Source organism: Marmota monax, unplaced genomic scaffold (assembly GCF_021218885.2).
Source record: "Marmota monax isolate L192 unplaced genomic scaffold, Marmota_monax_Labrador192_F-V1.1 WCK01_AAM20220418_F8-fsc00001, whole genome shotgun sequence".
NCBI classification, from domain to species: Eukaryota; Metazoa; Chordata; class Mammalia; order Rodentia; family Sciuridae; genus Marmota; species Marmota monax.
This window is the reverse complement of record NW_026693777.1, coordinates 45,338,454-46,421,496: the sequence shown is the minus strand read 5'-3', so window position 1 is coordinate 46,421,496 and position 1,083,043 is coordinate 45,338,454. Positions and strand designations below refer to the sequence as shown.

Sequence of the window (1,083,043 nt, the reverse complement as noted above, 5' to 3'; positions counted from 1 at the left end):
CCCTTGGCCCTAACGCATCTTCTGCCAACCTCAACCCCGCCCCAAGGGTGCGCTCTGATCTCGGCCCAAGGCCTCTGGCGAATGCTGAATAAGTTGCCCCCCATCCTCTGCACGCTTCTCCCGGAAGGGTCTCTAAACACTCCTGCCTGTGAGGGTACTCGCGTGGCTTCCTCGGCTCCTGGTGAACGCGGTCGCGGGCTAGTGGGGGAAGTGGGCCCCTGGGAACCGGCGTGTGTAGGACATCGGGGAAGGAGCGAGTGGAGAGGGCAGAATTCCTGTTCCTGGCAATCTTCCAGCCTGGCGCGTGGAGCCAGCTCGAGGTTCATTTGCGTGGATTTAGTAACGGAGGGATCGAAAACATCCTCAATCCTCGAAGCTGTCCCCTTCTCTGAGCCCTTAGAGGCCTGCACATTCTTTGGCAGAACAATTTCGGAAATTCTCAGTCTGTGCTAGGCATAAGCTCTAGCCTTTTCCACCAAGTAGCAAAGATAGACATGTAAACAAGTTTGGACACAGTGTGATGACTGCAACAAAAAGAAGCATTATGAGGTTAAATGCAAAAGGCTAACATTAACTACTGCGGAGGTTGTAGGAAAGGCCTCCTGAGGTAAGCTCCGGCGAAATTGGAGATTGAGAGACTAAATGAAATGTGTGGGAGTGCATTTCCAGTAGAAAGAATGCATATAGTCAGTCCCTCACCTGACTGAGTGGCGCAATCAGAGGTAAACTGAACAGGTAAACTCATCATGAAGAACATAAAATGAGCCAAACTCCCTGTCCTTATCGCTCCCCTGCAAGGTTGACTTTTTTCTGGTGATGGTGTGTGTGGGGGGGTTGTATTTGGGGGAGGTTTTGTTGTTGTTGTTGTTTTGTTGTGGGTTTGGGTACTGAGGATTGAATTCAGGGATTCTCTACCACTGAGCTACATTCCCAGCCCTTTTTAAAAAAATTTCAGGACAGGGTCTCCATAAATTGCCCAGGCCAGCTTCCAACTTGTGATCCTCCTTTTTTAGCCTCCCAAGTAGCTGAGATTGCAAACCTACCACTTCACCTGGCTCCGTGTAGGGTTTTAAGAGGGTTGCTTTATTTTGATTTTCTTGTTGTTTTATTGTTTTCGGATATATAATGCACATACATTCAAATTACAAAAAAAGTAGACACATCAGCCACTGTATTCTTTCTAGTGGCAAACAGTGTACCCTGTTCCTTGTATGTTTTTTCAGAGTCTACAAATAAGCACTTTATAAAGATGTTTTTTCAAGAGATATTCTAATGCCCATTTAAAGTGTGAGAGGCAATTACCTATTTATAATGCATCCATTTATAAAAGGTGGACTGAAAAGAGGCAAAACAGAAAGCATGGGTAGCTGGTATATAAATCTGAGGGCACAGTCTATTCACAATTGTTATCTTCAGCTTTTGGCATAGTGCCTAACACAAAAATATTTTCTGAATGAATGTGTGTGTGTACCTTCCATGCTTTTGCTTCTCCAGATCAAACCCAGGGTCTCTCATGTGCTAGGCAAGGGCTGTACTCCTGAGTTATACCCCATTCTGAATGAATTAATTAAATGAGAAAAATGTAAGCCTAGATTAAGACAGTGGCAATGGAAAGAAAAACCAATCAGAAATATTTAAAGGTCAGAGTCTATAGAACTTAGTGACTATAATGATTATTTTTATGTATTTTCTTGACTAGGCCATGATACCTATGTTACCCAGTCTTTAGTCAAACACTGATTGTTATGAAAATATCTGTTAGATATGATTAATATTTAAATCAGTAGACTTTGAGTAAAGCAGATTACTCTTCATAATTTATAAGGGTCCATCCAATCAGTCCAAATTAAAAAACTTCAGGAAGAAGGCATTCTGCCTCCAGACTGTAGTATTAAATCTCCCTTAGGTCTTTATTCTACTTGTTTATCATGCAGATTTCAGACTTGCCAGCACCCACAACCTTAAAATAAATCTCTTTCTATTATGCACATCCTATTGATTTGTTTCTCTGGAGAATCCTAACTAGTGATTGACTGAATATGGAGGAGGAGTGGGAGACACAAGGAAAAGTTGATCTCTTTGAAAGTGAGTGATGGTGACAGTTATCTAGTTGCTCAAGTCAGAAACCTGGGAGCTATTCTTTTTTCTTCCTCTCTCTTACCCCTAAATTCCATTCATCATCAAGTCTGGATCTGTTTTCCAGTATTAATCTCGAAGATATTTATCCCCGTGTCTCTTGCTACTACCTTAATCCAAAATTTGGTCATTCAGTTTTCATTCTTTACCTTCCACAATCCATTCACTACACACCAAGCAGTTTAATTTAATGTGTTAATCAGATAGTACCACTCCCCTCCAGTTGAAATCCTTTTAATGGCTTCTTCTATTTTTTATTTTTTTTTTAAGTCCAGCTTCTTTTCAGGTCCTGCATAGACTGACTCCTACATCTCACCAACCCCTTTCCTATAATGCCTCCCCCACACACAGACACCCCCCCCACACACACACACCACTGCCATTCTCTATTATTAATTCCATTTAACCTTCTAAGGCTACTAAGCTTTTTCCAGTTCAGGAGGTTTCTACATACTGTTCTTTCTGCTTACAGTGTTTATTTTTCCCCCATGCTTTGCATGGGGTCTCTTCTTTCACATCAAAGCTCAAATGTTATCTCTACAGAAAGCTCTTTCCTGATCTCCCTCCTGCAAAGTACCTCCCCAATTATTTTCTAACTCATCACTGTTTTTATCATAATATTTATCCTATATCTTGTTTATTCAGTATCTATTAGGAACACAAGTACCTTGTCTTATTTTTTACTACGTATTACTAGTGCTTTGACACATGGTTAAATATTGATAAATTCTTTTGAAAATGGGTGAATGGTGGCTCCCTTCATAGTAAAGAATACAGGATCAATTAAGTTTGACCACACAGGTCTTGACATTTTTGTAGGACATCCAAAATGAAAATGTGTGATGCACTTTGGAGCTCAAGAGAACTGGACCACAGACACAGAATTAGGAGTCATATGATTATTGTGGTTGGTAAAATGATGTGAAAATTGAAGTTATCTGAATATGGCATAGATTGAAAAAAATATTGAAGGACATCAACATTTAAGGAGCAATCACAAGAAAAAGATATAGGGAGGACAGTAAATATTTAAAAATTATTGTTGTATTCTTCCAGTACCATCATGTGTATATGTGTGTGGAAAACAAATGTGTATGTGTGTATTTTAAAATAATGTGGGACTTGGTATATTAAAAAATTCACTATATGGAAGTCAGAAGACCTTCTTCTAGTCATTCAAATGATAAGATTTTATTGAGCTGAATACTGAATACTTCTAGTGTGTATGTGGTGGGGAAGGGCTTACAGTCTTTTCCTCTTTTTCTGGAAATTGCCCTAGTTAGTATACAAGAGTGGGTGTGCTCTCCAAAGCCATGTCTTGTGACTTACCATAGTGACTTACCACAGCTGATCTAGAGATTAATTAACTATTAAGCTAATGAACATTTAGTTTCAGGACCCCTTATTACATGGGCCCATATTATCTTCAAAGGAAGTCCTCCAAATTGTATGTACTGCAAGATATATAATCTGGATCTGCCCCTACATGGGATATATAGGCCACTAGAATAATTAAATAATAATAATAATAATAATTATTATTATAATTATTATTATTATTATTATTGTGTGTGTGGTGCTGAGGATTGAGCCCAGGGCCTTGTGCATGAGAGGCAAGTACTCTACCAACTGAGCTATATCCCAGCCTTTTTTTTTTTTTTTTTTTGGAATCATCAAATGAAGCATGTGTCTATATCTCAGCTACTCAGGAAGCTGAGGCAGGAGGATTTCAAGGTCAAGGCCAGCCTTGACAACTTAGTGAGAACCTGACTCAAAATTTAATAAAGCCAGGCACAATGGCTCAGGCCTGTAATCCCAGTGATTTGGAAGGCTGAGGCAGAAAAATTATAAGATCGAGGCCAACCTCAACAATTTAGTGAGGCCCTGTCTCAAAGTAAAAGATAAAAAGATCCCGGTATTTAGCTCAGTGGTAAAGCACCCCTGGGTTCAATCCCCAGTACCAAAAAAAAAGTGGGGGTTGGGTGGAAAGTGGGGCTGGGTGCCCTGGAGCATTCCTATAATTCCAATAGCTCTGGAGGCTGAGGCAAGAAGATCATGAGTTTGAGGTTAGCAGGACCCTGTCTCAAAAAAATAATAATAAAAAGGACTAGGGGCTGGGGTCAAAGCTCAGTGGTAGAGCACTTGCCTAGCATGTGCAAGGAGCTGGGCTCAATTCTCAGCACTGCATATAAATACAATAAAGGTCATTGGCAACTAAAAATGTAAAAAAAAGGATTAGGGGTGAAGTTCCTAAATTGCCCCTAGATTAAATCCCCAGTAACCAAAACAAACAAACACACCCCACCTATGTGGAATTGTTATGAAGTCATAGATAACTGAAAGATTCTATCACTCAGAACATTAGAATTCAGAACTTGAGATTCCTAGAGCCTGGAAGTTGTGGCTGATGACAACCTCCTGAAGGTAAGGGCCGCAAATCATGCTGAAGTAACAATTTCCCGAGCCACCTTACTTCATCCTGCCTTCCCTAAGTTCCTTTCTTGCATGCCTTAAATGCTATGAGATACCCCAGTATCTTTCCAGTCAATACCATTTCTGACCTCAGCTAAAAATATCAACATCTAGAACAGTATACTTGCAATAAAGAAATCTTGAGACATATGCACTTAGTAGCTGTTATAACTGCATGAATAACTTTGTGCAGAACTGGGTTCTTTTCCACGAAAACCTGTCCACCGGGCTTTCTCTTCATGAAAGGTAGTTGCAACAGAAAATTAATATATCTGGAACCCAAAACAGCAATCCCCACCCCCACTTTTTTTGTACTGGGGATTGAACTGAAGGTTGCTTTATCACGTTATTTTGAACAGTGTCTTGCTGAGTTGCTCAGGGTCTTGCCACTAATTTTCAGAAGTTGTTCTTGAACTTGCAATACTCTTGCCTCAGCCTCCTGAGTAGCTAAGATGTAGGCACATGCTGCATCCAACTGAATGTTTTGAGATGATGTATCTTTTGGAGCTGGGGATATAGCTCAGTGGGTAGAATGCTTGCCTAGTACGCACAGGCCCTGGGTTCAATCTCCAGCACCACCAAAAAAATAAATAAATAAATAAAAGATGTATCTTTTGAATAATGTCAACCGAAAGAAGTTGGAATACAGGAAAGGTAAAACCAAAGAACAAAATTTTGTCTCCAGAGAAAAAAGTTGACCTACAGACTTTTTTCCTTCCTTTGGTGCTGGAAATTGAGCCCAAGGCCTCATGGATACTAGGCAAGTACTCTACCACTGAACTATTCCCCTAACCTCAGACCTGCAGACTTTTAACTTGTTTTGTCAAGTAGAAATGAGAGTATCCTATCAACTTGACGTTAGTCATTAACATTCTTTCAGTAGACTTGACTCTGGTTCTACTCTTATCAAGCAGGTTTCCAATTGTGTTTTAGTTTCTTAAAGAAGAAAATTGGTGACAAATGAGTAAAATTGAAATCTGATCTAAAAATTAGTGTTTTGTGCCAAATATGCCTTTAATCCCAGTGACTCAAGAGGCTGAGGCAGGAGTTTCACAAGTTCAAAAACAGACTGGGAAACTTAGGGAGATACATCCCCCAAAATAAAAAGGGCTAGGGATGTTGCTCAGTGGTTGAGCACCTCTGGGTTCAATTTCTAGTGCTAGAGAAAGAAATATATCCGTGTTCTATGACTTTGTTTAATGTGAACCAATTCCCAAGTCTCAGCAATTCTCCATGCACCAAATCAACTTTCTGGACTTAGAAGTCCAAACTTTGAAATGTGAGTTTATTCATTCCTTTATTTATCAAACAAATAAATATTTTAGTGCCTATACTGTAAAAAATACTATTCTGGATTCTGTTGATCTTAAATTCAAGGTATTGAACCACACACAATTAAAAATGGGTTATGGGAGTTGAAAAAAATGGATTATGGAAAAAATATACGGACTAAGTGTATGCAGGATGGATAAAGATTTTAATGCAGAAATTGATAATTCATTCATAGAATTGTTCTGATTCATCAAATGAGGAAGCAGGGAAACAAGTATCTAGAACCATGTAATAAGGACTTCATTTAGTCCTTAAGACTAATCTGTTATTCATTTTAGTCTCTAGGGGAACCCTAAAATCACAGTAAGTTATTTTAAACATCTTAGTGGAATTGTTATGAAATACAGTCATCCCTTTGTACCAGTAGAGGATTGGTCCATGACACACACTCCATGGATACCAAAATCCCTTATATAAAATGGCATAGTATTATTTGCTTATAACCTACACATATTCTCCTGTATATTTTAAATCATCTCTAGATTATTTATAATACCTAATAATAGAAATACTATGTAAGTAGTTATGTGTTGTTTAAGAAATAACGACAAGAAAATGTCTGATGCAGAACTAACTTATTTTAATGTTTTTAATGCCAAGTTGGTTGAATCCACAAATGCAAAACCTACAGATATAGAAAGCCAATGTATCCCAATTTTATAGATTAGTAGAGTAGATCTAGTAAATGATTGTTGAAAAAAAGTTAACATTGAAACTTCTGGCCTCACCAAGCATGTTGGTACACTCCAGTAATCCCAGCAACTCAAAAGCCTGAGGCAGGAGGATCACAAGTTCAAGGCCAGACTCAGTAATTTAGTGAGACCCTGTCTCAAAAAAAAAAAAAAATGATGCTCAGGATGTGCCTCAGTGGTTAAGCACCCCTAGGTTCAATTCCCACTACCCTCCCCTGCAAAAAAACCTGTCCTCACACTAGGGATGTAGCTCAGTAGTATAGTACTTGCCTAGCATGTGCAAGACCCTGGGTTTGATCCTAAGTACCAACTGCAAAAAAAAGAAAACTTGTGTATTTGTGTATATGTGTGTGTGTACACACACACACACACACACACAATGTATCAATATGTATTCATTATTCATATATGTATATGAATTTTATTATGTGTGACAGTGTTATTTGTTTGCTGGACACATGACACACATTTGGGAGGCCAAGGCAGAAGCTTAAACCTAGGAGTTTGGGGCCAGCTTGAGCAACATAGCCAGACCCTGTCTGTGTGTGTGTGTGTGGGGGGGGTAAAACTTGCAAAATTAATGAATCATTACATTTTTTTAAATTATGTGACTTGCTACAAAAATAGCTAGTTGAACCATTTTTTCCATTTTAAACCCAAACAAAAAACTTAACCCAAGAATCTTTTATTTAATTATTTATTTATTTGGTGGTGCTAGGGATTGAACCCATGGTCTTGTGCATGGGAGGCAAGCACTCTACCAACTGAGCTATATCCCCAGCCCCAACCAAGAATCTTGACATAAAGTTAAAACATCTGGCTGGGCATAGTAGTATACACCTGTAATCCCAGTGACTTGGGAAGCTGAGGTAGAAGGATTGCAAGTTCGAGGCCAGCCTTAGCATTTAGGCATTAAACAATTTAGTGAGACCCTGTCTCAAAAAAATTTTAAAAAGCTGGGGGTGTGTCTCAGTACTTGACACCCCTGGGTTCAATCCTGAGTACCAAAAAACAAAACACAAAAGTGATAGCATCTGTCTTCTATACAACTTTCATACACCTTTCCATACTTTATTTTATAGAATGTCATAAAATCCAGGAGTACCTTTCCATTCTTATCTGGCCAGTGGGGGGGGAAAAAAAAAAACATGCCTTTCTTCAAGGAGACTCCAAAATCCAGTAACTAAACTCTCAGTACTTAAAAGAAACCATGTTCTCCCCCAGAATCTTACCAATCTATCTACTGTGACTCTAGCACTCAATGAATTAACCATTTGTTGTCTTGGAGAAAGGAAATACTTTTATGTGGAGAGTTACAGAACCACCCAACCCTGCTATTCCTTCTATAACCACCAAAGTGATTTTTTTTTAATACCAGGGTTTGAACTCAGGGGTATTCGACCACTGAGCCACATCCCCAGCCTTATTTGTATTGTATGCTCTCACTAAGTTGCTTAGTGCCTCGCTTTTGCTGAGTCTGGCTTTGAATTTTTCATCCTCTTGCCTCAGCCTCCCGAGCCACTGGGATGCATGTGTTCACCACCGTGCCCAGCTCCAAAGTGATCTTTTTAAGACAATATGATTTTTTTGCTTGAACCTCTCTGCCCAACCAAGCCTAGTCTTTAGTCCTTCAATATCCTAAGAATCTCATCTCAAATAATTGTTATTAAATAAACTCTCAAACCATTCTTTTTTAAAAATATTTTTATAGGTGGACACAATATCTGTATTTTATATTTATGTGGTGCTGGGGTTGAACCCAGTGCCTCACGCATGCTAAGTGAGCCCCCTCTACCTCTGAGCCACAACCCCAGCCCCTCAAACCATTCTTCATGACCCTTTTCCCAGCAATAATGTCAATCTCTACTTCTAGATTATAAACTTGAGTTCAGTTTTGCTTTCTTCTGCCGTTCAGAGCCTTGCTTAGTAGTGCCCAACCACGTTTTGTTTGGGTACTGGGGATTGGACCCAGGGGTGCTTTGCCACTGAGCTACATCCCCAGTCCTTTTTAGATTTTTTTTAGACAGGGTCTCACTAAGTTGCTTAGGGCCTCCCTTGCTAAATTGCTAAGGCTAACCTCAAACTTGCGATCTTCCTGCCTCAGCCTCCCAAGGTGCTGGGATTACAGGTGTGCACCACTGCACCTAGCTAGTAGTGCCTAACACATATTAAGGTCATTTTGGGGGTTCTCTGTGTGTGTGGTGCCAGTGTCCTGCCGGCACCCCAACCCAGGTAGTTACCTGCCCCACTCCCCACTACTGGAGTTTGAATCCATGGCTTTGTGCACGCTAGGCAAGAGCTGTACCATTAAGCTACATACCCAGCACTCACAGCTTTTCTTATGGGAGGTGGGTACTGCAAATTGAACTCAGGGTGCTTTACCACTGGTAGATCCCTAGTTCTTTATTTTTGGGGACAGAGTCTCACTACATTATTGAGGCTAGCCTTGAACTTGCAATCCTCCTGCCTCAGCATCCCAAGTTGTTGAGACTACAGGGGTACACCACCACACCCTGCTCTAGGGAGTATTTTCAAAATCATTTCTCATTAGGAATAGCTATTTTCAAGAAATAAGTATCACTACTGAAGTAGTTCAATTTAGCAAATCCTTTATGTAAGCTTGCTACCTCAACTACTTACTAGACTTACTTTTTATTTTTTTGGCAGCAGCGGGGTAGGGTACTGGAGATTTAACCCAAAGGTGCTTTACTACTGAGCTACATCTCCAGCCCCTTTTAAAAACTTTTGAAATACAAGGAGTCTAAATTGCTTAGGGCCTTCTAAATTGCTGAGGCTGGCCTAGAGCTTGCAGTCCTCCTACCCCAGCCTCCTATCACTGGGATTAGACATGCGCCACTGTGCCTGGCCTTACTAGACTTCTTAAGTCATCATTACTTTTCAGTTACTCATCCACTTTTTTCTCAGCAACCAACATATCTTCATTGAACATGTTTGCCATGGAAGCCTTCATTATCACTTGGCATTTTCATTTGCTTAAATGCACTGCTCACATCTTTCTTAACTTCTGTGTTGTAACAATGCCCTTAACCCACTGTACTCTCTGCCTCTACAGACAGGCATCTCCCAAAACCTATGTGCATAGCTGTCATTTCACTTACACAATAAACATCTCCATACTGGTAAGTTATTGTGTTGCTTTAGTTTTATAAGATACTGATGTTTCATTTCATCTTTTATAAATTCTGAATGGTTGGTCTTTTTAAAAAATTGTTTTAATTAGTTGTACATGACCGTAGAATGAATGGTAGGTCTTGGTGCACCCATTTTACAGATGAACTAGTAAATGGATTTTTTTAGGAGATGTGAATTCAAGTCATTTGACTCTGAGCAATCATTTATCTTTGAAGGGCTGGTGACTTCCAAGACTATCTGTGCACCACATTCCTTCAGAGAACAAGGAAGTTATCACAAGTCTCATCACAGAGATTGGGATCGGAGCAGAGTGCTACTTTATAGTGATATTGGCTCATTAGTCTATACATCAAGTATGAATTCCTCATCTTAGCGCACTATAATTTGATTCTCTGCCATCTTATCTCTCTCTAAAACCAACTCATCATTCTATTCAGCTTCGCTTCAAGTGTTTATTTCAGTAGTAGTTCTAGAAACTAAGACTGGTCACTCTTCTAAAACCATTACTTTGAATAATGGTAATTACAAGATCTGAATTTTAGTCTCCTATGTGATTGTGGGAACATATTTTTCTAGACCCATTTCTTTTATGTGTGTATTTAGAAGGTAGAACTTTGTTTAAAAACTGGATTGTTCTCTTAGGCCTAATTTGTACCATTCTATATTCCTTTTGTAACAATGTTGGTGGGGGAGAGGGGCCTGCTGGGGTTTAAACACCTCTAGCAACCTTTTTTGGCTATATTGAGGAAGCTTTGTATTCACATACAAGCATGATCACACAACAATGCAAGGTATGAGAATATGCTGTTATATTGATAGTCTCAGGAATTGCAAGGTCTTTGGTCACAGCCCTCTCTGAGCCTGTTTCCTTATTGCTTTTTCCTGATCCACAACCCCTTGTGGTTCTTATAGGTTTGTCCTGAAGATCAATATTAAAAGGGAAAGTAAGGTTAAAAAACAAAAAACTGTACTTGGGAACAAAAAAGCACTATGCCAGTATAAGTTGTTAGAAATGATATTGTTTCTGATAGCTGATAAAATTCATCAAAGAAAAGTGCTTCCATAAAAGTTTTATTTATCCCCACAACAACCCTGTGAGGTAGGGTGATCAGGGCATTTGAAGATGAGAAAACTAAGTCTACATTACTTTTTCACGGCTATACTGCATAGTAAATAAGTAGAAATTGAGATTTTTAAATGTCCATAACTTTATACTGATTTATGTGGAAATAGGTAGAGAGAATATTAACTCCCCCCTACCTTAATGCCAAAAGGACACTGCCTTGAAAAATCCCATTCAAAAGATGAAAGTAGTATTCCATTGCTTATTTCTACAAAGATTTATAAAATAAAAAAATAGTGAAATATTTTACAGTTTATATATATGTATATATATATTTATATATTTATATAATGGTCTCATTCAGGGACATGTCCTTCAGCTGTGTATATGATCAACTATTCCAAGTCCTAGAAATGCAAACTCTTAAAAAATATGAAAGACAAAAATGGTAATGAGCAATAGCCTCAAACTTCTTTATTATTCCTCCATGTATCTTGAATAAGTTCTGTGAAATTTGGTCCTATTTTCTAAAAAAGGAAAAATTAAAAAAAAAATTTGTAACTACCACAGAAATTTCTGATAAACTTTTATTTTGTTGACTACTCTCAAGCCACTGCCACATCATTTAGAACAGGGATTTCCCAAACCAGGAAGAGCTTTAAAAAGACCAAACTCTCCAAAGTATATTGTTACATTGTGTGCATGTATGAATATGTAAAAATAGATTGCATCATTACATACACCTCTATAGGGGGGGAAAAACCATCTGGCCCCATAATGAGAGTTTTCTAGGGACAGGCTTTGGGAATCTTACTAGAAAAGCTCCTCTAAAATTTTTGTGAGTGTGTCGGGGGGTAGGACAGCACAGGATATTGACCCCAAGGAGTACTTTACATTGAGCTATATCCCCAGCCTTTTTAAATGTTTTAGAAATTTGAGAGAGGGTCTCACTATGCTGTCTCAAATGGACTTTCTATCTTCCTACCTCACCTTCCAGAGTTGGAGGGATTACAGGTGTGTGCCACCGGACCCAGCTCCTTAGGGTAATTCTAATGATGTGAGGTCTGGGAATCACCAAAGTATCTTAAAGTAATAGTATCTGAAATAAATAGTATATAAACTTATTTTGCTCTCTTAACCTCTTTTGAAAAAGGTCTCAAATAATTTTAGCTCCAGAACTTTTGCCTCTAGGCAATTAATTTCAATTCAAGATACAGAGAAACATTTTATAAAAATGTATCCTTGTCAGTGATATTTAGATTCCAATAATAATTTAAGTAGCATTTAAATATGACATACTGAGTTTTGTGGTTCTTACTCTGAAATTTTTAAGTGTGTATTATAGAAATTCCTAGCAGCTTTCAACTCACAGGAAGACATGAAAAGTGATGACATAATCAAGTATATCACAGCACTGAAACCATATACTATATTCAAATATAACTCATGAGAGGAATAAGAAAGTGAATGAATGACAACCTAAGGCCTTTTGGCCCATACATTTTTGTTCCCAGTCCACTCTTCCCCTATAAGGGGAAATAAAATAAACATTCTTTCCTAGTTGCTTGGCATAGTTATTCGGTGGGTAAATATTAGCTAAGTTAATTTAGACAAGATTAAAAGATAACAAATAAATACCTAGGAAGACAAAGAGAAGTCAGATCAGAAAACCTTAACTAGCTAATGAAGTAGTACATAACACCATAATATTAGTACAAGTAAATGAAGGCTTCATTGTCCTTTACATTTCATGTTTTTATGACTGACACAGATGTGAAAGAGATCTGGTCCTTATGAAGAATTTTGTGCTCGCTGGAAAGATCTGTAGGCATAATGAAATGTTTTCTTCCTTGATGAGATGAAGTCTTCTGTTTTTCAGGCAATTGACAACAAAATAATGAGAAGCGAACATCTTTAGAAGGTCGAATGAAAGTAATATCTAGTTGCAAAAGTCATTGGCCAAAGATAACTTCAAAAAAAAAATTGTTAACCCTATTTTTTTAAAAAAAGAAAGCCAGAGAAATATATATATATATATATATATATATATATATATATATTTATATATATATATATATAATTTACACATAAACCATATATATATATATAAAAATATATATAAACAATGTACACATCCATTTCACCAACAGTTACAAGCAAATAGCTGTTTATAGAAGTTATACAATGCTTCTTCCAACAAATCCCAAATCAATTTTGGGAAGCAGATAAAGCCACTGGGTAAATAAATATTCCGACTAGCTAATATAAAACAATTTATGATTATGAACTGTCATCAGTTCTTTTAGGATCCAAGAAGAAATATTGTGATAAATCTGATTAGGGATACATATATTACATGAAATTTTAAAAACAACTAATTAAAACAGCCTAACAATGACAACAAATATTTAAAAGAATGTCTTAAAAGTCAGATTTTATCACTGAAAATAGCACAATTTTCTTAAGTACTTCAGAGTTGTAATGTGTGCATAGGTCACTTTTGCTGTGTGTCATCATGGACCCATCTCTCTCCTGCATTCACTACAATTAGATTTTAAGATTTTATGTTTCCCGTGTGAGCTGATGGGCTGGCACATCTCAATTAAAAAAATACACACCTCCCATTAACTAAATGGAAGTGTTAAATATCCATTAACAGATAAAAAAGGTAATGGGGAGATTTTAAATTTTGTACTAACAACTTTAAAATTACCCAAATAAAGTGATGAAGAAATAATATATTAATTTGGTCTAAAGAAATGTTCTCTGGCCATATAAAATTGCCCTTATTTAGCTTTACAGAAGCTTGTTATGCTTGATTTGTTTATCAGCTGATATAAAAGAATACTCCTAGCATGGGATTGAAAAGGACTTTACCATTAATAAAAGATAATTTAAAAGTTGCTTTTTATTATTAAAGTGCACAGAGGCACAGTGGTATAGGTGCTTACATTTCCCTTTCAGTTATGGGAAGGCCCTTTGGGACTGTATTTAATCAGAACAGCTTTCAGCAAATACGATGTAGGCTGAAAGTTCAGATCTTATTTATGTTTTGGGTTTTGCTGTTTGAGCATAAAAAAGAAGGGAGCAGGGAGAAATGTAACTAGGTTCACAATTTTGCGCAAGAGCATATGTAAAGGTAACGTATGTACATTTTATTTCAAGAAAGACATAAGACAAACAGCATAAAGATGCCCAGATGCCCTAAAGATAAATACATTTCAAAGATTCTCATTAAAACGAATCTGTAGTATTTTTTCCTACAAGCAAAATACCTTTCTTTAAATTAAAAAAAAAAAATCAGTATTCTGAATTGCAAATGCTTTTGCTTTTTTTTTTTTTTTGCAGAAAATCTGCCATGATTATTTTTTTTTAATGAATAAGGATTTTCCACAAAACAGGCTTGCTCTACATGCTAGATTTTAAACAGTTCAGTGACACAATATGCTAACTACATACACAACAGATAATATAGTAAGAAAACACTCAACCTGATGAAAAGTTAAAATCTTCATTAATACACTGAAAACTGACATAACTCATGCCTTTTAAAATCAAAAATACAAAAATTAAATGTTTTCCTAAAAAGATTTCCTTATTTTAAGGATTCATTTGAAAATGAAGCTGCATGTAATTTGTACAATAAGTTGTACAAGTAAACAGGTAATATACATAAAAAATTAACTGACATACTCCTCAATTATCAGTTGTCCATCTTTAATTTCCAATACTGTACTTTCTTAACAAGCATACAAAATATCAAACTTCTCTTTAGAAAAAGTGCCGTTCTTTGACATCCTTTACACAAAAACAGTCTAAGCCTGTGGTATGTTAATGCAGTTGAGAGGCAAAGCATACTAACTTTTACAAATTCTACCTTCCATAAAAAGCCTCCCGAAAAGGAGATTACACACCACTATAAAAATATCAACCTCTTGTGGTAGCTGCATTAGAGAACCAAGGCTTGAAGACTATTTTCATATAGCATAGAAAACCACTATGAGAGCCTATTAACTGCATTGGTGGCTTGGGAGTGTACTGTGCCACAGGATTATGCATAGCTACTGTTAGGTACCAAGACTGTTACACAGAGTTTTAAACTGATTGTAACTGAGAGCATAACAGAGGTACTACCAGCCCATGCAAAGTAACTAAAAATACTGAGTCACTGTGCTGCATACTTCATTCCTGGAGAAAACCAAAGGCAGCAGTAACTAAATCAAGCCCAACAGGTGACTAAACTTTTCTCCTCAAAGATTGGTGAGCACAGTGAAGTCTGAGGTATACCTTTATCCATTAAATCTGTGTGCCGTTGCAAGATATTACCATTTGGGAATACACGCCATCACAATGGTTTAAATCTTTTGAATATTAGTCATCATATATATTCTTATCTACCCAGTCTCTTGATTTTTAAAAAGATTTCACCTACAGTAGAATATTACAGAAACAAAATATAAATGCATGTCTTTTTAAATGAAACTTACATGGACTAAAAGTAGAGAATATTTTTAAACAAATATACAATATGCAGGCAGACAAAGCAGGAAAACGGCCATTCAAATGTATAATAAAAAAACTAAAAACTATTTCCAGAAAACTATGAAGCGCCTCAACTAAAAGGAATGCATAATGAAATTCTAATCTAATACAGGTCAAAAATGTAAAAAGGTTATAAACCTTAACAGGAAAAAATAAAACAACTTTTACTGGCCATTCCTGTTGAAATGAGAATCATAAAGTAACAGAAAAGTGGCTACAAACCCACTTAGAGCACCAAACAGAGAGAAAATAAAAGTCCATTTTCATCTCTGTTATTATCATAAAATCCTGTGTAACTACAGGTCAAACTGCTGGTGGCAGAAACAGAATTCTTTATAAACTGCAGATGTCCTGTACATAAAAAAATTTCACTGGAGTTGCACTAGTTCTAAAGACTCTTCTGTTTTAGCCTACCTACTGTATGTATTCAATCTGAGATAGATAGTCTCTTTCTGTAACCCTTGATTATTATTGGGCACCAAAGATAAGAAAAGCAAGACGGGGTACAAAAATGCAAAATTTCAACAGTAATGGCAATGTTTTTGTTTCAGTCCAAAAGGGTCCTGCATTCTCTCCCCCTTCAGTGATTTGACAAGTCTTTGTACTTAATCTGGGGGCAGCAAATCATGCAAGCGAAATCTGTCTCTGATGTGAGGTCGGACATCTTCATTCTGTGTGGAAAAAAAAAGAGACCTTTTTAAAAAAGCTACATAATTTCAAAGATATGATCCTTATAACATTAAAACAGCTTTACTCTGCAGAGGAAATGTACTATTTAATTTCATGATTTGTATTATTTTGCTCGCCAAATACAGTCAGCCTTCTATAGCCACTGGTTCCACAGCTGTACACTCAACCATCCTTGGATCAAAAACATTCAGGAAAAAACTGCATGTGTACTGAACATATATAGAGTTTTCCCCTGTCTTAATTACTAAATAATACAGTATAACAAATATTTATTTACATTGTATTAGGTCTTATAAGTAATCCAGAGATAATTTAAAGTTTATTGGATGTGTATACGTTATATGGCAATACTAATTCATGTTATATAAGGGACTTAAGCAGATTTTGATATCAACAGGAGATCCTAGAACCAATTCTGGATGGACTTCAAAGGATTATTGTACAGAAATATAACACAGATACAGTTAACTTGTAAGATAGATGAGAGGATTAAGCCATTAAATCTTACTTTCCTCTTAAAATTGACTGGTGCAATACTTGGGAGGATGAGGCAGGAGATCAAAAGTTAGAGGCCAGCTGGGCAACTCAGTAAGACCCTGTGGCAGTAGTCCAGTGGCAGAATTCCCCGGGGTTCAGTCCCCACTACTGGGGGGAAAATGCTCATAGAGACCAACGGTGGGCAGTGAAGTCTGGGGTTCAGAACTCCAGGTGAGATTCTACATCACTGCATTCTAACTCCAGTCCTATAATTCTTTGCCAAAACTTATTGAGGAGGGAGAGCCCTCTCCTTGTCCTTGGTCTCCTCAGTGGTCTGGGACTTTCCATTTGTTTCTGTGATGTATCTCTTCTCTCTTCCCTTCCATTAAAGATCTTCCCCTAATCCTTTGGGCCAATTTACTGGTCACTGATTAATTTCCCTTGAATACCAATTTTGTATAGAGGGACTTTCTTTAACCCCCACCTGCTGAGATCTCACACATCTGCCATGCAGCTGTGAACCTTGACTGTTACAGGTGATGACAGAACTTAAAAGACTCCTTCCTCTCTTCCCTAAATCACAACTAGCCTCTGGGATCTGCCCACATGTGTTCACCCAGTGACTCTCAAGCCACTCTAGAGGTTTCCCTTCTGTCCCCACTTGTTCAGTGAGAGTCTAGCTCATCCAACTCCAGGAAATAGAGTAGTTTTTAGGGAAGTTTCCATGTCTATACCTGCTACTCTTAACATGAACAGATGTGAGGATAAATTAAAACCATATTTTTGGCTCCCTGGAGCTATTCCTGATCTATAGGATTTACCTGCATCTCTGAAGTCCTAATTCACAGACCAAAGCCTAGTCCACTCATTTTGCCATCAAGGCCCCCGATAGCATTCTTGGTATCTGTTTTTGTATACTTCATTAGAAAGGAGTGTAAAAGAGCCACATAGACACTTTGCCTCTTCAGTATACAAATGTAAGTTGTAATATAGAATATGGCGTATGTTTTTGTTTTGTTTTTTCCTTTGGAGGGGAGCTCTATGGGGAATTAAACTCAGAGCCTTGTGCATGCTAGATAATACAGAGTATCTTTTATTTGATTATAAGACTAAGCCTAACTGATTTCTGCTGTAGATTTTTAAAAACTATTTCTTTAGACGTTGATGGACCTTATTTTATTCATTTATTTATATGTGGTGCTGTGAATCACACTCAGTGCCTCACACATGCTAGGCAAGCGTTCTACCACCAAGCCACAACCCCAGCCCCTCTGCTGTACATTTTTAAAAAGTTTATTAAAAACGTTAAAAAATCCTCAATCTTTTTGAAACTTTCCCCTAATCTCTCAGCAGTTAACTTTTAAAAACCAGTACACACAAAGCAAGAGATTTCCACATAGTTGACCAAAAAAAACAATAAATTATACTTACCAGTTCTACAAGCTTCTCCAGAAATGGAATCAATTTTAGGAGTTCATTGTCATTTTTATCCATAAACCAGCTTTCTATAGGGATTCCATTAGAAAGCTAAAATGATAAATAAGTAAGTAAATCCTTAAGAGTAACGGTATGGACATACTTACATTTTGCCTAGTATGGAAAAGTTTGTTTTGTTTTTTTTTTAAAGAAGAAACAATAGATTCAAGGAAACATGATTTAAAAGTTCCTTTGAAAAGAAATGCTACCAGAGTTTTGTCAACTCAATAGTACAAGAGATAGAAGGAATAAACTAAAACCTGAAGTTTTTCAGCATCATTTTTCTTCTCAGTGAATATAAAGCTAACAAGTTTAAGTTTCATTAAATCAAGTTTTGCAAAGACCATTAACATAACTAAAAACATTCCTTTATGCACTTACACAATAGTTACCACTAGTACAGTGGTTGGCAATATCTCTTTATTCATAATGCCTATCTAAAAAGAGAACATTGTCAGACAGAGACAGACACTGTGTGTGTGTATATACATAAACACATAATGTTTTTTTTTAACAAGGGACTATGTCATGCCTCAGCCTCCTGAGTAGCTGTGACTATAGGCACATGCCATCATGCCTAGCTACCATTTTTCTATTCTCAACATAAGTTGTATCTACTAGAGCTACATCTTCAGTTCATTTTGTTGCGATGACATTTTGCTGTTGCTCGGGCTGGTTTCAAACTACTGGGTTCAAGAAATCCCCCACCTGATGAGATAGGACTACAGGTAAGCACCACTACACGTGGCTAAAATTCTTAAGAACTTATTTTTCTGTGGTATTTGAGATTGAACCCAGGGGTGCTTTACCACTGAGATACACCCCAGCACCACCATCACTCCCAGCCTTTTTTTTTTAATTTTGAGACAGGTCCAGATTGGTCTGGAACCTGCAATCAACCTGCCTGAGCCTCTCAAGCTGCTGGGACTGCAGATATGTACCACAAAGCCCAGCTTAAAGTCACATTTTAAAATATAAGCAAATAAAAAGGTAGGGACTTGGACTGGGTATGTAACTCAGTGGTTTATGCTGAAATTGTGCAAATCCCCCACCAAATGAACACACTTCAATGCCATATAATTTTGCCCCCCTTTTCTTACTATGGGCATTGTGAGACAGAAGTTAAGGGACAATCTTGTTCTAGCTACCCCTGACTCGGATTTGGCACTGATTTATTGCAAATCGAACCTCAGATATCATACCACATGGACATATCCATAGTATAAAATATATCTTGCAAGGATGATTCATGTTTACTTGTTTGTTCTAAGAAACATTAAGGAAGGATACAATTATGTTGACAAAATAGTCTTAATAGTTCAGAACGTTATAGCAAGTAGTCTACAACAACAAGGTCATTAGGCCTATTATAATTCTCAACATGCTTACAATTATTGGTTTAATTACTGGTAAGTGTTATTAAATGATGTACTATCTTATAGCTCCTCCTTATTCAGATTCAGATTTACTACTCAAATTCATTATTTTTGGCATTTCTAATTACAAAAGATGACACATAAAACCGGAAAATTCCACCAGTGAAAATTGTTTTTCCCCACATCATATTCTTTTTGGCAGTAATTTTTCTTCATTGTATTTTTTCCAATCTAAGTTTGTTTAGCAATCCTCTTCCTACCTGATATGCAAAGGCTTGTGGTGAGTTGTCAATTATTATAGTTTTTGAAAGATCCCTTCCAAGGATATTTAAGTCCTTTATATAGTTTCCTTGTACACAAACACAATGTTCACGGAAAAGTCGGTGCCTAGACACAAAAATAAAAGAAAATTAAAAAAACAAAAAACAAAAATCCCTTTTAAAAAGTACTTCACATACTGAAACATGTACACATACATATACCATAGGCTTTACAGAATAAGCCTTATTATTTTCTCTCACTAAGGAAATTCAAATATAATACTGGGCCTAAGCTTTGGGCTACAGTTTTATAAAAAAAAAAAAAAAACAAACTTAGCAATTATTGAAACCTTACAACCCAATATTGCCATTCCTTAAAGAACTTGGGGTTATCCAAAAACATTAAATTATAAAGGGGAATTAAAAATTCTAAATTGTTTTTGTAATTTATTTACCCAGGAAAGCTCAGTTCAGATGCAGCATCTGGTTGTCAGCGAGGTCTTGCTTTTTAACCAATTTTCCAGATGGTTGACTGAGGCACAAGGAGGTCAAGTGACTTCCCAAAGTCACATAAGTCAGTGGTTAGCCCCGCATTGGAACCCAGGATCCTCCTGGCTCCCAGTCCTTTGCTCTAACCAGTAGACCACACAGCCTCCCTATCCCTGTACATGCCAGAATAGAAAATATAAGAAGGAATGTTTTTGTGTTGGCATCTTAAAAAAATGTTTTTTTTTTAGTTTTCGAGAAAACGTGCTGCTGAGGCCAAAACATTCCATCATTTCAACTTTTCCTAAACACCCCTATTTCTTTTGTGTGTGTGTGTGTGTGTGTGTGTGTGTGTGTGTGGCTATTTAATAAGGGACTGAATTAAATGGTAAATGGTAAAATTCAGATTTAAGTATTATAAACTGATGTTTCACTGATTTTTGGCTCTTTAATGCCACATTATTTTAAAAAGCTAGTAAAGCTTTTATAATAATACTTAAATACTACTTATACAATGTCCATTAACCTTCAAAATATTAATCTCTTACATTACTAATAATTGATAATACTGACTTTTTCACCTTGAAACACTCCATCCTGTATACCTTAATAATTGACAGTTTGTCTTTCCTTGTTTCTTAACTCCTATAAACAATTTCTCAGGAAATAGGGACTACTCATACCTGTATTGCTTTTTTTATTTCAGCGATTTTATTTGAAAATGTTTCTAAAATACATTGAATGCGTCTTTGCCTCTTCAGCAGAGGTTTCTTTTTATTGTTTGACTACTGGGGGTGAATACTATGAACAGTCTATTTACTACCCTGCAGAGCTGTAATAGAGAAGTGTTTTCCAATATGAATGTGGAGATGGCCACTTGCCCCAATACAAAATGACCCTAAGCTACTACAATGTTTGTTTATTTGTTGTACTTGAGTCTTTTCTGTTTCCCTGCATCCTGCATCGTAATATGACCATCAGTTGAGACTTGCTGATTTTAATGGGTTTGCCCTTTGTTTCTGATATACTATAAGTGGGGAATCCATACTCCTAAGCTAAAAAAATTTTGTATAAAGCAAGAATGTACAGGTTCAAAATGAAGATCAGAGGGACTATATAAATAAAGCTCATAAACTGAAAATATGTGGGTACTGAGAAATCACTTTGTTGCTTATAGGCTTTTTTTTTTTAGTATGGCCATTTTTAAAAATTCTGATTTGTTATACTTGATGGCAGAATGAAATTTATTTTATATTACATACATAAAGCACAATTTTTCAAGATACTGATTTTATACAAAGTATTTTCATATTATTCATGTCTTATACATGTACTTATGGTAATAATGTCTAATTCATTCCATCATCACTCCTACCTGCCTCTTTTCCTCTCCCTCCCCTCATACCTGTATTTTTAATTATGCAATTTCCGGGGGCGGGGGGGGAGTATTTTCTACCCACAAAATCTGTCACAGCTCAACAAAAATAAACTTATATACACATACCCCATTTTAATTACTCAAATCATCATCTGCTCTAAAAGGTTTAAAGACAATTCTACTTTGGAAAAATGACAGCAAATATTTTACTTCTATAGACATTCAGATAATGGAAATTGGAGAGGCAGGCACAGCCTGTAATCCCAAGTCACTGTGTTGATGTCTCTTTTGCCAACAGTGCCAAATGCACTAATACAAAAGACAAATGAACATGACACTATGGTTACTTTAATTACACTATAAACTCTCCAGGAATCTGAGGACCAAGAGTAGGAATTTCCAGTTTAAGAAAAATCTACTTGTGCCACTCATTTAATAGCAGATCTTCCATGTCAACAAATCTGCATTTGAATTCATGGCATTCAGAGATTACAGGAATTTTCAGTCTACCCCACTGTCTCTAAAGGTGAATTCCCCATAGCATTCTATTCAAATCTACTATTCAAAATGTTCTTCTGGTCAAATTTTTTCAAAATTACAACTAGAGGAAACAAATTTATACTCCCCAATATGTTGATTTTTTTAAAGCTAATTTTTAAAAAGGATGTTAATTTATAACAATGTAATAGCATAATGAAAACTCCAAAGGTTTATGTTGCTTATCATTGTTTCATAGAACATTATACACGCTGAACAGAAATCTTTAGAATGAATGAAGTCATCAAAACAAAATCATTTTTATACATTTATTAAAATCAGGTAAAATGAGCATAAATTACAATATACTTTTGTGAATAGAAAATACTATTTCTCAAGTGTATGTCTCCAGCTGATCCTTTAGATTGAAAAACAAGAGAATAGTTTTATATAGAAGGAAAAACCCTGAAATGAGGACATTAGAAAAAACCTTTCTGTATAGTTGTAACCACTCAATAATAAAGGAATCATTAACAGCAGAAAATTAAGTTTAGGTTTTTTCATGAAGACAATATGGGACAAAGTGCTCAAGAAAATTAATACTTAGCTATTAAAGCTTTTATGAGCCTTCTGTGTCATCTCCACTCTTGGTAAAAAATTCAAAAGACTTACTCCTATATCTTTTTAATTTTTTTATTAGAGACGGACATAATACCTTTATTTTATTTGCTTATTTTTATGTGGTGCCAGGGATCGAACCCAGTGCCTCACACATGCTAGGCAAACACTCTACTACTGAGCTATAACCCCAGCCCCTAACTCCTATATCTTAAAGGATGCAACAAGATTGTTGCAGTCTTAACTGAAGTCTCACTTCAGATGACAGAAATAATTAAACTGATTTTCAAAATGTTTTAAAAATCACCCAATGTACCCCTGGCCTAACCAGGAATGCATGCCATCTTCTGGTTCAGGCACATGTAAGGAACTGAATCAAGATTAGGAAATCCTGAGTAAATCAAAATTTTGTTTGCATGTGCTCTGCCGCTGAGTCACATCCCCAGCCCTGACTAAACCAACTTTCATTTCCAATTAAATTTATGTATCATTTTCATTCCATGGAAGATAAATTTGCTCTTGAAAAAACACAAGAGTTCAATTTGATCATTTCTGTTAACATCAACTCGTTTATGCCATTAAAAAAGGAATACAACATGCATTATCTCAGAAAAATAAGGTCAAACATCATGCTCACAGTGGAAAATTCAACACAACCCCCCATTCCCCCATCCCAAAAGAAATGAGGATATAGATGTCACATTGAATAAATACATTTGGTCTTCGTATCCTTTAGAAAGAACGTCTGTCTGGAGTTATGGTTAGGAACTCTAAGAATTTTGGGGCTTAAGAAAATTCATTTATTTTTGCCATTCAACATAGTAAATCTCTATATAGCCAACTGAAAATGGCTATTAAAATTAAATAGAATCATCATAATTTCATAGATCAGTGTGACAGACATTTCCACTATTTCTTAATTAAATTTACCTGACCAGTTGCTTTTTAGGGTCTAGTATGTTCAGTAACTTGTCTGCATACACCTTCTTAGAAGCAGTAAAAAGAATGATCTACAAATTCAGGGGAAAAGAAGGAATCATTATACATGATCTAAATATGGGTACTATATTGAATAAAATGAAAATACGTATGTAATTAGGCTCAGCACATTTACCTCATACATCTGAGACATTCGTTCCAGGAATTCCCTGAAGAATGGTCTTAATCTCACATAAACCTAAAGAAATGCAAAGATAAGTTTTCAGCAAATAAAAAAAAAAATAAAACCACTTATTTTTAATATCTGTTGTGGTCTAACTTTTGATATGATTAAAAGTTTCATATTTTGGAGTAGAAATATTTACTAAGTACCACTCAAACCAAATATATTTCACATATAAGAAACCACTTAATCTTTTAGTGGAATAATCATCATCACTGGTGATCACTTCATTTTTGATAGTTATATAAAAGCATACAATGTAAAAGTTCTTCATCAGAATATAATTTTAACAGACATTTAAACTAAAAGTAGAGAGCTCCCCTCTGGGAATTTGATCCACCAATCAGCTCCATCTTCCAGCCAGGTAGCATCCATCCAATTATTAGGCAAGTTGTATGTCCATATCTAGCTGACCTGTCTCAATGACCTTCCTCAATAATTATTCAGAATTTCTTCTCAACAATTATCACCTGTTAAAATCCTATTTAAAATTTTTATTAAGGCAAACAATATTCAAGAAGGAATATCTGGACTGGTGGGCTTAAATAACCATTTTTTTGGAAATCAGAATTGCTCTTCTACATTTAATGATTTAGATATAGCATATAAATTAGTGCCACTGGGCTATTTCAGATTAAAACACCATTTCTCAGGCTGGGGTTGTAGCTCAGTGGTAGAGCGCTTGCCTAGCACACATGAGTCCTGGGTTCAACCCTCAGTGCCACATAAAAATAAATATATATTGTGTCCATCTACAACTTACACATACACACATACCAGTTCTCAAAACCTACTACTCAATATCAGGAAACACTAGAGTAACCAAATAGCTACCTTATGTGTATTTTCTTACTTTCTTTTTTTGGTACTGGGATTGAACTCCCAGGGTTGTTTAACCACTGAACCATAATCCTAGCCACTTTTTTGCTGAGGCTGGCTTTAAACTCATGATCCTCCTACCTTAATCTCCTGAGCTGCTGGGATTACACGTATGTGCCACCACGCCCAGCTATTTTATTATTCTGTGTCTGGCTTCTTACTTACATTTACTGTTGCTCTTGTAACATACTTAATACTCAAAAAGCAGAGAAATATAAAACCATGAACCACCTAACACTACTTACAAAAGATTGTGATTTCTCTAAATTGTATTCATTTTTTGATGTTTATAAAAAGAAAAATTTTGTACTCTACTGAAAGGTAACATTAACTACATATACCATAATGAATATTTATTGAACCAGATTCCGTGCATTCTGATTTTTTTTTTTTCTCCCTTAAAAAGGCCTATGGTGCCCAGCAGCCCAGGAGGCAGAGACAGGAGGATCAAGAAGAGGTCAAAGCCAGCCTCAGCAATATAGAGGTGCTAAGCAACTCAGTGAGACCCCGTTTCTAAATAAAATACAAACTAGGGCTGGGGATGTGATTCAATGATCCAGTACCCCTGAGTTCAATCCCCAGTATCCCCCACTTTTGGGGCCTTCGGTGGCTACAAATCAAATTTAGGCTTAGTGGAGTTTAGTTTAGGCATCTACACAAAAAATGTTCCCAAGACAACAAAAATCCCAGTTCTGGGAAATGTTTTATGGCAAAGCAGGGGTAAAAGGGGAATCATGCAAAGGACTTCTCAGAGGTAGGGATGTCCTTTCTACATTCTTTTTTTCACTACCCAGTCTACCAATTTTTGTACCAGGGAATGAACCTAGAGATGCTTAAACCAGTGAGTCATATCCCTAACCCTTTTTATTTTTTAATTATGGAAACAAGGTCTTGTGAAGTTGCTTAGAGCCTTCCTAAATATCTGAGGGTAGCCCCAAACTTGTGATTCTCCTATCTCAGCCTCCTGAGTCTCTGGGATTACCAGCACAAAACAATGCTAAATATATAGTAGGCATGTGACAAAAATCAAGTGAAATGCAACTCTTTAAAGTTAGGCAATATAGACAAATAGAAGCAATCCTACATGACTATACAACTGTTTGTATAACTGTTTGTTACTCTATAATAATATCACTCTGTTCTAATCTCTAAAATGATATACTTATTTTTAATCCCACTAGTTAGGTATTTCATCTAAATTTCAAGACTAATCAAAACCAAAGTGAGCCATACACACCCCATCCCCAAGCAGATAAAAATAACCAAATTCTCAATATCCAATCACTTATTTGTGATAAGGCATTAAAAAAACAAACAACAAAAAAAGTTAACTATAGTTGCACCTCTTCTTCTTTCTTTTTTGGTACCAGGGATTGAACCCAGAGGCCCTTAGCCACTGAGCCACATCCCCAAGCCTTTTTATTTTGAGGGTCTCACCAAGTTGCTTAAGGGCCTCACTGAGTTGCCGAAACTGGCTTTGAACCTGCAATCTTCCTGCCTCCCTAGTTGCCAGGATTATAGGTGTGCACCACTGTGCCCAGCTATACTTGCTCTTCTAAATAATATTAATATTTCAAAATTATCTGGTATATTTTGAATATCCAGGTTTGGAGCCTGGATTGAAAACCAAACATAATCTTATTTGTTTGTTAAGGCAAAAAATTACATTTCACTGGCAAACTTTTTTTCTAACATCCTCATTATCACTTGCTCAATATAGTCAAGTAAGAAAAACAGGGCTCTGACATTTGAGATTTGTTTCCTCTGTACACAACACACTTCCATTGCAGAGGAATACTCCCCCAACTCCCTCCAAACCAAAACAAAACCAAATTAAGTGATATTCCACAACTTCCAACAACTTCCCAATTAGGTCAACGATTCATCCTTCATTATGCATTCTATTATTTTCATTATTTTTTAAAAAAATTTTTTAGTTGTCAATGAACCTTTATTTTATTTATTGATACGTGGTGCTAAGAATCGAACCCGGTGCCTCACACATGCTAGGCAAGCGCTCTGCCACTGAGCCACAACCCCAACCTGTCATTATTATATTTATATATACAATGAAAACAAAAATTTTTTTTAGAATTTTTTTTAAACCCCTTCTGTGGTTCTGGGGAGAGAACCCAGGGACTAATGCCCCGTATGCATACAGGGCATGAATCCCCAACACACAACTTAAAATTTGACAGTGCTTGCTGGCAGCACACATCTCTAATCCCAGAAACTCAGGAGGCCGAGGCAGGAAGACAGCAAGTTCAAGACCAGCCTTGGCAACTTAGAGAGACCCTGTGTCCTAGGAGGATGGAAGGGAGGTTAAGGATATAACCCAGAAGTACAGCACTCCAGTATTAGAAAATAAATTTGAGTTTGCTTTGAAAATGTGTTTATTTACTGAGAATGAAAGGTAGCACTACACACAGAGGAATATATTGCTAGAGAGTTTCTTTAACATGAAAAGAGGAAGAAAAACTTGACTAAAGTTCCTATCAGAATAGATTCACCATTTGAACAGAAAAGTGCTTCAGGATAGACTGAGTAGCGAAAAAAAGAATGTAGAAAGGTCAAAATAACGAGTAGGTCTGAAGTTAGGACCATGTGATACAAAGGTAAGATCTCAGAAGTAGAAATAGGCCAGCAGGGCCTAAGTGTTTTGTATATTAAAGATAAATGTGACCAGAAATACATACAAGAAGCGCTATGTATTATCCTGCAGATACAGAGTATGTATAAAATCAAGAGCTTAAATTGTGTTGTTTTTTTTTTTTTTTGGGGGGGGGGGCGAGGAGGATTGAACCCAAAAGCACTTTACCACTGAGCCAAATCTCTAGGACTTTTGTTTATTTTTTGAGACAGGATCTCTCTACATTGTTTAGGGTCTTGCTTAATTGCTAAGGATGGTTTGACCTCCTGCTGCTGGGATTATAGGCCTGTGCCAGGATACCCCACAGCACCCAGCAAAAGAGTTTAATTCTTGAGAATATCATTACTTACTATGTTAAGATACACAAATATATATATACACACGTAGACAAATGCTTCAATATCTATTCCACAAGGTGCCTTTAGATCTATTTTTCTTCTAACTTTACTATCATATGAAGATTCCTGTCCTGAACTGCCTACTTCCCATTTTCCATCAACCATCTTTCTTCAAACTTGTGACTCTTAACTATGTAGTCTCCCAAAGATCAAAAGATCATTTCAGTCTAGTATACAAGTTCTTCGAAACCTACAGTTTCTATCTATACTACAAAGAGTTTAAATCTTTTCTCAATAATAAATTTTTTTTAAATGTCAAAAGTTTAAAAAGCAATGAATATACAAAGAAAGAACATTACATTAACAGTTCATTGATACTACTTGGAATGAACAATACTTCACATCCTGCACTTTATTTGGTAGTTAAGACAATGAGAATTTCCCAATTGTAAATATGTAGTACTAAACTTTAGGTTAACAGAACTAGACTAAACAAAACATAGTCATTTAAATAGAAATCCAATGGTATATAAATTATACCTCAAGAAATCTAAGTTATTTTAAAATGGAAAAAAAACCAAAATGTTAATTTATAATTTCAGTTCTTTCTTTATTGTGATATAACTATATATTTAATTTACATTTTAAAGAAATGTCAGAAATGCAAAATACATAACTAGAAACCCACTTATAAATTGGTTAAAAATATCGTGTGGTATGTTTAAATTCAGGCTGGGGTTCTGACCCAGTGGTAGAGTGCTTGCGTAGCATGCACGAGGCACCTGGGTTTTATCCCCAAGCACCACATAAAAATAAAATAAAATAAAAGTCTTTGTGTTCATCTACAACTAAAAAAATTTTTAAAAAATGTTTAAATTTAATCAAGTTATTTGTATTGCTTTATCAAACTGTAATCTTTTATCATAATAATATGATCAAAAACAAAATACAAAAAACACTACTCAAAGATAGGCAATTTCAAACTCTTAACAAATGGTTAATATTTTATGTAAGTCTTTTTAGGAAACGGCACTAAAGCCTGGACAATATGGCCCGACATCAAAAGGGAAATGTCTTTGATACTTTTCCCATAATATCCTTTGAACTTATTTTGCTACATTATAGCAATCAGTTTAAAAACCAATCGATTCAGAAGCTGATGGTATAGCTCTAGGATAGAGTGGCCTGGGTTCTATCCCTAGCACAAAAAAAGAAAAATTTGGTAGAATTCATCCGCTTAAAAGTATGACATCTATTTTCCTTTAAAAGATGATCATTAATGAGTGCTATTTCTTATCATCACTAAGAATTAAAGCGAAAAGTTATTCATGAGCCGGGTTTGGTGGCGCACACCTGTAATCCCAGCAGCACAGGATGCTGAGGCAGGAATCTCTAGTTCAAAGCCAGCCTCAGCAACAGCAAGGTGCTTAACAACTCAGTGAGACCCTGTCTCTAAATAAAATACAAAACAGGGCTGGGAATATGGCTTGGTGGTTGAGGGCCCCTGAGTTCAATCCCTGGACTGCCCCCCCCACCAAATAAAGAATGAAATGTTACATTAACTGAAGAGTAGTAGAATATACACAGAAAAACATGGCTCTGCCAGTTTTTTAAGTCATCAGTAAACCTGTTTTCTTCATCTATGAAATGCATACAGTAATAGTACCTACCTCATACTACTAAATAAGAATATTTATTATCATAGGATTAGATAAATTAAGTAAATTAATAATTTAAAGTATTTGGAATATTGCCCATAATATTTAAAGTGCCAACAGCTATTAGTTATTAGTATTATCTACTTCATTGTTTAAAAGTCATGAGTCATAAAAAATAGCTGGAATAAATGTGATTCTATGGGGCAGACCATAAACAACCTCAATGTAAAGAGCCTTGTGGAAGAGGGAAAGTAATGACTGTGAGTTGATAGTTTACCTATTTAACAGAGTTAATATTTCCATCAACCATCTTTCTTCAAACTTGTGACTCTTAACTATGTAGTCTCCCAAAGATCAAAAGATCATTTCAGTATAGTATACAAGTTCTTCGATACCTACAGTTAAGTATTCTATCTATACTACAAAGAGTTTAAATCTTTTCTCAATAACCAAAAAAAAAAAAAAAAAAAAATCTTTAAATGTCAAAAGTTTAAAAAGCATTCTTAGCATCAATATCAGAGCATAGAGATAAAACCCAAACCTTCTCCAAGCAAAGAAGACTGCTCAGGTAGCCCCTGTGGAGACCTCAACTTCATAACCATTGAGTTATTTAAGTCATCTTTTGCTTAACAAATTTCAAAAAATAAGAGGTAAATGAATACAATATGTGTAGCTGGGTGAATCTAGGGATGAACAGGTAAATACTATAACAATAAAAATAGAAATCAATTTGAATAGGAATTTTTTTAGAGTCCAAATGAAATAAAGTATTAATATATTAAAGTATTAGTATGGGTGAAATATTGAAGTTTTGATGAAGCATAATGCAAGTAAAAACTGGGCTATTTTATTTTATATACATATTTAAACTTTTGATGTGTTTATATTAAGTTTAGTATTTTTTGGATTATTTCTTTCAAATCAAGTTTGTTTGATACAATACTGCATTACATTAAAAATTTATACAATTTTTTCATAATTTTTTGCTCTTTAAGTTAGTATTTTAAAAACAAAAGTAAAGCAAAAACATTTATTCTAAAAATTGAACTCTAAATTTGAAAGGGAATGAAGCGTCTAGTTTAATATGCTTAGTAATCAATTGTCATCACTTCTAAATATATAGAACATCTTCAGCTGTTCAATAAGAACTGTTCAGCTGGTCATGGTGGCACACGCCTATAATTCCAGCAATTCAGGAAGCTGAGGCAGAAGGAACTGCAAGTTCTAGGCCAGCCATGACACTTAGTAAGACCCCTTCTCAAAATAAAAGGGCTGGGAAGGTAGCTCAGTAGTATAGCACATCTGAATTCAATCCTCAGCATTGTGGATTGGTAGGGGGGATGGTAAACAAAAACAACAAAACCAAGAAAACTAAAGTTTTATTTGTATCTTTTTAAACCTGTAAATTAATAATTAGGATGAAAAAATTAGTACCAAATGACTAACCATACTTATAAGGATGGGAAAGTTGCTTTAAAATTATTAAAATACTACTAAAAATAGAATTTTTAATTTTAATATTTGCAATTAATTACTGAAATACTATTACTCATCAGCTAAAATATTATCCTCAAATAATAAGTATCCATGACTCCAAATGTTATATTTAAGGCACAAATACATATACTACTTTTGGGGTAGGGATAACAGAGATTAAACTTGTTACATCCTCAGCCCCTTTTTATTTTATTTTGAGGTAGGGGTTCACTAAACTGCCAAAGCTAGCCTCAAACTTGTAATCCTTCCTCAACCTCTTGAGTTACTAGAATTACAGATATGCACCACTGTTCCCAGTGAAATACTACTTTAAATTATTTAACAAAATTATGCTTTATGAAACTCAACAAAATGACTCTATTAAGTCAGAATTAGGGAGAAGACAAAATTAAACTAGGTATTTACTACAAAGTTCTTCATTTAAATGATTTTTTCCATTTATGAAGAAAAAACAAATCTGACTTTTCTATGAAAGGCTGCAGAGAAGAGACAGAAGCCACTGAAGCTCTATTTCTCTTGTTCAATGGTATGAAAATCATCCTAAACTGTAAGATTTCCAAGACACTAAAAATAAGAAAAGGCTAAGTTTTGCTAATCATGAAGTTCTCCACCCACCTGTCCCTTCAACTTTTCCCATAAAAGCCATCTCTAGCATAAAACAAAGCATCCTTTAAAAGTAGCTCCCTACATGGTCCTATCTCTCCTTGAGTGCTTACCACAATCTGATTTCTGGACAGCTGACCCAAAGTTTTGTTGATTTGACTGATCTTCAAAAGCCACTGACTGGCTAAAGTCTTATTGGTGAACAGAGTCAAAAATCAATTGCCCCTGCCATACTTTACACAATGAGGAGTTGGACAGCACAGTTACGTTTGTCTGCACTGTGGTCAAACATATGAGGTATCTTCTTTTTGTCTTCAATCAGCCACGTTTGGGCTGAATAGCTCTATTACATCTTCAAAAAACTGAGCTCCAGTTCTTGATGGAGACAGAGGAAGGTCATTGAGGAGGTGTTTCAGCTCAAGAGCTAAGTGAAAAATGTCTTTTGATTCAGTCCTGCTTGTGGATAGAAGTCATCTTCTGGATGGAAGAGGGAGTGAGATGACCTAGAGTCTTGAATTGGTGGATCTGCAGGAACAGAAACTAAATACAGTGGAGACCTCTTAACTAAGTAACACCATGAGATGGATTTCCTGATAATGTGTCAATATAAACAAAATATAAAGATTAAACATGTGCACTGGAAGTGATCAGGCACTTGTTTTTCCAGGTATCACATGTATTTGAACCATTTTATGAATAAATGTTTTCCCAATAACTAATTATAAAACAAACTTTTAGGAAAAGATTTTAAAAAATACCAATTCAAACAAAATTCTGTACACACTTTGCCTTTGTGAGTGCCATATCCTCATTTGAAAAGGTCAGTTCTTGCAAGTGACTTTTCTCCATGAATACAAACTATAATCTGTCTATTTTGTATAGTGTCAGTAATAACATATTAACTTTTACTCTGGATGGATCATTTATGTTTTTATCCCCTGACAAATGGAATTAAAGTAATACTAAATTTAGAATTCAATAATCTACCTGCGAAAGAATTCTAAGACCTACATTAACCAAGTTGAATAAACTTATCAATCAAAAGACGAGTAGTATGAGTCAGGCAATCTTTAAATGTTCAGTAGTGACTACCTCAAAAATTCCCTCAAGTTTTGATCTAAGGAAAAAAAAAAAAATCCAACTAGAAAAGCCCACAACCAGATTTCTGTGGATCTAATTTAAAATTTTTATATACAGTAACAAGAATTTTGATGAACATTTGATTACTTGCTTCCACTTAGAATCTCAATATGTAAATTTACTGTATATACTCTCATAATTATTATACCATGGGTCAGTATACAGGCCAACTGGCCAAATCCAGCATAAGTATATTTTTATAAATAAAGTTTTACTGGAATACAGCCATACTTTTTGTTTCTGGCTACTTTCATGTTGTAATGGCAGAAATAGTAGCTGCAACAGACATACAAAACCTAAAATATTTATTACTGGCCCTTTATGGAAGTTTGCCAACTCCTGATAGACAATTATTAAGATATATTTACATTTAATTGTTTTGAAATGAAAGAAAATGTAGAATTAAAATTAGGTAAACCATAACAAACTTACCACAAAAAGAAAATAGAAGTCCCAATAGGATGCTTTATCTGGCCTAGATAAGTTGATCCTATTTTAACTGAGAGTATATGTTTGAGTGTGTGCATGTGCACATGCATGCATGTGGGTGTAAATGCTATGGAACTGACATATTAAAGAGGAAACAGATAACTGCCAGGTAACTATTTACTGAAAAAGGGTTAATTTTATGTCATTTAAATTTTACCTCAATAAGGTATTCTTTAAATAAGAGTATATACAGTACTTTACAGGTTTCTACCTTTAAGTGGGCCACATTACAGTACAGTGGTTAAATATGTAAGTTACATCTTACCTAATAATGTGGTTTCTCCAAAATCTCTTAGATCATCTCAGACCCTTGTGTATATTTCTTCTTTGCCAGTAGATGGAGACAACACCACTGAAATTTTAAAAGACATCATTCCCTGTTTAAAGGGAGCTTGCTGGTCTGAAAAAACTGGGGGAACCCTAACCCAAAGATTTCTTCAGTTATTTTAAAAAAGCAGACAGAATGGCCATACCAACACCAGAAATCCAAAGGAATGTACCCAATGTTAACTATGGACATCCTCAAAAATTTACGAAAGGGGAACTAAACCCTGTCCTTGATGTAGTAAATTAGTCATAATATTAAAATTCAATAATCTCTATAGCTTCTAAGATTCAAACTTCCTGCTCATTGTTATTTAGATTATTTATCTTTCAATTTCAGAAAGTGTAACTAAAAATATATAACAAAAAATATTTCTTAGAATTCCACAGAGACATTCAGTACATACATAATTTTTTAAACTATTAGTCATATGTACTCCTATAAGCCTTTTATTCAACAACAACTATCCAGATCCACATGAAATAAGAACTTTTAAAAAGAAGAGTTAAAGCAGAAATGGTGGAAATAAGAAAAAAGTTCAATTATATGATCATACTGAAAAGAACCAAATTATCTCCTTTCCAGGTTTCTTATTTCACTATCAATACTACCTAAACAGACCAAAAGCCATCTATCTGTATGAAATAAATTTCAAATCTAGAAGCTTAATGAGTCATCTAAAAATCATTATTTACCTATTTTTCAAATAGCTTTCCCTTCCAAATTCAAACCGCTAAAGCCACTGTGCAATCTTACCAAAAAAAAAAGAAAGAAAGAAAAAAAACCCAACAAAACACCAACAAGGTTATTAAGCTAAAAAGAGAAAACTTAAGTTGTTGCTATACTTATATGTATTTGCCATATGACTACTGTCCTTGAAGTCCACCTAAACAAAAGCAATGTATAATGTCTTAAAAAAAGATTTGCCTGAAACCAATAACCAATTCAAAAGGAACAGAAAGATCTTAAAATCCCATTTTTATGCATATTTTGCTCAACCTCTGATTATATACCAGGACTTAAATCAGTTTACATAAAAGGAAGGTATATATGGTATTCAGGTATTATCACACCTGTAACACCTATCTAGGTTAAATTAGACCTGACAATTACTGCAAAAATAAATCTTCTTATGATTCATTACCAGATGAAGTATTTGGTAAAGTAGCCCTGAAGCACAAACTTCTATATAGCTGAGGAATTTCATGATTCCTATGAGATAGCAACTAAAATCAGCCAAGAAAACTATGACCACATTATAACTGCCTATTAAGAGCACATAAACAACCATAAAGACCTTTTCATTATCTACATGGTAAATGATCCGTGAATTTTTAATCCGGGTTGGCTTCCTCTTGAAAGACTACAAACTCTTTAACACTTCCCCCATCTTTCAACATATAGTACATATAAAGTTAATGCTAATTAATAATACAACTGCCATCATAAAAAGGTACTTTGTAGTTTTTCAAGTATATTTGCTTATTTAATTAATTCACTCTTAAAATAGAGAGAATCTTAAAATAAAAAAAAATTTTGCCAACACATATAATCCATGGTGAAATCTTAATGATATATATATTTTGCACTGTTACCTGTCCATCAGCACAGATGAGAGAAATGTTTATACCCATACTAGAAGAGTGTCCTGGAATTCTGTGATTAACATAAAGTAGATCTAACAAACTACAATTTTGCACACATTACTATAGGAAATAAAACGACCAACAAGGAATGAGTTTTCTTTTTATTAATTGAATTTTTGAAAAAACACCAGGTGTTAACCTAGCAAAGTCCTCTTGGGGAACTATGTCAGTGCTCCTGCCTCCACCTGCTGGCAAATAAATTACAAATCTAGCAGACATCAATGGGTAAGAAAAGTTAGTATTTTTTTGGTAACAAATTAATGTTGTTTTATGTAACTATCTAACATGATGGTACTTTGTGTTAATAGGCCACTAAAATATTGATGAAATCAATCAGGAAGTCTATAGAAAAACACATTGAACATCAAACACACACACACACACAAAATTTTTTTTTTTAAAACTCAGAATGTTACCCTAACAGACCAAAAATCAAGTTAAAAATTTAAAAATTACCTGATAAATGACATCTTGGAAAAGGACTGGAAAAGTAAGTGCTGCATCTTCTAGCTCATTTAGGCTACAATGCACTAGTGTTTCATCCTTAAAATAAAAAACATATTCAATAAATGAAATAAGATTTTTAAAAACCCTTCAAATGATAATTTTATGTAGTAATGATTACCCAAAACATTTTTTAAGGCATCTATTTCATATGTGGAATTTTATGTATATAATAATTATTATTAAGATAAGATTTTCTAAAGTCAATAGTTTTCAAGTGCAGTTCCTGGACCAATAAAAGGCATCAGCAACATCTGGAAACTAGTAACAAATGCAAACAAAATTCTCCAGCTCTATTTCTGAAGGTTCATAAACTCAGGGGGCGGAGGGCCTTAGCAATCTTTGTTTTAAAAAGCAATTCAGGAAATTCTGATGCATGCTTAAGTTTGATAACCACTGCTCTGAGTTCTGCAGCTGCCAACTTTGTTAGAAAACACGTTTTTTTCTTAATATAATTAGCAAATGCAAGTTTAAAATCTATTTTTTTAAATATGTATGTATATCTCTATCTATATATATACCTATAGAAGTCTCTCTCTCTCTACACACACACAAATACATATATATTTCATACAGCTCCTTATCGTCAAACTATATATAAAGAATCTTACTTTAGAAATAGATGTTTTTATCATGAATACATTTCATCCACATTATGTAACTAAATAGCAGGCAATGAAAACTTGTCATCTTTTATTCCCAAATCCTGTTTTCTCATTAAGAGAATAAGAAAGTAAGGATTGTTCAATGTAAGATAGATGCAAATATTTACATTCCTTAAATCTTGAATGCTTCAAAAAACAAAAAACAAAAAACAAACCTTCTGTTAGTATTAACGAAAGCATTTAACAACAACAACAACAAAAAAAAGCTACTAATGACTACCCTCTAAATTTTCAATGTGTTTATTAACTATCAAGTTCCAAGTTTTCATCTCTGAGAACATAACAAAAATTCAAATATTATGTCAAAGTTACCATAAGTGGTATATTTGTTGCTCAATTCAAGTTTTTGTAGGTGTTCCATTTCTGGGCCAATGAGCCAAATGGGTTAACATCAATTAAAATTAAACAACAATGATCAAAGTTTGTGATTCCACATCTTATTAACTAGCCTCACATGGGCTAGGCAAGCACTCTGCTACTGAGCCCCAGCCCCAGCACTAGTGTTTTTTTTTTTTTAACTTAAAAGTTAAACAATGAGAGCTAGGGCTGTAGCTCAGTGGCAGAGTGCTTGCCTAGCCCATGTGAGGCACTGAGTTCAATCCTCAGCACCACATAAAAATAAATAAGCAAAAATAAAGATACCATGTCCATCTACAACTAAAAACAAAACAACAACAAAAAAAGGTAAACTATGAGGAGGCAAAAAGTACATGCTTAACACAGCACACATTTCAAGGTATTGCTGTTAGCATTTTAAGAAAATGTATTCTTTTTAAATTTTTATTTATTTATTTAAATTAGATATATATGACAGCAGAATGCATTTGATTCATTGTACCCAACTGCAGCAAAGCTTTACTTCTATGATTGTATATGATTTACCATCACACTTCAAATTTTTAAACAAATATTGAAGGAATAGTCATCATTTTTCAGTATCTCATAAAATGCATGTTTTTCTATTTCTTTTTATAGACAAAACTGTCTAAAGTAATAATTGGCATGCTACTCTCCACTGTTTCGTGCCCTTTACAGGCATGGTTAATAAATCACAGTCCTTCTATAGTTTCAGAATGGTTCTCAATCATTTACCCTGGAAGTCACTGTAAATTGTTCGATGTCACTTGAAATACAAACTATTCTTAAAAGAAAATGATTTCTCTTTCCTATAAATGAATCATAACTAATTCTACTGCTTCAACTATAGCCTATTAAGATCTGATCATTCTCCATCTAGTTCTCTAAGATTATTTATGCTCAATCTTTCTTTTACACTGAAGCCAAAATAATGTGGGAAAACTTAATATCATAACCGCATCAGCTCCTAATAGTAAAATCTTTTTCATTTTCATCTTTAACTTGCATATCAAATCTAAATGAATCATAATTCAAAAATACATCTTTCTCTTTTTATTGCTTCTAAATATCATGAAAATGTATGTAAGCAGATAGTAAATGTGATGACTACATATTAAATTGTATTAGCAAAATAAATGAAATATTCTGTTTTACTAGCTTTTCTAGTACTCTAAAATAGATAGGTTTGGGGGTTTTTGTTTTTTTAAAGATGGTGGTCCTGCTCTGTTGCCCAGGCTAACCTTGAACTCCTAGGCTAAAGTGATCCTCTTGCCTCAGCCTCCCTAGTAGCCCATGCCTGGCTCTTAAAATACAAATTTTTAAATCACATTTAGAACATATTAAAATCTTTCATCACCAGCATTAAGAGATTATGCTTTTGACACTTTTTTGGGGGGAGGGCTATGTCTCTGTTCCTTTTGTTGTTTATTTGTTTGTTTTGGTGGTGCTGGGGATTAAACCCAGGGCTTTGTGCATGCTAGGCAAGCACTCTACCGACTGAGCTATATTCCCCAGCCCCTGTCCCCATCCCTTTTAAAATTTTTTGTTTAGAGACAAGGTCTTGCTAAGTTGCTGAGGCTGACCTCGAACTGGGATTCCTGACGCAGTCTCCTGAGTCGCTGGGAATCACAGGTGTGCACCACCAATCCCATGGTGAAAAGTTTATTGGTATCAGATAATATTAACTCAATGAGACCTAAATTATTTTTGGTCCTTTGGGGAAACTTGAGAGCCTGACAAGAAAGAGGAAATCTAAAATATAGGCACAATTCTAATGAAATGAAATTAGAACTTCTTAGAAGACAGAAAAACAAATCATGGGGCTGAGTATGTAGCTTAGTGGTAAAATACTCTCCTAGCATAACTGAGGCCCTGGGTTCCATCCCCAGCATCAGAAAAACAAATAACAAATCACAAGGGTCTCAGGAATATGGAGGAGAAAACTCATTTAAATACAAAAATTAAAAATGTGACTTATTCTCAAAGGATACTTGATCCCAACCAAACGTGGAACCCTAGCATTAGACTATACTTAAAAAGAACATTCCAGAAACCCAGGACGTCATTATTTTAAGTGTGATAGCTACTCATTATTATTCATTTGTATTTTCAGTGTTTTGGACTGTTACTTTAAAAAAGAATTTAACTCCTTTATTCTCTCTTCCTTTACAGATAATACACTTACCAGGTCTAAAACTAAGGAGAATTCTGGTGTGCTTCTTGTTTTCAATGGAAGAGCAGGTTTCCTATTTAGTTGTTCTTCTGTCAGTGGTGGGACATGTTTGATGAAATAATAGCTATAAATCAAATTTTAAGAAAAGTTTAATATTTCTATTTTTATAAACATAAAGCATATTATTAAATTTAGTACATTTAAAAATATTTAATAAAGCCCATTTAACCCAGTAAAAACATGTAAGAAAAAGTGAAAATATACAAATTAATATCTCCATGTCTCAGTAAAGATATTAATACCTAGAAATCACATGCTCTTCCTAAAACAGATGCTCCTCACTATCAGATTCCCTCTCTAAAACCCACTGTGTACACTGGTTACTGGGGGTTGAACCCAGGACTTGAGCTAGGCAAGTCCTCTACCACTGGTTCCTTGCTTTTTTTCTTTTTCTTTTTTAAAAATATCTTTACTTTTTAGTTGTAGATGGACAATACCTTTATTTATTTATCTTTATGCTGTGCTGAGGTTCAAACCCAGCACCTCACACATGCTAGGTGAGTGCTCTACCACTGACCCACAGTCCCAGCCCCAAGCATTCCTGGCTTTTTAAAAAATCTTTTATTTGGAGACAGGGTCTCACTCAGTTGTCCAGGTTGACCTTGAACTTGCATTCCTCTTGCCTTGTGGTCTCCAAGATTACAGGAGAGTGTCACTATAATCATCCCAATAAATGCATCTTAAGTTGAAAATCATTTAATATAGCTAAAAGGTCAAACTTTGATGTTTAGCAACAACGTAAAATGCAAAATATCAATTATTTACCCTCATGATCACATGGCTGATCGGGAACTACAGTTTGCTGCTCAGCATCACAAGAGAGTATTCTACCATGTAATACTAGCCCAGGATAAAAATCAAAATTCAAATTAAGGTTTCTTTTTTTTTTTAATATTTATTTTTTAGTAATTGGCAGACACAACATCATTGTTTGTACGTGGTGCTGAGGATCGAACCTGGGCCGCACGCATGCCAGGCGAGCGCGCTACCACTTGAGCCACATCCCCAGCCCCAAATTAAGGTTTCTACTGAAAGTGCCAGCTTTTGCATCAACATAAACTTGAAAAGTTATTAAGTAAAGAGAAAAAATTTTAAACCAGATAACTCACGGGTCAAATACTTCCCAGTCTTCTTCATAGGTGGCTTCTGCATGGGCTGATGAATAACCACTCTCTGGAGTTACTGGTGCTATTTAATAAAATGAAAAGAAGATGTTACTTTTACACACTCAATGCTTCCTTTAAATATGCATTTTTATTGTTTCTATATAAGATCTTCCTGAGGCTCTGAATATATAAGATTAAAGACAAAAGTACCTTGTAACTACTTGTAGTTAACTTGTAACTACACAGCATTTTAAAGCAAATTTAGTAACATATATTTAACTACATTCAAAGGAGAAAACCTATCACTACAGATAGAATAACAAATATCATGACTAGTAGAAAAAAATTACTACTTATTAAAAATAATACCCCACAAAAATCCAGTTTCTAACTGGATAGTGATTGTATGTGATAACCATAAAGTTCTTATGGTGTTTTTGTATCAAAACTATACCACAAAGTGCCTTGTACATATAGGTAGTCAATAAATATATGCTAACAACAGATCCAACCATGGTCTTTATTTACTTATTTATTTTTAAGTTTCGGGTTATAGACATATTTAATTTTATTCAGAATTTTCCACTTGTTTTCAAGGTTACATCTTTTGTTGTTGTTGTTTTTGTGGTAGCAGTGGGGCTTTAACACAGGACCTCACACATGCTAGGCAAGTGCTCTACCTCTGAGCTACATCTCCAGCCCCAAACATAGTTTTAAAATCTGAGATTCATGAACAGTCTTTAAGAAGTCCAAGCATTCATTTATAACAACATGAATGGAACTGCAGATCATTAACTGAAATAAGCCAGGTACAGAAAGACAAGTACCATAGAAGTTGATAATAGAATGGTGGTTACCAGAGATCAGTGGATGCAGGAGTTGGGCAGAAATTGATCAATGGGTACTAAGTTACAGTTAGAGAGGAGTGAGAGGTAATGGTATGCTACTGCACAGTAGGGTTACTGTAGATAACAGTAAGTACTGTCCACTTCCAAAAGCTAGAAAAAAGGATTTTGAATGTTTCACCATCAAGAAATAATAAATGTTTAAGAAGATAGACGTTTAACCTGATGTAAACATTACACAATATATATATGTATTGAAACACTGCATGGTACTACATCAGTTTTCACGTGTCAAAAATAATTTTTAAAAAGTCCGTGAACCCCACGAAGACTTATGTACATTTTCCCAGGAATCTCAAGGTTGTATCTATGATCTTAAAAAGCTAAGTAATGAGGTTGGGGATGCAGGTCATGGTAGAGCGCTTGCCTAGCATGTGCAAGGCCATGGATTCAATCCCAAGTACTGCCCGCCCACCCCCCCCCAAAAAATGGTTAAGTAATGTATCATGTCTACATGTTGCTGCATGTAGAAAAAAAATAGCTTTATATTTTACTTCTAACTTACAACTTTAAAATAATTAAGGAACAATTATATTCTATATAATTCATTCTGTCTAAACTAAGATTATATCAATTAAAAAACATTATGCTATAGAAACATGCTAAGAATTTCCTAAGACAATAACTGTGACTTACACTGAAGGAGAGGAAGATTGTTCCTTACAATCTAAACAAGTAATGTCTCAAAGGCAACGATTTTAGGTGGAACCCAATAAAAGTGTCTGTAATCCTTAGAAATCAAGTGTTAGAGGGTAAGTTTCAGGACAAAAAATTAACCCTTTTTTACAATTATGTATTTAGGCTTTCTTAGACAAGTCACTTTGATGTGTTTGTTCAAATAACATAAGATGTAAAGCAGAATTTTTATTTATCTGTGACAATTTATACCTGAAATAGTTCACTAACACAAGGGGATAATGAAAAATGTATCTTCCAACTACTTCACTATTCCAAATTCCTACTGACCTCAGAGAAAGTATAGAACATATACTGAATTCCAACATACTATGCATCTTTCATATTTCACTGTATTTAGCCTTCAAAACCCTGTATTATTATTACTACCATTTATTCATTTATTTCTGAGATGAAGTCTAAGTTGCCTAAGCTGGTCCAGAATTCCAGGGCTCAAGTGATCCTCCCACCTAAGCCTCGAGAGTATAAGGGAGGGGCTACAGACATACCCCATTTATCATTTTAAAACTAAGAAAACTGTGTTTCAAACTCTCTCAAGAGACTCTGGGTTCCATTAAGCTGTGGTAGTAATTCTTCCCCTTTGATTGTAGAGTTAGATATATATGTTATTAAGTTTGCTTTGAAGTTTGTTAACATTCCAAATGATACTTTGGGGTCTTGAGACAGTTTGAAACACAATTTTTAGCTTTAAAATGGTAATAAGCTACCTTCTTGTCTTCTTTGGCTCTGTTCTCTTATCATCATCATCCCAGAGTAACTGCAATGTGCCACCACATCATCTTGCTTACTTATTTGTAATAGCACTCACCACATGGTAATTTTTCTGCTTACCTGGCTCTTCAATTAGATCATGAACTCTTTAGGGTCAAGGAGTGTATACCTTATTCATCATTATCAATAATTCCCATCACAAAAAATAGGTGTTCATAAATTAAGTCTTACTTTTCCTATCCAGAAATTAAGGTTACAGAAATCACTTTTCCACCTTCACAGTTGTCATAAAAAATAAATACAAAGACTTATTATAGCCAAGAGTCCTGGACTTTATCCTTTACCATTCATTAGATTTATAACCCTGGGCAATGTAATCAGCATGAAAACATTGGTCAAAGGTAAGTTAATCTGTGCGTAACCTTGTTGATCTGCTTGTTAGATTTAGTATCATTCTTAAATTCTGGGCGTAACAGTACAATTAAGAATTTTTGGCTCCATGAAATTAAGTCTTGCCTCTCTTTTGGTGCTTTTCTCTTTATATTGGTATTAATAAGTGATTGATTGTTGGGAGGCAGGGGGTTCTAGGGATTGAACCCAGGAGCACTCAAACACTGAGCCACATCTCCAGCCCTATTTTGTATTTTATTTTACAGACAGGGTCTCACTGAGTTGCTTAGTACCTCGCTGTTGCTGAAGCTGGCTTTGAACTTGTGATTCTCCTGCCTCAGCATCCTGAGCTGCTGGGATTACAGGCGTGCGCCACTGCACCTGGCTAATGAGTTTTAATATATAGAAGATTCACAATTCTGTGCATTTTTTTTTCTTTAAATGTTTTCTGCTGTTTTATTGTGTGTGTATTTTTTGTTTGTTTGCTTGTTTAAAGTTTCCACTTTATATATGAGAGAAGTACATTATTCTACTTCTTTATGCCAAACCATTCTTCTTAACCAATATACATTTACTGGGTCTCTCAAGTATCTGGCACCATAAGGAACAGAAAACAAATCTAAGATAAAATGTCTGCCCCAGAAAGAAGTTGACTATCCTCAATTTTACTTCACTTTCAGGAATGGTGGAACACAATTTGATCTTATACTAGGTATATCTACCTCTCAGATGCATTAAGTTTCTACATTTCAATGGCTACTGGCTAAGAAAGTAATAATTATGTTAATGAAGTTTATAAAGATCCATAAGACTGCAAAATTTGGGTATAGGGAGAGATCCAGAAACATCCCCCTTGGGGGTACATCATTCAGGTATGCAATAAATCTAAAATTGTGACACTGCCTCTAGGCAGGGACTGCAGACCTAGGGTCCAAGACTAGTGCAAATAATGACTTTGGATTTCTGGGATAAAATTTTGTTTCCAATTTAATTTTCTTTTTAACTTCAAGGAAGAAAAGTTTATGCATTTAATCTGCCCATTCAAGAAAAAAATCTGATATACTATATTTTTATAAACTACTAATGAAGACACATAAAAAATGAATTTTCTTCACCTGTAAGGGGTGGGATATCACGATTAACTGTTTCTTCTGCTTCTTCTAAACCATTATTTATCGATGGCCTCACTTGTACTGCTTGATTTGAGTAAGCTGCTCCATTAGTTGATGTTGTAGTACTGGTAGTGATCTCATCCACCTGTTCCATATCAAGTTGTTTTACTATCTCTTCAGCTTCCACAGCCTGTCCTGGGGAATCTGATCCTGACGTTCCTGCAATCAGAATTCAGTGTACTATCATCACTGAAGAACTCAAATATTTAGAAAAATTAAATGCAATTATCATTAGGTAATTTATTTGGACTAATACTTTATATAGGAACAAAGCTAAGGATACAGCCTTTAGAAAGTCTTCTATACACTTTTCACAAAAAATAAGGATCAAGAATGTTTATGATCACAATTTGACCCAGCTATCCCACTCCTCGATTTATACTCAAAGGACTTAAAATCAGCATACTAGAGCAATGCAGCTACATCAATGTTCATAGCAGCTCAATTCACAATAGCTAAACTGTAAGCAACCTAGATGCCCTTCAACAGATGAATGGATAAAAAAGCTATAGTATAGAATATTACTCAGCATTAAAAGAGAATAAAATTATGGCATTTGCAGGTAAATGGATGGAGTTGGAGAGTATCATGCTAAGCAAAGTAAGCCAATCCCAAAAAACCAAAGGCCAAGTGTTCTCTCTGATAAGTGGATGCTTATCCATGTGTGTGGGTGGGGGGTGATGATGGAAAAAATGGAAGAACTTTGATTGGGCAAAGGGGAGGGAGAAGTGGGGAGCGTGTATGGAGGCAGAAAAGATGGTGGAATAAGAAGGACATCATTACCCTAGGTACATGTAAGACTGTACCGGTGTGACTCTACATCGCATACAACCAGAGAAATGAAAAGAAATAAAAAAGAATGTTTATGAACCACCATGTAACTCAAGCTATCCCACTCCTTGCTATTTATCCAAAAGGACTAAAACCAGCAGTAATTACTATAGCAATAAATACTCTAATGTTTATATACTTACAGCACAATTCAAAATAGCCAAATTATGGAATCAACCCAGATGCTTGTCAATAGATGAATGGATCAAAAAAATGTGATATATACACAACGGAGTTTTACTTGGCCATAAAGAAGAATGAAATTATTGCATTTGCTAGTAAATGGATGAAAATGGAGAAAATCATGCCCAGTGAAATAAGCCACACTTAGAAAAAATCAAGGGTTGAATGTTTTCTCTCATATGTGGAAGCTAGAGAAAAATAAGGGAAAGAAGGCAGTTGGGAGGTGAGGGGGTGTTGGATATCACAAGTATATAGAGAAGACCAGTGAAGTACAGAAGAACGAGAGGGAGGAAGGAAAGGAAAGGGGAAGAGATAAGGAATGAATTTAACAAAATCATGTTATATACATACATAAATGTGCCAAAGGGAATCTCACTTTTATGTATATGTATAAAGTACCAATCAAAAATAAATAAAGGAACAAAAGGAAGCTCAGTAGAAGAGAGGAAGAAGAATAGAGGGAGAAAAGAGTAAGATGGGGGAATGGTGATTGAAATCAAATTCCTTGCATGTTTGATTTTGTCAAAATGAACCCCAATACAACATACAATTATACACTAATTTTTTTTAAATGGGGGGAAATTTTTTTTTTTTTTTTTTTTTTTGGTGCCAGGGATTGAACCTATAGGTGCTTAACCACTGAGCCACATCCCCAGTCCTTTTTATTCTGAAACAAAGCCTTGTTAAGTTGCTGTGGCTGGCCTGGAACTTGTGGTCCTCCTGCCTCAGTCTCCAAAGTCACTGGGATTATAGGCATGTGTCACCACACCGATGAACACATTTTTTTTTTAACTTTCAAATAGTTCAGAAACACCTATTTATACTCAAATAAGAGTCATAATTTAGAACTTCTTTTCACTAAAGCATATACCATTTTTTAAGAACATACTATGTGCCAGGCATTTCATATATGTTCATTATTCCCAAACAACTTAAATTCTTCTAATTCAAATACAAGCATCCTAGCCAATGTAGGGAATTGTAATTTTTCAACCAGTGGCACTTATCCAAGAATAAGCTAAATGTTCCCCTAACCATAAGAACCTTTTTATTAAGACACCAAAATAATTACTCAACAAAATACCATCTCAATAACAAAATCATCCAGTTCTTCTTCCACAATGAAATGATCCCATTCTATTTCTGAAATCCTTCAAATGTCATTTTAAACAACAAAAATAACAAAACTTCCAACATTCACAATTCCCTTGTATTCTCTGCATTATTGCTTTAAATTTAACTTCTTTCCTAAAAGCATTTATTTTCCTGATGCACTCAATGTTCTTTATACTCCCATGCCAAATATACTAATTGAATCAGAATTTATCTCCAGTCCTACTAACAGATGACTGATTTTTCCACTAATAGAGGGGTTGGGGGTGGAACCTGCTCTTTGAGACTAACATCATGTGGCTAATATAACTTTTCACTAATTCTCAATGCTCTCATCTAACATATACTACCAGGATCCTCTCAGTCACAGAAGTTCAACACCTAGCTATTAGTTCATCATCACTCTATTAATAAACATGGTATCTTATCTAGTTTTTTATTACAAATGATGCCTGTGACTCATCCAATGACTAATCCTCAAAGTTTTTACTTTCTTGAGTTTTAAATATCTTCAAACTGTTCTTTAGCCATTATTACCAAGGCAATAAGCTGGATATTAAAACTAAGAAACTGTTCATCTCTGAAACCTAAAATTAATATTAGGTTTAATATAAAATTAACATTAATCTTACTGCAACCTTGTAATCTTCCAATTATCTATCTTATTCCCATTATATGTGATCATCATGCTTGAGGATCCATCCTAACACATCACTCATCAACTTCTTCCCCACTCTTCTCACCTAGACTTCATAGTATATCACTGAACCCACTTGCAAGCCAATGCTCTCAGCAATCTTGTTTCCGTGTCCTTCCACTGACATAAATCAAGAAATCCCTCTTGAATTATTATGACAGGCTTCTCAGACTACTAAAGGAAACAATACAATTATTAAAGTCTGGTCATACTCCAGATGAAATCCCCCAATCTTAACTAGGCCTCTAGCATGCTGCGCAGCACTTTTTTGTCTCAGCTCCTTCCCAGAGCAACATTTTAACCCTTCAGTATTCTCTTCAAGTCCCCGCCACTAGTACCACCCCTATAAATAAAACAATCCCCTCTTTCAAAGAAAAAATTGTAACTACCAAATATCAAGTCTTTCTTCCTTAAACTTCTGTATGTTAACCTTTGGAGTTTTTTCCCTCCAGCATTAGGAAAAAATGTCTCCCTATCCTATTTCAGTTTAAATCCTTTTACCTGTTCTTTTGATCCCAGCTCTGTCAATGATCTCTAGAAACTTTCTCCACTTTCCTCTTTTTTTCAGTTTTCAACTTTTTCCTATATTAGATACTTCCCTGAGGCATAAAATACAAAAATATTTGGCTCTTACAAACTATTGATGGAGACTGTGTGACTTCTCTAGTTTTTCATTCACACTCAACGCTTTTCATAAAAGTAATCTACATTTGCTGTTTCCTTTCTTACTCTCCATTTTATTATTCTAACTCAGTAATACTGGGCTTCCAAATCTGAACGCTCCTCTGAAACTTTTTGGCAAAGAAACTAATGCCCTTCTAATTGGTCAGCTTAGTTATGTCCTTTCAATGCTCATTTCCTTTTCTTCTATCTTTATAATTCTTAATCCATGCTCTGGGTTTGAACAGTCCTTTCTCTTTTATTAAGTCTCATCTCCTGGCTTCCTCCATGTCTTCTTTTGTTGGCTGCTCTTAATTTTTCCAGTCCTTCAATGTTTCCCCGCAAAATTCTAGTCTTGGTTTGCAGAACTAAAATAAACAATTTGTTCCACTGGCTTCCACTGATTCCAAGATGATAGCATAGTCTGCTGCTTAAACCCAGAAATCTGAAATCAACATTGGAATGACAAAGCTCTTACTATACATTTTAATTTTGTTGTTTCATGACATCTCAAGACCAGCACAGCTTGAATTAAACTCAATTATGTCCATGGAGCTTTCTTCTTCTTTAATCTCTCTTTCTATCACCTCTAATCTGTGCCCCAAACTTGTCCATTTTATATCCTCTTCCTCTCTTTTCTAATACTAAAGTCTCATGGACTACTACAATTCTATTAATTTTTCCCAGCCTCCAGTCTCTTTAGGATCTAGCCTATGTATTCTTGCCAAGTGATCATTATAAAACATAAATCTGACTCATCATTTCACTAGATTAAAAACCTTTCAGCCAATCCCCAGACTATAAAGTTCAAACATTTTGTTAGCACCATAATCTGCCTTTTTCATAACTTTCTCACCTTTCCCCTTTTCAAACCCAATGTTCTGTCTGTTTTAAATGCTGTGGGGCCTTTGCTCATACTGCTTCTTCTACCTGGAATGCTCTTTACCACCTTTCAAGATCCAACTTTTCTATCACATGTTCTGTGACTCACTAAACCCATCACCCACCACAGAGGATCACTCCATTCTCAAAGTATTTCAATGTTCCGTATCTCTACAATGTGCCTATAAAATTTATTACACTGATTTAATCATAAAAAGGAAACATTTTTGTAGGGAAAAAGGATCATGCTAATTAGCCCAAGTTTGCCTTGAACTTGTAATCCTCCTGCCACAGGTTACCAAGTAGCTGGGTATACAGCACCATGCCCAACAAAAGTAAGATCCCTGAAGCCAGGGATCATGTGCCAATCATTTCTAAATTTCCAGTAACTAACAGTAAACATTAGAGATGCTCAATAAACATTTATTAAAATGAATGGAAATCCTCAAGACACTCCAAACACTTAAATATAATTATGCCATTTCATGGATTAAGAAGCACAAGAATTCTACAGTCCCTTCATGTACTAATATGCATTATTTTCTTCCTCAGGACATTCTTGATTCTACATTATACAATTCTGCCTTTTTTTAAAAAAAATATTTTTTAGTTGTAGATGGACACAATACCTTTACTTATTCATTTATTTTTATATAGTGCAGTGCCTTATATGTGTGAGGCAAGTGTCCTACAACTGAGCTACAGCCCCAGCCCCCATTCTGCCTTTCAAAAACTGCCCTAGCGGGCTGGGGGTTGTGGCTTAGCAGTAGAGTGTTCGCCTACCACATGGGAGGCCCTGGGATCAATCCTCAGCACCATATATATGGGGGGGGGGGGGGGGAGAAAGAAAGAAAAGAAAAGAAAAGAGAAAGAAAGAAAGAAAGGTATTGTGTCCAACTACAACTAAGGAAAAAAACAAAACTGCCCCAAGGTTGAGGTTGTAGCTCAGTGGTAGAGTGCTTGCCTAGCAAGGTCTGAGGCACTGGGTTCAATCCTCAGCACCACATAAAAATAAATAAAGGCACTGTGTCTATCTACAACTAAAATAAATACATACAAAAGCTGCACTATCAGTTAAACAGTTGTGCATGCCTATAATCCTAGCAACTTGGGAAGCTGAGGGAGGAATGCAAGTTTGAGACCAGCTTCAGCAACTTATTGAGACCCTGTCTCAAAAATTTTAATCCCAGTTGGCTCAGGAGGCTGAGGCAGGAGGATTTTGAGTTCAAAGCAAGCTGCTGCTCTAAGCAACTCAGTGAGACCCTATCTCTAAAAAAAATACAAAATAGAGCTGGGGACATGGCTCAGTGGTTGAGTGCCTCTGAAGTTCAATCCCCTAAATAAATAAATAGACAGATAGATAGATAGGGCTGGGGATATAGCACAGAGTGATTAAGTGTCCCTAGGTTTGATCTCTAGTACCAAACAGATGAATAAGCAAAAAAATAAAAATAAAATTTGCATTATCAAGCCTGTGGGCCCAGCCACTAACGGCATTCAGGCAAGTTTGAGGTCAACAAGGGAGATTTAGTGAGATGCTGTCTCAAAATTAAAAAGGGCTACGGATGTAGCTCAAAGATAAAGCAATTGCCTAGTATATGTGAGGCTCTGGGTTTAATCACCAGAACCACCAGGAAAATAAATACCCCCACCACACACACACTATTATTCAGCAACATAATTAAGACTGGAATTTAAGTAATTAGGCAACACACATTTTCCATGTGCACATACTGTATCAAAAATAAAGACTATCCTTTGCCCTCAACTAGCCTAAAAAATAAACTATCATAAATAAAAACACAGTATAGTAAACAAGCTGTTAAAAAAAAAAAATGAAGGGTGGGCTGAGGTTGTGGTTCAGTGGTAGAGTGCTTGCCTACATGTGTGAGGCACTGGGTTCAAATCTCAGCATCATATATAAATCAATCAATCAATAAAAGTCTGTCAACAACTAAAATACTAAAAAAAAGAAAAGAAGGGGCCAGGTAAGGGCATGTACTTAGTAGGCTGTGGCATGAAGATCCTAAATTTGAGGCCAGCCTGGGTAATTTAGTGAGACTGTCTCAAAATAAAATAAATGATGAATGAGGCCCTGAGTTAAATCTCTAGTATCCCCAGCCCCCAAAAAAGTAAAGAAGCAAATTTGATTTTTTTTTATATTTATTTTTTAGGTGTAGATGGACACAACACAATGCCTTTATTTTTATGTGGTGCTGAGGATCGAACCCAGGTCCCTGCCCGTGCTAGGCGAGCGCTCCACCGCTGAGCCACAATCCCAGCCCCAAATTTGATTCTTTTGTAAAGACTTTATATAATAAAATCTTTGATTCATTTGAATTAGAGTATTATTTATTACCTAAGAATAGTATTAGAGTACTATTAATACCTTAATTCAAATAAAACAAATTACTATTTATCTAGATTGAAGATAACTAGGAGGAAAAAAAAAAGATAATAAAACTGCATTACAAAAAATTATATGGTTTCAGTTTAAAGGTATTTAATAAATCTGTAATGTCACAGAATACTGGAAATGTTTCTGGATTCTCTGCTATATATTCTTTAAGAATTATAGAAGTTGGACAGGGCGCAGTAGCACACACCAGTAATCCCAGCAGCTAGGGAGGCCGAGGCAGGAAGATCGCAAGTTCAAAGCCAACCTCAGCAAAGGCAAGGCATTAAGCAACTCAGTGAGACCCTGTCTCTAAATAAAATGCAAAATAGGGCTAGGAATGTGGCTCAGTGGTCAAACGCCCTGAGTTCAATCCCTGACACACACACACACACACACACACACAAAAATATATATATATAGATATACATACATACACACACACACACACACACACACAGAAGTCAATCAGGCTAGGGTTATGGCTCAGTGGTAGAGAAATTGCCTAGCACATATGAGACACTGGGTTGGATCCTCAGCAGCACATGAAGATAAATAAAATAAACGTTTGTGTCTATCTACAACTAAAAAGAGGGCTGGGGATGTGGCTCAAGCGGTAGCGCGCTCGCCTGGCATGCGTGTGGCCCGGGTTCGATCCTCAGCACCACATACAAACAAAGATGTTGTGTCCGCCGAAAAAAAAACTAAAAAATAAATATTAAAAAAAAAAAAAAATTTCTCTCTCTCTCTCTAAAGAAAAAAAAAAAAGATTAAAAAAAAGAATTATAGAAGTCACCCCAATAATAATAAAAATAAAAATTATCCCTCTAGACCAAAGTCTTATCATCTAGATTTTCAGATAATGAAAGCATAGAAAAAACAAATTATTTCAGTAAATTAAAAAATACTTTCAAGGAACTGTACATTTTTAACCAGTTCATAAAACAAATAAGATGCTGACAAAATATGGCAGTAAAATTAAAAAAAAACTTTTTACGGGGCTGGGGATGTGGCTCAAGAGGTAGCGCGCTCGCCTGGCATGTGTGCGGCCCGGGTTCAGTCCTCAGCACCACATACAAACAAAGATGTTGTGTCCGCCGAAAACAAAAATAAATAAATAAATATTTAAAAAAAAAAAAAAAAACTTTTTAAAAATTATGAAGGTTTAAACCCTTCATAATTTATTAACTTCATAGTTTATTAACTATAATTTAACAATATTAAATTATAGTTAATACTTAACCATATGAAAATGGTTTATACATACCATTTTTATTTGCTGGTGAAAAAAAGTTGAAGACAGGAGAAAATATGGTCCCCAACAATGTAGTCCTTGGAGGACTGCCAGAGGAAGGATTTTCTTCTAATTTCCCATTTTGTTTTGCATGTTGATTTGTCATTTCATAACTGCCAGCTTCTAAGAAAGAATAGAAAAAAAAGGTCATAAACAGTGACTTTCAGAAATTACACATAAATCATTTAAAAAATAACTTTTCTCCCCTCAAATACTTTCGAAAACTAATTAACATTCAGGAGTGATTAATAAAGAAATACTGAGGTAAATCATTAGTAAATCAAATAATCATAAAGTAACACTTTATTATTGTTAACATTTATTGAGTTTTTTTTCAAAGTAAATTTAAATACAAAATTATACAAATCAAAAGGCTTCAAATTAATATAGTGTAACAGAAAATGAAAAAAAATTCTTTGTAAGAAAGTAAACAAGTTATCAGTATCAAAAGCATGAAGGCAAGATTCTGTTTTTGATTACACTTTGGAATGCTGCCTACTTCATAAAACCTTCCCTCATATCTTTCTAAAGAATGACAGTTAAATCATTAGAGGCAACCTGGCGCTACTGAAGAAGGTCAAATACAGCTGTGTCAAAAATTACTTATTAGAGCTGGAGAAGATAGCTCAGTGGTAAAGCCTAGCAAGTACAAGGCCTTGGGATTCAATCCCCAAAATGATAAAAAGAAAAAATAAAACAAAACATGAAATCTGAGCCATTTCAGAGTGGTTAGGAAGAATGATCTTGTAAGTAAAAAATTTCACAGATATTTGGGAAATATAAAACAAAAATAAAATGAAAAGTTTTGACTTTGACTTATCCTCCACAATGTTACCTTTTTGATATAGCTTTAAAAACAAAACAACAACAACAACAAAAACTTGTTTCTCTCATTCCTTTTTTTTTCCGATTTGGTACCAGGGATTTAACTCAGGGGCCCTCAACTACTGAGCCACATCCCCAGCCCTATTTTTGTATTTTATTTAGAGACGGTCTCACTGACTTGCTTAGTGCCTTGCTTTTGCTGAGGCTGGCTTTGAACTTTCGATCCTCCTGACTCATCCTCCCGAGCTGCTGGGATTACAGGCCTGTGCCACCGCAACCAGCTTCATTCATTATTCATTATTTTTAAAAAATTATGTATGTACACATTTAGGTGGTACTGGGGATTTAACCCAGGGGTACTCTACCACTGAGCTATACATTCATTCATTAGTAGTAGGGATTGAACCCAGCCAGTGGTACTCTAATACTAGGCTACATCCCTACCCCTTTTTAATACTTTATTTTGAGACAAGGTCTTGCCCAGTTGCCCAGCCTGGCCTTCAATTTGTGATCCTCCTGCTTCAGTCTCTTAAGTCACTGGGATTACAGTGTACACTACCACACCCAGCTTAACTTGTTTATCCCTCTTTCTTCTCCTCTCTGTCCTAAGTGTCCTTTTCTCCATATTGATCACTTTAAACAATAAAGACACATTACTGCACTGAGGGAATGAGGAAAGAACTGTTATTGCTCTTGTGTGTAAAACAGTTTTAGTTAGCTTGGTGAGATGGTGCATGCCTACAACCCAGATACTGGCAAGGAGGCAGTTCTAAAGCAGGAGGTCATATATTCCAGGTCAGCCTCAGCAACTTAGAGGAACTCCATCTCAAAATACAAAATGCAAAGGACTGAAAATGTAGCTCAGTGGTAGAGCATCCCTGGATTCAATTCCCAGTACTAAGGGAACAAGAGAGTTTTAGAGCACCTCATGCTCTAAAATACTGTTCTTTATAGCTTTCTCTGCTTGTCCTTATTGTTCTTCTCCTTCCTATTGATTGTGAGGAACTTCTCAGCTATACAATAAGATACTGACAGGATGTATCAATAGCTGTATTACTGACATTTGGGCCTGATAATTCTTTATTGTGAGGGGCTTTACTGCATTGTAGAATGTTTAGTAACATATCTGACATCTAACTGGTAGATGATTGTTGCAACCCCTCCACAGGTGGTGACAACTGTGAAGGATTCCAGATAGTGACAAATGTCCCATAGAAGCAAAACTACCCCTAATTGAGAAATGCTAGTCTAAATGATCTAAGTACCCTCTGAGCTCATAAGTAGCATGATCCAGAAACAAACTTTTTGTACATGTTTCAGTTATATTAAGTCACAATTATTACTGCTTTCAGAAATTAACTTATTAGAAGTAAAAAATGTTGATTCTTGGGGCTGGGGTTGTGGCTCAGTGGTAGAGGTTTGCCTAGCACATATGAGGCACTAGGTTTGATTCTCAGCACCACATTAAAAAAATAAATAAATAAATAAATAATAAAGGTTATCACGTTCACATGCAACTAAAAAAAATTTTTTTTAATGTTGACTCTTATACACTTTTTTTTTTCTTTTTTTTTGATGCTGGGACTTGAACCCAGGGCCTCTGGCATGCTAGGCAAGCACTTCACCACTAAGATACATCTCCAACCCCAATCCATATACTTTTTTTTATGCTAAGTAGTATAAAGCTAATTATTCTGCCTTTATTTAATTCATCAAAGTAAAATATTTTAGAAAGATATATTTTCATTTCACTTCATGCTACTAATACTGAACACAAAAATAAGGAAAAATTTACTCAAAGTAGATTTTTAAAACAGACTAGGAACATGTCAAATAAGATCTCTGCTTACACCTAAATTAAACAGTATCTAAATATTAACAAACCTCCATTTACTTGACTTTTCCGTCTTACTCGAGATATCTGTTTGTTAGGCTTTTCTCCTGTTCTTGGTGATGATGTGATCAAATTATTATCTATATCACGTTCAATTCTACTCCGCTTTGAAGGATTTTCTCTCTCTTCCTTAAGACATAAGAGGAAAAAAATATGCACTGAGCACAATTATTCTCTTACAGGTTATACTTATAAAATGATAAAATATGGTATAATATTCTTTATCCTGGAGAAACAAAATGCAATTAATAGCAAAGAGTAGCAAAAATGGAAAAATTTTGAGTGTTCTAAGAATATTAATGCAGTTAGAGTACACAAATATAATTAGAACCTTTCTCAAGGCTCACCTAAATTTTCCATGCTATGGAAATAATGAACTGTACAGTGTGCTCTGAATTTTCAGCCAATTTCCCCTTATCTTTAGAACTGTTTTAAAGAACAGAGATCATTTCCTTGAGCACTTGGGAAAGATAGGAGGATAGGAGAGGGAGCCTCATTGAACTTGATGGCCTGCGACTACCACATCTCTACTGTTTACCTCAATTATTTAAGTGGCCAAATTAACACCAAGGAATCTACTCCTTAGCAAGAAGCTCTATGTCTGTTATCTTATTTAAGGCAAGTTCCCATGACAAATTTATAGTATGCTTGCAGTATAATTGACTTAAATAATATACTTCTGAGCATTAGCCTGATTTATTTTTCTCCATTTATTTATTAGTTTTTGCAGTGCTGGGGATAAAACTCAGGGCAGTACACTTGCTAAGCAAGCATCAACAGCTAAATCACTTCCACCCCTATTTTTCACCATTTATACATCTTTTTCTGTTTTGAGAATTTTTCTAGTCATCCACTAAACAAATCATTGTATTGTAATATTGCCCATGATGATTTAATTAACTACCTAAAATCATTTGATAAGGATTAGAATTTCAAATTTACATATTCTATATAATTAATACATATCAACATTCATAACTGGAAGAACTTCTCTACTTTTTTGGCGCGGGGTGGGGGGGTGGCGGGACCGGGGACTGAACTCAGGGGCACTCAACCACTGAGCCACATCCCCAGCCATATTTTACATTTTATTTAGACACTCTAACTGAGTTACTTTACTCCTCACTTTTGCTGAGGCTGGCTTTGAACTCGTGATCCTCCTGTCTCAGCCTCCCTAGCCACTGGGATTACAGATGTGAGCCACCATACCCAGAACTTCTCTGCTTTCTTATAACACAGTAACTAATAAAATACACTACTTTGCATGTTCTTTCTCTTCTTTTTTCTTCTTGTGGTACTGGAGATTGAACCCAGAAACCCTCTTGTCATTGAGATACATCCTAAGATAAGGTCTCACTCAATTGCTGAGGCTGGCCTTGAACTTGCCATTCTCTTGTCTCTGGCTCCCTAGGATTACAGGTGTGTACCATCAAGCCCAGCCTACTATACTTTCTGAAGGCTGAATATTGTTGAATTATTTCTGAAATAAGCTTGGTATTGTTAATGGTAAAATTTATAATTTCATTTTGGGGTCAAAAAAGAAAAATATTTTACTGCAAATATCATTCAATATGGAATTTTCCTTTTACTCAGCAATTTATCTTAATTTTAGGTTGCTCGATCAAAACAATATGGCATTACAAAAAAAAAAAAAAAATGATGATGATGCCTCAGTAATCCATAACAAAATTCTTCAATGTTTTACCATTTGTTATTTTACTGTATTTTAAAATGATTAACATGAAGTCTCATATCTCAAACATAGGATTTCCATTATCAGAAAATATAGGAATTGTCTTTATAAAGTCCTTTAAGAACAGAAGTATTGCAACAAAGTTTAAATTACACTAAGCTCTAGTTTCCCATGAAGTAGTTTCTCAGTACAGCTGCTATAACACAAATGTTACATAGATTCTTGAAAACCCTGCACTGATACAATGATAAAGATAACAAGACTTCTGGGGGAAAAAATGTGTCTTACAGGGGATAGAATATAATATGTTGGAGCACAATACTTAAGGCTCCTGTACATTTGTAACCACAGCACTAACAAAAACATTGATTGGGACCTTCAGCGATAACTTGGACACTACCCTCACCCTCAGGTACTAAGAGTTGCTGGAATGTTACCTCAGGGTATAATTTAAAAAATGATGAAGTGGAAACAAGGGCATACAGGACTTAAACAGTAAAGCCTTAAGCCAGTAGGGATTCTATTAAGATGGGCACAAAAGGAAATACACATTGCCATTTTGGAAGAGTTCTTGTACACCTCTGGGGAGAGAGCACCCAATGTAGATTATCATTTTAACTTTAATAAAGCAAAGAAAAGCAAAAATACCAGTGAAAGGGTATTTGCTTATGCAGTAGATGAACAGAAAGTTTCTTGTTCCTTGATGAATTATAAAATTCAATTCCCATTATTCAGAACCCTCTGTCTAGTTCAAAGGAGAATTATATATAAACCAACATAGTATCCATGTTATACTGACAAAGTTCTCCCATTTAACAATAGTGTATAAACTAACTGATGTTGCAGAGGTTGCATATATTGTAACAGAACAGACTTTACTGGGTTCAACTGAGGACACATTTGAATACTTTAGCTTATATCTCTAAAAAGAATCAGAAAGTCAAGTCTAAAATTCTACAGTCTGACGGTCTTACTCTTCAGAACAATGCATTCAAATGTCTGATGATCCAATTCTGAAAGACAATTTGTAAGCCTAGCCTTTTTTGAACATTCAAGTAGTCATATGTTGCATTTCAGTCAGTGATAAACTGTATATATGACAGTGGTTCCATAAGATTATAACAGCTGAGCTGATATAGTGGTCTAACCCTTTACTTATGCATTTGTGCAAATGCCATTATAAACAAATCTACGGAGCTGCCTGTCATATAGTATAGGATATACACTTATATGTAAGTGCGTAATACTTGTAAATGACAATAAATAACTATTGCTGGTTTATTTATTATGATATATTTTATCATTTTAGAGTATATTCCTTCTACTTATAAAAAGGATTACTTTTATAAAGAAAAAAAAGGATTACTATAAAATGATATGCCCTACTGCACAAGCAGCTAGCTCTCATATTTTGTACTTACCACCCCTCTTTTTTTTTTGTAGTGCTGAGTAATAGGCAAGAACTCTAGTCACTGATCTATATCCCCAGCCCCTTACCATCTCTCTTAACTACATTAAGAAGACATGTCAAGTGACAGAAATAAAACATCTAGATTTGTGTAAGTATTCTCTTAGCATTCACATGACAAAATCGGTTCACACCACAATTCCTAGAACTACACAACCTTCTAAAAATGTCTGTATATAATTAGGGAACATACTTACTCCTTTAAGAAAAACAGAAGGTAAAGTAGGAGAAAATAGAAATAATATACACCAGATAGAAAACAGCAGTTCCTAAAGCAGAAAACCAAAGCAAAAACATGGCAATAAAACAATTTTTTTATTCCAACAAAAAAAGATTTTGCAATTCAAACTTTTTCTCTTAGTTTTTGACAAATAAAAAAGTAAGATGTACAACATATTTTGAAATATGCAAACAATGTGAAATGGCTAAATCAAGCTAAGTAATGTATGCAGTACCTAACATATGTAACTTTTTTTGTGTATATATGACAGTGTATATATGACCACTGTATATATGACAGTGGTGAGAACACTTAAAATCTAATCTAAGCAATTGTCAAGAATATAATATCCAGGGCTGGCGATGTGGATCAAGCAGTAGCGCGCTCGCCTGCCCGGGTTCGATCCTCAGCACCACATACAATCAAAAATGTTGTATCCGCCGAAAACTAAAAAATAAATATTAAAAAGAATATAATATCCAATGCCTGGCACAGGAACAAGTCTGCAATCCAAGTGATTTGGGAGATGAGGCAGGAAGATCACAAGTTCAAGGCCAGCTTCAGAAACTTAGTGAGACCCTGTACCAAAATAAATTAAAAGGGCTGGGAATGTAGCTGAGGGATGAAATGCCCATACGCAGTACTACAAGGGGGATGGAGGCCAGTTTGCATTGTTATTATGGTCATTATGCTAGACAACAGAGGTCTTGAAATAACTATTCCTCCTAATTGAAATATTGTTTATAAGCCATCCTGGTGTGTATAAAGATGGGTCTCCTTGTAGGGCTTTGTGTGTATGGTACTGGGGATTGAAACCAGGAGTACTGTGACACTAAGGTCCACCCTCAGCACTGTATGTTTTGAGATGGCCTCACCAAATTGTCCCAGTGTGGTCTCTCTCTCTCTCTCTCTCTCTCTATACACACACACACACATATATGTATGTATGTATGTGTATATATATATATATATATACTGGCTCAGCCTCCCAAGTAGCTGGGATTACAGGTATGTTATTTTTATGTGGTGCTGAGGATGAACCCAGGGTCTCGCATGTGCTAACACACCTGACCTCATTGTAGCTTTGATATGTATTTCCCAAATAACTTATAACATCATACATCCTTCTATACACTTGTTAGCCATTTTGTACACCTTCAGAGATTTCTGTTCAAGTCCTTTGTCTGTTTTTTTCAAACAGGGTTGTTTTTGCACTCTTTGACCAAAACCACAAATTAAAAAAAAAAAAGATTTCAAAGTACACATTGAAAGAGCACACTGTTTACCAAAAAAAAAAAAAAAAAAAAAAATCTAACATCAATAGAATTTAGAGAAAAATGTCAAATTTAACTCATTTATAAATGAGTAAGAAATTCAGTTATCATCAAGAATGAGAATACTTTTTACATCAGAATAAAATTTAAAATAATCTAGAGAATAAAATGTGAGCCAAGGATCTTTTTATTCAGCAAAACTGATCTGTAATCATAAAGGCAATGTTATTAACATGTACAAACAGATCTTGAACTGGGGTGGTGACAAAACTAAGAACAACTTGGGAATTGGGTAAAGTTCAGGTGTTTGAACTTTTGGGCAACACAGTGAGACCTTATGTCAAATTGTCTTCAACTTTTTTATAAGCAACATAATCCTGACCCCCCCAAACTAAAAAATATTACAAATCAAGATAATCACAGATCAAATTCCTCTTGAACACACATAAAAATCCGACAGTATATGTGTGGGGGGAGAATCTCACTGAATCAATACTAACAAACAAGCTATGGTTTCTGTTAAAAAAACTTGATGCGCTACTCAAAATTACTCAGCGATGGAGCGCTCGCCTAGCACATTCAAGACCCTGGGTTTGATCCTCAGCACCACATAAAAATAAAATAAATAAAGGAAAGGTATTGTGCCCAACTACAACTAAAAAATATTAAAAAAAAAAGAATGAAGGAGGAAAATCTTAAGGCTATGACAAAACATGATAAAAACTCCTTGAAGCTGGGCACGGAGGCACATGCCTATAGTCCCAGTGACTCAGGAGGCTGAGGCAGGAGAATCACAAGTTCAAAGGTAGCCTCAGCAACTTAGCAAATCCTAAGCAACTTAGTGAGACCCTGTCTCAAAATAAGAAAAATGAAAATGGCTGGGGATGTAGCTCTGTGGTTAAGCTTCCCAGGCTTCAGTCCCATTACCAAAAAAAAAAAAAAAGTAAACTGGGCATGGTGATGCATGCCTGTATTGCCAACTACTTACGAGGGAGATTAAGACAGGACAATCACAAGTTTAAAACCAGTCTTGGCAACTTAAGACTCGATCCAAAATTTAAAAATGAAAAGTGCTGGGGATGTACTTCAGTGGTAAATTGATAGACAGGTAGTGTAGCAAAGTGGAGACTGAATCCACTGGGTACCAGAAAAAGAAAACCCACATTAGTATAGGTATAAAGATGGATATAGTTCAGAATGCATTTCAGAAAGAGATCTACACATACGGCTTTTAACTTTCACAAAAGTTATCAATCTAATGTGGAAAGGCAATTCTCAACAAATGTTGCTTAATTATAAACCTACTTTTCCTTCCCCATTTATTAATTAACTTACTTATCTATGTATTTATTACAGTCCCAAGGGTTACTTCATTTTAGAGGATACTGCCCAAGCCCTAGAATGAGACATTTCTTCAAGAAGCCTGAAACCTTAGTTCTTTTTATTGAAGTATAGTAGAAACCTAAAACAGGGTGCTAGTTTCGTACAGTTCAGGGCTATTTTGTGTATGGGGAAGAAGAAGAATGAATTTTAAAATAAAATTGTTTCTTCTATTAAACTAGTCACCTGAGCTTTTTTTTCTTCATTCCATAATTAGTAAATTAATCCAGTTATTAAAAAATCCCTCTGTTGGGGCTGGGGATGTGGCTAAAGCGGTAATGCGCTCGCCTGGCATGCGCAGGGCACTGGGTTCAATCCTCAGTTCCACATAAAATAAAGATGTTGTGTCCACTGAAAACTGAAAAATAAATATTAAAAAAAAATTCTCTCTCAAAAAAAAATCCCTGTTGCTGGGCTCAGTGGTAAATGCCTGTAATCCCAGCAGCTCGGGAGGCTAAGGCAGAAGGATACCAAGTTCAAAGCCAGCCTCAGCAACTTAGTGAGGCACTTATCAACTCAGCAAGACCCTTTCTCTAAATTAAAAAAAAAAAAAAAAAAATTAAAAGGGGATTGGGGATATAGCTCAGTGGTTAAGTGCCCCTGGGTTCAATTCCTGGTAAAGAGGGAAAATACATTTGTTTAAAAAAAGAGAGCGAGAGAGAGAATTGCTTACAAGAACAAGTAGTGGGGCTGGGGTTGTGGCTCAGTGGTAAAGCGTTTGCCTTGCATGTGTGAGGCATTGGGTTCAATCCTCAGCAACACATAAAAATAAACAAAATAAAGTTTGTGTCCATCTATAACTAAAATAAATAAATATATAGATATAGATATATCAATAAGTTGAATTTATCTTTGGTACTAAGAAGGAAAACCAAATAAAACTATGATGTTTAGCAATATATAGGTTAAGGAGTAAGAATAAAAGTTTTCACCTAATCTTTGCTCCAGAAAGAAAAATACACTTCTGGCTTTTTGTTTGTTTGGCACAAGGGACTGAAACCAAGGCACTTAACCGCTAAGCCACATCCCCAGCCCTTTTTATTTTTTGTTTAGGGATGGGGCTGGCTTTGAACATGTGGTCCTCCTGCCATAGCCTCCAGAGATGCTGGGATTACAGGCTTGCACCACCATGCCTTGTCCTACACTTCTGATCTTTAAGATACGTAGTATGTGATACCCCTTATATCCATAAATGAACAACACCTCTTGTTTAGATTACCTGAATACTCTCATAGCTAATTTATGGCCAAGTTAGAACTAGAATACAGATATAAACTAATTGACAATATAAAAAGAGGAAAAGACCAAGAACACCAATAGCTATGTGACCCTAGAAATCATAATAAAGAACAACAGATAAAGTGGGCTAATAACATAGGTAACCAAGTTTCTAAAAGATTCACCAGAGGCATAAAAGCAAAGTAAAATATCTCAGAAAGGAACACAGCTCAAAAGAGAAAGCAAAGAAGTTTGTCTATATTTCAAGTCTACTCACATAGTTGTGAAAATCCAAAAGGAAAGAAAAAGAATGGTGCATGGTTATAATTCCAGTAACTCAGGAGGCTGAGGTAGGAGTAGTGCAAGTTTGAGACCAACCTCAGCAACTTAGCAAGGTCCTAAGTAATTTAACAAGACCCTGTCTCAAAATAAAAAAATAAAAGGGGGTTGGGGGTGTGGCTCAGTGGTTAAGTGCCTCTGGATTTAATTCCCAGTATTGAAAAACAAATGAACAAAAAAATAAAAGAAGAAGAAAAAGGAATGGTACCAAGAAAATAAAAGTAGCAGCATAGGAAATTGTCTCACTTTGGGTTTGAAAGGGACACTTGTAGAAATAAGAGCAGTAGTCCATCATCTAGAGAGAAAGATTAAGGGAGTAGTAAATGGTGATATAGGTACAAAATACTACATGAAAAACTTCCTATAAAAAATTAGGTTCAGGGCTGGGGATGTGGCTCAAGCAGTAGCGCGCTCGCCTGGCAAGCGTGCGGCCCGGGTTCGATCCTCAGCACCACATACAAAGATTTTGTGTCCGCCGAAAACAAAAAGAAAAATAAATAAATATTTTTTAAAAAATTAGGTTCAATTTTGAGCTGATAACAATATAAATAAATGACAAAGTGGGCAGCACAAGAAGACCCAACTTTTATTTACCTACACACAAAGAATAATCTTCACACTAGAAATTTACTATCCTTACATAAATTAGATTTTGTACTATAAATACAATAGTTACTTTCAGACAGAATGGTGGAAAAAAGGTACAGGTTAGAGTCAAATATATATGTATTTAAAATACTAATATCAGGGGATTGAATCCAGGGATGCTTTATCACTGAGCTACACCCCCTACATCCCAATTCTTTTTATTTTTCACTTTGAAAAAAGATCTCACTAAGATGCTGAGACTGGCCTTAAACTCAAGATCTTCCTGCCTCAGCCTCCCAAATCATGGGATTGTAGGTATATACCACCACCCCTGGCTTTAATTTCTTTAATCTGGAACAAGGTATCTCCAAGTTGCCTAGGCTGGCCTTTAACTTGGGATCCTCCTGCCTTAGCCTACAGAGTTGCTGGGATTATAGGCACACCCCACCATGCCCAGCTCCTCCATGATATTTTAAAGCAATGGATATACTATATGTTTGTTTATATATGATAGGCTCTGCTGCCCCCCGTCCATCTAAGAAATACAAGCTATAGAAAATGGAAGGATCCTTCTGCCTTTGACATCTCTTATCTCCTTATCTTGGCAACTAAAATGGAGGTCCTGGGTTTTTGTTTTTAATTTTTTGTAGTTGCAGATGGACAGAATGCCTTTATTTTATTTGTTTATTTTTATGTGGTGCTGGGGATCGAACCCAGTGCCTCACACATGCCACGCAAGTGCTCTGCTGCTGAGCTACAGCCCCAGCTCGAGGTTCTGGGTTTTTTAAAACTATACTTTCATTTCTCCTCCATTATGCATCCTCTTCTAACACACTGTTAAACAAACCCTGGGTCACTGAATGATCTCCCCAATGTCTTCCCTGGCAGCAACTGGAGGTAGAACTAGTTAATGCGAAGTAGGGAGGTTCCTAACTAGAGCCTGGTGGCACTTGACCCTTCTCCCTAACAAATGTGAATTGCCTGCCAAGGCTAGGTACACAGCAGGTGCTCAATTAAATTGCAATTGTATAAATATCCTCCTAAGCCATAAGATTATAAGATTATAAGTTTAGGGGTGGAGGGCAGGTGTTGGTGGTGGTAGTGGTAGAAAAACTGGGAGACTCCCTGAGCTGGGAGAGTCATGTATGCTTGGCAAAGATGTTATTTGAAACTAATGAAAGAAAGTCTCAGAAAGACAAAACTTTTACAATAAAACAAAAATAAAAATCTTATACAAACACAGACTATAAATCTTGACCAATGGTTTAGTTATTATGCTCTATTAATTCTATTACAATAAAATCTACCACTATGAATAAGTCAAAGCAGTATTTATTTTCTATTGCTCAAAATAAGCAGCTTACGTTATAATAAAACTTTTTTTGAGTGGGTGTGGGGGGGGGGCAGAGATTAAACCCAGGGATGTTTAAACACTGAACCATCTTCCCAGCCTTTCTAATTTTTCATTTTGAGACAGGGTCTTGCTAAGGCTTAGGGCATTGATAAACAGCTGTCCTCAAATTTGTAATCCTCCTGCCTCAGCCTCCAGAGTCACTGGGATTACAGATGCGTGCCATCCACACCCAGTTCATAATAAAACATACATCATACAAATTTAATTGTACCAAGAAAGAACACAAAAATAGCATGTAATCTATATATAATGAATGATAACACTGTACCTTTATTATATATTAAAAGTTTGTCAAACTGCTTTTCAACCTTGTTGTAAAATCTAACCTGAAAATAATAGTGATTTATTTGATTGATATTGGCGATTGAACTGAGGGATGCTCTACCACTAAACCCTCTTTTTTGTTTTTTATTTTGAGATAGTGTCTCATTAAACTTCTGAGGCTGGCCTTGGATTTGCAATCCTCCTGCCTCAGCCTCCTGAGTGAATGGAATTACTGGTGTGCGCCACTGCACCCCAACTAACCTAAAATAATGCTAAAACAAAGTAGTTACCATTACTCCCATATTACTATCCTCCTGAAACCCAGAAGGAAAAATGACTCTCCTTAGGTCACTCAAATTGGCCCACAATATGAATCTAGAGCATGACTTCGGGTTGGTTTCCATTCTTTTTAAAAAAATAATTTCATCTTCAATGAAGTAATACATTTCCATTGTGCAAATGTTAGAATTCAGGTAGATAAATCATTTTCCTAATTAGTGAATAATATTAACAAAAAACTTACTATTCTCTGAAATGAAAGACAATGGAAGTAAAGGAAATAATTTAAGCCAGGCACAGTGAAATAGGCCTGTAATCCCAGCTACTGGGGAGGCTAAGGCAGGAGGATTATAAATTCAAGGCTGTGCTGGCCAATTTAGCCAGACTCTGCCTCAACATAAAAAAATGAGGGCTGGAGATGTAACTCAGTAGTAGAGCACCCCCAGATTCAATCTCCAACTGAGAGGTGCAGAAGAGAAAGATAAAAAATAAAGGAAGAAGAAGGGAAGAGAGAAAGACTCAAGAATAAGGAAATTTTTTCTTTTGTTTCCCATAATGCCAAAGGCAAAGTGGGTGACTAGATCAAGGGACTAAATAATGTTCATCTTCAACTTCCATTAAATATTTTGTATGTGATAATCTAGGTAAAATAATACTAAAATGCAGATATTCCCTTAAAACAGACTCAATCAGTATCAATATCTCATTTATATATGCTTAGAGGAAACAACCTAAACATCACCTCTTTTTAATGTAAGTATAAGGCAAAACCATTACCTTGGGTGTGCTTCCTTTAATGAATTTTTTAATAGAAGACAATAGGCCGGTTTCATTCTTCGGTGGTTTTTCTCCTCCTGATGTCAGCCCATCATCCACCTCTGAATATTTCCTTTTTGCTCTGGCAGTGCGTTGTGTTTGGATTTGATTTGACTGCTGAGAAGCTTTTCGTGTTCTCAGCCTCATCTTTTATGGGTGCCACATGTAAAACTATAAGAAAAATAATAACAAAGGTTATTAAAATTAAAACCTAGTATATGCAAATGTGCCCAACTTACATAATAAAAATCTCTTGATTTAAAATAAATTAATAAAAGAAAAAAAAAGTCCAGTTCTCTAAGCAGATTTAATCATTATGCTACCTCTGCTCATGCCAAGATTGCCATTTGTTTAATCGTTCATTTATTCTACAAATATTTATTGAGCACTTAACCACATTTGAAGCACTGGGCTAGGTAAACACCGATAAGGTAATGAGCTAGGTAGAGAAAAGTTTGCCTTTCCAAACTTACAATGCAGTGGGAAAAACATTATTCAATGAATGAGTTAATTCCATGAACACAATTCCAATAATCAATAATTATACAAGTATAAATAGGAGCAAATGGATCATTTTGAGATTCTAATCTTAACACATATAACAATACTTTAAAAACTATGTTCATGAGCTAGGGATGTGGCTCAGTTGCAGAGTACTTGCCTAGCACTGATTGAGGCCCTGGGTTTAATCCCCAACACAACAACAAAAATGCCTAATACCAGCAACCTGGGAATCTGAGGCAGGAGGATGCCAAGTTCAAGGCCAGCATGAACAATGTGGTTAAGAACCTGTTTCAAAGTAAAAAAAAATAAAAAAATAAAAAGGGTTGAGGATGTAACAGCTCAATGGTTGAGCATACCTGGATTCAATCCCCCAGTACCACCGCTACCCACTAAAAAAAGGGCAACCCCCTATCAAATCTCTTCTCACCTTGGAGGAGTTCTGTCTCTCTTATTCTCATTTGAATAAATGCTACACTCTTTTATGTTTACTTGCTCTCATCTATTGATTTCATTCTTCAAACTCACAAGATAAGAACCTGGAAAGAAGGCATTGGCAGGCAATTGGGTCTGCTGCCAAACTACAGCAGCAGAGGCTATCAAGCTATAAATGGCCATACAAATAGAATTCAAAATGAAATCCCCATCTACTGGGGAACCTTAGCTAGGCTCCGTAGGACCCTGACTGCTGTACTCTTTCATCTCCCCTTTTCAGTTTGAAGAAGCCACAGCAATCATCACCCCTTTTCCTTAAGGAAATTAGGGATCCTCCTTCAGAGGCGGGGAAAGAATAGGATAGGATAGACATTCAGATAGTAAAAGAAATAGGCCCCATAATAGCTTCTCGAAATGTAAAGGCCACTCCATAAGATTAATTTGTAGAAACATCCCAAATATTCCAGCAAACTCCTTTGTCCCAGGGCAATGGGAAAAGGAAGGCTAAACAGACCTGAGTGAAAACTACAGACTCAAGCTAAACAAACAGAATAGTTCAGGCTGAACCAATAGCATTGACACTTTTCCAATACTTGATTAGCATAGACATTGATCCATGTCCCTACCAAGACTAGTTAAGTGAATTAGTGGCAATCCCTATAAGGTCAGGTCTCCTCTCACCCTGCAGGAGTTCTGTCTCTTCTTCTTACTTGAATAAATTCTACCCTTTTACAAAGAAAGGAAAGAAGAGGAGGAGAAGGAAGAGGACACATAAGGCTCTCTATTTGGTCACTTTCATTTTACAGATAAGAAAACCAATGGCTGGCAAAACTCGCAAGACACTTAGAAAAACAGTTAAGGACACACCCTTGAACTACAATCTGTGAAACAGAACATGAAGACTAAAACTAAGTATTAAGAAATGTGCCAGACCTGGGCAAGATGGTGCATGCCTGTAATCCCTGTGGCTTGGGAGGCTGAGACAGGATGATCACGAGTTCAAACTCAGTAAGACTTTTCTCTAAATAAAATACAAAATAGGGCTGGGGATGTGGCTCAGTGTTTGAGTGACCCTGAGTTCAATCCCAAGTACCCTCCCCCCAAAAAAGGAAAGAAATGTAATCTTGAACTTCGAAGTCTATAGAACTGTGAGAAATAAATTTCATCAGCCACCCACCCACTCAGTCGTTGGTATTTTTCTTATGACAGCCAGAAAGGACTGAGATACCCCCCCCCCAAACTCAAGACTTAACAAAGTCTCAAAACATCTTTCCAAATGATGTTTTTCCATAACCAAATGACACTCAACTTTAAATTGCCATATCTTTATTTTATTTGCCCCTTTTCCTAAAGGGTCAATGTTAATTTATAAAAGGATTGTCAAAGGTATCTGTTATTTACTTAACCTGTCTATAGTATACAAATTTGATCTAAATTCCTTTAATTAATTCAGTACAGAAGTTTATGTAGGAAATGCAGGGCTGAAGTTGTGGCTCAGTGGTAGAGAACTTGCCTAGCACAAGTGAGGCACTGGGTTCAATCCTCAGTACCACAGTACCACAAAAACAAAATAAAGATATATAGGAAATGCATAGGAAAAAATTAAATTTTTTAATCAACTTCTATAATCTAAAGATTCTTTTCCAGGGCCGGGGTTGTAGTTCAGTGGTAGGGCACTTGCCTACCATGTGTGAGGCACTGGGTTAGATTCTCAGCATCACATATAAATAAACAAAATAAAGGTCCATTGACAATTAAAAAAAGAATAATAAAATTAAACAAATAAATAAATATTCTTTTCCAAAATGCCTAAGGGTAAACCTATTTCAACAAACCCAGACTCATTAGGTGGAAATTACAAAAAATTATCAAACAATAAATATATTGATGTACAGTGGTCTTAAAAGACATGACATAGGGGCTGGGGTTGTGGCTCCGCGGTAGAGCGCCTAGCAAGTTCAAGGCCCTGGGTTTGATCCCCAGCACCACATAAAAATAAACAACAACAACAACAACAAAAAAAAAACTATTATGTCCAATTAAAAAATAAATGTTAAAAAAAAAGATATGACATAAAGGAGTCCAGTCTTAAGGGGTTCACTTCATTAAAATTGCAAACAAAAGAATGAGATGATAATTTCTGCCTGAGAGAAACAAAAAGTCCAGCAAATAAGTATAGAATATACTTTTATATCTATAAAATGCAAGATCAAGTTTAAGAAAAAGGTCCTTTTAAAAAAACACTGAACAGGTGGGGCTGGGGTTGTGGCTCAGTGGTAGAGTGCTTGCCTATCACAGGTGAGGAACTGGGTTCGATCCTCAGCACCACATAAAAATAAATAAATAAATAAAAATAAAGGAATTATGTCCACCTACAACTGAAAAAATATTTTTAAAAAATCGAACAGGTATTCACCAGAATGAAAGACAAGAACCCTTAAAAAGGAAGCTGAAGTGTGGAATGTAGGTTGTAAATAGTGTTAAATAGGTTAAGTAGGTTTAACAGCAGTCAAACCATTAGGAATTTTCAAAACTAACCACTTTTTTTTTTTTAACACAAGACTGAGAATTTCTCCCAGAGCCCTACCACATGCCAGGCAACAGCTCTGAATGAGCTACACAACCATCCCCATTTTTAAATTTTGAGAGTTGCTCTTGAAACTGCCCAGGCTAGTTTCATTTGTGTGTGTGTGTGTGTGTAGGAGTGGGGGATACAGGGGCACTGTATCACTGGGCTACATCACCAGCCCCCTTTTTAAAAACAGGGTCTCAAAAAGAACAGGTCTTTTTGTGAAGCTGGTAGCAAACTTGCTATCCTCCTGTTCAGTATCCCAAGTAGCTGGAATTACAGATACATGCTCCTATATCCAGCTAAGAAAATACTTTTCAATGGCACATGGAATCCTTACCATAATAGGCAACATGCTGAGTCTTGAAATTTATCAAGACTAGGCTCTTATTTAAAAAAAAAAAAAAATTCTCAAAGGCTGGGGTTCAATCCCCAGCACAGCAAAAACAAACCAAACAAAAAACTGTTCTCTGACCACAATCATAAATCAAATTATAAATCAACAGCAAACCTGAAAGTATCAAATACTTGGAAATTTTAAAATATATAGCCAAACATGATGTTGTGCACCTGTAATCTCAGCTGTTTAGGAGGCAGGAGAATCACAAATTCAAGGCCAACCTAAGCTACTTGGCAAGACCCTGTCTCAAAATAAAAAGGCCTTATAGCACATATCTGTAATCCCAGCAACTCAGGAGGCTGAGGCAATAGAATTGCAAATTTGAAGCTAGTCTAATCAACTTAGACCTTATCTCAAAATTAAAAAAATTTTTTTTTTTTAAAAAGAGCTCAAAATACAGCTCAGAGGCAAAATACTCATGGATTCAATCCTAACTACCACGTGCACATATGCTCACACACAAATGTCAATCAATATCATATGATATTAAGTGAATAAAGGAAAATATCCACATGATCATCTATAGTGAAGCAGAAAAAGTGTTGTTTGTTCAAACCTTTCATGATAAAAACAATTTCAACAAATGAAAAAAACGGAACTTCCTCAACCTGATAAAAATCTATGATAATCACACATGGTCAAAAACTCAATGCACTACTTGCAAGATCAAAAAAACAACAAAGACATCCACTTTTATCACCTCTACTCAACATTTTTTTTGGGGGGGGGATCCCAGGGATTGAACTCAGGGGCACTCAACCACTGAGCCACATCCCTAGCCCTATTTGCATTTTATTTAGAGACAGGATCTCACTGAGTTGCTTAGCACCTTGCCATTGCTGAGGCTGGGTTTGAACTCATGATCCTTCTGCCTCAGCCTTCAGAACCACTGGGATCACAGGCATGCGACACCTCACCCAGCTCTACTTAATATTTTACTGGAGGTTTAACCAGGCAATTATATGCACGTACGTGCACAGTCGTGCATGTGTGCACACACAAATTTATGTTAGAACAAAAAGTAAAACTCTCTCTTTATAGATGACGTGATCTTGTACAAAGAATAACAATTAAGGAAAAAAAGAATGAACTACTAATAAAAATGAAAAATTTTATGACCATCAAAAGACACCATTAGGAAAATCAAAAGGCAAACTGGCAGAATATTCACAAAATACATATTTCACAAAGAACTTCTATCTAGAACACACAGACATCCAAAAACACAATACACAGGACAAAAAAGTCAACTGAAGGGGGGCAAAAACTTTGAGAAGATACTCCATTAAAAACTAGATGACTGAGCTGGGCATGGTGGCACATGCCTGTAATCCCAGCTACTCAGGAACCTGAAGCAGAAGGATCACTTGTTCAAGGACAGCCTGGGCAACTAAATGAGGCCTTAAGAAACATAATGAGACCACAACTCAAAAAATAAAAGAGACTGGGAATGCAACTCAGTGGTAAAGCATCTTTGGGTTCAATCCAGAGCATCACCAAAGAAGAAAAAAAATGTATATGTTAAAACCACAAAAGGCATACAAATTCACATCTACTAAAATAGCATACATTAAAAAGACTGACAAAAGTAGTAAAGACCATGAACAATGAGATCGCTCATATTCTTTTGATAGGAATATAAGTTTTTTGGCAAAGTTCAGTTATTCCTAATATATACATCTAACTCTTTGATTCAGTAATCTCACTTTCAAGGTTTTTGAGAGTTCTTGTTTGTTTTAACATACTGGGAATTGAATCCAGGGTCTCCAATACGGTAGGTAAGTGCTCTACCACTAAATTACATCCCAAACCTTTTTTAAAAATTTTATTTTGAGACAGAATCTCTCAATTTTGCCCAGGCTGGCCTCCAATTTGTGATCCTCCTACCTGAACCTTCCAGGTAGATGAAAGAATGTAATTGTGCACTATTGTGCCTGCCTTACTTCTAAAGTTTTTATCCAAGAAAAATATAAACATGTCCACAATATACTTTTTTTTAAAGTACATCTTTTTAAAATATATTTTATTTATTTATTTAGTTGTTTGTTTATTTATTATGTGATGCTGAGAATCGAACCCAGTACCTCACACATGCTAGAGGCAAGTGCTGAGCTACAGCCCCAGCCCAAGAATATGAAAATTTCTTATTTCAAATGGACTTATTGAAGCCATTCCTTTGATTATAAAATTAACTGTTTAAAAACTTTAATAGCACATTAAAACAAAAAAGATTACATAATTCTTCAACCCAGAGATGAATGAACTGTGGGTATATTAGTCTGTTTTAATATGTATATGTACTATACTCAATAATTAGACTTATACTACATATATTATCTGCTTTCCCCCATCTATACATGGTAAAAATTGGAAGGTTTTGTTTTGTGTTGTTCTGATTAGCTATGCTGCCCAGGCTGGTTTCAAACTTTTAGGCTCAAAAGATTCTCCTGTCTCAGATGTCAGAGTAGCTGGTAATACGCAAACATATAAGACTGGGAATATAATTTTAATAGCCATATAATATTCCAATGTAAGATAAATGTTCCTTTTGGTGAGGATACCGGGAATTGAACCCAGGGATGCTTAACCCAGGCATGCTTACCTACTGAGCCAGATGCCCTGTCTTCTTTTATACTTTATTTAGAGATATCTCCCTAAGTTGCTTAGGGCCTCACTAAGTTGCTGAGGCTAGCTTTGAACTTGCAATCCTCCTGCCTCAGCCACCAGTGATGCTGGGATTACAAGCGTACGCCACTGGGCTCAGCTCCATAATTTGAACACTGAGTTGTAAGGAAATTAAATTGTTCTAACTACTCACTACTATCACCTCAAATGAAGTAATTATATAAATTTCTGATTCGCAAGATAGTCTCCTAATTTCCTAAACCAGGAGAAATAGCACATGCTTAAGTAATCTCAGCTCTTTAGGAGACTAAAGCAGGATTGTAAAAAGTCTAGGAGTTCAAGGTCAGTTTGGGCAATATAAACAGACTTCTGAGAAGGGAGAAGAGGGAAAAGGAGGGGAGGGGAGAGGATGGGGGAAAGAAAGATAAGGAAGGGGAAAGAAAAAAATGAGAAAAGGAAGGAGAGATGGAGGGAGAGAAAAGAAAGAAAAGAAAAAAGTTTCTAGGGGATTAATATACAGAAGATATAAAGATTCAAAAAACACCAAAAACAAAACAAAACAAAACAAAAAACAATACATGGGTAAAAGAACTAAAAAGAAACTCCTCACAAGAAGAAACACAAACGGCCATTAATTATATGAAAAAAAAAAAAAGTTCAACATCTCTAGCAATCAGGGAAATGCAGAATAAAACTACACTAAGATTTCATCTCATTCTAGTCAGAATGGCAATGATCAAGAATACAAACAAATGCTGATGAGGATGTTGGGGAAAAGATACACTTGAACTTTGTTGGTGGGACTGCAGACTAAGTACAACCACTCTGGAAAGCAGTACAAAGATTCCTCAAAAAATCAGAGATGGAACCAGCATATGACCCACCTATCACGTTCCTTGGTATTTTCCCAAAAGATCTAAAATCGGCATACTACAGCAACAGTCACCTCAGTGTTTATAACAACACAATTGATGATAGCTAAATTATGGAATCAACCTAGGTACTCTCAATAGATGAATAGATTAAGAAAATGTGGCATATATACACAATGAAGTTCTATTCAGACATAAAGAAGAAAGAAATCTTGGCATTTGCCAGCAAATGGATGGAAATGGAGAATATCATTCTAAATGAAATAAGTCAAACTCAGAAACTCAAAGATTTTTCTCTCATATGCAGAAGCTAGAGTGAAATAAAGGAAAGGTGAAGAGAAGGATATTATATTAATGTAGTAGGAGATCAAGAAGCAGAGTAGAGAGATGATAAAGGGAAGACAATGCAGAATAAATTCTTAAAAATCATGTTATTTGCATATATAAATATACTACAGGGAATTTTACCTTTATATATGTAAAAATAACCAATCAAATATAAAATAAATAGATAAGCCAAAGGAAGTCTAAAAGAGGAAGGAGACTGGGGGAGGGAAGGGAACATGGGAGGGAATGAATTGAAATCAAATTCCATGCATGTACAAGTTTGTCGGGATGAACCCATAGTATGTATAATAATAAAGCTCTAATTTATAAGAAAAGAAAAATACAGTTTCTTAGAAGTAAATTTATTATGTCAAAGATCGTTAATATTTGGTAGTAACTCTGAAAAGTCACTTCAACCAGTTGTATACAAGGAGTTCCCATGTGACTGAATTTTACAAGTAAGATTTTATTTTTATTTTTTAAATGTTTGCTAACTGGGGGCTGAGGCTGTGGCTCAGTGGTAGTGCACTTACCTGGCATGTGTGAGGCACTGGGTTCAATTCTCAACTCCACATATAAATAATAAAATAAAGATCATCAACAACTAAAAATATATTTTTAAAAAAGTTTGCTAACTGAAGGTAAAAAATATTTTAAATTATAAATTTTGATAATCAATGAAACTATACATTGCAATTATAATTTATAAGCTAACTTCTAGTTTCCATGTTGATTAAATATCTATGCAGGGACTAGGGCTGTGGTTCAGTGGTAGAGCACTTGCCTAGCATGTGTGAGGCACTGGGTTTGATTCTCAGCACCACATATAAATAAATGAAATAAAATAAAGGTCCATCAACAACTAAAGACTTTTTTTTAAATGTCATGAAGTTTAAAAAAAAGAAAAGATCTATGCGTGCCCTTTCCCATCTTTTCTTTTTTTAAAATATATTTATTTTTTAGTTGTACACAATACCCTTTATTTTGTTTATTTATTTTTATGTGGTGCTGAGGATCAAACCCAGGGCCTCACACGTGCTGGGCAAGCATTCTACGGCTGAGCCATAACCCCAGCCCCTTTCCCATCTTTTCTAAAATAATGGGCTACGGGTATAGCTCAGGGGTAGGCGCTTGCCTGGATTTGATCCTCAGCAACACATAAAAATCAATCAATCAATAAATAAGAGTATTCTGTCCTTCTATGCACCCAAATTTTTTTTTGAAAAACCTCTAAAATACCAAGGATAGAAACTTTATCCTCCCCGACCAAAGCAGAAATACCCCAACATTTCTCAGAAGATACCCTAAAATATGCTTGAATGTATAAGGAGACATGCAACTTGCTACTTCATAACATAAACATTAAAAATGGGAAAAACGGGCTGGGGTTGTGGCTCAGAGGCAGAGCACTCACCTAGTATGTGTGAGGCACTGGGTTTGATCCTCAGCACCACATAAAAATAAAATAAAGATATTGTGTCCACCTGTAACTAAAAAAAATAAATACTAAAAAAATGAGGAAAAACAAATCCTAGCCAAAAATATTCATCTATCTAGATTGATTGGCACTAGAGATCTAACTTAGGAGCAAGACACTGAGCTACATCTCCAACCCATTTTTAAAATTTTTCTGTTTGAGACAGGGTCTCACCAAGTTGTTGAGGTTGAACTGTGCATGGTGGCAACACCTGTAATCCCAGTGACTTGGGAGGCTGAGGCAGGAGTCAAGGCCAACCTCAACAACTCAAATAAAACACAAAAACCACGCTGGAGATGAAGCTCAATAGTCGAGAGCCCTGAATTCAATCCTGATACCAAAAAAAAAAAAAAAAAAAAAAAAAAAAAATCAGGGAGAATTTAGCTCAGTCAGTGGTAGAGCACATGCCCAATATGCATGAGGCCCAGGGTTTAGTCCTGGGAAAAAGGCAGGGAGTGAGGGGTAATAAGTCAATGAAACTTAAAATTGAATTTCAATAAAAATCAGAAAATTGTTAAACCTTTGCTAGAAGTGAGAAAATAATAATAAAGTCCCAAATTACCAATATTGAGGCTAGGAAAGAAAGATGGTGCATGTCTATAATCCCACCTACTGGGGAGCCTAAGGCAAGAGGTTGAAAAGTTGGGAAGCCAACCTGGGTTACATAGTGAGACCCTGTGTCAAAATAAAAAACAAAAAGGGCTTGGGACTGTAGCACTGTGCTAGAACACTTGCCTACCATGCATAAGGCAATAGACTTGATCTTTAGTACACCAAAAAACAATACTGGGAATTAAAAATTGAATATCACTACAGACTTTCAATATCATATAGACTTTGAAAGGGAAATTGTGGACTATTTCAAACAAATTCATGCCCATATATTTACCAATTTAGATGAAATTGTCAAATTTCTCAAAAAATATGAATCACCAAAGCTCACACAATAGATAACTTAATTAGCCTTATTTCTTTTGAAAATTGAACCTGTACTAAAAACCTCCAACACAGAAAACTCCAGGCCCAGATGGCTTCAGTGGAGAATCCTACCAACATCTAAAACTAAATAATACCCCAGGGTTGGTGTCACATGCCTAAAACCTCAGCAACCCCAGGGTCTGAGGCAGGAGTTTGGGGCCAGCCTGAGCAACTTTGCAAGATCCTGTCTCAAAAACTTAAAAGGCTGGCTAAGCGCAAAGGCACACACCTATAATCCTTAAGACTCAAGTTTGAAGCCAGCATCGGTAATTTAGTGAAGCTTTAAGCAATTTAGTGAAACCCTGTCTCAAAAAATAAAAAGGCTGGGGATGTGGCTCAGTACTAAAGCACCCCTGGGTTCAATTCCTGGTACTAAACAAACACAATATCAAATCTATACACTCTTCCAGAAAAAGAAGAAACATTTCCCAACTTACTTTATATATAAGGCTAGATGACCCTGATACCAAAATGAAACAGACAATAGATATCAGTTTATTCATTAGAAGTTAGAGATTACCTATACAATATCTATTATAACCTAACTTAATTATGTACACTTAAAATATAAAGAGAAAAGTTTTAACATGCATATAATCCTATTTATGTTAGAATTTAACAAATCTCATTCTTTAACTAGGTAAGTTCTTTCCTATTATCAGTAAAAAATAGAATAAGCAAGTAAAGATTGGGAAATGAGCATGTTTAGGGAAATAAATCTACTACTAAATGAAAATGATACAATTTAAGTAGAATACATCACAAAATAAACAGCAATGGGAGCAATATTTCAAAATTAAGAAATCAAGACACTGGGAAAAAAATATAGAATGTAGAACATTCTCATTTTTTCAAATTTAAACCAGTTCTCATTTTAGGATTATAAAAAGTTGATTGCCCAATAATCTAGAACTGGGCATAAAGTTGGCTTTAAATTATCTGCAACTCAGCCAGGTAGTCCCAGCGGCTCAGGAGGCCGAGACAGTAGGATTTCAAGTTGAAAGCCAGCCTCAGTAAAATTGAGGTGCTAAGCAACTCAGTGAGACCCCTGTCTCTAAACAAAATACAAAATAGGGCTGGGGATATGGCTCAGTGGTCAAGTGCCCCTGCAATCCCCGGTACACCCCCTCTAAAAGAAAACTTATCTGCAACTCAGGCAAAAGGATTAAAGGTAAGGGATGTGGGAGTGGACAAAGAATCTCTTCCAAATGTTCATTTTAACTACAACATTGATTGTGTTAGTTCTTTTAACACCACCTGAAATTTCAGACACACATCCAAGTGCCTCCTCAATATTCTGACTTGGCACCTAAAATTGAATTACTTTTCCCATTCCACACTATACCAAAATCTATTCTTCATACTATTTTACCTATTACATTCTTCATCACAGCTCAGGCTTTGAAACCAAGCCAGACACTTAGAAGTCATCCTAAACATTCTAGTTACCACTCCTTTCTCTTATTACCTACAGCCAATCATCAAATCCTGAAGATTTTAGCTCCAAAATATTTTTTGTCTTGTGGAAATCCACCTTCCACACTAAAAAAATTTACCTAGTTCTCTCGTCAGATTTCCCATCAGCTGCCTTCCAAATAAAAACTACTCTCTGGGTTTGTATATAACCTTACCAGATCTATTCTCTAGCCTTTTTTTTTTTTTTCCTTCCCTTTCATTGCTATTAGCTGCCTCATCCCCAGCCCCCACCCTGTTCCAGGTATTAAACCCAGGGGTGCTTTACACTGAGCCACATCCTCAGCCTTTTTATTTTTTATTTTGAGACAGGGTCTCACTAAGTTGCTTAGGATCTAAGTTGCTGAGGCTGGTCTCAAACTTATGATCCTGCCCCTCAGCCTCCTGAGTCTCTGGGGTTACAGGCATGGGACACCGTGCTCAGCAGTTGCCTCATTCTTTAGGCTGCAGTAATAATAATAGTTCCCTATCCACTTTGTGCTCAACACATGCTTCTACCTTCATTCTTTCAACCAGTTCTTATCATTATTTAAAATTCAGTCCAAGTATCATTACTCCATAATGAACTCCACATCCACAAATTCATTGTGTAAACCCTGTAATTATCTCTACTTCTTAATAAATCACACTGAAATAATCTGTTTCTATTGAAATAACCTTTCTATATATATAACTGTACTAGACTGAAACAGTCTTGAAGGCACAGAGCTTATCTATAACTCCAATCGCCTGATATACATAACTTAATCTTGGTTGAAATAAAGCATAATTTTTTTTTTCATTTCTCTCAAAAAGACTACATAATGGCTGGGCCTGATAGCATACACTTGCAATTCCAGTTACTCAGAAAGCTGAGGTAGGAGGATAACAAGTTTGAGGCCAACTTTGGCAACTTAACAAGCCCGTAAGCTTGTTAAACTAGGGTTTTTGGAACCAGGCACTGAACCCAGGAGCAGATAACCACTGAGCCACATCCCCAGCCCTTTTTATTTTTTATTTAGAGACAGAGTCTCCCTAAGTTGCTTAGGACCTATATTGCTAAAGTTGATTTTGAACTCGTGATCCTCCTGCCTCAGCCTCATGAGCCACTGGAATTACAAAGCAAGCGCCACAGCAACAAGCCCCTATGTCAAAATAGAAAATAAAAAGAACTGGAGATGTAGCTCAGTGTAGAGTACCCTGGGTTCAATCCCCAGTACCACCACCCCACAAAAAAAAAAAAAGAAAAGAAAAAAAAAGAAACGGGGGAGGATGGGAGGAAAACTATATCACTGAAACAAACAGTCCTCACTACACTAATCAATTCTTGCTCACAAAAAGGGTGTATAAATAAAACTAAAAATGTTCTTCCTCATAAGATTTCCTTCCTCTTAACAAAATTTCTGATACTAAGCAATCTCTGAGGCAGACAATTATGGTTTCAATTTGTCTATGTTAATAAGTTATAATAATGATAAAAACTCAGTTGCTACTGAGATCTTGAGCGCACAAATTTCTTCCTAAAAAACATGAAAGGAAAACAGTATACTGCATATAAAAGATTCTTAACAAATTATCTAAAACTAACTACTGCGCTGACTTTCAAACAAGCATATTTGCTGAATAAAGGAGAATAACAATATACTAATATATCACACATTGAAAGGGAAATAAGAAGTTATTGGACATTTGTAGTAGTACACACTTATAATTCTAGCTACTCAGGAGGCTGACACAAGGAGGATCACAACTCTGAGGCAAGCTGGGGCAACTTAATGAGAACCTGTTTCAAAATTTTTTAAAAACTTAAAAAGTGCTGAGGATGTAACTCAGTGATACAGTGCTTGCCCAGCATACACTATTTAACAACAACAACAAAAAGGTGTTGGACATCAGATCTGTGCATTTCACTACATATAGGTTTTACCTAAAAAAAAAAAAAAAAAAAAAAAAATTAATCCTGTAGCACTTTAGTAAAGATAAACACATATGGAGTTGGGGGGAGCTGGTGCTGTGATTCAATGATAGAGGATCTGCCTAGCACGGATAAGGACCAGGGTTCCATCACTAGCACCAAGAGAAAATAAATAAACGTTAAAAAGTCTTCAGAATAGGTGTGGTGGCACACACCAGTAATCCCAGCTACTTGAGAGACTGAAATAGGAGGATCAGAGCTGGATCACAGCCTGGGCAGCTGTGCAAGACCCTCAAAATAAAAAGTGGCGGTGTGTTTGTATAGCATATGTGAGGCCATGGGCTCAATCCCCACAGCCACACACACACACACACACACACACACACACACACAGTCTTCAGAATAGTTCCGCACTAATAAAATACAGATGTTATTGGACTAGATGACCCTCTACTATCTCTAAAATTAAAACACAGACATTATTGGACTAGGTGACAGCTCTGGTCTTTACTAGCTCCTAAATTCTAAGGAGCCATTAATTTTTACTTTACCTTAAAAATGGTATAACTCCTAGCCAGGAATGGTAGCACATGCCTGTATTCCCAGCAGCTCAGGAGGATTGAGAGTTCAAACCCACACTCAGCAACTCAGAGAGGCCCTAAGCAACTCAGCAAGACCCGGTCTCTAAATTAAAAAAAAAAAAAAAAAGGCTGGGGATGTGGCTCTGTGGTCATCTGTCTCAGTTCAACCCCTGGTACCAAAATATATATATATATATATATGATTCCTAAATTCATATTAACACTTATATCAAAGAAAGAAAAAGCTAAAAGTCATCACCAAATGATATTTTTAAAAGTGGTAGCATCCATTTCCACTGAAGTCTGTATTTCCAGGCTGATGAAATCAATGGCTCAGGTATCAACAGCTATTCATTTTTATTGTTCACTACTTCCCTAAGTCATTAAATGAATTCAGAGAAAGAGATATCTGTCTCCCAATAAAAATCAAATAAATTAGGGGAAAATGAGTAAGTACAGTAGCATCTATAGAGTAACAACTCCCAAGAAAGGAACCATCTTTTTCTTTCCTTCACAATACAATGTGTGATAAATATAGGTGGACTTCTTTTTTTTTTTTTTGTTTTCCCTAGACACATGTTAGGCAAGTGCTGCCATACCACTGAGCTATATCTCCAACCCTTTTTAAAATTTCATTTTGAGACAAGGTCTCACTAAATTGCCCAGGCTGACCTTGAAATTCTGATCCTCCTGCCTCAGCCACCTGAATAGGCAGGTGAAACATTTTTTACTTATATATTTCTGTTTATCTTATTAGTTAATAATATAGGCTTCTTCAGAAACTACAAAATAAATCAAAAACATCTGGCAAAATGTAGAAACTATATCAAGAATAAAAGAGCTGCTAAGTTAGGCTGAAAAAATTATGGGAGGGTTCCCCCTCCAAGTTTCTTTCAATGAACAACAACACAAAAAAGTGATTTTTTTAAAACCATGATTGATTTATTTTCTCTATAAAAACAATATGTGGGCTATTAGACTACTGATGACTAAAAAACTATGTAAATACATATTGATTTTTAAAAAGATGACATTATTCAGTTGATCACTAAAAATACATAGTAAGGTAGTCATTCAGATAGGTTTTTCTTTTCTTATTTTTTGCAATGCTAGGGATCAAAACCAGGACCGTTTGCATGCTTCACCACTGTTGTTCTACCACTGAGCAAAAGACCCAGCCCCCTGTTTTTAAGTACTACTTTTAGCACCCCAATTTAAAATCATATGTCCTTATCAAAAATACCATTAGGGAAAAGTCAGTATTTATTATGGACACAATGAGATATTTGTACTTCTGTAACCTAAGTTTTAATAGAGCAATAATTTGGAGATTGTTTTAACTATATCCACTGAACATAATTTTGTAAAAATTAACATAACATTTTACAAAAAAAAAAAAAGCCATGTGTAAGAAAATTCATTCCAATAATATTTTAAAATAAAATGTTAGGCTTGGCACAGTGCTATGCACCTGTAATTCCAGTTACTTGCCCAGGCCAGAGGATTTCAAGTACATGCTTAGCCTGGGTAACATAAGGAGACTCTGTCTCAAAATAAAAAATAAAGGCTAAGGGTGCAGATCAGTGGTAGAGTGTCTCTGGGTTCAATCCCCAATACTGCAAAAAATAAATAAAACCAAATAAAATATTAGCCAGGTACAGTCCCACCTGTGATCCCAGTTACTCAAGAGGCTCAGGCAGGAGGATCGCTTGAGCTCAGGAGTTCAAGGCCAGCCTGGGCAACAGAGGGAGACCCCATCTCAAAAAAGAAAAAAAGAAAAACATTATTTTAGCAAGAATATAGATCATAATTCATAAGAACTAAGTACTACACTTCACTCTTTTTCTCAACAAGCTGACAGGCAACTTGATTGACACAAGTTATTATTTCTAACCATATTATTTCTTTTCTACAGAATGTGCACGATTTTTTCTTAAGTGGACTCACCTATATACAAATTTTAATATACTAACTGGATGTATCAACAAATAATTCTTTAGATTAAAAAATCTAACTTAATTTTAGCAGAATTTTCCTTCGTTTTTTTTTTATACCTTTTCAATAAAAACTTCCATATGTGATACTGGGCACAACGTGGCACAACTGTAATCCCAGATACTCAGGAAGCTGAGGCAGGAGAATTACAAGTTCTAGGCCAGCCTGGGCAACACAGTGTAAGACCCTGTCTCAAAATAAATAAAAAGGGCTGGGGATATAGCTCAGTGTTAAAGTGCCCCTGGGCTCAATCGCTAGGCCAATACTGGCTAGAGAAAAAGAGGAGTACTGGGACGAAATTGAGGAAGACAATGTTTATAAAAAGTAAATTTTTACTTGAATTACTATCTAAAAATTAGTATAATCATAATTCTATAATAGAAGTTCTCTTGTTTACTATTACTAAAGGAAAATTAAGGGGCTGTGGATGTAGCTCAGTGGTAGAGCACTTGTCCAGCACATGTGAAGCTCTGTGTTCAATCCCCAGTATGACACCTCCCCCCAAAAAGAAAATGTATGAGAAAATTAAAAAGCATATCCCTAGCCAGGCACTGTGGCGCACACCTATAATCTCAATGGCTTAGGAGGCTGAGGTAGGAGGATCCCGAGTTCAAAGCCAGCCTTAGCAAAAGTGAGGCACTGAGCAACTCAGTGAGAGCCTGTCTCTAAGTAAAATACAAAATAGCGCTGGGGATGTGATTCAGTCAGTGGTTGAGTGCTCCTGAGTTCAATCCCAGGTACACCCCCCCCCCCAAAAAAAGCATATCCCTGCTGGTGTTGGGGTACATGACTGTTTAAAATGTGATTATAGGGCTGGGGTTGTGGCTCAGTGGTAGAACACTTGCCTAGCATGTGTGAAGCACTGGGTTCAATTCTCAGACCCACATATAAACAAATAAATAAATAAAGGTCCATAAATAACTAATAATTTTCTTAAATGTGATTGTAAGTATTTTAAAAATAATTTCTATTAAATTATTTATTTATTCTAATTTGTTATACATGATGTCAGAATGTAATTCATTTTATATTACACATATAGAGCACAAATTTTCAAGTCACTGATCGTACACAAAGTATTTTCACACCATTCATGTCTTCATACATGTACTTAGGGTAATGATGTCTAACTCATTCCACCATCATTCCTAACCCCTTGCCCCCCTTTCCCCTGCCTTTCCTTTGCCCTATCTAAAGTTCCTCCTTGCCTCCTATGCCCCTGCCCACACACTCCCCCCATAGCCATTATGAGTCAGCATCCTCATATCAAAGAAAATATTTAGCCTCTGGTTTTTTGGGATGGATTCAAACTAAAAAGCTTCTTCTCAGCAAAAGAAACAATCAGTGAGGTGAACAGAGAACCTACAGAATGGGAGCAAATCTTTACCACAAGCACATCAGATAGAGCACTAATCTCTAGGATATATAAAGAACTCAAAAACCTTAACGCCAAAAAAATAAATAATAATAACCCAATCAATAAATGGGCCAAGGAACTGAACAGACACTTCTCAGAAGAGGATATACAATCAATCAACAAACATGAAAAAATGTTCAACATCTCTAGCAATTAGAGAAATGCAAATCAGAACTATTCTAAAATTTCATCTCACTCCAATCAGAATGTCAGCTATCAAGAATACAAACAACAATAAGTGTTGGCTAGGATGTGGGGGGAAAAGGCATACTCATACATTGCTGGTGGAACTGCAAAATAGTACAGCCAATATGGAAAGCAGTATGGAGGTTCCTTGGAAAACTGGGAATGGAACCACCATTTTACCTAGTTATCCCACTCCTCAGTTTATATCCAAAGGACTTAAAAACAGCATATTACAGGGACACAGCCATATCAATGTTTACAGCAGCACAATTCACAATAGCTAAATTATGGAACTAACCTAGATGCCCTTCAGTAGATGAATGGATAGGGAAACTTTGGTATATATACACAATGGAACATTACTCAGCATTAAAAGAGAAAAAAATCATGGCATTTGCAGGTAAATGGATGAAGTTGGAGAATGTAATGCTAAGTGAAGCAAGCCAATTCTAAAAAACCAAAGGCCGAATGTTTTCTTTAAAAATAATTTTTATCTGCACATCAGGAAATTGAAGGATTTTGGTAACACATGCCCATAAACCCAGAAGCATGAGAACCAAGAGGATCACAAGTTCCAGACCAGCCAACTTGGTGAGGCCCTGTCTCAAAATATACCCAGTTCAATCCCTAGTACCAAAAAAAAAAAAAAAAAAAAAAACATTAAAAAAAAAAATAAAAAGAAAATTTTGAAATGAAGGGATTACATAAGTATTTTAATTTAACAAAATACACCAAAGCAGATATTTATAAGGTTAATAAGAGATAGTTAACCTAATTCAATAGAATAATCATACATATTTGGGGATAACCAGGAAAAAATTATTACTACAGCAAATAATCACATTTACCTCATATATATGTATATATGTATGTGTTGCAAATAAAATATATTTTATTTATATGTGGTGCTGAGCCTTGAACCCTGGGCCTCACACATGCTAGGCAAGTACTCTACCACTGAGCCATAATCCCAGCCCCTAATATTTACCTCTTAAAAAAACATTTTTGTGTGTCCCGAATATTTAACCAGTAGTATATTCTCTCTCTTTTTTAAAAAAAAATTTTTTTAGTTGTATACAGACACAATATCTTTGTTTTATTTATTTATTTTTGTATGTGGTGCTGAGGAATGAACCCAGTGCATCATGAATGTGAGGCAAGTACTCAACCACTGAGCTACAACCCCAGTATATGTCTTTTAAGCATACTTTAAATTCCTACCAAAAGATTACATTCATTAGTCAACATGAGAAACTTATAAAATATCAGGTTATGCTGCTAACAGGGTCTTTTTTTTAAATAATGTTATTGTATTTTTTATATCTTTATTTACTTTTTTCATGTGATGCTGAGGATTGAACCCAGTGCCTCACACATACTAGGCAAGCACTTTACCACTTACAACCACAGCCCCACTAACAGGGTCTTAAGATTTATTTTAAACAACTTCATTGCTTTTTTTGTTTCCTAATTTCTCCATTAAGTTTTCATCCTAGAAGAAAGTTTCCTGAACTATACAAACTGCTATTAATAAACTTTAATCCCAATTATTTCTGAAGTATTCAAATGCCTTTTTACTAGTATATTGTTTTATATTTCTTTAACCAACAGCAATAAACACATTTCCTTGTGTTTGGACAACTAACATGAAAGCCTGACTGCTAGAACTCTAGACATAATTCCTTTTATTCAATATATAAAAACATAATTCCTTTACATATGAAGCCCCTAGCAGAGTCAAATGGTCCATTGTGAACTGATGTTAAAATTCTATGTTTGTGGGCTGGGGTTATGGATCAGTGGTAGAGCGCTTGCCTAGCATGTGTGAGGCACTGGGTTCAAACCTCAGCATCACATAAAAATAAATAAACAAAATAAAGGCGTTGTGTCCATGTGCAACAAAAAAAAATTTTAAAAAAAATTCTATGTTTGTGACAGGGTGGTGGTGCATGCCTATAATTCCAGCAGCTCAGGAGGCTGAGGTAGGAAGATCCCAAGTTCAAGACCAGCCTCTGCAATTTAACAAGGCCCTAACAACTTAGTGAGATTCTGTCTCAAAATTAAAAATAAAAAAGAACTGGGGATGTGGCTCAGCGGTTAAGCACGTCTGGGTTCAACCCCCAGTACAAAAAAAAAAAATTTACATTTTTTGTAATGTCTTGTCTCACCATTCCTTACTGCCAGATTTACAAAACTGCCAAAGACTCCAAGAGGCCCAAGCTACTCACTATGATTCTACCCCCACTATGTCTGTCTTTTCTAGAAAACACTCCTACATTGCACAACTCTCCTAGTAACAGCCAGTATATTAACTTAACTTTCCTATGTTCTGTTGTCTCTGAACCCTCAACTGTCTGATATCAAGTTTAATATGGTAAGTGCTGGACAGTAGCACATGTCTGTAATCCCAGTGCCTAGGGAGACTGAGGCAGGAGGATCATAAGTTCAGAATCAGCTACAGCAACTTAGCAAGGCCCTAAGCACATTGGGGAAACCCTGTCTCAAAATTAAAAAGGGCTGGGATGTAGCTCAGTGGTAAAATACCCCTGGGTTTAATCCCCAGTACAAAAAAAAAAAAAAAATCAATGTATATTAGTTATTGATGAGCCTTTATTTATGTGGTGCTGAGAATCGAACCCAACGCCTCACACATGCCAGGCAAACACTCTACCACTGAGCCACAACCCCAACCCCTGAATCTGTAATTTTAAACAGTGCATTTTCAAAAGAATTCCATTAGACACTAGACACAAAATAAACTGGGCACTTGCAATTCACAAGTTATACCACACCTCAACCAGCTAGTCTACTTATTTGTAATGTAGTTCCAATTACAATTTAGTTGAGTTTAAATTAAAAGTTAATGTAGTCATATAGTCATTAGCAAATTTATATCCTGGCTAGAAATACGCCCCAGGGCAAGTGTCTTTTAAGTGAAAACTAAAATTGCAATTGTCTAGTTTTAAAATAGGTGTCATATCTGTTAAATACCCTCATCCTCAAAGTAGAGCAAATGATCCTCCAGAGCCAATCCTGTTTAAAATGGTTAGGTAACTTTTTTCTTCTAATGTTTTTTTCATTGTTGATGGGATTCCATTGTTATTTATTCATATGCAGTGCTGAGAAAGAAGCCAGTGCCTCACACATGCTAGGCAAATGTTCTACCACTGAGCTACATCAACTCCAGCCCTAGGTAACTTTTTAAACTACTCATACAAATTACACAAAGGCACACCATATAGGAGGTTCTCTCAGCATATTTGATATACATGACTTAAGGAGTCTTTACCATTTTATGCTTTCAAAGAAACATACCTACAGAATTAGATACTGCTTTTTTCAAATTCTGGCAAATCACTTTATTTTTTATTTTTAGTGTTTTCTTAGTTGTCAATGGACTTTATTATTTTATTTATTTATATACTGTGCTGAGATCGAACCCAGTGCTTCACACATGCTAGGCAAGTGTTCTACCACTGAGCCACAATTCAGCCCAAATCACTTTATTTTTTACCACATTAATCCAAAACAGTCTCCTACGACTAAGATAATTCAATACGACTTTATTCATCCAGCAATTAATTCTGTATTTTTTAGTCTTGAGTCTAGTATATCTTTTTTTTAAATAACAGGTCCAAGTTTCTTTCTTTTTTTCCTTCTTGGTGCTGGGGATTGAATCAAGAGGCACTTTACTACTGAGCCACACTCCAGCCCTTTTTATTTTTATTTTTTAATTTTTTAGAGACAATCTTGCAAAATTATTTAGGGCCTCGTTAAATTGCTAAACCTGACCCTAAACTTATGTATGATCCTCCTGCCTAGCCTCCCACATCACTGGGAATACAGGTGTGCACCATCATGACCAGCTAGGTCCAAGTTTCTTTAACAAGAATTAGAACGATTATATGTCAATGATCTCATGAAGAAGTCACTTCACCAAAATCACAAACTTGGAATCAGCTAGATCAAATGGGAAAAGATAAAACTTCACCAATTATTAATTATTTCTTTTTTTAGTACTGGGAATTGAATCCAGCGGTGCTCTATCATTGAGCCACATCCCCACCCCGTTTTTATTTTTTATTTTGAGACTGCTTAGGGCTTTGCTAAGTTGCTAAGGCTGGTCTCCAACCTGTGATCCTCATGCCTCAGACTCCCAAATTGCTGGAATTACAGACATACTCCATCCCACCCAGCCTTAATTTCTTAAAATAATATTACTAGCTGAAATAAAACACCCAAGAAACATTGAGTAGAATGAAATATTGTAAAATATACCAGTGCTACTTAGAATTTGTACATAACCACAAGTCCACAAGGTTAAGGACTATACCACTTAACTTTTACATCCTTTCAATCCATGCTGAAAAAAAGGTATTGAAAGAGCACATAAGTATGCATGCCTATGATTCCAGCCACTTGGGAAGCTGAGGCAGGAGAATCACAAGTTCAAGAGCAGCCTGGACAATTTAGGGTGACTGTCTCAAAATAAAATTTTTAAAAGGGCTGGGGAGTGTAGGTCAGAGGCAGAACACTTGCCTAGCATGCAAGAGGCCAAGTCTGATTCTGGGTACCACAAAAAAAAGGCATAAGTACTGAATGAATGTAGTACTCAACAGTTTAGAAAAATTCTTGAAGGCATAGCCTGCAATGCTCACTGTTACCTGTAAAACAAATTTTATCAAAAACTTACCCCAAAAGATCACTAAAATACAAAAAAAGCCAACACTAGACTCCTTATTTAAGATCCTGTTAAGTCACACATTTGGCTCCATTTTTTAAACAAAACGATTTGACAAGTATCCAACAAGCCCACTTCTCCACTTCCATCCTCTTTTCAATTGGTCCTAGAAAAGTTAAGAGGTTCCACTCACTGTAGTAAAAGACTTGACTTTCTTTATGACCTTGGGCAAAGTCTACCAAAAGAAGGCTACAATGATGTTTGCATATTTCTACTAATTACTGACATTCAATCCTAATAGCATGCTAACTGTAGTGAAGTTCTGTAAGTGGAACCTCCAGAACTGAAAGCTTTTTGAGTTGTAAATCAACTAACATAAAATATGAACTATTTTTAATCTTAGTTTGATTCGTGGTAAAAAAAAAAATTTTAAAAGAAAGGATGGGTATAAAACTAGCATTAATTTGCCATTTTCCTGCTTTTGTTTAAAAAAAAAAACAGCTGGACTTACAAATAAAAATGTAAAACTTGGCAAAGAATGGTGAGTTGGAACATTAAGCAATCTACAATCTGAAAATTATGCAGATAAATCTATCATTTCAAGTCACTAATTTGTATATCCACGTAGAGCAATAATCTTAGTATTGCTTTACTAGCATTATAAAGATAAATCCCTGCCTTGGAGGAACATCTACTAAGAACATTTCATTTCAGGATCTTAGGGAAGTTTACGAGCAGTATCTCTTTAGGCTTCCCTAAGGTACTCTAAAGTGCTTAACATCATTCACACATCCAGCTACCACTAGGGTGAGAAGTAAATAAACACGATTTACCTATGCAATTATTTACCACAGAATTCTGTTCAAGATGCAACAGTAAACATTCACAAAGGTATTTGATACCCAAAGAAAACAGAGAATATTAAGTATAAGATTCGCCCGTAACTGACCACTATGGAAACCAGATACCCCCCACAAGAGCAGTTCTTTATTACCACTCTTGATTTGAAAAAGAATGTCAACATTTTAACAGTACACAAGATAAACAGAACTTAGTGAAATCCCTTCTTCCAGATTCTCAAAAGGTGTTTATAAGAAGTGAGGTAGAGCAACGCCCCCCTAAAAGGACCCTACTAAAACAGAATTAAATACCGAAAACACAGGGTGGGTCAGGAGGGTTAGAAATGGTGATCTTCTAACTTAATTACCCAGAGGAACCACAGGGTTGGAGGCTAAGAACGTGAGATCGGGGTGGGGGTGGGTAGCGAAGTGAAATCTAACCCCAGAAATCACAACACAGGCCGCAGCCTAAGAGCTGAAGCTGGCGGGAAGTGAGCTTCTCTTCCGTTCCCAGGGGAAAGTCCACGAAAAAGCGGCTCCACACAGCGGACGTACGAAGCGCCAATAGTGCATGCATACCAATGCGCTGGACCCACTGAAGGACCGGGTTGAGAAGGGGAGGAGATCCCGGCAGACGGCCCTGGAAGAGGAGGACTAAGGTTGGGAGCAGCGGCAACGTCTGGACGAAAGGGATTACCTAACTGTGACGACAGAGAAGTGTCCTCAGGCTCCGGCGATGGTCCCGAATGCGCAGTGTGGGGTGTCTTTCGCGCTTAGCCCACAGCAGCAACAGAACCAGCTCCTTCAGCCAGTCGCCATTTCCCGCCTACCGACCTGCGGCACCGCACGGACAGGGACCCGGATGAAAAGCGGCCTCCCCGCGCAGGCGCTATGACTTTCTCCTCCCCCTCCCTCCACAATTCCTCGAGGCGGGAGGGAAGGAATGCAGGCGGCCACAGCTGAGGGGGTTGGAGGGTTCGACTTTTACTTCCGTGAAGAGGTTAAGTTCCTGACGCCAGAAGAAACTCGTGAGTCTAGATTCTTGACAAAAAATGAATACAATACCTTAGGACCGAATGGAATAAGAAAGGACAAAACTTATCAGTATACGCCAGGGCAAGGGGGATGTTTGTACTTTAGGGGCCTCCGTAGCCGGCTGTGTAGTGGTCGCAGGGGGAGTAGGGAGTAAAACGTTAGGAGCGGAGAGGCGGGGACGCAGAGGACGGTTTTTCCTCCCGCTGCTAACGGAACTGCTTACGGCCGAGCTGGGAGGGGGAGCGCGCCCTCGCCCAGAAGGCGGGGCTTAGGAATGCGTCGCGCACCCTGGCGGCTAGGGTTTAGTGGTGGTGGGCGCGCCAGATGGGTGGAGCCGAGTTGGACCGGGCGGGACTAACGGCTTGGCGCGCTGGAGGAGGTAGTTTGTGCTGAGTTCTCCGCGAGGGCAGGAAGAAGCTAGTCTTATTCCTTTCCTGTGATTTTGGTGACTCCTGATGGTCCTCTTTCCTGCTCACTGCCTAGAAGGCATAACAGTCGCTCCTGGATCAGTCGTTAAATTCCTGTCCTTCGATTCCATACATTGTTGGCGGTAGTTCTACAGACTGAGAACTCAATCTTTCAGACAAATGGGTTCCCACTTGGAATCCTAGGTACCTCCAAAAAAAGAGAAAAAGTATCAACAGGAGTATTCAATCAGTGGAATATCAGAAAACCAAGCCTATTAGCTGGAGAGCATTATCTTCGGTCTAAAACGCCAAGCTACTCTCATTATTCGGTCAAGAAATTATTTGTTGAAAAAATACTAGGTACGAGGGATAAAACAATGAAAAAGGCAAACATGGACGCTACCTTTCCAGAATTAACAGTCTATTGAAGAAGACAAACTATTTAAAAACAGTGTAATAAGGTTACTACAAGGACTGCAATGCCAGGCTTGTAGGGGCACGTGAGGGTGTCCACAAGGGGGTCTATAAAGCCTTTTGTAAGGTGATATCTAAGTAATACATAAAGGAAAAGTTAGTGTTGCAAGGAAACAACTGACGGAAAAGTCCAAAGAGATTGTGTAGAGCAATTGGGGAAGTAATTGTGCTCAGGGAAAGAGGATTTGGGCCGTGGGGGAAGGTAGTAACCACAGAGGAGACTGAGAGGTAAGGCTAGATAACATACCCTAGTGAATATGATTGCTTCTATTTCAAAATGTGAAGTAGGTGATTGTCTTTTGAAAACCTTATATATTACAGAATCCATTTGCACCCTAAATAGTTCCAGTACAAAAATGTTTTGAATGTAACTTGATTGAGAGCCAATGATATACAGCTCATAGAACTAGCAAAAATCCACAAGTTAATTCCTGAAATCAAATAATTACTGGTTATCCAGTGTGTATGGTGGAAGGCAATAGTATGGAAACTAAACAATTACCCCCATTAATTACTGAAGTTATTTTTAAATGAAGTGAAAATTTAAAATTTGGGGGAGGGGATCCTCCAAGAAGAAATTATTCACACCTTCATATTCCTAACATATGCCATTAACAAAACACTTTTATATGCATTTTATTCTCCCCTACAACCATGTGAGATAGTCAGAATGGGTGCTATTTGTCCCCCACACTTTCAGTTGAAGACACTGAAATGAAAGAGAAATAGAGGGGGGAGAGAGAAGCATACCCACTAGTAAGACAACTGGGGCTCAGATCCCACTCTGCTCTTTACACAACCTCTGACAATGTTGTTACCATTGTTAGTTTTGTTAAGGTGGTTGGTTTGTTTATTGTGGTTCTTGGCCCTCTACCATTTTTTATTTCGAGATAGGGTCTTGCTAAGATGCCCAGGCTGACTTTGAATTTGTAGTCCTCCTTCCTTAACCCCACAAGTCTGTTATTACAGGCTTGCCTCATGATACCCAGCTTGTTTAACACTTTAAAATATTTGTTTTTCATCTTAGCTATCATTTACTTCAGTGGTCTCTACTAGACGCTTTCCTCCAAAATCTAAGTACATTGTTGTGAAATTCTATTGAGTCTATAAAAAACTCTTAGCAAGGTTCTTTCCTTGCTCCTTAAATGGTAGTTGTTGATATCATTAAGGTTTTTTTTAAATTTTTTTTTTTTTTTTTTTTAGTTTTCAGCGGACACAACATCTTTGTATGTGGTGCTGAGGATCGAACCTGGGCCGCATGCATGCCAGGCTAGCGCGCTACCGCTTGAGCCACATCCCCAGCCCCAATATCATTAAGTTTAAATACTAACCCTGTCCAAGATTTTAAACTAATAGTCTAAAGAATTCTAGTTTTTTTAAAAGTATGAAGTTTATTTATATTCAAAGCAGTGGCAACCGGAAAAAAATGAAAAACTAGTAGCATGCAGCTTTTTGAACTATTCAAAACTACTACTGTATGAAAATACTAATGAAATAGGTTATTCATAAAGTAATGCACTACAAATATCTCAGATCTTGAACGGTTTTTCAGTAGGTCCTTTATTCCAAGGTTCAGCTTGAGCATCCCTAATCCAAAATAAGATATGCTTCAAAATCCAAAATTTTTTGAGTACCACATGACACCAAAAGTGGAAAATTCCATACCTGATCTCATATAATGAGTCACAGTCAAAATTCAGGCACACAAATTGCAGGTAGGCATGCTAAAAAATATTGTATAAAATTGCCTACAAAATATGTGTATAAGATGTACATGAAGGCCAGGTGCAGTGGCACACTCCTTTAATACCAGCAACTCCAGAGGCTGAAGCAGGAGGATCACAGTTCAAGACCAACCTTGACAACTTAGTGAGACCTGTCTCAAAACGAAAGGGATGGGTACGTAGTGCAGTGGTAGAGTACCCTAGGTTAAATTTCCAAAACTACATACACCACAACAAAGAAAAAGAATATACATATATATATGGTATATAAATGAGATACATAAATTTCATGTTTACTGAGATTTGACCTCCAGTTAGAATGGCAGCAATCAAGAATACAAATAATTATAAATACTGGAGAGGTTGTGGAGAAAAAGGAATACTTTTATACTGTTGCTGGGATTATAAAGTAGTACAACCACTATAGAAGTCAGTATGGAGATGCCTCAAAAGACTAGAAATGGAACCAGTATATCACCCAGGTATATCACTCATCAGTATTTATCCTAAAGAATTAAAGGTCAGCATACTATAGTGATACAAACATACTCATATTTATAGCAGCACAATTCACAATCACAAACTCTGGAACCAACCTACGTGTCAATGGATGAATGGATAAAGAAAACGTGCTATATATACACAGTGGAGGTTTTTTCAGTAATAAAGATGAATAAAATTATGTCATTTGCAGGAAAATGGATGAAACTTGAGAACATTGTGTTAAGTGAAATAAGCCAAACTCAGGAAGTCAAAGGTCATATGTTTTCTCTCACATGTGGAAGCTAGAGAGGAAAAAGGAAAAGAAAGGTGGGTCAGGCGAGAGCAATAGAGTAGAGGAAAGGGATTAGGAGAATGGAGGCAGGAGGAAAATGAGGGAATGATATTGGTGAAATTGTTATATCATGTGCATGTACAAGTATGTAACAAATCCCACCGTTATGTATAATTATGCACCAATAAAAATGTGGAAAATGGGCTGGAGTTGTGGCCTAGTGGTAGAGTGCTCACCTAACATGCTTGAGGCACTGAGTTCGATCCTCAGCACCACATAAATGTAAAATAAAGATATTGCATCCACTTAAAACTAAAAAATATTTTTTAAAAATGTGGAACACAAAGTTTGTGCTTAGACTGGGGTCCCATCTCCAAGATACCTCTCAAGTGTACATATGCAAGTATTCCAAACCCCCCCCCCCCAAAATGAAATCCAACACAATTTTGGTCCAAAGTATTTCACCTATGAATGTGCAATGATCAACTTTCATTGTCAACTTGATTGGATTAAGAGTTGCCAAGGATTAAGAGGCTTCTGAGTGATTCTATGATGGTGTTTCCAGATGTGGGACCACAAATGGAGAAGGACAGCTCAGACCTTTCCCCTGAACATGGGCAGCACTGTTCAAATGGCTGGGGGCCCATTTGGAACAAAAGACAGGAGGAGGAGGAAGCCCTGTGGGTGTGAGCTATAGTTTCCTTGATCAGGTACCCTATTTGCTGTGGCCATCAAGTACATCAGAGTCCAGCTTCTTCACTCTTCCAACGTGTACTCTGACCAGTGATTGTCCAGAGGCTTTCAGACCTTCATACTCAGACTGAGGTTGTATCATTAGTCTCTCCTGTTTATAATTATTTCCTAAACAATCATCTAGAACTGAGCCACTACTAGTTCTGTCAGCTTGCTGGTATACAGGTGGCTATTGTGGGACTATCCAGCTTCTGATCATGTAAACCAATCTAATAAATCCCCTTTTATAATCATACATATCCTGCTGGTTCTATTCCTCTAGAGAACCCTAATACCAGAATATATTTATCTTGTATTTGAAATATAAGGAATATATTTCATCATAATTCAGAATTATATTCTATCTGTATGATGTATGCTTTTATTATTCTTTCAACTCACTAAGGCAAAAATATTAAATATAAAAATATCAGAACTGTTATTTTGCCTTAATATTGTAATTACTTGATGGCAGTGGCCATCTGAAACTTTGTAAACTTTTCCCTTAAACTTGTTTCTCCCTCTGTGTTTCCCACCTTAATAAATGCAGTTTTTCCAGGTGTGGTGGTGCACACCTGGATGTTGAGAGCCACAGCCAAAGGGGCCCCAGCAAACTTCCAGCTGCCAGCAAACTTCCAGCTGCTGGCTGATGATTGGCTCACAGCGGCCCCAGCAACATCTAGCTGATTGGCTCCTCGGCCCCAGCAACATCTAGCTGATTGGCTCCTCTGCGGTGATGCTCATTGGACTGTTTCCCTGCCCTTTCAGACCACGGAGCTGCTCATTGGGGGACTTTTTTGGCTCCGCCCACGTGACCCAGCCAATCGGCCTCAAGAGCAGGAGGATTGTGGGAGGTGGAGAGAAGCTGGTGGGGGAGATACAGAAGGTTGTATATGTCCTTCCGCTAATTGTTGTTTGACCAGGTCATGGGCTGCTTGTATCTTTTCTTTAGTCAGGGGCCACTGAGGAACCCATACTGGTCTTTCTGATTTCCAAGTAATTTTTATTGTCTCAGTGGCCCTTTCTGAAAATCCAACCCATGTCTGTCTGTTCCTTGATCTATTTGTATTGGTGCTGCTATACCTTGTTCTTGTTTTTCTAATCTTTTTCCTTTCCTAAAACCTTGTCTAGTCATAATAGTGGGTGCATTTTGGTTGATGTTATTTGTTAATGTCAAACCTAATTGATCTAGGACATCTCGTCCCCATAAATTTACGGGAAGATGATCCAATACATATGGCTGTATAGTTCCTTCACATCCTTCAGGATCCTTCCAATCTAATACCATTGCACTTCTATGGGGATTAGTTGCCACTCCTAGGCCTCGAAGCGTTTGAGTGGCTTGTTGTAATGGCCAATGTTTTGGCCATTCTTGACGAGAGATGATGCTAAGGTCTGCACCTGTATCCAGTAGCCCATTAAATTCATGTCCTTGAATATTTAGTTTTAGCATGGGGCGAGAATCTAAATTTAAAGAAAGCATAGCCCAATCTACACCTGTGGAGCCTAATCCCTTGGAACCTCTTTCTACAGTACGACTGGAAAATTTATCATGTAGGCTGGGTATTATTAGTAACTGTGCTATTCTATCTCCTGGTGAAATTACTGATATACCCTTTGGAGAACTGGCTATAATTTTTATTTCACCTTCATAATCGGGATCAATTACCCCAGGACTTATCATAAGTCCTTTTAGAGTAGAAGAGCTGCGTCCCAATAATAAGCCTACTGTTCCTTTGGGAAGAGGTCCTTTCACCCCTGTGGGAATGATTTGAACTCCCATCTCTGGAGTTAGTACTGCTCTGGCGGAGGCGCAGATGTCCAACCCTGCGCTCCCTCTGGTTTGTCTGATGAGGGATCTGATGGACAATGTGTCCTGGGCACTACCCTGATGGGGTTGCTGGGTTCCTCCAGTGCTCCGTATATTTGTGGTTTTGGGCCCCGGAGCATTGGGCCCCCCTGTCCGTTTTTTGGCAATGGAGCCCGATGCCTTTCTCCACGATATTGTGGATAAACACCTGGTCCTTGTTCGTTTTTTGATAATGGAGTACCCTCTATGGTGGTTTGAGAACGGCATTCATTAGCCCAATGTCTCCCTCTACGGCATCGTGGGCAAATACCTGGTATTCTACTCCTTTGATACCTAGTTTTGTTAAACCCTCCTCCAATGGGGCAATTCCTTTTAAAATGTCCTGTTTGTTCACAATTGTAGCATGTTCTTGGCCTGGCATCTAAAGCCTGTTTTACTGCAGCTGCCACAATTTGCCCTTGTTCATTAATGTCTCTGGCATCTAAAGCCTGTTTTACTGCAGCTGCCACGACTTGCTCTTGTTCATTAATGTCTCTACATAATTTAATATATGTGTTTAAATCTTCATGTTTCCATGGTCTAATGATATCTCTGCACCAACGATTTGCTTGCTCATAAGCCAGGTGTTTTAGTAATGGCATTGCTTGTTCTGTATTCCCAAAAACTCTGGTAGCTGTTTGAATAAGCCTATCTACAAATTCAGCATAAGGTTCATTAGCTCCTTGTATTACCTTAGATAATTGACCTTGTAAACCTCCATGTCCTTGTAAAGTCTTCCATGCCTTAATTGCATCTGCAGCAATTTGTGCGTATACGCCAGGATCATATGCAATTTGTTGCTGCTGATCCTCATAAGGTCCCTTTCCTAACAACATATCTAGATTTCTCTGAGGATAACCAGCTGCTGCATTTCGCCTAGCCGTCTCCTTGCAAAATTCCTCATTGGCAACCTTCCATAACAGGTATTGTCCTCCATTTAGCACAGCTTTACACATATTAGCCCAATCTGCTGGCGTCATGTTCAAGTTGTTAATGGATTCGACCAAGCTTACAGTGAAGGGTGCTTGAGGACCATAGGTTGTTACAGCCTCTTTTAGCTGCTTCACTGTTTTGAAATTTAAAACTTGGTAAAATCGCTGCCCTCCTGCCTCAAATACAGGGCATGTTAATATTTGAGACCTTGTCTCAGGATCCCAACTATCAACTGTGGGGGTTGGGGGCCTCCCAGCATATGGAGGTGGCGCTGTTGGTTGGACACTTTCGCCCTCTGGTGATAGAAAGGTGTTAGTAGCAGTCTCCTGTAGAGGTGGTGCTGTTGGTTGGACACTTACACCCTCTGGTGATAGAAAGGTGTTAGTAGCAGTCTCCTGTAGAGGTGGTGCTGTTGGTTGGACACTTACACCCTCTGGTGATAGAAAGGTGTTAGTAGCAGTCTCCTGTTGTACCTTTCCCCCTGATGGCTTTTTCTGTTTTACACTTTCTTTCTCTGTCTGACTAACTTGACCTGTATCCCACTGACTTGGGATGCTGAGGCAAGAGAACTAGACCACAAGTTTAAGGCCAGCTTCAGCACCTTACCCAGACCCTATCTCAAAAAAGGAAAAGGGCTGGGGATGTAACTCAGTGGTAGAGTGCCTATGGGATGAATCCCTAGTACTGAAGTAAATAAATAAATAAATGCAGTTTTTTCCTTTTGCATAACCATGTATAATCCATTAGAAAGTATAATAAACTCAACTTTCAAAATAAAATTATCCCTCCATATCTACATATCCTACATCCAATGGATTCAACTCTTTATTCAAAAAACTTACGCCCATACTTTTAGGTTTTTTGTCATTTTCCATTAAATTCCACAGGATATCAACTATTTATATAGCATTTATAGTGTATCAATTATTGTAAATAGTCTAGAGATGACAAAAAGTATACTGGAGAGCAGGGAGTATGTGGTGCATACCTGTACTTCAAACCACTTGGGAGGCTGAGGTGAGAATATCACTTAAGTCTAGGAGTTCAAGACTAGCCTAGGTGACAGTGAGACCCCCCATCTCAAAAATAAATTGGTGGGGGTAGGATGCTGGGCATATAGCTCAGTAATAGAGTATTTGACTGGCATGCCTGAGGCTCTGGGTTCCATCCCTAGCATGATAGATAGATAAATAGATAGATAGATAGATGATAGATATTTTTAAAAATCATGTACACAAGAGGAAATGTGTGGATTATGTGAAAATAGTAGGCCATTTTATACAAGGGTCTTAAGCACACATGAATTTTGGCATCCTTCCCTGGGGATTGTTGGAACCAATCCCCTACAGATACTTCTCATCGCCTCAGCTACCTCCCTAGTTCAATAACCTTCTTCTCTCACCAGCAATGTTAAAGTATTTCTGCTTCACTCCTGAACCTCTTCAATCTTTCAACACAGTAGCCAGTGACCAATTAACATTTAAAAGTTTTCCACCACTCCTAAAATCTAGGGGTTGGGGGGATATCCCTCAGTTGTAGAGCACTTACCAAGCATGCACAAGGCTCTGGACTTTTTTTAAATAAATTTTTTAAATTTATATATGACAGTGGAAGGCATTACAATTCATATTACACATATAGAGCACATTTTTTATATCTCTGGTTGTATACAAAGTATATTCACACCAATTTGTGTCTTCATTCATGTATTTAGGGTAATAATGTCCATCACATTCCACTATCATTTCTAACCCCCAGTGCCCCCTCCCTTCCCCTCCCACCCCTCTGCCCTATCTAGAGTTCATCTATTCCTCCCCTTCCCTACCCCACTATGAATCAGCCTCCTTATATCACAGAAAACATTTGGCATTTGGTTTTTTGGGATTGGCTAACTTAGCATTATCTTACCCCAGTACCACGAAAAAATTAAAATAAAAACTAAAGCTGTCACTATGACACATAAACAAACTACTTCATTGACCACATTCCCTACCTCTTGCTGTTTATATTAGTCATAATGACCAACTAACTGTTTTTTGAAAAAGGCATTCCTCTTTAAAGTCTTTGTATTTGTTATTTCCTCATCCTCTAACTCTCTCTAGACCTGCAGTATTCAATATTCACTAGTCAATATGGCTACTGAATACTTGAAACACTTGTGTGACTGAGTAACTAAATTTTTAAATTTTGTTTAATTAAATTTAAAAATATATGAGATTCCCATTTGGGGTGTGGTAAAAGTTCTTAGACTAGATAATGATTATAGTTATACATTTTGACATACTTAATGCCACTGAATTGTACACTTTACATAATTGTATTTTTATTAGTAAATATGGAAATTTTTATGTGTATGTTATCCACTAATATATCTTTCCTTAGTATTTACTCAAATGAGCTGAAAATTTATGTCCATACAAAAACCTACACATGAATATTTATAGCAGTTTTGTTCATAATCTCCAAAACTTTGAACAATGAAGATGGCCTTGAATAGGTCATCTAGATAAAGAAACTATGGTAGATGCAGGTAATGGAATATTATTCAGTTAAAAATATGTTATCAAGCCATAAAAAAAAAGTCATGGGGGCTGGGGATATATCTCAATTGGTAGAGTGCTTACCTCACATGCACAAGGCCCTGGGTTCAATCCCCAGCACCACAAAAACCAACCAACCAAAAAAAAAAAAAAATTTTTTTTTCAAAAAAATATATGGGAGAATGTTAAATGCATGTAACTAAAAAGCAATCTAAAAAGGCTACTTCTGCAAAATTTAAAGATAATAAAAAAATAAGTGGGGGCTGGGTCTATAGTTCAGTGGCAGAGCACTTGCCTAGCATGCATGAGGCACTGGGTTCAATCCTCAGCACCACATAAACAAACAAATAAAATAAAGGCATTCTGTCCATCTACAACTACAAATTTTTTTTCTAAAAGAGATATGATAAATTGTGGTATAAAGGTGTATTAAGAATTGTGATCCAAAAAAAAAAAAAGAGAGCTCATGTATAATGGCATAATTTGGCTTGAACATACAGTTACAAAAAATTGTGCTGTGAATGGATAATTATGAATGTAATGCATTCCACTATTGTCATGTATGTAAGAAATAAATTAAAGAAAAAAAAAAGATAAGTGATTTCCAGGAATTTAGGGATAAGGAAGGAGGAATAGGTGAAGCACAGAGATTTTTATGGAAGTGAAACATCCTGCATACACATCTTGATATATTTGTCCAAACCTGTGGAATGTCCAACACAAAAACTTTTGAGAATGTTTCAATGTTGATTCATTAATTGTAACAAACATTGTACACTGGTGCAAAATATCCATGGTGAGGATGTTCTATGTGTATGTCTAGAAAGGGGGTCATGTGGGAACTCTGTACTTTTGACTAAATTTTGCCATGAACCTTAAGTTGCCCTAAAAAGTAAAGTAAAAAAATTAGTACTTGATTCAGTTATTGGAAAATTTTTAAGTGTCCTTGGAATATAAATAATGTAATTTACTTATTCATTTATAAGTATTATGACTTCTAAATGTGTATATTTCCAGTGACAACTTAGTAACCAAATTGAAAAGTGCTATAAATGTAAATATACATACTAAATATCAGATTTAGTACAAAAGAAAATAATATAAAGTATCTCAGTCATATACTATTTTTCAAAAATTTTCTTTAGTTACTGATGGACCTTTCTTCTATTTATTAAATGCAGTGCTGAGAATCGAACCCAGTGCCTCACACATGCTAGGCAAGTGCTCTGCCATGGAGCCACAACACCAGCCCAGTCATATACTACTTAAAATGATAACATTTTGGATATATTGGTTAAATATCAAATTTCACCTATTTTTAAAATGTGATTATTAGAAAGTTTAAAACTACATAGGTGTTGGGTTCTATTTCTACTGGCTAGTGATGCACAGGATAGTCATATTGCATATGTTCACACCACCTCTTCAGAAAAGCCTTCCCTGATCGTCCTATCTAAAATAACACACTGGGGCTGAGGATGTAGCTCAGTGTTTTGCTTGCATAGCAGAAGTGAGGCCCTGGGTGTGAGTCCAGCACTGCAAAAAACAAAAATAAAATAGCATACTTGGGTCTGGCACAGTGGCACATACCTATAATCACACCAAGTTGGGAGACTGAGGCAGGAGGATCACAAGTTCAAGGCCCACCTGGGCAACATAGCAAGACCCTGTCTCAATTTTAAAAAGAATTACGGTTGTAGTTCAATGTGAGACATTTGCCTAGCGAATGTGAGGCTCTGGGTCTGATCCCCAGTACTGGTAAAGAAAAAAACAAATACAAAAAAGAATGAAATAGCACCCCATGCATCAATATTTTATTCTATTTTTCTCAACGTTTACCATTATCTGGCGTAGAATAATATAGAAAATAATGTCTTATCTCTTTCTTTGGCATATAAATTTCATGAAGCAGGTATTTTTGTCAGTGCAGTATCTCTAGTACTCTGAAATGTTTTCTGTAAATAATACATAATACATAATTAATTAGATAGGAGGTATTGAAGACTAAATCTCTAACACTGAATTTCTTGTAGCATATGTCCAATATTTTATATAGATAGATAGATAGATAGATGGATCTTATTAATTTACTTGTATGCAGTGCTGAGAATCAAACCCAGTGCCTCACACATGCTGGGCAAGTGCTGTACCACTGAGCCACAACCCCAGCCCCTGTCCATTAATTTTGATGAAAAAAATCCCAAATCCACATTTCTGTTTCTCAACATTTCCATCCTATATTATTTCTTATCCTTTGTTTTTAGTACTGGGGATTGTCCACCCTGTATTTTCAAATACTTATACAATACAGCTTCATTTGTATGTCCTCAAGTTCATTATTTTGCCATCTACAATTTCCTATTAAGCACAATGAGTTTTTCATTTATTATACTTTGCAGTTCTAGAGTTTCCATTAGATCTCTATAATTCCATGTCTGTGCAGAGATTCCCTCTATTCACTCCTTCATTAAGAACATTTTCAGGACTGGGGTTATGGCTCAGTGGTAGAGCGCTTGCCTAGCACGTGTGAGGCACTGGGTTAGATCCTCAGCACCATATAAAAATAAATAAAATAAAGGTGTAAAAAATAAATAAAAAGAACATGTTTTCAGTTAACCCTTTTATGTTTGTGATCCTGGGGAGAAGGGGATTGAAGCCAGGGCTTTGTGTACTCCCACTACCAGCCCCATTTAATTCTTTGAAAATATTTAGTAATAGCTGCATTGATGACAAACAATATAACAAATAACAGAGGCCATAAATTGATTTTTATTTTTAATCTTACTTTTTTGAAATAGGGTCTCACTTTGTTGCTCAGACTGGTCATGATTCTCCTTACCTCATCCTCCCAAGTAGCTAGAGGATTAGAGTTGTGTGCCAACATGCTAGGCCATCAATTTTTTGAAACCATGAATTGCATTTTGTTTTTTTGTATGTTATCTAGTCATTTTTCGTGAATACTGGATAAATGTAATACCTTGTAGAAACTCTGGATTCTGTTTTTCTTTTTTTTTCCTTAAGTACTGGGGCCTGAACCTAGGAGTGTTCTACCACTGAGTTACATCCCCAGCTCTTTTCATTTTTTTTTTTAATATCTATTTCTTGGTTTTCGGTGGATACAACATCTTTATTTTATTTTTAATGTGGTGCTGAGGATCGAACCCAGTGCCCCGTGCATGCCAGACAAGCGCACTACCGCTTGAGCCACATCCTCAGCCCCTCTTTTCATTTTATTTTGAGACAGGTCTCATTAAATTGTCAAGGCTGTCCTTAAACTTGTGATTCTCCTGCCTCAGCCTCCTAAGTCATTGGGATTACAGGTGTGGGCCACTGTGCCCAACTGGATTCTGTTATCTTCGCTGAAAATTGCTGCTTCTTGTTTTAGAAGATATTCCAGTTACTGAGTAGTCACCTAAACTTGAATATACTTATTTTTTACTTTGTTAGCTCATATTAAGCCCAAAAACTTTTCAAATTTTAACTTGGCAGAATGCAATTCCCATATTGTTTCCTCTATCAGTCTTTTCAGGGCTTAATGTTAGGCTTTGTTAGGGCAGTTCTTCCTTCATTTCTTTCCTTTCTGTGTTTGAGATTGAACCCAGGCCTCACACATGCTAGGTAAGCACTCTAACTATACATCAGGTGGTCTTGATCTGAGCAGGGATAGCCCAATATGTATTCCCTTATGGGAACCCCTATATGTATTTCTGGATTTTCTGGTGTCCCACGCATTACATAGATCTCAACTGTTTGAGCTATCCCCCACAATGATCTTCATGTCCTCAAGTCAGCAGAACCCTGTGCTCTGCTCAGACTCTGTCATTTTTTTTAACATTTTTTTTTTAGTTGTAGTTGGACACAATATCTTTATTTATTTATTTTTATGTGGTGCTGAGGATAGAACCCAGGGCCTCGCATGTCTACATCTGAGCCACAGTCCCAGCCCCTCAGACTCATCTTTTTATATACCACAGGAAGCTTGGTGATTGTGGGACTCACTGCCTAAATTTCCCTTCTCTCATAGATTGTAAACCTGTGTTGCCTGAAAACAGTTGCCTAATATATCTTGTCTAGTCCTATAATCTTTACCAATCCAAGAGGGCTAGTCAGCCTACTACATTATGGTGAGAAGCATAGGTCACTCTTCCCTCCGATTTTTTAAAAATATTTTTTTAGTCGTGAGTGAACCTTTATTTATTTATATATGGTGCATAGAATCAAATCAAGTGCCTTACACATGCTAGGCAAGTGCTATACCACTGAGCTATGACCTCAGCCCTCTTCTCTTGGATTTTTTTTTTTTTAAGTGAAACTAAGGGAAGAGGAGTAGCCCATCAAATAGCAAAACTAAGAAAAATAGGATCTTCTAGGTGTCATAGAGCTTTGAAGAGGGAACTGGTCTGAGAAAATGGAGGTAATAAGAATGTTATAAAGAGAAGCAGAAATGGAAATTGGTGAAACAAAATCTTGGTAGCATTCATGTTCCCTGTTTGAGTTGTCTTCAAGTCCAGGGTTCTTCTACTCTTGATAATAGTTTTCTTACATGGACCATTACACCAATTATCTTTTGTTAGTTAGCTGAATTTACATTTGAAACCAATAGAGAAGAGAATCTAAAATGGAACTGGATTAGGCTTGATGTGGCCCAACTGGAACTGAATATTGATGGTTCACGTGTGATATAAATAATAAGCTAGACTTTGGATATATCACACTGTTTATCTTATCGATGTTTTCAGGGTCAGCCATTATGGGAAATGACTTCCACACAACTGTTTTGTTTTTTTTTTGTTGTTGTTGTTTTGTCTTGGGAATTTAACCCAGTGGTGCTTTTCCTTTAGATTGCACCCCCAGTCATTTTTATTTTTTGAGACAGGGTCTCACTAAGTTGCTGAGGCTGTCTTCAAACTTTCCATCCTCCTGCTTCAGCCTCCTAAAAGTCACTGAGACTATAGCCATGTGCTACTTACTGTGCCCAGTCCTCACAATTTCTTTTATAAACAAATTCTCTGATTTCAAACTTGAGCAAAGTTTGTTGTTACATGATTATACAAATAAGATTAAAGACACACAATCTTAATACTTTTTTAAAACTATCGACGTTTTAAAAATGCTTTTGAAGACATATTATATTTTCCTTGCAATCAGCATCCCCTGCTTTTTTATTTGAGTTGGGGGTAATGGGAATCGAAACAAATGCCTTGTGCATGCAAGAAAAGTGCTCTACCTCAACTATATCCCCAGCCCCACCATGCATATTTTATACTTTGTACTTTCACTTTCTGGGTCAGTACCAGTGACCTGAACTTACAAGCTCTCCCTGTCTTGCCCCCTCTATCTTTCCAGCATCTTTTCTCTTCCCCTTGGTCATTACCTTCTAATTACACAACTAAAATGTTTCCATTGAATGAAAACATGATTATTTGGAACTCTAACCTCAAAAAAATTATTTTTAACAGGTGTTTTTCACTATTTAAAGTCATCTGGTTCATTTGTTTACTTGTGTTGTTTGACTGTCCCCACCTGAATTTAAGTTCCAGAATAAACTTTATCTATCTTATCAATTCATCTTACTAGAACAAGGCACACAAAAGATATTCAGTGTTTGTGGATAAACTCGCCTTATAACAAACAGCTTTCCTGTAAACATTTCTGCTTTAGCTTAACTTAAATAAGCACTAATTTACTCAAAATCTCAGTGTTAAAAATGTGACTATATCACGAGATTGTCAAGAATGTAAGGTATTAGATACAGCAAAACAGTGAAACAAGTTTAATTTTTCATTTATTAGAACCCAGTAAGTGATGATTTTAGAAGCAGAACTTTGATCAAATTAACAATTCAGGGCAAAAATACATTTAAAAAAACTAAATTTTAAGGCAGAAGTAAAACAAAAACAGCATAGTAATATAGACTGTAGAATGTCAGAATTTTAAGACATCTACATAGTATTTTATAGCACTAAAATGTTAATACGGTCAGAAATATTATCAATTGGTCCAAAATTTCTTGGTTTATAAAATGTCTAGACTGCCAATTGAAGAACTTTTGCTATGTAAGTAATAGCTATCATATAACCAAATGATCATTTTTATGAAAAAGGAACTAAGGTAATTTCATTTGTAAAGATTTTATAATATTAAATATGAAATATTTCTAGGAATATTTTTATTCACCTCTCCGATTAATGCCCAAATTTATTCTGAACAGGTGTTTTTCACTATTTAAAGTCATTTAAAAGGATGTACACCAAAGGATATATATCACTTCCTTTTAACTAACTCCCTTTTAAAAATTATGTGAACCATCATACCTGTAGTCCTGACCCTACTGTTAACAAAAACATGAACACTATTTAGTTTGATATGGTGGAAAAAACTATTTTAGTAAATTACTGCATCTTTTCCTAGTCATTAAATAATTTCCAGTTGAAAGCTAAGAATTTTTGCACCTCAACAAGTGAATAATCTATAAGTTTGAATTATGACAGGAAACTTAATGTGGGGGTGCAGGTATTTCATGTTTTGGGTTTGTTTATTTTGTGGTGCTGGGGAGAAACTCAGAACTTTATACATACTAGACAAGCACTCTATCACTAAGCTATATCCCCTGCCTGATATTTCATGTTTATATGCAATTAATGGTAGCCCTTTTGAAAAACAGGGTTAAACAACCTTAAACATCCTGGTATGATCCAAACCTTTAGTTTTTTGTGGGGAGAGGTACTATTTAAAAGTGCTTTGAATAAGAAAATAAGGGTTAGCTAGCTTACACATTTGACTAAATAGTGTCAAAAAATGCATTTAAAACAATTTTGTGTAAGTCTAGCAAATATGAGGTTGATGGGTTCTTAACTAACATTAAGTAATTACAAAGATTCATTTTTATTTTAACTTTTAAGCTATTTTAATAAAACAGCTGTAGACCTCACTGTATATCTATTTATGTGTGCATTAATAAAAACCTGTTAAAATTTCTTATTTAGTAGTTCTGAAAAAGTCTAGTTAAATAAGATCATTAAAACTACCAGAAAAGCTTTGAAATATCAATTGTAGATTCATTTCAAAGTAGATTTAGCTCCTTTCAGGATCTGGCATTTAATTTATCTTCACTGACCTGAACTCTGAAAAAAAATTTTTCTTTTAGCCAGTGCTGACTATACTTAAATAGTACTGGTATTACTTGAGAAAGAAAAAAATTGAAAATATATCGTCCATCATGCATTCCATAATTTCAAGAACTAACATAAACAATAACTCATATATACTGTTATGTCTTTGAAGTTTATCTCAAATTCCATCAGGCCTCAGCTGAAAGTTAATATGCCAAAACACATCAGCACTTGAGTAGAGAGGCAGTTTTGTACACGTTAACTAGTGTTTGGCATCCAATTTCCCCTATTTTACATAACTATTCTAGGCATAACTCCTGAAAAGCATGAAATGAGGGGCAGATAGAACAGAACACCTGTTGGGCTAACAAGAAGATATTAGTGTATAAAAAATTCTCAGCTGAATAATTGTTCTCACTGTGGTTATGCTATGTGCATCATAAAACATCTACATAACCATTTTCTCCCATTTGTCTATTTGTGGAAAAAAAATTAGGCTCAAAAAATGTGAAATATACATTAGTTTGCTTTAAATGCAAAGATTATCTGTTTTTGGCTCAACTGTATCATAACCAAAAGTCTTCTTTGATAATATAATATGAAAAAGTTCACATATGTACATGGGTACATTCCTTCATTAAAGTTTTTCCTTACATCTATCTCAATGTATCTTTACAACTGATACAACTGATCTTTACAACAGAAGTCAACAATGACAAAGTAGAAATGATTCCATTTTACAGCACTTTAGGTTTTCTGATGTTTTCTTTTAGGAGTTAAAGAACATCATTGAAACGTTGCTTTCCATAGTCTGCAGGATCCATCTGAAGCTCTCTCTCTTCATCATCTGTAAGTAAAATAATTATGTATTAAGAATAATATCTTAAAATCATAATAGAAACCCAACTTAGAACTGTTTCAATTTTTTTTTCAGCCTTAATGTCATTTTCTCTTGTTATTTCTCACCTAATGTATACAGTATTCTATTTCCTAGTGGCTTAGCTAAAGAGTAAAAAGTGAAATAATCTTCCAAAACAGACTTCATTCTTTTTTTTTTTTTAATTTTTTATTGTTGGCTGTTCAAAACATTACATAGTTCTTGATATATCATATTTCACACTTTGATTCAAGTGGGTTATGAGCTCCCATTTTTACCCCATATACAGATTGCAGAATTACATCAGTTACACATCCATTGATTTACATATTGCCATACTAGTGTCTGTTGTGTTCTGCTGCCTTTCCTATCCTCTACTATCCCCCCTCCCCTCCCCTCCCCTCCCCTCCCCTCTTCTCTCTCTGCCCCCTCTACTGACATTCATTTGTCCCCCTTGCAGACTTCATTCTTTAGATTAGATTATTTCTAAAGTACTTTGAAGACAAATGTAGAGCCAGACAGATACAGCTAGCAAAACTTTAGGAAACCTCAATATTTAGGAGTCAATCCTTTTTTATATATATATTATTTCTATAATATACAGGTGAAGATTTAAACTAAAGCTCTGGTAGAAACACTTCTGTGTATATTTTACTGACTTTAAAAACAAAATCTCAAAATTGAAAAAAACAAAAATTGAACTTGGGCACTCAACCACTGAGCCACATCACCAGCCCTATTTTGTATTTTATTTAGAGGCAGGGTCTCACTGAGATGTTTAGCACTTAACTTTTGCTGAGGCTGGCTTTGAACTCATGATCCTCCTGCCTCACCCTCCCAAGCTGCTGGGATTATAGATGTGAGCCACCATGCCTGGTATAAAATCTTTTCTAATTATAAAAGTAATCCATGCTGGAAATGTAAAAATTAGAAAATAAAAGAGAAAAATAAGTCACTTCTGATCCCAATATTTAACATTCAGGTGAATTTCTCTACTTCTTTGGGGAATAGCTTATCCTTGACTTCCTACATGGAGTATATTAACCAAATTTTAATCTTTTCTTTACCAAAAAGAAAAAAAAAATCATTATATTATATCCTCAAAGCCACTTTGAGTAGCTATTGAATTTAGTCCAATAGGTGCTTTGAAGTTTGATTTACTTGGGTATTGACAGGTTTTCCTGCTTCCTTCTTGGCTATCAGCTGTTACTGCATTGTTGTTAGTTTAACTGACAAAAACAATGTGCTTCTTTTCTAATTTTGTTGCTGTTTGTACTGGGCATTGAACCCAGGGGCACTTAACCACTGAGCTACATTCCCATTCCTTTTTATTTTTTAGTTAGAGGCAGGGTCTCACTAAATTGCTGGTGCTGGCCCCCAACTTATTTATCATCGTGTCTCCTGAGTTTTGGGGATTACAGATGTGTGCCACTGGGCTCCACTTTTCTAGTTTTTGCTGTAGACTACAGATTCTGAAATAAGACTGCTCAAAAAAAAAAAAATTAACATGTTAGCATTTGAATTAGAATGAAAAGTATTTTAATCAGAACCTGAGAGGCTTTGAGAACATGGCTTTTTATGACATCCTTATATTAGATATGACAGTTTTTTGGGTTTGTTTATTATTTGGGGGAATTGAACTCCAGGACTTGCACTACCAATTAGCTATATCCCCTGTCCTTTTTATTTTGAGACAGGGTCTTGCAAATTCATCCAGGCTGACATCAAACTTGGAATCCTTTTGCCTCAGCCTCCTGAATCACAGGGATTTATAGGCCTGCACCACTGAGCCCAGCCTTGATAGGTTTGTTTTATTCTAAAACAGCAAAAAAATTTTGCACCACATTCTTAAACTCATCACACATCATTAACAGTATAATCCCCTAGGCATGATAACCCCAAATCTGTTTAACATGTACAATGGCTAAAATTATATTTATATTCACATTTGTAGTTTGTAAACATGCTAATCAATTTCTTGTCAAAGAACTCTCTGTACTTTAAAAAAAAAAAATGGAAAATAAGCACTGGCACATTTCCAGAAAGTTCTCTTTAGAATCCATGTTATGAGACCTCACCTATGGCTATAAATACATCTTTCAAGACATAGTAATTAAGTGAAGACTTAATCACATTGGAGCACTGGAAAATTCCTAGAAACTTAACAGAAAAGTCACTGAAGGAAAAAAATGTTACATTTCTGGCTTTTTAAATGAATAAAAGTATAGGGGAAATGAGGTAGAACAAAGGTCTAGGAATAGAAAAACTTAAATCTGCTCTTGACTCAGGTATTTAACAAACATGATCTAGTTCCTAAACTGCTTTGGACCTCTAATTAATTTTTTTTTTTTTTTTTGCATTTGTAGATAGACAGTATGCCTTTATTTTATTTGTTTTTAGGTGGTGCTGAAGATCGAACCCAGTGCCTCACATGTGCAAGGCTCTTGCACATTGTAGCTCTGCCACTGAGCTACAGCCCCAGCCCTCTAATTATCTTTTTAGTAGAACAGGATAAACTGTACTGGGAATTCAATCATCATACCTACATTGCCATAATAAAGAAATGCTTTTAAATTCTATATATTCTTAATAATAAACATTTGAAACCCAACTTAATAAATTAGGGAACAGCCATAATTCCCCTCCCTACTTTTTGAACAGTTAATACTACACCTAAAGAATAAAAGTCTTGAAGAATCTCTGAAAATATATTTTAAATTATTTTAAGTTCTTTTTTTTTTTTTTTTTGTACCAGGGATTAAATCCAGAGGCACTCAACCACTGAGGCAAGTCCCCAGTCCTAATTTATATTTTATATAGAGACAGGGTCTCATTGAGTTGCTTAGGGCCTTACTAAGTTGCTGAGGCTGGCTTTGAACTCAAACTGCTGGGATTACAGGCGTGCACCAGTGCACTGGCTTTAGGTCTCTTAAGTAATCCTTTTCAGTCAGTTTACCAGAATTTATCTTCTTTATTTGGCTGAGTTGATGTTCTTGCATTTTTCTGTTCTCTGTGATAAGGAAGTCCTTTTATGTAGCTGCCCTATCTTCCTGCCACTACCTAGAATTCTACAATGAAACAAAAATATTAAATGACAGCCCTCAGCTTAAGTTAAGATTTCACTTGCAAGGACTGGGGCTGTAGCACACTTGCCTGGCATGTGTGACATAATGGGTTCGATTCTCAGCACCGCAAATAAATAAATAAAATAAAGATCCATCAACAACTAATAAAAATACTAAAAAAAAAAAAGATTCACTTGCAAATAAAGAAATTCAAAAATTTAACAACCTCTGACCTATTTCATCAAAGATATAAATAAGCTACTTTTTCTTTCTTTCTTTTTTTTTTGGTACGAGGGATTGAATCCAGGGGCACTTAACCACTGAGCCATGTCCCAGCTCTTTTTTTGTATTTTATTTAGCTGAGTTGCCTAGGGCCTTGCTAAGTTGCTGAAGCTGGTTTGGAATTTGTGATCCTCCTGCCTTAGCCTCCTAAACCGCTTGGGTTAAAGGCGTGCACCACCGCCCCTGGCTTATAGCCTACTATTTAGCCTACTATTTCTTTATATTGCTTAGAATTCAATGAATTCATTTTCTTGTGAAAAGAATAGAAGGGCAGCAATAAAAGTACTGAGTACCTGAATCGACAATGAGAAATAGGAGTGGGAAGGGAGAAGGGTAAAAAAAGGGAAAAAGAAGGCAATGAAAATAAATTTACCTACTGTGGTGAAAACCCATAAAAAAATTAAACTGAAACCTTGTGATAAAACTCATCAACTTTAAAATAGCAAAAACCAATTACACACACACCTATATGAAATGATTATCAATCATGATTGAAATTAATGGCTCTAATAAAAACCTCAAAAATATCCAATGAGATGATAGAAAAACCCTTAAAAGAACAAAACCAAAACAAAGAGAATATTTAAAGTGCAAACCAAGCAAACTCATAAGATCAGAAGTTAAAGGGTTATTACCCTAGTCACAGTTATAAGAATAAAAAAGCTCAATAAGAAAATAAATTTTTATCAGTTAATGACATTTATTGAGGGCCCTGCAAGAAAATGGGTATGAGGGCAGAAAAGGACACAAGCAAAACAGAAGGAAAAATAAATGAAAATTCCTGCTCTCCAAGAGCTTACAATCTAATTAGTGATGATATGCATGCAATGAAAAAGCCTTAAAGTGTTATATATAATTGCAAATAAGTGTAGTCCAAACAAACCACAAAAGTAATGAGAAAAGAAGGTAAAATTTATAAAAAGGGATGAAATTATTAAAAAACTGAGTAAAATTTATTTTATATAACCAAAAAAAGTTTGAGAAAATTCTCATTAATATAACTTTAAGTAACTCCTAACACTAATCTTTCTTCTACTTCTAATAATCATGTTTTTCCAAAACTAGAATGTACTACCAGAATGCCTACACGGAAGTCAGAAACTCTAGTTTTTCTTTTTATATTATATATAGTATTCTATGACAACTATATTCTATATTTTTTTTAAATTTTTTTTCTTAGTTGTAGTTGGACACAATACCTTTATTTTATTTATTTATTTTTATGTGGTGCTGAGGATCGAACCCAGCACCTCACACGTACAAGGCGAGTGCTCTATTGCTGAGCCACAACCTTATTCTGAGTTTTTAAAAACAATTCCTGTCATGAACCTCAGTAAAAATGTAATTACTATAAAAAGAGTTAAGGAAGAAATCAAAATAGGTTATAGTGAAAAATATTTCATGCATCACATAATGGCAATCTTATACATCACATCCTAAGGGTCATAATCAACTTTTATAGAAGATTTTAAAACTCCACAAATTGTACTAAACAATAAGCAGGCAGAAAATAAGCCTAAAAAACAATGCACTCTGATATGCATGCATGGGTAGGGCTGCATGCACACAGGTAGAGTCTGAATTTTACTAAGTTAAAAGCTCAGAAGTAACATAGTTAACAAAAAAATGTGTTGAATCTGTGTATTAAACATAAGATAAAGCTTCTTCACAAAGCCTGTTAGAAAAAAACTTAAAAAAATAATTTTCCTATGTTATATCAGTGGTGAAATAATTTTTATTTCAATATGGAGGAAACTGTTCCCTTTGTAGTTTCCTTATAACAAAAAGGCTGCCTGGGCAATACTTGCCTAGAAAAATGAAATGTTTTCAGATAAGAAACTGGAAAAGAATAATTTTTTTCAGGAAGCATTTGCCTTATGTAAAGTCTAGTCATTTTAACAATTTAATTCTAAAATTTCTGAGAATTATACGTTTCAAATTGCAACTGCCTCAATAATACATAGAATAACTAAAACTTAAAAAATTATTGATAGATCTACAACTTCTACTATCATAAGATACTTTTAAAAGTAAAACTGAAAATCTGCCCAGAACCTCTTTGAATTAATATTAAGACTTTACTGATGCTAATAAATGAGGAAAATTTACACAAATTCAACCAAAAAACTTAGAGGTGGGTTTCACGGTCACAGCATGGAGGCCAGGCCCACGCTCACCTTGGACGTCTTCCTCTCCACCATCACCATCTTCTTCCTCATTGTAAGCCAGTTCAGCCTGCTTGTCTGCCTCATACTCACCTACGTTACCATCATCCCCATTATAATCCGCCAGTTTAGAGCCATGCTGCGGATCAACAGGGGATTCATTTTCATCAAAGAATCGGCCTGTGAAGTAGGTAGAGGATTAATTCAAGAGTACAGAGAGAAGAAAAGAAGGGACCTATACTGAAGGCAGACCAGAAAGCAGACAAGTGAAACCTTGCAACTTTCAGGGTAGTGGCTATAAAAAGAATACATTTGATCATCCAAGACAAAAGTAAATAAGAGTTAAGACTCTGAAAATAACTTTTACTTAAGAAGTTCTTTTTTGGGGTTTAATACTTGCTACTTAAGGTTTGAATATTGTCTTAAAGAAAAGAGCAACATTTTCAGGACTATTTTGCTAATGACCAATTATTTCCCTAATATAAATATTTGTTTAATTTAACACTTTAGGAGAATTAAATAATTTTATTACTAGATGCAATACATATTTGAAATCTGCAGTCATTTATTGTTTTATGAAATATAATTTTCCATGAATAATTTTGAAAACTTACAGGCTAAGCTCTTTTTGTATACAAACTAACATATTTGAGAACAAGCATAAATTCCTTTAGTAATGTTGATTCATTATAATCATGGACTTCCAAAGAAGGATGGCAAAGAATGAGAATCAGAATTCCTAGTGGTACATGCTTTGAAAAAGCATCCCAAGTCATTCTGGCTTATCTCTTTCACTTTCCCTAAAGTAATTAAAAAAAAAAAGTCAATGAAAGTTTAGGAAAGTTGACCTACATGAGGTCATTATATTGTATATATTTATGATAATCAGAAATCAAGAAGAGCAATAAAATAACACCTACCATAGGAAGCTGTTCAACACTAGACATTAAAAATAAAAATATCAGCCACGCCTGGTGGCACATGCCTGTAAATCCCCAGCAACTTGGGAGGCTGAGGCAAGAGGATAGCAAGTTTGGGGCCAGCTTCAGTAACTTAGCCAGACTCTGTCTCAAAAAATAAAAAGAGCTGGTAATGTAGCTCAATGGTGGAGCACTTCTGGGTTCAATCTTCAGTACCACCCCTCCCCAAAAAGCCAAAAACAAAAAACTACATAAATAAAATTTAAAGGAATAAAATTAAATAAAAATATTAAGCACACTAAGATCTGACTTACAAATGCAAGTAAAACTCTACTCTGACATTACATTTAACTAGCATAAAAGTAGATGTTATTCTAATCTCTAAAATATACAATAAAGATATAGGAATTTAAGGCTTAAAATTTTAACAATTTTCTCTAATAAGTCTAATGTATTTCAAAAATTTATATTGCAATGAGACACTCAAGAAAAAAGTTAACAACCTAACTTCCTTTGTTTGGAAAGAACCACAGTTCAACAAATGGCTTACCACATCATGAAGCCAAAATCTTTCTACTTGCAGGGTAAAGAGCCAATCAGGAAAATAGTTAAAGAACAAATTTCATAGGCGTGAGGGGATATGTGTGGGGGATAAGAAAGACTGAAGTAACTGGGTCCATTAGAAAATGTGAATTCATGTTATATCTATTCTAGAATAAAATAAAGGCATGTACAATAAGTAAATAAATAAATGGAAAAAATTGAACAAATAAAGTTATAAGTGGGTGCAGGGGCACATGCCTGATATCACAGCTATTTGGGAAGCTGAGTCAGGAAGATCACAAATTCAGGGACACCTGAGGTGATTTAGTAAGACCCTATTTCAAAATAAAATTTAAAAAGGGTTGAGAATGTAGCAGTACAGTATTTGTTTGGCATGTACAAGGCCCTGGATACATCACCAGAGGGCCAAAAGAAAAAAGAATTACAGAAAAGAAATGGATGTACAAGAGTTAAAAAGAAGAAACAGTAACAAGAGAAGAATAGACAAGCTATTTATTAGAAGAACACTATTTCCTAACTACATTAATATAAAAGAAACACTTTGAGCTGGGTGTGGTAGTGCACACCTATAACCCCAGTCAAGAGGATCACAAGTTCAAAGCCACACTCAGCAAGCTAGTGAGGCCCTAAACAACTCAGAGAGAACTTGTCTCAAAATAAAACATTTACATTTTAAAAAAAGGGGAGGTGGGGCTGGAGCCCCGTGGTTAAGTACCCCTGGGTCAATCCCTAGTATCAAATAAATAAATTAATACTTTGAGTAGCTTTTCAAATCATCTCTTTCCTTAATGATAAAAATAAATGTAGCCGGGCTGGGGATATAACTCAGTTGTAGAGTGCTTGCCTCACATGCACAAAGCCCTGGGTTAAATCCCCAGCACCACCAAAAAAAAAAAAAAAAATGAATAGATAAAGAAGTTAAACCATCTTTACACAGGGTAAAACTACTGTTTTAAACATACGAAGAACACTTGGCTAGCATGGTAGCACATGCCTCTTAATCCCAGCTACTCAGGAGGAGAGCAAATTCAAGACCAGCACTGACAGCTTAGCAAAACCTGTCTCAAATTAAAAATAACAAGGGCTGAAGATGCATCGCAGTGGTAGAGGACCCCTGGGTTCGATCCCCAGTATGAATAAAAAAAATTACGAACACTTAAATATGGTAGTTACTAGTGAGCACTTTTTCAAAGTATGCTATTTTCTCAAAACATTTTGATTTTTATCAGTTATGAAACATAAAAAACTAAAAAAAAATAGTCTAAGTGAGCACTTTTTCAAAGTATGCTATTTTCTCAAAACATTTTGATTTTTATCAGTTATGAAACATAGAAAACAAAAAAATAGTCTAATAGTCTAAGAGAAGTTACTGAAAAATACACTTAATTTAAATATTGTCAGACATGGAAAATTTAATTACAGAAATGGCCCATCTGTGTTTATTATAATTTTCCAACAGAACAACTTAAAATTGCTGTTTTATTTGGTACTGGGGACCAAACCTAGGAGCACTTAACCACTGAGCCACATCACCAGTCCTTTTTGTTTTTTATTTTGAGACAGTGTCTCACTAAGTTGCTTAAGGCCTCACTAAGTTTCTCAGGGTGGCTTTGAACTCGTGACCCTCCTGCCTCAGCCTCCTGAGCTGCTAGAATTACAGACAAGTGCCACCATGCCAGGCTAAAATTTGTTTTTTGAGTTTGGCTGATTATATGAGTAACCTGAATTAGGTCATAAAATTTTAATATAATACTATAATTAGGATGAAACTCGGAGATAATTTTTAAAAATCAATAATAAGAAGAGATAACCATACAACTGCCCCTTTTTAAACAGTAATCTGTGCTGTTTCCTGTATAGAATCGTCATGTTTGGAGAAAGAGCTAGCTCCTAATACCAATATTAGATAAATAAATAAAGAAGTTTCTAAAATAGATGAGAGGGGAAAACAGCCAGTTACACAGTTGTTAGTCAAGTGGAAGAGATCTGACAAACAATATAGATTAAAAAGTGCATAAAATACAGATCATTGCCACAGAGTGCTATATTATACAGTTGCTAGGCAATATATATCAGTGTGGTCTAAGAGTTAAAGGGCAGGTTTCAAAGAGAAGATAAATATGGGCTGGGGTGTCAGTGGTAGTACCACAAAGCCTTGGATGCAATTCCCAGCACCAAAACAAATAAACAAACACTGCCCCCCCACCCACCCCCAAAGGCAAATTTATTAGACTATGATAAAGAAAAGAAAGGAAGCGTCTAGCCAGGTGTGGTGGCAAGCTACTTGGGAGACTTAGGTGGGAAGATCACTGGGGTGCAGGCGGTTGAGTAGGGCAACCTAGTGAGACTCCCATTGGTAGGCAGGCGGGTAAAGCAGCAGCAGCAGCAGCAGGATTCAAACAGGTAAAAATGAAGATGGAGTATTTAGGAGATAGTGAAAATATTTATTTGACTATAAGAAAGAGAAAATTTGGGCAAGCAAATTAGGGATAATTATGGAAGATCTTCAAACTAAGAGATTTTAAAAGGCCTATATCCATTTCACTATTTGAAGCAAATGACAAAGTATCTATAATGCTCTTTCCTCCATCCACTCAATTAATATTCAATCATGTATGTGAAAGGTACTATACTGGGCACTGTGATACAAAAGTGAAGTAACCATTTTCATTACCAATAACTCAGTGTATGTGGTAAGGGAAACAGACACATAAATAATTAGTGATGCCATATGTGCTAGAGCACAATGAACTAGAAAGTGTCATATAACTATAGAGAGAGTTGATACAGTTGGTTTACCTATGATGGAATGAATCTGAACTTTATGGAGGAGTAACAGCTATCATTTCTTTTAAGCATCCTGAGAACAGGAATCTAATCTGCCTTATATCTAATAGCATCTCCAGAATTCATTCAAGTGAGAAGCTGTGAGAACATCAGACTATAAAGGTAGAAGAAATGTTAGAACCAAGTAAATCAAATAATTTTGAATAATTTTGAATTTTTGCCATTTTGAAAATGGCAAACTGATTATATAGCATAATATATTAGAAAAAGACAAAGGATGATTCTACAAACCTAGGATGGAAACTAAAAATAATGGTACCTATGCCCCCAAATGGAATAACTGGGAATGTATGGAAAGTAAATGTTACTTTTGATATACTGAGCTGGGATTATAGGAAGATATCAAAATAAAAATATTTTATAAGACACATGGAAATATGGATCCAGACTCTAGATACAAAATAAGGGCTAGGATTATATAGTTTTAAGACTCAGAAATTTCAAAATATTAAGCTCTGAAAAGACAATTTCTCTTAGGAAATCCTAAGTCAAAGGAGCAATCTTGGGGAATAACTATATTTAAGAAGGGTAAAAAGAAGTAACAAGGGCAAATTTATCACAGGATTGTAATATGTCTGTGATGTATTTTTTTGGGGGGGAATTAAGTATTAAACTTCATCTCTGGGCTGGGGATGTGGCTCAAGCGGTAGCGCGCTCGCCTGGCATGCATGCGGCCCGGATTCGATCCTTAGCACCACATACAAACAAAGATGTTGTATCCGCCGAAAACTAAAATAAATAAATATATTAAAAAATTCTCTCTCTCTCTCTCTCTTTAAAAAAAAAAAAAGAAAGAAAATGAAGCTACTATTAAAAAAAAAAAAAAACTTCATCTCTGAAGCATTTCATCTATTTCATGACCTTTAATTTGGTTCTATCCCTCAGTGGCCAAATTATTAAAGCTGTGCCCACCAAGCAGAATAATAAGCATAATTATATTTTAGTTTAGATACCCAAATTTCCTTATATTGTGGCAAAATTCAGTTGTACATTTGAATATTATATTTGTCCTGGTGGTTGGCTAAAAATGATTATCTTAGAGTCTATTAGCCACAAAATAGCTTCATCCCAAGAGTTTAAATCTGAGAACATAAAAGAAAGAAGCAAGAGGCCCACAAGTTATTCAAAGTCTTTGAGCAACTCAGCAAGACCCTATCTCAAGATATAAAATAAAAAGGCTGAGATACAGCTTAGTGATAGAGGGCCCCTGAGTTCTATATCCCGAAATGGGTGAGGAAAAGCAATATTAAGTTTGAAAAACTATCCATTAGGAGATTATTTTCCTTTTTTTATACTTCTATTTTCTTCTATATTTTTATTGGTGTATTATAATTACACATGATGATAGGGTTCATCATTACATATTTGTACATGCACATGAGATAACAATAGAGACTGTTTCCAATATTTAAATTCCCTTTTTGAGCCAAACTAGTCAAAGAAGTTTACTAAATACATAATAAACACAGAGGCATGTATGAAATACTTTTTCTTATATCTACTTTTAATTTTTATAACGTGAACTAAATTCATATATTCTACATAATCTAAAGTATTAAGCTGATACATTTTTTTCAGCTTGTCTTAAGTAATACAATAGAACTTCATATGGAATGATACTCTAAAACAACCTAACTAACCACCTACACACTTTAATAAAAAGAAAAAAACAAAATCAAAGGATAATACAATAACAATAACATTCCTCAATCACAAAAGAATGTTGTAATCAAGAGAAACTACAGGACTGGAGATGTACCTCGTGGTAGAGCACTTGCCTTAAAATGTGAATTTAATCCTCAGTACCACAAAAATAAATAAATAAATATTAGAATAAGAGAAAGGAAAACTAAGGCGTATATTTTTAATTCTGGACTATAAATAAAATGAAACACCAAGATAAATTATGGCTTTAATTCATTAGTTCAAGGTTTGTTTATGGGTTTTAATTTCTCAACTACTCTATTAAAAAGTATATTTTCCATGTAATTTAAAATATATTACCATTATTATAAGCAAAATGAATCCATGTGAGTTGGTTATAAGTTTAGTAAGAAAGAAAAAAAAGCAATGTGTTTTCTAAGGAAGCAACCACTTTTTCTAGTGTTAAACTATTGGTAGTGAACATTTTCATTTCATTCATTCATTCATTTGGCAGTTAACACATTAAAGTGACTCTTGCATTATTCAGTTTAATACTTAAGAGTTTTGATTATTTCAGGTGCCCCTAAGAGGAGATGTCATAACTTAATCATAACAGCTGGAAGAGTGGGGTATGCAAATGGTGACAAAAATATTACTGCAGGTTTTCCTCACAAAACAACAATGTAGGGTAATTACTAGACTGGCTCTTGAATTATAGAGAAAAGTCAAGGAAATGAAAAAAGCATAGGAGGAAGAATCTGTGGCTAAAAGCATCCAAACAACTTTTCTATCTCCCCATTGCCAAAGAAATTGAACTGCTCTTTCCCCTTCCTTTACATAATCCAGCAGCTTCCCTTTTGCTATTTTTTCCTTTCCTTTTTCTTTTTGGTACTGGGGATTTAACTCAGGGGTGCTTAACCCACTGACCTACAGCCCTAGCCCTTTTTATTTTTTGAGGCAGGATCTTGCTAAGTTGTAGAGACTGGGCTTGAATTTCTGATCTTCCTGCCTCAGCCTCCAGAGTTGCTAAGATTACAGGTGTGTACCACCATGCCGGGTTCCTTAAAACTGATTCTATAGGGGAAAGGAAGAAGAATGGAAGGGAAGCAGAGTATTTTGCTTCAAGGTCAAATAATACTGTTCTCCTTTGCCTCACTCTCCTACACCTGCTGAGCCAGTCTCAATAGCACTACAGGATGATGGGGCCTGAGATGGGAAGAAACTTGCTAGTATTTGAAGAAGTGAAGTCATGCATATATCGAATATGAATGTCATTACATTAATCTTATATATATTCCGTAAGTGAATATTTTACTTTCACTATTCAAGCATTATTATTGTAACTGCTATTATTTTTCAGTTCTGGGAACTGAATTCAGGATCTTAGATATGCTAGGCAAGCACTCAATCCACTGAGCTATACCCCGAGCCCCCTTTTTAATTATTTATTGAAACAAGGTCTAAATTGCCCAGAGTGGCCTCAAACTTTCTATCTTCCGCCTCAGTCCCTTGAGTCACTGAGATTACAGGCATATGCTACTGGGCCTGGTGAGCTTATCTCCCTTGGTTGGTTGGTTGGTTTTTTAGTGGTGCTGGAGATGGAGTCCAGAGCCGTGCACAGGTGAGGTGACTGCTCTACCATGAAGCTAAATTCTCAGCCCTATCTTATTTGTTGTTGTTGTTTCTAGTTATTCTTTATTTTCCATTCATTTATGACTGCTCTTGTCTTATTTTTTTTCTTCTTTCTATACTCCTTTAAAATTTGTTAGCTAGGCCATGCTTTTAACTCCAGTCACTTAGAAGTTGAAGCCGGAGGATCTCAAGTTTGAGGCCAGCCTTCGCAATTTAGTGAGGCCCTAAGCAACTTAGCAAGACCCTATGGAAGGAGACCTTCAGTGTTACACAAAATTACATATAAGAGGTTGTGAGGGGAAAGGGGGGAAAAAAAAAACAAGGGAGAGAATTGAACAACAGCAGATGAAGTAGAGAGGGAAGATGGGAGGGGAGGGGGGATAGTAGGGGATAGGAAAGGTAGCAGAATACAACAGTCACTAATATGCCATTTTGTAAAAATGTGAATGTGTAACCGATGTGATTCTGCAATTTGTATTTGGGGTAAAAATGGGAGTTCATAACCCACTTGAATCAAATGTATGAAAGATGATATGTCATGAGCTTTGTAATGTTTTGAACAACCAATTAAAAAAAATAATAAAAATAAAAAGGGCTGGGTATGAGGCTCAATGGTTAAGCAACCCTGAGTTCAATCCCCAGCACCAAACTAAGCCAAACCAAACAGATTTCCTAGTTGGGTTTGCTTACACATGCCTGTAATCCCACCAACTTGGGAGGCTGAAGTAGGAAGACTGCAAGTTCAAGGACAGCCTGGGCAACTTAGCGAGACCTGTTTTGAAATTTTAAAAAAGGGGGCTGAGGATATAGAACAGTGGTAAAATGCCCAAGTTCAATTCTCAGTACTACATACACACACACATAAAATTCTTTTGTTATTTTTTTTCTCCTGAAGTCAGATTCCCTAGGTTCAAATCCATACTCTCTGCTATTTACTAAGAATCTTGGTAGTGTTTTGCAATTTATTTGTCTGTTTCTAGTCCACAAAATGGGAATAAAGATAGTATCTAGGGCTGGGAGTGTAACTGAGAGGCAGAGCACTTGCCTAGCACATATGATGCACTGGGTTCAATCCTCAGCACCACATAAAAATAAATACATAAAATAAAGGTATAAAACAACAAAAAAAAGTCTCTAAACGTGTGTTTGTTACGAGTTTACGTGTACAAAATGCTTTAGCAATGTCAATATGGCAGTGGCACATAGTAACCACTCCATGTTAGCTATTATTAGCACCATCTTTAGTAGTACTACAACTACTACCATTATTACTACATAGGTTATTTAGAATTGCTTTTTCTTTAGTTTCTAAAAATAGCAGCTTTTCAATACTATAATATCGATTCCTAATTTGTCATTTTTAATAGTGTACATCAGCTTTCTTTTAATTTCTACAAAGGAATATTTTTATTTTAATTTGTGGTAAAAAATTCAATTTTTTAGGATTTTTCCTTTATATTTTTTTCTTTCCTTTTTTGGGGGGTACCAGGGATTGAACTCAGGGGCACTTAGCCACATCCACAGCCTTTTTTAATTCAGAGACAGGATCTCACTAAGTTGCTTAGGTTGGCTTCAAATTTGAGATTTTCCTGCCTCAGACTCCCCAGCTGCTGGGATTACCAGTGTGTGCCACTGCACCTGGCACCTTAATACTTTTTTAAAAAAATATTTTAAAATTTGTTCTAATTAGTTATACATGACAATAGTATGCATTTTGACACATCATACATATATGGAGTATAACTTCTCATTCTTTTGGTTGTATATGATATAGAGTTAAACTGATCATGTAATCATTTATGCACATAGGGTAGTAATGTCCAATTCATTCTACTATCCTACCTACCCCATACCCTCTTCCCTCCTTTCAGTCCCCTCTGTCTAATCCAAAGTACCTCTATTCTTCCCTAACTCCACCCCCCACTACTTATTGTGAATTAGCATCCACATATCAGAGAAAACAATCAGCCTTTGGTTCTTTGGGATTGGCTTATTTCACCTAGCATGATATTCTCCAGCTCCATGGTACCATAATACTTTGACATCATAAATTTAGCTATAAATACTAATTCAGATGTATCCCTCATGTTTTGATATGTGTAGTACTTACAGAATTATTTGGTTCTGAAAATTTGAAATGTCCCTCATAAATCCTCACATAGGTTATTTAGAATTGCTTTCTTTTTTTTTTTTTTTGTAGTTTCTAAAAGTAGCAGCTTTTCAGTACTATAATATCAACTCCTAATTTGTCATTTTTAATAGTGTACATCAGCTTTCTTTTAATTTCTACAAAGGAATATTTTTATTTTAATTTGTGGTTAAAAAATACATTATATGGAATTTTCTATCTTAGTACCACCCAAGAATCCCTAACTCATGACACTGGGGATTGAATGTAGAAGTGCTCTACCACAAGCTACATACCCAATTCTTTTTTTTTTTTTTTTTTTTTCTTTCTTTTTAAATCTTGAAGGCTCACTGAATTTCCCAGGCTGGCCTCAAATTACAATCCTCTTGCCTCCGGCTCCAGAGTCACTGAGATTATGAGTGTACCACCATGCTCATCTATCTCAATCATGTTTAAGTACATAGTTCAGTGGCATTAAGGACATTCACATTACTGTATAACCATCACCACTGTCCATATCCAGAAAAATTTCATCTTCCAAAACTGGAACTCTGTATCCATTAGGTCTCCCCATTTTGGATCCTGGCAACCACCATTCTACTCTCTGTTTCTCTGAATTTGACTGCTCCAGGTACTTCATATAAGTGGAGTCATACAGATTTGTCCTTCATACTTAGCAGAATATCTTCAAGGTTCATCAATATTGTAGCATTTATCAGAATTTTCTTCCCTTTCTAAGGCTGAAGGTATACACCATATTTTGTTTATCTGTTTATCAATCAGCACTTAGGTTGCTTCTACTTTTTGGATATTGTGACTTATGCTGCTATAAGCTCAAGCGGTAGCGCGCTCGCCTGGCATGCCGCTGCGGCCCGGGTTCGATCCTCAGCACCACATACAAACAGGGATGTTGTGTCTGCCGAAAACTAAAAAATAAATATTAAAATTCTCTCTCTCTCTCTCTTAAAAAAATAAATAAATATAAAAATAGATGTACAAATATCAGTTCAAGTCCCTGCTCTCAATTTTTGAGTGTATACCCCAAAGTGAGGAATATCTTCGCACGCACGTGTGTGTGTGTGTGTGTGTGTGTTGGAGAATGAACCAAGGGTTATTCTTCTACTGCCACATACCCAGTCCTTTTTATTTTTTGTTTTAAGACAAGGTCTTATAAATTGCCAATGCCGGCTTTGAATCTGCAATCTTCCTACCTGAGTTTCCTGAGGAGCTGGGATTAGAGGCCACCAGGCTCAGAAGTATTATCTTTTATACTCTTTTTATGTTCACATTTTCTATATGTGCATTTGAGATCTAGTTATAAACCACATATGGATGCATTTTTTTTTTCTTTCCACACCCCTGGATTTTTTCTTTGGTATTTATTTATTGCTGTTGTTCACTTTTGTACTAGGGATTGAAACCAGGGGTGCTATACCACTGAGTTATATTCCCAGTTCTTTTTTATATTTTAAATTTTGAGACAGGGTCTTGCTAAGTTGCTAAGTCTGGCCTTGAACTTGCAATCCTCTTGTCTGTCTCCCAAGTTGCTTTCAAGTATAAATTACCTGCTTTTTCCCTCCACTCTCCTCTCAAAACTTCTATTGTACATAATTTGTCTCTCTTAACGTTTCTGTCATACACATGATATATAAAATATTTGTATTTATATGTCCAACTATTTCTTGCCACTCTGTGCTACATTCTTGATGAATATCTTAGTACAAACTTCAAAATAATTTCTTTTGGCCAATTATTTCCATGATCTCATACACTAGGTTTTTAGTTCAATGATTATTTTTCTAAATGTAAATTGCATTAGATATACATCTGTTTTGATTTGTTTCTTAATTTCTTAAATTAGGTATTCCCTCATTTATCTCTTTGAGCATCCTTAAAAATGCTTTAAGTCTTGCTGGGTGTGATGGCACACACCTGAAATCCCAGCAACTCTGGACACTGAGGCAGGAGGATCACAAGTTCAAAGCCCACTGAGCAACTTAGTGAGGCGCCATCCCAAAACAAAAAATGTAAGGGGCTGGGGATGTGGCTCAGTAGTTAAGCACCCCTGAGTTCAATACCCAGTACCAAACAAAAAACAGAACCACAAACCAAACAAACAAACAAAAACTTTTAAGTCTTTAGCAGACTGTTACATAAAATGATTTTTATGTTTGTTAAAGTACCTCCCTTCTCCCCCCCCCCCCTTCCTCCTCCTCCTTTCTCTCACTCTCTCTCTGGTTGTTGTTGTTTTGAGCTCAGGTCTTGCTATATTGCTCAGCCTGGTCTCAAACTCATGGGCTTAAAAAATCCTCCCACCTCAGCCTCCTGAGTAGCTGTAACTATAGGACTATAGGTGCGCACCACCAAGTCCACCTTAGGTTACTAATTTTCATTGTGGGGTTGGGGGAGTGTTCATGAGTTTTTCTTTTTCTCCTTTTTGATTGCTTGTATCAACTAATCATTTTTAAGTTGCTTTCTCCAATTTCTCAGTCTAGTATTAAATTTCATAATCGCATTTTAAAGCTTCCATTCTATGGTGCTACTGAGGACAGCACAGATTGCATACAGAACCAGTGATGGTATTGTTTAATTAATGGTCATAAGGCTGTGTCTATAACTTTCTATTTCAGGTTGCTAAAGTCTTATTTATTTGTTTGTTTATTTATTTATTTATTTGTTGGTTGATTGATTGATTGGTTTTAGGTGGATACAATATCTTTATTTTATTTTTATGTGGTACTGAAGATTGAACCCAGTGCCTCATGCATGCTAGGCGAGCACTCTACCACTGAGCCACAACCCCAGCCCAACCTACCAGACTTTTTGCTCCCTTTTTTAAAAATTTTTTTTAATTGTTGATGGACCTTTAATTTTTATTTACATTTGGTGCTGAGAATTGAACCTAGTACCTCACTCGAGCTAGGCAAGCGCTCTATCACTGAACTACAACCCCAGCCCAAGGCTATAGTCTTTGATGGTAGTCATCAACAGTTTTTTTTGTTTGTTTGTTTGTTTTTTAGAGAATTTTTTAATATTTATTTTTTAGTTTTTGGCGGACACAACATCTTTGTTTGTATGTGGTGCTGAGGATCGAACCCGGGCTGCACGCATGCCGGGCGAGGGCGCTACCGCTTGAGCCACATCCCCAGCCCCAACAGTTTTATTTTCTGCTTGCTTTGCCAAGAAAGATGAGACAATAGTTAGATCTCAACTTTGATCAGCCTGATTCTCATTTTATTTTTTGAAATTGTTTTTGCAATACTGGTGATTGAAACCAGAGTATCTTTACCACTGAGTTACACCCCCGGTCCTTTTTATTTTGAGGCAGAGTCTCACTAAATTACCAAGGCTGGGCTCAAACTTGTGATCCTCCTGTCTCAATCTCCTGAGTCAATGGGATTGCAGTTGTGTATCATGGCACCCAGCTCTGGTTCTCATTTTCTTAAATTTATTTTTTAGTTGTAGTTGGCCACAATTTTATTCATTTATGTATGTATGTATCTATCTATCTATCTATTTATTTATATGTGGTGCTGAGGATCGAACCGAGGGCCTCACCCGTGCTAGGCGAGTGCTCTACTGCTGAGCCACAACCCCAGCTCCTTTGGCTCTCATTTTAAGTGGCACCATTTTATTCTAGTTTCTAAGAGCCAAATTACTGGAAACCTGAATTTTCAGACCTGGAATCTGTACATTAATAATTATTCAGTCCTTTTGATCATACTGCATTTTTGTTTGTTTTCTTCTTTTTGTTGTGGGCAGGATACTGACAATTGAACTTAGGAGTGCTCTTGCCACTGGGATCCATCCATACTCCTTTTTATTTTATTTTGAGACAGGGTCTTGCTAAGTTGCCAAGGCTGGCCTGAAATTTGTGATCCTCCTGCCTTAGCCTCCAGAGTTACTGGGATTATTGGCATGCCCCAGTGCCTTGCTCATTCTAAGTCAAAGCTATTTACCTGGTCTCTTTTCTTTCTTGACCACAGAAATGTTTACAATGTTTTAAAGCCTATCAACATTTTTAGCTTTCTCTTTTTCTATTTTGCAGTGTTGAATCCGGGCTGCTCCACAGAAAAGGCCCTATGAGATGTGGCTTCATCAACCAAAAATCATTACCTACTATTTAGAGTAACTGTCCTTGTAACTTTCAGTATAGGGCTGATATCTGAAGTGAACTGTTTTCTGAATCCTGAACAACTAAATATATATATATATGGTATATCCCTCCTAACTGGCAAACATGTGGACTCCCACTGGATTCTCAGTTGTTGTTTTTTTTTTTTTTTTTTTGGAGAATGTGTGACTATGTAGTTGAAGTATTCCCTAAATCGTATTTTGTGTTGCTACACAGACCAAATTTTTCATTTTATTTATTTATTTAATTTTATATTTTTGTGGTATTGGGAATTGAACCCAGGGTCTCAGGCACACACTAGGCAGGTACTCTATCACCAATCCAAATACATCTTTCAAATATGGCAAAACACACCAAAAACATTCCAGTCATTTTTGCATAGTTTGGTAATACAAATTTAAATTAACAAATATACGCACAACTTTATTAATATATCATATTGATATATTAGACTATAAAACAAAAACACTAAATTTAAAATTGTCCAAAATATTGTGGTTATCATTGCATAAAGTCTAAGCCATACCCCTATCTAATGTTGTTTTCAAAAAAATAGTCAACTGGTTCTAACTGCATGTCACTTTGTACTTAGACCTAAGTGCCTTTATAAGTCATAAACTTTAAATTTCTACTAACATTTGCATTTGTTGATCTCTTCCGCATTATCTTTAAGACTCCAAAAGAAAAAAATAAGATGAAAATATATACTTAGATTATATTTATCCTGTTCTCCATGATACAAAAGCAGTCAAGTAGGATAGGAAAAGAGATTCCTTCATAATTAGACCCTTTCTTCCCATTCCCACTTCATATTCCTCAACATGTCATTATGACAACACTGCTCTGCCTGTGACATTTTCAACGTAGTATCTTTTCTCAAGATCACAGTCTCTTCATTTAACATTTTTCAATATTGTTTCTTATTGTTATGCTTCTTATATTGCTAAGTTTCAGTTAATACTTGCCTCGAGTCTAGCCTAACCTCATACCTTTCTAATACTGCTATAGGTTCCAAAGAGCTAAGCCCCTGTCCTTGATTAACTCTTTTTTTAAAAAATTTTTTAGTTGTAGATGGACACAATATCTTTATTTTTATTTGTTTATTTTTATGTGGTGCTGAGGATCGAACCCAGGGCTTCACGAGTGCGAGGCAAGCACTCTACCACTGAGCTACAACTCTAGCCCCCTTGATCAACTCTTAAGATGTTTTCTTCTTCTTTAAATTTTTATTTGTAGATGGACACAATACCTTTATTTTATCTATTTATTTTTATATGCTACTGAGGATCACAAACCCAGTGCCTCACACATGCTAGGCAAGCCCTTTACCACTGAACTACACACTCCAGGCCAAGATATTAACTTTCCCCAAAACTTTCAAGAATTGAAGAGGTAGTATGACACAACTAACAAAAACAGTGAATTAGGGGCTGGGGTTTGGACACAGCGGTGCATGTGTGAAGCCGTGGGTTCGATCCTTAGCACCACATATAAATAAACAGAATAAAGGTATTGTGTTCACCTATAATGGAAAAAAAAATCACTGTTACTGAAAAACAAACAGTGAATTAGAAAACAAGGGACCCGGATAACATTGTTCTGTGATTTACCTCAAGCTAATCAATCTCATTCTCTTGACTGTAAAATGAGAGGTTCGTATTACAGTCTCAAATTTCAGTGTTCATGTAAATAAAGTCAAGGCAAGGCCTGAAATCTTTTTACTAATCACAGGAGATACAGATGCTGCTGGCCCACTGACTTATTCTCTGAGTAGTTGCAGGGAATTACATATCTCTTAGTGTTCTTTTTATATCAAAAGTTCATTTCAAATAATTTTGTTATATTGAATTTTTGAGGCAAATAATTGATATAAAATTTAACAATGATAAAAGCAAAAAAAGGAAATTATAAGGCAAAGGACAGAAAATTATAAGGCTAACCTGTTTTTAAAAATAAATTTTAGGGGCTGGGGTTATAGCTCAGTGGAAAAGAGCTTACCTAGTATGAGTGAGGCACTGGGTTCGATTCTCAGCACCACATACAAATAAATAAAATAAGGTCCATCAACAACTAAAAGATATTTAAATAAATAAATTTTGGTTATGGCTAAATAATATTTACCCTCTCAAAAGTAGGACTGGATAAACAGAACAGTTACTAGCAGTTTTTGTATTCTTGCATATTAATAGGAATGACAGTAAAAATTATAGATCCACAGTCTCTAAAAGAGCATTTAACATATTTTCTTATTTAAATCTTAAAATGCTTTGGCATGAATTCTTTGTGTTTTTTGTTGTTGTTGTTGTTGTTTTTGTTTTAGGCAGTCCTGGTGTTGAACCCAGGACCCTATGATCTAGCCCTTTAAAAAACTTTTTTTTTTTTTTTTTTTTTTTTTTGAGAAAGAGTCCTCCCTATGTTGCCCAAGCTAGCCTTGAACTTTGTGGTCCTCCTACATCAGTCTCCCAAGTAGCTGGAATTACAGGTGTGTACCACAGACATTCAGTCTGTATAAATACCTTTTAAAGGAAGGGAACATAGATTTAATATCAGCAGTCAATTTTATGCTTCATGGGAAAGCACTGGAACATAAAATTTTAAAGACTACTAAAAATGCTGGTGAGAAGACTGGGACTATAGCTCAGTGGCAGAGTGCTTGCCTAGCATGTGTGAGACACTGGGTTCAATCCTCAGCACCACATAAAAATAAACAAATAAAATAAAGGCATTCTGTCTATCTACAGCTACAAAAAAAGTTTAAAAAAAAAAATGCTGGTGAGGGGCTGGGGTTGTGGCTCAGCAGTAAAGTGCTCATACCTAGCACATGCGAGGCTCTGGGTTCGATCCTCAGCACCACATATAAATAAATAAAATAAAGGTATTATGTCCAACTACAACTAAAAAAATTTAAAAAATATTTTTAAAAATGATGGTGAGAGTAATTTGAATTAAAATATTATGAAAATAATTGTATCAGTTGTTCTTACAGTTTGCAAAATGGTATATATTGACAAATCCTGTGAAAAAGAATTTACTGGCTATATGAACAAGTAGTACAAAGAAATGAAAAACACCAAAAGTGAATTATGATCTATATCATAATGATAATACAACTTGAAAATAAAATGAAAAAGATGACACCTGAAAATGGCAGACTGGAGAAATCCACTATACAGAAGCTATTCTCCAAGACTGAATCAAAACTATAGTTCTGTGGCAGCAATGATGAGGTAGAAAGGTTTTGGGAAAGAAACTCAGAGCTAGCACTCAGGTGAAAACCAGAAATATTGGTTTCTGAAATAGAGAATCAATAAAAGGAATAGAATGTAGCAGTGCCAAGCAAGTGGTGGTGACTCACTGTGAGAGGGCAAGCTTCCCCCAACAACTGAAAGAAAGTTTCCCAGTGAGTTTAAGAAAAGCAAGCTCCACTGTCCAAAAAATTTACAATCTGAGTAGGAAAAATACTAAAATTCTGTGAAGTGAGCTGGAATAGGAAAGAGTCCTGATACTTCCCAGAAGATTTAATGAAAGTGGGAAAACAGAGCCAAATTAAGACTCTTTGGACTGTCTAAGCAGAAGATTAGAAATCCTTGCAGTTTTCTTTTTTTTTTTCTTTTGTATTTTTAAATTTTTTTTTCTCTTATTCTTAGTTGACTTTCTTTTTTGTGTACCCAAGACCCAACAGCAACTTATGCTTTTACTTTTCTCTAGAGTAATGGGCACCCAAGCCATGCGTCAATCCGGATTCAGGAGTGAGACTGTAATATGGATTTAGGAAAATCTCCGGGTAGTAACTGGAGTCAAAGCTAACAGTCTACAGGTCTCCACAGTGGAGAAGAGGGAAGGGCATTTTCATTTAATACTGGTGGTCTGAACTATGTGATAAGGAGCAAGGCCCCCAGGGACTAGAACTGGGTAAATCAGCATTGGGTGGAAAGCTGCTACCCAAAGGACTACACTGTATCCCCCATACTCAGAAGTGTCTGGAGAATCTGCTGACTTGACCTGGGCACTTCCCATGTACCTCCCCCACAGCACTTGGAGTGAGGTTTTCTGAACAAGGGTTAAGGCATAATCCAGATTGACCTAGAAGTTCCCCAGATGAGAGGGCTGGCCAGGATTGTACTCTCATCCCCACATACAAATACACAACCATAATGACTGTGAATTCTGCTTTGAAATGGATAAACTACCCCAATACATGCTGGTAGGCAAGGAGTGGGTGGAGATGAGCATCCAGAATTCCCTAACAAGTTTGGCCAGTTTGGGGTCAGAACTAAGAACGAACAAACAGTAAAATAAATACGTCCCACAAATCTTCTCATGGCTAGGGGACTCCAAAATGGAATCCTTGGGAGGAAGTGTCTTCATTTTTAAAACCTCAGCAAGGAGAAAATGGAATCATTCTAGATTGTTGTTGTATTAGCTATTTTGTGTGCAATGTTTTATACTGTCTTTCCTCATTATTTGTTTTATCGAGATTCTAACTTTACATATTTTTCAATTAGTTGGATTTTTGCCTCTATACCTGTTTTCTTCTTTCTCATCTCTTTTCCCTTCTGCTCTCTTTGATCCTTCCTTCTCTCCTCATTTTCTCTTCTGTCTTCCTTCTCTCCCTGACCCTTTTCCAATACAATTCAGTACTAAGTATACTATTGTTAATGTTTAACTTTTAAGCCTCATCTATATTATTTCTTACCCACTTTTCTTATTGGTTAATAGTACTGTAGAGATTATTAGTGATTTTAAAATACAGGTTGTTATATACTTTGCTATTAAGTTATAACTATAACTGGAAGTTAAACGCTCTCCTCTCAAAGTAGTACTGGTAGTTAAGCAAACTTTGAATCTTTTTTTTTTTTTAATTAGTTGTTGGTGGATCTTTATTTATTTATATGCAGTGCTGAGAATTGATCCTAGTGTCTCACCCATGAGAGGCAGGTGCTCAACCACTGGGCCATAACCCTAGCCCATAAATTTTGAATCTTGATTATGCTGATTGGATGTTTTGATGTTAAGATACATCCCCAGTTTAGGATAGATTGCAAAGGGAAAAGTGCTCAATAAAATACTCTCTCATGTAACAGAAAAACAAGAATCCATGACAGTACAGAAATAGAATCTCTAAAAACATGAAGAAACAAGCTAACAGATGCCTCCAAAAGTTTATACTCTCACAATAACTGATCTACAGATTTTTGAAGTGGATGAAATCCCAGAAAATAATTCAAAAAGTTATCCAGGAGTAGCAGTGCACACCTGTAATCCCAGTCACTAAGGAGGCTGAGACAAAAGGATTGCAAGATTGAGGCCAGCCACAGCAACTTAGTGAGACCCTGTCTCAAAATAAAACAAAAAGGGATGCCTCAAATGTTGGTGCATCTAACTACATTCAACAACAACAACAACAAAAACACTCCTCAACATAAAGGCTTAGCTAGGCCCCAATACAATAATACAGGTGAATTCAGTACCTCTCTCTCATTGATAGGTCATCCAGACATAAAACCATCAAAGATACTGCAGAATTAATTCAGACTATAAATCAAGTGGACTTAATAGATATTTACAAAATATTTCATCCAATGACAGCTGAATACACTTTCAGTTGTTCATGGAACTTTATCCGAAGTAGATCATATTTGAGACTACAAAGCAAGTCTTAGCAAATACAAAGAGATGAAATAATTCCCTGCATTTTATCATATAATAATGGAGGAATTATAAATCAACAGCAAGTAAAACTACAGAAATTGTACAAACACATGCAGACTGAACAGTATATTTTTGAATAATGAGTGGGTCATCAAAGAAATCAGAAGGGAAATTTTAAAAGGCTCTTAGAATCAAACAAGGATAAAATTACAACATACCAAAATCTCTGGGACATAGTGAAGGCAATTCTAAGAGGAAAGATTATAGATAAGAATGCCTACATAAAAAAAAAAAAAATCAGACCCTGAATAAATAACTTAATTATGAATCTCAAGAACATATAAAAGGGGTTGGGACTGTGGCTCAGTGGTAGAGTGCTTGCCTGACACATATGAGGCACTGGGCTTGATCTTCAGCACCACATAAAAATAAATAAATTAAATAAAGGTATTGTGTCCATCTACAACTAAAAATTTTTTTAAAAAAAGGAACAACAACAAACTATTTCCAAAACCAGCAGAAGGAAAGAAATAATAAAGATCAAAGCTGAAATTAACAAAACCGACTCTGAGAACAATAAAAAGGATCAAGAAAGAGTTGGTTTTTTGGTTTTTCGTTTTTGTTTTTTGATACTGTGTTGAACCCAGGACCACTTTACCACTGAGCTACATCCTTAGTCCTATTTATTTATTTATACTGGGGATTAAACACAGGGATCCTTAACACTGAGCCACATCCCCAGCCCCTGTTTTATATTTTATTTAGAGATAGGTCACTTAGTTGTTTGGGGCCTTGCTAAGTGCTGAGGCTGGCTTTGAACTTATGATCCTCCTGTTTCAGCCCCTCGAGCCACTGGGATTATAGGCAGTGGTATATGACTTTATTTTGAGAGGGTGTCTCACCAAATTGCTGAATCTAGCCTCAAACTTAAACAGCCTCCCAAATTATTGGGATTACAAGCATTAGCCACCATGCCTACTTTTATTAGGGAATGTTTAGAAAACAAATATTCCAATAAACTGGAAAATCTAGAAAAAAAAATAGATAAATTTTAAGCCATACATGACCTGCCAAAATTAAACCACGAAGGACACAGAAAAACCTAAATAGACCAATACAAGCAATGAGATTGAAGTAGTAATAAAAAGACATCCAGAAAAGAAAAGACCAGGACCAGATGGATTCACAGCTGAATTCTACCAGACCTTTAAAAAAAGCATTAATGCTGTTGGTAAATTGGCATGTTCCTGTAACCCCAGAGACCTGAGAGGCAGAGGCAAAGGATTGCAAATTCAAGGATAGTCTCAGCAACTTAGTAATACCCTATTACAAAAAAATAATAAAGGTTGGAGATGTAGCTAAGTGGTAGAGTGCTCCTGGGTTCAATTCCCAATTAAAAAGTAAATAAATAAATAACCCGACAACACCACCACCACTTATGCCAATGTTCCATAAATTATTTCAGGAAACAGGGAGGAACACTTCCAAATTTATTCTATGAAGTCAGTATAACCCTGGTAACAAAATCAGAAAAGGACACTTTAAGGAAAGAAAACTAGAGGCTAATATCCTTGATAAATACAGATGTAAAAATGCTTAATGAGATACTAGTGGGATGAGGTTGTGACTCTGTGGTAGAGTGCTTCCCTAGTATATAAGAGTCACTGGGTTTGATTCTCAGCACCACATATAAATAAATAAAATAAAGGTCCATTGACAACTAAATTTTTTTTTTAATTTCACTAGCAAATGGTAAGCAATACCACATTAAAAACACTGTATGACAAGGAACAATGGCACATACCTGTAATCCCAGCATCTTGGGAGGATGAAACAGGAGGATCTCAAGTTTGAGGCTAACCTCAGTAATTTAGCAAGGCTCTAAGCAATTTAGACCCTGTCTCAAAACAAAACAAAACATGGGCAGGTGGTGGCTGAGGATGTAGTTAAGTGGTAAAGCGTTCCTGGGTTCAATCCCCAGTATAAAAAGAAGACGGTACATCATGGTGAATTTGGTTTTGTTCCAGGGATACAAGGATGGTTCAACATATCCAAATCAATGAATATAATATACCCTTAAACAGAATCTAGGACAAAAACCACATAAGCTATCTTCTCAATAAATAAAGAAGACAACTTTGACAAAATTCAACAATAATTCATAATAAAAACTCTGAAGAAAATAGGGATAGTAGGAACTTACTTTAACATTATAAAAGCTATAGATGACAAACCCATAGCCAACATCATACTGAATTGTCCCGTATGCAGATGATGACCCTGTATTTAGAAGATCCTAAAATCTCCACCAGAAAACTTTGAGAGCTGATAAATTCAGCAAAGTAGCAAGATACAAATCAACATACAAAAATCAATAGCTTTTTTTTTGGCAGTACTGAGGATTGAACCCAGGAACACTCTAGTACTGAGTCACACCCCTTAGCCCCAGAATTAATATCAAAAAAGAACTACAGCTGGGCATAGTAGCGCACACCTATAATCCTGGCAGCTTGGGAAGTTGAGACAGGAGGATCACAAGTTCAAAGCCAGCTTCAGCAATTTAGCAAGGCACTAAGCAACTCGGTGAGAGCCTATCTTTAAATAAAATACAAAATAGAGCTGGGGATATGACTCAGTGGTCGAGTGCCCCCAAGTTCAATCCTCGGTACTCCCCCAGCCAAAAAAAACAAAAAACAAAATGAACAAAAAGGGATGGGGAAATGATTCAGTGGTAAAGCACCTGGTTCAATCCCTAGTACCAAAAAAAAAAAAAAGTGATCTACAGCTTCAATGTAATCCCATCAAAAGATCAAAATACCAATGATATTCCTCTCAGAACTAGAATTAAAATAAAATTATACTCCATGTATATATAATGTCAAAATACACTCTACTGTCATGTGTATCTTTTTTTAATATTTATTTTTTAGTTTTAGATGGACACAATATCTTTTTTTTAATTTTATTTTATTTTTAGGTGGTGTTGAGGATTGAACCCAGAGCCCCGCGCATGCCAGGCAAGCACGCTACCGCTTGAGCCACATCCCCAGCCCCTGGCATGTATATCTAAAAGAACAAATTAAAAAAATAAAAAGAAAAGCAATCTTAAAAATTTTAATGGAAGAACCAAAGACACATAATACCTAAAGCAATTCTGAGCAAAGTGTAAAGCTGGAAGTATAGCAATATCAGCTTTAAATAATTCTCCAGAGCCAAATTAACAAAACAGTTTTGCTTTGACATAAAAATAGACACACAGACTAATAGTACAGAATAGAATACATAAAGCAAATCTACATACATACAGTCATCTGATTCTTCACAAAGGTGCCAAAAATTTTTGTTGAAAAAGACAGCTTCTTTAACAAATGATGTGAGGAAAACAGGACATCCATATTTAAAATAGATCCTTATTTTCACCCTGCACAAAAGTCAACTCAAAATGGATCAAAGGCCTTGATATTAGACCAGGAACTATGCAACTCCTAAAAGACAATGTAGAGTCAACACTCCAAGATTCAGTTGTAGGCAATAACTTTCTCAGCAAGATTCCTATACCTCAGGAAACAAAACCAAGAATCAATAAATAAAAAGGCATCAAACTAAAAAACTTCTGCACGGCAAAAGAAACAAAAGCATTAAGAGACAACACATAGAATGGGTGAAAATTTTTGCCAGTACTCTTCCACAAAGAATTAGTAGCTAGAATATATAAAGAACTAAAAAAAAAAAAAAAAATTACTACCAAAACAAAACAAAAAAACAAATAACCCATTCAATAAATGGGCTAATGAACAAATACATAATACAAACGGCCAACAATTACATGAAAAAATTTTCAACATTTCTAGCCATCAGGGAAATGCAAATCAAACTACACTGAAATTTTATCTCACTCTAATTAGAATGGCAATTGTCAAGAATACAAATAATAATAAATGCTGGTGAGCATGCAACAAGGAGAGAAATCGTATCTTGGTGGTGGTAGTGTAAATTGTTACAGCCACTATGGAAATCACAAAGGAATGGAACTATCATATGATCCAGTGATACCACTCAGCATAATATAGAGATATATGCATACCCATGTTTATAGCAATGCACTTCAAAATAGTCAACTTATGGAACTAGTCTAGGTGCCTGTCAACAGATGAGTGGCTAAAGAAAATGTAGTAGATATATATATACACTGGAGTCTGATTCAGCTATAAAAAATGAAATTTTGTCATTTGTAGGATAATGGATGGAACTGAAGAGCATCATGTTAAGCAAAATAAGCCAGGCTCAGAAAGTTAAGGATTAAATGTTTTCCCTCATATGTGGAAACTAGAAAGACTTTTTTTAAAAAGGAAAAGAAAAAAGGGGACAGGGAGGGATTCATGAAAATAGAAGGATAGACTAATCAGGGTAGACTAATCAGGCAGAGGGAGAGGGAAGGAGAACAGGGGAGATACTGGGGAATGAAATTGACCAAAGTATGTTATATGCATGTACAAATATGCCACAACGAAACCTACTATTATTATGTACCAATATAAAAATCTAGATAAATAAGGGCTGGGATGCAGCTCAGTGACAAAGTGCTTGCCTTGCATTTGTGAAGCCTTGGGTTCCATCCCCAGTTTCAAAAAAGAAAAGACAAAAAAAGAAAAAAAAAATAGAAAATAAAAAAATCTAGATAAACAAAATATAAAAATGAAATTCAGTTTAACATAGGCAAATCAATAAATGTAATTCACTGTATCGATAGAATTAAGGTCAAAAAATCACAAGTCATCTCAACTGATGCAGAGAAAGAAAGCCTTTGAAAAATTTAGCACCCATTCATGATAAAAACTGAAGAAACTAGAGACAGAAGGAACTTACATCAACATCATAAAGACTATGTACCACAAGCCCAAGACCAATATAGTAATGATTGGGGGAAAACACCAATTTTTTTAAAACATTTTTTTAGTTGTTGATAGATTTTTATTTTATTTATTTATATGCAGTGCTGAAAATTGAACCCAGTGCCTCGCATATGCCAGCCAAGTGCACTATTGCTGAGCCCCCAGCCCCAGCCCCGAAAACACCAATTTTTTAAAAAAATGTGGAACAAGACAAGGATGTCCACTCTCACCAATACTATTCAATAGAGTACTAGAAATCCCAGCCAGAGCAATAAGGCAAGAGAAGGAAATAAAAGGGATAAAACTAGGAAAGAAAGAAGTCAAACTATTTTTTTTTTTTTTTAAAGAATTTTTTAATGTTTATTTATTTATTTTAGTTTTCGGCGGACACAACATCTTTGGTTGTATGTGGTGCTGAGGATCGAACCCGGGCCGCACGCATGCCAGGCGAGCGCGCTACCGCTTGAGCCACATCCCCAGCCCCAAGTCAAACTATTACTGTTTGCAGATGATATGATTCTATAACAAAAAGATCCAAAAAGCTTCACAAGAATACTGCTAGAATTAACAAAAAAATTCAGCACAGTAACAAGATACAAAATTAGCATACAAAAGTCAATAGCTTTCCCATATACCAATAATGAATCTGCTGAGAAAGAAAATCAGGAAACCAATCCCATTCACAATAGCCTCAATGAAAACAAAAATAAAAACTCAGGAATAAATCTGACCAAGGAGGTGAAAGACCTCTACAATGAAAACTATATAACATTGAGAAAGAAATCAAAGAAGACACAAGATGGAAAGATCTCCCATTCATGGATAGGTAGGATTAATATCTTACCAAAAGCAAGAAACAGATTCAATCCCCATCAAATGACATTGTTCACAGAACTAGAAAAAAAATCCTACAATTTATATAGAAGAACAAAAGCAATTCTAAGCCTAAAAAGCAATGCTCGAGGCATCACAATACCTGACTTCAAGTTACAGAGATACAGTAACAAAATCTTCATGGTACTGGCATAAAAACAGACACATAAAGCAGTGAAACAGAATAGAAGATAGAGACAACCTCACATAGATACAGTCATATGATCCAAAACAAGTTAGACAAAAGACACCCTTTTAAATAAATAATGCTAGGAAAACTCGTTATCCATATGTAGAAGAATAAGACTAGATCCTTATCTCTCACCTTGTACAAAAGCCAACTCAAAATGGATCAAAGACCTAGGAACAGATCAGAAATTATATAACTCTTAGAAGAAAATGCAGCATATAGGCATAGGCAATGACTTTCTCAACAGGACCCCTGAAGCTTGGAAAATAATACCTAGAATTAATAAATGGAATGGTATCAAATTAAAAAGCTTCTACACAACAAAGGAAACAAGAATGTGAAGAAACAATCTACACAATGGGAGGAAAATCTTTGTTAGTTACTCTTCTGACAAAGGATTAATATCTAAAATTTAAAAAAAAAAACTGAAAAAATTATCACCAAAACCCCAAATAACCTAATTAATGTATAGGCAATTCAACTAAATATAACTTCTCAAAAGAACACAAATGGCCCACAAATATATGAAAAATTCAACATCTTTAGCAATTAGGGGAAATGCAAATCAAAACTACACTGAGATTTCATCTTACTCCATCTAGAATGACAGTCATCAAGAATACAAATAATAATAAATAATGGAAAGAGTGTGAGGAAGAAAAAGAACACTATAATGTTAGAGGGACTGTAAATTAAAACAATCACTATAGAAATCAGTACAGAGGTTCCTCAAAAGACTAGCAATGGAAACACCATATGACCCAGTTACACCACTCCTTGGTATTTATCTTCCAGCATACGATAGTGATACATGCATACCCAGTTTATAACAGCACAATTCCCAATAGCCAAACTAGGGAACCAGCCTAAGTGTCCATCAATTAATGAATGGATAAAGAAAATGTAGACCTTTATTCACCCATAAAGATGAATGAAATTATGTCATTTGTAGGAAAATGTATAGAACTAGAGAATATTATGTTAAATGAAATAAACCAAACTCAGACAGGCAAGAATCATGTGTTTTATCTCATATGTGGAAGCTACAGAGGAAGAAAAAGTGGATGTAGTGGCTCACGCCTATAATCCCAGCGGCTTGGGAGGCTGAGGCAGGAGAATCATGAGTTCAAAGCCAGCGTCAATAACAGCAAGGTGCTAAACCACTCAGTGAGACCCTGTCTCCAAACAAAATGCAAAACAGGGCTGGGGATGTGGCTCAGTGGTTGAGTGTCCCTGAGTTCAATCCTCAGTACAAAAAAAAAAAAAGAAAAAGAAAGTGGGGAGCAGGTGGTCTCATAAAAATAGAAGAGAGACTAGTAGTGTAGAGGAAAGGGATAGGAGAAGGAGGAGGAGAAGGAAAGGGAATCACTGGGAAATTATAATGGCCAAATTACATTGTTACATCATGTGTATTATGAATATTTAACAACAAATCCCTCTGTTATGTATAATTATAGTGCACCAATAAAAATATAAAATGCAAAATAAGAAAATTAAATAAGTTAGTTAAAAATTCATTGAAGGCATGTGGGGAAAAACAAGATTAAAAAATCTCATTTGAAAACAATGAAGAAAAAAAAATAATTATACATAATTGAACTTGGAAGATCAGATATTTATTCAGAGAAAACTACACAACACAGTGAACCAAAAGACGTATGAATAAATAGAGTCTAAAATGCAAAGAACAAAGACAGTAAATAGTACTTAGGTTATAGTAAACACATTTAATGAATAGAAAACAGATTTAATTAAATACAAATTAAGTTTTCTGAAAACTAGTTTTAGAACTTAATAAATCAGATCAGGGTTAGAGCTCTGGTAGAGCACTTGCCTAGCATATAGGAGACTCTGGATGCAAGTTCCAAAAAGAAAAAGGGAAAAACAACAACAAAAATAAATAAACTGAAAGTGAATTTTTTTTTTAAGAAAATAGAAAAAAATAGCTTTCTTAAACTTTAAGGTAAGTTTAAATCAGTATAAAACAGTAGTTTTCAAAACCATATGCTGAAGATAGCCGAGCACACTGGCCCATGCCTGTAATTTCAATGGCTAGGAAGCTGAGGTAGGAGGATCACAAGTTGAAAGTTAGCCTTAGCAACTTAGTGAGGCCTCAAGCAACTTAACAAGATCCTGTCTCAAAATTTAAAGAATAAATAAATAACAGGCTGGGGATGTGGCCCAGTGGTTGAATACCCCTGGGTTCAATCCCTGATACAAGAGCAAAAACAAAAAAACCATATGCTCAGGCTGGGGATGTGGCTCAAGCGGTAGCACACTCGCCTGGCATGCGCAGGGCGTTGGATTCGATCCTCAGCACCACATAAAAATAAAATAAAGATGTTGTGTCCACCGAAAACTAAAAAATAAATATTAAAAAAAATTCTCTCTCTCTCTCTCTCTTAAAAAAAAAAACAACAAACCCATAGGCTGAAGATAAAAACAAGAATCATAAAAAATGTACATTCTGGAGATAAGTTAAAATCTTAAAGTAAAATAATTTAATTTTTATAAAATAAAACAGAATTAATATCCCCCAAAGGGAAAATAACAAATTAATAAGAATCCTGAAATAAAAAAGTATTAGTATAGAGAAAGTTAATTTAGATCATTATGAATTCCAAGCAGGTCAAATAATCAATTAGAAAAAAGCCATTAAAAAAAATTTATAGGATATTTGTGCCTATAAAAAAAATACTATTGGAAGAATCCAGAATAATGTTTTTTTCTTTTATATTTTTTCTTTTTATTCTTTTATAATTTTTAATACCTTTATTTTACTTATTTTTATTCTTATGTGGTGCCTCACACATGCTAGGCAAGTGCTCTGCCACTGACCTACAACTGTAGCCCAAGATGACATGTCTAACTATCAACAGATATAAAGCTTTTGCATCAATATATAAGATAGATATATAAAAATCAGTCCAATTCTTGTGTGCTAACAATGTATAATATAAAAAGAAATTATGAAAACAATTTGATTTATAATAACAACAAAAATGAAAATGGGATTTGAGGTTGTGGTAACTGAGTGCTTTCCTGGTATGTGTGAAACCCTGGATTCAATCCTCAAAACTACATATATATATAGGTAAATAAATAAAAATAAAGGTCCATCAATAACTAAAAAATTATACATTCAAAAAAATAATAAAAAGTTTAGGAATAAATTTAATCAAGACAATCCAAGAATTGTACTCTGAAAACTATAAAATATTGCTGAAAGAAATTAAAGATAACCTAGCTAGGTGTGGTGGTGCACACCTGTAATCCCAGAAACTAGGGAGTCTGAGGCAGGAAGATCACAAATTTGAGGCCAGCTTCAGCAACTTAGCAAGAGAGCCTGTCTCAAAATAAAAACCAAAAAGGATAGATTCCACAGTATCCCCTCAAAAGAAACAAACCTGAAAAAAATCCCACCATATACAAAAACTAATTTAAAATCGATCAAAGATTAACTATAAAGAGCTAAATCTCTAAAATTCTTAGAAGAAAACAAAGTGGGGGGAGGAACCTTCATGACAGTATTTTGGCAGAAGTCTCTTAGATATGATATCCCCAACCATGAATAACAAAAGAAGAAATAGATTAATTAAATGAGACATCATCAAAATTAAAAACTTTTGTGCATTGAAGGATACTATCAAGAAAGTGAAATGGCAACTCACAAAATGGACAAATATGTCTGTGAACAATGTATGTAATGAAAGTGTAGTATCCAAGGTATATAAAGAATTCTTACAGCTCAACAATAAAGACAAACAATCCAATTTTATTTTATTTTATTGGTACCAGGGATTGATACTGTGATAGTAGGAGCAAATGTGACTCCATTTTGTTTTATGACTTCATCCTGTAAAACAACCATGCCAAGTAGAAGAGTCATGACTGGAGCAAGATGTTCTTTTCCTTTTGCTATAGAAACCTTTAAGAACACAAAACTACCTAATGGGGTATTGTTTCTGTAACTAGGGTAACGGGGCTCTGTTTCTGTAACTGGGGTGACTGGGCTAACTGTGATTGGTTAGGCTTCCCTCCGCTTGACTGCACTGTCCCGCTTCTGTAACCTGGCTTGCTTGCATTGGCTAGACCCCCTGAACATCCCTTTTGCGGTTTTCAGGCTTATAAGGAGTGCCCTTGCAATTGTTCGGGGCTGATCAGGGGAACAGCTTTATGTTCTGGTCAGCCGCCACCGGTGTGCTTCAATAAAGGCTTGATTCGATTATATGTGAGTGGTCTGGAAGTCAGTTTATGAAACCCTGGGACAAAGCTTTAACTATAACAATACCAAGTGTGGATAACCACTAAGCCACACTCCTAGCCCCCCGCCCCCGTTTTTGTTTGAGACAGGGCATCATTAGGTTGCTTATAACCTTGCCAAGTTGCTGAAGCTGGCTTAAAACCTGTGATCCTTCTGCCTCACCCTCCTGAGCAACTGGGATTACAGGCGTATGCCACAATGCCCAGCTAAACAATCCAATTTTAAAAAAGGGCAAATGACAACAGACATTTCTCTAAAACAAATGGCAAAGAAGTCCCTGAAAAGTTATTCAACATCAGGACTGGGGTTGTGGCTCAGTGGTAAAGTTCTTGCCTAGGACATGTGAGGCAATGGGGTTGATTCTCAGCACCACATAAAAATAAATAAAGGTATTGTGTCCATCTACAGCTAAAAAAAATATATATTAAAAAAGATATTCAACATCATTAATCACTATGGCTATGTAAATCAAAACCACAATTAGCTCACCTAAATTGCTCTGGGCCCTGAGTTCAGTCCCCAGCACCCCAAAATAAGCAAAAAAAAAAAAAAAAAAAAAAAACCCAAAACCAAAATGAGTTACCATTTCACATCCACTAGGATGGCAATAGAAAGAAAGACAGGAAAACAGGAGTGAGGAGAGATGAAGGGAAAGAGGGAAAGAAAATATTAAGTGTCGGAGAGGATGTGGAGAAACTATAATTCTTGTATATTGCTGGTAGGAATGTAAAATTGTACAGCTATTGTAGAAAATAATTTGGCAATTCCTCAAAAAGCTAAACTAAGAATTACCATATGACTCAGCAATTCTACATCTAGGTACAAACCCCAAAGCATTAAAAACAGGTGTCAATAAAAACTTGTATGGGTATCTTCATAGTAGTACTATTCTTTTTTAACTGAAGGCTTTTCTTTTATTACATCTAAAAGCTCTAGATAAAGAGGTAACATCAATAGATAAATGATTTTTTTTTAAGTTGTAGATGGACACCATTCCTCTATTTTTTTATTTATTTTTATGTGGTGCTAAGGATGAAACCCAGTGCCTCATATGTACTAGGTAAGTGCTCTACCGCTGAGTCACAACCCCAGCCCCAGGTAAACAAGTTTGCTTTCTTCCAATGCATGGAATAAATATTTTCACTTGGTACTTTTAAACAAATGGACATTGGTCTAATATACATCTTTAAAAGCCATTTTACTGCTTTAGCATGCAGTATGGAAATTCTAAAAGAGAAAGTTTTAAAACAATGAGTAACAGATTTAAGTTCATAGAATTTGTGGTAACTTTTATATCTGTTTATATACATTTTCCCCTTTGTTAATTAAAAATAGCAACACACTCTGGGAACTCCAGCTAGTCTCCCCCCTCTTTCTCAAATCCAAGCTTTGTGTTTAATTAAAAAACAGAATTCAACATGTACTGATAAAAATAAATTCTTACTAAAATAAATACAAACACGCTTTAAAAGTCCTGAAGGTTTTATGTACTTGAAATTGTTTTAGAAACAATGCTATTTCCACATTTATTAATTTATAACTGGGATATATTTTCAATTTCACACATTTGTTTCAAAGGAAAATCTTCTGAAAGAAAACACATCTTTCAGAAGTATAAGTGAATCTTTCTTAAGTAAGTAATGATACAGAATTGTGACAGTCTAAATCAATAATAGAAAACATTTAAGACTCAAAACAATCAACCAAGTATGGCATGATTAAGTATCAGTTTTTTTAAAAAAGACATATGTCCAACAAAACAAATGGTTATTAAAAGCCACTTCAACACTGCCAAACGCTGTTTTCTGTGTATCAGGTCCCTTACATGTGCACACACATACAGCACTGCACAGAAGCAAGGATATATGCACACCATGATGAAAGTGCTACTCTTTTTTTAAAAAAAATATTTTTTATTATTATTTTTTTTAGTTTTCGGAGGACACAACATCTTTGTTTGTATGTGGTGCTGAGGATCGAACCTGGGCCGCACGCATGCCAGGTTAGCGTGCTACTGCTTGAGCCATATCCCCAGCCCCAGAAAGTACTACTCTTAATAGCAGGAAAGTAGAAACAATCCAAATGTCCATCAACAGATTAATAGATAAGCAAAATGTACACATACAATGGAATATTATCCAGTCATAAAAAAAGGAACAAAGCACTGACACATGCCAAACAACCATGGATGCAACTTGAAGACATTATGCTAAGTAAAAGAAGCCAGACACTAAAGGCCACCTATTTTATGATTTCTATAAATAACAATCCACAATACATGAATCCATAGAGACAGAAAGCAGATTAATAGCTGCCAGGGACTGTGGGCATGAGAGACCAGGGAATGACTATTTAATAGGTATGGGTTTTCTTTTGGGGTGATAAAAATGTTTTGGAACTAGAGAGTGATGATAATGATTGTACAACACTGTGAATGCATCACATGCCACTGAAATGTATACTTTAGTAAATTTTTTAAAAAATATTTTTTAGCTTTAGGTGGACACAATATCTTTATTTTATTTTTATGTGGTGCTGAGGATTGAACCCAGTGCCTCACGCATGCCAGGAGAGCACACCACTACTTGAGCCATATCCCCAGCCCTACTTTAGTACATTTTATTACCACAACAAAAGTTATTTTTAATTAAAAAAAAAAAAACACTTGGGCTGGGGATGTGGCTCAAGCCGTAGCGCGATCGCCTGGCATGCGTGCGGCCCGGGTTCGATCCTCAGCACCACATACAAACAAAGATGTTGTGTCCGCTGAGAACTGAAAAATAAATATTAAAAAAATTCTCTCTCCCTCTTTAAAAAAAAATACTTAAAAAAAAAAAAAAAACACTTGCCAGGAGTGACAATACACAACTGTAATCCTAGCTGTTGGGGTGTCTGAAGCAAGAGGGGGATCAAAATTTCAAGGACAGTATGTACAGTGGGGTATAACTGTCTCAAAAAGGCTGGGGATATAGCCAAGCGGTAGAACATTTATCTAGCTTCCATCCCCAATACGGGGAGTGGGGGAACCTTTTACATGTAAAGCATAAAAATAAGTCTCATGTCAGAAAAATTGCAAAGAAGAAAAATGTTATTAAAGCAATATATAAGAATTAGTATCCTGGGCTGGTGTTGTGGCTCAGTGGTAGAGCACTTGCCTAGCAGTGTGAGGCACTGGGTTCAATCCTCAGCACCACATAAAAGAAATAAAATAAATAAAAGTATTGTGTCCATCCACAACTAAAAAAATATATTTTTTTAAATTAGTGTCTTAATTATTTAAAAATATTTCATACAAATATACAGGACTAATCTACAAAGTTCTCAGGTTAAGTGGTCAAATCTGATATACACATTATATACCAGGAAATAATCCCAAGAAAACTCCTCACATAAAAATACAAGCCAACTAGGGCTATAGCACATGTGAGGTCCGGCAAACCCCAGCAACAGAAACAAAGCAAAACAAAAACATGCCAGCTAGGCCTGAAGACATACATCTATAACCCTAGCTACTATTCAGGAAGCTGAGGTGGAAGAATCACTTAAATCTAAGAGTTCAAAGCCAGTCTGGGCAAAAAAGCATGACACTATCTCAAAACAAATAGAAAAGACAAACAAAAATCCCCAAATAAAATAAAAATGAAATAATCAAAAAAGCAGGCTACACCAGAAAGGATATGCCTACTAAAATATCATTAAGAAAATCATGGGGCCAGAGCTGTAGCTCAGTGATAGAGTGCTTGCCTAGCATGTATGAGGCACTGGGTTTGATCCTCAATACCACATAAAAACAATTAAATAAAATAAAGATATTGTGTCCGTGTACAACTAAAAGAAAAAATATATATACTTAAAAAAAAGAAAATCATTATATTCTGTTTTTTTCCCAACAATGTCTCACCATGTTGCCCAGGTTTTCCTTGAGCTACTAGGCTCTAGAGATCCACTGTCAGCCAACAGGTACCTAGGATCATAGATGTATGCCACTATACCAGGCTTCATTAAATTCTAAATACCTTATAAAAGAGATTAAAAATATCAACGTGGTCAGGCCAGGCCACAGGAAAACAGATAAGTATCTCCAGTGACACTATAAAATGTTCTAAAAAAATAATCTGACAGAAGCTGGTGTTGTGACTCATTTGCCTAGCACGCGTGAGGCACTGGGTTCAATTCTCAGCACTGCATATAAATAAATAAATAATATATATTAAAAAATAACAATCTGCAATATAAAACAGGAACTAAGAAGCTAATTAAATGCTTTGATCCAGTAAGTTCATTCTTAGTACTATACTTTTAAAGGTATACTCAAAATAGGTGAAACAGGAAATAATTAAAAGAAAAAAAGATAGTCACAATCAACTAAAATGAGAAAATACAAAGAAATCTAAATAATCAGTAAGAAAGTAAAGTAGAGCCTACTGTACATTGTAACTCCAGCTACTTAGAAGGCTGAGGCAGAAGGATTCCAAGTTGAAAGCCAGCCTCAGAAACTTAGCAAGACCCTGTCTCAAAACTAAAAAACAAAAAGGGCTGGGGATTTAGCTCATTGGTAGAATGCCCCTGGGTTTAATCCCCAGTATTACAAAAAGAGAGAATCAAAGTAGAACTAAATTAACTATTCTTATTGCTTAAGTACAACTTAATAAATGTAAATGTATTTGTGTATATGTGTGTGTATGTGTGTATGTCGCATGCCTGTGATCACATCTACTAGGTTGAGGCAAGAGGAACACAAGTTCAAGGCCAGACTCTCAAAATAAAGTAAAAAGGGCCGGGATGTAGTTCTGTAGTACAGCACTTGCCTAGCATGCTGGAGGCCCTGAGTTCAATCCCCAGTGCACACACAATGACAAGTATATAACTATTTGATAAAAGGCATTCAAGAAATAATTTCATTTTTTTAATTTTATTTTTAATTTTTTTTAGTTGTTGATGAGCCTTTAATTAATCAGTTAATTTATTTATTTATATGCATGCTGAGAGTTGAACCCAGTGCTCATGCATGCTAGGCAGGGACTTTACCACTGAGCCACAACTCCAGCCCACAAGAAATAATTTTAATTAAAGTAATTAAAAAATAGTATGTACAGGGCTGGGGTTGTGGCTCGGTGGTAGAACAACTGCCTTGCATGTGTGAGGCACTGGGATTCTCAGCACCACATATAAATAAATGAATAAAATAAAGGTCCCTCGGGCTGGGGATGTGGCTCAAGCGGTAGTGCGCTCGCCTGGCATGCGTGCGGCCCGGGTTCGATCCTCAGCACCACATACAAACAAAGACGTTGTGTCCGCCAAATACTAAAAAATAAATATTAAAATTCTCTCTCTCTCTACCTCTCTCTCTCTCTCTTTAAAATAAAATAAAATAAAGGTCCCTCAACAACTAAAAAATAAATTTAAAAAAATGGTATATGCATTGATTTATGCTTCATGGAAAATAATTTGTAGTTAAGAGTTTAAAAGTCAATAGGCTTTGCCAGGTATGGTGGTGCATACCTGCAATCCCAGCAATTTGGAAGGTTGAGGCAGGAGAATCACAAGCTGGAGGATCAGCATGGGCAACTTAGTGAGACCCTCTCTCAAAATACAAAAATAATAAATAGGCTGGGGAATATGGCTCAGTGGTGGAGTGCCTCTGAGTTCAATCCCCGGTATTAAAAAAAAAAAAAACAAGGAAGTCAATGTATGCAAACTATATATTTATATATGTGTAAAAACATGAATACTTGTTAAAAGACCAACAAATAAATTTTGAATAAATTCAAAAATAGTAACACTGTCCAGTTTCCAACCTATAAGCAACCTATATACAAATAACTGACTACATACTACTCTGAAAAGTTATCATAGAAACCATCAAAAAGACAAACTAGAGCTTTTAGATATTCTGACTATTCAGAATTGAAGGTAGAAAGAAGACAGGAAAAGTAAAAATGAAAAGCACAGTTTAAGGGAGCTGACCTAAAGCTATACCCTCTAGCTCCAAATTTACTCAGCTACCAGAGGTTTTTCTTATATTTCCTGAGAACCCACCAACCAGAAAGTTATACAGATTAACAGAAATTGTCGCTTTATCAAAATCAATACCTCTGAAATAATTAAGCAGCCATAGTTCACTACAAGAGTGCTAGGAATTTTTTCAATCTGTTTCATGTCTCTCCTAACACCTAAATGAAGCAAACTGTAATTGAAAGGAGAGGAGGAAGTAGTATTGACTACCCACTATGGCAATTCTCTCCAAAGTGTATGTTTCCCCCAGAATGCTCCATTTCTCAAAATTATTTTACTTTCCTTCCCTCTTAAAGTTTCCATTCATTAACCTAACAAAGTATATCTTTTCTCATTTCTCTAAATAAGCTTAAATTCTTAAGAATAGTATTTAAAAAAAATAACTCACCTGAAATTTATAATTTAACAATAAATAATATGATCAGCTTTTAAATATTTTTTTGTTTCTACCCATTTAAAACCTGCTTTTCAACAAATAAAAAATAAATAATCCTGCTTTTCTTTTAAATTTTAACACTATTATACTTTATATACATATAACTTCTCTACAGAATCATTAAAGAATGTAATAATGAAGACCTTGATTCAGTCCTATAAACATTATATTCAAAGAAATCTTTTTAACATAGTATTCATCAATTGATTCTTACTTTGCTTCAATTTGTGGAAATCACTGACTCTATCCTTAGTGGCCTGCTTTAATATATCTGTTTGAATTCTGTGTTCACTCTCCAAATTTGAGCCTGGAATTAAACGCTGAAGAGGGTCGGAGGGGTTCTGTTTTGAAGTGCCAGGATTTCCATTGTGGTTTACATATGAACCTATGGTATAAAAACATCAAATTAAAAGAACGTTAATTCTTCTACAGAAGAATTTCATGAGACCCACTCTTAGAAAAGTTAAGAAACATTATTATCTGACATTGGGTAGTCATTTAGTCTTTTTGTTGTTGTTGTTTGTTTTTTAAGCTTTACTTTAATTACCAGTGTGGTTTCAGCTATGCAAAGTTTGCCAATCATTCACAAATGAGTATGTCCATTACCAATTATAAACCTATTCACCAAAGAGATATATACACAGTAAAAATCCAAACATTAATATAGCAATGATATCCATTTCTTTTCCTCTCTCCAAACTCCATATTGCTGTCAAAATTCTCTAAAATCCAATAAGGCTTTTGAAATTTCTAGTTTCTTCATTGCCTTCATCTATACAATGACTCACAATTAACTCTAGATTCTTTCTTAGCAGTATCTTCTTGATATAACCTCTCTTTCTCCCACCTCTCATTTTTCCCCTCATCAAAATCTTGATTAAATCCTTATTACTATTAATTTTGGAATCATAAACCTCTTGTGCCACTGATTTCTATATCTTTCCTTTCCATGATCTTCCCCAAAGCACCTCCTTTCAATAATTCTCATTTTAGAACCCTCTATAAAATCAAATAGGTATTCAATAGAAAACAAACATGGGATGGGGATATAGCTCAGTTGGTAGAGTGCTTGCCTCACATGCACAAGGCCCTGTTTTTTTCAATCCTCAGCACCACAAAACACACACACACACACACACACACACACACATATTCATAAGCACCAAGTAAGGCCTTCTACACAGTAATAATTTGTAGAGGGCCTCAATAAGATAACTATGAATACAGTTTTTACCACAGAGCAACACCACCAGTTCTATGAACACATTCTGGAGGAAGGTTAATTTATATAGCTTGAAGGTCAGGCATGGTGACACATGCCTGTAGTCCCAACTATTCAGGAGGCTGAGGAAAAGGAATTGAGAGTTTAAGGCCAGTCTGAGCAACATAGGCAACACAGCAAGACCCTGTCTTTAAAAAAAATCTGTGAAGCCTGGAAGAGATGAAAGGGAATATAGTTCAGAGTGGAACAACAAATAATTCTGCTCTTAAGAAAAGACTCTAACAATCCAATAAACAAAGTGCAGTTTTAGATAATTATATTTCTCCCTGAGCTTTTACTAGTCATTAAAAAGCATAACATTACTTTGAAAAATGAACGCTACTTCACTATACTGCTAAATGACATGTTTTATTCACTATATAACAATACATGACAAATAAGATGGTTTTTAAATGAAATGCCAAAAGAATAAGACTTCATACCTGGAGCCATATTTGGGGAAAGAGGTTGTCCAGTTGGAATATGGGAGATTGCTTGATGACTTTCATGCTGAGAAACCAAAACAGGGGGCTTTTTTAAAACTGAAAAAAAAAACAAAAAAACACCATATTATTCCCAATTGACATGTTTTCTAAAAACCCAACTACTATAGCTGAGCATGATAGTATATCCCTGTCATCCCAGTGACTCAGGAGACTGAGGCAGGAGGATCACAAGTTTGAGGCCAACCTCAATAATTTAGGAGGTCCCTCAACAACCCAGCCAGATCCTGTATCAAAATAAAAAATAAAAAAGGCTGGGGAGGGGGCTGGGATTGTGGCTCGGTGGTAGAGCACTTGCCTAGGATGTGCAAGACCCTGGGTTCAATCCTCAGCACCACATAAAAATAAATAAATAAAGATATTGTGTCCAACTACAACTAAGAAATTAAATAAATAAATAAATAAATAAATAAATAAATAAATAAAAGGGCTGGGGAGCCTATAATCCCAGTGACTCAGAGAGACCCTATCTCAAAACAAAAAATAAAAAAGGGCTCGGCTCAGAGGTAGAGCACCCCCAGGGTTCAATACCCAGTACCAAAAAAGAAAACAAAAACAAACAAACAAACAAAAAACCCACCATGAATCTATACTACACTAATCTTATGATGCTTATTCTAAATTTTTTAATCCTGAGAGCTGGTAAACTAAATCATTTATGGTTACTAAATGATACATTATACCACCCATTATAGAATTTCCATGATTAACAATCTGATCAGAAAATAAGCTTCATAACAGTATGAACTCTGTCTTGTTGATTACTATATCCCAACTATTTACAATAGTGTCTGGAACATAATAGAAACTCCATGAAGATTTGAATGAATAGATATATAACTCTCTTCAGATATAGAGAATTTCAGCAGTGAGACCTTTTAATATAGGTGGTACAAATAAAATTTAGCATTTACAGATTAGACAAAACATTAACAATATGCTATCCTTACTTAACAGTGGTCCCTTCACCTTCTGAATACAGCCCTTATTGCTCTAAGGCTTATTTTTTTTTTAGAAAAATTTTTTTCTCTCTTCTCCTCCCCCTCCCTCCTGCTTCCTAACAAGATTAGGGAGACAGTGTTATGTTTTCTTCTCCTAGTTAATTGACTTTGAACACACCCACTGAAGGAAGGAGATGCCTGCTGGGGATTTGGGAAATGAATATCTCCCAAATTAACAAGTGAATCCCAAAACACCATCAGGGCACCCAGGGACCTGCTACCAGAGCACACCTGGAATGTAACCCTTCAAGAGTTCCTTTAACACCACCCCCCTGCCCCTCCTGATCAAGTGAGTCACAGCCTTTGGGACAGGAGTCCCCTATGTTTCTCCTTTGCTAGCAAAGCAATAAACTTTCTTCTTCCCTTTTCTCAAAACTGTGTCCTTATTATTGGCATTGTTTGGCATTGGGGGCAGGGATTGAGCTTTCAGTTATACTTAGTTGCTCAGATTTTAAATCAAACTTGCCAGCTATGGTAGTACAGGCATCTCAGCTACTTGGAGAGTAAAGCAGGAGGATCACAAGTTCAAAGCCAGCCTCAGAAACTTTGGGAAGTCCTGTCTCAAAATGATTTGAGTTTGTAAATGTTCCTACAGAAAATTTAGAAATGTAGAAAAACACAAATAATATTTTTTGGCATTGCTGAGAATTTAACCAAGGATCTTGCACATGCTGGGCAAGTGCCCCACTACAGAGACATATCCCTAGCTTTACAAAGAAATTTAAATTTAACTGTAATTCCTCCATTTAAAGATAATTACTACTATAATTTGGAGTGTGTGTCTCTGGTGTGTTTTTTCTTTTTTTCTATGCATTGTATTATCCTATAACTTAAAGAAAATTAGGATCTTCTCTATATCATTTGGTTGTTTTCTTTTTGAGACAGGGTCTTGACATGTTGCCCAGGCTGGTCTTGCACTTATGATCCTCCTGTTTTACTCTCCTGAGCAGCTGGAATTACAGGCATGTGCCATGACACCCAGCTGTATATGTTACTGTTTTATAATCTGATTTTAATTTCACATTTTATACGTATTTTCCATGTCATTCCATTTCTTCTATAATATTCCCAAATGTATTCCTGAATCAAAAAAAATCTGACTTTTATGGGACTTGTTAGAGATGCCTGTATAAAGGACTACCACAAGGACTTTATGGCCTCATTAAATGCATCAGTTAAGCCAGCTGGCAGACTTTTACTTCTAGGAAAATGTAAACATAATTTATGTCCTATAAATACTTTGGTTCCTATGTTTGTACTTTGCTTTTTATTTACAGTTTTCTTTAAAAGTTCCTTTAAAAAACTCCAGACTTGTTTTTGTTGAACTAAAGAGGTAACTTATTTATAGGTATAATTTATTTATACCTAGGATAGGATAATTAGATTTTCCAGTGGTCAAAGTTAATAGTAATAGTTAACGGTACAAAAATAAATAGATCTAGAAAAATGCTAGTGGATTTGAGAAAACTAAGGGTGCCAATGTTATCCTCCAATTTTGTATAAGGTTCTTCTGACTTTTTTTTATGTATATGCAAATATATAATTTTTTCCTGCATAAAAATTAGATTATAGGGGCTGGGGCTCAGTGGTAGTGCACTTGCCTGGCATGTATGAGGCACTGGGTTCAATTCTCAGGACCCCATATAAACAAATAAAATAAAAGTCTATCAACAACTAAAAAAAAAATTTTAAATGAGATTATATTATACTCACTCTCTTGAAAGTTGCTTTTTTCATTTTAAAAACAAGAGCTAGGGCTGGGGTTGTGACTCAGTGGTGGAGCACTTGCCTAGCACATGTGAGACACTGGGTTCAATCCTCAGCACCACATAAAAATAAATAAATAAATAAAGGTATTGTGTCCATCTACAACTAAAAAATATTTTTTAACAGAATCAGAGATATCTTTGTATGCCAATAAATATGGCTCAACATCATTTTTTTTTTTCCTTAGTAGTGGTACTGGGGGTTGAACCCAGGAGACCTCCACCATTGAGTCACAACCCTAGCCCTTTTTATTTTATTTTGAGACAGGGTTTGGCTAAATTGCTGAGGCTGCTCTCTCACTTGTGATCTTCCTGCCTCAGCCTTGGGTCAATGAGATCACAGGTGTGTACCACCTTACTCAGCTTCAACATCACCATTTTGGGGGAAGTACTGGGAATTGAACTCAGGGGCACTCAACCACTGAACCATGTCCTCAGCGCTATTTTGTATTCGATTTAGAGACAGGGTCTCACTGAGTTGCTAAGCGCCTCGCCATTGCTGAGGCTAGCTTTGAACTCAAGATCCTCCTGCCTCAGCCTCCCGAGCTGCTGGGATTATAGGCATGTGCCACCTTGCCCAGCGATTTCATCATTTCTTATATGAATCATGATTTTGGTGTGGTATCTAAAAAGTTATCACAATATCTAAAGTTATCTTGGGTTTCTCTCCTAGTTCTATACTTTTTACATTTAGGCCTCTAATTCAATTTTTTTTTTCAATAACAGAGGCTGAACCCAGGGGTGCCATATTATTGAGTCACATTATTTTTTATTTTGAGATAGGGGCTCACTAAGATGCCCAGGCCTCCAATAATCCTACTGCCTTAAGCTCCCAAATTGCTGGGATTACAGATATATGCCACCATATCCAGCTCACATTAATTTTTATGAAGATCTGTATCTAGATTTTTTTTTTTTTTTTTTTGGTACTGGGAATTGCACCCAGGGGTGTTTTATCACTGAGCCAACTCTCTTTTGAGATAGGGTCTCTATATTGCTGAGGCTGTCCTCAAACTTGCAATCCTCCTGCCGCAGCCTCTTGAATTGCTGGGATTATGGGCATGCACCACCGTGCGTTGCTATTTCAGTACCATTTTTTGAAGACTATCTTTGTTTTGTTGTATTGTCTTTGCTATTTTGTCAAAAATCAATTTACTATATTTATGTGGATCTGTCTCTGAGCTCCCTGTTCTATTCTTTTGATCTAAATGTCTACTCTTTTGCCAACACCATAGTGTCTAAATTACTGTGACTTTATAACAGGTTTTGAAGTTAAGTAGTGCCAGTTCTTCAACTTTGTTTTTCTCCTTCCATATTATGTTGACTATTCTGAGTCTAATGATTCTCCATATAAATTTTACAATCGGTCTGTCAATACCCATATAATAACTTGCTGGGATTTTGATTGGGATTGCATTAAATTACAAATCAAGATGAAGAACTGACATCTTGACAATATTATCCATGAACCTGGAATATTTGCCCATGTATTTCATTATCCTTTGATTGTTTTCATCTAAATTTTGTAGTTTTACTCACAGGGATTTTGTACATATTTTGTTAAATGTATACATAAGTATTTCATTTTGGCGGGTGCTAATATAAATGTTTCATGTTTTAAATTTCAAATTCCACTTTCTCATTGCTAGTATATAGGAAAGTGATTGTTTGTACTTCTATCCTGCAATATTTTCATAGTTGTTTATTAGTTACAGGAGTTCTTATTTTTTGTTTTGTTTTGGTCCTGGGGATTTAACCCAGAGGCGCTCAACCACTTAGCCACATTCCCAAACATCTTTTCTTTTTTTGTTGTTTTTTTTTTGAGACACCATCTTGCTAAATTTGCTCAGGATCTTGGTAAGTTGCTGAGGCTGGCTCTGAACTTTTGATCTTCCTGCCTCAGCCTCCTGAGCTGCTGGGACTACAGTGTGTACCACCATACCAGGCCAGGAATTGTTTTTTGGTTCTTTTGGATTTTCTAAGGAAAAGATCATGACATCTACTAACAAAGATAATTTTATTTATTCTTTAACAATCTGTATACCCTTTACTTCTCTTCTTGTCTTTTTTTTTAATTTTTTATTGTGGGTTGTTCAAAACATTACAAATTTCTTGACATATCATATTCCACACTTTGATTCAAGTCGGTTATGAACTCCCACCTTCCCCCCATACACAGATTGCAGGATCACATCAGTTACACATCCATTGATTTACAAATTGCCATACTAGTGTCTGTTGTGCTCCGCTGCCTTTCCCATCCTCCACCCTCCCCCCTCCCCACCTCTCCCCTCCCCTCCCCTCCTCTCTCTCTACCTCCTCCACTGTATAACCCTGAGGGCCTCCTTCCATTACCATGCAATTTCCCTTCTCTCTCCCTTTCCCTCCCACCTCTCATCCCTGTTAAATGTTAATCTTCTTCTCCTGCTCTTCCTCCCTACTCTGTTCTTAGTTACTCTCCTTATATCAAAGAAGACATTTGGCATTTGTTTTTTAGGGATTGGCTAGCTTCACTTAGCATAATCTGCTCTAATGCCATCCATTTCCCTGTAAATTCTATGATTTTGTCATTTTTTAATGCAGAGTAATACTCCATTGTGTATAAATGCCACATTTTTTTTATCCATTCGTCTATTGAAGGGCATCTAGGTTGGTTCCACAGTCTTGCTATTGTGAACTGTGCTGCTATGAACATCGATGTAGCAGTGTCCCTGTAGCATGCTCTTTTTAGGTCTTTAGGGAATAGACCAAGAAGGGGAATAGCTGGGTCAAATGGTGGCTCCATTCCCAGCTTTCCAAGAAATCTCCATACTGCTTTCCAAATTGGCTGCACCAATCTGCAGTCCCACCAGCAATGTACAAGTGTACCCTTTTCCCCACATCCTCGCCAACACTTGTTGTTGTTTGACTTCCTAATGGCTGCCAATCTTACTGGAGTGAGATGGTATCTTAGGGTGGTTTTGATTTGCATTTCTCTGACTGCTAGAGATGGTGAGCATTTTTTCATGTACTTGTTGATTGACTGTATGTCCTCCTCTGAGAAGTGTCTGTTCAGGTCCTTGGCCCATTTGTTGATTGGGTTGTTTGTTCTCTTATTGTCTAATTTTTTGAGTTCTTTGTATACTCTGGATATTAGGGCTCTATCTGAAGTGTGAGGAGTAAAGATTTGGTCCCAGGGTGTAGGCTCCCTATTTACCTCTCTTATTGTTTCTTTTGCTGAGAAAAAACTTTTTAGCTTGAGTAAGTCCCATTTGTTGATTCTAGTTATTAACTTTTGTGCTATGGGTGTCCTATTGAGGAATTTGGAGCGCGACCCCACCGACTGTAGATCGTAGCCAACTTTTTCTTCTATCAGACGGCGCGTCTCTGATTTGATATCAAGCTCCTTGATCCATTTTGAATTCACTTTTGTGCATGGCGAGAGAAAGGGATTCAGTTTCATTTTGTTGCATATGGATTTCCAGTTTTCCCAGCACCATTTGTTGAAGATGCTATCCTTCCTCCATTGCATGTTTTTAGCCCCTTTATCAAATATAAGATAGTTGTAGTTTTGTGGATTGGTTTCTGTGTCCTCTATTCTGTACCATTGGTCCACCCGCCTGTTTTGGTACCAGTACCATGCTGTTTTTGTTACTATTGCTCTGTAGTATAGTTTGAAGACTGGTATCGCTATACCGCCTGATTCACACTTCCTGCTTAGCATTGTTTTTGCTATTCTGGGTCTTTTATTTTTCCATATGAATTTCATGATTGCTTTCTCTATTTCTACAAGAAATGCCGTTGGGATTTTGATTGGCATTGCATTAAACCTATAGAGAACTTTTGGTAATATCGCCATTTTGATGATGTTAGTTCTGCCTATCCATGAACAGGGTATATTTTTCCATCTTCTAAGATCTTCTTCTATTTCTCTCTTTAGGGTTCTGTAGTTTTCATTGTATAAGTCTTTCACCTCTTTTGTTAGGTTGATTCCCAAGTATTTTATTTTTTTTGAAGATATTTTGAATGGAGTGCTTGTCCTCATTTCCATTTCAGAGGATTTGTTGCTGATATACAGGAATGCCTTTGATTTATGCGTGTTGATTTTATATCCTGCCACTTTGCTGAATTCATTTATTAGCTCTAATAGTTTCTTTGTAGAGCCTTTTGGATCTGCTAGGTATAGAATCATATCATCTGCAAATAATGATAATTTAAGTTCTTCTTTTCCTATTTTTATGCCTTTAATTTCTTTCGTCTGTCTAATTGCTCTGGCCAGTGTTTCGAGAACTATGTTGAAGAGAAGTGGAGAGAGAGGGCATCCCTGTCTTGTTCCAGATTTTAGAGGGAATGCCTTCAGTTTTTCTCCACTCAGAATGATGCTAGACTGAAGCTTAGCATAGATTGCTTTTACAATATTGAGGTATGTTCCTGTTATCCCTAGTTTTTCTAGAGTTTTGAACATAAAGGGATGCTGTACTTTGTCAAATGCTTTTTCCGCATCTATTGAGATGATCATATGGTTCTTATTTTTAAGTCTATTGATGTGGTGAATAACATTTATTGATTTCCGTATATTGAACCAGCCTTGCATCCCAGGGATGAATCCTACTTGATCATGGTGTACAATTTTTTTGATATGTTTTTGTATCCGATTCGCCAGAATTTTATTGAGGATTTTTGCATCTAGGTTCATTAGAGATATTGGTCTGTAGTTTTCTTTCTTTGAAGTGTCTTTGTCTGGTTTAGGTATCAGGGTGATGTTGGCCTCATAGAATGAATTTGGAAGTTCTCCCTCCTTTTCTATTTCCTGAAGTAGCTTGAAAAGTATTGGTATTAGTTCTTCTTTAAAGGTTTTGTAAAATTCTGCTGTATACCCATCCGGACCTGGGCTTTTCTTAGTTGATAGTCTTTTTATGGTTTCTTTCTATTTCCTCAATTGATATTGGTCTGTTTAGGTTGTCTATATCCTCCTGACTCAATCTGGGCAGATCATATGACTTCAGAAATTTATCTATGCCTTCACTATCTTCTAATTTATTGGAGTATAAGGATTCAAAATAGTTTTTGATTATCTTCTGTATTTCTGAAGTGTCTGTTGTGATATTGCCTTTTTCATCCCGTATGCTAGTAATTTGAGTTCTCTCTCTTCTTCTCTTCGCTAGCATCGCTAAGGATCTGTCGATTTTGTTTATTTTTTCAAAGAACCAACTTTTAGTTTTGTCAATTTTTTCAATTGTTTCTTTTGCTTCGATTTCATTAATTTCAGCTCTGATTTTAATTATTTCTTGCCTTCTACTTCTTTTGCTGTTGTTTTGCTCTTCTTTTTCAAGGATTTTGAGATGAAGTATGAGATCATTTATTTGTTGGTTTTTTCTTTTTTTAAGGAATGAACTCCAAGCAATGAATTTTCCTCTTAGAACTGCTTTCAATGTGTCCCATAGATTCCGATATGTTGTGTCTGTGTTTTCATTTATCTCTAAGAATTTTTTAATTTCCTGAAATTGAAACCTTCCACGATAAACAAAAGTTTAAAGAATTCGCAGCTAGAAAACCATCTCTTCAAAACATCCTCGCCAAAGCATTACAGGAAGAGGAAATGGAAAATAACAATGAAAACCAACAGTGGGAGGTAGGACAGTAAAGGGGGGGGGGGAAATAATCAAAGAGGAAAACAAACCATGTTTAGTAACAGAAATAAACAAATATGGCTGGAAGAACAACCCATATCTCAATAATAACCCTAAATGTTAATGGCTTAAACTCACCAATTAAGAGACACAGGCTAGTAGAATGGATCACAAAACAAGACCCAACAATATGCTGCCTACAGGAGACGCATTTGATAGGAAAAGACATACATAGGCTGAAGGTGAAAGGTTGGGAAAAATCATATCACTCATATGGACTTCGGAAACAAGCAGGCGTGTCCATACTCATATCAAATAAAATAGATTTCAAGCCAAAGTTAATCAAAAGAGATAAAGAGGGACACTACATACTGCTTAAGGGAACCATACACCAACAAGACATAACAATCATAAATATTTATGCCCCAAACAATGGTGCAGCTATGTTCGTCAAACAAACTCTTCTCAAGTTCAAGAGTCTAATAGACCACCACACCATAATCATGGGAGACTTCAACACACCTCTCTCGCCACTGGACAGATCTTCCAAACAAAAGTTGAATAAGGAAACTATAGAACTCAATAACACTATTAATAACCTAGACCTAATTGACATATATAGAGTATACCACCCAACATCAAGCAGTTACACTTTTTTCTCAGCAGCACATGGATCCTTCTCAAAAATAGATCATATATTATGTCACAGGGCAACTCTTAGACAATATAAAGGAGTAGAGATAATACCATGCATCTTATCTGATCATAATGGAATGAAACTGAAAATCAACGATAAAAGAAGGAAGGAAAAAGCATACATCACTTGGAGAATGAACAATAGGTTACTGAATGATCAATGGGTTATAGAAGACATCAAGAAGGAAATCTTCTTGTCTTATTACATTACTAAGGCTTGCAGTAGTACAATGTTTAAAAGAAGTGATAAGAAGGTACATCCTTGCCTTGTTTAGTGGGAAAGCTTTCTCACCATTAAATATGATATTAGCTGTAGATTTTTTTCTAGATATTCTATATCCAGTTGAGGAAATTTTCCTCTATTCTTAATTTACTTAAGAGTTTTTATCATGAATAGGTATTGGATGTGTCAAGTATTTTTTTTCCTGTGTCTATTGACAGTCATAATTTTTTTTTTCTTCTTTAGTGTAGTGATAAGATACTAATTTTTTGATGTTGAACAAGCTTTGCACACCTGGGATAAATTCTCATTTGGTTAGCTGTGTCATTCCTTTTATACATTATAGATTCAATTTGCTAATATTGTATTGAGGATTTTTACATCTATATTAAGTTGAGATTCTGGTCTATAGTTTGCTTATAATAGCTTTGTCTGGTTTTGGTACAAGGTAATAATGGCATAAAAAATGAGTCAGAAAGCATTCCCTCTGCTTCTGTCTTCAGGAAGTTATAGAGAATTGGTATAATTTTTTTCCTTCAGTATTTGGTTCACCAGTGAACCCATCAGGGCTTGGTCCTTCCTGGTTCAGAAAGTTATTAATTATTGATTCAATTTCTTTAATAGGTAAATCTATTCAGACAGTCTATTCCTTTTTGCAGAGTTTGGCAGATTGTTTCCTTGAAGGAATCAGTACATTTCATCTAGGCTATCAAGTCTGTAGGTATAGATTGTCCACAGTATTCCTTTACTATAATGTTCTTGGGATCTGTAGTGATAGCCTTCTTTCATTTCTATAGCAGTAGAAATTTATAGTAGATTTTTCCCAAAGAACCAGCTTTCAGTTTCACTGATTTTTGTTCTGCTTTCAATTTCACTGATTTCTACTCCAAATTTTTATAATACCTTTTCTTCTGTTTACTTGGGATTTAATACACACTTCTTTTTCTAGATTCCTAAGATGGGAACTTCTTGATGTTAGACCTTTCTTCTTTTCCAATATGTACATCTAATGCTATAAATTTCCCTCTAAGCATAGCTTTTGCTGCATCCCACAATTTTTTATAAGTTGTGCTTTTGTTTTCATTTAATTCAAAATATTTAAAAACTTTCTCTTGGTATTTCTTCTTTGTCCCATGTGTTATCTATAAGTGTGCTGTTTAAATTCCACATATTTTAGAATTTTCCAATTATTTTTTTATTGCTTTTCTCTAGATTAATTCTACTGAGATCTGAGAATGGATATTATATGATTTCTACTCTCTGAAATTTGTTGAGATGTGTTGTATGATTCAAAATGTGGTATAATTTGGTGAGTGTTCCATGTGAGGTTGAAAAAAATGTATATTTTACTGTGGTTGGATGAAGTAGTCAAGAGATGCTTATTATGTCTAGTTGGTTAATACACTTTTATCTCATTAACTTAAAAAGGTTCAGAAGGTTGTATAGTGAAAGTCAGTCACATTTTCATCCCTGTCCCCAGTCTTCATTCCTAGAAGACCACTCTTACCAGTATTAATCTAGAGAAGCGCTGTCCAATAGAACTTTCTGCAATTATGGAAACATTCTATATCTATGCTGCCCAACACAATAGCCACTAACTGCAGGTGACCTATTGAGCACTGAAGTGGAGCTAGTCTGACTAGGAACTGTATTTTATTTTTATTTAAATTTTATTTAAATGTAATGAATTTAAATTTAGCTGTGTGTGACCAGTGGCTACTCTATTAGACAGTGAAGATTTAGAGATACTCCTAATGCAGTGGCTTTCTTCCTTAGATACAGAATTCAGTCACCTAGTGAGCACTTAATCATTCAATGCCCAAGCTGCACCCCAGATCAAATATACCAAAACCTTTAGAGTGGGTCTCAGGAGTTGGTATATTTTTTAAAGCTTCCCCATGATTCCAGTAGGCAAACAAGGGAGCTGGTGTCATGGCTCAATGGTAGAATCCTTACCTAGCACATGTGAAGCACTGGGTTTGATACTCAGCACCATGTAAAAATAAATAAATAAAGTACTGTATCCATCTACAACTAAAAAATTTTTTTAAAAAAAAAAGAGAATATAGGGGCTGGAGCTATAGCTCAGTGGTAAAGCATCTGCCTTGTATGTGTGAGGCACTGGGTTCGATCCTTAGCACCACATAAAAATAAATAAAGATATGTGTTGAGAGCCACAGCCGAAGGGGCCCCAGCAAACTTCCAGCTGCCAGCAAACTTGCAGCTGCCGGCTGATGATTGGCTCACAGCGGCCCCAGCAACATCTAGCTGATTGGCTCCTTGGCCCCAGCAACATCTAGCTGATTGGCTCCTCTGCGGTGATGCTCATTGGGCTGTTTCCCTGCCCTTTCAGACCACGGAGCTGCTCATTGGGGGACTTTTTTGGCTCCGCCCACGTGACCCAGCCAATCGGCCTCAAGAGCAGGAGGATTGTGGGAGGTGGAGAGAAGCTTGTGAGGGAGAGAGAGGCTTGTGGAAAGCCGGTGGTGGCAGTTGAGGTTCTGAGGGTTTTTCCTGAGAGGCTGTTTTGTTTGGCGTGTGTGGTTCTAAAAATAAAGTTAGTTTCTTTTGACAAGTGGCTCCTGATTGTGCCCAGCCAGACTGCGGCAGATATGGTGTGAAAATCTACATCTAAAAAAATATATATATAAAAAAAAGAGAATATAAAATATAGGCAAACATGGGCTGGGGATGTGGCTCTTCGGTAGAGCGCTTGCCTAGCACGTGTGAGGCCCCAGATTCGATCCTCAGCACCACATAAAAATAAATAAATAAAGGTATTTTGTCCAACTACAACTAAAAAGTAAATATTTTTTTAAAAAGTAGGCAAACAAGGTTGAAATCTGTTATGGAAAATTAAAATTAATTATTTTATATATAGGTTAGATCTACCTAATATTAAAAATCCAAAAGCAGTAATTTTCCCTACATTTCTAATTAGAAAAGAAATTTAAATTGTTTGGGTAAATAATTTTTTTTTTTTTACCCTTTGCCTTAGTTTGGATGATGAATGTCCCCCAAAGACCCAGGTGTTAAAGAATTGGCCCCCAGGGTGGCACCTACCAGGAGGTACTGTAAACCCAGTCCCTTCCTCTTTTACTTCTTGCTATGATGGAAACAATTTGCCAATCTAGCATTGGCATCTAGCAACCCCAAAGGCCTGAAAACAATGAGTCCACCCCTGCTAATGGACTGGAATCTCTAAAACCATGATTCAAAGTAAACCTTTTTTCTTTATAAGAAATAAAATTATGGGCTGGGGATGTGGCTCAAGCATTAACGTGCTTGTCAGGCATGCGCGGGGTGCTGGGTTTGATCCTCAGCACTGCTGGGAGCCATTACCCAAGTAGGTATGACAATTTCCTTGCCAGCGTACCCCATGTTGCAGTGACATTGAATGTACGTGACCTTGCTCAAGGACCAAGGCAGATTAGGGTGTTCCCGGTTTTAAGATAATCCTGTTTAGGGCGTTCCCAGTTTAGGTTCCAGGTTTAAGGTTTAAGATTATTCCTGCTGGGAATAGGGCGTTTCCTGCTGCCTGAGTTCCCCTTGAGTTCTCACGGGATTCAGACAGTATATTTTGGAGATAGAAGCCCAGTGGAGGAATTTGGGAGAGAAGGTGGATTTGGGCAGAGAACGTGGATTTCCCCAGAACGTGATTGTAGACGGCTGGTGTGAGTTCGGGAATAAAGAGTTGCTGTTTGAATCTACAAGCTGTGTGGTGGCTCGTGATTGTGTGCCCAGCCAGACTGCGGCATTTGTGCCCAGCCAGACTGCGGCACAGCACCACATAAAATAAAGATGTTGTGTCCATCGAAAACTGAAAAATAAATATTAAAAAATTCTCTCTCTCTCTCTCTCTCTCTCTCTCTCTCTCTCTTAAAAAAAAAGAAATAAAATTATCTCAGGCATTTTGTTATAATGATAGAAAGCTGATGAACACACCCTTATTGAGTTTCCCCAAAAGCAAACCATTAAGAGCATGAGTATGAGATTGACTGGACCTGAAAACTAGAAAGGAGATTTCAAGTATGAAATAAGATTTTCCTCTTTGTTTATATGCATGGTATAAAAAAAGATAGTTGTATTACATATTATTTTAAGAAAACTCCTAATTTCAGAAAAAGAAGTACTAACAATCTGATAGAAAAATAGGCAAAAATGATTGGCCAATAAACATATAAAGAGATGCTAATGTTGCATTCATACACACAAAAAAATATAAACAAAAATTAATATGAAGTTTCCTACTATGCTACAAAAATATAGAGAATACCTGCATACACAGATGTTTTCTATATTAATGCTAAATTTATAGAAAATATATATACATTTTTGGTGTTGTTCCCAGATCCAAGCTATAGTGCTATAAACACTGTGTGAATTAATAGGACAAGCTCATATTTTAAAAATTATATATAAATTTGTTGGTATCTCATTAGAAGTAGCATTCATTCCTATTAATTCTAATAAAATGGGTATGGAATTTTTTGGGGGGGAGTGAGGAACAGTACTGGGGACTGAACACAAGGCTCAAATACTGTACAAATGCTCTCCCACTGAGGTAGATCCTAAGCTTTCATTTTGTTTTTGTTTTAATTCTCATAAAAGGGTCTCACTAAGTTTCCCAGACTGCCTTCAACTTTGCTATCCTCCTGCCTCAGACTCTTAAGTAGTTAGGATTACAGGTATATGCCATTGTGGATGTTATAGACATATGACATGAGAAATAAATGCATACAAGCAGATAACCAATCCTTGCTCCTATATCTGAACAGGATTTTTTTTTTCTTTGAGTACCGGGGATTGAACTCAGGGGCACTCAACCACTGAGATACATCCCCAGTTCTATTTTGTATTTTATTTAGAGACAGGGTCTCACTGAGTTGCTCAGTGCCTCGCCATTGCTGAGGCTGGCTTTGAGTTCGAGATCCTCCTGCCTCAGTCTCCCAAGCTACTGGGATTACAGGCATGTGCCACTGCACCCAGCTTGAACAGGATGTTTTAGACGCCAATTTACCTATGGCAAAATTTTGAAAATAGCTTAAAAATTAAATAAGGCAAAATAAAAGAGATTTAATCAACCTAAACTCACTCAAGTTAAGGCTACAGCAGTGCTGCAAAAATTTAGAAGAAAAATACATGGTATATGGACACATGGGTACAGCCCTGTAATCCCAGCAACTAGAAGACTGAAGCAGGAGGATCACAAATTCAAGTTCAGCCTTTAACTTAGTGAGACCCTGTCTCAAAATAAAAATAAGACTAGGAATGTTTCCCAGTGGTAGAATGACCCTGGGTTTAACACCAATACCAAAACAAGAAAAAGAAAATACAGAGTCTCTGCTCTCAGTACTTTTTAAAATTAATGTGTTAAGTCAGTGGTTCTCAAATTTCAACACAGATGAAAATCACCCAGAGCTTTTTAAAACAGATGGAGCAATTGCTGGGCTCCATCTCCTAATTTGTTCTGGAACCTAAGAATCTGCATTTCTAGTTAAGTCCCTGAGTAAGAGTGATATCATTGGTCCAGATATCGCACGTTGGAAATCACTGAATCATTTCATTGTCTTACAACAAAATCTTGTTCATTCTAACTCAGTATGTTATAACAAAAAAAATATAAACAAATAAATAAATTATATATATATATATATATATATATATATATATATATGTATGTGTGTGTGTGTGTATATATATATATATATATATATTCCCCACACCCCCAGTACTGTGTATTGAACCCAGGGCTTCATGCATGCCAGGTATGTGCGCTACTACTGAGCTACATCCCTAACTCTTAAAAAAAAAAAAAAATCATTTTTGAGACAGGGTCTTACTAAGGTGCCAGGGTTGTCTCAAATTTTCTATCCTCCTGCCTCTGCTTCCTGAGTAGATGGGTTACAGACATGTACCACTATACCTGTTTTTCCTTTCTTTCATTTGTCATATGGAGGCTAAAACCCAGGATCTTGAGGCTACCTTAGTATTTTCAAATTCATGTTACAGCTTTTGTCCTTCCTTTATTTAAGAATTGGAAACCCACAAGAATTTAGACATGGAAGAATTTTAGAAGATAACAAAACTCTTTACTCATTTGGGCCTCAGACACAGTAATTTCAGATACATACACAGTAATTTTAGCCATAATCGCAGAAATAACTGCTGAAACTGAGAAGGAATAAAAACAGCCAAGAAGAGGCAAAAATGTGCTGTTACTTCTGATTTTCCACAATAATAAATGGAATTTGGCAGAGAATTATCTATATAATAGCCAAGAACATTAGAGAAGGATAGAAAAACAATGAGATATGAAGGGAAAAAAATGAATGGGATAAGATGACAGCAAGTGCCAGGCATGGTGCTCACTCCTGTAATCCCAGCAGCTTGGGAGGCCGAGGCAGGAAGATAATGAATTCAAAGCCAGACTCAGCAACGGTGAGGCGCTAAGCATCTCGGTGAGACCCTGTCTCTAATTAAAATACAAAATAGGACTGGGCTCAGTAGTCGAGTGCTCCTGAGTTCAATTCCGGGACCCCCGCCCCCTCAAAAAAAAAAAAAAGACAGCAAGTAGGATTAGGATTTCCAATGAAAATGGATAAGCAGCAAACAAATTAATGAAAATTTATACACGAAAAATAAGTGGCCATAAAAGAAGAAAAAGGAAAAAAGTGAATAAATCACCCAAAATGTGGGGAAAGCCAGGTGGAAGGGTAGACCTAGCAATTTAGCAAGCCCTTGTCTCAAAATAAAATAGGTGGGGATGTAGCACAACAGTAGAGTGGCCCTAGGTTTAATGTGCAGCACCCAAAAACAAAAACAAAAACAAAAAAATAAACATGTGGGGTGATTTAATGGAAAGACAAGACAAGCCCTAAAATCTAAATAACTCATGTAAGAGTATTACTAGCCCACATTAGCACACCAACCCAGCAATATAGGACTACTAAGTATGAAAGAAGAGCCTGGTATACTTTTAGTAAACAATAAATGACTCCAACACAGCATAGCTTTCATGAACAATAACATGGATTCATCAAGAAACGGTTGAAAAATGGCTGACTCTTATAATAGCAAAATAAGGATTCTACATATTGAGTAAGGAAATTTAATAAACTTTATATATAAAAAAAGTCTGGGGGCTGGGGTTGTGCCTCAGTGGTAGAGTGCTTGCCTGGCACATGTGAGGCACTGGGTTCGATCCTCAGTACTCATAAAAATAAATGAGTAAAATAAAGGTATTGATTTTGTCTATAACTAAAAATATTTTTTAAAAAAGATCTGGGAAATTAATAGGTAATTAACCAGACATACCAATTATGTAGATATCTGTGGTTTTCCAAGTTTCACCCAAAGAGAGAATGCAGTAACATGAAAAATAATAACCTTAGTTGAATTCTCTAATAATTTTCACTTACCAGTGGGAAGATCATCAGCTTTTGCTAGGTCATTCTCTTCTATCCCAGGCATCCCTGCATCACCACTTCGTTTGATTTGTTCTGCCCAAGGAACAAAAAAGATATGATTTCTGTAACTTTTTCTTAAAGAAATTAAAAGTGTTTTAGAGGAAAGTAAAATTAGTTCTTAAAGCAATAGGCTACATTGACTGAATGTCTTACTTCTTGCTTTGGACACAGTTTTAACTCTAAAATAGCTTTTACTTTTTTATCAAAAGATCCAAATTTTAAACAATAAAAACACCTAATCATGGCCAGGCACCGGGTGCACACCTGTAATCCCAACAGCTTGGGAGGCAGAGGCAGGAGAATAGTGAGTTTAAAGCCAGCCTCAGCAATTTAGCAAGGTGCTACACAACTCAGTGAAACCCTGTCTCTAATAAAATACAAAATAGGGCTAGGGATATGGCTCAGTGGTCGAGTGACCCTAAGTTCAATCCCCGTTACCAAAAAAACACCTAATCATATATGAACTAAAATCAAACAATTTTCTTTGCAATGAAAAACATTCACTTAGAAATGGGAAGAAAAGGTCAATATCCTATTAACACAAAACAAAATAATAATACCTTTCCCATGTGGAATGTGATTGCTGGACGGTTCTTCATTCTTTTCTGCAGCATTCTCAGCTACTTTGGGAATATTTTTAGGTACTACATGATCGTTTATACCCAATTCTTTTCCATCATTTGATTGAACTTTGTGGGTCTCTTGCTGTTAGATAAAGATTTGGTTACAATAAATATTTCTCAGTTCAAATTGTTAAACCATTGGTACAACTATTAATCAAATGTTCTGAAATAGTTTATCATTTAAAATATATACAACCCATTCATATTCTGAATACTTGGAGATGTGGGATATACAATTATTTTGTTATGTTTTTATAGTGATGTGAAATCAAAGAATAACTAACACTTTTTAAAGTCTCTATTTATAGTAAATGGCTTAAAACATTAAGCACAGGGAAATCTGTTTGGCCATGCTTAGGGAAGGATTCTGCAAAACAGACTACTGAGTAGTATGGATTCCTGTGGTAGCCTACAGTTGGAAATAGTTCTGGTGCTATGGGCAAAGTGGGTTTTCTATAGGCATATACAGGAATCAAACTGGGTGGCTGAACAGGAGGAGGTTGGCACATGGGTGTCTCTACATGTATGACAGATGACAGTTGAGATTGTCAGGCTTTTCCCCACATGGAAATAGCAAAAGCGAAACGCAGGCAAACTACTTCCCTGGTGCAGTGGTCACACAGGATAGCAAGTAAACCGAATACACAAGTCAGTGCTCCCTCCAATCTGTTTCTAACAACATCATCATCTTGGAAACTTAAATCTTCAGATACATGGTAGACCTAATTCATTTCTCTTGATGGGCCAAGTTTGAATTGCCTCAGTGGGTATTTTAGAAGCAAGAAGTAAAGTACATATGCCTGGGTAGGTCCTATAAGTAGGTCCCTCTAGTTAATATTTAATGCATATATAAATGATCTATAAACTCTAATGCATTATGCAATGGAATTATTGGTAATACCAGAAAAAAATATTACGAAGGGGCTGGGAGCCTAGCTATGTGGTAAATCACATGCCTAGCATATGCAAGGCCCTGAGTTCAAGTACCAGTAGAACAAAAAAAGAAGTACTGTGTTGGGAATGTGGCTCAGTTGTAGAATGCCTGCCTGGCATATGCAAGCCTCAAGGTTCTAGTCCCAGTACTGGAAAAAAAATAAATCTAGGAAAAAAAAAGCCAAATCTTATGACTGTGTCATAATAAACAAAAGGGCCAGCCATGGTACGTACACACCTATAATCCCAGTAACTCAGGAGGCTGAGGCAGAAGGATTGCAAGTTAGTGAGACCCTTGGCAATATAGTGAGACACTGTCTCAAAATAAAAAATAAAAAGAACTGGGGTTGTACCTCAGTGGTAAAGTTCTCCTGGGTTCAATCCCTAGTTCCAAAAAATAAAAAGAAAAAGAAAAAGAACGGGTGCTTTGATAATTCGGAGCAGTATTCAGCAGTCCTGACAGATAAAATCAACAAACATTTACAAGGTGTTATTTCATAGTTTATAAACAACTTTCATATCTACCTTCTAAAAGAGATAGTTTGGAAAAAAGCAAAATAATATAAAACTAAGACTTGTAAAAGTTAAGTAGCTTATTCTTTTTTTAATATTTATTTTTTAGTTTTAGGTGAACACAATATCTTTATTTTGTTTCGATGTGGTGCTGAGAATCGAACCCAGTGCCTCACGCATGCTAGGCGAGCATGCAACCACTTGAGCCACATCCCCAGCCCTCTTTTTTTTTTTTTTTGGTACTAGGAATTGAACTCAGGGCACATCCCCAGCCTATTTTGTATTTTATTTAGAGACTGAGTCTCACTGAATTGCTAAGCACCTGGCTGTTGTGATCCTCCTGACTCAGCCTCCTGAGCTGCTGGGATTACAAGAATGTGCCACTGTGCCCGGCTTAAGTAGCTTATTTATGTCATTCAGCTACAAATTTATGGAGAAAATATTCAGTCTTTCTGACTACAAATCCCACGTTGTCTGGCAATTTGCTAAACTATAACCAAGCTATAACCAATTTCAAGAGCTTAATCATTGGTGAGTGAAAGAATAGAATGAAATTCTTGAATATGTCAATTTGAAAGCCAAGAATGAGAAAACCCATGGAACACAACCTGAACAGCCATTCTACATCTCTATGCATTTTTATTACATGATAGATCCTAAGGCTATTTCTATAGTAAGCTCACTGTTTTGCAGATGTGGATAAAATAAACAATATTAAAAATTAAAAGTCAATAGACTACCGTTCAAAAATACTTTTTCATGGGGCTGGGGATGTGGCTCAAGTGGTAGCACGCTCGCCTGGCATGCATGCGGCCTGGGTTCGATCCTCAGCACCACATACAAAGATGTTGTGTCCGCCGAAAACTAAAAAATAAATATTAAAAAATTCTCTCTCTCTCTCTTTAAAAAAAAAAAATACTTTTTCATGAAAATAGTTAACAGAGATGTCCCTTTAAGGTTATGTAGGACTTTACCTGTATATAAATAAATTTTCTTAATAAAACAAGACGGCTTTCTAAATCAATGTTTGTGACTTGGTGAAGGGACTTTTCAATTATTGTTGTTGTTTTTGTTTAATAAACTTTTTTTTTCTGAAATAGTTTTAGATTTACAGAAAATTAATTACTCCTTACCCTATTGTCAACAGCTTACTTTACCATGGAACCTATGTAAAACTAAGAAATCGGTATCAATAAATTATTATTAACTAACCCCCAGACTTTATTTAGATATCAACAGTTTTTCTACTAGGTCTTTGTGTGCTTCAAGATCTGACTCAGGATAACTATATGTATGCACTGAAATACTCACGTCACCTTAGTTTCCTCTGGTCTGTAATAGTCCCTCTAATTTTGTAGCATTAAAGTGGTAACCAATTTTATTTATGGACACTAAAATGTCTATTTCTCATAATATTCCCTTGTCATAAAATGTTTTTTGAGTTTTTAATCCATTAAAAATATAAAAACCAGGCTGGGATTGTGGCTCAGTGGTAGAGCACTCGCCTAGCGCGGGTGGGACCCGGATTCCATCCCCAGCACCACATAAAAATAAAGGCACTGTGTTGTGTCCATCTACAGCTAAAAAATAAATATTAAATAAATATTAAAATATATTTATATGGGCTGGGGATGTGGCTCAAGCGGTAGCACGCTCGCCTGGCATGCGTGCAGCCCGGGTTCGACCCTCAGCACCACATACAAAGATGTGTCCGCCGAAAACTAAAAAATAAAATATTTAAAAAAAAAAATCTCAATAAAATCCTGGCAAATCGAATACAAAAGCATATCAAAAAAATTGTGCACCATGATCAAGTAGGATTCATCCCTGGGATGCAAGGCTGGTTCAATATACAGAAATCAATAAATGTTATTCACCACATCAATAGACTTAAAGATAAGAACCATATGATCATCTCGATAGATGCAGAAAAAGCATTCGACAAAGTGCAGCATCGCTTTATGTTCAAAACACTAGAAAAACTAGGGATAACAGGAACTTGCCTCAACATTGTAAAAGCTATATATGCTAAGCCTCAGGCTAGCATCATTCTAAATGGAGAAAAACTGAAGGCATTCCCTCTAAAATCTGGAACAAGACAGGGATGCCCTCTCTCACCACTTCTGTTCAATTTAGTTCTTGAAATACTAGCCAGAGCAATTAGACAGACAAAAGAAATTAAAGGCATAAAAATAGGAAAAGAAGAACTTAAATTATCACCATTTGCAGATGTCATGATTCTATACCTAGCAGACCCAAAAGGGTCTACAAAGAAACTGCTAAAGTTAATAAATGAATTCAGCAAAGTGGCAGGATATAAAATCAACACGCATAAATCAAAGGCATTCCTGTATATCAGCAACAAATCTTCTGAAATGGAAATGAGGAAAACTACTCCATTCACAATATCCTCAAAAAAAATAAAATACTTGGGAATCAACCTAACAAAAGAGGTGAAAGATTTATACAATGAAAACTACAGAACCCTAAAGAGAGAGATAGAAGAAGATCTTAGAAGATGGAAAAATGTACCCTGTTCATGGATAGGCAGAACTAACATCATCAAAATGGCGATATTATCCAAAGTTCTCTACAGGTTTAATGCGATGCCAATCAAAATCCCAACGACATTTCTTGTAGAAACAGATAAAGCAATCATGAAATTCATATGGAAAAACAAAAGACCCAGAATAGCAAAAGCAATTCTAAGCAGGAAGTGTGAATCTGGAGGTATAGCGATACCAGATTTCAAACTGTACTACAGAGCAATAGTAACAAAAACAGCATGGTACTGGTACCAAAACAGGCAGGTGGACCAATGGTACAGAATAGAGGACACAGAGACCAATCCACAAAATTACAACTTTCTTATATTTGATAAAGGGGCTAAAATCATGCAATGGAGGAAGGATAGCATCTTCAACAAATGGTGCTGGGAAAACTGGAAATCCATATGCAACAAAATGAAGCTGAACCCCTTTCTCTCACCATGCACAAAAGTTAACTCAAAATGGATCAAGGAGCTTGATATCAAATCAGAGACTCTGCGTCTGATAGAAGAAAAAGTTGGCTCCAATCTACATATTGTGGGGTCGGGCTCCAATTCCTTAATAGGACGCCCATAGCCCAAGAGTTAATAACAAGAATAAACAAATGGGACTTACTTAAACTAAAAAGTTTTTTCTCAGCAAGAGAAACAATAAGAGAGGTAAACAGGGAGCCTACACCCTGGGAACAAATTTTTACCCCTCACACTTCAGATAGAGCCCTAATATCCAGAATATACAAAGAACTCAAAAAATTAAACAATAAGATAACAAATAACCCAATCAACAAATGGGCCAAGGACCTGAACAGACACTTCTCAGAGGAGGACATACAATCAATCAACAAGTACGTGAAAAAATGCTCACCATCTCTAGCAGTCAGAGAAATGCAAATCAAAACCACCCTAAGATACCATCTCACTCCAGTAAGATTGGCAGCCATTATGAAGTCAAACAACAATAAGTGCTGGTGAGGATGTGAGGAAAAGGGTACACTTGTACATTGCTGGTGGGACTGCAAATTGGTGTGGCCAATTTGGAAAGCAGTATGGAGATTCCTGGGAAAGCTGGGAATGGAACCACCATTTGACCCAGCTATCACCCTTCTTGGACTATTCTCTGAGGACCTTAAAAGAGCATACTATAGGGATACTGCCACATCAATGATCATAGCAGCACAATTCACAATAGCTAGACTGTGGAACCAACCTAGATGCCCTTCAATAGATGAATGGATAAAAAAAAATGTGGCATTTATACACAATGGAGTATTACGCAGCACTAAAAAATGACAAAATCATGGAATTTGCAGGGAAATGGATGGCATTAGAGCAGATTATGCTAAGTAAAGCTAGCCAATCCTTAAAAAACAAATGCCAAATGTCTTCTTTGATATAAGGAGAGCAACTAAGAACAGAGCAGGGAGGAAGAGCATGAGGAAAAGATTAACATTAAACAGAGACAAGTGGGGGGAGGGAAACGGAGAGAGAAGGGAAATTGTATGGAAATGGAAGGAGACCCTCAATGTTACACAAAATTACATATAAGAGGTTGTGAGGGGAAAGGGGGGGCAAAAAAAAAACAAGGGAGAGAATTGAACAACAGCAGATGAGGTAGAGAGGGAAGATGGGAGGGGAGGGGAGGGGGGATAGTAGGGGATAGGAAAGGTAGCAGAATACAACAGTCACTAATATGGCATTATGTAAAAATGTGAATGTGTAACCGATGTGATTCTGCAATTTGCATTTGGGGTAAAAATGGGAGTTCATAACCCACTTGAATCAAATGTATGAAAGATGATATGTCATGACCTTTGTAATGTTTTGAACAACCAATAAAAAAATTATATATATATATATATATATAAATTATATATATAAATTATATATATAAAAAATTATATATATATATATAAATTATATATATATAAATAAATAAACCATTTTTAGCTTGTGAGAAGTACAAAAACAGGCAGCAAGTTGATTTGGCTTGTGGGTTACACATGGTTTACTAACTCCTTTGCCGGAGTAACTTCCAAGATAAACAAACACTTGGCTAATTAGTTAACAAATAAATAAATAAATCCCTGAATATAATTTATGTTGGTTTCAAATGGTGACCACTGAATTTGTCCCTATGAAAAATAACTCTAATTTCACAGAACCAATCTTTCATGTAGTTGAGGAACAGGGAGTAAAGGATAGGGAGCAGAATCAGGCAGTTGGCCTAGAGGGTAAGGCCTGGTGTGCTACCCCACAAAGAAGTTTCCTAGGGATCTACATTCTTGCCCTGCCTTGTCCTAATTAGGGCAGTATAGGGTCAGGAAGAACTGAAGAGTTAACCATTAATTATTAAAACAGCTTAGTACAAAAAAGCAGAAGGTAAGCAAGGCATGGCAGCATACACCTGTAATCCCAGGTACATGGGAGGTTGACGCAGGAGGATTACAAGTTTGAGGCCAGCCTGGGCAACTTGGAGAGACCTTGTCTTAAAAAAAAAGAAGGGAGATAGACATGGAGCTCAGTGGTAAAGCATTCCTAGGTTCAAGTCCCAGTACCACTCAAACACCAAAAGAAAAAAGAAAAAAACGTAGAAAGAGAAGTATTCTTGTGCAGAAAAAAAAGGAAAAGCACTTATCTGTCTGCCTTGGGAGAAGAGAAGAGAGCAAATCTACCCCATTATTTATATTCTAGTTTTGGAAGGGCACAAATGCATAGCAAACTTCTTTTCCCCTTCCTCAGATGTTCTGCTATGCTCTTCAAACTTCTCAGTCTCAGTACTACCTTCTGGCTGCCCTCAATGCCTCTACTACGGTCACTCACTCAGGTCTGCCTTCCTCTACCAATCCATCCTCATGTCTCTTCAAAGTAGACTGTACATAGGCAGCAGCTATTCCACTTTGTAGATTCAGAAAATGAAAGAGAAATGACACCCCAATAACCTGCTGTAAAACTGTGGAAACACTTAGAACAAAACCCTGTGAGCTGGGTGTGGTGGTACATGCCTATAATCCAGCAGCTGGGGAGACTAAAGTAGGAGGATCACAGGTTTGAGTTCAACCTCGGCAACTTAGTGAGGACATAAAAAACGTAGTGAGACTCCATCTCAAAATAAAACATAAAAAGGGCTAGGAAGTGGCTCAATGGTTAAGTACCCTTGGGTTCAATCTCTGGTAACAACAACAAAAAAAAGAACAAAACCCTGTGTTCTTACCTTATAGAACACAGGTGGACATTACCAAAGAGAAAAACAAATTCTTTCACTATTAAATCTCTCTTCACTTTAAATCACAAGACTTTATAAGAACCAAGCCTAGTCAGGTGAGATTAGAGGTGAGTCATAAAAATTACTCAGGTCCTGATGGCTAGTGATCTTCAGAAAAATTCCCTCTATTTCTAAAAAAAACTTCAGAATATATCAGCTTCAAGTAGATAAATTAATAAAAGAATATGCTATGTTAAAAAATATAAATTAGGGCTGGGGTTGTAGCTCAGTGGTAGAGCACTTGCCTAGCATGTGTGAGGCACTGGGTTCAATTCTCAGTACCACATAAAAATAAATAAATAAAATAAGGGTATTGTGTCCATCTACAACTAAAAATATTTTTGAAAAAGTATAAATCAGGGTTGGGGACATAGTTCAGTGATACACCATGTATTTGGCATGTATAAGGCCCTGTGTTTAGCATGCATAAGGCACCACCAGGAAAAAAAAAAAAAAGTATGAATCAAAATTGGTGCCAGGTGCAGTGGTGCACATCTGTAATCCCAGCAGCTTGGGAGGCTGAGGCTAGAGGATTGCAAGTTTAAAGCCTGCCTCAGCAAAAGCGAGACACACTAAGCAACACAGTGAGACCCTGTCTCTAAAGAAAAATACAAAATAGGGCTAGGGATGTGGCTCAATGGTCCAGTGCCCTGAATTCAATCCCTGGTACCAGCCCCCTGCCCAAAAAATTGGTTATAGTGACTGGTATTTCTTTCTTTTCTTTTAAATGTTTTATTTCTGTGTTTTAAGAAACAGTATGAGACTAGCAAAGATTGAAAAAAATAAAAAGTTTCTAATTTTTTTTTCTTCAAATGGAAGGAAGTAATTGACAACTTTCAGTAAAATGGTATCTATCTTAAATCTCAGAAATATATTAACAATAAAAATTATCATCATCATCATCATCTTTTTCTTTTTCTTTTTTGAAGACTAGATCTTCCTATATTGCCCAGGCTGATTTTGAACTCCTGGGCTCAAGTGATCCTTCTACCTCAGTCTCTTAAGTAGCTGGGGACTATAGAGATGCATTACTGCAGCAGGAAAAAAATTATTTTTAAAAGTTAGATACAACTTTGAAAAGATAAATAAGATTGAGAAATCCTTAGCCAAAAGAAAGAATGAAAAGACAGAAATCAACAAGATTAGAGATGAAACAGGAGATATTACCACAGAGCCTTTTAAAATCCAGAGCATTTTCAGAACTTATTTTGAAAATTTATATTCCAGTATAAGTATGGGTGGTGGGACTGCAGACTAGTACAACCACTCTGGAAAAAAATATGGACATTCCCCAAATAACTAGGGATGGAACCACCACATGACCCAGCCATCTTACTTCTTGGTATTTTCCTAAAAAAATCTAAAATCACCCTACAGTGACATAGCCATCTCAATGTTTACTGCAGTACAACTCAAATAATTAAGTTATGGAATCAAACCAGATGCCTGTCAATAGATGAATGGATTAAGAAATTGTGATACACACACACACATACACACACATACACACAATGGGAATTCTACTCAGTCATAAAAAAGAATGCAATTATGGCATTTGCCTATAAATGGATGGAAATAAAGAATATCATGTTAAGTGAAAGAAGCCAAATTCAGAAACTCAAAAGTTGAATGTTTTCTCTCATATGTGGAAGTTGAAGAAACTGGGAGGAAAGGATAGGATAACATGAAGAACCAATCAAATACAAATTAATAGATGAGAGAAAGGAAGTCTAGTAGAGTAGAAGAAGGAGAATGAGAGTGGGGAAGGAAGACTGGAGGGAAAAAAGAGGGATTGTGAACTATAATCAATTTCAATGCATGTGTGTTTGTCAGGATGAACTGACCTACGATGTATAACTATAAAGCTCTAATTTTTAAAAAAGTTAGATAATAAAACTGATTTTAAGCTAAAATATGGTAAGACTTAAGAGTGTACTGAGGCTGAAGTGCAGTGATAAAGCCCTTGCCTAGTATGCTGGGTTCTACCCCAACACTGCAAATATAAACAAAGATGATATTTTTTGTAAATGTCTAACTTAGCAGTAAAGCCACTACAAACCATTTTTTTAAAATTAGGCAGGCTAGGGCTGGGAATGTGGCTCAAGCGGTAGCGCGCTCGCCTGGCATGCGTGGGGAGCTGGGTTCAATCCTTAGCACCACATACAAATAAAATAAAGATGTTGTGTCCACCGAAAACTAAAAAATAAATATAAAAAAAATAAAAATAAAAATTAGGCAGGCTAGAATAAAATTAGGCAGGCTAGAATACTTCAAAATACAATGTTTTATGACAAAAGTAGAATTTTAATTCCCAAATTACATGATTTATAACAAAAACATTTTGATTTAAATATATTTTTTAAATTTACCTTTTGTTCCTGCAAAAACTGGTCTGCTAACTTTTTAATATTTTCTTCATGCTGTGCTCTTAATTCTTTGATCTGCTGTCCACACTGAAAACTAAATTACAAAGGCATTCTTTTAGATTATATAATGTTGGGTTGAATTCTCAAAATTGTCTAGAAGTTGACACACACATTTAGAAAGACAAAACATTCAGTAAGCAGAAGAGTGAATATATAATAACAAAAAAAAACAGACAAATAACTTACAGTCAGAATTTTTAAAATATTTGAACCATTAATAGGAAATATGAAATACCAATGAAGTTAACTGAAAAAATAAATTGAAAAGATGAAAACTCCCAGGGGCTTGGGAGGCTGAGGCCCTAAGCAACTCAGTGAGACCCTGTCTCTAAATAAAATATAAAAAATGTGGCTCAGTGGTTAAGTGCCCCTGGTTTCAATCCCCAGTACCAAAAAAGGGGAAAGAAAGAAAAAAAAAGGAAAGAAAACAAACTTGACTGCATCATTTTATATATTGCATTTATAAAGAAACAATTGTCAAAGTTAATTTCAATCACAGAAGAGAAAAATACTATAGAAAACTGTGAAACCAGTTTATAATAATAGGATGAGAAAGACTAGAATTATTAGAGTGGATAAAGAATGGCAACTATTGTTTTGTCCAATAGTATCTTAAACACAACACTAAAATTTTAAACCAGAGAATAAGGGGAATGGAAGAAACCAATAAAAAAGATAAGAGTGTATCATCAAGAAAAAGTGAAAGAAAGCAAAACAGTTGAAGGTGGTAACTTTCTGTGGGACTAAGAGTCAAAGAATACAAATACATCATTCATGCAAAAATATATAGTTCATAAGTACACAGAAAAATATTAACTTTCATAATTATAAAATGCAAATTAAACTTTCTATATGAATATATGGTAGTACCTTATTTTCCTATATTAGAGTAAATATCAGTATTACAAATTAGAAAAATCTTTTTTTTTTTTTTCAGTACCAGGGATAGAATCCAGGGGTGTTTCACCTCTGAGTTAGTCTCAGCCCTTTTTGTGTATTTGAGACAGGGTCTAAGTTGCCCAGCCATGTTTTGAACATGCAATCCTCCTGCTTCAGCCTCCTGAGTTGCCTGAATTTCAGAAGTGTGCCACGTGCCTGGCTAGATAATCACTTTAGAAAGCAATCTCTCATCAATGCTGTTAGAGCAACAAAATTGGTAAAATATTCTTTCCCAAGAATTCTACATTTGAGAAGACACACTAGTAAAATAAGGGGGGGAAACCTTTTTTGCATAAAAATTTTTAAAGCTGTGATAATCTTAATATTGAAAAAAGGGGAAATTTCTACAGTGATCCAAAAACTGGGAAAAATTAAACAAGTTTTGTTACACTAATATGCTGAATAATATATTACCCCTCAATATGTTAAGTCTTTTTTTCTTTTTTTGAGACAGGTTCTCACTATGTTGCCTAGGTGGGCCTCAGCCTCCTGAGTAGCTGGGATTATAGGCACATACTATGATTCCTAACTAATAGGTTAAATCTTAAATCCTATAACTACACAGAAAAGTACTAAATACTATTAGGTTAAAATATATATATGTAAGTGCAGATGCATACTGATAACCTATAGCAGTAAGAAATTAGAAATGGATAAGCTTTTAAAATATGGCGAGTCTTTCTAATTTTTGCTGTATAAATCTAAAATAATAACTTTTATCAAAAATATCATAAAAGTTTTTAATGAATGTTTGCTAGAAAAGTCCCTAAGAGGTTCCCCATCCTCATCACAAAATGTAGAAGTGTAAGCAAGGGGATTGAAGTGCAGAGCAGGAGAAGCAGCCAGCACTCTTAGTCTCTTAGCTATTCTTGGGCCATCTCCCAAAGATAGCTTCATCTTTAAGATGTCCCTTAAAAAGAATCACAAAATTTTCATTCAGTCTTAGCTATATCCAATTTGATAAAACTCAGAGATTTAAGGTTTTATGTCTCACAATGAACACTACAACATAGACAAATTCAACATGTCCTATAAGAAATATTTTCATGTTTAGCATATCAAAATAAAAGCCATCAAAAGACAAAGTGAAACAAACTTAAAAGAACTAAGAATATAAAAAAAGAAAAATAATCCAGAAAAGAAGAAATTAATTAAGTCCAAACTTAAACAATATTTCAGTTTCATAAATATCTGTTGCACGTATCATCTTACCTTTCATACTCTAACCTCTTCACAAGGTAAGTATTATTCTTCCTATAGTCCTGAAGCTGGTCTTCTTGTCGAAGAAATTCCTGTCGAAGTTCAGCAAGTTGTTCTATCCACACAAGGTAAGAAACAAAGGAACTAAGTTTACTGACTAAGAAACTATGGAATGTTTTAAAATTACATACATTTCTCAGTTTCTTTATTCATATTCTCAGGAAATTAAATCATAGCACAATTTAATTATCTTTCATAACATACTCATGGTAAGTAAGATTTATTTTTAAAATAATATAGCTTCTGGCTGGGGTTGTTGGTCAGCGGTAGAGCGCTCACCTAGCACGTGCAAGGCGCTGGGTTCAATCCTCGGCACTACATAAAAGTAAATAAATAAAAACAAAGGTGTACAAGTAAAAGAAATAAATATTTTTAAAAAATAATATAGCTTCAACTCCTTTCACATCAACCTGAAATATTTGTAAAATTATATACCTTTGAATATTATATAGACAAATACTATGCTATGTCAACAGTACCAAAAATACTACCTCTTTCTCTAAACCTATCTGCTTTAAAAGAAGTAGAAAAAGAAATCATGGATATGACCACCATGGATACAGAATTCAAGGCTTCTTTTTAATTTTAAATCCCATCTGTCTACCAATTTAGATGGCAATCACTTTAAATCTCATTTCTAATTCTACTACTCCACTTACTCAAAATTCCATTTTTAAACTCATAATTTCTGATCTAGGGCTTAATGTTTTTTATGTTATTGTTTGTTTTGGTTTGGTTTTAGTACTGGGGATTGAGCCCAAGGTACTTTACTACTAAGCCACATCCCCAGTCCTTTTTTTTTTCTTCTTTTGAGACAGGATCTTTCTAGGTTGCTGAGGCTGGCCTGGAACTTGCAATCCTCCTGCCTTAGCCACCCAACTTGCTAGGATTATAGGCATGTACCACCATGTCATCAGGACATTCTTAGTTATAATGAGTAATATGAAATTCCAAGCTGGATAGCAAATTAAAGCCTGAGCCAGATAATCTTTTGTAAACATTTAATTCATAATCACTGGCTACCCATTTTCTAGATTTCTTTCCTTTATTACGTGAGTTCACAAAGAAAAAAAATCAGGCAAAGAAGAGTAAATGTTGATTTCTTGGAGAGATGATTAAAAAATTACTTAACAACCTTAGCAATTAAGCAATATCAGTAATAAAAAAGTCCTAATTTTTATAAGTGGGATAAAGATCTGTACTGTATAAAAAGCAGCTATTAATGCACCAATACTATGAACCATATAACATCTGTTTTTCATGGAAGGCTTATAAAATTATTCTTATTACTCTAAAGACTCTCTAAAAACACTCAAGTTGTGTGTGGAGGTGCATGCACATGTGCATGCGTGCACACATACACACACTCAGACTGTACAAACACCTTCCCCCACCCAGAACTGGAGACTGAAGCCAGGGCCTCACACATGCTTACTGCATCCCCAGCCCTTTTAAAATTTTTAAGACAGGGTCTCACCAAATTGCCCAGGCTGGCCTCAAACTTGCATCCTCTGCATGTATATGTGTATTTTTTTAAAAAGCAGATGTAGGAGTTGGGGGTAGCTAGATTAGTGGCAGAGCAAGTTACTTAGCATTTGCAAGGTCTTAGTTTCAATCCTCAGCACCAAAAACAAACAAACAAAAAACTCAGATGTAAACATATAAATGCATCCATGTTAAAAAAAAAAGAATAAAACTACATCAAAGTGATCAGTGATTATGTCTGGTGGCATTATAACTGTAGCAATAAACATGAATAAATTTTTTTTAAGTTACATGAACATTTGTTGATATATATACAAATTATATGAAAAATTAGTGACTTGTAGCTCATTGGTATAGAACTTGTCTAGAGTTCTGGTTCAACGTCAAACACAACAAAAGAAAAGAATATATATTTGTATAAAATGTTTATAGTTAATAGTCTTTACATATTTAGGCCTTGTTTTAAATTTCTACTTCATTCTGTTCTCCAATATGTAAACATGGTTGATCTATTCTGACCTCAGACAAGTGTGATTAATCAGTATCCAGGTAACCATAAATAATATATTCAGTTTGTTATCCGATCCCTATTCCCATCTCCTAAGATTTAGCAGGCTGGAAGTAGAAGAAACCCTGCCTGGCCCCAGCTATGAATATTGATTCTAGAGAGACAATGAGATTCCTGCAAGAAGCAGTATCAAAAAGCCTTGAAACTAACCAGTTCATTAAACCTGTGCTCAGGCTAGATAGGTTCTATAATTGAAGGTTACTTCAATTTAAAAAAAGAAGAAAAAAATCAGTAACTATGAAGAGTAAACTAAAATTGGTGATTGTTAGTGTAAACACTTTTCAGGAAAAAGGGAACAGAAAGATTACAGAACTTTCTCCTTATTTAGGCTTCCTTTTCCTAGTCTGTAAAATACCTGAAGTAGCTTCAGAATGAACCCAAGTCTTAGTATCATTTCAAGGGGTAGAATGGCTGCTGACTCCCCATAAAACCATTGAAATTCCTCATCAGGAAACAAAACTTTCATTTACAATTGAAGAGAAAAAGCTTAAAATACAATTAACAAAGAAAAATCAAAACAGTATGAATGAGTTTTAGGCCATGTAAAACATCAGATTATTTCCTGTTTGGATAAGGAAAAGGATTATAAAGCAGGAATTTAAGGCTGGGGATGTGGCTCAGTAGTAGAGTGTTTATCTAGCATGTACTTGGCTCTGGGTTCAATCCTTAGCACCACAAACAAAAGCAGAGAGTCAATTGGTGCTTTAAGTAAGTCAAAACAAAGACTTGAAACAGAAAAAATAAATAGACCATAAAGTAAAAACAAAACTTTTCTTTATCATAATTTAACTTCCAACTAACTGGCATATGTTTTCTTTATATAACCTGGCATAAGATGTATCTATTGTGGCTGCTCTTGGTCAAGATTCTCTGGGAAGATTGAATATAAGTAAGTCCCCAGCTGATAGTGCAGGGCCTTCTATCTCTGAATGTAATATCAGAGTATGTTATAGAAAAGCATGGCTATACTCCCTTAATTTAACTTCTAAAAATGAGGGGTAGGTATGAAAGATGTTATTTAGGACTAGCTTCCCCCACCCACCCCCATGATGCTGGGAATTGAACCCAGGACAACTTGCATGCTAGACAAATATTCTACCACTGAGCTATATTCCCAGCCCTCTTAAGACTGGGAATTTTTAAAGCAAAAATATATTTACTTCTAGAAAATTTTGACTTCAAATTTTCTTTCCATAATTGGCCCAAAAAGAAGGTGAAACACTCAAAATAAATAAATGCATACTAATTCATGTAAACTAGTTTATGTATTATTTCAGGAATTTAAAAAACAATTCTTATTAATTTCATTTCCAAGAAATATTTATCACCATAGTTTTTTTAAGGGTCTCAGTATCTATTAATTTCAGTATACTGAGTATTAATTTTAAAAAATTCAAATCTGGATTTGGTAATTAACTTGTCAAGAAGTTTATTTCATTAGAAACCATTCAAGTTGTAAAAGATGAAATTCAATCTTAAAAATCAGCTCATGTCTATAATCCAGCAACTAGAGGCTGAGGAGGAGGATTATAAATCTGAGGCCAGCCTGGCAACTTAGTGAGATCCTGTCTCAAAATACAAAATAAAGAGCCAGGGATGTAGCTCAATGGTAGAGTGCCCTGGAACCACAATCCCCAGAACCATGAAATAAATAAGTTAAATTAAAAAGATAAATTTATGTTTTATAAAGGACTGAGAATGTAGTTCAGTGGAAAAGTGTTTGCCTAGCATGTTCAAGGCCCTGGGTTCAATCTCCATTGCTAAAAAAAAAAAAAAAAAAAAAATAGTCTAAGCTTCAGTGAGTGCACTAAAAATCAAAAGTCATACAGGTATAGCTTCAAATCAGTCTTTTTCTCTGCTCAAGAGTACCACACAAAATTTCAAAATATTTTAAGATCTACCTCAACACACTCAGTTCCATAAAGATTTTTACTCAGTATATAGGTTGTCATTTTCCTTAACATACATTAACAGAAGCCACAGGACTTCTTACTCAACTGACTTATTACTATTTAATAAGAAATATAATGTTTTTATACTGGGGATTGAACCCAGGGGCGCTTAATCACTGAGCCACATCCCCTGCCCCTATTTTTTAAATATTTTATTTACAGACAAGGTCTCACTGAGTTACTTAAGGCCTCCCTAAGTTGCTGAAGCTGTCTTTGAACTCACGATCTTCCTGTCTCAGCCTCCAGAGCTGCTGGGATTAAATGCATATGCCTGGCGCAAGAAACCCAAAAAATATATTTTGATGACTAGTGGACTCATTTGTAAAAACTGCAAACTGCAAGCAGCACGACAGTGACACATCTTCTGTCATACTAATGTACTCTGTGAGTCAAAAAGAGTAGAAGAAAGACACTGAATGCAACAAAAACAAATGCAACAAATAAGAAGCATTTCTGATACAAAGATAAAGTTGTTCTAAATCATAGATACCAAAAAATGAACAATTTTTATTTTAGGGTTGCAAAACACAAATAACACTTTCAAATAGTTTTGCTAGATGAGGAGAAAATCTTTACTACATTACAAAGAAAGCTTAGGTTGGCTTCTTTAAGGATGATAAAAATAGATCATCTAATTCTATATAAAAGAGGCTCAAAATGATAAAAGAATAAAAGGATATTTACAAAATTAGAAAGCATGTACTATCCCCAAAGATACACTTTGAATCAATGTGTATAAGGTTTTAAAATACACAGATCTATAAACAAAAAGGTTGAATTGGTCCTCAGACCCCAAACTCCAAAAGGCTGGCAGATGATATGAAGCAACAGAAGCAAAGTGTAGTGCTTCTTCACCTTACGTATTTTTCCCATAAAAACACTTCCTATTACTTCCTATTACTTCATGAAAGAGAAATAAGTCACTTCCTATTACTTCATGAAAGAGAAAAGGTGTATATGTGGATACTACTAAAATTAGTATTTTTATTTATTATATATTTAGCTATCATTCAGGTTTCTTTCTGGTTCCAGAGAATCCAAAGCACTAAGCTTGGAGGGCCTGTCCAAAGCATCCCTGAATCTGAATATGTTATTTTAGCACATTAGACCCAACACAGAGAAAACACTCATCTTTTCTACAGAAATTCGATGGCTTCTAAATCTACTACAGTTCAATTTTCTTTCAGGATTCTTTGAATAACATTTTATTGCATGAACTCTGTCTACATACAAGATTAAGACACAGAGCTCAAATTTTAACTTATATTTACAACTTAAAAAACAACATTAAATAATTTTTTATTATATCTTAGGATAAAGGGATAAATGTTTTGTCATCAGAGGAGCTTTGTTCAGAAAATTCTCTCATTTACCTAACTAGTATTTCTTAATTCTTGAATAGACTTTTAATAATCTCTATCTTTAATATAATGAAGTTTCTTACCCTTTAAATGATGTATGTCTGCCATCTGATATGATATGTTGTTCTGTAGTTTAACCTGAAAAAAATTAAGTTTTCATTTTACTAAAGAATACAGTTTTCCTCATATGTATCTCTTTTTGCTCATGATATTCATTTTGTGCTTGATCATAAATGCAAACAAAAACTGATTATTTATACCCTATCTCTTTTCAAAAAGAAATGATATAAATTCTAATTTTATAATGCTTCTTTTAAATTTGCATGAAAATATTCACTTTACTTGATATACAGTGTAACAACTTTCAAAAGTTTGAAAGTATACCAGGCACGATGACTCATGAGTATTATCCCAGCAATTTGGGAGACTGAAGCAGGAGGATAGCAACTTTGAGGCCAGCCTCAGCAACTTAGAAAGGCCCTAAGCAACTTAGAGAGACAAAACCAAAAAAGACTGGGGAAGTGGCTAAGTAGTAAAGCATCCCCTTTAGAACCAGGTGAAATCTATTCTTCAATCAAAAAGCTAGTGACTTTCAAATTCAAAATGAAAGTTTATCCATAAACAAGTAGCAGAGAAAGCCGAACTGTTTTGAAGCAAGAGTCAGAGTCTAGGAGTCCCATTCCACTCTAGATTTCTAAGGGGTTTGAAGAATGAAGTTTAAAATGTTGATATGCAGTCATATAATGAATGAAGTCCTAGTACATGATAAAACATTTGAAAACATTATATATGCTGTGTGGAAGAGATCAGTCACAATGGACAAATACTGTCTGATTCCATCTATGTGAATTATAAAGAACAGACAAATCCACAAAGACAGAAAGTAAGATTAATGGTTGCTAAGGCCTGGGGGTAGGAAGGAATGAGGAATTTTTATTTTCCATGCTAAGGATCAAACCCAGGGCCTTATGCATGGTGAGGACACATTCTACCACTGAGCTATGTCCCCTACCTTGAGGAGTAACTTCTTAATGGGCATGGGATTTGTTTTCTGGGGATGAAAATGTTCTGAAATTAGATAGTAGTGATAATTATACAACATTATGAATATACTAAAACCCACTGAATTATATTTTAAAAAAGTAAATTTTATGGTGCATGAGTTGTATCTCAATTTTTTTAACATGAAAGAAAATGTTGCTGCATGCACTAGGGGGTACCATAAGGAAACAAGATAAAACAATTAAAAAACTCTATGTACTGAAGGAAGGAGCTCACTGCTTTGGAGAGGGAGTTAGGTAACTGGACAATTACAATATAGCAAAATAAATTATATCATTGGGTTCTATAGACATGATAGGAGAACTTAGTTGGGAAAGCACTTTAAAACGACCCTTGGGGGAAAAGAGGAAACATCCTAGAGATGATGACCATGGCTGAAATGACTCCTGCAGAAAGAACAGTGTTTAGCCCAATGGAAGGCAGAAGAAGTAAGGAGGAAAGATATTCGAAGCATGTCAAAACTTGAAGTGAAAAACACTGAATATTCTAGGAATTGCAAACAGTTCCAAGAAGATGGAACAGAAAATTTAGGGAAATATGGTAAGACATACAGAAAGATAAACAAGGTCTATATTATAAAGGATCTGACAAACAATGTAGGTACATCCCATAGAATAACATGGTCAACTCTTTAAGTACTTTTAAATAAGGAAATGAAATGCAGTCTGAAGAGAAAACCAGAGGAAGCAAGATTAGAGGGAGAAAGATGAAAACAGAGACTATGGTCACAATAGAGTAAGAGAATATGTTGGTTAAGCCAATGGTGTGCAAACTATGGTCTGTGAATCCTTTTTTTTTTTAAATATTTATTTATTTATTTATTTTAGTTCTCGGCAGACACAACATCTTTGTATGTGGTGCTGAGGATCGAACCCGGGCCGCACGCATGCCAGGCGAGCGTGCTACCGCTTGAGCCACATCCCTAGCCCTGTGAATCCTTTTTGTAAGGATAACAAACTAAAGATGGTTGTTACAGTTTTTATTATTGTTTTGTTTTTTATTTATTTTTGCATTACTAAAGATTGATCCTAGGGTGCTTTACAGCCGAGCTACATTCCCAGTCCTTTTTAGATTTTGGGTACAGGGGATTAAACTCAGGGACACTCGACCACTGAGCCACATCCCTAGCCCTATTTTGCATTTGATTTAGAGACAGAGTCTTACTGAGTAGTTTAGCACCTCACTTTTGCTTAGGCTGGCTTTTAAACTCACTTTAAACCTCAGCCTCCCGAGACACTGGGATTATAGGTATGTGCCACCATGCCTGGCCCTTTTTAGTTTTTAAACAGGGTCTTGCTAAATTGTTTAGGCTGGCTTAAAACTTGAGATCCTCGTGCCACAGCCTCTTGAGCAGCTGGGATTACAGGCAGGTGTCACCATACCTGGTTTAGTTCATTGTTTTTTTTTTTTTAATTTTTAGTTATTTATTTAAATTAGGTATATATGACAGCAGAATGCATTTTGATTCATTGTACACAACTGCAGCACAACTTTACATTTCTATGGCTGTACACAATGTGGCATCACACCATACGTGCAGTCATACATGTACCTAGGGTAATGATGTCCATCTCATTCCACCATCTTTCCTGCCCCCGTATATCCTCCCTCCCCTCCCTTCTCTTTGCCCAAAGTTCCTCCATTTTTCCCATGCCTCCCCCATCCCCATTATGGATCAGCATCTACTTATCAAGAGAGAACATTCGGCCTTTGGTTTTTTGGGATTGACTTACTTTGCTTAGCATGATCTTCTCCAACTCCATCCATTTACCTACAAATGTCATAATTTTATTTTCTTTTAATGCTGAGTAATATTCCATTATGTTTATGTACCACAGCTTCTTTATCCATTCATGTATTGAAGGGCATCTAGGTTGGTTCCACAGTTTAGCTATTATGAATTGAGCTGCATTACTACAGTATGGGGATTTTTAAGTCCTTTGAGTATAGACTGAGGAGTGGGATAGCTGGGTCAAATGGTGGTACCATCCCAAGTTTTCTGAGGAATCTCCATACTGCTTTCCAGATTGGTTGCACCAATTTGCAATCCCACCAGCAATGTATGAGTATGCCTCTTCCCCCATATCCTCACCAACATTTATTTATTATGTTTTTTTGTTTGTTTGTTGTATTTTTGGCAGTGGGTACTGGGGATTGAATTCAGGGGCACTCAACCACTGAGCCACATCTCCATCCCTATTGTATTTATTGAGAGACAAGTTCTCACTGAGTTGCTAAATGCCTCGCCAATGCTGAGGATTGAACCCAGGGCCTTGTGCATGCAAGGCGAGTACTCTACCAACTGAGCTATGTCCCCGTGGTCTATATTCTTGATAACTGCCATTCTGACTAGCATGAGGTGAAATCTTGGAGTAGTTTTGATTTGCATTTATCTAATTACTCTAAATACTGAACATTTTTTCATACATTTGTTGATTGAATATATATCTTCTGTAAAGTATATGCTCAGCTCCTTAGCCCATTTATTGATTGGGTTGGTTTTTTGTTAAGTTTTTTGAGTTCTTTATATATCCTGAAAATTAGTGCTCTATCTGACATGTGTGTGGCAAAAATTTGCTCCCAAAATATAGGTTCCCTGTTTACATCATTGTTTCTTTTGCTGAGAAGCTTTTTAGTTTGAGTCCATTCCATTTATAAATTCTTGATTTTTATTTCTTGCACTTGAGTTTTCTTAAGGAAGTTGAGGCCAAATCTGATATGATGAAAACTTGGGACTACTTTTTCCTCTATTAGGCGCAGGGTCACTGGACTAATTCCTAGGTCCTTGATCCACTTTTGAGTTGACTTTGTGCATGGTGAGACATAGGGGTTTATTTTCATTTTGCTGCATATGGATTTTTAGTTCTCCTAGCACCATTTGTTGAAGAGATTATCTTTTCTCCAATGTATGTTTTTGGCCCTTTGTATATTTGGACATAAATGTATTTATGTGGGTTTGTCTCTGCGTCTTCTATTCTATATCATTGGTCTACATGTCTATTTTGGTGCCAATACCATACCATTTTTGTTACTATAGCTTTATAGTATAGTTTAAGGTCTGGTATTGTGATGCCTCCTGCTTCACTCTTCTTGCTAAGGATTGCTTTTCTGGGTCTCTTTATTTTTCCAAATGAATTTCATGATTGCTTTTTCTATTTCTATAAGGAATGATGTTGGGATTTTAATTGGAATTGCACTGAATCTGTTTAGCACTTTGGGTAGTATGGCCATTTTGACAATATTAATTTTGCCTATCCAAGAGCATAGGAGATCTTGCCATCTTCTAAGGTCTTCTTCAATTTATTTCTTGAGTATTGTGTAGTTTTCATTGTAGAGGTCTTTCACCCCTTTTGTTAAGTTGATTCCCAAGTTTTGTTTTGTTTTTTGAGGCTATTGTGAATGGGGTAGTTTTCCTAATTTCTCTTTCAGAGGATTCGTCATTGATGTATAGAAATGCATTTGAGGGCTGGGGCTGTAGTCCAGTGGTAGAGTGCTTGCCTCACACATGTGAGGCACTGGGTTCGATCCTTAGCACCACATAAAAATGAATAAATAATATTTTTTTAAAAAAGAAATGCATTTGATTTATGGATATTGATTTTATATCCTGCTACTTTGCTGAATTCATTAATTAATTCTAGAAGTTTTCTGGTGGAGTTTTTTGGATCCTCTAAGTATAGAATCATGTCATCAATAAATAATGGTAGTCTGAGTTCTTCTTTTCCTTTGTCTGTCTAATTGCTCTGGCTAGAGTTTCAAGGACTATGTTGAATAGAAGTGGTGAAGGAGGGCATCCCTGTCTAGTTCCATTTTTTAAAGGGAATGCTTCCAAGTCTTCTGCAGTTAGAATGATGTTGGTCTCAGCTTTAACCTAGATAGCTTTTACAATGTTGAGGTATGTTCCTACTATCCCTAGTTTTTCTAGTGTTTTGAACATGAAAGGGTGCTATATTTTGTCAAATGCTTTCTCTGCATCAATTGTTATAATCATATGGTTCTTATCTTTAAGTTTATTGATGTGATGAATTATATTTATTGATTTCTGTATGTTGAACCATAGTTTATTGGTGTTGTTTTGGAGCTGGGGATGGTAGCCAGGACCTTAAGTGCTCTGCCACTGTGCTATAACCCAGTTGTTAGTTTGTTTCAGATGGGTTTTTGTTTTGTAGTACTGGCAATTACACCCAGGGTCCCTTGCTAGGAAAACGCTCTACCAATGTCCTGTATTGACAGCTCTTTTTATTTTTATTTTTATTAAGTTGCCCAGGATGGCCTCAAACTTGCAGGCCTTAGCCTCCCAAATAGCTGCAATCATTAGCATGTGGCACCAACCACACCTGGCCCAGTTGTTACAGTTTTTAAATGGGGAGAAGGGAAAAAGACTTTGTGATATATATAAATACATGAATTAAATGAAATTCAAATTTCAATGAAGATTTCATGGGAAATCAGTCACAACAATCATTTACATATTGTCTGTGGCTACTTCCCAGACATACTAGCAGGGACAGATTATATGGCCTGCAAAGCCTAAAGTATTTAATATCCGTACTTTTATAGAAGAAGTCTGCCAACCCATGGTCTAAACTAATAAGAACAGAGAGATAAATAAATGAGAAATATTCAAGTGGAAGAATGAATCCTCCTGCTGATTGATTAGATCAGAAAACAAAGAGATTCAACAAAAGAAATGTCGAGGATTATGTTAAGGTTTCTAACCAGGTGTGGTGGCATAGGTCTGAAATCCCAACTACTCAGGAGGCTAACCAAGAAGGATTGCAAGTTAGAGGCCACCCTGGGCAATTTAGGGAAACCATGTCTCAAAATGAAAAATAAAAATTACTGGGGATAGAGCTCAGTATTGGAAAGAAAAAAAAAAACAGAAGGATGTGATGAGTAAGAATAGAATTCTCTGTAAAACAGAAAAAGAGAAAGAGACTTGTGGGTGAAGCGGGGAAATTATTTTTTCAGATCTGGACCGATTGACTTTGAGGCATTTCTGACATACCCAAGAAGAGATCTTCAGTACACAGTTGGGCATATGGGTCTGGAACTTGGGGATGATTGCAGAGAAATGAGCATGTAAAAGGTATTCAAAGCCATTGGAATAAGATCACTAAGAGAAAACTTCACAGGCAGCAGAAAAAACTAACAACAACAACTATTTGATCAATTATTAAGAACTGCTATCTACTAACTCTCAGCCTATGTTTACATTCTTTTTTTTTTTTTTCCCTCTATGTAGAATGATTGATTGGAGTCCTGGAGGAGCAAGCTGGCCCCACACTTCTCCAAATCCACATTTCTTTTCCTACAAAGACTGGGAACCAAAGACACGCCTTTGTAGGAGGGTAAATGTTTACATTCTTTACTGATCTCTTTGTTCTCATGATTCAATTTCCTTTTGTATTTGTTGCCCCTCCAAAGAACATAACCTCCGGGCTGGGGATGTGGCTCAAGAGGTAGTGCGCTCGCCTGGCATGTGTGCGGCCCGGGTTCCATCCTCAGCACCACATACAAACAAAGATGTTGTGTCCGCCGAAAACAAAAATAAATAAATAAATATTTTAAAAAAACAAAACAAAACAAAAAAAAAAAGAACATAACCTCCAAAGAACATAACATGTAGTCTTGTTTCCAAAAAGTGTATATTACTTGTTTTTTAACATATTTTTATGATACTATGTCAGCTTCTCAGTAATCTCTATTTTAAACCTGTTTCTGAAATTGCTAGAGGGATGCTATTCTTGAATGCACCAGATTGGACAAGGGAAGATGGGGGAAGAGAGAGGAGAGAATAGGGATGACATAGAATGAATTGGACATAACTTTCTATGTTGATATGAATACATGACCAGTGTAACTCCACATCATGTGCAACCGCAAAAATGGAACCTTATACTCCATGTATGTATATCAAAATACATTCTACTGTCATGCATAATTAAAAAGAACAAATAAAAAATTATTAAAATAGAAGTCATGAATGGCATCGGCTTCCTTGGACTATCTCCCTTCTGTACTTATATACTTAAATAAAATTTTTAAAAGGAGGATAAGGATAAAGTCAATCTATAGACTACAAAAAAAGTAGAGGATTATATGGGGAATACTGCTTTATTCTTATCATTTCAACTTTCTCTTCCAAATTCTTTATTAAGAATGAAGATGTTGGGCTGGGGCTGTAGCTCAATGGCAGAGCGCTTGCCTAGCATGCGTGTGAGGCACTGGGTTCGATCCTCAGCACCAGATAAAAATAAACAAATAAAATAAAGAAGAATGGAGATGCTGATCTCAATATATTTAAGTTCTCACATTTCTAAAAACTGCCCTGGAACAATGTATTTTGCATGATATTAAAGAGAAAATCACAGCTTGTCTTAATGAAAGCCTTTTCTTAATCTAAGCATAATAAATTTATTTCCCACCACATTCCTTTGCCATATACAGTTATTTTTTTCACTTAGCTTCTTCACATCTCATTTATGGCAAATTGTTCCCTTGACATCTCATCTTCTCTACTTTTCCCATCAATCTTTCCTACAAGATTTTTACAAAAAATCTTATATTCAGTGCTTAATATTAATAGCAGGTACCAGTTCTCAGATTTCTCTCACTTCCTATTAATGCCAGTTTCATTCTGCTTATCAACTCACTTCCAAAGAGATGCTAAGAATGTGCTTAATGATTAATACAGACTCCAGTGGCTGTGGCCATTAAACCCACAAGTTCCTTTCCCTCTTCAGCAATTTTTTTGTTTTGCTCACTTACAGAACCTAGGTGTCTGTTGTTGCATTATTTGCTCATCTTTTTGACACAATATTACAGCCACCTGATGACCCATTTCTTCACCTAAAATCCCCACCCCTCAAATTCTTCTCATGTCAAAACAAGTTAAAAAAATTCCTCAAACATTGAATATTAACTTGAGAAAACTAAATCTGTTTTCACCTACCAAATCCCCTTGCAAAAATCTAAGAAGTGGAAATCCATGACTTATATTTTGGCTTTAAGCTTATGTTTGCTTGAGTCTGGTTATAAAGACTTCTCCTATTTGCTTTCTGATTTTTAATATTTGTTCCAATTTCTTCAACTCTTTTTCCTTTTATGCTTTTCATTAATCATATCTGCATACAGATAGGACTGTATTCCTTTAGTTTTAACCATTCTCAAAGCCTTTACTTCCTTTGATATCTCCACCATCCCATCACCTCTAAAAAAAAAAAAAAGCTTCTCTTCTAGTTATTCCTCCTATTACTTTTAGTTTCCTCGTATCCCAAAAGTAATTTGCTTATCTTCTAAATGAGTCTGCCAAAACTTCCCAGCTGTTGAAAAATTAATTTTAGTTCTTACTATTACCTAATGGAAAAATAAATTATTTTCACTTTGCCACACATACTCTTCTGTTGAACTGACAAAACTATAGGAATACTTTTCTTCTTTTCCTAAATATATTCCAGACAGGTGATAGCACAAAAACTCTAAAAAGTATAATTTAATCCATCATTTATAAAAGGATGCTCATTATCTGGATTCATTGGGGGTATTTTTAAATTATTATTTTAAGACCTTTTATTCACTTATAACATCCAAGATATTCTACTTATAATAGGCAAGAAAGATACCAAATAATTTTTCTCTTTCAAATTTACTTGCAGATGAGAGACAGATGTGGATAATGGGTGATTTGGCTAGATAGACAAATAGACCTTCACAAACATAGTCCATCCCTTGCCTAATTTTCATCTATGGCCAGACAGACTGCAATCCAAATTTCAATATGCCTGTAGTTGCAGCCACTCTACTCTGGAGGCTAAAGGAGGAGGGAGGACCACTTTAGCCCAGGAGTTCAAAGATAACCAGGGAAACATAGTGAGACCCTCTTAGGGAAAAATCTTTTCCAATGCTCAAAACACCTTGCCTACACCCAAGTCTACTACAAAGAGCCACATAATTCGTTCTTTTTTTATGTAAATGTAAATTACAAAAATTTATTATTTTTTTTTTAGTTTTATTGATTTCATTTTTTTAATACTTGACAGCAGAATGCATCACAATTCTTATTACACATATAGAGTACAATTTTTCATATCTTTGAATATAGAGTATATTCATACCAATTCATGCCTGTACATGTACTTTTTTTGCATTATAATTCTTATTACACATATATACCACAATTTTTCATATCTCTGTTTATATATAAAGTATGTTGACACCCATACATGTACTTTGGATAATGATGTCCATCACATTCCACAGTCCTTGCTAATCTCCTGCCCCCTCCCTTTCCCTCCCAGCCCTCTTCCCAATCTAGAATTCATCTAATCCTCCCATGCTCCCCCTCCCTACCCCACTATGAGTCAGCCTCCTTATATCAGAGAAAACATTCGGCATTGGCTAACTTCACTCAGCATTTCTTCTCCAACGCCATCCATTTACCTGCAAATGCCATGATTTTTATTCTCTTTTAATGCTGAGTAAAATTCCATTGTGTATATATGCCACATTTCTTTTATCCATTCATCCACTGAAGGGCATCTAGATTGGCTCCACAGTTTAGCTATTGTGAATTGTGCTGCTATAAACATTGATGTGATTGTGTCCCTGTATTATGCTTTTTTATAAGTCTTTTGGGTATAGTCCCAAGAGAGGGATAGCTGGGTCAAATGGTGGTTCCATTCCCAGATTTCCAAGGAATCTCCATACTGCTTTCCATATTGGCTGTACCAATTGCAGTCCCACCAGTAATATATAAGTGTACCTTTTCCCCACATCCTCTCCAACACTTATTGTTGTTTTTCTTCATAATAGCTGCCATTCTGACTGTAGTGAGATGGTATCTTAGAGTAGTTTTGATTTGCATTTCTCTGATTGCTAGAGATGATGAGTATTTTTTCATATATTTATTGATTGTATATCCTCTTCTGAGAAGTGTCTGTTCAGTTCCTTGCCCCATTTGTTGATTGGGTTATTTGTTTTTTTGGTGTTTAGTTGTTTGAGTTCTTTATATACTCTAGAGATTAGTGCTCTGATGTGTGAGGATTAAAAATTTGCTCCCAGGATGTGGGCTCTCTGTTCACCTCAGATTGTTTCCTTTGCTAAGAAGAAACTTTTTAGTTTGATTCCATCCCATTTATTGATTCTTGGTTTTAATTCTTGCACTATAGGAGTCTTATTAAGGAAGTAGGGGCCTAATCTGATATGATGGAGATTTGGGCCTACTTTTTCTCTATCAGTTGCAGGGTCCTTGGTTCAATTCCTAGGTCCTTGATCCACTTTGAGTTGAGTGTAAAACCAGATTTAAAAAAAAAAAAAAAAATCTTTTTTTTTTTTTTTACTTGTAGATGGACTCAATACCTTTATTTATTTACTTATTTTTATGTGATGCTGAGGGTCAAACCCAGGGTATCACACATGCTAGGCAAGTGCTGTGTAATTGAGCTGCAGCCTCAGCCCCTCAACCAGATTTATACAAAAAACATTGTTAACTGGGGAAAATATGTGGGGACATCTGTGGTGCCACTGGTATAGGAATCACGGTTAAGCAGGAACTTTGGGAGATTTTTTCCCCTATCTGTTGGCCATGGTTTGAGGATCCTGTTTGTTATTGTTTTTTTGTTTATATCTATTTCTGGTCCTTTAAGACATAGGCAATAGTGTGTTGATCCTATAGATTGTTTCTTGGGAAAGATCTTGGCTGAATGGGCCACCTATAGATGTCAACGTGTCTAAAGAAAAGATGATGTTTTACTATAACAGTCTGGTCTTTGAATGGTTTCCTGAATTATTGTACAATCTTGCAGTTGTGAGTTGATCTGTCACAGATAAAATAAGTATTCTGTTTGTACAGGCATGTATGCCATTATATAATACGGAGACTTAACAATCAAAAACTAAGTTGGATGCAAAAGGTGCTGCCTCTAATGTGTGAGCATAGCAGACATCAAAGGAGGATTGAAAAATATATATATATGTATATATATATATATATATATATATATATTTTTTTTTTTTTTTTTTTTTTTTTTTCTCTTTCAACCCTGTGCTGACAGTCTCAGTACCATTTTTCAGCCTGGCCCCAGGCAACTGCAATTCAACCCGCTATGGTCAGGGACACCAGTTCTGGGATAAAGGAAAAATAAATAGATAGATAAATAGATAGATACATAGATAGATAAAACTCAAAAGCTGCCTGGTCTATAGAGAAATGGGCAAAAAGACCTGGCCTCTACTCTGCTTTTTAGCCACTCTTTGCCCATGAGAATAAAACTGGAGTTTGAGAACAGGGCTCAGTTTGCTGCTTCTGCTGATATATAACATACATGTGGGTTCTAGGTCTCACTGATTTTCTTTCTACGTTCTCATGAGTTCAAAGAATGAAATCCATGGATGATGGTAGAGGATAAAAATTTTAAAAATTAAAATTAGTTTTGAGTGAGAATTAAAAAATGAAACTCCCCTTCATGAGAGGGGCAAACTTGTGGAAAACTTTTCCATTTGAGTGTACTAGTCTGGGGACTTAAGGCTTCTGGATAAAAGCACTGATCAGAGTCCATGCTGAATAGACATTAAAAGCATTGGGGCTAACTGTTGAAATCTAAGCTGTATGAATGCTGGGAAGGTACGAAAGAGACTTGGCCTATGACTTTCTATTTTGCTGTATGCTTTTAGTCCTCAAATCTGATTTTTTTTGCAACCTCCATTTGGGTTCACCCCAATTTCCATTTTCCCTGGCACTTAAGGGACAAAGGAGTAGACTGGAATGTGTAACTTCACAAGGTTGCCTTTACATTTAGGGAAAAAAAAAACTTATCTGGTGCCATTACACTCATTGTCTGAGAATAAACTAGCCTATCTTTTACCTCTGAGCCACAACCACAGCCTGAACTAGCCTATCTTAATGAGGGGTAAAAATATTAAAATAGCTGCTAGTCACAAGGAAAGGGGCAATGGGTTCCAGTACTATAAAGTAAAATCATAACCTGGGGAAAAAAAAATAGTCTCCCCTTTTTAAGATCTGACAGGATGCCCTATTTGGCCAGAGTGCAGCCCTACCTGTTGCCCAAAAAGCTAAAATACAAGGGCCTCCCCATCTCCATGAATTCAAGCACCTATGTCTTGCCCCTGCTGATTTCTGTAGAGAGGTCCCTAAAAATCTTTGTATGGTCAATGTAATCTTCATTGGACAGAATGTCCTAGATACATACATATATAGAGAGAGAATCTCTAAGTACAATTGACAGTGGGGAACTCAAAGTTGACGGCAGTATGATGATGATAAGAGAGACTGGTCAAACAACTATAATCTGTGTTCCAACCTCTTGAGCACAAACTGGAAGGAAAAAGATTTAAGGCACAGGTTTTTTTTGTTTTGTTGTTGTTGTTGTTGTTGTTTAAATATGCCAGATTGTCTGATCCCTCTCCTGGGATAAAATGAAAATTAAGTGTACAGATAACATGCTTACCCAAAAAATAACAACTTCATTTGCAAGTGTCTACCAGGAAAAGAAAACAGAACCTGCTCTGCTGGAGATCTCCTAGAAGTGAATAAGGCCTTTTACGCCAGAGGGACCCTGAAAAAAGTGATCAATGTTTTCTTAACCAAGATTTTATTTGAGGAGGAAATAACTTGCCCCTGAGGAGGAGGAGATAACCGTTTAAGGAGAGATACCTTACTGGGGATTCTGGGGATTCATTCTCTTCTGGACTGTTAAAAATGTGAATTGAGTCAGTTTTCCAGATATCCTACTCTGCCTATCCTGCCTGTTTAAAAAAAAAAAAAAAAATTGTGCAAGGCTTGAGCTACAAAATATTAAAGTGTAATGTCCAGGGGCTGGGGTTGTGGCTCAGAGGTAGAGTGCTCGACTAGCATGCATGAGGCACTGGATTCAATCCTCAGAACCACATACATGTAAAAATAAAGATATTGTGTCCACCTAAAACTAAGAAATAAAATAAATATTTAAAAAAAAGTGTGATGTCCATTACTTTTAGGACTTTTCTTTGAGAAACAGATAACTTACAAGTTTGACCAGGCTTGATTTTTTTCATGAATAACCTAAAAATATGACTAGAAATATGTATATATCTAAAACTAAATGTTTGTTTGAGCCTTACTAAATGTTCTATAAAAGTTTATAAAATGAAAGTTCACGTAAGTTTAACCAATAAGTGTTATCTTTTATATATTGCATCTGGCATAAAAGGGCAACACTGCCATTTGAGAAACTGATATTAAATCTGTCTGCTTTAACTAAGTCTAGTTCTGATCATTAACACTGTTCCCTAAATTTATAAGAGACTTAAGGCTATTCTTTGATCCTTGATAGTACTGCTAAACTCTGCAAACCTGTAATAATCTATGAATTCTGACTTTTAAACCTAGTTAATATAAGGACATCTGTGTAATGGTGATGCTAACTATTAGTTCTTTGTATATTAAGTATACTCATGTTCTTCTAATATTCAAGTTTTAAAATATAAAGCTTAGAAAAGCACTTTACCAAGCTATGTTCTCCAAACTAAAGTTGTCTGAAATGGTAATTTTAAACTTAAATAAAAAATTTAATTGGAGATTTCTTTATGTCATTTAATGTTCTATAAAAGGATGTTATCAATAAGATGTATGTAAAAAAAATTTAAATATTTATTTTTTAGTTGTAGTTCGACACAATACCTTTTTTTTAAATTTAAATATTTATTTTTTAGGTGTAGATGGACACAACACAATGCCTTTATTTTTATGTGGTGCTGAGGATCAAACCCGGGTCCCACCAGTGCTAGGCGAGCGCTCTACCGCTCAGCCACAATCCCAGCCCCACAATACCTTTATTTTATTCATTTATTTTCATGTGGTGCTGAGGATCGAACTCAGGGCCTCGCACGTCCTAGGCAAGTTCTCTACCACTGAGCCACAACCCCAGCCCAAAATGTGTGTAAAATTTTATGTTACTTTTACACTGGGTAAATGTACTTTTTTTAAAAAGATAATGAGTGCCTGATCCGGTTAAAGGTGGATATTGTAAAACATGAAAACATTTTTACCACTTTTCCACAAAAAAGGGTTAAAAGTTCTCTAAGCTTTTCTTTGAGTCATGTTTCAGATGTAATGATGTATTATGTTATTTGTGAATAACATTACCTGAGATAAGGCTCTGCCTCCCAGCTTGGTCTATGTTAGAATGGCTCCAAAAGAAGCTAGACTTCAGCTCATGTAAAGTTGTGTTATTTGTTGTAAAAATTAGTAATCTCAAACAGGGGATATAAAATATAACTAAGTAAAGTTTCAAAAATTTAAAAGTCATTTTTCTTGGTTCATAGCTATTACACAAACCGAATGTTTTTTCTCTGTTAATTTCATTTTGTATTTTCCTTGTAAACTTCGTTAAGTGTTGCCTGTTTGTGTTTTGCAGAGGTACTGCTTCTAAAAGAAAAATAAAAATAAAAAAAAAAAAAAAAAAAAAAAACTCTGGTTAACTTGGGAGAATAAGCCATCACCTACAGGACAAATAGTATATAATGCTAACTTGTAGTACTAATACTAACCCAATTAAATGAAAGGGGTAACTGTAAAATTACAGATATTAAAGCTATAACCTGTTACTCCCTCTCTAAGACTGGTGAAACTGGCTTGCTGGGTATTTAAAACCAAAAATTTGGAGACCAAAGTCAAGGAAATAAAAGGGCAAAGGAAAAAGCAGCCAATATTTGGCCCTTGCCCTCTAAAGTCAACCAACACCGAGAAAATGATGGGACCCCTCTAAGGGCTCTGAAACTCCAGTGAGTCACCTGATCTGAGAAAGAGGGAGATTGAGAGGACCGTAGACAACAGAAAGCCAACCAGTGGTGCATATTCTGCAAAGAGGAGGGTCAGTGGAAAATAAAATGCCTGAAGCATCCAAGAGAAACTACATATGTGGTAGTCAAGACCCTGACCTGACCCATCCTGGCACATGGCACCACTGATAGAGGAAACCTAAAGGACCCAGGAGGCTTCACACATGTCCCCAAGAGTGATCTCTGATGAATCTCAGCTGACTCTTTAGATAGGAACAAGGTCAGTTTTGACCAACTTTGTCTTGAACACCTGGCAGAAGAGTATAACCTGAGCACAGTCCTTCATGGACATTTAAAGGAAAAATAATTTTGTTGTTTTTTTAATGTACACTTGTATCAGCCCTACCAAAAGTAAAGCTGGAGGCTTTAAGGAAGGGTACTTATGAAAGTGCCTAATATTTAACTATCACAAAGGACTCTTGAGACACAAGGTTGTCCTGCATTCGAGAGGCTGGCTGAAATACTAATTGTTTTCATATTAATTGTTTGCCAAAAATGTAATGCTTTGATGTCTTGTTTTTTGTTGTCCTAGCATAAACCTTGTCCTATGTATACCTTGTCCAGTCACCTGCCAACTACCACCATGGACCTCTGGACTGCTGTGATGCTGAATACCCTTAATTGTCCATATCCCACCTGACAGAAAACAAAGACATTGGGTCACTTTCCCCCAACTTTGCCCTCTCTCAGCATGAAGTAGCTTGGAGATGTCGTTGCCCACTTTTCCATAAAAATAGAAAGTAGAAATTGACAGTAGAGAAATGTAACAGTGGTCCCTTCACCTTCCAAATGTAGCCCTTATTGCTCTAAGGTTTATTTATTTATTTGTTTATCTATTTATTTTCTCTCTTCTGACCTCTGCCCCTCCCTAACAAGATTAGGGAGACAGTGTTATCTTTTCTTCCCCTAGTTAACTGCCCTTGAACATACCCACTACAGGAAGGAGATGCCTGCTGAGGATCTGGGAAGTGAATATCTCCCAAAGTATATCCGAACAGTCATCATGGTGCCCTGGGACCCACTACTAGAATGTAACCCTTGAGAAATTGCTTTAAAACCCCCCTGTCCCTCCTGATCTGGAGTCACAGCCCTTGGGACAGGAGTCCCCTGTGTTTCTCCTTTGCTAGCAAGGCAATAAAACTTCTTTTTCCTTTTTCTCAAACCATGTCCTTATTGTTAATTTTGGCATTGATTGGCATTGGAGACAGGGTCCGAGCTTTTCAGTTATATGAAGTCTTCTTCAATTTCTTTCATCATCTTCCTTTCTCAGCAGAATCACTGTTGGAGTTTAGGAAAGCTACTGATGTATGAATGTTGTCCTTGAATCCTGCTATTTTGTTCAATTTGTTTATCAGCTGTAAAAGTCTTCCAGTGGAATTTGTTGGGTCTTCTAGATACAGGATCATTTCATCAGCACACAGATAATTTGACTTAGTCTTTTCCTATTTGTGTCCTCTTAATTTCCTTCTCCTGCCTGATTGCTTCAGCTACTTTCAAGCACTATATTGAATACAAGTGGTGAGAGTGGACATCCTTGTCTTCTTCCTGATTTTAAAGGAAATGCTTCAGTTGTTCTCTGTTCAATATGATACTGGCTTTGGGTTTATTATAGATAGCCTTTATAATGTTGAGGTAAATGTTTGCTGAGCAACTCCTTAGACTTTACTGTCCCATGCTCTTTGTACACTTATTCTCCTCTACCTTAAGTTAAACTTCACCTATATTTGTATAATTTTAGTTATCCTTCAAGTATTATTTTGTACTCCCTCATTTATTTCCCCTTGTTATCAACTTTATTGCCTTAGGATGTTTAACCTCTACCTTTCTATGATACTTGTTTTTCTGAGATTTGGGGTACATCTACAATAGGCCAATTATCCTTGCTCTGCTTGCTATTTAGCCATTTCCAAGTTAATGAATTAAAATGCATTTACCATTCTTCCTGAGACTTCTCAACTTCTCTCTTCTGAAGTTTATGGTTTTCTTTCTCTTTTTTTTTTTTAACATTTACTTTTTAGTTATAGGTGGACACAATCCTTATTTTATTTTTATGTGGTGCTGAGGATGGAACCCAGTGCCTCACGCATGCTGGACAAGCACTCTACCTCTGAGCCACAACCCCAGCCCATGAGGGTAAGTTTATTATCTCTTTTTTCCCAGCAAAAATTGTCTTCTCTTCTCCAGATATTATCCTATATCACTTCTTGTTCATTCTCAGCTACTCCATCCATTTACCTCTAATCTTTCATTCTCCAATACCTAAAATTTTTATATTTTTAGAAGATTTTTTTGAAGTTCTTTTAATGCCTTTTCCATCCCTTGTGGCTTCTCTGATTAATTCTAGCAGCTGTTGTTGTTCTTTTTTCAGCTGGTGACCTTGAAGATGGCTCAGCTTTATCTGCCTCACTTTCATCATTGTTGAGAGCCACAGCCTGAGGGGCCCCAGCAAACTTCCAGCTGCCAGCAAACTTCCAGCTGCCGGCTGATGATTGGCTCACAGCAGCCCCAGCAACATCTAGCTGATTGGCTCCTCGGCCCCAGCAACATCTAGCTGATTGGCTCCTCTGCGGTGATGCTCATTGGACTGTTTCCCTGCCCTTTCAGACCACGGAGCTGCTCATTGGGGGACTTTTTTGGCTCCGCCCACGTGACCCAGCCAATCGGCCTCAAGAGCAGGAGGATTGTGGGAGGTGGAGAGAAGCTTGGGTGGGAGAGAGAGGCTTGTGGAAAGCCGGTGGTGGCAGTTGAGGCTCTGAGGGTTTTTCCTGAGAGACTATTTTGTTTGTCGTGTGTGGTTCTAAAAATAAAGTTAGTTTCTTTTGACAAGTGGCTCCTGATTGTGCCCAGCCAGACTGCGGCATTTGGTGGCTCGCACGGGGAGCGACTGAGGGTAAGTGAACTGCTCGCCCCTGAGGGCAGGGCGAGAGGATGGGTAGCCATTTTAAGATTCTTCTTTTGTTATTTTGTTTCACTTTTGTTTTAAGTTGCCTGTCCCTGGAGATGAGTGAGACGGAAGAAAAACCGCTCACATCTGAGGAAAAACTATTTACATCTGAGGAACAGATAGGGAGAAAGGACGGATGCCCATGTCAGGAGGATAGAAAGGCTATAATGACTTTTTGTTGTTCCCTTTTTATTTCATTCTGTCTTGGTTTTGTTTGGCGTCATCTTGTTGGGTTGTATTATAGTAGAAATATGGGATCAGAAATTAGTAAAAAACAAACTGAAAGAGTGTTAAGTAAATTGTTAGAGGAAGGAGGCATCTCAGTAAAATCAAGAACAATCAGGGCATACGTTGATACAATACAAAAATGTAGCCCATGGCTTTTTAAGGAGGAGTTGTTAAATATATCACAATGGAACCATCATGGTGAAGATTTAAAAAGAATAGAAAAGAAAAGCCCAGGGACTCTGCCAGTTGGCACATTGCCATTGTGGACATTCGTATCTTGTTTGCTTAGTCCAAAGCCTTCAGTTCAGACAATGGTAGAGGAAGGAGAAGACATAATGATTCAAGTAAAAGAGAAGGTCTCTCAAGTTAGTCAGACAGAGGAAAAGATTCAAGTAAAAGAGAAGGCCTCTCAAGCTAGTCAGACAGAGAAAGAAAGTGTAAAACAGAAAAAGCCATCAGGGGGAAAGTTACAACAGGAGACTGCTACTAACACCTTTCTATCACCAGAGGGTGTAAGTGTCCAACCAACAGCACCACCTCTACAGGAGACTGCTACTAACACCTTTCTATCACCAGAGGGCGAAAGTGTCCAACTAACAGCGCCACCTCCATATGCTGGGAGGCCCCCAACCCCCGCAGTTGATAATTGGGATCCTGAGACAAGGTCTCAAATATTAACATGCCCTGTATTTGAGGCAGGAGGGCAGCGATTTTACCAAGTTTTAAATTTCAAAACAGTGAAGCAGCTAAAAGAGGCTGTAACAACCTATGGTCCTCAAGCACCCTTCACTGTAAGCTTGGTCGAATCCATTAACAACTTGAACATGACGCCAGCAGATTGGGCTAATATGTGTAAAGCTGTGCTAAATGGAGGACAATACCTGTTATGGAAGGTTGCCAATGAGGAATTTTGCAAGGAGACGGCTAGGCGAAATGCAGCAGCTGGTTATCCTCAGAGAAATCTAGATATGTTGTTAGGAAAGGGACCTTATGAGGATCAGCAGCAACAAATTGCATATGATCCTGGCGTATACGCACAAATTGCTGCAGATGCAATTAAGGCATGGAAGACTTTACAAGGACATGGAGGTTTACAAGGTCAATTATCTAAGGTAATACAAGGAGCTAATGAACCTTATGCTGAATTTGTAGATAGGCTTATTCAAACAGCTACCAGAGTTTTTGGGAATACAGAACAAGCAATGCCATTACTAAAACACCTGGCTTATGAGCAAGCGAATCGTTGGTGCAGAGATATCATTAGACCATGGAAACATGAAGATTTAAACACATATATTAAATTATGTAGAGACATTAATGAACAAGAGCAAGTCGTGGCAGCTGCAGTAAAACAGGCTTTAGATGCCAGAGACATTAATGAACAAGGGCAAATTGTGGCAGCTGCAGTAAAACAGGCTTTAGATGCCAGGCCAAGAACATGCTACAATTGTGAACAAACAGGACATTTTAAAAGGAATTGCCCCATTGGAGGAGGGTTTAACAAAACTAGGTATCAAAGGAGTAGAATACCAGGTATTTGCCCACGATGCCGTAGAGGGAGACATTGGGCTAATGAATGCCGTTCTCAAACCACCATAGAGGGTACTCCATTATCAAAAAACGAACAAGGACCAGGTGTTTATCCACGATATCGTGGAGAAAGGCATCGGGCTCCATTGCCAAAAAACGGACAGGAGGGCCCAATGCTCCGGGGCCCAAAACCACAAATATACGGAGCACTGGAGGAACCCAGCAACCCCATCAGGGTAGTGCCCAGGACACATTGTCCATCAGATCCCTCATCAGACAAACCAGAGGGAGCGCAGGGTTGGACATCTGCGCCTCCGCCAGAGCAGTACTAACTCCAGAGATGGGAGTTCAAATCATTCCCACAGGGGTGAAAGGACCTCTTCCCAAAGGAACAGTAGGCTTATTATTGGGACGCAGCTCTTCCACTCTAAAAGGACTTATGATAAGTCCTGGGGTAATTGATCCCGATTATGAAGGTGAAATAAAAATTATAGCCAGTTCTCCAAAGGGTATATCAGTAATTTCACCAGGAGATAGAATAGCACAGTTACTAATAATACCCAGCCTACATGATAAATTTTCCAGTCGTACTGTAGAAAGAGGTTCCAAGGGATTAGGCTCCACAGGTGTAGATTGGGCTATGCTTTCTTTAAATTTAGATTCTCGCCCCATGCTAAAACTAAATATTCAAGGACATGAATTTAATGGGCTACTGGATACAGGTGCAGACCTTAGCATCATCTCTCGTCAAGAATGGCCAAAACATTGGCCATTACAACAAGCCACTCAAACGCTTCGAGGCCTAGGAGTGGCGACTAATCCCCATAGAAGTGCAATGGTATTAGATTGGAAGGATCCTGAAGGATGTGAAGGAACTATACAGCCATATGTATTGGATCATCTTCCCGTAAATTTATGGGGACGAGATGTCCTAGATCAATTAGGTTTGACATTAACAAATAACATCAACCAAAATGCACCCACTATTATGACTAGACAAGGTTTTAGGAAAGGAAAAAGATTAGAAAAACAAGAACAAGGTATAGCAGCACCAATACAAATAGATCAAGGAACAGACAGACATGGGTTGGATTTTCAGAAAGGGCCACTGAGACAATAAAAATTACTTGGAAATCAGAAAGACCAGTATGGGTTCCTCAGTGGCCCCTGACTAAAGAAAAGATACAAGCAGCCCATGACCTGGTCAAACAACAATTAGCAGAAGGACATATACAACCTTCTGTATCTCCCCATAATACTCCCATTTTTGTCATCAAAAAGAAATCTGGTAAATGGAGATTATTGCAAGATTTAAGAGCCATTAATAATGAGATGGTTATTATGGGACCTGCTCAATCAGGGATTCCTCAGTTGTCTGCTTTGCCAAAAACCTGGTATGTTTTAGTTATAGATATTAAAGATTGTTTTTTTTCAATTCCAATTCATCCTGAGGATAGTCCACGTTTTGCATTTACTATCCCTGCACTGAATCATGAAGGTCCTGATCAGAGATATGAATGGAAAGTACTCCCTCAAGGGATGTCTAACAGCCCAACTATGTGTCAAATTTATGTTAACAAAGTAATCCAGCCACTTAGAAATCAAAATCCTGAACTACAAATATTTCACTATATGGATGATGTATTATTAGCACACAAAGATAAAAACACGTTGCTAGAATGTTATGCCACACTTACAAACTTATTAAAAAATTATAATCTAGAGATAGCAATAGATAAAGTACAATTAAATTTTCCAATTAATTATTTAGGAGTTCTATTATCCTCAACCATGGTCCGTCCACCAAAAATTCAAATACGAGTAGATCAACTCAAATCACTTAATGACTTTCAAAAGTTATTAGGAGACATAAATTGGATAAGGCCTTATTTAGGTATACCAACAGGAGAGTTGGGACCTTTATTTGATATCCTAAAAGGTCCATCAGATCCAAATTCACCCCGAATGTTAACACCTGAAGCAAGAAAGGCATTAAAAATCATTGAAACATATATGGAAAATATGCATTTGGATAGAATTGATATAAGTTTGCCTTTATTATTTATTGTACTACCAACAAAAAATATTCCTACAGGAGTATTTTGGCAAGAAGGTCCATTATTATGGATACGTTTATCTTATTCTCCTAACACTATTCTTACTAGGTATCCTGAGGCTGTAGGACAATTAATACTCAAAGGAATAAAAGCAGCAAAGGGAGTGTTTGGAATTTCTCCCAATAAAATTATTACTCCATATACTATGAATCAAATTGATGAGTTAGCTAATGAGTTAAATACTTGGGCAATAATCATGTGCAAATCTAATGTTTCATTTGATAACCACTTACCATCTAATCCTTTATTGTCTTTTTGGTCATTGCATCCTGTAATTTTTCCAAAAATGACAAGAAAAACACCTATCATGAATGCTCCAAATATATTCACTGATGGGTCAAATAATGGTACAGCAGCAGTAGTTACCCCTGATCAAACTTTTACATTTTTAGTACCCAAACAATCAGCTCAAAAGGTAGAGCTTAATGCAGTTTTACAAGCTTTTGTGATGTTTAAAGATTCTGTATTTAATTTATTTTCTGATAGTCAGTATGTAGTTAATGCTATAGTATCTCTTGAAGATGCTGGTAGGATTTCCCCTTCTTCTACTGTTTTCTCTTTGCTTTCCACTATACAAAGTCTAATCTGGGACAGAAAAGATCCATTCTTTATAGGACATATCAGGGCACATACAGGATTGCCTGGAGCCCTTAGTTTGGGCAATGATTTAGCAGATAAAACTACACATGACATACATATTTTCTCTACACTAGAAGAAGCTATAAATTTTCATAAAAAGTTCCATGTCAATGCTAATACTTTACAAAAGCGTTTTAAAATAACTAAGGAACAAGCTAGACAAATAATAAAACAATGTCAAAATTGTGTGACCTTTTTACCACAAGTTAATCTTGGAGTCAATCCTAGAGGATTGATACCTAACCATATTTGGCAGATGGACGTCACACACTTGCCAGAATTTGGAAAATTAAAATATTTGCATGTTACAGTTGATACTTCTTCTGGATTTTTGATGGGCTCCCTTCATGCCGGAGAAAAAACTAAAGATGTTATAGCTCATTGCTTACAAAATTTTGCCACTGTGGGTGTTCCAAAACAGTTAAAAACAGATAATGCCCCTGGTTATACTTCTACCTCTTTTAAACAATTTTGCTCAACATTTGGCATTACTCATATAACAGGAATCCCATACAATCCACAGGGACAAGGCATAGTTGAAAGAGCTCATCAAACTATTAAAATGTACTTATTAAAGCAAAAAGAAGGAATTGGGAAGGGGTATATATTCCCCAAAGATAAACTTAAAATAACCCTTTTTACTCTAAACTTTTTAAATTTGGATTCATCAGGACTTAGTGCTGCGGAAAGGCATATGTGTCCAAAAAATGTACATAAGCCCAAGGTACTTTGGAAGGATATTCTAACAGGACAATGGAAAGGTCCTGACCCAGTAATTGTCTGGAGTCGGGGGTCTGTTTGTGTGTTTCCACAGGGAGAACAGCAGCCGATTTGGATTCCAGAGAGATTAACCAAGGTCCTGACCCAGTGATTGTCTGGAGTCGGGGGTCTGTTTATGTGTTTCCACAGGGAGAACAGCAGCCGATTTGGATTCCAGAAAGATTAACTAAAGCGATTTCTACAGACCAAAAAGAAGATGATTTGGCTCAAATCCATAACAACTGATATCCAAAACTCCAGTTTGGCTATTCTTACATCTGCAACAGAACCAGGATGCTTTTTTCAATATCTATTTTATTATTGCCCTTTGCCATATCATGAAGTTCTATTTTGTTTTTTGAGCTCATACAGACCTAGGTTAATGTTTTGCTGATCAGTTCTATTTTTTGACTATAGAGTTTTTAAACATTGCAATGGAGATTTCACCTGTAAAAAGTTATAAGGCCTTTACTATAATGTTATGTGTTGTATGTATTATATTATGTGTGCACACTTGTGTTTTGTGTTATATGTTTGAATGTTCGTATGTCCATATATCATATATGATGAGCGCTCATGATAAAATGGATCCAAATATTTTTTTTTCACGTGATTTATATGGTTTAATTTAAATTGGGTAAACAACTGTTGAGGATTGTTTTAATATGTAAACAAAAAAGAAGGTTAACAGATCTGTTTGTTTACTTTCACCTTTCCTTTTCATTATATTTAATAATTCTCTTAAAGATAATGTAAATTGTTAAGAAAATTGTTTTCTTTTAGTGCCTTCTGTAATGTTACATAATTTTTTCTTTAGCCATTATTGCCAGAATTCCTATCTTCATCCCAGTGCTGGTGAAGTCAAAGATAAAACCAGTCTACAGCTTCTACAATAGCCATCACTGAACTGCTTGCAGAACTTGCCTGGACACATTGTGAGCTCACCTGTATGCATTGTGAACTATCTGTTGGTGCAGCGACTTATGGTAGTGTTGGGGTATTTTTGCTGATGATGTCACCGGTGGTACAATTTTTCAAAGGAGCCCTCAATTGGCTTAATGTCATGGCATTTTGCATCCTCCTCTACTAGTGATGGTCTGAAATTTGGGGGCCAACAGAGGTGAGGCAAAGAACCTCACCCCCCCACAGGTGCAAAGGCCTATCCACAAGTATGGCTGTATGCTGGACCGGTAGTCAGTGACGGGTATGATCCAATTGCAGTGGTACCAACCTAAGACAGGAGGCTGACGCCTAGAGGTCAGTTCATCCGATGACGGGTAAGGACCATATGTTGAATTGGACTGCCTAACAGGCACGGTCCCTAAGCCACATGCTTGTTGTTTAAACAGAGAGGGGGAGATGTTGAGAGCCACAGCCTGAGGGGCCCCAGCAAACTTCCAGCTGCCAGCAAACTTCCAGCTGCCGGCTGATGATTGGCTCACAGCAGCCCCAGCAACATCTAGCTGATTGGCTCCTCGGCCCCAGCAACATCTAGCTGATTGGCTCCTCTGCGGTGATGCTCATTGGACTGTTTCCCTGCCCTTTCAGACCACGGAGCTGCTCATTGGGGGACTTTTTTGGCTCCGCCCACGTGACCCAGCCAATCGGCCTCAAGAGCAGGAGGATTGTGGGAGGTGGAGAGAAGCTTGGGTGGGAGAGAGAGGCTTGTGGAAAGCCGGTGGTGGCAGTTGAGGCTCTGAGGGTTTTTCCTGAGAGACTATTTTGTTTGTCGTGTGTGGTTCTAAAAATAAAGTTAGTTTCTTTTGACAAGTGGCTCCTGATTGTGCCCAGCCCTGTTTTGGGGTATAACCTGTCTGGGGGCAATCAGCACAACTATGACCATTTACTCCAAAAGTTGTATATACTCGACTTTTTACAAGATGTCATTTGTCTCCTTTCTCTCCACACTAGAAACATTTTTACTGATTCTGACTCATGCTCAGATGATTATTCTAGAGACAATTCTATCTTCTTTAACATAACCATCAAACCTAGCTGACACTCAGAAATCACCTGAGGAGCTTTAAAAAAAAAAATCTTCTTCCTCATTCAACCTCCAATGTGATTGAGTAGTATAAGGATGGCACAGGAATCTTTTTTCACTTTTTTAAAAATATTTTTTTAGTTGTTGGTGGACCTTTATTTATTTATACGCAGTGCTGAGAATCAAACCCAGTACCTCACACATGCTAGGCAAGTGCTCTACCACTGAGCCACAATCCCAGCTCTCTTTTTCACTTATTCTCATTAGGATCACATTCTTTTGGTTTACATGATGTGGAGTTTCACTGGTCATGTACTCATATATAAACATAGGATAGTTATGTCTGATTCATTCTACTGTCCTATTCCCATCTCCCCTCCCTTCCTTTCATTCCCTTTCGTCTAATCCAATGAACTGCTATTCTTCCCTCCCCTACTCATATGGTGTGTTAGCATCACATATCAGAACATTTGGCCTTTAGTTTTTGGGGATTGGCTTATTTCTCTTAATATGATGGTCTCCAGTTCCATTCATTTACCAGCAAATGCCATAGTTTCATTCTTATTTATGGCTGGGTAATATTCCTTTGTGTATATATAGCATATTTTCTTTATCTATTCATCTTTTGAAGGGCACCTAGGTTGGTTCCATAGTTTTGCTATTGTGGAGCTGCAATAAACATTGATGTGGCACAGGAATGTTGTTCTAAAAAAAAAAATAGTACAAGTGATTCTGATAAATAGTCAGGTATAGCAATTACTTATTTACAGCTGAATTAAAATGGAGTACCATTAATAACTGTTATTCATTTTCCTGTCTCTGTGATAAAATACTTGGAATAGTCAATTTATATAGACAAAATGTCTACTTGAGCTCATGATTTCAGAAGTTTCAGTCCACGGTTGCTTGGCCCCCTTGCCTTTGAGCCTGTGGTAAAGTAGCAACATGGAAGGCAATATGTGGCCTGTTTATCTCATGATGACTGGGAAGAAAAGAAAGATGAGGAGGGAGTGGGGGTCCCAAAAATCCATTCAAAGGCATGCTTTCAATGAACTAATTTCCCTCCAGTAGGCCCTTCCTCCTAAAGATTCTACTACCTCCCATGAGCTGGGGACCAAGCCTTCAATGAGCCTTTGGGGAACATTCAAGATCCAAACTATAGCATAACTAATGAATACTAAGTGCTTAAATCTGTGCCAGATCCTGTGCTAAGTGCTTTATAAGTCTTACCTCATTTCATCTTTACAACCATCCTTCAAGAAAGGCACAGTGATTTCTCAATTTTCATAGATGAAGAAATTGTGCCTTAGGATTGTTCAAGGGATTACTTCTGATATAAACCAAGTGTTTATAAAACTGACCAGCACATAATAAGTGTTCAATAAATGTTAACTACTTTTATTGTTATGTAAAAAGGATAGACTGTCTTCCTTACTATTTCCAATACTTAGCATGGCAGTCTCTAAAATTTAGCTTTTTTTTTTTTTTTTGGCATAAGTAACACATAGGGAATCTCTCAGAATTTCCTAATGTATTACCTTATTTCTATTACTTTTTTTAAAAATTAAGGTATATTTGACAAAGTTCATATGTATTTAAGGTTCATAATTTGATAATTTGATATATACATATACTATGAAATAATCACCTCAGGGGGTTACTACTTTGTGTGGGCGCACATGTGCACATGGTAGCTAAGAACACATATCTATAGTAGAGTACAGCAAGCAGATTAGTGGAGTGCCGCAGTCTGGCTGGGCACAAAATCACGAGCCACTCAAGCAGGAACAAACTTTATTTTTTTGAAACTGCCGCCAATGCTCCGTCCGCGCCCGGGAAGATCGATTGACCCACGCCGCCCCCGATCCCAAGAGGAGGTTCCTCCTCTGGAATTCCCTCCTACCGCACTTCCCCAACCAATGGGAACTCTCCAGGAGTCCCCTAGCAGGCCGAGGTGGACAGCAGGAGTCCAATATCCATATGAATGCAAATCTTAACATAATCATATCATCTCAATGGCTTGCTGGCGTCACCTTTCAACCAAAAATGCCATGCATCATATTACTTGGCTGTGGCTCTTAGCAGTGGAGCTTGACTACTTTTGTACTATGTTAGCTTTGTAATTAAGTTTTCAAATCAGGAAGTGTAAATCCTCTACCTTTGTTCTTTTTCAAAATTTCTTTACTCAGTTTTTTTGTATTTCCATATGAATTTTAGAATTTTTTTTCTATTTCTGTAAAGAATGTCATTTGGATTTTGATAAGGATTGCACTGAATCTATATATTTTATTGAGCAGTATGAACATTTTTTAAAATTTTATATTTTTAGAATCAATTTATTAACTGCTCTATCACTTGACATAAAGGGCTTTTGAAGTAAAGATAAAAACAAGCATTCTTTAGAAACAAACTTTTCTCCTCTTCCAATTCTTTATTTTTAGGTATACATGAGAGAAGTGTATTTTGTCATCTTATACATGTAAGCAAAAATAACCAACACGATTTGGCACCATAATGAAAATACAAATAACCAGAATGGAAGCAGACCTCAAACACATCAGCAAGCTTTCCTTTATTTCACAGTTGTCAATCAGGCATGGGTGGGCTCATTTTCTGGGTATGGAAATGGCCCCCAGGTTACAGAAGGAGTCTGGGTTTTATAGTTTATAATGAAAATGAATTAGTCGATGAAAACTGCAGATGTGCCATTTGAAGAATCAGGGACAGTCAGTCAATTTTAACCTAGTTGTGCAGGTTAAAACTTTAACTCAGGAAGGCAGTTGTAAAAAGTCTGAAACTCAATGTTCTTGGAGAGATAAGAGCTCAGATCCAGAAGGATGAATACTCAAATTTCGCTGGTTGCTTTTCTTCTACTGGGATCTGAACATTTCAACAAATAGTAAACAATATTAACTATTCCAATCCGTGAACATGGATAATCCATGTGTTCTTTAATTTCCTTCATTGGGGTTATATAATTTTCAGTGTAAAAGTTTGTTTTTGTTTTTTTTTTGCCTCTGTGGTTATATTATATATATTCCCAATTATTTCATTCTTTTTGTTATTATGAATAAATTATTTTTTAAAATTATATTTTTAGGTATTAATGGATCTGTATTTTATTTATTTATAAATGATGCTGAGAATCAAACCCAGTGCCTCACACATGCTAGGCAAGAGCTCCATTACTGAGCTACAACCCCCCAGCCCATGGAAGTGTTTTCTTAATTTCCTCTTCAATAATTCATTGCTTATGAACAGAAACACAAGTGATTTTTGTGTCTTGGTTTTATATCCTGCAAATTTACTGAATTTGTTTATTAGCTCCATAGGTGTTTTTGGTTGACTCCCAATTCCTTTTTTCTTTTTCAATGGACATAATACCTTTATTTTTATTTGTATTTATTTTTATATGGTGCTGAGGATCAAACTCAATGCCCCACATGTGCCAGGCAAGTGCTCTACCACTGAGCTACAAGCCCAGCCACCCAATTCCTTTTTGATGGCTAATTATACTGTTAGTACATTTTGAATCATTTTCTCCTAAATGCTTCCATTAAAGCTTCAATTTTTCCCAATACAGTTATGATTTTCCTGTGGTTTATTTGTTTCAGGAGTATTATTTGTGCAAGGACGGTTGTGCACGCCTATAATCCCAGCAGCTTTGGAGGCTGTGGCAGGAGGACTGCAAGTTCGAAGCCGTCTCCAGCAACTTAGTGAGGCCCTAAGCAACTCAGCGAGACCCTGTCTCTAAATAAAATATTTTAAAAAACGGCTGGGAATGTGGCTCAGTGGTTGAATGACCCCTAGGTTCAATCCCTGGTAACCACCCCCCCCCCAAAAAAAAGTACACTGTCAACTTTTTCTAAATCATTCATAGTAATATTAAAAATGAGCAAAACTGATCCCTGTTTTCCACTATTTATAATTCTCCACCTGAAAAAATAATCATGACTTATGATAAAATAATGGAAATTATGATAAAATTATGGAAAAATGCAGGTTTAGAAATCAAGACTTAGGTTTTACTTTCAATACCAGGTACTAGTATTTTTATTTATTTATTTTTAGTACCCCCCCACCCCCAGAATTGGGGATTGAACTCAGGGCCTTGCCTATGCATGCTAGGCAAGCATTCTACCACTGAGCTACATCCCCAGCTCTTTTTTATTTTGAGATGGGGTCTTATTAAGTTGCCCAGGCTGGCCTTGAACTTCCTGCTTCATCCTTCAGAGCAGTTGGGATTAGAGATGTGCACCTGCACACCTGGCTACAAATCACTTTTAAAAGCTTTAGTCTTCTCATCTATAAAATTGGAATAGCAAGCCTATTTACAGAACAATTCAGTTATACATATCAAATTAACCAACCTTTCAAGTCTATTCTTTATTTTTCTTGTTTTAAATGTAGGCCCATGAAGAGGGCCTAAATTCCTCTCATTTAAATGCTAAATTGAAGGAGAAAAGAATTTTTGAATTCCTAACTGAACAAAATATCATTTTAGATTCAACATCACGTTTCAAAGAAATTATATAACCTAAAGCCGGCATTGTGGAACGTGCCAGCAGTCCCAGCTATTTGGGAAGCTGAGGCAGGATTGCTGGAGCCCAGGAGTTCAAGGTCAGACTTGGAAACATAACAAACCCCATCTCAAGGAAGGAAGGAAGGAAAAAGGAAGGAAGACAGCAAGGAATTCTACTTATGATAGAATGATAATGGGTAGTTTTTACACCAAAATATTTTGATGTCTTCCAGAAAAAGTAGTGTAATCAGATATGTGGATAATATCTGTGGTAGCCTCAGCACTTATTTCTTCACACTTTGTTTCAGAAATGCAAACTCCTAAATAAATCATCACATATTTACTGAGTCCACACCTATTGCATAATGCCAAATACATAAGTTTTTACAACATTTAGACAAGATTTTTTAAAGGTTTATTTTAATTGATATGTAATACTTTTACAAATTTATGGAGTACAATGTCATGCTTGGTCCATGTACACATTGTGTAATGATCAAGTCAGAGTAATTAGCACATCTCACACTTATTTCTTGGTGGGAAAACATTCAAAATCCTCTCATAGCTATTTAAAAATATACAGTACAGCTGGGCACCATGGTATATGCTTATAATCCCAGTGACTTAGGAGGCTAAGGCAGGAGAATTACAAGTTGGAGACCAATCTGGGCAACTTAGTGAGACCCTCTCTCAAAAATAAAAAGGGCGGGGCGGGGGTTGTGGCTCAGTGGTAGAACGCTCGCCTAGCATGTGCGAGGCCCTGGGTTCGATCCTCAGCACCACATTAAAAAATAAATAAAATAAATGTATTATATCCAACTACATCTAAAAAATAAATATTTAAAATAAATAAAAAGGGCTAGGCATGTAGCTCAGTGGTAAAGTACCACTGAGTTCAATCACCAGTACCAAAAATATATACAGTATGTTATTATTAACTGCAGTCATCCTACTATGCAATAGAATGCCAAAACTTGTATCTAACTGTAACTTTGTATCTGTTGACCTACCACTCTCAACCTCCTCTTCCTCTCTAGTGTAGATTTTTCTCCTCCAGCAGTGCTGAGGATCAAAATCCAGGCCTCAAACAAGCCAGGTAAGCACTCTACCAGCTCCTTTAGATTTTTATAATGAAAAGATTCACAATATATATTTGGAAGATAAGAAAAAAGTAGGTCCAATATAATGTATAGATAAGGTCATTCATTCAACAATTATTTAAAATACTCCCCCTTAATCCAGTGTTTTACTTTGCATAGTTTCAGTTACCAACAATCTACCTGAATCCAAAAATATTAAATGAAAAATTCCAGAAAACCAATTCATGAGTTTTAAACTGTAAGTCATTCTGAGTAGCATGATGAAATCTCACAAGGTCCCATTCCATGCCACCTAGGATATGAAGCCAGTGTATCCATGCTGTACATACTACCTAGTCACTACTCACTACTATCAGTGTTAATAGATTGACTGTCATAGTATTGAAGTGAGAGTATTCAAGTAACCGTTACAGAGTATCCTAACATTATGTCACAATGCCTGTCATTTGTCTCACTTCATCTCATCACAAAGGCACTGTATCATAGCAGCACAAGAAGGGTGAGTAAGGCATAATAAAATATTTTAAGAGTGAGGAAGGCAGAAGGAGGGGAGGGAGGACAGAAAGACCAGACCGACAGACCACATTCACCCAACTTTCATTATATGGCTGGGGGGCATGGATTGGTGGCAGAGTACTTGCCTAGAATGCAAGGTCCTGGTTGTATCCCTAACACAGAAAACAAAACCAAAAATCCCACAACTTTTATAATACCATATGATTATAAATATTCTATTTTATTAGTAGTTATTATTATTAATTTCTGACCATGTCTAATTTATAAAGAAAATTCTATCATAGGCATTTACAGGGGAAAAAAAAAAAACATAGTATTTAGAGAATTTGGTACTAACTGTCCAAGATCTCAGGCATCCACTGAGTTCTTGAAACATATCCACTGTGAATAAGGGGGAACTACTGTTACTAACTGGGTATGAATCAGGTATTCGATATATATGCATATTAAGAGGTATGGACTCTATCCTCAAGAATCTTAAAGGGCTGGGAATGCAACTTAGTGGTTTAGCATCCACAAGGGCCTTGGTTCAGACTCAAGTACAGGGAGAAAAGAACATATATTTATTAACTAATATTATTTCAAGAACTGTCAAATTACAAAGATAAATAGAACATAGCTCTGCCTCACTTACAATCTAGTTATGGAGAAGCAATTATAAATAAATAATTACAGCAATATGGTAAGTGTTTTAAGCATGTACAAGATCCAAGATAAATACAGAATAGACCTGGGAAGGTCAGCAAAGGCATTTACAAGAGGTACTGTTCTAACAGAATCTTAAAAGACAATTAAGAGTTTGCCAAGTAAACAAAAAGGAAGAGGGGGAAAGTGACTGAGGTAGAGGAATGAAAGCACAAGACAGTTTGGTACATCTAAAGATGATCACATATTAAGAATATAAGGAAAAAAAGAATGTAAGAAATGCATCTCATAGAAGTAGAGTAGAATAGTGGTCACTAGAGGTTGGGAAGGGAGATAAGGTAGGAAGGATAGAGGGAGATTGGATAACAGGTACCAAAATACAGTTAAATATTAGAAATTAATTATAGTGTCCTATAGCACATTAAGACAACAACAATTGTCTACAACAATTTATTATACATTTCAAAATGATGAGAAGACATGCACAGGTCCTGGGTTCAATCCACAGCACCACAATAAGAAATAAATAGATAGTTAGATAAATAAATAAATAAATAACAAGCCAGGAATAGTAGCAATCCTAGATACATGCTTCCTATTGCCCTTAACATATTTCACAAATCCCTTTTCATAATCTGACTCCAGTCTTTCAGTCCAGCATCATTTTTTTGGAAGGTGGAGGGGCAGTTACAGGGGATTAAACCCAGGAGTACATAACCACTAAACTGTATCTCCAGTCCTTTTTGTATTTTATTTAGAGACAGGGTCTTCTAAGTTGCTTAGAGCCTCGCTAAATTGCTGAGGCTAGCTTTAAACTTGTGATCCTCCTGCCTTAGCCTCCCAAACTGCTGGGATTAAGATGTGCACCACCACACCCGGCTATCAATTTTATTCTAGCTCCCACACTCTACATACTGAAACTTTAGATATTCAGAAACTTCGTACTTCCCCCTATACTGTTCTTTGAAACATGTAACACCCTACATTTGGAATGCTCTTCTCATCTCTCACAACCCTCTCATTCTTCACCTCATTAAAGACTAAACTGTTTTAGACTCAATTAAAAACTCTTTCTTAGCCAGGCGAAGTAGTACATGCCTGTAATCCCTGCGGCTTAGGAGGCTGAGGCAAGAGAATCACAACTCAAAGCTAGACTTAGTAACTTAGAGAGGCATTTAGGAATTCAGTGAGACATTGACTCTAAATAAATTATAAAAAAGGACTGGGGATGTGGTTCAGTGGTTAAGTACTGCTGGGTTCAATCCTCAGTACAAAAAAAAAAAGAAAGAAAGAAAACCTCTTTCTTTGTCTTCTCCAAGACCATAAACTAGTTAGATTCCCCTCTATCCCCTGCTCAGGTGAAATCCCCTATGACATGATATTATGTCATTCACTGCTGTATCTACAGCTCACAGCACAGAAACTGACCTAAAACAGAAACTTGAATATATATGATGAATAAAGAAATAAAAATGAGATTAAAAATGGAAGTACAGGACATATCAACATTGAGTGGGAGAGGGACAGGATATTAAGGATACTATAGATGTGATTGAAGTTAAGGGACAAATATTTTCAGGAGAGATGAGCAGCACAAAATACTAGAAAATTCAAGTTAAGAATGAAAATGTTAGTCTATCAGATCTTTGTTAATCATCAAATGAGAAAAGAAATTTAAGTTAGACATAAAGACTTGAAATTGTAAAGGGAAAATAAATCATTATGTTAAATAGGTATATATCTATGAATCCATTTATATAATATTTTAGAGAAAGACAACTGATTAATATGGTAGAAAGCAGAAGAGCTGTTGCCTGAGGCCAGAGGTAAGGGAAGAAAGACAACTTGAATAAGAGGGAACTTTGAGGGATAGTAAAAACATTCTGTATGTCATGTTAAACTTATGGAGGTAAGTTTTGAAATCATCCTTTAGAGAAGGATCTAGTTTAGCAGAGGGGAAGAATCAGATAAGGAAGACAAGTGAGCAAAAGCTCTGAGGCAACACTGTTCAAAGAAGGATCCACCTAGCCAGAAATAATGCAAGAAAGTTAGATAAAGTCAGTTAGGCATAAGAAAGAGACTTAAAACACTGTGAGAAACTAAAACTATCACATATCCAGGCTGGCCCTAACAGGAAAACTGGACTTTCAATCCAAGGAATCTTTTAACTCTTTTGAAGAAGAAACTAAAATGGTAGAATCTTAAATCTTCACCCAAAAATTATGAGGAATGGTTTTTCTTGCTTAATGAAGTCATAGTTCAAAAAGTACTCTCATCACTTCAGTGGACAAATGTCACATGTCACACTCTAAGAACTGTTTTATTTCCTTTATGGAATAGGCAGAAGGAAGCTCCTTGGATATCTTTTTTACCTTTTCTCTGCATAACTAAATCCCAGTCATTGTTTTTGAAGAGCCAATTGGTTTTATGATCTCCACAGAACCTCCTGAGATTCCTCACTCCCTTATCATGGAAGCAAGAGAAAATAGACAATATGAAAATAAGAAAGGGAGAAAATAATTGGCCAAGTGGGGACATGGTTTTAAGATCATTTTAGTAAAGAGCACAGCAGATGCTCAATATATTTTGTCAACTGAATTAATTAATATATTTGGGTTTCATGAGAACAGTATAAGACCAAGAGAATCACAAGTCAAAGCTAGACTCAGTAACTTAGAGAGGCATTTAGTCAAAATTAACTATACAGTTAATTTTATAGTCAAAATTAACTATACAGTGTATGCAGGAAAGAAAGAAACAAACATTATTAAATGTCAAGTCTGTAGCAGACAGGTCTGTATATATTTTATTTCATCAATCCTCATGAATGAAGAAACAGGTTTAAGGAGGTAATATAATGGCACAATTATAAACTCAGGCCTATTTAACTCTAGAAGATCATGCTCTTTCCACTAAACTATATTGCCACACAGTGTATATCATATTAAAAGAAGTTATCTAACCAACAAATCAAATAACTTTTGAGTATTCATTATGGGTATTCATTTCCTAGGAATGCTGTAATAAGGCATCATAAACTGAATAGCTGAAAACAATAGAAATTACCTCACAGTTCTGGAAGCTGAAAATTCAAAATGAAGGTATTAACAGAGCTTTGCTCTCACTGTGGACTCTAGTAAAAGGGATTCTTCTAGCCCAGGGCATTCCTTAGCAACAGAATTTCAATCTCTGCTTCCACCTTCCATGACATGTCTGTATATCCGGCATTCTCTTCTGTAATTGTTTTCTCTTCTTATAAGGACATCAGTCATTGGATTAGGACCTACTCTAACTCAACATAATGCCATTTTAACTTGACTAAAAGTGCAAAGACCTATTCCAAATAAGTTAACACTCACAGGTATTAGGACTTCGATATAATTTTTGGGAGGGACATAAATCAACCCATGAAATTTTGCCTCAACACTAAAAACTATCAGAAACATAAAGGAAAAAATTTAAAGTTCCTAAGGGAACTTGAAATTTTGTAAAGGACAAGGTTAACACATAAGAACCTATTACTAAAAAAAAAAAAAAAAAAATTAGCACAGTTCAAACAATAAACTTACATTGTGTATAAAGAAGGAAAAGCAGTCAGGCATATTGTGCATGCCTGTAATCCCAGTTTCCTGGGAGGCCAAAGCAGGTACACTGCAAGTTTTAAGAATAGCCTGGGGACCTCACTCTATCTGAAAATGAAAAATAAAAAGGACTGGGGATGTGGCTGGGGTTGTGGCTCAGTGGTACATTGCTTGCTTGCCTAGCATGTATGAGGCATTGGGTTGGATCCTCAGCACTACATATAAATAAATAATTTTTTTTTAAAAAAGGGACTGGGGATGTAGCTCAGTTGTATAGTACCTCTGGGTTCAATCCCCAGTACCAAAAGAAAGAAAAAAGAAGAAGGAAAAGTGTGCTCTGTGTCAGAAGCCCTAAGGGCTTTGTGGCCTATATACATGGATCAGAAGGAAGAATAGATACATAAAAAAGAGACAAGAGGCTGAGAGTCAAATAGCAGGAATAAAGGCACAAAAACACAAAATGAATATGACACAAAAAGAAGGGGAGACAAAAGCAAGCAAAGCAATTTGTCTGGACCAGTCTAGGTCAGAAGCTAATAGAAGAAAACAGTAATTGGAGCCATTCTATGGAAGAAATTAAAGATTACACAGCAGAATTTTGACTTGATGCAGCCACTCTGTCCATATAAACCTTATCTTCTTTTGAGGAAAGTGGCAGTATACTGGGGATTGAACCCAGAACCTTGGGCACACTACACAAGTGATTTACTACTGAGCTATATTCCCAGCCTCTCATTCAGCCTCTCTGAAAGTAAGGTTTAAGGAAAATCAAGTTTGCTTAAGAAATGGAGACCAAGACAATCATTCAATATGACATGCTGAAGGAACCAAAGATAACACCAAAATTTCTAACCTCAGTCTTAATAATGGTTATATGATTGCCACTTATAGAAACCAAGAAGATAGGAAAGAAGTTTGGGGAGAAGGTATCAGTTATGTATGATTTATGAATAATGGGAAGTAGCAATTAAATTATATCTAGAATTTGGCCAGATTATGTCTGGTGATGCAGAGATAAAGGTTCAAACCATCATGTGTGGCATACTGGAAGAACTGTAGTAGTCTGATCTCAAATTATAGTTCAGAGGAACAGGTAAGCTCCAGGGAGTTAGCTAAAACAGGGGAGAAGCCAACAAAGCCTATCTAAAAATGGACCTGGTAATGGCGGGGGAAGGGAGTCAGATGCCAAGAGCAAAGGGTGACACAGGTACTGGAGCTGGAACCGGATCTTGGGCAAGAACACAGAGCCCCATCCTGGAAAGAAGGCAGGACAGAAATAAGGAAGTATCTGTAGAATAATAATAACTAACACAGTACTTACTGAACCTTTTTTATTAACTATGCAGTAGACACTGTTTTAAGAATTCTAAGTAATTTATTCATTTAAACTTCACAAAAATGAAAAAGTTTATTATTATTATCCTCATTCTATAGATGAGGAAACTGAGGCACTGAGAAGTAATGTGTCAGAGGTCATACATAAATTAAATTATGTCATACATAATGTGTATGAGGTCATACATAAATTAGCAGAGTCAGGATTTGAACTTTGAATATCTACTGTATGCCAGGATTTTTACACATACATATTTGGCATGTGAATAAGTGTTATACACACACACACAAACACACACACAATAAAGACATTTCTGGGGGGAAAAATGTAATATGCTTCTTATTCTCTTTTCTGGGCCATGACCTTTACTCAACTAAAGGTATACCCTAACTCGGGAAGAATTATGGTAGTTATAGAAAAAAGTGGTCATTTATTGTCATCAGTTTCAATCCTCAAAACTGAACTTTTATGTGTGTGTATGTTTCTAATAAGACTTTTTTTTTTTTTCCTTTTAGACTGAATTGTATTGCCCCAAATTCATAAGTCCCAAAGCCCAGAACATCAGAATGTAACCATACTGGAGATAAGATCTTTAAAGAGGTAATTAAATTAAAATGAGGCCATTAGTGTTGAACCCTTAGACCACTGTCTAAAAGGAAGAGACACCAGGTTTGTAAATGCACAGAGGGAGCACTCTGTAAGGATAAAGGAGCAAGAAGACAGCCATTTACAAGTCAAGGAGACCAGGCCTCAGAGGAAACCAACTCTGCTAGTACCTAGATCTTAGATTTCCAGCCTCCACAACTGTTGTTTAAGCCACCTAGTCTGTGGTATTTTGTTATGGCAGCCCTAGCAAACTTCTATACCTTTCCATGCTGAAACGCTTTACAGGGAAGGCAAATAAAAAAATTTGAAGGAATCCAGATAAATGGATCTTGTTTCTCACTTTCCTGGACAACAATAGGAACAATTTTAATTTCCTTTATTCTGTGTTTAGTAGTCTAGATAACAGATTGAAAATATCAGTATGACATAATAAATCTGGAAGAAGCCAATATTATCTTTCTGCTTCCAATGGAACAGGGATTCTTAGATTTCCAAAGACAGCCTGACAGTAGCAATGGGCATACCTAGCACCCAGATCTAACACTATTCTCCATTAAAGAGAACTAGAACTCCCTGGAGAAATGCTGGCCTAAGACTGAAGCAGAAAATATACTAGATGAGCCTAGAGAATGTTAAGAGTGCCAAAAAGTAAGGAAGAGGTATATGACAAGGCAACTGGGCATGGCGTATGTGCAAACTCTACTTTCTGGCATATAAAAGTAAGGAAAGGAAATAGGAGCCAACTGAAGGCTTAGCTCCCCAAGTCAGAGCTGGAACAATTTGGGCAACAAAATAAAGTAGCACCAGATTATAGTCCAAAGTATGAAATAAATATCCACAAGTCCATAGTGATATAAATAAATGATTAAATAAATTAATTAGTCAAAGAGAAGCGACAAACCTCCAGGGGAAAAGAATTCCAAATAGTTTATGTGGATACCCTGCCCTTCATTACAACTGTAACTCACTATTCACTAATCATTAAGTGTGGCTGGACATATGAATTTCTTCCAAAGTATAAAGACAAGGAAGGGAGGGGAAAAAAACAGTAATTTTACAATGAAGAAGACTGGCAAGCACTATTTCAAGCAGGTGATAATGGTTAATATCGATTGTGATGTAAGTCATTTGAAAGATGTAACTTTGATATAACGTGATAAGATTGGTACTTTATGGTCTTTTTTCCAAAAACTATAATTTGAGTCTGATTCTGAGAAAAAAAAGCAGACAAATTCCAATTCAAAGAAATTTTTCAAAATCCCTGATCAGAAATCCTCAAAACTGTCAAGATCATCAAAAACACAGAAAATCTGAAAAAGTATCACAATTTAAGCAACTTAAGAAGTCATGAAGGGGCTGGGGTTGTGGCTCAGTGGTAGAGAGCTGGCCTAGCATGTGTGAGGCACTGGGTTCAACTCTTCAGCACCACATATAAAAAAATAAAATAAAGATCTATTGGTAACTAAAAAAATATTTTTAAAAAAGAAGTCATGAAGATTAAAAGTAATAGTACCCTAAATGGGATCCTAGAACACAAAAAGAACATGAAGAAAATGTGGATAAAGTATGCTCCTGAGTTAGTCACAATATATCAATACTGGTCCATTAATTATAACAACCGTGTCTCCATGAGGCTGGGGTTGTAGCTGGAGCCTAGCACATGTGAGGCACTGGTTTGGATCCTCAGCACCACATATAAATAAATAAAATAAAGGTATTATGTCCACTCACAACTTAAAAAAAAAAAAAGTGCCATCCTAATATAAGATAGTAATAATAAGGGAAACTGGGTATGGAAAATATGGAAATACTTTGCACTATCTTCACAATAATTTTATAGATCTAAAACTTTTCTTTAAAAAAATTATATATATATATAAAAACACACACACACACACACACACACACCAAGACTATCATAATTTTTTGGGTAGCTCAGAGCCTCCTTGTTAACCCCAAGTTCACTCACAAGCACTCCAACAAAAATGTCATAGTTAGCTCAAAATATATAACTGGCCTATAGTCAGGAGATATAGGTTTGTGCTCTAGCTGCATAGAATATTAGCCAAACACTTAAAAGTAGTTAAAATATCTAGGGCAACATTCCCCATGTTAGTGTGCTTTGCTACATTCTTCTATACTGTGGTAATAGTAGGCCATGAAAATGGTAAGCTGTGCTCAAATAAAAACTGAGAAAGATTGGGTTAAACAAAATTAAACAGACTTCTTTACCAATGGATTTCACAGAGCCCTTTATAGCCAATAGGCATTATGAACTCTAAGAGATAGATATAGTTCTTAGTATTTTCTTCCAAATATGTTTTCCTTTTTTCTCTTGACCACCCATAAATTCCAAGAACAGTATGCTGTTTAACACCACTTTAGGAAATACTGCTCTAAGGGGGAAAACAAAGGCCCAAGAACAGAGTGGTTGGGGAAAAAGCAAAAAAAAATTAAAACAGCAAAGAATACAGTAAAGAAAGAATAGAAAGAGAATCTGAAGAGAGCAATATTACAGAAGCAAGGAAAGAGATAGTTTCCAAAAAGCTAGAGACAAGAGGACCAAACAAAATATTAAATAAACTGAGAATCATAATGTTCTTTGGATTTGAAAGGCTTACTGCCACTTGTGACTTTTCACATAAAAGCTTCAGAAAAGAGGAAAAAAGAAGTGGCAGACAGAATTTTCAAAGATTAGGATGGGGATGAAAAAAAAAGAAATACACAAAGCATTAATAGGCCACCAATAACTTGAGTAAGCAGTGAAAATTAAAAAAGAAAGTAATTGTTAGAGAAAAGGGAGTATGTATAGAAATTTTAAAATTTAGAACTGACAGTTGCACCTGATTCAAAGTAAAACTAAAAACCTACTGAAAGAGGTGGCAACAGTCCAATAGATAGAAGAAATGCAATCCAGAGTGTATACTAGAAAAAAAATGAATATATAAGAATTTAAATAATGCTTAACCATTCCAAGTCTGAAGACCTCATTTAATGAGGTCCAAAACTGCACAGTTTTCTGCCTACGCTACCCAAGAGACTTTTTCAGTCTTTAGAGTTTGATGTGTAGTAAGTGCATAAATTTGCTGGTCCTTTGTCCTTTTCAGAGGATATCTTATGTAATGGTGAAGAGGGGGGAGACACAGGGAAACACTTACCTGAGGGCCTCAATCTTATGAAATAAGGAAGAAGGTAGAGACCAATCACAATAGGAAAGTTGGGAGCTCATGCAGATTTTTATAGTGATTTACTCTAAAAGATTTTGATACACAAAGTAAAAACTTATAATGGAAACTTACATTAAAAAGTGAATATTACTAAAAAGGAGTTCAGAAAATAAGACATCTACTATCACATTCAGAAATATGGACAACTCTGCTATACCAACAGAAGTTGTGTAAATCATAAATTGTTAGTACAGCTAGTAATATACTGGAAAAAGCAAAGACAGCAGGCATGGTTAGTCCAGTTTTAAACTTTTTAAATTTAAAACTTTGTTTTTAATTCAAAGTTTGTTTTCTACATAAAACAACAATTATTACTCTTAAGCATACACAATTTCATTTTATTTCAAGAACAATGAGGACACAGACATAAGATTCTGCTGCTTAGGACTTATTTTTAGATTCTACCTACCATTTTGGCTAATTTCATTAACAATTCAAATTGAGTAGATAACTGCGGATTAACCAAGTCCAAGTCACAAGTGTGGCTCACATATGGCTCCAGGACCCATTTATCACAAAATTTTGATCACAAAAAGGCAGTAATATCTGATTCCTTAGTTGATACATCACCCTATAGAGAATTAAGAAGTCATGTTGCTTTAAAAAATTGTGTGTATGTGTGTCTCGCCAAAAGGAGTTAGAGGAGACACCATTTTTCAAATAAAGAAATTAACAATGATCCGTGTGCACAGAATAAGGATGAGACAACAATACCCCCTCCAAACCTGGCAGTCTCCAGATTTGTGTCTGGGAACGTAAGGCAGCCACACAGGCCAGATGATTACCACTGCCAGCTCAGCAGCTGAGCCTGGTGAAAAGGCGGCAACCACACACAGGCTAACTTCTCGTTCTTGAGAACCAGTACTTAAAGCCAGTCTCTGGCAGAGACTAGAGACTGTGGCATTAATAAACTGAGATACGTCTGACAGAAGCAGGGTTTGGAGGGCAAGAGGAGCTTTCAGGGCTGCAATCCTAGAAGGGATAAATTCCTGTGGGCCAAAACCCCCACAGGAACTGAAAGAAAACGATGGGGTTTGAGGGGAAAGAGCTCGTCCTTACCTTGTCATCTTCACATCTCTTCCCCAGGCCCTCCCTGGCCTGCAGCCGGCTACTGAGGCGGCCGTAGTCGGCCTCCTTCTGGTCGATCTGTTTCTTGTGCGTGTCCACCAAGAGCAAGAGGTCCGAATTGCGCTTCTCTAGACGCCCGCGGGCCACCTCAGTGCGCTGGACCTGACCCTGCAGCTCGGCTACCTCCTCCTGAAGCAGGACGTGGCGGGAGGAGATGCTCCAGTAGTTGAAGGCAAGGACAACGATCACCACTAGCAGCACCACTAGCACAAGAGAGGGCAGGCGGCCAGCCCGCCGGTTGGCTCCAAAACCCACCATGAGGCCGAACCGCGCTGTGCCCTGAGGCCTCGCCACCGGCACCTACGAGTAGAAGCTCAGGCCTCGGCTACCAGGTTGCACCGGGAACGCGGCCCCAGGGCCGGCCGAAGCCGGAGGCGGGCCGATTGGCTCGCCGGCTAGCGGGAGAAGGGGGCGGGGCCGCAAGCTGCAGGTCCCTCCCCGCCCCCCCTCCACAAATCAGGCCAAAGCGAGTGCCGGAGGCTTTGAACTCAATCTGGCATCGGCCGCAGGTAACCGGGAGAACCCAGATGCCAGAACCCGAACCCAACACCTCAGGGTTGGGGGGGGCGGGGAAAAGAGCCGGAAGGGGGCGGATGTACTCTGGCCCCGCCCACTGGCTGGGGCCGGGTCGCCTAGGGGGCCATTTGTTAGTTTCCGCCGATGCCCCCTCTTCTCGCGAGATAGTGGGCTTCCTCTCGCCCCCCCCTTGAAATCTTATCTCGCGAGGGTTATCTCTGATCGATAATGTGAGGTGTTGAATTTGGCTATCTGGGTGAAGTAGGGAGAGCAGTAGGTGAGCTACTGCTAGAAACAGGTGACTAGAAAGATTTTGTTTCAAAAGAAGGTTGTACTTGTTTCAGAGGAAATTTTCTCCTTTGTGCTAACGATGAGGAAAGAAAAGAACAACAAAAAAGTCATAAAATATGACGTCCCAGACATTACTGGGAAAAGCAGGAGAACATAAACTTCAGGTGGTTTCCTTCATAATCCGAAAGAATGTTTCAGGGTAGTCAGATCCTGGTTTTAAACGCACTGCTGCTTTTGGCTCAACTGGACTTCCAAATACAAAGTCCAAAAGCTACTCTCAGTGAATAGTAAGTAATGCACCCTTACTGACAGGGAACACGTTCTGGGTTAGAAATAATAGCTCTCTCACAAGTTGTTTCTGCACGCCTCGTCTCATCTTCTCAACAACATAGTTTTACAACTCAGAAATACAATAAACAAAGACGTTCAAAAACTTTCTCTAAGTCTTATATCTTGTTTGAAACAGAATTAGGCTTGAATCCATATCACTAGTCTTTGCGTTATATCAGGCTAGCTGTTGCTTTTATGTGCAGTGTTAATTTCACTGGTGCAGAGAAAGCCCTGCCTCTTCTTTTTTCTCTGCATATTTCCTTTCTATGTGTATAAAGAAAAAATTAAGTTACTGGCTCTCACTTGTTTAAAAAAGAGATGGAGTTGCTTTATCAATAACTGCCATGGGGACTGGGTTTGTGGCTCAGTGGTTAGAAGCTTGCCTAGCACGTATGAGGCACTGGGTTCGATCCCCAGGACCACATAAAAAAATAAACAAAATAAAGGTATTGTGTCCATCAACAACTAAAACTATTTTTTAAAAAATAACTGCCACCAACATAAAACCTAAAGAACACAAAAACTGGTATTTTCATTCAAATCAAGTAGCACGATTCCGAGACAGAAAGATTTTTCATCTTTGAATAATTATTCTATGCTTCCGGTCCATTGCTAAAATAAAGTTAATTGTCTTGCAGCTTACAAAAATTATTCAACTTTCAAAGAGGGATGTTTTCTCTCTCACAGATACTGTAGAGAAAAAGAAGTATCATCAAAATTATTTATAGTTAATTCACATGAAGTTGAGCTCTTTGCTGTGGCTTCATAATATCTAGGGAATCCCCTTTATTATGAGAAAGCAAGCAGACTGGCAAAAAGAAGCAAGACAAAAATGGGAACTCAGAAAACCCTCTCAACTCACATTGACCTTGTGTGATGGCAAAAAGTGCAACTTATGCAGTTGAGGGGGAGAAATAAAGAATGTCCACGCGTTTCTGCCTTTGTCAATGCTTTATTCACTCATATCACTGAATACAATTTCACTCTATAGGTTCTTTTTTTATGACAGCGGAATGCATTACAATTTTTATTACACATATAGAGCACAATTTTTCATATCTCTGGTTGTATACATAGTATATTCACACAATTCATACCTTCATACCTATACTTTGGATAATAATGATCATCATATTCCACCATCATTAATAACCCCATGCCCACTCCCTTCCCCTCCAACCCCTCTGCCCTATCTAGAGTTGTTTATTCCTCCCATGCTCCTGCTCCCTACCCCACTATGAATCAGCCTCCTTATATCAAAGAAAACATTCGGCATTTGGGTTTTTTGGGGACTGGCTAACTTCACTTAGCATTATCTTCTCTAACTCCATCCATTTACCTGCAAATGCCAGGAGTTTATTCTCTTTTATTGCTGAGCAAATTCCATTGTGTATATATGCCACATTTTTTTTATCCATTCTTCTATTGAAAGGCATCTAGGTTGGTTTCACAGTTTAGCTACTCTTTAGGTAGCTAAATTTTCTTAATCAAGAAAATGACAATCCTTAATGCTAGGCACTGAAATAGACATAATCAATTCACAGCAAACAATTCTAGATTAATTTTAAACACTGCAAACACACTTAATTATGACAGGCTCATGACAGACATTCCCTCTGCATGCTAAGTTCAAGTGTCAGATCAAAAGTCTCAAGCCTAAGGCATCCAGCAGATACACCTTCACATGGTGATTAGATCAGAAACCAAGGCAGGCTTCTCCTGGGGTGGCACTGATGGCTGGTCGAGGAGAGGGTTGTAGGGAAAATTTGTGGCTCTCACCAGGGTCAAGATGTGGCTGTAGAGTTTGAGAGTACTGAGGAAAATGCAGAGGATCAGACAAACAATGAGAAGAGATAGGATGTCAGTCCAGATCCTCTTCAGGTTCTCCAGCGTGAGGGCATTAGTATTGTCTGGCTGAATGTATGTTCATTTGCTCCATCATTTATAATAAATTTTGGGGCTTTTGACCACCCTTTCAATCCCTATCAGCTGCCACCAGGTCTCTCAGTGATGTCATTTACACTGGGGTTAAAGCATCTGGTCTGGTGGTCCTTACCCTGATTTTTTCGCCTTTCTCCCTTATGGGGTGAGGACAACATGCCAGAGACTTCACCCTGAGTTTGTCAGGATGGGAAGAAGTGACTTGTTTGTGCCTAAGGGCCATACTGGAGGGCTCCATTAGGCGTGTGTGGTGAGACTGCAGGTTTCAAACTGGAGTTTTAAAATGGAGTTGCTTAGGCTCAGGCCTAAGCCCATCCTTACACTCTCTGCTCATCCAAGAGTTGAAAATAAACCCCCTAGATAATGTTAATTTTTAACATTAAAAATTAAATTAAATTAAATTTTAACATTAAAATGTAAACTCTTTCCAAGATATTTTTTTAAATATGGGATTCTGACAGTTCTAAAAGTATAATATTTTACAAAACATATGTACAAACATTTCTCAACAGGTATTTAAAAGCACTATTTGGTATTACTATTTCATTTACAGATGCAAAAATAACTTGTCCAAAGTTATATGTCTAAAAAATGTCAAGGCCATAGTTTAAAAGTCAACCCTCTTTTCACTTCCTGAGGGATTTTTTTTTTTTTTTTTTTTTGGGTAGGTATTAGGGATTGAACCCAAGGGTAATTTACCACTGAGCTACATTCCCAACTTTTTTAATTTTTTTTTTTTTTTTTTTTTTTTTTTTTGAGGCAGGGTTTCCCTAAGTTGCCCAGGCCTCAAGCTAGGGATCATCCTGCTTCAGCTTCCTGAATACCTGGCATGCCATCATGCACCACCCTGTGGCCAGCTTTTTTTTTTTTTTTTTTTTCCTGTTTTGATGGTTACCTCACCAACCTTTTTCCCCTAGTAATGAGTCCAATCCAAATCACCAAGACAGTACATAAGTGCTTTCATATAGGTAGATCTAGATTAGGTATTAAATAAATTAAGGTAAAAGTCAATTCCTTAGGCCAGATGATCAAAGTTAAAATTAATAATGTTATAATCACATTGATAGTATAACCTTGATATGACATGATGATGGTAACACTCTGTCGTCTTCCTCTCAAAAACCTCATAAACTCAGTCTGATCATAAGAAAATCATCAAATTCAAATTGAGGGATATTCTACAAAGCACCTGACCAATACTCCTTAAAATTGTTAAGGTTGGGGTTGTAGCTCAGTGTTGGAGCATTTGTTTAGCATGCATAAGGCCCTAAGTTTAATTCCTCACACCACAAAACAAACCAAAAAACAAAAACTGTCAAGGTCATCAAAAACAAAGAAAATCTGAAAAACTGCTACAAACCAAAAGGAGCCTAAGGAGACATGATGACTAAATGCAACATGATATTCTGGGTGAGATCCTGGAACAGAAAAAGGGCATTAGATAAAAACTAAACTAGTCTGAATAAAATACCTACTTTAATATATCAGTATTGGTTCATTGTCACAAATGTACCATAGTAATATAGGAAGTTAATAATGAAGGAAATTACAGGTGAGGTATATAGGAATTCTGTGTGCCATTTTCATAATTTTTCTGTAGATCAATAATTATCCTAAAATTTTAAACAATTTTAAATTATTTTTTATTCTTATCTTTTAGGATACCAAGTATAGATGTTAATATAATTAATTGGAAAGGCAATATAATCATAGATAAAGTTTTAAGATTTAATTGGAGGAAAAGAATCTATTATAGAGTAGCAAGTGAGGTTGAAATGTGGAAATCTTGTATTTGAGTGGAGTCTTTTTTAAAAAATATTTTTTAGTTGTTGTTGGACATAATACTTTTATTTTTTTTAATGTGGTGCTGAGGATTGAACCCTGCGTCTCTCACATGCTAGGTGAGCAATCTACTGCTGAGCCATAACCCCAGCCCCATTGAGTGGAGTCTTTTTTAAAGGTAAAAATCATGTCATTTGTTTCTTTTCTTTTCTGATCCTTTCTCCCACCAGAAACACTATTTGACATATATTACCTCTAATATATTTGACTTAATATCATGGAGTTGGGCAGAGGAGTAGATTACTTTCTAGATTATTCCTCAATATTTAGGTCTAGGTTAGAGAAGGTGGCAGTTCCCAGAAATACCCAATATACAGATGTATTATGCCAGGTTCTTTCCAGTATAAATAAAAATACCCTAAACCTACACTAGATTAAGAAAAATATATACGTATTTAGAAGGATAGTAGGAGAATTCACAAAACTATGAAAGAACATCAGGAACCAAGGACCTACAAGAAATTTGATGCTTCCAGATCTCTCACTTTTTCTCTTTCTTCCTTCTGCTTGACTTCATTCTATACTTCGGATGATACTTTTCCTGTAAACAGGAAATATGGTCACAGCATTCCTGACATTTTCATGATCTGAGAAACAAAGGAGACTGTCTTTCAGCTCTCACTACAAAAATTACCAAGGAAGGATCCTGATTATCCAAGTTCAATCACGTGCCTTTCATTGTACACCATCACAATGGCCAGGGATGAGATATAATGATTGGTCCAGCACAGGATACTCCTATGTGGCCCATGGGCAATTTGCTACTAAGAAACAGAGTATGGGGTAGACCACAACAAACAATAGCAACTGAATTTTTTTCTTCAGATACATTAATTACAGTTAATGGTCAAACGATTTTGGGGTGTCATAGGTTGGATCCCCCAAGAAAAAGACTCTAAAATGGAGATTAGTAAAAGCAAATTTTTTAGGGGGTGTTCTTGGGATCATCACCTGAAGAAGAAAAGGGAAAGGAAGAAAATAGAATGGGCAAAGAGAGAAGTCCGGCTGCTCTACAGTTTCAGTGGAAGCTTTAGTGAACTCCCTGTAGAGCTCCAAAGTGGGGATGACCCTTCAGAGTCGTCCTGCTTTGAATGGACTCAGGCCTCTATACCCTCACATTGACCTGATTTAGAATAACTAGGGGGATAAGAGCAACTAGGCTGTGTGCTAACTCAAATCAATTAGTAACATGCCTGAATCGCTGGATTAAAAAGATTAGGAAAGTGCATCAGAGCTAAATGAGAAAGAAAGCTGTGATCAATTAGTAACTTGGCAACAAGCACTGGAAGGGGATAAAATGCCATACATGGATAGTGGTTGTTATGCTGTGCCACCTAGATCCCCTTCACATTTGAAGGACTTATCCCTCTTCCCCCAGCGTCTAGGATTGCTGCCAGTAGACAAACTCTCAGTGATCGATCACCTTCAGAATTGCCTCAGTTTAAGAGGGCTACTTCATGAAGGCAGCCCATATGCAATACTTGTCAACAGAGCACACATATTTGTCAAACCCATTTCCTACAGTTACACAACAAGAAGCAAGAAACTATCAGAGTAAGGTGGACTCTAGAGTAAGTGTGTGAACTAAAAGACATCTCTGCCTCTTTTTAATTTTGTAACATTAGACAAAGTACTTAACTTTAGTACCCCAGTTTTCTCATTTTCAAAATGGCATATTAGGATTAATTTTGACTTCATATAATGGGAAAAAATAGAAGTAACAGGTATGAGATAGAATGTTCTTTTCTGTCACCTAAACTAAGAGAAGGGCTCAGAGTATAGCCCAGCAATAAAGCACATGCATAGCAGAGGTGAGGACGTAGGTTGGATGCCCAACACCACTTAATAAATGAACAAATAAATCTAGAAGCCAGCTATTCTGAAGAGATAGGGTAGGCTCTCTTCAGTTGGCTGCTCTGACATCCCCACAACGTGGCCCCTCCCTCATCTTCACCTCTGGCCATGACCTTCTTGATCCAGGAAGTAGGAAGGAGAGCACTCCCTCCCTGAACTTTTTTTCTTTCTTTCTTTCTTTTTTTTTAAAATTTTTAGTTGTCGGTGGACACAATACCTTTATTTATTTATTTTTTATGTGGTGCTGAGGATCAAACCCAGGGCCTCGCACTTGCTAGGCGAGCGCTCTACCGCTGAGCTACAGCCACAGCCCCCCTGAACTTTTAAGGAGATGTCTGCAAGTATCCATTTTCATTCACTTCTCATTGACTTGAAGTTTCACACATCACCCCAGAGAGCAAGGAGGAACGGAATATAGTCTTCCGACTGTAAAGGAACTCCTGTGTGGAGAGACCTGTGGAGAAGCCCACAAAGAACAGACACAGACACATAAATAGTGCAAGCAGACAGACAGGAGGAGGAGAGAGGAGTGAAGCGAAGTGGCAAAGAAGTGCAGAAGTGAAGTGTCCACTCCTCCCTGCCTGGGAATTTATTAACTCAAAGAACACATACCTCCCCTTACCATGACTACATTCTAATTAGTATTTCTTTAACCCTGAGTACTAGCTAACTGAGATAAGGTCCAGGTTAGAACAAACATGGGGTCCCCATTCTCCAGGAACATCACCATGGAGACCAGATAGTGCCTGCAGAGTTGTCTTATTACCACAGAGGGAGGAGGCTGGGCATCCTAGTTCTGGGAAGCAGGGTAAACCTGTGAAGGACATTGCTATGGCAGCCAGACATCCCATGCTTTTACACAGGAGTTTCCCAGTTGCCAGGTATTACCTAGCAGGCAGGCATTCTGTGTCTTTGCCCAGAAACTTCCTAGTCACCAAGCATGTCAGAATCATGAAGTTTGTAGACCCCAATCTCAAACAAAGAATTCCTACATACAACAGGGCAGTTACGTCCTCAGTTGAAAATTAGTCAATAAGTAAAGGAAAAACAAACCTCTCTTCCACAAATGAGGATAATAATAAAGACTATATCATAAGGTTGTTGTCTGAATTAAGTGAGTTCTTATATATACAGTGCTTAAAACAGGCACTTTGCAGGTAGGTATTCATTAAGTGTTGCTACTACTGCTGCTGTTACTGCAGCACTGGTTCTTCGTGGGATGGGAGTCCATGAATGTTCACTGTCTGTTCACAAACCCTTGCCTACATACAGAAAAAATAAGATCTACACTATCTCACTACTTTAAAAAATGTCCACAGTTTGTAATGAATAAAATAAAAAATATAATTATATAAAATATGATTACTATCATATGAACATCTGTTCAGTTTTGACATTTAAAAATAAGTTTTTTAAACTGGGTATGTGGAGTATGCATGTCATTCCAGGAACTCAGGAGGCTAAGCAGGATCCCAAGTTTGAGGCCAGCCTTGGCAACTTAGCAAGACCCTGTCTCAAAACAAAAAAAAATAAGGGCTGGGGAGATAGCTCAATTGGTAGAGTGCTTGGCTTGCATGCACAAGGCCCTGGGTTCAATCCCCAGAACCAAAAAATAAATAAATAAATAAAAGGGATGGAGATGTTCAGTGGTAAAGGGTCCCTAGGTTCAATCACAAAACCAAGAGAAAAAAAAAGTAATGTTTGGCCTGTAAGACAACTTTTTTTTGTTGTTACTTGTAATTGAACCCAAGGGTGCTTTACCACTGAGTTATATCCCCAACACCCCCACCCTTTTATTTTGACACAGTTGCTTAAGGACTCACTAACTTGCTTCAGACTCCAGAATTGTTGGGATTACAGGTGTGCATCACCACATCTGGCTAAAACCACATATTGGACAGGACTCTTTTCTGCCTCTACCAAACTGCACAGCCCTGTTTTTTCTTCATAGTCCCAGGTCCCTTTTTCTAAAGATATCTTATTTCCTAGACTATTATGTCTCTGACCCTTTGTTTGGCTATTGCATCACATTGGAATGCCTCCCCAACTTACTTCCTGCTTTACCATCTTTCATTCTTATTTTTAATATTTTTTGTAGTTGTAGCTAGATACAATACCTTTATTTTTTATTTATTTATCTTTATGTGGTGCTGAGGATCGAACCCAGGACCTCATATGTGCTAGGCAAGCGCTCTACCACTGAGCTACAAACCCAGCCCCCAATTTTTCATTCTTTTTTTAAATTAATTTTTTTGTTTATATATGACAGCAGAATGCATTACAATTCTTATTACACATATAGAGCACAATTTTTCATATCTCTGGTTGCATAAAAAGTATATTCACATCAATTCGTGTCTTCATACATGTACTTTGGATACTAATGATCATCACATTCCACCATCATTAATAACCCCACGCCCCCTCCCTTCCCTCCAACCCCTCTGCCCTATCTAGAGTTTGTCTATTCCTCCCATGCTCCTGCTTCCTACCCCACTATGAATCAGCCTCCTTATATCAGAGAAAACATTTGGCATTTGTTTTTTGTGGATTGGCTAACTTCACTTAGCATTATCTTCCCTAACTCCATCCATTTACCTGCAAATGCCATGATTTTATTCTCTTTTATTGCTGAGTAATATTCCATTGTGTGTATACCATTTTTCATTCTTAATGATGATATAAATTTCTCACATACTCATGCAATGGCCATTATAATGTTAATATAATAACTTGACTGAAAAATATTTAATTGAATAAATTATGGATTAAGTAATGTTTTTAAAAGAAAAATTTAAAAATTACACCATGAGGAGCTGGGGATGTGGCTCAAGTGGTAGCGCGCTCGCCTGGCATGCGTGCGGCCTGGGTTCGATCCTCAGCACCACATACAAACAAAGATGTTGTGTCCACCAAGAACTAAAAAATAAAAAATAAATTAAAAAAAAATAAAAATAAAAAACAATTACACCATGGCATTGTTATTGGAAGCCTACTTTATTCAAGGCTTCATATCATGGAGCATGTATTAATTAATTAACAAATGAATAACTGACCAAATATTCATTGAGTGCCTGCTCTGTGCCAGATAGTACTGTAGATGGAGGGAGAGAGAAAAGTCCCCCGGAGGCTACCAGTCTCTCCCTTCTTTTTATTTATTTATTTAGGTACCAGGAATTGAACCCAGGGGTGCTTAATCACTGAGCCACATCCTCAGACCTTTTTTATATTTTATTTAGAGATAGGGTCTCGCTAAGTTGCTTAGGGCCTTGCTAAATTGCTGAGTCTGGCTTTGAAATCATGATCCTCCTGCCTCAGCCTCCTGAGCTTCTAGGATTACAGGCATGGGCCATTACCCAATATGGGAAGCATTCAGTTTCCTTCCTCAAAAACATTTTTGGCACCCCCTGACCCAAGGGCAGCTGACCTTAAGATCGATCGTGTGAATTTCCAGGGACACCAAATAGAACACTTTACCTTTAAACAAGCTTCAGGACGGCTTCTCCACTCTCGGCCTCAGGGTCCCCAAATGGGAGAGCAAGAGAAAGTCACCAGAGGCCGGCGAGAAGTAGACTTTTATTGGGGAGGGAACCCTTGTTCTTAGAAAGTTCTGTCCAAAAAAAGCCAGAGGGGCAGGGTTACAAGGGACAGGTGAGTGTAATTCAACCCAAGGGGTGTCACCTACATCTGAAGACACACCCTCAACTTCCTGAACAATGCCCAAGTCACTACTACCAGAGCCTCTTGCTTCAGGATGAAAGGCATGAGTCATTCAGAGTGGCTCCCCACAGATGTAGGCTGTGATCTTGTTTTCACTCACACCATTAGGCCTTCTTCTCTTTCTCCAAAGACTGCTCACTTCTCTCCAGTTTCTTTGTATTTATCTAAAATAGTTTTTATATACTCTCCTCACTATTTCATTCAAATTATTTCTTGTGTCCTTGAATTATGGAATTTTTTAACAGGAAGGGAATTTAAAGATGATGTACTACTCTAAAACTTCCATTTTGTAGATGAAGGTCAAGATCCAGAGAAGTAATGTGACTTGCTCTAAGTTCTAGCCCAGCTCATCTTTCTCTTCTGAATGTTGCTTTTATTTTCTATAAACAGCATCATTTAGGCAATAATTACATATTACTACCTTATGTTGTTACTCAACTCTTTTACATTGGTGTGTCTTATTAACCCCAGAAAGCACAAATTTCTTCACCTCTTAGTAAGTAGCACAGAAGCCAGCTATATTAAGTATGTATGTGTGTGTGTGTGTGTGTGTGTGTATATATATATATAAAATTAATGGGCACATAATAGGGATTCAATAAATATTTTTGACTGATTAGTACTTCTCATCTATCTTTTAAACATAATTGGTTCTTATTTCTTAACATTATGCTTCTATTTCCTTTGCAATTTTTAAAAACCAGACTTAAATTCTTGGCAACCAATGAAAAGACAGTCATGCCTCTGCACAGTCTGCTGCAATGTATTTTTTTCTGGACTTGGCAGAAAACCCAAGGTTTCTGCCCTATTTTTTGTTCATTGCACTGCAGTTCATCTAATCTTCTCATGGTGGCTTTCTCTGCTTGACATTGTTTAGTAAAGTGACCCAATTAAAGATGGCCCCATTTAATGCAGTGGGACTATAAGTAGAGCTGGTTTCAAATAATTATGCTATAATATCTAAACCTTACTTATTTACTTTTTTCCTTCATTTTCTGTTAAGGTACCTACTGCAGATACTAGCATAGCATCACGATAAATCCTCCTGCACTGACTTTCAGGCAGAAGACACAGCTGTGAGCAGAGCTAATTGTGTGTCACACAGTGCCCTTTAAGCAGATCCTTGTATATCTGTTGTCTGAGCTGTAAGTAGAAGCTAAAGCTCTTTTTAAATCTACATAGTTTTTCACTAAATCTGTTAATTTCAGCATGTCCTTTGTGTTGTTTTCAGTAGTGCAATTCCCTGTTATATATCAAGTACATATGATGATGGATTGAACGCACTTCACTGCTCCTGTTCAGGTGCTATGTTTTGATTTTGTCCATACCCTAGAGAGGCAGCACATTGCTTCCTAAGACAGACCAGAAGCCAGAGATTTTCTAACAGTAACTTTGAAATATTGATCCTTACTAACATTATGTTGATGTGTACAATGTTCTTTCTTTTGGCACTGTTAGAATTAATTAAAATCTATTTTTAAAATATTTCTTTTTAAAAATCTATTAATTTCCACAGCCAAGTAACTTCTGTGAAAAAAAGTGTGACTAAATCACTCTCTGTACATAATATGATATCTCATACCTCCATGCATTGGTATGCTATTTCTCTTCTTTAGAATGTATTTCCCATTAATTCTCTAAGTCCTTTAAGATTTTATACAAAGCCAGGTATAGTTGGCACACAACTGTAATACCAGCAACTTGGGAGGCTGAGGCAGAAGGATCACAAGTTCAAGATCAGCTTCAGCGATTTAGTGAGACCCTATCTCAAAATAAAAAATAAAAAAGGCCTGGGGATGTAGCTGAGTGGTAAAGTACCCCTACATCGAACCCCCAATGCAAAAAAACAAAAACCAAAAACCCCAAAACAACAGAAAGAAATGAGGATGAAAAGTGAGGCCCAGATCATGGGAGGCTTATATTCATATTATATAGTCTGGATTTTTACCCAAGAGTAAGAAATAGGAAGCCACTACAAGATTTTAAGAAGAGAATGATATAGTCAGATTTATGCTTTAGAAAGGTTATTCTGGTTAAATGTGAGTGTATCTGCAAGTCTGCAGATGACAAGAAGTTCAGTCATCTGAATTTCAATTCAGGTGAGAAATTAGAGAATCAAGGAATCAGGGAAGCAGTTTTTAAGTTGGACAACTAGGTCAATGCTGGGACCATTCACAAAAATCAGGAATTCTGGAGAACTGATCAGGAGTTTCTTTGCCAATGAATTTACAGCTGTTTGATAACTGTAGAAGTTTTTCTGTTTTTAGAGGAAAAATTATACATTACTTCAAGAATTCTTCACCTGACAATCTCAAATACTCTACTCTCTCAACTGCTGTGCAAGAGTTCTATGGGGTGCAATTGTCTTGAGCTTTAATGTCATGCATTACTCCTATAGCTTTATCCCATTGTGATGAAATACATTTTCTTGGTGAAATACCATGTCATGCCTTTCACCTCCTCCTGCTAAAGTATGAGGAGAGCTATATAATAACTCTTTTTTTCTAAAATATTCTTTTGATAATCAATTCACAGAGCGTGATCCTTTCCTATGCCCTTTTCTCCTTTCCTCTTTGTCCTCCTCCACCTTATTCTTCCACCTCCTGCTTCTCCTCTTTTTCCTCCTCCTTCTCTGGAAGGTTGTTTTGGAGGAACAGTCTTCTATCCAGATTGTTTCTCACTTCTAATTTGTTGACTGATGCTTCAGAAAGATGTATTACATTGGAAAAGGAAATTGTCTTGGTGTTTAGTCAGCTAGGTTTGTAACAAAACACAGATAATTCTCTTGGTCTAGCAGTATAATAGGAGGCAGGGCCTGGAAAGGTCCATTATAGCTGGTGTTCCTGATCTCCCATCCTGGACTTGCATTTTGTTCCCCAATGAGGGCCCAACCTAGCAAGACCGATGGCCAACTCTCTTGACCATGCTTAGAGAAGACCCACTCCACTGCCTTTCCATCTTTTCCTCTTCCATTTGGGAATAATTTGGGGACAGGAGCAAATACAGAACTTACCAATTTGAAACATTGCATGTTAAAATATGCTTTAGCTCTAGTATTATTTAGCTAATAAATAATAATAAAATATTGCTAATTTGCAAAACATGCCTCATTTCACCTAAATCTATTGAAATGTTCCCACAAAACAGTATCCAAGGATTAATAACTTTTACTTTTTGTTTAGGACTCATTTAAATACCATATATATATGATTAGAATTTTTCTAAGTGGATATATAGAAAGACTATTTCCATAAGATAATCATCAAATAATAGTTAAGCTGGGAGCATAGTTCAGTGTTATTGTGTTTGTAGCATGAGTGAGGCCCTGGGTCCTGGGTTCAATTCCCCAGCTTAGGAGAGGTTACATCCATGGGCAAATCATTTTGGGAAGAACTTCATCCACTACTTTTCTCTTAAAGATGTATAAATCCATTAAGATACTAAAGTCTCAGAAAAATTCTGTTATAAAGGAAAATTTTAACTTTTTAAACAGCTTTATTGAGATATAATTTATATACCATAAAGTTAGCATTTAGAGGTGCATAGTTTAATGATTTGTCACATATTTCCCGATAATTTTTATTGTTACAAAAAGAAACTCATAAGCAGTCACTCCCTATTTTCCCTCCCCTTAGTTCTAGACCTTCTTTTGATCTCTCTGGGTTTATTAATTCTTAACATTTTACATACATAGTTATCATACAACATATGGTCTTTTTTGATTGGCTTTTAAGTATATGTGTTTGAGCTTCATCAATATTTGTAGCATGTATCAGTACTTTATTACTCTTATTGCTGAATAATATTTCAATATATGGATAGCTCACATTGTGTTTAGGTTATCAGTTGGTGGGCATTTAGTTTATTTCCACTTTTTTTTTAATATTTATTTTTTAGTTTTTCGGCAGACACAACATCTTTGTTTGTATGTGGTGCTGAGGATCTAACCCGGGCCGCACGCATGCCAGGTGAGCGTGCTACCGCTTGAGCCACATCCCCAGCCTCCACTTTTTTTTAATATTATGAATAACGCTGCCATGAGCATTCACCTACAAGAAAACTTGTTAATTTTGTGGGTATTGAATAGCAGATTGAGAGTGTGGCATGCCTGTTATGAACCCAGCCCAATTCCACCTTAAGATTGGGAGCCATCTCGTCACAAAGGCATGAAAAGTTAATTTCTGTTTTACATAAATTACTGCAATTTCTAAACTTGTTTGGAATTCCTGCCTGTGCTTGAACTCACCCATGCCTGGCTTTCCCTGACCAGATAACAATCCTTTCTGAAACCTCAATGGTGCCTCATAAATTCTGATGTTGGGATCTAAATTTATTCCCTACCTTGAAATGTTAAGCTATGTAGATCATTAACCTACTATCTGCCTTTGTATTATGCTTGTCAAAATCCTGTTATCTGTAAGTTCTCAAGACATCCCACCTTTGCAACTTTTTGTACTATAAAACTATGCTCCTAGAGAGCTGGGGTACTGTTCTCTAACCCAGGGTTTTTGGGAGAGACAGTCCTGGCCAGAATTACAGCTTGCTTTAATTTGATTTAAAATTGGAGTCGGTGATCTTTTCTTTGGGTAGTGGTTTAACACCTGTGAATATGTGTACATCATAAACTGTCATGTGACTCTAGGAAAATACTGTATGAGATTTAAGGTTTAGGTTGTTTTTCCACAAAATGGCACATATAGATTAAATCAAAGAAAATGAAAGAGTATACGAAAGTGTTTATATGCTTACCACTTTATAATATTTCTAACAGAGTTATCTATCTACCCTTTTCTGCACCAAATGAGAAGGAAAGAGTTATAATTTAGTATCTTTACTATAAATCTTATTCATTAAAAGAGCACGCAGCAGGTTACCCGGGAAGCAGGGAGGAGTAACCAGAAGTAACCATATTTTATGGAGAAGGGCATGCTTAATCCAGTTCTGCTTGGAATTTTGACAAAATTCTGGAAGCAAGATCATCAGGAGCAGATGGCTGATAAACCGGTGCAGGTAATACTAAGTAATTACTTAGTGTTATCTTAGGTGAAAAATAAGGAAAAAATGTAAAAAAAAAATTCAATTGATGTCTGCTTCTTGGAGCACAGATTTCACTTAGTAAACCAATTAATTAATTCAGGTCCTGGTTTATAAAATATTCCTCCTTCTTAAAATTAAAAAAAAATTTTTTTTCCCTTAATACTTACTGAGTTCCTTGTCATTAATGTTCCACAGAGCATACCTTGGGAAAGGCTGTTCTAATTACCTCTTTTTCTTTTTTTCCCCTGCCCTCCCGTATTGGAGATTGAATCCAGGGGCCCTCTACCATTGAGCCTCATCCCAGCCCTTTTTATTCTTTATTTTAAGACAAGGTCTTGCTAAATTGTCAAAGCTGGCTTCAAACTTGCCATCCTCCTGCCTCAGTTTCCTAAGTTGCTGGGATTATAGACATGTGCGACCGTGCCCAGCTATTTACCATATTATTTCTGTGCCAATCAAGAGTTGTGATCTTCTCCTGAAAATAATTATTTAAAATTTTATAAAATATCAAAAGTAAAAATATAATAACTTGGTCATTTTTCCATATTTGGTGCTCAGTTCAAATTTGTTTCATTTCCAGTGTAGGCCTGGGGTCAAATGATCTACTGTCCTTAAATAAGTAGACAAAGTCCTGAAATTTAGTGACTTATCTAAGAGATCAATCTTACACGGAAGTATAGACAAAGCAGTTGCTGTGACCAAAGTAAAACTCCAAAATCCTCAGATTGGATTCTTGTAGAATAGATCTTTTCAAAGTGAGAACAGTGACATGAATTCCAAAAACAGGTCATATAAAAATACTGAAAGTTGGTTGCAATGCATATTCTCTACAGTAGCAGATCTTTCTAACTATCTTTAAAATATTGCTAAAAGTTCTAATAAACTGATAATTCTCAGTCTCTTTTGTTCTGATACACATGAAGGATGATGATCACGGATGGGACACTCTTCTAGGGTTATCTGTGATTCTTAGCTTAAAACTGCAGTTCTTCTCCTTTCTTTTCCATTCAGGAAAACATTAGAATGCAAATTGGTGACTTTTTCCTCAGCTCAGAATGAAATAGGGGAGAGTGAGATTGTAAAATGTATTACTGGTTTTTGTTTGTTTGTTTGTTATTTGTTTGTTTTGTTTTTCTGTTAGGGAACTCAGCAGGACCTAAACAAGCGGATATTATATTTCTCTTGGAAAAAAGATCTCAAGTCACAGTGGGGATTCTTTCTAGCCTATCCAGAAAATTCAAGATGAAAGGGAGGTGACTGGGATAAAATAGAAGCCAAATTTTGAGGGGACATTGTCTCTTAGAAAGAAATCATCCCAAAGAAAGAAGTAATAAAACACTGCATTGGGGCTGGTGTTGGGGCTCAGTGGTAGAGCACTTGCCTGGCATGTATGAGGCACTGGGTTCTATTCTCATCACCACATATAAATAAATAATAAAATAGTAAAAAGGTCCATCAACAACTAAAAAAAACATTAAAAAAAAAACCACCAATGCCTTTCTCAGTTTGGGTCTTTTGCATCTCAGACCTGCCTTTTTACCATTATGCTTGTGCCACTGATAAACCTTTACTATAGGAAGTGTTGTAAAATGACCACTACCACAGAATTAAAGAGCAGCACAGTGGGCGGGATGCTCACCAAGAGAAAGGGGTTAATGTTCTCAGTTCATCTTTATTGTTTCTGCTCACTGCCCAAGCTTTGCCATATTTTCTTGGGTTTCAGAACTTTCCCCATCTTCCTCTGCCATGATTCTCCATTGCTTAGTGAGAAGCATGAGCCCTGGCCTCATTCTGAAAGAGCAAGAATCCTCAAAAACCACAATAATGACATTTGAGCTAGATAATTCTTTGTTAGGAGACTGTCTTACCAGAAGAACACTGAACTACATCTCCTTTCTCTTGGTGAACACCACGCCCACTGTGCTGCATTATGGATGTTTAGCAGCATTCCTAGCATATATTCACTGTATGTCAATAGTCTCCGGGCATTGTCAAATGTCCCTGAGCAGGAAACGTTTTTGAGAACAACCATTTTAGAGGTATGAAAATTATTTTTCTTTTCATTCACCATAGAGAGGAAACTATTTGTTAAAAATAGTATTTTCTAAGGAAACTAAGTAGAAAAAGCAAAACACAAAAGCATAATAATTATGGGTACAGGTGATAATTTCCCAACATCATGAATGTCCATAATGCCACCAAATCATGCATGGTTAAAAGGGTAAACCTAATGTTATATATATTTTTCTACATCTCTTAAAAAAAGTATAACATTGTTCAAGTGTATAGATTTCTAATTCTGATTTAACTAAATTTTGATGGTCAATTATTGTTGCTAGTAAAATCTATCACATCCTTAGTTTGAGATTCTTCCTCTTGCTTCATCATGGTCTAGGAATCTCTACCTAAGAGTCCCCTTCTTAGGGTGTAAATATTTCTAATTTCTGATTTGTTCCAAGTATTGGGCAAATCTTCTAGCCAGACAGGACCTTAAGCTATTCATTAGCTCACTGGAGTTTCTTCTTTCTTTTTTCTTTTTTTTTGTACTAGGAATTGAACCCAGGGGTGCTTAACCACTGAGTCACATCCCCAGCCCTTTTTATATTTTTAATTTTGAGACAGATTCTTACTAAATTGCTTAGGGCCTCCCTAAGTTGGTAAGGCTGGTTTTGAACTTTGCCATACCTCTGCCTCAGCCTCCCAAGCCAGTGAGATTAGAGCTGTGGGCCACTGCACCTGGCTCATGGAGATTCTTTTTTTAAAAATCTATTTATATTTTAATTAAATATATGTGAAAGCTGAGTGCACTTTGATTCATTGTACACAATTGCAACACAACTTTACATTTCTATGGTTGTACACAATGTAGTGTTCTACCATATGTGCAGTCATAAGTATACCTAGGGTAATAATGTCCATATCATTTCACCATTTTTCCTGCCCCCATACCCCCCACTCACCCCCCTTCCATTTTGCCCAATCAAAGTTCTTCCAATTTTCCCCTGCCTCCCTCCCTCCCAGTTATGGATCAGCATCCACTTATTAACATGATCTTCTCCAACTCCTGCAAATGCCATAATTTTATTATTTTTTAATGCTGAGTAATATTTCATTGTGTATATATACCACAGCTTCTTTATCCATTCATCTATTGAAGAGCATCTATGTTGGTTCCACAGTTTAGCTATTGTGAATTGAGCTGCTATTAACATTGATGTGGCTGCATTACTATAGTATGCTAATTTTAAGTCCTTTGGGTATAGACTGAGGAGTGAAATAGCTGTATCAAATGATGGTTCCATTCCAAGTTTTCTGAGGAATCTCCATACTGCTTTCCAGATTGGTTACATCAATGCAATGTATGAGTGTGCCTTTTCCCCCACATCCTCAACAACACTTATTGTTGTTTGTATTCTTGATAACTACCATTCTGACTGGTGTGAGATGAAATCTTAGAGTAGTTTTGATTTACATTTCTCTAATTACTAGAGATGTTGAACATTTTTTCATATATTTGTTGATCAAATAGGTGCTGCTACTTGGTCACCTCTCATCGACATATTTATTTAGATATTTTACTCCTATTAATCTATATTTATTTCCTTCTCATTTGCCATTTTCTCCTTTATGGTAATGACTATAATTATTGGCAGTCACTGCTAAAATATAGACATTAGTGTGGTTTGGCAGCATGAACACTGAACCCCAAGCAGGATATCTGTGTGCTTATCCTGGCACATCAAGAATCTCCATGATCGAACGTATATCATGGAGATTGTATATCATGGAGATTCTTGAAATGGATATACAGATGCATTATTTTAAATGGGTTTTTAAAATTGTCTTTCAAAAACCCTGTCTTTCCATGACAGTTCATTTTGTTTCCTGCCTTTGTTCTTGCAGTCCTTACCTGGAGTTGCCTTCCCTTTCTTTTACAGCTGCAGACATCCATATCCTTACTCAAAACTCAGATTGAATGTGAAACCGTCCCTGCACTTCAACTCCCTTATACCTCTTAAGAAGGAATTAAACATTGCTTTTTCTGTTTCCATAGCAACTTACATGTATAGACATTTTACCTACAGATTTTCATATTGCAAACTTAAGTATAATCAAATCTATAGGGCCTAGAAAGGACATAGATTCTAGATCATGAACATGATTTGAAACTGCTGTTGCCTGAATGAGTGACTGGGAGTCCAACTGGGTTATTGTTCATGCTTGGTGTTTACAAAATGGACTCAGGTTTTTTTTGCCTCATATATCATTTCTGGGTGACATCAACTATTAAAATGAGTAATAAAAGTATGATAGCATATGTAAGATAGCATATGTGCTGGTTTAATGACAGTACTGAGCAGAGTTAGGAAAATAAAGGCCATGACTTATGCAAAAGACAATAGTAATAAATGTATCAAAAAGACACGAAAGGGACTGGAGTTGTGGCTCAGTGGTAGAGCACTTGCCTAGCATGTGTGAGGCACTGGGTTCATTCTCAGCACAGCATATAAATAAATAATATAAAGGTCCATGGACAACTAAAACTATTTTTTTTTAAAAGAGAGAGTGAGAGAGAGGGAGAGAATTTTAATATTTATTTTTTAGTTTTTCCACGGACACAACATCTTTGTTTGTATGTGGTGCTGAGGATCGAACCCAGGCCGCACGCATGCCAGGTGAGCGTGCTACCGCTTGAGCCACATCCCCAGCCCCTAAAACTATTTTTTAAAAAAGACATGCTGGGGCTGGGGATGTGGCTCAAGCGGTAGCGCGCTCGCCTGGTATGCGTGCGGCCCAGGTTTGATCCTCAGCACCACATACAAAGATGTTGTATCTGCCGAAAACTAACTAACTAACTAAATAAATATTAAAATTATCTCTCTCTAAAAAAAAAGAAGGGAAAAACTCATTGATGAGTTTATTTAAAAAAAAACACATGCAATATTATTAGAGCTGTTGGATTTTGTATCATTAGAGTTAATGTTAATAAGATTTAAAAAATTTCTGGAACAAAAGTGCATGGAAAAACTCAAGGCCAAAGATGATGACAGTAATGGAAAAGTTCCAGAGTATGAAGTTAAAGGGCCATGACAAAGACTTAGCTTGAGCTTTTTTTTGGTCTGTTTTGATCAGCCAGTCTATTGTATTTAAGCCGCAATAACAAAAATATCTTTATTGATGAAATTATTGAGGAAAAAACTTGATTATTATTTTTCTTTATTATACCTCAGTTCTTCCTATTGATGTCATCACTTTTAAATGCAATTTTTTTAGAGAATGTAATGTTTTATAGGAACCCAACTAGTACAAATAGCAAAATAGTACTTTACTTGCTGCTTATTCAGTTCTTATAATAGTAATACTTTATGTATCTTGTATCTTTCACTGCCATAAGAGGTAGTCTTTTTTGTGTGTGTGTGGCTCTGGTAATCAAACCCAGATCCTCCTGAGTGCTAGGCAAGCACTCTACTATTGAGCTCTATACCTAGCCCCAAATGGTAAGCTTCTTGAAGGCAGGAACCATGGCCTTTATCTTCATATCTCATATTCTCCTTGGTTTCAGAAAATAAGCACCAACCCAAACATGCAAGCACTGAATGCTTTCTTTTTTTCGGTAATAGTGAATAGGAATTTTAAAATTCTGATTTTTTAAATTTTTAAAATATTTTTTGTTGTGAAATAGAATTTCCAATTGGAAAAGTGAATGATACAAAAATGTATATAGCTCAATGAACTATCACAAAGAAATCTTCCATGTAACTATCACTCATCTCAATAAAATAAAATAAAATAAAGAAAACAAAAAAATATATAGGGGCTGGAGTTGTGGCTCAGAGGTACAGCACTAGGCTAGCATGCGTGAGGCACTGGGTTTGACCCTCAGTACCACATAAATATAAAATAAAGATATTGTGTCCACCTATAACTAAAAAACAAATATTTTATATATATATATATATATATATATATATATATATATATGCACACACACACACACATATACATCTATATCTATATCTATATATCCTGTTGTGGGTGGCACACATCTGTAATCCCAGCTACTTGGAAGGCCAGGGCAGAAGGATTGCAAGTTCAATTCCAGCCTGGGTAACAGAGAGACCCTGTCTCAAAATAAAAAATAAGAAAAGGTCTGGGCATATAGCTCAGTAGGAAGGGCCCCTGGGTCCAATCCTCAGTACCCCCGCCCACAAAAAGAACCACCACTCTTTCTTCTTCTTTCTTTAAATTTGTTAGTTCTACATAACAGCAGAATGCATTTTGATTCATTGTACACAAATGGAGTACAACTTTTCATTTCTCTGGTTGTATACAATGTAGAGTCTCACCATATGTGCAGTCACACATATACCTAAGGTATGATATTCTTCTCATTCCACCATCTTTCCTGCCCCTGAGCAACTCTTTCTTGATCACTGTCCTTTTTGTTTCCACTTAGATAGCTATTCTCTTGACTTTTCTAAACACATACTTTTTAACACTGTAGATTGGTCTTGCCCATTTCTTAAAATTTTCCATAAATTAAATAATACATTACGAATCATTTTGTATGTTGCTTTTTTTACTCAGCATTATGTTTGTGAGATTCATCCACAATGTTGTATGTAGATGTAGTCTGTTAATTATCCTTACTGTGCATCATTCCAGTGCATGAATACATCACACCACGTATTACTCATTCCACTACTGATGCCACAATTGGGTTGTTTCAAGTTTGGAGAGATCACATGTGATACCTTCATGAAAATTCATGTACAGGTCTCTTGATATATTCATGCACATATTTCTACACCTGAGGTGGAATTGTTGGATAATCAGGTATGTATATCCTCAATTTTAAGTAGAGAACGCTAAACTGTTGTATAATTCCTCCCAGTGGTATACGTGAGTTCCTAGTGCCGACTGTTGTTATTGTAAGTCTGTTTAATATAAGCTCTTCTGATGAATATATAGTATTATGAAATTGTGGGGAAGGTTTGTTTATTTGTTTTGTTTTGGTACTGGGAATTGAACCCAGGCATGCTTAACTACTATACTACACTACCTCCCTAGGATTTTATTTTTTAAATAATTTTTTAGTTGTTGATGGACCTTTGATTTATTTATTTATTTATATGTGGTGCTGAGAATTGAAGCCAGTACCTCACACATGCTGGGGAGAGCTCTACCACTGAGCCACAACCCCTTTTTGTTTTTCAAGACAAGGTCTTGCTAAATTACTTGGGGATTTGATAAGTTGCTGAGGCCAGCTTTGAACTCTTTTTTAAAAATTTTTTTAGTTATAGGTGGACACACTACCTTTATTTTATTTTTTTTTTTTAATGTGGTGCTGAGGATCAAACCCAGTGTCTCACACATGCTAGGTGAGTGCTCTACCTCTGAGCCACAATCCCAGTCCTGGCTTTGAACTTCTGATCATCTTCCTTCAGCCTCCGGAGTCTCTGGGATTACTCTCTATATTAATGTAGCCCACAAAGCTGGCTGCAATTGTGGCTTTAATTTGCACTGTCCTGATTTCTAATGATATTGAGCAATTTTTACATATGTATTAAATATTTGGATATCCTCTATTGTGAAATGCATGTCCACATTTCTTGCCTACTTTTCAGCTGAGTTGTTCATCTTTTCTTTGTTGTTATCTTGTAGTTATTTCTATACTCTGGAAACAAGATCTTTCTCAGTTATTTAGTATACATGTTGTAAATTTCTTCTTTCCTGTTCGTTCTGTTAATACAGTGTAGTCTTTAAAAAAACAGGAGTTCTTAATTACAGTCAAATTTATCAACTTTTTAATATGTGTGTCCTATTTTAGAATTGTTTATGTACATTAAGATCATGAAGATATTCTATATTAACCTCTAAAAACATATTTATTTATTTTGCTTTTCAAATTTAAATCTATAATCCACCTGAGATTGTTGTGTATGTATGGTGTGAGTTACAAATTGGTTTTGTTTTTTCTCCCCAAATATCTTGTTAAAATATCCTATGATTATTTGTAGAAAAGACTTTTTTCTTCACTGTTCTGCAGTACCTCCTTTGCTAAAAACTGAATGTTGTTTAATGCATGAGCTCTCTATTCCAAAATTCTTTTTGTCTATCCCTGTGCCAGTGTCATGCTGCCTTAATTCCTATACCTTTATACTATGTCTTCATGTCCTGGAGAACAAGTTCTCCCTGCCAGTTTTTCAATAGGGTCCTGGCTATTTTGTTACTTTGATTTCTATATAACTTAGAATTAGTGTGTCAAGTAGCACTTTCATTTTCTCTCCTAGGGCTGACTTTCAGAAGCTGTTTCTATAGGACCATGTTTACTTAGAACTTAAATAGCAATAGCATTTTGAAAGTATGTGATATCGTAAATAAAAATCATGTGCTACTAATGTCATACTTGAGTTTGAATTTATCCCTGCCATTACTCTCTCTATTAATGTAGGTCCTGAAAAGGATTCAGGCTTCTTTTTAATCTATTCTGATCAACTGTCTATTATTTTTAGGCCAAAATAACAAAAACACATGTATTTCTAAAATTATTGAAGAAAAATAACTTTGTTATTGCAAATATGAGACTACATCTTTCCCACTGAGACTATCAGTTTTATACGCACAAGTTAATTAAATTTGCTAAATTCAAGTTCATCAGTTCTAAAATGGGGATTAAAATATCTTCTTTATGTGGAATACATTTTATAAATGTCCTTAGCATAGAAAAGAAACTTAATACAGCTGGAAAACTTAATCACATCTGTAATACCAGTGACTAAGAAGGTGAGGCAGTAGAATGGCAAGTTTGAGGCCTACCTGTGCAGCTTAGTGAGAGCCTGTCTCAAAGTAAAAAATTTTTAAAAAGAGTTAGGCTTGTGACTCAATGGGAGAGCACCCCTGGGTTCAATTCTCAGTAACAAAAAAAAAAAAAAAAAAGAAAAGGACAAGAAAAAGAAAATAGAGGAAATGGAGGGAGGGAAAGGAAGGAAAGAAGAAATGTGATAATAGTAGTCCCTACCCTATAACTATTTTTTTCTTGTCTTGTTCACCATACCTTTCTCAGCTGACTGGGAGCAAGAGTGGGTCAAAGATGCTAGAAGGTTTTGCATAAGGAAAGCTTGATTTCCAGAAGTTCAGACACTCTTTATGATGTTTCATAAATTATGATGTACACTTTCTTTTTTTCCATTTTTTAATTTGTTTTAATTAGTTACACAGGACAGTACAATGATCTTAACATATCATACATTTGAATCAGATGGGATATAATTTCTCATTTTTCTGAGTGTACAGGTTGCAGAATTACATTGGTCATGCAGTCACCTATATACCCACAGCAATAATAATGTCTATTTTATTCTGCTGTCTTTCCATTCTCCCTTTCCCCTCCTCTCCCCTCCCATCACTTCTCTCTACCCAATCTAATGTGACCCACTTTTCTTTTTTTTTTCCCTCACATTGTCATACCTGTATTCTGTATAACAAAGGGGGTCTCCTTCCCTCTTCCATGCGATTCCCATTCTCCCTCCCTTTCCCTCCCACCTCTCTTCCCTATCTAGAGGTAATTTATGATGTACACTTTCAATTTCACCTCATCATTCTTCTCTTTCTCCTCTGATATTTGTTATAAATCATACAAGTGTATAGGTTTTATTTTTAAAATGCTCAATGCAATTAAAAATCAGACTGTGCCTAGATTGTTCACATTCCAGCACTGCACAGGTATGTTGGCATTATGATAAATATTTTTTGGTTCAGTACGGAAATGTGTCAAAGCTATCGTGACAATGCAGCAGACAAAGTATCAGTCAGTGCTGAGCATCGTTGCCCACTTATCATAACTGTAACTTGTACCTCATCTTTTCAATTTTAAACATTTGTACTTGCCTATAAACCAATTTAAAATATTTTGCAGAGATAGGGTAGTTCAGTGGTAGAGTACTACTCTTCTGTTCAAAGTTCTGGGTTTAATCTCTAAAATCACAAAAACAAAAAAATCTGAAAGTATAGCATAAAGTTAAAGTTAATAAGGAACATTTATATTTTTTTCTTTTTGGTGCACATGCATGATAAGTAAATACTGTACCATTGAGGTACACAACCACCCCTGGAACATATATTTTCAAACTCACTATACACACACACACATACACACACATATGATATGATATATATACACACATATATGATATTATATATATATATACATTTACATAATACATATGTATATATATCATAATAAATATCCATGAATTTAAAATCAGATATCCAAACCGTGTGCGCCTCCTCTTATCATGCTGACTTCATATTTAAGTATGTTTGAAAACTTGGCCTAATTTAAATTATTTTTTTAATATTCACTTAAAATATCCTTAGTATAGACAACTGCATCTAGCTTCAATATGTGGTTATTTTGCAGCTCATTAATGCTATGAAATCTGTGAACATATTTATTTAGAAAAATTGGCAAGCAGGGCAGTTTTGTCTCCAATTCTATCTACACCTCTAAGTGTCTGTGTGTAACTGTGACTGCATATGGCCTCTTACACACATTCAGAAATGAATTTTAGTCTCTTTCTCCCTCTGTATCACTTTCTTTCTCTCATACACATGCATATTCAGACATACACATAACAGAAAGCATACAAAAAAGGAAAAGATAAAAACAGGTCCCATCTGATTCATCTTGATTTGTACTCTCCTATCCATCACTCTGCAAATTTGGGCAAAATGCTCTCTCTTGTATTCATTTCTCTCCCTATTCCCTTATTCATGCTGGGTTGGAGACAAAGTGGGTGTGCAAAAAGGCAGTCTGCTATTTCCTGCTGCATGATTTCCCTTTTCGGTGGCTCCATGGCTGCTGTCAGCTCACACAAGCCATCACAGAGATGCTCTTTTATAGATACGTGGGGAACTATGATTGAATACTTTGTGGAAGGTGTCTCACAGGAAGAATGTGAATAGTCTATCAGCTCCTGTTATTACTGCAATCCTGTCACCAGGTGGCAAAGGGAAATGTGCTCTCTTAAATGACCTGGAAGCTCATCAGACAGGAAAAGATTGAAGAGTTCATAGCATCTGAGCTTATGCAACATGCTCATTTAATTCATGAGATAGTTCATTTTTGTATTTAGCTCTTCAATTTTAGGAACACTTATGTCTTTATGATTGTAAACTTTTGTTCTCTCCCATAAATGCCCATGTATTTATTTATATACATATGTATACACATAATTTATATCTGTTTAGCATAGTTCAGTTAAATAGGTAATTGTTAGATATTAATGTGCCATGCTTCAAGGATACAAAGATGAATAAGATATTAATTCTGTTCTCAAGGTGCTTGGAGTCTAATGGGGTTTGTATTTTTTTATTTTTTATTTTTTTTGTAGTACTGGGGTTTGAATCCAGGATCTTGCACATGGGAGGCAAACACTCTACCACTGAGCTACATCCTCAGCCCTTTTTAAAATTTTATTTTGAGACAGAGTCTCACTAATTTGACCAGGCTGACTTAAGATCCTCCTGTCTTAGCCTCCCACCAAGCCTGACTGGTATTTGTCTTTCTGAAGTGACAATTTTATGCATAGGGACCATGTTTGCTAAGTTATATTACCTAGAATATTAAAACCTAGTAGGACTTTCCAGAAAGCACAGTTCAGCCATAGAAAGCAAAAGAGAACTGGTTCTTGTATCATTTATATGCAATTTTAATTAATTAAAATTTTTTTGAAATGATTTTAGAGAAAAGTTGCAAAGATAATACAAAGAGTTCCTGTATACCCTTCACCCAGGTTCTTCCAATGTAACATTGTACCTAACCACAGTACATTTATTAAAACTAGGAAATTAACATTGGAAAAATAATATTACTAGAACAGACTTAATTTGGGTATCATAAGTTTTCACTGTAGCCTTTTCATGTTGCAGGATCTGAGCTGGGATCCCAGAGTGCAATCAGTTGTAATTTCTTCTTAGTCTTCTCCAATTTCTGACAGTTTCTCTGTCTTTCCTTATCTTTTGTGATTTTGGCACTTTTGAATTGTACTGATCAGGATTTGGTAGAAAGTACCTCAATTTGGTTTTGTCTGATGCTTTCATTATTAATGTTGTAGATTTGGGGTAAAAATGTCACAGTGACAATGTGTCTTCCTTGCTGTATCCTATCAGGGATACATATTGACATATCTAATCTCTGGTGATTATTAACATTGATCAATTGATTCAGGTGGTATCTGCCAAGTTTCTCCACTGTAAGGTTAACGTTTTTTTTCTTTGTAATCAACAAATATATTCTAAGGCTATTCATGTGTTTGTGTGTGTGTGTATATATATATATATATGTGTGTGTGTGTGTGTGTGTGTGTGTGTGTATGCATACACACACACACACATTTTGGTGGTAGTGCTGGGGATTAAGGCTGGGGTCTTGAGCATGCTAGACATGTGCTCTACCACTAAGCTACACCTCCAGCCCCTCTTGTTTCCCCTTAAACCTTCACCTGTTGATTTTTTAATTTTAAAATAAACTTTTATCTTCAGAATAGTTTTAGATTTACAGAAAGATACAAAGATAGTATAGAGAGATCCCAAATGCCCTACCATTTTCCCCTACAATTAATATCTTACATGTACATTTGTTACAACTACTGAATCAACATTAATATATTACTGTTAAATAAACTCTACAGTTTATTTGGATTTCACTGCACCCACTCATTTTACTATCCAATTGGTCTTGCCTGTAGCAATTACTAATGTGATGCTGTGATGATAATATTCTGTTTTCCTCCTTTTTTTCTACATTATTGATTGTAATTCTTCTGTAAGGAAGAATTGTTCCTTCTTCCCCATTTATTTAATAACTTTTTTGTATCAATGTGAACTCATGAATATTTATTATTTCTTTGGGTTATAATATAATACTATCTTTATATATTTTGTGGGTCAAATTATTTCAGCTTTCCTCACTGCAGGCTCTTTCAGGCTATCCTCTGGTTCCTTTTGACATATTCTCTTTCCTTTTCTTTTTTTAATGCTTTCTTACTTTTTGACTCTGGACATATATTTTTATGTGATTTTAGATTCTTTCATCTAAGAGGCTGTGAATTAAATGTTATTATTTTCTTCTTCAGTTGACATTTTAACTTTTTTCTTTCCTTATTTTTATTATTCAAACATTATGATTGTCCCAAATCACACTGAAAGGTCAAATATGACAAATATTCAGAGAAGGGAAAGAGGGTGGATAGAACTTGTTTTCCTGCTCATTCTTTTATTTATGGTTTTGGGTAAGTTACTCAATCTCTAAATCTCAGTTTACTGATCTGTAAAATGATGATAATAGTAATATTTACCCCATATAGTCATATAGATTAGATGAATTATGTGTCATATAATAAAAGGGGCTTGTTAATAATAAAGTTTTACATGAATGTAATAGAGTTATCTGCCTCATTCCACAAAAGCACAATATCTTATCCTTTTATTTGGTAAAAACTGTTACAAAATGTTTTTATGACTACACAGAGAAACCTATTTGAGGAAGAACAATGAAGAATTGAAATCGTATTAGCCAAAAAACTGAGCATAGAACTAAAATAATGTATTTACTCAGATGCAATCTTATTTCTATAACTCTCTTCATTCAGAAAAACCCACAGATTATATGGTAATAAGCATGACCCCTCATTCTGACATAAAATGAAAGCTTTGTCTCTATTAATATAAAGATATGGCAAGGTCAAATTATTTTTTCTCCAAAGCCACATAATGTGTTTTCTAAACTAACATGAACTATTACATGGCAATAATTCAAGCTGCAGAAGGGACCAGTTTACTCACAGGGGTTGTTTATCTTGTTCATCACTAAGATTAATGGAGTACTCATTACAGACAAGGAGTACATGTGTCAGGTACCACCTCGGAAGTAGCAGACTTAGTACCTGGTACCTGCCCTTGAGCAGAATGTAAACTACCCTATCATTTCAGGAACCTAGAGCTAAAGAAGGAAATGGGTTTTGAATGAATTTCTCAAATTTGAATCTTAAAGTTTAAGTGAAAACATTTAATGTTATATATATATATATATATATATATATATATATATATATATCACAGTTTCTTTATTCATTCACTTGTTTGAAGGGCACCTAGGTTGCTTCCATAGTTTAGTTATTGTGAATTGAGCTGCTATAAACATTGATGTGACTTCATCACTGTAGGCTGTTGATTTTAAGTCCTTTGGGTATAAACTGAGGAGTGGGATAGCTGGTCAAATGGTGGTGCCATTCTCAGTTCTCTGAAGAATCTCCATATTGCTTTCCAGAGTGTTGCATCAATTTACAGTCCCACCAGCTCATTAATCCTTTTTTTATGGCTAAAGAATGGTTATAATAAAAGATACAAAAGATAACAAGTGTTGGTGAGGATACAGGGAAAAAAGGTAAGAAATGTAAACATTACAACCATTATGGAAAACAGTATGGAGGTTCTTTTAAAAATTAAAAAATAGAACTATTGGGCTGGGGAGTGTAACTTAGTGGTAGAACACTTGCCTAGCATATGTAAGGCCCTGTGTTTAATCCTCCATACAGCAACAAATTTTTTTTAATAAATTAAAATTAAATTTAAAAATTTAAAATAATATAGAACTACCTATACTCTAGTAATCTTATTACAGACTATATTTTCAAAAGAAATGAAATCAGTATGTTGAAGACACATCTGCACTCTCATGTTCATTGTAGCAGTAATTATAACAGAAAAGAGATGGAAACAACCTAAGTGTCTATCAACTAATGAATGAATAAAAGAAATGTGATAAGTAGATATGATAAATACTATTCAGCCATAAAAGAATGGAATTCTGTTATTTACAACAACATAGATGAGACTGAAGATCACTATTCTAAGTGAAATAAGTTGAGTACAAAAAGAAACATACCATGTTATCTCTCTCATATGTGGACACTAAAAAATTATTTCATAGGAATTGACAATAGAATGGTGGTTACTAGAGGCTGGTGAGGGGAATGGGGGAAGGTTGATCAATGGGTATTAAGTTATAGATAGGTAGATAGAAGTAAAATAAAAACCGCTATGCTATTGCACAGTAAGGTGATATAATGGACTATGCATTTCATAAAAGAAAGGTATTTGAATGTTTTCACCATAAAAATGATAAATGAGATGTGTCTAAAACTGATTTAAACTTTGTGCAATATACACGTTTCTTTTAAATCATTTAAAAAATGTTTATCAGAGATACACAAGGCCCCTTCTATAATTTGCAAATCTAACCAAATAAACCTCAGTAATTTATCACTAAATTTTTTGTATACAGTAAACTCAAAATTTAGACAGATACAATCTTTTTTTTTTAAATATTTATTTATTTATTTTTTGGCAGACACAACATCTTTGTTTGTATGTGGTGCTGAGGATTGAACCCGGGCTGCACGCATGCCAGGCGAGCACGCTACCGCTTGAGCCACATCCCCAGCCCCTAGACAGATACAATCTTGCTATCTAAAACCCCAACTTCTGATTCTAGCCCCACTGAGGATCTTCCCTCCTCCATGCAATCTAGAGTGGTATCAGGAAAGTTGATTTTAAAAGAATCTGCAACATTATCTAGAAAGCAAAGAACATGGACTAGGAATCTAAACTGATTTACTAAATAGGGGCCAGAGCTTTTCTTCTCTCTGGCTCATACTTCTTACTCTGGTTTTATTCTCAGCATAAGTGCTATAAGCTTTGAACTTCAACTTCTCAGATTGAATATAATTGCTTTCCTTTATTTACTCCTTTATTCATTAAATATTTTCAAGTGCCAACTCTATGTCAGGCACTATGGTTGGCATTGGGAAGCCAGCAATGAAAGCTTCACTCTCGACTGGGTGTGGGTTGCATGCCTGTAATCCCAGTGGCTCAGGAAGCAGAGGCAGAAGGATCACAGACTTTGAGGCCAGTCTCAGCAATTTAGTGAGACCCTCACTAAATTTTGCAACTTAGCAAAAACTTGTCACAAATAAAAATTGAAAAGGGGGCTGGGGATGTGGCTCAAGCGGTAGCGCGCTCGCCTGGCATGCGTGCGACCCAGGTTCGATGCTCAGCACCACATACAAACAAAGATGTTGTGTCCGCTGAAAACTAAAAAATAAATATTGAAAAATAATTCTCTCTCTCTCTCTCTCTCTCTCTCTCTCTCTCTCTCAAAAAAAAATTGAAAAGGACTGGGAATATAGCTCAGTGGTATAGCATCACTGGGTTAAATCCCCAGTACCAAAATAAATAAGTAAATAAATAAATAGTCCCACTCTTCCCACACGAGTGTGTGGTTTATGTGAGGACAGAGAGAATGCAATCAGTCATGGGAGAGTGCAGCATGTGCTATGATAGGGTCTGAATGGGGTTCTGTGACAGAATAGAGACTGTTGGGGTCAGAGAAAGCCTTTCAAAATGAGGTGGCATTGAATTGAACCTTGAAGAGATAACCAAGTGGAAATGCTGAAGCTGAAATCTCCTATTTGTAGTAATATCTAGTAATAAGCTACAACTGGCAACAATATATAAGGACTAGATAGAATAGTAGAAGACAGATTTATCCCAAAAGGGGTTGCAAAAAAGAGATCTCTCGCTCTCTGTCTTGAACTTTGACTTCCATCCCTGAGGCTGTTTTCTCTAATATAACCAATATTCTCCTTTCAATCAGTTTTATTTAGTTCATATTATCTCCTCCATAACATTTATTCTGCTAATCGCCCTCACTGATGGCAGAACCTCTCGTTAGTGTTTTTTGGTGGTCCACCACTCTATCATCTTTGAAGAAAAGGAGGAAAGTAACATCATGCCCCTGAAATACCTCTTTTAGTTCACAAGGACCTAGCCAAGCTCAGGGAACTATGAGAGCCAGCCCAGGCTGGAATACCTAGATAAATATTATCTAGAAGGATGTTGACTTTTTCCTCATGTATGCTGGGAACTAGGGCAAGTTAGTATTATCTGTAGAAAGCTGATTTCTTGCACACATATCAGGACATCTGCTCCTTGGGATGCTGATCGTACAAGGAACAAATCAAACTAAGCACATTAACGGTGTCACTGCTTTTGTGTCCTAACTTATAAAATCCCTCAGTGGTAACTGATTTTGGATCAGAGCCCCATGGAGAGGGAAGTGCTCAACCAGATGGCAACTGCCCCTGGAAAAAGTACTGGAAAGGATATGAGGTGTTATTTTCTTTTCTTTTTTTTTTTTTAAAGATATTTATTTTTTAGTTATAGTTGGACACAATACCTTTGTTTTATTTATTTATTTTTATGTGGTGCTAAGGTTCAATCCTCAGCACCACATAAAAATAAATAAATAAAGATATTGTGTCCAACTAAAAAAAATAAATATTAAAAAAATATGGTCTTTTGGGACTACAGGTATATGTAGCTCAGTGGTAGAACACTTACTTAGCATGCACAGGACCCTGGGTTTGATACACACATCAAGTGGGAAAAAAAGTCTTTAGAGTGAATTCTGAGTTGGTATTTCAGTTCTATTTCTTATCCTATTATGGTTTGGATCTGGAATATCACCCAAAGGCTCATGTGTTAAAGGTTTGGTCTCCAACACAATATTGAGAGTTGGAGCTTTTGGAAAGTGCTTAGATCATGAGCGTCCTAATCTCATCAATGCATTATTCCATTGATAGATACACAGCTAAATGGACTATTGGAGGTGATTAGAACTATAGGAGGTGGCAGCTTAGTTGAAGGGAGTGGGTCATTGGGGTATACCCTTGGGGACCATATCTTGTCCTCAACCCCTTTCTCTCTTTCTCTTCTTCCTGGCCACCATAAGGTGAGTAGCTTTACTCTGTCATACCCTTTCTGCCATAATGTTCTGCCTCACCAGAGGCCCAGAATCAACATAGCCACGTAGCCTTGGACTGAAACCTCTGAAACTGCAAGACACATCTTTCCTCCTTTTAAGTTGTTTTTCTCAAATATTTCGTCACAGTGATGAAAAGCTGACTAACACAACCGCATAACTTTATATAATGTACTTTATCTTTCTAAGCCTCTCTCTCTCTCTCTCTCTCTGTACTGGGGATTGAACCCAGGACGTTTAGCCACTGAGTCGCATCCACAGCCCTCTTTTAAAAAATATTTATTTATTTTTCCATAGCTTTATTGAGGTAAAATTGAAGTACAATAAAATGCACATATTTTAAATATGCAATTTGATCATTTTTAACATGTTAACATTTTTAACATTTTAACATACAATCAATATAAAAAGCATTTCCATTACTTTTTTTAAAATTTGAAATCATGCAGACTGTGTTTCCTGCATGATTTATTACATTAGAAATCAATTACCTTAAGATATATAGAGATCCATCCCCACATGTAAACTACTTCAAAATTAAATGGTGCACTTATAAATATCTCAGAGGTCAAGGAAGAAAGCACAAGAAAAGTAAAGAAAAAGTGCTTTGAACTAAATGATAATATAAGCTTAAAATATCTGGATCTCTGGGATGAAACAGTACTCAGATAAACATTTATAACTTGATGTACTTGTATCAGAAAGAAGATAGAATAACAATCAAATTATTTTCAAATTATGTAGTGAGAAGTAAAAAATAAAAGTAGGAACAGAAATATATGAAATAGAGAAGAAATGATAGAGCTAAAATTTGATAAAAAATAAACAAGTCTAATCTAGAAAAAAGCAAGAGCACAAAAATTAATATCAATTGAAAGAGAACTATCAAAATAACCTTACACATGCTAAAAATATATTAAGGTTGTATTCCAACATATGTGATAGCTTACATAACATGATCTATATTAGAGAAAGATCTAATGTACTGTTGAGAAAAAAAAAAAGTTTCAGGGCTGGGTTGTGGCTCAGTGATAGAGCCATGGCCTAGCACATGTGAGGCGCTGGGTTCAATCCTTAGGACCATATAAAAATAAATAAAATAAAGGTATGGTGTCCAACTACAACTTAAAAAATATTTAAAAATGTTTGAGATTTGTGTTTCCCTTTTTTTTTTTTTTTTTTTTTTTTTGGTATCAGAGATTGAACATAGGGGTATTTAACCACTGAGTCACATCCCCAGCTCTTTTTATTTTTTATTTTGAGACAAGGTCTTGTTACGTTGGTGGCAGCGACTTGGTGGCGACTTAATGGCAACTTAGAACAAAGCAGCCCGCATCGGAAAAGAACACCAATCAGATGCCCGCGGAAAAGCCTGTCAATCAGCCAGATCTCCTGACTAATGCCTGTCAATCAACAGGACCCCCCTGGCCAATCCTGGAGTTCAGCCAACTCCCCTGACCAACTCCAAGGGGGCAAGGGACCCTAGAAACACCTTTTCCTGTCCCAAGCCCTTCCCTTCCTGCTGTAAGCCGCACAAAAGTCCAGTCCGGTGGAGCTTCCACGCAGTTTCTCCTCAGACCCTTCCCCTATCCCCTCTGTGGGTCTGATCGAGTTCCGCCCGTGAGTGATAGATATCTCAATAAAGCCTGTTCAGCGGCCCTTTTAAATCTGCCTCCTTTGGTCGCAGCCTGCCCCGACTGATCTGACAGGTCTCACTAAGTTTCTTAGGGCCTTGCTAAATTGCCGAGGCTGGCCTTGAACTTGCAATATCCCTGCTTTCACCTCCTGAATTGCTGGAATTACAGGCATGTACCACTGTGTCTGGCTTGCCTTTTTTCTTTCTTTCTTTTTGATTTTTTTAAAAATATTTTTTCAGTTGTTGATGGATCTTATTTTATTCATTTATTTATATGTGGTGCTGAGAATTGAACCCAGTACCTCACACATGCAAGGTAAGAGCTCCACCACTGAGCCACAACTCAGCCCCTTGCCTCTTTTCTTTATCCTTAATGCTGCCACACTAGTCCAAACCCTCATGGGATCTTATTTACAATATTGAAAATAGTTTTCTGTCAGGCTCCCTAATTTCCTTTTTATTTTAATCTATCTTGCCTGTTACTGTTAGACACATATTCTAAAAATACCATTTCTATTCACATGCATTAACTTGTTTAAACCTTACAACTCTATGAGAGCCATCTTTCTACTGATATAGAACCTGAGGCTACTTTTTAAGATCTTTCAGTTTGGTCTCTGCCTAGCCAGTATTTCCTGTCACCAGTATTCTTCACACACTGCATATTCCACTCAAACTGTCCTATATATTTTCCTTTATCCCACTTCTGACCTCATCCCAAATCTTACTTAATCCTGTTCTAAATCATGAAATACACTTATCTTCTTTATTTTACTTCAGAGTTAACACATCTATCAAAGAAGTATAGAATCCTACCATGAAGACTTCTGAGACTGTTGTAATCTTCTTTCTTTCTTTCTTTTTTAAAGAAAGAGTGAGAGAGAGAGAGAGAGAATTTTTTGATATTTATTTTTTTTTAGTTTTCGGCGGACACAACATCTTTGTATGTGGTGCTGAGGATCGAACCTGGGCTGCATGCATGCCAGGCAAGCGCGCTACCGCTTGAGCCACATCCCCAGCCTCTGTTGTAATCTTCTTTCAAAACTTTATATAACTTCCTTTGCATATAGAATCTTATTTTATTTAGCATGTTAGTATTAACTCCAGTTATTATGTCTGATGATTTCATGTGGGTTCATTAGTGTAGTCTCTCTCTCTCCCTTGTGTCACAAATTAGGAAAACAGTCCATGAGTTTTAATTCTTCATGTGCTGTTCAATATCTAAGTGAATTGAGTATATAGTAGAAGCTCAATAATGATTGAGTGATATTGTAGAAGGTAATCTGATAAAGTTGATGTTTTAGGAAATAGTGCTTTCTCAAATATCGATCCAAGATAAGATCTATGATGTTTCCAAATAATTTGATTGAATACCACACTCTGCTATCTGTCTTATATTGACTAGAATGTAAAATGTTAAGCATACCATTTATTTTAATAAAAACAAAAAGGTTGCTATTGATGAAAGCACTCTCCTAGATTTGTCTTTTTATCTAAATTTGATAATTAAAAACAGTTTCACAAAAAGGAAAAATAAAACAAAAATAAAAAATAAAACAAGATGATGGTAGTTACTGAATGTTAGGAAGGATGGTGTGTCATGAAAAAGGACAAAGACTCTGTTTCCTCTTAAGTTTCTAACAAAATTTAAGTTTGGGGGCTGGGAATATACCTCAGTGGTAGAGTGCTTGCCTGGCATGTATAAGGCCCTAATTTCCATCACTGAAAAAAAAATCATTTACCTTAGAAATTTAAGGTTGAGTGGTTTGACACAGTTTACTACATTTTTTATTTTTCAGTTCTACCTCAGGAAAATAGGTGCATGTATGTATGGGAACAGAGGAAACTTTAAATGTCCTCTTCTAGGCTATTCTCTATTCTACCTCCGTAGGTGAAAAACAACCTCAATAAGAGTTCCTATGCTTCAGTAATGTTTGCCAAATATTTTCCCTTAGATATTCTCATTTATATTATTTACTTAAAAAGAATGTGTCTTTATATCATTCCCATAAATAAGAAATCAGTTTCTGTTATCAGAAGCAGAATATAACCATAAGAATATAAAACTTTTTCCATCAAATTCTATCTAGACACTCTTGGATTCTAAGCCCAAAGCTGACTCACTCTTTGTTATAAAGAAAATTAACATAGATGTTAATATGGTATTAAGATGTTAAAGAGGTATTAAGACATATTAGCATTAAGGTGAAACCTTCTTGTTGTCATAGTGTTATTAAAAAAGAATTAAAATAAAAATAATTGTCTTATTGTCCAAGTTAAATCAACTTCATAGCTGCATATCACCTAAAATTATTTCTTGCATCCTAGTGGAATGTATGTAGGTAGTATCATGGGATATACTAGATTAGGAGAAAATGGGATTGAGTCATCTAAAAAAATGAGGAAAAATCACAAAAGCAGAGGAATCCTTATGCCATCAAAAAATATCTGTCATACCTGTGTTTTCAGATCTGTAAAGCACAATATTGTTAGTTTTCACTTTCATTCTAGTAACCCTTACTATAAAGGGTTAAGTCTAATAAAAGAATACCTTTCAATCCTTCCATGTTCCCTTCTGCGGTGCACTATTTATCCACACTAAAATTAATGAAAGCTCTTGGCCTATTTAGAGCCTAACAAATATAAATAAATAAATAAAGAGGCTGGGGATGTAGCTCAGTGATAGAGTACCCCTGGATTCAATTCCCAGTTCCAAAACAACCTTGGCTTATAAGTCTAAAATAAACTGAAGGAATACAAGTCAGCAGAGGTACAAGGTAATAGTTTTCATCAGTCACCTACTTGTCTAGCTTAGCTTTCTGATTTGGGGATTAAATGATAGGAAAACAAGAATGGTTTAGAAAAAGGAATGACTCACTAGAATATAAGCAGAATAAGGAGAAAATAAAAAATTAGAATCTCTACAGTTTCTGTCTTACTTGGCATAGATTCTTAAAAAACAAACAAACAAACAAAAAACAATCTTTTGATATAGATGTAGGGTTACTTTTTCCTTTCCCTGAAGCTTTCCTAAAGTTTTTAATAAACAGTTTCAGTTAATATATCTTTTAATGATAATGGTTTACTACCTAGCTGTTGTATAATACCTTCCAACTTTACTTTCATGGATAAGTTTCCATGCCTATCAAATTCTTGAGAATGTCAAGAATTTAACCCAAGATATAACTGGGCTAGATTTTTTAAGCAAAAACTTTGTGTTCTTTATATTGGTTCAGGGAGCTTTGGCTAAAAAAGAAAAGGAAACTAGGTATTTTAAAATTTGCTTGTCAAATAATAAAACCAATATTAGAAACAATAATGCCTGCTATTAAAATAATAATTTTCAGATATATATTGATCATCAATTATGTGAATGAAATTAAAGAAAAAAAAAAGGTAAGTAAGATAAAATCATTGGCCTTAAAGGAATTATTATTTAGTGTGTTAAGTGCTAGGAACAAGTATTAATGCAAAAGAAGTAATCAAGAGACAATTCAGAAGTAGACAGAAATTATTACTCTACTCTTCCTAACAGAACTCTGATTTTGACCAGGAATTCACCTTCTATTGAATGAATCATATGACTCAAATGAAACTGATTCAATTCTATACCTCTGAAGATGTGATTAATCTAAGTCAGTCATGATAAACCCTGTCATATAATTGCCTTATGAAGAAGCATGTGAACCAATTCTGACCAACAAGTCATAAGGAGAGGCTTGATTCTGGAAAAGAAGTCCATTGACCTTGCTGACTTTTAAAAGTTAGACCATAGCCTTAATAGCTACTGACAACCATCTTAGGACAACAGCAGAGGAGGTAGGTAGCCTCAGAATGAAGTTTATCTTGTGGAAGGCAGACACACACACACACACACACACACACACACACACATAAAAGCAACTTAGTGAGGCCCTAAGCAACTCAATAAGACCCTGTTGCTGAATAAAATATAAAAAAAGGGCTGGGGACGTGGCTCAGTGCTTAAGTGCCCCTAGGTTCAATCCGGGTTACAAAAAAATAAAAAATTACAAACTGACAATTTTTTCTTTCTTTTTTTTTTTTATTGGTTGCTCAAAACATTACAATGATCTTGACATATCATATTTCATACATTTGGTTCAAGTGGGTTATGAATTCTTAATTTTACCACGTGTACAGATTGCAGGATCACATTGGTTATACATCCATGTTTATACATACTTCCATACTAGTGTCGGTTGTATTCTGCTGCCTTTCCTATCCCCTTCCTATCCCCCCTCCCCTCCCCTCCCATCTTCTCTCTCTACCCCATCTATTGTAATTCATTTCTCTCTTTTTTTCCCCTTTCCCCTCAATCTTATTATATGTAATTTTGTATAACAATGAGGATCTCCTTCCATTTCCATTCAATTCCCCTTCTCTCTCCCATTCCCTCCCACCTCTCGTCCCTGCTTAATGGTAATCTTCTTCTCATGCTCTTCCTCTCTGCTCTGACAAACTGACAATTTATAATTGTACATATTTACATGGTATAAAATGATGTTATGATTAATAAAATCAATGTAGAATACTTAAATAGAGCCAATTAACAAATCTATCACCTCAAATACTTACCAATTTTGTGGAGAACATATGAAATGCACTCTGTTAGAAATTTTGAAATGTAGAACATATAATTATCAATTATATGTGCATTGTGCAATTGATCTTGAAAACAGATAATCTTATTTCCTCTTCTGAGATTTTATGCCCTTTGACCAGCATTTCCCTATTGCTCCACTCCTTAGCCTTTGTAGCCACCGTTTTACTCTTCTATGAGTTCAGTTGATACAGATTACTTTCATAACTGAGAATATGCAGTATTTGTCTAACTTTCATAACTGAGAATATGCAGTATTTGTCTTTCTGTGCCTGGAGTATTTCACATAGCAAAATGTTCTCCAATTGCCATCAATGACAGAATTTCCTTCTTTTTTTTTTTTTTTAAAGAGAGAGAGAGAGAATTTTTAAATATTTATTTATTTATTTTAGTTTTCAGCGGACACAACATCTTTGTCTGTATGTGGTGCTGAGGATCGAACCCGGGCCGCACGCATGCCAGGCGAGTGCGCTACTGCTTGAGCCACATCCCCAGCCCCAATTTCCTTCTTTTCTAAAGGCTGATTTGTGTTCCATTGTGTATATGTACCACATTTTTTTTATCCATTTATCTATTAATGGACACTTAGGTTAATTCCATAACTTAGTTATTGTGAACATTGCTGCAGTGAACATGAGAGTGGAAATAGCCCTTTGACAAGCTGATTTCAAATCTTTTTAAATAAATACCTGGAAGTAAGATTGCTGGATCAAAATCTGAGTTCTTCATCACATCATTTTCCCACTGAATTAACCAAAACTGAATTTTAGCCATATCATTTTTGGGTGATTATGAATCAACACATTTTCTTATTTATGTTATTTGCTGAGAACTTACTTGGATGCAGATTCCAACTTTCAAAGACTTATTCTCTAATTAGAGAGGCAGGATTAACCGTATTTCATTAACTTCATTTTCCCATATTTTAACATCTCTGAAATCAGGGTATTGTGTCACAAAATTGTCCTCAGCCAAGGAGCATCCTTATCATAGTTGTGAATACTTGTGCATGTGTATGTGACATTAGTCATGTTGTTCAGATTGCTGTTGCTCTAATTAAGTTATAACTATTGTTTTAAATACAGGTATTACATTTAATTGCCATTTAAAACTTATCATGATTGCATCTGATTCAGAATTGAAATAAAAAGCTTATTCTGTCTTCAGAAAAGCACAGAAAGAGTAGTGAAGCATAGCTTTGATATAAATGGAACAAATATTCATTTTGGAGAAAGGACCATAATTTCATAGTTTGGGTTTTTTTTTTTTTTTCCTCCAAATACTTTAGTTTTGTTTTTTAGATGGGGTTGCCTATGTTGCCTAGGCTGGTCTCAAACTCCTGGCCTCCAGCAATTCTCCCACCTCAGACTCCATAGTAGCTGGAACTACAGACATGTACCACCTTGCCAAACTTCTTACAAAAACCATGTTCAAGACCTGGGAAAGGAAGAAACCCACAAGTATATGAAAGTGTTACATTCTGTTACTGATAAGCATGTAAAAGAAATACCTATCACCTACCAAACAACTTACTTGAAAGCAAGAAAAAAAAAGGCTACATCTCAGAATAATTGATACAAGAAATGTCAATTGATACAAGAAGTTTCAAAGGCAGGATAGGTTTATCATACAAGACTGTCATTAAAACATTGTACCATAGAAAAGGGAGACATTATCAACTGTATTTTGCTTGTAGGAAACTAATTGCTAAATTGGTCTTTTAAGTAGACTGTGACCACACCATCCGTGTAGGAGAATTCATTTTCCTGAAATAAGAGAGGACTTTTCAATATTATGATTCTCAACTATTCTTTTTGTCTTCAAAGGACAGATCGACTTCTTTTTTTAAATTTATTTTTTAATGTTTATTTTTTAGTTGTAGTTGGACACAATACCTTTATTTTATTTACTTTTATGGGGTGCTGAGGATCAAACCCAGGGCCCTTATTTGTTCTTTTAAGGTATACAAGACAGTACAGTGTGCAGATTAACTTCTTTACATAATTGAAGCATTTTTTTTTAATATTTATTTTTTAGTTTTAGGTGGACACAATATCTTTCATTTCTATGTGGTGTTGAGGATTGAATCCAGCGCCCTGCGCATGCCAGGTGAGCGTGCTACCACTTGAGCCACATCCCCAGCCCTGCATTTTGTTCTTTAAATGAATTGACTAGTACTATTGTTAGAGTAATAGTAGTTTCTTAGTCCTGATTAAAATAAAAGAAAACAAAAGTCTGTTTCAGAAAGAAAACCATCCTAGTCTGTAATCCCAGCAACTTGGGAGGCTGAGGCAGGAGGATTTTAAGTTCAAAGCCAGCCCCAGCAACTTAGTGAGGTCCTAAGCAACTTAATGAGACCTTGTCTTGAAACAGAAAAAAAGTGTTGGGAATGTAACTTAGTGATAAAGCATCTAGGGTTCAATCCCCAGTTCCAAAAATAAAAACAAAAATAAAGAAGGCTATAAACAAAAACCACCCTTAATTTTGGAACATACACCTCTTGGCATAAACAGCTGTTGGATAGTTTCTTTGTGTGGAATCGACATAAGTAATATCTATAGGATAACATACATTCTTCTAGGGGTGGGATGTGCAGCAGGGTTGAGATTTCTTTATTTATTGAGTTTTTAAAAAATATTTTTTTAGTTGTAGATGAACACAATACCCTTATTTTGTTTATTTATTTTTATGTGGTGCTGAGGATCAAACCCAGTGCGTCACACGTGCAAGGCAAACACTCTACCACTGAACACCGCCCCAGCCCTATTTTTTGTGTTTGTTTTGTTTGTTTCTGTGGTGCTGAGGATCAAATTCAGCACCTCATGTATATGAGGCAAGCTCTATACCACTGAGATACATCTCCAGCCCTTTTGTATGTTTTAAATGTTTATGGATATATTTAAAGAGTACAGAAACTGTTGTCTGTAAATAGATCTTCTCTTCAAAACAGTCCCTAAATGATCTCTCTGCCCCTTCTTTTTTATTTAATTGTATACATCCCAGAATGTTCTTTCTAAAGCCAGGTCTGATCCCCCACTGCCTGCAGAATAACAAATAAACTTCTCAGGCTGAAAATTCAGTTTGATTACACCTTTATCTTGTACCACACATTTCCACACGTTCTATGCCTATTTGGAGTACTTGCCTTTGCCCCAGGCTTTTTCTCCATATTTATGCTAGTTACTCCTCAGGAAATTCTTTCCCATGAGCTCTGCCTATTGAAGTCCTTCCCATCCTTCATGGCCCAGATTAAAGAGTGCTATTTTACATCTCCTTATGAAAGTTAATGTCTTTTTCCCTTACTTTCCTGATACTTACACTTTATATTGTGTCACTATTTAATTGGTTCATCTTGTATTAAAATTAAGAGTTATTTGGATTCATTCTTGACCTACTAGTCTATGGGTTCTTGAGGGCAGTCACCAAATTTTTTATTAACTTCATTCAATAATGAATGGGGGTATCCATTGTCCTAAATGCATACTAATCGAAGCTTCCAATCAGTCAGGAAAGTCAGACATTAACAAATTATTAAAAGATGTTGAATATTATGATAGAGAAAGGCAAGTTTTAACAGGAAGATAAAAATAAAGAGAATAAAATTTAATCAGGTAAATTAGAGAAATCTTCCTAGAAGAAGTAACATCTAAATTGAATTCTAAAGGATAGTCACAAGTAGGTAGGTAAAAGTGAGAAGGGAACTGAAAGAAAATGGGAATGGTATCTAAGAAATCGCAGACCTCAGAAAAAATAAATGGCCAGGGGTGTAATTTAGTGATAAAGTAAGTCAGTAACTATGTGTTTGGTTAAATGATATTTATAAAAGGCTGTTATTTTGGATGAAGTTTTTGCACTAAGCCCCAAGAGACCAGAACAACTCAGAATGGAGTCACTCATGCTAGGTGCCATGAAATCAAACTAAATTTTAAAATGGGCCAGTCTTCAAAAACACCAAGAGTTCACATCAACTAACCAGAAGAGGACCAATTAACAAGAGCTGGCATATAAGGAGGTCCCTTCTGCTTTAACCCTATGAGGAACATAAATTTGAAATGACCAGTATGCTTTTTGTTCCCTTTTTCTACTTTTTCTGTTTATAAAGCCCACTTTCTCTACTCAGCTCATTGAAAAGACTTTTCAGTTTTGTATATAATATGCTGCCACATTTATGAATCATAATAAAAGTCAATTAGGAATTAGAGGCCCTGAGTTGAATCCATGCCACCACACACACACAAACACAAAACCAACTAGGTTTTTATAACTAAATTTGTTAAATTTTTGTCCCTTTACAGTTCTAAGTTGTGAAATGTTACAGTTTGGAAAATCAATGAGTCAGTGTGTGTGTAGCAGCATGTTAACCTATAAAAGCAATGAGAGTTTGAATCCTACCGTCCTAAATTAATGTTTTTTTTTTTTTTTTTTTCCAGTACTGGGGATTAAATCCAGAGGCATTCTACCACTGATCTTCATTGCCAACCATTTTTATTTTTTATTTCAAAACAGGTGGTCTCACTAAATAGCCAAGTCTGACCTTGAATTTGTAATCCTCCTCAGCCTCCCGAGTAGCTGGGATTATAAATGTACACAGTTTATGATTTTATCCTAAGAACAGTTGGAAGAATTTGGAAGTTCTAATAAGAGGAATGAGGACACCAGAAATATATTTTTTAAAGTACACATTGGTAGCTGGGTACAGTAGTGTATGCTTGTAATCTCAGCTACTTGGGAGGCTGAGGCAGGAGTATTACAAGTTTGAGACCAGCTTGGACAATTTAGTAAGACCCTGCCTCCAAATAAAATGAAAGAGGGCTGGGATGTAGCTTGGTGGTAGAACACTTTCCTATCATGTGTGAGATTCTAGGTTCAATCTTCAGCACTGGAAAAAAAAAAAGGGAAAGAAGAAGAAGAACAAGTACACAGTGACTACAATATGAATAGATTGGAGACATGAGGAGACATGAGAAGTCCAGCTTTATGTGTGTATTTGTTTGTTTCTCAAACAGTGATTTTATTTGTTTGTTGAAATCATTCAGACAAGAGACAATGATGACTTAGATGCTTAGATCTTTTCATCCCCTACAAGTTTGAGTACTCATGTTTGTTTCCAGTATCATTAATAAATGTTCCTTGAACTGAAGTAACGTAATTAGCTCATCATGTGTAAGCTTCAAGACATTACACTCAGCTCAGTGGGAGAGCACTTGCTTAGCATGTGAGAGGTTCTGGGTTCAATCTGCAGTACTGAATAAAAACCAAACAAAAACATAAAAAAGCATTGTAATCACTTAGGCACCCTTTTCCAGGTGAGTTGAGTTCACAAAACCCGAATCTAGATTTCACTTAGTCCAGAACAAACCATTCTGTCTCTGGTGGCCCCCACAAAGATTTTTGTATCATGGGACTGTAGTTATAGTTCAGTGGTAGAGTGCTTGCCTAGCATATGTGAAGCACTGGGTTCAATCCTCAACACCACATAAAAATAAATAAATAAAATAAAGGTATTGTGTCCATCTACAACCAAAAAAATTTAAAAAAGGAAAAAGATTTTGTATCAGGAAGAAAGTGCTGTAACTAAAACCATTGCCAGCCTCATTTTATGGAAAATTTCCGTGTAAAGGTCACTTGTTTAAGTATTGGTGGAAATGACATTCCTTTAAGCTTCCGGGGAGGAAACTCTTTTTCATTAGCTGACTTCTGCTTTGGCTGTGAATGTTTAAAATATGCAAATAAAATCTCTCTCTTAGCTTATTGCATAAAAACAACAGCTTGTGCTTTTAATTTTTTGTGAGGTTAGAAAATCAGTCCAGGTGTCATATTTGGTAATCTGTCAGACCATTTTTTTTATGCTTAGTAATTTTTAAAATGTCAAGATAACTATTTATCAAAAAAGGGAAGTGTTTATGGGTATGCATAAGCATCATTTAAAAAGAAAAGATGACATTCTTTTATTTTTCTTTTTATTTTTTGTAGTTGTACATGGACTGCATGCCTTTATTTTATTTGTTTCATTTTTATGTGGTGCTAAGGATCAAATCCAGTGCTTCATACATGCTAGGCAAGAGCTCTACCTCTGAGCTTCTGCCCCAGCCCCCCCTCCTTTTTTTTGCTGGTGTATTTTAAAAATATTTTTTAAGTTGTAGATGGACACAATACCTTTATTTTATTTTTATTTGGTGCTGAGGATTGAACCCAGTTCCTTCCATATGCAAGGTGAGCACTCTACCACTGAGCTACAACCCCAGCCCAAGACCACATTCTTCTTTGTCATGTTTTCACTTTAAAATAAACATAACTATAAGGCATAATTATTCAGGGAGTTGGGATATATCTATTTGGTATCTAAAATGATACATAAATATATATATTTTATGTATACATTAAAATAAAATTACCATTTGATCAAATTTCTTTTGTGACAAAGCCAAAAAAAAGTTGATCCTACTTCATTCACACCAAGGAAATTTTCTTATCTGTAAAATGGAGAAAATAATATCTACTTCATGAAGTGGTAAGGATTAAATAAAATAATATATAAAATAAATAAATATAGGAAAATTTAATCAGTAAGATAATACTTGGAAATCACAATAAGATGCTCTGCATATCCAATCTCCTTCCCTGAGAGGTTCAATCTTATAGGAATGAGTACATTATGGATTGGAGGAAGAAAATTTTTAGAAAAATTCTGAAGTATAGTTGCAGTTAGTCTTTGGCTTACCTCTTCCCTTCTGGCTAATCTTCTTTCATATTTACATTCCGGGTGTCCAAACAGTTCTGTGGCTCATTGCTTCCCTTTCTGCAGCCTCTTCAGATCTAATCTCTTTCAAAGCATTTCTTGATATACCCCAAAGTAAGTTGTCTGTCTTTCTAACCCTATTCAAACTATCAGTCTTTTTCGGGGGGTTGACCTTAGCTAGATGAAAGAAAGGAAGTGTCTTACTAAGCTAATTTGGATCAAACAATTTTGTCAACCTTTCTGGGGTATTTATTTTTGAAAAGGAGACAGTTATTAACCCAAGTGACAATGATTTTGTTTTGCTTTGTTTCTGCAGTGCTGGGGTTAGAATCCAGGGCCCAGTGCATACTAGGCAAGTACTTCTACTATTGTAAATCCCCAGTCCATGACAATGATTTTGTAGTAGAATTTTAAGCTCTATGAAGGAGATGCTTTTTAGGCCAGGCAACAATATAGCTAGAAGTATTTCTCAATTTTAGCTGCATACTGAAATCATTTTAGAAGGTTTTAAAATATGTCTATTGCTAGAATATGCTTCCACTTCACTCTTTTTTTTAACATTTATTTATTTATTTATTTTTTGGGGGGTTGTATTTGGACACAATACCTTTGTTTTTATTTATTTATTTTTACGTGGTGCTGAGGATTGAACCCAGGGCCTGGATTGTGTTAGGTGAGTGCTCTCCTGCTAAGGCAAAACCCCAGCCTCTCCCCTTCACTCTTTTTTTTTTTTTAATATATTTATTTTTTAGGTGTAGATGGACACAACACAATGCCTTTATTTTTATGTGGTGCTGAGGATCAAACTCGGGTCCCACCCGTGCTGCCACTGAGCCACAATCCCAGCCCCCCCTCCCCTTCACTCTTGAAGATTCTAATATAATTGTGCTGGGGTCAGGCCCAGGAATTGGAATTCTTGAAGTTCTCCAGATGGATTCTAATGTGCAGTCATGTTTAAGAACCATTGAATTAGAATGACTGTCCGTGTGTGTGTGTGTGTGTGTGTGTGTGTGTGTGTGTGTGTGTGTGAAAGAGAGAGAGAGAGAGAGAGAGAGAGAGAGAGACTCTCATTAATTTGCTGAGGCTGGCCTCCAACTTGTGATCCTTCTGCTTCAACTTCTCAAGTGGCTGGAATTACAGGAGTGCTGGGAGCCATTAGCCAAGTAGGTATGACAATTTCCTTGCCAGCGTACCCCATGTTGCTGACATTTGCAGTGACATTGAATGTAGGTGACCTTGCTCAAGGACCAAGGCGGATTAGGGTGTTCCGGTTTAAGATAATTGGGTTTAGGGCGTTCCAGGTTTAAGATTATTCCTCCTGGAAATAGGGCGTATCCTGCTGCCTGAGTTCCCCTTGAGTTCTCACGGGATTTAGACAGTATTTTTTGGGAGACAGATGCCCAGTGGAGGTGGATTTGGGCAGAGAACGTGGATTTGGGCAGAGAACGTGGATTTCCCCAGAATGTGACTGTAGACGGCTGGTGTGAGTTCGGGAATAAAGAGTTGCTGTTTGAATCTACAAGCTGTGTGGTGGCTCGTGATTGTGTGCCCAGCCAGACTGCGGCATTTGTGCCCAGCCAGACTGTGGCATAGGAGTACATCACCAAGCCCAGCTTAGAATGACCTGTCTTGATTGAAATTTCATCACTGAACTTCCATTTTTCTGTTACATGAGTTGTATATACAGTTATACAGTAATTTCTATTTCTGGAAAAAGAAGGTTGGGAAAAATTTAATAGAAAGATAATAGAGCAATACTTATAATTTAAATGTCATTAGATCCTACATTTTACTAACAAGGAGACAAATTTAAGTGATTAAAATTACATAGTTAGGGGCTGGGATTGTGGCTCAGTGGTAGAGCGCTCGCCTAGCATGTGTGAGGCACTGGGTTCAATCTTCAGCACCACATAAATGTAAAATAAAGATATTGTGTCCACATAAACCTAAAAAATAAATATTTTTTTAAAATTACATAATTAGAGGTGGAGCCAGGACAAAGTTTAAATAATTTAAATAAGAGGGTATTTTGAAACATCCTAAGTGGGTTTTTTTTTTTACTTTTGAAATTTATTTATAATAGGTTAAACATTTAAAACAAGATTCACTCATACAAATAACAAAAATTCAAACAATATAAAAGGTACAAAATGAAAAGTGAATTTCTAGCCCCATGATAATTATTCTTTCAGAGGTTATTTTTTTTCCTTAGCCTTCTCTGCCACAAAAAATATATATATAATTATTGTCTTCCACAAGGCGGCAGTATTGCTTATTCTTCAACAATCTTTTCTCTAAGGACCAATATTTTCCTATTGTTCAGGGTAGATTGTGAAGATTCTAGTTGTCATAATGACATAATCAGTCCCTGGTACTGAAATGCCAGGTCAAAGTCAGATTCCTAATTCATGAAGGAAAAAAAAATATTGAGAATGAACTATACCAGACAGAACTGTAACTCTACAGATAAATAGTAAGAAAGAGGTCACGGACTGAGAAAGAGGGAAGCGCAGAGTGGCGTGCTTCTTGGAAACCTATAAATTTCCTCTTTCCATAGAATTACTGGGAGAGCTGAGATCCAGTTTTGTGAAAATGTGCATCCAATTATGTCACATAGTAAAATCTTCCCCTCACAATAAACTGGACCCCATCAAGGCCTTCCATGGTATTCCTGATGATGCCAGGAGTCTCTGGGCTACTAGAGAAAGGCCTAGATCTTTTTTTTTTCCTGTAGTGCTGGGGATTGAACACAGGGCCTTGCACATACTAAGTACATATTCTACCACTGAACTCCATCCCAGCCCTGAGGCCTGGATCTTTAGATATTACTATTCACCAGAAAGAGTTGGGGAGACCATGTTTGGGCCCCCCAAACCATCTAGATCTCAGTAGGAACATATGATAAAGAGTACACATGTTCTTTTTTTCACCATTAAATTCTAGCGACATATGGTGAAGAGAAAGATGCTTAGACTTTGTTATCACATATCTTTGTCACTGCTGACATCTTTAGGATCCTGAGAGAATGACCCTTCTTTGTGACATTCATGGATAGGCTTTCCCATAACCTAGGAGGGGACAGAGCAGAAAAAAGTACTAAGTGATGGAGGAAGAAAAATTCTTTTTAATCTCCCCAAAGTGTTGAGATTGTCACAGTAGGCACAGGAATGGACTGTAAGAAAAAAGGGTTGTGGTAGGGCTAATTATTAAGAGTGAAGCTCTGTTTTCAAGGTGAACACAGATAAAGCACAGCGTTAAGAATACATGGGAAACATTAAGGAATTTCCAAGATGAAGTTCTAACAAGCACTGATCACTGGAATGTGGTCTACAGTTCAGGAGTCTTTGGAGTAAAGGGTTTATTCTTCTATTCTGAACATGAGCACAAAACCAACACTCCAACTCCCCACCTCTCACCAAAGGGCTTTCTAAAACTTCTAAGCACTTTGGCCAACTTGGTAGTTTTGTCTTGGTAATCAAGGGAGTTCCTGTACCTAATTGCAAGAATCAAGAGAGGCATCATTTTAAGTACTTTGAGTCATTTTGTCAATTTAAACCAAAATGCTTACTTTCCATCAGCATTATTTCTTTTAATGCCCTTTGGCTATTTTTAAATGATGTGTTTGATTTCTACACAAAATTACATTTTTTTTTTGTATGACATATCAAAACTTCATTCCAGATTAGAACACTTGGCAGTATATCCAATCACCACAGTTTGTGATGGGATACCCTGACTACTTCCTTTGTAAGGCCTAGAAGTATTCATTCCTGCCAAAGTTTTATTGATAAACAACAGAAACAAGATGTTGATCTGCAATTTCTTGGGGTTTGAAGCTAAAATAGGTTTTGCATAGGGTATATAATGTAGTCAGTGAGTACGCCCAAGAAAGTACTCAAATTGGAAATAAGGGACTTGATCAAAAGCCACAGAGGAGGACTGAGGATGTAGCTCAGAGATAGAGCACTTGCCTAACATGCGCAAGGCCCTGGTTCATCCCCAGTACCACATACACACAAAAACCCAATGAGGAAAGAGGGGTGTGGTGGCACAGGCTTGTAATTCCAACTGAGGCTAAGTCTAGAGGATTTTGAGTTTGAGGCCAGCCTGGGCAACATAGAGATTATGTCTCCAAAAAGGAAAAAAAAAAAAAAAAGGAAGAAAGAGAGAGGGAGAGCGCGAGAGAGCGAGCACATTGGTAATGAAATAAAGATTTAGAAACATTCAATCATGATCAGGCTATCTTCAACAAGTCTAACCTGGGAAGGGACCTCAACTCTGGTGAGGGCTTCTGGAGAGCTTTTCAAAAAGCACTGATACCCAATCTAGTTCTCAGAGATTTTTTAAAAAATTATTTTTTAGTTTTTAGTTTTAGGTGGACACAATATCTTTATTTTATTTTTATGTGGTGCTGAGGATCAAACCCAGTGCCTCACACATTCTAGGTGAGTGCGCCACCACTTGAACCACAACCCTAGCCCCTCAGCGATTCTTATTTATTTATTTTTATTCTTTTATAGCAGCAGGAGTTGAACCAAGGACCTCACACATGCTAGGCAAGTGCTCTACCACTGAGCTCATTCCCCAACATATTTTAAAATGTTATTTTGAAACAGGGCCTAGCCAATCTTATTTCAAGCTTGGCATCCTCCTGCCTCAGCTCCTGAATAGCTGGGATTACAGGTGTGCACCACCACACCTAGTTAGAGATTCAAAAAAAAATTTTTTTTTTTGTACCAGGAATTGAACTCAGGGGCACTCAACCACTGAGCCACATCCCCAGCCCTATTTTCCATTTTATTTAGAGACAAGTTCTTGTCTCACTGAGTTGCTTAGTGCCTTGCCATTGCTGAGGCTGGGATTGAACTCACGATCCCTCCTGTCTTAGCCTCCCTAGCCTCTGGGATTACAGGCATGGGCCACCATACCTGGCAATGATTTCTTTTTTTCATTTTCTTTTTCTTTCTTTCTTTCTTTCTTTTTTTTTTTTTTTTTTTTTTTATGGTGCTGGGGATCGAACCCAGGGCCTTGTACATGCAAGGCAAGCACTGTACCAATTGAGAGAGATTCTAATTTAACTGGTAGAATTTATACCTTGTTGTCTTTTTTAAATAAAAAAAAAAAATTAAAGGCTCCTAGGTAATTCTTTTCTATCAGGGATAATAACCACTGGACCAGACATTCTCAAAGACAAAGCAGCACTGCTTCCCCTAGGAAGAGGTGCCATGCAAAGAGCAGAGGAGTAATAATAGAGAGCACAGGAAGTAGCTAGCATGGAATGCAATTCACTCTTGAGTTAGGTGAATCTGGCCTCACACCAGTAACAAAGAGCTGAACTCATCAAGAAGAGACATGGATGTCCATTTCCTGTATTTTATCATTCCCATTTCATGACACACTATTTGAGTGTAGAGGGTCCTTTATGACTCATTTGGAAAACATAAGAAGGAAAAAAATGAATGTGGTTATTCCTGGACTAGTACCCATAGTCAGCATCTTTCTGCACAGATGCAGTTTAGAAATCATCTCTATCTTCAGCCCCTAAAATTTTAAATTCTTATTGAGTAAGTTTTAAAAGCTATTCTTCAGGAGATCTTCTTTATTATCTGTTATCTTGAGAAACTCTAAGACCAAAAGGGAACTTTCACATAGATTTTAAAAGTTAAAAATTAAGGTAAAAATTAAATAACCATTAAGAAGGCACTTTCTCTTTCTTAGCACAGAAAGGGGACTTGGTCTGGGGTAAAACAGTGACGTGGGATTATCATGGCTGAGGTTGGTCATGAAATGGATGTATTCTTTCCTGAAATGTCACTTGAAATGGGCAATGGTATGGTTATATTTTAATAAAGTGATTCCATGTTCATCTAGTATGTCAAAATTATAATGTGTACATTATCACTTTGAATTTTTCTTTTATATATCTTCATAGTATTGTCTCACTTATTTACACTGGTCTCATTTACTTGAGGTTCTAATTATGAATGTTGATTGACTTTCCTGTTGCTATTTTTGGTCTTGAGCACCTACCTTGAGGGGAAGTGTGGAGATATTTGCAGGCACAATTTGTGAAATTTCATGAAGCATGAAGATAAAATTTCCAGGAAATTCTCCATGAGGAGAGAGTCAGCATCAGTTGTATAAATTGACAAATGCTCAGAATTAGCTTATTAACACATTGTTGATGATTTTGGCAGATGCAGAATTTTTTTTAAAAAATCAACAATTTAAGATTATCAGTAGAGACAACAGTAGATGCAGAGACAGATAAATATGGATCTAAGAGGGCTTAAATGCTAACTCATCTTTAGTTCATTATCTTTCATTTCTTTTTAAATTTTCTTATTGACAAATTTAAATGATATGTATTTATCATGTACAACATGCTGTTTTGAAGAATGTATGCATCATGGAATGGCTGGATTGAATTCATTAGAATATGCTTTATCAGAGGCTGGGTTGGGCTTAGTGGTAGACAGTGCTTGCCTGGCAGGTGTGAGGAACTGGGTTTGATCCCAAGCAACACATAAAAATAAATAAATAAGATAAAGGTATTTTGTCCATCTACCACTAAAAAAATATATATATATATTTTTTAAGAATATGCATTATCATCTCTAATTTTGAAGAATGGCAACAATGCCTGTGGATCCTTTTCAGATTGCCCACTCTCCCCAGTTGCTGAAGCAGTGATAGCAAGTTAGTGCCCCTATGATGAATTTCCCCAGCCCCCGCTGATTGAATAAGAGTTACACACCTGACCTCAGTAATTACTTCTCTGTCCTGGGAATCTGGCTTCTTTTGTTAGTTTGTATCAGGCCCAGGAGGTAGTGAACTATGAAGAGCTGGCACCAGACTGCCATTTTCTACCAAGGAGATGCTGAAGGTGAAAAAGTCAATCTTCAGAGAATAAGAGAGAACACATTATGGAGCCTAGAAAAGATGAAAATAATATCTTCATTCCTGACTTAAGTTCAATGTTAAGATCTTTGTGAAACCTGGCCATCCTGCCAGCTTTTGTTTTACAAGATACATAAGATCTCTTTTCAAGAAGCAGCATTCCCTGATGCTTGGGCTAGTTCAAGTGGGATTCTGCCTTTGCAAGCAGTTATCCCTAATCAAGACAGTGTTCTTCTCCACAAAGAATGGCTGAAATCTTTAAAGGACATAGGCCATATTGACTGCAGATGTCTGGCTTCTGAAAATTTTGCTTGAATTATCTAGATTAGCCTTCCGGTAGATTAAATGGTTGTTTGGTACAACAGATGGGGCAGGCTTTGTGAGCAAATAGATCATAAAGAAATACTGAATGGCATGAAATCTTTGCAGCAATGGGCACATTTTTTTTTTAACCATACATGTTCTAAACAAAAAAGCATAAATCCAAGCATAAAAAGTATGGTTGAGTTTTCTTTATTTAACTTAACTAAGCCCTATTAATAAAGACCAATTTAAAGAAGATATGCACAGCAATTTGATGTCCTTTATAAAAGGGTTTGAAAAGATGCTAAGATGGATAGAATAATCAACTCTATCAATTCCATCAGTTTCTGGCCCCCTTTTGCTTCTGCTTTAGACCCTTGACACCAATTATGCAAATCTGCTCATGCAGTGCATGGTTGCTTTGCATTGTAATTTAAATGTAGGTGTCTTATGAAAACAAAAGGAAAAGCATCATCCTTTTTTGAATTTGGAATTTGAACTGAATCACTGATTTTGTTCCTGTTGAATTATCAGGCAGCTGGAGAAACAGCTGGACCAGTTTTTGAACATCATCAACAACAAAAAAACTCAAAGTCTGAATTACGATAGGGGATTTCATCAGAATTTTATAGTATTGTTAATAAATACAAAACATACTTTACTGGTAATTGGCTGCTTTCCTGTTTACATTAGCCAATGTATTATGAAGATGTAGCCAAATGCCGTAGGAGTTTCCCAATTCACTGAGAGGAATTAGTTTGGACTTTAAGGACTACAAAATCCAGTTTCAGGAAGGAATGAAAGATCAGAAAAAATATAGAATAGCAGTCCTCTCTGATTGCTTAAGTTTAATGCCTTTATGGCTGTGTAACCTTTAGTAAATTACACAGCCTCTTTATGCTTTAATTTTCTCATTTATGAAATGAGGATAACAGTACTACTTCATTGGATAGTTATGAGGATTAAATGAATTTTTGTGAAACATTTAAAAATAGTGCCTAGCATGTAGTAAATTACATTAGTCATTATTTTATCCCAAAATGCAAATCCTTGTTATTTTCTTGAAATTTCAGCCAATGGAACTAATTGTTCTGTCAGTGCAATATTCTTTCAAATCCAGTCAGATTCACAGCATTGTGGATAAGGAAAAGTACAGTGTGTATAGGTGCTATGTATCTGTATATAATTGCTTTGTGTATACAGGAAGACTTGATCTCAAAGTTCAGACCTACCTCCCTTACGAAAATTATATTCTATCTATCTAGTAGAATATAATTGGTTGAATGACCATCTTATCTCAGGTTAGGGCCAGCATGTCCCAATTAAGTATAGGTGGACAAGGTACAATGAGTCAAGACAGGTACATGCTAATCCTTTAGATGGGGCAGGCTTTGTGAGCAAATAGGTCACAAAGAAATGCTGAATGACATGAAATCTTTGCAGCAAAGGGCTCATGTTTTACCATACATGTTCAAAACAAAAAAGTATAGATCCAAATATGTAAAGCCTATGGTTGACTTTTCTTTCTTTACCCTAAAACTAAGCCCTCTAAATATTGACAGAATTGAATACTTGAAGTCTAAATTTATTTACTACACTTTAAATATTATTTTAGCAAATGCTCCTACTTATAAGAAAAGGTGGGGGCTGGAAATGTGGCTCAAGCGGTAGCGCACTCCCCTGGCATGGGTGCGGCCCGGGTTCGATCCTCAGCACCACATACAAAACAAAGATGTTGTGTCTGCTGAAAAAACTAAAAATGTAAATAAAATATTAAAAAAAAAAGAAAAGGTGAATTGTAAGACAGCTTCAGGTAGGTCCTCCAGGAGGAATTCCTCTAGAGGGGAAGGTCCTAAGAGGAAGTCCTGTCTCACTGGTATGCAGTGGGAAGACATGAAAATAGCAAAGGGAGGGAGAGTAGCTTAAGGAAACTGTGATCAAAGAGAAATAACTACCTTTTTCCCCCACATCCTCGCCAACACTTATTGTTGTTTGTCTTCATAATAGCTGCCATTCTGACTGGAGTGACGTGGGGAAAAAGGCACACTCATACATTGCTGGTGGGACTGCAAATTGGTGCAGCCAATATGGAAAGCAGTATGGAGATTCCTTGGGAATCTGGGAATGGAACCACAATTTGACCCAGCTATCCCTCTCCTTGGACTATACCCAAATGACTTAAAAACAGCATACTGCAGGGATACAGCCACGTCAATGTTTATAGCAGCACAATTCACAATAGTTAAACTGTGGAGCCAACCTAGATGCCCTTCAGTGGATGAATGGATAAAAAAATGTGGCACATATACACAATAGAATTTTACTCAGCAATAAAAGATAATAAAATCATGGCATTTGCAGGTAAATGGGTGGCGTTGGAGAAGAGAATGCTAAGTGAAGTTAGCCAATCCCCAAAAAACAAATGCCGAATGTTTTCTCTGATATAAGAAGGCTGACTAGTAGTGGGGTAGGGCGGGGGAGCATGGGAGGAATAGATGAATTCTAGATAGGGCAGAGGGGTGGGAGGGGAAGGGAGGAGGCAGGGATTAGCAAGGATGGTAGAATGTGATGGATATCATTATCCAAAGTTCATGTATGAAGACACGAATTGGGTGTCAACCTACTTTATATACAAACAGAGATATGAAAAATTGTGGTATATATGTGTAATAAGAATTGTAATGCATTCCACTGTTGTGTATTAAAAAAAATAAAATCAATAAGGAATAACTAAATAACTAAAAAATTTTGGGAAGGTGGACAGCACAGTGTGAGGTGAGGCAATTGGCTGGCCAGTTCCCACTGCTGGAGCTACAATGCTGTGTAGTGGGTTTTCAATTATTTGGAGGTCAGAGCCAGGGATGTAGCTCTGTGTTAGAGTGTTTGCACAAGGCTGTGGGTTCCATCCCCAGCACCGCTATATATAAAAAAAAAATATTGAGAGGTTGGTTCTCCAGTTCATTTATCTTCTTGGATTTTTGCTTTAGTTTTTACCTTCTTCCAAATGGCCTTTCAGTGATTTATTAATCCACAGAGAAGATGAGGCAACAAAATAAAGTCACATTAGCTGAAACTTTCCTGATATTTTCTTTGTGCAAGAGTTCAACTCAATTCATTCTCACCATAGCTCAATGAGAAGGACTACTATTATTCCTGTTTTACAAATAAGGAAACCGAGGTTTATCAATATACCCAAGGTCAGACTGCTTGTAGCACGGCATGGAGGGAGCGTACTAACTGTGAACTGTCTGAGCCTCAAGCCAGGCTCTTATCAATCATGTTCTCCTGCTTCCATGCCACTTCTAACTTGTTCCTGGTGCTTTAGAGTTCACACAGTCCTTTCAAACTCTTCCTCTTCCTTCTTCCATACGTATATAAATGAGTCCTGCATTGGTTTATTATATTGTTCTTTTTATATTTTTTCAGTTCTTAAGCCTCAAGCTCCTCTGTGCTACAGTGTTTAAGATTATTTTTTACTGGAGCTAAAAAAAAGCACAGTGTGTAGGAGTCAGGTAGAGTCATGCACTGCATAAGGACATTTTGGATGGACTACATCTGAGACAGTGGTCCCATAGAAGTATGACAGCTGAAATATTCCTATCACCTAGTGGCAAGATAGCTGCTGTAGTGCAATGCGTTACTATTGTGTTTGTGGTGGATTCTAGTAAAAACAAACCTGTGCTCCCGGTTGTATCAAAGTACAGCACTCACAATTCTGTTCAATTATGTAGATGGTACTTGATAATAATAGTAAACAACTATGTTACCGGATTTTGTATTTACTATTCTATCCTTCAAATGTTATTTTAGAGAACATATAAGAAAAAGTGAACTGTAAACAGCCTTATTTGTGTCCTTCAGGGGGAGGAATTCCAGAGGAAGGCATTATTGTCACAGGAGATGGCAGCTCCGTGCATGTGACTGTTCCTGAAGACCTTCCAGTGGGCCAAGAAGTGGAGACAGACGAGTGATATTAATGATCCTGACCCTGTGAAGGCTAGGGTAATGGGTGTGTTTGTTTCTTAGTTTACAACCAAAAATTAATTTAAAAAAGTTTACAAAATAAAGATACAAAGACTTTTTTTGTTGTTGTTTTGTTTAAAGACATGTCTTGCTATGTTGCCCTAGTTGACCTTGGATTCCTGGACTCAAGAGATCCTCTTGCCTCAGGCTCCTAAGTAGCTGAGACTATAGACACTCATCACTGTGCCCAGCCAGAAAAATATTTTCTTTTACAGTTTTACAATGTATTTCTTTTCTTTTCTTTATTTTTTCAGTACTGGGGATTAAACCCAGGGCCCTGCAAGTGCTAAGCAAGCTCTGTGTCAATGAGCTGCAATTCCCAGTCCAATGTGTTTCTATTTTAAGCTAAATATTATTACTAGAGTCAAAACTATTTTTAAAATAGTTAAAAACTTAATGTTTATTAAGTAAACATTACAGTAAACTAAGATCAATTTATTATTGAAGACAGAAAAGTATTTGTTTTAAAATTTAGTGTAGCCTAAGTACACAGAGTTTATAAAGTCTGCAGTAGCTGGCTCAGCGGTTGAGTGCTTGCCTCGCCTGAGTGAGGCACTGGGTCCAATCCTCAGCACCAGATAAAAATAAACAAAATAAAGGTATTTATTCACCAACAACTAAAAAAAATCAAGTCTGCAGTATGGAATGGCAATGTCTAGGCCTCTACATTCACTTATCTACTCATTCACAGACTCACCCAGACAACTTCAGTCCTACAAGCTCTAGTCATGATAAATGCATTCTCTTTTTATCTCTTAAAGTGTTTTCTTTTTCTATCATTAGATATGTTTAGATACACAAATGCTATCATGTGGTTAAAATTACCTGCAGTATTCAGCACACTTTCTTGCTGTATAGGTTTCAGCCTAGGAGCTGTGGGACATGACATATGGCCTAGGTGTGCAGTCAGCCTCACCATCCAAGTTTGTGTAAGTGCTCTATGATAATCACACAATGGCAAAAATCATCTACAGACATATTTCTTAGAATGTATCCCCCATCATTAGGTGACACATGACTAGTTCTACAGGTCCTACAATAAAAAAAAACATTGATTCTCTGGTCTTAAATTCTTGCTCCCAAGTCTCCACCTCCTGCAACAACTTTCAGTTATTTTAGTGATTTCTTTTGATATTTGTCTCAATATCTCTAAATATACTAGAGATATCTTAATATCTCTAGAGTTATAGCTACCTCTTGTTTTTTTTTGAGAGAGAGAGAGAATTTTTTAATATTTATTTTTTAGTTTTCGGTGGACACAACATCTTTATTTAATGTGGTGCTGAGGATCGAACCCAGCACCCCGCGCATGCCAAGCGAGCGTGCTACCATTTAAGCCACATCCCCAGCCCTAAAAATTTAGATTTTATTTATGAAAGATATATTGCTTCCTTCAAGTACTCCAAACCCCAGCCTAATTCAATCACATATATACACACTTTTTTTTCTACATTCTCCCAATATAGTTTACATTATAACATTGGTTAAAACAATAATATGTGTTTTACTTGACTATGTAAACACTTATATACTAGACTCTCTTTTCTTTTCTTATACAACTTTATGATTTTCCTGGAGTTAATGAATGCTTTGTTTTTATTTTTCACTTAACTTTTTTTTTTTTTTTTTTTAAAGAGAGAGTGAGAGACACAGAGAGAGAGATAGTGAGAGAGAATTTTTTTTTTTTAATATTTATTTTTTAGTTTTCAGCAGGCACAACATCTTTGTTTGTATGTGGTGCTGAGGATCGAACCCGGGCTGCACTCATGCCAGGCGAGCGCGCTACCGCTTGAGCCACATCCCCAGCCCCTTAACTTTGTTTTAATATAGTTATAACCAACTCATAAACAAATTATTCCCACCCCATGCATGCATTTCTTCTCAATATAGTAAAATATATTAAATAGCCTATCAATTTTATTTTTTGGAAACATCTGAAGAGTCATGTGATTTTCTCTATTTAGACCTTGGTTCTTCCTACAGTGGCTGCACAGATATCATTTTGGGAGTAAACTTCATTTTTCTTATTTATTTATTTTTAGTTGTAGATGACACAATACTTTTATTTTATTTATTTTTATATGGCACTGAGGATTGAACCCAGTGCCTCATATGTGCTAGGTGAGTACTCTACCACTGAGCTACAAACTGAGCCCCCAATTCATTATTCTGAGGGTTTATATCACCTCTTGTGGTGCAGGTGATCAAACCTGTTTTTAGGGATCTAACACAGATCCCATATATCTTACTCAGCTTCTGATATATTTTTAATGACTCAAAATATGAATGGCTTACAACAAAGATTTATTTCTCACTTTCATTAGATATCCTCTGTGGGTTGGCTGCAGATCAGCTACAAATTGGCTCCTTCCCAGGACTCAGGAGCAATGTTTGTCTGGGCCATGTAAGTCTTTTAGTTGAGAAAAGAACAGTATATTCACCATTTCCATTTATACTCCATTGTTCAAAGTAAATCAATAGCCAGGGTTGATGTCAGTAAGATAGTAATAATATTATAGTCCCCAATAGAGAGGGGCAGTGTATATTTAAAGACTTAATATATTCTATTATGCATTCCTATTTCTTGGTTTGCTCTGACACATTGGGACATTTACTCAATAACTTTCTGAGGAAGGATACCCAAAAGTTAAATTTATTGAGGTTTTCCTTGCTTAAAAAATATTTTTAGGGGCTAGAGCTGTGGCTCAGCGGTAGCACACTTGCTTTGCATGTTGAGGCATTGAGTTTGATTCTCAGCACTTCATATAAATAAAATAAATAAATAAACCTTTAAGAACAGCTTGAAGTTTTTTTTAAAGTGCATATTTTTAAATTATGCTGCTATAAACATTAATGTGGCTGTGTCTTGTAGTATGCTGTTTTTACGTCCTTTGGGTATGGACTGAGGAGTGAGATAGTTGGGTCAAATGGTGGTTCCATTCCCAGTTTTCCAAGGAATCTCCATACTGCTTTCCATATTGGCTGCACCAATTTGTAGTCCCACCAGCAGTGTATGAGTGTGCCTTTTCCCCACATCCTCGCCTGCCGCAGTCTGGCTGGGCACAAATCACCAAGCCGCCACAAAGCACTTGTATGTTCAAACAGGAAACTTTATTGCCTGAACTCCAACAGCACTCCATGCACACTCCCCGGGAACTCTCCCAAACGCCACCCATGCGGCCCCTCTCTGGCACACCACACCAACCGGAACTCCCTCCACCGGAACTTCACCAACCAACGGGAACTCCCCAGGAAATCCCCGTGAGAACTCCAAAGTAGCTGGGGCGCCTGAGGCGAACAGCAGGGGTCTATATACAATTGAATCAATCCAGCATCATCTTGATGGCTCGCCTCTCAACCATTACTTCTGGCAAAATGCCAGGGGCCATTCCGACTTGGCTGTGGCTCTCAACACTCGCCAACACTTATTGTTGTTTATATTCTTAATAGCTGCCATTCTGACTGGAATGCAATGAAATCTTAGAGTAGTTCTGATTTGCATTTCTCTAATTGCTAGAGATGTTGAGCATTCATATATTTCATAGATTTGCTGATTGATTGTGTATTGTGTATCTTCTGACACGTGTCTGTTCAGTTCCTTGACCCATTCATTAATTAGTTTATTTGTTTTTTTGGTGTTAAGATTTTTTAGTTCCTTATGTATTCTAGAGATTAGTGCTCTATCTGATGTGCAAGGGGTAAAAATTTGTTTCCAAATTGTAGGCTCTCTATTAACCTTGCTGATTGTTTCTTTTGCTGAGAAGAAGCTTTTTGGTCCATCTCATTTATTGATTCTTGATATTAATTCTTGTGCTATAGGAGTCTTATTAAGGAAGTTGGGGCCTAATCCAACATGATGGAGATTTGGGCCTATTTTTTCTTCTAATAGACACAGTGTCTCTGGTTTAATTCCTAGGTCCTTGATCCACTCTGAGTTGAGTTTTGTGCATGATGAGAGGTAGGGGTTTAATTTCATTTTGTTGCATATGTATTTGTAATTTTCCCAGCACTATTTGTTGGAGAGGCTATCTTTTCTCCAATGTATGTTTTTGGTGTCTTTGTCAAATATAAGATAACTGTAATTATGTGGTTAGTCTCTGTGGAACCAACCTAGATGCTCTTCAATAGATGAATGTATAAAGAAAATGTGGTGTATATACACAATGGAATATTATTCAACGTTAAAAGAGAATAAAATCATGGCATTTGCAGGTAAATGGATGAAGCTGGAGAATATAATGCTAAGTGAAATTAGCCAATCCCAAAAAAACAAATTCTGAATGATTTCTCTGATTTAAGGATGCTGATCCATAATATGCTGTGGGGAGAGAGGGATGGGAAGATTAAATGAACTCTAGATAGGGCAAAGGAGAAAAGGGGAGGGAGGGTAAGGGAGGGGGTATAGAGGTAGGAAAGACAGTGGAATGTGATGGCCATCATTACCCTAAGTACATGTATGAAAACACGAAGAATGTGACTCTACTTTGTGTACAACCAGAGATATGAAAAATTGTGCTCTATATGTGTAATATGAATTATAATGCAAAAAAGAGGCATACATTTTTACTTGATTGTAGTGTATTTGGTGATAGAATTCTAGGTTGGAGATTATTTTCTTTAGAATCTGCTTCTCCTATTTTCTTGACTCCAATGTTGCTGTTGAGAAGTCCAATGTAATTCTAATACTCATTTGTAACTTTTTCCTTTCTGGAAAAAAAATCTCTATTTTTTTTTTTTTTATTCCCAGCATTCTAAAATTTTACAGTGGTGTGTCATGGTGTGGATTTGTTTCTATCCATTATATAGGACATCTGGTGGCCTTTCTAAATTTTGAAGTTTATATCCTTTTATGCTTTTTATCACTTCTGCCCTCCCCCACTTCTGTTCAGCTTTCTCCTATTTTATTTCTAGTTAGAATATTTACTAATAAATTTTTTTCTCTCTCTTCCTCTTCTTTGTGGTGCTGGTGATCAAACCCAAGGCCTTGCATGTATTAGGCAAGCAACACCCTACCATTCAGCAGTAACCCAGCCCCCAAATTTGCTTTTTGATATTTTTATTTTTCCTGTTTTTCTTTATTGTTCTGTCCTCTGAGTTACCTATTTCCTTTTTGTTTGGTCTCTGTTTTTTTTTTTTTTAGTTGTAGGTGGACATTTTTAATGTCTTTATTTTATTTTTATGTGGGGCTGAGGATCGAACCCAGTGCCTCATGCATGCTAAGGAAGCGCTCTACCCCTGAGCCACAACCCCAGCTGGTCTCTGTGTTTTATGTTGAAGATATTTCTTTCTGTTTTTTTAAAAAATTACTTTTAATTGACACTTAGTTGTTATACTTATTTATTGGATACAGTGTGACATTTCAATACATGTATACAATGTATAATGATCAGATCATGATAATTGGCATATTTATGACCTCACACATTTATTATTTGTATAAGAAACATTCAGAATCCTTACAGTTGTTATACTTATTTATTGGATACAGTGTGACATTTCAATACATGTATACAATGTATAATGATCAGATCATGATAATTGGCATATTTATGACCTCACACATTTATTATTTGTATAAGAAACATTCAGAATCCTTACAGATATTTTTTTTTGAGGGGGGGGGAGAGAGAGGGAGAGAGAGAGAGAATTTTTTAATATTTAGTTTTTTTTTCATTTTTTTTCGGTGGACACAACATCTTTATTTTTTATTTTTTATGTGGTGCTGAGAATCGAACCCAGTGCCCCTCACATGCCAGGTGAGCGCGTTACCGCTTGAGCCACATCCCCAGACCTCCTTACAGATATTTTTAAAATCCTGGTATTCATATTCTGAGTTCAGAAATTTCATTTTATTCGCTCCATAGAATTACCCTGCAGAATAGTACTCCCATGTAAGAGAGAAGTCTTTTGGCTTCACGTAGTTGAGTAGATAACTATTTCTTTTTCTTTTCTTTTTTTTCTTTTTTTGGTTCCAGAGATTTAACCCAGGGTCGCTTAACCATTGAGTCACATCCCCAGTCCTTTTATTTTTTATTTTTTAATATGTATCTTTTTTTAGTTGTAGATAGACACAATACCTTAATTTTGTTTATTTATTTTTATGTGGTGCTGAGGACCAAACCCAGTGCCTCACACATGTGAGGCAAGCACTCTACTGCTGAGACACAACCCCAGCACCCCCAGCCCTTTTTTAATGTTTTATTTTGAGACAGGGTCTTGCTAAATTGCTGAAGCTGGTCTCAAACTTGCAACCTCCTGCCTCAGCCTCCAGAGTTTCTGGGATTACAGGCTTGCGCAGCCACCGTGCCTGGCTCTGAAACTACTTCTAAAACAGACTTTCAAACAATCCTCTTTTTTACAGTTCTATCTCTATTTCCCAAAGTACCAAGTGGGGACCACAGCTTTGTTTTACCTAGCATGTAGGAACCCTGGGTTTGAACCCATCGCAATAAAATAAGAATAAATAAACACTGGATGCATTAATTTCTACATATATTATGGGGTTTTTTACACTGCACAGTTTGCTTCTCATCTTTCCTCTTTTCTGGGGTTAGATTCAGCTTTCTTGGGTCTGCTCAAATATTATTTATCCACATAATTTCAGTCTTCAATATGTTTTTGTTGTGGTTCCTCTTTGTTCACATTGTTCTTTTAGGTTTATCCTTTAAAAAAAAAATCACCAACTGTTATTTTAGTGAATTTGGTGTGAGAACAGAGGTAAGTGCATGTGTTCGACCTGTCTCTTTCTTTTTTCTTTAGGTGATGGGGATTGAACCCAGGGTCTCATGCATGCTAGGCAGTGCTCTACCACTGTGCTGCACCTCCAACCTTCAACCTGTCAATTTAAAGCGAAAGTCTTAAGACAGAATGAAGAAGTCATCCTTATCCCCATTTTACAAATGAGAAATGGAGTTTAATTGACTTGCCCAGATTGGCAAAGCATCCTGGGTTTAATCCCAAGTAATGGGATTTAAAAAAAAAGAGAGATGAGGCCTGATGTAGTTCATTGGTTGAGTTCTTGCGGAAGGCCCTGGGTTTAATCCCCAGTTCCCAAACAGACAAACAAAAAACATAGTCTGGGGTTGGGGTTGTGGCTCAATAGTAGAGTGTTTGCCTAGCATGTGTGAGGCACTGGGTTCAACTCTCAGCACCACATAAGAAATAAAATAAACACACTCTGTCTATCTACAATTACAAAAAAAATTTTAAAAAAAGTCTTTGTTATCAGTGGCTTGAGTATGAGTCTAGGTTTTGCCTCTTGATAGTTATACTTTTTGATAAGTTGTTTAGTCTCGCACAAACACATACAAATGGGATAATAACAACAGCACAACCTTACCAACCTATTATGAGTATTCAACTAAGTAATACATGTAAAGTACTCAGAATAGTCTTTGGCAGATAGTGCTCCTATATTACTATAATGGAATAATTAAAATGATAAGATATATGATAATGATTTTCAGTTTTAATTAACTGAACTATGTCCAGAAAAAATTTTAAATTAATTTAGTAGACATTTACTGAATAATTAGTTTGTGCACTGTGAAATGTTTCTTCTTCTTCTTCTTCTGTCTGAACCTCTCTATGAAAATAACTTTGGGTGAGCAACTTCATTACTTCAAAATTAGTTCAGCTTTACTGAGTGACTTGTAAGTAAGGACAAAAAATAAGGCAGGGTTACAGGTTTCCTATCCATTAATACCTAAAGAAACAAACAACAAAACTGAATTGACAACACACAAAATCCATCAGTAGCTACAATAAGGAAAACGTTATGCATAAATGTTTTCTTTTAAAAAGTGGCAATGAGGGGCTGGGATTGTGGCTCAGCGGTAGAGTGCTTTCCTAGCACGGGTGGGACCTGGGTTCGAGCCTCAGCACCACATAAAACTAAAGGCATTGTGTTGTGTCCATCTATACCTAAAAAATAAATATTAAAAAAATAAAAAATAAAAAGTGGCAATGAAAGAAACAAAATAGCTAGATGCAGTAAAGAGTGACTCCTCACTCTGCCCCTATTCTTCAGAAGCAGAGTGAGAGAAATAACAAACAAACAGGTAGTGCTGTTGACAAATTCTTCCTAATACCTTCACTAACTTGCAAAGAATAATTGTGAGGGTGTAGATAACTAACCTTGGGGAGGTATATGTTTAGTGAATAAAATTCAGTGAAATTAGAGATCCAAGATAAGACATTAAAATAAGAGAATGTTTGAGAGCCAAGTAATGTTTTTGCTGATCATATGAATAAATTTGCAACAGCAAGGAACAAATTACACTGGGCTGGAACCAGGCTAATGGCATGGACGAAAGACTTGAGGAAATCACAGTGAATCAAGAGGAAAAAGATTGATTTAAGAACTGCAAAGAAATGAAATATATGCTCAAATATGATTCAATGTATGGTTAACTGGTATTCCAGAGGAAGAGAACACACAAATTAAAAATTATTAAGAGCTACTATATAGAAAACCATAATCTTACATCAGGTTTATTTGCTTTAGAACAATCAGCATAGAGATATAATCTGATTAAGTTATTGGACTTTAGGGATAAATATATAAATCTTTCAGGCATCCTGGAAGAAAAACTAAACCACTTAAAGGGGGAAAAATTAGATTCATCTTAGACTTCTCCATAGCAAATGTCAGGAAAAAAGATAAAGAATCCATGGCTGCAAAACTCTAAAAGAAAAGAAGAAAGTAGGAGACACAGCAGATTTGTTGTTGTTGTTGTTGTTGCAGTACTAGGGATTGAAACCGGGGGAACTCTTATCACTGAGCTGTATCCCCTCCCTTTTTATTTTTCATTTTGAGACAGGGCCTCACTAAGTTGCTCAGACTGGCTTCAAACTTGCAGTCCTCTTGCCTCAGTCTATGGAGTTATGATTACTGACACACACCACCATGCCCTGCCCTTAAGCAATATTTCTATGCCATTATTCAAGTATAAAGGCAAGAATAGAAAAAAAGCCCTAAGGGGATTTGGCCATTAATCATTTTTTAAAAATTATACATTAAAAAGATAAAAATTGCACATATTCATGGGTTATCATGTGATGTTTTGAGACACATATGTAGTATTTAAACTAGGCTAAATATATCTATCTCCTTTTATTTATCATTTCTTGATGATGAAAACTCTGAAACTTCTTTCTTCCAGCTTTTTGAAATGTGCATTATTGTTTTTTTCCATTATTGTTATCTATAGTCATCCTACTGTACAATGAAACTTATTATTCCTATCTAATAAGATAGGAATTTAATATCCACTTATCAACTTCTCCCTCTTCCTTTCAACCCCTGCCTCACCCACCCCCATACTCCCTGGACTCTGGTAACTATTTGACACTCAACTTCTAGGAGATCAACTTTTTTAGATTCTAGATTTGAGTGAGATTGTGCAGTACTTGTCTTTCAGTGCCTGGTTAATTTCACTTAACAAATACATGTTGTTGAAAATGACAGTATTTTATTCTTTTTTATTCCATTGTGCCTAGGTACCACATTTTTTTATTCATTAATTGATGAATACTGAAGTTGTTTCCATTTCTTGGCTATTGTGAATAGTGCTGAAATGAACAATGCAGTGCAGATGTCTCTTTCACATACTGACTTCAATATGATTTCATTTCCTTTGGGTATAGTGGGTCTGCAGGATCAGATGATAGTTCTAGATTTAATTTAATCTTCTAGTTTTAGTTTAATCTTCTGTGTTAATCAGTGTTTTAGTCAGCTTTTTTTTTTTTTTGCTGTAAGGAGTAAAAGACCTGACCAGAACAATTTTAAAAGAGGAAAAGTTTATTTGAGGAATCATGGTTTCAGAGGAGGTCTTAATCCACAGAAGGCTGTCTCCATTCCTTGAGGCTTGAGGTGAGGCAGAACATCATGGTGAAAGAGTGTGGCAGAGGGACGCAGCTCACATAGTGATCAGAAAGCAGAGAGAGAGAGAGAGAGAGAGAGAGAGAGAGAGAGAGAGAAAGTGAGAGAAAGAGGCTCCACTCTCCATATATGAAATATATACCCTATAGCCACACCCTCAATGAAATACTTCCTCCAGCCACACCCTACCTGCCTTCAGACACCACCCCATCAGGGATTTGATTCACTAATTAAGTTAAGCCTATAACCCAATTATTTCTCCTCCAAACCTTCTTGCATTGTCTCACACGTGAGCTTATGGGGGACACCTCACAGCCAAACCATAACAGTCAGCTTTGTGTCACTACAACCAAAATACCTACAAGAATAGCTTAGAGGAAGGAAAGTTTATTTTAGCTCATGGTTCCAGAGGTTTAGTCTATGGTCAGAAGAGTCCATTGCTGTAGGCCCAAGGTGAGGCAGAACATCATGTTGGAAAGGCATGGTGGATGACTGTTACTCCATTCATGGCATCCAGGAAGAAGACACAGCAGGAAAGGATCCTCAGGGAAGGTGTACCCTTCCAGTGCACACCCCTAGTAACCTACTTCCTCCAACCATGCTCCACCTGCCTACAGTTACCATCTAACCAGTCCATTCAAACTAGGATGGACTGATTAGGTTGCCTCTCTCACAGTCCAACTGTTCCACCTCTGAACATTCCTGCATCAACACAGAAGTTTTTGGAGAACACCTCATATCCAAACAATAAGACCTAAGTTTTCTATAATCACTTTGTATTAATTTATATTCCTACCAACAGTGTGCACATCCTCACCAGCACTTGTAATCTTTTGTATTTTTGATGATAGCTGTTCTTACTGGAGAGAGGTGATTTTTCATTGTGATTTTGTTTTGCATTTCCCTGATGACTGGTAATGTTGAGCATTTTTCATATACCTATTGACCATTGTATGTCTTCTTTTTTTTAATTAAAAAAATTTATTTTTAGTTGTAGTTGGACACAATCCTTTATTTAATTTATTTTTACAAGGTGCTGAGGATCGAACCCAGGACCCTGCACATGCTAGGTAAGTGCTCTACCACTGAGCCATAATCCCAGCCCTGTATGTCTTCTTTTGATAAATGTCTGTTTAGTTCTAGTGCTCATTTTTTTAACTGGATTATTTGTTTCTTCACTGTTTAATTTTTTGAGCTTCTTGTATATTCTGGCCCGTGTCTGCTGTATAGTTTGCAAATATCTTCTCCCCTTGTAGATTATCTTTTCACTATGTTGATTGTTCCCTTTACTCTGCAGAAGCTTTTTAGTTTGATGTAATCCTGTTTGTTTATTTTTTCTATTGTTTCCTATGTTTTGAGGGGTCTTATCCAAAAAAATCCTTGCCCAGTCCAATGCCTTGAAGCATTTACCTAGGTTTTTTCCTAGTAATTTCATGTCTAATATTTAAGTCTTTAATCTATTTTGAGTTGATTTTTGTAATTGGTAAGTATTGGCCTTTCTTGAGCAAACTACTTAGCAAAGAAATCCCACCCATTAGATCAGGAATGAAAACCCCAAAGATGACGATAAGATAAAAAAGACTAAGCTGGACATGGTGGTGCATGACTGTAATATTAGCAACTTGCAAGCCTGAGGCAGAGGAATCACAAGTTTGAGGCCAGCCTCAGTAACTTAGCAAGACCCTATCTAAAGAAGAAGGAGGAGGAGGAGGAGGAGGAGGAGGAAGAGGAAGAGGAAGAGGAAGAGGAAGAGGAAGAAGAAGAAGAAGAAGAAGAAGAAGGAGGAGGGATGGGGAGGGGGAGGGGGGGAGGAGGAGGAGGAGGAGGAGGAGGAGGAGGAGGAGGAGGAGGAGGAAAAGATATAGCTCAGCAGTAAATGCCCATGGGTTCAATCCCTAGTACCAAAAATAAATGAATAAGTAAATAAAAATAAAAAGACTAGAGGTAACTGCCAAATCCTAAGATTAAACAACTACAGGAAATACGGTTGCCAAAATCTATGAATATTGTAAACCCTGAGAAAATAGAAAAATAATATGAGTCACAAGAATTGGAAGTGGGAATATGGAAGGTGGGAGGAAATATAGGAATGTTGAATATTTCATATTGTAGAACAAGTAGTCAATTGATACTATTAATCAAGAAATATGAGATGTTCTGATTTCTTCTTTTTTTTTTTTTTGGTATAAGTTTTTGACCCTTATTCTTTGGGCTATTTCTCATATCTTTGCTCTTTTATAAAAGTTAATGTGCATTGAATATTAATCTACATAAACTGAATACTTAATAAATGTTGTTGAAGTAATTTTTCAGGTTGCACCAAATGCTAAGTCCTATGAAGATTGGGAATATATTTTATTCATCTTTGAATTCTCTCAGTACCTGGCACAGGGAATTGAACATAGTAGACCATTAATAAACTTTTTTGAATAAATGAATTAATTTTTTTGTCCCATATATATTTTGTTGCTAGAATAATGGCTGAAGACTAGTTAGAAATATAAGGAAAATGAACCATAATTGGAGAATATAATAAAGCCTATCAACTAAATCTGAGACACCTATTATAAATGCTTCTGATGCCTCATTAAGGATATTCTATTGTTTTCAGAGTCTATTTTTCCCCCAGAAAATAATTTCTTCTTACTCTAATTTAATCCTGTCATCAAAATGATCATTTCCAGACACAGAACTGACCCTGTCACTTCTCTGCTTAAAAACCTTTAATAACTGCCTCCTGACGGTGCAGCAGAGTCCAGATTCTTAAGCATGTCACTGAAGGTCCTATGTGATCTAGGCTCAGTCCATCTATTCCTGGCCAATGTACCCTTACACACTATCCACCAGGGGTACTTGGAGTTTCTGGAAAAATGCTATGCACATTTAAGCTTCTATGTCTTTGCTTATGTAGTTTTCTCTACTTAAAATGTCCTTCTTGCTGGGCTCAGTGGCACACAACAGTAGTCCCAGCTTCTATGGAGGGTGAGACAGGAAGATTGCTTGAACCTAGGAGTTTGAAGTCAGCCTGGGCAACAGGGTGACTCCCTCTTAATACCAACAAATAAATATGAATAAAAATAGTTACTCCTCTTCTGCATCCTTCTCTTCTGCTTCTTTACCCATCAAGGTACTTTCATTATGATGTTCCATTTCTCAGTGTCCAAATCAAATGCCTTCTCCATAAGGCTTTACTCTTTTTCAAGCACAAATAATTACACTGTTTGTTGTGCTCCCATAATATTTTGCTCAACTCCACACACTGTATTATAGCGAATTGTACATACATTTAATGTTCTCTTCTAGATTGCAAACTTCCTTTTTTTTTTTTGTACTGGGAATGTAATCTATGGGCAATTTACCACCAAACTACATCCTCAGGACTTTTTGTTTTTAAATTTTGAAACAGGGTCTTCTTAAGTTGCTCAGGGCCTCACTAAATTGCTGAGTCTGGTCTTGGACTTGCCATCCTCCTGTCTCAGACTCCTGAGCCACTGGGATTACAGGCATGTGCCACCATGCCTGGCTGAAAAATTCTTGATTTGTGTATTTCCTTTCCTCATATGTGGGCTATGTCTTATATATCTGAGTGCCTGACATTAAATGCTCAGTAAATGTAGTTTGGAATAATAATAAAAAAGCTTATATATTCAGATTTAAAAACATTTTGAGCGTGAGCAGGGGTAGACTGAAAATCCTAAGAGTTGGGAGAAGGTAGAAAAGCTATCTCTTAAAACTATAGGTGGCTTTCTGTCCTGATTAAAGGGAAGACTTGAATATTTCGTTAGGAGCGAACTGTTTTGGGGAAACTGCATGAATTGTTTAACTATTTATATTATAGCAACTATATATCTATTACTCTTTATCTACTACTCTTAGAAAATTGTAAAGTAACCGTTAACCTGAGTATAGATACTTTAGATAAAGAAGAGTGGTATTCCATTTGGTTATGCAAATCTGTTTGTGGAGCAGAAGCGCTGCTCCTGTAGACATTGATGTAGAAGAGAATAAAAAAACTGTCTCTTTTATTGGGCACAGTGGTGCACACCTATAATCCCAGCAGTTTGGGAGGCTGAGATAGGAGGATTGCGAGTTCAAAGCCAGCCTCAGCAAAAAGCTAGGTGCTAAGCAACTTAGTAAAACTCTGTCTCTAAATAAAATACAAGAAATAGGGCTGGGGATGTGGCTCAATGATTGAGTGCCCCTGAGTTCAATCCCTGTACCCCCAACAAACAAAACAACTAACTGTCTCTTTCCTCTCTGTGGATTTTATATATATATATATATATATATATATATATATATATATATATATATATTTATATTTATTTATTTATTTATTTATTTTTAAATTATAGTTGGACACAATACCTTTATTTATTTATTTTTATGTGGTACTGAGGATTGAACCCAGGCCCTCACACATGCGAGGCGAGTGCTCTACCGCTGAGCCACAACTCCAGCCCCATATTTTTTAATATACTGTTTCTATAGAGAAATGAATGTTTTTGTTTGACCCTTGCTCTTAGGAGAAAAGAAGCTGAGATCTAAAGGATACCAGAAAACAAGGACAGACATTATCTTTACTGTTTACTGGAGAAATAATTATGCAAAGGGACTAGAGTAGCTTTGATGAAGCTCTTCCGGAACTTATGCATTAAGATTGAACAACTCAATCTTTGTAAGAAAGGTGTTGAGGTTAAAGTATCATTTTAAAACTTGATAGTCTCATTGGATCCGAGGTCAAGGTCACATACCTAGCATGGAGGGTGGGGATTCCTCTAACAGAGTTGATATTTCCATAGTTAGTCCCCTAGGAAGATATGGCATGTGGGTCAGAAAATGGGACTTTTCTTGAAAGTGGATCCTAACCTGAGTGAGAAGAGTTGTTTTCTTCTCTGAGCTTCACAGTGGTTGGGTCAGGATACCCAAGTCACAGTCAGGGGAATTCTTGCTGGAGAGACAAAGCTGTGTTTTAGCACATGGACCCTTCTGCATCTAGTCTGTATAAGGGCTTTGAGATTAGCCATATCATACCTGCAAGTTACATCTTAGATTCTTCTTTTCTAAATACTGTTAGAAGTTTTAGCCTGGTCTTAGCTGTGCTACGGGGAGACTTTGATGGGAAGGACCTATACTTGTGATGTTCTGGTGAAAAGAGGGTAGTGCTCCTTCCTGTTCTACTAAGGCAATGGCAACGGTGAAGAAAGATCACTCCTGGAGAGGGAGAGGGGGAGGGGGAGAGGGAGAGGGAGATCTCTGATATCTCTCTATCTCTCTCTATCAGTGTCCCAGAAACGGAGGCAGGAGTTGTTATTTCAGGTATGTAGGGGAGAGAGCATCTTCTCTGGGGACTCCTTCATAGTAGAGAAAGGGGCAGATATCCTGATAATTTGGAAGGCAGGGTTTCAGAGCCATTGTAATTTACAGTTTTATTTTAAATATAGCATCCTTTATACTCAAAAGACACATGAAAGCTATAACACACTGGTTCTCAAGGGCACATGAGGCCTTTTATTGAACAAACCCCTTCTATTCCAGGAATTCTGCTCAAGATTTGAGAGTTCAGAAAAAAACAAAGGTAACAAAGTATTTCTCAGTTTGACTCTATATGAACTCTTTCTAATTCTTTTTGGATTCTTCTGCTCCCGAATCTTGTTTTAGAGGTATACATTTAGATTGTTGCATTTCTTTTATTATTTTTTCATCCTCTATTTTCTTCACCAAGTGTTCTGTATCAGAGAGAAATAGTCTTTGTAGCTGGATATTAAGCACAAACATGGATGAATATCTAACTGGTTTTTCAATGAGGTGAGCATCTAAGCAGACATGATTTTCTTAGACTGGGCAGGAATGCTACTTAACACATTGGCACAGCAGTCACACTCTTACCCTGTTGATTGCATCTGTGGCCATACTTTGAAGAAAGACAGCATTCAGCTCCTTAGAGCTTTTCTGGATTCATGGTATTTTGCTTTTTTATTCTAACAGCTGCTTATTTGCATAACCTGTTAAAGACACTTCCCTTCCATTATACTAATGGGCTTTCTCTAGCTTCTTGGACTTTTTTTTTTTTTTTTGCTCTTGTGCATTTTATAATAAATAGCCATATATATATATATATATATATATATATATATATATATATATATATATATATATATATATATATATGTGTGTGTGTGTGTGTGTGTGTGTGTGTGTGTATGTATATATAGTTGGTATTGGGGATTGAACTCAGGGGCATTAGACCACTAAATCACATACCCAGCCCTATTTTGTATTTTATTTAGAGACAGGGTCTGAGTTGCTCAGCATCTCACCATTACTGAGGCTGGCTTTGAACTTGAGATCTCCTGCTGGGATTACAGATGTGCACCATTGTACCAGGCTCATAAATAGCAATTTTTGCCTTCAATAAAAGTTCTTCCTGTTTGAAATCTTTCATTGTCTTCTCCCACTTATGCAACAAAGCTGAACTTTATAGAATATCACTTTGGCATATTAATGATTTTATGTATCTCTAAGACATTCCTGAAGTTTCTTCACAGATCTTTCTTGTCATGTAGACATTATCAAAATCTATTGATTCTAATTATTTCAGTTTAACATTTATAGAATACCTATTATGTTGCAGATTCCAAGCTACCTTCTGGGGTTACAAAGTAGAGTTCCTGCCTGGTTCTATGCCTAGAACACTTGACTCACTGATTTTAGTCTCATAATTTATTCTGCCAGGATTGCACTGGAAAGAGGAATCTCCTCCTACGGCTATTAAAAGCCACAAGGGAGAATCCAACCAATAAGGAGAGCAATCCAGATTACTAGGGTGATAAGTGGACAGGAAGAGATAGGGCGGGGTTGGGGGTGGACAAAAATGAATGAGAACCTTCCATGCAAAAAAATTGGGAGAAATATTGGAATTTAAAGACCCTAATGAAAAAAAACATACTTTAAAGGTCAGGAGGCTGGGGATGTAGCTCAGTGGTAGAGTGCTTGCCTAGCATTAGGCCCCCGAGTTTGAGATCTAGTATTAAAAATAAATAAATAATAAATCAATGATACGGTTTTCTAGCCTAATGTAGGTTTTTAATTTTGTTATGTTATATAATAAAGGCAATATAAACAAAAACAATAAGAAACAATGCATATTTCATTAATTTTATTTTGTGGTCTGGGGATTAAACCCAGGATCTCACCCATGCTAGGCAAGCACTCTTACAACTGAGCTACTACCTCAGTCCTTGCTATTTTAAATAAATATATTTATCACAGCATTAATGTTTGCTTCCACATGTTTTTTGTTTGTTTTATTTTGAGGTGCTAACGCTGGAACCCAGGGCCTCAGGCATGCTAGACATACTTTCTACGACTCTTAGCTCAACATGATTCTTTCTTAACATTTCTTTCCGTAAAAATCTGTGAGGAAGAATATCATGTCTCTTAGCGAAGTTTTAGTAAGGAACTTTAAGTCTTTAGATGTAGGAGTCACAAAGGAGAAAGAAGGCAATTTTTTTTTTTCTTGGTGATGTATACCTCCTGACATATTGTGGTGTTTTGTTGAAGGAAGTCTGAAGAATTCTAGTTCTAAAGGTGCAAGGAAAGGATCAATACTTCCTGTTTCTTATCAGCTGAAGGGGCTCACCTCAATCTCCTTTTGTCTTCTGAAAATAAAAGAAAGGAGGCAAAGGATGTTAAAGTGGAAGGGTTAAACCCAGGCGCTTACCAACCTCTGCGGTTTCAACAGTTTTTACTTAAGTAGCTCCTACAAAGCAGATGTTCCCCGAAATAAGAGTAGTGGGGTACCGAGGCCCATAAGGCAGACAGCGCACAGCACAGGTGGGGGCCAGCAGCTCGGTCTGGAATGGGAGGCGCCTGTATTATGCAGGTGCAGGGATTGTGATCTCTCACTCTGCCGCCTCCTTGTCCTGCCTCCCGAGAGGGCGGGAACCGCAGCGTTGCAGGGTTCGGGACATGGCCCCTGAAACAGAGCAGAGCTCAAATGTATTCCTGGCAGTAGACATCAATCTTGATGGATACCCACACCTGGCCTGGGGAGGGGAAACAGCATCCATAAGAACCACTGGTAAGAGACAAGCCGCTGGTTTGGGACGCTAGAGGGCTGGTCTGGCTTGGCTGGGTATGACTATTCTCCGGTGATTGCTTTCCCCGCCCGCCCATCATCCCAGTACTCTATATCTATTGGATCCTCTATCTGCCACTCAGTTCTGCCGCGCTGACCCCCATTGGCCCCCTCCGACTGAGACCCCGCCCCAAGAGCTGGGCACAGGCAGTGGGGCTCCCGGGAGAGAGCCCAGCGCTTGCTCTGGGCTGGGGGGAAGCGGTGGTGGCTCCGAGAAGGAGGAAAAGGAGAAGGAGCCGGGCCAGTAGGAGGCAGCGGAGGCGATCGGGCCGGGGTGATGGTGCAGGTGCCCCCGGCGGGCGCGGAGCTGCCGGGCTGAGGGGCGCCTGGTCCAGGGTCCGCAGCGCCGCCGCGTCGCTCTCAGGGACGGGCGAGCGGGCGGGAAGATGCTGAGCAGGTTGATGAGCGGCAGCAGCAGGAGCCTGGAGCGCGAGTACAGCTGCACCGTGCGGCTGCTGGACGACAGCGAGTACACCTGCACCATCCAGGTCAGCACCGCGCCGCCTCGTCCGCGGGGTCCCTCAGTCCCACGAGTCGGTTAACTTGGCCGGTGGCCACCGCCCGGTGGTCTCCTCAGCCCCAGCGTCGCGCTTTTGTCCATTCTGCCTGCGGAGGACCGCCCGGATGCAGGGCTCCTTTGCCTGGAGCCCCTGCTGGGGTCAATACTCAGCGTCGCCGCGGACAAGTCAAAGCGCCCGGCCCCTCAACTCCTCTCCTGCTTTCTCTCGGGGGTGTAGGCAATGGGTTCTGACTCCTCGATCCCTACTGGGTCGGGAGCACGCTCCGCGGGCGTCCAGAGGGAGGCGGGCAGGGCGGAAGGCTCCTTCTCGGGCCGCCCCGTCGGGGGGCTCAGGCTTCGGCTCCCCGGCTGGGCAAGGACGACTGGCTGGCTTTTCTTAGGTCTTTGGTTGGAAGGATAAAGGTTTATGTCATAATTTCTTCCCTAGCATTTGTGAGTCAGAGCTCTCAGAAGGTGGAACTGAACGCGCAGCCCATGCAGAGTGGCCTATTGAAGGGAGCCCAGCCCTCTGGGCTTTAAAGATTTAGGCCCCCCTCCTGCCTTTTGATCCCGAAACCTTATTGTGTTAGGTATTTCTGGGGGGGGGGGGGCGTAAGGTAGACACTTAGCAACAAGTCTCGGCTATTGGGGTGGTTGGCAGTGGCCAGAAAGAATCAGTGACTTAAAAACGTCAACAATACAGTAATGCTGCACAGCATTTCTTTCAGAACCTGCTATTTTTGAAGGGATTTTTACAACCTCTTGCTTATGCTTCTGCACTACTGCTGTGTGCCACGTCAGGAGTAGTAGTCTTTCCCAGGAATGCAGTCACAGCCCCCTCTTCTCCTTTATAAAGTCAGAGATTGAAAACATTTGACAATGCTCCCGGTGTTTAGTTCATCAGCTACGAAGATTCTGGGCGCACAGCTAGTAACTGCTCTTTGTGAAGAAGCAAATTGAGTTAGACCTGGAGGGGTCTCACCTGATCCCTTTCCTTTGCAGTAAGAAACCAGAGGAGGCTTCTCTGCTCAGATGTGATAGACAAAAACTGCCTGCCGGGGTCTTTCCTCTTTGGCATACCCACCCCCATTTATTTATTTATTTTTGCTGACAATGCTCAATAACGGAAAATAGCGGTGTGTGAGAAAGACGCTGGGTAGTATATGAGAGCAGCTGCTCTCTGCTGACTCTGTGCACAATTCAGCCTTTTCTCCGCTTTCCTTTCCTCCCTCTCCCCAAACCAGCTCTGGGCCAAAGTGATGACTGCTGCCAAAGATCCATGAGGTTAAAGAAAGAGCCATTTAAATACAGATTAAACGGTCCTAAAGATGCCATCAAGTAAAAGGATTTTTGTAGTTGAATATAGCAGAGAAATGTTATGTATTATTTCCTTAATGAATGAGTGGCATACTACTTTTTTTGTCTATTGTATCATTGTGCCACGTATAGTTTTTTGTTTTGGTGGAGGAGGAAAATAACATGGAGTTGATATTTTTGTTATTTGATAATATTTGAAGTCTATATCCGTTTGTTTTGAAATTGAAGGCATTTTTACACAATAGCCTATCAAGAGCAGTGTGAGATTTAGACTTCATGAGTCTTAAGAATAGTTTTCCTGTATGAGGTGAAATAAAATTTCTGGAGCAGGTCATTAACTTTTACCAAGGTATAAAGTATAATGAACACAATTCACATTACCACTCCACTAGAAACTATTGATAACCTTGTGGTTTTAAGGTCTCATAATAAGGGAACTAATTATTTTTCCCAGTTGGTGGAACTTATGAGGTTGGTTGATTGGTATTACAATTGTGGGTAGTTTTTTTTTCTCTCATTGTCATTGAGAAAAAGAATATTTTTAAGTTAAAAAGAATATTTTTAAGTTACACAGGACTCACTGGATTTATACTTGCTATATCCTACTACAGTTGTATTTGTTTTCCTGCTCTTATTTTACATTATTATTACAATTTAATGCTATTTAAAAAATTAAGCATTGTGTAATTGGTCACACTGTAGTCAGTGTCACAGTCTAGATGTGTTAATGATTGTGCATTGTGATTCTTGTATGGAATCTAAAAAATAGGAATTCTAAAGTATATGTAATGTCATTCTTTGGCACCACTATTTGAATTGCTTTTGTTTTAACCCATGTGAGGAAAGATTATATAAAAGAAATACAGTATCTTATATGAAATTAATATTTTTACATATAGCTTTTTGATCATTTAGAGATTGAGATTTTCTTAACAACTTGTCCTGTACATTTCTATTGTGTGTGTGTGTGTGTGTGCACGTGTTTGTTTGTCAAACACTGGGTACAGAGTCTGTTAAATTAGTATGGAAAGGATGGGTAAGCTTCTTATTAGGTGAAGCAATATTTCCAACAACTTAAAAATTGCAGTACTGTATATATAAAAATTTTGGGTGCTAATTTGAACTCTTTTTTCCTTGAAGTGTTGTTATGTCATGTTTGTGTTTAAATAAGGGTTTGTATTTTAGAAGGATTTTTATGACTTTTGAGATAATCAGAGAACACTTAAGTTATTACAGGACTAGAAATGTATCACTGGGTTGTAATCATGATAGTCATATTTGGTAAATTTCAGTTGTAGGCAGTTCTGTCAAAGTATTGGTCAAGGGTTTCATAATGCAGCAGCTATACTGATCTGGCATTTAGGATGTGCTTATTAATGTAATCAAAATGCCTTATATCTTCTCAATGAAGGATGTCACAGTTTCTTTCTTTCTGATATACAAATGTATTTGTAGACCATGAGAAATGAAATCTTACATTGGAGGTCTGTAGTATAATTGCTCCCCTGTGAAGAACATTGTTAATAGCTCCCTGCCAGTTTTGAAGGTCATTGCCTCATAAGTGCAGAACTGGTCCATATTTTTCACTTATCTGTTTTATTATGCATATCTATTTTATGTTCCACATTTACTACCTTACTTTGTTATTTTATTTGGGAGAAAAATGGGAAAAATGAAAAATGAGAAAGCTATCTAATGTCTTTGAACTCAAACTGAATGGAGTCATTGAAATGCCTAGGCACGTAATATCCTAAGGAATATATTTTTAAACTATCTTTTATGTTATAATTATTCATAAGTTATTAAGAGTATACATTGCAGAATTTTTTTAGTAGAAACATGTATTAAAAAAAATACATAAAGTGAGAAATTTTAATAGTTTTTTTTTTGTTATTACTGAAAGGTAAAGGTATCCTAGAAGTGAATTTGATTTTAATAGGGATACATTAAAATAACTGGTTAAGTAGCCAGGTTAAACTGACTTTTAAATAAATTAGAACCATAAATAAAATGTAAGTGCAGAGGCAGTTCTTCAGAGGGACCAATATTTTGATTTGATTGTGGCTTATCCCCTTGGTAATTTTGGCATCTGGAGGGGGGGGGGGAGAGAACAAATGAATTGAGTCCTGTGCTTGCCAGGCACTCTACATGTATTGTTATCTCCTTTCTGTCACCATAGCATTATGGATTGATTATACATCCATTATACAAGATGAATGGAATTGAGGGTTGGTGGGAGAGCACTTGCTTATCAAATGTCTAATTATTTTACTGAGTGTGCTGTTAGATGCTTTGCTTACACCTCAATCAACCATTTGAGAGGTAGGTGGTTTCTATTTTAATGATGAAAAAACAGGTCTAGGAGGTCAAAGAAATTTTGCTCAATGTTAGTTGGTGGCTGTAATATACTTAAGAACTGATCTTTTTCTCTCTTAATTCTGTTTTTGTTTCCTCTCTCCATCTTTTTAAAAAAATGTTTATTTTATTTATTTATTTTTATGTGGTGCTGAGGATTGAACCCAGGGCCTTGCACGTGCTAGTCGAGTGCTCTACCGCTGAGCCGCAACCCCAGCCTCTCCTCTCTCCATTCTGACTTCCCAAGTCATTTTATCTCTCTTACCTTCGTTTCCTCATCTGTAAAATGGAAATATCAATACTTATTTTATAGTCAAAAGAAAATGACTTGAAAATATTACAAATAATAAGGATCACTTAAACAGACTAGTATATTACATTGTGGCTTATTCAAGTCGAAAATAGAATTGGAAAATGTTTTATTCTTTTTAAAGAAAATAAATCAGTTTATTCATTAAGTGCCTTTAAAATGATTTCTGGTTAATTTCAATGAAATTTTAAAATCCTAGATTGGAATACCTCGATTCTTTATTAGGATTCTTTTTAAAAATCCTTTTTAAAAAGGAGTTCATATTTACCTTCCTTCTATCCTGTCACGTCTTTGGCTTCAGAGGGGCATTTATTCCTGGAGTATGATTTGTCTTTTCTAAAAATTTCTGCTTCATATTAAAAAGTGGAAGCCTTGGTTTAATTAATGCAAAAGGAATGTTGTTAGAAAATTAGATAATTTTATTCACAGAGAAAAACACAAAGTTATCATATTTTCATGTTGATTTGTACTTTTTTATTTTAACAGATAATTATGCTTTCTCAGCATCTTTGTTACAATAGCAAGTCAGTTAGACTAGCTCTTGAAACTAAGATAATTCCAAAATTAGCCTTCTAGAAATCCTAAAAGCACTTATATTGTTTCTTAATTTCTATACTAAATATTTATTGTATAAAGCTAATTGAAATCCATCTTTTTTATATAGAAGGTAAATTCTAGATACGCAATTGTGCACTCATTCTTTTTCCTGTTTAAGGAAGAGTCAGTGGAATCTGAGAGAGATCCAGAAGGATTCACCACGGCAGATTTTACTCATGGGTATTTGTATGAATTTGCATTCTGTTAAATGTTTGGAATCAATATATTCAACATAGTGTCTAATATAAAAAAAGCATGAGGTTTTTGAGTCCTTTATTTGTTACAATTGCCCAGGGACTCATTTATCATAGTTGTGCTCTCATTCATATCAAACTTAGAATAAGACATTTTTGTTGTACCTTTGTAGTGGTTTTAGCTATAGGCATAAAAATGTATAACAAAATAAGAGGTAAGGCATTAATTTTAGAAGAGATTTGACAATGATGTAATAATTACTATATTAAAGTTCTTAAAATGATCCAAAAGTATTTCTATGGTAGATTGTACTTTAGAATTTACAAAGGAGAGAGTAATAGAAAGCTGTAAATCGTGAACCCTAAGAATTATAGCATCTTGTTCAAAGCCATACACAGTTATAGTTCAATAAATATTTGTTCTGATTTGTTTGTGCTGCATGCTTGCTGTGTTAGCTTCAACATTTTAAGATTTCTTATGCCTGAAAACAATAAACATTTTCTAACAACTGTATAACTCTTTAAAAATTTCATCCCATCCCATTCTAAACCATTTGCTCTTCAACCATCTCCCTGGTGAAAAGTACAGTATGTAAATGTGGTATTTATGGAACCTTTGAGGTCTCTCTCTCTGATAACTTTCTGCAATTATCCTCTGTTGAATTAATGGAGCCCCAGTCTGTAAGCTCCTGTGACTTTTTGGCTTGTCTCTTAGGATTTCAAGTCTTTCAGGTTTTTTTCCCCCTCATCTCTGCAGGTTTAGAGGGCTTAGATCAAATGAATCCTGTGTAGTGCAGTGCATCATGGAGCGTTAGAGATCTGCCAGAATTAGGATTCTGAATGTAGGGATCACCAGAGCCATAGAAACCTTCTTCACTTCTTTCCCCCAAGTCTGTACCACATAAAATGAGAAGCAGACACCCTCACAGCTTCATTTTCTAACCTCTTGTCCCAACAGGAAGTGAACCATGCTGCTCAGCCTGTTTCTAGTTGTCTATTTTAATCTGAATTCATTTTTGACAGCCTCATCATAACATTCTGTGTGATCTACAGACCATGTTTTATGGAGCAGCTGTGTGTCACTCTTCTCTTAGGTGTGCCTAGTAAGCGCTTGTACAGCAAATGTGAATACCACGGAGGATTGGCACCAGTCTTCCAGCTTCTCTTTTGTACCTGTATGGTGCTCAGGGAAGGGTAATGATGTTGCTTTCCCGAAGGCTAGGTCATAGTCATCGTACTTCTTGTTTCCTAGCCTTGACCTGTTGGGCTCAGGTCAACCACCTGAATGTTTTTCTTATGCAGCTGATAAATATGAGGAATACTAAACTATCTTCATTCCCATGTTGCAAAATGAATGGTATTTTCCCTAAGGGAGCAAAGTACCCAGTCATATGTCCTTTCTAGCCTTGAAGCAGGTCTTTCCTTCCTGTACTAGTGACCAAATGCAACTCTTTGAACTTTTATAAACACTTTAAATTTAGCCAGAGTTAAAGATAGACTACGGAGGGCAGAGTCTAAGTGTGAATACTCCAAACTCCAGTTTTTCTGAGTGACTAAACCCTAGATTTAAATTATGGACCTCTTGTCTCCCAAGGCTACTGTGTCATCCTCATTATTGTTGGCAGTATTTTTGACCAAGATAGACCACTGTATTGGTTCTTTATCAGTTGAAATTATTTATTATTTCTAAGGATGGTGTTTTACTTTTGTGATCTTTCTAACTTCCTTCCATTATATTCTAAAAACTTGTCAAGACTCTTAGGTTCAAATTCTCTAGGCTTCTGCCTGCTGTATGTCAGGCTAAACACAAAACTTGTGTGAATCAAATTCTCTAAAGAGATCTTTCCGTGCCATGCTCATACAGGCAAAATAATTGGGCCACATGCTTGGCAACCACTGAGTTTGTGTACAATAGCCCCATTCACTTGTCTACAGAAAATACCCCTTTGACTGTGATTATTGCTTTCATTTCCCCCTCCTCTACTTCTGACTCCTTGCATGACCATGACCTCATCTGCTGGTTCAAATTTTGAGACACTCTGGACAACTCCAGAAATGCTTTAGGACTCATTCCTGAGTGTTAATGATCATTTCAAAACCTCAGAAGTCTACTGCCCACCAAGGAACCTATTCAAGATCAAGAACAAATCTAATTACTCTCATGCATCATTAAAGTCATCTTCCCATGCTACAACCCAAGGACTCTTTTTTCCCTTTTGTAAAAATTGTGAACTCTGTCAAAAGCATGGAAGATAGAATAAGGAATGGGTTAAAGCAGTGATTTTTTTTTTTTTTCAAAGTATGGTCCCTGGACCACGGCATCAGCATCACCTGGGTAATTGTTAGAATTATAAATTATTGGCTCCACCCCAGACCTAGTGAAACAGAAACTGGAGCTAAGTAGTTTTTTTTTTTAATGTTTTAATTATGTTTTTAGTTGTAGATGGACATAATACCTTTATTTTATTTTTATGTGGTGCTGAGGATTGAACCCAGTACCTTCCACATGCAAGGCAAGTGCTCTACCACTGAGCTACAACCCCAGCCCTTTAGCAGTTTACTTTAGGTTTCCAGGTGATTCTTATGCTTGCTGAAGTTTGAGAGTCATTACTAGTAGATTAGAGACATTGAGTAGGTAAAATTGACAAGTAGTAATGATTGGATATCAAATGTGAGGAGGAAGGAGAAGCAAAGAATGAAAAAGTTACATTTCTGACTTTTGATTTATTTCTGAATAGTCTTAACTGATTGTCTACTCTTGTCAGGTGAAAGCTAGGTTATTTGTATATGTACACACCTTTCTTCAAGTGGGCAGGATTCTAAGGATTTTACAGAGGGGCTATTGTACTAATTTGATGCTTTTATATTTATCAGGTTTTTTTTTTTTTTTTTTTTTTTGGTCTCCTTGGCCTAAAAACAATGTGATTATTGTATATTTATATGTTATTTTAAAAACAAATTTTCTGCACAACTTAAGGCATTGAGTAAAAGGAAGAGTAAGTATGTTTGTCATCCAAGAACTTAAAATTTAGATAGGAATTGCAAACACAAATCTCCAACTATAAACATAATGTGGAATTGGGGGCTCAGACAAGGTGGTGTGCTGTGTCAGTGCAAATGTGTGGGGGAGCCTGGGAGGAGGGACTCTAAAATATTAAGTATTTCTTAGTGGAGGCAAGATTTGAGCAAGCTTATGAAAAATGGCCTAAAGCAGAAAATGGGATATGGGGATATGTCGAGGTCATTCTAGGTTGAGTTATCAGTAGTCTGATTCTAGATAGAAAAGGTAAAGATGAGTCTTTGGTTTTTCCTTTAGTATGTTTACTATGGTATATAGTTGAATCAAATAACAGAAATGTACTTGCTTAGGGAAAATTACTGTCAGCAAATTTCAATCATACTTGACATGCTGAGAGGAGTCAGTCCAAACTAAAAATAAATACATAAAGCTGGTGTTGAATTAAATCTGATTCTAAAACTGTATAACACAAATTAAGATTCTTCACAAAGCAATGGCATCATATAACAAAAAGGTGGATTCAGATTTCAATCTGTGGCTGCAGCAACGACATACGAATTTTATTTCCAAGAGACCTCTTCTCTGGCATCATTTTAGCAATCTGATGAAAAAATAAGGGGGTGTCTGGGGGGGGGCTGTCAAATTTCAAATTTTAGCTGAGGTTCAAAACTCTTTTGGTGGATACAGTGCGGCCTCAATTATATGAACAGTTAAGAAATGTGACCCATGCAGCCCTAAAAAGGCACATTTCAACATCTCTGTCCCTAAACCTAAGTGTCCACCTAAAATAGCTTCTCTACGAGGATCCAAGAGTGCTTCCCCGGGTCCCCAGCAGACCCCTGCCTGCCAGCTCCAAAGCTCCAAGCCTTACACAGCGTGCACTTTTAGCTCTTAACACAATGCTAGGCTAGAGCTTTGAGGATGGGAACCTCCAAGAAAGCACTGTTGGGCATTTGGGCAATCAATGTTCGGCAGAATGCCAATGCTAATAGGTTATTTTGCTTTGGAAAAGGAGAAAAAGAAGGGATAGTTTGAAGACTGATGAATAGAGGATAACTGACAATAGGAGCACTCCTTTGTTGGAGAGATTAAGGGGGCTTGCTGTGAAGTAGTAATAATTATGAGAGCCAAAAATATTAGTAAAGGCCCAAGAACTGAAAAAAATAGTGGTAAATCAAAACAGCATACCACAGCATACCCACAGGGCACACTCCAATGTCTGGCTACTGTCGTTGAACTTGTAGCAGGAATAAGCTGAAACATTTGGGATCCTCATAGTTTTGCCCTCCATAGTAAAGCAAATTGTCCTTCATCTCCAGGCTTCTGGGGAACTTTTTTCCTCTGCATCCTGATTTAACTCAAGAACTTTTTTTCTCTGCCCCTAATTTGGGCCCCAGTTTAGTTTAAAAAATTTTTTTTGGGGGGGTTGATAACCAGGGATTAAACCCAGGGATGCTTTACTGCTGAGCTACATCCCCAGTCTTTATTTATATTTTATTTTAGATACAGGGTCTCTCTGAGTTGCCTAGGGCCTTGCTAAGTCACTGAGGCTGACTTTGAACTTGAAATCCTCCTCTCTGCCTCTGGAGCTGCTGGGATTACAGCCATGTGCCACTATGCCTAGCCCCAGTTTCGTTTTGAGAATACCTAAATGGAAGAGTTGACTTTGGGATTCCCAGAGAATTTCAAACGCTTTAGGCAGGTCCCTCTAAGATTCTCTGTTAGACTTTGTTAGATATGAGCTAAGCAGATAAGAACTTTGATCAGAACACAATAAAGCAGAATCAATCAATTCACTGAAGGAGCTTATGAATTTCCAGGAATTATTTAGGCTGGAGAAAGCACCCAGCCTGCCCTCTTTCAGAGTTTGGCCTCTAGAAAAATCCAAACCTCCAATGTTATTATAGAATTGGAATTTTGCAGGTCAGAAGGATTCCATGGACTGGCAGAGATGCCTGGAATGTTTTATGGCATATTGATCCTGCATTTCCACAGAATAGCCCATCAGTTCTCTAAGAGATTACTCAGAGATTATTTCTATCAAAGAAATTTTTGCTGTTGAGAGAGAAAAATATGATAAAAGATTATCCCAGTACTAGAGTATAACTTCAAATTATGTCCAATTCCAGATTCTAGAATATATGAAATAGGTTAAAAAATGTGCATAGGAGTTTGCTTGAAATAGTTGCAGGACATAAGATACTGAGTTAGCTATTGCTGTGTCAGACTTTATAAGTAGCATTGCTGATCTGAAAAATTAACACTTTCTTTCTTTTAATTATGTCTTGAATAATTTAGACAAACTTGTTTACTTGAATAGTGCTTTTTTTTTTACAGAAAGCACATCTAAGAATTGCTTTCTAATAATTTTATGATAAAGGAAATATTGTTCATTCTAATTTTTAACATTGGGTACACTAGAAAGTCTGATGGATTATTTTTTTTCAGATGACAAATATGTAATGAGTGTGAGAACTTATTAGCTTCTTTTTTTTTTCAACTTTCCAAAAACTTATTGTTGAAAGGATTCAGATAGTATATATTCATCTTTCCATTTGTCTTTTTTATTTACTTTTTAATTTGTTCTAGTTAGTTATCTATGACAGTAGGATGCATTTTAAAGAGGCAGATACGATGATGATCTGCTGCAAATTAGATCTTTCAGTATGTAGTTACAAAATGTTATGAACTATTTTTTACTAGTAATATATTTCACATAAGATACCTTTACTTTCTGGTTGAAAGACAATGACAAAAGAAGTGGAATTTATTTATTTTTTCTTCTGGGCTGGGGATGGAACCCAGGGCCTCATGCAAGCTGGGCAAGTATACTCTAACAAGTGTAGAAATTTTACTTTCCCCTCACATCCTGAATTCCACAATTTTGTTTTCTATCATTTTTCCTGACATGATAACTTTTCTGTTTAGCTCTTATCTCCTTTGCTTTATGCTAATTTATACTTCTGGCCACTCTTTTCATATAGTCTCTTACCATTTCTTATTATTGTTTTGGTGCTGGGAATTAAATACAAATCCTCCCTCTTGTGAAGCAGGGTTCTACCTCACCCTTAGTGCTCCTATTGCCATCATTGCCTTATGGTCTTTGTGTGGCAGAAGATGTTTAATAAAAAGGTATAATCATAATGAAGGTAAATATATACAAAAGTGCTATGTGATATACACACACACATATCTCACATATATGGATATCTTTTAAGTTCATTATTTAACATAAGATTGTTATGTATTGTAGTTAATGGGAACTTGAGATAATATGAATGGAAATCTGTCTTGACATTTTGGGGCTCCAACCTAAAGATTCCTGAAAACTTTGGGTTTTAGTTAGATTGGCTATTATATGTTTAGAGTTTTCTATTAACTTAAAAAAAAGTTTTTATTAGCCCAGTGAGACTCTGTGTCTACTGTGTTTTTGCTTTGGGATTGAGTGAACATTGTGGGGTCATTGCTGGACTCTCTAATCTGGACCGTTGAAGTTAGTGAAATTGGAGGGAGAATTAAAATAATTTGGGTAAAGGGAGAAACAAAAGACCAAACCCAGAGAACTGAGGAAGTGTAGGATGAGCCTTAAGCAGAAATAAATACCTGGTTACAATCTGGATAAATGGGTTTGGGATGATGAAAGAATATTGAAGATCCATGTTTTAATGTTACATCTCTGTGTTATGGAAGAGATTTAACTGTTTAGAGAAACTCTCTTCAGGTGTGGTTGGTGCACTCCTGTGATCCCAGGCAGAAGGATTGCAAGTTTGAAGTCAGCTTCAGCAACTTAGAGAGGCCCTTATCAATTTAGCAAGACCCTATCTCAAATTTTAAAAATGAAAAAGGACTGGGGATGTAGTTCAATGGTAAAGCTCCCTTAGGTTCAATCCCCAGTACCAAAAATAAATAGAGAAAGAAAGAAGGAAGGAAGGAAGGAAGGAAGGAATTAAATTTTTTTAAAAAAATGTCTTAGCTTCCATGTGGGGGTAGTATTTAACATATTCAGTGATCAATGAATCATGTTGAATACCTCACTGAGCAAGACTATGCCAGAATGCCCTGGAGCTGGGACTAAGACTCTCCTGGGTCAGATGCTAAATATTTAGTGCTGAATACATTGCATTTTCTGGCTCCCCATTTGTTCTTGTTATCTAGATGGTCTAGGTTATAATCTAACCGTGGTGTGATAGACCCATTTACTTCTCTCACATGCTTCCCAAATGCAACTCTGATCATTTTCTCTTTAATTTTTAAAGGATTTTTAAAGGATTTTTACAAATCCTTTATGGTTTTTTTTAAAGGATTTTTACAAATCCTTTATGGGTTTCCCACTATCAATATGCCTTTTAGCATGGCATGGAAGGACTTCCATGATCTTTCTGCTGCCTTTCTTTCTTTTTATTTGTTTGAAGTACTAGAGAGATTGAATCCAGGGCTTCATGTGTGCTAGGCAAGTGCTCTACCACCCTTTTAAAATTTTTATTTTTAAAATAAATCCCTTTAAAAAATTTTTATTTTGAGAGAGGAGCTCACTAAGTTGCTGAGGTTGGCCTTGAGCTTGTAATCCTCCTGCCTCAAGCTCCTGAGTAGCTGAGATTACAGATGTGTGCCATTGTGCCTGGTTGCTGCCTCCATTTATAGCATTGTCTGGTCTCATCCTTCATGTGAATCTTCCCTGGCTGCAGGATTCAGACTCTTATTACATCTTATTCCAGGATAGACTCCCTCCCCATTGTTGCCCAGCAGTGCCTGGGGTGACCTTATTACCTTGAAATGTACTACCTCAGATGTCTGCCTTTTACTAGGCTGCAAACCTTTTATTTATTTTTTAATATTTATTTTTTAGTTGTAGTTGGACACAATACCTTTATTTATTTATTTTTTATGTGGTGCTGAGAGTCAGATCCAGGGCTTTACACGCACTAGGCAAGCGCTCTACCTCTGAGCCACAACCCCAGCCCCTAGGCTGCAAACTTTTGAAGGGCAGGAATTACATCTTTGTAGAATTAGTGTTGGTGTAGACATGCATAAATAAAAGTATTAATTCTGAAAAAGTTGGTTATTAATAATACAAATGAAAAGTTACTTCTAGCTTGAGCTAGGAAATTTAAAAAATGAAGACATTTGATATTACGGTCTTTAGTGTAATGCTATGGTGACCTTAAAAGATGGTTAGTTGGTGGTGATGGTTGCACAACTCTGGGAATGTGAAAACCATTGAATTGTACACTTTAAAATGGTGAATTTTATGCTGTGTGAATTACCTCAATTAGCACGAACGTCAGTTTCCTGGTTTTGATGATATACTATGGTATATAAGATGTTACTACTGGGGCAAACTGGGTGAGGAGTACCTACTATTTTTACAACTTCTTGGGTCTGTAATTATTATATCATACCATTTTAAAAAGGTGAATAAATTAGTTTCTTGGCCAAATGTGTTTATTACTGAGATTTATGGTGTGGAATGACTATAGAAAATTTTCTCACTTAAGTAGGATCTGGTTACTTTTCAAAATTACGTATAATTTTTTATAAGTAGGTAAGCTTTGATATATGACACTTGAAAATAAATAAAGTCAATTACATTCTAATAAAAAGAGAAATTAAACATTTGAAATGATATCTTGGTGGTATTTTTGGATCCTGATGTTTTGACTATCAATTCTGTTTCTCTGACGTAATTATAATTAAAATGAATGTACTTATAATGTATGTGTATCATAGCAAGGTAATACTATTGTGGTTTAGAGAGTTATTTGATGTAAGGTTCATATTATGTATGTTTAAATTGTAATTGTGTTACTTTATCTTGAGTTCTTACTTTGTTCTAGGCTCTGTAATAAGCACTTCATATATATTTTTCATTTAGTTCTATTAGAAAATGTTATTGTTTCTACTTACAGATGAGTACAGTGAGGCTTAGAGAATTTAAATCACTTTCTATCCAGGGATAAAAAGTAAGGGAGCTGGGATTTAAACTCAAGTTTGTGTGACTTCAGAGTTGTTCTTACTGCTTTGGGATGAAGTAGGCAGTGTTCTTTAATGGGAAAAACACTGACTGAGGGGAGTCAGGGAACCTGTGTTAAATGCCCAACTCTGACTAATTTTAATACCCTGGATAGGTAACTCTAGGATGCAGTGTAACTTCTCATCTGCAAAAACGAGGAGGCTCAAATAGAAGGTCCCTCCAGTCTCTTTTAGTGTGGACATACTGTAGTTCACAAGACATTTGTCTATGGCTCAATATGTGTTTTTTTTTCCTGTTCCCTTGGTGAAAGCTATTTTTTATAAATGCAGTTATTTCTTTGAAAGAAAGAGATGTCACAGTAAAAGCCTGGTAACTCTTTCAGTTTGTGATCTGGTCCTTAGTTTTGCAGAACACAAAGTTTTTATCTGCAGGTTCAATACAAATGAGGCTCTGGATGATTGATTTATGTTAACCAAAATCACAACAAGTTTTATTTTTAAACCAAGAACCTGTTAATTGTACTTGGGATGGGGAATGTTAATTTATTCCATTGTAGGCAATGCTTTTAGGATCAGAATTTGGAAAACCAAATTAGAAAGCTGTTTTGGAAAGCAAAAGGAACCAAATGGTTTTGAGGGATATTCTTCCAGATTGTATTAAAGTCTGATAAATGGTCTCTGTTCCATTGTAAAATTTAGTAATTATGTGTCTACTAGATTAAGTTTTTCTTTCTCCCTTGAATCGTGCTGATAACTGATGAAGTCTTTTGTATAGCCCACCCCTTCCTCTCTCCACTATGTGCAGATTATTGTACCTGTGAAACAGACTCATACAACAGTACTCTTTATTCTGCAATGTATTGTGTTGTCATAACTCCCAAATTCTATTTATTAGCTCAAGGAAGAATTATAATGAAAATTCTATTGATCAAGATTTGTTGAAATAAAAAATACTTGAAAATATTTTTCATATTGAAAAGTAGTACATAGACACAAAATCATCTCTCATGAGTTAGCTGTACTGAAAAGTGAGGGTTATATTTTCTTTAGGAAACCAATTTCCAGTACAAAACCTTCTAAGATTACTGTGCTTGGTTTCTAAGTAATGTAGGAAATGTGCCACAACTGTCAGAGGTTATAAATGACAATACATTATGGAAGTAGGTGAGGGAACAAGCAGGGATTTGCCATGGTGAAACAGACATTATATTTTGTTATTAGTTTTGACAAACATTGGCAGAGGTTCATCAGTGTTGAAAGGGTAAAATTGAATTCATTAGATGCAATCATAATGGTTAGAATAAGTTATTTTTTTTTTGTTTTTCTTTTTTGAACTAGATCTGGCTTTAAAGCATATACAACAGGTGTCATGTTATCCACAGCAGTAATAATGGCAACAACATGAATGGTGGGGGCAGGAGTTATAAAAATCAATTGAAGCAGGTTGAAATAACTCTCAGCTTCCCTTCTCTCCAGTGTAAGGTAGGGTGGAGGGGGAGGTACTGACAATTGGAGTTCTATTTGCACAGACCAGATCAATGCAGTCCCAGGATGGGATTGCGGCAGGGTTCTATGAGTATAAAAGTTACTGTGATTGGTGCTTAGGTCTAATCAGGCCTTAGGGTATTTTTTTGGGTGGTATCTGCTGTACAGAGAGTAAATCAACAGACCTGTAGGGCCCAAAGTTGCCTATCTCTGCTGGGATTCTGGATCTCAGGAACCTCCAGGAAGTCTGATCCTAAGTTATTTTTTATAGGAAGGATTCAGTTCTGAAATCTTTCGTTTACTGAAGTTTTTCAAAAAATTATCAGAGTGTGAGGAACCGGGGTTATAGCTCAGTGGTAGAGCGCTTGCCTCTTACATGTGAGGCACTGGGTTCGATCCTCAGCACCACATAAAATTAAATAAATGAAGCAAAGATATTGTGTCTATCTTAAAAAAATAATCTTAAAAAAAATTACCAGATTGTGAAGGCAGTTTTATATTGACAATTCTGAGATTGGCTATAGGACAGATAAGTAAGCAGTGCATGGTTAGATTGACCAGAATTTTATTAGTATGCTTTTGGTGGATTTTAATAGGAGTTTTATGTAATAATGATATTATAAAAAGAGTATCATATTTGTATTCAGAAAACTTGAAGTCTTGTCTTTGCTTCATACCACCTATATGACCTTAAATGAGTCACTTAACTTTGATTATTTGTTCTTTTTTTCCTCCCGCAAAGTTAGATGATAGTGATATCTGCTCAGCCTATTTCTCAGAGTTGTAAGAAGATGAGGAAACGTGTATGAAAATGTTTTGTAGGGCTGGGGGTTGTGGCTCAGTGGTAGAGTGCTCACCTAGCATGCACAAGGCACTGGGTTCGATCCTCAGCACAACATAAATGTAAAATAAAGATATTGTGTCTACCTAAAACTTAAAAATAAGTATTTAAAAAGATGTTTTGTAAATTTTGGCGTTATTCAGCTTTTGTTTTATTGTTAGTCACAATCTTTGGAATTGTGACATATAGGGTTTTTAAAAAAATGTTTTCCTTCCTCATATTTGGCTGTAATTTACTTGTATTCTTTTGGCCTCTGTCCCATGTCTCTAGTTATTTGGGGAAATTTTTCTCTTTTAGTCAAATAAATGACATTTTCTCATTTCAGTCTAATAGGAGAGATAACTATAAGAATTTTCACCTATGGAAAAAATGAATTGGGCTTTATTTTGCATAGATATTTAACTCAATAAGCCTGGCTGACGTATTAAACCTGTAAGTGGCATGTAGGTTTTCTTCTCTGGCATCGAATGTCCCTGTTTTATGCCTAAGTTTCCTTTATGGTTGTGTTACCTTTACTGCTGTCCTTTTTGTGGTCTTTCTGCTTCCCTTAGAGTGTTTGAAACTTTACACGCTTTTGCCTTGGCCAAGCTCATTTGTTGATCTGTAATAGAGTGTATCTTGCCCCTGCACACTCTTTGGATACCAATGGCTGGCATGTTTCCGCTCCCCCAGGACTGACAAGCAGTGGTTTCATTTGTTGATCTGATACCTCCATCCCAGATGGAGTTAACTTCTTTGTCAATCCTTGGTGACTGTGGGCACTGGAAACAACTTTCTCCTCTGCTGATGAAATGGAAGTACCTTCCTTTTCAGGTATCTATAGCTGATATGGGTGTCACCTTTAGTGTTATTTCCTTTTCCTCCTGGTTAAGAAAAGGAAATATTTTTTACTTGAAGGTTTTCAAAGTCATTTTGAATGGTCATTGTTTATCCTATCAACTTCTTTTTCTTTTTCTTCAAGTTACTTTTAAAAATAAAACTGTATATTTTAAGTAGTACAGAGATGAATGGATATTTTGGAGAATAATCATAGCTATCATAAACTACTGTTTCATTCTTAGGAGATTTATATGGCTTCTTTTGTTAGATCTGCCTTCATCATTTAGAGCGAATTTAAAAAATAACAGCATGTCCCTTTTTTTGAAATCGGAATCTAGTTTTCAAAAAGTCACTGAATTTAATTCTAAATCAAAACAAAGAATATAGGAAATAGTGATGTGTGTGTAATTTATATGGAATTACTACTGGGTTATGTTGTACTTTTAAAAAAACAGATACAACACGTTTTTATACCTTTATTTATTCATTTTTAAGTGGTGCCGAGGTTCGAACCCCGTGCCTCACACATGCTAGGCAAGTGTTCTACCATTGAGCAATAACCCCAGCCCCTGTACTTTTTATTTTGGAAACCATATTGTTCATGTAGTTGAATAAAAACGATGTAAAGTGATATTGTGTTAAAAGCTAACACATAATCATGTAAGGAGTTCTCTCTCTAGTAAAGACATCCTAGGGTCTTTGTGTTCACAGCAATCTTTTATGGTGGGGTGGGAAGACAGCCTGGAGTGGGGTAGATGAAGCTCTCTATGCCAGTTGAATTACTCATCAGGAATTCAGTTTGGCATATACTTTAATCATTCACTTCTAGGGGACAGTCATATCTTGGCTTATAAGACTATATTTCCTAAGAATACTATAGGGGCAGCATTCTCAGTGTGCATTATTGCATGCTTCATAGTATATGGAAGAGAAAAGCTGAAATTAGTGGTCCCTAAATGCAGCCTTGAAATTATAACAAAAAGCTTGTAATGTTGAATACTCAGAAGAGAGATTCATAACCAGTGAAATTGGGCATTTTGAATAGTTTAATCAATGACTTGGCTGGAAATAAAATGACTTCTTTAAAATATCACTAGGCTTAGTTATAGTAGCAATTATAATTTGCTTTTCATATTTTTTAGTAATATATGCATTGTATCATCTTAAAAGATTGTCATCATTCTGTAATAACAGTATATTTTGTATTCAGATGTTGTTATACCAAAAATAGGCACTAACATGTATTTTTTAAAAAAGCAGATTCCTATGCTTAGTATCCTAAGTATTTTTGTGTGCTCTTAAAATGCCTGCTTGTAGGCGTATATCTTGTCACTGAACTATGACTAGTGTAGATTTTAATGACATATGTATGTTTCTTAAAACATAGAAACATGAATAGGCAATATATTTAAAGCTAGAGTAATATAGGTATGTTTGTCAAGGTGAATTTCTAAAAAAAATTATTGTAAGTGAAAGTATTTTTAAATGAACTATTTACAGAAGTCTGTATCCCTTTGTTATATAGAAATTTAAAAATCACTGTATTGTATAACTCAACCTAGAACTTTCATGTTACAGATGTTATAATGCAACCAATTGGATATAGCCGGCAAAAGTCAGTGGTTTATCTTAGGACAAACGCCTTCATCAATGCAATATGTAGTTTGAATGCAATAACATATATTTCAAAATAGCTAGAAGAGTTTGAAAGTTCTTACAACAAAGAGATGATAAATGTCTGATGAGACTGATTTGATCATTACACAAAGCATACATGTATCAAAGCATTGCACGGAACCACATAAATATGTGCCATTACTATGTGTGAATTAAAAAAAAAAAAATGGCTAGCAGGGGTCAAAGACTCACCTTGTTTTATTGACAAGAGGCCTAAGGCCTCGGAATGTTGTTAGGGCCCAAATGGAGTAATGGTTAAGTACCAGATTTACAAGTCTACAGAAGGGAAAAAATCTTGGAAAAATAGGGATTTTTTTTCTGCATATAAAGAGTTATCTGAAAACATATTTAAAGTATTTGATGATAAAGAGTTTTCTTTTTGAGGTACTGGGGATCAAACTCAGATCTTTGTGCATGCTATTCAGGTCTTCTGCCACTGAACCACATCCCCTGTCTTTAAAGTATTTTAAAATGAGGTAGTTTTATTTTTTATAAAAAAGTCACCTTCCCCCAAACAAAACAAAACAAGTAGGGTTTGGAAAATGTTATATTTGGAAAGAAAATCTCAAAAAATAACATTTAAAAGCCTAAAGGAATAATTCTACACTGATACTATATTCTCTCCAGGAGCAAAAGTGCTTGTAGCTCTGTATATAAGACAGTATTCAAAGGCTGAATATTATGTTCTACCTCTGAATGTTTCTTATAAAATTTAAAAATTTTATTTTTAATTGTCAAATAATAATTGTCTACATCTGAATATGTTTTGATAATAATGGCACATTTTTTTCTATAACATATTATGGAAAGGAATTTTAGTAGTACTACATCTAAATGGGGAAATAGTTATTTCCACATTTTTATTTTATTTTATTTTTTTTAAAGAATTTTTTTTAATATTTATTTTTTTTTAGTTTTTGGCGGACACAACATCTTTGTTTGTATGTGGTGCTGAGGATCGAACACGGGCCGCACACATGCCAGGCGAGCGCGCTACCGCTTGAGCCACATCCCCAGCCCTCCACATTTTTATAAAAAGCATATTCAAATAGCCTAACTGAATTTGTGATTCTCAGAAATTATAGCCACCACCATATTTATGGATAAAAGTTTTCTTTCTGTTTTTTAATCATTGTGTCATATTGAAGCCCACATATTCTGAGGGTGGAGATGAAGCAAGGGTCCCAGGAGTCTGCTCTTAGATAAACTCCTACAAAACCTGGCCTTCACCCTCCATTTGCATTTGGTGGGAAGAGACATGTGCTTGAATATTTTCAAGCTGTTCTCAGCAGTTTTCTGCCAGTCCTTCTCTCTCCTTTTAACTATTTTTTTTTTTTTTTTTAGGAACTTCATTTTGCTCCATTTTTTACCTGGTGATCTTATGACCACAAGATTAAAAAAAAAGGAAACTCCTCAAAATATTATTATTATTATTATTTTGTGTGTGGGGGGAATCCAAGTTCCAAATGAATAATTTGGTTAAGGTAAACTTCATGTGAATATGAAAGCATATTTAAAGTATTTTTAAATGGTAATTGTAAAAAAAGGTTAAAAATGTAGGTTTTGGAAAATGTATATTTGAGAAGAAAACCTTAAAACTTGGTATTTAAAAACTAGAAGGAACAATTGCTATACTGATACTGTCTCTTCCCCAGGAACAAAAGGGCATGTAGCTCTGTATACAAGGCAATATGCAAAGGCTGAATATTACATTTCTCTGTATCTGGAGGAATCTATGGAACTATTTTATATTTTTCTGATGGAAGGCAAAGGGCATTCAGTGCCCTGAAGGATTATAGGCAAAGTGAGAATAAGAATTGATCCAAATCTTTCAGGAAACTAGGAATAAATGGGGGAGGTGAAAAGAGCAAATTTAAGTGTAATGCAGAAGCCAGAAATAAATGTTTTATTTTTATTTTCATTTTATTTTTTGTGATACTGAGGATTTTACCCAGGGCCTCATGCATGCTAGGCAAGCACTCAGCCACTGAGGTTTATCCCCAGCCCTGAAATAAATGTTTCGTTAGTGCAGAAGTTTTATATTTACCAGCTTCCACAGAATAAAATTAAAGGAGATTCATCCAGGGCCTGTGCATTTTTCATGTGAATTCTCTGTGACCAGTGCTTGCTCAGAAGCACAGGAGAGAACTAATAGTACAATCTGAAAAAGTAATGGGGAGGAGTAGCCTAGGTGATCCTGAAATGATATTGATCAAGGAGCAACAGGAAGAGAAGAAATGTTTGAAGTGAAGGAGGCCTGTAACAGCAGGTGAGTGTTAGAATAGCATAGCACTTATTTAGTCTGCTTGGCAGAAGAGGAACCTGGTGTATTAAGATCCACACTTGAGAAGGAATTAGAAACGAAAAGAATAAGTAGAGATGGAGTAAACGTACAGTATGGACTATCAGGAACAAAGTACCTTGGGAAACCTGGTTTGCTTCAATTCTTTGAATTTTCCCAGCCCCAAATGTAATTGCACCTATAGTTTTAATTCTTAACTTCAGCATACATTTAAATTGATACCTGGGGGGCTGGGGATGTGGCTCGCCTGGCATGCCTGCGGCCCGGGTTCGATCCTCAGCACAACATACAAACAAAGATGTTGTATCCGCCGATAACTAAAAAATAAATATTAAAATTCTCTCTCTCTCTCTCTCTTTAAAAAAAAAAAAAAGAAAGGAAGGAATTTAAAAATAAATAAATAAATAAATAAATTGATACCTGGACTCTGATTGGGCAATGAAGGTATAGTTTATGTTCACTTTTTGAAAGTTAAAGCTAATAAATTTTAAAAAATTACATCAAATAATTGTTTTTACATTATTATTATAGATTCAGTTGTGTTTGCCACCAAATAAATTGATTGACCCATATGAATGTGGGAATCTAATTCATTTCAGTTTGTAAGTGAGCAAGTCTGCTTTCTCCCACTGATTCTGTGAGAAATTAATCAAATAGTTGATCTCTTCTACATGTGAAAGAATTCTAAACTCAGAAGGACCCTCGAGTATAGTTGTCTGACCTTGAAATTTTAGAGATTTAGTGACCTGGGGTTACAGCTCAGTGGTAGAGGGCTTGCCTAGCATGTGTGAGGCACTGGGTTCGATTTTTGGCACCGCATATAAGTAAACAAAATGAATGTTCATTGACAAAAAAAAAAGTGATTTGTTAATGACATTTTAAAAATTTAGAGATTTACAAGATTGTAAGTATTAACTGCTTTCTAAAATTAATTATCTCTTACTCAGGAAATCATTCAGAGAGTGTGAGACTTATATTTAAATAGCCGTATAAACCATGCCATGGTCCATTGTATTTAGTGTGTTCATTTTCTCTGTACAAGAGGTTTGTTTATTCAATGTAAACAATTTGAGTTATTCTAACAGTTCTCTTAACAGTTGAATAAATTATTCCTCAGTTTCAATGAAGGATTGCTTATCTGTTCATTGACTGGTAATAGTGTTACTAGCCACTTTGTCTGATTTAAAGATTATACAGTTAATTGATATTAGCATCAGTGTATCTTAGAACAGAGGATAAATAGAAGCAATGTTCTGCTTTGTTGAAGATGGACTTGTCTCAGTGATCCTATAGCAAATTTGAAGTTAAACTGTAATAATGAAACATTGTATTAAATTGCATAGAATGCCTCAAAGAGAGGGCCTTGGACTGTATATCATCCAATTTCCCAAAAGGCACTAGACCAAGTACAGAGAATGAAGAATGAGAAGTAAAGTCTCACCCTTCAGGGTCCAGAGTGTGAGGCAGAGAGTGCATTTGTTGCTGTGTTCCCCTCCCTAAACCAGGGCCTTTGTAATGCTGCTGCTTTTCTCTGCCCAGCATTTTTCTTTTTTATTTTATTTTATTTAATTTTTTTTCTAGTCCTAGATGGACACAGTATCTTTATTTATTTTTATGTGGCGCGGAGGATCGAACCCAGTGCCTCATGAGGTGAGTACTCTACCACTGAGCCACAACCTCAGCCCTCCAGCATTTTTCTTAATCCTAGTGCTCTATGCAGCCAATACTGATTGCTTAGAGATAAAACCTATTGGTTCTTCCATGTAGTGTTATTTTTGTAGTGAAAAATCTAATTGATAAAGACAGATTTCTTGGAAAAAAGTTACTAGTTAAGGAGTTAGTTGAGTTGAAAAATGCTGAAAGATATTAAACCTATGATTTGCTTTAGTGGGAATGAGTCACTGACTTTTGAAAATATTATTGTTTATGTAAAAACAAACTCAGTAGATGACTTTTGAGGATAAACTTTAATTTTTAAATAAGCAGGAATGAGAATGACTAGAAGAAAAATAAAATTATTTGTTTAATATATCCATGGGCAATACTTCCTAAATGTAAAAATAATGAATGAGATAAAAATATCAAAAGATATACCACAAAAATTAAAAATGGAGGCTGGGGCTGTGGCTCAGCAGTAGAGCGCTCACCTAGCATAATCGAGGCACTGGATTCAATCCTCAATTTTAAAAATAAAAAAAAATTTAATTTTATTTATTAAAAATAAATAAATAAAATAAAGGTATTGTGTTCAACTACAACTAAAAATATTTTAAAAAATATTAAAAATCTCTTAGGTTAAAAATATCAAAAATAAAATAAGCTGGGTATGGTGGTGCACAGTTGTAATCTTAGCTACTTGGATGGCTAAGGCAGGAGGATCACAAGTTTGAGGCCAGCCTGGGTAACTTAGGGAGACCCTGTCTCAAAAAAAAAAAAAAAAAAAAAGGGTGGTGGTGCTGAAGGATATAGTTCTATGGTAGATGGCTCCTGGGTTCAGTTCCCTTGTACTGCAAATAGCTAGAAAATAAGTAAAAATTTAGAAGAAAAATTTGCAGCCAACATAATAAATGGTTAATACCCTTAATAATAAGCCCTCATGTAAATATTTAAAAAGAACCCAATAACTCAGTGGGCAAAAATGTCACAAAATTGGCAATTAACGTAATTAGGAATTACAATTAGCTAATTAATGTGAAAAATATATTTTAGCTTCAGCAAGCAGAAACCTATAAGTTAAAACAAAAAGATACCAGTTTTTATTGTTTAAATTAGCAAGAACTAAAAAATTCTTGGTTATTGTAAGAATGTACTGAGTACAAGTTTGAATTGGTACCGTGCTTCTGAAAAGATTGGCAAATTCTCTTTAAGGACTCTACCCCAAGACACTGATTAAAAATACAAGAAAACTGGGGCTGGGGTTGTGGCTCAGTGGTAGAGCGGTTGCCTTGCATGTGTGAGGCCCTGGGTTCAATTCTCAGAACTGTGTATAAATAAATAAATAAATAAATTGTCCATTGACAACTAAGAATACAAGAAAATTTCTTTTATATGAAACCGTTCATTAGGACATTATTTATAATAGTGAAAAATTTTAATTTTTTTATCAAAAATAGAATGGTTAAGTAAATTATGGTATATCTGATGATAGAATAATATATAAACATGTATACAAAAAACCTAATTCAAAAGATACTTTCATAGAAGTTTCAGTGTATATTATCTGAACTATGTAAAATAATTCTTAAAAATATTGCAAGGATATTAATTTCCTGTGGCTGCTTTAATAGGTTATGACAGACTTAGTGGCTTAAAATAATAGATTTGTGAGCTGGGGTTGTAGCTCGGTGGTAGAACACTTACCTAGCATAAAGTAAGCCACAAATAAACAACAGAACCCCCACAGACTCTTATTTTCATAGTTCTGGAGTCTGGAAGTCCAAAATGAGTATCTTTGGGCCAAAATCGAGGTGTCAGCAAGGTAGTGCCCTCGCCAGGGAGAACCCTTCCTTGCCTCTTCCGCCTCTCTCTAGCTGCCAGCATTCCTTGTCTTGCCAGAATTCTTTGGCTGCATCGCTCCAATCTCAGTCACAACGCTTTGTTGTCTTCTCTGTAATTTCCTTCTGCCTCTTTTTAATAAGGACATTTGTGACTGTGCTTAGGCCCCACTTGGATAAATCAGGATAATGTCCCCATTTCAAGGTCCTTAAGGGGCTGGGGTTGTGGCTTAGCGGTGGAGCACTTGCCTCCCATGTGTGAGGCTCTGGGTTTGATCCTCAGCACCACATAAAAATAAATAAACAAAATAAAGGTATTGTATCCATTTACAACTAAAAAAAAAAAAAAAAAAAAAAAAAGAAGAAGAAGAAGAAGAAAAGATCACAGCTGCACAGAAAGACCTTTTTTTTTTTTCATATACATTTTCAGGTTCTAGAGATTAGATTCAGATCTTTGAGAGCAATTATTCAGCCAATTATGGAAGGTAGTACATAAACATTTTAATGGTGCCAGGCATGGAGGCACAACTCTGTAGTCCCAGCAACATTGGAGGCTGAAGTAGGAGGGTCTTGAACTTGTGAGACCTGTCTTACATCTTAGGGAGACCTGTCTCAAAATAAAAAAATAAGAGGGCTGGGGATGTAGCTCAGTGGTAGAGCACTTGCCTAATGTGTGAAGTCCTGGGTTTAATCCCCAGGATCCACCTCCAGATTTAATGGTGATTATCTCTGGGTGTTGGGATTGTATAGGATTTTAATTTTATTTTTATAATTTTTCTGTCATCTTCCAGGAAGTCTCAGGGAAATAATATCAACTCTATTAGCTACTCTTAAACTGTACCAGATATAATTTAAATCTTTTCAGATTCTTTATCAAAAGGGATTTATAAACATAAAAAGAAGGTCTTTTTGCCCCTCTAGTTTTGCTTCTTGTTTCTTTTTGGGACCTGGGATTAAACTCAGGACCTCATGCATGCTAAGTGAGTGCTCTATACTGAGCTACATCCCAAGCCCTGTTGTATGTTTAATTAAACCATCTCTACTTTGGTCATGGTACTTCAACTTTTGGGCAGTGTTCAGAATTTCTGTTTTTAAATTAGTGGGTATTCTAATTTACCTTTTGTCTTCAACTCACTCTCTACCTTGATTAATTGATTTTGGCTTTAGATTAAAGTGAGCATTGCATTTCATTTTGATGGGCAGATGGTAATGTGGTAAAATGTTAAGATTTAAAGTCAGGAAATCTCAGCTGTGTGTTTATAACTGTAGGTACAAATAGAATTTCATCCATTTGTTTCTCCTCAACTATGCCAGTTATTGAAAATCTTAGTTTCCAGGATTACTATGGAAGTGGGTAGCCCAGGTTGCAGGAAGGTTGAAATTTCATTCCCATCAGCTGAATAATTCTTTGATTAATGTTACTACTGTTGTTGCCATTATGGGACTTGTGTGTGTGTGTGTATGTGATACTAGTGATTTAAACCAGGAGCACTTTACCACTGAGCCATATCCCCAGCTCTTTTTTATTTTATTTTGAGATAGGATCTTGCTAAGTTGCTGAGACTGGCCTTGAGCTTGTGATCTTCCAGCTTTAGCCTCTGGGTCACTGTTATTATAGGTATGTGCCGCTGCACCCAGCTTCTACCTTTTTTTTTTTTTTAATTCCTTAAGTCCTTTCTTTAAAATGAGAGGGAACCGTTTGAGACTGCATAAAGAATACTGAGCTTGCAGGTGGAGGATGGGTTTCAATTCTTTAAATTATTTTATATTGTTAAAGGGCAAGGTAGCCTTTGTTAAATAACAGTTAATCTTTTCCAAATATATAATTTTACCATAGAACTGTAACATAATAGGAACATCTCCAGCCCCAATCAATAAGTGTGGTTTGACTAAGTTCATGATTTAATTTCCAAGGTTTATTGTATGTTATATTATCCAGTTCCCCCCATTTTATGCATATTGCACAATATCTTTACAGTGTACGATAATCCAGAAAGGTTTTATTTCACTCATAGTAACAATAAATGGACTGAATTGACTTGACTAGGCATGTGTATAGTATGTACACTGGTTGCCTGGGAATTTTAACTTTATTATTTTAAATCGTAGCTAATATCAACGCCTTTGACTGTAATCCATGCACTTGGGAATATACTTGAAAAGTGGCTACAAAGTAGTAAACAAAGAGATTTCAGAATCTCAGAATTGGCAGGAATGCTTACTTTCAGTGTGAATGGAGGGAAGTAAAGGTACTACTGTCAGTCTTTATTATCAAACTGTGTTAGTGGAATTAGGGTTAGGATTCTATCTTTCAAAGTAATGTTGTGATTTTTTTCAACCAGTATTTCTTCTACATATTGAAACATGTATGTTACTTATGTCTCTTTTAGTACTCAGAGATTGAATAGACTTTAGTAGTCTTCAACCATATTGTTTATAAAGCTTGAGAATCATGAAAATAGGTTTGGCAAATGTTTTTCTCCTGTATTGCAAAATAAAAGCTGTCCACAGCCTTGGAATTGCTGTTGGGTTAGGAACCTAGTTGACTTAAGAGAGAAAGTATCACTGAAATAGCATTCTGCTTTTTTATTTCATTGTGCTATAATGATACTATTAGGCAAAGGAGAAACAACATATATTTCCCCAAAATTTTCTCTGAAAATTTTTCTTATAATTTTCTTGTGACATTGGGAGGGACCAATAATGTATCTTTATTTTTTATTTTTTAGATGTATGGACCTTTATTTTATTCATTTATTTTTATGTGGTGCTGAGAATCAAATCCAGTACCTCACACATGCTAGGCAAGCGCTCTACCTCTGAGCCACAATCCCAGCCCCTGTTATCTTTATTTTTACAAGTGTGCAAAAGGGTATACTTGAACAAAAAATAAATATTACTGTATGTACATATATACACTCACACATATACACACACACGTGTATATCTGAGCATATATTGCTTTTAAAAAACAGAAGAAAATGTTTTGTTTTAAAGAGAATACCTATTTCTTCTATGTGATCCCAAGAGTTGAACTGTTTAAGCTCTCAGATGTTAACTTGTTTTGATAAATTCTGTATTTTGAAAGCTTATTGTAGGAGAAAACCCAAATATCTCCCAACTGGTAAAAGGAAAAACAAATTGTGGTACATCCATAAAATGGAATCCTATTCATCACCGAACAGGAGCAAGCTAATGATACGTGCAACAATGTGAATGAATCTCAAATCTGTTTTGCTATGTGTAAAGGTCAAGCATAAAATGTTCCATATTATATAATTTCTGTGACATTCTGGAAAGAATGTCAAAATATAGGGACAAAAATCACATACTGATGTGATTGCAAGGGTCTACAGATGTAGAGAAGGAATTGATTCCAGAAGGCAATTATATAAGGCAGCTTATTTAGATGATGGGAATGTTCTGTGTCTTGATTGTGGTGGTAGTTAAATGACTGTAACTTTTGTTAAAATACATTATGGGTTGCTCTCCATATCCATGGGTTCTGCATTCACAGATTCAATCAGCTGTGGATAAAATAATAGAAAAGAAAATTTCATTATACTAAGCATGTTTCAGGCTCCCTTCCCCCTTGTCATTTCCTAAACAATACAGTATAACAACTGTTTACATGGTATTTACATTGTATTAGATAGTGTAAATAATCTAGAGGTGACTTAATGTATATGGGAGGGTATGCATAGGTTATATGCAAATACTGTGCCATTTCTTATAAGGGACTTGAGCATCTACAGAGTTTGATTTCCTGGAACCAACCCCTACAAATACTGAGAGATTACTATTTTAAAGGTGTGTGGTTTACTTTTTTTGAGAGTTGTACCTCATTAAATCTACCTGCCTCCCAATTAGGTATCCTAAGTGGGTCCTCAACAAATATTAGTTTGCTGGAATTGGATTAATCTGTCATTTATTATCTGCTAGCTAGTAGCCCACTGTATCCAAGTTCTTGCAAGTAACAAAACTGACTTTGATTTTAACAGAAAGGAACTTTATTGAAAGGACATTGTACAGCTTAGAAAAACTTATAGAAAGAACATAGAAGCAGGTGTGGAAAATGGACAACAAGGGGAGGGTAGGTAGCACCTAGGACCCAGAATAACACTGCAGGGCCAGTTCACAGAGGACCCTGAAGCCTCGACCTCTGAACTGTGGTGCTGCAGTTTGCACAGGGCACTGAAAGCTGGGCAGCAGTGCCTCAGTGCTGCTACTTCTGTCTTTGCTGCCTCTGGAATAGATCCTCTTTGGTCCCTGCTTCTTTACTGTCACAGTTTTATAGTGAAAGTTCAGGGTAGAAGTGTCCGATTGGCCAAGTCCAGGCCATGTATTTGATTCTAACTGCAAGGGAGGCTGGGAAAGTGAATATCTGTTGTTTTCTGTTTCTGTAGTGTCTCCTCCTAAGACTCACAAAGCATAGAAGCAATTTGTATGTTAGGCAGAAAAATAAGTCTATTATATCTATGTATCCATGAAAACATAAGCAGTGTTTTTGTTTTTTTTTAATAAGCATTTTTTTTAGTTGTAGTTGACACAAATACTTTTATTTTATTTATTTATTTTTATGTGCTGCTGAGGATCAAACCCAGGGCCTCCCATGCCTCGCAAGTGCTAGGCGAGTGCTCTACCACTGAGCCACAACCCCAGCTCCATGAGCAGTGTTTTAACATTTACTTTCTGTGGTTCTTATCTTACCAGTGAATAGGTTAGCATTCTGCAGTTTTCTGATTGTGTGGTATCATTCATATGAGTATGTCACAGTTCAGCTTCATATGTGATCTCTCATTGATATGCTGATTTTAATTTGAAGAATAGTTTTGAATCTGCAAAAATGACCAATAATGTGAGTTTTAAACATGTCATATAATCAGTAAATGCTGTTAAATGAATCCATAAAAGTTGGAATTTTTTTCTAATCCAAAAAATGTGCCTTAAAAAAACAAACAAACATACACTACATTAAAAGAGTGTACCATGATCAAGTGGGAGGAATTTAGGCTAGGTTATCATTGGGAAATGCATAAATAGATTGTGATATCAAAAAGTCAAATGAGAAAAATGCTGGGCTTGCCTTGGCATCTGCTGAGATGACCATATGCACTAGAAAGCAAGGAGGTCAGGGAAACCAAGAAAATCATGATGGGAGATAGACTTCCTCTGAAAGGCAAAGACAGGGAGGACAGTGAGAAGCTGCAAAGAACAGGTGGGGACTGGAAGATAGAAGCCTCTCATTAGTTTGTCTCTGTTGTTGGTCTTGCTTTTCTAAGAGCTGGTGTGGATGCTAAGAATAGGTATCATACAATGGAATTCAGGTTGGAAAGACTTCTCCTTGCTAGAAGAAAGGCAGAGACAGAGAATGTGGGGTTAAAAGCAGATGATGATGTCTATCAACATTTAATTTGGCTCATACAGAATGAAGTGGAGGCACTTGACTAGGCAACATTCAGGGCCTCTAATCAGCAGCATACTCTCTGCAGGCAGCGAAAGAAGTGGCCTTGTTAAAAACCTTAGCACAGCAGAGAGGAGAGAGACACAGCAGCTTTTTACCCTTACTGGAGACCCTGCAGAAGTTATTCTCTAGCTGCTCACTTCCTTCCCTTTCAGATCTGCTGACGAATGAATACTTGGGCGGTTTGCTTCATGCAAGCTTAGTTAGCAATCTGACTATCAAATGGTACAATATCCATATATGCTGAAGCCAGATTCTCAGCAGCGCTGCTTTTGGTAGTCATATGAGGATGATGAATAATTAATAGAACTCCAGTGTAGTTATCAAATTGATATAAGTGGAAGGGAAATTTGATCTGAAGTGATCAAAAGAAACAATATAATGAATCTGTTAAAACCAAAGAAGCGCATCATGACCACAATCATTATTGATTCACTCAATCATTCACAGGGTATTGACCAAGTTGCTAACCACTCTGTTCTAGGCAGCAGTTGTGTACAGGACTATAGCAAAGAAGGCTGACAGGCCTATTGCCAGCCCTTGAGGAGTTCAGTCTACTGAGGAAATGGACACTTTGAATGTAATCAAGAAGTGCTATGGACATGTTTAACATTTTCTTACAATCTTGAGAAAATCAAGAGTAATACAAGCTCTAAAAAAATGGGGAGATAGTGGGAACATAGGAATTTTAAGACAATCAGAACATTAACTTTCTAGCCTAGAGGCAGGAAAAAACATGACTTTAGAGGAAATAACAGCAATCCAAAATTGGCAAACTGTAATAAAAGAAAGCTAGCAGAAAAAAAGAAGAGTATTAAGCAAAGTAATGTAAATGGAAAGGCAGATAAAGGGAATGGGGAAAAGTTGATCAATGGATTCCGAGTTATAGTTAGGAGCAATCAGTTCTGGTGCACTATTGCACAGGAGAGTGATTACAGATAACGATAGTGCACTATACATTTCAAAAAGCTAGGAGAAAGGATTTTGAAAATTTTACTATAAAGAAATGATGTATGTTTGAGGAGATAGATACATTTAACCTGATTTAAACATTGTACGATGTATGCATGTATCAAAACATCACGTGTAGGGGCTGGGGATGTGGCTCAAGCGGTAGCGCGCTCGCCTGGCATGCGTGCGGCCCGGGTTCGATCCTCAGCACCACATACAGACAAAGATGTTGTGTCGGCCAAATACTAAAAAATAAATATTAAAATTCTCTCTCTCTCTCTCCCTCTTTCTCACTCTCTCTCACTCTTTAAAAAAAAAAAAAAAAAACATCACATGTACCCCATAAATTTTTTTTTATTTTCTGTGTAGCAGTTAAAAAATTAAATAGAAAAGAGAAGTATAAAATGTGAAAATGAATGAAAAGTATGAAAAGATACTAGAAAAATATAGAAGTTAAAATATTAAAAATATTTATTTGATAATTGTGGAGAAATTTCTAATCACAAAAGCTGAAAAAGTTGAAAGCAAAATATTAATTTGGCTATGTGAGTGAAAATAACCTCCTATGTGTTGGACGAAGAAATTAAATCTCAATCAGGTTAAGTCACTTTCTCAAAATCACAGAGCTAGCAGTAGGGACACTGTTTAGATCCTAGGTCAGTCTTTTTTTCACATCTGAACTCTTAACTATCACACATTTCTCTGCTTCTTTTAAACCAAAGGGAGTTTTGCTTCTGCACATAATCATTACAAAAAATTCCTGTAATCTTGTTTCTTTTCTAAGTGATGTATTTATTAGCTTCATGATGGTAGTCAGATTTGTGGTTTGTACCTTCTTGATGTTTTTTCATATGCAAATAGGTTAATTGCATCTTTGCTGAGGTCCTTTCTTTTTATTTAGTTTTTTTTTTTTTAAAGAGAGAGTGAGAGAGATAGAGGTAGAGAGAGAGAGAATTTTAATATTTATTTTTTAGTATTTGGCGGACACAACATCTTTGTTTGTATGTGGTGCTGAGGATCGAACCCGGGCCGCACGCATGCCAGGCGAGCGCGCTACCGCTTGAGCCACATCCCCAGCACCCTGAGGTCCTTTCTTGATCCTGACATTTTGAAGGATTTATTAAATATTTCAGGTATCAATGGCACGTTGTTTACTTGCTTTTACCTTTTTAAAAATAAAAGCTTTAATGAGAAGTCTGTGTGTATGTGTGTGTGTGTGTGTGTGTATTGTTTATTTACCCTGTAGTGGGGATTGAACCCAGGGCCTCAAGCATGCTAGGCAAGTACTCTACCATTGAGCTATATTTCCAGCTCTGAGTTGTAATTTACTTACCATATAATTTACCCTTTTAAAGTATATAATTGAGTGGTTTTTTTAGAACATTCATTGTTGTACAACCATTATCGCTGTATTTTTAGAATATTTTGCCACCTCAAAAAGAAACCCTCTACCCATTAGCAGTCATTCCCTGTTCTCTTCTACCTCCAGCTCCTAGCAACCACCGATTACTTTCTCTTTCTATGAATTTGCCTGTTGTGTATATTTCATATAAATGAAATAGTGCAGTATATGGTCTTGTATTTATGGCTTCTTTCACTAGCATGGCATTCACCCATGTTGCACCATTGATCAGTACTTCATTCTTTTTTTTCTTTTAATGTGGCAAAATAGGACAAAGTTTTTTTTAACATTTTTTACGTGTACAATTGTGACATTAACTGCATTCACATTGATGTACTCCATTTCTTTTTATTGTTAAATGATATTCCATTGTATGGATATACCACATTTGTTTATGCACTCATCATTTTCTTATGGGCGTTGGATTGTTTTCATTTTGGGCTATTCTATGAATAATTCCTGTGAACATTTGTGTTCCAGCATTTAATTTTAATTTGAAATACCTCAATCATGACGTGGAGGAAGAAACTTTAGACTTATATTTGAAGTGCATCTCTTAGACTAATGAAATAGTGTTATTGTGCTCCTGGGTAGTCATCTACTTCTCCCCATTTTCGAGATGAGACACCTGCATATAGTTCAAGGTATTGTTTGAGAAGTAAATGAGTATGCAACAGTTGAGACCAACGGACTTACATGATTTCTTTACATGGTTGCTAATAGGGGCAGAGGTTGGCTTTCAGAGGGAAAGGCAAGGAGGGGATGATGCCTGGGTGGTTTTAGGTTGAGATTCAAAGTCAGTCTTTGGGCTTTACCGTTTGCTTCCTGCTCTGTTGGCTCCCCTGTGATCTCATAGCCAGAGCTTTCTTGCTACCCCATTATAGTAGTTTCTAGTTCAGCAGAACTCCACCCTCATTCCTCCCCTTTATCCCCTCAGTATGACTGAACATGAGCTTGTTTCATACCACCACTAGACCTATGTTACATAGTGTGTTTGCTTTTCAGTGGCAGGAGAAGAAGGAGTGCTTATTTGTTAATTCAGATGAATGTGTAAATGGTGGAATGCCTGGTAATCCAGGGGAGAGATTTGGAGGCAAGACAAGCTTTTCTTAATTCGTACCACTTGGCCTTTTGTAACTACTTTTTATTTTTATAGGCATTAGGAGAAGGGAAACAAAAGAGAGAAGTTGGAGGTTCTTCTAATTCTTAAAGAGTGTATATACTTAAAAATCCCAGGAAAGTATGGCAGAATATAAGGCTCACAAATGTGACAGACAGTTCAATACAGAAGTAGAGAAAGGAATCTGTCATCTGAGCCCTATTTCCTGTGAAAATAACTTTGGTGAAGAGTTTGTGGGAGGAGGGGAAAATACTATAGAGTAAAGGGCTATTTGGATCTTGAAACATCTTGAAACAGTCCCATCTCTGATGGAAGAAGTTGGTTGTCATATGTCATCCCACTTCATTCCTTGGAATTACCAATGGTATTAATTTGTACAGTTATTTGTAGTAATTTATATCAGTTATTTGTTTAATTACCATGCATCACATCAACGATTACACATCAGATGTTAAGTTATTGTTGTACTTTATTTTATTAGAAAAGTATATATATATAACCTTTATAGTTATACATGCTGTTCTGTTGTTCTCATTGGAAAAATATTACTAGCAGAGAAGAGTATTGTTAAGTAGATGAAATTTTGCGGCACTTTTTGAATCACAGGCATTCCTTTTCAGCAATCCTTTAATAGAGCAATGCACTAGCCCTTGAGGGTTTTGCAGTAAAACGTAAGGCTGACTTAAAGAGGCTTATTAATTGGTGAGTGAATATCAAATTACCATTTTAATAAACTGCAGGATACTCAAGAGATATGAGCAGGACATATTGGCTCAGGATGATCGTGGTCAGGGAAGGCTTTCTGGAGAAGTTATAGTTGAACCTTCTTGAATGATAAGAAGCTGGTTATGCACAAAATTGGGAGAGTTGAGGGATTTTATGGGTAGAAGGGAAAGCATGAGCACAGGTAGAGTCTTCTCTGACTATAGTTATTGCTAACTCAAGGAGAGACCAATAAGCATCCATGGGATCTAAAATATACTTGATTCTGCTGACAGAAAGTACACGGTTTACTTATTGGAGATGCATTTAATCTTTTGTTCACCAGAGTGCCATTGAGTGAATTACCTGCCTCTTCTATCATATATTTGGTATGCTTGGCTTGATTAAATTAATATACCCCCAACAAGTGAATGATTTACTTTCTTCTTATAAAATTGGGACTAGTCAATCCCAAAAAAACCAAAGGCTGAATGTTCTCTCTGATATGCAGATGATGACTCACAATAGGCTGGGGGTGGGGGGGGTGGGCAGGGATTGGATCTTCACTGGATTAAATCGGGTGAAGGGAATGGGATGGGAATGGAAAGACAGTAGATGAAATCTGACATAACTTCCCTATGTTTATATATGAATACACAACCACACGAATGGGAAGTTATAATCCATGTATGTGTGATATGTCAAAATACATATAACTAAAAAGAACCAAAAAAAAAAATTAAAAAAATAAATTGGGGCTAGTAAGTTGCTATGATCCCCCCCACCTGCTGCTGCCAGTACTGGGGATTGAACCCAGTGCTACTCTACCACCGAGCTAAATCCCCAGCAGATTTTATTTTTTATTTTGAGTCTGGGTCTCACTAAGTTGCTGAGGCTGGCTTTGAAATTGCAATCCTTTTGCCTTGGCTTCTTGAATAGCTGGGATTAAAGGTGTATGTCACTAAGTTGCTCTGATTCTTTAGCTGAATCTGTAGAGTTAAAAAGTTTTTTTTTTTTTATTTATTTTAAATATTTTCGTTAGTTGTTGATGTACCTTCATTTTATTCATTTATTTATATGTAGTGCTGAGAATCAAACCCAGTTGCTTCATACATGCTAGGCAAGGGCTCTACCACTGACCACAACCCCAGGCCCTGTTTGTTTGTTTGTTTAAGACAAAAATTTAAAGGCAAATTAAAAAAAATTTTTTTTAGTTGTGTATGGACACAATGTCTTTATTTATTTTTATGTGGTGTTGAGGATCGAACCCAGTGCCTCACATGTGCTAGGCAAATGCTGTTCCATTGAGCTACAACTCCAGCCCGCAAAGGCAAATTTATACACAGAAACTTGAAATAAAATACTTCAATATCCCTAGATGTCATCATAAAAATGTTAATTACTTGGTGATTATGGGCTTAATGCTTAAAATTAGCTTGAAAAACTCCAATTCTAAATATCTAACAATAGGTGATTGGTTGAATAAATTATGATATACAATTACACACACGTGTGTGTGTATTTTTTTAAAAATAATACTGGGGATTGAACTCAGGGCTTTATGCATGCTACCACTGAGCTACATTCCCAACCCCTTAAATTTTCTTTTTTTTTTTTTTGAGACAGTATCTTCGTAAGTTGTTGAGATCCTTCTCCCAAGTGGCTGGGATTTCAGGTGTGCATTACCACACCTGGCTATAATTAGATACTGTTGAGCTTTGAACATAAAATTATAGAAGAGTGTTATGGCACAGAAAGTGCCATCATCATATTGTTAAATGTAAAGGAGCAGACTACAAACAGTATGAATAACATGATTATATAACTTTTGTTGAAATGTTTATTAACTGGCAAGCTGTAGGCTTTTGTAGTCTGGGAGAATAAAAGAGATTCCATTTATCTTCTCCAAGTGATAACAACTTATGCTGCCCTCCTCTCCTTTCCAGATTCTGTTCCATCCTGTAAAATTTCCCCAGTTCTTTCTGTGAGACCTAAATGTCAGCAGTGGCCATCATAAAGTGCCATCTGTATATTAATCTTTGGCTTATCCTTGTTGATTAATACTGCCCTCCAAGGGACTCACTACTATTGAAAAACCGTAGGTTCTTGCCAGAGAAGCTACATTCAGAGTCTGTCAAAGTCCCTAATTTTCAGAATGATAGATAGGTGCTGGATTCTGTTCAAAGGTGTGTAAAAAAAAAAAAAAAAATCCTCCTCATATCTGGGCTGCTCTTTGTTGCCTGGGCCCTGAGACAGCACAAAGTCCATAGGCCCACTTAAGAAATCAAGCAACTCTTCCAAGCTGCTGGTCTTCATCCTTTATCCACAAGGATTTAAAGTAGGCAGGTCCAAGCAGAAGTCACTGACTTCCAGTCTATCCTGCTTCTGGTCTCTGGGTGAGTGGCACCCTGTCATTTGCCTCATCCTTCTTGCTGAGGCTCCAAGTCCCCATCTTTCTTCTTTCTTGCTTTCTTGGAAATCTGTTCATTTTTTTTTTTTTGAGTGGTAGATAGACACAATGCCTTTATTTTATTTGTTCATTTTTATGTGGTGCCGATCGAACCCAGTGCTTCATACATGCTAGTCAAGAGCTCTTCCACTGAGTCACAGTCCCAGCCCAATCTGTTCATTCTTTTTTACTCCATTGCCTCTCAAAATTCAGACCGTCATTTCTCATCAGAAGTCAGAAATACCCTCCTAATCATTCCTGGACCTTCTAGTCTTTTCTGTCTTTGGTTAGCCTCCACCCTTTTTCAGTAGGGAATACAAAAAAAAAAAGCTCATTATAGTCTAGCCCTGATGCACCTCAATGCTTTCTCCTGCCACTCAGTCTTCTTCACAGATATCTTATGTTTCTACTTATAGACATCTGTGTTTGTGTGTGAATGTGGATACGTATATGTAAGATATCTATGTAATATAAAGCTTACCATTTTCATTATACAATTCAGTGACCTTAAGCACATTCACAATATTGTATACCCACACCTCTCTATTTCCAGAATATTTACATCACCCCAAACAGAACATCTCTATTTTCTTACATGCTGCTTCCTCTGAACAGAAAGCCCCATCTCTCTGCTTCTGTCCCTGATCCTCCTAAGGTGCTATTCAGATTTGATTCTAATGCCACCTGCCACCTCACCTGAGAAGCTTTTCCCAAATCATCATCATCATCATCATCATTATCATCATTATCATCTTCATCATCATCTTTTTCTTCTTCTTCCTCCTCCTCCCATGTCACTCTGGGCATACTGCTGTTGTGACACTTGATCAAGGTATTGTGATTGTAGCTCTCTTTTTTTTGGGACTTTGAGGTCTTTGAATGAAGGCAGTGACTACATCTTTTATCTCTGCATCCTTAGCTTCTAGCTCTGTGCCTGCTGTGAATAAATGATTGGACTCAGCTTCCTATCAGCTATGTAAATTAGCACTTGCTCACTTGCTATCATTGAATGAAAATCAGGCAGCAGGTCTAAAGAAATTTCATAAATATAGGCTCTTTCCTCTTCCCATTAGATATTCATGGAAATTTTTTTTTGCAGGCTGCTTTGAGTATGTAATTTCTCAGGCAGTTACACATAATCACTCATGATCATAATTTTAGTGAGTGATAGGTTGGGTCAGGAGGTACAGTAATTGGGGGAAAGGGACAAGGATTAGGGAGAGGAAAAATGTTTTGAAATACTGGAATTATATGTGTTCTTAAATAGCCAGAAGAATTAGTTTCCTAGACTGCTTTGTCAGGTTATGAGATACTAAAGAAAGAAGGAAATGGAAATCTTGTTATTTTGATGGTATTGGATAAAACATCAATGAGAAAGCATTTTAGAATGAGTCAAAGTATTAGCAGGACTTAAGGACATGGCAGTTCCCCTCCTCCCTTCTGTTTGTTTGTTTCTTTTTCCTCTCTCTTTTCAAGAACAGGAAAATAGATGGGAACATTCTTTTTTTTTTTTTTTAACTGTAGTTGTACACAATACCTTTAATTAATTAATTAATTAATTAATTAAATACCTTTATTTTGTTTATTTATTTTTATGTGGTACTGAGGGTGGAACCCAATGCCTCGCATGTGCTAGGCGAGCACTCTACCACTGAGCCACAACCCCAGCCCTAGATGGGAACAATTCTTAAAAACAGAACTGCTACTAAGTCTGTTTTGGAACCTCTCATTTCTCACAATAGTAGTCCAGTGTTTCACTGCTGGCTATTCTTTATCCTGGTGTGAGGTACTGAATTTGTCAGGAGTGGGATAGGCTCAAAAATTCCTAGAATAAAAATTAGATATGTGGACCTATCATCCATGAACTTCTATTTTACTTCCTTTTTTCCTTAAAACAAGTAAAGTAAAATCCTAAGCATACTATTTGAAATCCAGTTCAGCTAGCTGCTCAGCTAGAAAGGTCAATCTTTATCACTCCGTTTACACTGAACAAATATATTTGTGGCAGCATGAGAGGATCTGAATCAAGGGGGAAAATGTAGTTCAGTAAAATGATTCAATTGTCTAATCAGGCATATGGCTGGAACATAATTTGAAGGGTCCTTGAGGTTTCTTCTTTTAAAGGTTTGAAATCAGAAATCCACAATCAGCATAACCCAAGTCATGCAGATCTGATTGAAGATCCGAAATTTTCTTTTTCTTTCAACTTCTGAACTGTACTCTTTCATTTTCTTTCCTATTTGGAGTCTAGTGAAGAAAAGAAGTGAAAATAATTGAAATTGAAATTGGATTGTACATTTGCTTATTGTAGAGCTATTAGTATTGTGGATTTATAACTTATGTTATAAATGAATTAGTGATGGTTATTTTTTTTTTACACAGAACATTTAGAAATTTCTGTTTCAATGCACTGGACAAAGTAGTATCTTAGTAATAGGATTTACTTCCTTAGGATTTTTAAAGACATCACTATTTTTTTAGATTTAAAAAAACTAACTTAAAAACATTGGTAGAAAAGAAGCTGACTGCCATTTAATAATAATACCTGCCTCTAAGATTCTAGCTTAGTTTGTCCTCTGGTGATTTAGGGCTACATTGTACATTGATGTAACAGAATGTTGTTTTGTTTTCCCAAAACATGTCATTTGAAAACTCAATAGAAGGTTGTTCAACAAGGGTCTTTTTTTTTTTTTTCCTTGCCTGCTTGGCAAAAGTATTTAATTGGGGAACTTTCCATATTTTCCGAACAAAACATCTATAATTTTGTTGATTTATTTGTGTAAAATTATGTATAATTTCAGAGGAAAATGTTTTTTAAGAAGGCATGTGCCAAAAAAAAAAAAAAAAAGAAAAAAGAAAAAAGAACAAAAGAAAGCATGTGCCACCAGGATACTACCAGTGGTGCTAATAATTCAGATGTCTGTTAAGGTTGTCATATAATTAAACGATCAGCAGTCATTTTAAAAAGAGTAATTCTGAAGGCCCAGCTCCTGCTGTGAGAGAAACTCATAAATAGATCATAAATATAGAATAACTCTTGCATGGATGCTGATTGATGATTCTTCAACATTTGGCCACTAGAGAAAAAATGTGAACTAGAGCTACTTTGGGTTCTTTATGTGTTTTTTGACATGAACTATGGTTTTTAGAGGTTAAGAATAGGGGCAGATGAAGAACAAAGAAGACTTTTTTAAAAAATTAATTTTTTTTTAATTGTAGATGGGCACAATGCCTTTATTAGTTTTATTTATTTTTATGTGATGCTGAGGATTGAACCCAAGGCTTCACAAGAGCTAGGCAAGTGCTCTGCCACTGAGCTACAGATCTAGCCCAAGAAAGAAGACTTTTTACCCAGAAATCTAGGAATTAAACATGTTTGGAGGGGGTCTGGATTTTAGTTCTCATAAAAAATAATCTATGTAAATATTATATGTATAAATGACATTGACGCTATAATCATCGTGACTTTATTTGATAAGCTCAACTCATTTTTAATAACAGAGCAAAGTTATATAAAATGAAAAATTGATCTCTGTCCTATTCCTGACCTCTAATTTCTGAGCTTGCCCTGTCAGAGGCAATACGGTACTGTTACTGGTTTCTTCTGTATTTAGAAGGGGCACTTTAAAAGATGTATTCTCAGTGTTTATCACAGTGACAACATAGAGTGATATAAGTAAAAATGTATATCAAAGTCCTTTTTCTACTTCCAAATGGTAAGTTAGAGATGAGATGTATGTTCAGAAGCAGCACCAACTCTATTTGGGTCTCCTCAATTTTCATAGATTGTGTTTATGTTCCTGGAATCTCATAAGAGTCAAATATGGAAACCTCAAACTTTGGGCTTATATGTTTTAAGGGAAATTTAGACTGCTAAAAGCTATTACAAAAACCTGAACGTTTTAAAACATTTTTTTGTAGTTACAGATGGACATGATGCCTTTGTTTATTTATTTTTATGTGGTGCTGAGAATCAAACCCAGTGCCTCACATGTGCGAGGCAAGTGCTCTGCCACTGAGCCACAACCCCAGCCCCTGAACTTTACTTTTTAAAGCACACTCTTTCATGACCTCTACAGTTTAAAAAAAAATTCTGTATGTTCTGTTTTATGTTTTAATTTTCACAATTGGGCATAGTTGACTGACTTATGTCTCTTGAGACAAAGCAATACCCTTAAAGCTTTGATCTTTGCCTACGTGGTTTCTTTGTAGCTCTGTGCTCTTCATTATGACCATTAGCTCATTTTCCTTTGGAGAACTTCCCTATTCTAGACACTCCCATGTATATTTTATTATACTCCTTATTGTACCTAGCCAAAGGTTACTCAAGTGATGATATGTTTTGGGCAAGATTAAATTTGTGCGTGTGTGTGTGTGTGTGTATAGAATGTGGCGGTCATGGATGTAGTTTTGTGATATTTTGAAATTGAGTGGCTAATTCTAGGTTAGGGTTTCCTAAACTTACTACAAAACATTTTAAAGTGTCAAATTCATTAAAGAAAATACAGGTAGAAATATATAATTAGTGCTTAGATTAAAAGAAAATGTTGACAAAGGAGATAACTATTACAGTAAATGATAGAATTTGATTCTTTGGCTTTTTTCTTTTTAGAATTGGGTCTTTTTTTAATATTTAATTTTGTAGTTGTAGTTGAACACAATAACTGTTTATTTATATGTGATGCTGAGGATTGAACCCAGGTCCTTGCACATGTGAGGCGAGCACTCTACCGCTGAGCAATAACCCCAGCCCCTAGAACTGGGTCTTAACCTACAAATAAAACATTTTGTTAAGGACAAAAAGAATAAAAAATTGCAAATAAATGCTTTAATTATAGATTTGATTCTTAAATGCAACACAGAAACATTAAAAAATAAAAACAATGTTTTTATAGTTCTACATACCCACCATTTTTTTACTCAGGAACCACACTGGCATCGTCTGATCCTCATAGTAGGTTGGCATCAGATCTATTCATTTATTTTGTTGGGAGTCTTTTGTTACCACATAAGCCTATTGAAGAAAGGTTTTTTTTTCTAACAAAGGAAAGAACATGAGCTTCAGGTTTGTGATAATCTAATGTTCTTAAAATAGGCAGCTCTGACAATTATAAATTCTTTAATGTTAGTTTACTTACCATTTTTCTTTTAAACCAAGTGCTGTGATTATTAATTTTACAATGAAGGGTCTGACTTTTTGCATGCTTGGGTCATGTGCAGATTATTAACTAGCAGGAGAACAACTAAGAGTGGTATAAATATTTAATATATACTAAATAAAATATCACAAATATATGTTGGACCAAAATGACAGGATTCATAATACACTGGCACTTATTGAAATGGTAATATATGTTTAGTGTAACTGGTAATTAGTAGTTTGGGTAAATGACAAATCAAACTGTCTTGGCATAGTCAAAGACTGTGCTACTGTGCACCATTTCTTTCTTTTCCCCTCATATTTTGAATGTAAACTTTTAAAGTCAAGTGTAATACATATAATGAAAATCCCCAATAATAAATATAAAAATAGGTGGGTTTTCATGAAATAGACACTCTCATGTATCAATACCCAGGTCAAAAAAAAATATTACCAGCACCCCTTAAACTTCCCTCATGGTGGCCCTCTCCCATTGCACTACTGTTTTTCTTCTACCAAAGGAAATCACTATCTCAATTATTGATGTCCACAGAATACTTTTACCTATTTTGCATTATTTTAGTATATATTCTTGTGTGTCTTTTTTTCTCAATGTAATATTGGTCCAACTTATCTATATTGTTGTACATAGTTCATTTTAATTACTGTGTGGTATTCCATTGTGCAAACATACCATAATTCTTTTTTATAAAAATATTTGTAGTTGTAGATGGACACAATACCTTTATTTATTTTTTATTCATTTTTATACAGTGCTGAAAATCAAAACCAGTGCCTCAAATGTGCTAGGCAAGCTCTCTACCATTGAGCCACAACCCCAGCAAATATACCATAATTCTAACTGCATTGTTTTTCTCTTTTTTTGGTACTGAGGATTGAACTCAGGGGTGCTTAACCACTTAGCCACATCCCCAGCCTTTTTTATTTTTTATTTTGAGACAGAGTCTCACTAAATTCCTTAGGACGTTGCTAAGTTGCTGAGGCTGGTCTTGGATGTGTGATCCTCCTGCCTCAGCCTCCCAAGTCACTGGGATTACAGATGGGAGCCACCGTATCTGGCTGCATTGTTGTTTTTAATGGACTTTTGAGGGGTGCTTTCCGTTTACTGTTACTACAAATGATGCTAATATAGATGTTCTTACACATGTGTTTTAGTGTCCATATATGATGTGTGTATTTATCTATCTATCTATCTATCTGAATGAAGTTGTTAGGTCAACAGTATACTTATATTCAACTTTAATAGATACTTCTAAATTGCTTTCCAAAGCAGCTGTACAAGTTATTCTTATCAACAGTGTATATATATGCTATACTACACCCTCACCAACATGTTATTATCTAGCTTTTCAAGTATAGCCATTTTGGTGGATGTATGATGTTATCTTATTTTTGGTATTAATTTTTTTTTAGTGAAGTACTTGTATAAGTACCAATTTTCCTTTCTGAATTAACTGTTTTGAAAAATAATTCATAGACCATACAATTCACCCATTAAAGGGTACAATTTGATTGGAATGGCTGTTGTATAGTCACAGATTTGTGCATCCATCACCACAATCAAGTTAGAACATTTTCATTATATCAAAATGAGACCTTGTATCCTTTAGCCGTTATTACCTAATTCTTTTCTTTCATTACCACCTCCCAATCTAATTTTATGTGTATAGATTTGTCAATTCTGGATATTTCAGATAAATAAAATCTTATAGTATGAGGTCCTTTGTGACTGACCAGATATAGAAGACATTATAAAGTGGTTTCAATAAAGGCTTTATCCATAAAGTGTATGTGTGTGTGTGTGTGTGTGTGTGTGTTTTTGCTGCCTATTTTGCAGCAAAACCAGTTTACTAAAACTTAATTAGCAATATATATCAAGCAGTTTTTACTAGAAGCATCTTATAAGTGTATACTGACTATAAGTCTAAATAATGGTTTTATATCATTGAGTAGTATTAAAGACATATAAATCCCAAAGAAAAAGCTTTGGTTTTTCCAAGTAACCAAACATGTAAGTAGATAAGGAAATTAACATGGTGATTGGGGAAAACTAGCAATTTGTTTTCCCCAATCGCCATTATTTTATTGTATTTTTTACACTTTCCAGTTTTTAATAATATTTTTTAAAAGTACATATTACAGAATTTATGCTCTTCACCATTTTAAGTTTACAATTGTCATGTTAAATACATTCAATGCTGTGTAACCATTAACACCATTCATCTCCATATCTTTTCATTTTATAAAACTGAAACCATATGCTCACTGAACAATAACTCCTCATTTCCCTGTTTTTCTGGCCCCTGGTAACCACCATTCTACTCTCTTGTTTCTGATTTTGACAACTCTGAATGGTAAGTGGGATCATGCAATATTTACCTTTTTGTGACTGACCAGATATAGAAGACACTGAGCAAGGTTCATCTATGTTATAGCATATGTCAGAATTTTCTTCCTTTTCACAGCTGAACAATCTCCCATTGTAGTGTATACCTCATTTTGCCTATTCATTCGTCCCTTAAAAGAAATTGGGTTGCTTCCTTGTTTTAATTACTGTGAATAAATGGTGCTATGAACGTGAATGTGCAAATATTTCTTTGAGATCCTTGGGGGCATCATATAGCATTTTATTTTTAAGTTTTTGAAGAACTGCCAAATTGTTTTCCATAGTGGCTGTACCATCTGTGTATCATTGACATTCCCACCAACAGTGTACAAGGGCTCCAGTTTCCCCACATCCTCACCAACAATTATTTTCTCTTTTCTTGGTAGTAGCCATTTTAATGGGTGTGAAATAATGTCTCATTGTATTTTTTATTTGCATTTCCTTAATGATTAGTGATGTTGAACGTTTTTTCATGTGCTTATTGACAATTTGTTTATCTTTAGAGAAATTTTGATTCAAGTCTTTTTTGTTGTTTGCTTTTTTGATGAGTTTTAGTTCTCTGTATATCCTGAATATTAATCCTTCTTAGAAATTTGATTTACAAATGTCTCCTCCCACCCTTAGGGTTGCTCTTTTGCTCTGTTGCTATCATCTTTTGATGTACAAGTTTTAAAATGTTATATAGCGGGCTGGGGTTGTAAGCTTAGTGGCAAAGTGCTTGCCTAGCACATGTGAGGCACTGGGTTTGATTCTTAGCACCAGATAAAAATAAATAAATAAAATATGGAGACATTGTGTTCATCTACAACTAAAAAAAAAAAAAAAGAATTCATGAAGTACAAATTGCCAATTTTTTTGTTCTGTTGCCTAAGCCTTTGGTGTCATGTCCAAGACATTATTGCTAAATTCTGTGTCCTGAAGTTTTTGCTTATATTTTCTTCTAAAACTTTTTTTTTCCAATTTTTTGGGGATACTGGGGATTGAACTCAAGGGAGTTTAACCACACTGAGCCATATCTCTAGCTCTTTTATTTATTTATTTAGTGATAGGATATCCCTAAATTACTTAGGATCTTGCTAGGCTGAGGCTGGCTTTGAATTTGCGATCCTCCTGTCTAAGCCTTCAGAGCTGCTAGGATTACAGGTGTGTGCCACCATGCCAGGTTCTTCTAAAAATTTTATCATTTAGTTTTTACATTTATGTCTTTGATTCACTTTGAGTCAATTCATTAATATGGTATTTGGTAAGGGTTCATATTCATTCCTTTGTAGGTTGATATCCAGTTTTCCTAGCATCGTGATGAAGAGACTCATGATGAAGAAACTGTTGTATCTCCATTGAATGATCTTGGCACCCCTTTCAGGAATCATTTGGCCTTATTTATTTATTTCTGGGCTCTTAATCCTATTCTATTGGAAGTCACTTTGGCTTCATTTTCCACTGAAGAAGAGAAGGGGTTTGCAACGTTGAGGGGAGGTGCAACAATAATGACTGCCTGCCTCTTTGCCTGCTACTGGTCTGAACTTATTATTATTATTTTTTTGGTACCAGGAATTGAACCCAGAGATGATTAACCACTGAGCAACACCCCGAGTCCTTTTTATTTTGAGACACGATCTTGCTAAGTTGCTTAGGGACTTGGTAAAGCTGCTGAGGCTAGCTTTGAACTTGTGGTCCTTCTCCCTCAGCCTCCTGAGTCACTGGGGTTGCAGGCATGCACCCCCATGCTTGGCTTAACACCTGTTTTTTAAAATTCCTGTTGAAAGACATAATGCTTTCAACTTAAGTTTACTTCAAAGTGAAATTTTGATTCTATTCTCACCATGCAAAGCCATAATGTATTAACTTTCTGCATAGTCATAGAGCTTCCAATTTTAAGTTGCTGCTTCCATATGGAAAACTCCTTTAGTTTGGTGTGTTTTTCTTCTAATAAAGATGATTAAAATGAAAGACAAGGGGCCCATTATATTTTATCAGTGGCTAAATATGCTCACTAAATTGCATGTTTTAAATCTTGAACTTTCTCATTCAGTTTGGCAGAATTATCCTTGGTAACCATGTGTCCCTGCTGCTTATTAAACGTAATTGGACTGCTAGTGGGCAATCAGAATTGTAACTGTGAGTATATGCTAACATATTCCAGACTCTGAATAGCGACCTTTTACTGTTGAGTTCCGTAGAGTTGGAGTTTTGCACTGAAATGGATTTCCTCTCATATTTTCTGTTTTGAAATATATGTTTCACTTAAGTTTCCATTTACTATTTCTTGTCAACCCTTATTCTAAGAACTGAAACTCTTTTCCCCCTAAACTCCTTTATTGACGCCAGAAATTAATCCCTGACAGTTTTATTGGTGTGAGCACATTTATGAAACACTGTTCTGTAATAGTGAAAAATAAAACATTACTTGAAACAGTGATTTTTAAAGAGAAGTTGGATTTTACGTAGGTAATGGGCACACTAAGTTGATGGTTTTATAACAGATGATTATTTCCCATTCTTGTTTTGGCCTAGAGTGGGTAGCTGGTGCACTCAGTTCTGTGCTGCTTTGCTATCTGCCAGCTACCTGATGGCCTGGAGCATTAGGACCTCAGGACAAATGCTTGCAGGAGGCCTTTATAGATAGGTTTGTCAAGCAGAAATCAGTAGTGAAAGAGCAAAAACAGAGAAAAAGACTACTGCAATTTATATATGATCCCCCTGGGACTCTCCCCCAGAAATTTTTATTTTAAATCTTAGCAAACTGAGGAGAATAAGAATTTTCTCTCTCCAGAATACTTTATCAGGACAATTCAATAATAACTCTGTGATAGTGGGTCTCTGGCCAGGTTTCAACCACCAGCTTTCCTTAAGCCTGCCACTGAAAGGGAGCATCATGGGCTTCCTCAATCTTCTCCCAGTTTAGAAGGTTTGGATGTTCTGTGGATTGCTTCTAGAAGGATTTTATTTGGAAGAAATAAATGGAAAGTCTTAAGAATAATAATGGCATGTTTATGAGTTATGTAGGTATACAAATGTTGGTTGATTATGATAAATGGATCTAATGCTTTAAGTGGTGGGTGAGGTTTTTAAGTTAGTTCATGGGAAACATTTAGCTCCTGGTACCCTTGAAAAGAGGAGTTGTAGTCTAGGATCCTTTGGGGTCCTTGAACCACAAAGTCCTCCTCTGGGCCCAGGTAACTCTCAGATTCTACCCATGACTCTTAGAAAATGATATTGAATGGGCTCAGTGACATACACCTATAATTTTAGGCAGCTGAGGCAACTTAGTGAGACCCTATCTCAAAAACTAAAAAGGGCTGAGGATAATCCTACAGCTTAGTGGTAGAGCACTTTTGGGTTCAATTCCCAATACTGGTCCCCCGCAAAAAAAGTATTGAATGATAATTGTAACATCTATGATTCAGTCTTTTTGCTTAGTTCCTGGTGGAAAGGAAGTAGGAAGTGGCTGCAGAGGACAAAAGATTAAAAAATTATTGAATGCTTAGTGTATTTGACACTGAGAGAGCTCTTGGGGGCTTTCATGGTCATGCTGGGTACAATTTTTAGCTTTTAGATGCTGTGTATTTCCATTTCTCATTTATAATCAAGTTAAATGTGTTTGGGCTTGGGGTTTAACTCAGTGGTAGAGCACTTGTCCAGCATGCAAAAGGCTCCAAGTTTGATCCCCAGCATTGTTGGACAAAAAAAAAAAAGTTCTTTAGACATGCCATCTTGGCTGTGCTGCAAGGATCCACTGTGAGTCCCCCTGGGGCTGCAGAGGTGAGATCGAAGGGCAGTGAGATTTACAGATGCCACAGCAAGCTGGGTGGAGCACTACTGGAAAGCTTACTCTGTAGAACTCCCAGTACCTTCTCTAATGCCCCAGCTATCTCCTGACACCCTGGAGATATGGGTCCAAGATGGCAGCAAAATCCGAAACCTGCTGGGACTGGCACTGGGTCGATTGGAGGGGGGCAGTGCATGGCATGTAGTGTTCTCAGGTTCTGGCTGGGCTATAGGGAAGGCTGTCAGCTGTACTGAGATTGTCAAACAGAGGGTTCCAGGCCTGTGCCAGTTCACCAAACTGTGTTTCCTGCATTCTGAGGACAGCTGGATCCCAACTTCACCTGACATGGGCCTAGACCCCCTTACAGTATATCCCAATGTGCCTGCAGTAAGGGTACTGCTCAGCTGGGACACCCTGGACCTTAGTGAGTATGGCTATCATCCCCCAGGAGCACCCCCTGGCCTGGCTCCATGACTAGCTCAAATTGTGGTCCCTGACCCCAAAGAAGGCCTCGAGACACCTGGTCCTAAAGATCTGCTGAGCCAGGCTGTTCTCTAGGCCTGAACATCTGAGATAGCTGTGCCTTTGCTGAGGACTCCTTGTGACTGCTCAACATTCCCAATGCAGCTTGGGTCCACAGAAATCCTACTGCCTTTTCCCTCTGGCCTATGAGAAGAGACTGCTATGAAGAATGCTATGTGTGGTGTGATTTCTGGATTGTTTGAGAAAGGCTTTGCCTTCAGCCTATAGTACATCTTATCTACCTTCTAATACAGTTCCAAGAATAGAGGTAGGAAATAAAGGTTCTGCCCATTGTCAGATGAAAACAAAAGTGCTCTACAATCAAGATAGTATTGTCTACTATCCAGTAATGCATTCTCATTTCACTAGTGTAGGTTTTTTTATTGGGGGGAAATGTTTCTTTGCTTCTAAATTGGCTTTTGAGGCTAAATTCTCATATCTTGCTTATTAACAGAACTCTTAGAAAGGCATTTGTATGTCACAAAATATTTATTCTAGCTCAAGGTTCTCTGTGGTCAGTGAAAATATTTTGGCTTTACGCTCACATCTGTGTTATACAGTATCTTTATAAAAAGCTGATTTCTAGTCCCAGAGTGAACAATTCGTGTTTCTAGAGCACTGAGAATACTAAATGGAAGTAAATCTCATAGGTACTCTGGTGTCAATTCAACAGGAAGATCAATTGAGGAAATGTTTCTAGGCTAGCTCTCTGAGGGTGGCAGAATATTTTCTACTCTACAGTTCAGTTTTTGGGGTGTACTGTGTGGTACATCCTTTATGGTCAGGCAGTTTCCCATGTTATTTTGGGAGCTGAATTTTAGAACTCATTTATATTTTTTAAAACATTGTTTACATCTTTTTATGAAGAAGCACAGAATTTGCTTGTGTATCCCAGTCCTCCTTTTCTTATTTAAACCATCAAAGTACTTTTTTAAAATACTTTTTTTTAGTTGTAGATGGACACAATACCTTTATTTATTTATTTTTGTGTGGTGCTGAGGATGGAACCCAGGGCCTCACGCATGCCAGACCAGTGCGCTACCACTGAGCCACACCCCAGCCTCCATCAAAGTACTTTTTATGAATTTATATTTATTGCTCTCCTCAAACTTTCCCCTTACCTCAAAGTATTTCATTTTTTAGAGCTATCAATTGTTTTCTGTGAATGATAGATTTTAAAGACATTTTCTGGCCTGCATATTGTAGAGAAACATATTTTTCATAATTATGTCTTCCATGGAGAGTATAATAATTAGGTGATAAATGTGTAGAGTCCCCATAATGTGGTCTCTTCTGTGATTTGTTCCAAGTTTTCTTAAGTATACTTATAGAATCATTAATTACTGGTTTGTGAGCTTCTAAGAGAAGAAACACAAGTTCCTTGATGCTATCATGGATTCACTAAAACCAAGTTATGCCAGATTTATCTTCTTTGAAAGGTTTAGTAGATTGACAGATCATGGAAATGCACTAAGTAAAGCTAAGCCCAAACTCAGCAGAAAGTTGACCACATTTCATAGTATTTTTGAAGGATAGAGGAAAATTCGGACTAATTGCTAATGTAATTAAGTGGATTGGTACTAATGAATCAATGGAGGAAGCTTTCTCTTATGCCTCTAGTGTTCTCTGTTAGAGCTCCTTGATCAACATTTTTAATCACTTCTTCAGATCAAGGCTTCTGTAGAAGGCATGCTTATTGATTTCGTGAAAAACAGTGTGGGAAGGATAATGAATACATAGCATAAGGAAATATGGAAAAGGTCACTGCAGACAAGGACAGGAGGCTTAACTTAATTTAAATAGCCCAGGATATGAGAGGCTTAGTTGAAGTACAGCTGGTAGGAAAGTGACTTAGCTGTTTAACAGATAGCTAGTGCGGTGTTCATCAGTCCTTTTTTGGAGTGAACAAATAAGGCTAGTATGAACTTAGGAATCTCTAGGCACCTGCAGTCTGATAACCAGAATTGGAAAATGAAGCTTCTGCTCTATCCCTGCTTCTTCCAGATTACAAGGAGAATTTAGTTCTGAGTACAGAGTACCCTCAAGGAAAACAAAAAGGATTATTTAGAGCCTACAAATTGTATCAAGAAAGAAAGTCAAAGAAACTGTAGTATTATAGTTCTATTGAGAAGTTCTATAGTTTTGCTTTTCATATATGGTTTTTTCCCATCAATTTTATTTTATATTTTTTCATCAATTTTATTTTATAGTATAGTAGGGATCTAATTTACCTTGTGTATAGAAATTCCTTTATATTGTTATTATTATCCCCATTTCTTTTGTTGAATAGTCTTTCTCCCCTCAATTTGTATTGTCACTGTCCAGTATCAACTTTCTGTATAGCATTTGACTGTCTGAATTCTCTATAATGTTCCATTGATCTGTTTGTTTATCCCTGTGCATCACATTAATTTATTATATTATTTTCTTCAAAACTCTCTTGGCTATTTATAGTTCTTTATTCTTCTGTGTAAAGTTTAGAATGAGCTTGTCAGGTTCCATAAAAATGTGCTGTAGCATTATTACTGAAATTGTATCAGTTTTTAATAGAGTAATTTAAAAAGAACAGATCTGGTTATCCTCCAGGTATTTCTAGTGAACATAATATAGGTCTCTATTTAGTTAGTTTTTTAAAAAAAATATTTATTTTTTTAGTTATAGTTGGACGCAATACCTTTATTTTATTTATTTATTTTTATGTAGTGCTGAGGATCAAACCCAGGGCCTCTCATGTGCTAGGCAAGTGCTCTACTGCTGAGCCACAACCCCAGCCCTTTATTTAGTTAGTTTTAAAAAAATTTTAAATAAAATTTTGTCCTCTTATCTGGCAGAGACTTATACATATTTTGTTGAGTGTTTTTTTTCCCGTTGCCCTGTAGCATTTGTTGTTATTGTAACTGGTTTATTTTTTAAATAACATTTTCTAAATTTTTTTATTGGTATATAAGAATATTATTTTTATAAGTTGATCTTACCTCTAGCAACTTGCTGAATTCCCTGCATTAATTCTAATTGTAGATTCTCTTGGATTTTTTAAAAGTATTTTTATCAGTTGTTGATGGACATTATTTATTTATTTATTTATTTATATGCAGTGCTGAGAATCAAGCCCAGTGCCTCACACATGCTAGGCAAGCACTTTACCACTGAGCCCTCTTGAATTTTTTAAAAATAAGAGTAATGATAGTTTACAAATAATAACAGTTTTTATAATTCTTTTCTAATTCTAAGCCTTATATATATATATTTTTTCTTACTTTATTATACTGTCTGGGACCTCCAAAACAATGTTGACTAAAAGTGATAATAATGGACATCTTCATTCTATTCTTGTCTGTCCCTCCTTACCTTGAAGTTGTTTTACCCTTGTATTACCCCAGGTTTAATATGTGGTACTTTCACTGTTCAGTTCTAGTATTTCATAATAGTTTGATTCTTCCCTATGAGTTATTTTTAAGCACATTATTTTCTTAACATGTGATTAAGGACTCTATTTACTTTTAAAATTTATATCTAATTATTTATAATATGCATGAAAATATGTTTGGTATGATATTTTTTTTCCTAGAAATTAATTAATGCACCTCTGAGGACTAATATATAGTAAATTTTTATAAATACCTTATGTGTGCTTAAAATCAATTTATGTTCTTTTTCTGTTTAGTACAGTGTTTTATATCACCTTATATAAATACATACATGTGTATATGAATATGAATATACGTAACTACATACTAACTTTTTGATTAATGATGGACTGCATATACAATGGTAGTCTGATAAGATTATAAAGGAGCTGAAAAGTTCCTATTGTCTGGTGATATTGTGGCTGTCATAATGTTGTAGTAAAACACACTGCTCACTTGTTTCTGGTGATGCTGGCATAAACAAACCTAATATATAAAGGTAGTAATATGATTATGTACAGATCATAAAACTTGATAATAATAAATATGTTACTGATTTATGTTTTTACTATACTAAACTTTTTTTTCATTATTTTAGAGTGTACTCCTGCTCATAAAAAAGGTTTCCTATTAATCAGTGTGCCTGTTATACTGACAGCAGTCTCTGTGTTTACATGCCTCTGGATTCCATGGTTTGATCTCAAGTTGTTTATTATCACAGCCTGAGTATACAAAATCTTCTGCTAATATTGCCAGGAAGAGGTCATGTTGCATGATTGACCTGGAAAGGAAGTTAAATGTGATTAAAGACTATGATGTAGAAAGTGAATGATGGCTATTCCTCGATAGCCAGGCATATCCCATTCTGCCATAGCTACCATCTTGAGGCACCAGAACAAAGTGCTGGAACTTATTACAGGGTCTGCTTTGTTGAAGGCAACGAGGTTAACAAAAATTCAAGAAGTGCCTGTATCTGATATGGGGAGAAGCTTCTGATAACCTGGGTCACAGACCAGACCCTGAGGACCCTTCTCAGCACCTTGAGGATCATGGCCAGAAGGAAGTGTTTGTGATGTTGAAAGAAAAGGCTGGCCTGTACAATAGTGGTGAATTTATTGCTAGCTTTGCATGGTGTAAACAGTTCAAGAATTGTTATTCATTATGTAATATGAAAAGTGAGTGGTGAGTCTGTAAGTGCTGATGTGAAAGCAGCTAAGGGGTTTTTGGAAACTCCACATAAGCTGATTGTGGAGGAAAATTACTTGCCAGAGCAAATCTTCAAATATGATGAAAACTCCCTGTTCTGAACATGAATGCCATGTCTGTGTTGGCTTTCAAGGCTTTTAAGGACTGTATAACAGTCTTTGCTTGGGGGCAATGGTGCAGGCTACAAATTAAAACCGTTCGTGATCTGGCACAGCGAGAATTCCACTGCCAGTGTACTATAGAGCAATAAGAAGTCACACATGACCCAGCCTCTCTTCCAAGGTGCCTCCTGAATTGCTATGCCAGTGCAATGGAGAAGTACTATTTGGAAAAAAATTTCCATAGTTTGCTTATTGTTGATAAAGCTTCTGCATATCTTCTTTTATTGGTGCTCTTTATACCAATCTCAAAGTGATATTTCTCCCTTCAACACTATTTCTTTGATATAGTTAGTGGATCAAGGAGTTATAGCAGCTTTTAAGCCCTGCTACCTTGCAGGATCTTTTGGCAGGCTATTGCTGCAACTGTGAGAGACACTGAGAAAATACCGATGCACTACTGGAAGAATTGATTACAATATCTATGACTACATCAAGAACCTTGTTTGGGTTTAAAGTGATGCCAACAAGGAGTGTATGAATGACATCTGGATGAAGACACTCAAGAGGTTTGTCCATAACTTCAAATATTTGCCAGTGAAGAGGAGGTTGCAAAAGGCAACATGGCTGTGGTTGAATTGGCAAAAAACTTTAAAATGGGAGTGGATGAGGATGATGTTGAGGAGCTCCTAGAGGTGATTCTCAGGAATTGACTGATGAGGAGTATTTAGAACTGAAATAGGAATATGTAGCTGAAGAAGAGGAAAGAGAGAAGGAGACTGAAGTAAAAGAAAAAGAAGAGCCTCCAAGAAAATGTACAGTGAAGGGTTTAGCAGAAGCCTCTGCAGCCTTGACAAGCTTGTCAAAAAGGATAAAAATGTGGATGCCAAAAGGTTTTCATCAACAGAGAGGAATGTTTATAGTACAGTATCTGCTTTACAAGCAAAGGTATGGCATTAGAAATGAACCAAGCAAACCAATAAGGAGATATTTCTGAAAAGAGGTACACCTTATCAATAAGAGCCCTAGGCAGGTCCTTCAGAAGGTGTTACAGAAGAATGCACTGTTATCATAGGCCATGACAGCTCCATATATAATGACTGCCCCTGAAGACCCGCCAGTGGGGCAGGATGTGGAGGTGGAAGACAATGATACTGATGGTCCTGACACTGTCTAGGCCTCTACCAATGTGTGTTCATGCCTTTGTTTTTAAGAAAAAAGTTTTGACAAGTAAAAGAAATAAAATTTAAAAATAGAAAAAAGTTTTTAGAATAAGGATATAAAGAAGAAAAATATTTTGTACTACGATATAATTTGTGTTTTATGCTGGGTGTTATTACAATGGAGTCAAAAAGTTTTAAAGAATTAGAGTTAATAAAGTTACACTAAGCTAAGGTTAATTTATTATTGAATAAAGAAAAAAGTTTTGTTTTTTTTTTTTTTTTTTGGTGGTGCTGTGGAATGAATCCAGGGCTTTGTGCATGTGAGGCAAACACTCTAGCAACTGAGCTATATCCCCAGCCCCAAGAAAAAAGTATTTTTAAAAGTGTAGTGTCTTATTTTAAAGTGTAAGACCGTGTTTAGAATGTCTGCAGTGGCATGTGGCAGTGTCCTAGGCCTTGACATTCACCAGCCACTCACTCACTCACTCAGAGCAACTTCTAGTCCTGAAGGTTCCATTCATGCTAAATGCACTAAATAGATGTACTAGGTATTACTCTTTTTTTAAAGCTTTTTATAGTTTGTTCTTTTCTATGTATTACTCTTATACCATATTTTTACTGTATCTTTTTATCTTTAGATGTGTTTATATATATAAATACTTACTGTTTCAATTGCCTGCAGTATCCAGTCCAGTAACCTGTCAGACAGATTTGTAGCATAGGAGCAGTATGCAATACCATTTAGCCCAGGTGTGTGATTGTTTATAACATCTAAATTTAAATATGTCTAAATATAAATTTAAAATGATGTTCACACAATGACAAAATTGCCTAACAAAGCATTTCTTAGAATGTATCCCTGTCATTAAGTGATGCATGACTGTATATACATATCTATGTGTATATATGTGTATAATAAGATCAAAGTTATTACCATGCTCCATGTAGCTATATACTTAGGAAATTTTTGTCCTTTTGGTCTATTAGTTTCTGGTAACAGAAACTGTAGTTCTTGTCAGTTTCTCTTTATTAATCATGTCTGCTTTTGCATCTTGTACATTTGAGAGCCTCATACCATTAGTTGTGTAAGTTTATTATGTCTTCTTTTCAGAGTACCTTGATTGTTACTGCTATATAATGTGTCTTCCATTCCTGTTTTTTATCTTAAGTTCCATGCTATCTGTTCATATTGCTTTACTGGCTTCCCTTCACTTAACATTTGTCTGATCTATTTTTCACCATCTATTTTCAATATTTCTGTATTATTTTGCCTATGACATGTCCCTTAAGCTGTGTGTAGTTGGATTTTTTTTTTTTAACCTAGACTGATAGACTGTCTTTTAGTAGATTGGGGTAGGGAAGGGAAGAAGGGTATATATGTGAGTATATGTGGAAACAGGTTTGAACTCATTTTTGCCATTTTATTGTAGCTTTTCTCTTTACTTTCTTTTGTATCATTTTGTCACTTGAATTGATAAAGTTGTCAATATAATCTTTTTTGTTCTACTGATTTTAAAAGCTATAGAAAACATTTCTCTTCTTAAAATAGTTATCCTTAATTTTTTAACAATCATAAATAACTACAAAATTTCTTATCAAAGATTAAAAGGATCTTAGTATATGTGAACATCTCCCTTTCCTTTCCAGTTCCACTTAAAACAGCTTTGTTAATATACATTCTCTGCTGAGCACGCTGGGGCACACCTGTAATCCTAACAACTTGGGAGGTTGAGGCAAAGAGATCACAAGTTCAAAGTTAGCCTCAGCAACTTAGTGAGACACTACATTAAAATAAAACATAAAAAGGACTGGAGGTGGGCTGGGGTTGTAGCTCAGTGGTAGAGCGCTTGCCTAGCATGTGTGGGGCACTGGGTTTGATCCTCAGCACAACATAAAAATAAATAAAATAATAATAAAGGTCCATCAACAACTAAAACACAATTAAAAACAAGGGCTGGAGGTATAGCTCAGTGGTAGAACCACTGGGTGCTATCCCCAGTATAAGGAAAAAAAAAGATAAGATTCACATATCATACAATTCATTCATTTAAAGGTACAAGTCATTGTGATACAGGGGTGTTCATAGGGTTGTACAACTACTATCACCATCTAATTTTACAACACTTTTGTTGCCTTTAAAAGCAATCCTGTACCTGTTGATAGTGCCTGGCCTTTTTCCCACTCCCCCCTCTGTTCCCTCAATCCTGTGCAACTTCTAAACTACTTTCTATCTCTTGAAATCGTCTATTCTGAATTTTTTATATAAATAGAATTATGTAATATGTGCTTTTATTACTGGTTTCCTTCACTTAACATGAAGTTTTCTTTTTATGGTGTGAGCAATAGAACCCAGGGCCTCTAGCATGCCGTGCAACCTCTTTACCACTGAGCTAGTATGATGTTTTTCAAGGTTCATCTATGTCTGCTACTTTATTTTATTTATAATCTATTAATTAGCTATATTTGATAATATAGTTTTATTAATTTGTGTGATCACTAGCATATATTTCTTCCTTTGGGCTCTTCTTTCTCAAATATACCCTATGGTGTATTAATTCTTTACTGAGAGTCTGTAGAAAACTCCTAGTCATTTAAGTCTTGAAATACTTTTATTTTGCTTTATTTGTTGTGATAGCTCTGCTGAACATGGAATTCTAACTCGAAAGTCTTTTCTAACATTTTGAGCATTATACATACCAAGGTGTCTATTATTGCTGATGAAGAGGCTGTTGTCAGTGTGATTGTTGTTTTTTAAGTATTTCTTTAATGCACCTTGACATTCTGCAGTTTCACTATGAGATGTCTAGATGTGATCCATTTGTGTTTATCTTGATTGGTAATGAGATTGTACTCTGAATTTCCATTTTATGGCTGTTTTTTTCCTTTGTCTCTTTGAGGATTCTAAATATTTTTGAGGTAATTTTTAGAATGTTCTCATTTTCCTTAGTGAGCTCATCTCCCAGTAGTTGTTTTGGGGGAATTATGGTATTAATTTTCTTTATGTGTTTTAGAGTTTTGGTTGAGAGTTTAACTTGAATGAGAGCTATTACTCATTTCGCTGCACCCTATCCTGTCTAGTGGTAGGGTTGCCTCTGTCTGGTTCTAGCAGCTGACTTGGGATGCCTGATCATCATGAGGATGGTGACAGTGCAGGCCTAGCCACCATGCTAAGCTAGTGATGGCTTGGATTCTGGTTCCTCTTACCTCTTTAAGTGTACAGCTTTATATTCTTTTTTTTTTTCAGTCCCATTTCTGGAGTTCTGCCCACTCCCTGGCTTTAAGCAACAAGCCTGGCCTTAGTCCTCTGCCTTAAGTGAGGCACTTTTAATTATCATTAAACCTGGCCCTTTTTGCCTGGATCCTGATGTAGAGTCCATTGGGCCTCCTTCATTGCTTTCTATTTTTGTTCCAATTACAGTCTTAGAAATATTTTTTTTTTTTTTTTTTTAATATTTATTTTATTTTTTTAGTTTTCAGTGGACACAACATCTTTGTTTGTATGTGGTGCTGAGGATCGAACCCGGGCCGCACGCATGCCAGGCGAGCGTGCTACCGCTTGAGCCACATCCCCAGCCCTAGAAATATTTTTTATAAATAAAATAATATTATAGAGTTAAAATAATTTATTGCCATTTTTTTCTTGGAAAAGTGGCTGTGGAATATACAGTACAGTAGATAGGCTAACTCAGCATCTCTTAATTTCCATCCCATGTGCCTTCCTGTACTATAGAGACTGGAAAGTGAAAATTACCCTATGGGCTTCCTTCCATCCACAGTTTCTGCTGTGATTCTGATTGTATTAATCATATTTACTTCTGTGAGATTTAAATTCAGAGCGGAGTTGGTGGGGAGACGGTAATAGGACACATAACAACCATTTTGCTAGTGCAGCTCCAGGGGCTTGGAGTTGGCTGCTATGTCTGGTCCCCAGGTTGCAATCCTGGGCTGTGTTCCCCAGAGCCAACAGTTCTGGCAGCAACTTCCTGGTCTCTAACTGAAGCTAAAACTGTGTGTTTTGGGGGCCAACAATCACAGTAGTGGCTACCTAATTCCTGGACTTTGATTGGGTGGTGCTGCTGTATTCAATAGTTGGCACCTGGATGTGTCCTGCTTCCTAAGCTTTCTGATGACAGTAGTGGTGATAGTTCCTTTGGTCTGCCAGCTCTTTGTGGCTTCTGAGACTCATTCCTTAAGGTCTAGCATAAAACCTGCCTCACCAATCCTTCCAATTGTTTTGTGTTTCAAATACTAGAGCTTTCTTTTTAAGTCCCTGCAACTAACAAAACTCTGACTAATAACAAGAACTATTATTTCACTTTTAAAATTTGTACTTAAAAAAAAAAATCAGTGTTCCATGAGTGGTGCAGGAATACATGTACATGAAGTGTGGCCTACTATCAGTACAGCTACCTTGCCCAGCATTCTCTGTCACTTACAATGTTTTCCAATTTAAAATGATTTATTTTTGATCCTGGACATGTAATACCACTACTTATTTGCATAGTTATCTGAACCATAACATTATAAAACTGAAATATAATGGCATTTATTATCGTGGAAGGAGAAAGAAGACCATGTGTATTTAAGATTCCTATGCAAACCAATTTGCCTAAGGAAATGTAGAAGATGTAACACGTTTTTCTACCACTGAAAGGTAATAAAGGGTTGTGCTCTTTGAAGACTATGATGAACTAATATGATCAAAAGTAGAAAATATCAACTGGTTTCAAATGAATCTTACTCTCTTATTTTTGATCATAGTTTGCTATACCTAGTAAATATATATATATATATATATATATATATATATATATATATATATTTAGAGAAATAAAGTTTTTCCCTAGAAAGATACTTTTATACAATAAAAATATTCATTCTAATTGTCTTTATGAAAGGGCTCTGGGATTTCTGACATTCTGCTTTTATTAAAATGTTATTATGTCTCTGATAAGAAATGTTTCATTTCATAATTTTCCTCACATAACTTGTTGCCACTCATCTGTATCAGATTTGTATTTTAAAGAGTACTGTGAGGGCTGGGGATGTGGCTCAAGCGGTAGCATGCTCGCCTAGCATGCGTGCGGCCCTGGTTCGATCCTCAGCACCACATACAAACAAAGATGTTGTGTCCGCCGAGAACTAAAATAAATAAATATTAAAATTAAAAAAAAAAAAAAAGAGTACTGTGAAAATATCATTCAGGAAATAAGCAGAAATACTCTGAAAATTTTGTGCCTCATCTACAAACTTTTCTCTTTGTTCCTTTTTATTTGCAGTAACATAAAAATTTATGGCAGAGTCACCACAAAGAGAATGCTTATAAGATAGTGAAATCTAAAACAATTAGTAATAGAAATGTGTCTGTTATAATTACATGGACAAAAATCAGATATGCATAGAAATAAGGACTGAAAGAAAATATGCAAAAAAAAAAAAGAAAAAGAAAAGAAAAGGAAACAGCTATTTCTTAAAAACAAAAAACAAAAAACAAAAAACAAAAAAAAACCAGTTGGACTTATTTTGTTTGTAGTGGGCTTGTTTTGGCTTCTAGTTTCTGAAATCTACCTTTCCTCTATTTGGAAAAATATTTATCTCTAGGTTTCTGTGAAAAAAATTTTTTTTTGAGAATAAGTTATAAAACATTTTTTTTGAGAGTGGCTGTAGGGGTAACACATTTGTGTAGTTTTTCAGTACCACGAGTTTGGGGACTCAGATTCTGTGGCTACCATCATCCCTGTCCCAAACTAGCAACAGTCTCCTAGCTTATCTGCCTACTTGCATGCTTATCCCTCAACCTCTTTTCTGCAGTAGCCACAGTAGTACTTTTAAAATGAGTTGGGTCTTTGCTCTGTCACTTGAAGGTTTCCCTCTCTTACAGTATGAATGCCTTGTGGTATCCTCCAGGCTGTCCCTTCAGATCTTCCCTTCCTTCCTTCCTTCCTTCCTTCCTTCCTTCCTTCCTTCCTTCCTTCCTTCTCTTGTCATTGCTCCCTCAGTCCTCACCATGTAGCCTTCTTCTGTTTCTCATTTAAGCATCCCTGCTGACTCAGGGCCTTTCATTTGCTGTTGCCTCAGCTTGTGTGGCCCTTGCTGCATGGCCTGCATTCTTATTCTACCCAGTCCAGTGACCACTGCTGTCTCAAGTGTGCCTCTCTATCCTCTTACCCAGCTTTATTTTCAAAAGCACTATCCCTCCCTTTCACTTTCTGTGCATCTAAGAAGAACCCTTATTATTTCCCTCCATATTTTTCATGAGTCTCAACTCATTTTTGAATCTTTACCTTCTTGATACTCTTAAAAAAGAAAAAAAAAAAAAGAAAAAAAATATAGATGTTGATGGACCTTTATTTTATTCATTTATTTATATGTGGTGCTGAGAATTGAGCCCAGTGCCTCACACATGCTAGGCAAGTGCTCTACCACTGAGCCACAACTCCAGCCCCTGGATACTCTTTTTATAAGTATTTGCCAGTTTTTTGCACAATTCTCTGTGGCCATGTCATGCCCCGCCCCATTGTTTTGAAGACGTCCTTTGAAAGTCTGGGTGCTTCACAGTATCTTGACTGTCCACATTGACTTATTTAGAGATCTTTCCCTTTTCTTCTTCTTTTAGTGATTATGCATATAAAATTTTAATTTTTTTCAACTTGTAGGACTTAATTAAAAAAAAAAACCCTACAAACTCTGGTTATTAACTTGTATCTTATTTTTCTCTAAACCTTCTGTAATCTATTTTGTTAAATGTTAATATGTCTGGATAATCAGGGTTATTTTAAAAATATTTGAATTTTACATAGGCTTCTTCCAAAATATTTATCATTTTCACATCAGTAACCTATTTTTTCTCATTTGTTAAAAATCAAGTCTTTTTATCAGTTCTCTTCCTTTATTTTTTCATTGTTAATTTCTTTAAGGGTACCCCTTTTTTTTATTAAGTAGTTTTAAAGATTCCTTGCAAAGATACTTGAGAATTTTTATCGATTGTTTTATTGTGCTAAAATACATACGATATAAAATTTATTATCTCACCCATTTTAAATGTGTAGTTCAGTGTTATTAAATATATTCATGATGCCATGCAACCATCAGTTATCACCATCATCTCCACAACTCTTTACATCTCATAAAACTGAACCCCTATCTCCACTAAGTAATAATTCCACATTTCATCCTCCTTCTAGTCCTGGGGAAACCACCATTCTACTCCGTTTTTGTGATTTTTAACTATCCTTAGAACCATATATAGTCATACAGTATTTGTCTTTTTTGTGATGGGTTTATTTCACTGAGCACGATGTTATCAAGGTTCATCTGTGTTGTAGTGTAAGACAGGATCTCCTCCCTTTTTTTCTTTTCTTTTTTTTAAGCTGAATAATCTTCCATTGAATATATATACCACATTTTACTGATCTTTTATCTGTTGACGGACATTTGGGTTGCTTCTATGTTTTAGCTATTGAGAACAATGCTGCTATGAGTTGGTATATACTCAGAAGAAGTGAAGTTGCTGGATCATATGTTAATTTAATTTTTTGAGAAATTGTTTTCCTTAGAGGCTGTACCTTTTTACATTCCTATCAGTAGTGTAAGAGGGTTCCAGTTTTATCTTTGTCAACACTTGTTGTTTTCTGATTGTTTGGTACTAGCCATCTTAATCAGTAAAATATGTTATCTCATTGTAGTTTTTTTAAAATTTTTTTTAAAGTTATAGGTGGACACAATATTTTATTTTCATGTGGTGCTGAGGATTGAACCCAGTGCTTCACACATGCTAGATAAGCGCTTTACCTCAGAGCCACAACTCCAGCCCCTCATTGTAGTTTTTTTTTTTTTTTCTTTTTTTTTTTAAAGAGAGAGGGGAGAGAGAGAGAGAGAGAGAGAGAGAGAGAGAATTTTTTTTAATATTTATTTTTTAGTTATTGGCGGACACAACATCTTTGTTGGTATGTGGTGCTGAGGATCGAACCCGGGCCGCACGCATGCCAGGCGAGCGTGCTACCGCTTGAGCCACATCCCCAGCCCTCATTGTAGTTTTGATATGCATTTCCCTAATGATTATTGATGGTAGAGCATCTTTTCATATGTTTATCAGTCATTTGTTTATCTTCTTCAGATAAATGTTAAAAGAATTACTTTTGAAGGAAAGTGGATAGTACCAGCTTGGTAACACAATAAAAGTTGGAGACTTTATGAATGGCATTTCAGAGGTTAAAAACATTAGCTAGCTTTTTGGTCAGGTCTCTGAGAAAGTTTGGATAACTGTAAGACTACTTCCTGATTTGGCAAATAGAGTCATCCATGTCAAACTATTTATTAATTTTCTGGTAACAATATTATTGTGAAATTACTAGCATAGAAATTAAAATTTATTTTTCATTGTTTACATCAACAGTTTATGTTAAGGTGGTTTCCAGCTTGCCTGAGTCAGGATTTTAAATAAATCTATAAAGCACCCTGTGTATTGAAGTTCTGATTAATCAAAGGCTAGGTAAGAAGTGCTGTCTTTTCCCTTTTAGATATCCCTGGTGTGTCCATATGACTGAAAATCAGGTGCTCTCTTATAGCTTGTATGGCTCCTCAAGTTTGGATGAAATATGCACCTTCTGAAGTGCTAAGCTTGCAAATTCCTAAATAGGCTCACAGTTCTATAATAACATAATAACATTATGGAAATACTTGTTCTAGAGTCAATGTCTCGAACTTGTTAAGTTTCACGTTGCCTGCACTGTACTAGACTCATTCTTTTTCTTCTTTGTTAGCCAGAGTCACTTGAGAACAGGTTTCCCTGTTTGCCAGGAATCCTTACTTGTATTCTCTAGAGTACTGGAACTGAGTATGATCTTTAGAAAAAGAAATGGAAAGGGAGTCTAGTCAGGGTCCTGGGGGAGGGATCTAACCTGCATTGTCCCTGAGGCGAAGAAGGCTAAAAGGTGAAGCAGAGCTGCCCCAGTCTAGCAGACAAATCCTGTCGCCTCCAGGGCTTGGACAGGATGGTGTTCTCTTGTGGGCCTCACTTTGCATAGGGACGGGATGTTATGATGACAAGTCGTAGCAATCTCCTCAAGCATGATGGGTTGGAGGGGAGTGGGTTGTTCTGGTGGGAGTGTGGCCTATCTGGAAGTAGTCATTGACTGCAAGAAGGAGGAATCTTACTAATCACTCAGCAAGGTGCAAGCTGTGTCAGCATCTTTCAGAAAGGATGGGTTTGTGGTATAAAGGCTCTGACTAAGGGATGTCTTAGCTGTGAATATGGACAGCTTGGTTGACCTTCCCCAAGCTGGTGTTCTCTGGAGGAACGCCTATTACAGAAATTTGCTGAATCATTCACTTTGCCCATGACTTAATTGCTCTTTGCCAGAAGTCAGCCATGGGAAGGGTCCTAGTAATTAACCTGGGAAACTACTGCAAGTCAGAGGATCTAGGATCCTTTTCTTCTGGAGGAGGCACAGTGGCTGTGAAAACTAGAGAGGAAATTCTTTTCCTGTTCTGGGCGCTAGGTAGGTCTATTTTTATGGTGTGGATTGTTGTCACTGAAAGTTTATCCTAATGTATCTCTTGATGCCCTTGGAAATGACTTTAAGCTGTCTTTCCTTGTTTGGAGTTAATGGAATATTGAAGCGGAAACTGAGTTATAATATCATCTGGGGACTTCAGGGAATCTCTAAGGATTACTTTCACTTTTTGTTTATTTTACATTAAGAAATGCCTTTGAGGTACAGATGACAGGGTAAAGACAAAATCAGAGGAATTGCTGTCACTCCTCAGTAGATTCTTCAGAAACAGGACAAAGTTGTTGCTATAGTTCCATAGCCCTGGGGATAATATCTGTGATTCCTTTGCTTATTACATTTTGTGGATAATGCTTCTTGAACTTACAGAATCTGACTTACAATAAATTACAGAATGGTTGGGCTTCAGGTTTATGAAATGTTTACTAAGTATATAAGATTGGGTTTTGACATCTAGTATAAAATTATTTTTAAATACTAGATGGAGGTTTTTTTTGTATGTGCTGGGGCCTGAACCTAGAGCCTCATGCGTGCTGAGTATGTGCTGTGCACTGAGTACACTCTCAGCTCCAGTGGGCTTTTTAAAATGACATGTAAGTAAGGAGTCTCTTTCATTATTTTAGATTGGGGAAAAATAAGAGCAACTTGTACATCTTCAATGAATTGAATTTTGTGGGGGTTACTAGGGATTGAACCCGGGGTGCTTTAACACAGAGCTGCATCCATAGCACCCCCTCCCCTTAAATTTGGTATAGAGTCTTGTTAAATTGCTGAGGCTGATCTTGAACTTGAGATTCTCCTGGCTCAGCCTATTGACTTCATCTATAAAGATCTTAAAACTTCCACTGAGGTTCCTCTCCCAGTTGCTATTTGTTTAACATTGCCAACCTCTTCCAAAAGTAACTCCTACCCACTATTCAGTAACCTCTTACCACATTACTGTATTATCCTTTTCCTTATTTAGCTTATCTAGTCTTCCTCTCTCTACCCTTGTCCAGATTTTAAAATTTCAGTTTTAAGTTAATTCTATTGATTCTTGTCATCCTCAGTAAAAAGAAAGAATGATGTTGGGGATGGCAGAAGAGGTCCTAGAGGTAGTCATATTATTTGTAGTACAACTATTTTCTTTTAGATTCTCATCAAATAAAAAGATAATAGTTTGCTTAAGTAAGAACATATCTAGGAATGCCCTATGCTACTCAATAGTGAATTCCAGTGTTGGAATCCTAGTGTGTTGTACTTGGCATGTGTCTTAACTACATAATCCTATTTCTTTTTTTAATGATAATTCTTTGTAAAACCTGATTTCTTTAAAAAAAAATTTTTTTTGTAGTTCTAGATGGACAGCATGCCTTTATTTTATTTGCTTATTTTTTGTATGTAGTGCTGAGGATCGAACCCAGTGCCTCACACATGCTAGGCAAGCGCTCTGCCACTGAGCCTCAGCCCCAGCCTCCAAACCTGATTTTTTAACTCTTTTTTTTTTTTTTTTTGGGCAGTGCTGAGGATTGAATCAGGGTCTTGTGTTTGGTAGACAAGTCTCTACTGGTGAGCTATGCCCCAATTACAATTCTTTAACTCTTGTGTGCTAAGTAATGATGTAAAATAAATTTTCTATCTTTGAAAGTTTTTTGAAGATTGCCCTTTTTCCTCTAAAGAATCATTGAAATGTGATGCCATTTCTATACCATAGGGTGAAGTTTACTTTTTCCTTCATAGCTATTAAATTAATTAATAAAAAATGGAAGTATAAAGGAAAAGGGGGAAGGGTAGAAAGGCCAGATTCTTCTAGTTGCCTCCTTCATATTACTAAAAACTTATTCTTTACACTGATATCTGGTGTCATGATTTTTATTAATGAGTATCATTGAGAGAAAAGAGAACCAACAACAATGAAGTTGAAATTGTTCAGTAGTCATGAAAGCAGGAGATGGTGATGGTTATGCAGTGCTTCTCACTTTTTGAAATGAACACTGAAGGCTGCAGATTGAGACCTAGGTGTCTCTCTCTTATGACCTTCATATTTTTTTTTTAAAAAAACATTTATTAAGCCAGTTGTGGTGGCACATGTAAGCAGAAATAACCAAAGCAGGGCTGGGATTGTGGCTCAGCGGTGGAGCGCTCGCCTAGCATGGGCGTGGAGCGCTCGCCTAGCATGGGCGGGACCCGGGTTCCATCCTCAGCACCACATAAAAATAAAGGTATTGTGTTGTCCGTCTACACCTAAAAAATAAATATTAAAAAAAAAAATAACCAAAGCCGTTTTGGCACCATAATGAAAGCACAAATGACTGGGTAGGGAGCAGATTTCAGGGATCAGCAGTGCCTTTTATTCACCAGTGGAGTCGGGCATCAGAGGGCCTCACTTTCTGGGTAGAAAATGGCTCCCAGTTACAAGAAAGGCCTGCGTTTTTATAGGTTACACTGAGAGGAATCTTAATTATTGACAGAATGTGTCAGTTTGGGCACTTAGAAAACAGGTTATGAGAATTTGAAACTTGTTTTTACTGGGCAAGGATGGAGGGTCCAGTGTTTATCTTTTTCCTCCGGAGGTCATTGTACTGTCACTGGGAAAGGGTTAATGTTTGGCTTTTTCCTCCGTGGTCTATTGTCATTGGGAAAGAATTTATTAGGAAAGGATCAATATTTGTCCTCTTCACAGGCACTGCCATTTTAGGATTGATGTTCACCTCCTTCCCAGGGATTGTCTTGTCACTGGGAAAGGATTTACTGGGGAAGGATTGATGTTTTGCCTTCTTCCTCCCTCCCTTCTCCTGGGTCCCACTGTCTTGGAGGGTTGTCATTTTCCATATCCTTCAGCGCATGCCTGTAATCTCAGCAGCTTGGGAGGCTGAGGCAGGAGGATGGCAAGTTCAAGTCCAGCCCCAGCAATTTAGCAAAGCCCTAAGCAACAATTTAGCAAGACCCTGTCTCAAAATAAAAAGATAAAAAAAGGTTAGGGATGTGTCTCAGTGGTTAAGCACCCATGGGTTCAATCCCTGGTAACACAGACCACCCCCCCCCCCCACACACAAAAGCATTTATTTTATGATTCTATGTGAAATGTATTCTGTTGTATACATATAAATTGCTCTTCTCTAGGAATGTGTTATTTAAAGTGAGCAATCACAGAATGAACACTCATTAGGAACAAACACTTAAAAAAGTGTTTGTGCTGCACGAATGCAGTAGTGCCCAATGAGCAGGACGAGGAAAGTATATCAGTTTAATTAGTAACTCTCTGTTAGCTGGACTTTTCCCCTTCCAATTACTTGGGAAGGATTGTGAAGAAGACTGATTTCCAACAATATTTAAATGATGGCAGGGTGGAAGACTGGCTAGCTGAGAATGGGAGGGACTCATAGGAGAGAGGCAAGAGACAGGGTAGAATGATGAGCTGGTAGAGGGAGGACTAGGTATACTCTAATGTGGTAAGGGCCTACTGGATAGTAGGGGTTAGGGTTCTTGATATGTAGCAATAGGAAGGTGAAACTCAGATTGAAGTTGAACTGGTTCCTGGCATGAGATTTCTGCAGGGATTTAGGACAGGATCACATCCCTGTGGAGGGGAGAGAAGCTAAGTGTTGCTATTGAGCTGGCTGCATTTTATTAAGAACTCGGTGACACTCATAAACATACTGTAATCACTAGAACTGTGGCATTTAGTCTCAGTATAGTTTAGCAACATGTAATACTCAGACTTAGCTTATGTTAAAGATTTGTTTGTGTTAATTTATGAATTTTAGTTTTTTTTTAAATGAATAGATCTAAAGTAATTACTGTGGTGGAAAGTAACCTTCATCACGAGGAAATGCTGTTATCTCAGATCCTCAGTACTGTCAGTTGGAGCTGTATTTCTTTCTTTTCTAATATATCTTTATTTTATTTTTTTAATGTGGTGCAGAGGATCGAACCCAGTGCCTTACACGTGCTAGGCAAGCGCTTCGCCACTGAGCTACAACCCCAGCCCGGAGCCATATTCTTGAATCTTAATTTTTTTTTTTTTTGAAATTGAACTTAGCAAGTTGGATGTATCATTTTTAATGTAACCTATATTAGAGAAAAGGAGGAAATGATCCGGGTGCCTATTATCACTTGGAAGGAGATTCAGAGAGGTGAACTTTTAATGAGACTTTGGTGTACATTGGATACATTTGTCCAGCAAAATCATTGAAATAACTGATCTGACTTTATTGTTTTTTTGATACCATCTGTTTACAACTCTGTGGCAATTTCTCCAAGTGAAAGGTAATTTATGGAACTTAGTGATAAGTCTACTTACATTTTTAAAAGCTTTCTATGCTTTTAGATATTCTGAGGAAAGGCCACAATGTCCTCAGGTTGCCTGTGAATATTCTGCTTCCCTGAAGTCAGGGGTGGCAGTGTAGAAGGGTGAGTTCTAGACGACAGGAACAAGAGAACTGCTGTGGCAAGACTGGTGATGGGCACTGTATCCAGTAACCATTGGCATATAAAAAATGCCACAAAGCTGGTCATAAAAATGATGGTGAAATTTTTAAGATTGATGGGAAAGAGTGTGATTTTATCATCTTCATATTCCTTTTTAAATTTTCTTTAGAAGTAAGAAAAGAGCTATTATTTCATCTGAATGTCAAGTCAAAAGTGTTTAGTATTCATCAGGCCACACTTCTCCCTTCGAATGTCTAAAGATTTCAAGATCTCAGAAGTTATTAGTGGAAGCTCTATCCTCAATTCCAAAGGTAAAGGAGTTTAAAAATCAGAGGAACTTAAGCATTTAGAAAGAACCTGGAACAATCATCTAACATCTAGCTTGGTATTACTTATAAGAACACAAGATTCTAGGGCAATAATCAAAATTCCTCTGTGAAAATCAGTCATGTCAAATCCATTTCCTGTTCTTCTGTGATAGAATGAAAAAACCCATAGACAAAGGGGAATAGTAAATCATTTTTTTCTTCATTTAAGTCAGGTTTATGATTGTTATTCGTGAGACATTTTCATTTACAAACTAGGAAAACATCCTTTTTATAAATTTAAGCTACTGCACAGAAAAATAAAATAACAAAATTTTATTTACATCCAAATTAATTGGTCTTCTTTGTCATTGGTTATATTCTAGTTGTTGTGTGGAAATATGTCACATTGGTGTATCCTAGTTTTCACAATTATTCTGCTTCTAAGGGGAACTTGGATGTTTTTCAGTTTTCACTATTTTAAATAGCATATCTAAGAGTGTCTTTTTTTGCATTTTAAAAATTTTATTCTAATTTGTGAAATATGACAGCATATTGTATATATAGAGCACAATTTTTCATGTCTCTGGTTGTACACAAAGTAGAGTTACACCATTTGTGTCTTCATACATGTACTTAGGGTAATGATGTCCATCTCATTCCACTGTCTTTCCTACTCTCATGCCCCCTCACTTCTCTTCTTTCCCCTTTGCCTTATTTAGTGTTCATCTAATCTTCCCATGCTCTCTCACAACCCCACCATGAATCAACAACCTTATATCAGAGAAATCATTCCGCATTTGGTTTTTTGGGATTGACTAACTTCACTTAGCATTATATTCTCCAACTCCACCCATTTACCACAAATGCCATGATTTTATTCTCTTTTAATGCTGAATAATATTCCATTGTGTATGTATACCACATTTTCTTTATCCATTCATCCACTGAAGGGCATCTGGGTTGTTTCCACAGTTTAGCTATTGTGAATTGTGCTGCTATAAACACTGATGTGGCTGTGTCCCTGTAGTATGCTGTTTTTAAGTCCTTTGGGTATAGACCAAGGAGTGAGATAGCTGGGTCAAATGGTGGTTCCATTCCCAGTTTTCCAAGGAATCTCGATACTGCTTTCCATATTGGCTGCACCAATTTGCAGTCCCACCAGCAGTGTATGAGTGTACATTTTCCCCTACATCTTCGCCAACACTTATTGTTGTTTGTGTTCTTAATAGCTGCCATTCTGACTGGAATGAGATGAAATCTTAGAGTAGTTTTGATTTGCATTTCTCTAATTGCTAGAGATGTTGAACATTTTTTCATATATTTGTTGGTTTATTGTGTATCATCTTCTGAGAAGTGTCTGTTCAGTTCCTTGACCTGTTTATTGATTGGGCTATTTGTTTTTTTGGGGGTTAGTGTTTTGTGTTCTTTATATATCCTAGAGATTAGTGTTTTATCTGATGTGCAAGTGGTAAAAATTTGTTCCCAAATTGTAGGCTCTCTATTCACTTTACTGATTGTTTCTTTTGCTGAGAAGAAGCTTTTTAGTTTGAGTCCATCCCATTTATTGATTCTTGATATTAATTCTTGTACTGTAGGAGTCTTATTAAGGAAGTTGGGGCCTAATCTGACATGTTGGTGATTTGGGCCTACTTTTTCTTCTAATAAGGCACAGTGTCTCTGGTCTTTGATCCACTTTGAGTTGAGTTTTGTGCATGGTGAGAGATAGGGGTTTAATTTCATTTTGTTGTATATGGATTCTCAGTTTTCCCAGCACCATTTGTTGAAGAGGCTGTCTTTTCTCCAATGTATGTTTTGGGCGCCTTTGTCTAATATAAGATAACTGTAATTATGTGGTTTAGTCTCTGTGTCCTCTATTCTGTACCATTGGTCTACCAGTCTATTTTGGTGCCAATACCATGCTGTTTTTGTTACTGTTGCCCTGTAGTATAGTTTGAGGTCTGGTATAGTGATGCCACCTGCTTCACTCTGCTTGCTGAGGATTGCTTTAGCTATTCTGTCTCTTATTTTTCCAGATGAATTTCATGACTGATTTTTCTATTTCTATGAGGAATGCCATTGGGATTTTGATCAGAATTGCATTAAATCTATATAGTGCTTTTGGTAGTAGGATCATTTTGACAGTATTAATTCTGCCTATCCAAGAGCAAGGTAGATCTTTCCATCTAAAAGCATGTTTATAGAGATAATTTTTCTTCTTCCCTTCACTTTTACCTCCCTCTTTCTTCCTTCCTTCTTTCATTTTTAGGGTTCTGAATATTTTCTCACTTTCCTTATACTGCTTTATGGAATTATTGGTTCAAAAGATAGGAATACTATTATTGTTCTGGTTACATATTCCTGATTATTTTTCAGTTGATTGGATGTATTAATAATGTCACTCAGTAGAAGTATAGGACAGTCAACACAAGATTTTATAATTTATATCTTGTTAGTTAAAATAATAGTACTTTAAAACTATTTTAATTAGCATTTCCTTAATTTGTCTTCCTTCCTTCCTTCCTTACTGGTGATTGAACACAGGACCCTGTTCATGCTGGGAAAGTACTCTATCACTGAGCTACATCCTCAGCCCTTTTCAAAATGTTATTTTGAGACAGGTTCTCACTAAGTTGCTCAGGCTGGCCTTGAGCTTGGGATCCTCCTGCCTTAGCCTCCCAAGTAGTTGGGGTTACAGGCATGAGTCATTATGCCTGGCTTGATTTCTGTGTAGTTTCTCATATGATTTTCCCTCATTTGTATTTTTTTTTCAAAATTTATCTTTTTCTCTCCTTGACCACATTAATTAATTTTAGGTGTTGCTTTGATATGATTGTATATTTCTTTCTTTTATATTTTTGGACAACAGACTTTTTGTCAGTTTTCCTCAATATGTCATATTCCTTTTTATATTTCTTTATTACATTCTGGTAAAACAATTTTTAAGTCTACTTTTTCTCTGAGGTAGTTTGTTAATCATCAAAAAAAAAACAGTTTTCAGGTTTCTTTTCTTAATTTTAAAAAATACTCATAGATATATACATATATGAGGCAAGATAGGAATTCAGATTTTCCTTAATAATATTCACTTATACCAACAATTTCTCAGTGGTGATTACTTTCTCTAACATTGAGTTGCTATTGATTACTATCTGGTTATATATTTAAAAAAATACCAAATAACCCTACTATCATATTCCTTGAGTGTCACTTTTCCTTAAGCCTATGCCATATTATTTTGGCTCATGTTTACTTTAAGATAGCTATAAAGTGATTTCTTATCTTATTTTTTTACACTTATTTTATCAAGCTGGTAATCACTTAAAGTATAAAGGGATTTTAATTGCTGTTGAATGAAATTTGTTTTTAATTAGGAATTTTATTATCTTTGCAACACTTAGTCATCAGCTTAAAGCATAGCTTTTTATTTGTTTTTTCCTTCTTTTACCATTAATAATATGTCCCTTAAATTTTATCTTACATTTGGTTAAAACAATTAAAACAATATCTATTTCCTTTTGTTAATAGAATTTTAATTTCTCACAACATCATCTTATGTATCACTATAATTTAGGAAGGCAATTTGAATAATTTTATTTTATATCTTACAGTGAGAAGTATGGGGTTGACTATCCCCAGTATTGGATAAGAAATATTTTAAAAGATTTTCTTCCTCAAGTCTACAGATAACTATGAAAGAGCCATCAAACTGTTGAACTTACTGGGAAAGGGTCTGGAAGAAAGAGAGGGAAGGAGACATGAAATTTAAAACAAAAAACAAGCAAAAGCCTTTGAAATTTGGTAATTGGACTCTGACTGCCCAATGGGGACTCCTGGTCTTGATCATAGTACTTTTAGACCAGTGATCATTGTCCAGAACACTGAAGCCTGGTCAATAGTTCAGTAACACAGTGGTAAAACTTATTTAGTGGCCATTTCCACCTTATGAAAGTCTGTTAATTCCATTCTCCCCCCTCCTCCCATAGCCAGCCTCCTTCAAAGATACACCTACTCTTTCATTTCCTTGGACTTTGTTCCCGCCACATCTTCTGATATCTGCTCCCCAAATGCTCACTAGCATTGATAGTGATGCTTATCCATCTCTGTTCTAATTGACCTTTTTGCAACAGTTGACCCTGTTAACCATTTTCTTTTTAATAGTTTAATTGCAATCAGTAGAGGTAATTGCATCTCTTTTCCTCTTCATTCTCTGAGTTTTTTGTGGGTTCTTTTTCCTTCCTTCATGTTGGGGATGCACAGGAATTTATACTTCACACATTTTGTTCCTGGATGAGCTTATCTGTGACCTCAATTTCCACTAATGTTTAGTCACTGATGACTATCAAATCTCTAAGTTGATTGAGTTCAGGCAGTATTCCTAAGCACAAGACATGTACACTCTACTTCTTGCTATATATCTGTGTAGTATTCAGTCCAGGCATCTGAAACTCATCCTGTTCAAATCAAATCAAACTATACAGAAATCAAATTAAATTCACCATCTTATCTCCAAAATCTGTTGCTTCCCCATAATCCCTATTTTGGAGGGATGTCATCATTGTCCTTCCAGTTATCTAAGACGAATCTAGTACTTATTGTATTGTCCTTCTTCTATCCTGCCTCTCATCAATCTGTTATCATGTCCTGTCAGCTCTGTCTTCAAAGTCTCTCTTAAATCTGGCTCTTCTTCTCCACATCCCTGACACTTTCTTCAAGCCCTCATTATTTTTGTCTGAACAACAGGGGCCTCTTACCTAATCTTCCTGCCTCTAGACAGCCCTTCCTATTCTTCTGACACAGTGATTTCAGATCACACAGTGATCTTTCTAAAATTCAAAATACTCATGTCATTTTTCTTGTTGGAATTCTTTAATGGTTCCATTATTGTCAGGATAAAGCCTAAATCCCTTATGATGGTAAATGGAGAATCTGTCACAAAATAATATGGAGTATTCTTTTGGACATGTGGTCTGAGGAGGAGACCATGAGTGTTTTGGATTTTTAGGGGCACCAGAAAATCTTCTCATACACCTTAAAATATATTTTCCATTTATTAGTGAAGGCTAACATTCTTTTAAAGATGTCTTTGACCTTGTACAAAGCAAATGTGTCCAGAAGGGAAAACACCTTATACTTCAATAAACTAATTTGGTCTGTTAAGAAATTTGGCTCAGGGTAGAGCCTACTTGTATTAATATGGTGTTACCTGGGGGCTGTTAAAGAAGTTTAAATTCAGAAGTTTTCATAATTGTTTCCTTGGTTTCTTCTTCATAGTTTCATTCTAAATCAGAAGTGGGTAGGTACCGAAATATATGAATCCTCTTCCACCATCACTCCTAGCAATTTTCTTTTTTTTTTTAATTTTTTATTGTTGGTTGTTCAAAACATTACAAATTTCTTGATATATCATATTTCACACTTTGATTCAAGTGGGTTATGAACTCCCATTTTTACCCCATATACAGATTGCAGAATTACATCAGTTACACATCCATTGATTTACATATTGCCATACTAGTGTCTGTTGTGTTCTGCTGCCTTTCCTATCCTCTACTATCCCCCCTCCCCTCCCCTCTCCTCCCCTCCCCTCCCCTCCCCTCTTCTCTCTCTACCCCCTCTACTGTCATTCATTTCTCCCCCTTCTATTATTTTTCCCTTTCCCCTCACTTCCTCTTGTATGTACTTTTGTATAACCCTGAGGGTCTCCTTCCATTTCCATGCAATTTCCCTTCTCTCTCCCTTTCCCTCCCACCTCTCATCCCTGTTTAATGTTAATCTTCTTCTCATGCTCTTCGTCCCTACTCTGTTCTTAGTTATTCTCCTTATGTCAAAGAAGACATTTGGCATTTGTTTTTAAGGGATTGGCTAGCTTCACTTAGCATAATCTGCTCTAATGCCATCCATTTCCCTGCAAATTCTATGATTTTGTCATTTTTTAATGCAGAGTAATACTCCATTGTGTATAAATGCCACATTTTTTTTATCCATTCGTCTATTGAAGGGCATCTAGGTTGGTTCCACAGTCTTGCTATTGTGAATTGTGCTGCTATGAACATCGATGTAGCAGTGTCCCTGTAGCATGCTCTTTTTAGGTCTTTAGGGAATAGACCGAGAAGGGGAATAGCTGGGTCAAATGGTGGCTCCATTCCCAGCTTTCCAAGAAATCTCCATACTGCTTTCCAAATTGGCTGCACCAATTTGCAGTCCCACCAGCAATGTACAAGTGTACCCTTTTCCCCACATCCTCGCCAGCACTTGTTGTTGTTTGACTTCCTAATGGCTGCCAATCTTACTGGAGTGAGATGGTATCTTAGGGTGGTTTTGATTTGCATTTCTCTGACAGCTAGAGATGGTGAGCATTTTTTCATGTACTTGTTGATTGACTGTATGTCCTCCTCTGAGAAGTGTCTGTTCAGGTCCTTGGCCCATTTGTTGATTGGGTTGTTTGTTCTCTTATTGTCTAATTTTTTGAGTTCTTTGTATACTCTGGATATTAGGGCTCTATTTGAAGTGTGAGGAGTAAAGATTTGTTCCCAGGGTGTAGGCTCCCTATTTACCTCTCTTATTGTTTCTTTTGCTGAGAAAAAACTTTTTAGTTTGAGTAAGTCCCATTTGTTGATTCTAGTTATTAACTTTTGTGCTATGGGTGTCCTATTGAGGAATTTGGAGCCCGACCCCACCGAATGTAGATCGTAGCCAACTTTTTCTTCTATCAGACGCCGTGTCTCTGATTTGATATCAAGCTCCTTGATCCATTTTGAGTTAACTTTTGTGCATGGCGAGAGAAAGGGATTCAGTTTCATTTTGTTGCATATGGATTTCCAGTTTTCCCAGCACCATTTGTTGAAGATGCTATCCTTCCTCCATTGCATGCTTTTAGCCCCTTTATCAAATATAAGATAGTTGTAGTTTTGTGGATTGGTTTCTGTGTCCTCTATTCTGTACCATTGGTCCACCCGCCTGTTTTGGTACCAGTACCATGCTGTTTTTGTTACTATTGCTCTGTAGTATAGTTTGAAGTCTGGTATCGCTATACCGCCTGATTCACACTTCCTGCTTAGCATTGTTTTTGCTATTCTGGGTCTTTTATTTTTCCATATGAATTTCATGATTGCTTTCTCTATTTCTACAAGAAATGCCGTTGGGATTTTGATTGGCATTGCATTAAACCTATAGAGAACTTTTGGTAATATCGCCATTTTGATGATGTTAGTTCTGCCTATCCATGAACAAGGTATATTTTTCCGTCTTCTAAGATCTTCTTCTATTTCTCTCTTTAGGGTTCTGTAGTTTTCATTGTATAAGTCTTTCACCTCTTTTGTTAGGTTGATTCCCAAGTATTTTATTTTTTTTGAAGATATTGTGAATGGAGTGGTTGTCCTCATTTCCATTTCAGAGGATTTGTCGCTGATATACAGGAATGCCTTTGATTTATGCGTGTTGATTTTATATCCTGCCACTTTGCTGAATTCATTTATTAGCTCTAATAGTTTCTTTGTAGACCCTTTTGGGTCTGCTAGGTATAGAATCATGTCACCTGCAAATAGTGATAATTTAAGTTCTTCTTTTCCTATTTTTATGCCTTTAATTTCTTTCGTCTGTCTAATTGCTCTGGCCAGTGTTTCGAGAACTATGTTGAAGAGAAGTGGAGAGAGAGGGCATCCCTGTCTTGTTCCAGATTTTAGAGGGAATGCCTTCAATTTTTCTCCATTGAGAATGATGCTAGCCTGAAGCTTAGCATAGATTGCTTTTACAATATTGAGGTATGTTCCTGTTATCCCTAGTTTTTCTAGAGTTTTGAACATAAAGGGATGCTACTCCTAGCAATTTTCATTAAAATTTTTTTTTTTTTTTGTACTGGAGTTTTAACCTTAGGATGCTTAACCACCGAGCCACATCCTCAGCACTTTTTATTTTTTATCTTCGGACAGGATCTTGCTAGGTTACTTATAGCCTCGCTAAGTTGCTGAGGCTGGCTTTGAACCTGCAGTCCTCCTCCCTCAGCCTCTTGAGCTGCTGGGATTACAGGCATGTGCCACTGGTTCCTGGCTAAGCTTCATTAATTTTTGAGGTGTTTTTCCCCCTGTAAAGAATGGTGACTAAAAAGAAAAGAAAGAATGGAATCTAGATGAAATGAGTAGTTTTCATTCCTTCCTCTAATTCCTCAAAGCAAACCTTTAAAGCTGGGTATTTGAGAGAGATTTATTAGTGATTGAAAGCGGATGCTATATTTAGAGATTCCTTTTAATTTTAATTTGGGTCACAGGTATCTTGGACAAAAGAAGTATGCACATCTGCGGGAACCCTGATTAAACACATATCACTTTCCCTTCTACCTCTGCTGGTCCCTGTAAGTCCCTAACTTTCATGAATGCTAAGGCCCTGGTAGGCCGCCGAGCTGCATAGTGAAGCAGCACAGTGAAACACAGTTTATTATCTAGAAGAAATTTGCTTCCTTCAAAGAATGTTATATAAAATCTAAGTTGTAAGCCATAGCAATACTTCTCACAATCCCCTGTATTTATTTTTTCTCTCCAATTTTTCCTTAGGGCTGCTCAGAAACCCCTCCCTCACTAAAAACTTGAATTCATTCTGGTTCCCTAACCTGATTTGTTTTCTCTCTCATCTGTTCTCTTAAAACTCTTTATTAGATGGACAAACTTAAGTCTTTCCAGCTTTTCTTCTTATTTTTCCTCTATTCTGTGCCCATTACTCAGATTCTCTACAACAAGTGCTGAGTCCAAAAATTGATAGAGCAAGTAGGAATTCTTCCCCTTTTCTTCTCGGTTCTCTAGTCTTGCCTTTCTTATTCTCTTGATTCTGAATCATAACAGGACTTGGGAAACTGGACAATCCAAAAGAGAGCTTTCCCTAGAGGGCAGTGAAGAAGGTACAAATTGAGTGGGTAAAGACAAAAATGCATTTAGGTTTCTCTTCCTTTCCCCAGGATGGGTGCATTCACACTTTCATAAATTTTGTCATAAGGTTGCTTTGGGGATCCAGAATTCTCTTTTCTGGACCCAAGGGAAGAAGGGTGCAGACAGAAAGATTAGTAACCAGTTCTAGGAATGAGAGAACAGAGAGTGCTGACCCTTCTCCCTGTCTCCCAGCCCTAATCAGTTGCAAGCAGCTGGTTCCTTCTTTAACCCTTTCATGAAAGTGTGTTATGCTGGCATCAGTGTTCTCAACTGGCTTATTTGTATGCCTTTGTGACAGTTTTTAAAAGGTACCCTTCCTCTGGCTGTTGGAGCCCTGTAAACAAGATGAGGTTTCTGCAACTTGTTAAGCTAAAGAAATATATCCTGAAATATTCTTCCAACTCCTCCAATAAATCATCTGTCCTCCACTTTATCCAACCACTTCTGGTTAGCACATGTCCTGAGCCACTGTCATAATGAGGAAGGTTGGCTATCAAATAGGATTGATGGGACAGGGCTTATTATCAGCAGGCACTACGTTAGACCCCAGTGCTTACATTAGCTGCTCTGATCAGCCAGCTACTTAGCATAATCCAGAAAAAGAAAAAACCAGCCTTGCTGTATCCGGTGTACTTTTTTATCCTGGTGATTGCCTCAGAACCCCCATCTGCTCCATATTCAACTACATTTGGAGCTCCATGAAGCTGCACCTACCTTCACAGCAGTTTTTCCTTACAAGTGTTTAGAACTTTGGTTTCCTCTGATCTTTTTCTCTCATTGAATTCTACCTGCTTTCTTTCCTTTGAGAAATCCTCAAAAGTCGTCATTTGCTTAGCATTCTTTCTTGTTTTCACTGAAAATTTGAATTTAATCTTTTAATGTATTTTCTTTCATTACTTTGGATTTGGGATGGGAAGAGTTGAAATATGTGCATCAATTCTTATCATCTCAATCTAGTCTTAGCTTTTATTATTTTAGTATGCATATCTGTAGTTTTATATAATATCACCCTTTGGTGTATGATTGATTCAGAATGTTATTAAAGATTAGAGCATTATTTATAATTTTCTTTGCTAGGAAGAAACACATTCCCAGTGCAAGTATATTAAAAAGTAGAATATGTTAAATTGATTTTGCAAGTCAATTCCATATGTACAAGAATAAAATGCAAAATGACATAAATGAGTAGTACAGACGACTACTGTTTCATGGAGATGAAATTGATGTTGATAACAAGATTTATTATTGGTTTATATTACATATAACAATGTGGGTAGTTTTGAAATGTTTCTGTTTATGAGAAGAGTATATTACATTTGTATAATTTGACTTACGTTCCAATATTTTGTGTTTTTTGGCATTATACGTACTTTTCAGAATTTCAGAGCACATTTCAAATGGGTGAACTCCAGGCCAAATTCAGGCTTTTAAATGTTTTTGTTTGGACCTCATACTGTTAGCTCACTCAGTTTTTAAAACTGAATTTAATTGCCAGTGTTTGAATGTTAAGTGGTTTCATAGAGATTCTGATTTGCAGCTTCTCTTTAAAAAAAACAGAGATTTAATAATGTTGAGTCCACATTCTGCTATGGCAGTGAATGGATGGAGCTGAGCATGGCTGGCTTATTGGTTGCTGGACGTTTAGCATAGTCTTCTTCATTGCCTATTATCTCTTGAGCCAATCTGCTCTTCTTTATAGTTTCTTTCCTGATCCTCTATGCATTTGAGTTTGCGAATCCTACTATGTAATCTTTATAACTGTATTAAATTAGTATGTAATATTCACAGAGAAAGAGTACTCGAATTGTCAGTTTTCTTTCTTTTTATTTTTATTTTTATTTTTTTTCACAAAAGATGAAGTTTAATTTTTTTACCCAATATGCTGCATAATCACTGACATTCATTTGAATGGGTCAATATAAATAATTTCAAATTGAATATAATGAAGAGTCTCATGAGTTTATTGTCATTAGGTAAGTCTTTGGTTTTATTTATTTATAATTAATCTCCCTCTAATCTTAATGACACTCTTCTCTTCTAATTCAAGTATTAATGAAATCCTTTTCTAGTTAAAATATTAAAAGGGTGCACATAGCATCTTAGATATTTACAAATGTATAAAACTGTAAAATATGCAACTAAACCAATTAAATAATGTTGATGACAACTATAAAATTATTCTTTAGAATCTTGAGTTCTAATCACATTTTTATAAGTTACATCAATGATTTTAACATTTATCACTGAAAGATACTCAAACAGCTGTTTTAGAACATGTCTTATTTTCAGAACATGCCTTTAAAACCTATATTAATAATACATGTATGTCTAAATGTGGTGTATTTCAAGTAATTGTTGCTTAAGGTCCTGTTGACGATATCTTAGCATATCTGAATTGTTCTTTTAACAATTTTTTTTCTTTAAATTTTTTATTGTTGGTTGTTCAAAACATTACAAATTTCTTGATATATCATATTTCACACTTTGATTCAAGTGGGTTATGAACTCCCATTTTTACCCCATATACAGATTGCAGAATCACATCAGTTACACATCCATTGATTTACATATTGCCATACTAGTGTCTGTTGTGTTCTGCTGCCTTTCCTATCCTCTACTATCCCCCCTCCCCTCCCCTCCCCTCCCCTCCCCTCTTCTCTCTCTACCCCCTCTACTGTCATTCATTTCTCCCCCTTCTATTATTTTTCCCTTTCCCCTCACTTCCTCTTGTATGTAGTTTTCTTTCTTTTTAAAAAATGTACATGAAATTCTATGGTTTTCAACTTTATAAACATGTTTCCCCACATTGACATTGTAACTAGAAGAAGTATGAAATTAAAAAATGAGAATGGTTATATGGCCCTTGATAAATATGCAAAATACTTTCTCAAAGATAGTGCATATTGAAGTTGGAAAGAGGAGTCAGTATATTGACTTTCTACCCACTGGGTCTCACAGTGTCCTGGTGGTGATCACATCAGTTTATATCTTGTTTTTATTTTTACTGATCTAATTAGTAATCAAAAAGGTGGCTTGGTGAACAGAGAATCAGAGTGAAGGAAGCAAAGTAGTTCTGAAGGGGATTTCATTACATCTAGTGAGATCTGACATATTAAGCTAGCTTTATAATATAGAACATCTGTCTCTCAAAATCACAATGACTGCTGAGTCCTACTCATTTTTCTTGGACACTGCTGGGTAAACGTTGCCAGATTTTTCTTCTTTGCAGCTCTCTCCCTCTTTCTAAAAAACCCTTTTATACTGCCATCTTCTGTTAATATTTTCTTCATACATATCTCACTACCAAAAAGTTCCAGCTTTATTTTAAGCAAACCATTTTTGCTGAGATACCTAAACCATGTTGGACTTGGTGTAGAGGAACACATATGAACTTTTTACAGATAGTAATTTCATCCATTATATAGTTAGCTTTTCCAGATTCATGTTCAGTTTTGTCTTTTACATTCTGGGTATGCTTTGTTCTTATGTTTTGGTCAGATTGGCATTTGTTTAATATTTCACAGTTTCTGAAAGTTCACATAGATCATGTTATTTTATCCTACTCAGTCCCTATATCAGTCATCTGAGGGGTAGTATGATCCCCATTTTTAAAATAGTGAACAAAATAATATAAGGAGTTTTTATATTTTCTTCAGGCTTTTATTCTCTTAAAATGATTTCTAAAAAACGTAAAAGGAAGATTTTTATACAAAACTATCTATTATAAGTTCATTGGAAGTTCTATACACTTAAGGTAAACATTATAACACAACTTTGAAATATAAAAATCAGATATACTTCTGTCTCTGGGAACTTCTGACATTTTCACATGAAAAGAGAGAAGAATTCAACAAGCCATTTTTTGGCATGTGGTTTTCTTCTTGCTATTTTTTGAAATATCCATTAGTAAATATATTCCCTATGTCTTTACTGCCCCTCAGATGACTGAATGGAGCAAGTACCTTAAGTAGCATCCATTTTTTTTTGTAGAGATTAGAAACAAGATGCTTATTGCTCTTCTTCTTTAGGGCTCTGAATGAGTGATTAAGAGCACCTTTAATAATCCCAGTGATTCAGGAGGCTGAGACCGGAATATCACAGGTTCAAACAGCAACTTATCAAGGCCATAAGCAACTTAGTGAGACCCTAAACAACTTAGTGAGACCCTACTTAAAGAGATAAAAAGAGCTGGGGATGTAGCTTAGTGGCAAAGTTTCTTTGGGTTCAATCCCTATTACCCCTGCCTCCCAATTTAAATGTTAAGAGTTGAAAGAAAGTTGAAGCCTAGCTCCTCTGAGGCTAGTGATCTCAAAATTCAAAGAAGCTAAAAGGAACTATATGCCTTTATAAGTGGTATGTACTTGTAATCTTTTGAACATATTGGTACATTTTATTTGAATTAGTAGATGTTCAGAGTGTATAAAGATCATAATTAGAACTTCATTAATATCTATTGCAAAACTCATTGTTCTCCTTTGGTAGTTGAAGTGAATATATGCATGGAAAGTTGTTTTCCATGATATTTGAAATAAATACTAGGTTTGTATAGTTCATGTTTTAGTTACTGCTGATATACATACAACTATTTTACAACTTTCCTTTGCTTTTTTAGAAAAGTACAAGACTGCCATCTAACCTCTGGAACTTTTCCACATATAAATTATTCTAAGGGGAAAAATACCTCCATATGATCTATAAATACTACCAAATGCATTTCTAAAATACTGTTAAGACATATAGGCATGTTTTCATATGGAAGAAGTATTCCTGTGGACATTAGAAATTCTTATTGTATTTTGATCTAGAAATCCTCTTTTTTTATGAGTCTTTTTTAGGTTGAAAGTACTCAGGCTAAAAAGGGATGCATACCCAGTCAACATCACAAGGATACTGCTAGCAGCTGCACCAAAATATTCTTAGGAACTTTGTTTATAGACAGGATGAAACCTGAAGATCAAGAGAAATAAACTGATTAAGCCCTTGTAAGAGCAATTTATCACTCTGGAATATCTTTGGCAATTGCTGAAAATGCATGCTGGCAGGAAGTTTTTTAATTACCAAAACGATCAGATCATTTGCTTGGTTCTTTTAGAGTCAGTGAAATATATGAGTGGGTAATGGAGTCTGTCCAAGAAAAAATGAGCTAAGCATTGTGCCTGGCACTGTCCCTGTTGCAGATGGAAGGCCAGATGTGCAGGGCAGTCACTAATCATCAGGCTTGATGATTAGGCTTGTGTGTGTGTGTGTACAGACACACAAATGTATTAATATATGTGTGTGTGTGTATGCATACACACACACATACATACATACATAACAGTTAAAATAAGAAAGAAAAGATTTTTACAGTGCACAAGGACCTCAAATTTGCAGCCAGTTACATTCCTGGAAAAAATATTTTAAGTGAAAATGATTTATAAGTTTAATTTGGTTTTCGTTTAGAAATAATAGAATAAGAAAGGTTATATGCTTGAGTAGGAAAGAGATACCTGAGTCTTTGTATAATTGGCTATACATATAATATTTAATCAGCTATTAATAATAGAAAAGGACAATAATTGCCAAGTACTTTTCAAAGACAATACATTTTTTTTCTCATTTAATTTCTCACACTATTATCTTCATATTGCAAATGAGGAAACTGAAGTTGAGAGGTTCGGTAATCTGAGGAAGATCCTATGACCAGAAAGTGCTAGAGCATGGATTCATTAAGGGGATTAGAGAATGCTAACTCCTAAGAGTTTCACTTTTAGAAATATATGAGGAGCAAATAAAAGAATATTGAGACTAGAGGTGGATTATAATAGAAAGAAGAGGTATTTTTGCTGTGTTCAAAGCAGACACGGAAAGTAATTGCCAGAGGGTTGTTTGAGCCATTTACTTTGTTGAATGGCAAAAAATCGAGGACGCTCTGTACTACATTTGTAAAGTGTATGAAGTCCTGCATAAAGGTAGCATTAAAGAATTTGCCTTGCATGAGTAAATGGTAGGAAATTAAAAATAACTTGGGGCATCATCATGGACAAATAAATATCTTCTTATTAGGATGTGTACTCTATTGTCCAAATATATTCTTCATGCATGATGACATTGGGCATGATATCTCTAAAATAGATTAGGGGCTGGGGATGTGGCTCAAGCGGTAGCACACTCGCCTGGCATGCGTGCAGCCCGCTTAGATCCTCCTCACCACATACAAACAAAGATGTTGTTTCTGCCGAAAACTAAAAAAAAAAAACAAATATTTAAAAAAATTCTCTCTCTCTCTCTCTCCCCCCCCCCTCTCTCTCTCTCTTAAAAAATAGATTATAAGAGCACAGGAAATTATGAACTATTTAAGAGTTATTCATAGCCAGAGTATTTAAAAATAGTCAAATTGGGACAAATTTATTCTTACATTTAGAAGCCTGGAAGCAGTATCATCCTACAAACCAGAAAAGTAAGATAATATACAAAATCATAACTGTTTTGAACCTATAATCAATTAGACTGAAATTAGGAAAAATATAGGTGTTTCTGTAAGCACTCGCTCACCAGGGACAGGGCATGGAAGAAAATAGAATCTACATTCAAATGAATGAGAATTCAGTTAAAATTTTAACAAATTGTTAGTGGGTGAATATGGGCTAGGATGAACATATTGAGATTCAGACACAAAGAAAGTTTGCACCTACCGATAATTTCATATTCAAGGACCTCTATGGAGAAAAGTTGGGAATGCGGTGGGAGACCAGAGAAATCATCCCTTAGATTTGTACCTGGAAAGGAGAGTAGCTATTGTTGTGGGATACACACAAAGTTCACCTGTACCTCAAGGAAAGCACTCTTAAGACATTTGGGAAAACTAAAATAAATAAATATTAAAAAAAAAAAAAAAACAAAAAGACATTTGGGTAAGGGTAGCAAACCCTGTTGAAACCCATTGGTGGAAACTCAGTGTAGCTAGAAAAAAGGAAATAAAATACCTTCTACTGATGGGAAGGACTCCTCCTTCCGTTACTTTGTTGAATGGCAATAAATCGGGGAAATCATCACACTGGAGTCTCCTATGGGATGTCAGGTGTTCAGGAAAAAAAAAAAAAGAGAAATAAAAAAAAAAAGCAAGAAAAACCAGCCCACTGTTAAGAGACAAAGTAAACAACAGAACAAGATTTTGGGATAATGAGGGAATTTTAACTGTGATTAGCATGTGGAAAGTTCCAGTGAAAAAATGGAGAACATACTTGAGCAGATAGGGATTTTCAGCAAAGAGATGGAAACTGTAAGAAAGAATCAAATGGAAATAGTAACTGTGTTAAACACAGTAACAGTGATGAAGAATGCCTCACTTAATAGGTTCATGGGAAGACCTGCCACAGCTAAGGAAAGAATAGTGAACATGAAGATAGTCAATAGAAGTTACCCCAATTGAAATGGAGAGAACAAGTGTGTGTGTGTGTGTGTGTGTGTGTGTGTGTGTGGGAGGGGGGGCCTACAAAATAGAATTGAGCATCTAAGAATTGTGGGACCATATCAAAAAGTCTCATGTATTAATGTACATCTAACTGGAATCCCAGAAGAAAAAGAATGGGACAGAGAAATGTTGAAAGAGGTAATGGCTGAGATAATGAAAGATATCAAATCACAGATTCAGGAAGTTTAGAGAACCCTAAGAAAGATAAGTGCCAAACACACAACTCCTGCCCTCACCCCTACTTAGAGATGTTGCATATTTAAATTTCTGAAAACCAGGGATGAAGTGAAAATCTTGAAGGTACCAGTGAAAATAGACATATTACATGCAGAGGAACAAAGCTGTGAATTATAATAGAGTTTTCATCAGAAACCTTGCAAGGTAGAAGACAGTGAGTGGCATCTTTAATGTTCTGAAAGGGTGTGGGGGAAAGTCTGTCAATCCAGAATTCTGTAAATAGTGAAAACATCTTTCAAAAATGAAGGAAAAAAATCTGGTAAATTTTATGAGTATTTTACCATAGTAAACAAAAAAAAGGAGAAATTAAGATATTTCAAGAATAAAAAGAGCGAAGAAAATTATTCAAGGAGCATAATCATTAAGGATAATAAAATATAGGAATAATAATGACAAACTAGTACCAGTACCTTTGGTACTATTAATAGTTTTGTAGTACTACTGTAGTAGTAGTACTAGTTACAACATTATTGCCATTTATTGAATATATATTATTGACCAGGCACTAAGCTGAATGCTTTATACCTGTCATCAGCAAACTTTTTTTTTTTTTAAATAAAAGGTTAGGAAATATTTTTGACTTTATAGGCTGTATGCGATTTCTTTTGTCTACTATTTTTGTTTTTTAGTTTTTTTTTAGTTATACATGGAAACAATATCTTTATTTTGTTTGTTTTTATGTGGTGCTGAGGATAGAACCTAGTGCCTCACATGTGTAAGGCAAGCGCTGTGCCACTGAGATTCAACCCCAGCCCTTGTTTTGTTTTTATACCCTTATTTAAAAATGTTTTTTAATTGTTGATGGATCTTTCTTTTCTTTTCTTTCTTGTGCTGAGACTCAAACCCAGTGCCTCGTACATGCTAGGCAAGTGCTATATGACTAAGCTACAACCCCACACCTGTTTTTATACTCTTTTTTTTAAACAAAAAAATGATATTTTTTAGTTGTCAGTGGACCTTTGTTTTATTTATTTATATGCGGTGCTGAGAGTCAAACCCAGTGCCTCACACATGCTAGACAAATGTTCTACCACTGAGCCACAACCCCAGCCCTGTTTTTATACCCTTTTAAAAATATGAAATCCATTCTTAGCTTGAGAGCCAAGACCTTAATTCAGCCTGGGACTCTAATTTGTCTACGCCTGGTCTAAAACTGAGCTTTTGACCTTAGCTTAACAAAATCCAAACCAGTTGGATATCCCTGAAAAGTCTGCAGAAGGCCCAAAAGAACAAAGAAGGTACAAATTACTTGTCATATTATCATGAATTTTGTTCCTGTAGAAAAGATGACATAATGAAATTAAAGAAATAATTAAAATCACCTATAATTCTGCCACCCTCCCACAATAGCCAAATGCATGTCACTTTCCAGTCCTGGCTTCATGTAGCATATTTTAAGGACACTAATTTTTAATGTATTTTCAGCATATAAAAATAACTTTAGCATTTCTATTTAAAAAATCTCATTAACATTTTTTATAATCTAATAGAATGTTTAAAAATTTATCAGTTGAATTCTGATCATGACGCTTCATCAGAGCTGTCGCTTTTTTGCTTTATTCATGTAACATTTGAGCACCATTTTTTAGCCAGTGACTACAGAGCAAGAGAGAATAGAGTTCAAAGGAGGAATGTGTGAAAAAGAACACATGAGGATTGGGAATGGAAAAAGATGAGTGGGTGGGATGGAGTTGTCAAAACTGCACTTCATACCCCAGAGATCAATTTCTATTTAAGATTTCATTCAGACTTTTGGCTTTCTGTGTCATTCTTGTTTGTGTAGTATTACTTTTGGCCTTTTTATTATTTTTCTTGAGACTGATGCTCTTTATACTTCATTACCACCCTTTCTTTTCTTTGCCTTCCTGTCCCCAGCAATTTTCTCTAGCTATGATTAAGGTTGTATCTTCTTCCTCTCCTTCTTATTTCTGTTCATTTGCCCATGAACTTTCTCAAATATTTTAACTTGGCATGTGAGTGAAAATACATTTTATAATTTAAGATACACGCACAAAAAACAACAGCAACAACAAAACACTATACCATGATATACTCGTCTGGGTCCATTGGAGTCCCTGAGATCCATTCAGAGCCCTTGAAGTCATGGCTTTTTTCATAATATGTTAGAATTGTATGCTTTTCTTATTCTCAAATTCATACATTCTTTACAAATTTCTTAACTGAACTTTCTAACACAGTAAATATTAATATACAACACATGTAATCCAAATAAACACAAGCTCCTTGAAGTCCTTAATCATTTTTTGAGTGTAAGGAGTTCTGAGACCACAATGTTTGAGAGTAGCTTATGTGTCCCATCAACATACAAAAAGCATCAATTAAGGTACTGTACTAGTTCCTTAGAATCAGTGACAGAACCTTCCTTCACCATTTAGAGGTAAAGACACACTCTTTGAAGAGTAAGTACTATTGGAAGCAGGAAGTGCAGAGATATTACCTGTCAGGTGACTCTAGAGGGAAGCAAATTCAACTTGTGATCATGGTGCAAGTGGTAAGAAGCAGCAGTGAATGTCTGGAGCCACATCTGACAAGCCTTCCTAGATAAATGACCATGGAATCCAGGGTTGTAAAGATTAGAAAGAATGAGCCAAGTGAAGGGCTGTGGTAAGGAGGGGTTCCAGAGGGAGCAGTAGGAGCAAGGGTGGGAAGCAAAGAAGAGAGCAAAGTGAGCCAACAAATGCAAGCAGGTCTCTGTTACTGCAGGCCAGGTGAATCTTGGAGAGGATAGGAGAGGAGAGGAGAGGAGACCAGGCTGGCAGGAGCCAGACCTTAGAGATCATTTTAGCCTTTTAGGAGTTTGGACTCTATCCTCAAAAGGAAATGATGTTTTATTTCATCTTTCTGTACATCAATAATTTTGTTTGTTAAAATATTAATTATTAAGTGATAGACACATTTCTAAACATTTTCCATGTATTAACACTTTTCTGTCTTCATTTCACTTATGAGGAAATGAAAGCTGAAAGAGGTAAAAAATACATCTAGAAGATGAACCATATTCGTGCCCTGCTCCAGAATCGCCAGAGCACCTCTTAGTGCAAAAGAAAAGGAAAAATGGGGGAAAGGTATGGGAGGTGAAGAGTTGATCGCAAAATTTCTCAAAAGTGAAAACTAGCTCTGTATATGGGCTAAAAATTTTGAAATGTGCATTTTGAGGGGCGCAATTTCTAGTTGTATGAGTTGTACTTCTATGAAGCCATCAATGATTTTTTGAAAAAAAATCAATGATGGTAGGAACCTATAATGAAATGTGTAAAACTTTTATAGATACAACTTTATAGATACAATAAAGCCCTTCTATTAAGGCTCATTGATAGACAGTTAGCAAATGGGCTCCTTATAGACTTCTCTGAAATTTGAGAGCTTCAAATGCAAATTATGAGACATATGTGTAAATTCAGTCATGGCCCTCTACTTGGTCATATGTAGAAATTCAAAGGATTCTGTTGTGAATGTATACAAAATAAACTTGTTCCACATTGTGACTTGACTTTGTCTTTCCTCCACTGACCTTCCAGTGAATTCTCTGCTTTGCCTTGTCAAGATGTCGATTTATGTGTTTGCTTTATAATCAAGGGATTAATGCCTTTAAATGTATGCTTGTAAATATTGCTTTCTCCTATGCTTCTAGTGATACCTTGAAAAAATGGGTGGAAAAATAAGCTTTTGTACAAAGTTAGGTTAGTCTCTGTCTGGGGTTGTAGCTCAGTGGTAGAGTGCTTGCCTTGTACATGTGAGGCACTGGGTTTGATTCTCAGCACCACATAAAAGTAAATCAACAAAATAAAGGCTTTGTATCTATCTACAACTAAAGAATATATTTTTAAAGTTAGGTTAGTCTTCATTGAAAAACATTTGTGCAAGTTAATGTCATTTAACTTTTTTTTCCATGAAATAGAATGTAACCATAGTTTTAAAAAACATAATAGCAAGTTTAATAGGAAGGATTCGTGTAGTAAATGTTCACCATCCATTTAGTTCTGATGGGCAGTAATGATGATGGGTTTCTTGTTAAAGCTAATGAATGTAAAAAGTATTTCCATTTTTTGAAAGGCTAAATTGAAAACTGCTAGAGTTAAAAGCAAGATAGGTTTACACCCAATTCGAGTCTTCATATATGTACTTTGGATAATGATGTTCATCATATTCCACCATCCATACTTTATATACAGATATATGAAAAGTTGTGGTATATATGTGTAATAGAATTGTAATGCAAAAAAAGTACATGTATAAAGGCATGAATTGGCGTGAACATACGTTATATACAAAGATATGAAAAATTGTGCTGTATATGTGTAATAAGATTTGTAATGTATTCCACTGTCGTGTATTTAAAAAAAATCAATTAAAAACTTTTTTTAAAAAGCAAGAAATTCAGAGGATTCTGCTGTAATCAGAACAGTGCATTTGTAATGCATTCCACTGTTGTATATTTAAAAAATAAAATCAATTAAAAAATTAAAAAAAATTTTTAAGAAGCAAGAAAGGTAGGAAAGGAATAATAATAAGCAACAAATAAAGAGTAGAAAGATGAACCCTAAACCTTTAAATCTTTGACTCACTAATAAGTAACAAAACATGTTTCCAAATCTTCATTTTTTTGTATATATATTTTTTGTATATATATATTTTTTAGTTGTAGGTAGACACAATACCTTTATTTTATTTTTATGTGGTGCTGAGGATCAAACCCAGTGCCTCACGCATGCCAGGCTAGCACTCTATCAATGAGCCCCAGCCCCAGCCCCAACCCCAAATTTACATATTTTGACAGTCATTTAAATCTGAGTTTCTTATGACTAACACATTTGTTTTTAAGAAATTTTGTGGTCTTGGGATATATCTCAGTAAGAGAGCACTTGCTTATTATGCATGAGGCCCTGGATTGGGTTCCCAGCACTGCAAAAAAGAAAAGAAAGGAAAAAGAAATTTTGCTTTCTAGACTTTTGGAATAATCTGAAAGATAAGCTCTTCATTACTATGTATGGTATTGATTTGAAGGTTTCATCAGAATTATTCAGAATAGCCAAAGAGTGGAAAGAACACAAATATCCATCAACTGAGAAATGGATAAATAGAATATGGCATGTCTATACAGTGGAAAATTATTTGGCAATAAAAAGAAATATATCTTGCAACATATAAGAACCTACCAAATTGTACACTGGATTGAACTACTGAATTGTATACTTTAAATGGGTGCGTTGTAGGTATATGTATCAAGCTGTTTGATCTATCTGTATCAACAGTTATAGTATTAACTTGAATATTGAAATTTTTGAAAATTAATGTTATAAGGGAAGGTAAAAAGCCAAAGACTACATTGTACAGTATATGTCTAATCAAAAATATTCCATAAAACTTCTTCATAATTTGAATAGGATGATTTTTTTTTCCTTAGGAAGATAAAAATCCTCTGTATCTAATGCCATTTTATTGATACTAAATTCCTGTGTCTCTCTTTCTGGAGAAACTCTGAATCCTGGCAGAGCTCATTCTACACTGTCCTGACAAGGTCTTAGAGGCCAGCACTGTGCCAGCTGATGAGTCAGGTGGATACCCATGCTGGCTGTGTTCCCAAGGCTGTTCTTGTATAGGGCAAATGGTGTGTGGACAGTGCATCCAGTGTATCAGGCACAAAGAGGTTTTTCTTCCTGATTGACCAGTGTGTCTTTTTGTCTTAGCTGTATCTTTCTTTGGACAACAGAGGAAAAATCTCTTAACCATGACTGCTGGTATTCCTTTCTTTTCTTGGTACCCCAGGTTATAGATATAGGCAAGTTTTTTTAAAAAAAATAATTAATTTTACAGTAGAATACATTATGACATATAGTATACAAATGGAGCACAACTTCTCATTTCTCTGGCTGTACATGGTTTAGAGTTGCTCCGGTAGTATAATCATACACTTATATAGGGTAATAATGTCTGTCTCTTTGTACTTCCCCTCCCATCCCCACAACCCCATCCCTCCTTTCATTCCCCTCTACACAAACCAAAGTTCCTTCATTCTTCCTTATCCTCCTGCCACACTATGGATCAGCATCTTCTTATCAGAGAAAACATTGGGATTTTGTTTTTTTGGGGGGATTGGCTTATTTCACTTAACATGATATTCTCTGGTTCTATCCATTTACTTGCAAATTCCATAATTTCATTCTTCTTTCAGCTTGAGGATTATTGCATTGTGTATATGTACCGCATTTTCTTTATCCATTCATCTGTTGAAGCATCTAGGTTGGTTCCATAGTTTAGCTATTAAGAATTGAGGTGCTGTAAATATTGACATGACCACATCACTGTAGTATGCTGATTTTAAGTCCTTTGGGTATAAACCAAGGAATGGGATATCTGGGTCAAATGGTGGGTCCATTTCAAGTTTTCTGAGTAATCTCCCTACTGCTTTCCATAGAGGTTGCACCAACTTGCAGTCCTACCAGCAATGTATGAGTGTACCTTTTTCCCAAATCCTTGCCAACACTTATTATTGCTTGTATTCTTGATAATTTAGGCAAGGCTTTTGTTTCATAGTTGTCATCTCCTTTTGTCTGGTCTCCTTCTTCATTCCTTTTAGGTCTTCAAGCCTCAGAGCAGAAAGTCGTGCCTGAGTTTTTCTCTGATTTGTTTGGGGCACACAGTGGACAGCTGGGCATAGGCCTGTTGCCTTGTCCTGTTGCCTGTTGTCCCGATTCCCAAGGGAGTCACCAAGACATTAAGTGCAACTCAGACTGTCCATTTGGTCAATGGGTGGGGACTAGGAAATCTTTTGAACTCTTACACAGCTCCAAGGAGTTTGCTTGGGAGCTCCTGAAAAGACTCCTATCTATATACAAATTAACAAATACTACATTTAATTATAAGTTAGGTCAATATCTTTCAATTTTTTTCTGTCAAAGAACAGTCTGTTTATGAAATTTTCATTTTCTTTTATTTATTTATTTTGTACACAACACCTTTATTTTGTTATTTATTTTTATGTGGTACTGAGGATCAAACCCAGGGCCTCACACATGCTAGAGGAGCTCTCTACTGCTGAGCCACAACCCCAGCCCTTACCTTGATTTCTCCATGGTCCTTTTAATTCCTTTCCATTTTATTTTCATTGTTTACCAGAAATACATTCTTAATGACTGAGGACCTTTTTCATGCCAAAACCCAATTCCACTTGGCTTCCTGTGCTAATACTCTTGACTACTCCTTCCTTCTCAGAACTTTTCTTCATTTGATTCAAATTCAACTGATGCGGGCTGAGGTTGTAGTTTAGAGGTTGAGCACTTGCCTCAAATGTGTGAGGCACTGGGTTCGATCCTCAACACCATATAACATAAATAAATAAATAAATAAAATGAAGACATTATGTCCATCTACACCTAAAAAAAAAAATTTAAAAAAAAACTTAACTGATGCTTTTTAGATTTTACCATATTTTCACCCACTGCAGCATAAAGGCAGACTCCTCACCTTTCAGGCAATATATCTTTGTTTCTTGCAATGAACTGCACATTCTTTTCTTCTCTAATTGGAGTATTCTTTCAAGGCTCTACATGTCAGCGCATGATCTTCTGCATCTTGCTTCTATATAGGCCTTTTGGTCCAAGGATGTGTGGTATCAAAGATACCTGCCAAGAATGGATAATGGTGCCAGGTGGACTGGGTCTGACTTGAATGTGCCGTGGCCATCACCATAAAAATCAATTATGAAGATTGTACTAAGTTAATAGTGCAAAGGTTTTTAGTCCTGCAGTTCTTTAAACCAGTTTCCAGGCTTTAGAGGGTACTAGGAGTAATGATTTGAAGTGCCTGGAATCCCTCCAGATCTATGATACAGACTATGTTGAAGTAGCACCCAGGATTTGCATTTTTAAAAAGCATCCAAATGTTTCTGATGCAGTTGATTCAGGCATAATTCTTGGAGGAAACACTGCTATAACCACCTTTTCTTTAGTTATAGACTACATCCCTAGAGAATAAGGAGGCACTGATAATAATTTGCAAAAAATACAGTGTAAACTGCTTAGTACCTGGAATATATCTAGTTCTAAAATAACAACAGTACTCATTATCTAACGTATGTTTGTCCATGCACTGGGAATAAATCCATTTATTTCCATTCTTTTGTTGTTTTTTTTTTTAAGTTGTTGATAGACCTTTATTTTTTTTACTTATTTATACATGGTGCTGAGAATCGAACCCAGTGCCTCACACATGCTAGGCTAGTATGCTACCACTGAGCCCCAGCCCCTTATTTCCATTCTTTATAGAAACAACCTAAAAGAAGCAGGCACACCAGTTCTCATTTGTAAGAGGCCTAGAATCTAGAGGCACTCAAGAGAATTAGCAACAAGAAATACATAGTAAGTAGGTTAGTTAATGAGGTTATAGTATTAGTGTTATTTTACATCGTTTGAGATACTCCATTATCCCTACATTTAGGGGGAAGCATGGGTCCTCTGACACTTTTACTTGATTTGGTTTGATTTCATATACTGCCTTCTCTCCACAAACATTCTTTGGGTTCCTCCCTCTGGGGGAAAGTCCCTCAGGATCCTGCAACCCACTGCCAGGCCACAAAACTGGCTTCTACAGCTTGTCATCGCAAGGCTGGAAGGACTATTTTATTTCTAGCTGCAGGAGTTAGTTCTGTTGTCTAGTTTCTTTAGTCTAATGAGTAAAAAGAATCCAGAAAACCAGGATTCTCATCATATAGCAACTTCTTTAGAAGGTGGAGAAAAAGAATCTAATGCACACAAGTCAAGCTGTCAGTGGTTGCCATTTGCTTGGGGAGACACCAGCTCCCCTCATTGTGTCTCACTGACAGTTGCTGCTTTCTGGTGTTCCAAGAGAGCTAGGGACTGAGGTGTAGCTTAGTGGTAGAATGTATTAGGCCCTGGGTTTAATCCCCAGTAGAGAAAAGTGAGACAGTGAGCTTGGGTCCAATGTGAGGCCACTAAGATAAATAACGTAAAAGTATATTTTAGCTCAGGAAGAGCAACTTGTCAATAACTTGTATTTTAAATGTTGGGCAAGGGGGAAGTATATTGTATTCATGGAATATGTGCTTCTTTGTAGGGGATCTTAATTTATCTGAGTGATTTGATGTACCCTAAAGATTTCTAGCAATATGCTTTTGACAAGGTAGATAATTTGGATTTAAAATTGTGACTGAGGAGGTGTCAGATACAGTCAAGATGACTAGATTTTAGGTCTAGTGAATACAATTTAACTTTTTTTCCCTTTGTGCTCCATCTTTTAAAATGAAAGACTTTGGGACTGGGGTTTGGCTCAGTGGTAGAGCTCTTGCCTAGCATGTACAAGACTGTGGGTTCTAATCCCTGGCACCAAATAATTAAAATAACAGACTTTAATTATACTCTTTTGAGGTGTTCCTGCTGTGACTAGACCCAAGAGTTAAGGGTTCCCCCACCTCCCTGCTCCAGATTGTTAGTTAAATGCTATAAACTAAATCAGGAAGAGAAAAAGCCAGAAGAAAAAAATTGCTTAACCAGAATAGTTTGGTTAAACTCAGATAAGATTATCATTTTAATATTGTGAAACTCTTTTGAATTCAGTGTTGTTTATGTATATTTCTAATTCTAGAGATAGTCTAATGGCCTCTTCCATAGCAAACCTGAAATCACCCCAGGGCTGGCCTCTGATAGTTACCAGTAGATGATTAAAGATAGTGCTTTTGTATCTTGGATACTGGTGAATCTAGACAACAAACAATCTCCATTTCTCTTGAGAGAGTCAGGATGCCATGCCAATTTTGAGGAAAGAAAAATAGAATGATGGTGAGAGTCAAAATAGGGATAAATATCCCATAATTATTTTTTCCTTGCTTCCTTGCTAGTCCTCACTTTTCTCCAGAAGTGAGGACTAAAGTTTCCCCATTCTCTCTATATTTTCTCTTTTTTTAAAAAAATGGATACATTATTTCCATTTTATTTATCTATCTTTATGTGGTGCCTCACATGTACAAGGCAAATGCTCTACCACTGAGCTAACACCCTAGCCCCTGTATGTTTTCTTTTAACAATATCTCTTACTTCATTATCATGTGATAAGAATTCTTGTGTGTCAAAGAGATTACTTGGAACTCCCAGGAGGGATCATGCTGGATGACCTTGCTACTGAAAAAAGGGGTCTGTGGAGCAGCAGCATCTGCATCACCTGGGAGCTTGTTAGGATTCTGTGATCTTAGGCCCCCACCCAGAACTACTGAATCAGAATCTGTATTTTAATGAGACCCCAAGGTGATTTGTATGCATGTTAAATTCTGAGCATCTCTGGCATGGGGAATTGTGGCTGTATTTTACAGGTCAGGAGCACACTGATTTCCCAACCTCTTTTGATCATTAAAATGTGAACTTGCCAGAACTCACTAGAACTACAACATATGGTGTGAGGGAGATGTTGGTATGTGGGGGTTATTGGCTTCCATGTCGAAACCATGTAACACCTAATATAAACAGTTTCTGTTGTTGCTGTCCTTAATCTGGGAACTCAAAGGATAATGTTGTTATGTTTTTGATAGTTGACTAGAGTCTTAATAAACATGACTAGGAGTTCTCCATTTGTAAAACAAGCAACTTTAAGTAGCAAATAGTTGATTTTAGACACTTGAAAGATAATTTTTTTCCTCTTTGGTCATTTTTATTATCTGTGAAATGTATATATTCATCAGGAAGCATTTGCCTTGGACATACTGAATTATTTTTGAAATTATGACATTTTAAAATTCATTTTTTATTCTCATTTGTTATATTTGACAGCAGAATGTATTACAATTCATATTACACACATATTCACACCATTCATGTATTCATACATGTACTTAGGGTAATGATATCCATCTCATTCCACAATCTTTTACCCCCACGGCCCCTCCCTTTCCCTCCCTCCCTTTGCCCTACCTAGAGAGCATCTCCCATGCTCCCACTCCCAACCCTACTATGAATCAGCCTCCTTATATCAAAGAAAACATTCAGCATTTGGTTTTTTGGGATTGGCTAACTTCACTTAGCATTATCTTCTCCAATTCCATCCATTTACCTGCAAATGCCATGATTACACACACACACACACACATATAATATATATAAAATCTCACAGTTTCTCTATCCATTCATCTACTGAAGGGCATCTGGGTTGGCTCCACAGTTTGGCTATTATGAATTGTGCTGCTATAAACATTGATGTGGCTGTGTCCCTGTAGTATGCTGTTTTTAAGTCCTTTGGGTATAGAGCAAGGAGAGGGATAGCTGGGTCAAATAGTGGTTCCATTCCCAATTTTTCAAAGAATCTCCATAGTGCTTTCCATATTGTCTATACCATTTTGCAGTCCCACCAGCAATGTTTGAGTGTGCCTTTTCCCCCACATCCTTGCCAACACTTATTGTTGTTTGTGTTCTTAATAGCTGCCATTCTGACTGGAATGAGATGAAATCTTAGAGTAGTTTTGATTTGCATTTCTCTAATTGCTATAGATGTTGAACATTTTTTCATGTTTATTGATTGATTGTATATCATCTTCTGAGAAGTGTCTGTTCAGTTCCTTGGCCCATTTATTGATTGAGCTATTTGTTTTTTTGGTGTTTAGTGTTTTGTGTTCTTTATATATCCTAGAGATTAGTGTTCTATCTGATGTGCAAGTGGTAAAAATTTGCTCCCAAGATGTAGGCTCTCTATTCACCTCACTGATTGTTTCTTTTGCTGAGAAGAAAAAGCTTTTTAGTTTGAGTCCATCCCATTTATTGATTCTTGATATTAATTCTTGTGCTGTAGGAGTCTTATTAAGGAAGTTGAGGCCTAATCTGACACGATGGAGATTTGGGCCTTCTTCTAATAGGCACAGTGTCTCTGGTCAAATTCCTAGGTCTTTGATCCACTTTGAGTTGAGTTTTGTGCATGGTGAGAGGTAGGGGTTTAATTTCATTTTGTTGTATATGGATTCTCAGTTTTCCCAGCACCATTTGTTGAAGGGGCTGTCTTTTCTCCGATGTCTGTTTTGGGCGCCTTTGTCTAATATAAGATAACTGTAGGGCTGGGGATGTGGCTCAAGCGGTAGCGCGCTCCCCTGGCATAGGTGCAGCCCGGGTTCGATCCTCAGCACCACATACAAAGATATTGTCTCTGCCGATAACTAAAATGTAAATAAAATATTAAAAAAAAAGATAACTGTAATTATGTGGTTTAGTCTCTGTGTCCTCTATTCTGTACCATTGGTCTACCAGTCTATTTTGGTGCCAATACCATGCTGTTTTTGTTACTATTGCCCTGTAGTATAGTTTGAGGTCTGGTATAGTGATGCCACCTGCTTCACTCTGCTTGCTGAGGATTGCTTTAGCTATTCTGAGTATCTTATTTTTCCAGATGAATTTCATGACTGCTTTTTCTATTTCTATGAGGAATGCCATTGGGATTTTGACCAGAATTGCATTAAATCTGTATAGTGCTTTTGGTAGTATGGTCATTTTGACAATATTAATTCTGCCTATCTAAGAACAAGGTAGATCTTTCCATCTTCTTTTTTTAAATATATATTTTTTAGTTGTCAATGGACATTTATTTATTTATATGTGGTGCCGAGGATTGAACCCAGTGCCTCATGCATTCCAGACAAGCATGCTACCTGCTGAGCCACAGCCTCAGCCAGATCTTTCCATCTTCTAAGGTCTTCTTTAATTTCTTTCTTTAGCATTCTATAGTTTTCATTGTAGAGGTCTTTCACTTCTCTTGTTAGGTTGATTCCCAAGTATTTTATTTTGTTTGGGGTAGTTTTCCTTTCAGAGGTTTTGTCACTATTATACAGAAATGCCTTTGATTTATGGGTGTTGATTTTGTATCCTGTTACTTTGCTGAATTCATAAACTAGTTCTAGAAGTTTTCTGGTGGAATTTTTCGAGTCTTCTAGGTATAGAATTATACTGTTGGCAAATAGTGCTAATTTGAGTTCTTCTTTTCCTATCCATATCCCTTTAATTCTTTCAACTAATTTCTCTGGCCAGTGTTTCAAGAACTATGTTAATTGGAAGTGGTGAAAGAGGGCATCTTGTTCTAGTTTTTAGAGGGAATGCTTTCCATTTTTCTCCATTTAGAATGATATTGGCCTGGGGCTAGCATAGATAGCTTTTATGATGTTGAGATATGTTCCTGTTATCCCTAGTTTTTCTAGTGTTTTGAACATGTATGGGTGCTGTATTTTGTTGAATGCTTTTTCTGCATCAATTGAGATGATTATATGATTCTTATCTTTAAGTCTATTGATGTGATGAATTATGTTTATTGATTTCTGTATATTGAACCAACCTTGTATCCCTGGGATGAACCCCGCTTGATCATTGTGCACTGTCTTTTTGATATGTTTTTGTATTTGATTTGCAAGAATTTTATTGAGAATTTTAGCATCTGTGTTCATTAGTGATATTGCTCTGAAGTTTTCTTTCTCTGATGTGTCTTTGCCTGATTTTGGAATTAGGTTGATATTGGCCTCATAGAATGAGTTTGAAGTGCTCCCTCTTTTTTCTATTTCACGAAATAATTTGTATATTATAGGTATTAATTCTTCTTTATAGGTCTTGCAGAACTCAGCTATGTATCCATTTGGTCCTGGGCTTTTCTTGGTTGGTAGGCTTCTGATGGTGTCTTCTATTTCCTTGCTTGAAATTGATCTATTTAAATTGTGTATATCATCCTAATTCAATTTGGGCAATTCATATACCTCTAGAAATTTGTCGATGCCTTTGATATTCTCTATTTTATTAGAGTACAAGTTTTCAAAATAATTTCTAATTATCTTCTGTATTTCTGTAATGTTTATTGTGAGATTTCCTTTTTCATCACATATGTTAGTGATTTGAGTTTTCTCTCTCCTTCTCTTTGTTAGCATGGCTAAGGATTTATCAATTCTATTTTTTTTTTGAAGAACCAACTTTTTATTTTGTCAGTTTTTAAAAAATTCTTTCTTTTGTTTCAATTTCATGATTTCAGCTCTGATTTTAATTATTTCCTGTCTTCTACTCCTTTTGGTGTAGATTTGTTCTTCTTTTTCTAGGGCTTTGATATGTAGTGTTAGGTCATTTATTTGTTGACTTTTTCTTTTAAGGAATGTGCCGCAGTCTGGCTGGGCACAAAATCACGAGCCACCACACAGCTTGTAGATTCAAACAGCAACTTTTTATTCCGGAACTCACACCAGCCGTCTACAATCACGTTCTGGGGAAATCCACGTTCTCTGCCCAAATCCACCCCCACTGGGCTTCTGTCTCCCAAAAAATAGTGTCTGAATCCCGTGAGAACTCAAGGGGAACTCAGGCAGCAGGATACGCCCTATTCCCAGCAGGAATAACCTTAAACCTGGAACCACCCTAAACCCGGATAGTCCTAAACCGGGAACGCCCTAAACCCGCATCATCCTAAACCGGGAACACCCTAAACCCGGATCCGCCTTGGTCCTTGAGCAAGGTCACCTACATGCAATGTCACTGCAAAATGTCCTATTTCCACGAGTCCTTCCACTAAGCAACATGGGGTAAGCTGGCAAGGAAATTGTCATACCTACTTGGCTAATGGCTGCCAGCAGGAATGAACTCCATGCAATGTACTTTCCTCTTAGTACTGCCTTTATAGTGTCCCAGAGATTTCGATATGTTGTATCAGTGTTCTCATTGAATTTTTTAATCTCCTCCTTGATGTCTTTTATAACCCATTGTTAATTCAGTAGCATATTATTTAGTCTCCAGGACTAAATAATGGAGTAGTTTTTATTTTTTATTTTATCTTTGATTTCTAATTTTAATCCATTGTGATCTGATAGAATGCAGGGTAGTATCTCTACTTTTATGTATTTGTTAAGAGTTGCTTTGTGGCATAATGTATGGTCTATTTTAGAGAAGAATCTATGCGCTGCTGAGAAGAAAGTGTACTCACTTGTTGATGGATGAAATATTCTATATATGTCACTTAAGTCTAAGTTATTGATTGTATTATCGAGTTCTGTAGTTTCTTTGTTCAGCTTTTGTTTGGAAGATCTATCCAGTGGTGAAAGAGGTGTGTTAAAGTTACCCAGAATTATTGTGTTGTGTCAATTTGACTCTTGAACTTTAGAAAAGTTTGTTTGATAAATATAGATGTTCCATTGTTTAAGGCATATATATTTATAATTGTTACGTCTTGTTGGTATATGGTTCCCTTGAGCAGTATGAAATGTCCTTTTTTTGTCCCTTTTGATTAACTTTAGATTAAAGTCTACTTTATTTGATACGAGGTTGGAAATCTCTGCTTGCTTCCTCAGTCCATGTAAATGGTATGATTTTTCCCAACCTTTCACCTTCAGTCTTTTTATGTCTTTTCCTATGAGATGAGTCTCTTGGAGGTAGCATGTTGAGTCCTTTTTTTGATCAAATCAGCTAGCCTATGTATTTTGACTGGTGAGTTTAGACCATTAACATTCAGGGTTATTATTGAGACATGATTTGTATTCCAGCCATTTTTGTTATTTAACTTGAGTTAGTTTTTCCTTTGATTATCTTTTTCTTTAGTATAATACCTCCCTCTGATGATTTTTATTGTTGTTTTTCATTTCCTCTTCATATAATATATTTTTAAAATATTTTGCTTTTTAGTTGTAGTTGGACACAGTGTCTTTATTTTATTTTTATATAGTGCTGAGGGTCGAACCCAGGGCCTCGCATGTGCTTGGCAAGTGCTACACTAAGTGCTACACACTAAGCTACAACTCTAGCCCCCTTTATAAAATATTTTGCCAAGGATGTTCTGTAGTGCAGGTTTTCTAGCTGTAAATTCCTTTAACTTTTGTTTATCATGGAAGGTTTTTATGTCATCATCACATCTAAAGCTTAATTTTGTTGGATACAAAATTCTTGGTTGGCATCCATTTTCTTTCAGAGCTTGATATAGGTTGTTCCAGGATCTTCTAGCTTTCAGAGTCTGGGTTGAAAAATCTGCAAAGAACCTAATTGGTTTCCCCCTATTTGTAATCTGATTCCTTTCTCTCATGGCTTTTAATATTCTCTCCTTATTCTGTATGTTAGGCATTTTCATTATAATGTGCCTTGGTGGGGATCTGTTGTGATTTTGTACATTTGGTATCCTGTAAGCCTTTTGAATTTGGTTTTACAATTCGTTCTTTATGTTTGGTAAATTTTCTGATATTATTTTGTTGAATAGATTGTTCATTCCTTTGGTTTGGAACTCTATGCCTTCCTCTATCCCAATAACTGTTAAATTTGGTCTTTTTATGCTATCCCATATTTCTTGAATGTTCTGCTCATGGTTTCTTACCATTTTCACTATGTGGTCTACATTCTTTTCAAGATTATATATTTTGTCTTAATTGTCTGAGGTCCTGTCTTCCAAGTGGTCTCATCTGTTGGTGATGTTTTCAATTGAGCTTTTAATTTTAATTCATTTCAAGGATTTCTGTTTGGTTTTTCTTTAGAACCTCTATCTCCCTATTGAAATAATCTTTTGCCTCCTATATTTGCTATGTAGTTCTTTGTCGAAATGATCTTTTGCTGACTGTATTTGTTCTCGCATGTCATCCTTTAATTCACAGAACATTTTAATTATGTACATACTGAACTCCTTCTCTGTTATTTCATCTGCTGTGCTAGCCATGGATTCTAATAATGTGGCATCTTGATTTGTTTGGGGCACTTTCTTCCCTTGTCTTTTCATGTTGCTCATGTATCTTCCTTTCTACCTCTGTGGATCAAGGTGTTATCATTTTTAACCCTAATCGCTTAAAGTGCCCCTGTAGGTTCCAGTACCTCACCTTTGAGGGGAAAGACAATGTTAACAGACCCCAAAATAAACAAAATACTACCTAAAAACAAAGAGTTGTTATTAAGATATTCCAGTTTAGTCACAATGTACAGAAATGGTGAATTCAAGTATTATTTACAATATAATCAGTGGGTTTGTAAAAGGGTTTACAGTTTCTGATGGTGGACAAAGAACCAGGGGTGAGATCTAGGAAGATATCCTGAGGAAGTAGGAGGTGAGGATATAGAGTTATTATATCTTAGGAAGTGTGAAAGAGAAATCTAAAGAAGTTAGTAGCAGGAGAATAGAGAGGTATTACTTTTGGGCAGATGAGTAAGAGGGAAACAGCGGAGTACATAAGACAAATACACATATATACTAAGAAAAATAAAAAATGTTAAAATGTTAAAAATAGTAAAAAGGTAAGAAAAAAAGGAGAAGAAAAAGAATTTACAGCACAACTGTAATATACTATTCAGTTGTCTCAGTCCTCAGTATCCTAATTCATGCAAAGTATTTGTTTTCACATATGTTGGGGATGTGAGGGCAGGAGAATAAAAAGGGAGAAGAATGAAAAAAATATCTCAAAGGAAGAAACAAGGATTGTTTTGGTTGGAGATCAGTATCTTTCCTGCTTCCCTTCTCATCCAATAGGTGGGGTTATCTGTTCTTAGTTGGTACCTCCGCCCTCTGGATGGTGGGGGTTACCAGAGTGTGAGGGTTGGGTCTTGGGTGTAGGACACCTGGAAGTGGGGTATGGCACCTGCCGGTTCTGTTGGTAGACTGTACCTCAAGGATCTCCTTTTGGGGTCTGCTCCTGTGATGTGGGTCTTATCACTGTATCTCACCTGTAGACCTCACAGTTCCTGCTCTCTAAATTGGTCTCTAAAGTGTATCTCCCTCACCCTTTCCACTTCCTAATCAGGAAGCTTTCTCTCTGGAGATCTTGTGTATTGCACTCCGGTGGCTGCACACCTGTTGCTGTACACCTTTTGAATTGGGCAGTCACTCTGCCAAGTCAGTGGCTGCTGTGGATTGGGGGGAATTAGAAAACTATGGATACCTGGCTATCTGATGTTCCAAACTGGTAGTTGCCCCGATTAAAGATGGTAATGGAGGTGATCCAAGATGAAGGCTGCTGCTTTCAGTGATGGCATGATGGGTCTGGTGCGGGGAGCTGGGCGATGGCATTGTGTGATGTGTTCAGAGATGAGCTCTGTGGTGTGCAGTGTTCCAGTTGTAGGCTTTCTTCAGAGTCTGGGATGTCCCCAGATGCAGGCAAGCTACCATGAGTAGAGGACTATGGCTGTAGCTGCCCAGTCCCAAGATGGAGGCAACTGGGGGAGCCCCACATTAATACATGGGGGTTCACACGGGAGTGGCGGCTAGAGTTCCTGCATGTGAGTAGTGGCTGAGTGTCCTTCGTGGGAGCAGTGTCTGGAAATTCTGCATTGGTGCTGATGCCGGGGTCCCGCTAAGGCACCCGCAAGTCCTGCATGGGCAAGTAGTCGGGAGTCAGGAGTTTTTTTTTTAACACTGAGGCCCGGGGCCCCATGTGGCATTGGCCATGATTCCTAGGTAGGATCAGCTGTGGAGGGGTCCTCTATCACTCTCATCAAAGCAGTATTTCCACTAGTTGAGACCCAGGTCATGGAGCGAAACAGAAGTCTGCCTCCCTCTGGCCTACCATCTTGGATCCCCAAAAGATAATTTTTAAATGAAGATTTGTTTTGAAAGAATTTAGTAGTCATTGGAAAAGGGTGACTGTCTAACTATGCCTAATGCATAGGTATAATTATTCTGATACATGATGTTTAAAGGAATTAAATAATGTAAAAAAATGTAGACAGGGTAGTGTAGAGTCTCCTTTACACTTTAGTGAAGTGTCACAGCTGTGACAGGGTCTTTTAGAAGGCATCAGAAATGTCAGATGACTGTGAGGAAATGGTACATTTGTGGTTGGGGTTCATATTTGTCCAATTCTTCTTCCTAATTGCATTTCTGCTGGTGTCTTCTTTTTGTATGGAATATGTTTTTTGAGTGACCAGTGTCTTATAGACATTGAAACTTGAGCTTTTTATTTATTTGTTTATTTGTTTTTGTCACATGAACTTTTGGGAGTGTGGCATTTCTTTTCTGACTGCTTTAGGTATCTGGCCTCCCCGCTGATATACGTACCATGGGGTCAGGCCAGATCCCTACTGCTGCAGGCCCTTTCCCCTGTACTTTAAGAAGATGACATTTTACATCAGGATGCAGTACACATGTCATTCAAAGGCCTTTCTGTAGCTTCTGGAGCATAGGGACTTGCTGAGTTTGCCATGATTGCATACATATTTTTGAAAAGTCAAATGCCTGTATAAAACAGTTTGTCAGGCTGGTGTTGGAGGAAAACAAGAAGTGAAATCATTTGTTTGGGAGGAATATTTTGGCATGGTTTCTCTGAAGTTGGATAAACATAATTTGTCCATGTACCCATCTGGGCACACAGTAGCAGTCCTTCTGCCCACGGAAGGAGTTTGCACACATTTGACAAGTTACTAGTCTGCATCTCTGGGATATAGATAGATGGTATCTGTGTGTGCACGCATATATGTGTGTGCGTGCATGTGTGCACTTGAGTATGGGGTGTATTTGTGGGTATGTATGATTATATATTATCTCTTTATATAGCATTGATAGTAGAGCCTCCCTATCTTTTGGTAGCACCTTCTACTTCTTTGAAGGATTGTTCAGGGTCAGGTTGATGGGTATTCCCCTTTCAACCTGTCTGACCTGAACACTTTTGTACTATGCCATTCTACAGGGGTTCTCACCCAGGTCAGTCTTATTGCCCAGACTGCTTGCCCAGTGTCTCCCAAGAACAGAAAGTAGAGAGAAAGGGAGACCTTGCTAAGGCATTTCAGGTTTTTTTTTTTTTAATATATATACTAAGATTTTATTTCCTTCTAGGTGAGGGCAACTATTCTTTTCTCATCGTAAGTTTGCTTTATTTTCACTCATCAACTGTGGTAAAATGGGTTTAACCATTAAAAGTATCAGTTTGTTTATGTCAGAGATCAGAGTGATTTTATTGGGCTTGTTCTTTCAGTTTTTGTGGAAACGTGTCCCATAAACTAAAATTATTACAATTTTGCATCTTTATATCATTTTATTAACTGTTATCAGTAAATCTATGAATAAATTCTTCTTGACATCCATTTTCTCCTTTTGTCTATTGATTCATTGTTGTCATGCCTTTTTATTTTCCAAAGCAGGCCCCATGCTTTGTTGCTTCGAGCATCATCAGCATGAGATGCAGCAAAGGTCGCTTACCATCATTCCTCCTCATGCCTCTTTACTTGCTTCTGGCATTTCTCAGGGAGTGTGTGTCAGCTGGAATACATAATGGGGGCCTCACTGTACGTAGACATTTGTGGTTTATGAAATGTGCTGGCCAAGGGCTGTCCTCTTGCAAATTCCTTCCTACAAAATCCATTTCAGAAATACTACTGGACCTATCCTTCAGTAATACTCTGGGGCATTTTCCTCAGATTATTCATTGGATGAGTTTATACCACCTCAATTGTTTTAAAGTGTTTATATATATAGCAAAAGTGCTGCATTTGTGATCAACTCAATCACCCTGAGTCGGAATGATGGAGATAATTTACATTCATATTTCTGGATGACATGTAGGTCAGCTTTCCTGGAGTCTGTTTTGGATTGTGGTGGACTCTCAAGGCCAGATAATATCCAGTCAGGGATGCCTTGGAGTGCAGCATGCAGTTGGAAGGGCCAAGGCAAAAATGGGAAGAAGATATAGGAGCAATTCCCAGTGGTTTGTACTTGGCCCCTCCAGGAAGGAATAAGGTAGCTAAATTATGGAAACGCTGCCAAGCCTTGCTAGTGGGGTTCATTTTAAAGGGAGCCAGAAAACACAATGCCTTGTTCAGGAACATCTGACAGGGGCTTCTTTTGGTGTATGGAACTCAGGGGTCATTGTTAAAGTCATGCTAAAGAGAAACTGAATTCCATAGGGAATTATACATAGTCTTAAGCCTGTTGCTTAGAGATTCTGATTCATAGGTCTGAGGGGGGCTTCTGGAATCTGTACGTTTACAAGTGCTCCAGGTGAGTCTTATGCTTGGGTACTTTTGGGAAACATTCTTCATTGCTAGACTATTTATTTTGCTCTGTTGGCTGGTTCTCTAGGGGTCTAGTGAGTAATGTACAGTGAGTCACTGGATCATGGTAATGTTATATCTATGGATATAATAATTCCACTGATGCTTTCTAAAGAGGTAATTTCAATGTGTCCCTCAATGAATTTTCCCAGAACTATTATTTATCAGCCCAATAAAAATTTTTTGGATGCACTTGGTCTAATTAAAGAGATGAATAAATTCTCTGAACTCATTGACCCCTTGTCTTCGAAAGTATCTTTTAGAATATTGATGTGCATATATTAGCAACTCAGAGTAAATATTATTAACCAAATGAATCAGGAAGCATAGACTTTGGATATGTTATAGACATAAACCATTTGAATGTATGTGGCCTGAAATAATTTGTTCTACCATCAAAAGATATTAAATAAAATGGAAAAACTCTTAGATTTCTTTACATTGATAATAAACAACTTGTTGTAGGAGCTTGATAAACATGAGAGGAATTCCAACAGATTGGTAGGTGGGAATTTTGTGGCTCAGTAAAACATTTTTGTCTTAATTAGGACTAGCTGGTTATGAGTGTCTGAAAGGAACTTGAGCTAGCCTTAGCAGAAAGAAAGGTTTATTACAAAGTTGCCAGATCCAAGAACAAGAGAGCAACTGGGTCTTAGAGAGACCAGCACAGACCCAGGAATGCTCATGCTACCTGCCAACCCTTGATTTTGTTTGCACAGCTGCTTCTTTCTTATCTGTGTACAGATTAGATTTAGATTTCTCTATTCCACAGTCCCCTTCATGGAATATGACCACCCCGCGGTACCTGAGTAATTCCCGAAGACCCTGCTTAACTGTTCTTGAAGTTCCAGTTCCAAACTCAGGAGAGGAAACCTGCCTGGCCTGGCATGAGTCATTCAACCATGAAAGCACAAGCCTGCAAGAGTCCATGTGTATCTAGAGAGATGGGATGGAATGTGGAGATGTAGTTGTTGAGAAAAGAGGAGCCTTGTAAGCTGGTCCACTCCCCACAAAATGCAACCACAATGATATATGTCTGTTGAAGGTTTTTGTGATGTTGCTCCATTAAGATATTAACATGGTTACAGTGTTTTATTAACAAACCCTGGCCTCTCTTCTGTGCTTTGGTAAAAACTGATAGATTTAGTTCTATCCTCTGGCATCTGATTTAACCCCTATTCATGTTTGAGTTTGAAATTAAGTGACTCTTCAGAGGAAGAATTCCTCAATTCATCTTCCTTGCTTCTATGTATCCTTCCCTTCTACCTCTGATGAGATCAAGGATATTTTTGGTCTGAAGGAAGGAAGAGCTTTAGAAAGTGTGTACATTTATGAAAATGAGCCTTCAGTCATGTACTTCCTACCTAATTTATACAACTTTCTGTGCTAATTACTGTCAATAAAAAGGGAGCAAGACTGAGAATATAACAAATACACAATTACTATAATGCAAAGTAGGTGAAAGTTCTAGAAGATTAGTATAGGGAGAGAGAACATTAGGGTTATGGAGTCGGCTAAAGACTTCACAACCATTTCACTTGACTTAGGCCAGAAGATATAAATTGAGTTTGTGGGGAAGAGAGGATTCTAAATACTAAAGTCAGAATAAATAGGATCTGGATGTAGCACAATTCAAGGTGTATAAAACCCGTTTCACTAGAACAGAAGTAGATTATTTATCTAGACAGGGTCCCTTAGCTCATATCCTCTGATGGGCAGAGTGAGGAAATTACACTTAATTCTATTGGCCATTGACAGATTTGGGAAAGAGTAATCACACCATTACAATGTGAGCACCAAGAGGTAAAAAAAACCTGCCTGTCTTTTTTTTTTTTTTTAATCTGTAGAGTCTAGCACAGTGTCTGCCATATAGAGTGTTGTGCTTAACAAATACTCGTGACTGAATGATCAGCATTATATCTTAAGGGCTAGAGGTATAGCTCATTGGTAGAGCTCTTATCTAGCATATGCCAAGCCCTGTCCCAGCACCACAAACAAACAGAAAACTATATCTAGTAGCATCTCACAGAATGAGCTATAGGAGAAAACTGGGAGGTATGAGACCAATTTAGAGGTGAATACAGTAGCTTGAGTGAGAATTAGTGAAGAACTATGAATTACAATAGAAAGGATGAATGCTGACTTTTAAGACACTGGAAGTGGAATCTGAGGGCCAAAAACATGGTAGGGAAGAGACTGTCTCAGTCAAAGGACTAGATTCCTAAAAGAGATTGAGGACCAAAGGAAACCTATGAATACTGTTTTTTGGTTTTTTTTGGTACTGGGGATTGAACTCAAGGGCAATCAACCATCAAGCCGCAACCCATTTCCTTTTTTGTATTTTATTTAGAGACAGGGCTTTGCTAAGTTGCTTAGGCTTGCTTTGAACTTGAGATCTTCCTGTCTCAGCCTTCTGAGTCACTGGGATTACAGGTGTCTATCACTGTGCCAAATTTCCCTTGCTTTTTAAATTAAAAGTTGATAACGTTAAACCTAAGTTCCACTCAGCTACATTCTCAATCCTTTGTCTTTTTGTTTTTTAATTTTGAGACAGGGTCTTGCTAAGTTACTGAGGGTCTAAGTTGTAGAGGCTGGCCTCCAATTTTCAATCCTCCAGCCTCAGTCTCCTGAGTTGTTAGGATTATAGGTGTGTACTACCAAACCTGACCAAAAGTGATATTCAAAAACATATATTTAAAAATAAAAACATATACTGAAAGTCTGCTTCTCTTTCATCTTGATGTCCTATGATGAGGCTCTCTGTGTTCCAAGTAGAATATTAGGACTGAGTTCTATCCTAAAATTCATACACGGCCACTTTGTTTTTTTCCTCTTCTTCTCTTGACTCAACAGAAACAGGCAAAGAGAGTGTATTGTGGCAAACAAAAACCATCAGTTTAAAAAAAAAAACAAAATAAAAACCATCAGTTTTTTTTTAAAAAGTTTCTTATGGAAATTAAGATCACTGGTCTAGAGTTTCCTTTCTTAGGAAACAAAAGTTTGTGAAAAAGATGAATATTTAATGAAACAACCACCATATTATAAAAGTGTGGTTGTACACCTCCTTCTGGAACCTAGCACTATGAGACTCTTTCAGTCACTGATTCCCATTTTTCCTCATCACAAAATCTTGTTCACATTAATGTGCTGCAATTTATCTTTTTCTTAAGTCTCTTGTGTTTCAAGAAGAAAAAGCTAGAGCACGGAGCGGCCGAGTTCCGGCTCCCGGAACTTCCCTGGACCGGGGCTAGGAGCCCGCGGAAACTGCGTCTCGGTCCGGGTCCTGCTGAGGGCCAGTCAGGACTCACCCGTTGCTTTGGTTGCCCGGCAAGGGGAACGAAATGCTGCCATTCGCATAGGATACCAACATGGCAGAGATCTGATGTCAGCAGAAAGCGGCGGAGGAGAGATCTTCATCAATACCAGTGGTGACATAAGAAGTTGGTCTCCTGGTAGGGGGGGTGAGGCACAGTCACCCAAGTCTCCTCAATTTGTCGTCGAGCCAGAGGGGAGGAGCCGGGCCGCCGCCAGCGCCCGGAGCAGGCCCAGCGACTCGCCAGCGTGGTGACCGCGTGACCCCAATTGGAGAGGGGGCGGAGCGGAGCTGCCACCCACACCCGCCAGGTGGGCAGACCCGCGACCCAGTGGTACATGGGCGTGGTAGGAGGGGCAGGGCAGAGCCGCCCTTCGCGCTTACAAGGTAAACAGACCTGTGACAGCCTGGCGGGTCAGGCCCAGTGGCCTGCCAGTGTGGTACACACGTCACCCCAACTGGAGTAGGGGCAGAGCAGATCCTTCTCCCACGCCCGGATCAGGCCCTGCCGGTGTGGTGGTCACGTGACCCCAATTGGAGTGGGGGCGGAGCGGAACCCCCACCCGTGCCCGCAGGGTGAGCAGACCAGTGATCAACCTGCAGATCAGGCCCAGGGGTCCGCAGGCGTGGTAGGAGGGGCAGGGCAGATCCGCCGCCCGCGTCTCCAAGGTAGGTAGACCTACAACAGACCGGCGGATCAGGCCCAGGAGCCTGCCGGCGTGGTACAAACACCACCCTAATTGGAGTAGTGACAGAGCAGAGTCGCCTCCCTTGCCAGGAACAGGCCCAGCGTCCTGCAGGCGGGGTAGTCACGACACCCCAATTGGAGTAGGGGCAGAGCAGAGCCGCCACCCGTGCCCGAAAGGTGGGCAGATCTGCGACCGACCAGCGGGACAGGCCCAGTGGCCTGCCGGTACGACAGACACGTCACCCCATTTGGAGTAGGGGCAGAGTAGAGCTGCCGCCCGCGCCTGCAGGGTAGGCAAACCTGCAACCGACCGGCGGATCAGGCCCGGTGGCCTGCCGGCATGGTACACTCGTCACCCCAATTGGAGTAGGGGCAGAACAGAGCCGCTGCCAGATCCCAGAACAGGCCCAGTGACCTGCCGGTGTGGTAGCCACGACACCCCAATTGGAATAAGGAGAGAGCAGAGCCACCGCCCGCACCTGCAGGAAAGATATGCAAGCAATATGAAAAGACAAGGAAAGCAAGGACCACAAGCAATGCAGGTCAACGCAACTTTAGAAGAGGTAACAGTTGCAGCAGATGGAATGTCAGATAAAGAATTCAGGATATACATGCTTCAGATGATCTGGAGTATCAAGGAAGACATTAAACAGCAAAATCAGACAATGAAAGATCACTTCGACAATGAATTACGCAAACAAATCCAGGAAGCAAAGGATCAACTATACAGGGAGATAGAGGTTATAAAAAACAAGCAATCAGAAATCCTAGAAATGCAGGAAGCAATAAACCAACTTAAAAACTCAATGGCGAATACTACCAGCAGAGTAGAACACTTAGAAGATAGAACATCAGACAATGAAGACAAAGTATTTCAACTGGAAAAGAACATAGACAGCTCAGCAAGACTGTTAAGAAACCATGAGCAGAACATCCAAGAAATATGGGATAACATTAATAGACCAAACTTAAGAGTCATTGGGATACAGGAAGGTACAGAGCTCCAAACCAAAGGAATGAGCAGCCTATTCAATGAAATAATACAAGAAAACTTCCCAGACTTGAAGAATGAGACAGAATCCCAAATTCTAGAAGCCTACAGGACGCCGAATGTGCAAAATCATAAGAGATCCACACCTAGACACATTATAATGAAGATGCCCAACATACAGAATAAGGAGAGAATTTTAAAAGCTACAAGAGAAAGGAAGCAGATTACATTTAGGGGTAAGCCAATCAGGATAACAGCTGATCTTTCAACACAGACTCTGAAAGCTAGAAGATCCTGGAATAACATATTTCAAACACTGAAAGAAAATGGGTTCCAACCAAGAATTGTGTATCCAGCGAAATTAAGCTTCAGGATGGAAGATGAAATTAAAACCTTCCACGATAAACAAAAGTTTAAAGAATTCGCAGCTAGAAAACCATCTCTTCAAAACATCCTCGCCAAAGCATTACAGGAAGAGGAAATGGAAAATAACAATGAAAACCAACAGTGGGAGGTAGGACAGTAAAGGGGGGGGGGAAATAATCAAAGAGGAAAACAAACCATGTTTAGTAACATAAATAAACAAATATGGCTGGAAGAACAACCCATATCTCAATAATAACCCTAAATGTTAATGGCTTAAACTCACCAATTAAGAGACACAGGCTAGTAGAATGGATCACAAAACAAGACCCAACAATATGCTGCCTACAGGAGACGCATTTGATAGGAAAAGACATACATAGGCTGAAGGTGAAAGGTTGGGAAAAATCATATCACTCATATGGACTTCGGAAACAAGCAGGAGTGTCCATACTCATATCAAATAAAATAGATTTCAAGCCAAAGTTAATCTAAAGGGATAAAGAGGGACACTACATACTGCTCAAAGGAACCATACACCAACAAGACATAACAATCATAAATATTTATGCCCCAAACAATGGTGCAGCTATGTTCGTCAAACAAACTCTTCTCAAGTTCAAGAGTCTAATAGACCACAACACCATAATCATGGGAGACTTCAACACACCTCTCTCGCCACTTGACAGATCTTCCAAACTAAAGTTGAATAAGGAAACTATAGAACTCAATAACACTATTAATAACCTAGACCTAATTGACATATATAGAGTATACCACCCAACATCAAGCAGTTACACTTTTTTCTCAGCAGCACATGGATCCTTCTCAAAAATAGATCATATATTATGTCACAGGGCAACTCTTAGACAATATAAAGGAGTAGAGATAATACCATGCATCTTATCTGATCATAATGGAATGAAACTGAAAATCAACGATAAAAGAAGGAAGGAAAAAGCATACATCACTTGGAGAATGAACAATAGGTTACTGAATGATCAATGGGTTATAGAAGACATCAAGGAGGAAATTAAAAAATTCTTAGAGATAAATGAAAACACAGACACAACATATCGGAATCTATGGGACACATTGAAAGCAGTTCTAAGAGGAAAATTCATTGCTTGGAGTTCATTCCTTAAAAAAAGAAAAAAACCAACAAATAAATGATCTCATACTTCATCTCAAAATCCTTGAAAAAGAAGAGCAAAACAACAGCAAAAGAAGTAGAAGGCAAGAAATAATTAAAATCAGAGCTGAAATTAATGAAATCGAAACAAAAGAAACAATTGAAAAAATTGACAAAACTAAAAGTTGGTTCTTTGAAAAAATAAACAAAATCGACAGACCCTTAGCGATGCTAGCGAAGAGAAGACGAGAGAGAACTCAAATTACTAGCATACGGGATGAAAAAGGCAATATCACAACAGACACTTCAGAAATACAGAAGATAATCAAAAACTATTTTGAATCCTTATACTCCAATAAATTAGAAGATAGTGAAGGCATAGATAAATTTCTTAAGTCATATGATCTGCCCAGATTGAGTCAGGAGGATATAGAAAACCTAAACAGACCAATATCAATTGAGGAAATAGAAGAAACCATAAAAAGACTACCAACTAAGAAAAGCCCAGGACCGGATGGGTATACAGCAGAATTTTACAAAACCTTTAAAGAAGAACTAATACCAATACTTTTCAAGCTACTTCAGGAAATAGAAAAGGAGGGAGAACTTCCAAATTCATTCTACGAGGCCAACATCACCCTGATACCTAAATCAGACAAAGACACTTCAAAGAAAGAAAACTACAGACCAATATCTCTAATGAACCTAGATGCAAAAATCCTTAATAAAATTCTGGCGAATCGGATACAAAAACATCAAAAAAATTGTACACCATGATCAAGTAGGATTCATCCCTGGGATGCAAGGCTGGTTCAATATACGGAAATCAATAAATGTTATTCACCACATCAATAGACTTAAAAATAAGAACCATATGATCATCTCGATAGATGCGGAAAAAGCATTCAACAAAGTACAGCATCCCTTTATGTTCAAAACTCTAGAAAAACTAGGGATAACAGGAACATACCTCAATATTGTAAAAGCAATCTATGCTAAGCCTCAGGCTAGCATCATTCTGAGTGGAGAAAAACTGAAGGCATTCCCTCTAAAATCTGGAACAAGACAGGGATGCCCTCTCTCTCCACTTCTCTTCAACATAGTTCTCGAAACACTGGCCAGAGCAATTAGACATACGAAAGAAATTAAAGGCATAAAAATAGGAAAAGAAGAACTTAAATTATCACTATTTGCAGATGATATGATTCTATACCTAGCAGACCCAAAAGGCTCTACAAAGAAACTATTAGAGCTAATAAATGAATTCAGCAAAGTGGCAGGATATAAAATCAACACGCATAAATCAAAGGCATTCCTGTATATCAGCGACAAATCCTCTGAAATGGAAATGAGGACAACCACTCCATTCAAAATATCTTCAAAAAAAAATAAAATACTTGGGAATCAACCTAACAAAAGAGGTGAAAGACTTATACAATGAAAACTACAGAACCCTAAAGAGAGAAATAGAAGAAGATCTTAGAAGATGGAAAAATATACCCTGTTCATGGATAGGCAGAACTAACATCATCAAAATGGCGATATTACCAAAAGTTCTCTATAGGTTTAATGCAATGCCAATCAAAATCCCAACGGCATTTCTTGTAGAAATAGAGAAAGCAATCATGAAATTCATATGGAAAAATAAAAGACCCAGAATAGCAAAAACAATGCTAAGCAAGAAGTGTGAATCAGGCGGTATAGCGATACCAGACTTCAAACTATACTACAGAGCAATAGTAACAAAAACAGCATGGTACTGGTACCAAAACAGGCGGGTGGACCAATGGTACAGAATAGAGGACACAGAAACCGATCCACAAAACTACAACTATCTTATATTTGATAAAGGGGCTAAAAGCATGCAATGGAGGAAGGATAGCATCTTCAACAAATGGTGCTGGGAAAACTGGAAATCCATATGCAACAAAATGAAACTGAATCCCTTTCTCTCGCCATGCACAAAAGTGAATTCAAAATGGATCAAGGAGCTTGATATCAAATCAGAGACGCGCCGTCTGATAGAAGAAAAAGTCGGCTCCGATCTACATACTGTGGGGTCGGGCTCCAAATTCCTCAATAGGACACCCATAGCACAAAAGTTAATAACTAGAATCAACAAATGGGACTTACTCAAACTAAAAAGTTTTTTCTCAGCAAAGGAAACAATAAGAGAGAGCCTACACCCTGGGAACAAATCTTTACTCCTCACACTTCAGATAGAGCCCTAATATCCAGAGTATACAAAGAACTCAAAAAATTAGACAATAAGAGAACAAACAACCCAATCAACAAATGGGCCAAGAACCTGAACAGACACTTCTCAGAGGAGGACATACAGTCAATCAACAAGTACATGAAAAAATGCTCAACATCTCTAGCTGTCAGAGAAATGCAAATCAAAACCACCCTAAGATACCATCTCACTCCAGTAAGATTGGCAGCCATTAGGAAGTCAAACAACAACAAGTGCTGGCGAGGATGTGGGGAAAAGGGTACACTTGTACATTGCTGGTGGGACTGCAGATTGGTGCAGCCAATTTGGAAAGCAGTATGGAGATTTCTTGGAAAGCTGGGAATGGAGCCACCATTTGACCCAGGTACTCCCCTTCTTGGTCTATTCCCTAAAGACCTAAAAAGAGCATGCTACAGGGACACTGCTACATCGATGTTCATAGCAGCACAGTTCACAATAGCAAGACTGTGGAACCAACCTAGATGCCCTTCAATAGACGAATGGATAAAAAAAATGTGGCATTTATACACAATGGAGTATTACTCTGCATTAAAAAATGACAAAATCATAGAATTTACAGGGAAATGGATGGCATTAGAGCAGATTATGCTAAGTGAAGCTAGCCAATCCCTAAAAAACAAATGCCAAATGTCTTCTTTGATATAAGGAGAGTAACTAAGAACAGAGTAGGGACGAAGAGCAGGAGAAGAAGATTAACATTTAACAGGGATGAGAGGTGGGAGGGAAAGGGAGAGAAAAGGGAAATTGCATGGTTATGGAAGGAGACCCTCAGGGTTATACAGTGGAGGGGGTAGAGAGAGAGGAGGGGAAGGGAGGGGAGAGGTGGGGATGGGGGAGGGTGGAGGATGGGAAAGGCAGCGGAGCACAACAGACACTAGTATGGCAATTTGTAAATCAATGGATGTGTAACTGATGTGATTCTGCAACCTGTGTATGGGGTGGAAAAAAAAATTAAAAAAAAATAAAATACTAATAAAGAAGAAAATAAAAAAAAAAGAAGAAAAAGCTAAATTATTCAGAAAATATTTTATTAAGGACTATATCATGAGCACTCTGTTAGGCACTGGTAGTAATGAGTCTTATGAGTTATTTATATTTTCCGCTACAGAGAAACTTATACTCCTGGCTAAAGAAACAGGCCATATGTAAACACATATACGTATATGCATATGGATATATGGTATGAAGTAAACAACATTATGAACCTGTGCCAAGTGTGCCAAATAAGCCTGATTTCATAGTGTTTATTTTATGAACTAATTAAAGACCATCAGTCAGGTATACCATACCATTTAAGTGAATTTAATTTATCATTTTCTTCTCCTAAAGGAAAACACTTAAGGAGTGTTCCCAAAGATCTCATTGAGAGAGAAAATCATGTTGACAAATTAAAGAAAATATAGTTATTAATAGCTTACAGTTACTATAAATTGATCCTGAATGCCTGCTACTTGAATAATGGAACAGGTTCTTTGATTTACCTTGTATCTCCATTGCCAAGTGTTTCCATAGTTACAGTGCTCTTTGTGTAATGTCCCCAAGCTGGTTGTGTTGGGTAGTCTCAAGTTGCCCATTTTCTCAGATTGCATATTTGCAGTCTTTAGAAATGGATAAAATTTAGTGGTTATGATAAAGATTCATAGTGATCTTTTAAAAATTCAAAACTGAAGGTAGAATGATTACAATATAGCACTTTCTTTGGAAATGAATACTACAAGATTTAATTTAAACATGTGCATCTTTACATCTTTAAAAGAAAATTGCAATTATTCATCTCTTTGGTAATTCATGGAAGGCATCCACAACATTTATCTTTGATTTAAAATACGTTATACTATTTAAAAAATACCAAATCTAGCTATTATATACACAATTAAGTTGGTAACATGGGCATCTAAAGAGAGTAGTGCTATGTATTTTATATGTCACCTCGATAATTTTTTAGGTGAGTGGTCTGAGAATCCAAAGCTTAAGTAAGGTGCTTATGGGCTTACAACTCACAGAAGGGGAATAAAATTGTACCCTGGTGGTCTAACATTGACCTATACCACACATTTTCAGATTCTTAGCATCACCACAGTCTGCCTCTGACCTCAACTCCAGTATAGCTGAATTTAAAATGGAGACTAGTACAGGAGTTCCTCAAATCACAGACTTAGATCAAGTAAAGTGAGGGATGGAGGTGCGCATGCATGTAGGTCTGTGTGCATGCAGTGCACGCTGCTGAGGGCAGCATGTCGGAGGCCTCCACTGTGCTCTTTCTTTAGGATAAAAGGATGAATGGGCTAAAGACAACATTTTAACAGGCCCTTGTGCCTAATCAGCCACTTGCTCATTTCTCTAGGTTTATAATTTGTGCTTCTGATGTTTTGACTTACTTGGTTTCATGTGGTATGGGAATCCTTCGGTGAAATTCTCTCTATTCCTTACTTCCCAATTCCTTTCCTTCTTGCTATATCTGAAGAAAACCACCCAAAAATTGAACCAGGGTTCAATCCTTGGTACCCAAACAAATTTAAGAATCAGGGCTTCATTTTTCTCTTTCAAGCCGTATAGTATATGCTGTACAAAAAACATGGAAATGAGGGAATATTATAATTATCCTGTAATGTTCTTAAAATTGTTGGGTTCTTACTACATGTATATGGTTTCGTTTATATGAAATGTCCAGAATAGGTAAAACTATAGAGACAGAAATTTGATTAGGGATGGTGCAGGGCTGTTGGGTGAAAGTTAAAGAGAAGTGGGAGCATTTCTTTGTGAGGTGATGAAATATTTTAAAGTTTATTATGATGGGGTTGCATAACTTTGTGCATGCACCAAAACCCACTGAATTGTGCAGGTTGAGCATCCCTCATATGAAAACTGAAAAGCTCTGAAATTGAAAATTTTTGAGGGCTAACATAATATTCAAATAATTTCAGATTTTCTAACTTGGGTGCTCAATTGGTAGTCTGCAAATATTCCCAAATCTGAGAAACTCCAAAATTTGAAATATTTCTAAGAATTTCAGATAGGTGATACTCAACTTGTATTTGTTAAATAAGTGAGTTATATGGTATGTGAATTATAGCTTTTTAAATTTTTTTTGTAGTTGTAGATGGACAGAATGCCTTTATTTATTTTATTTATTTTTATCTGGTGCTGAGGATTGAACCCAGTGCCTCACATGTGCTAGGCAAGTGTTCTGCCACTGAGCCCCAGCCCCAGCCCCATGAATTATATCTTTAAAACGTTTAAAATCTTGGGCTGGGAATATAGCTCAGTTGGTAGAGTGCTTGCCTCCAATGTACAAGGCCCTAGGTTCAAACCCCAGCATCAAAAAAAAAAAAAAGATTTAAATCTTGGGTAGTTTTGCTTGTCTCATTATCTAGAATGCCACTCTCTTAGAGAGTAGAACCTAAGTCTTTCCCCTCAAAACCCCTAGCATAAAAACCAGCACACAGTAGATATTCAGCAAATGTTGAATAACAAAGGACTCCTTGAGAGGGTGCTTGGTAACATCCAGGACAGAATTCTCAAATGGTGTAACTCATCATACAGGAATCACTTCAGTTAGGCTCACTGTGCTTCAACTCAGTATAAATATGAGGCTTTCAATTTTTATTTTATATGCATATCCAAAGAAGTTTAAAAATTGCTGGTACAGATCATTGAGTTTTATTCCTAATGTAATATAGTCTTATTTTAGTGCCTAGGATGATGGTGATGATGATGACTACGACAATGATGATATAATATTTATCCAGCATGTTCTATGTCTCAGGCACTCTTCTAAGCATTTTAAATACATATTAACTTCAATCTTCCTAAGGCTGAGGTGGATTCTATTATTCTCACTTTTCAGATGAGGAAATTCAGTGAAAATAATTCATGCATGGTCACACAAGTAGTAAGTAGTAGAGCCGAAGTTCAATGTGGCCCCCAAACCTACACTTCTAAACTACTACACCTGGTTGTCACATAATGTTTTGTTTTACATATTTCAAAGGAGCCTGCTCTGACTATTTTCCCCTCATATTCACAGAATACTGTATCACTCTTAAATTTTCATCTTACATTGTTGTCTTTTTGGGCTCTCTGTGAATCCTACTTACTCAACTTGATTTTAAAACCTATTAAGAGCAGCGACCTTTTCTAGCCCTTGCCCTTGTTGTCCTGTGTTGCTCCTTCATTATCAAGATGATGAGTGCTTTTTACAATAATGGATAGCCTTTCTCTTCTACTGCTTTATTAAGGCAAATGCCCCTTTTATTATGGAGATGTTTTATAAAAGATATAATTAATGCTTTTTAATGGTGGGGTGAGGGAGAAGGATGAGTCTATCATCGCTACCCTCTAAGTATTTCCATGGAAATGTTCTATTAAGAGGTCAATATCCACCTTTTAAAATTCATGGTAAAACACACATAAAATTTACTATTGGAATCTCTTGAAGTGGACAGTTCAGTGACAATAAGTATATTCACAGTCTTGTGTAGCCATTAGCACTATCTGGTTTCAGAACATTTCATCACCCCTAAAGGAGACCCACTAAGCAGTCACTCTCAGTTCTCTCCTGTGTGCGGTCCCTAGCAACCACTAATCTGCCTTCTGTCTGTGGATTCGCCTATTTTGGATATTTCATATAAATGGAATCATACAAGGTGTGGCTTTGGGAGTTTGGCATCTTTCACTTAGCATAGTGTTTCCAAGGTTCATCCATGTTGTATGCTGTATTAGTATTCTATTCCTTTTTATAACAGAATAAATTCCATTGTGTGAATATACTGCATTTTGTTTATTTGTTTATTGATGGATATTTGCATTGTTTCTACATTTTGGCTATTGTTAATAGAGCTGCTATGAAAATTCATGTACAAATATTTGTTTGAACATCTGTATATATGTGTGTGTGTGTGTGTGTGTGTATATATATATCTGTGTGTGTATGTATGTGTGTAGATCCTTGATCCATTTTGAGTTAGCTTTTGTGCATGGTGAGAGAGAGGGATTCAATTTCATTTTGTTGCATATGAATTTCCAGTTTTTTCAACACCATTTGTTGAAGATGCTATCCTTTCTCCAGTGCATGATTTTAGCACCTTTGTCTAATCTAAGGTAGTTGTAATTTTGTGGGTTAGTCTCTGTGTCCTCTATTCTATACCATTGGTCTACCAGCCTGTTTTGGTGCCAGAACCATGCTATTTTTGTTACTATTGCTCTGTTGTATAGTTTAAGGTCTAGTATAGCGATACCACCTGTTTCACTCTTCCTGCTTAAAATTGCTTTAGCTATTTTGGGTCTCTTATTTTTCCAGATGAATTTCATAATTGCTTTTTTCTATTTCTGTGAGGAATGCCATTGGGTTATTTATTTATTTTTAAACATTTATTTGTTGTAGTTGGACACAATATCTTTATTTTATTTATTTATTTTTATATGGTGTTGAGGATGGAACCCAGGGCCTCGCACGTGCTAGGTGAGTGCTCTACCGCTGAACCACAACCTAAGCCCATCCCCAGCTCTTATTTAAAAAAAAAAAAGTTGAGGGGCTGGGGTTGTGGCTCAGTGGTAGAGCGCTCGCCTAGCATGCGCGAGGCACTGGGTTTGATCCTCAGCACCACATAAATGTAAAATAAAGATATTGTGTCCACCTAAAACTAAAAAAAATAAATATTAAAAAAAATTTGAGGCAGAATCTTGCTAAGTTGCCTGTACTGACCTCAAACTTAAGAGCCTCCTGCCTCAGCCTCCCAAGTTACTGAGGTTATAGACATGTGCCACTGCACATAGTTGATGTTATTTATTTTTAAGTGTCTTCTAACCTTTCTTCCTCACACTTGATTACCACAAATCCATTAGTCAAATTCTGCTAGAATTTTTCTTTTTCTTTTTCTTTTTTTTATATTTTTAATTTTTTATTGTGGGTTATTCAAAACATTACAAATTTCTTGACATATCATATTCCACACTTTGATTCAAGTGGGTTATGAACTCCCACCTTCACCCCATACACAGATTGCATAATCACATCAGTTACACATCCATTGATTTACATATTGCCATACTAGTGTCTGTTGTGCTCCGCTGCCTTTCCCATCCTCCACACTCCCCCCTCCCCACCTCTCCCCTCCCCTCCCCTCCTCTCTCTCTACCGCCTCCACTGTATAACCCTGAGGGTCTCCTTCCATTACCATTCTGCTAGAATTTTTCTAAGATGCAAATTTGATCATGTGGCTTTCCCTATATCCCGCTGTAATTATGCTTACAGGATAAAGAGCAAACTCCTTGGCTGGGTTTGAGACCCCTTTCTTTGGTTTCTCCTGTCCTTTGTGGCTCCTTATCAAAACCAATGTCTGTGCCCCAACTAGCCACAGGGTTGCTGTAATTTCAGGTCACTTGTTTAATCTTCCATGTTTTACTTAATTTTTCTATTTTGGCTTCTGAGTAATTTCCTTATTAAACTTAGCTAGTTTCTTCCATTTACCAGCAAATGCCAAAATTTCACAGAATACTGTATCACTCTTAAATTTTTATCTTATATTGTTGTCTTTTTTAACCTATTAAGGGCAGGGACTGGCTCTTGATCCTTTTCTAGCCCTTGCTCTTGTTGTTCTGTGTTGCTCCTTCTATTATCAAATGATGAGGGTGTTTACTCTATTTTATTTTGAGTTTTTTGTTTCCGCTGAGGGAGGTTTTTTAGGCAATTTGGTCCAGTCTCCTACCAGAAATAAAGTTTTAAAAAATATTTCTTATTTCCCACCTGTTTCTTGTCTTGTCTTTTACCTTTGCCTCTCATACCAGACTCCCTTCAGGCTAGACCTGAACTAAATTCATCTTTATATTCCTAGGTTCTGGAACATGGGGGGATATATATATATATATATATATATATATATATATATATGTCTTTAAGCCACAATATTGATTTAGACTACTTGTTCACCTTTAAAAATTCACAACAAACTAAACGCTGCAATTATTAAATAAGAATCTATGTAACTTCCAGCTGCTGAGTGAAGTTGGTGCATATGGGAACATTTCCTGATGGCCATATTAGATTTCCCTTTGTGGTCAGATCATAAGCATCTTCATATTCTGATCCCTGGATGTGGTTTACATGTGCTGCTTCCTCAAATTGTGGATTGTAGTCATAACATTTTAGCAGAATTATAAATATATTTCCCCAAGGGAATGATGGCCTGAGTTTTACAATTTAGGGAAGTATTCTTAAAGTTACTGTCAATATTTTGCTTATAGATACATCAATTAAAAGTGATTTTTAAAAAATATTTATTTTTTAGTTATAGGTGGGCACAATATCTTTTTTTTTTTTTTAATTTGGTGCTAAGGATCCAACCCAGTGCCTCTCGCATGCTAGGCGAGCGCTCTACCACTGAGCCACAGCCCCAGCCCCAGAGACATATCAATTAAGATGTCTTACTTTTCCATGGTTGTTTTTGAAACAGTTTTGAGGTGTAATATACACCATGCAGTTCACTCATTTAACATGTAAAATTCAGTGGGAAAAAAAAGGCAAAAGGATAATCAGCCCAGATAAGTGAGAAGACATACAGAAATGTAATAGCTTCTTCCATTGTTAGATCTGTCCTGTGGGTCATGTAGAAAAGGTCTGTGTCTGTATTGTGTATCCCAGAGGGAGAATCAAGATGTTGCAGCCAAATAGCTGCACATCAGCATTTATATCTGAATTCATATAAGAAGAATTTCTGACAGTTGGTGTTACTTGAAAATGAAGTAGGCTGCCTTGGGAGTTCATAAAACTCTCCATCAATAGTAGTATCCAAACAGGAACAAGATGACTACTAGTGGGGAATTCTGCATTGGCGGTTCAGGCATCAGTGGGTTGTACTAGATGATTTCTGAGATCCCTTTCTATTGAGAGAAGTGGATGCTGTGGAGTCTAGAGGAAACAAAGGTTGAGGAAGTTAGCTACAGCCTGCAAAATAGTGGGTATATATAATGTAAGGTATAATATGTATAATTTCTTGAAATTTGGTGGTCAGATCATAAAATTTTAGAGCAGTGAAGAACCTCATTGATCATTCCCATACTATGTAGATGGGGACATTCAGATACAGAGTTTATTCATATTGCCCAAGATCAAATTGCAAGTTAGAATAGAATTAGGACTAGAATCTGTAATGCTTTAAGACAAAGGAGTTATTCATTTTAATAATTAAGAGAAAATAAAAACAATTTAATTAAAATAATGATGGACCCAAGACTAGGTTATGCCTAGATTCTTAGTGCATTTTTAATGAAAGCTATGTATGCCAGGATGCCTTTCTAACCTTTTGAGGGCGAGATCAAAGAGTGTGAATGACAAGATTTGCCACAAAACTTACCCCTGGTGCTGCTGTCAGAGAGAAGATATTGAACTGAATGAACTATTGACTTGACACAATATGGCTTTTTAAACTGTATTCTATGTCTGTTTTTTTTTCCTCTCTCTTTCTCTTTGCCTTTGTCATTGTTTTTGAATGTTCTGTTATTTTTGTAGTTTGATCTCACAGATTTTGTTTCATGTCAGATCTACCTTTATTTCAATATTTACCACAAACAACAAATACATTAAATAACAAAGCATTCAAAACTTCTAACATCAATAACTGTAAAAACCATAAAACATTCAATAACAATGGAATAATAGCAGCTGGAAAAAGAATTGTTTGGCTTAGCTAACGCTTGGCTAGGAGGACATCAGCTATTTGGAGGCCCAAGCAGTATTACTGAGGTAGACAGGTTGGATAGAATGTGGATAGACAGCAATTCTCTCCTCCAAATTTAAGCACATAGCATTAAAATATCACAATGACTGGTAACCATATGAGACTAGCATGAGGAAATAAAATCTATTCTTGATCATTTTTTGGTTTTTGCAGTGCTGGGAATTGAACCCAGGACCTCATGATGCTAAGCAAGTGCTCTACCACTGAGCTACAGCCCTAGCCCCTGTTTTGAATATTTTAAGAGGAGCTTATGAAATAAAGTTCCTTGTTTAAAATGGATGCATTTTGTTATAATGGGAGCATCTGGATTTGCCTCTGTTCTTCTCTGTGAGATTGCATGTCTTAATCTTCCCCAGAGCATCTTAAAGAGAATAGGATATTTTGCATATTTCCTGTTTTGTTTTTACTGTTTTGTGATCCCATGAAATATCCTTTGATACTTATATGTGTCCACTGAGGCCCAAAGGTAAAAAGAAGAGCATTTTATTCTGTCATCTGAAGCATGTAATCAGAAAGTGTTGGAGAAACCTGTCATGAATTATGAGGACTTTCAATGAGTCATTTACAGAGTATCTTCCGCCACCAAATCCTGTGAAATTCAGTTTCATAATTGCATCACACTTCTTTGGTACCACTGTTGGAGTCAGAATTCACTTGGGAAAACACTAACTTAATTGCCAAACTTTATCTTTCCTTCCTTCAGTACACCTGCAAAGTGCTTCTCATAGTGGGAATTATATGCTTGTTCCAAGGAGAACCTATCCTTGTGAATTAGCCAATTAGCCAGTGTTCCATATCTTATCTTTCATTCCCAAGCCTATGAATTTTTTCCTCTAAGTACTGACACTTATTTGTGAGCTTGCAAATTGAAATATATGTATTCCTTTGCTTGACATCTCATCATTGCATAATATGACCTTCAGCTATGTTTTGGGAAAGTGATTATATATGTCTGAGTTTAAAAAAAAAAATCTCTAGACTATATATATCTGAAGACTGATTTTTAAAATAAATTTAAAAAGAACCCTAATCATAGTGTTTCTTGGCATATGAAACAAGGGTTTCTTCAACAGAAATAAAAGAACATTGGAATGAGATTTGTACAAAGCAGCACATAATTGCCTGTCAATTATGGACAAAATCACTAGCAATAAAACACTTTGTCCCTCCAAAGAGGAGGACTAATTGCCACCTAGCAAGAATTCTGGCTGACCTGATATAGTTCAGCGTGTGCCATGAGGGAATCTCACCACCAGAGAAGTCACCTGAGTACCTTTAAAAATACATTTGTTTGGTTTTGCCAGGTTGCAGTCTTATTCTTGACTAGTGGATCGAGTGTATTTGAAGATTTGCTGCAACCTTGAAACTTACTTTTCCTGTGTTGTGATGTGAGCTAGTAGAGGAAGGGAGCCCTAGGTGTTGCTTTTCAGAGTTGACATGAGCAAGGAAAAATTTATTTGAAAATTTATACAATCTTAAGAATAGCCATTTTTGAAAACAAATTGTTATATGGTTCCCAAAGTACCAATAAAATTAAAGAATTCATGAGGAAAAACAGGTTTCAAGATAATTTCAAAGCCTATGGCTATTTCTTGGATCCTGAAAGGCCTTTAGGATATTGGTGTTGACATTTTGGGTTCAGTTTTCCTCCTCACTGTCCTCAGAGACTGTCTATATGTAACAGATGGACCAGATTGTGGCACAGCTGACCTGTTAATTTTCACTATTTCCATTATTAGAAACTTACATTGGTTGTGTGGCAATTTACATCAGCCACAAAGATGGGAAAAATTAATGGATTTTTAAATTGCCTTATAGACTATTTATTTATGGCCCCAAAACACAGACAAAATGTCAGTTCAGAGTTTTATTTGTAGGGGATATAAATCAGCTTCAGCAATAATTTTTAAATACATGTTAACAATCCTTTTTATTAATCCTCTGAATTCCTGAGCATAGTGAGAGAATATTATAGGAACTCAGTAACTATGAAATACGTTAGAAGTAAAGAAATGGATCATAGTTTATCTATGTGTGTGAGAGAGTAAAACTAGTCCCTTCTTGGTGTTTATCATTACTGTTTATTATTGTTGCTGGATTTCACCTAATAGTCTCTTGGTTTCCTGAAATAGATAATTCCAGATTACTTCAAGAATTACAGTGCTGACTTGCTTTTTGTGTGTGTGTATACAATATTGAACTTTGTGGTGACATATAGACTTTCCCAAGTTCATAGTTGAGGATTTTTAAACAGTCAGTAAAGGCAGAAAATTAAAGGAGAGAAAATCCAGAGCAAGCTATTCAAAACTAATCAGTAGGAAATTATGTAAACTTAATTAACTAGGGCATCAAGGGAAGGGCTATGGAGTATAATGAAATATTTTAGAAATGAGGCAAAGGAGCCAAACTAAAACAGGGTTAGTTGAAGTGTTCCCAGAAGGAAGGGTGGGAGAGCCCTCCCTGCACTGCTTAACCTTGTGCCTTGTTTTTGGCCATGAAACTCTGTGCCAGGATCTTGGGAGGTGACAGGTATATAAGGAGAGTCTGGAGCTGAATGAACTGAGTTGGGGGGGATGGAGATGAAGAGAGGGGGTGGGGGGAGGGGGAGGGAGGGAGGGAGAGAGAGAGAGAGAGAGAGAGAGAGAGAGAGAGAGAGAGAGAGAGATAAAGTTCTGGCTTGCACTATTTATTGGATGATGTTCATATAGTAAAATGGAGACTGAAATAGGCATTGTGATCCAGTAGCAAACCTCTGACTTTCCATTATTAATTGAACCCAAATGATTAGTTAGGATTTAGAGAAACTCTGTACATTTCAGACTTACATCGTCGACCAGATAGAGAAAGACTTGAAGGTTCTCTACATGGGGCTCAGATTCAGTTCAATTTGGAAAGTATTTATTGCCGCAGTCTGGCTGGGCACAATCAGGAGCCACTTGTCAAAAGAAACTAACTTTATTTTTAGAACCACACACACCAAACAAAACAGCCTCTCAGGAAAAACCCTCAGAGCCTCAACTGCCACCACCGGCTCTCCACAAGCCTCTCTCTCCCACACAAGCTTCTCTCCACCTCCCACAATCCTCCTGCTCTTGAGGCCGATTGGCTGGGTCACGTGGGCGGAGCCAAAAAAGTCCCCCAATGAGCAGCTCCGTGGTCTGAAAGGGCAGGGAAACAGCCCAATGAGCATCACCGCAGAGGAGCCAATCAGCTAGATGTTGCTGGGGCCGCTGTGAGCCAATCATCAGCCGGCAGCTGGAAGTTTGCTGGGGCCCCTTCGGCTGTGGCTCTCAACAATTTATAGATATGATCTTTTAAATTAAACACACACAAATTTTATTATTATTTGTACTGGGGGTTGAACCCAGAGGCACTTAACCACTGAGCCACATCCCCAACCCTTTTAATGGAAAGTATTTATAGAACACGTGTTCTATTAAAGGTGCTATGCTAAGCTGGGTGGGGTGGTGCACACCTGTTATTCCAGTACTTGGGAGGCTGAGGTGGGAGGATCACTTGAACCCAGGAGTTCAAGACCAGCCTGAATGACATAGCAAGACCCCTTCTCCAAGTAAAAAAGAGAGGAAAAAGGTCCTGTGTTAATGATGCATGGAATAAATGCTGAGTAAAGCAGTATTGTCCTTTAGGAGCTTTTAGTCTATCATGGAGAATGACACAAGTATACAAATGGTAAGTATACTAGGCCATGGTATAAAATAGCACTATGTCAGAAGACTCCTAAATGTCTGTCTCTGGACCCATCTTTTCTCTTGAACCCCAGACCAAAATAGTTAAGTACTTGTACCTTTCCCATAAACTCTTTATTGGGGATGCTGGAGATTGAACCCAGGGCCTCACATGTGCTAGGCAAGTGCTCTTTCACTGAGCTATACCCTTAGTCCTACCATCTATATATATATAATTTTTAATTAGTTGTAGTTGTATATGGACACGATATCTTTATTTATTTATTTTTATGTGGTGTTGAGGATTGACCCAGTGCCTCAACTGTGCTAGGTAAGAGCTCTACCATGGAGCTCAACCCCAGCCCTCTCCCATCGACTTTTGAGCAGAGAAAGAAATGTAAACTTTCAGTTTCTGACTCCTTCAAAGATAGAGTTAGAAATTTAGGTACACCCTGAGCAAGCCAAGAATGCATGCACACACACACATACAGAATGTTTCTTCAAAGCTATCATTTATTTGGGTTTCAAAAGCAGAATTTAGTTATTTAGGAATATGGTATTTATTACATATACATAAACATTTCTATATAAGACCTTCATGAAGAGGACAAACTCTCTAAAACATAACTGTCAAATGTTGGAAGATAATATATATGCAAATTCTTCATTTAAAATTAGATTTAGAAAATCAGATAAAATACTGTAAGAGTGATATGAAATTTTATTTTTGTTATTTCTTGTGATCTCAGTGACATGCTTTAAAAGTTTTAAATTTCAGTAAAACAAATATAACATTAATTGTAGCATTTTAGCTATCTTTAGGAATATAGTTCCATGACATGAAGTATGTTTGCATTGTTATAGTAACATTAGTGTCATATATTCCTAGAAATTTTCATTCTTACTGAAACTGTACCCATTAAATAATAACTCTCCTTCTCCCCCACCCCCCTATGGTGCTAGAGATTGAACTCATGGACCCATACACGCCAGGCAAGCACTTAGCCACTGAATCATATCCCTAACTCTCTCGATTCTATTTTGTGTTTCTATGAATTTACTTTATATAAAATCATACAATATTTTTCCATTTGTGTCTTCTTTTACGTAGCATAATGTTGTCAAGGGTCAACCATGTGTTAGAATTTTCTTCCTTTTTAAGGTTGACTCATTAGTCCAATTCCTTTCTTTTAAGGATAAGCATAACATTGTGTATATAGACCATGTTTTTTTTTCCCTTAATCCATTCATCCATCAGTGGATATTTGGATTGTTTCCACAATTTGACTGTCCTGAATAAGGATGCTGTGAACATGGGTATACCCATGTCTATTCAAGTCCTTGCTTTCAATTCTTTAGGGTATATACTCAGAAGTGAAATTGCTAAATCATATGCTAATTCTGTTTTTTTGTTTTGTTTATTTTATGGTTGGGAATTAAACGCAAGTGTGCTTTACCACTGAGCTATACATTTCTAGCCTTTTTTTATTTTATTTTGAGACAAGGTCTTACTGAGTTGTTGAGATGGTTCTTGAACTTGGAATCCTTCTTAGCCTCTTCAATCACTGGGATTACAGGTGTGTACTACCATGCCTGTGTTGAATATTTTGAGAAAGTGTCATTCCTTTTTCTATAGTGGCTGCATCACTCCCATCAGCAATCCACAAGGGTCCCAATTTCTCCACATCCATGCCAACATTTGTTATACATGTATTTTATATAAATACAATATTTTATATTTTATACAACATTTGTTTTACTTACATAGTCGTTCAAATGGATGTAAAATAGTATCTAATTTTAGTTTTATCTTGCATTTCCCCAATGAGTAGTGAATTTGGGTACCTTTTAATGTGCTTATTATATTAGCCATCTGTTTACCTTTGGAGAAATGTTTGTTCAAGTCCTTTACCCATTTTTAAATTGGGTTGTTTGTTGTTGATTTGTAGAAGTTCTTTATATATTTTGGATATTAACTACTTATCAGATATGTGATTTGCAAATATTTTCTCCCTTTCCATGGTTGCCTTTCATTCTATTGATAATGTCCTTTGACATACAGCAATTGTTAATTTGGATGAAGTCCAATTTATCAATTTTTGCTTTTGTTCTCTGTGCTTTTAGGGTCATGTTCAAGAAATCATTGCAAAGTTTTTCAAGGTTACAAAGCTTTTCCAATTATGTTTTCTTCTAAGCATTTTGTCGTTTTAGCTCTTAGCCTTTGATCCATTCTGACTTAATTTTTGTATATAATGTAACATAAGGGTCCAAATTTATTCTTTTGCACATGTTTATCCGATCACTATTTGTTGATAAGACTGTCTATTATCCATTAAATGGTCTTGGAACCCTTTTTTTAAATTATTTTTTAGATATAGGTGGACATATATTTTTATTTTATTTTTATGTGGTGCTGAGGATTGAACCCAATGCCTCATGCATAGTAGGCGAGCGCTCTACCTCTGATCCATAACCCTTGGCACCCTTGGCCCTTGGCACCCTTTTTGAAAATCGTATGTCCACAAATGTGAGTGTGAAGCTCGCTATTATATTCCATTGGTCTAGATGGCTTTATACCAGTTCCACACTGTTTTGATTTCTGTAACTTTGTAATAAGTTTTAAAAAAATTTTTATTTTTTTAGTTGTAGATGGACACAATACCTTTATTTTATTTATTTATTTTTATTTGGTGCTTAGGATCAAACCTAGTGCTTCACATATGCTATGCAAGGATTCTACCACTGAGCCACAACTCCAGCCTTGTAATAAATTTTGAAGTCAGAAAGTATTTTACCCTAACATTATTCTTTTTCAAGGTTGTTTTGATTATATGAGGTTCCTTGGGATGTTATATGAATTTTATGACAGCAACATACTTTTATTGTGGTCTTTAAAGTATCTTATAAGAAGTTTCCTATGACATTTTAATAGAATTACCTCAAAAGAAGTTTTTTCTTTCTAGCTCACTGAGTTTGGGGTAAAAAGCAAAGTCTGATAATTTAAACCAGTATAAGGCTACATAGTATTCTTTAAGTCCATAAGAAATAAACTATAGGATTTAGAAAAGATACTTCCATTCTAGAGGGGGAAAAAGCAGTTTACATGTCTTATGACTTTTAAAATTTTTTTTGGAGAATATTCAGCTATTTAGCATTTACCCTAAGAGAAGAATCCTCCATTCTGCCCCCATACTGTCACTTATCTTAGTTTTTGTTTTACAAATGGATAAACTTGGGATGGTAGGAGAGGGTTATACCACAATGTATGAAAGTTATTTTCATGAAGCAGCAAGTTGCTTTCCCTAGCAGATATTTAATAATTATTTTTAAAGAAATCTTAAATATAATTTTTTTTTGCTTTTTTTCCTATCTGATAACAAGCCATATTGAAAGGAATTTTTCTTTTTTAAAAAATTTTGTTCTAGTTAGTTATACATGACAGCAGAATGCACTTCAGTCATTGTACACAAATGGAGTGCAGCTTTTCATTTCTCTGTTGGTATATGATGTAGAGTTAGTTGCACCATATGTGCAGTCATACATGTACCTAGGGTAATGATGTTCATCTCATTCCATCATCTTTCTTGCCCCCATGCACCCTCCCATCCCTTCCCTCCCCTTTGCCCTCTCCAAAGTTCCTCTATTCTTCCCATGCCCCACCTCATTATGGATCAGCAGCCACTTATCAGGGAGAACATTCAGCCTTTGGTTTGGGGAGGATTAGCTTACTTCGTTTAGCATGATCATCTCCAACTCCATCCATTTACTTGCAAATGCCATAATTTTATTCTCTTTTAATGCTGAGTAATATTCCATTGTATTTATATATCACAGTTTCTTTATCCATTCATCTACTGAAAGGCATCTAGGTTGTTTCCACAGTTTAACTCTCATGAATTGAACTTCTATAAACATTGATGTGACTACATTACTATAGTATGCTAATTTTAAGTCTGAGAGGAACTTTTCTGACTTAGTAACTTAGTACATCCCTTCACTTACTTTTCTCCCTTATCTATTCAAAGGAAAGATATTTTCCAGATTTGGTAGTGATGATAACTTTTTAAAATTTTCAGATTCCTTTTAGTCATTTTCGTTAAGATGTGAGAAGTTCATATTTTTTCCATCAATATTAATATTTATTTGAATTATCAAATTTATTGTTTATATATATATATTTGTTCATTTTAGTTATTTATAACATTAGGATTCATTCTGATATAGTTATAAAAGCATGGGATTTAATTGCTGTAATTCAGTCCCCAGTATTTCTCTTTCTTCTCTCCTTCCCCCTCTGCTTGTTCCCTTCCCTCTGTTCTGCTGATCTTAATGTTTTGAACGTAGGCATGCTGCAGTCTTCTCTTTTCCTGTTTCAATCTTACAGTTATTTATTTACATTTACTTTGTAATATGTATAAGAGTCCTTTTTTATCCCCTTCAGTAGGTAGAGTACTCTCCTTCCTGGCTGCCATGAGATGAGCAGCTTTCTTCTGCCGCACCTTTCCAACCATGATGCTTCTGCCTCACCACAGGCCCAGGAACAATGGAGCCAGCCAACCATGGACTGAAACCATCAGAAAAAAATTAGTATTTCCTCTAAGTTGTTTTTCTAAGCTATTTTGTCATAGTGTTGAAAACCTGACTAACACCCTTAGGTTCCAGCATATCAAGGACAACAAATGTGTATGTATCCACGGAAGCATTCAGAGTTGCCTCCCATGCTTGTCCTGTATTTGACCCATTTCATCTAGAGAAGTTTTCATGTAGGAAGGAATGACCTAACTCCAAATCAGAACAAACAAAAAAACTATCCAAATTCAATTATTCACTCCCCTGATGTGAGAGCAGAAACTTGTGAAAGGAAGTCCTGACAGGCAGAGGGAAATACTCAGATAAATGAAAAGCTCTATGAACAAATACAGATGTTTCTTGGTCCCTGGGCTTAAAATGATGCCTCTTTCAGTTCTCTCTTAGCCTAAGATGTCCAGAAATGGGTATCCTAAAGTGAGTGGTCCACATTGTCACCATAAATCTCAATTTAGTCATCATATGTTCTCTTAGAAACTCATCCTAGCCAGATTTATCTACTTGGATTTGCCGTTGGATATAGACTGCTGTAGGGAAATGTTGTGATGTCTACAATCACAGCACTCTTGCCCTGATACATTCCCCAGAAAACATTTCTTTTGCTCACTCTCCAGCAACATTTTTCCTAGGGAGGCCTGTAAGACAAGGATGACAGGTTATGGCACATCCATGTCAATGGATAACTGAGCACAATTTAGGGGTAAACTGTCATTTCCTGTCATGGCTTAAAGTTCATATATATCAAAGAAAATACCCTCCACCTAGAACTAGTACTCTGGTACCATCACCACCACCACCTCCACCAAAATGGGATACTTTTGTTCTGTGAGAGGGAAAGTATCTACTATGTAGAATCATAATTCAGTTAGTGTAATAAACTTCTTTCAACCTGAACACAGTCCTCGAATGGACATTAATATGACATAAGAGTATTGTATAGTAAATTCTGGTGTCCTACAAAAGCAAAAACACCCAGAGCTGTTTTTTAAAATATTAGTTAGTAATCTTTAGTTTTTTTCACCTTGAGAGGGAAAGGTAGTGTAGTTGTTTTTAAATCTGTTAATTAACAAGGGAGAATCATTTGGTCACTATTATGGTAAGTTGCAAGACGGTGTGAGAATTTACAGGGTTGTGTGGAATGGGCTGTTTGTGTCAGACAGCCCCAACACACTGAGAGGCATACCATGCTCTGTTTTGAACAATATATGTCACATTTAGAACTGTTAGGTCTTCGACTTTTTAAAAGAGAAGTGATGAGGTCAGTAGGTCCAAAACATATTTTCTGTTTGTACAATTAGAACACTTAATAAAATCTTAAATTTTTTTAAAAAACAGCATTAATAGTAAAGCTTCAGCTTTTACATTAAAACATCTGTGTATCTAGTGGAATATTAAAGGTTTTAAAAATGTTTTCCTAATTCTTAAGAATGCAATCAATTGGGGCTGGGGTTGTGGCTCATTTGTAGAGTGCTCACTTTGCACGCATGAGGCACTGGGTTTGATCGTCAGCACCACATAAAAATAAAATAAAGATATTGTGTCCAACTACAACTAAAAAATAAATATTAAAAAAAGAATGCAATCAGTTTACCTTGATTAATACAATGAGTGACATAAGATTCAAATGTAGCTTCATAATCTGAAATGATGGAACATAGCTAAATGATGACATTAAACATTAAAAAATATATAAATTCCTGAACTTATATTACAGAAATCAACTCTGGATATATAAGATGGAGAAGATAATATTTTATGGGAAAAGATCCGAGGTTTTAGTTAACTATAAGCTCACCATAAAGAAAGGTGTCAAAACATTAGTCCCCAAAGCTTATATTAAATTGTATTAAATAGGGAAGAAAGAGTTTTATAATACATTTGACTGTTGCCAAAACTTTAGTTTTGCATTCTATTTCCAGGCATCAATTTTTAAGAAGGGTATTAACCCACACCCTTCAGAGAAAGGCAGCAAGAAGATGAAGGGACTGAAAACAGCCATAGAAAGATGAATAAGAACAATTGGGCAAAGACATGCGTAAAATCATAGTTCTTACCTTTGGGGAAAAACTCAGAAATTATTTGATCAGAAACCCTTACTTTCAGGATGAAGAAACAGGCTCAGGGAGGTGTGTCCTGGGTTACATGGTGAGAAGGAAGCAGACTGAAGATTAGTTTCCAAAGATGCCAAATAATAGGATAGCTGCCATGTAAGTCACTTGCTGTGTGGGACAGGGGCCTGACATTTTTCAAAGCTTGAATAGGCAGAATCAAGACTAATGTTTCAAAATTAAAGAAAAGATTTGGGAAAAAAGTAGAAGGAAAAACTTTCTAGCTATTGTAGCTGCCTGACGTTGGAATTGGTTGCTTTGAAAAGTAGTGAGCTACCTGCCATTGAGTAAGTTGAAGCAAAGGTTGAGTAGGATATTGGGACTATTGTTGAGATGATTCCTTCCATTCAGATAAGGCTCAACTACACAAGTTAATTATTATAGCCTCTTTTGATTACTAATACAGGTTGAGTATCTGTGATTTGAAGACCTAAAAACTGAAACTTTTTTTAATTGCTAACATGATGTTCAAAAAAGATTTTGGAGCATTTTGGATTTCAGATTTCTGAATTAAGAATGCCTCTGGTAAAGTATAGACTAACTGATAAAGTATATACAAAAATCCCAAAACTCTGAAATCTGAAACACAAGTATTTCAGATCAGGGATACTCTACGTATGATAGTTAACATTTATTGGGTTTTTGTTGAGGCACTGTGTTAGGGGATGTGTATGTGTGGTCTCTTTGTTTTTTTTTTTTTTTGTTGTTGTTGTTCACTGGTGAATGTTTATTTTATTATTTTAACAGCTCAAATAGCTCAAAAGTAAAACTTTTTTTTTGTTTTTATTATTTTAATAGCTTAATTACTTCATGAATATAATTCAGCATATATCAGTTACAAATACTTAGTCTGCATTTATTTGGTTACAGAAACATATGGTTATAGTACATGATAATGACTTATCAATGTTTCCTTCATCTACAATCTAATTTGTATAATATATGAAAAAGAAAATTAAATAATTAAAAATTTAATTTTTATTCAGGAATTAATAAGTATGGTTATAGAACTCTGTAAAACATAGTAATTTAGAAGAATTGTGATTATATGTAAGTGAAAGGTGAATTACTTCTTTGCAATATTGTATTGATACAGTCCTTTCAAACAGAAGAATCTGTAGTTTTCTATAGGCCTGATAATGCTTGACAGTCCTTCAAATTCTAGAAGTTAGCCATAATTAAGATGTTTAGGAAGATATGGGGTTGGTTTGTTCAGCTAAATTCTCTCATTCTTCTAACCACAAAGAAGACAAGTTGGCACAATGGTAATGCTATCTTTATTGATATGTCTCAAAGATCATGCAACATTCTCATCTCATGGTGGTAAATATCCTAAAAGGGTGACTTCTACATATATCCAAGCTGAATAGGACCAAGAAATCTGTGACAAAACCCCACAATCCTAAAATGTGTATTTTTGAGGGACGGGGGATAGGCTACCAGATATTGAACCCAGAGGTGCTTACACTGAGCCACATCCCAGCCTTTTTTATTTAATTATTTATGTATAATCTTGAGACAGGGTCTTGCTAAGTTGCTAAGGGCCTCAATAAGTTACTAAGGCTGACTTTGAACTTGCAATTCTCCTGCCTCAGCCTTCTGAGCTTCTGGGATTATAGGCATGCACCACTGTGCCCAGACTAAAATGTGTGTATTTTGAGGAACAACTGAGATATTCTTTTGATTCAGAGATGCATATCTATATCATATTTAATTTTATTGGTGAATTTAAAGTGCCAATTAGAAATTGCATTTGCCTGCCCAAAAGTGTATGTGTGTAAGTAGCTCAATGAAATTCATTGCAGAACCTATTAGTAAAATGGACTTGGTCATTAGCTAAGCAACCCCAGACCAAAGAGGAAAGAAACTAACCTGTGTCATTTTCTACCTGGCACTACCCTCTCATTATATGTGCAAGAGGATTAAAGACCACTGCTTTAAAGGAAATAATCCTCCATGTCAATAGTTACTGAATTTTAACATGCATAAAAATTACATAGTAAGCTTATACATTGCAAACTCTACTCTCAGGGTATTTGCTTCAGTAGGTCAAGAGTGGAGCCCCATTATTTTTATTTATAACAAATTTCTAGAGTTACTGATGCTACTAGGATAGGGATTACATTTTGAGAATCACTGCTCTATGATTTTATTTTATTTTATTTTTTAATTTTTATTTTTTATTTTATTTTATTTTTTTTTAATTTTTTTTAATTTTTTATTGTGGGTTGTTCAAAACATTACAAATTTCTTGACATATCATATTCCACACTTTGATTCAAGTGGGTTATGAACTCCCACCTTCACCCCATACACAGATTGTAGAATCACATCAGTTACACATCCATTGATTTACATATTGCCATACTAGTGTCTGTTGTGCTCCGCTGCCTTTCCCATCCTCCACCCTCCCCCATCCCCACCTCTCCCCTCCCCTCCCCTCCTCTCTCTCTACCCCCTCCACTGTATAACCCTGAGGGTCTCCTTCCATTACCATGCAATTTCCCTTCTCTCTCCCTTTCCCTCCCACCTCTCATCCCTGTTAAATGTTAATCTTCTTCTCCTGCTCTTCGTCCCTACTCTGATCTTAGTTACTCTCCTTATATCAAAGAAGACATTTGGCATTTGTTTTTTAGGGATTGGCTAGCTTCACTTAGCATAATCTGCTCTAATGCCATCCATTTCCCTGTAAATTCTATGATTTTGTCATTTTTTAATGCAGAGTAATACTCCATTGTGTATAAATGCCACATTTTTTTTATCCATTCGTCTATTGAAGGGCATCTAGGTTGGTTCCACAGTCTTGCTATTGTGAACTGTGCTGCTATGAACATCGATGTAGCAGTGTCCCTGTAGCATGCTCTTTTTAGGTCTTTAGGGAATAGACCAAGAAGGGGAATAGCTGGGTCAAATGGTGGCTCCATTCCCAGCTTTCCAAGAAATCTCCATACTGCTTTCCAAATTGGCTGCACCAATCTGCAGTCCCACCAGCAATGTACAAGTGTACCCTTTTCCCCACATCCTCGCCAGCACTTGTTGTTGTTTGACTTCCTAATGGCTGCCAATCTTACTGGAGTGAGATGGTATCTTAGGGTGGTTTTGATTTGCATTTCTCTGACAGCTAGAGATGTTGAGCATTTTTTCATGTACTTGTTGATTGACTGTATGTCCTCCTCTGAGAAGTGTCTGTTTAGGTCCTTGGCCCATTTGTTGATTGGGTTGTTTGTTCTCTTATTGTCTAATTTTTTGAGTTCTTTGTATACTCTGGATATTAGGGCTCTATCTGAAGTGTGAGGAGTAAAGATTTGTTCCCAGGGTGTAGGTTCTCTCTTATTGTTTCCTTTGCTGAGAAAAAACTTTTTAGTTTGAGTAAGTCCCATTTGTTGATTCTAGTTATTAACTTTTGTGCTATGGGTGTCCTATTGAGGAATTTGGAGCCCGACCCCACAGTATGTAGATCGGAGCCAACTTTTTCTTCTATCAGACGGCGCGTCTCTGATTTGATATCAAGCTCCTTGATCCATTTTGAATTCACTTTTGTGCATGGCGAGAGAAAGGGATTCAGTTTCATTTTGTTGCATATGGATTTCCAGTTTTCCCAGCACCATTTGTTGAAGATGCTATCCTTCCTCCATTGCATGCTTTTAGCCCCTTTATCAAATATAAGATAGTTGTAGTTTTGTGGATTGGTTTCTGTGTCCTCTATTCTGTACCATTGGTCCACCCACCTGTTTTGGTACCAGTACCATGCTGTTTTTGTTACTATTGCTCTGTAGTATAGTTTGAAGTCTGGTATCGCTATACCGCCTGATTCACACTTCCTGCTTAACATTGTTTTTGCTATTCTGGGTCTTTTATTTTTCCATATGAATTTCATGATTGCTTTCTCTATTTCTACAAGAAATGCCGTTGGGATTTTGATTGGCATTGCATTAAACCTATAGAGAACTTTTGGTAATATCGCCATTTTGATGATGTTAGTTCTGCCTATCCATGAACAAGGTATATTTTTCCATCTTCTAAGATCTTCTTCTATTTCTCTCTTTAGGGTTCTGTAGTTTTCATTGTATAAGTCTTTCACCTCTTTTGTTAGGTTGATTCCCAAGTATTTTATTTTTTTTGAAGATATTGTGAATGGAGTGGTTGTCCTCATTTCCATTTCAGAGGATTTGTCGCTGATATACAGGAATGCCTTTGATTTATGCGTGTTGATTTTATATCCTGCCACTTTGCTGAATTCATTTATTAGCTCTAATAGTTTCTTTGTAGAGCCTTTTGGGTCTGCTAGGTATAGAATCATGTCACCTGCAAATAGTGATAATTTAAGTTCTTCTTTTCCTATTTTTATGCCTTTAATTTCTTTCGTCTGTCTAATTGCTCTGGCCAGTGTTTCGAGAACTATTTTGAAGAGAAGTGGAGAGAGAGGGCATCCCTGTCTTGTTCCAGATTTTAGAGGGAATGCCTTCAGTTTTTCTGCATTCAGAATGATGCTAGCCTGAGGCTTAGCATAGATTGCTTTTACAATATTGAGGTATGTTCCTGTTATCCCTAGTTTTTCTAGAGTTTTGAACATAAAGGGATGCTGTACTTTGTCGAATGCTTTTTCCGCATCTATCGAGATGATCATATGGTTCTTATTTTTAAGTCTATTGATGTGGTGAATAACATTTATTGATTTCCGTATATTGAACCAGCCTTGCATCCCAGGGATGAATCCTACTTGATCATGGTGTACAATTTTTTTGATATGTTTTTGTATCCGATTCGCCAGAATTTTATTGAGGATTTTTGCATCTAGGTTCATTAGAGATATTGGTCTGTAGTTTTCTTTCTTTGAAGTGTCTTTGTCTGGTTTAGGTATCAGGGTGATGTTGGCCTCATAGAATGAATTTGGAAGTTCTCCCTCCTTTTCTATTTCCTGAAGTAGCTTGAAAAGTATTGGTATTAGTTCTTCTTTAAAGGTTTTGTAAAATTCTGCTGTATACCCATCCGGTCCTGGGCTTTTCTTAGTTGGTAGTCTTTTTATGGTTTCTTCTATTTCCTCAATTGATATTGGTCTGTTTAGGTTTTCTATATCCTCCTGACTCAATCTGGGCAGATCATATGACTTAAGAAATTTATCTATGCCTTCACTATCTTCTAATTTATTGGAGTATAAGGATTCAAAATAGTTTTTGATTATCTTCTGTATTTCTGAAGTGTCTGTTGTGATATTGCCTTTTTCATCCCGTATGCTAGTAATTTGAGTTCTCTCTCTTCTTCTCTTCGCTAGCATGGATAAGGGTCTGTCGATTTTGTTTATTTTTTCAAAGAACCAACTTTTAGTTTTGTCAATTTTTTCAATTGTTTCTTTTGTTTTGATTTCATTAATTTCAGCTCTGATTTTAATTATTTCTTGCCTTCTACTTCTTTTGCTGTTGTTTTGCTCTTCTTTTTCAAGGATTTTGAGATGAAGTATGAGATCATTTATTTGTTGGTTTTTTTCTTTTTTTAAGGAATGAACTCCAAGCAATGAATTTTCCTCTTAGAACTGCTTTCAATGTGTCCCATAGATTCCGATATGTTGTGTCTGTGTTTTCATTTATCTCTAAGAATTTTTTAATTTCCTCCTTGATGTCTTCTATAACCCATTGATCATTCAGTAACCTATTGTTCATTCTCCAAGTGATGTATGCTTTTTCCTTCCTTCTTTTATCGTTGATTTTCAGTTTCATTCCATTATGATCAGATAAGATGCATGGTATTATCTCTACTCCTTTATATTGTCTAAGAGTTGCCCTGTGACATAATATATGATCTATTTTTGAGAAGGATCCATGTGCTGCTGAGAAAAAAGTGTAACTGCTTGATGTTGGGTGGTATACTCTATATATGTCAATTAGGTCTAGGTTATTAATAGTGTTATTGAGTTCTATAGTTTCCTTATTCAACTTTAGTTTGGAAGATCTGTCAAGTGGCGAGAGAGGTGTGTTGAAGTCTCCCATGATTATGGTGTTGTGGTCTATTAGACTCTTGAACTTGAGAAGAGTTTGTTTGACGAACATAGCTGCACCATTGTTTGGGGCATAAATATTTATGATTGTTATGTCTTGTTGGTGTATGGTTCCTTTGAGCAGTATGTAGTGTCCCTCTTTATCCCTTTAGATTAACTTTGGCTTGAAATCTATTTTATTTGATATGAGTATGGACACTCCTGCTTGTTTCCGAAGTCCATATGAGTGATATGATTTTTCCCAACCTTTCACCTTCAGCCTATGTATGTCTTTTCCTATCAAATGCGTCTCCTGTAGGCAGCATATTGTTGGGTCTTGTTTTGTGATCCATTCTACTATCCTGTGTCTCTTAATTGGTGAGTTTAAGCCATTAACATTTAGGGTTATTATTGAGATATGGGTTGTTCTTCCAGCCATATTTGTTTATTTATGTTACTAAACATGGTTTGTTTTCCTCTTTGATTATTTTCCCCCCCTTTACTGTCCTACCTCCCACTGTTGGTTTTCATTGTTATTTTCCATTTCCTCTTCCTGTAATGCTTTGGCGAGGATATTTTGAAGAGATGGTTTTCTAGCTGCGAATTCTTTAAACTTTTGTTAATCGTGGAAGGTTTTAATTTCATCTTCCATCCTGAAGCTTAATTTCGCTGGATACACAATTCTTGGTTGGAACCCATTTTCTTTCAGTGTTTGAAATATGTTATTCCAGGATCTTCTAGCTTTCAGAGTCTGTGTTGAAAGATCAGCTGTTATCCTGATTGGTTTACCCCTAAATGTAATCTGCTTTCTTTCTCTTGTAGCTTTTAAAATTCTCTCCTTATTCTGTATGTTGGGCATCTTCATTATAATGTGTCTAGGTGTGGATCTCTTATGATTTTGCACATTCGGCGTCCTGTAGGCTTCTAGAATTTGGGATTCTGTCTCATTCTTCAAGTCTGGGAAGTTTTCTCGTATTATTTCATTGAATAGACTGCTCATTCCTTTGGTTTGGAGCTCTGTACCTTCCTGTATCCCAATGACTCTTAAGTTTGGTCTCTTAATGTTATCCCATATTTCTTGGATGTTCTGCTCATGGTTTCTTAACAGTCTTGCTGAGCTGTCTATGTTCTTTTGCAGTCGAAATACTTTGTCTTCATTGTCTGATGTTCTATCTTCTAAGTGTTCTACTCTGCTGGTAGTATTCTCCATTGAGTTTTTAAGTTGGTTTATTGCTTCCTGCATTTCTAGGATTTCTGTTTGTTTGTTTTTTATAACCTCTATCTCCCTGTATAGTTGATCCTTTCCTTCCTGGATTTGTTTGCGTAATTCATTGTCGAAGTGATCTTTCATTGTCTGATTTTGCTGTTTAATGTCTTCCTTGATACTCTAGATCATCTGAAGCATGTATATCCTGAATTCTTTATCTGACATTCCATCTGCTGCAGCTGTTACCTCTTCTAAAGTTGCGTTGACCTGCATTGCTTGTGGTCCTTGCTTTCCTTGTCTTTTCATATTGCTTGCATATCTTTCCTGCAGGTGCGGGCGGTGGCTCTGCTCTCTCCTTATTCCAATTGGGGTGTCGTGGCTACCACGCCGGCAGGTCACTGGGCCTGTTTTGGGCGCTGGCGGCGGCTCTGTTCTGCCCCTACTCCAATTGGGGTGACGAGTGTACCACGCCGGCAGGCCACCGGGCCTGATCCGCCGGTCGGTTGCAGGTTTGCCTACCCTGCAGGCGCGGGCGGCAGCTCTACTCTGCCCCTACTCCAAATGGGGTGACGTGTCTGTCGTACCGGCAGGCCACTGGGCCTGTCCCTCTGGTCGGTCGCAGATCTGCCCACCTTTCGGGCACGGGTGGTGGCTCTGCTCTGCCCCTACTCCAATTGGGGTGTCGTGACTACCCCGCCTGCAGGACGCTGGGCCTGTTCCTGGCACGGGCGGCGACTCTGCACTGCCCCTACTCCAATTAGGGTGGTGTGTGTACCACGCCAGCAGGCTCCTGGGCCTGATCCGCCGGTCTGTTGCAGGTCTGCCTACCTTGGAGGCGCTGGCGGCGGATCTGCCCTGCCCCTCCTACCACGCCTGCGGACCCCTGTGCCTGATCTGCAGGTTGGTCACAGGTCTGCTCACCCTGCGGGCATGGGTGGCGGTTCCGCTCCACCCCCACTCCAATTGGGGTCACGTGACCACCACACCGGCAGGGCCTGATCCGGGCATGGGAGAAGGATCTGCTCTGCCCCTACTCCAGTTGGGGTGACGTGTGTACCACACTGGCAGGCCACTGGGCCTGACCCGCCAGGCTGTCACAGGTCTGTTTACCTTGCAAGCGCGAAGGGCGGCTCTGCCCTGCCCCTCCTACCACGCCCATGTACCACTGGGTCGCGGGTCTGCCCACCTTGCGGGTGCGGGTGGCGGCTCAGCTCCGCCCCCTCTCCAATTGGGGTCACGTGGTCACCATGCTGGCGAGCCGCTGGGCCTGCTCTGGGTGCTGGCGGCGGCCCGGCTCCTCCCCTCTGGCTCGACGACAAATTGAGGAGACTCGGGTGTCTGTGCCTCACCCCCCCTACCAGGAGACCAACTGTTTATGTCGCCGCTGGTATTGATGAAGTTCTCTCCTCCGCCGCTTTCTGATGACATCGGATCTCTGCCATGTTGGTATCCTATGCGAATGGCAGCATTTCGTTCCCCTTGCGGGGCAACCAAAGCAACGGGTGAGTCCTGACCGGCCCTCAGCAGGACCCGGACCGAGAAGCAGTTTCCGCGGGCTCCTAGCCCCGGGCCAGGGAAGTTCCGGGAGCCGGAACTCGGCCGCTCCGTGCTCAGTGTAAGCTCCTATAAGCGTAGGCTCCAAGAAGCAGTCCCCGCGGGCTCAGTTCCAGGAGCCGGAATTCGGCCGCTTAGTGCTTGGTGTATGCTCTGATAGGAGCAGGGTCCAAGAAGCAGCCTCCGCAGGCTCCGCAGCCCTGGGCCAGGGCGGTTCCGGGACGGTTCGGGAGCCGGAACTCGGCCGCCCCGCGCTCGGTGTTCGCTCCGATAAGATCAGGTTCTAAGAAGCACCCAGGCACTGAACCCTAGCAATCTGTCTGCAAGCCGCAGTCGAATTGCAGCCTGAAATTACCTGTTCTATGGCTGAATATGCTGCGGTCAGTCGAAAACAGGGATGGTGACGTCAGCTTTCCAACATGGTGGCTGCTGGCCTCCTCTGTGGTCTGACCGGTGTGGAGAACCGAGATGCACCGCTTCCTTCCCCCGTCTCGAACCCAGAATTCAGCCCTCAGTACGGTGCTTGCACGGCTGGCAGAAACTGCAGCGCTGTATCCCTGCATCGCTATCTCCTCGTTTCCCAGCGCGCACTTCAGACTCTAGCCGCGTGGCGGTTTGCTGAATAAGCAGTGTTACCCTCTGTGCGACAATCCTCTCGCGTTTGAGTCCCCGTAGCCGATCCTCGTGCGATGGAAATCCTTCCTCCAGGTTCCGGAGCACCCCACTATTGCTGGAAATTCCTAACAAGATATCCTTTACCTCTTTCGCTTCGCTCCGGGCGGAGAAGCTGAATGTGTAATCAACAGTGGATTGTAAGTACCCGAGGCAAAGAAAGCTCAGTGCGCCCCGCCTTTTTTTTTTGAATATTTTTTATACAGGGAGAGTTTGTGGATTGGGATTGCTGGCGGGGCTGTGGTTTCTGTGCCGAAAATCCACTCCGCGGGAGCCGCCATTTGCTTTCTGCTTGCTGTCTTGATGGCTCTGTATACACTGTCCGGCAGCCGCACCTAGAGGTTGGAGCTGGGCTGCGTGCCGAGCCCTGTCCTCCGAAGGCTGGACTGCAGCCTCGAGCGTCTCTGTGGCCTGTTCGCCGCTGCACCTTCGGGCAGAGCCTGCTCTGGGGTCGTTCTGCACCCCCCTGCCAGGGGACCCGTGCTCCGGAGGAGGGGGATGGAGAGCCGCGGCGGCAGCCGCTTGGGCCCCTGGGGCCTGGCACTGGGCTGAAGAGCTGCGGAGGCCAGGGCGGCTCTGCTACGGTCACAGACAAGCGCGGACGCTCGTCAGCGCGGCCCAGAGTTTCATTTCTAGAAATCTGGACTGGAAACAGAAGCAGCAGTTTGTATAATCCCAAGAACTTGCTTATACCAGGAAGCTGTAAGGGCAATATGAATATTACTGAGGAGATGTAACATGGTGGCAGGCGCAGAGAGATCAAGTCTCTGACATCTTCAACTACGCGGGCATAGGGAGCCGTAAACTGTCTAAATGCTGTTTGCTCAGGACCACTAGGCAATGCTGAGCTGACGTGGATCTGGGGTGTACAGGCTGGGCCCCTCAGAACACACACACAGAGCCCGAATCGGAGGCAATTAAGCTCCGGTTCGCCTGCTTCGTGTGACTCAGCACTAATGATCCCGCTGAAATAATTGGCCGGCCCTTAGGAACTTACAGAGGTAAAAGCCAACCGAGCCTTCATAGGCAGTGGCCACAGGACTGAAACGGGGATTGGGAGAGACAGTCAGGACCCACCCGTTGCATTGGTCATCCGGCAAAGGGAACAAACGGTCACCATTTGCATGGGATATCACCATGGCAGAGAAATGGCGTCACGGGCGGAGGAGATAACTGCATTGAAACCAGCGCGACAGGTGTGTAATCCCCTAGCCATCTCTCTCCACACAGCGGGGAAACCTTAAGGGCCACTCCCAGCTCTCCTGTGAACGCAATAACCAGACCGAGGGAATCAGGAGCGGCGCGGGACTCGCGGCACGGAACTCCCGGCGCGGAACTCCCGGCTACCGCTCCCACCAGTGCTGACAACTGAGGTCTCTTGCACCAGCTACCGGGGGCGTGGCTACAGGAGGGCAAGCAAATTCACTGGGGGATCTCAGCCCCAAGCTCTACAAACTTAGGGTCTGAGGGAGGCAAACAGGGAGAGTGAGCCCAGGTGTTCATGAAAACAGGGCTCCCAGGAGCAGCAGACCTGGCGTGTAGCCAGTATTGTGGTGAGCGCCACAGGTGAGCATGGCCTGGCTTGAGGAAACACAAGACAAGGCCCTAGACACTCAGGATTGGAGACCCGCCCAGTCTAGGAGAAAGAGCTGCTGCACAGTGAATGGTTCCCACCTATTGAGAGGAGAAGCTTGGCCCAGTGGGCACAGCTCCACCTACTGGAAGAGAAGTTAATAGAACTCTAGGACTGCATTTATTATTATTATTATTATCATTTTTTTTTCTTTTTTTTTTCTTCTTTTTCTTTCATTTTCAATTTTTATTTGTTGTTGTTCTTTAATTTTTTTTCAATGTTTCTATTTTTTTTAATTTTTTTATTTTATTATTATTATTTTTTTTTAATTTTAATTTTCATTTTTTATTATCACTATTATTTTTGTTAAAATTTTTTTTTCGTCTTTTCTTTCTTTCTTTATTATCTAATCTTTGTTATTCTTGTTTCTTTTGTCTTTTCATTTCTTTTCAATCTTCTTATTCCCCCTTCCTTGAATTCTACCTGCCTACTCTCATTCTCTTTAGTGACTTCTTCCCTTCCCTTCTAATATCTTTCCTCTCAAGCATCAAATAAATCTATAAGAGTAAACAGTAACTCAGCAGTCAAACAGAACAAGAAGTAACATGAGCAGCATAAAAAAGCAAGGAAGAAAAGGAGTACAAACAATGAAGGACAGCCTAAATATTCAGGAGGACCTAGAGTCAGCAGAAAAATGGTCATATAAAGAACTCAAGGAATACCTTAGACAGATGGAATGGAACCTTAAAGAAGATACGAGACAGCAAATCCAAACAGTGAAAGAACACTTTGAAAATGAATTACATAGACAGATAAAAGAAGAAGTTAAGCATCTTTATCAGGAGATTGAGATTATAAAAAAAAACCAAACAATAATTCTAGAAATGAAGGAAACGATAAACCAAATTAAAAACTCAATTGAGAGTATCACTAACAGAATGAAGCAAGTAGAAGCCAGAACATCAGATAATGAAGACAAAATATATCATCTTGAAAAGAGCCTAGCCAACTCAGAAAGGCTGGTTAAAAACCACGAGAAAAACATCCAAGAGATATGGGATAACATAAAGAAACCAAACCTACGAGTCATCGGGATAGAAGAAGGTACAGAGATTCAAACCAAGGGAATGAGTAACCTGCTGAAAGAAATAATTACAGAAAACTTTCCAGAAATAAAAAAGGAAATGGATATACAAATTGTAGATGCATACAGGACACCGAGCACACAAAATCACAGTAGACCAATGCCAAGACACATTGTTATGAAGATATCCAATATACAGAACAAAGAGAAAATACTAAAAGCTACAAGAGAAAGGAGGCAGATTACATTCAGGGGTAAACCAATAAGGTTAACAACGGATTTTTCATCACAGACGCTGAAAGCGAGAAGATCCTGGAACAACGTATTTCAAACACTGAAAGCCAATGGATGCCAACCAAGAATTCTGTATCCAGCAAAATTAAGCTTCAGGTACGATAACGAAATAAAAATCTTTCATGATAAACAAAAGCTAAAAGAATTTGCAGCCAGAAAACCAGCATTGCAAAGCATCTTGAGCAAAACACTACACGAGGAAGAAATGAAAAACAATAACCAAAACCATCAGTGGGAAGTGCCTCTATAAAGACAGAGGGCGGGGGGAAAGCTAACCATGGAGAAACAAACTAAATTAAAAAAAAAAAAAAGAAGATAAATAATCAAACATGGCTGGAAGTACAAACCATATATCAATAGTAACTCTAAACATTAATGGCTTAAACTCTCCAATAAAGCGACATAGGCTGGTAACATGGATTAAAAAAACAAATCCAACAATATGCTGCCTCCAGGAGACACATCTGATTGGAAAAGACATACACAGGCTGAAGGTGAAAGGTTGGGAAAAAATATACCATGCACACGGTCCTCGTAAGCAAGCAGGGGTGGCCATCCTCATATCGAATAAAATTGACTTCAAGACTAAATTAATCAAAAGGGATAAGGAAGGACATTATATACTGTTAAAAGGAACCATTCACCAACAAGACATAACAATTATCAATATTTATGCACCAAATAATGGTGCTGCGACGTTCATAAAACAAATTCTCCTCAAGTTCAAGAATCAAATAGACCACAACACAATAATTATGGGTGACTTCAACACACCTCTCTCACAATTGGACAGATCCTCCAAACAAAAGCTGAATAAAGAAACTATAGAACTCAATATCACAATCAACAACCTAGACTTAACTGACATATATAGAATATATCAACCATCATCAAGTGGATATACTTTTTTCTCAGCAGCACATGGATCCTCCTCAAAAATAGACCATATATTATGCCATAGGGCAACCCTCAGTAAATATACAGGGGTGGAGATAATACCATGCATTTTATCTGATCATAATGGAATGAAACTGGAAATCAATGATAAAAGACGGAAGGAAAAATCCTACATCACATGGAAAACGAACAATATGTTACTGAATGATCAATGGGTTACAGAAGACATAAAGGAAGAAATCAAAAATTCTTAGAGATAAATGAAAATACAGACACAACATATCGGAATCTATGGGACACAATGAAAGCAGTTTTAAGAGGGAAATTCATCGCTTGGAGGTCATTCCTCAAAAAAAGGAAAAACCAACAAATAAATGAGCTCACACTTCATCTCAAAGCCCTAGAAAAGGAAGAGCAAAACAACAGCAAATGTAGCAGAAGGCAAGAAATAATTAAAATCAGAGCAGAAATCAATGAAATTGAAACAAAAGAAACTATTGAAAAAATTAACAAAACTAAAAGTTGGTTCTTTGAAAAAATAAATAAGATCGACAGACCCTTAGCCATGCTAACGAAGAGAAGAAGAGAGAGAACTCAAATCACTAACATACGGGATGAAAAAGGCAATATCACAACAGACACTACAGAAATACAGAAGACAATTAGAAATTATTTTGAAAACCTATATTCCAATAAAATAGAAGATAGTGAAGACATTGATAAATTCCTTAAGTCATATGATTTGCCCAGACTGAGTCAGGAGGATACTCACAACTTAAACAGACCAATAACAATAGATGAAATAGAAGAAGCAATCAAAAGACTTCCAACCAAGAAAAGCCCAGGACCGGATGGGTATACAGCGGAGTTTTACAAAACCTTTAAGGAAGAATTAATACCAATACTTTTCAAGTTATTTCAGGAAATAGAAAAAGAAGGAGCTCTGCCAAATTCATTCTATGAGGCCAACATCACCCTGATTCCGAAACCAGACAAAGACACCTCAAAGAAAGAAAACTACAGACCAATATCTCTGATGAACATAGATGCAAAAATCCTCAATAAAATTCTGGTGAATCGGATACAAAGGCACATCAAAAAAATTGTGCACCATGATCAAGTAGGATTCATCCCTGGGATGCAAGGATGGTTCAATATACGGAAATCAATAAATGTTATTCACCACATCAATAGACTTAAAAATAAGAACCATATGATCATCTCAATAGACGCAGAAAAAGCATTCGACAAAGTACAGCATCCCTTTATGTTCAAAACATTAGAAAAACTAGGGATAACAGGAACTTACCTCGACATTGTAAAAGCTATCTATGCTAAGCCTCAGGCTAGCATCATTCTCAATGGAGAAAAATTGAAGGCATTCCCCCTAAAATCTGGAACAAGACATGGATGCCCTCTATCACCACTTCTATTCAATATAGTTCTCGAAACACTGGCCAGAGCAATTAGACAGACGAAAGAAATTAAAGGCATAAAAATAGGAAAGGAAGAACTTAAATTATCACTATTTGCAGATGACATGATTCTATACCTAGAAGACCCAAAAGGGTCTACAAAAAAACTACTAGAACTAATAAATGAATTCAGCAAAGTGGCAGGATATAAAATCAACATGCATAAATCAAAGGCATTTCTGTATATCAGCGACAAAACTTCTGAAACGGAAATGAGGAAAAACACTCCATTCACAATATCCTCAAAAAAAATAAAATACTTGGGAATCAACCTAACAAAAGAGGTGAAAGATTTATATAATGAAAACTACAAAACCCTAAAAAGAGAAGTAGAAGAAGATCTTAGAAGATGGAAAAATATACCCTGTTCATGGATAGGCAGAACTAACATCATCAAAATGGCGATATTACCAAAAGTTCTCTATAGGTTTAATGCAATGCCAATCAAAATCCCAACGGCATTTCTTGTAGAAATGGATAAAGCAATCATGAAATTCATATGGAAAAATAAAAGACCCAGAATAGCAAAAGCAATTCTAAGCAGGAAGTGTGAATCAGGCGGTATAGCGATACCAGACTTAAAACTATATTACAGAGCAATAGTAACAAAAACAGCATGGTACTGGTACCAAAACAGGAGGGTGGACCAATGGTACAGAATAGAGGACACAGAGACTAATCCACAAAGCTACAACTATCTTATATTTGATAAAGGAGCTAAAAGCATGCAATGGAGGGAGGATAGCATCTTCAACAAATGGTGCTGGGAAAACTGGAAATCCATATGCAACAAAATGAAACTGAATCCCCTCCTCTCGCCATGCACAAAAGTTAACTCAAAGTGGATCAAGGAGCTAGATATCAAATCAGAGACTCTGCGTCTGATAGAAGAAAAAGTTGGCTCCGATCTACATATTGTAGGGTCGGGCTCCAAATTCCTTAATAGGACACCCATAGCACAAAAGTTGATAACAAAAATCAACAAATGGGACTTACTTAAACTGAAAAGTTTTCTCTCAGCAAGAGAAACAATAAAAGAGGTAAATAGGGAGCCTACATCATGGGAACAAATTTTTACTCCTCACACTTCAGATAGAGCCCTAATATCCAGAGTATACAAAGAACTCAAAAAATTAAACAATAAGAAAACAAATAACCCAATCAACAAATGGGCCAAAGACCTGAACAGACACTTCTCAGAGGAGGACATACAATCAATCAACAAGTACATGAAAAAATGCTCACCATCTCTAGCAGTCAGAGAAATGCAAATCAAAACCACCCTAAGATACCATCTCACTCCAGTAAGATTGGCAGCCATTATGAAGTCAAACAACAACAAGTGCTGGAGAGGATGTGGGGAAAAGGGTACTCTTGTACATTGCTGGTGGGACTGCAAACTGGTGCGGCCAATCTGGAAAACAGTATGGAGACTCCTGGGAAAGCTGGGAATGGAACCACCATTTGACCCAGCTATTGCCCTTCTTGGACTTTTCCCTTAAGACCTTAAAAGAGCGTACTACAGGGATACTGCTACATCGATGTTCATAGCAGCACAATTCACAATTGCTAGACTGTGGAACCAACCCAGATGCCCTTCAATAGATGAATGGATAAAAAAAATGTGGCATTTATACACCATGGAGTATTACGCAGCACTAAAAAATGACAAAAATCATAGAATTTGCAGGGAAATGGATGGCACTAGAGCAGATTATGCTTAGTGAAGCTAGCCAATCCCTAAAAAACAAATACCAAATGTCTTCTTTGATATAATGAGAGCAACTAAGAACAGAGCAGGGAGGAAGAGCAGGAAGAAAAGATTAACATTAAACAGATACATGAGGTGGGATGGAAAGGGAGAGAAAAGGGAAATTGCATGGTAATGGAGGGAGACCCTCATTGTTATACAAAATTACATATAAGAGGTTGTGAGGGGAATGGGAAAATAAACAAGGAGAGATATGAATTACAGTGGATGGGGTAGAGAGAGAAGATGGGAGGGGAGGGAGGGGGGATGGTAGAGGATAGTAAAGGTAGCAGAATACAACAGTTACTAATAGGGCATTATGTAAAAATGTGGATGTGTAACCGATGTGATTCTGCAATCTGTATTTGGGGTAAAATTGGGAGTTCATAACCAACTTGAATCTAATGTATGAAATATGATATGTCAAGAGCTTTATAATGTTTTGAACAACCAATAAAAAAAATTTAAAAAAAAAAAAAGATATCCTTTAGCCGTCCTGACTTGTCATACTCCCACATAGTGAAGCAGCACACGGGGGCAATGCACTCCCCTCGCCGCCATCTTCCTTCTCGCTGCTCTTTTTCTTTGGGGTTGCTGTGATGGCTCCTCTGACCTTAAGGGTCCACAAAAAGAGCAGGTCTCTTTGAATCTTCAATACACATGGAAGCCATGGCTCACAGAGCCACTTGTTTGGCCTGTGGTCACATGGGTAGTAGTTGGTGGGGTAGGATTCAAATTCAGGTGAGTCTGTCTTAGCCACTTAATTACAGTTGTTTGATTTAAATAAATATTAGTTACATCCATTTTTCATGATTGATAGCATTCCTAAACAGAAAGAGTCTCTCAGTGAGAAGGCCCAGCCTGTTATCAGGGGGATCTGTATTTATGGGTTTCAGATCTCATAAATGTGCTGTGCTCTTTAAGGCATATATATGCCATCACAGTCTTTGAGAATAAATCCTGTGGAAATGGTTAGCTATTTGCAGTTCCTAAGCCATTTCAGTAATGGTAGCAGTTATTTTAAATTATCACTTATCATTAAGAGACTTTGTGTTCCAGAATTTTCTTACTCTCTCTATAAAACTCACAGTAGTTATTATAATCCATATATCAGTTTTTGATTTGGTTTGTCTCCCACTCAACAAGAGCTATTTCTTAAGTAAATTACTCTCTTTTACTTTGAGATAATTGTAGATTCACTTGCAGTTGTAAGAAATCATACAAAGAGATCTCACATACCTTTTACCTATTTCCCTCTGTAGTAACATCTTGCAAAACTCTAGTACATTCCACAACCAAAGATATGGCCATTGATAAAGTGAAGAAACAGTACATTTCCATTACCCCAAGTATCCCTCCTCCTGCCCTTTGGTGGTCACCTTCTTCTCTCTCACCCTCCTATTCCTGACACCTGACAACCACTAGTCTTATTATCTGCTTCTATAATTTTGTCATTTTAACAATGTCATACAAATGAATCATACCATACATAACCTTTTCTTTTGTTTCCACTTAGCAAAAGTCTCAAAGATTTATCTAGGTCATTGAATGTATCAATAGTTTCTTTTGATTGCCAAGCAGTATTCTATAGTATAAAACATTTTCTTTAATCATGACCTGTTCAAGGACATCTGTACTTTCAGTACTATGAATAAAACTATTATCTGTGTGAAGGTTTTTTTGTGAACACAGGCTTTCATCTCTCTGGGCTATATGTCCAGGAGTGCAACTGCTAAGTTATATATGGTAGTTCCATGTTTAGTTTATAAGAAACTGCAAATTATTTCCCAGAGTAGCTGCACCATTTTACATTCCCACCAGCCATGTGTGAGTAACCTAGTTTCTTGGCAGCCTTGCCAGCTTTTGGTGTTGTCACTATTTTTTATCTTAGTCTTCCTGATAGGTATGTGATATCTCTTGGTTTTAATTTGCATTTCCCTAATGGCTAATGATATTTTACATCCTTTCATATGCTTATCTGCCACCTGGATATCCTCTTTGGTGAAATGTCTGTTCATGTTCTTTGCCTGTTTTATAATTGGATTGTTCCTGTTTTTATTGTTAGGCTTTGAAAGAGCCTGGGCTTTTATATAGACCTATTTCAGCACCATGCTGGTCATTTCTTTGCTTCTGCGCCATTCCAGGTGCCTTGCTCATATAACCCCTACAACCTGACTTACGTGACTTATTACAGATTGAAAAAGTCATGATTCCATTCTGAATAGTTGGAGAACAAAACATAGCTTGTCTAAAACTCAGTGCTGCCTAGAAATCTTTTTTTTTAGATAGAATTCACATGTCATAAAAATTCATGTGTTTAAAGTATACAAATCAGTGGCATTTAATATATTCACCAAATTGTGCCACCATCACCAATATGTAATTCCATCCCTCCAAAATAGAAAAACTTGTTAGCAGTCACTCCTCATTTTCCACCCTCCCAGTACCCCAGGCCCTAGAAATCTCTAATCTATTCTTTGTCTCTATAGACTTGCCTATTCAGGACATTTCATATAAATGTGATCATGCAATATGTTACCTTTTGTGTTGGCTTTTTTCACTTAGCATAATAGTTTCCACCTTTAGTAGTTCCTTCCCTCTTTTCCTCCTTTCCTCAGGATCTTGCTATGTTGCCAGGCTGGCCTTGAACTCCTGAACTCAGGTCATCCCTCCACTTAACCTCTTGAGTAGCTAGAACTACAGGTGATACCACTGTGCCTAGTTAGCATGTTTTAAAGATTCTCCATATTGTAGTATGTATTAGTACTTTTTTCATTTTTATGGTTGAATAATATTCTGTTGTTGGATCGCCTACATTTTGTTTATCCATTCATTAGTTATGGAAGTTTAAGTTGTTACCACTTTTTTTCTTCTATGAATAAGGTTAATATGAACATTTATACAAGTTTTTATGTAGATGCATATTTTCATCTTGGATATATACCAGGAATGAAGTTAATTTCTGGGTTATATGGCAACTCTTTATTTGTTTGGAGAATTTGCAAACTCTTTTCCAAAATAGGTGTTCATTTTACATTCCCATCAGCAATGTATGAGAGTTCCAGTTTCCCTACTACTTTAGCAACACTTGTTATTTTTTATTATGGCCACTTGTGTTTTTGATTATGACGATTCTAACAAAAGTGGTTTTGATCTGTATTTTCATAATGATTGATGATGTTGAACATTGTTAACGTGTGCTTACTGGCCATTTTGGTTTTTAGGGAAAATATCTTTTGATATCCTTTGCCTCTCTTTTAATTGGGTATTTTTTTGTGTTTTCATTGTTGAATTGTAAGAATTCTTTATATATACTGGACGCTAGACCTTTGTCAGATATGTTATTTCCAAGTATTTTCTTCCATTCTACAAGTTGTATTCTCACTTTTTTTTTTTTTTTGGTACTGAGGATTGAACCCAGGGGTGCTCAACCACTGAGCCACAATCCCAGCCCTGTATTTTCACTTTTTTGGTGGCATCTGCTATTGTCTGAATGTTGGCATTCTCTTAAATTCTTGTGTTAGAAATGTAATTTCAAATGCTATAAAATTAAGAGATGAATTAAGAGATGGGGCCTTTGGAATGTGATTACATCATGAAGATTCCACCCTTATGGATGGGATCGGTGCCCTTATAACACAGGTCTAAGAGAGCCTGATGAAAGTGAGGCTGTCTATGAGGAACAGGACCTCACCAGATGCTGAATCTGCTGGTGCCTCAATCTTGGACTTCTTGGCCTTCAGAACCATGAAGAATACATTTATGCTGTTTGTGAATTACTCAGCCTGTGGTATTTTGTTATAGCAGCCTGAATACACTAAGACAAAAAAGAGTAAATATTTTTAATTTTTAATGAGGCCATTGAAATTTTTCCAAGTGCTTCCCATTCACGAGTACCAATCTCTCTCTAGTTCCCTTATCCTAGGAAAATGAAGTTGCCTTCTACTTTCTGAAAAAGTTGAGATTTTTTTTTTAGTTGTAGGTGGACACAATACCTTTATTTTATTTTTATGTGGTGCTGAGGATCGAACCCATGCCTTACACATGCCAGGCGAGCGCTCTACCACTGAGCCACAATGCCAGCCCTTGAGATATTTTTTGTCATAAATGCCTCTATTTCCTTTGTCTCAAATTTATTAGTTTCTGTGTTGTTTCACTTTCTCTCATCTGCTCATATTCTCCTTGAAATACCAAAATTTTGCTTTTCCTTTTTACTTATTTATTTTTGTTACAACTGCTTTTTATTTTATATATGTTGTATATATATTTTAAAAATAATTTTTATTGGTTCATAATAGTTATGCATACATAATTATTTTGACATAATTATAAATACACAGAGTATAGTTTGCTCCATTTAAATCCGCAGTGTTTACCCTTGCCCTTCTCTACTCTACTGATCTATTTATTTACATTTTTTAAAAATGGTGTCTTGTGGATATATATAATGATGAGATTCACTGTAGTATATTCATATATTTACATTGAAAAGTTAGGTCAGATTCATTCCACTGTTTTTCCCTTATCCCATCCCTCTTCCCTCTCCTTCAATCCCCTTCTTCTACTCCCCTGAACTGTCTTTAATTTTGATGGAATCCCCACCCCAATTTCTTTTTTTCCTCTCTCTCTCCATCCCCCCCCCCCCCAGTTTAGGCTAGCTTCTGCTTATCAGAGAAAACATTTGACTGTTGTCTTTCTGAATCTGACTTATTTCACTTAGAATCTTCAGTTCCATCCATTTATGAGCAAATGACATAATTTCGTTCTTTTTCATGGCTGAGTGATTCTCGTGTGTGTGTGTGTGTGTGTGTGTGTGTGTGTGTGTGAGAGAGAGAGAGAGAGAGAGAGAGAGAGAGAGAGAGAGAGAGAGACATTTCTTTATCCCTTTATCCTAAGGCATTTCTTTATCCTAGGGTACCTAGGTTGGTTCCATAATCTGGCTATTGCAAATTGTGCTGCTATAAACATAGATATGGCTTCTAAGAATGGAACCACCATATGACCCAGCTTTCCCACTCCTTGGTATATATCCAAAGGAACTAAAATCAGCATACTATAGGGATGCTTTTCCTTTTTAAAATGAACACTTCTGCCTAGTCCATTCAATCCCTTCCTGAACTTTGTTTCAGTGCTTGGCCTTTTTTTCCCTCTTAACATCAATAATCACTCATTTTTCTTCTTTCTTTTCTGTCTTTGTATACTCTCAGCTCTCTGTTGCCCCTTTAAAGAATAAGGGGGGCTTTGCCAAATTTTGTTTTCCCCTTTAATCTACCAAGGTCTTTTTTAATAACTTTTTTAAAAAATTATTTTTGTTCTTTTTTGACAGAGTATATTTGGACATATATACATACATGGAGTATAACGTCCCATTCTTGTTGTTGAACATGATGTGGAGTTACACTGGTCGTGTGTTCATATATGAACATAGGAAAGTTTTGTTCTTCATTCTACTGTGTGTCCTATTCCAATCCCCACTTCCTCCCTTTAATTTCCCTTTGTCTAATCTAATGAACTACTCTTCTTCTTTCCTCACACTTTATTGTGTGTTACCATCCGCATATCAGAGAGAACATTTGGCCTTTGTTTTTTTGGGATTGGCTTATTTCACTAAGCATGCTAGTCTCTAGTTCCATCTGTTTACCAGAAAATGCCATAATTCCATTCTTCTTTATGGCTGAGTAATATTCCATTGTGTGTGTATGTGTGTGTGTGTGTGTGTGTGTGTGTGTGTGTGTGTGTGTATATATATATATATATATATATATATATATATATATATATATAAAATACTTTCTTTATCCATTCATCTGTTGAAGGGCACTTAGGTTGGTTCCATAACTTAGCTACTGTGAATTGAACTGCTATAACCATTGATGTGGCTATGTTACTAGAGTATGCTGAGTTTAAGTCCTTTGAGTATATACTGAACAACAGGATAACTGGGCCAAATGGTGGTTCCATTCCAAGTTTTCTGAGGAATCTCCATACTGTTTTCCAGAGTGGTTTCACCAATTTGAAGTCCCACCAGCAATGTGTGAGTATATCTTTTCCCCCACATCCTCACCAATATTTATTGTTACTTGTATTCTTGATAATTGCCATTCTGAGTGGAGTGAGATTTAAATTGTATATGGATGCAATATCTTTATTTTATTTATTTTTATGTAGTGCTGAGAATCGAACCCAGTGCCTCACAGGTTCTAGGCAAGCATCCACTGAGCTGCAACCCCAGCCCCTCAGTGTAGTTTTAATCTGTATTTCTCTAATTGTTAGAGATGATGAACATTTTTCCATATATTTGTTGACCGATTGTATTTCTTCTTATGTGAAGTGTCCAGTTCCTTTGCTCATTTATTGATTGCATTATTTTTTTGGTGTTAAGTTTTTGAGTTCTTTATATATTCTGGAGATTAATGCTCTATCTGAAATGCAGGGGGCAAAGATTTTCTCCCATTCTGTAGGCTCGCTCTTCAAATTCTTGATTGTTTCCTTTGTTCTGAAGAAGCTTTGTAGTTTGATACCATTCCATTTATTGATTCTTGATTTTACTTCTTGTACTTTAGGAGTCTTACTGAGGAATATGATTCCTAAGCTAACATGATGTAATGTTGGGCCTGCTTTTTCTTCTAGTAGGCACAGAGTCTCTGGTTTAATGCCTAGGTCCTTCATCCACTTTGAGTTGAGTTTTGCACAGGGTGAGAGAAAGGGGTTTAATTTTGTTTTGCTACATGTGGATTTCCACTTTTCCCAGCACCATTTGTTGAAGAGGCTATCTTTCTGGAGGAAGGACGACCAGCATCTCAATAAGGGGTTCTTCTTTATGCCCAGGGGAATCCAAGCCAACTAAAACTTACAATCTCAGATATAATTAATAAGTAACAAGTGGCCAGGCACGTGGTGCATGCCTGTATCTCAGTGGCTCAGGAGGCGGAGGCAGGAGAATCATGAGTTCAAAGCCAGCCTCAGCAATTTAGCGAGGTGCTAAGCAACTCAGTGAGACCTTGTCTCTAATAAAATACAAAATAGGACTGGGGATATGGCTCAGTGGTCAAGTACCCCTGAGTTCAATCCCTGGTACCCCCCAAAAGATGTAACAACAAAGCATAGATACTCAGAAATATATTTACATAAAGTGAAGCCCCTGATAGATCTTGTCCACATGGGTTCTGGAACTAGACAAAGGGAAAATGGCTTTGGTGGTTTATTTAAGGGGGTACATCAAAGGCAGGGGCAGAGTCTTGCTTCAGTGATGTCTTGCAGTCAGCAGGCTGATTGACATCTTGGCAGGTCACACCCATCTCAGGTGCTGTGTGGACCATGGCAGAGTAGGAAAGAGATTCACATTGTCTCTGGGCAATTGACCAGAGGAAATGTCCACTGGTTATTCCCAGACACCAAATGTCTCTATCCATGAGGCTTCCATGCGTGGTGACTCACATGCAACCCATGAATGGCTTGTGACAGCTATCTTTTCTCCAATGTATGTTTATGGCACCTTTGTCTAGAATGAGATGACTGTATTTATGTGGGTTTGTCTCTGTGTCTTCTATTCTGTACCGTTGGTCTTCATGTCTGTTTCCTACCAAAGTCTTTAATGCCTTCCCTTTTACTGTTAAAAGAGCTGTTTGATTTCATCTGAATTATTGTAGCAACCCTCTAGATGATCTCCAAGTACAGCCTCCCACTTAGACTCATCTTATATACTTTTCATCAAATGAATCTTTCCAAGTGAAGTTCTTTTTACCTAACTCTGCTGCCTAGAAATTTTTGATAACTCACTTAATATGGAGTTATAGGACTCTTCATCTTTTATTCAAAGCCCTTTATGACCTGCTCTCTCAACTCAGAAATATGGACAGCTCTTCATTGAACATCCCTCCACACCAGTTTGCTGCCTAAGGCCTTCCCCCTACCCCACCCAGTCAATGCCTGTCTTCCTTCAATTCTTCCTGTGGGAATCCTGTCTAAAACTCAGATGCCTTGGTCTCTTTTTATCATTTCCTCACCCTTCCACCAGAGGGCACTCTCCAATCTTTAAACCTATATTACATTACAGATGCCTGTATGGCCCTTACTCTGTGTGATCTGTATTATCCTACCTTGTAGCTTTTGAAAATAGATTAGAAGATCTTTGAAGGTGGAGTAGTAGCCTACCCATTGCTGAATCCTTTCCAGAAATCAGCCCAGGACTTTAGATCTATTAGGTATTTTTTTAATTGAGTGAAAAAAATTGATTTGAAGTGAATTGGGAACAAGACCTAGGCACTTGTATCCTTGGAGAAAAATCTGGAAAAGTTAAGGCAGAAAACGGGTAAACAGTGGCGGGTGAAGCAGAAAAGGTAATTTATGCTTCAGCTTTCCAGTGAATCAGAAAAGTTGGAGTTCAAAACTTCATTTACCTGGATGTTAGTTTTGCCTTTGAAAACTAATCTGTGCATAGCAGATTTATTCTTAATTCTCAAAACACTAGGGGTTAAAAGAAATCGGTTGAGTAAAATGTTGTAAAGTCACCTTATCTGACAAATTGAATCATCTCTTTTGAATGAAAGCCCTAGAATTGCTATGAAGGATGTCATGTTCCCCTCCCAGTTATGGAGAGAGAAAGTAGTGAGTTGCAGGAACTTTGTAAGCTCAAAGCACTATGCATAGGTTGACCTTTAAAGTTTAAACATATTTCCTACAAAATGTGGGTCAGTTTTATAGCTTATAAAGTATTGGCAGCTGGTTGGTAGGCAGTGGCATGTCCATTGGCTGGCTCTTTAAGCTACTCTTAATGGACAGGTGGGTCATGAAATCAATATCATGACCAAAAGAAAAGCATACTTTTAAGGATAAACTCAATCCCAAATTTTTATATTAAAAATCTTTAAGTCAGTCTATGTACTAGATTATATCCATTATATACATAGTATTATTAACTCTATTGGGTGTTAAAATAAGGTAAGTTGATTAAATATTTACCTATTTGGGTTGGATGACTAAAAAGTCACTTTGTGATAGGTCTGAGTAGGAAAATAATACTCTTCATTATTTTACTTTCTTTTTGGGCTTTATGTATTGATTTCTAAATTATAAGTTCTCAAAAGCAGGAAATGGATACACACACAAACATACATAATATGTGAAGAGTAATGTGTATATATATTACTCTAATTCTAACAGGACCCCTTAAGTATAATAATTTTCAATAATACTAATAATCATAATTACATATTTATTGAGTGCTTACTTAGGAGTAAATTCTATGCCAATTAATGTGTACTCATTATTTCTTTTAATTTTCAAAGCAAATTTGTGAGAAATTTAAAGGAGAAAATGAGACTTAAATGATTTGCTCATATTATTACATATGAGTCATGAGTGGAACCCAGGCAGTCTGACTCCAGTACTCTTAACCACTAGACTATAATCTTCAATAAACATGTATTCTCAGTGATGCTAATTAAAACCAAGCTGTGCACATGGCATATGTGCAGTCATATCCTGTCTGTGTTTTTATTGTGTAATGTACCCAGGATACTATAGCTCACAGCTGGTGTCCATTAATGATAATGGAGTGGGAATTCAGAAATATATCCAGAGCATCCTGGGTTCAGGGCTTTATGTAACTTTCATTATTCAGTGATCTTTAAATTCTGGGACTTAGAAGAGATTTGTTATTTGGAAACCCGAAATAGTTTTTGTTTCTTGTTCTAGTTTGGATTTGAAATGTAAGTACTGGAAGACTACTGTGTACTTTCTGATATTATTTCAGAAGAAAATTTTTTTTCCAATTTTATTTCCTCTAAGCCTTATACTTCTCTAAATGAAGAAGTCTAGGCAATATATTTTTAAGCTTTTCCTTAACTAGTAATATCAAATTTCTTGGATGATAAATATAAATACTTTATAAGGAAGTTTTACTTATTTTCAGTAAAAAGGATCTCCAATTTTTTCCAATATTGGTTTTCAATACACCGTGATGAAGCCATAGAATGGAATACTAAGTGGCTATTAAAAAGAATGAACTAGGGGCTGGGATTGTTGCTTAGTGGTAGATAGCTCGTCTAGCACGTGCAGGGCCCTGGGTTTGATCCTCAGCACCACATAAAAATAAAATAAATGCAATAAAGATATTGTGTCCAGTTATAACTAAAAAATAATGAACTAGATAAATACATTCTGACAAGAAAAGATGTCCACAATATATTGTCAAGTAAAAAGAGAAAGTCCCCAAAATATGTTCAGTATTCTGTCTTTTAAGACTCTTTGATTTATAGTAGTTACATACCCATAAATGTATAGAAGATGTTCATAATACTATATAATATGTTTTCAACTATGGTTAAAACCATAGTTGAGATGAGGGAAGGAATAAGGTAGGTTTTAAATTCCATATAGCTCTGATTTGTTTGAAATTCTATATGCATCTATTTCTATTTTTATTTGGTTGGGTTTATTTTTCTTGAAAAATAACTCCCTAAATACAAATACATACAAAGATGTTAAAACACACTCCTATGTACCAATCACTCAAAATGAGAAATGTAAGCATTTTTTTCATATTTGCTTTATAAATTTTTTTATTTTGTGGTGCTAGGAATTGAACCCAGGAACTTGTGCATGCTAGGCAAGTGCTCTGCCACTGAGCTATATCCCCTATAAAAGTTTCAAAATGAAAATTGAACATTACAAGGTGAAGTCTCCTATGTTCTCTTCATAATTTTATATTCTTCTTTCCCTTCCTGAAGGCAACACCTGTCATCAGTTTGGCTTGTGTCCATTCCATATTTTTATGCTTATGTTACAAAGTTAAAAATTTATGAAAAATGTATACTATTTTGTGTACTTTTAATTATACATACATTATAATGTGCCATATTAATAACAAGCAACTTTTTGAAACATTGTTTTCCATATCCAGCCATTTCCATATCTTTATCTCTAGTTCAAACATTATATTCCATGGCATGAAAGTATTAGTTTATCTAATCACCCATTGTTGGATGTTTGTTTTTTTTTTCTTTTTTCCTCTGACTGTTCTTCAGTAGACACCCCTATACATGTTTTACATACCTGTGTGAGAGATTCTCTAGGGAAGAGCTTCCCCTATTTTTGTCTGTCAAGGCAAAGATAGAAAAAGCTATTTGCATGACTTGCTGTGTAGAACAGATGAAGAGTCAAATGGCAGGGTCTCTGGCTAACAACCCAACTGCCATCCCAAGGGCTGCAGGAATCCTTATATGTAAGCACACTTGTTAACCTGCACTGTGAATACCTGCACTGGGGTATTGTCTCACACACTTTAATGTTTATACGAATTACTTGCTGATCTTGTTAAAATTCAGCTTTCCATTCTCTAGGTATGAAGTTGGGCCCAAGATTCTGCATTTCTAACACGTTCCCAGGTGATGCTGATGTTTTGAGCAGCAAGGATCCGGTGCCGCACTGCCAAGTACCATAGCCTCAAGCCACATGTGGCTATTGAGTACTTGAGACTAGGCCATATTTAGTTGTACTGTAGGTATAAAATACACATGAGACTTTTGAAGACTTAGTATAAAAAAGGAACTTGAAAATCTCAGACATTTTATATGAATTGTTAAATGTCAGTTGTGAATTTTATGCCAAAACAATATTATTTTGAATGTTATAAAGTTAAGCAAGATATATTATTAAAATTAATTTTACCTGTTTGCTTTTTAAAATTTGGCTTCTGAAACATTTATGTGGTTTGTATTACATTTTTGCTTAACAGCATCATTCTGTATTTTTATACCTAGAGTTGAAATTGTTGGATGTGCTTATTTTCAACCTCACTATATATTGCCAGATTACACTATAAAATATCTATACTAGGATATTTGGGTGTACCCTTTACTTCCACTTCCTCACCTACATTTAAAATTCACAAGTTTTTTGGAGCAGGTCATGTTGACACAGCTGAAATGCTAGCTACTCAGGAGGCTGAGGCAGGAGAATCATCAGATTGAGGTCAACTTTTGCAACTTAGCAAGACCTTATCTCAAAACAAAACAAACAAAAAAGGGCTGGGGATATAGCTCAGTAGTAGAGTGTCCCTGGGTTCAATCCCCAATATCAAATAAATAAATAAATTTGCAAGCTTTTTAAATTTTGCCAGTCTAGTGGGTTTAATTTGCATTTTCTTGATTACTAATGAGGTTGATCGTCTTTTTATGTTTATTGGCCATGTGAGTTTCATCTTTCATGGATAACTGTCTTTTTGCTGATTTGTGGTAGTTTGTCACAGAGTCTGGATATTAATTCTTTGCTGTATATTTTGTAAATATTTTCTCAATTTGTTGCTTATCTTTTTAACTTTGTTTATGATATATTTGGCTGTACAAAATGTGTAATTTTGGTATAAACAATTTTGTCAGTCTTACAAAAATATGCCTCAAGTTTTAGGCCTTTGATTTACTTGGTGTTCATTTTTGTACATAATGTGAGGGATAGGATATCTAGTTATAATGCACATAATTGTGTATTTCCAATGGAAAGGCTGTTGCCTCACCCATTTATTGAATAGTCTAGGCTTTTCCTGGTTTATTAGTATGCCTTTCTCAGCCACATGCCACAGGCCATATGTATTTAACTCTGTTTCTCTGTTGGGGTTTTTCAGGATAATTTTGAAAGATGACTTTCAAAGTCAAAAAAATCACAGGGCAATCCTAGAAAGTCATCCTGATACTGATCCGAGGCAGTGGATTGTATCTAAATTTATGATGTGATTTATCATCCTTTCACTTCTTTCTTCTCCAGTGCGACAGATTGAACCCAGGGCCTCACATATGCTGGACATGTGTTCTACACCAAGCTACACCCCCAGTTCATCCTTTCATTTTTGAGTGTGAAAAGAGATTCTTAAAATAGTTAACAGTATATAGTTTTCAAATATTTACTTCTTGACTGAAAATGGTTTTATGTATTATTAGACTTTAGACTTTTTTAATTGTATAGGGTATATAAGTACATGATTAAATTTATGCCAATAAATTTGACAACTTGAATGAAATGACATTTCTCGAAAGATACAAACTTAGCTTGCTCAGGAAGAAAACCAGAGTAGTCCCTGTATTTTTAAAAGAAATATAATTGTATTTCTGATAGTAGCCATTTTAATTGTGTGAGGTGATATCTTGTGTTTTTTTTTAAATATTTATTTTAGTTGTAGGTGTACACAATGACCTTTATGTTATTTTTATGTGGTGCCGAGAATTGACCCAGAGCCTCACATGTGCTAGGCAGACGCTTTACCACTGAGCCACAATCCCAGCCCTTGTGGTTTTAATTTGCATTTTCATAATGAGTAGTGATACTGAACATTTTTTCATATGCCTGTTAGCTGGTTATATCTTTTGAGAAATGTTTGTTCAAGTCCTTTGCCCATACTTGAATCAAGTTGTTTCTTGATATTGAGTTGTTACATCTACTTATATATTCTGGATATTAATCCCTTATTAGATGGTGTGATTTGCAAATACTTTCTTCCATTCTGTGGGTTGTCTCTTCACCTTTTTCCCTGTGCTCTGTAGAAACTTTTTCGTTTGATGTAATTTCATTTGTCTATTTTTGCTTCTGTTGCCTGTGACTTTGGAATCATAATGAAAAAAAAAAAAAATACCCAGACAAGTGTCAGGGCACTTTCCCCCTATGTTTTCTCTTAGTGGTTTTATAGTTCCATGTCTTAAGTTTGTAATATATTTTGAGTTAATTTTTTATATGGTTGAGATATACTGATGTCTTTCATTTTAATATAGTGCTACATAGTTCATTCTGAGCCTCTTTTGTTGCTTCCTCTCTTTCTTTTACCTTTTTAACTCCCCCCCCCCAACATTAGATGGGGTCTTGTTATGTTGCTGAGGCTTGAACTCCTGGTCTCCATGGATTCTCTAGCATGAGCCTCCCGAGTACTAGAAATCTAGGTGTGTGCCTCTTTGCCTGGTAGCTTCCTTTTTTAATAGTGAGAAGCAAGTGGCTGTAATTTGCCTTCCATTTACTTATTTGTTTGACCCCTCCATATGTGTAGCTACCAGTTTTTGAAGTAGATGCTGACACTAATTTTAATATAGACAGTGACATCTCTGTGGCCCCTACAGTGAATGGTACATGTCAACAAATGTTTTATATAGCATTTATGTTTATGATTAGTTTTTTGAGAAAGGAAATTTGGAATTTTTACTAATATGAACTTTTTTTAGTTCGCTGTTGTTTAAAGGGTTTATTGCAAAATGAAAAGCATCATCAAACAATATATATGAAGTCTTTATTTGCATCAGTGAAATAAATGACAAAAATCACTATAGCCATGGCATACAGACTATTATTTAAGTGTTTTACAGCAGGGCTACTCAAACTGTATATCTAACTCATGATTTCCCTTATTTCCCACTGACCCCACTACCTGGGCAGCCTTGGCAGCTTTGGGCATCTCACAAGACATGATATGGAAAACACCTGGTTAGGAAAGAATGAACTGACCCTGGATGCTCCTGCCTAACTCATTTTACCAGCAAGCAGTTTGAATACTGTCTTTGAAAAGAAGGGGTTAATTATTTGTATTAGAAGGTGGTGGGAGAAGTGGTTGCTGGTCATCTTGCAGATTTAACAGCATATGGGAAATGTAAATGACTCTCATCATTAGACATGACCATGAGAAAGGTTGAAAGTTCTTATCTGCTGCATTCATCCTGGTTTATTTTAATGCAATGAATAGGAATACTTTTTGAAATACAAATAATCTGATTCAAAAATCAAACTGTATGTAATTACTAGACAGCAGGTGTAAATTGTACTGGTGTGACAGGCTGAGATGAATGGTCACATTTATGGCCTACCAGAAGCCCTGAACAATTCAAAGTACATACGTTAATTATAATAGTCTGACTAAAGGGTCAGATTAATAACAAGGAGACATTGGACACCCTTTGTGCCTTTTATCTTGGTGAATCCCATGTCCTCTGTCCCTCACATCCTACCCCTGCAACCTCTAGGAACATCTGTGGGCATTACATTTTGTCTGCTTTTAAGCCCACACTGAAATCCTCATCTTTTTCAAATGCCTTGAAACTTGTTTCAAAAATCTACCCCTAGATTTTGACTGTGAGGGAGTCAGAATTAAGTTACTATGGTCTCAAGAGAAACTGGCATGTCTGGTTATAGGAACTGGGAGAAAAGCAAACGTAATTGATAAAATCACCTCTGTAAATCACATGAAGTAGAGAGGCAGGAAGGATATAGGATCTCCCAAGTGATCTGTCTTTGTCAAGAGCTAAAAAAATGTAGGAGGATATTGTTGTACTCTTCTGAACTAATCAAAAGCTGCAGCTAGTCCAGAGTGAAAGATTTTGCTGTTAAAGTTGTGGGAAAGAATGTTGCAATTTGAAAGTTTATATTGTATAGTAGGCATTACCTCTAAGTACTCTGGAGAATACAGAAAGAAACATTAAGCAGTTCCTTCTATTCACTGAGCTTGTAAGTTTTAAAGATTCTAAAATAATTGTTCATAGAGACCTGTCTCATTTGCTCTCTTGGATGCTCAGATTCAGATTTGAAGAAAAAAGGATGCTGGGGATTTAAAAAAAAAAAAAATCTTTCATGGAATTAAATAGCTTCTGACCTTGTCTCTTTTTAGATTGTCCTCCATAGAATTGTCATTTCTGTCTTTTAGTTGCCCTCTTATTCCATTATGGAATGAAAATTCTATTTGCTGAGGTCATCAGGGAATAAACCATTTGGAAGTAAAAAAAAAAAAAATAGTGTGCCGTACAGGTAAGGATTTTGATGATTTATACCCCCAAATATTTTTACTTAAATTTTAAATTAAAGCATTTCTAAGATGCACTTTTTTAAAGCAGAAAAAGTTTGTCTTAGTTTGATCATTCTTTGAATCAAGGTCATATTTAAGAATGTCAGCGTTTTATGATGTGGGTTTACATGGTGCAGAGCATGAAGCATGATTTAGTTTGTCACTATGTAGCTCTGCACCATCCCAGACTCTGTTCCCCGGGGACCTTGAACTGCTTGGGTTATCAGGCTTCTGGGTATTGGCCTGATGTGGATACTCAAGACAGTATCCTTAGGTGCTCTTGCTCTCCTTGTCTCTCCCCTCCTTCAAGGGTTGTGAACCAGTTAACTCTTTGTTAGCACAGATGTAGAATGAGTTTCTTCCTCTTTTGTAAGTGGCTTTCTTCTGTGCCAGTATCTGCTGCTTGAAACCTTGCTGCCTACCCTGTCATCATTTCCAATCTCTGCTTCTACATCCAATCTATTACTCTCCCCATTGACCTCTGTGTTTTTTCCGTGGTATTTATAGACATGGTCAGGGGCTAGGAATCTAGGCTCCGTGGTAGAGTGCTTGCCTAGCAGGTGCGAGGCCCTGGTTCCATCCCCAGTGCCACAGAAGAGAAGACCAAAGACTTGTCAGCAAGTCAGAGGAGGGTTTTTTCTACGAACAGCCATCTGATCAGCTGGCAGTTCTTTAGCATTTTTGGCTTTTTTTTTTTTAAACCAAGTATTCAGGGGCTAGCTATGAATCTTAAATACTTAAAGAAAAAAGGTGCTTCTGAATTTAAAGCCAGGGGCTTGTCAGAAGACTTAATATGAATGAAGTTTTATTCTACTTCTCAAGAAGTATGGTGACACATTAAGAGTATGTTTATTTTAAGTAAAGGTAGATAATTTGGTGTTTAATTGCCCTCTTTAAATGGTTCCCAGCATTTGATGGGTCTTCTAAAATACAACAGCATAATTGATTGATATTCCCAATAGTTTAGGTTCCAGAGAAAATTCGAGTTTTTCTGTTAAGCCTCTTTAACTTTTCTAGTTGCTATTTATAGCATGTATTCACCTGACCTTGCAGTATGTAAGTTCTCTCTCTTACTAGATTAGATGTTCTTTGAAGTAGAGATGGAAGAGAGGATCTGTGTCATTTTTCTATTCTCCTTTTTACTACAGCTGTTAAAATAGTACCTTGCATATAATAGTGGCCTCCAAAATGTCCTACTAAATTGAATTTGTACTATTTCTCCAAGGTCCTTTTTGTAGTTTGTAACTGATGCTAGTTGAAGGCGCCTCCTACCAAATGTGTCCTCTTGTACCTGCTCACACTAAAACTCCTACCAGAGACACATTCCATAGTATCCCCTGTCATTTATCTCCCAAAAGTTTGACTGTTTGCTGCATGGGAAAATTTATTGTCAAGCAGAAACCAGGTAAAGTTTCTGTGTACTTCCTCTTCCAGAGTCTTTTTAAAAATATATAATTTGCCAGGCTTGGTGGTGCACACCTGTAATCCCAGCGGCTTTCGAGGCTGAGGCAGGAGGATGACAAGTTCAAAGGCAGCCTCAGCAACTTAGCAAGATCCTGCCTCGAAATAAAAAATTAAAAGGGGATGTGGCTCAGTGGTTAAGTGCCTCTGGGTTCAATCCCCAGTACAAATAATAATAAAATTTGTGTGTGTTTAATTTAAAAGATCATATCTTTACAATATTCTGTTCTTAGTGAGAAACGCCTATTTGTTTGTCATGCATTTTTGTCTCTGAATCAGTTCACTCCCCTATTGCTCTTTAAAACAGCTTTATTGAGATGTATTTCATGCAATCATACAGTTTACCCATTTAAAGTACACAATTCAGTGGTTTGTAGTATATTCATAGGGTTGTGTAACCTTCACCACAATCTAAAGTTTAGAACATTTTTCTCATTCCCAGAAGAAACTTTTTGTCTGTTTAACAGTACTCCACATTTAGCCAGTTCCTAGTCTGAGGCAAACCACTAATCTACTTTCTGTCTATATAGATTTGCCAGTGCTGTACATTTTATAATTTCATAGAAGTAGAATCATACCATATGTGGTCTCCTTTGACTGGATTTCTTTACTAAATATTACTGTCTGTGAATGTGTGTTGCAGTACTGAAGATTGAACTCCGGGATACTTCACCATTGACCTATATCCTAGACTTTTTAAATATTTTATTTTGAGATAGGGTCTTGCTTAGTTGCATAGGCTGGTTTTGAACTTGCGATCCTCTTGCCTCAGCCTCTTGAGAGGCTGATATTTTGGGTATGCATCACCATGCCCTTCAATACTACTGATGATTAAAACTACTCTTGTATTTATAACTTCTCCTCAGAACAGATATAGTCTTGCGATTCTCCCAAGTCTTTCTGTGGTGGGGTTTTTTGTTTGTTTGTTTGTTTGTTTGTTTGTTTGTTTTTTTGGTACCAGAGATTGAACTCAGGGTCAGTCAACCACTGAGTCAAATCCCCAGCCCTATTTTGTATTTTGTTTAGAGACAGGATTTCACCGAGTTGCTTAGCACCTTGCTATTGCTGAGGTTGGCTTTGAACTCACAATCCTCCTGCCTCAGCCTCCTGAGCTACTGGGATTTCAGGCATGCACCACCATGCCCAGCCATGTGGTCTGTTTTTTATTGAATTTGTGATATTGGTTAAGTTGCAAAATATACTGTCACATATCAAATCACTGGTTGCTGATAATAATGAAAATGGACCTGTTTCAGAGTCAAGACAGTTTTGCCCAAGATTCAATGATAGTCATATTTCATAAGGCTGATCCAAACTGTTACTGTGGTCAAGTGAACTTTATATATAATATATATATATATATATATATAATATTATATATAATATAGAATTGGGTTATAATAGGACTCAGTGGTTTTCACACTGACCAATGCATCTATATTCTAATAGATCATTTGAGGCTTTTGGCTATTTAATTCCTAAGGATCTTAAAGCATTGCAGCTGGAAGGGACCCATAAGTCATTTAGACTAGTTCCTTTTCCTCTAATTCCTATCCCATTTTATAGATCTTACAATGTTAGTTGTTCTAGGTAAAATAGGTAATAAATAGCAGCATCCATTATAGCAAGATTAGAAGCACCATTTTTAGTTCCTAATCCAATGGTCTTTACTTGTTTTTATTCTTTTTTGTTGTAGTAACCTGGGTCCTCTAAAAATAAAATTGAGATAGGGTCTTGCTTAGTTGCATAGGCTGGTTTTGAACTTGCGATCCTCTTGCCTGAGGAAAGGGATAAGTAAAGCTTTGTTTGGAGGTATAATCCTGAAACAGGGAGAAAAAGAATAGAGAAGAAGCTATGAGAAGCAAAGGGAGGTATTAGTATTATAATGCTGGCAACTGTGTGATGATGAGCCTCAAAGAGACACATCTGGCTTTTACGCAGGTGCATATGCTTGATCACGTGTGATATCTTCAGATAGGATTGATAGAACAGTTCATGGTAGCAAGAGGGAGTTTCACTTGCCCTGCACTTTTCTGCCTGTTGTTTCCCATTATCAAAGGTTAGTCATCTGTGGAGAGCTAACTCAATTCTGAGTGTCACCTTGCCCCACCACTTGGTAAAAAGAGATTCTATGCCCTGGTGAAGAATTTGATCCAAATTTGGAAGTGGTGAAAGAATCCAGAAATTCAGGGTAGATGGCTAAATTACAGTAAGTAGGAAGGATCTCTCACTCCCCCTACAATGTCTCTTGTTGGTCTTAAAGACAATGATACCATGGTGTGGAGGAGACTGAAGGAGGTACACAAGATATGTCTGAGATACTTGCCAAGATAGTGTTCTTTCCCACCCAAGCTTCTGATATTATCATTTATAAATATGATTGCACCTACAGCTAGTATATTTGAGGGATTTACTTAAATTGACATGTTCTTTTCCAACAAAATTTTTTTTTCACATTGGTGTGATTGAGACTCTTCAGAGTCTTTTATTTATTTATTTATTTTACTTATTTACTTATTTATTTATTTTAGTTGTAGTTGGACACAATACCTTTATTTTATTTATTTTTATGTGGTGCCAAGGATCGAACGCAGGGCCTCGCACATGCTAGGTGAGTGCTCTACCTTTGAGACACAATCCCAGCCCCTTCAGAGTCTTGAATATTTAGGAAACTAACTAAAAATGTCATTAGAAAACTTGTTTTCTTTTTCATCTCTTTTCTCTAGAAAAAAGAAAACACTAGAAAGCCTTTTTTAAGAATGATCTTTGCTCAATACCTGGGTTTCTATATAGGTCCCCCACATGGAAAGATTTCCTGTCAATTCAGTTCTTATTCTTTCAAGATGAGCTGACTCTCCTATATTGAGATTACTCCTGCTTGGACTTCTTACTTTCACTGTATTTATGCTACTCTCATTTATATATTACTTCAAGATGAGCCTCTCTCTTGGTTTAATTATATGCTAATTTACCTCCTAGATGTCTTCAACTTTTTGTGAACCCCTCACTGCCTGGAATTATAAATGCTGATGACTGTCAAAATGTTGGCTGATGTATTTGATGTAGGCCAAGTTGTCCAGTAGGATTTGGACAGTGGACAAAGAGATGATTAAGGTTTCAAGCTTCACAGTGAAAAGTTTAAAGTCAGATTTTGGGAAAGGTCTGAAGATGAGAGGATCATATGTGGATTAATGAATACAGGAGGGGCTTGTTTCACTGTGGAGACAAATGGTAAGAAATATCAGGATGGGAGGCCAAACAGTGATTAAATAATAAATGTGGTTTAGAAAGTGAAGAAGATCACATAAAAAAATGTAAATAACATTTCTAGAATTACATGATGTTAGGAGAGGACTTAAGTTAATTTAGTTTAATGCACTTTATGGATAGGTGAAGACACAAGGCTGACAGAGGTTAAGTGACTTAAAGTCACACATAGTAGTTCCGATCAGAGCCAAGACTTGAACTGGGTTTTTCAGATTACAGAGGTTGTGTCATATCTTATTTGTACCACAGAGTACCCCATCTCCTGTAAGAATGTCTCAAACTTCCTTTCTAAAAAACTGTCTTTGTTATTTGGTGACTTTTTTCCCAGAAATATTTGGTCAAAGTAAAGGGACTTTATGTTTTTATCTTTAATGTTTCAAAATGCACTGGGCATTAAATCTTCCAGTGTATATGATAACTTTACCTTGATGGGTCTTAAACAAGCAAATCAGACCTAAACAGCCGAAGCTAGTGTTTACCATTTATGAAACCCTTTTAAAGTTTGCTTGTGTCATAAAAGTATAGACCACTATGTAAACCCAAATCAAGTCATAAAAGTCTCCAGTATTTGACTAGAGTCTGAACAATTGCTCTTATGTTTGACCTTTCTACAGTGAACTACCTTAGGGTGCCAAAGAAGTCAAGTCTGCATCAACTTAGGAAAAACAACAACAAAATAAACAAATGAAACTCCCACCACAGTTCTTTAAGCCCAGTTCCTGATCACAAGGCTCTTAAGACTAATGGGGCTGAATTTTAGACTCCATAGCCAGGTGCCTTTGAGCAGTACTCAAACTGTGATCCTAGAAAGCAGGTCTGCTCTTTCAGAAGCAGATTCTTGAGTGCCTTTCATGTTTTTGACTCCAGCATTACCTTTTTGACTGACATCACGATTTTATCTTTAAAATTCACATATATATGTGTGTGTATATACACATACATATACACACACAATACATACATGCTAATTCTATTGCACATAAATATGTATGTATATGCTAATTCTGTTCTTTGGAGGACAGTCTCTATGAAAATAGCACTTAATTGATGGCCACAATCTCTTAAACAATTATTTGGATTGGATGTTTTTCTCATTCATCCAAGAGTCAGTTTCTATAATGAAGATGTTACTTTGTCATTTAATTAGTTAATGTGTGTTGGAAGAGTCTTGGTAAAATCTGGAAGGTTCTTCCAAAATTTGTACTGTTTTGGATTTATATGGTTATTCCAAATGACTTTGGGGGAACAGAAGCAGTTGCAGGCAAGGTACAGAATGGAGGATGGGACAAGATTTGCTCCCACACCTTGGTGCTTTCTTTCTTTAATCTCTCATTTTCCACTGGTGGATCATCAGTTAGGAGAATGAGATAATATTAATGTAATATTATTTTTCACATCACAAGTTAGTCCTTTACTATGACAGTTAGAGTTTCTGTGCATTGAGTAGTAATCAAATCATGTATACATTATGTCATGTTAAATGATTGAATACAGGAACACAAACAACCATGGACATATTTTATAGGAATGTTTTTTTAATAAAATGAACACTTTTAATTGTAATAACCAACAGATTTGTGCTAACAGTTTTTGCCATTTGCCTTCACCTATGTGATGACATTTTATCCAGACTACACTTCTATGAAATAGGAATTATTAATCCCATTTTATAGAAAGTGTTCCCTTTCTACATTCTTTAATAAACTCTTATCTGTGCTCATGGCTTCATGATTTTATCTATAAAACCAGTAACTGTATCAAATTAGTGAATTATGTTATCTACCATCTATCTGTTGTGCAAAATCATAAACCTAGGTCTTGCCCTTAAGTCATCCTTTCCCTTGCCCTATAGCCAATATGTCACTGTCTTCTCAATTTTGCTTCTTGCATAGCTCTCAAATCTGTCTCCTTGTCTGAACCTCCACTGCCACTACTCCTGTCTCAGCTCTCAAGAATCATCTCTTTTTGTGCTGGTAGAGTATATTCTGGTCACCCTACATGGGGGTATCTTGTCCACTCAATCCATTCTTTACATAGCAACCAGAATGAACTTTGTAAAACATTAATTTTAAGATATTACTACTCACCATCACCCTGCTTAAAATCCTAATGAGTTTTTCTTCAGGAACTGGCAAAGATTTGCATGCCTGGTCTCTGATTCCCTTCCATGCTTACCTCTTGCCAGATTCCCCTTAGCTCTCTAAGATTCATAATGTGCTCCATTCCTTTCCTCCACAGCCACAGAACTTTAGACACACCTTCCCTTTGGAATTGTCTCCCTGCTCCCTCTTACTTCCCCGCTACTCTACCTGATTTTAATTTCTCTGGAAAAGCATTCTCTAAACATGAATCCACATCAGGTCTAGGTCTCCTTAGGGTATTCTCTCCTTATATCATCTACCTCTCCTTAACACAGTTGCATTGTTGTCATTATTCATGTGACATCTTTCAATTAATCTCTCTTACTGGACCATACACTCCATGGTGACAAGACTGTGTCCTGCTCTAAGTACTAGTATGTTTCCATCACATAGGAAAGTGCACAGCACAGAGTAGGCACTCAAGATATATTTGTGAATAGATGAACGAATGCATTTGATATTTTCTAAGGCCCTTTTTTGTTTTACTACTATGATTCTATAAAGGACAGAGAAGTGTACCACTAGATGAGTATGGAACTAGGTATAATTGTTCATTAGATGGGAGAAATGTTGACTTTGTCTTTTGTTGAAACTGGAACTGATACATTAGAGTAGGGCTTCTAAAAGATCAGAGCAAAAGGGCTTGCTTGTGTATCTAATATCTTTCCTAGGCTCTATCTTGGAGTGGCCTGAGCAACGTTTTGATTCTGGAAACAGAGAACTGTATGTAAAAAGAAATGGCTGTGAAGCAATAGCACCCAAGCAGTAGCAAACACACTAGCACTCAGCCCGTAGATTCTCCAAGAGGGACCATTCTCCAGGGAAAGGGACCAGGTATCCTTAGAGAAATGGCTGATGCCAGGATTGGAGAAAGAAACATACAATACAGTATGAGCCTAAAGCCCATTCTATTGCCAGAAAAATAGTGTTCAAAAGAAACACTAAGGTAGGATATGAGAAAAAATATAGGAGCTAACTGAAAGAGCTGCCAGTGGTCAAAGTTAGAGAAATTTGGGCAACAGGATAAAGTAGTATTGCATTAATAGCCAAAGTATTAAAATGAATATGGACATAAATGATTGAATAAATCAATAAGTGGGTGAGAATAGAAAAATCTATAATACATGGGGAGAACAGAACAAATCTCCCATAATAATTCTAAATAATTTATGGAATTACTTTGCCCTCAAGGTTGTAAAGCATAACTCCCCACTCAGGTGTAGGCTGCTCATACAGACTTCTTTCCACATTGTACTATATGTAAAAGGGAAAATAGAGTCTCCTTACAGTGGAAAATACTGACAGCACTAACTTAGCCAAATGATGAGGATTAGTGGTAACAGTTGCAAATAATGTTCACAGTATGTGCCCTTGACACCATTGTGGTGATTATAAATCATTTTTTTTTTAAAGGTAAGAGCCAGTGCATGGTGTACATCTATAATCCCAGCAGCCTGGGAGGCTGAGGCAGAAGAATTGTGAGTTCAAAGCCATACTCAGCCACTAGAGAGGCCCTAAGCAACTTAGTGAGACCGTGTCTGTAAATAAAATGTAAAAAAGGGCTGGTGATGTTGCTCAGTGGTTAAGTATCCCAGGGTTCAATCCCCAGTACCAAAAAAAAAGGCAAGAAAAATTTAAAGAACAGTCATAGTCATGGGGACATAAAGTAATGTGGTATCTTGAATGGGATCCTAAAATATAAACCAGTTTAAAACTAAAGAAATGTGAATAGGTATAGATTTTATTTTAAAATTATGCTGCAGCAGTGTTGGAAAATGTGCAATACTAAAGTCAGATGTTAATAGGGGAAAAAACTGGGTGTGAGTTATGAGAATTCTGGGTTCTAATTTCATAATTTTAAAAAATATTTTTTAGTTGTAGATGGACATAATACCTTTATTTTATTTATTTGAGGATCAAACCCAGTGTCTCACAAATGCTAGGCAAGCGCTCTTCTAGTAAGCTACAACCCCAGCCCAACCTTCATAATTTTTTATATCTTTAGAACTGTCCTAAAGTTTTAAAAGAAATTAAGTTCTTATAAAAGTGCTGAAGAAATAAGCTAATTAGGAGATGAAAGATGTAAATAGTTAAACAGGACCCTGGAATTTTTAGTCAATGAAAAATAGTCAATTTAGGATCTAATTGTTTGCTTTATAAATTTATTTGTTGCCCATTTGGGGTAGGTTTGAGTGAATGTTTTCTGAATTCAAGAAAAAAAAGGCAAAGAAAAATACTTTTTAGTCATCAGATGCCCCTTAAGTATAACTTCTCTAATTTTTTGTTTCCAGTCTTTCAAAATTCTTTTATTTGATTCAAAATAGTCTAAAAATGTAACCACCATCCCCCTTCTTTTTGCACACTGCTAAAGAGGAGGAGAAACCATTTATATGGAAACTAGAATAGCTGATATTCCAGACTAAGGTAATAAGCTGATGCATTAACAATTCATAAATGTGATTTATGTGAAAGATATGGTTTATATTAATCTTCTACTGATGTTTCTAAATTTGACTTAAAGAAAAAAACCTTTACTCACTGAACTGAAATTTATTGTGTGTGTTCATGTTCAGGGTGATATGGAGATCAGGAAATATGGCCTATAAGCACATGAAAAGATGCTAAAAATTATCGGTTGTAAGGGAAATTCCAGTCAAATCAAAATCAATGAAACACTGACCACTTCACACTCATAGAGACAACTATAGTAGAACAGACAATACAAACCTTATGAGGATGTGGAGAAACTAGAACCCTCATACACTTCTTACAGAAATATAAAAGTTACAGCCACTTTGGAAAACAGCTTGACAGTTCCTCAAAAAATTGAACATAGAGTTACCTCATTACCCAGTGATGCCACTCCTAGGTAGAAACACAAAGAGAATTGAAAATTTACACACAAAATTGTACACCTGTACACTTAAGTACATTATTCACAATGGCTTGAGGGTGAAAATAACGCAAGTGGTTATCAACTGAGAAATGGATAAAAAATGTTATATTCAATGAAAAGAAAGTACTGATACATACTATAACATGGATGAACCCTGAAAACCTTAAGTGAAAGAGCCAAAGGATGGTTGTGGTAACTCCACTAGTAGAATCAGCAAATCCACAGAAATAAAAAATAGATTAGTGGAATCCAGGGACTGATGGGGCTGAGAGAAGAGTTTAGGAGGAATGGGAATTAGCTGCTAATGGGATATGGGGCTTCTTTTAGAAGGGAGAAAAATGTTGGAAAATTAGGTTGTTTGATGGCTGCAGAACCTTGTGAAGATGCTAAAAACCACTGAATTGTACATTTAAAGGATCAATTTTATGTATATGAAGTACAGTAAAGCTGTTTTTCTTGGTGGGGGGTACTGCAGATTGAACTCAGGGCTATTCCACTACTGAGCCACATCCCCAGCCCTTTTTTGTATTTCATTTAAAGATAGGGCCTCGGGCTGGGGATGTGGCTCAAGCGGTAGCGTGCTCGCCTGGCATGCATGCAGCCCGGGTTCGATCCTCAGCACCACATACAAACAAAGATCTTTTGTCCGCCAAAAACTAAAAAATAAATATTAAAATTCTCTTAAAAATAAAAAATAAAAAAATAAAGATAGGGCCTCAACTGAGTTGCTTAGTGCCTTACTATTTCTGAGGCTGGCTTTGAACTCGTGATCCTCCTGCTTTAGCCTCCTGAGCTGCTGGGATTATAGGCATATTTTACCTCGCCTGGTAATAAAGCTATTTTTTTTTTAAATTTACACACAAAATTGTACACCTGTCATAGATATTTGTAAAATGAAATATATTGATCATTATGGTAGGGAAAGAAACACCCCAAAATACCTAAGGAACTTTCTATAGGTCTATGGACATTGCTATAGTTTGGATCTAGAAAGTATCCAAAAGCCCATTTGTTAAAGTCTTGGTCCCCAACTTGGTACCATTTGGAGGTGATGAAAACTTTAAAAGGTATATGAAAGGACCTATTGGGAGGTCGTTAGGTCATTGGGGGCATGTCATGAAGGGAATTGTGGAGCCTTGGTCTCTTCCCTTTTCTCTTTGTCACCTTTTAGCCATGAGGTGTAGTGATTTGCTCCACCATGCATTCCTACCATGTTGGACTGCTTCATAAGGGGCCCAGAAAGCAAGAGGGCCAATAGGTTATGGATGGCAACTCTGAAACCATGAGCCCAAAGAAACCTTCTCTTATTATAAGTTGATGATTTCAGGTATTTGTTAGAGTGATGAAAAACTGGCAAACACAGTCATTAAGCTGGTGGACAAATCAGACATCAGACTAAAGATTGCCTATATTTGGTCTAGTAGTTTTTCTGTGTATGTGAGTGCTCACACACATGGTGCTAGGTGGTCCAATAATTGATCAGAGGAAACTTAAACAGTCTTTTCATTGTTTAACAGTTGGATTGTTTCCAAAGAGAATATACTTACAGTAAAAATAGTACTGGCCTGCTAAACATCTACAGAAAAATATGATTAAATGTCTTCTAAGAATTATTCCTGCTGGTACAGGGGTTACCATAAACCTGTCAGGCTATGTGGATGTTCTAGTAGTTCTTGGTATTTTAGAATGAAGGAAAATTGAACTTAGCTAACCTTAATATAATTTCCAAATGTATTAAATTTATGTATCATATTGTTCCCAAGAATTTGTTAAGTTGGGAACTACTTAGGAAAATGGTAGTGACCATAGCTGTTCTTGGAAAAATAGTTACATTAACAGTGTATGTCAATTCTAGAACCAAAAGAATGCATGTGTAACTAGCAAACATCAGAAAAGCTGCTGCTGTGAAGGAAAACTGGAAATTTAAATTCAGATTAGCTTCTTGGGCTAGTATTTTTGTCTGTAGCCCTTGTACTTTTCTGTTTGCCTTGAATTGGCTTTGATAATTAGATGTTGAATTAACCTTATAAACAGAAATGAAAGTGAACACTGTATGGAAATGTCATAGTAACAATATAGCTCATAATGTACTTTCCATCATTTGTCTTCAGAATTATTTCTGTAGAATGTGTGATTTGTCTACTTCTATTTGTAATGTGATATATTAGCACATTCATAGCTATTTATTACTTTCCCTTTCTTATTTTGTTATGACTTCTCTCCTACTTGTTCTCTATTCAGAGCTAAATTAAAGATGCCAAAATCTTTGAGGAACATTTAGGAAAGGAAGAATAAGACACCTCCTTCCTTTTCTTCAATGAAAAAAGGATTCATTCATTCATTTAGGAGTTATTTATTGAATGCCTACTCTGGCAAGCATTTTACTAGGTGATAGGTGTTTTAGAAATAATCAAGGAGGTGACTACAGAGCTGACTCTGAACTACAGTTTAATGTAACATTGCAGTGCTCTGAATGATGATAACAGCAAAGAGACTATATTGTTGTAGGTAAGAAGAATAGAAGAACTCCACTGAACTCTTCAGTGACAGAGTGACAAATGGCAACAGACCTTGTTCAAGCTCTGATCTCATGCTGAAGGAATAACTGTATTTCCAATTAGTGAGAAAGTACTTTCACCTGATGCTAAAGCTAGCTCTTTTATTCAGGATGTAACAGAGCACTGTATTCACATATCAAAGACAGTGTGGAACAAGTATTGCATTTCTCCTTTTACTCTTCTTCTGCCCTTTCCTTACATTCTGAATGCCCTTTCTGACCATTTCTTTCTCCATTTTATATCTCCTCCTCCCACATTACTGTCTGCTAAAGAACAGTCATTGTGACTCATTTATTTTTCACTGATGTTTCTTAACAGATCATGTGGTCCTCCCTATTGAGCTTAAAGGGTATATGAGCATGCATGTAGCAGTATGTACATAGGCAGAGTAAATTTTCTATTCCACTTTCCCCTCTTTTGCCATTTTTAATTGCTTTAACTGTGGTTGATGTCGAGTGATCAGCCATTTGGTATGAATCATTTAAGCACAGTCAGGAATAAAAGATAAACCAGAGGGGAAGTGAACGTCATAACTTGTTAGCCAATTTTCTTTTGTTAGAAAAGACAGCATGACAGGAAAACGAGTCCTTGTCATAAATGTTTATCCAAACCTCTAAGGTTAAATTTTAAAATATCTAGGACAAATGGTGGAATTCACTAATTATTCAGTCATGCTGCTTGTTATTACCTTGGAGGGGAACAAATGCCTTCCTGGACATACCTGATGGTCTGAGTAATCTAGGAGAAACTGAACTCTACCCAACAGGATTTTGTAAACTATTGAGTAAGACTATACTTTACACTGGACTAAACATTTCATTATTTTTTTCCCACTAACCAGTGAATGTAGACTTGGGAGAAAACTCAGATTAGTTCTAACCAAAATGAAGTAATTTTATTTTTCTCTCCACATGTGAGTTGAATTTTATGTCACAGATATATTTAGGGAACAGTCAGAGGAAATATAGTCCTCAAAGGAGTCTCAGACAGAATGTTCAGAGAGGTAGGAGATGAACCAAGAATGTCTGGTTTTGAGAAAGTAAAGGGAGTGGGAAACTTTTTATTTTTTATTTTTTTAAAGCTGTGGTGGTTAATGTCTAAGCTTCTCGTCAGCTTTCCCTTACTATAACAAATACCTGAGATAATCAACATATCAAGAGAGCCATTGTATTTTGGCTCATGGCTTTAGTGGTCCCAGTCCATGATCTATTGGCCCTGGTGCTTTGGGCCTTTGACAAGGCAGCACATCGTGGCAGGGAGCATGTGTTGAGGCAAAGTGCTCACCTCCTGGTCAGGAAGCAAGAGTGAGAGAGGAAGAGGAAGGGGCAGGGCCCCACTATCCCCTTCAAGAGCACACCCCCTAGAACCTCTCACTAAGCCCCAGTTCTTGAAGTTTCCACCACCTCCCAACAGTGCCAAGCTGAGGACTAAGTCTTAACACACGGGCCTTTGGAAATCATTTAAGATCCCAAATGTGGCACTGTCCACCACTGAGGCAAAATGAAGGATAAAAAAAAAAAACGCCTGTTAGATTTAATAAGAATGTCATTAATGGTTCTTGCCAGAACCTTTTAGTGACAGTAGGTGACTGTTTATGGAAACAGAAGAGTGAACAGAAGAGTCAGGAGGGAGATAATTGTGCTCATCAGCACTGCTTCTGTTAACTGGTGTCCCAGAAGCACATGCAGAAAATAAAACAAACATGTAATTGGATTAGAAAGAAAGTATCATTACCTGCCAACAATATTTTTATGATTTTTCTACTAGAAAAATCCAAGAGAATCTATAAGTTATTAGGTATTAAGAAAATGTAAAAAGGAGAGTTTGATTTTTCTTCCAAATGTTTGACACATATGATCTAATGTCGTTATGGTTTATATATGAGGTGTCCCCCAAAAGCTCATGTGTGAGACAATGCAAGAGAGTTTAGAGATGAAATGATTGGGTTGTGAGAGCCTTCATCTAATCAGCATATTAATTCCCTGATAGGGATTAACTGGGTAGTGACTGGATACAAGGAGGGTTTTCATTGTCATTGATTTGAAGATGGGAGGATGTTGAACAGTATGAGCGATAGGGAAGAGAGGAATTAATTCATGCAATTTATCTCTAGAGGAGGCAAAAATAAATTAAACAAGAACTTGAGTACAATCTTAGGAGAAATGACCCTTCTTCTGCTGACACTAACTCAAGGGTTATTATGCCCGAAATAAAACACAGTTTGAAGCAGGCGTTTCTGGTATTGTTCTAATTCTAGTGACAAGTCTTCTCTGACTACATGTTAGAGGCAATGCTGCATTAGGAACTGTTCCTTTAATTTTTGTGACATATGACGCAGTTTTTCTGGCCAGAGGCTTCTCTTAGGTCAGCATACATTTCTCACTTAGTTCATCCAAGCAGTGCCTGTGCACAGGTTTTATTATTGGGAAGATCTGTCAGGAGCATGTGTATTATATTTTCAAGTCCTTCTATTCACTTGGCTTTAAAACAGAATAAAGCCTCTGAGCTGATGAATAAAAAGTAACTTATTGAAATTGCCTTCTTGAGATGCTTCAGAATAGCACAGAATTGTTCATGCTTAATGATATATAAACAGAAAATTTAAAACACTTTAAATTTTTAAAAATAGGATCAATACTGCTCAACTAACAGTGGTGCAAAGAAAAATAGTCATATACCAACCTCTAACAAGACAAATATCCACGTATTTGCACATCACTGACAAATTCAAAAGCATCAACAGATTTTGTTCCGTGGTACCCTAACAGTACTGTGGACATCGCATCATCAACAGATATTCTTTGGATAAGAAATTCTAATATTCTTTGGGATGTAAAGCATATTGTGATGGCTTCAAATAAATGCCAGAGAATTTGGCAAAAGACATTCTAACCAAAGTAGCACTCAGCCAGTATGCTGTGTTCTTGGCTCACATCAGTCAGACATGTGCAAAGTCTGAAGGGTTGCTTCTTTACACCCTCAGAGTAACACTTGGGTGAATGCTCCCAAAGTTTTAAGTGTTCAAAAATGAGTTCCGACCAGGCCTGAGTGGTATTCGACTTGTTCCAAGCTTGATTCTGTGACTATGTCTTAAGAATCTCTATGGCCTTTTGTCAGTATCACATGGCAAAACCAAGAAAAAATTTAAAACCACAGGTTATTTGGAATGTCTTCTGGTTATAGTACCATGTCCTCCTATAACAGCTCTAGAAGAGTCGACTCTGACAGCATGGTCACTGGTACTTTGGAGCTTGAACCTGGAACCTGCTGTATGTGCTGCATCTGTGATTTTAGAAGCAGGACAAGATTTTCAGCAAATATGGAAATGAACAAGAGCAGGATGTAAAGAAGAATTACAGTTTTCCGTTGTCCAGTGGAATTCAGGACTGCAGGGGCACATGGCATTCAGTGTTTAAGAGACTCAGCTTGAGGGACTGGGGTGAACAAAGAGGAGGTGGCGATACAGTACTCTAACCTGGGAAGAGGGGAAAGAGGTTCCTGGTTATAAGCACCCAGTTGCCAAATTAGAGCTAGACTAAGCCTGATAGAGAACTCATCAGTATTTGACTAGGGCTTCTTAAATCCTCTCTTTCCCCTCAGCTCCCAAGTGTTTGACTATGCCAAAGCCTGGAGAAAGAGCTAAATCTGAAAATAACTAATGTTCCTGAGGCTCCAACGTAGAGGTTTGAGCAGGGAACTAGGCAAGTCCTATGTCTCCCTATTCCAATAATGCAGAGGGGAAATGGTTCCCTCAGGTAGATAAGCACATAAGCCCACAGCCCCAAAGGAGTATGAAAAAGAACATTGCTTTATCCCTTAGTGTGAAATTAACTGGTACAGAAATAGGTGCTAAAGCAGATGGCCAACTAGAAACTTAACTCCAGTTTCCTTACTTTTAAAGTCTGTGAACTAGAGTTTAGGCCAAGAGGACCTGAGGAAAACACCCAAGCATTATTTGGTTGGGGAACAACCATACAAGTAAGAAGTAGTCAATAACTCTGACTAGAATACCTGAAAAAATTACCCTGTAAAACCAGGGAGATGAATGAAATGTAGTCATCCCTATGTGATCAGTGACTTTTTAAGATCTTATTCTGGTTAATTATGTCATTATATGTTTCAAGTAGACAAGATACAGTTAGACACCTACCTGAAGAGCATATTTTTCATTGACTTCTGATGATCCAAACTGAGATCTTTTTTATGCCCACACTATTATCAAGGAAACAAGGGTAGCAATCTCAGCTCTGGAGCCTAAATTCCAGAGCCCCATGTGAACAGGCAAATTCCTGGAATCTTTGTCTACCAATATTAGACAGGCTATGTCAGTAGCCTGATGTGTTTTCCTTTGTAAGTGCTTCATGGGAAAGTTATATTCTAGATTAAATAGGAATGAATTATGATCATCATTTTTTGAACACTTAATAGGTATCAGACATTGTGCAAGGCTCCAAAATTATTTAGTTTTATTAAGGACAAACTATTTTCACTCATTTTATAGAAGAAACTAGGCTTGGAGAGTTCAGATAATGTATACAAGTCACCCAATTAGTGTCAGAGCCAGAATTTGAACTCAAATACTTGCCTATGATTTCTACTGCCTTTTTCTTTTTCTTTTTGAAATTAATGTAGAAATTTTGAAATATTAGAATTGTTTACTGATGTAGTTCTCAAGGGAATAATCTTACAAAGCAAGTGTAAATAATGGTATAAATGAAAGCCTGAACTGATGTACACAATGAAAATTAATAATACATGGACATATTAAGCATAAAGCTTACTCATGCCATATCAAGAAAGGGAAGCCTGTAAAACTGTCATTATGATGGTTGAAGCGCTTTTCTTCTTTCTTTATGGTACTAGGGATTGAACCCAGGGGCCCTCTGCCACTGAACTACATCCTCAGCCCCTTATTTTTCTTTTTTATTATTTTTTAAATTTTGAGAAAAGGTCTCACTAAGTTGCCAAGGTTGGCCTTGAACTTGTGACCCTCCTGTTTTAGCTCCCTAAGTAGCTGGGATATCAGGCATGCCACTGTGCCTGAGTCTCCTCTTAAAAGAGAATATGTTTTTCCTCATCAGTTTGAAGAGCTTTAATGACCTAATTTTCTGGCCTGCTTGAATATTAAAATAGCTTTCGAGGGACCTGGTCAGTAACAATTTGTATCTGGCCATATAATCTATAGAGTTGAAATAGAGTAATCATTAGAGAAAAGATGCTTAAGTCTTTAGTTTCTCTAATGTCTTTGTAATGTTCAGGTAATTTTTTTTTCTTCTTTTTACAGGGGCACTCTACATTGAGCTACATCCCTAATCCTTTTTTTTTTTTTTTGAGAGAGAGAGAGGGATTCAGCAAGTTGCCCAGGCTGGCCTTGAATTTGCAATCCTGCTGCCTTGGCATTCCAAGTATCTAGGTTTATAGGTGTTCACCACTGCACCCAGCTATGTTTAGGTAATCTTAAAGGTAAAGCAGATGAAGGTGATTAGGGAATGCCATGAAAATAGCCACCAACTACTAGAGTCCATGAAATAAGACAAAAGAGCACTAATATTGCTATGGACTGAATGTTTATGTCCTTCTAAAATTCATGCATTAAAACCTGATCCCCTGTGTGATGATAATTATTGATGGGGACTTTGGGAGGTGATTAGGTCTTGAGAATGGAATCATCATGCTTGGGAATAATGACTTTCTAAACCTTATTAATTTTATTGTTATATTTTCATAGAGAAATGATGGAATAGCTCTAATATCTATATTTTTCCCCCTGTGGAAGAAGGCCCTGGGCAGAACTTTACATTCTTGCACTTTTCAAGGAATTCAAAGGCAACCTTCATTTACACCCCTTAGTATAATTGCTTTTGTCAGCCAAGGCAGGTATTTAAGTGTGTAGCACCCATCCACCCAGGCAGGCAGGAGCCCAGAGCACTCCTCACTTGGGTTGTTGAACATGTGGGTGTCTAATCACTCTGCCAGAACTTCTGATTAGGAGACTCAGTCAGACTAAATACCCACCTGCATTTACTTCAGGGCTTCTCTTAACTTCATTTTTTATCCTAATCTCATTAGGAAAACTTGCTTTAGTGACCTCTTACTGTTGTTTTAATAGAGAATAGATTTCTTCTCCCTATTTATTTATTTTTTTTATTGGTTGTTCAAAACATTACAAAGCTCTTGACATATCATATTTCATACATTAGATTCAAGTTGGTTATGAACTCCCAATTTTACCCCAAATACAGATTGCATTCTCTCTCCCACCTGTCTCAGTCTTCGTACTCTTTTGTTTGGTATCTCTCATCCATCACTGCACTTGACCTTCCTTCCATGTAACCTCCAGGGTCAGTATGACAGGAAACTGCAGTCTCCTTTGGATTGTCATGGCGTCAAACCATGCCAACCTTTCATTCTCCTCTTTTTGAGTGGCAATTGTGATATCACTGAGCTTTGCCGAGAGGTGGAGTTACTTTCGATTGTAGTGTTCAACTAACAAGATTTAGAAATTGAAACATGCTTGCTTTTTCCAACTTAGGGTTTTGTTTCCACAAAATCTAGGAATGAAGTTTACAGGGAACTAGAAATTTTGCTGAATGAAATCTACTTGTCTCATTCATCTAGGGCTTCAGAATCATTTACGTTCTGCATTCTTCAAAGTAGTGCTGAATTATATCATAACTCTCATCAGTGACACTAGGTTTTTTCAGTTGTACCTTACACAGCCCTTCAAGAAGACATAAATTAAAAAGAAATAGAAGCTTGGGGTGGAGCTCAGTGGTAGAGCATGTGCTCTTAGCATGGATGAGGCCCTATGTTAATACTCCCTCCCCCACCAATGCCAGAGATTGTAGCAGGTAGAATCAGGATTTGTAAATGGGGTGGCTTTGTATTTCTGTTCTTCTTCCTACCTTGACTCTGGATTTGGGATTTTTATTATACAAATCTTGTTAGAGTACCAATTTCCCTGGCCTGCCCTTTCTTTTCCCACCACAGTTCAACAAAAAATAATTTCATTCCCCAGCCCTTTTTATTTTTTAGGATCTTACTAAGTTGCCCAGGCTGGACTCAAGCTTGAGATCCTCCTGCCTCATCCTCCTGAGTCTCTGGGATTATAGGCATGTGCCACTGTGCCAGGCTAATTTTATTTAATTTTTTATAAACTATGTTGTAATGATCACACATGTTCATTCTTACTGGTCTGCCTAAAATAATGCCAGGAATTCTATTAAAGAAATACAGACTTAAAACAAACATTAGCTATCAACTTTTTTGTTTGTTTTCCATGTTCAGTTCTCTGAGAGGATCAGGTTAACAGAGTGTTCATGATTCATTCATTCACTTATCCATTCATTCTAAGAAGCATCATAAGCTAGAGTACAAAAATGAATAGAACATAGGCTGTGCTCTTGAAGAATTTATAATCCAGAGGAGGCTTTTTATTCATTAATTCATTTGGTATTTACTGATCATGTTCTTATTCTTCTTCTCAGGTGCAGAGCCACTGGCTATGCATCACAAACACTTATGGACCTTTCCAAACTTTGTATTCCTCAGACCCCTCCCCAGATCTGCTGAACTGAAATCTCTACATGCTTATTCTACTTTAAAATGTTACAGGTGATCTGATGTAATGCCAGGGTGTTGAGAAGCATAATTTTTTTGTGGACAGTACAGTTTTATTCAGTCAGCCTGTGTTTCTACCTCAGTCCTGTTTAACCCTGTTATTTAGTTACCTTATCTTCTCTGTCAGTCCTTGTGATGTCCTGTGTACTAATCCTAAACCACCATGACACCTGTAGGATTGACAGTGTCAACAATGAAGTCCTTCTGGGGTAGGTTAGGGTCAAGTTGCTACTGAATGCCATGTTATTTTACTGGTTCTGACATACCCATCCTGGTTCCATAACACTCATGGCTTTCCTGTTGAAATCCTGAATAGCCATTGACAGCCCCCCCCGGGGGGGGGGGGTAAAAGGATGCATCAATGTAATCTAAAGGGCTTTGAAAAAAAAGAGAACCAAAAAAAAGTAAAAGACAATGGTAGGAGCCATTTCATTTAACTGACATACTTGATTTAGAAGTGAAACAGAGACTGTGTTGGCTTGGTGATGAAAAGAAGCTACCATTGTCTTCTGAATTCAGTTGGCCTGGTACTTCTACCATAGTTCTGCCAATTGATCAGTTTTCTCCCGCCATGGCCTCTCATTCACTCCTTTTTTTAGTGAATAGGCACTATTAGGGCTATGGATATAATGGCAAATTAGACAAAATGGTTCAGTCTACTTCTTTGAGACTTCCCTAGAGACAGTGCTGCTCCTATTTTCACCAGATCTTTTTTTTTTTTTTAAAGAGAGAGAGAGAGAATTTTTTAATATTTATTTTTTAGTTTTTTCGGCGGACACAACATCTTTGTTTGTATGTGGTGCTGAGGATCTAACCCGGGCCGCACGCGTGCCAGGTGAGCGCGCTACCGCTTGAGCCACATCCCCAGCCCAATTTCACCAGATCTTAATGGCCTTCATCCTGAGCTTCTTCCCCCAGACAGCAGGAGAGACAGATTACCTAAACATCCAATCAGGGTTAAAGTTGAAATTGATTTAATAATTCCAACAGTCCCTTGGAGTAATGTCATAGATGAAGGGCCTAGTGTCTCCTGGTCTAGGGGCAGTGTCTCTCTTCCACTTGAGTGCTATTTGTTCTGCTGGCATTTATGGTCAAAATCTGTGGCTGTATGCTGCTTGCTCAAAGCCCAGTAGCACTCTGGCCAATTGGGCCTGCCCTTGAGTATGACTGCATGCCTGCCCCTGGACAGCAGCATCTGCTGTAACTTCTCATTATCTGTGCCCTATGGGAACTCTGTAGCTCAGGAAACCTACCAGCCCTGCTACAATGCTGAGGCCCATGTCTTTGCCCCATGTTGTGGAGGAGGCCCTGAGAGTTGTCATGTCTAGACTCTCACACATGAAGAGAGAGCAGGCACTCAGCCACTGGTTTCATCCTCACTTATTTAACACACCAATTCTTCTCCAGGCTAAGGAAATCAGGACTCCGTAGCTTTACGTCCATCATGTTCTAGAAGGACTGGACTTTCTTCTACATTATATCTTCCTCCTTGCGTAGCTCTACTGTGGTCATCATGGATAGATGGGTTATCTTTGCTGTACCCCCTTTTCTGTACGCTTACTGGTTGATATAACAAAGGGAGAGAATAAAGGATTTGGGGAAATTGTCTCTTAAGATAACAGCTTGCAAGCTGCCATTTTCTGCACGTCATAGGTTATATTGCTGTCTGCCAGTGCAGTACTTTGCATGAGAAGAGCACACATCCTGCCCTATTATGCTTTTGGCTCAGATGTATGACTTTCTTTGGTCAATGACATGAACAGATATAGGCCAGGTCCAAGCAGAAGTTTTTAGAGTCAGTGCAACCTTCCACCAGTCCTCTTGCTCTCTCTATATCTTGTTATGAGAGTGGTGTAACTAAAATAGGGGCTGCTGCGTCAGCATGGGTCACAGAATGAGAAGACGTGGAGCAGCAGCACAGCTGCCACTGATCTACAGCCAAATGGAAATGTGAATGAGAAATAAAATTCTTTTGCTATAGACCTCTGAGACTCGAAGTTGTTACTACAGCAAAGCAGACTAGTATACTAGTATATTCAGTAACATTTTGCATGTCAGAAGCCAAATGTCACTTCCTTCTTTCTCTTTTCATTCCTTCTTTAATAAATTGTAGTATCTCCCCCAAGCAGATAGATGTCTTGAGCCAAATAGATTATGTATTCAGAAAGGCAAAAGAACAAAACATCTTAATTTTTTTTCAAACTATTGCTGTTACATAACAAAAGAAATTTTGTATGGAAAATACTTTAACCTATGTTTTTTTCTTATTTTGTTTTGTTTTGTTTGTATGTGTTATAATTGGATATGAAATGTCCCCCAAAAGCTCCTGTGTTAATGCAGGAGTGTTTGGAGGTGAAATCATTGGATTGTAAGAGCTCAAGCCTAACCAGTCCGTTCTAGTTTGAATGGATTTGGGTGGTAACAATAGTCATGTGAGGCATGACTGGAGGAGGTAGATCACTGGGTGTATTTCCTGGAAGGGTTGATCTTCCCTTGGTTCTCCCTTTTTCTGCTTTCTAGCTGCCAGAAGTGGATCAGCTGTCCTCTACCACACCCTTCCTCTAGGATGCTCTGCCTCACTTTAGGCCAAGAACAATGGACTTGGCCAACCATGGACTAAACCTCTGAAACCATGAGCCAAAATAAACTTTCTCTCCTCTAAATTGTTCTTGTCAGGTATTTTTGTCACAGCAAGGCAAAGCTAACTAACTGTGTGTGTGTGTGTGTGTGTGTGTGTGATTTTTGCTCTAAAAGAAAGATATGATTATCATTTTGTAAATAAGTGGTAGTATATGCTATGCATATATCACATCAAAGTGAATATTAGAAAGAGGTTATTAAAGAATAGAAAATATTCTGTTATAGAAACAAATGAGAGAAGAAGGCACTCACCCCATTCATGGTAGGTAATTTCTCAGTTATGATCCTTGAGTCATCGTCCACTGTTTTGGGGCAACCATTGGGTCCTTTTTGTCCAATTGCATCCAGTTGTGTGGATGCAAGTGATTTCATTCATATTCCAACAAACGCCAAGGATTCTTCATGCTATTTTTTTCTTCCATTGTGTTTTAAGAGTTTGCAACAGTGTGAGACTTACTTAGTGGTGAATACACCTGCTGTTTATTTACTTATGCCAGAGGCAAACAAAAAGACTGATAGACAATGAGGAAATAACTGTTGGTCCCACAGTGATCATTTTAGCTACATCTGTGCATACATAGCAACCACTTCGAGCAGAATAAATTTTGGAAAAAGAAAGATGTAATAGTTTTTTCTTTCAGAATACCTAGAGTTCCTCTAGATTTGAATCATTAGAATTTCTCAACTGATATAGTTCATTTCTAGTTTTGTATGCAGCACTGCCCACCATTTTCTGTTTGAGAAAAAGCATTTTACCATGCTCCAAACTGAGATTTACTAAGAAAAAACTAACAGTTCTAACTTCAGATAATTTGATAATCAAGGTTTCAGCCAGATCTGATGAAAGATTTATATATAAGTCAGTTCTGTCATGGGTAAATAAATTGTAAGCTGTTAAGGAAAACAACAATTTAAGGCCTGATCATTTTTATTTACTTTATTTTAGGTACTGGGGATTGAACTTGGGGTACTCTACCACTTAGATACATCCTTACTCCTTTTTATTTTTGAGACAAGGCCTTGCTAAATTACTGAGACTGACCTCAAACTTGCAATCCTCCTGCCTTAGCCTCTGGAATAGCTAGGATTACAGGTGTGTGTTACCATGCCTGGCTTGGCCTTAAAAAGTAGTTGGTCATTAAAAAAATAATAATAGATAAAGTAGTTGTCAAATATGGAAAGAGAAGACAAACAACATAGGGCATGAGAAATTCAGTAATATATCCTTGTATAGTTAATACAGTCAAATGTTATTTTAAATTGTAAACAGACATGACAAAAGTGGATAATTAATGGAATATTTTTTGTTTAAGATAAAATATACTGAATTAAATCTTTCTATCAAAAAAAGAAAGGAAGAAAGGGATAGAGAAGGGGGAACCAAGAAAAGAGAAAGAATTAGGCTGTGATCGCTGAGCCCACATGAGCAAAGCCAATGAGAAGCGGTGTACTTTTTCTGGGTCAGATTTCTGAACCAGTTCTGCTTAAGAAAGAAAGCTATATCTTCCTGATTCTCAGAAAGGCAGTAAGTGAGCAGCCACCAAGCCTGGTCCTCCAGAGTAGCAGCCCCTCCACTCACCTGTAATACCCCTGTTCTCTTCATGCTCCTAGCTCTAATTCTTCCACAGAGCTCTCTGTCCCAGATTTTATTCCAAAGCCAATAGTAGCCTATATTTATACCTGGGATACTAATGAAGTTATGAATTACCTTTTAGGGCAATACTCTGATAACCTAAAAAATGAATGCTTACTTCTTAGATTTTTTAATGTTTAATTATTTATGTGTGGTAATTCTTTTAATTTTATTTTTCATCTTAATTGACATATTTGGACATATTTATGGGTTACAGAGTAATAATTTAGTACATATACACATGTAATTATGAAATTAGAATAGTTGGTAATCACATTTCCTCCCCACTTCCTTATGTTTGTAACCTTTGAAGTCCTCTCTTATTCTAGTTCTTCCTAAAATAGATAACAGTCTATTATAAACCATAGTCACCCTGCTATGCTGTTGAACACTAGAACTTACTCCTCCTGACTCATTTTTTCTTGTTATCCAGCCTCCTCCTATCCCTCTTACCCACTACTCTTCCTAGCATCTAGAAATCACAGTTCTATTCCATTCTGGGAGATCAGTTTTTAAGCTTCCACATATAAGAGTGAACATACAGTGTTTGTCTTTGTTATCTAATTTATTTCATTTAACATAATGTCTTCCAGTTATATCCATTTTACCACAAATGACAAGATTTATTCTTTTTATTATGACTGAATAATATTCCATTGTATATATTTGCCACATTTTCTTTATCCATTCATCTGCTGATGGATTCCTTGGTTGATTCCATGTCTTGGCTATAGTAAATATTGTGGAAGTACATATATCTCTTTGATGTGATTTCATTTCCTTAGTATATACCCAGAAGTGGGATAGCTGAATTATATGATAAATTTAATTTTAGTTTTTTGAGGAAACTCCATACTGTTTTCCATAACCACAGTACTAATTCATATTACCATCAACAATCTACGAGTTCCCCTTTCTCCTCATCTTTACTGGCATTTGTTATTTTTTGCTTTTTAAAAAAATAATGGAGATTCTTATCAGGGTGAGATGATCTCATCTGATTCTGACTTATTCAGTTGTCCCTATATTTGAATGGATAAATAGATCATATATTCAGTATTACACATGTATAATTATGTGTATGTGTGTCCTCTGTGTCTCCATTTTATTTGCCAGAATGTTCTCCATTTCTAACTTCCTTTAAAGTCCATTCAAATGCATTTCCTCTAATAAACCTTTGTTTACTCTCTCCTGGCCTCGGTGGAAGTTATTTCTCCCATCTCTGCATTCTAATAGCATTGAATCATTTTTCTCAAAGGTAGTTTTTATGATATTTTGCTCTGTGATGTAGTGATGTGTATGTATGTCTCCCTTAATGCTGGTTTATCAGCCACTGGACTAAATGCTTTGATCCTCGCAACACCACTGTGAGTTAAGTATTATCGTCCCACCTCTATAAGTAGGAAATTGAGGCTAAAAGAGCTTAAACTAGGCAGACCAAGGTCTCACCCTGAATGTGGTAAAGCTGGGATTCAAAACCGAATCTGGTCAACTCCAGACCCATGCTTTTAACCATTCCCCAGCTACTCAGTGATGAATTTCTTAAGGATGTAGGTTGAGCATGAATTGAGGAAACTCATATTTACTGAATATCTAATCTGTGCCTATCACTTGACCAGTAGTTTTCAGATACATTATTTATCATATGGAGTAGATGTTTTCATTTTCATTTTACACATGAGAAAACCAATGTTCAGCATCAGCATAAACAAAGTTACAAAAACAAATAATAGATTTTGAGGATGTATTTGTAGTATATATAACTGGCAAAGAATTGAAAGCCAGAATGTCTTTAAAATCCCATAAATTAAATAAGGAAAAAAAACAATTCTCAAATTAAAAAAAAAATTTTAAAAAGGCATGAATAGGAAGTTTACTGCAATATGCAAAAAAAATGTATGCAATGATAATTAGCAATCAGGGAAATTTAAGTTGAAGTGATGAGATGCCATTTTATATCTATAATGATGGCAAAAATTAAAGTGACTGACATCTGGTGTTGGTAAATGAGAGTGTTCCTACATTGCCAAGAGCAAAGGAAAATGGTACCCCTCTGGGGAGCACTCTGGAGGTGTGAGGATCCTTGTACTCTGTGACCTAGCAGCTCCATTCCTCAATGTATGTCTTAGAGATGTTCTCCCAGGAGACACATGCAGTGCTGGCATTATGTGGGGGATGGATACACTCTGTTATTTTCATACCATTGAAAATCACACGGAATTAAAACAAGTGATCTGCCAGACATCTGTTATTTATTTTCTGTACTCTTCTCTATGATAGAAATATTGAATAATGTAAAACAAAAGATGAAACAAAACGTAGACATGTCTTGTATATTGAGATATTTAATAAATTTGTATTGCATAAGTGTGCCCAGTGGAAAGAGTCATAATGTGGACTGCTTACTTTTGGTGGGTGCTATACAAATGCTTTCCGCCTTCCCACCACCAACAACCTTGCAAGGCAGGATTGTTAGGTCAGCTACTGAATGAGAAAGTGAGATCCAGGAAGCCAATGAACATCTTTCTTGACATCATGCTATTTCTCAGAAATCCACTAAGTATTGTATTACCTTTGAGGCTTCAAAGTATTAATGTTCTATAACTTGCAATTAGTTAATTACTTGAGTTCTCAAGAGTCTGTTTTAATGTTAGTAAAAAGTAAATTTCACATACTGTATATTTTATTCTTAAAGACATTCCTATTTGTACATTCCCCTTATTATGTCATTTTTTAGGCTGTGGTAGGATAACTGATCTGAAGAGATTGTGGGTGGATCATAAATCAAGTTCAATTTATTGAAAAAGAAAAGAAAAGAACTTTAAAAATTCATTTTGTAGCTTGGAGCGGTGTAATCCCAACGACTAGGAGGTCTGAGGCAGGACAATCACAAGTTCAATGCCAGCCTGAGCAACTTAGACTCTGTCTTAAAATAAAAAATAAAGGGCTGGGATGTAGCTCAGTGGTAGGGCACCCCTGAGTTTAAGCCCCAGTATAAAAATTAATTAATTAATTAAAAATTTAAAAATTCGCTCTATAGTTTTTTGAATCTAGATGTTCCAAAAAAATTGAAGGAAGATCTGATTTCTGAAAAAAGAAATACTGAAAAGGTTTTGTGCTATAACAGCATCTTTCTCACAGTGAGACAGGCTCCTCATCACAGAGCTCAGGGTGCTCTGGAGTGCTGTGCCCATGACCACCTTCCATTCTGGCAGAGCTGTTTTCTGGCCGTAGTCCTTGGTGTTCTTGTCTTGCCTCTGAGCCCTTGCGCATGCCATTTCCTCTGAGCAGAATGTCTTCTCAACATCACAGTTTAGGATTCCTTTCTTAGAATGTCAGTGTCACACCTCATTTGCAGGCTCCTATGATAACTTCCAAATAGGAGGTACTGAGGGACCTGGGGAGATTTATGGGAGATGAGTATGTCCTTGGTATCTGATGTCCAGATGGTAGCTATATTTAGAAGACAGGAACATCTCTCATACCCCTAATCTCAACCTAGGAATGTATATAATTGGTGAGGCTCAAAGATGGGGGCTTTTCATGCCCCCATTTTCCTGCATAGCTATAGATCCAGCAGATAAACTACTGCCTCTAACCTCACCACCCCATTCCCACATTTCTTCATTCAGAAATTTGCTCCTTCCCTTTTTTCCAAAGTCACCATCTTATGAAGCTTAACTTCCTGATATTATTTTTCTATTCCACTGCAGCCATTCTATAATAAACACATGTGATTTAGAACTTGTTACCACTAATCTAACAGTCACTTGCCTATATGGAAAACAAACACATTGAGTAAGAACGTGCTCTCCCATTTCACATGTGACCCTGGGAAATTTTTCTTCTTCCTCCTCCATTAGAAGGGAAATACAGTCCTTGATATCCTGTAGGCAGCCTTCCCTGCCTCATAAAATAATTTGTTAAGTTTTCAGTAATATCATAGACATTTTAACAAAAATTATTCAAGCATCAGGATATTCATTATTACCTACTTTCTTTTAAAAACTGTTAAAATATTGCATGTTTATAATCCCAGTGGCTTGGGAGGCTGAGGTAGGAGGATTGCAAGTTCAAAGCCAGCCTCAGCAACTTAGCGAGTTGCTAAACAACTCAGTGAGATTCTGTCTGTAAATAAAATACAAAATAGGGCTGGGAGGCTGGGAATGTGGCTCAGTGGTCGAGTGCCCCTGAGTTCAATTCCTGGTAACGCAACCAGTGGCAAAAAAAAAAAAAAAAAAAAAAAAAATATATATATATATATATATATATATATATACACACACACACACACACACACATACACACACACATATATATATATATCATACTGTTAATCATTTTAATCCTTTTTAAGTATACAATTAAGTGACATTAAAAATATGCCTATTGTTGTGCAACCATGATGACTATCCATTTCCAGAAACTTTTCAACATCCCAAACTGAAACTCTGTATTTACTAAATAATAACTCCCTAATACTTCCTCCCCAGTGGCCCTTGGTATCCACTATTTTATTTTCTGTCTCCATGAATTTGATTATTTTAGGTATCACATATAAGGGGAATCATAATATTTGTCCTTTTGTGTCTGATGTATTTAGCATGTGTTTTCAAGTTTCATCTACCTTATAGCATGTCTCAAAATTTCATTCTTTTTCAAAGCTGAATAATGTTGCATTGTATGTATTTATCATATTTTATTCATCACTCATTGATGGACATTTGACTTCTTTCCACCTTTAAGCTGTTGTAAACAATGATGTTATGAACATTAGTATGCCAATATTTGAGTTTCTGTTTTCAGTTCTTCTGGGTAATGCCTAGAGTTGGAATAGCTTTATCATATGGTAATTCTGTGTTTAATATTTGAGGAGCTATTATACTGTTTTCTACAGCAGCTATTTTATACTCCCACCAACAATGTATGAGAATTCTACTTTCTCTACATCCTCCCAAATATTTGTTATTTCCTGTTTGTTTGTTTTTTTAATAATAGCTATCCTTGTGCTATATAATGGTACCTCTTTGTGGTTTTCATTTGCAATTACTTAATGATTGGTGATGTTTATCATCTTTTCACATGCCTTCTGGCCATTCATACATCTTCTTTGGAGAAATGTCAAGTTTTTTGCCCATTTTTAAAAATTGGATTGTCTGGTTGTTGTTGTTGTTGAGTTGTAAGTATTCTTTATATATTAAGGATATTAATCCCTTATTAGATATATGATATGAAAATATTTTCTCCAATTCTGTGAGTTCCATTTTATGAATAGAAAATCACAGAAATTATTAAAATTTGAATTACATAAATGTAAATTTAAGTTATATTAAAACAGTTATAAATATTCAAAACTAATAATTTTATGATTACCTGTGCTCTTGAGATTATTTACATCTGAATGGCGGAAAGGCTATATAATGGTGTACCTCTGTGCATTTTTCCCCAACTCTAAGTTCAGTAATTTCACATTGATGCTTAAAATTAACATGGAATATTTGTACCTCTGAAATCAGCAAACGCTACAAATCAGGGATTAACATATGTTTCGTTGATTAGTTAGGTTATTTAGATGCGAGAAATGTTAAAAAATTATTGTCTGTAGCCATTGCATTGTGAATAGCACAAAAAAATGAGAAAATATTCTTCTGGTATTTAAATTTATTCATTGATTTAGCAAGGAAATCATTCATATTATTGACAAATTAGTGAATTTCCAACATATGAATTTGTTGTGTTTTTTTAACTTTGTCTTTTTGTTAAAGGAAAATATTAATTCATACATTCATAGTGAATCTATACTTGACCCAGTTAATTGTTGAATGTTTACAAACACCACTGAGTAACCTCCCTAAGAGCAGCAACTTTGTATCTCAAAATCTGGCGCCCAGAAAAGTGCCTGGCTTGTTGAGCAAATAAAGATACATAGCTTTGCAGTGTCTCAATTTCTCATCTGTAAATTGAGGACAATAGACCTAGGATGCTATTGCACTGAGATGAGGGAAGAGCAAAAGTGATACTGAAAGCATTTTATGAGCAAGCAGCATTAAACAAATGTAAAATGGTCTTATTAAGATTTATTATGGTTTGATATGCTCTTATATATTGAATATTTTTCATATGTTGGTTGATTAAAGTACTCTTTAATGACATAAGGATTTTTATTCAGATCATTTGTTTTACCCAAAGAAAGCGTACATTTATTTTATTTCTTTAGCTATTTTTCAGTCTTTTTATCTGCCTGGTTCAATGCTGCACACTGTGGATAATACTAGAGAAACAGATCTTACACTCAAAGAAAATATAATCTCCTCCTAATGATAACTTACATAGAACATTGAGAACAGAAAAAAATGAAGTGATAAGTATTTGGCATTAGATTGTGCCAAGGATTTTATTTATTACTTTTTTTCCCTTAATAGGATATCAAAGATATTTTGACTAGCCTTTTTGATTATAAAACAATCCTTCTTTTGATGCCTTTAAAATACCACAGATTTTCTTTTCCAGGGCATCTTGGATGGTGTTAAACCATCATTAGCAAGCACTTAGTAGATGGTCACTATGTGAACCAGCTGCGCTGATGAGAGTATCAATTCTAGCTGGGTGCTTTGGTGCATGCCTGTGATCCCAGCCACTCCAGAGACTGAGGCAGGAGGAGCTCCAAGTTCAAAACCAGCTTCAGCAACTTAATGAGGCCCTAAGCAACTTAGCAAGAATTTGTCTCAACAACAACAACAACAAGAGAATATCAACTCTAGACCTTACAAAATTGGGTGTAACAGATTGTCAGAAAACAAACAAAAGACAGTGATAGGTGCATTAAAGATATATATCTACATCACCTGGTCACCTTCCCTTTTACTCTTAACCATCTACCTTAATATGCCAAAAAATCCTGTCCTGGAAATAAACCACCTGTCAGTAAGACCCAAACATAGAGGACAAGGAGACAAAGCTGACTTGGGATTTGTAGGGCAAAGGCTTTATTAAACCACATGAGAAAGGAGAATTGAAGTCAGGTGTGGTGGCACACATCTGTAATCCTAGCAGCTTGGGAGGCTGAGGCAGAAGAATAGCAAGTTCAAAGCCAGCCTCAGTAACTTAGTGAGGCACTGAGCAATGCAGAGAGAGACCCTGTCTCTAAATAAAATACAAAAAAAAAAAAAGGACTTAGGATGTGGCTCGGTGGTTAAATCCCCAGGTTTGATCCCAGGTACCAAAAAAAAAAAAAAAAAAAAATGGAAAAGGAAAGAATTAGGGCTATGGATATGGAAGCCTGGACTTTCTTCTCCCACCCTATATGCTTTGTCTTACCCTTGAGACTGGAATTCTTAGGGGTGCATCCACTCACCTATGCCTGTGGATTTATTATTAAATAAGAAAATAGTCTGAGAAGTTGGCAACATTTTGAATGCATGTGCCCAATGTGGCATTTTTTTTCAAGGCTCCATATGCAAAGGCCTCTATCATATTTCCTTACTAGGAGTTAATTACTCACACACCCAAACTTAATCAAATTGTTCCTCATCACTTTGTGCAGATGGCCATTGAGAAGCTCCACTCTTTATTAAAGAAGTTACTATCTCCCCTATGACTACCTAAATCCCACTGAGACAGGGAACAGATTCATGTTTACTGCTTAACTTTTCCTTGGAGAAAAAAATGATATTTTATACTTATATATCCCATTTATATTAACTTTTGTCAAAAGTGCCTTTTGAAGTTTATTTCCATTAAGCCACAAAGTCTAATCCTTTGATCTAAACCATATAAATACTTTGATGCCAGCCTGCACTTTGAACAAATATTTCAAGTTGATAACATTAACTTAAATAATCCTACTGCCTAACACATTCTGAGATAAAATATTGATTTAAATGCTAATATAGATGTTCAGGTTTCTACTCTCTTACTGCTCTTTCCTTATACACAAAAATGGATAAACATTTAACCTTTCCTAGACAGTGGATCTTGTTTTGTAGATTACAGCAGGGTTTGAAAGTCATCGTGTTTAACTTGCCTAGGCTTCATGCTATTAGATCAGTGACTTACTAAAAATCAGCACTCAATACATGTGCAATTGATTTATCAGTGTACCCTATTTAAGATCTCTACTGATTAATAAACAGTCAAATGTAATCATGATAATAAAAAAACAGAATCTGAAGCTGGGAGTGGTGGTACACTCCTGTCATCCAGCTACTTGAGAATCTACTTGAGGTAGGAGGATTGCTTGACCCCAAGAGTTCAGGGCCAGCCTGGGCAACATAGACCCTGTCTTTTAAAATAAAAATAATAATGATGATGATGAATTTCTAAAAATAGAATCTGAAAAGTTTACAAAATATTTGCAGTACACAAACTCATTTGATCTTCTTAGAAACTCCATAAAGAACCTCATTATTATTATCGTCCCTTTTTATCCAGTTTATAAAATAGTGGAGCCAGACTTGAACCCAAAATTTTGTACTTCAGAATATGTGCAGTTTCCACAATGTCATGCTGTATCTTTGTGGCCTATTTAGGGGTATAATAAAGAACTACATTATTTGCATGTATAAATGTTAACTACGTTATAAGGACTCTAATGGCTGCTTGGTAAAAACCCTTCAGTAGTATAACAAATTCCTACTAGATTGTTTGTTCTAGTGGGCTAAGCATTATGAGTACTTTTAGTGGTTTTTACCATCTTTCCACTTTCTGACCCAATCTAACACATTTTGTCACCTCTTTGGTTTTGCAGATGTTGCTGTTTAATTAGATTGCTCTGTAGAGGAAGAGAGAGCCAAGAGGCCTATTACCATAGCTGATGAGCAGCTTGGTTTTGAAGCAAAAGAGCAATGCTTCTTTAGATCCTGTGAACTGGTTGGAAACCAAGATGGTGGTCTTTTCTATTAGAGACTCTGTAGTCAGGATCCTCTTCTACATGTAGGCACTACCAAGTTCTGAATATTATATTCTGAACCTCAGTTGGTACTCTAGCTAGATAATAATGATAATGCATATATAAATCAATTTTTCATTTAGTTAAAAGACTAGTCCTGTAGTAAAGGAGGAAGTGACAGCCACTTTGAGCCTTGACTCCTGGATAAAAACAAACCATTCCTAAGTACAAGTCCTTCCATATGATGTAACCTTTCCCATTTAACAAACATTTCCTCCTAGTAACTCTTTTTACTGGCAAACCATGAAAGGAAGCATGTAGACTTGGCAGATCAACCCTGAATTTTGTGTCTAAAAAAGTATTGGAATTTATGCACCAAGGGTCCAAATGACATTTGTCATTTGTCTGGGCAAAGACATTTCTGAAATTAAAAAGGATGACCTTATTTCACTTAGTGAAATGAGATGTACTCTTTAATAGAACACATTTTGAATAGCTTTTCTTAGAGCAGTGCCATCAAAAAGGATGTATTTTATATTCTTCCTTATTATCAGAAGAAAATGCATTCTTAAAATATTTTCCATAAGACAGTTATTTCTCATACTACCATTTAAAAATTCCTATCTCGAGGTGGTGATTTGGCACAAAGATTAGGCATTTTTTTTCTTTTGAAGTAAAAGTAGGAGTCACAACATGATTGAAGATAAAAACTATGCTTTTCATTGATGTTTAATACATAATACCCATCTTTTTTTCTTCTTGCTCCTTAGTCCTTAGGGAAACCTATAGTTTTCAAGGTTAAGCATGTTTTTAAACACCACATGCATAATATATAGTCAGAAATTTAGGTGTGTCTGATATTTGTTTAGTTAATGTTTATATGGGGAGAGGAAAGAATAGAAGTTCAATGGATTAGACAAAGGGGAATAAAGGTCAGGGAGGGGGATGGGAATAGGAAAGGCAGAGGAATGAATTAGACATTTCTTTCCTATGTTCATATATGAAGTCATGACCAGTATAACTCCACTTCATGTACAACCATAAGAATGGGATCCTAATTAGAATAAGTTATACTCCATGTGTGTATAATATGTCAAAATATACTCTACTGTCACGTATATCTAGAAAGAACAAATTTTTAAAAATTATATGGCTCTTAGAATGTCTCAGACACTGTTAAATTCTTTAATCCTGTTAATAGGACTTAAGGTATTCTTACTATCCCCATTTTCTGAGGTAAAACAGAAGTTAAGTACCTAGTACATCATGTAGCTAGTAAGTGGGAGCTGAGACCCAACCCGGAGAGTCTGGCTGCAAGGTCCTTGCACTTTGCTGTCATGCTTTACATTTGTGTGAACAGCAGCCTTAGATTAGCTTGCAACAGGAAGACTCCTTTCTGCAGTGATGGCCCTGTTTTCCCCATCACAGATGATGCCTAGACCCCTTCCCATGCCAGTCTTTGCTTTCACCTTGCTCATCTGGCTGAGTTGAACATGTGCTGACAGGATTGGCTGGAATAGCTCTAGTGATGGTCTCTGTTGAAAGTGTCTACAGGCCTCTTGCATCACTCCATATCATCATCATCCCTTTCCTCTTTTTTTTTAATAGAAATTCTGCAGTAGAAGTAAGAAAATGTGAAGGTTAGCTGATGCTTTGATATTTTTTTCATAACTGGAAGAGAATTCACATTCAACTACCAAGGTTAAAGGATGAACCACAGGAGACACTGTTCCTAGCAACCAAGCTAGAACTCAGAAGATGTTTTCAAAATTTTTTTTCTTAAATATTTGATTGTTTTTATTACTTTCTTTTTTATTAGTTCTTTTTAATTATTTGTGACAGTAGAATCCATTGTGATATAATTATACAAGCATGGAATATATCTTATTCTAATCAGAACCCCATTCTTGTGGGTGTGCATGATGGTGGGATTCACTTAGGTATTTTCATATATGTACATAGGGAAATTATATTAGGTTTATTATCTTGTCTTTCCTATTCCTATACTCCCTCACTTCCTTTCATTCCCCTTTGTCTAATCTACTAAACTTGTCTCACCCACCTTTATTGTGGTTTAGCTTCCACATATCAGCAAAAACATTCAACCTTTGGTTTTGGGGATTGGCATATTTCACTTAGCATTGTAGTCTCCAGATGCATCCATTTACTGGCAAATGTCATAAAGTTATTCTTCTTTATGGCTGAGTACTATCCTATTGTGTGTGTATATCACAATTTCTTTATCCATTCATCTGCTCAAGGACACCCAGATTTGCTGCATAGCTTGGCTATTTTGAATTTTGATGCTATAAACATTATCTGGCTGTGACACTGTATTATACTGACTTAAAATTTTTTGACTATATGCTAAGGAGTGAGATAACTGGGTCAAAGGGTGATTCCATTTCTTTTTCTTTCTTTTTTTTTTTTTTTGAGGACTCTCCATACTGCTTTCTGGAGTGGATACAAAGAACTCAAAAGACTTAACATCAAAAAATAAATAAATAACCCAATTAGTAAATGAGCAAAGGAACAGAACAGGCGCTTCTCAGAAAAAGAAACATGAATGGTCAACAAATATAAGAAAAATGTTCAACATCTCTAGCAATTAGAGAAATGCAAATTAAAACCACACTGAAATTTCATCTCACTCCAATTATCAAGAATACAAACAACAATAAATGTTGGCGAGAATGTGGGGAAAATGTATACTCATACATTGCTGGTGGAACTTCAAATTGGTACTTATTTGCTTTTAGAACAGCGTAAGCCTATACTTTGTCAATTCATTAAATAATTTGTTCAGCAGACTTTTAAAAAGCATCATGTGCAAGGCATTATACCAAACACTTGGAATATAAATATATACTATCCACTATGGATTCAGTCTGTGGCTAGACCTCAGAACCTAGCATTAAAGCTATGAGAAAGTACTCAAGAATTTTCAAGTGCCTAAGTTACTGGTGAACTTTGGGAATGTATCTTTTTCTTAACTTAGGTATTGATGGTAATGGCATTTTGTTTGTTTATGTGAATGTTTTCTTGTGCTGGGGATTGAACCGAGAACCTTGTTTATGCTAAACCATTTCTCTATCACTGAGCTACATCCCCAGCCCCTAATATGACATTCTTGACTTAAGGTATTTATGAAAAGTGTAAAGTTAGATGAGCAAATTATGAAATGTTGACATTTAAAAATTAATGTGTGCTTTTCATTATTAGGATGAATATTTTTATTAATAAGGTAAATATTTACTATCTTTTGGACTGAAATTAAATAGATGTATTTGTGAAATATGTAGGATTGAGACTTAGTCTTTGATAAACAAAGAAGGTCACTTCATACTGGTAAAGGGAACTATCCATCAAGATACTATGATTGTAGATATTTATGCCCCAAATGTTTGTGAACCTACCTATACAAAACAAATCCCACTTGACATAAAGAGTCAGAAAGACCCCAGTAATATGGGATGACTTCAGCACAGTTCTTTCAATGATACATAGGTCATCAGATATAAACTAAGTAAAGACTCTTTAGACCTAAAAAGACTATCAAATGGACCTAACAGACATCTATAAAATATTCATCCATAAACAACCAAATTCACTTTCTTAGTTGCATATGGGAAATTTTCCAAAACAGAGCATGTTTTAGGACACAAAGTAAGTCTTAGCAAATATACAAAAAAAATCAAGATAATTTCTTGGATCTTATCAGATCATAATAGAATAAAATCCGAAATCAATAGCAAGAAACAAACAGAAGCCATTTTAACACATGGAGATTGAATAGTATGCTTTTAAAGGAAGATAATGGGTTACAGAAGAAAGCAGAAACGAAATTTTTACAAATTTTTAGAAACAAATGAGATTAGAGGTACAATATATCAAAAATCTCTGGGGAAAGTATGAAGGCAGTTTTAACAGGAAAGTTGTAACGTTGAATGCCTACATTTTTAAAAAAAACATAAAATGAACTTTTAAAGAATATAATAACTTGCCAGTAATTAACAGGGCTTGGGTAAACCCAAAAGATTACTATGTTAAGACCAATTATACTTACATACCCTACAAGTGTACCTCCATCCTATTGAGATCAGCAAATAACATTAGTAGGCATATTCTATAATTTCCCCCAACACTTCTCAATGTCATATCTGTTCAGTGCAGATGTTTAGAAAGTTAGTCACCAATTTTGAAAAAGGCCTATCAAAATGTGTTTTTTAATCTTTTTTTGTGTGTGTTTGTGGTGCTGGGGATTGAACCCAAGGCCTTGTGCATGTGAGGCAAGCACTCTACCAACTGAGCTATATCCCCAGCCCTGTTTTTTAAAATCTATTGATAAAATGGTTAGTCTTATTTAATTTGATATGGAAACTTTATCACTTAATGCCATATTCTGCTACAGGCTTGAAATGGCTAAATACACTTGAATTCTAAGATTTCTCACTAAAAGCCTAGAGGTATCAAAAGAATGATACTTTAGGTATAGACCAAGGAGTGGGACAGCTGGGTCAAATGGTGGTTCTATTCCCAGATTTCCAAGGAATCTCCATATTGCTTTCCATATTGGCTGCACCAATTTGCAGTCCCATCAGCAATGTATGAGTGTGCCTTTTCCCCCACATCCTCTCCAACTCTTATTGTTTGTATTCTTCATAGCTGCCATTCTGACTGGAGTGAGATTAAATCTTAAGAGTAATTTCGATTTGCATTTCTCTAATTGCTAGAGATGTTAAACATTTTTTTCATATATTTGTTGATTGATTGGTGTGTATCATCTTCTGAGAAGTGTCTGTTCGGTTCCTTGGCCCATTTATTGATTGGATTATTTAATTTTTTTTTTGGTGTTTAGCTTTTTGAGGTCTTTATATTCCCTTAAGATTAGTGCTCTATCTGATGTGCATATGGTAAAAATTTGTTCCAATACTTTAGGCTCTCTATTTACCTCACTGATTGTTTCTTTTGCTTAGAAGAAGCTTTTTAGTTTGAATCCATCCCATTTATTGCACTATTGATTTTACTTCTTACACTATAGGTGTCTATACCCAAAGGACTTAAAAACAGCATACTACAGGGACACAGCCACATCAATGTTTATAGCAGCACAATTCACAATAGCTAAACTGTGGAACCAACCCAGATGCCCTTCAATAGATGAAGAGATTAAAAGAATATGTTATATATACACAATGGAATATTACTCAGCAATAAAAGAGAATAAAATCATGGCATTTGCAGGTAAATGAATGGAGTTGGAGAAGATAATGCTAAGTGAAGTTAGTCAATCCCAAAAAACCAAATGCCAAATGTTTTCTCTGATATAAGAAGGCTGATTCATAGTGGGATTGGGAGAGAGAACATGGAGGGGGTATGGGGGTAGAAAAGATGGTGGAATGAGATGGACATCATTACCCTAAGTACATGTATGAAGGCAGGAATGGTGTGAATATACTTTATATACAACCAGAGATATGAAAAATTGTGCTGTATATGTGTAATATGAATTGTAATGCATTCTGCTGTCATATAAAACAAATTAGAATAAAAATAAATTTAAAAAAGAAAAAAATTTAAACAAGTCACTTAAAGTCAATTCACAGAAAAAAAAGAAGAAGAAATGCTATCTGCAGAGTGTTTAGGAAGGGTTAGAGTCCCTCCATACCCAGAAAGACTTTGGAAGTGTCATTTATTCACTGGGGCATTTATACATTCTTGTTGTATCGCTGTCCCCTGCCTCCTCTGCTTCTGATCCAGCCCTGCATGATGATCTCTGTTATCTACAGACTCAAGATCTAGGACTAGTAGTTTGTTAGGAGCAAGTCCAGTCTACAACAAGTCTTCTGCTCTCAATCCTGGGTGGCAATCAATAAGTTACTTGGTCTTTTGGGTCCCTGCATGAGCATCAGGCTTATATTAGCTTATCCGATGCCACCATGTGAAGCCAGTCTCCCTTCCTAGTCCTTCTGCCCTGGTCCTTGGACTCCTCTGTGGTTCTTTGTGAAGATTTGAGCCTCTCTGACCTTCTCACATGGTTCTTACTAGTAGACCCTCCTTCTCACACCTCGAGGATCGAACCCAGGGCTTATATTGACTTTCCAACAAACAGCCAGCTCTACCCGACACCAAGAGCTGCTGCCATACCAAAAGCCTTAACAGGGCTCCAAACTACATAGTTGGTTATTCCCCATACTTATCCTCCACTTTCAGGATGTGGATTTCATAAGTGACCCTAGTACCTGCACAGGTGTTTCTGAATTTAAGGACCCATCCTCCAGAGTACTTTTGCTCTCTCCCTCCCTTATCTGTGTCCTGTCAAAAGCATCTCCATCTTGAGTCTCTAGAGATTGCCACCTCTTCTTAGTTTTCTGTTTCACTTATAGATGTTACTGTACCAGCTAGCACCTACCAGTTGGTGAGTCCTTTTATTATTTCTGTTGGTCTTGGCTCTCCTAGTAAGATTGTGAACTCTATGAGGCCAGGAACTAATGCAAGCACTTTATTTTATTTTTTGTGTTCCTTATTGTCTCTACCAATACTAAATATATTTTTAAATAAATAACCCTTGATAATAATATCCCAGTAACATAATAAAAAATATATCAAGCCCTCACTATATACTAGCCATCATGTACATTATCCCATTTATTCCTCACAACAGCTCTATAAAATGGTAACTGTTGTTGTCTCCTTTTTGTCATTGTCATTGGCACTTGCAGAAATCACATAACTAGTGAATGGTAGGGGGCCAGAGAATCAGACTTCACAGTCCATGATCAAGAACCACCACAGTTCATTGTATCAGCATATCTTTACCTGGATAACAAAATCTGGACAAGCAACAACCCTTTTAGGAGCCTAGAGCTTCTTAGGGGAACATACTCATTACTTTTGTCAATATTTGTCACTATCTATTGAATCCTTAAAACGAAGAGCCTTTATTAACTTGCTCATTGTTGGGAGTAGACAGATGATGAATTTTTTAAAAAATAGTTATTTTTAGTTGTAGCTGGACACAATATCTTAATTAATTAATTTATTTTTATGTGGTGCTGAGGATTGAATCCAGGCCTAGCCCGTGCTAGGCGAGCGCTCTACCGCTGATCCACAATCCCAGCCCCAGATGATGAATTTGGGAAAGAAAAAGGAGAGGCAAGCAGTAGACAGATGGACACCCACAGATATGAACTGAATAACCCATTTGACCCTTCTTTAACCCTTGCACTTGACATTTCTGGTTTCTGCTCCTACCAGAAATCTAGTGAAGCTGTTCCTCAAGGTCCCACTGACATCTCCTCAAATCTGGCATTTCCTCTTTTTTTTTTTTTTTTTAGTTGTTGGTGGGCCATTTATTTATTTATTCATTTATTGTGGTGCTGAGAATTGAACCCAGTGCCTCACAAATCCTAGGCAAACACTCTACCATTGAGCTACAACCCCAGCCCTGGCATTTCCTCTTTGACCTCTGTGTAGCATTCTTATGGTGACTCCCTCTTGAGCTTCTTTCTTTCTTTATTTTGTCACAGTCTGCTGATTCTCAGATTATTGCTCTGACTGTGCTTCCTGTGATGATGTTGTCTGGTGCATGTTCTTATCCTAAATGTAAGCATTCCCTAAGGTTCTGTCCTTGACCCTCCTCTATCCTTCACTCTCTCCTTTGGTGATCTTGTTCTTTTTCATGGTGTCAGATCTCATTAGTATACACAATACTCTCACATCTATAGTTTTGATGGTCCAGACCTCTTTCCAAGTCTCCAGTCCCATGTTCCCAAAGCCTGTTAAATACCTTCACTATCTTTTCAGTTTGTCCAGAACCATACATCAATGGTTGTGTCAAAACTCCTTCTGTTTCTCTCTGGGGACCTTATTCTTTTTTTTTTTTTTTGGTACCAGGGATTGAACTCTGGGGCACTCGACCACTGAGCCTCCCCAGACCTATTTTGAATTTTATTTATAGACAGGGTCTCACTGAGTTGCTAAGAGCCTCACCATTGCTGGGTCTGGCTTTGAACTCCGGATCCTCCTGTCTCAGCCTCCTGAGCCACTGGGGTTACAGGCATGCACCACTGTGCCTGGCTCGAGCTTTTTCTTTATGACATCAATATTCTCCAATTTGACTCATTGTTCTTTTTGATCCCCAGAACAGTTAGTGGTTGCCTGGACTTGTTGAATTATGTCCCAAATATCTGTCAGCTTTGTCTCTCAATTCTGATTGCCACAAATTTCATTGCTCCCTGATTAATTTTTCCTGAGAACAATTTTTGTCTTCAATTCTCTGCTTAAAACTCTTAAGGATGAATGGTGTTTTAGGTAGCTTTTTTGTTGCTGTGACCAAAAGACCTAATAAGATCAGTTGAATTTTTAAAAAAAAATATTTATTTTTTAGGTGTAGTTGGACACAGTACCTTATTAATTTATTTTTATGTGGTGCTGAGGATCGAACCCAGGGCTTCACACCTGCTAGGCAAGCACTCTACTGCTGAGCTACAATCCTATGCCCAGATCAGTTGTATTTTTTTTTTTAAGAATTTCAAAGAGCTTTAATGACAGAAAGAGTAAGAGAAAAACACCAAGGAACATCACAATCAAGTTGCTCAAAACACATGCTAAAGTGGAATTATTAAAAGCAGCCAGACAAAATGTTATAGCATGTATAGAGGAACAAAAACAAGGACAACAGCAGATTTATAACAGCTTTAGAGGAGGAAAAGATTATTTGGGACTCATGGTTTCAGAGGTCTCAGACCATAGACTGCCAACTCCATTGCAGTAGGCCAGAAGTGAGGTAGAACATGGTAGCAGGAAGGTGTGAAAGGAGGAAAGCAGCTCAGAACATGGCCACTGGGAAGCAGAGGGAGACTAGTGCGGCTCACTAGGGTCAAAATATATCCCTTCAAAGCATGCCCCATTGATCCACCTCCTCCAGACACCCTACCTGCCTACAGTTACCACTCAGTTAATCTATTCATGTGGATTAAGGTTAAAGCTCTCATAACCCAATCGTTTTACCTCTGAATTTTCTTGCCTCGTCTCACACATGAGCTTTTGGGGGATACCTCATATCTAAACTATAACAGAAGTGTTAGGAAGTAAAGAAAGGAGGGAGGGGGGCTGGGGCTGGGGCTCAGTGGTAGAGCACTTGCCTTGCGTGTGTGAGGCACTGGGTTCAATTCTCAATACCACATATAAATAAATGAATAAAATAAAGATCCATCAACAACTAAAAAAATTTTTAAAAAAGAAAGGAGGGAGGGAATATCAAAGTAAAAGACTCCTGAGCTGGGCATCCAAGGCTCCAACTCTTTTTTCCTTCCTTGATCCACCAAGTACAACCAATAGACTCCAATGCCACTAGCCAAATGTTCTTCTTCTTCTTCTCCTTCTCCTTCTACAGAATGTCTTTATTTGTTTATTTATTTTTTTTAATGTGGTGGTGGAGATTAAACCCAGTACCTCACACATGCCAGGCAAGCACTCTGCCACTGAGATATAGCCCCAGCCCCTCTACCTCTTAACTCATGTGTATCTGTATCTCTTTTTTGCCTGTTTCACAATTATTAGTGTCCATGTTTTATCTCTAACACTAGAGGTTGCACACTCATCTTGTTCACTTTAGTACCTGCACTGTTCCCAGTGCTGTGCTTTGTAACACATAAGAGGTGCCCACTGAAGTGTGGGTTTTTTTTAAACATTGAATAATAAAGTATGAACTAGACAACTCCTGCCTATAGCTAGTACTCTTTTACCCAGCAGAAAAGATAGATGGGACATATCTCTGTTGTATTTGTGTTTGATTTTCTTCTGCTCATTTCTATGCTTCACATATTCTACTCTTTTGTCAGGAAAATAGTTTGTAGGGTCTTATTTAGGGAAGAAGTTCTTGAAGGCTTCGTATCTGAAGTTAATAATCACTGTGACCTTATGTATCTTCTGGTCACTGGTTGTTTCTGGGCAACTCTGTAAGCACTTGGGTGTTCTGCTGAGTGGGAACAGAAGGCAACTTGCTGCCCTCTTGAGTATTCTAGTAATTCATAGCCAAGCCATCCATGGCAGAACTTCCACTCAGCAAAGCAGATGCAACCAACTTCAGAGATGGAATCTGTCCTCAACCATAGTCTGATTGGTCCTACTGGATAGTTCACTTATGAATACAAATGATTCCTTTTGGCCAATATTGATACAGAAACTGAATGATTAAAATTTCAAAATCACTTTGAAGTTCAGGGTATACCATTAGGGAAGAGTAGCCTCAGTGCTCTGTATAACACACTCAGGTTCCAGAAAGATACAGCATAAATCCACAGTGTTTATCCCTGGACAGGTTCTGATTTGAATTTGTCTAGTTTCCTATTCTGATGAATTAAGCTGGACAACTAACAAGGGAACCAAAAGGGAATGCTACCTTTTCCCCTTAAGCCTAAGATCTAAAGCAACCTTTTAACAACCTGTACTGTGGGCTCCTGTACCCAGAAGTACACAAAAGCCTTAAAGCCCTCAGTAGATCCTTGCCTCAAAAAACTCCATATGGGTGAATTTTAAAAATGTTTACAGAAAGCCAAATATATTTCTTATCTTTAAGATTTCTTTCCTACTCCTGAAAATGTTATCCCACCCAATAGATAACCCAGTTATCTATTGATAACTGCATTGAGCAATTCTTATTCCCCATCTGAATCATTAACAATCAGATGTGCTACTATGACCCATCTCTTAAAAAGCTAAAAAAAAAAGAAGAGACAGTATGAGCTGAGGCAGTATATTATTCATTCTTTCTTTCTCTACTTATTCTCTTATTTTTATTTGTTCAACAAACATTTATTATTTACTATTTTCCTGGTACTAAGATTTGATGATAGAAAGAATATGGCCCCTGCCCTCAGGAAGCTTATTATCAATGGAGGAGCTCTACAGTGTTTCTTAATTATTTTTAGGTCAGTGTCTCCTTTGAGAATCTGATGAAAGTAACTGGCTTCCCCAAAATTTTGTATATGTATATGTGTGTATATGTCAATGAAGATACACACACAACACACATATATACAAAATTTTGTATACAAAACCACTAATGAACCTTATGAGAAAAATACCTGGCCTCACAAATGCTGGGAAAATGAAGTGTGCTAAGATGTTAATCTTCATTTGATCCACAGAGAACTTGCAGATTTAAAAACAATGTTTTCAGAGGAGACAAGGTTTCCAAGTGTGTACATTAACTCCAGATGAAATTCTCAGGCCTCACACTATCGTAAAAGTTAACAGCAGAGGACTTGGGGTAAATCTTAGTGGTAGAGCCCTTGCCTAGCCTGCCCAAGGCCCTATATTCAAACCCCAGTACTGCAAAGAAAAAGAAAAAAGGGAGAGAGAAAAAAAAGTAAAAAAAAAAATAAAAGCAGAAGTTTCACATGTATGTATGCACATGTATACCTACTTGTTGTATAGAAACTATTAATTTTCTCTGGAACCATGATCTGACATTCATTGTTGGTTCACTGGGATGGGCATGTTTCCCTGCTAAGGACCCTTGGGAGAATGTTCATCTAAAATATAAATATGAGAGCTATTGCCATAAGCTGATGTTATATTTTGAACATTTAAAAAAATCTTTTTGAAAAAGATTGTACCCAAGGCCTTGCACATGCTAGGCAAGTGCTGCACCACTTAGCTATTTTGCCAGCCCTAAAATTCATACTATTTTATCTCACTCTACTGGCAAAGTAGAAGTTGAATAGTTTATGAGACTGGGGCCTCAGGAACTCATTCATTCAACATTGGCAGATATTTGTTGAGTTCATGCCAGGTACTATTCTAGGCAGCTGGGGTATATCAGAAATTCATGCTCTCATAAGTTCTAGCAATGAGCCAGTGATTGGAGATAATCTACTCATTTATTATGTTTATTATTTATGGTTTATGTGCCATGTTAGAAAGTAATAAGCACTGTAGAAGAAGAAAATGTAGAGTAAGGTAAGGAGGATGGGGCCATTGGGTTGTATTTGATATAAAAATAAGAGAATAAGTAGAGAAAGAAAGAATGAATAATGTACTGCCTCAGCTCATACTATCTCCTTTTTTTTAGCTTTTTAAGAGATGGGTCATAATAGCACATCTGATTGATAATGATTCAGAGGGGGAATAAGAACTGCTCAGTGATGATGGTTGTAGTATCAAATACTATGTCAAACGCAGTAGTCAGTGTGGGCTCATTGAAAAGGTGAGATTGAACACTTGAAAGAAGTAAAAGAGTAGATTTCTGACAGAGAAATCTGAGCAGAGGGTCTAAATGGGAATGTGGCTGGAATGTAACAAATAGCAAGGAAGTTTGTGTGGCTGGTATAGAGTTGTATGATGGAGATAGAGGTTTGCGACGAAGTCAGAAAGTTATAGAGGGCCTGATTATGTAGGGCCCTTATAGGCCGTTTAAAGAGTTTTGGCTTTTTATAGAGTCATTGGAGCCTTTTAAAACAGTGACTAATATTTTAAATGACTGATGGCGATGTTGACAGTATACTGATTAAGAGGCAAGGGTAGAGGTAGGGAAATGAGTTGGGAGAAATCTATGTCCAAGATGATGGTGGTTTTTTAGACTAAGGTAGTAGGTTGCAGTGGAGGTGGTAGGAGGTAATCAGATTGTGAATATATTTTAAAGACAGAACCAATAGGATTTCCTGAAAGATTAGATGTGCAGTATGAGAGAGAGTTCACTCAATGATAATTCTAGGGTTCTTGGAGTTGCTATCAATTGAAATGGAGAAGACTCCAGGTGGAGCCTACCTGAAAGAAAAGAGTTGTGACTTCTGCTGTTATATGACTTGGGAATTCTCAAACTGCTATTGGTGTATTTTTGAATTGAGCATGTAAGTGAGGATAGTAGGTGCATGGTTTCTCATTGTCAGAAAAGGAGTTGCAAGTATGGAAAGGGGGAAGACTGGAATGACCCCTTGGATTTTGGATAAGAATTAGGTACTGTGAACTCATGGTTTTTAATATATATGTGTAGAAATGGATATAAACAAACACTTCCAAACATTTTTTAACCCCATCACTGAGAAAGCCTGAAAGAAATCTTCCCTCCCCCCGGTAACAATGACACAAGACACCCAGATGTAGCTTCCTAAATACCCTTCTCTATTAGAGAAATCAGACACCTTCAAGAACTTACTGACTCTTGGCCAGTTCAGCAAAATGGTAAGATGAGCCTGAGACATCTGCTTGTACCAGAAAGTAAGAACATGTTCAAATAATGATAAGGATATGTCACAAGGACATATCATTATCATATGTACTGCAGTGGTCAAACCTATAATTATTTTAGCATCAAAATCATGATAGTAAAAAATTATAACCCATAGAACAAAATGAAAATCCATGAGTGCATACTAATAAAATAAATAAGCAAATGAATTAATGAGTAAAAGAGGAAAAAAAGCTCTTTTTTTAAATAGACTGCCAGGTGAACAAATGTCAAAGTAATTATTGTTTATGCACAAATTAGCAATGGTGCTAAACTACTGGGTGAAAATTGATGATGAATAGGATATCTACATGGTCTCAAATATTTATCTTAAAAAGGCATAATAGTAAGTGATCCAAGTTAGTATCACCAGTACTAGATACACTAACATTATGTGCCTCCTTATTTGATGCACTGAGGAAACTATTCATGAGGAAACATCAAACTCAAGAGTTTTGTTGAGGGGAGTGACGTCAGCAAGATAGCAGATGTCATCTCCCTACCGAAGCATTGGACCACGACAATGCATGGTTGGGATTGCATCTGTGGGATCCTAGGGGTCCAGAAGGGAAGTTCCAGCACACTGCTAGGTCATGAAGTCTGAAAGTAGACACACTGAGAAGTAAGCAGTTTCACTTTGCCTGTGAAAGCAGTTTCACCCTCCCCAAGGCAGCACAGCTTCACATCAAGAAAGGAGAATCGGTATATCCCTACCAAATATCATTGACATTTTTCATAGAAATAGAAAACATAATGATAAAATCTGTATGAAACCACAAAAACCAAATAACTAAAACCATCTTGAGCAAGAAAAATGAAGCTGGAAGCATCACACTTCCTAATTTCAAATGATATTACAAAACTCTATTAATCAAAACAGCATGGTACTGGCATTAAGAACAGACTTATGAATCAATGAAACAGAAACCCAGAAATAATGCACTTTTATATGTTCAATGAATCTTTACAAGGGCACAAAGAATACATAGTTAACAATGATGAATTGTATATGGCTCAGTGGTGGAATGTTTGCCTAGAACACATGAGGCACAGGGTTCCATCTTCAGTACCACATGGAAAAATAAATAAATAAATTCATATAAAGAATATATTTTTTAAAGAAGAATACATAGTGGGTAGAGGATAATCTCCTCAACAAATGGTGTTGGGAAAAATGCAGAGCCACATGCAACAGAGTGAAGTTGGAGCTTTATTCTTACACCATACACAAAAACAAACTTGAAATGGATTAAAGATTTAAACATAAGATCTGAAACCATAAAACTCAAAGAAAATGGGAGGAACTCCCTGACACTGGTCTTGGCAATGACTTTTTTAGCTATGACACCAAAAGCACAGTAGACAAAAGCAAAAGCAAATAAACGGGACTACATCAAATTTCAAAGTTTCTACTCAGCAAACAGAATAATCAACAGAATGAGAAGGCAACACATGGAACAAGAGAAAACAGGTGCTGCAATCCATATGTCCAAAATACATAAGGAACTCACACTGAAAAGCAAAAGAAGAAAAGAAAATGGGCAAAGGAGTTGAATAGACATTTTCCTAAGGTTGACATAAAAATAGCCAAGAGATACATGAAAAGGTGCTCAGTAATGTTAACCATCAGGAAAATGTAAATCAAAACCACATTGAGACAGCACCTCACTTGTGCTTGAGTGGCTGTTATCAAAAAGACAAGAGAAAGGGAACACTTCTATGCTGTTAGTGGGAATGTAAATAAGTATAGTCATTATAAAAATCAGTCTGGACATTACTAAAAAAATTAAAAATAGAACTACCATGTGACTCAGCAATCTCACTTCTGGATATACATTAAAAGGAAATGAAATCAATATGTTGAAGAGACATCTGTACTCCATGTTCATTGTAGCCTATTCACAATGGCCAGCAGCTAAGTGTCCATCTACAGATGAATGAAGAATTGTGATACATATAAAATAGAATATTATTCAGCCTGTAAAAAAATGGAAACTGCCATTTGAACAACATGGATAAACATGGAACACATTATTCTAAGTGAAATAAGTCAGATACAGAAAGACAAGTATTCTGTGGTCTTACATGTGTAGAATCTAAGAAAGTTAAAACTCAGAAAAGAAGGTGGTTACCAGGGTTAGGGATGGGTGTTTGAAAATGAGGAAATGTGGGTCAAAGGGTATAAACTTGTAATTACAAGATGGGTTAAGTTCTGGAGACTTAGCCTGGTGATGATAGTTTACAATGATGAATTATATATGAGAACAAAAAATGAATTTTAATGGGTAAAGAGTTTCCATTTTGAAAGATAAAAAGACTTCAAGTGATTCATTGTACAACAGTGTGATTATCCTTACCACTGAAGTGTATGCTTAAAAATGTGTTTTGTTTATTTTGCCACAACTGTTTTGATTTTGTTTCAAAACAATATGTATATATGAAACAATATATACACATACCTTAAACATCCTACAAAATATTTTGAAGTCATGAAAATTTCTTCAAGTCAAGAAAAGTTGTGAAAGACAAAGACAAACTATGAAACTCTTCAAGATTAAAGAAGAATAAGAAAACCTGACAACTAAATACAACTTGTGATTCTGGACTGGATAGACTCTGAACCAGAAGAAATAAATTTTTTTTTCTCCAGTAAAATATTTGAACAATTGACTTAATCATAAGACCTGTCAATTAGATGACAGTGTCATTGTCAGTGCTTGAAGTTCTTGATTTGGACAGTTGCCCTGATGTTAGAAAGGGGTCTAATTCTTAGGAAATACAAGTATTTGGGAAATAGTCCCCATGTTGACAACTTCTACAAATGGCTCAGAAAATAATAATTATATGTGTGTGTTTGTGTTACACACAAAGAACAAGTGATTAAGTGTGGAAAAAAAATGTTAACAATTAGGGAATCCAGGTGAAAGGAATGTGGGAGTTCTTTGTGCCAACTTTTTTGTAAATCTGAAATTATTTCAAAACAAAAAAATTGCAGAAAGAAGTTCAACCTTAAAAGCTTAAGATGTCTATTAGACATCTAAATGAAACCATCAACAGGAAATTATGCACACATTCTGGAGTTTGGGATAAAAGTTTGTGCTAAAGGTAGCAAATTTGGGATCTACATAAAAATGGTGTTTGATGCTGTAAGACTTGACATGATCACCAAGGGCAGGAACTTAAGTAGGACAGAACCAAGGACTGAGCCCTGAAATAATCTAACATCCCAACATTAAAGACTTCATCTTTATCTCCCTCAATAAGCTTTTTTAAAATATTTATTCTTAAGTTTTTAGGTGGATACAACATCTTTGTTTTACATGTATGTGGTGCTGAGGATCGAACCCAATGCCTTGTGCATGCTAGGTGAGCACTCTACCACTAAGCCACAACCCCAGGCCCCCCTCAATAAGATTTTTATGCCATTTTTTCCTTTTCAATTGTTTTTATATCTATAAAATTTTTAATAAAAATATTTTATTTTTTTTAATTTTTATTGTTGGTTGTTCAAAACATTACATAGTTCTTGATATATCATATTTCACACTTTGATTCAAGTGGGTTATGAACTCCCATTTTTACCCCGTATACAAATTGCAGAATCACATCAGTTACACATCCATTGATTTACATATTGCCATACTAGTGTCTGTTGTATTCTGCTGCCTTTCCTATCCTCTACTATCCCCCCTCCGCTCCCCTCCCCTCCCCTCTTCTCTCTCTACCCCCCTCTACTGTAATTCATTTCTCCCCCTTGTATTTTTTTTCCCTTTCCCCTCACTTCCTCTTGTATGTAATTTTGTATAACCCTGAGGGTCTCCTTCCATTTCCATGCAATTTCCCTTCTCTCTCCCTTTCCCTCCCACCTCTCATCCCTGTTTAATGTTAATCTTCTTCTCATGCTCTTCGTCCCTACTGTGTTCTTAGTTACTCTCCTTATATCAAAGAAGACATTTGGCATTTGTTTTTTAGGGATTGGCTAGCTTCACTTAGCATAATCTGCTCTAATGCCATCCATTTCCCTGCAAATTCTATGATTTTGTCATTTTTTAATGCAGAGTAATACTCCATTGTGTATAAATGCCACATTTTTTTATCCATTCGTCTATTAAAGGGCATCTAGGTTGGTTCCACAGTCTTGCTATTGTGAATTGTGCTGCTATGAACATCGATGTAGCAGTGTCCCTGTAGCATGCTCTTTTTAGGTCTTTAGGGAATAGACCGAGAAGGGGAATAGCTGGGTCAAATGGTGGTTCCATTCCCAGCTTTCCAAGAAATCTCCATACTGCTTTCCAAATTGGCTGCACCAATTTGCAGTCCCACCAGCAATGTACAAGTGTACCCTTTTCCCCACATCCTCGCCAGCACTTGTTGTTGTTTGACTTCATAATGGCTGCCAATCTTACTGGAGTGAGATGGTATCTTAGGGTGGTTTTGATTTGCATTTCTCTGACTGCTAGAGATGGTGAGCATTTTTCATGTACTTGTTGATTGACTGTATGTCCTCCTCTGAGAAGTGTCTGTTCAGGTCCTTGGCCCATTTGTTGATTGGGTTATTTGTTATCTTATTGTCTGATTTTTTGAGTTCTTTGTATACTCTGGATATTAGGGCTCTATCTGAAGTGTGAGGAGTAAAGATTTGTTCCCAGGGTGTAGGCTCCCTATTTACCTCTCTTATTGTTTCTTTTGCTGAGAAAAAACTTTAGTTTGAGTAAGTCCCATTTGTTGATTCTAGTTATTAACCCTTGTGCTATGGGTGTCCTGTTGAGGAATTTGGAGCCCGACCCCACAGTATGTAGATCGTAGCCAACTTTTTCTTCTATCAGACGCCGTGTCTCTGATTTGATATCAAGCTCCTTGATCCATTTTGAGTTAACTTTTGTGCATGGCGAGAGAAAGGGATTCAGTTTCATTTTGTTGCATATGGATTTCCAGTTTTCCCAGCACCATTTGTTGAAGATGCTATCCTTCCTCCATTGCATGCTTTTAGCCCCTTTATCAAATATAAGATAGTTGTAGTTTTGTGGATTGGTTTCTGTGTCCTCTATTCTATACCATTGGTCCACCCGCCTGTTTTGGTACCAGTACCATGCTGTTTTTGTTACTATTGCTCTGTAGTATAGTTTGAAGTCTGGTATCGCTATACCGCCTGATTCACACTTCCTGCTTAGCATTGTTTTTGCTATTCTGGGTCTTTTATTTTTCCATATGAATTTCATGATTGCTTTCTCTATTTCTACAAGAAATGCCGTTGGGATTTTGATTGGCATTGCATTAAACCTATAGAGAACTTTTGGTAATATCGCCATTTTGATGATGTTAGTTCTGCCTATCCATGAACAGGGTATATTTTTCCATCTTCTAAGATCTTCTTCTATTTCTCTCTTTAGGGTTCTGTAGTTTTCATTGTATAAGTCTTTCACCTCTTTTGTTAGGTTGATTCCCAAGTATTTTATTTTTTTTGAAGATATTTTGAATGGAGTGGTTGTCCTGATTTCCATTTCAGAGGATTTGTCGCTGATATACAGGAATGCCTTTGATTTATGCGTGTTGATTTTATATCCTGCCACTTTGCTGAATTCATTTATTAGCTCTAATAGTTTCTTTGTAGAGCCTTTTGGGTCTGCTAGGTATAGAATCATATCATCTGCAAATAGTGATAATTTAAGTTCTTCTTTTCCTATTTTTATGCCTTTAATTTCTTTCGTCTGTCTAATTGCTATGGCCAGTGTTTTGAGAACTATGTTGAAGAGAAGTGGAGAGAGAGGGCATCCCTGTCTTGTTCCAGATTTTAGAGGGAATGCCTTCAGTTTTTCTCCATTCAGAATGATGCTAGCCTGAGGCTTAGCATAGATTGCTTTTACAATATTGAGGTATGTTCCTGTTATCCCTAGTTTTTCTAGAGTTTTGAACATAAAAGGATGCTGTACTTTGTCGAATGCTTTTTCCGCATCTATCGAGATGATCATATGGTTCTTATTTTTAAGTCTATTGACGTGGTGAATAACATTTATTGATTTCCGTATATTGAACCAGCCTTGCATCCCAGGGATGAATCCTACTTGATCATGGTGTACAATTTTTTTGATGTTTTTGTATCTGATTCGCCAGAATTTTATTGAGGATTTTTGCATCTAGGTTCATTAGAGATATTGGTCTGTAGTTTTCTTTCTTTGAAGTGTCTTTGTCTGATTTAGGTATCAGGGTGATGTTGGCCTCGTAGAATGAATTTGGAAGTTCTCCCTCCTTTTCTATTTCCTGAAGTAGCTTGAAAAGTATTGGTATTAGTTCTTCTTTAAAGGTTTTGTAAAATTCTGCTGTATACCCATCCGGTCCTGGGCTTTTCTTAGTTGGTAGTCTTTTTATGGTTTCTTCTATTTCCTCAATTGATATTGGTCTGTTTAGGTTTTCTATATCCTCCTGACTCAATCTGGGCAGATCATATGACTTAAGAAATTTATCTATGCCTTCACTATCTTCTAATTTATTGGAGTATAAGGATTCAAAATAGTTTTTGATTATCTTCTGTATTTCTGAAGTGTCTGTTGTGATATTGCCTTTTTCATCCCGTATGCTAGTAATTTGAGTTCTCTCTCTTCTTCTCTTCGCTAGCATCGCTAAGGGTCTGTCGATTTTGTTTATTTTTTCAAAGAACCAACTTTTAGTTTTGTCAATTTTTTCAATTGTTTCTTTTGTTTCGATTTCATTAATTTCAGCTCTGATTTTAATTATTTCTTGCCTTCTACTTCTTTTGCTGTTGTTTTGCTCTTCTTTTTCAAGGATTTTGAGATGAAGTATGAGATCATTTATTTATTGGTTTTTTTCTTTTTTTAAGGAATGAACTCCAAGCAATGAATTTTCCTCTTAGAACTGCTTTCAATGTGTCCCATAGATTCCGATATGTTGTGTCTGTGTTTTCATTTATCTCTAAGAATTTTTTAATTTCCTTCTTGATGTCTTCTATAACCCATTGATCATTCAGTAACCTATTGTTCATTCTCCAAGTGATGTATGCTTTTTCCTTCCTTCTTTTATCGTTGATTTTCAGTTTCATTCCATTATGATCAGATAAGATGCATGGTATTATCTCTACTCCTTTATATTGTCTAAGAGTTGCCCTGTGACATAATATATGATCTATTTTTGAGAAGGATCCATGTGCTTCTGAGAAAAAAGTGTAACTGCTTGATGTTGGGTGGTATACTCTATATATGTCAATTAGGTCTAGGTTATTAATAGTGTTATTGAGTTCTATAGTTTCCTTATTCAACTTTTGTTTGGAAGATCTGTCCAGTGGCGAGAGAGGTGTGTTGAAGTCTCCCATGATTATGGTGTGGTGGTCTATTAGACTCTTGAACTTGAGAAGAGTTTGTTTGACGAACATAGCTGCACCATTGTTTGGGGCATAAATATTTATGATTGTTATGTCTTGTTGGTGTATGGTTCCTTTGAGCAGTATGTAGTGTCCCTCTTTATCCCTTTAGATTAACTTTGGCTTGAAATCTATTTTATTTGATATGAGTATGGACACGCCTGCTTGTTTCCGAAGTCCATATGAGTGATATGATTTTTCCCAACCTTTCACCTTCAGCCTATGTATGTCTTTTCCTATCAAATGCGTCTCCTGTAGGCAGCATATTGTTGGGTCTTGTTTTGTGATCCATTCTACTATCCTGTGTCTCTTAATTGGTGAGTTTAAGCCATTAACATTTAGGGTTATTATTGAGATATGGGTTGTTCTTCCAGCCATATTTGTTTATTTCTGTTACTAAACATGGTTTGTTTTCCTCTTTGATTATTTCCCCCCCCCTTTACTGTGCTACCTCCCACTGTTGGTTTTCATTGTTATTTTCCATTTCCTCTTCCTGTAATGCTTTGGCGAGGATGTTTTGAAGAGATGGTTTTCTAGCTGCGAATTCTTTAAACTTTTGTTTATCGTGGAAGGTTTTAATTTCATTCTCCATCCTGAAGCTTAATTTCGCTGGATACACAATTCTTGGTTGGAACCCATTTTCTTTCAGTGTTTGAAATATGTTATTCCAGGATCTTCTAGCTTTCAGAGTCTGTGTTGAAAGATCAGCTGTTATCCTGATTGGCTTACCCCTAAATGTAATCTGCTTCCTTTCTCTTGTAGCTTTTAAAATTGTCTCCTTATTCTGTATGTTGGGCATCTTCATTATAATGTGTCTAGGTGTGGATCTCTTATGATTTTGCACATTCTGCGTCCTGTAGGCTTCTAGGATTTGGGATTCTGTCTCATTCTTCAAGTCTGGGAAGTTTTCTCGTATTATTTCATTGAATAGATTGCTCATTCCTTTGGTTTGGAGTTCTGTACCTTCCTGTATCCCAATGACTCTTAAGTTTGGTCTCTTGATGTTATCCCATATTTCTTGGATGTTCTGCTCATGGTTTCTTAACAGTCTTGCTGAGCTGTCTATGTTCTTTTCCAGTTGAAATACTTTGTCTTCATTGTCTGATGTTCTATCTTCTAAGTGTTCTACTCTGCTGGTAGTATTCTCCATTGAGTTTTTAAGTTGGTTTATTGCTTCCTGAATTTCTAGGATTTCTGTTTGTTTGTTTTTTATAACCTCTATCTCCCTGTATAGTTGATCCTTTGCTTCCTGGATTTGTTTGTGTAATTCATTGTCGAAGTGATCTTTCATTGTCTGATTTTGCTGTCTAATGTCTTCCTTGATACTCCAGATCTTCTGAAGAATGTATATCCTGAATTCTTTATCTGACATTCCATCTGCTGCAGCTGTTACCTCTTCTAAAGTTGAGTTGACCTGCATTGCTTGTGGTCCTTTCTTTCCTTGTCTTTTCATACTGCTTGCGTTTCTTTCTGCTTGGTGAAACTGTTGTGTTTTTGAAATGTTTTTTTCCCCTATATATTTATATTGCTCTTGTATAGTTGAAAAGTCTCCCTTGTAAGGTCGGGCGGCGGTCTGCCTCTCTTGCAGGCGCGGGCAGCGGCTCTGCTCTCTCCTTACTCCAATTGGAGTGTCGTGACTACCACGCCAGCAGGTCACTGGGCCTGTTCTGGGCGCGGGCGGCGGCTCTGTTCTGCCCCTACTCCAATTGGGGTGACAAGGGTACCACGCTGGCAGGCCACCGGGCCTGATCCGCCGGTCGGTTGCAGGTCTGCCTACCCTGCAGGCGCGGGCGGCGGCTCTGCTCTGCCCCCCCTCCAATTGGTGTGACTTGTCTACCACACCTGCGGACCGCTGAGCCTGTTCCGGGCGCGGGCAAAGGCTCTTTTCTGTTCCTACTCCAATTGGGGTGACGTGCCTACCACCCCTGCCGGCTGCTGGGTCTGTTCCACCGGTCGGTCACAGGTCTGCCTACCTTGCGGGCACGGGCGGCGGCTCTGCTCTGCCCCTACTCCAAATGGGGTGACGTGTCTGTCGCATCGGCAGGCCACTGGGCCTGTCCCGCTGGTCGGTCGCAGGTCTGCCTACCTTGCGGGCGCGGGCGGCGGCTCTGCTCTGCCCCTACTCCAATTGGGGTGACGTGACTACCACGCCTGCAGGTCGCTGGGCCTGTTCCTTTTCAATTTTTTACTGGTTCTTGTTTTTTATTTATACATGACAGTATTTTCCCATAATTATAAAAGCATGGAATATATCTTGTTCTAATTCAGTCCCCAGTATACTTTCAGTCAATTGTCTAAGAATTTTGGTTGCAGAATGTGGGATTTACTTAAAAGCAAATTGTGAAGCAACAAGAAACATTATTAACAGCTGAGGAAGGGATTTATTGTCTATTTCCTGGCCTCACATCTGATGACTCCAACTCATTTTCTTTCTCCAGAAGTTGGTGCCTGTTTGCCAGAAGATTGTTCACAGATACTGTGTTCTGGAAAATGTCATCCTGCATGGTAGATAGTAGCTGGATCAAAATAGTCCTGCCTATCTCAGGGTAGGGCAGAACCTTAGACTGCAACCAGTTTTTCATTCAGGTCCCCCAGTTAAACTTCCTGATGTGAAATCAGTCCTCATCTCACAAGCTCATTGCATCAGTTTCCTTGCAGAAAGCACCTTGGCTGCCAGGGATAGAAACCTCTGGCCAACAGTTATTAGATCTAAAAGAGCACTACTTTTGTTCCATTCAGTTTTCAGGCCTTATTTCCTGCCATTGTGAATGGCAATGGGATTTAGGTGTTTGCACTTAATGTAGGTGAGCTAGAAAATCGAACAGTCAGGACAGAATGATATATCTTCTTTCCCATGGAACATTGGCTCATATATACTTTACCTCTGACCAGTCTGCTTCTTTGAAATGAATGTCAAAGGTAATGTGTAGTGTTGGCTCTTTTAACAGGAAACTAGAAATAGAACCCTTGTTCACCTGTGCAGAGATTTGCCATCTGTCCTTTGAAACCTTCGCTGTGCCCTGGAAATTGTTTCTTTGCTAATCTTCCAGGAAACATCACTCTCTTCCACCAACTAATAATAACAATATCTACATTTTGTAGAGCACTTTGAAATTCACAAGCATTTTTATATTCATTATCTCTTTTAATTTTGGTGTGTGTGTATGTGTGTGTTGGGGGAGGTGCTGGGGATTGGACCCGGGGCCTTGTGCATGAGAGGCAAGTACTCTACCAACTGAGCTATTTCCCCAACCCCTTACTTAATCTTGACAATAGAACTTCTTTTGTAATGGAAGAAACATAGCTCAAGTTTATATTACCAGTGAGCAGCTGTGACCCTTTTTCTCCTGATGAATTGTGGTGATTGTTTGGAAACAACAAAATTTGTGGACTGAGATTGTTAACTGTTTCACACACGATGCATGATCATCCTAGTTTTTCTATAAATAGTAGAGGTGAGATGTTTTCTTGTCATCATTGATAAACATCTTCTAGATTATAGGAAGAAAACTGTCACTGTTAGACTTCATCAGTATGAGGATTTAACCATAGGAATCAAGCCCAGGGGAAAAACTCATTCACTCTGGCAGCACAACTACATCAAGAAAGCTCAGGGGAAAGGAGACAATAGGCCAGAAGACAGCTTCTTGTATGGAAAAAGACTAGGTTCTATCAACAATTCTGGCTTCCTAGGTCATTGCCAACAGGCAACCTTAAGGAACTGTGATGAGCCACAAGAGAATGCTTTGGTACGAATATATTCTTTGCAACTTTACTGCAGAATTCTGAGCTTGATCTTTTTGTTCTCTTTCTCTAGAACCCGACATATGTTTTCCTGAGGAATCTCAAGGGTAAAATCTTTGGGTATAGTCTGGGGAAAGCAGGACAAAAAGGAAAGCTAGTTTTACTTAGAGCAAAGAAACTGTACAGCATAGCAGTTCGCCATCATCAGGCTATTTATTTATTCAGGTGCCAGCAGCATTTCTGGGAAGATGAATCCCCTGTGTCTCTCCCATTGAAAGGTAGAATTTAACCTTCCTCTTTTTCCTTCTACTAGTCCTATCCAGAGTGTACCTTATTTTGATTTGTGCATTCTAGTTCAGTAATATTCACATTAGTCCCACATTGGAATCATTGGGAAGTTTTAAAGAAACACTGATGCATGTAACATTTTTTCAAAAGTTCTCCACATGATTCTAATGTACTTCTAAGGCTGATTACAGTCCAGAACAGTGTTTATCAGATTTTAGTATGTAAACAAATTATCTGGGTGCCTTGTTAAAAGTGGACTCTGATTTCAGTAGTTTCAGTGTAGAGCCTAAGAAGAGTCTGTATTCTTAACATATAGAACACTTTGAGTAGTAAACTTTTAGAAAAAAATGTTTCTCAAACTCGGTATATAATAATAATAAAAAAATCACCTGGGAGCTTATATAAAAAAGCAATAGTAGTCTCCTCATGAACTAAGTCTCCAGAGCTACTCCTGCAGACTCAATCTCCAGGCCAGCTCCTGTGGATGTGGACTCAGGCTCCAGGCCCATGATAGTGGACCAGATGCTACACCCATCCCAGCACCTAGCTGGCCTCTGCAGACTCAAGCTCAAGGTGCACCCTAGTACTGGGTCAGACCCTGGGAATCCATGTTCCAGGACAGCCCTTGCGGATGCCAGTCTAGGGCCACCCCTGTGGGTCCAGACACTAATCCCGTGAGCCTGCCCAACAGTTCCAGCATTGAGCACATTCATGGACCGCACCAGACAGCCTGCCCACAGTCTCTGGATAGACTGCCTGGTGAAGTCTATCCAGACAAAAACTGTCTGTAAAAACTCAAAAAAGTTGCTACTTCTTTAAATGAACCTGGCCACAAGGAACAAGAACAATCAGGAAGATGATAACATCAAAGGAAGAAAATAAAGCACCAGTAACCAACCCCAAAGAAATGGAGATTTATGAATCCTGACAAAGAATTCAAAATAATTGTGTTTTTGTTTGGTTTTGTTTTTTGGTACTTTCAGGGGCGCTTAACCACTGGGTCACATCCCCATCCCTTTTTTTCATTTTGAGATAGGGTCTTACTAAGTTGCACAGCGCCTCACTAAGTTGCTGAGGCTGAACTTGCAGTCCTCCTGTATCAGCCTCCTGAGCTGTTGGGATTACAGGTATGAGCCTCCATGCCTAGAAAAATAATTGTTTTAAAGAAGCTCAGTTAACTTCAAGAAAATACATAGAAACAATTCATCCAAACAAAACAAAAACAAAAACCAGGAAAATAATAAATCACCAAAATGAGAAATTTAACAAAGAAATCAAAATAATTTTTGTAAATCAAATTAAGTTTGGAGCTGTTTAATTCAACAAATGAAATAAAAAACACAACAATAGCACAACAGCAGGATTGATCAAGCAGAAGAAAGAATCTATAAACTCAAAAACAGCTTATTAAAATTTTGCACAGGAGAAAATAGAATAAAAAGGAATAAAGAAGCCTCACAGGATTTATGGGACAATGTCCAAAGACCAATATTTTAAGTTATAGAATTTAAAGGAGAGGAGAGAAGCAAAGTAGTCAACATCTTTTTAAAGAGAAAACAGAAAAATTTCTCAATCTGGGGAAAGATAAACAGGAAGGTCAAAGATCTCAAATCAAACTCAATCCAAACAAGAGTACACTAAGACATTGTAATCAAACTAACAAAAGTCAAAGATAAAGAGAGAATCTCAAAAGCAAGAAGAGAGAGAAAGAGAGAAAAGCATGTCACATATATAAGGGAATTCCAGTATAAACATACCATTAACAAAGAGGTTGAATCAGTAACAAAAAGTTTTCCTTCAAAGAAAAGCCCAGGACTGGATGGCTTCACTGCTGAATTCTGCAGAGCATTTAAAGAACTAATCCTAATCCTTCCCAAACTGTTACCAAAAACTGAAGAAGAAAAAAACACTTCCAAACTTTGTTGTTGTTGTTGTTGATCTTTTTAGTTATACATGACAGTAGAATACATTTTGATATAATTATAAAAGCATGGAATATATCTTATTCTAATTAGGACCCCATTCTTATGGATGTACACGATGATAGGATTCACTATGATGTACTTGTATATGTACATAGGAAAATTATTTCCAGTTTATTCCACAGTCTTTCCCATTCCTATCCCCCCTCCCTTCATCCTCCTTTGTCTAATCTACTGAATATCTATTCTTCCCCTCTCCCCACTTATTGGGGGCGCCACCTTCCACATATCAATGAAAACATTTGACCTGTGACTTATTTCACTTAGCATGATAGTCTCTATATCCATCCACTTACTGGCAAATGCCATAAAGTTATTCTTCTTAATGGCTGAGTAATACTCCACTGTGAAAATACACCACATTTTCTTTATCCTAGGGCACCTAGGCTGGCTGTATAGATTAGCTATTGTGAATTGAGCAGCTATAAACATTGATGTGGCTATGTCACTGTAGTATACTGATTTTCAGTACTTTGGATATGTACTGAGGAGTGGGATAACTGGGTCAAATGATGGTTCCATTCCTAGCTTTTTGAGAAATCTCCATACTGCTTTCCAGAGTGTGGCACCAATTTGCAGTCCTACCAGTGTTGTGTACCTTTTCCCCCACATCTTCACCAATATTTATTGTTACTTTTATTCTTTTTTTAACCTTTATTTTATTTACTTATCTTTATGTGATGCTGAAGATTGAACCCAGTACCTCACACATGCTAGACAAGCAATCTGCCACTGAGCTACAGCCCCAGCCCTGTTACTTGTATGCTTGATAATTGCCATTCTGACTGGAATGAGATGGAATCTCAGTGTAGTTTTAATTTGCATTTCTCTAATTGCTAGTGATGTTGAACATTTTTCAATAATTGTCGATCATTAGTATTTCTTCTGTGACGTGTCTGTTCGATTCCTTTGCCCATTTATTGATTGACTTATTTTGGTTTTTGCTGTTAAGTTTTTTTTCTTTGTGTATCCTGGAAATTAACACTCTATCTAAGGTGCAGGTAGCAAAGATTTTCTCCTATTCTATAGGCTCTCTCTTCATGCTTTTGATTGTTCCCCATGCTGTGAAGAAGCTTTCTAGTTTGATATTATCCCATTTATTGGTTATTGATTTTTACTTCTTGCACTTTAGGAGTCTTGTTAAAGAAGTCAGTTCCTGAGCTGATATGTTGGAGTATTGGGCCTGCACATACGTTTTCTTCTAGTATGTGCAGGGTTTCTGGTCTAATTTCTCCATTTTTGATCCACTTTGAGTTTTGTGCAGGGTGAGAGATAAGGGTTAAATTTTATTCTACTACATATAGATTTCCAGTTGTCCCAGCACCATTTGTTCCAAACTCATTTTACAAGGCCAGTGTCATCCTGGTGCCTAAGTCATACATAGACACTATAAGAAAATTATAGGCCAGGGGCGAGGGTTGTGGCTCAATGATAGAGCACTTACCTAGTATGTGTGAGGCACTGGATTCGATCCTCAGAACCACATAAAAAAACAAACCAATGAGCTGGGTGCAGTGGCACACATGCCTACAATCCCAGCAGCCTGGGAGGCTGAGGCAGGAGCATCAAGAATTCAAAGTTAGCCTCAGCAAAAGCGAGTACTAAGCAATTCAGTGAGACCCTATCTCTAAATAAAATTCAAAGTAGGGCTGGGGATGTGGCTCAGTGGTCGAGTGCCCCTGAATTCAATCCCTGGTACCCCCCAAAATAAAATAAAGGTATTTTGTCCATCTATAACTAAAATTTTAAAAAAGGATTATGTACTGCAATCAAATGAGATTCATCCCAGGAATTTAAGAGATGGTTATTTTTTAAGCTCCCTTGGTTTGGGAACCTTGATTTTAGCTCTGGACTGTCTACTAGCCACTAACGACATGTAGGTATTTAAATTAAAATTAAATAAGAGTAAATATTCAGTTCCTCAGTTTCATTAGCCACATTTCAAGTAAGCCACAAGTGATTAGTAAACAGTGTAGATATAGAACATTTCCTTTAACACAGAAAGTGCTATTGGCCAACATGGTAAAATTCAAAACAAATCTATGCAAAAAACACTTCCAAAGGAGAAGTTTTCGTTTTTTTGGAAACCATCACATTCTCTTATCTTAATTAAGAAAATTAAATTTAATCTAAAGGGAGGACAGATTATAATAGTTAACTCTTCTATTTCAGTTTATAATAGTTTTATTTCAGATAACCCCTTTCTGTCATCTTTCTAGTAGAATCTTTTTGGGGGGCTTGTGAAAGAATGATTGCGCTGATCAATGTTGCCCGATTTTTATAAGTAAAGATACCTGTATCTACATATTGTAGGGTCGGGCTCCAAATTCCTTAATAGGACACCCATAGCACAAAAGTTGATAACAAGAATCAACAAATGGGACTTACTTAAACTGAAAAGTTTTCTCTTAGCAAGAGAAACAATAAAAGAGGTAAATAGGGAGCCTACATCATGGGAACAAATTTTTACTCCTCACACTTCAGATAGAGCCCTAATATCCAGAGTATACAAAGAACTCAAAAAATTAAACAATAAGAAAACAAATAACCCAATCAACAAATGGGCCAAAGACCTGAACAGACACTTCTCAGAGGAGGACATACAATCAATCAACAAGTACATGAAAAAATGCTCACCATCTCTAGCAGTCAGAGAAATGCAAATCAAAACCACCCTAAGATACCATCTCACTCCAGTAAGATTGGCAGCCATTATGAAGTCAAACAACAACAAGTGCTGGAGAGGATGTGGGGAAAAGGGTACTCTTGTACATTGCTGGTGGGACTGCAAACTGGTGCGGCCAATCTGGAAAGCAGTATGGAGATTCCTGGGAAAGCTGGGAATGGAACCACCATTTGACCCAGCTATTGCCCTTCTTGGACTATTCCCTGAAGACCTTAAAAGAGCGTACTACAGGGATACTGCTACATCGATGTTCATAGCAGCACAATTCACAATTGCTAGACTGTGGAACCAACCCAGATGCCCTTCAATAGATGAATGGATAAAAAAAATGTGGCATTTATACACCATGGAGTACTACGTAGCACTAAAAAATGACAAAATCATAGAATTTGCAGGGAAATGGATGGCACTAGAGCAGATCATGCTTAGTGAAGCTAGCCAATCCCTAAAAAACAAATACCAAATGTCTTCTTTGATATAATGAGAGCAACTAAGAACAGAGCAGGGAGGAAGAGCAGGAAGAAAAGATTAACATTAAACAGATACATGAGGTGGGATGGAAAGGGAGAGAAAGGGAAATTGCATGGTAATGGAGGGAGACCCTCATTGTTATACAAAATTACATATAAGAGGTTGTGAGGGGAATGGGAAAATAAACAAGGAGAGAAATGAATTACAGTGGATGGGGTAGTGAGAGAAGATGGGAGGGGAGGGAGGGGGGATAGTAGAGGATAGTAAAGGTAGCAGAATACAACAGTTACTAATAGGGCATTATGTAAAAATGTGGATGTGTAACCGATGTGATTCTGCAATCTGTATTTGGGGTAAAATTGGGAGTTCATAACCAACTTGAATCTATTGTATGAAATATGATATGTCAATAGCTTTATAATGTTTTTTAAAAAAAAGATACCTGTATCAGAAGTTGTATAAGTAAAAAAAAAAAAAAAAAGAAGTTGTATAAGTGTTATGGGGAGGAAGTAACTCTCTTTAATACTAAAAGTGTTTGTTGACATGTATTTATAACATTAAAGTTATTTATCTATCATTTATTCATTTACTTTGGTAGCTCTGTAGATTGAACCCAGCCTTACACATGTTAAGCAAGTGATCAATCTCTGAGCTACAGCCCCATCCCTAACATTTTTTTTCTTTTAAGAGTTCACAATCTTCCTCTCAAATAGATAATTTGATATATGTGGCAATGCCCAACCAAAATTGAATATTTATGCTGTAGAGGCAATTCTCATGTCTAAAATTCCAAGTCAGAGTAACATAAACAAAGCAAAAACAAACAAAACTCAGAACAATCTCCAATTGGAAGTTTGATGAAAGAAAAAATTGCAATTTTGCTAAAAGTCTTATTAATGGGGGTATTTGTACTTTCTACTTCTATAGCCAAGTTTATTTATCATCTTAAAGCCAAATATGAGTTATAACTTTTAGTTATATATCATTAGTATTATATGTCAATAGTATTTTGATATTATATATCAATAGTATTTTAATATTTATTTTTTAGTTTTAATTGGACACAATACCTTTATTTTATTTATTTTTATGTGATGCTGAGGATCAAACCCAGGGCCTCACACGTGCCAGGTGAGCGCTGTACCTCTGAGCCACGACCTCAGCCCTCAATAGTGTTTCCTGAAACATTTTTTTTCCTATGGTTTATAGTAGAAGATGCCTCATCCACAAGTAGTATAGTGTGAGGAGCTTCTTTGACTCTCAGATGACATCTTGTTGGGAACCATGAGCAGTGAAGGTTTGGGAAGAATACAAGGCTAGAACACTGCACTGTTAGAGCATCAGTATTGAGTCATCTCTGAAGAACACTGGAGTGAGTTTCAAGTTTAGCAGGATGAAGACATGCCTGGAGGTGAAAGAACAAGAGAGTGGAGAACAGATCACTGTCCTGTTTGAAAATGAGAATGTCCCTCTCCTGGTAGGCCTGATGATTCTTAATGAAGAAGGCTGATTTGGGGGTTGGAGGGTAAGAATTGTTTGATTTGTAGTCCAAGAATTGTCAGTATTGGGAGAGAGCTCAGAAGGTCCATATTTGTCCTGCCTGTTAATGCCTTGTTCTGAGAGGATGTTAATAAGCTTGGTTTGGCACTGTTTATTTTCATGATTGTCCATGTTTCAAATCCAAGTGGGTACTCTGAGCAGTGCTGGTCTCAGTGTACAGAACACTGCAGCAGCAGGAACCTGTCCCAGGCACTCAGGCTCATTTGTATGGACACACTGTGGGAGCTGCATATATCAAAGCCACTGCAGTCCCCACCACAGAGCCTCATTGAAAATAGGATTGTTCTGCAGCTTTGCTTTCCCATCTGAGTCCCACTCCATAATCTAATGTCCTTTAAGTGAAGAGGGTCTGGGAGGAATGGAAGATGGATGTACACAGCACAGAACAATTTAAATATAGGGCTCAGAAATAATTGGCAGCTTAGGGTAAGATAAAGTTCCACAATGGTAAGAATCAGCATCTTAGCTCTGGCAGAGAGACCTTGGCAGGTCATATATAGTCCATCTTCCCTTGCCTGTTTTCGAAGCTTAAACGATTCCAGGTAGATAAGAAACTAATTCTACATTTTAGGACTTGCAAGGAAAAAAATACAGAGATCTTTTTGAAACCTGTTCTGATATGTAATTCCTCTTTCATTCTTAAGTTAACTCAGACCATCATGTTGCAGTCAAAATTGGTTTTCATCTGTCCACTCTAATAAAGATACATAATGACAGGTTTCCCATATGTAAAAGTCATTGAAGATCAGCCATGGTTAACCACTGCATTCATTTTTTTAGTGGCTAAGATCTGTTTCCTTAAACATTTTTTTCCCTGTGGTCAGGGTTTTTAGCATCTTACTTCTGTTGCTGTCTTCACCTTCTTCACATTCTCCATGTCAGTGTTCAGTTATAAACCCTCAATTGGACCCAGTGCTGTAGAAATATCTGATGAATATCTCATATAATGATACACTCATGTATGTTTTTTCAATACTATTAGTTTTTTTTTCTTTGCACAGTAGTTTGAGACTATGAAAATGACCCTATAAGCTTAGACTATAATTTATTTTAATAGTCAGTGGGACTGCAGGTGCATACTTGTAATTCCAGTGACTTGGGAGGCTGAAGCATTAGGATTGCAAATTCAAGGCTGGCCTCAGCAAGTGAAGTCCTAAGCAACTTAGACCCTGTCTCAAAATAAAAAATGAAAAGGGCTGGGGGTGTGGTTCAGTGGTACACTACCCCTGGGCTCAAGCCCCAGTACCACAAGAAAATTATAGGTGTATCAAATATTTAACACTATTACTGTTAATTTTGTATAAAGAAATCAAAATGTATAGAGAAATAAAAAATAGTAAAACTAATATTAGTAAACTACAAAACATAAATATTGAGAATTGTAGTTTTATTTTTTCATTAAAAAAAAAATCCAGAGTAGTTTGAATAGTGCCTGCCTTTTTGTCATAAACCTTATGATGCCGAGCAAATCTCTTTTCTCTGCCTTGGTGAATTGTCACAGGCCTTTCCAAGTTTGGAGTAGCTTCAAACATCTTGTCCTTTGTGTTGCCAGTGTCATAAATATATCTTCAGGAGTTCCTTTAATTCAAGTCTTTGCCAGCGTCACTTCCTCTGTGACACCTACATGCTTTTCCTCACAACTGTTTCCCTCCTTTATGTTGATTAGTTTGTCTTCACTGAGTTCTTCTGGTGCATATCTTTTGTTTTTCTTTTCTTTAAAAAAAAAAAAAAAAAACAAACCTGGTCCTGCCCTGTTGCCCAGGCTGGCCCAAACTCTTGGGCTAAAACGATCCTCCTATCTCAGCCTCCAGAGTAGCTGGAACTATGGGTGTGTGCCACTTGTGCCTGGCTTCTAGAATCTCCTGAATGCCAGCAATGTCAATCCCACATTTAACTATTTCTTCATCTCTATTTACATTCAGCATTATCATTTTTTGTTTCTTTCCTGCATGTTAGTCTTTCTTGACCAACAGTTCCCTCTTTCAGTTATCTATTTTAGGGTTTTATCACTGGGAGAAAAGGAGGCAAACCCACTATACACTTAGTTGTTTGTGCATAAACTAATTAACAGATGCATAGTGACCAACCCCTGACACACTGTGAAAGAAGTGATGTAATTCGCCATTGATCATGATACACATTTGTTTTTTATTTTGTGACTCAGATGGCCTTATCAAAGCAAGGGTGGTCTTATTCAATTGCTACATCTACCTCTGGGTCTAGTGCAGATTTTCTGGCTAGAGTTCAGTTTGTTATGCACCCTGACACTCAGGTCTTTTTCTGGCATGCAGCCTTACCAACCTCATCTTAGATTTTTCTGTCTTCTCTGAACAATGGGTCTTTCATCTTTGACCTTTATATTACTGCTTTCTGAACACTCCATCAATCCTTAAGATTGTTTGGAATACAGATTCCCCTCCCTAGTTTATATTCATTTAATAGACTGCTCAGTTAGATCCTCTTTATCCTTTTGGTCATGTGGTCCAGCCAATTGTGCCATCCTAATGTTGGTAATTCCCCATTCTGGTTCATCATCAGGATCTTCTGTGGAGTTTTATGGTTTCCCATAACCACTATGGGTTGGGTAATCAGAATCATTGAATATATATTTGAATGAATATTTGAATATTCCCTATATTATAGATAGGTTTGGTCTGTGATAAAAGCGTGTTTTCCTAGTTCTTAATAATCAGTCTCATTACAGGTGAATAGAATTTTAGAATTGATACATACATGATTTTTTGTCAGACTTACTCATTTTGTAGGCAAGGAAACTGAGGGCCAAAGATGCCAGGTAATTTGCCCTGGCCTTATAGTTACAGGTGAAGAGGGGAAGCCACGGTTCCAAACCCCCAATTCTGTTCTCTTTCTGCCTAATTTCCATCATATGGCATACAATCCAAGTCATTGAACATGATCTTTGGGCTCTCTATGGTGATTTTTTTTTTCTGGATATAAGAGTATCTTCAGAATAACATTCTGAGAGGGATGCTCAAATAAGTTTCTCTGTAGAAAATGGGGAAACAGTTGTGGTGAGAATTCCTGAGGCAATGGGGGCTTTGAACCCTGGAGCAGCTGAGAGCCTCAGTGTGGTCCTGCTCCAGTGCTCACCCTCCGCCTGTTCAGGGCCTGCCTGCTGGTGCCCAGCTGCCGGCCATTTATGTGCTTAGGAATCTGTTTGACTTGGGCACACAAGTGCTTGTTTCCAAAGGCTGTTTGTGTGACTACACACACTGCCTGATAGAAGAGGAGAAGGGAGGGGAGGAAGGGCAGACTATTCTGTAAAGCTTTTTCTTATTTCCATGAGATATTCTCACAGCCAAAGACTCTGGTCTTTAGGTTTGCTGACAGAGTAAAATGAGCCTGTCTGTAATTCTGAGAGAAGCACTAAGGAGTAGAGCATGGGTCCCTTTGATATGTTGTGTGAGTTCATGAAAAATGAATGGGGAATGCTGAATAATCTGTACTAACAGTTAATGTTTACACACTGAGTCTGGCTTGAAAAAAAACAAAAACAGAATTTTGCTATTTCCTAATCTCCCTGAGCTCACCTGTCACAGGCAAAAAAACAGTGTTTGAAATGCTAATGTGTCTTGTAACCATTTTAAAACCAGAAGAGCAGCAGCATCTAGGGAAACTGGGATCAAGGGACTTCCTTATAAATCATCCTAACCTTCTCTCAAGCACATACTGCCCCTGCCTCTGCCCCTGGACTCCCACTGGGCCCCAGAAGATGAAAGATAGTGTTTCATAGAATCGGGAGATTTTAAAGCTGGAAAAGACCTTAGTGTTCTTCTGTCTTAATTCCAAAATTTTAATTTTATCCACTGAGACCTAAAGTGGTCAGCAAACTTAGCTACAGTCAGACAGTTGGCTTGGAGTTAGACTTATAGTTCAGGTTTCCCAGCTCCTGGCCAATGTGCTTTTCACTGCATTATATTGTATGTAAAAACATTTTCAGACTTGAAATTGTTAATTTTGCTGGCCTTATAGATTTTTGGAGAAGAGAGAAGTGCATTCTTACAGTCAAGGAAGCCAGATCAATACTTTTCTACAAAAAAGGAGATAAGAATTGGCATATGTCCTCTGTGGCTGAAGTTAAGACCATATAAGTGACCTAGAGATGACCTGAGCTCCTTACCTAAAGCCGGACCCTGATAAGAGTCCACTCACTGTCCAGGAAGTGTGTGACAGAATTAAGCAGCCAGTATGAGCAACAAAAAGAGTTATACTTGAAAAATGAATAGTCCCAACCTGAGCTACAGCTGGGGTTGAGGCCTAGAGTTACCCTGCTTGCAGAGTTTAGAAGTCCCACATCCTCACAGCCATCCCATTATGTTAACGTTGCAACTTGGAGCACCAGGAAAATCTCATCTATAGATAATAGAGCCATCTGACAGGAACTGCAAAATAAATATGCCTAAAATGTTCAAGAGGTAAAAGAGGAAAGAAGTCTTATAAATAGACTATTAGGAAGGGCATTTTCATTATCCAGTTGATTCTTTGGAAGGAGCGGGGAGCATTTACCTCAAATGTACAGTTTCTGGGACTGATTTAATAGTCCACAGATTTGAGCCTCTTAGTGTTCCTTGGTTATTTTCCCCTTTTAAAATAGTGGGTTTTTTTTCCCTAACTTGACCAGAACTGATGGATAAACACCATTCTTCTGAAAGCACAGCCAATTCTCCTAGGGTGGTTTCCTACTCAGACCGCCAAAGTCATTGCTTGGTTCTTGGAAGAATCGATCCTGCATGTTATCTCCGTGTCTTCATGTCCTCTGATTTATTCTGACCTCACCAACTTAGTCATTAGGCAAATTTTTTGAAGCTATTAAAGTAGCAGTCCCTATCATATAGTTTGACTGGGTCCAAAATGTACATAAAGTACCTAATATGCCAATGTAATGATGCATCAGATTTTAGGACAATGAGAAAAGAAAGACCGTCTTTGAAAACCAATAAGAGGACTAGGGGTTTAGCTCCAGTAGTAGAATTCTTGCCTGGCAGACACAAGGCCCTGTGTTCTATCCCTACAACTACCAAACAAACAATTCCCCTCAAAAACAAAAAACAAAAAAAAAAACAGAAAAATTTAGCTGGGTATGGTAACAAATGCCTATAGTCCCAGTCCCAGCTTCTCAGGAGGCTGAGGCAGGGGGAATCATTTGAATCCAGGGGTTTGAGACCAGCCTGAGCAACATAGCAAGTTCCCATCTCATTATACCATAAACATTTTTTAAAAATCAAGAAGATATAAAGAAAGGAACCTGAGAGAATTTAGTTTGCAAGTGAATGCCCATTTTTTTCTAAATGAAGATTCACATTAGCATCAATAAATATTTTAAAAGTTTTAAGTCCTATACTACTATAGTCTCCATTTGGCCTTTTTTTAAGAGAGAGAGAGAGAGAGAGAGAGAGAGAGAGAGAGAGAGAGAGAGAGAATTTTTTAATATTTATTTTTTAGTTTTCGGTGGACACAACATCTTTATTTTTTATTTTTATGGGGTGCTGAGGATCGAACCCAGCACCCCGTGCATGCCAGGGGAGTGCGCTACCGCTTAAGCCACATCCCCAGCCCATCCATTTGGCATTTTTAACTGGTTACTTGTTTAAGAGTAACAAAATGGGGCTTTCTTCATAACACTGAGTGAGGACCAGGGTTAGTTTTATTAATGTATCCTATAATTAATGCCTTTCCAGTGCAACTTTAAATTAAGAGATATTAAAAGTCCTCCAATTCTTCTTTTTCATTCTATCCAAAGAAAAATAGTAATAAAAGAAAAACAGGTTGAGAGCTGTGGTGTCTTAGCTCCATCCTACATGAAAGCATTTAATTTTGCTATAAGTAAGTACAGCTTTTTTTCACTACTTTAAAATCTTGATATCCATGTTTTTCTTTTCAATATTTTTTAGTTGTAGTTGGACACGATATCTTTATTGTATTTATTTATTTATTTTTATGTGGTGCTGAGGATCGAACCCAGCGCCTCGCCCGTGCTAGGCAAGCGCTCTACCACTGAGCCACAGCCCCAGTCCCAAGATTCATGCTTTTCTTTTTCTTTCTTTTTCTCCTTTTTTTCGTTTTAGTTGTAGATGGACACAATACTTTCATTTGTTTATTTATTTTTATGTGGTGCTCAGGATAGAACCCAATACTTCACACATGCTAGGCAAGTGCTCTACCGCTGAGCTACAACCCCAGCCCTTGTGTTTTTTTTTTTTTTTTTTAAAGAGAGAGAGAGAGAATTTTATTTATTTTTTAGTTTTTCGGCAGACACAACATCTTTTTTTTATATGTGGTGCTGAGGATCGAACCCGGGCCGCACGCATGCCAGGCAAGCGCGCTTGAGCCACATCCCCAGCCCCTTGTGTTTTCTTTAATGAAATGGATTACATGGTGTTTATAAGTTCTCTGTCATCTTTATCACATTTTTCTACTATTGTATGATATTTTCTCTTTCTTCTCCATAAACAAGGTGGTTCTAAGCTCTCTCTGTTAGTGTAGAAGACTAATGTTCATTAAAACTTGTAAAAACATTGGTTTGTAATTCTATTCTTGCAAAGTGGGAAAATGTGGGTCCTTCCTTCTCTCCCTCCCTCCCTCCCTTCCTTCCCTCCTCCTTTTCTACCCTGGGAAAGTATTCTTAGGCAAAACCAATGGACATACTGCCACAGTAAATGGAACTACTCTTTCCTTAATGGACAAATGAGAAACCAAATCATCTCAATGCCTTTCTCTTCATCACCCCTTATGGTACTTCCATTACCAAGTCCTATGCATTTTACTTCCTGAAGAGCTATGGCATTCATCCATTTCTCATCTCTTGCCAGGACCTCTGAAAGAGCCTCCTAACTGGACTCCTTCCCACCCTCTTGTTTCCTTTCAGTCAGTCACAATCTGATCCAATCACTCCTCTGCTTTGAAACTCTTAAATGGCTTCCTGATTATCTTAGGATAATGTCTGAGATTCTGAACATTGTCTCCAAGGCTCTGTACCATCTGATCTATGTCTTCTTCCTCATGTCCTCCATCTGCATTACTGTGAGTTCCCCTTTCTGATTTTCTTCCAAGGGCTTTGCAAATATGTTTGCTATGCCTGGGGTGTTCTTCTCTCTGTTCACTCCCCATTCATTTAGGTATTTCTTGTGCTTCCTTCAGATTAGAGGAAGGCTTCCCTAACTCCCAAGGTGGTCAGGTTTTCCTCACTATGCATTCTTCCAGAGTTCTTGTGTTTTCCATTATAACACATACATCGATTTGAGGATTTGTAGACTGAAGATTAAATTCAAAGAGAAGAGAAATTATACTACTTTGCTTAGTACTGTCTCTGCAATCATAAGCACAGTACCTGGCAGGATAGATGTTCAGTATTTTTGAATGAACAAACAAATGCCTTTGACATGTATGATGAATATATGTGAAAAATGAGCAGCATCCACAACCCACTGTGTCTGGCCAGGATGAGCTCCAGCCTTAGTTTTACTGAATCCCTATCCTCCATTAAAATAAAATATATTTTCAGTCTCCTAGGTTGCTTGCGACTGGGACCAATTTTAAGACCAAAAAGATTCTAATTTCAGGTGTATGGTTTGAGTGTTTAATTTCAGTGATTCCTCAGTTTCATGTGTGAGGGGTAAAATGGTCAAGAGACAGTTGAGTGTCAGAGTAGAAAGACGGAGCAGCATAAACCAGGGAGTATTGAGAGTCAGCAGCCAGGTTCTAATTAAAACCAGAGGCAAAAAGGCATTTAAGGAGCAAATGATCTAAATGGTAGCATAGAAGACATTGGGTGGTAAATAGAGAGATGTTCATTTGAAGGCTTATTGGGGTATATTGTGTTAGAAATAATAAGTTATTTTTCTTAATACTTCCTAAAGAAGGGCACATTTGTTTTTCTAATAACAAAGATGTTAAGGTTGTCTCAGACCAACCAACATGGCCCACTTTCTGAAGGACTTCTGCAGGAGTGAAAGGAAGAATTCTTTATTGCAAAAGCTGAGATAGTTGAGGTCCTGTTTATACTTAAGCAGAGGTGGATGTTATTGACTTATAGAGCATTTAAGTATTAAGGGTATGAGTTATCTTTGCTTTTTTTTCCTTTTGCAAACATACTTTGTAAGGCCTGAATACCTTATTAAAAGCAATATGATACTACATTAAGTGAGTAAACAAGCATCTTGGGAAATTATACTTATAACCAATTAAATTTATAGACTAGTATTTCAAAATGGCAACCAGAGGAATTCAAATGGAACATCTGGGATTCTGAGCAGTGCATTGGACTGTATTGTACAGTATTCAACTGTAAACTAATACTTCCTCCTTCTATTACCCTAAATGCTGTTCTCCAGTTGAAGATTGGTTTTGTTTTTGAAATCTTGATTTTCACAACATTACTCACATTCTATGTTACTTTCTTTTTGTTGTTCCCAAATGAGAAACATTCTGCCTTATCTCATTGTACTTCCCAGGATTGTCTGTTATTTGTAAAGAATAGTAGGTCAAAGTGAGCTGTAATGACTGTGGGAATTCTTAATGAAATAGACATATACAAAAATATGCAGTGTATCTGTACTAATACCTCTTGACATCCATTTGGACTTTTTTGGGCTAGAGAGAAAGAAATCACGCAATAGCTTCACGTATCACTACCTATGTTTCTTTCTGGTCAATAATGGTGGTTGTGCTTTCAGATTCCCTGGTCCTATAACCCTCACCCAAACCATGGGGAGTTCTGAATCTCTAAGAAGATTTCTTTAAGTCCCAATTTAAGTCCCAATTCCTTGCCTCAACAATTGACTTTAGTGGCCTCTCCCTGCATTTGAACAATCATAGTCAATAAGACCCTAGAGGGTAGGAACTGGACTAACAGAACCTGAGAAGCAGCAAGTCAACCCCTTTGTATAAGCAGTTTCTGCATTGTCAAAAATAAAGTATGTTATCCTCAAAAAGTTCAGGCTTATTTACTAGACATTTGGGGGATAATACTTTTCCAATACAGTCCATCTTCCTTTAAGCATTTATGTGATGAAGAACTTGTATTTAGAATGAAAAGAGCTCTTAAAATACCCCAATAAAAAAAATAGAAGATTTGAATAGACATATTGCCAAAGACATAAATACATGGATGGCAAATAAGCTTTTTTCCTACTCTGTGGTTGGTCTTGTCAGTCTCTTGATAATGTCTTTTGAAGAGCAGATAGTATACATTTTTATAAAGTTCAGCATATTTATTTATTTTACGATAGATTTACTTATTTTATGGATTGTGCTTTTGGCGTTATATTTAAGAAGTATTTGCCTAATACAAGGTTATAAATGTCTTCTTGTAAAAGTTTTATAGTTTTAAGTTGTACACTTTGATCTATGATACATTTAAGTTAATTTTTAAAATATGGAGCTAGGTATAGATTAAAGTCCTTTTTTTTCCCTTTGCAAGTAGATATCCAGTTGTTCCAGCACCACATGTTTAAAAGGATTTCCTCTCTCCACTGAATTTCCTTTACACCTTTGTTGAAAATGAACATGTGTGGATCTATTTATAGGTTCTTTATTCTGTTCTCTTGATCCAGTTGACTTTCTTTGTATCAATACCACATTGCCTTCGTTCCTGCAGCTTTATAATACATCTTAAAAATAGACAGTATTAATCCTTCAAATTCACTATTCTTTTGCAAGGTTGTTTTGCCTATTTAGGTCCTTTGTATTGCCTTGTGAATTTTGGAATCAGTTTCTGCTGAAAACTCTTCTGGGATTTTAATTGGGATTGCATTGAATCTGTAGGTCAATTTGAGGAAAACTGACAACAATACTGAGACTTGAAACCCATGAACATAACATGCCCTCCCCCCCTTTGTCAAGGTTGTCTTTCATTTCTTTCTGCAGTGTTCTTTTTTAAATATTTTTAGTTGTAAACGGACACAATATCTTTTTTTAAATATTTGTTTCTTTAGTTGTAGTTGGACACAATACCTTTATTCATTTATTTTTTTTATGTGGTGCTGAGAATCGAACCCAGGGCCTCGCACGTGCTAGGTGAGTACTCTACCACTGAGCCACAACCCCAGCCCAACAATATCTTTTTATATATATTTTTATGTGGCGCTGAGAAGGGAACCCAGTGCCTCATACATGTGAGGTAAGCTCTCTACCACTGAGCTGCAGCCCCAGACCTCTCTGCAATGTTTTATGGTTTTCAATGTAATTGTCAGATTTTTTAAAAATATTTGCTAATCATTTGGATGTAAAATGGCATTTCATTGTGGTTTTTAGTGCAGGTCCCTGATCACCCGTGAGATCAAGCATCTTTCAAATAATAATTGGCCCTCCTCCTTTCTGGATTACTCTCATATTGGCCCTACATTTTATTTACCAAGGAAATATCTCTGTATATTATGGTCACTTGTTTTTCATCTGTTTTCCTTGTTTGTTTTTTATTGATAGTTGAGATATGTCTTTTTTATTTTTATTTTTTTAAGCTCTTAAATTCTGAAATAGTAATTTAAATATTGAAGCAAATACCTCTTTACAACTTTTCATTCCTTGTAAATTTTATCATCTCCTTCTTTCTGCCAGCAGGAAGTTCTGATCTTTCTGGTGCACCCTGACATGTTCTAGCCTAGATGAATTCTGAGAACTCTGAGTTGAGAGCAAAGATGAGGTCACCTCACTTGTCAGTGTCCCTTGGGCTATGCCTAGTTTATCTTCCTGCTCGTCTAATCTGCTTTCATTTCTTATGGTTCACTGCTCTGGACATGCTGTGATTCTGTCCCAGCTGAGCGCGTTAGAAGAGAGAGACAATTCCAAGTCACTGGGCAGAGCTTAGGTAGCCTGCAGTTCTCACCTTCAAGTCAGTGGGCACCATGGCAAATTGCTCAGCATCTCCAAGGATGATTATCAGAAGACATAAGAGCTTTAGTTATTTCTTTGTGAACCTGCTTTGAGCAAGAAAACGATCTGGATATAACACATTCTCAACAACAACAACAACAAAAAATACTGATTTTTATTTTAAAATAATAAGCTTTTGATTTCTTTGGTTGCAATGTAGGCTTTCTTTGCTTTTGAGCCAGAGATACATGGAGCTGGTTGTGTCGTAACCTACATTATATTCTCTATGCACGTTAGAATTTGTGAATAAATTTTGCTCTTCAATTCTTGAGACATTTATTGAATACCTACTGCATTTCCAAGCAATGTCAGGGATCAGGATTATCAAGATGACTGAGGCTTCCCTTCCCTAGAAAAGCTTATAAAAGCCAGAATATAGGAAGTGTTTAACTGACTCCAGTGCTTTCTCCAGAGAAAAAGAAAGGGAAAGGTAGAGGCAGAAATGGGACCATTCCATGGTACAAAAGACAATTAGACTTTACTGTAGAAACTTGGCCAGTGAGAGTAGAGGCAGAGGACCTGCAGCATGTGATTTCTAGGCAACTGGTCAGGAGACCCAAAAAGAAAGATACTGAAAGAAGGCACCACTCAGAACTTACTGTAATCCCAAAGCGTGCTTGTGCCATTTTCTTTCAAGAATGTTTCCCATGACCCTTTACGTTTGGCCAGTTTTCACTCACCCTTAAGGACTCGCCCTAGATTTTATTTCCAATAGGAAAACTTTCTTTCCTGCTTCCCACCTTTTTTCTTTTTGAGGAGGGGACATGGGGTCTGGCTGTGTTGCCCAGAACAATCTCAAACTCCCGGGCTCAAGCCATCCTGCCTCAAACTCCTGAGTAGCTAAGCCCACAGGCACCACACTGCCAGGCCCAGCTTGTGCCTCCCACTTTAGCTGGAGAGCCCTGCTGTCCCTTCCACAGCACCCTGCGGCTTCCCCACACTGCTCCATTGATCTCACTGCATTGCCAGTGCCTGTCTGTCCCCTCCTCACCTGGCTCACCTCTCTGTCTAGAGAAGAGCACGTGTGGCACATGGCGACCTCTCAAGAAATATCTGATGAGTAAAGTAGACAATAAAATATCTAATAAGTATATGAAAATCAAATGAAGAAATGGAAGAAAGAAAGAAAATGGCTAAATTTAAAAATGAGACTGTAGGGAGAAGTACCTGTTGGAAAGACAGCAATAATAATTGGAGTATATCTTGTTTTCTTTGTGCCACTGATTGTTCTTGGCCTCTTTCCTCTGTGATTCAGAAAGTTAACAAGAAACTTAACAAGAAATAGGCAGAAAATCTTTTTTTTTCTTTATATCTGTGTTCTAGGTGCCCTGGGAATTATGGTCCCTGCACTCAGACCACTCCTAGATCAGACTGATCTCTTTGTGCTTTCTAAGTGGAGGAACTACTGAACAAAGCAGGATCAGGACACATAGTTCCCCTGAAGACTAAATTGGTCCATTAAGCAACACCCTTCAGAAATAGTTGTTCAAACGGCTAAAAGTCAGACTCACCCAAGTATTGATTGTCCATCTTGGTAAAGTACCTTGGTAAAGCCAAATATACCGTTGTTCCCTGGCTTAGCTGTGGTGTAACCTTAAAAAAAAAATCCAATATGTTTCAACAGGATTCTAAAGCACTGAAATAGTGAGTTGAAATCAACAAAAGGTAATTTACCAGGCATAATAAGTCCTGCACTTGGTTCTAGCAATTAAATTACATAAATATAATCTTGGAAAAGCCTGGCTCAAGAGAACATATAAAGAGGGGTTCTAGAGAGCCACAAATTCAGTATGACCAACAGTGTAAGTTAAATATGAACAGATTTAAGTTGTCTTAAGAGAAATATATAATTTGGATCAAGATTTCATAGCTTAACTGTATTATAAAGCTGTAAAACATATGCTCAGTATGATTGTCTGAATTAAAGAACATTAGCAAACAAGAAAATAACGGGATATTAACCAAAATCTAGAAATAAATCATGTGAAGATCCAATTATAAAAATTAGGTATTCATCCTGGGAAAGGGAAGACTTGGAAAAACGTGGATTAGGATAATATCAAGTTTCTGAAGGGCAGTCATTTGGAAGCCTGGGACTTGATGTCAGTTCCTTCTGGAAGCAAAGGTAGGATCAGTGGATAGAAGTCACTCACCCTACATTTCCTATAAAATATTTCTTCTCATTATTCGAAAGAACACACCACTGAGCTGGGGATATAACTCAGTGGTAGAGTGTATACTTAGCATGCAGAAGACTCTGGGTTAGATCCCTAGCATCAAACAAAACAAAACATAGTTGTTCAGAGATGGAATAGACTACCTTTATGTGATGGTGAGATTTCTATCACTCAAATGCAGCCTGGAAAGCTAAATCCCTGAGATCAGGACTGTATAGGTCATTTATTACAGAGGGTCCCCTGGCCATTGGGACAGTCAGGGCTGAAATCCAGTCAGCCCTGCAGTAGCTGTGTCATGTTGTATTAGTCAGCCTTTTGTTGTTGTGACCAAATGCCTAAGAAAAATAGCTTAGAGGAGGAAAGATTTATTTTGGCTCATGGTTTCAGAGGTTTCAATCCATGGTTGGCTGGCTCCATTGCTTTGGGCCTGAAGCAAAGCAGACCATCATGGCAGAAGGGTTCTCAGAGCATTGTAGTTAGAAAGCAGAATGAGTCTGAGGAAGGGGCTGGGGGCAAGATATACCCTTCCAAGGCACACTCCCAGTGACCTGCTTCTTCCAAGTAGGCCCCACCTCTGCAGTTTCTATTACCTCTCAATAATGCTACCAGATTATGAATCTCTCAATGGATTAATCCATTGATGAGGTCAGAGCCCTCATGATCCAACCACTTCCCCAAATCCTCAGCTCGGAACACTGCTGCACTGGGGACCAAGTTTGCAACACATGAATCTTTGGGGGACATTTTATATCCAAACCATAGCACATGTTTTCTGGCATTGGTTTTCTAGAGAAGAAGTATTTTTTGTAATTCACCCAAAGGTGCCCCAGGACTAGTAGATGTAAAAAGATTTCCTCATCAGGTAAGAAATCAGATCAATAACTGCTAACCCCCTGACAACTGCAATTGTCTATAGTCTATGGTCACAGCTATCTTTAATTAAAACTCAGGAAAATAAAATGAAGAAAAAAATCCAAGCAGACAGATTCCATTTAATTCAAAGGAGAATAGTTTAAATGTAATTTTTAATGCAGAGACACACTGGAAGGCCTCAAACTCCCTTCCCCATGATGTTCTGAGATGAGCTGGGGGATAGGATGAGATAGAGAAAGCTGGGGTTGGGTGGTCTTCCATGCTTGATGAGTTTTCTTAATAACAACATATGAGTTCGTTTGAGGAAAACCCAGTGTCTGTCACAGATTTCTTTGGAGACAAAGCACCATTAAAATAGTTTTTCCACTAAAAATCCTTATGTTTAAAATGTGACATCTCCAGTTCCCAGCAGCACACATGCACATGTGCGCATGCACATGTGCGCACGCACGCGCGCGCACACACACACACACACACACACACACATACACACAATGAAGTTTTAAAAGCAGTATATAAAATTGTGAATATACTTTCTATCCTATTGTCTAGAAATGTTCTTGAAGAAAAGCCAATAAAATCAAAATGGAGATCTGCTCTCTGAAGGATGGAATTATGGATGATTTTTATATGTTATTTTTATAAATAGAAAACAAGCTGGGCATGGTATCACACACCTGTAAGCCCAGCGGCTCAAGTTGCTCAGGTGGCTGGGGCAGGAGGTCACAAGTTCAAAGCCAGCCTCAACAACTTATCAAGGACCTAAGCCACTCATTGAGACTCTATCTCTAAATAAAATATTTTTTAAAAAGTGCTGGGGATGTGACTCAGTAGTAAAGCACCCCTGGGTTCAATTTCTGATACCAAAATAAATAAATAAATAAGGAAATATGTTAAGATGATTTCTTCTTTTCACCTTGAAAAATACATATTTAAAAAGTTTCATTTCATATTGTATCTCTACTCATAACATAAGAAGAAAAATGTTCTCTTTTTTTAAAAGTTTGCATGGCCCAAACTTGTCTATAATACTGTTAATGGAGTCAGACAGTTCAGTCTGGGTGTGACTAGGTTGATGGTTGAAGCAAAGTGGAGCTCCTAAGGAGCCCAAATCTCATCCTCTCACCCTGGCATCAGTTTACTCATCAATGGAATTTGCTCCTTTTCTGTTCTCATTTATCACACTAAAATAATATGCTACCCAAACAAAACAAGTGTGATTACAATCTTTTTATAGGGAACAATGATATCTCATTGACTGAAGAAATGCTTCTGGAAAGAGCTTCAGAAACAGATGGGGTAAAATGCTCCGTCCAAGAGGAACGAGTTTCCCCAGATGCCATTGCTGTTGAAGCAGGAGAATGCAAGGGCTGAAAACAAGCAGCTGATACAGGGCTTTCAGCAACTAAGCCATTTTCTGTCTTCATTCCAAAGAATCCTGGGAGAGGAACCTTACATAGACATAGAGGCACAGAGCAGTTAGCCAGAGTACCTTGTCAGAAGGGCTGGCAAGAAGAGGTAGGCCATGAGTGCCAGGCCAGCATCCAGGATGTCTTCTATGGGAACAGAGATTTATCTTAGAAGAAATCTCTACCTAATTCTAGTTTTAATTCTAGAACTCTATATCTAGTTTACCGATCACATACAATATAGTAATTGCAGAAAATTAAACACAGAATTCAATTTCCCTCCTGTTACTTTTGTGACTTGCATTTTGTCCAGTGCAGTTTGTACCTCAGCCAGGATGCTCTTGTGACTTTCTGCATATGCAGCAATGTGCTTTGATTTCACTCTTGTGTATGATCCAGGTACCTCACCAGCAAAAGGGCATGTTTCAATTGCTAAGATGCTGCCAATACAGAATTTTGCCACAAGTTCCTACGGTTTCACACTGAAAAAGGACTCCCCTACAGGGAAGGGGCAGAAAAACTGGCAATAATTAAAGCCACTTGGCAGATTTCATAATGAAACACAAGCTGAAGGAAGAGAATGCTTATATTAGAAAGCAGAAGAATTAAAATTATACCACTCAACAAAAGTATATTTGTAGCAAGGATGGTGATGCATGCCTGTAGTCCCAGCTACTCAGGAGACTGAAGCAGAGCCTGTAAGGTTAAGCAACATAGCAAAACTCCATCTTAAAAAAAAAAAAAAGAAAGAAAAGAACAAATGTATATCTGTAACCATTATAGTTATTACCTCTCAAAAAATCTTTGGACAGAGGGATAGTAGCATTAGTCTATTCTTAACCCAGAAACTATCCAGTTTGCAAGTAAAGACCCTCAATTGGCACATGTTCTGTCCAGGGAGTCTGAAGGGTTTGATAATAGACAACATATATTCCTCTCAGGGTTTATTATTTACTATGATGTTAGAAATGAGTCCTTTTAAAGACCTTTCAGTATTTTCGAGTATATATAATAATTTCCAGGAATCTAGAAGTTGGAATATTTATATGGAGAAATTCTACTTCTGGACAAGAAACCATATCTATGTTGTTCATGGCTGTTTCCTCAGAATCACACACAGAATGACAGATACTTAGTGTTGAGTAAATATTTGTTGATGAATGATCAAAGGAATGAATTAGTCTGCTATAAAATTTTCAATGATTAAAGAATTGAGGCAATTTAAATCTCTCTTTGAGATGCTTGTATCAAACTGTATTATCCCTCCCTCTAAATATGTATTAAAGCCTCTAGATATAATCACTCCTCATTCACCCATAGTCCTGTCTCACTCTGTAAAATATTATGTTCCATGAAGTAGGCATAATTTTTTTAAAAAAAGATAATATATAGGATTTTGATAAAAACAAAGATTTTTTCAGCCAAGTGCAGTGGCACATGTGCTCAGGAGGCTGAGACAGGTGGATCTTGAGTTCAAAGCCAGCAGCAGCAAAAGCAAGGTGCTAAGCAACTCAGTGAGATCCTGTCTCTAAATAAAATATAAAATAGGTTTAGGGATATGACTCAGTGGTCAAGTGTCCCTGAGTCCAATTGCCAGTACCTAAAAAAAAAAAAAGATTTTTTAGTGTTTTTCTATTATTAAACTTGAAAATTCTAGATAGTTTATTTCCTAAGCAATGTGAGAATAAGTGATGGTGAAATGATAGTATTCTTAGCAAAAGAAGTCTTTTTGCAATGAAGGAAAAGCTTGCTTTTTTAAAGTTTTTATTTATATATAAAACAGTGGAATGCATTACAATTCTTGTTACACATATATAGCACAATTTTCATATCTCTGGTTGTATACAAAATATATTCACACCAATTTGTGTCTTCATACATGTACTTTGAGGGAAAAGCTTATTAAACACAAGAATGTAGCTTTCTTTCAGAATACAGAGAGAGAAATGATGTCCGTTAGCCAGTGATACTGCCCTCCATATTCCATACACATTCATACACAGTAGAATAACAGACACAAGGCTTTCCATTAAAACCACCTTTAGGAAAGCTACCACACCTCACATACAAAAATGACTGTCAGCCTTCCAGCTTGGAAAAAAGAAATAGGAGTCAGGAGAACAAAAGAAATGTATTTCATTTTTAACATACTAGAGGTAGCTTGAAAAGAAAAAAAAAAAAGAAATTCCCAGGAAATTCTTCTGAGAAAGGGGGTCAATTGTTTTGCTTCCCACTTTCTCACATCTTGGTAAAGAAAAGGAGTGCTCTGCAGGGCAGCATCCATCCTCCTCAGCTTTTCAATTAAAGCTAAAAATAGGAAACATCCATTCGTAAGGCATACAACCAATTTTGAGTTCTTAAAAATATCTTCTGGGCTTTAAACTTTAAAGAATCATGATATGATTTGGATGGCTTACTTCAAATAATTGGGGGTGGCAGGGTACGTATGACACAAGATTGGTTGTAAGTTTATCACTTTTGAAGCTGAGTGACAGGCCCATTATACTCTTGTCTCTACTTTTGTGTATGTTTTAAATTTTCTATGGAAAAACTAAAAATGATGCCTTCCCCCCTCCACCCCCACAAAAAAAGGGAAAAAACCCTCCACTTTCTGAGATTAGTGTGGTAAATAGCAAATGCCTGGAATATGGGATACACACACACACACAAGCACACACACACACACACACACGTGTCTCACTCTTAAAATGGAATAACAGTGTGACCTTGTTACTACAGGTCTTTAAATTTCAGTTTCAACATCTAAAAAGTGAAAACAAGGCCAGACTTATCTATCTCATGGGGTATTAGGAGGATAATGAATGACTGTTTCTGAAGGTACTATGCAAACCTGTAAAATGATACAAGACCATAAAGTTAAAAAATTTTAACTGAGCTATAAACCTATCCAAAGTTCTTTGTGCTTTATTTTCCCTAAATATACATTTAAACCAGTTGCAACCAGAAATAATTCAATATTTTTCTAATTCTACAGCATCAGAATGAAACTGAAATAGATTTCTTTCCCTTTGAAATAGTTTCTTTTTCTTTGTTTCTGTTGGGTATCTGAGCTGCTTCTATAGTCAGTTCCTAACTGTTCCTCCTCCCTTGCCTCTGCCCCTCTTCAAACTCTTTGCTAACCACTACTAGAAAAATCTTTTTTGCACATAGAGGAAGGAGAGGGTATGCTGGGCATTGAACCTAGGACCTTGGGCACACTTGGAAGTGCTCTACCACTAGGAAACATCCCCAGCCCCGGGAAGATCTTCCTAGAACTACACTTGGATCATGTGACTCCCTTGCTCAAAAACATTCTTGGATCCCCACTGCCCAGGAATTGGACCCAATTTACTCAGTCAACCCTCAAAGTTACCAATGTTTATTTCTCTAATAGCTTTCCAACTACCTCATAACCACTCATAGTCACAAACCTTCGCTCCAGAGCACAGGCTTTCTCCCTGATGTTTTTGTTCTCCATATCTCCCCTTGGAATGCAGTACCCCTTTTCCTCCTGTCAAGATTTTATCAGTCTCTAAGAATCAACCTTCATCCCTCCTCCTCATTTAGGAAATCTTCCTAAACCTTTCTAGGTCATATAACATCTCTTTTTTCTCAGTCTTAAATATGTTTGATTTGGTAATTAATCAAGTACTCTTGTGATATTACTTTTATTACTATATTAAACAATTTTCACTACTGTTACTTGTTTCCTAGTGTGTCCAAATAGGTGATAAATTATTAAAAGGCAATCATTATAAGCCAGTCATAGCAGCACACAACTGTAATCCCAGTGACTCCATAGGCTGAGGAAGGAGGATTGTAAGTTCAAGGCCAGCCTTAGCAACCCTATCTCAAAAATTAAAAATAAAAAAGATTGGGGATGTAGCTCAGTGAAAAAGCACTCCTAGGCTAGATCCCCAGTATCAAAAAATACAAATTAAAAAAAAAAAGCAAGAATTATGACTTGTGTATCTTTCTGTCTCAAGTAATTTGTGCCCAGCAGGCACTTTTATTAACATTTATGGGGAAATATTACCTAAACTGAGTTAGAAGTTTATGATCCATGATAGCCTTATTTAGTACATTAATACTACCTTCATTTGTCCTACTTTGAAAGTTAAAGAACAACTTCTTTAAAAATTAATTTTACACAGTATCATATAGAATGGCATAGTGGGAAGTTATGTTCAGCCTTGGATGCTACACAGACCTGGATTCAAATCCCAACATAGATCATAAGCTATGGAGCTGGCAATTTATTTGACCTCTTTGTTCCTTAGATTCCTCAATCATCAAATGGAAATGCCGTTGCAACTCTTATTTTGCACAGTTAGGCATAATGGATGCATAGAGCCTGGTTGGCATCAATAAAAGCAGATATTATTATCTTAGTGCACATCATGTGGTTTTGACAGGTTGTCAGAGTGAGTGACCACAGTTCTATCTAATCCTTGGGGGTTAGAATGCAGTAAATATAAAACATAATCAGGAAAAGTCTCTTTCCACTTCTCTCTGCCTCCATACTCTGTGTTTGCTCTTATGTATCTTTAGCCCAAAAGGGTTACAAGCTAAAAATAGGTGGAATTCCTAGTTGTCAATTTAATGGTCCCTAGGCCATTATTCAACTCTTTCTAAACTTGGTGCCACCCCTTGGTACTTCTTTGGCGCTCTCCTTAGTCCAAACCACAGCTCAGTCATGTCCTCTTTCTTTTCTTTCTATTTATTTCACAGCAGCTGATTATGCTTAGTTCTCCGGCAGTCTTCTGCACACAGTTATGTTGAGTTTGCCAGCACTGAGTCTTCTGAACTATGGGCTATAAATCATCATGTTATCATTTATTTAGTGATCCAAGGTTGCTTCTTCTAGATAAGACCCAAAGCAATGATATAAAAGGACTTCAATCATAAAGTACAGTGTTGTCAATACTTGAGGACCTAAACTTAGGTGGAACACAGAGTCCAAGGAGAATCATCATCACCTGGAATTGGCCACTAGGTAATATCTCCTCTCCTCTGAGGGAAGGTTTCTGGATGTGTGCTTGCTTACACATAAGAAAAAGCATTAGCATGTGAAAGAGGCAAAATCTAATGCCTAAGTCAAAAAACCTGGCTGTGTAAGGATTCTATCATGATGGTCATTTATTACAATATGTAATGTATTATTATTTTTAAGATTGAAAAAGAAAATAATCAGAAATAATATCCACAAAAGCCTTAGTTACATTCAAACATTTTTTTAGTTGTAAATGGACACATACCTTTATTTTATTTATTTATTTTTATGTAGTACTGAGGATCAAACTCAGTGCCTCAACATGCTAATAAGCAAGTGCTCTGCCACTGAGCCACAACCCCTAGACTCTCACACATGCTTTTAGAACTATATTTCTATACAGCTTTGTTCAAGCATGAGATTAGAATTCACCTTGTTTACTTTTGCTACTCAGTATTAAGTCACACAAGGGACTCAAATTCCAAATGACATTTGTTTTTCCACTTCCCATTATCACTGAGCTGTTTCTTATTTATCTTTTATTGATTGCAAAACCCTAAGGAGAGTGTTGGTTGGTTTTCATTATATGGATCTCATTTTTAAAAGGATTTATATTTTTTTTCTTTTTTAGTTGTAAATGAATCTTTTATTTATTTGTATGCAGTGCTGAGGATTGAACCCAGGGCCCCACACATGCCAGGCAAATGCTCTACCATTGAGCCACAACTCCAGCCCCTATATGAATCTCATTTTTTTTTTTTTTTTTTTTTTTTTTAATTTTTTATTGTGGGTTGTTCAAAACATTACAAATTTCTTGACATATCATATTCCACACTTTGATTCTAGTGGGTTATGAACTCCCACCTTCACCCCATACACAGATTGCAGATTCACATCAGTTACACATCCATTGATTTACAAATTGCCATACTAGTGTCTGTTGTGCTCCGCTGCCTTTCCCATCATCCACCCTCCCCCCTCCCCACCTCTCCCCTCCCCTCCCCTCCTCTCTCTCTACCCCCTCCACTGTATAACCCTGAGGGTCTCCTTCCATTACCGTGCAATTTACCTTCTCTCTCCCTTTCCCTCCCACCTCTCATCCCTGTTAAATGTTAATCTTCTTCTCCTGTTCTTCGTCCCTACTCTGTTCTTAGTTACTTTCCTTATATCAAAGAAGACATTTGGCATTTGTTTTTTAGGGATTGGCTAGCTTCACTTAGCATAATCTGCTCTAATGCCATCCATTTCCCTGTAAATTCTATGATTTTGTCATTTTTTAATGCAGAGTAATACTCCATTGTGTATAAATGCCACATTTTTTTTATCCATTCGTCTATTGAAGGGCATCTGGGTTGGTTCCACAGTCTTGCTATTGTGAACTGTGCTGCTATGAACATCGATGTAGCAGTGTCCCTGTAGCATGCTCTTTTTAGGTCTTTAGGGAATAGACCAAGAAGGGGAATAGCTGGGTCAAATGGTGGCTCCATTCCCAGCTTTCCAAGAAATCTCCATACTGCTTTCCAAATTGGCTGCACCAATCTGCAGTCCCACCAGCAATGTACAAGTGTACCCTTTTCCCCACATCCTCGCCAGCACTTGTTGTTGTTTGACTTCCTAATGGCTGCCAATCTTACTGGAGTGAGATGGTATCTTAGGGTGGTTTTGATTTGCATTTCTCTGACAGCTAGAGATGTTGAGCATTTTTTCATGTACTTGTTGATTGACTGTATGTCCTCCTCTGTGAAGTGTCTGTTCAGGTCCTTGGCCCATTTGTTGATTGGGTTGTTTGTTCTCTTATTGTCTAATTTTTTGAGTTCTTTGTATACTCTGAATATTAGGGCTCTATCTGAAGTGTGAGGAGTAAAGATTTGTTCCCAGGATGTAGGCTCCCTATTTACCTCTCTTATTGTTTCTTTTGCTGAGAAAAAACTTCTTAGTTTGAGTAAGTCCCATTTGTTGATTCTAGTTATTAACTTTTGTGCTATGGGTGTCCTATTGAGGAATTTGGAGCCCGACCCCACCGACTGTAGATCGTAGCCAACTTTTTCTTCTATCAGACGGCGCGTCTCTGATTTGATATCAAGTTCCTTGATCCATTTTGAATTCACTTTTGTGCATGGCGAGAGAAAGGGATTCAGTTTCATTTTGTTGCATATGGATTTCCAGTTTTCCCAGCACCATTTGTTGAAGATGCTATCCTTCCTCCATTGCATGCTTTTAGCCCCTTTATCAAATATAAGATAGTTGTAGTTTTGTGGATCGGTTTCTGTGTCCTCTATTCTGTACCATTGGTCCACACGCCTGTTTTGGTACCAGTACCATGCTGTTTTTGTTACTATTGCTCTGTAGTATAGTTTGAAGTCTGGTATCGCTATACCGCCTGATTCACACTTCTTGCTTAGCATTGTTTTTGCTATTCTGGGTCTTTTATTTTTCCATATGAATTTCATGATTGCTTTCTCTATTTCTACAAGAAATGCCATTGGGATTTTGATTGGCATTGCATTAAACCTATAGAGAACTTTTGGTAATATCGCCATTTTGATGATGTTAGTTCTGCCTATCCATGAACAGGGTATATTTTTCCATCTTCTAAGATCTTCTTCTATTTCTCTCTTTAGGGTTCTGTAGTTTTCATTGTATAAGTCTTTCACCTCTTTTGTTAGGTTGATTCCCAAGTATTTTATTTTTTTTGAAGATATTTTGAATGGAGTGGTTGTCCTCATTTCCATTTCAGAGGATTTGTCGCTGATATACAGGAATGCCTTTGATTTATGCGTGTTGATTTTAAATCCTGCCACTTTGCTGAATTCATTTATTAGCTCTAATAGTTTCTTTGTAGAGCCTTTTGGGTCTGCTAGATATAGAATCATATCATCTGCAAATAGTGATAATTTAATTTCTTCTTTTCCTATTTTTATGCCTTTAATTTCTTTCGTCTGTCTAATTGCTCTGGCCAGTGTTTCGAGAACTATGTTGAAGAGAAGTGGAGAGAGAGGGCATCCCTGTCTTGTTCCAGATTTTAGAGGGAATGCCTTCAGTTTTTCTCCATTCAGAATAATGCTAGCCTGAGGCTTAGCATAGATTGCTTTTACAATATTGAGGTATGTTCCTGTTATCCCTAGTTTTTCTAGAGTTTTGAACATAAAGGGATGCTGTACTTTGTCAAATGCTTTTTCCGCATCTATCGAGATGATCATATGGTTCTTATTTTTAAGTCTATTGATGTGGTGAATAACATTTATTGATTTCCGTATATTGAACCAGCCTTGCATCCCAGGGATCAATCCTACTTGATCATAGTGTACAATTTTTTTTATATGTTTTTGTATCCGATTCGCCAGAATTTTATTGAGGATTTTTGCATCTAGGTTCATTAGAGATATTGGTCTGTAGTTTTCTTTCTTTGAAGTGTCTTTGTCTGGTTTAGGTATCAGGGTGATGTTGGCCTCATAGAATGAATTTGGAAGTTCTCCCTCCTTTTCTATTTCCTGAAGTAGCTTGAAAAGTATTGGTATTAGTTCTTCTTTAAAGGTTTTGTAAAATTCTGCTGTATACCCATCGGGACCTGGGCTTTTCTTAGTTGGTAGTCTTTTGATGGTTTCTTCTATCTCCTCAATTGATATTGGTCTGTTTAGGTTTTCTATATCCTCCTGACTAAATCTGGGCAGATCATATGACTTAAGAAATTTATCTATGCCTTCACTATCTTCTAATTTATTGGAGTATAAGGATTCAAAATAGTTTTTGATTATCTTCTGTATTTCTGAAGTGTCTGTTGTGATATTGCCTTTTTCATCCCGTATGCTAGTAATTTGAGTTCTCTCTCTTCTTCTCTTCACTAGCATCGCTAAGGGTCTGTCGATTTTGTTTATTTTTTCAAAGAACCAACTTTTAGTTTTGTCAATTTTTTCAATTGTTTCTTTTGTTTCGATTTCATTAATTTCAGCTCTGATTTTAATTATTTCTTGCCTTCTACTTCTTTTGCTGTTGTTTTGCTCTTCTTTTTCAAGGATTTTGAGATGAAGTATGAGATCATTTATTTGTTGGTTTTTTCTTTTTTTAAGGAATGAACTCCAAGCAATGAATTTTCCTCTTAGAACTGCTTTCAATGTGTCCCATAGATTCCGATATGTTGTGTCTGTGTTTTCATTTATCTCTAAGAATTTTTTAATTTCCTCCTTGATGTCTTCTATAACCCATTGATCATTCAGTAACCTATTGTTCATTCTCCAATTGATGTATGCTTTTTCCTTCCTTCTTTTATCGTTGATTTTCAGTTTCATTCCATTATGATCAGATAAGATGCATGGTAATATCTCTACTCCTTTATATTGTCTAAGAGTTGCCCTGTGACATAATATATGATCTATTTTTGAGAAGGATCCATGTGCTGCTGAGAAAAAAGTGTAACTGCTTGATGTTGGGTGGTATACTCTATATATGTCAATTAGGTCTAGGTTATTAATAGTGTTATTGAGTTCTATAGTTTCCTTATTCAACTTTTGTTTGGAAGATCTGTCCAGTGGCGAGAGAGGTGTGTTGAAGTCTCCCATGATTATGGTGTGGTGGTCTATTAGACTCTTGAACTTGAGAAGAGTTTGTTTGACGAACATAGCTGCACCATTGTTTGGGGCATAAATATTTATGATTGTTATGTCTTGTTGGTGTATGGTTCCCTTAAGCAGTATGTAGTGTCCCTCTTTATCTCTTTTGATTAACTTTGGCTTGAAATCTATTTTATTTGATATGAGTATGGACACGCCTGCTTGTTTCCGAAGTCCATATGAGTGATATGATTTTTCCCAACCTTTCACCTTCAGCCTATGTATGTCTTTTCCTATCAAATGCGTCTCCTGTAGGCAGCATATTGTTGGGTCTTGTTTTGTGATCCATTCTACTAGCCTGTGTCTCTTAATTGGTGAGTTTAAGCCATTAACATTTAGGGTTATTATTGAGATATGGGTTGTTCTTCCAGCCATATTTGTTTATTTCTGTTACTAAACATTGTTTGTTTTCCTCTTTGATTGTTTCCCCCCCCCTTTACTGTCCTACCTCCCACTGTTGGTTTTCATTGTTATTTTCCATTTCCTCTTCCTGTAATACTTTGGCTAGGATGTTTTGAAGAGATGGTTTTCTAGCTGCGAATTCTTTAAACTTTTGTTTATCGTGGAAGGTTTTAATTTCATTCTCCATCCTGAAGCTTCATTTCGCTGGATACACAATTCTTGGTTGGAACCCATTATCTTTCAGTGTTTGAAATATGTTATTCCAGGATCTTCTAGCTTTCAGAGTCTGTGTTGAAAGATCAGCTGTTATCCTGATTGGCTTGCCCCTAAATGTAATCTGCTTCCTTTCTCTTGTAGCTTTTAAAATTCTCTCCTTATTCTGTATGTTGGGCATCTTCATTATAATGTGTCTAGGTGTGGATCTCTTATGATTTTGCACATTCGGCGTCCTGTAGGCTTCTAGGATTTGGGATTCTGTCTCATTCTTCAAGTCTGGGAAGTTTTCTTGTATTATTTCATGGAATAGACTGCTCATTCCTTTGGTTTGGAGCTCTGTACCTTCCTGTATCCCAATGACTCTTAAGTTTGGTCTCTTAATGTTATCCCATATTTCTTGGATGTTCTGCTCATGGTTTCTTAACAGTCTTGCTGAGCTGTCTATGTTCTTTTCCAGTTGAAATACTTTGTCTTCATTGTCTGATGTTCTATCTTCTAAGTGTTCTACTCTGTTGGTAGTATTCTCCATTGAGTTTTTAAGTTGGTTTATTGCTTCCTGCATTTCTAGGATTTCTGATTGCTTGTTTTTTATAACCTCTATCTCCCTGTATAGTTGATCCTTTGCTTCCTGGATTTGTTTGCGTAATTCGTTGTCGAAGTGATCTTTCATTGTCTGATTTTGCTGTTTAATGTCTTCCTTGATACTCCAGATCATCTGAAGCATGTATATCCTGAATTCTTTATCTGACATTCCATCTGCTGCAGCTGTTACCTCTTCTAAAGTTGCGTTGACCTGCATTGCTTGTGGTCCTTTCTTTCCTTGTCTTTTCATACTGCTTGCGTATCTTTCCTGCAGGTGCGGGCGGCGGCTCTGCTCTCTCCTTATTCCAATTGGGGTGTCGTGGCTACCACGCCGGCAGGTCACTGGGCCTGTTCTGGGAGCTGGTGGCGGCTCTGTTCTGCCCCTACTCCAATTGGGGTGTCGTGTCTGTCGTACCAGCAGGCCACTGGGCCTGTCCTGCTGGTCGGTCGCAGATCTGCCCACCTTTCGGGCACGAGTGGAGGCTCTGCTTTGCCCCTACTCCAATTGGGGTGTCGTGACTACCCCGCCTGCAGGATGCTGGGTCTGTTCCTGGCAAGGGAGGCGACTCTGCTCTGTCCCTACTCCAATTAGGGTGGTGTTTGTACCCCGCCGGCAGGCTCCTGGGCCTGATCCGCCGGTCTGTTGTAGGTCTGCCTACCTTGAAGGCGCTGGCGGCGGATCTGCCCTGCCCCTCCTACCACGCCTGCGGACCCCTGGGCCTGATCTGCAGGTTGATCACTGGTCTGCTCACCCTGCGGGCACGGGTGGCGGTTCCGCTCCACCCCCACTCCAATTGGGGTCACGTGACCACCACACCGGCAGGGCCTGATCCGGGCGTGGGATAAGGATCTGCTCTGCCCCTACTCGAGTTGGGGTGACGTGTGTACCACACTGGCAGGCCACTGGGCCTGACCCGCCAGGCTGTCACAGGTCTGTTTACCTTGCAAGCGCGAAGGGCGGCTCTGCCCTGCCCCTCCTACCACGCCCATGTACTACTGGGTCGTGGGTCTGCCCACCTGGCGGGTGTGGGTGGCGGCTCCGCTCCGCCCCCTCTCCAATTGGGGTCACGCGGTCACCACGCTGGCGAGCCGCTGGGCCTGCTCCGGGGGCTGGCGGCGGCCCGGCTCCTTCCCTCCGGCTCGAGGACAAATTGAGGAGACTCGGGTGACTGAGCCTCACCCCCCTTACCAGAAGACCAACTGCTTATGTCACCGCTGGTATTGATGAAGATCTCTCCTCCACCGCTTTCTGCTGACATCAGATCTCTGCCATGTTGGTATCCTATGCGAATGGCAGCATTTCGTTCCCCTTGCCAGGCAACCCAAGCAATGGGTGAGTCCTGACCTGCCCTCAGCAGGACCCGGACCGAGACACAGTTTCCGCGGGCTCCTAGCCCCGGTACAGGGAAGTTCCGGGAGCCGGAACTCGGCCGCTCCGTGCTCGGTGTAAGCTCCTATAAGTGTAGGCTCCAAGAAGCAGCCCCCACGGGCTCAGTTCCGGGAGCCGGAATTCGGCCGCTTAGTGTTTGGTGTATACTCTGATAGTAGCAGGGTCCAAGAAGCAGCCTCCGCGGGCTCCGCAGCCCTGAGCCAGGGCGGTTCCGGGACGGTTCCGGGAGCCGGAACTCGGCCGCTCTGTGCTCGGTGTAAGCTCCTATAAGTGTAAGCTCCAAGAAGCAGTCCCCGCGGGCTCAGTTCCGGGAGCTGGAATTCGGCTTCTTGGTGTTTCGTGTTTGCTCTGATATTAGCAGGGTCCAAGAAGCAGCCTCCGCAGGCTCCGCAGCCCGGAGCCAGGGCGGTTGATGAATCTCATTTTTAAAATCAATCATTTCACTGAGGAAGCTTAAGGAGTATGAATACAAGAAGTTGATCTTTCAGTCATAACACACAAGAGGCCTTGCAATCTTGACCCATTAAATGGAAGACAAAATCTACTCACTGCATTTTCTGGTCTTTTAACAAGGAAGAATGTCCAGAAAAGTCTCAGAGATACCAGAAATCTCAACACAGAAAACATTACTGCAATGGAGTCCTCTTAGAATCCAAAAAGCTAAGACTCTGGTAATGATCTAGTCTAGAGGCACAAAGTAGTTGATGGAGTCAGAGCTGGAGTCAGAGCTGTCATGTCTCATCTTGCTGCTCATTGTGTTCACTCCTGTATTTGAAAGTTTTCTATATCAACTATTAAAGTCAATTGTGATTATTTGCAGGCACATAATGTCAGCTTTGCTAACACTACCTCAATTCCATTTGATTTCTTTGGATCTACCAAGACTGTATTTGGTTTATTTTTAAAGCCAAGCAGTTTTTTAAAACCTTAAAATATTTAATTTTCAAACCCTAAAAGGCTCTTTATTTAGCCCGTGATGCATATTTGAGTAGTGTTAAATTTATCATTCTGGCAGTACTCACATTGTACTTGTCATTAATTGTGACTCATCAAAGAATGTTTTGATGTTGATTCCTTGGTTAACAGATGGCTCTGTGTAGAGGAATTGAGACATTGAGCTAGGAGGCCCAAGGAAGAGGACTTCTTACATAAGTAATCACTAGAGGTTGTTTGACTTTGTGAGAAAGCACAGTAGTGGTGGCCAGGGGCAGGGCAGGGTTGGGCTCTGTATGGAGGCAAGGGGAAGCCTCTTTTTCTACTCTGTTCAAAGGGTGGACAAGGGAGTTGATGTCAGTGTTGCTGGTGTGCCAGGTGTGAGCAGGAGTGATACAAATGGCCACAGAGGCACAAAGATGAATGCCAGAATGTCTCTGTTTCTATGGAGTCAGTCATCTAGTAACTATAGTGACAGGGACCACCACACAGAAAGGAACGCAAGCTCCAGTTGATACAAGTAAGAACTGAGTGTGGAACCTAAAGCAGCTTAACATAAAGCTTCCTTAAAGAAGATTTGCCTTCCAGAGGCAACAGAAATCTCTCCCCCTTCTTCCTCCTATTTCTTTCAGCTTTCTTGTTTTTTGGTTTGTTTTTTTATTCCCTTCCTAGATTATTTTTGCTCACCTTTAGACCTGGGCCCACTCGTGGTACTCAAAGACCTGAGAGTCCCCAGGACAAAGTCATTTATCACCTTTGTGCCAATTTCCTGTTAGTCATGAATCCAGCATGAGCGATTTTTCTAATAATCTGGGTCCTAGTGTGTGCACAAGTGAGTCATTCTTTGGTGTGACATTTAGTGCTTCTTTAATTGACTTAAGAAAAAGGAAATACACATTGTGTCATTAATGGAACCAAGAGAAACCTGAAAAACAAAATTTGAATTCTCTTAGATACACTCTAGAAATAATCACAAATTATTTGATAGGTACCTACTTAACCTCTTCATTCGTAGAAGTAGGCCAATAATAACGTATACCTTGTGGTGTTATATGAGAATGAGATAAAATGAAATAAGCATAGTGTATGTCTGTGTTTAGGAAGAAAAGTCAATTAAGTACATAGGCAAGGATTTGCTGACTTGCTTCCTAGCCAAAACCAACACAGGAAAAATTATTAGGAAACAAAGCAAACTACTAGTTGAATTAATAATCAATTTAAAAAGGCTGTTTGTGTGTGTTTGTTGTACTGGGGATTAAACCCAGGGGCGCTTAACCACTGACCCATATCCCCAGACTGTTTTTTATTTTTATTTTTGAGACACGGGGCCTTACTAAGTTGCTTAGGGCCTCAGCCTCCTGAGTCACTGGGATTATGGCATGTGCCACACCAGCAAGAGACTGATTAAAAAGAGCACAATATTCAAAATCAAAGTGATAATGCTTTCACCACACATCATTGGGGTGTGACTTCAGTTTTGGGATGCATGTACTGAGAAAAAAGTCAGTGATACAAATGCCTGAATGCCTTCTTGAGCAGGAGTGCAGAGAGTAAAGGGTTTGGAGTGGAGAACCTGGACATTAGCCCCTGCTTGACATTATCTGGTCACCTAAGTAGGAATTATCACAAATACCTTAATAACTGGAACGTGACCTCACTCAGTTTTCATGTTTGTTACAAAAAAAAAAAAGTAAAGAATAATTGTTAGGTTTCTGAGCTTTTGTGGATATGCACTTTGCAAATTATAAAACATATGAACTGATTTTTCCCCATATTTTTATCAGAACATTATACATAATAGTGGGATTCATTGTTATATATTCATACATGCATACAATATAACAACACGGTTTAGTCAATGTCATTCCTGGTATCTCTCCTTTCCCTCTCTTCCTCCCTCTCCCTGGTCCCTTTCTTATTCTCTACGGGTCTCCCTTCTATTTTCATGAGATGCCACATATACACCTTGTTGTTGTTGTTGTTCTCTCCAGCTTCCACACAAGAGAGGAAACATACAACCCTTGTCTTCCTGAGTGGTTTATTTCACTTAACATAATGCTCTCAAGTTCCATGCATTTTCATGCAAATGAGATAATATCATTCTTTATGGCTGAATAAAACTCTGTTGTGTATATATACCATATTTTCTTTATCCATTTATTCCATTAACAGACACCTAGGCTTGTTCCATAATTTGGCTATTGTGGACTGTGCTATTATAAACATAGGTGTGCATGTACCACTATAGTATGCTGACTTTAATTCTGTAGGATAAATACTGAGGAGTGGTATAGCTGGGTCATATGGGGGTTCCATTCCTAGTCTTTTGAGGAACCTCCGTACTGTTTTCTGTAGTGGTTATTCTGATTTACAGTCCCAGTAACAATGTAAAAGTCTCCCCCCCCACATTATCTTAATTATTTATTATTATTTGTATTCTTGATGACTGTCATTCTAACTGGAGTGAGATGAAATCTCAGTGTAGTTTTGATTTGTATTTCCCTAATTGCCAAAAATGTTGAATGTCTATATTTTTGGCTGTTGTTTTCCCTCTTTTGAAAAGTGTCTGTTCATTTGCCCATTTATTAATTTGGTTATTTGTTTTTGTTTTTGTGGGGTTTTTTGGTGTTAAGTTTTTTAGTTCTTTATATAGTCTGGATACTAATCCTCTATCAGAAGAGTAGCTAGCAAAGATTTTTCTCCCATTCTGTAGATACTCTTTTCATGCTCTTATTTGCTGTGCAGGACCCTATAATTTGATGCCATCCCCTTTATCAATTCTTGCTAGTATTTCCTGAGCTTTACAGGTCATATTGAGAAAGTCATTACCTATGCATATGTGTTAGAGTATTGACCTTACATTTCCTTCCAGCAGCTACAAAGTTTCTGATCTATCCCCTAGATCTCTGATCCATTTTGAGTTGACTTTTGTATAGGATGGGATCTAATCTCATTCTTCTACATGTAGATAACCAGTTTTTCCAGCACCATTTGTTTAAAAGGCTATCTTTTCTCCAATGAATGTTTTTGGCACCTTTGTCAAGGATCAGGTAGATGTGTGGGGTTTGTCTCTGTGTCTTCTATTCTGTTCCATTGGTCTGTGCATCTGTGCCATGCAGATTTTGTTACTATAGCTCTATACTATAATTTGAGTTGGGTATTGTGATGCCTACTGCATTTTTTTTTTTAACTTAAAACTGCTTTGACTATTCTGGGTCTTTTATTCTTCCAGTATTTTAGGATTTTTTTTCTACTTCTGTAAAGAATATCATTGGTGCCCCGAGCAGTGGCTAATGCCTGTAATTCCAGCAGCTCAGGAGGCTGAGGCAGGAGGATCAAAGCCAGCCTCAGCAAAAGCGAGGCGCATCAACTCAGTGAGACCTGTCTTTAAATAAAATACAAAATAGGGTTAGGGATGTGGCTCAGTGATCGAGTGCCCTGAGTTCAATCCCTGGTAACCCCCCCCCCCAAAAAAAGAAAAATAATATCATTGGTATTTTGATTCCTATTTTTATCCCTTTTATTTCTTCTCTTGCCTAATTGATCTGGCTAGAATTTTAAGTGCTATATTGAATACTAGTGGTAAGAGCAGACATCCTTGTCTTGTTCCAGATTTTAGAAAGAAATGCTTTCAAGCTTTTCTCCATTTACTATGATGTTGGCTTTAGATTTGTTGTATATAGCCTTTATGATGTTGAGGTAAGTTTCTTCCATCCCTAGTTTCTTAAGTGTTTTTATCATAAATGGTTGCTGAATTTTGTCGAAAGCTTAGTCTTCATCTATTGAGATAACTGATTTTTGTCCTTAATTCTGTTTATATAGTGAATTATATTTATTGATTTGCATATGTGGAATACAAATCAGCTTTTTAAGAAAATAATGGAAGTAGATATTTTCTCCCCTCAAAAAACTGATTTAACTGCCCCAAGATATTATAGCAAAAGAATATATAAAACGCAGATGATGGTAAGTCTTCACTTTTATAGATGATAAAATGTTGTAGAGATGAAAGGAAAAAAAGGTCTAACCACTAAGTTGTCTAAACAATGGTCAGCTCTTAATGGATATTAGTATTCCTACCTTGCTTGTACCTGAAGTTCATAGATTTGTAATTTCCAGCCTTTTTGGACAGATACACACAAATAACAAATGAAAATGATATAAAATTGATTTTGTTTGATGCTTCAGAATGTTACAAAGTTAAGGCTAAAGAACACTAACATAAGCAAATATATTTTAGAATTGTTTTAGTTGACAAATGACCCAGGAACAGGGTCACAGACTGACTGGGTTTTTTTGAGATTTCTCCATTCAATTTATTTTTCTTCTTTGAGCAGATGTTTCTAAATAAGCAAGATGTTGAGAACTTTGGAGCAAAAAATATGTCATCTCACATCACGTGCATTCTAATTAGTTTGGTTTTATTTATTTATTTTAATATTTCCCCACAAAATAGCTGGATTTAAAGGAAGTAAATGAGAAAGAAAGTTCTCATTTCCTTTCTGATGAGCTGTTTGTGTGAGAGCTGATTTAGCACCTTCAATACTTGAAGGTACTTAAGGGAAAAAAATTGTGTCTGGATTAAAACATTAAAAATAGAAACATAAATTCCAAGATTAAGTCCCTTGAGTTATTTGACATTTGAAGTAATTTCCCCAAAAGTAATTTCCTTTGTGAAGGTTTATAAATTTATGAGAGATAATACCTTATCCTGCCTAGAGAGTCTTGTGTCAATTAAGAATAAACAGGATTAGAAAAAACCAAGCATTAGTTTGGAAATGGATCTACTCTAAGTGTGATGAAATCATATTCAAATTACTTGGTGAAATAGTGAGCGTGAGCCTCACTACTAATCCTCCTTCTTATTCAGGACTTGATAATTGTAGCTATGAGTGATTTTCTAAATAGTCATTGTTTGCATGTACTGGTTACTTAGCCTCATGTCTTTGACTTATTTGTGGGAAACTTCCCACCAATACCTAAACCCCAAACAGATCCTCAGTTATCCATCTGAAATTCTGAAAACACTTTGGTTCTCTTGGGCCACCAAAGAAAGGACCATGCCCCAGGAAACCTATCTCTGAAGTTTCTATTTCATCCTTGTGACATACTCAAGAGACAACCCACTGGAAAATGTACAACATAGAAAAGATTTATAGGAGGATAATATATATTTCCCCAGAGGTTGGTTGTGTATAAAATCTATTAAGAAGTTAGTTATATGCTTAACAAAAACAAACTTCATTCTGGTTGGATGGTTTAATAATACACACACACACACACACAAAATGAACCTTTTTACAAAGCAGATACCTTTCATCAATTTCTGTATAATGTTGTACATCCTTACAAATCAAACTTTCAGGTGTTCATTATAGCAACCTTACATGATCAACAAGAAATTCCTCATGACAACTAGATCTCCGTTTGGCTTTCTTTTCTTGGTCAAATGCTCAGTATTTTTGGTTTGAGATGAAAACTTTATTTTAAGCCTGAGAGAGCAGTTGACTTGCCCTTGGTCTAATGATACTGAGCAGCTGCCAAAGCCTGTTTTACATCCATGGGAGAAGACTATCCCTAGAGAGGGGACATGTAACCCATGCATGTCTCTTTCAAGATGTCTCTTTGGGCCCATATCAAGAAATGAACTTTCCAAGGGTAGGGAGAAATCTCTGACATTTTGACTACCCTGCTGTGCACAAAGGATATGTCCTGTTAGAGAGTTGAGTCTTTGAGAAAATTCTTATTCTTTAATTTGCATTTTCATTGCACCTAAAGCTGAAGACAAATTTTGTTTTGTTTTGGCAAAATAAACCAAAGACAAATAAATGTAATCTCATATATGGTGAACTGCCATTTCTTCTAAGTTGCAGAATCAAAAGAGGCTTGATTTACTGTGAAGGATGTAGGAATAGGAGGCATGGTCCCTTTAGATAAGAATAATTATAATCAGCTCCCATTTTCTGATTATTTACTGTGTGACGTACTTAGCTTGTTATCTAGCACATAGAGGTACTCAATAAATAGTTGTTAAATGAAGGGTGCTAGGTGCTAATACTAGGCACTTTATATCATTTGTCTCATTTAATCTCACATGAAGATGCATGTGTATCTTCATGATGTACAGATGAAACTAAGACTCACAGAGGTTAATTGACTTGTTTTAGGGTAAGTATGGCAGCCAAGATTCCATACTCTTCTGATTCCAGAGCCTGTACATTAAGTACACATCCGCCTACATAGATAGCCTTTGTGCTCACGATCTCCTCAGATTGTTACTTGTTTCAGACTGTCTCATTGCCATTACTATACTGTCCTTGTCAGATTTACTTAAATGGTATGTTCAATTGATCTGGGCATTTTCTAAACCTCTCTCTCTTACCCTAGAAATACACTATCTTATTTACAAAATGTTCTTCCTATTATTCTTAGAGCATCTTAAATTGTATCATCCCCAGAAAGCCTTCCCTGAATATTTGGCATTTTTCCTGAGACTACAACAAGCCCAACTGCCTTTTTATTTATTCGTTATTTCAATATTTATTCTTCCCCCTCCAAATTTACTAACTTCTTGTTTTTGTTTAGTCAACATTTTCGAATCATAGAGTTTTAGAACTAGCTGAAACCTCAATAATTTGACCTCACAGTCAGTTTATCCAACTTTCTTAGATCACACCTTTGAGAGATGAAGGTTTTGTCTCTGCAGTTGTGATGGATACTCTTGCCGGTGATCAAGACTGCAGGGAAGAATACCACAGAGGCACTGTGAGAGGTCCAACACAGAATTCAGGAGGAAAGTAACTCACATCTATTGATGTGCTCCATGTGTTTATGTGTTTATGGAGTGTTTATGGAGTACTCATTCTGGTCAGGGCATTATTGCCAGGGATTGGGTGGCTAAACAATGAGTGGGAAACAGTCCTTGCCCTCAAGGAGCATACTCTAAAAAGGGCTTTGAGAGAATGAGCCAACTATACAAATATCTCATAAAAAAAGACTTGAGGGCTGGAGTTGTAATTCAGTGGTAGAGCACTTGCCTTGCAAGTATGAGGCACTGGGTTTGATCCTACCACCACATAAAAACAAATAAAGGCATTAAGTCCATAACAACTAAAAAAAATTACAAAAAAAAAAGATATGATATTAGAGATGAATGCTTTGAGCATTGAAAGGAAGGAAATATGGCTAGTTGGAAGGAATAAAAATAGTAGCCCATCTTGGACAACATAGTGAGACCCTTCTCAAAAATGAAGCAAGCAGCTGCCAGGCCTAGTGACTCACAATTATAATCCCTGCTCTACTCAGGAGGCTAGGCAAGAAGATCTCGAGTTTGAGGGCAGCCTTGGCAAAGACCTTAGTGAGAGCTTGTCTCAAAATAAAAATGTAGGTCAGTGGCAGAGCACCCCTAGGTTCAATCCCAGCACCAAAAAACAAACAAACAAACAAAACAATTCCATGAAGACTTGAGTTTCATCTTGGGCCTTGCAGGCCTAAGATGGTGGGATCAGTCCTGTTAAAGGGCATGGAGTGCTCCCTCTCATCCCATTAGACAAGGCTATTTCTTAAAGTCAAAAGAAGGTGGATGTTGCAAGTGCCAAACTGTAGGAAGAGTTGCTACAGAAATGTCATAGTTGCAAAGTAAAATGTCATAGTAGTTGTTCAGATATGGTGAGCCAGGATGAGTCAACTCCTTCCCCCTACACACATTATCACCCACGAATTTTGGGATGGTGTTGGGGCAAGTAAAAGGCAACCCCATTTACCTTGGTTGAGTCATTCTTATGCCTACTCTTCAATATTACTCATCTGGCTTTGCCCTCCCCCACTCTTACTTTGTTCCTTCACTCAGCCCCTGTATTAGGGGTAGGGAAGCACATAGAAGCAACTGAATAATTTGGAGTCTATAAATGTAACCTTTGAGTCACCGTCCCACAGTGCTACAGTGGGCCAGGGATAGTGCCCAGAGCAGCAATGAGCTTGCCCATCTGCTTCAGGCCTCATCCCTCTTAGCAGGCTCTATCTCCAGAGTGAGTGTAGACAGAGGCGTCTGACCCAGACGAATGCTCTGGCTCACAGTCTGTGCAGTTCTTTGCCAGTCTCCAGTGACAGCATGAGAGCAGGAAGGGATGAGAAGTGCACAAACTGAATAGCTCTTTTCCTGATGAATCTGCATTGAGTCTGGGCACTGACAACACTTGGCTGAGGAGCTGTGTTGCCATCATGTGCAACTCAGCTGTGCCAAATTTCCTTTGTAATGATCATTCCACCCAGGTAGCACAGAACTTTTGCATAGAATGAGTGCTTAGGTAAGTTTCAAGAAACCTGGAAACTGGTTCCAACTGTGCCATAAACTTTAGGCAAGTCAGTCAACATCTGTGAGTTATTTTTTTGCTCATTTGACAGATAAAAAGAGTACCCATCATACTGATCCCGGTGAATTTTGTGTCTGAGGCTGTCAAATTACATAAGAGCTGAGAATACCCTTTGAAGGGTTAAGATATGCTAAGTATTGTCATTACTGGAATCTTACTGTTAACACACCTCAGTGCAAATAATACCACTCGTGGAAGTAACAATGAAAGGTACAACATGGAAACTTGCTAAGTGTTCTTTCTGTTTACACAAGGAGTGTAAATTACAGCTAAGGCGTGAGGTTATTGTTGTTGTAAGGGAAGTGATTGTGAGGGACAGATACAGTAAACAGCGAAAAAGGATCTGCAAGGTGTACTGAGCAATACAGTCTATGAAAGTTGACTATATAGAACAGTTTCAGCTGAGTAGAACGTAAGAGTAGAAATTCTCTATTTGTGTTTTCCTACTGCTGACTGACCAAGCCTTCTTTTCATTGCTGATCTTTTGGTTTTGGAGAAATAGTGATACTTACTCCCTAATTCTGCCCTCCCCCCCACCACCACCTTCCTCCTCCATCACTAAGGACTGGGCCATCAGTGAAGGATGGTATCTTAGTCTGTTTTTGGTTGCTATAACATAATACCTGGAGTTTTATAAGGAAATGAAGTTTATTCATAGTTGAGAAGTCCAAGAGCATAGCACCAGCATTTTTTGGTTTCTGGCAAGACCCTTATGATGCTGCACGTATGGCAGAAAAGTGGGCACAATTGGAAGCTGACCCTACTGTATCCAAACCATAGCAAATGGGTATGCTACCATGGGGGAGTTCCAGAAAGGAGCCAGCAAGGACTTTTTTTTTTTTTTTTTGGTACTGAGGATTGAACCTAGGAACACTGAACCGTGGAGCCACATCCCCAGCCCTTTTTTATACTTTAAGACAGAGTCATGCTAATTTGCTTAGGGCCTCACTAAGTTGCTGAGGCTGGCCTCAAACTCTTGATCCTTCTGCCTTAGCCTCCAGCCACTGGAATTACAGGTGTGCACCACCATGCCGGCTAGTAAAGACTTTTAATGCCGTGGTCCTTTCCCCTCCTCCATACTCCACCTTGGCATTTCTGTGCAAAGCTCTGAGAACTCTTCCTCAAATGACGAGACTGTGCTGTGTGTCCTCTTAATTAAATTCCTTCACTGGACAGGCCTGGTAGGGAAGTCTGGTCTGTGGTCTTGTGTTTTATATCCCTGGGGAAGCTCTGTGCTGCTTCTTCCCACAATCAAAAGCAGGATTACAAGTAGAGAAGAAAGTCATTCTTAGAGAAACATGGGACAAAGCCTCATTGGAACTGGTCCCCCAGCAGGAGGGCTGAGGCCCATCTTCCTAATTTAGATGACTACTCAAGACCAGATTTAACTTCTTTCTCAGCTAGGCTTTTTTTTTTTTTCCTTTATTCTACTTTCTGCTGACCCACAGTTTTCCTCAAGGAACCAAACAAACTATTTTTGTCTCCATCCCCCCCTCTTCTCCTGTGTTCTTCTCCTGGATGAATTGTCCAAGGTTCCCAGCAAAGCTGCCTTCAGTAGCCAATGACTGAGTCTGCCTGCAAGCTGCCCGCATGACTGCACACTAGCCACACATGTCCCTTTGGCCATTCCAGCTAAAGTGGTCCCAACTCAGAAGCTGCAGGCTCCCCCCATTTTTTTCAGGTACCATTTTCTTGAGAAATCTCAAGAGAGTTCAGCACTCATCCCTGGGTGCAAGTCTGCAGTGCCAAAGCCTCAGTCACCCAAGCGTATCCTCTGCATGATGGCTGGGCTCCCAGACTATCCAAAATGCAGCAGTGCACCAAGGGAGATAGTCTTCCGAGGTTTTAGTAGTTTGCAGTATCCTGATAAGGAGATTTTATTCCCTCCTTGCTGGCAAAGTTATATAGAGTAATTACATAAGTACTGCTGTGACACTGGGTGGAATCTCATTAAAACTGTATAAGGAACAATTGAGTTGTGGTAGAGAATATTCACTTTATACCCGTTGACTATAATCCATGTAATAGAACATTGGCCTGAGCATAAATAGTGGTGTTGTCTGGCTTCCTGATATAATGTATTTGGAATATATATTTAGTGCAGGATTTGCTTATGTGGGGCATGATAAGAAGTCATTATGGGGCAGATCCAGAGTTTCCCACCTGGTGAGGAAGTTGCTCGCTGTGCAGAGCAGATTGCTCTTTGATTTTTTTACCCCTCCTAGGAGAGCCACTTGGCCAGCTTGGTTGGGACACTCTGTGGCAGTCTGACCACATGGCAACTCTGAAACATACAGATGCATGCACAAACTCAAGCCCAGAAGAATGTGTCCCTGTGGACTTCAGTTGAACATAGTCTTTCACCCAAGGTGGGTGAGAGGCCAGGCAGAGTAGAATTTGTTGTTCTTTTATTTTAAAAGAAATAGTAGCACAGCCTTTTTTACCATAAGTACCATAAGGTTGTTTTGTTGATGGTATGTGAATTGCCTCTTTTAAAAAATATTTTTAGTTGTAGATGGACACAATAACTTTATTTTATTTGTTTATTTTTTTATGTGGTGCTGAGGATCGAACCCAGTGCCTCACACATGCTAGGCAAGGGCTCTACCACTGAGCCACAACCCCAGCCCCTGAATAGTCTATTTAGCTATACTGAATATCTCTCCCCACAACAGATAAGAGACATTCTAAATAGTTTGCTGACCTGTCAACCTTGTAACCTCAAAAGCACTGAGGGCAAAATACCTAATACACCCTGACCATTTTCTGTGGATGGTGTGTTTTCACAGACCCTATCACATCTCATTTGTGGAGGATTCAATCCATTTTTAATTATCCAGAGCACAAACTTTAATATTTAAAGCTTAAGAGCATCATAAATTATTTATGAAATATTTTTATTACAAAAATATTACATCATGGAACATTTAGAAACTAAGAGAAAAATACTCTTGACCTAACTTTAGCACCTTAGTACACTGATGTTATTATCATTTAGTCTTATTTTCTTCTAGTCCTCTTCTTTTTTCTTTTTTTTAAGGGGGGGTGGGGTGGGCAGTACTAGGAATTGATCACAAGGGCACTCTATCACTGAGCTACATCACCAACCCTTTTTTTTTTTAATTTCTTTTGTTAGATGCTGCTGGATCTCTGTTTTATTCATTTATTTATGTGTGGTGCTGAAAATCAAACCCAGTGCCTCACACATGCTAGGCAAGTGCTCCACCACTGAGCCACAACCCCAGCCCTCCTGTCTCAGCTTCCTGAGTTGCTGGAGTTACAGGCACATGCCACTGCACCTGTGTCTATGCATTCTGGTACATGTAATCATAACACTACACTTTTTTTATTTTTTTATTTTTGTTTCTAGATAGGATATGGCTGTGTTGCTCAGGCTGGTCTTGAACACCTGGGCTCAAGTAATTTTCCCAACTTGGCCTCCTGAGTAGTTGGGACAACAAGCACATGCCACTATACATTTGTAAGGTGCTTTTCCTCCGTAGGTCTTCAGACTGTCCCACCTGGATTTTATCTGAGCTCATTCAGTGTTTAAAGGACAGAAATCAAGATTAATCAACCTCTGTTTATATGAAGGACATTATATTGAAGAGTCTGAATCCCTGTTGTTAAAAGTCAGTGTCACTTTGCCTGTAATAAAAATACCAAAACAATGGAGGGGGAAGCATTCAACTGTTAAACACCCAGCTTCTCTCTCTTTTGTTAAAACAGCTGAGCAAGGCAGCTGGAGTAAACCATTTGAGAATCTGGAGATTGCTGTTACTGGTAAGGATGTCCCAGCTGTGCCCTGTGGTTGAAGTTATCATCATTGTCTCAGGATGCCAAGTCCCAAGCTGAGCTCACACTAGGGACTTGAATCTGTCTAATAGGAGCATGACCTCTGCCTGCGTCATTTAGGAGCCTCGGGTGAAACAGTAGATATAAGATATCAGCTGATACCTCTCTTAATGTAACCCTGCCCAAAGGAATGACTGTGTGTGTATGTATATATGTTCAAGCATGCTTGACATAACTGAGGATACAGAATCATCTCCCCCACAGAAACTGTCATAATTTTTATCCTAGTGTGGTTTATACATGTGTGTTCATCTATGTGAATGCATGTTTTAAATAGATGTGAAACCAAGCTCTTCCCAGAGTAGGTTCTGCTCCTTTTTCTTAAGGAGAATGGCAATGGATTTAGGATTTATAAAAGGAGGCATATATCCCTCCTTGGTCACATTCTGCTTCCTGCCTTAACCCACCAAAACTCTCCATTTCTAGAAGCACTTCTAGCCTACATGGCCTCTGTCATACACAACCAGTTTTCATGGCCCCATCAGAGATCTGAATAGCTTTCTTCAAAGCTGCACCAACCCTAGGAGAGCTGAGTTCCCTCAGCCTGCTCACATGTATAGGACAGCCCCCTAGCATTCTTGCATACCAAGAAAGAAGAAGGAAACCTTGGAGAAACTGAGGCATGCTTGTATTGAGCAGCTCATCCATCATGATGAGCAGTACAAGTTCCAGAGCTCCTAGCTGCCTGACAAGTGCTCCTCTCAAGCCATGGAGCATGCAAATGCCTTCTTTTCCTCTCTCATCTTTTCTTTTCTTTTCTTTTAAGCAAGTGGAGCTCCCTGAAGTGCACTTACTCTCCAAATATGTACACAGCAGGACGTGAGAGATCACTTCTGTCTGTAATGGATGCCTTGTGTCCAAGGTGTTTTCCTGAGTATTGTGCTCTTCAATTTAGGACTCCTAATGCATGATTAATGTGTGTTTAAACAGTCATTGCCTAATCGGACTGCTTCACCTTAGGGACACCGGTGAGTACACAAAGCAGACTTACAGAAAACTCCATTGACATGCGCACAATGATCTGACAACTCCAGTGTTGTATAAGTGAACATTCTGAGGCTCAGATGGTGCCTGTCCAGTCCTGCAGTTTCCACTAAGTTGCATATGATTTTCAGAGACTGGATTCCCAGAACCATTTGTTTAAGTCAGGTTATTTTTTGCTTTTTTGTTTTAGCATAAACCAAGCAAGGTCCTATGAGTTCCAGAGAGACTTGTTGTGGGTCCTACTTGATGGATGCTTACAGTCTAGTAGGAAACAGATGTATGTGTGAATTATTTTATCCCTGGGTAGAAAGTGAGGAGGATCTTAAAACTGATTTACAAAGGGAGGGAAGGTTCATTCCATTGTGCAGGGGACTCACAATCACTTAGGACTTGCAAACTGCTGTGGGGGTTGGGGTGCCTCTTAGGGGCCGGCACAGCCTTTCCCAGCCATCCACATAGGCTACCAGAGTGGTGTGTGGGCCTGTTGAGTTCCCTGCTGGTTTTACCTACAGACCAGAGGAGCCCTCTATCCTGCTTGCTTTTCTTGGCCTCCATGGCTATGAAACAGAAGCATCCTCTAAAAAGATTCTCTAAGTTCTTGATTTTGATTCACAAAAATGAAATTTGAACCTAATGATCTGTGGACAAATGGAAAATAGGAAAGAAAGACTAAGGTGGCTCACTCTGAACATTTGGGTCATTTTCATTTCATCTCATTTGCAACCCATCAGGGTCCTTAGAAGATGTGTGTGTGATTCATCATATTATCTGAAACTTTTAAATGAGTCATGCCTGAAAAATGGATGAGGACTTTTGCTCTGAGAGATGTTACAGGAACTGTACAAGCCTGTCCTTTTCTGAAAATTCTTAGAACTGGTTGCTTATAGTTAGAACCTTGAAAAAAAGTGGGAACTTGGCTTAAAGATATATATATATATAGAGAGAGAGAGAGAGAGAGAGAGAGTATTAGTATGTGTATGTATTTATATATACTTTGAAAAATGGTTTATTTTTATGGAAACCATTTTAGAAGTTAGGCTTATAATCGCTAAATGATTCAACCACCAAATTACTGAAATCTTCCCCTCAAGGAGTATTTGACATTTAGTAGAAATTCTATATAATGGAATGAATATGCAAAAAAAAACCCAAAAAAATCTGAATAGATTTTTAGTTCTTTAACTTCCTCATATTTGGATTTAGAAGGAAAGATGGCTTCAGGTAGGCTCGTTATTTGTTTCTTTTGCCTAAAAATAATGGTAAGTGGCGAAGACAAACACTGAAGACTCAAGGCTGCTTCTGCTGTATCTTAACTGATTTCCCAGGCAGCAGCCAGGTGTGAGAGTACAGTATACCTTCAGCCCCCCTTATCTCCTCAAGTTGGTTGTTTTGGGTTATTTTGGAAAATGCCAGTGACACAATGATTATATACTCAAGTTCCATAAACTGTTTGGGTTCAATTCCTAGCACAGTCTCTTACTGAGAAAATTGCCCACCTCTGCGCTTTGGTTTTCCCATCTGCATAATGGATGTGATGACGGTACCTGTCTTCTAAGTGTGTGGTGGTAGTGGAAGAATACATGTGCCACGAGGACACCGTGCTTGACTCGTAGTTAGCACTCAGCCAGCCTCAGCTTTCTTTCTCCTTCCCTCCCTACCCTCTTGTTCAGCGTTCCACCTATGGGAGGATAATCCCAAAGACAGCTATTTAAAAATTGTCAGCCTGGCCACCTAGTTAGTTTCTACCAACATCTAAGGTAAAGTTTAAAGTACTTTAAATGTAGAAGTTTGAAATATAGCAGGGTTTGAGTTATGTGTGAATTTTCATGCATCTCAGCTGCTTCTGTCTCATTAGTAAGCAGAATTGAATTTATGAAAACTGAAGCTTTCCCCGGACTCTGCACTCTCTGTCTGACCTGATGAGCAGCTGTGCTGTCCCTGGGGTGTTTCTTGTTCCTATGCTTTTCTGACTGCCACCAACTTGGTCAGTGATGTAAATCACTCCTTCCCCTGTCTCCTTCTCTCCCTCCCTCCCTCCCTCCCTCCCTCCTCCTCCTCCTCCTCCTCCTTCTTCTTCTTCTTCTCTCTCTCTCTCTCTCTTTCTTTCTTTCTTTTTCTTTCTTCTGTTTCTCATGCCTTTCCATTCCTTGAAACTGCCTTAAAACCAGGAATCATAATCATTTAAAAATCAAATTTAGAATTTCAAATGGATTTTCTTTTGCAAATCACTTTTTCTAAAACACTTAAGTGTATAGAAAGACAGTTTTAACTTGATTTTTGCCTAACTTAAAGTTATCAACTGAAATTGTGATGATAGCTTCTAAATATATGGAGTTTGAAACACAGTTTAAATGGAAATTTTTGTAGCCATGCATGGCCTTTTTGTAATCTACCAAAAATATGTTTCCTAACCAGTATTCTTACATATACTTTCAGACCAATGTATGATACTGGCTAAAAATGAGCTATTCAGGACCTTTATGCTAGGAAATTCAGATCTTAAAGGCTATCGTACAATGAAACAGCTTGTTTATGTACCAATATTCATTAAATTCTATTTAAGTTATAACTTTAAAAATTGTCTTTTATAGGTGTAGGGACAGTTGTTTCCTTTTCTTTTGGACCAGTTCACCCCACATTGACAAGATGTTTGATAATTTAGAAGCTTGTACTTTTTTAGCTTATGGGTAAACTGAGAGAAGTAGTTTACTATTTGAAAGGGGTTACCCAGTGTTTTTAAGACTAAAATTGCCTATGAGACTTCCAAAGTGTCTGCTTTAATTAACGTTAGGAAATAAATTAACTGAGCCATTATTTAGAGTGTGTCTATTTTTAAAAATGAGCTTGGAGTGTTTGAGGAACAGTTGGAAGCCATGAGACCACCTCAAAAGGAGAAGGGGGATGGAAGAGAGGAAGGTGAAGACCAGCACCTCTTCCATCCCTGGAGCCTGCCTATTGAGTGGGACTCTCTAAATCCCTTCCCTCAAGCAGCCCAGACCCTAGAACTTCCCTCCTGACAACACAACCCAATCCTCCCTCCCCCAAGACTCCAAGACATGTTTTTCATGTTTTGAGTTTACACTGCTAAGTTAGAGATACCCCAGAGGTGTAAAGAGACTGAAAGTGGTTCTTCATCCGAAAAATGAAACTCTTAGAAATCATGGGTGTAAATGAAGCACTTTGCACATGGAACTCAGAATGCCACAGTGAAACACATGCCTTCCCTTCCTAGGTTATTTCCACATGTATATGAGCACATAAATATGTCAGAAGAAAACCATCAAATTGTGAGTGTTTACTATCATGCTCCACATCACAGTGCTGGCTCCTGCACTGGCACTGTTTGGCTAGTCTGCCTTTGTCATGAGGATCAGAGATGGATACAGCTGGCAGATTTGGAGCAGTTATGAACTTTGTCTTTAGAAAAGAAAAGAGAAGAGAGCAAGGAGACTGGATAGGACTGGAAGAGGGAGACCTGGGAGGAAGAGAGATTGGGGTGGCAGTCAGAGGAAATAAGACTTTGGAAAGATATTTTAAAAGAATCTGGTGAAAGTTTTGTTCTACTATGCAGCGTGTCCCCATGATCCTGTCCCTACACAGTCATCACACAGGTTGCATGAGGATTCAGTATGTTCAGAGTGGGGAGGCATCTGGTTGTGTGTCCATGATGCTTCACTTTTTTGTGTGTGAGCTCAGGGACCCAGTACCTACTTCATCTGTAATGACATTCTAATGTACCAGATAAAAGTAATGTCATGTTTTTAAAATTTAAGTTGAAGCCCTCTGAGCAGTAGTTTAAATCAGTTCCCCTCTGCTTATAGCTGTCTGTGACTTTGACTTTTAATACTCTTTCTAGTTATTTCTATTAAGGAACAATTTTTATTTTTAAAATGACAAACTCTTTAGGGGCTGGGGTTGTGGTTCAGCGGTAGAGCACTGGCCTAGCATGCGCGTGGCCCTGGGTTCGATCCTCAGCACCACATAAAAATAAATAAAACTACAACTAAAAAATAAATATTTTTTTAAAATAAATATTTTTTGAAGAAGGCAATTTCTGCTTTCTGTAATAACCAAGTACGTCCTATTAAACCAACTTTTCCACAGGTAACTGTAAATACTGGGCAAAATATAACACTACTAAGGCATGATAAAAAGCAGAATTTAAGTAGGGTCTACTCTTGCAAGAAAGGAATGGCAGTGGCTGACTTTCCCAGTCATGTATGGCTTTCAGCTTGAGGGTGTGTCCTATCTGGTAACATATAAGGCAGCTAAAGCTTTCAGATATCAGTTTCTGTCAAACCCGCAGAGGCCAGCATTCAGGAGAACTGCAGCATGAGGAAGAAAGGGGAGGGGCAGACAGAGGAGCCCCAAATCTCTGGCTGACCTTTAAACTATTCATACTTGACATTGATTCCCAACTACACCTAAAATAACTGAGACTTGAATAATGTTTATATTTTTCCAAGTAGCATCTCATTATAAAAATCAAGAAAATTAATTATTGGTTTATTGAACACTTACTTTAGAAAAAACATTATTTTCATTAAGTTCTTGGGACTTTTGTCTTTGTCAACCAAAAGCCCTTAAGAGCTCCATTCTTTGAGGGTGTCATTTCAGAGTGAGCTCATTTAATGCTTTCTTAGTGCAAGCTGTGTGCTGAAGAGCTCAAATGTCACTGGGAGGTTAACACATGCACATATGAAACATTCAGTAACAGGTCTCATTTGATGCCAAAGAATATTTGGCATAGGACGTCTCACTATGCCATAGCAATTAAGAAAAATCAACATGTATGCTTGGAAACTCCTGAGATAAATAGATAAGATAGCCCTTGTCCTTAAGCTTATGAGTTCAAATAGTAGCATAGTAACAAAATGTGGTATTGTAAATTATAAAACAATATATAAGGGCTGCAGTTGTAGCTCAGTGGTAGAGTGTTCACCTATCACATGTGAGGCACTGGGTTCAATTTTCAGCAATTCATATAAATAAATAAAATAAAGGTCCATCAGTAACTAAAAAATATTTTAAATAACATAAATATGGGAAAAATTAATTCTGATAGGAAATAAAAGACTGTTTCATAGAATCAGTACCATTTGGTCTAAGTGTTGAAGGCTGGTTAGAATTTTTCAGGTAGAGACAGAAGAGACTATTCCAGGCAGAAGGAGTAGCATGACCAAGGGTACAGAGGTGGGGAACTAGGGAGATAAGGGAATGTCAAGAAGCCAGAGTTGACTAAAACAGTGAGTGAAGGGCAGCTTGGGAGTGGGAAGGGAAGTGGCCAATGGGATGTGGCATTGAAGAAATAAGGAAACAATCAATCAAGTCAGTGTAAGAAGTCTGCTTGCTGTGAGTAGAAAGAGAGGTTGTAATGGCCAGATTTGTTGAGGAAAGATTTCATAAAGGATGTATTCCCAGAAGTAGAGGAGATGGAGTGTTCATTTTCTTTCTTCCTTCCTTTCTCCCTCCACCCCCTTCAGTACTGAGGATTGAACCCATGGATGCTGTACCACCAAGCTACATTCCTTTATATTTTTTATTTGAGATAGGGCTTTACTAAGTTGCCCAGGCTGGCCATGAACTTAGAATCCTCTTGCCTTGGCCTCCGAGTAGCAGAGATCACAGTTGTGTGCCACCTCCCAGAAAGGTATATTCATTTTCTATGGCTGCCGTTAACAAAAAATTATCACAAACTAAGTGGCTTGAAATGACAGAAACTTGCCATCTCACAGTGCTGAAGGCTGGGAACTTGAAATCAGGGTGTCAGCAGGACCCTGCTCCCTCTGTGGGTTCTAGGGACAAATGCTTCCTTGCCTCTTCCTAGCACCTGCTGGTCCTTGCCATTCCTTGGTCTCTGCCTCTGTCTTCACACCACTGTGTTTCTTCTTTCTGTGTCTGTGTCTGCATGGTGTGTGGACCTAGCCAAATCCAGTGTGACCTCATCTTACCGATGATACCTGCACAGACCTCATTTCCACATAAGAAAACATTTTAGCCAGACACAGTGGCACACACCTGTAATCCCAGAAACTCAGGAGGTTGAGGCAGGAGGATCACAAGTTCAAAGCCAGCCTCAGCAACTTAGCAAGACTCTAAGCAGTTTAGCAGACCCTGACTCAAAATAAAAAATAAGTGCTCACTTCGGCAGCACATATACCAAAATTGGAACGATACAGAGAATATTAGCATGGCCCCTGTGCAAGGATGACATGCAAATACGTGAAGCATTCCATATTTCTGAATGCAGCTAAAGCAGCAGAGGTGATTCTGCAGTGAACAACATCATCAAAGCAGCACCAAGGAAACGAGTCCTTGATCACCATCCCTGTTAAACATTTCCAAAAGCTGTTGATCTCTGGACTACTCATAGCAAAGTTCTGTTTAAAAGACTTCAGCCTTTAGAAGAAAACTGTAGAATTGATGGCTGGCTGTGCCCATTACATCCTTAAGTTTGGATGTTAGCTGACCTCCTGTTTTAACATGGGGTCTAATTTATTTCCTGTTTCATTTTCCTTAAAATTCAGTTGATTTAAAAGTTAATTTCTCACGGCATGCATTAAAATTTTGAATGACTAAAAAATAAATAAATAAAAAATAAAAAGGGCTGCAGAGGTTGTGGTTCGGTGGTACAGCACTTGCCTCGCATGTGTGGGGCACTGGGTTTGATTCTCAGCACCACATAAATAAATAAAATATAGATATTGTGTCCATCTACAACTAAAAAAAATTTTTTAATGTTTAAAAAAGGGGGGTTCTGGAGATATAGCTCAGTAGTTAAGCGTCCCTGGGTTCAATCCCTGGTACCAAAAAAAAAAAAAAAAAATAGAAGATCATATTCTTAGGTTTTGGGTACACATGAATTTGTGGAGATACTAATCTGCCCAGTACAGCAGGAAATTAAAAATAATGTGAAATATTCATGGTCTTAAAGTTCTGCATCTGCCTAATCCCTAATATTTAACTCTATTTTATGAAACACCGTTGTTCACAAAAGTATATTGTTATTATTAACACCTAATTATTCATGACCCATTCATATTTTGATTTTTATAAATTGTCATTGAAAGTCACAAGTATTTTATGTCATTGTAAAACATTTAAAATTAAGTCATCACTAAGTAACTCTGTCCTTCTTCCTGTCTCTCCTTGGTAAAAAACGATCACAGACACACAGTTTCATTGTTCCAAATGTGTAAGATTAAATGCATTTTGGGGAAGAAGATTTTTTTAAAGCAAAGCCATTCCATTAAGTAGACCTAAATTTAGATTGCCAGAGCCTTGTAGACACTGAAGAGCAAGTGTTGAAACTCATTAATGAGTTCCAGACTGCTGCAGCTAAGCTGCCTGCCTCTCAGCAGTAGCCCTTGCACTAGCTTGCTCCAAAAGAAGGAGTGCACAGATGTCTGAGGGACTCTTATCTTCAAGGCTATCGTTTCAGGTATTAGTTAAAATTTCACATTCTTGACCTTCACAATTCTTAAATCATGAATTCCTAGCAACCATAATCTGTAAAAGAAAAAAAAAAGCATATTTACACATCCCCTAATAACAAGTCAAAGATTATTAACTTAAAATATTTAATTCAACTCAGAAGAACCAAAAATGAAACATTCACTCCCTCCACCCCTATACCTGCAAGCCCAGCTTTTTCTGACAATATCCCTTAGTTAGAGAAAATGCAAATGAAGCTTCTGGAATTCAGCTTAAAAGAGAAAACATTTTATAGCTGGCGAGGCTAATTTGACAATATATATGAGTGCCAGTAATTCTCTTAATATAATTCTTGAATAAAAATCTTAGAGGTGAAGGAGCTGGGAATATAGCTCAGTTCATAGAGTGCTTGCCTCGAGTGCACAATGCCCTGGATTCAATCCACAGCGCCACAAGACAAACAAAAAAAGAATTTTAGAGGTGAGAAAACACTGCCTCCAAAGTTCCTGATGATGGGCTAACTCCAGATGTATTGTATTTCAGATCTGGAATTGACTATTTGGTGTAAAAATGATCACCAATACATAAGACTTAATGTTACTGTTAAGACTGGGCTGAGTTAACAGGAGCAACTCCTTAGTTTTCTGTGTGGAATTAGTTTCAGTTCTGTAGGCCATTCTAGATAAAGAGCACTTCAAATTGTATCTGTTAGACATGACTTTTTTGGAGGGAGGGAGCATACCAGGTTGAACTCAAGGGCACTCAACTCCTGAGCCACATCCCCATCCACAGCCCTAATTTATATTTTATTTAAAGACAGGGTCTCACTGAATTGCTTAGCACCTCACTTCTTTTGCTGAAGCTGGCTTTGAACTCAAGATCCTGCCTTAGCCTCCCGAGCCACTGGGATTACAGGCATGCACCATCGCACCTGACTAATGACTTTTATTTTTGCAGCTTCGATTCAATTCAGATTCATTTAGATTCATTTCTTCTCTCTCTCTCTCTCTCTCTCTCTCTCTCTCTGGTACTAGGGATTGAACCCAGGGGCACTTAACCACTGAGCCACATCCCCAGCCCTTTTTACTCTTTATTATGTCTCACATCATTGATTAGGGCCTTGCTACATTGTTGAGACTGGCTTTGAACTTGCAATCCTCCTGCTTCAGCCTCCCAAGCCACTGGAATTATAGGTATGTGCTACCATGCCAGGCAAGATTCATTTCTTGAGTACCTATTGTGTTTCAGGTATCAAGTGTACCAGTGAGAATAAGACAAGATCCTTGGCCCACCCATCAACCCTCCATGGCAAGTTAGTGCATAATTGCAACATATTGAGAGGCAGATTCAACATATTGAGAAGGAATGCCCAGAATGCTATGGAATCTCAGAAAAGAGCATCTAAAACTTGCTTGAAAGAAAAGTATAATTCTCTTATTAATACAAACATGAATTCTATGCTTTGATAATTGACTTCAATATTGGTACCTACAAAAAGGAAATGTATTCTAGGATTTGCCAAAACAATCTGCTCTAAAAATAAATCAATAGTTTGATCTAAGAAATCTTAATTATTCCTTAATTATTTTCTTAATTAATTCTGTAGTCAAAGCCTTAAAAGGATTAATGGTCCACTCACCAAAGTCATCAATGATAACACTCAATTTAAAGATAGCTTTTCAACCAATTCACCCACCCTCCTTGCTGAAATTAAATTGTGGAAACTGTCCTCCACTCCTAATTTACTTTTACTCCTTTCTTTAGGTGTTCACTTAAATACACTTTATTCTGCCCCTTAAATATTCCTTTATCCAACATATTTTTACCTTCATTACCATTATCTTATTGCCCATAGCTCACCTGGATTGTGGCAATGATTTCTTACTTGTTCTCCCATATCTACTCACTGTCTGTCAGTACTCCTCCACCCACATGAAATACATGCAAGTATTTTTCCTTATTAAAAATCTTTTCACCCCTACCTTCGCCTACAGAATAAATTCCTCAGGGCACTCATGGTCCTTCACCAACTGGCTGACTACCTCTCAGTACTGATCTCCTGCAATAGACCTCTTTGTACCAGGGCAGTTGGTTGAAATTCCTAGAGCACTTCCTGCTCTGAACATCCTGTTCCTTCTACATCTCATCTGCTCCCGAGCCATCAAGCTTCAAGCTTTGGTGTCTCCCTCAGACTCAATTTGTAAATCACTTCCTTTGTGAGGTCTTTCTGGCAGTCTTGCTTTCACCTAACTACCTTTGTACCTTGTATTTACAAGATAAATTTACTGCTGTTACACCCTCCCATTATAATTTGAGATTCTCCCCATGTCCAAAAATAAGGTTCACTTTCCAGTTAATGGAAAATTTAGGGAATCATCCCATCATTCCTCATCTCTAGAGTCTCCCTGGGATAGAAGAATGGGTACAAGTAAGGGCCTCAAGGGAATTCTTCCTTGGCATGTGGACTTGAATACACTGAGGAGGCAGCTCCAGAGCCTGTTCAGTTGATTCTGCATCTTACATGGTCTGATGCCACATGCTTTTCTAAGTATCCATCTTTGACAAAAAGAGCACCCCAGAGCCAGGCACAGTGGTACATGCCTGTAATTCCATCAGCTCAGGAGCCTGAAGCAGGAGGATCACAAGTTCAAAGCTAGCCTTAGCAATTTAGTGAGGCCCTAAGCAACTTAGCAAGACCCTGTCTCAAAATTTTAAAAAATTAAAAGGGTTGAGGGTGTAGCTCAGTGGTAGAGTGCCCCTGGGTTCCATCTAGAGAAAAACATATAAAATACCCTACCCCAGAAGAGAAAGTCCACAGAGCATCCAATGATGCATCTTTTTGCTGAGGCAGCAACCTTTCTTATCTTGAATTCATGACTTCTTTTGACCTTTCCAGGCCATGCTGAAGATTAGGGAGATCTGGAGTATGCAAAGAAAGAACAAGATTAATTACGGCCTTCAGGGGATATAGGAAGGGTGTGTATAGCCTTACGGTATATCTGCCTCATCAATTCCCTAGACAAGGGGGATTTAGAACTGGTTACCAGCTGACATCTAATCTCTAGAAGATAAAAATGTTCTAGTTTTTTTAAAAAATCTAAAGAAAAATGTAAGTAATCTGGTTTTAAATGCTTCTTGTTTCTTACCTCATACTCTTCAAATATTGTTGAAAATCACTTGTTTCCTGCTAGGGTTTTGTTTTGCTTTGAGGTTTTTTTGCTTGTTTGTTTAGTTTTTGTACTAGGGATTGAACCCATGGGTGCTTGAGCTTACAATCCTTTTGTCTCAGCCTCCCAAGTCTCTGGGTTTATAGACTGTGCCCTATGCACTACTCCTGTTAGATTTTTAACTCTTGTTAAGATTTCTCTTTGTGTGTGTCCTCATGGAAAAACCCAATATTTGTCCTATTTCCAACAGGAGTGGTTTTCCAATTGAACAAGACCAATAGTGCCTAGGTCTAAGAGATCCAATGAGTTCAGAGAAAAATTCAGCCAAGGGGTTTTATATGTGCATAGATAAATATTGAGAGAGAGAGTCAAAGAATTATAAAACCATCTAAAAATTGCAGAGGAGAATGGAGCTACAGCCCATCAAAATTAAAGGATGGGCATTTCGAAAGAATATGTGCTTTGGAGCAAAGCAGGCCTGGATTTAAGTCCCGCATATTAGTTGTGGAGTCTTATGCAGGTCTGTTAACTTCACTAGGTCTTGGCTTCCTCTTTATAAAATGGGGTTCATAGAAACCTTCCTTATGAAATTTTTAGCCTTAGAGTTAATGTTTGCAGAATGCTTTGCAAGCAGTTGGCTCTGGTAGTTATGATTTTGGGTTTCTGATGTGATGGAATCTGATGTTTCACCCAGATCCCCCCAGGATCAACAGCACCAGGAGTGCTGTTGGCAGTGGTTTCTATTCAATGACTGCTCAGGTGAGTGTGTAAACGCCTGGCTTTCTTGACTAAACTTGAAGCAATTCTGAAGGACCATCCCAGCTTCAGAAATCCCCATGGTTCAGCCAAGTTAGTGATAAGCTTATGTGGCAGCTCAACCTCTCACTCCACTTTTCTTCCCTCCCTTCCAAGGATATTGACCCCAAGAGCACTTCTAAACAAATATCCCGCATGCTAAACTCTATTCCAGAGTGTACTTCCAAAGGAACCTAACCTGTAACAATTAACTTAGCAGAGGTATCCAGTCCTGGATTATAATTCATCACACATTGACCCAAGATGCTAAAAACCAAAGATACTGTGGCACCTTGGCCAGGTGCCAGGAGGCATTTTAGAAAGACAGGAAAAGCATCAGAAAAACTGTAAGGGAAAAAGTAAACCCCTAGAGACATGTGGAATTTGCCCATAGAAAGGCCTTTGATTGTTTCCAGAATTTAAAAACACTCTAAATCCTCTTCCACATTAGCCCAGGCGCAGGGAAATGTTCTTCAGCATTAACTTCCTAAAAAGAACTTGGCTATGAGGTTCGCATCAATATAATTAAGCAAATGTAATGATTAGTCTTTTCCAGCATTGAGCTTTTAATTCCTTCCCAGTGGCAAGGGCCCAGTTAGAGACCTTCCTGGAAACAGAGCTGTTTTACTTTCCCTTGACTGTGTTGGTGGCACATGCAGTTATTTTGGAGCTGGGCAGCTTTGCAAACACCTTTTGGGGAACTTAAGTTATTTAGGCAGGAGCCCCCTGTCTCACTCAGCCTTTTCCCATCCCCTCCCAAACACATATTATGCTGTTAAAATCAGCAAATTAGACAAAGGTTATACCCACCAGGCCAATCCTGAAATTAACTTCTGGGGTTTCATTGAACTCTAATTTGGGCAGGGACACCATCTCCAGGAATGGCCTTTTCTATTCTTTCCTACACTGATTTCATCAGATAATAAACATTGAAGACCCAGGAGGAAGGAGCTCATCAAGTAAGACTAGCTGTTGCCAATTAGCCTGGTCATACTCATTGAGTAATTAATCAACCAATTCTTCTTGATGACCATGTGCTAGGCAGTAGGCTGTGGACCACAAATGCAAACACTGCACACAAGTTTCCACCTCAGACAACAGTGGACAAGAACAGGGGAAGGTTGGCAGTAGAATTGTGAAGGGGTACAGAGAGTACCATGAGATCAGAGAGAAAATGACTTTTCCCAGGTCACTTTTTCAGTATCTCTAAACCTTGAAGTCACTCAGGTAGTACCTTGCCCAAAGCACTTAGTAAATACAGTTGGTGTTTTTCCCAGTGGTTTTCATTCATTTTTTTTAACCTTCAAACAACACAATTGCTTTAGTCAGCTTTTCTGCTGCTGTGACCAAAAGACGGGTCAAGAATGATTTAGGAGGAAAAGCTTATTTGAGGCTCACGATTTCAGATGTCTCACTCCTCCATTCCTTGGGCACAAGGTGAGGCAGAACATCATGGCAGAAGTGTGTGGTGGAGGAAAGCAGCTGGGAACACGGCACCCAGGAAGCAGAGAGCTCTGCAAAACAAGGACAAAATATGAACCCAAAAGGCATGCCCCCAGGGACAACCCCTCTTTCAGCCACACCCTACCTGCCTAGAGTTACTACTCAGTTAATCCCTATCAGGGGATGAATCCACTTGACTGGGTTAAAGGTCTCATAACCCAATCATTTCACCCCTAAACCTTTTTGCATTATCTCACACATGAACTTTTGGGAGATACCTCATATCCAAACCATAACAATATTCAGTGGGCAGCAGACGTACAGGATTTTTTCAATGGTGACATCTCAACCAGTGTTGTGTGTGCCTCTGTAAATCTTGGTCTCCATATTGTAGCCTTGTGATATAGAGGCACCCAGATGACAGGGATGTTCCAGGAACCTTGGGGGAACTGCTGGGTCAAGGCTCCTGCCTCACCTCCATTTACAATACTGCCAAAATATGCAAAATGAGCAGTCACTCTTACAGAGGAGGCCAGAAGTCTGGCTTCTTTCTATCACACTTCAAAGGCCAGACCACACCAGGTCATCCCCACCTCTCTGCCAGTACATGAGAGATGTGTTTCCAAGTCCAAGAATTATTTATAGACCAAGAGACACCTGTTGCTGCTCAGCCACTGAAACATCTGGGAGAATGACAGGAAACTAACAAGTTTAAGGACCAGGGCATGTATCTCAAAGCACACCCTCAGCTTCTACCTCAGCCCAAGGTCAGAGACTGTGCCTCTGGTTAAGTCTGGGATGCTGCCAGGATGAGATTAGAAGGGACATTTATCAGACCCTTCTCTGTCAGTTCTTCTTTCTTACATAATTGGACATTGGAAGAGTTCCCTATCCTATATACAGGATCATACAAATAAAACTTTATTCCCTACTCTTACCCCAGCCATTTTACCCCTAAGGCCTTCCCATGATTCAGGGTCCCCACTGCCAACTGTAGTCTAAGCAGTGCTTGGAGGACAGAGGATAGTAATAGCCTCAGGATCTACTCTGAGAAGTTCCTGCAATGATCCTCACCATGTGAGGGTGAAGGCATGCACAGGGGATCTAACAGAACTTTTCCATCGCTCACAATGCAAAGTGAAATGACCAAATTCATCGTAGCAGAATAGTTTTACACATGGTATTCACTGTCTCAGGCCAGCTAGATGCAGCTTCTAGAATTGAATGAATTCTCTTTAGTTACTCTTCCCATTTACTGTGAGCAATGGCCCTGAATTTTTTCAATTAGTTAAACTAGTGATAAATGCCTTAAACATCTACCTTGTTAGAGCTACCTGATTATCCTTTTTTAAAACGACCAAAAAAAGGAAAAACTTTTTAAAATCTTTGTTTAGGCCAAGCATGGTGGCACACACCTATGACCCAAGCAGCTCAGGAGGCAGAGGCAAGAGGATCATAAGTTCAAAGCCAGCTCAGCAACTTAGTGAGGCCTTAAGCAATCTAGTAAGACCCTGCTTTAAAAGAAAAAATAAAAAGGGCTGGGGATATGGCTTAGGGGTTGAATATCCCCGGGTTCAATCCCTAGTACCAAAACAATAGAACAAACAAACAAACAGACAAAAGAAAACAACTTTGTTTAGGAGAAGAGAGACCTGGAATATGATTACTCTGGTCAACTAATAACAGAATCAGAGACTTTGCACATGTAAAGTGACAGAAGACCATTTAAGAGGTGGGAAACTGAGGCACAGAGAGAAAAGACTTGCCCAATGGATTGCTTGCCTTTCTGACATCATTTTCCTCCTGCCCCTAATTCCCTACTCAATGCTGAACATGGAGGACTTGTCTTCTGGCATAGAACTATGTGTTCAGGGCATATTCCCCCAGCCCTCCATGGAGGGCGGCTGGATCCTTTTCCAGGAAAAGGGAGAGAAGGGGAGAGCTGGTCATGACACCAAGGCAAAAGTCTGACTGAGAAGCCTTAAGGAAAGCAGGTGCAGACAGGAGTCAGCAGTAGGCAGAGGGCTAGGGCAGCACTCAGCCTCCTTCCAAGACACCAGAGCCTACAGACCAGGAGACGAAACATTCTCGAATAGATTCCTGCCACTGACAGCAGAACTGGGGTGAGAAGGGGACTCTTTCTCTGAATTAGTGTTGATGATAACTGCTAGCATTACTTTCTGGTGATCTCATTCATAGCAAACATGCAGCGAGTTTTGAGCTAGTTAGCCGATGAATATAAATGGTAATTGGGGACTTGAACCTTGCATCCAGAATTGGGCAGCTGCCAACTGTCATAAAAGGCAGAATTTGAAAACCTAGCAGGAAGGAGCAGAGTTTCTCTATAGCATTTGACTCACAGACTCATGCTCTGAAGTTGGTCCTCTTGGTACATGAAAACATGGGAGTTAAATGAAAGTGAGAATTGTGCAGATGGAGCTGGACTCTGGTAGAGTTCAAAAATCCACTTCTTCCACTTAGCTCTGCAGTCTTGGCTACAAGAGCTACTAGTCACCAACAGATGCTGGAGAAGGGTAGATCTAGTCCAATAGTCTCCAGACCAGCATCACCTAGGAATTTGTTTGCTTATTTTTCTTTTTTCTTTTTGTGGGGAGGGTACCAGGGATTGAATTTAGGGGCATTCGGCCACTGAGCCACCTTTCCAGCCCTATTTTGTATTTTATTTAGAGACAGGGTCTCACTGGATTGCTTAGCACCTTGCTTTTGCTGGGGCTGGCTTTGAACTCCCCAGCTGCTAGGATTACAGGCATGTACCACCACACCGGGCTTATCTGGGAATTTGTTAGAAACAAGAAGTCTCAGGCCCCACCCCAGATCCACTGGACCTGACACTCAGTGGGGGGCTGGGAAATCTGTGTTTTAACTAGAATCACTTGGAGGCAAGTGATTCTGATTCAGGCTCAAGTTTGAGAACCACTGGTTCTAAGTACGGAGCAGTTCTGTTAAGTAACAATAGAGGATGAAATACACATGATTCAATAGACACTATACCTTTTAATGCTTTGACTTTGATTAGAATAAAAAGAAAAAAGTATCAGGTAAAATGTGTTTTAGTAAATTAACTCAGAGCTTCTCTTAAAATAACAGATTATTTCCAGAGTCAAAGCTACAGGACTTAACTATAACATCAGACTGTCCTCCAGGCATCCCCAGGTGAAGGAATGTATAACAGGCTGTTTGGAAACTCTACCTTCAGAGCAAGCTAGCTGTCTGCCTCCTGTCTTTCCTCTTCTTCCTCTTCTCCTCCACCACTGGGACAGCCACAATTGAGAGATATGGGGTCTGTCCTCCTGCTTTCCCAGGCCTTAGCATTTGTACAGTAAACCATCTCTCCACCCATGTTTGGCTCATGGCCCCAGCTGTCTCACTTTTCTCTTGGGCCTCTGGGTATTGTTGGTCCAGTAAGGTTGTTTCCATTTAGTGCTGGAAAGGGGAGATATTCATAAACCTGACCTTGTACCACCAGTGGGACCAGAAACCAAGAGACAGGTTCTGGAGCCTAACTGATTTCTTTCTATCTGCTGTTATGAGGGGCTTTCAAGGGAGGTGCTGCTGTCCTTCTCAAGAGAAGCAGCGAGAATGACTTGACCCATCTAGTCCTAGCATAAGATGCCAGCAGCTGTGTGTGACCTTGAGACTCTGATCAGCGAGTCCTGGGCTCTACTCACCCTTCTTAATCCTGTTGTACATCCATTCACCTGAGAATGTTGGGGGCAGGGGGTTGGTGCTACAGTCAGCTCCTGTAGCTTTAACACCAGAGAGAACCTGTTATGTTCCTTAAGAGGTTCTGAGTTGCCAGGCACCACTGCCCGGTAGTCTCCAGACTTTACAGCCCACACCTGTAATTCCAGCAGCTCAGAAGGCTGAGGCAGGAGGATCACAAGTTCAAAGCCAGCCTCAGCAACAGCAAGGTGCTAAACAACTCAGTGAGACCCTGTCTCTAATTAAAAAAAAAAATGGCTGGGGATGTGGCTCTGTAGTTGAGTGCCCCTGAGTTTAATCCCTGGTACTACCCCCTGCTCCTCCACCAAAAGGCTCTGAGTTAATTTTTTTGCCAGATACATTTTTCTTTTTAATTTAGTCAAAACCAAGGCATTATAAGGTACAGTGTCTACTGGAATTGTATGGTATCTGGTCTTCAACCTCATTCAACTCCTCTTTCTCACAGAGCATGTCAGGAACATAGTAGAGGTTCTGCCTTTTTTCTTTATAGAAGGAGGAACAACTGCCAGGCATCTAAAGGAGTTTGGGTTGATTGTGTGTATTTTATATTTTCTACTCTTCTCTGACCAAGTCTGGAAGACATAGCCTTGGGGTATAGAGAAGATGCAGATCTGTGCTTTGAGAACCACTTAGGGAAGATTTCCAAAATGATGTCAGATTCCTATAAGGGAGGGGACACTGCAAGGTGAAAAGCTGGCCAGGATCTACCCCAGAGTTCTTATCCAGGGAAAGTGGGCTTCTGTACCTTGAGGGCATATTCTCATTGCTGAAGCCTCATAGAGTTTTAAGTCCATTCATTCTGAAGGAAGAGGAGTCATAGGAGGCAGGGGAAAATGGTAGGAAAAATTTGCAGGGTTCTTATGTACATTATGTCTCTTATTTGGGACCTCAAAAATACTCCTTCTAGAGATGTGGTATTAGCCTTGTTTTATAAATAAGGAAACTGAAGTTCAGACAGATTTCAGTACTGGTCTGAGATCACAGAGGAGGAGCAACTGAACAGGGCCTTGACCAAGTCTAGCTTTTGTTCTCAGGGCTTTTACCTTTCTAGTGTACTTCCACTCTGTTCCCCTACCTCCACCTCAAGTTCTAGGGAATGCAAATGTCCTGGGGAGGATACTTGAAAATGAGACTGTACTAGGATTCAGAAATCCCAATCTCTTCTATTTATGAGGTTTGTCCACTCTGGATCCATCGTTTATGTTGGTGTTGGTCAATCATTTTCTGTGGGAGAGATGAGGTTAAGGGAATAGGTATAGATGGACTGTTCTCATAATCCCTGACCACCCAGGCCTCTCCCTGCATCCACAGAAATTCCCAGATTTGTCAGATAACATGCATTTGCCCCCCTCCCCCCCACACCTTAAAAAAATAGTTGTCAAACTGTCCTTAGGTTAAGGGCAAGGGGAAGTTGACTTTCTTTAAAAGTAATCTGAAGCGGTATTATATGAGAAGCATAGGTGTATGGGAAGGTGTGTGTGTGTGTGTGTGTGTGTGTGTGTGTGTGTGAGAGAGAGAGAGAGAGAGAGAGAGAGAATATGAGTATGAACTGCACACAAACTAATGACTTTTTGTTTTTTCCCAAGCAAGCCTGGCTAAGTTTCTAGTAATTCTGCAGCTCTGATATTACTAGTCCTCTGAAATATTCTCACTGGCCAGAAAAATACAACTCATATTTATTTGGTCAGTAGCAAGATGTGGTAGTGATGCTTCTAAGAATCTGTCCCCTTATTTGTAAAAATGGCCTTGCCATGGGAAAGATGGACAAACTGATTTTCTTCAGGCCAAGCTCTGTTTTTCTTTTCTTTTCTTCCAGAAACCACTAGACAAAAAGAACCCATGTAGGAATAAGATGGTGTAGCTCTAGAAGGATCATCATTAATATCTCAATAAGTCTGGCCCTCCTGTTAGCCCTGCTCTTACAAACTGTAACAGTTGCAGGTTTGAGGTTCTGCTCAGAGGGTCTTATTTTCCCTTGTTGGGTCTGTTTGGGGCCATCTCTGCTGAAAGAACACTTAGTCCTCCTTCCCATGACATTTACTTGCACACAGTGACCTCTGTGTTCCAGATTGAATGTGATTCCCCCACCCCACGTGCACATCCTTTGAGTGCCACACCATGTGGTGGTGATCTAAGCCAGTTCTCTGACCTAAGTAAGGTCTGCCAAGAGGGCTCCCTGCAGCATTGCACCTGGCATCTGACCCTTCAGGCGTCAGTGCAGGATCATGAAAACCACCCTGCTCTCTCAATTTGCATGTGGAATGGGGGGTATTGGGGCAAAGAAGTTCCTGAATGTATTAAAGATTAGATAAAAACCATGGCTAAGGAACACGGATCCTGTTTCCCCCCTGAACTCTGCTTTCCCACCCTCTGGACTTGGCCGCTCTCCTGGGAGTCACATGGTCATCTGTTCCCATGGCAGCCTCCTGGTGCTACAGTTTGGATACCAAGTGCCTGCTTGGGCCCCATCCTTCCCAGCCTGACTGCCGAGTTCTGAGACCAGACCCAGAAGAACACCTGGGCAGGGCTAAGCTGTGTCCCTTTTGTATTCATGGCAGCCTGCTGCATAAGACAGTGTGACTTCAAGTGGGCATCTCTGTATTTCCCCCTGGAATGAGATTCCTGATCCGTCTCCCAGAGTGAGCTGGCTGTTCTCCTAGCTGCAGCCTCAGTAGCTCCTGGACAGATTTTGTTGGTTTACCACTAAGCAAGAAAAAGTGGGCTCCTGGGCCAGGAGCCCACAGGGGTTCCCTCCCTTCAAAGAAAATGTAAGTGAGCATGGAAGGTGCTGAGGTTTAGAAATCTGGCGCCCTGCAATTAGCACTTGTGCCCCTCATCCTCCCCCTGCCTCAGATAGCTGGGCTGGGGGTAGTGTGGGACCAGGGGAGGTAAGAGCTGCCCCAGTAATTCAGTCACACTTTTCTGCTCTGCTCACTCATGCCATGGCCCTGAGAAGATGAACTGATGTGTCCATTCCTCTATGACATTAAAGAGCTTTTACACAGCATCTGCTCCTTCACCTGGCAGACATTGGCACACACACGTGCCCTTAGAAAGCTCTGACAAGGACAGCAAGGATGCCTTTGGCCTACAAGAAATTTAAATATGAATTTAAGCCAGAATGGAGGCTGAGTGCCAATCTTTTTTTTTTTTTTAAGAGAGAGAGAATTTTAATATTTTTTTTAGTTTTCGGCGGACACAATATCTTTATTTGTATGTGGTGCTGAGGATCGAACCCAGGCTGCACGCATGCCAGGCGAGCGCGCTACCGCTTGAACCACATCCCCAGCCCCTGAGTGCCAATCTTTTTTCCCTGTCAGACTTCAGAGGACAACTTCAGCTCTTGCCTCTCTTCTAAGCCCCCTTATCTTAATGTGGTCTTCTTTTTTTAAATATTTTTATTTTTAGTTGTAGTTGAACACAATACCTTTATTTTTTATTTATTTATTTTTATGTGATGCTGAAGATCAAATCTAGGGCCCTGCACATGCTAGACGAGCGCTCTACTGCTGAGCCATAACCCCAGCGCTAATGTGGTCTTCTTTAACCCCTGGCCTCTTGTACTTTTGGCCAGCAGGGGCCCACTTTCTGTAATCCCTCCCTTTTATCTCTGCCTTCTCCAGGGGCCCATGAAACCTCAGTCAGCTCCCATTTAACAGCATGTGGCTGAAGGTGAAGGAAGCTGTAATCCTTCTTGTCCCCTCGAAGCCTCACTTAGTTGGTACTTAAAATATGTGTGCCTCACAGGTAGATGGGATTGGATAAGGTGAAGCTTAATGAGTGGGGGCTCTCTTCATGTTGGCTCCCCTCATTAGGATTCACCATGCCAGGGCCTGACTCCATCCATGATGGGTTAAAATAAAGCTTCTCTGGCTTAAAGGCATTTATTATGAGGCAGAAAATGCAATTAACCTTGAAAAGTTTAGGTCACTGACTCAGACTTGCTTGCTGCTTGCTGCCTCAGTCCCTTCGCTCAAGAATAGGCAAAACATAGAAAACCAGAATCACACATTCCAGGGAAGAGCAAGAAGAATTCTCCCAGCCTCCGTTGCAATATGATTCTAAAAGCTTCAGGGATTGTTCTGTGCATCATATGGAGAGAATAAATGGATTTTCTTACCTGAACTGTTACAAATATGTGTAGGTATTGTTGTGGTTCATAAAATTCAAATTTATTTTTAACTGAGTACTTAATATAAGTTACTTTGACCCAATAATGTCTTGGGAGGAGAATAAGCTCTGAGGTTTAACTGGAGGATAAGGATTTGGGTGCTCTGCCTCAGCTCACTTGTCCTGAAGATAAACGTTCTCAGGCATGGAGCTCTGACTTTGTGACTAAACAGTAATCACCTGTCAGTACCAGTGCCTGTTTCTGCAGTATAATCAATGGCTCAACATTCAGCACACAAAGTGCAGTGTAGCCATAGTGCCAGGGTAACTATAGGCAAAGGGAAGAGAAGATAGAAGTCCCTGGGCTTTGCCATCCTACCAAAAGAGAAGACTGGCTGCACAGAATATTCCAGAAACCCCTGAACTTAGGGATAGGAGGCCATGGGGAGGGTCTCTTAGAACACAGCTGGCATCTGTAAGTGCAAGGGGACTCCTGAGACCAGGAAGTTGTAGAATTCCGAAAATTTTTCATGCCAATGGCTTATTGTTGATGTTCCAGCTGCAAGTGACTCCACCCAGAGTCCACCTCAGGCCACCCCTCCAGTCACAGGCGTTAAGTACCCCAAGGGAGGGGCATGTTGTAGAAAGTATCTCCACAGTGCTGAGTCATTCTGCCTTTGTATAGGCTGGAAATTTGAACTTCATGGAGATGGGCTGCCAGAAGCAGCTCTGTTCTACCTCCTATCCCCACTCCCTTCACCCAGCCCTATCCCTGGAGAAACAGCAAAGGAAGATGCTTCTTTCTATGGGTCTACGAAAACAGCCTCGTAGCCATGCATCTACCACAGGCAGATGGGAACCTGAGGGAATGATGACCTCATGGTGGGGAGCACACCAGGGGAACCCACCAGATGCTGAGAAATAACCAGAGAAAGATCCTTTTTATAGCTACAGGGAATATGTAATGGAATAGGTTCTTGTTTCCTAATTCCTACAAGAGAAAAGTCATGCTTCCATTTTCTTCCTGTGAAGTGGGAAAACTCTATAGTTGGATCTACTAAATCTAAGGTTCTTAAGCAGCTGAGAGCCTTACAAGTACATCTGAGCTGCCAGCCCCTGAGAATGAGTTGTGGAAGGCAGGATTCTTATTAAAAGTCCTTGTGATTTCCATGACAGAAGCAGTTTCCCCATGGCTATTTCCCAGGCTCCTATAATGTGGTTGCTGTATGGATGGAAGCAAGCTCCTTCAGCCATTAAAATTCATGCTAGCTGATCCCAAATGTAGTAGCCAGCTTGGTGCAAAGTAAAATTTGTAGAAGAAAATAATCACAATATGCATTTTGTACAATTCCATTTCCGTTTTTCTGAAAGAGATAATAGTGTAGGATGTGTTGCGTGGGACAGAGTTGAACATATTTCCTCCACTCTCAGAGAGCCTTAAACACAAGTTTAAGCTCTGAGGCATCAGTGAGCAAGTGGTGAGACCCAGTTTGTGGCCCACACCCGGGAGTCCTGATGTGATTCCTAATCTCTGCTCTGAGAGTAGCTCTTTCTTGTGGGAAACCAAAGGGTATGGAAATGGGACCACTACTTCAGAAGTAGAGAGGGGAGCCAGGGGTGGTGATGCACACCTCTAATCCCAGCAGCTCTGGAAGCTAAGGCAGGAGGATCACTAGCTCAAAGCCAGCCTCAGCAATTTAGTGAGGCCTTAAGCAACTCTAAATAAATAAAACAAAATAGGGCTGGGGGTGTAACTGTCTCTAAATAAAACAAAAAAGGGCTGGGGGTGTAACTCAGTGATTAAGTACCTCTGGGTTCAATCCCTGGTACCACCGCCCCCCCCACACACACAGAGGAAGTGTGAAGCCAGCAGGAGAGGGAGGCACCCACATGGTCCCTCCTCCTTTAGCTGAGCTGTCTACCACTCATCCTTCCATCCCTGCAAAGATAAGCTTCTTAAGATATTTGTGAGAGGTTTGGTATCCTGCCCTAGTTCTCCTTCAATAGTGTAGGGTGAGCCAGCAGAAGAGGCTGAGGGAAGGTGTAAACCTTTCATGAACAGGCATGTCTTTAGACCTGTTTCTTGGAACCAGGCCAGATCCTTCTGTACCACGGCCCTGGTACACATATAAATCTCACCTTGGTACAGGTGAGATCTTTGGATCTTATAAGACGGCCTCAATTTGGATACAAAGTTAGACATGGACAGGCCAGAGTGAGTCAGCGGAACTACAGAGGTCATGGGGGACAGGCCTAGAGATGGATGATTTGCAGGCCTTCAGATGTTCTGACAGTTCCCTGCAAGTCATTCTTCCAGTCATCCTAGATACTCAGGCAGGTCTCTGAAGTAGAAGTTATGGGTTATAAACAACCTAACATCTTAACGTTTTGTAAAACCTTGTAGCCAACCTTCTACCTGCTATTCATTCAATAATTTATTCAACAAATAACCATTGAAGACCTCCTCCTGCCTTCTATCAGGCCCTGTGCTGACCTGGGGAAAGGCCCCATTTTCATGAAAATTAGTCTCAAAAAGGAGCAGACAACAAATAAGTAAACAAGTCAAAAAGGTAATTACAGACTATTATAAGTGCTATGAAGACCATAAACAGAATAATGAGATGGAAAGCTAGAGAAAGGCCATCCTTTAGGGGAAGACCTCTCTGCAGAAGGGGCTTTTGAACTGAGACTTCAAGGATAAGAGTGGCTAAGAAGAGCTATAGGAAGAGCATGCCAGGCAGTGGGAAGACAAAGACACAGGCAGAAAAGCCTTGGTGTGTTCAGGAACAGGCCACAGCAAGAATGCAGTAAGGAGAATGATTTGGGATGAGCTCAAAGAGAAGGCAGGAGCCAGGCTACATAGGGCATTACAGGCCATGACCAGAGATAGGACTTTATTCTGAGAGCAATGGAAAGACCCTGGCAATGTGAAACAGAAGTGAGGAGTGTAATTAAAGATCACTGAATGTTCACTATCACATTGTTTGTAATAGATTAAAACAAATTCCATCAATGTGGAACTGGATAATGTCTGAGGCATGTTAGTATGCACTGTTATAGAAGGATTTTCAAGATATCCTAAATGGGGTGGGGGGGGAAACAGAACAAGAAACAGAGTAAAATATAAAATTGTGCTGCAGCCAGGCACGGTGGCACATGCCTATAATCCCAGTGACTGAGGAGGCTGAGACAGGAGAATCTCAAGTCCCAGGCCAGCCTCAGCAACTTAGCAAGACCCTGAGAAACTTAAAACAAATTTTTTAAAAGGACTGGGGATGTAGTTCAGTGGTAAAGTGCCCCAGTGTCAACATAATAAATAATAATAATAATGATTTACTGCAAAGAGGGACTAGGAATGTAGCTGAGTGGTAGAGCTCTTGCTTAGCATGTGTGAGGACCTGGGTTCTATCCCCAGCACTGCAAAAAAAATAGTGTGAAGATGCCAGGTGTGGTGGCACATGCCTGTAAATCCAGTGACTTGAGAGGCTAAGGCAGGAGGATTTCAAGTTCAAAGCCAGGCTTAGCAACTTAGCGAGTCACTTAGCAACTCAGCAAGACCCTGTCTCTAAATAAAATATTAAAAATGGCTGGGATGTGGATCAGTGGTTGAGCACCCTGGGTTCAATCCTCAGTACCAAAAAAAAAAAAAAAAAAAGTTTGAAAAAGTTTGAAAAAAAAAAAAGAGGAGATGTCCACATATATAGGTTTGCCTATGTAGAAAATATCACATAAAAGATACACAAGAAGTTGGGTTGCTTCTGGGGTTAGAAACTGGTACACAGGGAGACTAAAGTAGAAGCGAAACTAACTCTTCCAAGCTGAAGTTGCCTGTTCCTCCCAGTTTAAGAGATATTTGTGCATTAGACATTGGAACTTGGCTTACTGACTCTGTGCCGAATTCTTTGACATTTTAGTGGGGGAGGGCAGGGGGAGGGGGGAGCACACAGGGTGGGGATGGGGGGCAGGAGGGGTTGTTGGGCTCCTTCCAAGTGCTGAAAGCCTCAGAATTCCAGAGAATGTCTAATGCAGGACCCAATTGTGAACATGTGCCCTCTTTATTTCCATATGCAACAGCTATAAACAGTTTTTAATGACTATAAAAACAAAGTCATGCTGAAGAAGACCACTCATTTCTCAATGGAGCTTGCTTTTTTTTTTTTTTTTCAGAGAGATGCCAAAGGCCAGTACCTATTTGACCTTCTTTGCCACCACCTGAACCTACTTGAGAAAGACTATTTTGGGATCCGCTTTGTGGACCCAGATAAGCAGCGGGTAAGTCAAAATTCAAAGCACAAAGGGAGCAGAAGGTCAGTTAATAAGCCTGAATTCTTAAATTGTTATTCATATTCAGAGTTTAGCCTTGGGAGTCAGGGACCAGCCAGACCCTGCACTTGAATGCCATTGCTTTAAATCATAGCATTAGACCTGGAAGCACCTTAGCTAGGGCTCATCTAGAGAAGCCTGGCATTTTACACATGCAGAAATGGCAGCCTAAAGAGCTTAAGTGATTTGCCCAAAGTAGCCTGGTTTGAGGCATAGCAGATGGGATAGTGTCATGGTCTTAGGGCCAAGTGCACTGGGTGGGCTTTTCCTGCCCCCTTTCTAGTAAATGGACTGTAATTCGATATTCTGGTTAGGCAGGGCCTCACTGAGGCACCACGTCAACCCCATTCGGCAGGACAGAGAGACTGACATGGACCCTTCAGAACCTTGCACATCCTGCAGTTCCAGCTCTGCTCTGTGTAACAAAGGCAGTTCTGCAGATAGCAGGCGTTGACAAGACTGTGATGCTCCAGACAGATACAGGAACAAGCCCATTATCCTTAGCCTCTACTTCATCTCCAGCTTCACCTCCCCTGACCTTCTCCTCCCTACTGTAGTGAAGCCAGACAATACTGTGGCTCTCCAGACGCACCATGCCTTCTTTCCAGAGCCTTCATCTTTGCAGCTCTGCTGCTGGAAAATGCTTCTCCTTTTCCTCACTTCTCTGCACTCCACACTTTCCTTCTGGCTACCTCCATTTCACACTTAAGGTCTTACCGTGGACTCTCACTTCCTCAGGAAGTCTTCTCTAACCCTGCTCTGTATTAAGGGCCTTCTCTGGACCTGTGCCCTGTCATAGTACTTACTATACCTTGCTGCAATTACCTGTGTTCCCTGCAAATGTGTGAGTTCCCCCAAGGGCATGGACTTAGATTATCTTACTCATCACTGTCTTCCATGTAACCAGCACAGAGCCGGGAATGTTGTTGATGCTCAAGGAGCATTTTCTGAAGAAGGAAGGGATGAGTGAGTTAATGATTTAGAGTGCCCTATCTCTCACTTCCATCTGCCCATCTTGCCCATATCTGCAGTTGCTATAATTTCCGTTCATCCTCCCTTCGCTGTCTGTGGGGATGTGCTCTTCACATCCACATTAAAGTGGGAAAATATGCAGAAGCATCCAGCCTCTCACCACCCATGTTTATCTGCCATTTTCCAAAAAAACAGTATCACAAATACCAGAGGGCCCTCCTTTTATGGGTCCAGGAGTTCCTTCAGCTTCAAACATGGGGTTTGTCTCCACCATCTTCAGGGGGCAGATCTCTACACTGTGGGGGGGTCATGACACTGAGTGGATATGCCCCTCACCATGTCAAAGTTGTGCTGTTTTTCTTTGATGCCCTGAACCATTTTGTCTTGCAGGTTACATCTAGGGTTATGTACTAAACACATGAGCTTCAGGAAAGAATCTAAAGGACCATGTCCCTTTCCTTTGACTAGCCCTGCCCCAGCTTCTCTCTGATGTGTTTCATTCCTCCCAGCCCCCAGAGTTCTGAGCAGCATCAGTGTTTGGGAAGTAGTGGTGAGGTCAACCCTTCACTCTATAAAAGCTCCACTCAATGACATAAATACGCTTCTTGGCTCTAGACTAAGCAGAAGGCCAGAAAAAGTACGTTGATACTAGGAAGCTACATGTCCCTCACCCTACTGTAGGAGCCATTCACAATAAAATGGTAGACCGCTTTGTTATATCTAGTGTGTGTTTGTTTGGTCCGAGCTTTCTGTCCCTAAAAAGGAAGGTCCATTACCCTAAAATCTATTCATTTCCTAGAGGTTCTAGTGTGTGAAACAAAAAGGGCAAAATGTGGGCTGGCATTGTAGCTCAGAGGTGGAGCAGTTACCTAGCATACGTGAGGCATTGGGTTTGATCCTCAGCACCATATTAAAAAATAAAATAAAATAAAGGTATTGTGTCAACCTACAACTAAAAAAAAATAAATATTTTTTAAAAGAAAGGGCAAAATGTGTCCTGTAGATTTATTTATTTGTTTGTTTGTTTGTTTTTTAGTTAGACTAGAATGTACTTGAGGAGAATCAGAACATACATGGAGGTGGTAAAGATTAAAAGGTAGAAGAGCTAGAGAGAGAAGGAAATGGGAAAGAGGAGGACTAAACATTTATGACATGCCTACTGTGTGCCAGGCTCTGCTGTGAACACACACCAGGCCCTTTCAGCTGATGAACACTGAACACTGAGTTGTCTCAGGCACTAAGCTAAGAGCTGCACATATGTTATTTCATGTAATCCTTAAGATTAGTGGGACCAGTGTTTGTAATTATGATACCCATTCTTCAGGTGAGTCAGTGAAGTATCTGACAGGTTAAGTAACCCCCAACCAAGATAAATAGCAAAGCCAGTCTCAAGCTCAGACCTGTCTGAATGCAGAGCCTGTGTGGTTTCTCAGATGCCCCACTGGAATCACACCTGGCAGCCGTGGCAAGCAGTACACTCTGCAACTGGGGGGTGGGGGGTGCTGTGCTGGCAGAGGCTTGAGAGGGCGTCGAGGGTCTTAGGCAAACAGACTGGTAAAGAGAAGTTACCCTATTCCGTCAATTCATAGTGGAGGTGAAGGAAGTAAGCTCCCAGCTCCCCAGGGTATAAAGGTAGTCACAACCTGGCGCTAGGGTCCATCCCCACATCACTGCTTGCTCAGTAGGAGTCTCCATATGTCTGGAACTCTCCTTGTCTCTCCTGAAGGAGCTGCCCTCATGCCCCTTCCCCATTGTTTCTGACTCAGACCTAGAGCCTCTGCCTTCCTTTGACTTTCCAGTGCACCCTTTCAAAGTCCCAGTGTCTGAAGATTGTATCACTGTGACCCATTTACTCAAATGCAGCAGGAAACCTCCCTCTGTGAATCTTCTTTTCCTCCTCTCCTGATCCTTTCTCCCAGAGCCTAACATTATTAGTTTGCTAGGGATTCTGGGACCCAGATTTAACCAGGCAGCTGAAAAAGCAACTCTGGGCATTATCATATTCTTGGGATCCTCAGAGTTCTCCACTGGACCCTTAACACCCCTTGGACAGGCTGTGACAGCTTTCCACTCCCTTCCCAGCCCTTCCTAACTTCCTCCAGCCTCAGTCTTTTCTTGAGTTCTCACTACACACAAGCTAAAGTCTTCTCTCCAGCTATTGCCAAGGGGAGTTGCCTTTTTGTCATTCAGCTCCTTCTGCCCTCTGCTGATAATGCCTTTTCAGAGTCCTTCCTTTTAATTTCTATCTTCCTTTGTTTATTTCTTTTAATCTCTCAGTCTAATGGCTAGGGCGTTCTGTTTACTGAGCCCCTGACATTTGCTACGTTCCTTCACTGTACACAGTTCCGGTGTGCTTTGAACAGACAGGCCTCCTCCGCCTTCACAGGCACAGCCTGGAACCCCAGTTGTTTCTGTACAATTTCATCTCTTGCCTTTGCTTCCCTGCGAAGCGGAGCCACGGTGGGCCATGTAATGTGAGAAGGACCTCTTAACCACATTGAGTGGCTATAATGAGTTGCCAGCCTCGTGGGAACTCAGATCAGAGGAAGCAAGAGAGCAGAATGTCAGCCCAGATTATCCATGTAGAGCTGACGGACGAACTGGCTCTTAGTGGGTCCATTAACTACATGACCCACAGCCCAGCCCAGAAGGTAAGAGCGGGGAATCGAGGGAGGCCAGGATACCGTCTGCATGGCCTTGGCCGCTTTCCTGCCAGAGGGAGGACTCTGCCAAGACATTACACTAAAGGGAAATAGCCAGAAAAAAGGAAAGCGTGGACCCAGTCCCCTTGTCCATTTAGCAGCTATGTGTTGAGCACTGTGCTAGGCACAGGTGGTAATTAAGATAGTTTCCTGCCCTCCTGGAGCCTACATCTATGGCCATAAGCTACTTATGGGCAACCAAAACCCAAATAATAGCAGTTGTAGCCCTCTGCAAATTGAAAAGTTACCTGCTTAGCATAAAAGCAAAAAATATCAATAATAAATTGTATGAAGGACCCATGTAGAATTAAGAAACAGATATAGAATGATCTTGTTGCTTCCTTCCCCAAAACATAAGTAGCATGGGTAAAAATGTATCACCACTGTATCCTATGAACATCCCAGGGAACAGGATAGAATTCTACACATTGGTTGTGGTTAATTATCTTATGAAACTTAGACTTTAAACATCCCCGTATGCCAAGGAATCATGAGTATGTGTTCTCTAACACAAGGTTTGGCAATCTATGTTATTCAAACAAAAATGGAAATATATGCCAGCCATCTCTGACTTCTCTCCATTTATGAAATTTCCTCTTGTCAATACTTTCTAGAGTTGCTGCCAATAGCCTCTATCCCACTCTTTTGCCCCCCACTCCTCTCAAAAACAAATTCAGTACCCAACACACAACACCCAGTGAGCGCAGCATTTCCCTGCTTAGGCCGGGTGGGCCTTTGTCCCCACCACACAGATGTACGGTCATTGATGCCTGCTGGCATGCCAGGAACATGGCTCAGAACATTGGCACCCTGCTTTATAAAGAAGGCAGACTTTGCAGGGAAGCCCAGAGATGGGATGTAAAGCTGGAGCTATTCCCCGCCTCACAGCTGGCTCCATGGGGCGCTTATTTCAGAAAATCATATCACTCTTTACTCTCCAAGCCTATATTTCACAAGCTTTTGGACAGCTTTTACCCCAGGCTATAATCTGTCTAGTTATTTCAATTGGATAAAACAAGTTACACTTGACACTGCTTCTCATTAGGGTTTTCATGTCCTGCGTTCTCTGTTTCAGCATTGGTTGGAGTTTACAAAGTCGGTTGTGAAGCAGCTGAGATGTAAGTATTCTGTATGAAAAAAACTAAAGCCTCACCCTTGGGGCGGGTGGACGCGCCTCCCAAATGTCAGAAGTCTACATATATAAGTTTCCCCTCCTCTGAGTAAAAGCTGGCCCTAATTGAGGATTTTCTTCTGGAGGTTCAGCAGCCTCAGCACATTGGGGGGACATGTTCTGAGAGAGGGTCTCCTCTAATGGATTCCTTTCTCTCTGCAGCCCAGCCTCCATTCACCATGTGCTTCCGTGTGAAATTTTACCCCGCAGACCCTGCTGCTCTGAAAGAAGAAATAACAAGGTGAGGCTGCACACACTGCCCCCAGCTACTGAGACCTGCCAGAAAGGGCTGTGACCTCAGATCCTCTGATGTGGACACTCCTAACTCTTTATGAAGGAACTATTTAGAAAGAAACCCTTTCTACAAGAACCCACTTCTGTATTTCATTGCCACATTCTTTCTTAGCTCACCCTCAGTGGAACCAGAGCAGCATGAACTTCCTTTAAATGTGAATACTTCATCTCTGCCTGCTCACTCTGAAGGGGTCTAGAGGAACTAAATAATCAAAAGCATCTTTCTGGTACCTATGATGTGGCTGCTTTAGACGTTTTTGGAGAAAGCTGGGTTGCTTCTTATTTTGGAAGATAGACTCCAAAAGTCTAGTGGAGGAACAGCCAAGGCCTGATATTGAAAGACAGGCTGGGAAATATGGAAGATTCTAAATCCAACTGTGTAAACTCTGGTGTGCCATTAGAACAGGTCCGTGATAAACTCTTTATTGTGAGGATCATGTTCTGAGGCAGGCAGACAGCTACATAACATGAATTCTATCTCGTCCAGCACCACTCAAGGATGAGAAAGAGCCTGTGTGCCCACAACCATCCTGCAAGAGGGTGAGTGAATAGGAGCTTCAGAGCTTCCCTAGGACTTTGTACATCGGAGCCAAATTCACACTAAAAGTCTCACCTCTCTCACCTCAAAGATTCAGGAGCTCTCTATAACAGGGAGTCCTTATTTCGACATAAGCAAAATCTTGATGTTACCTATAGCTGGTGGGGGCCATAGGCGAAGAGTAATGCCAGGGAGTTGTAGAACTGAGGAAGAGATGGCACCAACAGCTCAAATCCCTTCTCTGCAATCTTAGAGATGGCAAAGATAGGAATGAGGCTATTGCTGTCATATCAATGGCTTGTCCTGCACAGACTTGGAGATCTATTTCTGGATCCTAAACTACTTAGGAAAATCCCAAAGAAAAGAAAGAGGGAAAAAGAAAGGAATAATATAGACTTATTTTCATTGCCATTCTGAAGAGCATGCTTTCCATCAGGTGAAAAGAGCAAAAGGTGTGGTGGCATACACCTCGTATCCCAGCTGCTCTGGAGGCTGAAGCAGGAGCATTGCAAGTTCAAGGCCAGCCTGGGCAATTTGCAAGAAACCTGTCTCAGAATAAAATAGCATAAAATAAAAAGGGCTGAGGATGCAACTCAGTGGTTCAACACTTGCCTAGCATGTGTAAGGCCCCGGTTCAAATCCCAGTGCAAAAAACAAAACCAAAACAAACAAAACAGAAGACCAGGGAAAGAGAAAAGAGCAAAAGTTTCCCTAAGAAAGGAAATCAGGAAATGGAAAAGAAAAGAACAATGAACAGGAAGCAGTATAAAGAAAATAAGTAGCACAAGGAAGGAAGGGGCTTCTTACATGCGCCCAGCATGGGTTGTGGGAATCTTCCTCTGATGGAGTCAGAAAGATCCTTTGTGGATCTTTCTGTGCACCCACTTACTTTAAAGCACTGAGGATAGTGAGGTGTGTAGTAGCTAGAACCAAACCCCATGCTCCCTGTGGGGCATAGAAACTGCAGGCTCTGCCTATGCTCATAAAAGTGGGGTGACTCCCACTTGTGTCTAAAAACTAACCCCAGGGGCTGGGGCTGTAGCTCAGTGGTAGAGCTAGCATGCAAGAGGCACTGGGTTCGATCCTTAGCACCACATAAAAATTTTTAAAATAATAATAATAAAGTAAAGGCATTCTGTCCATCTACAACTACAAAAAAAAAAAAAAAAAAAACTAACCCCATCCATATTAATAAGCAACCCTGTAGCTTCAGACAGTAAATGAGAGCAGAACCACTATGTTTCACAACTTAACCAGAGGGGAGTTTTGTTAAAGTGCTAGTCCACTTCAACTCTGAGCCCTAGCCCTCATTGAAGGTGCCAGGGGAGACCCCTGTGTGCCTGTTCACATTTCCCAAACAAACTTAACATATTCTTGTTGAAAGCCCAGTTCCTCACATCCTAACACCAAAATCAGATTACCTGGTCTCCACTTCACTGAACCAACAGTGGGGCTAAAAGGATTGATCTAACGCAAATCTGTGAGCTGTCAGTGAGTAACATGGCTTTCCTTGATTGAAAGACAAAAATATGTGGTTCTACTGGTCTTTAGGAGGAGTTCTTAATACAGTTTTCCAAATCAAATGTCACTATCTCATATTAATGTTCAGACCCTCCTACCCAAGAAGCAGAATAAACCTGGGAGCTCAGGTCCAACAAGTTATTTTTTTTGGCTACTGGGCCCGGACATGATATTTAACTTCTCTGACCTTTGGATAACTCATTTATAAAATGGGGCTAATAATATCTATTCTTCTTAGGATTGTTGGCAGGATTAACTACTATACTAGTGTATTTTGCTTCTTGATATACCCCCAGTGAGCCTTTCTCCGAGCAACAGCTCAATGTGTTTGCTGCTAGATTGATTACATGCTCCATGTAAGTGCAGCATTGGGACCATGGCCAGGCCTCTCACCAAGTCAGCAAACCTGGACACTGGCAGGTTTATGAGCTTCTCTCCCATCTGCATGCATGCGTGCTAACCACCTTGGACAATTTCCCCCTCTCTTCACCTTACCAGCCTTCTTTCCCAGCATTGACAGTGGCATGAACCACAGGGTGCCTTGCCCTGATTTGTGTTGTTCATGTCACCCCTTCCCTGGGGCATTCTGCAGGGCCATGGAATGAGCTGTGTTTCTCATTCACGTCCCTACTGATCTTAAGAGAGTAGATACCTTCCCCAGCCTCACTCAATACCCATAATTCATTCCTGGCTTAGATCCCTTTATCCCACCTTCCTGCCAAACTAATTTAGCTGTCAGTGTGTTTTTTTTTTTCCTGGCAATGTCGGTCCTAAATTTCACTGCCATCTCAGCCATTCCTATAAAGCCAGATTGAGAAAAGGGGATGAAGCAGGGAGTGAAGAACTGCACTTCAATTCATGTCTTGGATTCTTCCCAGAGGATAAATTTGGTTTCCAAATCCTGATTAATTTCTTTTGTCATTTTTAAAAGTAATAAATAGATTTTCTTGTCTAGGCTGGAGAGAAGACTGATAAAATGGGGGATTAGGCACCAGATTTAGCTTTCTCCGGGACTGCAGGTATATAAACTCTTTGGAAAGATCAAGTGATAGAAGGAAACAGAGTACAAGTGGAGCCCCACCTTACAGGGAAGCAAAGTGTCTGCCACACACCAGGGGCTCGAAAGACTTAATACAGTGAGTGACTGTGTACATTCATCAATGGCATTTTAGTCAGTTTTTTTACCACTGTGACAACAGGAACTAACAAGAACAATTTTAGAGGAGAAAATGTGTATTTAGCATTCACAGTTTCAGAGGTCTTAGTCCATAGATGGCTGGCTCACTCCTCAGGGCCCTAAGTAAGGCAGAACATCATGGCAGAAAGTCATGATGAGGAAAATGGCTCAAGACATCACACCAGGAAGCAGAGAGAGAGCCACTACTTCATTCACTGGTACAAAATATATGTACCCCAAAGGCTTGCCCCCAGCCAAACCCTACTTACCTTTGGTCACCATCCATTTAATCTCCATTAGGGGATCGATGCACTGATTAGGTTAAGGCTTTCATAACCCAAACATTTTACCTCTAAACTTTCTTGAATTATCTCATACATGAGCTTTTTGGGGACAGACACCTGATATCTAAACCATAACAAATGGAGTCATTAGGTCAATTATTCTTTCAGTGAACATCATTTGAGCCTAGCTTAGGCTAAGATGGATTGGCAAACTTTTTCTATAAAGGGCCAGATAGTAAGTATTTTGGTTTTGGGGGGGCCATACCTTCTCCATTGCAGCTATTCAGTTGTGTCATTGTAGTGTGAAAGTAGCCTCAGACAATACATAAATGAATGAGCAAGTCTGTATCCAAATAAAATGTTATTTCATTGGAAAGTCTGGCAGTGAGCCATAATTTGCTAACCCCTGGTTTAAGAAATCATAAAGACCTGGGTTCAAATCCTGGATCATTCTTAATTTATAGACAGGACAAGCAACAGTATCCATGAGCACTTAGTTTCCCCCGTCTATTAAACGGGAACAAGAATGGCAGTTATCTCATAGAAGTGTTTTAAGGATTAGCTCATTAAGTCCCAAGTTTTCAATTCTGTGAATATTTCAGTGAAATTGATACAGGTGCATTAAAATCAGTTGGAAATCATAATCTAAAGCTTATGTATCCTTTATATATGCATTCATATATATGTACAAATGTGTATTTTTTTTCAAACATTCTAATCAGTCACCTGTTTTCTCAAAACAACAGAACTCTAAAAGTGTATGTTTATTTCAAAAGTTACCATAAGTATATTTGGATATAAATAGGGGTGTGCAGGGCTGGGGCTGGGGCTCAGCAGTAGCACACTTGCCTGGCATGTGTGAGGCACTAGATTTGATTCTCAGCACCACATATAAATAAATAAAATAAAGATCTATCAACAACTAAGAAGAAAAAAAATAAAAATAAATAAATAGGGGTGAGCATGTAGAACAGTGCAGTGTGGGGCACCCAGAATGCACTCAGTAAATGTGGGTCTTCATCATTATCACCTTGATTACCATATAGCTATCTGTCTCCCCCCACTGAAATGTTCGTTCCATAAGAGTGAGGTCTCAGTTCTGTTCCCTTGTGCATTGTTTCCTGTCACTGTGGCAGAAAAGAAAGGGGCAGGCTTGTGCCACACTGTCTCTTGAAGCCATCCGTGGATTCTTCCATGAGCTCATTTCTTCTTGTCCTCTAAAGAAGGTGGTTTGTTTCTTTAGGATTTGGACTTGCCCCTCCTTCCCCTTCCCTCCCTTCCCTCTCCCCTCCCTTGCTTAAGAATGCCATGAGCCAGGTTGGGCACGCCTGTGATCCCAGTGGCTCAGGAGGCTGAGGCAGGAGGATCATGAGTTCAAAGCCAGCCTCAGAAAAAAGCAAGGTACTAAGCAACTCAGTGAGACCCTGTGTCTAAATAAAATACAAAAAAGGGCTGGGGATGTGGCTCAGTGGTCAAATGCCCCTGAATTCAATCCCTTGTACCAAAAAAGAGAAGAAGAAGAATGCCACCAGGCTTTATCCTTGAACTCCCTACAGCTGTCCTATCACCAGAAGTCAATAGGAACCACCCCTGGCCCCAACGGTGCAGAGACTTGTCTCCATTCTGGTTGACCTGAGATCCTGCCAAGCTCCCATCAAGACCACAGCTCTCAATGTGAGGGAGCATCGCACCCCTGCACACAGACCCTGAAGAGCTCCCCGCAGGAGGATGGATGTTCCTTTGCCTGCCCAGATTTGTTTTTAAATATCTCCTTTAGTCCAGTATGTTCTGTCCCTGAGTATTGGGCACCGATGAGCAGAACAGCATGGGAGGATTGGTGGTTGAATCCAGGCCTGGGGAGTGATCAGTGAGTAAGGGGCAAAAGGTTTGCATCCACATCCTGCCAAAGCCTGGGGAAGGTGGGAGTTGGAACAGTGAGAGGCAGAGAAGTGCTAGCTTGCTGTCTCCCACACGCCGTGTGGCATTTCACTGTGGGAAGCAAAGTGAAGACAAGCTTGATTTGGTAGATCCATCTTAATTATTCACTCAGCATTACTCTTTTTTCCTTCGGTTTTTCTTGGCAAACTCAGGCAGAGTGGGTTTGGTAGGAGGAGGGAAAAAGGTTCTTGTTAACGTCCAAGCTACCATTCTCACCTTCCCTTTGGTTTGAGGAAGATGGTCCATCCCAATGTGGTAAGAGGATGCTTTAGAATTTTCTTAGGACACTGCTTCATAAGCTTTCATCTACGTACCAATCACCTGGGGATCTTGTTAAAAAGTGCTGGTGTAGGACGGACCTAATAGTCTGAGTCTCCACAAGCTCCCAGGTGATGCTGATATTGCTGATATGCAACTATATCCTGAAGAGCAGTTTTACATGATAAAGAATATGGAATTATTTTCTTCTTCAGTCTGAAAACAGAAACAATGGAAACCTCCAATAGTCTAAGGGAGGCCCAATTTCTTTTGGTTCCGACTGATGGAATTTTAAGGGAATTTCATTACATTTCCATTACTTCCCTAGGGACGCTGCAGTGATCTATGGCTAACTAAAAGAGTACCACAAAGCCTAGCCTAAAATAACAAACATTTATTATCTGAGTTTCTGTGGGTCAGAAATTTAGGAGCGGCTTAGCTGGGTGGTTCTGGCCCAGGGTCAGTCATGAGCCTGGCAGGGACTACAGTCATCTGAAGGCTTGACTGGGGCTAGAGAATCCTCTTCCAAGATGGTGCACTCACATGGCTGTTGGCAGAAAGCCTCGGTTCCTTGCTGGCTTTTGGCAAAAGGCCTCAGTTGCTCACCACATGGGCCTTTCTGTACAGCAGCTTAGGCAGACAAAATGAGTGATCCAAGAAAAAGTGTGAGGAGGAAGCTAAACGAGTCCATGAACCGGTCTCAAAAGCCAGACCTTTCCCTTCTGTTTTGTTCTTTTGCTAGAAGGGAGTCATAAAGTCCAATCCACACTCAAAAAGCGGAGAATTAAGCTCTACCTTATGAAATGAGGAATATCAAATCATTTGAGCATGTATTTTTAAAATACCACAGAGGCTCCCTGGCCAGGGGCCACCATGAGAGGTAACCCACTTGAGGGCTTGGCGGACCTGCTAATCTCACAGGTTTGCTCTTCTTAGGAAGATTATGATCATCCAAGATCACATCCCTTGTAAAGGCATTTCAAAATGTGAAGTTATCAATTCCATTCCACTGTGACAGTGTGCATTCCATTACTTGTGAAACTACAAAGCAGTTAGAGTTCAAGGAGGGCAGTAAAACATGAGCTAGTTCAGGAGTCCAGCAACTCCAAATTAGAATTCTGTCTTTGTTACTTAGTTGTGTGTCCATGAGAGAAACACTGATGCCTCAGGTTATCTGGAAGAATGGGGTTAGCAATAGTGCCTGTCTCAAAGTGTTATATAATAATTAAATGAGATATTAAATATAAAGTATGTGCTGAGCATGGTGGCACATGCCTGTAATCCCAGCAGCTCTGGAGGCTGAGGCAGGAGGATCATGAATTCAAGGCCAGTCTCAGCAATTTAGTGAGGTCTAACTCAGGGAGACCCTGTCTGTAAGTAAAAAAGGACTGGGGATGTGTCTCAGTAGTTAAGCACCTCTGGGTTCAATCCCTGGTACCAGAAAATTAATTAAGTGCCTAACACCTGGACCTGCAGACAGTGAGTGCTCAGCATGTATCAGTTACCATTATTAGCTCCTGTTCTTGTTATTCTGCCTCCACCAAGGCCCGGTTATATATTTGAAGAGATGTTGGCCACAGGTTTCTGTTTGATTTTCATGCTTCCTTCACCAGTTCCTCTTCTTATAATTTATTCGTATTTGGAGAGGTCTGGTTTACCTGTCCCAATAATCATGAGCTGTTTCCACATATGGACAGATTCTGTCAACAAACCAAGGCCCAACTCTTGAGTTAGTCCCTTCACCCACCGGTCTACTCGATTCCAAAGGCACAAGGAGGCCCAGTGTGTCCATCTCTAATGGCATGGTTTTCATTTTCATTACTGGATGATGAGGCTGGCTCCTTCCAAATCCCAGCACTGGGGCCAGGGGTTGGGGGTAGATGGAGCAACAGGGCTTTTACCAGTAAGTGCCATTTATATTTTGAGCTGCCCAGGGAAGTGGACGGGTTGTTTTGAATTTAACCTCAAACCAATTCAAAGCAAAGTGTTTGAAGGAGTCTCTAGGGAAATGAAAAATGCATTTTTTTCTATGGTATGTTTTGAGATTTTTTAAAAATGTAGTAAAAGTGTCCTGACAAAAATTTTGATAGGTTTATATTACATATTTATGTCTTTAAAGCAATCAAAGAAATCTTTTCTAGTTCACTCTCTGTTTTCTCTCCAGGTATTTAGTCTTCCTACAGATCAAAAGGGATCTCTACCATGGCCGCCTCCTCTGTAAAACATCTGATGCTGCCTTGTTAGCAGCTTATATCCTTCAAGGTAATGACTTCTGACAGGATAAATTTGCTTTTCATGCTAAGTCCTTATTACATTATTTCAGTTACCACAGATGACTACTTCTTGGATCTAGACAGTACATAGCTTGAAACAGAGTCCAAGTTGGAGGATTTTGTGCAGGTTCCCTAGAGCCAGAAAACACGGAGAGCACTCAATCCTACACCATTCCTAAGGTCTCACTGCCAGCCCCATAAGTCCTTCTGACTCTAGGAGATTTGCCCTTGGTTGATAACGTTATTGAGACTCTGGAGAGTAATCAAAATCAATTTTTTCGTATCCTCTCATGCAAATCTCTTAAGGTGTGAAGTGTCTATGAATTCTGGTATCTATTTTATATAGAGATCTTTCAGTTCAGATTGCTCAACATTGAAAATGTTTCCAAGATGTGTTAATAAGTAAGAGTTGAGCCTCACATCACAGCTGATGCCCAGATGCCCAGACTGGCTATTTTTTTTTGGCAAAAACAGTGGGAGAGTCATGCACTCTTCACATATGTCCCTTTATCCTTTCATGAAATGTTGAGGATTCCCAAGTGCCACTTCTTAGTCCTTAGAATGAAAGTCATTACAACTGGATCATTTTGGACCACAACACTAAAATCATGAAGTTTCCATCAAAGAATCTGAACTCTTAATTGGAAATACGTGAACTCTCAGAAGCAACTTTATAAAGAGAAACTGGAAAGTGCTTTCCAATAAGAAACTAAAGTCCTTCTGGCAGGAAAAATATCACAACTGTGTTAAGAATATAAAAGTCAGCCCATTGCCATTTTGACTTCTCAGACTCCTGTTTTAAAAATCAGCTAAGTGGAAAGTCTAGCAAGTGCTTGCTAATTTTGAGGTACTCAAAGGGTACCCTTTTCTTTTTAAAGAGAAACCCTGGCCTGATCTAATGTAATTTTAAGCTCTAGTCTTTTCTTCAATTTTACCCTGAGAATCATATTGAATTCTGCTATTTTTTTTTCTTCAAAGAAGTACTTGATGTCCAACATTGATGTTTTCCATTTGGTACTTTCTACATAAAATCAAAATAAATTATTCCAAGGTTCAAGGTCACTAACAAACTACAGGGGAAACCTTTAGTCTCTTGCTAAGTAATAGAAATTCCCAAGTAATTTGAAAGGAACTGTGAGTGTTACTGAAAGTTCGGTCCTTGTCTCCAGTGCCAATCCAATAATGAGGACATGGCTTTGAGAAAAAGGAAAAAGAAGGTTTATTGCTTTGCTAGCAAAGGAAAAGCACAGGGAACTCCTGTCCCAGAGGCTGTGATTCTGCCCATCAAGGGGAGCTGGGGTTTTTACAGAGATGATTCAAAGACTACATTCCACTGTTCTGTCAGAAGTTGTAATTCACTTGTTAATTTGGGAGATGATCATATCTGAGATCTGCTGGTGCCATCCCCAAAGTCTGAATTACTTCTTTCCTGTGGTAGGTGTGTGTCCAAGGACAGATAACCCTGCTGAGGATAGGGAAAAAAAGATAATCCTGTTTCCCTTGAGTTAAAAAGGGGAGCGATTAGGGAGGAGAAGGGAGAGAGGAAAAGAAAGAAACATGTTCATTTTAAAAATAAGTTGCAGTGGCAGAGCAGCAAGGGCTATATTCAAAACATAAAATGGACCATGGTTACATGAGTTAGAATTGTAGTGAAAAGGCCCAAGCCACAAGAACAATATTGGCTGTGAGAGGAGGGAGGACATGTTTTCCTCCTAATATTTACTCCTCTCTTATCTGAAGCAGTCATGACTTTCTGTGGAAGGAGAGGACATCCACAAAGCAGCTGGAACCTCCTCCTTCCTTTTGTCACACCCAGAATGCTCTCTGCAGAGCACTTCACATAGAGAAAGCTGGATTCTGACTTGGAGCGCTGCGGAAAGCACTATGGGTCCACAGCCCTCCCAGAGTTCTGTGATCTGAGATCTCAAGAGCTTTGAACTGCTCTGTGCATGGCCAGAGGAGAAAGCCCCTCATTGAGAAAAAGCCTTAGAACTAAATAAAATAAAAATAAATTACTTATTACTGCCTTAGAAAGCAGGACATTGAGAAATCAGCCCTAGAATTTGGTGCTTCTAAACTTGATGACACTGTCTGGTTCTTATAGCCTGACACATGGTTAGCCATCTGTGAATATTGAAATTTTACTGTTTTAAAAATTTGATTTGGAATAAGGGTTGAGTTCTAAATGTGGATCATGGCTCACTCATCAACTAGCTTTGTCCCTGCTAAAATCCTCAAAATGAGCTTTAGATTTCTGACCCATCTCAGGCCCAGGAACTCTGTCTTCCTGATCAAGCTCACCATTTCCTGCTGTCTTATAGAGCATTGCTCCCAGGCCCATACCTCATGACTGAATGGTGAAGACCATAGTGCAGCCCTATGCTCTTTTATTGCAAATTTACTTGTGGGTGACCTCAGAACACAGGGTTAGCTCTACTTTCTCTCTGCTTAGACTTGAATGTCAACTCAGTGAGTACAACCGGGAAAACAAAGGTGGACATGCTCCTAAAGCACCTGCCCTCTGCCCAGCTGTGCTTGAGACCCATTGGCCTTTGTAAATCTGATGTGTGTTTTGGCTGCTACTGTGTGTGTTAATATCTTGTTGCTTTGCAAGTGATGATTTATCTGTCTCCACACAATTCTTCTACCTCCCTTTAAAAGCGGAGATTGGAGATTATGACCCAGGGAAACACCCTGAAGGCTACAGCTCCAAGTTCCAGTTTTTTCCTAAACATTCAGAGAAGCTGGAAAAGAAAATTGCTGAGATTCACAAGACAGAACTCAGGTGTGTGATGTTCCCTGCCCTTCCTGCCCCTGGGATGTAGCATTGTCAGTGATCTACTGACAACACAAGCCCAACTCTGTGGGCTCACTGTCCAAGAAGAGTGGTTTAGGCCAAGGCTTAAAAGCAAAAAAAAAAAAAGTTGCTTTTGTGTTGCTGGGGAAATGGAGAGGGATTAGGCTTTGGGAGGTATTTGCTTCATTAAGATAAATGAAGTACAGAGAGAAGCATTAACAGTGGAAAAGTAAGGGAAAATCTTAAAAGAAAAGAAGATAGGGCTAGGGGTGTGATATAGTGGTAGCATGCCTGAGGCCCTGGGATCTATCTCGTGTATTGTGGAGAAAGAGAGGGAGAGAGAAAGAGAAGGTGTTGACTTGGGTTATTTTAAAAATAATAAATAAATAAAAAGTATGACTCTGATGTCAGTCTGTGGCAGTGTCATGATAGGTAGCTTCTGGTCAGAAAATGGATCACACAGGCTGGCCTCTGACTCACAGACACAGTGGGGTATCTGGGGGTCTGTGTTTTTAACACTGCCTAATTCCTCTACACATCCTGCTTGAAGCCCCTGACCCCACATAGAGGGATGCAGGGGAGAAGTGGTTTCAAACATGGAGTCTTGTCTTGCTCAATGCCTCTTACTTTGCCCAGAATTATAGAATTCCATAAAGAAGCATTAATCCATCCTTTTACCCACATGAAATAGGATCTGTGACAAAGACTTACTTTAAAGAGAAAGAATAGGGTGTTTGGGCTCCATTCAATGTATCATGATGGAGTGGATCACCCAAACTGATAACTATGAAAAGAATCAGTATATGCAATAGAATATCATAAAATAGCAAAATGTTATGTCACTGGGCTGGAATTGTAGCTCAGTGATAGAGTGAGGCACTGGGTTCGATCCTCAGCACCACATAAAAAAATAAATAAAGGTATTCTGTCCATATACAACTAAAAATATATATATTTTAAAAATGTTATGTCACCGTTTTAGCACATTACATACTTTAAAAAAAATCTTTAAAAATGTTTGTGTGTTCACTGTTCTGAGGAAGAACTGTACTGGGGAGAAGGGGTGTTTCTTAATGATAATATTAAATGAAAACTAGTTCCTTTTCTTCCCCCACCCACACCACACCATACCTTCTCCACTCTAAGGTATTACCAATGAATGTAACCCAAAGCCTCCTGAGCCTTGGGAGCCTCCTGAGCCTTTGTAAACAGTCCCTATTCCCATTGTGGGTTTCAAGCCAGATTCCAGACTCCAGAGGAATAGAGACACCTATCAAGGTTATGATCTTGGGTGTTTCCATCTCTCCCTGTACAGGGGCCCATGGTTCCTCGCATCACTGTGTTGGGGAAATAGTGACCCCTTGTGGTAAGGTCAGATAAAACAGACCTGTGTGAGGTCTCATTCATATATTTGGGATGTCCAGCAAGAGCTGCCCAGAGAGTCATAGAGGTCAGAGTAATAGAGGGGAGAGTACTCCACAAACCTTGTTCAAGGCAGGAGTTTCCCCCAAGAAATGATGCCAGCTTTGAGGGCCCTGGTATTTTGGCCAATCCAGGGTGAATGGAGCCCACACTGCCCACCACCCTGTACACAGGGAATGAGGATGCTTCTTGGAAGGCACAGTGATGCTCTGGCCACCTCTGGTGCCAAGCCCTTTGCCTGCCACAAAAGTATTTTTTCCTGTCTTGGGTTCACTGGCAGATAGATGTAAGTTCACACTAATACCTTCACACTAATACCTACTGACACAGGTTCAGCCTCACCTTCATAGTGTAAAAATGTGTCTGCTCCCTTCAACTCTGATGTGAATTCATGAGGGCCCAGGCATGTGCTTTATTTCTGTCTATTTTCCAGCAAGTAGCACAGAGGCTGGCACATAAAGGTATTGAGCGAGGCCTCTTCAGAGGGACTCTGGAGGGAGTCTAGCCTCTTTCTCACTTGGGTGGACATGTCTTCCTTTCCTGCCATGTTACTTGGCCAGTGATAAACTTAGAAATGAGCAACTTTCAGTCCTGCCCTCCAGGGGGTCAGAATCGCTGACATCATGCTGCCCACCCTTCCTCACACCAAAGCCCAGCCCACATCTGCAGAAGCCCATCTGCTCTTCCAGGGCTCTACGCCCATGTGCGAGCCTGATGGTGATCATGCCCCTGGTTCTGTGGTGAGCTTATCTACACACCTGCAAAAGAGGCAGCTGGGAGGAGAGTGATGCAAAGGGCTCTTCAAAGATGGCTGGGATCCACTGCTGATTTCTTCCTTTTCCAGCTTATTTCCTTTTCATAGTACCACCCTATGGACAGGCAGAGCTGTTGTGGAGTGTGGGGAACACAGTGCTATCTCCTAGATTATAGAGAAACCTATATCCTACATCGAAGCTACAGATGTGCTCCCCCACACACACAATGTTCAAAATTGTGAAATACCACAAAGTTAGCACCTCTCTCATGTGCCTATAATCTCAGCACTTAGGAGCAGCTGCACTAATTAGATGCAGGGAGTACTCCCTAGTTTGCCACAGACTCCACCACTCCCTATTGTTCACATTCAGCCCAGTGATTTATTATGTAGCCTGTCTCACTCTGAAGTTACATCTATCTGCCAGTGAACCCAAGACAGGAAAAAATACTTTTGTGGCAGGCAAAGGGCTTGGCACCTAGACTTGAATCCCTGAAGTTGATCTAGAACCAAGGAGAGAGCATACTCTATGGAAAACTGGAGGTATGTAGCTCACCCAGAGCACTTCTTGTAGAGAGTTTTGTATCAGAGGAACCTCTGAGAACAGGAAGCCGTGAAATCATGTCATTTTCTTTATTCCAGTGGTCAAACACCAGCAACATCAGAACTGAACTTCTTAAGAAAAGCACAGACATTGGAGACTTATGGGGTGGATCCTCACCCATGTAAGGTAAGACTCCCCATGTGGGAGACCGCACTGACTGTGCCTCCTCTACAGGGTGACAGGAGCAAAGGACCATATGCTTAGGACCATGTGCTTATCCCCTTCAATGTGTGCAGGAGTGGCTCTTCCAGTGACAGATGCCAGAGAAGATGTCTCAGGTTGAAAACTCCTCTGGATTCCATGCTGCATAATTCTGTGGTGCCACATAAATGTCAGAGCATCAGAAACGAAGTCCATTTAAATAACAATCCAAAACTGGGCCCTACTTGGCCAGCAGTGGGTAATTTGGTGGAAATGAAGAGAAGAGGAATGTAGAAGGCCCCCCACAGGGAGTGATCAGAAGCACTCAGCAACTGCCCACCCTTCCCTGACCCGTAATCTAGTTTCTTTCTAAGAGTGGGTTTTATTGACTGTAGTGACGAACGTCACCAGAAGGAACTGCAGTGGAGTCACATTTAATTCCATTATGTGCCTGTAAGGGTGAGATGGGAACCAGCTGGGGAAGTTGCGCCCAGAGAAATCTCTGTAATTACTCACACGTACCTGGCATTTTGGAGATGATCACCAGCAGCCCCAGTCCCTGCTGAGAGCAGCAGAGACCCGTGGCCTCTTCCTGACATCTCTCTCTGCCTCCCTCCACTGTATCCCCCTGTCCCTGGTGCTTTGAATTCTCACTCTCTGCCTCAGTTTCTCCACATTTCTGCCTGCCTTTCCAATACCAAAAAGGTTACAGCACTGCCCGTAAAACCAGCTGTGGCTAGGTGTGTTAGTGCCCCCTGTAATTCCAGCCACTTGGGAGACTGAGGCAAGAAGACCGCAGATTTGAGGTCTGTCTCTGCGACTTAGCCAGACCCTGTCTCAAAATAAAAAATAAAAAGGGCTGGGGGTTGTAGCTCAGTGACAGAATGCTCCTGGGTTCAACCCCCAGTATCACAAAAAACAAACAAAAAACAGTTTTCCAACTTATCTGAAGGAGATAGTGTCAGCTAGAAGCTGAACAACATCAATCTTCCTGAGAGGTGAGAGGAAACTAAGTTTCAAGAGCAGCGTGTTCCCTTCCTAGGCCATGATAACTGAGCATCAGACCGGGTAGCTTGAACAACACAAATGTATTGTCTTGGCTCTGGAGGCTAGAAGCCTGACATCTAGGTGCTGTCAGGGTCGACTCCTTCAGAGGGCCTCAGAGGATCTGTTCCCGGCCTCTTTCCTTGGCTTGTAAATGGCTGTCTTTTCCCTGTGTCTTCACACAGTCTGCCCTGTGTTCATAAATGTCCAAAATCTCCTGTCTTATAAGGATACCAGTTAAATTGGAATAGGGTCTACACGAATGACCTCAGTTGAACTTAATTAGTTCTGTCAAGATCCTGTCCTCAAATAAGGTTACATTCTAAGGTACTGGGGGTTAAGACTCCCACATATAAATCCGGGGGAAAGGAAGACACAATTCAGCACAAACTATGGGACACAGTGACATGGGGACAGAACAGTGTTTTCCTTGGCTCCCTAGTGAAATGATGGTGAATTATCCTTGCCTAGGATTTAATATGAATCTTAAAACGTTCTGGCACTTTGAAATGCTGCTTGTCTTCCAGACCCCACACTGCCTATCCACTAGCACAGTCAATTGCCATCTGGCCCCTGTGTTCTTGAGCCGATACTGTCAGAAAACATATCCATGCCGGTTTATACCGAAGAATTGATATACCAATACTTACAAATTAGCAACGCTTCCCAAATAATGTTTCCTGTGTAACAGAGGTAATTTAAACCCCTCTATCAACTGCTCAGACACTCTCAGCAGACACCCCATGGGAGTGAGAGTTGGGGGGCAGGGGGCAGCTGGCCCAAGGCTCCAGTCCTTGTCTCCTACTTACTGAGGCTTTTGGAGACTTCTGACCCTCAGTTTTCTTATCTGTGATTAAGTACACAGTAGATGTTCAATAACTGTGCTCCCTGAGCTGCTGAGTCACTCCAGGACCTGAAATGACATAGCTGCTTAAAGATAGATATGGCTAAGTAGAAGGTGTGGGGATCATGTCTGAATTTGAGCCCAACATGCCTAATCCATTTGAGGCCACTCATGAAAGGGGTCCCTGAGCTGGGCTTACAGCACAGAGGTGGGCAGGCAGTGACCCCAAGCACAACAACTAACTAGAGGTGGGTGGGATTCTCCACTATTGTCCATAGGGTCTGGAAATCATGTAGAATGGCAGCCAGACTGGTTACCAGCCCAAATCCACATGCACTCAACAAATATGGGTCTCCTGGCTCAGCCTTGACTTTGATAAGTTTGTCCAACATTGGGCAGAGAGAGGCTGAAGAGGCTGCAGGGAGAACCCAGCATTCATACCCTTTGTGCACCCAATCCTATATATCCTATCATCTCACCTCCACAGCATCAATTCCTGGAAAGGAGGAGGGAGGAGGAGGGACCAAGGGAGGGAGGAAAAGAGCAGAATGTGGCACGCCTTCCAACACAGGCCCAGTGAAGTCCTTTTGCATCATTTCTAATTTATTCCTCAGCCAGCTTTGGGGAAAAGGGGCTGGATGTTATACTCCTGGTTTTATAATCAAGAAGGCTGATGTTCTGTTGACATCAAGGTTCACCAGGCCCTGAGTAGCAGAGGAAGAATTCACACTCTGGTCACGTACGTACCCTATGTAAAACAGAAAACATGCCCCATACACTTACTTTGGGGAGGTGGGGGTGGTCATCTCATTGGACTTCCCTGTTCCTGGGTCCTTTGCCTCTGCTTACCGGGGGCTATGTCAGGTCTGCAGGCAGACCCCACACATGGTCCCTTGGCTCCTCTCATTAGGCTCTAGCCATGGTTTCCTCAGCCCTCCTGAGCAAGGAGAGCAGTTTGGGAGCCTTTACTCTTACCAGTAAGTAGAGTCACTTTAGTGATGTGCTACCAAGTACTTCCCTTAATGTCGCTACAAGGAGAGCTGAAACAAGCTGGTGCACTTGGTATAATAAATACTGATGATTTCTATTAACAGAGAGGCAATTACTGGGCCCGGGGAATCTGGGGCATGCAGCCCTAGGGAGGACAGAAGAAGAGGAATCATTTTGATAATTAAATGAAATCAGAACAACGCTTCAGCTGGGCTCTGTTTTCCTGGACAGATTAAGAAGCTGCTGTTTGTCCTGTACACACTGGTGGTTTCCTTTTGCTCAGAGTGTCCTTGTCTGGTCCTGGGACCAGAAGGAGGAGCCATAAACCCTGTCTAGGAGAGCCAGAGCATTCCATTAGCTAGCAGGTGTGCAGTAAGACCCAAACTCCAAACTTGTACAAGCCTGTCCCGAGCTTTCTGCCTCAACTTTCAGTTCCCCACTCCTGGCAGAAGCCCCCAGCTGCCCAAGCCCATTGTTGCACATGTTCCCTGTCCCTGATGCCTCTCCAGCCTTAACTACCTTCTTGTTCCATCCAAGCTGGCCCCAAGGTTAGTTGTTTTCCTTGAGTCTCCTGTAGCAGTTAGACTCATCACAGATACCCAGCCTCTGCCTGACCTTTTTATCATATATGTCTCAAAAGTGCCATTTATTGAAACTCTGCATGTGCTAGGTCATTTCATACATTATCTCAACCTTTTTTCTTTTTTTAAACCAGGGATTGAACCCAGGGATGCTTAACTGCTAAGCCACATTCCCAGCCTGTTTTATTTTTATTTTGAAACAAGATCTCACTAAATTGCTGAGGCTGGCTTTGAACTTGCGATCCTCTTGCCTTAGCCTCCCAAGCCACTGGCATTATAACATCTTTACAACATCACTACCAAGAATATGTCCTTATTTTAAGATAAGAACTCTGAGCCTTTGAAGGTACAGATAATAAGGAATAAGAGGGGGATAAGAAGTTCCCTTTGAGGGACTAACTAACATGCTTAAAGTTACTGGTTAGGACAATACTGAGACTCAAACCCAGAGTTATCTGGTCTCAATGCAGTGCTTTTGCTGTTACTGTTCATGGTCTTCGTTCTGCCAATATGGCATTTGTTTAGGCACCAAGCATGAGTCACCATCAATTCTGATAAGACACAGACCTATAAAGATTTCTAGAATCATGGGCTGGGGTTGTAGCTCAGTGGTAGAGGCTCTGGGTTCAGTTCTCAGTACCATGTAAAAATAATTTAAAAAAAATGATATTGTGTCTATAACTAAAAAAAAATTTTTTTAAAGATTTCTGTAATCATTATAAAAAATTTTAATGTAATTTTACCAGTTTATATCTGCTCTGTATAGACCAGGAGAAAATTAATTACAGCAGGATCTAGATTAGATAACAAAAATTAAATTGTACTGTTTCTCTGACCTTAAAATAGGATCATTACTTTCATCATCCAGCCCCCTGTCCCCCTCTCTAAATAAGAAACCCTTCCTCCATCTTGACAAGTTGCTCCTGACTTCAGAGGATGTGAGGTGACTTTCCCACCATGAGTGGGCCCCTCTTGGTTGTGCTGTGGACAGGGTGATAGATTTCACTTCTGAAATGATGAACTTGACTAAAGCCACTCAGATGGCAAGTTTCCACCAAGAATTCCATTTCTGAGCTGTCATAAAGTGCCACCAAGTCTCTTATAGGGTGCTACCACCTCCTCTTTCTTTCCATTCTAGTTTCTTGGAGCTAAGTTTAAGTATTTTGAAACTGATTTTTCATGACTGACTTATGGTCCCCCAACCATTAGCTCTTTCAGAAATGATTTATTAGTGTCTGGAAGAGCATGTGGAGTCATATTTCCTATTGTTTTTCAAGAATAAGAGGCTTCATCCAAGACTGACTAAAGAAGGGACAGGATAACCCCAGGGACCCTACAACCAAGAGTGTCATGGTCCTGACTCTATCAGGAGACCCTCTTGGTTGGCTGTTGGCAGAAGGCTGCTTTGTATATAACTGCAGGTAGAACCTGTGGGGACTGGGCAGAGGAGGACCAATGTTCCTATTTCCAATATCCATCTGTACTTTGATTTCCAAAATTCCTTTTCTGGTCATCTTGGTGACCCTTCATGGTGCTGAGTGGATGCAGGTCATGTTGGATGGTGTGTTCTACCCCAACTCGTGAATGATTAATGATGAGTACAACAAATTCATCCCTCTCCAAGAACACCACTGGCCACCTCCTAGCAGTGAGGCATTTGGGCCTCCATCCTAACATCAGAAGCTAGTGTTTCTATAGGTATTATCGTCCTCATTTTACAAATGAGGAAAACTGAGGTTTGGAGAAGTTAAGCAAGCTACAGAGCAAATAATAAGCAGAAAAAAATAATAACAATAAGCCGAGCTTGGGTCCTACACCAAGACTGAAGCTCTTTCCACAAGAAAGAAAATTTGAAACTATTTTTTTTTTTTAACCTCACAATAAGGTCTCTACCCTGGAGTCTCTAAGTTTTAGGACTTCCCTGAATCCTGCTTGCACAAGGAGTAGAAAGCCTGGCACCCACCTTCCATCTGAGGCAGGCTGCCTCCCAGGCATTCTCTTCAAAGAGGCCACTATGCTCTGGTCCATATCTCTGCCAAGTCAGCCAGGATAGCCCTGGTGCCTCCTGGCAGGAACAGTGTTTGTGTGCAGTGCCTGGTTCTCAGATATTAATAACCACCACCAAGCACTGATGACAGGAAGGAGGAAATTCAGCCCTGTGGCCATGCAGTGTTTCATTCCAGTTTTGTTTTGTTTTTTTACTTTTTTTTTTTTAGTTGTAAATGGGCACAATACCTTATTTTATTTATTTATATGTGGTGCTGAGAATAGAACCCAGTGCTTCATGCATGCAAGACAAGCGCTCTACCACTGAACCACAATGGCAGCCCCATCATTCCAGTTATTTTTAAAAACTTTTTGCTATGCCCATGAGTTAAACGATACCACGCTTATAGCCAAGTGCCTGGATCTTGACCCAAAGAGAGGGACAATGATAACAACACATTAATCAGAAATGTTTGTGAAATGTATAATTAGTTTATTCTCTGGGCCCAGAGGCTCAAACCTGCATGACTCCAAGAGGCAAACCTGTGTTTTCCTTGAGGCAAGGCTCATCAGACCCTGCAGAGGCCCCTATGTTCATAGGGCTGATCAGGCTGAAAATCTATGCCAGGGTAGCAAACTCTGCAGGCGAAGGATCAGGAGAGCCAACCCTCAGGCTCATCTGGCCTAGCAGCCACAGCTTCCACTCACAAGCCTCCTGCCAGGTGTATGGACTCCATAGCATCACCTGAGCTGTGCCAGAAAATTCTTCTGGCATGTTTGGCCAGTTTCATTGCTTAGTTTTCTGGTCATCACCACACAGTTTTCTGTCATCACCACACAGCCTGACAGTAGATTCTTACCTGAACTTTGTCACAAAAGAAGCCCCAAAACCTTTTTTTTGGGGGGGATGGGGGGTGCCAGGGATTGAACTCAGGAGCACTCAACCACTGAGCCACATCCCAGCCCTATTTTGTATTTTATTTAGAGACAGGGTCTAACTGAGTTGCTTAGCACTTCGCTTTTACTGAGGCTGGCTTTGAACTCACGATCCTCCTGCCTCAGCCTCCTGAGCCGCTGGGATTACAGGATTGTGCCACTTCACTCAGTGCCCTATAATCTTTCAGATAGCTCCTTCCTCATGGAGCTCATTTTTCCACTTCACGGAACCATGATCAACACCTTCTGCTACATCTTCTTCCCACTTGCTCAGCAGAAACCCAAGCCTGATATTTACAAACTGAGGACCAGTGACCAGGAGAACCTGTCTGTTGGTTCAGGCCTCAGGGCTGGTGGCAACTGTTCTACTCAGCCAATTACTGCTTATCTTCAGCTAAACTTTCCTGAGGGAGCCCAGTGTCATAGGACCATCATGTTGATGATAACTGCTTCTCTTTAATAACAGCTTTTTGATATATAATTCATATAAGATCTACCCTTTTAAGTGTGTAGTTTAGTGGCTTTTAGTTATTCAGACTTAAGCAACCATCACCACTGTCTAATTTTAGAATATTTTCATGACCCCCACAACAAAGAAACCCCATACCCATCAGCCGGCACTGCCCTACTTCTTTCCCCAGGCCCTGGAAACCATTAATCTTCCTTTTGGCTCTATGGATTTGCCTATTCTGGACATTATATATAAATGGAATCATTCAACACTTGATCACTTCTTTCACTTGGCATGATGTTTGCAAGGTTCACCCATATTGTAGCATGTATTGGTTCTTCATTCCTTTCTACTATTGAATAATATTCCATGTATGATACTATGTCATTTGGTTATTCACCTATCAATTGGTGGACATTTTCCACTGCAAAATGGATTGGACTGTTACTGCTGGTTGGATGATAACGAATAGTGCTACTGTTAACATCCAGGTACAGTTTCTGTATGGACATGTTTTCATTTCTCTCAGGCACGTACCAAGGAGTAGAATTGTTGGATCTTATGGTAACTCTGTGTTTAACAATTGTACACCCTTGCACAATCTCATCACCAATGCCTGGGGGTTCTCTTTGGTAGTTCATAACATTCTAAGTTGGTGCCTCCAGATAAGGGCAACAGGCTCAGTAAGCTGGTGAGTGGCAAAGCTGGGACTCTAACCATAGTCTAGTGATTCCAGATGCCCTGCTTCTTGCCTCTGCAACCTTCTGTGAGGTAGTAACCTTTCCTCCCTATGAAGAACTGTATTTCTCACTCTTTCACCTCTATGCCTGCGTCACCCCAATGAGAAGTCTTTCTATGTTGCAGGATGTGTCAGGAAATGCTGCATTTCTGGCCTTCACTCCTTTTGGGTTTGTTGTTCTTCAAGGAAACAAGAGGGTCCACTTCATTAAATGGTGAGTATCTTCATTTCCAAAACAGGCTCATTATATCTCACTAACCGGGGAGGGGCTGTGGTTCCCATGTCCTTTGTCTGTGATTGGGCAATTATGGTTCGGAGCCCTCTCCAAAGCCTTGTGTTGAGAATGGTAACTGATGAAGGTAGTGGTCTCTTCCTAGGGATCCTATTCTTCCACAGGGTTGTCCCTGAGAGCCAACAGCCTCTCCAGAGAGAGAAAGACTAAGAAGATTTAATTTCTGGGGAGGCCTGGGGCTGGAGCCAATATTAGGGAAGCAAAATTCCCAAGAGAATTGAGTCCTTGGTTCCATCACCTGCTAAGGACCATTGCCAACCCTATTAAGGCTGCTTGAGAGCATCTCCGTAGATGGCCCAACTCCCTTATCTACTCTACAACACAGACTATGACCCCTAGGGCAGATAAGTCATCCTGTTACTCTGCACAACCCCCTCTCAGACCAACCTCCTTTGTGGGCAACTGGTCTGCAAGAGCTCAGATGCTGCTTGCTCTCACTCCTATTCCCCTTTAGGCCTTAAGTGTCTTCCGCCTCCAGGAGTCATGTCCACACTGTCTTCCTTCCCCTACTCTCCACTCCCACTTCCAGCAGGCAAGAGCCTCTGCCACAGCTGCGGCTTCTTAGAACTACATTTCCTCCTGCCAGTTTTTGTTTTGTTTGGGCACTATTCTTTATGGCTGGGAAGACTCCAATTTGTTGATTGCCATTTGAATTATACTTGAGCCCCTTTGGATGGCTGGCCCCTGCAAACATTATCAGCCTCCCTAGGACATTTTGCATATTCTACTAAGTCCCTGTGATTTCTGTGCCTGCTTAGGTCTCAGCCTGCCATGACTAAGCTGGCCAGTTCCTCCAATGGACTTGGATAAATGGCTTCCCTGGTCCAGCAGAACTCAGTAGCAAAGCCTCTCCCTGTCTTCATCCCTTTACCTTCTCCAGAAGAGCATATGAAGGGTCTGAGTACAGAGCTGGTTTCCAATCAGCTTTCTTCTGGGGTGCTGTAGGTATCTGCCCTCCTTTGCCCTCTTTAGAACACCAGTCATTTTTTAACCCAGATTATTCTTGTGAATGATCTACAACAGTGCTAGAGAAACTGCTATTCAAACATGCAGACATGCCTGCTGCCTGGAGTTACCCAACATACCAGCTTCCTTGGCTTCCTCAAGTGGTCCTCATTGTGCTCTCTGGGTGTTGATGTGAGGATTTGAAATCTGTCCAACAAAATACTTTTCAGGAAAAAGACAATGAGCAGGATCACATTTCTCCTAGTGTACATCATTTGCTGCCTGGATATATCTGGGATATTCAATGTTCCTTAGACAATGACATTCTGACTAGGGTAGCTCATGAGGACCCTGTTAGAGGACACAATTAGCTAGGAACAAGTAAGAAGCACTCTCACAGATACTTATAGTCTCTAATTATCCCTTGCCCTCCAGAAGCCACACTGCTTCTCGATCTTTTTCTTCCTTTCATCTACCACTTCTTCAGGGAGTCTCTTCACCGTGTCTCAACTTTATTTATTTATTTTTAATTTTTTTTTAGTTGTAGATGGACACAATACCTTTATTTTACTTATTTTTATGTGGTTCGGGAATCAAACCCAGTGCCCCCATATGCTAGGCAAACGCTCTACCACTGAGCCACAGCCCCAGCCCCTCAACTTTATAATACAGATGTAAACCCAACCTCACCCTCAAAAGAAAACCCTTAACATTCTATCTTGCTTGATAGAGCCTAAATGATCTGTGTACTTGCCTGTATATTAACCACGGGATATGTAATGTAGTGTATCTGAGTATGTGAGATTGATGATTGACCGACTAAAAGGGAGAATAAAAGGGAATCAAACATGGAGGGAATGCTACATGACTGGTCCTAACTCAGAACTGCTGGTCAGAAGTTGTAGAGTATCATCCTGACCCAACCATGATTTCCAGGACCATAAAGAATAAGTGATTTATCTGTCCCCTGAAGTATGTCCAGCTATAAATTGGGTACATAGTGCTTACTACCCTTCTTCTACTTACTAGGATATTGAGGAGACCTCCCTAGAAATTACCAAGAGGAAGAAGCAAAGTTGAAGCAGATCTACACAATCAGACCTCCTTAGGGGTCTCAAATGGGCAGAAAAATAGGCACTCCAGAGAGGGGTAGAGGGCCTGTGGCTCATGAGGGTAGTTGTGCTGGGCAGATAGAAGTGAAGTGAGCAGCAACTGATGCCAAGGCCTAGTTCTCTGGCTCTCAGGGACATCCACCTAAGGCCCCAGTAATTTTTTCACTTTGTAAATGTAACCAAGGCTGAAAGCAGTGTGTGGAGATGAGGTCTAGGCCGTGCCATGTACAGTAACCATGTCACTTCTTCTGATTTGTGTCTGTCCTGCGGGTGACGTACCCCAGTATCCTGTTTGCCTCTTTTACTGCAGCCATTCACTGGGCTGGTGGCTTCAAGGATTTTTCTACAATAACCCCTAAGCCCCTTTCCTGGTCAGTACGCTGCATGACTGTTCCATGTAATCTGTTCTCTCTCTTTGGTATGTTGCCCCACCCCCTCCCTGAGATTGTTTGACATTTGTCTGCATTAAACTGCATTTTCCATCCAGTGGCACAGTCACCTGAAAGACTCAACTCCCTCAGAACCTGGTTGCATTGTATTTCATTATTTGCTGTATCTTGAACTTTGGCCTCATCAGCTACCTGTGGCATCTTACATTTGACAGTCCCAATGCACCTGTGTTATGAACCAAATCCTGAAATGACCCGGACACTCTACCTAGACTCACTTTCCATGCAAATGTTTCCCTTTTACAGCCACTGTTGATGAGCCCGAAATCCTCCTATCACCCTATTACTATAGTGTGATTGACCAGAAAACTGTGGATTGAACTGTTCCAACAACTGTTCTCTAAGGCCACTGCGCTGCTGTCTTGTTTCAGTTCTGATTTTGGCTAAAATTGTGTCTGTGCCTGGAGCCCCTTCCAGTTGGGGTGGGCTGTGCATCTACAAGACTTAGCTGTGAACCAGCAGCCCACATCAAGGTGACAAGTGCTCTTTTTGTGCTTCTAGGAATGAGGTGACCAAGCTGAAATTTGAAGGAAAGACTTTCTATTTATATGTAAGTCAGAAAGAGGTGAGTGCTGGCTTCCTTCTCTTCAGGGAGGGCTGGGGCACTGCGATGGCTCCTGAAGTCTAGAGCCAAGTCTATGGGGTCCAAGTAGAGCTAAGCCACTCACATGCTCAGCCAACATCAAGTCAAGACCTGGAGGTGAGGTATGAAGGGTAGGAAGCTTCTGGAGTACATACTTTCTCAGGTATGCTGATGACACCCAGAGTTTTCACCCAAGAGATCCCTTCCTCCAGGAAATGTAGTCAAAATGAGATTCTTTTTCCATATACGGAAATTCCAGATGCAAATGCCACTTCTCACCAATGGCTCTCCTGGATCAACTTGTGACAGCTGAGACTTATACTGATTGGACTTGCCAGGTGTTAGGTGATGCACTGAATTTGAGCTCTGCCCCAGTGGGTCCTCTGGATCTTCTCTTCCAGCTAGCCAGCTGCTGGGGGCTTCCAGCAGCACAAGAGTTAGTTTCCCGGCTACTTCACCCTTCATTTCTTCATCCATACTCAGTCATTTCTATGTGAAATTTTTTTGCAGGAAAAGAAAATTATTCTCACTTATTTTGCTCCAACTCCAGAAGCCTGCAAGCACCTCTGGAAATGTGGAATTGAGAATCAAGCCTTCTACAAGTGAGTAGACACATGATGGGGACCATCTTTATCAGAGGCAAAGTCACAAAGGTTGCTTTTTAAGAAAAGATGGGCATGTGAACCTTGAGAAACCTTGAGACAGGAGACTTGGAGACATGAGATGACAAGGCTGGCTTCCTAGTAAAACTCAGACCCCTTTCTGGGTCTTTCCCCCCACCCCCATGTACACAGCCAAAGACAGGGAATGTTTCTGCTAAGTAGCCCAAGGGTCTGCCTTGAGGTGTCTGTCCTTGGACAGCCCCCAGGATGGAGTAATGACCTTTTGGGGTAGACAAAGGGTGTTTAATTTGAATCATGCTGTCCTTGTTGAATCATTCAGAGCCCTGGAAGGCCTGGAGCACAACAGTTTGATAAAAGATCAGGTACAACCCAAAGCATACCCGAGCCCCACTCTTTGGAGAAATTCTGAGGTCTGTCTCTTAGTGGGTTGCCCACTGCTGAGCTGGGATCGATGCCAGCCCCTCCTGTTGTGTTACTACCAAAGGTGTAAGCCAACAACAGACCAAGTACCCAGGAGCCTCGGGTGGGGTCGCTGGAGGGACAAAGGCTTAACCACTATTGGGAAGCCAGGTTTAGGCCAAAGGTGAATTGTGCTTACTAAATAATTTTGTAAAGTATGAGTTATTTGTGTTCACTTTTCTTTGATAAAGAAAGTGGCAGGAGCTGGGCATGTCAGCACACAGCTGAGAGGCTAAGCAGGAGGATCACAAGTTCAAGGCCAGCATGAGCAACTTAGTGAGACTCTGTCTCAAAATTTTAAAAATTTTATTTATTTTTTTTTTAGTTTTAGATGGACACAATACCTTTATTTTGTTTGTTTATTTGTTTTTATGTGGTGCTGAGAATCGAACCCAGTGCCTCACATGTGCGCTAGGTGAGCGCTGTGCTGCTGAGCCACAACCCCAGTCCCTCAAAATTAAAAATTTTTAAAAAGTGCTAGGAAATATAGCTTAGTGGTAGTGTACTCCTGGGTTCAGTTCCCAGTACTGAAAAAAAAGTAGCGAGCTGGTGATGTAGCTCACTAGTAGAATGCTTACCTGGTATGTATAAGGCCCTGTGTTCAATTCCAAGCAACCATAATTTAAAAAAAAAAATTTTTTAAGAAGTTTTTTTAAATTTTTATAAGAAGATTATAAAAGCATTAGGAAGCCACAGGCAGTGGCATATGCCTGTGATCCTAGCTACATGGGAAGATTGCAAGTTTAAAGCCAGGTTGGCTAACTTAGTGAAACCCTGTCTCAAAAAAATAAAATAAAACGGTCTGGGGTTGTAGCTCAGTGATAGAGCACCCCTGAGTTCAATCTCCTGTGCCAGAGAGAAATAAAGAAAGAAATTTGTGCTTTAATAAGATGTGTCTTGATTAGGACAAGGCAAGACAGTTGGTATATTCTACCTGGGGTCAGCCTTGCTATCATCAAATGTCCCTAAAGGATCCTGGAGAAACCCGACTTGCCGGGGGCTGACTGGGCACCATCCCCCTCCCCAGTGAGCAGACTCTGTTACCTGCTTCTGTTCTGGGGCCACAGCTCCAGAGGCTGCTTGTTTCTTGGGCAGGCTTTCTGAACTGCTAAATAATACTATGCATTTGATACCAGCACCAGGATGAACTGAATAGGCAGTCTGAATTCTAACCTGAGGGGATGTCTTTCATCTCATGAAGAGGACACTCAGGAGAGACTTTAGCATGGCCAAATTCTTCTCCTGCTCAGTCCCTGCTTTCCATGGAAAGCCAAGGAAACATTTTTTCTTTTGCCACCACCTTCCCTTTGCCTTTGACAGAGCTCAGCTTTGGTCAGTTACATGAACATGGAGAGAAGCAACTCAAGATGCAAACTTTTGTTTGTGGGACTGAGAAGCAACACAGGAAGGATGGGGTTCCCTGAGTCTCCCCAACAAAGAGAGGAAAGCCAGAGATGGCTCTGCACTGAGCTTTCATTGCCCTGGGGATGATACATTTGGAAGCAGTCTCTCTCTCTCTGCTAAATGGTCTAACACAAACAGAAGGAATCTCTTTGTCTCTTGTTTTCTCCAGCACTTGTTCTTAAAGCTTTGTTTTCCACCGCCCATAACAGAAGTTTGCTTCTAAACCTGTAACAAAATTCAGTTTCTGAGTTTTTCCACTGCACCCACACTAGAAACTGAGGTCATTTTTCAGTTTTCCATTGCCTCCTTAATGTCCTAATTGTTAAAAGCCTCCAGCCTGGATCAGATCCCAGTTACATCAAGTCTTTGGTAGCAACCAATCATTTCAGCCCATTTTCAGCATCTCTGACACACAGGTCCGCATCCTGCCTATGGCCTAGTGCCTTGAAGATAGCTGGGGCAGACTCAAGAACATGTTGAGGCAGGAGGGCAAGTAGGCTGAATCCTCACAGAGCCCCGAGATGGGGTGGTGGGGGTGGTGTCTTCCAGGAACTGTTCATGGATTGTGGAGACAGTTCCTTAAATACTCAATGCCCATCATGGCAGAGACGTCAGAGCCAGATGGACTCCCAGCTGGATTAGTACTATAGGCACCCTGGGAGGGTTTTACGGCAGTCAGGTCTTGGAGACCCCCCTGGGCAGTTCTGTCCAGGCCTCCATTTCTAAGGGTGAGAGAACTAATGGGATCAGCAAGGCCACCAGGAGGATGTTTTCCAGTGCCCATGGCCTTCCCAGATCTCCACATTAGCTCTCTGTAGTTTCAAAAGTGATATCAAATAGGTAATCTGGGGAAAACAGGATGGCTCCAAATTCAAATAAATGATGGAATTTTTATTGAAATTATGCTGGTTTCCTCACTGCAGGACGTCTCTGAATTTTTATTATGAGAATGCATGTTAGGACTCCCCAGCAGGAAAATGGAACAGAAAGGGCAGCCCCTACCCTCTTTTCCACCCACAATTACCCAGAGAAGGACACAAAGCATCAAATACTAGAGATAGAAGGGACTTCTGAGGTCAAGTAGTCCCAATTCCATCATTTCATAGAGAAGAAGACTGAGGCTGGGTGTGGTGGTGCAAATAATTCAAGCAGAAAGCTGAGGCAGGAGGATTATAAGTTCAAAGATTGTCTGGGAAATTTAGCAAGACCCTGTCTCAAAAATGAAATTTAAGAAGGGTTGGATATGTAGCTCAATAGAAGGGTGCTTTCCTAACATGCATGGTTCAATCCCCAGTACTGCAAAATATAAAAAAATAAAAAGACTGGTCTGAGGTCACACTGCCAATAAAGGCATGGCTGAGATTAGAAGGATGGTATTCTTCTTTTCACCAGACCATTATCCCTAACATTGTTTCCTCGGTTCCCTTGGTCAATTCTATAAACCTTCTCAGGGACCTTCACTCTCCTGACATTAAAATAGGCTTCCATGTGACTGCCAGGCTCTGAGACAGAAGGGCACCTGGCTGTGAGCACAGCCTCCAGTCCTGAGACAAGCGTGGGCTACCCAGGGCTTTTTCTTGAATCAAGTTTCCTCACATGGCCTTTGGAAGGAGCTGGGAATGTACAGCCTTGGCCTGTGTGAGGCAGGTTTAGGCCATTGGTCACACTGAACTTTGCCTTGCTACAGGCTGGAGAAATCAAGCCAAGTCCGCACAGTGTCCAGCAGCAATTTATTCTTTAAAGGGAGCCGGTTCCGATACAGGTAAATAGTGACAGTAAGTAACCATTATGAATCTATTTTCAGACCCTTCTCTGGTGGACAGTCACTCAGTGGGCCTTATCCTTGAGAACAAAGAAAGTGAGGAACTCTCAGCACAGCCTGAGGTTTCCATCCAATTCTCCTGTCTTCTAACCCTTTTACTATTTCTTTCCTTCCCTGCAGCTGTTTGTCTGTAGGGTTTTAAATGTGTCTCTTCTTCCCTTACAACAGCAGCCCAATAAGAACTGAAACAGTGATTCCTAATGTCTCACTGTCTATAAAGAGTTTTTTTGTTTAGTTTTGGTAATGTTACTGGAAATGCTGGGCAATGAGAAATCATTCCTCAATGATAATGGAAGCCCTCAGAGAGTCCAGAGATGGAGAAAACTCTCTTAAGATAGGATGTCATGACACTTTAGAACTCCACCCCAACAAGCAAGCCTTTCTCAGTGACCAAAGGATTGGGGAAAGGGTAGGCCAAAGAGGCCATTTTCTTATTCAGCCAAAGTACATGAGATCTTAGAATAACAGTCCTAGAACACAATCTCACTTCTTTCTGTTTGTTTTTATACTACTACTTACAGTGGCCGAGTTGCAAAGGAAGTAATGGAATCGAGTGCCAAGATCAAACGAGAGCCACCGGAAATACACAGGTAGGTTGCCAGGAGCTCCCCCCAAACCATTCCAACTCAGATCCCAGAATCTCAAAAGACCTAGTAGTTTGAGTTCAGTGAAGCTCCTGGTCACAGTGGCCACCAAAAGAGGCAGGAGAGTAGGGCAGAAGGGTGAAGAAATTTGTCCCAGCTGGAGGAATGAGAAGTCTTTAACCCATGATAAAAAACAAGAGTGGGCCAGGCTACTTGCGAATAATATGCAGACCTAGGTGCTACCTCCCTGTGATTCTCTTCTCTTCTCCCAAATCTTGATATTGATCACAGACCAAGGAGGATATGACAAAGCAGCAATATTTCATTGGTTCTGGAATCCATCCATTACAGGAAGCCAGAGATAGCCTCACAGCCCTGCCACTCTGGGTCTAAAATAGTTTCAGGATACATGCCTCATGTATATCCATAATTCATGCATTTCCAGTAGCCTATCTCCTAGAAATGGGTAAGACCCAGAAAGAATGTGATTAGCCTAGAACACTAGGATCTGGGGCCAGCCTTTGCCTCTGGGAATGGGAACACTGCTGCCTGCCCCTCCACATACAGCGCCCATGCAGCAGCCTCTGGGGGAAGTCAGGGGAGGCTACCAGTGTTGGTCTTCAGGTACATTCTCAGGAGTACTGCTCATCCTGGGGCTCTATTCCCTGACAGTCCAGTCCAGGACCACTCCTGCCCCATTAAAGAAAGGTTTAGGTGAGTCTGGGGTATAAGGAGGTGGTAGAGTTTGAAGCAGAGTCTCTTATTGGGATCCAAGGGCCAAGAGCAAAGAGAAGGTACTAAAGATTTTTTTTTTTTTTTAAAGGATCCAGGGGCTCAGGATGTGGCTCAGTGCTTACCTGCCATGTGTGAGACCCTGGGTTTGATTCCCAGCATTACATTAAAAAAAATAAAAAGAACCCAAACCTAATACAGGCAAGCATTCTAGTAGCTCACACCTACATCTGTCTGTTCACTGAGTGAAAAGGTTTCTCTTTTTCTTTTACCTCAGAGCAGGGATGGTTCCCAGCCGGAGCTGTCCTTCTATAACCCATGGCCCACGGCTGAGCAGTGTCCCCAGGACCCGCAGAAGAGCTGTTCACATCTCCATCATGGAAGGTGAGCCTGAGCTCCTGGAGATGATATTGAGTCCCTCCGTGTTGTGACTTGGCCAAGTTCAGGACCCTTGAAAAAGAAGCTAATTTGCATTTGAGACAACAGTAGGTTTCGTGGAAGAAAGAGCCCAGCAGCAGGTTATAAGTTGTTACCCAGAGGATGGGAACACCAGCTGGATACAGGATAAGGGGGCGTCTTACCAGGCCTGTGTACTATGATCCAGGATGGGGTGTAGATCTGAGTGGATGGGGTTAACCCTTTGGGAGATTTGTATGTGGAGTTTGCCAGGTGCCATGCAGTTCTGAGAATGGCTTTGTCAAGAGGCCTTCCCTTCATTTCCTAGATCTGACCAGTCTCCACAGCTTGTATTATTAGGATGAATGAGACAGTTAACCAAGAAATAAAAACTTGGTTCTTCCAATAGCTGCCACCACCTTATCTTTCAGTTATAGAAATCTGTGCTATTGCTATGTGAACTTACTGCTGTCTCAGGAAGTCAGTATGCTCTGCCTCTCTCCTCCCTCCCTTTGGGGGAGGTGAGAAGAGAAATTCTGTGTATCTGCTGAACTAGGCACCCTGGTATCTGAGGCCAACCTCTGTTCTGTTCTCTAGGTAGTCACTTCAGTTAGGAGATGTCCTCAGAATATTGCCCTCTAGCTGTTGCCATGGACCTGGCTCATTATTCACAGGCTGGATGTAAAATTTGACTATCATTCTCAAAGATGATGTTTTATAAAACCTCAGAGGATGGCAAACAGCAAGACTGCTTCAAACCTCTCTGTCCTGGAATTATGGAGTAGAAGTTGGAGAGGGAAGGCCCTATGCCCTTTCTGTGGGAATGTTGCTTGTTACTGAAATGAAAAACTGCTCAGGTTAGGAAAGTGTTGCTCTGCTAGTCCCCTGGGAGGATCTCTAGTTCGTATTTAGTTTTTTAGGATGTGTCATAAGATCACCTAAGTATGAATCACCTGCCTGTGGTATGTAACTCCATCCCAGAAACTGAGAAACCTGGCTAGATGACCACCATCAAGTTAATTATTTGTATATTAATTACAATTATCTTAGTTGTGCTATTTATAAAACAGGGACATTTTCCTTGCCTGTCCCTTGGGTGGCAAAGGAATTGATATATACAAAGTACTTTTAAGAGTACTGTAAAGCACTTCCTAAGTAAGGCAGGCAGCAAGCACAGTGCCAAGCCCTAAGCAGGAATCAACATGGAGGTTTGAACAGAAGCTCAGCGATGCACTTTCTGGGGCAAGTGGCTTCTTAGCCTGTCACCCACACTGTGGAATGGAGCAGGGTGTGGGAGAGTGCCTTGTGAACTGCCAAGCATGTTGTGGAGTTATGGAGATGTGACCAACATCAACATAGCCTCCTATGTCTCCCCACCCCCTCCATCTTAGGCTGAGCTAAAAAATGGAGCATAGCTCTTGCTGTCCCTCTTCTCAGAAGTATATATCTCAGGGAAGTGAATTTCTTCCCCTTTGAAACAGATCCTGTTTTCTCCTATTGCAGCCATAGGTTCCTTCTCCAATTTCTTCACCCTTGCTTACAAAATGCCAGGGGAGGTGCAGTTGGGAGGACTTGCTAAGGAGGACAAAACCCAAAGGGCCAGGGTACTTCCTCAAAATTGCTCCTCATAGAACTTCTCAGTTGGCAGATTATGGCTCAGCAGCCTCCCACATGGTACTCACCAAACCAACCTGCTCCTCACACTCCATACCCAAGGGTGCCAGCAGACAAGCATAGCCTATATTCCTTGTCATGCACCTCATAGGACTCATTGGCTCAGGTTGGGTAGGTAGGAACAGCTGTGTAGGAATGACCCTTACCAGCCTAATGGGGAGACAAGGTAGAAGAAGGTGGATATCTCATCTGGATGTGGAAAAAATATGACTTTAGCAGTTAAATGACTATCAGTGCAGGACTACCAAGCCTATGGAAATAAAAAATATTTCAACCCAGCCAGGGCAGGGAGAAGCCTTGAGGGATGTAATGAGAGCCTGGGAAGAAGGGCACAATCAACCAAAACCCCAGGGAACTTACTCTTGGACATGTGAAACTGGTGCATGAGCCATCCGACACTTTTAGAGTCCATAGAGCACATAAATTAGTACCTCAGAAATCATTTGACTTTTCCAGAGGAGGAGCTTTACTTGCTATCTCCAAAAGCCATGGAAGAAAATTACAAAAACATTATAAGGTTTACTTTAAACTAATTCTATGTTAATCTCAATAAAGAGGGGCCCTTTAAAAAGAAAAAACAGTCCTTTTATCAACACAGGACTGACACTGAGATGAGGCTCAAGTATGCTGATTCCCTTCATCCATTGTGCCCTTTGGGGCACCACTCAGCAGGAAGCAAACAGAAGATGGGACACATTCCTTTACCAGCCCCAGAGTCACCTTCCCACACTTCAGAGCCATCAAGCCCAAAGCTAGTGCATGACTTCATTGCACTCAAGTAGCCTGGATAAACCTAATGTCTTTTTGTCGGTACATCCTAGATTTCCTGGCAAAATCTTGATTCCCCTACCCTCTGGGATTGGTCCTTGCCCTCTGCTGTCCCTCATCCTCTGAGAGGTTGGCCCTTAAATGGGCCTCAGGCAAAGAACTACAGGCTGGGAAGCATTACTTTTTATGGCTCTAAGTGCTGCTGAGTACTAAATCCAGTGCCCTGATAACGTTGGCCTCTCCAAGCTGCTCCTTCCTTGCAGTTCAGCCTGATGAAGCTCAGGGAACAGACTTCTCTCTCCACAGAGGACACACACTGCTAAGGGGCTGCTGTGGCATGGGATCAGTGAAAATGCTTTGTCCCTAGTTGGCTTTCCGTCCTTTTCCTCTCTGTATCTCCCCTGCCTGGCTGGTTTCCCTGAAGAGATCAACTGGTTTCCACTAAAGAAGTATCCACCATGGGGAAGAGTCTGATTAAGATTCACACCAGAGTCAGCGTTCAGCTCCGGTTGACTAATCACTGCCTTCGGCCCTTAAGCGTGCGCATCCTGAGGATGGGGCCCCGGCTCCAGGGTAGGGTCCTGACAACTGTGACCCCCAGCTCATTGGGAGCCACTTCTGGGCAGGGGAGTCAGCTGAAGCAACTCCAAGGTAAAAGACGCACTCCTGTTTTGCTGTGCCACCCTTAGCCTAGATCCTTCCCACAGCACCCACCCCACACACTCCAGTCTAATAAGTTTGATGAAGGGCTGGATGGGTGGTGGTTTCTATAATAGTGAAAACTGAAATTCTTGTTCAGGACTAACCTGACATGGAATAACAACCTTAGAGGTGAGATCTGTTGGGGGAGAAGATTATTTCCTGAGCACTCATAGTGGCCAGGAAGTCTACTGGAAATGTATACCTTTTATCTATATTTACTGAGAGCACCACTAACTCAATATAATATGGCTTCTGATGACTCTCTGACTTGTTCTCTGATGTCACAATGTCTGCCTCTGTCCTTCCCCAACCAGCTTAGAGCTTAATTGTAGGCCAAGCTAAGTTTGCATTGAAGTGTTTACTGGCAGCAATGCTAGTCATGCTTTGGAAGATCTGGCAGTTGGAGTTGTCCTTGTTAGAGGGCAGGCCTTTGAGAGGGTATCAGTGCCCTGTGCTGAGGTTGCAGAGAAAGGAGACAAAGGAGTGCTTGGGAAAAAAGCCAAGCCAGCAACATACTACCAGGGCCTTGATGTTTCTTTTTATCAGTGACCCATGACACACTCCAAGATACATATTTCTGTTGTAGCATGTGCCAATGGGGGCATCAAAGAAGAATATTGGGTATATAATAAAGGTCAAAGGAGCATCAAGAGCTCTGGAAGAAGGGACAGGGCTCTTTATTTCATGTCCTTTTCTAACAGTTTCTTGTACAGTTAAGACGTAAATCTTGGGGCTGGGGTTGTATGTAGCTCAGTGGTAGAACACTTGCCTAGCATGTGCGAGGCCCTGGGTTCGATCCTCAGCACCATATAAAGATAAATAAAAGTATTGTGTCCAACTACAACTAAAAAATAAATATTTTTTAAAAAGAATAGCAATAATAATTAAAAAAAAAAAAAAGACCTAGGTCTCTAAGGCAGGTGTTAATTCCCCCGGAATCCAACTACATGATCAGTAACACCTTGAAATAGAGGCTTAGATTCCACCCTCGGTTTGCCATTAGCAACCAACCACATGACTTCAGGAAAATTTTGTAACATTTCACTCTAATTCATGGAGTTTTTGAAAGACAAAACCAAAGTGCTTTAAAAGTTTAAAACATATAAATTTAAGATTTTAGCATAAGGATGAATGACATACTGCTGGAACATAAGGAGATTCTGAAAGCAAAAGTTGAGAGCCATGGCAAATGGTGAGGGAAAGGGAAGAAAAATGTCATCCTCACCTTCCACCCCTACTCAGAACCAATTCCAGGACTCCTTCCTCTGGAGAATCCTTAACTGCACCCGTGCTGAGAAGGGATCCACCAAGCTAGTCAGGTGGACTACCTGTTATGAGGGAGTCCAGGAAGCGGAGCCACTCTGTGCAAAGGTTATTGACACCTTTTTAAGAGAGACCTTTGGGCTTCTAGAGCTAATCCTAAACCAGACAACTGCCTAATCAGCCCTGGTGTGCTGGGAACCTGATTCAGTCTGTCAACCTGGTGCATGCATCAGGGTCTATTCAGAGCAACAGAAGGGGATTCGCTTTTCTTGTCATAGGCCACAAAATCCAGGAGAGCTAATTTGGCACTACTGAGATGACCTGGAATGGAAGATGCAAGGTCACCATGCCTGAAACAAGAAGCCACTTTTTGGGAACACTTTGATGTGGTTCATATGTGGTGAATGTGAGCCTGAAGGCTCTGGCCTGGGTGGCTGCTATTCAGTTGAGGGTATAATCAGTTCCTGTTTTTTTCCTGCCAGAGAAACAGCCCTGGGGGAACCTTGGAAGGAGAGAAATTTTCCATCAGAGAAAAAAGATAATGAGTAGTTTTAGGGGTCAGAAGAGCAGTATTCCTAATAAATGCCTCATGAGCTCAAGACCTTGCATGCTGGGTTGTTAACAAGGATAAACAGTATTTAGCAATTAGTATTTAAGGAAGCCCAAGTAGGCAGAATACATTCTCCTCCTCCCTTCCCCATTCTTGCCTCTGAGGATTCTCCACCCAAAAGGCAGCCTTCAGATTTCTGAACCCTGGCCTCAGTGCTGTATCAGGGGCAATATAAATGAAATTCAGATCCTCTAACTGGGGCTAACACCAGGCCCAAGAAATTCAAGGCAGGAAAAGCAGAATCTTAAACAAATGAGTCAAATCTATGAGCAAAAAGAAAAATCTTCCAAAATGGCCACTGTGTTTTTGCTGCTGCTTTTGTCCTCTTCTTGCTATGTCAAAACAACGTAGTAGCCACTGCTACTACTACTGGGTTGTGCATCCAATCAAACAAGTATACACTGGGATCCAGAAAGCCTATTCATGTTCTTGTTGCCTTTCCAGGCCTCGAGTCCCTACGGGACAGTGCCCATTCCACCCCGGTGCGTTCTTCTTCCCACGGAGACACCTTTCTGCCTCACGTGAGAAGCAGCCGAGCAGACAGCAACGAGCGAGTAGCTGTGATTGCAGATGAGGCCTACAGCCCTGCAGACAGCGTGCTGCCCACCCCTGTGGCCGAGCACAGTCTGGAGCTGATGCTGCTTTCCCGGCAGATCAACGGAGCCACCTGCAGCATTGAGGAGGAGAAGGAGTCTGAGGCCAGCACCCCATCTGCTGCAGAGGTGGAGGCCCTTGGAGGAGAGCTGAGGGCCCTGTGTCAGGGGCACGGCGGGCCAGAGGAGGAACAGGTGAATAAGTTTGTTTTAAGTGTCCTCCGTTTGCTCCTTGTGACCATGGGACTCCTCTTTGTTTTGCTCCTCCTCCTGATCATCCTTACCGAGTCTGACCTTGACATTGCCTTTTTCCGCGATATCCGCCAGACCCCCGAGTTTGAACAATTCCACTATCAATACTTTTGTCCCCTCAGGCGATGGTTTGCCTGCAAAATCCGCTCAATGGTGAGCCTGCTCATTGACACCTGAGAAGGCATGACTCCTCCCAATAACTAGCCAGGTGGACCAAGGAGCCCGGCTACCCATTCCCAGCAATGGGACCCATCGTGGAACCATCGGCACACATATCAAGTCCTCCTTTCATGACTCAAAGTCCACTGCAGCCTAGGAGGGTTATTTCCCAGAAGAAAGGGATAGGCTCACGCCCTGTCTAAACAAACTGGGAAAACTCATTTTCTTCAGAGGTTCTTTCAAGAAAGGCTCAGCAACTCTTTCTCATCTTTCAATTTTGCAGGATAATTTTTGGTTTTGAATTTTGATTTTTCATAGATGTGTATTATTTTGAAAGTATCAAATAAAAATAATTTATTTTACTATTACTGATTACTGCAGTAGTGTCACCTAGCAGATGGGATGCTAGTTGAAGACAAGAGAGCTGTTGTTGTCCTCTTATTCTGCAGGTTATTTTTCTACTGGTGCCACCAGGTTCTGGGAGACATCACTGCAGCCTCAGCAGGGCAGGCCAGGGGTCTGGACAATGGGGACTGTTTAGATTTTCTTGCCAGACAAAACTTTTTAAAAAGTAAACATCCATGTAGAATGATTAAATGGAAAGTTGCTTCTTATGATGGTCTGAGTTGGATTTTCTTTTCCTTTTTTTTTTTTTTCCCAAATCTGAGCAGAGTGGGCATCTGAAGGGACCACCGGTACAGCAGCAGCACAGCAGGGGTGGGGTAAGTCTGTCCCCTTAGACTAGAGCCTGATGGGCATCTCGATGAGTTCTGTATAATGAACTAAGACATCTATGATTTTTTTTCCTGAAGAACCTCAAAACTTTTCTAGTTTTCCAGGGGCATTAAATGACTTCAGTGACGCCAGAGAGAGTACTGTCAGAAATGTTGGACAAAATGTAGTTATATACACAAGAGCTAAGTTACCCAAGAGACTGCTGAAATGCAGAAAACAGTGCTTATTTTGTACATAGTGTAACCCTCCCAAAAAAAGACTTTCGATTTATATTTTAACAGCAAAATGTTATTTTCTTAACTATTCATATTTTGTTTTTACTTTATGGATTAAGAAAATAGAACCTGATGAACTAAACGATGCAAGAAAGAAACTGATCCTGAGAATGCAAAACGTCAGAAAATAGAATTCCAAGATCAACAAACAGCCTTGGAAAGGACAAGGAAAAGAATCTTTTAAAATAAGATTTCTAAGAGATGCTTACAAAAGACAGAAGGTGAACTTGGCAGAGACCAACACTTAGATGTAGAAATGCTGCCCCCTAGGGTCATCCTCCACATCAAGAAATAAGTTCCAAAAAGGTACTTATCCTTGCTGAGGAAAGCCCTGAATGCTCACAGAAGCACAGGTCCACAGAGGGTGAGTGTGAGTCGCTAGGCCCGAGCTCTGCAACTCTTAAAACCATCACACACAAGATCTTGTCCTCATCTCAGGGAGAGATTTCTAAGTCATCTGGGGCCTGAGGACTTATGTGAGCATAATCAGTGGTCATATTCCTGGGACCTACACAATATGCCAACACAGCTGCCAATACAGTATGATGTTGGACAGTCCCAAAAGCAGAACAGAGAGAGTCATTTATTGATTTGATCTCTCCTGTTTTGTACCCTGAAATGATAGAACCAGTTCCATGTTCAGAATATAACAGCCATGAAAAAATCAGGGCTCTAAGGGGTGAGGGGGGAGAGTGGATTTGTCTAATTTTAAAGATAGATACTTTTTTCATCTAGACCACAGTTCAGGAAACTTCTGAAAAGTAAAGACAGTAAACTTTTTTTTGGTTCTGTCACAATTACTCAACTCTGCCATCACAGTACAAAAATATGGATTATGTGTGCATGAAGGAGCATATCCGTGTTCCAATACTACTATAAAAACAAGACAGTATGCTTATTTTGGTCCATGGGCCATAATATGCCAACCCTGATCTAGACAATAAAACTGACCATTATGGAGCAGAAGAGGGTCAGCTCTTCTCCAATTCCTGGCATGTGTGAAAGACCTAGGCCTTTTCCCAGTGGAAACACTAGGGTTGCTTGTTTACAGGGTGCTTGAACAACAAACCAGCAGAGATGTCTGGAGCCAAGATGAGCAAGATCAAGAACTGGAATGCTAAAACATGGCAAATCAAAAAATGGAAGTGGGCCTATCTGATCATTTTCATACCAGCAACAATTTGGGCAGAATCACAAACATAGTTACCAAGTGATGAGACAAAGTGAGGGAGATCCTAATAAAGATTCACTTAAACCAACTAGCCACTGCCACTTGTCATCTACATAGCAAAGGCTTTATTTAGCACAGGACTAAAGTGAAAAGTAGACCCAGAAATGAAAAGGCTGTCAGGAGACAGGGAGCTGGTGTTAACCTGGATATCTACTGTCTTATGCAACATAGATTACCTTCTAGTGTAGTGCTCCTACCTCAGTCTGTAGAACACGGTGTCTCTATGCAGTGAGTGAGAGCCTTGCCTCGGACCTTTCACATCCACACTAGAGAGATACAGTATCCCATTGCCTGGTGTGTTAACTTGTGTCTAGAATTCTAACAGTGCAGTAGTCCATACCATTTCTAGCAGCTGAACAGAAACTTTTGAGATTTGTTAAGGCTTTTCCCAGAAAATATGGATAGAAAAGTTTCCTTCAATTTGCTTTTCAAATTGTGCTTGAATAACAAACTTCCTTTGTTGGTAACTAGTCTTTTTTGATATCTCCCCACCATTAAAAACTGTTCAAGTTTTTTATCTGGTTTTTCGAGTTCTACTATGTCTCTCATTTTATCTCACTGTAGAAAAATCAATGGTTTCCATAGCATCATCTTTCGGAGGAAATAACTTTCTGAAGAATAGCGAACTGCATCTTTAAGCAGTAGAGGGTAAACTACCTGCAAATGTGAATTTCTTAGTTTCACTTAAAAATAGTTGTTAACCTTTCATGTGCCAAAAACTTGAGTTACATTTTCCTTCAAAGCAATGTACTTTTTTTCTACATATGCAGTATGTAGTTAGCATAAAATCATTGGTGCCATGAAAATTATTTTTAAACTTAAAATAAATATTTAAATACCATGAAAAAGTGGGCTCTTTGTTTTTTAACTTATATACCATCTCACAGTATCAAAAGTTACTAACACATAGATAAAAGGATACTACCAGTAGGATTTACATAGCTGACTGCTATTCACAATTGGATCATACAAAATAACATATATCCATCAAGTCTCATTGTCCCCCCATCCCAGAATAAATGACTAGAAACTGAAAAACTTTAAATGTGGAATAATTTGAGGTGAATTGGACCTTGTTCTGGTAATGAAAACCATGAAGCTTAAGTAGTTTTCTCAGGATTACCTAGTATGGCTGTTTGCTGGCTGAAGGAATTAAATCTTTGTATCCACAGCCTGAAGCTTGCTGCTTTTCTGAAGAACTTCCTTCACCAAATCTTCTCTGTGAAAAGGAAATTCAAAGACCAGAATACTAAAATAGGACTGAAGCAATTCAGATTCTGTTCATTTCGAATCATCTGTGGTCACTCCTAATCTGACCAAATCTCTGTCTACTCAATACGAGAACAACTCCTTAACAGCAAAAAGGCAGGTCACCTCAAAGAAAACAGCTCCACGGGAATTCAGAGCTTATGAGTTTAGGAGAAATCCAAAAGGTCAAACTGACAGCAAAAGTTTATCCCAAAGGAAAGGAGCAACCATAATACACATATAATTACAGAAGCCACACAGCTGTAAACCAGACTCAAGAAATTACATTACAGATTACAGTTTAAGAATGTCCTAAGGGAGGCAGTTTTTCTTTATGTGCTGTCTAGATGTACACAATTACTCTGTTATAAAGCTTATGACCAAGAAACAAGTGCCTACTCATTCTCCGTCCTTCCTGCATTGCCTCAAGAAGGTATAACTCTACTAAGTGAAACTGGATATAAATAGCAGTTTATGATGCTGCAATGGCAAAGGAAACCACAAAAGTCAGGAATTTTCTTGTGTTTATTGCAGAGACCCCCCCCCCATTACTACCAAGTATTCAAAGCTTAAATGATGGTACTAATTTGATCAAGAGTAGTTTTCAGCATCTTAAAACGAACAATTCCCACAGAACTAACCACTCTGGAAACTATGAAATTAATTGGTATAGAAAAAGGGAAAGGAAGCTTAAAGCCTTCCTTTACTGTTTTCCTAAACAGTTCAGACATAATTCAACCTCATTTAGCTTTACTTTCCATTTTGCAAATTAATGTTTCCATCACACTTACCAATGCTTGTATCATAACACCCAGAAAACACAACTCCCATTCTTTATAAACACCCATAACCTATTAATAAACTAAGTCTCAGAACACTTAAATTTAATTACAGAGAAAATTACTTAGAAAAAAATGTTCAAGGAAAATACTCACTTTATTTCTTTGCTATACAATTATGAGAAGATAATATTTCCTAATTCTTATAATTCAAACATATTGTCTAAGCTTTTAGTTACAAGTCTTTCAGTAGTACTTTGGCAATGAAGAACAATGGAAAAAGCTGAATAGATGTTACACAGTAATATTAGTAACTGATTTAGCAACCCCTCTTCCCAACAGCAGGCCCATTGAAATTACCATTAACTTCTGAGAAAACAATTTCTTAAAAAAAAAAAAAAAAGTAGTATGATATGTCCCAAAATATGAAGAGAAATTAAAGTTATTCAGACTATTAAATCTGAAGAGCTTAAAGACAGACAGACTAGGGCATCTGGGACATACTAAGGCAGTAGCATTCACTTCTAATTAAAAAATTTTTACATCAGTATATACATAAACATAAACCTACATATATATGCATATTAACTAAGTTTTATAAAACAATATTTATTCTTATTATGTTTTCTGTTCTTAAGTAATTCTTCCTTTTTTTTTAAACACTACTTCTAACCTCTGACCATTAAACAGACTTCCTATCAAGAGCTATAATTCCTAGTCTTACATTGGAATATAGGTATTATGGCAGATCCCTATATTTCTCAGATCCCTCTCCTAGACTATCCTCCTTGGCTGTGTCTCAGAAGCCGTTCAGAGGAAGAGGAAAAGCAAGGCTCCACATACCCAGACTAAATTGTTCTTAGCAATTTTCTTGGCATTTCATATAAATTTTTTTTGGGGGGTGGGGTATCAGGAATTGAACTCAGGGGCATCTGAACACCAAACCACATCCCTAGCCCTATTTTATATTTTATTTAGAAAGCAGGGTCTCACTGAGTTGCTTAGCACCTTGCTTTTGCTGAGGCTGGCTTTGAACTTGTGATTCTCCTGTCTCAGCCTCCCAAACTGCTGGGATTATACACGTGCGCCCCCATGCCCGGCTTATATAAAATTTAACTGAGAGGCAGGTGCAAAAAAAAAAAAAAAAAAAAAAAAAAGTTCTTGTTTTTAAAAACTAAGTTTCAAAATCATTGAGTTAGAAGACCTTTCAGGACTCCTTCCAGCATATAAGCCTAAAAATAAACATTCACTACAAACTTAGAAAATAAACCACAAATCTATATATCATTGTAGACTAAAAATTACTATCATTATATAACAAAAAGTTAATACTGATCATTCAAGCTTTATAATTTATCTTGTTAGACTTTCTCAACATACTGCCTGATTAAAAGTGCTAAAAGCATCTCAGCCTCTACTCAAATTCCCTCTCCATGCCTGAGAAGCATCTTCTGAGGCTTCTCCCTTACTAAATTTAGTATATTCTGCTCATAGTTCTTATTAATAAAGCAATTTTATATTTTATAAATATAACACCAAGTAAACACACTAAGCTATGTGTATCATTAGGTTTCTTAGACAGTGATGAATTTGAACAAATAGGTATACCTACCTAGAAACTAAGTAGCTTTCTTAATTCATAAAAACATGTAACTTCCCACTGGAATTACCTCCAGCCAGAATATACCGAGTTGGGTGCATGACATTGATGGAACACACAGAGGCAAGACATTCTCCAAGAAAAGAATGCACCCTCTTTCCTGTCTCATGGAAGATTTCCACTCGTCGTGGATGGGCCATGCTGCCAACTAAGATACAATCTTCTTGTTTAGGGTCCCACACGGCTTGGAACCGGGTCAGCCATCGTCCAGTGATAGTGTTGTGCCTAGATGAGGGGAAAAACAACAGTACTTTGTAAAAAATTAGTGTTGAAATAACTCACAGTACAATTGGGCAGCGGGTAAAGATGGCATTGTAATAAATGCTAGTTTTCTCTTTTAATGACAAGTTTCTTCTCACCAATCTTATCTCATCCTCCTACAAGTCTGAAACTCAGAAAACATGAGGTCTTCCTCAACTTTGAACTTCTGGTACTGAGCAGAGTTAATTATGCTCAGAGGATAGTAACCAAGTGACTATCAAAATGGTACCTTCCAGCTGAGGTTGTGGCTCAGTGGTAGAGTGCTCATCTAGCATGCACGAGGCTCTGGGTTCAATCCTCAGCACCATATAAAAAATGTAAAATAAATAAATATATATATACTGTGTCCATCTAATACTAAAAAATAAATATTAAAAAAAATGGTACCTTCCTTGCTCACTGTTCCTAGATCAATGTACTTTTTTCTTATAAGCATATCCAAAGAAAAGTCCTGAAAATAAGAAATCTATAAACTAGGTTATTTCTTGCTTTAACAAGATCTGCCACTTTCCCTATTACATTCCCCTGACATCTGAACTTAAGACCATTTTATATGCCATACAATTTTTTTTTTTTTTTGCTATCACAGTTCATACAACTTTAAAATTAAAAAAAATACATGCACTCCTGTAATCCCAGTGGCTCAGGAGCCTGAGGCAGGAGGATCACAAATTCAAAGCCAGCCTTAGCAAAAGCAAGGCACTAAGCAACTCAGTGAGACCCTGTCTCTAAATAAATTACAAAATAGGGCTGGGGATGTGGTTCAGTGGCTGGGTGCCCTTGAGTTCAATCCCTGGTACAAAAAAAAAAAAAAAATACATTTAGGTCTCAAAGAATAAATCACAAGAGAAATTACAAAACATTGAAGACAAATGAAAATGACAACACAACATACAAAATTTATGCATGCAGTGAAAACAATACTAAGAGATAAATGCTTATATTAAAAAACAAAAACAGGGCTGGGGATGTGGCTCAAGCGGTAGCATGCTTGCCTGGCATGCGTGCGGCCCGGGTTCAATCCTCAGCATCACATATAAACAAAGATGTTGTGTCCGCCAAAAACTAAAAAAATAAATAAATATTTTAAATAAATTCTCAAAAAAAAAAAAAAAAAAACAGGGCTGGGGATAGAGTTCAGTAGTAGAGTGCTTGCCTAGCATGCATGAGGCCCTAGGTTCAACCCACCAAAATAAAGGAAGAGAAATATCTCAAATCAATAACTTAAGCCTGTAATTCCAAGACTCAGAAACAGAACAAACTAAACCCAAAGTTAGCAGAAGAAAGAAAGAAAACAAAGTTGAGCACAGAAATAAATAAAAACAACAGGAAAAAAAATCAGGTAAACTAAGAGATGTTTTTTAAAAAGATCAACAAAATTGGCAAACCCTTAGCTAGGTTAACCAAGAAAAAAAATTCAAAAAAAAATAAAATCAAAGAGGGAACATTACAACTGATGTCACAAAAAGGATTTTAAGAGAATACTATGAACAATTATAAGCAAACTAGATAATCCAGAAGACAAATTTCTAGAAATATAACCTAATAAGACTTACTCCTAAAGACATAAAAACTCTAAACAGTCCTATAATTTTATAACAAGGAGATTGAAGAAGTAATCAAAAACCTTCCAAAAGAAGTACAAAGCCTGATGGCTTCACCAAAGAATTCTACTAAATACTGATAAGAATTGATATCAGTGCTTCTCAGATTTCTTCAAAGTATGGAAGGGAACACTGCCATACTCATTCTGAGGACAGCCTCACTCTGATACTAAAGCCAGACAAATATACAAGAAAACTATAGACCAATATCCTTGATCAATACTGATGTAAAAATCCTGAACAAAATAGCAAACCAAATTCAACAGAGCATTAAAATAACTACACATCATTAGCAAGTGGGATTCAAGGATGGTTCCACCATCAATTTAACACACTATTGAAAAAAAAAACACACTATTGTACTAGAATAAATAAGAAATAAATAAAGAAAAGCATATGATTATCTCAATTGATAAAGAAAAACCATTTGACAAACTTCAATGCATCGTCATGCTAAAAACACTCAACAAACTAGGAATAGAAGGAAACTATATCTACAAAATGAAAGCCATACCTGAAAAGCTCAAAACCAATATGTTCAATAAAAAAAGACTTTTAAGATTTCCTCCGAGATCAAGATTAAGACAGGGTTGTGCTCTCCTGTCACTTCTATTCAACACAGGACTAGAATTCTAAGCCACCATAATTAAATAAGAAAAAGAAATGAAGAAATAAAATTACCTGTTTGCAGAGGACATGATCTTAAATGTAAAAAAAAATTAAAGATTCTATGCAAAAAAAAAAAAAAGTGTATAATAAGCAACTTTACTAAACGAACACATAAAAATTAGTTGTTTAAGCCAGGCAAGGTGGCACATGCCTGTAGTTCCAGCTACTCAGGAGGCTGAGTCAGGAAGACTGCTTGAGCCCAAGAGTTAAGGGCCAACCTGGGCAATATAATGAAACCTCCTCTCTTTTTTTTTTTTTAAAAAAAAAGGAGGGGGTCTACTGGGTGTAGTGATGCATCCCTGTAACCCCAGCAACTCGGGAGGTTGAGTGGCAGGAGGACTGCAACTTCAAGGCCAGCTGGGGCAACTTAGTGAGGGCCTCTTCAAAATAAGAATAAAAAGGGTTAGAGATGTGGATTAGTGGTTAATTTTCCCTGGGTTCAATCCCTGGTACCAGAAGGAAAAAAAGAAAAATTCATATGGGAGCTCAAATAGTCAAAGCTATCTTGAAAAGAAGACAAAGTTGAAGACCTTTAATTGTTAATTTCAAAACATGATACAATATGGTAATACAAGATAAAAAACAAATAGGGCTGGGGTTGTGGTTCAGTGGTAGAGCACTTGCCTAGCACAGGTGAGGCACTGAGTTCAATCCTCAGTACCACATACAAATAAATTAAATAAAGGTATTGTGTCCATCTACAACTAAAAATGTTTTTTAAAAAAGGACAAACAGGATTACTTCAAACTAAAACTCTTCTTGCACAGCAAAGGAAATGGTCAACAGTGAAGAGACAAAATATTTGCAAACTGTCTGACAAGGTATTAATATCCAAAACATACAAGCAACCACCCCCCCCCAAAAAAAAAGAAAAAGAAACAGCAAAAAGAATCTGATTTAAAAATGGGCAAATAATTTGAATAGACACTTGTCAAAAGAAGATATATAAATGGTCAACCAGTATATGAAAAAATGTTCTATATCACTAATCATCAGGTAAATGCAAATCAAAACCACAATGAGATATCATCTAACTCCATTTAGAATAACTATAATCAAAAAGACAAGGGCTGGGACTGTAGCTCAGTGGTAAGAGCGTTTGCCTTGCATATGTTAGGCTCTGGGTTTGATCCTCAGCACCACATAAAAATAAATATACTGTGTATACCATATAACACTATTTAGCTATAGAAAGTACAAAATCCTGTCATTTGCAACAACATGGATAGAACTGGAGATCATAATGTTAAGTGGAATAAACCAGACACAGAAAGACAAATACCACATGACTTCACTCATCTGCAGGACCTAAAATGGCCAAGCTTATAAAACTAGTGACCAGAAGAGTAGCTACCAGAGGCTGGGAGGAGGAGATGGAGTTCTACCTAATAGATACAAAGTATAGCCAGACAGAAGAATAAGTGTTGGTGTCTTATTGTACAGAGAGTAATTATAGTTAACAATATTGTACCATACAATCCCAAATGGCTAGGATTTTTAATCTTAATACAAAATGATAAATGTTTGAGATGAATAACTAAGTATCCTAGTTGAATAATAATATACAATGTATAAATCATCTATAGCCCATAAAGATATACAATTATGTATCAATAAAAATTTTTTAAGAAGCATAATACAAGGGCAGGGGTTGTGGCTCAGTGGTGGAGCGCTTGCCGAGCGCTTGCCTAGCGCGTGTGGGGCCCTGGGTTTGATCCTCAGCACCACATAAAAATAAATAAAATAAAGATATTGTGTCTAACTAAAAACTAAATATTGTTTTAAAAAGCATAATACAAGGCAACAGTAATTAAGACAGTGTGTTACTGGAATAAAGATATAAATATAGACCAGGGGAACAGAATAAATACCTCAGAAATAAACCCTCAGGGGCCAAGACTACAACAATAGGGAAATGACAATATATTCAACAAATAATGATGGGAAAACTGGTATTCATGTGCAAATGAATAATCCTCGACTTATACCAATTACAAAAATTAAGTCAAAGTAGATTAAAAATCAACCTGAGACCTAAAGTTATAAAATCCTAGGAAAAAAACACATGAAAAGCTTTAAGGCATTAGATTTGGCAATGATTTCTTGGATATGACACAAAAAGCATGGACAACAAATGCAAAAGTAGAGAAATGGGATTATATCACACTGAGAAACTTCTGCACTTCAAAACAAACAATCTACAGAGTGAAAGACAATCTAAAGAATTTGAATAAATGTTGGCAAATCATGTATTCAATAAGGGGTTAATGTCCAGAATACATAAAGAACTCCTATAACTCAACAAATAAAGCAACAAAACCAAATAACTCAATTGGAAAACGGGCAAAGGACTTGAATAGATATTTCTTCAAAGAAGATATACAAATGGCAAAGCCTAAAAAAAGATAATCAAATCACTAATCATTAGACAAATGTAAATCAAAACTACAATGGGTAAGAATCCCTTGAGGCCTGGGGTTGTGGCTCAGTGGTAGAGCACTAGCCTGTGTGAGGCCCTAGGTTCGATCCTCAGCACCACATATAAATAAATAAAACGGAATCCCTTGACACCCACCAGGATGAAGAGAAAATGAACCCTGGGCATTCCTGGTGGGACATGTAAAACAGTGCAACCAATATGGAAAATAGTATGGTGGTTACTCTCAAAATTAAAAATAGAATTACCATATTACCATTACCCTTTTCTGTGTACACATCCAGAAGAATTCCGCCAGACAGTGACATTTACTTATACTCCCAGTTACTTGGAAGTCTGAGGCAGGAGGATCCCAAGTTTGAGCTAGTCTCAGCAACTTAGTGAGACACTGTCTCAAAATATAATTTTTTTAAAAAAGGGTTGGGGATGTAGCTCAGTGGTAGAGCAACCCTGGGTTTAATCACCAATGCTACAAAAGAATTCAAAGCAGTATTTTCAGAAAATATCTGTACAGCCATGTTAATAGCAGCATTATTCACCATAGTCAAGAAATTGAAACAACCCAAATATCCACTGGCAGATGAATGGATAAATAAAATGTGGTAAACACATGTAAAATATAACATGGCCTTTAAAAGGAGACCTTGTCACATACTACAATGTGAATGAACACTGAGGACCTATACTAAGTGCAATAAAAGGACAAATAGAATATGATTCTACTCACATGGGGTAACTAGCATGATCAAAATCTAAAAGTAGTGGAGAGGAAGAAATGATCAGTATAAGCAGTCAATGTAATAATCTTCCCTGCCACATGGTTAAAAGGCATTTGTATCCAGCTCTGCATGTGTTTAAAATAAATGTCTTTAAAATAAAAAAAAAATCTAACAGTAAAGGGCTGCCCTTTTATTTTCTATACCTTTATACCACTAACAATCCTTCCTTTTCTTTTCTTTTTTTTTCCTTTGGTACCAGAGATTGAACGGAGGGGCGCTTAACCACTGAGCAACATCCCTAACCCTTTTTATTTTTTATTTTAAGACAGGGTCTCTAACCAAGTTGCTGAGGCTGGCTTCCAACTTGCAATCCTCCTGCCCCTAGCCTTCCCAGCTGCTGGGATTGTGTAAACAATCCTTTATTATTAAAGAAGCAGGGACTATAGAAAGCCATATTTCCTACTGCCACTAAATGACCCAAGCTTTAATGAAAATTTTTACTGTTCAAAAATAATCACTTTAACTTAAAAAAAAAAAAAAAAAAAGAAACACATTATGGGTTGGGATTGTCGCTCAGTGGTAGAGCGCTCACCTAGCATGTGCGAGGCCCTGGGTTCGATCCTCAGCACCACATAAAAATAAAAGAAAGATACTGTGTCCAACTACAACTAAATAAATAAATAAAACATATTAGAAGCCGGGTGTGGTGGCACACACCTGTAATCCCAGCACCTGAGGAGGCTGAGATAGGAGGATCAAGAGTTCAAAGCCACCTAAGCAACAGCAAGGCACTAAGCAACTCAGTGAGACCCTGTCTCTAAATAAAATACAAAATAGAGCTGGGGATGTGGCTAAGCAGTCGAGTGCTCCTGAGTTCAATCCCCGGTACCAAAAAAAAAAAAAATATTAGAAACTGATAAACTAGCTGGTATTACACTTGTGCCATCGCTGTATAGGGGACACTACAAGAAAAGTGAAGGCCAATATCCCTGATGAACAAAGATGCAAAAGTCTTCAATAAAATACTAGCAGTCAGATGTGGTGGTGCACACCTGTAATCCCAGCAACTGGGAGATTGAGGCAGGAGGATCACAAGTTCAAGGCCAGTCTCATTCAGCAACTTAGCAAGACCTTGTTTTGAAATAAAATATATAAAGGGTTGGGGATGTAGCTCAGTAGTGATGTGTCCCTGGGTTCAATCCCCGGTACGTACGTACATACATACATACATAAATAAATAACAGCATTATACTTTCACACTTCCCAGGCTCCAAAACCCTGAACCAAAATAAACCTCTCTTTTTATAAATTTCTAGGCTCCATTATTCTACTATAACAATGGAAAACCAAAATCAACAGCATTTTAAAGAGATTGTTCATTATGATAAAGTGAGAGTTACCCTAAGGATACAAGAATGGTCAAAATATGCAAATCTATAAATACGATACTCCACATTAACACAATGAAGCAAAAAACCCATGACTATCTCAACAGATTTTGAAAAATATTTGACAAACTTCAATCCCTTTCCTGATAAAATCCTCTCAACAAATAAGGTAGTGAAGTATTGTACCTCAACATAGTAAAGACCATAGACAATAAAAACCACAGCAAAATTCATATGCAACAGTGAAAAATTGAAAGCTTTTCCTCTAAAATCAGAAACAAGGCAAGGATGCCCCCTCTTGCCCCTTCTATTCCACAGAGTACCAAAAGTAACTCCCAGACAGAACAATAAGGAAGGAAAAAGAAATAAAAGGCATCCAAATTGGAAAAGAAGTAAAATTGTTATTGTTCGAAATCAATATGACCATAGAAGTAAAACTGTCATTGTTCACAGTCAATATGACCATAGGTACAAATTAATCCTAAAAACTGATGAAAATTTCAAAAAGCTTCAGAACATAAAATTTAACATACAAAATCAGTGGTATTTCTTTTGGGGGGGTGAGCAAGGTAATGGTAAACTAACCCAGGGGATGACTTTTCTATACACTCTATACATCAACATCTAAAAAAGAAATAAAGAAAACATCCCTAAGGCTGGGGATGTAGCTCAGTGATAAGAGCACTTGTCTAGCATGCAAGAGGTCCTGGGTTCAATCCTAAGGGAGGGAGGGAAGAAGAAAAGAATTCCACATATAATAACTACAAAAAAGTAAAATGCTTCAGAATAAATTTTTTGTTGTGGTTGTTGGAAAAAACTTCCCTTTTGTTCAGATAGAACCCTCCTGACCTGTAGCTGCTTCAGAATAAATTTTGATTTTGTTTTCCGAGATAGGGTCTTACCTCAAATTTCTGGACTCAGGCAATCCTCCTGCCTCAGGTTATAGCTAGGACTACAAGCACACACCACCATACCCACTTTCAGGAATAAATGTAATGAACCAAGAAGGTTGCTGTGGTTTGAATACATGTTTTTCCCTCTGAAACTCAAGTGGAAGCTTGATTTTGCAGCAGTGTTGGATGGTGGGCATTGGGTCATGGAAGTAGAGGTCTCGTGAATGGATTAATACCTTTCTTGGATGAGTGAGTTCTCACTCTCACAGAATCACATTAGTTCCTGCAAGAACAGGCTGTTGTTAAGCGAGTCCACCTCTGTATTTTGTCTTTCACCGGCACCTGCTTGTCCTCCTGCTTTCCAACATGAGTTGAAGGAGCATGAGGCCCTCACCAGAAGCTAAGTAGATGCCAGCATTATACTTTCACACTTCCCAGGCTCCAAAACCCTGAACCAAAATAAACCTCTCGTCTTTACAAATTTCCAGGCTCCAATATTCTATTATAACAATGGAAAATAGATTATGGCAGAGGTAAAAAGACCTAAATGCTGAAAACTACAAAATTCTGATAAAAAAAAAAATTGAACAAGACACAAATAAATGTAAAGATATCCTGTGTTCACAGATTAAAAAAAACTGGTATTGGGACTGGGGTTGTGGCTCAGCCATAGAGCGCTCGCCTAAAGCGTGCAAGGCCCTGGGTTCAATCCTCAGCACCACATAAAAATAAATAAATAAATAAAGGCATTGTGTACGACTAAAAGAAATTAAAAAAAAAAAAAAGAAAGAAAGAAAAACTGGTATTTTAAAAATGTCCATACTTCTCAATCTATAGATTCAATGTGATTTCTATCAAAATTCCAAAGACATTTTTTATAAAAATAGAAAGCAATGCTAAAATTCTGGAGAGCCAATCAAATATTATGCAAACAAAGCTGAAGCATCACACTACCTGGCTTAAAAATATACTACAAAGCTACTATAATTAACATGGTATTGACATAAAAACAGATATACATATAAATGTATCTGAATATACAGCCTAGAGATAAATCCACACCATTTACAGTCAACTGATTTTTGACAAAGATGCCAAGAACACACAATAGGGAAAGTACAGTCTCTTCAATAAATGATGTTAGAAAAATAGGATATTCACATACAGAAGAATGAAAATGGATTTCTACCATACACCAATATCAATTTAAATGGATTAAAGACTTAAATGCAAGACCTAAAACTGGAAGACTACTAGAAGAACACAGGGGGAAGTTCCATAACATTAGTCTGGAGTATGAGTTTTGGGATATGAACTCAAAAGCACAGGCAATAAAAGCAAAAATAAGTCAGGCATAGTAGTGCACACCTGTAATCCCAGTGGCTTGGGAGGCTGAGGCAGGAGGATTACAAGTTCAAAGTCAGCCTCAGCAACTGAGTGAGGGCCTGATTAACTTAGCGAGAGCCTGTCTCAAAATAAAAAATAAGGACTAGGGATGTTGCTCAGTGGTTAAGAGCACCTGAGTTCAATCCCTGTTACCACCCTCACCCCCCAAAAAAATAGACTAATGGAACTTTATCAAACTAAAAACCTATTGCACAACTAAGGAAACCATCTGCAGAGTGAAAAGACAATCTATGGAAGAAAATATATGTATCTGAGGAGTTAATATCCAAAATACATAAGGAACTCAACTCCATAAAAAAAACAACCCAATTAGAAAATGGGCAAAGTATGTGAATAGATACTTCTTTTAAAAAAGATGTATACATGGCCAACAGATAGGTTTTTAAAAGTTCAGCTTCACTATATCAGAGAAATACAAATTAAAACCACAATAAAATATCCCCTCACATCTGTTAAAACAGCTATTATTAAGTCATAGCGTAGGGCTAGGGGTTCAGCTCAATGGTAAAGTATCTGCTTAGCAAGCACCAGGCCCTGAGTTTGATCTTTAGCACAAAAGAAAAAAATAAATAAATAAATGTTGGAATGTTGGAGAGGATGTAGAGAAAAAGAAACCCTATACACTGTTGGTGGAAATGTAAACTGGTACAGATACTATAGAAAGCAGTATGAAGGTTCCTCAAACTATTTAAAAAATGAACTACCAGGGCTGAGACTTGCCTCACATGTGTAAGGCACTAGGTTCAATCCTCAGCACCACATAAAAATAAGTAAAATAAAGGCATGCTGTCCATCTACAACTACAATAAAGAAAAAGAAAAGAAAAGAAAAGGAAAGAAAAGGAAAGAAAGAAAGAAAGAAAGATAGATGATCCAGCAATCTCACTACTGGGTATATATCCAAAGAAAAATTAAATCAGTGAGTCAGATATTTGCACTCCTGTGTTCATCGCAGAATTATTCACAATAGCCATGATTACTGAATCAGCCTAAGTATCCATCAACCAATTAATGAATAAAATACAATTGCAATGCTATTCAGCCTTTAAAAAGAGAGAAATGTTGTCATTTGCAACAACATGAGCAAACCTGAAAGACATGTTTAGTGAAATAAACTAGGCATCAAAAAATAAATGCCACATAATCTCAATCACATGAAGAATCTAAAAAAGTTGAACTCAGAATGATGGTTAACAAAAGCTGGTGGGGGAAGGGTTGGGAGATGTTGGTCAAAGAACACAAATTCTCGTGGGAATAAGTTCAAGATATCTATTGTATACATGATGATTATAGTTAATAACGATGTGTCATATTCTTCAAAATCACTGATTTTTTTAAGTGTTCTCACCCAAAAAAATGGTGTGAAGTAATGCATATGCTAATTAATTAAATGTAGCCATTCCATAATATATACATATTTCAAAACATGCTATATACAATAAACATGTACTTTTTTTTTTTTTTTGATAATGGGGATTAGACCCAGGGGCGCTCAACCACCAAGCCACAACCCCAGGCCTTTTTTGTATTTTATTTAGAGACAGGGTCTCACTTAGTTGCTTAGCGCCTTAGTTGCTGAGGCTGGCTTTGAACTCACAATCTTCCTGCCTCAACCTCCTCCAGAGCCAATGAGATTACAGGTGTGGGCCACCGTGCCCAGCCTATGTACAATTTTTGTCAAGTAAATTGTGAATATGAAAAAAAGAAACTTTTAAGCTAGAACATAAAGTATGGAAGAGAAATTTAAATGGCAAAAAACTTACAAAAAATAAATATACTTAAGTATAGCCTATAAAGACTATAAATCTCAGAAAGCAACAATCACACACCCTGTCCCCAACTTCATAAACACTAAAAAACGGAGTTATCAAGGGAGAAGGCATGGTGTAAAGCTAGGTGTAAAAAAACACTCACTCTCTCTAAACAGCAGATGGAAAAAGAGGGTAATCAAAGAAATTAAATAAGTAGGAAGATGGGAAAGGCACTCGAGCCCAGAATAAACAAGCACAAATAAACAGAGCTTCAGATAGCCTCATCAGCAAATGAGTAGTTAGTCTTCTTTAATAAAGTAACATGAGTAATTCAGGTCAGAATAAAGTCATTAACCTTATCCAAAAATAACTTCCACCTGCAGAGAATAGCTACTGACTAAAAGAGATTGAACCTCTTTATAGACACAGGCAACCTGGAAGCAAGAGCTCTTCTGGATAGCAACTAGAAAACTAGGACACTTATACAATGTGATACAAAAATCGGGCCTATTACAACTCTTTAACAATCAGACGTCTAACTTATGCCCTCCAACAAATAGTTCAAAGCAATCCAGGAACTGTTATTTGGCATATGGAAGCCTACCTGATGGTGGTGAGGAGAGGAATCTGGGAAGAAATACAGCTGCTGTCAAAGACTCTGCAAAATAACATGAACCAGATAGATTTTTATTACTTCTGGAAATTTTCCTGAAATAGCATCAGTGTATTTAACAAGACATTCATTGGTTTGTTGTATTAACTATAATTATTTTAAAATATATATATATCATATTCTAACCTCAGCAGATATACTGAACTAAAAGAATATTATAAAATTATAAGGAATATTATAAAATCCAGTATTTATGGATTTATGTGGAGATATTTAAACTAATACTCCAAACTTAAAATGAACATTCTAAAGTGATAATCTGGACTCAAACTATATTTGGATTCACAATGAGACATACACAGGGATGTGATTTGAAAATGCAAATTCCCTTAAAGTATACACATGTATCAAGAGCAATTTCCCTACAAAACTCATCAGTTGAGGGCCTGATATTATCATTTCCAGGTGCTGAAGGGCCAGCACCCAAAGAGTCCAGAAGCCTCCACTAAGTACTGTGCCAGAAGGAAACCAAACACATCACTACCATCTCCCCTTTTCATTTTGCTTAACTATTACAATGTACTTACTCCACACTAGAGCTTCTTGCCTAGATTACTAGAAAGCCAAATCATTAATGGTTAATGTAACAAAAGTAAACTTGTCAGTGTAAATGAACAAGAATGGGACAATAGGTAGCTCAAAACTAAAGAAACTGCACTGTGGAAATAGGACACAGGGGTGCCATTCCCTAGTGACTCTCTTACTTCATCTCTTGGTAATGCTCATATACTGTGCTAGAAACTAACTGGGCACCTGTCACACATTGCAGACCATGCTTTTCCTAATGGGTGCCATTCCATAAACTTCCAACCAGAAATAAAGTGCCATATCTGAGCCTGACTCATGGTATATATTCAACAGATATTTGTTGAAAGACTTTTCTACTTTGGTTCAACTGATTTTAAAATCAATTTTTAGGAAGTAGCTTTAGAAAATACCAAAGCCAAAATCCTAGAACCATATCCACAAGTTTATAAATAAGCCAAATTTTTGCTATGTTTTCTGCCTGCCCATGGTCTGGGACTATACAATTTCCATTCAACAATTCACCTGTAATGTAGAACCTATGCCACAAAGTAAGAGCTTCTCCCTATGCTAAAATTATCTCCTTTCCAAGAGGACACACAACCTGGTTTCATTGGGATTTGAGGGCTGCTTCAGTGTTGAAAAGAAAGCTTGACCATCAATTCCCCAGGGTAGCTATAGACCTTTTCCAATCTCAAGGAAATCTCCTAGACCCCAAAACTGCTGTGAAACCATTAAGTATATGGTTTCTGTGAACCTCAATATGGCCACAAAATAGTAACCCTAGCGATTAAATAGGAACAACAGTAAATTAAGTGTCTCCTTTACCAACACAATAGCTACAGACTCTTCAGATTCCTTAAACCCATATTTCTGCCTTCTGAATTTACCTCAGCTTACAATCAGCACATGTGGTCACTACTCTGTTACCAGTAACAGGTGAAAAATAGGCAGAAGCAATGCTCTTTGTGTGTTCAGTCAAAGAAATCAAAGGCTGGCTTCCCCTGAGTTTCAGGTGCCTGACGTCATAAATATGAATATCCCTGTAATGAGAGGAAGAATTATTAGTGTTGCCAGAATACATGTAATGAGCCTCTAGAACAGGGTTAAACATAAGTTAGAAACTCAAATACTTGCTACATGGAATAACATTTAAGACATAACCCCTAATTCGGTTTTAATTTTAAAGTTATTGATACAGATGAAAAGTAAAATATTAGAAAAATTCAAAAATTAGAGCAGATACCTATAACCTGCATGTACAGAATTGGTTTTTCAATCTCTCCAAGAAAAAAGGCAACACAGATTTTTTAATCTCTCCAAGAAAAAAGCCAAGTTACAGATCACATACAATTTTATTTTATTTTTGTTTGTTTTAGTGCCAGAGATTGACCTCAGGGACACTTCACCACTGAGCCACATCCCCAGCCCTTTTTTGGATCTTATTTAGAGACAGGGTCTCCCTGAGTTGCTTAGCGCCTCACTAAGTTGCTGAGGCTGGCTTTGAATTCACGATTCTCCTGCCTCAGCCTCTTGGGATTACAGGCATATGCCATCATGCGCAGGTTATAAAAATTTTCTTCTCATAAAACTAGAAATAAATGCATATGCATATGGTGCCAATGAAAACAAAAATGTATATTTCTTTCAATATTTTCACTATTTATTAAATCCAAATGAATTTCTCATTTAAAAAAAAAAATCTCACTCAAGAAAAGCCCCCATTAGTGAAGAAAGGAAAATTATTTGGCCTTTGTGTATCACAAAAGTCAGATGTGTTTGACAACCAAACTAAACCATGTATTCATGGCATGAAAAGGACTAAATCTGGGCTGGGGTTGTGGCTCAGCGGCACAGCGCTCGTCTAGCATGTGCAAGGCCCTGGGTTCGATCCTCAGCGCCACATAAAAATAAATAAATAAAATAAAGGCATTATATCCAATTGCAGCTAAAAAATAAATATTAAAAAAAAAAGGACTAAATCATTACATTTTCAGAAGAACATACCTCAACCCTGCAGTCATGAAATACTGTCTGTGCACTGGGTGGACATGAACAGTTCTTATTTTTCTCAAAGAAGAACGAATTAGTTTCTCAAAAGAAGTTCCAGGTGTCCGTCTATCCACCAGTGACATATTTCCATCCCAGTGTCCCACTAGTAAAGTGGAAGCATCTTCTGTCAAGAAGTCAAAGGAGGAAAAGCCACTTCTTTCATTTCTATATACCTAAAGATATAAATAATAATCACTTCTACAACACTCTTAAAATCAATGCACAAATTCTTAGTAAAAGATTATAAGACAGTTTACTCAAATAACCTCATTTATCTACACAGGAAGCTCAGGACAAAATGGAAACAAAGGTGGTGATCAACTCAGAGGCTCACCTACAATCAAATGGTTCATCTACCCATATCCTAAATCTCTTAAACCCAATAAATCTTAGTTCCTGATCTACCCTGTGAAATTTACCGGAAAATAACTAAATATGAATTCTATCCAGCTGAAATTAAATCTCAATATAACAAGTAACTTTGCCAACAAAGTCCAAGATATGTGGTAGCATATTCATCAGATTAAAATTCTTGACAGTTAATCAGGCTATGGATCGAAAGTTCTAGATCAGCTGCAGCAACTTAGTGAGACCCTGTCTCATAATAAAAATAAAATAAAGAAGCGCTGGGGATGTAGCTTGGTGGTAAAATGTCCCTAGGTTCAATCCCCAATACAAAACATAAATGAATGATAAAACCTACATCTAAAATTATCCTAAAGTTCATGAAGATTCAAATCCAAATTTTAAAAGTTCAAATTGTAAGAATTCTCTTACTGAGGATATCTGGCATGGTTAAACAAATCTGAAAATTCATCTTAAATAATATTATTAAATGGATATTTAAGTAGTAGACCAAAATATGAACAATGAGATCCAAATATTTTGTTCAGACCTTGGGAGTTTCAGACCTGTCACACCAGAAGTCAAATAGATTAGAAAATCTCCAAGCAGTAGTCTGATAATCTAGGCTGTGTCTGAGGGAGGATTCATGAGTATCATTCAACTTAAATTTTTTTTTTTTAAAGAGAGAGGGAGAGAGCGAGAGAGAGAATTTTTTTAATATTTATTTTTTAGTTCTCGGCGGACACAACATCTTTGTTTGTATGTGGTGCTGAGGATCGAACCCGGGCCGCACACATGCCAGGCGAGCGCGCTACCGCTTGAGCCATATCCCCAGCCCTCAACTTAAATTTAAGCAGACTTAAACTTTAATCTGACTAGCACAGTTTAAACCAGCTCAGGAAAAAGACTTACCAAGAGGTAATTACAAATAAACTTGGCCCAAGGTATTCTGAATAAAAACCCCTTGGGTCTCTGCTTCCTGCACAGTATAGCCAATAGCAATTTTCAATTCTAACCTCACCAGATCAGAACAGCTGGGCTAAATGCTTCATCATCATATTAGAACACACAAGACCTGTTAAATCTGGGCTGAGGATGTGGCTCAGTGTTAGAATACCTGACTAGCATGCCCTGGATTCAATCCCCAGCACCAAAAAAAGAAAGAGTCAAGTTAAATCTTAGCTAGAAGGTTAGGAAAAATCAAATTTTTAGGCCAGACACAGTGGCACACTTCTCTAAACCCAGCTAAGAAGCTGAGGCAGGAAGATTCCAAGTACGAGGACAGCTTGAGCAATTTAGCAAGACCCTGTCTCAAAATTTTAAAAGGGACTGGAGATATAGTTTAGTGGTAGAGCACTCCATGGTTCAATCCCCAGCATCACAAAAACAAATTAAAAAATACATTTTATAATTTCTGTATTATATTACACACCAGAAATTTTAGATATGCATAATATATTACCATTATGTGGGTAATTTTTCTATTGTCCTTTTTGTCAGGTATAAGACTCATTCCTACAAAGTTCATGTCTGAAGGGCAGGATGGATAAACAAAAGAAAAATATTCCAGTGTTTTCCCTCAAAATTAAGAAGTTATTTTACTTAAAATTCTTTCTGCAAATAATAACAGTGAATATGAATAGTCAGGAGTGGTAGTATATACTTGTAGTCCCAGCTACTCAGGAGGCTAAGGCAGGAGGATGGTATGAGCCCAGAAGTCTGGGGCCAGCCTGGGCAACAGAGTATAATCCTGACTCTTAAAAAATAAAAAAAAAATTTTAAAAATAAAAGCAAACACTATGTGCCAGTCTTGGTCCTAAATACTTTATCTGTATTCACTCCTTTAATCCTTCTGACAACCCTATAAAGTAGACACTATGACTATACCATTCCATAACTATGGAAATTGAGACACAAATAATATCACACAACTAGTAATAGATGGTCTGAGTCTTGAACTTAGTCCTTAGGCTGTACTACTTTTCAGTCTGATATAAAAATCACTCATGTGGCCGGGCACAATGGTACATGCCAACGACTAAGGAGACTGAGACAGGAGGATCACAATTTCAAAGCCAGCCTCGGCAAGTGCAAAGCAACTCAGTGAGACCCTGTCTCTAAAGGAAATACAAAATAGGGCTGGAGATATGGCTCAGTGGTCGAGTGCCTATGAGTTCAATCCTCAGTACAAAAAAAAAAAAAAAAAAAAAAAGCACTCATATAGCATTTCATGGAGAATCCAGAATATCATTGGATGTCAACATATAAACAAATTAACATTTACCTCTTCAAAAATAGCTCTGGAAAAATCCCCACATCGTAATGTGCCATCATAGCTCAGTGACAGTAGGTGGGCTGGATTGGCAGGTGAGAAGTAAAGACAGCTAACAGGTTGACTATGGGGATAAAAAACATATGCTCCATCTTCTTTTCTTTGCTGGGTCTGGAAGAGGTGGAAGTTGAAAAAGAGATTAAAAACTAGTGAAAAGTACATATTTACTATGTTATTATGTAATTAAAGTATTTACATCTGGATTATATTGTCTTTTTTAAGTCTATAACAGCATCCACTTACCATTCAAATAGTCAGAATTAGGAAATGACATTAAATTATTTTCTTTTATCATTTTCTGATAGTTTTAATTTTCTTACAATTTCATTTTCTTCTTATAATTTTCAAATCAACAATACCAAATCACATTAATTTTAAGTGTCCAGCTTTTCACAAATAGCAAACTAGTTTCTTTACAATAGTGGGGGCAGCGTGGGGGTGGGGGGAACAACACAAATAGCACGCAGATCACTGCTTCTGCCAGGCATGGTCACATGAACCTGTAGCCTTAGCACTCAGGAGGCTTAAGCAAGGGGATCACTTGAGCCCAGGAGTTAAGAAACCAGCCTGGGCAAGATTGTTTCAAAAATTAACTTTTTAACTACCTTTTTTTTTTTTTAATATTTATTTTTTAGTTTTTGGCGAACACACTTATTTGTACGTGGTGCTGAGGATCAAACCCGGGCCGCAAGCATGCCAGGTGAGCGCGCTACCGCTTGAGCCACATCCCCAGCCCTTAACTACCTTTTTTTAATTAATTTTTTTATTTATATATGACAGCAAAATGCATTAAAATTTATATTACACATAAAAAGCACAATTTTTCATATCTGGTTGTATACAAAGTAAATTCACACCAATTCATGTTTTCATACATGTACTTTGGACATCATATTCCACCATCACTTTTAACCCCATGCCCCCTCCCACCCCTTTGCCCTATCTAAAGTTCATCTATTCCTCCCATGCTCCCCCCTCCCTACCCATGAATCAGCTGGGTCAAATGGTGGTTCCATTCTCAATTTTCCAAGAAATCTCCATACTGCTTTCTATATGGGCTGCACCAGTTTGCAGTCCCACCAGCAGTGTATGAGCATACCTTTTTCCTCACATACTCGCCAGAACATCCAAGAATTATGGGACAGCATCAAAAGTTAATTTTTAAGCATCTCAGAAGGCTAAGACAGGAGGGTTATAAGTTCAAAGCGACCCTCAGCAAAAAGCGATGTGCTAAGCAACTCAGTGAGACCCTCTAAACAAAATGCAAAATAGGGCTGGAGATGTGGCTCAGTGGTTGAGTGCCCAAGTTCAATACCTGGTATCCACGCCCCCCAAAAAAATGTTTTTAAATCATACTTATTATGACTTCACAAGATGAAATCCCCAGGAAATTAGAAATATACTCTTTATTTCACATATGACATTAATTCATTACTATAGTATATCAATATCATTAACACTTTGCTTTCTAAGTAGGCTTATAATATTAACATTATTCTCAGTATAATTTTTTTTTTAAACATGGGGTCTCATTATGTTGCCCAGGCTGGCCTCCAACTTTTCATAAGGTATTTGGTCCTGGCAGAAAAATTATAGTTTTAAAAGTATTTTGTCTACTAAATGCACAATGAAAATTCACACATTTGAATTTCCATATTAATATTACTACATCTAAGGATTAGCCTTTATTCAATTGGATTACTAACTCCTAAGAAGTCATTTTTCAGATTTGGGTTCCTATACCATATAGCATATTATAAACCAGAGCAATGATTATTTCCAAATCTGGCTTAGTCTGCTCTGAAATAGTCAATTTTGGTTTTTATTTTTTAGAAAATATTATTTTTAATATTTATTTTTAGTAGTGTAGTTGGACATAATACCTTTATTTTATTTATTTATTTTTATGTGGTGCTGAGGATCAAACCTAGGTTCTTGCACATGCTAGGCGAGTGCTCTACCTCTGAGCCACAACCCCAGCCCTTGGTTTTTATTTTAAATTTTAAAATTAAGAAAAAAAATCTTTTTTTTTTTTTTTTTTTTTTTACAAGGAAAAGAGAAAGAAAAGGAAAAAAATTACAATCACACACATTCTCCTATGAAAAGTTAACAACTGTTGACATCTTGGCATAATGTTTATAACATTTATTTTCTAGAAAAACAGATCTATCTATTGTTATAAAGAACTAAAATGGGCTAGGCATGGTGGCACACATCTGTAACCCCAGCACCTTGGGAGGCTGAGACAAGAAAATCACAGGTTCAAAGCCAGCCTCAGCAACTTAGCAAGGCCATAAGCAACCTAGTGAGACCCTATCTCAAAATGAAACAAAAAAAAAAAAAAAGGATTGGGTATGGAGCTCAGCAGTTAAAGCACCCTGGTTTAATCCCCAATACAAAAAAAAAGAAAATACAGAAATGTACAAAGACGAAAATTCAAAAAAAAAAAAAAAAATCACTACAAATCCAAAATATCAAGATTTTAAAAAAAATATTGAGTGAGGATTACAAATATCTTTATACAGAGGTTGGGGATTTGAGGTATCCCCCAAAAGCTCATGTGTGCAGCAATGCAAGAATATTTAGAGGTAAAAGGACTGGGTAATCAGAGCCTTGACCTAATAAGTGTGTGACAGGGATTAACCTAGTGGTGATGGTAAACAGGGAATGTGTGGCTAGAGGTGTTGGGTCCTTGGGGTAAACCTTAGGGGGTTCAAATTTTATCCCTGGAAAGTAGTCTCTCTCCACTTCCTGGTGCCATGTCCCCAGCTGCTTTCCTCTGATATAGCCTTCTGCTATGATGTTTGCCTCATCTTGGGCCCAGAAGAATGGAGTAGACCACATGCAGACTGAAACCTCTAAAACCTTGAGTCTCAAAATCCTCTATATTCTTGTCAAGTCTTTTGGTCACACAGCAAAATAGTTAACTAAAACACCTGGCATGAGTTGAGACCCTGGGTTCAATCCCCAGTACCCACCCCACCCCCAAAAAAAGAAAAACAATACAGAAATGCACAAAGATGAAAATTTTTAAAAATCATTACAAATCCATTACAAATCTTGATTTTTTTATCAAGAAAATATTGTGGGCTCGGGCTGTGGCTCAGTGGTAAAGTGCTTGCCTAGCATATGTGAGGTACTGGGTTCTATCCTCAGGACCACATAAAAATACATAAAATAAAGGTATCACCTACAACTAAAAAAAAACAATTAAAGAAAATATTGAGTAAATATTGAGTGAGAGTTACAGATTTCTTTATACAGTCCTATGCAGACAGCATGACAGAGACAATGAAGAAACTTCGGAAAAATAGGACCATGCTGTACATGCCATTTTTTAATAGTATTGAATTCAACTATACTTCAAAATAACAAAAGAAAATGAAGCTAAGGAAATTTCTGAACTTCAGATAATTCTTCACAAGATATATTGTCTCCTATAAAGGAAAAAATGTAAAATATAAAGCAGCTATAGTCATTACACTTTTTATTTATTCTATTTTTTTTTTTTGGAGTGGGAGGGGTTACGGGGATTAAACCCAGGGATGCTTAACCATTGAGCTACATTCCCAGCCCTTTTTTGTATTTGATTTAGAGACAGGGTCTTGCTGAGTTGCTTAGTGCCTCACTAAGTTGCTGAGGCTGGCTTTGAACTTGAGATCCTCCTGCCTCAGTTTCCCAAGCCGCTGGGATTAACAGGCATGCATCACTGTGCCTAGCTGGTTTTGATCCTTATGCTTAAACTAAAAAAAAAAAAAAAAAAAAAAAAAAAAAAAAATTTAGGAGTAGAAAACCTTAGGGAAAAAATTGATAATGAACATTCAATTCACTTAAATGCTGAACTATTATTAAATGTTAAACAGCCATAGGAATTATGGTTGTAGAACTCAGTATAAATGTTATCAGGGTAGATAAAAATAATATAATAAAATATGGGAATGTAGAAAGGGTGGTTAGAGAAAGACAGAGAATAATGTTCTTAACCAACAGAAATTAGCTAAAAGTGAGAGATTAAAAAATAAAAAGTGTGCCAGGCACAGTGGTGAATGCCTGTTAATCCCAGCGGCTCTAGAGGATGAGGCAGGAAGATCGTGAGTTCAAAGCCAGTCTTAGCAATTTAGTGAGGCACTAAGCAATTCAGTGAGACCCTGAAAAAAAGAGAGAGATCAAAACCAGGGCCTTAATATGTGCTAGGCAAGCAGAATACCACTGAGCTACATCCCCGATCTCATTACTAAATTCTTAATCTTGATTTACTATTTTTTTTTCATTTTTTAGCAGTACTAGAATTGAACCCAAGGCCTTATGCATGCTAGTCAAGTGCTCTACCATTGAACTACAACCCCAGCCCATTTTATTTTGAGACAGAGTCTAAGTTACCTCGCCTGGCCTCAAATTTTTGACTCTTCTGCCTTAGCCTCCCAAGTGGTAGGGTTGATTTGGCCAGAATTTGCTGCCAAACATTTTTCCAGAGAAACTCATGAGTCTTGAATTTTTTCACATATTTCTTTAGGTTGTTGTTTTTTATTTTATTTATTTTTTTATCTACCTTCTGCCATTACACAAAAACAATTTCTTTAGCTGGATAAGTATTCCAGGGCCATATGTCTTTCTCTCAGAACTTTATAATATTGTATAGAAAACTGAGACAAGCCAGGCTCTTCATACTGAATTTGTTTTTTTGTTTGTTTGTTTTGTTTTGTCTTAGTTACATGTGGGCACAATATCTTTATTTTGCTGAGGATCAAACCCTGTGCATCACATGTGCGAGGCAAGCACGCTACAACTGAGCCACAACCCCAGCCCCTTGAAATTTTTTTTTTTTTTTTACCTGAAGATTTCTTTATCCATTAAGTTACAAATTTCTCTAGAACATGGGATCACCTTCAGCTGCCATTCAATTCTATCTTCATTTCAGGAAAAGTTCTTTTTCAATACACTCAGTTTCATTTGTTGGGTCATCTTTGACTGTCTTTCTATTGGCTTCTCTAAGCCTTTTTCATCTGTGGTTGAGTATCACAAATCCTTCCTATAATGTCTCCAATTTGATTTTCTGTAATAGCTATTCTGTTCCTTGCTCTCACCTAATATTAGTTTCATTAATCTTCAATCTGTTTCCTTTGTTTTACAATCTTCTTTTTCATCTCATTCTGTTAATTTTATCATCTTGCCTTTCAGCTTTATTTTTGCTGAATTAATGTTCTTACTAATTTGTTCCAAAGAAGTGCTGGTCAAAAGAACTTTCTAAGGTGACCAAAATGATGTGGCTATGTGCCTGAGAACTGAACTTTCAATTTTAATTAGTTTCTCAAAATAAGAAAAATTAAAAGGGCTGGGGATGTAGCTCAGTGGTAAAACACCTCTGGGTTCAATTTCCAGTACCAAAATTATAAAAAAACCCAGATATTTATTTCTCAAGTCTGATGATTTGGCAATCCAAAATCCAGGTTCTGGATCATTTGGTTATCTACCAAAGGCCTACTTTCTGGTTTCTGGATGGTCCCTTTTAGCTCTGTCCCTGTGGAAGATGAAAGGGGTCTCTACTGGGTTTCTTTTATAAGGGCAATAATCCCATGCATGACCTACTCACCTCCCAAGGCCCCACACCTCCTAATATCATCACTTTGGGGATTAGGAAGTCATCATATGAATTTAAAGGGGGATACAACATTTAGATCACAGTAGATCATATTTTAAACGTAATTTAAAAACTATGAATTTTATGTGACTTTTTCACATATACATTTAAAGCCTCCTGGCAGTTAATTTATGCCCAGATGGCTAATGATATTCAAGCTAAAAATGTTAAAGTTCTATAAAAACAAATTTAATTCCTCTAGATTTCTAAAATTTAGAATCATAAAGCAATTCTATCTCAAATTATAGGTATAAATGAATGTCTCTCAGCTAGTCTTCTTAAGACTATTTGCTTCAGTCAAACTTGAATACCTTAAAAAAAAAGAAAGAAAGTAATAAGAACTTACCAAATCCCAAAGTCCAATTTGCCCACTTTTGGCCCCAGCTGCTACCAAAGTTCTAGTTTCTGATGGGTGGAGAGCCACAGAGAATATTGAGCCATTGGTAACTTTATGAACAGCATCTTCACTAATAACCATTCCATTTAAATTGGCTTTGTAGCTACAAAATTAAAATGTTACATTTTAAAAGTAAAACAAATCTCAATAGTCAAAATAAGTAAAAGATGATTCAAAAAAGAAAGTCATAGTAAATAAATGTTGGAAAATATTCAACCTCCTGATTAACTGAGGAAATAAAATAGTGAGGTACCATTTTTGAATTATAAAATTACCTTTAATAATTTTAATGATGATATCAAAAACCAGGAGGCCACAGATAAACATACATACTCAGGCTAGGGCTGTAGGCTCAGTGATAGAGCACTGCCCCACACATGAGGGTCAGGATTTGATCCCAGCACTGAAAAATTTTAAAAATATAAACACACACACACTCACATGTATTGCTAGTTTTAGAGTGAGTTCATATAAGATTTTCAGGAGGGGGAAAAAAAGATTTTTGGAAAATGATTTAATAGTGTGTACTAAAAGCTATTAAAAAAATTCCACAATATCTGACTCATTAGACCCACTTCCAGAAATCTATTCTGAGAAAGTAATCCACTGTCATAGAAACACTTCAACAAATATTATACAATTACACAAAACTAAATGGAAAATAACCCCCAATACTAAATAGGCAGAAGGCAGTTAAGGAAAAATTTCACCTACTCAATGAATTATTATGCAATTATTTAATAATTTTAAAGACTTGGGCTGGGGATGTGGCTCAAGCGGTAGTGCGCTCGCCTGGCATGCGTGCTGCCCGGGTTCGATCCTCAGCACCACATACAAACAAAGATGTTGTGTCCGCCGAGAACTAAAAAATAAATATTAAAAAATTCTCTCTCTCTCTCTCTCTCTCTCCCCCACTCTCTCTCTCTCCCACTCTCTCTTTAAAAAAAATAATAATAATTTTAAAGACTCTAGTAACATATAACCACAAATGAAAAAGCCTAATGCAAAATTGTATATACTTTAGAATACATTGTTGTAAAAATGTGAATTCACTCATTTTCTTCAACACTGAATAAATATATACTATGTGCCAGGGTGTTCTAGTTATTAAGACAAAATCCCTGCCTTCGTAAAGCTTATATCCTATTTGTATTACATATGATAACACCTGAAAGGAAATATACAAAAACAAAAACAACAGTTATTGTAGAGTAGAAATACAGGGGATATTTTATCACCTCATGTTCAAAATTCCTATAATATTATATAGCTTTTGTAGCTCAAATGTCTCAAAAAAATATAAAACAAAGGCAAGGAATTTTAATTTACCTTTTAATGCTGAACAGCCCCTTTTCAGTGTTCTTACGACTTGTCTGAAACATGAATAGAAACCAAAGTGCTGTTAATATACATGGAAATTTCCTTAACAGATGATACTAAAAGCTATAAGCTCTGCCAAGTTATACCTTGTTCATTTCACCCCATGTCTGCAGAAATTCTTTAAATAGTTCATTGTTGTCATCTTGATTTTCAGGAATCATTTCTAAAGGCCCAGGAGGTAACAAAGGCTGTAATCAAAAATAAAAAGTTTATTGTTTGTCTCCTTGCCCTAGAATTACACATTCAAAAAGGCAAAGGGTATTTGTCTGTTTTTTCACTACTTTACTGTCGACACCAACAACAGTGATAGCACATCACAGTTATTCAAAAATAATTATTCAATAAATGAATGCCAACAAAAAACAACAGATGCTGGCAAGGATGTAGAGAAAGGAACTCTCATTCCCTGTTGGTATGAATGCAAATTAATGCCACCATTATGAAAAACCATATGGTGGTTCCTCAGGAAACTAGAAATAGAATTAACATATGATCCAACAATCCCACTACTGGCTATATATTCAAAAAAATAAAATCAGTATGTTAAGGAGATATATTCTTTGTAACATTATTCACAATTGCCAAGATATAAAATCAAACTAAATGTCCATTAAAAAATGAATAAAGAAAATGTTATTTATACACCATGGAAAACTATTCAGAAAAATTTTTAGTTGCAGCAACATGTATGAAACTGGAGGACATTATGTTAAGTAAAATAAATCAGAAAGACAAATACTGCACATTTTCACTATACATGGAATCTAAAGTTGATTCTAAAGAAGTAAAAACCAGAATAGTGTTACCGGAGCCTGGGAACAGTGTGGAGGAAGAAGGGATGGAAAGAGGGTTAATGGGTACAGGGATGCAGATGGATCAGAGGATTAACACCTAATGTTCTATAGAACAGGAGGACAACTATGCTTAACAACAATTAATTTACTATTTGAAAATAATAGAGATGTTTAATGTTCCCCAAACAAATATATGTCTGAGATGACAGATACATCACTTTATTCTGATCATTACACATTATATACATGTAATGCAATGCCACACTGTACCCCATAGATATGCACAATAACTATGTGTCCGTTAAAATACATATAAATAGGGGCTGAGGCTCAGTGGTAGCATGCTTGTCTGGCATGTGTGAGGCACCAAGTTCAATTCTCAGTACCACATATAAATAAATAAAATAAAGGTCTATCAACAACTTAAAAAAAAATTTTTAAATATATATATAAATAAAAAATAAATGAATGAATGCCAGGTCTCCTATCTTATTTAACCCTCTTGACAATTCATTCAATGATACCACTTTTTAAAGACACCATAATTCAGAGAAGTTATTTGACCAAGTTACATTGCCAATAACTGGAAGAGCTAGGAAGAACTCCTATTAGTTCAGTTCAGTACTCAGTGCTATTATTCTATGCCAATGTTTTAGAAAATACAGGTTGAAATCAAATAATAGGCTATGAAATCATTTTAATTTGTCAAAAACAGCAACTACAGTGAATGAGAATAGAATAAAAAATACCAAAATGCAAATAGTAAAGTTGTCATTTCACAAAACTATTGTTTCAGAAGAATGTGTGTTTGTGTGTGTGTGCGTGTGTATGTGTACGTGTTTGCAGTAGTAAAGATTGAACCCAGGGTCTTATACATGCTAAGCAAGCTAACTACCACTGAGCCACATCCCCAGTCCATAAATGTTTCTTATCATGGGTTAGTGCTTCAATAAAATTTGGAAGCTATTCTACTATGCTGCTTTCCATATCACCTTGATTTGCAATTAGCTCCCAAGGCACCAACCTAATTAGTACTATCTTCCAATTTATAATTAAGAACTTAGATATAAAACATTAAAAACAGTAGGTGCTCATGAATTAAAAGTATAAATACAAATCTTATTTACAGAACAAATTTAATAAATTAAAATGTTTCCACTCACTGGTATTATAAAATTAAGCTATAGCAAGGGAACTTCACTTATATCACATACTACTTATTAATAACATTAATAATTACTTTTTATTATTTATTAAGCTCTTAATACAATGTAAGGAACTTTACAGATACTATTTCATTTAATCCTCATGATAGCCCTTGAAAACTTCTATTACTGCCATTTTTAAAATGGAGAAACTGAGGCTCAGAAAGGTTAAATAATTTATAATAATTTACCTACAATCCCATGATAGGTAAGTCCTGCAGAAATACAGAACAATCCAGTCTTTATAACTTTGAAATCTTACTCATTAAATGATATAACATTCAAGTACTATTAACGAAATGTAAATAACTCATCATTTTCAGGGCTGGGGTTGTGGCTCAGAGGTAGAGTGCTCACCTACCATGCGTGAGGCACTGGGTTCGATCCTCAGCACCACATAAAAATAAAAATAAAGATATTGTGTTCACCTACAACTAAAAAATAAATATTTTTTAAAAATATAAAATAAAGGGGCTGGGGATGTGGCTCAAGCGGTAATGTGCTCGCCTGGCATGGGTGCGGCCCAGGTTCGATCGCCAGCACCACCTACAAACAAAGATGTTGTGTCCGCCGAAAACTAAATAAATATTTAAAAAATTCTCTCTAAAAAAATTAAAAATAAAAATAACTCATCATTTTCAAAACATTCTGTTTCAAACACTTTAAACTTTCATATTATATATTGTATTTGCACTCTTTCTTACATTTTCATCTTCTTCTAATGTTGGCTGTGTTGGAGTTGCTGGTAATGAAACTCCTGAAGGATCCACTTTTAGCAATCGCATTGACCTTCTACATCCAATCTCATTTTCTCTCTGCTTAGGCTTCTTTCTAAAGGAGTGGGAAGAAATTCTTGTTATACTCATAAAACAATAAAATGCATTTACTGATATTAAAGAGAGAACTTCTAGGAATGGGTCCCACAGATGAGTGTGTGTATAAATATATAAATATATAAAGATATATAGATATATACATCACCACGGTGATTTTAATAAAAAATCTGATTTTAATAAAAAAGCTACTCCCCAGTCTTTTTTACTTTTTTATTTTGAGACTGAACTAACCTAAATTTCAGCATGAAGAAGTGAAGGACATAAAATATTTTATGGTGTATATATCTAGAATGATATGCAACTATAGAAAAGAATGAAATATTGGCTGGGGCTACAGCTTAAAGGTAGAGCACTTGCCTAGCAGCATGCTCGTGGCCCTGGGTTCAATCCTCAGTACTAGAGAAAGAATGAAACAGATCCTTGGGTGCTAATAAAATGAACTCTTAAGTTGTAAGATGTAAAAATGAGGCCCAGTACATGTTTACAAAAAGGTTACACATACATTTGTACATGATGAGGCTACCCATAAAGGAATATATATGAAACTATTAACTGTGGTATCTTCTAGAAAGAAAGCCTGGAAAACTAAGGATGGGAGGAAGAGTTAAATGTTTCATTGCATTTTCCTTCAAACAGTTTATTTTTTGACTCATACACATCCCCTACTTCTTTTGGAGGTATTGAACCTAGGGGCACTGTTTTTTTGTTTTGTTTTGTTTTATTTTTTATTTATTTACTTATTTATTTTTTAGTTGTAGATGGACACAATACTTCTATTTTATTTGTTTATTTTTATGTGGTGCCAGGGATCAAACCCAGTGCTTCACGCATGCTAGGCAAGCACTCTACCACTGAGCCACAACTCCGGCTCTTTTATTTATTTATTCATTTTTTTTTTTTATTTTTTAGTTTTAGGTGGACACAACATCTTTATTTTATTTTTATGTGGTGCTGAGAATCGAACCCGGGCCGCACGCATGCCAGGCGAGCACGCTACCACTTGAGCCACATCCCCAGCCCCTATTTATTCATTTTTAACTAGGTCACAAAAGTGTTTATTTGTTCTCTTTAGATATACATGACAGTAGGGTATATTTTAACATATAATATATACATAGAATACATCTTACTATAATTAGGATTCCATTCTTCTTGTTGTATATAATGTGGAGATTCACTGTGATGTATTCATATATGAACATAGCAAAATTATGTTTGAAAGGGCTGAACTATCAATGGGACATCTAGGAAGATATCAAATATTGGGAAATTAAGTCTGTGTAAGGTCTGAAGATAGTGTTTTTGGTAACTGTTTGTGTGTTCTTGTCCCAAGGGACACTGTTAATACTAAACTACTGCCCAGTCTTTTTTACTTTCTTTTTTTTTTTAATATTTATTTTTTAGTTTTCAGCGGACACAACATCTTTGTTTGTATGTGGTGCTGAGGATCGAACCCGGGCCGCACACATGCCAGGCGAGCGCTCTACCGCTTGAGCCATATCCCCAGCCCCCTTTTTTACTTTTTTATTTTGAGACTAGATTTAAATTGCCCAGACTGGCCTTGAACTTGCAAGCCTCCTGCCTCAGCCTCCTGCATCACTAGGATTACAGATATGAGTGACCAAGCCCACTTTTCCCCTACTTTTTTATGTATCAATTTTTCATTTAAATTTTTTTTTTCTTTTTCCAGTGCTGGGGATTAACTTTAGAGTTTCACACATGCACTCTACCCACTGAACTATATTCTGGGGACTCCTTTTTTTTTTTTTTTTTAAAGCAATTCATTAAAAAATATTTGTGGGGCTGGGATTATGGCTCAGCGGTAGAGCACTTACTCGCACATTTGAGGCACTGGGTTTAATCCTCAGCACCACATAAAAATAAATAAACAAATAAGGGTATTTTTAAAAAGAGAGATAATACATTAAAAATATATTTGGGAAAGAGAAGATTTCCCGTTTCCAATAATTCATATTTCATCTCTACTAATGCCAGCTATACAAGGTTAGGGGCATAGCACAATGGCAGAACACTTGTCTAGCATACTCAAGTCTATAAGATTTGACCCAACCACTGCAAAAAGAAAAAAAAATTCACATGCAAAATCATTAGCTATAGTCTGGCACAGTGGCACCTGCAATTCTAGCAACTTGTGAGGCTAAGAGAGGAGCATCACAAGTTTGAAGCCGGTCTCAGCAAAATTAGTGACACCCTAAGCAATTAAGCAAGACCCTGTCTCCAAATAAATAAATAAAAAGAACTAGAGCTGTAGCATGGTGGTAAAATGCCCCTGGGTGTTCTAACCCCGAACCAAAAAAAGAAAAAGAAAAAATTCTCAGTTACAGTTCACATTAATTCAGAGGAATTAGTAATAATCACTATTTACTGAAAAATACTAAGCCAGGTGTGATGACACATGCCTGTAATCCTAGCTACCCAGAAACAGAGAAACATGAAGATAGTAAGTTCTAGTCCAGTTTGGACAATTTAGTGAGACCTAGTCTCAAAATTAAAAAAAAATAAAAATGTCTAGGGGACTAGGGTTGTGGCTCAATGGTAGAGCACTTGCCTAGCACATGTGAGGCACTGGGTTTGATTCTCAGCACCATATAAAAATAAATAAATAAAATAAAGGCATTGTGTCCATCTACAACTAAAAAAAAAATTTTCTAAATGGCTGGGAAGCCGGGCGTGGTGGCGCACAGCTATAATCCCAGTGACTCAGGAGGCTGAGGCAGGTGGCTCAAGAGTTCAAAGCCAGCCTCAGCAACTTAACAATGCACTTAGCAACTCAGTGAGACCCTATCTCTAAATAAAATACAAAAAAGGGCTGGGGGTGTGACTCAGTGGTTAAATGTCCCTGGTTTCAATCCCCGGAACCAAAAAAGAAAAAAAAAAATTGGGGCTGGGGATGTGGCTCAAGCGGTAGCACACTCGCCTGGCATGCGTGCGGCCAGGGTTCGATCCTCAGCACCACATACAAACAAAGATGTTGTGTCCACCAAAAACTAAATACTAAAAAATTCTCTCTCTCTCTCTCTCTCTCTCTCTCTCTCTCTAAAAAAAAATGGCTGGGAATATAATTCAGTGGTAAAGCACCACTGGGTGCAATCCCCAAAAGGGAAAGAAAAAAGAAAAAGCTAAACCAAGCATTCAGCATTCACTTCCTCATTTAATTTTTGAAAAAAGGATGAATATATGGAATATTTTAGGCTTTCAAATAGCCAGCCCCCTAGAAATATACTCCCAGAAAACTCCACTCTTTGAAAAAAACTCACACATAGCACCAAAGTTTAGAACATCTGGAGTCGGGTCTAGAGGTATATAGCTCAGTGGTAAAGTGCTTGCCTAGCACATGTAGGCCCCTAGTTCAGTCCGTAGCACAGCAAAAAAAAAAAACAAAAACAAATATTCAGAGCACCACTCTTCATAATAATGAAAATCTGGAAATGACTCAACTGCTGTCCATTAACAGTAAAATAAACTATAGCACATTCATACAATGGAATATTCTAAAACAGAAAAATATGCATGAAATAAAACTGTATACACCAACATGAATGTTTTAAAACTAACATGCAAAGGTAAGCAAAACAAGCTGCCCATGGTGGCACATGCCTGTAATCCCAGTGGCTCAGGAGGCTAAGGCAGGAAGATCCTGAGTTCAAAGCCAGCCTCAGCCACTCAGCAAGGCCCTTAGCAATTTAGCAAGTCTCAAAAGAAAAAATAAAAAGGACTAAGGATGTGGCTCAGTGGTTAAATGCCCCTGGGTTCAATCCCTCATACCAAGGGTGGGAAAATAGGCAAAACTATCGAAGCCCTAAGCAACTCAATGAGACCCTATCTCAAAAAAATAAAAAGGACTAGGGATGTGTTCCAGTGGTTAAGCACTGAGTTAAATCACCAGTACCAAAAAGAAAAAGAAAAAAAAAAGACAAAACAATATATTATTTAAGGATACATTCAGAGATAGCAAAATCATAAATGAAAGAATAATTACCAGCATATTTGGGGCTAGGATTATAGTACTGAAAGCAAAACAAAATTATTCAGCATATTAGTTGTATCAGGAGGATCAGAAGTTCGAAGCCAGCCTCAACAACTTAGTGAGGTCCTAAGCAATTTACTGAGACCCAGTCTCAAAATTTAAAAAAGGGGGTTCAATAATAAAGCCCCCCTGGATTCTATCCCCAGTACTGGGGAAAAAATATATATATTATAATTTCTATTAACTTAGATGCCAGGTATGTGGTTGAGGGGTTTATATTACTAGAAAGTTTTCAACTATACATATATGTTATATGTACTTCTTTTGTATCTCTTATAAATACATATTTATTTTTTTTATTTAAATCTCCCTGGATTCATATAATGTTAACTTTACAGATCAGGAAAAAATATGTAAATTACCCATGGTTGATACTACAACTCTACATGGCTTAATCAAAACTAGAACCCAGGGGCTGGGGTGTACCCAGCCTAGCATGCATGAAGTCCTGGTTCAATCTAGAGCACGGAAAAAAAGAAGAAAAAAAAATTGAACCCAAACTTGTTAAATTTCAAAGGCTATGCTCTTTCCCTTATTATATAACTTCAACACTACCAACTTGGTAACTTGATACTGTTATCTTGCAATTACTAAGTGCTAGAAATTTGGGTTAGGTAATTTAATAATAAATCACCAATCTTTCCTTATAAAAAAAAATAAATGTAAACAGGATACTGTGGCACATGCCTATAATCATAGCTACTTGGGAAGCTGAGTCAAGAGGATTACAAATTTGAGGCCAACTAGGACAATTCAGTGACACCCTCTCTCAGCAATAAAGCTGGGTTCATCCCCAGTAGAGGAAAAAAAAATAAAATAAAAGCACAAATGTATAGTTACAAGACCAGTGATATTGTTTTTTCAGTATTAACTCCTATGACAACTCTTCACACTTGAAGCCACAGTTCATTAGCATCTAGCACAAAATAAATGAGCTAATGATACCAAAAATTTTAGTTTCCTCATTTATATGTAGGTGCTGCTAAAATGCAAGAGACAATTCAAGCTAAAATAATCCCAGAGTTCAAATCCTAAAGCTACCATTTATAAGCTGTTTTGAACTTGGGCAAATATATCTCTGAGCCTTTTTCTAACTCATAAAATAGATATATTACCTACCACATTTAGAATTAAATGAGATAATACAGGACAAACTTTTAAGGTCACTGTACTATGCTTCATAGACATTCAATAAATGTTAATTCCCTTCCCTTATTCTAGGTCTGAAAAGCAAAAGGATAGTCAGAAAAATAAAAAGAAAGAATGAGGTAGGCACAGTGAGTGGCACAGCTACTCAGAGGCTGAGGAAAGAGGATCAAAAATTCAAGGCCAGGGCTGGGGGTTGTGGCTCAGCGGTAGAGTGCTCCTGAGCGAGGCACTGTGTTCCATCGATCCTCAGTACTACATAAAAATAAATAAAATAGGGGCTGGGGATGTGGCTCAAGCGGTAGCACGCTCACCTGGCATGCGTGCGGCCCGGGATCGATCCTCAGCACCACATACAAACAAAGATGTTGTGTCCGCCGAAAACTAAAAATAAATATTAAAAAAAATTCTCTCTCTTTCCCTCTCTCTCATTCTCTTTAAAAAAATGAAAATGTTAAAAAAATAAAAATTAAAAATAAATAAATAAAATTGAAGTATTGTGTCCAACTAAAAAAAAAAAAATTTGGAAAAAAAAAGTTCAAAGCCAGCCTTAGCAATTTAGCAGGACTCTGCTCAAAATAAAAAGGGTTGAGAATGTAGCACAGTGGTAGAATGCCCTAGGGGTTCAACCCCAGTGGGTTTTTTGTTGTTGTTGTTTTTGAGTTTTTTGGTTTGGTAGTTGTTTTCTGTGGTACTGGGAACACAATCAAGGCAAGAGCCAGCACCCTACCATTGAACTATACCCGCTGGCCCTGAGAAGAATCTTCAAGAATGATTTTTCTGGGGCTGGGGATATAGCTCAGTTGGTAGAGTGCTTGCTTTGCATGCACAGGCCCTGGGTTTGATACCCAGCATCAAAAAAAGAAGAATAATTTTCTGGCTAGATATGGTGGTACATGCCTATAATCCTGGTGGCTCAGGAGGCTGAGGCATAAGGATCACGAGTTCAAAGCCAGCCTGAGCAACTTAGCAAGGCCCTAAGTAACTCAGTGAGACCCTGTCTCTAAATAAAACACAAAAAAGGGCTCAGTGGTTGACTGTCCCTGAGTTCAATCCCAAGTACCAAAAAAGAAAATGATTTTCTAGGGAAAAAGTAGAAATCTTTATTTTGTGGAAATAAAAATATTCCTCCATTCAGAGCAACAGTAAATATAAACAAATTCAGCTCTGGAGATTCTATTTGCTCTATATTCTCTTGATGAAAATGAGAACTGTAAAGTTATTAAAAGGTAGTATTCCCTCAGAGATTCCCACAGGGATTAATATTAAATTATAGAGTCTCTGATCTGTTACTAAGATTACTATACCACTTTTTCAGATTATAAAACCACAACAAAATATCATGGTCCAGCCACTGTAACCACATCTTTTACCTCTTGGACTTAGGAGGTTGTCTCTTCTCTATCATTTCACGGAGCCTTGCAGCTGACTGAAAGTACACAAAATACATACGCATGTAAAAATGCTATCTTACAACCACATAGCTTAACTTTTAAAATATTAAAGTCTATTCAGCAAATAAAGATCCTTAAGACAGAATACCTGTTTTCCATGGTAGACATGAGATAAATATATTATCCATAATAAAGGCAAGTAAATAATGCTGCCCAATACACTGATATTCTGATACTTCAGACAAAGTTGCTAATGAGTTTACATGATGAAATGCAAAATTAACTCAAACATACTATTACAAATAACAAGTTTCAACCTCTACTACTGGAAAATTACTTTATATTTTTTTTCCCAGAAAAAATTGTGATATTTTTCTAAATCAAATCCTATTTTGTTAACTAAAATCATAGATTATGTATTTCTTTTTATAAGAAATTTTTTTTTTTTTTTTAAAGAGAGAGAGAGAGAGAGAGAGAATTTTTAATATTTATTGTTTAGTTCTCGGCGGACACAACATCTTTGTTTGTATGTGGTGCTGAGGATAGAACCCGGGCCGCACGCATGCCAGGCGAGCGCGCTACCGCTTGAGCCACATCTCCAGCCCCATAGATTATGTATTTCTGATAAATTTTCAATTGCTGATGATTTAACAATTTAATCCTTCAATTAATCCCCTCACCTACCTGGTGCAAACAACACAGAATATCTGGGAATCTGTTATTCAGAGAAATCAATTACTTATTTTGTAAAGTTAAGGGTTTGATATCTTTGGTGGGGGCAATTATACCCTCCTAAACAGCTATTCTTTCACACAAAGAAATTTTACCCCCATTGTGAAAACACCAATGTAAATTATACCTTTACCTATGATCATAAACACTAGCAAAGACATCTTTTATCCTTAAAGCTCCCTATAAAAAGTATACTCCCATCTATTCTTAAAGTTTAAGATTTAAAAACAAACAGTCCTAGGTTGTAGCTTAATTGGTAAAGCATTTGCCTATTATGCAAGAGTCCCTGGGTTCAATGTTACCACTTTAAAAAAAAAAAAAATAGGGCTGGAGTTTTGGCTCAGTGACAGAGCACTTGCCTAGCCGCGTGAGGCACTGGGTTTGATCCTCAGCACCATATTAAGAATATAAACAAGGGGCTGGGGATGTTGCTCAAGTGGTAACGCGCTCGCCTAGCGTGTGTGAGGCACTGGGTTTGATTCTCGGCACCACATAAAAATAAATAAAGATACTGTGTCCATCTAAAACTGAAAAATAAATATTTTTTAAAAAAGAATATAAACAAATAAAATAAAGTGATTGTGTCCATCCACAACTAAAAATATTTTTAAATATATTTTAGTTGTAGATGGACACAATATCTTTACTTAGTTATTTTTATGTGGTGCTGAGGATTGAACCCAAGACCCTCCCACATGCTAGGCGAGCACTCTACCGCTGAGCCACAACCCCAGCCCAAAATATTTTTAAAATAAATAAAAGATAAAAACAAAACTTGTGGGGCTGGGGCTGTGGCTCAGCGGTATCGCACTTGCCTGGCATGTGTGAGGCACTGGGTTCAATTCTCAGCACCACATAAAATAATAAATAAAGGTCTATTAACAACTAAAAAAAAAATTTAAAAAAAAAAAAAAATTGTCCTCTCACTCCTACATCACACATCCTTCAACCCACCACTCCTACTTCTTCTTTATCTTTGGTTAAAATAACCATTTATAACTTACTGTTTCTTTGAATGTAAGACAACCAATAATGATATCATTATTTTATGTATCACCAAAACTGAGGGGGGACTGCCAATTATAGTTTTAAGATACCAATTTAAAAAATACTAAAATGTGAAAAGATATACTTAAAATCAATGAAATATGGTAATCTCATTCTATTAACATGAACTAGAACATGATGTATAAAAGATTCATTATCTATGTTCTTTTATATATATGTGTGTGTGTGTGTGTGTATATATATATTTATTTATTTTTGGTTAGACATAATACCTTTATTTTGTTTATTTTATTTTTACGTGGTGTTGAGGATCGAACCCAGGGCCTCGAGCATGCTAGGCGAGCGCTCTACCGCTGAGCCACAACCAGCCCAATATCTATTTTCTTTACATGAACCGAACGCTATACTCAACTGGGAACCTTTGGGTTAGTGTATTTTCCAAAGTGCTTTGCAAAGGTTTCTTAACAGGCACATATTGGGACTGGGGTTGTGGCTCAGTGGTAAAGCGCTTGCTTAGCATGTGTGGGATCAATTGCTTAGCACTGGGTTCAATTCTTAGCACCACATATAAATAAATTAATAAAATAAAGGTCCATCAACATCTAAAAAAATATTTTAAATAAATAAATAAGTAAAATAGGGGACTGGGGATATAGCTCAGTTGGTAGAGTGCTTGCCTCGCATGCACAAAGCCCTGGGTTCAATCCCCAGCACAAAAAAGGAAGGAAGGAAGGACAAAAATAAAGGTATCATGTCCATCTACAACAAAAAATTACTACAAAAATAAAAAATTTTAAACAACAGTCCTTATATAAAACCTACTGAATTGTGTCTTCCTTCATTTGACACTATGAAAACTGATACTACAAGTATTTCATTGACCTGCTGGCAAGAAGAATGGCATTTTAGTTTTAATTAGAAACTTCTCACAAACCTCAGACAACTGAAGAGAAGCAAAAAAGTTTGCATTTTCTGATATGTTCTTGAGTCTCTTCCTTTCATATGGTGACAATCCTGAAAAATCATCCTATAAAATTACACCAAAAATAATGTTATTTTACATAATCATTTAAAGCAAAAATACCTCATGAAACCAGATCTTTCATTGTCTGCATGTGTACCTTCTTTCAAATTGTACCCCCTCTATTCATTTGATAATGTCTTACCAAATAGCACATAACCTGTGCTGCACTGGATACTGAGTCTAAATTTGGGATAATCACAAAGTATTTGTATGTATTCCCAACTGAATACGAAGTGATCTGATATAAGAAGTCAAGTTCAAAAGCTAGATCTGAACTTGTGATCCTCCTCCCCCAGCCTCCTAAGCCACTGGAATTACAGGTGTGCACCACCATGCCCAACTAAAAGTTATGTTTATTAAACAAATGATTCCTGTTAAACACAGAATGAACAAATGCATTTGTTGCCATCTCCTCCTAAAAACCCACAAATACAACACTGAAATAAATATGAAAGTGAGATAAGATCCTAAAAGCTTTTAGAGGAAAAAATAACAATCAAGACTCAGAGAGGCACTAACTTCTCAAGATTAAGAAAAAGCCATAGGGGCTGGGGCTGTAGCTCAGTGGCAGAGTGCTTGCCTTGCATATGTGAGGCACTGGGTTCGATCTACGCAGCATATAAAAATAAACAAAAGAAAAAGCTATAAGATAATAATACATTAAAAATGCTAAGAATGGGGGCTGGGACTATAGCTCAGTGGTAGAGCACTTGCCTCACACATGCGAGGCACTGGGTTCAATCCTCAGCACCACATAAAAATAAAGATACTGCGTCCATCTACAACTAAAAAATAAATTAAAAAAAAAAAAAAAAAGCTAAGGATGGCCAGGCATGGTGGTGCATGCTCGTAATCCCAGAGGCTCAGGAAGCTGAGGCAGGAGGATTTCAAGTTCAAAGCCAGCCTCAGTAACTTAGCAAGGCCCTAAGCAACTCAGGGATACCCTGTCTCTAAATAAAATATTAAAAAGGGCTGGGGATATGGCTCAGTGGTTAAGTGCCCTTGGGTTCAATCCCCAGTACCCCTCCCAAAAAAGAAAAGCTAATGAAAAACTAGGGCCTGGGGATGTAACTCAGTGAAAGAATGAACACTTAGCACGTATGAGGCCCTGAGTTTGATCTGCAGCACCAGGTTAAAAAAAAAAAAAAGTTCTACTGGAAAGATTAAATTATTTTCAACTTATAATCATAACTCCAATTAAGTCATCATTTGAATAGAGCTAACGATTTTTCATATCCCTTTTTTCAGGAAGCTACTATAAGTTGCACTTTACCAAAATGAAAGAATAAGCCAAGAAAGAGAGAAACATGGATCGCAGGGACATAAGTTCCAGCACAGATGCAATAAAAGATAAAAATTCAAAAGAAAATGGTAAAGGGTAGGCCTTTACCATTGAATAAAATGGTTCTGAATGGAATAAGATGATGGAGAGCACTAAGAGAATTTTGTGCAGGCCAGAAGCAGTGTCACACACATATAATTCCAGCTATTCGAGGCAGGAGGATAACAAGTTCGAGGCCAGACTAGTCAATTAAGCAAGATCCTGTCTCAAAAATAAATAAAAGGGTTAGGGATCTAGCTCAGTGGTAGAGCGAGCCTTTTTTAGTGCCACCAAAAAAGAGAGAGAATGAGCGTATTTTGTGAAGAAAAAAAATAAAATCAAGACTTCAGGGACCTGGGTTGTGGCTTAGTAGTAGGGCATTTGCCTAGCATGTATGAGGCACTAGGTTAGATTCTGAGCACCACATATAAATAAATGAATAAAATAAAGGTCCATCAACATCTAAAAAACATATTTTTAAAAAAACTTCAGAAATCTTTGATTTTGAGCCCAGCACAGTGGCTTAGACATATTAACCCACTTCCTTAGGAGGTTGTGGCAGGAGGAACATTTGAGCCCAGGAGTTCAAGACCAGACTGGACAACATAGTAAAATCCTGTCACAAAAAAAGAAAAAGAATCTTCTTCAAGCAGGAATGGTGGTGCACATCTGTAATCCCAGCAATTTTGGAGGCTGAATCAGAAGGATGTCAGGTTTGAGACCAGCCTGTTTTTAAAATGGGACCCCATCTTAAAAAAAGGAGGAGGGGGCTGGGAATGTAATTTAGTGGTAAAGCACCCCTAGGTTTAATCTCCAGTACCAGAAGTGGAGAAGATCTTTGATTTATATTGAGAAGTCTTACAACACAGATAATACTGGATTAAAGCTAATAAAAGTATAGAAAGGAAAAGTGTGTGTGTGTAATATGTGGTATAAGTGAAACAAATCCTTTCTTTATTTTTAAGCAAAGCTTAATTTTCCATATAAGTTAACAGCTACATTGGGAGAGAAAAAAGCTAAAAAGGTTGAAAGTGCCATTTGTTGTTGAACAGCAACAGAAAGGTGTGTGTCAGGAAATTGCCAGCTATTTGATTTTTGTTGTGTGTACATGTGAATTTTTCTTATATCAATATGTGCATGTACTACTGACCAAAATATTCTTCTCACATACATGCAAAATAGCCAGGCGTGGTGGCACATGCCTGTAATCCTAGTGACTTGGGAGGTCGAGGCAGGAGGATCATGAGTTCAAAGCCAGCCTCAGCAACTCAGCAAGGCCCTAAGCAACTCAGTAAAAGCCTGTTTCTAATAAAATATAAAAGAGGGTTGGGGATGTGGCTTGTGGTTAAGCACACCTGGGTTCAATCCCTGGTACCAAAAAAAAAAAAAAAAAAAAAAAATATATATATATATATATATATATATATATATATGCATGCAAAATAACATTGACAGCAAAGATGAAATTGGAAAGGTTCCATTTACCACTGCCTTTAAAACTGCCATCTTAAAGAAAAACACCACCATCAAATACAGTTGTACCCTCCTACCCAAAATTTTACTTCCCACAGTTTGTTACTTGAAGTCAACCATGGTTCAAAAGTAGCAAATGGACATTCCAGAAAGCAAACTTTTTTATTTATTTTTCTTTGCAGTATTGGGAATTGAACCCAGGGATGCTCTACCACTGAGCTACATCCCCAGTCCCTGCTGACCTTGAACTTACATTTCTCCTGCCTAAGACATCTGAGTCACTGAGATTATAGGCTTAAGCCACCAAACCTACCCAGAAATAAACAATTTTTAAGTTTTAAGTTGTATGTCTGAGTAGCATAATGAAACCTTAGTTCTGTTCCATTCTGCCCAGTGTCCCTCTGTCTAGCATATTCAAACTGTATATGCTACCCACCTGTTAGTAGCTATCTGGGTTATGAGATCAACTGCAGCAATATTATAGTGCTTGTGTTCAAGCAATCCTTATTTTACTTAATGGCCCCAAGACACAAGAGCAGTGATGCTGGCAATTTGGATATGACAGAGAAGCCGTATGGTGCTTCTTTTCTGTGAAAAGTTTAAAGTTCTCAGTACAAAAAGAAAAAAATACATCATGGGTAAGAACAGTACAATAATACTTTCTGAGGCCGAGTATGGTGACACATACCTGTAATCCTAGCTACTCCAGAGGCTGAAGCAGGAGGATTACCAGTTCAAGACCAACCTGGGTAATCTAGCAAGACCCCATCTCAAAAATAAAACTTAAAAAGGGATGGAAATGTGACTAAGTGGAAGAGTATTTGTTTAGCATAATCAAGGCCTTAGGTTCAATCCCCAGTTATGATGATGAATAAATTAGGCACAATAAGAAGCTAATAAGAAATTATTTTAATGAAACAGAATTATAAATGATATCGTATGATAAACTATGTGAATGTAGCCTGTCTCTCTCAGTCTCTCTACAAATATTTTATTATACTCACCCTTCTTGTTTACCATAAATAAGTGAAACCTCAGAAAGTAAAACTGGGGCCCTACTATAGTATACACAAGGTTTGGCAACATCCATTATTTCAGGCATCCACTGGGGTCTTGGAATATATATCTTCCCCAGAAAAGAAGGGACTATTGTAAACCCAGATGTGATGCACTGAGAACATATTTGCTTCTGAGACCATTCCCAGTAACACAAAACCTTTAATCATGAGAAAATGTCAAACAAACCAAAATTGAAGGAAAAATATTTAAAATAACTGTCCAGTACTCTTTGAGTATTAAAGTCATGAAAGATTGAGAAAGTGTTACATAGTGGAGGAGACTACAGAGACACACTATCTAAATCCTGTGTGTTCCTGGCCTGGGTGGTAAACAGGAAAAAATATATGACTGGAAAAACTGGTGAAATCCAAACTCTATTTAACAATATTGTATCAAGGTTATGTAAGATGTTTGTAAGCTGGATGAAAAATATTCAGGATCTCCCCAAAACTATCTTTGCAAGTCTTCTATAAGCCAAAAATTATCTCAAAAATTTTATTTTCTTTTTGTTGCCTCAAAATTTAAAAAAAAAAAATCAACTGCTAAGAAATAATTTATAAAATATTTAACAGAAGAGTTGGGAAATAAAATTTAGAAAATTTCCCAAAAAATAGAATAAAATCTTATACTTGCAAGGCAAGGCTCTTATCTGTAATGCAGCAAAGTCTTCCTTCATTTGGGGAAAAAAATAAGCTTATAAACTAAATACTGTTCCTAAAGCATAGAACCACAAACTCTTAGTCATATTACTCTAAAAAGTTAATAAGTGTGGGGGATTATAACTCAATGATAGAATGCTGGTCTAGCAGGCACAAGAACCTAGGTTCAATCCCATCCCTGCAAAAGAGAAAAGATAATGAAACAGAAGGCCAGGGGATGCAGCTCGATGGTAAAGTGCTTGTCCGGTATGCACAAGGCCCTGGGTTCGATCCTCATGACCACAAAACAACACAACTCACACACACAACCCACCAACAACTAAAACAAAAATTTAAGGAGCTGGGGTTGTGGCTCAGTGGTAGAGCGCTTGCCTAGCATGTGTGAGGCACTGGATTCAATTCTGAGCACCATGTATAATAAATGAATAAAATTAAGGTCCATCCACATATTAAAAAACAAAATTTTTTTTCCAAGTACATTTTTAAAAAAGGAAGAGAATACGCCAGGCCCAGTGGCGCACCCACACTCCTGTAATCCTAGCCACTGGGGAGGCTGAGTCATGAGTTCAAAGCCAGCCTCAACAAAAAACAAGGTGCTAAGCAACTCAGTGAGACCCTGTCTCTAAATAAAACACAAAATAAAGCTGGGGATGTGGCTCTGGGATCAAATGCCCCCAAGTTCAATCCCAGGTTACCAAAAAAAAAAAAAAAAGGAAGAGAAAATAATAAAATGTTCTATTTAAAATGTTATAATTTAGTTTGTCCTAGGAAAAATGTATTCTATGCATTTATGGTTCTGCTTGACTATCTCCCTCCTGCTGATCATATTTTCTCACATCAAATTAAATCCATTTTATATTAACTTCTTACACATGTAATCTTACACTCTAAAAGGCCAAAAAGATTCTGACCAGTGGTTCTCAAAGCTCCATTCCAGACCAACAGCATGGACCAACAGCACCAAAGTCTCCAGGAAACCACATTAAAAATGCAAATTCTATGCTCCACCTAAATCCAGTGCTCTACAACTGCACTATATTCTCGGCCTTTTTCTTTCTTTTTTGAGACAGAGTGTTACTAAATTGCCAAGGCTGGCCTTGAATTTGAGATCCTCCTTTCCTCCTAGCTTCAACCTCTAGAGTCACTGGGATTAAAGTAACTGGGAGTACAGGAGTGAGCCACCATGCCGACCCTCTCCAGGTAATTCTCATACTGGCTAAATTCTGAGAACCACTGATTTATCCAATCTTCTCATTAGGGAGGTTATTGGCTTAAAGGAACAAGATTTCTTAGAAGTTGACTCGCCTAGAAACTAGGCTCCCAACCCTTATTTCCATGCACTTATGATTTACCCTTTTACTGTCCCGCATGGGTCTGGATTCTTACCTATGGGACAATAATGCATAAAACAAATGCCTATTTCATAACAAAAACTTTTCAATTATCATGTCTCTCTTTCCCTAGCTTCATTTTCTGTTGCTCTAGTTCCATCAACTTTTTGTCATGTGACATGGTTTATCTTGTCCTGCCTGAAGTTGCCACTCAGAAAGCCAGGAGAACCACCCAATCCATGTTTTTACCCTGGACCCCGTGATTCAGATGTCTGTAGTACTGGGGTTTCGCTTTGAAAAACACTGTCACTTCTCCTAAGGGAAAAACTACTTAAAAATTAAAAAAAAAAAAAAAAAAAACTACTGCCTAGGCAGAAGACAAAAGAATTAGATTCCTTAAACTGACTCCAACCATTCCACAGAACTAATGAGTATTTCTCTTTTGTGTTAACTCTACTTCATTTGTCTCCTTTTGTTTTTAAAAGTAATGCAATCAATTAATGATTGTGTTCCTACCCTGACATCAAAGGTCAATTGCGTATGTCCCACAGGCTGAAAACTTCTGGTAAACCATGCAAATATGTAAAGGTTAAGGGCTGGGGATATGGTTCAGCAGTAGAGCACTCACTTAGCACTTGCAAGGACCTGGGTTTGATCCTCAGCACCACATAAATATAAATAATAAAATAAAGGTATTGTGTCCAACTACAACTAAAAAATAAAATTTAAAAAAAGTAAAGGTTAACAAGGCACAATCAAGTATGAGTAAGCTCAAAAATATATGCAATAAACTGAGAGGAAAAAAAGGAACTAAAATTAATCCAAGGAGGTTATCTGATAAATATTTAAAACACAAAATTTCCACTAAACACATTAAATTATAAAATAATTTTATTGCACTTAAGACCTTTGATGACCTTATAGAACTTCAAATTTCAAAACAGCCAAGAAAAATTAGAACTACTAATTAAATCTTACCAGGCCAGGTGTGGTATCTTCATCACTGCTTTCCATATCAACGTTGCAAATCACGGCATCTGAACTGTTCTTGTGTTCTAGTTTGTTACTTTCAGCATGAACATCTAAGGATGATTTTTGCAGAGTAGATTCTGCCTTGGAAGATATGGCTTTCATTTTTGGAATTAATTTTTTTTTGCAAGTTTTCTTTAATTGAGTCTTTTTAAACTTCTTACACATCACTGCATCATTAGAATTCTTTTCTAATAGGGATTTGGGGCACTTAAATTGACCTAACTTGTAATTAGTGAGTGAAAAGGGAGCAAGATAAACCTTAGCTGTTTTTCCTAGAACTGTAGTCTGTTCTGGTCTCAGAGATACGAAAACGACGTTTTGATTTTCTTTATATTCATTCACCTATTCAAGTCAATAAAGGAAAACAGTATTAGAAACCCAAGTCCTCTGCCTTTTCTTACAAGATCACAACTAATCTCCGTTAACAAATCTAATCTCCATTTCATGACAACATAATTCAAACTGATAGCCTATAAGGAAACTTCTTCCCCGCCTCCAAAATCTCTATTCATAATTCATTAGCTTGAATGAAATTACTGAGTTTTATTGAGCAAATTTCTTTTCCATAGGAGCTTATCAAAGCAATAAATAATGACTAGCGTTTGTAACTTAAGGGACTACTCCAACTGTCAGCTTCACAGTAACTTAATAAAGTTGCTAAAGCAAATGCTGGGGGCATGAGAAAAGGAGATCCCAGGTCCCATCCTGTCATTATTTCTAGGATTGTTGACAACAGCCTTCCTGTTGTTCTGGCACTGAAGGCCTAGTTTTCCACAGAAAACCAGGACAGAGATCCTCGCTTATCCCGGGTGCCAGGCAACGGTGCCCAGCAAATCCCAAAGACTGAGACAGGAGAAACAGAAAACCGTCAGACCGCCTCTCACCTTCACCTGGTTACGCTGTCTGGAGCAAGCCTTCTCCTCCGCCTCCGCGCTTAACCACGACATCTTTCTACCGCTTAGCAGCTGACGCCTTCCCGCCAAGACCGCTCGGGAGCCCGGGGTGGGCGGGCCTTGGGGGAGTTCTAGAGGGAGGGGCAGCCCAGCCTGGATTTGAGTCCCGGGAAGCGGAGCCCCGCTCAGCTGACCTGGCAGCAGCGGGAGAACCGCCCCAATCCACGTTTTTACCCTGGACCCTGTGATTCAGGTGTCTGTGGTACTGGGGTTTCGCTCTGAAAAACACTGGCGCGGGGCTGGGGCTCGGCCGTGGAGCATTTGCCTTGCACGTGTGAGGCCCTGGGTTCTATCCTCAGCACCACGTAAAAATAAATAAATAAAATAAAGGTATTGTGTCCATCTACAACTAAAAAAAAAAAAAAAAGAAAAGGAAAGAAAGAAAAACACTGGCGCTTCTCCTAAGGGAAAAACTACTGCCCTGCGACGTGAGTCTGGAAAAAGTTAAGACGCACGTAGGTGCCATAAGGAACGGAGGGCAAAGGAAATAAAAATTAATACGCAATGCAGGCTTTACCTAGGCCATTACTTCCTTGTAACTCCACTACCAAAAATGATGCCCCTTTATTATATCTTCTTCCTAGGAAAGGAAGCATCCCTGGCCACAAAATTTAAACCTCTTACTTCAGCCTCCCACATAGTTGGGATTATAGAGTGCTCCACCGTCCCCAAAATAAATCTTTTAAAAATTATGTCTACTCTTTATGTCTCTCTCTCTCTCCAAACTGCTTCCTTGGTTCACTAATTGAATCACCACTGTTCTTTGCTTGACACTTGCCAATTTGGTGACAGAGGTACTGAGACTGACCTGAGGGGCACCACTGAGTTACATCCCCAGCCCTTTTTATTTTTTGAGAAAGGGTCTCACTAAATTTCTGAGGCTGACTTGCAATCCTCCAGCTTCATTCTCTCCAATCACTGGGATTACAGGCAGGGCACACCATGCTCGGTGCCGACTTAATTTCTTTTCCCAGTCAGGGCCCAGCTTTAAAATGTAAGCTTTAAAATAATTTGAAAGTTAATCATATTTGTTGCATCTTCAAGATCTTCCATGACCTCGTATGCATGGAATTTTCTCTTGACTCAAAAAATAAACCAAATAAACTGATAAACCAAACTTTTCAGTGACCCATATATACCGTACTAACCCTTCTCTCCCCAAACATGGTAATTATAAAGCCCTTCCTAAGGTGAAGCGTGTTATGACTTCCAATAAGTCAATTTGTTTTACACAGCTCAGCTGTAAATTGGAATTGCTTGTTATTATTCTAAAAGTTCTTTAAGACTTCCTAAATAAAACTCAGTTTTCTTGGACTTTAACAATAGTCCATACTCTTTTCAGAGCCTAAACACAGTTAAAATAAGCACTTAATTACTTTGGAAATTAAATGCAATTTCCAGCCAAGAATGGATTTTAATACGCAGTTTCCAGAATCCCCATCCAATGGACGGATTAAACTAATTCTTCTGCGTGTTCAACAATCTAGACAAACAACAACTTGTTATCTCCTCAGTTTCTTGTTCACGGCCAGATAGCCGGACCCGACGGCGCACGCCTGTAATCCCAGGGATTCTAGAGGCAGAGACAGGAGGATCGCCAGTTCAATAACATCCTCAGCAATTTAGCGGCACCTTGTCTCAAAATAAAAAATAAAAAGGGCTGGGCATGTAGCTTAGTGGTAGAACGCCCTTGCATTCAATTCCCAGACCAAAAAGAACGAAACTTCCTTGCCCTACAGCCAAACCCAAAGGGAGCAACTTCCCACGAGAACGGGATTCCAAATTTTGCAAGGTTGAGGACCCGGAAGGCACGGAGAGGTGGGGGTCTGGAGGAGGGGTGGGGACGGGGGAGGGGCGCCTAAGGACATGCGCAATAACAGACTCAATTTTTAAGCGGCCTGCGTTCAGAAGTCCTCCAAAATCCCACAATCCTCTCGTAACACATTTCCGGTTTACCTAGCTCTGACGTAAAAGTAGTTTCTATCAGTCGTGCTGTCGTGCCGGGCGTACCTAGGTTGGAAGTAGTTTAGCTGTTCGTTGTTAGTGTTAGCTGCGTATAATCAGTCGAGTTTCGGGAATCAACACCGCTGCAATCAACATGTCGGTCCCAAGCGCACTCATGAAGCAACCGCCCATTCAGTCTACGGCTGGGGCCGTCCCCGTTCGCAATGAGAAAGGTAACTGTGCTCACCCCTCTCCCAGTCAGATCTTACCTCTCCCAGCCTCGGCATCCAAAACTCCCCCGGCTGGCCACCCGAACCCCGCTGGTCTCATTTCTTCTGCCTTTCCACACTAAAGTCGCACCCGTTCGCGTTGTCTGGGTTGAGGAGGGGATCTACTTTGCATCATATCTTGGTCTTGTGACCTGTCTGCTCTCGTACGGCAAGCACCCCTCTATTCTATTGGCCTCCACAAATTTCTTACATAGCAGTCTGTTTAGGCTGCTTTGATAACTCTTATCAAGTATTGTAGTTATTTACGTGTCTATCTTGCCCTAGAAGACCATAACTTCGTTCAGGCCGGGAACTGTGTCTTTGAATAGAAAGTTGTGTAAGGTAGTGCTCCAACTTTAAGGCATTCACATTCTAGTGCATGTAAGACATGAAAAAAGAGGTACATGCCAAGCAGATTGGGGTAATCAAGAAAAGCTTCTTGAAGACAGTGTCATTTAATTTGATCCTTAAAGAACGGGTATGATTTCAATAAGTGCAGATGTAGGAGGGACCAAAGTTTTTTCAGTAAAAATGTCGGAAAAGAATATCATGTTTTTTCTTATTCTTTAAATATCCTGTATCAAACTTTGTGCAACTTGCCTATTTGGTGGTGGTGGTTGGGGGGGGGGGGGACGCTGTTCATTAAACCCAGGCCTTCTGCATGATAGTCAGATGCTCTACCACAGAACTACACCATTTTTTCTTTCTTTAATTCAACATGACTTTTGAGAATTTTTAAATACATATCAATTTCATTCATTTTAACTGCTTTTAAATTCCATTATATAAATAAATAAACCACAGTTTATTCCCTCCTGATGGGTAGTTAGTAGTTAGTTGTTGCCATGTTGTTTTTCCTTTTATTGCAGAAGCCTGCAGTTGTCATCCTTTTTTGTTGTTGTTGTTGTCAATGGGTCTTTATTATATGGGGTGTTAAGAATCAAACCCAGTGCCTCACACATGTTATGCAAGTGCTCTACCACTGAGCTACAACCCCAGCCCCAGTTGTCACTCTTTTTTTTTTTCTAGAAGTAGTTGCACACAATACCTTTATTTTATTTATTTATTTTTATGTGGCGCTGAGGGCCTTGCACATGCTAGATGATCGCTCTGCCACTGAGCCACAATCCCAGCCCCCAGTTGTCATTCTTAAATGTATCTATTGGATACCTTTTTTTTTTTTTTTTTTTGGTACTGGGGATTGAACTCAGAGGCACTTAACTACTGAGCCACATCCCCAGCCCTTTTTTGTATTTTGTTTAGAGAAAGGTCTCAGTGAGTTATTTAGCACCTTACTAAATTTCTGAGGATGACTTTGAACTCATGATTCTCCTGCCTCAACCCCTTAAATTTACCACTGGATTACAAGACTGAGCCATCATGCCTGGCTTTGTGATACATTTATGTAAAAATTTCCTTAGGGAGGAGTGTCCTAGAAGTCATCAACTTTACTATCTGTTACCAATTGTTCTCCAAAGTAAGTTATAAGAACTTCATAGTTTTTATTTCCAAGACATTCATCCACACTTCATTGTATGGGATCTTTCTTTTTTTTTTTTTTTTTTATTTCTTTGTAGTGGGGATTGAATCCAAGGCACTTACCACTGAGCTACCTGCCCAGTCTTTTTTTTTTTTTTTTTTTTTTTGCAGTTGTATATGGACTGCATGCCTTTATCTTATTTGTTTATTTTTGTGTGGTGCTGAGACTCAAACCCATTGTCTCACACATGCAAGGCAAGCGCTCTGCCACTGAGCTACAGCCTCAGCCCTACTGCCTAGCCTTTTATTTTTTTATTTTGAGACAGGGTCTTGCTGAGTTGTTTAGGGCCTCATTACATTTCTGAGCCTGGCCTAAAACTTGTGATCCTCTTGTCTCAGCCTCCCAAGCTGCTAGGATTTCAGGCATACACTACTGTGCCCAGCTTCCAGGCTGGTCTTAAACTCCTGGGATCAATTAATCGTACCTCAGTCTCCAGAATACACCTGATTACTTTTTTTAGAAAATTTTTTTATTCTAATTTGTTACAAACCTGACTACCATGGTGGTGGTGGGGGGGGGGGCAGGTAGTGGTGTTAGGAACTAAACCCAGGACCTCATGCATATTAGGCAAGCACTCTACCATTTCACTACATCCCAAGTCCCTAATTTACTATAACTTTAAGCCTTGCTCTTTGGTACAAACCACCTCCCCCTTTACCCCTTCCATTTTATTCTTCATCAGAATTATCTTAGTTCTTTTCGGCCTCCTATCCTTCTATATGATTTTAGAAACAGCCTGGGGCAACTTTTAATGGAATTGCATTAAAATTATAGATTATAGATTATACGTTTATAGGATAATTCAGGCACAGTTACGATCTTCTCATCCTTGAACATGATATATTTCTCCATTTATTTAGAGCTTTTATATCTTTGAATAAAATTATACTTTTCCTCCTAAAGGCATTATTTTACTTGTTGAATTTATTTCTTGGTATTGAGTAGTTGCCGATGTAAATGGTATTTTAAACAATATTTTCTGATTATACATAGTTATACATAAATACACTGTGTGTGTGTGTTGGGGGGGTGGTGCTGGGGATTGAAACCAGGGCCTTGTGCATGCAAGGCAAGCACTCTACCAATTAAGCCATATCCCTGGACCCAAACACTTTTTCTTGTTTATTTATTTATTTATTTATTTTAGTTGTTAATGGATCTTTATTTTATTTATTTATATGTGGTGCTGAGAATCGAACCCAGTGCCTCACACATGCTAGGCAAGTACTTTATCACTGAGGCACAACCCCAGCTGTCCCATTCACTTATTTTTATATACATACAAGTTTTTTGTTTTTGTTTTGGCTTGGTTTTTGGTACCAGAGATTGAACTCAGGGGCACTCAACCACTGAGCCACATCCCCAGTTCTATTTTATATCTATTTTGTATTTTATTTAGAAACAAGGTCTTGCTGAGTTGCTTGAGGCCTTGCTAAATTGCTGAGGCTAGGGTTTTTTTTGTTTTTTTTTTTAGTGTAGTTCGACACAATACCTTTATTTCACTTATTTATTTTTATGTGGTGCTGAGAATCAAACCCATGGTCTTGCAAGGCGAGCAGTCTACCACTGTGCCACAATCCCAGCCCCCTGAGGCTGGTTTTGAACTCAAGATCCTCCTGCCTCAGCCTCCCAGCCACTGGAATTATAGGTGTGCTCTACTGCATCCAGCTTCCTGAATTGTTTAGCTTGACTTGTTAAATTGTATTTTTGCGGAGACAATGATAGCTTGGAAATTATGGTAGTTTTTTCCTTTTCAGTCCTTATCATTTATGTATTTATTATTATCCAAGTTAGAATCATAATACAGGGTTAACTATAAAGTATAATGGGTACAACATAAGGATGCTCACTGTTTGTTCATTTAAGAAATAGATCTCTCCAGTCTCATGCCTATAATCCCAGTGACTAAGGAGGCTGAGGTAGGAGGATTGCAAGTTTGAGGCAACTTAGTAAGATCCTTCCTAAAAATAAAAAGGGCTGGAGATGTAACTCATTGGTAGAGCTAGCTTTAATCCTCAGTACAAAAAAAAAAAAAATCATTATGTGACTTAAAAAAAATAGCATATTTCTCCTTTTTCCCCCACTACTTTTCTAAAGTTAAGCCATTCTTGAAATCCTAGGTTTACTCCTATTAGGTCAGGATGATTTAGAGTTTTGGTTTTTTGTGTGTGTTGTAAGGATTTGGGGAGAGAGTATTTTTGTATGTAAGTGAAACTCACCCAGAGTTTCCTTTGGTTATCAGGATTTGCTTATCTTATAAAAGAAGTTGGTTAGTTTTCACTCTTTCTGTTCACTGCAATTGTTTGTATGTGTGAAAGAAGTTACTCTTGCAGATTTGATGGCACAAAAGCTAAAGGAAAGAAGGTGGAAATAAATAATATTAGAATTTTAGGTTATGTGGCAATCTTTTATAAAGGCTGCCATGGAAATTCCAAAGGAAATTAAAAGAATGTCCAACCAACATTTTAGTTTTATAAGTTCCTACTTATCATCCTGACTATATCCTGGGCACTGTTACAATAATTTGTTTAAGGTTATAGCTGAAATGGTAAGCCATGAATTTATGGTGGGAGTGGAGTTTTTTTCTACTGGTTCACTGCTCACCTTCCTTCACTTAATTGTACCCAAGGTAAGCTTTGTTATCATGAGAGTAATCACAAGAATGCTTTCCCATGTGTTGGCCTTTGTTGGAAAGCACCATTAGATGAATAGGAGATTGGGTAATGGTTCTCTTCTTCTGCTTAAACCCTTGTCTACCAGAAATTCAGGCGCTACCTGCAGAGGCCAAGGGCTGAAGAACATTGGGAAAGACTACTGACTTATTATGTTAACTTATTATGTTATCTCTCTTGCCCAGGTGAGATTTCAATGGAGAAGGTAAAGGTAAAACGTTATGTATCTGGAAAGAGGCCAGACTATGCCCCTATGGAGTCTTCAGATGAGGAAGATGAAGAATTTCAATTCATTAAGAAAGCCAAAGAACAAGAAGCAGAACCGGAGGAACAAGAGGAGGATTCATCTAGTGATCCCCGGCTGCGTCGTTTGCAGAACCGTATTAGTGAAGATGTGGAAGAAAGGTAATGACTAAGGTTATACTTCCCTGGATCTGAACCTCTGCAGGTTAATTAATGACATCACTAATACCTAATACCTGAATAATATTTATATGTACCAATTATGCTGTTCTAAGTAGATTATATTTACTAATTCTTATAATCCATACAATAACCTTATGAGGTTGTCGTTATTTTACAAATGAGAAAAGTGAAGCACAAAGGAGTTAGGAGAATAATATGACAAAAGATACACAGCCAGTAAGTGGCAGCTTCAGAAAACAGCAGGTAACTTCTAGCCTAAGGATCTTAATTAACTCATTAAGGAAATAGAAAATAGATACCAAGAGGCTCCAGAGATTTCTCTATAGTAGAAGGCTTACCTAGCATGGAAGAGGTCTTGGGTTTCATCCCAACTCCTCAAAGAATAGAGAGACAATTGTTTGTTCATTAAACGGAGTCTTTTTATCATGAAGATGTTTTATAAAACTTGAGAAATTGGTTGTATCCACCTACTTATTCCCCAGTGAGGGGAAATGACACTGATAAAGTAGGAAAAAAGACTTAAGAAGTGATCTCATGTTAGAAAGAGAGCCTCCCAGTGAGGGGATTTGTATGTTGTGTATTGATTGAAGCATTACCTTACAGAGGCCATAGGTCCTGAACTCTCACTGTTCATATTGTCTCAGGAATTTGTCACAGCAACCATCAAAAATTGTTTCACTAAAATACTATGTCACTGAAAATAATATAGTATGATTTAATGTTGAAAGTGTAAACTACCTTGAGTTATTGAAAATGTCCCTCTGTGCCATGTGAGTTTGCTGTTGTGCCCCCAAAATGGTGCCTGAACACATTTAGTGTTTAGTCAAACACATTAGTCAAACAGCATATAGTCAAACACATTTTGACTATATGCTCTGACATTCTGGTATAGTTTCTTTAATCTCTACCTCAGTTGTTACATCTCAAAGACATTCGTATTAATGAAGGCAAATCAGGTTTGTACTGCAACTAAGAAAATGTGGTGGATTTTCCTATTTTTGTGACATTGGTGATACACTTGGAGATCCTGTTTTTCAGATTGGCCCGACATCGGAAAATAGTAGAACCTGAAGTAGTAGGAGAAAGTGACTCAGAAGTAGAAGGAGATGCTTGGCGCATGGAACGAGAAGATACCAGTGAAGAAGAGGAGGAAGAAATTGATGATGAGGTGTGGTAAAGGGAAATGGGAGGTTTTTTCCTGAGCAGAAGAAAAATTGGTGGGAAGATCCTATTTTTTTTCTTTACTTTTTTTTTTTTTTTTTAGTAGTGGGGATTGAACCCAGAGGTACTTTACCACTGAGCAATATCCTTAGTCCTTTTTATTTTTTAATCTGAGATAGGGTTTTATTAAGTTGCTGAGGTTGGTCTCTAACTTGTGATCCTCATGCCTCAGCCTCCCAAGATGCTAGGGTTGCAGGCATGTGCTACCATGTCCAGTGCCAATATTCATTTGCTGAGGCCATAAAGGCCAAGATGACTGCTTTTGGCAGAATTGTGATAGTGTTTCCTCTTTATTAGAGATAAAATTGAAAATAAAGTGGTTCTACATTTCGTTTACTTAGAATTTGTTGAACTTGATGAGACAAAAATAAAAAGCCATCTCAGGAGTGTAGCCTAGAGGTAGAGCTTGTGCTTAGCATGTGCAAGACCCTGGGTTCAATCCCCCGCACCCAAAAAAAAAAAAGAAAAAAAAAGCCATTATAGAGTATAGACCATTTGAATAACAAGCTTAGATGTATGCTTTGATAGGAAATAGAGCGGCGCCGTGGAATGATGCGTCAACGAGCACAGGAGAGAAAAAATGAGGAAATGGAAGTCATGGAGGTAGAAGATGAAGGACGTTCTGGGGAGGAGTCAGAATCAGAGTCAGAGTATGAAGAGTACACAGACAGTGAAGATGAGATGGAGCCTCGCCTTAAGCCAGTCTTCATTCGAAAGTAAGTATCTCACAAAACAGGTCAGAGTTTACATAGTTACTTCTTTCTAGGTCTGACAGTAAAAGCCTCATTTCTATCCCATGTTCGTCCAAATCTAAGTACTAAGCATTTAGGCCAGTGCCCAGGGTGGGTGTAGATATTGAGTAGCAGCATGGTATAGCAGGAAGCCTGTTTGTTTTCATATCTCTCTTTCCAGTTAAGGAGCACTTATCTGCTCAAGGTTGTATATTTTAAGCATGAAATTAAGCTTAAATAACAAATTCTGGGTTGAGGTTGTAGCTCTGGCAGAGCACTTGCCTTGCACATGTGAGGAACTGGGTTTGATCCTCAGCACCACATAAAAACACATAAATAAAAGTATTGTGTCCATCTACAACTAAAAATATTTTTTTTAAAAAATTCCTATTTGTGGCTGTGGGTGTGGCTCAAACGGTAGCACGCTCGCCTGGCATGCGTGCAGCTCGCGTTTGATCCTCAGCACCACATACAAACAAAGATAATTCTTTCTCATTCTCTCTCTCTCTCTCTCTCTTTAAAAAAAAATTTCTATTTCCTAATGGCTAGAAATTCTATTACTTATAATCCAGCAGGCTTCTTATTATCTAGGCAAACCTCAAGAATGAACATAATTTTGGTGAACTAAAGATCTGTGAGAATGCCTCTGTTTTTGACAGTTTGCAAATAATAGAGCCAAAGATTGTTTGGCTTTGTCGGATTTGGATGGGACTAGATTGAGAGGAACAAAGAGAGCCATTCTAAGGACTTTGGGCAATTAACAGGACCTCTGTGATGCAGGAAGGACCGAGTGACAGTTCAAGAACGGGAGGCTGAAGCATTGAAACAGAAAGAGCTGGAGCAGGAAGCAAAGCGCATGGCTGAAGAGAGACGAAAGTACACCCTCAAGGTACTGGGAGTGGTTGTGAGGATTGAGTGCAAAGAGTGGTGTAATTAGGTTTGTCTGAGGATAAGGAAGTGCATATCTGAATTGTTTTCCTTATCCAGATTGTAGAAGAGGAGACCAAGAAAGAGCTGGAGGAGAATAAGCGTTCCCTGGCTGCACTGGATGCACTCAACACTGACGATGAAAATGATGAGGAGGAATATGAGGCATGGAAAGTTCGAGAGCTAAAAAGAATCAAGAGGGACAGAGAAGACAGAGAAGCGTGAGTAATGGGATTGGTAATGCTGCTGATGGAACAGGTTTTCTAGTACCAGTACTGTAGTTCTGAGGCCTGTCACCTACTATGGTTTCCATTCTTGGGATGGGTTTAGTTTGCTGCTTGGTTTCTTTGTTTGTTTGTTTTCAGTATTGGGGATTAAACCCAGAGGGGCTTTACCACTAAGTCACATCCCCAGCCCTTTTTATTTTTTATTTTGAGACAAAGTCTCACTAAGTTGGTTAGGGCCTCACTTATGTGCCGAGGCTGGCCTAAAGCTTGTGATCTTCCTCCTCAGCCTCCCAAGTTGGGACTGTAGATGTGTGCCACCACACCTGGATTTTGGTTTGGTTTTGTTGTTGTTTTGTGACCCTGGAGATTGAACCCAGGGCCTTAAGCATGCTGAGCAAGGGGCTCCCTTTACTGAGCTACATCCTCAGCCCCATTCTTGGTTGGGTTTTCTTTGGGGGGAGGGTTTGTGTTTTGTTTTGTTTTGTTTTTAGCAAAATAACAGGATTTATTACAGTAAATAGAAAGCAAAACTCCCAAAAAGGGAGGAGTTCCAAGAGAGGGATGCCAATGGATGGCTATTGTCTATGGGTTTATATAGATCTATAGGTTTAAGGAAGTCAGCCCTATGCCCAATCCCTGCGTAAGGCTCTCAGTGTCCACTAGGCATTCCTGCAGTCTTTAATCCAATCAAATATCGATAACACATTTTTCCTTCTTTGGTGAGGCTGTGGACTCCAGATCATATATGTCCTGATTTAAAAATAACCTTATGCAAGTTTCTGAGCAAAAACCTACTGCTTTACCCGGCAAAGTGGCACACACCTGTAATCCCAGCAGCTTGGGAGGCTGAGGCAGAAGGATCGTCCATTCAAAGCCATCCTCAGCAAAAGCAAGGAGCTAAGCAACTCAGTGAGACCCTGTCTCTAAATAAAATACAAAATAGGCCTGGGGATGTGGCTTAGTGGTTGAATGCCCAAGTTCAATCCCCGGTACAAAACAAAAAAATAAAAAACTGCAGCTTCTGTTTTTGCTCTGCTGCCCAGGAAGTCACCCAGGGGCCCATTTCCCTATCTGCCCAGCATTTTCTCTTCCTCCTAACTTCAACAGCACCCCTTATAGAAGGTGTCCCATTTACCAGAGCCACCATTAGAAGTAACCTTTGTTGGCTCTGTGGGAAGAACTTTAATTCATTCTAGACCTTTTAAGTAATTTTTGATAAGTTTTCTTTTCAACTAGCTTTGAGTAGGAAGAACGGAAATAAATATTTGGGTGAATTGATAGGGGAAGAGAACTAGTCATTGAGGTTTTTTGAGCCTGTGCCACTGCCACTCACCTAACTTGGTGAAACCCTATCTCAAAATAAGACTTTAAGAGCCAGGCGTGGTGGCTCATGCCTGAAATCCCAGTGGCTCAGGAGGCTGAGGCAAGAGGATCACAAGTTCAAAGCCAGCCTCAGCAATGACCAGGCAGTAAGCAACTCAGTGAGACCCTGTCTCTAAATAAAATACAAATAAGGGCTGGGGATGTGGCTTAGTGGTTATTTGGTGAGAGCTTTCTTGCTGAGTGGACTCTGCAGAGTACCAGGGTGATGCAGGACACCATGTGGCAAGGTAGAACCTAACCACTCTAATGCTAGATAAATACTAATAAATAGTTTTGCTACCTTAACAGGCTTGAAAAGGAGAAAGCAGAAATTGAACGCATGCGAAACCTGACTGAGGAAGAGAGGCGAGCTGAGCTTCGGGCAAATGGCAAAGTCATCACCAACAAAGCTGTTAAAGGCAAATACAAGTTTTTACAGAAGTACTATCACCGGGGTGCCTTCTTCATGGTAAGTGAAATGGGTATCAGAAAATTGAGCAATAAGAATAATTCAGAATCCTTTTTTCCTCTAGATGGAGAATAAACTGTCCTGAAATGTTATTTCTATTTCTAGCAGTCAACCTTCTCATTTGCTTTTTGCCTGAGAAGGATATAAATCCAGAAAAAGCATTGGGTTTGTAGAAACAGCAGCAACATCTGTTCTGTTTTGGCCTCAGCTCCCAGAAAAAGGAAATGATATGATAGAATAATTAAGAAAATGAAAAGAAAGGGATCTATGTAGATACTAAAATAATTAGGTTCCCCAAACCACTTAAAAATCATTATTTCAGCCAGGTATGGTGGTGCATAGCTGTAATCCCAGCAACTTGGGAAGATGAGGCAAGAGGATTGCAGCCCAGCAACTTGGCAAGGCTCTAAGCAACGTAGTAAGACCCTGTCTCTAAATAAAATATAAAAGGGGCTGGGGTTGTGGCTCAGTGGTTAAGCACCCTTCTCATTTCATAGCCAAATGAGAAGCTTAGATCATATAAAAATCAGAGTCTGTAAATAGCTATATATTAGTTCACACTTGGGTGGCCGTTTAGTTCACTTCATTCTGAGCTGACAGAAGGTGGCCTGTTAATGGTTAATTATCTGACCCTTATGTTGAATGTCATTATCATTGTTCTTCATATAAAAACCAAGGTCAAAAAAGCACTTTTGTTAACGCTGTGTAAAGTGACATGGACTTTTAAAAAATTATTTGAATTAGTACCAGTGATAATTTCTTAAAAAGGAAAAACAGGAAAGGCAATGAAATAATTGATTGCATTTATTACTTTTGATAGTATATGGTTTGTTAAATTATTTCCTAATGAAAGGAGTTTGTATCATAAAACTAGCTTATTTACCAGGCATAGTGGTACACACCTATATTAAGCAAAGGCAGGAAGTTCGAAGCCAGCATCAGCAACTTAGCAAGGCACTGTCTCTAAATAAAATATAAAAAAAATAGCTGGGGATGTGACTTAATGGTTGTGTACCCCTGGGATCAAATCCCCAGTACCAAAAAAAATTAAAAAATTTTAAAAACTAAGTTCCATGTTAAAACCCTCAGTTTTTAAGCACTTGTAGTTTTCTTGTCACTAGTGATGATAAATTATTTCTTGTATTGTTTCAAAGTAAGAAAGTAGTTTTGCCTAAGCAGTCAGCAGCTTTAATTATCAAGCTTTTCCAGGTGCAATGGCACACACCTATAATCCTAGCACACATGAGGGTGAAGCAGGAGGATCTCAAGTTTGAAGCCAGCCTCAGCTACTAGAGGAAATCCTATCTCAATATTTTAAAAAGGGTAGGTGGGAGTTGGCAGTTTAGCTTAGTGGTAAAGCACCCCTGGGTTCAGTCCCCAGTACTCAAAATAATCATCATATTATCATCATCATCAAACTTTTTTAAGAAGCAATACATTGTTGGCTAAAAAAACAGGACAGTCTTTTGATATATTCAAATACTGACTCTTCTTATCTGGACAAAAAGTGAAATTAAAATGGATTCTGGGATTAAATGAGGGATTTTTTCAGGCCTAAGAAGGAAGTAGATCTCATAAAAATTGGGTTCTTTTGTTCTTTGTGGTACTTGGGATTGAACCCAGGATCTTATACCTGCTAGACAAGCACACCAAGCTACATCCCCAGCCCTTTTTTAATTTTTTTTAAATGGTCTGAATTTCCCAGGCTAGCCTTAAACTTGCAATCCTCCTGCCTCAGCCTCCCAAGTTGCTAGGATTACAGGTGATGCACCACCATACCTGGCACAAAAACTGTTCGACTGGCTGGGTACTGTGCCACATACCAATAATACCAGCAGATCCAGAGACTGAAGCAGGAGAATTGAAAGTTCAAAGCCAGTCTCAGCAGTTTATCGAGGCACTAAGCAACTCAGTGAGACCCTGTCTCTAAATAAAATACAAAATAGAGCTGGGGACGTGGCTCAGTGGTTAAATGTCCCTGAATTCAATACTCGGTATACCACCACCACCACCTCAAAAAAAAAATTGGCCTTAGCAACTTAGCAAGACCCTGTCTCAAAATGAAAATAACTGAGGATGTAGCTCATCCTCAGTACAGTTTCTCTGGTATTGTGGGGAGGGGGAAGACTGGAATTTTAGGATTGAGGATCTAAGAGACCAATAGAGTGGAAGTCATGAGTAAATAAGTGCAACCTTCAATAAGTATCTACACTTAGGAAGGAGAAACAATATAATAGAAAAAAGAATATCATCTTCTCAAATAGGAATCTCTTGAAGAAAAGCTCAATACCCTATTTCCTTTGTTTCTTTGTTGCAGAATTTAATAAATTTGTGTGTTTGTATGGGAAATAAAATCGTAACACTGATATTCTTTTTTTATAGGATGAGGATGAGGAAGTATACAAGAGAGATTTTAGTGCACCAACCCTGGAGGATCATTTCAACAAAACCATTCTTCCTAAAGTCATGCAGGTATGGGCACTCTTTGTCAACATAAAAAGAAAAAGTAATGTACTGAGGGCTGGAGCTGGGTCTTAAGTGTTCAGTGATATAACTCATCATCAATCCTTCCCTTAGGTCAAAAACTTTGTGTTCAGTGATATAACTCATCATCAATCCTTCCCTTAGGTCAAAAACTTTGGACGTTCTGGTCGTACCAAATATACCCACCTTGTGGATCAAGATACCACCTCCTTTGACTCAGCATGGGGCCAAGAGAGTGCCCAGAATACAAAGTTCTTTAAACAAAAGGCAGCTGGAGTACGAGATGTGTTTGAGCGACCATCTGCCAAGAAGCGGAAAACAACCTAGGATTCAACTATTTATTCTAACTGTGGGACACAAGGAGATGTCTCAGCATCTGGTCCTTGACATTCTTTTACCATTATCACGTGGTTCTTATATCCACCTTACTGGACTTACTGCCGTACCTATTACTGGGTAGTCCAGTCCTTGAAGGTGCTTTGTGAGGTTTGGACTTAAGACTAAGAAACCCACAGAAAAGCACTATCCAGGTAGGAATAGAAGCTGCCCACTTAACAGTTTCTGAGAAATCTTAGGTGTCTCTGCTGTGGCTTCCCATATTTACTTGGGAGTATTCAGTTTTCTTCCATCCATCCACTTAGCTTGTGTCAGAAATGTGGGTGTATTAAGTGGAAAATGCAATACTTCTACCTTAGGGTTAGGAGTACTATACCAGGAAATCTAAGCTCATTGAAACCTGTTTTGCATTTTTGGTTGAAGGCAACTTTTCTAAATGAGTATACTTTTTATCCTTTTGTGTATGTCAAGAAATAAAAGATATACCCCAGAATTTTTAGCATAATACTGGAGAATAAAATATGCAAACTAACAAGTATTAACTACCTATTAACTAAAATAAAAGCAGGGAATTGTCAAGCAGAGGGTATTTTAGTTTGATCATCCCCTTTAACCTCAGAAACAAACTCAGAGCTAGGATTAGGTATTCAGTATCATCCAGATTTATTCATGTGTAAACACAGATATTTGATTTTCCTTCCTCTGAACTACAGCTGTACATAGAACAAAAATTAACTCATGAAATAGGGCATGTGTCTTATTGAGTCCAAATACCTACTATCATCTTGTTCTTTGTAGGGTGGGGAGCAATCCTGAGTAGCAATCCAGGACCATCCATCATACTAATTGCCATGCGCTTAGCAAAGTACCAAGAATTCTGAGGGTTTAAGAAATGAAATTTTACCAGTGGAAAAACTAAAAAAAAAAAAAATGACGAAGGGCACTGGGGATGTGTACCTCAGTGGCAGAACACTTATCTAGCATGTGTGAAGCCCTGGGCTTAAACCCCAGCACCACAATAAATGCAGACTGAGCCAGGTGCAGGGCTGCATGCCTGTGGTCTGTTACTAAGGAAGCTGAGGCCAGTAAGGAGGATTGCTTGAACCCCCTAGGCATCATAGTGGGACCCTCATCTCAAAAAAAAAAAAAAGATCTTTTCACATTCTTAAAATGCCTCACTGGAAGAATTACTCTGCTCAGGCTGAGGCAGGATGATCATGAATTCGAAGCCAGCAAATTAAACCCTGCCTCTAAATAAAATATTAAAAAATGGGCTGAGGATGTGGCTCAGTGGTTAAGTGCCCCTGGGTTCAATCCCTGGTATTAAAAAAAGTGCAAATATGAGTTACTAAACGTGAGCCTAAATATCAAGTTACTATTTGGAATATAACCTATAAACTGTCCTAGAACCAAAATGAAAAAGGGCCTTGAAACTCTTTTGGGAAAGCACAGTTCCCACTTGTTTGTCCACTCTGAGGCAGGAACCAGTCAAAGTTTTTACATTTACCAGCTCATCAGTTCTTACAACAGCCTATAAGGTAGTATTTACAGTTGAGAAAACAAGTTTAGCAACTGTGACTTGGCCAAAATTCTTGAACTTTTCTAGAAATGCAATGTCAGGGATGGGGATATAACTCAGTTGGTAGAGTGCTTGCCTCACATGCACAAGGCCCTGAGTTCAATCCACAGTACCACAAAGAAAAAAAGAAAATGGGAAGTCTTATAGTTCAGAATTCAAATCTTTCACAGATCAATTCTATATAAGGCCTCCCTGCCCCTCATATAATTAAATCTTAAAATAACCTTATTAGATGTCTACTCTTCCCACATTCACACCTTAGATATTTAAAATTCCAACTCCAGAGGCCTATGAACTGGTTTGGATTACTCCTACCCATACAGTGGCTCCTAGGATGTGCCTGTCCTTCCTAACTATTCATAAGCTATCCTGGAGACATGTGACTTTGGGTACACTAACTCTGCTGAGACTCCAAATGTACTCTGAATACTGCTAAGGGTCAGATTCATTAAGTGTTCTGGAGGGGACTGGGGGTATAGCTCAGTTGGTACAGTGCTTGCCTCACATGCACAAATCCCTGGGTCCAATTCCTACCCAACACTACCAAAAAAAAGTCTTCTGGAAGGAGGGATCGCTTTAATTCCGTATACTCCATCCTAAGTTCCCTACAACAAAAACTATATATAAATACACTTGATCCAAGATGACAAAACTGCAAAAAAAAGTCTTTATTGCAATAAGTTAACCCTGTAAATATGCCTGAAAAAGTACACATCAGTTGGTCAGAGCAATAAGAGCCTCCACCACGTTTCCCATGTGTTCCCGCAAGCTCCTCTCTGCTGCTGCTCGAGAAATCTCCATCTCTGTCATCTGCAGGAAAAGGATAAATTACGTGTTGACTAGGTCTTCCCAGAGACATCAATGTGCCATTAAACTTGACTCCACGTATTTCAGGAAACAACCCAAATTAAGCAGAACCTCCCCTGCCCATACACTAGTTTGGCATTACTACTCACTATCAACTCCAGATCTTCTTTCTTGATAGTGACCTTTGCCAGTTCCTTCTCCCTGAAAATATTCATGTACATTAGTCCTCATTCTCTACCTCAACCATAAACTCCTAGGAACCCAGGTTGTAAACCCTCGATCTGCAGGAACTGGTGAATAGAGTTAAAAGACGGCACCAAAGGCTTAACTGTGGTTTTATTTTTGTTGGGGGCATAAATAGCAACTGGTAAGAATGGCTTCGCACTTAAGACTTACCGTTCTTGTTTGGCTTTCTGCTCCCGAGACCTTCTATCTCCGATCACGGACATAGCCTATAGGAAAGCATAGAGGATCGGAACCGCTCAGCACAACCGCCACAAGGCTATACATGTTTTTCTTCCACGAAGAAGTGCTGCCAGGTGCTGTTTAATTCAATTCTGTGCACCTGAGGCCCAATTTCTATCAAGTTCTTTTGAGCAAACGAAGGACTTCCTAAGTGAGTTGCCAATTAATCCCAGGTCCCTATGCATGCTAGCAAAGCACTCAATCAACTGAGCTATATTCCCAGGTGGAACGCAGGCTTCTACCTACAGGGGTCCCTCTGCTCAAACCACCCGGACACACTCCCGGTCAACCTTACCGTCTCCAGATTGGAACTCTGGATCTCCTTCTCCTCCGCATAGTCGGTGACCCGCTCCAGGTCCGCCGCACCACTATCATGCTTCCGTGGCTTCTCGGGGGGCCGTTCGGGGCCGCTGGTCTCAGTTTCCAACTCCAGCTCCACGTCCCCCTCGGTCGCCATGTTGATCTCACCACGCCGCCGCAGAGCCCGGCTTCATGATAACATCCGGTGACAGTAACTTCCGCCCAGTGAAAGGGCGGGGCCTACGCTGGACCACACCCTCTTCATAACCCCAGTTCTAGAAGCTTCAGCGAGGAAAGGAATTCGTCTAACAGACTTCTTTTCGGGTTTGTACAGTATTTCCGGCAAGGCTTTCTTTTAGACCTAATCTGTCACCACTCCAGACCACCCCGGTTGACATCCTTCCCTCTTCATTATCCAGGAATAATCCCCCCACTGCACACCAGGAACTGTGTCCAACCAGGATGGAAGATGTCTAATCCTAACCCTATTAAGGATGCTAATCCCCAGGAAGCTACTCCCTAATCTAGGTAAAACAGTCTGAGTGGCCTTAGGTGTGAGGCCCTGAGAAGAAAGCACCTTCACAAGGGCATTTGTATTTACCACTTTCTGGAGATTTGTGTTCTTTTCCTGATGTCCCCATTGGTCTTTGGACTGGGCGACCAGCCCCAGCAAAGCAACAGTCCAATGGGCTGAAGTCCGAAGAAGCTGCTACTTTCTCATCTACTCTCCATCTGGTGGACCTAGGCCTAATCCCTGGGACAAAGATGGTGGGTGCAAAGTCCACCACAGGTCCCAGCACCTCCGTGGGCCTAGCACAGCAGCACAGTGGAGTCATAGTGAAAACCCCCTTCTGTCAGGTGAGAGGATGAATGGGCACATAGGCTTGATTTTTATTTATTTTCTTTGGTACCAAGGATTGAACTCAGGGGCACTTAACCCAGCCCTTTCTATATTTTTGAGACACAAAGTTGCTCAGGGTCTAAACTGCTGAATCCTTGATCTTGTGATCTCCTGTGATCCTCCTGTTGCAGTCTCTCAGACTGTTGGGATTATAGGAATACACCACCACCACACCCAGTATGGGCACGTAGGCTTGAAAACTCCCTTAAGCAAGGACTGTCTGAAAAATTGAAAGCATAGGATGGCTGAAGCTGGGTTGGAAAACCTGTAGAAGCCAATAAAGATAGGCATTCTTTTCTTCTCTATAATCTCTATTCTTTGCCTCAGTAATTGGCAAACCTCTTTTCCCATGTTCTCAGCCCCAGTTGTTTTAGGTCTAGGGAAAGGTCAATAGCTTAAGCCTGCACACAAGCTCTGTGATGAAAGCCTTACTGGTGGTCATTGGAAGACAATCCTAAATAGCTCAGAATCAAATTGAGAATTCCTATGGAAAAGGGAAGGGAAGGGAAATTTTTGGATTTCAACCTCATGGGTTAACTCACATACACATTAATGTTTGCCTTTCCTCAGCAAATCACCTTGTTGCCCTGTATCTGGTCTATCCCCAGATGTCCTGCTGTGGCACTGTTCCTTGTACCAGCGGCTGCCACTCTAGGAGGCCCTCTCTCACAGAGTCTACTTGTAGCCGCCTGTTCTACATCCTCCTTCATGTAGGGGCCTCAGCAGTTTGCTGCCTCCTGCTGTCAAGGACAGTGGTGGAAAGGGTCTGGGGTGAGGCACATGGGGTAAGTGGAAGGTGATAGGTTGCAAGGTGGGAAAATATGAGAAATGCTGAAATAGACAAAATTTGGATTGGGGGCAGGGAGCAAAGCAGTGGAGATACCAGTGAGAACTAGGTACCTAGCTTGAATTGATTTGCCGTGCTATTTCTCACCCTCCCTTCAGATCCAGATGCCCTCGGGGTTGTGTTCCCACCTGTTTGGTCATTCTGCCTGTCCAGTGCTCAGTGGCTCTGGGGCTGTGTATCGAATATGTGCAGGAACCGCCACCTTCCACCTGCTACAGGCTGTGCTACTGGTCCACCTCCACTCCCCTACCAGCCCACGGGCACAGCTGCATAACAGGTTTGTGTGTACTTTTTGGGCAGGGAGGGGACAGAAGAAAGTAGATACAAGGTGGGTAAAGGAAATTCCTGGATGAATAACACTGTAAAAATACAAAAAACAGGTTTAAGTCCCTGCTTCCACTGTTCTTGCTGTGTGACCATAAGCCAGATACTTATCCTCTTTTGAGTCTCTCATGTGGAGATAACAACGAGGGTATTGTATGCAAACCATTTGTAAAGTATAAAACATTGCCTAGATGTTATTAGGTGACTTTGAATTCAAATTTAAAGTGCAGTGGGCCTGTTCCCTCCCTTCCTTTACTTATACTTTCCATATTTTTGCTTTATTTCCCATTAGGCACTATTCACTCTCCTTTATTTTTTCTAAGTCTGGTTTTCTCTCTCCCTCCTAACCAGCTTCTGGTTCCTCAAGGTGCTGTTCCTGTTAGGTCTCTGTGCTGCTGCCTTCTGCATCCCTGATGAGCATCTCCTCCCAGGTATACCATCTCACACCCCAATCAGCAGTAGGCTAAAGGCTAACATGAAGAGTGGGTAGGAAGAGAAGCAGTGATATATATGACCAGCTACATTCTCTCCCTGGTGTCCATCTTGCAGCCTGGCATTACATTGGCATCTGCGGAGGCTTCACATTCATCCTACTACAGTTGGTGCTTATTACAGCCTTTGCCCATTCCTGGAACAAGAACTGGTATGGGGGCACATAACCCTAAAGGCTCTTTCTGGAAAGGCTGTCTGGCATTACTGAATTCCAAAAGGCTGAGCAAACTATTAGGGAAGGGCAAGTGGATGGGGGAGAGGCAAAAGACAGCAGAGAGGGGAGACACAAATCAAACCACATGTATGAAAATGTAAAAATGAATCCCGTTAATTTGTACAATTAACATGCATTAATTTTTTTTTTCTTTTTTGCAGTACTGAGGATCTAGCCCAGGGTTCCTCTACCACTGAGCTACACCCACAACCCTTTCTGATTGTGTCTTGTTAAGACACCCAGGCTAGCCTGGAAGTTACAACCTTCCTGCCTCAGCCTCCCAAGTAGGGGGAGAGGGGTAGTTGGGATTACAGGCATGAACAACTTAAAATACACTAGTCCTAACAATAAAAGGCTGGGTAAAGGACATAACAGATCACTGGGCTTCCCAATAAGCAGTATCAAAAATTCAAGAATGTCCTGGTGCGGTAGTATACACCTGGGCAGACTGAGCAGGAAGATCACAAATTCAAAAGCCAGCCTCAGCAATTTAGCAAGGTACTAAGCAACTCAGTGAGACCCTGTCTCAAAAAATGAAAAGGATTGGGGATGTGGTTCAGTGGTTGAGTGCCCTTGGATTCAATCCCCAGTACAAAAAAAATAAATTTAATTAAAGAGTGTGATGACTCTGGATGGGATGAGTAATCACACCAGTCTTCTGCAAGAAGGGGAAAAGTAATGGGTAAAAACAAGAGTTGGAGCTCTAAACCATTGCCCACCTCCCCCTCCTTAGGCAGACAGGTGCAGCCCAAGACTGCAGCTGGTTCCTAGCTGTGCTGCTGGCTACCCTAGGATTCTACAGCATGGCGGGGTTGGGAGCTATGCTCCTATTCCAACACTACACACACCCAGCTGGTTGCCTTCTTAACAAGATGCTGCTTAGTATGCACCTTTGCTTCTGTGGCCTCCTCTCCTTCCTCTCCATCGCTCCTTGCATCCGCCTCAGTGGGTATATGCCCTACAACATTCCAGATTTGGGGGTAGGGTGGCATGTTCTTCCAGTATTCTACCAAATTCCTTAGCCTTCCTAAAGGATTCCTAAAAGGAATCTCCTTCCCTCCAGTTATGGGAGAAAGAAGTGGATGTGGGGGTAGGAGTTAAGAAAATTACAATCCTGTAGACTAAAGCAATACCTATTCTCCACAGAGCAACCCCGCTCTGGCCTTCTACAAGCCTCTATCATCAGCTGCTATATCATGTATCTGACCTTCTCTGCACTGTCCAGCCGTCCTCCAGAGAGAGGTAAGGTCCTGTAGACCAGGACAACCAGTGCTTAAAACTTTTTTTGCTCCTGCCAAATACCCAGCTCTTTGTTCTTAACACCTTTCTCTTCTGTTACCCTTCTTCAGTAATCCTTCAAGGACAGAATCTCACCCTGTGCCTGCCTGGCCTGAATAAAATGGAACCCCCAATATCAGATACCTCACTAGCAGTGTTGAGCGCTGGCATTATGTATGCTTGTGTGCTTTTTGCTTGGTACGTAAAGGTGTGAAGGGGAAAAAATGATCAGAGGGAGAATGCCCAGGACAAGGGAAGAGAGTCAGGAGAATGTCTAGAACCATGGTTTATTTAAACTTTTTAGCAAGGCTAGAATGAGAAAAGCTCCCCATGAACAGGGACAGTTTCTAAGAATAGCACTGTCAGATGATCTTTATGAGATGAAGGGGGTGGGGTGGGGAGTGACTTGAGAATTTAAAAGTATGTGCAGATTTTAAGATTTTAGGGCCCTCACACAGATTCCTAAATTCGTTGAAAAGCAGTTCAGGGACCACAGCACCCTCATGAGGGTTACCAGCAGATTAGTTGGCAATAATGTCCCCAAACAATCCCTTCTATTTGGACCAGCTTGAGAACTCTCTTATTTCTCAGCAATGAGGCTTCCTACCTGGCTGAGGTATTTGGGCCCTTGTGGATCATCAAGGTTTACAGCTATGAGTTCCAGGTGAGGCTCAAGAGCTCAGTATCCCCATCATCCCTCCCCCAAAACAGACAGACAGACACACATCCTACCAACCTCTACCCAGAATGCTCAGATTCTAGCTGCTGTTACCTTTTATTGAGTACCCAAAATGTGCTAAGCACTGTGCTAGATACTTTACATACATATCTCATTTAATTTAATCCTCACAACAACCCTGTGAGGTAGGTATTTGCTCCATTTTACAAATGGAGAAACTGAGGCACAAAAGATTAAACATCTTACCAAAGTTTGCATAGCCATTTAATATGCCAGAGCTATAATTTGAACCCAGATATGCCTCCATTTCTTACACTAGACCAATTTTTCAAAGGGAAATTTCCTAGATTAACACCCTCATTCATTCCAAAACATGCTGCCTTTTGTTTTGCAGAAACCCTCACTCTGTTTCTGCTGCCCAGAAACAGTGGAGCCAGGGGATGGTGAGTGTCAAGTGAGGAATCCTAAGAAATGACAGAAATCAAAGAGCCCTCCAGAACCTTCCTTAAGTAGCTGGGGGAGGAGGGAACAGGTATTCCAGCAGCACTGCTTGCCAGCAGCTCTTCCTTCTCTGCAGGGCAAACGGATGGGGCAACCCAGCCAACTGACCAAGAGACCCCTCAAGCATCACCACTGCAAGCCCAGCATCTTTCCTACAGCTATTCTGCCTTCCACTTCGTCTTCTTCCTTGCTTCACTCTACGTCATGGTTACCCTTACCAACTGGTTCAGGTAGGATGGAGATGGGCTGGAGATACTCTCCTGAAAACCTAGCTATTTTAAGGAAAGAACAATTCAAGGCCATTCCAAAGGGTTCTCAGGAGACATACATAGGTCTTCCATGATCTGAGGGGAGGTAGATCTAAAGGCTAGGGCCCTGAATATCTTTAACAACAGTCTTTGGTTCCACAGCTATGAGGGAGCAGAACTGGAAAAGACCTTCACCAAGGGTAGCTGGGCCACATTCTGGGTCAAGGTTGCCTCATGCTGGGCCTGTGTACTACTCTATTTGGGCCTGCTACTGGCACCACTCTGTTGGACCCCCACCCAGGACCCCAAGCCCCGGCTTACCTTCAGGAAACACTACCATATGGCATCAGTATTACCAGATAATAGCCTCCAGTCTAAGTCCTTTTAACAAAAAGGGATTTCCTTCAGATTATATCTCTAGTCTTGGCTCAGAGGAGCTGACCAGTCCAGCTCAGTACCCTCAGGAACACAAATGGAGTTACTGACCTCTAGGCTTAAGTTAATACTATGTCGGAATTGGAAGAAGTGTTCATACACACCCTAATGCCCTGGGCAGAGTTTCTGACTCACTAGAGCTACCGTTATGTCTTCACACCAGTTCAAGATCCTAACTCCCAAATCAGCAGCTGCAGGAACCACTGCTAATCCCAGTAGACAGTGCGGCACCAGCCCTTTCCTGGTTCCTGAGCTTGGGGTGGGGGTGGGAGTGGGGGTACAGAGACCAACAAGGACTGAAGACTTGGATCTGCCCTTGGAGATAAAAAGAAAAATAAGCAGTTCAACCCTGGGCACAGGAGTACAAGAAGCCCAGAACATACCAGGGCCAAGAAAGAAAGGAGCACAGAGGCTACCCCAGGTTTTAACCCTGATCGTGAGGTCAAGGGAAGCAGAAAGACAAAAACCACCCTCATTCCACGAGGAATGACAGAACAGAAGAGAATGTGAACACTTGAGAGCAGCTGACTACGGGAAGTCGGTAAGCAGCAGAATTTTTTTGGCCAACTTTCAAGCAGTCGAACAAACTGAGGAAGAATGAGGAAGAGAGGCATAAACTTAGGTCTCGGAATCTTCCCACTTAGGCCCTTAACTCCATCCTTGGGATGGTGTTCAAGGTCTGGGTGGGGAACAAAACAACAAAAAATGTTTTAATTAAAAATCACAGAAAAGAAGTCTCTATACTTTTTAGAGGATTTCTCTACCATATAACCGGAATATTTGTCTAGTTGTCATAGTAAAATAAAGGCTTCTTCTGTGATATTTTACTTATTGAATCTACATATCCTCAATTCTTAAAAGAGCTCTCCCTTTTTGGTGGGAAAGGACAGTCATTCCTCCATCCCCATATCCCCCCAAATCCCCAGTCAAACCAGGCGCTCAAGGAATTACAAAGCTACTTTTAATACTTTGGGTGTGCCCCACAGGAATAAAAAACACTGGGAAGGGGTAACCCCCTCACCCCCAGGAGTGGCCCAGGGGGAGAGAAGCTACCTGAGGGTAAGGAAGCACAAAAGGGACCCGCTGCAGACTCAGGGCAAAGGGAATGCCATCGGTGCTGGGACCTGTGAGCACTACAGGAGGAAACGCGAGCATGGTGGGACTGGCTCCAGGCACACAGGCGAAGGGCAAGAGGGTTGGACACGAAGCCACAAAGCTACTTGGGTTCCTCCTTCTTCTCGTTTGCCTTTTTCTGCTTCTGCTGCATGATCTCCGAGTCCCTGGGGGTAGAGATGATGGGGCACTGGGAGGTACCAGAGGGCAAAAAGGACAAGATGCAGGGGATGAAGGGCACAAAGGATAAGATGGTATTGGATGGGACAAAGTTCAGCATGTGGCTGCTGTATTCCCACCCTAGGAGAACAAGAGAAATAGAGCTGAGGCTCAAAAGGCAATCAGTCTCCATCTGGCTGTTGCCCAAAGGGTCAGAAGTCTGGCCACACAGGCCCAAGGTGCTCTATTCTGTGCTGAGTACCACACCCAGCAACACCAGTGAGAAAGTTGGGAAAAGGGAGGAGAAACTAACAGCAAGGAGGGACAAAACTACTGGGCTGTCATAACCACAACTGTGCTTGAAATGTAAAGCTCCCTGCCCTTGCCCTTAAGGTCACCCAGGGGCACTCAAAAAATGAGACTTAGGGAAGTCTTCTACCCCAGTCCCTTCCTGCAAGGCTGTGAACTAACAATTTGGAGGGTGGAGAGGAAATAAAACCCTAGAGGAAGCAATAACGCTCTGCCTCTCACGCCTAGTCCAGATTCAAGTCCTAAGGTAGCTCTTTTTCCTGATATAACCCGTTTCCCCCAGGTCTCCCCTATCCCCTCCCCTCCCTGGGGCTACCTCTGCTTGCGGGCGGCAGCCGAAAGCCCGTCATCTCGGCGCTTTCCCTTAACCGAGTCGCTCTGCTTTTTCATATTCTTCTGGCGGGCGAGCTCACGCTGGTTACCGCCTAAGGAAAGAAGGTAAAAAGTGAGACGCCGGGACTGTTTGGACATACACTCTTTGCCTCCATCCCGGGCAAGAAGGATCCAACACTGGCATCCCCTGACCTCGGCACCGACCCATTTCGGGGCCTTGGCTGCTGGGGGATGGGGAAGGAAGGTGCCACGGGGCAGGTCAAACTGCAGGGGAGTGAGGACGGTCAGTCCGAGGAGCCTGCGGGAGGCGTGTTTTGAGTTTGAGGGTGGCGTAGGGGCCCAGACAGATGGTGGGTTTGGGTCCGTGGGGGATGGGCTGGTGTCAGGAGTAGGAGGCTCCGGGGCCTATCACGCCAACATAAGGCTTCTCAGACCGCAGAAGGTCAGGGAGGGCCGATTCCTAACGAAAGGGCGGGGGGGTGGTCTCGAGAAGTGGCGGTGGGCAAAGGGTTCGATTCCGGGCTCCAAGCCTGAGAGCAGCTAAAGAACGCTCCCGGAGAAGGGCCTCGCTGGGCAGCTCAGGGGAAGTCAAGGCCGACGAATCTGCCGACAAGTATAGAACGAACGGAAATAAAAGGGCAAAAGGAAAGGGGCTCGGTGCTCACGGGTCATGGCGACGGCAGCGGCTCGGCCTGCCTCCGTTGCGTCCCCTCGTTCTGTCCGACGTTGCAGGCCCCGCCCCCTTCTCGCAACGTAACCAAGTCGTCCCTTTCCTCCCCGCCCCTTCACGCCCGGGCGCCGACTCTCATTGGGCAGGAAAAAACACGTGGAGCCCAGGCCACGCGCTAGCCGGGGCGGATAAGAAGCGGAGGTCCGCAGGCGGAGCGCGCAGCGTGGGGCGGGGTTTCCCGGGCGAAGCGCTGGACCGGGACGGAGAAACTAGGCCGGGTCACGTGGGTAGGGTGGGGGTGGAGGGGTGCGGCTGGAGGGGTGCGGCTGGCGATGTGGCGCTCCCGCGAGCCAGAGCACGTGACCGGGCAAAGTGACCTAATGCAGGGACAGTTTGAGGTAATGACAAACTTGCGGTGAAGGAATGTTAGGAAACGAAGGGCGGGGTTTCGTGGAGTCTAGGTGGTTCGTCTAGCTCTGAGGTATCAGGGTTCTGCAACTAAACTTGGTCCTGTTACTGAGGACATTTTTCCTCCCCCGGTCACTTATTTGTACACTTGGGTTCACCGCGCTAGAAGAACACATAACAAAACACAATTCGGAAACCCCATCCCAACCACATTTATCCCCCTCCTAAAAACCTGCAGGGTAGAAAACCTCAGCCACATCCATTATGTTCTAAAACTTTGGTCCTGCTTATTTTACCACAGAATTTTTTTTTTTCCAATGCTGGGAATTGAATACAGGGCTCCTGTGTTCACACGTTGTACCACAGAGTTACACCTCCAGCTTACTGAAAGAAACTTTCAACGTGAAGATGAAGTATCTTGGAATTTCGGAAGACCCAAAATCACAAACTACAGTGTTGCATTAGGGGATACACAGACAGTATCCATATTCCCTCTGGTTTTTAAGACAGTTGAACAGAACTGGAAGCTAAAAGTAATCTCCTCATTCTTAGTTCCTACAAGACTGCTTACCACACCTGGAAAGTTCACTGGATAAAGGAAAAATGCTTAAGAACGTAGGAAAGGAGTGGTTGTAAACTTTGATTCTCCCCAACTAGCACCCACAGCAGAACTGAGTTGAAGCTGGAACTCTATACTGGCTTCTCAGTATAGGACTGATGGGAGGCATTAACCCTCAGTCAGAACCATCAATTTCTTTTATACCCAAGTATCACCTGACCTACTCGGTGTTATTAATATTTGTGTATCGATGTCTTTAATAAAGGATAAAAATGAAACTTCATATTCCTATAGTAAATTTTAAATGAATGTCACTTCCCCACAAAAGAAACTATATAACAAATGCAATAAAAATGAAATATATTATTTAGATCAAAATAATGTCATTGTCTAGGCTGGGGATATATAGCTCAGTGGTAGAGTGCTTGCCTAGGTGTGAGGCACTGGGTTCGATCCTCAGCACCACATAAAAACTAAATAAAGATACTGTGTCCATCTACTATAAAAAAAATTTTAAAAATGTCATTGTCAAAGGTTCTGAATCTGGAACCTGCCTTTTTTTTTTTTTCTTTAAAGATAAGATCTTGCTAAATTGCTGAGACTAACCTTGAACCTGCAACCTCCTGCCTCAGCTGCTGGGATTACTGATATGCACCATGCCCAGCTCCTCTTCCTTTTTCAGGTCCTTCTGCTCCTGTGGTAGCTAGTCTCTGAGATGACTCCCAGTGATCTCTTCCTCGTGATAGTCACACTGTTGTGCAGTATCCTCCCACTCTGAGGTGGTCTACATAACTGATAGAATATGTCGAAAGGAATGGTGTGTCAATTCCAATGCTAGATCATAAAAGATATTATGGCTTCTGCTCTACTCTTTAATCTCTGGTTCTCAGGACAGCCAGCTGACATGTCATGATGTTCTTCCCAGTGATGAAGAACTGAGGCCTCAAATCAATAGCTTTGTGGGGAGAAACTAAGGCCTCTTGCTGATATACACATACGTGAACTTGGAAGAGGATTCTCTAGCCCCAGGCAAACCTTAGATGGCTGCAACCTCATGTGAGGACCCCCATGTGCCAGAATCACCCAGTAGGCCTCTTCTGAGTTCCTAATCCACAAAAAAAAATGTGGTATAATAAAATTTGGTAAGCTTAAGTCACTAAGTTTTGTTATTTTTTATGGAGCAATAGATAAATAACATGCCTTTCTATCCATGACTTAATCTACTCCCTCACAGACCTCAGAGAAAGATTCAGACTTTGAGTAAAAAGACCAGTAAAAAGACCACCACCACCCCAGTCTCTATTTTTTCCCTTTTCTCAAACTATAGTAATAAGGGGTTACAACAAAAACGTGGAGGTGTTTCTCTTTTCCCCACTTTGCTCAAGCAATGGCTTTACCACACTCATGCCCAGTTCAGGGGCCTAGTTTTTGGCTACCTAAAAGAACATGGAGAGAAAGAAGGAAAAACTAAACTGTTTGAAATTTCTGCACTGTAGGGAGGCTAAACTGAAGGAATTATAGGAGATCCTGGAAAACTGTAGGACACAGGTCTTGAAGGCAGAGATCTTAAAGCTTAGGAAAAAAGTTAGATGGGTTGGGATGACAGGAAAGAACCATTAGAGGCATATACTCCAGAATGAGGTGAGAGCACATACCTGCATTTGAACTCAGTATCTTCGGAGCCTGGAGCAGTGGCAAACACCTGTGATCCTCTCTTAGGAGGCTGAGGCAGGAAAATAGCTTAGCTCAGGAGTTCAAGGCTAGTCTTAGCAACATAATAAAACTTCATCTTGGGGGCTGGAGTTGTGGCTCAGCAGTAGAGTGCTTGCCTAGCATGTGTGAGGCACTGGGTTCGATTCTCAGCACCACATACAAATAAATAAAATAAAGGTCCATCAACAACTAAAAAAATATTTTAAAAAAAGACTTCATCTCAATAGTCAATAAATACCTAGGGTGACTCCCCACTATAGTTAAGGCCACAGCTGACATGTAGCAGAGCAACAAGTTACGTGTAGATATGCCCAATTCCAGAGCCTGAACATAGATAGCAGGTCTCCCTAAAAAACAAGTCATCTTTTGCCTAATGGCCAGAGAGTGGGCTTTGGGATCAAACCATCTTTGGCATCAGCACTGCCACTTATTAGCCATGAGAACTTGGGTAAGTGACTTACTCTCTTTGTACCTCTATTTCTCCTGTGAAATAAGAATGCCTGACCTCCTTCAAGAGTTCCTGCCTGGGCTGGAGATGTGGCTCAAGTGGTAGTGCGCTCGCCTGGCATGCATGTGCCCCGGGTTCGATCCTAAGCACCACATACAAACAAAGATGTTGTGTCCGCCGAAAACTAAAAAAAAAAAATAAATAAATATTTAAAAAAAAAAAAAAAGAGTTCCTGCCTGAGGAGAATCACAAGTTCAACACCAGCCTCAGCAACTTAGCAGGGCCCTAGGCAACCTAGCAAGACTCTGTTTCAAAATAAAAAATAAAAAGGGCTGGTGATGTGACTCAGTGGATAAACCTCTGGTTTATCTGAGGTCATAAAAAAAAAAAAACAAACAAACAACAACTGCCTGGTCATTTCAGAGTTATAGTGTATAAGTGTGTAGGGAGTGGATATAATGTATCCACCCCACTCCCAGGAGAGAAGGAGACTGGAGATGGTTGCTTCTGAAGCAGCAAAATCCCCCATGTTTGATCTGAGCACAAAGATGGTATAGTTCCAGCCTGTTCTCACTAGACACTGAATCCTTGTAATGAGCAACTTTTGCTCATGAGATTCACCCATTCACCTGGTTTCTCAGAACTGTAGGGCTGTCTGCTACTCTTCCCACCCAATCTTTCCATCCTGCACCAACCTTCCCCCTTTATCCATCAGACCCTGCCCTATAAATCTCTGGCACATATCTAAATAGGCATGGTGGCACACAGCTGTAATCCCAGAAACTAGGGAGGTTGAGGCAGGAGGAATACAGGTTCAAGGCCAACCTCAGCAACTTAACCAGACTCTATGAAAATTAGTGGGATCCTGTCTCAAAATAAAAAATAAAAGGGCTAGAGATGGGCTCAGTGGTTAAGTGGTCCTGGATTCAATCTCCGTGCCAAAAAAAAAAAAAAAAAGGTGGGGGGATGTCAGTGGTAAAGTGCCCAATACCAAATCCTCAGTACCAAATATAAATGAAGCCAGACTTTGTGGCAGTGATGCACACCTGTAATCTCAGCTACTTAGAAGGCTGAGGCAGGAGGATCATGAATTCAAGGCTAGCCTGGGCAACTTAGGAAAATCCTGTCTCAAAAAATAAAAATAAAAAGGGCTGGGGATGTAGCTCAGTAGTAGAACACTACTGGCTTCAATCACCAATACCAATAAATAAAATAAAATAATACAATAAACTTAGTACAGGGTACAGAGTTAGAGAATAAATTAGAGATAATAAGTATAAGGAAAAAGAGAAAACTGGACTTGAAGGGTAAACCTACGGGTATCACCAGCAACAGTCTGACCACAACGCATAAGAATGAAGTATCTGGCTTCCTAGTCTCCAATTCCCCAGTCGCACCAAGCTGCATGGGTACCCTCACCCTCATTTATAGAGAGAGAGACCACAGAACCAGCCTCATTGGGAAAAAGTACACCAGCTAGAGAGATGAGTTGAATAGTGTGGAATGAGGAAACAAGTCCTCTTTGGCACCTGCTGCCTCCTTGTCACTTTCAGCAGCTCAGATAGGTGAAAGAGTGGAACAGCCCTGTAACCACTTTTTTTTTTGGTGGGGGTGGGTGGGTGAGGAATGAACTACTCAAAAGCACTCAATCCACTGAGCCACACCCCCAACCCTATTTTATATTTTATTTAGAGACAGGGTCCCACTGAGTTGCTTAGCACCTCACCATTGGTGAGGCTGGTTTTGAATTTACAATCCTCCTGTCTGAGCCTCCCAAGCTGCTGAGCTTACAGATGTGTGCCACGGCACCTAGCCCAGGCTTTTCTTATCAATTCACTGCACCCTAGACTCTTTCATTTATTTATTTGTTTATTTATTCCTCCTCCTCCTCCTCCTCCTCCTCTTCTTCTTCTTCTTCTTCCTAGAAACTGAACCCAGGGGTCCTTTACTTCTGAGCTACAACCCCAGAACTTTTTATTTTTTATTTTGAGACAGGGTCTGGTTAAGTTGAGGAGGGTCTCACTAAATTGTTGAGGTTGGCTTCAAACTTGGCTATCCTTCTGCTTCAGTCTCCCAGGTTGCTGGGATTACAGGTATGTGCCACCACACCTGGCTCCAATATATTTTCAATCCTGTCAGAACCCAGCTTGGAGGCTGGGGGTGTAGTTCAATAATAGAGCAGTTACCTAGCATGCACAAGGCAAGGCATTCCACCCCCAGAGCCACAAATATGCAATAAAAGAAAGAACCTAGCCTGGAGCCTCACCTTCAGTCTAATTTTTCCAGGAGGTATTATTAGAGATTCTTTCAACAAATATTTATTGTGCACCAACGATGTGCCAATTAGGTATTAGATATACAATGTTGAACAAAATGTCTATCTCTGCACACTGGAACATATAGTAGAAAAGACTTAAATGCTTTTCCCCTTCTCTCTTCCTCTCTATCTTCCTTTCTTTCTTTGTTTAATCTCTGTGTGTATGCAAATTGATTTGATAATTGCTTTAAAGGAAAAAAATAGATTCTATGCAAGGATGATATTCAAAATATTTCACAGGATGCACAGCATAATTACCCATTAAAAAACGGATGTGAGTATAATTTGGTACTGGGAATTGAACCCAGTGGTGGGTTTTTGTTTGTTTTGTTTTGTTGTTTTGGCGGGAGGTTGAGACAAGGTCTTGCAGAGTTACTGAGGGTTTTGCAAAATTGCCATTCTCCTGCCTCAGCCTCAGAATTTCTGGGATTACAGACATGTGCCACCTCTCTGGACCAGATCAGATTTCAGTGTAATTTAAAAGAAGACACTCTTTTTTCTTCTACATGTCCTAATATGAAGTAACTGAATAGTACTGATACTTTTATGAAGGGAGTAGACTCTGTAGACCTTAATTTGTGAGTATGTGTGTCTGTGTATGCGTGTTTGTGACACTAGGAATTTAACCCAGTGGCCCTTATCCACTGAGCCCCATCCCCAGCCTCTTCCATTTTTTATTTTGAGACAGGATCTTGCTAAGTTGCTTAGGGCCTCCCTAAATTGCTGAGGCTGGCCTGGAACTTATGATCTTCCTGCCTCCTGAATCACTGGAATTATAGGTGTGCACCGTAGTGCTTGGCCATGTCTCTTGTTTTTATTTTCTCAGACCCAGATTCTTTGACATAATAGGAAATGGCAATCAATAGTACCTGTCTTAACACCTCACAACTTGTCCAAGATGGAGGGTCTGAGTCTTAGGTTCAGTGGTTAATATCCCAAGACAGGGATCCAATGGGTCAGATGCCTACCCTTGTGGGGGAAGGGAGGTATGAGGCAAGACTTAATAACATCAGTCCCCCCAGAATACCATAAGACCAGAATTATTTTATTAGTATGGGAGAGAGAGTCACAAGCTATCAGTGGGCTGTGTGTGAACCATTGCACATAGTAGCATCCTGAGGGGATAAATCTGGTACTAGGAACTCCCCCTGGCACCCCCCACAGGTATTGACCACCTGATGCAGGTGAACTTCCCCCACAAATTCTGCCAAAGATCCCACACATCACCTGAGATGGGTGTGACCTGCCAAGATGCCACTCAACCTGCTGACTGCAAGATATCATGAAGCAAGACTCCACCCTTGAAACCTTATCCCTGCCTTTGATGTACCCCCTTAAATAAACCACCTGAGCCATTTTGTTCTTTGTCTAGTTCCAGAACCCATGTGGACCAAATCTATCAGGGTCTTTGCTTTCTGTAAATATTTCTGAGTATTTGTGCTTTGTTATTTACTAATTATTTAGAATTGTAAATCTTAGAGTGGCTTGGATTATCCTGGGTAGGAAGAAGAAGACCTTAATGAGACGCTGGCCATTGTCCTCCCATAGGAGAGAAATAGGTTTTATTTAAAAAAAAAATGGAGGGGGTGAAATTTGTTTCCCAAAGAGGAGGAAATTAGATAAAATATGTGTATAACATCAAGTAAGACAAGATAGCTATGGGCTGGGATGGTGGCAACAGAAATAGCAAAAATATATTTCTTTTGGCAGGTTCAAACTATATTTGGCAATTCTGTGAAAGGCTGTATGAGGAGTGGATAAAGACAGATGTATTATTTACTCTTGGGTTCATTTATTTCTTTATCAACTATTAAGTACGTGATCATTATTTGCCAGACATTATTCTAACGACTATGTATATATAAAATAGTGAACAAAATAAACATGATCTCTGATCTCATGTAGTCAACATTTTAGTGTAAGAGACAATTCACAAGTAAAGAAACCAATCAAGGGCTGGGGTTGTGGCTCAGAGGTAGAGTGTTTGCCTAGCATGCATGAAGCACTGGGTTCAATCCTCAGCACCACATAAAGTAAAATAAAGACATTGTATCCAAGAAAGAAAGAAAGAGAGAAAGAGAGAAAGAAAGAAAGAAAGAAAGAAAACCAATGTATAATTATAACTTCAATCAAGTGTTAAGAGTAACAAAGAGGAGCTGGGGTTGTGGCTCAGTGATAGAGCACTTGCCTAGCACGTGTGAGGTACTGGGTTTGATTCTCAGCACCACATATAAATAAAATAAAGCTCCATCAACAACTAAAAAAAAAAGTAACAAAGACACAAGCATAAAGAATAATAGGAGAGGGGCTGGGGATGTGGCTCAAGCAGTGGCACGCTCGCCTGGCATGCGTGCGGCCCGGGTTCAATCCTCAGCACCACTTACAAACAAAGATGTTGTGTCCGCCGAAAACTAAATAATGAATATTGAAATCTCTTTCTCTCTCTCTCTTAAAAAAAAAAAAAAGAATAATAGGAGAGGAAAAAGTCCCTCCCACCACCAAAACTAGTTATTGTGTACATGTTCATTCAACCACTGAGCCACATTCCCCAGTACTTTTTTTTTTTTTTTTTTTGAGACAGGGTTTTGCAAAGTTGCCCAGGCTATCCTTGAACTCGAAATCCTTCTGCCTCAGCCTCCAGAGAACCTGGGATTATAGATGTGCTCCTCCATGCTTGCTGAAATCTTAGTCCTTAATAATGTAGTCGCGCTACTGGATATATCAACTGTAGCATTCCTTCTATTCTGAGCTTCCTGCTATGGGAACCATTGTGTTTTTTGTTTAAGAAGCCTTGTGTCAGGTTTCTATTATTTCATCCAAATGCATCTTATTTATTTGTTTATTTATTTATTTATAGTATCAGGGATGGAACCCAGAGGCACTTAAACACAGAACCACATTCTCAGCCCTTTTTGTTTTATTTTGAGAGAGGTCTAAGTTGCTTGAACTTGCAATTATTATTACCTGCTTCAGCCTCCCAAACCACTAAGATTACAGGTTTTGTGCCACCACACCTGGTTCCAGTCCTTTTTAAAATTTTTTTGAGACAGGGTCTCCCTAAGTTGTGTAAATTAGCTTCAAACTTGCAATCCTCCTGTCTCACTTTCCTGAATTGCTGAGATTATAGGCAAGGACCACTGTACCTGGCATCAAATGTATTTTAATCAAATACAGACAAAAGGAACAGCATATGCCAAGACCCAGGAGACAGGAAAAGGCTTGGATAATGAGATGAACTTAAGGAGTCACATAATGAAGTGATCCAGTCAAACTATCTGACATTGCCAGTACCCGTGGCTTATTGCCTACATTAATAATCAAAGGAGATGCTAAATTTCTGCTAGAGGTTAGTGAAAACAAAGTTGTGACTTTCTTTTTCCCTTCCAAGTTCACAGATTTCCTAAGTTTTATGGCCCACAGGCTCAGCTTTAGAAGAACCTCTGCTTTGCAACCTTAAGTTAAATCATTTAGCTTCTCTAACTTTTACTCTTTTTATCATCAGTCCTTGGTGTTTGACACATTCCTAACTCATTCACTCTCTCACATTTGTAGGCAATTTTTTCATACTATTTTCTTATCCCCAGCCTCCATCACTCCATTTTCATTCTTTTTCACAGATGCTTCCTAATTCACAGAGAAAATGGATGTCTTAGGAAAGAATTTCCATAGACTCCCACATCTACCAAGCTCTGCATCTGCATCCACTTTCTCTGCCTATTGTCGCAGATGAACTGCTCATACTCCTACCTAATGGCAGTCCTGAGTAGATCCCATCCCTTCTAGACTACTCAAGGACACCATTCTAGCAAACTTCCTCTCTCCTCCATCATCAGAGATTTTGAGATGGTTCCAAAATAACTTCATCAGCATATAAACATGCTATAACTCCCTAATTAAAACCTTTTCTTTTTGGGGGGCTGGGGGAGTTACCAGGGATTGAACTCAGGGGCACTTGACCACTAATCCACATCCCTAGCCCTATTTTGTATTTTATTTGGAGACAGGGTCTCACTAAGTTGCTTAGTGCCTTACTAAATTGCTGAAGCTGGCTTTGAACTTGTGATCCTCCTGCCTCCTCCTCCCAAGCGGCTGGGATTGTAGGCATTTACTATTCTCTTTAACCGTACTCCAATCAAGCTTTCATCCACCATTTTACCAAAAGTGCTCTTGTTAAGTTTAATAATTAACTCACATTTTTGTTTTGTTTGCTTTTTGGTACTGGAGATTGGACCCAGGGACACTTAACCACTGAGGCATATCCCCTGCCCTTTTTACTTTTTTGAGACAGAGTATCCCCAAATTGCTTAGGGCTTTGCTATATTTATTATGTTTATTTCTAGTGTTTCTTTCTGTTCTAAAATGCAAGCTTTCCCAAGTCAAGAATCTGTTCAGTGATGTATTATAAGTCTCTACTACAATGCTTGGTATAGAGTAAGTGCTCAATAAATAAGTGTTGAATGAATGAATATTAATACCTACACTAAAAAAATATCATAAGGATTAAATAACAAAGTCCTCTGCTGTGGACCATGCCTATAATCCCAGTGTCTTAATGAGACCCTGTCTCTAAATAAAATACAAAACGCGGCGGCGGGGGGGGGGGGGGGAATGTGGCTCAGTGTTTAAGTGCCCCTGGGTTCAATATCTGGTACCAAAAACAAAACAAAACAAAAAACACAAAGTCCTGACACATAATGATCACCCAATAAATGTTAGATCCCTATCTTCCTTCCTTCTGCAAAGATCTTCCCCTGTTACCCGTTCTTCTGAAAAAAAAATTTTTTTTTGAGATTGGTTTTTCTCACTATGTTGCTTAGGCTGGTCGTGAACTCCTCAGTTCAAATAATCCTTCTACTTCAGCCTTAGTAATGGATCTATAAGGCATATACCACTATGTTCAGTTTCTCCCCAATTTTTCACCATTCTAGTTTCTCTTTTGAGTTTAAAATGGAGGAAAATCTTACAACAGGTCACAGATGATTAAATGGGCTAAGTAACTGAATAGACACTTCTCAGAAGAAGATATATAATAAATCAACAAATATATGAAAAAAATGTTCAACTTCTCTAGTAATTAGAGAAATGCAAATCAAAATTACTCTAAGGGGCTGGGGATATAGCTTAGTTAGTAGAGTGCCTGCCTTACATGCACAAAGTCCTGGGTTCAATCCCCAGCAACAAAACACACACACACACACACACGTACACACACAATAAAATAAAATAAAATACTCTAAGATTTCATCTCACTCTAATCAGAATGGCAATTATCAAGAATACCAGCAGAGCCAGGCATGGTGGTGCATGCCTGTAATCCCAGCAGCTCAGGAGGCTGAGACAGAAGGTTTATGAGTTGAAAGCCAGCCTCAGCAGAGGCAAGGTGCTAAGCAGCTCAGTGGGACCTTGTCTCTAAATTGGGATGTGGCTCAGTGGTCAAGTGCTCTTGAGTTCAATACCTGATACAAAAAAAAAAAAAAAAAAAGAAAAAGAAAGAATATAAGCAATAAGCAATAATAAGTATTGGCAAGGATGCAGGAAAAAAGGTACAGTCATACATTGCTGGTGGCACTGCAAATTGGTGAAACCAATCTGAAAAGCCGTATGGAGTTCCTTAGAAAACCTGGAATGGAACCTCCATTTGACCAAGCTATCCCACTCCTTGGTCTATACCCAAAGGACTTAAATCAGCATACTACAGTGACACAGCCACATCAATGTTCATAGCAGCTCAACTCACAATAGCTAAACTGTGGAATCAACCTAGATGCCCTTCAACAGATGAATGGATAAAGAAACTGTGGTAGATATACTCAATGGAATATTACTCAGCATTAAAAGAGAATAACTATGGCATTTGCAGGTAAATGGATGGAGTTGTAGAATATTAAGCTAAGTGAAGTAAGCCAGTTCCAAAAAAACAAAGGCCAAATGTTCTTTCTGATAAGTAGAAGCTGATCCATAATGTGTAGGGCATGGGGAGAATGGAGGAACTTTGGATTGGGCAGAGGAGAGTAAGGGGAGCAGAGAGGTTATGGGGCCAAGAAAGATGGTGGAATGAGGTGGACATCATTATCCTAGGTACATATATAACTGCACATATGGTGGATGCAACATTGTATACAACCAGAGAAATAAAAGTTTTGCTTCATTTGTGTACAATGAATTGAAATGAACTCTGCTGTCATGTATAACTAATTAGAACAAATAAAAAAAATTTTAATAAAAAAGGGTCACAGATGTCATTTGAGAAGAAAAAGCAGCCTAGGAGATTAGTTTTACTTATACCACAATGTTTGTCAAATTAGCAAATTGTCCCCAGAGAAGCAGAGAGGCCTGATGGGTAGGTAAATGTTTTTGTGGTTGGAGTTGGTAGTTTATTGCACAAATTTAAAGATCAACTTTATTGAGGTATAATTTACATACACTATTCATGGGTTACTCTACCACTGCTATATCCTAGCCCTTTTTAATTTTATATTTTGAGACAGGGTCTTGCTAAGTTGCCAGGCTAACCTTGAACTCAGCCTCCCCAGTGGCTAGGTTTACTGAGTTTTTACCTGATGTATAGGTGATTTGATTTGGGGTGGAGAGCATTAAGGTTACCTGGAATTATGCAGGTCCAGGGATTTAACAGATTCTTGTTAGGAAAAAGGACAACATCATGGCTCTTGGGACACCAAATAGGGACAACTGGAGGGCTAGCCTGAGATTGATCCTGGTGTCTCACTGCACCAGAATCTGCATCTCCAAAATGCCTGGCAACTTCAAGGCACTTCCGGAAGGAATGAGCCAGTTGACCTGACCCCTCTCAAGTGTGTTTAGGCCAAGAGGTGACCCAGGGACTGAATTCAGGCTCTCCTTTGCCTTGCAACTCTCCTGCCACTACCCACGCCCCACATCCCCGCCCACCGATGCGGCGCTCCAGCCTATGACAGCCAGGCTTCATCGCTATCACTACTCCCATTGGGCCTTATAGCTTCTCTGGCCTGCAGTAGAAAGTGGCTTCGGATCTGCCACAGCAGGCTGGAAAAAGCAAAAGCGCCGCACCAGTTCCCACTTCGGCTCCTGGGTTTCTGACGCTCTTGACGTGAGAAGCAGCAATGGTTGAACCCGCCTACCAACCAAGCTATCTTTCCCGCTCTATGGCTGAAAGCCTCAAGGGGTTGCAAGTTCAGTTTTCACTTAAGAGACCGCAACTCTGAGTTCAGGGTGGCTGGAGAAATTGAGAATTCTGGATGAGAGGTCAGACCGCATCTGGCCGCAGACTCTCCCCAGAACTGACTAGCCTTTCTGAAAGCTCCAGTAAGGCCTAGATCAATATAAGAGGAAACCATGGGGATTGGGGTCCCCAGGAGATCAAGGCACCGCCCTCTCGGCTGGGCGGGGTTCTGGCGGAAGGCGGGGCAGACCTGAGCTACCTGGCGTGCCCGCCTAGCCCTGCACAACGGAGGTGGCAGTGGTAGCTCTCGCTTGTGGACCTCGTTCTACTTGGGCTCGACCTCGCCTCCATGGAGGGACCTCAGGAGCATTTGAATGGGAAGCTTCGGCTTTGCTTCTCCCCTGCTGCCCGGACCAGCCTTTTACTGCTCAGGCTCAACGACGCTGCGCTGCGGGCACTGCAAGAGTGTCAGCGGCAACAGGTAAGGCCGGCTCCTGGCTCCTTCTTCCGTACCCCTACCTTCGGGACTTCAGGTCTCAATCGGCCACACTGGAGCAGGGACTTGGGGAAGGGGAGCAGTTTTCCGCAAGCTCCATGCTCCCCACCTCTCCAAGTGAAACCGCAGCCTTACCTTCGCTCAGCTCGCGTCTGTGCTCTCCCGGCAGGTACGGCCAGTGATTGCTTTCCAAGGCCACCGAGGGGTAAGTGCGGGCCCAGGGTGTGTGAGTGAGGTCGGGATGAGGGGGCACAAAAGTGGGCTTCAATAAGGTGCGGTCAGGGCAGGAGGCTGAGAATGGTCACGGTCTGAGGAAGTTCGGAGAACTGAACCCTAAGTGGAAACAAGGGGGCTGCTGGGTTTGTGGTCCCAGGAGGCTGCGGCTGGGGACACTGTGCCTTCTCAGTATCTTGGGGAACTCAGGCTCAGCTGCACCTGGCGTGCTAACGAGCCCCGTGGGACCCATCTTCAGTCTTAGGCTGGCTCCGGGAGGAGTGGCGTGGGCGGGAGGGGAGGGGTTGACTTCATGGAGCTTATTCTTTTTTCCACCCCAGTATCTGAGACTCCCAGGCCCTGGTTGGTCCTGCCTCTTCTCTTTCATAGTGTCCCAGTGTGGCCAGGAGGGCGCTGGCGGTGGCTTGGACCTTGTGTGCCAACGTTTAGGCAGGTAAGGCTGCAGGTAAGAATTTGCAGGAAGTAGGGAAGGGAATGCGAAAAGGTGCTTAAAAACTCTCCACCTTGTTGTTTTTTCTCACCACTTCTTTTCAGATCTGGGCTTAACTGCCTCCACTGCCTGGGCCCACTCAGGGAGCGCCTCACTATTTGGGCAGCTATGGATTCCATCGCAGCCCCATCAATGGTTCAGGAACACAACCTAACTGAAGATGCCAGAGATCCTGAGAACTGGCAGAATAAGGGAGACTATTTTGAAGGAGATGTAGTGTCACAGACACAGGTGGCACTAGAAGAGGTGAGGTTAGAAAACTGAAGGGATTTGTGATAAGGTGGGGCAAAGCCTGAAGCTGAGGGAGTCAAGTGCTCCTGCCACTTTCCCTGCCAGGTGTCAGATCCACTGGCAAGCAATCAAGGACAGTCAATGCCAGGATCCTCAAGGGAGCACATGGCACAGTGGGAAGTGAGGTACCTGGCACAGGGTGGGACTAACATGGGAAGCCCTGGTCTAATCTCCACCCTTAAATGCTGTAAAAGATCTGGACCCAGGTCCTACCTTGGTCTTCATCTCTCGCATTCTCTCTTCAAATATCTTAGGAAGCAGACCCACCTTCCAAACAGAGAGTTGGATCAGGCATTGCCTTCCTTCACCAGCCGGAAACATCAGCACAAGGTAACGTGTAATGGCAAGGACTTTTCAGAAACCACTGAAATTTTTAAATTGAGAAGCCAAAATAGGAATCTCCTGGTTTGCTGTATGTTTTCTCCACAGAAACGTCCAGCGTCAGAAGCTACTGAAGAATTAGAAGAAAAGAGGCTCAGAGCTCTGCCTCTAGCTTCAGGTCCCCTACAAGAGCTGTCCAGTCAGGACTTACAAGAGGAAGAAGATTGGGAACAAGAAGATAAAGAAGACATAGACCCTAGGTTGGAGCACAGTCCCTTAGTTCAAGCAGGTGAATTAATGAGAGGAGGGTAAAAATGCCACAGTGGAAAAAAGATCTATAGTCACTTTTGTGTTTTCTTGCTTCCTTCTCAGACTCTGAATCCCCAAGCCCTGAAGAGGTGCCAGATTATCTCCTGTGAGTAATTTCCAATTTCATCAAGCCTATACATATAAGCTCCCTGGAAGTCAGGAGCTTTTGAATGAAATTGAAGGTGATAACTCTCCTGACAGGCAATACAGGGCCATCCAAAGTACAGAGCAGCAACAGGCCTATGAGCAGGACTTTGAGAGAGATTATGCTGAATACCGCATCCTCCATGCCCGTGTTGGGGCCGCAAGCCAAAGATTCATAGAGCTGGGAGCAGAGATCAAGAGAGTTCAGCAAGGAACTCCAGAACACAAAGTAAGGACTGGACCCAGGCTGGCTTTCCAGCCTTAATGGCCGTTACCTATTGCTAATCACCCATAAGCCTGTTTGTTCAGTGACTAAGAAAAGTGACAGGCAAACCTGTTTTGGCAGAAAAATTAGTCTATATCATTTGGTGGAATGAGAAGGGAGGTTACTTTCCTGATTTTATTTTTCTTCCTTTTAATGTTGAACTCAGTGATAGTATTTTCTGTTTCAGGTGCTGGAAGATAAGATTGTCCAGGAGTATAAAAAGTTCAGAAAGGTAAGACAAGTTCTGAGAACAAAAGCAAGAAGGTAGAACTGTTTTTAGTTTTTGACAAGAATGCTTTTTCTCTGCAGCGGTACCCAGGTTATAGAGACGAGAAGCATCGCTGTGAGTACCTGCATCAGAAATTGTCCCACATTAAAGGTCTCATCCTGGAGTTTGAGGAAAAGAACAGGGGCAGCTGAAGCTGTCAAGCAGGCTTCTTGACCCTCTGTCCAGTGATATGAACAAAGCAGCTATAAACTAGTGTGTAACTATCTGCTTTTCTTTTGCTGACCAGTTGAGGCCATGGTGGCAAGTAGAGAGCTGCTGTTCTAGGTTCTTGAGGATTTTTATTGTTGTCATATTTGAAATTTTTAGGTTGTGGGGCCACTGCTAAGACCCCCTCAGCTGTGCCCAGGAGACTAGAAAAGTAGCAGAAACTTTGAAGATATTAGACAAACTCAATAAGTAAATCTAGCCTCATAGTTCCCCAAAGGAAAGAACAAGTTTTGGTAACAGCTAAGGAAACTTATAGCACCCCTGGATATAATGGGAAAGGGCTTGGGTATTACCCATGTACTGAAAGTAAATTCTTTTATAAACATGATTAAAATCTTGCTTCTGTGTTTTTGTACAAGTTTTATTTATTTATTTTTTTGTTTTAGTTGCAGTTGGACACAATACTTTTTTTTTAAAATGTGGTGCTGAGGATCAAAACCAGCACCCTGCACGTGCTAGGCAAGCACTTTACTGCTAAGCCACAACCCCAGCCCCTGTACAAGTTTTTATATTTTCCTTAAATCCTCCAAAGCAGTGATTTTTACCCTTTACATCTAACTGCTTCAGGCGCTCTCTAAACAATTAGATCCCCAGCCCCTGGCTCAGATGTTATGAATTAAAATCTCTTAAGATTATGGTTTAGATGTGTCTTTTTTTAAATTATCCTTTGCATTGATAAGGATTGAACCCAGGCCGCACCAAATGTTCTACCACTGAGCTATATCCCCAACCGCAATATCTTTACTATGCATGATCCATGTGTATTTTGCTGTAAGGCTTTACCAAATCCATCTTATAGTTGAACTAGAGATTACAGTAAGAAAGTTCTCCTTTTGTGAACACAGGGGTTTATAGGATCACTTACAGTCACAAGAGTGATATTGCTTTCCCTAGTTCCACTGGAGAGTGAAGTTAATGGACCACACCCAATAGTGTCAGCAATTCCTGAAACAACTTGGATGCAACTCCAACCTGGTGCCACACCCATGCAGGGCATTTCTGGGCAAAGAACAGTCTTTGGGAGGTATAAACATGCAGAAAGCTTAGCATTAACGCATCCTTAGGGCACGGACTGGGCCAGAAACAGCCCAACAGGAAAGACCCTTTACCTTTTCTAATCAACTCATTTTCAAATTGAGAAATTACATATAACAACCAGGCAATAAACATGTAGGAATAGAGAAATTCAGAGTGATTTAGAGTTGAGAACTTTGGACCCAATCAATTATTCTATAGCTATAGCAATTAGTGTATAGCCACTGTGATGGCTTTTTTGTTTTGTTTTGTTTAAGGTACTGGGGATTGAACCCAGGGGTCTCTACCACTAAGCTTCATCCTCATCCCTTTTTATTTATTTATCTTAAGACAAGGTCTCATTAGGTTGCCCAAACTGGAATTGAACTTGCAATCTTCCTGAGTTGCCAGGATTATAGGCATGTGCCACCATGTCTGGCAATGCCACTATGTGGCTAAGTGAATTAAAATTAAAAAGGTAGTTCCTAGCCACATTTCAAATGCTCCATAGCTACATGTATTGGACAATGAAGATTACAAAATGTTACCATCACTGGGGAAAGCTTTACTGGATAGTAACAGTCTAAAGAAACTTGATTCTTCATTCCATGGGAAAAACAACACTTTAAAGGGGGCTCATTTATTGTCACTGTTCCAAATGTACAAAAAAAATTAGAAAATAACCCCCCAACTCAAATCCCCCCACCCCCATAACATTCTTCCCAACACAAATAATTTTTCCCAAAACCAAACACAAACTGGTCCTGGTATTTCCATAAACAGTGCAGCTAAGAAACAGTTTAGAGAAAATTTAACAGGATTCAGATTATATCCATCCTGTCCTCTCAGCCCCGAGAGGTTATAATCCCATATGGATCCCAGTCCTCCCCAATGGTTTTCCCATCTCTCTGGTAGAAGAGTCCTTTTACAAAGTGGTATATTTGGCTGCTGCTTTAGAGATCTTCCTGTGCCTTCTTCTTCTTCTTGGGTTTTTCTTCTTGAATTATAGGGGGATTTGTAGCTTCTCGCTGTAGATAGCTAATAAAATCATTTAATTCACGGCCACCCTAAAAACAGAAAGATTACTCTGAAAATTTAACTTCTTAAAGAATTCTGGATTCTTATATGTATTGTCATGAATGTTGAAAGAATTACCAGTTAAAAATATCCAATTAAAGAACTGGATATGCACGTGTGTGTGTGTGTATGAGGGGAGGGTGGGACAATGCACTTACTTCATATTTCTTTGGACTTAGCTTCTTGCTGGCTGGAGAGAAGTAGATAGTAGGAAAACTGGGGAAAGAACACAGAAGAGTTTAGCAATTTCTGGTTCTCAAGTTAATTCTATAATTCTTCAAGTTTCTGGGAATCACTTCTCTTTATGGTTTCAAATATATATATATATATTTTAAAAAATACCTTTATTTATTTTTATGTGGTACTGAGGATTGAACCCAGTGCCTCACACATGCTAGGCTGAACTCAACTCCAGCCCCTAAATTACATCTTGACTAAACCCAGAACTCACAAAATTTCTGACGGTGGGCCCACACTACAGATCACTAAGCTAAGAAGGAACAGGTATCCCAGATGCTTGGGAGGCTGAAGCAGGAGGATCACAAGTTCAGAGCAAGCCCCAGCAACTTAGAAAGACCCTGTCTCTTGTGTTATTTTTAAACTTTTTAGTCTACTTACCCTCTGACTTCATATGGAGAAGGCACATCATTGGCTGTGGCATCCATCTTGGCTATGACAATATTTGGGTCTTTGCTGAGCTGTTAATAAAAAGGTTAAACCTTAATTTTTTTTATTTTTTCAGTGCTGGGGATCAAACCTAAGCCTTCCTACATGCTAGGTAGGAGCTCTACCACTGAGCTACACCCTTAGCCTAGAAAAGGTTGGACCTTTAAGTTTCAAGTTTTCAGTGACTGAGGCACATTTCATCAATTCAGGATTTAAAACAATCTCAGTCTTCAAGCACCTGGACAAATTGCTGCTCAGACGGGAAGAGTGGTGATGCTTACAGATAGTACTCAATCTTCCAGCTTTCCTTTCTTCTTTTGGGTTCTACATATTAAGACCACATAAAGCTGGGCTTAGTGGTACACAGCTATAATGCCAGCCTCCTGGGAGGCTGAGTCAGGAAGAGCACAAGTTCAAGGTGAGCCTGGGCAACATAGTGAGGCCCATCTAAAAAAGAAAGCCCCACACATATACAGACACCTTTAAATTTACTTGGCCTGAATAAGTCATCATAACAAGGGCTGATCCAAGCATTTTAAAATAAAGCAACATATGGGTTCATATAAGCCATTATAAAAATTCAGAAGCACCTACATATTTTTATCTATAATCTAGGTTGAGTCTGAAGAGTGGAAGATTAAAGTAGATCTCTGAAGCACTACACAGACTATACACACTAGGGGGCAGTCAAGAGAAAGTGAGTTAAAGGGAGTGGGGGCAAACTCTACCAGTACTTAGGAATATTTACATCAATTTTCCACTCTAATTCTAATCTTCAGAATAGGATTCAGACTTACCTTCTCTCCAAGTTCTTTATACTTGGGTTCCAGATTTTTACAGTGACCACACCAAGGGGCATAAAATTCAATCAGCACATCTTTATTTTCATTATTCACTATTTCATCAAAATTCTCTGCTACTACTACCTGGAAAACACACAGAAGATTCTCTAGTTGTATGGTGAAGTGAAGAATAAATACAAAAGGTTTATGTGTTTCTGGACCCAACTCCTCTCAAATATGGATTCAATAGCACTGAAAATCAGTCATGGAAACCAAATCTCATTTACAGGCTATATTGAAGGTTATCTCCATTTCCCATTAACCAACTCATTCTCATGTCTATCACCTGTCCAACTATGTTCAAGAAGCCAAAGGAAATATAATTACTACCTAACCATTCCTTAAAATAATTTCAATGCTACAAAACTATTCCTAAGGATTATCTTGATCTATCTCAAAGAGTAACCAAGCCCAGATACAAATTCCATCAGAAAAATTCTATGGTTTTAAACTTCTGTCCCTAATTAATGTTATGAGCTCTGCCAGTATTTGTTTTTGACTTAGGGAGGTGAGGACAAAAACAAAAATATATCCAGCAAGGTCTCTGTTCAGACTCAGCATTTTTAGAATAAAGAAATGAGGAGGCGACTGCTAATAGGAATGGTGAGGTTGTGAGTAGTGCACCTTTACAGGCCCATCATTGCTCTCTGGGATAGGCTCAGACTTCAGATATCTCTTCAGGTTGCCATCAAAGTAATCTTGAAGAAACCTCTCTAGAGCCTTGCCATCTCGCCTGAAATTAGAAAGACAGGGTCATGTTTGTTAACTCCCATCACAAGATTAAAAGCAATTTCTCTGAATAGTTTTTACATATTTTAGCTTCAGTTTCACAGCTAAAATAAAGGAAAGGACTCTACTTCTCAACATGTGGAATTAGACTGAATAAGAAAGAAATCAACTCATTTTATTTAATTTCCAATGTGTTCTCTGTGGATGAGGAATTTCAAAAGGAAGAAGTACTCTCTTTTTTTTTTTTAGAGAGAGAGTGAGAGGGAGAGAGAGAATTTTAATATTTATTTTTTAGTTTTCGGCGGACATAACATCTTTGTTTGTATGTGGTGCTGAGGATCAAACCCGGGCCGCACGCATGCCAGGCGAGCACGCTACCGCTTGAGCCACATCCCCAGCCCCGTACTGTCTCTTTTATAAGAGACTGAGATCTGATTTTGTTGCTGTTGAGAACAGTGCCATTACATATCTTGTAATATAAGTTGACTCAAAAGAAAGATTTTTCTCTTCTGTTAATCCTTCAAAGTGTCAAAAGTGAAGGTAAAAACTGGCCAGGCATGGTGGTGCACACCTGTAATCCCAGCATCTGTGGATGCTGAGACAGGAGAACCACAAGTTCAAAGCCAGCCTCACCCTGTCTCTAAAGGTAAAAATTGGTCTGAGGTATTAAGATCTTTTCAATTTCCCTGTTTACTTTAGGCTCATGTTGTATTCCTAGAAGAAAACACATTCTGCTAGAGCTGAAAGGGGGATGACTTGAAGTTATATCAATCTCAAAGAGGTTCTCCAATTTTCTTTATTTACTACTTCTAGAGAAGTACAATCATATATAAATTCCAACCTGTCATCCTTTTGTTAGTTTTCAGAAATCATTTAGAATCATGATCCTTAAAGTAACTATAAGTGAAAATTGACAGTCATAGGTCTTCACTAGAAGACCTATCTTTTACATCCCAATGTTGTGCTTTACAAATTCTTGGTAGTATAAAAGGCTCTAACAATTTCCTTACAGAATCAAATCCTGAATCTATGCTGACTAGCAACTCACGAGAATTCCTCCTGCATGACAAACTTCTCCCCTTTCGCAGTTCTGATAGCAACAACAGGAACTTCTCCAGTAGTGCTCTCCAAGCCAAAATCAGACAATTCATGGCTAAAGGTTTTACGGCTAGCTACAGCACAGTTGAGTTTGTGTCCAGCATCCAGGAATTTCTTTGCCACCATCATTACTCTGTGAGAAACAAGAGATATTTTTGCTAAGATTATGCTAGGTAAAGCATTTTTGAGGTTAGAAAGCAAAGACCAGGTTCTATATAGTCTAGGCAACCCCCTGAAATTAACCTGAACTTGTGTTCCTATGCAGTAACACAGGATTATGTTATACTTCAATGTCTTAAAACTGAACTTCACTGCCAAATTGGTGGTACCCCACCAACTGGTCCATTCTCACTCAATCTTACTTCATTATATAACTGTAAAATCTATTGCAAGCCTAATGACTGATTTGAAAAGAAAATTTCTAAGGGTAAAATGCACCAAGAATAGTAGTGGTGTTTTAATTAAGTGCATTTTACATCAAATTTACACCTTTTACTTTATAAAGTTTAGAGTCACAGCATCACAAAGTAAAGGAACACCTATGGAAGACATGCTCAACAATTTTGGAAATGGTTTATGTTATCTGTTCTTATGGCTTCACATATAGTTTTTGGACCTAAATGTTCCAATTCTTATCTGCTCTTAGATCACATGGTAATAAGACAATTAGAAGGAATTGCTAATACATTGGATAAACTTGTTTACAAAGGGATAAACATGATTCTTATTACCTGTTCCTCCAGTAGTTAGAACCTTTAGCATTCTTTTCATAGTCCACATCATAGTAAGCCATAAGTAAGTCCTTGCCTTGTATCAAATCTTTATTATCTTCTGTCATATGAGGACAAATACCAAAACTGAAATAAAATAATTAAAAACATTGACAATTCATAGCTATACTATAAAATTATCACAAAATAATTACATCATTTATAAAGGAAGGTCATTTTCAACATCAGGACAATACTGAGCAATATACTGTATAGGACCACAATAAAAGTTCTAGGACCTACAGATGATCACATTACTATATACTTGAACTATTATATATTATAGTTCCTTGAGTAGGCTATTTAAGCCAAACAAGGCTCTGCTTAATAACTGGAGTAAACAACTAATGTGAAGCAAAGAAATTTCAGACAAGGTATAAAGAGGTACTCACATGTTTTCCTGGATAAACTTCTTAATCTTGCTGCTAGTCAATTTCTGATCTGTATATGCCACACTTTTGTCCTCAAACTTGTTAGTAAGATGTGGAGGACGAAATAAGGTGATGCCCCTTAAAAACAAATAAACACCTTATACAATAAGCAGCAGTAGACCTGTCTTCTAACTTTCATTTAAAGTTCAGACTATCTACTTTCACTAAAGACAAAATAATTCTTTTCGGAACTGGGCATAGTGGTGCACATCTGTAATCATAGCAACTTGGAGGAGGCTGAGGCAGGACTGCAGATTCAAAGCCAGCTCTAACAACTTAGCGAGGCCCTAAGCAAACTTAGAAAGACCCTGCCTCAAAATAAAAAGGTTTGGAGTTACAGCTCAGTGGTTATTCTGAGATCAATCCCTAGTACCAAGAAAAACAAACAAAACCCCCTCTTTTCTGAGACCACAGACTTGGCAACATGACCTTCTCATCAATATAGAGATGACTAATTTCCTTGATCCTGAGTGTAATAATTGTGTATAAGGGTTAATAAACCTTGGATTGGAAAATTAGAGGACTTTGGTTCTAATATTAGCTCAACCACTAATTTCAATGACCTTGGACCAAAGAGTCAATTTAATCTACTTTTAGTTTTTTTTTTTTTTTTTTTAATCAGCTCAAAAGGGAGTCAGAATGGATAATTGATTTCCAAATGTTGAAAAACAGAAAGAGAACCCAGTTTATCTCAAAGCCCAATATGTACAATAGCATAATGCAGAACTTGCTCCTACTGGAAACTAACCTTTCACCTTGTAAGAAAAGACTTCATTAAATACCTTTAAGAGTCCTTCCAGTTAAATCAGATTTAGAAAATTTTCTTTTCTTTGGTACCCAGGATTGAACCCAGGGGCACTTAAACATGAGCTACATCCCTAGCTCTTTTTATTTTGGGACAGGGTGTTGTTAAATTGTTGAGGCTGGCTTTAAACTTGCAATGTTTCTGTCTCAGCCTCCCAAGCAAAAATTTTCTCTCTTGTCGGTATCACATATTCAGCCAAGGTTTCCTGAATCCATTGTGACACCTGAGAAAACATGACTACCTTAATTACTGACATCCGGCCTCTAGTTTCTTGTTTATTCCTCCTCCCCACACCACATACACCTTCATACAATTTCATCACTTGTTTTTGGCTACATCTTGGCATCTGTAAATCCTTATACTCTTTTCTCATTCTTCCAAAATATATACTTTTTTCTTTTTGTGGTGCTCAGAATCAAATCCAGGGTCTCACAGTGTGCTAGGCAAGTGCTCGACCATTGAAATATATCCCAACCCACTTGTTCCTCCAATATTAATCATTACCTAATTTTATGTCAATTAAAACACAGGTATTTTCACAGGACACAGGAAAACTACACGGCAAACAAGAACCTAATACAAACAATGCTGAGCAAAACTGTGAACAGGGATTTTCTTTTTTTTTTTTAAAGCATGGCTATCATTTTCAGAGTACTTATTCTCAAAAACAAGCAATTCTAAACAAGATGATGTTATAGTCTTGTCACATACATGGGGAACTCAAGACGCTTTTGCTATAAGGTCTTAGTAAAACCTCTGATGTGAGGCTATTAGACAAGTTTAGATGGCAAGTCAGAGAAACAGCCACAATTAGCAAATCAAAAGTTAACAGGCTGACCTGTGTGCGCTAGCTGATAAGCTACAAGTAGCTCGCCAAGCATGTATATACCTGGTGTCTCTTTAGTGAAGAGGTAGTAAAGACTAGTGATCAAACCTACCTATCTGTAACCAGACTTTCTTATTCAAATTTAGTTCTGCCTCTTAGTAACTGTGAGAATCTAGGCAAATTACTTATTTGTGTGCTTTCTATTCTATAAGTTAACATTAGCCCTTGACACACCTTTTACTTTATATGCCCACTGAGTGATCTATCTATTGCCATGGTTATAATCATTTAACATGTGATTGACCAACAGATTTTTATCTCTACTCAAAAACTTTTCTGAAGGAATGGGAATATAGCTCAGTGACAGAGTGCTTGCCTAGCCATTTACAGAGCCCTGGGTTCAATCACCAGCATAGGGGTGAGGGACACTTTTCTTGGATTCTACTCCTGCCCCCCTTTCCACCAGGGATTGAACCCAGTGAACTTAACCACTGAGCTACATGCCCAGCCCTTTTTATTTTGAGACAAAGCCTAAGTTGCTTAGGGCCTTGCTAAATTGAGGCTGGCTTTGAACCTGTTATTCTCCTGTCTAAGCCTCCAGAGTCTGAGATTATGGGCATGAGCCTCCATGCCCAGCTTGTTTACATTTTTTTATACTATCTCTTTCTTTCCATTGCCACTAATACTGTCTCGGTTTAGATTCTCAGATGTCATTCTCAGTTTAGATTCTCCTTGTTTTGCCCTATTCCTCCCCTTTCAAGCCACTACTATGTGGGTCCCAGTAACTTCTTTACTTAAACAAAAAATTAACCACATTACTTCCCAACTCAAAACCCTTTCAATGGTTCTCAGATATCTAAAAGATAAAAATCTAAACTCTTCTGTATAGCATTTAAGGTCCATAATTTGCTCTCGGTTAACCTCTCCAACTTTATGTTTCACTATGATCTGGTTCACAAACAATAGCTTGTAATCCTGCAGGTTCCAACATGCTGAGGTCATCTCATATCCCTGCTGCTACTAAAAAAAAAAAAAAAAAAAAAAGAATAATTTTCATCCCAACCACCATAACCTGCTTTGAAAATCTCATCCTTCAAGAGTCACCTCCTTTGGGCTGGGTTGTGGCTCAATGGCAGAGCACTTGCCTAGCATATGTGAGGCACTGGGTTTGATTCTCAGCACCACATATAAACAAACAAAATAAAGGTCCACCTACAACTAAAAAAAATATATAAAACAGTCACCTCCTCTAAGAAGCTTTTCCTGATACCATTCCCCTCCTCTGTACTCCCAACATACTCTGTAGACATTTTCTATCCTAACACATATAACACTCACACTTTCTTTTTGTGTGTATGGTGCTGAGAACTGAACCTTGCACCCATTAGGCAAGCATTCTACCACTAAGCTACATCCCCATCCATACACTTACATATATATATATATTTGTTTATAGAGTCTTCAGATGCCTTTTAGGAGCAATAAGTTTCTAGCATTTAGCTTAATGCCTAGCAAGTGCTTAACAAAACTTCTGGAAACAGACATCACTAGTTACTAAGGCGTTCAACTCAGTCACTTACTCTCCATTATCATCATACTCCTTCACCAGAGATTCAACATTGGTGTGTGCAAATCGGTAGTTATCCCTCAAGTTGTTGGCTGCTTTTAGGAACTCAGAGTGCGCTTCACTGAATAAATCCTTGAAAAAACCTACATATAAAATGTCAAACAGAAAAAAAAAAAAAAAAAAAAAACAGTTAAGTGCTGAGAGATGTTCAAGACTTTTATTTATTTGCTTGTTTATTCATTTTTGTGGTGTTGGGGACTGAAGCCAAAGGCCTGGCACACTCTAGGCAAGTGCTCTACCACTGCACATGCCCAGCCCAAGACTGAAATTCCAATTTTCAAAGCATTCATTCTACTACAGATAAGCAAAGTGAAAAGAACCGGGTCTGGGGCTGGAGTTGTGGCTTAATGGTACAGCACCTGCCTAGCATGTGTGAGGCCCTGGGTTTGATTCCTATCACTGCATATAAATAAATGAATAAAATAAAGGTCCACCAACATCTAAAAAAAATATTAAAAAAAAAAAGAACCAGGTCTGCTTTGTGATGGATATATGATACAATATTCAGCATGAGAATTCTTCCCCCACCCTATAAAGAAACATTTTTGAGAGCCCAGGGAAAGGATTTGTCAGGGTCCAAGTCTTCATTCTACTTTTCCAAATTGAATAAATCTGAGCAAATTGCTTAATTTTTCTGGAACAATATCAGGTATCAGAAGGATTAGATTAGAAAATGATGTCAAAATAAAACACTTATTTTTCCTTTCTATGTCTTGCCTTTAAAACTTAAGTCTAGAAAAGTGATTGAATGTATCATATGTCATATTTAAAAATAAGAGCAAGACCAGTCACTCTTTTCTCTTTGGCTTCCTGTGCACCATGAGATCTTTCTAAAATGGCCATGAACATATATGACAAATCCTAGTAATCTGCATCTTAAAAATTTAACTCCCCTATTATTGTGAAAATAGCATACATGAGTTATTTATTTCCCCTTTCCTTAAAACCTTATTTTCAGTCATACCTACCTACATAAGAGTTAAATCTCAGAGTTTAAAGAAGTGTGATGCTAAGCACCTTGTAATACCAGCTACTCTTGATTGGGGACTGAGACAGTATTGGGGTTTCAGGGCAGAATGGGCAACATAGTAAGAACTGTAATCCCTGCCACCTCTCAAAAAGCCAGTCAAAACAGCTTTTTCTCCCATATTATGGTAATGATACAATTCTATCAGCTATTCATCTTTTCAGCTGCCCCTACATTTCCTCCCCTGTTCTAACCTGTAAAGGAGACTGAACCCAGGGGTACTCCATCACTGTCCTACATTCCCAATCCTTTATATCTGGCAACAAGATTTTGCTACATTGCTAAGGCTGGCCTCAAACTTGTGATCCTCCTGCCTCAGTCTCCCAAGTAGCTAGGACCAAGTTGATGATTTTGTGGCATAATTAAATATTTGCTACTTACCCACCACAGAGGCATCTTTATCACTAATGAACTTCTTAAATTCTTCCTCAGTCCTAAGAGGCACTGAAGCGGGTCCTGCCTGCTTCTTCAGGTGGCTGACAATTCCATCTTAGAAGATGAAAGTTATAGAAATACAATTTATTTGTAATTTTTGAGAAGGCAATTATTTATTCATACAATTCAAAATGTATAAAAGGGGGACACAATGGAGTTTTTTTTTCCCCACCCTTGTCCCTAGTCACCCAGTTTCTTCCATAACCTTCTAAATTTTCTTTTTTTTTTAATGAGAAAACAGAAGCACAGGGAATGTGTTGTATATGGTGGTGATCAGAGCATCACTCACTTGCCAAAACTCAGTGGACGAAGCACTTTTTTATATTTTTTCAGCGGACACAACATCTTTGTTTTGTATGTGGTGCTGAGGATCGAACCCAGGCCGCACACATGCCAGGCGAGCGCGCTACCGCTTGAGCCACATCCCCAGCCCTGCACTTTATTTTTTAAATCAATCTGTCTATCTATTTTTGTGGTGTTGGGGATCAAATTCAGACATGCTAGGCAAGTGCTGTCCTCTGAGTTATATCCTCAGCCCCTTTCAAGCATCTTATGCATAAATAAGCAATTACACATTTATTCTTTTTTCTCTCAAAATGGCAACATATACATAAGCTATTCTTTATTTTTTTGGTTTGTATGTAACACAGTTTAGACATAATTGACATCAATACATAAAGAGCTACCTCAACCTTTTATTAGTTACATTGTGTTTCACAGAATGGATGTACTATAACTTATTTAACCTGCTACAAATAATGGAAATTTGTTTCCAATCTCATGCTATTACACAGGATTCTGTGATAAACAACCTTGTAGAGGCTGGGCGTGGTGGTGCACACCTGTAAATCCAGCAGCTCTGAAGGCTGAGGCACTAAGCAACTCACTGAGACCCTGTCTCTCTAAAGAAAATACAAAATAGGGCTGGAGATATGGTTCGGTGGTTGAGTGCCCCTGAGTTCAATTCCCAGTACAAAAAAAAAGACTATATTTGCAGGGCAAATTCCTGTAAGTGGATTAACTGGGTTAAAGTGTGTAAGTATTTATAGTTGTTAAAATGCCCTCCAAAGAGATTCACGTATTATTTTTAACTTATACTATCAAGTAAATTCTAGTGCCTACCACATAAAACGAACAGACAAATCCATATTATCAAGCAATGCATAGTCACCTGTAACCTTACATTTTCAAAGCAAAAAATGCAGTGACTTGGCTAGCTATGTTGAAATCTAAATACATACATTAAAACATACACACAGGTTGTGTATATAGCTTAGTGTTAGAGCATCTGCCTTGCATGCCTGAGGCACTGGGTTTGACCCCGGCACACCCCCACCCCTGCACCCATACACCCCTAGTAGACAGATCCATACACCCACACACACCCTTAGCAGACAGACCAAAAGGTCATTATTCCACTTCCTCCTAGGGTCCACTGAAACCATTTACAAATACAAACATAGGCCAGATGTGCTACTCCTCCATGATATTCTATCTCTTTACCCCTTTCTTTTCTAAGTACTATCATGATTTCCAAACTAAGACAGTACCGTTTAACTCTTTCAACATGACTGAGCCTGTTCTGTACTTCTAAATTACTTTTTCCTTTCATCTTCTTCCATTTATAGATATTTCAAAAAAGTTTCCCTCAGGTTTTATCAATAGATTAGTTGAAATTGGATTGAATTATTTAGTCCTCAAGGTAGTTGCCATCAGTATATCAGAACATAAACTATAATAAACTGAACATCTAAAATTCTCTGGAAGGCAAAATGGGAGTGCTGAGTAATTAGTTTAAGCAGGAAGCAAAGAGCAAGGTTCTTAGAGGTGCACATGAACAAAACAATCCCTCTTGGCTAAAGACTTTATAAATAAGTAGTCAAACATCTGACCTCCTGGTTAGATGTGGAGACATTCTCCAGTTTAAGAACCCTATGTTAAAGCCCAAGTGAGAATATTTACCTAGCAGCATTGTGGCTGGATCCATCTACAGTTAAGACCTGACCAAGTTCTGAAAAAAATATATCAATAACTCTATTAGCCATACCTTTGATTAAACTGGTAAAAGCTGAATGTTAAAAATTTGAGTGTTGGGCTGGGGATATAGCTCAATTGGTAGAGTGCTTTCCTTGCATGCATAAGGCCCTGGTTTCAATCCCCAGCACCATGGAGAGGAAAAAAAAAAAAAAAGTGATTTCAGTTGGGCCAAAATACTTATTCAAGCATTCAGCAAAGAGTTATTAAGTGTCTGCTATATGTGAAGAGTCTATGTGCTGGGGACAGAACTGTAAACAAATCAAAGGTTCTGCTTTATTGGACCTGACAATATAGTAAGTTCCAAATAAATATGCAATTAAAAAAAAAATCAGATAGTAGTCAGGTGTGGTGGTGTAAATCTGTAATCCCAGAGACCTGAGATGACATTCTCAGTAATTTAGCAAGACATTGTCTAAAAAAAAAAAAAAAAAAAAAAAAAAAAGGAGCAGACCTGGGGATGTGGGGATGTAGCTCAGGGGTAAAAACACTCTTGGGTTCAATCTCCAGTGCCAAAAGTAAATTTAAAAAATCAGACAGTAACCAGTGCTATGCAGAGAATTAAGAGGTTGATGACCCCCCCTCACCTCTACTGAGGACTGAACTCAGGAGGCTCTCCACCACAGAGCCACACTTCCAGCTCTTTTTATTTTGAGACAAGGTCTCAATAATGTAACTGAGGCTGGCCTAGAACTTGTGATCCTTCTGACTCAGCTTTCCAAATTGCTGGGATTATAGACATGTGCTGTAAACATCTGGCCAGGGTCCATGTTTGTATATGAATGAAATTCCCTATCTCCTAAAATCCCCAAACTTCTTTCTTTAGCCTTTCATTATGAAAAAGTAAAATATACATACAATTATGTAATAAACTCAAGCTGAAATTGTATTTGATGATATAAGATTATTTTGTTCTCCTTAACTGTGAACTCTACAGAATTGAGCTCCCACTTAACCTCTCAAACTTCACCTCTCATCCTTGCTAATCACATTCTGACCACATGGTATTTCTAGGTCTTCAACCCAGCAATTTTAGTCATGTATTATATAGCCTCTTTGTACCTGCTTTCCCTGTGCTTAAAAAGCTCTGAGATCTTCTCATGGGTGGCTCCTTCCTATCAGGTTTCAGCTCAAAGGTTTCTTCCCTGACCACCCTATTATGCAGTTCTCCCATCCTCAATCACTATCACATAGTCTGGTTTTATTTTTTCCCTTTAATGCTCTCATCACTAATTCAATTTATTCCATCTACGCATATTCTTGACTTCTTAAACTGTTACATAACATACATAAAATTCACCACCTTAACCATTCTTAAGTATACAGTTTTATGGTGTTAGGTACATTCACACGGTTGTACAACCAGGTCTCACACATTCTAAGCAAGTATTCTACCAGTTAGCTATACTCCCTCTCTCATGTATATATATAGTTGTAGATGGACACAACATCTTTATTTTCTTTTTTAATTAATTAATCAATCAATTAACGTGGTGCTGAGGATCGAACCCAGTGCCCCACTTGCTAGGCAAGTACTTTACCACCAAACCACAACCCCGTCACCCCCAATATATATTTTTTTTAAATAATAATCTTAATGGGGTGTGAGACGAGATGGTCATTCATATACATTTTTAGAACTTGTTTATTGCTTTTTTCCCTTTATCACTCCCAGAATGTAAAGCACCACAAAAGTAGGGAGTTTGTTTGTTTTGTTTACAAATACCAAGTACCTAGTACATATAGAATATCTGACATCAAGTAGGTACCCAATAAATATGTATCAAATGAAAAAAGGCCTAGCTGACCTTATATCTCAAGTTCAAGTATCTTCTACAGTACTTACAGAATCTATTCAATCTATTCAGATAGTTGTTTTTTTTTTTTTTTTTGGGGGGGGGTTACCTACAGAAGTGCTTTCTTAAATAAGGAATTTTTAAGAGTGAAAGTATGTTATGTAAAAAAACATTCTCATGTTTCTACTATCAAAAACAAGGTATTTAACAAATTCAGTTTCCAGGATATAATCCAGGATCCTTACCAGCAGTCCTAGGCCCATCATAAGCACCTGCTTCTTCACCATCTCTAAATATCTTCAGGGTTGGATAGCCACTGACTCCATACTTATTACAGGTCTCTGTGTTGGCAGTGCAATCAACCTAAAGATTAAAAAACATACTTGTATTCCCAAAATATTAGGACTGTCAAGTCATTAGAATATTAAGCAATTCTTGGCATATATACCACAGAACATTGGATCTTAAAGGCACACTAGTGCTGGTCAAGAAGCAAGTATTGATAAGTATAGTTTAGATTCCTAAGATTCCTACAAAATACTTAAAGTACTATTTAAATTTTGCCCTTGGAGTCTCTGTTGTCTAAAGCAGTGGCCTCTACCTTTTTTTCTGCCTCAAAACAGGTGAGAAACAAAAAAAAATCACTTTCATAGTCACACAAAGCAGAAATTAAATTGTGATTAAACTTTCCCCCCCATGGCAAGCTGCTTGGTTTCAGGATTAAAAGCAGTTTTCAGAAACAGCCTTATAGATGAATGTGTATTTGAGACTGGCAGAAATATGAGCTTTTAGAGTAGAACAACTGTGAGTTTACTACAGAAGAATGGAATGGCAAGTTCATGAAGCATTACTTTAACTGTAAAAAACAAATACCAAGTTTACAGTTGACTAATTGGTTACATATCATCAATAGCCCCATGCCATTTTCCTACTCACTATGAATACCATATGGCAGTTTAGGGAACTCATTTACTCAATAATTTTCCTTTAACCTTTATAGTTGTACTTATACTGTCCATATTTGCTCCTAATTCCTATTTATCATATAGTTTCTTTCTTTCTTTTCAGTACTAGGGACTGAGTCTGGGGTGGTTCACATTTCTAGCCCTTTTTATTTTGAAATAGGATCTATCTAAGTTGCCCAGGATGGCCTCAAACTTGTGATTCTCTTACCTTAGTCTTCCGAGTAACTGGGATTACAAGTGTGTGCCACTATACCTAGCTGCCCTATAGTTTATTTCTTATGCCAATAATTTCCTTAGTCTCATTTTTATTTTTTTGAAACTATACAATAGTCAGGCATTTGTCCAGAAACTAATATTCACCCTTCTTAGCACCATAAGAGTACAGAAAGTGAATGCTAATTCTATACACTATTATTTAAAATACTTTATATCCCTTAAGGAAAAATCCGCCTTTACTCACCTTTGCTAGTGGAACTATTCCTTTTAATCTGGTAGCTGCAGCTTCATACTCAGGAGCAAGCCTTTTGCAATGTCCACACCTACATAAATGTAAAAAAGCCATTTTCAATTTAATGCTACAATTTTTTTTTAATGTCTCTCTAGGAAGAATCTCAAACTATAACACAATTTTTGAACTATCAGATACTTCCAAAAGCAAAAATATCACACCCAAACGTTATCATTATTGCTAAAGTAAACCAGAGCTCTCAGAAGATAAAGGTCTTATGTAAAACCCAGGTAGACTCTTTAGCACTGGCTCAGTGCAAGGGCAGCATCTATTTTCTGAAGTGAAAGTATATTGAGCCAGGCACCGTGGTACATACCTACAACCCTACCAGGGAAGCAAGAGAATCACAACTTCAAGGGCAGCTTGGGCAACTTAGCAAAACTCTGTTTTAACAGGGCTAGCTAGGGATGTAGCTCAGTGGTAGCGTGTCCCTGGGTTAAATCCCCAAGGCGGTCAAAAAAAGAGTTCTGGAAACTACAGTCAGAAGTGTATCTCACTTTCCTTTATCCCAATAGCTGCTGCCATGAAGGTCGAGCTGCGCAGTTTTAGCGGGTACAAGATATACACTAGACACGGGAGGTGCTACACCAGGACTAATGGAAAGGTTTTCCAATTTCTTAATGCAAAACATTTCCTAACCAAGAGGAATCCTTGGCAGATAAACTGGACTGTCCTCTACAGAAGAAAGCACAAAAAGGGCCAGTTGGAAGAAATCCAAAAGAAGAGAACCCAACGGGCAGTCAAATTTCAGAGGGCCATCACTGGTGCATCCCTTGCAGATATCATGGCCAAGAGGAATCAGAAACCAGAAGTTAGAAAGGCTCAACGAGAGCAAGCTGCCAAGGAAGCAAAAAAGGCTAAGCAGGCATCTAAAAAGATGGCAATGACTGTTGCTAAGGCTCCCACAAAGGCAGCACCTAAGCAAAAGATTGTGAAACCTGTGAAGGTTTTTGCTCCCCGAGTTGGTAGAAAACACTAAATTGGCAGATGAGATTTTAAAATAAAGATGTGTCTAATAACTTATATGGTGTTGAATGTTTGCTCCCAAAAAGGCATGTTGGGTCTACATGGTAATAGGTGTTCGGTAAAGTTGAGAATTTAAGACAATTTCAAATTCATTTCTTGGGGCTGGGGGTATAGATCAAAATTGTAGAGTGTTTGGTTAGCATATACATGCTCTGGGTTTGATTTCCTGCGCCAAAATAAAATGAAAGTTCATTTCAGGAATAATGCCTTCTGATGTAACCCTTTTAATTGGAGAAATGTTAAAATAAGGCAATAAAGATGTGTGGTTGAATGCTTAAAAAAAAAAAAAAAAAAGAAGTATACCTTACACTAAAGACAGAAAGGTTTCAAGCCTATTTGACCAACTAATGAGGTTAAAATGAAACCAATAATTCCATTTTCCCTTAGGAACCAGCATTTTGGTTCTTAATAAAGTGATTGAATCTTTAAGAACTAACATGCCGGGCTGGGGTCGTGGCTCAGTAGCAGAGCGCTTGCCTAGCATGTGTGAGGCACTGAGTTTGATCCTCAGCACCACATAAAAATAAATAAAATAAAGGTCCATTGACAACTTAAAAAAAAAAAAAAAAAAGAAAAAGAAAAGAAAAAAGAACCAACATGCCAGTAATCCCAGCTACTCAGGAGGCTGAGGCAAGAGGATTACAAGTTAGAGGCCAGCTGGGAAACTTAGGAAGACCCTGTCTCAAAATAAAATAAAAAGGGGTAGAATGCTTTCCTAGCCTGCACAAAGGTCCTTGATTTAAATGGAGTAATAGAGGGGCGAGGATGGGGCATGCAGCAACAAATGATTTTTCTCCATTTTCAATGACTCTTTTTGACCAGAAATATAGTTTGAGGGGTAATGGAAAACAGGGCCCAAAGGGCACTGGTATAATATTAATAGGTACTCTATTGGCTTACCAGAGGCCTACTTCTTGTCAACTGACTTTCAACACAGCATTAGAATGATATATTTAAGATGGCAAGCCTGATTTTTAGTTACACGATTCACCTGTCCATGAGAACCTATAAAAGCATGTAAACCAGACTATTTTTCCAAGAGGGCCACCAGAAGCACCTGGTCCAGAAAGTCCTAACAAGTCCCACAGGTGCACTGTACATGCAATGGTATAACATATTCTTATGAGTGCACAACAAGCACCAGCTGTACATCATCTTTTCAAAAGCCCATGGGTTGCATAGGGATCATTTTGAGAACATTAAGAAGTTCTGTAACCTCCCCAAGACAGCAAAAATAAAAAACAGAAGGAAAAATTAGGGAAAAGACATGAGCTGATATATTATACTCCTAAAACTGTTTATGACAAAGGACTGTAAGAGCTTATATTCTCTAAGATCTTCAGAAATCCTATTCAAAATCTATTATGGGAGAGTTTAAGCAAAGGAACAGTGATGAAAAGGAAGATTGTTAATACTTCATGCTCTAGGATCACATACATATTTACTAAAAGTATAAAAGGACTAAATGATAAACACCAAATTCAGAATAGGGGAGGCATTAGACGGGGAAAAAGTACACAGGGGGTCTCAACTGTACTGACTTTGTTTTTAGACTGAGTGGTCTTCTCAACTGAGTTTCAGTACAGCATTGTATAAAGAATAGTATATTAAGAAAAAAATGATATTTATTTCTCTCTCTCTCTCTCTTTTTTTTGGTAGTGCTGGAGATTGAACCCAGGGCCTTGTGAATAGGTAAGCACTCTATCAACTGAGCTATTTCCCCAGTCCCAAGCTATTTCTTATATAGTATTTTACAGATGCATTTTTTAAAAATTGAGATGTGTCTTACATTCATATAATACTTTCAATGGCAGCATTTCTTTCTCAGTGAGGCATAATGGTTCCTCTCTCAATCAGTCCTGATGTATTTGAAGTATGTCATTTACTATATCCTTTGTATTCCTCTAATCTTCAAATAAACTAAAAATTAGTGTACTTGGGTTATAACCCAAGCACACAAATTTCAGTTAATTCAATGTAATAAATAACCAGGTTTGGTGGAACATAATAAGCATTAAAAGGTTTTAGGAATGCATTTCAGTAGCACATGCACTTAAAAAGCAGCATCTTAAAGAGTGTGGGGCCAGACACAGTGGTGCACTCTGATAATCCCAATGGCTCAGAAGGCTAAGGCAGGACTGTAAAATTGTGGCCAGCCTAGGCAACATCCCTATCTCAAAATTTAAAAATTAAAAGGGCTAGGGATATACCTCAGTGGAAAAGTGCCCCTGGGTTCAATCCCCAGTAATAAGAAAATAGAGGAGGAGATGATGTCTTCAGAGAACTATAAAGACTCTTTTTGAGAGCTAATAAATGTGAACATATGTACGCGTATAATGACTATATAAGCAACATATAGGACTGACAAGAAGGGAAAAATTAGAGGGAAGAATAGAGCCACCTAGCTGGGCGTGGTGGCATAAACATAATCCCAAGGACTTGGGAGGCTGAGGCAGTAGGATCTCATGTTCAAGGCCAGGCTCAGCAACTCAGTGAGACCCTGTCTCAAAATAAAAAAAATAAAAAGGGATTGGGGATGTGGCTTAGTGGTTAAGCACTCGTGGGTTCAATCCCTAGTCCCAAAAATAAAAGAATAGAGCCACCTAGAAGATAATATATTTCACATAGTAAATAATGAAATGAGAATAAAGAGATAGAGGAGAGGTTTCTATTGACTTTCTATTGTAGTAATTGTCAAGGTTAAATCAATAGAGTTAGTAATTTCACCTCAACTTCTTCAAACATATGAAGAGGGAAAAAAAATCATACAAAATAGCTATTAGGTTAGACCAGTTGGTGTCAACCCTACATGCATATCAAAAAATATTCATGGAACATTAAAATAAAAAATTATGCATGACTGACAATGAGAAATCCCATGGATGTAGGGAAAAAAACCAGGTGTATGTGGGAGTTGCAAGGTCAGGACAAAAAGCCACTGCTCTAAGCATCAGCAATATCCTTAAGTTCAACAAATGCACAAAGGGTGTTCCCATGAGGTTGACCGAGATTGCCTTCTTCAATTTGACAGGAATGTAAATCAGGTAGAATTTATGGAAAATTAGAGTTACACAGACCTGTCAAGATTTACCACTATCTTTTCCATTCATCTCTAGGCAATATTAAAACAAAGAATCCACCTACCCTCAGGGATGGCACCTAGCAATGATAACGAATTCCAACATATATTCACCTGACAATCATTATTTCATGCCTGTCATGTGCCAGATGCTATTATTTTAACATTTGATAGATAAATCCATTTAGTTCTTTCCCTATAGGAACACCAGTCTGGTTGAAGGATCAACTGGTTAGTTGTCCAGGGAAGGAAAGAGTAACTTATAAGCTAAATATCAATTTTGAAAAGTTTAACTGGGGGTTGGATCAAGTAAGAAATAAGCATATATAAAAACAAATATTAAGGTCAGAATGATGGTGCACACCTGTAATCCCAGATACTTGAGAGGCTGAGGCAGGAGGATCACAAGTTCAAGGCCAGGTCAGGCAATTTAGGAGATCTTGCCTAAAATAAAAAAGGGCTGAGGGTATGTAGTTCAGTGGTAGAGCACTTGCTTAGCGTGCATGAGGCCCCAGGTTCAATTCCCAGCCACATGCACAAATGTATTTCACTTTATTTTATCTATATAATTCTATTCCCAGGGCTGGGGATCAAAACTCATGCATGCTAGGCAGGCAAGTGCTTCACCACGGAATTATATCCTCAGCCCCACATATCCTTTTCTGTACTCTAGAAACATTGTATATTAAATATCATTTTTTATTACTAGTGTTAGAAAATAGTAGAGCTAGTTGAAGATGTGGTTTAGTGATAGAGCACTAGTCCAGCACCAGCAAGGCCTTAGGTTCCATCCCTAGCACTGCAGGGAGATTAAAAAGTCTGGAGGAGCTGAGTGGGGTACAGTGGCATCCACCTGTAATCCTAAGGGCTAGGGAGACTGGGAGGCCAAGGCAGGAGAATTAGCAGTTCAAAGCCAGCCTCAGCAAACAGTGAAGTGCTAAGCAACCCAGTGAGACCCTGCCTCTAAATAAAATACAAAATAGAGCTGGGGATGTGGCTCATTAATTGAGTGGTCTGGAGTTCAATCTCCAGTATACCCCCTCCCAAAGTTTAGAGGGTAGCACAAAAATCTACAACATAAGTAGATGTTCAGGATTTAAAATTAATACTGCTCAATATATTTTTTAAAATTATTACATTCAATAAGGCTATTATTTATCCTTCCCCTGGAAAAATTCAGATAATCCTATCCTTATAAATGTATACATGACTAACTTCATAATGGAAACCTTAGTCTACAAAGAAAACTTCAACAAAATCTTTCACTTTCACTTGTAAAATGAAAATGGAAGAAAACCTAAAGATAAAAAGAACTTGCTCACAATAGGCTTATTTTACTTTTTAATTTTTTTAGTTCTTGATAGACCTTTATTTTAATCATTTTCATTTATATGCGATGTTGAGAATCGAACCCAGTGCCTCACACATGAGACACAAGTACTCTACACTGAACCACAACCTCATCCCTTATTTAATCTTAATAAACATTTCCAGCTGATATATTAATAAATAAAATAGGAGGAAATGAAGACATTATCAACAGAAGACTTCCTTGACTCCAAATCACTCATTCAGAAAGCTGATCCTTCTTGCTGATATTGTGGAGGATGACCTTATCTTTTAAACCAATTAAAAGCAGACACCACAGCAGATATCCATTCCAATTCTTGGGACAGTTTAGTGCATTATGGGATATGTAGTTTTAAGGGAAGCACGTGCAACACTTTAAAATAGAAAAGAATGCCTTTAATTGGAAAATTTTAAAATTTTGCTTTAAACTAATAGCCTGATGGCCCACAATTCTCCAACAATTCCTGAACTGTTATACCACCCCTAGAGTTAAAAAAACTACCCATGACATCCCCTCAAACTTAATAGCATGATTATATAATTAAGAAGAGACATTTTTAAAGGAGACAATATCTATAATAGAGACAATATCTATAATATGTGATCAGTACTGTCAGCCACAAGAATGCCCTGGACACAAAATTTGTCACAGGCTGAAAATATAATTGGACACCTCTAACACACCCTTCTGAATCAGGTGGTCTTTACTTTTGAGTGTAACCCTGAAAAAAGTCAGCCAAGCTGGAGGAGTGAAGACCCAAATCAGAAGCAAGTAAATGTTACACACTAACTTTGTATTTCTGATGCTTTTGAATAGTCTTTAACTAAGGGTCATTGGGCCAGGAGGGGAAAAATTAAGTACTGTAATTGGCATGGATCCACTGGGCTTTAAAACAATTCTGGTTTGCTCTGGTAAGGATATGAAAGTTACCACCACCACCACCACTCAGGATGACAGGGCCTGAAATTCTATTTGCTCTCCCTTACCCTCAAGTAAGATTTTTTATTTTAGATCTACTCTAAGGAATCCACACTCTTATTGGGGTTAAGTCACCCTGAAACCGGAGTATTTCTCTAACACTGGCTACTATTTCAGAAATCCTAATTAAAACCGATAATTTGGTCAGATTCTGATGGAAATTATTCTTGTTCATCCAGCCTTTCTTTTTGACAGAGACCTCTGCCAGTGCTGAAAAATAAATGATGAGTTTAATGTAAAAACTGTATGAAATGGATAAAATAATTGCCTGCTTCAAGAAAGCACTTCTGACCATTCTGCAACCCCACTGACTGATTGACCTTGGCTAGAAACCAACAGTCGTGGGGCGGGGGGCTAGAAGAAAGGAAATAGCCTGGGGCCCAGGACCTCTGCACTTACTGAACCCGTCCTTTCTCTACCAGGCTTTGGGATGCCTCGTCTGCAGAGTGGAGAGCTTTTACACTGACTCACCTAAAGACTGAAGATACGAGTGGAGGGGGAGGGGATGGTTAAACCCTTTGCAAATAGGAAGTACCGCAAGAGCGCGGAGGTATGGATGTGGCCCTGCGCGAGAGGCACCTCCGGATTTTCCTTCCGGGGTCCCGTTCCCAGGCGATCCACGGCCACTTCTCCGCTTTCGACAAAGCACCTTCCAGCTTCCCGGGGATAGGAAACTGGCCGGTTGCAAACTGGCCCGCTGGAATGATGGAGGACGCCGACGCTGCGTAGGCCCTACCATTCCGCGCCCTGCCCCCGGCCCAGCCGGCCATCCCTCCCACCCCAGCAAAGTGGCCTCACCAGGGCGCGAAGAACTCGACGAGCATGAGGCCCGCAGAGCCCGTGTCGGAGATGCGACTCTCGAAGTTGGCGTCCGTGAGTTCCAGCACGTCGGAGGCAGCAGCAAGGCGGGCCGCGGCTAGGAGAAGCGCCACACCCGGGAACGGCGCTAGGCGGCGGAGGCGCATGGCGGCGAAGTGAGGCGAGGGCGGCCGGGAGGGTCGGGGCTCGGCGGGGACTGCGGAGATCGAGCCGACTACCACGTACCGGCTGCCTGTGCTCGCGCGTCTAGCCCAAGCGGACCTGCAGCCGGAGGTCCCAACCCCCTAGCCCGGCTCGGGCCGCAGTGTGGCAGTCGCTGATTGGCTTCCTGGTGTCTGCGTCGGGCGGGCGGGACCAGCTGGTAACTGCCGAGTGGCTGGAGCGCGGGGCGGGGCCGAGGCTGCAAGCACCGCGGCAGGGGCGGGGCCCGGGGCGGGCAGGATCTTGGGGGTCTGCTGGAAAGGCCGCGCAGCGAGTCTGGGGCTCGGCCCGGAGAGGGTCCTTCGTGGGGGAACCAAGTTCTGAGGGCTCAGGAGCCGGAGGCCGGGGAGTGAATTCCGGGTTGAGTGGGCGGAAGGGAGCCTGGGTTGAGGTGAGGCCCAGCAGCGGGAATTGAGAGAAAGAGCTGGCCCCTAAGGGACCGTTGGAGTGGACACACGCGGCAGGGCACATTTTCAAAAGTCAGATTTTTGCATTGTCCAATTCCTCATCCTTTATTTATTTATTTATTTGGGGGGGGGGGGAGCAACCACCTACGCCCTCACTCCGCTCCACCTCATTGCCTGATTCCCTCAGGTCCAGATGGGTCCTGGATACTTTGTCCATCCTGAGGGCCCCTGCCCTGGTGGCTGCTGCTTTTTTTTTTTTTAACTGAATAAATTTAGACAAGTTTCTTATTAGAAATGCTGTTAGAAAACGAAGTTGTCTGGACACCTGGTTGACTACGCAGTATCTCTGACGACTTTTATTCTCTTTTGTTTAAATCAAACCATGAGTCTTAGTGAATTTGTTCTCACTGTTAGTAGTTCCTAGATTTGAGCTTGTTAAGATCTCTTAAAGGCAAAAAGGGTAAAGAAGAGGAGCAAAAACCCTCTAGTACTGGTGCAACTTCTAGAATGAAATAACCCTTGATTCTTCTGTTTTCTTAACAGACATGGCTACTGATTACCAAGCAGGGCACATGCAACTGCCCAGAGCTGATGCCATTCGTTCGCGTCTCATCGATACTTTCTCTCTCATAGAGCATTTGCAAGGCTTGAGCCAAGCTGTGCCTCGGCACACTCTCCGGGAGATACTTGGTCAGCTATTTCTTCGTTACACTTAGTTTTAGACTCCTATCTTCATTCTCCAGAGTAGGAAGCAGAGAAATTTAAGGGTAGAAAATTAAGGGAAGTTTGTTTCGTTGCTGATTTGGAGGCTACACTTGATAAATTATCAAGGGTTGTATAAATAAAACTTTGAATCCAGGAAATAGAGCCCATGTCACTCCCTTTTAGGCTATTAGCTTTGACTAACTTTGAAAAGTTTCTCACCAAAGACACTTTGAGTTGAAACTGCTGCTTTCATTCTTGGGCATGGTCAGTGTTGGTCTTAAGCCATATGTTAATTCTCACCCCAAACTAACAAGATTTTTATTTGCTGTGAGAAGGAGCAACTGCAAGGCAAGTCCTTGTACTATAAAACTCATTTTCCGATCAATCTCCCTACGTCCAACCCTCCTTTTCATAACCCCAAAGAATTTCCTTTATGTTTGTCCACTCCCCTTTTTTGGATAGACTCTTGCTGGTTGGCCTTTAACTCCTGGACTCAAGATTCTCACCCTTCAACTTCAAGTAACTGGGACTAGAGGCATGTGCTATCCCTTTTTAAAATTTTTGTTATAGATCCTTCCCTTCAGAAGAAACTTTTGCTGGGAGATCAGCATCAGCTAGTGCGAATATCCATAAAGCCTCGACATGTAGGACGAATTTCACATGCCCAGCGAATGATGAGCAGGTTGCGTGTGCGCTGCAGTCAGAGGCCACCTCTTTCCTTGTGGGCTGGATGGGTTCTTGAGAGTATCCTTTATGTCTCTGTTTTTTATGCATAATAATTTGCCATCTGTGTATGATTTCTTTTTCCCGACCCCAAATACCATTTTCATTGTATCTAACGGTATCTATATATATATTTATATATCCCTACCCAGGTCCTCATGCTGTATCTTATGTTCTTGCTGTTATTATTTCAGTTCCATAAATCTGAAAGAACTCCATTTTATGTTTCCTTAAGAGAAAATAGGTTCTGTCTTCACAAATTTCATCATCTTCCTCATCTTCCTGAATACAATCGTACTAATGGTTGAAATAGGTGAGAACTGATACTGAAAGAGGAAGTGGGTGGGAGGTATTTTCTTTTAAATTGATCATTTTACCTTTTAAAACATTGTTTGAATTGTGATAGGGACAATTCTATTAAGCCCTCTGGAATAGATTTTGTAGAGCTGCTAAGATCTAGAAACATTTGGAGGGTTCTCAGGGTACTAGGTTCTCAGGGTACTAGTAGTAGACACAGGGTAGTCTAGACACTTAAAGGTAGGGTGTAATATGTAGCAATGTGACAAATCCACAATGAGCTGGAGGTGGGAACAAAACACCTGGCAATTGGCTTACTTTTAAAAATAATTTTCATATTTTGTTTCTAAATGATGAGAGAGAGCCAGGGCGTGGTGGTGCACACCTGTAATCCCAGCGTCCCAGGAGAATGAGTTAGGAAGATTGCAAGTTCAAAGCCAGCCTCAGCAATGGCTAGGCACTAAGCAACTCAGTGAGAACCCTGTCTAAATAAAATACAAAATAGGCCTGGGGATGTGGCTCAGTGGTTGAGTGCCCTTGAGTTCAATCTCCAGTACCAAATAAATAAATAAATAAATAAACAGACAAATAAATAATGAGAGAGAAAAAAGAAAAGATTTGGCTCATTTACAATTCTTACTCTGAAAATAATACGTTGCCACCATGGATAATCCTTATTTCCAATTAGAAAATAAATGTAGCATCATTACAGTTTCATTGACATTGATGTTTAAAGTTTTAGAGACAGCTTGATGTGCTGTATAAAATTTTTCATTGTGAGTGCACTTTATGGAATCTAATGAACATCATGATGACATAAACTTGCAGAATTATTTTCTTCTTTTTTTTTCTTTCATGGTATCCAGGGACACTTAACCACTGACCCACATCCCCAGCCCTTTTTTAATGTTTTATTTAGAGACAGGGTCTTACTAAGTTGCTGAGGCCAGCTTTGAACTCACGATCCTCCTGCCTCAGCCTCCTGAGCCACTGAGATTATAGGCTGTGAGCCACTCTCAGTTTATTTGCTGTTTTGAGAGAGGGTCTCAATAAATTGCCTAGGGCTTCCTTAAGTTGCTGAGGCTGGCTTTGAACTTGCAATCATCCTGCCTCAGCCTTCCCTGGTGCTGGGATGACAGGTGTGTATCACTGCACCTGGCTCTTATGCTCTTCTTATCTTTATTTTGTTTATTTGTTTTTATGTGGTGCTGAGGATCGAATCTAGTGCCTCACATTGCAAGGAAAGCACTCTGCCACTGAACCACAACTCCAGCCCTCTTATGCTCTTCTTAAAGTTGTACTTTTCGGCATCAGTGTTCCTTACTTAATTGTGGATATCATTAGCTAAAATGTTCCTAAAAACAATGAAAATTTTAAACTATATAAGTGTCAAAATCTATACAGTTTGTGTTGTTCAGGGTGATTAAGTATGTTCTGATCTTCTTTAACTGCCAGGTATATCAATCAGAACATTTGATGTTCCTTGGATGGTTCTGTTTTAGAGGGGAATGTATTTAGTTACTAAAGAATAAATATGGGAATTAAAGTAGAGCCCATAACACCTTTAAAATCACTAAACTCTGGAACACCTTCAAGAATTCCCAAGGTACTGTCATGTAACAAAAAAGAATTTTCAGGGGTTTGCAAACTTGTTTGAAAATGCTTTCTAGTTGAAAAACATCCTGAGATGCAGAAAGATAAAACTTTCAAGGTCATTCATCTAGAAGCTGGTGGAGATTACTTTCAAACCCAGGTATCTGGCCCTGAAATTTTTTCCTTGAATTCAGCCTGAAATTCTGAATACCGGTTGTTATATCAAACATATGTCCCTATACCCATAACTAGAAAAAGAAAGCTAATCAATTACAAAAATGAGTGCCTTCTGTGAAGGGATGCTTAAAAGTATACGGTAGTTTGGAGTGAAAAGAATCTGGGAGGCTGAGACAGGATTGCAAGTTCAAAGCCAGCCTTAGCAAAAAGCGAGGGACTAAGCAACTCAGTGAGACCCTGTCTCTAAATAAAATAACAAAATAGGGCTGGGGATGTGGCTCAGTGGCAGAGTTCCCCTGAATTCAATTCCTGGTACCAAAAAAAAAAAAAGGAAAGAATCTTAGTATCTGTAAAATAATTAAAATATTACAGGATAATCCCCATATGCTAGCTGTAAGAAAAGTATTGTTAATTTGAAAAACTAAGTAACAGAAGATTTAGGGAAAGTAATAGAAACCAGATAATTAAGGCACTAAGGAATTTAAGATTAATTAGGGATATATATATATATGTATTATTATGTATTATTATATATTATATATATATGTATTATATGTATTATTATATATGTATTATTATGGAAGGCAATTCTGCCCTTCTGCAAAAGTCCTTTAAGTCCTATTGTTCTAACTTAATGACATTTCTTATGTTCTAAAGATTTTACTAGTTTTTGTTTTGTTTTGTTGGATGGGGGGATTGAACCTAGGGACTCTCTACCACTGAGCTACATTCTGAGACAGGGTCTTGCTAAGTTGCCAAGGCTGGCCTTGAACTTACAGTCCTCCTGCCTCAGCCTCCATATAGCTGAGATTAGAGGCATGTGCCACTGTGCTTGGCAGGATTTTACCAGTCTTATTTTCAAATCATGTAACTTGGCCAAATCAACACTAGTGTTTTATTATAGCCCTTTGTATACAACTAAATGAGAGAAAGAAGAAACACTGGGGAATGATATTGTTATATTGTGTGCAAGTATGAAAATGTAACAACAAATCCTACTATTAAGTACAACTATAATGTATCAATAAAAAAAATGAGGAAAAAAAAAAACAACCCAAAGGCTTATTTCTACAGTGGAATTGTAAGCATTATTTGAACTCATCATTTGCAACTCTTATTGTTGTCGTTTGTGGAACATATATACAAATTATGGTGTGCTCCTCTCTTTGGCAATGTTGAACTTCTCTTGCAACCAATGTGAATTTACCTGATATTCTATGTGCTAGATTAGGAAGTGGCAATAGACAACTCTCAATATTGAAACTCTACCATAGAATCATATACATATGCCTGACTTGGTTGATAAAGCTACTGCCTTCTGTCACCCCAAGAGAAGAATATTCAAATGTAGATCTTCACTATTAACTCACAGCAGTGACTAAAATTCCTGGCTGGACTGTGCTGGGCTCCTCAGCTCTTTTTCCAATAAGATTCCTTTGCATTATTAAGGCAGGCTGTTTTTTTGTTTGTTTTTTTTTTTTTTTTTTTTTTTTTTGTTACCAAGGATTGAATTTAGGGGTACTTAACCACTGAGCCACATCCCCAACCCTTTTTAAAATATTTTATTTAGAGACAGGGTCTCACTGAGTACCTTAAGGCCTAAGTAAAGTCCTAAGGCTGGCTTTGAATTTGCAATCCTCCTGCCTCAGCTTCCTAAGTCACTGGGATTATAGGTATGTGTTGCTGTGCCCAGCAGGCTGAAAATTTTTTCAAGTTACATTTTCATTTCAGATAGTATATACATTTTCATTGATTGATGTGGAGTTGGAGGCAGTCATTTTTGCACACTCTGTTTTGCTTAGGCAATTCCTAGAATTTCTTCCTCTAAACTTCCTTGGGTTGCTTCTTTTTTTTTTTTTTTTTAATTGAGGATTAAACCTAGGGTGCTCTATCACTGAGATATATCCCCAGTCCTTTTTATTATTATTATTATTTTAGTTGTAACTAGACACAGTATAGTTATTTTCTTTATTTTTATGTGGTGCTGAGGATCGAACCCAGGCCCTCTCACCTGCTAGGTGAGTGCTCTATCTCTGAGCCACAGCTTCAACCCCTGTCCCCGGTCCTTTTGGGGCTTGGGATGTGGCTCAAGTGGTAGCGTGCTCACCTGGCATGTGTGAGGCACTGGGTTCGATCCTCAGCACCACATAAAAATAAAGATATTGTGTTCACCTAAAAAACTAAAAAATAAACATTTAAAAAAAATTTTTTTTTGAGGGGCTGGGGATGTGGTTCAAGTGGTAGCGTGCTCACCTAGCATGCGGGAGGCACTGGGTTCGATTTTCAGCACCGCATAAAAATAAAATAAAGATATTTTAGAAAATATTTTTTTTGAGACAGGGCCTCACTAAATTGCTGAGGCTGGGGGCTGGGGCTGTGGCTCAGTGGTAGTGCACTTGCACTGGGTTCAATTCTCAGCACCACATATAAATATATAAAATAAAGGTCTATCAACAACTAAAATAAATAAATAGATAGATAGATAGCTGAGGCTGGCCTTGAACTTGTGATCCCCTTGCTTAGCTTCCTGAGTAGCTAGGATTACAGAAGTATACCACTACACCAGGCTGGCACCTGTTCATTTAGCTTCTTAAAAAAACATCAGCTCTTTTCCCAGAGAATAAAATAACAATAGCTTCTTTAATTTGTACTTCCATACTCAAATCATCAGATTCCTCTTTCCAAGACTTCTACTTTACACTGTTTCATTGCTCTCTTTGGTTTCCTGTTTTGTGAAGGCAAAAACTAAACAAAAATTATAGTAATCAATTTCCCAGTCACAAATGTGGTTTTCAGCTACTTTTAATACTATAATCTCATGTTTCTGAGATCCATAACTTATTGTTATTGATAAAATATTGTTCTTTTATTGAATCTAAGCTGCCATCAATAGTGAGATGCACTAAGAAATAAAAATTCTGGGACACATCATTGATTTTTAAGATGCATCCTAATTTCAGAGATGTTAAAAGTGGAACACTGCCTCAGAATTGGAGGAACATTTAAAAAAATTTTTTTTAGTTGTTGATGGACATAATACCTTTATTGATTTTATGTGGTGCTGAGACTTGAACCCAGTACCTCACACATGCTAGGCAAGCACTCTGCCATTGAGCTACAGCCCCAGCTCTGGAGGAACATTTTTTTAAAAATTATTTTAGTTGTAGATGGACACAATACTTTTATTTTATTTATTTATTTTTATGTGGTGCTGAGGATTGAACCCAGTACCTCACATGTTAGGCAAGCACTCTAACAGTGAGTTATATCCCCAGCCTCTGGAGGAACATTTTATGTAAAAGAAAAATTTCAAGAAGCACATATCCTAAAGAAGCATTAGGATAAGTATAGTATGACTCCCATAGGTTTTTTTTTTTTTTTAAGAGAGAGGAGAGAGAGAGGGAGAGAATTTTAATATTTATTTTTTAGTTATCGGCGGATACAACATCTTTGTTTTGTATGTGGTGCTGAGGATTGAACCCGGGCCGCACGCATGCCAGGCGAGCACGCTACCGCTTGAGCCACATCCCCAGCCCTCCCATAGGTTTTTAACCAACCCATTCCAGAGAGTTGACTGTATGGTTCCTTTCTTTTTATCTTGATCCAATCCAAGATCAGGTAACTGTAAAGCAATAACACCATAATATTGATGCTTATTTAGCTTATTTTGACCTTACTTTTTTCTAGTGCATAGCATACATTCATTAGATGTATAAAAAGTGATGGAGAAGGTTAAAAGATTAAAAGTTAAAGGGACAGCATTTAGCAAATAATGAGGTTCTAGAGAGGAAGCATAGGGTTCAATTTGCTTTGCAGAAAAAAAAATAATTTTTTGGTAGAGAAGAAGGAAAAGAAAGCTCAAAAATAAAGGGCCAAGTAATTTTGAGGTAGGCAAGAAGACATAAGGATAGATAGAAAGGATACATGGGAAGAGTGGCCCTGGATTAAAAATCTAGATTTAGAAGTCCCTTTCATATCTTAATCATAAACAGCACTGTTCAATCAGTTATTAGACCTTATCCACAGGTACACCTATGTAGTATCATGTTCCAAAGCAGAATGTATCAAAGACAAGAAAAGTAAATAATCCTGGTATTGCTGTTATTCCACTATTCAGCAAATGAACCCCATTCTGGTAATGGTCAGCATGTCCAGTTAACCAACACAGGGGAGAACTAAAAACAATCTCTTAGATCATGTCTCTGTACTATTCATCTTACAATCATATATAAATGTGCCTACCTGAGATATAGCTAGGGCATTCCTCTCCTGTGCCCATACACTACCCTCTCAGAGTGTGTATTTCTTTCAGTAACCTCAGTCTGTTCCTTACTTAGACCCTTTTTAAAGTTCCTTTATGTGATGATATTAAGAATCCAAGGATTCTCACTGCCTGAGTTGAGGTCCACCTCCCTTCTGGGGGAAACTCCTTGATACTCCTGCCTGGTGATGATTTCATTTTATAACACAATAAACATGAATATAACTATGAATCTGATTTGTTGTGTGTACATCCTTTATGAAATATTTTATATATCCTGAACCTATGTTTTCATTCTATTAAGACCCAATGCTTTCTTGTGAACTCTGGGACTTATTTAACAGTACAGGGGGTGTGGGTAGAAGTGGTAAAGGGGAGGAATCCCTTAATGGTTGTGTGATCCCAGAATGGGTGGGAAGTGATTTGCAGTTGTTAGATATTAACAGGAAATGAATTGTGGCTGTTTTTTATGGTCATTGCTGTACGTCCCTGAATTTTATAGGTTGAAGCAACAGTGATAAGACAGGAAACTCAAAGAAAAATGGAATAGTAGTGGACAAAACTGTGGTTTATAAGTGATTATTTTCCATTATTCAACTTCCTACTTTCTTAATTTTTATACCTCCTTTGTTTTATTCTCACAGAATTGCTAGAATCCACAAATGCCAAACTGTGGTCATTGAAGCTGATTTTGGAGGTGGCAGCATGGTTTATCTTGTTTGTTTTCATCTTAGAGATCCTTCTAATGTGGCTATCAAGCTTTTTTCTTTTCTGGAAGAATGCCTGGAATGTATTTGACTTTATTGTTACCATATTGGTAAGGATAGATATCTTGAGGATTAGTTAGTGGGCTGAGGAATGTGTCTAGGTAAATCAAAATAACGAGAATACAGAAAGAAACACACAAAAATTAACCTAATTTCCTTCTTTGATATTTTTTTCTAAACTAAAAGTCAGTAATTGCAAGAATTGTTGGTATTAGGAGCAAGGTAGAATCTAACCACAACATCAATCCCAGAAATAACACCTGCCAGTTACTAAGTACTTATCAAATGCCTACACTAATGTTTTACATGTATTATCTCATTTGTGCTTCACAACAGTTCAAGAAGATAAACACTAATTTTATCCCTTTTTTTATATCTAAATGAGTTGAAATGCAGAGTTAAGTGACTTAGTGTAGGAGGGCTGAATCAATCTCCTGAGAATGCTATTCAAAGGATAGTACATAGGAAACTATTAGGAGGATAGGATGAAGAGTGCATCTGTGCCTGGGTGGTTTGGGGTATATTTTACTCATATTCTTGTTTCCTACAGTCTTTGCTTCCTGAAATTGTGGTGTTGGGAGGGGTATCAGGTCAATCTGTGTGGCTCCAGCTGCTGAGGATCTGCCGGGTGCTGAGGTCTCTCAAACTCTTTGCACGATTCCGTCAAATTCGAGTTATTATTTTGGCCCTGGTGAGGGCCCTCAAGGTGATTTGACTGTTGCAGCTAAAGCAGGGGGCAAGGTAGATGGGGGTTTAACATTTAATATGAAATAAGTCTGGATGGGTTAAATAAGGCAATAAAAGGTCCTGTGAAATGTTACTTGTTGAGAAAGGACCAGGAATAAACTGCTGTGAATTTGAGATGACTGGGTTCTGGAGTGGAAGTAAGGGTTTGGGTGGGCTGGCCAGGTGGGCTTGACTGGGCTGCTGGTGAAGATCAGCCTAGTCTGGCCCAGCTCTAACTTGAGGTCATGGCCTTCAGAGCATGACCTTCCTCTTGATGTTGCTGCTCATCTTTTTCTACATTTTTGCTGTGACTGGTGTCTACTTCTTTGAGGATTACACCCGTTCAACTCGCCAGGACCTGGTGTACAACGTGTTCTTCTCGTATGCAGGGCTGGGGAAGTCTGGGTGAGGGGAGGGAATCTGGGTTAGACACTAGGAAGCTCATCCAAAGCACAGTAATACAAAAAGTATAAGCTGTTGTAAGAAACAAGAACAGTTTCCTCCTTCCTCAGCCTCCCAAGCTGCTAGGATTACAGGCATACATCCACTGTGCCCAACTCCAGCTCTTTTTATTTTTAATTTTGAGACTAAGTCTAGTTAAGTTGCCCAGGCTGGTCTTGAACTTGTAATCTTCCTGCCTCAGCCTCCCAAATTACTGGGATTACAGGTATACAACACTGTGCCCAGCAGTTTTATAATTTTTTTATTATTTGTATATAATCATGATAATTATTTGGGATCATCTATGTCACATGTTCATCCATTTATTTGCCTATCAGTTCATACCAGTGAGTTAGAACAATTAGAATGAAGGTTTAAGAAAATCTTATTGGTGCCAGGCCTGTGGCACTCATCTGTGACTCCAGAGACTTTGGCAGGAGGATTATAAATTTTAGGCCAGCCTCAGCAATTTAGTGAGCCTCTGTCTCAAAAATTTTTTAAATTAAAAAATGGGAAGTGGGTACTGGGCATGTAGTTCAGTGGTAAAGCATCCCTGGGTTAAATCCCCAGTATATATATAAAAAAAAAACCAACAAAAAAATCTAGTTGATAACTCATTCATCTTTTGAAAATTTATTATGAAGTACTTACTATGCTTCAGGACTAATAGAATAGTAAGGGGTATTATTTAAGATAAAGGAAAACTTGTGTGTATGTGTGCAGGAGATTGAATCCAGGCCCTTGAGCATTCTATGAAGGTCTCTACCGATGATCTAGAACCCTAACCCCAGGAAAATTTAATAAAACAATTTCAAACTGAAGAATAATTAGCTAAAAATTCTTTTAATATGTTAGAACAAACTCTGAAGAAATTTTATGTTGCTTTAAAAATAAGAATTGTACAGTTTCTGAGAGATTTAGATGTTTGCTTCTATTATTCACACACCATTTTTTTTAGGGACCTGTTGAATTCCGTAGTGACAGTGTTCATTCTCTTCACCTTGGATCATTGGTATGCACTGCTTCAGGATGTCTGGAAGGTTCCCGAAGTCAGCCATGTATTCAGCAGCATCTATGTCATCCTTTGGTTATTGCTTGGCTCCATTATCTTTAGAAATATCATAGTAGCCATGATGGGTAAGCATGAAGGAGGTGCAACTTGTCGGGAAAGGGGTTGGCAAGAAATTAGTCTGATAACTGGAATTGGTGGACTGTGGGTAGAGAGAACCCAGTGTAGCAGGAAGGCTTGGATCCTGGAATGGTCTGTTCCCACCCAAGCCCTCTTTCCAGATCTAGTCACCACCATCTCCCAACTCCTAATGGCCCTTTGGGGCAGTTACTAATTTCCAGAATATCCGGAATGAGTTGAGCGAGGAAATGACGCATCTGGAGGTTCAGCACAAAGCTGACATATTCAAGCGGCAGATTATCCAGAGGTCTGCTCCCCTATTTTCAGACCCAACTTTATTTCTCTCAAGGGCTCTCTGACCTCATTCCTGGATTTCACTCTTTAACTTTGACCCTACTTTTCCCCTTATGACAGAAGATTCGCTCCTAAAGTTAAGAATTCCCCAGTTCTAGTATGTTGCCTAATTCTTCATCCACTGTGAGGGCTTCCCAACTCTTTTTCACTCCGTTGCCACAATTTCTTCTCCCTATATGGTTTTCTTCACTTGCTGATAAGAATTCTTGTCTTTTTCCCTTATTGCACTATGCTTATGGATAGTTTTCTCTACCCTTTTTCTTGTTTATGTTTTTTTGGTTATTGCTTTTGCAGGAGACAAAACCTGTCCCCTGAAGCACTGAGGTCATTCCATAGCAAAATACATACCAGGTTAGGAGCACTTATGTGAGCTGGGATGGAAACACATGAAGGAGGAGAGTTTAGAAAATCAAAGGAGAGGGCTGGGGCTGGGGCTCAGTGGTAGAGTACTTGCCTGGCACATGTCAGGCACTGGGTTTGATCTTCAGTACCACATAAAAATAAATAAACAAAATTTTGTGTCCATTTACAACTAAAAAAGAATATTTAAAAAAAGATTGACTTTGAGAGAGAGAATCCATTTATTTAATAACTATTAGTTGTAATCAGTTCAGTGGTGACCCTCCCAAATTATATGTCCATATCCTAACTCTCTAGAATCTTGTGAATGTGACCTTATTTTTAAAAATGGGCTGGGCATGGTGGTGCAAACCTGTAATCTCAGCGACTTGGGAGGCTGAGACAGGAGGATCACAAGTTCAAGGCCAGCCCCAGAAACTTAACAAGGCTTCAAGCAAGTTAGTGAGACCCTGTCTCAAAATAAAAAATAAAATAAGTGCTGAGGATGTAGCTCAATGGTTAAGCACCCCAGGTTCAATCACCAATACCAAAAAAAAAAAATAAGTCTTTGAAGATATGATTAATTTAAGGTTCTTGAGATGAGTTCATCCTGGATTTTCCAGGTATGCCCTAAGTTCAATGACAAGGATCCTTATAAAAGACAGAAAACACAGACCCATAGGATAGGGGAAAGAGAGGTGAAAATGGAACTAAAGATTGGAATGATGCAGCCATAAGCCAAGGGAAGCTGAGGCATGCTAGGTAGCTGCTAGAGGTAAAAGAGGCAAGGAACTTTGCCTCCCAAAGCCTCTAGAGGTAGTGTGGCACTGCCAACACTTTGATTTCAGACTTAGGGTCTCCAGAACTGTAAGAGAATATATTTCTGTTGTTTTAAACCACCAAGTTTGTGGTAATTTGTCCTGGCAGCCACAAGAAACCGATGCAAACACCTTCAATGAAACAGATACTGTTCTAGACCTTTAGTGTGTAGCAGTGAATAAGATAACAGAATAGAAAAAAAAGATACTCATTCACCCATTAACAAATAATTATTGAATACTTAGTAGGTGTTTGGGACATGCCAGAGACCAAAATAGACAATAATGCCTGCTTTCATGGCGCTCATATACTAGTAGAGGTAAAGAGATAATAAGCAATGAACATACAGACATTAAGTTAAATTATGTTAAGTGGGCTGGGATTGTGGCTCAGAGGTAGAGCGCTTGCCTACCATGTGTGAAACACTGGGTTCGATCCTCAGCACCATATAAAAATAAAGATATATGTCCACTTATAACAAAATAAATATTTTTTAAAAATTATGATAAGCATTATGGAAACATTAAAATTAGAATAGGTTAAAGGGAATTAGGAGTAGAGGCTAAAAAATGCATATGGGTTATAGTTTTAAACAGGGTAATCAAGGTATCCTCAATTGAAAAGGTAATATGTGAACAAAGACTTAAAGGAGGTGAGAAGATTTCCCTGGGGATATCTATGGGAAGAGTGTTAGTGGCAGAGGGAACAACTAGTACAGAGGTATTAAGCTAGAAACATGCCTAATGTGTTTGAAAAACAGCAAGGAGGCCATTGTTACTGGAGCAGAATAGGCAGGGGAAAGAGTAATGAGGTCAGAGAGATGATGGGATGGGAAACTGAATCTTTAGGGCTGTGGGAGGTCACTGGAGGGACTTGACTTTAACTTCAAGGGAAATGGGAAGCAGAAAAGAGGAGAGACATGGAGTGATTTACATTAAAGGATTATCAAGGTTGTTATATTGATGGTAAACTGTAAAGGAATAAGGGAAGGAGCAGAGATCAGCAGCAATGCATCTGTTCTCACAAAAGATGAAAATGACACAGACCAGGGTTGTACCAGTACCAGTAAGTTAGTGAGAAAAGGTGTATTTTAAGGGTAGGGCCAAGAGGATTTATTCATAGATTGAATGTGAGAAAAAAGAGAAGAGGTAAGAAAGGATATATTAGGGATAAATGAGATTGGAAGTGCCTAAGCTAAGTTTGGGAGTAGTTCATACTTCATAAGCTTTAAATTATCACTTTAGGGGTGGACAGGGACAGGACTAGAATAAACTAGTCATAACTCATAAATGCATTTGAAGCAATAAAATCTCTTAATTCACATACAGAAAAATCAGTAAACAAAAGGTATCTTCGGACTTTGAAACTTCTGAAGGGGATCACATAGAGACTGAATCCAGTGTTGCTGCTGAAGAACCAGCAGAGACTGAGCGCCATGCTGCTGAAGATATGGCAAAGGCTAAATCAAAAACAAAGAAATCTGTTCCCCGCAAAAAAGAGTACCCATCTGCCTCCTCTGCCTCCTCTTCTTCTTCCTATTATTCTGTGTCTCCAGGATTCAGATATTCTGATAATATTGGTGAGCAGAAGAGTTTCTTCTATTTGAATTCAGATTGCTCTATGAAAAATCACAATCTTAAGAGGAGCTCTCCCACTGTGTCTGTGTTCCAATTTTCTTCACCAGTCTGATTTTCTGGTCTTAATTACTTTCTTTGTACTTTTTAATTTTCCTTGAAGTTCTGTTTCACTTTGGATAAGTGTGGCTGTGGCTCTTTTCACTCATTGTACAAAGTAGTCTTTTTAAGGCATGATGGTACACCTATAATTCCAAAGATTCAGTAGGCTGAGGCAGGAAGATTACAGATTTGAGACCAGCCTTAGCAACTTAGCAAGAGAGCTTGTCTAGAAATTTATATATATATGTATACACACACATTTAAGGGCTGAGGATGTAGCTTGGTAAAGCAATTGTGGGTTCAATCGCCAGTACCCCAAAAACAGAAATCTTTTGGTGATGTGCCCTTTACCCTCCATGCTTCCTGTTTCCTCTTTCATCTCCACCTTTCTAGCCACACCATGAGATTTAATCAACTCATTTCCAACTTCTAGAAATCTAGGCATGTTTTTAAGAAATATTCCTCCCTACAGATAAGTTGGACTGGGAGACTCTTGTGCACCAGAATCTACCTGGGCTAATGGATATGGATCAGGATGACCGTGTGGTTTGGCCCAGAGACTCACTCTTCCGATATTTTGAGTTGCTGGAAAAGCTTCAGTATAACCTAGAAGAGCGTAAGATATTACAACAGTTTGCAGGTATGGAGTTACGGCAGTCATGGAGATTGGGAGTTGATAGCATGGGAATTATATATATATATATATATATATATATATATATATATATATATATAAAACTGGGAAGAAGTGGGAGGGTGTCCACTATTCTAGCACCTCAGCTTCTTGATGTCTACCTCACACCTGAAAAGGGCAAATTCTTGTTTTGGTATGTCACATTTTGGCTATGTGTCCCAATTTCCTGTAACAGAGAGAACCTAGAACCTGCTTCTCCAGCAGGGGACGCCCAAATCCTATGAGATCTGAGAGCTTGTTCCCCAAGAGCATAGTGTCCAATTCCATTTGGGAATTAAGTGGGTTTTGCCCTATTTGAGCAGGCCACTCCCTTCTGGACATAGTCCTTCTCTTTGAAGGTCTCAGTTCAGTAATGAGCAGTGGGCTCAGGCTCACATTGGACAGCTATGGGGTTTCAATAGAGAGCAGAAAGCCCACAAGTGCCCACTGCCCCAGCCCCCCCCCCCCCAAATTTTTATGAATTGTAGACTTTTCCCATCAGCCCTTCTAGTGTCAATCTAGGGATACAGAAGTAAATGGTTTAAATAGTAGAGTTTTATATAAGCTAAGAATTATCTGCTTGAAATTATTTTCTCTATATTTCATGATTTGGAAATTAATTCTGATTAATAAAATTTCCCTCTAAAAGTAAAAACAAACAAAAAAACCTGGAAGAGTTAGGGGCTTTTTTTTTTTTTTTTTTTTTACAATTTAATATGGATTAGTGTCATCTGAGTTTTCTTCCTCATACCTTGCTGAAAAGAATCTAATATGAATTAAATTAGGAAGGAGGACTCTCTGTGCATATATACATATGTGCATGTGGTGGGCACAGGAAGGCAATAATAGAAATTTAAAACATTGGGACATAGAATTTTGGGTAGAATGTCAAAGACAAGCTTTGTCCACATCAAAATTTGCTTGACATTCATCCTGCTCTTTCCAGTAATTCTTCAGTCCTGCCTTCCCACTTGTTCTCTGGGGAGAACAGGGTGGAAGGGAAGAGAAAGTTGAAATTGGTTACTTTAATCTTGATTAACTTGTCTATGGCAAAGATTGCCGACTCATATGGCTTAATTTAGAGTAAAGATTAGTCGATTTGTGTGGGAGTCTAGAACTCAGAAAAGCAAGGTCTTCACCAAATGCTTATATGTTCCAAACATTCTTAGCTCTCCAGCCTCACAGTCTGTTTCTTTATAGTGCAGGCATTGATGAGCTTTGAAGACAAGTAAAGCCTTCAATGGATGGCTTTGAAATCTTTGGGCCCAGCAGAAGATAATGAAGGGAATACTCGGAAATAGAGAATTCAAAATATAAATGTCTAATAAATACTGCTTTTGAGTTAACTAATTATGTTTCTGAGACATAGGGACACTGAAAGCATAAGGTCAGGCAAAAAAATTAGTTCAGATGCTCATGGTGCCTGTGCTTCTTGCCATTCCATTCTCTCTACAGCTCTTTTTTATTTTTTTTAACTTTATCATTTAATCTTGTAATCTTCTACCCTTCTTGCAACCTCTGCTTTCCCTAAGGCAGTCTATAAAGCACTCTGTGGGAAGAGATTCTCAGAGCTGTTGTTAGTACAGCAACAAAAAAGTGTTGTTTGTTTCCATTGTCTACTGACATTACTTCTCTTATGCACCATTAATGCTTTTTTTCTTTCTTTCTGATCTTAATTGGTTTTATTTTGATTCTAGAATTAGGCAGTAGTCTGGACCAAAAATTGTTCAGATGCTCCCCAGGCACCATTAATTTCAGTCAGACATTTTATACCCATTTCTGTGCTGAAAGATATATTTTTTTATTCCAATTTTTTTTTTACCATTGCTCAGAGCAGTATTCAAATCAACATGTTACACAGATTTTTAGTGTTTTGAAGGACCTCAGACTTAATCTATCTCACATCAATGCAGGAAAACCTTTGTGTGTATGTGTAGTGCTGTGGATGGGCCTCCTGTATGCTAGGCAAGTGCTCTACCACTGAATTACATCCCCACAGGAACATCTTTTAAAACCTCATTGAAAAGGTGATTATCTAGCCATTATTATTGTTAGTAGTTATTGGTGATTTACTACATAGAAGAGATCCCATTTCATTATTGGATGACTCAACTCAGTTGAAATGTTTATTATTAAAAATTCTATCACTTGAGTGACATGGATGAAGGTATAATATTATGAATATTTATAGTTTTTATAAAATATAGTATTATGAATATATGCTATAAATAATACTCTATATATGCAATATAGTTATATATTCCATAAGATAACCACATATGAAAGATATTTTTCTCTTATTTTTTGGAGATGATAAAATTGAGACTTAAAAAAATTAAGTAAGATAAAATACATGCCTCTAAAAAAAAAATAAGTAAGGCTGAGCTCAGTGATATATGCTCATAATACCAGAGGCTAAGGCAAGAGGATCCCCAAGTTCAAGGTCAGAAACTTTAGTAAGACCTTCTGTCAAAATAAAACACAAAAAAGACTATGTCAGAATTCAGAGGTAGAGCATTCCTGGGTTCAACCCCTAGTACTGCCAAAAAAAAAAAAAAAAAAAAAGTTGCCCAAGGGCACATACCAAATTAGAGACAGAGCTAAGAGTCTAAAGCAGGTTAAAAATTCTAAGTTAAGAAAGATTAAATTTAAACCATTTATACAATAAAATAGCTTACTCTATTGACTTTTCAATAAAGATTCACTGTTGTCACAGCTGTGGTTCTTTTCTCTGCAGTCCTCTCATGTCTGCTCTCTTCCACGTGTCCATGCTCTCTAGGCTGGCTTCACTCAGTTAGCCAGATGATTTTCTGAAACTTCTAGACCTATATGCCTATTTGCTCATAACCAGGGGTGGAGAGACCATGACTCCTTTCTCAATCATTGAACAAAACGAAACTGAGCTTTGGGTCAGAATAGTGGTTATTCTTGGAGTGAAGCCACTATCTAGGAGAAGGCATGAGGAACCTGGAGTATTGTGATGTTCTACAACTTGATCTGCATGGTGGTTACACAGGTAAATACACATATAAAAGTTCAATGCGCTGTACACTTAAGATTTGGGCAAGGGCTCACCTAGCACGTGCGAGGCCCTGGGTTTGATCCTTAGCACCACATAAAAATAATAAATAAATAAATAAACAAATAAATAAATAAATGAAGGTATTGTGTCCAACTACAACTAAAAAATAAATATTAAAACAAAATTAAAAAAAAAAAAGATTTGGGCAACCCACACACTCACACATCCTGAGCATCACTGATTGCATCAAGAAGTTAAGTCAGGGCTGGGGTTGTGGCTCAGTGGTAGAGGGTTAGGTCATAGGCTTACTCCTAAACCAATCATAGAGGTAAGGTGGATAGGATGACTAATTTAGGCTTTCTCCTGGAACGGGAGGTAAGGTCAGTCATACCTAACCTTAAGGGCTATAACTGCAATGGGGAAGGGATGAATGGGTGGTAGGAAGGCAACTCTTCTGGTCATCATTACTTAAGAGTATGTCTGGCAGAAAGGTCAAGATAGGGAAAGTGAAAATGAATGGAAATTTCCAGAATAGGTAAATCTAAGAAGACAGTAGATTAGTGGTTGCCTAGGGATTTGGGGAGGAAATGGGACTTATTGCTAATAGATATAGTGTTTATTTTTGAGGTGATGAAAATGTTCTGGAATTATATAACCACTGAGCCACATTCCCAGCCATATTTTGTATTTTATCTAGAGACACAGTCTCATTGAGTTGTTTAGCACCTCACTTTTCATGATCCTCCTATCTCAGCCTCCTGAGCTGCTGGGATTATAGGCATGTGCCACTGCGCCTGGCCAACAACATAATATATTTTTTAAAACATGGAATTATATACTTTAAAGTGGTAAATTTTATGTGAATTATCTCAATTTAAAATGAAGTACGTAAAGACTATCCAAAATTAAGAGCAATATTGCATTTCAAGAAAAGACATTTTAGTCATTCATAAAATGAAGAACAAAATATGTAACATTGTAGTAAAAATTCCATCATAAGAAATATGGCATATATATTTAGGAAGAATAATTGAAAATGCCATTTTTAGGCACAATTATATACCTAGAATTACTAGAATTAGGGGTAACAAAGGATTTCTATTTAGTACTAATAGAAGAGGGCTGGAAATAGAAACCTGGGAAATAGGAATATTTAAATGATAGGAGAAAGCAGCAGAGCTACCAAAGAAGCTAGAAAGAGAATAGCTAAAAAGACAGGGAAACCATTCTAGAGTAACATCTTTAGGGGCAAGACAAAACTTCAAGAGAAAAGTAATGGTCCAGTAAGATCTGAACTGAAGTATCCATGGAAGGTGGCAATCAGAAAACAATAAATATAATAAAGCAGAGTAAGGAAGCAGTATCTAATCTTATGTATGCTACCCACAAAGTAGTTGTTCTGTGAGGAGCTTTTCTCAGTGTGGCTGGTAGTTTGCGATAAGTGCAGAATTTCAGGTCCCATCCTCCATAGTAAAGATTCAAAAGCAGAGGCTGGAGGTATGATCCAGTGGTAGACCACTTGCCTGGTATGGGTGAGACCCTGAGATTCTCTCCAGCACCACAAAAAAAAAAAAAAAAAGAGAGAGAGATCAAAAGCATTTTATAGGTATCTGATGGACTTTCTCAAACGATTCCCTTCTGAGTTTTTATAACTGACTTTGAATGGTCTGTGCATGCTGTGCTGCCTCATTATTTAACTCTTTCCTCAAGGAAAATGGTCTAACATTAATTCTATCAGAAGTTTATTCAACAAATATTTGTTGAGTTCCTAAGTTCTAGATACTGCTATAGGCACTTGGGATACATCAGGGAACATACAAGACTAAAATCTGCCCATCCTAAGTAGTTCCTCTTAAAATCACCAAGTAATCTGTATCTCAGCTACCCTGGAGGTTGAAGAGGGAGGATCACGAGTTCCTATTTGTATTGGTGCTGCTATACCTTGTTCTTGTTTTTCTAATCTTTTTCCTTTCCTAAAACATTGTCTAGTCATAATAGTGGGTGCATTTTGGTTGATGTTATTTGTTAATGTCAAACCTAATTGATCTAGGACATCTCGTCCCCATAAATTTACGGGAAGATGATCCAATACATATGGCTGTATAGTTCCTTCACATCCTTCAGGATCCTTCCAATCTAATACCATTGCACTTCTATGGGGATTAGTTGCCACTCCTAGGCCTCGAAGCGTTTGAGTGGCAATCAGAAGACAATAAATGTAATAAAACAGAATAAGGAAGCAGTATCTAATCTTACATATGCTACCCACAAAGTAGATGTTCTGTGAGGAGCTTTGCTTAGTGTGGCTGGTAATGATACCACTGGTTATTGGTGAGGTTATTGGTGACGAGTCCTGCTTCCCCACATGTTGAAGTTTGAACATTAAAGAAGCACACCGAGGCAAGCAAATGAAACAGGGTTTATTTAAAAACAGGTAACATAGACTTCTCCCGCAAGGGAGAAGGGGGCCAAAGGTGGTATCTTGGTATCCGAGACCCCCAAAAGACCACCAGAGACCAAGAGCGATGTAAGCAGCAAAAAGGTGTTTATTGTGAGCTAGCTTGGTCCTTTGCATGCACACAGCAACTGGTGATGCTGAGAGGCCCCGAGCCCAGGGTTTGCAGCAGTTTTATACACTCTTTGGGGAAGGCAGGGACTTCACATACATCATAGCATCTCTTTAGCAAATCATCACACAGTGTGTGTGTGGGGGGGGAATCGCCATCTTCCTACCGCAGCCTCCAAACAACTCTAAAACATGATTAGCATATTCACTGGCAGGAACAAATTGGGTAAGGGTGATTGGTTACTATAAGAGGGGGATTCGTTTGAACTGATTGGTTTAAGCCACGAGGGGTGTACATGCTGAACTACATGGTTTCCCAACATGTTATCAACCACCATAAACTACTGGGAGGGTCATCTGTGCCTAAGAGTGCTCTGTGGGTTTTTCCAAGGACAAGGGCCATGCCCTCTTCCTTCGACAGGCTTTGCTCTGAGGTAGAGGCTAGTTTCTCAATTGCACTGTCTTTCCCATCCCCACACCTCTTCCCTTCCCCTCATTCTTTTCTGCATAATCCAAAGTTCCTTCATTCTTCCCCACCTACCCTCCCGCCCCCCCTTATGGATTAGTGTCGCTTATCAGAGAAAACATTTGGCCTTTGGTTTTGGCTTATTTTGCTTAGCATGATATTCTCCAGCTCCATCCATTTACCTGCAAATGCCATAATTTCATTCTTCTTTAAGGCTGAATAATATTCATTGTATGTATCTACCAGATTTTCTTTATCTATTTATCTGTTGAAGGGCATCTAGGTTGGTTCCATAGTTTAGCTATTGTGAGTTGAGCTGCTATAAACATTGATGTGGCTGTATCACGTAGTATGCTGATTCTAAGTCCTTTGTGTATAAACTGAGAAGTGGGATAGCTCCTTGCTGTTGCTGTGGTTGGCTTTGAACTTGCCATCTTCCTACCGCAGCCTCCCAAGCTGCTGAGATTACAGGTGTGCGCCATTGCGCCCAGTGATTTCCATGCCTAGTCTTTTGAGGAAACTCCATACTGATTTCCATGGTGGTTGTACTAATTTACATTCCCACCAACAGTGTAAAGTGTTCCTTTTTCTCCACATCTTCTCAAGCAGTTATTATTATTTATGGGTTTCTTTATAACTGTCATTCTGAATGGTGTGAGATGAAGATAATTTGAAGTTATGTAAGTATTTTATTTCTCCTTAAACTTTTGCCCACAAATTTCAGCAAGGTGGATCTTATTTACAGTAATTACTACAGTAGTATTATATTTCTCTCATTCTTTCTATAATTCTAAATTGAAATTCTTTTATAAAGAATTGTCCCTTCTCTGAAGTGAACATTTTAATTCTTTGTCCAGATGGAAACAGTAATTTCATCACTATAATAGAGTTCTTAGCTTCTATAATGTGGGCTACAAATACATGGAGTAGATTCAATTTATTTACTTAACAGATAATTTATTTACTCCATTGTATCAGTAATAGTTGAAAGTACTTGGGGTACAACAGGGTCTAGTCTCTACTCAACAGTGTATACTGTAGTCTAGTATAAGATTACACTCATGTTTCTGCACTGAAAATTAGCTGGATTCTTCTGAGTGGTATAAGGGTAACTGAGGCTTTCCCATAAAAGCCTGCTGAGGACCAAATGAGGATACTTTATTGGACTGACTCCCTGTTTTTATTCCTTACTTCAATGAGAAAAAAACTGGAACTCTCTCCTGATCCTCTGTGTCTGTTTGTCATCACTTGTAAACAGAAGTTTTTACTGCTTCACTTCTTCCTCCAAAATCTCACACTGATTGCTCTTGTTGGCCAACTATAACATAGAAACATACAAGGAATAGAGCCAGGCAAACTGGCACACGCCTGTAATCCCAGAGATTCAGAAAGTGAGGCAGGAGGATCAAAAGTTTCAGGCCAGCCTGGGAAACTTAGGAAGACTCTCTTTCAAAAAAACAAAAACAAACAAACAAAAAAAAAAAAAAACCTGGAAGAAAAACCTGGAAATCCATATACAGCAAAATGAAATTAAACCCCTATCTCTCATCATGCACAAAACTCAACTCAAAGTGGATAAGGACCTAGGAAGTAAACCAGAAATCCTGTGCCTATAGAAGAAAAAGTAGGCCCAAATCTTGATCATGTTGGATTAGGCCCCGACTTCCTTAATAAGACTCCTAGGGCTGGGGTTGTGGCTCAGTGGTAGAACACTTGCCTAGCCCACGTGAGGCATTGGGTTTGATCCCCAGAACCACATAAAAGTAAACAAAATAAAGGTATAAAAGATATTTTTTTAAAAAAAAGACTCCTATAGTACAAAAAATAATATCAAGAATCAATAAATGGGCTGGATTCAAACTGAAAAGCTTCTCAGCAAAAGAAACAATCAGTGAGGTGACTAGAGAGCCTACAGAATGGGAACAAATTTTACCACATGCATGTTGATAGAGCACTAATTTCCAGGATATATTAAAAACTCAAAAAACTTAACACCAAAAAAGTCAAATAACCCAATCAGTAAATGGGCTAAGGAGGTGAATAGACACTTCTCAGAGATGATATACAATTAATCAACAAATATATTAAAAAATGTTCAGTATCTCTAGCAATCAGAGAAATGCAAATCAAAACTAAGATTTCATCTCACTCCAGTCAGAATGACAGCTATTAAGAATACAAACAACAATAAGTGTTGGCAAGGATGTGGGGAAAAAGGCACACTCATACTTTGCTGGTGTGACTGCAAATTGGTGCAACCAATTCTGGAAAAGCAGTATGGAGATTCCTTGGAAAACTTGGAATGGAACCACCATTTGACCCAACTATCCCACTCCTTGGTTTATACCCACAGGACTTAAAAACAGCATACTACAGTGACGCAGCCTCATCAATGTTTATAGCAGCACAATTCACAATAGCTAAACTGTGGAACCAACCGAGATTCCCTTCAGTAGATGAATGGATAAAGACACTATGGTATATATACACAATGGAATATTACTCAGCATTAAAAGAGAATAAAACTATGGCATTTGCAGGTAAATGGATGGAGTTGGAGAGTATTATGCTAAGCGAAGTAGCCAGTCCCAAAAAAACAAATGCCAAATGTTTTCTATAATATGAGGATGCTGATCCATAATGGGGATGGGGTCAGGGTGGGGGAGCATGGGAGGAAACTTTAGATAGGGCAAAGGAGAGGGAGGGTAAGGGAGGGGCCAGAGGGATAGGAAAGATGGTGGAATGGACATCATTACCCTAAGTACATGAATGAAGACATGAATGGTGTGACTCTACTTTGTGGATAACCAGACACGAAAAATTGTTCTCTATATATGTACTATGTTTTGAAATGAAATCTGCTTTCCTATATAACAGATTAGAATAAATAAATACATACATATATTAAAAGGGCTAGGAATGTAGCTCTGGTGGTAGAATACTTGCCTAGCATGTGTAAGGCCCTGGGTTCAGTTCCCAGGACTGTAAAAACAAAAACAGGGAAAATAATTCTGGGAAATTTATTCAAGTTTAACTAAATCGACAAAGTTCAATTGTTTTGATCATGTACCTTTATTATTTCAGATTGTTTTGATCGTGTACCTTTATTAACTCATCAAGTCCAAAGTTTTTAATTCTGCAAATATTTCAATTAAATTGACACAGGTACATTAAAATAAGTTGGAAATCATAACATGTTGAGAGCCACAGCCAAAGGGGCCCCAGCAAACTTCCAGCTGCCAGCAAACTTTCAGACTGCCAGCTGATGATTGGCTCACAGCAGCCCCAGCAACATCTAGCTGATTGGCTCCTCTGCAGTGATGCTCATTGGGCTGTTTCCCTGCCCTTTCAGACCACGGAGCTGCTCATTGGGGGACTTTTTTGGCTCCACCCACGTGACCCAGCCAATTGGCCTCAAGAGCAGGAGGATTGTGGGAGGTGGGGAGAAGCTTGTGTGGGAGAGAGAGGCTTGTGGGAAGCCGGTGGTGGCAGTTGGGGCTCTGAGGGTTTTTCCTGAGAGGCTGTTTGGTTGGCGTGTGTGGTTCTAAAAATAAAGTTAGTTTCTTTTGAAAGTTACAACAGGAGACTGCTACTAACACCTTTCTATCACCAGAGGGTGTAAGTGTCCAACCAACAGCACCACCTCTACAGGAGACTGCTACTAACACCTTTCTATCACCAGAGGACATAAGTGTCCAACTAACAAGGTCACCTCCATATGCTGGGAGGTCCCCAACCCCCGCAGTTGATAGTTGGGATCCTGAGACAAGATCTCAAATATTAACATGCCCTGTATTTGAGGCAGGAGGGCAGCGATTTTACCATGTTTTAAATTTCAAAACAGTGAAGCAGCTAAAAGAGGCTGTAACAACCTATGGTCCTCAAGCACCCTTCACTGTAAGCATGGTCGAATCCATTAACAACTTGAACATGACGCCAGCAGATTGGGCTAATATGTGTAAAGCTGTGCTAAATGGAGGACAATACCTGTTATGGAAGGTTGCCAATGAGGAATTTTGCAAGGAGACGGCTAGGCGAAATGCAGCAGCTGGTTATCCTCAGAAAAATCTAGATATGTTGTTAGGAAAGGGACCTTATGAGGATCAGCAGCAACAAATTGCATATGATCCTGGTGTATATGCACAAATTGCTGTAGATGCAATTAAGGCATGGAAGACTTTACAAGGACATGGAGGTTTACAAGGTCAATTATCTAAGGTAATACAAGGAGCTAATGAACCTTATGCTGAATTTGTAGATAGGCTTATTCAAACAGCTACCAGAGTTTTTGGGAATACAGAACAAGCAATGCCATTACTAAAACACCTGGCTTATGAACAAGCGAATCGTTGGTGCAGAGATATCATTAGACCATGGAAACATGAAGATTTAAACACATATATTAAATTATGTAGAGACATTAATGAACAAGAGCAAGTCGTGGCAGCTGCAGTAAAACAGGCTTTAGATGCCAGAGACATTAATGAACAAGGGCAAATTGTGGCAGCTGCAGTAAAACAGGCTTTAGATGCCAGGCCAAGAACATGCTACAATTGTGAACAAACAGGACATTTTAAAAGGAATTGCCCCATTGGAGGAGGGTTTAACAAAACTAGGTATCAAAGGAGTAGAATACCAGGTATTTGCCCACGATGCCGTAGAGGGAGACATTGGACTAATGAATGCCGTTCTCAAACCACCATAGAGGGTACTCCATTATCAAAAAATGAACAAGGACCAGGTGTTTATCCACGATATCGTGGAGAAAGGCATCAGGCTCCATTGCCAAAAAATGGACAGGGGGGCCCAATGCTCCGGGGCCCAAAACCACAAATATACGGAGCACTGGAGGAACCGAGCAACCCCATCAGGGTAGTGCCCAGGACACATTGTCCATCAGATCCCTCATCAGACAAACCAGAGGGAGCGCAGGGTTGGACATCTGCGCCTCCGCCAGAGCAGTACTAACTCCAGAGATGGGAGTTCAAATCATTCCCACAGGGGTGAAAGGACCTCTTCCCAAAGGAACAGTAGGCTTATTATTGGGACGCAGCTCTTCTACTCTAAAAGGACTTACGATAAGTCCTGGGGTAATTGATCCCAATTATGAAGGTGAAATAAAAATTATAGCCAGTTCTCCAAAGGGTATATCAGTAATTTCACCAGGAGATAGAATAGCACAGTTACTAATAATACCCAGCCTACATGATAAATTTTCCAGTCGTACTGTAGAAAGAGGTTCCAAGGGATTAGGCTCCACAGGTGTAGATTGGGCTATGCTTTCTTTAAATTTAGATTCTCGCCCCATGCTAAAACTAAATATTCAAGGACATGAATTTAATGGGCTACTGGATACAGGTGCAGACCTTAGCATCATCTCTCGTCAAGAATGGCCAAAACATTGGCCATTACAACAAGCCACTCAAACGCTTCGAGGCCTAGGAGTGGCAACTAATCCCCATAGAAGTGCAATGGTATTAGATTGGAAGGATCCTGAAGGATGTGAAGGAACTATACAGCCATATGTATTGGATCATCTTCCCGTAAATTTATGGGGACGAGATGTCCTAGATCAATTAGGTTTGACATTAACAAATAACATCAACCAAAATGCACCCACTATTATGACTAGACAATGTTTTAGGAAAGGAAAAAGATTAGAAAAACAAGAACAAGGTATAGCAGCACCAATACAAATAGATCAAGGAACAGACAGACATGGGTTGGATTTTCAGAAAGGGCCACTGAGACAATAAAAATTACTTGGAAATCAGAAAGACCAGTATGGGTTCCTCAGTGGCCCCTGACTAAAGAAAAGATACAAGCAGCCCATGACCCGGTCAAACAACAATTAGCGGAAGGACATATACAACCTTCTGTATCTCCCCATAATACTCCCATTTTTGTCATCAAAAAGAAATCTGGTAAATGGAGATTATTGCAAGATTTAAGAGCCATTAATAATGAGATGGTTATTATGGGACCTGCTCAATCAGGGATTCCTCAGTTGTCTGCTTTGCCAAAAACCTGGTATGTTTTAGTTATAGATATTAAAGATTGTTTTTTTTCAATTCCAATTCATCCTGAGGATAGTCCACGTTTTGCATTTACTATCCCTGCACTGAATCATGAAGGTCCTGATCAGAGATATGAATGGAAAGTACTCCCTCAAGGGATGGCTAACAGCCCAACTATGTGTCAAATTTATGTTAACAAAGTAATCCAGCCACTTAGAAATCAAAATCCTGAACTACAAATATTTCACTATATGGATGATGTATTATTAGCACACAAAGATAAAAACACATTGCTAGAATGTTATGCCACACTTACAAACTTATTAAAAAATTATAATCTAGAGATAGCAATAAAGTACAATTAAATTTTCCAATTAATTATTTAGGAGTTCTATTATCCTCAACCATTGTCCGTCCACCAAAAATTCAAATACGAGTAGATCAACTCAAATCACTTAATGACTTTCAAAAGTTATTAGGAGACATAAATTGGATAAGGCCTTATTTAGGTATACCAACAGGAGAGTTGGGACCTTTATTTGATATCCTAAAAGGTCCATCAGATCCAAATTCACCCCGAATGTTAACGCCTGAAGCAAGAAAGGCATTAAAAATCATTGAAACATATATGGAAAATATGCATTTGGATAGAATTGATATAACTTTGCCTTTATTATTTATTGTACTACCAACAAAAAATATTCCTACAGGAGTATTTTGGCAAGAAGGTCCATTATTATGGATACATTTATCTTATTCTCCTAACACTATTCTTACTAGGTATCCTGAGGCTGTAGGACAATTAATACTCAAAGGAATAAAAGCAGCAAAGGGAGTGTTTGGAATTTCTCCCAATAAAATTATTACTCCATATACTATGAATCAAATTGATGAGTTAGCTAATGAGTTAAATACTTGGGCAATAATCATGTGCAAATCTAATGTTTCATTTGATAACCACTTACCATCTAATCCTTTATTGTCTTTTTGGTCATTGCATCCTGTAATTTTTCCAAAAATGACAAGAAAAACACCTATCATGAATGCTCCAAATATATTCACTGATGGGTCAAATAATGGTACAGCAGCAGTAGTTACCCCTGATCAAACTTTTACATTTTTAGTACCCAAACAATCAGCTCAAAAGGTAGAGCTTAATGCAGTTTTACAAGCTTTTGTGATGTTTAAAGATTCTGTATTTAATTTATTTTCTGATAGTCAGTATGTAGTTAATGCTATAGTATCTCTTGAAGATGCTGGTAGGATTTCCCCTTCTTCTACTGTTTTCTCTTTGCTTTCCACTATACAAAGTCTAATCTGGGACAGAAAAGATCCATTCTTTATAGGACATATCAGGGCACATACAGGATTGCCTGGAGCCCTTAGTTTGGGCAATGGTTTAGCAGATAAAACTACACATGACATACATATTTTCTCTACACTAGAAGAAGCTATAAATTTTCATAAAAAGTTCCATGTCAATGCTAATACTTTACAAAAGCGTTTTAAAATAACTAAGGAACAAGCTAGACAAATAATAAAACAATGTCAAAATTGTGTGAACTTTTTACCACAAGTTAATCTTGGAGTCAATCCTAGAGGATTGATACCTAACCATATTTGGCAGATGGACGTCACACACTTGCCAGAATTTGGAAAATTAAAATATTTGCATGTTACAGTTGATACTTCTTCTGGATTTTTGATGGGCTCCCTTCATGCCGGAGAAAAAACTAAAGATGTTATAGCTCATTGCTTACAAAATTTTGCCACTGTGGGTGTTCCAAAACAGTTAAAAACAGATAATGCCCCTGGTTATACTTCTACCTCTTTTAAACAATTTTGCTCAACATTTGGCATTACTCATATAACAGGAATCCCATACAATCCACAGGGACAAGGCATAGTTGAAAGAGCTCATCAAACTATTAAAATGTACTTATTAAAGCAAAAAGAAGGAATTGGGAAGGGGTATATATTCCCCAAAGATAAACTTAAAATAACCCTTTTTACTCTAAACTTTTTAAATTTGGATTCATCAGGACTTAGTGCTGCGGAAAGGCATATGTGTCCAAAAAATGTACATAAGCCCAAGGTACTTTGGAAGGATATTCTAACAGGACAATGGAAAGGTCCTGACCCAGTAATTGTCTGGAGTCGGGGGTCTGTTTATGTGTTTCCACAGGGAGAACAGCAGCCGATTTGGATTCCAGAAAGATTAACTAAAGCGATTTCTACAGACCAAAAAGAAGATGATTTGGCTCAAATCCATAACAACTGATATCCAAAACTCCAGTTTGGCTATTCTTACATCTGCAACAGAACCAGGATGCTTTTTTCAATATCTATTTTATTATTGCCCTTTGCCATATCATGAAGTTCTATTTTGTTTTTTGAGCTCTTACAGACCTAGGTTAATGTTTTGCTGATCAGTTCTATTTTTTTTGACTATAGAGTTTTTAAACATTGCAACGGAGATTTCATCTGTAAAAAGTTATAAGGCCTTTACTATAATGTTATGTGTTGTATGTATTATATTATGTGTGCACACTTGTGTTTTGTGTTATATGTTTGAATGTATGTATGTCCATATATCATATATGATGAGCACTCATGATAAAATGGATCCAAATATTTTTTTTCACGTGATTTATATGGTTTAATTTAAATTGGGTAAACAACTGTTGAGGATTGTTTTAATATGTAAACAAAAAAGAAGGTTAACAGATCTGTTTGTTTACTTTCACCTTTCCTTTTCATTCTATTTAATAATTCTCTTAAAGATAATGTAAATTGTTAAGAAAATTGTTTTTTTTAGTGCCTTCTGTAATGTTACATAATTTTTTCTTTAGCCATTATTGCCAGAATTCCTATCTTCATCCCAGTGCCAGTGAAGATAATGTAAATTGTTAAGAAAATTGTTTTCTTTTAGTGCCTTCTGTAATGTTACATAATTTTTTCTTTAGCCATTATTGCCAGAATTCCTATCTTCATCCCAGTGCTGGTGAAGTCAAAGATAAAACCAATCTACAGCTTCTACAATAGCCATCACTGAACTGCTTGCAGAACTTGCCTGGACACATTATGAGCTCACCTGTATGCATTGTGAACTATCTGTTGGTGCAGCGACTTGTGGTAGTGTTGGGGTATTTTTGCTGATGATGTCATTGGTGGTACAATTTTTCCAAAAGGAGCCATCAATTGGCTTGGTGTATCTTCCTCCCTTCTGCTTGTCATGATCGTCCAGCTAAAATTTGGGGGCCAACAGAGGTGAGGCAAAGAACCTCACCCCCCTGCTGGTACAAAGACCTCTCCACAGGTGTGGCTGTATACTGGACCGGTAGTCAGTGACGGGTAAGATCCAATTGCAATGGTACCAACCTAAGGACCATATGTACTATTGGACAACCTAAGGCAGGCACGGTCCCTAAGCCACATGCTTGTTGTTTAAACAGAGAGGGGGAGATGTTGAGAGCCACAGCCGAAGGGGCCCCAGCAAACTTCCAGCTGCCAGCAAACTTTCAGACTGCCAGCTGATGATTGGCTCACAGCAGCCCCAGCAACATCTAGCTGATTGGCTCCTCTGCGGTGATGCTCATTGGGCTGTTTCCCTGCCCTTTCAGACCACGGAGCTGCTCATTGGGGGACTTTTTTGGCTCCGCCCACGTGACCCAGCCAATCGGCCTCAAGAGCAGGAGGATTGTGGGAGGTGGGGAGAAGCTTGTGTGGGAGAGAGAGGCTTGTGGGAAGCCGGTGGTGGCAGTTGGGGCTCTGAGGGGTTTTCCTGAGAGGCTGTTTTGTTTGGTGTGTGTGGTTCTAAAAATAAAGTTAGTTTCTTTTGACAAGTGGCTCCTGATTGTGCCCAGCCAGACTGCAGCAATAACATATATCCTTTGTATATTTTATATATATATATATATATACACACACAAACACACACACACACACACACACACATATATATTCAGGGTTGTGGATGTGACTCAGTGGTAGATTTAGCATGCTCAAGGGCCTGAGTTCAATCCCTAGCACCACAAATATAAAAAAATATATTTTTTCTGACACCCCAATCATTCACCTATTACTTTTCTCAAAAGAATATAACTCTAAAAACATGATGTTTACTTCAAAAGTTAACATAAGTAGTTTATTTGTTGCTCAGTTTAATTTTTTCTGTGTCCCACCTCAGGCACAATGGGACTTAGTGGGTTAAATTTTTCTTCTTTTTTGGTTGTATGACCTCTTTTTAGGTTTTCCTGTAGCTGGTTTCAATGTCTACTTGGTTTTTGCTGGCCATCTTCTTCTTTCCAAGTTTTTTTAAAATTTTTATTTTTATTCCAAGTTTTAAACGTGTGGTCCTCAGCCATTTTTTGCATCTTGCACTACAAATTCTAACTAGTTTTATTCATTTTGTTGTTGGTGGTGGTAGTTTTCATTTGTTTGTTTGTTTGTTTTGTTTTCAATGCTGGGGATCCAATCCAGGGCTTCATGAATGCCAGGCAAGCATTCTACTGCTGAGCTTATATCCCCACCTCTGCGGTAGTTATGTTCTATAAAGTTGGTGCAAACAACTGAATTAGTGAATACTGAACCATCACTGCTATAGGAAATATGGGGTTAGGCTCTTGTGAGATTTATCATCACATTTTTTAAAAAAATATGTTTTTTAGGTGGACATAACACCTTTATTTTATCTATTTTTTTAAAATATTTATTTTTTAGTTGTAGTTGGGTACAATCTTTATTTTATTTATTTATTTTTATGTGGTGCTGAGGATCAAACCCAGGGCCTCGCATATGCTAGGTAAGTGCTCTACTTCTGAGCCAAAACCCCAGCCCTTTTTATCTATTTTTATGTGGTGCTAAGTATTGAACCCAGTGCCTCACACGTGCTAGGCAAGTGTTCTACCACTGAGCCATAACCCCAGTCTTTCTGGCCACATTTTTATCAAATTATCATACATAAACTTGTTTCCTTATGTGTTTCTATTTAAAGACACTTTATTTAATGTGTGTTCATTTGTTGACATTGGACTCATGGCCATCAGCTCTATAATTCATCTGTGAATGAATTTTATCTAAAACATTTTCTCTTGGGGCTGGGGTTGTGGTTCTGCGGTAGAGAGCTCACCTCGCACGTGCAATACCCTGGGTTTGATCCTCAGCACCACATAAAAAATAAATAAGTGAAATAAAGGTGTTATGTCCACCTAAACATGTATTATGTACATGTGTCCGACTACAACTAAAAAATAATTATTAAAAAGCAACAACAACATTTTCTCTGTAAAGCACATCATTGCCTACTTGCACTTAAGAATACCACACAACACTTCAGCACTGAGCTTGAGGGCCATTTTAAACAGCGAAATCACCAACAAAAATCACAAAGCTATAAAAAATGTGGCACCAAAAAAAAAAAAAAAAAAAAAAAAAAAAAAAAAAAATATATATATATATATATATATATATATATAGCATGAGAGCTAAAACAAAAGGCAGACCATTACTTTGTTTGACCTTAACTGGCAATTTGTATGTCTGGTAACACAAACTTTTCACAGTGCTGCACATGTCTGTGAGGAACCTCAAAAGCACTATAAGTATTGAATTTGGTATTACAAATAAATTTAGTGATGAGGTGAAGTCACTACCACACAACTTGTAAATAATGAGGATCTACTATAAATGCTGTGAGTTGGAACTTCAGATCTTATAACACTACCGTCTCAACGTGCAATTTCTATGTTGCCTCAACAGAAAGACTGTTAAGAAGGATAATTTGCTGCTCTTAAATTCTTTGGTCAGTCACAATCTGCTGGACAGAACTCATCAACTGAACTCACCTAACTGCAAGGGATCTGGAAAATGTGGGAAATACTTGAGTTTCTAGTAAGTAACAAATATTTTAGTTCCAAAATCAGACCAAAAGGGAGAAAAATAATCTACTTTACAAAGGAAGTTATTTATTCTTGTCAGTCAGCAAGTGCCCTTTTGGAACGTTTTGGGAAGTAAGGAAATTTCAGGGTTCTCAGCTCCTTTGGCTTCCCCAGGTGTATCCATTCCAATTGCCAGATCACAGTCATTCCACCAGTCTCATCCATTCACTTTAGCAGGACACATGATTACTTTTTTGTTCTGGACCCCTGTAATTTCAGTTTGCTGGTTCTATTTGTCTTTCTTTTTGGTCATTTACAGATTGGGACTTGCCTTGTTATTGTTGAACCTTAGCAAATTAGTAGTAGTAATCAACATAGTCAAAAAGCCTAATAAATTTGCCATAAACTCTAAACTCTTGGTTAGCATATAGTCTAAATTCTTATTAGCAAGATAATTACTTAACCAACTGCTTACTCCAGCATCATGTGGACAGCCAAGAAAAATCTGCATCTGGTTTGAGGGAGTCCTTATTGTTCCCATCCCTGTTTGACTCAAAATGTTCTATCCAGTCAGCCCTTTGTATCCACATGTTCCACATCTGCAGATTCAATCACACGTAGATATAAAATATTCTTAAAAAATTTCATCTGTGCTCAACAGATACAGACTTTTTTATGTCATTATTCCCCAAACAATATAAGAACTATTTGTATAGCATTTACAATGTATTAGATATTGTCAGTAATCTAGAGATGATTTAAAATCCACAGGAAGATGTATATAGGTCATAAGCAAATACTATTCCATTTATTTATTTAATTAATATATTTTTTTAATTGTAGGTGGACACAATACATTTATTTTATTTATTTATATGTGGTGCTGAGAATTGAACTCAGGACCTCACATGTGCTAGGCAAGAGCTCTACCACTGAGCTACAACCCCAGCCCAAATACTATTCCATTTATATAAGGATTTTGGGCATCTGCATATTTTGGTATCCTTAGGGGGTCCTGGAATATCAAGAGGTGACTATATTTGTTCTAAAGGTCTTTCACTCAAGATACTATTTCTGGCTAATAATTTTCTGTATTAACTAAGATTCTTTTTAAATAAAATAATTCATTCTGAATAATACTAACAGCAACACTACTATTACTCTGATAATAGTATAATGCCAGATTCGTAGGACCCCAATAGACTTCCAGGAGCCAAATCCGATGCAATCACACAAGAGTCTTTATTGCAAGCTCGAGCCTGGACTCACAACTGTTTCTGACACAAAGGTATGGAGGAGTGAGTCCCAGTCCTTTGTTCAATGAGGATTTATAGATTTTTGGGGGATACTCTATGCGTCACAACATCACATAGCAAATCATTTTACACCTCAGGAAAGTCAAACAACAACTCTTAACATTGATTTGCACATTCACTGGCGGGAACAAGTTGGGTAAGGGTGATTGGTTAATACAAGAGGGGAATTTGTTTGAACTGGTTGGTTTAATCCATGAGGGGTGTATGTGCTAAACTACATGGTTTCCCAACATGTTATCAACCACCATAAAATACTAGGGGGTCATCTGGTATTTTCCCTGTCTCATGCTGATTGGTGGTTGCTTGGGGGTTGCTATGGGTCCTCACCTAGCCTAACTGAGTCAGGGATACCTGGTGTCTCCTGTTAATTTGCAGACAAACAACTCAGCAGGGTGGGTATGTGCCTAGGAGTGGTCTGTGGGTTTTTTCCAAGGACAAGGGTCACGCCCCCTTCCTTAGACAAGCTTTGATGTAGAGGCTGGTTTCTCAAAAATGGAGTCACATCAGTTTCTCAATAGTAATAGTAACAGTAAATATTTTGTACTAGTACATGGCAAAATAGATGCTTAACAAATGCAGACACTGTACTAAGTACCTTTTTGTGTGTTTGTGTGGTGGGGGATCAAACTCAGAGCCTCATGTCTGCTAGGCAAGTTCTCTGTCACTGAGATATTCCCCAGCTCTTTTACTAAATATTTTAAATGCATTTTCAAATTTAATCCTCATTACAACTATATACTAGTAACTTTTACTTTTTGTATAAAAGATCTCTGTGACCCAGGAGTTTAGAAATGGCCCCAGGAACATACAGCTAGTAAATGTTGGAGCCAGGATTTGAACCTAGCCCATCTTATTTTTTGCTACCCCATAAGCAAAAAAGAAAAGGGGGGGTGGGATTGGGAATTTATTATAAGGGAGTTATTATAGAATCAAGGGCAGAAAATCAGGTGAACTGCGGGATGAGCTGAAACCAAAAACTAGGAAGATTTTGGCAATACAAGTCATCTTTTCTCTCTGATTCTCCTCTCTGCTTTTCAGATTAGATAGGGTACTTTTTAAAAATATTTTTTTAGTTGTCAGTGGAAATTTATTTATTTATTTATGGTGCTGAGGATCAAACCTAGGGCCTCACACATGCCAGGCAAGTACTCTACCACTGAGGTACAACCCCAGCCCCAGATAGGGTACTCTTGATGAACAAAAGGGAAATATTGAAAATAATGATACAACCGATTATCTCACGGGTCCCTGCTTTTGACTGGCTTTGGAAAATCCCAGCACTATCCCAACTCCCTTAGTAACTTGGGGCAAATCATTTCATTTCATTGGCCTCAATTTTCTTGTGTATAAAATGAGAATTTTGTACCAGAGATTTCTTTGTGTCACGTCCACCTCTAAAATTCTGTGATTCTCAGTATTGATAATGGAGTTGAATGTGTAGGTTTGGTGAGAAGATAAGGAAGGGTGCTTAGAAAAGAGAGACAGAAAAAAAGGTTTGGGGGGAATCTCAGTGTTAATTACTGTTTATAGTAGGAGTCAAGTAAAGAGCTTTGGAAAGATATAAAGAGAGATAGAAATAACTTTTAACCCTGATCACCAGCTTATTTTGAATAGGATCCTTCTGAGCAATCCAAGGATTCTATGAGCAATCCAAGAGGGAATAGTAACTCCTTGCACAGTGATTAATCTGGTTTATCTCTTAGATTTTTTTTATAGGACTTTCACCTAGGCTACAGAACCAGAGACAAAGAGAAACCCCAAATATATGAATGTCTAATAAGAAAGTCACATCTCTCTGGGTCTGTTTTCTTCTGATGTGTAAATTGCAAGGTTTGGTCTCTGTGATCTCTGGGTCCTGTTCATATCTTAACATTTTTGGGTTCTTGGTTGAATCTAAAGCAGCTCCCTTTTCTGAATGATCCATCTTTGGGCCAGACCTCTGTTGTCATTCCCCTCTTTTTCGGTACCAAGGAATGAACCCGGGGGCACCAACAACTGAGTGCCATCCCCAGACCTTTTTTATTTTTTATTTTGAGACAGGGCCTTGCTAAGTTGCTGAGGCTGGCTTTGAACTTGTGATCCTCCTGCCTCAGCCTCCTGAGCCACTGGAATTACAGGTGTGTACCGTGCACCATGTCTGGCATCATTCCTCCTTTCAGTTTATACCTGATTGCCCAGTTCCTTTCTTTGTGGCCTCCTTCCTTCCTCAATTTCCTTGAATCCTACTTGCTTTTTAAGCTCCTTTGCATCCTCTTTGTTTTCTTATATTTTTCTACAGACCCCCAGATTACACATATGATCTCCAGTTCTCTGTTTCTATGTCTGCTTACTTCTCTTTGCATCCCTGGCTCCTAACTCAAAATAACTCCTTGGATTCCTCCAAGGGCCTCCTGGGATCTCCTATCATTGGTTTCTCTCACAGAAACACACCCTTTCCAGAGCTAAAGGATCAGGTATTCAGTGGCTCAGGTGACAAACCTGCTATCAGGTTACAGATATTGTTTCTTGAAAGACCACACTACCATGTCAGTGGAGCCTCGGGGTGCCTATAGTGCCCTGCCCTCACCTGGCTATTCCACACAAGGTGAGAATAACCAGAACTCACCTCTGGTACCAGTGCTTACCTGGAAACATGGCTCTGAGCCTCTGGCCCCCACTGCTGCTCCTGCTGCTGTCCTGCACAGGTGAGAGATACAGAGAACAGTGTTGAGGATTAAGGGGAGGGTTGCTTAGAAAGAGATGTAAGAATGTGTAGGTTAACCAGATAGGAAAAAAAAATACTAAAGGGACAAGGAAGAGGGGCAGAGATTGTTGCCAATGAAAGGGACCTCATTTCATCTTTACATGCAGGCAGGGAATTGTGTTCAGGGGCAAGGCTGACTGGGCTTTTTCTCCCTATTAGTGACCTTTGGTTTCTCTCCTTACAGTGACTCTGACCCCTACCGGACCTCAGTCCCTGGACCCTGGTCTCTCTCTCTTGAAATCATTCCTCTCTACTCTGGACCAGGCTTCCCAGAGTTCCCTCAGCCGTTCACGGTTCTCTGCATTCCTGGCCAACATTTCTTCCTCTTTTGAGCCTGGGAGAATGGGGGAGGGACCAGTGGGAGAGCCCCCACCTCTCCAGCCCCCAGCTCTCCGGCTCCATGATTTCCTAGTGACACTGAGAGGCAGCCCAGACTGGGAGCCAATGCTGGGGCTGCTGGGGGATGTGCTGGCACTGCTGGGACAGGAACAAACTCCCCGGGACTTCCTGGTGCACCAGGCAGGTGTGCTGGGTGGCCTCGTGGAGGTACTGCTGGGAGCCTTAGTTCCTGGAGGGCCCCCTGCCCCTACACGACCCCCATGCACCCGTGATGGTCCCTCTGACTGTGTCCTGGCTGCTGACTGGTTGCCTTCTCTGCTGCTGTTGTTAGAGGGCACACGCTGGCAGGCCCTGGTGCAGGTGCAGTCCAGTGTGGACACCACCAATGCCACAGGTCTCAATGGGAGGGAGCCAGCCCCTCACTTTTTGCAGGGTTTGTTGGGCTTGCTTACCCCAGCAGGGGAGTTGGGCTCTGAGGAAGCTCTTTGGGGTGGTCTGCTACGCACAGTGGGGGCCCCCCTCTATGCTGCCTTCCAGGAAGGGTTGCTCCGTGTCACTCACTCCCTGCAGGATGAGGTCTTTTCCATTCTGGGCCAGCCAGAGCCTGATGTCAATGGGCAGTGCCAGGGAGGTGAGTGATGCTGGGTAGGGGGCTTGGATGAGGTAGAACAAGATGGGTGAGATTGGGGTAGTTCTCTTTCTTGCTCTTTTCCTCCTAGGTAACCTTCAACAGCTGCTTCTCTGGTAAGTAACAAAAGACCAGTTCTGAGGGGTTGGACCTGGGAACTCTAGAGTTGGAGGCTGAAGACATCAGCCTATAGAGCCAAGGAGAAAACTGATGGGAGGAGTGTGGCTTAGGGGTTTTGGAGTGTGAATGTCTGGGTTAGGGTTCTTTGTCCATCTCTTCCTAGCCATGTGGACTTGGGCGTGTTACATACTTTATGTCTCAGTTTCCCCATTTGTAAAATAAAGATGATAATATTAGTTACTGCAGAATTGTTGTAAGGTATGAAATGAGTTGACATTGTATGTATAAACTGCTTAGAACAGTACCTGGCTTAATAAACTTTAGCTAATAAAGATGGGGTATGGAAAAAGAAGAAAGACTGAATTCCTCTACTCCCTTACTAATTCAGTACATCAGTGTCAGTGTAGTTAGGCATATTCAGTTGCTAGGCAGATTTCCTGATATGAGGCCAATCAAGGATTGAGTTTAAGCTACCTAAAACCAGATGAAAAAAGGAGAAAGGAAGGAGTCAGGTAGACAGAACGGAGTCCAACTGGGGCTGTTCCTAGATGATTTTGTGCTTTGGCAGCACAGCTCTCTCCTTTTCTTCATCCTAGCATTTAATCCAGTAACACCTACACTCAGGAACCTCATTTTTGGAAAAGCCTATGCTTTCTATGCCCTCTGCAGGGCTCTGGGGTAGGGTCATACTCTTCAGTTGGAAGAAATGTGATCTAACCAGATCCTGCCTGTTCCTCCCTCTACACCCAGGGGCATCCGGCACAATCTTTCCTGGGATGTCCAGGCACTGGGCTTCCTATCTGGATCGCCACCCCCACCTCCTGCCCTCCTCCACTGCCTGAGCACCGGTGTGCCTCTGCCCAGGACTTCCCAGCCCTCAGCCCACCTCAGCCCTCGCCAACGACGAGCCATCTCTGTGGAGGCCCTCTGCGAGAATCACTCAGGCCCAGCACCACCCTATAGCATTTCCAACTTCTCCATCTACTTGCTCTGCCAGCATGCCAAGCCTGCCACCCCACAACCCCCTCCCAGCACCGCTGCCATCTGCCAGACAGCTGTGTGGTATGCAGTCTCATGGGCACCAGGTGCCCAAGGCTGGTTACAGGCCTGCCATGACCAGTTTCCTGATCAGTTTCTGGATGCAATCTGTAGCAACCTCTCCTTTTCAGTCCTATCTGGCCCCAATCGCCGCCTGGTAAAGCGGCTTTGTGCTGGCCTGCTCCCACCTCCCACCAGCTGCCCTGAAGGCCTGCCCCCTGTACCCCTCACCCCAGAGATCTTCTGGGGCTGCTTTTTGGAGAATGAGACTCTGTGGGCTGAACAACTGTGTGTGGAGGCAAGTCTACAGGCTGTGCCACCCAGCAACCAGGCTTGGGTTCAGCATGTGTGCCAGGGCCCAACCTCAGATGCCACTGCCTTCCCACCCTGCCACATTGGACCCTGTGGAGAACGCTGCCCAGATGGAGGCAGCTTCCTGCTGATGGTCTGTGCCAATGACACCATGTATGAGGCCCTGGTGCCCTTCTGGCCTTGGCTAGCAGGCCAGTGCAGGATAAGTCGTGGGGGCAATGACACTTGCTTTCTAGAAGGGCTACTAGGTCCCCTTCTGCCTTCTCTGCCACCTCTGGGTCCATCTCCACTCTGCCTGGCCCCAGGCCCATACATGCTTGGCATGCTATCCCAATTACCACGCTGTCAGTCCTCTGTGCCGGCCCTTGCCCACCCCACTCGCTTGCACTATCTCCTGCGCCTGTTGGCCTTTCTCCTGGGTCCAGGGGCTGGAGGGACTGAGGCCCAAGGGATGCTGGGCCAGGCCCTGCTGCTCTCCAGTCTCTCAGACAACTGCTCCTTCTGGGATGCTTTCCGCCCAGAGGGCCGGCGCAGTGTGCTGCGGACAGTTGGGGAGTACCTGGAGCAGGAACAACCAACCCCAGCAGACTTCGAACCCACTATCAGCCTTAGCTCTGGCATGAGCAAGATGGAGCTGCTGTCTTGCTTCAGTGTGAGTGAGTTTCCCTTGGGGGAAAGTTCCTGGAATAAGGGAGGGACCTCCAGGGGAATTCCTTCAATGTGAGAGGCAGGAGAATGTATTTACAGTGATGTAAGCACACAATTCTAGAGTCTGACAGGCTCGGGTTCACATCTTAGTTCCATGATCAACCTTGGATAGGTTATTTAGCCTCTCTGAGCAATATCTTTCTCTTCTTATCTATAAACTAGGAGTAATAATGGTGCCAATCCCTTAGGGGGCTTGTAAGGATTATATGAGATAATACATGCTGACATGCTGTGGGCTTAGCTCACTGTATGATACATAAGCATACAATAAATGTTATATTATAATTATTCTTTTGCATTCTTTGATTCTCCCCCTTTCTGCTCCAGAAAGAAGAGGAATCAAGTTAGAGGGCTCTAATCCCCTCCCTACCAAGTTAGAACTGGGGGTTGGCAGTATATAGGAAGGTAAATCAGGAATGAGAAAGATTCAGGGGGACTACAAATCAGAAGGCTTGGGCTGGGTTCAATTATGCCATAAATTAGTGTGATCTTAGATAAGTAGATCAGTTTTTCTGGGCTTCAGATTCTTCTCTGTAGAGTGAAAGGGCTTAAAATATGTTAAATACCATATTTCATTCATTGAGTATCTGTTATGTGCAAGGCACTTTGTTAGGTTCTATTGGGTATATAAAGATCCTTGACCCCACATTAGGGCCCCCTTTTTTAAGCTCTGGCTTCAAGGAAATGGAATCGGGTAGACTGGTAGTAATTTGGTTTAGATGTACAAATACTTGTTGAGCCAACTGTGGACCTGGCATGGGAGAGGACATGGAAAAGCTTAGAACATGGACCCAGACTTAATGGGGCTCAATCTCTGAAGAGACACACATACTTGCTTCAAATGGAGGATAATCATCCCTGAAAGTTGATTTTGGGTGCCTGGGGAAGCTGCAGGAGGACAGAAGAGAGGCTATCTTGGCATCTTGTCTTTTTCCCCACCAGCCTGTGTTGTGGGATCTGCTACAGAGGGAGAAGAGTGTTTGGGCCTTACAGATTCTAGTGCAGGTAACAGGTGGAGGGGTGCAGGGGTGGACTGGGTGACAGCCATTGCCTAAAGTCCTTGTCCAGTGAGGTCATGCCCACCATGATCTCCTGTTCCCAGGCATACTTGCACATGCCCCCAGAAAATCTCCAGCAGCTGGTACTTTCAGCAGAGATGGAGGCTGCACAGGGCTTCCTGACACTCATGCATCGTTCCTGGGCCCAGTTGCAGGTGGGCATAGACGGGGAGGGAGCAATGATGGAGGGCAATCTAGGGATGAAGTTTGCTTGGAACCTGGTATTCCAGAGTCTTGCCTTAGTGGGAGAAGGAACTCCAGAGAGGAGATGGCAAGAATACTGAGCATCTCCAGAGCTAGCATCCATTCCTATGTCTCCCAGGTGCCCCCATCCGAGGAGCAGGCTGTGGGTCGCCTGACAGCCCTACTGCTCCAGCGGTACCCAAGCCTTACCTCCCAGCTCTTCATTGACCTGTCACCACTCATCCCCTTCTTGGCTGTCTCTGACCTGATGCGCTTCCCACCGTCTCTATTGGCCAATGACAGTGTGTAAGCACCACTCCTCCAGTTTTCATTAGTATCAGGCCATCCCCATGACCCTAGTAGCCCTGTCCACAACTCCTCCCTGTTAAATTGATGACAGTCTCCTTTCCTTCCATGAGAGCTGGGCTACAGAAGATCAGGGGACAATAGTTTGGAATAGGTAAAGGGTTAAGACCCATTATTCTCCATAGCCTGGCTGCTATCCGGAATCACAGCCCAGGGATGAGGACTGAACAAAAGGAGGCCCTGGCAAAACGACTTTTGGCTCCTGAACTGTTTGGAGAAGTGCCTGCCTGGCCCCAGGAGTTGCTGTGGGCAGTACTGCCCCTGCTCCCCCACCTCCCTCTGGAGAACTTTCTGCAGCTCAGCCCTCACCAGGTATGAAAATCATCTTCTTTACTTGACTGGCCTGTCTTCTTGTAGTTGGGATAGGCAGTGACATGTCTCCTAGTGGGCCCCTCCCTGTAAGTGTCCTATAGTGCCCCAACACAGGATGACCCTCCCCATCTCAGATCCAGGCCCTGGAAGATAGCTGGCCAGTGGCAGGTCTTGGGCCAGGGCATGCCCGACACGTGCTGCGCAGCCTGGTGAATCAGAGTGTTGAGGATGGTGAGGAGCAGGTACGCAGGTGAGTGTTTGTGGGAACAATGATCAGACCAGATGGGAGAGGAAGAGAGGTAGGTATAGCTGCCATGTGGATTGGTGTTCTAGGAAGGAAGGGGAAAGAGAGTACACAATGGGTCTAGGCTGTGTAGGGCTCCAGGAGAGACATATGGTGCCCACATTTCCTAGTTTCAAATTGCCTATGCCACGTACTCACATAGTCCCTATCTTAGTACTAGGCTCTGTAATCACATGAAGGCCAGTTTCATGCTCTCCTCAGACTTGGGTCCCTCGCCTGTTTCCTGAGCCCTGAAGAGTTGCAGAGTCTGGTGCCCCTGAGTGATCCAATGGGACCAGTAGAACAGGGGTTGCTGGAATGTGCAGCCAATGGGACCCTCAGCCCAGAAGGACGGGTAAGCCCCTTGACACAGGCCTATAAAACTCCAGCCTTTCCCTGAGATGTGTGGATGACTTGCCTGATTTTACCAACCAAGTTCAAGCACAGAGATACCAACCCCTCCCCTACCTCTGATACCTTCATTTCTCCCTCCATGGTCATTCTTACCTGTTACTACCTCTTCTTGGCCCTACCCTATCTGGTCTGTGGTACCCAAAACGTCCTTTGCCATCTTGAACTTAATCTACTCTGGTCCCATCCCTGGTTCCAAGGAAAGGTCCTTGGAAATCTAGGTGTGGTATTAAAGAGGAGGTTAAAATCCATCTGTCTCTCTTTCCAGTCTCAAACCTTCTTCGGTTACAGGTGGCGTATGAACTTTTGGGGGTTTTGCGCTCATCTGGAGGAACTGTGCTAAGCCCCAGGGAGCTGCGAGTCTGGGCCCCTCTCTTCCCTCAGTTGGGCCTCCGCTTCCTTCAGGAGCTGTCAGAGCCCCAGCTTAGAGCCATGCTTCCTGCTCTACAGGGAACCAGTGTCACACCTGCCCAGGTGGGCCTGTCTTACTCTCTAGTGTCACTTTCTGGAGCCCTAGTCAAGAGAATCACATTTAGGGACAACATCAGCCCCTCCTTTCCCTGGGTGAGCACTAAAGGTGAACCCTATCCCAATAGGGTCTTCCTCATTCCTCTTCCTTAGCTCAAAAAGGAACCTGACTCATGTTGATCACTGGGGATGGTTGAGAGGGAGCTGGAAGTTTTGGAGAGCAGGCCCTAGGAACCTATTGAGGACTATTGTTTTCTATTTCATCCCATCCCAGGCTGTTTTGCTCCTTGGACGGCTCCTCCCTAGACATGATGTGAGTAGCAGCCCTCTGGAGATCAGCAGCCCTCTGGAGATCTCTGTCCCCTTTACCCTGCCCTCTCAGTCCCCCTCGTACCTATTGCCATGCTGCATTGTGACTGTTGTCTTCCCACCACTCTACCCTCTTCCTCAGACCTCTTGTCTTTCTTGCTCCTCAGCTGTCCCTGGAGGAGCTCTGCTCCTTGCACTCTCTGCTGCCAGGTCTTGGTCCCCAGACCCTCCAGGTCATTCCTAGGAGAGTACTGACTGGGGCCTGTTCCTGCCTGGCCCCTGAACTGTCGCGCCTCTCAGCCTGCCAGACCGCAGCATTGCTGCAGACCTTTCGGGTATGAGTGTAGGAAGGATGAGAGCATCAGGGATATGGGTGCCAGATGGGAGGAGGGCAAATTTCTTATAATCAGGGAACCTCCCTACCCAATACTTACCAATTACTTTACATACAAACTTACACAAATACATTACTGATTATCATGCAGGTGAAAGATGGTGTTAAAAATATGGGTACAATAGGTGCTGGTGCAGCTGTGTGTATCCCTGGTCAGGTATGTGTGAGATCTCCCAACTGAGCTCCTCTCTGTGTATGGGGCAGTTCCATCTGGATTGTGTTGCCTTGCATACTTGCCTTGCAGTGGTCTGAAAACTCAAGTTAGCTCTGCGCCCACTTAGATATTAGTAGTTCTTCCCAGTTCCAGATACAGGACAGCATGATCCCATCGTCCTACAATGTCAAAGCCAGAAGTTCCTGAGAATTTTTAAGCCAACCACCACACTTTGAGATGAAAACACCAAGATTCAGAGAAACTAAGGGACATTAGCTTATCAGGTGCCCAACTAGCAGCAACCCTTAACTACAATAGATGTTTATGTATTCATGGCTACAGTGGCAAATGCCATTCCATCACTATCCTAGCTTTGGTTCCTTTCTATGCCTGTGACTCCCCTTCTCTGAGGGCTGAGTGCAGACCCTCTCATCTATTACTACACTGCTACGCCCATCACACCAGCAGCCCATCCCCACCACGTGGCCAGATTGCCTGCTTCCCTTGCTCCCATTAAAACTTCTACAACTGGACACTGCGGCTCTTCTGGCAAACCGAAGACGTTATCGGGAGCTGCCCTGGTCTGAGCAGCAGGTAATTCTCTCACTTCTTCCTCTCAATCTCTTCCATCTTCTTTACCCACCCTTTACCCTATTTGGTGGCTTATCCCTAGGGTAATTTGTAATCAAATCTCTCTCTCATTCTGTCTTTTATTTGGAAGAATAGGGACTGGTATGGTCTACAGAGTGGAGAGGCAGAACTGAGTCCCTAACATCTTAGGCAATATCTTTGCTGGGAAGCAACTCTTCTTTTTTTTCTCTTGTAGGTACAGTTTCTCTGGAAGAAGATGCAGGTGCCCACTAACTTGACCCTTAGGAATCTGCAGTGAGTAATTTGTGTTGAGCGGTCAATTTAATCTAACTGACGTTTTTTTTGTGTGTGTGTGTGTGTACTGGGGATCAAACCCAGGGCCTTGTACACACTAGGCAAGTATTCTACCATGGAGCTACATCCCCAGTCCCCCACTAATATTTTTTAAAAATTCTTACCATGTGTCAGGTACCTTATGATATGCAAGGGGGGATACAGGGATGGATAATTCATAGTCCAGCCTCATCAGCATTCCTCTGGTTCTCCCACCCCCATGCCCTTCTGTCCTTTTACAGTGCCATGCCCATCCTGACTTAGAGCTAAGGAACTCAGAAGAGCTGAGTTCAGGTCCCCATCACTTACTTGTGCTCTTAGGCAAGTCATTTAACCTCTCCAAGCATCAACCTTTTCTTTAATAGAAAGAGAATTAAAATGTACTTACCTCATAGGTAGTAATGACAAGGCAGGGGTTGCATTTGTAACTCTGGTAGAGCACTTACCTAGCATGTATGAGGCATTGAGTTTGATCCTTAGCACCACATAAAATAAATACATAAAATAAAGGTATTGTGTTCATCTATAACTAAAAACAATGACAAGTCCTATAAGATATTTAATATAGTATCTGGTCCAATACAAACTCCCAATAGACATTGATGTTATTTGTTTAATTCAAGGTAACTTCAGAGCCATTGGCCAAGCAAAAACAAATAGGAATAAATAGGTTTTAGTTTATCCACACCCATAATAAAAGAGCTAGGGGCTTCAGAACTTAAATACATAGTTCTTGTCTCTGTTTACCACACTTCAGGTAGATTGATATTGGGAATGTCAATTGACCTTCTCTAAATCTTTATTTTCTTCTCTGATAAACAATGACGATATTAGGGAAAGTTAATGAGAAGATATGTGTATGAACATTTCTTCAACTGTAAATGACCATAAATGAACATCTGTCTTTGTGTTAAGAGTGCTGATATCAAGGAGCAGACAGGCTGTGGCATGTGTTACATCTACCCACTCCCACAGGGCTCTGGGAAACCTGGCAGGAGGCATGTCCTGTGAGTTTCTGCAGCAGATCAACTCAATGGTAGACTTTCTTGAAGTGATACACATGCTCTATCAACTGCCCATTGGGGTTCGAGGGAACCTGGTAAGAGAGGGTACTTGGGCAGTAACTAGCAGGAACACCAAGACTGGGACCCTGGGTGCAGAAACCTAGAACCCATGCTTGGCTCTGTACTGACCCTGCTTCCCCACCCTGTCCCACAGAGGTCCTGCATCTGGGTGGAACTCCAACGGAGGATGACAATGCCTGAGCCAGAACTGACTACCCTGGGGCCAGAACTGAGTGAACTTGACACCAAGCTACTACTGGATTTACCGTAAGCTCTATGGCTGGAGGTACTGGATCCTCAGAAAGCTCAACTAGAAGATCTGCCTTTAGGGAATGCCCAAGAGGAAGCAGTTTTCTGTATGGTGGTTTCCTAATATCATTTATAGCCCAAAGTAGAGGATTCTATTCAAAGTTGCTCTGTGAATTGCTTGGCTCCCAGAATATGGCCCCAACATAGGACAGGGGGAGGGAGACAACATTGTGCTGTGACTTGCCAAGTAATCTTGATATAACCCAGGCCACATTAATCAAATAAGAGTATCTGAAATGAGGGAGGCAATGGTCCAATTCTGCAGACTACAGCTCTGCAGACTACAATTTCCAAAGGATTGTAATCTTCTTAGGGCTTTGTGTTCTCTATATGTTGAGGAGTGGAGAAAATATATGAAAAACATGACAAATGCCTTCAAATCCCTGAGGGGCTATCAAATAGAATGTATAAGGGCATATTTCTGAATAGTTCCATAGGGCAAGATGAGGACTGTAAGATATGGAAAATGACAAACTCCAAAATAGTGTGGTCTGGGAAGAGGAAATGAAGAGGAGGGCAGCACATGGATGGCATTGATCCTTTCCCAGTGCATTCTTTCCCCATGACAGAACAATCCCTAGAAAGGAAGCCAAAGTATTGATCCATCCCCAGATAAATCCTTTCCCAGTGACAGTACAATGGGACCCTGAAGATAAAGAGATAAGCACTGAACACTGACCCCAGACCCTCCATTCTTCTCCAAGTAAAAATATTGCCCAGTAAAATTCCAAATTCTCACAAATCTGTTTCCTGAGTGCCCAAACTGACATGCTCTGTTAATAATTAAGTCACCTCTCAGAGTAACCTATATATATATATATAAGCACAGACTCCCTCTTTAGCCAGTATCTCATTTTCTACCAGGAAAGTGGGCCCATCAGATGTGTGATTTCATTGCTGAATAAAGGCTGTGCTGATCCATGAAGTTTGCACCTGGCTTGGTCCTTTCATACTAACAAGGACTAATGAGTTAAAAACAAATTTTTATATAATATGTGGAAAATTAAGGTAGTGCATTCTTTTTTTATGAAAGTCTGATTGAATTTATTCACTTGCTACTAAGATCTAGATAATCATACATTTCAAGGCAATGAAAGGAGAAATGGTTTCTGAGTTTTAATAAAACACATCAACAACAACTAACACAACTGTAATTATTGAGATTATTTGTTAGTTGTTTGTGGCAATTTTTAAAATTTTTAATTTGTTTTAATTAGTTATACATGCAGTAGAATATATTTATGCACTTTGATATATCATACATAGATGGGATATAATTTCTCATTTTTTAAAAAAATATTTAGTTGTAGATGGATATAATATCTTTATTTTATTTTTACATGGTGCCAGGGATCAAACCCAGTGCCTCATGCATGCTAGGCAAGCTCTGTACCACTGAGCCACAACCCCAGCCCCATAGTTTCTCATTTTTCTGAGTGTACATGTTATAGAATCACATTGGTCATGCAGTCATATATATACATAAAGTAATAATGTCTGTTTTGTTCTATCCTTCCTATCCCCAATCCCTTCCCCTCTCCTCCCTTCACTTCCCTCTTCCTAAACTAAGGTAACTCTGTTCTTTTCTAGTGACTCTTCCTTATTGTGAATTAGTGTCCACCTATTAGAGAAAACATTCAGCCTTTGGTTTCTTGGGATTGGCTTATTTCACTTAGCATGATATTCTCCAGCTCCATCTATTTTCTGGCAAACGCCATAATAGTAATAGTCCAGTGTGTGTGTGTGTATGTATGTTTCACATTTTCTTTATCCATTCATCTACTGAAGGACATCTAGGTTGGTTCCATAGTTTAGCTGTTGTGAATTGAGCTACTATAAACATTGATGTGGCTGCATTACTGTAGTATGTTGATTTTAAGTCCTTTGGGTATAAACTGAGGAGTGGGATAGCTGGGTCAAATGGTGGTTCCGGTCCAAGTTTTCAACCATAGGAGCTATTCAATCCTAAGCTGGGTGGCTCTGTGGCAGAAATGCTATGGAGCAGATTCAAGTATGGGTTGGGAGGACCAGATGAACCTAAGTCCTCTCCATCACAGAGATCCTAGGAGCTTATGAATATCTCCCTGATATATTTATTTTCCCATTTTTGATTCCATTTCACCTCACTGCCATCTGAACTGTAAGTCAGAGTGGGAGAAGGAAGGGTTATAGTGGTCCAGGGGATGTGGTGATGGTAAAAAGCTGTTGACTCCATATATGCATTTTTATATGCCTTTCCATTGATTTTGGCTCTCGTACATAACTGGCCCAGTTCCAGAATTTGCAACCTTGTACAGAGTATAGGATATCACTTTGATTTCTGGGCAAAAGGGCTTTGGTTTTGTTTTTATTAATGCCATTCAAATCCATTTAAATATGTTGGTTCTCTGAGATAACTTAGAATCCCAAGGGCATGGATGAGGTGAAAGATTAAGACCATGAATCAGAAATCCTCATTTGTGAAAAAGGTGTGAAGAATTTTAATAACTAATATCTAGAGCTTTGGAGTCCATTAGATCAGGTGAGATTGTTATTTCTTTTTAGGAAGACAAGAAATAGGTCACTCTCTTTGTTCTCTCCCTTCAAGCAAACAGTGAGAATTTGTTCAGGGCTGTTTGATATCAGTTCCTGTTCATGGTCACAGGGCTTGATCTAGTCACATAAATTATCTGGGGAATGTGGAGTCCTTTCTCAACTTGGCTCGGTTCCAAATGAGTGCACCTGTTGTCTAATTGCTATAATAGGATCCAGTTGATGGACAGACTGTCTGATGAATCTATTATGTTGGTGGTAGAGCTGGTACAAGGAGCTCCAGAGCAGCTGCTAGCACTGACCCCAATCCACCAGGCAGCCTTGGCAGAGAGGGTACTACAAAACCTGGTAAGAGTTCATGCTTCCAGATTCAGATCTGTTACCCTTGGTAATGTGTACCTTTCAAACAGTGTTCTCTGTGTTCTAACCCCCACCTCCCTCTCCTTGCTGCTAAATAGGTTCCTATGCATAAGGCCTTATCCCCTTAGATCTGCCTCTTGATTCTACTCCTTGATAATCTGCTTCATGTTTCTTGTCCATACCCCTTGAAGTTCAAGAAATCTCTTGGATTCCACCTTTCAGTCTTTATGCCTCCTCATATCTGGGCTCATTCACTATTTTTAAAATGTGAACAAAGGTAATGAGCTCACAAAGATGCTAACTTGGGAGCATGAGGGAGGGAAGGTCAAGGGGCTTGGTGTCTGGATCAAAGAGGCTGGTACTCTGAGTCAGAGATAAATTGTCCAAGGATTGATACTCTTCTCCAGGCTCCAAAGGAGACCCCAATCTCAGAGGAAGTGCTGGAGAAACTGGGTCCCTTGGTTGGATTCCTAGGGATAGAGAGCACACGGCGAATTCCCCTACCAATCCTGCTATCCCATCTCAGTCAGCTGCAGGGATTCTGCCTAGGAGAGACGTTTGCTACAGAGCTGGGATGGCTGCTGTTACAGGAGCCTGTTCTTGGGTATGGACCTTTGAGAACTTCAGATTCTAACTTACCCTATACCCAGCCCCTCAACCATCATCTTCAGGGGCAGACTATTCCACTTGCTTAAGTCCTAAGTTCTCCCAATCCTAGCATATCCTCATATCCCTCAGCTCCCTAGCCCATGGTCTTCTTCCTGTCCCCCAGGAAACCAGAGCTCTGGAGCCAGGATGAAGTAGAGCAAGCTGGACGCCTAGTATTTACTCTGTCTACTGAAGATATTTCCTTGATCCCCAGGGTGAGATGAAAGAACAAAGGAGAGTAAATGCATAGAGAGGACTATAAGTTGGTATTGGGGATCTTAGACCAAAAAGTGTGCAGTCTGATTCTGGAAAGTACTGCTGACAGACATAGCAGCTGCAGCAACTGGCCCTGATCCTGTGTGGCTCTCCCCACCTTCCCTTTCCTCTGTCATGCAGGAGGCTTTGGGTCCAGAGACCCTGGAGCGGCTTCTAGAAAAGCAGCATAGCTGGGAACAGAGCAGAGTTGGACAGTTGTGTCGGGGGCCACATCTTACTCCCAAGAAAGCAGCCCTGGTAGCTGGGTTTGTGCGGCCAGCTGCTGAGGATCTTCCAGGTGAAGCTACCCAAATACTCATATTTCCAGCAGGCCATACAGGAGAGGGTCTCAAACAATGATGCAGTCAGAAGTCTGGCCTCTAGAGCTGGGGTTTTAGCTCAGTGGTGTGCTGAGTCCTTAGAGCAAATTCTCAAATCTGTGGTAGCAGGTTTGGTTTGGTAATTTACAAAACAAAATGATTGGAGGGATGATATTCAAATTCCTTTCTAGTTCTAAGGTTCTGTGATTCTGGGAGTTTATAACCCATTAGGTTTTTAGTCTAGGACTCTTAACTCAGTTCTTCCTGGGCTATGTGTGGAGCTCTCTACTGAGATCCCCAGAAGGAAGAAGACTACTTGGGAGCTAGAAATTCTTTGGAGTTAGATACCTGGATTCTAATTTAGCTTTGTCATTAAATTACTGGGCAACTTCCTCAGTAGTGCATTTATGAAATCAGCCCTTGTTCCTCTTCAATCACTTATTGTTCTAATATCCTCTGAGCCCTATAAATCTCAACCCATAATCATTCCTTGACTCATACTGCCTACACTACCCCACCCTCCAAAAGTTGGAAAGGTCATTCATCTACAGATATCTCTCTGGGCATATTTTAATACTATACTGACCCCCAGACCTGCCTTTCTACTCAGAACCTGTACCAAATTGTGCAGACATAAGGGGGACCTTCCCAGCAGCCTGGTCTGCAACACAAATTGCTGAGATGGAGCTCTCGGACTTTGAGGACTGCCTGGCACTATTTGCAGGAGATCCAGGACTTGGGCCAGAAGAACTACGAGCAGCCATGGGCAAGGCAAAGAAGGTTAGGGATAGAGAAGCCAGTAGGAATTGCAGGGGGGAAAACATGAGGAAGTTGGTTGAGAGTGTTATAGGACACAAGAAAATGGGGAGTTGGGTGAGAGGGGAAGAAACAGGAGATTAAAGGGTTAGAGGGTTTTGGATCACAAATAGATTAGAGGGGATCAATGTTTAAGAAAGGGGCTAGAATAGTGGATAGAGAGACTAGAGTAGTGGGAATCAAATTTAGTGTGTATTAAACCATCTGAGTGGCAGGTTTTTAAAATGCTGTTCCTGGGGTCCCATATTAGACTAAGAATCTCAGGTTGGGTCTAGGAATCTACATTTTAACAGATACATCAGTGAGTCTGGTGTACTTGAAAGTTTAGAACTCATAGACTAGAGTTTTCTTTTTTCTATTGATACTCTAATTTTTTAGTCCCAGAAACTATAATCCAATTCTCTCATTTTACAGTTGAGGAAAGTAAAGAAAAGGCAAGTGATTTGCCCAGTGTTCCACAGCTAAGGTTAGAGACAAGATTAAGACCCAACATTCTGACTCCTAGTGCGGTGCTTTCTCCATTCACATTATTCCTCTTTTTTTCCTAGTTGTGGGGTCCCCCCCGAGGATTTCGTCCAGAGCAGATCCTGCAGCTGGGCAGGCTCTTAATTGGTCTAGGAGAACGAGAGCTACAAGAGCTGACCCTGGTAGACTGGGGAGTGCTGAGCACCCTGGGGCAGATAGATGGCTGGAGTTCTGTCCAGGTAATACCTTCTCTCCTCCCTGCCACTTCCCAAAAATCCATCCCATAGACCCAGGCCTATAGGTTACCCAAAGTCCAAGGAATTTTTTCCAGTGACCCTCCCTGACCATTCTTTTTTAAAAGTATGGTGCTGAGAATCGAACCCAGTGCCTCACATGTGCTAGGCAAACACTCTACCACTGAACTACAACTCCAGCCCCTCCCTGACCATTCTTTCTGTCATTTCTCAATAGCTCACTCTAGCTATCTAAGGAACTCGGTGATTTATTCACAGTGAGGTCCTGGACACATAATATTCTCTCCTGCCTCTTTTTCTTTTGCCTCCTTTTTTTTCTCCCCCCCCCCTCCTTTTTTTCTTGAGCAGTAGGTATCTTTAACCTTCCCCCTTGGCCATTGGATCTTCTGAAAGAGCCAGGTCTGGGATTTTTTTTTTTTTAAAGGATATGGTCCAGTAGCAACTACCTAATCCCCTAATAACTTCCCTATTCACTAATTCCCCATGATTTCTCTTATCCTATGTGCATGTACCTCCACTCTAGCTCCGGGCTGTGGTATCCAGTTTCCTACGGCAGAGTGGTCGGCATGTGAGCCACCTGGACTTCATTCACCTGACAGCACTGGGTTACACACTCTGTGGACTACAACCAGAGGAGCTACAACATATCAGCAGTTGGGAGTTTAGGTCACCTGTAGAGGGGTTGTGGGTGATGGTGCTGAGGTGAAGGTGGGCTCTCTGGGGAGGGAAGGATTATGAAGGGGTAGTCCCATGAAAAAAGGGAGATCATTTGAAATCATCTCTTTCCCTCTTAACCACAGCCTCTATCACTGAAGCTGAATTTTCCTTTCTTCCCACTTTTCCACAGCCAAGCAGCTCTCTTCCTGGGCAACCTGCATCTCCAGTGCTCTGAGGAACAGCTGGAGGTTCTGGCCTACCTCCTTGTGCTGCCTGGTGGTTTTGGCCCAGTCAGTAACTGGGGGCCTGAGATCTTCACTGAAATTGGCACAATAGCAGGTGGGGAGGCTGGACTCTAAATGTTGGTGCTAAATTTCAGGATTTGGTTTCCATATCATGGGTGGACTGGGTGGAGGACTGCTTTGGACTTCTTAAAGCAGAAGTCTGAGAAAATGTTTAGATAAGGAGCTAGAGACAATGTTAGAAAAGGTAAAGTAATTTGGGAATAGTTGGAAGGGAAGTTTTAGGTTTGAAGAGAAGGGAAGAGACATGACAGCCTATGACATTTAGATGAATCCTGCTTCCTTCAATAGCTGGAATCCCAGACCTGGCTCTTTCAGCACTGCTACGGGGACAGATCCAGGGGCTGACCCCTCTGGCCATTTCTGTCATCCCTGCTCCTAAATTTGCTGTAAGTTTTGTTGCATTGGGGTCTGGGTTGACAACAGGAGAACCAAAGTTACATGTATACACTAACGCCTATCCCCACTTCCAGGTGGTGTTCAATCCCACCCAGCTATCAAGTCTCACCAGTATTCAGGCTGTCGCTGTCACTCCTGAGCAAATGGCCTATCTGAGTCCTGAGCAGCGACAAGCAGTTGCATGGGCCCAGCATGAGGGGAAGGAGAGCCGAGAACAGCAGGGTGAGTTCCTGACCCTCTATATCCTGATTCACAATATAAACCCTAATTTGGTGCTGTCTGACCCATAGATTCTGCCTAAGGAGATCCTTGGAGTGAAGGGGTCTATAGGAAGAAAACTTGTTTCCAAGTACCATTGGCTCCTGGGAAGCAGAGTTGTGATATTCCTCTATTCCTCATAGGGCGAAGCTCAGCCTCGGGCCTCCAGGAGTGGTCTCAGTCCTCCTGGGTTCTGGTATTGACCATCAGCTTCACAGGACACCTGCTATGAGCCTTTCTCTACAGTTAAGAGAGATTATTGAGCAAGAAACCTTACATCATAATGAATAAAGTGCAAATGGAAGTACATCCCAATTATTCTCAGGAAACTGATGAGAAATATGGGTAAAATGCTAATGCTTTCCACCCACCTGGGAATCAGTGTTCCTGGCATGCCTTATCTGGAGTCTCTTTCTATCATAAACAACTCCACTGCTTCTTTTTACTTCCTGGAGGTTTATCCCTACCCCTCACCCACCAGTAGAAATAACACAGACAGCTGAAGCATAGCAAGGAGTCTTTACTAAGATGGGGGCTGGAGGTTGAGACAGATTAAGGACAAGTAGAATGGGTCACCATTAAATGGGAAGAAGTCCTGGGGCTCTTGAGTCATCTGCCAGAGATAGGGAGTCAATGTTTGTTTTGGATGAGAGGTGCAGGGATGCGGATATCCTGGCCTCTCTCCAGACGCCGTTCACAGTCAATCAAATAGTTTACTCCATCGATGACCAGTTGCACCAGCTCCACCTGAAGGACACTAATCCTTGATCTCTGCTTCCCATAATCTGAGTTTCTTTCTTTAGCACTTACTGACTTTCCTGCTCTGGAAATTAATTTCCAATTGCATTTTTGCTTAACCTGAATTTCACTTCAGATTCTGTTACATCCTGAGGCTCACTCTCACTGTCACTATCTCAACCCCCATAGACCTGTACCTCTTTTCATTCTAACCCCTTAGGATCTCACCTCTGACTTGCCCAGTCGATCCAAATTAGAGATGTCAAAGACATTGCCTGTGGCAGCAGTGTCTACTCCTCCAGTCCCACGCTTCTGGAGTCTTAGGTTCTCTAGGATCTTTGGAAAACGGCTATCCTAGAGGGGAGATAGGGATTGGAGGTAGGGTCAATAGAGGCAGAGACTGTTCCTATCTGCTCAGAGATTTTCCCCTGACCCTTTAGTCCCAATATGTCTGGCTCCTTTTGAAGTATCCAACCCCACCCATCCACACTCATCCTCTTCCTCACTTATACTGCTTTCTAAACCCCCACAACTCCTTTACTTTGCTTAGCAGGGGCAGTTTGATGTGCACTCCAGCCCGAAGTCCAGTGCCCAGGTTAGATGGACAGGTCAAGATGTATCCCAAACGCTCATTCCACATGAATTCCCAGCCACGCTCCTGGATTAGCCGTTCCACCTGAGCCCACAAAGATTCTGTTAGTCAAAAAACAAAGGATATGTGGACCCTCCCTTAGGAACTCTAGAAATATATAGAACAAGAAACTTGGGTGTGAATAAATAACATTGTTTTTTTTTTTTAAATGAAAATAGTCGATTATTGTCATCATATATGCAAAGCAATTTTGATGTTGTAAAATAATGATGTGCCTTATGATGAGATTGTGAGAAAATATATTGTGTGTGGAAGGAAAGAAAGTTGAGGAATGCATTAAGGATGATCTAGGGAGCTGGGCCCAGTGGCATGTGCCTATAATCCCAGAAGCTTGGGAATCTGAGAATTGCAAGTTCAAACCCAGATTCAGAAACTTAGAGAGGCCCTAAGCAACTTAGCAAGATCCTGTCTCTAAATAAAATATTTAAAAAAGGGGTGGGGACATGGCTCAGTGGTTAAGTGTCTCTAGGTTAAATTCCCAGTATGGGGGTTGGGGATGACCTATGGAAATGAACAGAGGTAGTACAATGAACTGAGAAAGAATTGATTATTCAATGAATTCTGCATGCTTTACAATGAGCAGAGGCTCCTTTCAGATAAAAAATGAAGGTACAAGTTTTGCAACAGAAAGATGCAAGAAAGCCTTCTGTTAGCCATGGAAGGAGCACAAGTGAGAAAGCAGAGACATGTGATAACAGAACAGAAAAGCCAGATTCATAGGGGTGTGTGTGAGAGAGTGAAAGGGGGCCTGGAATGGGTGTTCTCGTTTCTCTTAGCTATCCTAATCATAAAGATGAAGATTAGAGTTGAAGAGACAGAGGATCTGTCAGGGCAATGAACACCAAGACCATTTTCCAATATTAATAAAGGGGACCCTGTTTATAATTCAGAAAGACATGATGGTATGGGGGATTCTTTCATGCTGAATATGGGGAACCCTTCTGTTAAGAATAACAACATATACCTAGCACTTATTAAGTACTTGATATGGAACAACCACTTTATCTGCATTACTTAATGTCTCACAACAACCTAAAATGTAGGAAATCTTATTATCTCAATTTTACAGATGAGGAAACTGAGGCATTTAATTTAAAGAGTACTTCCCTACATATGCATAGTCAGAATATGTTATCCCTTATTGCCAAAAATAGTTTAAACTTCCCAGCTAGAATCTAAAAAAGGAGCTTGCTTTCTTTCAAGTCTAAAATAGAACTGTATATAAGAGAACATACAGTAAGAATTGGGTTTATAGCAGGTTCTAATATAGAATTAAATATGGAGATTCAATCCATACAGGATTGTAGATTCTGTTCAATCCCTTATCTAGAGCCATACATTCTGGAACTTGAGCCATCCCATCCTCCTTTTTCTCTTATCCTTCTCCCACTCTTAGTTTAAAGCCAAGACATGATAATTTAGCAAGAATGACAGAATCTAGAGTCAAGGCCCATCTTGACTCAGAACTGAGGGATTATTTTGGAATCTTAAACACCATAATCTCTCAACCCTACATCAATCCAGGCTCCAGTGTTTTCCTAATCTGCACACTCCACCATCCCACACCATATGTCCCAGGAACTAACTTGCCATCTCAGTTATTTCTTCTTTGTATTATCTGGAAACTGCTTTATTTACTTCTTTTTGTTTCTGACATTCTTTTTCTCTTCCTATATTTCGGGTGACAATATGTCCTGGCTTTCCCAAGACAGTCCTGGTTTTACACCCATTGTCCTGGAGTGACAAATGGTAACCCTTTTTACTATTAGAAATGTCCTGGGTTAGTTGTTTATGTCAATCTACCTAGGCTGCTCTTTGGTTTTCCTTATTTTCTCCCACCTAGCTTCCTTATACATTCTTTTTCTTTTAATATTTATTTTTTAGTTGTAGTTGGACACAATACCTTTATTTTATTTATTTTATATGGTACTGAGGATTGAACCCAGGGCCTTGAATGTGCTAGGCAAATGCTCTACCTCTGAGCCACAACCCCAGCCCCCCCTTATACATTCTTCTCCAACCTCTTTGAGGCCCCGGCAGAATCTTTCAAACACTCTCTTCATGTTGCCACCCTTTTCCATGGAGATGACCCGTGTATGATCCTCCTCATTCACCCAAATCAAGAAGCTCTTCTCATTGTTGTGCCTGGGGGCAGGAGGAAAAGGGGTCAAGTGGCAAAACAAGAACTGGGAAAGAAAGGGGAAAAAACATTTATGTGGGCACAGGGGATAAAAGAGGTGAAGAGCAGCCTCATACCAGATTCCACGAGCATCTGGCCAGTCTCGAGCCATTCCTGCTGCAGTCAGTAATGGGGACACAGGCTTATCAAATAGAAAGTGGTCCTGGGGAGAGTAAAGCAACTTGGGTTAAGAATCCTTCAGGTATTGAAGCCTTGAACCCAGAGCCCAGCTATTTTATATGGCCCAGGCTCCCCTCTGGTTCTACTCCCCCAACCCAGCTCCCTTTCAGGGTCCCTCACATCAATAAGCTGCTGCTGCTCAGCCTCTGTCATCTCACTGAGCCTATAGTAACGTCCAGCCAGGTCACCCTTCAGGCCACTCAGTGCATCCACCACAACGCGTTCCACCTCTCGCCGTTCTGCCCGAGTGCAGGCTGGAGGCAGACTGAGTCCCCGGATACTTCGGCCAGTTCTGACTCTTGAGGACAATACATACCTCTCATCAAAGTAGCCAGAACGAATCTGAGGGACAAATGGAATATAAGTCATAGAAACAAGTAGATATATAGCTCAGTTGGTAGAGTGTTTGCCATGCATGTACAAGGCCCTGGGTTCAATCACCAGCACCAAAAAAAAAAAAAAAGAAAAAGAAATAAACACCCTTGGGGAAGGAGAGATTTCAGGGATTAGAGGACCTTCCTTCACACAAGGTATGTATTCTTCCTGCATACAATGAGGGGAGGAGTCAACTGGGCAAGACTCCAATTGAAGGAAGTATTGTGGACCCTTCCTCAAACTTCCCACCTTGGAGCATGGTCATTCTTATTTACTGTTTTTTCCACATCTGTTATTTCTTAAAATACAACTCTTTCCCCACATTAAGATTAAAAGCTCAGCAGTATAATGACCATGAGTCAGGAAATAATCAAGGTGAAGGAATTGAAGATACAAAATCTTTTACATGAGGCAACACAAATCAGAAGTGGAATATATGGCTCACCTTACTGGCATCCAGGTCAGTGGTGTGTTTCATTGTTCTGGGATCATATCCATTGTGTCGCTCTTGAATCACTGGGTCAAACAGGTCAGCAAATATCTAAAGGGGAGTTAAGAGGAAGAGGTGGTTACAGAGAGGAAATCTCTTCTTAGACTTCAATTATGAATAGATTTCACTGGGTCAGAAAACTTCAGTATGGATGGCCCAGAGTCTTGAGGGAACGTGAGGGATCTTTAGGAGAAAGGAGGTGGAATTACTGGGAAGACAGCTTGGATTACCAGGGAGACTCTGGGGGCCCCCTACCTCATAGGTCTCCTCATCTCCAGCCACCATGCCCACAGTCTTGATGAAGGGGTGGCCAGGGTTGTCCACGCCAGTCTGGATGCACTGATCTAGAGTCCAACCCGTGGGTGTGGTCTTGTCGCAGAGCCGTGCATAGACTGCTGGGGTCAGGTGACTGGCCATGCAGTTGTTGTGCTTTCGGAGGTCTGGGTACTCAGCGCTGGGGAGGGGGTACCCAGTAACCATGGAGGGAGGGCACAGAGGCCTGCACTTAGTGCTATCAGCTGGGAGCTGTCCAGTTAGCCACATTTGCCTTTGCTCCAAGGGAGGAGGGGGAATTAGAGGTAGGCTAAGCCTTGATAATCTCTTTAGGACTTTCAGGGTCTATTCTTTCCCAATAGTTCTAGCTGCCTGTGGCTGGCTGGCTCAGTTCCCCCAGACCTGCACAGTCCTTTCCTCCCATGAACACAGCATTAGTGATGGGGGAGGGGAAAGACTAAGGAGGAGAATTCAGGAAATGGGGGAGAACAGCAGGAAAAGGAGATGGAGAGTGAAAAGGATAGTTCCTGGTCTTCGGATTTGGAGTCTGGGCAGGGGTGCAAGTAGAACTCATAGGGCCAGAACTGGTCTTGGTGGCGGGGACCGCGGGTTAAAGGTCCCCACAAATGCTCTTGCTTTTTGGGTTTGGTCCCCGCTTCCGCCCCACTGAAGTCTTTTTGTAATTATTGTCCTTGTCTGTTGCCCAGGTCCTCCTCACTATCCCCACCTCCGTTCCCATAACCTCCTCCTGCGAGCCTCAGGCACTGATACCTTGGGGGATACAGCCTTCGTCGTTCACTGGCAGCTCGTACAGGTTCCGGGCGGAGCAGAAATCCAGCAGCTAGGGATCCGGCTCCGGCCAAAGCCAGGAGCCTGAGCCCGGGGCGGGCAGACAGCAGACGAGAGAAGGGACCAGCCATGGCTTATGGGGTCCGACTACTGGATCCCAGAGCAGGAACTGGTGCGACAGGATCAGGGAGGGAGGATGCAACCGGTCAGACTGAGTGCTGGAGCTGGGTCCCAGGCTGATGCCAAATGGGGGTGGGGGTGGTGGCTGAAGCCAGAGTAGGAGCGGGTGCCAACCAGGCTGCTGGAGAGGCGCAGTGAGCTAGTTGGAGCAGAGGCGCAATGAGCTAGTGAGGGCGGGCGGAGCAGAGGAAGGCTGGAGCCGCAGTCTCCAGGGGTGGGGCTCACTTAGACCCCGCCTTCTCGCCTGCCACCGCGCTAGGTGTGTGGGGGCGGGGGTGGGCAGCACTAGTCAGGTAATTTGGAAGACCTGAGACTCGCACCCCTAAGGCTGGGATGTAGGCCCACCTGGGATGAATCTGCCCAGATTTCAGCACCACGTAAAGGACAGCACCACAGCACTCCGAAACCCGAACACCATACCCCCAAGCTCCCTTGGTTTAATCTGAAACCCGATCCGTCGACTTTGTGGGTGTGATAAGGTGACATTGCCAACCTCTACTCTGCTTTCGGCCTCCCCCAGCAACCTCTCATCTTCCCAGGGGAGGCGGCCGCAAGAAAACCGCGGAATAAGCACCGATGCCAGAGGAAGACACACAGAAAGCACAGGGTTAGAGGCAGACAGTAGGATAGACACCCGCAGGCTCAAGGTCACCTTTTCCTAAGAACCAGGAAGAGTACCAAGGTGCCTCCTTGACATACCTGTGCTCTCCTAACAAGGTGGAAAAAGAATTCCCTGAAAGGAATCAGAGAAATATTTGCTCTTTTCCCATCCGCTATGCTCTGTCCTTCATTCCCACTCTGCCCCCAATTCTGCAGCCCTACCTCCACTTCTAAGTCTCTACTTATCTTTCTTCCCCACCCTTCTCCCCATTCCCTACTTCACCTTCAATCTTTTACTTTTCTTCCTCTTTTCCAGGCTCAAACCTGTTTGCTGCTCACAGGTCTCCCTCCGAGTAGTCTCTGCGAGCTTGCCTACCTGTTAGTTGCACTGGGGATGGGGGCGGGGCAGGAAGGGAATTGTTAGCTTTCTCTTCCTTCTTTCCCTTCTCTGTAGCTCCCAGTTCCTGGACTGGAGAGGAATATAAAGAGAGAAGGGTGTGGTGAGATGACTGGGTGTGGAATGGAACAGGCAGGCACAGGTCTCCAAGCACCATATGTGTTTCCTCTCTTGGCTCCCTAATGCTGTTTAATCCGGAGTGTAAAGGCAAATGGTGTCCAAGGGCATAAGGTCATCAGGGAATCTCTGCCTTCCTCCTAGTCTTCTCTCCTCTCACTCCTCATAAAGTTCCTATTCAGATTTGAGAGGGCTTAGTTTCCACAGCTCCACATATGACTGGTAGGGAGGAGAATGAATGCTGGAGCTGAAATAGGGATGTTCGGGGCTTCAGTGTGGAGGGTCAGTTAAGATGGAGTAGATATATTGGTATTAGTCCCTTCCTTCAACTGTCCTAATGTACCCACAATACAGGAAGATACTTTGAAATTTCAAGAGAGAGTATTTTGGAAGGAGAAATTCCCTTCACATTGTCCTCTGGCTCCACTGATGTCTCCCCACCATACTCTTATTCCCTTAGCTGTCCTGAATGTCCTTTTTCCTACCTTCCTCGTTTTTAGGTATCCTTAGAAACTATCCATCTCTCTTTGGTATCCATTATTAACTCTTTCTCCTGATGAGACAGTAAGTATCAGAGATTACGTTAAGTTCTGCAGTTAGAGTGGTCACTCTTGGAGAGACAGAAAATGTTACCTGTGCTAAAGGTGCCCATTACTTAGGTAAAGGTATAGCTATGAGTAAGTAAATATAATTACTGGGTATGGTGTATATTTATCCAGATAAAAGAGAGAGATAATCTTCCAAACCAGTAGGGTTGTAATTTTACTTAGAGGGTGTTAAGGAGATAGGGGGTGAGAAGATAATTATATATAGAAAGAGAAATAAGACAGCCAGAGGAGTAGAGAAATTATTTGAGTTTGAAAAGTAGTTATCCTAATTTATAATAGCTCCACTGAGAAGGAACATTTATTTTTATACTTTTATTGTTCTTTGTGAGCCTCTGACAGACATATCATGTATTAATACTCATTTAAAAAATTATCCTACAGCATATGTGAAATAGTCAACACATCTGTATTTGATTTATCTAATAATTACTGCTATTTTAAATAATATGTAATATTTTTCAAGCATTTTGCATTTGCAAAGAACTTTTATATATATTATTTTACAGAATCAAATTGGATTATTCCAGTGTATGACTAGGAACAGAATCTATATTTTCATGGAGATCATAAGAGAAATTAAATACATGAAAGATACTATAATAACTTGTTTGAAGGGTTGGAGTGATGAAGAAGGTATGAGCCTGAGCATGAACTAGGGAGGCATCTGTTCTTCTGAGAGCCAGTGCTTAGAATCATCTCTCTCCATTCAGGAGAGTTTGGCTTTGGGGTAGGGGGTCAGTACCTTCAGGCACCTGACTGGCAAAGGGGCGATATCCCTAAGGTTGCAAAGAAGAATTTGTAACTGTTCTGACAAAGGAAACCCAAGTGAAGATGCAAGGATGATAATCAAAACACAAACATATCCAAAATACTTTCACATAACCAGTACCCTATAAATTAGTTAATTTATAAAAATTAGTTATAGATGGACACAATACCTTTGTTTTATTTATTTATTTTTATGTGGTGCTGAAGATTGAATCCAGTGCCTCACACATGCTAGGTGGGAGCTCTACAACTGAGCCACAATTCCAGCCCCTAAATTAGGCTTTTAATATTACTTTTAAGAAAGATGGAGGCTCAGGGAAGTTAAATGACTTGCCCAAAGCTACACAACTGTAAACGTTAGACCAGGATTTCAAATCCAGTTTTGCAGATCCCCAGCTTGGAGGGTATAGAAAACACAGGGTGTGGAGATAGGAATCAACTTGTCCAGTCTTCTGTGTCCATCCATTTTATTGTATCCGACAAAAAATAAGTCTCTTTGTAGCCAGGCACTGTGACTCATGCCTGTAATTTCAGTTATTTGGAGGGCTGTCACAGAATGATCACAAATTCGAGGTCAGCCTGGACAATTTGGAGAGCTCCTGTCTCAGAATAAAAAATTTAAAGGACTGGGAATGTAGCTCGGTGGGAACCCTCTCCTCTCCGCCCTCATTCCATTCACAGTACTGGAAAAAATAAAAGCCTCTTTGTTCCTTCTCTTAACTTTTTAATCTGCTTCTTTGTTTTTGTCTTTGTTCTCCCTGTCATTTCTCTTTGCATTTTACATTTTACATTTTACATTACATTTTACATTTTCAGCCTATATTGGATCTTTTACCCCGTTTTGTCTTATAAAACAAACAAAAGACTGATTTTGCTCTCAAGGAGGTGCAATGGCACAAACTCTTGTCTTCTCCTTTGGGTCTCGCTTTTCCCAAAACCTCACTGCCTTTGTCTCAGACCAAGAGTCTGAACTGTGGCGACGCAGTAAGAAATTAGAGGTAGAAAAGCATCAGGTTGCATTCCCGCCCGCAGCCACTAGGAGCCACCCTCCTCTGTGCAGAAGCACCGGCCAACGCAGCCTGACTGTTGCCGGTGCGCGCCCTCCGCTGATTGGTGGCACCGCAAAGAAGTCGAGCTTTGATTGGACCACTGTCAGGTGTCGCTGCCGGCAAGTTCGGCTGTGCGAGCGGAGAGAGGCGGGTGAGTGCGGGCCGGGGGCGGTGGGGGAGTGGCTGGGGGCTGGGGGCGGTATCGGAGGGGGTGGGCGCGGTGGAGTGGGCTAGGTCTTTGCAGAGGGCGGTGGTTAGTACCCGTTTGGGGCAGATTCGGGGAAAGAGGCCCAGCGGAGAGGCCTGTGTGTCAGCGCAGGGAGAGTGAGGCGGGGGCGAATAAAGGCTAGAGAAGTCCGGATGCCAGGGCGGTATTCGTGATCCCTAGCTCTGTAAGGAGAGGACGAAGGAGAGGGTCAGCGAGAGGGGAGATGAGTGTGTAAGGATCCGAGTGAGGAAGAGAGGGTCCTACAAGGGGGCGGAAGGAGTGGAGTGTACAGGGGAGAGGAGCAGGGAGGAGGGGGGCCAGCGCGAGGAGGATGGGGACTGGATGGACTGGGGAGGGTCCGGGCTGGAGGGGCTCAGCGCAAGGAGGGGAGGGAGCGGAGTGGACAGGGGAGTGGGTCCACTCGAGGAATGGACTGTTGTAGGGAAGAGGCGAGCCTCCAAAGAACGTCGTGTGAGGAAAGAATGGGGATCTCAGGCAGCCATTGTAGGGGAATCATTGAGGATTTAGTATAAATATGTAACCGAGTGTGATGACTCATGTAAAGGTTTGAAGGCCTGTGTAATTCCGGGGAAGCAGTGAGTGGGAGGATTAATATGATTAGTTGACTAGTAATGGGGGACAGCACTCAGTGTGGGGAGTGGTTGGGGGAAATCAATGAAGGGTCATTATAGCAAGTAGGGGAAAGAAGGCAATATGAATGTGTTAATGCTCAGGACAGGGTGGCCGAAGGAATAGGGAGTAAGTATGGAGGATTAAAATGTGCATTAAGAAGGAAGTGAGGGGTCCACTGTTTGAAGGTAGGAAGGAGATAGTGTTGGTGGCCTGAGAAGTTTTTCTGTTGGAAGTATTTCTTTATCACCCATGGAGCCCTCCAATCAAGTGCAAGGTGATTTAGGAAATTAGGGAACTATGCAAAAAGCAGCACTAAGGGATAAAGAAGTTACATAGTTTATTTATCCTCCCTTTTCACCTCTCTAGATCTGGTTAACATAGATGTTTCTGAGAAGATTGCCTGCCCCTTCCTTCCTGCTTACCTTACCCACTTTCTCCTTCCACCTTCTCGTCTTTCTTTCCTGCCTCCTTCCCTTCCTTCCTTCTTTTCATATTTATTGAGGCCATAATTAGTCCGCTCTTTTGCCCAGTGTAGAATCTGAAATTTTCTTTCGCAAGAAAATTTGGGGGAGAGGATGAAGGGTAAAAAGCATAGAAAACAGGGAAGTGGTGCCTGACATTGTGGCGCAGTCCTGTAATCCCAGTCTCTTTGGAGACTGAAGCAGAAAGTTTGAGGTCAGTCTGGGCAGTTTTAAAAAGATCCTGTCTCAAAATGGGGATAAAAACAAAAACAAAAAAACAAACTGGGGATGTAGCCCAGTGGTGGAGTACTTGCCTAGCATGGGTGAGGTCCTGGGTACAATCCCTGTACCAAAATAAAAATAAATAAAACAGGGAAGTGGTTTTGGGAACACCACATTAAACCCCAGCTTCTCTCAGAGGTACTTCTAAATAAGTCCAAGCTTATTTCATAGCTATTTCTGTCAGCTTTCTATTTTTGCCTTGTTAAATATGAATTTGGACCTTTCAAGTCTGTATTCTTGAATAGACTCTTCTCCATTCTGTTATTTACCATCACCCCCCATTACAGAGTTGTAATAGAATTTCAAGAGCATGACTGTACATTCAGTAAAAATTCATTAAGCGCTTAGAGAAAGAAAAGGCAAAGGATTTTGAATCTTAGACATGAGAGAAAGGTTAAATAGTGAAACACAATTCTAATTACCTAAACTGTACAGAAATCTTGGGAATGCAAGTCATGGGCATTGGGTCAGGTCACTAAAGAAGAATTCATAGAAATAACTATAAATTAGGAGGAGGAGTACATGTATGAGACCTGCAGTGCATAAGTGGAAATGTTCAGTCTAAGAAAATGTCATACCTGTGGTAGTTGAGCAATAGAGATAACAGGTGAAGACTGGAAAGGTCAAGGTCTATGTAAAGGTCATCTATTACTTCCTAATCAAAACTGCAAAACCCCATTATAATGACAGAGTTTAAAATAAAACTAGTAAAGTAGAGAAAGTAATTGTTGAAGACTTTAAAAAATCTATAAAACTAAATTAGTTCATTTACTTAAGGAGTTTGTGGCTTTCATTAGAGTTGTCAGTATTTCTGAGAACTCCTGGAGACCATGGAAAATTGCTGATGTATGACTCAATTTTATTTTTGGAAAATAATAACAGATGCTAATATCCCTGTAATTCACTATTAGCAAATGTTTGCCCTTTGTGTATTTGCTTCAGATCTTTTTAAAATTTAAATAAACATTATAGTTAAGGCTGTGAAGTACCATGTGAATCTTTTTCAGTTCCATTCTCCTTTCTTCTCAGAGGTAACCACAATCATAAATTCAATGTCTTCCTTTTAAGTCCATGTTTTTATACTTTTAGTAATTATTTTTGCAGTCATAAACAATATGTACTCAATACAATACAAACAATATGACTCAAATTAATGTCTTAAGATATTTTTACTGATATGGCTTTAGGCAGGACTTTTTTCCACTTAGCTCCTGAAGTGAAGGACCTTGCCCTAGACCAGCACTGGTTTTGTAATGTGTAATATTGCTTGTTTTTACAAATGGAATTGTACTGTATGCATATCTCTACAGTTTGCACTTGGAAACTGCCAACTTGTTATATATATCTCTGTTCACTTTTTATTTTTTCTAGCTCTATCACTAAGCTCATTCATCACAGCCTTTTTAAATTTTTATTTTGAGTCAGGGTCTCTCTAAGTTGCCAGGACTGGCCTTGATCTTGTGATCCTCCTACCTCTGCTTCCTGAGTAGTTGGGATTACAAACTGTGTGTCACTATGCTAGGTCTGATTCATTTCACTTTTTTTTTTCCTGGGTACTGGCGATTGAACCTAGGGCTTCTCGCCCATGCTAGGCAAGAATTCTACCACTGAACTACATCTTGCCCTTTTATTTTTTATTTTGAGGCAGGTCTTGGTAAATTGCCAAGACTGGCCTCAAACTGAGATTCTCCTGCCTCAGCCTCCCAAGTTGCTGAGATTACAGGTGTCTGCCACTGCACTGGTTAACCTCCTAAATTCTGATTCACTTTACTATGTTTCATTTATTGCATTGTATCCATTCTTCTACTTATAACATCTAAATTGTTTTCAGTTTTTTTTCCATTAGCAACAGTGAGATTAAGGACAGCTGGGTGTAGTGGTACATGCTTGTAATCCCAGCAATTTGGGAGACTGAGGCATCTTAGTGAGGCCCTGTCTCAAAGAATATAAATGACTGGGGGTGTAGTTTGGTGGTAAAGAGCCCCAGGGTTCAATTCTCAGTACCCTCCCCCACCAAAAAAAAAAAAAAAGAAGAAGGAAGAAGAAGGGGAGGAAGATGGTTAAGAACATGTCTTCTTGGGCTGGGGATGTGGCTCAAGTGGTAGCGCGCTTGCCTGGCATGTGTGCGGCCCGGGTTCGATCCTCAGCACCACATACAAACAAAGATGTTGTGCCCGCCGAAAACTAAAAAATAAATATTAAAAAATAATTCTCTCTCTCTCTCTCTTTAAAAAAAAAAAAAGAACATGTCTTCTTATGTAGGAGAATTTCTCTACAGCAGGGTTTCTGTACATTGTCACTACTGACATTTTGAACTGGATAGGTCTTTGTTGTATGTGGATATCATATACATTTTAAAATGTTTAGCAGTGTCAGGTATGCTAAGCAAAAATGTCCCCTGTACAGCAAAATCACAACTGGTTGAGAAAGACTGCTCTAGCTGTGTATATATAAAAGTGCAACCGCCAGCTTGTTCTGACTCATTTTCCCTGATGTGAAGGACCTTGTCCTAGACTAGTACTGATATCAGGAGACAGTAACAAAACATTGAGATTAGAGTTTCAGAATGGACCAGAGACTGCTCTTTGGATGCTTGCATCATCTACCTCCCAGCCAGTACTAGACTTCTTTCCTTGAACTAATTTTCTGGACTTGGGTTTCTGTCTTTTAAGATGGAAGAGGTGAAGGGGAGACATTGGGAATTTTAATGTTCTATTATAATGCTTAGAACAGAGGGTGCCCTCAATGTTTTTTTTTTTAATATTTATTTTTTAGTTGTAATTGACACAATACCTTTATTTTTATTTTTATTTTTGTGGTGCTGAGGATCGAACCCAGGGCCTCTCATGTCCTAGGTGAGCACTCTACCTCTGAGCCACAACCCCAGCCCTCAATTAATGTTTCTTTTGAGTTAATTCTTGGTAGAAACGAAGATGAAGTTTAAGGGCAAATGGCATCTGAATTGTCTCATTCCTTTATTCCTGAGTTAAATCCTTGAGTTCAGAATTACTGTGGCACAGGGTAGAAATATTGTGGAATGAATCCAGAATTTGAAATGTCACTCTTACTTTCTATTCTGGTAAGGAATCAACAATAGCCTTCCTTGAAGAACTGTCTTTCCCATTTGCTACCTGAAGTTAACATTGTTTCCTGCTGGCAGAATCAGGGACATGGGAGCACTGTAAGTCTTAATCTCCAGATCCTCTTAGCTTGGTTAGGGTGAGATGATCAGGGAAGAAAAGGGAAACTTTTCTTTTACAGTTCTTTTTTTTTTTTTTTTTTTTAATTTCAAATCATTGCCCACAGCCTCCCTTCTTGTTGACCTTTCTTTCACATAGCTTTGTTTCCTGTTTCCACTTGTACCATGTAGTCCCCTTATTTTCTAGTTCTCCATACCCAATTCCCACTCATTGCTTGAAGGCTTAGATTCTGAACTGATGGGGTACCCCCTCTCTGCAGAACGGGATGAGTGGGTGTTCCGGCGGGGATGTGGTCATTGACGGCCAATGAGGACGAGAGCACCACTGCTCACTTCTTCCTTGGAGCTGGAGATGAGGGGCTGGGCACTCGTGGAACAGGCATGAGGACAGAAGAGAGTGACAGTGAGCTCCTGGAGGACGAGGAGGATGAAGTGGTAAGATTAGGGAAAATGATGTAACTTGGTGTTGGAGCCCCCATCATAGAGACTTGAGATCCTATGGGATAGAGACATCTCTCTGCTCTTTCCAAATATATAGATTGTCTGTCATAAACAAGCCCTATCCTGGTTTAGGGGAGGGACAGTGAGATGATTAATTGCTTCTCTTTGAAACCCCTGCCCTTTTGCCCTTCTCCTATTGTCTCATGGTTATTGGTTCTCTGACTCTTCTGCTTGAGCATATATTTCCTATAGTGGAAAGCTCCTATTCTGTAGACAGTAGTAATCCCTAGACATGCCTCAACCTAGACCAAAGTTAGTAGGCATCCTTGGTCCCCAGTGTTAAAAGTCCTGAGAAGAAACTGTGCCCTAAAGAGATGAGATTGTGTTCCTTAATGAGGGTAATATAGATGGGAAGTTCCTACATTCCTGATAGTACTTTTTCTCTGTAGCCTCCTGAACCTCAAATCATCGTTGGCATTTGTGCCATGACCAAGAAATCCAAGTCTAAGCCAATGACCCAAATCCTAGAGCGACTCTGCAGATTTGACTACCTGACCGTTATCATCCTGGGAGAAGATGTTATTCTCAATGAACCTGTGGAAAACTGGCCATCCTGCCACTGCCTCATCTCTTTTCACTCTAAAGGTTGGTATCTGGAAAGAAAGACAGGAAAGGATGGTGGTGGGAATGCAGGATTGGGAATGAGGTTCTTACTGTCTTATTAGTAAAAAGGCCATCAGCTCCTCCCAACACTAGAGAACAGTGCCAAGGGATTTGCTTTCCCTACATCTTGGAGGAGTTGCTGGGTGTAATTAAGCCTCAGGATAGCTCTAAAACTGAGAATCTCTGACAGAGTTGGGTTTCTGGAAGGATCTTAAACATAATCTTTTTTTCCTGATGAATATCCTAGACTTAGGAAACTGGACAGAGGAATAAGTAAAGGGTTGGATGGGTAGAGGAGCTCAGTATCAGCTATGACCTTTAATGTGTCTCTCTGTCTCTCTTGCCATTTTCTTACCCTGTCTTTTTCACTTTCTTTGTTTGGTCTATTTCCTTTTTCCCATCCCAGGCTTTCCTCTGGACAAAGCTGTTGCTTACTCCAAGCTTCGAAATCCCTTTCTTATCAATGATCTGGCCATGCAGTATTACATCCAAGATAGGTATAGCTTTCTGTGGACCAGTGGGATGGATAACCCTGAGATCGTGCCCATTTAGGGAACCACTCTGGGAGGGGCAGAGTCAAACAAACATGTTTAATTTTTGTATCATACCCTATTGAGTTCTGTGCCCTGGTATCTTCCAGTTCCTATGCAAATGATATCCCTAGCCTCTTCCCTTAGTCAATCCCTACTTCTCCCAGCTAAATTTATTTGGGGGTGACAGGAGAGAGGTGTACCGGATCCTGCAGGAAGAGGGTATCGATCTGCCTCGATATGCCGTGCTCAACCGTGACCCTGCCCGGCCAGAAGGTGAGTACCTGCCCTTGCCTTGCTTTCCATGACTTATCCCAGTGTCTGTCCTCTAAATATCTCCTATATACCACCTATCTATGTGGGACTTTGGTTATTGGATTATGGGTAGGATAAGAACCATGGGTCTTCGGACAAAGACTCAGACCTGTTACACAGATACTGTCATATCTATATACCACATATCTATATTACTATATCTGTTACTAAGAGATGGCCATAAAGTTTTGAGGGTTGTAAAGATTAAAACCCCAGGGAAATGGGAGTTGGAAATATTCTATAACCTTAGGCCCTACACACTCCCACCTTTTAGAGTGCAACTTGATAGAAGGTGAAGACCAGGTAGAGGTCAATGGAGCCATCTTTCCTAAGCCCTTCGTGGAGAAGCCAGTGAGTGCAGAGGACCACAATGTTTACATCTATTACCCCAGCTCTGCTGGAGGAGGAAGCCAGCGCCTCTTCCGTAAGGTGGGTGGGGACATTTGAGCATCTGGGAAGTTAGAGAGGTGGAAGGATGAGGATGATATTGTGAAGAAGGGGGCTGAAGGATTTGGGGATAGGGTGGTGGATTGAGGCAATGTTTTCTTTCCTTTCTTTTCTTCCTGAAGATTGGCAGCCGAAGCAGCGTTTACTCTCCTGAAAGCAGTGTCCGAAAGACGGGGTCATACATCTATGAGGAGTTTATGCCAACAGATGGCACAGATGTCAAGGTTATGGTGGACACAGGGATTTAAGATGTTACAAAGGTCTGGGTGGGGATGGGGTTCTTGGGAAGCCAGTGCATGTGGAAGGGGTGCTAGAAATTAAATGTGAATTCAGTTGGCTTTCAAATTCAAGTGAAGATAATGAATGGAGAATGTAGACATTCTTATTTATACTGTCAGAGCAAGGGCAAGGTGGCATGAGAAATGGTGTAGTGTTGATAAATTACTTTTTAGTGAGGACTAGATAATAGTGCTAGAGTTCTAAGAAGAAACCTTCCTAATAATGCTGCAGTTGGGCTCAATAAAAATAGTGTCAGTCTCCTTATTCTTAATACTCAGGGGGTTTTTGCTTTGACTTTGTTTTGTTTTGTTTTTACTCTGAAACTAGTCTACAGACCTAGTCCTCATATTGTCTTCTCATATACAGGGTGAGCTGTGGGCATACTCAGTGATGCTATGTACCTGCAGGTGTATACAGTGGGGCCAGATTATGCCCATGCTGAAGCTAGAAAATCTCCAGCTTTGGATGGAAAGGTTGAACGAGACAGTGAGGGGAAAGAGGTTCGATATCCAGTCATGCTGACTGCCATGGAAAAGCTGGTGGCCAGGAAGGTCTGCGTAGCTTTTAAGGTAGGGGAAGGACCATGGCATTTGTGGAATGAGGGAGACAGACAGGAGCAGAAGTCTGGGAAAGAGTCTTTTTTTCTCCTTGTCTCCTTCCCCTGCAGCAAACTGTTTGTGGATTTGACCTTCTTCGTGCCAATGGTCATTCTTTTGTGTGTGATGTCAATGGCTTCAGTTTTGTCAAGAACTCAATGAAGTACTATGATGACTGTGCCAAGATTCTGGGGTAAGAGACAGTAGTCTGTGCTGAGAGAATGAACTTAGAGAAAAGAGACAGAAAGCTTTTGCTTCTTAAAAAATATTGCAAAAAGGGCCAGGTGTGGTGGTGCTTGCCTGTAATCCCAGCCGCTGGGGAGGCTGAGACAGGAGGATCACAAGTTCAAAGCCAGCCTCAGCAACCACGCGAGGCATTAAAAACCTCAGTGAGACCCTGTCTCTAAATAAAATACAAAATAGGGCTGGGGATGTGGCTCAGTGGTCAAGTGCCCCTGAGTTCAATCCCTGGTACCCTTCCCTCCAAAAAATATTGCAAAAATGATTTAAGAGTGAAAAAGGAAAAAAAAAAAGCAAAAGGGCTTCTCATCCCCTTTGCTTTCCCAGGGCTGCAGTCCTCAGAGATGATAACTGTTAACAGCTTTAGACATAACAGATTATCTTTTTCTGCCATGTATAAATAAACTAGATTTATTTTACTTAAGATGATCATATTATGAAACTGTTCTGCAACTTGGTTTTTTAAAAAAATCATCATATAATGTTTAAACTATTCAAAAATATGTAAGGAGTAATGAACATGGTGAACATCCATGAATGTAGTAGTGTTGGCTGAGCATTTACTAGCCTAAGAAATAAACAAGAATATAGGTGAGCCAGGTACAGTGGTGCATACTTGTAATTCTAGTGATTCAGGAGGCTGAGGCAGAAGGTTTACAAGATTGAGTGCAGTTAGTGAGATTGTCTCAAAAACAAACAAACAAACAAAAAACCAAACACTTCTGGGTTCAATCCCCAGCACTGCAACAAAGGGGGAAAAAAAATAATATAGTGGAAGCCCCTTACACTCCTCCCTGGTTACATCCCCTCTTCCATGTCCAGAGGGAACCACAGTCCTTAATTTGCATTTATTTATATTTCCACCACGTATGTGAGGGTATGTGTTTGCATGTTTTCAAACGTTTTATTAATGTATTCTTCTGTCACATTCTTGTTTTTGTGCGCTTCATTCAGATTTATAGTACTGATTTGTTATTTTCACATTTTTTTCATATTTCTCCTTCTAGAAACACCATTATGCGGGAACTTGCCCCACAGTTCCAGATCCCATGGTCCATTCCCACAGAGGCTGAGGACATTCCTATCGTTCCCACCACATCTGGCACTATGTAAGTGAAAATAAAAAATCTGGAGTAACACTTGGGATTCCTTAAGCCAGACCAGTGGTTGCTCCTGACTCATGCCATCTAACAGGTAGAGCCTGGGTCTCTTCTAAGTAGTCCCCTTATCAGTACCTATATCCCTAATCTCAGATCCTTGCTCCTCTGTTCTTTGACGTGTCAAGTATGATGTGAGGATGGGGGGTGATGGAAGGTTGGGATAGGAGAGAGGCTCTGAGAACATTCCTTATCTTAGGATGGAGCTTCGTTGTGTCATTGCAATTATCCGTCATGGGGATCGTACCCCCAAACAGAAGATGAAGATGGAGGTGACACACCCAAGGTAGGAGAAATGTCCAAATGTACACAGGTCTTTGTGAGGGAGATTGGGTAGAGAACAAACAGCTCCTAAAAGCTTGATTTGTCTTGCTCCTTACTTCTTCAGGTTTTTTACTCTATTTGAAAAACATGGTGGATACAAGACAGGGAAATTAAAACTCAAGCGACCTGAGCAGCTTCAGGTAAGGTGGTGAATCTCACCAGAATGAGTGCTAGGAGAAAAAAGGTGTGGGGTTGATAAGAGATAGGGTGGAAGGGCAAGCCTCAAGGACATGGCCTCCTACATGGAGACCCTATTATTTCCTCTAGGAGGTCCTGGACATCACAAGGCTGCTGTTGGCTGAACTAGAGAAAGAACCAAGTGGTGAGATCGAGGAGAAGACTGGGAAGCTAGAGCAGCTGAAGTCCGTGTTGGAGATGTGAGAAAGAGGATAGCAGAAGGGAGCCTGTAACAGTGAGAAGTGAGGTACTAGGGCACAAAGTAAACTGTTGTTGTATCCTGCAGGTATGGTCACTTTTCAGGTATCAACCGGAAGGTGCAGTTGACTTACTACCCTCATGGAGTAAAAGCTTCTAATGAGGGGCAAGGTAAGATAGCCCCTCTTTCAATTATCATTCACATCTCTTGTTCTTAAACCTGTAGAGTGCCTCTACCTGAAATTACCTTTATGGTTTCCTCAGAAGTTCACCAGTTAGATGTTCATAATATTTTCCTTACATCTAGACCTACTCACTGCCCCATATTCTCTCAGATTCACAGAGGGAGGCTCTTGCTCCATCTTTGTTGCTGGTTCTGAAGTGGGGTGGAGAACTGACTCCTGATGGCCGTGTTCAGGCTGAGGAGCTGGGGAGAGCTTTTCGCTGCATGTACCCTGGAGGACAGGGTGAGTGTTGGGGTAAAATCCTTAGTAGGGCTGGAGTAAGATGATTAGAAAATAAGTCAGGGAAAATGGAAAGAGGCAATGGGGAAGTTAGAGAGGAATAGAATATTCTTTCCTCTATATGGGTACTTATAACAGTCTATTTCTGGTCCTTTCCTTTGCCCCCAGGTGACTATGCTGGCTTCCCTGGTTGTGGGCTGCTTCGTCTCCATAGCACTTTCCGCCATGACCTCAAGATCTATGCCTCTGATGAGGGCCGTGTCCAGATGACTGCTGCTGCCTTTGCCAAGGTGCCTATAATGGCTTTTTCACAGTCCCAGCGTCTATTAAGTAGAGAAACAGAAGGTTTGGAGAACTAGTTGGGAAATGTCAAAGTGTTTGTATACCAACTCAAAAGAAGCTATCACATTGTATACAACTGAAAAGAAGATGAGAATAGTTAGGGGGAGTAGGTCTCCTTGCTCCTCAACCAGCTCCTGTTTGCTCTCTAGAATAATCTAGGCCTAAGAGAACTGGCTTGGAAAAAAGAACTAATTGACCTTGGGCTTCCCCTTCAGGGCCTCCTGGCTCTAGAAGGAGAGCTGACACCCATTTTGGTACAAATGGTGAAGAGTGCCAACATGAATGGTCTCCTGGACAGTGATGGTGATTCCTTGAGCAGCTGCCAGCACCGGGTGAAGGCTCGGCTGCACCACATTTTGCAGCAGGATGCACCCTTTGGCCCTGAAGACTATGATCAGGTCAGGCTCTCCCTATTTCTGTGCCCCAAATACCCTGGATCCCAAGTTCCTAGAATTCTAAATAATAATAGTTATCAGTGTAATAGACTTATTACATGCCAAACATTGTTTTAGGTGTCTTACACATATTATCTTGTTAATCCTTATAGCAACTCTTGGAGATAAGTAAATGCCATAATTCTCTTATCCACAATTTCAAAAATTAAAAAGGTATTTATCAGTTTGACATCATTCATTTGGCAGCCAAACCCTACATGAATTGTCATAGGACTATTTATACTTCTTAAACTTCCTATTTAGTGTCAATAGTCATACATTTTGTTGCAGAAATATTAATGTGTTTGGTTATGCCCTAAATTGAGCTGAAGGCATTAAATAATGTATGACATAAACACTTTTTAACTTCTGAAGTTCAAAAAATTCCCACCAAATGTAGCTAATCCCAAGGACTGTGAATAGGAGAATGTTTCAGTTATCTCTTGTTATATAAGCCCCTGGGAGCTGGGGATATAGCTCAGTTGGTAGAATGCTTGCCTAGCATGCACAAGGCCCTGGGTTCAATCCCCAGCACCACAAAACAAACAAACAAAAAAACTATCCCCCAAACTTAGCAACTTAAAGCAATAGCCATTCCATTATCTCTCATAGTTCTGGGCTTTACTGGTCTAGCATTGGGTCTCTTCTGGGGCTATCTAGGAGGTTTGACTGGGGTTCTGGGATGGGTGGCTTTCTCCTTCTTCATGCTGTCCCTGTAATCTCAGGATTACACAAGTTTTCTTGTGGCTTCTCAAACATATAACTGAATTTCTTTTTTTTAATATCATTTTTTTGTTGTTGTTGTTTATGTTTTTTTATGTGGTGATGGGGATTGAACTCAGGGCCTCATGCTTGCTAGGCAGGTGCTTTACCACTGAGCTACTCCCTAGCCCCATGACTGAATATCTTAAATGATGCTTTAGGGTTCCCTTAACACAGAAATTTACCAGCTTTCTTAAAGCATAGACCCAGAATTAGCACAACATAGTTTGTTATTTTTTATTGGTTAAGTAGTCACAGGGCCAGGCCAAGGGGAGAGTCAAGGGAAGGGAAGACAAAGAATTAATGATCACCTTTAATTACCACAAGGACTGTCGGAACTGTACTACTTTTCTCCCATTTTACAAATGAGGAAATATAAGCTCTAAAGAATTTAAGCAGCTTTTTCCAATATCACACAGCTACACAGCTAGTATGAACCCTAGGAGTCTAACTCCAGAGCATAGGCTGTTAATTACTACAATACACTGTCTCTCAGTATCAATCATAGTGGGTACCATTATCCAATGTGACCATCCTTTTTCTTGGGTATCCAGGCCACAGTTGACCAGGCAGTGGTTTTCCACTATTCCAATTCTCATTTCTGATAGGTTCTTTTTTTTTTAATTGTAATTGGACATAATACCTTTATTCCATTCATTTATTTTTATGTGGTGCTGAGGATCGAACCCAGGGCCCCGCACATGCTAGGCAAGTGCTCTACCACTGAACCACAATCCCAGCCCCTCTGATAGCTTCTTTTAAAAATTATTCATTTTTAAAATTGTATCTTTTTAAACATTTTTAAGTGTACGGTTCAGTGGCAGTAGGCATATTCATATTATTCTGTAACTGTATACTGATAGGTGTATTTTTGGTGTGTTTGTGTGTGTGTGTGTGTAGTGCTTAGGAACCCAGGCAAGAGCTCTACCAATGAGCCACAGTCCCAGCCCTATGACAGGTTCTTAAATGAGTTACATAGCTAAATACATAACGTGTCTTTGCTGTGTTCTCCTCTGAGCAGGACTCAATAAGGGACAGAATCTTGCTGCCTTATTTTTCAATCTGTGTTCAATGCCAAATCTAAAAAATCTCCCTTGCTTCCTTTTTCTAGTAAGAATGAAACTTATGAGGCCTTAGGTAGACCTGTGCATCCTACCTAGAATCTTCTTCCTCCCCATTTCTCATTCTTTTTTTTAATTTTTAATATTTATTTTGTTTGTTTGTTTTTGGCAGACACAACATCTTTGTTTGTATGTGGTGCTGAGGATCGAACCCGGGCCGCACGCATGCCAAGCGAGCGCGCTACTGCTTGAGCCACATCCCCAGCCCCCCATTTCTCATTGAATGTGACTGTCCTAAAAGCTTGAGTTGGAATCCAGTTCTGTGGCAGCACTTCTACTCTAGGTCCAGGCAATAAACACTCATAAAAACATTCTGTCGATGTTTTGTAATAATGTTATAGAGATTCTGTAATAAACTCACAGGAATCTGGGCAATCAGCACTAAACCTATCTTGCCTTTCTTCACTCTTCCTCACAGCTGGCTCCTACAGGAAGCACTTCCCTCCTCAACTCCATGACTATCATCCAGAATCCTGTGAAAGTCTGTGATCAGGTATTTGCCCTGATCGAAAACCTCACCCACCAGATCCGTAATCGGATGCAGGACCCCAAGTCTGTAGGTGGGTGTGAGTGCTACTGTGTTCAGGTACGGGTGCATTTCTCAGGCACTTGTGTGGACTTTCTTAAATGTCTGAGACAAGGCATCCTCATCCCTCTGGTTCTACTCCAGAGTTGTCAGGGTCTTTTGTTGGAGGTCAAATCTTTGGCTCTATCTGACTGCCTGCCTTCCTCCCAGACCTGCAGCTCTACCACAGTGAGACACTAGAGCTAATGCTACAGCGTTGGAGCAAGCTGGAACGTGACTTTCGACAGAAGAGTGGGCGCTATGATATCAGTAAGATCCCTGACATCTATGACTGTGTCAAGTATGATGTGCAGCACAATGGGAGTCTGGGACTTCAAGGCACAGCAGAGTTGCTTCGTCTGTCTAAGGCATTGGCCGATGTGGTCATTCCTCAGGTGTGTCTCATAAAAGTGATCTAGCCTGGGGATAAGGGCATTAGGAAAGGGAAAAAAAGATTTGGGAACCAGGGGAAGAAAAATTAGAGAAGTAATTAGTTAAATTGTTAAAATTCTCAAGATCCACTCTGACTCTGGGTAAGTATAGAAGGCTAATTGAGGAGATATTTGGAGAGAGGAGAGGGAAAGTGGTGGATAGAAAAGAAGCCTCAGATCTGAGGCATGATCTTGGGGCTAGAAATATGAAGCAAGAGGAAAGCAAGATTCACTGAAGTACTTATTCCTGGCGCATGGCCCCTTAGGAGTACGGGATCAGTCGGGAGGAGAAACTGGAAATTGCTGTGGGCTTCTGTCTTCCACTATTGCGGAAGATACTACTTGACCTTCAGAGAACCCACGAGGATGAGTCTGTCAACAAGCTGCATCCCCTGTGAGGGAGGGCTGGGAGGGGTGATGGATGGAGGGAGGGGCATGTTGGGAACCCTTGGAAAATCAAGTCTGGGATGGCTTGGGCAGCCAAGAAGAAAGGGGATTCTGGGATGGAGAGAAGTCTTTGAGGTGGGAAAAATGAGTTTGTGGAAGCCTGAGGAAAGGATTCTCTGACTTCATGCTAATGTAATTGTTATCTCAGGTACTCCCGAGGAGTGCTCTCCCCAGGTCGCCACGTTCGAACACGGCTGTATTTCACCAGTGAGAGTCACGTCCACTCTCTACTCAGTGTCTTCCGTTATGGGGGACTTCTTGATGTAAGGATCCTCATTATTCCTTTAGTCTATGAACATCTATCCCCAGAATTCTTCTACTGTCTTCCTCATGCTGCTTCTCCTTTTTTTTTTTTTTTTTTTTTGTGAAGTACTGGGCATTGAACCCAGAACCTTGCACATGCTAGTCAAATACTCTATCACTCAGCTTTCACCAGACCTTTTAATTTTTATTTTTAAAAATCTTATTTTGAGACAGGGTCTCTCTAAATTGTTGAGGCTAGCCTCAAATTTGTGATCCTCTTACTTCAGCCTCCTGAGTAGCTGGGATTACAGGCATGTGCCACCATGCCCAGCCTCATACTTCTTTTTTTTCTGCAAACTTTCTCTATTCTCCTTGGCTCCCTGAACATTCCCTGACTCCCTGTCCTTGGGCATTGGCTTACCTCTTTTTGTGTTTGGTAGGAGACCCAGGATGCACAATGGCAGCGAGCTTTGGCTTATCTTAGTGCCATCTCAGAGCTCAACTACATGACACAGATTGTTATCATGCTTTATGAGGACAACACACGGGTGAGGAGCAAACAGGGTGGGATGAGGAGAGGGGCCCCTTCTTTCTGCCTCCATTTAAAACTATTTTCTTATCCTTAGAATTTGTGGAATCCAGCTAAGTGTGGCACCTAGACACAGCATGGCACAGAGCATCCAGGAGGTTCCTATTGGAACAGAAAATATGTTCTGGGATGATGTTGAGCCAGAGAGATTACCTATAGCACAGTTGTGGTGTTGGGGAGGATATAGAATTTGGGACATTATAATGAGTCTTTTTCCCTCAAATATGATTATATATATACTTTCTGCATCTGTCTCCACAAAGATGTCTTTAACATGCTGCTGAATGCACCATAGCAAAGTTGCAGTATTGTAGAACTAGGAGTTTGAAAGTCATGTGGAGTGGTGAACTATAAATGGTGGGAGGTGAGGGAATGAGGATCCAGTGACAGAGTATAGTTAAAGGGAAACTAAAACAGATCAGCCTCAGATTGGTGCAAGACCTCAGTCTAAAAGTTCAGGCCTGTATGTATCCTCTTGAGTTTCTCTCTGTTGCCCTTGCCTGCTCTTCCACCTCATACCCAGCTTTTCCCAATGGCCCCTTCTGTTCCATAGGACCCTTTATCAGAGGAACGTTTCCATGTGGAGCTGCACTTCAGCCCTGGAGTAAAAGGCTTTGAGGAAGAAGGCAGTGCCCCAACTGGCTATGGTTTCCGTCCAGCCTCTTCTGAGGTGGGTCAGAGGGCTGAGATATGATTTAGGAACCAAGTGGTGGGAAACTACAAACCATCCAGGACAGAAAAAAGGGTTGGGGAGTTTGAGATTTGGAGGCTGGAAGCTTTAACACCTATTCGGTCTGTTATGGAACAGAATGAAGAGATAAAAACAGACGAAGGAAGCACGGAGAACCTGTGCCCAAGGAAGGCACCAGATGAGCCAGATCGGGCTTTGCAGACCTCACCACAGCCTTCTGAGGGCCCTGGCCTTCCAAGAAGATCACCCCTCATCCGTAACCGAAAAGCTGGTTCCATGGAGGTAATAGAAGGGGCTTGGGAAGAAGATGAAGGGGTGGAAATATCCATGTATACTCTGAATCCTCTTGGAGTTATTCTTGGGACCTGAGTCTTCCTACCCCTGGTTGATATGTTTTACCCTAATCTCTCTTTCACAGCTGGTCCCCCAGTAGAACTTCTTTAAGCTGATTGCTACTTCTAATATTAAAGTTGCCAATGACTCGTGCCTGAGAGAGAATGATTTTAAATGACTAGGTTGAGGAGGACGCTGGATAGCTTTGAACAGGTGGTTCTTTAAAAGGAAATATATTAGAAACAGCATGATCTCTGGGCTTACATCCTAGTCTGATTCTTAGAAGCTGTATGACCTTGCCTCGATAACTAAACTTCTCTAAGCCTCATTCTTTTATCTATAAAATATAAGTAATATTCACTTTATAGATGCTTATTAAATGGTAACTATAGTAACAATACCAAAAGATGGCTCTCTCCATCTTTTTTTTTTTCCACTTTGGGTAAAAATTATAGTGCAGACATGAGCAAACACCTGACACTTTAATGCCATTAGGGTTATATCTGTGTGTGGGCCTGTGCCCTGCCACTCTTTTGTCTCTAGTTCTGGTTCTTATTCTCAAGTCTAGAGAATGGAACAGTTTTTAATCTCACATTGGGTTTATCTAATTGTCCTGGGGTTTTCATTTGATCTTTTTCCTGGAAACACTGTTTTATCTCTTTGACCCAATGATACTCTTTTTGATGCCATGATTTATTCCTCTCTCGGGGACTTTTCTAATTTGGATGCTTCTGTGACCCCATGAATTACTGTTCACTTGACTCTGTGCCAAATCTCTATCCTGGAGGAGTTTTTTTTTTTTTTTTTTTTTTTTTCTATTTTAGGGATTTCTTAGAAGAATGTACAACTGGCTTTCATAGGTCAGCCATAGGTTTCCAGTTCAGATTTTGGAGAAAGCCAAGAAGAAACACAATGGTCTCTTTTCCAAAATCATCCTTTACTTCCTAATTATTTTAAGGTAGAATTGATGTTGATAATTCACATTGGGATATGCATTATTTTCTCCTTGAGGTTTAGGTGTAACTTGATGTCTACATTTCTCTACATACCCTACAGACTCATATGAAATTGATTAAATGGACAGAATGACACATCATCTTCCACAGAAAGCTGCTGCTTCACATTGAAATGTCTTCCCCACTTTCATGGTCTGCTGGTCTGCCTGGCAGGATTGTGCTGGACCTCCTTTTTTCTTCTGGTCTAAGCACAAGAAGACATAGGCAAAGGAGAGCTCTCTGTGTATCATCTCTTAGTCTTGATAATATTGTCTTCCTTCAGTAAGCTTCCACATTCCTTCTTTCAGTTACTGTGTTACTTAGACCCTGGCTCAGCCAGGATGATGGCTGCTTAGGATACACTCCTCAACATTGTAAGAAATCTTCTTTTTGCTCTTTGGTCACAAAGCTTTATTATAATAATATTTCCTCTCCTTGCTGTAGGTATTAGACTATCTTATCCTTATCAATGACATCCTTCCTCCCATCCCTCCTTCTTGTCATCTCATATTTTTTAACTGTTTTGACCTTCATAGCAGTTGTGCCCTAGGTGGTTATCCTCTCCAGCTCTATAACTGGCTCAGCTCTTTGGGCACTGGGGATTTGGGAGCCAGGAGGTTAAAGGAGCCATGACCGGCTTTTCATCCGGTCTGATTGCAGGTCATGAACATGCAGTGCACGGGGAACCTGGACCTGATCCCCTTGAGGGGACGGCGCCGCCGGAGGTCAGGAGACCTCCCCCGGCCTTCCCCAGCCATCGGCCTACAGCCCCGGGCTGTGTCCACCACCCACCTGGCATCCTGCACACAGGTGTCCCTCCCTGTATCACTTTCCTTTCCTGTTTTCTATCTCTGCTTTTTGGGATCTAAGGATGTGAAACACTATCTAGGTGGGATGTGTGTATGTTAGGGATTGTGTGATTGGTCCTCATGGACATTGGAATAAATTGGTTTTATATATCCAGAAGTTAAATAGTTGGGAGTGGGGCACATTTGATGTAAATTAGAAACCTATGCAGTAATCACAGTTGTCCCATGGAAAAGAGGAGAGGGTGACCAGACTTTGTGGCTAAACCACTATAGTTGTCTTTCTGAGTCCTGGGGAGGGATAGATAAGATTAGGGACCCCAGTCTACTGAGAACTATGAATAATTGGATCATGATTTCTCAGATTTGGGGTGGGAGGGCTGTGAGGACAGTTATCTTAGGAATAGAAGTGACTTGTATAATAGAAGAATTCCCTGGACAATTATCTTGCAAAAAAACACTCTCGGTTCTCTTTTCATTTCTCTTTCCTATAAAAATTCTTTGATTCTTTCAAATTTTCTGATGCTGCTTGGCTTTGTAGGGGCAAGAATTAAAAACCTGGGTTTTATACTTCTAGGTTGAGGTAGCAAAATAATAACATAGAGTCTTTTTCTGCAGGTGCTGTCTGAGACTTCGTCTTCAAGGCCTGGTGGCTATCGGCTCTTTTCATCTTCACGGCCACCAGCAGAGATGAAACAGAGTGGCCTAGGTATGGTTTTCTAGCATCTCTCACATATGGTGGAAAGGGTTGTCTGTCTGTTCTTCAGAGTTTTATTGTGGGAAATCTTTGTCATGGGAGGTGGGACCATCCAGTGAGTGGAACTGTCAGGTGGGGGTAGGGAGGATGAAGTGTGAGAAGCCATAGTTAAGTATGAACTTGTATCTCAGATGATTGTTTCCATCTCATGAAGGTGTCTGTCTTTTGGTTTTCTCCACAACCCCCCATTTCCCTGGCTGAATGGCATTTTTCTGGCTTTCCCTCTCATTCCTTATCTGCCCCTCCAGTCTACCTCAGACCTTAAGGGGCAGTGAAGACTCTGAACCTTCAGAGTTATCAGTGACAGAGCTTTAAATAGAGGTACTCATGATCCTCATAATTGTCATATTCCTCATATGGAGAACTTGTGCCATGTCTTCCTCTGAAGCCTGTGTTTTTCACATCCCTGTGCTGCCCACTCCTACCTTTATGCCCTGGCCTTTATCCTGTCCTAATACTGTAACTTTTTTCCTTTCCTTTTGGAAGATTGAGGGACAAATCTGAAACTGGTGTAGTGGCAGAGGCTTCTCTCAGGACTTTGAGGGAATGTCTCTTGATTTTTTTGATCCCTGGAAAGGGGTGGAGAACTTCATTCAACCTTTTCTAAGAACACAGACTGCAGGAAGAACCAAGCCACTGAGGGTATTGTATTCTTTGGGAGGGGGAGGTGGTCCTTGGGAGAGGCTGTCTCTGAACATGCTGCCATGTCAACCAGTAACTAGAATTAGAGGTCAGAGATGAATGTGTGGGGTCTGAACTTGTTCCCCACCTTTTAAAATTTTGTCCTAATATTGTATTTAAATCTTCTCACTTTTCTGTTACCTTTGTCCTTAGTACCTAATTTCTTAGTTCCCAAATGGTCAGCATTTGAATCAGCAAGAGGGTGAAAGACTTTGGTCACTTTCCAGGCTAATTTTATGAGAGTTGGGTACATTTTAGATCCCTGAAATAGAGTAGATGGTTTGGGGCATGAGAAACAAATGACAAATGTGTATATCTGTGATACGGGCTTTTCTTTCCAGAAGTCCTAGTGAAGAGTAGATTTCAGATAGTCTGGAGAAGTGGGTAGGTATGTCTGGCCCAGTTAAATGGGAGTGATGTCAAGAATAAGGCATGGGTAATGGACACAGAACTGGTTGACAGATGGTGGTGGTAAGGTAGAGACCACTGGGCAGAACAGGATTGGCATGACTGCACTAGAAAATTTTTCAGTGGAGGAAATAAATGTAGGACAAAGCTTGGGGTGGTCTGGGATAAAGCCAGCTAGTGTTTGCTTTTCTGAATAAAAACAGACATATTTAGCAACTCTTATTGCTCTATGGCACCCAATTCTAGCATGAAAGATAGTGGAAATTGTTATAGAGAAATCCTGAATTTGGGGGTAGAAATTATTAGCTATCTGATCTTTCTGATTTCTCTGGTTCCCTTGAAACCATGGTCTCTTCTTTGTGAGCTCAAGGGAAACTGACCTTCTCTCCACTTTATTCATTTCCCCTATAAATATTAAGTCACCAGCCAAACTGAGGGTCTTGGCAAAGATAGATTTGAAAGTAGAGAGCAAATCCTAAAAATCTGGGTGTCGGTTTTACCTCTTCCTGACTATGGTAGTAAAGACCGTGTAATTCTAATTTTATGCTAAATCAGATATTGGGGACAGTGACTGGTTTGATTTAATCAATAAAACCTTATTTAATCAATAAAAACTTGATTCTTGCTGGGCATGGTGGTGCAGACCTGTAATCCCAGCAGCTTGGGAGGCTGAGACAGGAGGATTGCAAGTTCAAGGCCAGCCTCAGCAAAAGCGAGGTGCTAAGCAACTCAGTGAGACCTTGTCTCTAAATAAAATACAAAAAGGGGCTAGGGACGTGGCTCAGTTGTTGAGTGCCCCTGAGTTCAATCCCCAGTACCTCAAACAAACAAAAAAAAACTTGATTCTTCAAGTTTTGCTCCTCTGATTGACAGTAGAATTCTCTTTGCTTTCTTTGAACTTATATGTCTGAAAATCTGGTTCTCATCATAGGGCTTACAAAACAATAAACTTTGAAGACAGAAAAAAAATGCCTGTTTTTATTGTTGTTTCCTGCTTTCCTTCTTAGTAGGATGCTTAGCCATAATAGGTATGCTCTACATATAATCAGCTTACTTTTCACATGCCTTCCAATTTGTGTCCATCTTGACTTCAGGAACTATACTGTTTTCTCTATGAAAAAATAAATTCTTTTCTATTAGAAAAGAACTGTACTATTAGTACAGTTGGTCCTCAGGATCAGGAGACCTAGATTCAGGTCCACCTTAGCTCCTAAAATACTGTGTGATCTTAAGAAAAGGAGAATACTTCTGGATCAGTTTCTTCATCTCTAAAATGAGGAAGTCAAATAGATGGTCTCTTAAGTCCCTTCCAGCTTTAAAAATTCAATGAATCTTTTACTTTCATTCTTGAGAAATGTTAAAAAGGCCTGAAGGTGGGGAATGTTGGATGAAGAAAGAATTGGAAGGGTGCCAGCTGAGTGCACAAAACATGTCTCTAGTTTCAAGCAAGGATTTTCCCTTTCAAACCTACAAGAGATTAGATTTCTGGGTTTCTCAAATCCTATATCATTTATATCCTCTAAAGGGCACTGAGTTAAATCTAGGGGAATCCAGAGGGACCTAGCTATTCTTGTAGGAATTCTGAGAGCCACTCAGAGAGCATAGTCTCTCTCTTTCAGTAGCTTTGAATCCCATACTGACATGACTAACCCTGTATTTGTAGTGGCCTCTTTTCTCTGCCATGTAGATCTTCAGGAGAATTCTCACTTTGCTTGCTGAGTGTGGCAATGGACAGTAGTGAATGCTGTTTGTGGTTACATGGAGTGGCCAAGTGTAGTGGTTTTGAATGACTGTGTGTGTGTGTCTTGATGTTGTCCTGTGAAGTTCTGTATACTTCTCTGTGCAGCTTTGTGTGGCTACTAACACACTCCCGGCCTTGCAGGCTCACAGTGCACAGGGCTGTTCAGCACCACAGTGCTGGGTGGCTCCTCCAGTGCCCCGAATCTTCAGGACTACGCGCGCAGCCATGGCAAAAAGCTACCACCTGCCAGTCTGAAGCATCGAGATGGTATGTGGGTGGGTTATGGGGGGCAAATCTTTTTTTTTTTCACTTGTCTCCCCGCAAGGACACAGCTCCAGAACTATTCATGCTTAAGATGGCACTGAAAATGGCATTATAACAAGTTTTCTTCATCAGTAATAAATGGAAGAAGAAACCAGGACCCCTTCCACCCCTCCATTTGCATTCCCTCTCACCATACAAATACTACTTATTTATGCTTATCCCTTCATAATCTCCTACATACAGGCTTGCTGCATCAATTTGTACTCTTTCCTGGATTCTGGCCTATAGGGGTGAGGACCAAGAGAATAATCCATGGTCAGGAAGAACACAGTGGATTCTTGATTAAATTCCAGGAAAGCAGGGTTAGGAAAATAGCTCAGTTAAGGTAGAAAAGATGTATGGAAAGAGATTGGGGAAAGGGAGGAATGTGTCTGCAGAGATTTTCTTTTTTCCAGATGACCAGAAAGAGGACATGATGGTGAAATTAGTGTTGTTTGTGGGACTGTATTGTTGTAGAGGTGACACAGATTACTGAGAGATTACACCAGAGGACAAGATTAATATATGGTAGCTAGGAATCTTAAGGGGTGGGAATGGGATCAGGCCTTATAACTAATTAAAGAATAGACTGTACTGTGGGCAAATTCCAAAGCAGAGGGTGGGGACAGGGGTGGGTATAATCCCCATGATGTCTTTTCTCCCCAGAGCTCTTGTTTGTCCCGGCCGTAAAACGATTTTCTGTGTCGTTTGCAAAGCATCCGACTAACGGTACGTTTGCTTCTGACTCAACATCATTCCTCCTCACCATGTCACCTCCAGACACTTAACCTCTGAGTTCTGACACTGACTTTGCCTCTCCTTCCACTGTGTTGACACCCTCCTGTTTCTGAATGAGCTACTCACTAAGTGTTCCTAATGGGACATTTCCCTAGTGACAACTTTAGCCTTGGCTGCAGCCTGGTTGACCTATCCCTGTGGCAACTCAGATTCTTACTTCCATAATCACCATCATCACCATTATGTCTTTTTTGTCAGCATCACCATCAAGACATTGATTAGATCTCTCCTTTTCCTATCACATGACTGCCAGGCTGAATACAGCCGATAATGAATGGTTCCCCTTCCTAGAAAGAATAGCATTGCCTAGATTGGGCCCATTTCTTTTACCCCACCCATTTCTCACTTTATGTAATTTTAATCTTCCTAGGTTTTTTCTCCAACTCTTTTGATGGGGTGGATTACTAGTTTGTTTCTCTTTTAGAGTAATGTTGCAGTTGCCAGGTCCCAAGCCTACCTATAAAGTCATTTGTCTCAAAGATATAGTTTCCCATCTCCATATTCCTATCTTCCTGCCATTGTGTGTACTTTGTGTGACTCTCGTGCTCCTGACATCTGCTTTATGTTACTACTAACCTAGTGCCTGGGCCTAGAAAACAAGAGCCCAGATTGTTTTGGGATAAAAGAGGGAAAATAATCCCAGTGATAAGTTGCCACGCTAATACGGAGCCACCAGGTAGGGCAATGTGGCCCTGGTTTGGGTGCCAGTGAGTTTAACAAAACTTCTCAAATGCAGACCTGAGGGACATGTTAAAAAATACATTCATATATATGTATTTATATATACATGCGCATATATATGTGTATATATATATATATATATATATATATATATATATATATATATAGTAAAGAGGGAATATAAAAGGAGTTGGAGGTGGGGAAGTAGCAGATAAAGGAGAAAAAACTATACCATGAGGATTTTTTCCTTGGTGGTTTTGTATGTATGTGTGTTTGCGTGTGTGCACATGCTCTAGGGATTGAACCCAGGGCCTCACGTGTGCTAAGAATACACTCTACCACTAAGCTAGACCCCTAGCCCCTGTATCTTGAATTTTTAAAGGTAGTTTCCATGTGGTCCTAGCCTACCTATGGCAAAACTGCCTAAGAGAAGCTGGAGGAGTTGAGATGTCTGCAGGGGATCCCAGGGAAGCTTAGGAAAGAATAATATCTCAAGATTTTTGAAGAACTGGGTCTGCTCACACTAAGGTGGGTGAGTTTGGAGATCTGTATAAATGAAAACCTGAAAGGTTAAGGTCTGTTTGCATGTTTTTCTGGATTCTGGCTAGTAGTGTATAACAGGAGAACTCAAGGTTTATTCCCTGTTGAGTTTTTATCTTTTATATCCTTAGTTTTCTCTGTATTAGTCTTATCCTCAAGGTAAATCTAGTTTTGTTAGATATGGTTTTCTTCTTTCCAAGAGCTAAGACTCTCTGAGGAAGATAAAATTAGTCTGGTTTCCTGGCTAGGAAACCTCCCCATGCTGATATCCTACTGCTTAGCCAGTGGCAGGTTTTGGATTTTAGCCTAGTCAGGTCATACATCTCTACTAAACACTGGTGAAATCTCTCCTTAGGTCAACAAACCTGTATTTGCTTAATTTATCCCCATCCCCAGACCCCCCACTTGTATCTGTGGCAGAAATCCCCATTCAGAGTGATATGGCTGTGCCTACTCATTTAGCTTCAAGCTTTTCTGGCCTTCATGTGCCATAGGCATCTCCAGAATAGAACAACATACACCAACCCCCAACTCTGTCACTCGGATTTAAGGTCCACAATATAGTACTAGGTGCTGGGGCCCCTGAAATGAGAGATAAATCACATATCTCTAGATCCTTAGGTTTTATTAAAAAAGATCCAAGTTCATAAAACAGATCCTCAAACTATATCTCCAGTTCCCTGAAGCCTTGGTTGGCAGACTCATCAGCTGAAGAAAACAAGAATTAATTTTACCATAAGGAGGAGAGGAAGAAAGACCTGGACAATTCAGGTATAGTGCAGGAGAACAAATTCAAGGTCTCCTCCAACACTTTGCATACTTTAGGGGTTTTCTGGCCTCCTTTGTTTTTCTTGTGCTTGAACTTGGAGGCTAATGTGCCTTAGAAACTAGAATCTGGGGTCTGTTGGCAACAGAAGAAATTTTTGTCTCTTGCTGAAGATTCTGTAGATTTAATTTGGCCCTTAGAACAATATGAGAGCTCTGCCCCATGGCCAAGATCTTGCTTGACCCAGCAAGCACAGAGTGGATGCTGTGTCTACAATTGCTTGTGGTAGATTATACACAGCAGTATGCCAGCCTACTCTCATTATCATCATCTCCTTGCATGATGTCTAGCTTTGAAACAGCAGCTTGAAAAACTGGACCTGGCTTTCAAAAGGAGACAAGATAATGCTTTCTTCATACTTGGACAGAAGCATAGCCCTTGGTCTCTTCCTGCCTCTGTTCCTGATAAGCTTCTGTGGCATCCCTGACTACATCCAGCATACAAATGTGCCTGTTACTAAACTGTATGCTGAACTCACCAAAGTAAATTAATAAAGTAGGAGAGAAACTGTGGCTTACCCTCATCCAGAGTATCAGAATATGCCTAATGGATTTGTTAAGCCCATTATCTTCTAGGGACCCACGCGACTGTGTGACCGTTGGTAAAGTTGGTTCTCATCAGACTAGTCTGGGTAGAGCTGAATTATTTCCTGACATCCAAACTAAAAGTCTCTAAAAACCATATTTTCATGGGATCACCCTATGGAACTAGCTCTGGTCTGGGAGTTCTGAGCAGTCATCCTCACCTGCCTTGATCCTACCTTTTCTATACCAACATCCTGAACTCAGGTTCTTACTCATCCTCACATCAGGTCTTATAACCCCATGCCTTTTCCCCAAGAGCTTTCCCTGTTATTCTTCTTATACTTACCCCACCACATATCTTTCATTGCTTTTTAGCCTTTTTCAGCCAAATCCCATGCATCCACAAAGTTTGACAACCAGCTTAAATAATGAGGAGTTCAGAATCAAAGCTTTTCCATTCATCAGCTGAAAAAAGTTCAGTTAGACTCATCAGCATAGGAAGAAAACATAAAATGATCTCTTTTGGCTTCTGTAATGGCTACATTGTCCTCAAGAACTGAGATTTATGCATTCATTTAAAAAATATTTATTTGAGTAAGGTAAAGGATGATTAGTCAACATTGAGAGTTTCAAAAACAGATTCAATTTTTTACATGCACTGTTTTAAAGGAGTCCTACATCTGGTTTCCTACTAGTCTTTTGTGCCAGCTTCATAGTGCCAGCCCTGACTACATCTATCTTGGAATCTGGTCCAGAGAGCCTGGCCTGAGCCTTCAGGAGAATTTTTAGCTTTAGGTGTATCTTGATACTTAATAGAATTCTTGACCCCCCTTCTCTGAGTGACTTTGAATCATTCCATCTCTATCCCAACCTCATTAATCCATTTGTCTGAGAAGTGGGCCCTAATTAGAGTTTTCCCAAGAATGACCAGGGATACTAAAGCCCTACTCAAAGCTACCAGTGACAGAATTTCCAGCTTACTCTGTCCAGAATGATGTGACTACTCTCTGGAAGTACTGACTGAATTATGCTCAAGAAGGAAAGGGAGGACCTTGTATGATAAGGTCTCATTTGTCCTTTCTTTTATTCTCACTGTGTGATGTCAACATTCTTCTTTGCTGCAAGAGATGCCCAATGGCTCCGACCATCTCTGCTTCTCTCTTAGCTTACCTTGGATCGAGTGGCCCTCACCTCCCAGTAATCCTTGTGCCAGTCAGTGCCCCCCTCATTGTCTCTCCCTCTTCTCTTTCTTTATCTTTGTGCTTCCTACCATGGTTCCCCCACCCCCTCCAGAACTGCTAGATGACCAGCACCCTGTGGTCCGGTTGCTGCGCAGTTTTTCCTCTGACTGCCCAGGGGGCCGGCCAGTCTCCTTGGATGCCACGCTGGCGCATCACCTGCACCAGTGCTCCTACCACCTGCGCCTCTTCCGGAACTGGCTGCGCTCAGGCCAGGATGACCCCGAGTGCCTCTACGGTACCCCCTGCCACAGGCTGGCTGCTGCCACTACCCTGGCTGGGACTGATTGCTTTGCTTATTGCACTTCTGGCAGGAGAGCCCATCTAGTCCTTTCTCCTGTTTTCCCCAAAGTTATGTGACTTGCATTTAGTTGCTTGGATGGGACTGGAGCCAGTCTGCCTGGTAGCTGTAGCATTGGCTGCTCATCCCCTTCCTATTCTCCTTTGTCACTGCCCGCTAATGTTTCCCATTCCCTAATCTGTTCGGTAGAGGTGTAATCTCTTGCCCTAGAATCTTTTCTTATCTTTATAACCCTCTACTACAACCAGTTTCAAAACCAGAGGTTTTTCTAACCACCCCGAGGAGCTAGAGACTCCTCTGTGCACCCCTGCCACTAGGTTATGGGGAAACAAAGGCACAGAGGCCTCAATTAAATTCTTGAGGCAAACAAAGGCCAAAGGTTAGAAAATGATCAGATATGATCATTTTGAATTGTAGGTTTTAGTTGTTGGTGAACAGGAGGCCAAGTCTGCATAGATATTGCTGCCCTGCCTACCCTTTGTCCTTTTAAGGAGATGTAGAAAAGGCATTGGAAAGACTGGGTACTGAAAAAGTGGCTGGAATGCATGTTTCTTGATCCTTCAATGGGAACATTGTTTCTATCAGTAGTCCCTGGAAGTAGGGTTACACATTTAGGTTTACCTTTGATCCTACCCAGACTAGTAGACCTATATTAGAATTGTTGGGTTTAAAGCATAGTTATAGTGTAGACTCCTTTTTCTAGGAGTTTTCCTCATTTATTGATGGAATATACAGATCCAAACAAATCTAGGATCTTCTAATAGAGCAGATGGGAAAAGCTTCGATGTGATGGAAATGACCAAGAAAGAACTTCCATCCCCCACCCGTTCATGCATGTGGTTTTCCTTGGCTGAGCTTCATGTGTATTGCATGCCCTCCAGTTTGCATCCAAGTATTCTAGCCTTTCTACCCATATCCTAAATTTGCATGAACCCTGCCTCCCTCAGATTTCATGCCCTCCTCCTTAATCTGGTTTTCTTGTTCATGATACCTGAAATCTGCTGTTTCTTCCCAGCTCCATGATCTCCCTGCCTCATGTTAGATCTACAGTTTCACTCCTTACCTGTGGATCCTTGTTTTATTTCCCTAGAAATTGCAAGAGCAATGTTAGTGCTTACCCTACTGGGCTTCTATTGATTTTTCCAGGGGACATTGCAGGCTATCCATAGATAGGATCAGAGGTGACTTGATTCACCTGGAAGCTTTAATAGATAGAATTTTTAGGAAATCTGGAGGTGAGAAAAATAGACTTTCCCTAGGGGCTCTAAAGAGTTCCCTCTCCTGGGAATCTTGGATACCCCACATTCTAAAAGCCACGGACTCTCCTGATGGCTCTCAGGGACTGTCCATGCTTCCTTGGCCAATTTAATTGGGTTCTACCTGATAAGAATAACATTGACTTTCCTCATCTTTTTTCCAACAGGATTTGAAGGGTGCTCCATGGTACCTACCATTTACCCACTGGAAACACTGCATAATGCCCTTTCTTTGCGTCAAGTGAGTGAATTCTTAAGTAGAGTCTGCCAACGCCACACAGATGCCCAGGCACAGGCATCTGCAGGTATGGAGAGTACTCTTACTTTGTACCCCTGTCTCTACTTCCATTCCCATGATTCCTAGAAGACCTGAAAGTAATAAATTAAAAACAGGTACTCCATAAAAACACAAAAGTAGACTTGAAAATATGTATAATCATATAGGCCAACTAAACATCACAGAAATATTACTCCTTCCTAAGTTAATTTCTATGTTTAATGATTCCAATTAAAAACACAAATCAAGGGCTGGGGTTGTGGCTAGACGGTAGAGCACTCACCTAGCATGTGCGAGGCCCTGGGTTCGATCCTCAGCACCACATAAAAATAAATAAATAAAGATATTGTGTCCAACTAAAAAATAAATATTAAAAAAAATCACAAATCAAGGACTGGGGTTGTGGCTCAGTGATAGAGTTCTTGCCTAGCACGTGCATGGCACTGGATTCGATTCCTCAGCACCACATAAAAAAATGAAGATATTATGTCCATTTACAACTAAAACTATTTAAAAAAAAAAAACCACAAATCAATTCTTAAATTCTCTTTGGAAAACAAATAAATGAGGGCTAGGGTTGTGGCTCAGAGGTAGAGCGCTTGCCTAGCATGCATGAGGCACTGGGTTCAATTCTCAGCACCACATAAAAATAAAATAAATGGGCTGAGATTGTGGCTCAGAGGTAGAGTGCTCACTAGCATGCGTGAGGCACTGGGTTCGATCCTCAGCACCACATAAATATAAAATAAAGACATTGTATTCACCTATAACTAAAAAATAAATATTAAAAAAATTAAAATAAAATAAAGATATAGTATCAACCTATAACTAAAATAAATAAATATTTTTTAAAAAGACAAATAAGCAGCAAGGTATGGTGGCGCACACACCTATAATTCCAGCAACTCAGGAGGCAGAGGCAGGAGGATCATAAGTTTGAGGCTAACCTCAGCAATTTAATGAGTCACTAGGCAACTTAGTGAGATCCTGTTTCAAAATAAAATGAAAAATAAAAAGGAATTGGGATGTAGCTCAGTGGCAAAGGGCCCCTTGAATTCAATCCCCAGTATACACACACACAAACACACACACACACACACACACAAAGGCAAGGATAGCAAAGAAAACCTTGAAGAATAATAAAAGGATACTAGCTTTACCACATTTAAAAAATATTCTCTGATCCCAATGGCTTGGGAAGCTGAGACAGGAGGTTCATGAGTTCAAAGCCAACCTCAGCAATGGCAAGGCACTAAGCAATTCAGTGAGGCCCTGTCTCTAAATAAAATACAAAAATGGGCTAGGGATGTGGCTCAGTGGTTGAGTGCCTCTGAGTTCAATCCCTGGTACCTCTAAAAAAAGTCTATAAAATGTATATAATAAAAACAGTGTGATTGATACAAAAATAAACAGTGAAGCCAAGGAAACAAAATAGAAAATCTAGAAATAGATAATATTAGCATTCAAAATACTTGGTAAAAGAGAGTCTTTTTTAAATAAGTAGACTAGGGCTAACTAGCCATTTGACCAAAATTAAAATCAACTTTATACTCTGGAAAATAACAAAAGTTTGCAGGAAGTAGTAAAATGCTGATTCAAGAGAGAGGTAACCTGGGCTGTGGATGTAGCTTGGTGGTAGAGCACTTACCTCATGTGTGTTGAGGTCTTGGGTTCAGTTTCCAGCACAAGAAAACAAAAATTACTACATTGGTAAATGTAAAAGCCAGCATTAATAACAATTATAAAATGCATACCAAACAATAGCACCCAAAACATATAAAGAAAACATTGATCAAACTGAAGGGAGAATTCTAAAATAATAGTTGGAGATTTCAATACCCCATTTTTAATAATTGGCAGAACATCTACACAGGAAATAAGTAAGAAAAAGGATTTGAACAACCCTATAAAACTAGACATAATAGATAAACAGAATATTCCACCCAACAAGAGCAATAGATTCTTTTCAAGTTCACATGGAATATTGTCTATGATAGATCATATGTTAGGCCACAAAACAAGTCTCAATATTTAAAAGATTGAAATCATATAAAATATGTTCTTCATCTACATTGGAACAATGCTAGAAATCAATAACAAAAGAAAAACTGGGAAATTCACAAAACCTATGGAAATTGAACAAAATGTTCTTTTTGGGTGTGTGTGGTATTGGGAATTGAATGCAGATTTATTCTACCACTAAACTATATCCCCAACCTTTTAAAAATTTTTTTAAATATTTATTTTTTAGCTTTAGGTGGACACAATATCTTTATTTTATTTTTATGTGGTGCTGAGGATCGAACCCAGTGCCTCATGCATGCCAGGCGAGCGCGCTACTACTTGAGCCATATCCCCAGCCCCCTTTTTTAAATTTTTATTTTGAGACAAAGTCTTGCTAAGTTGCCAAGACTAGCCTCAAACTTGGAATCTTCCTACCTCAACCTCCTAAATTTCTAGAATTACAGGTGTGCACCACTGTGCCTGGATGATAAACAACATATTCTTAAACAAACAACGAATCAAAAAAAATCACAAGGGGAATTAGAATATGCTTTGAGATGAATGAAAATGAAAATAAATACCAGAATTTATGAGATGCAGCAAAATCAGTGCTCAAAAAGAAAATTATAGTTGTATACACCTACACTAAAAACGAAGGGAGATATTTAGTCAGTCACCTAATATGTACCTTATAGAACTAGCAAAATAGTAAACTAAACATAAAGCTAGCAAAGGGAAAGAAGTAATAAAAGTTAGAATTCGGGTAAAGGAAATAAAGACCAGAAAAACAATAGGAAGAATCAACAAAAACCAAAAGTTAGTTCTTTGAAAAGATCAACAAAATTGGTAAACCTTTAGGTAGACCAAGAAAAAGAGAAAGAATATTGAAATATCTAAAATCAGGAGCTAAAAGAACTTTATTGGGGCAGGGGGAGGTACCAGGGATTGAACTCAGGGGCACTTGACCACTGAACCACATCCCCAGCCCTATTTTGTATTTTATTAAGAGACAGGGTCTCACTGAGTTGCTTAGAACCTTACTTTTTGCTGAGGCTAGCTTTGAACTTGCAATCCTCCTGCCTCTCAGCCTCCTGGGCCACTGAAATTACAGGCATGCCCCACAAGGCCTGGCAGATTAGAACATTTTTAAGCTGACAAGGAAAAAAATAAAATCAGGAGTCAAAGTGGGGACATTCCTGTTGCCCTTGCAGAAATTAAAAGGATGATTAGAGGGTTCTGTGAACAATTTTGTGCCCCTAAATTAGGTTATCTAGATAAAATGGACAAAATCCTAAGAAGAAATAGAAAATCTGAGCATTTTTATAACAAGGGAAAAGACTGAACGAGTATCAAAAACCTTCCAACAAGCAAAAAATCCAGAACCAGATTATTTTACTGATAAATTCTCCCAAATATTTAAAGAAGAATTAACCCCACTCCTTCTCATGCTCTTCAAAAAAAAAAAAAAAATAGAAAAGAAGGAAACATTTTCTAACTCATTCTGTAAGGTTATCATTAACCTGATATCACAAGCCATAGATACCATGGAAAAAGAAAACAACAGACGAATGCCCCTTATGAATATAGAGGGCTAAATCCTGAACAAAATGTAACAAAGTGAATGCAACACTACATTAAAAGAACTATATGCCATGGGGAAGTGAGATTTATCTCAGGAGAAGGTGATTAGCCATAAGAAAACCAGACAATGAACATTAATGGAATGAGGTGGGGGACACTGTCATCTCAGTTGACACATAAAATATTTGACAAAATTCAATACCTTTTCATGACAAAAATTCTCAGCAAACTAGGAACAGTTTGAACTTCCTCAACATGTAAAGTGCATTCATGAACATCCATAACACAAATCATGCTCAGTGTTGAAAGATTGAAAACTTTCCCCCTAAGATCAGGAATAAGAAAAAAGAGTCCTACTTTTACCATTGCTATTCAATATTGTACTGGATGTTCTGGGCAACTGAAGATGGTAGGGAGCGGACATCTAGATTGGAAAAGAAGAAATAAAATTTTCTATATCCACAGTTGTCCTATATATAGAAAGTCATAAAGAAACCTTCAAAAAAGATCCCTAGATCTAATAAATAAATTCTGCAGAGGTTCAGGGTTTAAGACTGGCTCACAAAAGTCAGTTGTGTCTCTATACACCAGCAATGAACAATCCAGAATGGAAATTAAGAAAACAATTGTGGCCGGGCATGGTGGTACACACCTATAATTCCAGTGACTTGGAGGTTGAGGCAGGTTTGAGATCAGCCTCATCAATTTAGCAAGGTCTAAGCAAACAAGATTCTATCTCAAAATAAAAAATAAAACATGCTGGGGTTATAGTTTAGTGGTAAAGCTCCTCTGAATTCAATCTCCACTGCTCAAAAAAAGGAAAAACATTGTGTTTATAATAGCTTCCAAAGATTAAGATACCTGGGGGAAAACTTAACAAGGTAGTTGAAAGATATGTGCACTGAAAACTACAAAACCTAAATAAATAAATGGATAAAGATCCCATGTTCATGATGAAGACATTATTTATTATGTTATTAAGAAGGCAGTACTTGGGGCTGGGGTTGTGGCTCATTGGTAGAGCACTCACGTAGCAAGGCCCTGGGTTCGATCCTCAGTACCACATAAAAATAAATAGATAAAGTAAAGGGATTGTGTCCAACCACCATTAAAAAATAAATATTAAAAAAAAAGGCAGTACTCATCTGGGCATGCTGGCACTTTACTGTAATTACTGTTCTTCAGGAGACTGAAGAGGCTCACAAGTTTGAGGCTAGGCTTAAATATTAAAAAAAAAAAGAAGAAGAAGAAGAGTTAGGGATGTAGCACAGTGTTAAAGAGACCCTAGGTTTAACTGCAAGACACAACAAAAAAGTCACATATTGTATGAGTTCATTTATTTGGAATATTCAGAATAAGAAAATCCATAGAGGCAGAAAGCAGATTGATGGAATCCAAAATTGGGGGTAAGATGGATACAGAATTTTTCTTTGGGGATAATGAAAATGTTTTAGAACTAAATAGAGGTGATTGAACAACACTGAATATATTAAATGCTACATAATTATACACTTTAATGCCATGCGCAGTGGGGCACACCTGTAATCCCAGCAGCTCTGGAGGCTGAGTGAGGCAGGAAGATCACGAGTTCAAAGCCAGCCTCAGCAACAGTGAGGTGCTAAACAACTCAGCAAGATCCTGTCTCTAAATAAAATACAAAATAGAACTGGGGATGTGGCTCAGCGGTTCAGTGCCCTTGAGTTCAATCCCCTGTACCCCCTGCAAAAAAAAAAAAATACACTTTAATATGGTTAACTTTATGTGTTATGTGAATTACCTCAATTAAAAAAATACTGAAAGATCGTGGAATGAGATGGACATCATTACTCTAAGTACATGTATGACTGCACATATGGTGAGACTGTACATTGTGTACAACCAGAGAAATGAAAAATTGTGCTGCAATTGTGTACAATGAATCAAAATGCATTCTGTTGTCATATATACCTAATTAGAATAAGTAAATTAATTAATTTTTAAAAATACTGGAACTGCTAGACTGGTGGTATATGCCCGTAATCCCAGCAACTCAGGTGGCTGAGGCAGGAGGATCACAAGTTTAATGCTAACCTTGGCAGAGCCTACGTGACTTAGCAACACCATGTCTCAAAATTTTAAAAATAATAAAATAAAATTTTTTTAAAAGAGCTAGAGATGTAGTTCAGTGGTGAAGCCTCCCCGAGTTCATTATGATACCTAAATAAATAAATAAATAAGCAGGGTGGTGATAGTAAATTTCCTTAAATCTGAAGGAAAGCCTAATTCATGACTCAAAGTCATATTTAGGAAGAAATAGGAAAATACTGATAAATTAAGTAATATAAACATTTTAAGGGCTGGGGTTGTAGCTCAGTGGTAGAGCACTTGCCTAGCATGTTTGAGGCACTAGGTTCGATCCTCAGCACCACATTAAAAATAAATAAATAAAATATAGGTATTGGGCTGGGGTTGTGGCTCAGTGGTAGAGTGCTTGCTAGCATGTGTAAGGCCCTGGGTTCGATCCTCAGCACCACATAAAAATAAATAAATAAGGGCTGGGGTTGTGAGGCACTGGGTTCAATTCTCAGCACTGCATATAAATAAATAAAGATCCATCAACAACTAATAAAAATATCTAAATAATAAAATAAAGGTATTTTGTCCAAATACAACTAAAAAAATAAATGTTTTATATATACATAGTGTCCTTCTACAACTAAAAAAAATATTTTTTAATTTTTTAAATTGCTAGCAACATCATAAGCAAAGAAAAAATATTTGCAATTCTATATATTATATCATCCTGTCTTTCATTCCTATAACAAAGTACCTAAGGTAATTAACTTATAAAAGAAAAGGTTTATGTAGTTCATAGTTCTGAAGGTTCTAGTTTGAAATTAGGCAGACCCATTGCTTTGGGCCTCTGGGGAGAAGGTACCAAGTGGCAATGGCAGGAAACATGTGGCAGGGCCAACCACTTGCCTCATGAACCAGGAAGCAAACAAACAAAACAGGGGAAAACAAAAGAGACCAGGAACCTATAATCCCATTCAAGGATATATTGCTCAGTGATCTAAGGAACTCCCACTAGGCCCCATCTCCTAAAGATTCACAGTGTCTCTCAGTAGAACCACCCTAGGGACCAAGACTAACCCATGGACCTCTGGGAAACATTTATCTGTATTCAAATTACCATATTCAAATCCTATATAGTATTGGATTAATCATCTCAAATATAAAGAACTCTTATATTTTAAGAAACAAAGACAAAAATGTGATTTTCTTTTCTTTTTTCCTTTTTTTCCTTCTGTGGTCTGGGGATCAAACCTAGGGCCTTGCATATGCTAGGCAAGTGCTCTCCCACTGAGGTATATTAATAGCCCTCAAAAATGTGATTTTAAAAAATGGACAGTATAAACAGAAAGAAATGCAGATGACCCTTGTGCATGCAAAATTATGCTCAACCTTGGTCATAAGCAATGTGCAAATTAAACTACATGGAGATATTATTTCTCACCCATCAAATTGGGAAAAATGCCATATATACTCACTTAGAAAATCTTGTGAAACAAGAAATTCCACACATTGTTGGTGGAAGTATAAAATGATAGTGTATTATCTGTTTTGTTGTTGTTGTTGTTGTTTTTTACATTGGGGATTGATACCCAGGGTTATTTTACCCACTGAGCTATATCCCCATCCTTTTTTATTTTATTTTTAATTTTGAGATGGGACCTTGCTTAGTTGCTGAGGCTGCCCTCAACATGTAATCTTCCTGCCTCAGCCTCTTGAGAATGATATAATCTTCTTTTTTTAAGATTTTTTTTAATTGCAGATGGACACAATAGCTTTTTTTTATTATTATTATTTTAATGTGGTGTTGAGGATCGAACCCAGTGCCTCACACATGCTAGGCAAATGCTCTACCACTGAGTCATAATCCTAGCTTGATATAATCTTTATATAGGTAAAAATTGTAAAAATATAGTTGATCTAATAATCTACTTTTAGAAATTAACTGAAATCTATTCTGAAACTAGTCTTGTACAAGGTTGAAATATTACTTATATGAAGTTATTCATTATGGCATTATTTATAGTGTTGAATGTTGGAAACAACCCCAAAGTTCTTCAGTACAAGGGTGGTTGAAAAAATTGTTCCATCCACTCCATTGAATACTACTTACCTGTTCAAACTAATGAGGAAAATCTATATTATCTGATATGAATTAATGGCCAAGATATATTTTAAGTGAAAAATAAAGGTACAGAATAGTGTTAATAGTATGCTACTGATTTTGTATGTAAAAAGAAGAATAAAGAAAAATGTATTTATAAAAAATGCTGTAAGTATAAAAAAAAAAACAACTAATAAAAGTGGTTACCTTTAGATGTGACAACAGGGAATGAGGCTAAAAGGCGTGAAGGAATTAAAACTATTCTACATGTGCCTTTATATAGCTTTGATTTATGAACCTAAAAATGTTTCCACAATATATAATCTAAGTCAGTGTGGCCCAGTGGCAGAGCGCTTGCCTTGCACATGTGAGGCCCTGGGTTCAATCCTCAGCACCACATAAAAATAAACAAAATAAAGATATTGTGTCCACGTATAACTGAAAACACATTTTAAAAAAACTAAATCAACAAGGAATAGATCAACAAGCAAATTCTAAATAGAAAACAAGAAGGGAATTATCTAAACTGTACAGTTGTGGCTCAGCACTCTACCGCTGAGCCACAACCCCAGCCCTCTTAATGTGTTCTTAACAAAAGTATTTAACCTAAATCATCTAAGATAAAATAGTAAGATAATCACATAGGTAAAAACATTTTTCAAACAATTCTAGAATACTTTGTAAATCCTTTGGTGGAACAAAAAAAACTATAAAATAATTTTAATCCTCATTCAATAGATAGTATCCTTATTAATTTCTAGCAGTGATCTTGATACTGCATACTTAGAATTATGTAAATAAGGAATAAGGAATTATGTTCCTATTATTAAGAGCCAAGATTTTCAAGTAAGTAAGATAAATTAAACACAAGTCTAAATTCAAAAGCATTTTAAAAATTCTGTGATATTTAATTTGAAAATAGCAATATGAATTCAGTTTTGTTCAGTGCTTTTTCTATACATTAGAAGCAGTAGCAATGAGCACCTAGATTTTAGACTCTACATACTCTTCTTTACTAAGAACAACTAGGATTCCATGGGAAAGTAGCTGATTTTTTAGTCTAGAGCAGTGCTTTTAATTTTTTAAAAATTCCTATGCCGGGCACACTGGCACATACCTGTAATCCTAGTGGTTTGGGAGGCTGAGGCCAGAGGATCAAAGCCAGCCTCAACAAGTTCAAAGCCAGCCTCAACATCATAGCAAGGTGCTAAGCAACTCAGTGAGACCCTATCTCTAAATAAAATATAAAAAAGGGCTGGTGTCTGCCTAATAAATAAATAAATAAATGTTAAAATTCTCTCTCTCTCTCTCTCTCTCTCTCTCTTTAAAAAAAAAGGGGGGGGGGGCTGGGATTAGCTCAGTGGTTAAGTGCCCCTGGGTTCAATCCTGGTTCAATCAAAAAAAGATTAAAAAAAAAACCCTATATCCCAGGAGCCTTTTTAGACACCCCCCACCCATCACCCTATACCACATGAAAATTTGACACCACAAATATATCATCTATCTGCTTATGTATGGTGACTATTTGATGAACCACAGACCTTTGGAATATCTTAAGGCTTTTTCATCCTCACCAAGAACCATGTTTTTGAGAAGGCATGGAGAGAGCAAGGAAAACATAAGGTAATCCTGGGGCTTGTTGTAACAGAAAGCAAGGAAGCAGTCAAGCCTGGAGGCTCCTACTTACTGGAATTGTAATAATTTGAGCATTATGAAGAGTAATTTACTAAAGTACATTGAATATATAAAAATTAATAAGCCCATACTTAATCTTACAAAAAAAGAACAAAAATAAAATAAAATAATATTCCCCTGCCAACTTTGGACAATTGCTTCACCAATTCTTTCTTTGAAAACTAAAGGCTAATAAACACTATGCTGCCTTTTCAGTGAGAATTGTAGTTTGATTTGATCAAATAGCTCTAATTGAAGAGGGAAAGAACTTTTTTTTTACAGAAAATATTGATAGAAGTAGAAAACCATCATTTGACACCTCTAATACAATAATTAAGGATTGTCAAAGTAGACTAACACCATTTAGTGAAATGTTTATAGGGAACTAGACATTACCAAAAGGATCACCCATAAGCAGAAGGAGAAAACTTTGCAACGGTGAGATCTTTTGGACATCACCCTAACCCAGTTAGAAAGTCAGCTTTGACAAGGACACATTATGTGTCTTCAGTATTATTCAATATAAAGTACACATGATCACCTGTTAATGTATTATTATATTTTTTTTGGTGGGGTGGGGGGTAACTGGGGATTGAACTCAGGTCCACTCAACCACTGAGCTACATCCCCAGCCCTATTTTGTATTTTATTTAGAGACAGGGTCTCACTGAGTTGCTTAATACCTCGCCATTGCTGAGGCTGGCTTTGAACTTGCAGTCCTCCTGTCTCAGCCTCCTAAACCACTGGGATTACAGGCACGTGCCACCACATCCAGCCCTCTTAATGTGTTCTTTTTTTTTTTAAATATTTTTTAGTTGTAGATGGACACAGTACCTTTATTTATTTTTATGTGGTGCTAAGGATCGAACCCAGTGCCTCACACGTGCCAGGCAAGCACTCTACCGCTGAGCCACAACCCCAGCCCTCTTAATGTGTTCTTAACAAAAGTATTTGACCTAAATCACCTAAGTAGGTCTTTTATGTCTAACTTCCAGTTTATAGAAAATGCAAGGATTAATTAAATAAGTTAAATGATTTTATGAGGAAGTAATCAGGTAAGTTCAGGACGTAGGATGTGACACTCTGCAATATAACTGTCCTGTTTTTTTCAAAAAGTTATAAAGGAAAGTTGAACTATTTTAGACTAAAAGAGATTTTAGCTGGGCATGATGGTGCACACCTATAATCCAGTGACTCAGGAGGCTTAGGTAGAGGATTGCAAGTTTGAGGCCAGCCTCAGCAATTTAGTGAGACTCTCAGGAACTTAAGTAAGATCCTGTCTCAAAAAATTAAAAGGACTGGGTAATAGCTCAGTGGTAAATTCCCCTGGGTTAAATCTTCAGTACCGGGCTGGGGATGTGGCTCAAGCGGTAGCGCGCTCGCCTGTCATGCGTGCGGCCCGGGTTCGATCCTCAGCACCACATACAAACAAAGATGTTGTGTCCGCCGAGAACTAAAAAAATAAATAAATATTAAAAAAAAAAAAAAAAAAAAATCTTCAGTACCAAAAAAATAAAAACAAAAAATAAATTAAAAAGAATTTTTAAATACTTTTTTAGTTGTAGATGGACACAATATCTTTATTTTATTTATTTATTTTTATATGATGCTGAGGATTGAACCCAGTGACTCACACATGTGAGGCAAGTATTCTACCATGAGCTACAACCCCAGCCCAAATTTAAAAATTTTTAAATAGAGATTTTAAAGGAAAAAAGAAAATCAATACATAATTCATGTTTTCTATGTTCCTGCTATGAAAAGACATTTTGGAAATGTGGGAAAATTTGAATAGGGCTGGGCATTGGATGGCATTAGGGGAATTATTTTTAATTTTGTTCACATTATTACTGGTGTTGGGTTACATATGAATAATTCCTTATTTTTAAAGACTCATATTGAAATATTCAGATATAAAATGTTTCATAATATCTATCATGTATTTAAAGAACATTAACATGAAGAAATAGCAAAAGAATAAGGAAAATAAGCAAAAATGACTAAAGTGTTAAATCTAGGAGATGAGTGGGTATTAAATGAGCTAGCCTCTCAACTACTTTTAAAAAATATATTTGGAAAAGTTTATAATATAGGATTTAAAAAAATTATTCTGGTTTAAGTGAAGGGTTCCTAGGATATTTTAATTCTCAGTCCAAGGAATAGTAAGTTAAATTTTGAGAACCTCTGGCTCTTGGATTCTTCATGTGCCTTTTGTTCTTCCCTCTCTCCCCTCCACCTGTGCAGCCCTCTTTGACTCTATGCACAGCAACCAGGCCTCAGATAGCCCATTTTCCCCACCCCGTACTCTTCATTCACCTCCCCTGCAACTTCGGCAGCGCTCTGAGAAGCCCCCTTGGTGTAAGTAAACCTTTCTAACTGCCTGGACCAAAACCATGAGGGATGGAGGGATTGGTGAATAAGGGACCTGATGCATGAGAGGAAAGACGAAGGTTGAAAGACCAGGAATGATCATTCAGGATGCAGTTGCATCTGCTCTTTCCAAGATGGAGGGAGGATCTGTTTGTGCTCTTTCTTCACCTCTGTCCTCCAGGATCCCTCTATCTAGTTGGATAGGCTCCTCAAAGACAGTGACCCAGAGGCCCTTTGGGGAAAAAAGGATAGAGACTCTGTTCTACTCAGATATGCTTTTAGTGTCTCTACAGCTTTCTTCAGTAAAGAGAACTAGGAGGCAACCTAGATACATAGAAAATTTGGAGCTACTCATTTCTATATGTCCCTTCTCTCAAGTTGTCTGTTCTCAATTCAAGTCAAGGTGCTGCTTTTTCCTTGCTTGTCTTTATTATCTCTAGCCTGTCACTAATTACTCTTGGTAACAACACGAACAACAGAGCCACAAGGAGTTACTAGGGTGATAGGAGGGAGGAGGAGATACCAGTGGTCATCAGAAGCACTAGTGAAAAGGAAATTCTTTCCTTATCATCCTGCCTCTGGGGAAAAACTGGAACCAAACATGCCTTACATTATTTCACTTGGATAGGCCTGAAGCAGATTTATATTTCAGCAATGGGGTTTAATAGACGTAAAAATTTGCCTTTCCTCTGATACTCTGTATGAGGAAAAAACTTTGCTGACAACAATAATTCTTTATGATCTTTTGATTGCCCTACATGCACCTTGCCATTGCCCCTTTTACCTCTCTCCTGGTGAGTGTATGGGAAATCTTATCCTTCTCCCTTTTTGATTTGCCTAAAATAAATCAGACTATTGGCTGGCTATAAAGTCTACTTCTATACTTGGGGAAAACTCAGCTTACATCTTTTCTTCTCCTTTCTTTTTTTCTTCCTGCTATCAGACTTTCATTGCTAAACTTCTCCTTTGTGCTCTGTCTGTACCATAAATAGGTTGCATATCTTGCTGGCCCCAAATCATGTTCCTCCTTTTTTCTACTTGAAGCATTCCTTCTCTATTCCTTTACAGAAAAGGAATAGCTAGCATATTTTAAATTCAATGCCTGATTGAGCCTTTGCAGACTCAGGTTTTCCAACTTTCCCAGCTTCTCTTTGATTATGCTATATCCCGGTCTCCTTTTTTCCAGAATCTATCATGGCATTTGAATATATAAAATACCCTCAATAAGTACAGTATTTACAAAAAGAAAATAGGTTAGTAGTCTCCTATTAGCGGTGAAAGAAGAAGTAGAGATTGGGGTTGGAATTATCCCATAGTGTGATTGAAGATCTTCATTATACTATTGTCAGGATCTAGAAAATTAGTTTTTATGCTTTCTGTATATATGATATGTGCAGACCTGTAAAATTGCATATTCCAAGGCTTAGAGCATCTTAACCTTGGTTCCAGGGATGGGTTTCAGAGTAGAGACTGTGAACTCCAGGAATCATATGTAAAGACGAATGTGAACATTTGCATACGTCCATTTTCCTGAAATATAATTCATTACCTTCCTTAGAGCCTCAAGGGGGCCAGTGACCCTCAGAAAGGCTAATTAAAAACTTCTTCCATTTGAAGATTCTGCAGCAGTCTTTCATCTTTGGGTAAACCATTTCTTTCCTATGGTTCTGATTTACAATTTTTTTCTACATTCTTTTTTGCTTACGTATCTCTTGGAATATAAACAATGATGTGCTGTGCTTCAGAAATATATTGAATACTTTAAAGAATGATTCTTAACAAAAGATATACATCAGATTCAACTGGGAGTGTTTCAACAAAATGATATTATCCTCATCCTCCCTGCTTCCCTCACCCATGCCTTTATACAAAACTAAATTAGAATCTCTGGAGATAGAAACTGGAAATTTGTTTTTAAAATTTTTTTCACAATTTTGATATGTAAAACTAATTATGAACCATTAGGCTAACATGTACATATGCATCTAAAGTGAGAATGAGGAGCCATAGGAATTTAGAGTTAAGATGAGAGTATATTTGTGAAAGAACCAGATGAAATAGCCCTCATTATTTTCTCCTGAAGTCTTAGAGGAACCTTAGTGCTATTCATATAGTAACCATTAGACCAGGGTGACAATTCCTGAACTGGGCAAATTTAGTATCTATTGAATTTGGAATTCAGTTCCTCTTTCCCCAGATCGCAAGCAGCACAGGCCATCCATTCTAGCATTTGAACTATGCATAAGATAGAGCTTACTCTTCTAGCTTGTCTCACTTGTTCTCCTGACTTTGCTTTGTAGACAGCAGTGGCCCTTCCAGCACTGTGTCCAGTGCTGGTCCCTCCTCCCCTACTGCAGTGGATGGCAACTCCCATTTTGGCTTCAGTGATCAAACCTCTCTAAATGCACATGTGATGGAAGAAAGTCAAGGCCTTGGGCTGTTCCAGGAGATGCATGGAAATGAAATACTACAAGAGTTCCCCATTGAAGGGCAACAAGAGCTTTCTGAACTACACCAGTCCCCACAGGAGCCACCTGTGGGAACCAGCCAGCCAAGAGGCCAGGAAGTTGTTGAGAAGGTCAGCCAGCCATGCCAGGTGATCCCTGATATCAGCCAGCCATGCCAGAAGAACCAAGATACTCTTACCCACACATGCCCACCATGCCAGAAGGCCAGCAAACTATGCCAGAAAGACTCTAAGGAAGTTTGCCAGCTTTGCCACAAGAACCATGATGATGTGAGCCAGCCGTGTTGGGGGATTTCTGTGGAGGTTGGCGGCCTGGTCCAGGAAACCCTTGAGGAAGTTGGCAGGCCAATCCAAGAGATCCCTGAAGAGATCAGCCAGCCATGCCAGGAGTTCTCTGTAGAGGTTGCCAAGTTGGCCCAGGAGGCTTTTGCAATCAATCTTTTGTCTCAAGACATCCCTGAGGTTGATAAGCCATGTCAGGATCTCCCGGGGGAGACTGATTTGCAGGCCCAGGAGATCCCTGAGGAGGTTAGTCAGCAATCTTGGGTGGTCCCTGAGGTGATTGATCAGCTGCCTAGAGAGGATGCTCCCCAAATGCAGTGTCTGTCTAGTGATCTAAAGCCAGTCTCTAGCCCATGACCAGCATTCATTCCTTCCACCAGCAACATGTAATTGATCATTTTCTCATTATTGGTGTCACATTATACCAGCTATTTGAGTCAGAAACTTTTTGTGTTGGCTAACTCACTGATCAGAGTGAGGCCTTGGCTCACAACAAAGGTGCCTGAGGATGCAGTCCTCTTGGCATGAAGCATGCCTGTGCCAGGGCTGAGCTTGGGGAGGAGCTAGTTTCATGTTCAAAGCAGCCACTGGCTTCTCACTTAGCCATTAGACTTGAATATGATTTCCTTGGGATAGGCTGGTCTATCGTTACCTAACCTACTCTGATTATCCCAGGAAATCTCAGATTGTTAACTGCTGAAGACACCACTGTGGACAGGAAATGCAAAATGGGGGACTCCAGGGTCTTTTCTTTTCTGGGGAAATATTCAAAACTTTTTCAAGGTACCTTAGACCAGATGTGCATTCAGGGGTTCACAACTTCTTAAGGTACCTTAGATTAGATGTGCATTCAGGGGGACTCTAGTCTTTTAATCTCAGGTGGGCCCTGGATGGCCATCTGAAATGTCTGGAAAATAGAGTTCCTTTCCCAAACATTGTCATGGCCACTATTCTTCAGACTGGGCTTATAGGTATTTCCATATCATCTCCAAGTGATCCCTGTACCACAGTTCTCCTCCTCTGGGCAATTATTTTAGGAAAAAATAGGTATTAGACTGCTGTGCAACTTCAGAGTAACTACTTAAAATGCTCTGGAGGAGTTTTGGCCAATCTGTGAAGCTGGGCCTCCTTTTGTTGTGGGGCTATTTGGCTTAGGAGATGCTGTAGTAGAGAATCAGGTTCTATTTTAAGCAATTAACAGAGATCAATATTGTACAGACATGAGCAAAGATTTTATATATATATATATATATATATATATATATATATATATATATATATTTATATTTATATTTATATTTCTGTAGTTTGCCAGGGACAGACTGGCCAAAGACCAAACACTCCAGGGTCCCCAAGAAGTTTGTCCTCATATCATGTATCTTTAGAACACATGTGATTATAAAGCTTTTCCCAAAGATCTGGGGATGGGAGTGGGGGTGGGTAGGAAGGGTAATGCAGTCATTGGAGTTGGGGGCCGGAACATTATGAGTGCTCAATAAATATGAAAGAACGAAAATGGTGATGGTGGTGGTGATGACTTTGTGAATTTAAGAATGAAGATGACTGTTAGTTAATCTGTGTCTGTGACTGAATCGGAATCAGTCAAAAGCCATTACAGTTTAGCAACAATGGGCCATAAAAATGTAGAGCTCTGGCATCCCAGAAGGTCCCTGGAGCAGTCAGCCCACCATCTCAAATGTCTTTAATGAATAGACTGCTGGGTAGTGGGAGTGGAGATTTGTGTTGAGAAGCACCAGAGGGTACTTGACCCTTGGAGTCTTCGTTTAATTTTTCATTCTGATGACTTGGAATGAATGTCAGGAGGACTTGATATAAAGAGGCCATGTCCCTTCTCTTTCCCACTGACATCTTTACATTGGGAGAACCCAGAACACAAAGAGGACTACAATATCCCCCTCCCTATAAAGGGTTTTGGGGAGGGACTTAACTTTTTACTACATGAGTACTATAAATACAAAAGTGGAGAACTCCAGGGTCTTTACTTTTCTGGGGGAATAGTCACAGTGACTATACAATGAGGGGGCATTTCCAACCTCAATAGGCTCTGGATCTCATAGGGCCCCTCAACTCCTTACCCGTTTGCTATTTCTCTATCCATTTAAAATGGTCCTCTGCTGTTGACCCCCTGGAATACAGATCCCATTCCCAGGAGGCATCCTACCCCTCTTCCATCCCCCAAACCAAATGTATGTTCTCACCTTACACTCCTATTCCCCATACTCAGGCATTCTTTTCCATTTTCAGAAATTATGCTGGCTCCCATACTATTTCTCCCTTCACCCACCCTGACTATGTTCTCTGGCTCCCTCTGGGTCGTGGAACTGCTTCCAGTAATAAAAGGAGTCTTCCAAGATAAATGACAATGCTGGTTGAAGCAGAGAGGTAGAAGCCAGGGCCCAGAAACTCAGCAATGTGTGGAGTCCAAAAAAGCCTAAGCAGTACTACACCATCTGCAATGAACTTGATTTATTGTTAGACTTGGAGGCAGCTCTGTTACAGCAGCTGGGAACTATAGCAGGAAAAGTGCAGGGAGGAGCAGAGCACAGCAGCACGGAGAGGGTGGGAGCTAGGAAGAACACAAGGTGGGCTCATTTTGGTTTCTCAGTCACTTGGCAGAGAAGGTGAGCCCCAATGACTATCAGCGTCTGGATTTCTCAGTCCAGCAGTAGTCTGACGGGGCTGCTCACTGGCTTGCTTGGGGTGAGGTCCTCTCCTGGGGTGGTATTTTCACTTCACTCTGTAGGAGTTAAGCTATAGCTCAGTTTCATCTCCCTCTTTCCTTCCTCCCTTTGTCCCCCAAGTCCGCTGGCTTGGTCTCCACCTTCCAGATCCTCTTTCCAAGACTTTGGGTTTGGAGAGGCAGCCAGTGTTCCCATTTCAGCTGCAGAATGGCATAGTGAAATGTTGGGGGAGTCACACATGGCTGGGGTGTCAAATGTTGGGATGTCAGGCAGTGGCTTATTTTTAACCCATTACACACCAGGCCACAGCAGATGACCACATGCAGAGAAGCCAAGCAGAGGATGTGAAGGTGTCAGGATAATTAGAATGGGGTGACTGAAAACTTCAAAGGGTCAGGGAGTTTGGAAGAATTGGGATTGGGACTGGGGCTCTCCTTGCCCTTTTGTGCTGCCTTATAGGCCTGGTCTGGGTACAGCCCTAGGATGTGAATGGTATGAAGCAGGGACTGGGAGATAAGTTCCTTTCTCCTCTCACCAGTCTGTTGGTCTAAAGAGCTTCAAGTTTTGGATTGAGACATTCAGATACTGAAGAAGCAGTAGGACAGTGTAGCAGTGGTGTACCCTAAGACCCCTGCTAGAACTCAGACCTTGGCAGCAAAAGGAATGGAAGATGGAGGAAAGGGTGCAGCTGTGGGCACCTCACTGATAGTATCCTATCCCCACATAAATTACTAATGGAAATCCTTCCAGGGATGCTAAATAAATAGAGATAAGGAGGCCCCTGGGATTGGGGATATAATCTCCCTCCATGAGGGAGGAGGTTGCTGAGACCCATCCTCACTCCCCATCCAATACCAAACTTGGCAGTGCTAGGAGAGGGTACCACTCCAGGGTTCTCAGGCATGGGGTGACCTCTTATCCTAATTTTTTGCCCTCCCTCATACTATCCCTGTTACCTTTGGTTTTAAGACCCCTCTCAGAAATTAATGAAGGGAAGGGATAATACCTCCCATTTAGCCCAGACCAAGTCCCCACAGCAAGACACTGCCCACCCCCCAGCTCCATCTCCCACATCCCCAAAGGACACAGCAGTAGCCATTCTCTAAAGGAGCTGGGGGAGTGGATCCTGGGTAAGGGAGGGAGGTTCTTTCAGAACTCAATCTTGCAGGCTGGGAAGGACTCATCCTGCATGACCACAGTGCTGCTACTAGCCAGGACCAAGACGTTCAGTTGCTGCTGCTGCTCATGAGTCTGCTGGTACCACTCACGAGTCACCTCCGTGTCATGAGTGGGGATCAGAGTCACCTAGGAGGGAGACAAGACATACCTGATGTGAGATCATGAAGGGAAGGTAGGTGAGAGGTAGGGGCACCTGATGGTCTCAGAAGTAGCCTGCTGCCCAAGAAAGGACCATGTTGTTTTATGAATAGGGACTATGTTCTGCTATTGCCTCTAAGAAGCTTTGAACAGAATACTTCCTTGGCATCTCTTGCTACTCACCTGAAGATTCTCCCCCCACTGAGCCTTGCCCTCCAGCAGGGCATCCAGCACAGCCCGGCTTGGCTCGCCATTGGCAGGGTCATTCCCACTGACCACATAGTAGGATGCACGGACTCGACGGAAGAAATCAAGGTCAGCAGTCTTGCCACTACAATGATTTGGTATATAGGCGAGATCCACGTATACAGGGGAGCCAGAGCCACCCTTGGAACCTAAGGTCACTGTAGAAACAAGCCAGGACATATTGTAGAGGAAAAGTAGTACCCTCTTGGCAACCTTCCCCCTCTTTCCCATGGCTGGAGCCTTTGACTAGCCCATACGGAGCCCAAACCCACAATCTCCTCCTTCCTCTTTTCATGATATACTCACTTGGTCCTGCCTTGAGTCCATTGACTAGGCCTTTGGACATGGGGCTATGTCCATCCTTTTCCTCTGCTGGGGTGACCTGGGTTGTAGTGCTGCGTGGTCGGGGGGGTGCCCGAGATGCACGATCTACAGGCCCTTTACCAGGGGTGGGTGAACGTTTTCCCCGAAGATCCAGACGTCGTGCCGGGGATGCTGGCTTGGCCCGGCCTGGGGCCCGGCGCCCTACTCGCCCCTGAGCCTTCTCCTTTTCTCGAAGCCTCTCTACCCTCCCAGACTCTGAGCTGAGCCCCTCAGGGTCAGCCATGCACACATCAGGGCGGGGAGGGGATGGGTGGGGGTCTGGCTGGGGAACAGGGGGTGGGTCATGGCCAGGTCTGGGATGGTGAGTTCCACTGACCCCCCCAGCTTTGTCCACAGGTAAGAAGTCCCCATCTTCATCTGAGTCTAGCACTGCCTCAGCTGTGATGGACGGACACTCCTCAGTTTCTGGTGGAACATCAGAATCTGACTGTGAGGAGCCTGAGTCACTGGCTGACGTGGGGGGTGTCTCATCAGCCACAGGGCATGGGCCCCCTGTGGCCCCTGGACCTCCAGCCCGGCGCCGCCCCACTTTTCCTAGCAATCGAGCTTCTTCAGTTGAAGGGTCACTGTCATCTGTGAATGGGGGCAGAGGGGGGTTCAGGAAGGATGGGGAAAGCTCCCCACGGTGTGGCCGGGGATCGGCAGCACATCCCTGAGGCCCAGCCTCAACCTCAGAAGAGACACTGTGGGGTGAGCCAACAGAACCCTCTCCAGGACACAGGGGCTGCTCAGGAGAGAGCAGTGTGTCAGGCCGAGAGCTTCTCTCAGCTCCCTCAGGCCAGGCCCCTCGTTCCCAAGCAGGACAGGCCTTAGCCTCTTCTTTTTCCGTCTTGGCTGTGGCAGGGCCTGGGGGATTCGGGCTGGTTTCAGTTGGGCCATTGGCTGCACAATCCCCAGTGGGACCCTGGCAGGGGCTCAGCTTCTTGGTGGCTTCCCCTGAGCACTCTAGGCGGCAGGGCAGGGTGCCATCATCCATGTCTCTAGCCAAGCTTGGAGCTGGAGCCGGGGCCAACTCCAGTGAAGCTGGGGGTGCTGGGCTCAGAGGAGTGAGGTCCCAGAGGCTGTGGGCAGCTGGCTCCATTCCTGGGTCCAGCTCTCCTGACCCCTGTTCTGCAGCTTCCAGGCCTGAAGGGAAGCGCTCAGCCACACTTGAAATCACAGGTGTGGTAGCCTCAGAGGAGGAGCCTTCAGACAAGGCTGGCGAGGCAGGTCGTGGCAGACTGGAGAGGAGAGGGGCTCCAGGAGAGCTGGGTGATGGGAGCTGGGGCAGAGAGGAGTCCAGGCTGGGGGCCTTGGTCACTTCCAAGTATTCATCATGCTGGGTTCTGGCTGGGGGTCCTGGAGCCAGAGCCAGAGCTCGGTCCCCAGAGAAGGCGAGAGAGCCACAGGGTGCAGAGCGGGGTTCAGCTGGAGAGGGCAGCTGAGGGGGAGCAGGCTGCAATGAAGAAAAACCAAAGGCTGAAGCAGGGAAGTCCAGGCTGGGTCGGGCAGGACCCAGGTGTGAGTCCATGGAAGGGCTGGTATGTGTCTGAGTTTCAGGCCACAATGTGGAGGGCCCTGCAGGGGTGGGACGAGGGGGACTTGGGGACTGAGTCTCTTTTTCTGGCTGTTCCCGAGCCCCCTTCTCCAGCTCTGAGTCACTAGTGCTGTCATCCCAGTGACCCTGGACTGATTCTTTGGGGGACGGGGTCCTCCTATCTGGTCTACAGGTTAGAATGTTACCATTGAGAGGAGGGCTTGGGCCTTTGCTGAGGGGTATAGGGACACGGGGGGGCACTGCAGGTGGAACGAGGCTGGGCTCCACACTAAGCCCTAGCTCAGGCTCCTGCCTGGGGGGCACAGTGGGACCTGCCAGGGCTGCATAGCTAAAGCTTGAAGTGTCAGATTGGAGGTTCTTGGGTGAGACAGGAGAAGAAAGCTCCTTCTCTGCAGACGTGTCTCGGCCAGCAGCTTCCTCTTTGGTTGAGAGGCGTGGGGGCCAATCCCCAGCTGCACCAAGTGGAGGCTCCCTAGTGGGGCATGCAGGGCCAAGTCCAGTAAGCATCATCTGCTCATAGATGTCTGCATACTGAAAGCTTCTCTCATCAGGATAGGGTGTGGGCTCCCTTTGTTCTGGCTCAGTCTGTTCAGTATCCCTGGTGGCATGGCTCTCACTGGCCTCTGGGACCTTTGAGCTACAGGGGCTGCTTTCAGGAGCCCCAGCTCCACTTTCCCCTTCCCTTTCCCCTTCAGCCTTGCGGTAGTCCTTCCCTAGGGGGGAGTATGGTCCTCCTTCCAACTCAGCTGCCCCCTCCTGCACTGCAGCCACTACACTGTCATACTCAGCTGTGCCCCAGGAGAAGGGTGCAGGAGTGTGTGGCTCTGGAGCAGGTGTAGGAGGAGCTGGAGCTGGGGAGAGGGGTGCAGGGGGAAGGGGTCTATCCTTAGGCACCCACGGTGGGATGTCAGCCAACCATGAGGGGGTGGTGGGTTCATTCCTCATGGGGGGCATGGGCTTAGTCTCTGGAATAGGACTTTCTTGTCCTGGGGCTGAAGGAACCCGCTGTCCAACCATTTCAGGTGGAGAGGTTGGAGGGGAGATGATCTCAAAGGGAGAGCGGGTCAGCTTGTCCTCTTCCTCTGGTGGCAGCCCAACTGGTGACTCGGCAAGCCAGCGCTCCACTTCCAGCCCTTTTTGTGGTGAAGTCTCCTGGAAATCCTTGAAATCTGAGGCCCAGGGACTCCGGGGCGTCTGCTGCAGAGGGGATACTTCCTGTTCATCTGGTCCCTCATCGAGGAAAGTGCTCTCTCGTTCCTGGGTGTACCGTGGGCGGACACCCTGGCCATCCAGTTCGTGAGGGAACCAGACCTTCCTCTCACAGCTCAGCTGTCTCCAGTATGCATCCTGTTCGAGTGTCACATCTCTGTCCCTCCAATACCTGACTTCCTGCTCAGGAGATGTGTCCTTCCACACTGGTACAGGATCTTTCTGTTTTCCAACTGGCTCCTCTCTGATTGGAGGTGTTTCTTGCCACTCCCGGACCATACCCTGCTCCTCCCAGTACCTGTCTTCCTGCTCTTGGCCCTGTTCCTCCTGAACTGGACTCTCTTCCAGTCCCAGAGCTTTGGTCTTCTCCAGCAGAGTTCCTCCCTTCTGTTCTGCAGCTCTGACCTTTTCTGGAGATTTTTCTTCTACTGTTGTCTCCTTTGGTTTCATGGTTTTATCCTCCTGAATGAAGCTTTCCTGTCCCTGAGTTTTGTCCTTTTCTTCCAAAGCCTTATCTTTCTGTTCAGCAACCTTACTGTCTTGTTCCAGGGCTTCATCCTTCTTTCCTAAGGCCCAATATTTTTGTTCTAAGGACTGATCTTTCTTTTCTAAGGCCTTATCCTGTTCCTGGGTCTTGTCTTTCTGTTCAAGAATTCTGTCTGTCTGTTCTAGGGCTTTGCCCTTTGTTTCAGGGACTTTGTCTTCTGGAACCTTATCTTTATGTTCAGAATCTTGCACTCTTTGTTCTACGGCTTTGTCTTTCTCTTCTCCAATCTTGTCTTTTTGTTCCAAGATCTTGTCTTTTTGTTCCTTGTCTTTTGATTCAAGTGTTTGGTCCTTCTGTTCCAGGACTTTGTCTTTTTGTTCTAAGTCACTATGTTTTTTTTCTTTATCTTTTGATTCTGTGGCCTTGTCCTTCTGTTCTAGTGCTATGTCCTTTTGTTCCAGGGCTGTGACCTTGTCTTTTTCTCCTGGGATCTTGTCCTTCTGTTCCAGGAGCTCATCTTGTTGTTCTAAGACTTTGTCTTTTGTCTTCTGCTCTAGCCATGTATCCTTTTGGCCTATGTCTTTGCCTTTTTGTTCCAAATCCTTATCCTGCTGTCCCAAAGCCTTAACCTTTTCTTCCAAAGTCTCACCTTTTTGATGCATGGTTGTATCCCTTTGCTCTACAACAATATCTTTCTGGTGCAGAATTCTGTCCTTTTGATGTAGGATTTCATCCTTTGGCTCGGGTTCTTTGTCTTCCTGCTCTGGGGTTCTGTCTTTCAACCCCAGAACCTTACCTTCCCACTCCATGGCAATGTCTTCCATGGCAGGACTTGGCAAAGACTCAGGACTCTTGGTGAGGGAGTTATCAGATGTTAGATGTTCACTGGGGCTCGTGATTACCCCAGGTGAGTGCTTTCCATCCCCTGACAGTGTAGAGTGAGAGAAGGAGCTGGCAGGTAATTTTCTGTCAGGGCTCTCATCTGTGATATGTATCTGTGAAGAATATACAGTGGTCCCATCTGTGGGAGGTGACACTGTGGCTACATTGGGCTCTGGAACAGATACAGGAGCTAGATGGTAAGAGGTGTCATCAACCTGCATTAGAGGCCCCTTTTCATCCTTTTCAAGGCTTAGTTCTCCAAACTGGAGGGTGCCAAGGCTTTCTGGAGAGAGCTGCTTTGAAGAGATATCCAGAGAGGTCTCCTTGCTAGGACTCTCTTCTGACAGAGAAGGTGATTGTGTGCCTTCTGGAGAAAACTCTGGCCAAAGATCTTTATGTAAGTGCTTCTCTGTCAGACCACAGGGAGATCTGGGAGTAGGCTCTTGTTTGGCGGTATCTGGAGAGACTACACTGAGGACAGACAGAGACTCTGCATCTTCAGGGGAAAGGCTTTGATCAGGAATTAGGAGTGTCTCATCTTTCTGAGGTTCACCAGGTTCTTGGAGTGATGTCCTCAATTCTCTGGGAATGGCTTCTGTTCCCAAAATTGGGCCTGGAAGCCCAATTCCTGCCTCCATAGTCTCTCCTGCCTCTATGGTTTCAAAGACTATTGCTTTGTCCTGTTCTGGCAATAGCTGAATGGTGCAGCCGGTATGTATCCCAACAATGCTGGCAGGTGCTTCCTGGGCCTGTGGGCTCTTGGGAGGAGGCACCTTTTCCTCTTTCTCTAGTGTTCCCTCTTCAGGCCCTGGCTTGACTGACTCTTTGGCAGCATCTTCCTTGCCCACAACTGGTGTGTGCTTAGTGTCCCCCCATGAGTCATCTTCTTGAAAATCTTGGGGCTCAGACTTATCTTCAACCGGGGACTGATGAAAGGGTGTATGGGTGGCACTGGGTGGGCCAGATGGAGGAGGAGAAGCCATCTTCACTGTACTATCATCTGGGCTGAGGCACCGCTCCTCTATTTCTCCAAGGGCTGGTTCCCCTGGACGTAAGGTATGTCCAGGAGTACCAAACACTGGAGTTCCATATTGACTGTGAAGTTTCTCAGACATCTCTACATTTGCCCTCTTCTCTTCCTCTTCCACAACTCTCTCCCCAGCCAAACCTCTCCCTACAACCTCTCCTCTTCTCTCTGACTCCCCAGTCACAGAGAAGTCCTCACAGGGTGGTGATTTGAAGCCCTTGTCTTCTTCCAGGGAGGAAGTGGGTGAGATGGTACCTGCTGATGGCACATAATCTAAGCCCTGAGTAGCTTCAGTGCGGGAGGAGGGGATGCTTGTGACTGTATCAAGTAGCAAGGAGCTTTTGCCTGTTTCCTCTGTCTGGGGAGCTGTAAGTGAGGCCACGGACTGGTCCTCAGCCACTGATGTGGCAAAGGAAGAAAGCTTGTCACACTCAGTGATTGAAGTGGCTGAAGATACATGCTCCTCTTCAGCCAAAGGGGCAGCCACCATGTTGGGCGGGTAGGTGAGTTCAGTCTCTGGTGCTCCATAGCCTTTGCTTGAGGTGACAGGAACAGCAATATCAGCAGGCTGGCTGGCTTCAAAGGGACCAGGACCTTCAGGCCCAGGGAGGTCATATGTACTTGTAGGGAATCTGGGTGGAGCTGGGCGTTCCTCTGGTTCATCATGGATCTCTTCATCTGAGATGGTCTGCTCAGTCTCTGAGTAACCAGGGATCGTCTCATCCTGGATGTAAGAGACGTGCTCAGTTGCTCCTGCAGGGGTGGCCAGGCTGCTTAGGAATGATGAGGTCTCCCTTTCAGGCACCTTTCCCTGGAGTCCCAATTCCCGGCCCCCAAGAGCCTCCCTGCCCTTTGGGATTACCTTCAAGGCTTCCTGCATATGTTTTTGGTAAAAACCCACAGCCTTTGTCTCTTCCTCTTCTTCTTCATCTGAAGGGTGCACCTCCTCCATTTCTTCTACCTCAGCCTTTTCTATCACATCCTCCTTTGCCTCAGGTTCATTTTCCTCTCTGGCTTCTGCTGTCTCTGGAAGCTTCTCTGTGTCCCTCTGCTTCTTTTCCTCCCAGGTATCTTTCTCTTCCTCTGTTTCAGCCCCAGAGTCTGGGCCTCTGTCTTTGCTGCCTTGTTCTTCAGGGAGGTCTGAGATAACTTCTTTCTCCTTCATTACCTGCTCCTCTTGTTCCAGCCTGGGGGCAGAGAGTTGTGTTCCCTCTATAGCTGTGCTTGGAGGTCCCTCCTCTGTAGTATCTACAGGGAGTGGCTTCTCTCCTAGTCCTATGTCCCTTTGTTCAGCCAGCAAACCTCTCTCCTCACGTTTCATCTCCTCAAAGTCCTGTGTGAGGTCCTCTGGTGAGGATAGGACCATCTCCCTGTGTCCACTGACATTTGGGAGTGGTACAGTCCCCTTCTGCACTGGGGGTGTCCGAGGCTCAGAAGACAGTTCCTTCTCCCCCCGGGAAGCCCGGCTCTTGTCCATCTTGATTCTTCCAGGGGCCTTGGCTTTGTAGAGGGTCTTACGTACCTCAGGGGTAAAGGGCTTCAGGTCTGGTTTGGAAATTTTCTTTGCCTCAGGTTTGGTATCTTTCCTCTTCTCCTCCTTCTTGACATCCTTTTTCTCTTCTTTCCTTCCTTCATCCTTCTTGAGCTCCTTCCTCTCCTTCTTGATCTCTTTTTTCTCCTTGTCTTTTTTCTCTTCTAGCTTTGATATCTTTTCTTTAAGGTGCTTCTTCCCTACCTTGTCCTTGATCAGCTTTCGCTTCTCTGCCTTCAGTACCTCACTTGACTCTGTCCTCACCCTCTCAGGTTTGGCAGGCTTCTCTGGGGGCTTCTCAGATGGCTCTTTTGACTTCTTCTCTGTCTTGGCTAACTCCTTGGCCAGCTCTGAGCGGGCCTCCTTGGCTCCCTCTTCTGCTACTTCCTCCCGTTTGGCCAGCTTGCTCACAGCTGTCTTGGTAGCAGCTTTAAGGCTCTCTTTGCTGTCAGTCCGCTGTTTGATTTTGCTAGGCTTCAGGTTAGCAGGCACAGCCCCAGCAGCCAGGTCCTTCTGTGTGGCCACAGGGTAGCGCAGAAAGTCCAGATGCCGAAGCTTTTCCAGGCCCTCCAAGATCTTGTTCTGGGGAGCATTTCCTGGAAAAAGCACACGTACAATCTTCTCAGTAGGGTTGGCTGGTAGCCAGACCACAAGAGCTGTGATAGAGGTCAAGTAGGGTACTGAGATTTCAGCCTCTTTCCCATTGGCCAACACAATGCCTGTCTTGGCTTTACTATTGCCTGCCCACTTTTGCATGAGAAACTGCATTTCCTTGCTGTCCTTGACAGGGTTGAGAACATACATGTCCAGTCGGCCCACACCCATTTTGTGGAAAAGGGTCAGTGGCTCAATAGTGTTGCTGACCACACGGTACAGAGGCTCGGCCTGGATGCCCAAGCGGTTTAGGTGCTGAAGAGTGAGGCAGGCCTCCTCAATGCTGCGCTTGGCCTTCCGGGAGGCATCAGGCAGCCGCAGCTTATCGGGCACGTTGAAAAAGACAACTCCAAGCTCAGGGGAGATGAGGTTTTTCACCCAATCACTGTAGCTGCTGGAGCCCTGGGACTGCTCCTCCTCTAGTTCTGCCACTTTGCGCTGCAGGAGTCCATTGATGCCTGGCAGGTTGTCTGCCCCAATGTGAGTGAGCAACACTGAGTCAATGCGGTCCAGGTGGCGCACCAGCTTCCAGAAGCAGGACTTGCGATCAGAACCGCCATCTACCAGAATGTTGAAACCATTGACAGCAAAGAGGGCAGAGTCCCCTCGGCCACCTGGGAAGATATAGCAGCAAGGCTTGGAGAGTTTGAGGAAGCCCCCTGAAGTGGGGGGTTCAAGCAGGTCAAAGGGGGATGGCACATCCACAGTCTCAGAAACGTACTCGGAGAATTCAGCCACACCATCCATGGTGGGTAGTATGGGTTCAGGGTTTAGCCGGAGATGCAGGGTCTCTTGGGAACTGGACAGTCCCAGGTGGCTCCAATCACCCTCCCCTAAGCAGGACACAGTGAGGAAGGCCTGGATTCCAGGGTCTCTATTGCTGAGCAATTGGGCAATCTAGAGGAATGGGAAATAGAAGCTGATCAGATCACTGGGTTTGTCTTAGCCTGACTCATATTTAATTCCTTAATCTTCAGCTCTCTCCAAAAGTGAAATCCTACCTTTCTGTCAGTACTCCTAATAGAAAGGCAATATGAGACTTTCCCTTTCTTGGATTCCTCCCCACAATTCAAATCCTGTCCCTTATCCCCTTCTTCCTCAATACTCAGACATGAAACTTACCTCTGGGTTGTGAAGGACCTGTGCAAAATTTTCATAGGAGTAGGTACCACTCTGAAGGATGAGGTCTCCCCCAGGCTCTAAATTTTGCCCACTCAAGATCAGTAGTTTGTGAGCCGATGGGCTACTAAGGAGATGGTGAACCTGGAATGGAAGGAGGGGAGTAGTCACCGATGTGGGGAACACAGTGGAAAGCACTGAATATTCTTGCCTCCATCCAGTACTGCAAGGACATGCCAGCATTGTCCCCTACAACACCTTCAGAGTAGGGCAGGATATTGTAAGTCAGCTTAGATGACGGACAGAGGATTCTTGGCTTAAAGTAGTGGCATTGGAAAGGGTGGATGACATCACTTGCAGCAGTCCTCTTGGCAAGTCACAGGCCCTGGCCTTACCTCAGAGCTGATGCTGTCTGCACTGGGGTTTACCAGGATGATGGTCTCTAGGATCTCACTCTGGTGGCAGAGGGTCCTCTGGCCTGAGAGCAGGAAAGGGTAGAATGCACAATCAGAAAATGGGGCTTAGGGGAAAGAGAGAAGCCTGGTTATCCCTTGACTCTGCTGCCTCGTATACAGTTAAATAAGGTCTAGGAACTGGCTGCTCCAGTCTTTCCCTTTCAGGGTTTCCATCTCCCCTCTCCCATACTGACTGTCTTCTCCCTCCCTTCATCCGCCACACCCTCTGCTGCCCAAGTCCCCACCCTTCTGCCTGAAACTCAGACAGTTGACAAGAAGCTTTTGTCCCTCTGGAGCACCAAGCTCCTGGTGCTGCCTGGGGAGGGAGGGCTCAGCTGGATAGAGGTCTCTTGGGATGATGATCCTTACTAGCTTTCTCCTTGCTAGCTTGCCTTTGCCCTGGGCTTTCATGCCAGCAGAGTGTCTAGAAATAAGAACATGGGAGTTTCTGTGGAGTGTACAGACTCCTAGTCCTCTTTTTCAACCTCCTATCCAAAGCCAGAGCTCCTATTCCAGAAGACAGAGAAACAAGTGCTATCTCAGCTCTTGGGGTTTTACAATTCAAAGTGAATACAGGATCTAACTTAAGGTTCTGTTCTCTAGAGCCAGCCAAACCTGCACTCACACGCGAGTACAATCATTTTGTTCCCATGCCCAAAGTTTTCACAGCTTCTTTTTCCACCTCACCTTCATGTCTCTAGGTTCCAGAGAGGCCTGGTTCACTATCGTACAACCCATTCCTTGTGAATAGTTTCTCCTCTCATCCTCGCCCCTCTCCTATGGGCCTTTCTGCCATGCAGATGGGGAGCGAGGGGTTCACAAACAAGAAACACGTAAATGCTGGGTGTGGTGGTACACCTCTGTAATCCCAGCAACTCAGAGGCAGAAGCATTGCAAGTTCCATTCCAGTCTTAGCAACTTAGCGAGGCCCTAAGCAACATAGCAAGACCCTGTCTCAAAATAAAAAATAAAAAAGGATTGGGGATGTAGCTCAGTGGTAAAGCATCCCTGTATTCAATAATACCAAAAAAAGAAAAGAAATAAAGAAAGACACAAATAAGGAAGGAGAGATTCAGGTGTTCCCCAAACCATGGAGAAAGAAAAAACATCCCCATATCCCCTATTAACTGCCCTTCTCCAGGATCACATGAAACACCAAGCAATGAAGCAAAGGAAGTAGCAGGTTGGACCAATACTAAGAAGGATGCTACTGTTCCCAGCTTCCACCCTTTCTCCCCCACCCTCTTCCCAATTACAGTCACAGTGGAGTTAACCTTACAAGCAGAGAATCCAACAGATGGCCTGGGAAGTGGGCTGTCTGGAGGACACTTGTGGGAGAGCTCATAATCTGCTTCCTAGACCCTCTTCTGTGACCCAACTCTTTTCTTTCTGGGCTCAGACAAGAGGAGCCTGGGGCCAAGGCCTTTGTTAAGAGGAAGAGAAATAATGCTAGGATCAGGAAGATCTGGCAGCACAGGGCTATAAATACAACTGCAGGGGAAATAAACCATGATTGGTGCCAGAAGACCAAATCCCATACGGGGTGTGTTGGGCCCAAAGGAGTTCAAGGATTCTCTTCTATAAACTTGGGATTTGAGGGAAACTCTGAGGTCAGTTCAGAGGACAGAGCCATCTCTGAGCAGGCAGAAGCAAGGTTTGGGCAGGTCAAGATATCAAGGTACAGCAAGCTGCCAGCCTCAAGTAATTTAGATTTAGAAGAACAATGACTCCCCAAACAAACAAGGTCACGTTTTTGAGCTAGAAGGGGCAAAAAGAGAAATAACTATGGTGCAAACTGATTTTCTTTTTACCACTATTCCATACAGCTCCACAGTCCCCAGTTTATAACCACAAGTCCTTTCTGATCCAGTTCCTATCTTAACACAAGACTATTCCTCACTGTACCCCTGGGGAGTGACTCTGACTGTCAGCTCCATGGTTTATATCCTTTTCCCCTCTTTTTCAGGTCTGGGGGAAAGCCTATTTCTCTCTTCTACATCCCAGCTCTCCCACTGAAGGGAACCGACTATTTTTTTTTTTCCTTTTTCTTTGGAGAGGATTATTTTGAGGCAGGGGCACTTCACTTGGCCGGTACCGGGGTGCAGGGTGGGCTGCGGGTGTGGAGGCTGAGCAGACAGGAGGGCAGGTGTCTCCGCAGTGAGGCAGAAGGGAAGGGGGGGGGGTGATCCGGCAGCTGCAGTTTGCCGCAGTGTGTGTGAGTGTGCGCACTGAGCTCAGCCTCCAGCTCCGCCCCCACCCCCCACCCCAGCATGACAAGTCATTTTCTTGGCTGCTTCTGCATGGGGGGTTGGGGTGGGGGGGAACGAAGAGAGGGAGAAGAAACTGGCTCCCCTGTTCAAGAGCCCCCATCTTGGGAAGAAAAGCAGAGATGAGGTGGGGGTGGGGCTGAGACAGGGAACCTGAGGGGTAGAAAGTACCGGGAATGCAGGGCAGCTGCTGGGGAGGCAGCGCTCTCAATCTCTGAAGTGGCCTCAGAGGGGCCACAAAGGTGGTGGTGGGGGTTAAAGCCCCAGTCTCAAAGCGGCCCACAGGGTATGGGGTAGGGGGAACCCTTTGCAAACCGGTTGGTCTGTGAGGAGGCATGTGCCACGTCTTAATGACCCTTTTCTCCCTTCTTTTCCATAGTGTTCCCCACCTTCCCTTACTTGGCAAAAACTCGCTACCCCATTCACCCTCAGCATAGGAGCAGCTAAGCAATCCAGCAGTTGACACCCAGGAACCCTCCCATTAGGTGCATTCCCATAACACCCCTTTTTTCAGATTCTTCTGCCTCTCACCAAAGACAGCCCCCAAAACCCTCCAGCACCCTGAGCTGCCAGGCAGAGCCAGTGGCACCACCCTCTGCTGCTGCCCCAGGACTGATGTCTCCCACCCCCGCCCAGCTGCAGAGGTGAACTGTCACAGCCCCTGGTCGCCTCTGCCTGCTTCTGGGTCCAGGATGACCCCCGTGTTCATCCTCTCTTTCCATTCCCCCAGCTTGCCCAACCCGCTGGGCTAGTTCAAGATGCACCAGATTGCCAGGTACCAGCTCCCTTTCTGTTACCCCCATCCCATCTCCCTATCACAGCACCCTCACTTCTCTGCCATTGCAAGCCCATCGGTTTGGTTCTTACCCTGGGGTGTGGAAGGGAGCCCCTCATGGAGGCGGCAGCTCCAGCCTCAGCAAGCAGCTTCAGGGAAGAGTCTGCGGCACTTGGGGTGGGAGTGGGGGTGGGGGGGGCGCTAGAAGGGGAGGGCGGCGCCAGGGCGGGGAAGAGGGGCTGGTCTGTGACGAGGCACTAGAGACTTAACTGTTTCTTTCCCTTCACAATGTCAGTGCTCCATTGCTTCAGTTTGGCTGTAGTGGGCTGAGGAGTTGTCTAACAGTTTAAAGAGCCAGGGTGACATCCTATGGCCCATAGTATTCTTCTTGCCCAACCCTGCTTAGTTAAGAAATACCTTTTCAGCATCAGCCTAAAGACCAAAGCCCTATTTGCTAGAACACAGAGCAGGGATATAGAAGACCCGGGCCACATGGGCCCTCCCCTTTCTCTTAGAAACCGTCTGCTGCCTCTTCTCTTAGATGGACCCAGGGAATGAACTTCAGTCCCTGTAGGAGCAGGAGACAAAGAGGCTGGGGGCCCCAACATGAGGGGTAGGTGGGGGATGGGAGATATGCTGAGCTAAACTTTCTTTTGAACCACAGCTATAGACACAAGAGAGAGCAGAAATTAGTTTGTTTTAGGGTGAAGGGTGGTTTGAAATTCTGGAGTGGATATGTTTCCTAGCCTGTTGGGGTGGGGCACAGGGACCCTGAGGCACAAGTCTGTGCCAATGCAACACAACAGAGCAACCACAAAGGCCCTGATCCTTGGGATTCTTGAGTCATTAGACATAAGGAAGCATCTCTGAAGGGGCAGGGAGATTTCTGCTTTCAGAGAAGGAATTAACAAGGACTAAGGACCACCAGCTCAAGCAAGGTTTTCTTATTATATGCCAATTATTAATGTAATATAAAGTACTGTTTGGATTAAGAAAAAAATTTAATAATTTTCTAAGGTGATTGGGTCTCTATACCCTTCTTTTCTCTGTACCATTTTGTATCTCTTTGATGTCTATGTCTTACATTATCTTGATCCTTCTATTGTTGACCCTGTGTCCCTTAGTCTCTACCTCTGTCTTAGATATACTAAAGTATTTCAGAAGGATCTGAAGAGCTCTGCCATTGACTTCCAACAGTGATGCTTAGGCTCTCACACCCTGCCCTCTCCTCATTAACCCTCCCCAGTCCTGGCCAGCTCCTAAGACCTTGGCACAGAGACTTTCACCCACCCACACCACAGCAACGGCCCCACCCTTGCCCCTGGCTGCCAAGACTGCTTTTGAAGGTCAGAGAAGCCAAAATAGTCTCTGCTTTCAGCATCCCCCCCCCTCAACTGCAGTCAGAGAAGAGGAGCTGAGTCACCAGTACTCCTGGGGGGGGGGAGGCGGGAGGAATCCTTGCTCAGATCCGGGGATGCTAAGCAGCAACATGGCAACAGCCCCATTAGGAAAGAAGAGGCCATCTGCAGAGGTACACAATGCAAACCAGACTAAGTTCAGAGCATCACAAAAGGGAAATACCTCCCTTCTGCAGCTTCATAGTTCTTATTTCCTCCTACCTGAGCCTTCTATCTCTTTTCTGCTTTCTAGGGCTCTCTGGAGTGTTAGGAGGGAAACTTGAGTAGACATTTGACTTGAGAACAAAATAATATTTCCCAACCCAATGTGGAGCCCACCCTTGTTCTTAGCTGCCATTCCCAAGGGCCACACCCTGGGCACAGGTCCAACTCATAGCAGAGCTTTCCTTCAGCCCTCACCCTCTGAACAGCCACCCACAACAACCAACCCTCAACCTGCTGTGTCCCTAGTTTCTGCTGCAATGCAATGATGAGATGCCAAAGAAGAGAGACAGGCTAGAGCTCAGGCACAAAGTAAGATCAGAGTCCCTAGATTTGAGACCCAACTCCACCATTACTAATCATGCTTTTAAACAAGCTACTTTATTTCTCTCAGAGCTTGCTTCCTGAACTATAAAATGAATATAATCTTAGTACCATCCTTTAATAATTCTGTAAGGATTGACTAGCATAAAAGATGAAAAGTGCTGTGTTCCTGAAATCTTAAACTTGCAATGTAAACTTGCCACTGGAAGTCTGCAAAAAGTCACTTAGGTGATCAGGGAAATCCTAAATCAGAATTTCAGACCAGATGAATCCTGGACTACCCCAAGTTTCCAGGTTAAGCCAGGACTGGAGATGCTCTGAAGAATGAAACTTAAGGTTCTATTCATGTTCCTGTTTTCCCATTTCAGACAGCAACATGGACCCTAGTTCCAGGGACCAATTAGCTGTTGTCTTAATTCAGGATAGCTTTCTTGTTAGCAGGAGTAACCGAACTATCCTTTCTGAGCACACCGATGATAACAGAGAGTCAAACAGAAGATCTCAAATGGGTTCCTCAGGCTGTTTTTTAGTCCTTAAATATCAATCCTCCTTTTTTTCTTTTTCTTTCGTGTGTGTGTATGTGTGTGTGTGTGTGTGTGTGTACTGGGGATTGAACCCTGGGGTGCTCTACCGATGAGCTACATCCCCAGGCCTTTATATTTTCTTTTGAAACAGGGTCTTACTAAGTTGCTGAGGGTCTTGCTAAGTTTTTGAAGCTGGCCATAATCTTGTGATCCTAGAGATGCTGGGATTGTAGGCAGGTACCACCACACCCAGCCAATCCTCCCTTTTCTATAGGTGCTCAGTAAAATTATCATAGTATTATTTAAATTCAGTTTTTCTCTCTTTCTTTTCTTCTTTCTTTTCCATTTTTCGTTTTTCGAAATGTTGGGGATTGAACCCAGGGTCTTGTACATGCCAAGCAGATGCTCTATCACTAAGCTACATCCCCAGGCCCAAAGTTATTTTCCATTGTTCTAACAGTTTCTAGGTTTGTGTTAAAATGCTTAGAAGCTGCAGATATTTTTGCCAGAGTTATAAAGGAAAGCCCCAAGTCACAGCTGGTGACTACTTGATGCAAAAGCTGCCCTTGAAAACTTTTACCAGGCTTGACCACTAGAAGGAGCTGGGCCACTGGCTATCCTTCAGAAGGTCCCTCATTTCTGTGTGTGGGTGGATAAATGTGGAGGGGGTGGTGCCTAGGAATAATTGCACTCTTCCTGTCATCACTGTAGGATACATTTTTTGTCCCCTTTCTCATCATTTTGGCCCAGGTTAGAGATGGTGATAGAAATGGTGGTCCAGTCTGTGAGGTAGGCAGAAAAGGGTCAAGTCATAAGGCACTAGCAATTGTCCTTTGCCTCCTCACTCACATGAGGCTGAAGGGAGGGGCAGTGTCTGCAGCTGCTCTGAGCTGACTGTTGTTTGTGGGGACAGCTGAAAGAGGAGCCAGCAGGGGTGGGGCTGTGGCTGTGGCTGTCTTGAGCTCTGTAGGGTTTTTTCCAGGAAATTCTCCACTATTCTCCAGGGAAACAGACAGGCCACTGTGAAAATGTCCAAACCTAAAAAATATCAATATGCTAAAGTAAGCCCTGATAATGAATGATCATAAGCCCCTGGAGGACACCATAGCAAAACTCTTTGATTGAAAAGGTCTAGTAAGTGTTTCTCTATCTGTGATTGAGAATAATTATACAGCTCCCTGTAAGCCTCTTCCCAAGATCCCTTCATCTTAATCTGCAAAAGTGCCTAAGAACTTTGATTTAAGTTCTGATCATTTCTTTTCATTCCAGAAAATAGCTTACTTTCAAGTCTCTGTGGCCAAAGGGACAAGGTAAGAGAATTCTGTGTGAATTATTAATATCAGCAGGTAATCTCCAAACTTAAATTTAGTCATTAATTTCATCCTCTTGCGCTGGGGTTGTAGCTCAGTGGCAGAGTGCTTGCCTAACATGCGTGAGGCATTGGGTTCAATCCTCAACACCACATAAAAATAAAAACAAATAAAATAAAGGCATTCTGTCCATATACAACTACAAATTTTTAAAAAAATTTCATCCTCTTTCATCCCTTTATCACCTTGTACTAATGCTTCTAGGAGTACTAAGTGGTAAAACGGTTGATTCCTAGTCATCAGGGAAAAATGGAGGAAGCCATGACATGAATAACTTTAAATAGAAAGTAGTCTCAGTGACAAATGTAAATGTGGGGCCCCTTTTTAAAAGATCATTAAGAATTTCAAGATAGGGACAAATAAGCTGTAGTCCTTCTGACATGGGGTGACAGGAACTGCACAGTTCTCATTCCCGTGAAACTGAGGAGGTAGGAAAGGTCATTTTGGATTCAGTCATTGTAAGTTCTGCTTTGCTTTATTCATTACCAAACATTTTAATTAAGCGTTCCAGCCTCTCACAGAGTGCAGTGATGCACGCCTGTAATCCCAGTGGCTGGGGAGGCTGAGGCAGGAGGATTGCAAATTCAAAGCCAGCTTCAGCAAAAATGAGGTGCAAAGCAACTCAGTGAGGCCCTGTCTCTAAATAAAATACAAAATAGGGATGGGTATGTAGCTCAGTGGTTGAGTGCCCCTGAGTTCAATCCTCGATACCAAAAAAAAAATAGTTCCAACCTCTCATAAACAAATAAATAGAAGGTGGTATCAAAAGAGTAAATGGCTATGGCTAGCTTTACAGGAAGCCAATAACATCAGGAAGATGACAGCCTCACATTTTTGAATTGCTGCAGATATTCCTAAGGTAATGGAGCTTTAGTCATATTAACCTTTTCAGCAGCATCTCTAGAGCAGTTAGTGATCAAGACACAACAAAAACATTTCTGACAGTTAAGAGAAAGAGCAGGAAGAAGAGAGGTGACTATCTACCTTAGAGAACTGAGAATTATCTATACGTGAATTCAGTTACTTGGTGGCATGGATTTTATATTTTATAAAGCTACGTGGTCAAGCTTTCAAAATTTACCAATAAGATGATTAGATACCTGGTACTTTTATAACAGGATGTAAGACTTTCTGTAATCTCCCCTTCTGTCATGGAATGATGGTTCTTAAAATATTTTCTCAAATCAAACTCATTTCTCAGACCCAGCAGAATGAGAAATCACCTTCTGTAAGGTGATTTCAGTCCAAATCTCACACTGTAACTGGCTCCTGTAACAATAAATCCAGGAGAACCCATCTTTCCATCTTGGATTTGATGGTTCTTATTAGCCTTTGGCACCAGGATTCTGCCTACTCTGGAGATCTGTTGGTTAGGCCAAAGGCAGATGTAGAAACCCTGAATCCTGGAGAGTAGATTTTGCTAAGCAAGAGTCTGGGAAGGTGAGTGGGACATTATGGGGTGTCTGTAAAGGGAAGCAGGGATGCAGAAAGGGGTATGCAGAAAGGGGAACACAAATGAAAAGAGTGGATTTTTGCACGAGAGTTGATCGATCAGTCAAAATGAATACCTCAACATGGCAACAGCTGTCCACAAACAATTCTCTTTTTGGAGAAATTATGTTCTCCAGGTTCCTTCTACTATCATACCCTGTGTCTGCAAAGTACACTGGGTATGTGGAAATAGCTATGGAGACCTTCGACTTTTCCATCAGGAATCCTCCCTTCTCCCCTGCCCCACGCCTCCCACAATTCCAGTTATGCCAGGGAGACTGGACCTCTGCGTTTCTGTGACCAACCCTCACCCAAAGCACTGAGACAAATGACACTAGTCCTAACCTTTGACCTCTGAGGAGAAGTGAGCTAGGTGCCGGGTAATGAAGAGTCTCAACTGTTGGTTCAAGTCAAAGGATGATAAGTCAATGTTCCAGGAGAGAATCCCTGTGAGAGAAAAGAAACAAAGAGGGTTCTATTTTTTTTTTAAAGAGAGAGTGAGAGAGAGGGAGAGAGAGAGAGAATTTTAATATTTATTTTTTAGTTTTTCGGCGGACACAACATCTTTGTTTGTATGTGGTGCTGAGGATCAAACCCAGGCCGCACGCATGCCAGGCGAGCGCTCTACCGCTTGAGCCACATCCCCAGCCCCAGAGGGTTCTAGATAGAGTTAGTGGGTAGGACTGCAGGAAGCACTTTCAATCTCACATAAGGGGAAGGAAAAGAGGGGATCAGGACAGCTGCCATGATCAGCTATCTCTAAGAAGGATGATTAGTATCTTTGTCTATCTCCTAACCTGCACCTTTTCTTGCCAGTGCCAGAGGAGGACAGAGTTTAGATTAAACTCCGTCATTAATGAATTTATAGGTAGCAATTTTCTAGAAAGATTGCCCAGTTCTGGTAAAAGTAGATCCTAAAGGACCTATACTGTGGACTGCCTTCCTGGTCTTTACATCTTAATCAGATTCTAGATTCTCCCTTCTATCTTTCTATGCCCCTCTCCTTTCCTCCACCCCTAGGCGGCTAGCTTCCACCCGCAGGTGGCTCCGCAGCACTGCGCCACAGGCACAGGAGAGGGAGGTGAGGACTGAAGAGCTGATGGTCCCGAAGGTCACTCTCACGTTGGCTGCTGTCATTCAGAGATTTGACATTTGTACGCCGCGTTCAGAAACTTCCCTGTGCGGTTCAGGGACCTAAAGAAGAAACTGAAGGTAGGGACATGGACTTTACAGGGAATGGTGAGGACTTTCAGGACACTGAGGGAGAGGGGTGTGGTGTGACCAGAGGGGCTTCAGGGCCTGCACAGAGTTCCCCCTACTCAAGGAGATTGCGGAGTAGCACCGGGTGTGAGGAAAGGATGGGGAAGCAAGATGTTAGCAGCTTGGAAGGATACAGACACAGTCATGGACGATGCAGGTGACAGGGGCGCGTGTCTCTGGAAGTGCGGAATGGGATGGAGAATGCAGACGTGCGTAATGGGAGATGAATGCAGATGGAGGAGAAGCAAGGGTGGAGGTGCTGCAGGCACAGCCAGGACAGCAGCTCACCTTGTTCAAGGTGGGCCCGCACGGCCCTCAGCTGGCTCTCTGTACCGATATCGCCGATCACGATGAGCAAAGAGTGTTTTCTCAGGTCCCAGCGTGCCGCCGCCACCGCGGCTTCGGTCTCGCACAGCCGCTCCGCAGGGTTCTGAGACAGCGGTGAGCCCGAGCTTCGGAGCTCCAGCCCCGGAGTTGTCTCCATGGCAACGCCGCGAGGCCGCGCCGGCCGGGCCTCGGTCTCCATGGAAACTCCGGAGGAGTGCTTTGCCGGCAGCGTCCGCTGCAGACAGACTGAGCGCGGTTCTTAAAGGCCAGCGGCAGGAGCCGCTCATTGGTCGCTGCCTGTCAGAGGGCGGTGCACTGACGCCGCAGGGGCCGGGCTGGGGCACCCGAGCCTCTGGCTTTGCGTTCTCGCTGGGTTGGAGGTGGTGGCCGCCACCTTTAACCCCCCTCCAGTGTTCCAGAAGGTGCTTCCACTCCGACTTGAGCTGGGGTAGGGGCTCAGAGGGACCCAGCGGAGGGCCCAGTCGATTGTCTTGGCGCCAGAAGAAGCCGCTAGTTAGGATGTGTCCCCGATAAGTACTGTCTGGCAATTCCGCAGCCTCGCCCTAAGTGAGGGAGCCATCTTGTCCCTCTGTCTCCGAGTTTATATCGTCTCCATCTGTGTTTGTGCGTCTGTATTATCGTCTGGCGTTTTTTTTTTTTTTTTTTTTGGTCACTGCCTGCCAGGGCCCTGGTTTCCATCCTCTGTTTCCCTGTCCTTGCCCCAGGCCCTGGGTGTGCTCAGAAAGGCTGCGCAGTACTGGGACAGAATGACCTTCCGGCCCTGAGTCCCTGGTGAGTTGTTATTCCAAAGATAGTGTTTGGCTAGTCTCCATCTCTGCTGAGTGCAGGACTCATGAGTGCTATGAGGTCAGACTGCAGCAAAGGGGATTTGAGTAAAACCTAGGAAAGACCTTCCCAACTACAAGTGATGTGACACCGGGAAATCAGTAACCTTAGGAGGCCCTAGAGAGTTCTCAAAACAGAAGGGGTAATGTTTGAACCAAAAAAGAGGTGACGGTTCCCAAACCAAACAATCAGGGAATGGGAAGGAGAATTGAGGAGGCCTGGCACTGTTTTATGACTTACTGGAATGTCTTTATAAAAACGGTGTTGTGAGTCTACCCCACCAACCCATTCCTCCAGGTGTTTCCCCTGCCTGTTCTGCACTACAGCCTCTTTTACCAGGATACAAGAATCATTGTGTGCATATATGTACCAGACTGAAGGCCTGTCTTTTACCCTAGGACGCCAGCTGCCGTCTTCTTCTTCTTCTTTCTTCTTCCATTTACCTCACACTTTGGGGATGGTAGAGGGTGGTAGAAAGGAGCAGATTATCTGATTCAGCAAGGCTGTCTGTGAACCACATTCTGATTGGGCAGTGTCTATTTGTCAAATACCTCACAGCAATCCTGGTCCCTAGCATGGAACGTGTGCTATGGCAAAACAGCCATTGCATTCTCTATCCAATTGAACATGTCTCTGAAAATCCTTTTTGTAGCAGAGAAAGGGAAATGAGTACTGGTAGAACATTAGTTGGTGGGGGTGCTTCACTCCATATGACATATGAGATAATGACCCCCACCCCCGTTTGCAGCTCTGAATCTGGAAAACAGCATGAAGAGATGTGCAGACCTCCTTGTCTGCAATTGGAAAAGAGTACTATGTGGAGGCAGAGAGTCAGAATGGATTGTGGGAATAGGTAGGGGTCAGTTTCCATAGCAACTCTAGAGCTAAGGCTTTTAACTGGCATAGGGTCTCAGAGTAAGGTTCAGCAGCAGTTAACCAGAGACTCTGCTTTCATCAAGTCTAACACAGAATAGACAATAGATCTTAATGGTACAGGAAAGGATTGCACACTGATCAGATGGTATTGGGGCAGAAATTTAGGCCTGTAATCTCAGATCCTGCTAGAGTTGGATTTTATTAATTATAGCTGTAAATATAGACTATGATAAACTAAAATCACCTATGTGTGCTGGATGAGTACTCAGCAGGACCTTTGTCAAAGGCAGACAATGTCAGAAAGGTTAGCTACAGGTTTCTCTTTTCCAGTCACTGGGTAATGATTCCATCATATTATCAGAAAATAGTTTTAAGTGTCAGATTGCACATACTGTTTATTCAGAGTGCTCTGAAAAGAAAATTGTATTCATATCTGTGCTCTAGAATTTTACAACTAAAGGCAGAAAATACAGATGCATATGTGTACAAAATATGGAAAGCTGTATAAAAAATTAAGAAAATACATATATAAATTACAAAGCATATTTTTACATAATAAGGGTTTTTAAAAAATTTTTAGTTGTTGATAGATCTTTATTTAATTATTTATTTATATGTGATGCTGAGAATTGAATCCAGTGCCTCACACATGCCAGGCAAGTGCACTACCACAGAGCCCCAGCCCCAGCCCCTACATTATAGGTTTTTATATAATAGGTTTTCACCTATTACGTGTAAACATTTAGGAAGTGTACTGTGGCAGAAGCCTAATAGTAAAAGGATGTCATTCAAAGACCCATCCAGGGGGATTGTTAGGGATCTGCCAATATGCATGAATGTGAGGTACGTACACGAGGGTGTACAAGGTGACTATGGAGTCTATTATAGTGTTTCATTTAACTGTCAGTCCCTGTATTGACCACATAAGAGCTTTTGGGAACTCCCTCATTCTGTAACTTCTTCCACGGTCTTATCAAGCAAGATTGGCAGATATAGTGGTACGACTAATGTTTTCAAACTGTTTGTGCGGAAGGACCTTTATATTGTGTAATGGGTCTCTTAAGGGTGTATTACTGAAAAAGGTAGTTAGAAGAGGAAGGCAGTAGTATAAGCTCTTGCCTTGGGTGCGCACTGGAATGGGCACAACACAAAAGATAGAATAAAATCTCAAATACTATGAAAGGTGTTATAGCTTTGGCTGTGTTTGAACCAGTTAGGGAGTTCTCAGCCCCAGGCCTCTCTGAGTTCATAATATATGGTGGTGAATTATCCAATAAATAAGTACATTTACATAGTGGGAGAGCCATATCTATAATTTTTCTGAAAATAGCTTCATATTTTATATTAAAAATAAAATATTGAAATTGCCAAATGAGAAAAATCATTTTGTGGCAATTAATCACATTCATCTTGAGGTATGTGTATGTATGGTAAGGGGAAAACATCATAATCTTTTTTTAAAATTTTTTTTCAGTTGTTGATGGACCTTTATTTTATTTACTTTTATATGGTGCTGAGAATCCAAACCAGTACCTCACACATACTAGGCAAGCACTCTACCACTGTGCTATAATCCCCGCCTGAAAACATCATAATCTTTGTAGTGTTTAAAATCTTCATGAGATTTCAATGAGCTTTGGTAATTCATATAGAAAAGATGCTGGTTTCTCTTCTAGCCTGATGAATGTCATTAGTTTTTCTGGGGATTTGAGCTCATTTGGCAGAATTCCAGCATGCTCTGCTAGATGGTATGGTCCTATCAACCAAAATATCCAAAGGGAGCCGCATGCAGCTCAGATTCCCACCCTGTACTCAGTTCTGCTTATGATGCGTTCTTCATACAGAGAGAAGCATGTTGGATAACAAGATTGCTGTGTCATAGGCTTATTCTTGATTTTTTGGGAAAATACTATGATTATAATGCATACCAGCAGTCATAAGGTCACCTTTTAGCATGAACAGCTCATTCATCTATAAAGGACAGATGTAAAACAACCTCTAAAAAGACTCTGAGTACAATAATCTCTAGAAAGTCTGAAATGGATGAGAAATGCTGCAATTATTACTATGTGTGCTCCACAGAGGAGGCCCATAATAAATATTTATTGAGTAACTTTCTTAATTATTATTTATTCACACTAAGTAAATGGGTAGGACAAAGGCAATGAATTTACCTTCCATCTACAGAGCATTGTGAAGGACAATGAAGAAATTTCCTTTTTATCCTGTTGCCCCATGCTCTTTTATAAAGAAAGTGATCCTCAATGTGAATAAGAAACCTTTATGGATACTGTCTTCCTTTATTACTTCCGTTAGCCTGTGGTCTCTGGCACCATCCTTTACTTTAGTGTGAGCAAAGCTATCTCTTATTGTGGGGAACTCTCAAACCTAAGTGTATGGTATTACTCAATTTTGAGATCATGACTGTGTGAATCAAATTTTGCATTATCAAGGGAATACTCCCTGTGTGTTTCATTTGCTGGCATACAGTGAGTACTCAAACAGTTTTGAATAAATTATGGACATTGTGCTAAACGTATTTAAGAGGTTGTTCCATTTATTTCCCAAAATACCCCCTATAAGGTCGGGTACTATCATTATAATTGTATAGGTTGGGAGAATAAAGCAACTTTATTAGAGAAGGTAAGCAGCTTGCCTAAGTTCATGTAGTTGGCAAGTAAGGAAGTCAGTTTAACAGAAGAAGCTGTGTTTAGTTAAGTCATATTCCTAATTATCTATGGAATGAAATGAAACCTTAGTTTACAAATAAAGTAAAGCATAAAGGTAAATGTAACTAAATATCTAGATGGGAATTAATCATTCAAGAAAAAAGGGATAGCCTAAACAGAAAGTATAGAATGAGGGAAAGATAAATGGTTTAGTTTGACTGAATGAAAGGGGTAATGCAGAATATATGCAGGAGGAAAGGTTGGAAAGGGAAGTTAAGGTGTATTATGAAGGATCTTTAAGAAAGAACTGAAGAGAAAGAAGAGGAAAAATATTTGTGATTTTGTGGTATTGTAAAGTCCTCAAGGTAGTAGTATGCTTTGCATATTCAAAAAATACAAGGGACCTAATGTGACTCCAGCAGAAAAGTGAAAGAAGAATAGGAGATAATAGGAGCCAGATCACATGTTAGCCAGGAGCAGTGCTTCACACTTGTAATCCCAGTGATTTAGGAGGCCGAGGCAGGATAATCATAAATTTCAGGCCCCCCGGACAACTTTTTTTTTTAGATGTTGATGGACCTTTATTTTATTCATTTATTTATATGCGGTGCTGAAAATTGAATCCAGTGTCTCACACATGCTAGGCATGCACTCTACCACTGAGCCATGACCCCAGCCCTCAGCCTGGACAACTTATCAAGACCCTGTCGATCCTCAGCACCACATAAAGATAAATAAATAAAATAAAGGTATTGTGTTTAGCTACAACTAAAAAATAAATACTATTTTTTTTTTTGGTAAATAAAAAGAAAAGACCCTGTCTCAAAGGGAATTATAATGCACCAATAAAACAATCAAAAAGGGCTGGGGTTTTAGGTCAGTGTAGAGAGTGCCCTGGATACTGTCCTCATTACCAACAAAACCAAACCAAACAATACACACACAAAACTCCTATGAAGATTTGATTTTTTTTTTTTGGCCATGCTAAGGTTTGGGTCCAGGGGCTCACAAATGCCACACAAGTGCTCTACCACTGAGCTACATCCCTGGCCCCATCACTTGATTATACTCTCCATAGGCAGATATCAGTGGTACATGTTTATGGTTGCCACAAGTACACACTGCATGAATAAGTTTATATCAAATTCTAGAATGGGCAAAATTAATCTACAGTGACAGGAAACAAATAATTGGTTGCCTATGGCTGGTTATTGATTTCAAAGGGTACAAAGGAATATTTTGGGGTAATGAAAATGTTCTGTATTTGATTGGGGTGGCAGCATCAGACAAGGCACACACACTATACATTTGTCAAACTCAATCAAACTCTATATTTAAAATGGACGCATTTTGAGCGCTCAGCAGTAGAGTGCTCGCCTAGCACATGTGAGGAGGCCCTGGGTTCAATCCTCAGCACCACATAAAAATAAATAAAGATATTAAAAAAGACTTGTTGATGAACATATGTAATTGGTTTATCATAAAACAAATCAACCTAAATATCCAGCAACAGAACTGATAAAAACAAATTGTAGTATATGTACACAATAGAATACAACTGAGCAATAAAAAAGAGTGAACTACTGATATATGGCAACAACATGCAAAATGTTATATAGAGCAGGGCGCAGTGACTCACTGCTGTGATATCAGCTACTTGGAAAGAAAGGTGAGGCAGGATGATTCCAAGTACCAAGCCAGCCTAGGAAATTTATGGAGTCCCTGTCTCAAAAAAAAAAAAAAAAAAGGTTAGGAATGCAGTAGCTCAGTGATAAAGTACCCCAAGTTCCATCCTCAGAAGAAAAAAAAAATTTGTGGTACACTAAAGAAACTGGCCGCCAAAAACTACACACTGTTACAATTCCATTTATATAGAGAATTTATTGTAGAGAATGGGAATGTAGCTCAGTGGTGGAGTGCTTGCCTAGCATTTGTGAGGCCCTAGGTTTAATTTCTAGCATTATAAAAATTAAAATAACAATAAAATACACTAACTTCTCTTTTTTAAATTATTTTTTTAGTTGTTGATAGACCTTTATTTATTCATACGCAGTGCTGAGAATCTGCTGAGAATCGAACCCAGTGCCTCACACATGCTAGGCAAGTGCGCTACCACTCAGCCCCAGCCCCAGCCCCAGCTCCAGTAACTTCCCCCTTTTTTTTTTCCTCCAGTACTGGGGATCAAACCCAGGGTCTTGTTTGTGCATGATAGACAAACTCTTTACCTCTGAGCTACATTCTCAGCCCTTAACTGTACTCTGTGTGTGTGTGTGTGTGTGGTACTAGAGACTGAACCTAGGGGTGCTCTACCACTGATCTACATCTGTAGCCGTTTGCTAGTTTTTATTTTGAGATAGGATCTTGCGAAGACTGGCTTTGAACTTGCAATCCTCCTGACTCAGCCTCCTGTGTTTTGCCCAGCTTAACTGTACTCCCTCCACTTTATTCCTTCCTTTCCCTTTCTCCGCACCCCCCCCCACACACACTTTCTTTCTTTCACAGTACTGGATGAACCCAGGACCTTATTCATGCTAGGCAAGTGCCCTACTACTGAGCTATATCCCCAGCCTAACTCTAATTTTTAAAATATTTTTTACTTGTAGATGGACACAATACCTTTATTTATCTTTATGTGGTGCTGAGGATTGAGCTCAGGGCCCCACACATTCTAGGCAAACATTCTACCACTGAGCCAATACCCCAGCCCACTAATTTTTAATGAGAATATGCTCTAAGGACAAAATCAACTACAAAGAAATGTTAAACTGCTTTCATTGGTTTTCTCATTTTATACACACACACACACACACACACACACAACACACACACACACACACACACCCTGGAGCTAATATACATGTAGTAAACCAAAGCAAAAAAAATTACATTAATGTTATCAGGAACCAAGACATTGATCATAAGAGAAAAAGCTACAAATATAAAATCAAAGAAGCAGAGTAAAATCCCTGAAATCCCAAAATTTAATTGGAGAAACTAAACAATGACCAATCTAGTAGCAATCAGTGAGCATTCTAACCATCCAGATTGGGATCCCTAAATACCACTTTCTCCTAAAATGAACTGACATGCTTTAGAGAAACATCTGATTCTAGATATGAGGCAGAAATTATCCAAATTAAACATCTATCTTTTTTACACCAGAAAGCAAAGAAGCCATCAAAGACTACTAGAATCACATCAAAAGGGCTCTGGAGCTAACCTGAAGGGATGCCCCCAAAGATGGGACAATATACATTTCAAAATGAATAACTGCAGTAACTGTAATAACAATGAACAATAACATATCATATTTGAATCAAAGCATATCAAATATGTTAAAAATTCATGGGCGCATTATTATTCTAAAAAATCATTGATTGTCTTTGGAGTATGCTACATTACCTGTCATATTTTTGAAAACTAGTAAATAAAGGGAAAAAATCAAGCATTTATCACAACTTTCCTTAGGTAATCAAGTACTTGATGGGGAGAAAATTCTTTTTTATAGAAATCCAGCTAATAAGTGAAAGTATATGTGAAAATTAGAATATCAACGTTTCGTTGCCCCTCCCATGAAAATGTGGCAACATTTGAACCTACTAATCAATTTTAACAAAATGGAAATACATTCAATCAAATGTTAATTATGTGCCTCCTGTTGGGTTGAAATAGAAGGTATAGCTGGGCATGGTGCGCATGCCTGTGATTTCAGTGGCTCAGGAGGCTAAGGCAGGAAGATTGAACCTCCAGCCTCAGCAATTTGGTGAGGCCCTAAGCAACTTAGTGAGACCCTGTCTCAAAAATAAAAAAGAGCTGGGGATGTGTTTCAGTGGTAAAGCGCCCCTGGGTTCAATCCCTGGTACAAAAAAAAAAAAAAAAGAAAGAAAGTGTAAGATACCACTTATGATGTATTCTTTTTTTTTCATATTGTAGAGTGGATATATTTTATCACATAAGTATGCTTTTATTTTGTTCTTTTTAGTTATATACATGACAGTAGAATGTATTTTGACACATCATACATACATGGAGTATAACTTCCCATTCTTGCAGTTGTACATGATGTGGAGTTACACTGGTTGTGTATTCATATATGAACATAGGAAAATTATGTCTTATTCATTCTACTGTCTTTTATGATGTATTCTTGCAAAAAAAAAGGAAGATGAATCTAAACAAGTTTTTATATCCAACTCCCTACAATTTTAATAATTTTCCACTTAGGTATTAGATTGACTTTGAGGTATCAGTCTAATACCTAAGTGGAGAATTATGATATATAGTGTTATTATGTATAATGTGTTTGGGATTTGTATATATTTATAATTTTATTTATTTATATATATATGTGTAAGTTCGGATTTTGGAGAGGTGTGGTCTGAAGATAGAAAGTTGGGAGACATTGACACATTGATGGTATTTACAACAATGAGCTGGATGAGATAAAGATAGGAACAAGAGTAAATGAGGCACAATGGCACATGTCTGTAAATCCATTGATTCCAGAGGCTGATGCAGGAGGATTGCAAGTTCCAGGTCAGCCTGGTCAGCTTAGGGAGACCCTGTCTCAAAATAAAAAATAAAAAGGGGTGGGGATATAGCTCAGTGGTAGAATCCCCTGAGTACCATCCTCAGTACTGGGGTTAGGGGGAGCTGGAGTAAACAGAATTTAAAGAATTATTAGTACTCAGTAAATATATTCATGATTATCATATGATTAAAATTCTTTCTTTTGACTTTTTAACATTTCTGCAATATTTTTATTGTATCCTGTATCATAATTTGTATACATGTCTTATCTCCTCAATAGATTATAAGTTTCTTGAAGGTAGCGATTGAATCTTGTTTATGCATTGCTCCCCCTCCACTACTACCATGGAGTCAAAATGGTGACTTGCATGTAAGTGAATTGAAATTAATAAACGAACTTGAGTTCATAGATAAATTTTTGGTCAAGGTTATGGGTTTTCTGACCTTCTCGGGCATAAAATTCATGAGATGCTATGTGATAAGCTCATATGTGAGCAGGACAGAGGTGTGTTACTGTTTTTGCAACTAGCTCTGAATTTATTAGTACATTAGCTCTGTACTACCCATATCAGCTGTTTAGACCCCGCCTGGTTGAGATGACTCTGAGTAGAATGAAGGGGACAACAGTAAGGTGGGGAGTAGGACCCAAGGCTAGACACTTGTGCACATGACTTTATGTAAACACACATTTACCTCAGAAGAGTAGTTCACTGTGTTCTCTGAGGAAGTGGCTCTTATTATTTAGATTTCTCAGTCCCAGAATCTAAAAATTCACTTTTTCCCATTGGGACTTAAGAGTTGCTGGGTTTTTTTTGTTTGTTTGTTTGTTTTTTGTTTGTTTGTTTTTTAATCTACAAGAAAAACTTTTTCACCTTCTACTGTCCTGGCTGTAATTCCTGACAGTTTCCAAAAGCTCTAAGAATATTCCTTCTCTTATCATCTTATTACTGTTGAGTGCAGATACTAAGCCTACCCAGCTCCAATCTTGGATAATTTGGTACTACTTTTTCTTTTTTCTTTTTATACAACCACAGTATAAGTACCAACATCAGAAAAATAACATTGGCTCAGTACTATTTACATAATCTATAGACTTTACTCAAATATCACCTGTATTCCCATTAGAGTTATTTATACAAGAAGAAAAACCAAATTCTTGTCTAGAATTAAATTTTGGATCACATGTTGCATTTAATAATCTTGTCTGTTTAGTCTTCCCAAGTCTGGAAAAGTTCCTCAGTCTTTCTTCGCCATTCTTTCCCTGCCACCCTCACCCCCCACCTTTTTTTTTTTCTGAGATGAGATCTCATTGTTTCCCAGGCTGGCCTTGAACTCCTGGGTCCAAGAGCTTTTCCTGCCTTAGGCTCTCAAATAACTGGGACTATAGTCTTACATTACAGTGCTTGACTTTCTTTGCCATTCTTGATATCTCTCTCTTTCTGAAGAATATGGATATTAATTTGTAGAGCATGCATCAATTTGGATATGTCCTCATGATCAGACTCAGATTATGTGTTTTGGGCAGGAATACAATTAAGAATACAATTAAAGTGATGTTGTATCCTTCTTAGTGTATCTAAGTGACCTGATAGTATTTTGTCACCTTATTGGTGATATTATTTGGAATCACTTGATCAAGTTTGTGAATACCAGGTTTCCTCACTGCAAATTTAAGATTTGTTAAAATAATTTAGTATATCTTAGGGAAATAGTTTGAGACCATGTGTATATCCTCTTTTGCATCACATTGTGAGTTTTAGCATCAATAATATTTATTTTGAATCATCTTTGTTGTGAAATATAATGCACAAACTGAAAAAAATGTATAAATTTATGAGGTATAAATAATACACCTGTATAATGACCCTGGTAATAAAAATAGAACATTTCTAAGCATATCCATTGACTCGTAATGAATTACAACCCCTTTTCCACTCTAAAATTAATAATTAGTACTTTTATAAAAATTTTATTATTAAGAAAAAAATTATGATTCAGATATTCATTTTTCAATACTAAAGTTTAGTGTTGTCTTACTAAAAATTTTTTCTTCTTGTAGTAAAGTCTGCATAACAAAAATCTCTACTATTATAATCAATTTTGGTTTTTGTGATGCTAGGGATCAAATCCAGCTTTGTGCATGCTGGGCAAGTCTCCTAGTGTCAAGCTATATTCCCAGCTCCTCATTATAACTTTCTTTTGTTTGTTGTTTTTGTGGTACTAGGGGTTGAGCCCAGGGGTGCTCTACAGAGTTACAGTCACAATCATTTTTATTTTTTATTTGAGACAGGGTCTTTCTAAGTTGTCCAGTATAGCCTCAAACTTGCCATCCTCTTGCCTATGCCTCCTGAGTTCTTGGATTATAGGTGTGTACCACCACACCCAGTCATTATAACCAGTTTTAAGTGTTCAGTTCTGTAGGATTAAATACACTCACATTGTGAAAAGCTATCACCACCATCCATCTATAGCTTCCTAAACTGAAGGCCCAAAATGAAGCTCTGTAACTTGTCAAACAGTTAACTCCTCATTTCCCACTTCTCCTAGCCCCTGGCAACCACCATTCTACTTTGTGTGCCTACTCTATACATCTCATAAATGGAATCTAGTAATATTTATCATTTTGGTGTCTGGCTTATTTTACTTAATATTGTGTTTTCAAGATACATCTGTGTTGTACATGCTAGTACCACTCCTTTTTTTTAAGGGGGGGCGGTAACCAGGGATTGAACCCAGGGTTGCTTAACCACTGAACCACATCCCTAAAATTTATTTAGAGTCAGGGTCTCTCTGAGTTGGTTAGGGCTTTGCTGAGTTGGTGAGGCTGGCTTTGAACCTGTGATCCTCCTGCCTCAGACTCCCAAGCTGCTGAGATTATAGGTATGCACCTGGGCACCCGACTGAATGTTGGTACTACTCCTCATTCTGATCCTGTAATCTTGGCTTTAGGGATTGGAAAGCTGATATAGAGGAGGAGAACCAGGAACCTTTAAGTCATTGGTAGATAATTTTAAGGAAAAGGGAATCAGCAAAGGCATCGGATGCTACACAGGTAAAATGATAAGGTAATATGACAAGTTTCAGAATCAGTCATTAAGAAACCTTTAAAGTAACCATTTTGTACCTGGAAAGTGTGCTAGGCACTACATTTAGGACTAGTGAAGCCAGATTGCAAATGGTTCAGGAGTTACCAGTATGGAGAAAGTGAAATTTGCAGGGAAATGAAAGAAGAAAGCCTGAGAGCTTGATAGAAAAATAGAGTGGTGGGGCAATTTTACTGGGATTTGGAGATTTGAATACTTCTATAAGAAGAGAAAAGAAACTGGAAAAGGGACAGGAGGTTGGGGGAAATGGCAGTCTATCAATATTCAAATAGGTGAAGATTCTGTCAACCCCCACCCCCAAACCTTTCTGTTTCCAGGTAAGTGGCTCCTGGTAGGGTTGAGCTCTTTGGTCTACATATTTGAAAAGGTGGGAGGAAGGACACTGCAGATAACACTACAATAAAAATTGTGCTTGGTTTCTAACAGAGATTCACACTAAGAGGATATATAGCTCACTGGCCAGAAAATGAAGACATCTAAAGGAGTTGCTGGGAGCTGGGGTTGTGGCTCAGTGGCAGAGTGCTTGCCTCGCACATGGGTTCCATCCTCAGCACTACATAATAATAAATAAATAAAACACAGATATTTAAAACAACAACAACAACATAGTAATTATGTTAAAAAGGGGGGGGGCGTTGCTGTGTGCTGCTTTGCTACATTATCTTCAGAATCTCATCTATGCTTGGGACATGAAAGATTGGGGCTCTGGGAAGGTTCAGAAAGTGGTTAAAATGAACAGGAGTGATAAAATGTGATACAGACACACAATGGAATATTATTTAGCCTTAAAAAGGAAGGAAATTCTGACACAGACTACAATATGGATGACTTTGGAGATAGTGAAATAAGCCAGAAACAAAAGGACAAATATATTGTTACACTTTTATAAGATAACTACAATATGCAAATTCATAGAGACAGGAGAGAGGATGGTGGTTGCCAGGGGCTTTGGGAAGAGGAGAATTGGCAGTTAGTGATTAATCAGGATAGTTTTTCTTTGAGAAGATGAAAAAATTCTGGAGATGGATGATGATAATGGTTGCAAAATAATGTACTCATTACCTTCTGAATTGTAAATTTTATGTTATATATTCTTTTTTACCATGATTAAAAAATGAATATCAGTTTTACAAAATGTTAATGTGTGAATCTAGGTGGAGGGTTCATGAGAGGTCACTATTAAATCTTTTTTTAAATTACATTCTTGTTGTAGCTTTTCCTGTTGTTTTGAATTTTTTTCAATATAAAATGTTTACTTAAGAAAATTAATTAAAAAATGACAAAATCATAGAATTTACAGGGAAATGGATGGCATTAGAGCAGATTATGCTAAGTGAAGCTAGCCAATCCCTAAAAAACAAATGCCAAATGTCTTCTTTGATATAAGGAAAGTAACTAAGAACAGAGTAGGGACGAAGAACAGGAGAAGAAGATTAACATTTAACAGGGATGAGAGGTGGGAGGGAAAGGGAGAGAGAAGGGAAATTGCACGGTAATGGAAGGAGACCCTCAGGGTTATACAGTGGAGGGGGTAGAGAGAGAGGAGGGGAGGGGAAGGGAGAGGTGGGGAGGGGGGAGGGTGGATGATGGGAAAGGCAGCGGAGCACAACAGACACTAGTATGGCAATTTGTAAATCAATGGATGTGTAACTGATGTGAATCTGCAATCTGTGTATGGGGTGAAGGTGGGAGTTCATAACCCACTTGAATCAAAGTGTGGAATATGATATGTCAAGAAATTTGTAATGTTTTGAACAACCCACAATAAAAAATTAAAAAAAAAAAAAAAAAACTGGAATGCAGACAGGCTGATGTATCCTATTTGACCCTGTTCAGCACAATACTTTAGGGAAGAATGAAGCAATAAAGTAAAAGGAATTTGCTGTATGCAAAAAAAAAAAAAAAAAAAAAAAAAGAAAATTAATAGGAGGAAGTTCTGTAGAGATAAGATGCACATATCAGCTGGGAATGTGTCTAATGCAGATGTCACAGGTATCTACAGTTGTACCAGCCTTGAGACTGAGGTTAATATAGTTAATTAACTACCTTAAGTAAGTTTGTTTTCACATCTTAATTATATCATCACCTCTTTGTTGACTTAACCTCCTTCATGAGGATGTGCATTTGAAAATTTTTCAGTTTCTTCTGTTTTGTCACAATATTTTAATTACAAATTTCTAGAAACACGTACATGCAGTCTTTGGATAACAATACATTGTAAAACCCAAAAAAGGCTTTATGTCAACTTTTAGCAACTTGTCACCACTTTTCCTCAATCATGGCTATAAAAAACTTCTGCAGTTATATAGACTAGGTTCAAATTCTACTCCCTTACTAGCTCTGAGACGTTGTGCAATTTTTTCATCTCTCTAAGCTTTGCTCCTTTCATCTGTAATCCTCAGAGCTATCTGGCTATTAGGTAAGATAACATAAAGCGGCAAAGTAATTGCCATATGGAAAAATGAAGTATATGTTATTAGTTATATCACTGGTATATAATTGGTCATGATCATGTAGATTCAAGTGTAATGGAAGGCAGCTGAGGGGTCAGAATCAGTTAATAGAGTAACTGTCAGCTAGTAGTACCTTACTATTGCAGCTTAAAAGAGATATATAATTGTTTTCCTATCATTAAATTTAGTACTTGTCTGATCCTCAGTGGAGTTCTCTGCCACTGAGCTCCAAACTATGAGTTTCCAGAGGAAAATCATGAAGCAAATCTAATGTCTGATGAATAGAACCTGTAAGAGAAGATTAAACTGCCTGAGATTCTTCTGCTTAGAGAAGTCTGTGAGGGGACCTCAGAAAAACACTGATAAACCAAGTAATGTAACATTTATATTTGTTTGGTTGAGATTTATTGTGAAATTATAGGACCAAATGAGATGATCCCAACTTGATGTGAATCTGTCCAGGTTTTAGATATACTAGTTAAAGACAATATGAGAGGAAATGATTTTAAGATCTAGAAGGAAGGATTTAGATTAAATGATTAGAAGAAAAGTTTCTGACAATGAGTTGTGTTAAACTTTAAAGTAAGTTAACATAGGGACTAATAGAATTTTCTTCTGTGGGAAGACTTTAGAGGTAGATTAGATTTCTGTCTGTGTGAGGTGGCTTAGATAAATATATACCTATAGATAGTTAGATGTACTGATGGTCCTTTGCAGTTTAGGAGTCATTAAAGGCCTATGACTTACCTGTCTGCATTAAGTCACAGTCTCAGTAGCTAACCATTCTGCCTGTATTTTCTGATCTTTTCAGATAATTTAATGATTAATTTTATTGCCACACTGCCGAACGAGGAATTCACAGTTTTTCTTCACAGTTTTTTTTTTTTAAACTCTTGATTTATTTAGTAATGGAATGGCCAGGCTCATTTATTTATTTTTAATCATGTTTCTCGATATTTAAATCACCTGGTTTCTTTCTTTCTTTCTTTTTTTTTAGAAAAAAACAAAAACCAAAAAACAGGACTTTATCATTCCCATTACAAAGGGCAGGTCTTTGCAGGGCAGAGGAGCAAGTTCCGACAGTGTGGAGGGGCCCATACTTGCCAGCAATGAGAGGGTTCTGCAGGACCATAGTGACGGAGTTCTTGCTTAGAAACATCTTGGAGATGTATCGGTCCTTGTTGACTGGCTTGAACAACTATTTGCCCTTGCTACTCTTGGGGACCTTTGTGCCCATATTCACATTTTCTGCATTGTGTTGCAGTTCCTGTCAAAGGCCTTTACATGACCCAGGAGTTTCTTCTTGTTATGGCAGCTGATGAGCACTTGGGTATGTTTTTTGACTGGCTTGGAGAGCACAGAGAGTGGAACTGTGTTAAATTCCTTTTCTTCCTGCTTAAGCAACTCCTCTGGGCTCATCTCACTCTTGGACTTTTTGAGAAAGCTCATAGTGGTAACTGCCACCCTTTTTAGTTTTATGGTTTTGACAAAGAGTTGTTTGTTGAATAATTAGGAAGACCTGTTGGTTTGTGTCTAGTTAGTGTTATGTCACTAACTATACTGGGTATTAAAAGAACTTGGTCCTTTGGGGATTACATTTATTTGGTCACTGGTCTTTTGCATTGGAGTGGAGAAAGAGAGGAGACAATTATAAATGATTTTAAGATTAAGAAGTGAAATGTGGGGCTGGGGATGTGGCTCAAGCGGTAGCGTGCTCGCCTGGCATGCATGCCGCCCGGGTTTGATCCTCAGCACCACATACAAAGATGTTGTATCCACCGAAAACTAAAAAATAAATATTAAAATTCTCTCTCAAAAAAAAAGTGAAATGTGTCTATTGTGTGGTTCATTTCACTTTTTTCTCTACCAATGAAATATTCTAATTATATTCTAGTTATAGTAATAATAGATTCTAGATTGTTTTCAAGACAATTTCATTTCAGAGTCAGTCCTTTGGTTCACATAAATAACATATACTCAGTCTTTTGGTTTGGAAAATATGATCACCGTAATTTACAGCAGCAGGAAGAAGATTGGTAGGAAGCTCCACTTTAGCTTAGCTTATTTCAAGTGCCAAATTGGACATTTATAGAAACAGAGAATCATATTTGGGCTGTGCCTAAATAATTCTGAGCCTGGGGTACAGATATAAAACTACCTCCTATTCACTACCTACTATGTATACAGTTGGCATTGTGCTAGGTACTTTCTCTATTGACAGCTGTTCTGGCTAAAATTCTATGCTAGATCCACCGCCATTTAAATAGAAACAACAACAAAAACCAAATACATATGTCTTATGGTGTCTAGTTCATTAGTAGTTGTAACAGCTGCCACACCCTCTATAAGACCCTGGCATCATAATTAGGATAATTGAATCTCAGGGCTTGGAGGATCTTTGAGGTTATAGAGTTCAATAGAATGACAGCTGTTCTCTTTACCACCGATCTGAGAATCACAATGCTCAATTCTCTCAATGGGAGGTGCAAAACATGTCTGGGGCTGTAGTCTCTGTAGGCTGTGATCCCATAAAATAAAGTGCGAAGATAAACTAATGAAACCTTGAAATACCTTCCAGGCTGGAAAGGGCAATGGGAAGAAATATGGCTTACTGAGCCCCTCAGACAATGTAAGAAAACAATCAATCAAACAAAACCCCCCAAAACCTAAAACTGGCAGAGGTGTAAGGTGAGAAGCTTCAGGCCCCTTGAATACAGGGAGAGGCCCTCAAAGGGATCTTGATTGACTTTGGTAAATCCCAAAGATCCTTCCTTCTCATCAGCTCTGAGGTACTAGCTACCCTCAATCCTCCTCTTTGCCCTTTTATTATTAGAAAGCCGGGAAACTCTTTTTTTCCATGGAATAGAGGGAAGGGGCTTTAAGGTACATGAACGATAGAAAGCAGGTGGAGATTCTCAAGGGTCTGAGTAGTGGAAAATACAATCGTCTTGGAGACAGGGGAATAGATTTCATGCCCTCTCAAGGTCCCTTCGGTTCAAGGATACTGTCATTCTCTGGCTGTACTAAGGGGAGGGCCTGCAACGTCCAAGCTGCCATGGAAACGCGCCGCCGTGTTCCTTTTTCTTACGTTGGGGCGGGGCATTCCGCCTCAGCCACCTATCATTCACAGGCTTTCTTGAGTGGCGAGCAAAAACAGCGAATGGGCGATCCGATTCTGCGTGACGCGACGGGAAAAGGGGGAGTTCGCGGCCGGTGGCGGCGGTGGCGACAGTGGCGACCTGGGGATAGAGCTGGAGGGACCTGGGGAACGTGCAGAGACCTCTAGCTCGAGCGCGAGGGACCTCCCGCCGGGATGCCTGGTACTGCTTGGAGAAAAGTGGGGGCTCACATGGCTCTGAAAGCTTGGGTTTCGGGTCTGAAGGGATGGCTGACCGGAGGGGGCGGGGTGGCAAGCATGGCGGCGGTGACGGGGAAGGGGTTGGAGGACCCTAAGGAGGGGGTGGGGAAGCAGGAGCTAGGAAGGCTGAGTGGTCTTGAGGAAGCGTGAAGGGCTGTGGGGGTTCCAGCGAACAGAGGTTACAAAGCAGCATTTTGGGGGCAGTAGAGGCGGCCGAAGGACGTAGGGAGAGTTGTGGGGGGATGGAAAAAGGGGCGGGGAGAGTAGAGGTTAGGAAGGAGGGGAAAGGGTTTCTGTGGGTAGGTGATGAAAAAGAAGAGGGAGGGAAGGATAGGTAGGCTTATTGTAAATAGCGAGGAAACGGGAGCTTAAGAGGTATAGTAGGAAAGTGCTTGCAGCGATTGCAAATATCGTGTTCTAATCGAAGGAGCCCTAGACTGGTCCCCTTCCCAGCCCTGGTACTTCCGCCCCATTATTTAGGCTTAAATTCCGTGAGGAAGGCGCTTGTAGGTTACAGAGAACCGATCTTTTGTTATTCCATTCCAGGGGAGCAGATGGACCCTACTGGAAGTCAGTTGGATTCAGATTTTTCTCAGCAAGATACCCCTTGCCTGATAATTGAAGATTCTCAGCCTGAAAGTCAGGTTCTAGAAGATGATTCTGGTTCTCACTTCAGTGTGCTGTCTCGACACCTTCCGAATCTACAGACGCACAAAGAGAACCCTGTGTTGGTGAGTGATATCTTGTTTGAAAACGATGGAGCAGTTTTTCCCCCAATTCAGCCCAACCAGCAAACATAAGTATTTAGAAGATCACTATCTTTTGGATAAAGTTGGTTGGGAAAATGAAATCATTTTGGACTGTTAGAATATATTGGGGAAATTATATATGTATATTTCCTAGGATGTTGTGTCCAATCCTGAACAAGCTGCTGGAGAAGAACAAGAAAACAGTAATGGTGGGTTCAGTGAACATTTGAAAGACAAGGCTGCAGGTGAGGTGCTTAAAGCTATTAGTCCCTTTTGCATTTTTTTTTTAAGGTGTTGTTGGAGCAGAGTGGATTAAACATTATATGGTTGTGATGAATGTATGTAAGGAAGTCTAGTGCAGTATCTGGTGCATAGTTAGCATTCAAAAATTCATGATGTTCAGATGTGGCTGCCTAGATTGGTATTGTCTGAATTTCTGAATTTGTATGAAAGTTTGTTGGTAAATGCCTTTTGTGCTAATATCACATTATTATTATTATTATTATTATTATTTTTCAGTCCCTGTGGATTCTTCTCATTTGGATACATGTGGCTCCATCAGTCAAGTCATTGAACAGTTACCTCAGCCAAACAGGACAAGCAGGTATATTAATGTTTGAAGGAGTTTATTTAAATTTATCAAGGGATATCAACTCTTATGAGCACCTGTTGCCTCATCCCAAGGATAAATCAAACAATCTTTTTGTGAATTAGGGAATGGGTTTTGAGGATGGTATAGATAGTACTGATGTTGGGAATCTCTCTTTTGCAAAGGTAAATTTTTTATAGCTGAATATTCAAATTGTAAGTATTCTATCTTATGCCTGTGAAACAGAATAAGCATTTCTCTTAATAAAGATATAACTTCTTAGAAGAAAATATTTAGGCATGTTATCAAAACTATTAGGTGCTGGGCATGGTGGTGCCTGCCTATAATCCCAGCATCTTGGGAGACTGAGGCAGGAGGATTGCAAGTTCAAAGCCAGCCTCAGTAACTCAAGGAGACCCTGTCTCTAAATCAAATATAAAAAGGCTAGGGATGTGGCTCAGTAGTTAAGTGCCTCTATGTTCAGTCCCTGGTACAAACAAAAACAAGAACAAAAATCTGTTAGGCGCGCTTTCTATTTACCAACCCAAAGTACCTCACCAGTTTTAGTCCAAAATGTTTAAATTGTACCATAAACAGTATTCATTTACTGTGTCCAGTTTTTGAGTTCATCCTTTGCATTAGGCCCTATGTTGTATGTTTGACTCCTAGAATTGTCTGTGCTCTTCTTTGACCTTAAGAGAATTGGGGCAGAAGACTAATTTTTTTTAATAACTTTGTTTAATTTTTTTTTAATATAGTGCTAAGGATAATTTCCAGTGCCTCACATGTGTTAGGCAAGTGCTTTTGTTTCTATATTCACCTGCTTTACTCCTCTTTATTATCTTGCTTTGCTTTCTAGGCATTTAAGTTTATAGTATCTCTTTAGGAATACATTCTAGGCTTAGCTGTGTTTTTATGGCTAAGCACCTTATAATTTCATTTAAATTCTATCCACAAAACAATTGAACAATAAAGGCATTGTATTTCTTCCATTATATACTAGGAGAAACTGATGGGTGAAGAAGTTAAATAACTTTCTTTAGAATACATTGATAGCAGGTGACAGAGCTAGGCTTTGAATCTGTTCCTTTTGATTCAAATGCTTTTTCCTTTTTAACTGTTCAGTGCTTCTTAGTCTTCTGTCCCAATTCTCTTAAGGTTGAAGAAGAGCCCAGACAACTCTAGGAATCTTGAGGTGTCAGGGTAGAAACGACATAGTAAGAATAAAGTATCGGCTTGAGATGATTGAAGACTTGTTTTAATTTTTTAAAACTAACTTTTATTTGTTTCATTCACTTATTTATTTATTTTTTTATATGGTGCTGAGGATCAAATCCAGTGCCTCACATTTGCTGGGCACAACCCCAGCCTCAAGACTTGTTTTATCTTAAAAAAAAGTGCATTTTTTTCTGGTATATTTTATACTTTGTATTTGCACATAAATTTCTTCCATAGCGAGTAGAAATGAATGCTTTAGAAAAGTCTGCAAACTTGTGGGCTCATGGTTTTTATTAGACCCACACATGGTAAAATATATTTGAATTAATTGGCAAAATTTAAAAATGGGGAAATTTGTTGTAAAACCTGGATTTCTGGTTTCTGGCTTTTCTGGTCTTTATTGGCAACAATTGGTTGGAACTGTGACTAGTAGCTAACCTCCCCTAGATGAAACGTGAGAGTGCAATGGTTTTCCGTAGTCCTGCAAGTCAGTATTGAAGTTGGACACTGAGGATAGGTGTTTCTTTGTCATTTATCATAGTGCTTGTGCTTTTGTTTCTATACTCACCTGCTTTACTCATCTTTATTACCTTGCTTTGCTTTCTAGGCATTTAAGTTTATAGTATTTCTTTAGGAGTATATTCTAGGCTTATTTTTAAGGCTAAACACCCTTAGTCATGAAAAGGGGGGACCGGAAACATGCTACCTACATTTTGAAGGAAGAGGTATTGTTTGAGAAGTTCCATACTACTACAATTTCTTTTCTGCATCAATGTGTTATTGTTTCTCTATTAAAAAGATTGTATTACTATATTCGATAATAATGTGCTGGCACTGTGGCATGTACTTTAAAGGGGTTTTGTTTTCAGAGATCTTATAATTTAATAGGGGAGACAGATTTAGACAAGTCATTATGTAAGTATCTCTTCATTTACGATTGTAACCATTGTGAAGAGGAAAAAAAACCTAATATAGGGAATAAGGGAACACCTTTTTTGGGGAATGCAATCTAAACAGTAAACATGAATTTGCTAGGAATAGTTGAAGGGCTAAGGAAAAGCATGCAGTGTGAGAGCAGGAGCTTTCCAGACATGAACTACAATTGCAGAGGCTATGAAGCTGAAAGGAGTTTGAGGTTGATTCCAAAAGATTGAAAGTTCTTTAAATCATGTATTAATGATGAATTTATCTTTATTTATTAAAGCAGATATTTTGGGAAGAAAGTCTACTTTGGGAAACTTTCTCTGTCATAAAATTCCAAAAAATTTGTCTTACCTTATCTAATGTCCTAGTGATATAGCCTGACATACCTAAACAGGGAGTGTCCTAAAATATAATACAGAAGAAATATAGATATTTTTATTTTCCCATTAAACTGTTTTTGTTTTTTTTTTTGTAGTACTAGGGATTGAACCTATGGGCACTCTACCACTGAGCTATATCCCCAGCCCTTTATTCTTTAATTTTTTAAAAAATATTTATTTTTTAGTTTTAGGTAGACACAACATCTTTATTTTTAATTTTATGTGGTGCTAAGGATCGAATCCAGTGTTTCATGTATGCTGGGCGAGCACTCTACCCCTGAGCCACAACCCCAGCCCAGCCCTTTATATTTTTTGAGATAGGATCATCTCAAATTGCCCAGACTGGCTTTAAACTTACCATCCTCCTACCTCAGATCCCCAAGTTGCTGGGAACACAGGTAAATGTTACCACGCTTGCCCATCAAACATTTTTAAAATTAAGATAATTTTAGATTGATATGCTATTATAAGAAACAATACAGGGAGATCCTGTATATACCTTGCCCAGTTTCCCCCAATGCTAACATTTTACAAAACTATAATACAGTATCACAACCATTTTTTCAACATTGATAAAATCTACAGAATTTATTCAGATTTCTTGTTTTATTTGTATTTGTGTACAGGTGTATATATTGAGTTTTACACTGTTTAATTTTCTGTGTAGTAATGTATCTACCACTACAGTCAAGATAGTGAACGGTTCCCAATACACGAATATCTAGTGTTGCCCTCATAGACAAACCTATCTCTCTCTTCACTTAAACCCCTGGCAACCACTAATTCATTCTGCATTTATAAAATTTTATCATTTCAGAATGTTAGATACATACATAACTTTTTGGGATTGGCTTTTTTTTCCCCTAACAGCATAACTCCTGGGAGATCCACCCAAGTTTTGCCGATATCAGTAGTTTATTTCTTATTGCTGAGCAGTGGTATGGATATACCACTGTTTGTTTAACCTTTTATTTATTGAAGTACATCTGGATTGTTTTCAGCTTTTGATTATTGTGATAAAATTACTATAAACATTTGTGTATAGGTTTTATATGAACTTAATTTTTCATTTCTTTGGGATAATGCCCAGGTTTTCAATTGCTTTGTTGTATGGTAATTGCGTCTTTAAGAAAATACTAGACTATTTTCAAGAGTTTTTGTATTGTTTTATAGTCCCACCAGCAATATATGAGTGATCCAATTTCTCATTATCCTTGCTAGCATTTTGTGTTTTTTTTTTTTTTTGGTGGAGGAGTGCTGGTGATTGAACGCAGACCTTTAACCATGCTAAGCATGTCCTCTACCACTGGACTATATCCCCAACCTCTTCACTAATTTTTATTTTGGCCCCTGTGATAAGCGTACAATAATATCTCATTGCGGCTTTAATTTGTGTTTCCCTGTGGCAAATGATATTGAATATTTTATCAGGTTTTTATTTACTGTCTGTCGATCTCTTCAGGGATGCCTGTTTATATCTTTTGCCCATTTTCTAATTGGATTATTTTTCACAGTTGTGTTTGGAGAGTTCTTTATGTATTCTAGGTACTAGTCCTCTACAGAATATGTGATTTGCTAGTTTTTTCTCCTACTCTGTATCTTTTCATCCTGTTCACAAAGTTTTTCACAGCAAGTTTTTAATTTTGATGAGCTATGTTAAATGTATGTGTGTATTTATTTATTTATTTTGTGATACTGGGGATTGAACATGGGAACTGTTAACACTGAGCTACATTTCTAGCCCTTTTAAATCAATTTTTTTTGGAGAACAGGGTCTTGCTAAGTTGCTGAGACTAGCTTACTTGTGATCGCTTACTTGTGATCTTCCTGTCTCAGCCTCTTGAGTAGCTGGGATTATAGGCATGCATCATTGTTCCTAGTTGCTAAATATTTTTGAATAGGATAATATAAATACTTATTTTATTTTTTTAAGTTTATAAACTGGATGTAGTGGCATATGCCTATAATCCCAGCTCCTCTAGCAGAGGCTAGAGGATTACAAGTTTGAAGTCAGCCTTAGCAACTTAGTGAGATCCATTCTCAAAAATAAAAAAAAGTTAAAAGGACTATATCAGTGGCAAAGCACTCCTGGGTTCAATCTCTAGTGCCTCCCCCAACCCCCAAAAGCCTAAAAGTGAAAAACAGTTCTTCCCTGTCCTAGGTTCTCTTTTACAAAGGCAACACTTCATTTTTTGCTACTCTGAGAGATTGTCTTCCTAGATCTAATACTGTTGTAAAACTATAAATGTTTTTTTCTGTATAAAGTAATAATATTGTACTGTCATCTCTTATTTTATCAGATTAGAACAAATGAATTCTGATAATAAGAGATGGGAGTTTAACTCATCAGTAACCCCCCCCATTTTTTTCCCTCCCAATTTTTTTTTTTTTTAAAGAGAGAGAGAGATAGAGAGGATTTTTTAATATTTATTTTATTTTTCAGTTTTCGGTGAACACAGCATCTTTATTTTATTTTTATGTGGTGCTGAGGATCGAACCAGCGCCCCGTGCATGCCAGGCGAGCGTGTTACCGCTTGAGCCACATCCACAGCCCCTCTCCCAATTTTTGATAATAATTATTTTAGTTCTTCTGGCTCCTTTTATATTTCTAAGTAATTAAATTTTATTTTCTTTTTACATTATTTTTAGACAGTGAAGAAAAGTTTAACCTCAGTACTATTTTTTGTCTATACTCTGATTTATTTTAACCCTCTTCTATTTACTTAATTATTTTATAAATATTTTAATTGAGTATTTCCTACATGCCAAATGTTCTTGGGTTTTAGGGATACAAAAGGATCAGAAGAAATTAAAACCCTAGATCTTTTTTGGGGGGATGGTACTAGGCATTGAACTCAGGGGCACTCGACCACTGAGCATGTCCTCAGCCCTATTTTGTATTTATTTAGAGACAAGGTCTCACTGAGTTATTTAGTGCCTCACTTTTGCTGAGGCTGGCTTTGAATTTGCGATCCTCCTGTCTCAGCCTCCCGTGCTGCTGGGATTACAGGTGTGCGCCACCACGCATGGCAAAACCCTAGATCTTAATGTGGCTTACATTCTTGTATGGAATGTAGTAATATATGAAGATTAAGTAAGTAAGTAAATAAATATATATGTGTGTGTATATATATATATATATATAGAGAGAGAGAGAGAGAGAGAGAGGGAGAGAGAGAGAGAGACCATTTGATATTGATAAGGTCTGAAGAGAAAAGTAAAAGGTAAGGGAATAGGAAGGATTAAGGAGTTACAAGTTTATACTGGGTGAATAGGGAATGCTTCTCTGATGAGACATTTGATTGAAAATCTAAAGTGAATAAGTGATCTCTGCTGTTACCTAAGTTAAGTACTGTCCATACATAGAGAATGGCACTTGCAAAGTATGGACATGACTGGAGTATTTGAGAAATTGCTAGGAGGTTAATATGATAGGAGTGGATCAGACTAACAGAAATAGGAGAAGAGTTTTTTTTTTTAAAGAGAAAAAAAAGGAGGACCAGTTTATGTAAGCTTTATGGGTTAACATGAGCAATTTGGCTTTTATTTTTGGTGAGATAGAAAGGCATTTAAGTGTTTTGAGCAGAGGAATGCCTGATCTTAGATTTTTGGGGCAGGATGTGGAGATTGAATCTAGGGGTACTCTACCACTGATTTATATTCCCAATCCATTTTATGTTTAATTTTGAGAAAAGATCTTGCTAAGTTGCTCAGGATCTCACTAAGATGATGTGGCTGTCTTTGAATTTTCAGTCCTTCTGCCTCAGCCTTCTGAGTTGCTGGAATTACAGATATGTGCCACAATGACTGGGTAGAATAAAGGGGAGACAAGGGCAGAGCCATAAAGACACTCCAGAAATTATTTTAGGAGACTACTGAAATAACTTAGGTAAAATATAACAATGGCTGGTTTAGGGTAGAAGAGAATGAAGAATAGTGAGATTCTGAGATTTGAAAATAGGATTTAAAGATGGATCAGATTTGGAGTATAGAGACAGGAAGGAGGTAACAATAATTCTAGGGTTTTGGTTCAAGCAAGAAGAATAGTGTGGCTATTAATTGAGATGGAGGAATGCAGGAGGAATAGTTCAGTTTTAGACAGGTTAAAATTGAGCTATCTTTTGAGCATCCACCTGCCTGTACAAGTCTGAAGCTCAGGGGAAAGGTCTAGGCTGGATTTTCACATTGCAGAGTCTTTAAAAACAAACAAAAAAACCTTTATTTTATTTACTTATTTTTATGTGGTGTTGAGGATCGAACCCAGGGCCTCGAACGTGCTAGGCAAGCGCTCTACTGCTGAGCTACAACCCCAGCCCTCACATTGCAGAGTCTTAAGCATATCAAAACCAGGAGTTTGGATAAGGGGGCGAATATAGCTAAAGAAGAGGTCTAGGGACTCACTGAGCCCAACAGCATTTAGAGGTCAGGGACATGAGGAAGAACCAAGAGACTGAGAAGAATCAGATAAGTGGTTTTGTGCTGTCTTTTTAATTGCTTCTCTGGTACCTTTTGTCACATTTGCTCTGGGACTTTCCCCATATTTTGCAAGATCATGAATTTGGTCCTCCCAGTTGTATGGGTAATGTTATGTTTTATTTTATTTTAATTAATTAATTAATTAATTTTTGGTGCTATGGATTGAAAGTGTACTTTACCACTGACACATCCCCGTTTCCCACCTTTTTTTCCCCCAGTTTTGAGACCGGGTCTCCCTGTTGCTTAGGGCCTCACTAAGTTGCTGAGGCTGGCTTGGAACTTGTGATCCTCCTGCCTCAGCCTCCCTGGTTTTGGGATCATAAACATGCGCTACAATGCCTGGCTGTTTTTGTGAACATGTTTGCTTAGTCCTTTTTCTCTTCCTTGGATCATGGCCCCCAACTCTGCAAGTCTGTTTTCTCCTCTTTTATGTTAAAGTTAGGTTGAATGCTCTTTGTATGAATTACTACATGTAGAAAGTTGTAAGGAAGCAAAAAATGTCATCTCTAATCCTGCCACCCAGAGGCTAATTGCTGTAAACATTTTGGCATATTTGTTCTTTTTTTGTGCATTTAATTTACATAGTTGACATCACATGGAAAGTAAGTTTGTATGTAACATTTTTCCTGAGTTCTTACTTTAAAAGTTTAAAAAAAATTTTTTTTTTAGTTATAGATTGACACAATACCTTCATTTATTTATTTTTTATAGTTGTAGATGGACAGCATGCCTTTCTTTTATTTATTTTTTTATTTTTATGTGGTGGCTGAGGATTGACTCCAGTGTTTCACATGTGCTAGGCAAGCATTTTACCACTGAGCTACAACTCAGCCCTATTTCAAAAGTTTAACTTACAGAAGAGATTAAAGAATATGCGTCTGTTCTGTGTATGTTCGTGTGTGTGTACTTTTATGAAATACTGAATGGTTTGAATACTTTAACATTTGTCCCCTAAGAATAAATATCTTATATGATATGATCATAGTGTTATTATTATACCTTAGAAAATAATAACTACATATTATCAAATAATATAGTTCATATTCATATTTTCCCAATTGTGTCAAAGATGTCTCCCATATTGTTTTTTTTTTTTTGTTGTTGTTGTTGTTGTTTGTTTGGTTCCAGGGATTGAACTGGGGGCACTTAACTACTGAGCCACATCCCCAGTCCTATTTTGTATTTTATTTAGAGACAGGGTCTCAGTGAGTTGCTTAGCGCCTTACAATTGCTGAGGCTGGCTTTGAACTTGAGATCCTTCTATCTCAGCCTCCTGAGCCACTGGGATTACAGGCATGTGTCACCATGCCTGGCCCATATATATATATATATATATATATATATATTTGTTATTGTAGATGGACAGCATGCCTTTATTTTGTTTATTTTTATGTGGCGCTAATGATTGAATCTAATGCCTTACGTGTGCTAGGCAAGTGCTCTGTCACTGAGCCTACAGCCCCAACCCTCTACCATATTGTGTTTGTTTTTAGAATTAAAACATTTTGTTTTGTCTTAAGAAGCTTTATGAACTAATATCAGGTAATGGTTAATGAAAAGTAATACTTAAAGTCATGACAGAGAAGATTGTACAAGTATGAACATTACAGTATTAGGGAAAATGAGTAGGGTTTCATACAATTGACAGAGGTGAAGAAGCCAGTGTTGTTGAATTAGTACTTAATTCTTTAGAATATGCATGCCCTGACAATACAGAATACCTTGATCAATGTTTACCATTTGTTTTATCTTCTTAGTACAGTGGAAAAAATGTGGCATTATTCCTTCATATTGGTTGTACATGGGGGATTGTTAACACCCAAGTGATAACAATCAATTAAAATATTGTTTAATCCTGCAAGACTGTTATAGCATTTTAAATAACCTGCTTACTTTCCAGAATACTTACAGGTAATTTCACATTAGTGAAATTTAATTTCACATTAGAGCAAATTTGAAGCCCACCTGAAAGAATAAAGGAAGTTCAGTAGCCATAAAGCTAAGCATGAAATAGAAAAACCCCATGGTAAGTTTTAAACAGCAGCTCGGTATAAATTTCCAATACAGTAAGACTGGGAATGAAGAGTTTTTGTCCAAAAGGAATATTCCAGTGAACTTTTGAACTTTGAATAAAGAAATTTCTAGAAAAACTGAAGACTGAAGAGTAAAAAAAACTGAAGAAGTAAGAGTCTTCCAGCAAAATTGAAATTTAATTTTCCAGTTTTCCTCCTCCCAAAAAACTCCAAAAGATACCTTTGGTAGGCATAGATTTTTAAATTTTCATATTCAGAATTAGCACGGCAGCAGCAAATAATTATACCAGTATTACTCAGGATTGATAGTTTTTATTTATAGAATTAATTCCTGGTTTGTCATAAAAGGCTTGTAGAAATGACAAAGTTTTACTATGACAAACTAATTTGTAGAAATGACAAAGTTTTACTATGACAAACTAATTTATCTACAGTCTGAAAGATCTGGAAGTTTTGCTGGCATTAGTATCATTTACAGTGGCAGAAGTAATTAAGTAACTGCTGAAATAACATTAATCAAGCTTAAATTTCCACTGAGAACATTTTATAGTCAGAGAGTAATGTTAACAATATCTATACAGAAAGGAAACAGATATTATGATTTCAGAGATCAGAGTCTTAAGTTATAAGATGATTTCAGATTTTCTAAGTTTAGTTGATAAAATGGTTTGACGGTCTAGACTCACAGAACAGAAAACAGATAAATCCACATCACTCCACCCCTTGGTAAACAAAGAATTGTTTATCCTTTTCCTTGTATTATTGCAAATATTGATGCCAAATACCCTCAGCTACCAACTTAAGATACACTGAATGATGTATATATGAGAAGTTATGATTAAAGTTTTAAGTTCAAAGTCAAGAAATAGACTGTTTTTTAAAAAACATGGTAAGGAGAAAGAAAATATCTATGTTGAACTAAGAAATACTTAAGCAAGGTTACGAATGACTAATAACTAAGAACAATAATCTTTTTCAGTATCTATTTTTTTTCCTTTGCAAAAAAAGCCATTTACAGTTCAACAAGTTAATTGTTATAAATGCTAGGCATATATTTGTGCCAACCCATTTTAGTATGAGCAATTAAGTTTTAACTTTATTTTATTTATTTTTTTGGACCCCGTATCTAGTCTTGTTTCACTCATTGCATTTGATTGTTTCAAACATTGTTAATGTTGGCCCAATATTTCATTTTATAGATTATGGAATTATTTAGTCATTTTGCTAATGCTAAACTTAACAGGTTGTTTCCTAATAACAGTAAACTTTTAGAAGTAAGTTTACATAAGGATCTTTCCACATTTCAGATTATTTCTTAAAATTGAAATGTTTGAAATTAAATTACTGCTATGAACATATTTCCAAGTTGTTCTCCAGAAAGGATCCCTTTATTTTAAAATGTTTTATTATTTTTTGGTACTGGGGATTGAACCCAGGGACACTTAACCACTGAGCCACATTGCCAGTTCTTTTAATATTTTATTTAGAGACAGGGTTTTGCTGAGTTGCTTGGGGTCTTGCTAAGTTGCTTTGAATTGTCGATCCTCCTGCCTAAGCTCCCAAATCACTGGGATTACAGACTTTATCACTGCACCTGGCTGTTCTTAAATTTTGAAAAAAAATTATTTTTGCAATACTGGGGATTGAACTCATGGAACACTCTTAATTACTGAACTGCATCCCTACCCTTTTTATTTTTTACTTTGAGACAGGGTCTCACTAAGTTGCTTAGGGCCTAAGTTGGTGAGGCTGACTTTGAACTTGTTATCCTCCTACTTCAGCCTTCCAAGCCACTGGAATTACAGGTGTGTGCCACCGTGCCCATATACTCTGTTTTTATATAAACAATATGATGATGTGTATCTTACCTTAGTTTGGGTGGCACTGAGTAGTAGAATGGTATTTAAAATGTTTTTTTTTTCTGATTTGTTTGGTAAGATTGGTTTTTTTGATTCTTTTATGTGTGTAAAGGTACTTGTTATTTATTTATTTTTTTCAATGAGTTGACTGCTGTCATTTATTGGGAATCTTTGTATGAATTTTTTTTTTTTAATTTAAAAAATGAAATTTATTACAGTAATTGAATTATAATTAAAGAAGAAGCCAGGCCCAAATGGCTTCAACAAAGGAAAAAATAACTCAGTCTTCACAAAAGGAAAGAACAAAACTCATCTACAAAAACTCTTCCATAAAATAGAAAAAATGGGCAGATTCTACCAATTAATTTTGAGAACAACCTAACATTTATACTAACCTGACAGTTATAATAAAGAAAATTATAGGTCACTATCACTTATTTTTTTAAATTTGAAATCATGCAGACTGTTTCCTGTATGATTTATTGCATTAGAAATCAATCACCTTAAGATATGTAGAACCCCATCCCCATGTCTCAACTACTTCAAAATTAAACAGCATATTTATAAATATCTCATAGGTCAAAGAAGAAATCACAAGAAAAGTAAATAAAAAGTGGGCTTTTGTGGTACTGATGACTGAACTGAGGGGTGCTCACCCACTGAGCCATTTTTTATATTTTGTTTAGAGACAGGGTCTCACTGAGTTGCTAAGTGCCTCACTAAGTTGTTGATCTTTGAACTCATGATCCTTCTACATCAGCCTCCCAAGCCGCTGGGATTGTAGGCATGCCCGTTGCGCCCAGCCTAAAAAAGTGTTTTGAATTAAGTGATAACAAAAGCTTAAAATATCAGAATTTCTGGGATGAAACAGTACTCAGATAAACACTTACAATTTAAAGTACTTGTATCAGAAAGAAGTTAGATTAACAATCAGATTACTTTCAAATTAGATAGTAGGGAAGAAAAAATAAGAGTAAGAGCAGAAACATGAAATAGAAGTAATGCAGCTAAAAGTTGATAAAAATCTAAAAAGTCTAATCAGGAAAAAACACAAAAATTAATTCTTTATGTTTTATGTAATATAATATTTTATTATATTTGTTGCAGGTATTTTCCTAATTTAGTGTTTTAGTTCTATCATGTTTTTTGATTGTTGTTAACTTCTTTTAAATACATAGTTTTCTTTTATATTTTGTTGTCTATGAACCTTTACTTATTTTTATGGGTGTTGAGAATCAAACCCAATGCCTCACACACGTGCAAGGCAAGTGCTCTACCACTGAGCTACAACCCCAGCCCCCTACATAGATTTTTTTTTTAATATTATATTTTTTAGGTGTAGATGGACACAACACAATGCCTTTATTTTTTATGTGGTGCTGAGGATCGAACCTGGGTCCCACCTGTGCCAGGCAAGCGCTCTACCACTGAGCCACAATCCCAGCCCCCTACATAGATGTTTTAACTTGCATTTTATTTGGACTTTCCAGTTCTATGTATCCTAAGGTTTTTTACTATTTTTGTGAACTTTGTCCAATTTAATAGCTGTGTTTTTTGACTTCCTTCCTGCTTATCCATATACATCTTTTCTTATTGCTTATCAGTAATTCTTCTGAATACAAGATTTTTAAAAAATCACTGCTTGTAAATAAAGTTTTTTTACCTTAATTCTGCTTTATTTTTGTGTAACTTGATTCAGTGCAGTATATTAAAAGTTGTTGACTTTTTGGGTACTTTCTTAGGTAGGAGGACCAGAGGGGTGAGATATTTTACATTTTCAAATTTGGGGAAGAGGTATTTGATATATGTAGGGAGTCATAGTAAAATTCAGGTGCTTTGAACAGTGGCCCAACCTATTTGGAACACATGATTTTGTCCTTCCTCTGTGTAGTGTTCTGGGAATGTCGGTGGAATCCACTCCTGATGGAGAAGAGAAGGAAGAGTTGGAAGAAAAGGAGAAAGAGGAGGTAGAAGAAGATATTTCAGAAGATACTACACACTCCTTTGCTGCTGAAGGTAGCTTATGCCTTCCTTTTTCAAGATAGTAGATTGTTTTATATTCCTTTAATGTGATAGTGTAGATGTCTCAATTGTGTTTATTTTATCAGGTTGTTTTTCTCATGATTAACTTAAGAGTCATTAAGAAATTTGCTCATAATTTATAATTATGAGCTTTATGAGCTCACTATTCCACAATTTATTTTTTTTTTTTAATTTTTTATTGTGGGTTGTTCAAAACATTACAAATTTCTTGACATATCATATTCCACACTTTGATTCAAGTGGGTTATGAACTCCCACCTTCACCCCATACACAGATTGCAGAATCACATCAGTTACACATCCATTGATTTACATATTGCCATACTAGTGTCTGTTGTGCTCCGCTGCCTTTCCCATCCTCCACCCTCACCCCTCCCCACCTCTCCCCTCCCCTCCCCTCCTCTCTCTCTACCCCCTCCACTGTATAACCCTGAGGGTCTCCTTCCATTACCATGCAATTTCCCTTCTCTCTCCCTTTCCCTCCCACCTCTCATCCCTGTTAAATGTTAATCTTCTTCTCCTGCTCTTCGTCCCTACTCTGATCTTAGTTACTCTCCTTATATCAAAGAAGACATTTGGCATTTGTTTTTTAGGGATTGGCTAGCTTCACTTAGCATAATCTGCTCTAATGCCATCCATTTCCCTGTAAATTCTATGATTTTGTCATTTTTTAATGCAGAGTAATACTCCATTGTGTATAAATGCCACATTTTTTTTTATCCATTTGTCTATTGAAGGGCATCTAGGTTGGTTCCACAGTCTTGCTATTGTGAACTGTGCTGCTATGAACATCGATGTAGCAGTGTCCCTGTAGCATGCTCTTTTTAGGTCTTTAGGGAATAGACCAAGAAGGGGAATAGCTGGGTCAAATGGTGGCTCCATTCCCAGCTTTCCAAGAAATCTCCATACTGCTTTCCAAATTGGCTGCACCAATCTGCAGTCCCACCAGCAATGTACAAGTGTACCCTTTTCCCCACATCCTCGCCAGCACTTGTTGTTGTTTGACTTCCTAATGGCTGCCAATCTTACTGGAGTGAGATGGTATCTTAGGGTGGTTTTGATTTGCATTTCTCTGACAGCTAGAGATGTTGAGCATTTTTTCATGTACTTGTTGATTGACTGTATGTCCTCCTCTGAGAAGTGTCTGTTCAGGTCCTTGGCCCATTTGTTGATTGGGTTGTTTGTTCTCTTATTGTCTAATTTTTTGAGTTCTTTGTATACTCTGGATATTAGGGCTCTATCTGAAGTGTGAGGAGTAAAGATTTGTTCCCAGGGTGTAGGCTCCCTATTTACCTCTCTTATTGTTTCTTTTGCTGAGAAAAAACTTTTTAGTTTGAGTAAGTCCCATTTGTTGATTCTAGTTATTAACTTTTGTGCTATGGGTGTCCTATTGAGGAATTTGGAGCCCGACCCCACCGACTGTAGATCGTAGCCAACTTTTTCTTCTATCAGACGGCATGTCTCTGATTTGATATCAAGCTCCTTGATCCATTTTGAGTTCACTTTTGTGCATGGCGAGAGAAAGGGATTCAGTTTCATTTTGTTGCATATGGATTTCCAGTTTTCCCAGCACCATTTGTTGAAGATGCTATCCTTCCTCCATTGCATGCTTTTAGCCCCTTTATCAAATATAAGATAGTTGTAGTTTTGTGGATTGGTTTCTGTGTCCTCTATTCTGTACCATTGGTCCACCCGCCTGTTTTGGTACCAGTACCATGCTGTTTTTGTTACAATTGCTCTGTAGTATAGTTTGAAGTCTGGTATCGCTATACCGCCTGATTCACACTTCCTGCTTAGCATTGTTTTTGCTATTCTGGGTCTTTTATTTTTCCATATGAATTTCATGATTGCTTTCTCTATTTCTACAAGAAATGCCGTTGGGATTTTGATTGGCATTGCATTAAACCTATAGAGAACTTTTGGTAGTATCGCCATTTTGATGATGTTAGTTCTGCCTATCCATGAACAGGGTATATTTTTCCATCTTCTAAGATCTTCTTCTATTTCTCTCTTTAGGGTTCTGTAGTTTTCATTGTATAAGTCTTTCACCTCTTTTGTTAGGTTGATTCCCAAGTATTTTATTTTTTTTGAAGATATTGTGAATGGAGTGGTTTTCCTCATTTCCATTTCAGAGGATTTGTCGCTGATATACAGGAATGCCTTTGATTTATGCGTGTTGATTTTATATCCTGCCACTTTGCTGAATTCATTTATTAGCTCTAATAGTTTCTTTGTAGAGCCTTTTGGGTCTGCTAGGTATAGAATCATATCATCTGCAAATAGTGATAATTTAAGTTCTTCTTTTCCTATTTTTATGCCTTTAATTTCTTTCGTCTGTCTAATTGCTCTGGCCAGTGTTTCGAGAACTATGTTGAACAGAAGTGGAGAGAGAGGGCATCCCTGTCTTGTTCCAGATTTTAGAGGGAATGCCTTCAGTTTTTCTCCATTCAGAATGATGCTAGCCTGAGGCTTAGCATAGATTGCTTTTACAATATTGAGGTATGTTCCTGTTATCCCTAGTTTTTCTAGAGTTTTGAACATAAAGGGATGCTGTACTTTGTCGAATGCTTTTTCCGCATCTATCGAGATGATCATATGGTTCTTACTTTTAAGTCTATTGATGTGGTGAATAACATTTATTGATTTCCGTATATTGAACCAGCCTTGCATCCCAGGGATGAATCCTACTTGATCATGGTGTACAATTTTTTTGATATGTTTTTGTATCCGATTCGCCAGAATTTTATTGAGGATTTTTGCATCTAGGTTCATTAGAGATATTGGTCTGTAGTTTTCTTTCTTTGAAGTGTCTTTGTCTGGTTTAGGTATCAGGGTGATGTTGGCCTCATAGAATGAATTTGGAAGTTCTCCCTCTTTTTCTATTTCCTGAAGTAGCTTGAAAAGTATTGGTATTAGTTCTTCTTTAAAGGTTTTGTAAAATTCTGCTGTATACCCATCCGGTCCTGGGCTTTTCTTAGTTGGTAGTCTTTTTATGGTTTCTTCTATTTCCTCAATTGATATTGGTCTGTTTAGGTTTTCTATATCCTCCTGACTCAATCTGGGCAGATCATATGACTTAAGAAATTTATCTATGCCTTCACTATCTTCTAATTTATTGGAGTATAAGGATTCAAAATAGTTTTTGATTATCTTCTGTATTTCTGAAGTGTCTGTTGTGATATTGCCTTTTTCATCCCGTATGCTAGTAATTTGAGTTCTCTCTCTTCTTCTCTTCGCTAGCATCGCTAAGGGTCTGTCGATTTTGTTTATTTTTTCAAAGAACCAACTTTTAGTTTTGTCAATTTTTTCAATTGTTTCTTTTGTTTCGATTTCATTAATTTCAGCTCTGATTTTAATTATTTCTTGCCTTCTACTTCTTTTGCTGTTGTTTTGCTCTTCTTTTTCAAGGATTTTGAGATGAAGTATGAGATCATTTATTTGTTGGTTTTTTCTTTTTTTAAGGAATGAACTCCAAGCAATGAATTTTCCTCTTAGAACTGCTTTCAATGTGTCCCGTAGATTCCGATATGTTGTGTCTGTGTTTTCATTTATCTCTAAGAATTTTTTAATTTCCTCCTTGATGTCTTCTATAACCCACTGATCATTCAGTAACCTATTGTTCATTCTCCAAGTGATGTATGCTTTTTCCTTCCTTCTTTTATCATTGATTTTCAGTTTCATTCCATTATGATCAGATAAGATGCATGGTATTATCTCTACTCCTTTATATTGTCTAAGAGTTGCCCTGTGACATAATATATGATCTATTTTTGAGAAGGATCCATGTGCTGCTGAGAAAAAAGTGTAACTGCTTGATGTTGGGTGGTATACTCTATATATGTCAATTAGGTCTAGGTTATTAATTGTGTTATTGAGTTCTATAGTTTCCTTATTCAACTTTTGTTTGGAAGATCTGTCCAGTGGCGAGAGAGGTGTGTTGAAGTCTCCCATGATTATGGTATGGTGGTCTGTTAGACTCTTGAACTTGAGAAGAGTTTGTTTGACGAACATAGCTGCACCATTGTTTGGGGCATAAATATTTATGATTGTTATGTCTTGTTGGTGTATGGTTCCCTTAAGCAGTATGTAGTGTCCCTCTTTATCCCTTTTGACTAACTTTGGCTTGAAATCTATTTTATTTGATATGAGTGTGGACACTCCTGCTTGTTTCCGAAGTCCATATGAGTGATATGATTTTTCCCAACCTTTCACCTTCAGCCTATGTATGTCTTTTCCTATCAAATGTGTCTCCCGTAGGCAGCATATTGTCGGGTCTTGTTTTGTGATCCATTCTACTAGCCTGTGTCTCTTAATTGGTGAGTTTAAGCCATTAACATTTAGGGTTATTATTGAGATATGGGTTGTTCTTCCAGCCATATTTGTTTATTTCTGTTAAACATGGTTTGTTTTCCTCTTTGATTATTTTCCCCCCCTTTACTGTCCTACCTCCCACTGTTGGTTTTCATTGTTATTTTCCATTTCCTCTTCCTGTAATGTTTTGCCGAGGATGTTTTGAAGAGATGGTTTTCTAGCTGCGAATTCTTTAAACTTTTGTTTATCGTGGAAGGTTTTAATTTCATCTTCCATCCTGAAGCTTAATTTCGCTGGATACACAATTCTTGGTTGGAACCCATTTTCTTTCAGTGTTTGAAATATGTTATTCCAGGATCTTCTAGCTTTCAGAGTCTGTGTTGAAAGATCAGCTGTTATCCTGATTGGCTTACCCCTAAATGTAATCTGCTTCCTTTCTCTTGTAGCTTTTAAAATTCTCTCCTTATTCTGTATGTTGGGCATCTTCATTATAATGTGTTTAGGTGTGGATCTCTTATGATTTTGCACATTCGGCGTCCTGTAGGCTTCTAGGATTTGGGATTCTGTCTCATTCTTCAAGTCTGGGAAGTTTTCTCGTATTATTTCATTGAATAGACTGTTCATTCCTTTGTTTTGGAGCTCTGTACCTTCCTGTATCCCAATGTCTCTTAAGTTTGGTCTCTTAATGTTATCCCATATTTCTTGGATGTTCTGCTCATGGTTTCTTAACAGTCTTGCTGAGCTGTGTATGTTCTTTTCCAGTTGAAATACTTTGTCTTCATTGTCTGATGTTCTATCTTCTAAGTGTTCTACTCTGCTGGTAGTATTCTCCATTGAGTTTTTAAGTTGGTTTATTGCTTCCTGCATTTCTAGGATTTCTGTTTGTTTGTTTTTTATAACCTCTATCTCCCTGTATAGTTGATCCTTTGCTTCCTGGATTTGTTTGCGTAATTCATTGTCGAAGTGATCTTTCATTGTCTGATTTTGTTTAATGTCTTCCTTGATACTCCAGATCATCTGAAGCATGTATATCCTGAATTCTTTATCTGACATTCCATCTGCTGCAGCTGTTACCTCTTCTAAAGTTGCGTTGACCTGCGTTGCTTGTGGTCCTTTCTTTCCTTGTCTTTTCATACTGCTTGCGTATCTTTCCTGCAGGCGCGGGCGGCGGCTCTGCTCTCTCCTTATTCCAATTGGGGTGTCGTGGCTACCACGCCGGCAGGTCACTGGGCCTGTTCTGGGATCTGGCGGCGGCTCTGTTCTGCCCCTACTCCAATTGGGGTGATGAGTGTACCATGCCGGCAGGCCACCAGGCCTGATCTGCCGGTCGGTTGCAGGTTTGCCTACCCTGCAGGCGCGGGCGGCGGCTCTACTCTGCCCCTACTCCAAATGGGGTGACGTGTCTGTCGTACCGGCAGGCCACTGGGCCTGTCCCGCTGGTCGGTCGCAGATCTGCCCACCTTTCGGGCATGGGTGGAGGCTCTGCTCTGCCCCTACTCCAATTGGGGTGCCGTGACTACCCCGCCTGCAGGATGCTGGGCCTGTTCCTGGCACGGGCGGCGACTCTGCTCTGCCCCTACTCCAATTAGGGTGGTGTGTGTACCACGCTGGCAGGCTCCTGGGCCTGATCCGCCAGTCTGTTGCAGGTCTGCCTACCTTGGAGGCGCGGGCGGCGGATCTGCCCTGCCCCTCCTACCACGCCTGCGGACCCCTGGGCCTGATCTGCAGGTTGGTCACAGGTCTGCTCACCCTACGGGCACGGGTGGCGGTTCCGCTCCGCCCCCACTGCAATTGGGGTCACGTGGCCACCACACCGGCAGGGCCTGATCCGGGCGTGGGAGAAGGATCTGCTCTGCCCCTACTCCAGTTGGGGTGACGTGTGTACCACACTGGCAGGCCACTGGGCCTGACCCGCCAGGCTGTCACAGGTCTGTTTACCTTGCAAGCGCGAAGGGCGGCTCTGCCCTGCCCCTCCTACCACGCCCATGTACCACTGGGTCGCGGGTCTGCCCACCTTGCGGGTGCGGGTGGCGGCTCCGCTCCGCCCCCTCTCCATTTGGGGTCACGCGGTCACCACCTGGCGATCCGCTGGGCCTGCTCCGGGCGCTGGCGGCGGCCTCGCTCCTCCCCTCTGGCTCGACGACAAATTGAGGAGACTCGGGTGTCTGTGCCTTACCCCCCCTACCAGGAGACCAACTGTTTCTGTCGCCGCTGGTATTGATGAAGTTCTCTCCTCCGCCGCTTTCTGATGACATCAGATCTCTGCCATGTTGGTATCCTATGCGAATGGCAGCATTTCGTTCCCCTTGCCGGGCAACCAAAGCAACGGGTGAGTCCTGACCAGCCCTCAGCAGGACCCAGACCGAGAAGCAGTTTCCGCGGGCTCCTAGCCCCGGGCCAGGGAAGTTCCGGGAGCCGGAACTCGGCCGCTCCGTGCTCGGTGTAAGCTCCTATAAGGGTAGGCTCCAAGAACTATTCCACAATTTAGATTGCTAACTTGGTGTTCTGGAGTTTATAGCTCTTTGGATAGTCCCCTTTCTGCATATTGACTCTTTCCTCCCCCCCCCTTTTTTTTTTACCCTAGTGCTTGAGTTTGAAGCCAGTGGTGCTTTACCACTGAGCTCCATCCCCAGCCCTTTATATTTTTTATTTTGTTACAGGGTCTCACTAAGTTGCTGAGACTGGCCTCCAACTTGGTGATCCTCCTGTCTGAATCTCCCCAGTAACTGGGATTACAGGTGTGCACCACCATGCCCAACTTCTTCCTCCTTTTTTTTTTTTTTAATAATCTTTTTAGTTGTAGATGGACACAGTATCTTTATTTGTTTATTTTTTTATGTGGTGCTGACCATTGAACCCAGTGCCTCACGCATGTGAGGCAAGCGCTCAACCACTGAGCTACAGCCCCAGCCCCTTCTTCCTCCCTTTGTATTCATTCGTTTTTGTATATGTTTAGCATCTGAATTGCTGTTTGTGTGGGTGTAGTTTATGGTACACCTTTAGAATATAGACATGGTCTACCATATTAGATGCTGTAATATTTTGTGGTACTCAAGTTTTTTCCTGCCATATATTTTTCCCCTTCATTTTTAATGCATTTACTCTTGATTTTTTGGTGTTGTTGTTGTTGTTATTTTTTTTCGTGGTGCTGAGGATCAGACATGCCTCATGCATGTTAAGCAAGCACTCTACCACTGAACTACATCCCCAGCATCTTTTTTTGGGTGTGGAGGGCGCCAGGGATTGAACTTGGGGACACTCAACCATTGAGTCACATCCCCAGCCCTTTTTTTTAAAATATTTTTTTTAGTTGTAGATGGACACAATACCTTTATTTTATTTGTTTGTTTATTTTTTTTAATGTGGTGCTAGGGATCAAACCCAGTTCATCATGCATGCTAGGCAAGTACTCTACCACTGAGCCACAATCCTGACCCGCCAGCCCTTTTTTGAATTTTGTTTAGAGACAGGGTCTCACTGTTCCTGAGGCTGGTTTTGAACTCCTGATCCTCCTGCCTTAGCTTCCAGAGCTGCTGAGATTATAGTCATTTGCCACAGTGCCCAGCCCTAGCAACTTATTCTTGATTTTTTGGGAAAAATTTGGGGGCCAGGGCTTTGTGAAGGACTTAACATGACCCTCCCTTTTTTTTTTTTTTTTGTACTGAGGATTGAATCCAGTGGTGCTTAACCACTGAGCCACATCCTCAGCCCTTTTTTATATTTTGTTTAGATACAGGGTCTCACTGAGTTGCAAAGTGCCTCACTAAGTTGCTGAGGCTGGCTTTGAACTTGCCATCCTCCTGCCTCAGCCTCCTGAGCTGCTGGATTATAGGTGTGTGCCCCTGTGCCCGGCTTTTATTTTATTTTTTTAATTAGTTATATATAACAGTAGAATGCACTTTGATACGATATATATATTAGAGTATAATTTCTCATTCTTCTGATTATACATGATGTAGAATCCCACTGGTTGTACAGTTATATATGTACCTAGGGTAATAATGTCTGATTCATTATACTATCCTTCCTACCCCTATTGGCTTCCCTCCCTTTACTATCCTCTACCTAATGTAAAGTAACTCTGTTCTTTCCTAGCCTCCCACCTAATTGTGAATTAGCATTTACATATCAGAAAAAACATTTGGTCTTTGTTTTTTGGGGATTGGCTTATTTCACTTAGCAGTATATTCTCTAGCCCTATCCATTTACTGGCAAATGCCATATTTCATTCTTCTTTAAGGCTGAGTAATGTTCTATCTCACTCACACACACACACACACACACACCACATTTTATTTTTTTATTTATCCATCTGTTGAAAGGCACCTAAGTTGGTTCCATAGTTTAGCTATTGTGAATTGAGCTGCTGTAAACATTGATGTGGCTGTACCACTGTAATATGCTGATTTTAAGTCCTTTGGGTATAAACTGAGAAGTGAGATAGCTGAGTCAAACAATAGTTCCATTCCAAGTGTTCTGAGGAATCTCCATATTGCTTTCCATAATAGTTACACCAATTTGCATTTCCACCAGCAACTTTTCCCCTACATCCTTGCCAACATTTATTGATTGTATTCTTGATAATTGCCATCTGACTGGAGTGAGATGAAATCTTAGAGTGTTTTTGATTTGCATTTCTCTAATTGCTAGAGATGTTGAACATTTTTTCTTAAATTTGTTGATTAATTGCATTTCTTCTTCTGTGAATTGTCTTTTGAGTTCCTTAGCCCATTTATTGATTGGGTTATTTATTCTTTTGGTGTTAAGTTTTTTGAGTTCTTTATATATCCTGTAGATTAATGCTCTATCTGAGGTGTATGTGTTAAGGATTTTCTTCTATTCTGTAGGCTCTCTGTTCACATAATCTTATTTCTTGGCTTTGGGAGTCTTGTTAAGGAAGACAGTTCCTAAGCCAACATGGTGAAAATTTGGGCTTACCTTTTCTTCTGTTAAATTCAGGGTCTCTGGTCTAGTGCCTATGTCTTTGATCTACTTTAAGTTGATTTTTGTGCCGGATGAGAGATAACAAAATTTCATTTTATTACATGTGGATTTCCAATTTTCCCAGCACCATTTATTGAATATTGAATAAGCTATCTTTTCTCCAGTGAATGTTTTTGGCACCTTTGAACATGACCCTCTTTTGCTAAGGGCCAGCACCTGCACATTGATAATGTTGTAGAATTGTAACTGATTTCTTGGAATTTTGTTCCTAGATCCTGCCTCATCACAGTTGGGCTTTGAGGTTCTGGAACTCTCCCAGAGCCAGGATGTTGAAGAACGTACTATTCCATATGAAGTGGATAAGGAGCATCTACATTCAGTAACCACCAACTCTGGTTATACCAGGCAATCTGAAACAGAGGCAGATACTGGTATGAAATGTTTTCTCATTTTTGGATTTTTTTTTAAAGTGTTTTCCTCCCTTGCTAAAGCTAGTCATTGTTTTCTTTGATAAGTTTTTTACCAAAATTAATATAACCTAATATAAGTGAGTTTGCAGAGTTGGCTGGTAAATATTTGTCAGTTGATGGCTTGCACATTGAAGTTTCCTGTTAAGTAGGTAGGTAATTGATTACTTTTCTTTTTTTAGAATGGTGTGTGTTTGTGTGTATGTGTGTGTGCTTATTTATTTATTTGATACTGGGGCTTGGAATCAGGGATACTCTACCACTGAGTTACATTCCTAGTTCTTTGTATTTATTTTAATTAATTAATTTGTTATTTATTTTTGATACCAGAGATTGAACCCAGATGTGCTCAACCTCTGAGCCACATTCCCAGCCCTTTTTGTTTTGAGACAAGGTCTCCCTAAGTTGGCTTAGGATCTCACTAAGTAGCTAAGGCTGGCTTTGATCTTGTGATCCTCCTGCCTCTGCCTCCTGAGCAGCTGGGATTCCAGGCATGCACCACTGCGCCTGGCTATTCTTTTTAAGACAGGGTCTTGCTAAGTGGCGGGTAAGTGGCTGAGGTTAGCCTCAAACTTGTGATCCTCTTGCCTTGACCTCCTGAGTTGCTGGGATTATAGGCATATACCACCTTGCTTGGCTTGTATATATTGTGAAACTGGATTTATTTCTGTTGAAGTATTTGCCTTCTAAAAATCATTTAGGTGGCTGGGTAGTTGGCACACGTCTGTAATCCCAGCGACTTGAGAGGTTGAGGCAGGAGGATCGTGAGTTCAAAGCCAGCCTCAGCAACTTGGTGAGGCCCTAAGTAACTCAGCAAGACCCTGTCTTAAAAAGAAATGCCAGGTGCTATATTAAAAAAAAAAAAAGTGGGTGGAGGGCTGGGGATGTGGCTCAGTAGTTAAGTGCTCCTAGGTTCAATCCTTGGTACCCCTGTCCAAAAAAAAAAAAAGTCATTTAGGTGGACCAGTAATATAGCTCAGTTGTAGGGTTCTTGTTTAATGTGTGCTAAGTCCTGGGCATGATCCTCAGTACTGGAAAAAAAAAAAAAACGCATTTAGGACTGCTTCTGGTACTTTGATAAATTAAATATTTCCTTCCTGTCTTCTTCTTGTCTTCTAAAACTTGAAGCAGTTAAGCATGAAGAACAGTCCAGTGAAGATATCCCTATGGAAGAACAGCCCAGCAAAGACATCCCTGTAACACTAGAGCCCAGTAAAGGTATACATGCACTAGAAGAGCAAAATCTACCACCTACTAGGTAAATATATGTATGAAAAAAATATATGTATGGGTTTTTGCCTTTGGATTATATTAACTTCATTTTGCCAAGTGAAAACATTTTTAGAAATTGTTGATATGTTTTTTGCCCTTTGAAATTGGTATATTTCTGTCCAGTAGAAACATTGATGATTCATAAATATTGGTCATTTTTGCAGTATGTTTGTTCTTATCTTACTGTGGGCCTTTTAAAAGGTGATTTATTGCTGCTGTAACTATAAGCCTGACTCTATAATCTTTAGTTACTCTCCTCTGTAATCTTTGCCCAGAGTCTGTAGGAAGTCTTTTTAGCTTCTCTGGTGTTAGGCAGAATCACATGAATACAATGTTTGAAAACCTACTGTTTCTATACTTGAGCATCAAGATTTCTTTGGATCTTTAGGTATCCTGCATCTGGTAGTTTATGATATAGATATATATAGATTTCTATTAGTGTTTTAGCTTCTTAACTTGGTATGAATTTGAAGAGTGAAGATATGCCTCTGCTCTGTGATGATTATTTTATCCAAAACTTTGCCCCTGATTATTTTACCCAAAATTGCCCCTGATCTGTATGTGAAGTTTGGATATGACAGGTAAATTGAGATGCTTCCAGTTTGGGATGAGGATGCATAAGCATTCAGTTTTGTTTTGTTTTTTCCTTCAATAGGAACAGTGGGATTTCCTGGGTATGGTGGCCCATGCCAGTAGTTCAGGAGGCTGAGGCAGGAGGGTCTAGGGTTCAAAGCCATTCTCAGCAAAAGTGAGGTGCTAAGCAACTCAGTGAGACCCTGTCTCTAAATAAAATACAAAATAGGGCTGGGGATGTGGCTCAGTAGTTGAGTGCCCCTGAGTTCAATCCCTGGTACCCCCCACCAAAAAAAAAAAAAAAAAAAAAAGAAAGAAAGAAAAGAAACCCAGTAGGATTTGAGGTCCTAAACAAAGTTGAATATTAAGAGAAGTTGTCTTGGGCTGGGGATGTGGCTCAAGTGGTAGCACACTCACCTAGCATGCATGGGGCACTGGGTTCGATTCTCAGCATCACATAAAGACAAAATAAAGATATTGTGTCTACCTCAAGCTGAAAAAACACAAATATTAAAAAAAAAAAAAAACAAGGAGAAGTTGTCTTTCTAATGTAAAATGCTTAACTTAACAGTGGCAAACTTTTTAGATTTTTTCTTTAAGAAAACTAGAACAAAATCCACAATCTGCAAAGTAAACCATGTAAGAAATTCTTCCAGCTAGTATTTCTTCCTGAATAGGTGGGAAGGGGCTGAAAATGAGTTTCTTAAATATGTGAGTATTGTCATTGTGAAGAGCTCTTGGTTTGATCATGGGTTGATTAGATCAAATGGAAAAGATCAGCTGAAAATAATATGAGTGTGGCAGTAGTGCAGAAGATAGTTCACATATAAGCACTTTTCTGGGAAGGTCATCATTTGATTGCTTCCCTTAGTGGCTTTGTGTTCTGGATCAGAATTCTTTATATAGGTCTGGATAACAGCTCATGTGACAAAAATTCCCAGATCACTTATCAGAAATTTTGGAAAGTTCAAAGTACAGGGTGAGCAGAATTGAAAAGAGGTGTTGCTGTGTGAGAGACTGAGGCAGGCTTTGAAATGGGCTGAGGCCTTTGCAAAGTAACTTAATTCACTTTCAGTAGGTAATTACATAGATTACAACCTTCTGCTATTCTTGAAATCATTGATGAAAATCACAAAACAAGTAAAGTTTTTTAGTTAAAAGATCAAAGCAATTGAATTTAGAATCCTTTTCTCCTGATGCTATGAATTTTCTAGGTCAGAAGACATGTCTTCTAGTCCCAAAGTGTCTCTTCCTGCTGTGGAAACAAAAGAACAAATGTGTGCTCAAGAACTTCTGGAATGTGGACTGCAGGTTCAGAAGTCACCAGAGCCTGAGGTTTTGTCAACCCAGGAAGACTTGTTTGACCATAGCAATAAAACAGGTACAAAGGATGATCAGTTATTATAACTCCTTTTCTCCTCTTATTTCTGAGGCTGCTGTTTTAAGGTAGAAAGCACTTTAATAGTTATGCTGACATGTTTGTAAAATGTAATGAAAATATGTTTCTAGCCTATTAGTGAGAAGGGCTTCTGGGGAATGATTGCTATTTGACATTTTAATATAAGTTTCTCTCTTTGGAGATATTGAAGAATAATAGCTAATAAAATATATTCGATAATACGGACAGAGTAGCCTTTTTTTTCCTGTTACCATGTTTACTAATGCCTCAAATCCTAAATATTTTAAGTCAGGTTTTTCATGTTCACTTTGTTTATTAGTTCACCTGCCACAAAAAGTAAGTTAAAAATCTAGCAGAAAGGACATAAAACAGAAGACTACAGTGGTATTTGCTTCATACTTTTGTATTCTCCCACCCTCCCCATTTCACAACTTCAGGGAGCATGAAAGCATTAGTAATAACCCTCAAAACATAACTTGTTGCTAGGTGTAGTGGAGCATGCCTGTAATCCAGCAGGAGGATCTCAAGTTCAAGACCAACCTGGATAACTTAGACCCTATCTCAAAATAAAAAGTGGAAAGGGCTGGAAATGTGGCTCAGTGGTAGAGCACCTTGGGTTCAATCCCCAGTACTGCAAAAAAAAAAAAAAAAAAAAAAAAAAGAAAGAAAGAAAGAAAGAAAAATATTGTATTGATTAAGGAGATAAGGAAAGAAGGCTGTATTCTTTTACTATTTTGTGAGATAAATTTAGAAGGTCACCAAGAAGCCTTCACTGAAGCTACAGGTTGTTTTTAAGACATTTATTTTTACTTAGGATTAATAAAGTTGACATTCCATTTGTTGCTAAGGAGAAGAATCCAATAGGAAACTTCATGATACATATCAGTGATGGCTGCTTATATATTCTTTTATTAATGCATTATCATTTTTCGTCTCCTTTGAGGAGGCCCAAGTTCTAATTATGAAAATTGCTGCATTCGTATCATCAGGTGTCATGCGCTTTGTTTTGACTTCTCCCATCTGCATCATGGCATGAGCTTTACTACATCTTAGGTAGACCTTGGAATAAAAGGCTCGCTTGCTGTTTTATAATAGAAGCATCACAAGGAAGAAGAGCAGCCAAGCAGAGGTATAAGGATTCTTTTCCTCTCCAAGCTTAGATTATGACAGAAAGGACTAAGGAACTCTTTTCATCAATTCTTTATTTTAAAAACCCATAATTTTGGGGGGGTTGATGTTCACAGAAGATTTGTGTTGTATTGACAGTCCATTAATTATATACAATTAGAAAAGAATTTCTGCCCTCTTAAAACATGGTTGAAAATATGGATGTTACTGTTTTTGCAGTACTGAGGTTTTTTTTTTTTTTTTGACAACTCTGTAATGGCAATCTGAGAAATGAGTGCAACCAGAATTTCTGTTTTTCCAATAGCTTCTGATGGTTGCTCCACTCCTTCAAAGGAGGAAGGTGGGTGTTCTCTGACTTCCACACCTGCTACCACTCTACACCTCCTTCAGCTCTCTGGTCAGAGGTCTCTTGTTCAGGAGAGTCTTTCCACGTAAGTAAGCCTGTAATATCTTGGGCCAAAGCAACATGTCCCTGAGGGTCATAGGCTGTTTTTGAAAGAGTTAAAGTTGCCTGCTAGCTCAAAATTCTTCTTAGAACCAAAAGAATCTGGGCTTTAGAGTTTTGGGAATGAGAACTTAGTGGCACTATTGAGGGAAAATAGATCTGGCTTTCCAATGGAGGCTTTATTATAGCCCAAAATTTTCACTATGAAAGAAAATGTTACATATTCAAAACAAGCTTTCTGCTCCTCCATTTTACTAACAGTTTTTCCCATATAACAGTATAGAGTGGAGAATAGGTTGTTATAGTTGACAATTAAATGTATTTTTTCATCTCTGTAGGTAGAGCAAAGAGGTTTGTTTTTTTTTAATAAAATTTGCATAGTCTTCCTATTATGCAAAAAATGGAGTAAAAAGATTTTTTTATCTGTAATCTACAAATGAATTATATTTTTAACGCTTATCATGTTTTTCAAAATCATGATGTTCTTGTGTCTGGTTTCCCATTTCGTTCTTACTCTTTAAAAAAAAAAATTCTTATATTAGAAATGTGTGGTGTGGGAAATAGTTATTCAGTGGTTCTTCCACTGGTCTCATATTGCTTTGTGGGGGAAATGCTATTATCTGAATGACTTAGATATTTTTTCTATTAAAAAGTAAAAACTTTGGGAACTGTGGTTATGGTTAAATAATCTGTGATTCTCTCTTTTTATAAAGGAATTCCTCAGATCTTGTTGCTCCTTCCCCCGATGCTTTCCGATCTACCCCTTTTATCGTTCCTAGCAGTCCCACGGAGCAAGAAGGGAGAAAAGGTGAGCTCTCTTCATCTGTCTGTTGATCTAAGATTAAAAGAGGGCTGATGATGTTGCCCACTGGTAGAGCCCTTTACTAGTATGCAAGAAGCCCTAGGTTCCATTCCCAGCACCAGGGGGCAAAAAAAAGCAGTATTGCATCTCTTCCTTCTTGCAAAATATTCTGTTCCTTTATACTTTAGGTCACTGTGCCCTACGCTATTCAGGAGGACTCCTGTCTCTCTTTCAGTTATATAGCCTAGTGTAAAGTGCTCTCCTCAGTTGCTTTTCTAGCATAAATTCTTCTTAGATTTTTGTAATACTGACTCAATTTTTACAAAGACCCTTAAGGGAAAAAAAAATAGTTGGAAGTTGAACTCAAATTAATATGGTGAAGAACTGGATTTTGAATTTTTTTTTTTTTATTACTAATGGTCTGGTAGTCTCCAATAGCATGCTAATACATCATTCTGGTGAGAGAGGACCAATAATTCTTTCTTATACTCTTTATAAACTATTTTTTGCTATTATTAAAATAGTTTTATCCAGCGGTTGGCTAGGAGCAAGTGGAAAAATTTAAATTTATTCACATTCTGAATAATGTGAATAAATTTAAATTTTTTTGAGGACTTAGTGATTTTATATTACGATTTTCTTCTTTTCATTCTTTCAGGTATTAATAATATTATAATAGCATATATTTGTTGAGTACTTAGTATATGCTAGACACTGTTCTAGGTGCTTTTCTTTGGTTTTAGGTGTCTCTCTATGGTTTTTCTCATTGAATCCTTACAACAATCCTAAGAAGTAGGTATTTCTTTTACAGAAGAGGAAATGGAGGCACAGAGAGATTTCACACCTCATAAGAGGCAGGATTTGAACTTGGGCATTTGCCTCTAGAGCTTTTGCTCTTATCTGTCCTGTAATGTGCCTTATGTGGTATCCTGTTGTTTCTGCTTGAGTACTGTAAATTTACAATTTAATTGTTTTTCAAGGGTAATTTATCCATAATAAAAGTTAATTTTAGAGTTTCTTCTGCTAGCAAGTTTGTCTCTATTTTCTCTTAAAATTGAATTATCTAAATAGATTAATATGATTCTAACTATAATGTGATTAGTGACATCTTCAGTTAAAAATGGTAAATTCATTCTATTAAAAATTCTGTTAGGGCTGGGGATGTGGCTCAAGCAGTAACGCGCTCGCCTGGCATGCGCTGGGTGCTGGGTTCGATCCTCAGCACCACATAAAAATAAAATAAAGATGTTGTATCCACTGAAAACTGAAAAATAAATATTAAAAAAATTCTCTCTCTCTCTCTCCCCCCCTCCCTCTCCCTCTCTCTCCCCCTCCCCCCTCCCTCTCTCCCCCCATCTAAATTCTGTTAATGCAAGTTAAGTTTGGTTAATTCTTAGAACAGTTTCCTCTGTCTTTAGTGCAAACATTGAAAATATATAAATGTCATTATATTAAAAATGCTGTCTTTGTGATCAATACTCATAGAAAGTTTGGAAAATGTATAGGAAAGTAATGAGAAAACAATAAAATCACCTGTGATACCACAATCCATATTGAATTACAATTATCATTTGGATATAGTCCTTTCAGAGTGTTTTCTCTTAAATATGAGAAAGCGTTTTTACAGTTTTTACAGGCATCATATTATGTGTATGATTCGGTTTTCTTTTTTCCCTATGTAACATATTTTCCCTTGTGAGTTGTATTTTATTTTATATTTATTTATTAATTAAAAAAATTTTTTTAGTTGTTAATGAACCTTTATTTATTTATTTATATGTGGTGCTGAGAATCCAACCCAATGCCTCACACATGGCTAGGCAAGTGCTCTACCACTGAGCCACAACTATAGCCCATGTAAAGCATTTTTATATATAGTGCCTAAAATAGCAGGTCCTTAATGTGCCTTCTCAAGACAAGGTCAAAAGGTGCAATAAAAATACTTAGCACAGCTGTGGGTAGTGTATCAAAGGCTTGTGGCACAGCTTCCAAATTAGCATTAGACCTGTATGCAAGATTGAGGCCAAACTAAACAGATACAGTAGGTGTTGGGAGTGTGGTTGCTAGTTACACAAATGTGGATTTTGTGTAAAACTAAATGGCATAGGAAGTTTTATGAGAGGTCTAGAGGAAGCCTAGTTGGGGTTAAGCTGTAAGGGGGAAAAGGCTGGCTCTAAGGAAGGTTCTGGTAGCCTACAGGTGGGTAGTATAGTATGAGAAAGCAGTGTTTTGTGTTTTGTGTGTGTGTTCCTTCCTGAGTCATTGGTGTTAGGTTTAGTGTCTTAGTTCTTTCATAAGTCAGTGCTGATTGATATTAGTAGGGTTTTTTTCCTTCGTCTTTTAGCATCCACCCCTCTGCACTAAACAGTTGTTAATGCAAATATAATGAGTTAATAAATATGTAGATGTTTATTCAGAGTGCTGAACAAGTTCACTGCCTTATAAGGCCTGGAGCAGAATATGTGATGATTAAATTAAATGGCATGATCTGGGTATTCTTACACAGACAAAAAATGAGCTGTATGTAATTAAGAAAGGGGCTCAGAGGAGCCAAGTTAATTTATCATATTTTATGGGTGGGTGGGTAGGTATCCCCAGATGAAATCCCATTTTAATCTGTATATAAAAATAGAAGTATGGTCACCCTTCCTGAACCTTTCCCAAAGAGGACATATTGCTATGCCCCAATATATTATAATTCCATTGTTTTTCTGAAACTTAAAGTCACTATTAGAAGCCAAAATTGCTGTATATAATTGTTGGTTGTGATGCTGAATTGTAATATTATGATTCTTTCTTTCTTCCTTTCTTTTTCTTTCTTTCTTTCTTTCTTCTTTTTTTTTTAAGTAGATGAGCCAGTGGATATGTCAGTGTTGTCTGAAGCAGGACGAGAGCCTTTTCAGAAAAAACTTCAAGGTGATGAACCTGTGGAAGTAGAAAACGCCCCTCTCCCACCTGAGCCCATTGTATTACCACAAGCCTCAACACCAGTGTCTCAGAGCACACCAGTCTTCACTCCTGGATCACTTCCAATCCCATCCCAGCCTGAATTTTCTCATGTGAGTATTGTGGAAAAAGTTCTTTTCTCCTAACATCTTTTTTTTTTTTTTTTCTTGTGGCACTGGTAATTGAACCTAGGATTTCGTTCATGTTAGGCATGTGCTCGACCACTGAACTGTATCCCTAGCCCAACATCTTGTTTTATTAAAACAGCTTTATAAAATTCACCCATTTTAAGTGATCAATTTAGTGATATGTTGTAGAGTTGTGCAGCTGTTATCACAATCTACTTTTAGAACATTTCAAAGTCACCAAACATTTTAATACACTTTTTGTTTAGATTTTGAACTGTTTTTAAGTATTTTAAGCATTTTTATTAATTGTTGATGAATTTTTAAATTTTATTTATTTATTGGTATGTGGGCTGAGAATCGAACCCAGTGCCTCACCCATGCTAGGCAAGCGCTGTACCACTGAGCCACAACCCCAGCCCTGTTTTTAAATATTTTGAAAATGTTATTAAAATTGAAAAGGTTCATGAATCATTATTCTATCTTAAAACGAATACAGTTTTTTTCTTTCTACATGTCTACTTTTTTAAAAAATGAAGCTTTTCATACCAAACACAACTATAATCTTCTTTTTCCAACCAACATTGTGTCACAATAATTTTCAGTGTTATAGTCATGTTCACGATAGCCTTTCGAAAGTTGTGTAGTATTTCTGAGTGAATGTACCATAATTTAATTAATCATTCTTATACTGAGAGCATCAGAATGATTTTTAATTTTCTGGTATATATTTTCTTCTGACAACAAGGGAACTAATATCTAATTTACATAATTTTAAAGTTAAATATTTAAAGAAATTAAATATAGGTATCAAGATGAATCGAAGGACCTTAATTATAGCTAAGTGACTATTTGTTCAATCTAAATGTCTCTTCTTGTAAGACTTTACATAGGACAATTGTGGTGTTATTAGGATTATTTCTTTTATGGTTCTTGTTTGCAGGTGTTATAACCAGAGTTAAAATGAATTGTAATGAAATATGCCATGATTTTAATGAGAAGGAGACAGCAGGAAGAAATAATTTAATTGTTTCCTGGTGTAATAGCTTGTTTTGTCGAAGACTTCCATTTTATGCAAATTATTAGGTCATTTGGTGGAGTGGTTAAGAACTAGGACTCCAGAGACAGAATTTCCTGGAGTCACTACTTACTCTGCTATTACTATCTCTGTGATCAATTGAAACCAAGCCTCAGTTTCTTCATCAATCAAATGTTGAGATTGATACCATCTACCCCCTAAGGTTGTCATCAAGGATAAATGAGTGGTAAATACTGCATATGAATATTTATTGTTGACAGTGAAAGAGCTGAAGATAAGGTCACATAGAACTGAAGTGGATATTCAACCGCTATGTATCTTTTTTTTAGCTTTTATTTTTCTGTCAATGATGTACATAAACATAATGTAGTACAGAAGAGTTATCAGAATTTATGGATAAGCTATAAGCTCTGACATAAAGCATTGAGAAGAATTTTCCAGAAAATATAGGTGATCTTAAAGACTGTGATAGATGTTTATTAGTGACCAAAGAAGATTTTTATGGGAATGATGTCTTTGAGAAGGTATTCTTATTCATGGGGGTGGGAAATGATGCCTGGTCACAGAGAACTGACTTTATGCAGATCAAGGCACTATTTAAAGAAATTGTTCTATATTCAGCATTTACCAAATATATTAAGGAAGCTGTAAAATCAATAATGAAATTCTGAGACAAATGAGTGACTCCAAATACAGTGTAAAGATTCTGGAAGCTACTATGACTCTAGTCAAATTTCTTTGGACTCATATTTTAAAATGTTTCATTCAGTGAAGCCCATGCCTTTTAGAAAATCTCTTAAGAAGCTGGGTGCAGTGTGCATACTTGTAATCATAGCGCCTGGGGAGGCTGAGGCAGGATGGTTGCAAGTTCAAGGCCAGCCTCAGCAAGTTAGTGGGGCCCTAAGCAACTTAGGCCTTGTCTCAAAATAAAAAAAAAATAATAATAATAAGAAGGGCTGGGGATGTGGCTCAGTGATTAAGTGCCCCTGAGTTCAAAAATAAAAGAAAATCTCTTAAGAGGCTGGGTATGGCAGTGCTTGCCTATAATCCCAGCTACTTGGGAGGCTTGGGCTGAGGCAAGAGGATCACAAGTTCAAAACCAGCATGGACAATTTAGCAAGTTGCTGTCCTAAAGTAAAATTGACAGAGGGGTGGGGATGAAACCTAGTGGTAGAGTGTTTGCCTATCCTGTACAAGGTCCTTGGTTTAATCCCCAGTACCACCAAAAAACAACAATAATTAAAAAAAAAGAGGATGTTTATAATATAGCTTTCAATTTTTTTAAATTAAAGATTTGATTTGAGGTAATTAATAAACATTTGTAAAAGTAAAAAAAGTTAAAAATAACATCTCTCCCCAGTTCTATTGGAAGGCAGCCTCTCAGTTTTCTAAGTTTATTTTCCCCCTTTTTGATATTTATCTCCATAATTCTATGTACCATGATTACATTTTTATAAATTCTGGTTTAAAAAAATTTGAGCTATTTCCCCATCTTCTAAGTATAAATTATATTATGATTTATTTAGATCATTATTTGAATTAACATGGCTGTGTAAACACTAATTACAGTAGAGCTTGTGGACTATTATCAGTCAATTGTCAAGATTTCCTTTCAGGGGCTGTGGATGTGGCTCAAGCAGTAGCGTGCTCGCCTGGCATGCGCGGGTCACTGGGTTCGATCCTCAGCACCACATAAAAATAAAATAAAGGGGGCTGGGGATGTGGCTCAAGCGGTAGCGCGCTCGCCTGGCATGTGTGTGGCCCGGGTTCAGTCCTCAGCACCACATACAAACAAAGATGTTGTGTCTGCCGAAAACTAAAAAAAATAAATATTAAACAATTCTCTCTCTCTCTCTCTCTCTCTCTCTTAAAAAAATAAAAATAAAATAAAGATGTGGTGTCCACCGAAAACTGAAAAAAAAAAAATATATATATATATATATAATCTTTCTCTTCTCTCTCTCTCTCTCTCTTTTAAAAAAAAAAAAAGATTTCCTTTCAAGATGTTCTGGAGCCTCAAATTTTGTTTCATCCTTTTGGAGGAACCTCATTTGGAGTCTACTGATTTCTAGTTGTTTCTAATTGTTGTCCTCTGTGCCTGGTGCATAACCGTAACCTCCCTGGACTGTCATTCTTGGAGTTTCCTCTCACCTTTGTTTTGGGTATTTCTTAGACTCTATGTCTCAGTAGTCCTTCTTTTCTTCTGCCTTCTCCTCTTCTTTTTCATCTTTCCCTTCTTTTTTTCCCCCCCATCCCCACTGCCTCCTCCCTTGTGGATACTAAGTATATGCTCTACCACTGAGCCACACCCCCACCCATTCCATATCTTTAAAAAATTTTTTTATTAGTACATTATAATTGTGACATATTCAAATATGCACATAACATAATTTGCTCCATTTCATTCCCTAAGTACCTCTCTTTTCTCTCCTCTCTATATTTGATTTTCTCCCTCATGTTGATGGAGGACATTCTCTGGGAACTTTTATTCTATTCTCCTACTTGATTTATAGTTTATAAAAGTATAGAATTGTAAATTGGTAATGTTCTTACTTTCAAAGTTTGTTTTTATTTTGGTATTGGGGATTGAACCCAGGAGGGCTTTACCATTGAACCATGTCCCTAGCCCTTTTTATTTATTTATTTTTAATATTAGGTCTTGCTAAGTTGCTTAGGGCCTTACTAAATTGCTGAGGCTGCCTTTGAACTTGGAATCCTCCTGTCTCAGTCTCCTGAGTTGCTGAGACTACAGGCATGTTCTACCACACCCAACTATTAAAGTATTTGAAGGCAATGCTCTGTTGTCTTTGGATTTACAGTGTTGCTGTTGAGAAGTTCAAGGCCATTCTGATCCTGATTTTGTGTGTGTGTGTGTGTGTGTGTGCGCTAGGAATTGAACCCGGGGTTCTTAATCATGGAGCCACATCTCTGGCCCTATTTTATATTTTATTTGGAGACAAAGTCTTGCTAAGTTGCTTAGGGCCTTGGTAAATTGTTGAGGCTGACTTTGAATTTGTGATCCTCCTGTCTGAGCCTTCTGAGCTGCTAGGATTACAGGCATGTGCCACTGCACCTGGCCCTTATCCTGTTCTTTTATCTTGTGACATGTCATTTATTTACTTATTTATTTTTGACATTATGGGCCTTTGTTTTGTTCATTTATTTATATGCAGTGCTGAGAATTGAACCCAGTGCCTCACACTTGCTAGGCAAGTGCTCTACCACTGAGCCACAACCCCAGGTTCTTGTGACATGTTTTTTTCCTCACTCAAATCCTGCAGGATTTTCTTTTTGCTCCCAGTATTCTGAAATTTCCAAGTCTTTGGCATGGGTCTATTTTCACTCATTGTATTGGATGCTTGGTAGGCCCTGTTAGTTTAGAAACTCAAATTCTTCAGGAAATTTCAGATATTTAATTTCTTCCTCCATGTTTTTCCCCCCCTGTTTTTTAATGGAATACCTATTATATGATTTTTTTTTTTGATGGTGGTTTTCTATTGTATGAATGTTGCAACTCCTAAAGTAGACTTTAATTTTCTTATTCTGTCTCTTAACTTTTTATCTCTCTTTTCTGTTCAACTTTTTGGTTGATTTCCCAACAATCTTTTTCTTTTTTTAAAAATAGTTTTATTGAGATGTAATTCACATACCATATAGTTCTGTGTAAAAGGTGCAATCCAGTGACTTTCGTTTTATTTTATTTTATTATTTTGAGGCACTGGTTATGGAACCCAGAGACTCCGTCTCCAACTCCCAACAACCTTTTTTTTTGTGGTGCTAGAGATGTGTTATGGTTTAGATATTAGGTGTCTCTCAAAAGCTCACATGTGAGACAATGCAGGAATGTTCAGAAGTGAAATGATTGGGTTCGGAGAGCCTAAACAAAATTAGTGAATTAATTCCCTGATGAGGATTAACTGAGTGGTAACTGAAGGTGAGAGGGTGTGGTGGAAGAAGTGGGCATTGGAGGGCTGCCTTTGAGGGGTATATATTTTGTATCTGGCCAGTGTAGCGTCTCTCTGCTTCTTGATTATTATGTGAGCTGCTTCCCTCTGCCACACTCTTTCAATTTGATGTTCTGTCTCACCTCTCGCCCCAAGGAATGAAGCCAGCTGTCTATGGCTTTGAACTTGTAATCCTCCTGCCTCAGCCTCCAGAGCTGCTGGGATTACAGGCTTGTGCCACTGCGTTGGCCCCAGATAGGTTTTAGTTGGTTTGGTTTTGATGCTGGTGTCAAACCCAGGGCTTATGTATGCAAAGCACGAGCTCTGCCACTGACCTATAAGTCCCAGTCCAGTTTTGTTTGTTTTTATCTCTTTTAAGTAGGGGCTTCCCTTAGGTGTCTGGGAATGCTTCATTATTTGATGATATTTAGGGTTTTTTTGTTTTATTTTGTCTGTGGTATTGGGGACTGAACTTCTCTACTCATGCTAGACAAGTGCTCTGTTACTGAGCTATACCCTCAGCTATTTGCTGATGTTTAAAAGTGAAATACCAGAAAGATGATTGGTAGTTCTCTACTGGTGGTTGGGCTTGTTGTTTCTGGGACTCACTGTAGTGTGATCTGTTGGGACATTTTGTTAAGACTGCCCTAATGTCAATAATTTTGATTGTCTTTGCCTTGTCAGATTCCCCAGGGAAATGTCTAATCTACTATATCTTGGCCTGGCTGTCATTGTACTAGAAGTTCATTAATGGAAAAGGACTTTGTGTGTTGGGGGGTATTCAGAACATAGGTTTCATTCAGCAGGTGTATTTTCTTTTAATCCCCCAGTTTTCAGTATATATTGATAACTACCTCTTGTCCTCCAGTCCAGGGACACAATACTCTCTCTAGGGAAGAGGAGGTTCAAGGAGAAAGGATAGGGGAGTTCAACTGCTTCTTAATTAGATTTCCAACCACTCTTCCTCCTGTTTTTAACACCACCCTCACTATGCTTCCAGAATTATCTGGTGCAACTGCCAAATCTTGTGACTTTTATTTTTTTTTCTGGTGGGGATTTGGGGAGTGGTTTGGTTGCATAATTCTGGTTGCTTCTTTGCTTTCTCCACTTAGGAATTTAGCTTTCATTAATGTGCCAAATAGATTATCACTCTTCCAGAATTTTTTTCTGGAAAGATAACTCTTCCAGTTATTATTTTTTCTTCTTCTTCTTCCTCTTCCTCCTCTTCATCTGCTTATGCTGCTGCTTCTTCTCTTTCCTTCTCCTTCTTCTTAAAAAAAAGCCCCTTTATTATTGCTTATTAGGGTTTCAGAAAGAGTTCAAGTAGATGTGTATATTCACTTAGCTCTTTAAAAAAATTTATATATATATATATATTTTAGTTGTTGATGGACCTTTATTTTATTAATTTATTTATATGCAGTGCTGAGAATCGAACCCAGTGAATAGTATTCTATAATGTGGACACCCTTATTCATTAACCAATAAATGACATTTGGGTTCCTTCCAGTTTGGGGCTATATTATGACTAACACTTGTTATGAACATTTGCATACTTATCTTTGCGTGGACATATGTTTTTATTTTTCTTGGGTAATGCCTACTAATAGAATTTCTGTCATTTGGTAATACATGCTTAAGATAATATTGTACTGTTTTCCAAAGTGGTTGTACTTTTTTGTGTTCCTACCAGTAATGAATGAGAGTTCCATTTGTTCTATACACATACTTGCCAATACTTAGTTTTGTAAGTTCTTTAAACTTTAGCCATTCTTGTGATATATAGTACCATTTCATTATGATTTTAATTTTCATTTCTGTTGACACTAAGGCTATTATGTCTTTGAATTTTAATATCTGCTTTGTGAATGCTAGTGTGTTGTGAGATAGTAGAAAGTAAAATGAGTACATACTCCTACTTTGTGAGATCTGAAATGGGCTCTTTATATCCCAAAGATTGTTATGTAACAGAGCCCATCATATGCATGACTCAAGTTTAGTAGCTTGATGGTATACAATTAAACTTAAGTGTCTTCCTACTCTTGAAAGGGTAAGGTAGCGCTTTTAGGTTTTTGTTTGGATTATGCTTATTCTCTATCACTGATTTTATAAGGCCCAAAACAGTGTCTTGTGTAGATAAAAGACTGGTGATTTGAACTTTGTATTTCTGAATTTATTTCTTTTTTTTAAATACCTTTTTTTAAAATTTATTTTTATGTGGTACTGAGGATTGAACCCAGTGCCTCACACGTGCTAGGCAAGTGCTCTACCACTTGCTACAACCCCGCAGCCCATAGAGTACTTTTATTTTTTATTTTTATTTTTTAAAAATATTTATTTTTTAGTTGTAGTTGGATACAATACCTTTATTTATTTATTTATTTATATGATGTGCTGAGGATCGAACCCAGGGCCTTGCCTGTGGTAGGCGAACACTCTACCGCTGAGCCACAACCTCAGCGCCCCCCCCCACTACTTTAATTCATAGAGTACTTTAATTCTTGATTTAGAAATTTTAGATGAATGCAAGAGTTAGATATAAAAGAAATATAATTGTGGTAATTTGTCACTTTTTATTCTTCCTTAGGACATTTTCATTCCATCACCAAGTTTGGAAGAAAGATCGAATAATGGGAAGAAAGGTGGAGATTTGCATAGTTCATCTTTGACTGTTGAGTGTTCTAAAACCTCAGAGATTGAACCAAAGAATTCTACTGAGGATCTTGGGCACTCTTTGACAGGGGATTCTTGCAAGTTGATGCTTTCTACAAGTGAATGTAGTCAGTCTCCAAATATGGAGAGCTTGAGTTCTCACAGGATTGATGAAGATGGAGAAAACACACAGATTGAGGATACTGAACCCTTGTCTCCTGTTCTCAATTCCAAACTTGTTCCTGCTGAAAATGATAGTATCTTGATGAATCCAGCACAGGATGGTCAAGTAGAACTGAGTCAGAATGATGCTAAAATCAAAGGAGATGACACAGAGAACAGAGATGACATTAGTATTTTAGGCACTGGTTGCAGAAGCAGAGAAGAAACTGTTGCAGAAGATGTTTGTATTGATCTCACTTGTGATTCAGGGAGTCAGGCAGTTCCTTCTCCAGCTACTCGATCTGAAGCACTTTCTAGTGTCTTAGATCAGGAGGAAGCTATGGAAATTAAAGAACACCATCCAGAGGAGGGGTCTTCAGGGTCTGAAGTAGAAGAAATCCCTGAAACTCCTTGTGAAAGTCACAAAGAGGAGCCCAAAGAAGAAAATATGGGGAGTGTTCCTTTGCACCTCTCTCTGACTGAAAGTCAATCCCAGGGATTGTGTCTTCAAAAGGAAATTCAGAAACAAGAATGCCCAGAGGCTATGGAAGTTGAAACCAGTGTGATTAGTATTGATTCCCCTCAGAAGCTGCCAGTACTTGACCAAGAATTAGAACATAAGGATCAGGAAGCTTGGGAAGAAGCAACTTCAGAAGATTCCAGTGTTGTCATTGTAGATGTGAAGGAGCCATCTCCCAGAGTTGATGTTTCTTGTGAACCTTTGGAGGGAGTGGAGAAATGTTCAGATTCCCAGTTGTGGGAGGATGTTGCTCCAGAAATAGAACCATGTACTGAGAATAGATTAGATCCCCAGGAAGAAAAGAGTATAGAATACGAGGGAGAAGTGAAATCAGCAACTACAGAAAAGGAACCTGTAGAGGAAGACTCTCCACATCTTCCCTTGCCTTTAGTGAGAGCAGATGAACCTTCCAGACCTGACCAGGAAATGAAACAACCCCAACCTCAAGAGAAAACAGATAACTCATTAACAGAAGACTCAAAAACGGCTAATGCAAAGCAGTTAGGCTCAGGTATAGATGCCCAGCAGCTTGACAAGGCCTCGGCTCATGTTTCACAAAGCTTCTGTGAAAGTTCTAGCGGTGAGTGTGATGTATATTGTTCTAAGTATACAAACAGATTATAATTTATAATGAAAGATAGAACTAAATGCTTGTGTCAGAGCTGAACATTAATTTGAATTTCTGTTTATGAATGGCCAATAATATTTGGGAAATTTTAATAAGATTTTGTTGCAAGTTGTAGATGGCATTTATAGATGCAGTTATTTGTATCAGAGATCATTTGAGATTCATCAGCTTTGTAACTCAGGAGTAGTCATATGAGTATTTACAAGTTTTACCCATCTTTTTGTTTTCTTTTTTCTTAGGTCCTACTTTTGTGCATACGTTCTCTTCTCACATATAAATATGTGAGAGAGAGAGAGAGAGAGAGTGTGTGTGAGAGAGTGCGTGTGTGTGTGTGTGTGTGTGTGTATAGAATTGTTTTATATGTACATTTAATTTTTTTTCCAGTGTTGATATCAAACCTAAGGCCTGGCACATGCTAGGCAAATGCTCTGCCACTAACCTACACCTGAAGCCCTAATATATTTTTATATTTCCACAATTATTTTGAAGTACAAGGATATTTTTAAATAATAAAATCATATTCAAAACTCTTGTTACTGAGTATGCAGTTCCTGGTTGTTTCCTCCTATGGCCATTAAGTAAAATTTCCAAACATATGTATCTTTTCTTAGTGGTGGTGCTAGGGAATCTTGTGCATGCCAGACAAGTGCTCTACCACTGAGCTATGTCCCCAGCCTTTAACATATGTATATTTTAAATCTTAAACTAGAAAAGATATTGATTCTTGTTTTTTAGTCTGTTTTATGAAATTCGGCATCAGAACATAGATTACTTTGTAAAATATTGGTAGGATATCATGTGTGACATTAGCTGCAAGAATTCAAACTTTCTAAATCTCCAATTAGTATAATATAAAAACAAAATAAACTCCAAAAGCAAAAAATAAGAAACACAAAATACAAACTTAACAAGTTTGTAGGGATATAAAATTGAGAAAATGGCATTTGGACCACATTGTATCTATCAAACCTTTTGGTTTGCCTGGAGTAGTCACAGTTTATTCCTGTTGCTTAGATGTAGAATGTATTTTGACATATTATACATACACGGAGTATAGATGTGATTTTTTTTTAAATACTTCTTTTTATTTGTTTTATTTTTATGTGGAGATGAAAATGAGACAGTGAAGACTGGGTGAAGGTAGTGGCAGTGCTGCCTCCAGGGCCTATAAAAGTCTCAATTTTCTATTAGGTTGTAATGATGCAGTTAGACAAATGGTCTTAATTGTGTGTGTGTTGCGGCGGAGGGTGGGGGGGTGGTTATGGGGATTGAACCCAGGGCACTCTACAACTGAGCTACATCCTTAGCCCTTTTTTAAAAATTTCATTTGAGATAGGGGTGTGCTGTCATGCCCAGCTTAAACTACTTTTAATAAGTCTTACCTGCTACTGTGCAAAGGAAACTTTTTTACCAGGAAACAATTTTCAGTAATTAATGCTTACAGATTACATTTACATATTATGGCATGTCACATAGAAGGATCTACTTGAAGGGTTAAATACTGATTTTTCAAAAGTCTGGATTATTAGTTATAATATAGAAGATGGTTTCTGTCAAGAATACAGTAAAGGTAATCTTTCATTCTTGATTCTTTCAGGAATGAGGCTTTCTGAGGTGTTTATTGTTGTAGTTTCTATATTTCTTTCAAATTCTTTGTTGTAAGGAATCAGCAGAAAATGAATATTTATCTACCTGATGTGTTTTCCCTTCTGTAACTATGGTGAAAGTCTTTGCCAATTAGTGTAATGTTGAGATTCTCCATTCACACTCTTTATAATTTCTTTAGCTGAGCATATATATTTTCTTTTATTTCCAGAGACTGTTTCATTTTCTCTTTTCATCCGATCACTAATTTATTTTCCTCATAGATGTAAGTTTGTTTTTTTTTTTTTAAAGGAAAGAAGTATCAAGGTAATTGGTATTAATAAGAATAAAAGTGGGAGCTGGGCATAGTGGCTTATGCCTGTGATCCCAGTGACTTAGAAGACCGAGGACGGAGGATTGCCAAGTTCAAAGCCAGCCTCAGCAAGTTAGTGAGGACCTAAGCAATTTAGTGGGAACTTGTCTCAAAAAGTGTTGGGGTTGTGGCTCAGTGAGCTCCCAAGGTTCAGTTCGGGTACCAAAAAACAAAAACAAAAAAACAAGAATAAAAGTGAAGTGGATGAAGATGAGAGAGAGAAACCATTTTCATAAATAGTTTTGACTGGGTGTGCTCAAGTATCACTATTTTGAACTAGCCCAAGAAAGTAATAACAATTTTCAATATATTAGATTTAAGAGAATATTCTAGCACAATTCTTATTTTTCCCCAAACATGATCACTTTATTAAAAGAGATAAAACTATTAGGAAACCAGAAAATATGATTTTGGCAATTTGCTCATTCTGATTAGCAAAATTTTGGACCTGGGACCTAATTAAAAAGTAGTTTGTATCTTAACGGATGTTGTTTATAATAATTTAATAACAACTAACCAAAATGTGTAAAGGGGGATGCTCATGTGTGGAATTCACCATTATGCAGAGATTTAGATGTGAACATTACTACTTTGGCCTAGAGTGAGTGATCAATACTCCTGAATCCTAAACCCTCAGATTTTTATTTTTAAAATAAATGAGTATTTTGAAGTCCTTTGAGCCATGAGATCCTTTGTTACCTCTTTTTTTTTTTGTTTGTTTTTTGAATTTTTTTTTAGTTGTAGTTGGACACAATACCTTTGTTTTATTTATTTATTTTTATGTGGTGCTGTGGATTGAATCCAGTGCCTTACATGTGCTAGATGAGCATTCTACTGCTGAGCCACAACCCCAGCACCCCCCCCCCCCGCTTTGTTACTTCTTTTGCAGGTTATTAAGTATTAACATCAAACTTCTCTTTGGAGAATCCTATAGACTGCTAAGGATTATAAATGAACTCCTTGGGTTCATTAGCACTGCAGTGAATTCTATTATCCAGATTCTACTTGAAACTATCTAAATTTTCATCACTGTGTATCTCCAGATGTACTGTTTGAAGTTCAGATGTTTTTATGTTCCTTTTGACCCCGTGTTCCTCAGGCCTTCCAAATTTGGACTTCTGTTTGTCTGTTGTCTGGTCATATATTTTTTGTCAGTCCTATTGTTGATGGCTCTAAAGAGAGCAGAGAAAATAGTAGGAGATTAATTTGCAGACTTGGTGAAGGTGATAGGAATAGAATAGAATTTGGGAACAAAGGAAAGAGCAATTGAGATTTTTTTGTAGCTGTCCTCATTTTACTTATTTTATACTTCTGTTTATCATTGTTTTGTTTTCATTTTTTATTTCAGAAACCCCATTTCATTTCACTTTGCCTAAAGAAGGTGATATTATCCCACCATTGACTGGCGCAACCCCACCTCTTATAGGGCACCTAAAATTGGAGCCCAAGAGACATAGTACTCCTATTGGTGAGTGAATAAAAAAAAAAAAGTGATTTTTTTTTTTTTTTTAAGGCAGGCTTTTGGAGTTATCATTCTTTGTGCAAGTGATATTTTTAGATCTGTGGAGTTGGGCCTGACTGATGAAGTTAATTTTTTGTTGTTGTTGTTTTAGAAGAATAGGGCTTGGTGTTTGATTGTATGATTTTGCTCCCAAGATATAAGAGGTGATGAAAAGAATGAAAGAAAGGGTGGAGGGATGGAAGAGGGAGAATTACATATAAGAATTTTATCACATTATTTGCAGAGCAGTAGAATCTGAGCGCTAAGTAGTTATACAGAATTGTTTTATAAGGAAGAGATGAAAAGTAAGGTAGAAGTACTATTTATTCAGAAACCTGGCTAATCGTCAGTCTGCTGCTTGACAGGGCAAGACTTAGATCCTCCTTCCCTGAAGCAGCCAGTAGACTTCTACATTAACCTATTTGTTTTCTCTAGTCAGTGCTGGGAGGTAACAATCATGCCGTCTGGAGTCTCCTGCTACCTATGCCTGATGCTGGCAGATGTGGGTTGGCTGAGGGCTCATGCAGCATCCTTTGTCCAGATGCAGAAGTGGAACTGAATCCTGTTGCTCCTCTTAAGACCAGGTGTTAATACTAGTTCGTAGTTGTTGATACTTGTGACAGGATCTATCCTAGGAACCCCTTCAATCCTGCAGAGTTTTGGAGCCAAACAGGCAAATTGATGACCTTGAATTGCTGTTTTTCTTGTTTGTATTTTAGTGTTCTTTCTTTCTTCCTCCCTGCCTCCCTTCTTTCAGGTATTAGCAACTATCCAGAAAGCACTGTAGCAAACAGTGATGTCATGTCTGAAAGTATGGTTGAGACCAATGATCCCATACTTGGGAGTGAAAAAGGGGCTGCTCCAGAAGTGGATGAGAAACTGTGTCTGAGAATGAAACTGGTCAGTCCGGAGACAGAGGCGAGCGAAGAGTCTTTGCAGTTTAGCCTGGAAAGTAAGTTTCATTTTATGTTAATCTTGGGTGATTAGTAGTTCTAAATCATCTGGGAAGTATTGATTATCTTCTGTTTATAATGATTGGTACTTTTATAATTTAACTAGATTTGTGACGTCCTATTCTCAATTTTTTTGGTTTCTGTTTTGATACTGGGGATTGAACTACTCAGGGGCACTTTACCACTGAGCTGTATTTCCAGTCCTTTTTATTTTTTATTTTGAGACAGGGCCTCACTAAATTGCTGAGGCTGGCCTTGAACTTGTGATCCTTCTGCCTCAGCCTCCTGAGTCGCTGGGATTACAGGCGTGTGTCACCATGCCAGGTTATTCTTATAGATTTAATTCTTTGCTTTTGGCTAGTTCCTGTCATGTAACTGAAGATATGCCATTTTATAGTCTCTGTTGTTTCCTTGTATTTCTGTATTAAACTTGTGTTTTCATTAAATAATTGTTTTTCACATTCAGAAATAGTTCATAAGAAGGTAGAAAATTTGAATTGTGGATTTTACATTGTAGATTTGTGTTGACTCTTTCTCATATGAATTATAAATTGTTTGGTATGGCTGGGAAACAGGAGAGTACCAGGAAGTGAATGCAGAATAGGACCAGGTTCTGAAAGCCGTTTTACATCATGCTGAGAAGCTTAAGGATTTAGACAGGAAAGTTGTAGGATCATGTTTGCTTTTTTCGAAGGATTAGTTATGTGTTTTAAAATTTTGTACAAGATGATTCTGTTGTTTGCCTAGCCCATTTCCTATTCTTCTGCCTTGCAAAATCCTACCCATTCTTTAACCAGGAAGTGGGGTTATTGGTAGATGGGATATAGATGAGGGAATTACTTTGAGAGGTGAACAGAATAGAACCATGGGGCTAGTTAAAGTGAAAGTAAATAGGGGCAGAAAAAAATTACTTTATACATATATTGTATCATCTCATTTTCATAATAGTGGGCCAGGGTAGGCAACCATCTTCCCATTTTATTGGTGGGAAACAGGATGGTTTTTAAGTTATGTGCCTAATGTCATAATTGATAAAAGGTCGACTGGACTTTGAGTCAGATCTAATTCTAATGCTGTTTAAGGGGGCTAGAAGGGGAAGGAGTCTCATAGAAGAGATTGTAAAGGACCGTTCAGAGAGGAGAAAAAAATGGGTGAGTAGCATGAAGTGATGGAAACCTACAGGGAAGAGAGTTACAAGAAGATAATGTCAGATACAGGAACTGACGTCTAGAAAGATGTGCCTGAAAATGTAGTTGGATTTGGCAATTAAGATTCATTTGCTAACTTAGACAAGAGCCATTTCAGTGCAGTGGTTAGCTATAATGAAGATAATTGGGGAAAAATGGGGATGAAGAGAAAAATGAGCAACAAATGAACTCCATACTTTTAAGAAGTTTATATGAGAGGGCTGGGGTTGGAGCTCATTGGTAGAGTGCCTGCCTCACATGTGTGAGGCACTGGGTTTGGTCCTCAGCACCACATAAAAATAAATAAAGATATTGTGTTCAACTATAACTGAAAGTATATATATAAGTTTATATGAGAAAGGAAAAGAAAATGTGGTAAGTTATAGGGAAATGGAGGGTTGAGGGATAATTTATTATTTTTACTTGGGAGAGACCTGAACAAGTTTATACTGAAGGAAGGATCCAGAATGGAGAATATAGGTTAAAGATGAGGGAACAGGTAATACAGTTGATGAATCAAGGTCCTGAAGGAGTTGGGAGGGAAAACTTTCAAAGAATGCATAGAGTAGGTAGGCTTTTTTATTTGGCTGTACTGGGTTTTGAACGCAGGGCCTTGTGCACTGAACTATATACCTAGCTCTTTTTATTTTATTTTGAGACAAAGTCTAACTAAATTGCCCAGGCTGGCTCAAACCTGCAATCCTCCTGCTTTCTTAGCCAATAGGATTTCAGGTGTATGCCAGTGCACCCTACTAAATAAAAGGGACTTCTGTTCTCTCTTACCAAAGGGAATACTTTTAGCTAATAAATTTTGAGCTTTTGTCAGACACTTTACATGTATAGCTATTAAATCTCATAACCTGTGGAGTATGTCCTGTTATTATCCTCATTTCATAGATGAGGAAACTGAGGCACAAGAAGGTTGAGCACCTTCTCTAGTCACACAGAAGAACCTGGATTCATATCCAAGTGGTCTAGTTCTAAAACTCTAATGTTATTCTGCCATTCAGTGCTTACTGACTTGAATAATTAATGGGAAAGTAGTACATGATTCCATCTTTTTTTTATCATTTTTTCTAGAAAAATAAGAGCTCATCAAGAAAGAGTATGTGATGCTGGGTGAGGTGGTGCACACCTGTAATTCCAGAGGCTTGGGAGGCTGAGGCAGGAGGAGTGCAAATTCAAATCCAGCCTCAGCAACTTAAGAAGCCCCAAGCAACTCAATGAGACCCTGTCTGTAAATAAAATATAAGAAAGGGCTGGCTGTGTGGTTCAGTGGTTAAGTGTCCTTGGGTTCAATTCATGGTGCCAAAGTGCAGTGGAGGGTGGGGGAAGAAATGTGGTAGCTTTGAATCTTACTTTACATCTGAAAGAGAGAAAAAAATGTGGTAGCCTTGAATCTTACTGTAGATCTGAAATAACAATTGGGAAGAAAAAATATTAAGGATGATCACATCTGTAAACAATACCACCTTTCCCAGTATTGAGGGCACAGTAGTATGCACTGTAGTCACAAACCTACAAGGATGGTCCTGGTTTATCTCTACTATATGAGGAGACTATGAACAACAAAGTAGTTTACCCTCAGATTGGACTAAGTGCAGGAGCTTGGACATGGAGCTAGGTTTCTGTTTCAGAGCCAGGGCTTTAACCGCTGAAATTCACTTGCCTTCTTGATGGACTAGATTTCATTGAGTCACAAATATTTTAGAAATATTAAAAAATATTTAAGGGTAATTTTTTTCTAAGAGCAGAATAAATTCTAAGTGAAAATTCCTTGACATTAGTGACATTCATATGAAAATGAGTCTTTTTAGTATCATCCTTAAATCTTTGGTGTAGGTTCTTTCTTGGAAATGTATCTTATTTTTCAAATGTCTTATTTAAAGTCCTTTGGGAAGAACTTGGGTACCTTCTGTTTATGGGTATTCCTAAAGTGGTACTATATTTGCACATCAACCCAAAATATTTTCCTTTATGTCTTTTTTTTTGGTACCTGGGATTGAACCCACGGGTGCTTAACCACTGAGCCACATCTAGCTGTTTTTTGTATTTTATTTTGGGGCAAGGTCTCACTGAGTTGCTTAGGGCCTCATTAAATTGCTGAGGCTAGCTTTGAACTCCCAATTCTCCTGCCTCAGCCTCCCAAGCCACTGGGATAACAGGCATGCACTACCACACCCTGCTCTCTTTCTTTCTTTCTTTTTTTTTTTTAGTTGTATATAGACTCAATGCCTTTATTTGTTTTTATGCGGTGCTAGGATCCAACCCAGTGCCTCACACTTGCAAGACAAGTGCTCTACCAATGAGCTAAAACTCCAGCCCTTTTTATCTTTTTTATTAAGATATATTTTAATTTTCTTTTTTAAATTCTTAAATTGCTTCAAATTATTTTTATGACTTAAATATATATATATATATACATATATATACACACACACACACACACATATATATTTTTTTTGGTACCAGGGATTGAACCTCGGGGTCACTTAATTACCTAGCCATATCCCCAGTGCTTTTTTTAATGTTTTATTGTGAGACAGTGTCTTAGTAAGTCCTTAGTGCTACACTAAGTTTCTGAGATTAGTCTTGAATTTGCAATCCTCCTGCCTCAGCCTCCCAAGTCGCTGGATTATAGGTGTAAACCACCATTCCTGGCTAATTTTAAAATTTTTTATGTGGGGAGAGATGAATTGGGATTCAGGAGAAGCTTAAATTTTATTATTTTTTTAAATTTTCATTTTAAACGTTACTGTTATATTTCTGTTCAGACTGACTCGTTTTCTGTGGGAAATTAGAATTAATTGGTAGAAATGAGAAAAACTTACCATTAAATTATAAGAAATTTGTTTATGTTCATGTATTAGTCTTATTTCTATTTCTTTTTGTTATTTGTTGCAGATACTAGTAGAGCAGGATAAAGGTTTTTAGATGTGATACTGAATTCTGTTTCTCTTTCCTCTCTTTTATTTTTATTCAGAGCCTGCAACTGGTGAAAGAAAAAATGAATCTGCTGTTGCTGAGGCTGTTGCCAGGTAACCAGAACTGGTTGCTATTTAGAGGAGTTCAATATAAAGCTTCTGGTAATGAAGGGAAGATGATTTATCAACAGATATACAAACTTAGCATGAAACTCCAGCATAGATTGAGGAATGTTTTGACTTGATCAGAGGCTTTCTTATTAATACTTTTTAAGTCCAAGACTTTGCTATTTAAGGCTTATCGTCCTAAAACTCAGCGTTTAGAGGACTTTGCTCTTATTCATGAGAGTGCGCCCCTCTTCCCCATTGTTCTTGCTTTTGGTGAGAAAATAGAGGACTGAACAAGAATGAACTGTGGACGTTGTTCCTTCTGCTCTTTTGTACTCATCCACAGGCCTTAGGCCTTTCTCTCTTCTTTCTGCCAAATTAACTACTATGTTGAGCTGTTATTTTTGCTTTGTCACGAATGCCGTAATGCTTTGAGGAAAGTGTTATCCCCTACTATGGTTTTCATGGTGAAGCTTTGCCATCTTGTGGCTGTGAGAGAATTGTTTCATTTATTTTTGACCAGAGTCATCCAGCATGAAAACATTAACAGTAGTTGGTTAAATAAGGGTCAGGTTTCTTCAATCAGAGGCTAGACAGGTACTTTAAGTAAGTAAAATAGACTAGGTACAAGACTGTTGGAGTGTTGAGAATGGCAAACTGAATAGGTGCCCCATTTAAAACAGTATGTCCCTGTTCAGTTATAGCCAGTGGTTGTTATTTGTGAATGCAGATTTACTATTGTCACATGTTTAAATTTTTTAAAGAAAAATCTGTGTGTGTGTGTGTGTGTGTGTGTGTGTGTGAGAGAGAGAGAGAGAGAGAGAGAGAGAGAGAGAGAGAGAGTGAAAAGTAATCCTGAGGTTTCAAAGTTAGGCAGCAAACTGAACCATGGCTTTGAGGGTAACAGAGGGGGTAGATAGATAGATAGATAGATAGATAAAATAGATTGGGATTGAATCCAGGGCACCCTACCACTAAACTATATCTCCTAGCCCTTTTTAAGTTTGTTTGTTTTGTTTTTTTTTAAACTTTGAGACAGGGGTGTTGCTGAGTTGTCCAGGCTGGCCTCAGACTTGCTATTCTCCTGCCTCAGCCTCTAGAGTTGCTAGGATTACAGGCATTTACCACCATGTTTGACAGATATCTGGATTTTTAAAAATAAAATTTAATACTTGTCAGTATACTAAATTCAACCTTCATTTATGTTGACCCATCTCCAAATTCTTTGATCTATTCTTAGCCATGTCTTAGTTGCTCTCTGGACTTTTATATATTTAATCTGAATGAGCACCTTATGTTTCTTATTTGGTAGAAAATTCTACCCCCCCCCCCCCATTTACTTTCCAGTGCTGAGGATCTAACCAAGGGCCATGTGCATGTTAAGCTAGTGCTCTACCACTGTGCAATACCCCCTGCTCAAAAGACCCATTAATGATGTGTGGTCATAAAAGTTGAAGAAAGTGGCATTTGTATCTGGTCTCTTTGACTTTAGCAGAATTGTGTGCCAGGCAATTGTTATTAGCCTGTATATGTACATTTTCAAAGGGGATAGAATGTAATGCTGAAGCTTTTGAACCCTTAGGGCATAATGTAAGGTGGAGAAAAAAACCTTGAGCAGAGGGTTGGGATAGTAGATAATGGAATGAGATGAAATTCATTAGTATCTTTGTGAAGCAAATTTGGTATGTAAGAAAATGTTTTTTAAAATTTTTGATCATTGATTTTTACCTTTGAGTTCACCATAAGAAGTCACTTAAAAGTAAGCTTTTTTTTTTTAAGAATATTATAACTGATCACTGCTTCCTTTGCATTTAGGTGAAACTTTTAAGTGTTACCTGTAACTGGACTGTATTCAAATTTCTTGGCATCACTGTATTTCTCAATCATGTTACAATGGAAAGTTTCAGGAGTGATAGAAACTTTTAAGCACTAACAAAAATAGAAATATAAAGCATGACCATGTTTCAAAGATTGCCAACTTGTGGCCATTCTTGTTTCATTTATAAATACTTCCAGCACCCCCTTCTGCACTGGATTATTTTGAAGATAATTCTAGCATTATGTCATTTTATCTGTAAATATTTTAATGCTATCTCTAAAACATAAGGGTTTTTATTTTAAAAAGTCAACCACATAATTGACAATGATTTCTTTTCTCTCCCTCTCTCTCTCTCTTTTTTTTTTTTTTGGTACTGGGGATTGAATTCAGGGGCACTTGACCACTAAGCCACATCCCCAGCCCTATTTTGTATTTTATTTAGAGAGGGTCTCACTGAGTTGCTTAGCACCTTGCTGTTGTTGAGACTGGCTTTGAACTCGTGATCCTCCTGTCTTATCCTTCTGAGCTGCTGGGATTATATTCATGTACCACTAAGCCTGACTGACAGTGATTTCTTAGTGTTATCAAATATCCAGTGGTCAGATTTCTCTGCTCATTTTTTTTTTTTTTACAGTTTGTGTCAAAATTGCATTTGATTGATATGTCTGAATGCTTTCTTAAAATTATATATTCCCCTCTCCATCCCTCAAATTCTATAGTTTCTTACATTCTGGATTTTAATGATCACATCTTTATAGTATTTAATATAGTACTCTGTCTACTTATTTCCAGTGAATCTTACTTGAAAGTTTATTAGGCTACTTTGAAATATGATGAAGAATTTGCATTTTGGTGTTTGGAATGCAGGGAAGGGATTCCCTCTGTGCTTAAAGGATAATCTCCAGAGGCACTTTTTCTTCCTAAACTAACACCATATATTGCTTTAATGTATTGTCTTAGTCCCCAGAAGACCATGTCCGTGTTTAGCTGTATCTGTGAAGCCCGACAAGAGGATGAGACTATGGGTGAGGATCCCACCTCTGTACCCATCAGGTAAAATTTATTTTCACAGCATTTTTGGGGGTATATCAATTTTGTTTGGTACCAAAATTCATATGTACTGCTACTGTTTTGTGAGCTTGAGCTTTTTTTTTTTTTTTTAGTCTGGGGAACTAGGACATGTGGATTCAGTCATAAATGAGATGTTATGAGAAATTTTAGTAAATATTTTATAGATACAGATTTTATCTGCCAGTTGTATTAGTTCAAAATGACTCAGTCTTCATAAATTTAATATGTTATTCTGTTCTGAGGTTTGTTTTTTTTCTTAGCTGAAGAAATAATTTTTGCTTTTAACAGATTTTTATTCTCTTAGTTTCCTATAGGGCAACATATGAGATGCTTAATATCTCAAATTTAAAAAGTTTTTCAACCTTAATGAATTGATTTTTCCATAATTTCTTTATTTCATAACCTTTTAGGATACTCTGAAGCAAGAAAAAGCAAACAACAAAAAATCTCTTGAGTCAAAGTGTTTCTTTTCTATTTAAATTATTACAAAGTACCATGTTGGGAATATATGATTCTTACATTTAGCATAGGGGAAGAAGAAATGGCAATGGAAGTAAACTTGTATTTTCATTATTAAGTAGTATCTTTCATCTCTAGAATTCATTGATTTTTTTAAATAGATAATGTGATGATAATTTGTTAGTAGGTATATCCCTAATAGTGTATTGGTAGCATTTTTTCTGTGTTCTAGAAATAGTTAGAAGAGACATGTCAGTGCCTTTACTGGGTAATCTGATTATTAAATGTGAGCTTGTTGATATTCTTAGGACTTCATTGGCCTTGATGGCAAGAAAATCAGAGCCTCTTTTGTGTTCAAAAAAAGACTCATTGTGTCAAATATCACTTTGTGTGATTCTAAAAGTGGTATTATGGCCTAGCTTTTACTAAATTTATTGATGGCATTGTATCCTTTTTATTAGAGTGATTCAAAATAGAGAGGCAAAGGGAAAAAGAAGAAAACTAACAAAAAAATGTTAGGAACATTAACCTTTGGTAGAACAGGACATGGGAAGCAATCTGGATTTGATTGCAGTTGTTCCATGGTCAGACCTATACACAGAACTGAATGGTTACAACTTTCTTAAAGTGGAGACTTATTTATTCTTCCCTGATTCTTTGGATTAATTGTATCCAGGCTTTTTTCCTGCTAAAATTTGCTTTCTTAACATCTGTTTCCAAATCTTGGTATATAGTGACCAGAGTACAATCATGTAGCTGTAACTAATGGAGAAAGAAGTGTGTACTACTTATAATTTATTGGATTTCCTTGCTTTTAAAGCTCTTTTCTGATGCCAAAGATTCTTCCTTTGGTGATTATTGAGACATTAATATACATTTTCATGGTGGATTTTTCTTATGGCTTTGTTTTTATCTAAAGATTTATAAACTTGGTAGGAGTGGGACAACACTTTTTGTAATATATATGTTGCAATTATGGCTTTTTTTTTTTTTTTTTTTTTTTTTTTTTTTGAGAAAAAAGAAAAAATTGCTTTGCTAAAGCAGAGGAGAAACACAGGGAACTCCTGTCCCAAAGGCTGTGATTCTGCCCATCATGGGGAACAGGGTTTTTAAAGAGGTGATTCAGAGAAAATGAGATTAGGGAGGGGAGATCAGGAAAGAAAAGATCAGGGAAAAGAAGAGCAGGGAGGAGAAGAGCAGGAAGGAAGAGGTTAAGGAAAAGAAAATCAGGGAGGAAAAGGTCTGGGAGAAGAAGATTGGGAAAAAGAAGAAAACATGTAAGTTTCAAAGCCACAAGGAATATAGTCAAAGCATCAAGTGAACCCCTGTTACATTTCTCCACTGTCAATTTCTGGCTTCCATTTTGATGGAAAGTGGGTGATAATATCTCAAAGCCACTTCCTGGTGAAATGGGGTGAAGATGGGGGAAGTAACTCAAAGTCCTTGTTCTCTATCCTTGTTCTGGGTGGGATGTGGACAATTAAGGGCATTCAGCGTCAGAGTAGTTCAGAGATCTACAGTGGCAGATAGCAGGTGACTGGACAAGGCATACATAGGGGTAGGGATCATGCTAAGACAACAATAAAAATAGCAAAGCATTAATTTTTTGTAAACAATTAGCACAAAAACAATTAGTATTTCAGCCAGTCTCTGAAAACCATGAGGACAGTAACTCAATCTTATCAGTGAAAAACAGATCAAGTTCTTCAGTGTATAAGAGATTAGGAAGATTTGTAGGTCTATGAAATCAGACTCAAATTAACTCAGGACAGATTTGCAACTCTAGTGATCATTATTATTAGACACTCTCACACAAGAACCCTTCCTTCATAGCCTCCAGCTTTACTTAAGAGTCAGCTTAGATTCCTCAGAGATCACTCTTGGAGATGTGTGCGAAGCCTCTTGGCTCCTCTACCAGTGGTGCCACCTGCCAGGATGGCTCAGGCTCTGGCTGACCACTTGTGGCTTCTCTTGAAAGTATCAGGGACATTTCTGTCTCCAGTGACCCTCCTCTTTGTAGAATGTACACTGATTGGCTTACTGTTCTCTAGAGTCCTCTCTATTAACCAGAGTTGCAGGGCCCAGAGAGGGGTCCCCTTATTCTGTGTATCCTGGCTGACCTTAGAGGGCAAGGGCCAAATGTTGGCTGCTTTTCCCTTAGCCCTTTTACTTCCTTGACTTTGTCCCAAGTTTTTGGTTTTAAACACCCAGAAAGCAATTATTTTTTTTTTTTTGCCTCTGTATTGCTCTTATTAATTTATCATCAAATCTCGTCAGTGAATACACACACACACACACACACACACGAACTTGAGTGTCAGAGCCTGTACTTTTAACATTAATCATTTGAGCAATGCTAACATGAGAATGATAAATACCAAATTTCTGATATTTTGGTAGGGGAATCTGCTGAATATTGCTAGTGTGGTAATGAGTTGCTTTTGGTCTTTAAAGAGGGAAGAATTCTGATTACATATTTGGAGGGGGTAAAAAAACCAACCTTAATACTTGAGGGGGAAGAAAAAGTTCAAAATAAAATAGAACTTTAGGGCTGAGGTTGTGGTTCAGTGGTAGAGTGCTTGCCTCGCACATGCAAGGCCCTGGATTAGATTCTTAGCACTACATAAAAATAAATAAATAAATAAATAAAATAAAGGTATTTAAAAAAATAGACTTTACTTTAGCAGTGAAATTCCATTCAGAGGTTCTACCCCAATGTCTTAGTCTCTTTGGGCTGCTGTTATAAGCTGTCATTACACTGGGTAACTTATGAACAACAGAAATTTCTTATTGTTTTGGAAAGTCTTAAAGCTTTGGCAAACTTGATGTCTGGTGAGGGCAAGGGCCTCACTTTCTATGAGGAAGCTCTCTGAGGTCTCCTTTATAAGGGTATTCATGAGGGTTCTGCCCTCATGACCTTACTCAAAAAGGCCTTACCCCTGAATAAAATTACCTTGGGGGATAGTATTTAATTTATGATTTTTGAGTGGACACAGATACATGAGGTAAAATGTGTAATCTTACTCAAGGGTGGGAAGTAATGGTAATTGAAATTATTAATTGAATCCTGACCCTTTTGGCTTTTGACTTACCTTCATTTTTGCTTAACTAATGATATGTTAGATATCTTAAAGGTTTAAACATAAATATTCAATTCATATAGAAGGTGAATTGAGTCTCTTGGTTTTTTTTTTTGGATACCAGGGATTGAACTCAGGGGCACTCAACCACTGAGCCCACATCCCTAGCCCTATTTTGTATTTATTAGAGACAGGGTCTCACTGAGTTGCTTAGCGCCTCACTAAATTGCTGAGGATGGCTTTGAACTCACAATCCTCCTGCCTCTGCCTCCCGAGCCGCTGGGATTACAGGCATGAGCCACTGCACCTGGCGAATTGAATCTCTTTAATTGCTTTATTTTGTGCAACTAGTATTGGTTACACATCTATACAGTACTTTTTTATATATGATCATTTATAAGACTTGTTAGAAGTAGGTGCTACTCATTATGAGTGTCTCTTCTTCATTGGAGCATAGATCCACATTCAGCTGAAGTTCCTGAGAGCACAGAAGTTTATTCCTTATCCTTCCTCAATCTTCTATTATATTAAACTGAACTGAACAACATAGAAACCTTAAAAATGTTTTCTTTTCCTCATTCAAGATCCAGAGCAAAGCAAGCCCTAAAGAGCTATTCATGCTTCCTTTATTCTTTCTACCTAGGTGAGTTCAGCTGCTAAGAATGAGAGCTGCTCCCAAATAGGAGAAAGCCCAAATTCAGTCTTTCTTTGGCCAAATACTTAAAGCAACAAACATATGATGTGGTTTCTACAGTCTCAAGGTTATCTTCAGGATTTATTTCAGTTTATGCCTTATAAAATGTGATACCCCAAACTGAAACATATTCTAGATGTGATCTCAGCATGGTCAATTACGAATGGATTTTTTAATCTTTATTCTGGCTATTTAAATATTATGTAGACTAAAAATGCACTAGTGTGTGTTTATTTAGTCTTTTAAAATTTTTAGTTGTAGATGGACATAATACCTTTATTTATTTTTATGTGGTGCTGAGGATTGAGTGCCTTATGTGTGCTAGGTGAGCGCTCTGCCACTGTGCTACACCCTCAATCACTGTTTATTTAACCTTAAGTAGAGTTTTCAGCTTATTGATTCAGAGAATATTCATTCTTTTGTTCAGCTTACATGTATTAAGCACTCGTTTTGAACTATGTGTTACATGTTTTAAATATAAAGATGAATAAGATGAATTTCTATGTAACCTCCTAATTTGGAGTTAGCCTGGGCCCTTTTTATTCTGGAGACTCGTTAAGGACATTTAAGTTCCTAGTCACCTCAGAAAGCATGATATTTAATTTATAGGAGACATTCCGCAAATGCTTGTGGAATAAATGAGCAAATCACGATGCCTAAGTGGAAAGACTAATGAGAAGAAATGGACTATTTCTTTGAGAACTATCTTTGAGGAACCAAGTTACTCTGAAATTTTATCTGTAAATATACCCATTTAGCTAGCAAAACCAGAATCTCACCAACAACTTTCTCCTTTAAAGATTGGATTTGATTTCTTAAAGTTATTAGCCAGGAGGAGATAAATGGTATCTGTAATGCTAGGTATCAGTTAAGGAATCTTAGACCTATTCATTAACAAATGAGACATCTTAACCTAGTTGATTTTTTTTTTTTTTTGAAGTAGAACTCTAAGCTGTTTTGTATTGTCTGTGACTTCAGTGATGTCTCTACATCTTAATTTTCACCTTATTTTCCTGCATTAGGTTTCAGTGGTCATAACTACTGTTAGGAAGAAATGATATGACCATTTTAGCCTCATGATGGAATGGTCCTGCTACCATTACTTGTTCATAGGAATGCAATTGTGATGGGCCTCACAAAGTGATGTGCTTGGCCATAGTAATTTCTCTCATCCTTGTGTTACTAAAATTGTCTGAGTTCCCCATTGCCACTATACATTCTCTGTTTCTCTTTTGTTCTCTGTCTTATTTGACACAACATCCTGGTTCACTTCATCCATTTTCTGTTGCTAATAACATAGTACACAGTGTGGGTAGGTTATAAAGAAAGGAGGTTTATTTGGATCATAGTTCTGTTCCTCAGTCAAGGGGCTGCATCTGGTCATGGCCTTGCTGTCAAGACTCTCATGATAGGGCAGGGCATCACATTATAAAAGAGAGGGAGTTGCATGTATTAGCTCAGGTCTCTATCCTTATAAGGCTACCACTATTTACTTGTGTGGAACCTACCCTTATGACCTTATCTAATCTTAATTATCTCTCAAGTCCCACCTCTAAAATGTGATAGTTGGATTAAGTTTCAACCCTCTTAATCCCGTATGACCACATGAGTTTAAAAGGGAAGGAACCATGTTCACACCACAACACATTGTTTTAATTTTAGGGGGAACTTACTCCATTTTCCAAGTACTCAAGAAGAGGAGGAGAAAGAAAAATTGGAAGTTGATCAAAGGATCAGGCAGAGTGAACAGCCTATGAAGCCCATCAGTCCTGTTGAGGATTCTGCCTCTCTTGCCTCACATCAGAGGATCACACAGGGGCCATCCAGCCCTCAAGAAGAAGTGATGGAGATGGATGTACAAGAAGTCCAGAAAGGACAGAACACCAATCAGGAAAAATCTAGTAAGGCCTCGATTGAAAGGCCTACCCAAAATAATATAGGAATCCAGACCATGGAACGTTCTCTGTGGGTCCCAGAAACAGTTTCAGCTGCAACCCAGACAGTAAAGAATGTATGTGAGCAGGGGACCAGTACTGTGGATCAGACCTCTGGAAAACAAGATGCCACCGTGCAGACTGAGAGGGGAAGTGGTGAGAAACCAGTCAGTGCTTCTGGGGATGATACAGAGTCACTCCATAGCCAGGTGAGAGCATACCAGAACACTTCAGAGGCCTTGCTTTTGACTGAATACTCAGAGAATTTAAGTTGTAACACTTCTTCCTAATGACAACTCTTAGAAGTTTTGTATAGTTTTGTTCAAAGAAAAGCAGCTTATCCAGGATAGAGTTAGGGTGGTGAAAATTATAGTTAACTCTACAGTGGGTATTGTTTTAGGGAAAGTGGACTAGTGCTAGTTTGTCAAATAGGCCTTTAGTGGAATAGAAAGCAAGGATACAGTCTGGGTCCTACAATTTTCTCCACAGTCTTTTCCTTCTGTTTCCATTTCACATCCTTTGTTCTAATTATTAGAGCTAATTAATTATCTCTCCCCTAAATCTGTTTCACCAGCATTTCCAGGAATTCAGACAGTAGAAAATAAAGTGTATCACAGTAGTGGAATCAGAAAGAACAGTGACAGGCATAGAGAGATAGGGAAGGGTCCAAAGTGACTGGGAACTAAAGGAAAGAGGCTAAGACTAGAGACAATGGGACTGATGAAAGTGAGGTTAGAGGAAGAACAGGTTCCTAGGATAGTGTAGGGAACTGTGAGTACTAGTAAAAATTGAGTAGGTAAGAGGATAAGAGTAGTAGAAATGTGTTAACAATAGAAGTTCATAAAGTTCAGTTGGCATTGCTTTTTATCTAAAGAACAGTTGGAACTGTAAATTTGTATGTTAATTAACAAGGCATCATCAAAATGAGAAGGATTATAATCTAAGAATAATGTACTTTTAAGTATCAAAATTTGCTTAAATACCCCTAGACATAAGCAGTATTAGGTCATTTCACATCAAGGCATGCTGACACATATCTTTCTAGTGTCTGACTATATAGCTGGTCCATTTTCTGACTTATCTATAGATGAATAGAAAGCAAAGCAGCTGGAAAGTTTCATCATGTTAGATTCATGAATCCTCTGAACAGCACTCATCATTAAGAAGTTGATTTGTGATTCTGGCATTTACCATTAGACCTGTGCTTGTGTTCTGTATCTGTCATAGGGGGAAGAAGAGTTTGATATGCCTCAGCCTCCACATGGCCATGTCTTGCATCGCCACTTGAGAACAATCCGTGAAGTGCGTACAGTTGTCACCCGTGTCATCACAGATGTATATTATGTGGATGGAACAGAAGTAGAAAGAAAAGTTACTGAGGTAATACCCTGGGTCTGTGTGGCAAGTTTCTTTGTATTGAAAACTCATCTTGCACACCCCTTTTCCTATGCCACTAGTTCTAATCTAAATCTTTCATGTATACAGATTTTATGTATCAGGGGCTGGGATTGTGGCTCAGTGGTAGAGTGCTCGCCTAGCATGCATGAGGCACTGGGTTCGATCCTCAGCATCACATAAAAACAAAATAATATGTTCACCTAAAACTAAAAAAATACATAAATAAATAAATATTTTTTTAAAAAATTTTATGTATCATTTTAAATCTTTTGAAACTCAGATGAAGCTTAGAATTCCCTTTTTAGATGCATGTGTTTCTTTGCTGTTGTGTTTTTTTTTAATTTGTTTTAGTTATACATAGATACAATATCTTTATTTTGTTTATGTATTTTTATGTGGTGCTGAGGATCAAACCCAGTGCCTCACATGTATGAGTCAAGTGCTCTGCCACTGAGCTACAATCCCAGCCCCTCCTTGTTGTTTTTTATGTCTAGTCATTATATTCTTTTTTGGTCTCTATCTGTGTATTGTCATAGGTCATGGACTTGTTGGTAAGAGATGCACCTTAGTTTTTCAGTGAGATTCATTATGGACTTACTAATGTGTCAGTGCATAATATTGGTATTTATTGACTTGTTAATGAACAATGTCATTTATTGACTTAATTTAGATTTAATATTGGCTGAGATTAGATAGATTTTCTAAAGATCTGAGATCTTTATTGGTACATATGGTAGTATGTGGAACTATTTTATTAATTGATAGGAGGCACAACTATTATCTTCCTCCTTTCTTATCTCCTTTATCCAGACATTTTTCTGTAATGATAATAATAACCCTATTTAACCCTACATCGTGGCATAATTGTGAGCTAACCATGTAGAAAGTTGTGCTTAGGAAGAATTAAACTCTGGTATATATGTTTCTTAAATGGAACATTCCTATTGTTCAGTAATATACAGTTGTGATCCTCATGTTAGATAACATTTGACATCAATTTGAGAAATTGTCTTTTATTCTTTATCATATACAGATTCTCAAAAATATTATAAAATATTGATTTATCTTCTTTTTTTCTTTTCAATGCTGGGCATGGAACTCAGAGCTTCATGCACTGAGCTACATCCCCAGCTTTTTTTTTAATTTTGAGACTGAGTCTTGTTAATTTCCTAGGGCCTCAAATTTGTAATCCTCTGGCTCAGGCTCCCAAGCAGCTGGGGATTATAGGCATGTGCCATCATACTTGGCTCAACTTTATTTTTAAATATATTTTTAAATATTTATTTTTTAGAAGTAGTTGGACACAATACATTTATTTTTATTTATTTTTATGTGGTGCTGAGGATCAAACCCAGGGCCTCACACGTGCTAGATGAGTACTATAGCTGAGCCACAACCCCAGCCCCATTAAATATTTTTTAAAGCATTTTTGTTCATGGATTTTTTTTTTTTAAGATTTTTTTTTAAGTTGATGATAGACCTTTATTTAATTAATTTATTTATTTGTGGTGCTGAGAATCGAACCCAGTGCCTTACACATGCCAGTCAAGTGCTGTAGCCACAACCCCAGCCCTGTTCATGGAATTTTTTGTGTCATGATTTTGGGGAATTTATGAACTCAATAGTTTTATTGAAAAATAATTTGCCTTCGTGAAAAATTGAAACTGCTGTAGTCCACATTAGTATAATATATCTGTGTCAGATATACTGTATTTTATATATACAGTATATACAATATACTGTATATATGGTAATATATATATACACACACAGTATATTAAATAGAATATATTATATTGTGTATATATATAGTATATACAGTAATATATAATATATTGTGTATTTGTGCCAGATACACTATATTGTTATACTTAGTACTTCATTTAGTATTTATTCTGATACTTTCTAAAGTATATATTTCTGGAAACAATAGTACTGTTAGATAGTCTAGAGGGAAGAGTTTCATGGTCATGAATAAGTGTAAGATACCAAATGTTATTCAACCCTGTCACTACCACCATCGTCATAGAAATTCACATATAATCACATTTAAGGTTCTGAGAAGAATTCTGGTAAATATGGCTATTTTAGTCTGTTTAACCAAGTACTTCCTGAACTTATTTTTCTTTGAACATATATTAAGATAATGCCTATTATATGCCTATGGAGTATGGTTTGTTAAACACTAATTAAATAAAATAATAATAAAGACTAATCTTTAAATAATAACTTTAATATTTACTCACATAACATTTGTTATGTACCAGGGATTATTATAAGAACTTTAGTGAATTAACTTATTTAATTCTCAAAATTTTGCTGTGAGCCGGGCATAATCCCTACGGTGCATTATGTAGCACCATAATCCCTGCGGCTCAGGAGTCTGAGGCAGGAGGATTGCAGGTTCAAAGGTTCAAAGCCAGCCTCAGCAATTTAGTGAGGCCCTAAGCAACTGAGTAAGACCTAAGGGCTGGGGTTGGAGCTCAGTGTGTGAGGCATTGTGTTCGATTCTCAGCAGTGCATATAAATAAATGAATAAAATAAAGTCCATCAACATTAAAAAAAATTGAAAAAAAAAGGGGCTGGGATTCAACTCAGTGCTTAAGCACCCCTGGGTTCAATCCCTGATACCCCCCCTCCAAAAAAAAATGCTGTAAGATAAGATAGGGTTATTATTATCATTTTGTAGATGAGGACACAGAGGCATAAGAAGTTAAAATATTGACTAAAGTTTTGTAGAGCCAATAGAAGAATGAGTATTCAATTCAGGTGGTATAATTTCAGAGCTTGTGTTCCCAATCTCTACATAATGCTGCCTTTGAAGACAAAAAGTGATATGTGCCAAAAGAAAGGCACATATCATGGTAGTTCTAAGGAGGAATAAATTCATTGGAAGATAATTTTGTTTAAGTCTTTTTGGGTGAGAAAAAACATTTTGAGATGGACATTAAAGATTTTAGATATTGGGAGATAGGAGGAAAGGGCTTGGTGAGCAGAGGCACAGAGGCAGAAAGCAAAGAGCATACAGAAACAGTTGGTGGGCAGCACATAACAGACGTGTGTGGGGTGGACAGGGATTTGGGCAGAGAACTCTGGGGAATACTCCTAGGTGTAAAACTATTCATGTTCTGGGAAGGAGAGAAAACATAACAATGAAGAACTTTGCTTTCTGTCATCTCTTACAGCTCTTGTTTCTTTTGTCATCTTTTGAAGATTTTTTTCCTGTATTTGCCAGCAGTTTCCTAGTACTGTGGCAGACACTGGGACTGTGAAGATGAAGAGATAATGTTCCTGATCTGTAGGCACTTACAGTTGACATGTAACAAGACCAGAACTTGTTGATTGCTGTAGTAGAAGGGTTGGAGGATATGCTAGAAATAAGGGATGGAGCCTACAAGCCTATTTGAGGAGGTTGAAAGGCCTCACAGAAGATATAGTGCTCAGAGGAGTATGGCAGATAACACTAAGAGGTAGGGTAGGAGGATATTCCAAACAGAATGCAAAGTAGATGCAATGCTGGATTATTATTTTTACTCTCAGTGACAAAAAAATGTTTGGTAAGGAAGGCTGAGTAAAGGTACTGTTGAGATTGGTAACGGCCTAGGGCCTAGTGCTTTATATGTCATAGAAAAGAGGATAGACTTTTTAAAAGTATTTTTATTAGTTGTTGATGAGCTTTTTTATTTTATTTGTTTGTATGTGGTGCTGAGAATCAAACCCAGTGCCTCACACATGCTAGGCAAGTGCTCTACCACTGAGCCACAATCCCAGCCCAAGAGGGTAGATGTTTTTATCTCCTGTGTTGTGGGAATCATTTAAAAGTTTTTGGGAGAAGGAGTTACATGCTCAGATTTGCATGTTGGAAGTGTCAGATTGGTGACAGGATGATAGTGAATTGTAGTGGGTTGAGATTAGAGGCATAATTTAGGAAAGAGATAATGAATGTCAAGGTAGTACTGAGGCAGTAAGGGCTGAGAGGAGAGAATAGATGCAAGAAATATATAAAGGGAAAAATTGATAGACCCTTGTGAACTCCTGAATGTGAAGATTTAGGCAAAAGGAGCAATCTAATATGACGCTGGGTAGCTATATAGATGGTGGTACTGTGAACTGAGACAGAGAAAATAAGTAGGCTTCTGGTTTGCAAGACAAGATCCTTCATTCAGTAAACATTCACTGAGGGCCTCATTTGTGACAGGCACTGTACTCTATTTTGGTATTATATCCAGAGAAGATGGTTAAGATTTCTGTCTTCATATAGCATATGGGGCAATACACAGGAAAATAAGTGAACATATTCACTTTTGGATTGATGCAGTAAGATGTAAATCATAGCAATTTTGTTAAATAAATCATTTTTTAAAATAATTAGTTTCAGGTGGACACACAATACCTTTATTTGATTTATTTTTATGTGGTGCTGAGGATCGAACCCAGTGCCTTACACGTGCTAGGCAAGTGCTGTACCACTGTGCCACAATCCCAGCCCTAAGTAAATCACTTTAAACTGGGGGGAAAAAAAATAAAGCCATAACAGGCTAACTTAGAACTTTGGCTCCAATCATTATAAGAGTAGGAGCCTCTACTGTTGTAAAGGCAGTTAGGCTGGCTATTGATTTTTGGACCTGCTGTAAACTGAGATATAGCCTAAGACCCCTACTTATTTGCCATGTCTGAGAAAATAAATCATCTTACATTCTGGGCTCATGACACCTACTTTAGTTAAGTGATCTTGGCAGATTGTACTAACTTGGATCCAGTTAGAGCCAGAAAGTTGGATAATGGGAGATAGTAATTGGAGAGTGGCTTCTTTGTAGTTGAGACTTTGGGGGTGTACAATAAGAACCTATAAGTAGATGCTGAGGTCAAGTAGAGGAAAAGGATAATGATGGTAATTAGTTCAGAAAACTAGGAAGTTGCTGTGAGTCATCTAATGGATGTGAGCCATTGAGAAGATGATAGAAGCAGAGATGGGGAAGGCAGGAGGGCTGTGAACCAGTAGTTAAGGTCATCATGTGAGAGTGATTGGAAGGATACTAGTAGATAATAGAGGAAGGGGAGAAGATGGTTGAAAAGAAGAATGGTTTGGTAGGAGTATGAGGTTGGGAAATAGAAATGGTATTTATATTAATAGTATTTATGTAGCAGGGAAGTCTTACCCTTTTAAAACTCTTTTATGGAAGTTTGGTTGAAAAAAATCTGCCTTCACTAGATAGAGCTGCTGGGGATGTGATAAGCACTGTGGATATCTAGGATTCATTCATAGAGGCAAGGAAATAAGAGGTTCATAGATTGAGTTTTGAATGTGTTAGATTTCAGGTGTCCGGTACATCCAAGGGGAAGAATTTGGTAGGTGTTTGTGTCTCAATTAAATGCCAGTAATTTAATTGAGTTTGTACTGTTAGATCGCAGGGGTGAGTGTGGTAAACCTACCTAGGGAAAGCATATAAGAATGAGGAAAGAAATGAGAATAGAATCCTGGAAAATACCAGTTTTAAAGGCAGAGATAAAGGAGCCCCAAAAGAAGCATAAAAAGGAGTAGCCAAAACAAGACTCCTAAAGTGCAAGAAATAAAATCAAGAATTAATAAATGTGATGGACTCAAACTAAAAGCTTCTTTTCAGCAAAAGAACCAATCAATGAGGGCTGGGGATGTGGCCCAAGCAGTAGCACGCTCGCCTAGCATGCATGCGGCCTGGGTTTGATCCTCAGCACCACATACAAACAAAGATGTTGTGTCTGCCGAAAACTAAAAAAAAAAAAAATATTAAAAAAAATTCTCTCTCTCTCAAAAATAAATAAATAAATAAGTAAAAAGAGCAGTTTCTTTCTTAATGTAATATTAGGATACTTAACACTAAATACTTCCGCTTCTATGGAACTTTAAAAAAAAAAACAAACAAAGAAACAATTAATGAGGTGAAGAGAGAGCCTACATTTTGAGAGCAAATTTTTGCCACATGTCAGATAGAGCACTAATGTCCAGGATGTATAAAGAACTCAAAAAACCCAATCAATAAATGGGCTACGGAGCTGAACAGACATTTCTCAGAAGAAGATGTATATTTGATCAGTAAATATATGAAAAAATGTTCATCATCTCTAGCAATTAGAGAAATGCAAATCAAGAAGCATAAAAAGGAGTAGCCAAAACAAGACTCCTAAAGTGCAAGAAATAAAATCAAGAATTAATAAATGTGATGGACTCAAACTAAAAAGCTTCTTCTCAGCAAAAGAAAGAAACAATGAGGTGAAGAGAGAGCCTACATTTTGAGAGCAAATTTTTGCCACATGTCAGAGCAGTAATCTCCAGGATCTATAAAGAACTCAAAAAACTTCACACACACAAGAAACAAACAACCCAATCAATAAATGGGCTACGAAGCTGAACAGACATTTCTCAGAAGAAGATGTATATTCGATCAGTAAATATATGAAAAAATGTTCATCATCTCTAGCAATTAGAGAAATGCAAATCTAAGATTTCATCTTTACTCCAGTCAGGATGGCAGCTATCAAGAATACAAACAATAATAAGTGTTGGCAAGGATGTGGGGGAAAAGGCACACTCATACATTTTAGTGGGACTGCAATTTGGTGTAACCACTCTGATAAGCAGTATGCAGATTCCTTAGAAAACTTGGAATGGAACCACCATTTGACCCAGCTATCCCACTCCTGGGTCTGTACCCTAAGGACTTAAAATCAGCATACTATAGTAACATAGCCACATCAATGTTTATAGCAGCTCAATTCACAATAGCTATACTGTGGAACCAACCTAGATGCCCTTCAGTAGATGAATGGATAAAGAAACTGTGGTATATATACACAATGGAATATTACTCAGCATTAAAAGAGAATAAAATTATGGCATTTGCAGGTAAATGTATGGAGTTGGAGAAGGAAAATATCATGCTAAGTGAAGTAAGCCAATCCCAAAAAAACCAAAGGCCAAATTTTCTCTGTGATATGTGGATGCTGATCCATAATGGGGCAGGGCATAGTAAAAATGGAGGAACTTTGATTGGGCAAAGGGAAGGGAGGGTTGGGTAGGGGCCATGGGGGCAGGAAAGATGGTGGGATGAGATGAATATCATTACCCTAGGTACATATATGGTGCGATGCTATATCATGTACAACCAGAGAAATGAAAAAGTTGTGCTGCAGTTGTGTACCATGAATCAAAATGCATTCTGCTGTCATATATTTTAAAAAAATGCATTCTACTGTCATGTATAACTAATTAGAGCAAATAAAAAAAAAAAGAAATGCAAAAAATAAAAAAAAAAAAAAGAGTAGCCAAAAAGGTAGGATTAAAAAAAAGAGAATTATGTTATGGATTTTAAAGAAGGGAGACGTAAAAAATAATAATTTCATAGGATTAGCTAAGTGTATGTATGTGTGTACATTGCATATTGTCTTCCCAGAGAGACTGTAAACTTGTTGATGGAAGAGTCATATTATACTTCTCTGTATCCTTTCTGACATTTAACAGTGTCATGTGAACAGCCTACACTCAATGGCAGATGTTGTAACCTGTATGCTGTAATTTCTTTATTGTGTGCCTATAGGGGACATTGCTGATTGGTCCTTTGAACCCTGGGGTTTAGCCTCAGAAGGCTTAAAACTAGGCTCTATGCAGCCACTACCAGCCCATTAAAGTGGGAATGTGATATGAAGCCAAATTGACATTCTTTGTTCCCTTCGTACTGAAAACTCATAGATTGATTACAATCATTTCGGTCTTCATTTTTCCTACAGTGATAACCATTTTTAGTCCATTTTTTACTATAATTGTCTGCTTCCTTGATCACTTATTGAAAGGTAATATAGAAAAATCATGTTAAAAAGTGTGTAATTAATGCTGCCCACTGTTTGTGTTTGTTTGGATTTTTTTTAGTTGTAGATGGACACAATACATTTATTTTATTTATTTTTTTAATGTGGTGCTGAGGATTGAATCCAGTGTCTCACACGTGCTAGGCAAGCGCTCTACCACCGAGCTACAACTCCAGCCCCTGCCCACTGTTAGTGAAATACTTGGAAGGACTCCTAATGACCCATTTTCTCCTCTAACCTACCTACCTACCTCCTTGCTTTTCTTCACTAAGGAAATTACCACTGTCTTCTAGGTTAGAATTTTTGCTAACAAAAGGTTGCAAACTTTTCCAATAAAAAGATAACAGCTCAGTATAAAGGTTTCTTTCTTATTAATCATTTGCTATCTTTACTTTTTATTGAGATTTCATATATACCCAGTAAAATGAACAGATCCTAAGCATTGAGTGACCTTTGATTTTTTTTTTTTTCCCCCTTAGAGACAGGATCTTGCTAAGGAGTTAGTTGCCCAGGCTAGCCTGAAACTTGCAGTCCTCCTCCTTTAGCCTTCCAAGTATCTGAGATTTCAGGAGTTCTGACAATTTTATGTAACTACTACTCAAAATAGATACAGAACATTTCTATTATTTCAGAAAGTTCCCTCCTGATTTTCACTTTTCTGAATTGAAATTTCTTGCTATCTCTAGAGGATTTTCAAACCATCACATTGGCACTGTTACTCTGCTTTCTTTTAGCTTTTGTATCCATTTCTTCTCTGCAGGAGACTGAAGAACCAATTGTAGAGTGTCAGGAGTGTGAAACTGAAGTTTCCCCTTCACAGACTGGGGGTTCCTCAGGTGATCTGGGGGATATCAGCTCCTTCTCCTCAAAGGCATCCAGTTTACACCGCACGTCAAGTGGGACAAGTCTTTCAGCCATGCACAGCAGTGGCAGTTCAGGGAGAGGAGCCGGACCACTCAAAGGAAAAACCAGTGGGACAGAACCTGCAGATTTTGCCTTACCCAGCTCTCGAGGAGGCCCAGGAAAACTGAGGTGCAGACAGGGTCTCCCAAGAGAGAGTCACAGCAGGGGCAGGGTTGCTGACATTCTAATATCACAAGAAAAGGGGAGTAATGGGAAATCCCTGTCTTCGATTTAGGATGAATTGACTTCGTCTTCATCTCCATTTATTCCTTTCCCATTTGGGGTTGGTATGGGAGGAGCCCTGTGGAAAGTAGATTTTGTTGGCAAAGAAGCCCTTGAGAAAATGTAGAAAACAGGTGAGGGAACTTTGGGAATGCTGGGCAGTTGCTTCTACCACCCCTGTATTCTGCAGCCTACCCACATTTTGGTTGGGAAAACAGGAAGTTTGGGATGGTGGCCCCACTTGATGTATCTCTTAGCTTTTTTTTTTTTTTTTTTTATCCTTTGAAGGGCAGAAGTGGGTGTGCTGGTTTTAAGGGCAGCAGTAGGAAGTTTTGTCAGGAGGGAGTAGACATTCATACAGGAAGATGTCCTTCATTTGTTATCTCATACTTTGAACTCTCTGGCTGAGATTTTGGTGGTGGATGTGTGAACCACCTTTCTGCTGCCCTAGCACATGTAGATTGGTTGGAGGGCCACGGGGAGACTATGAAGGAGGATCCAGTAGCAGGTACTATCAGACTAACCTGTCTTCATTCTCTAGTCCTAGAAAAGGGGTCAGTCAGACAGGGGCGCCGGTGTGTGAGGAGGATGGTGATGCAGGCCTTGGCATCAGACAGGGAGGGAAAGCTCCAGTCACGCCACGTGGGCGCGGGCGAAGGGGCCGCCCACCTTCTCGGACTACTGGAACCAGGTACCCCGGGTAGTGTGAGATAAATTTAGTCTGTGACTTGTTCAGAAAATAATAGGAATAGAGAGAACAGATGGGAGTAGAGAGTGTGTGGGGTATTCAGAGGGAGAAGAGGGTCCCATGCTGACTGGGGAGTGGGCAGAGTGAGACCATGAGAGCCCAAGTTTACTTGTGCCTGTGATAAGGTTAATAAAGAATGGGCTACCCAGAACCATAGACAAAGGAGTGGGGAAATTGGTAGATATGAACTTCTGTCTTATATTCACTGCCTTTTTCTGTCTCTTTTATCTCTTTAGAGAAACAGTTGTGCCTGGCCCATTGGGCATAGAGGACATTTCACCCAGCATGTCACCAGATGATAAATCCTTCACCCGAATTGTGTCCCGTGTGCCAGATTCTACGAGACGAGCAGACCTGGGTGCTAGCGCTTTGCGTCGTAGTGATTCTCCAGAGATTCCTTTCCAGGCTGCTACTGGCTCCTCTGATGGCTTAGATGCATCCTCTCCAGGGAACAGCTTTGTAGGGCTCCGTGTTGTAGCCAAGTGGTCATCCAATGGCTATTTTTACTCTGGGAAAATCACACGAGATGTTGGAGCTGGGAAGTATAAATTGCTCTTTGATGATGGGTACGAGTGTGATGTGTTGGGCAAAGACATTCTTTTGTGTGACCCCATCCCGCTTGATACTGAAGTGACGGCTCTCTCGGAGGATGAGTATTTCAGTGCAGGTAATAAAAGAACTAGATCTGTAGAGAGTGTGCCCTAAGACTGTCTATATTCTATTGTGTCAGTAATTACCAAGACATCTCCTCCAGCCTATTCCTTTTCTAGGATCTCTAAAGTTAGAGATTCCATTACTATGAAACAGTTTATTCTTACCACTTGGTTTTTTGTTTGTTGCATTTTTTAAATAAACTTTTTGGAATAATTTTAGATTTAGAAAAAAAATTGCAATGTACAGAATGCTGATAGCACAAAGTTCCTGTGTACCCTCTATCCAGCTTTCTTTATTGTTAGCATCTTAAATTGGCATGACACATTTGTCAGAAACTAATGTTAGTTCCATACTATTAACTAAACTCCACACTTTACATGGTTTTCACCAGCTTTTCTTTCATGTCCTTTTTCTGTTTCAGGATTTAATCCAGGATATCACAGTATTTTTAGCTATCATGTTTTCCTTTGTTCACATCTGATTTGTGGCAATGTCTGTCTTGTTTTTCATGACCTTGACAGTTTTGAGAGTATTAGACAGGTATTTTATAGAATGTTCCCCAATTTGGGTTGTCTAATATTTTCTCATTAGCCTGGAGTTATAGGGTTTTTTTGTTTGTTTATTTTGGTACTGGGAATTGAACCCAGGCACTTTACCACTCAGTTACATCCCCAGTCCTTTTTATTTTTTTATTTCTTTGGAGACAAGGTCTTTCTAAGTTATTGAGGCCTTGCTAAGTTGCCAGTGTTGGCCTTGAACTGGTGATTCTCCTGTTTCAGCCTTCTGGGACACTGGGATTATAGACAACGCACTATGATACCTTGCTTAATTACGGGTTTTTTATAAGAATGTTAAAGAGCTGAAGTACCCTTTCACCATATCATATGGGAGCCAAGGGAGATATATGACATCACTGGTGATGTTAATCTTTATCACTGGTTATGGTGACATTTGTCAGAGTTCTGCACTTTCAGTATTAGTGTTTTTCATTTCCATATTCTGTTCTTTCACCACTGACTTTTAAACTTGCTACTTGTTTTGATAGGAACTTGGTAGGTGAGTGTGGCAAGTACATTCAGATCTTTTAACACAGGAAGAAGTTGTTAGTGCTTCGTTTGCATGCTTGACTTCAATTGCTGTTTGGTTTTTGAAGAATGGTGCTGCTTCTTATTTTTGTAGAAGCCAATATTATTGATGGTGAGGGATTTGAGTGTGTGTTTACTATTTCACGAGCTAAGTTTTGAATATATTGGCTTCTCTGAACTAATTTGGGGATGCTTGTTTTTTTTTTTTTTTTTTTCATTTAAAAACATCCTGACTGAGGATTTTCTTGACATGGATTGGATATAATGGGCAAAGCGTCTTTCTGTTGCAGTCTTCCGAGCTCTCTCATATTTGGAATTCCCTGAGTATTTGCTGTTTGGCCCTTTATTTGTGTTAATTTTGGATAACATCATCAGCTGTATGAGGCATCAATTAGGAGCATCACATAGATTGGGGGTCTTTTATGATCTTTGATTCACAGTATGGATCAAATGCATTTTTGTTCTTTGAAGGACAAAGCCCCTGTTAGGAGCTCACTTTTGGCCCTTTTAAGACAGACAATTTAGTATCCAGAGTGATGGCAGTAAGGGGTAGGGACTCTGTTCCATTTATTGAGTCTGTCTTCTATTGTCAACACTAGATTGCTTCTAGTAGTAGTAGTTCTCCATTAGTGTTAAATGTATTTTTGGCCTTGGGCTTCTTTGTCTTTTTGAGTTGATCTCTGTGACTTAGTTTGGTGATAGAGATTGAAGCTAGGAGATGAATAAACAAGGGGAATGAGTCTGTGGAACAGATAGGAAAGAACCAAGGCCTGCTTTCTTCTCTGTAACTTTTTTCCTTGGTGAGATTCTGGGTTTCTTAAACACAAGTTAATAGGAGAGAAAAAAAATTGTTTATAGGAGTGAAAAATGTTAACAGTAAGTCCTTGTTTTTTTTTTTTTTTTTTTTTTTTTTTTTTTTTTGTCTTTTGTACTAGAGATTGAATCCAGGGGCACTTTACCACTGAGCCATGTTCTCATCCCCCCCCCCCCTTTTTTTTTTTTTTTTTAATTTTAAGCCAGGGCCTAGCTAAGTACTGAGGCTGGCTTGGAACTTAAAATCCTTCTGCCTCAGCCTCCTGAGTAGCTGGGGTTACAGGCTTGTACTACCACACCTGGCTCAATAATGCCTTGTTTTTATTTTATATGTGGTATGTATATGCTGTAGATTGTTGATTGATAGAGGGGAAGAGGTATTTGTAACATAATTGGAAATAGGCCTTTCCTAAAATCACACAGCAAAATTAGACCTAGGCTCAGGTCTGCTTGAATTCTAGTCCATTTTCCTTTTATGCCCCATATTGTGTACCCCAAACCTAAGGACCTTATATTCAGGTTCTGAATCAGAGCAAGAACAGGAAAGTAGGTAACGGGGAGGAAAACTTAGGTAGAAGAAAGAGGATTTACTTTTTTCTTTTCTTTACTCTGTATCTCTATTCTGATTTTGCTACACAGCACACACACACTTACACATGCTTTTTTTACAACAATGTCATTTTTCTGTTTTCTTTTTCTTGTACTGTAGATTGAATCCAGGGGTGCTTACTCACTGAGCTATATCTCCAATCCTTTTTAATTTTTATTTTAATACTCTCTCTCTAAGTTGCTTATTAGGTCCTTGCTAAGTTGCTGAGGCTGGCTTTAAACTTGTGATCCTCCTGTCTCGGCCTCCCTAGTCACTGGGATTATAGGCCTTCACCACTGCAAAGCTTATTTTTCATCTACAACTTAACATAAGACGTAACCACTCAGCTTCCAAAGAAACCATAATGGAAAGGTTTAGTAAGTTATAATGGAGTTGTTAAGAAACTGCATGCCATTTCACTTGAAGGGAACCATTTGAACCACTAACAATCCATAAAAGTGGCCTCGAGAAGCTTCAGTTTATTTCATAACTGAAATTTTTCTTAATCCTATAGTAGTAGTTAAGTATGTCCTAAGTGTTACTGTTTGGAATTCACAACTGGAATTCTGTTAAATCTTAACATTGAGTCACTATTGGATCTCTGAGTTCCCTGTCTCAGGCCTGCCTTGCCTTTTGAGAGGGTGCTAAGCAGCTCAAAACAACATCAGGCTTCTTTTATGTTTTTACCCTCCAGGAGTGGTGAAAGGGCATAGGAAGGAGTCTGGGGAGCTGTACTACAGCATTGAAAAAGAAGGCCAAAGGAAGTGGTATAAGCGAATGGCTGTCATCCTGTCCTTGGAGCAAGGAAACAGGCTTAGAGAGCAATATGGACTTGGCCCATATGAGGCAGTGACACCTCTCACAAAGGCAGCAGACATCAGTTTAGGTAAGGCCTTTGCTTTTTGAACAACTGCCTGTGGGACCTTTGCACTGCTTAAAGAGGGAGGAGTGGTTTAGAGCCATCAGCAGTGTTTCCTTAACTTCTTTCAGTATGTGGCTTATCAGATGGTGATGAGCTCTCATTTCCTGGAGAACTATTCCCTCATCTGTTTCCTTCCCAGTACCAAATAGTCCTTAGGTTTTTCTGGTCTCCCCAGTTGTATAGGGGATGAAACACATCTCAGTCATGACAAAGACTGAACAGGAAATAAGATGGCCTTAAAAAAGAGGTTTCCTGCCTCTTTTGGAGGTGGGGAAAAGGCACTTTGGCATCTAAACCAGGTTCTTCTCAGGTTCTTGGAATTCAGGCCTAGACCACTTGATTTGACTGATCTTTGGCTTATCCTTTGTAGACAATTTGGTGGAAGGTAAGCGGAAACGGCGCAGTAACATCAGTTCTCCAGCTACTCCCACTGCCTCCAGCAGCAGCAGCACAACCCCTACCCGTAAGATCACAGAAAGTCCTCGCGCCTCCATGGGTGTTCCCTCAGGCAAAAGAAAACTTATCACTTCTGAAGAAGAAAGGTCCCCTGCCAAGCGAGGCCGCAAGTCCACCACTGTAAAACCTGGTGAGCGATTCATTTTGTCTCATTTCCCTCAGCAGATGATGGCAGAATGCCGAATCTGGTGCTGAAGAGATGTAGCCTAATACCTGGCAACGGCACTTCTGTCCTAGTTATAGTGGTTGGGTCCCATAAGCCTATATGTGGTACTAGAGGTAGTTAACTGCATCCCATGTCCCCTTATACTCAACAGAGTTCAAGTGGGGTTAAATAGGAGGGGAGGATTTGATAACAATTATTCATTGACTCCTGTTTGGGTTCTTGAAGGGAAAGGAATACTGAATTTTAAGCAGAATCAAATCAGGTGAGATCTCTTTCTTTGCATCATCTTCTGCCTCCTAGGAATTCTGCTCCCATCTCTGCTGCTCAGACTTTCTCAGACTTCATATTGAAGGTTTACCTCAGCCTGTGTCTCCGTTCTGCCTACTTTTCTCTAAGCAACCCCTTTCTAGTAGCTTATGTTCAGTGTTGAGAGGAGTTCAATCCATATGTTATTTATTGATTCTCTGCAATGGCTGACTGAGACCTGTGAAATAATTTTGGAAACAAGTCCTCAGTCTGCCCTGATGGTATTCTCATGCCAGTGCACTGATGAAATTCCGCTGGTTGTCACCATGTCCAGGCAGCAGAACTCCTTTTGTTTCCTGTGTGTTTGTTTTGTGTTATCTCCTTGTCTGTCTAGCACCACTACTGTGTTTTGAGGTATTTAAAAACAACAGCATCAGCAGCTAACTTTTATTGAATATTTACTGTGTGAGGCATGGAGCCTGCTTCCCATGTATTTCCTCAGGTGTAATCCTTTGAAATATAGGTGCTAGAATTTGTTTTCCAGTTGAAGAATCTGAGGCACAGAAAAGTTGGCTAATTTTCCCAAAGTAAACCAGGATTCAAACTCAGGCAGCCTTGATTTCAGAGTCCAGCCTTGTACATGTGATATCATATTGCCTCTGAGACTGTTCTCTTGCTGCTGGTTTTATTTTAGGGAGGCATGCATGACCTGTCTGTCATCTTAGCCTCCTAGCAAACCTGTGATTCAACTTCTCCAGGTCAGGTATCTGCTTTCTTCTCAAGGACTTGACTGGGGCACTTTATAGCATGGGTGTTCTGGGAGTCCTAGACTGACTGGTTCACTTAACATACCCAGGTCTTGGAAACTAGGAGTTAAGACAGGGTATTTTGATGTGGCTTCATCTACATGTAAAAGCACTTTACTATCAAGTATTCTCTGCACCATTCTGGTAAGGGTCAGATATGGGGGGGTAGGAGAATTTCTGGGCACTGTTCTTGGTAATAAAAAAAACCCTTTTTTTTAAAGGCTGCTTCAAAATATCACATATCCTGGGGGAAGTCAGAGCACTGGGCAATGAAAGTGGGCTGAAGACTTCTGCTTTTCACTCTTACAACTCCTTGTTTCTATTAGAACCACCTCTTAACTTCAGATGGCCAAAATGTATGGTTTGGATACGTAAAAACATACTAGCAATTTTCACTTACAAAAACAATGTACTATACATTGTCATGGCTATGTAAAATTTAACTGTAAATTTCTCTTCATTGTAATTTGACCCTATGTTGTTGGCCATTTAGAGTGCTTGGCTGTAGTAACAGTCTTTGGGTCATAGCTCAGAAACATTCTTTAGGGCATGGCCTACCCATCAGATCATGCTTGGTGCTAGGGCCTTTATATCACCTAATACCTGTGCTCTTTTTTCCAGGTGCAGTGGGGGCAGGAGAGTTTATGAGCCCCTGTGAGAGTGGAGACAACACAGGTGAACCTTCTGCCCTGGAAGAGCAGAGAGGACCTTTACCCCTCAACAAAAGCTTATTTTTGGGCTATGCCTTTCTCCTCACCATGGCCACAACCAGTGACAAGTTGGCCAGCCGCTCCAAATTATCAGATGGTCCTACAGGAAGCAGTGAGGAAGAAGAGGGTAAGGCCCTAGAAAGCCCTAGGGACTCTGACTTGAATGTTTTCTTCATTTTCATTCACTTTATGTACTGGTTGGTCCCCTACTGAGGCATGGCAGGGGCTGGGCAAGTGGCAATTAGGATCTTGGATAAGGAACTGAAAATTAATTTGTGTCCTGCTTCTCGGTTTATAGTTTCCACAGAATTCCTCTCAGTGAATGGTTCCTCAAAAGAACCTGGTAAACAGATGGGTGATAGATTTTTTTGTCATCTGTTTTACATATAAGGAAACAAGCTGAAAGAGGTTAAATAATTGTATTTTGTCTATAATGATGGCAGACTTGGAATTAGAACCAAGTGGTCACTTTACCGTCCTGCTGCCATCCAAGTCAGTCAAGAATGCCCTACCATCTTTTCTATTTGTGTTCTAGGAACAATTTCTAGAGGAAACTCAAATTGGTGAGTCTTATTCTCTTGAGGTCTAAGTTTAAGACTGGGAGTGTGTGTGTGCTGCCCAGTGCCCAGGATAATTTGAGAGAAATAGCTTCTAGGCTTTTTTTTAGCTCTCGTATTTTTATTTAACTGTAAACTAAATTTATATAGTTGTCACTTTGTGTTTTGGGTGAAGGTTGAAAAGAGGAGAGGTAAAATTTATTTCAGTATTCTGACAAGTATGTGATCTATGAGAGAATGAACAGATACAAGTGTGTACTCTACTGTAAGTAACTGACAGTAATATCCAAATGTGTCTGTCAAGGCTAAAGGACTAGACAGAATGATGGTTTTACAAGTCAGAGCCCTAATGTTGAGTCTTACAAGAGTTGAAATTAGGGAATGTGGTTGAAATAAAACAGCATTAAAGATCTGTGATTATTGGCATTTCAGGTGTGTAAGATGACTTTCCTAATTTGCCAAAACTTCTCACCAACTGCAGCCATGTGGACAAGGACATGGGAAGAGTGATCAGAAAGTTGAAATTAGGATTTATGCTATTTGGGAGGTGCACAGAGAGGCTGTAGATAGAGATGCTCTGGAGCAGGGAAGTTGGGTTGTGGGAACAAGTATAATTAATGTATGGGATTTTCAAGTGTCCCGTATGTGTGAAGCCTAGTTTGTCTTACAGAATTCAGATATTTATCTTATGGGAGATAAACAAGGTATGTGAGGAGTTTCCTAGCCAAGAATTTAGTTTTACTTTGATCACAAACATTGATCAGATATTTGGGGAGTCCCTTGAGGATTCTGTGTAAAGGTGTGTCCTGGAATTAAAACAATGTTGTCTTTTTTTATTTTTGCTTTCACAATATTGCGCTAATAAATTCTAAGCCCTTTCCTAAAGTAGCACTTTACAAGATTATACTACAGATGTTTTGTTACTTGGCACAGCATAGTCAAAAAGACTAACTTTGGTATGAGATCAGGCTGTTTCTTCAATTCCCTAAAACTCTGTATGCCTGTGTTGAGACCTAACAAACTCTACTCAACAAAAATTAAATGAAGAGGAATTTGAAGGTTTTTATTTTTTACTTAGAAAGTATAATTATTTTATGCATCAGTTTTATGTTGGTTCCTTCATACTTATCCCAAGAGCACCAGAATCCTTGATTTTTTTTTGCAAATGAGAATGCTTAAGGTTACCTTTATCTCAAGAAGGCTGAAGATAACAAAGGATCATTTTAGTATAGCTATTACAGGTGGCACACACCTGTAATCCCAGCTACTTGGGAGGCTGGGGCAGGAGTATATCAAGTTGGAGGCCAGTGTAGGCAACTTAGCAAGACCCTGTCTCAAAAAATAAAATAAAAAGGTGGGGATATAGCTCAGTGGTAGAGCACTTGCCTTGCATGTGTGAGGCCCACGTTCCATACCCTGTACCACAAAGAAAAAAGGAAAAAGAAAAAACATTCTCTGCTGAATTAATAGTTTTTAAGAAACTATGTGTAATAGATTTTATAGATAAACAGAAATTATTTGATGCCAGTTTATAACAGGAAGTTGGTAAAATATTTAAGTTCATCTTATGAAACATTATTAATGAGTTAGGAATATGGCCCTTGGTTTTGTTAGATGGCATATCATCAAGGATCATCAAACACAGACATTGACTCTGGAGTTGAGTTTATTTTGTAGTCTTATCCTCGTTCTAGATAGTGGAATTGAGATCCTCTTCATTTTAGTCTCAAGTTGGGCAGAGCCCTCTTACCTCAAAAGTAAACTGAATCCAAATTAAAGTTGAGAAGAATTGGAGAAATGGACTGCTTAAACAGGGAATACTGATCATACAAATATAAGAAACTGTTATGGGGGATTAAAATCTAAATGGGTCAGGACTGGAATCAGATATAAAATAAAAAGAAGTCTTGAGAATCTCGAGTCAAGGACCATGAAAAGTGTCAGCAGAGACTAGGTGTCTTGGTGCTAAAGATTGTGACATAATACATTAGCAAAAGGATGCTATGACAAAGCTGTGTTCTGAATTTCTTATAACCATTTAGTTTCTAGTTTGGGTTTTCATTTTGAAAAGAATGTATACAATGTGGAATCAAGAAAAAAGCAGTGAAAGTGAACAGGCTGTTCTGTCACACCTAAACAAAGATGCAGAGACCTGGGATGGGCCATCACCACCACCTGAGCAGCTCCAGCAGGCAGGGAGGTCTCCAAAGGGCATCTCTACAAGGGGTCTGCTCTACCAGGTTTTACTACTGGGGACAAGGGGGAAAGGGAGTGATCCTGGCATTGAACTTTATGCATTGGGTTGGGTTTTTTATTTGCGATAAAATTCAGTTAATTAGCACATAATTTCCCAGAAATCCTAATTAACTAAAATCTCTAATGTCTTGCTTTTCTTTTCTTTTCTTTTTTTAATGTGTTATTATATATGAGAGGAGCAGATGGCAAGAAAACAAGCTCAAATTAGATATTTGCTCAAAAGAAGCAATTTCTAATTGCCTAGGGTCATTACAGCTTCAGCCTCATCTCTCATATCTTCTACTTCACCCTCAAGACTGTAGAGCAGTCATTGATGTTCAGTGTCCTGAGGTACTTCAAGATCATCAAAGGTAGATAGTTTTCCATGAAAAGGTTGAAACAGGATTTTCTGATTAACCTTCACTTAGTTAAAATTTTAAAACCATAATTTCTTTGTGCATTCTGATTTACCAAAGTTTTAGTGTACAGGGGGTAAAAAAGGCTAATGAAGTGGGAATTTGAAGGCTTTATTTTATACAAAAAAAGATAATCAGCTATTTATCTCCACAGAAGGCAGAACTAGAAGTAGGTGTAGTTTGCCACAAGATTTAGGGTAGACTTAAGGACAACTTTCTGATGATACGGTTATTCAAATTAGAATAAGTCACTTGGGAAATGGTTACATTGTCTATTTCCATGAATAGTCCCTGATCCAAATCTTAGTGTGCAGGATCCTTTGATGATTTTAGGTCTAGGACCTACCTCCATTCCTCCTTTTCCCACTCCCTCCTGCTCTTGTCCCTTCTTTTTGGCAGCATTTTATAGGCCTCAAGACAGATTTCTTTCTGACTCATGGGGAAGCCCTTAACTTGTTTTTGGGGACATACTACTATGGAGATAGCTGGGGAGTAGAAAATGAGGCAGTCAGAAGCAGGCATAAAGTAGTAAATAAGAAACCAATCAATTCAGTAACTATTACCTTGATTATCTGTTTTTTTATATAGAATTTTTAGAAATTCCTCCTTTCAACAAGCAGTACACAGAATCCCAGCTTCGAGCAGGAGCTGGCTATATCCTTGAAGATTTCAATGAAGCCCAGGTGAGGAGTCTTTTTGTGTAGCTGTCCAGTGTGGCAATAATGAAAGTCTGCTTTCTTTACTGAGAAAAGGCCCGAGAGGGTCCAGGAGGTTAGATTAAAATAGCCAGATTTCAGGAACTGGGAAACTGTCAAAACATTGCATGAACCAGATGCAGTGGTAAAACACTTGTAATCCCACCAATTTAGAAGTTGAGGCAGGGTGATTGCAAGTTCAAGACCAACCTGAACAACTTAGTGAGACAGTGTCTCAAAATAAAAAAAGAGCTAGGAATATAGCTCAGTAGTAGAGTGCCCTGGGTTCAACCCCAATACCCAAAAAGTGGGAAAAAAATGTCATTGCATAAAGTTTAGCTTTTATTCTGTATAAGGAAATGTATAGAAGTTGGATTACTTAATGGCTCTGGTTCTTCTGGGATAAAGCATATTGAAATTTATGTTTAATAGAAATCCCTTTCATGTTGTTGATTTAACTTAAAAGGACAAATACAGGGGCTGGGGTTGTGGCTCAGGGGTAGAGCGCTTGCCTAGCATATGCAAGGCCCTGGGTTCAATCCTCAGCACCACATAAAATAGATAAATAAAATAAATGTATTGTGTCCAACTACAACTAAATAAATATATAACACATGTTATATATATGTTACATATATATAACATATATATACACAAATATATGTTACACACACAGATAAATATTTAATAGATATATCAAATACATGGGTTTTGGTTGTTCCTAAAAGGACTCAGGTCCTCAGATGAGAGTCAGGGAGAATGTTTAGGGAAACATTTTGAGTTTTTGAGAAAAGTGGCCTCAGTCACAAGGACAGACTAAATCATATTTTGGAAGAATCTGAAAGTCTTCCAAGCTCTTCTCCATAGCTTATTAGAGTGAAGATCTTTCCATCTGTTCTGTTCCTTCCAGTGTAACACAGCCTACCAGTGTCTCCTAATTGCGGATCAACATTGTCGAACCCGGAAGTACTTTCTGTGCCTTGCCAGTGGGATTCCTTGTGTGTCTCATGTCTGGGTCCATGACAGTTGCCATGCCAACCAGCTTCAGAACTACCGTAATTATCTGCTGCCAGCTGGGTACAGCCTTGAGGAGCAAAAAATTCTGGATTGGTGAGTATTTGAGAGCCCATCCAGAGCTGAAGAGATAGGAAGACAGCAAGCTTTTGGAAGAATCTAGGTGAGAGAATAAATGTTTTTAGAAACTGGAATGTCTGTAGAGTAAATTACAGAATTTGGATGTGAAATGACTTCACCAGCTCATCTAGCTTTGTTTCCAAAGCTTAGTTCCATATTGGCTAGGAGCCCTTTGAACATGTGTGAGAATTTATATGTAGGTTCAATATTCCCAACCTATAAGGTCAGGGAACAAAGTTTTAAGTAAGCACTTAAAAAAAAAAAAAGCTCAGGCACATGATTCAGATTATTCCTAGCCCCTGGACAAACATGGTAGTCAGAAGGGTAGGATCAGAAGGCCAGGGATCCTGGAGAATACACATAATTCACCAAGAGGGAAGGGAAGGGAAGGGAAGGGAAGGGAAGGGAAGGGAAGGGGATGCCTTAGTACAGGGCTGTTTTGAAAGAATTCAGATGTACCTGAGTTTCTTTGCAGAATGGCTGTTTGTTGGTCATTATCTGTCATGCTAAGATCCTTTCCAATTCCAAAGGGCTTGCTCTCTCTGAATCCTTCATAGGCAACCACGTGAAAACCCTTTCCAGAATCTCAAGGTACTCTTGGTATCAGATCAACAGCAGAACTTCCTGGAGCTCTGGTCTGAGATCCTCATGACTGGAGGGGCAGCCTCTGTGAAGCAGCACCATTCAAGTGCCCATAACAAAGGTACCAGAAAGTGTGTGTGTGTTTTGTTATTGTTCCAAGTACCCCACTATCTGTTGGGCCTGTGGTGTAATCTCAGTTTTGGTAATTTCACCTCATCCATTTTTTTTTTTTTTTCTTTTTTGGTACTGGGGATTGAACTCAGGGGCATTCAACCTCTGACCACATCCCCAGCCCCATTTTGAATTTTATTAGAGAGAGGGTCTCACTGAGTTACTTAGCACTTCGCCATTGCTGAGGCTGGCTTTGAACTCGTGAGTCTCCTGTCTCAGCCTCCTGAGCCACTGGGATTACAGGCATGTGCCACCACACCCAGCTTTACCTTATCCATATTTCTAAGAGAAGAAAAGTACCACCATTAAGAGGTGTGTCAACATAAGTGAAGCACTGAGCTGTTCACGCTTCTGTTTCCAGTAGTATATTTGTTAAGACATTTCTACAATGTCAGCATATGTTTTTGGTTGTGATCAGGATTGTTTGACATAACAGGGCTTTACAGTTTGGGTAGACTATACATTATTATTTTCTGTTGTTGATGGACCTTTATTTTATTTATTTATATGTGGTGCTGAGAATTGAACCCAGTGCCTCACACATTCTTAGGCAAGTGGTCTACCACTGAGCCACAACCCCAGCCCACATCTGTCTTTTTTTTTTTTTTTTAAAGAGTTTTTTTTTTTTTTTAATATTTATTTTTCAGTTTTCGGTGGAAACATCTTTATTTTATTTTTATGTGGTGCTGAGGATTGAACCCAGCACCCGTGCATGACAGGCAAGCTCGTTACTGCTTGAGCCATATCCCCAGCCCCCTACATCTGTCTTTTTCATGGAGGACTAAATTGGCATCCTTTCCTCATTCACTTTCCCCTACTCCTTGCAGATATTGCTTTAGGAGTATTTGATGTGGTGGTGACAGACCTCTCATGCCCAGCTTCGGTGCTGAAGTGTGCTGAAGCATTGCAGCTGCCTGTGGTGTCCCAAGAGTGGGTGATCCAGTGCCTCATTGTTGGGGAAAGAATTGGATTCAAGCAGCATCCAAAATATAAACACGATTATGTTTCTCACTAAAGATACTTGGTCTTACTGGTTTTATTCCCTGCTATTGTGGAGATTGTGTTTTAACCAGGTTTTAAATGTGTCTTGTGTGTAAGTGGATTCTTTGCATGGATCTTGTATATAGTTTTATTTGCTGGACTTTTATGATAAAATAAATGTTGAATCTCTTTGGTTGTAGTAATTGGGATTTCTTCATCTGTGTCTTTGAGCCTAATCTCAGAATTAACAAGACAAACATAGTTATCTTTGGAGGTTTTTAGGTTGCTCACTTTAGGAGGACAGCTAACTAATGAAGATAAAAATTTAAGAGTTTAAGGAAAATTTTGAGACCAGGTTAATATGCCAAAAGTTGAGTGGAAGAGGAGAGAGCTCTAAGTTTTTGACTGTTAAAGTTTCTCTCCATACACAGAGCTGAGCTCACTGACAGCTGACCTATGGGTATTCCCCTGACCTGAAAAAAATTGAGTGGTCAGTGACCATAAGCTTGATGGGATGACTTTCTGTAAGAAAAAATATTGAAAACTCTAGTGGGAGGTCCGATATATTATTAATGTCACAATTGCTAGAAGCTCTATCTTCCCTGTACCTAGCATCATCCCTGTTCATGTACTCTTGTTCTCTAAACACAGCCCAACACATTTTCTATAGGGAGCCAAACAGGAACAATTCCTAGGCTTTTTGGGCCATCTGGTCTCTCAGGACTACTCACCTCTGCTGTGAGAAGATGAGTGCAATTGTAGGCGATAGGTAAACAAATAAGTGTGACTGTTTAAAATAAAAACAAAACTACATTTACAAAAACAAGCAGTAAGCCAGAGTTTGCCAACCCCTGCTCTACAGGCAGCAGAGGGAGGGAGGGGAGGGAGGAAGGGATGGAAGGAGGGATCATTTCTAGTTGACCACTGCACAGACTAAGGAAATTATAACATGGTGGAAGAGGCAGAGATGAAGACCAGATTCAGTTCTGCAAATGAGACCAGAACACCACACTTTTTCCCATTTTGGAGGGAGATGTTAAGTGAATATTTACTTTATTCACACTGATACCAACATTAATGATTATCCATGATGATTGGGTCATATCAGGGGAACTTTAATTCCTGTCACTTGTCACAAGGTAGAATAACTGGCCATAATTTCCAGTAACAATTTGACTCCAATTTTCTCTTAAAAGATCTTTTTCATTGGTGGAAAAATACTTTAAATATATTGTTACCAACTAGAATTGCCCTTTTACCTGTCCATATGAATTGGAACTTGCAAAATTCTTAAGATTCACAGGTTTGAAGATCCTTAAGGCTGGAAGGCTCATAAATTTTAAAGGAGGAAAGAATCTGTGTAGGCATGTTACTTGATACAGGGAGAAGGAAAGTCTTTCTCACCTTTGTATTTCTTACTTGCTGGTAACATCCAGCAGTTGACCTATTTGTAAACATTCCTTTTTTACATATAATCCCCTCTCCCCCCCCACACACAAAGAAACTTCTGATCTTTGTCATTTACTGCCGTATTTCCCACACCTTGAATAGAACCTAGGCACATGGTAAATGCCCCATAAAAAACTGATGAATAAATAATGAACATGCCTAGCAGATGCTCTTAGTGTAAAAGGATGGGAGCCTTGTATGGTCAGCAGAGGGACAGCTGACTCCACAGGTTCTCCTTGGTGTGGGCAGTCACATTCCAAATGGGAATGATGGGAAGGACTTCTACCTTTGGATTATTTCTAAGAGAAAAGGTAAAGCCCTCTTACTAGGCTGCAGATATTTGGTGAATGGCTAGAGAATAGGATGAATCTTCGGTAACAGACTTGAGAATGTGGTGAGAATAACTGTTATTTCGGCTTATGAACCAGTAGTTTTCACATCCCGAAACTACAAAAGAAAAAAAAAGAGCCTCATTTAATACCATGCTTTCCTAAGATTATCTTCAAGGAAATACAAATCAGTGTTAAGATAATGTCATCTTAATACTCAAGAGTCTGACTACTGATAAAACCACTTAAAAAAAAAATCTGCTCTGAGGCATTTTAGTGAGAAAGAAAGGCAATGAAGTTCTTTTCTGAATGGAAACAACACAGACCTGAGAAGCCAAATACCAGTGGATCTCACTATTAGATTAAAAAAACTTCAGTGAGAAGGGGTGGTCCTGTCCTTTCACAGAATTAGAAGCTAGGGGCCAGCAAAGCACAGTGCCTTTGCTACAAAGGTAGTTTGTATCACAGCTGGGAGTAGAAGGCATACTTCCTCCCAGCTCAGCAATCCACAACCTCGCAAAGGACTTCAAACCCCTCTCACTATTAGGTGTTTCATTATTTTCCTATGATGATGATTTTTTACTGGAAAAATAATCTTCATTAAAATAATTAAAAATGGTCAGACACATACCTGTATCTCTGAGCCTTGTTTATAGAATGAGGGTATTTGGGATCAAATGATGGCTAAAGTCTCCCTTCAATTCAGTTCTGGAATTATGCAACTCATTAAATAGCTACACACACACACACACACACAGTTTCCCAAGGGTTGTCCCTACCTGCCCAGAGTTCCGCCAGCCTGGGTGTAGTATTTGTTATAATCTAGTCGTAACAGTAGTTGAGCCAAATCTGAGTTGATCTGATGATTCCGGACACTGGAGAGAATCTTGAATAGAAGTGAAGACTGGCGGCTAAAGCCCTGCAAAGAGGGGGACTTAAGCTGGCATTCCCCTAAAACTCACCAGCTCTCCATGTGGAGGCCTAGAGCAGGAGAGTTCCTTGCTCAAATTTCCACAGAATCACCTGGTTCCCATTGCTTTTTTTTTTTTTTTTTTTTTTTGCAGTGCTGAGGATTGAATCAAGGGCCTTGTGCATATGAGGCAAGCACTCTACCAACTGAGCTATATCCCCAGCCCCCATATTCCCATTTTTATTAGCTCCTAAAATGATTTGGTCCATAAAATTCATGACTTTTTATGAAAGTACTTTCTCACTAGTAGGAATTTAGCAGCCGGTTTCAAGTGAATATAATTCTATCATGTACAGGAGTTGGGAGAACTTTTATTTTTCTTTTTTTGTTATAGGCAGATAATTATAATCTCAGTGAGACAGGAGATTAGCTCAAGGAAGTAAGGATGTAGGATGTGAGAAAGCACAATGCCAATGCACATTAGGTGGGCTGAGTACATTCTTCAGGGCTGAACTATTTTTGAACACTGTGAGGTGGCATTTTAATCATCTACTTCAAAATCAACTGATACCAACATTTTAATCTTTGTATCTTGTTATTTCTGTGTATATGTATTGGGGAAATGCTTTATTGACTTGGAGGAGAGATCATGAATTTTCCTTGGGCAAGACCACCACTATCCTTTGGATAGGGCTGTACACTTCCAATGGCGAAGCAGACTCACCTTCACGAGAATGCTCAGCTGGGCAGCTCCACGCTCATCTAGAGGGCCCAGGTTCTGACTGACCAGTGAACAAAAACTGTGACAGAGATCTAAGATTTCATTCAGGCAGTGAAACACCTACCCAGGAAAGCGAGTTAACATTAGGAAAAAAGGAAGATGCATCTGTGAAGTTTGGGAAAATGGTCTAACAGTTGACCTCCCATATCTGACCTCAGGACAGACAAAACCACTTGCAAGGATGCTAGCCCCTCAAATGCAACATGTGCAAAACAGAATCATACCTTGCCTGCATTATTCTCTTAATCCACCCTGCACAAAACTTTCACTCTATCCACATTAATCATAATTTCTTAGAAACAGTGTGTTCCTACCTGTGAGCTGTGGTGTTCCTGGTATCTGGGATACTCTTCTCTGTAACATCAGTTTAAGCCCCACACTCAGTGAAGTGCTTCTTCCCCATTGTAGCCTTTAGTGAGCTTTCACTTCTCTGCTGTATTATCTGTACTGTTCACTTGGCAATTGTTCAGGCCACTTGTGTTGTTATCAATCTTTGTATGAATATATGTTTTGTTTCTCCAACTAGATTGTGAGCTCCTTAAGGGCAGAGCCATGACTTATACCTCTTTGTATTCCCAGTGCCTTGCATATAGTAAGCACTCAATAAATATTTAATGATGATGACTTGCTCTAATAGTCTGCTTTTCCACAAGGATGCACCCAGGCCATGCATAAACAGGGTCTATCTAACAGTGGTTTTGGTTGTTTTCAATTCATGGAATCCTCTGGAGTAGCATATACATAACTCATTTTTCCTTGGTGTTGCAAAAGTTCAAATCCCAAATACTAGAACAAAAAGAAGTCTATAGCACTGGTACTGTGGTACACTCAACCAGCTCCCATCACAGTTAAAGGAGTCACCATTGTGCTAGAAACTACAAGAGGTTATTATTTTTTTTTAAATCCTAGAATTAAATCAGCTGTGAGCTTTCAAAAAAAATCTGGACCCCTCTCTAGGAACTCTAATTAAAGTGCTCTAGATCCTAGATTTTTTAAAAGGTCCCAGATGATTAAATGTACAGCCAAGATGAAAAAAAATGTCACAAAGGAGACATATATGTGTACTTACAGATATATACAACTTTAAAACAACTGGTTGATCCTGGTCCAACAGATTTCTAAGAAAATGATCTCTTTTTGTTGGTTTTTCTATAGTGTCAGAAGGATTTTTTAGTTCCTTTAACTCCTTCTAAGGGTTAAATATATAATTCTTTTATCTATAGCTGTTCACCATATCCTATGATACACATTTCAGAAATTCAAACACATTTAAATTCCCTGTTAACATTCTCTTTTGGTTTTGCTTTATAAGTTTTTAAATGGAATTGAACAAGTATTTAATGATAATTTTATATCCTGTCAATGCAGAGTATCTAAAAGAACAGTCAGTGCAGTCTAAGAAAACCAACCAGCCTTACTTACAGGTTTCAATAAGATAAAGGACTGAGCCAGCAAATTGCTTAGGAAGTGGTCGTGAGCCAATCGGATGCTTTCAAAGTCTCGAGTAGAATTGATTTGATGAAGCAGCTGTGAGAACTGAGACTCCAGCACATCTACCTGATAGACAGTTACACAATTTTTAGCACCTTGCACATTCTAAGCACCTTATCTCATTCTGTCCTATGCTTGACAGGAAGAAACAAATTCATTGTCCCCACTCATCTTTCCTCTAACAAAGCCATGTTCAGGCTAACCAAAGACACCCTGATACTGCCCAGCCTTGTAGGAAGTTATCTGTGTAATTCTTAACCACTCTCAATGTCTTAGACCACTCTCCACTGCCCCAACACATCCCCTCCACTGACTGACTTAATTCTGGAGAATTCCAGAAGTTCTAGCAAACACTAGGACAAGTAAACAATTAATGCTTGCTGATAAAGATCCTAATTCCTTATTCCCCTTTATCTGTGTATTTCCAATTTTCTCTAAAATGCCCTCAAGACTCGTGCCTAGTGATAAAACCCCTGATCTTTTTCCAACTCTAAGCACTTTGCCAAACAGAATTCCTCTGTCTCCTGCCAACCTTCTAGATTTCGTTTCACACCCCTTCCTTCTACTAATCCCCAGAACACACCTGGAGATAGTATTGAAGATTATCTACCAAGAAGGCCATGTGATTTCTTAGGCGCCACTTGACTGCATCAGTCTGGTTGGACTTGAGGTGTTTACGCTGCATTTGTAGGGCCCAGCAGTGCTGCAGTTCAGCTTGGACCCGGCGCACACTCAGTAAATACTTAAAAACAACATTGTACCTAGGACAGAAATATCAGGCTATTCAAGAAACAAACCCCCATGCCCGTCTACGGGACAGACACAGACTCTGCTATCCACCTCTCCCCCAAAAGGCAGGTAGGAAAGAATGGCTAGAGATGTGAACAAAGACACTGTGGCTTCTTTATACAATGAAATCTTACACAGCAGTCAAAATGAATGAATATGAACTGTATAGCTGTATAACACAACAAAATGACTCTTAGCAATATGATTCTGAATGAAATAGGTAAACTGCAAAAGATCACATATGACCTTTTAAGTAATTCTTAAAACAAATGAAAGCAGGGGGTGGGGATGTGGCTTAAGCGGTAGCGCGCTCGCCTGGCATGCGTGTGGCCCGGGTTCGATCCTCAGCACCACATACAAAACAAAGATGTGTCTGCCAATAACTAAGAAATAAATATTAAAATTCTCTCTCTCTCCCTTCTCTCACTCTCTCTTAAAAAAAATGAAAGCAAAAAAAATATGAGGGAATATAGTTTGATATTACAAAACTGTACATCGGGGTTTATATTAATAATAGTCACCTTGACAGGACTGGGAAGGACCATGTAAGTAGATGAACAATAATCATCAATGTTCTAGTTTTTATGCTAGGAAGTGATGTGATGATGATGTGTGTGGGAAGGCAGGCAGGTAGGAGGGTCTTGCATGTACCAAAAAGAATTTGTTAGCAGACCCCTGCCTCCAACAAGCTGAGGGGCTAAATGCTTACTGCTGAGACCCTGTACTGAGAAAACCCAAGAGAAGAACAGCTAGTTTTTGGTAGAGTTAGAGATTTACTTGTTCACAGGCAGGTTTGCAGAAGACAGTCTAATTCCACTAAGTTTAAAAATTTTTTGATATACTTCAAATGGAAGAGACGTACTGAAATAGTAGACCATCTCTGGACATGATTTGAACACATCTAACAATATAGACACTTTTTAGATAAAAGTAAATTGCATTACAGACTGGATTAGGTTATAGAGATTATTGTTAGTTTTCTTGAGTGTGATACTGGCACTGTAGGTCTGTTGAAAACATCCCTTTTTGAACTGCACAGGAGCCAAGCGAAATAGCATATCTGGGATTTGCTCTAAAGGGTGTAGCACAACACAGGGGAGGGAAAGCTGAAGGAAGCATCTTAATGCTGGTGGTTACTGAAACTGGATAATGAGGATGAAGACATGTGTTATAGTCTATACTTTTGTTGATAGTTAGAAATTTTCATAATAAAAAGTTCAAAAACAAAACTTCCAAACTAGATTTCCTCAAGAGTTAATAACATATCAATTGAGGAGGAAGTGGACTACGGGCCTGTGGGATGCTGCGGGCTATGGAGCTTTGGAGGCTCTCTGGACAAGGTCCCTGCAGCTTGCTGGGCTCTGAACCTGCTGTAGAATCTTCTCCCTGGAACTTGTCTAGCTTACATCAAGGCTGTCATTGCATAAGTGATGCCTACTCTAAAACAAGTAAACAGAGGCTGTACAGAACTGGGAGGATGGAAAAAAAGGGGTTTAAAGAAGAGATGGCCCCATTTGCTTATTATTTTTCCTTTTCTCTATTCCTCTAGCCTCATGAGCATGACAATTTCCTCCCTTTCCCTACAGCTCTGGTTCCTCCGGTTTGAGGATATGAGGTCCTGCAACAGCACTGGGCAGGCTCTCATGATATAGACAAGGCTGGCCTTACAAAGTCTCATACCACCTTTATTTCACGCCCCCAGAAGGGTGTCCCTGTTGCCTTTCTCTGGATGTAAAAGGAAGTGATCTCCCTAGAAGCTAAAATCCATAGCAGACACTTGGGCTTTCTCAAGTATAGCAACGAAAAAATATTATAAATGTTAGGGAGGAAACTCATCAAGTCTGATGGAATCACTAAGGTCCAGGCTCTTAGTGTGGTACTGCACACCTCATTCTCCTGAGGTTACAACTGGCAGCCTATAAACTGCTTGTTATTTTGCAAGCTTTTTAAAAAAATTATGTTTATAAGTATATATATCCCCTTCCCATTCATTCCAGTTCCCACCATTCCCTACTGTGTCATGTCTGTAGCCTCACTTATTAATGTGAAACTGTCTTGTCTCTGAAGACATGAGTTTGCAATTTCTGATTTGTAGACTGTTAAAACAAAACAAACAAAAAAGTAGCTGTCTTGGTCCATCAATTCTATACATGCTAATTTCTTTCCTAGGAAACAAGGTGGATAAAATTTACCTCTAACAAACTCCAAAATACTCACTTTTCCAGGACAGCTGGGGTGAAGAGAATGTGTAGAGGCCATTGTACTTTGTAGGAAAGACCAAGGGCCGCCCAGCCAGATGCAGGGGCTTCCCGGGGGGAAGTTTCCCGAGAAGGCGCTTCTCTTGCCTGAGTAGCATCTGCTAATTAATTAATGATCAGGAGAAGAAATGAAAAAAAAAAAAAAAAAGACAAATTGGTTAATCCAGAGTCAGATTCAACAAGGTGAATAACATTCATGGAATGAGTATTCACTGGTGTCTGCAGTGTGACAGCACAAGGGACACAAAGGTAGAGGGCAAGGAAATTGCTATGTGAGGTTCTCTTGAAGGGTCTTTTAGATTCTTTTTTCAATGTTATAGTCTGGAGGCTGGAAGTAAATAAATAGACACCATTCCAGCAGCATTACCAAAAACAAACAAACTACAAAAAATACATCCTGGGCATCTCACTAGACTTCTGGACTTTTTTTTTCTCCTGTAAAAAATTTGGGTACTATATTCATATTGCTGGTGGCACTGCAAATTGGTGCACCCACTCTGGAAAGCAGTATGCGTATTCCTTAGAAAACGTGGAATGGAACCACCATTTGACCCAGCCATCCCACTCCTCAGACTATACCCAGAGGACTTAAAAATCAGCATACTATAGTGACATAGCCACCTCAATATTTATGGCATCTCAATTCACAATAGCTAAACTGTGGAGCCAATCTAGATGTCCTTCAATAGATGAATGGATAAAGAAACTGTGGTACATATGCACAATGGAATATTACTCAGCATTAAAAGAGAATAAAATTATGACATTTTCAGGTAAATGGATGGAGTCAGAGAAGGAGAATATCATGCTAAGCAAAATAAGCCAATCCCAAAATATCAAAGGCCAAATGTTCTGTCTGATAAGTGGATGCTGATCCCTAATGGGGGGAGGGAGCATGGGGAGAATGGATGAACTTTGGGCAAAGGGGAAAGAGGGAAGGGGAGGGGGCGTGGGGACAGGAAAGATGGTGGGATGAGATGAACGGCATTACCCTAGGTACACGTGTGACTGCACATGTGGTTCAACTCTACTTAGTGTACAACCAGAGAAATGAAAATGTGTGTTCCATTTGTTTACAATGAATCAAAATGCATTCTGTTGTATATAACTAATTAGAACAAATTTTAAAAAATGAAAAAAAAAAAAAAACTGGGGTACTGGACTAGATGGTTTCTTTTTTTTTAATGTTTTACTTTTTTATTAATAGCACAGATCTAGTTGAATATCTTATATCATGTAACATAGGAGAAGCAATAAATTATAATTTATTGCATTTACATAGAGATCATCCCATAGACATTGTTTTATTAATATTCAAAATTGTCCTCAAAAGTAGGTATAGAGGATTGTGCTGAACTGTAGTAGACCTGCAAAGAACACATGCACTCCAGCTGCCTTAGCTCCTCCATTTGAACTTGACTGGAAAAGGGCATTAGAAAGAAAAGCTAACAGCTGAAATTGAAGATGCCAGAATGAAGAGTTTAATACACTTCTTTCCAACACTAATGTAGGATCCATGAGTTGGGGACTCTTTCTAGCACTGCCATATTTCTAGCAATTAAGAAGAATGTCTTAAAATTAGAAAGAATTCATTAAATTTTTACATGAATTTTGGAGCTATCTATTGTCACAGTAATAGATCAGACATATCCTCTTTTCCTACTTTGATTATTTTACAATAAATGTAGGGAAATAGATCTATTTAAACAGTTAAGGCAATTTTCCCCTCCACTTACAACTTTGCATACATAAAAATACGTGAATACAATTGTTATTAACCATTTTCATATTCTCATTATGATTCATTTTGACATAATTATAAATGCATGAAATATAACGTGCTTTAATTCAGTCTCTACTCTCTTTTTTTTTTTTAATTGGTTGTTCAAAACATTACAAAGCTCATGATATATCATCTTTCATACATTTGACTCAAGTGGGTTATGAACTCCCATTTTTACCCCAAATACAAATTGTAGAATCACATCGGTTACACACTCACATTTTTACATAATGGCATATTAGTGACTGTTGTATTCTGCTACCTTTCCTATCCCCTACTATCCCCCCTCCCCTCCCCTCCCATCTTCCCTCTCTACCTCATCTGCTGTTGTTAAATTCTCTCCCTTGTTCCCCCCCCCTTTCCCCTCACAACCTCTTATATGTAATTTTGTGTAACATTGAGGGTCTCCTACCATTTCCATAGTGAGGAAAAGATTAACATTAAACAGAGACGAGTGGGGGGAGAGAAAGGGAGAGAGACTAGATGGTTTCTAAGGTCCAAAATTATATGTTTCTGTGGAGGTAGATAGAAGCAGGGATGGGAAAATGGATGGTGACCAGGAGGACCAGAAAGGAAGCAGAAAAAAACGGCAAACCTTTGTGCTCCTTTCCATGATACTCGATTGTCAAGTGCAACAGAGGAAGAAGGTTGTCATCATCCAACAACACCTTGTGTGCTGACTGTTGAAAGGCCACGTTCACATCTGCAAGAAAGAACACATGGGTTGACAGGAAAGCTAACAGCAGGATGCAGCAGACATGTGTTCCTTTGCCTGACCAGCATTCATTTCTCCTTTTCTTCTTGTTGGTGACAGCATCCTGAGAGTATCATGCCTGCCCAACATAGTTCTTGTGGTTCCAGTGAGCTTGGAAATACCTGATTCTAGGATGGCAGGCAAGCCAGGCATGAGCAGATGGAATGTAAAACTCTATACAGCTACATTTTGTTTAGGGGTATAACATGACTCAATTCAGGCCAATCCAGAGGCTGTACTGAGACCCTTAAAGAGTATAGCTCTGGTCAGAATAACAGAGACTTAGTAGGATGTAAAAACTTGGCTAGAGTCTACCATTCAAAACAGGTCTGTCCAAGAAGAAAGGCAGAGGTGAAGATGGAAAGAGACCAAGTTAAAGGAATCACATAAGCCATTGGAGCATTTTGCCTAAAGCCATCACACCTCTAAGTTTTTCAGTTATAAAAATCAATAATTCTTTTTCCCTTTTTTTCTTACATGAGTTTGAATTGGATTTTCTGATATTTGCAACCAAAAATGTACTATATAAGTATAGTGGATATCTATTGTTTTACTGACTAGAAAAATAATCATAAAAAATAAATCATCCTGAAATAATCATCTGTATTATTATTCTACCTTTATTTTTATTTTTTTTTTTTGGGGGGGGCTCTGATTCCTATTTAGCTCTCTTCATGTGGTCTAAATGGGAACAGTCATTAATTGATCTAGGGGTGGATGCTGCTGAACTAGTGTCTAACCTCTTCAAGTGATTCAGGAATAGGCATTTGATTTGGGTTGAGCCAAGCAAAACCCTTCCCCTGAAATTCTTTAACTTGTTATTGAGAGACCAGATTTGGTTTCTTCAGTAGAGGACACTGGGAAGCATGTTCTTGATGGCCCTAGAAAGTCAGAGTACATAAGAGACAAAGACAAAATACAGTGAGAGAGAATTCTGATAGTATCCAAGTCCCTAATTTCAGATGTTGTGAGGCCCAGTTGTACCACTGTTCCATTAGAGTTTTAGATATAATAGCAAATAAATCCCCCTTTTCTAACTAGGTGAGCTCAGGTTAAAATAAAACAGTTCTAATGTAATACTCTAAGTGGCAATAAGTCCCAATATGCCATATATGATATATATATATATATATATATATATATATATATATATATATATTTTTTTTTTTTTTTTTTTTTTTTTTGATGAGATGAAATACCTGGTTTGAAGGCCTGTACCAACTCCTCCAGGTAGGGTCACAGGGGCAAGGTGCTGTTCCTAATGATCTCAGGGTGAAGCCTACCTGAAAGTCCCATTTTTGAAAGCACTGCTCTGGTAACTCACCAGACTGCTTGTATATGGAGCAGGCCTAAAAGCATCAGTAGCAGCCAAGAAATACCCTGTAACTTCAGTATGCTGGTATTCTCAGGGTCACAGGGCAATTACCATGCTCAGTTACTGCAGTGGGTGGTGTTTTTAACATGTGTTGAGCTGTGTCAATGAAGGCCTGAAAGAGTTCTCCTCGTCCCAGAAGGTAAAAGTCTTTAATGATCTGAGGAAAGAATTTCAATTTATAATTCAGTAAAGCAGGATCAGGAGGGCCTCATTATCCTGAGGAAATTACACAATATATTTCCAATCTTATCAGTCTGAAAGACATAGGCATTTTGAAGAAGCATTCAGAGCAGTTCCTCCTAGTAGGATGATGGCTTATGTTTCATTTCGTTTATGCAATGGCAACATACTAAAACCAGAAGCAAGTAAACTCCCAAATCTTTGTGCTACAGTAGATTTGTAACACAAGGTACTTTTTGCTCACTTGAGAAAGAGCAAATGAGTCCACTGTGCCAGTCTGGGTACAGGCAATCAGTGCCCCCAGGAGAGGTCAAAGAATGTAAGCCACTGCCCACCAGCATTATGTTGAGAATGAAAAGAATAGCTGTTATTACCTTCAGCTGACCCAGCAGATCTGACTCCTCTACCATCAGCTTCCAGAGATGCTATGAAAAAAACCAACAAAACAGGGACAAATGTTCATTACAATGAAAATTCCTATAAGAAATGGTTTTGTACAAGTTCTGCCATGAATTGATAAAAGAATATATACATAACCAAATTCAGTTTAACAGTTTAAAAAACCCATGAAGATGGAAATGTTCTGAAATTTTTGATAACAGTCATGTAACATTTGTGAATATAGTAAAAACCACTGACTTAAAAATGGCTACAATGTTGTGCTTGTAATCCCAGCTATTTGGGAGGCAGTGGCAGGATGATCAAGAGTTCAAGGACAGCTTGGGCAATTTGTCTCAAGCTAAAAATTAAAAAGGGCTGGGGGGAATTGAAATGTTGAATATTATTATGTGAAATCTGTCACAAAAAATAAAATTTCAAACTATGAACATTACTAAATTGAGGTTTAAAGGAAGGAAAAAAACCATATCACCAATTACCTTAATAGATTCAGCTAAAGCACTTGATAAAATTTTATATTTGTTCATAATTTAAAAAAAGGAAGGGAGAAGGAAACATCTTTATTCTGATAAAGAGTATATATCAAAAACTCACAGCAACTACTTCTCAATGGTGAAGCATTAGAAGAAATTCATTTAAAGTCACTTAACTGTACTAAAGACTTTGCCAGTGCAGTAAGGGGAAAAAGGTGTGTGTGTGTGCATGTATGTGTATGTGTGAAAAGCCAAACTGTAACTATTAACAGATGCTATCACTATCTGCATAGAAAGTACAAGAGAACTGATAATACAGACCATTAGAATTAGTAAGAGAATTCAGTAAAGTTGATGAATAATAGACAGAAATGAAGTATATAACCATCATGAAAGGTAAAGTCACTACTATAGGATTTGTCCAGTGAAGTGACCAACAGTGGTTTAGGGTGCTGGGATTTACCACCCTTGGACCAATAATGGTCCACCCTCCTCTATCTCTGACTTACTGGAACTGACAAGATTAGGAATTGGCCTTTGACCCTTCTCCAGTACATATTACTAGACAAAGGCAAATAGAAGCTCACAGGCCAAGACAGACATGGGTAGAATAAAAGGTACAACAGTCCAGACAACTTTGCCCATGTGAAGCATTAGTTTTAAAACAGGTTGTGTGGTCGTTTCAGGGTGCCATCCAGAACCCCTCTGCATGCTCAGATACTTGTTACCCACAGGTGCTGGGAGTCTTGCCTGTTTGTCAGCAGTTCAGGGATGGTACTTGGCTAAAGGGAGCTTCCTTACCCAAAGATCCTCTTCTCCCTTGCTAAAGGCAGCCCACATCCCAAAACTGGCAGATTCAGGGGTACAGTAGCTTAGCCCCTTAGCCCTTTGGACATTTCTGAAGGTCATCCTAGTTTCAGAGCTCTGCAATATGATCGCCCAAGGCTCCTATTGGAACTGCATCACAAAGTATCTTCTCCCTCTGATTAATTCTGCTTCACTCACTTATTCCAACTAAATCCTAATCTTAGAATCTGTTTCCTGGGAAACCTGACTTGGGACCTGAGCCAAGAATTTAAAATACTCATGATAAACATGCTTAAAGAGATAAGGACAATGGCAATGTAAATATATAAAAAGAAAACAAAAAGAACCAAGTTGTTTAAATAATTATATAGCCACATGCAAAAAATTTTTAAATGATCCATACCTCACACCATATAGAGAAATTAACTCAAAATGATCACAGACTTAAATATAAAGCTGAAAACTATAAAATTGAAGAGAGAAAATAGAGGGAAAAATCTGTGACCTTGGTTAGGCAAAGATTTCTTAGATACAACACTAAAAACATCCATTAAAAAAAAAAGATAAGCTGGGCTTCATCAAAATTAACAATTTCTGCTCTTTGAAGGAGACCATTAATGGAATGAAAAGAGAAGTCACAGGCAGTGAGAAAATAAGTCACATATCTGCCACAGGACTTATATTCAGAATACAAAAAAGCTCTCAAAATTCAACAGTAAGAAAATAAAAAGTCAACACAAAATGGGCAAAAAGTGGATGAAAAATATTTGACATCATTAGTCATTAGGGAAATGCAAATTACAATGAGGGAACTACCCAAATTTCTATCAAAGACTGGTAAACATTTTGGTAGAAAAAAAGGAAAACTACTAAGCAGAAAAAAGGAATCAACTACTGATAAATGCAAATTGGATTCATCTCAAAATAATATATTTAGTAAAAGATTATTTTCTCCTCCAAAGAGTGCATACTGTGTAATTTCATTTTTATAAACTTTAAAAAAATGCAACCTAACTTAACACAGAGTAGTTACTGGGGACCCGAAGTATAGGAAGAATAGTATATAAGTACACACAAAGGTTGAAAATAAAGGATGGAAGAAGCTATCATGTAAATAAGTCCAAAAGAAAGCTGGACAGTGAGTGATCTTAACAATATGAATGATATTATCACAGGTGACACTGTCATGAGCCAGCCATGGGCTATGTGTGTGAGCCATGAGCATCTGAGCAATGTCAGTCAATCTGTTGACCAAGCAACCCCCTGAAACCCAATCCCTTGCCTTATTTGGGTTGAATGTCTTCCCCTTAAATAAATAGGATGGTCTCAGGTGTGCTCTCTCTCCCTTTTGTCTGCATCTCTTGCTTCTCTTGTGGGAACTAGTGTTGAGAGCCACAGCCGAAGGGGCCCCAGCAAACTTCCAGCTGCCAGCTGATGATTGGCTCACAGCGGCCCCAGCAACTTCTAGCTGCCAACTGATTGGCTCCTCTGCGGTGATGCTCATTGGGCTGTTTCCCCGCCCTTTCAGACCACAGAGCTGCTCATTGGGGGACTTTTTTTGGCTCCGCCCATGCGACCCAGCCAATCGGCCTCAAGAGCAGGAGGAGTGGGGGAGGTGGAGAGGCTTGTGGGAAGCCAGTGGTGGCAGTTGGGCTCTGAAGGTTTTTCCTGAGGAGCTGTTTTGTTTGGCGTGTGGTTCTAAAAATAAAGTTTGTTTCTTTTGACAAGTGGCTCCTGAATTGTGCCCAGCCAGACTGCGGCAAACTAGGGCCGAGGAGCCATCACTGGACACCAAGAAAAAGGTACTTTCTGTGTCTCTGTGATTATTCAGTGCCAACCCAATTCACCTGGAGTGACCCTGACTGATTTAGTTGCATGTCGTGGCAGGTCACCATGTGATAAAAGGAAAAATACATACATTGTATATATGCACATAACTAACATATAACCTCAAAATTATTAACTAGAACATTCTTAGAATTCTAAACACAGATTATATATTCTCTGGGCACATGTGTTGAGAGCCACAGTTGGAATGGCCCCTGGCATTTTGCCAGAAGGAATGGTTGAGAGGTGACGCCAGTGAGCCATTAAGATGATGATAATTAAGTTAAGCTGTGTATAACTGCTGTGACTGGATGATGCTGGATTGAAACAGGCTGTGTATTCAGTTGTATATAGAACCCTGCTGTCTGGCAATAGGGCGGCTCCTGCTGCCTCCAGCGCCACTACTTTTGAGTTCTCCCGGAGTGAGTTCCGGTTCAGCTTTCCGGGCATTCCTGGAGGGGATTCCTGGAGAGTTCGCATTAGTTGGTGAAGTTCCCGGTGGAGGGAGTTCCGGTTGGTGTGTGGTGTTCCTGGAAGGGCCTCGTGGGTGGCGTTCGCGCGGGAGTTCGGGCAATAAAGGAATTCCTGTTTGAACCTACAAGTGCCTCGTGGAGGCTCGGTTATTTTGTGCCCTGCCAGACTGCGGCACACATGCACAATAATTAAAAACAAAAAAGCCAGTTTTTGCATGCCTATAATCCTAACTACTTGGGAGGTTGAGGCAGGAGGATTTCAAGTTCAACACCAACGTGGGCAACTTAGTGAGACCCTGTCTCAATATAAAAAAAAGGTCTATGGTAGAGTGCTTGCCTAGAATACATGAACACCACAATACTGCAAAATGACAGCAACAACAAAAGCCAGAATCTCTGTATTAGTCCCTAAAGGAAACTGCACAAAGGAAGAATATGTAGACTATGTTCTCCACTATACTGCAAGAATTTAGAAGAAATAAATTCCTTGGTTACAAAGAAAATTATAAAGAAAATAAAGAATTATTTAGAACAGGGACTGGACTGTAGCTCAGTGGCAAAGCACTTGCCTAGCACATTTTGAGGCACTGAATTAGATCCTCAGTACCACATTTAAAAAAATAAAATAACAAGGGAAGGCACACTGTTCATCTACAACTACCAAAAAAAAAATTATTTAGAACAGAATGATAATGGAAGTTCCACATGCCAAAAACTTGTGGGATACATTCAGAGAAATATTTAAAGTTTTATATGTATTTCTTATGAAATAAAGGTTAAAAATAAAGGAATCAAGCTTTCAACTTGGAAAAATTCAAAGAATTAAGAAAGCATTACAACTGACACCACAGAAATATAAAAGATCATTAGTATTATAAACAACTGTATGTCAAAAAATTTGATAACTTAGAAAAAAATGGATAAATTCCTGGACATATATACCTTACTAAGACCAAATCATGAAGGAATAGAAAACTTGAACATGCCAATCAATAATAAGTTACAAAATTAAATCATGAATAAAAAGCCTCCCTGAGAGCAGATGGTTTCTCTGCTGAATTCTAACAAACATTTAAGGAGCTAATACTAATTTTCCTTAAGTCATTCCAAATAAACAGAAGAAGAAGGAATATTTTGAAACACATTATTATGGTACGGACATGAGATACACTCCCCACAAAACTCCTCTTTTAAGGCAGGAATGTTCAAAGATGAAATGATAGGACTGTAAAACCTGTAACCTACTCAGTCTATCTACTTTGAATGAAGTAACTGGGTGGTAACTATAGGTAGGTGGGGTATGTCAGGAAGAGGTGCGTACCTGGGTGCATGCCTTGGAAAGGGCTCATCTTCCCTGTGGCTGCCTGTGACTATCTGTCTGTCTCTCTCCCTTCTCTAAGTTGTTCTTGTCAGGTATTTTGGTCACAGCAATACAAAAGCTGACTAAAACAGAAACTAGTACTAGGAGTGGGGTCATTGCTATGACTAACCTAACCATGTGATTCAGAATCCTTTGGAAATGATTTGCAGAAGGAATTTGCAAATGTTTGAAAAAACAGGCTGGAGAAGCCTTAAATTTTGTTATCACCCAGAATGCAAATAGTAATATGTACTGTGCTCATAAGGTTTCAAAGAGAATTGAATTACAAGAGGCCACTTGTGTTACATTCTGGCAAAGAACTTGTCTACATTTTACCCATGTTTTGAGACTTTGTATGAGGCTGAATTTAAAAGTAATGGGCTAATTAATCTGGTAGAGAAAATTTCAAGGCAGCATAACATTCAGGAAGTGTTATGGATACTGCCAGCAGCTTTTAACCAGGTTTACTCTGAGAATTATGAAGAAAAAACAACTAAAAGTTTTTAAAAACTTGCAGTTTGGCCAGAAAAATGCTCATAAAGCTGAGGCAAATGAAGATGTGATTGTTAAAGAGATCACAGATACTAAAGAGATGCGAAGTACTAGGCAGAGACAATAGGAAAGGTGCCTTAAGTGCACCTCAGGAATCTATAAAACCACATTCACTGTAGGCTCAAGAAGGTAGAAGTGAAAATTCTTTTGAGATCATGGAGGTGCCCTGTCTCCATAGGAGGTGCCTAGAAAGTTATTTCATCCAGGCACTCAGAGGCCATTGGCATGATCCCAGAGAGCTCAGCTACTGAACAAGCTGACAGCAGATCTGGTGCTGGTTCTGCAGGGACACTGGATGCTGGAGTTAGGGGGTCATGGAGGCTTACACTGAAATTTCAAAGGCAGTCCTGGGAGGCTAGGCAAAGTATAGTAGGGTTGGAATCCTACTATATTCCAACTCGGGCTGCCCTGGGAGTATGAAGCGAAGCTGGAATGAAGACCTCAGAAATTAAGAGTGGCCAGTAATATGGACTGTCTGCTGACTAGAGAGAGAAGGCCAAGCTAAAAAAGAGGTCATGTGCACTACAGCAGGCAAAGCCAAAGGGGTGGGACTCCTAGGCCCTTTGGAAAGAACATATCACTATCATGTGTCCTACATGCTATATATAGAGTTATAGGTAGAGTTATTAAACCTGTTTGCCCAGCTAGATTTTGGTCTTGCTTTGGCTCCATTCCTTCTTTCTATGCTCCTATTTCTCCTTTTGGAATGGGAATGTTTATTCTGTACCACTATATTGGATATATGTCATTTGCTTTTGATTTCTATAGGGACTTACAGCCAGTAGTTTGATCTGAGTCTCAGAGAAGACTTTGTACTTGGACTTTTGGGCAATTCTGCAAGTGTTAATGCTATGTGACTCTTGGAGATGAACTAAATGCATTTTGCATTGTGAGACAGACATGAGCTTTTGAGAGCCAGGGGTGGAATGTTATGGTTTTGATGAGGTGTCCCTTCAAATGAAGGTCTGTTTTCAGTGAAATGATTGGATTATGAGAACTGTGACCTAATCAGTACATCTTAATTTGAATGGACTATCTGGGTGGTAACTCTAGGCAGAAGGCATGGCTAAAGGAGATGGATCACTGAATGAGTGCTCATCTTCCCTAGGGCTGGCCCGCTTGCTCATGTGTGTTTGTTCTCCCCAACACCTTCCTCTTTCCTGGCTACTATGAGGTGAACTGTTTTCCTCCACCCTGCCCTTTGGCTATGATATACTACCTTACTTAGGGCCCAGAGTAAGACTGAGACCTCTGACACCATCATCCCTAAATAATCGTTCCCTCCTCAAAAGTTTTCTCATCAGATATTTTGCTCACAGCATGCAAAAGCCAACTAAAACATGCATACTCCAAGACTAGCATTACCTGGATTCCAAAACCAGATAAAGGCAGAAAAATAATGAAAAACTATAGGTCCACATCCTTGACAAAAATAGATGCAAAAATCCTGAACAAAATACTAACAAATGGAATCCAACAGCACAATGAAACAATTATTTACTATGAACAAGTAAGATTCACCACGGGATATAAGGATGGTCCAATACAGTCAAATCAATAAATCTGATATGCTGCATCAACAAAAAGGACAAAAACCATATGATCACTTCAGTAGATGCAGAAAGGGCATTTGATAAAGTTTAACACTCCTTCAAGATAAAAACTCCCAATAGGATAGTTTAATAGTAGAGCACTTGACTAGCATGCATGAAGCTCTACGTTAAATCCCCAATACTGCAAAAGAACAAAGCAGAAAAAAACAAACTTTGAAGAAATTCAGTTTTAAAGAACATACCTCAATATAATAGAGATCATATATAACAAACTAACAGTTAAAATCACATTGAATGGGGAAAAGCTGAAAGCCTTCTTAGTAAGACCTGGAACAAGATAAGAATATCCAACCAGAAATATGAAAAATTGTGCTCTATATGTAATTGTAATGCATGCCGCCATCATATATAAATAAAAAAAAGATAAGGATATCCACTTTCACCTCTTTTATTCAACATAGTTCTGATAGTACTAGGGAGAGTAATCAGGCAAGAGAAAGAAGGCACATCTCAATTGGAAAAGAAGTTGTCAAAATTGTTACTGTTTGTAAATGATGAGATCTTATGGCAGAAAGTGCCAAAAATTCCACCAAAAAAATTTTAGACTAAATGAGTTAGAAAAGTTATAGGATAAAAAAGCCAGTGGTGTTGCATTATGCCAATAGTGAATTATCTGAAATAGAAATTAGGAAAGCAACCCCATTTACAATAGCTCCCTCAAAAGTAATATATGTAGGAATAAATTTACCAAAGGGATGAAAGACATTTACAATGATAATTATAAAATACTGGTGAAAGAAATTGAAAAGAATACATAAAAGTGATAAGATATCCTATGTTCATGGATTAGAAGAATCAATATTGTTAAAATGTTTTTACTACTCAAAGTGATCTAAAGATCCAATGCAATCTCTATTAAAATACCAATGACAGTCTTCACAGAACTAGGAAAAACAATTCTAACATTTACATGAAACCATACAGAAACCCTGAACAGCCAAAGCCATCTTGAGCAAAAAAAAAACAAAACAAGAGGCATTACACTATTTGACTTTAAACACACAATGCTGTCACAAGCTGTCCATGGGTTGCATGTGGGTCACCGCATATCAAAACCTAGTGGATAGAAACATCTGGTGTTTGGGAATGACCGGTGGACATTTTCTCTGGTCAACTGCCAGGGACAATGTGAATTTCTAACCTGCTCTGCCGTGTCCCATGGAGCAGCTGAGATGCGTGTGACCTGCCAAGATGCCAATCAACCTGCAGACTGCAAGATATCACCAAACAAGTCTCCGTCCTTGAAACCTTACCCCTGCCTTTGATGTGCCCCCTTAAATAAACCACTGAAGCCATTTCCTTTTTCTGGTTCCAGCACCCATATGGACTAGATACATCAGGGGCTTGACTTTTTTGTAAATATATTTTTATTTGTGTTTTGCTATTCACTAAGTTATTTGAGACTAAGTTTCCAGGTAGCTTCACCCTCCTCGGCAGGAAGAACCACCCCCCCAAGGAGATGCTGGCTGTCACCCCGTTACAACTCTATAGCAATCAAAACAACATGCCAGCATGGTGGCACACACCTGTAATTCCAGTGGCTCAGGAGACTGAGGCAGGAAGATTGCAAGTTCAAAGCCAGCCTCAGCAACAGTGAGGCACTAAGCAACTCAGTGAGACCCTGTCACTAAATAAAATACAAAAAAAAAAAAAAGGCTGGGGATGTGGTTTAGTGGTCAAGTGCCTCTGAGTTCAATTCCCGGTGCAAGTCTCCCCCGGCCCCACCACCCTGCAAAACAGCATGGTATTAGCATAAAAACAAACACACAGATCAACAGAGCAGAATATATCCTAAAAGTAAACCCACACATCTGGAGTAGCTGATTTTGGACAAAGGTGCTAATAAGAACAAGCACTGGAGAAAGGAACACCTTTTTAATAAATGATGCCAGGAAAACTGGACATCCACGTGCTGAAGAATGAAACTAGAACACTATCTTTTTTTATTTTTTATTTTAATTTTTTGGTACTGGGGATTGAACTCAGGGGCGCTTAATCATTGGGTCACATCCCCAGCCCTTTTTTACTTTTTTTTAAGAGACGGTCTCACTGAGTTCCTTAGGGCTTCACTAAGTTGCTGAGGCTGGCTTTGAACCCACTATCCTCCTGCCTCAGAGCCACTGGGATTACAGGCTTGCACCACCATGCCTGGCTACGGATTCTCTTATGAGCTACAAATATCAAATAAAAAATGTATTAAAGACATAAGACCTAAAACTATGCAACTACTATGCAAACATAGGGGAAACACTAGGCAATGTAATGGACAAGAAGGTTTTTGGACAAGAAACTGAAGTACAGGAAACTGAACAAAAAAAGATAAATGGAATATGGCAAACTAAAAAGCTCTGCAGAGCAAAGGAAACAAACAGAATGAAAAGACACTCTACAGAATGGGAGAAAATATTTCCAAGTTATGCATCTGACAAATACATAAGGAACTCTTAAGAACTCAATAGCAAAAACCTAAATTACCTGAATAATAAATGGGCAATAGCTCCAAATAGACATTTTTCAAAAGAAAACATACAAATGCCAATGGATACATGAAAAAATACTCAATATCACTGATTATCAGCGAAATGCAAATCAAAGCCATAATGAATGGTATTATTAAAAAGACTAAAAAAAATAAGTACTGGCAAGGATGTGGTTAAAAGGGAATCCTTGTCCTTTGGCTTTAGCAGGAATATAAATTAGTACAGCCACTATGGAAAACAGTATGGATAAAAAATTACAAATAGACCTACCATATGATCCAGCAATGCCACCACTGGGTATGTATCTGATGGAAATGCAATCAGTATGGTGAGGAGACAGCTACACTCCCAGGTTCACTGTAGCAGTAATCACAATAGTCAAGAAACTCAATCAACCTAAGTGTCCGTCAACTCATGAATTGATTAAGAAAATGAGAGACAGAGGGGCATGGTAGACCACCCCTGTAATCCAAGTTTCTCAGGAGGCTGAAGTAGAAAGATCACAAGTTCAAGGTCAAGTTGATAAGACCTGTCTCAAAAATCTAAAAATAAAAATAAAAAGGGCTGAAGATATAGCTCAGTGGTAGAGTGCTTGCCTAGCATGTGCCAAAGAACATAAAGAACATACCTGAGTTCAATCCCTAGTACTGGAGAGCGGGGGAAAAAGGAAAAGAAAATGTGGCACAAAGCACACTGGAATACCATTCAACTATTAAAAAAAAATATAGAATCCTGCCATTTGTGTCATGATAGAACTGGAATTCATTACACTATGTAAAATAATCCTGGCACAAAAAGACAAGTACCACATGATCTCACTCATGTGGAATCTAAAAAGGATGATCTTACAGAAGTTGAAAGAGAGACAGATAGTAAGAGTTAGCAAAAGGATAGGAAAAGGTTGATCAATAAACACTGCGTTACAGTTAGTGCTTACATAGAGCAAAAAAATTCTGACGTGTTATTGCACAATAGGGTGAGGTAGATAAAAATAATGTACTATACATTTCATAAAGCTAGAAGAAAGGATTTGAAAGTTTTTGCATAAAAAATGTTTGAGATAAATATGCTTAACCTGGTTTAATCACACTTGAAGTATACATACATGGAAATATTATATGGTATCCCTATATATACAATTTTTATGTTTATGTATCAGCTAAAAACTGTTTTAATGTAAAACATGAAACAAGGAAGAAAATAAGGAGAAATGTAGGCATCAATGAATTTTAAAAATACATCTAGATGAAATGAATAAGTTCCTAAAAATTTTTACATTAAGAAGTAAATGTTTGGGGCTGGGGCTCAGTGGTAAAGCACTTGCCTTGCACGGATGAGGCACTAGGTTTGATTCTCAGCACCAAATAAAAATAAATAAATAAAGATATTGTGTCCATCTACAACTAAAAAGAATTTTTTAAAAAAGTAAATGTTTATTCCACTATTGTCATGTATTTAATATATAAATAAGAAGTAAATGTTTTATGTCAATAGGTTTTAAACACACTGAACTGTAAAGTTTTCCTTCCTAAAGAAACTTTAGCTTATCAGGAGGCTGAGGCAGATGAATTGCAAGTTCAAAGCTAGCCTTAGCAACTTCGTGAGGCCCTAAGCAACTTACCAAGATCCTATCTTGCCATAAAAATATAAAAAAGGGTTGAGGAAGTGGCTAAGTGGTTGAGCGCCCCTGGGTTCAATCCCCTGTATAAAAAAAAAAAAAAGAAAGAAAGAAACCTAGTTTTTCAGGTAAATTCAAACCTTTAGTAAGAATTCCTGTCTTATATAAGCTATTCTAAAAAATAGAAAGAACAGGGGCTGGGGATGTGGCTCAAGCGGTAGTGTGCTCGCCCGGCATGCGTGCGGCCCGGGTTCGATCCTCAGCACCACATACCAACAAAGATGTTGTGTCCGCTGAGAATTGAAAAATAAAACAAAAACAAAACAAAACAAAAAAACTCACTTTAAAAAAAAAAATAGAACAAAAGCTACATTTTATAAGTCCATTTTATAAGGCTTATATAATCTTTATTCCAAAACCACCTAAGAACAAGAGTAAAACCATAGTTTTTTCCACTAGCAAATATAGATGCAAAAAAAAAAAATCTAAATATTGTATTGGTTAACCAAATACAACCATATGCTACAAAATAAAACATCACAATGGAATACAGATTATTCTAGGAAGATTGGACATCTGAAAATTCTAACCAGAAATTTCTATATGAATAGACCAAAGGAGAAACATAAAAGCCAGAAACTGTACTTCTTATTAATACAAAAGGGGCAGTTGATAAAATTCAACATTTACATAACAACCCATAGCAAACCAGGAATAGAAGACAATTACTGTAACCTGATGAATTTATGTTCCAGAAGCCCACATTAAACTCTATAATGGAGAAACTAATATGTATAAACTTCAAGGGCCAACAAATCATGGATATTTATTATTATCCCTACTGTTTAACAATTTACATAAATATCATCCTAGCTGTTGTATATAGTATTAAAAATCCCAGCTAAAAGAGAGAAAAAAATAATTCTAGCTAATAATGTAAGAAAAAAAAAATTTAAAAATTGCAAAAGTCTCATTACTTGCAGATGCTATGGTCAACTACCTACAAAATAGAATTGAACTATTAGAACTAAAAGAGTTAAACAAGTTGCCAGGTTTTATTAACTTACAAAAATTAATAATAATAATAATAATAATAATAATTATTATTATTATTACATAATGCAAGTTGAACCAGGGTACTTTACCACTGAGCTACCGTTGCAGTCCTTTCTAAATTTTATTTTGAGACAGGGTCTCACTATGTGCCCAAGCAGTCCTCAAACTTACTAGCCTCCTGCCTCAGCATCCCAGTCACTGGGATTATAAGTATATGCCACTGTGTCCAGCTTTAATAATATTACTTATATAAGCAATAACCAACTGAAGATATAATTAAAATAAAAACTACTAAGTATCGGAGAATTTTTAAAAACTCTTTTGTTGAAGGATTCTAAGATACAGAAAAGTACACAAATCATAAGCTAATAGCATGAGAAATTTTCACAACTGAATACACTTCTATAACCAGTCCCCAGATCAAGAAATGGAACACATTGAACATTATCAGCTCGCAGAAGCCCTTATCTCCCTTCCATTGACTAAAGAAGAGCCAGTACTATCTTAACATCTAGCACTGGGTTAATTCTGTCTGTTTTTGAATTTTATAGAAACAGACTGCTATGTAGGTATTCTTTTTAAAAACTGAAAAAAGCAGGAAAAGATCAGAAAGACTCTTCCTTTTTCCTTCTGGGCACACTATTTGTTTTCATTATTATGTTATCATTGTTATAATACTTCTCAAAGCAGTCTATTATCTACAGTTCTAGGAAACCTCAAAAGAGTCAAAAGAATCTGAGCTTTGATTCTTTGCCTATTATTTTTAAAAAACTGGAAATGGGGCTGGGGTTGTGGCTCAGCGGTAGAGCGCTTGCCTAGCACATGCAAGGCCCTGGGTTCAATCCTCAGCACCACATATAAATAAATAAATAAAATAAAGGTATTGTGACAACTACAACTAAAAAATATTTTAAAAAAACCCTGGAAATATTTCTAGCAATGTATTTATTTCAAAATTTCAAAAGAACAATTCTGATACCTCTTATAACTCAATAAAATTTTACTTTTCTCCATTAATTATATTTTCCAAGGAGTTATACACAAAGACAGAGCAGAAATAGATTTACTAAAAAAGAAAAAGGAATTATAGATACTAGCTCCTTTTAGACAAGAACCTGCCTTGGGCTATAGACAGGCCAGCAAGTGTCTTGAAATTTTAATGAAAGAAACATGAATTCTAGATAATAGATTATTGCCCATAAAGCATCAAATGAAATGATATTTCATGGCCATTTTAAAACGTGTGATTCTGGGTCTATATCATGGCTATGTCTTTGAAACTTAAGACTTTTTGAAACAGTAATCAGAAAAGGAAACCACATTTGTAATAGATTATTATGCTTCTAGCCTTAAGAAATCTGATGCTAAGCTCCAAGTACAGACATAATGGTGGTTTTTCAGCCCTGTTGGTGCTTCAGAATCACCTGTAGAAGTCTGCCTGTTGGTTGGCAGATGGTTTCTTTTTTTTTTTTTTTAAATATTTATTTATTTATTTTAGTTTTTTTCGGCAGACACAACATCTTTGTTTGTATGTGGTGCTGAGGATCGAACCTGGGCCGCACGCATGCCAGGCGGGCGTGCTATCGCTTGAGCCACATCCCCAGCCCCAGCAGATGGTTTCTTTAAATCAAAATGTACCTATCCCTCCTGACCTCCAAATCATAAGCTTTGTAAGAAAGGACTTGGTGTAAGTGCGTGCTTTAAAATTTCCCCCGGTGATTTGTCTAGTCAAGGCTGAAAACCATTAACAATTGACTGAAGGTCTGACTTCACATTATCTACATTAGTCACATGCCCATGAACTAAGTATTAAAAGTCATACAACATATGCCCATTTGAAAATTTATTGGTTACAATTTAAACTGGCATTCAAACTTAAGAACACAGAACTCTAACCTATTCTGAGCTCCAGACAGTTTCACTAACATTTGTTGAGCTTTACTTGGAAGATTATCATATATATAACTGAAATATATGTTATAAAACTACACTAAATTTTTTTTTTCTTTTTTGTGGTGCTAGAGATTGAACCCAGGGCCTATGTGCATGCGAGGCAAACACTCTACCAACTAGCTATATCCCAAGCCTCCTACACTAAAATTTAAGGCACTAAAATTAGAATTATTTGATTCCTTGGAGTTACTGCCAACTACATAAACAGACTGCTGACTGTCAGAAATGAAACCAAGACCTCCTCTTTATTCAACTCATTAACAACAAAAACCCTGCCTTATTAAAAATAAAGTGTTTTCATTTTCTACTTATTAATTCTCTCAAGTCTCTGCAAGCTAGGCTCTAGGCACACGAAGAAGAAACTGGGGAATAATCCATTTTCTTCCTGAAACAACGTAAGATGAAAGACAAACCTCAGCCACAGTACTGCGAATACGATCCACCACCTGCTCAAAATCCACCAAACTGAAAAGTGGCTGCTGCTTGAGTCGATGCAGCTCTGCAGCAAAAGTGTCCTCCTGGTTTTTCAAAATGGATCCTGCGGAATAAGAAGGCACTGTCAAAGGAAGACAGGACAGACAAGGTGTATCAGAGCAGATAGCAGTTTTACCCACTTCTCAGGTACTATGCTGCAATGACAATCCACAAGTATTTTCAGCCACTCTCTCTGACCAGGTATTCTTTGGGCCACAAAATATTACTCAAGAAGTACCTTTGAGGATGTGGCATACTGGGCAAGGAAATTCCTACCTTTTCTAGTCAGGTTCACATTTTGATTCTCAAACATCTGGACAGATTCTCCAACAAAGAGGATTTTTTCAGCAACCCTCACTGGAATGTAGGATGGCAAAATCTCCACCCGTAGGGAAAATTGCTTGAGAGATGGTGCCAGCATGTTCTCTTCCTCAATCAGGCGCTAATCAAGGAAATAATCTGTATCAGAGATGAAGTATGAAAAGGAGAACAAGGAAATATCTAGTAACTCTCTCAACCTGCGATTTATATTTATGTTTATATTCAGAGAATGTAAACGTGAAGTTGCATAATTCTTGGAGAGAGATATTTCATTTTCAAGCAGCAGGATGGCATGGTGGAAATAATACTCTACTCCAAGACATCTTCCAAGAATGTCTATACTTATTCTTTTTCAGAGTCCCTGGTATACTATAATACCAATAGTCTAATTTTCTTCACTTTCCACTAAACTACAAGTCCATTAACCCATTTTTTTTTTTTCCTAACCATCAGGATTTTTAACACTGCCTGTATTTACTATGTAAAAACTTGGGCAATACATGAGCTTCTTTACTTGTATAATGCAAGAAGCTGGTCTTTATTTTTCCAGGTCTTATATACATATCTGTTCTGCTGGAGTTCCTCAGGACTTGTCCCAGACCCTCTTTTTCTCTTGCTCTACACTCTTCTGGGATAATCACATCTTCTGTGGCTTCAGGATATATCAGGACAGTTTTAATCTTTTTAGGTCACAGGCCTCTCTGAAATTATAAAATCTATGGACCTATCAGACAAATGTACATATCTATTGTACAGACAAATGTACATTTCAGAGAACCTCTTAAAGCTACCCATGCACCCCAAATTAACTTCTGAGCTATATGTTGATGTCTCCGTATTTAGATTCAGAACAAGCTACACTGCTCTCATGAGCCTCAGGCTAAGCCCACTGGACATTTCCTTCAAGTTCCTCAAACTCAACATGCCCCAAATTAGAACCATCTTTCCCCAAACACCACCAGTACACACGCCCTATTAACACACTCAATTGGATGCTGAAGGCAGAAATCATCCTTGATTCTTCCCTCAACCCACAGCCAACCAAATGCTAAGTCCTACTGGATCTACCTCCCAAACATCTCCCAGACCTATCTACTTTTCTCTGTATTCACTGTTACCGCCCTTGGTTTAGGGCACTATACTTTTTCTCTAAGTATTCCCAACATTCTCCTAATGGGTCTACCTGCCTACAATACTGATTTTTAAAAATTGATTTCCCACACAGCATTCAGAGTGATCAAAAAGTCTGAACATGTTATTGTCTTGCCTAAAATTCTTCAAGGGCTCCTTCCCACTGTTTACAGGGACCTTCTTTATATACTACTTTATAGTCTCATCAATTGCCACCTGCCCTCTCCCCGGCCACCATCTCTAACATATATTACTTTAGGCTTTGACCATTTCAACTGAATCACTAATGGTTCCCCAAACAAGCCATGTCTTCCACAGGATCTGTACCTTTACATGAATCATTCACTCTGCCTGGATATATCTTAACCTGCCTCTCAAGTCCTTTGCAATTCAGACATAACATTCCACTGAAAACCCTTCTCTAGTTACTCCAAAACTCTACTCCAAGACATCTTCCAAGAATGTCTATATTTATTCTATTTCAGAATCCCTGGTATACTATAATACCAATGGTCAACTTTTCTTCACTTTCCACTAAACTAAAAGTCCATTAACCCATTATGTACCACTATTCTAGAGAACACCTATAAAAAAAATAAAATTTTATAGCACACCTATGAGATTCCTCAATTTAAATTTTTATAGGTGTCCTATACATAGGATGATGGGACATAATGGGTTAAGGACAAGGATTACATTTTGTCTATGTAGGCATGACATCCAGAATCATGTCTAGTATGTAACAGGCATTCAATAAAATATTGTAACAGTATAAACAGATGGCTGGCTGGATGGATGAATATGGGCAATACAGGACTTTGTGAAGTCTAATCAAAACTCCAAAAGGCATTTTGAAAAGCTACAGGGTAGCTATTATTTGTAGAGATGAGACTTATTACCTCTTAAATGCATACAATGGTAAAAGGGGAAGCAAAAAGAATCTCACAATTAAATTTTCTTTTTTTCTGGTGCTGGGGATCAAACCCACAGCCTTTTACATGGCAGGCAAGTGCTATACCACTGGGCTATATCCCCAGAACCTTGCAATCATATTTTCTATTTTCTTCTCTCATAACAGTTAAGAGAAAGCAATGTTTACATCTAAAGAATTTAGGGAAGGTGCTCAGACTATGATCTCTGAAGAGGAATCAGCAAAAGATGATTTAGTTGCAGACTTTTCTGACTCCTGGCAGGAGTACGCTGGGCTTCTTGCTGTGCTCTCACCAAGTCCTGGAGTTCTCTCAGTTGTTTTCCTGTCAATCCCCCAATGCCCAGATCCTCCTCATCCTCTTCTGACTGGGCATTTGTATTACCAGAAGATGGACCCTGTTTGATAAAGAACTCTTCATGCTGGTCCAGTAGGAGTCCATGTAGCATCCACGCTGAGAGCTGTTTATACATGACCCCATGACACACAGCCAGGATTCTGAGGAGAGAGGAGAGCAAGAGCTTTAGTGGTCTACTTAAAGAATATGACTTGAACCAGCACCTCAGAAGCCATGCTACAGGATAAAGAGAGGCCTGAGAGTTTGGTGAGTCATAGGGGAAATAACAAATTAAGTTAAAAATAATTGTGCTATTTTAATTTAATTATTTGTGGATGAACTAAGTAATTAAATTTCCATAGTTGCAGCCTACATTCTGAAGTTGAAAAGGTTACATAAATGTTGTGATACTCTTTTGGGAGAGGCACATTCTCTTTCCTTTCTTTGTGTAAAGTTTCAAAACTGTTGAATCTCATTAAGTTGAAATGAACTTAATGGAGTCTCTTTTTAGCTAACACAGTATTAAATTTATTCTTTTTGTTGAAATTACATAGAAAAAGAAGATTCAATGTTAGTGCCAGTAATATATGAAAATGCATTATCTGACAAAATGCAGAAATGAAAATAAAATACGGAAAGATTGTTAAGAAATAGAATATTGAGATAGTCTCAATGGATTACCTACCAGATAACAGATTAATTACAAAGGGGAAAAGAAACTTCTATAGTGGAGAGATCTGATGGACAAGAGACCTGATCAAACTTCACAACAGCAGTAATGGGCTAAATTTACTTTCTGTGCTTTCTGGTATGATGGAATGAGAAATACTATCACCTATGTTGTTTTCTTGCCAAAAATATTTAACCTGAATCTAATCATGAAGAAAGAATCAGATAAATCTAGATTGTGGAACATTCTATAGACAACTGGTAAGGGCTCTTATAAAAAGTCATTATCATAGACAACAACAAAAGGCAAGGGGGATCATTCCAAATTAAAGGAGTCTAAAAAAGACATGACAAACAAATGCAGTGTGAAAACTGATTGGAACCTGAACTGCAAAAACAGTACAGTTGTAATGGACTTTTTGGAACAACTGGAGAAATGTGAATATATTCTAGATATTGTATTATGGAACCAATGTTAGCTTTCTTAGGTGTAATATGGTACTAAGGTTAAATAAGAGAATGCTTTTTCTAGAAATACAAGATGAAGTTTTATGGTTAAGTGTTAAGGCATCTGCAACTATGTCCTAATGATTCAATTTTAAAAATTAGGGCATGTGTGTATTTCACACATACCCAAAAGGGAAATAGAAAAAAATAAATGTGGCAAAATGTTAACAACTGGTAAAACTAAAGAATGTACAAGTGTTTCACTGTAATATTCTTTCAACTTTTTTGCAGGTTTGAAATTTTTCAAAAGTTGGGAAGAAAAAGAAACTACAGGAGCTGGGCACAGTGGTGCATACCTATAATCCCAGCAGTTTGGTAGGATGAGGATCTCAAGTTCAAAGCCAGCCTCAATAATTTAGTGAGGTCCTAAGCAACTTAGTGAGACTCTGTCTCAAAATAAAAAACAAGAAGGGCTGGGAATGTGGCTAAGTGGTTAAGTGCTCCTGGGTTCGATTCCTGGTACAAGAAAACAAAAACAAAAAAACTACAGGAACTCAAGCCTACTATTTTTAGTATACTAACTCAATAGACTGTCTCTTTTTAAAAAGTCAAATTGAAAACCATTTACATTTATGAACATCTATAAAATTTGATCTCTCAAAATATATATCAAATACATGTATCAATATTATTTACATGAGATTTTATATTCTGAATACATAATAGAGGATTCAGTCCCCATTGCATGTTTTGGAAAGTTTCCTGCTCTGCTGAGGGTTTACTTGTTCAGTGTTTCAAGAGTTGTGTAGATTAAGAGTTGTGAGCCAACTGTAGTGGTACACACCTATAATCCCATTGGCTCCAGATACAGGATAACACTTTATATCAACTCCTATTCTATACTCAACTAAGTGGGTAAAATACAGTAGAAAATGTGGATTGTAGCACCTGGGATTCAGACAGGAGGATTGCAAGTTCAAAGCCAGCCTTAGCAACTTAGCAAGACCCTAAGCAACTCAATGAGACCCTGATTCTAAATAAAATATAAAAAAGGGTTGGGAATGTGGCTCAATGGTTAAGTGTCCCTAGGTTTAATCTCCAGTAGCAAAAAAAAAAAAAAATAGTTGTGAAGAGGGGCTGGGAATGTAGCTCAATGATAGAGTGCTTGCCTAGCAAGTGTGAGGCCCGGAGTTCAATCCCCTGTATGGTTTTGGGGCAGGTGGGGGGAAGAGTTGCGAAGAGTCTTATAGATCATCTACTACAATTAATGCTACGCTCCATTTTTAATTTTTAATATTTACTTATTTTTTTGTAGTACTGGGAACTGAACCCAGGGGCATTTTATCACTGAGCTACATCTCCAGCCCTTTTTTATTTTTTGAGATAGGGTTTTGCTAAGTGGCTGAGGCTGGCCTCAAATTTGCAATTCTCTTGCCTCAGTCTCCCAAGTCTCTAAGGTTAGAGGTATGAACCATCATACTCTTCCATACCGTCTTTTAAAAATGAGGAAGAGGAGAGTGAAAAGATCCAAAAAATAACCTCTAATAATACTCAACATTAATTTTTATACAATTGTAATTATTAAAACAAATACAATTTTGTTTCATCTTTCAGTAAGTATCATATGAAGTTTTTTTACATATTACTATGGTGTTTATAATCTTAATGGCTTTATAGTCTATCAAGAGAATATATCTTTATTTAATTTTTCTTCTGGTAATTTTCTAATTTCCTGATAAAGACAACCTTGCATATGTTTATGACACTGTGGGATTACAAAGTATTTTAACACAATACTGGCTACACATATGCATATTTAAGCATAATAAGCAGTATCTGGCACATGTAATGAGAATCCTGCAAGGATAATGAGATCCAAAAATTAAAAAAGATTGCCTCAAGGTCAACTTGGCAGTTAACCCTGGCTTTGATACTTTATTTTATAAGCGTCTCTTTGCAGATGATCCTGAACCACCATAAGGATTACATGGGCTCCTTTGCTTATAGGATTTTCTATCCTGGTCAAAACTCTACCCTGAGGGAAATCTGAGAAGACCTGAAAACAAAATACAAGAGAAGTCAAGTTACTTGACCTCCCCCGCTATCCCCAACCTCAATTAATCCATCACTTACTTTTCTAGTGCACTTCGAACAGGAGGTAACCCTCCACAGCTGTGTTTGTAGACTGTTTCTAGGATTTGACAACCATGAATCTGAGGAAAATACAGACTTGTTAATCTGGATTCAAACAGTTCAAGCAATATCAATTCATATTCTATACTCAACCAAGTGGGTACACTATAGTAGAAAATGTGGATAAACTATCTCACAAGACTTCTGACAGGAGTTGTCAAAGATGGGCTCCTCCCCCCAAGCACCATCCACATAATGTGTAGATAGGCAGTAATGCAAATTGCAAGGAAAGAACTCAGCAATCTGCATCTTTTTTTTTTTTTTTTGATAGTGCTGGGGATTGAACTCAGGGCCTCACACATGCTAGGGAAGCACTTTACTACTGAGCCCCCTCCCTTGCCCCCTCAAGGTGATTCTTATGTGCAGTGAAATTTGAGAACAAATGCACTAAAGAAACCAGAATCATTTATAGTCAGAATTCCAAAATCATGGAAAGTTTTTAATTTCAGGATAAGACCCAATTCAGAATACTTGTAAGGTATATACTCCCCCACAAATTCACTGCCTTTGTGTACTTTAGGCTGTGTGTGTGTGTGTGTACTAGTTCCTGGGAATTGAACCCAAAGCTTCATATATGCTAGGCAAATGCTCTACCATTTAGCTACATCCCCAGCCCTTTTTTAATGTTTATTTTGAAACAGGGTCCACTAAATTGCCTAGGCTGTCCTTGAACTTAAGATCCTCCTGCCTCACTCTCCTGAGTTGCTTGGATAAAAGGTATATGCCACCTAGATTTTTTATTTTATATATAAAATATTCATATATTTTATTGTATAATTTATTTTATATATAAAATATTTATATTTTATTGTGTAGTTTATATATCATAAAATTAAATCATATTATGTGTATCATTTAACAGCTTTTAGAAATTTATAGCATTGTGCAACCATCACGATGTTCTAAAACATTTCATCACTTAAAAAGAAGCCCCTCTCATGCCTGTTGTGATCAGTCCTCATTCTCTGCCTCAGCCTATGCTCTTGACCACATGTATTTCTTTTTTTTTAAACTCTGTAGAGCCTTACTTAGCACACTAGTTTCTCTATCACCTTTCTGGCAGGAAGGAAGATTCATCCATCTGTAATTCTTTCATTCGTTTTCCACTCTCCTTCCTATAGCCAATGGAAGCTGGAAAAAGTAAACTTAGATGTGCAGTCTGGGAATACTATACTTTCATTAACTCCACTAAACTAGAAGGTTCATTGGGAACCTCATTTTTGGGAAGTAGATTAGTATTTTACAGCATAGTCTTTGCAGTCAGATAGACCTGAGTTTATATCCCAGCCCTACAACTTACTTGCATCTGTGTGACTCTGAGCACATTCTTTCACATACTTAACCCTTTAGAGGATTGAATGTGATAATGTATGTAAAGCATTTAGTACAGTACCTGCTACAAATATCTAACATAGAGCAAGTGCACAATAAAAGCTGGACATTGTAATTTGATGAGAGCAGTCAGCTTTGATGGGCCACAGAAAGCCTCCCTACTGGTTTTGTAGGCAGAGCATGAAAGTTTCTATATTCACAGAGCAAAATTAACACAGCAATGTGGCAAATTAATTATGTAACTAGTTACATTCAGCAAGGTGAACATTTTTTTTTAATATCTCTTTAGTTGTAGATGGACACAATACCTTTATTTTGTTGTTATGTGATGCTGGGGATCAAACCTAGTGCCTCACGCATGCTAGGTAAGGGCTTTACCACTGAGCCACAACCCTGGCCTTAGGTGAACATTTTTAATATGCTAATGCATAAATATGAGAGCTTAAAAACATGTAAACTTGAGCTAAACATGTTTATTCTCCTTGTCTATTTGGTCCAATTACAGACTGTAAACAGCAGAGTAGACTCTTCTTCTAATATGAAATCTCAAAGCAACTCATTCTTCAGAGTTGTTATGATTTGGCTGTGAGGTATCCCCCATAATGCTCATGTGTTAACCAATGCAGGAATGTCCACAGGTGAAATGATTGGATGATAAGATCTATAACCTCATCAATGGATTAATCCATTTGATGCATAATAATCTGAATGGACTACTGGGTGGTAACTATAGGCAGGCAGGGCATGGCTATAGGAAACAGGTTCCTGGGGGCGTAGCCTTACAGTATATTTTTTGCCTGGTTCTTCTCTGTCTGCTTCTGAGCTGCCATGAGTTGAACAGCCTTCCTCTATCATACCCTTCTGCCATGATGCTTTGACCTCACCTTAGGCCCAGAGCAATGGAGCTGGCTGACCATAGACTGTGAAACTGTGAACCCAAAGTACACAACATCTTCTCTAAGTTGTTCTTGTCAGGTATTTTGGTCACAGGAATGCAAAGCTGACTAATACAAGTTGTTAACTCTGCCAAGAAAGAGTATTCTCCTTGACATTGGGAACTCTTAACTTTTCAATGAATATCATGAAAACTTGGGACAAGAATAGGCATAGTTTAACTAATAAACATCTGTATTTTACCCAGTGGTTTCATAATTCTCAGAAAACTGCCAGCACCTTAACCATACATCTATCACCTTCTTTCTAAGAATTAACTTTCTGCTTCTCCTCAAGACCCAGACTCAACAGTTCTATACCCTTAATGTAAATTGCTCTCACCTCCAACTATTCATAGCATTTTTACCTTGCCCCATGAACATTCCTGGATCTATCTATTAACATTTGTCTGTTTTCTGAACCAGGTGGTGCTTAAAAACAAGGCCATGCCTTATTTTTATATTTCTGACACTTAGCATGATATATAAGTAGATTCTGTTGAATGAGTAAATTAACAAGTAAAAAACTACTAAGAACTAGTATATTTTTCACCAAAAAGAATGTAAGGCAACCTTGATTATTAATATTTCCTTGGTATTTGCCAGAGCAAAAGCAAAAAGGAAAGTTCTCACCTTTTGACTTTTAATTTGCTCTACTACAACCATCACAGAGGGAAAAAGTAGTTGGAACTGCAAAGTAGAGAATAATTAAAGGTAGTTAATCAAATGCAGAGGGAAAAGAATCAACTCAGGAAATGCTTTTTTTCTAAATAGTTCAAGTTAAGACAAATGACAATACCACAGAACAGTCAAGAGTTAGTATATACTAAGGCAATTTGATTTGGGGATAGGATGCAAACAAGAAGAAGATAGCAGACAGAAGTAGTATCTATTTCTGAGGCTGGCATAATTTTTAATATTGAATTCAATGAGAACATTAACATGAGACATTAATTATTAACTAAATTTGGAACTCTTTAAGCAGTTCTGATGTAGTAAAGAATACAAAATGCAGAAAATATAAAATGCTGGACTCTGGTACTATAAGGAAAAACATTCTCAAAAGAGTGGCATAAATAAGATTATTTTAATAATGTCAACAGATTCCAAGGCATTTTGTTACTTGGACGCATACCTGATCTAAGGAGTAATTGACATGTGATATGGAGAGATGTGGGTCAGCCAGGAACTGAAATAAAAAACAAGTAAAAAACTACTGTAATTAGGGCTTCACAAAAAACATCTTGAATCAATTTCATGTATAAAACTAGAAGAGAATCTGAGAATGGGCTTAGTGTTAATTCTACGCTACAGAGCTCACTCAGGAACCTTTGCCATGATTCCTAAGCCACTTTGATCATGATTTGGGCATGATCAAAGAGAGAACACTGTACCCTCCAACCACAAATAGCTCAGTTTTAACTGCCTGACCTTATCAAAGAACATCTTCGATTTGAGACTATGCTCCAATCTGCTGTCCCAGAAGCATTGCTTCCTACATCTCCACTTCCTCACCTCTTGTTCCAAATCAAGCAGTGCTTGGCGATAAGGCTGCAGAACTGAATCCAGCCCTGTGCAGAAGGCCCTCAGATAGATTCCATGTAGCCCACCTGATCCCTGCTGAGATGGGTGGTGGTCCTGAAACCAAACAAAGAAAAGTCAACTTCTTAGCTCAGGCCCTGAAACTTGAGGAAGACATTGTCCTTTATTAGTGGTATTGTTTTCATTTAAATAATTACAAATCAAAGGAATACTTCAGAGAGGAACACCCAGCAGAATATATTTTGAGCACTGACCTTTTAAAATGTGGTATTTTAATTTTCCAAGCAGTCCCAGATGTCACAACCAACCAGAAGTACTCTATAAATATAGTCAGTGGAGATTTTTCCATAAATCAATTTTGGCCTTATCATTCCCAGCTTAAATCTCTTTGGTGGCTTTCTATTGCCCCAGAATAATATCCAAATTCCTCTACATGGCACACAATAACTTCTGCATTCTGGCCTTGACCCATTTCTCCACAATTATCTTTCACTGCTTCCAGCTGTGCATTCTCATTTCCATGGTTCACCAGATGTGCTTTGCTTCTCTCTTACCACTACAGATTTGGACTTGTACTCTACTTCTGTCTGTGTGCCTCATCTTTCTGACAAACACCTACTCTTTCTGCAGGACCCAGCTCAAGCACATCTCCTCTGCAAAGCCCTTTCTAACTCTCTCTTGGGAATTAACAGTTCCACCTTGTTGCTTTCGTAACATCCTACTTAGTGAACTGTACTTTTATTTAGATGTCGTCCTCACTAGACCATGAACTTCATAAAGCTAGGAACCATACTTTACTCATCTTTGTATCTCAGCTTCTCACAGTTCTTTGAACAGAGGGTAAATATTTACTGAATAAATAAAATGACCTCAATCTTCCTCCCAACATATCTTCTCTTGCCTGGCTTGGCAATTCATCAAGAACATAAATCTGAGAGTCAACATGGCGGGGTGGTCATGAGACTCTCATCAAGGGGTAATATACAAATATAGCTTATCTTTCAGGAAACTTCCAAGGGTTTTTTGTTTGTTTTTGTTTTTGTTTTGTAGGAGCATCTTGTGTAGTTTTTATGTGGGGAACTGTGGTGAACATTTGTAAGAGGTTATGATGGACGATCATCTCTCTGGCTACATACTGACTTGGGTGATCAGACACTGGTGGTGGTAGGTCACATAGCAAAAATCAGCAACAAATGTGATAAGAAGCTTGGAATGAGGGGTTAGAAAACATATTGTAGCTAGAGGATGCTGTAAAGTATACTAGTAGTTCCTAAAGATAAATCCTTACAGCCACCCTAAGAATAGCCCAGATAGGAAAACAGCTCAAATCTGGCAACCAGCCAATTTTGTTTTGATCTTCTGTCATTGCAGAACACTGAATATCTTCACTTACCACAAAATGAAAAGGAAAATATATTTATTTTTTTTTTCTTAAGAAAAAAAAGTAAGTTACTATAGGTTTCTTTAAAATTTGAGGAAATAGGAATTCATATATCATGGACAATAAAATTCAAGTAGTCACATTAATAGAAGATAGGCTTTTTTTTTTTTTTTTTTTTTTTTGCGGAGGTCAGGAGTATTGGGGATTGAACTCAGGGGCACCTGACCACTGGGCCACATCCCCAGCCCTGTTTTATACTTTATTTGGAGTCAGGGTCTCACTCAGTTGCTTAGCCCCTCACTGTTGCTGAGGGTGGCTTTGAACCTGTGATCCTCCTGTTTTAGCCTCCCAAGCTGCTGGGATTACAGGTTTGCACCACGGTGCCAAGCTGAGGATACCGTCTTTTCTTTTAAGCGTCATATACAAAAAACAACTGGCAACCTTGCCTTCTCTTATTTTCAGTGATGAGAAATTCTTAATTTATTTCACACGAATCACCAATGAATTCACTGAAAGCTTGACAGTTTCTACCCTCTAAAGGTTTACATCCTGAGATCAGAATCCCACCTGTTGCTGCACATGGCCTGTGTACTGTTCAATGAACTCAGTAAAGCGAATATAGTCTGTGCCAAGCCGGCAGAGTCGATTCAAGACGCTGGTCTCACTGGGGTGGAGAAACGGAAAGTCCTGGGACACCTGCAAGAAGAGGGACGTTGACAAAAACATTGATGCCTGCTGGCCACTGCCCCATATTTTTGGGGTGCTTAAAATGTTTCATACTATCTTATCTTTTCCTTTCTTGTTATTTTCCTTAAGATGCCCACTTAAGTTTGGTAAATTCCGAAAGGTATTTCCAAACCACTTCAAAGGTGGTATTCCCTGTTCTGACCTACTTGCTTCTCAAATAGGTTAACATATGGTAAATAGTGTACATTAAAGATAAGTCAACCTCCCCAGAGGCAGCCACTATTACTTATTTCGTATGCAATCTTCAGAGGATAGTCTATAGAATGTGAGGGTTTTTGACTTGGTTCCAACAAAGTCTCTTAGCAGTATTGCTCAAACAAGGGTCTGCAGACATATTTTTAGGATTTACAAATTCCCTATAAAATTTTAAATTTTGTTTTCATTGCATTAAATCTCTAAAATTAATGTAAATACACTATAATTTGTAAAAGTACCTTGTAACTAGCCATATAAATTTATTTATATTTGCATTTCTATTTTTAATTTAAATGAAGGACAAATTATAACCTAGCTGTATAAAAGTTTCACAGCAATTCAAATTTAAAGTAGTGGATGGGCTACAGTAGTAGCTCAGTGGTAGAGCACATGCCCAGTACAGGTGAGGTACTGGGTTCAATTCTCAGCACCACATAAACATAAGTAAATAAAATAAAAGTACTGTGTCCATCTACAACTTAAAATAATAATATAATTTAAAAAGTAGTGAAATATATTTGTTCAACCACATTTTTAAAATGTGGCAAAAAACACAAAGCCTATTGTTTTAACCATATTTAAGCACAGAATTCAATGGCATTAAACACATTCACACTGTTGTGCAACCATCACCACCATCCAGCTCCATAACTTCTTCATTTCTCCTAACTGAAACTCTGTACCCATTACACACTAACTCCTTCTTCTGCCTCCAACCCCTGGCAATCACCGCTCTACTCTGTCTCTAGAATAATATGATACATTATTGCCTCATATAAGTAGAATCATATATTTGTTCTTTCAGAACTGGTTTATTTCACTTAGTATAATGTCCTCAAGGTTCATCTATGAAGTAAAATATGTCAGAGTTCCTTCCTTTACATGTGTATATGTATGTGTGTATATATATATATATATATATATATATATATATATATATATATATATACATACACACACCACACACCACATTTTGTTTATTCATTCATCAGGTGATGGACACATGAATTGTTTCTAACTTTTGGTATTGTGAATAATGCTTTATGAACATGGATATAAAAATATCTTTTGAGACCTTGCTTTTATTTCTTTTGGGTATATTCCCAGAAGTGGAATTGCTGGTCATAATGGTAATTCTATGCTTCTTTTTTTTAGGAATTGCTATTTAATTTTTCACAGTGGTTGTACTATTTCACATTCCCACCAACAATGCACAAGAGTATTAATTTCTCCACAAGATTTATTTTCTATTATTATTATTATTTTTTTAGTTGTAACCATCCAAAAGGATGTGAAGCAGTGTTTCATTGTGGTTTTGATTTGTATTTTTCTAAGCATCTTTTCATATGTGTGTTGGCCATTTGTATATCTTTCCTGGAGAATCAACCAACTTTTAATGAACACCTACTTTATCCCAGGCAGTGTGTTAACATTCAGACACAAAAGAATGAACAAAACCATTCAGTTATTACTTTAAAACAACTTGGCATATTACATGTTCATATTGTGAGTATTGTACTTTATGGATGCCATCTTTATATGACAGTAATAAACAGGCAAAGAACCTTTGTCACTGAGCCACAATGACTTTGTTAGGAATCTATTTAATATAGATTTTAATGACACAACATTAATCATATCTTCAAGTTACAAATTTAGGAGGTAGCCTGACATAGTGCTTAACAACCTGATCTTTGGAGACTGCTTGGGTTTAAATCCCTGAGCTGCCTCTTATTTGCTTGAAAGTTTAGGTAAGCGACTACACCTCTCTGTGCTTCAATTTTCACACCTATAAGTGAAAATAATAATTGTGAGAATTAAATAAGCTAATATATGAAAAGCACATGTGCCAAGCATACAGCAAGTGCTCAATACATATAAGCAATTTTTAAATTACTAACGACACTTTTCTATCCAGTTATCAAGTGATATCCCCATTATAACTGGCATTTGAGCATTTCTTGTTGGCAGTTTTAGAAAAGTTTAAGGTCTAATTATTCTGAAATACCAAATGATATCTTGAGGCTTCTGAAATAATTTTGTATAACATACTCATATTAACTGGCATTCTATACATTAGAATTATTGAAGTAAAAATAGAAACTATAGAGCCAGATCTGTAGTTAAAGTCATTCTTTTAAACTCAGTGTTGCTACTTTAGTTTCAGAAAAATAATATTATATGTCATATCAGATCTGTGTTTTTGTTTATTTTGGTACCAGTGATTGAACCCAAGGTCATTTAACCACTGAGCTACATCCCCAGCCCTTTTTGTTTTTGAGACAGTGTCTCACTAGTTTGCTTTCAGCTTTGCTAAGTTGCTGAGGCTGACTTCAAACCCACAATCTTCCTGCCTCAGCCTCTCTTTTTTTTTTTTTTTTAGAATTTTTTTTAATATTTATTTTTTAGTTCTCGGCGGACACAACATCTTTGTTTGTATGTGGTGCTGAGGATCGAACCCGGGCCGCACGCATGCCAGGCGAGCGCGCTACCACTTGAGCCACATCCCCAGCCCCTCCTGCCTCAGCCTCTCAAGCCACTGAAATTATAGGCATGTGCCACCACACCTGGCTCAAAACTGTGTTTTTCAGTCAGGGACAATTTTCACACCTATAAGTGAAGATAATAATTGTGAGAATTAAATAAGCTAATATATGAAAAGCACATGTGCCAAGCATACAGCAAATGGAACATTTGGCAATGTCTGGAGACATTTTTGGTTGTCACAATTCGGGGGATGCTACTGGCTTCTAGTGTGAGTAAGCTATAGAACTAATTAACATCCTACAGTACACAGGACAACCCCTACAATAAAGAATTACCCAGTCCAAAAATGTCAATAATGCAGGTTGAGAAACTTTGCATTAGAATAGTGTTAATTTGAATTTCTTAATGTTGTAGTTTTGATTAATTTAATTTGTAAAACTACTTGTTTTTATGGTTGTCAAAGAGCAATATGCTTGAGTTTAGATCTAGTTTCATGTGGACATACATTCGATATTACAATAAAAATGTTTCATAATCCCTAGGCATTTGTGACAATTTTTCCTTTTAACCAAATGTGAAAAACACTGCTCTTTTGAAAGTAAGCACTATTTGCTGCTTTTGTCTTCTTTCATAAATACCAGCACCTGCTGTGTGGCAGAAATTGTATTCTGAGTACATGAATGAATACCATGTGGTCTTTGCCACCAAGGGCTATCTATGCAGGAAAAAAGGCTATACACAGGTACTAGCATTAAATAATTATGAACTTTCATTAGTCTCAGAAAGGAAATAAATAAATTGCTGTGATAGAAAATAATGGTATAAGGGAAGGATATTTATTTAAAAATATTTTTTTTAGTTGTAGATGGGCAGAATACCTTTATTTATTTATTTACTTTTATGTGGTGCTGAGGATTGAACCCAGTGCCTCACACATGCTAGGCAAGTCCTCTCCCACTGAGCTACAGCCCCAGCCCCAAGGATGTGTAATTTAAAAACGTGGTCAGAGAAAATTTTTCTGATGAAGAGACTTCTCTCTGAGGAAAATATCTGCTTGAGATATTTAAATAAGAAAGGAAGGAAAGGAGATAATGATTTAGTTGTGGCGCTCTTCTCTGCCTCCCCAGCCCTTTTTCTATAATTTATTATCTCTTTTTTAGTTAAAATATTCAAGTACCCGCAAATACTTTTGGAACATTGTATTCCTATATGGCATTGTGAGTTCTACAGGGGAAAAATGAAATACCAACCCAGTCTTCAAAGATCTTACACACAAAAATTAACGATTCAAAAAATTCACCTAAACTCCCAAACCCCAAAATCAAATTCACAAAGAAAAGGAGAAATCTATTTGACTTATAGCTTTTAGTGACCAAGAATGTAATTTGCCCATCCACCTTATCTACATCAGACAGACCTATATCAGTAACTTACTTTTGCATAAAGCTTTCTGAGCTTCAGTTTTGCTCATTTGTAAACTGCGGCTAAAAATACTTAGATTACCGAGTTGAAAGAATTAGGTAATATTCCTAGAAGCAGAATTAGACGAGTAGTTCAGATACTGGAGCAAGAGATCTGGGTTCAAATTTAAGCTCTGCTAATTACTAGTCATGACCATGGGAGTTAACATTCTGTAAAAGGAATATAGGCGGCTGTGAGGATTAAATGTGATAAAGCCCATGCACAATATTTACCACACAGCCCTTCCTCCTCTAACATTTCTGACTACAAGAAGGACTCCTCCCAAGTTCTTTACCTAGTGCAGTAAGGAATAATGGTCCCCTACCAAGTTTTTCACCCAGTGGGAAAGGAGTAATAAGGGAAACACCGCATACTCTAGAATTCATTTTTTCATTCAGCAAAATTTGCTGAGCACTTATGTGTGCTGAAAGCTGTGAATTTGGAACAGCCTTTAAAACTTAGTTTGAAACAGAATGCAAGAGTGAAAATATAAAAGTACACTTTTATATCCAGTTCCCCAGCAATTCTCGCTCAGACTCCTCGACCTTAGGAAGGCCCCCTCAAAGGAGGGACCATTCAGGATCGGCCCTCGGTTTCTCATCCTAGGCCCGGCGCCCTCAAGGCGTTTACATCCACAGAGGGCCCCTCGAACTGCGCTCCAGTGACCTGGCCAGGAAAACGCTACCCAGTGCTGCAAGCCCTGCCCTTCAGACTCCGCCTACAGGCACTGGCTCAGGTGCACGGATTCTACATTAGCTGGTTCCCGCGCTCGGAACCCAACACTGTACCTGCAAGCCACTCCTCTTGTTCCAGGTGAATATGGATCCTGGGTACCCGCTCAGAGCCAGAAGCAGTTCGTGGATCATTCCCACGGCGGAATCCTTAGATACGTCGCTTCCTCCTTCAGCGCCCCTCCAGGCGACCACGCCAAGGGTGCCTCCTCTTCGACACACGCACTGGCCTCTGGCTTAGGCGGTTTACCCTGAACCCGCCCTAGCAACTGCAGCCAGAGGAGCTGACGGGAAGCCGGGAAGGAACCAGCGCGCCGCGTCCCGGAAGTGTACCGAGCTCGGCTGGGCGCACTGCTAGCTCCAGTTCTGGAGTTTTGGTAGCTGCCTTTGCGCATGCGCCCCCGCCGGCTCGAACTTCCGGCTTGGGAGCTGGACTGAGCGACTGTGGAACCCGGGCTGGGTTCTTTCCCGAGTGGGTGAGGCTGGCTTAGGGGCAGAGATGCAAGTGGGCTTGGGGACAGCTCTAGCGGGAGACGCTGCCAGGGTTGGGCCAGAGGGTGCCCTCAGGGTGGCTTAGCCCGGTCAGAAGCCTCTGGAGGGATTGCGCTACATCTCTGAGAGTGACCCGGCCAGAAGGGAGCCAAGACAAAGAGTCCGGAACGCCGCACCCTCAGCTTATTGAGCAGAGCTCGGCGCCTTCGAATCCGTAGTACTCAGAGTCCCTGGCCAGCGCCCAAGCTCGTTCTCAGGAAACTCATTTCTACTCTCCCTGGGACTTCCTCTCTCCATCAATTCAGTGTGACTCTCTTCAAGTTCTCCAGTCCTTGCTTCCGTACTAAAAACCAACTTTAAAACGCGAGGTTTCACGTCAGTAACTCCCTTGCTGAGCGGTTCTTTTACTGTGAAGGAAAACAAAGACTTGATATTCAGTACTTGATTTTTGCGTGGACTGGAAATCGATAGTTTGTAGCCCGAGGGGACGGGGTGGACGCAGAGGTCCTCGGGAAGGACTGGAGGTACTAGGGGAGATCAGCCGTGACCCCTGGAGAGAGGCTTTTTGTTGCCTTCCACAGGATGGTCTTTAGATCCTCTTGAGCCCCCATATGATTCGAACTCACGGTGCAACATTGATCTGGGGAGTTAAATGAGATCAGATTCGGAGAAAGTGGGAAAGGAGCAGATAGTACTATTTTCTGCAGCTTCCTGGGGCTGCCCTGTAAGTCGTCAAGAAGTGCAGCTTTTTAAAGGTCATCCTTCTTGCTCATTGTTAACTTGCTGCCCTGAGAATGGTGCCACTTAGATGACCACTTGGAGCATGTAAGAAGTTAGGCCTGCTCTGGCAAGGCTGTAGACATGTGAATACATTCCTCTGTTAGTGTCATCTCTACTCTAGGAAGAAACTTCTTTTACACAGAGAGAGACTCATCTTCATTTAATTCTTCAAGGACATGGGAAGATAGGTGTAAACCCTGGAACTCTGACTCTTAATTAAAGGGAAGCTGCTTTCTGCTATGAATGATGGCCAAACCCACTTTGAGAGGGAATGGCCCTAACTCTGAAACCTTAAGACAACGCTTCAGGAAATTCCATTACCATGAGGTGGCTGGACCTCGGGAGGCTTTCAGCCAACTCTGGGAACTTTGTTGTCGGTGGCTGAGGCCAGAAGTGCGTACCAAGGAACAGATTGTAGAATTGTTGGTACTAGAGCAGTTCCTGACTGTCTTACCTGGGGAGATCCAGAATTTGGTACAGGAACAATGTCCAGAAAATGGAGAGGAGGCAGTGACACTGGTGGAAGATTTAGAAAGAGAGCCTGGAAGACATGGACCTTCGGTGAGAAGGGAAGGGGAAATTCAGAAGTGTGAGACTGGGAAGGGGCAAGGGTAGAGGGCCAATTTAAAGTACAGACAGGCACAAGTCTCCCTTATACTTCTGGTCTGCAACAGGTAACTTTTTCAGATGGTGCTCGCATGAAGATTCTACCTGTGTGTAACCTCACCTTTCTTGTCACAATGAATTTTTGTTCATTTCATACTTTCTTACTTGATGGGGAAGAAAGAGGATTCCCCGCCCCCCATCCTGTTGCTTACTGCTTTGGTCTTTTCCTTCTGGTGTTCCAGCTGCTTTAAGCTAATGATAATGGAATAAGGGCTTTGCTATAACCTCCCAATACCCCTACAACTCTAGCCTTAACCTAGAAGGATGAACTCTGAACTCTGGGTGAATTAAATAATCTCCTCTGGGAATGCCTCTCACTATGATCTTGCAGTGACAATTGATGGGGGTTGTTTCTAGGTCACAGTCTCTGTGAAGGGGCAGGAAGTGCACTTGGAGAAGATGACACCCCTGAAATCATCACGAGAGTTCTTAAGTGTTCAGCAGGAGTCAATGGAACCCCAGCCCAGGAATGTACCCAAGAAAGAGAGGGCAAGAAGTCCAGACCTGGGACCACAGGAACAGATGAACCCAAAGGAGAAGCTCAGACCTTTTCAAAGGAGTGGTGAGGAGTAGTAGATTCATATGGGAAGTTAGAATGCCATTCTAAGTTGGGAAGTAGGGTTGGGGATAGTGAGTGGGAAAGGGATTTCAGTGGAAATCATAGAATGTGTGGTTATTGGGTCTCCCTGAAGACATGCAGTATATTGTAGACAGCCCGCCAGTATATTGTCTTCTTATATGTCCTCTTTTGATACGTCTTTTAAGAGAATGACATCCTAGTTTTTATCAGGACTTGGAATTATTCTGTTAGTAATGGTAATAGTAGATCATATTTTCTAGATAAAAATGCTTTTCTATACTGGTGAGCACATCTTTTAGTTGTTTTACTTCTCCAAATTAAATCATACTTGTGTTTTTAAGCTTTCCCCCATAATCTCTATTCTCTAGACCTTAGCTTTTATTATTCTCTCATTTGGAACTTTTAAGTTCTCCAAATATGATAATTGTGGAGAACAAAATTATGTGTATTATTCCAGTTTGGGTGTGTTAGGTAGAGGCTGAGTTAAGAATTTTACTTCAGAATTTTGCAATATCTTCTTTCAGTATAGCCCAACTCATAATTATGGGAGGCTTTTTGTTCACCTAGTAACTTTCATATCTTTTCTTCAGTGCCTTTGTACCTAGTCTCTTATTCTTGGTCTTGATTGGTAGAACTTGTTTTTCTTCTTTGTACTCTAGTGAACTCCATTTTGTTTGTTTTTTTTCCCCCTTTGATGATTTCATTTAAAACTTGTTGAAGTTCCTTTGAATTCTGATCTTATCTTTCTTGAAGTTTGATATTCGTTTCGGTTTAGTCTTTCAGGTGAAATCCTCTAACCTCACACACAGACTTGCAGAGTTTATCAGTTCCTAAACACCTACAATGTGCTCAACATTTTGCAGGGTACTCTACAATAAGAAAAGGTACCTATCCTCAAAGAGCTTACAATATGATTGCAAACTATAAATATGTGCTAAACAGAACTGTATTGAAACAATGCTTAACAACAACTTAACAGTGTAAGTACTGTGGGGGTTTGAAAGAATGGAGATGAGGTAGGGCTGTAGTGAAGGCCTCTTGAAGGCACTGGCAAGTATAGCTTCTTGAAGGATGGGTTGAGTTTGGGTAGGAGAAAGGAAGTTAAAGGAAAGGTACCGAGTGGTGAATAACAGTGTAGTTGTTCTGGGAAGGAAAAAATAAACAGAAATGGACAGTGCAAGGCACTAAGGTTAAGGGTTAAGGCTCAGCAGAATAGTGTGTGAACTAAGGAAGCAAAAGCCTGAAGTTCGGGGCTGGGGTTGTGGCTCAATGTTAGAGCACTTACTTGGCATGTGTGAGGCCCTGGGTTCAATCCTCAGCACCACATATAAATAAATAAATAGAAGATCCCTTTACAACTAAAAAATATTTTTAAAAAAGAGCCTGAAGTTCGGGTGACTGCTGCAGTTATCTACAAGTGAGAGGATCCAGGGTCTGGAAACAGGAATGGAGAAGAAGGATGTATTAAGAGAAACAGTTATAGAATTTGATGCCTGAGTATGAAGGAAACAGATGAGTTGAAGACAATCTCTTCTCCCCTCTCCTCTGAAATCACTGTTTACTTCTCTAGCCTGAGTAAAGAATAGGAGACAGGGGGTAACTATTTCTAGCAGTGCTACAACCTGTAAATAATGGTTCAGAAGGCTAGGGAGCAACCTGGAATAGAATTATTAACTCTGAACATACAACTGAACCTTTTCCTCTCTTGTCACTCTGCTCTGGAAAATAAAATACTTTTTATCTTTTGAGGTTTCCTATATTTTCCCCATTCTTCAACTCAACTGAACTTTCTGAAAACATTTCCCTAGATACTTCCTTTATAATCCCTTGGATAAAAAAAAGCAGAACTGAATTCAGACATGTTTTGTATAGTCAGTCCAAACTATGATTCCCTTTGTTTGCTTCTCTGTAAGCAGGATTTCCATTTCCTAAATCCGGTGTGGTCTCCAGGTTGGAGCACGGAGAGCCATGGATCTCAGATCTGCTGAGCTCCAAAGAGAAAGAAGTCCCAAAAGGCAGCCACACAGGTGATAGACAAGTACATGCTGATATACTATCATCCAAGAGAGAGAGAAACTGGGTGGAAAAGGATCACTGGGGCTTTGAGGATGAGAAGGTGACAGGTGTACACTGGGGCTATGAAGAGACCAGAACTCTCCTTGCAATTCTTAGCCAAACTGAATTTTATGAGGCTCTCCAAAACTGTCATCGAAACAGCCAAGTATACGGGTCTGTGGCTGAGAGACTCCGGGAGTATGGTTTCTTCCGAACCCTGGAACAGTGTCGGACAAAGTTCAAAGGTCTTCAGAAGAGCTATAGGAAAGTCAAGAGTGGCCACCCACCTGCGACCTGCCCCTTCTTTGAAGAAATGGAGGCACTGATGAGAGCTCAGGTCATTGCTCTGCCTAGTAATGGCCTTGAAGAGACAGCCTCTCATTCTGGCCAGGTGAGTAGTGATGCAGAGACTAAGGAGCCAGGACAGGAGGCCTGGCAGCATGAGGAAGGAGCAGAAACAGCTTTGGCTGAGGCTTCTGACAGTGATGAATTGGACCTGGAGGCCACCCCCCAGGACTCAACTGCACCTGTCCTGTTCCGAAGCCCAAGTGGTAAGAAGTTTTTCTTCTGGGGGGTTTGGGATTAGAATTGAGGAGCAGTGAGGCTGCATATGGAGTCTAGAATATGCCACCTGCCAGTTTGGTCCCTTTTTTTCAATTCTATATATAGTTCATTATGTTTTGGGGGAAAATAATAGTAAGGAAGATAATAGTAAGTAGTCAGTTGGTTTTTGAAAGAAATACACTCAGAAAATTCAAGAGTGTCTTGAAAAAGAATATCATTCCATTCCTTTATTAAAATATTTTTCCTGATTATAAAATCATTGCAGGCTCATTGAAAAAAATGTTGTATTTTATTATCTTTTCTTTATTTTTTTCCATCACTAATATAAATATAGGTAAGTCATAAATGTTGCTCATGTGCTAAATGCTTTTATTCTCATTATCTTTGTTCTTTTCATCTTTTTCCCACTGCCTTTTCTCTTTCTTCCAATTCTTTCCTGTTCTCCTTTACTCACAGTGAGTGGAGAATCATGGAAGGAAAATAATGTCCAACTGGCTCTCAGGTGAGAGGAAGAGTATTTGAACCCTCTTTCTATCCACCTTGGGCACCTTCAGGGAGCAGAGACTATAATCATCCTAATATCCTTTCCTGAAAGTACTACCCCAAGTGGGGGACATGCAGCACTGGCATGTGTTCAAGGAGACAGTTTGCTCTTGCTTCCTTCCTCAATCTGGCTCCTGTCCATCCTATACTCCCTGAATACCATGCATGACTATAAGGTCCTTATTTTATACCCTTCAAGTCTATGCTATTGCTGGGCTTGCTTCATTGAAATTGTGGCAAATGAAGAAAGGCCATACTAGAAATTTGGCAGCGGTATGATTCTGGAAAGAGGCAGTTCCTTAGGGTTTTAAGTCATTCTGTGGGAAAATGAATTCATAAGGAAATAGGACTGGTGGAAAATGAGTGATCAGAGAACTTAAGGATAACACATTGTGGATGAAACAACTAATTGAGGGTCTTCTTACCCTAATCGGTGGTATACTAGTTTTCAGAATTCCAGAAAAACACTAGAAGGATGGGGAAATGGATTCTATATACTTGCTTTAGTATACATAATAATTGTTTCAGTGATCAGATGGAAAGGTCTTTTTTAAAGTTTGCTGAATTTGCTAAAGGATATACAGAAGCATATAGATCCTGAAAACAAAGTATTTAATTAAAACATGAAGTTTTAATCTAGGAGTGATCTTAGGTGATTTTTATTTTCTTTTGGTGCTAGGATTGAACATGGGGCCTCATGCATGATAAGCATGTGCTCTACAACTGAACTACACCTACAGCCTAAATCATTTTTCTTGATGCAGTAGATAGGACTGAGTCATTGCAGCTCTAAAGATCTGGTTTAAGTAGTGCTGAAATTTCTCTTCTGGTGGCAGGTGTACACTGGGGCTATGAAGAGACCAAGACTTACCTTGCAATTCTTAGTGAGACTCAGTTTTATGAAGCCCTCCGTAACTGTCATCGCAATAGCCAGTTATATGGAGCAGTGGCTGAGAGATTATGGGAATATGGCTTCCTCAGGACTCCAGAGCAGTGTCGGACCAAATTTAAAAGCCTACAAACCAGCTATCGGAAAGTCAAGAATGGCCAAGCACCAGAGACCTGTGCATTTTTTGAGGAGATGGATGCTTTGGTGAGTGCCCAGGTTGCAGTTCCATCTAGTGATGGCCAGGAAGAAGAGATAGTGTCTTGCCCCATCCAGGGAAACAGTGAGGAAGAAGTTGAGAAGCAAGCTGAGGATGCAGAAGAGGCCATAGAAGAAGATTCTGATGATGATGAAGAGGATACTGAGATACCCCCAGGGGCTGTCATGAACCGTGCTCCAGTCTTATTCCAGAGTCCCAGTGGTAAGATTATTTTACTTCTTATGACAAAACATAAAAGAGAAGTAATGGGATTTAGAGAAAAAAACCATCAGATTGAGAACTGGCCTCTCTACCCAGCTTTCATGGATTCTTCTTTACCTTTATCTCTTCCCCCTTGTTTCCTGTTAGCTTAGTGAGCTGAGGTTAACTTATTCATGCGATTTGTCTTTTCACGTTCTGAGATAGTGGTAAACTGTAAATTTGCTGTCATTTATGTGTGTGCTGCTCAGATTTCATCCTGTTTACCTGTTAGGGAATTGGATAACTTTTTCATGTCATGTACCCATAATAGGATGAATTAAAAGTTGGCTCTCATGCATGTTTTTCTTCTAGTTTCAGCAAGTATATTAGCTGTAAGTCTGTGTTCTTCACATGTGAAAACTTGACAACCCTTTTCTTTAGATAACTTTTGTAGAAATCAGAGATTTCTGTGGAAACTGACTGAATCTTAGCTGCTGTATTAAAAAAAATATATATGGCTTCCTTCCAGGTGGGAAGAAGAGATGTGATTTTTGGAGTTGTACCTATATATGTATGTGAATCTGGGCTGTGTTGTTTATTAACTGATTGACTTTAGAGCAAGTTACTTAAGCCCCAGTGTTGCTTAGGTAGGGCTTGGGTAGCTCCATGGTAGAACATTTGGCTAATGTGTAAAGTCCTGGGTTCAGTCTCCAGCACTGCATAACAAAAACAAAAACATTGTCAGGGTTGATATAAATGAAGCACCTGTCACAGTGCCTGGGCACATAGTAGGTGTTCAAGAAATAATGGTTTTCACATTATTATTATTATTATTATTATTATATTATTATTATTATTATTCGGCTCAGGGGCACTCCACCACTGAGCCACATCTCCCCCTATTTTATATTTGATTTAGAGACAGGGTTTCACTGAGTTACTTAGAGCCTTGCTTTTGCTGAGGCTGGCTTTGAACTCATGATCCTCCTGCCTCAGCCTCCCGAGCTGCTGGGATTATAGACATGTGCCATGGCTACTTCCACAGTCTTTTTTGGGGGTCCTGGGGATTGAACTCAGGGGTACTCTACCAATGAACCACATCCCCAGCTCTATTTTTGTATTTTATTTAGAGACAGGGTCTCACTGAGTTGCTTAGCACCTTGTTTTTGATGAGGCTGGCTTTGAACTCAAGATCCTCCTGTCTCAACCTCCCAAGCCACTGGGATTACAGGTTTCATAGTCTGTTCATCAACATTCTTTAAGGATGTCCCATGAACCTCAATTCCATGGGATATTTATTAGTGTATTCTACTAAAAAATGACTTTTAGATTTGAAAAAATACTAAGTAGACCTATTAGAGGCTCACAATACACTCACATATTTGAAGTTCTGAGATTTTGGGCTAATCTAGTGAATTTCTATTTCATGGAGCATCTCATAAAACTAGACTCATGCGTAGGTACTGCATTAAGTGATACATACAGACTGACATTCGGCATTCTTTTGCTCTTAGATTTAGTCTTGGGAATTTGGGACCCAAAGTTTACATAAAACATCTGAATAAGTACAAATTTTCAGAGCCTAGGCCCAAAGAAGCCTGGCATGTGGTACTTAGAATAGTAAAATGTTGCTGTAGCAGAATGCTTGGGTATTAGGGTAGATGTTTTTGGAAATTTATTTATTTATCTACGTATCTATTATTCTATTTATTTATTTAAGCAAAGAAAATGTTTTAGACATATCCTAGTAAAGTTTTTCTCTCACAAGTCCTTTTTTAAAATATTTTTTTAGTTATATATGGTCACAATGTCTTTATTTATTTTTATGTGGAGTTGAGGATTGAACCCAGTACCTCATGCAAGCCAGGCAAGTGCTCTACAGCTGTGCTACACTTCCAGCCCTGAAGTCCTTTTCTTTGAAAGATACTAAATATTTTTCTACTGTACTTATTTACACCATATATTGGAATTTGAAGGGGAGGGGATTTATGAGAATTCTTTCTGAATACAGAAGTTTCCCAAAACCTTTTCCTGGACATTTTCTTCTAATCCTTTTAGTTACTGGCAAAGAACATGAACAAGAATACAATAATAGATCTGAGATGTAGCAAAAATACAGCATTAGAAAGTATCTTTCCTGTATACACATAGTGATAGTCTTCTCTAAAACTTTCTTTTACTGAGAGGACTTTCTAAAGATCCTGGCTACTCAAGAAGTGTTAAAGAATATATTAGCCAACTCTTATGTGGATTATGCAGCTGAGAAACATGTGATAGTTTACTAAGTAAAGAAGTAAAACTTTAGGATTTTAATACTATTAGTAATTTGGGATCAAGAGTTCCCTAATTTTTTTATATTTCATCATCTAGGATAATATTAGTTTTTCCCAGGTTTGCTTTCCCTGGCACATATAATTAAGGAAATGGATAACTTTTTAATTCTGTTCTTACACCAGGTTTTGAAGCTGGATTTGAGAATGAAGAGAATTCAAAACGGGATATTTCTGAGGAAGTACAACTGCATAGGACATTACTTGCAAGGTCTGAAAGGAGAATTCCCCGTTATCTTAAACAAGGTAAAGACAGTGAGAGTGAATGTAGATCAGGAAGACCGTGGGAAAAGACACTAGAGGAGAAGAGAGGAAAACTGACACTCTCAGAGAAGAGTTTAGGTAAAATCATAAGTCATCAAAGACTTTGCTTGGGAGAGAAACCCTTTAAATATCTCAGATATGGTAAAAGCTTTGGCCCAAACTCCCATCTCACACATCAGATTTCCCCCCAGGTAGAAAATCCATATAAATGTGCTGATTGTGGGAAAAGCTTCAGTCGGAGTGCCCGCCTCATTAGACACCGGAGAATCCACACTGGAGAGAAACCTTATAAGTGTCTTGACTGTGGGAAAAGTTTCCGTGACAGTTCAAATTTCATCACCCATAGGAGAATCCACACAGGAGAGAAACCTTATCAATGTGGTGAGTGTGGAAAACGCTTCAATCAGAGCTCAAGCCTTATTATTCACCAGCGAACTCACACAGGAGAAAAGCCCTATCAATGTGAAGAGTGTGGAAAAAGCTTCAATAACAGTTCTCATTTCAGTGCACATCGGAGGATACACACAGGAGAGAGACCTCATGTGTGTCCTGACTGTGGAAAGAGTTTCAGTAAGAGTTCTGACTTACGTGCACATCACAGAACCCACACAGGAGAGAAACCCTATGGATGTCATGACTGTGGCAAGTGCTTCAGTAAAAGTTCTGCCCTTAATAAACACCGAGAAATCCATACACGAGAAAAGCTTTTGTCACAGTCAGCACCTAAGTAAGCCTCTAAGGATAAATAAAGAAAAGAGCCTAAGTACCTTTATTGTTTGGGAAGTTCCAATATCAAGATCCATCTCCTATTCTGTGCCCAACTGACCTAAGAAGTAATCCTTAGGGTTTATATCATTGTTTGTTCCTTAAGTTTCTTCTACACCTGTAGCCAAATTCCCAATGCAATCATTTTAAGAATAAAAGGAAGATTTCAGTCCTTCACCTTGCCTGTATCTGAAACCCATCTTTTCCTCTCAGTGCCTATGTTGTTCCCTTAATAGAGATAACATGGTAGTAGAGCTTAGGAATTTGATATGCATCTTTTTTTGACTCATCCTGTCATTCAGCTGCATTTCAGTTGGAAAAATCCATCACAGCAGCATTTCAGAGAGAAGTTGTGAGACTACTCATTAATTGGGTCTAGCTCTTCTTTATATCATAATGAAAATGCTAAAAAGAATCCTGCTTACTTAAACCTGTGCTTAGAGTGACATATTTGTCAGGCACATTCTTCATTTATCTTGGAGAACTGAATGTCCATCTTGGTTCTGTCCTGTGAATCTTTTTGTCAAAAAACAGGTATTCTGGGGCTGGGATTGTGGCTCAGTGGTAGAGCATTTGCCTAGTATGTGTGAGGAACTGGGTTCAGTTCTCAGCATCACATATAAATAAATGAATAAAATAAAGGTCTGTTAACTACAAATATTAATATTTTTTAAAAAACAGGTATTCTGACTTGGGAAAACAATGCAAACCTTCTATAAGTACTAGGTATTGGACCCAGGGGCACTTAGCTACTGAGCCACATTCCCAGCCCTTTTTATTTTGAGACAGGGTCTCACTACATTGCTGAGGCTGGTCTTGAATTTATGATCTGCCTGCCTCAGCCTCCCAAGTTGCTGGGATTACAGGCATGTGTCACCATGCCCAGCTGCTGTAATTATTGATAAAGGAAACAGCTGGCTGGCACTGGGGGAGAATGAATAACTTTCAGGAACTAAGTTGCTTTGGGAGACAAAGATCAGAAACCAAACTTAGTTTCTTCAATTCCTTGTAGGGTTAGAATAGAATAACAATACACTCATAGCATCCAGTTTGACTTTTTTCTGTCCCATCATGTGAATTTCATCTGTCCCTTGTAGTCTAGAAGCCCGAAGAACAAGCCATCTGAATGTGATGGTAGAAAAGACAGTTAAAGCTGCCAATAGGGAATCATCCATTTTCCCTACACTCCAAACACTTACTATAGTGTTATGCACCCTGTGGGTGCTCACTACAAACCTGGAACAAATAGAAGGTACTGCTGTGGTCCCAAATACCACTTTGTGTCATCTACCCTTTACCCTCATGGCAGGGTAGATGGGAACAACTGTGATCAATGGAGCTACCAATCTACCACGCTTACACACATTCAGCTGTATACAATTAAAAGCAACTCTTCAAACAAGTGTCATTACTCATCTTTATAACCCAATAGTATTGCATTAATTGCCCTTAAGTTCATAGTAGTATGAATGAGCCCTGTAAGGTACAAGTTAAACAGACCCTATCTTTATCCTCACAACGGAAAACAAATAACATTCACATGGACAAATAAGTATATAGTTGCTGCAGACAAAGAAATCTAGAAAGCTAGGTAGTAAAACTACATAAATGTTAAGGTCTAATGTATTAGTGTTTGCTACAAGAAAAATCTGAGGTATTTTCTTCAGGAAGCAGAAAGTATTCAAAAGAGGGGAGGATGTTGAGAGCCACAGCCGAAGGGGCCCCAGCAAACTTCCAGCTGCCACCTGATGATTGGCTCACAGCGGCCCAGCAACATCTAGCTGATTGGCTCCTCTGCGGTGATGCTCATTGGGCTGTTTCCCTGCCCTTTCAGACCACGAGCTGCTCATTGGGGGACTTTTTTGGCTCCGCCCACGTGACCCAGCCAATCCGCCTCAAGAGCAGGAGGATTGTGGGAGGTGGGGAGAAGCTTGGGTGGGAGAGAGAGGCTTGTGGAAAGCCTGTGGTGGCAGTTGAGGCTCTGAGGGTTTTTCCTGAGAGGCTGTTTTGTTTGGCGTGTGTGGTTCTAAAAATAAAGTTAGTTTCTTTTGACAAGTGGCTCCTGATTGTGCCCAGCCAGACTGCGGCAGGAGGATACTGGGTAAATTAGGGTGGTATGAACAGTGGGAAAATGGTGGAGCAAAGAGCAAAAGACAGAACATAAGGAAGGTTAGATAAAGCTTGGAGCAGCAAAAACTTTACAGATAGTATGACATGGCTCTGCAACAGGCAGAGTATTGAGAGCCGCAGCAGAAACGGCCACAACAAACTTCCAGCTGATTGGCTCCTCTGCGGTGATGCTCATTGGGCTGTTTCCCTGCCCTTTCAAACCACGGAGATGCTCATTGGGGGACTCTTTTGGCTCCGCCCACGCGACTCAGCAAATCCGCCTCAAGAGCGGGACCTAGGAGTCCCGTTGAGGTGCTGGCAGGAAGTGCTCTGGGGGAATTCCTGGAGAGCTCCCGTGTGGTAAGGCGTGGGTGCTAAAAATAAACTTCGTTCTTGGTGAATTGTGCCCAGCCAGACTGCTGCACAGAGAATCACCCTGACTGAAACATGGAGTGCCAGAGGTAGACCATAAGGTGGTCCACTCATTATGTGCAGCAAACCAAACCAGGTACTCGGCTGTGATTTTTTTTTTTTTTTGGGGGGGGTACCAGTTATTGAACCCAGGGGCACTTAGCCACTGAGCCACATTCCTAGCCCTTTTTTTATTTTAGTCTAAGTTGCTTAGGGCCTCACTACGTTGCTGAGGCTGGTCTTGAATTTATGATCCTCCTGCCTCAGCCTCCCAAGTTGCTGGGATTACAGGCATGGGTCACCATACCCAACTGCTATAATCATTGACAAGGAAACAGATGGCTGGCACTGGGGGAGAATGAACAACTTTCAGGGACTAAGCTGCTTTGGGAGACAAAGGTCAGAAACCAGTATTTGCTGAAGACACTTTGATGAGCAGATCACAGGAAAGATGACACTGGCCAGATGGCCAAGACCTGGGGTAAATAACTATTTTTTAACATTCATGTTTAATTGGAACCCTTTGAATGGATTGAGATCTGGGAGATCAGTAGGAAGACAGAATATTCTTTAATTCATATCTTATTGTGTTAGAGTTTATAATTAGAGCTCTAGTGTTTAAGAATCCTAGTACAAAGAACAGCCTACATTCATTGCCAATTAAAATAAAAGAACAAGAAACACCAGTCTAAAGACGTGCCTCTGAATCTGAGATGGTTTAAGAAGTGTGCTGTAACGTCAAGAAAAGAGATTTTTCTTTAGTATATGTATAATCTCGTGAAAAAAAGCATTGGTTTGGGTATTATTGGATACAAATTCTGGTTCCAGATGTCTTATAAGTTAACTGTTCCCTCTCTGTAAAGCAGAACAATGTTTATACCTAATCTGCCTCTCAGGGATACCATGTCAATAAAAATTATGTCCACAGAGTGCCTGTTATGTATGCAAATTATTATGATCAAGTTGTTCATGGTAAGAAAAGATAAATTTTTCCCTGTTTATACCAGAAGTATGTCTGTCTGATTCTTTATGCTCTAGGCAGTGAAAAAAAATTTACAATGTAGTAAAAAAGAATTTAGAACAAAAATACTTTCTTTTATATGAATCCATGTCCACAATCCATTAGAACCCATCCTAGGCATAGGGAATGAGTCTTATATGAAAACATCCAGGACCAACCTTCCAATCTCCAAGAGAATGTACAAGAAAAATAGGGCATGAGCATGCTGTCTCACCAGGTGAAGACCTAATTCATATGAAACTACCTCGCAAAATATTAAATGCCACCCAATCTGCCATTCATGAGGATGGGAAGAAGCAAAAAATAATAGACTTCAAACATTATAAGAGAAACTAATGCCACTATTTGGGGAGCAAGATGACCTAGGCACCTCTCACTTTTTAATATCCATAAAGCCTTTGTAGGACCAGAGGACATGTGCAGAAAGGAAGCAAAAAATAAAGGTACTAATAGTTGTCATTTATTTTTATCAGGTGTTTCCTTAGTGTTGCACTTCTTTTTCATATTTTCCACATACTGTCATTCTTCCTTTGATTGCTTGTCCTCTATGACTAATGCCATAGAATTTAACATTTATATGTATTCGCTGTGTTGTTGCCATTTCTCACTTACTGTAATACAAGTTAGAAGCTGAGTCTTGTCAACTTTGTGTAGCATTATTTTTATGGTGACCAGGTAGGGAAGGGAGAAGGGAAAGGAGATGAGGTAAGAATGTAAAGATGAATCAGTTCTTTCATTATTCAATTCAAAATCTAAAATGAAAACTTAACTCAATTAGCTATGTTATGACATGGATGTCTCAAAGTCTTCGCATATAAAATGTTACGGAGTATTCTCTGAAACCATGGTGCTAAAAGTAATATATGATTTATTTTACATATGATACATATAAAATAAACTTATTAACTTGTTTCTACTAGGCCCACCATAGAGTTCTTTCACAAACATAACTTTTGAACCACTGGAAATTAGGTTAAATATTAGAAATAGAAGCCCAACGTGTCTTTTTTTTTTTTTTTAAAGAGAGAGTGAGAGAGAGAGAATTTTAATATTTAATTTTTAGTTATCGGTGGACACAACATCTTTGTTTGTATGTGGTGTTGAGGATCGAACCCGGGCCAAACGCATGCCAGGCGACCGCACTACTGCTTGAGCCACATCCCCAGCCCCCAACGTGTCTTAAAGGTCAAAAGGGTCTGGCCAGAAGAGCTCCGCTGTGATCAAAATATGACAGGGTAGATCATTTAACACACATATATGTATGTATATTTGCATAGATTCCCAGGGGTATTTGGTTAAACCTATATAACCCAACAGATAAATTAGGGAAATGATTTTAAAGTCTTCCACAAATACTGAAGTCATCAAATTATTTAAGTAGAATTTACTTTAAAAATATTTTGTTGATATCTTCCTTAAACAGAACAGAAGCTAAAGGACATTCATCTCATTCTACACAGTGAGGTATATACTCAATAACTTTATGCTGAGTGTCACCAAGCACCTGAGTATTTCTTTGGCCTCACAAATCTCTGCTTGCCCATAATTGGCATTTGAGAATTTTTAACAGACAAGAAAGCAATATTTATGGGGCTGGGGTTGTACCTCAATTGTAGAGTGCTTGCCTAGCATTTGTGAGGCCCTGGATTCGATCCCAAGCACCATATAAAAAAAAACTAAATAAAATAAAGATATTGTGTCCATCTACAACTAAAATATTAAGAAAAAAGAAAGCAACATTTGAAGAGACAAGGATGAAGTTCTAATAAGCTTAGTGGTCTTGATGTAGAACTAGAATAGGCAAAATTAAGGGGCACTCCAGATAAGTACAACTCTTGACCTCTGTGTTCATTTGATGTATTGATAAGACACAAGCTATATATGCTCTTAGCAACAGAGAGAGCAGAAGTAGCAGCTAGACTGGTGACCAGGTAAATATGGGATGGGATTCAAAGATGAAAGGGGATATATGCACAGGATTATCTACTATTATCAGTAAAAGGTAGGCATATTTTTCAAAATGCCAAATCATTGAAAGAGTCAAGAAAATAAGGCTTTCTGAGGGCCTATTCCAATCTGCATACATATAGTTTTTGTTTATAACTTTTTTATCTTGATATGATTTCAATTTTACAGGAAGAGTTCCAAAAGGAATTCCTATATATCTAGATGGACCAGTTTTATTTTTCCCATTTGCTTTCATTTATATATATATGTACATACATACATATATATATATATATATATATATATATATATATACACACACACATACATACACACATACATACACACACATACCCCTAAATATATTTTTTTAAAAATCACCTGAGTTAGAATAAGTTTGCCCTTTTCTCCTAAATACTTAATATCAAGTATTTCCTTTTAAAGTATAAGAACAAAGACATTCTCTTAAACCTTAATAAAGTTTTCAAAGTCAGTAAATATAAAATTGACATAACATTGTCTACTCAAATTTCTTCAACCATTCCAATAATTCCCATTATAGTAAATTTTTTCCTTGTCCTAGATCATGTTTTATATTTGTCATTTCCACTCCCTCACTTTGTAGTGCTGGGGATGGAACCCAGGGCCATCCTGGAGTGCGTGCTAGGCAAGCAGTCTACTGCTGAGCCACACGCTCAGCCCTTTACTCTTCTTTAATCTTAACTTGCCCTTTGTTTTCCTTTAGCCTCACATTTTTAAAGAATATTAGACATTTTTTTTTTTTTTAGAATGACCCTCACTGTTTAGGTTTATGTCACTGATGTTTCCTCATGATTAGATTGAGAGTGAGCACTTTGACAATTAATAAAAGGGATGTTTTGTCTTAGTGTGTCAGGAGGCACATGATGTTAAGTTTGTCCCAATATTGGTGATGTTGATTTTGTTCTTTGGCTATGATATATTTACCAGAATTCTGTTATTTTCCCCTTTGTAATTAATATGTGGAGAGTAATTTTGAGACAATGTTAAAGATCCTGTCCCTCAAACTTTCACCCATCAGTTTAGTATCCATTAGTTTTCTAACTCCATCCTTTTTAAAGTATAATATTAGTATACTGTAAGGAAAAGTATTCCCTTTCCTCCTACTTATTTTTATTAGTATAAACTCATGGATTCTTACTTTAATGGGTTAAAAACCTATCACTGTCATTTATTTTGATGTTCAAATTATCCCAGATTTGGCTAGTAAGAACCTCTTCAGATTTGCTCTTTTGTTCTTTTGTCCTTTGTGCACTTCTTATTTTTTGATGCAACAAGGTATTCCAGGCTCATTTGTACACTTTCTGCCATGACCTTTTTATCAGCCTTTAATTTTATATATTGACCTCATATTCTGTGGGACCCTGATGGTGCATTTTTTTAGTTCTACTTGTTCTTGGTAGATTCCTTAGGATTTTCTATGTAAATAATCATGTTATCTGTAATAGAGATATCTTTCCTTTTTCTTTTCTAATCTTCCCTCCTTTTACTTTTTCTTTCCTATTGCACTGGCTAGCTAGGATCTCTACTTCAGATGAAGACCAGTGATTAGAGCATATATCTTTTACTTGCTCACAATCTTTAGAGGAAAACATTCAATACTTCACTATTAAATTTGATGTCCAGGGCTGGGGTTGTGGCTCAGCGGTAGAGCGCTTGCCTAGCAAAGTGTGAGGCCCTGGGTTTGATCCTCAGCATCACATAAAAATAAATAAATAAAATAAAAGTATTGTGTCCAACTACAACTAAAAAATAAGTCTTAAAAAATTTGATGTTAGCTGCAGATTCTCATAAATTCTTTTGTCAGCCAATCTATGAATTTTAAATTTTGAAACTTCACACAGGAAAACTTTGCTGTACTCATGCTCCTACACCGAGTTAAGGCTAGCATGACTTTTATATTGTGAAAATGATTTCACAACAAAGTTAATAAATTAAAATCATTTGTCCCACTAGCTTTAATATACATATATATGTGTATATATATATATATATATATATATATATACATACATATATATACATATATGTGTGTGTGTGTGTATATATATATATAACAAAATTGTTTATACCATTTTCAATGAAAATATGATGTATATTTTGATATCATTAAATTTTGTTCTACAACATTTTAGAGGCTGTAAAACATGCACATTTTGAGGATAAATAATATTTTTTAACTATGCAATATCTGAGTGGGTGGGGGTAAAGAATAATATAAAGCTATATAAGGTTACAAACAATCTAAGAACTTCAAAAACCTAAGAGCTTCCCTCTACCCTGTTCCCTAAAAGAAAGACAAACAAAGCTTATTAGAAACCTTTAGTAATTGAAATTAGGGATGTCATCATCCTTTCTTTTCTCATACCAGGGAAAATATACATTCTAACAAGAAAAGCAATTCAAGCATACTTTGGTATCTAATAAATTATCTTACCATTCAGAACTAATCTTAGTTGTTCCTTGTCTTCAGCTAAAGGAGCCATGATATGTGAGTTTATGTAAGTCTGTGTGTGGTCCATTGTGTAGGAGAGGGATCATAGGAAACCTAAAGAATTCTAGTAACCCCAACATTATCACTACTAAAAATAACTTTTGAACTGAGGAAAATGTTGAGTACTGGGGTGGAAATCCTGGCAGCTTCCACAAAGAAAAAGCTCAAGTGACAGAAACACCTGAAAATAGAAACTGCAGCAGTTTCCTTCTCACTCCTCAGTCAGCTACTGTCTCCTAAATTGGAGCAAAGACTTCAGTCCCTCTCAAGTATTGACAAGGACAGTCATGAGAAGGGCAAAGCCAGATTTTAACAGCTAGCTTTGTAACTAAGATACCCAAAGTAAATGAACCTTGACTATTAGGCATTCACACAACTCTATGGTGTCTGGTGTGACCTGGCATTAACAGTCTTGGGGGATAATACTTAAAAGAGTTAAAGTAAATGAGGGGAGTCTAATTAAAGTAAGCACAACATAATACAGAGCTATTGTCAAAAGCTTGAAACTTTAAAGGTATTGGCGATCATATGTTTCCTCTTTCTCCTTACCTTACACTAGTAATTCCAAAACTTTTCCTAATGAGAAATTGGCATGGAGGTAAGCTATCTATGTAAGACCTCAAGGCCAGCTGAAAGCAGAGTTTTGAGATGACACTTGATTCCCTGCTTCTGCTGGTGTTCCAGCAGTTGGAGTTCCTCTCCTTCTGCTGGTGGGTGGGGGTCTATGTAAGGATGCAGGCCTCTGTAGCCAAAAAATGTTGCAGCCAGTAATGATGGGCCATGCCCTCCAGTCTTGCAGCAGACCCCCAGGAGCTCACCACCAATTTCTTCTTGTTTCTGGATTCTTGTCTCATGAATTTGAAGAATGAAATCCACAGACCAGGATGAACAAGTGAAAGGACAGGGTTTACTGAAGAATAGAAACAGGAACAGAACTCTTGCAGTACAAGAAGGCACCGGATAGCAGGTTTTCTCCGTCTGAGTGTGCTTGTCTAGGGGTTTATATAGCACTTGGTTCAGTGTTATTGGTCCAAACTTAAGCAAATCAGGGTTTGCAAAAGTACTAATGCCACTGTCCAAAATTATGCTAATTTTAAATCCTATTTGGAAAAGTACTAACACCATTGGTTAGTCTAGAATTCCATTCAGGTTTGCGGTGCTTCCATTTTCTCCCCGCTTCTTGGGAAGCAGGAGGTTGAGGTCAGTGAATTGCACATGTTCAGTAGGGGCAGAGGTCCCTATGAAGCCCCATGGTGCCCAGCAGAGCAGGTGTGTGCACTATTTGGGGCTGAGCTGTGGTGGGATGACAGGTCAGTGTGTCTTGGCTTGCCTATGGCATTGGTCCACCCTGGTTCAGGCCCTCTGCACTTCAGGCCCACGCTGGCATGGTAGTCTCTGTGTAGCCATGGCCCACACTTGCTGTCTGCACTCCATCTGACCTGGGCTGCTGCTCTACCACTCCACTCCTCCCCTGCTGCTTCTTGGCAGGAACCAATGACTGGCTGCATGGCTTGGCAGCCAGGGAGCCATGTCACTACTAGTCAGTTTAAGACCTATTTACTGGTCACCTGCCATATGTAAGGTCCTGGTGATAGAGCCCATTAATTTGCTATGCTTTGAAGGAAGTGGGAGACAATTTACTGAATGGGACATAAAAGAAAGATCTTGTTTGCAACATATACAATAGTAGTTCATTCACTTTGGGCTGGGGATGTGGCTCAGTGGTAGAGGATTGCCTGGTATGTTTGAAGCCCTGGGTTTGATCCCCAGAACATCAAAAACAAAACAAAACAAAACAAAACTAGTTCATCATCTTATAGCTCAAAAGTGTAACACTTTGGGCTTCAGATTTTTCCACTTCTTTCTCAGTTCAGATCTAGTGCTGTCAGAAGCAAAGATGTAGCTGATGGATTCATAAGACAGATCCCATACCTGAGACTTGGTTAAATTAAATGTTTCAGCAGCCAGTTGGTACTCTTGAGAAAGGTATGTCGCAAAAACACCCTTATCATCAGTCTGTCAATATAAATAAGAATGTTTCAAAATAAGTAAGGAAAATACTTTTTTAAAAATAACTCTCTTCTTTATATTTTCTTATTTACCAAGCTTCTTTAAACAGTCTAAATAGGAGCCTATAAATGTATATATGTATATCTGTAAGTAAAGAGTCTTATTTATACTAGAGCAGTGTTTCAACCTTGGCTGCACATTAAAATCACCTTGGGAGCTTTTAAAACATCCATGACTAAGACTTACCACATAATTTCATGGGATGGGTGCTAGGGTTCGGTATTTTAAAAAAAATTCCCCTAGATATTGTCCAGGACCCTTTCCTACAGACCCAGACCAGAGTCACCCTGGCCCACTGCAGCCTCTCAAGGACCAACCCCCTCTTAACTCCTTTAGTCAGGCATTCCACTCAGGCATTCCCCTCAGGCACTTAAAGCAGCCTAAAAAAGAGAGAGAGAGAGAGAAAGAAATACTTCTTGAAAACACCTTACACAGATCACAGAAGGATGAGCAATGCTGTACCAAAATCCAAAGTGATGCTGGTCATAAGATGGAACTGTCTGACTTTTGATGTTTGAGGTCAAACAGAGTTCTAGATGGAAGGGGGAAAAAATCTCATTAAAAGCAATAAATAAACTCATACAGTGTTCACCAAGTGGACCCATGAGAAATATTTACAAACTATGCTGGTTTGCAGCAGTTTTATTATTCTTCACAACTGGCCTTTCCTTTTGTGTGATATAAAAATTTATGGGGCTGGGATTGTGGCTCAGCGGTAGAGCACTCGCCTAGCACGGGCGAGACCCGGGACGATCCTCAGCACCACATAAAAATAAAAAATAAAAGGCATTGTGTTGTGTCCATCTACACCTAAAAAAAAAAAAAATTATAGTTCAACTAATGTAGTTGTGCAGGAAGTATGTGCTACACATATGGCAACAACTGAACCAGACAAGGAGTTAATACTCTCTTCACAGCCATGTGATTCCCTTTCATTACCAAAATGGAGAGGAAAGAGAAATGTTATAAGCCAGTCATGATGAACAAGACAGGAAATTATGACAGTGGAACAGAAGCGTTTTTGAAGGGCTATTGTAGTTCCTCCTGGTCTTATAGAGTGGAGACCAAAACAAAGATAAGGAAACTTTTTTAGCACTGCATGAGAGTTACAGCACTATAAAGAGGCAAAAGTGGGCCACAGACTTTTCCCATGGCTTCTAAGAAAACTTCTGAACACTCTTACCCAGACCATCCATTCACTGCCTGCTGCTTCTAGGTAAGTTCACCTTAAGAATTACTTGTGCTATTAACAAATTCCTACCTTGAAACCCTGTACTTGGCTCCTCAGCCAGAGTAAAACACTTCACTGACTTGACTGCTGGCATCTGCACACTTGGATAAAGAAGCCTCAGTACAGGTCCACTGAGTCCAGGTGATGCTCCCTCACTTAGCTGGGAGCAGAGCTGGGCCACCACACCAAATAAGATCATTATGAAAGAAATTTCCATTCTCTCTACTTTTGTGGATATTTAAAAGTCTTAGTAAAAAGAAAAAAAATCTCACTATGAATTGCTAAAAACTCTATAAATACTTTAAAAGTATACATCAAAGGTTTTTTGTAAACTGATCAATTTGTAAATTTAGCAAATTGACCATTCAGTAAAATGATTTGTAGGTATTCACTTCTTGTCGTCTTCAGAAAGACCTTCCCTGATCATCAAGAAAGTGGTTATCTGATCACTATTTTATCAGCCAGTTTAATTTTCTTCATAGAACTTAACAGTGATATTTTCTTATGTATTTGCTTACTATCTTTTCTCCACATGAGTTACTTGAGAAAGAAACCCTGTCTGTTTTGTTTACTGCTCTATTAACAGTATTTAAGAACATTAACAACAAAGTAGGCACTTCATAAATACATATACCATCAAGTGTGTAAAGTTAACAGACATGTAAAAATATATTTTTTGAATTTTCCATAATTAGTTTTTAAATAAATGCCACATATTTTATGACACATGTCAATTTCATAAAAGCTATTTTCAAAATCCTGGTGACCCTCAGTCCTTCAAAAAATACTTACTGAGGATTATTGCAGTGAATAGAGAGGGACCCACTGTCATGGAGCTTACATTATAACAGGAGTTAAAACTCTCACTTAAATGAGGCTCAGAAAACATACATCCAATGATTCTTTGAATTTCTATATGATATTTATAATTTTAGAACAGTACTTTTCCACTTAGGGCTTGCAACCTGGGGGTTGAGGGACAAAGAGCCAGAAGATTGTCTGAGAGACCTGAAACCTAAGCCTTACCTAGTGGGATTTGGTGTTGCCTCACAAAATCTACCAGATTGAGGGATCCTTCCTCAGAGGAGTTGAGAAATGTTCCATGTCCAATTCTGTCGGGAAGTAGATCCAGGAGCATTTGTGTTTCTTTATTTTGGTTTGGAATCTTCAGAAAAGTAAGAAAAAGGGATTAATGATCTCTTTCAGTTGTTCTTACTAATTTTTTTTCCTATACTGTGTACTCTTGTCCCTCTGTGTAGTTAACATAGATAGCTTTTTTTTTTTTTTTTTTTTTCGGTACCAGGACTTGAACTCAGGGGCACTTGACCACTGAGCTGTATCCCAAGCCCTGTTTTGTATTTTATTTAGAGACAGGGTCTCACTGGGTTGCTTAGTGCTTCATCTTTGCTGAGGCTGACTTCATGATCCTCAGTCTCAGCCTCCCAGGCTGCTGGGATTATAGGCTTGTGCCACTGTGCCCGGCACCTTTTTTTTTCCTGTTCTTTTTTTGGTGCTGAGATTGAACGCAGGGCCAGGTACTCTACTACTGAGCTACATTCACAACCCCTTCTTCCTTTTATTTATTCCTCAATATTATTCTACATTAATTTCAGTAATAACAATAAACTTAAACTTACTACAATCTTACTTTGTGCCATTCCATATCAATTCTTTAAAGCTTATAACATTTTATGATTACAAAGTGTTAAGATGAAGAAATTAAAACTCAGAAAATTTTCAAAAAACAATAACACCTAACTCTGTATGCATGTGTGTTTTGTGTTATGTCTATATGTTCAAAGACATTCAAAAAAGATTTAGAGAAATATAAAAACAAAACTGTTAACAGCATTAACTTTGGGGAGCAAAACTGAAATGAGAAGGGGACTTTCATTTTAATGTTTTTTCCTTCTGTATTATACTTCCCTACACTTGAAATTTCTTCAGATACATAAAACTTTTGTAGTTAAAAATATAAAGTATTTTTTAAAAGTTGTTCAAGGGCCTAGAGCTAGTGTATGGTAGAGATTATGGGTAAAACCTAACTCCATCTGATTCCAGGGCCCAGACATTTCTCACACAATGTGCTCATGTTCTACTTTGACAAAGCTCACTACCACAATTACCATTAAAATATCCAGCTGTACTGCTTATCTCCTAGACAGCCCAAAGGCCCAAAAAGGTAAATGATCAGAACATTTTGAAATGAAATGTTACAATTCAAAGGAGCAATAGAAACTACTGTGCAACAGAAACTAAGGTACGTACCTCGGCCAGAAACCTCAGCCAGGTGCATACCACCACACCGAGCCCTTACCATTAATTACATTTAAAAATATTTCATGGTGGGTGTGGTGGTACATGCCTATAATCCCAGCAACTCAGGAGGCTGAGGCAGGAGGATCACAAGTTTAAGGCCAGCCTCAACAACTAAGCAAGGCCCTAAGCAACTCAGTGAGAGCCTGTCTCAAAATTTAAAAAAAGTGGGCCTAGTGATGTGGCTCAGTGATTAAGCACCTGTGGGTTTAATCTCTAGTGCCAAAAATATAAAAATCTACAACTAAAAATATTTCTACATTTCCCCTTCAAAAATGTTTTTCTAAGCCAGGTTTATTTTTACTCATAAATAACTACTATATTCTATTAGAATCTGCCCTCTTTTACTAAAACAATATTATTTACCTCTGAAAGATGCAATGCCAACTTCAGACCTGCTTTTTTAGCTTCTAAAAGAGGTTCCAAGAAATCTTTGGCTTGTCCTATCTTGAAGATAAAAGTTAAAATGAGGATACATAGGAATTCTAGGCAAACTGAGGAACTGGATATTCTGTCCCAACAAACAAATAAATAAAATAATGGCAGACCAATTCATTTGCACATTTTATAGAATACCTACATAGAATACCTACAATGTGCCAGACACTTTGGAGAATACAAAGCTGACAAAGGGACAGTCCTTGCCCTCTAAAGCCCAGTATCAGTGAACCTGAGGTCAATCAGCTAAACGTGATATGCAGTCAACAAATTTTATTTCTGGAAAGATATCTAAATATGCAGTGCTCAGGAGAACTCACTTGATTCAGAAACATTTTATGATTACTAAAAAACTGTTAAATTAAAACAAGATGCAGAATAGTCCATGTTTAGATAAAGTCATCAGAACCAGTTTCATTGAACACTAATCATTCAGAGGTTTTCAGTCAGATGATTTTGCCCTCCAGAAAATTTCTGGCCCTTGCTGGAGACATTTTGGTTGTCACATGGGAGATTGCTACTGACATCTACTAGGTATTGGTCAGGGATGCGCTAAACATCCTATAATGCTCAGGACAGCCCCCACAACAAAGAATTATCTGGCCCCAAATGTCAAAATATCTGCTTAAATCTTTCACTGAAGCAACTCTAGACAACCATTCTTATCTGGGGATTCTATGAGAATAAATAAGCCCTAATACTCTTAAGACATCCATCCCCTGTACCTAATGAACTAACTTCTCTTCCATGCATATGAGCTGGTAATAGTTATGCACTATCTTTAGAAGAATGGAGAAAGGGCTGGGATGTGGCTCAAGCGGTAGCGCGCTTGCCTGGCATGCGTGCGGCCCGGGTTCGATCCTCTGCACCACATACAAAGATGTTGTGTCCGCCGATAACTAAAAAATAAATATTAAAATTCTTTCTCTCTCTCTCTCTCTCTCTCCCTCTCTCACTCTCTCTTTAAAAAAAAAAAAGAATGGAGAAAATGGTTATATAACGAGGAAAAAAATTTAATGATGCTTAATTCTTTCACAGAATTTTAGCTGAGAACACCTGCTCTAGACATTCTGGTCATCCAAGGCAGAACAAAGCTTCATTTACAGAGTATATGCTGGACTCTCTGGAGAAGGTAGGATGCTCCACGTTAATGCTTACCCCACTGAATGCTTCTAACATTAAGAAATAAAATATATTTAGAAAAAATAACTTACGGTAGGGTCTCCACTGAGGTCAAGGCCAAGAACTGTATCTTCAGTAGAAAGGAAGAACTCTTCAGCAAGTTTAACAGTCTCCTTGGCTACTGAAGGGCCGCCTCGTCTGTCAATTGCCATCAAATATCTTTAATATGTGAAAAATAGATGAAAATTATAATGATGCAAATGAAAAAGACAACTCTAGTGTGGCTAGATAGGTATAGCAGGCCACATATAATACAAATTACTAGGGAAAATAAAACCTGCACCTAGACAACATGAAATTTTACTTTACCAGGGAGAATGAGATGTGAATTCTTAAATAGCATCAAATACCTAGTTAGAACTCTTAGTTTGTATCTGAAAATATAAACTATTTGGAACATCTGGATGATAAAATCTTTTTGATTAAAATTAAAACAATCTTTATATTAAAAAATCTAGTTAGTGTTCAAATTTCTAATTGTCTCACTTGTTTTATTTATTATTCGATTTTTTACAGTTTTAACAGTTTCTTGATACAGGATTCAAATAAGGTCTACATCTTGAATTAGTCAATGTATCTCTCTCTTTTTTTTTTTAAATCTATAGCCACTCATTCCTCTACTTCCCCCAGTCCCACCCACCTCTTGTCTTGCTATTTATTTATTGAAGAAAATCAGGTTGTTCATTTTGTTGGTTATATCCTGTGTTAATATGTTTCTACTATCTCTTCTATTTCCTATAAACTGATAATTGGATCTAGTCTAGAGGCTTAACCAGAACAGATTCAATTTTTGGCAAGAATAAATAGGTGGTAGTGTGTTCTCAGGAAGGCTTAGATTCATTATTTCATTAGGGTACAAAATTAGTACAAATTCTAATTTAAAAATGTATCAAATATCTGATTCATTCTTCATACATTAGTTGGGATTCTATAGGACTCAAATACCCAAAGAATCCCTGGTAATATTGTTGTGATTTTTCTCCAGCATTTATTAATTTATTTATTCACAAAATAAATTCCTTTAGCATTTGTTCATTTATTTACAAAATTTGGATCAATTATATAGAAAATACAGGGTCTTTTCCTTCACTCAATCTCCTGTACCATTAAGTAACGGTAGAAATTAGTAAAACTAATATTTACATACCATAATGTAATTGACCTCTGATTGCTGGATATTTTAGGATGTTTTCTTTTTTGTTATAAATAATACTACAATAAAGTCTTATGCACAAATTAATCTATTTCCTTATAATCCATTTCTAGATCTGTTTTCTTTATGATTCATTACTGTTCAGAGCAAAAACCATCAAAAATCTTGATACACACTGCTCTTTTGAGAGATTTTATTAATTACATATGGTATAATAATAACAGCAGTGTATAACTTCACAAACACTAGTTCTATTTTTTTTTAACTTCTGAAACAATACTGTAATCCCCTTTTAAGATTACCCATTAATGAGGTTAAATATTTTATATGATTTCCTTTCTTCATTGTATTTTTGTCTTCTGCTGGGTCTTTCATTGGGCTTTTAGTCTAATTAAGCTTAAGTTTTTAGAGATCTTATAGCCTAAAACTCTTCAGCTAACTTGCCTTCTTTCTTCACTCAAGGACTTACTGAGTCCCTACTATCTGCCTGTTCTTCAAAGTACTGGAGACATAGTGGTAAAGTAAAGACAAAGTCTTTGGCCTCTCTGAACTTAAATGCTGGTGGGCGGGTATACGCACACAAATAACGCAAGATAATTCTGTGTCTCTTATAAAGAATGCCATAAAGGAAACAGATGGTGACTAGAGAATTTGTGTGTGTGGGGTGGGGTGTGTGGGGGGGAAGGGTATTTAAAGTGCTAAGGAAGGTGCTTCTGAGGAAATGACAACCAAATTGAGACCTGAAGATAATGTGAAAAAGCCTACTGTACAAGGATATGGTGGAAGGTGAAAATGGCAGGAAGTACAAGGTGCTAAGTGGGATAGTTCTGGCCTATTTTAGGAACAGAGCATAGACCAGTGTATAGTAATTGAGGATAAATGGTCTAGATAAGCTGTAAAAGTAACAGATGCAGTAAGACCACAGGGACCATGGGGGCCGTGGTAAAAAGTCCAAATCAGCTTAACAGCACTGAGAAGCCATATTCCACTTAAGTAAAAATACTCAGAATTTTACTGCCAGATGACTAAATTCAGAATTGTAGTCTTATCTTAAACAATAGAGGTCTTGATTTTATTTTTTTTCTCTTATAGGTAGAAATCAGTTAATGGACAAATTTTTAAAAATCTATTACATCTATGATCAAAATATAAAAACTTCACATTCTGGTGTTTTTTGTTTGTTTGTTTGTTTTAATGGCTAACTACTAAGGTACAATCTTCTTACCTAACATCAATGTCTAAATTTTCTTGTTTAGACTGTTTTATACCCTCAAGTATGGATTCCACATAAGTCTTTTTAGTCATTCCTGGAAAGAACACACAGGAAACATACATAAAGAGATCATTAACTATTTCATCTTTCAACTTTAGCATCCCTATATGAACAATTACATTTTCACTTCATGCTATAACAGAGCATGGTTAAAGCTTTATGGGTACATTTTAGTAAATGATAATTGTAATTTAACAAACTTGAAAAAAAAAGTAATGGTAGAAAAACGAAAGAGAAAAAACATGGCACTATTGGGAAGTGGTGGAACCTCAGGAGGTAGGGCCTACTTGAAGGAAGTAGGTCACTAAGGGCTAAGACCCTGGGGGACATACTGGGACCCTGCTTTCCCTCTCTCTTTCCACATGTCAGTTACCATGAGGTGAGCAGTTCTGCTCCATCATGTGCTCCCCACCATAATATTCTGGCTCACTGGCCCTAGTGCTACAGGCCTTCAGTGAGGCAGAAAGGTCCCCATGAAAATAGAGAATAATAGTATAAAAGTTAGTGCTCATACTCCCAACTTCTAAACACATGAATGATTAAAGTACATCGGAAAATGGATAGTATGTTCATTGAGAAGTAATTGAATTCTACCAGTATCATTTTCTCTTCTAGGTGTGCTCCTCAGTTCCAGGTACTTGACACCATCATCTGCAAATTCTTTAATGACATCTTTTGTGACCTGATAATAAAGGCAATGTACACAACATTACTAATGTTAGAGCTATGGTCACAGTGGAAGTGCCAAGTGGCACAGCTTTATTTCATTTATTAAATCTGATTTGTGACCAGGCATGGTGGCACACACCTTTAATCCCAGCAGCTCAGGAGGCTGAGGCAGGAGGATCATAGGTTCAAAGTCAGCCTCAGCAATTTAGCAAAGCTGTAAACAACCTAGTAAGACCCTGTCTCAAAATAAAAAAATAAAATAAAATAAAAAGGGCTGTGGATAGTGGCTCAATGGCTATGCACCCATGGATTCAGTCCCTGGTACCAAAAAAAAAAAATTTTTTTTTTACTTACAAGAAATGTTGGAAGTTTCCCACATGGTCACATCCCTGATAGAAACCATGACAAAGCTGCAACATTTCCCATCATCCCTTTCATTCCCACATTAAATCCAAATCTGTATATCATCCACATTCTCCTGTGCTTTTAACCATTCCTCTATTTCCAAGTGTTCCTAAGAGCAAACTGATAAAAACAAAGAAATAAGGCAAAGCCAACTGGAATCATCCATGTGTGTATAGTGCTAAGAAATGTACATATAGAAATAAAGAGCTAAAATGATTGCTGGTGTAATGACTGGGCATTACTAATCTGCTACATAGAGTCATGGTTTAAGGTTCTTGTCACATCACACAACTAAACCGGTCAGGGTTACTCCAAGTGAATTTGGGGAATAAATAAGACACAGACACAGAAAGTACCTTTTCTTTGGGTTCAGTGACTGCTCCTCAGCCACAGCTCCCATAAGGGGGGCAAGGCAGGCAAGAAAGAGAGCCTACCAGTATTAGTTCAGCACGTACTGAACCCTTTTATTGGGGATAAGCCATTTAAATGAGGCAAGGGGACCAGTTTCAGGGGGTTGAGTCTTGCTTAGGGTTTCAGGGGGTTGATTTGTGATGTCTTGCTGTCAGAAGGTTGACTGACATCTAGGAAGGTCACGCCCATCTCATGGGCTGTGTGGGGATCATAGGCAGAAGGAGCAAAAAGACGGATACATCGCCCGCCCAAACAGAGGAGCAACATCGGTTCAGTCCACCCTGTGCACTCAATGCTCATAGTTCACACACACACACACACAGCCCATGGCTGGCTTGCCACATCTCCCCACTCTAATCACTCAAAGCTAAGGGGCACTCAGTTCCCATGTGGCAGCTCCTGACAGGTTCTCATTTCTTTTTTTTTTTTTTTTTGGTGCTGAGGATCAAATCCATACATATGCCAAGGAACTTTATCACTGAACCATGTCCCCAGCTCCATGTTATTTGGGGATGAGTTGTATTTTTCAATAAATTCTGGCAGGGTTAAATTTTCCCCAGAAATATTTAGGAAAATTCCCATTAGGCAAAGAAAGTAGGTGATAACTAAAAGCAAAATGGTATCTAATACTGTACCAATTTTAACAACCCCAAACTTACTAAAACATTTTCCTTTTCTACCATCAATCCTAAGAAAAATCTAATCTAGGTGAAAATAGACCAGGTTGAGGATGCTATGACAGCCTGGCCTAGTTACCCTTTCAATTGGTTTTCTAATCTTAATCTGCTTTGACTATGTGCACATAAGCATACAAGTCTAGAATCCTGACAAAGGAACAGAGTTAATGTAAATGGATGGATAGTTCAAATTCAGCAGGAGGTCTGAAAAACCAAACCCAGCTTAAAATACTACTACAGCATTCAAAATCATGGGACACTCCTATATCATGTAAGATGCCCCTGCTACCTCCACTACTGGGCATAACCCTGCAGCCTCCACCTTCATTGCTGGCACCTGGCCCTGTGATTGCTCCCCTAGAACCTCCATCTTGCTGCCAATGTCACCACCAAAAGTGTGGGTCTCATCTTTGCAAACTGGATCTTATCACTACCCTAGAACTGAACAGACCAGAGGAACCAACTCATCCTACCCCAGCTAACTTGAGACTAACATAGAAACCTGTTAGAGAATGAAGAGTTGGGCTGAATGAGGGTTTGAAATACCAGTCCTTTCCAGTGACTAAAGTGATCATATCCACTATCCAAAGCCCTCCTTTTCTGAGTTGTTTTTTTTTTTTTTTTTGGTGGGAGCAGGTACTGAGGATTAAATTTAGGGGCACTCACCCATTGAGCCACATGCCCAGTCCTGTTTTGTATTTTATTAGAGACAGGGCCTCACTGAGTTACTTAGTGCCTAGCTTTTGCTGAGGCTGGCTTTGAACTCTCGATCCTCCTACTTTAGCCTCTGGAGCCACTGGGATTACAGGCATGCACCACCGCATCCAGCTCTGATAATTTTGGTATATATGAAAACAAATGATTAATGTAAATGTTGCTGGCAGGTCTGGGACAAGAACAAAGTGAAGAAGATTTATCAAGACCCAGTGAGGCCTGTGGAATCATCCCTAACCCACATCCAAGAAACCTTCCCTGGGACCCACATTTTATCTGCCAGGTTTAGCTCCTTCTGTTCCTTGCCATAGGTACTGAGGGCAACTCTTCTCTGTTTTGGGTTTTCCCCTCCTCTGGACTGAGAATATCTTTTCCAGTCCTTTTTCCAGATAAAAGTACATCACAATTTGTTAAGTTCCTAAATTGGAAAGCACATGGGTTCTGGAATCAGTTAGACAGTTCTGCCACTTACTCTCTGTGTGAGACCTTGAACAAGTTCCATTTAACCTCTTTTTTGTGGGGATGGGGGGGTAGTGCTAGGGATTGAACCCAGAGTTCTGTGTAAGCAAAGTGTGTACTCTACCACTGAACTACACCTTCAATCCCCATTTAAGTCCATTTTTCACCTGCAACAAGGGAACAATAAAAATACTATTTAGAGAGAAACACTGAGTGTAGTATCTGGCACACTTAATAACGAATACATTTTCAGGCTACATTCCAATCCTCTCTTTGACATTCAAAGTCACAGGTCACTTTGGCTATAGTTTTAAGTGAATTCCCCCACTCAGTGCCACATTTACAAGAAAAATGTTTTCTTGGTATATCTAAAAAGAACAAATAAAAAATGTTTTTGAAAAAACAAAATGTCATCTTGGTCAGATCAATGATACATAAGCCAGTCTTCCATATAAGACCATGATGCTTCGGATAAGAGAACACAGTGGTGTCCTTTAGTCCATCATCCCCTGAGAGGGCACAATTTCTCTAAGGATTAATCACCCAATCCCTAAGTACTTCATAAACTTCATTGTCCACCCAGACAATTAAAAATCTCCTCTAGAATACAGATAAGTCTTACCAAAGACATGGCTGTGTGAGGTCAAATATTTCATATGATATATTATATATGGAAAAAAGGACCAAATTTTCTCCTCCATGGTGATCTTGGTTCTTTCCTTATATCTTTTACATTAAACAGTTTTTTTCTTTTTTAAACATTAAGTCTTAGGAAAATGTCTTAAAACTGGTTTTAAAAAGAATTGCTACAGGTGCTAGGGTTGTGGCTCAGTGGTAGAGCACTCACCTAGTGTGGGTGAGGTGATGGGTTCGATCCTCAGCACCACATAAAGATGGATAAATAAAGGTATTTTGTCCATCTACAACTTAAAAATATTTTTAAAAAAGAATTGCTATAAAAAAAGAAACATTTGTCACACACTTTTTCTTTTGCAGGCGAGTGTACCAGGGCTTAAACTCAGGGACACTCAACCACTGCGCCACATCCCCAGCTCTATTTTGTATTTTATTGAGACAGGGTCTCACTGAGTTGTTTAGAGCCTCACTTTTGCTGAGGCTGGCTTTGAACTCACAATCCTCCTGCCTTAGTTTCCCAAGCCACTGGGATTACAGGCATGCACCATTGCACCTGGCTCATCAGACTTTTAAAAGCAAAAGGTCATTTTCAACAACAGAAAAGCATAAATTAGTCAATAATTTTTAAACCATTCTAAAACCATAACTTGTAACTCATTCTAAAAATTCTTTCATGTCTCACCATTAGAATATCTTCAGGGCTAGTAGTAAGTTGATGAATAATTTGAAACATCTTGAAACACCTGCAATATGAAAAGTTTTGACATGGTAGTCACAAAAAACTTGTCACTCAAGAGAAACTCCCTAAGCTGAATTAATAAATAGATTTTAGGCTAGTAGTAAGTATATATTTAGGTTTACAAAGAACCACAAAATAGGTTTTTCAAAAATTATATATATCTGGAAAGATAATAAAATGACTGAAAATAAAACCTTATTATCTAACCCTGCCTCTGCTGCCAGTATCAGCAAATGGAAAAAATCAATACACCTTTACTTCAAGTCTAAAGAATATTCTAATATATCATAATTCATAAATAACACAAATCATTAAAAATACTGTCAATAGTCTGACAGTTGGAAAATGTTGTTAAGTTATATTCTCCATGCCAGATGATCACCCTCTTTTTTTAACTACTAAAATCTGAAGTCTTATATTAAATTACTACAATCTCAAAATACTGATTTTAAAAAAGCCAGGCACAGTGGCATGTGACTTCAATCCCACTGGCTCGGGAGGCTGATGCAGGAGGATCATAGTTCAAAGCCAGCTTCAGCAACTTAATGAGGCCCTGAGTAACTCAGTGCGACCCTGTCTCTAAATAAAAAATACAAAAACAGTCTGAGGGGCTGGGGATGTGGCTCAATGGTTCAGTGCCTGTGGGTTCAATCCCCAGTACCAAAATGGGAAAAAAAAAAAAAAGAAAGAAAGTATTTCCACAACTCCCCAAACTCACTCTTCTAGAGTTCTTTTCTTTCCCTTGTCAATCATAGTCATATGATCATGGATTTTAAGATTTGGCTTCTTGGCTATTAATTTCCTCATGGTATTAGAACTAATGGATCCATTTAAGTGGGCATGAAGTTCCTAAAACAAGAGAATACAATCAGTAAGATCTTATCAAGCATACTGACTATTAGAGTGAGTTACATAACTTGTAAAGTTTACAGATTCTACCCATAAAATTTACTTTTGTTTTGTGGAAAGAAACAAAATAAAAATCATTGTAATGAGTAACCATTCAAGAATTCTCACCACTTTTGGCAATTCTGTGTAAAAGTTGGTCTTCCATGGCTGCTGCTGTTCTTCTACCTCCATGATTTTAGCAGGGAAAATGAATAATTCTTCTCCACTCTTATTCTTGATTTGAATAATACATTGTATTTCAGCAAATAAATTCTGTGGTCCTAGATTTTCTTCAGAATGCTTTACTTCCATGCATTTTTATAATATTGACTCGATATGTAACTTTGGGCTCAATTTCACCTATTTTAACAAATGTGAATATTTTCAGATGCTGACATACAAGCAAATAAATAGAATAAGTAGAATTTTTCTTTAAAAGGTAAAAGCGCCTACAAAACTAACTTAAATGAGGTGGAGAAGTGATTAGTAAGCAGTAATTAACAAACAAAAAATAGGAAAAGGCCTCAAGCTAATAAGAGGTGTATTAAAACCTGAAATTCAATAATATATTCCTTACCTATTAGCACTTTTTTTTTTTGGCTTTTTCATTTTTTTTTAGTTCATTTTCTCATTTTTATTTATATGAATATATATCCCATTGAAAATCTAAAGGATATTTTTTATTGTTGCTGATCTATGGCTTCTTTTATTATTATTATTATTATTTATTATTATTATTGTTATTATTATTTATTATTCTATTAGCACTTTCTATAAAATTACTTCAAATATTAGAAATTGTGTAAGACCTATTTCAAATAAAAGTAAAAATAAATTTGTATATTTTTGGGACTGGGGATTGAACCAGGGCACTCAACCATGGAGCCACATCCCCAGCCCTATTTTGTATTTTATTTAGACATAGGGTCTCACTGAGTTGCTTAGGGCCTCAGCAAGTTGCTGAGACTGGCTTTGAACTTGTGATCCTCCTGTCTCAGCCTCCGAGCCACTGGAATTACAGGTGTGCACCACTGTGCCTGGCAAATTTGTATTTTTGATTGTTTAAAAAACATAAAGGGGGCTGGGTATGATTTTATAGTTCAGTTGGTAGAGTACTTGCCTCGCATGCACAAGGCCCTGCGTTCAAACCCCAACATCACCACAAAAAATAATAATAATAATAATTATATATATCAGAGGTGCTGGTATCAGATAGACTGATACCAGATAGACTTTTACCAGTGCTGCATTCTAATGATTGTATGACCATGTCACTTATGCCTCATGACTTCAGTTTCCTTATTTGTAAAAATGGGAAAAAAATAGAGTAGCTCTAAGGATTAATAAGGTAAATTGCTTCATTAAAGTGCAAAATCATACCTACTCTTGCATAGGTAAAGTCAACTTACCATAAATTGACTTACAGGTTGAATATCCCTTACCCAAAATGCTTGGAAACAGAATTGTTTTAGATTTTGGAATGTTTGTTTCATATACATGTTTCACATAGGGTCTAGAGGTAATTTTACACAATATTTAATAATTTTTTACATGAAACAGTTTCATGGTGTGAAATTTTCTACTTGTAGCATGGTCAGTGCTCAAAAAGTTTTAGATATTGGGCATTTCAGATTTCAGATTAGGAAAGCTCAACAGGTATAAAGTAAATGTTAATCAAAATATTCCCCACACACAAAAAAAAATTCCTAGGACTGGGGTTGTGGCTCAGTGGTAGAGTGCCTGCCTAGCACATGTAAGGCACTGGGTTCGATCCTCAGCACCATATAAATAAATAAATAAATAAATAAAATAAAGTTATTATATTCAGCAACTAAAAATGTTTTTAAAAATTCCTAAAAAAATTATTTTAAAATTCATGTGGAAAACTTAACTTATAAAAGTAACCAGAAAAAAAATTCTGAATCCCAGAAGAATAATACTCAATGTTAGTAAAAGTATGAATAAAAAGTCTAGTGGGTAAAGAATTTGCTATAGTCTTTTTAAGAAATAATTTGGCAATATCTGTCAATGTAAAAAAAATCCACATATTTTTGACCCATTAATTCCACTAATAGGAATTTATCCTATAATAGATATGTACAAGTATTTTATTATAGAATTGTTAATAGCAGGAAAAAAACTAGAACTAACCTAAATGTTATCAGGGTACTGACTAAATTATATATCCATCAACTGATTATCTATGACTGTATGCAAAGATTTACTATAGAGTGCCACTTTCAAAAAGTAATATATTATTTAGGAAGATGACATTTATTAACAGAATGTAAATATGTATGTATGTATACACACATACACTCATATATAGATGCATGAACATTTATTTGTATCATTATGCCTAAAACAATTATGAAAGGATACAAAGAAAATTGTTACCACTAGAAAGTAGGCTGAGAATAGGAAAGGTTCAGAGTTATTTTACTTTTGTTTACCTTATATATACTTTTGTGTAACCTAAAGTTCTTATTACAAAAAGCATGTAATCGGCATTTGCAGGTAAATGGATGAAGTTGGAGAATATAATGCTAAGTGAAGCGAGCCAATCCTAAGGCCAAATGTTTTCTTTGATATGAGGATTTTTACATAAACTGAGATTTAAAAAAACACTCATAGACACATAATGGCGAGTGTGGGAGTGGGAAGGGATGGATGGGAGGAATGGAGGAACTTTAGATAGGGCAAAGGGAAGGGAGAGGAAAGAGGGGCAAGGGGGTAGGAATGATGATGGAATAAATTAGACATCTTTACCCTAGGTACATGTATAAGACACGAATGGTGTGAAAATACTTTGTGTACAATCAGTGTCTTAAAAAATTGTGCTCTATATGTGTAATATGAAATGAATTGCATTCTGCCATCATATATAACAAATCAGAATAAATAATTTAAAAAAGTGGCAAAACTAAATAAAAGCATGTAATATTTGATTTTTTTAATAACTTAAAAAACAGTACTTGTGAAATACCTTTAGTATCATGAATTGCAAGAAGGATTTTATGTTTAGAGAACAGAATGACAGCCTAAAAAAGCACTTAGCTCATTTTATAATGCAAGCCTACAACAAACCTAACAGGTGGCCAACCTTCTGTGTATACTTTCAACTCTATTCCAGGATACTGAATTTATTTTGTACCCCACTCAAACTGTCCTCCAGACCAACCTTTAGTTGTAAGCAAATTTTACTGGCCCACTGACAACAATGTCAATCATGGAAATCTAAAAGCCACCCAAACAGTCATGCTGTTCCTTGCCTAAGATTCTGCTTCCAACAATATCAATCCCTGCCAAATCCATGCTTCCTGGGCTGATTTTTGTGTGGGTCAGAAGAAACTGGGGTGGGGGAGAGAATCTAAAAGGCAATGAACATTGGGGTAAGATCTTTCTACATTAGTGGTATTTCATTGAGTTAGAGCAGTACCAGAACCAAATCTCCTTTTTCCCAGGGAACATTTTTCATACTGCCATCCCTTCCAAAAAGGGAACTCAGAATCATAAAAGTATTTGTTACTATTTATTATGTACTTACTATGAGAAAGGCACTGTGTTAAGTATCTTAGAAAGTTTTTTTAAATCCTCACAACTCACGAGGTATTATTATCTCCATTTTACATAAAATGAGATTTAAAAAAACACTCATAAGGTACCCAAATCATAGTTTTGCTCCATTTTCTTCTTACATATTTTTCTTGCTCTGCTCTTCGCAAAAAAAAAAAATTAGTATTTTAAACATGGCATCTATTTTACTAACTTGTCATTAAATAAATTTGTTTCTACCAAGCTAGATTTTTTTCCCCAAAGTCCTTCAATTATTCTTTTTCTTTCCCAACTGGCCTGAATCAACACTGAGATACCTCAAGAGCAACACTTACACCCCTCATTTTAGAGATGAGGCTCCAAAGAACCAGAAGCCTTAGGTGAGTCCTTTTTCACAATCTCTCCAGAGGCAATTCTAAACTCAAGTGTTCCACCAGATCCATCCAACTTACACTAAACTGCCACCAACTCTACAAAGAAAATAGAAAACATTAAGTATGAATTCCTTCTATTTTTCTCTGCCTTAATCTTTTCTAAACTTATCTTTAGCCATATTCTTTTGAGTCAGAGAAAAATGCTAATGTGTTCTGGGTCCCACTTCTTCCTATCTATTCCAAGTTGTTACTCCACCAATGAGTTATCGTCTCATTTTTCAATTTCTTCAACTTGTCCCTCTCTGATAGCTGATTTCCTTCAGGGGAACAACATGCATATGCAGTATGTATTTGCTTCCACCTGAAAACAGAAGGGGGGGAGGACTCAACTTTTATCTCACTTTCTTCATTAGCTACTACTGCTGTTTTCTCCTTCTGAATTAAGCTCCTTGAAAGCATAATTTAGCCTAGATGCCTCCATTAACTTATCTCTTATTCACCGAAACATGGATTCTGCCCTGATTGTTGCACAAAAACTGTTTCTCCCTAAGGTCATTTATGAGCTCTTAAGCATCAGAGCTAAATTATATTTTTCAATTATCAAATCTTCATCCTGATCTAAGCTTTTTCTTGACTCTAGTATGCAAATGAGCTGGACTCCAAAACTCATGCTCTTAACCATTATGTGCTACTACTTGGAGTTAAATATACTGAAATCCATCCTGATTTCCTTCTCTATTTCAGCCTGTCATAAAATTAATAAATTATAAATTTACTAAATACCTCTGAAAGCAGTTTCTTATTGGTGACTGCTAAACATCCAATTTGGAAACTTTATTTTAAAATATAACCTGGATTTCCTCCTTAAAAGCAGGCTCATAACATGTTACAGGAAATAATCATCTCTCTTCCATGACCTTTCACGGACATACTCAATATCACTTTAGAGTTACAGAATTTTGGAAGTGAAGGGGAGTAACATTTTATAGATGAGAAACAGAGGGTGAGTCTTTTACTCATTCTTAACCTAGCACAAGGAATACAAGGTAATCAATAGTATATATCTGTGGGGGGCAGTTATAAATATTTACAAATTATCTGTAAAGGTCTGTTTCTTCACTTTCCATATGGCCCGATTTTAGATTTTAAACAGGCTCTCTTTTGTACGACGAAAGCATTAAATAAATTCGCAACTATCATTAGCATCCAAGAAACGACTTCTTCTTGCCCTCCAAAGTCCGTGGTGCTGACCCTTCTTCGCCCCTACTAAATCCTTCCTTCGCCATCCAAGGAAATCAGGTCGTCAGTTCCCACACTCACCTCTGAGAGATGTCTCAACTATTAGGGCCCAGGTAGTTTCCCCTCAGACTGAAAGAGTGGGAGAAAGGTGACAACCCGCTCTCCCCTACACACGCTGTCACTGAGGTAGCAGGGTGTCTTCTTGAGGAAACGTAACTCAGAGAATCAAAGAAAGGTCATTCACAGTTGAACTCTAGGACAAGTAACACCCTCTTCAATCCTGATTGGAGAGCTGCACTCTTCCCGGAAGTGACGTAACTCGTACATGAGGGGGTGACCTAGAGGAGGGGTAGTTTTCGGTACCGAGGGGCGTGAGATCTGTAACTAAAGAACAGCGGAGCGGTTCACTAGTGTGACGGAAGCCGTTCCTGAGTTCCTGACCATGGGCCCGCGGAGCCGGGAGCGGCGGGCAGGAGCAGTACAGAGTACCAATGACAGCAGCGCTCTCAGCAAGAGTTCCCTAGCCGCGCGTGGGTACGTGCAGGACGCCTTCGTCGCGCTGTTGGTTCCGGGGACCGCGCGCCGCGCGCCGCTTATTCACAGAGGTTACTACGTCCGTGCGCGCGCTGTGCGGCACTGTGTGCACGCCTTCCTGAGGCAAGCGCGCGCGTGCCCTGAGGCGCCTCGCTCGCAGATCTTGTCTTTGGGCGCGGGTTCTGACTCGCTGTACTTCTGCCTCAAAACTGATGGCCTCCTGGCCAGGGCTGCAGTGTGGGAAGTGGATTTCCCGGATGTGGCGCGGCGCAAAGCCGAGAGAATTGCAGAGACACCGGAACTGTGCGCGTTAACTGGGCCTTTCCAGAGGGGCAATCCCGCGTCCGTTCTGTGCTTTGAGAGCTTGGACTACCACATTCTGGGCTTGGACCTAAGGCAGCTCCAGGAATTGGATGAGGCCCTGGCCTCCGCGGGCTTGGACGTGACCACACCCACTCTGCTCCTGGCCGAGGCGGTGCTGACTTACCTCGAGCCGGTTAGTGCTGCCTCCCTCATTGCCTGGGCAGCCCGGCGGTTTCCTGATGCCCTTTTTGTGGTCTATGAGCAAATGAAGCCTCAAGATGCATTTGGGCAGTTCATGCTGCAACACTTTCAGCAGCTGAATTCTCCCCTTCATGGCCTGGACAGCTTTCCAGACGTGGAGGCCCAGCGGTGCCGCTTCCTTCAAGCTGGCTGGACTGCCTGTAGTGCCATGGACATGAATGAATTCTATCACTGTTTTCTACCTGCAGAGGAACGCTGGCGGATAGAAAATCTTGAACCCTTTGATGAGTTTGAGGAGTGGCATCTTAAGTGTGCCCACTACTTCGTTTTGGCAGCCTCTAGGGGAGACACCCTGCCCCAGACTCTGGTGTTTCCACCCGCAGAGGTATTTCCTCGAGTAGATCCTGCTTCACCTTCAGGAGTCTTGGATGCCAGAATAGTCACTAGTGACAATCAGGGCTCAACCCTTAAAACATTCGGCCATGCCTCTGTCCTCCTGAGCCCTGGCATTATTCTCAGTGCAGGAGGATTTGGAGAACAGGAGAGGCGGCACTGCAGAGTGAACAAGTTTCACTTGCTGTCAAGAAATAGTGACTCTGAATGGAAAGGCTTCCATATAGACAGTTGGGGGACGGGAACCCAGTGGGATGGACGTCTTTATCACACCATGACAAGACTTTCAGATACTCAGGTTTTGGTTCTGGGAGGGAGACTGTCCCCAGTAAATCCAGCCTTGAGCCCTCTACAGATTCATTTATTTAAAAATGAAGATAATAGCACTGAGAGCCTGAATGTGACTGTAACAAGGGCTGGTCCAGGAAATTTCACTTTGTCTTGTTGGCGGCATTCAACAACTGAAGTGTCCTATAAGAATCAGAAATATTTGTTTGTATATGGGGGTCGAAGTGTGCTAGAACCTTTACTAAGTGACTGGCATTTCTTGCATGTAGGGACAATTGCTCCGGTCAAGATCCCAGTGGAAGGGGAAGCACCTGAAGCTAGGCATTCCCACAGTGCCTGCAGTTGGCAAGGGGGAGCCCTTATTGCTGGAGGTCTTGGGGCTTCTGAGGAGCCATTGAACTCTGTACTCTTTCTGAGGCCAATCTCTTGTGGATTTTTCTGGGAATCAATAGATATCCAGCCTCCTATTACCCCAAGGTACTCCCACACAGCTCATGTACTAAATGAAAAGCTTCTACTGGTAGGAGGGGTCTGGATTCATTCTTCCTTAGTTCCCGGAGTGACTGTTATCAATTTGACTACAGGATTGAGCTCTGAATATCAGATTGACACAACATGTGTGCCACGGCCATTAATGTTACACAACCATACTAGCATCCTCCTTCCTGAAGAGCAACAGCTCTTGCTCCTTGGAGGTGGGGGTAATTGCTTTTCCTTTGGTACTTATTTCAACCCCCATACAGTGACATTAGATCTTTCTTCCTTAAGTGTTGGGCAGTAAAGACTATGAACTCTTAATCTATTCATGACCCACTAAAGTAGACAATATAGGTTTCTACAAATTAGACTTGAATCTGGCTATAGATGTTGCTACTCCTTCCTCCTTCCTCTTTGTTTTCCTCCTTAGCCCTATTAAGTGAAGAAAGTGAAAAAGGGTATTAAGATACATACCAACAATCAGACAGATATACAAATATATATATCAACTATACAGTCCCAGAGTAAGGGCCTTTACATTCATGTCCAGTTTATTGAACTTCTACCAATCTTCAAATCTTAGTTTAGCCATTTATTGACTTACAGTGGCTTTTATACTAAGATAAATACAAAATTTCCTATACCTAGGCTTTGTGACTTGAGAATGTACCTTAGAAAAAGTTGCACACAGATTCTTGGTAAGAATACAAGTTGAATATAGTCAGATGAATATGGGAAACATGGTATTAACCTAATTCTTTGTGTATAAAATCTAAGTGAACACAAAGTTTGATTAAGGTATTGTGCTTTTAAGTGCCACTCAATTCAGCTTTAACAAGAAATGTTGTATGACTATTGAAAACCATGTTTTGATTATTTTTTGCTACTTGTTTTATATTTATTTAGATTTATAAGTGCCAATAAACCAGATATTTGATGCCTCAATTCATATTGTACATGGTATAATAATGTTTTATTCCAGATCTACTCTACCTTACACTATCCATCCCTATGTTCTGTGTCCACTTTACCTTGATGGACTGCATCAATCAATTCTCTTGTCCTCGAGTTTTTTTATTGATTCCTGTTAGTCAGAGACACTAAAAGAGGGGAATAGGGGCAGAAAGACTGAATCAGGTATTCCCAGCCCTTCCCCTGCCACTCTGCAGATTGGTGGTAGCAACATTCTTAAAAGGCTAAAATTTTATCATACTATAGTCCCGTGCTGTAAGATAGTGCTCTAATTATTGCTACAAATGTCAGAAGTTGATCATTTTCCTTAACCTTTTCAGGCTTAGGAATTGTAATGGCTCTTTGTTAGATCTGAGCTACACTGTCCAATATAGTAGCTATTAGTAACATGTAGCTATTTAATCAAATTCAGATTGACACAACATGTGTCATCTTCATAATTCCTCTCTTCCTTAGGGTCTTTTTTTTTTTTTTAAGAGAGAGGGAGAGAGAGAATTTTAATATTTATTTCTTAAATATCGGCAGACACAACATCTTTGTTTTGTATGTGGTGCTGAGGATCGAACCCGGGCCGCACACATGCCAGGCGAGCGCGCTACCGCTTGAGCCACATCCCCAGCCCCTTCCTTAGGGTCTTCTTAGAAGAAAAGTTCACAGAGCTGTCTCCCCTCTCCAAGGTTATGCCCTAGGGAGATTTTTGTTTTTCTTTGTCATTCAGTGAAGGAATTAAAGTGCATTGGACTTATTTCTCAGTTTCTCAATACTAGCTTCTGCCATATAATAAAAATGAGAAATTTGAGGTGGGCTTGTGGCTCAATGGTAGAGCACTTGCCGAGCATGCGTGAGGCACTGGGTTTGATCCCAGCACCACATAAAAATAAATAAATGCCACTTTTTTTTATCCATTCATCCATTGAAGGATATCTAGGTTGGCTCCACAGTCTAGCTATTGTGAATTGTGCTGCTATAAACATTGATGTGGCTGGTCCCTGTAGTATGCCGTTTTTAGGTCTTTTGAGTATAGTCCTAGAAGAGGAATAGCTGGGTCAAATGGTGGTTCCATTCCCAGTTTTCCAAGGAATCTCCATATTGCTTTCCAAATTGGCTGTACCAATTTGCAGTCCCACCAGCAATGTATGAGTGTACCTTCCCCCCCCCCCCCCCCCCCCCCCCCCGCATCCTTGCCAGCACTTGTTGTTTGACTTCATAATGGCTGCCATTCTTCCTGGAGTGAGATGGTATCTTAGAGTAGTTTTAATTTGCATTTCTCTGATTGCTAGAGATGGTGAGCATTTTTTCATGTATTGTTTGATTGATTGTATATCCTCTTCTGAGAAGTGTCTGTTCAGGTCCTTGGCCCATTTGTTGATTGAGTTATTACTCAGCACTAAAAAAATAACAAGATCATGGCATTTACAGGGAAATGGATGGCATTGGAGCAGATTATGCTAAGTGAAGTTAGCCAATCCCAAAAAAACAAATGTCGAATGTCTTCTCTGATATAAGGGAGGTGACTCAAAATGGGGTAGGGAGGAAGAGCATGAGAAGAAAATTATCTCTAGATAGGAAAGAGAGGTAAAAGGAGGAAAAGGGAGGGAAAGGAAGGGAGAATGGGAATTGCACGGAAGATGGAAGGAGACCCTCATCATTATACAGATTACATGTATGACGATGTGAAGGAAAAAAAAAAAAGAAGTGTGTCACATTAGATTGGGTAGAGAGAAGTGAGGGGAGGGGAGGGGAGGGGGCATAGGAAGGACAGCAGAATAAAATAGACAGTACTATTGCTGTATGTATATACGTGACTGTACGACCAATGTGATTCAGCAACCTGTACACTCAGAAAAAGGAGTAATTATACCCCATTTGATTCAAATGTATGATACGTCAAGATCACTATACTGTCATGTGTAACTAATTAAAACAAATAATAATAATAAAAAGAAAATAAATAAAATAAAGTTATGGTATCCATCTACAACTAAAAAAATATTTTTTAAAAATGAAAAATTTGGTTGGTACATGCCTTTAATCCCAGCAATTTGGGAGACTGAGGCAGGAGAATCCCAAATTCAAGGCCAATCTTGGTAATTTAGCAAGATCATCAACAATTTATTGAGAACTTGTCTCAAAATAAAAAGAACTGGGGATGTAGCTCAGTGGTAAAGCACCCCAGGATTCAATCCCCAGTACCAAAAAAAAAAAAAAAAGGCAGGGGTTGGGGGGGATTTGAATACAGGAAAGTGAAACTTTCAACTGAAGATATTTGATCATTCATCTGTTCAACACTTAAGTGTTCTAAGCAGCTATATCAGTGAACCAAAAATAATCCCTTGTGGAATTCACACCCTATGGGGGCAGACAAGAAATTAAACAATAAAACTAATAAGCACATTGAATATTATATTAGAAGTGATAAGGACTTTGGGAAAAAAGTAAAATAGGGTAAGGGGGATATCAGGGGCTCATATGGGTAGAGGTAGTGTGTTACAATATTAACTAAGGTAAATAGGGTCCCTCTCTTGGTGAAGTGAAATTTTAGCAAAGACTTGAGAAGCTGAGGGAGTTAGCTGAGTAGATTACTAGGAAAGAGTATTTTAGACAAACGGAATAGCTGGAGCAAAGCTTCTGAAGCCATTCATAAAGAATTTCAGATTTTAATCTGGCTGAAAAAGGGGAGTTGTGCAGGGCATTGGGTGATACCATTTGACTTTTTTTTTTTTTAACAGACTTTAGTTTTTAGAGTGGTTTTAGGTTCACAGCAGAACTGAAAGGAAGGAACAGAAGTTTCCCATCCACCCCCTTCTGGCATGCATAGCTTCCTCCACTGTCAACACCTCTCATCTGGTCATTTTTGCTACACTGAATCTACATCAACACACAATTATCACTTTGACACATAATTATCAATTTGAACATACATTGACATACAATTGTCATTCAAAGACAACCCAGATGAAGAGGCTTTCTATATCACAGATTTGTGTGGAAGGAGATCCGAAGGTTGTGTATGTTGGATGTTTATAAAACATGCAAATGAAGACCCAAGTACTTAAATACCTATTCTATAGCCTTTTTTCTTGTCCTCTGCATTCAGTCACCTTTTCCATTTCCTTCTATAAATATCCAAATCAAACTTAGGAGTGGGAAATGGCTGAATTGGAAACACACACTGTGGCTTGAGGAACAGGAGAACCAAATCCTCACAGCCCAAGTCTGGCTCTTGGCTCTTTGAACCACTTTTATTCAGACCCATTGTCTTGTCTTTTTCTGATTTCATTTTTTCTATATTTTATCTTATGTACTGTGTAATTCTTTATTAGCAGCTTTTTTTTTTCCCAGAAACTAGAATTGGATATTCACTGTCTCACAAGCTTATCCCTTGTAATCAGTCTCTCCGCACACCATCTCCCCTCTTTTGGCATCCTATTTACATGACACTATACCTACTTCTTGATGTACTCAGCCCTGTTTCATGCTTCCATTCCTTTACTGACAATGTTCTTCCTCCCTGGACTCTTAATTCTGCCCCTATAATCCCACTTCCATGCTGTCCTAACCATGTTCACACAACTCCTACTTGATGTTCAAAGCTTCTTTGCAAAGTATTCCCTGATTCTAATCCTCCCCTGTTTCAGGCTTAAACATGCTGCCCTTTTGTATTGCCGTAGCACCTTGTAAATATCCATACTGAATTTTTCATTTGTATTATAATCTGTTTTTTTTTAACATGTTTTCTCCATATTGAAGTTCCTTGGGGTCAGGGGAAGTATCTTTTTCTTTTTCCTTTCTTTTGATTAATTAATTTTTTTATTCCTATTTGTTATGTAAGACAATAGAGGGGTAGTATCTTATTCATCTTTGTATTCCCAATACCTAGCACTCTATAAGTACTTGAACTGAACAAGGGTGTCTCACTTGTTAAAGCCAGACCTTTCTTACCCCCTCAATATAGTAAATCCCATGCCACTGCCTTCCTGGGAAAGGGGAGAGTAGCAGCAGAGAAAGCTTTGAAACATAGATGTGATAATACATACCAGCTTTTAGGAATCCCATGCTTAGTTCTGCTTCTTCCTTTGCCTCCTCCTTAATCTGGTGGATAGATATAGATATCTGGTGGATAGAGATAGAGGTAAATAACCACATATTCACCATCTCACAAGCTTATCCCTTGTAATCAGTCTCTCCGCACACCATCTCCCCTCATTTGGCATCCTATTTTTATGACACTATACCTACTTACTGATGTACTCAGCCCTGTTTCATGCTTCCATTCCTTTACTGACAATGTTCTTCCTCCCTGTTGTTTTTTTTTTTTTGCATTGTTTTAGAATGCCAGAATATGAATCACATTTTTATAAGAAAGAAGGTCCACCCCACTGTGACTTGAACATGTAAATTACACTCTAGTCCAGTTTCCTTTAATTTTTTTTCCAGTTAAGGTTTCAGCTGAGCCCCTGGACTCACACCAGTGTCAGTTCAATGACATAGGTTCAGCTAGAAAACACAGCAACTTGAAATTTCTGTATCCTGCTATGTGCTATCTAACAGTTCATTTAAAAGCCCTAATAGCTCTTATCTATTGTATAAGTCATAGTGCTTATGGTAGAAATGCTAGAAAAAGCAAAGATCTACTATTTAAAAACATTTTCTAGGATTTTCTGATCAGATTGGGGTCACATTATTTCCCTTTTTCCAAACTATGAATAAAATTTTCTCCCACAAACACAAAGAACATTAACTTCAGGATGACAGAATCAAGTGGCTGATGGCTCTTTTGCATGACTCTTGTTTGCCCAGTATCTGCATGCCAATTCCTAGAGTTGATGAATCTCCTCACCGACCACTGATTGCCTTCTCTTGCCTATACTTGATAAGAATAATTCCAAATACCTAAAGATATTAAGATTAGGACACCAAGATATCGTAATATTCTGCATGCCCTTTTCTTAAAAGATGAGAAATATGGTCTGCAAAATTAGCTTGGGGGAGACCTGCAGGGGAAAAATATTATTAAAATGAAGAATGAAAACACTGCTACTCAGGATTGGTGAGAAGTAAAATATAAACCTGAGAAGCATAGATAATCTGTAGTCACTGGTAACCTGAGCTAACTTTTACTATCCTGAAGACCTGACGAGAAAGAACTGTGAAAAAGCTCACCCTGGACAATTGAACCAATGGTGTCCATGCAAGTAGTAGTTTAAGATCATGGAATTTGGAGTCAGACAGACCTGTGTTTGAATCCTGATTTTACTCTTTACTTCCAGGTGATCTTGGGAAAATTACTTAATATCTGGAAAATCTCAGTTTCCACATCTGTAGAATGGTTATTATAATGACACCACATTATAAGTTGATGGTAGAATTGTATAAAATTATGTCAATAGCGCATTTAACACAATGTGAGACATACAATAAAAGTATAAGTTAACCCAAGACATGTCAAGATAGGGAGGAAGAGTCTACATCCTTCCCCAAGCAGTTTGTCCCTAGAGTTATCAATCAGTCCATTTCTAAGGACTGTTTAACACTGTGCAAGATCTTGTGGGAGGAAACATGGTCTCTACCCTCAAGAAGCTTACAACCTAACAAAAACCAATGCACCAAAGCAACTGGAGAACAATTAGTAGAACAGAATGTCTTCAAGTCAGAAGAAACCAGATAAAGAGCTGAGTGCAAAGCTATGTAGTTCCACAACTGCATAGGTGATTCTTAGAAAAATGCGTTTTGATTGGAGGAGATAAAGAATGCCTCAAAGTTAATATGGCATTTGTGCCTATATTGAAAGAATGAATAGAATGCAGAACAGAAAAAATAAACACTTATCAGGTGGTAAATAAGGATCAGGCTTTTGAAATATTTCAAAGGTAGTATATATTGCCTTCTTGATGATTCTTGTTTGGTTCCCTTAGCCATTAGTACTAGGCTAGGAGGTGTAGAAGAGAGGGAAGACATAAGAGAAAGTGATGAACCCAGCCTAATTCCATCTTAAGATTGGGAGCCATCTTGTCACAAAGTCATGAAAAGTTAATTTCTGTTTTACTATAAATTACTGAGATTTCTAAGCTTGTTTGGAATTCCTGCCTGTGCCTTGAATTGAACTCACCCATGCCTGGCTTTCCCTGACCAGATAACAACCCTCTCTAAAACCTTAGTGGAGCATAATAAATCCTGGCTCCCCCAACCAGATAACAACCCTCTCTGAAACCTCAGCGGTACCTCATAAATTCTGATGTTGGGATCTGAATTTATTCCCTACCTTGAAATATCATGCCACATAGAGCATTAACCTGTTATCTGCCTTTGTATTATGCTTGTCAAAATCCCCTTATCTGTAAGTTCTCAAGACCTCCCCCTTTGCAACTTTTTATGCTATAAATCTCATTCTTGAAGAGCTGGGGGTGCTGGTTTCTAGCTCGCATTAGGGGAGAGAGTCGCTGATTAGCTCTCTTTGTGTAGACAAATACAAGCTGGCTTTAATTTGATCTAAAATTGGAGTCTGTGGTCTTTCCTTTGTGTCAGGGTTCAACAAAGGACCGTCTACATGGGAAAATGAGCTGAAACTCCTTCTGGTCCTGGAAGAGAAAGACAAGAAAGGGATATGGCAAGAATCTAGGAGTATCCTAGTTTCTTACCCTCCCTTCTCCATCTCTACAACTCTGAAGAGGAAGAGTAAATGGTGGTAGAGGAATCCAGATGGATTTAGGTAACTCCCAGTTCAGGGACTTAGTTCTCAATTCTTTGGGCAAATCCTGGGGAAACTGTAAACTGCTCAGAGAGGCTCCATAATCAACATGGCACCACAGCAATATGGGGCCAACCAGGAATAATTCAGAAATTGCTGTGAGTATGAAGATCTGAACTAGCACCATAGTTTTTACAGCCTGTGTGTGGCAGGTAATGGAACCAGAGTTTCTTCATAACTAGTGTGGAGGCCTGGGGTCAAGCTAAGGGAAACTA

At 38.4% G+C, this 1,083,043-nt stretch overlaps 22 protein-coding genes, 1 long non-coding RNA gene, 3 other non-coding genes and 1 pseudogene across 74 annotated transcripts; 15 read left to right on the top strand and 12 right to left on the bottom strand.

Annotated features, from left to right (window-relative positions):
* Nucleotides 1-10,840: 10,840 nt before the first annotated feature.
* Ctdspl2 (CTD small phosphatase like 2) lies at nucleotides 10,841-89,604 on the bottom strand. Of its 3 annotated transcripts, XM_058584761.1 has the most exons (14): nucleotides 89,429-89,603; nucleotides 81,281-81,371; nucleotides 65,443-65,652; nucleotides 54,519-54,657; nucleotides 51,783-51,932; nucleotides 43,698-43,913; nucleotides 39,884-39,962; nucleotides 38,727-38,838; nucleotides 35,472-35,558; nucleotides 23,743-23,805; nucleotides 23,559-23,638; nucleotides 19,670-19,796; nucleotides 17,989-18,084; nucleotides 10,841-16,061 (listed from the first exon to the last, which is right to left on the bottom strand). In XM_058584761.1, the coding sequence occupies exons 3-14, from the start codon at nucleotides 65,626-65,628 to the stop codon at nucleotides 15,996-15,998; spliced, it is 1,401 nt and encodes a 466-aa protein (XP_058440744.1). In that variant the 5' UTR covers nucleotides 65,629-65,652; nucleotides 81,281-81,371; nucleotides 89,429-89,603; the 3' UTR covers nucleotides 10,841-15,995. The 3 variants fall into 3 exon arrangements, with proteins under 3 accessions (XP_058440744.1, XP_058440745.1, XP_046317759.1); XM_058584762.1 differs by lacking the exon at nucleotides 81,281-81,371 and having other exon boundaries at nucleotides 51,783-51,929; nucleotides 89,429-89,604; XM_046461803.2 differs by lacking the exon at nucleotides 81,281-81,371.
* Nucleotides 89,605-104,968: 15,364 nt separating this feature from the next.
* Nucleotides 104,969-227,573, bottom strand: Golm2 (golgi membrane protein 2). Of its 2 annotated transcripts, XM_046461805.2 has the most exons (10): nucleotides 226,983-227,573; nucleotides 185,372-185,426; nucleotides 179,875-179,977; nucleotides 177,667-177,757; nucleotides 167,979-168,123; nucleotides 167,371-167,451; nucleotides 150,598-150,696; nucleotides 149,108-149,278; nucleotides 112,714-112,881; nucleotides 104,969-107,159 (listed from the first exon to the last, which is right to left on the bottom strand). In XM_046461805.2, exons 1-10 carry the CDS (start codon nucleotides 227,307-227,309, stop codon nucleotides 107,089-107,091), a joined length of 1,311 nt encoding a protein of 436 aa, XP_046317761.1. In that variant the 5' UTR covers nucleotides 227,310-227,573; the 3' UTR covers nucleotides 104,969-107,088. The 2 variants fall into 2 exon arrangements, with proteins under 2 accessions (XP_046317761.1, XP_046317762.1); XM_046461806.2 differs by lacking the exon at nucleotides 112,714-112,881 and having other exon boundaries at nucleotides 226,983-227,570.
* LOC124104716 (uncharacterized) lies at nucleotides 174,018-192,333 on the top strand. The gene is made up of 2 exons (XR_009228392.1): nucleotides 174,018-179,990; nucleotides 191,596-192,333. It is a non-coding gene; the product is annotated as an uncharacterized LOC124104716 (long non-coding RNA).
* LOC124104829 (small nucleolar RNA SNORA38) lies at nucleotides 191,588-191,702 on the bottom strand. Its single transcript, XR_006855521.1, has one exon. It is a non-coding gene; the product is annotated as a small nucleolar RNA SNORA38 (small nucleolar RNA).
* A 75,400-nt stretch (nucleotides 227,574-302,973) lies between the features above and the next one.
* Nucleotides 302,974-644,304, top strand: Frmd5 (FERM domain containing 5). 2 transcript variants are annotated; one of them, XM_046461881.2, is made up of 16 exons: nucleotides 302,974-303,202; nucleotides 600,332-600,436; nucleotides 605,237-605,279; nucleotides 605,495-605,573; nucleotides 613,507-613,604; nucleotides 616,277-616,400; nucleotides 619,231-619,318; nucleotides 627,030-627,118; nucleotides 630,204-630,267; nucleotides 630,796-630,887; nucleotides 634,459-634,533; nucleotides 635,115-635,183; nucleotides 636,187-636,293; nucleotides 641,767-642,110; nucleotides 642,998-643,048; nucleotides 643,396-644,304. In XM_046461881.2, exons 1-16 carry the CDS (start codon nucleotides 303,101-303,103, stop codon nucleotides 643,465-643,467), a joined length of 1,602 nt encoding a protein of 533 aa, XP_046317837.1. In that variant the 5' UTR covers nucleotides 302,974-303,100; the 3' UTR covers nucleotides 643,468-644,304. The 2 variants fall into 2 exon arrangements, with proteins under 2 accessions (XP_046317837.1, XP_046317836.1); XM_046461880.2 differs by having other exon boundaries at nucleotides 302,984-303,202; nucleotides 641,767-644,304.
* LOC124104783 (ribonuclease P protein subunit p25-like protein) lies at nucleotides 338,178-355,098 on the top strand. Its single transcript, XM_058584760.1, has one exon. It carries the CDS (start codon nucleotides 351,088-351,090, stop codon nucleotides 351,469-351,471), a length of 384 nt encoding a protein of 127 aa, XP_058440743.1. The 5' UTR covers nucleotides 338,178-351,087; the 3' UTR covers nucleotides 351,472-355,098.
* LOC124104857 (U6 spliceosomal RNA) lies at nucleotides 581,607-581,713 on the top strand. The gene has a single exon (XR_006855542.1). It is a non-coding gene; the product is annotated as a U6 spliceosomal RNA (small nuclear RNA).
* A 2,428-nt stretch (nucleotides 644,305-646,732) lies between the features above and the next one.
* Nucleotides 646,733-694,553, bottom strand: Wdr76 (WD repeat domain 76). 3 transcript variants are annotated; one of them, XM_046461204.2, is made up of 13 exons: nucleotides 692,671-694,551; nucleotides 691,733-692,128; nucleotides 684,822-684,914; nucleotides 682,127-682,182; nucleotides 675,428-675,554; nucleotides 672,811-672,912; nucleotides 672,674-672,717; nucleotides 671,294-671,447; nucleotides 665,262-665,420; nucleotides 662,588-662,805; nucleotides 661,471-661,623; nucleotides 659,987-660,040; nucleotides 646,733-648,479 (listed from the first exon to the last, which is right to left on the bottom strand). In XM_046461204.2, exons 1-13 carry the CDS (start codon nucleotides 692,731-692,733, stop codon nucleotides 648,227-648,229), a joined length of 1,872 nt encoding a protein of 623 aa, XP_046317160.1. In that variant the 5' UTR covers nucleotides 692,734-694,551; the 3' UTR covers nucleotides 646,733-648,226. The 3 variants fall into 3 exon arrangements, with proteins under 3 accessions (XP_046317160.1, XP_046317161.1, XP_046317162.1); XM_046461205.2 differs by having other exon boundaries at nucleotides 692,677-694,551; XM_046461206.2 differs by lacking the exon at nucleotides 684,822-684,914 and having other exon boundaries at nucleotides 692,671-694,553.
* A 153-nt stretch (nucleotides 694,554-694,706) lies between these two features.
* Nucleotides 694,707-707,840, top strand: Mfap1 (microfibril associated protein 1). The gene is made up of 9 exons (XM_046461207.2): nucleotides 694,707-694,916; nucleotides 699,350-699,569; nucleotides 700,629-700,758; nucleotides 701,340-701,527; nucleotides 702,323-702,431; nucleotides 702,530-702,690; nucleotides 704,368-704,527; nucleotides 706,910-706,999; nucleotides 707,156-707,840. The coding sequence occupies exons 1-9, from the start codon at nucleotides 694,838-694,840 to the stop codon at nucleotides 707,336-707,338; spliced, it is 1,320 nt and encodes a 439-aa protein (XP_046317163.1). The 5' UTR covers nucleotides 694,707-694,837; the 3' UTR covers nucleotides 707,339-707,840.
* Nucleotides 707,841-709,579: 1,739 nt separating this feature from the next.
* Nucleotides 709,580-710,804, bottom strand: Hypk (huntingtin interacting protein K). 2 transcript variants are annotated; one of them, XM_046461212.2, is made up of 4 exons: nucleotides 710,494-710,804; nucleotides 710,130-710,185; nucleotides 709,883-709,934; nucleotides 709,580-709,736 (listed from the first exon to the last, which is right to left on the bottom strand). In XM_046461212.2, the coding sequence occupies exons 1-4, from the start codon at nucleotides 710,653-710,655 to the stop codon at nucleotides 709,641-709,643; spliced, it is 366 nt and encodes a 121-aa protein (XP_046317168.1). In that variant the 5' UTR covers nucleotides 710,656-710,804; the 3' UTR covers nucleotides 709,580-709,640. The 2 variants fall into 2 exon arrangements, with proteins under 2 accessions (XP_046317168.1, XP_046317169.1); XM_046461213.1 differs by lacking the exons at nucleotides 709,580-709,736; nucleotides 710,130-710,185 and having other exon boundaries at nucleotides 709,875-709,934; nucleotides 710,494-710,687.
* A 123-nt stretch (nucleotides 710,805-710,927) lies between these two features.
* Serinc4 (serine incorporator 4) lies at nucleotides 710,928-717,244 on the top strand. Of its 2 annotated transcripts, XM_046461209.2 has the most exons (10): nucleotides 710,928-711,356; nucleotides 712,008-712,184; nucleotides 712,345-712,523; nucleotides 712,922-713,001; nucleotides 713,120-713,213; nucleotides 714,010-714,221; nucleotides 715,146-715,218; nucleotides 715,628-715,676; nucleotides 715,811-715,964; nucleotides 716,145-717,244. In XM_046461209.2, exons 1-10 carry the CDS (start codon nucleotides 711,264-711,266, stop codon nucleotides 716,465-716,467), a joined length of 1,434 nt encoding a protein of 477 aa, XP_046317165.1. In that variant the 5' UTR covers nucleotides 710,928-711,263; the 3' UTR covers nucleotides 716,468-717,244. The 2 variants fall into 2 exon arrangements, with proteins under 2 accessions (XP_046317165.1, XP_046317164.1); XM_046461208.2 differs by adding exons at nucleotides 714,423-714,518; nucleotides 714,626-714,752 and having other exon boundaries at nucleotides 715,146-717,244.
* A 117-nt stretch (nucleotides 717,245-717,361) lies between these two features.
* On the bottom strand, nucleotides 717,362-719,131 carry Serf2 (small EDRK-rich factor 2). Of its 2 annotated transcripts, none has more exons than XM_046461210.2 (3): nucleotides 718,997-719,131; nucleotides 718,315-718,423; nucleotides 717,362-717,720 (listed from the first exon to the last, which is right to left on the bottom strand). In XM_046461210.2, exons 1-3 carry the CDS (start codon nucleotides 719,001-719,003, stop codon nucleotides 717,435-717,437), a joined length of 402 nt encoding a protein of 133 aa, XP_046317166.1. In that variant the 5' UTR covers nucleotides 719,004-719,131; the 3' UTR covers nucleotides 717,362-717,434. The 2 variants fall into 2 exon arrangements, with proteins under 2 accessions (XP_046317166.1, XP_046317167.1); XM_046461211.2 differs by having other exon boundaries at nucleotides 717,494-717,697; nucleotides 718,997-719,130.
* A 12,318-nt stretch (nucleotides 719,132-731,449) lies between these two features.
* Ell3 (elongation factor for RNA polymerase II 3) lies at nucleotides 731,450-735,009 on the top strand. The gene is made up of 11 exons (XM_046461203.2): nucleotides 731,450-732,086; nucleotides 732,271-732,306; nucleotides 732,656-732,768; nucleotides 732,870-733,071; nucleotides 733,162-733,241; nucleotides 733,371-733,446; nucleotides 733,546-733,726; nucleotides 733,810-733,852; nucleotides 733,948-734,119; nucleotides 734,343-734,387; nucleotides 734,465-735,009. The coding sequence occupies exons 1-11, from the start codon at nucleotides 731,955-731,957 to the stop codon at nucleotides 734,573-734,575; spliced, it is 1,191 nt and encodes a 396-aa protein (XP_046317159.1). The 5' UTR covers nucleotides 731,450-731,954; the 3' UTR covers nucleotides 734,576-735,009.
* Nucleotides 734,992-758,836, bottom strand: Pdia3 (protein disulfide isomerase family A member 3). Its single transcript, XM_046461202.2, has 13 exons — nucleotides 758,534-758,836; nucleotides 751,254-751,332; nucleotides 750,074-750,191; nucleotides 745,945-746,052; nucleotides 744,490-744,619; nucleotides 741,240-741,356; nucleotides 740,809-740,934; nucleotides 740,028-740,210; nucleotides 738,875-738,983; nucleotides 738,206-738,334; nucleotides 737,361-737,440; nucleotides 736,901-736,958; nucleotides 734,992-736,732 (listed from the first exon to the last, which is right to left on the bottom strand). Exons 1-13 carry the CDS (start codon nucleotides 758,698-758,700, stop codon nucleotides 736,619-736,621), a joined length of 1,518 nt encoding a protein of 505 aa, XP_046317158.1. The 5' UTR covers nucleotides 758,701-758,836; the 3' UTR covers nucleotides 734,992-736,618.
* Nucleotides 751,825-752,311, top strand: LOC124104430 (large ribosomal subunit protein eL24-like). The gene has a single exon (XM_046461386.2). It carries the CDS (start codon nucleotides 751,825-751,827, stop codon nucleotides 752,278-752,280), a length of 456 nt encoding a protein of 151 aa, XP_046317342.1. The 3' UTR covers nucleotides 752,281-752,311.
* A 151-nt stretch (nucleotides 758,837-758,987) lies between the features above and the next one.
* Nucleotides 758,988-775,074, top strand: Catsper2 (cation channel sperm associated 2). The gene is made up of 13 exons (XM_046461201.2): nucleotides 758,988-759,146; nucleotides 759,706-759,852; nucleotides 760,438-760,611; nucleotides 760,835-760,903; nucleotides 767,563-767,735; nucleotides 768,236-768,391; nucleotides 768,668-768,792; nucleotides 769,811-769,989; nucleotides 770,189-770,288; nucleotides 770,630-770,686; nucleotides 772,822-773,072; nucleotides 773,642-773,809; nucleotides 775,043-775,074. The coding sequence occupies exons 2-13, from the start codon at nucleotides 759,708-759,710 to the stop codon at nucleotides 775,072-775,074; spliced, it is 1,629 nt and encodes a 542-aa protein (XP_046317157.1). The 5' UTR covers nucleotides 758,988-759,146; nucleotides 759,706-759,707.
* Nucleotides 775,075-795,740: 20,666 nt separating this feature from the next.
* Strc (stereocilin) lies at nucleotides 795,741-812,729 on the top strand. The gene is made up of 29 exons (XM_046461764.1): nucleotides 795,741-795,792; nucleotides 796,036-796,821; nucleotides 796,910-796,934; nucleotides 797,689-798,940; nucleotides 799,939-800,001; nucleotides 800,099-800,209; nucleotides 800,377-800,543; nucleotides 800,729-800,915; nucleotides 801,050-801,165; nucleotides 801,421-801,553; nucleotides 801,901-802,083; nucleotides 802,352-802,390; nucleotides 802,554-802,721; nucleotides 802,872-802,937; nucleotides 803,403-803,528; nucleotides 803,761-803,819; nucleotides 804,834-804,957; nucleotides 805,077-805,189; nucleotides 807,976-808,111; nucleotides 808,531-808,727; nucleotides 808,896-808,986; nucleotides 809,168-809,324; nucleotides 809,957-810,126; nucleotides 810,711-810,866; nucleotides 811,405-811,547; nucleotides 811,729-811,877; nucleotides 812,132-812,229; nucleotides 812,314-812,461; nucleotides 812,641-812,729. Exons 1-29 carry the CDS (start codon nucleotides 795,741-795,743, stop codon nucleotides 812,727-812,729), a joined length of 5,304 nt encoding a protein of 1,767 aa, XP_046317720.1.
* A 268-nt stretch (nucleotides 812,730-812,997) lies between these two features.
* Ckmt1a (creatine kinase, mitochondrial 1A) lies at nucleotides 812,998-819,422 on the bottom strand. 6 transcript variants are annotated; one of them, XM_046461769.1, is made up of 11 exons: nucleotides 819,330-819,422; nucleotides 819,053-819,086; nucleotides 818,156-818,342; nucleotides 817,367-817,565; nucleotides 817,067-817,162; nucleotides 816,367-816,588; nucleotides 816,144-816,229; nucleotides 815,909-816,032; nucleotides 813,777-813,911; nucleotides 813,464-813,589; nucleotides 812,998-813,244 (listed from the first exon to the last, which is right to left on the bottom strand). In XM_046461769.1, exons 3-11 carry the CDS (start codon nucleotides 818,302-818,304, stop codon nucleotides 813,128-813,130), a joined length of 1,254 nt encoding a protein of 417 aa, XP_046317725.1. In that variant the 5' UTR covers nucleotides 818,305-818,342; nucleotides 819,053-819,086; nucleotides 819,330-819,422; the 3' UTR covers nucleotides 812,998-813,127. The 6 variants fall into 6 exon arrangements, with proteins under 6 accessions (XP_046317725.1, XP_046317723.1, XP_046317724.1 ...); XM_046461767.2 differs by having other exon boundaries at nucleotides 818,156-818,492; nucleotides 819,330-819,392; XM_046461768.2 differs by having other exon boundaries at nucleotides 819,237-819,357.
* Nucleotides 819,423-822,003: 2,581 nt separating this feature from the next.
* Ppip5k1 (diphosphoinositol pentakisphosphate kinase 1) lies at nucleotides 822,004-866,382 on the top strand. Of its 21 annotated transcripts, none has more exons than XM_058584745.1 (32): nucleotides 822,029-822,043; nucleotides 826,561-826,657; nucleotides 826,936-827,110; nucleotides 827,566-827,761; nucleotides 828,186-828,276; nucleotides 828,500-828,585; nucleotides 828,899-829,053; nucleotides 829,194-829,295; nucleotides 829,758-829,919; nucleotides 830,018-830,139; nucleotides 831,194-831,295; nucleotides 831,543-831,629; nucleotides 831,732-831,807; nucleotides 831,935-832,044; nucleotides 832,131-832,213; nucleotides 832,378-832,509; nucleotides 832,675-832,796; nucleotides 833,064-833,246; nucleotides 835,584-835,725; nucleotides 835,902-836,125; nucleotides 836,428-836,531; nucleotides 836,757-836,871; nucleotides 837,292-837,399; nucleotides 837,994-838,110; nucleotides 838,249-838,413; nucleotides 840,120-840,269; nucleotides 840,884-840,974; nucleotides 843,994-844,119; nucleotides 844,822-844,884; nucleotides 850,487-850,624; nucleotides 862,256-862,369; nucleotides 864,682-866,381. In XM_058584745.1, exons 3-32 carry the CDS (start codon nucleotides 826,964-826,966, stop codon nucleotides 865,485-865,487), a joined length of 4,419 nt encoding a protein of 1,472 aa, XP_058440728.1. In that variant the 5' UTR covers nucleotides 822,029-822,043; nucleotides 826,561-826,657; nucleotides 826,936-826,963; the 3' UTR covers nucleotides 865,488-866,381. The 21 variants fall into 21 exon arrangements, 19 of the variants coding, with proteins under 19 accessions (XP_046316640.1, XP_046316626.1, XP_058440731.1 ...); XM_058584744.1 differs by having other exon boundaries at nucleotides 836,428-836,555; XM_046460684.2 differs by lacking the exons at nucleotides 826,561-826,657; nucleotides 840,120-840,269 and adding an exon at nucleotides 848,818-849,000 and having other exon boundaries at nucleotides 822,004-822,043; nucleotides 836,428-836,555.
* Nucleotides 845,591-845,700, top strand: LOC124104828 (small nucleolar RNA U6-53/MBII-28). Its single transcript, XR_006855520.1, has one exon. It is a non-coding gene; the product is annotated as a small nucleolar RNA U6-53/MBII-28 (small nucleolar RNA).
* A 1,220-nt stretch (nucleotides 866,383-867,602) lies between the features above and the next one.
* On the bottom strand, nucleotides 867,603-888,853 carry Map1a (microtubule associated protein 1A). 4 transcript variants are annotated; one of them, XM_046460663.2, is made up of 7 exons: nucleotides 888,599-888,853; nucleotides 887,396-887,497; nucleotides 878,621-878,703; nucleotides 878,229-878,369; nucleotides 869,702-878,003; nucleotides 869,333-869,553; nucleotides 867,603-869,137 (listed from the first exon to the last, which is right to left on the bottom strand). In XM_046460663.2, exons 1-7 carry the CDS (start codon nucleotides 888,834-888,836, stop codon nucleotides 868,982-868,984), a joined length of 9,243 nt encoding a protein of 3,080 aa, XP_046316619.2. In that variant the 5' UTR covers nucleotides 888,837-888,853; the 3' UTR covers nucleotides 867,603-868,981. The 4 variants fall into 4 exon arrangements, with proteins under 4 accessions (XP_046316619.2, XP_058440718.1, XP_058440720.1 ...); XM_058584735.1 differs by lacking the exon at nucleotides 887,396-887,497; XM_058584737.1 differs by lacking the exons at nucleotides 887,396-887,497; nucleotides 888,599-888,853 and adding an exon at nucleotides 879,960-880,003.
* A 67-nt stretch (nucleotides 888,854-888,920) lies between these two features.
* Nucleotides 888,921-904,564, bottom strand: LOC124104079 (small nuclear ribonucleoprotein Sm D2-like; annotated as a pseudogene).
* On the top strand, nucleotides 889,360-990,322 carry Tp53bp1 (tumor protein p53 binding protein 1). Of its 9 annotated transcripts, none has more exons than XM_058584740.1 (30): nucleotides 889,360-889,429; nucleotides 906,246-906,435; nucleotides 907,020-907,204; nucleotides 907,377-907,467; nucleotides 907,742-907,826; nucleotides 920,593-920,717; nucleotides 927,244-927,384; nucleotides 930,272-930,430; nucleotides 931,598-931,724; nucleotides 933,526-933,692; nucleotides 935,143-935,269; nucleotides 935,997-936,091; nucleotides 938,933-939,144; nucleotides 946,727-948,053; nucleotides 951,407-951,526; nucleotides 952,317-952,511; nucleotides 956,683-956,737; nucleotides 959,511-959,603; nucleotides 965,517-965,997; nucleotides 967,016-967,168; nucleotides 975,789-976,060; nucleotides 976,695-976,844; nucleotides 977,138-977,568; nucleotides 980,737-980,928; nucleotides 981,335-981,550; nucleotides 983,260-983,475; nucleotides 987,145-987,239; nucleotides 988,162-988,361; nucleotides 988,943-989,088; nucleotides 989,966-990,322. In XM_058584740.1, exons 2-30 carry the CDS (start codon nucleotides 906,429-906,431, stop codon nucleotides 990,151-990,153), a joined length of 6,051 nt encoding a protein of 2,016 aa, XP_058440723.1. In that variant the 5' UTR covers nucleotides 889,360-889,429; nucleotides 906,246-906,428; the 3' UTR covers nucleotides 990,154-990,322. The 9 variants fall into 9 exon arrangements, with proteins under 9 accessions (XP_058440723.1, XP_058440721.1, XP_058440724.1 ...); XM_058584738.1 differs by having other exon boundaries at nucleotides 931,595-931,724; XM_058584739.1 differs by having other exon boundaries at nucleotides 889,361-889,429; nucleotides 931,595-931,724; nucleotides 938,936-939,144.
* An 833-nt stretch (nucleotides 990,323-991,155) lies between these two features.
* Nucleotides 991,156-1,034,502, bottom strand: Tubgcp4 (tubulin gamma complex component 4). 2 transcript variants are annotated; one of them, XM_046460689.2, is made up of 18 exons: nucleotides 1,034,195-1,034,502; nucleotides 1,029,084-1,029,212; nucleotides 1,027,109-1,027,231; nucleotides 1,026,729-1,026,782; nucleotides 1,026,227-1,026,283; nucleotides 1,023,270-1,023,349; nucleotides 1,019,980-1,020,181; nucleotides 1,017,580-1,017,745; nucleotides 1,017,243-1,017,367; nucleotides 1,002,593-1,002,643; nucleotides 1,002,090-1,002,195; nucleotides 1,000,505-1,000,612; nucleotides 998,086-998,227; nucleotides 995,663-995,840; nucleotides 995,011-995,145; nucleotides 993,532-993,648; nucleotides 992,677-992,816; nucleotides 991,156-992,015 (listed from the first exon to the last, which is right to left on the bottom strand). In XM_046460689.2, the coding sequence occupies exons 1-18, from the start codon at nucleotides 1,034,270-1,034,272 to the stop codon at nucleotides 992,003-992,005; spliced, it is 2,004 nt and encodes a 667-aa protein (XP_046316645.1). In that variant the 5' UTR covers nucleotides 1,034,273-1,034,502; the 3' UTR covers nucleotides 991,156-992,002. The 2 variants fall into 2 exon arrangements, with proteins under 2 accessions (XP_046316645.1, XP_046316646.1); XM_046460690.2 differs by having other exon boundaries at nucleotides 998,086-998,224; nucleotides 1,034,195-1,034,501.
* Nucleotides 1,034,431-1,044,631, top strand: Zscan29 (zinc finger and SCAN domain containing 29). 2 transcript variants are annotated; one of them, XM_046460686.2, is made up of 5 exons: nucleotides 1,034,431-1,035,970; nucleotides 1,036,433-1,036,637; nucleotides 1,038,572-1,039,261; nucleotides 1,040,654-1,041,124; nucleotides 1,043,560-1,044,631. In XM_046460686.2, the coding sequence occupies exons 1-5, from the start codon at nucleotides 1,035,653-1,035,655 to the stop codon at nucleotides 1,044,426-1,044,428; spliced, it is 2,553 nt and encodes an 850-aa protein (XP_046316642.1). In that variant the 5' UTR covers nucleotides 1,034,431-1,035,652; the 3' UTR covers nucleotides 1,044,429-1,044,631. The 2 variants fall into 2 exon arrangements, with proteins under 2 accessions (XP_046316642.1, XP_046316641.1); XM_046460685.2 differs by having other exon boundaries at nucleotides 1,038,569-1,039,261.
* Nucleotides 1,044,632-1,052,970: 8,339 nt separating this feature from the next.
* Nucleotides 1,052,971-1,073,283, bottom strand: Adal (adenosine deaminase like). 2 transcript variants are annotated; one of them, XM_046461353.2, is made up of 11 exons: nucleotides 1,072,994-1,073,283; nucleotides 1,067,874-1,068,104; nucleotides 1,067,575-1,067,705; nucleotides 1,066,800-1,066,860; nucleotides 1,062,741-1,062,828; nucleotides 1,062,099-1,062,180; nucleotides 1,059,753-1,059,879; nucleotides 1,058,467-1,058,547; nucleotides 1,056,811-1,056,949; nucleotides 1,054,985-1,055,085; nucleotides 1,052,971-1,054,499 (listed from the first exon to the last, which is right to left on the bottom strand). In XM_046461353.2, exons 2-11 carry the CDS (start codon nucleotides 1,068,054-1,068,056, stop codon nucleotides 1,054,305-1,054,307), a joined length of 1,188 nt encoding a protein of 395 aa, XP_046317309.1. In that variant the 5' UTR covers nucleotides 1,068,057-1,068,104; nucleotides 1,072,994-1,073,283; the 3' UTR covers nucleotides 1,052,971-1,054,304. The 2 variants fall into 2 exon arrangements, with proteins under 2 accessions (XP_046317309.1, XP_058440742.1); XM_058584759.1 differs by lacking the exons at nucleotides 1,052,971-1,054,499; nucleotides 1,054,985-1,055,085 and adding an exon at nucleotides 1,055,092-1,055,363.
* On the top strand, nucleotides 1,073,232-1,076,053 carry Lcmt2 (leucine carboxyl methyltransferase 2). Its single transcript, XM_046461352.1, has one exon. The coding sequence runs from the start codon at nucleotides 1,073,355-1,073,357 to the stop codon at nucleotides 1,075,410-1,075,412; it is 2,058 nt and encodes a 685-aa protein (XP_046317308.1). The 5' UTR covers nucleotides 1,073,232-1,073,354; the 3' UTR covers nucleotides 1,075,413-1,076,053.
* The last annotated feature ends 6,990 nt before the right edge of the window (nucleotides 1,076,054-1,083,043 follow it).

Excerpts from the sequence above, each read along its gene's own strand:
- Strc (XM_046461764.1), top strand. The coding sequence starts at position 795,741 with ATGGCTCTGAGCCTCTGGCCCCCACTGCTGCTCCTGCTGCTGTCCTGC. Across the intron at positions 801,166-801,420 it reads GGTGAGGAGCAGGTACGCAG|ACTTGGGTCCCTCGCCTGTT; the intron begins GTGAGTGTTTGT and ends TGCTCTCCTCAG. Across the intron at positions 802,084-802,351 it reads CCAGTGTCACACCTGCCCAG|GCTGTTTTGCTCCTTGGACG; the intron begins GTGGGCCTGTCT and ends ATCCCATCCCAG.
- Pdia3 (XM_046461202.2), bottom strand. The coding sequence starts at position 758,700 with ATGCGCCTCCGCCGCCTAGCGCCGTTCCCGGGTGTGGCGCTTCTCCTA. Across the intron at positions 750,192-751,253 it reads GAATAGTTCCACTAGCAAAG|GTTGATTGCACTGCCAACAC; the intron begins GTGAGTAAAGGC and ends TTTAATCTTTAG. Across the intron at positions 741,357-744,489 it reads GAGTATGATGATAATGGAGA|GGGCATCACCTTATTTCGTC; the intron begins GTAAGTGACTGA and ends TTTGTTTTTAAG.
- Tubgcp4 (XM_046460689.2), bottom strand. The coding sequence starts at position 1,034,272 with ATGATCCACGAACTGCTTCTGGCTCTGAGCGGGTACCCAGGATCCATA. Across the intron at positions 993,649-995,010 it reads CCTTTATCTTATTGAAACCT|GTGTTTCACTGCCTGAATGA; the intron begins GTAAGTAAGGCT and ends TTTCCTGGGTAG. Across the intron at positions 992,817-993,531 it reads AGCTGAGCATTCTCGTGAAG|GGCTTTAGCCGCCAGTCTTC; the intron begins GTGAGTCTGCTT and ends CCCTCTTTGCAG.
- Tp53bp1 (XM_058584738.1), top strand. Across the intron at positions 927,385-930,271 it reads CCGGGCAACCAAAGCAACGG|ATCCTGCCTCATCACAGTTG; the intron begins GTGAGTCCTGAC and ends TTTTGTTCCTAG. Across the intron at positions 976,845-977,137 it reads TCTCGGACTACTGGAACCAG|AGAAACAGTTGTGCCTGGCC; the intron begins GTACCCCGGGTA and ends TTATCTCTTTAG.
- Lcmt2 (XM_046461352.1), top strand. The coding sequence starts at position 1,073,355 with ATGGGCCCGCGGAGCCGGGAGCGGCGGGCAGGAGCAGTACAGAGTACC.
- LOC124104783 (XM_058584760.1), top strand. The coding sequence starts at position 351,088 with ATGCCCCAGCTATCTCCTGACACCCTGGAGATATGGGTCCAAGATGGC.
- Zscan29 (XM_046460685.2), top strand. The coding sequence starts at position 1,035,653 with ATGATGGCCAAACCCACTTTGAGAGGGAATGGCCCTAACTCTGAAACC. Across the intron at positions 1,036,638-1,038,568 it reads CAGACCTTTTCAAAGGAGTG|CAGGATTTCCATTTCCTAAA; the intron begins GTGAGGAGTAGT and ends CTTCTCTGTAAG. Across the intron at positions 1,041,125-1,043,559 it reads CTTATTCCAGAGTCCCAGTG|GTTTTGAAGCTGGATTTGAG; the intron begins GTAAGATTATTT and ends TTCTTACACCAG.
- Ckmt1a (XM_046461769.1), bottom strand. The coding sequence starts at position 818,304 with ATGGCTGGTCCCTTCTCTCGTCTGCTGTCTGCCCGCCCCGGGCTCAGG. Across the intron at positions 817,163-817,366 it reads GAGATGAGGAGACCTATGAG|ATATTTGCTGACCTGTTTGA; the intron begins GTAGGGGGCCCC and ends ACTCCCCTTTAG. Across the intron at positions 813,912-815,908 it reads TCTGCCGGGGCCTCAAAGAG|GTGGAACGGCTAATCCAGGA; the intron begins GTTGGAGAAGAA and ends TTGTGGGCTCAG.
- Ppip5k1 (XM_046460684.2), top strand. The coding sequence starts at position 826,964 with ATGTGGTCATTGACGGCCAATGAGGACGAGAGCACCACTGCTCACTTC. Across the intron at positions 831,296-831,542 it reads CCCACCACATCTGGCACTAT|GATGGAGCTTCGTTGTGTCA; the intron begins GTAAGTGAAAAT and ends TCCTTATCTTAG. Across the intron at positions 844,120-844,821 it reads CAGTCTGAAGCATCGAGATG|AGCTCTTGTTTGTCCCGGCC; the intron begins GTATGTGGGTGG and ends TTTTCTCCCCAG.
- Ctdspl2 (XM_058584761.1), bottom strand. The coding sequence starts at position 65,628 with ATGAGGCTGAGAACACGAAAAGCTTCTCAGCAGTCAAATCAAATCCAA. Across the intron at positions 51,933-54,518 it reads GAAAAGTCAAGTAAATGGAG|AAGCTGGCAGTTATGAAATG; the intron begins GTTTGTTAATAT and ends ATTCTTTCTTAG. Across the intron at positions 18,085-19,669 it reads CACAAGCCTTTGCATATCAG|CTTTCTAATGGAATCCCTAT; the intron begins GTAGGAAGAGGA and ends TTATCATTTTAG.
- LOC124104430 (XM_046461386.2), top strand. The coding sequence starts at position 751,825 with ATGAAGGTCGAGCTGCGCAGTTTTAGCGGGTACAAGATATACACTAGA.
- Serinc4 (XM_046461209.2), top strand. The coding sequence starts at position 711,264 with ATGGTGGGTGCAAAGTCCACCACAGGTCCCAGCACCTCCGTGGGCCTA. Across the intron at positions 713,002-713,119 it reads TGATGAGCATCTCCTCCCAG|CCTGGCATTACATTGGCATC; the intron begins GTATACCATCTC and ends TCCATCTTGCAG. Across the intron at positions 715,965-716,144 it reads ACCCTTACCAACTGGTTCAG|CTATGAGGGAGCAGAACTGG; the intron begins GTAGGATGGAGA and ends TTGGTTCCACAG.
- Adal (XM_046461353.2), bottom strand. The coding sequence starts at position 1,068,056 with ATGGAAGTAAAGCATTCTGAAGAAAATCTAGGACCACAGAATTTATTT. Across the intron at positions 1,058,548-1,059,752 it reads ACCTCAGTGGAGACCCTACC|ATAGGACAAGCCAAAGATTT; the intron begins GTAAGTTATTTT and ends TTTATCTTCAAG. Across the intron at positions 1,056,950-1,058,466 it reads TGGCATTGCATCTTTCAGAG|ATTCCAAACCAAAATAAAGA; the intron begins GTAAATAATATT and ends ACTTTTCTGAAG.
- Ell3 (XM_046461203.2), top strand. The coding sequence starts at position 731,955 with ATGGAGGGACCTCAGGAGCATTTGAATGGGAAGCTTCGGCTTTGCTTC. Across the intron at positions 732,307-732,655 it reads CTTTCCAAGGCCACCGAGGG|TATCTGAGACTCCCAGGCCC; the intron begins GTAAGTGCGGGC and ends TTTCCACCCCAG. Across the intron at positions 734,120-734,342 it reads AAGGAACTCCAGAACACAAA|GTGCTGGAAGATAAGATTGT; the intron begins GTAAGGACTGGA and ends TTTCTGTTTCAG.
- Serf2 (XM_046461210.2), bottom strand. Across the intron at positions 717,721-718,314 it reads GCTGCCGCCCGCAAGCAGAG|TGCCCCATCATCTCTACCCC; the intron begins GTAGCCCCAGGG and ends GGTACCTCCCAG.
- Map1a (XM_046460663.2), bottom strand. The coding sequence starts at position 888,836 with ATGGAGACCGAGGCCCGGCCGGCGCGGCCTCGCGGCGTTGCCATGGAG. Across the intron at positions 878,004-878,228 it reads AGGTCCTTCACAACCCAGAG|ATTGCCCAATTGCTCAGCAA; the intron begins GTAAGTTTCATG and ends CCATTCCTCTAG. Across the intron at positions 869,138-869,332 it reads AGTGGGGGGAGAATCTTCAG|GTGACTCTGATCCCCACTCA; the intron begins GTGAGTAGCAAG and ends TCTCCCTCCTAG.
- Catsper2 (XM_046461201.2), top strand. The coding sequence starts at position 759,708 with ATGGCTACTGATTACCAAGCAGGGCACATGCAACTGCCCAGAGCTGAT. Across the intron at positions 769,990-770,188 it reads TATCATAGTAGCCATGATGG|TTACTAATTTCCAGAATATC; the intron begins GTAAGCATGAAG and ends CCTTTGGGGCAG. Across the intron at positions 773,073-773,641 it reads CAGATATTCTGATAATATTG|ATAAGTTGGACTGGGAGACT; the intron begins GTGAGCAGAAGA and ends TCCTCCCTACAG.
- Golm2 (XM_046461805.2), bottom strand. The coding sequence starts at position 227,309 with ATGGTGGGTTTTGGAGCCAACCGGCGGGCTGGCCGCCTGCCCTCTCTT. Across the intron at positions 167,452-167,978 it reads TCACATTCCACATGGGAAAG|AACAAATCAAACGAAGTGGT; the intron begins GTATTATTATTT and ends TTCCTTGGGCAG. Across the intron at positions 107,160-112,713 it reads TGGAGAGGAAGACGTCCAAG|ATGATGAAGAGAGAGAGCTT; the intron begins GTGAGCGTGGGC and ends TTTTACTTACAG.
- Wdr76 (XM_046461204.2), bottom strand. The coding sequence starts at position 692,733 with ATGTCGTGGTTAAGCGCGGAGGCGGAGGAGAAGGCTTGCTCCAGACAG. Across the intron at positions 662,806-665,261 it reads CCAGAGCTATTTTTGAAGAG|GTATATAGAAATGAAAGAAG; the intron begins GTAAATGTTAAT and ends TTATATCTTTAG. Across the intron at positions 661,624-662,587 it reads TTCATGACTGCAGGGTTGAG|GGATATTCATATTTATGACG; the intron begins GTATGTTCTTCT and ends CTCTCATTACAG.
- Frmd5 (XM_046461880.2), top strand. The coding sequence starts at position 303,101 with ATGCTGAGCAGGTTGATGAGCGGCAGCAGCAGGAGCCTGGAGCGCGAG. Across the intron at positions 613,605-616,276 it reads AGCAGCTTATATCCTTCAAG|CGGAGATTGGAGATTATGAC; the intron begins GTAATGACTTCT and ends TCCCTTTAAAAG. Across the intron at positions 630,888-634,458 it reads GAGAATCAAGCCTTCTACAA|GCTGGAGAAATCAAGCCAAG; the intron begins GTGAGTAGACAC and ends GCCTTGCTACAG.
- Mfap1 (XM_046461207.2), top strand. The coding sequence starts at position 694,838 with ATGTCGGTCCCAAGCGCACTCATGAAGCAACCGCCCATTCAGTCTACG. Across the intron at positions 699,570-700,628 it reads AGTGAAGATGTGGAAGAAAG|ATTGGCCCGACATCGGAAAA; the intron begins GTAATGACTAAG and ends CCTGTTTTTCAG. Across the intron at positions 704,528-706,909 it reads ACCGGGGTGCCTTCTTCATG|GATGAGGATGAGGAAGTATA; the intron begins GTAAGTGAAATG and ends CTTTTTTTATAG.
- Hypk (XM_046461212.2), bottom strand. The coding sequence starts at position 710,655 with ATGGCGACCGAGGGGGACGTGGAGCTGGAGTTGGAAACTGAGACCAGC. Across the intron at positions 710,186-710,493 it reads AGAGTTCCAATCTGGAGACG|GCTATGTCCGTGATCGGAGA; the intron begins GTAAGGTTGACC and ends GCTTTCCTATAG. Across the intron at positions 709,935-710,129 it reads CAGAAAGCCAAACAAGAACG|GGAGAAGGAACTGGCAAAGG; the intron begins GTAAGTCTTAAG and ends GAATATTTTCAG.